Genomic DNA, 1,151,510 nt, shown 5'->3' on the forward strand with positions numbered 1-1,151,510 from the left:
CAGTGGCACTGGTTCTTCCTGCTGTGTTGAGAAAGGTTTCAAGAAGATGGAAATATGCGAAAGGTTGTGTCCCCGTGATACCACCATGCTCTCTCTTTAGTAACAGGCATACCAACTTCAAAATTACTGGCGTCTGGGCTCCTCCAGAGTAAAAACCATTTTACTCAAAAGCGTACAGGATAGTACACTTAGCTTCCTAATATGTCAGTCATTCAGTCACAGCTGCTGCAGTTGGTGGGAGATTAAGTATTGACATAGGAAGTGAATTTGGATTGATTCCTAATATACGCCAGGAGCGGCCTCTGGTTCATGCATTCATTAAAATGTTGCGTGTCGACCACGTGGGAGGCACTGTTCTTGATGCTTGGGATGCAGAGGGGAGCAGAACACGTCCCTCCTCTCGGAGCTTGCGTTCTCTTGGACCCACTTTGTCACAGTGATGGCGTTTTGGCTGCAGTTAAGTGGTGGATGCCCATTTTCTAGTATTTCCTGGTTCCTTTTGATTGCAGACAGTGCTTTAAATTCTACTGCAGGATCACCTAAGCCCAGATTTTAAGTCTTTAAGTTTCTGCAGTTACATAAGTTCAATGATATAAAAATACCTGCGGTCAAATCTTGAAAAGTAATCTTGATTCTCACATAATTGTTACACTTGTTGACTTTGCCAGGTGGGAAATCTGTTTCAAAGCAGGTGCGTCTCAAAGTATTTATTCAAATAAGCTGTACTCCAAATGCATTGTTGTTAAAATCCAGAAATAAAGTCCCTTCACAATGTGCTTGGAAACCTTTAGACTTTATCTTCACTGTAACTCCCTGAGTTTTCACAAGAGACTTCAGTTTTTCCAGTTCTCCTGATTCCCTGTTGCCTAATCTATGTAATTCTTTAGCAAATGGTCTTCTGTGTTTTATGATGATGATGATTTCTAATGTGAATGCAGTTTTCTTCCATGGAGCACTGCTTCATCCTGGCTGCTTGTTGGTGGTGTGAGAGGACGAATCTGTGAAGACGCTGCGTGCGACGCCTTCTAGGATAAGCCTGCGTTTAGAGCAATGGCCACGGCTGTGAGGTGGACGAGGCCAGTCATCCTGGGGACTCCCGAACCCTCTAGCCAGGGTGGAATGAATTCTTTCAACCCCACAGAAAGAGCCAGTGTTTCCATGGAAACACTTACAAAGGGTACAGCTTTAGCCTGAAAGGGTTAATACAACTTCCAGAAGTACCTCTGTGCCCAGGAAGATTTTGTACCTACGTTATATTAAACTAAAGCACCTTGTTAAGACCTCAAAGATGCTGCTGTGTCTACAGCCAGCATCTGGTCATGGGACTGCTGGGACTATAGCAAATACTGCTTTGGGAGTAGGTTTTGTTTTACAAAACGTTTGTCTTTTCCCTTATTTTAACCTGGATGCTTACGTTAAGTATTATAATACTGGTAGGCGGTGAGGAAGTGGAAATAGATCTAACCAGCAAGAAAGTGGCAAGAAGAAACATGAGTCCTTACAAAGTACATACAAGCCTAAGGTGCTTGTTCCTTCTCCTCGTTCAGACGCCTTAAAGGTAGAGATTCCCAGCATCTGGCACCTTCCCCCTTCCTTTCTCTCATTAAATCAGCATCCATTGTGCTTTTTTCTATTTACAAAATTAGTACAAGCTTAAAGCAGAAATTTTGAGAAAGCACCAAAAAGTGCAAAGGAAAAAACCTCATTCCCTAGCCTGGAGATGATAATGTTAATGTTTTCATGTCTGTCCTTGCAGTAGTTTTTCCACGCATGTATGTACACTTTTCTTCACAAAAATGGTATATCATCCATACTGTTTCGTAGCCTGCTTCTTTACATTGTAAAATTTTTTTCTATTTCAATAAATATTCTTTTACAAAATTATTTTTAATGGCTGCAGAGTAATCCATGTCTGTGTCATAATTTATTTGTGCAATTCCTTGTCATTTGGTATTCAAGTTATTCCAATGAATGAACAATGTACATTTCTGATTTTTTTCTCTAGAATTGTCATGCTTAGTCAAAATGATTCATTAAAGTGTTTGATAGACACATACAGTCCCAGTTAGCCAGGGTAATGGAGAAAGAGTGAAGTCAGATAGCCCCACCCCAAGTTCAGACAAAACCACCGTCAACTCCCAGCCGTGGCGGTGCAGACGCCCTGCAGCTGAGACGCTGCAGGGACCCACACGAGCACGCTCCGCGTCAGGCCACTGCCATTCAGTGCTGATGCTGCTCCTCGCGGCCAGGGCTGCAGGAGAGCAGCCACCATTGGCACAGGAAGGCTGCTAGAGAAGGGTGCTGGTGGTGAGGACACGGATGACAGCAAGCCTGTCACTGGGCTCGGGGTGCCAGACAGTTGCCTGAGTTGTCTAACTGCCCACCAGAAAGCTTCCAGATAAGAGGGGAGAAGAGCTTGAAGAAGGAGTAAGTGGGAAGCTCCTTCATAATGGTCTTTATTCTCCCTGCTGAGAGGGAAGAGGAGGCGGGTAAATCTGGAAGAAGAGAAAAGTTATTAATTAGGAATGAATAAAAGAATCCTGAACAGCACTGAGTACCCAACTGGGTCCTGGAATAATGCATTTGTAGTTGAGTTTATCAGCATGGTAAGAGTTGCTCGTTCCTATTTTTTTTAAAATAGAGCCCAATATCTTAATTCTTAGTAAACGTATCAATGCTCTTATGGCTAAGACATTGTCTGATGGAGGAAGAATGTTACTGACTTACCTAGAAAGTAGATATTTTGAAGAAGGAATATTTACAAAAAATGTTAAGGCCTAAAATCTTAAAATTTCAAGAAGATTATAACTTGCTAAAATTTCCTTTCACTGTTCTCCATGTGCAAGATGTTATGCTAAACTTCATATATACTTTAAATGATTTAATCCTCACAACATTTCTTTAGAATCTTCCTAAAGAATCAGTATCATTATCCCCACTTTACAGATAAGTAAATTGAGTCCCACAAAGACTGAATGACTTGCCGAGGTGGTGAAGCCAGCATTTAGACACAGGCCTAGTAACTGCCATCCTGCCTGCAATATGACGGGGACAGCCATGTAGGTCTAAGAAATACACTACTAATGATTGCTTAGTAAAATTTTTCTTAGTATGTTGTTTAGTGTTTTCAGTAAAGATGGAATTATCTGCCTATACTGAGCCTGTTTGCTTAATAGGTAGTTTCCTGGTTAAAAAAAAAAAAACTTAATCTTCTGAAGTTTACGTCATGCAAATGCCAAAATATTTTATGAATATCAAAATGAGACTGTGAGAGAGCAGTGATTGTTGTCAAAAACCCAAGAATTTTTCTGCTGCCACCTCATCTGACGTTTGCAGCACCTTCTGGAACAGAAGTCTGACTATGTCTATGACAAGAGGGGAGATGGTAGGTAGGACCACACCACCCTGCTTAGTCTTGCTGAGGTGGTAGGAAGCTGGAGGCGTCTGCAGGTGAGGGGAGTGCAGGTAATTTTTATTTAGTTAGTTTTTCTTTTGGCTTATTTGAATTTGCTATTTTTTATGCAATAAGCATGCATTATTTGCATGCATGTATGACACAGTATGTAATAATATGGGTAAATTAGAACAAAGAACCCCAGAAAGTCTTGTTCTCTTCTTCCCCTTAATGTTACCTTAATGTCACCTTAATGTCACCTTAGGTGACATGGGTAACAGTCACCATTTGTTGAATGTATTTTAAAGAAATGGAATGATGGTGTTAGGCAGTGGTGAGGTCCAGCTGGAATTTGCAAGGAGTTGCTCACGCTTGGACTATAGTGTGGTCATACCTTGAGCAAAATACCAGTGGACTCAAAAGTTCCTTTTACAAAAATAAACAAATGGGACTACAATAAACTAAAAGGCTTTTGCATGGCAAAAGAAATCTTCAACAAAAAGAAAAGACAACCTACCAATTAGGAGAAGATATTTGCAAATCATATATCTGACAAGGGTTGTTAAGCTCCAAAATAGATAAAGAACTCACAACTCAATGACAAAAAACCCAACAACCCAATTAAAAAATGGGCAGAGGATCTGAACAGACATTTTTCCAAAGAAGATAGACAAATGGCCAACAGCCACATGAAAAGGTATTCAACATCACTAATTAGGGAAATGCAAATGAAAACCACAATGAGATATCACCTCACACCCGTCACAACGGCTATACTTAACAGGACAAGAAATAACAAGTGTTGGAGAGGATGTGGAGAAAAGGGAACCCTCAGATACTGCTGGTGGGAATATACTGCAGCATCCACTATGGGAAACAGTATGGAGGTTTCTCAAAAAATTAAAAATAGAAATACCTGTAACCCAGCAATTCTGCTTATGGGTATTTATCCAAAGAACACGAAAACACTAACTCAAAATGATATATGCACCCCCATGTTCATCAAAGCATTATTCACAATAGCCAAGATGTGGAAACAACCCAAGTGCCCATCAATGGATAAATGGATAAAGAAGATGTGGTATATATACATAATGGAATACTACTCAGCCATAAAAAAGATGAAATCTTGCCATTTGTGGCAACATGGATGGACCTTGAGGGTATTGTGCTAAGCGAAATAACTCAGATGGATAAAGCCAAATACCATATGATTTCTCTCATAAGTGGAAGGTAAAAACAACAATAACAGACACACAGAGACAGATTAGATTGGTGGTTATCAGAGGGAAAGTGTGGAGGGAGGAGGATGAAAGGGGTGATAGGGGCACGTGTGTGGTGATGGATGATAAATTAGACTCTGAGTGGTGAACATATGTGATCTACAGAGAAGTTGAAATATAATCATGTACACCTGAAATTTACATAATGTTATAAACCAATGTGACCTGAAGAATTTTTTTTAAAGGCTTATAAAGCCAGACATAGAATTAAAGTCTGGGTTTTAATTTTAGAAACAGTTCCTTTTGCAGAAGGGAGGTAAAACTGTCCTTTGGACATCATCTAGCTACACTTTTCTTATCTGCATTACCGTTGTCATTATCTGCAGCTACTCTGTGTAAACAAATGGCCAAAAATGTCTTTTTCTCGAGAAAGTCGCCTTGTGGGCCCCTTCCCTGCTTTCAGACTCTCCTTCCGTGAGGGAAGGCTGCAGTGCGGCAGATTTTCTTTCTGTTGCTTTTTAATCTGAAGTTCTCTGGAGATATCTAATAAATTTAGCAATGCTGTTGGGAGGCAGCTGATCCGTCTACTTTCAGCCTAAATTAAGGTTAATTGCAAGCAATCGCTATGCATACAACAGAGTGTTGCTTTTAACCTGTCACTGTTATCAGAATATGCCAAGCATGCGGAGATTAAAGCTTGAAAAATGATTAAGGTTAGAGCCATTTGGGCTGCATGTGCCAGAGAGAAACGTTTTACCAGAACCCTTTAGAAAGTGTGCCGTGTTGGAACTTTTAATCCTGTGAGCTGATTTTACATTTAAGGGCGTATGATTGCAAAGGCTCATGGTCCCGTCTTTGACTTTCAGACAAACCTCACAGTCTGACTGGTGGTGCGAATGAATGATGAAGCTCATTTGTTGTGGCCACATGAGAGACCTCAGGAAGGGTGGCGTGTCGTCTTCGCTTGCTTTGTGAACTGCTCCAATTTGCTTTAAACAGGTACAGCAAGTCTTGAAAAAAGGAATTCAAAAGACAGGAATGTATTGTTTATTTATTCTCAGCTATTTATTGAACTGCTATGCACCCCTTCTGCTCTTGCCTTCCTAAATATATTCTCCACACAGCAGCCCAAGTGATCAAAGTCAAGGAGAACCTGTCACGTTTCTGCCAGTTCTCCAGTGGCTTCCTTCCTGCCTCACACATGCTGGCTTGGTTCTGATAAATAACAAGCAATGGGATATATTGGAGAATATGAGGAAGCCATTTGGTGTAAAACTAATTCGGCCTGACCTTGTTTTTCCAAGAGGGCCTGACGTGGCCTGTTGAGCATGCATTGTACATCTATCTGCTTTAACATTCACAATGTCCCAAAGATAAGAATGATGCCCCTAAAGATAGGGATGTGGGTCCCCACACCCCATATCGGCATTTCCTTAAGGATAAGCATCTCTTCCTAGAAACTAAGGATGAATTACCGACCTGCTCCGTTCTCCTTGTGACCACTGACCTGCTGACCACCGACCCGCTGTGCCAGCTGAGCATCTCATGACAGTAGTAAAAGAGAGATTCCTGTCATATGTGACATACGCTCTTTGTTCCAAGATGGTCTACAACCACTCTGCACACCCCACTTCTTTGGTGCCCTTCCTTCCTTGGGCAAGGAAGCCCCCAGGGCTATAGTCAGACCTGGCTCACAACAAACTCACCCCAAATTTTGATCTCTAGATTGATTATGGATCATTTGCATCGACAGTTCCACCTCGGGGGTCTCATCCTGGCTCTTCTTTTTGAGGGCTCTTTCCCAGTCTGTGCATAGCTTGCTTCATCACTCGTTTGGGTTTCTGCTCAATTGTCCCTGCCCATCCTTTCTAAGCTCCTACCCCAGTCCTCCACCAGCCACTCTCTGCATCCTCACCCTGCTTCGTTTCTCTTGACAGCACTGACCGCTATCTGCAAGGACGTGTGTCTGCATTTTCCCTTTGTTGCCCCTGCCAGAGAGTAGGCTTGGCCAGGCGGGGACTCTGTCCTCGATGTTGCTCTGTCGCCAGTGCTTACGACAGTGCCGGAACAGCAGGTGCTTGGATGTGTCCACAGGAATGTGACTCCGTCTGAGATTAGCAAGCTTCTGCTCTGGGCACTTTACTTTAGGAGTAGGATCAAAGCATGATTCCAACCCTGATTCCTGTCTGCAGGAGGTAGGTGAGGAGATGAGCCTATGCTGGCTTGTTCAATCCTGGCTGGTCCCAGAGCTGAGGACAGGGCCTGGACAGCACAAGAACTGCGTCAACACTAAGTCCTTCCCTTGGAATGGCTGGTTGCTGGAGGTGGGTTGGAGGAAAAAGACCAGCAAGTGATTATTAGAAACGATAGGAAGGAGGTGGGAGGGAGGGGTATTAAATCTCCTAGTATGTGTCATGTGTCGTTCTGTGCTTTCCTGACCTGATCACCTCAGTTAACCTTCACAGTCACCCTATCAGGCAGGCGTAATTAGCTTCCCCTCCAGTGATAAAGGTCTTTCATGCTTTCAGTATAGATTGGTAGCCTTTAAGATGTTAAAAGGAAGCTTTAGCTAAATATTGTGCCCCTCTGCAGAACTCAGGCCAGTTTCTGAGTCAACCTTTCGCTATCCACCCACCATCCAATTATACCAACAGCTACGTGGGTAATGCTAAGCTCATAGACTTTAGGATCAGACAAATCTGCCACTTGTTATGGGCAAGCTCTTAGAATCTTAGTTTTCTCATTCTTAAAAGGGGAATATTATCTTCCTCATGTGGTTGTTGTAGGGTTAAGTAAAATAATGTGTTTCGCATAGGATGTCTTTAATAAATGATAGATGATAGTTTTTAAGGTTTTTACGTTTCTCATCCTATGTAGTACTTACGACACTCCTACAAGGTCAGTATTGTCGTTTATGTATCCTTATGTTACACATGATGAGACTGAGGGTTAGAGAGATCAGATAACTTCACTGAGCTTACGCAGCCAGCAACTGGCAAAGTCAGAACTTAAAACCAGGTCTGTGACTCCTGAGCCCATTCTAACCACTGCACTGTACTACCTGCACAGTACGTCCTGTGCGAGCAGACATGCAGCCACAGGGCCAGCTCACTCTTTACAACTGCCCCATTGGAGTTTTTTTTATCCCAAAGAAGAAACAGAATTACAAGGGCTTGATGACTTCATTTTTAAAAGAATATTCTATTGAGGCATACATAAAATGCCCAAATCTTAAGTGTAAAAGTCAATGAATTTTCACAGGTGTATACGCCCGTTTAACCACCACCCAGTGCAAGATGAAGAACATTTCTAGCATTCCAGAAGCTTCCCTGGACTCCTTCCCAGTCAGGAATCACATGGAATGCTGTCTTTCGTGATTGGCTTCTTTCACTCACCATTATTACGGTGTTACATTGTATTACTGTGTGTAGTAATACTATGGTTTTACATTGTATGAATATGCCAAAAAGCATTTATGTATCTTACTGCTGTCAGACATTTAGTTGTTTCCTGTTTGGGGCTATTATGAATGAGCTGCTATGAACACTCTTACACATGTCTTTTGTTAGACATATATTAAAAATAATATGCCCCGGGGCTGGCCCCATGGCCAAGTGGTTAAGTTCGCGCGCTCTGCTGCTGCGGCCCAGGGTTTCACTGGTTCGGATCCTGGGTGTGGACATGGCACCACTCTTCAGGCCACGATGAGGCAGCGTCCCACATACCACAACTAGAAGGACCCACAACTAAATTATACACCTATGTACCAGGGGGATTTGGGGAGATAAAGCAGAAAAAAGATTGGCAACAGTTGTTAGCTCAGGTGCCAATCTTAGAAAAATAAAAAATAAAAAAATAATATGCCCTTGTTTCTCTTATGTATATATGCAGGAGTGCAATCTCTGATTATGATGGAGGCATAGCTTCCATTTTAGTAGATACTATCTAGCAATTTTCCAAAGTGGTCGTACCAATTGACACTCACATCAGCACAATTTGGGAACTCCAGTGGCTCCACACCCTCACCAATGCTTGGTACTGGCAGCCTTTTTTACATTGGCTGGCTTCCATTTTTAAAGATGGGCTGTCGCTATCAGTGTGGCTTAAAGAGGAAAATCAGACCAAGGGGTGGAGTTTCGAGAATAGTTTCAGCTCTACACAGATCTCTCTTACCGTCAGATGGCTCATAAAATAAAATGGGTTCTCTCTCTGCCACCAAGAAGATCTAAGCGGAGGCTGCAGGTCCATTTGTAGCAGTCAATTTGGAGGTAGTTCTCTGGCATCGAGGAAGCTTAATGTATAAGACTCATGTGGGCCCAGCCAGACGTAACGCTATTTTGACTCTGAGCTTGGACTAGCAAAACTTTTGAGCTGGAAGAAACCCCTAAGTCAGCCTTCTTCCCCATTTCATAGAAGTTATTATGCTAGCCCTGTACTCTTTCCACAATACCCACCGCTGACTAGGAAGACCACTGTTTTTTCCCATGAAGAAGAGTTTGTACAGAGTTTCCTTCGAGAGGTGAGTGACTGCTTTACCTTGCTGACTCCCAGACCACCATCCTCAGAAAGATTGGTTTCTGGTTCCTAAAGGGAGTTATTTTGTGTTCTGAGTCGTATACATATGTGGTGTCATTTGACTTCTTTGTTTGTTATTTTGCTGTTGCTCACATTAATTTCTTATGGGCTTTTCTCCACAATGGGCTTTCCTGTAGAGTCTGCAAGAATATCTGCTAAGTATCCCTTTCAGATTTTCCCCATCTCTGTCCACTCACTTTGACGTTGGGAGTATTAGTCCCTGCCTGCTTCTGCTGCCTGTAATAAAGCCTTCCATTTCCAGGTCCAACCCCACCCAAACCCTGGGCCAGTACAAACAAGACCTAGAAGGCATTATGGCCTCGCCCCAAGAAACAGTGGTATCTGGAAACGTCCACTATTTATATCCCTGGGGAACACTGGTCCTTAGAAAGGATGTAGCTCCAGGAGCGTCTGGTGAAAGATCAGACTGCAACTTTCTACATTTGTGAAAGGATCGTTGGTCTGCCTACCTTTGCTGCTTAGGGTGTTGTGGTAGGGAGCATAATAGCCCCCTAAAGATGTCCATGTCCTAATCCTCAGAACCTGGGAATATGTTACCTTACATGACAACAAGGACTTTGTGCGACTCAATTAAGGATCTTAAAATGGGGACATTATCCTGGATTATGTGGGTGGGCTTAATACAACCATAAGGTTCTTATAAGGGGGAGAGGGAGGCAGAAGAACTGAAGAAGAGATGACGGAAGCAGAGGTCGGAGAGGAGAGAGATTTGAAATTCTGCTCCACTGGCTTTGAAGATGGAGGAAGAGGCCAGGAACCAAGGAATGTAAATGGACTCAGAAAAAGAAGGAACGGAATTCTCCCCAGAGCCTCTAGAGGAACGTGACTCTGCTGAGACCTTGGTTTTAGCCTCATGAGACCCATTTCAGACTAATCAACTCTGGAGCTGTAAGGTTATAAATGGGGGTGGCTTTAAGCCACTGAGTTTGTGGTCACTTGTTACAGCAGCAATAGCAGACTAATGCAGTGCCTGCTGAAAGTGAGTCACTCACAGACAGTGTGCTGTTGCATCGTCCTTCTTTTCCATGCTGCTAATCTCTGTTTTCTAATTGGTATATTTAGACCATTTGCATTTAAATTAATTATTGATATGTTAGGGCTTAAGTCTGCCATTTTATTACTTGTTTTCTGTTTTCTCCCTCTGTTTCTCATTCTTTTTCTCTTTTTTCCCTCCTGGGCATCACCTGGACATTTTTTAAGAAATCAACTTTCCTTTATTTGCGATGCTCTTGGGCATATATCCTACACACTTTTCTTCAGTGATTGCTCTTGCCACTGTAATTACATACATAACTTGTCACAGGCTCCGGGGACCAGCATTCTACCCGTTTGAGTGGAGATTCAAAGGTCACTTCCATGTAGGCCCCTTTACCTTTTCCACTTTTAAATGGTACAGCAGCAAGAGGAAATAAGACGGGCCTCAAAACTTCATTTCACAGGTGGCAGCCATGTAGCTTGAGAGTTAAACTCCCTGCCTTCAAGTTGTACCCTCTGCACTTAATGTGCTGTGTGACCTCGGGTGAGACACTTCACCCCTCTGAGCCTCTACGATCTATAAATTGGGGATGAAGTAATAATACCAAACCGCCTATTAGAACATTCATGTTGCATTTCCTCAGGACCTGTATGCAACATTTTCAAAATTGTTCTCACCTTCATTTTTTTTTTTTTTGTAAAGATAAGCTTTATTTTTTAGAGCAGTTTTAAGTTTACAGCAAAATTGAGAGGAAGGTACAGAGATTTCCCATATACTTCCTGCCCCTCCACATGCACAGCCTCCCTCTCCCATTATCAACATCCCCACCAGAGAGGGACATTTGTTACAACTGATGAACCTACACTGACATGTCCTTATCACCCAGAGTCCATAGCATACGTTAGGGCTCACTCTTGGTGTTGCACATTCTGTGGGTTTGGACAAATGTATAATAGCATGTATCTGCCATTATGGTCTCATACAGAGCAGTTTCATTGCCCTAAAGATCCTCTGTGCTTTGTCTGCTCACCCTTCCCTTCCCCTAATCCCCGGCAACCACTGATCTTGTCACTGTCTCCGTAATTTTTCCAGAATGTCTTATACTTGGTGTCACACAGTATGTGGTCTTTTCAGATTGGCTTCTTTCACTTACTAATATGCATTTAAGGTTCCTGCATGTCTTTTCATAGCTTGATAGCTCATTTCTTTTTATGGCTGAATAATATTCCATTGTCTGGATGTACAATGGTTTATCATTCACCTACTGAAGGACGTCTTGGTTGCTTCCAAGTTTTGGCAATTATGAATAAAGCTGCTATCAACATCCATGTGCAGGCTTTTGTGTGGACATAAGTTTTCAACTCCTTTGGGTAAATACCAAGGAGCATGATTGCTAGACTGTGTGGTAAGAGTATGTTTTGTTTTATAAGAAAACGTTCAACTGTCTTCCAGAGTGGCTGTACCATTTTGCATCTCCACCAGCAGTGAATGAGAGTTCTTGTTGCCCCACGTCCTCACCAGCATTTGGTGGTGTCAGTGTTTTGGATTTTGGCCATTCTAATAGGTGTATAGTGGTACCTCCTTGTTGTTTTAATTTGATTTCCCTAATGACATATGATGTGGAGCATTTATTCATATGCTTACTTGCCATCTGTATATCTTCTTTGCTGAGGTGTCTGTTAAGGTCTTTGGCCCATTCTTAATTGGGTTGTTTGTTTTCTTATTGTTGACTTTTTAAGAGTTCTTTGTATACTTTGGATAAAAATCTTTTGTTAGGTATGTCATTAGATATGCCAGTCTGTGGCTCTCTTCTCATCCTCTTGACATTGCCTTTTGCACAGCCCAAATTTTTAATTTTAATGAAGTCCAGCTGATCAATTCTTTCTTTCATGGGTCATGTCTTTGGTGTTGTAGCTAAAAAGTGATTGCCAAACCCAAGGTCATTTAGATTTTTTCCTATGTTTTCTTCCAGTTTTACCGTTTTGCATTTTACATTTATCTCTGTGAGCCATTTTGAGTTAATTTTTATAATAGGTGTAAGGTCTGTGTCAAGATTCATTTTTTTTGCATATGGATGTTCAATTGTTACAGCACCATTTGTAGAAAACTCACCTTCATTTTAAACTTCTTTCTCCTGTGTTCCTTATGGCAGAACATAGCAATTCATTGCCGAGAAAGAAACTGAGGAATTATCTTTGATGCTGTCTTCTCCCTACATCCAATGGCTAATCAAGCTTTTAAATTCCTCCCTATAAACACTCCAAAATCATTATTTCATACTCACTGCAACTCCGTTATTTCAGGCCCGTGAGCATCTCTCCTCTGGATCCTGTGATAAACTCCTGCCCGGCTGAGTCCCACCTTCCTCTCGGTTCTCCTTTCCTGCTCCCACCAGAACGATCTTTCTGAAAAGCAAATCTGATCATCTCTATCCTGCTTAAAACTCTCCAGAAGCTCCCTATTTCGTTTGAGATAAAATGCAAATTCCTTTTCCTGGCTTAAGAGGTTTATCCTGACTGAGTCCCAGCCACCACTGATGCCTTCCCTCTCCCTTCACCTGGGAGCTGCCCCCTTGAGATCACAGGAATGTGCCCTGATCGCATTTATTCTGACACCTGCTTACTGCTGCTCCCTCTTCTGAAACACCTCTAAGTAGCTCTTACAGGTTCTTGAAGACGTGGCTGGAGGTCAGAAGTCCACTCAGGTTTGGGCTTCGGCGGAATTATCCTCAGGGGTGTGTCCCACCGGGGGCTCGAGGGGGGAACCGACTTCTCTTTAGGTTGGCTTGGATGCCCTCTGTCCTCTAGTCCCCGATGCTCCCGTCTAGCACGGCACTGATTTATTATTGTGATGATCTCTTTTAAAAACAATAATCATACTTCTTAAGTTCATTCTTTTGGCCGTATTGGGATACATTACAAACAGACTAAAATGGAGAGGAGTGATGTGACAGGCACCTGTGTGCTCAGCACTGGGATTAAATATATGTCAGTAATTTGCCACATTTGTTCCAGATTTCTCTTTCTTCTCCTATGAAATAAAAGGTTGTGACATAACTGAAGCTCTACCCCCCCAAACCTGTCTGCATCCTCTCTCCCTACAGGTGAACGCCAACCTGAGTTGGGGGGAGTCTTTCTGCTCACTTGTGTCCCTCCCTGAACAGTTGGCCTGCAAGGGAGGTGGCGAGGACGTGTGGTCTTGCTGACATCTCCGTATCGCCAGAGCTCAGCACGGGGCCTCCAGAAAGGCTCCTGGGCGACCGCGGGGAGGGGGGACTACCGAGGCCTGATGCCTTCACCTGACACCTTTGGAAGCCACTCTTCCCAGCCTTTAGACGGCTGTCCCTGTCCCTCTTACTTTAAAGGAAACTCGCTCCTTCTCAGAGAAGGGCTGAGATTACTGTGGGGCAAAAAGAAACAAAGGCCAGAGCGTGAGTTTTGGAATCAGACATGCTGGGTGTGTGCCCTCAGCAATTACTTAATCTCTCTGGATGTTTAATTTCCTCCTGTGTAAAAATGAAGCTAATAACACTCCCTTGGTAGAGGTTTTGTGAGGATAAAATGAAATAACAAATGTGAATGCTCCCTTTATCATGGAATGGGTGCTCGGTAAATGTTACCATCCCCACAAAAATGATTAAGTATTTTATATTCTTGGGTTTTTTTCCCTTGCAAGTTTTTTACTTTCTTTCCCCATTTTCACGCTCATTTACAACACTGTTCCTTCTCTCCTTCCGTTTCCCCACCTGGAAGGGAGGGAGCCCCACGATGCACCACCTGTCCGTAGCTCTAGCCCATCTGGAATATTCCAGCTTTCTCGTCCTCTGTTCTTCACTCAGTGTAGATCCGTCAGCATCTGGGATGTGCCGTCTAGCGTGGCGTCTGTGTGGGAGCGGCCTCTCCCGTTCTGTCCCTAAGTTCCTTGAAGGCCAGGATGGGGTCTCTGTTCTTTGTCACACTCCTCAGCACTAACACGGGGACAGTGTGACGTGGGCTCAGACGTGGACTTGCCTGAGTTCCAGTCCTCGTGCTGCCGCTTGCTAATGACGTGATCGTGAACAGGTGACTTGACTTTTCTAGGCCTCAGTTGCCTTGGCTGTAAGTTGGGAGTAATAATAACACGTACCTCTGACGCAGTTCTGAGAATTAATAACGTATGTCTGTAAGGTGTCTTGCACTGTGCTTCTCCCTAAGTGCTCAGTCAGTGGCCGTCATTATGATTATTATCCATTAAACGATGCAATGTTATATGTCAATTATATCTCACTAAAAAAAGACTTGTTATGTGGCTCATTGATGTCAATGCTAATGTATTAGTTTCCTATTGGTGTTGTAATGAATTGCCACAAACTTCTCGCTTAAAACAATATCCATTTATTCTCCTGCAGTTCTGGAGGCCGGAAGTCCAGACTGGGTCTCCCTGGGTGCCGTGGAAGTGTCAGCAGCCCTCTGTCCTTCTGGGGAGGGTCTGCTTCCTTGCCCTTTCTGGCTTTTAGACTTTGCTCACATTCCTTGGTTCGTGGCCCCCATCACTCCGACCTCTGCCTCTGTCGTCCCACCTCCTTCTCGGACTCTGACCCCACCCCCTCTTTCACTCACGAGGACTGTTGTGGTCACCCTGGGCCCATCCAGATAATCTGGGACAGTCCTGCGTACCAAGTTTCCTAACTTACCCACATCCGCGAAGTCCCTTTTGCCATGTGAGATACCCTCAATGTTCTGGGAGTTACCACGTAGACATCTTTGCTGGTCGTTTCTTCTGCTACCATACCAACATAGTGAAACTCATTCATTCATTTGACAGTTACTCCTCACATACGCTATGCCAGGCATTGTTTTAGTCCCTGGGATTGCAAACTCAAATAAAAATAATATCTACCCCTTACATAGCCAGCCAGCCCTGGTGGTCTAGTGGTTAAGACTCGGTGCTCTCATTGCCGTGGCCTGGGTTCATTTCCCGGTCAGGGAACCACACCATCCATCTGTTGGCTGTCATACTGTGGTGGTGCATGTTGCTGTGATGGTGAAAGCTATGCCACTGGTATTTCGAACACCAGCAGGGTCACCCATGGTGGACAGGTTTCAGTGGAGCTTCCAGACCAAGACAGAATAGGAAGAAGGAAATGGCCACCCACTTCTGAAAAACTTGGCCATGAAAACCCTGTGAACATCAGAGGAGCATTGTCTGATAGAGCGCTGGAAGGTGAGAGGATGGAGGAAAAAGACCATGCTGGGTTCCACTCTGCCATACACAGGGTCACTAGGAGTCAGAATCCACTCGCCCGCACTAACAACAAAACCCCTCACATGGTTTTTAGTCTAGTGGAGAAACTTTGTCGGCAGTGGATCTATCTTTTTTCAGTACTTCCCAAAATGTGGAGGGGAAATGAGAATGCCTCATATTTAACAGTTACCCAAAGCTTAGTGCCATTTTGGTTGATGGAGAGCAGACAATGGTCACATCATAGCTTGGTTGTGTGACTACATGTCAATCAAGTTGAGGTATTCTTAAAATTGCTCTCCTAATGAGAAACCAGACACACAATTTTCAAGGGAGAAAGAGAATGTGGAAGGACAATATTGCCTTTTGTTTTCTATTTAGTGCCAAGGTCATATGTGTGCATTGCAAACATTAGGGAGAAAGCTTCACTGTGGGCATTATCTACCCAACAAAGTAAGCTTAGTTAGTTGCCTCCTCACCTATTACAGTAAACACACCAATTTTCTTGTTATTGTTTTAATTTTTTTCACGTCTTGCTTTCAATTACTGATTGCCAGGATGATCAGGGGCAGCATCACATCCCATTCACAGGAGCAGAAAATGGAAGAATGAGCACAGGAATGGGAAATATCTGCCAGAATTTTTTTTTTTTTTTTTTTTTTTTGAGGAAGATTAGCCCTGAGCTAACATCTGCAGCCAATCCTCCTCTTTTTGCTGAGGAAGACTGACTCTGAGCTAACATCCATTTCCATCTTCCTCTACTATATATGTGGGACACCTGCTATAGCATGGCTTGCCAAGTGGGGCCATGTCTGCATCCAGGATCTGAACCGGCGAATCCTGGGCTGCTGAAGTGGAACGTGCAAACTTAACTGCTGAGCCACTGGGCTGGCCCCTGCCAGAATTCTTAGAGAGAAGATGGGCCTTGGTTGGTGAGGTAAAATCCAGGAAAAGAGAACAAACTAAAAACAATATTTCCAAGTGTAAATTCAATCATGTCTTTATTCTATTCCCTTCTCAGAAAGGAACAGAATTCTCCATCTCTAGACCCCACATTTTATTTTTTTTTTCTGCTTTTATCTCCCCAAACCCCCCCTGTACACAGTTGTATATCTTAGTTGCAAGTCCTTCTAGTTGTGAAGACCCCACATTTTCTATCTGGCAATTCTCCTGCTGACTCCTTTGGACCCGGACTTTCCCTTCACACTTCCTTTCTTCTCCGTGGTCTTCCTCCTGTGTGACTGGCAAGAGTGGGCTGGTGACACCAGGGGACAGAAAGGTGTCCTTCTTCCCAGTACTTGACGACAGGTCACTTTTTTTTGTTGCTTGGGGCCTGGGCTTGTTTGTACTTTGTCTTCTGTAGCTCTGAACAGACCATAAGTGGCTGGGGTGGTGGCCTTAAAATGCAGGGAGTTCGCTCGAGCTGCCCTTTTGTGTATTCATCATTCCAGAAGGTGAGATCTTTGTGAGTCACTTTGGTTTGTAGCTCACACAGCCCATTTTGTTGAGGGTTATGCTGACATTCTCTCATTCAGCAAATCTGTGTTGTGTACCCACTGTGTGAAAGACAGATGCAGTGGTTCAGGAAGAGGCGAGAGGAATCTACATCTACTGAGCCTCAGTGTGTGCACGCGCTGTGGCTCTTGATGCTTATTTAATTTCCTGAGAAGCAGAAGTCATTACACTCCGAGGTTTTCAGTATGGCAGGTAGGCTTCTTCTTCGTGCCAGCTCAGTTGTCTGTCTGTAGCCTTGTGTGGAGAAGGATTGCGAGGCTGAGCTCAAGCGTGATGGGAAAGCGTGGTGAGATCAATAAGCAACGTCTGCTGTAAGTGTGAGGGGGAGAAGGGTGACACACATGCCATGTAAACTTCCATTCACTCATTAGGATCTTACTGATACCAACCACGTCCTGAGCTCCGTGAAGGCATAAGTGGATGCAAATGCAGTACAAGGTACCGTGCGCCGGATGCCCATGGATGACCACAAACACATCGTTCCACAGAAATGTAGAGAAATTGCTCTGTAATTATCCAGAAAGTCATCAAGGAATAGCTATTACGTGAACTGAGCCTTGTGTGTCAGTCAAGATTTCATCAGAGAAGCAGAACCACTGTGAATGTTACAAAATAAAGAATTTATTATGGCAACTAGTCATTACATCACTGTAGGAGGATCTGGGGAATTTAGGGTCCAAAAAGGGAGCTGGAGGATCAGAAGTAACATCACTATCTAGCCCCTCCTGTGACACCAGCACTGGCAGATGAGTAGGAATTTGCAAGGGAAATCTGGAGAGCTAGGTGTATCTAGCTGCTGAGACGGGCCCACCAAGGGGAACTGACGGGGAAGGCCAGGGAAGGTTATGAGTCTGCAGCTGGCAGGGGCTGGGCAGCTGGTGGTCATCGGGTCCAGCCCTCAGGAAGGAGCGCTGGACATGGAGCAGGCGAGAGCTAGGACAAGTGTGAACCTGCTGGTGCCTCTGTTTTCGTCTCTTGCCACATTTGATCAAGATTTTAACCTTCCAGAACTCTTGCAAATTCCTCTTTTGGTCAACTCTAACCTAGAATCATACAGGAGAAGAGATCCTTGGAAATGTAGTTCCAGCTTAGCCACACTGACACCGTTCAAAGCATTACTCCTCAAAAAGTGGGACGAATTTGCGTAAGGGAAGAAAGAGTAAAGGTAGCAAGTGGGGAAGGCCTGTGAGCAAAAGTTTGGAGTAGGAATGAGTAAGACAGCATTTAGGGAACCATGAGTAGATCAGCCTGGTGTAGTGAAGGCTCATGCTGAAAGACGATAGAGGTAAAGGCAAGAAACAAAGGTTGAGATCATTTATTAATGAATTAATTAACTTAGCCATTGTTTATCAAGCATGTACTATCTACCAGGCACTGTACTAGGTGTTAGGAGTATAGTGATGAATGAAAGAGCCAGATTTTGGAAGGATTTGAATGTTAGACTAAAACGTTTGTTTAAGTTTTTATCCATCTCTTGAGAAATAGTCCACTCTTCCAATTGAAACAACTGGTCATTTGAATTTCTGCCCTTAATTCAACTTAACCAATACTTAATTCAATTCAACCAACATTTAACCTCCTTCTTTGTGCAAACTCCTCTCAGGCACACTGTCATTGTCCTCCCAAACTGTGAAACATGGCTGCACCTGATAATATTGGTCAGAGTGTAAGGACCGAGTCACTTCTTCCCCTGATAATTTTCTAGAATGATTTGTGCTCACGTTTTATATTATGCCATGATGTCTTTATTCCAAAGCAAAGGTACTTCATTAGCCACTTAAGTGAGACAAACAACATGCAGATTAAATTACCAGAGACCCCACAATTTTGTTGAAATCCATGTTGTTTCAGAATTCCGTAAGAATGCTGATGCATAATTTGCACTAGCTTATCCTGGGTTGCACGTGAGCTCTGTGCTAGTGAAGCCCCCACACCCTGGCATTGTGCCTCTTGCTTGGCGTTTGTGAACTTGTTTAACCCGCGCAGAAGCCCTAAAAGGCAGGTACTTTTATTGGCCCAATTTTGTGGAATAGGAAAGCAAGACGTGATGAGATTAAGTACCTTTCCTAGGATTATGTCAGTAGTAAGGGACTGAGCTAGGAATCCACTCTTCTTAACCATCCACAGCCCGTAAACGAGACGCCAGTTACTCCATCGTTTGGCAATTGTTGACTTAAAGACTTCTCCAGACGACTCAGCAGGAGTATTTCACAGGCAGGAAAGGGTCTAAGAAGTATTGCTCGTAGTCTTAATAGACACAAGTTGAGGATAAGACGTCAGTGGAAGGGAATCTGCAAAGAGCTAAGCGACTTCGAAGTCTTTAGGCTGCGCTCCAATGTACAAGTTGGCTTATGAGCATTTCCTCTAGATTCCGAGATGCAGGCACCTGCGTGTCACCCCCTCCTTGTGTTATTCGGATAGCTTTGAGCACTGTCTGGTGGGTAATTTTCCTTTACAACTAGCCCCTAAACTTGTTACTGGATGATGTGGATATGCTGCCATTTCTGCTAAGTAAGCAATGCAATGAGGATCTCATCGCATGGCGTGTGTGTGAGAAATAGCATGGAATCTTTACGGAGGAGCCGAGGGCAACATCTGACCCTTGAAGGGTTTGCCACAGAGTCAGTAGCATTTCCTTCTTTTCTCTGCTATGTTACCACTTTCCGCTGCCCCACATCTTCACTGGAGTGCTTCTATCAGCTTGACAGACCCTCCGTAGTCCTTGACACAGAGCCCACTGTCCCTACTCTGTGGCATCTAGTAGATTCCTGCATTACTTTGTAGGTTACCAAGCAGACTTGCATTTCACCCTCCTAACGGCTTAGTGAGGCAGACAAGGCTGGTGCTACTCTTTCCACTGTACAGAAGAGGAAGCTGAGGCCGAGAGAGATGGAAACAGTTGCCCAGCTAGTTAACGGCACAGCCAAGACTAGTCTCTGCTTTTGCCGCTCTGCCACATAAGTAATGTCAGTCCTGGGAAGGAGAGCACCATGGTTATGAGTCAGATTTTTTATCTTTTAATCAAATTTCCACATGCTGACATCTGTTTTCTTTTGGACCCATTTAAAATTAATTTGTGGATGAGGACTTGAGGTTGTGTAGTTGAGGGGGAGGGGGTGGACAGGAATCCAAAGCCCACAGGCCTATGACCAACGGGCTGCCTTCTTTATAGCACAGACAGACCAAACCAAATGTGACAAATGGGCAGAATCTCATAAGTATTCCAGCTCTTCACTTCCCTCGTTTGATTACATTGTCCCGGATGGCATTTGGAACTCGGTTCAGGGTGCATATAGCTGAATTATGCAATTTGCTGATATGCAATTAACTGGAGTAGCAACACATTCAATCTAATGGGGGCCAGACAGAGACTGCATAATTCTTGGGAGCTCAAGCTGATTATGCAGTTAAGTGATATGCACTTAAGAGAAGTGCACCACATCTATCTGATTCCATTTCTTCCAATAGATTCTTCATAGCACTTTACTCCAGCCTTTCTGCTTTTGTGGTCAAACATATTCTAACCTGCATCCACTTGAAATGGGAACCTTACAGTTCGTGTGTGGATTTGGGATTCATTTCTTTTAAAAATCAACCTTTAAAAATCTTAACTCTTGAGTGCAAAGATGGAAGGGCATATGAGAAAGGAGAGGGGCAAATCTGGGGCTCAGTAAATCTGGGTCTTAGAAACAGGGAACAATACCTGAATTGTGCAATTTAGGATGCTTCGTTTTTAGTTTCTTTCTTTTTCCTTTTCTTGGTTAGGAAGTTGTGTTTCAAATGCAAACGTGAGGTGCATGAAAAGATTTCTTTTAAAAGCAAAGGGCTTTGCAGTCAGTATTTTTTTTTAACTTGAAAATGGATATTGTAGAAAGGGGCCCTTTTACGAGAAACTCCAATTAAATGACAGCTCTTTGAGTATAGCCAGTTTTAAGTTACTCTGATGATGATGGATCGTTCATTTAATTTGGCTGGTTTTCCTGGTTTGCTGTAAGCTTGCTGCACACCCTGGATTGACCTAAATCCTTTTGGGGACCCCAGAAGTATGAACTATGGCTGCCTGTCTTCAGGATCCTTGGGAGGTCACAAGTCTCACATATGAAATAAGTGACAAACAATAAAATACATTGTATACTTAGGTGTCCAAAAATGGTTGTTAAAGAGAGTGAAAGACAAAGGAAATTAGAGAAGGGGAAAATGAACTGGGCTGGAGTTTTTCATCACTAGAGGGAGACAGAGGGAGAAGCTGGGGTCAGTGCTTCCCATATATTGGATCAATGAAAGTGACCCTGTAAAGATAGGACTATCCCCAATTTACAGATGAAGAAACTGAGGCTCAGGGAGATTAAGGAACCTGCCCATGATCAATAGGTGGTAGAAATGGGGTCAGAATTTAGAATCAGGTCTGTCCGATTCCTCCTTGGAGGTGATCGAGCAGGAGGCCATGGCAGACAGGCTGTGGAGGATTCCGACTCTGCTGGGAGAATTAACTGTAAGACCATCACAATCTCTCCCTACTGTGGGGTCCTGTGGTCTGGAAGGACTTCAAGGAGCAGGTGGGGGTTGTGGTCTCAGTTTTGGGAGAACTCCTTCTTATCCCGAAGCAGAAGAGATGCCAGCTCTATAGATACAGCTTTTCTTGAGTTAAAGAAATTTTCTGCAAGTTCAGCAAAACCAGATGTGGTAATTGAGCAAAGAACAGAGTCACTTGACATTTGGGACTGTCGTGGTAGGCAAGGAAGAGAGAATGACAAAGGTTTTCATCTTATCATCAAATCTCCTTTCCCTAAAGAAGTCACTCATGGCCCAGGAATGGGGAGCCAGGTGTGGCTGGGCCCAGCTGGGTCTGAATTGGTCCCTGTCTTTTAGGTTTGTATCAAAAGTACTTCAGGGCTTTCTGCTATTCAATAATTCACCTATAAGATTATGCATCACTTCATGACAGGGATCCATTCTGAGAAATGCATTGTTAGGTGACGTTGTCCTTATGCAAACATCACAGAGTGTACTGACTCAAACATAGATGGTACAGCTACTACACATGTAGGCTGTGTGGGACTAATCTTATGGGACCACTGTCATAAACGTGGTCCATTGTTGACCGAAATGTGCAGCACGTGACTGTATTCGTTTTCTCCTGCTGTGTAACAAATTATCGTAAACGTAGTGTCTTGAAACCACACCCGTTTGTCATCTCACAGTTTCTGTGGGGATGGAGTGTGCACATGGGCTAGCTGGTTCCTTGCTCAGGCTCTCACAAGACTGCAATCACCCGGTCCTCCAGGGCTGCATTCTCACCTGGAGGCTCCATGAGGGAGGAACGTACTCCAAGCTCACTCAGGTTGTTGGCGGAACACAGCTCCCTGTGGCCGTGGGACCCACGGTGCTTCTTTCTTCAGTGTCAGTCTGCCTTGGAGAGACTTTCCAGTCTGCAAATGCATTTTCATTCTAAAATTAACCACAGGCATGCTCCTTGCATTCTCAGCTAAGGATTCCTCCAAAATTGATTATGGGAGTGGTTATATGAATTTGTTACTTTGTCAAAACTCATGGATATGTACAATTAAAATGGATGCATTTTACTATAGGTACTCCACCTCAATAAAGTTGATTTAGAGAAATAAGAATCAACAGACACTGACAATTTGGATAACTCACACTTGACAGTACCCGGTAACGGTGATTTTTCCTTTAACACTCGTCATCAAAGGACATAGAAAAAGAGATTCCTCTGTTGTACAGATATCCAGCTAGAGGTCTTAAGCACTCTGTGGAGTGAGGAGGGGTTGGGTGTGCAGTGTGGGTGTGGTTTCACGGTCTGGGCAGGAGCACACACACTGTCACCTGGCAGCTCTGCCCCCTTGTCCCGAGGATGTGGGTGTGGTAGAGCACTTTATAACCTTCTCAGGTCCTGCCCACCCCTTTCACTCCCCATGCTGTCTCCTCCTTTTCTTCCTTTCTGTGTATTTCTCTGCCTGCCCAGTTCTGTGAGGTTCTGAATGGCAGAAAAACAGATCACCTCACATGAACTGAAAAGCCAGGTTCAAACGGGAAAAGTAAGCCAGAAAATTTCAGGCGCTTGTCCCGAGACAATCCAGGACAAAGTGCTGCTTTTCACCCTGTTCTTGGGGTAATCTGGGCTCCTCCGCCTGGATAACAGGCCACCTCTTCCTTACTCTGCTCACCTGTGCCCTTGCAGGAGCACCGTGAGATCCTGGGTGTTTCGAATCAGTAGGTCAGCAAAAACGCTCAAAAATATGGACACATTCTGGGCTTAGTTGTAGTAAACAAATTTCAAAAAGATATTATAAAAAAATTCTCATTGTAAAAGACCCAGAAATAACCATGGTAAGTCTTTGGTGAACTTCTTTCTTGTTTATTTTCTGTATTTGTTTCTTATGTTCTTATAAATGTGCCACACTCTATGTACGGTTCTGCAACCTGCTTTTTTCAGTTTCCAATATGCTTAGAATTTTTTCATGTGTGTACATATATTAAATTGAACCATATAAAACTGCTATTTCTGTAGATCTAAACAGGAAAGAATCGGCAACTTCACATAGTTAGCCTAATAGATCTACTCCAATATTTCAACGGCCACATGGTACTGAATTGCATAGTTGTACCACAATTTTTAAAACTCATTCTCCTATTGATGGACATTTAGGTTGTTCCTATTTTGTTTTGCTAATCCAAACAGAACTATAATGAACACACACATCTTTGTGTATATAAACATCTTCACGTACATATATCTTTGTGTATAAATGTACGTCTTTGTGTGTATGTATACACACACATATATATCTGTGTATATATATGTATATTTTGTATGTGTGTACACACACATGCATAAAATCTTCGTATACATGTGTCAGTATTTCTGTGGAATAGATTGAAAAGGTTCCTAGATGTGTAACTGTGGCCAAGGGATTCACACATTTCGCATTTTGATTACTGCCAAAGTGTCCCCTCTAATGACTGTGACACTTCACACCCCAGAGTGTCCTTTCCCCCCACACTCTCAATGATCTGATGAGGGAATTGATTTTTGAAGCATTTTGAAGTCAGTTATTTTATTCAGCACTAAGACGTATGAAACACCCACCATATGCCCAGCTCTGTGCTGGCTGAGAAGTAAGTACGTGTGTAATTAACATTGTCACAGAGTGTGTGTTCTGATTGGTGAGATAAGACGAATGCACACACACGCAATGGCAATGATTTTGCTGTCTTCATTACCGTCGTCTCTAGCAAGGTGACTGAAAATGCCTACACGGAGGCTCAGTGGAGTCAGACGGAACGAGTGTCATTGTGGTTCCTCCACTAGCTGTCTGCATGATCCCAAGTTTCTTCGTTTGTAACACGGAGATAGTAACAGTGGTGCCCTCACAGGGTGGTCGTGAGGGTTAAATGTACCGTGCCACCATGTGCTCAGCCATCGGTAAGGACTCCGCGGATGCTAGCTAGCGCCTCTTGCCTCCATTTCCAGAGCGTGTACCAGCTTCACGGGCGTGTTGTTACCCCTCTTATAATGTGGCATTAAGTACTGAATGAAAATTATTTTTTATGTGGTGTGCCCAGCCCTGAGGAGGCAGGGACCGTCGCTCCCCTCGTTCTGAATATTATACTTCCGCTGTTGGTACGACCTGGTTGTTGAGGTTTCTGCCCTAAAGTTACTGTTCTCTAAGAACTTAAACACTGCCTGCACCTCAGATCAGGGGATTGCTCACTGCTGTTTTACAAAACCCTGATTCTTGATTGCAGAAGGGCCATTTCCATGGCCCTTCAACTACCCAGTGTATTTTAGAAGGAGATGGTAAGGGGCAACACTGTAGATATTTTTACCCAAAACAGAACGGTGCAAGCTAAGCCATGGAGATGTTTACCCATCACAGACAGACTTCCTGCATTTATTATTAACGTTCCAGAAACTGTTTTCTTCCAGGTATGTACATTTCATGTTCGCTGTGGTAGCATAAGCAGGTGGGTGGCAAAGGGCCTGGTCTGTTGTGCACGACCACGAAAGCACTGTGGTCCACGGACACATAGCTGCCTGCTCCAGGATGCTTATTAAATCTGTTCAATTAATTGTTTGTTGGATGCTCAGGTGGCTGCAGCACATGCTTGCTCCTCGGAAACCGTGAGAAAAGATCAGAGAAATGTAAACGATTGACAATCTAACGAGAGGCATTGCCCCCACTGGAAACTCGTTAGGAGGAAGGACTCGGGTGCAGATAAATTGCTTCTGGAAGGAGACGTGTCAACTGGCTGCTAAGGAGACCCTGACAACCTGGACAGGTCTGGATGGATAAGCAGCAGCAAGAAAGGGCTAGATGCCCCTTGAAGGCAGGCTGAAACCTGCCCGGCTCACACAGACCCAGGGTTTTCCGTGCTGAGGCATAATTATTTATAATCAATAAGTGATTCATAGGCTGCCTGGGAGAGAGGGTCTTAACTTATGAGGGCGTCAAATTCCTTTGACCATCTGATGAAAGGTCATTCTAGCCCCTTTCCCCGGGAAAATGGCCCTACACGTGTGCACCAGGACTTTGCTGTCATCTCCAGGCTCGCAGGTCCCGGAAGCTCCGTAGCCCTGCATTAAGAAGCCCTGCTCTGTGCCGTTTCCCGCCCTCTTCGCAGTGGCTTCCAGCAGTGACAGTGGTGGGACGATATCTGCCGGCCTCCCTGTGCCCACAGACTCCACCCTTCCTTTAAGACCGGGTTGTTCACACCTCTTCGAGCTCTGTGCTCTGAACTCGGGCTGGAGGGGTTGGTGCCATTTCCTTCAGATCTCAGTTATACCTCGGACGTCCTGGGCTATTGCTAACGCGCACGTGTACCCCCCTCCCCTATCACACACATAGTGAGCACCTACTGTGCACCAGGCACCATCCTGACGATTCCTGTACTGTACTGAGGACGGGAGCGTCCGGCGCGACTTGCCAACTCCCCCTCAACTGGGCATCCTCAGAGGCAAGGGCCAGAGTCCCCTCGCCACATCCCTCTCGCCCGCTCAGCTTGTCGTCAAGGCTCGGTTCCCGGGGCATCCTCAGCGACTCTCCTCAGCGCCCCTCGGGCACCCTGGGCTACCACTGTTCGACCCCTGCCCGTGGCCTGGAGCCGGCGGCCTCCGTGTCCGGGGCTCTCCTCCGCAGCGGTGCTCCCAGTGCAGTGCTCCCAGTGCAGGGCCCGGGCGGGGAAAGCTCAGCAACCGTTTTTGACCATCTCAGCTTTCTCTCCCTGGGCCTTCAGACCTGCCATTCCCCCTCTGCCACACCCTCCCCAGGTCTTCTTCCTCTTTTCTTGCAAATTCCTGTCAGCTCAAAGGTCTCTTCCTCAGGAAAGCTTCTTTTTGATTCCTTGGTGAAGTTAGGTCCCCTCCCAAAACACCCCCAAAGTGACTTTGAGGGTCCCCCGACATTGTGCTTCATTGTGATTCCTTGTTCAACGTTTACATCCACTGTCAGGACGCCAGCCTCACGGGGACAAGGCCACGGCTGCCTCCCTCGCCTCCGCGGAGGAAGGACCAAGCCCTTGTCGGCCCACTGCTCACGGGGCAGCTCAGGGCCCTGGGCGCTCCATCCCCCGGGGGCGCGCCAGATGTGCCGAGCCCGGGGCCCACCCCAGACCTCCGGAATGGGAATCCCCATGGCTTACACACGCTCGGGTTGGAGGAGCAGTGGTCTGGCACAAATGCATCAGTAAACATACGCCGGGTCAATAGTAAGTGTTCAATAGAACAAAATGGAACCACTTCGGCCTTGGTCCCTCTACTTTCCGGCACAGTGCCCAGCTCACGGGGGGAACCAGTGCTGTCCTCCACTCATCCACATTCACTGTGTTTTCTTCTCTAGCTTCTAAGCCAAACTTCGGGGCCGGCTCCCTCGTGGCCTCTTTTCTTCCCTCTGTGACTTCTAACTCCACACCCCACGCGTGGTAGGTACTCAGTGAAGACATGAGGCCGACCTGACACTTCAAGGCTAAGGGATAGATGTCCACCAGCGGGACGCAAGCGAGCTGGCTGCAAGGGTGGGCCTGCGTGAGGTGACAGGGGACGTTGTCAGTCGTCTGGGGACCCTCGCCCTGAGAACTGCGCCTTTCGTTTCAAACCTCACTTCCACGAGGACGATCCCACAGAGGACAACAAAACGGAGAGCCCACAGCAACGGGACTTTGAATTCTGGTTTCCAGCCTTTTCTTGGGACACTGTTTGGTTTGCGGAGGACTAATTATGCCACTCACACAAGCGAAAACAGTGAGACAGACCCTTCTGAGTAGCATGTCTTAGTATCATTGCCTCTTCCAGATTTCCTCGAGGGAAAAACATTTGCTTTTTGGCATTTGGTCTTCATATTAGGACAACTTACAGACTGTGGGCAAAGGCTTTGTGAAAACAGGCATATTGATGCATAAGGTTAGGCTTTTTTTTTTTAACTAGGTGAAAATAAAATTTGGATTTAAAAGTCATATTATTGCATTTAGCGAATACTCTTGATGTTTGGGGGGATCTGGTGCTGAGTTAGATTCAGTAGAAACTTCTCCAGCATCTCCTGAATTTGGGGGTGCTGACTGAGTCCCTGACCCGCAGGAGAGTGGGTCTGGAGAGGAGACTGTATTTCAAAATAAGTCTACTTATTAGAATGTCAAAATCTAAGAGATTATGGCAAGAATTTAGGTTTCTTTAAAGCTGCGAGCCTTTAGATAGGAGAATTGAAATCCTGGAATCCCGGAGCCTTTGACCTTCAAACCACAAACTTTCCAAAAGAGTTTAAAGATTGTCCCGAGCAGGAGAGAGTCACACAGAAACACAGGGATCGCCATCAAAGACCACCAAAGTCTCTGACTCTCCCCTGCCTGCTGGGTGGGAATTTCCACCGTCTCGGTTCCTTTCAGCGCGTCCTGGAAGCTGAGGAAGTTCTCGTGTGGACATCGCCCGCTGGTCCTTCGCTACTTGGTGGTGGCCACTATTTTGATCCCATCCTTCTCAAGCTTCTCATGTGAATCTTCTTTCCCGACGAAAGCTGGGCAACCAAAGGCTGTCCAGGTGCAGGCCCACTGAAGGCCCTCCACGCTGCTGGTGCAGCTGTGCGTCTGGCCACGCCTGGGTCAGCACCTCCACCCGTCCTGAGCCCGTCTCCCACTCTGTCTACAGACATAGTCCACACCGTTCCTCTCGTCTGCCTGTGGCCTAAAGGCTCGCAAACAAAACCAGAGCACACACCTGGACCCCGTTAGCAATCTGCTCAGGATCCAAGTAAACAGGAATTTCTGAGTCTCAGGCTTTCTATCCCCGCTTCACATATTCCGCTTGCTTCCTCATCAGCAGGACGTAAGAAGCTCCCCCTTGGCTTCAGGCACCCCAGGTTGTGTCCCAGGCTTGCCCTCATTTTCCATCCTCCCGGGAAGAAGTGAGTTAACTCCAAATAGATTTGTGTGGGTGTGTTTGTGATAGGGCCCAGGCCTGTGCTCCCCACGCCCCCAAAATTAGCCCCGAGAAACACTCCCTTTCTCCCTACAGTTGTCTGCCAGGGAGAAGCAGATTTCCTGAGGCTATTTGTCCTACACCTTCCTGTTCCCCCTGGGTCTGGGCTGCCTCGTTTTATTGTCCGCCTTAGAAGGGAGAACAGGCTGGTCTGGTCAAGAGGTTAAGAATCCCAACCAGGTTCCCAGCACACAAACCAGTTGGGAGCACAGCCTTGGGTCTCCAGATCCTGACTCTGCCACCTCATGTCCACTCGGAGACTGTCCCCTCGTCTATGAAATGGGCAATCCTTGTGGTGGTGGTGAGCACTGAGTGAGGTTATGTATATCATGTTTAGCTTAGATTGTTAATCACTCCATTATCAGTCACTACTAATAACAAAAATAGTTGAGTGGTTGTTATTAATAGTAAGATATATAGCGATAGTGTTGTAACATGTCTTCCTGTCTCCAGCTTCTTCTCTGCAATCCATTTTCATTCAGCTGCTAGGTTCACCTCCACAGAATCTTTTGATCCCGTTACTCCCTTTTGTGAAAACGTTAGATGTCTTCCCATTTCTTACAAATAAAGTCCTAAGTCCTTCCTTTTGTCCTCAAGCCTCTTGGATCTGGCCCCCAGAAAACATCACCTCCTTTTCTTCACTACTCCTTTTCGCACCTCCTCCACTCCAATTAAAATAAGCCAGCGTCCCTCATGCACACCCACGCCCTGCACACTGTTCTCTCATCCAGAATCCACCTCTTCTGTCTTCTCTGTGGCTGGCTCAAGTGCCATCTCCCCCGCTTGCCAGCCTTCCCCAGCCCAGAGTTAACCCCACGGCTCTTTACGGACCTTGGAGCACTTACTCCTTGTCACCACACAGGTATCTATGTAAAACTCGTGCTTCAAATTTATATGCACATCTATATCAGATGATTGATAAGATCTGTCTGATTCATCTTCAGATTCCTAAACCAGGGTTCTCAACCTCAGCACTATTGAGATTTTGGGCTGAATAATTCTTTCTTATGGTGGGATGTCATGTGTATTGTAGGATATTTAGTGGGATCCCAGGCCTCTGCTCCCTAGATGCCAGCAGCATCCCCCACTCCCAGTTGTGACAAACCACAACGTCTCCAGACATTTCCAAATGGCCCCTGGAGGGAAAAATCCCCCCGAGTTGAGAACCACTGCCCTGGACCAAGCTTGGAGGTTTGAGCATGGACAGTTCTCAGTAAATGCTTATGAAAGGAAGGAAGGAGTTTTTCTCAGGCCCTTTTCAGTGTGAGCAATGGAGGAATATATAATCAATGATGTTCTTTCAGTAATTGGAAGCAAAAGTGTAGCGTTCCCATAAGAACTCAGAACTAGAGATCGAAATTTGATGCCACCAGCAAAGAGCCAGCCAATATTTATTGTGCAACAATGTTTAGGAGTCTAGAGTCGGGTAAGAGTTGGGCTCCAATACTGGCCTCACCATGGTAAGCTGTTACCATAGGGGAGTATCTTAACCTCTCTGAGCTTCGTTCTCTCACTCTACAAATGGGGATAATAATTGTAACCCACATGGGCTTGTTATGAGGATAAATTAGATAATGCACGTAAAGTGGTTAGCAGAAAGCCTGGAATGTAGCAAGCACTTAATAATAGTTAAAAGCTATTATTAATATTGTGATCATTATCATCACAATGATTCATTTCTAATCCTTTCAGAGGTCTTGAAAGTATCATTTCCATTTTACAGATCAGTTTTACAGACCAGGTCGTCTGGTCTCCAGCTTTCACTGGATCATGTTCATCTGGCATGATGCACATGGAGCCTCATTCAAGAAGGACCTTCACTCTTTTATTTGGAAACTAGGTGCTAACTGCCTGCAGCAAAAATTCCTTTTCAATTGGTGCACGCCGTCGTCTATAACTCTCCTGGGGAAACTCAGTGAGTGCTTGTTCCGTGCTTTGGCTCAGTTGATGTGCTGGATAGCAGATACAAGACACCTGTGTTGTTAAAACAAGCACCTGCCTGTTGTAGCTTACAAACCCGCAAGCTCAAAGATTCTGTCCTTTAGGTTTTAAGAAATGAATTCATCAGTTCAGCCATCAGTTGGCATCAGCTCCAGGCAGCATTTGATTTTTGGAGCAAAGCAGCCTGAGCATCTGCCTTGGCCCAGAGCAGAAGCTGGGACAGGACAACAGGGAGGTGGGGAAGCTGGCTTCCTCCGCAGAGAGCCAATCAGCTGAGCGGATCCGTGAGGCCCGTCACAGTGAGGCCTTAGAAAACAAACATCAGAGAGAAGCTGAGGAAAAGTGGGCCCCAAACCAGTTCTGTCACCAACAAGCTGGTTGACCTGGGGGGAGAAACCTCTCTGATCCTGTGTTTACTCATCTGCACAATGAGGGCATCAGATGAAATGGGTGGCTCTTAGGTCGTGCTACCCTCGCTGGGGGTGGGGCGCTGGACTAGCCTAGGTGCTGCGGGCTTGCTCAGCTGTTACTAGCCATTAACAAAGTGCCTGACAAGTACAGCTGGAAAGCAAATAGGGTTTATGTTTATCAGTTAGGTCTCTGTTGATTGATAGATGGTCCAGCGGGCTAGGTTCACCTGTTGTTCCTTCATTCATTCAACAGCAGAGCGCACAGTGTGTGCTGGGCCCATGCTGGGACCACACACTGCCTGTGCCCTCAAAGATGGCTTCCACTTCACCAGTTAGAGCAATCCATGGGTTACAGGAGGAGGCACGATGCCTTTCTCCTCAGACATGAATCCCCATGCAGAATCTGACATGCCTCTCCCGGTCCGGAGATGGAGAGCCCTACCTTTCAACTCCTTACCACCCGTTCCCACCGGCTGGATATTCTCCAGGCCATTGTCAGAGGCGTTGCCAGAGGCCCCCAACCCCAGCTGGTTTCTGAGCAGAGGGATCTGGTCTGTTTGCCTTGTGATTCCTGTAGATGGAGCCAAACCCCCTGGCTGAGGGGCTGTGGGCCTCCACCCGGCCAAAAGCGGTGCCTTCTCTCTCCTCTCCCTCTCTCCCCATCCTTCTCGCCCCTTCGCTCTCTCCCCTTCTCTCAGGCAGGCTCCCTCAGCATCCAACCAACCGAGTGCGTCTGAGGCGAAATCGTGCCAGACTTGGAGACGGCTGCCAGGTTTCTCTCCAGTCTTGGCTTAACAAAGGAAAGCAAATTACAAAAATGGAAATTTTCAAACCAGCGTGCAGTGGTATTCAAATCGACACTCGGGTGGCACGCAGGCACAGACTACGTTCGTGCTATTTTGTGATTAAAATGATACTGAAAATACCCCCCTGCTTCGGTTTTCCTCCTCGGCAATGAGCTGATTCTTTCCGTCTTCGCATCTCCCTTCCTGGGGGGGCAGCAAACCCCTGGCCGCTCTGGAAGCCTGCCATGGAATCGGCGTCGTGGAAATCTGCGTCTGCCGACTTCCCCAAAGAGCTGAACTTTAAAAATGCCTGGAGAAACACAGATAAAGGGGTTTCTGGGCACTTTCCCAGGAAGTTCTGTGTGAGGGACCGTGCGTCCTGTGACGGTTCATACGGACGCAGGGGAAAACCCGGATGGGTGCCTCTAGAAACGCAGGTGGCCCTGTGCTCCCCTTGGCCTGAACCATGTGCTCTGTCTCATCCGTTTAAGACTGGTGTTAATGTGGTCGTTGAGCTGGGTCTTGAATGATTTTACTTAACGTGAAGTTAAAAACAGAAAGCCTGACCACGTCCTCCTTGCTAATTTTCGCAGTTGCTGGACGGGCCCTGCCTCAGCGGTTTGCAAGAAGGGCCCTCCCCTAGTTTCTCCCCCGTCCTCCGCCCCTGCAAACAGCACCATTTCTTTCCTTGGAAGCTTTGACTGTCTTCTTACACAGCTGTGTTTGCGGGGCCTGGAGACAGGTGGGGAGCATTCTCCAGGCCCAAGCTGCCAATTCTCTCTCTGAGGACTGTCGGAATAGCTGTTAAAATTTAAAGATCGCACATGCACACACACTTTTTCTGGGGATGGTGGTCACTCACTGTGTCTGACGGTTTGCTGTACAAGGGCAGCTGTACCACTTGCCGGACTGAATGTCACAGTCATTCCAGTGTCCACATTCTCCAGCCACAGGAGCGTCACCTTGGGCCACTGCTACGTCTTTCTAGGCACTTTAGAAAGCTGGGTCCTGTAGCCTTGGCCAAGTTGTGGGACTGACTGTGGGAGAGAGGACTGCCCATCTCAATGGGTAAACCCAAAGCTGTCATGGACACGGGCAGTCTTCAGGCAGTAGTCACATTAAGAAGTCTTTGTTGGGTTGGGCCTACACGAATTAGAATTCTCCACCTGGGTCAGGCAATAGTGGATACATCAGACTGGACTGGTTTTCAGCCTTTGGAATGGAAGGATGGCTCTTCCGGTCTGGAATCAGACCCCCACGGCCTCTCCCTGAGGGCTCTGGCCCCGAGCAGCCGGCCCTCCTTAGCACCCTCACACCTGGGCTCGTGCTGTTTCCTCCTCTTGGAGTTTCTCCCCATCCTCTTCTCTGCTTCACAAACTCTTGTTTGTCTTTCAAGACTGGTCCCAAATGCAACCTCTCTGAAGTCTTTCGTTGCCGTGCCCTTGGGCCACTCCCTCTGCAGAGTTAATAACCCTGTCATCTGTTAAGTACACCTCTACTGCTGGATCTGTGTCACACACCACGCTGTGTTAGGCATAGCTTTTATGTCTCTTTCTCTCTATAGAATATACGCTTTGCCAACACAGGGGGCACATCTTACTCACCCCATTCCCCCCACACTAAAAACACTCGGGAGAAATCTATTGAATGAATAAGGAAACATGCCTGGGTTTTGAACGTTTTCAAAGGGACAATTGGTTTTCTTTTAGGTTCTCATAGTTCAGCTGCCTGGCATCTATGGCCATGTCTGTAGAACTGAGGGTAAAAATTTAAAGTTTATGTGAAAATCTGATTTTCGTAGCTCAGAGACGTTCTTCTGCTTATGTAAGGAAGCTTTGATGCGCATGTAGGTGGGAAATTTCTGTTCCCCCGGCACTGATCAATGCATCTGTCCCCACAAAATCCGGTGAGAGCAGCGCCTCGTTGCAAACACGGGGCTGGAGAGAGATGTGGTTCTCCTATTGCTTGGTGTAGCCTTAAGAGTTATATTGATAGGTTGTTATTTATTAGACTTTATTCACTAAGTTGCTCAAGCTAGAAACCCAGAAATGTCCTTGGAACCCCCCTCTCTGTCACTTTCATGTCCAGTTATCACAAAGTCATGTCACTTCTCCAAAACGACTCTCAGATTTGTCCACCATTCTCCTCTGCCATTGCCCTGTTCCAAGCCGCTATCTCTTCCCACCTGGACAATTGCCAAGCCCTTCTAGTTAGTCTTTCTGCTTCTTGTCTTGCCTGCCTCCCATCATGTCACTCCCTGGCCTCCTGCCTTTCAATGGCTGCACTTAGCAGAATTCTTTACACGGCCTCATGTAGTCTGGCTCCCAACTATCTTTTTAGCCTTTTCTCTCACTGTGTGTCCCAGCCTTCAGGTCCTTGAACTTGACAAAGTCTTGCCTACTTCAAGGCTTATCCACGTGCCACTTCTCCTGGGAATGCTCAGTTCACTCTCTTGGACCACTTCTCATCTTTCAGAAGTCAATTTCAATGGTACTTCCTTGGAGACGTGTTCCCTGCTTCTCCTCTCCACTCCATCTCTCCTGGATAAATCAGATCCCCGTTACTGTCCCTCCTAATGCCCTATTTTTCCTTCATGTTGATTATCACAGGTTGCAATGTAAAAAAATTGATGACCACATGGAGGCAAGGATGATGTGTCTTTGTTCGAAAGAGTTTGCCTATTTATCTGGTGCCTGGCATGTAGTGGGTTGTTGGGAAATCCTCTTTGGGTGGTGCTGCAGTGAGAAATACTAGCAGGTCATGTGTAACAGGCCTGTGGCATGAAAATAGTTTCCTGCCAAAAAATAAATGGTAATCTGAAATGAGACTCAAAGATGTTTACGCACGTAGGGCAAGCAAGGGGAAGACTTGAGTTATGACACGATATCCCATGGCCTTTCTCCACTGCTATTTGAAAAATAAGAAGAGAACAAGAACAAAAATATTTGTTTTACAGCTCTACCAAGATTCAGCCCTCCCCTCGCTCTCCCCCTTCCATCAAGTACATCCTGTACTTTTGGCAACATGTTGACTGGATATTTAAAAGCTGTGAACTGTTCTGAAAATTTCACATACTGGGTTATGGGCCATGTGTGTTTGATCAAAATTCAATTACTACACTGTACCATACTCAGAGACCTATCACCGCGAGTTATGAAGTATGACGAAACGGGCGAACCTAATTGGTTCAGTATGGGAGCGGTATCAACCAGGCTTGTTATGATAAATAGCTTCCTGTGTTAGAGGTTCTCTAGAGCTTACAAGTATCTCAGCTCCCCCCTTCAGTGGAGTAGGAATACTGCTCCCAGGGTCCCCTTGATCACTGTCCCTCCAGTGCACCAGCAGTTCGGAGCTTTCTTCGACTTACTACCCCTGCAAGAGAAAAACACTGTGCAGGTTTCCCTCGTCCTTCTCATTTCTTCATTTAGAATTTGAGCAACCCCTGTAACTTCTTTAGCTTTTTTCTTTGTTAGAAAAACAATTTTTAAAACTATGAAGCATTCCAAATACAGAAAAGCAGACGAAACATCAGACATCCTTGTACCTACCACTCGGAGTTAACAAATAATAATTTTTTCCTATTTCCATTAGACCTTTTGTCTGTATTTTTCATGTGTCCTTTCTCCTGCTTCTTGGGACCAAAGATGGACCACCATTTACTAAACCACCGAGTGTATGAGATTTATAAATTAAGTCCCAAGATACCTTAAAGCACTTGAATCAAGAGGATGTGCATCTCATTACAGAGAAGTGCCTGTAAGGTGTAAGTCTTCTCGGGTGTGGAAATGGCCTTGGTGAGAACCCAGGTCTCTACCGTAGGCGAGATTACAAGGATCCAGAGAGGAGCAGGGTTGTTGGAGGTGTGGGGAGAGAGATCAAAAAATTGTCTTCACAGTTCAGAAAGGGTAAAAAATAAAACAGAATATTTTTATGCTTTGTGGCCATCACGGGCATATGTACAGTACACAATTTTTCTTTAGAAGTCACATTCTGGGTTGGATTAGAAGTATTTCCTTCTAGTCATCTCAGTAAAGGGCAGAACAATTGGGTGACTGCCATTTTAACTTCTGGAAAGCACTCAGTAGCCCTGGCACTTTCCTCAGAAGGAGCTTGGAGGCCACGAGAACTGGCGTCTATTTACCTTAATTCCAGTCGTCGGCTTGCTCTCTTTCCCCGGTTTGCTCGTTTTATCCACCATTTGCATTACACCATCCTCCTAACTCGTTAACAAAATTGCATAATGCTGCATCTGCATTTCTCCCCTGGAAAAAATTTTGCCTTCCACAAAAAGTTCTTTTGGTAAAAAGCAAGGGCCTCAATAACTCATCGATCACGGTGCTGCCAACACATCCCCAGGACGCAGGGAGAGGTCCTTGGGCAGGTGCTGTGCCGGCCCCACGAGGGAGAGTGGAGGCACCGGGTGGGGGGTCGGGGGCAGTCAGCAGTGTGAGTCACAATGCGGCCAGGATCCGATTAGGGAAGTTCTTCTCGCTCTCGGCAGCACCAGTAGGTTGAATTTGGAAACTGCGATTAGCTAGAAAGTGGTGATTTCTGAAATGGCCCACGCGGCTGTCTTGTTCTCTTCGGTCAGGTGGACGCCGGTGTGGGGATCCCTCCATAATTGTCAGAGAGAACTTCCAGCAAGAAGCGCTCCTGAGAGTGTCAACTTCGAAAAACAGAATGTGATCGCAGGCGCGTACTGATAAGTACTGATAAGTGCCTCCATGACTTGTTTCATTTATAACGTGAGTTATAACGGACTTGTGTGGAACAAATGTCTGATTTGGCAAATCAGCTGTATTTTTTCATATCGAATCTTGCCTGATTGAATAGTGTGGGAACTGCCAGACTAAATGCTGTTTTCTATGTACAGTAATTAAGGAAATAGTCCTTATCTCTCTAATAGGAACCAGGCTCTGCCTGCCTGTGATAAAGTTAAATGATAAAGAATTTCTGTAGTGTAGCAAAGAATAAAGAGGAGCCAGTTAGTAGCATGTGGTGATTCCAGACAAAGAGCAGATAAAATGGAGTGATGCATTTCACAGAGCGTGATGAAGTCATTAAATAACAAAAATATATCAATTTTTCTAACCTAATGAAATACTTATTTCAGCAAAAAAACCCTTCAGTTTCTCTCTTTGGGAAGAGTTGAGGTTTCCTTCATAAACTTGAGTGTATTATTTTAAAACATAGCTTCACCAAGCACAGGTCAAACCCTACCATAGTAAACATCAGTTTTAAGACAACAATTCTCTCTGTAAACACAATAAACATTTTACTGCAATAAAAATAGTGCGAAGCTTTAGAAAAGGCCACATCGCATCGTTTTGAACTGGTGCCAACAGAAGGAAGTTTCCCTCGTGGATTTAGGGAGTCTGAGCGTGGGCCCCGTCTCGCCTCCTTCCCTCTCCACATCTTCATCTGTCTCGGCTGCTCTATATCTCTTGTTTCAAATAAGGCAACGAGGAGCCTGAGGCCACTGGCAAGGCTTGGAATAAACCTCAAAGCCATGAAATATGAGAAAAACAGTTTGTTTTCTTTAGAGGAAATTGAAGTGATGAGGTGGTGGTCTGCAAAGGAAGGAGGCAGCGCTCTTGTCTTAAAGATCGTTGTCTTCTGTGCTTTGGAAGACCTGCTCCAGGGACCGGCACACTTTTTCTGCAGGGGCCAGAGAGTAAATATTCTTAGCTTTGCAAGCCACGCATTCTCTGTCACAACTACTCAACTCTGCTGTTGTCAAGCAAAACACTGCAGGCAACGTGTAAATGGAGCTGTGTCCCAATAAAACTTTATTTATAGACACTGAAATTTGGATTTATTGCATTTTTCAGTGTCATGAAATATTATTCTTTTCTTACATTTTTAAGAACGTAAAAACCATTCTTCGTTCATGGGCCACACAAGATCAGGTGGCCAGTGAGATGTGGCCCACAGGCTGTAGTTTGCTGACTTCTAATCTAGTTGATCATAATTTTTTTCACTTAATAAATGTTTGTTAAGCATCTACCTTGACCAAAATATTTTTAAAGGATTATGATAAATACTAAAATGTAGAAGACATTCAACAAACATTTGACACGTATCTACTGAGCTGTACGATGTCCCAGGCACGGGGCTCCGTTCTGGAGATTAGATGGGGCGGCACAGACCCTGGGCTGCTCCTGTGGGGTTTTATTATAACAGAGCCTGAGAAGTCCTGCAGCACAGTCACTACAGGGGTTGTGGGAGCACACGGAGGGTGTAACCTGACTGAGGAGCTTCTGGTTTCTGTGGTACTTTGTACTCGATCTCCCCATCTCTAGTCTCTCCCCTGTACGTCACTATCTGATTATTCCTCTTAGGGGAGCTGAGGGGATGACACCTTCCTGCAAGCGGGGACAAATTTCTGTCCCAGTGAGGACAAATTGCTGCCCCCTCCATTATGGAAGTGGTCCAATTAATCTGCCTCCAGGTGGCTATCTGATCTCCCCAGGGTATGGTGTCATAGGGGCTAAGCTTGGGTTTCTGTTGTTGAAGGGTGAGCACCCAGCAGCAATGCCATCCAGATCCAACATGACGAGGAGAAAAATCTTTCTGTTGTTGAACCGGACCCAACAGCCATCTTTGCTGCTATGGCCACTACACCGTATCCATGAACACACTGAGCAAGCTCGGGCCTTGCGAGGAGAGATGCTGACTGACGCTCACAGGCCAGATCACCCTTCCCACTGTTATGGGCAGGCTCCTCTGCAGTGGGTGCTGTCTGATGAGCATTCACACAGGACACAAATATTCTCACCCTGGGCCACTCTATGAGGTCCATCCTTACAACTCTTTCCCGTTCATCCTGGTTACCAACCCTCCCATCTTTTTCCTCACAGGCCTAGGACTCTCTAGCTAAGCCATTCAGCACTATTCACAAATTACTACAGATCTGTAGCTCTTGTGTTTCCTTCCAGGCAAAGGGGACAACCACATGTACTGCTTGAGGTTCTGCCTCTGAAAGAATTACCCTTCCTCACTGTCCTTCTGGGTCACTCCTAAGTAGGGCACATGCTCCCGCGGTCCACTTTCAGTTGGTGCATACTTCTGCAGATCTTTCTGCTTCCTCAAGTCACTTTTCATCTGCAACTCCCCAGCAAAGCTATTAGGATGAGCTGAAGACGAGGTGGCGGTACTTCTGGGGTCAGTGCATTGGGAGCGTGCATGGCCTGCCCATGTGGCTCACCACGGCCGTTACCACCTGCTTGACCACGGTCTCCTATTTAACACTTCCGCTTGATTTTGGAGTGTTGCTGGGCGTGCCCAATTTTTTGGCTTTGTGGGTTAGATAATACACAACTGATAAGGGACAGCTCAGGTCACGTGGTCCCTTGGTATCTCATGGCCAAGCATTCAGTCTCTACCAGCCAGGAACTGTTTCTCAAAAAGAGATTACGTATTTGTGGGAGAGTGCATGGCTTTGCTCCAAACCCTAGAGGCTTGTATTCTGATTCTGCTACTGGAGCTGTCTGTCCAATATCCTCCTCAGTCATACACGCTTTGAGCACCACGATTCTGCTAGATCGAATGACCAGGTTGCTTGCTCTGCATCTTGGACCAGCTGGAGAATCGTCACTTGCTCTGGGATGTAATCAAAGTGGATACTCCTTCGGTGTTATTGGTAAACAAGTCCAGTAGTTTATGCAAATGTGGTATGAGTTGCCTCCAAAACCCTGAAAGGCCTTCTAAGCCTCTCTGTACTCAGTCGGCGGAGCCCTGAATTTTTGTGCGGTTTATCTCACACCCTTTCATGCACAATATCAAGAAGTCTAGGATTATGGCGGCTGCTTCTTATTTACTACGTCTTAAGAAAACGACGTCATCAAGGTACTAAACTTCCACGATGTCCTGTGGGATGGTGAGGCGATCAATGTCTTGTTGACTAAATTTTGACAGAGAGCCAGAGCTGCTGTAGCCCTGAGGGAAAACAGCACAGGTGAGCTGCTTTCCCACCAGATGAAAGCAAAATCTTCTGGTATTATCTGCTTATCGGGAGAGAGAACAAAACATTTATCAGATGGATAACAGCATACCACGTGCTGGGGTCTCTGTTGATTTGCTGGAGTAAAGAGAACATATTTAAAAAAAGCAATTGCAATTGAAGTGTTGGCCTGTGACTAAGTTTAAGGGAACCCATTGTCATTCTCCAAAACCCATATGTCTTCTGCAATGGCCATAGTGATGAATTAAATGGGGCTATGATAGAAATCACCGCCCCAGCATCTTTCAAACTTTATTTTTTTAACAGCTTGGTGAATTACTTTAAGGTAAACATCCTTGACCAACACACGACTCAAGAAATAGAACTTTGCCAGTCGCCCCAGAAGCCTCTACATGTGCCTTGTGCCAATCACAACCCTCTCCTCCTTCGAAAGTAACAGCTATCCTGACTGCTATATAGTGATCACTGCCTTGACTTTTTATGCTTTTTTCACCCAAGTGTGCATCCTTAAATATTCCGGTTTAATCAGGCCCGTTTTAAAGTGTATGTTTTCCAGTTGCTTTTAATCTAAGCTTCCCATGCCCCCTTTTATCCTTATAATTTATCTCAGCCTGTTTGAACTGTCGAGTTTCCTGAAGTCTGGATTTTTTTGGTTGCATACTCACGGAGCGTTTCAAGGTGCCCCTTTCCCTTGTGTTCCTTGAGGATTGGAAGCTGGATCCAGAGGCCTGATTGGACTCAGGGTCAGCTCCTTTGACGATACTATAGGTGACGTTGTGTTCTTTCATTAGAAGACACGATCCGTCTGATTTCCACTCTTTCTGTGATTTTAACAGCTGGTGATGTTCGAGGTCTAGACCCGTTTACTTACTGGAGGTTTCACATGGTGATATGCCATCATTTTGTTTCCATATTAGCTGGGGTAACTTTATAAAGGGGCACTTCCCCTTGTCTGTTATGGTTAGCCAGTTCCTATAGAATAGGCAAGACAAATGCTTGATTCTGTAGTTCAGTTAGTTCTCGAGGAAGTGGATTGGGTCCTCAGAAAGTGACCAATTGGTTGCCTTTTCTTTTAATATTGTTATAAACTTATGGGTTTAAACATATTTGACGAGTTCCCATTTATTACAGTTTTGGTAGAAGCTGAAATTGTCCCATCTTTGGCTCATAGGACCCTCTCCAGGTTGGCTCCTGAATCTTTTTGACGTGACACCAGTGACCTTTGATGGCTTCCTTGCTACCCGGTGTGTCAAGATGTTCCAGGCGCATCTTGTACGTATCCTGCCCCAGACCTGGAACCAGCCATTTCTCCCCAAATCCCTGGTTTCTTTTCATGAGAAACAGCATTCCAAACCACAATCTGGGCTCCAGGGATGCTCGGTCCTACTGGGTCTGTCATGGATTCTAGTTCAAACAGATATTTCCAATTTAAATTCAGGCTATAGGCTTTTTTACTTAACCTCCTCTGTAACACATCCGGATCTCCTTTCTTCCACACTGAGATTCCTGGCTCTCAAGACGTGATGGAGTCGGAATATTACATAGTTACTCATTTGCTTTGTCCCACATACACATACGATAGCCTCAGAATAGCAATCCTAATGCTACACCATCAGTTATGACTACTGAAAATATAATTTAAAAATACCTTTCTTTTACATATGCTATTTCCATCTCCCCCATTTTTAATGGTTTTACTCTATCTTGATTGTCAAATTATGCAGCTGTTGCTACAATCTCTTCGTTTTAGTCCTCATTTGTCCTCAGTTATTCAATTAAGTATATATTTAATACCCATCCCCAGTCTTTATGTCAGAGATTTCCAGTCATTGGGATTGTCTGAAGCTCATTGGCTAAGACAATGCTATCCCACAAAATCTTCTATGATGATAGAAAGTATTCTATATTTGTACTATCCGATGTGATAGCCACTAGCACATTGAGTTCTTGAGCATGTCAGATGTAGCTAGTTTGATTGAAGAACTGAATTTTTAATTTTACTTCATTTAATTCATTAAAATTAAAATTTAAACAACCACATGTGGCTAGTGGCTACCATACTGGTCAGCGCAGCTCTAGTCGATTTCTTCGGAAGGGCTCATGGGAACAGTATTGCTTGAGTTCCCGCGTGTTGATAACAGTTTGTCTGCACCTTGTATACTTGTAGGTCAGTTTTGTTGTATATAAAATTCTTGGTTCACATTTTCTTCCTTTGAGCTTCTTAGGTATGTTACTCCATTTTCTTCTAGCATAAGAAATGCTGTTGTTGAAAAATCTGATGATAACGTAATTTTTTCCTTATAAGTCATGGGTGCTTTTTGCCTAGATGCCTGAAAGTTTTTTTTTTTTCTCTTAAACCTCAGTAATCTTACTAGGATATGTCTTGGTGCGTCTGTAGATGCTTCATCGTAATCAACCCCAGATGATAATTTCATTAATCGTGAATGCCACTGCATGCCATGGACTACCTAGCTTCCCATTGTCCACTGGCAGAGAGTTCAACTCTTTGCTCTAGACCAAGGACATGACCAAGTCAGTTCTCAAATCCAGTCTTTGAGGTCTCTGAGGTTTCCTGGGACCACTTGGTACCAATTCCTGTATCAGTGTCCAGTCAGGAGACAATAATGAGAACAGAGATAATTTATCATCAAAGAGAGACAATAACTTTGCAAATGGCAGAACCAGTTTAGATATCTTTTCTCAGACACACAATATGCTCTTTCAATACATAATTTTGAATACTTTTATTTTTTTGTTTCTGGAAAGATTTTAGTATTTGGTCTGTCCATCTGCTTTGGGTTTCTTCAGAGACTGCTATTATCTATACGCTGGATTTTCTTTGCCTATCTTCAATATTTGTCACTTTTTTATTGTTTCTCATTTCTTTTTGAATTAAATTTTTTTCCTTATTTTTACCCTCATTTTTAAGGCATTACTTGTATTTATTTGCTATCTTTCTCCTATAGTAATCTTCATTAAGAAAATTTTTTTCCTTGTATTGGTAATTCTTCCTTGAGTTCTGTCACCTCACTCCTGAGTTTTCCCCATCCTGATTTATGCTATTTTTCTGTCTATCATATTATCCTCCAGATCATTTGAGACAGTGTGTTACAGTCTGGTCTGTCTCTGAGTGTCCTTCTGGCATGCTTCATTGTCTGTAGAGAGATGCCACTGCTCCTTTTCCTGTTTTTTAAATAGTAAACTTTTGTGGGATTTGATCTTGACACTTTGTGTTTGCTGCTCATTTTAATGTGAATTTGGTTTTCTTGAACTTTTAAAAGGAGCTTATTTCAGACAGATTTCCTAACTTTTCAGAGCTGCCTCTTGTGTCATTTTCATATAATGTTAAGGGACACGGCGGCTTGTTTTCTGATTTCTGGCTCTAGGCCCTCCCACACTTTGATCGAGAACTTCTTTTCCATTTGCTCTGTGGCTCCTGTCCTGCTCAAGTTTATTTCTATCCCCACAGTTTCTCCTGTGGGGTTCTGCCATGGGAGGGAGCCTGGCCGGGTCTGTCTTAAGAGTTCAGCGGGGTTGGACGGCTCCAGCCCGTTAGGCCTTACCCCTCGCCCCAACACTCACGCACTTGTGGAGTTTCCGCTGTTTTCTCCGATGGCCTGCTGCACTGTTGTTCAGGGTGTGTTGCCTTCTGGAGGGATTTTCAGTTCAGCAGTTGCGTTGCTGTCTTCCCTGATTTCTCCAGCACAGACACAGATGACGTGCAGCTCTCGTTCCTGCTGGGGTTCTTCCCCGCTCACTGGTATTACGGGGTTTGTGGGGATAACTTACCATCTAGTTCTGTTGGAAATATTGGTCATATTTGTTCTTAAGTCAGTTTTTATGTGTATTTTCGTGTGGGGATTTGATGAGACCCAAAATTATGCTGCCACTATCGTCCCCTCTCAAGTCTTTGATGGTGATATTAATATGCAATTCCCTCAGGGACGTGCGTGATATTGTTTTTGATTCACTGTTTGCTTCACTTCACTTGTCTCTTCCTTTCATGATAAAGTAACCCACCGCTTGCCAAGTGTCATTACAACTTTGTCTTCTGGAAAGGGAAAATAACCACAGAATGGGTTCATGGACTTTCTTGGCCTATTTGCAAGATGGGTTCCGGCCAAACAGCATGTGTCACTCAATCCTCCTAAGTTCTTACTCGTAGTAGTGGATCTCAGATATCTTTTGTGTCCCTAAGGATTAATACTAGCTAAGAACCAGTGTCCAGGGATATCCCAAAAGTCTGGGTAAAGTTTTCTCAGTGCACATTACTTTGGCAAATGGCCTTAGTTTCCTTAAGGAGACAAAGAGGAAGCTTACAGTTCACACTTGGGACAGTGCCACGGGGCCCTCCTCCTGGGTACCTGGCTTCTTTGTTCAGTGGGCTCACATGCAAAGTTTCTGGGAATCTGACTTTCCGCTGAGGCAACTCAAATCAGCCCCTCATTCTCCAGATTTTTTTCTTCTTTACTTTTCGGCTGCCCATCTGCTTCACTCCTAGGAATCCCGTGATAAATAATCTCATTCTTACAGGTCACACCATTCTGATTATCACTGTATTCCTGCTGCTCATGTGGTAACCAGGGATTGCGACTGTGTGGCCTCTGCCGCTCCAGATTCCTGTCATCACTGAACTCAGAAAGCCCATTTCACTAGCAGCATCTCCTACACAGGGCAGAAGCGACAGTGTTTTAGAGGATAATGGTGCTTCGGCCTCAGATGTATGTCTTTGTGTCTTAGTGAAGGGAGCATTCTTGAGGCCTCTTGGCAAACACAGATGGTGAATGAACAGGCTATACATAATAATCCCATTTCAACATTATTATCTCCCGAGTCTCTGTTTTTTCCCCTCTGTATTATATCAAGGAATCTCTTCATTTCAATCTCGCTTGGAGTAGGTGTAGTTTTCAGTTATCAATTGGCAAGCAGAAGGCTTCTCTTGAATTAGATCACTGAATTAAAAAGCTCTAGTAAATGCCATGCAGTCAGTGACCCTGTGGACAGCAGAGCAGAACCCTACCCATCTTTCTGAGCCATCCTCTCACCCTCTGGTGCTGTATTAGAACAATGTTCTGCTGCTATTCATAGAGTTTTTGTGGCCAATTTTTCCAGAAGCGAGTGACTAGGTCCTCCTTCCTAGTCTCTCTTAGTCTGGAAGCTCCGCTGAAACCTGTCTACCATGGGTGACCCTGCTGGTATTTGAAATACCAGTGGCAGAGCTTTCAGCATCGCAGCAACACGCAGCTGCCTCAGTGTGACAACTGACAGTGTGGTTCCACGATGGGGACAGGGACCTGGGCTGTGGCAGTGAGAGTGCCAAATCTTAACCACTAGACCACCAGGGCAGCTGGTCAATGCACACATGTTGATACTTACTTCTCATTGGTCTAGCCCTTCCCCCACCTGAATCCATTATCACACATACTCCCTGGGCTCCTACAGATAGCAATAAGCAGGGAGTTACAAATCTTTAAATAGTAAACTCTCTTTGCTTGTCTCCCTGAGACATAATGGAATTTGACTTTTTTAATTCGGTCTACAGACAATGAAAACTGCTATGGTGGAACATGAGGCTCAGGGCATCCTCTTGAAGGTGGATACCTCAGGGAAGGCCCTTGCAAGGCGTCCACCCAAGGCAGAGCCAGCTTTATCAGATGGGAGAGGACTACTGCTTCTGGCAAGTGAGCCTAGTGGATCTTGCAGACTCCACGGACTCGTACTCATCTGAGTTTACCCAAACGTTCTCATCTCAGTTCTCAGGGTTGCATTCTTTTCTAATCAAGGTCTATCTTGACCATGAAAGACCTGGGGAGGCTGTGAATTCAATTTAATTTCTAACTCAAAAATCACATGGTCAGCCTTGGCATCTAGCTTTTGGACATGTCATCCCATTGGTTTTAAGAGATTAGAGATTGATGGCAGTTATAGAAACTCCCCAATCCTTTAATTTTGCCTAGAGTTTAGAATTTAAAGAAATGTAAAGACCTGAGTTTATAGCTTGAAGAAAAACTTTTCAGGGCTTCAGAAGCATTCAGCCTGCCCCACCGTCCTTGTCTGCCCCATTCCTACAATACTCACCCACCAGGAGGCTTGCCTCCGGTAGGCATTTAATTTAAGTCCTTGAAAAATGTGATAATTTAAGTAACTGTATTTGCAACTGAGCCACAGACTGTCAGCTCTCATTTTTCAGTGGGAACTGAGTCACCTCTGCTTTCAAATCCAACCGAATCAGGTAACCACCCCCAAGTCCTTATTGTTGAGAGTCTGTTGTCTAAGATCACTTGCAGTTTCACAAACTCTATGGGTCAGGGCTCAGTAAAGGAGAGAGAAAACACCCTAGGTATTTTAAACCTGAAGGATTTTATATAGGAAATGGGTGCTGTAAAAATGGTTGGAAATGCTAGAGTAGCACAAATCAGGAGACAACCACTGACACTGTGAAGTTCAGAGCTCATCATCATAGATGCTGTTCAGAGATCAGGGGTGGGGATCAGGAAGCCACCCCCTCTGTCACCATTGAAACTTTCTGGACACCCATAAGGTATTGACTAGCACTGAGTCTGGCCATCATTGTCCCTCACCTGCTTTTTGACATTCATGTGTTCATGAGCTTACTTGTTAGCAGAAGCAGCAACAGGACGATACCTCTGTCCATATTTGTCTTCCAACACTTTTATGACTGTATTGATTGGCAGAACCTGGTTTGCATACAGACCATAGCTGCAAGAGAGTCTGGGAGATGTTGTTTTTAACTTTCTAGGCTCTCCAAGGAGGTGAGGATGGATCTCTGCCATACGTCGAAAAACTAAATACTTTTTTGTTTTTTGCTTATGTTAGTCAGTTTCTGTTGCTTCATGCAAGATGGGAGATAAACTGTAGTGAGGTGAAGATTTAATGGAAATGAGGCTATATAAATAGCAAAAATAGTATACTCTTTCAAATAAGTTGTATATGAAGAGGAGAGGGATGAGATGGTAAGCGGTGGGAGAATTCAGAGGAAGGGGATAGTTTCTATTTAGGCATTGTTATGGACTGAGGGGGAGGGAAGAGAAGAAGAGGTTGGTTGAGGATTTAGGACACCAGGGGCAATTGATCATACAAGGTCTGGAGGAGGTGGGAAGGGAGGAGTCAAGATTATAGGGATCAGTGTTGCCCCAAACAGAAGCAAGAGCAGCTCTACTCTACAGAGAGTCCTGCCAGGACCTTGAACACTCAAACATCTAACACACGTGAGAACCCTGGCGATGTGAGAGATCAGGGCGCAGGATCACAGGTGTGCACATGCCCGCATCAGCTGTTCAGGAGCGGTTTGTGTAAAACCGGTGGCTAGATGTGGGTGTCGTTTCAGCTTATTCAAATGAAGGACTTATTTTGGAGAATCTCATTTTCAAATACTTCAAACTGCTTGTTGTCAGATGTTTACTTAGGACAGATAAACTGCTACCTGCATGGTGTGACATACGCGCGCTGTTCCACAACCCTCTGGGAGCAGTGTTCTCTCTTGACCAAAGCTGGATTAATGACCAGTCAGGACTCCACACTGCTCTGCTCACGCCTGGTTCTTCCAGAGTCCCCTGTTCTGCCAGTCTGCAGATCTCCTGACTTAACTCTAGCATGGCTGATGTGGCTCTTTGTAAGCCTGACAAGAAAGTTAGCTTTGGTTGGGAAAAATAACACAATAATGAGGTTACATCCACTGTAGAAATGTCTAACCTTAGGAGTGAATGTGATACAAACATATTCATAGGTTACACAAAATTTTGAACTAGGTGATGATGTGGATCAAGGCTGCCCAAGGGAGAGAAGCCCAAAGCATCTTGGCCTACATATTGATCATCCTCTGGGACATATAGGATGTCCTGACCTGATCCAATCTGATTCTTATCTAAAGTTATAGGACCACCTGATAACCAGACCCCAGCTGTGCTGATACAATTTTAAGGACTTTTTAACATGATCTTGCCTTTGTCTTGTAAAGAAATAACTCATAGACCCATGCCTTATAAATTTAGACCTGCCCTCAACCCATTGCAGCCCCTCACTGCCCGTGGGTCCTCTCCCCATGCCTGCAGCTCTTCCTGCCCACGGGTCCTGTCCCCATGCTGCAGCTCTTCACTGCCCAGGGGTCCTGTCCCCATACTATTTTCTGAATAAAAGAGCACTACTAACCAGAACTTGAGAGTCCAAGAAATCTTTCCTTCGACTCCTCAGCTCGCCGAGCCCACATCAGGTGACACAAAAAGACCCAAAATGGATAATGAGGGCAGAATGCAACCTGCCCTCATGTCTGTCTTTGCTGGGTTGTAGGTTTAGAGCTCCCAGGCACGGGCATTTGTGTGTCAGGGAACGTGGAGAGCAGGGGAGGTCAGCTCTCACGCTGTGGATGGCACTGAACCTTCCCAGGGGGTGGCAGAAGGGTGGAGGTGGGGCAGATGCCTGAGCCAGTGCTGATTCTGAGGGAACCTTCTGAGGGAGAGTAAGAGGATTTCCAGGGTCCCTCTTCCTTTTCTTTGGGCAGCCTTTGTGTCAAGTCATTTGGGTGGGCCCGAAACTGTCCCATAGCATCTCACCCTCACTCCCCTACACATGCACCATCCTAAATAAACCTACCATCCAATTAAGAGTGATTTGTGCAAACGTGCCTTCAAGACGTCCCTCTTCAACCAGCACTTGCCCAGGCTCTTCTTGCGCAGATGGTCTGGGGCTGCGATGGTCTTTGGTTGCACACACATGTTCTGATGCTTGTTCTGAAAACAAAGTTGACAAACACTTTCCCACAATATGTTAAAACTCTTGCCTGCAATTCCTCTTTCTGCCTCGTGCAACCCCACAGGCTGAATGCCTTTCACTGCCTCTATTTGCCAACAGCCCCTATTCTCTTACCCAGCCAAACCTAGGACCCTTTCTCCTCATCTTTCGAGATGAATCTGACCTGTGTCCCTTTCTTCTGGGGCTCTGCAAGGTGACTGGCTCGCGAATTTAATTAACTAATGCACAGTAAAGTCCGGTTGGCCTCAGGCATCCTCTCTGAGGATAACATTTGCATGTTAAATGAAGCTCCTTAGACTGTCAAGCTCAGCAAGCAGCTTATAGATCATCAGGACAAATGCGCTGATTTCACAGAGGCCTCGCAGGACTCGCTGGAGGCCGCGGGCCAGGAAGGGGCAGGGCCAGGACTAGACCCGGTTTGGAGTCATGTGCACCTTGCACAAGCTCTCACAACATCACTAGTTAATAAAATAATTTTCAGAGAGAAAGAATAAATACACAATTCATAATTGTGTATTTATTTAATATTCAACATACATTTGCCTACAAAGTGATCACTCCTTACCCAGAATTCCTATTCTCATGTGTTTATCTCGGTGGTGTGCTTAGCACGGAAAGCTGCAACTGTTTCTACTGCGTGTCTCCCCAGCTGGACTCTGAGCCCCCAAGGACAGGGACTTACCTTCTCTTGTCGTTGTATCCCAGCACCCAGGGTACGGCAGGACAGAAAGGGTGTTCCACATTCGCTGCTGAAAGAGTGAACGGACACGTGAATGACGGCCGGGCACAGGACGGACCCCGGGGCAGCACACCCACACGGTTCTGACAAAGTCACTCCACGGCCCGGGCATCTTTCCTGACACTCCTGAAATCACATCAGATGCTCACCTTCCTCCTCAGTTTCCTCTTAAGGCTGGTTGCTGGTTTAAATAACTTTTTCTTTTGTGTCCTTTGACTGTCACACTCTGATACCGTGGCCTCTCTGGTTTCTTCTACTCCATGAGATTTCTTTTCCTCATGAGGCAATCCCCTTCCTATTGCAAGACTGAGCAATGACATGCTTAAAGAATACCACGTTAATCCAGTCTGTTTTTTTTTTTTTCTCAGCTAGGGATAAAAAAAGAACCTTTGAAGAGCCTTTAAATCAACAGAAATTTCAAATTTTCTGAACATAAAGAGGCAGAGTGCAGAGCGAATTTGACTCTTGGAAGAAGCCCTCAGCCTCCCAGCATTCAGGTGCACATGCCGCCTCTTCACAATGCTTGTGTCACACGCGCCCACAGCGCCGACGTCAGGGGTGCCAGGTGATTCATATCACCCTGTTGAGAAAGCATTTCTTTTCTACGTGGTTGATTTCCAGTGGGGAGACTAATTAAATATTAAAAGCTGTGGGAGATGTTTTCCATAATTATAGTAGCTGTATGTACAAATGATGTGTCTACATGCAGAGTGGAATAATATGGTGTTAATCCATTTTCATTCCCATATAAATATATAGGATTTTTCAGCCTGACCTTCTCTGCTCAAGCCTGTCTATGGCTGCTCATTACCCAACACTGCTGCCCTCGTAGATCCTTCGCTCCTGTCTCCACCATGATCTGAGAGACTGCTCTCCCACATTTTTGTGCCTCTCTGGTTTCTGGCTCTTATTCTCGATCATCTCCAGTTATTTCTGCCAATTCCTACTACTTATGTTATTTATAGAATAAACTCATTTTGTGTCATCAATATGACCCCTGCCCGGTTAGTTGAGTGCTTAGCTCTTGGGGTTTGGGGGGAACCACGTCTTGCAGATGTTTATAATCCCAGTGGTATCTGGGCATTGTTGCCCCTCAACATCTTGCCAAGATTAACCTGAACCACATTCCATACCCCACAGAAGGTCTAATGCCCTCCCCAGTGCTTGTGCAAATTATCAGGGACCTTCATTTCTTCTTTTTTTTTTTTTTTAAATTGAGGTATAATTAACATATAACATTATATTAGTTTCAGATGTACAGTGTAATGATTCAATATTGTATATATATTGCAAAATGACCCTTAATTTCTTGTAGTCATCTCTGAATCCAGTCTCATATTTCTACTTAATTCTTATTCTCCATTCTGCCTTTTTGTGGCTGGTCATTTCTCTTCTTCACTTTGGCATAGGCTTTGAAAGAATTCAAACACACTTTCTTCTCCACACACATGCATATACACACACACGATACATACACGTATACATGTACGCGAGAGTGTGTCTGGTAAGACATGTGGGAGATACAACATTGTAGACAGAGTCAAAGGACACCTAGACGGACCTCTGCTTGAAACTTCTTCCAGCCCCACCTGCCTGCTCACAGTTTCCTTCTCCACCCCTTCTCGCTCCTCTGCCCCCTTTCCTCTCAGGAACAAAAGGACTGTCTCAAATTCTTCCAATATCTATGTCCCAATCTCACCTTTTCCACCCTATTCCAAACCCCCTATTGCCTGGCTTTTCTTTGTAAATGCAAGAACTCTGTCAAAGCTTCCAAATCACTGTGTGTAGCAGCACCTACCACCACATCCTTTGATAATCCTCCCCATTCTCTGCTGGGGGTGGTCATGCCTGGTTTTGGCTCTTTCATTACACTTAATTTTCAAACAGAAACTACAAAATACTTCCAGATTTTTCTAACCACTCAAGAGCACATAAGCAGGACAGTTCTAATTTTTGCTTTTATTTTTATTTACATGTTTATCTTTTGCTGTAAAAATACATCACACTTTCAGTGATTTTGGATTTTTGACCTTAAGAAATAATTGAAAGGAAAAATTTCAGAAGCATCCTCGCTAACCTTGCTAAATATTTATATGAGTTAAGTGGATTCAAGCAGGATTATTTCCGATGCAAAGAACCTTGAATTGTTTTTAGTATATAAAATGCTATGACTTTCACGTGTATGTTGAAAGAGGATTAGATTTGCTGTGCTTAAAAATGAAGAACTAACTTTGAATAGGACATTTACTTTATACGGAGAAAACATTTCAAAATCAAATCAAATTTGTTCATTAAAAAAAAGAAACTAACCTTTTATTCTCCAAAAACCAAGCAAGGGGACGAATCTACTAATAGGTTGGAAGCCCTACATCCTTCCACTTGAGGCAGAGTTCTCAGTAGCTCCACACTCTTGGACTCACCCAGACAAGACCTGAAGGGAGGAAAACCGCTTCTCAGACTCCTTCACCCGCCACCACAGGCTCAAGCGCAGTCAGTCAAGGCTCCTTCTGCCCAGCCCAGTGTGGGACGAGAGCTCCTAAATCTTTGGTGAATTGGACCAGGAGTGATGGCTTTGCTGATGAGAGCTTTCCTAACTTTAGGCTCATTTAACACTTAAACTAGCAAAATAAGAACACGACCTGGAGTCTTTCCAAGTGTTTACAGATGAATAGACATTTCAGGCGCTTGCTGACTAGGAAAATATTGTTTAAAGAGGAACCCCACGTAGACACAGGTGGTGTGGCCTCTACATCAAGATGCAAGACGTGAGTGCTCCGTTGATGAACAGCAGACACTGAGCAGTTCTGAGGGCAGAAGAGACCCCTTTACACAGGGCACCTCGTAACCCTTTGCTGAGCTATTTGTTCATCCACATAACACGTTTTTGTTGAATCCGACATGCCAGTTACTGTGATTCAGGGGGGACACAAATTCCAAATAAGTTTTAGTCAGGATTCTTGGTTGCAAGTATCAGAATGTAACCCAAATACTTTAACCCCAAATGGGAGTTTACTGGCTTGCGTAACTGGGAAATGCAGAATGTGCTTGCTTTTTATATGCTAGATCCAGGGGCTAACTTCTGTTATTTGGCTCTATTTCCATATTCATGACCATGTATCCCTCTCTAGGGTTAGTTTGACTCAATTCCATGGACATGCTCCCTACATGAGATGGGAAAAATGACTGTTGGTGGTTTGGGTCGTCTCCCATTCAATCCTAAAGAATATGAGGGACCTTCTCTTTCCAGGATCCGGGTATTAACACCATGGCAAGACTGTGGCAAATCCCATGCCCGGGCTCTGATTGGTCATTGCTGTCAAGAGGATATGGCACCAGGACTTGCCTGGGTCCCATGCCCAAGCCTGTAGCAGCAGGCAGACAGGGCACCGTGTGAACCACAGGGATGAAGGGGTGGTACTTCCCTGACGGAAAGGATGGTTCCGGGCAGACAGATACAGCTAATGCCCGCGGTGAAAGACTTAGTGCCTTCCTCCAGAACTCTGAGTGTGGCGAAGGGGAGGCTGCCATGGCGAGACGGGTGCTAACATGGAACAGAGAAGCACCTTGTGAGCACAGAGTGGGGACCTGCAGCTCAGACTGATTTCCCTTGGCGAGTCTTGATGGGACAAAGGGTATCAGGTGAACAGGGGAGTGCAGAAGAGATTTCTGCGCGGTAGAAACAGCACAACAAAAGCAAGGAGAGGACGGAAGAAAGGGCCACTTGAGGAACTAAATAGTTTGAAATGGCTGGAATGCAGCATGTTCCTGGGGAGTTTTGGGAGAAAGTGTTAAAGAAGTGTCAGGGGCCAGATTCTGAGGATGTACATGACTCAAAGGGTCTAAAGTATTTAAAGTTGGAGAGTGATTTGTTCAAGCTTTTGTTTTATGGCAGGACGTGGGGCAGAGATCAGACGGGGTGTGGGCTGGACGGAGAGACCTATCGCAGGAATCCGGGTGAGAAACGGTGAAGACCACTGTCTTGTAGTTAGATATTTAGGATGTTTCTTGTTTTTGTAAATTAGAACTATCTTATGATAAACATCCTTGTGGGCAAATTTTATCAGCATTTTTTAATTATTTCTTTAGATAAATTTTTAACAGTAAAATTTTGGATCAAAATATATCGATATTTAAAACAATCCCTGATTCACATAGCCAAATTATTTTCTAGAATAAGTTCATCAACTTATATTCTCATCAAATTATATGAGAATAATTATCATCAAATTGCATGAGAATGATTAATTTTCAGGATACTTAAGCGTATGTCAGCTTAAAAACTGTACTGGTGGTTTTTTGGGTAACTTTATTGAATGTCTAGATAAGTTGGAGAGTAATTTATATTTTAATGATATTTAAACTTCCAACAGACTATCTCTCTCCACTTATTCCTGTGCTATTTTTCACTCCTTTAAATTTTCAAAGTTTTCGTCTACGGTAAGTTACACAAATTTCTTGTTAAGTTCATTCCTAGGTGTTATAATTCCCACTAATGTTGAGAATGTGTATTTTCCCATTGTACTTTCTAATTAGCTACCTCTGCTACATAATAAAGCTACTGATTTCAAAATGTTTATTTTTTTTTTAACTCTCCTTCTCATATTGTGAAGGAACCTTAAAAAAGGAAGAAATGATTTGACTGTTTTTCAACAAGCCTTGCAATTTACTCTCCTCTAAATTTTGCTCATGTGGTCTGGCTGCCCTGGAAGCCCTCCCAATGCTTTCTCGCCCAGAAAAATCTCAACAGTGAGGAAGGGACTGTGGTGCTGCCACGACTCCTCTGCGTAGAGAATGCAGGTTCTGGGACCACAAGAGGCATCAGCCAGCTCTGCTCAAGACCCTCGCCAATGCTCAAGCTCTGCGACATCTCTGCAGCTGCCAATGCCAGCCAACAAAGAGGAGAAGAAGTGCCTGGTCATACCTCCTACCTGCTGGCTCCCTTGGAGGTCCAAGCATCTCCCTTCTTGGCCCTCTCCACCGGTCTCCTGGTTCAAGCCGAAAGTTAAGCCCCTCCTGTCATCCATAGTCTCTGCTATGGTTGTGGCGTTTACCTCCTGTCTTTCAGCTCCAAAGCCACTCCTCTATGTTCTGTTTTGTGATTGCTGGGGTTAGGGTCTGCAAACTATATTTCTGAGAAACACTTGCCAGTTGGCGTCCCATTAGCTGGTGGATTGCCAATGGGAAGAACTGGAGGCAGACTGGGAGACGGAAGGAAGAAGAAGGGACTTTTCAGTTTCTGCTGTTGGTGTCACTACAGCAAAATAGCAACAAGGATCTGTAAATCTGACCTTGTTCCTTGAGAACTTTTTAGTGACTCCCCATTCATTCATTCGCTCAGTAACAAATTTATTCACTCCAAGAATTGCTCAGGTCAAAAGCTTTGTCATCAAAGAAGACTCTTCAACTCACAGGCATCAAGTCCTATGGGCAGCAGCTTCAAAATATATTCTGAACTCGATCACTTCTCAACACTTCCCCTTCGTAACCGTGGTCCGAGGCATCAGCACGCCTCACAGGTACCAGTGAAATAGCCCCAGTCTTCCTGTTTTCTCTATTGCTTCTCTATTGTCATTTCTCCACAAGGTCACCAGAATAATTTTTTTTAAGTGTATATCAGATCATGTTTCTATAGAAAATGAAATGTGACAACAGTTTAATGATTGGGAAAGACTATTCCAGATAGAGGGAATAGCAAGTACAAAGGGCCTGTGTTGGGAGCACCTTTGGAGTGTTGGAGGAACAGAGGAGCGGTCGAAAGACTGTGTCATAGTGAACACAGAGGACCACGGTGGGGATGGGGTCCTGAGGCCTTGCATCTTTCTTCCTCCTGGCCCTCCCTTCCCCCATCCCCAGCTTGATCTCCAGTTTCTGGCTCCTACAATGTGTGAGCGAGGGAGGGGAGGAGAGAGGAAGGTCAGGAAAAGCCTTGTTTGAATTGGTTCTATCACAAGCTGGTCTCATGCTCTTGGGCCTGAGAGATGTTTCAAGCTGTCTCTTTCTCTAGTGGAGTGCTTTCCAGGGCCCTTCTGGAGGTTCCCAGTTGGGCCCTCCAATTCAAACTCAATGCACATTTTCCTCTGGCTTGATTGTTCTTCTTTCTGCAGACCCTGGTTCAACAGGGGCCGCTCTCTGTGGGTCACACTTGTTGGAGTCCCCTCACCCGAGAAGTTGAATTGGACGGAACTTAAGAAGTCTGCAGCTCAGCTCCTCTTCAGCATTGCCCATATCTGATCCACGGGAAACCCTCATTTCTTGTCCCATCAAACTAAGGGTGTGCAAGACTTTCCCCAACTCAGCAACCCTCTCCTGATTCCACCATCAAAGTGACCAGTCATCCCATTGCTCAACTCCTAGATTTCCCAGCAGGAGTCAGAATACAGGCCATGGTTGTGTCTGCCAACATGTTGCTCTCACTATGTGGCCCAATGGAAGCCCCCTTCACTTGGCTTGAAATAAAGATGGTAGATCCCTCCTTCAGCATCTCCCCATCTTTCACCAACTCACACACACGCCCCTTTATAGGAAGGTGTAGGAACCCAAAGCACTGTTCCAACAGTTCTAGATTATACATGCCAAGTAGAAGAGAAGGCAGTCAATTTTAAGGCCACTGGGTGTATTTTCTACTTAGTTGTTTCAAAGTTAGGAAGAATCACTTATCCAGTTAGTGGCAACATGAGACAGTGACTGCTCTTTCCTAAGACAGATGAAAAAGATGATGTTGGGAAAATAATTCTGACCCTAATTTAAGAGAGGTGCTATAAAAATAATGAGTCAGTATTTCAAATGACACACCTAAGGAGATGCACTGGCCAATCATACAGCTTTTGTTGCTAAGAGGGGCCTCTGTAACATAGACCAAGGAAGAGGGCCCCTTGCTCACAGTCACCTCTATCTAAGAACGTTCGTGTCACCTGGGAAACTCCTTGGTCAGAGAGTGTTAGATGGAAGAACAGTAGAGCTCCCTCGGGCAGTCGTTGTTGTTGTTTTCCCTGTATGAATGAGGAACATTTATTTACTTGACAGATGTTTTTTGAGCAGCCCCACGTGTCAGGAGCTGAAGAGAGAACAGTAAAGAAGATGCCAAGAAGGAGCTTATTATAACCCCGTAGGAGATAGCAAAGCTGCTGATTTTAGTGTCACCTTGCTTTTTGAACGAGCCAAACAAGATGCCTGAGGAAATCTGCAGCAGGATTGGTAGTATTTCTCAGAGGAACTTGCCCTGAGGGACAGTGATTTTGTATTTTACCACATAATATACCGGCTACCAGACATTCTGAATTCAAAAGCCTGGGGAAAATGGAAGAAAAACTAGAAAGAAATAGGAATCACTGGGAAAAAATGTCAGATTAGTAATAATGCCACAAATTATCAGTAATAATTATAATTTTTGTAAGTAACATTTATCAGGCACTTACTATATGCCAGACTCTATGCCAAGCACTTTCATGGGTTATATTATTTAATTTTCACAATAACACTTTTAAATAAGTATATTATCCTCGTTTTACAGACAGGGAATTCGAGGCACAGCTGGCAGGCGATGGATTTGAAAATGGCCGTCTGAGCCTTCACCACCGTTCCCTGCACGCTGGGCTGGAAATGCACTGCGCAGCTGCCCTCCCGTGTAAACTTTCCCATGGAGTCAGTCGCAAATGGGATCCATCCTCAGGGGATGTTGGTATCTTGGTCACGAGGGAAAGGCTCCTGGCACCCAACTTGATTTTGTGATTTGTCATGTGGTTAAATAATCAGACTCTACTAGATTTTCTCCTAGAACACATTTATTCCACTAATATTATCACCCTCACATGCTTTGCCTTTTGGAGATCAGTGACATCGTGGTGTAAGCTTTCCTCTTACTTGTCTTAAATGAAATCGCACTGAAAGCAGGAGGGCATTTGGAAGCCATTGTCACTGAAACCAAAGTGGGTTCCCTCCCGGCGAGTTAAATCAGACACTCCCCCAGAAGCAGTTGTCTCACAAAGAAAGGTACATTTGCGGCAAATAGGAGACCATGAGGAGTCATTTCCAGAGTCGTGGCCTCCCTGAACAATGGGAAGCAGGGACATTTATTTGGGATGGGGGATGAGTATTAAAAGGGAGAGGTGGGTATTCCCTTGTGCAGGCATAGCTGGAAAACATGCTTCAACGAACACTGCAGGTGATGGTAACAAGGCCTAAGCTCCTCCTGGAGAGATCTTAGCGTTAAAAATAAGGCAAAGGTCACAGGTGTAGCTCTTACGGTGAGGCCTGGTCTGGTTTAGGGAGGTTGGTGATGGCATTCCTTAACATAACAAAAGGAAAAAAACAATTTGGAAAAAACAACAGTTAAATGCTCCCAAACCCACCCTTGAGTTCCTGGGGCAACTAGCCAGTGACAGCAGGAGCTTGAGGGGATTGTCCAGGTGTGTGGCACATCCAAGCTGTCCTGAAGGTTCTCACTGCCCGTGGGATATGTGAGCCCCAGATGCAGGGCCCCTCCAGGCGGCGTCTCTCCCCACAGTGGCACATCCTCTCGGAGAATACTTCTCCATCTGGCCAGCTCTGCCCGTGCCCCACGAGTGGTTCTGAAACCCTCCCTTCGAGAAGCGGAAAGAAGCCCGGGTTCCAGGGGAGGTGCTGAGCGCCCACCACTCGCTCTGGGCCACGCGGGGTCGAATTTCAGGAATATCTGCAGGACCTCATGCTGAGAGGAAGTCCCCCGAGTGGAGCCAGCTTCCTGGAAAACAACTGGATATGGTCTTCGTCTTCATTATAGTTTCCACAGACTAAAAAAAAGTTGTTTATGAAACAAAAGCCGCGTATGATTTGGTATGGTAACGTGATTTAGGATTTTGTTTTTGCACAGCGGAAACCAGGGCCGATGTGGTCATGGAGGAGCTGAAGCCAGCTCTGTTACCCCAAAGCACCTCTCCTAAAACACGAATCTGAGCAAGCCAGAGTGGCCTTGCCAGGAACAGCCGGCATCTTTCGGCTTTTTGGAGGGACTTTCCGGACAAGATGCTCCTGCGACCACAGTGCGCGCAGCAGCCACACGCGCACACGCCCCCTCCGGGCACACCCTGTTCCGGGCACGCTTGCTTGCAGGGCCCCTCCTCCTTCCAGGCCAGTGGGGGTTCACCACGTCGTCGATTCCTGGGCAGGATGGTGGGGCGCACGGGCCTCCCCTCTCCTCTCCACCACGGAGGCGTCTGCACCCGTGGGGGCACCGCTCGTGTTTACAGCGCTTCAGTCCTCGGTGAGGGACGCCAGGCGGAACAGCCAACTTTCCTGATGTTTTGAGCCAGATCATGTGAAAGCTAAAGAAAAGCCATGTTTGCTGGCTTTGAGAGCAGGAGTAACAAACTACTTTTTAAGCACAAAGCAAGCGATTTACAAAAGGGCCAGACTCGGGGTGGGAACGTAAACAGTGCAGGAATTCCATGAAAATCGGGGCATTGAGGGGAATGACTGCCTGTTGGCTGGCTTCATTTTCCATACAACTAGAATAACTTCTTTTCCCTCTTCCTGCCCTTCTGGGGCGAAAAATTGAACTCAGTGTGCAAGCAAACATTTGGAGGCAGGATTTCTTATATTTTGGAGGCTACTGTACCATAGAAACCATTTGGATAGTTTTTATACATATATTTTCCCAGGAAAATGAAAAACGGATACATCATTTGTTTGGCTCATTCCGTGGCATGTGACTCGGGGTGGATAAGAACAGACAAGGCTTTTGCCCTCAGGAGCTGACGTGTCACAAGTAGGGGAGAGAGACTGAATTTGTAAAGTCAGAAATACGTCATATAACTTCTGATAGTGATAATGCTGTGAGGACACATAAAGCAGGGTACAGAGATAGGAAATGAATAGGCCAGGCATCACAGAAGGCCCCTAGGAAGAGAACGTATTTGAGCAAGACCTGAGGACTGGAAGGAGGGAGCCATGCGCAGTTCTAGAGGAAGGGCATTCCAGGAAGGCCAGTGGCCAAGCTGAGCACAAGAGAGAAAGTGAGGATGGCTGAGATTGGAGCTGGGCAGAGGCCAGGGCACGTGGGCTCTTGTTTACTGTAATAATGAATATCGATTTTATTCCAAGTGTTATGGGAAGCCTTTGAGGGACTCTGTTTCCTGTTAGCCTTTCTCTACCCAGTTCCAAAAGAGACAGAAAGAATTTCTTCCCTTCATTTGACAGTTATTTATTGAACACTGGCCATCTATCCAGCTGGGTCCAGTGCTTAAAAAGCTGTGACCTCTGTCATCAAAAGAGGGGACAAGAAAATAACATGAAAAACCAGAAAAGTAGAATGAAGAAAGTTCCAGAAGAGAGAGGAAACTCTACTATTGTGATAAGAACACAAATTACAGACATTAATGCTAATTCCTACTAGTGCCGTGCACCAGGTGCCATTCGGTTTCTTCACCGTGGACTATCATCAGCATTCCCTGTAAACGGCGAAACTTGGGTCAGAGAAGTGAAGTAAGACCGGAGGCCGGAAAGCCATCAGGCTGCGAAGCCAGGTCTCGACTCCCGTTTGATCCTAACGCACGAGGTTCCCTCCTCAAGGAAGGAGCTGCTGGATGAGCCGGGATGCACAGCTGCTGCTTCTAGGAATCGGATGCCTGACCTATCAGACGTGGACCCGACTGGCTTCCATATATCCCACGGTCCACCAAGGATGGCACGATCAACTGGGCTATTGAGATCTTTACAAAACAGTTTCAAAATGCTGCAGGGAGAACAGCCCACAAATGATTGTTCCCTTCACAAAACATGTTCCAATCTGCAACAACAGTGTTCTTATTCTTTGTTGCTGTTTCTCCCATCTCCCTACTGCACTGGGCAAACACCGTCTGACGGTTCACCGTTTTATCTGCAGAGACTAGCTTGGCGCCTGGAACACAGTAGGGGCTCAATTAACATTTGTGGAATGAATGAATTAATTAAACTTCATCCCATTTCTTTCCAGGGCCTGCCTTCACTGGCGTGTGCCCCTCCAGACAGCACGCAGAGATGGCGGAGGGTATAATAAACATCGGAGGTATTTTGCAATTCATGGCTGACCCACGCCGACCCTTTATTTAATTAAATCTTTCACTTGTGAATGAATCATTTCTTCCATTAATTAAAATAGGATACACATATGTCTCTGCAAAGTATGTGTCAAAAGAAAGCACTTCACCTAAAATATACGGGAGGCGCTGACCACCACGGCGAGTCATCCATCAAAATCCGCTACAAAGATCGGCTCTGGAATTAGAACCAGCACAGGCATCTCTTGTGCCTGCAGAAATATTAGCTGCAGCTTCTCGGCCAACCCGTCAGCTCCCGTGTTAATATGAGGGGTGACGCCCGGTGGGAAGCCGGGCGAGAACCGTTCATTTTGGAGGGCAGAGCACGGCCCCAGCACTCCGGGAACATCATCTCCGAGAGCTGCTTGAAGCTGAGCTCTCGAGACCCGTTTCTTGCTGGTTAGAGCTGGAGGGCAGCCGGGGCTGCTCTGTGCCGAGGCTCAATGCTGGCTCCTTCCACACCTCCGAAAGCCCACATGAGACCTCCAGGAAAACCGCCGCGCTGCTCAAGTGGCAAAGCCAGTTTGTGTTTCCGTTCACCCCACAGTCTCCCCTGGGAAGAAATGGGGTGCAAAGAGCTATTTGCAATCCTCAGCTCCAGAAAACAGGGAACACGTCTACCACTGTCCAGAGTATTTTGCCTTGAAGTGCCGTGTGCACTGCCCAGACTCCACAGGCCTCGGTTAAGCACCCAAACGTGTTTAAAAATCACACTGGGGACTCCAGGCAAGATGCAAAGGGAGGTGGGTAGAGCATCAAGTAACTCAGCTTAAAAGTGCGCCAGGTTCCCTAAAACAAGTTTACACAGCCCACAAGGTTCCGAATGCAGCAGTGTTTGAGACAGTAAGAAATCGTGAGGCCTGTTGTCTCGGGGAAGGTCAGGCTCCGAGGGAGCTGGGGTGACAGGCACATCCACGTGTTTAGGATGGTGTTTCAGAAGAGGCCGAGCAATTGCTAACCCAGTCTTGGCAATTGAATGTGTGTTATTACCACATGCTTCCGTCGAATCCCAACTGCTCCTTTACTTTCCTTCAGAGGAGTCCTGGAAGGCAGGCGCAAAGATGTCGGAGCGATGGTCAGCCCTTTGGCCACCATCGGGGCTATTTCCAATGGTGGAATGCGGCCCTGAAAGGTGAAGGGACTTGTCCAAGGCCACGGGCAGGTCGGTGGCAGAGCCAGGCCTCCCAGCTGTGCCTCCCACCTCCCGGCCCTGGCTCCTTCCCCTTGTGTCTGCACCGAAGGCCACTGAACTGGTGGTGTCTTCCCCTGGCAGGGTGCCGGGTACCCTGCCAGGGGATTGATTAACGTGCTGATTCCAGTAGAATAAGAGATTCAGGATTACTTGACAAATCTCTCAAGTACTCAGGAAAAAAATAATAGCTTTTCTTAGACTTCAAATCCAAGTAATTTGGATTATTTCCAAAGTTAGGCTCATTCACCGTTATCTCTAAATTATTTGGTACTTTTCTACTGCCCTCAACACTTCTCTGACACTCATTGGCTTATACCTGGGTCAAGATACATAAAATGAAAAGAAGAAGTATGTAAGAGATTTAACATTTAGTCGAAATGGACGGTGACATTGGAAAACTCATTCTTTATGTGGTATGGAGTAGCGATTAAGAGCACAGACTCTGGAGTTGCGTTGCCCTGGGTTCAAATGCTATCTTGGACTTTTAGAAGATGTGTAGCTCAAGATGGCTGATCTTGGGCTTTGTAAATTGCCGAGCCTCAGATTTTTCCTCTGTAAAATGGGAACTACAGTACCTACTTTATAGGATTGTCACGAGGACAAATTTAAAAATCTGAGATTGTTCTTGGAGGTCCCGTTTACATGTGTAATTTAATGATATACATACATATTCAAACAGTAATATTAGAAAGTGAGCAATGAAAAAATTAGATTATTGAACTTTCTTTATATTGATGTAAGCCCTAATGACAGGTCATTTTTGAGAGAAGAACATCCTTTGCCATGTGCTGGTGCTGTTTCCTGTCTCTCCACCCCGACCCCAGGCCTGCCCAGTTCTGATGCCCAGTGCCCCTCATATGCACAGATGCAGTAGCTTTCTCTTGCTGTCCCCCCTCTTTCTCTTTTTCTCTATCTCCAATCTAGTTCTTCTTGAGTAACTTTTTTAAGGCTTCTAGGATAAAGCAGTACAGGCTGGCCCCAACCCACTATTGCAATGCATCCCCACCAGCGTCATCCCCGTACGTCTGCGTTCTAACCAAGCAGGACTTCTGCCCGCTCCCTCAGCACCCCACCCACTCATTCACCTTTGTGCTTTGCTCATGGTGTGTTCTTGGCCTGAAATCTTCTTTTCCCGCTTCATCACCTGCTGAATTCCTAGTCATCCATCAAGGCCCCATACAACCCTACCTCTTCAGTTAACCCTTCCTTACTCCTCTCTCCTCTTGGCAAAATTAATTACCCCTTGCTTTGTTCTTATCTCACAAATAGCACTTACCACATTAAATCATATTTTGTTTGTCTGTCCCCAGCTAGACCTGGATTAGCAAAAAATTCAAAACCATTTCTTCTTTCCATGCTTATGACTCTTTTCCCCACTGAGATCAAATGCTGCCTAGAATTATTTTTAACCAGTGCTCTAGGAAGCCCCTCTAAATCCACCAGAATTGACAGCAGAGTGAAACATATGTGCTGGTCTGAGGACTGTGTCTTATTTATCTCTCTACCTCTAGTACTTGATGCAATATCTAGTACTTAATAAAAGTTTGTTAAATACACAAAGTACGATAGCATTGAACTATTAGATGTGAACACTAAGAGTGTACAGTCAGACCCAGACTGTTAATGCTCGACACCACACTTCACACGCTAGACTCTGGGATATGGAAATGGAAATCCTGGTTGTAAAAGGAAGTTAGATTTGGGAAAATGTTTCAAAGTAACACAAAACTGTTTCATATTCACATACACACAGATAGGCTTGCTTAGTAAAAAATATCCCTCCCCTCGACAGGAAACTTTTATCATATGGAATTTATCAGCCATGTGCTAGGATATTTATCTTCTTCATCCTTAATCACCAAATATTTCCAAATACGTCTTTATATCCAGTTTTATAGGAAAAATATATCCAGTTTTATAATGTAATTAATAGGCTGATGAGTCATTTTATAGAAATTGCAATTATTACTATTACTAATACTAGCAAACATTTGTTGGATCCTTGCTATGTCCTAGGCACTGTCTTTGCTGCTTGGTATGTATTATCTCAGTTGAGCTACACAACAAGCTATGAGGTTGGTACAATGATTATCTCCATTTTGCAGATGAGAAAATTGAGTCTCAGAGATGTCAAGTAAATTCCATAACATTTTACATCTAGCAAATAACAGAAGCTGGATTCAAAAGAAGATGTGTCAAATTTCAGAAACCATACTGTTAACTATCATGTTATATCTCATGAGAACGCACACTGAATCCTGTATTAGTCTGCTTTTTCATAATAATGCTGTGTATCAGTCACCTCAAAACTTAGTGGCTGAGGAGTGACATCAGCATGGCAAAGTGGGTTGTTCCCTTTGTGTCTACCCTCTAAGTTACAACCAAATGGACATGCATTGACCAACAAAGGATTCCCCACACAGCACAACAGGATGCCTGAGAGATCCATGCAGCCACACATCTGAAGGTGGGTGCACTGGACCCCTGGGAAGCAGTGGAACAAGGTGGCGCCGGGAGCAGCAGAAGTACTTTCAGCCTGGTGAGCCCGGTGGTGTCAGCAGAGACTGTAGCAATACCTAAGCAGCAAGGCGCCAGTAACCTCAGAGGCACAACTGGCACAAGAAAGGCACTGATAACATTTCTGGCAGATGCAGTGGAGGGTGGAAAGTGCAGGCTCTCAGATACAACCAGAAGCAGCTCAGAACCAAAGTAACCAAGGCCTTACCCAAATAAGCAAAGGTGGTAAGTACCACAATTGCACCAGCAGAGGATCGACTCATCAAACTCCATGAAGAGCTACAGTAGCGCCGCAGAACAGAAGGAAAATGACAAATCTCCAGAAACCAAACCTGAAGTCACAGAGGATTACAGTCTACCTGACAGAGAATTCAAAACAGTTGTCATAAAGAAACTCAACAAGTTACAAGAAAACTCAGAAAGACAGTTCAATGAACTCAGAAATAAAATGAATGAACAGAAGGAATTCTTCACCAAAGAGATTGAAGCTCTGAAAAAACCCCCAAGAAACTCTGGATATGAAGAACACAATTAGTGAGATAAAAAATAATGCAGAAAGCATTAAAAATAGAGCAGATCTTATGGAGGAGAAAATTAGTGAGCTTGAAGACAGAAATCTAGAAATGATTCAGTTGGAGGAAGAGAGATAACTAAGACTTTTTTAAAGTGAGGAAATTCTTTGAGAAATATCAACTCAATTAGGAAAAGTAACATAAGGATTATAGGTATTCAAGAGGGAGAAGAAAGGGATAAAGGAAGAGAGGGCTTATTCAAAGAAATAATAGCTGAGAACTCCCCAAACCTGGGGAAGGAACTGGGACATACAAGTACATGAAGCTAATATAACTCCTAATAAACTCAAGGCAAAAAGACCTTCTCCAAGGCATATAATATTAAAACTGGCAAAAGTCAATGACAAAGAAAAACTATTAAGAGCAACAGGGCAGAAGAAAATAATCTACAAAGGAACCCCCATCAGACGTTCAACAGATTTCTCAGAAACCTTACAGGCTAGAGAGGGTGGAATGATATATTCAAAATACTGAAAGATAAAAACTACCAGCCAAGAATACTCTATCCAGAGAAATTACCCTTCAGATATGATGGAGAAATAAAAGCTTTCCCAGGCAAACAAAAGCTGAGGGAGTTCATTGCCACTTGACTTACCTTACAAGAAGTGATGAAGGGAGCCCTCCTACCTGAATCAAAAAGGCAAAGGTTTACAAAGCATTGAGCAAGGTGATAAATAGACAGATAAAGTCAGAAAATTGTAGCTCTATATCAGAATCAGTTAGCAAAGACTTAATTATAAAATAAAAGATAAAGGGAAAGGAAGCATCAAAAATAACTATAAACACTTCATTTTGGTCACAAACTCACAACACAAAAAAGACTAATTTGTGGCAACAAAAACAAAGAAGGGGAAGAGGAAGAAGATGGAACCTGCTTAGGCTAATGGAGATAAGAGGCTATCAGAAAATGGACTGTCTCATCTATGAGATCTTTTATACAAACCTTATGGTAACCACAAAACAAAGAATCAGAGCAGAGTCACAAATCATAAATAAAAGAAAACTAGAAGATCATCACAGAAAACCACCAAACTGAATTGGCAGTCAGAAATACAAGGGAAAAGAAACAATGAAAATATAGAACAACCAGAAAACAAAAGATTAAATGGCAGAAATAACCCCTCATATATCAATAATCACTCTAAATGTAAATGGATTGAATTCTCCAATGAAAAGACACAGAGTGGCAAAATGGATCTAAAAACAAGACCCAATAATATGCTGCCTCCACAAAGCACATCTCAGCTCTAAAGACAAACATAGGCTCGGTGAGAAGGGATGGAAGATGATACTCCAAGCAAACGGCAAACAAAAGAAAACAGATGTAGTTGTACTTATATCAGACAAAGCAGACTTCAAGATAAAAACGATAATGAGAGACAAAGAGGGGAAGTATATAATGATAAAAGGGATATTCCATGAAGAAGACATAACATTTATTAATATATATGCATCTAACACAGGAGCACCAAAGTATACAAACCAACTACTAACAGAACTAAAGGGAGAAATTGACACCAACACAATAATAGTAGGGGACTTTAATACCTCACTTACGTCAATAGATAGATCATCCAGACAGAAAATCAACAAGGAAACAGTGGCCTTAAATGAGACACTAGACCAGAAGGACTTAATATATTTAGAACATTCCATCCGAAACAGCAGAATACACATTCTTCTCAAGTGCACATGGAACATTCTCAAAGATAGACCACATATTGGGAAACAAAGCAAGTCTCAATAAATTTAAGGAGAATTGAAACCATATCAGGCATCTTCTTGAACCACAATGCTATAAAACTTGAAATCAACTACAAGAAAAAAGCTGAGAAAGTCACACATATGTGGAGATTAAACAACATGGTACAGAAGAACAATTGGGTCAAGGAAGAAATCAAAAGAGAAATCAAAAAATACCTGGAGACAAAAGATAATGAAAACACAACATACCAACTCTTATGGGATATAGCAAAAGCAGTGCTAAGAGGGAAATTTATACCAATACAGGCCTACCTCAACAAACAAGAAAAATCTCAAATAAGCAAGCTTACACTATATCTAAAGGAATGAGAAAACGAAGAACAAACAAAGCCCAAAGTCAGTAGAAGGAAGAAAATAACAAAAATCAGAGCAGAAATAAATGAAATAGAGACTAAGAAAACAATAGAAAGGATCAATGAAAGTAAGAGTTTGCTCTTTGAGAAGATGAACAAAATTGACAAACCCGTAGCCAGACTCACTAAGAAAAAAAGAGAGAAGACTCAAATAAATAAAATCAGAAATGAAAGAGGAGAAATTACAATGGACACTGCAGAAATTCAAAGGATTATAAGAGAATACTATGAAAGCTATATGCCAACAAACTTAATAATCTTAGAAGAGATGGATAAATTCATAGAATCATACAACCTCCCAAAACTGAATCAAGAAGAAATAAAGAAGCTGAATAGATCAATCACAAGCAAAGAGATTGTAACAGTAATCAAAAACATCTCAAAAAAGAAAAGCCCAGGACAGACAGATTCTCTGGTGAATCCTACCAAACATTCAAAGAAGACTTCATTCTTATCCTTCTCAAACTATTCCAGAAAATTGAAGAGGATGGGATGCTTCCTATCACATTCTATGAGGCCAACATCACTCTGATACCAAAACCAGACAAGGACAACATAAAAAAGAAAAATTGCAGGCTAATATCACTGATGAACATAGATGCAAAAATCCTCAACAAAATATTAGCAAATAGAATCCAACAATAAATTAAAAGGATCATACAACATGGTCAAGTAGGATTTATTCCAGGGATGGTTCAACATCTGCAAATCAGTCAATGTGATACGCCACATTAACAAAATGAAGAATAAAAACCACATAGTCTGGGCTGGTCCAATGGTGTGGCGGTTAAGTGCACACGTTTCGTTTCGGCGGCCCAGGGTTCACCGGTTTGGATCCTGGGTGTGGACATGGCACTACTTGGCAAGCCATGATGTGGTAGGAGTCCCACATATAAAGTTAGCTCAGGGCCAGTCTTCCTCAGCAAAAAGAGGAGGATTGGCGGTAGATGTTAGCTCAGGGCTAATCTTCCTCAAAAAAAAAAAAAAAATCACATGATCCTCTCAATAGACGCAGAGAAAGCATTTGGCAAGATCCAACATTATTTATGATAGAAACTCTCAATAAAATGGGTATGGAAGGAAAGTACCTCAACATAGTAAAGGCCATATATGACAAACCCACAGCCAATATCATACTCAACAGGGAAAAACTGAAAGCCATCCTGAAAGCCAGGAACAAGACAAGGTTGACCACTCTCACCACTCTTATTCAACACAGTACTGGAAGTTTTAGCCAGAGCAACTAGGCAAGAAAAAGAAATAACAGGGATGCAAATAGGAGAGGAAGAAGTGAAACTCTCACTGTTTACAGATTACATGATTCTATACATAGAAAACCCTAAAGAATCCACCAAAAACTATTAGAAATAATCAACAAATACAGCAAAGTTGCAGGATGCAAAATTAACCTACAAAAATCAGTTTAATTTCAATAATCTACTAGCAGAAAGAGAAATCAAGAATATAATCCCATTTATAATTGCAACAAAAAGAATAAAATACCAGTGAATAAATTTAATCAATGAGGTGGAAGACCTATACACTGAAAAGTATAAGACATTATTGAAAGAAATCAAAGAAAACATAAAGAAATGGAAAGATATTCACACTCATGGATTGGAAGAATAAACATAGTTAAAATGTCTGTATTACCCAAAGCCATTTACAGATTCAATGCAATCCCAATCAGAATTCCAATAACATTCTCCATGGAAATAGAGCAAAGAATCCTAAAATTTTTACAGAACAACAAAAGACCCTGAATAGCCAAAACAATTCTGACAAAAAAGAATAAAATTGGAAGTATCACACTCATTGAATTCAAATTTTAGTGCAAAGCTATAGTAATCAAAACATTATGGTACTGGCAGAAAAACAGACAGAGATCAATGGAACAGAATTGAAAGCCCAGAAATAAAACCACACATCTACAGACAGCTAATCTTTGACAAAGGAGCCAAGAACATACAATGGAGAAAGGAAAGTCTCTTCAATAAAGGGTGTTGGGAAAACTGGACAGCGACAGGCAAAAGGATGAAAGTAGACCATTATCTTACACCATACACAAAAATTAACTCAAAATGGATTAAAGACATGAATGTAAGACCTGAAACCATAAAACTCCTAGAAGGAAATATAGGCGGTCCACTCTTTGACATCAGTGTTAGCAGTATCTTTTCAAATATCATGTCTATTCAGGCAAGGGAAACAAAGAAAAATAAACAAATGGGACTTCATCAGATTAAAAAGCTTCTGCACAGCAAAGGAAACCATCAACAAAACGAAAAGACAACCCACCAACTAGGAGAAAATATTTGCAAATCATATATTTGACAAGGGGTTAACTTCCAAAATATAAGAAGAACTCATACAACTCAACAACAAAGAAACAACTTAATCAAAAAATGGCGGAGGATACGAACAGACATTTTTCCAAAGAAGATACACAGATGCTTAACAGACACATGAAAAGATGTTCAACATCACTAACTATTAGAGAAATGTAAATCAAAACTACAATGGGATATCACCTCGCCTCCGTCAGAATGGTTGTAATTAATAACACAAGAAATAACAAGTATTGGAGAGGATGTGGAGAAAAGGAAACTCATAACTCTGCTGATGAGAATGAAAACTGGTGCAGCCACAAAGGAAAACAGTATGGAGATTTCTCAAAAAATTAAAAATGGAAATACCATATGATCCACCCATCCTACTACTGGGTATTTATCCAAAGAACATGAAATCAACAATTCAAAGAGATTTATGCATCCCTATGTTCATTGCAGCATTGTTCATAACAGCCAAGATGTGGAAGCAGCCCAAGTGCCCATCGACTGATGATTGGATAAAGAAGATGTGGTATATAGATGCAATGGAACACTACTCAGCCATAAAAAGACAATCGTCATTTGCAACAACATGGGTGGAACTTGAGGGTCTTATGCTTAGTGAAATAAGTCAGACAGAGAGAGACAAATACCGTATGATTTCACTCATATGTGGAAGATAAACACATGGATAAATAGAACAGATTAGTGGTTTCCAGAAGGGAAGTGGGGGTGTGTGTGAAAGGGGTAAAGGGGCACATATGTATGGTGATGGATAAAATCTAGACTATTGATGGTGAGCACAATGCAGTCTATACAGAAGCTGATATATAACAATGTATACCTGAAATTTACACAATGTTATAAGCCACATGACCTCAGTAAAAAAAAACACTCAGTGGCTTAAAAGAGCAAGCATTTATTCTCACATCAAAGGTCTGCAGATCAACTGTGACTCAGTTGAATTGGGCTGAGTTCAGTTGAGAGGGTCTGCGGACACAGTTTATACTTGCTCCTCACGTTTTATTTTGGAGTCCAGGTTAAAGGGACGGTAGTTACGCAGGGCATCTCACGGCAGGTCACGGTGCACAAGACAGAAGCTAAAGTGAGAAAGGATGTTTAAGGTGTGTGCCACGTCCACAAACATTTCATCGGTCAAAGCAAATTGCATGGCCCAACCCAACATTAAAGCCCCTAATGGGATGTGCAAGGGAGTAAATATTTACTGAATAATAATACAAAGTATCACATGGTTCTTTTATTTGTTTATCTATTTATTTAAAAGTCTAGGATACTTAAAATCCTTTGCGTTTAGGCAAGTATTATGTCATTTTTTGTCCCTGTACAAAGACAGAGGGAGCCAAAGCTGCTGCTGAGGATCCCAGCCTCCCAGCCCTCATGTGTTTCTGTGCCGAGAACTAAAACGCTGGCTACGGAACTCTTCAGAATGGTACCATTGTTGGCAGATGGCAAACCCACAGTATTCTTCACCTGATTCTTTGCCAAGGTCATAAAGGTGTTTATATATTTTTTTAAAACCTCGTGATAAAATTTTGATTTCCTCAAGAGCAACGTATTTTCAGAAACCCAGGAGTTCTTGTGAACAACTCTTACAAAGAGTCACAGGATGAGGTCACGCGGTTTCAGAGCAGCCTTTGGGGCCTTACTTCAACCTCCTCCTTTTACAGACGAGGAAACAAATAGTTTCAGTTTCAAACTTCCAATTATTGTATAGGGTGGGCTACTTTTTTTTTCTCTCATGTAAGAAAAGCAATGAGAGAAAATCTGGGGCAACCTTTACACGTGTTACTGCGGCTGTAATTCTGTGACGGGGACCTCCGCTTGGTTTATTTCATGAGAGCACTCCTATGACCTGAGAACTTTACTGCTACAACGAACGTCCCCGATCCCCTACGAAAAGCAAAAAGTCTTCCTCATTCTCTTTGTGAGGTTGAGGATCTTCTGCTTCCAGGGCCAGCAGAATAAGCTGAGACCCCTGGTCACTGGCTCCAGCGTCCTGAGGACACCTTAGACTGTTTTCCACGGGGAGAGAGAAACGGAGGCCCCAAGCCTAGCGATCCAGAAAGGGGTTTATGAATATCTTCCCAGACCAAACAGTTCCAATATTTAGCTACTATTCTCCCCGATTAGAACAGTAGATTTAGAATGGAGAGCATGCTGGGGTGAGGGTGGGAGCCAAGACTAGAAAAATCTAAGGTGAAAAGTGCAATTAATTCAATAAATGTCTGTTGATTGCCTCCTACGTGCCAGGCCTGGTGCTGGGTCCCAGGGTTATGATGTCGACAAGACAGAAAAAGATCCCATGCTCACGGTGCTTCCAGTCCAGCCGGAACATGCAGCTAGAGGGTCATCAAGTACAAGTACAGGGTGTCGTGGGAGAATGTGATGTAGGATTAACCTAGTGCATGGGGGAGGGACGGGGGGCCAGGGAATGTCTCTCTTGGAAGAGCCTTTGGGGGGCTGAGGTGGAAAGCTTTCCAGGCAGAGGAAATGGAACTGAGAAACTGCCAAGGAAGCCAAGTCTTAGCCAGGGAGGGGAGACTAACGTGAGAGCAGACAGGTGGGCAGGCCCAGACTGTAGGGGGCTTGTAGGACAAGAGGAGAGGAGAGGAGAGCGGGGCTTTGTTCTAAGGGCAAAGGGAAGATATTGAAGGCTTTGAAGAAGGGCACTGGCATATGATAATAGGATTTGCATTTTTACAACGAACACTTTGGCTGTGCTGTCAAGAATAAACTAGAGAGAGGAAAAGAAAGAATTGGGGAATGTAAGAAAATAACACAAAGAACAAAATAAGAATCTGAAGCTGGTGACTCCAAACGTTCAACCCAGGTGGGCTGTAGGTTACGCAGAGAGCGTGGCTGGATGAGCACGCAGTCGTGTGGGCACGTGCGTGTGTTTGAAGGTCACAGAGCATGGAGAGGTTCTTCTGTTCTCCCTAAACTCACTCACAACTTCTGCAAGCCCAGGAATAGGATCACTCCTTTGGAGTTTGAAAATGTCTCCAGCACATGATGGTTAAAGCACAAGAATGGCTGTCGAGTTAAAGCTGACAAATTGGAGGCAAACATTTTGCTCTCTTTCTTTTTGAAACGCACTACACAAAAACAAGGAGAACAGGGAAGGAGAAGATGGAAGAACCTGGGAAGCTGAAATGCTGCGACAGACGGTGATGGCCTGGGACCCGGGCAACAAAGCTGTGTGCTGTCTGCCGGGGGCTCCAAAGGAGCCTTGGTTCACATTCAGAGCCAAGAACAAGCACAGGAATTGGTGGCCCCGGGTACCTCGGGAAGAGAGTGCGAAGGTGGGGCTGAAACAGCAGGGTGGGCAGAGAGGCTGTGGAAGCAGGTAGAGGTCCCTGCCGCCCCCCACCCCCATGCTGTGTGGCCACTTGACTCCTGTTCACTGCAGTACGTGACAGGAGAGATTTATTTTCCAGAGACAGTAAACAGGGCATTCCTGAACTGGACATGTCGGGAGGGTGGAGGTGTGGGAGGGGGCTGTACTGGAGACAGAGGGGTCCAAGGAATACTGATGGGCTGACCGGGTGTGTGGGCTCCTGCTCTCTTCCTGTGCTCAGCTCCCAGAACACAGCAGCCCCACACATCCTCTGAGCGGGGGCCTGAGGAGTCTTCTCCGGGCATCTGACCAGTCTCAGAGGAAAGGCCTACACTGACGGTTCCCGGGGAAACAGGCTGGTCACATGACCCTCGGTGCCAGGCTGGAGCCGGTCCGGGGGTTCTGGGCAAGGTCTCAAGAAGACGAACTCAACAGTTACTCATGTGTTTGAATGTTTTGAGAGACTTTTACACAGCTAGGCAGAATTTGGATTTGATTAGTGATAAGTTCATTAAAAACCAAGCAAGTGAAAAAACAAGCCAATTATTCACTCCAGGTGGAAAGACTGCATGGGAAGGAGAAGTGCTCTTGGCATCGCACACAACTTAGCCATCTACAGCATCTCCACAGTCGTGGTGACGAGAACATTGGGTGTTGATCTAACCAGAGCGCAACGTCACCATCTTCGGCAGATGGCATGCTAGGGTGTGTGTGTGTGTGTGTGTGTGTGTGTGTGCGCGCGCGCGCGCGCGCACGTGCGCGTGTGTGAGTGTGTGTGTGTGTGCGTGCAGCAGGGGTGCAGGGGACCTGTAGAGAGCTAAGTCCCCATCTTCTGTGTCGGGAAGCCAATAGATAATATCTATAATCGAAAGATCATGTGACAACATACATGACATACATCTGTCATTGGGAAATGTGCAGTCAAGTATTAACAGAATCAGAAGCGTTGGAGGGGGCTGCCTCTGAGAGCGTGCAACGGAGCTGAGAGCACTGCACGGCTTGTTGATGCCTATGTTCCATAACAAGCCTTGTAAAACCACTGACTCTTTCAGAAATGTGTATGTATAAAGCTAATGAAAATGAATATTAAATTCAAAAAGGAAAAGAAGAAAGTAGTTACGTTAATATACCCCATTACTGGCTTTTTTTTTTTTTTTTAGTCCCTCCTGGGTACTACCACAGTACCAAGTACACATAGCTGTCACTTTGCCTGGTGTTGTGGGTTGAACTGTATCCCCTAAATGATGCTGAAGACCTAACCTTCAGAATCAGACCTTTTTGGAGACAGGGTCTTTATAGAGGTAACCAGGTTAAAGGAAGGCCATTAGGGTGGGCCCTAACCCAATAAGACTTGTGTCTTTATACAAACAGGAAATATGGACACAGAGACAGACACGCGCAGGGAAGGCCAGGCGGAGATGAGGGTGGAGGTCACGGGGCTGCAGCTACAAGCTGAGGAACAGCAGAGATGCCAGCAAACTGCCAGGAGCTGCGGGAGAGGCCTGGGACAGCTTCCCTCACAGCCTCGGGAGGAACCAGCACTGCCCACACCTTGGTCTTGCACTCAGAGCCTCCAGACTGTGAGACGACATGTGTCTGTCGTGGGTCCCCAGGCTGTGGTTCCTGTTGTGGTGGCCCTAGGAACTAACACACACCCATGGGACCGCTCATTTCCACGCGCCCTGTGAAGGAAGGGACTACGTCTCTGAATCTGCCTCTGGACGGAGGAGGAAAGGAAGGGAGAAAAGAAGTGAGGGGAGGAAGAAGAGGAGGGGGATGAGAATGTGCCTAGATCGACCTTGACCAACACGACCTTGACCCCAGCTGGGAGACCTGCCTTGAGGCAAGAGAGGTTACACTTCTGTCTTGAATCCTTTTATAACTGGAACATGTGTACGTGTTATGTTTGCAGTTGAAAAATAAATAAATACAAACATACTGAAGAAAAGTGGAAAAGAAAATTCGTCCTCAATTCTTCAAAATCTCCAGATGGGAGAAGAACTAACTGGTAATGTTGAGGTTAATACAGGATATTGAAGCTAAAAAAGGATTAAAAATACTGTATTTTAATTTATTTGTTCTTTTTCCCTAAACAAGTAAGACGACTGTATTGGGCAGGCGGGCCCTGTCCATCGGCCCAGCGTGGTCCTTCTGGGACTCACTCAGGAACATATAGAAAGCTTTCTGAAGACTGGCCCTCAGTGGATGCAGGAATAAGGTGATGCTGCCCCCTCCACCCCCATTGTCCAGGCACCAGTATGCGATGCACAACCCACACGCAGCCTCTGTGGCTCACGGGGTGAAAAGTTATTAAGTGAAATCAGTTGAAATAAAAAGAGTCACATCTGTTGTGGTACAGAGTTCACTTCTCCAGACAGGTTTGGCCTGCACTGCAGGGGACACACACATGCCCACGTGAGCGTGCGTGCGCACACACACACACAGACACTCAGCAACCCTGGGGGAGAGTAGAGGCAGCTGCAGAAGCCAAAATCCTCCCCACTCTTAATTAAACCCTCCAAGTTTCCAGGCAACACAGCCAAGGGAAAACTCATTTCCAAGCTGAAGGCCCCAGCCCCCAGCCCAGCAGAGGAAACGGGTCGTTTGGTTTAATCAGCCCACATGCACATTCCCTCTCTCCAGGTTGCCAAGAGGGGCCTGTACCTAGCAGAGGTATTTGTGTAATCAAAGCTTCTGGAACTTTCCCTGCCAAGGCTACCAATGTGAATAGGCTCCTGAGGTAAGAATGTTCCCCCTGCTGGGGACGGCGCCCTTGAAGTCCACATCAAAATCAAGCCGGGGTCACAGCTGCTGCGGCACCCCACGGCGGAAAACTTGCAAGAAATCCTGCTTCTACCACTGCTTTGCCTCAGGTCCGGAGGAAACAAGCCCAGTTGTGGTGGGGGGCGGGAGAGAAGACGCTGTCAAAAAGCCAGCCCTTCCATCTACCTAGCACTCTGGGCGCAAGGACAAAGCCACTGGGAACCATGCCCCATCACAAGGCACCCACCCTTCACGTCACCCTCTCTCACTCATTCCCCTTTTGGGAGCTGGGGGTCCCAGAGAGCCGCTGGGGGGGCAGCAGATTAACTCTTCAAGTACCAGAATGGGCTCAGAGCTGTCATCTCATCACTTCCCTCAAAGGAAAGGAAAAACAAGTGGCTTTCTCTGTTCTTGAAGACCCCTGGCTCGCAGCATAGACACTGGAGGAAATCTGTGAGGGGAGGGTGGCCCAGTCACCCATTCGTACAGTGGCCTGGGCAGGGTGAAGGGCAGTCGTGTGCTCCAAGTTTCATGACTTCAGTGACACTTGGTTCATACTTGGTTCAAAGGACTGAAAGACCCTTTGAGAAATTTATGCCCAGATTCAATTCATGTCAACACATACGAAATACAACAGGAAATGGGTGCGTTCCATTTCCAGGACAGTGCTGGTGGACGGCCCTGCCCTCGGGGCTGGGGGGAGACAGGCTCTCGAGGAGTAGTGTTCTTGTGGTTAACCCTCTTGGACAAGTACAGGAATCGAGACTCAAATTGGCTATGAAAGACTTAAGTAAGTTAAGGGAAAATAGGCTTATGAAGATGATTTTACATCGAGCTTCTCTGATAGCGGAAATCTTATGTCTCTAGGGTGAGCAAGGCCTAAAGTATGGGAGCTGCCAGAAAGAAACGTTGCCAGCAGGGCCTAAACATGCCTGCTGGTCAGGTGGAATAAGTCCTTGTCGAGGAAAAGGAGTCACCGTCCTGGGTATTCTAGCGTCTGCAAAGCATCCCCCATTCTGCCTCTGAAACTTCTGCCATGAATATAAAAATACCGTGGTGTTGACTGGAGTAGTGGGCTAGAGAGGCGAAATGGATTTACTTAGAAAGGGAGAGAGAGCTACCAGCCACAGGAGGAATAGATTCAGAAAGGGGAGCGGGCCGGGGTACAAAGAGGTGCTCCTGTAGTGGGGTTAGGAGAGTCTGGAGGAATATAGGGAGGAGGAGGGAATCAGGAGGACAACCACAAATGTGTGATGTACACGGCCAGAGAGACGGGCAGAGGCAATGGAGGAGGTTTTGCTGTGCATTTGGGATTCCCTCTGATATCCTTCAAGAGAGCTCAGTAAAGATTAAATTGCATTACAGTTATTTTTATTTCTTGGACTGGAAGGCCGCCCACGGTGTAAGCAACCCCCATTGGTGGCACCATCTCTTCCTTTTCCCGCCTGTCTAGGTGTTAGGACAATGTCCAGATTATAATTTCTCTCAGGAAAAGCCATCCTGGGAGTTCCAGGAGGTTATACAAACCTAAGTACTTATTACGCCAATCCTAATACGCAATTTCTCATTCTGGAATGGGAGGCCTCGCAGTTTAAACTGTACAATTTCTCTTTTTTTTTTTTAAGGATTGTGAGCTAATAACTGTTGCCAATCTTGTTTTTTTTTTTTCCCTTCTTCTTCTCCCCAAAGCCCCAGTACATAGTTGTATATTCTAGTTGTGAGTGCTTCTGGTTCTGCTATGTGGGACGCCACCTCAGCATGGCCTGATGAGCGGTGCCGTGTCCACGCCCGGGATCCAAACCAGGGAAACCCTGGGCCGCCAAAGCAGAGCGCACAAACTTAACCACTCGGCCACGGGGCCGGCCCCTGCTCTGCAATGTCACCAAAAGGACAGGAAGCATCACAGTAGGACAACTCTCTGATCATGAAGTGATTTTGTGTGTTGATGTCATTTTCTTGAATCATCCACCATACTTACGCTGGGTCCGCGTGGGGCAAATAGGTGTCGGGTGGAATTGGGGCTCAGAGTGGCCCACTAGCCCAGCTTCTTATTTGGGACAAGAATGGTGATGTCTTTGAAGACTTTGAATGAGGTAGACCCCAGGTCTGACCATGCTGCCATCTTTTCCTTCTGCCAGATTCTCCTTGCCTCTACCACTCTCTTCCCACCCAAACACGCCTGGGCTGCTCAGCAAATCCTATGCTAAAGTGAAGACTGTTGAAATGTCCTGGCCTCTGTGAAACCTGCCCTGACCACTCACCTACAGCCTCTCATCCCTGAATCACCCTCGGTTGCTACAATGCTGTTTTCATATCTACCTTCCTAACTAGAGTGAAGACACAAATGAGCTCTGTGTCTTCAGTGCCCAGGACAGTGCCTGGCACACAGCTGATGCTCAATAAACTGTCGGACACAGAGCTGTCATCTCTTTTGTCCTTCCATGATGAGAAAGCCCAGCTTTTGAAAAGTCATCATTTTCCAAGTGCTTAACCCAGAATCCAAACTGCAGTAGGTACGAGGGAATTCAGTCAGTTACTCATCCCGCTGATCACACATGCATTTCCCATCCTTCAACTGGCAGGCTAAGAACAAAGCTCACCCAAATTCACGGAAGTGGAGAAAAACGTCCCATAAGACGACTTTCTGAGCATCAGAGCTGGCGGATTATGGTTTCAAAGCCTCCGGCAAGACAAGTTCCCTGCTCGCACTTCTGTTTCTGACGTGAAACTCGTACTCTTTCAAAAAATGTTTATTTTTTTAATATAAAAGTACTCCATGCTCATTAAAGAAAATTTGCAAAATAGAGAAAAGCAGAAAAGGACAAAACAGTTTTCAATCAGAGTCTCATTATGTAAATAGTGAGTCTGTAACATTCTGGAGTATGAGTTACTCTCTTACTTATGGAATTTAATAAAAACCAGACAACAGCTCGTGCTGTCTGCTAAAATCAGAGCCAGCTTCCACAGAAAATACATCGTGAGCTTCATAGTTGGTCCCTGCAGCACACACTTGGGGAGCGCCCGTCGGCACACCCTGGTAGGCGACGCTGGGAGGGGTGATGAGCTGGCGGAAAGCGGAATTAGCACGGTTGGGAACCGCGGCTCCAGCCCAGGGAGCTTTGGACATTGCGGACCACTCTTCTGCTCTTCATATCACCCTGACAACCTCAGGCTGCAGTCCCTTCCAGCTCCCACTCACGCAATTACTGTCAATCCTCGCAGGCTGCCGGGGTGGGCACACGGCCCTTCGTAAAAACTAGAGGGCCTCCCCACAGCCCCATGACCTTCACCACTTGGTTCCTTGACTGAACCTGCCTGGAGCTGCCATAATACCTGAACTCTACCATCCAGCCCTTGGACCCTTCGTGACAACCCCAGCATTGTCACTTGTTAGTGTAATGGGACAAACAGCTCACCAGAACTGAAAGGTCACGGCAAAAAGATGACACCGAATTGAAGTAAATAACAGACAGAGGCAGCTGTCAGATGGAGGTGAGCAACCGTCAGGATGCCCTCGTGTGCCCAGACCGACCAGCCCGGAGAAAAGTGTACACCGACTTCTTGACACTGGAATGGATTTTTACCTGTGCACAGATACTGTCTGTATTTAATGTAAAAGGCATTTCTGTGCCCAGAGTATGAATCAGCACTGTGACTAAACAAGGTTTCCTGTTCTCTTTCCAGGCACCAGGTTAGTTGCTGGGGACACAAAGATCCACATGGCAACCCAGCCCGGGAGACACCACGCCCCTCCACGGAGGGAAGGGAACCTAGCGTGTCGAGTGCTTACTCTGTGTGGCATTGTGCTAGGTGTTGTTTAAAATTAGCACATTGAATCTCAACAAGGTGTGAGACACATAGCCTGATTTCTCATTTTATGGTGGAAGAAACTGAGGTTCAGCCATCTATTTATTTCCTTGACTCACACAGCTGGAATTCTGAACAAAAACTCAAACCTACATCCAGGTCAGTGTGACAGAGTGGCAGGGAGAAGCGTTTTAGTGTGGGTGGGCTGGGCTTGGGGCAAGGCCGGTGGCAGTCTGCTTGGCCTTGCTGTCAGAGTCAGAGCGCCGGCCATGGCTCCGAGCGACACTGTCTACAGAGAAGCTGACCTGTCAGCTACAATCAGGTGGGACTAACCTCCTGCTTTGTAGACCTCTAGGGTTTGTTTTGTACTTTTCTTTCTTCTTCCCCGTAAAGCCCCCCAGTACATAGTTGTGTATTTTTAGTTGTGGGCCCTTCTAGTTGTGCTATGTGGGACGTGGCCTCAGCGTGGCCTGACGAGCGGTGCCATGTCTGCGCCCAGGATCCGAACCGGTGAAACCCTGGGCTGCCGAATTGGACCATGTGAACTTACCACTCAGCCACGGGGCAGGCCCCATAGACCTCTAGTTTGAAGGAGGCATTTAATTACTCTCCTTCCTACCTACTGAAGGTAAGCTTCAGTCTTACCTCGTCCGTTCCTGACAATGCAGAGGGGGGAACGGGTGGTGGAACGTGTCTGAGGTGTGGATTCAGATGGACTGGTGCTACTGCCAGTGGTGCAGCCTGGGGTACACGTCTGGGTATTTTTGAGCTCTGGTTCCTCACCCATACAATGGCACAAGGGCTCCCCGACAGGGTTATGGTTATGTTTCCAGAGATATCAGAAGTGGTGGCTCACACAGCGCATGGAATATTTCCACACTCAACGATCATCAGCTCTTGTCCCTTCACTGCTTTCCAAGCCCCGCTAGCACAGACCTATATGGTCAGCACTGTTATGTGTCCTAAAATACTTTCTATTTTTCCTGTGTGCGTTAATCTTTGTTCCCCCAACCTTTCCCCTTCCCCATAAGTTGGCCTTAAGGTCTTTGAGGAAAAAGACTATGTCACATGTTAGCGCCTTTCAGAGTGTCTGACCCACAGCAAATATTTTTTTTCAAAAACACCAAAATTTGATTGATTTATAGGTTCTGTCTTGTGGACACCACATTCTGACTGCTAAGTGATGTGTTAGCAGTGGTGTACTGAAGCCAGCTCACACTGGCTTGTGAGAACAGTGTTAAATTTCCAGGAAATTTGTGAGCCAGTTGTTAAGCTGTGGGCTGCTTAAACTTTGCTCTGGTGGGAGAGTTTACACCACAGAAATTGGCAAACACTACACATCAGGCCTTCACTCCCTCCCACACCTGCAGACAGGCAGGGAGACGGCTGCGGGCTAGGTTTCCTATAGTCTAATTTTGGCGCCTAATCATTTGCACAAAGCTTCCAGATGACATGCAGCTTGATTTCACCAAAGCAGAAGACTGTAGAGAATCTTAAGACTCCCTATTCTGACAACAGGATTTCCAGCCTTAGAATTGGAAATGTAAAGATCTCACTTGCTTTAACCTCCCCCACTGTAGAAGCACCGTCTCTCACATCCTGATGATGTCCTTCTGGCCTCCACCAAACACTCTGGAGGGGAGGAGCTCATTTATTGTTTTCCACGCAGTTTTTCCAAGGGAGAGCTCCAAGATTATTTGAAAATTCTTCTTCACAGTGGCTTGTTCCAACCTTTCCTGTTACTACCTGCAGTTGCTTCTGGATCTGCCTTTTTTGTAGCAGAGCAGAATAACCACATTCTGTGTAGTGACAACTTTATGTCACAGCTTCCTGCCACTCTCAGAGCCCTTCTTTCTCAGGCTGCACAGCCTTCTTTCCCAACTCTTAAGATCCCTTCACCATTGTGGTTATCCAAGAACTGAACCAAATATTCTAAATTTGGCCAGTTCAGTGCAATAAAGTGAGACTACTACTTCCTATGATATTTTCCGCAAGCATATTACACAGAGAGTTTGGGTTTTGCTTTTAAAAAATTAATTCTTTTCCTGGGCATTATTTTCAGGTTGGGCCACCTTGGTGCTGTACCTACACAACCCATTTTAGGAACTCAGTGCTTTATATTTATGGTGGTTATATGTCACATTCTCATTATCAATCCATTATTTTCTGAGTATTAATTTTGACATCCATATTAATTTAATTTTTCAGTTTTTTGACCTCTCCTGTAGGCCTCCCTAAAATAGATTTTCAAGAGTGAACACAGATATTCAGCCAGTTGTTGTTTTTACCTACTTACTATTGTCCAATACAACTTTCTAAAATCTGGCTATAAGGATGCCATGAGAAGTTTTGTCCAGTAGTTTGCTGAATTCAGGCATGTTTACATAATTCCCTGGATTTGTCAGTCTTGTCACTTAATCAAAAATGGTAGTGAATTTAATGTGGTATGCTTTGTTTCTAGTGAACTCAGGCAGTTTCTTGTAATCATCTACTTGTTTCCTAATTTGCTTATAAATGTTGTATTTAATAATTGATTCTAGAATTTTGTCCCGAGAAAAGACTTCCCCGTCAGCAGTTTCTGATAGCCTCCTTTTCCTGTTTGTTGAGACTCAGGATGACGTTTTCTTAATACTTCCTTTGATGCCTCTCCTGTTCGCTTCGATGTCACATGGGTTCCCAGTCACGGGACTCCTGTAAGTCCTGTCGCATCCTGTTATGAAATTTGTCTGCTCGCTTCTGCACTGCTCCCGCAGAAACGTGATGCAAACCACAAAGGTGACCCACTGACATAATTTACAGATTTCTAATAACCACATCAAAAGGGTAAAAAGAAACCGGTAAAATTAACTTTAACCTTATATCTCCGAGTTATTATTTCAGCATATAATCTATATAAAAATTATTTTATATTTTTGTACTGTCCTCCAAATCTAGTGTGTGTTTTACACTAACAGCAAATCTTAATACGTACTAGCTACATTTCCAGCATTCGATAGCCACATGTAGCCAGCAGTTATCGTATGAATCGCACAGTTATAGACTAAACTCATTTCAGGTTCCTGGACATTATTGTTATTACCATTGTTATGTGTTCTTTCATCTTGTACTTCGTTCCCATTTTCATGATATTTACTCTTTCCTTTTCAGCATGAAGGTCTCACTCGCCGTCCAGAAGGTAGGAGCAGAATAGGGGTGGATGGCTTTGCTTTCTCTCTGTCTATTAATATTAACGAGGGCACCTTTTACAGTGAAAAACCATAAAGAAAGCTCATTAAGGGCAGCGACACCCCCAGCACACAACTCTCCCTAGAACCACAAAATGGGCCTGTTACAGAGGCCTGGGAGCTAATTCTCTCCAGATGTTTGCAAAGCGAGCAGGACCAGAAGGTGGGAGCCGAAATTACTGAGCACTCCATAAGGCGCTGATGGAGCAGGGCCCCAGGCTTGGCTCAGCAACAAGTGAACACAGAGACCCTGTTTGTTCAGAGGAACTTCAAAGCCCCCATAAACTCCCAGGAAAGGTGAGAGACAACAACGCCACAGAGCCCAGCGTTCCTGCAAAGTCAGACTGGAGATGAACTTGAGACGCTGCCCCTGGAGCTTAAGAAGATGACAGAGGGGCAGGTCTGGTGAGCAGATGTCTGCCTTTTGTTTATGCCCATTCTTATACACAGTAAGTGCATGCTGCATGGGCACATGTCTCTAGCCAGGCCAAAGAGGACACACCAATTTACAGTTGTGCATCACAATGCTGCGGACACAGTCCGAGAAAGACGTCGTCAGGCGATTTTGTCGTTGTGCAAACATCACAGAGTGCACTTACGCAAACCAAGATGGTACAGCCCACTATGCACCTAGGCTGTATGGTACTAACCTCACGGGACCCCTGTCGTATAGGTGGTCCGTTGTTGACCGAAATGTCATTACACAGCACATGACTGTAAATACCGAGTTAGGAAAATAGAAAGAGAAAATGCCCTTTCTGTGCTAAGTATTACTCTACACCAAAACCATAAAATTACTAATGAGACATAGCAGGTCCAAATAAAGTTGTGCATGTTTATCTTCATTTTTCTCTTCCTTCCCTCCCTTTAAAAGTGCGACAAACAGCATGGAGTTACTGCTAAAATTATAACTAAAGAGGAGGAAGAAAGACTAATTAATCAAGTGTGGTATCAGTCGAAAGTTCGATATGTTATCTCTTTGGTCACCAGACTCCTGGCAGGAGAAAGGCTTCCAGGATCCAGTGTGGGTGTTTTTTCCATTGCTAATCACCGTGACCTGCCAGGTATGTGCTGTGTCCCTTTTATATCTTTCTTTGGGGTTCAAACAAAGAATGAAACAATGGAGCCGAAAAGGAAGGCAAGAAAAGTGATCAAAAGTGGCCCGGTTACCTGAGCAAAGCAGCGTAGATGCAGGCAGAGAGTGACCCACAAACAGTTACCAGAGAGAGAAGCAGACAGTCCTGCTGTGGTGAGAAACTGAGGCAAAATCCCATCTCCCCTTTGGAGAGTCAGAACACGTGGGCCCACGCCTTTTTTTTAAGGACAGAATTATGTAGCATTACACTCAGACGTAGTGGTTAGTCAAAGGCAGGCTCTCTTTGGACTGAAGTAGATCCAGGCTGCGCTCCCGGCTCAGCCGCTTACTAGGTGAGTAAACTTGAGGTGGTTTAACTGCTCTTGGGTTTCCGTTTCCTCATCTACAAACAGAGCGTGAGAACAGAACCTTTGTGGGCCTATTGTGAGGATTATCTGAAGTGTGAGGCCAGGTCCCAGCCCAAGGTCAGAGATAACCAATGATGCTCAGGAGAGAGCCCCTTCTCACCCGGCGGTCAGCTCCCTTCCGCTGGGGTTCGTGCCCCTTGGAAGACTGCAGACCTGCAGGCAGGTCCCTTTCCTCCCTAACCTCTGAAGAGCGGGGTCATCCAGGTGGTTGCTCATGCTGGTTCTCTTCCTACAGAAAAGGACCAGTCTCAACAGAGTCACGGACGCAGTGAATGTCTAGGCTCCCAGCATTTGCCGCAAGTGGGGATCCCAGGAAGGGTTGTCTGAGCTGGATCACTGGCCAGGCAGCCACGTGTCGCCCTGTACCCTAGCTTCCCTCAGTTCCCCTTCTGAGTACTTTTGTGCATATGATCGGTCACCGTAATAAAGCATTTCAGAAAGTCATGATTTGACAAGAAAAAGATAGACGTAAACACTAACCTGACGAACACTGTGAGGAGAAACATCTGGACGTCCACGGCCTGTTTCCTGCTGAGAGTTTGGGAACTCGGGGATTTCAGCAGTTGGACAGGCTAATTTTGCAAATGACCTCACATTTGCACAAAACAGAAAAGCACACATTTATTACACTTCACTCATCAGATGAGGGAAGTTGGCGGTCAACATCCTGGGCCTCTCCGAGAACAAAAGCGAGGGAGCGGGAGCCGCCCAGCGGGCTTTCCTCCACTTCCGGCTCTCGCAGTCCGGGGCCCCCTCTCCCACAGGGGGACTTCATTTCCTTGATTTCTTCCTTCCCTCTTACGTTCAGTTTCCTCTTTGGTTCCAGAAATCTCAACTTGAATTCTGGATTTTCCCTTTCATGGCTAGTAGCTTGTAGAGAAATCTCTTAATCTGGCAAAATCTCAGTTTCCTCTTTTGAAAATAAAACTAATAATCATAGCAATAGTAATAAGAAGTACTCACCCTTGAATTTCACAGGATGGACAGATGTCTCCTCCCCTCCTTCCGCTTCCCACAACAGTGAATGTTCTTTCTTGCTTCCACATCTTTCAGTACAAGGTCTCCCTTTTTCTCTCCCTGGAGGGCTGTGACTCAGCCTTTTGGATGCAGCCCACATGTCACTGATGCTGGAGAGCGTCTTTGTCTCCCTCTCACAAGTATTCAAGTAACATTTCAAAGCACATTTAGTGCAATGGGCCACTTTACGTTAAGGAAGAAAAAGCAGGTTGTCAAACAATACAATCCCATTTGGTAAAATATTATAGGTACACATATTTAAGTTTATTTAGCAGGATGATAAATGAGACTCTTCTTGTTTCGGACTCCAGACCACAGCTGCAAGGTTAAAAGAACCCTCACCTTCGCAGATGCCAGGTATCCCCCTGCAGAGGCTGTTGAAAGGCAGGCCAAGATAGTCTTGCAACACCCACCACCCCAGTCAACCCACGTCAGAAAAGGTAGGACTCTCAGACTCCGTTTACTTAAACAGGGACTTCGTACCAATGAGTTGTTGGTTGAATAGGGACTCTTGTGCCCTCTCTCCTCTGTTCCCCACGAGTTAGCCACCTCTCAGGCCAAATGAGAGAAGCTCTAAGAGAACAATTCCAAGAGATTGGGGCTGCCTACAAGAGGGGAGCCTGGCTTCTCATTGCTTGCTGGACGCCGCTGGGTTCCAGACACTCCCAGGCCCATGGGGGTGCTGCCTCCCCAGCAGAGTAAACTGAGAAGGTTCTTGGCAGCTTGACACGTGCTCCCTTCCCTAGAGGTTGGGGGCCCATGTGAACTCAAGGAGTAGTGCTCACTTCCCATCGGAGCACCTGAGGGTGGGAGGCCAGAGGAGCAGTTTGCAACAGCCGGGCAAAGAGAAAGTGCAGCAGAGGAGCGGTCTCGCTCCACCACTCAGCGAGCAAGTGGGGCCTGAGTTCTCCAGGGCCAAGGGGATATTTTGGAAGGTACTGGATTTAAAGCTCCTTGAAGGTCACCCAGTGAGAACGGTTGTAGGGTAACTGCAGACGTTGGGAGCGGAGGATGGCAAGACATCAGCTGGAGTGGGTGTCACTCACACTGATGTCAGAGGGCCACACAGTATGTGGGCCTCCAGGTGCCTCCAGGTAACTCACACATCCAACTCACGAAAGACTCAGGTGTGGAAGCTTCCGGGGAGACAGGCCGTGTTAGCCCAGGGACACCTAAGACAGCAGCCACAGCAGCTAAGGAAGGACGTCGCTCTCTTCTTCCTCCTCCTTTCCACCCCAATTTTGGAGAGCCGACCCAGACACGCAGCGCCCACTCTCCACTAAAGGTTCCTGACCGTGACTCAGGTCTATGTTGAGGGTTGCAAAGTGGGCGATGCTGGGGGAGCAGAAGGTTGAAATTGGCAGTGAGATTGAAGCTTTGCTTTAGACGCAGTGGAACTTGCCACTATAACTGAAAGTGACATTTTCCTTGTGGATCCATTTTGCTCTCAAGATCCCATTCCTTATGATGGAGGGGAGAAATCGTTAGACTGGCCCATGAAAGATGATGTACCCTTTCTGCGCTTACTCAGAGACGAGTCCATATGGCAGTGTTCTGGGTTCTCATCGTAACTTAAAGGGAAGCTTTCACAATGTCTGGGCTCCTGGATGTCCTACAGATGAAGGGGGAGGACGTCCTCAAATTCCTTGCAGCAGGAGTCCACTTGGGTGGCACCAACCTTGACTTCCAAATGCAACAGCACATCCACAAAAGAAGTGATGCCATCTACATCATCAGTCTCAAGAGGACCTGCGAAAACCTTCTCCTGGTGGCTTGAGCCATTGTCACCATTGAAAACTCAGCTGATGTCAGCGTCCTATCCTCCAGGAATACTGGCCAGAGGGCTGTCCTGAAGCTTGCTGCTGCCACTGGAGCCACTCCTCTTGCTGGCCACTTCACTCCCAGAACCTTCACTAGTCAGGTCCAGGCAACCTTCCAGGAGCCACACTGGCTGCTGGTTACTGACCCCAGGGCTGGCCAGCAGCCTCTCACATAGGTGTCCTATGTTGACCTGCCCACCACCACTCTGTGTGACCCTCCTTCGTGCCATGTGGACATTGCCACTGCGTGTAACACCGAGGGAGCTCACTCAGCAGGTCTAACATGGTGGGCAGTGGCCTGGGAAGCTCTGCGCTCGTGTGGGAGCATCCCTTGTAAGCACCGACGGGGGTCACTCAGCGGGTCTAATATGGTGGGCGGTGGCCCGGGAAGCTCTGCGCTCGTGTGGGAGCATCCCTTGTGAGCGCCGAGGGGGGTCACTCAGCGGGTCTAACATGGTGGGCGCTGGCCCGGGAAGCTCTGCGCATGCCTGGGAGCATCCCTTGTGAGTGCCGAGGGGGGTCACTCAGCGGGTCTAACATGGTGGGTGCTGGCCTGGGAAGCTCTGCACACACGTGGCACCATCCCCTGTGAGCACCGAGCGGGGTCATGCCTGATCCCTACTTCTGCAGAGATCCTGAGGAGATGGAAAAGGAAGAGCAGCCCCTGCGGACAAGGCTGTGACCAAGGAGGATTTCAGGGTGAGGGGCCTGCTCCAGCTCCCGAATTTACTGTCCTCAACCTGAGGTCACAGACTGGTCTGGAGGTGTAGGTGCCCTCTGCGCCTGTTCAGCTGTTCCCTGCGGAAGACTGGAGCCCCCAGCTGCCACCAGACACTGGTCTGCAGCCCTTTCTGTGCGGGCCACGAATGGGCGGGAACAATACTGAGGGGTCTTAAGCTGCTCTTCCCCAGGCTCTTGAACAGAAAACGGAAGTAAAGTGGATGGAAAAGAAACAGTGTCTAAAAGAAAGAAAGAAAGGTAATTCCATCTGTAGGTTTACTACTATCCAGGTGAACGTTCTGTGGATTCCATTAGTAGGACCATCAGGACTGCATCTTCCTTCTCAAGTCATTTCCCCTTTTCTTCCTTATTTCTGTGATGGTGTCCAAGCTTAGGCAGAAGCTTCGTAGCCTCTTGACAGTGGGAGAAGTCCCTAATCCACGTGCCATGTCCTCATTTTCCAGATGAGAAAGCATAGGGTGCCTGTTAGGGCACATAGTAGCGGGGCAGAACCACCTCTGTGTGTGAGCAGAGGTTGATATCCATAAATGCGGAACCCCCGTGAACGGATTAGGTGACCAATGTGTCATCTTACAAAAATGAGGAGCGTGCTGGCTGGGTTGTGTGGCCGAGGTGCCAGCTCTTGACATACTTTTCAGGACACTTCAGACTCGTATAAGACACGCCAGCCTAACACAATTGAGTGGCTTCTATTATTTCTGAAAAATGAACGTAGCCCAGGAAAGGACATGGGATTTCACAATTTTCAAAGTATGGTGGGTACTGTTGTTCCAATCTCTTATTCCTCATTCATTTATTACACACCAATTGTGTGTGTTCCATGACGTCCTGTTCTAGGCACCAAGGATAAAGAACTTAAGGAAGACAGACAGCCCTACACTTAGGGAGCTTTTCTTCTAAAGATAAGAGGGAGGAATAAAAACTAATTACTAATAAAAACTAATAACTCATGCCATATCATAATTTTGATAAGTGCTATGATAGAGAAATTTAGGGTCCCATGAGACCATAAAATCAGGACATGAGCTATAGGGTGGGTCAGAGGATCTTTTCTTGAGGGATTGGTGTTTGAGCTAAGCTATAAAAGATGAACAGAAGCTAGCCAAGGGGAAGGGAAGAGGTATAAGAATGTTCCAGACTACATGTGTGCTATTCCTATTGAGACAGAGCCAGGCTCAGCCACAGACCTGAAGAAGGCTGGAATGACTGGACCGCAGCAAGGTCAGTTGTACAAGGTTTAGATTAAGTAGGTATTGGATTCAGTCTGTGATCCACCAGGTGGTATATGGGGGGATGCCCATGATCTTACTGGGAGTGTACTGGGAGAATCCAGGAAGTGGAAGAGGTAGCTGAAACGTAGCTGTATCATTTCGACGTGCTTTCAATACGCTGTAACAGAAAATCCAACTAACAGTGCTTAAAACTTAGGTCAGCAAACTTTTCCTGTCAAGGGCCAAATAGTGACCATTTTAGGCTTTGCGGGCCAGGCTGCCCCTGTTGCAATTGCTCAGCTCTGCAGGTGTAGCATGAAACAGCCATAGACAATACATGAACAGTGAGCGTGGTTGTATTCCAATAAAGCTTTATTAATCGGCCCGCAAGCTACAGGCTGTTGATCGCTGGCACAAAATAGGATATTTAAGGTTCACTTAGCGAGAAGCCTGGCAGTGGTGGCTCCAGGGTTGGCTCAGCAACATCATGATGGGGGAGCTGGAGAGCCAGCTCTGTGCTTCCTTGTTGTCATGTGAGCAAGTAGAACAAAGACACCAGGTTACTATTTTTTAAATACGAGTTTACTAAATCAGTAGTCAAGGAGACGTGTATCCATGAAGAAATTCACTGAGAAGTTCCTCGAGGGGGAGAAGTCAGGGGTTTGTAAGTGCTGAATGAGACGGAGTGGTTCATGGTGGAGAGGCTGACAAAGAACTGAACACTGGTCCTCTGGACAGAGCAGAGTAAGTCCGCTGGGCTGTCGAGGATTTGTCAGAACCAGCCTCACTGTTCACTGGTCAGCAAAGGATCTTCGTTCGGCCCAGTCAGGATCCGATTCTGGGGTCCCCCAAAGCTCCTGATCCTTCATCCAGTTCCACAGCCCAGAACCAGTTGTGGTGAGACACGAGTGAGTTTTGACCTCCCCTAGGCAAGTCTGATGTGAGTGGACACTGACTGTGCACAGCTCCGAGATGGCCCTGACCGTCCAGGGATCACGTGTTTAGGGGGCAGTGTCTCGTCATGAGGGAGGGCGCAGCCAGAAGGGCTTCTGCTCCTGCACTCCCTCTCACATGAGGAGGAAATTTCCAGGAGCCTCCCGTCCCCTGCAGCCGTCTCACCCTATGTCTCATTGGCTAGGACAAGGTCACACGTCCACCTCCACACCCTCCACTGGCAAGGAAGGCAGGGACAGTCACAGCCCTTCCTGGGCTCCTGCCTGACACCCGAGCAGTGCTGGGGACCTCCAGCTCAGAGGAAGGGCTCGATGGCCAGTGGGAAGGCCATCAACTGTGTCCCCCAACAACCATCACTGACCTTCCCCCTTGTTTACAGAAATGCAGAGGCAACAGGAGGCAGGCACTGCTCAAGAGGCTGGAGATGGAGCGGTGTAGCACAGGTCTGCAGGAATTCGCTGGCTCTTCAGAGCAGGGCCCTAACCGTGGCTTCGGTAGTGCTGGCTGCTGGTGAGGATAATCCTGTCTTGTCTGTGGGAGATTTGGGTTTTGTTGTTCATTAGAACGCTTTAAGGGAACACCCTCCACGCAACCCCTCTTCCTAAGGACGCACAGAACTAATCTAAGCAAAAAGCTTGAGGACAGGAAACTCCAGTTTATCTATAAAACAAACATACTTGTAGTTTAAATAATCAGCCATAGGTTATTGGATTTCTTCTCTCTATGTATACGCTACTTTTATGAGAAACTGGCAAAGTATGTATACACACACCAACGTTAGGGATTTAGTAAGCAAAGCCATTTCCAGGGGATGTTATAATTAAAGTCACACTAATTCAGCCCAATCGTTACACACCTAGTACGCCTCGGTCTGCGCTGTGGGGTAATGATATAATTATAACCCTGGAGCGTTGCAGGACACGGGAGAAAGAATGAGCTCTTCTTTTCAAGTTGTTATGTAAATTGTATGTTACTGTTGTCTAATTGTTTGTCAGGGGAAGGCAATGAAGAATGATGAGAAAAGCACAGGTTTTTTTGCGGCTGGCACTCCTAGGATCAACTGCCAGCTCTGGGGGCCGGCATGGTGGTATAGCAGTTAAGTTCACACGCTCCATGTCAGTGACCTGGGGTTCATGGGTTCGGACCCCAGGTGCACATCTACACACCACTCATCGAGCCATACTGTGGCAGGTGTCACACATATAAAGTAGAGGAAGATGGGCACAGATGTTAGCTCAGGGCCAATCTTCCTCAGCAAAAAGAGGAGGATTGGCAGCAGATGTTAGCTCAGGGCCAATCTTCCTCACCAAAAAATAAATAAATAAATAAGCCCAGCTCTGCCACTCAGCAACTGCCTCAGTGTCCTCATCTACGTGACAAGAGTTTTTGGGTATCCTCAAGGGCAGTTTTAGTACACAGGAAGTTTATTCAGAGGCTTAGTTTGGTTTTTAAAATTATGTTCTTTTATTAAAGTGACAAATTGAAGAGTTGATCTTCCTTAAGCTTTTTTTGTAAAGATTGGCCCTGAGCTAACATCTGTTGCCAATCTTTTTTTTTTCCCCTTCTCCCCAAAGCCCCCAGTACATACTTGTACATAGTTATACATTTTTAGTTGTGGGTCCTTCTAGTTGTGGCATGTGGGATGCTGCCTCAGCATGGCCTGATGAGCGGTGCCTTGTCCATGCTCGGGATCCAAACCAGCGAAACCCTAGGCCGCTGAAGCGGAGCATGTGAAGTTAACCGCTTGGCCATGGGGCCAGCCCCTTCCTTAAGCTTTTAAGTTTGCCTTCAAATCTTATTGATCCATTTATAAGTCTAGCAAATTTTAACACTCTCTTTTGAGGGGGGCCTATGACTAATGTTTGGTTTCATTCACAAATTGGGTAATTGAACAGCTTCACATGTTTCAAAGTGCATTTAGATGTTTAATGTATTTGATCCCTTTCTTAAGGATTTCAATTGTATGACAACAAATAAAATTTCCTTAGTATTCAGAAAAAAAACTTATAAGTCTAATAAATTATGCTTACAAATATGGGAAACTATACTTCCCTTAGATAAGCTTAGTGAGACCTCAAGTTGAAATCACACATTTAATGCGGTATTCAATTACACAATTTAAATTGGGGTTACAAGACTGTCACTCTGTCCCATGGCCAAATTTATGTCAGCATCAGAAATATGTAACACTTGCATAGATTCCTTAGCCTGAAATATTAATATTAAACAAGTCTGTCTTAGTCTGTACAAATCTCACTGAAAGTCACCAAGGTTATTTCAAGCGAGAGACGTGGCGCTTCAGCCACCTGGAGTGAGTCCCTCGCACCTCACCGAGGAAGGGGTTGCGTCTTCCCGTGTGATTCGTGAGCTGGCTTTCTGAGTTTCCTTCTGAGGTTACTAAAGACGAGAGATTTCAGCTGGCGGCTGACTGGTTCTTGTTGTTGTCTCTACTTGGAGGTGTGAATGATATTTATAGTCGCAGATCAATTCCAAGAGGCTGCTGTTTGTGTCACCCTGTCCCTGGAGCCAGGTTATACACATTTCTGTGAGTTCACGCCAGGAAGCTGTAACTCCTGCCTGAGGCAGTCTCTTGGTTAGGTTTTGTATTTCCTTGGCAAAACCTTAAGATCTGTACGCACGTCCTGTCTTCTTCCACATTCCTAGAGTCACATAACACTGGTTGTTAATATTGAATATGTGCATTGTATTTGGGTATTGAGACGATAGCTGATTGCATTTCATGTATCTCTCATGGCTTCGCTTGTGGTCACAATATGTGAGGTCAGTCTATTAGCGATCCGTAATTTGGACTTGGTACCTGCATTGATGAATGCACAGCACCTACCCCAGTGATGGGACATTGCAGGCACCCAGTTAGCCACGGCCATTACCACTGTTTTTACAACCATGATGCTAACGCATTTTCTTAATAACTTACCCTGCTCGTTTCCTCACTTCCCTGGTTGGCCAGCGTAAATTCCATCGCCCGTTTCGATATCATCATGCCCTTGCATAAACCCTCGATTGTCTTGTGCTTTTCTTTCCTCATCGTTCTGCTGTGTAAACCCATCTCTCCACCTGCTGCATGCCTGCTCCCACACAGCTGCACGTGGCCCGAGCAAAACACACTGCCATGCTCGTTGGTCCCCTTTAAATTCTTGTTCACTCACTTGAATGCTGCCTGACAATCATAGTGTGTTTTCCTAGTCCACTCACTGTCCCACCGTCCTCAACAACTATTTCATTGCTTTTCATCTCTCCTCAAATTGTCACCCTTACTCTGAGCCCACAGGCTTGCTTCTAACGTCACTAATAAAATACCAGCACTCAGATCACAACTTCCACATACTCCCATCTCCATATGCAACCGCCTCCCTGCGTCCATGCCCATTTCTCCTGGAGGAACCCTTAGCGAAGGCCAACCCTCTGTATGTGCGCTGGATCTCGTCTCGTGTCTATTGGAGGGCACTGCTCCAGAAATCTCTCCTCTCTGTACAGAATTATAAAAGTTTTCCTCTCTAATAGATCTTTCCCATTTTCCTACAGAATCACTATTAATTCTCCCATGTGTTTTCCAATCTTCTCTTGTCTCCATTTCTTGCCCAGTAAAGCTCCCTTTCTTTACTTCCCTTTACAACAAAACTCCTTAAATGAGTTGTCTCCATTTCTTTCCTCTCATTATCTCTTGAGCAAAGTGCAGTCAGGCTGTTGGCACACTGCTCCAGGGAAACTGTTCTTATCAGGGTTACGAATGATTTTCTAAAGCCCGTGGTCAGTTCTCGGGCCTCATCTTACTTGACCTAGCTGCAGAATTTAATACTCTTTCTTCAACATATTGTCTTGTTTTGTTTTTTCTGCTACCCCATTGGCAGTTCCTTCTCAGCCTACTGTGCTTTTTCTTCTCTTCTCCCTGCTCTCTTAGCATTCAGTTAAGAAGCTCCATCCTTAGATCACTACACCTTTCTCTCTACACTGTCCCCTTGGTGCTATCACAGAGTCTCATGATCTCAGATGCCATCTATACACCAATGGCTCCAAGATTTATGTCTCCATCATGGACCTGTCTACCTGACAACTCCACTTGGAAGTCTAATGGGCATCCCTAACTTCGCACTGTCCAAAATCTGCTTTCCCCAACAAATTTACCAGTCTTCTCCATCTCAGGAAATAGCAGCTCTAGCCTTCCATTTACTTAGGGCAAAACCCTTGGAGTCATCCTTGAGTCCATTCTTTTTCTTCCAACCCATCTCTGATCCATCAGCAAATCCTATCAGCTCTATATAAAAAATATGTCCAGAATCCAACCCTTTCTCGCCACCTCCACTGCTACTACGGTGATTCAAGCAGCCTCCTCTCACCTGGACTTTCAACAACAGCTTCCTTGCTGTTCCCTCTGCTCTTATCTTGCCCCCACCTCAGTTTATTCCCAACGACCAAATAGAATGTTTAAACACATTGAAATCGGATCGTGTTACCCCTCTTCTAATGATGCGCATCTCACTTAGAGAAAAAGCCAAAGTCCTCACAAGGGTCCACAAAGCCTTACATGATCTCAGAGTCCTTCTTGTCTCAGATTGCATCTTCTACTGCAGTCCTCCTCATTCACTGGACTCTAAAATGCCAGGTATACGCCCCCTTTGAGGCCTTTGTGCTGTTACTAGGGGTGCTCCTCCCTGGATGTCCATGCTTCTCACGCCTCCGCTTCCTTTAGGTCTTCAGTCAGTGGCCACCGCATCAGACAGGATGGGCTAGGTTATGCTGCAGCAGCAAGCAACCTCCAAACCTCAGTAGCTTGAAACAAGTCATGATCCCTGCCCATCTGGGGGTGGTGGGCTCTGCTCCATGTTGTCTTCACTCCAGGTTCCAAGCTAACAGAACAGCCACTCTTGGACCATTGCTGTGGCAGAAGGAGAGAAAGAGCATGAAGGATCATACACCAGCCCTTAAAGCTTCCATGCCAAAGCAGCATACTTCACCTCGACTCACAGTTCATCAGCCAAAGCAAGTCACTGGGCTTCCCTGATTCCAACGTAGCAAGGAAATACAACCCTACCATGTGCCCAGAAGAAGAACCAGAAATACAGATGAACAGTCCTGGAACAGCAGCAGCGACTCAGTCATCATCTGAGACCTTCCCAGCCACGCTGTGAAAAAGAGCCAGCCTCCCCACCACCTCCCGCTTCCTATCCCACTTACTGGCTTCATTTCTCTCTTCAGGACCTTTCACTATCTGCACACTCTATACGTCGCTTGTTTATCTTGTTTACGTCATTCTCCATTAGAATGTAGACTCGAAGGGCAAAGAGATTTTCCCTGTTTGATTCAGTACTGTGTTCCCAGTGCCTAGAATTGTCACTGCTACATAGAGGCTTTAGACAAAAATGTGCTGAACAGACGAGCGAATGACAAGAAGGATACAATTAGTGATCCACGTGAGAAATACGATGATCTTGGGATTTGGCTTAACCAGGTTTGGTACCACCCGATTCCTCGACAAATTTGAGTATGCATCTACTGTATGCAAGGCTGTATGCATCAAGGAGAACATCCCCATCCTTGAACATACCAGATACAGGGGGAGTTAGCACCTTTCTTACTTTACACCGTTTCTGCCAATGGAGGGCAAGGAGCTTCTTGACTTTTGTGGAAACAAGAGTAACAATCGTCTTGTTTTCAGCTAAGATCTGGCTGCAATCAAGCTTTCTTGTCCAGAAATACTAGCAAGTCTCATAGGTGACAAGCACGCTGCCTAATTTCTCCTGCCTGCTCCATTTGCATTTCATCACATGTGCAGACCCTCCGTAAACAAAACTCGCAGCATCTTATTCTGAAAAGTTGTCATCAGCCTCTGTGCATCATGGTCTTCCTAAATGAAACAAATAAGGCATTTCTCATTTGTAATTAAATAATTCCTTAGAAGGCTCTGCCTTCTACCAAAGATTCACGGGGAATCCATTTTCACACAGCGATAATTATACTCAGCACTGAGGGTAGACACTGTGGTGTGGGCTGTGGATATTTATCAGCTCATCAGAAGCAAATCATAAAGGAACTTAGTACGGAAGCTAAAAACAGATCTCAGTTAGTAGGAAACGAAGTTAAGATGTTAATGCTGAATCCCAGGCTAGATTGCTTCCCCACTTAGGGATATTATTGCTGAGTCAATTATTTCCACCAAGATTTTTTTTTGCAAGGACCACATCCAGTTGTGTAAAATATTTGAGGGAGCAGTAAGTACATTTGCGTATGATATGCACATCATTTGTATAGGATCACATACCATCTTCAGGAAAATTCTAAGTGAAAATGAAACTAGTTATATTTTCTCTTATTATGCATTCCTTAGCGTCTGTGCCCCAGTCTTCCAGGTTCCCCACTGCCTACAGGAGAAAATGCAGTGTCCTCTGCCTGGTGCCCAGTCCACCTGTCCTACCATCCCTTTCCTGTTCCCTACGTCCTCTTATGCACCAGTCACACACAATCACACACTGTTTTCCACCACGCTGTGAGAGGTCACTCAGTTGACTGTCCACGAGCCACTTTCTCACTTTCTTCTTTGCTAGCCGAACCATAACCGTCTCCCTTCTGGCGTTTGTGCTCTGTATGCTCAGGGGCCTCACCGAGCTCCAGGGCGTGGGCTTTGACTCGTCCACAGCCAGCCTGGCGGATCCACGCCCCTGGGAAGTGACTGGTTTCGGCACGGTCATGTGCTGCAGTCCTGGCCAATGAGAAGTAAAGGGAAGCTGTTAGGAGATTTCTTGGAAAGTTTCCTGAGTCTTAAAAGAGGACACAGAAAAGACAGAGACTCACCTCTTTTCTGCTTCTGGACGGGGCTACGGAAGGAGGCGATGCCTGGGAGAGCTTCAACAATATGACCATGAGAGTGGAGGGTGCTCATGAGACAGCAGAGCAGAAAGATGGAAGGAACCTGGGATGTGGAAGAGGTCATCGTGTCCCGGCTTAAGCAATCATAAGAACAACTTTACGACTTCAGTGCCAGGCACTGTCATGAGCGTTTTATGTACATTAACTTATTCGGTCCTCACAACTGTCATATGCAGTGGATGTTCTTGTTATTTCCATTTTACGGTTGAGCAAACTGAAGCAGAGAGGGTTGAAGTGTCAAAGTCACTCTCCTTCTTTGTTTTTTCAGCGTTTTATTATAGAAAACTTAAAGGATATACTAAAGTAGAGAGTAGCATAATGAATCCCACGCACACATCAGTCACCCAGTTTAAATAATTATCCAGGGGCCAGCAGGGTGGCCCAGGCAATGAGTTTGTGTGCTCCATTTCTGTGGCCCAGTGTTTCACCGGTTCGAATCCTGGGCGTGGACCTAGCACCGCTCATCAGGCCATGCTGAGGCGGCATCCCACATGCCACAACTAGAAGGACCCACAACTAAAAGATACAACTATGTACTGGGGGGTTTGGGGGAGAAGGAAAAATTAAAAATTAAAAAACCTTTAAAAAAAATTACCCATCAGGGCCAGTCTCGACTCACTCATGCCCCTGCCCCTTCTTCCTCTGCCCCAGGTTATTTTGAAGCAAATCCCAGACCTCACATTGTTTCATTCTGGATCACTCCATGCGTGACAAAAACCGAAAACTACTTTTATCTGGGTCTTCTGTTACAACTAAAACGAGTCTCTAAATATTAATAACTTTCTCCTCATAAAAATCTGAAAATGTATATAAGCTGAAGGCAAAATATAAAAATCACCCACCATGTGACCACCTGGCAATAACGGCTAATAATAACTTGGTGTTCTTCCTCTAAGTATTTTGCAGACTTTTGTTTTGAATACGAGATTGCTTTTTTCCACTTATTTTGGCCTGAATGTTTCCCATCCTCGTTCCAGTCCCATGGTCTCTGGGTGCTGGGCCCCCTCTGTCCTTTTTTCTTCCAGGAACCTGACCAAGTGCTTGCTGACCTCCACCATTGGACGTCAGTGACATGCGGCAACTGTCTGTTCATCCATGTTTCTGACCGGACCAGCGCACAATGAGGGCAGGGACTCTTTCTGAGTTGGCTTTTTTTTTTAATCTCTGGTGTCTATATTGTTATAAGAAACAACCTGACAAGACTCAATATTGCTGGGATGGTGTTGACCACGGGGTGGCCTGCATCATGCGTGTCCCCTTTGCAAGAATCCAGCGAGGAAACTTTCCTCTCAAAAGCTGTGTTGCTCCTGAAAAACAGGTGTGTTCTTTAGTGGACACTGCGAACGCTTGTTGTATCAGTGTGTGTGTCCATTTTCGCTTTGGTCACTGGAGAGCTCAGAGCCGAAGTCGTGCTTCTAACTCTGGGAAGGATTTTCAATTTTCAAGGCATGAACTCTCCCACTAGTCTCACTTCGTTTTCCCTTCACCATGAATTCTTTATATTTGGAATAATGATGTGGCATCGTGACAGGACCACTTTCGACATGTTAATTCATGAGCTTTCTTCTCTTTTTCCTTCCATGAACGTAGCTTGCAGGTTCTGTGCCTTTTTGCTTCCAGGTGGTAACATTATGGTTGACTTCCCTTTCTGGATTTGTTTAGAAAAGTCTGAAGTCTTTAAGGAGGTTGACCCATGTGTCCTGCATGAAGAGAAAGCGCTTCTGAGGAAATGTGGAAAGGGGGGCGTTTCTCCCAGATTGACTCAGAGATTCCCAGTCTCCTTGGTTCTCTGGGTTTAGAGAGCAGACGGAAGCAGGACCCCAGGTGGGAGCAGTGGCCAACCTGCGTGCCCAGCAGTAACAGGCTTGGGTTAGAATTGTTTGATTTATAGCAAACGAAGAAATAGAATATTTCCTGCATGACTGAATTTGTGGACTGGGATTCATATTCAGTGCAGAACCTAATGAATTCGTGAAAGTCATCCCCAATCCTTTATGGAACGAGCCAGTGAGCAGACAGACACTAGAGAAGAAAACCGCCATCATTGTGGAAAGACTTGAGCTCTGGAGGCAGACCTGTCATTACGGTACTTCAGGCCCTTGGTGTTTTCCCGTAGGTTTCTCCACGTGCCTCCCAGCTGTCGTGGCAGCGCCCGGTCTTGCCTGCTGCAGTGCGTCCTTCGCCCAGCTGTCAGGGTTGTCTTTTTCAAATGCAGGTTGATTTGGGTCACTCCCCTCCTTCAAGTTCTCCATTAAATCCCATTTGCCCTCCAGATAAAGCTCAAGGCTAGAAGGGCCTTCATCGCTTGCTTCTTGCCTACCTTGGTATCCTCATCTTGTAAAAGCATCCCCATTCCTACCCAAACTGGACGCTCCAGCAATAGTGTCCCGCTCGCTGTTCTGCGAACGTGCCAGCTCCTTCTTCTCTTCTTCTCGCGCGTGCTGGTCTTCTTGCTCATGATGCCTTTGCACTGACCGAGTCATCCCTCTTCAGAACTCTTCCCACGTGCCACTGTCCTCCAGGCAGCCTTCTCCAACTCTGCCCTCTCCGCGTGGGTTAAGTGTGGCATCTCTGCTGTGTGTTCCCAGAGGGTCCTAGGGTGACTCTGTGCACTTATCACAGTGATTTGAACTGCATGTGTCACAGTAACAAAGGACATGCAAGCTTGTTTACAACTGGGGTTCTGGTATCCACAGATGTTTGATGCATGGTAGAGCAGGAGCAGGAAGACATTGCAGGGAGGGTCGTCGGGCGTCTAGAGGAAATGAGGAAGAAGTCTGGTACTGTGGTTCACACTTGGCAACAGGGCCTGGGGGCAAAGAGGTTTGAAGCCCAATGTGAGGACGTGTCATCTATGCCTGAGGCAGAGGTGCTAAACTCTGCCCCAATATTCATTCTCTTCCTTTTAGTAATGAAAACCCCTCCAGGTTTTCAGGTGGTCACATGGTTATCCAGCTAAAGATGACATTTTCCCAGCCTCCCTTGTGACTAAGTTCAGGCCAATGGAATGGAAGTAGAAGGGACGCATAGAAGCTTCTCTGTCACTACTCTAAAGACAGAGCTGCGTGCTCCGACCCCCTCTCTACCCTTCCTGCAGGCTGAAATGCAGAGATAGGTGAGGAAACCTGGATTCCCGCTTGATCCTCTGGCGCAGAGCTGCCCACCCAGGCTGGAGAGCTTGCCTAGCTCATTGTGGTCCATGAGAATGAAACAAACTCCTGCTATGTTTGGTAAAGTCTTAACTATTTTCCAAGTATCCCCTCCAGAAAAGTGTTGTGGGATTTACCAATGGGAAGGGGAACCCAGGGTGCGGTGGGGGATTATAAGAAATCCTGCTGGAGTGCCTCTCCTGTAGCAGGCCCTGGGCAGTGGGGGGCCATGCAGGATCCCATTAAGGCTTCATGTTGAGCCCACAGGACACTCAGCATTTAGACTTCTGCCCACATGGGCCTTGACTGCCAAGCGAGTAAGGACCAAACAGCACCACTTATGGAAGAATTTTGCTTCCCTCTTCCCCATCCTTCTTTAAGACCAAAAAGCGCTAGAGAAGAAAGGGGAGGGAGGAAAGTGCGAGAGAAGAGCACACTCCCTTCCACGGTGGACAGCAGGTCTCCTGAGTCAGGAGGGAGATGATGAGGTTGGGTATGAGTTTGAAGCTTTAAGCTGGATCAATTGTATTACATTTCATTTTTTTGTATCTGAAAATGAGCATAAAGTGCTAAATAAAATGTTATTTAGGGCAGAGGGAGTGAGGTTCAACAGAGCTTTTTTGGGGCAGTCACTGGAAGAAATAGTATTTTTCATGTTTGGACTCTACTCAGTTTAGACCAGTCAATAAACTGGTTACAAACTGAAAAAAAAAAAATAGCTAGAATTATAGCTCTAGCCCTCCTCCCACCCTGGTTTGGCCGAGGCCCGCTACCTTAGAAAAGACACATGTGTGTATCTGTGTGAAGAGGGGCTGGAGACAGGGGTGAGTACCGGAGATCCAGACGCGGGAACCCCAGCGGCTCAGAGGCCGAGGGCTGGTCAGCAGCGCCCTGCAGGGCTTCAGAGGGCAGGTGCTTCTCCTCCACACCCACCCGTGTTTCCTCTTTGTGGGACGAGCTCAGTGGGAGTAACTCTCTCGCCTCTCTAGGGCTCTTTACTCTCTCCCTCCCAGGACAGCTGGAAAACTTCACTGATTGGCGACTTGGGGATGAATAAAGGGCACAGTCAGCGGAACTCCTCCCTACTCCTTCTGAGAGTAAGTGTCCCAAGGGCTGTATACTTGATGTCTCCACACACAAGTGGCACAGGACACGGACCCCACCTGGGGACCCTGCAGTGGTTCAGGGCTCCATGGGTCTGGGTGGCAAAGGAAAGGATTAGCATTGTTGGGCCCTCCCAATGCAACCCTGAGGGCATCCACATGGACAAGCAGAAAACAGCACACTCCAGACAAGAGAAACAGCGGCCCAAGGACAGTCCAGGAGACATGATCGGAAAGCAGCTCAAATTATCAAATTTCCAACCCCACCTTGGCACTCCCAGAGAGATGCAAAAAAAGAAAGTCTGAGGAAGCCATGTGGCAGGTGAGGCTGGTAACAGAGCAGATTTGGGGGCAAACTCTTAAAGTGACTTAACCTGGTTCCATCAGGATGGCAATTAAGGGAAGATTTGTGCTGCAAGAATCAACTAATACTTGAAGACCTCCTGATAGGTAAATAATACTATTCCAGGTGTTTTATGGAGCTTAGGGGACAAGCTGTCTAACACCTAATACGTTTATAGTCTAATACAATTTACTGAAATGTCAACTTTTCTTCCTGCCGCGGAAGGAAAGAAACCACATTTTCCTCAGAGGTTTCCACTCATTCTTTGAGTTTTATCCCTCCTTGTTTTATTGATTCTGCAGCTTGGTGGGAAAGGTATGAGATTAGATTAAAGGAACCAACCAGTGAGATCCAGCTGAACCGCTCAAATTCCATTGAAGGACTGAAGATTCTCGGGACGCAGGGTTTTGCAGATGTTCATTTCAAACCACCTTTTAAAAAGTAGAGGTGCAGGTACATGTGCTTCGCCATTCCTAACTGATTTTTATCTTGTAGGAGAAAATTCTGAGCTCAGCACAATTCTTGTCCTAAAGAAGTGTTTCATAATGATGCTCATACAAATTCTTGTTACAACACAGCTAACAAGAGCCAGGTTGGTTGTGGTTGAGTTATAGCTACCATTTTGTGGGCCAAGTTTTTGTAAACCAACCAGATCATTGCCTTAATTGGGGTCATTTGGGGGTTTGGGGTGGTGCAACATGGTCACTCCCTCTCACTCCTGAGGTTCATTAGTCATTTCATGTGCCAAAGTGCAGCAAGCACCAAGAGGTCAGATCGCATATTTGCTTTGGGAGAAACAGCAGGCTTCCAAGCATGTGATGCTGGAGGTGACTCAAGGCGTTGAAAGTGATTTTTCTTCAACTTGCTGGAGTTCTCCTCTCTGTGAAGTAGAGAGAACAACCTCAGGGTACAGTCGCCTGGAGGGAGGAGAGCCAGCTGGGGAGTCAGGCAGTTCTGTGCTCAGGGCTCCACCACTCACTTGCTATAACTTTAGGAAACTCATTCACCTTCTGACTCAGGGTTCTCACCTGCAAAATGGACCAGAACCCTTTGCCCATGGGGTTGATGCTGGGATTAACGAGATTGCATATATAAAAGCCCGATGCATGGCAGGCACTCAAAAAGGGCAGCAAAATAATGTTGATATCAGACACAAATAACAGAAAATCCAGAGTGATTTGCTGAGTCCAGGCAAGAGGAAATGAGCACTTCAGAAAAACACGTAGTTTGGAAAATGTGATGTCAGTCAAGTTGGGAGATCAGGAGGAATGACCTGAACAAAAGCAAGAACTTTCGTCCCACTCGGTGCCAGGGCTGCAGACATTCTCAAAGACCAGCAGGAATCCTCTTCCATTGGCCTCACTCCATCCTGCTGGATCCGTGAGCTCCAAACACACACAGCCCCGAGACAGCGAGGGAGCAAGAAAGGCCAACCAGCAACAGAATCATCGTCTGGCCCTACAAAGGTTTCTCAAGGAATGAATAGAGATTTTCTTTAACCGAATAATGGTTTGTGCGGATTCAAAGCTTTCAGAATGGAGGAGTAAGAAGCTGGGTAGACCCTCTCCCCAGAAAAACAATCTCACCGGTGGAAATCATAGACAACAATCATCTGCAGTCTATGAAAATTGTCCTAAGGGCACACAGCAAATGGAGAATGATCCTAAATCTTGGTAAGAATGGCGACGGTCTGTGGCATCTGAGCCAGAACCCAGCCCTGGCCTTCCCACAGCTCCACACTGCAGAAGCTCTACTCCAGCACCGCGGCCAGGAAGACGGGGGGCTCCCTCTCCCTCCAGCCCTGGTTTGGAGCTATGGATTCGTGTGCGGAGGGGCAGACTGCCATTTCTCATCTTCCCAGCCCCATGTTGCAGAAGCTCTGTTCTAGGCAGGCATGGCCGAAAGGATGGGGCTGCCCCTCCTCAGCCAGCTCTAGCTCAGGATGGAAGCTCTATTCTAGGCACAGAGGCTGCAGACACTGGCGCCCCATTGCCCCCATCCCAACATGCTTGTAGGGTGGAAGTTCCATGCCAGGAGGGGACAGCCAAGAAGACGAGGGGCTGCCACCTCGCCCGCCCCCCAGTGTGCATGACTAGGGCAGGGGTCACTGTGGTAAAGCTGGGCTCTGCCCGGGGTGAGGGCCGGCCACAAGGATGGAAGAACTCACTTGGAACGGTGTGGAGAACTGAAGCCACCGTTGAAATCCATGGAGATCTTGGTGGAGAGCAAGCAAGAGGCGGCTGGTAGTTCCATCGTACAAGAAAAGTGGCAGAGGAGAAGCTTAGTGGAGAGAAACCAGAGGAGGGGCAGCTAGAAGAGCCCTCCTGGGGTCACGGTCACTTCTGAGTCAGGAAGGACGCCCACGCCTGCTGGCCTGTGCCCACTCAGGAACAATCAGAGCAGGGTGGGGACCGCCGGAAAGTGTCGGTCGTGCTGTGCACAGAGCTGTCAACAGGGCAGAAGCCACACTGGCACAAGGGGCTTAGACACAACCTGTGACCAACACTGACTGAACAAGTGACCCTGACCCAGTGGCGGCTCCTGGAGGCCAGGTTTAAAGATGCAGTCACACTGTCCCCCAGGCATCTGGAAGCTGTGTGAATGCCCAAGGCTGCACCCTCTCAGGATTGACCAGAGAGGGTTGTCCACACAACAGTGCCTCACCGAATATGGGCAAAAAGGAACCCCTGAGCTGCGACAGAGCCCTACAGACCACACACGTCTACCCTTGGAGGGCAAACATCTATATAGTGTCTGGGTTTTCAGGCCCAGTGCTTTGTGCCCTGTGGTCACCTCTCTGGCCAGCCCCTCTGGATTGAGGTTTTACTGGGGTTTTGCCATTGGACACTATCCTTGGGGTCTCCCTGGGCTTCACGCTCTGAAGCAATGGGCCGGTTCCATTCTCCCCATGGACAGTGAGACAAACCCATGTTTCTTCCTACCAATGGTGTCAGGTCTGGAACAAGGTCTACAGGGCTGGAAACTCCTTCTCCCCTCCACGTGGTGCTTCCTCGTGATGAGGGAGAGGAGCTTATCTTGGAGGTCCCTCAGGCCGTGATGGCATCAGCCACCTCAGTTTGAAGTTTGCAATCAAGCAGGAGTGGGTGATGGTAACAGAAACAAGTCAGGAGAGAAGCCAAAGCAAAACAGGACTACCAACACACCCAGACCTTCCCTGGAATGTCTCCAGGCTAGCGAGCTGTCGGTGCCGAGCCCCCAGGAGCAAAACAGAGAGGAGCCTGGGGTGGCACGGTCTCGGGAGGTGCAAGATTCTGTCAATTCAAACATGGGAATAAGCTCCGAGAGAAACCCCGGGTTCCTGCGGGGAGAGGTTGTGCCCAGGAGAGTAGGGACAGGGATGAGTATGGACAGGGAAATGGACAGGGACGAGGATGCACAGGGAAACGGACAGGGACGAGGATGCACAGGGAAACGGACAGGGACGACAATGCACAGGGAAACGGACAGGGACGAGGATGCACAGGGAAACGGACAGGGATGAGGATGCACAGGGAAACGGACAGGGATGAGGATGCACAGGGAAACGGACAGGGACGACGATGCACAGGGAAACGGACAGGGACGAGGATGCACAGGGAAACGGACAGGGACGAGGATCCACAGGGAAACGGACAGGGACGAGGATGCACAGGGAAACGGACAGGGACGAGGATGCACAGGGAAATGGACAGGGACGAGGATGCACAGGGAAATGGACAGGCATGGGGGGGCACCACTCAGGCTGAAAAACCATTCTAACGTGTATGGCTATTTTTACTTTTCAGCTAACCGCCGACTAGAAGCCAGCCCTGGTGGTCTCGTGGTGAAGATCTTGCGCTCTCACTGCCACGACCTGGGTTCCTGACCCCATCGGGGCACCACACCACTTGTCTGTCGATTGTCGTCCTGTGGCGGCTGCATGTTGCTGTGGTGTGAAAGCTATGTCACCGGGATTTCAAGTGCCAGCAGGGTCACCCATGGTGGACAGGTGTCAGGGAGCTTCCAGACTAAGACAGGACCTGGCCACTCACTTCCGAAAAGATGGGTCACGTAAACCCTGAGAACAGCAGCGGCACAGGAAGGTGAGAGGGTGGCCCAAAGGACTGGGCAGGGACACAGTGTCACTGGGAGTTGCAGTCCACTCCACGGCGCTAACGTCAAAGGAGACTAGAAGTCAAAGAAGCAAAGAGTGAGCGAGCGGCGGTGGGGGACCGTTAGAGGCGGGCGCCCGCAATCAGCAGGATGACGTCTCACATGCGGCCAGTGAGGATGCTCCGGAGAACCTGCGCGTTCCCACGTCCCACAGACTTCTGAGCACCTCCGTGTGCCAGCCTCTGTTCTGGGCCCCCAGGGGCTGTCGGCAAACAATCAGTCGAGGTCTCTGTCCTCAGGAAGCTTGCATTCCAGCAGGTTTCTCGTTGAACAGCAAACCCGTGGGTGTGTTTGGGAGGTTGGCACACGCCTTGTGGATTGTGGTAGCTACAGCTCACTCATGGCAGTGACGGCGAGGATAACTGAGAGCCATTCTGGGCCCACCGTGGGCCAGGCGCCGCCCCTGCCTTCTGCACGGCAGCTTCTTCGGCCCTCACTGAAACCCTCGGGTTCTCTTTTCTCCTGAACCGGTCACTATGGCTAAGCAGCGTGGCATGCTCTGATGGTGAATCAGCCCGCTGTCTGGGACAGCCCGCCGTGCCCTCCCCTCCCTGCCACACCTGCACCTCCTTGGGGCTGAAACAAATGTCATCGGTCCCCTCAGAGCCATGTTGATGGAGCAGATACTGGGCTGGGGTGAGGGTCGGCTTGCCGGAGGAGGTGACACTGGGCAGACCAGTAAACATGTCCCAAGTCACACACAGGCCATTCTAGGACGTCAGCACTCAGAGTCCATAACGCACATGTTGTCCGCGGCCACAAAGGGCCAGGAATGACAGGCACCGCCAAGGCTACTTGGTTGTTTAAGCAATCAGAGTTTATTGATAAAGGGAACAGAACAAGCAGGGAAGCAAACAACAAATCAGTGCTTACAACATCCACACCACAGTCAGCCGGGAAGTCCCCATAGTTTGTACAGTGGGCGGGAATGCCCATTGTCCTGGTCTGAGGCAAAGCGTCCTTTCCTCAGTGAGACTCCCAATTATTCTATGCCTATGACTCCCTTTTATCCTAAGGTTTCTCTAGGTTCTGACTCAGGGTTTCAGACATTTAGATACTCTGAGTTATTTCTTCTTGTTCCCATGGATGGAGTGTTTTTATCTTTTTTGTTCCCACGGATGGGATGTTTCTAAAGTCCCATCAGGTGCCCGTTGGGGTGGCCAGCCCAGACAAGGAACATGACGCAGGACATATTCTTTGTAACTTGTGCCTTAGAGTCAGGGCCGAAGTGGCCATCTTTGGCCCTGAGCCAGACACATTCCTTCACGTAGGGCCCAGGCCCAGTGTCCTTGGAAGGCGGGGAGATCAATGAACTCCATACAGCACGAGTGTTGTGGCAGGATGGAGCAGAAATGGGACCACTGTAACCCCATTTTATAAATGAGAGCACCAAGGCACAAAGGGCCACGGGACTTGCTCAGGTTCCCACACCTAATAAATGGTGGAGATGGGATTTTGGTCTGACTCTCGAGGCCACGCCTTCATCCCTGCACTATTCCGATAAAGTCATAAAGACAACTTTCCTTATCATAGTTCAAGGGTTTGAAGATGCCTGTCTTTCCCATTTTAACATCTCTATGCTGGGATGTGTCATATGATAGATGTGACAAGGATATGCAGCATCAGTTTAATTGGCAGCATTCTGTCTTCCTCCATGGCACATAAAATAATAGTGCATCTGGCAGAAAAGTCACCTGAGGGGATGAAGCGCTGTGTTCTTTCAACAAACATTGATAATGTGCCTACTCCAGACGGCTGTACCAGGCGTGCTGTGCAGAGGAGTGGGAGACACAGAGTCAGAGGATTAAGGATCGCCCACAATGCAACGTGAGTGTGCAGTGGAGTCATGCCTGGGAGGGTGTGGGAGCACAAAGGGGGACACTAGCCAGAGGGCTCTGGGAAGCCTTCCCAGAGGATGGAATATGGGTGGTTGGAGGAAGGAGGTAAGTTTGGGGGGACAAAAGTGGCTCCATCCTGAGGGAGGATAAAATACGGGGCAGAGAGCAGTTCACGATGAGGCTTGAGGCGCTCAGCACCATTGATGTAATGATGCATGACTCAGCTGGACCACGGAGGTTCATGGATGTCATGCTGTGCACACTGCAAGCAACGAGGATCCACTTAAGGAGTGCGAGCAGGCCATGGCCAGAGCCCATGTTGGGAAGTTCCCTGTGGGAGCTTGGTGCCCAGCGGTTTGAACTGGAGGCTGGTTCAGGGGCTGAGACGGTCATTGAGAAGGCCAGCATCCAGGGAGCCAGTGTCAGAGCGCAGAGGAGGAGGTCTGAAACTAGAGATGAAATTGGAGAGGCTTGGTGACTGGAACTGGGGGCGAGGCGGAGAGAAGAGTCAGGGACGATTTCCAGGTTCTGCGCTTGGACAACTGGCTAGGTGGTGATGCCGCTGACTAGGGCAGAGAATAAAGAAAAAGGAACAGTTTAGGGAGAAAGACGATGTGTATGATGATGTGCGTGTTGAGTCTGAGGGTTCTCCACCATAAGGAGGTGGCGTTTGTGACTAAGTGGAGCCTTCAGGTTTGAAGACAGAGTCAGAGGTCAGTAACATTGGGAGTGAGTTAAAACTGTGGGCTCCTTAAGGGGGGAGACTCTGTTTTTCTGTCTTCCCCCTATTTTTAGTGCCTAGCTTGGGAACTGGCACATAATCAATGCTCGATAAACAGTTGCCCTTATGTAAGTATAATGATCATCATAATCTATGGTGTCTATGAGAACGTGTGTGCGGAAGTGTGTCTGCATGTGTGTGTGTGTGGTTACAGTGCTTTTTTTTTTTTTTTTTTTTAAAGATTTTATTTTTTCCTTTTTCTCCCCAAAGCCCCCCGGTACATAGTTGTGTATTCTTCATTGTGGGTTCCTCTAGTTGTGGCATGTGGGACGCTGCCTCAGCGTGGTCTGACGAGCAGTGCCATGTCCGCGCCCAGGATTCGAACCGACGAAACACTGGGCCTCCTGCAGCGGAGCGCGCGAACTTAACCACTCGGCCACGGGGCCAGCCCCTACAGTGCTTTTTATATGCTAGGCACTCTTCTAAGATCCCTGCAGGCTTTAACTCTCGTTTCCTTCCTGAAGTAACACATGAGGTATGTACCACAGTTACCCGCACCTTATAGACGGGGCCACTGAGGCACAGAGAGCCTGACTAACTTGCCTGCTTCCCAGAGCGGGAAGTGGTTGAGCTAGGATTTAAAGCAGGGTGACCTGGCTTCTCTGTGCCTTTGGTCTAGTTTTTTGTTTTAAATAAAATTTTCCTTCTTTTAGCAATTGGTAAAGAAAAAATTTCAGCACACAAAAGGTTAAGCTCCAGCGGTTTGGAAGTTTTATTCTTTCGTCTCACTTGGCAAATGCACATTCATATGACAAGATTCAGCCTGAGCATCACCGTCTTTATGAACCTTTCCTTGGCCCCAGGTCTTTTCTTCCAAAGTTAAGCTCTCCTTCCTCTGGGCTCCCCTATACCCTTAGGATGCTGCCATTAAAGTATTTACCACTTTGTACTGAATCTTTTTTTTTCTCAACTTGAATCCTTCCTGAAGATGGAGACTAGCGTTTGCTAATTGAATGAATGAAGAAAAAAGGTTTTCCTCATTTTACTGACATTTGACAAATAAGGTGTTAGCGTAGACAGCACACTTCCTGCTCTCTCCGAGCTTCCAGTGCAGCTGCAGGGACCACCACAGAAGGGCCACCTTCCCCCACACACAGAACCTTGGAGTACGGTGTGTTGCCACAGGTCAATCAGCCACAGCCGCTCCTCATAGCAAGAGCCGAGCTTAGGGCCTCATTGCCTCTGCCTCATCCCGTGTCCAGGGAGGAAGTGAGGGGTGCTCCCACGATGCCTGTAGGGGGACATCCACGCGCTCCCCCAAAGCTGGAGCCCAGACAACATAGACACCAGGTGCTGACACTGGAAATCCGGGAATTCCTTTAATATTCAAGATCTCGGTTTCTTCTCTTTGATGTAACGGGATCTAGGAATGCTCAGAACACCCCCTGAAACCCCTGTTTCCTAAAGACCTGTTTATATTAGTCCTTGCTCTGTGTTTATTTGGGAGTAAAATCCACGTTTGGAATCCTCGCAGCATATGGTGAGTGTTTGCTGTACGGGGTGGGGTACCTGTTTCTGCATCATGTGACGAAAGTGCAGCAGCTGTAATACCTCATTACAGGGCTTCACTTTATTTAATTAAAAAAATAGCACTGCTCTACTTAACAATATTATCCTCGTCCCCCACCCACCCGCAAAACCTGATCTGCAGTTTCGATGCCTCTGCCGTAATCGCTTCGGACGGTCTGCACGTGACGTGGGTGAGCTCGAGGATCGGCTTTCCATCTCGTTGCTTCAGACGGTGCTTTCACTGTGAGCCATTAGTCACCAGATGCTGACAAGTGTTTGTACGGATGCCATCTCCCCCTTTGTTTATATGCAAGTGCAGCAACCGAAATGATTTATTTATGCCTTAATTAAAATTTGTAGATAGACCAGTGAGTTTTAGCAGTGACTTTTCTAATTTGTGGGTTCCAGAAAGAAAAAAATCAATAACCTGATACCATTTATGTTTTTATAGTTACCCAGGCATTTATAATGCAGACCTGCCACTCACCTGCAGCCTCCCTTGGAGGAGAGTGGTCCTCGCCACATAAATCTCCCCCAGAGGCCGAGAGGGTCCATATTTCAGAGTCACTTCCCTTCTGTGTCAGCTGCGAGTGAGATGTTACATGCTTTCCATTCTCATGGTTCTCATGGCAAGGCACAGGCTAAAATTCACATTGAAAGTAAATTGATGGACTGTAAGTTTTATAATACCTGACCCAATCTGTAATGACTGCTTAGAATTTTAATAATTTAAGCCCAATGAATGTGATTCCTGCATATCGCTCTCCACATTGAGAATGTACCCCATAGGGTCTTTGGAAAGAACTTACCCCAAATGCCGAGCTTTTATGGGAACTTAATATATTCGACATTGCAGGTGCATAAATCTCCATGAAATTGCACCAAGTTAACGTATTTACTGGTGCATGCAATTTAGTAACTACTTTGTAAAAGTCTAAATAAAGATAGATAAGACAGGTAGATATGGAGAAATAATGAGTAAATGTTCCAATGTATATTAACAAGATGAGTTAATTGCCTTCGCAAGGCTATCAGCCTCACTGGAAAAGAATTAATTAATTTTCAAGGTGTTTGGGATGGTTTTAATTGCTGTTTCTCAAAGTCTGGGGGAAATGAGCTGTTTTTGCATTTTCTGCCAAACTCAAGTTATTCTCTCCCCAATAGTCAGAGCTGGGGGGTGCGAGGGGAGTGATGACAAGCTGGGTGGAAAGAGAGATGCTCAGTTTTGCTCGCCTCTCCCCCCGCCCCCCGGAGATAAAGGCACAAGTAGCGAGGAAAAGCTCATTTTATTCAGAAAATCCTCTTAAGAAGGACCCCGCTTGAGTTCCTGCAGCCTCCTCTTCTTCAGAATACGAATCTTCCGAATCTTCCGCAGTCCATGCTCACACTCATGCGCACGTGTTTGACTTTTCCCCTTCTCTCCTGCCTCCCCCTTCCCTTAGTTTTTGCAGTTCAGCTCTGGCAACATTCGAGTCAAGTGTCAGGCAGCACGTTGGAAACATCTGGCCATTCTACAAGAAGACTCCCTCCCCCGCCCCCAGCTTACCTTTGGAGGACAGAGTTTGTGTCCTTTCCTGGGGGCAGATTTTTAAGTTCGTGGAGATAACATTTCATTTCTTGGGAACTATCTAACTCAAATATATATGTGATTTTAAGCAGCAGCACCCTGTCTTCAGATAAAATCTTGTACAGAAGCTCATTTCATAAATTGAGTGAGTATGAAACTGCTGCTCTGCTGGAAATGGTGGATTTAAAATAAATGATGAAAGAGATGGGCTTGTCTGCTACTGTCTTCCATCCTGATGTGGTCCATGGGCGTCTTGGGGCTACTTAGGGCAGAGGTGGAAAAGTCACTGAACTAATTACTTCGGGGCCAATCACAACAGCAACATCTGTGAATTTGGGCCAGCAAGAAATGAAAAAGCCCACCAAACCTTGCCATGGCCTCCCTCCTTCCTAAGCAGGTCTCCTCTCCTCCTTGGCCACCTATCCTGTCTATTTCAGATACACTGAATGTCTTCCTCCTCCTGGAGCACAGAGCATTCGCTCCTAGCCCTAGGCTTTGACATGTTCTTCACTGGGCTTGGAATACGCTCAGTCTTCTCCCCTACACATCCCAGCATCTACTGGCTCACTCCTACCAACCCTTTAACCTCGAGTTCTCATGCTGGGCGAAGCCTGCCCTAACTCTCTGTGTCTCCCCAGGATGTTTTCCTGTGATATCAAGCCCTTTCACAGTCAGCACACAATGCTCTGAATTTATAGTCTTCTTTAGTTTCTCTCTTGTCTGTGAACATTGATGCAAAATTCCCAAAGGAAATAGAGCAAAACCAAGTTGAGTTTATTCCAATAAAAATGTTGATAAAACACTATACCCATTTATGATAACAAATGAACAAAAAACCTTAGCATATTAGAAACAAGAACATCCTTAGTCACATCAAAGTTTTTTTTTTTTTAACTTTTCTTTTTGAGGAAGATTAGCCCTGAGCTAACTGCTGCCAGTCCTCCTCTTTTTGCTGAGGAAGACTGGCCCTGACCTAACATCCATGCCCATCCTCCTCCACTTTATATGTGGGACACCTACCACAGCATGGCTTGCCAAGCCATGCCATGTCCGCACCCGGGATCGGAAATGGCGAACCCCAGGCAGAGAAGTGGAACCTGTGAACTTAACTGCTGTGCCACTGGGCCAGCCCCAAAGTCGTTGTTTTTTTTTTTAACTCAAACAACCTACAGGAGGTATACTCACAGGCAAACTATTAAAAGCTTCTTCCCGAAATTGGGAATGAAATGCCTACTATCGACTTTATTCAACATCACACAGAAGGTCACAGTCAGCGAGTGAACAAGAGTCTGAGAGGATGAAGATTGTGATGGAAGAAAACTGTCATGATTCACAGTCGACCTGACTGCACAGAACGTCCAAGAGTCTAAGACGAGCACAATTAGAAACTAATTTAGCAGTTCTCTGGATATGGTCAGCATACAAACGTCAGGAGCTTTTCTTTATACCAGCAACAACAAATTGGAAAACCATATTTCTAAAAGATACCATTTATAATATTTATGAGTACACGTAAAGAAAGAAGTGCAACACCACTACGCCATTAAACGTGATTTAGAGAAATCAAAGACGTTAGGTATGTGGAGGGATAGACCGTGTGTCTGCATTGAAAAAATCTGTATCATATATATATAAACGTCAGTGCTCCCCAACATGATCCGGAGATTTCAACGCAACCCTTTTCAGAATCCCAGCAAGTTTTTTTGGAAATTGACAGCTGATTCTAAAATTTATACAAAAACGTAAATGACCAAAAATAGCTAAAACGGTTTTGAAGGACAAAGGTTGAGGACTTGTACAACTGTATATCAAAACGTACCATAAATGTCTAAAGTACACTTGAAAAGAATGTGTTTTCTGTGATTGTTGATTTTAATGTTCCCTACATATCCATTGGATAAATTTTTTCAATCATGTAATTCATTTCTTTTGCATCTTTTCTGATTTTATTTTTGGTCTGCCTATTCTATCCTTTACTCAGAATGTCTGTTTAAATTTCCCATTATGGAATAAATTTAACAAAAGATGTGCGAGACTTCTGCTCTGAAAACTACAAAATGTAATTGAAAGGAACTAAAGAAGACAAATAAATGGAGAGACACCCCATGTTCATAGATTGTAAAATTTAATATTGTGAAAGTGGCAATACTCCCTAAATTGTTTCTAGATTCAACACAATTCCTGTCAACATCTCAGATGGAATACACTCTGAAAATACACTCAAATAGCCAAAACAATCTTGAAAAAGAACAAAGTTAGAGGACTCACACTTCTCAATTATAGAACTGTAGTAATTAAAACAGGGTGGTATTGGCAAAAGGATAGGTGTATAAATCAATGGAATAGAATTGACAGTCCAGAAATAAACCCTTACAGTTACGGTCCATTAATTTTCAACAAGGGGGCCCAGACATTTCAATGGGGGAAAGCACAGTCTTTTAACAAGTGGTGCTTGACAATGGATATCCTCAGCAAAGAATGAAGTCGGACCCTCATCCCACACTATATACAAAAATTAACTCAAAAGGCTTTGTAGACCTAGATGTAGGAGTTGAAACTAAAACACACACACACAAAAACAGAAGTAAATCTTTGCAACCTTGGATTAGGCAATGGTTTTGTAGATGTGACAACAAAGGTACAAGGGATAAAAGAAAAAAGAGCCAAATCAAAATTACATAGATTTTTAAATAGATTCATCAAAATAAAAAAGTTATGTGCTTCAAAGGACAGCAGCACAAAAGTGAAATTGAAAATCACGTATCTGATAGAGGACTTGTCTCCAGAATGTAAAAAGTACTCCGAAAACTCAAAAATAAAAAGACAAACAACACAATTTTAAAATGGGGAAAGAATCTGAATAGACATATCTCCAAAGAGGATACACAGATAGCCAACAAGCACATGAAAAGATGCTCAACATCGTTAGTCGACAGGGAAACGTAAGTGAAAACCACAGTGAGATACCACTTCACACGCACTAGGCTGGCTACAATTACGAAAATAAAAACAAAAACCCCAGACAATTGCAAGTGTTGACAAGGGAGTAGAGAAATTGGAAGCCTCATACATTGCTGGTGGGAATGCAAAATAAGGTAACTACTTTGTTTAGCAATTCTTCAAAAGTTAAATGTAGAGTTAACCATGTGACCCAGCAATTCCACTCTTAGGTATATTGAGATAATTGACAGCAATACCTCCACATGGAAGGTTGCACAGAGATGGTCCTAGGAGCATATTCACAAAGCCCCAAACTGGAAACAACCCAAATGTTCACCAACTGATGAGTGAAGATATAAAATGTGGTATATCCTTACAAGGGAATGTTACTTGACCATAAAAAGGAAGGAAGCACTGATACACACTGCACCATGAATGAACATTGAAAACATTATGCTAAGTGGAAGAAGCCAAACACAAAGGCCACGTATGTGTGACTTTCTACGTGAAGAAACATCCAGAAGAAATATGGCACATCCATAGAGAGTAGAGGTTGCAGGAGTTTGGCAGGGGCGGGAAAGGGGAGTGCATGCTCATGTGCATTTGTTTCTTGCAGGGAGATAAAAATGTTCTGAAATTAGATACTCGTCATGGTGACACAACTCTGTGAATGTACTAAAAGCCACTGAATTATACACTTTAATAGGGTGAGTTTTATGATTGAATTATATTTCAATAAATCTCTTATTAAAAAAATCTCCCACTGTGATTCTGCATTTGTCTATTTCTCCTTTTTTGGTACAACTCTGCTTAGTATTTATTGAAAATATGTTTTAGGGAAAAAAATTTGACTTGTGTCTTCCTGGTAGAATGATCCTTTTATTATTATGAAATATCAATCCATCTCCAGTATCACTTCTTGCCTTTAAAATCTGTTTTGTCTGACAGTGGTATATCTACACCCTGTTTGTGTTAGGGTTGCATTGTGTTTCTTTTCCACACTTTTGTTTTCAGCTCTTCCCTGTGCTATATTTACATTGTATCTCTTGTAAGCAGCACACAGTGTTTTCTCTGTTTGTTTAACCTAGTCTTTGTCCTTTAATTGGAATTTTGTTTGATTCATCCAGTCTTTGTATTTTAATTAGAATGTTTACTCCATTTAAATTTAATGTAATTACTGATTTACTGGGTTGAAATCTACCATTTTGTGCTATTCATTTATTTCTTCTACCTTTTCTTTTCTTTTTTTCTTTAAAGATTGGCACCTGAGCTAACATCTGTTGCCAATCTTTTCTTCTTCTTCTTCTTCTCCCCAAAGTCCCCCAGTACATAGCTGGATATTCTCGTTGTGAGTGCCTCTGGTTGTGGCATGTGGGACGCCCCCTCAGCATGGCCTGATGAGTGGTGCCATGTCCGCACCCAGGATCCAAACCAGTGAAACCCCGGGCTGCTGAAGCGGAGCACGTGAACTTAACCACTCGGCCATGGGGCTGGCCCCTATTCTACCTTTTCTATGATGCTTTTTCTCTCCCTTCTTGTCTTCTTTTGGGTTAAGATTTTTTTATTATTTCATTTTCCCCTCTATTATCTTGTTTGTTATACATTCTTTTATTATTCCTTTGATGTTTATCCTGGAGACTCCAACATGCATATTTGACTTTTAAAATCTAATATGATAACTCTAGTGCTATGATGTACTATATTACATATTGTATATCATTGCATATAATGTAACATCCTCTAAGACAAGACATGCAGGAACATATTGGAACATCTTGACCTATTTAATACCCTTCCGAATTTCTGCTCTGCTGTCATGTATTTTAATTCTCTATGTGTCTTATATCCCACAAGACATTGTTATTATTTATACAGTCAACATTAATTTAAGTTTCTCTAAAATTGCTCTTTTCTGTCTCTCTTCTTCCCTTCCTGCATCTCCATGCTTCTGTGAGGGATCCCTTTCCTTCTGCTAAGAACATCTTTAGCATTTTCTTCAGTGTGCATCTGCTGTCTAAAAGTGTCGCTATCTTGACTTTGCTTTTGAAATACTAGGTCACCAGTTATTGTGTCTCTTCTAATATATTTTATTTTAAAAAGCTGTATGTGACTCTTACATTCATTTCACAAACCACCGCATGGAAGGCTCGAAGTCCACCACAAACCATTACAAACCTGTAGATTGAGAAACACTGCTCTAGAAGGTGCCCCCCGATCATCTCGCTCTTCCAGGCCACCCTGAGAAGTACAGAGGTTCTCACAGTGAAGCGTCTCCAACAAGCCTGCTGAAACCACTCCTACAGAGAAGGCCTTTGAACAGTCATGGGTCCTCAGCTTCCAGACACCAAGGGCTGGGCCTGAGCCACCCTCGGAGAGCTACAAGGTTTCTACCCAATAAAGGAACCAGAAATCAGACTGCTCATGCTGCCACGCCAAGTCCAGGATCAAAAGGATGCATACTTAGGAAAAACAGCTTGTAGGATCATTGACCCACCTTCACTCCCAGAGCTTGAGCAGAACCAGCTGCAGGCAGGTTGGGGCGACTACAAAATCCTGGGATTCACTCAGACTTGAAGCACTTGTTGGGTGTCTACTCCTTGCCAGGCACTTAGATAAAAAGATGAGGTATTCACCTCCACAACTGACACACTCCCCTCGAAGCGCCGGCTATGATCCTATCTGACCCCCTCCGCAAGCAATGCACGCTGAACACCGCCAGCTGTGCCTCCACACCTCGCCCAGTCTTCCACTGTCCGCTAGTAACCAAGCCACGTCCTGCAGGACCCCATATGTTTTCATTACTGTTATGCTCTCAACCAGATCGTAGTCGAGGTGTGGAGTGTTGGGGGCAGTTCTTCCATTCATTCAACAAGCATTAATTGCGTGTCTGTTACACGTCAGGCACTATTCTAGGTTCTGGAGATACAGGTCCTACCGTTGCAGAACCCTGTGGAGTAAGGATGACAAATAACAAATAAATAAGTAAATAAATATCTAGCCTTATGTCAGGGGGTGGTTAGGCTGTGAATAAGCATAACAGGAGAGAGAGAAACTGAATGTGATGCAAAGATCTCAATGAAGTGAGAAAATGAGTCATGAAAAAAGTCTATAGACAAGCACTTCCAGCTGGAGGAAGAGCTAACACAAACGTCCCACAACTGGAGGACGCTTGGTCCGTTTGGCGAAGAGCAAAGAGCTCAGTGTGGCTGAAGCACAGTGAGCAGGGGGTGCTGAAAGAAGTTAGACCAGACAAGTGGTCAGGAACCTGAGCATAGTGCAGGGTTAACGCCAGGTCTTGAAGATGACGGAGTAAATGGACTACTAATTTAAGGATTGTGGATAAATGCTTATCTTTCTTTTTATATAAATAACATATAGTTTTACTCCTCCAGGGCTTCTTAATCATTGGTTTAAAAGGCTGCACATAAGCAAATTTAATTCAAACTCTGGCCCCAGGAGTGGCAGAGTGTTGGGGTGACATTGGCTCCCCTCTTAGCCGCATTGGAAAGCACGGGCGTGTGCCTCTGTCCTGCCTGGCTCCCGTGAGCGTTAAAAGGTACAATAGCTAAGCGAGAGCATCATGCACAGTTTGCTTTGTGTTCTCGGGGCACAAGACGGGGAGGCCCCCAGGGAGTCCAGGGTCAGCTCCCTCAGAGCACTGGCGGTCACTCAGAGGAGGATTTGTCCTGGCGAGGAGGCCCCTTTGGAGGGTTTTGAGAAGAGGAGTGAGAATGAGACCACTCCGGAGAGGGAAGGGCGGTGTCAGCAGCGGGGAGGTTCTGGGAGGGGAAGGAGACAGCCTCCCGGTGAGAAGGCCGCTGCAGCGTTCCAGGTGAGAGAGGCGAGAGCTGACCTTGCCACTGATGGAAGAGTGGAGGGGGTATGGGGGACAAGGAGCCAAGAGATGCTGCGGTTCCCAAGGCTGTTCACCCACCGGTGCCGCTGCGAAAGCTCCCTGCTTTGTCCAGGCTGCTCTGCACCTGTGCCTCCTCCTCACTCTCATCTTGAGCATCGTCAGCTCAGGGGGCCCCTGCCGTCCAGCTGGCTTCAGATGCCCTTCCCCACGCTGTCCTCACAGCCCTGGACTCTCCTGGAAAGATGCTTTTCTGTGTCCCTCCCCACCCCACTTCCTGGGCGGACAGCAAGGACTCTGCCCTCCTTGTCGCCTCAGCACCCGTAGGGATGCTCAGGCGACCTCTGGCGCTCACAGTCGCCCTGGCGTTGTGATTCCCAAGCTGAAGCTGATCACACCCAGGAAGCTTCTGTTTCACTGAGAGCCGTTCATCCCTTGTAATTACAAGATCCCAGGTTTAAGACCCACTCACGCTCTTTTAATTTCAGAACAGCATGTGCCCCATAACGAGGGTACGTCCCACTGGCAGACTTCTTGTTCCAGGATTAAGGCTTCTAAGGGGAAGCTGGCTTTGGTTCCCAGTAACCGGGTTACCGTTGTTTGGCCTCTGTCCTTGAAAACTTGCAATGCGTTGCTTTTGATATTTCCGTTGTGTCCCATGACAAGATGCACAGACGACAGAGGCAGGCCTGAGCTTAAGAATGGCCGGAGATGACCTCGTAACTAAACCCGCCCCTTGGGTGCCGTGGCCCGTTTACTCTGGGCATCTATGGCGCATAAATCTACTTTAAGAGATGTCACCCCTCTCAGGCCAGGACGCCCCACCAGGAGCGCCTCTCAGGCTGCTCCAGGAAGACAGGTACTCACAGCAAAACCAGGAGTCGGGGAGACAGCAGGTCAGACCTGCAACGGAGAAAATGCAAAGGCGGCGAGGCAGGCCTGCCAGCAGGGCTGCGCTGTCCCTCTCGTCAGAGACGCCCAGCCCTTGCACTCACCCGCATCCCTGGAGGAGGGGGGCTGGGGGACAGGAGGGAGGATTCTCATGTGGGGAAGGTAGACACGGCACGCCCAGGCTTTGGATCAGAAGCATCAGTATTGATACCATCACGACGAGTAACAGCAAACGCTTACGGAGGGCCCACCGTCCGGAACGTTTGACCTGCATTGACACACGTGATTCTCACAGCAACCCCGGGAGAAAGGTGTGGTCTCATCTTCATTTTACACAGGAGGAAGCCGAGGCACAGAGCCGGTAAGCAAGGTGCCCGGGTGACAGAGGCAGCAAATGGGGGGCGAGAGTCGGACACGGCAGCCTCGCTCCAAAGTCGATTTTCGTAACTACTCTGCTCGTCAGCTCCTCCCCTTTCACAGTTCATCCCGGGTCCCTGAGTTTAGTGGCCTCCACTGCAGGTGGGGAAAGTGGTACTTCCAGGCCTGGTCACCTGGAGGGGTCTGGTAGGTGCTCAATGAACAGTAAAAAGAATTAGGAAATAGCGCAGTGAACAGAGTCCTGACCGACATAGCTCATCACGGCCTCGGATTGCAGCAACAGCAGCTGACCGACCCACCAGGGCAAAAACGAAATCTGCTGAAGGGCTACGCGATGTCTTAAGTGGAGCTCCCAGAAAACCGTCTCTCCGGTGGAGAGTTTTCAGCAGGAAGTTCCCCGGACAGTGCTCGAGGCAACAAAACCCACGAGGGAGGGAGGGAGGCAGGACTGGCAGAGGGAGAGGTTGAACTTGATCCCACAGGATGGCCTGTCAGAGCCACCCCGAGGGAGGCTGCGCAGGGAGGGTGCATGAGCTTGGGTGAGGGGACCCCAGGCCATTCTCGGGATGAGACAGCCGTGGCCACCAGCGAGCAATGCTTCCAGCAGCTGAGAGAATGAGGGCCCCGTCCTGAGGGTCCCCTGGCAGGCCCCAAAGCGCCCACGCCAGGAGGACACGCACCGAGCAGGAGTGAAGCCAAACGCCGGCCTATGAGAGAGCGCTCCTGCAGTCACAGCGTCACTGCCAGTCCTTCCATTCAGGGTTCAAATCCCAGGCAGAGGGCCGCTGGCCTGGTCTACTGGGATGCGCACACACCTGTCGGCCAGGGTGGGCGGAGTCTTTGATCCAAAGTTCCAGCAAGACTGGATTCAGAGTTAAACCATAGAGTAACTGACAGAGGAGGAAACAGATGCCAGGTGGGCAAAACGACAGATGTCCGTAACCTCCCAGTCAGAGCCTTGGGGAGAAATCCTGGGAGACTCGGGGTTAGACAGTTTGCAGAAAGCCCCATTATCTGCATCCTTGCCTTCAGCCCTTTGAAAGGTGACTTTCAAGCTCCTCCATCAGGAGGCTGCTCCTTCCTCGGCCTCGTCACCTGCTCTGACCATCAGGACACAGCAGACGTGAGGCCATGCTGGTTCTGAGCCTAGACCTGCGAGCTCTTGAGTCCTTGCATCTCTCGGGGATCCTGCCCAGCGGCCACGTGGACAGGCTTGGTCTAGTCCGCTGGAGGATGGCAGACCACGTGGAGCGGGATGAGCCATCTTAACTCAGGGCATCGCCAGCCCGCCCACCCCAGCTGACTCCACATCCACCCGCACATGCGTGAGGGAGCCCCATCAAGCCTCGTGAGCCCAGCCCCAAGCACCACCCACAGAACAATGAGCTCAATATGTGGTCGCTGCCGCTGAGCTCTGGGCTGCTTGCTTATTCAGCAAATGCTAACTGACACCTGCTGCCCATATACCGTGTGAATTTAAATAAGGAACAGACCGTCTCTGAGTTTTCCAACCTGAGGATCCTTCCTGATCAGATAGTTCACGGGTCTGAGAAGGGCCGGAGGGGGCGAGACTCCCAGAAAGCAGAGCTTGAAACTGTCCTGTACCTGGACTGCACCCACCTGGGGTGGAGGGGCCACTGCGCTGAGATCTCTTCAAGGTCTCTGCTCAGCTGTGAACACCATCAGGCGAGGATGGGAAAGAGACAGTCGTGCTGACGCAGCTGCTCCTGACGACCCACCATCACAGGCTGCCAGCCAGCCACGCTCCACGGAGGGTGAGGGCACGCAGCCCCGGCCCGTCCCCACGGCTGTGGTCCTCCCGCACACTCCCTTCTGGCAGTCACGGGGGAAGTGGCTCTGTGTGCTTTCTTCCAGCCCAGGTTCTGTCATTCTGTCATCCAGACTGGACCTCCCTTCCCCATCCTGCGCATCTGCTTTTCCTTAACTGAAGGCGAGGCTACAGTGCCGGGGAGGCTGACCAGCTCAGACTCCTGCGGCACCCAAACCCAAACCAGCAGTTTACTTGTCCCAAGAGGGCTGTGGCCCCGAGTGAGCGGTATGCACGTGTGCACGTGGTGTCTTAGCTAATTAATTACTTAGCTGGTGTTTTCCGTTTCCCAGGTCTTAATAATGACTTTTCAGTTCTTGCAACGGTTTCTGACAGCCGTTATGTTCCATGCACTCTACTGACTGCTTCCACGCACATTATGTCAGGATCACCTCCACTTTCCAGATGAGGAAGAGGAGGCTCAGAGAAGGTATGTAACCTTCCCAAGGCCACACAGCTAGGACGTGGCAGACCCAGACCAGCATGAAGGTTTTTGAAGAAAAATGTAAGTATTCTTTGTCCTATTATGGACAGCCAACCACACGAGGGGCCCCTGCCTGGGCTGTGTGACCCTCCTGCAGAGAGGTGGTTTCTGAGTCCTCCAAGGAGAGGCAATGGATACCTAGCAGAGACTTGAGATGTTCACTTTGTCATAGAACAGCAGAACCATAACTTGTGTCTAACCGTGTGGCTGATTCGTTTCGTTGCTTTTGTGGACAACAACGCTTGGTACTTTATCGTGTGCCCAGAGTCATATCCACGGTTTCCTTTGGATGGTACGACCTTGGAGGGACACAGGCCTCCTGAGGGCTGCTCCTGAACTCAGGGCGGCCGTGCAGCTGGCATTGCCGGGACAGCTGTGTTGGTTGCCAGATGCTGAAATGACTCCATGGTTGGCAGAACGCTCTTGCCCTGAGCCCTTCAAGTACCTGCACACCCTCCCCGACTCAGCTGTCCTGTCCTCCCCAGGACCCCTCGTCCCACCTCCCCACCGTCCAGCAATGAAAGAGTGTGCCACTGGCCAGCGGGGCCCGCCCTCTAGCTCCAGCGCTGCCGTGGGGCCTCAGCCAGTCCTAAGACTTCATAGCATCACTCTTCTCTGCTCAGTAAACCTGGCGCTTTGGGAAGATCTCTGATGGAGCCAGATGTAAGGATGGGCTGGACGTGGCAAAGAGTGGTGGAATGGGAATTCTGTGTTCTGGGACTTTCTCCATCCTTTACCATGACCCTCAAAGTCTGTCTCACGTCTTATCCACTTAGGGCTCATGCTCTGCTTTCCGTGGGGAAAGGACCAATCCCCTGCTGAACACTAATCTCCTGAATTGTCCTCTGAATAAAAGTGTCTGTGTCATCTGAGTCGGTGAATGCTGTGTGCTGTACCCTCCTATGGGAGCTTCACATTTTTACATAGTAAAGGCTCTGAGAAGACCTGCAATAAAGAAACTTTCTTTGTTTAATCCAGCATTTCCTAACCACGGAACCCCATTCTCGCCCCAATCATGCCTAACGAATTTCTATTTCCCCACCTGAGCAACCAGGGATGCAAAAAGCCCTAAGGAGGGAGCATGGGGGCGGGGAAAGGAAAGGTGGACAATGCCGCTGACCGTGTCCTTGTCAAGGTGGGGAGGGAGCAGAGGGAGAGGCGGGAGAGAGGAGCACGCCGCTGGCTCTCCCACCGCGGCCACCACCTACTCTGAATCCTGTGCAGGCGGTAGAAGAGGGCAGCCGGCATCTGGACTCTCCCCAGCACAGGTGGAGGACCCGGGGCAGCGTCCAGTCTGCTGGTGATGAGCTGGGTTCTCGTCCTGCCGTGTAACCCAGAGCGTGTTGCTTAAATTCCCTGGGCCTCTCTTTCGTCCATTCTAAGGACTGAATCAGTCGGATACGTGCACGTGATCTCAAACTTGAAGGTGCATCAGAGTCACCTGGAGGACTCGCTAACCAGAGCGGGCTCCCGTGGGTCTGGCTCAGCGGGTCCGGAGAGGGCCACGAGGTCACACCCTGCTTCCAGTCAGACAGCTGCGCTGGTGGGGACCATACTTTGAGAAGCGTGGACCAGAGGAAATGCTTTTTTCCATGGTGGAGGATTCCCACGGCAGAAGCTTCAGGAAAGCTCTGGGGACTCGGCAGCCTCTGTGACACGGTGAGGGCAGGCGTCCACTCTGGACGGGACATCAGCCCCCCAGACAGCCCCCTGAGAGGACAGAGGTCATCTATCATCTCCAAGAATCAGAACCTGGCTGACACACCCCTTGCTGACTGTATTCTGTGGAACCCTTGTCCCTCGAGATGTTCAGTGGAAAAACCTTTTCTGTGGTTTTATTTCCTAAAGAATGTTCCATTTCCTCTTTGAGCTTCACAACACTCCTCAACGTGTAAAGGCTCTGAGAAGTCCTGTGGGAACTTCCCTATGGTGGTGTGGCAGTCAGAAGTGCAGGGTCTACACTGTGCAGCCCAGTAGAGTTGCCAGTAGCCACATGCGGGTATTTCAATAATCAACTTTCCATAAAATTCAGTTCCACAGTCGCACTAGCCGCATTGCAAGCATTCAGTGGCCACATGTGGCCACCATTTCAACAGCTCGGGTGTAGCGTAGTTCCTTCTCTGCAGAAAGTTCTATTGGACCCAGATGCTGGGCTTCAAAACCCAGCTCCACCACTGACCAGCTGTGTCAACTCGGACACGGTCCTTAAACTCCTGGCACCTTAATTTTCTCATCTATAAAATGGACCTGATAAATGCTCCATACCTCAAAGGGTGTTGTGAGAATTTAAAAAAGCACTTAGAATAGTGTCGGGCACATGGCAAGCCCTCAATAAATGGTGCTCACTACTATAATTTGTTGACTTATTGCTCTCACACTATTTTACTCGGACTCCTTGTAAGACACTGTTCATTTCACAGAGCTAGTGTTCTGTGGACACACCTGGCAGAACTCTGTCCTACGTTTCAAAGCAGCAGCTGAGAAGTCAGGGCGGCTCCTCACACAGCAGTTCCGGATACGGTCGTCAGAAATCCCAGGAGGAGGGACGCGGCGACACGAGAGCTGGTCGAGACTCTTCAGACTGCAAGAAACAGAGCTCGCTTGAGACCGGCTTCGAATGAAAACGGAATTCTTTGGAAGGACTTGTTAGTGTCTTATGGAATCCAAAGAGAGGCTGAGGGACGAGGCCTCAGGCAGGGGAAGAATCAGGCAGCTGCAGGGGTCGGAGGCCGACATTCCAGAGTTCTCCCAGAGGCAATTCTCAGCCCATCTCAGGCTCTGTCTTCAGGTGCATTTTCCACACAGAGAGAGTCCTCCAGGCCCAGCTTGGGTCAGTCGCCAACTCTGGTCCAATTAATTACGGCTGAGGAGGCTTAGTCACATGACAGACACACGGCCCCTTCTGTGATGGGGACAAGGGTTCTCAGAGAAAGGGGGGCATCAAGCCGCTCAGAGAAGTGAGTCGCCCAAGATCTCCAGCTCTCTCTGATGTTAAAAGCCCTCACTCTTAATTGTGGGCAATGCTGCCTGGGCCGGAAGACTCACATCTCATCCTGGCCTTCCAGCAGCATAATCCACGATCGACAAGTCTTTTCTTGCTTGACAAAGTGCTCATCCAGCTTTGGCACATGACGCAAGGCTGCAGGACCAGCATGAGCACAGGCACACCAGGGCAATAAAACAAGCCCACGCCATGTCCGCAGCTCGTGGACCTTCGAGTACGACGTGCGCATTATCCCATCAGAGCCTCACACCAACTCGGAGGGTAAGCGCGATGGTCGTCGTGCCTCCCATTCCACAGATGGAGAAATCGAGGCTCAGAAGGGAGGAGCTCATGGTAGAGAAACCCGGGTTTCCTAGCTCTCACAGCCTCCGTCTCTGAAGGGACACTCCTATGTAGCTTTTCCACGAATGTCTCAATGATCCGAGATGCAGGCCCGATGGAAATTACGATCTCACTTTCCCTGGGTGATGCATTTCGGGGCAGGAAGAGACCCGGTGGCCAACCTTCTTATTTCACAGATGAGAAAATCAAAAGTCAGAGAGAGGGACTTGCCCCAAATCACAGTTAACGTGCGCCAGCCTATTGGCTGGGAGAGAAAGTTGCTTGGAGACGTGTGTCCAGAGCTGCAACAGACAGCAGGGTATGTTCAAGTAACACCTATTTCTTGAGCAACAGCTCTGTGCCTGGCATGGGGCACACGACACCTCCCTCCTCTCGGCCTCCGCCCGCCTCCCTTTCTCCCTCTGCTGGCCTCCGCTGTGCCTCAAACAGCCCAGGGACAACCAGACCGTGGGGCCTTCGCCCACTTCTTCCCTCTGTCTGGAAGGTTCTCTCCAGCTCTGTGCCTGGCTCCCTCTCTCACCTTCTCCAGCCCTGCTCTGATGGCACCCTCTCCATGAGACCTACTCTGACCACCTTATCTACTATTGTGACCCAGACCCCCTCCCCTCTGCTCTCCTGACCCTCACCCTGCCTTACTGTCCAAGTAGCTCCTTTAAGAGCCTGTTGTTTCTTAATCTTTCCTTGAATTACTACCTTCTCTTGTCCCAACTTAGATATGAGCTGGGCACTGAGAAAGGGGTGAGCATTGCCAGGCCCCACACAAGGAGGCAGAGGTAGGAAAGGAACCAGCATGTCAGCCACGCACCCTGCTCCTTCAGACCACAGGAGGCCTGGCAAACTGAAGAGTTCCGCGTGGCCAGAGCACGGGGTACTGAGGACGAAGGGGCGGGGACAAGCTCAGAGGCGGAGATCAAGGACCGCCCAAACCATGGAGGAAACTGGACTCGGCCCGGGGCGGGAGTCGGCGGCAGAAGGGTGTGAGTTGGGCTACGTTGTCGAAGGCCGTGCTCTGGAACAGACCTAGTGGTACAGGGACCTCTGCTAACTCTGGTTCAGGGGCCCCGCCGGGAGAAGTGACGGTGGCAGAGGGACCAGAGAGAAGTGGGTGGAGTCAAGAGCTACAGACGGGGACAGACGGGCCTGGGGCTGACTGGCGCTGAGGGCAGAGGAGTGAAAGGGCCAGGATGATGCTCAGACTCGCACCCTGGGCAACCAGCAGACGGTGGTGACGCGAACGGAGGCAGAGAATACAGAGGTCTCTGCTGTTGTTCTTTTTGGGGGTATTTGTTTTCTTTTAATGGGTAGAAACCATATCACCTCGTTTGCTACAGCTACTAATAAACGAGAGGCAGTAACTCGGGAGGACCCCAGAAAGCTTTTTCTTCCATGAAAGAGCAGGAAGGGGAAGGCCTCACCGCTCAAGCCTCTGGTCATCCTCTCTCTTGCTCTCTGGTCCCAGACGGAGATCTGCTTCCATCTGACGCTGGCCAGGGGGCCGGTCTACGGTCCAAGTCAGGAGAGGAGGATGGGCTGTGTTAGGACTGAGGGGCGGTGGGACATTTGAGTGCAAGTGTCCAGGAGGCAACTGGATGTGTGAGGCTGACGTCCCAGCGTGGGCTTCTCCATATGTCGTCCTGAGGGGTGGGGGAGAGGGAGGCGATACGGTGGTTCTCAGCTGGGGGAGACAGTGCCCCCCGGGGACACTTGACAATGTCCAGACGTTTTTGTCGTGGGGAGGTCCAGTGGCTCTCGTGGGCAGAGGCCAGGAATGCCACTACACAGCCTACAATGCACAGGACCATTTTCCACAGCAAAGAATCACCCGGCTCAAGAGGCCGCGGGGCTAGGGGTGAGGAAGCCTGGAGACCCGGAGGCAGCCGAGGGGCGGGCAGCTGTGCCAGTGCAAAGAGCACGAGCTGGAGTCTGAGTCAGGTTTGACCCAGGCCTCGTACCTGGGGAGTGCTACGGAAACTTCCAGAGCCTCGTTTCCTTGTTTATAAGGCGGGCTGGTGCCGGCTCACAGGTTTAGTGATAGGACGCCTGGCTCATAGTGCACACTTGGTTCACAGCGACCATGACGCTTGGAGCAGGACCAGATGCACGTGTCCAGTAAAGGATCGTCGATGCCCGCCGTGCGCCAACATTGTGCTGGCTCAGGGTGCGCAGCAAATACAGGACAGCCCCTGCCTCCGTGGTTTCCATGCCAAACACACCTCACGCACACGCACATGCACCATCCCAACATCTGCAGAAAAACAGCAGCCCATCCGCACATGCTGCTCGCGGATCCTGCTGGCAAGTGAGACCGTCCAAAGGCAGCTCCTTGTCTCTCCTGGCAGCTGCATGTTTTCCTCAGGAAAGAGGCCGATGGTGGTATTTCGGCCACAGACTTAGCCCAGAGAAGGAGGGCGTTCCTCCCATGGGGCTCCAGTGTGCCTTCCTGCCTCTGCTCCCACCTCTGTCCCTCCCTCTGAGAGCTCCCGTGAGCATCGCAAATCCACACCCGTCTTCTCTCCTGCACGTCCGCGGTCTGGGGGAGCGTGCTCAATTTTGAGCCATCCTCTGTGAAACTCAAAGGGGCAATGGGTCTCATACTTCTCACTCTTGTGGGGTAACCGAGGGCTCCTTGAGACAGGGCTCACCATTCTACACGTGGTCCCACTGCCGGGGGCCCAGAACCTTGGAGCTCACTGCAACTTCGAGTGGGAGCAGGAGAGGGAGAGAAACTGACATCACCAAGCATCTACCAGCTGGGCAACATTGGGAAAATTACTTAACCACTCAGGGCCTCAGTGGCCTGATCTAAAAAAATGGTAACACCTGCCTTATAGGGTTGTTGTGAGATTAAGTGGCACCAGGCACCATGTCTGGGACATGGTATGAGCTCGTTTATTAACTCAACACATGTTTACTGGGTTTCTTCTCTGTATCAGATGCTGTTCTAGGCAATGGGGACTAACCATGAATAAAATGGACTAAAATCTCCCCTCATGGAGTTTACCTTTTATTGCCTAAGAACTTTGGCTGTTTTTTATTGTTTGATAGACACTATGCTACACTTTATCTCTCTACCCATCTATCTATCTACACATGTGTATATGTGTGGATATGTTTACATCGATATCCACTTAATTATTATTGTCCTCTTTTATTTAGATAAAGAAATTGAGATTCAGAGGAATGAAGTAAATTGTTCAGGTTCACAGACCTGGAAGTGAGGGGCTGGAGCTGGAATCCGGGTCATCTGCCTCTAAGAACCTTGCTCTTTCAACGATGCTACTGTCAGAGATACAACCAGACCCACCCAAACCTCAGAGAGTGGCATGATAACTCAGAGACGGCGTGCTACTCTCCCCCTCACTCAGCAGCATGCGTTGCACAAACCCTCTTTAAAAGCAGTAAGGGAGACCCTGATTGCAAGTGCCTGCAATGAGGGCTGCAGAACCCACCATGTGGGCCGTAATTAATAGAGATGCCAACTGCCAACTAACCAGAAAAACTCCAGCATCGTCAATCTGTCCCCTGGCTTCTCACAAGAACTGATAGATGAGGAATTCAGCTCAAATATTTAACAATCAATAATTCAAATGCCTATCCAACCATTGCAAGTTGGCATGTTTATAAATATGAGGGCTACACTCGCTTGCATTTTACATGAAACTTAGAGCTGAATGAAACGCCCCATATTTTATGGGCAAGAATCTGGAGGAGGAGATGGAGATATCCTTCCGGTCTTGGCCCAACTTGAATCTACAAAACTTCCAGCTTCCATCACGCACCATCGTTCACACCCTCACATTGCGGGTGAGCAAATCAACCAGAGAACGTGCTGGAAGCTCAGTTGTGCGGCTGGAGTCAGAGCCTGGTCTGGAGTCAGAGCCTGGTCTCCTCTCCGTCAGCAGCTCCGGGGTGGAACCCAATGCACAGCCGACGGACAAGGAAGGATTCACATTGAGCTTCCGCCATCTCTCTGTCACCAGAATGGGTCCCCTCCCAGCCTGTAATTCAACTCCCTCCTACTTCCCGTCTTCCCAAGAGACACCCAGGAATGGGGTCTGACTCCGGGAAGACGTTCTGGCCGGGTGGCAGGGGGCTGTGAGCACTGCGTCCATACTGCTGTTTGAATTTAGCTGTTTTGAATGAATAAAGTCTAAGTCAGCCTTGACAGCTGTGATTTATCTGCACTTCACAGTTATTGAATGTAGATGCTCCGTCCACTTGCTGATTTATTAACGTGCTCTCCCCTCTGAGGGAGAATCAAAGTGCCTCCTTTGCCCTAATGGATAGACACTTTGGAGGCACTTAAGGAAGCCATTGTTGAAAAGACTTACTACCTAAAAGAGAGCTCGGTCTCATGCTGTCTCTGCGCGGAAGTAACCTCCATTATTTGTGTTTCCTTCACAGTCAACAACTGGCCCTTTCCAAAGAAGGGTGGGGCTGTGGCAGGGGCCGAGGAGTGGGGCCTGAGGCCCCTGCCTGCACGCTGGCTTGCTTGGCCCACACCTCCCTCTGCGTCTCCTCCTCTGCAGAGCCCAGGCTCCCCGGGGAGGGGACCACAGCTCCCGCCGCCAGCTGCCTGCACTCGTGTTCACAGCCTCTACCTGCCCTTGGCTGCACCCCAGCCGCCCCTAGAAACAACCCCAGCCAGCACCCTGACCACCATCCCCTTCACAAAGCAATGCAGGTTCTGAAGCCCACCATGTGGATGGAGAGGAGAGAGGGGCCAGGGACCGACCCAGGCCTGCGCCGCCCACCACCCTCAGGTGGGACGGCCCCCATAAGTGAGAAGAGCGGCGCAGCACGACTGGTGTGGAATTTTGGCTCCACTCTGGGAACACAAAACTAGCCGGTGGGGAAAGGAGACGGAGCAGCGACAGTCAGTCCTCCTTGCGGGACCCTGGCTCTGGGTCTGCCTTGGATTCAGGTTTTAAGGGCTACAGAGGAATGGATGGGGCGTAGGTCAGCTACGTTTGAAAGAAGACAAAAGAAAAACAAAGCCGGTCTGAGCCGATGATAAATGGGTGTCAGAAGGCGAGAGACGGAGGATTTCTGGAAACTCTTACAAAAGACACAGTAAGAGAAACCAACATGGGACCCATTTGTGCTCATTTCAAAGCATCCTGGAGACCATGTTCATTGAGAGGGGCCGTGCTGGTCGGCAGAATTTGGAGAGGAACTCTGGAGAGGAAAGGGATGAAATTTAGTCGTTAGAAACCAAGTAAGTCATCAATACGTTTAGGAGGAAGTGGGCTAGTCAGTAAGCCCTGGTGGAGGACCTGAGGTGCTATGGATCGGGGTTTCTCTCACTGACGGGAGGAGTCGGCACAGGCCACATGTCTTCGGCTACACAGACAGGCCTCGGGTCTGGCGATTGCCCGTTGGCTTTGCCGCAGCCTCAGGTGGGAACCCTGCTCTCTGTGAACTGGGGCTGAGTCCAGAGTGGTGAGGCTGCCCTCGTTCCTGCCCAGGGACGGGGCTGCCTGGAGCAGAGCGACTGAAGGAAAACAAGGAGCCAAGCTCTCCATCTGAGGCTCATAGCCCAGGAAGTAAACATTATCGGTTCTGTCTTTAAAACAAGCGGACAGGCAAAGAGGATGGAGTCCCCTGCTCAAGTCACACATCCGTGTCGTTTCTTGCAGAGCACGCCTTTAGTCCACGGGTTCCATCTTTGTCCCAGTTTGCTCCCGGTGCCCTAGAAAGAGCAGAATCAGGAGCCGGGGAGAGCAGGCCGGGCAGGTGGGACCTGAGGTTCCCGCCTCTAAAGAAAGCAGACACACTCCTCTCCCTCACACGCGACGGCTCCAGGAACAGCCTCAGATAAGAGACTTCTCGCCCTGAAAGATGACTGCTGCGATACTCAAGCATATTTTCCTTTAGTTGACGACCAGACATGAAGAGGAAATGAAAATGTGAATGTTACCTGAAGACAAATTAGCCATTTTCCACAGAAACACTGGCTTTCACTAACCCAACACCAACCTGAGCCGGAGTGTCAGGCTCAGACACACTGCTGACTCGTAGGTGGCCGCGAGGCTCCAGGAAGAATGATGCCGCCACACTGAGTCTCAAACGCGTCGGCAGCTGCAGCTCGTGGGGAAGCCCCCGCTGTGTCACTCGGGGTCAGCAAAGGCCAGACGCTTATCTGGAATTGAGCGCGAAGCAAGAGGAGCCAGATTTAGAGTGACTTCTTGAAGGACAGAAACCTTTCAGTATTTTGGTGATTATTGCCCAGAAACCACCCAGGAAGAAGGCAGTTTTAACACAAATGGGGCTTCTATTTTAAGGAGAAATTATAGATTGCCCATTTAATGCTAATGTTTGATGTGCTGTGAAACAGAGAAGGGAGAAGCTATTACAAATTTGCTAATTCCATCAAAACTTACAAAGCGATGAAAGGAGGCTACATGAAGGAAAGCAGTCATCCCAAGCATGAGGCAAGCTAATAGCTGTGAACGCACGCGAGAGCAGAGAACTGCTCTGACATTTGGTGAAATCCATCAGGCGTCTTTATGGGCCCCCTGCGTGGTGACCGGGGACACTCCTGGTCCTTGACCGCTACAGTGACATCTGGAGCTTGTGCTCACCCCAGGGAAACAGCACGACAATTGCAAATACTAGCTGCATTTATTTGCATTTCTTCTATTAAAAAATCACTATTTCTGTGTGATTTTTATAATGTCCACAATGCATTAGTTACAGAAAGGCACAGATGTAATTTTAAATGAAAAGCTAGCCTCACTATCCAAACTCCTGCTCTCTGAACGCAAGAGCCGAATCAATTCAGGTCAATTTAGGATGAATTTTTTGCTATCCACACTAGTTGCTCTCAGAAACTCTGGGAACAGATAAATTTGGGCAACCTGGTTCCTCACTGTTCAAACACTGTCCTGACTCAGGAACTGAGACATTAGGATAGAGAGGGACCGTTGTGTTTGAGGTTGTGTGAGGGGCCAGGTTTTTTTGTTTTTTGCTTTTTGATGAACATGCACTATTAAGAGAATTAGGACACCCCGCTGCAGAGGGCCACAGTGACTGATCCAACCCCGAGCCACAGGCAGACAGGGCTCCCAAAGCCTGAGACCCCGACGGAGGGAAAGGCCCCTTCTGCACTCCCGTGTGTGGGGAAGTCCTCTCTGGCATGGAGACTACGTTCTGACATCGGTGTATCAGGTGGAAACTTCATATAGTTAAATTTCTTTTGAAAAGTCCTTAGGAAAACACTATTTTAGAGGTTGACACGCCACTTCTTAGTAAGCCTGATGGGGTCAGATTTTCTTCAGTTTGGGAAAAGGTCACTATTTCTTACTTGAATCCTGGTGAAGATACTGGGTTGCACTCGGAGGCTGCATGGTACTGTATCATTAAACATTAGAACCGAACTCAGGGCAGGGCCACCCAGAAGAGCAGTCCCCAGGGAGACCTGTTTCCCTCTCGCTTCTCACACTCCTCCTGGCCAACGTGCTGAGTGGTGCTGAGCCGCATGCCCCACTGAAACCGGGGTGAGCTAAGCGAGCCGGTGGCTGCGTGACACTAAAGATGCTGAAACCATTGAATCTGGTAATCAAATGGATGGATGACATGGCATGCAAATTACATCTCAATAAAGCTGTTCTTTTTAAACGTGCATATGGCCCCAGGGGCACTCATTTCTAAAGAACAAGTTTCTGAGAGATGAGGTCAGTACCACTTGAAGACCCAGGCTCCCCTCCTGAGCCCCACCTTTTAGGGGTCCCTTCGTTCGGCCCTCGTCCAGCTGCGTGCTCCCCATCAAGATCCCTCACCGCCCCTTTTAGGCCCTGCTATTGGTACTGGGCTCCCTGAGTTCTGGCCCAAATGGCTCCACTCTGCCTTCCTAGCTCGTTTATTTCCTACAACGGGGTGGGTACTTATGGCTCGAACCTCCCTAACGGGGGCACGGAAGCTCCCGGAGGTTACCTTATGATGATAGTGGAGTCAGAATCCGTAGCAGGACAATCTGACACCACCCCCCTGAGCCACACTGTCCCCCCAGGAACCTGGCTCCTGGGTAAGATCATGTCAGCAAGAAGCAGGCTTCTTTCTAGAGTCTAACAATCAGAAGTGATGCAGAAAGAAAAACGTCAGTCTTCCAGTAGCATAGTTTCATTCGGACAAGACCGGACAGCACAGGACGCACGTCGGTGTTGTAACATGAATGACGCTTGCAGCAGGCATTTTTGTTTTCTCTGCAGCCTGAAGCAATGGGCTCTCTGTTGTTCCCTCTAAGATTAGTCTTTCTGCATCAGAGATACAGAGAGTAAGAGTTCAGGCATGATGACTTAGGCACACAGGAATAGGATTTTCTATATGTTACTAAAAATTTGGTCCACAAACCTTTCTTCCATCTGAAAGCTCAGTGCCACGGTTACTTGAAACTTCTTGATGGGCCTTGGGTGGTCTTCCCAAGGTTGCAAACACGTCCTCTGAATTTCCCAGCCCACACTGGTTTATAACAGCTGACTCGACAGATTACATTAACAACGATTTATAATAAATAACTATCTGTGGGCATCTTCCATTGTTAGGTGGCACCCCCATCCTGGGGAGCCAAGTCTCGAGAACTTGTGTCAATTGTCCCAGATGGTAGGAGCCGCTGGAAGTCAGACCAGCCCCTGACCCCGCCCGGCTTGCTGGCGTCGGGCATTTTCACAGTACAGACACTGCCATTTTCACACTCTCCCGCGGTTGTGTGTTAACCTGGGAAGCTGTGCAGTAAGAGGGCCACTGGGCGGTGCTTCCCCAGCCTCCATTTCTCCATCTCTGTCTCTCAGACCTCTGTTCAGAGGGCAGGCCCTTCCCCGGCTCAGCTCCCTCTCCGGAGGGCATGGCAGCCACTCACCTCCGGTGGGGCCTCTGGGGCTTCAGTCAATCAGTTGGGCCCACTCCAGGCCACCAGGATTTGTTGGGATGGGCCTGGGACCCAGGCTGGCTGGTGCACGGTGAGGAGCCAGCTGATGCGACTTTCAGGAAAGAAGTGTCCTCTTTCGTTTGTGGGAACAACTGGAAGAGACCAGGCTTCTTCCTTTGGAGCACACGGTGTGTGGAGAGGCCTGGAAACACGCTGTCATTGTGCAACCACAGGGGAGGCAGCCGGGGCGGGGGAGGGGCTGACCCACAGTGCAGGGCAGAGCAAAGGGGATGGGGCCACGACACTGTGACGCCTGGATCATATCACACCCGGACGTGTCATCTGGGCTTAATTTTTGATTGTGTCGACATGGCAGGGCTATCGCTCTTCACCTCACACACGAGAAACCGAGGCCCAGAGAGGTCGAGCGACTTCTCAGGGTCCCACAGCTAGAAAGAGCAGTGTCTAGGAGGAAACTCGCATTTCTTAACTCCAGGTTCAGGGCCTCTTCAGTGTTTTAAAAGACGCTTTTCCCAAACCTGGGTCAGATCCATATGTTTTCCTTTTTACCCAGGAAAAATAAGCAAACACCCACTCCATAGGAGATTTATGGAGAAAAGGCCAGAAGAGATCAAAAAGAAGGATAAGCCACCGTAACAGAAAGAGTCGCCCCAGAGCCCACAGAACCAACAGAACTGGGAGTCACTGACCTTGGGCATTCGGAACAAGCTCTATCAGAAATGTTGACAGATGTATGAAAAACCGGGGAGGTCATTTTAAATTTTCATAACTAGTAGGGACCTCAAAATATTCCCATTAAGAGGACAAAATCTGTGGAACAAATAGGAAATGTAATAACCAATAAAGCATAAAATATTAACTTTGGAAGAGAACTTAGACATCACCTCATCGGACCTCCCACCAATGGAGACGTCGCTTTTACTGCATCCTAACAAATGGTCATCCTGCCTCTGCTTGAATACCTCCATTGATGGAGAGCTCACTATCTCATAAAGCAGCCAATTTTGTTTTCAAATTATACTAAAATCTGATTTAATTAATGAAAAATTTAAAAATACAGATAAGCAGAAATAGTAATGCTGCAGGATAATATTTCATGGTGTTATTTTAACTTGTTATCTATTGTGTTTAACGTTTTCTCTTTCACTTCTCAGTTACCCTCCAAACCTTCCTGATTTGGCAAACAGCTGCCTGTTCTACATGTTCTGCCTTGGAAGAGGGACAGCCAAGCAGGAGGCCGAGAACAAAGGAAAGTCAGGAATAAGCGATCGACTCAGGGAGACAGATGCAAAGCCAGACGGCCCTGCCTTCAGAACAAAACTACAGCAACAACAAAAAGATCCTTCTGGCTAGAAAAGGGCAAAGAGGGCCAGAAGAGACAAGGAGGCCTGGGCTCTGGGGCCTAGAAAGGCCCCTCCACCCACCGCCTCAGGTCAAGCCCTGGAGGAGGAGACACCAGAAATTCCAGGCAGGTCCCAGAATGTGAGGAGCCCTCTTCCCTTTCCAGCAGAGTCTGCGGACACAGGAGACACCAGAGTAGAAACAGCCACCGGGATGGTCCAGGGAAACAGATCTGACACCGCCCTACAGATGTTCCCACATGCCGCGTGTAGCAGTGAAGGGATGTTCCCTGAGGGCTGAGACAAGGATGTCTCACTGTGGCACAGAGCTCTTGCATGGGGAGGGGAGGGTTCCTGCGACCCGCATGGACTCAGTGTGGCACAGAGCTCTTGCAGGGGAGGAGGTGGGTTCCTGTGACCTGCATGGACTCAGTGTGGCACAGAGCTCTTGCAGGGGAGGGGTGGGTTCCTGCGACCTGCATGGACTCAGTGTGGCACAGAGCTCTTACAGGGGAGGGGCAGATTCCTGTGACCTGCATGGACTCAGCGTGGCACAGAGCTCTTGCAGGGGAGGGGTGGGTTCCTGTGACCCGCAAGGACTCAGTGCGGCACAGAGCTCTTGCAGGGGAGGAGGAGGGTTCCACGTCACTTGTATGGACTCGTGACATAGGATCACATAGAAGGCGCAACATCTCAGTGAGTCACCGGAGATGAACACCAACCAGGGGTCAGCCCCTATTTCCCCTGCCAACATCATGGTACTACGTCACAACCCGACAGGAAACACCAGCCACAGTACTGGTCATTTGTCACCTTTGGCTTCCCCAATCTAAACCGGTTTCTGGGATTTTGGTGGCAGACTTGGGGCAAGCGATCCCTCGCTCCACCACCCCCTCCCCTGCTGGAGTGAGGGCATGTGATCTTTGGTGACAAACTGAATGCTTCTACCCAGAAGTCTAGCTCTTGATTGAGTGAGGCACAGACAGAGGGATGCTGGGACCAGCCTGGCAGCTATGGTGATGGCTTTGTTGGTGGGTTGTGGCTACATTCTGGCCATTTTTCCCACTGCCCAACCTGTGAGGCACTGACACTTTGCCGTGAATTCCTCATTTGTGAAAGTTGGTCAGAATCTGATTCTGGTCCTTGCAGTTTCCTGATACAGAAATTTGTAGCAGGGAGTACGCTGCGGGCTCTTCAAGTCAAGTCAGAAGCGCTTTAGGGTAGAAATCTGGGATTGACTACATTGTCTCAGTGGGGAGCTGATGACAATGACCATCTTTTTAGGAGTCAGAGATGGGAATCTGCAGCAGAACATCCTACTTCTCACCTGTGGTCATTTGTATGAAGTGCTCTTGAAAAGCCAGGTTTGAAGACCCATAACCACTATCCCGGGACAGCACAAAGACAGGAGGAGCTCAAGGACCGTAGGATGGAGTGGCTGCTTCTCCTGGCCCTGGTTAGCTTATTAAAAGAGAACAACAAATTTAAACCCCTGAATTCCCAATTTACAGCAGATATTAACACCCCGGAACTTACTACAGCAGTGCTAAACGAATTTCCAACCTGTGAAAGCCACCGGCGGAGAGAATGGAAAACAAAGTCAAGGTTTGTCGAATGACACCAAGTGAGTTCTCAGCCTTGCCGTGCCCCTCAGGAGAAAGGTAAGACACTGAGAGGAGAAGGGACACGGGACGACTCAGAGAACTCCCTGACCCCCTGTGCCAGCCAGGGCCGCTCTCCTCCTTAGTTGAATTTCTTTGTTTTTTTGCTCAAAGATACTGTAACTCCCTTACTCAAAAGAGTGACACTGAAATAAAGAGCCTGTTCTTTCATCATCCACACCCTCCTTGTCTCTGGGATCAGATCTGGAATACCCATGGTGAGGCGGGTAGTAAAAAGTCAAACCTGGAAGAAGACATAGACACAGCGAGTAATTTACACCCTCAGAGATATGGGGAACACGCGTGGGGACGAATTCTGCAGGCTCTTGACTAAGGACAGAAGGACAGAATATAGACCAAGCTGAAGTCGTTGACACAGGAGCACAGAGACACTCTGCTGCGAGCTCAGGCAGCTGGAAGTGACGCATGTCTGCTCTGCTGGTTGACAGAAATCTGGACTCAGGGGTGGCCAACACTACACAGAGTTGAGATGTCGTAAATTCCTTGATATCAGGTAAAGGAAAGAATCCAAAGACTCTGAAGACAGGAGTGCTGGAGTGGATTTATCATCTGCAACTCACCCTCTCGCTCCCTCACTACCCCTCCCAGGAAGGAGCAGAGGACATCCCCTTTGCCAAAGTCTTGAGAAACCCCTTGATGAGGGGGCACCAGCATCCTCACCCTAGAAGCTGCCGTCTGGAGGTGGGAGCTATGGAGGGGAGCTGCATTTGATGTGGAGTCCCTGGATTCAGCGGCGATGGGAGGAACCCGGGGCGGCAGAGGCCACAAAGGAGCTTTTCAGTGGCAGAGGTGGGAGCTGAAGGGGGGAACCCTTCCTGTCCCCTTCCTGGGGACATGTGGCTTTAATTCAGCCAACGAGGTTTTCCAACCCAGTTTTCCAACCCAACTCTGAATCTTTTATCAAATTTGTCTTCCGCAAATGTTTTCTCCCAGTCTATGGCTTGTCTTCTCATTCTCTTGACAGTGTCTTTTGCAGAGCAGAAGTTTTTAATTTTAATGAAGTCCAGCTTACCAATTATTTCTTTCCTGGATCCTGCCTTTGGTGCTGTATCTAAAAAGCCATCACCACCAAGGTCATCTCGGTTTTCTCCTATGTTACCTTCTAGGAGTTTATAGTTTTGTGTTTTACATTTAGGTTTACTATTCATACTGAGTTAATTTTTGTGAAGTGTATGAGGTCTGTGTCTAGATTCACTTTTTTGCATGTGGATGTCCAGTTGTTCCAGTACCATTCATTGAAAAGACCATCTTTGCTCCATTGTTTTGCCTTTGCTCCTTTGTCAAAGACCGCTTGACTGTATTTATGTGGGTCTGTTTCTGGGCTCTCTATTCTGTTCCATTGATCTGTCTGTCTATTCTTTCTCCAGCACGTTGTCTTGATTTTTGTAGCTTTATGGCAAGTCTTGATGTCAGGTGATGTCAGTCCTCTGACTTTCAATATTCAGAGCGCAGAAACTTGAGCAAGTAAAACAAAAATGTCGGATGGTGCGATTGTGTTGGAGGACCTGAGGACACAGACCCCATGACTCAACCCTACTGAACGTGACTTTTGATGTTTTACAGGGCTGAACACAATCAAACCCTTACTTATCCCTCCAGTTTCATCTTGCCCCACTCCCCCTCTCATCATTGGTCTCCAACCACATTGGCCTTGTTCCAGCTCCTTACACTTGTCCAGATTCCTCTCTCCTTGCAGCCTTTGCACACACTGTTTCCTCTGCTCAAAACGTTCTTCTCCCAACTCTGGCCCGGCCACCTGCCCTCATCCTCCACGTCTCAGGTCAGGCAGCCCTTTTGCATGAGGTCTTCCCTGTTGTGTCTGCTATTTATTCTCCTCTGTAGCTCCTATCAGAATGTTAATTGCATTTTAATCTCCATATATTCTCTGTAATTTCTCTAGGTTTACGAGGCGACGGGTTGTTTCTGCTTTGCTGCTTGTTGTGTCTCCTGCCGCTGACTTCTAGCAGTGGGCCGCAGAGAGATGTGCTCAAAAGTTACTTGCTCAGTGGATGCTTTATGTGTGCTGTCTTGATTGTTTCTCCTCACTTGTATAATGGGAACATCTTTTCACATCAATAAATATAAATCTATAAAGTCATTTTTAATGGCACCACAGTACTTTACAATAAGGATGATGACAATAGTAACTGCCATCTTTCTGTGAGCATTGCTACCTGCCAGGCCCTGTTGTAAGGGCTGGACATCTATTAACTCGTGTCATCTTCCCAAACCTCAGAGGGCAAGCGTGTGTATCGTCCCCATTTTACAAATGGGGAGACTGAGGCATGGAAAAGTGAGGCAACCCTTCTCAGCATCTCATAGACAGTATCCTATGCCGTCAGGAGTGGAACCCAGGCCTTTGGACTCCAGATCTTGTGCTCCTAATCTTGACGTTATGTTGCCCACAACATTCTATTTCCGGTTGCCAATCCTCTTATCGACGTACATTTCAGTTACTTCTAACTTTGGGCCCCGCAGATACTGGAATTAACTCCCATTGTCTTTGTACAATGCTCCTATTGTACTTACAACTATTTTGCTGAGTTCCTCACTGGATTGAACATTTTCCTCCAGCAGCATGAACATGCTCCTACCCACGCACTTTGCACTTTTTAGTACTTACAAATTTAATGGGAGAAATAGAGCCACTTAATTTAGCAAATAACAATACAGGATGCTCAGTTGAATTTGAATTTCAGATAAATAACAAATAAGTTTTTAGTATAGGTATGTCCCATGTAACACCTGGGACATACTCATACTAAAATAATTATTTGTTGCTTAATTGACATTCAAAATTGAATTCAAATTCCAATTTAACTGGGTGCCCTGTGTTTATCTGGCAACTCTAAGGAGAAAAGAGGCATTTCATTTGAATTTGTCTGGCTACCTTGCAGTAACTGATCATTACAAAGTGTATTTAGGGAGCTGAATGCTGGATACCTTGACTATAAAAAGAATGATATGCAGTCTCTGCCATCAGCCGGCCTACTGTCTGATGTAGTTAAATCTGATGCACCGGGTTCCATGAGGGACGTTTAGCACCAGAGGGGAGGCAGAGGAGATTCCTAAGAGATTCTTAAAGGATGAACAGCGTTTAGAGGTGGTGGAGTATTTCGGGCAGGCGGGAGTGTAGGGTCAAGAGCAGACAGCTAACAAGCAGCGTGGACATCGGCGACCACACAGGTGATGAGGACGTTGCTGCAGCCCAACATGGGAGGCAGGGAGTGGCGAGAAATGAGCTTGCGGATTGATGTGGGAGCCAAGTCATGCACGTGGTTCACTGGATGTGCTCTGTTCCTGAGAAGAACAGGATGTGAAGCGGGTCAGCGACAGGGACCTCCTCTCTCTTGTCCAGATTAGCTGCCACTTGTTTCTGAGTTTCATTTCTGGTGCTGGCCCCTCCATGAACCTTTTCTGACCACCCCCTGATGGCTTGGGGGCTCTCCACAGGGCTGCTCGGGGCCCTGGGCCTGCCGTGTCAAATGTTGACCACGTTGTGTCATCAACACCAGTTCACTGTCTCCCCCTGGGACTTCCTGAGGGCAGGCATCGTGTCTCCGCACCTCCATATCCACAGCCTTCCAAATCCGCTTCGGTCTTCCTGCCGCCCAAAGGTCTGCACAGGGGACGCTGCATCAGTGACGCCCACCTGGGCCACGTCTGCTACTCTGCTAAATCATATTCTGTCTCCAGGTGGTCCCCAATGCCCTGACCCTACTCAGTAGCCTCCCTGGAGGGACCGTCCTCCGTTAACAGTGGCCTGGAGGGGGACTTCCTCTCGCAGATCCCAGCATGTCCCAGGACAACTTCTGCCTCAGGAAGCATCCAGTGAGAGTGACTTCTGTGCGTGACCTCTCCTCAGAGTCCATCCTGCTGCTCACCCTGAGGAGCTCTATTCGGGGTGGGGGGGGGTCCTCATGGCCACCAACCTTGACTATTAACCCCTTGTCTTCCTTCAGATGCTCCTCCTCGCATGGGCCATTAGGTTTCAGAGGTAATTTGTTAGACCTCTGAACCGGCTTGATTTTGTGGGGTAGCTGCTGTACACAGCTCATACCCAGGGGCCGCTCTTACTTCCTCATTCTCAGTTTCTGGGGGGGGGGTCCTTTCCTGTCACTCCCAGGTGGCAGCTTTATCACAGTCCATCTTCACGTCTGCCTGGCTGCTGACCTTGCTGGGACCTCTTCCCACAGAGTAACTCTGCTCCAGCTTGGCACCTCCAAACCCAAGCCCATGTTGCCTCCCAGGGGCGCACTGCTCGGTTCCCGGCTCTCGTCCTCGGCGGCTCTGCATCTGCCTTCCTGCCGTGGCCTCGAGTCTCTCCAGGGTCAGGAGTTTCTATGGTTTAGCAACAAGAACTTGAGAGTCTGAAAAACCTGGCTGGCAGTCCCAGCCCAGGCGACTCTCATTTTATTATTTAATTTAACCCGCCCAAGAATCCCATGATGACTGCTACCATCTTTTGTTGACAGACAGTCTGTGGACATAGAAAGGTTAAATAATTTTTTCAGAATTGCCCAGCTAGTGAGTGGGGTACGGGGATTCAAATTCTGGCTTCCATGATCCCAAAGCCACCTCTTGCTGTCACGTCGTCTCCATGCAGGCACGGTGCGCTGGCCCAGGGCCAGGATCTCAGCTTCACGAGCTTCAGCTCCCCCCTCTCTCAGATGGAGTGAATAACAGGCTCATAGGAGCCACCTGTCCAGGTTGTTGTGAGAGTAAAGGGAATTATGTAAATGAGGCACCTGGCCCAGACCAACAGACGCTTCGTTCCGTCCACACTGTGTTCAGTGGGGCAGCTGCAAGGAAATACCAGCTGTGTCAGCCCAGCCCGCCCAGGGAGCTGGTTTCCAGAAGTGAGTGAATGAGGACTCTCATCCAACCATCAGGCCGAAATGGGCATGATCCCCACAGGCACCTGGGGCCTCCTCACGGATCAGGAAGATTTCATCCAGCAGGAGGGCCGGGACCTCCCCGGGGACCTGGGGGCCAGATCTCCACCAGCCTGTGGCAGCCCAGAAAGAGGGGACTGAACGACGTGGGAGAAGGCTCTTGTGGATAAAGCCACTTTTTGGTATTCCTTATCTCCCACCCCATCTGAGCATGCCCACGGCCCTGCTCTGAGTTACGAGGACATAAATCTCCATCACAAATTTATTGCCATCATTTATCAGCTCCTGTTGCTCAATGGCCACGTAGTTAATTTCAAAATGAAGTGGGGCTGTTTTCATTAATACGTTTGCGCTAACTACCTATCAAAACACTCAGAGACAATTAATACCACGTTGCTGAGGTACTGAACCAATAAATATCCCGTCTTGGCTTGTCTCTGGCAGATAAAAGGCATTAGACTCATCCCCTGTTTTACTAATATTCTCTCATTCCCTTCCTCTCCAGAGCATCAGAAACATTTGCATTTCAGAACGAGATGAATTAGCCTGTAGCATGAATTTAAAGGCTGTTGCTTCGTGACGTCTAAGCACTGCCTTCAGGATAAAGTAGCAACACAACGTGCCCGGAAGGAGGACGGAACATTCCCGAGGAGGACGCAACCTCAGGACCAGACCTTACAGCCTCACGGGCTTTCTGGGAGCCAACGCCTGGCCTCTGATGGGGCTGGAGGCCGGGCTGATCAGCATCCTGAACAGAGGGTGGCAGCTGGAGCCCACATTCCTTGCAGGCTCAAAATCTGGATCGACAGAATGTTCTAGATCTCCACGACTCTGGTGTCACATCAGGGATTCCTGGCATGTGGTCATTCGTTATTTACTGAGGCGTGACTCTCCTGTGGAGGCTGCTGTGGGAGGGTGGTTTTCTCTCTTTGGGGGGAGTCTTCCTGCCCTCAGCACCTCATCCCACCATTTCTCCCTCCATCGTTGATTTGTGGGCCTACTGTGTGCTACCTGCCACCCCAGCCCCAGGACACAGCTTGGGCCTCTCGACCTGCAGGGAGCACGTTCATATCCCCTTTATTATTCTCTACGTGCCAGCATCAATAACTCTTAAGAGGTAATAAAAAACCGTGATTTTTGTGGAAAATAGTCCTGGAAAGAAATCCAGGTGGTGCGTTAAAAAATTTTTATTGCTGTTTCCCCATCTTGCTTAAATAATATGTTCACCATGGCAAAAATCAGAAACTATGGGTAAGCAAAAAGAAGATAATTAGCCCCCTCCATCCCATGCCCGAGGTCACCACGGTGTCACCCTTGCCTCCCTGAGGCTCCCTCTTCCCATTCGCCCACTGGCCCCTCCTTAGAGCAGCGGCACTCTGGTCGCTCTTCCTGTAGCTGTGTAGCCTCGTGTCCGCGCGGGGCTGGGCCGCCCGTCACGCTGTTGCTGGAAGCTCGTCGCCACTGTCACTATGGACACGCACGGAAGTCTTTAAGGACAGTGTCGCTTCTCCCACCAGCGCACAGACCCTCCCAGGCCCTGCCGGCGGGGGCACGAGCACACACACGGTTCCTTTAACCAGACCTCCTGTGGGCACAGAGGCCGTCTGCCTCTTTTATTACAAGCAACACCGTGGTTCTGTTCGTCTAGTCGTTCTTATTACGAGATCCCGGTGCACACTCCGAATTCCGTCTTTGGAATAAATTCATTGAAGTGGAATTCCTAGGTCAATTCTTGTGCCCATTTTTTAACGTTTTGACACATGTGGCCACACCGCCCTCACAAGGGTTCCAGTTTATGCTCACAGATGCTCTTCCTCTGTCAGGTGAAGACTCGCCGGCTTCTCACCATCCAGTTTCGGAGACGCAGCCGGCACCTGCTCCCCCGCTCCCTGCTCCTGCTGCGCGGGGCTCTGCACCCCCTCCGGCCTAAGCGCCTTTCCTCTGTCCGCTGTCCTCGTCTCTCCTGAGCTCTTCCCACCACATTGAAAATGTCGTCTCGTGCATATTAAAAGAAAACAGTTTCCTTGGCCTCTGTTAGGGGCTGAACTCCTTCCTCTTAAGGAGAGGAAACTTGGGGCGCAGGAGGTGCGCGCGGAGCGAGGCGAGGACACAGCAGCAGGGCCGCCGGCAGGACCGGGAGAGGACGCACGCGGTTCAAGCGGCGGGTCGGTGGGGCTTCGGAGAGGCCGCAGAGGAGCCAGTCCGACCCCGGACAGACCCCCTCGCGCAGCCGGGCCCCCCAGACAAGGCGGCTCGTGCGCCCGTCCGCGCCGCCCCCGCCGCACCTGAGCCGCCTCCGCCAGGTGCGCACCTGCGCCTGCGCCTGCGCGGTGGCGCAGAACCCGCGGGCGGGGCGGCCGTCGCGCTCGCTCCTCCGAGGAAGGGGCGCCAGCTGAGTGTACCCGAGCGGGTGCAGGGTGTTTCTTTACGAGACGTGTACGTGTTGGCGTTTTTTCAAGCTCTCCTAGGAGCGACACACACGTCACAGGCTGTTTGGAAGACACGTGCGGTATCTGGTAAATTTCCTGCGGGTCTTTGGTTGTTTTTCTCTGCAGAGGTTGTTTGCTTGCTGTAGCCCGCAACGCATCGTCTGTCCGATTACTTTGTGTCCATCTTCCTTCCTCTTTAGGTGACATTATAACCGTGCCTCCTTGCGCTATGCTCAGGTTATTTCAAAGGAGTAGGTAGCTCACTGATGGCCTGAGTCTCCTTTCAGTTTAAAAAAAAGTCAAATGTAGGGCAATTTCTAGGGGTGCCTTGGCCTCCATGAGGATTCAAAGCAAGGAGGTCAAGGAGCCAGCCCGGATGACCTAGTGGTTAAAGTTTGGCTTGCTCTGCTCCTATGGCCTGGGTTTGGTTCTCAGGTGTGGAACCACAACCCCTGTCTGTCAGTAGCCATGCCGTGGTGGCGGCTCACACACAACTGGAAGGACCTACAAGTAGAATATATGACTATGTACTGGGGCTTTGGAGGGGAAAAAGGAAAAAAATGGAGGAAGATTGGCAACAGATGTTAGCTTAGGGCGAATCTTCCCCTGCCAAAATAAAAAAAGGCAAGGAAGTCAAGAAGCGACCTCCTGACTATGAGCCTGGTGCCCTCCCCCCCCCCCCCCCCCCGCAAGATGTCTAGGTGTGCCACTGAGGGCTCCTCGGAGGTGGCAACAATGCCAAATGCCACTCAGAAAGAAGGTGAGTCAGGCCACAGCTATTTAGCAAGCCCTGACTTGGGCAATGGCTTTGTTGCCCACTTTTAAAGGGACAACCTGGGCTTGGCCAACAGCCTTCTCAGTGGACGTGAGTCAGATGTCCCAAAGAGCAGGGGACACTTTCTTGTGTTTTCCAGACTGAGCAAGCTGGGTCCTTAGACAGTGGGGAGAGGAAGTGAGGGTCCTAATCTTTCCCCTATGCAGAGGCTGGCTCAGGTGCACCATCGCTGCTCCCTTTCTCTGAGTCCTTAAAGTCCAGCTGTCACCCTGTATATGGCCTCTTCTGCTCTGTGACATCCTCCTGTTTTACAAATGGGAAGAGCTGAGGTTCACAGGTGAATGGTGAAGATGAAGCAGCAGGTGACAGGGTCAGAGGAGAAGCTCAAACCCAGCATTGATGCATCGCCTCTCAGCTCCAGACTAGAACCTAAGTCCAGACCCTGTGTATTTTCCCACCCAGGAGACCACGTGGCTCAGGTCACTCAAGGGGACAGAGCCACAGAGTGTGACTCCCTGATGTCCCCTCGCAGTGCCATTGGCAAACACCCGGCTCTCTCTGCTGTGGCTGAGGATTTGCCAGACTTAACTTCTAAGGAGCTCGTGGAGGATGAGGACTCCGCCCGCCCTAGTGGGTCTGTGTGTCCTCAGAGTCATGTTCCCCACTCAGCCCCCTGCAGACCCCACGCTTCCGGTAAACGGTGCTCGGGATGAACAGTGTCCCTATGATGACCCCCCACTCTTAAAGGACAAGAATTGTGTCAAAAATTGAGCACACTCAAGTGCTGCTGGAATTATTCGGGTCTCTTCTTCGGTAGTTTTGAAAGAACGTACAGGCTCCGAGTCCTAATTATGAGCACCTTTGGGGCATAAATATTCAATAATATTAGTTACTTCTCTTTCTCTGAATGGCCTTCGCTCAGCTTTCAGGGCTCAGGGGTGAACCCCGAGGGTTGACGCCCACTAGCTGGGTGATTTCATCTTTCTGGGTCTTATAGTTTCCTCACGTATTAAATGGGAGTAATAGCACCTACCTTGCTGGGTTACTGAAAGGATTAAGTGATTAAATGGGATGATCCAATGACGCACGCCGGGCACCCATCTCCTGCTGACTCCTGGGGTTCGTGGCTGGAGTCTGCTTGACACAGGGGTGCCTAAGGGCCAGTGTCAGTCATTCACACATTCGTGGGGATGAGGCAAAGGTCCCGTGTAAATACGTTTACCAATCCAGGAATGGGAACAAACAAAGCGTATCGGGCTGGAGAAAAGTTTAAAGATCTAAGTAAATGGTTTAAAATAAATTATTGGGATTTGTTTTTCTTTTTTGGTGCATCAGGGTTTGGGAGAGAAACTTTTGAAATTCAGTAAAATTTATTGTAAGACAACGGCCGGTGGGCTTTGAGGTTTATGGGGTCCTGCGGTGTACCACTGTGCTGGCTCCTGGCTGTCGGGCGAGCCCTGTGAGAGCCAGAGGCTGGGTGATGGAGGTGGCAGGCAGAGGCCGGAGCCAGGGAGGATTCTGGTTACAGGACAGTTGCCCTCCTCAGGGCCGGTGACCACCAGCAGACCAGCACCCTCCCGAATTCAGGGTCAGGACAACAGGCAGAGGGTAAACGGCCAAGAAGATGAGTAAATCAAAGGGGAGGAAGGAGCCCATGGGGCTCCTGTCAGGAACGCCGTCAGCTGTCTTTCAGCCGAGGGTTGGGCTCCTTTAGGATTTACTCTTGTGAAAGTTCCTCACAGCTACTGTTTCCTGAAAGGTTCAAGGGGACGAGCTGGGACCAGCTTGGCAGGGGAGCTGCCCTCCTTCACCTGCACTTCAGAGCTGGAGAAGGAAAGATGATTTAATGCCTGTTTTCAGGAATGAAGGGGTTTCTGCCCAGCTCTGCAAGGCCGCAGACAAGCAGACGGCTCCTCCCATGGCAGGAGGGTTGTGTTGGATGGAGGGAGGTTTCTCAGGCAGGGAGCGCGGAGCCTGGGACGAGTTATGGCGTCTCCTCACCTGGACATCCTCAGAGTAAGGCGTACCCCCTCTGACAGGAGCAGGGTGGGTGCTGGAGATGGGGGCTGCCAGCTGGAGGCACGAAACTGCCCTCAGCGACCTTTGAAGGTTGAGTCCAGCCTTCTGAGTCGAGGATAAACCAAGATGGGAAAATTTATGGTTTGGGGGCCGGGCCGGTGGCACAGCGGTTAAGTTCACACATTCTGCTTCTCAGCGGCCTGGGGGTTCGCCGGTTCGGATCCCAGGTGTGGACATGGCACCACTTGGCACGCCATGCTGCGGTAGGCGTCCCATATATAAAGTAGAGGAAGATGGGCACGGATGTGAGCTCAGGGCCAGTCTTCCTCAGCAAAAAGAGGAGGATTGGCAGCAGTTAGCTCAGGGCTAATCTTCCTCAAAAAAAAATATTTATGGTTTTGACATCCATCATGTGACTAAATCAGAGTTGCTGCTAGAGTTTGAGGAGAAAGAAGATTCTGGAGCCTGCTCTGGCTTGATCACTCCCTCAGTCAGGTTTCCAAAAGGAAGCAGAGAAATCATAAAGCACAGAGTAGCACCCCACAGCGCTCCCCACCCTGTGCATGGAGGGACTGGGGGAGGGAGCAGCGATCAGAACCTGCAAGGAGAAGTGAGCGTATGGGAGCCATCTGGAGAGGATCTGTGACCTGGCCAGGAATGCCACCAGCCAGTGGGGACTGGGGAGAGAGCCAGGAGGAGAGGTACCCGACACCATCATCCTCCCTCCGCCACCTTCTGTCACACTGCTGACTGGCTCATCCCAGCTGAAAGCCACTAGCTGGTTCTATTCAGTCGAGCCTAGAGCCGGATGCTCAGGATGGTGGCCCAGCACCTTCTCATCCGTATCCATTGAAATTTGGGCCTCTCTCTCAAGGGAGCGAGGGATTACTGCATCCCCTTTCCAGGCGAGGAAGCTGAGACTCAGAGAGGTGCGATGTCTTCTGTGATGTCATACGGCTCACACCCAGGCCCTTTCAAGCCTTGGCTTCTTTCCACTGTGCAGTGTTGCCCTCCCAGGTGTCAGCGTTCCTCCCCTTAGGGACACACCAGTCCAGGGTTGCAAATAATGCTCGTTGTTATGTGGGTGAGACTGTGCTGGGTGTTCTACACCCATTAATTCAACCCTCTTAATGATCTCATAAGGTAAGTACTATCCTTTCTTGTTGTTGTGGAGGAAGATTGGCCCTGAGCTAACATCCTTGCCAGTCTTTCTCTATTTTGTATGTGAGTCGCTGCCACAGTGTGGCTGATGAGTGCTGTAGGTCCGTGCCTGGGAACCGGACCTGGCCCTCTGAAGTGGAGTCTACTGAACTACCACTAGGTAGTTCACGGGGCTAGCCCCAGGTAAGTACTACTCTTATTCCCATTTTACAGATGGGGAAACTGAGGCCCCTAATGTCACAGAACTAATAAAATGAGAAATCGAGATTTCAGCCCAAATGTGTCTGGCCTCAAGCCTTCGACTGTATCTCTTATGCTACTTCTCCTGAGGTTGAGGCAGATGGTGGATGGAGGTTCTCTCAGAATTCACCTAAACGGAGGCCTGGCAAGGACCGGGGAGGGCTCGGGCCTTCAGGACACTGAGGGAATGCTTGACCGCTGCATTTTGGAAACATTCACTCATTTTTTTAGTTTCAGCATCCACATCGCGTGTACAATGTTCCAGGCCACCGCTCACCACTTTACAAACGTCAACTCACACATGGTCGCAACAGCCCTGGGAAGGGGTAAGTGCTGTGAGTTTTATTTCCATCTTACCAATGGGGAAACTGAGGCACTTGCCAACACCTCAGAGCTAGGAAAACACAGAGCCGGGAATCAACCCAGGCAGTCTTGTCACTGAGTGGCCTTCGATCTCCACGTGGTTCCCCCGCCCCGGCCCTGCACCAGCCCCTGACCTGTCCCGGAGCACGACAGTAAAGGAGCGAGGCTGACAGGCTTCAGTCCTGATCTCTGACTCCATGTAAGGACCACAGCGCCTGCTGTTGGGGTAATAACGCAAGGTGGTACCCGGTTCTGTTTAACCCAAGCTCCACGGCACCTGGGTGTGGAATTGCTCTGTTTGCTTGAATCACAAATGTGTTTTGAAGACTATACCTTTTTAGAGCTGCCATAATGAGAGGAAATATTAAATTTAATGGGATAAATCACCTATAGGACTTGGCACGTAACAGAGCGTAACACGCAGCGGCCATTAACGTCCTTTTCAGCCTCCGGCGTGTGCCACCTCTTCCTCTAGTCACGCCTGCGGCCCAGGGCACGTCCTCCCCGTGCCTGCAGGACGCTCTCCACCGCCGTCTCCACACTTCACAGCTTTCCTCCTCCCCCGCCCGGCCTGTGACCATGCTCTCCAGCCTCCCGGAGGGCGGACTACCTGCCTGGTCCTGCTGATGGGAGCACGGCCATGTGAGGTGCTCCGGCCAGTGACACGTGAACGGAAGTGGTGCTGTCAGCACAGACGGACCTGTAAGAAGCCCGTGCGCGGCTGTCTCGCGCCTTCCCCCATGCTAACACATCCCCCAGGGGTCCAGGCGGAGCTGCCTCTCACCCGGGAGACTGTAGAGAGACCCCAGGCGAGCGCTGGCAGATTTGCAGAGGATGTGAAGCCGCTGAGACTCTGGACTTGTTTGTGTCACGGCATAGGGCCGATGCTCTAGGGGGTAGGACAGAAGTCCCTAAGGCGCCTGCAGGCCCTGCAATGTCTTGACCTGAAGGTCAAGATGTCTTGTGCCCTCTTTCCTCTCCTTTCCTCCTCTGCATCCAGACAGGCCCCCTGCAGTGCCCCCAGGTGCCACGCTCCCTCCCCAGAGGGTCCTCGACGTGCTGTTGCCTGCCGGTCCTCCAGTCTCATGGGCATTCGTGGCGATGCCGGTCCCGACAGCCACGGGCTGCCTCCCTGCTGGGGTCACTCGGCTGATGCTAGTTTTGCCCTTGACTGCACATGTCACGAGAACGGTCACCTAGACTTTACTCGCTCCCCACCCCAGCCCCTGGCAGAGTCTCTGGCACCTAACAGGCACTCAAAAATATTTACTGAGTAAATGACTAATAGAGTCAATATATAGTCATGATTACAGGATGGAAGTTAGAGCCAGATGCCTTGGATTCGAATCCTCCCCTGCCGCTGATTCGCTGTATGATCTGGTATAAATAACCGAAGTTCTCTCTGCCTCAGTTTCCTCATCTGTAAATGGGGATAAAACAGCAGCCATCTCATAGGGTGGCTGTGAGGATTAGGCAGACTCAGACATGTGTGCTGTTTATTCACTCACTGTCTCTGTCTCCAAACCCCCTCCACACTGTTCTGTGGGGCTGGTGGTTTTCTCCCTACATTTTCCAGACTCCGCGGTGCTGGGGGCTCCCGTTAGAGACACTGAAAGGAGCTGAGGAGGAGGAGGGAAGGGGCAGAAGGGACTCCTCCAGCTTCAGTTCCTGTGCACAGTGGTGGCAGGCGCAGAGGACGCCAGATGCTCCTCTCGGCTCCTCACCTCCTCAGCAGCACTAATGCTGTTGGCTGGGTCGCTCTCGGTGGTCCTGGTGCCAGCCGCCCCACGTCCTCTCAGAGGGCTGAGTACCAGCCATGTGGTGCCCCCAGCCTCATGGGGATCTCAGGGAAGATCCAAGCATCAGCTGTGTGGGATGCCCCTCGGAGCTCCTAGGTCCTGGAAACCCACCTGCGCCCTTTTCCCAGCTCCATGGTGGCCGGACTGTGGTTGTGCATATCTAGGCTGCTTCAGGGCCCCTGGTAGATAAGCGATCGGACCCTATTCCAGATTCCTGATTGGGCCCTAATGATTACCCCATCTAAAGCGCTCAGAACACCACCAGGCATGCAGTAAGCACTGCGTGAGTCCTGAGTCCTGTATTCGTCTAAGGAGGTGAAAAAGCCAACACTGCCCACTGGAACTCCTTGAAGGGTGCCATGTGCCCGACGTCTGTCAAGGCGAGCGCACACCCTGGTGCCGAATCCCCGGCCCACACCCGTCACTGTCACTCGGATGCAACACCCAGGCGTGGTGTAAGCGAATGATGACGACAGCTTCCGTAGCATTAGCAATTTTTATTTTTCCTCTTTGTTGCATAGGAAATGCAGTACTTGCTTCCAGTAATCGTATTGTAATGTGAGAAGGTGGTAGCACTAACGGCTGAATACAAGAGTTAAACTAACCCACACCAGCTCAACAACCTGTGGAGGTTTAGTTGAATAAGAATGGACGCCCACAGTGATTCTCAACCCATTACAAATTTTCACAGAACACAGTAAAACGGAAAGGTAACTATGAGAGTCAATACAAGTATACTAGAGGCACAGGGGGCCCGGCTCATAAAAACACACGTCAAACCGAGTTATTAACACGGGGGTGTTCAGTTTCACAACAGATCTCTTATCACTGCTGGGAGCACTCAATGCCCTCCCCCCAATTTGGAATGAAAACCCGAGGCGTCTGGAGTGGACAGGCTTCCACGGGTGGTGGGGAAAGTCCCCGGTGAACTCTGTTCTGGGGAAGGGGTCAGGGCGGCAGGGACAGGCTCGAGGGTCTGCCGTGAAGTCTTCCTGGGGCCTCCCAGGCTGGGGAAGCTCCGGGCTTCTCTGCGAAGCTGCGGAGGCTGCTGGGAGACCAGGCAGAAGGGTGGGGCTGGCAGCGCTTGCAAACCTCACCTCAACGCTGCCAGTGGCCTTGTGACCTTTGGTTGAGATGTTAAAAAAAAAAAGTGCTAATTTATAGACTATTATGAAAAATATAATAAAAATTAAAAAAGAGGAATACACAAATAGAATCAAAGGGGAAAAAAGCTTGTGTCATCTTGAGAAGTCGAACACAAAACAGCAGGAGAAACAGCTCCATTCGTTGGCCGCCATTTGTCCCTAAACCACGAAGGTGCTCTGCTGGCATTACAGGTGGCACTTGGACCACAAGCTCCTGTGGTCCAGACGCAGTCTGGAAATGTGCTTCCTGAATGAAGCAGCACAAGGTGTGCCCCTGTGAGCACCGTCACGCCTGGCCCCCAGGCGCGGCCCTGCCCCACAGGCGGCTGACCCCCGGTTACAGAGCCTCCTTATCTTTCTGAGCATTTCCGGATCCATTCCCCATTCCCCCTGTCCTCTAATCTGGCTACATAACCCTTTGGGGCATAAAGGCAGATGGCAGCTGGCTTAGGGGAAAAAATGAGAGGAAATTTATTTAATTTGGGAACCAAGTAGTTTCAAATTTAGACTCCAAAACGTGTATTAAAAAAAATCCCGTGTTAATAGCAAACTTCTTTTTCTTATGAATCGGGCCCAAAGTTTGTACAGAGTTTTATTTTCCACGAAAATACTGCAACTGTGCATGAAACTAAATAGCCATGTGATTTTTTAAAGATTATTTTTTTCATATTTTTCTCTTTTACTATGAGGAAGTCTGGTGTGAAGACGGATCAAGCATGGGTACCTGGCTGCACATGTCCACTAAGAAAATGCGTCAGGATCAGCACAGCCTCAGTTGAGGGCCGAGGAAATCCCCCTTCACTTGGAAATGTCCTCTAGTATCTTCTAGCGGAGTTCTTGAGAATCCAATGGCCATTCTGAGAGAAAAGTCTTGCCAGGGACTGATTTCTGAAATCAAACACCCATGCTTGTCCCCTAGGAAAAAGAAAACAAAAAAAAACAAAAACGAAAACAAAAACACAAGTAATACTGAGTTTAAGTAAATGTATACCTCCAAAATACTGAAAACAGCCGAAATCCAGAAAAGACAGAATTTGCGTTCTCAGTGAAATACCTTTAAACCTAGCTGATGAGAACCAAGGCAGAAAAAGGACTAACATAATCTGCGTAATATTTATACGGGCCACTAAGCACTATGGGACAGCATGCATTAATATTGAATGGGCATCCTACATCACCTACTGCCGGAAGGTCCTGACTGACAGACAGCGAAGGCTACCGGTGTAGAAAATCTTATGTCAGAAGAGCTATATAATACAGATTTCACAGGCACTACATTTTAATATATCAGGTATTATGCTGGTTTTCTTATAATTCTTTCTGTCCTAAAGCTGGCATTATAACAATGACCAAAAAGGCAAGGATTGAAGTAAACGGAAAGTCGATACCAAAGTTGATATAGTTTTCTTCCGATCGGTTAGTGCATAGTTCTCATGCAGATAAACACTGCTATGCGTTTACACTGTTGGGAAGCAGAGTGAATTGAGCCCAAGTTGTCACGTTGTGTAAATCATTTTGTCAGCCTGTAATAGCACCATGTAATGGATTTGCATTAAACATTAAATTGATCTCAGAACTGGTGACACAGTACTCACTACAGTTAACTGCTATGGAATAGCTTCAATGTTACCTGCTATATGTCAAAGCAATTTTCATCCCACTGCTTTTTTATTGGGAAAAATAAAAGGAAAACACACACGACACTACTAGACGAATGCACAGCCTTGGACGTGGAGGAGGCAGAGCGGGCCAGTCAGACAGTAAATATGTGCATTGACCTCAGGGCGAAACGCGCCTGGGAAGCAGGTTTGTAGGGAAGCTCTGCGGGGCAGCGCAGCGTCCCTCGACTGTCCGGGACAGATCTCGAGGGGTGGGGGGTGCCCCTGAAGCTCTCCTTACAGCACCATGCCATGTGTGTTTTAAATTTGTTCTATGGAGGCCTGCTACAGGGAAAAAAGAAAAAAAGGAGAGAGAAAGAGACCAACACCACTACGGACAAAAAGATGTTTCTCGAGACTTGATGCAAAGTACGCTAAATGACATTCTGAGGAACCCTCCCCCAAAAAACACAAAGAAAAAATGTTTTTCTTAATCCAGATTTCATAGCTACTTCATGACATGGTAGCTGCAGAACTCAGAGCACATGGGGTCAGGGTTTGAAAAGCGAAGGACCAACTTCCTGAGATGGTTTGCACATTCCTGGGGGCTGACTGAACACCATGGCCCTGGAGAGTCTGGCTCCTTCACACGCCCACCGCCTGAGGAGGAGGGCTCGCTCTGGGAGTGCACCTTGCCTGACTGCGGGCGGCCGGGTGGGTGGGGAGGGGAGGAGCTGACTCTAAGTGACTGCCATGCCAGGGCGTGAAGGAACAGAAAAGTCAGCTCAAACCTCAAAGGAAAGAAAAAGCCTCTGGGATGGACAGGGCGGCACTGGGGAGCGGGCCTCTGCCCCCGAGTGACCAGCAAAGAGCATGTTAGTGGCAGGGGGATGGGCCAGAAAAAAGCATATTAAAAAAATACGGTTTAGTGTTTGTGCCTCTGACTTCAGTTCCCAAAGAAAAAACAGAGAGAGTTATTTGACGGACTTCTCTTTGCCAATATTGTTAATGCCATTTGATGGGAGAGAAAAACTCCAATGTGTGTCGGAACCACACGCCGAGAGCCCTCGGTCTTTCAGTCTACACACCCCAGGTAGCTGGTCTTCCTCGCACGTCTCTGCCTGGCTTTTAATCTAAACAGGTAGACACTCGCATGGTTGGGGTTTCTTTTTTCCTGCTTGATCACACCTGAACTACAGTTTCCTGCTGCTTTCTGGACAATGAAACATGAACAAAAATGTAACTTAGTGTATTTAATACTTAACCCCTGTTCATTATCGCCCTGGACTGCCTCCCTAATGTTTTAAAGCCTTTAAAACATTTTTTTCCTGCAACTCTGTTCAGAGTTCCCTAATTTTAGCTTCATCAAACTTAATACAACAAAATACCTTCAAAAATACAGCATACTTGTAACATCCATTTACAATGGTTTTTCAGTAGACCTATACTTCTCAAGCATAGGAATATGCTATACCATTGAGAGAAAAACTGTATTTAAATACTTACAAAAAAAAAGGAAACAGGAAAGTTTTAAACTTAAATCCAGTTCCCAAAGGTCGGGCGGGGGGGGGGATGGGAAAGAAAGAAAGCAATTCTATGAATGCTGCCTTTGTAAGAACAATCAGAAATTTCACTAGGCTAATTTGACAGAAATTTTCTTCATTTAAACAACATACAAAAATCCTGCATTATAAAATCGGGTAGGATAAATCAGCATAATCAATAAAACTATACAACATACAAATCACATGTCTTCTGAGTCGGCAGTTTATTCTCTCTCTTTGCAGTCATAACTACAACATGCTCACTAAAAACAACTAAAACTGCCCAAACTATTGCTTAGTTTGTTTTGTTTTAAAAAAGGGTGCGATTTTATTGTATATACAACCAATTTACTGGTCATGCCTTGGCTTACTGCAAGGCCCTGACAAAATGTCTGTCTAGGCTTTTTCCCTTCACTGTGAAGCACTGAAAGCTGCTATTTTTTTTTTTTCTTTTTTTAGTGCACATATGTCATAATAAAGTAATGCCCAGCTAAGAGCTATGGGGGAAGGCAAAGGATGCTGGCTGGCTATAGGAAGTGACACCATATACTGACAATCACACCGTACAACAGCGCCAACGACTACTCAACCACTTATCAGACACGTATGAAAATCCAAAATGTTTTATTTTATTTTTTTTTCCTTAAATAGAGATAACCAGTAAACAATTTTCAGAACTTGGAAGTTTAAAAACGTGCATATAAAAATGGGCATTATATACTTTCATTGAATGTGGATTGACTGCAGTCTGCTAAGAAAAATGGGGTGTGGGAGCTGAAGAAAAAGGAAGTTGTCTTTTTTTTTTAAGGCTTGCTTGTGAAAGGAACAGTTGTAAAAACAAAATTGCTTGAAGCAGGGTCAGCTCAGTGCTTCACAGTTTGACTGCTTCTCTAAGAGGAGCCCTTCCTGCACACGTGCATTCAAAAATCACAAAAAAAAGTACAAAGACAAACATCTAAAACACACTGCGTCAAGTGCAGCACTGACTTTGGTCAAATAAAAAAAATAAAAGAAAAATTAATAATCGCTAAGCTTTTCTACACGATATAAGCAGGTATTGCATATTTTCATATATCTGGGGGGAAAATAAAGGAAGACTCCAAATAAATTGTAAAATGCAGCAACATCCAAAATACTGATATTCTAAGCATCTACAGATCTCAGAATAGCACTGCCACTGACCACGAGGACAATAAAGACTACGCCTATCTGCGGAACGACTAACCCTACTCAGTGCTAGGTGTGGAAACTGACGATGGCCGACGTAAAGTCACATTTACAAAAAGTGTCTCCAAATGCTTGACGAGGGAAAACCCCTTTCAATAGAGGAGCGTGTGCAACAATTCCACAAATAATCGCTATCCAGGGCAAGGCACATTGATATGGAATTTTTGTTTTCGTGCAAATTAAGGAAAAAAAACAAAACAAAACAACATCGTTTCGGGGGAAAGATGAGGAGCAAAGTGTCTTCCCAAGAATTTCAGTTACTTGATTGTATAGGACAGCAGTAGAACCCTTCTGAAGGGCTGGAAACATAGTTTAAAGGCAAGTGCCTAAGGAGGGATTACAATATTGTGTCTTAATGCACTCTACTTTATCCTACATTAACTATATAAAAATTAGCGACTAACACTAGAACATGCAGAGCCTCTCCCTGGCGGGCTGCCGCCAGGACGCGTATCTACGTACAGCACAGGAACCTTCTTGACGGTGCCCGGGAAGCAAGGCGCGCTTCGCTGTCTGGTAGAAAAATCACTTGCACTTTTTTTGTTTTTTTTTTTTGTTTGTTTTTTGTGTTTTTTTACATAAGATACAGGACATTTGGGGGTGCAAACTTTTTTTTCCCTAACAAGTACCCTGATCTGAATGGGTACCAGCATTTGTGTCAGTATTGGTTTCATTTTTGTTATTATTTTTTTCCCATAGCCCAGTTCAGGGGCGCAAAGGTCTTTAAAATTTCTGGACAATCTCTGGTACAATGAAGTGTCTGATAACTGATAAATCCTATGTTGCCGAATACATGTAAATATTCTCAGAATTGGCATTATCCATTATAGTGACTTCTAGCTTATAAAATTAACAGATACCATGATTTCATTTTAGTTATGTGCTTTGATAACAGAAAATAATTAATTAGCATTTAATGTAGTTAACATATTGTGGTAAAAGCACCATTAGATTTGTTTTTTTGTTTTTTTTTAAATTTTCCTTCAGTTTTTAAAGGGATACAAGTTTAACAATAAAAAACATAAAAAGCAAAAATAGCTCCCCTTTTTCTTGCAAGGCTGTTTTTTACCCCAATAATTTAGAGTCCTGGGGTGGAAGGACTTGAAAAACAAAAATAGAATTTTCAACAATCTCTATCTTACAAAGATATTTAGCTATCCAATGAAATTGCACTTTACTCAATTCAAAATTCGATTGTTTTGATTGATTCCTGTCAGTTTCTGTCAAAACAGACCATCTTCCCCATTTCCATGTGAATTTGTGTGTCATTGTTGAAAATTGTTGAAAAAAATGGTTTTTTAGATGTAAGTGCAGCATTTCAAAACTTTTAAAAAACTGAATAGTAGTAGTAGTAGTTTGCCATTTCGGATTTGTTCTGCGACGTGAGTGGTTCACTGTCCTTGCGGGCCGTGTTACATGTTTAAGTGCTGAACCAAACCCAACTAAAGGAAAACAAGAAAGGAACATAACTGCATTTTCTTTTTCCAATATGTTACAGAAAAACATTGCCCTTTGACTGTCCCGTAAGTTATATATTGCAGATCTCAGCTACTACAAAAGATTTAGTTCTCTGTGTGCCTCCTGACTGCTCGAGGAGGTGCACAACTGTGGGTAAATCCATGAAATACTGTGAAACGGCCAGGCTCCGTAAGGAGGGTGTGTGACCACGGGGAGTCAGTGAGCAAGCGCACACCTCCCCTCGCCACATCGCCTAATGCTCACGCGACCACGGACACACCTCAGTGTTACAAAGCCCAACCATTTCCAGCACCATATGAGAAAATTACAACAGTCCCTAAAGTATTTAAAAAAAAATCCCAAAAGGTGATGGCCTTTGCTGTTTGACCATATGCTCGCTGTTTGCATGTACGAGTTGATTTGACTCTCCCTCCCACTGACAGTGAGGTTGTAACCACGCTGGGTTGAGGATGCGTCCGTGTTACAGAGTTGAGAAGGGGTCAGGTGGTCTGTCTGGTGGATGGTGGGACGCTGCGACTTTTATCCCAGGTACCAGGACTGGAAGACAAAAGGAAAAGTGCAATTAGAGGTAGAATTTAGAAAGTAATGTATTTTAGAAATTGCCCTTCCACCCATGCAATCAGGATGGAGGAGGGATTTGCTGGGAAAAGCAAAGGAACGATGAGCAGTAAATCCTGAGACACGGAGACTGATCTGACTCCTCTGAAGCTGGAAGTCAGCGGCGGTGCTGGAGTCTGCGATGTTCTGAGCGTGCCCTGTAAACAAAGCATTCGTGCCCACTTGAAATACACATGCGGGACTGGCCGTTGGATGGGGCAGCTTTGGGGGGGGCAGGAGGATTGATCGTTTTGTTGCTCGTTGTATCCTCAGTGCCAAGCACAGCACCTGGAACAGAAGCTCTCGACACGGAAGCACTAAGTGGAGGGGACGGGTGCAGGGAGGGCCCCGCGGTGGTGCAGGCTGCTCTGGGGTTTCACAGCGCCTCCTCCCAGTGAGCAGGCGCACTGAGTGGCTGCCATGGCCTTGCAGCAGGCAGAGGATGGACAGTGGCCCCAAGACAGCAGAGGGGAAGGGAAGAAGTGCGGTGCCAGGAGCCTGGTGGCTCAGGTGCGTGGCAGCATCTTTCACTCCAGCTCCCTACCTGTGCCTGAGGCAGATGCTACAACGTAAAATGCTCCTTTCAGGCCAATATTCCTAAAACAGTATTTTCAAAAAATGACACAAAGTAACCGAGTGGTACTGAGATTGCACCCTGTCCACTCCTGTTCTGGGCAGAGGGACGGCACGAGGCTGCTGCCCAGTGCCCCTCCTCTTGTGTGCCTGCGGGGCCTGCTACCAGCTGCCTGCTCCTTCCACGAGTCCTCAGCGGACGAGCTTTGGGCAACACTTTCGATGCCAGGATTCCTCTCTGTGAGCTAAACAGAGTGAGCCACTGTGGTCCAACAGCAGAGTCAGCTCCTCAGGGAAAGAAAAAGTACATGGCTTTTGCCAGCTTTTCTCTAGAGATACCCTGCCAAATTCACCGCATTTATCATTATTCACAGAAAAATCATCAACTTCTAGCAAAAGTGCATGCTTCTGAATTCTCTGAGTTGACAGTCTCAGGAAGGGCTACCTCTGGGTTGCTTCAGTCAGATGAAGGTGCATCTATGTCCAAGAGAATCAAGTCGGTAAAGGAAGGATTGGTCTGATCCAGATCAACAGCGAGACCATGGCTACGTGGGGGTCGGTGCAGAATTTCCTGGTCACACAAGCTACCTTTGATTTCCAGAGGGGCTGAGAAACCTAGCCTAAACCGAGAACCACTCATGCTACACATGCTTTTTAGGTGTCATTCTCTGACCCTATGCTCTGAGGACCACAAGAAAGCTCCTGGGCCTGAAGGACGCCATCCCGGCACATACCCACGCCTCAGCCTCACCGGCCGGGAGGACAGGGTAGGACACTCCAAACGGCACCTGGGGAGGTCTCTCCCCAGAGCAGACCCTGGGCCCCTGTGGAGCCTCGTTCTCCCAGGACAACGGTCTCAGACTTGGGGTACGGCGGATAATGCTTACGATTTCTGTTCTCACCCTTTCTAAGTCAGCCGTGGCATTCCAGACTCCCTCCGTCTGACACTGACACTCCCTAGCCGTTCCTGAAGCTGACACGGGGCCCAGCGCGTCAGCAGGGGGAGCAGTTTTCCGTACCACAGTTTCTGGACACAACTCAGAGCTACAAAAATCTGCAGTGCCTCTGCACTTCTCTTAAGAAGCAAAGCAAAAAAAAGTTTCTTCACACATCTTACTATTCAGCGTGTGCCTTGCCGACAAGGTTACCCCAGAGCAGCTCGGTAATCCTTCACTGAAATAGGCTTTATTGATTGCTCTGGTCTATTGTTCTCCTTTCAAGTCCCCCAAGTTCAAGTTCATCCTGGTGTTACATCATGTCTGGTTGCTAAGAGCAACCAGACAGACCCAGACGTGACTATCATTAGCAAGAAACCCTGCGCTCTCCTCCCACCAGCCTTCCAGCGGCTCTGACGTAGCAGGCCCACTGCAAACACATTGAAGTATTTATTCTGCCTAATTTATGACCTACACAGCAAGCAAGACCCCCACTCCAAAAACCAACACTGTTGTATGTTTAATTAATCTGTCTTTCTCTGGCACTTGGGAAAGTTAGACAAAGGACTAATTATTGTGTTTCACTCTCCACACTTTTCTTTGGGGGGTGAATATTTGCATGGGAAAGAAAACTGCAAGGCCCAGCATCGACAGCGCCCCCCCAGCCCTTTTTTTCTTTTTGCCCTATTGACATTTCATGAAATACTTTAGCTGCTTAAGGGAATTAGAAAAAAAATGCGATGTGAATGTTACTCCTTCTGAGTTGGTATTCAGTAACACAAATCAACTCATGACATGTTTAAATTTAAATGCTAACCACACACTCTCAGAGTTACTTTAAAGGTTAGTTTTTAATCAATAGAAGTTGCTGACTCCGGGTTTTTGAGCTGCACACTGCAGCTCTTGGCTTTTGTCTAACGTTAAAGCTTTCAAACTTTTTTTCCTTGAGATGATTTTAGCAATGATTTGCAGACACAGAAGGCTATTGTGCTCTGACCAGCAACATGTCAATCGAGGTCGAGCTGCCCTGTGGTGGGGTGTCAATGTGACTCCTGAAGGCATGGGTTGGGGGTCTTTAATAACCCATGAAAAAAACTTAATTAACCCTTTCAGGCCCAAACCAAAACCTATTCTTAAACTTTTTCACTCTTATAATTTGACCATTAGTACTTATTTCGACATCACACTAATCTTCATGACAATTAACCCAGCTCCTTGACCAAGGCTCTCCAGAATGAGAAGTCAGTTGGTTAGGGAAGCACACAGTGAATTATTTTTTGAGGGGGATGAGGTCTCTTTCATTAAATCATTTACCTGCAGAGATGGCAGATAAACAGTTATAATAATAAAACAATTTTATCCATTTTTCCGAATTTTCTCATGATCAACTTGTAGCTAAAGATGCTTCTAATTCCATTTTGATGAGAGTGACAGTCACACATGCATAAGCCCCTGATTTCTACAAACTTCCATGAACTACTAACACCACTACATGGATAAGATAATGTTTGGAAAAGCCCATTTTTCTCTTGTGAAATTTTCTTATAAAATCTTCTATGTGAGCAGTGCATAATAGAAAGCATTACTTGAAGAATGATTCTGAGCATTTTCTTCTTGGGTCATACAGGAAAAATACAGAAGAAATCTGAGACTGTTAAATTGCTGGTGTTGAGCAGCAAATCAATGGGAAAATGTTGCCATGATAAAATTCATTTAGGAAGGGTCAAAAAACTGTCTTCATTTACTGACATAAGCTTTCCTTTCACATGGTTTCTGCCTTTGCATTTTATAGCCCTTAATCCAACCTCCTGTATCCAGATGGACTACAAAGGAGCCTCTGTCCTTATCTGCAGCGAGCTCCAATACTACACCACCATCCAGGGCGATGCTATCTCGATACATTTACATTAAGGAAGTAAACACAGAGCTTTGATCTGTTTTTTTCTCAGGAAAGCTCAGCTGTGGCTGTCTTGGAGGTCCATAAATCCCCACTCCCACAAAGCCTCCAGTTAAGTAAAATCACTCTGTTACAGTCACACTTTCTACAGTTTGGGATGTGCTGGGGGAGGAGGGTATTGTCCTCTCCCAGTGTTCAAGGTGAAACATCAAAAGGGAGTGCAGCCCAGGACCAGAGCTCAGCTCTCCTCTTCTCCAGTCAAAGAAGTAATCTCATCAGGTTGGAAAGTGCTGACTAAGGATTTAATAAAGTGCCTGCAGATGTGGCGTCTCTAAGGTATTCAACTCATGTAATGCAAAACAGCTCCACAGTGAACGTGCTATAAAATTTCATTTAACCATTGCAGGGCGACTTTCTTCCCCTGCGTGCTCTAAGGAGTTTTATCACACTTCCCGCCCCGTAATTTACGGCTCCGTGGAAGTTCTAACTTCATTCTGCCGGGACCCTGGAGTACTCACAGTGGTCAGGTTTTACGACCCACAGACAGCATCTAGCAGGCATCCTAAGCAGGAAGCCCGTGGGGCAGCGGGCACCTGACAGGGTAGGCTCCGCCCCTCCTCTGCCACAGGAGAGCGGTCCGGAAACTGAGGCTGTCTTCCAAAATCTGGTCATGAGCTTGCCGAGACACAGGTGATGACAACTCAACTCCTTGGTTAACAACAAACACCCTAATGAGAATAACGACTTTTTAAAAGGCCTCTGATATACTTGCCTCACTAAGAGGGCAGGATGCACATTTAGAAACAAAAGGAAACACAAGTCTGTCTGAGATAGCTATATTTCACTTCAAGCAAAAAAAGGAGAGGGTGCTGGGGGAGGTGGGGGTGGGGAGGGCGGAACAGACTGTGATGCAGCAGAATCTGTTTTCCAAATTAAAAAGTTAAACAAAGGCCCCAGGGCGAAGTTGAACAGTGCGGAAGGAGGCTGTTGATGTGGAGTCCAGAACCGGGTGTGGCGCTTTGCTTTCTTCTCCAGGCAAGGCGGGTTATCTAAGGACACTCACACACAAAACAGAAACACGCAAATCAGGGGACCTGGGCCCCACACCCGCAGACCTGACTCTCCATCGGCCCCAAAAGAAGATGCTGCCCACCAACATGTCCTGAGCTGCCATCACCATTCTCATTTCCCTCTAGAGGAGATGCTATCTCCACTGGGTCACACTAATCCAGTCATTTCTGGCTTCCTGCTCTTGTTTGGATGAGCTATCAGCCCAAATGAGTTGTCCTTGGCAAATCAGCCAAAGCCTGGTCATCTCCTCCGTCCCTTTCCAATACAGTGGAAGTGGACAGGGCCTCTGAGTGGACACGCCTAGGTTCTCATGTTGGAATACCCCATTTGGAGCATTTCTTCACTCATTCAGCAAGTAGGAGGAGACTGCTGTGTGCTTGGCGCTCTGGATGCTGAGCTCTGGGGACACAATGAGCACAATCAACACAGTACCTGCTCTCAAGGAGTCATCGTGCAGAAAGACGGCACTGGGTTTTAGACTTCTGTACCTTTCAGGATTCCTCACGGTAAGAGCTTTATGAACTTATGTCAACTCATCAGGCGGAGTGTCCAGTGTCCGAGGACCCAGGATTGAGTCCTACTTTTCCACTGAATAGTTGGGCAACTTCAATAAGCGGTCTCTGTCCTCGGGCCCCCAGAGGACTGGCGAGGACCATTCTGCATCACACGAGAGGAGAACAGTTTTCACCCTGGTTTCTTCTGAAAAAGGTGACATTCTGTACACAGGAGTCAGTTATTGGTACTGCCAGCCAGAGGCTTTGATCTCCACAGTCATTTTTCCTGCCTGATTTTGTTAATTAAAGAAAGCCTGTTTTCAATAACACTAAACCAAAGCTTGTTCATTGCGCAGGAAACTATTAAAACGCTAATGGGCCGAGATTGGCCCTGCTTACCTTTGTGGCCTTATCTTTTCACCGCTTGTGCTCAACACTTGTGCTGTGTTAAACTTCTTCCAGATCCCCCAAAGCCAAGCGCTCTCCCCCGCTGGGCCTTGGCACGGGCTGCAGCTCCTGCTTGGTCTGGCTAACACCCGCTAGTCCTTGCCTTCTCAGATGGCAGTCCCGTCTTGCTCAGGGTCTTTCTCCAGGCCTTCAGTCCGGGGTTGAGCTCTGTCACGGTCACTGAACTGCAGCTACCCGTGTGCTCCCTGAGAACACTGACGTTCTTCTTGCAGGTGGCATCCCCAGTGTCTCGCCCTGTGGTGGGCACAGAGCAGGCCCTACGAAACACTGTTGAGGAAGGAAGGAGGGAACGAGCTGTTTCCAAGGTTCCCAAAGCCTGAGGTCGGCTCCCCAGCAAGGCTCTCACACAGATGAGTCCTAGCACGGCTGTGCCACATCCACGCTCCCGCCACACATCCACGTCCCCCAGATGACAGGCCCTCTCCCGAGGGACACAGGTCTCACGAGCTGCCTGGGCCTTTCTGACTGAAGAGCTGTTGCCAGTGGCCTTGGTAGCATGTGCAAAGTTTGTACCGTGGACTGCTGCCTGCTCACTACAAGCCCAGAGCAGTCGTCCAAACCACTGCTCCCTGGAGAGGGCCCATGCTGCTCGCAGCCAGACCTCCATTTGTTTCAAACCTCAAGATGGGAAAACACTCATCTTTTTACCCAATAAGCCAGCCAGCACCTCCAAACCTTGAGAGCACATACACAAGCCAATTATTCCGACTGTTGTTCCGAAGTCTGAGTCTTTCACCAGATTCCAATCTGCCCTAGTCTCTGCCTCACCTTCAAATACCTTTTTTTTGGTCTCCCTTTACATTTTCATCCAGTAATCTTTTACCTAGGAAAGCAAAGACTTCTGAGTTGGAAACTGCGCTCTGGCTCACTCGCCTCTGCCCTGCAGACCTCCTGGGGGGCTGTGCACAGTGGTGGAGGCGGGAATCCAGTTCACAGAACCCCATCACTAAAGCCGCACACCATGACGGACGAGTGAAATGACCTTAGGCAGGTCGGCTAGCACCTGGGTCTCAGTTTTAGTCTCCGTAAAATGGAGATCACTTTATCAGTCTTTGTGGGGATTAAACGAGCAGAGAGAGGCAAGTGCAGAGAAGCAGAACGCCAGGTGGAGGTCCTCTGACTGAACGGTGGCGCCTAAAGGCCCACGTGAGAACTGAGGGGACCAGCTCCCTCGGAAAGGAATGGCTCAACAGGCGGCTTCTCTTCTTGAATGACAGAATTTCTCACTTAAAAGTAGCAGCTGTGTCAGCTCCATTCCCCAGTTGCAAGAGAAAGTTCTTGAGAAAATAAAAATCTGTCTTTAATTGCAGTATTAAAATCAGAGTGTGAAACCAGCAACACAAAAGGAACTGGCTCAAGTTTGTGAGCGGCATTTGGCCCTGGACTTGGAGGCTAAAATGCAGCCTCAGAAGGGGGGTGAGGGTCGGGCAACCAAGTGGGACAGAAACAATCCTATTTCGGTTTTTGTTAGCGAATGGCATACTACACAGATCAGAGACTTCTTATAAAATAGAAACCCCCACTGTACACAAAGCACAGGAAAATGTGAGGAAAAAAGGGAAAAACTAAAAGCAGCTTAGGGTGTGTTAACGCTGCTATTCTGTCAGCTTAAAGAGTATTTTATGCTTGATCAACAGCTCTTTTTTATTGTGCTTTCCTTTCTTTCATTCAGGACTTCAAAGGCAGCCCCACCAGCCTACCTGCCCTTCTGGAGCCGCCTGCGAGGGCCCTAATGAAGCTGGGCTCTGGGAGCCAGAGACCCCCGTGGACACGGCAGTTCAAAGGGAATATTTCAACAATGATTACATTTTGTAAATCTTTTTATGAAAGAGACAGCTTATTTCCTGCTTTTTCATGAAAAATAGATTCTACCCATTAAAGTGAGCCCGCGCCACGGAAACTGCTGGAGCTCCAAGGTGCAGCACGGGATGAAGGGGCAACAGCCGATGAAATTGCCCCGAGTCCCCATCTCCTTAGCCATGATGGCGCCACCAGAATCTCTGGGTGGAGCCCAGATAGAGCGCTGGACGCTCCACTGTGGGAAATGCAGTGGACGGTGCTCTGCCGTTCACTTTGTATTGGGTCTTGTATTTATTATTTGTTCTTTTGTAGTTTTCGATTCTACAAAGTCCAACCAAATATCAGAAGGCATCAGGCAACCCCTTTTATTGCAAAAGAAAGAGAAAGATTTTAGCTACAGATTCATTAAATGTTGTATTTTAACACCCTGATACAGGACAAACCTTTTTCCATATGGCAGTTAGCCATAAAAAAGCCGGCTCTGGTCTGAAGATACAATACAGGCTTTCTTACTGGCCTGCCCTGGGGGCAAAGACAAGGATGGCAGCCCAGCCCTTTGTAATCTTTGATTCAACATTAAAATAATCTTTCTCCTAGTGTTTCCTTCTTTTATTTTTGGTGGCCGGGAGAGTTGGGGAGAGCAGGGAAGGAAGAGAATATGGTTTCCTGGGGAGCTATGAAATGAGAAAAATGTATGTTTTCTACCCATCAGACTCCGATTTTAATTAAGTGCCTGTTGTCTAACAAGTGCAGACAGTGGCACGTGGGGCTGGCCCGGTGGTGGCCCAGGAGGTAAACTTCTTGTCTGAAGGCGAGGCTGGGGCTGTGGCTTGGAGCTCAGCAGAGCGTGGCCACATTACAATGGTCATTCTGCCAGGCTCCCTCCCGGCTCCCCCAGCTGAAGGCTCTTCCCAACAGGACTCAGGTTTGCAGCATTTCTATCACCGAGAGTTCACGTTCAACTGTGCAGGTGGATGGAGTCTAGCAAGGGGAAAACCGACACTAAAGTGAAAAGCCGTTATTCCCAAAATTCTCCCAGAGACATCCTGCCATTGAATGACAGAGGATCTGGTACTCTGCCAGAGACCAGTTCCCAAACTCTCCTTTCAGCCAAGGAGCCCTCAGCACTGGATGGCATCTGCCGCCTTAGGATGTTCCCACCCCAGCTGGCGGGGCCCTGATCACAGGTCCTGGCTTCTCATCCCTCAATCCTCCTCTGTTCAGCATCCCGCATCCTTCCTCCTGTCATCTTCAGTCGCACTTCCTGCCTCTGCTCACCCCTCAAGCCAGTCCTCTCCTGTCCCCACCTGCGTTTGAGCCCCTGTAGGAACTCGGGCAGAGCCTCCTCTCTCAAAGGCTACACAAACCAGCAGTCCTCCCTCCTCCATTCACTGGGATTAGGAGAGGAAGTGAGAAGAAGCACTCAGCTGCAACCAAAGGCCGGATCCACGGCTGGAAGATGGCTCCCTCGCGAGCCGATGGCCCGAGGCCTGCAGGATGACGTGGACAGAATGTAGAGGAAGCCATAGCATCTCAGTCCTCAGATCCATGAGGAGAACGAGTGAGACGGAACACAGCACAGTGTGAGTCAGCGACCCTGGTTTCAGTCCCAGCCTGAGCACCAGCAGTGGGGGCCCCAGGCACCCCACGAGGCCGTGCTGAGCACATTACAGAGCCTCCACTCCTGTGCCTTCTTCCCGGCCGGCTCCCACAGTCGCTGATTCCAGGAGGCGTCTCTCCCTCGTTCACAGTGTAGACGTGCTCTTGGCAGGTCAAACTCGTCACAGCCTTCACCGAGGCCAGTGTAGGCTTGACCATGGAAAAAGTCAGAGACCTAAGTTCCAGCCTGTGGCTTCAGGGATCCAACTTCGCTTATCTGCAGCACGGCCTCAGCACATCAGTTATCACAGCATTTGGGGAGCAAATAACAAATACAACAAGACAAAAATGACTTTGAAATACTAGCCCGACATGTAAGCAGCATTGTACTGGCTGCACTGATGGGATCTAGACAGCATGATCAGATCAGGGCTTCATCCGAGCCAATGACCTGGACAAAAATGGATGATTTCCCCAGGCCCCGCCAAAGCTCTATGTGACACCCCAAAAGGGCAAACCAGGGATCCTGAACAATGCTTTCCTCCTCCTTCTGAAAACAGGGTAGGATTTAGGGTTTTACGGCAACAAAACTTGTCTTTGTTAAGACGTGACTTGCAAAACAAACCCACATGAGGGAGTTGGCGGTTTCAAATGACGGTACTTTTTTTTAAATGCTGAAACAGCAAACGCTTTTTATGTTCAGATTTATTTCCTTCTAAATTTGTAGATGAAATTTACAACTAAGCAATATTCATTACTATAAACAATTAGATTCTTCCTGAACACTTTCAGGGAAGTGAGTAGGACCCCCCCTGGTGGGGCAGGGGTGAGGAGCTGTGTGAAGGTGACGGTCCCACAGCGTCAACAGTCTGAGTGCAGGGTCTTACCACGATCTGGATGCGTACAGCGTGCACGTGGTCAACAGAGTTATCTGGCTTCCCTGTTGGGAATCCATGCTTCTTGGAGAGAGGTAACATCATTCTAACGCAAGAAAATTCAATCCATTTCTATCATTTTAGTAATGACTTTAGAGACAGTGGAAATATCATATGCAAAGATTGCTAAAGACAGATTTAAGGATGTTTTCTATAAAAACAAGCATGCAAACAAAATCATTTACTTTGCTTTCAGGTAGATTCTACTTGGTGGTGCTCTCCCAGTAACTGAGTTAGGAACAGACTCAGCACTCATTCACACAGTGTGAATCTGGAATAGCTACACTCCTCTACTATTGCTTTATTTTAATGAAACCAATTACAGATTGGATGATAATTCTATGTTCACTGGCTCCTTAAATACCCTTTTCTCTTGTTAAATCACCATAGATTCTAGCGTTCATTTGCAAGAATGGCGGAAGTTCAAATGACACATATTAACTTTCCATCTGATTCTGCAATCACCAAAATCTTGCAGCTGTGCCACCTTGTGCTACCTTAGAAGATGGTTCAGTGAAAAAGTACTTGAAGATTTCTCCTTCTTTCAAAGAAGTAAATTGTTTGAGCTAAAATATGGCTTCTTGTTCTACTGCATCAGTCCTTCTGCGGTGTTCTTCAGGAACATGTTTACGAGTTCAAATTCAGGTTTAAACAAGATAAAACACTGCTCAGGAGTCTATAACTCAGCCTCATTTACACGGGCTCCTTCTGAACTCTGCCGGCTGTGGTGTGCGAGTTTCCAAGGCATGGCGGAGGAATGCTTTCCAGCTGGAACCTACACAGCTTTCTTAGGCACTGCAGATGCAGAGTAGGCAGCACCCAAGTGTGGTTGGTATTGAAAGTTTCCTCAAAGCTACTATAAAGTCAAAGAAAGAGAAAAAGAAAAACAGGGCGGGGGCCAAGAGAGCTGCATCTTCTTAATTTTCCCTGTAAGGCTGTGGAGTTAGCATTCCAGTTAAAAGGTAACAGACTCTAGACGTGCATTCTAGAATTCCAGAGCCATGACTTCGAATTTCTCTGCAATCATTTTCAGCTCTTTGTGGAAATGGTCATTCATATTTATTATCTCCCAACATAAAACCTAAGCTTTGATTAAACTATTCTTCTGCCTTGAAAATGCAGTTAAAAGTGTCATGAAGATAAATGTCCCTGACTCAGAAGGGATCCCACATTATTTTACGAAAAAACCTAAAGGCTTTTTGAGGTCAAAAAGCTCTCAGGGATTTTCCAGCCAATCAAGGTACACTAGGGAGGAAGAAATGGCTATTTTTGGTTTACAGCCAGGAAGAGTTGAGGAGGGATTCTGATGCTCACAGGGAACAGTTTGGAGAGTGGTGTTTCCCTGGCTGACTGAGGCTGAGACTCAATCCCCATACTAAGCACAGGCCAGGAGTCCAGACGGTCTTTGTGAACAGAAACGGAAAGAGACCTGGGGAAACAGTACCAGGGACCATGCCAGTCAACTTCTCTCTGAATTTGAGTTTATCTAGCAAGACAGTGGGTACACTAGTTCCCCCATATCCTTGTGGGATACATTCCAAGGCCCCCAGTGGATGCCTGAAACCATGGATGCTACCAAACTCTATACATACTATGCTTTTTTCCTATGAATACATACTGTGAAAAGTTTAATTTATAAATTAGGCACAGTAAGAGATTAACAACAATAACTAATAATAAAATAGAGTAATTTAACAACATACTATAATAAAAATTACCGTAGAGTTTAGCAACTTCAGCATAAGACTTTTTTTCTTTCCTTATTGAGAACTTTCACCTTTTCACTTAAAGGAAGCACTTCACAGCTTCTCTTTGGCATATCCGAATTGCCAGCATCACTACTCTTGTGCTTTGGGGCCAATTAAGGAAAATAAGGGTTCCCTGCACACAAGCACTGTGATTCTGTGACAGCTGATCTGATGACCAAGACGGTTACTAAGTGACTCATGGGCGGGTGCTGTGCACAGCATGGATAGCTGGACAAAAAGGATGATACACCTCCTGGTCAGGATGGAGGAAGACGGTGTGAGATTTCAAGATTTCATCACACGACTCAGAATAGTGTGCAATTTATAACTTATGAATTGTTTATTTCTGGAATTTCCCATTTAGTATTTTCAGACCACAGTTGTCTGTGGGTAACTGAAACCAGGGATAAGGGGAGACTACTGTAGAGCAGTAATAAACCAATGCTGCAACGCCTGAGAGTCACTCTCCAGCATCTCTTTATGCCGGAGTTCTTCCTCATAGGTGCGCGTGCCCAGCAGACTGTAAGCTGTGGCACTCGCGGGAGCCTGAGTTCAGCAGCTGCACCCTGCAGTGATGTGTGATGAGCCAGACAAGGAGGCCAAAAGTCAGTGCTGCTGTGGAGGTTCAGAGAAGAAACTACCTGGCTTGGGGTGGATGGACTGAATCCATGGTGAATTTGGGCCTCCATTTGTGCCTCTGATAGGAAGGGATTGAGACCACCTTCCTAGCGTGGTGGCCGCAAGGATGAAATGAAATAGCACGTGAGGGTCTGCTGTCTCTTAACTGGACGGTGGAGAGCTGATGCTGTTCATTCTCTTCTTCAGTTTCTTTCCTGGCATGGGGAAGACAGAGACTTTGTATGCTAGACTGAGTGCAGCAACGGGCAGTCATTTTTCTTGGATAAATATGGTAATAGCACGAGTATGCTGGCTATATGCTTTTTGCTCAATCTCCTGAACTGAGCCTAGCTCAAATGCTGAAAAACATTAGGGATTTTCTCAAAACAAATTAGATGTGAACATGCTTCCAAATAAAACCCTTTGCTATGAAAACAGGAAGTTTGTTCTACCGGATAAGGACAGGCATAAAAGTGGAACCCATTTAGATGATACTCGGTAGAAACGGGTGGTAAAACTGGTTTCTTATTGGGCAGCAGTTTAGTCACAGCGGCTCAGCGGACTCGGGGCTCACAGCCCTGAGTTTCTCAGGTTCAGTCAGGACCGACTGGCCAATCTGCAGAAGAGGACAACTTGCATAGGAGACAGCCTCCAGCGGTCAGCCAACCCAAGTTACTGAGAATCACGTGTTCCTTCTTTCATCTAGTTTTAGTTTCTCTTCTTTCTTTTTCATAAACATCTGTCTAATTTTGGCTCATTCTCCACTGCCCTTTGGACCTCTGCTGTTAAGGGTTGCTATAGGAAACAAATTAAACATAACTGCCAATGTTACTTTTTTTCAAAGCAACTCTGGCAAAATGGTGGATGGGAGGAATTTGAAACTCAAAATGGTTTCCAGATTTTCTGGAGGATTTAATTTATCTATGCGGATATTAATTATTTTGAAGACAAAATAATTTGATAGTTGACTTGGTAGTTCAAAAAGCTTTACAATCATCAATACGTGGTTAGGTAGAAGCAGACCTAATGTTATTTAATTCATGCTGAATCTTACGGTAACCGTTGCCTCATCTTTCTACAATTTTCTTTAAGAAACAGGGGACACCAAATGTGGAAACATGCTCGCTTGATGGAGCTACACAGAAGGCACAGGATGAAGAGGACAAGCTGTCCCCTGGAAGTGGATCAGGCATTTGGAGAAGCTGCCTTCTTTCTTCCACTCTTTTAGAGTGAGTTACTCAGCAGATGCAATCTCGCATCTTACCATGGAGCTCAACTCAAAGAGCAGACAGGGAGGGTGCAAAGGGACAGAGCAGATTCGACAGCACTGACCCCAGGGCTGAGGAGTATTAATGAATTCCATGAGAAGCTCCACGCTGCCCTTCTTGGTTTACAAAGGTCACTGTGACGCAAGGCCCAGGGGACAAGCTAAGCAAATAGCCTTCCTGGAAGATGCCCGGGAGAGGGGAAGAAGGGTGTTATTAGGAGGCTTGGGTGAAGGGAATTTGGTACAGCTCTAGACTTTGATAGGAAAAAATATTTGGGAAGAGGCCAACTGAGAGATACGGCATGGCCCTAGCTGAACGGTACCGACGTGACAAACAGCAACCCTCAGAGCTATGCAGACACCAGAGAACAACCGGCAGATATGGAAATCATCCTAAGATGTGAACTTGTACCTCTCACCACTTCATTGTCACTATATTTCAAAATATTTGTCCAGAAAGGCATACAAAGCCTGTCAAGTTAAAGTAATCCTAATGAGCAATTTTAGTTTTATTCTTATTAAACAATTTCAATTTAATTAAAGTGAGCACAGAAATTAGTCAAAATTACAAATATCAATGTTGAACTTCAAATCAAAGGTCCTCCCTACCCCCTGCCTCTTACAGAAGCACTTTAAAGTGCTTGCCTGGGAGAGTGGATGGAAATTTAAGTTTTGTCTGCACTGAGAAGGACAGAAGTTAGAAAAATATGCAACCAAAGCCATCCAGGGGCACAGACAGAGCACAGGTTCCATACACACCCATGCGCGCAGGGCCACGTGGCCACGCGTGAAGACAAATCCTGCAGGGGACTGTGAGCCGCTTGCTTTTGTTCCCCAGGATTCCAGGGCACCCGGGGCAGTCTACTGGACCTGGGCTTTTATAAAACCTTTGTGGAACAGAAGACATGCACCCGTTTCCTAAGCCACATACCAACCTGGCAGTCCCATCCCTCCCTGGAGTCAGACCCCGCACTGTGAGCGCTTGCCTTTGGCCCGCAGTGCGAGCTCCACCTTGTCTCACCAAACTGGGCTTCAGCTCTTTCTCAGAGGTGCTGCTTTATTAAAACGATATGCACTTTATTCCAAAATGCACTTAAAGTCATACCTGAAAAAGGACGGGGTCTGGAGTAGATAATCTTTAAGGAAATTATCAGCTTCAGTATTCTGGATTTCTCTAAATTTGAAAAATACAGTTATCTTAAAGTGGATTTGACAATGGTATGGGGTACATGTGTCTGAGTCATCCTATAAAGACATTTAAATAACCCTTCTTCTCTCAATAAGAATTCAAAGGAGACGGGATACACAGCTCCAAAAACGTGAGGAACAACAGGACCTGCAAATGGGTTTTTTTCCTAGAAAGAGGAGGGGCAGGGGCCGTGCAACAGAAAAAGACATAATAAAAGAAAGGCGTGTTCATTTTTTTGTATTTAAAAAACTCGTACTGGTGAATCATACTGACCAAGAGGTCTGTAGGGTCACAGACTCCTGGTTTTAGAAGAACGTTCCATGTGGTGTAAGGTGCTACGTTATTGCTCTTATCCATAAAACAGTACAAGTTCCTTTCCCACAAGGCAGCCTTCATCCACGATCCTCCATCTCAACTTGTTCACAATCGTATCTGAGAATAATTTGATGGCAATCAACCCACTATCACTGTTTGGGGACATTACAGGAAGACAGCCGAGTAATTTAACAATACAGTTGACTAGTGTAATAATCATCATTAAATTTAGTCACGAGAGTGGGATTCCCTTACCTCTGTTAATGGCCACGGACAATTCATCTCTTGACTGCCAGTGGAGAAATGGTTTTGAAATATTAACTTCTGCCCCATGGGAATGACACTAAGGCCATCACATTTACTTTTTGACCTTCACGGAACAGCATGATCCTAATCCCTTGATTTTATAATCTTAACTTGGAAACATTAAAATATGGATTGACTCCAGTTGGCAGGAATCTTTATGTTCTTTTCACTAAAAAAGCTATAAATCCAATGGTTGACCTTTTATTTCCAGGTCACAAATGACACCCACTCACTTTTGTCCCTTCACATAGGATTTATGTTAGGGTCTACAGGTATAAGCCATGAAACTTGAACTTTAAAGAAATGTCTTTCAAAGATATGCACTTAACCAAAAATTTCCCACAAAAAATTAGCCGATGGCCTTTTCAAAACAGCTATTCCATCCTCAGGTTCATAGCTGGCCTCAACTGAATCTATATTTCACTTGTTGTAAGTTTCTTCTAGTACTATCATTTTTCTGAGGATACCAAATAGGCTTGTGTTTGGGATGGTAACAGCACCTTAGTTCCCAGTTTAGATTTCTAAACTGAAATAAGATTTCTGAAACCTCTTTGTCGTCACCATAATCTGTCCATCCTCAGCTGAAAACCATTCCTCGTACTTTTGCACAAAATCAATTGTATTGATGGGAGGTGTTCCGTACTGTCAGTCAGGGAAATGTGATTTGATGGGACCCCAAAGCAGTGGGACGAGAGAAGGAACACCAAGCCCGCTCGGGTCCACACCGTCCCAGAGAAGTCCGTGCTTCCCATAACGCTCTTGCTGTCGTGTGGCACCCTACGTGTCAAAATTAATCCTGTGGAAGGAGTTGAGTCACTTAAGCAAAGTGCTCTCTGCTGTGTAAACACATACAGATCTATGGGGCAAAAAACAAAGGGGGCAGGAAAGAACAAAACGTCGTTTTTATTTTTCATGTGGACACGTTCCCACTTTCCATTCTTCTCTTGTAACAATTACTGTAGCAGCCACTCTGACAGAGTCAATAAATTGATCTGGGTCTTGATGCAGCAGCAAAGCAGACTGATCTGATATGCCATTATCTGCAGGGGAGGGGAGCACCCAGGTGGCAGAGGGCAAAGGGGAAAAGCCAGCAGAGGCACGGCTGCGCTGCGGCAAGGAGGTAATCAATGCTCTCCACAGAGCTCCGGGGACAGACAGAGGCGTGCGTGCGCGCGCACGTGCTGGGAACGCGCAGGGAAGGGGCCCCTTCAACTTGGCTAGAGGCCGCTGCCGCAGCAACGCCGAGCGCACGGCCTCAAGCCCCCGTGGGATTCCCGCGCTCGCAATCTGCAATTCAACGAGGATCACCACCCCATTAGAACTGATTATGTCAGCTGCGCATCTGACAAAATAAACGTTCAGCAACTGTGCTCCTGGGTTCAGAACTTGTTTTTGCACTGAGACTTTTTTCTTCTCTCCCTCATCCAGCATAAAGTTTAATAGTTTATAACATACAAAGAAACTCCACATGCATTCCTCAGCGCATTACTCCTCACGACCAGAAACTGCAGCTGTTAGCCGAGCGTTAACCTGCTCCCTGGGAGCATGCTGAGCACGTTCTTAATCAGCTTCATTCCTCTGGCTGAGGAGAGGACCGACAGCACGACTTATGGACGACGGACGGGAGGACGGGGAGCGGCCAGATGTCCCGGGGTTCCCGCCCACGAGCATTCCCGGGCATCCTCCGGCAGCCACGGTCCCCGGGCCCAGGATGAACGGGGGGCAGGTGCCCGTCAGCTCCGCGGGCTTTGCAGCCCGACCGTGCTGCATCCTCACACAACTCCGGGCGGAACGCGGGGGTTAATTTACAGCCTTGGAAATGTGGCCTCTCAGCGTCAGAGAGGCTCGGGATGACCCCACGGGCACGGTGCTGGTCCGCCCCGGCTGCCGGAACACACCGCAGACTGGGCGGCTGCCAAGCCCAAGTCTCCTTCCTGCAAGCTGGAGGCCCCGACCCCGGCTCCAGCCACCAGGCGGACGGTCGGACCCGGCTCGCGAGCGGCTCCCTGTTCTGGAGGGCTCGCGTGGCTGCTACAAGGGCACCAACCTCATCGCGGGGCCCCACCCTCCTCTCAGCCCAGTCACCCTCCGGGGCCCAGCTCCACGACCGCAGCACGGGGTCAGGGCCCAACATGCGGATCTGCGGGCGGCCACGGTTCAGCCGCTCTCAGGACCTGAGAGAAGCCAAGCCGGGGCTGTCCGGCGCACAGCTTGTGCGTCCTCGCGGCGCCCTGCGGCCCAGGAGAGCGAGCCCTGACCCACAGCTCCGGACACCCTGCCCCCGCGAGCGCCGAGACCGCCAGGGCAGGCTTCCGCTCCCGCCGGGCCCAGCGGCCCTCTGTGCGCGCCCACGAAGCCCGACCGCCTCCCTGCGTAGGGCGTGCGCGTTCCCGAGTGGGCCGGCCCGGTCACGCAGCGGCCCCAGCACCCAGCGGCCCCAGAGCCCAGCGTCCCCGTCACGCAGCGGCCCCATCACGCAGCGGCCCCGTCACGCAGCGGTCCCAGAGCCCAGCGGCCCCGTCACCCAGCGTCCCCGTCACGCAGCGTCCCCCTCACCCAGCGACCCGGTCACCCAGCGGCCTCGTCACGCAGCGGTCCCAGAGCCCAGCGGCCTCGTCACCCAGCGTCCCCGTCACGCAGCGACCCCGTCACGCAGCGTCCCCGTCACCCAGTGACCCAGTCACCCAGCGGCCTCGTCACGCAGCGGTCCCAGAGCCCAGCGGCCTCGTCACCCAGCGTCCCCGTCACGCAGCGGCCCCGTCACGCAGCGTCCCCCTCACCCAGCGACCCAGTCACCCAGCGGCCCCGTCACGCAGCGGTCCCAGAGCCCAGCGGCCCCGTCACCCAGCGTCCCCGTCACGCAGTGTCCCCCTCACCCAGCGACCCAGTCACCCAGCGGCCCCGTCACGCAGCGGTCCCAGAGCCCAGCGGCCCCGTCACCCAGCGTCCCCGTCACGCAGCAACCCCGTCACGCAGCGTCCCCCTCACCCAGCGACCCAGTCACCCAGCGGCCTCGTCACGCAGCGGTCCCAGAGCCCAGCGCCCCCGTCACGCAGCGCCCCCGTCACGCAGCGCCCCCGTCATCCGCTTCACTGACAGACACGCAGAAGACGGCAGATTGTTCGGCACACTGGCGATTGGGCCCCTTCCCGGGACGGAATGCTCCGCGCGCCAAGCATGTCTGGCTCCTCCGAGCCGCTCCCGCGTGGCCTTCTGCGGAATCGCCCTGCGCGGTGCCGGGCTCTCCCCGGAGGCGGCCCTACTGTGGGCGCCACACCCTTCAGCGGCCGCCCTCCTCCTCTTCCCCCGTCTGTGGGAAGGCCTAGTGGGGACTGGGTCGTGCGTGTCGTTGGCCCCTCCAGCCCAGGCTGGGCCCACTGAGCTCCACTCTCCTCCGCCGAGACGCCCGCAGACCTGGGAGTGGGGGCGGGCCGGGAGCCCGGGTCAGACGCTCGTCCCCTGCCCCTGTACTCGGCCCAGATGGCAGGTCCCTCTGGGGTGGCTTTCCCTCCCGGCCTTTCTCTTGTCTTGTTCCTCCGCCCCCAGCCTCGCTGCCCACCCGCACCCGTGGCCAGGGCTCCGCGCAAGGGCGGCACAGAGGGGCCGGCCTCAGCCCTCCCGCCCAGGCAGCGCAGCGGCTGGAGGCAGCGTCCGGGCCGGGCTGTGGAAGCCCCCACACGCAGCCTCTGCCGAGGGCGGGCCCAGGGCCAGGCTCCTCCCGAGCTCCCGAGGCTCACGGGCGAGGCCAGGCCGCGGCAGCGTGCAGAGCCGTCAAGGCGCCGAGGGCCTGAGGAGGAGTCTCAGCTAGGCCCCTGGGCCAGGGGCTCCGCGCAGGCTGGGCCCGGAGGGCGGCCACGGACAGGGGCGCGGGGCTGAGCAGGTGGCCGGGCAGCAGCCTGCAGAGCGTCCACCCGAATCGCCCGACAACGGCTTGAGCTGCGGCGAGGAGCCTCCAGCTCTCAGCTCCTCAGAGGCCGGGGGCGCCCTCCTCCGGGGAACCCCACGGGCAGAGCGGGAGCACCCGGCTCCCCAGCAGGGGCTGTGGCGGTGGGGCCAGCCCCGGGCGGCCCCTCCTCAGCGCCCGGGAGCATCTTCCTGCGCTCGGCTCTGCCGACTCGGGCCCAGCGAACCAGGCGCCCTTCTGCGAAGGAAGCATCTGGCTCCAAGTCCCAGACGACAAGCCCAGAGCCCGCGGCCGGCTGGGGAGCGGCGCCGAGCGCAGGCCCCGAGGCCCGGCTCCAGGAGCGCCTGACCAGCCCTGCACCAGACGCCAGTGCTGCTGCCCGGGGCTGGCCCGCGACGGGGCTGCGTGAGCCCTCACCTCCCGCCCCACACGGCCATCTCCCAGACAGAGGGACGAGCGGGCCGGAGCACTGAACAGAAGGCAGCCGGAGACGCAGGAGTCGGGTGCGGCCCCACCAGGGGCTGTGCACAGGGAACAGGCAGGCCCCGTGGGAGCTGACCACCGCCCACGGCCCCTCTTCCCTGAGGCACTGTCGCCGAGGGACAATAACGTAACCAGCCCTGCCCAGTGGATCATCTTAGCCAAACAAGGTAAGTCTGTGCTGGCCTTCCTAGCATCCTTTGCAGCTAAAGATTAAAATGTGATTTAGTTTTAGTCAGTGACACCTAACTAGAAATTTGCTAACAGGAAGCAGTATGGAGGCCCTTTGTTTCCCCGATAGAAGAGGGGTAATGGGGTACGACACGTGCATGACATCTGGAGCTGCAGGAGCCATTTTGCAATCAGAGGCACCAAGCATGAGGACGAAAGGAGCACATGCTAAGGATGGCAGAGCAGAACGTGAGAAAGAGCAGGGCTCCTGCTGGCATCATGTAGCAGCCGAAACAATGCCCACAACCACTCTCGACAGATTTCTTGTCCTGTGAGAAAAATAGCCTCAACTGGCCTAAACCACACTTAGTTGCGTTTTCTTCTAGGAGGTAGCCAGTACTGTTGCCTTCACTTTGAGATGAAGAAATTGAATTTTAAGGGATAACGTGTCCAGGACCACTCTGATGAATGGGATGTGAGCACAGGTCTACCCGACCCTTCAATTCGTGACTCTTTCCTGTTCCCCGCAAACAAAGGAGACCATGAGCACCCAGTACATTTCCCTCACTATCCTGGAACTTCCACGGACCAGGAGCATCCTTATCAAGACCCGTGTAAAGACTGGAAATGCTGACAGCTGCTCTGCAGTGGCTACTACAGTTTTCTGACTTCACTGTAAGGCTATCCTCAAGCTCTCATCTTACTCTTCTCAATTCTCCACACCAGTTCTCAGCTTCTTTTCAAGCTCCGTCCCCCTCAATTTCCTGTCCCCTTTTCCCCAAAATCCCAAGGGCTAATTCAGTGGATACCAGATTGTTCACCTTTCTTCCTCTATGAAATTTAAAATATCCTGTGAAATATCACTCTTCTCTTCTCGTCCGGTGCCACTGATCTCATTTTAGTGCTGGAGAGGAAGGGAGCAAGGAAGGAACCAGTGTTCACTGAGAACCTATTGTGCACCCGATCCCACGGAGGCACCTCAATTCTTTCAACAATCATCAATTTGCTTCAACTAAGAAGCTTTTCTAAATCTTTTTGGAGCAAGGCAAAAAGCAAACAAACAAAAGTGCTAACACCAAACCAAAATGTGGTTAAAGGTGATGGGGCCACTGCAGCATCAGAACCGAGGGAGAAGATGGAGACTGGCGCCTAGAACTGACACTCTCGCTGTGTCCAGAAGTGAACCTTATGGCTGAGGACATCTACAATGTGCTGCCAAGTTAAAACCTGAAAGACAAAGGTTCTGTTGATTGAGAAATTTATTTCAAGAGTGTCTCGTAGCCTGTCAGTGAGTCAGCTCCGAGTCCGTGTGCAGAACCTCCAGGCTGCTGTGGGAGGTGGAGGCTGGGAGTTTGCTCCTGCCCACAGTGATGGGAGCGGGGCAGACGGCCTGAGTAGCTCACCTCAGCGAGGTGCCGCTCACTGTCCAACACCACAGCTGGAGCCAAGGACGCAGGAGAAAAACGACCAGGCAACGCCTTTCCCGTCAGAGTCTGGGGGACGCGTTCCCTTGCCGGCAGCCGTTGCCACCCTCAGAGACACTGTCTCCCCTGGGGAAGACTCTTCTGCCTTGGCACAGTTTGGCTTGAGGGGAGGAAAGTCGTGCAGGGGAGAACAGATGTGCCTCAGTCAGGCTAGGGGAGCCTCTAGGGGAGATGCTCAACGGAAGAATCCATAGGGTTATGGTCTCGTGGGGATTTTCCTAATTTGCTGGATGGCTGCTTTAGATCCAGCATCTGGCAGGTGGGTGCTGCCCATGTCCACATGCAGCACTCGAGGACGGGCAGAGAGGCTCACCATGTCCCTCCCTGACGGGCACACTGAAGGGGCGTGGGCTGTGGAGACAGAAGTGGGCTCATGTCCCGGCTCTACCGACCCCTGGCTCTGTGGTTCTGGGGAAGTCACTTCTTCTCTTTAAACTTCAGTTTTTCAATCTGCATAATGGGGGTAACAATAATAATCGTTCTGCCTACTACAAAGGGTTGCTCTTAAGATCAAATGAGAAAATACTTTGTAATCCAGAAAATATTGCTTCCAGATCAAAGCTGAGTTGTCCACCAAACAGTTCAAGCTACTATTCGTTGAGTGTTCAGTGGGTGTGAAGCACTTCCTTTCTCCAACAGAATCTAAGACTCAAAAGAACCAGAGGTAGTGTTTGTACACTCTTAGGCAATCCGTGCTGTAACCAGTGTCACACCGCATCGCGAATGTGCTGTTGTGGTCATTACCACTACTTCTTTACATCTGCTTCCTCCAGTCGACTTCAAACAGGAGAGGAGAATTGTTCCCCGCATTCTGGAGGTTGGAAATATAGTAAGATGTGGCAAGTGACTGACGAAAGGGGCCTAGGAATTCTGCAGACTGCCTAAGCTTTGGTTCCTCAGGCAGAGCTTCAGGAATGTGACACACAGAATGGCAACAGATCGAAACGCTCCCCATAGTCGCCACCTGCCCATGTTCCTTGCGAGCCCACCGCGGGCAGACGATGGGTGCTGTGCCCATCACTCAGCTACGCAGGGACTGCTCCAGATCAGTGGCTTCCGGCACAGCCGGCGTGTGGCTTGTGTGTACATATGTAAATTTCACGAGGCAGAGGCAGTCACGCCGCAAGTCACACTGCAAGTCAGGCGGCTGGATGATTTACTACGCAAAAGTTAGTGCACCTGTGCCTTTTTGTCAACCAGTCAGGCCCAGGCCACGCCAAGCGACTCTGCCAATAACCCAAATAGTAATTTGGTTTTAAACAGCTTTTCAGCTACCACAATTCTCTTGATGAAGAACAGTGATAGACTTGGGTGGCAGGGGAGAAATGCCTGTTTTTAATATTGTTTGCCCTCATTTTTCATTTTAAAGAATTAGTCTTTTGTTGGAGTTCTTCCGGGTTAACCATTTTATTTGAACATTCTGATTAAACTAGAACTTGAATCAAACGAGTTCTTTGCTCAGTCCTCCTGTGTGGGAACTGGTATTTCTATTTATTACCTGACGATGAAATATTAACTTTTTTTCTCTAAATAAATGCCTCCTCTTAATGGCTCCCATTTTCAGGGATCAGATTAAATTACGGGATGCAATTGAAACGGCCACTGGCTTTCTGCTATTTGAGATGATGGCATGTTCTCTATTAAATTACATTATTCAGTGGGCGTGCAGGGGACCTAACAGTGTCCAAAGTGAAGTAAATAACTCTCCGCCCCAGAGACTTTTCTGCATGTTAATATCAACTGCCAGGGGACATGGTGAAAAATAAGCAAGTCCAGTGGGACAAGCAGTCATGGTTTCTCAGAACAGATGGGAGTCCTAAGGCTGCATGCAGGGAGGCGGCCACCCCGCCATGTTAATGGTGGGTTACAAACTAGAGGAGGAGGAGGCAGATAACGGCAGCAGCAGAGGCAGCAGACACATGAGGTGAGGAAGGGACGGACACCGTGGTAGGAGTGTTCGAACAGAGCCCAAAGCTGGGGTGCGACACATCACACAACTGGACGGCAGTGTGAAAGAAAACTAGCTCCAGGCAAGGCTCAAGAGAGAGAAGGCAATTCTGTCTCAGTGAAGGGAGGAATTCTCTGGAGAAAAAACAGACTTGCAAGGGATGGAGGAGGAAAAATGGCTTTCAATTATCCATGTTATCTTTCCCTACTAATCATTACAGATGATGAATAGGTGCAATAAAAGCCAATATTCAATTTTTCCAATTTACATGGAAAGAAGGCCATAATGTATTGTTAAGGGGAAGAAACGGCAGGTTAGCCACAGTGTATATAATATGATCTCATTTTGCAATACATTTGTATGCAGGGAACAGTCTGGAGGGACTTATACAGAAATGTTAACAGTAGGACTACAAGTGACTTTCATTATTTTTCCCATCTGTATTTTCCACAATTAACATGTGTTGTGACTGTAATAAGAAAAAGTCATTATTTTTAAACTTCCCTGTGAATCATTTAGATTCAACCAATATATGCTGACTACCCACTATGTGTCGGACGTGAGAATTAGTGCTTTCAGAGGTCAGCACACAATTACAGTGGATTTTGTTGATAAACAGGCCATTTTTCCTGGCTGTTTTACAGAATTTTAGACTCTTACAAGGTGAAAGGGCCACGAGAGTTTATCTAAAGATTACATTTTAAAAATCGTGGTGAAATACAGATAACATAAATTTTACCCTTCTATTATTATTATTGTTACTTTTTTGGTGAAGAAGATTGGTCCTGAGCTAATATCTACTGCCAATCTTCCTCTTTTTACTTGAGGAAGATTGTCCCTGAGCTAACATCTGTGCCAATCTTCCTCTTTTGTATATGGGACGCTGCCACAGCACAGCTTGATGAGTGGTATGTAGGTCTGTGCCTGGGATCCAAACCCATGAATCCTGGGCCACCAAAGTGGAGCCATGAACTTTACCACTATGTGACTGGGCCAGCCCCTGCCCATCTTAACTATTTTACGTGGACAGTTTAGTGGCATTCAGTACATTCACACTGTTGTGCAACCATTACCACTGTCCATCTCCAGAATTCTTTTCATCTTGCAAAACTGAAACTGTGCCCATTAACGACGACTCTCCATTCCCCACCCCCAGCCCTGGCACCCACCATCATACTTTCTGTCTCTGTGAATTTGACCACTCTCGGGACCTCAAGTACATGGAATCACACAGTATTTGTTTTTTTGTGTCTGGCTTCTTTTACTCAGCACAACGTCTTCAAGGTTCATCCATTTTGTTGCATCTGTCAGAATTTCCTTCTTTTTTAAGGCTGAATAATATGTATTATGCCACATTAAAAGGGTATATACACAATACAATATATATACTACATTTTGTTTATCCATTTATCTGTCCATGGACACTTGAGTTGATTCCATCAATTGGCTATTGTGAATAATGCTGCTAAGAACACGGGTGTACAAATATCTCTTTGAGATCTTGCTTTCAATTTGGGTATATAATGGTTAGATTTTAATGCAATCTCAGATTCAAAGGCAGAGAATATGCCAGTATTATTACTGAGATTTGAGCATCTGTCTCTGAATATCCATGGAGAAAGGTGCTCACCAGCTCATGAGGCAGTACAGTACACTGGTTAGAGAGGACAGGTCTTGGAGTCAGACAAAATTGGGAACATTTTTTTTTTTTTGAGGAAGATTAGCCCTGACCTAACTACTGCCAATCCTCCTCTTTTTGCTGAGGAAGACTGGCCCTGAGATAACATCCATGCCCATCTTCCTCTGTGTTATACGTGGGACACCTATCACAGCATGGCTTTTGCCAAGCGGTGTCCTGTCTGCACCTGGGATCTGAATTGGCGAACCCCGGGCTGCCGAGAAGCCGAATGTGCCAACTTAACTGCTGCGCTACCAGGCTGGCCCCTGGGAACAAATTCTTGCTCCACTCCTCACCACTGGATAGCTTAGGAAAATCAATAGTCTCTTTAGGTCTCAGCTTCCACCTCTATAAAGTGGAGATAACTCTATCTATCTTATTGGGTGGCTGTAAAGATTAGTTGGATAATGTACCTAGAAAATGCTCAATACATAGAGGATATGCATAATCAAAGAACTCTTCTTAAAGAAAGGTCTTATGATAAACTGAAAGGTACCTACTTAAATGTCCATGCATTGCATTATTTACAATAGCCAAGACGTGGAAGCAACCTAAGTGCCCATCAACTGATGATTGGATAAAAAAAATATGGTATATATACACAATGGAATACTACTCTGCCATAAAAAAGGATAAAACCGTCCCATTCACAACAACATGGATGGAGCTTGAGGGAATTATGTTAAGTGAAATAAGCCAGAGAGAGAAAGACAATCTCTGTATGACTCCACTCATATGAGGAAGTTAAACATGTAACTAAAGAGAACAGATTAGTGGCTACTGGGGAAAGGAGGAGTGGAGGGTGGGCACAAAGGGTGAAGTGATGCGCCTACAACATGACTGACTAAGAATAATGTACAACTGAAATTTCACAAGGTTGTAAACTATCATAATCTCAATAAAAATTAAAAAAAAAAAGTCCATGCATTACTAGTTCAAGTTCTGTCTGCTGGAAAACAGACTGTATCCCATCTGCTCCTGCGGCTCGGCGCTGTGGGCCCTGAGGAGGCCTCCCCCAGCAACGGCCTCAAAGAAAGCAGGCCGTCCGACTTAGCACTGGTTTGTGGATTCATGGGCAGGGCTGCTCTTCTGCATCCATAAAGCTCAAGCATCTGCTCGTGTGACTTGTCAATTTGTACTTCTCCAAGGGCAGAAAGTAAAATTTTGTTTTCCCAGAAAAACCTTTCCTGTAATTCAATTAATACAAATTTCATGCCTTATTAAGAGAAATACCAATATAGAAAAATGCAAGCTTGCCTAGGAAATTAATCTGCAGGCCACATTCAAATTATGCCTTAAAAAAATCCCTTTTATGAACTGATGTCCTCTCAAAAAGGAGCTTATTCTTTAAAGTATATTATATTTATTACCTATATCTATACATGTCTAACACTTTAAATGGCTCCAAAAAGTAGTTCCTTTTTTTAAAAGAAGAGTCCATACATACACCTTAAAATTAAAATATTTAGAGTACATAATTTTTACCTCAGTATATATTTCTTTGGGAAAAATGTAACTCCATCAGCACAGTTTCTCATGAGATGAGTGGGGACGGCTTCCTTCAGGCCAATGTGGCAGGTGTCACTGTGATAAGGAACATCTAAGCTGTTGTCCTACAGTGCCAAATATTTAATGGAAACCAAAAAAATACAGTTCCAGATGCCAATATTGGGTCTACATGACATCATTCATCCAGATGTGTGGAAAATCTGGATTTTTAAGAATTGAATTTTTGTGGTCAACATCATGAAGAGTCCATTTCTGGGTTAAATAAGGCATTTGTGGCACAAAGCCATATTGGAATAGAAGATGTTTTGATTGTCGAGAAACAACTGAACGGAACACGGGGTACAACTGCAGTGCTGGGACTCGCAGCTTACATGAAACACCATGTGGAACACAAGCAGCACGTTTCCAAACTGCACTCTGAGGTTCTTATGAAGCAGCCTGAGCACACAGTGCTTTGAGCAAAGCAATCATCACACAGGGTCACTGTCCCCAGTTCTCCTGACTCACTGAACCCGAACCCTGACCCAGGTACAAAATGAAATGATGCTCTTCTATTTTAATGCACTTAAGTAATCATTCAGTTTCAAATTCACCAGTTCAGTATTTGAAGCTATGGGAAAGGGAATGATAAACATAAACAATCTTATGGGGGGTGCTGAATGGGAGAGGTCAATCCCAGATGCCATGTACACGCCAGTCAGGAGAAACAGCAGAAGTCGGGGTTCAAGAGTGGGGTTTCTCCTCCCCTGGGCTCCCTTTCCTCCAGACGCCTCCTCTGAGGCTCTACTCTTGGGACCTGCTTCAGTGGAAGGAAGGCTTCAGATGCGAGACAGTTTAACTTGCACTGCCGACACAGCCAAAAACTAAAACCCTCCATAGAGCGCGCAGATGGGCCCAGGAAGGCAAACCCACCTGAGCGGGACACCAAGCCACAGTCTCACGGACAGACCAACAGCTCTGAATTACATGTCTGGAGCTTGCACACTCAGGCCCAGGTGCGAAACATCTTGGAGAACTGCTTCAAACCCCTCACAGAGAAAATACTTTCTTTATGTCAGTTATAATATGGTCATGTTCTAATTAGGACATTAGAGGGTAGTTTCTTTGAAAACTTGAATCTAATTCTATTTAACAAACCTCTAAATGTCTCTATATCCACTACCTTAAACTCCAAAAACCTTTCATTGTTTCTCAGTTAAGAGCAGCCATTCCAAAACTTTTAAGAGAGATTTTTTCTCCTTGACCTATACTAGCACAAAACACCAACTATCTATTGAAAAACAAGCTCTAAATGTCCTGGCATACTCTTTTCTCAGTCACCTCAAACTATGACATTATATTGACAGACAACCCCTCCCATCTCACTGCACCTTGCTCCCCAGTGGCCAGTGTAGCCAGTAACAAACATCTCCTGTTTCTGCACCAACACCAGCAACTTAAGAGGGCTCAGGAAACCTTTCCATCTTTTCTTTCTGAAAGTCTGCCAGGTTGCTGGGGACCCCACAATGACTACAGAGTGGCTGATCTCTCATTCCCAGCATGCACAGTGATGTCAAAGGCAACCAAGCTTGCCTCCCCTCCCGTGGGGCCTCCTCCCGCCGGCTCACTCTAGAGACAGGAATTCCTAGAGGAGGGAGCACACACCACCTAACATTGAGAAGCCTTTCCTGCCACAGCAAAAGCGGTTCTGGCACAGAAGCCCTCCTCTTCTACCCCTCCAATACAAGAAAGAAAAACTGCAGCAACATTTTCTGAGAACACATGGACATGGCTGAAGGGCGGGATGGTGGGGCTGGGGGGAGAGGGGACCGACAGGGGCTGGGACAGGCAGCCTGCTGTGCCAACAGACAGGTTACAGTGCACCTGATGAATAAAACGAGCTGCACCACATACAGAAAAGAGGAGAGCGGCCCACCTGTGTCTGTTGAGGGATATTTACAAAGCTTGGATCCCGTGGTCCAACACTGACGAATCGGTTTGCGGGGGAGGTGCTGGGTGTCGAGTAGGCTGTGAAGGGAAGGGACACATGCGTTCAGGAAGCAGCACGAGATTGCACACACAAACAACACCAAAACACACAGTCTCCGAGCCTACGCAGCTGATTAACAAGGAAATGTGCAAACGCTGTAGCTGGCAAAGGGACCTGGCTAGCAAGGGCATTTTAGACAGTCAAGAGGGAGAGGGTGTTGGCTTCCGAAGACTGCCAGAGTAAAACAGTGTCAAACTGGTGCTCAGACGAGCTCTTCTCTCCTTCCATCAGACAAATGAGAACATGCAGGATCTGCCTTCTGAGTTAAATACGAGCTCTTGGTCAGACAGAGATCTCCTAGTCTTTGGAGCACAGGGAGAAAGAAATTAGGCAGAAAGGGAGGGAAGCAGTTTCTTGAACAACCTTGCCGTTCAGACTATTACACTCCTAAAAATCATAAAGTGTTCCTGTGCCTCCAAAGCTAAACATCCAAGAGGAGTCTTTATAGAAGGAATTAATGGGTTCTCCAAAAAGGAGGTGGAAAACCATTTAGAAAAGGCTGTCTTTATAGGACCAGTAGAGTGTCCAGAATCTTTATGATGCACAAAATGTGCTTAAAATATTACCATTTGTCATCTTCCCAGGCTGGAACCCCTCTATTTAGGCACAAACTCAAGAGCCCGTGTAAGCCAAGATGTGACACTGGAACCTCAGGTACCACACTTCAGTTCACTCTCCCATTCATAGCACACGGAAGTCTCGTTGCTGGTTTTTCTATTTATATTTAAGAGCTTCGCTCTACTTTAGGGAGAAAAAATTCAGTGGCTTTGGTGTTTCACTAGCTCATAAATCCAAATGGACAATTTATTTTTTGGGTGTCCTACAATTCATTTCTTTACCACAACTCCAATGATTTATCTATATTCTTTCCTTGTACTAGAATTTTTAGATCGACTATTGCTTAATTTCAAATTTCTTAACAATACTTGTAAAAAGCCTAAGATTTTTGGACTAATTCTACACACATCATCTAAAAGATGAAAAAGATTTGCTATTTTTAAAAACACAGATGACTGAGGGAATAATATCAAATTCCTTTGCCAGATTTTTTTTTCCCTTATTGACATCATCTGTTTCTCTTACTTTGATTTTCTCTTTTATAGAAAACTGCTCCAACTTCTTTTCCCCTTGTTAAATACATCTAGAGATAAAATTTCCACCAATCTGGCCCAAGTCATGTTGGTCATCTTTGGGAAGAGCTAGGTCACCCACACAGATCTGTGGCTGTGTTAAACCAGCACGGAACACAGGATGCACAGGAGGGTCCACTGACGTCTATTAATAAGAAACTCTGTGTTGTTGTAGCATTTGTCCGATAATAGCATTCGATACAATGATCTCAATGTATGAGGTGTTGTATTGTCTAGCAATGTGAATCTAGTGACTTCCTCCCTAGCCTATCCTATGTCAGAGTAACTTGAGCAGATTTGAGAAATACCTCTGCATTTAGCCATTCTGTATGTGCCTCTCACTCACTGGTATGGGGCAAATTTAACTTTTTAAAAGCTCAGTAAAATATTCTTTATTGATGCCTCCATTTAGCCTTTACTTTGATATGCTTTAAGAAGTCACAACAGGGCCTGGCCCCGTGGCCGAGTGGTTAAGTTTGCGCGCTCCACTGCAGGCGGCCCAGTGTTTCGTTGGTTCGAATCCTGGGCGCGGACATGGCACTGCTCATCAAGCCACGCTGAGGCAGCGTCCCACATGCCACAACTAGAAGGACCCACAACAAAGAACATACAACTATGTACCGGGGGGTTTTGGGGAGAAAAAGGAAAAAAAAAAAAAAAGAAGTCTCAACAGAAAGTTATATGTTGAAAATGATGGACTATAATTACTGGCATAGTATTTGCCTGCTCCTAGGGCACAAAGAGGATGTGGGAGAGAGGAGGAGGAAGCTAGTAGATGAAATAACCTGTTAAACCTGTTAGTGATTAAGAGAAAAAAGCGTTCTGTCACAGGTGACTAGGTAGGTAGGTTGAGAAAGAACAAAAAGGCATGAAGAAAACACTAAGGTGCTAAGTGACCGGCGACAGAGGCTGAACCCGCGTCCTTGGCCTGCAGGTCCTGGCAGACCTGCGAGCATCACCTGCATTGTATTGTAGACAGGCAGTAGGACTTCCCACGACATCCTAACATGTCGGTGACAGCAGACATGGGCGTGCTGACCGACCCTGGGATACAGGGCATTCTTTCTGCTTTTCCTTTTTGTGTGAAGATAGTTCTCCACTGACCACAGCAAGTTTACTACATCTGGAAAGGTTTATATAACATCCCATTCTCTATTTCTGCCAGACCTAAATTTCTCCATTTGAAAGAAGGGTTAGCACACAAATAACTCAGCTACTCAAAATTATTAGGAGGCTAACAGCTGGATATTTTCTCTTCTTCAATCACAAGACAAGCCTTGCAGTCCTAGTTTCAAAACACCTCAGCAGGCCTTTTGTGCTCTTACGGGTTACTGAAACTGCTCCAACATTTATTCTGGTTTTTAGAAAAGAGAGCAATGGTGAGAGAGATGGCAGTGTGTCTGCATTTTTTTTTTTTTCAAAAGGATAACACAACTACAGAAATCTGGGAATCTCTAAGTACCCAAGTTACCGAATGGAACAAATGGTGCCCAGGGAAATTTATTTTATAGAAAGCCAGCTTCTGGGAAAAATCAAGGACACAGGAAAAACAAGGGAAGGAAGAGAGAAATTCTGACTCATCTTCCATTATCATAGCTACAACAGGCAGAGCGTTCACCTACAACAGGACGTAGTTCCAAAAATGATATGACATAAGCGAACTTGATTTTCCCAAAGAAACAGTGGAATACGGGAGTTACGCTGTTGAACAAAAACCTCAACTGACACTTTTTATTAAAACAACCACATATAGCATAATGAATCAATTATACATGCACAGTTAGGAACTTTCAACACGAATACAAAATCAGGTAAAGGGGCTATGTGGTAATTAATTACACACAACTGTGTTTACTATGCCATGATACCACATTCACATCTTTCTTAATTATAGTTCTTGCCTTACAACTTCAATAAGCAAATGCTGCAGCAAGAGCTTCAGGAAATCAGGAAATCCAGAAAATAACTTTCTGTGAAGATTACTGTGGGCATTTTTGAGGATTCTAGAGGGAAGGCTCAGGGATATTTGATAATTTTCTGATAAAGTCAACAGGGGAATCGATTTGCTTATATAATCTCATTGTAAAGGTCCTCATGGCAAACACGACTATTAGAAACCAAGTTATTATTTGGCTGCGTCTGAAACAGAAACGTTTTCTTTTTTAGCAGCCATTTTACCTACATGAGCAATATCGCCACAGACCATTTTCCTAATGTTATAGAAGAACATTCCTATAAGAAGCTTCCACCAGGTCTTATTTGCACTAATTTGCTCATATTTTTCCTCTTTGTAATGTCTTTCTTCATATCATCCAAGAGTCTTAGTGTGGCCTTACCCACAGTGGTTTAAGTATCAACATTCAAACCAGAATTCGACCTCATATCCAGAAAACCCCATTCTTCTGTATTTTCATGCATCATATGCATTGCTAATTCTATAACCCTTCACTTAGCAACACAGGGCCTGCCTCAGGGTGAGCAGTTGAGGAATGGTTCAAGAGCATTCTCTTTCTTTATGAGCAATAGTTTTAAGGGGACTCTGTCTCTGGGGGCCGTGGGGAGGGCAGGAAGACTGGCAGAGATCGCCCACAAGCACTGTCCCTCCTGACAGTGCAGGTGTCCCTGCAAGAGCTCGGCCAGTGTCCCCAGAAGTGCATGTGACTACCCGCCTGCAAGCAGACAGAGGCCGACTTTCATGTTCCCAAGGTGTCAGGTTTTGCTTTGTTTTTTCCTTTTTCTGAATAAGAAGGAATGAGGGATGCATCTAGACAAAGGAAGTGCGGTAATCCCAGATCAATCAGTTGGGAATCTTTAACGGCCTTCGCCCCACAGTCCTACCTGACTATGGTGTTACAAAGGTGGCCAAACTGTTTTGAACAAAAAGGCTTGGAGCTTTCCTGTTTTTGAGAAAAATATGACTGAAGAAGAGGATATCAAGATGTTAAAGTATTTGTACAAATGTCAGTTGATGTTTCTTTCAGATAAAAACCTTATCAATAAAATCACTCAAGTCAGACAAATGAGAAAATGTGAGTCTGCATCGCGCGTCTGGAGCAGGCAGACAGAGTCGAGGTCTGGGTCAGGCTAAGTGCTGAAATGTGCGATCATGGAAAGGCAGGGAGGGAGGACGTGTGGGCGGGCTGCTGTATGGAGCATGGGTGCGAGAGGACGGCTGCCCTGGACGAGCCCTTCTAGCGCCCACCGGCGAGTGGTCATCAGCCTGGGATGACCTGACTGAGCAGGGCTGTGGTCGGCTCTTCCACAGTAGCCAGGGGGCAAATGACACATGGGGCACCTGGCAGAAAAGAAAAGGTGAGAGGCCTGGCGAGCCCTGAGCTCTGAATTTACCTCCAGACATGGGAGGCAACGATGTCCCCTCAACCCGCAGCTGGCCAACAATCGCACAGGAGTCCAAAGAGAGGCGCTCCCTCCATCATACTCCAACCATGGGGAAGGTGGGAGCGCCATTCTTCACACCCTGAACCCCACCAGGTCACCTCTGGGGTGCACCTCAGAGAGACTCGTGACACACCCACATCCCTTCTCCATCCGTCTGTCTGTGCATCTCTGGCGGACACTGGCTGTGTGCCAGGCTCTGTACTGAGCATCACAGGAGATACAAAGGTGAGCAGGATGCACAGCTATCCTCAACGTGTTAGAATCTAATGGGTGAGATGAGCACAGGAAACGAAGATGTGAGTGTTGAAAAAATATAAAAGGACAGACACGTGACACGTGGCAGGGGACAGGACGAGCTTTACGGAGATGCGGACGGCAGAAGCCATGGCCATCACAGACGTGTTGGTCCTTGGGTTCTGACAGGTGGGGGCCCATAGAGGTGGCAGCCCAAGCCCAGGGAGGGAGGCAGGAGCTGGGCGCAAGAAGTGGGGAAAGAGATGACGCTGCACGCTTCAGTGCCACACGGCAAGGGAGGCAAAACTGCAGGTCGGAGACCTGAATGTTTGAAAACGGAGGAGAAAGTCTACCGAATTTTTCTTTTAAGGAAGAAACAATTTATAAAATAAACATAGATATCAAATTTCTATTCTGAACACCATTAAGACAACTAGACACCCCCAGGCTCTAAATCTTCCCCTTCGTATCTCAAATACCAATATGTATTTCACTTCACTTGTTCCCTTGTTTTCAGAAACTCAGACATATTCACAGGTGGGGATTTTCCTCTAAAACAGTCAGAAATTCTATTTCTTTCCAAATAGTCTCACGGTGACTCTACTACCTGTCGAGAGACATGTTAGCTATGGGACAGAAGTAATCAAAACGAGTTTAGGAAGGCAAACTTGAACAGGTGCTGTGTGTCGCTCCAACTGTGTATCAGTGACACTGACAGTGAAGAAAAAGTGCTGAGAACGCACCCAGTCACAAACTGAAACAGGGAGGTGACGGAATACCTAACTGAAATAGTTTCTGGAGTCTTCTCAAATGTACTATCATGCTATGTTAAAAAAGAAAAAGGCCCTGTGAGAAAACTTTCACTCGTAAAAAGTGCAGAAACTGTTAGAAACTAGATTGGCTAATTTCTAAATGAAACCCATCATAACTGAAGTCATTTAGGAACCTGAATAGCACCATTTCTTGCAGGGTGACAAAAGAAATGCTGGAGGATACTGGAGTGTGTCTCCTTCACAGAAACCCATCATTATCGACAAGTCTGCAGGGCCTGGGTTAGCCCTGCTAATACCCTTACGCAGCCAAGGAGACACTCAGCTTCTGCTGACACACGGCCCATACTCAGAGGGTTAGAAATCCCACGTGACGGGATGGCTGTGGCAGTTTTCATCCAGATGTTTGGAATCTAGAAGATAACCACACTGAATTCCCATATTTTGATCCCATCTGTGCAGTCAGTTACCTTGTTCTATTATCTCTGAGATCTTCTGTCTCTACAAACAAGTTACCCACAAAGAAAGAGACACAGCCCTCAGGGCATGAGACTAAAGCCTACCTATCACTAGTAAGCTATTACGGAACAACATACCCATGAGCTTTCTTCTTGAAAAGCACGTGAATCCTAACTTTAATAGATTAGCATTACTCAACACAAACAGCCACAATGTGCGAGACAGGTCTAATCTGCTAGCAGTTCAGAGAAATCATGAGAAGAATCAATTCAGCCAGAGGCTTTGCTCCGCTGGTGTTTCTGCCTCTATTTAGGGTCCTCAGAAGGAATGGGGGCTCCAGCCACACTGTGATTTGGGGTAAAACATGCAGAAAGGAAGGTACGAGACAATTCACGCGTGCACACAGAGAGAACGGGGATCAGAGCAACTTGTAACCTGGCAACACTTTGACCTTATGTTACCAAAATCTGTGTGACTTCACAAGGAGTGCTTCCTGTATAAAGTCTATTAAAACTGCCCATAATGTTCTTTTTCATAATAACTTCAAAGGGTAAGAATACAGCCTTGTTTCAGTTCATTTAAACTGATTTCTGATGGCTAATCTGAGTTCGATAGCTGTCATTTATTTTTCTGTGTATGCTATGTTGTCCAATTGATAGAACATATTTGTTGATCAGAAGCAGTAACATATATGCGTAGGCACAGGTGAAAGTTCTATTAAACAGCCACAGGGAATAAATTCTGAATTCAGCTGAGGTTTACTAAAAAAAAGAAACTTAGATCAATATATTGGATCCCTCCCTCTTTCAAGAGGGAGCTTGTGCAGCCTCTCAAAAGGCAGTATAAATCTGAAAACCTACTTCTGGGAATTTATCGTCAAGAAATACTTCAAGTTCAGGTAAAATTTGTGCTCCAAGATGTTCATGACAGCATTACTTATAAGAGCAACAAACTGGAACCAACTTATAAGTTAATGCTTCATCCATATGTTGGAATATTTTGCAGTGATTAAAAATGTTTTAAAATAATAATGACATCACATGTATATATTATGAAATAAGTTTACAAAACTGTATATATGTATATACACACATATATGTACGCACACATAGATCATGATCAATTATGTTTAAAATACGCACAGAAAGTGATCATCTCTGAAGAGTGGGATTACGAGTGATTTTTAAATACCTTCCAGTAATTTTTAATCTTAACTAAAACAAACACAAATGGAAACTGAAAACCCCAAATAATACTTCTATTTTTGTGGCAGTGCAATGTAGTCAAAAGAAAATGAATTTTAGAAACAGAAAATCCTGGATTGAATCCATCAATCTCTTACTAGAAATGTTATCTTGGCAAGCCAGTTAATCTTTCTGAGCCTCCATATACAAAGAGTCCAGCATAATAAACATTATTTACTCCAATACTGCTAGCCCTTTAACTAAGGCCTCACCCTGCTGTGATTGTCTAACAGGCTACTCTCTCCATAGGAGCCATGCAGAGAGTGACCCCTAAGGAGAAGCATAGCCAAAAAGACAAGAAATCCCCAGAATTTCACTGTACTTTATATTAAAACAATTGAAGAAAAATGCTAAAATCATCCAATCAGGGACTATTGATTCCAATATCTGATTAAGGGTATTACAGCAAGATATCTGCTTTCCAACAATTTAAAAAAACAACACTCAAACCTCTCAAGGGTTAATGTTATGGTCAGACTCATAAGTAATCTGTGAGGGTGTACTGACATAACCTTTCTGAAAAGCAATTTGTTAACGGGCATCAAGAGGAATATTCATACTGTGTGTACTAGCAATTCTACTTCTAGAAATCTATCCTAATGAAATTATTCAAGTTGGGGACAAAAATATTTGTTCAGTGATATGCTGGAGCATATTCCATAGGTTGGGACAAAAGTTAACGTCCTATAGTAGGGGCATAAGTAAAAATTATTTAAAATCATATTTCCTAACTTTGTAATGAAATAAGATGTAAAATACTAATTAAAAATAGCATACAAAATATTACATTCAGTAGGTCACAATCATCTTATGTGTGTGTACATATATACACAAATACACACATAAACATGCAATGAAAAATGGGGAAAAACCAGACCCATTATTGTTGATTATGTGAGCAGTTGATTATAGGAGAACATGGTTTTCTTTTTTATATTTTTATTTATTTTTCAAGTTCCCTACACTGCCATATATTAACTTTATAAAGAAAACCTTAAAACTCATCTGTCATCTGAAAAAGTAAAAGAGCTGAGGCAAAACCAAGACCTGAGAAGGTGTTGCCCTAAACGAAGGGTTCACTGCTGCCCGAGGGCCTCGTCCCCACCCCACAACACCCATCTCTCAGCTCTTGTTCTCTGTGTTTGTCCAGTTCAGCGCACCCAAGAGTCTGCTACTGTTGGAATAATATAAAAATCCTCTATGGAGCGTCTCAGGACTCTCAGAGGAAAGGTGCTGGATAGTCTCTCTCAACACAGCACGTGTCCTGGTAGAGGACAGCTCTGGGCTTCAGAATCCAACAGACCTAGGTCTGAGTCTGGATTCAGTCTCTGTTTCATTTTTCAAAAGAGGGCTGACAATTCCAATTTTGCAGATTTATAACAATAATTAAATGCAACTAAGGTAACGCATACGAAAATACCTATCAAAGTGCCTGATTTTCAATAATTATTGGTTTTTTTTGCAAATTAAACATTAAAAAGTTGGGTTGCACACAAAGTAGAAATACTCTGCAGAAAGCATTTAAGGAAGAATTATGATTTAAGATAGTACATGTACATTCGTATTCAATCGGTCCCTAAAGCAGAACTTGTGAGCAGACGACGACTGTGCAAGAAAGTGCTGACCCTGCACGGAACTCCACACCATCTGCAAGGGCAGAGGTCACCACTCTTGACCAGAGAGAGTACACATTTTCCTACCACACTGGAGCGCGGGTGAGTACAGCTAAAAGCTAGATGTATGAGGACTGCCAAGGATTTTACAGGCCCCCCGCCCCCAAGTGTGAGGTTTGGTCTCTATAACGACTGAGGTATAAAAAAGATTTTTAGATCATTAGATAGATATTTTAAAAAACAAAGAAATCATTATATTTTGATATAAAAGGAGGATTTAAAACAATAATATCTTTCATTCTTATTGGATAAGGTACCAAAGAGCTAACCCCCAACAAACCAGCTTCCATCTTTCAACACACAATCAAATGTCCCACTACATTGTAGTATGCCATACACACTTCTTAGAACTCTCCTTTGCTGACTTAATATAACACAAAGATTATTCCATGAATTCACATAGACCTGTCTCTCTATTTTTAAATAGCTCCTAATGTACATTATATTGGTGGATATTTAGGTTATTGCCAATCTTTTATTATAATCAATGTTTTAACGAATATTTGACGTACATCTTTGCTCATATGTCCAACTATATGCATAGCTTATATTTAAATTTGATGTATTTGACTAAATACACATATATAAACTATATATATGAATCATATATATACATACAGTTTATATATATGAAAAACGACACTGTCCTCTCAAGAGGTGGACCACTTTACTGCTGTCTCACAGTGTGGGAGGGTGCTGTTCTCCACATACTCACCAACATGTGTCAAGAAACTTTTTGATCTTTGCTGATCTGATGGGTAAAAATATCATTCAAGTTTTAATCCGCACTGCTTTTATGCTACATGAGCAAGACATCTTTCTACTGTCTCCACCTCTCTACTCCTATAGCCTGCTCACGTCTTTCTATTGGATTGTTGGTCTTTCTTTTACTGCTCTGAAAACTACTTGTATGGTAGATAACTTAGCCCTCTGTCACATGTGTTGCCAATATTTTCCCCACTTTATTCTTTTGTCTTTTGACTTTGTTTACAGTGTTTTTTTCCACGTGTAAATCTTTGATATTTTTAGAGTAGAATTTATTAGTCTTTCCTTTCATGGATTCTGGTTTTTTGTATTCCTTATAAAGGCCTTCCTTACTCCACTATTATAAAAAAAATTTGTCCCATATTTTCCTGTGGTATTTTAAAGCTTAACATTTCTATGTTATATTTTTCTGCTCCAGTTAGAATTTATTTGGTATAAGGAATTTTATTTTTCCTGGAAGGTTACTCAGTTATCCCAACACATCCACCGAATAATCTCTTTCCCTCCTCCAATATGAGATGCCACTATTAACATAACTCACTATCTAATTCAGAAGAATATAAAAAGTTAAAATATGGGGCCGCCCCGGTGGCGCAGCAGTTAAGTGCGCATGTTCTGCTTCTCGGCAGCATGGGGTTTGCTGGTTTGGATCCTGGGTGTGGACATGGCATGGCTTGGCAAGCCATGATGTGGTAGCCGTCCCACGTATAAAGTGGAGGAAGATGGGCATGGATGTTAGCTCAGGGCCAGGCTTCCTCAGCAAAAAGAGGAGGACTGGCAGTAGATAGCTCAGGGCAAATCTTCCTCAAAAAAAAAAAAAAAAAAAATTAAAATATAATGGGGATGGCAGCGGCTCTGGTAGAGGAATTGAAATCAGTGTCAAATAACTTCCCTGGCATGAATGACACCAGACATTAACTTAAGAGTCAGTGAGGATAAGGAGGGAGTTCTTTGGAATCGCTCTGTGTCCTGCCTGTGTGCTGGCTCTAAGAATCCATGATGTTATCAAAACTCATAGAACTGCACACCAAAGAGTGAATTTTTACTCTTTCAAATTTAAAATATTTGCAAAGAATAATGGAATAGTCCAGGTATCGGTAGTAAAAAGTATTTTGTGAAAGGAAACCACTAACTTTTTTTTCATTCCCATAATAATCCACTGGTTCTTCTCTGAAAGATGTAAAAATGCTGTAGATGTGGCCTGTCACTCACTGACTTGCTCTAAGCTCTATCACTGATTAGAACAATGTGTCACACACTTGAAAACAGTGCTGGTGAAAAGGAGAGCTGTCATTATTTGGGTGAAAACTCAGAAAGTAATTCTTCTAAGTATTCACCAACAGTCCAAGCTCTGGGGAGCCCAGAGAACAAAGGAAATCTGCCTTTAGCAACATCTCCTCTTTTGTGCCTTTTTGCTGTTACTGTCTTCTCTCCCTCGAAATCTGTCTCTTCCTTTCCCTGATAATACAAGTTACTCTCAGCAACGGAAATCAGTTCACACTCAAGCATAAATGACCATTAACATCTTCCTCTGTATTTTTCCCATAGGGTTTTCACTGCAAAAATATGGAAGCTTTGGGCAAAAGCAAAGATATTTATGATGCTCTGGCCAAGCACATGAACTCCAGGTTCAAGGTGAGTCACGATGCTGCTACACCTGGCTGAGTGACCTTGAGAACACTGTCTTATCTCGCCATGCCTTGTCTTTCTCCATTAGAATAATGGAAGTATTTACTTCATAGGATTATTGTGAGGATTAAAACAAAATAATACACATAAAAACAATTTTTGAAGTGCCCGACACATTAGTAAAACTTGATACTTTGCTGCTGTTATTACTAATTTCAGATATGAGCAGGCAGCTGTGGCTCCTCAGTAACCAGAAATCATGTCCTACTGCTTTGTACTTTATTTAGCTACAGTATGAGGCAGTAGAAAGAGCAGGCTTGAGTCCCCACCAGGCTACCAAAGGAGCATAATCTTGGGAAAGTAACCTCAGCTTCCTTGTCCATAAAATTCTGACCCCACAGAAGTCTCAGGAAGCCAGGACCAGATCATGTATATGCGTAAAGAGCTTTGCTAACCAAAAAGCACTCAACACATGTTAATTATTATACCAGAACATTTCCATTTGGTCATAGATTATTGTTATATTCTTGGTTAACAGGTTCATCTTCATTCATATAATGAATATATATATATATATAAAGATATATATAAAGATTCATTGGAGATAGAAAAATAAATAATAAAGGAAACTCCTTATTACACGCTCCTATTTTAACAGAATTCTAGTTTTGAACAATCAAAGCCTCACGGCTAAGAAGGCATGGAGAAAATTATGTGCATTTTTATGCATTTTAAATTGAGTTTTTGTGTTACTAATTAAGGAAAAGAATAGTGCATTTTGCATTATCATACCACCAATAGAACCAAATATCATGAGAGATTTCTCCTAGTCTTGAGCTGTCATCCTCAGGACTCTGAGGAACACCATTCATTACATTACACCTTTGAAAAGGGGCCCCTTCTCAATTAATGAGACAATGCACGTGGAAAAGCTCAGTAAACTGCAAAGAGTTGCCATAGGTCAGAGGTTGTTAGAATTAGTCTCATCAGTAACGTATCTAATAGGCATCTCAAAGATAATTTGGTCAAACCAAACTCTGATCCCCACCCCTGACCCAAAACTGCTCTTCCCAGAGTTTTCCCATTTCAGTTCACGGTAACTCCATCCTTCCAGTTGCTCAGGTCAAAACCTAGGAGCCACCGTTGATTTCTCTCATTTTTCCCTCAACCCACATCTAACACGTCAGCAAATTCTGTCAGCTCTATCTTTCCAGTATTTCTCATCCCCCTCCAACCCGAGCTGGGTGGCCCATTAGCGCCTCTGGCCTGGACAGCTGCAGTGGAACCCACCTCCAGCCTGGCCTTAGTTTCCTCCACTGTACTCTCTGCTCCCTAACTTACTGTTGACTTACACTTTGATCTCTCTGGTCCCTAACTTACTGGTTGACTTACACTTTGCTCTTTCTGGTCCCTAACTTACTGCTGACTTACACTTTGATTATTGTTTGTCCACAGGAAAGGGGAGCATGTGTTTTTTCCACTTTTGCATACCTTGTGCCTAGGATAGTGGCGGCATGTAGAAGAGTAGAAGACATGCATGATATTTATTGATTAGAAAACAAAAACACTGTCTTAACTTGTCTCCCCGCGTAACTCTTGCCCCTGCAGTCTATCTTGAACAGAGCGGTCAAAGTGCATGTGTTAAACCTTGGTCCTTGTCGCTCCTCCGCTCCCATCTCACTGGAGCACTGGCGAAGTCCTCACTGGGCCTGCAAGAACCAGCATTACTGCCTCGCCCTGGCTCCCAAACTCTGCTGTCCTCTCTGACCTGGCTCCTCTCCTCATGCACTCACATTCACACACACACATGGGCCTCTCGGCTCTTCTCAGATGTGCCAGGCTGCACTGGCTGCTCCTTCTCACAGAAAGCTCTTCTCCCACGGACCCAGGCTCCCTCCAACCGCCGTCAGGTCTCAGACGGCCTTCACCCCCACCACTCCCAGCCCCTGGCACTTAGTGTCCTATGAAGCACTTATACTTCCCCACCTGACATCAGGCCTACCTATTATACTCACTACTTGGGTGACTATCTTTCTTTCCTCTCTAAAAGAAAAGCTCCATCAGATCAGGGATCTTCTCTCTCTCTCATTTTCTGCAGTATCCTAGCACCTAAAACTGCTTGGCACATGGTGGATGGTCAACAGCTATTACGGAACGAGTGAAAGAGGAAATTCTCTCACTGGGTATCTAAACCCACACGGTAGTTAGTCATCAGGAACGGGACACGTCCCTCGTGAATGCCTCCTCCAGGTCACCCCTTCTGTCCATCGTGGTCTCCCACAGAGACCTGGTGTAGTCCATCAGTCTTTCTCCAAACAAATCATCAGCCCAGGAGTTCTCCCTAAGAGATCAGAACTGTTATCTCCACCACGACTCCCCTGGTTTTTAGGGCACTGGTGAGGATTTTTCTCATTAAAATGTACTTATTTCATAAGCAAATTTTTTCCGAAATCTGCTTTACCCCTGTGTTTCTGGCCACAGCTGCACTGTTGAGCATTGCTGCCAGAGGCAACTGATTAGTTTAAAAAATACACACTCTGCTTTAGGCTGGCATCTATTTGTATTTCATTATAATGTGATATTAAATACGATGCTTGGACTCTTAAGATGTCTGCAGCACCGCACATCCGCCCCCAGTTCAGCCTGACGGTCTGCCTGCAATGGTGGGTGGAGCAGGTAGTGTCACTCCCAGTAGCAAACAAGGGAGCTGAGGCCTGGGAGAGCTGGTCATGTAGGACACCCTTGGCATGATTTCCAGCTTTTGTTTTTTAAATCTTATTTTATTGCAAGTCACCTTCAAACCCTTAGACAGAAAAGGCTGTTCTGGGTTAGTCAACTAGTGTTTTTGAAAAAAGCCTCTATTTTGGACATCCTGTTGGGATGCCGAACATCTACACTTAACATACCCCGTCATGATGTTTCTTTTTGCTGAAGTTGAGCTCTAACAAACTGGACAAAGATACACAGGACCAACCACTCTGGGGTTTAATTTCCAAGAAAGCATATAATTTATAAAACTATATTTTTCCTAAATTTTTATCTAGTGGTAATCTAATTTTAGATACCCCCCAAGCTGGTTTCTGAAGAAAAGTTCTACCTTCTGTCTTAGACTTGAAACACCAGAGTGTCACCCTTACCAAACAGCTCAGAAGTCACCCTCTCCAAAGAAATCTGCTCTCGAGGCCCGTGCTGGACCCAGCTCCCTCCAAGGCCTCCTGTACCCGTTTGCCAGCTGTCTCCCTCAGTAAATTCCACATTTATTTAGGGCAGGGATTAATCATCTCTGTATCTCAATCAGCTAACACAGTCCTTGGCCCATGGCAGGTGCATAAAATATGAAAGCTGAGTAAGTGAAGTGGCACAGCTCCTCTTCCCACTTGGTAAGGCCTGCTGTGGTCCAGCACTGCCAGTGATTGGGTAGATTTGTCTGTGTGATTTGGGGGTTCAGCATCGGGAAGCCCATTCACCCAGAGTTACAAACTACGTTCTCTATTAGTATAGGTGATTGTCACGTCTCCCATCTGACTTTTTCTTGTATTTTATTTATCAATTGGTTGAGAAATCAGGGCATGGAAGAGAACTTTTTGTGGGGGTCCTTAAATCTCTTCCCAGTGTGGACCAGTGGACTTTGATATTTTTATTTTGAGAGTCTTCTCCTGTGCTATCAATTACTCCCAGACTATCATTGTTTTATTAATGAAGTAAAAGACAGCAAGGCCAGATATTGCTGTGAAACAACATATTACTATGAATTCAGCAAACCCCAGAAAAGCCTAGAAACAAGGGCAAAAATTTATGATGATAAAAATCTATGTCATCAGTAGAACATTCTGTTTAGTCTACATTCCTAAAAGCCTATGGTTCAAAAAGTAAGCATCAAATTACCTATATCAAACTTCAGGCCTCTCTCCTGTGATTCTGCTTTTTCCAAAAACCTTTACACACTGTTCTAACAAACATGCAACCATACGAATTGGATGTGCCAAGACCCGCCCCCCACCCCACACTTCTCCCCATAATGTTGAAAGAACGCCTGAGGCCAGGCCCACAGGACGACGCGTGTCTTCTCACACAAGGCACCTGACTGAGCCCCTGGAGGAGTCCAGGAGGAAGCCCCAAAGGCAGGAGCTGAGCAGACTCTGCCTGTCCCACGGACACATTTGACTTTACCCAGGCCTGGAGCCTTCCTCTGGGGAAGAGTTTTGCAGACGATAAAGTGCTCCCATTCATCTGGTGGTGGTGCTTAACAAGGCTGATTTCACATAAATCAGGTAGTATGATTACTGCATTTTTACAGCTGAGGAAACTGTGACTCAAAGAGAAACACAGCTGGGAATTTGGAAGGTGGGGATTTGAGTCCCTATCCTTCAGACTTCAACAGTTGCACGTGGTATTTCCGCTTTCCCAACCCCACTAGTGGAAAATGCACCATGGGTGCACGAGAGAAGGACCATGGAGGTGAGGATATGTTTACAGACAACAGGTAGAATACTCCTCTACAAGGCTTCCAAAGGACTGTCCTCGGCCTGCACACACAGGGAGAAGATGAACAGGAGAGCAGCATGCAGAGGCTCACACAGCACACAGTGAGTATGCGGCTGCCAGACTGTATGCCAATGTCCCTGTGACGAGACTTAACTAGAGTTTGGGGATGGTGATTTTTCTGCCTTGTTTGAAGATGTTACATTAATACACAATAAACAGGACACACCTACAGCCTCTGTGTCTTTTCTGAGTTTCCAAGATCTGTAGGCCAAGCCCAGCCTGCTTCCTATGTCATCAGGCACTCAGGGTTTCCTCCTTTGTTGTCACGTGTTGAACCACCTCTTACCAAGAGAAGGAGGTCTCTCCAAAATTTCCCCTGGATCCTCAATCTTTTTGCTATAAAACCAGAATCTATGCACAATGCACCTCATTTCTATGGGCATTATCAAAATTAACAAATACTAAATAACCCCAAACTCACCCTCAGACACATGTCCATGACGGACTCCAAACATTTTGGCTTCAGTGTCCCCAGAATTAATTCAAGGAACACAGTGTCAACAGAAGCTCATTTGCTCGTTGGCCCTTTCCCTTCTGCACCTAATACCATTCTGTTCCCAACACTGAAAGTGAGGAGCCTGAGTAGTCTGGGCATCCTTCACCACACTCATCTAAATGGCTGTCCAATCCCAAAGTTTATGTCTACACAACATCTCTCCTTGTGCTCCCCTCCATTCAACTTCTGTTACTGCTGCTCAGGTTCTTGATCTTCACACTTCTTCCCTGGTCTGCTCTAACCTTTCCCCTCAGTAGATTCCCTGCACCCAGTCTGTCTCACCTCCTTCAAAGATCTCCTTGAAGACCTCCCCTCCTTAGGGTCACCATCACAGTTCCTATCCTTTCCTACACTTTTATCCCTCTGTGAAGCTTTAGGGAAGGTGCTAATCACACCTTCTGCCAACGACAGGTAGTCCATGCATCACCTGGGAACTCTGCCTCCAGCCATCACTCTTTTTGATATTGTTCCAGGTACTAATAAACGTCAATTTGTGTTAGAGCTGTTTCTATCCCTTTGTCATCTCTAAACTATCAGGAAATACCTGGAGAATCATTCTCCCTCTAATTCATCAAGTCATTATTCTCATCACCTAAAAAGGTTTTGAAACTCTGGTTGTCTGACCCCATGTTCCCAGACTACTCAGAGAAGAGCCGAGAGCTGTCCCTCTTTCCATTTCCCATCTCCTGCCTCCTCCCCTGCTGGTCCAGCCATGTGAGGCCGGCTTCAGCTCTGGCTTTCCGCCAGGCTCCGCCTCCTGCAAACGCTCAGTGTACACACCTTTCAATTGTTACTGTGATCTAAGAATCTTTTTTCCTGTTTGATGTATGAGGTGTATAATCTTTATACCTCATTAAGTACATTTCTTTTGGGCTGTAAGTTACTGGAAGGCAGGCCTATCCAGAAGTATGAGGAACTTTTTGCCAATAAGAAATCATGCAAGTAGATGCTGTTTGATGATCAAGAGGACAGCATTCAAAGCCACTCAAAAAATATGCAAAATTTAATAGTTCATATTTTGATTTCTGTCTTGAGCATGTGGTTACACCATCCTATCCACCCAACACCCAGTCATTTTCACATCTAGAGTGCCTGACAGTACCCTAGGGTGGGGTTCACTCTGATCTGGTCTTGGCTCTGCAAACTTAGTCTACAACCATTGCTGGAGATCTCTGTCTATCACTAGAGCCCATGCAGTGAGTTACCAAGCCTGGGGTGGATCCAAGTGCATAGCGCTTTTCTAAGTGACCGGCGCCTCATCTCATCCATACTTACTCGGTGAGGTTGGGGAGGCTGCACCTCCTTCTGTTGATGTGGTCGGAGGCTTCGTGTCTGGCACTGGCAGAGGCACAGGCCTGGCCATTGGTGGTGGCGGCGGCGGTGGCAACATTGGGGTGGGAAGGAATGGGTTGTGCACTTTGCCTTGGCTGCTCCCATTGGGCTGTGAGGGTGGAACCAAACAAGACACGCACAAGAAAAAGAAGAAACAGACACGAACCATTAGCTGCTTCTGAAACAAAAGATCATTAGGCACCTACGTAAATTACTAAGTATTCTAGCTGCTTGGATTCCTCCATAAGAATATACGGATGAAGAATTGTTGGGCTGTTCTTAAGGTATTCCACAAAAGTACAGTTTTAGGCACACATGCTCAATGCATCCCAAACCTATCTCTTGGATTACTCCGACCTTCTTTGCATCCTGGTTCTGTGAAATGACCCGCCAACTTTTCCTTAGAATGTTTTGATTCTGTCTTAGCTGCTACCTTCATCATCAGTCTTATGATTATTAAATATTTATTTAATATGTGCTTTATAGATTGCAGAATTATTCCATCATGTCTATTTATATAGATATAATGAAGTTTCCTAAATACGTCTTTGAGACAAAAAAAATTCTCATGCTTCAAAGTTATTATTATATAGCATTTAATAAGTATGTTAAATGAACATAAATTTCTTTCACATATTGTATAACATCAGGCACAGAAACTTTAGAATTCAGCTGTCAAAATTCTGCGAGGAAAAAATATCACTTCTAATTTTGATTTAAATTATATAATCATATGCCATAAGAGTCATATTTATTTGGCCACCTGATGTTAGAACCACCAAATAACAGCTCTTTCACAAAAGAAAGTTTCCCTCTGAAGAAAGCAATAAAATCCATTTTATTTTCAAGTTTTTCAAAATAGTCCCATGAGGAGACCCACCTTAAACCCTTTAAAATGTTGATCAAACTGCAACACTGGGCATTTGACAATTATACAGGATGATGTCAGGACTATTTAAATAAAGTTAGAAATTTGAAAGTCAGATGCCTGATGCTGTGGTCACTTCAGTTCTCTCATGGTTTCCCACGTGCCATTCTGACCCCAGACTCAGCGATACCATTCACCAACAGTGAGAGCTCTATTTAGGCCACAGTCCCTAATCAAAACTCAGCTGGGGGAGGCCCTGTGTCCCAGGATTTTAAGTGTAAGCTTCATAATTCTGCACAGGCAGCCTCACTCCCTCATCAACAGTCACTGACATATTTAGCATTGTTCCTCAGAGACTATCTCATCTGACAGTCAGAATGTGCACTTTCTTGCCGGCAAACTTGCTTGTGTGTGATTTCTGAGTGGCCTAGAAGTCCATAAGTGAATGCTTCAGAATGAGCCAAGCAAAGGAGTACACAAGCAAAAAGAAAAGAGGCGCCATATTGATTTGTTGTCTAGACAGAAATGTATCTGCTAACACATCACCAGACATTAGTCAAAGCTGCCTGCTCTGTCTCAGATATGCAGAATCAGGTATTTCTGCAAGGGAAGAAAATCAGTGATAGAGCACTGTGATATAATTTTCTAAATTAGCCAATAATAGTTATGGCTAATCTGTGGCTTCATGAGCGATTATGAGGAGAAAAGGAAAATCACATTTTGCTTCATGCTGGTCATTGTTTACCCTTCATTATTATTATTACTGGCCTTGGGATATAGATATCCATTGTAAACATTTAGTTCTATATTTGAGATAAAATTTGTGATTTTAAGAAATCACTTGTACGTTTGGAATATTATTTCAAATGTGATTATTTGGTTTATTTGAGAAAAAAACAAAAACATTCATTTGAAGCTATTGCATACTGTTTAGCTTTACACAAAGATAAGTGGGAAAGACAACTACTTGCAGAAACAACAAACCACAATAAACTGTACTTCTAGCATCTTGAGTTCAAGTGCTGGTCAATTTGCTCTAAAGTGTTAGAAGACTGTATTTTTAAAAATATCAACTTAGTTGATCTGAAACATCTGTGTCCCCTCATCCCTCTACCTCTCCCCACCACCTCAAATCGTTATTTACAATTATTTGGTCTTTCTATTTTGTTAACTGTGTGAGCCCTAGGTTAGCATGCAGGAGGTGGAATGACCAGCCCACAGACTAGAAGGTTATATAGTTCAGCCTTGAGATGATTTATATCCATAAACTTGACAGTGGCGAACTTAATACAAACACTGTTTTTAAACCCTGGCCACTCACTCTTAGAGTAAGTTAACTTTCCCACAATCTAGAACAAATATGACATTTGCCTTCAGTCAGTCAGCACAACATTAGAACACAAGGTCACATGGTCACAAGGTCTCCCCTTGTTATTTTTACATTTGGTTAATATTTCTAAAGAAAGTGAAAAAAAGAGGTTTCCTTACATTGAGGAACCCCACCTGTCCAGCCTGCTGACCAGCATCAGGGCAGACAAGCTGGACAAACTCTTTCAGCGTCTCCTGAGGGTGGTAGCGGATGGCTGGGTGTGAGAAGTAGGGCCCAGGCTGCTGGATGATGGGTGACGTCGGGAAGTGAAGAGTCGATGGTGTTGCGTGTGGACTTGCTACAGGGAAAGGAAATGCCAGAGTTACAAAGAGAAAGACTTGCTTTGCTGCAGCTTTTACACCTGATTCAGCCCTCCTTCTGCAACCTTGTCTCCTGACCCCGCGCATAGTACTGCTCATGGGACTGAGCTGAACACTGGAGAGGGCTGACAGATCTTCCCCAAGGCTCGAGACAAACACAGAGGTTAGCTCAGGGTAGAGTTTCAAGCTGTCTTTCTATTTTCAGTGGACATGAGTTATAAAGGCATTAATAATCCTGGGTGAAGCTGAAGATTATTCATTACCTTAAGAGCCTTTTTAATGAAGCAAGCAATAAAAAATGTATTTGGCAGATTAGACCTGATCTAACTGGCATTACATATGACAAATTCCAGTTTGCACATATGGACCCCCTTTCATGCTGAGCTATCCATAGACAATAATTCATTGTTAAAGCTCTTATGTCCCTTTCAAGGAAATTTCTAGGGACTAATTCAGGATGAAATTTTTTTGAAGTATGTAGTAAGTGATCACTTAACAATCCTGTGCAATTTGGGTGCCTCACTTTACCTGGAAAGTTTATGTCGCCTTTTTTTTATTTTTTTACCATTTCAAAGCCAAACTCAGAAAGGCGTGAGTGTTAGAGCAGGGGAAGCCACAGGCTGAGGAGGCAGTGACACCTGCCACACTGCTGGCCCTTTGACCATGAAGACTGATAAAAGCCTCAGACAACTATTAGCCCCTTATACATGAACCCTGGTAAATTTTGTTTGTACAAGACGACGATTACATTAGATTAAAAAGCTTATGTGAAATGCTTAATAATTTTTCTGAGAGAACTTCTGCCCTTTAATTGGAAGGATGATGGATAAAACCTGCTAGAGGATAAGAGCAGCCCCAGGGTTTAAGATACTCAAACCAAGTAACGCCAAGACAGCAGCGCTCACTTCTCAGTGAGGACCAGAGAAACACTTCCCAAATAAACGCAGATGAGAGTATCCCTCTTTCCTTACTTTTCTTGGTTTAAATCTTTAAACTCAAGGAGCCCCTGCAAAGAGAAAACAAAGGAATGCCCAAATTCTTGGAGAACAAGACTTTGCTAATACTAAGAGTGACTCGTAAAAGCACTAAGAAACCTAAGTAAGACAGGCCATGCTTCCTACCACCATCCCACTGGCACGACTGAGGACTGTGCAAGAGGACGTGTCCTACTGATCCCTGGGCATGAGCTCTTGCTTCCATGCTGGGATATCTTTAGGGTTGGGGTATTCTCTAATAACTGAGATGGCCAGGACGTTGAGGTTCAGAATGGCATCTGTAGCTTTTAAAGAGTGGAAATGGGGGTTTGTAGTAGAAGCGACAGTCCAGTCCACGTCTTGCAGATGCCCTGATGGAACCCTTTCGTTCATGCCAGCTTTAACCTGTCCAACAAATATTCACAGGCTCCTACTATGGGCTTGGGATACAACAGCGAGCCAACGCAAAGTCCTGTCTTCAGTTATACAACTGAGGGCATCCTGAACACAGCCTATTCAAACCAGAGTTCCTGTCCATCTTCCACCCCTCATCTTTGCTCTTCTCTCAGTCTTTCTCATCTTAGTAAATAGTTTTTCTATCTGTTTGTTTACTGTCATATCCCCAGGATAGCGTCTGGCACTCAATAAATATTGGTTGAATGTACAATGAATGATTAAATACATGAGTGGTACTGAAATTAATAAAATAACCATACAAATAAAGATAGATCTAAAACTTTGGGGGTTTTTCACCTGGCAAGAGCCAGGGAGCTTGTAGAAAAACTGGCAAAACTTAGGGCTTCACACAATGAATGATAAATCTTGGAACCCATAATTGTCTCTGAGTTAAAACTCACAAGCTAAAACGTCAAATGGCTCTGATCATCTATTACTTTGCAAATTGTGCTATTGGCTTTAAAGCACCAAAGGAATTTTTTCATCTAATATGGTATGGCTGGGGCCAGCCCCGTGGCTGAGTGGTTAAGTTCGCACACCCCGCTTTGGCGGCCCAGGGTTTCGCCGGTTCGGATCCTGGGTGTGGACATGGCACCGCTCATCAGGCCATGGTGAAGTGGCATCCCACATGCCACAACTAGAAGGACCCACAACTAAAAAATATACAACTATGTACTGGGGGGATTTGGGGGAGAAAAAGCAGGGAAAAAAAAAAAAGAAGAGTGGCAACAGTTGTTAGCTCAGGTGCCAATCTTTAAAAAAAAAAAAAAAATAATAATAATAATAATAATAATATGGTATGGTTGTCTTTACTGATAGCAAGAAACTTTGACCTAGTGTCCTGCATTTGACCAAACAGTTTCTAGTTAGGTAGGGAACGTGGCATTTTCCAAACAAAGCTGGGAACGTACTGAACATAACAAAATGATACATTCAACTTCTGCAGCGTGTCAGACACATAGGTGGCGACTCCATTATTAAGGGCCCCTGGGAAGCAGACCTTGATGATAAAGTGGCAATGCTTCAGGAGCTCAATGGAAAGCGATAAACGACTGTTAGATTATGAAATCATGGAGGCCAACAGAGAATGCTGCCCAAGGGAAATATTTCCTTGGGCAAACATCAGGTGGATAAAAGTTAAAGAAATTTGACAGAGGAAATAATTCAACAGGATCTTGGAATTCTTCCCTTAATTGTTAATAAACATCCTTGCTCTCTTTTTGTTGTTGTTGTTGTTAAATATGTAAAAGAAAATAAGTAACAACTTAAATTTAGATCTTAGTTTCTTTACTATATCTTACTAAAAACAATTTACTCACCTTTTCCTTGTGGCATAGAGTTTATTTTAACACAAACCTGAGAACACATGGTACTACATAGAGTTAATTCTATAGTGACTGATTTATAAGGATCAATTAATTCTTAATTAATACCAGGAAATCATTTAGGCTGTAGATTGAAATTAGGCAATTGCCGAGTCTGCATTTCAAAGGGTCATCCTTCACCCTCACTTTCTCATGCCTTGGACTTTCTGGTTCAGCCAGTAGTTCAGTGTGGAACTGGATATAAATCATTCAAGATTCGGAGCTCTAATTTCTTTCAATAGAAAATGGTTGTGTTAGAGACATCGCAAAGTTCTGCTGAATGCACGACGCCCTGCTGTTTCTCGGGATCACCTGTCAACAGGACCCTCACTGGACAGGGCACTCGGCAGGCTCTTCATGGCTCCAAAGCTCAGACTTAAGATCTCAGCAACGCCTAAATGGTTTTTTTCCTTTCCTAGTTCTTGTTTTCTCTCTTTTATCTTGGATTAGACGTTTTCAGTGTGCCTAAGTTTTTGTGTAAGTAGTCTCAAATCACTTTAGAAAGTTTTGTTGGGGTTCAATCAATTAATCAATCAATCAAATTCAATGGACGTATTCTGAGATGGTCAGACCAGGCCCTACAGAAGAGAAATGACCATTATGAATCTGGAACAGTGCTAACACAACACACAAAGAATGGTATGAGTCCAAATTTTTGACAGAGAAAAACATCTCTCATGGATGTGTGTGTGTGAGTAGTTGACACTATAAAAAATTGCAGCACATTATGTAAATACATATTTAGATCCTTTAAAATGTGCATTATTTACTCGAGAGTCAATAAAAGCTTTTCTCAAGTGGTTACCGTTTATTGCCGTGCATCCATCTGTATCCATGTTGATGTTAATACAATTTTGTGTATTAAAAGGCACTACAAAATTGGCTGCTTCTGGGGGCTAACACTCCTAGTACCCCAGGCCATGAGAGGCAGAGCGTCAGGACTCCATACTGGATGCATCTCACAAGGGGTTTAAACCTAAACCAGAGGTCAGACTTGTTTAAGACAACTGCTTGGGCTTTTCACAAAGAACAAAACGGGAAGGAGGAACTTTGATCAGGTTTCTCTGGCTGGAATGGCACTGCCTACACATTCTGAACAGAGCAGCCACAGTGAAAGACGCAAGAACCAGGGCTTCCCAGGGGGTGCGGGGCCTGGTCACTCACCACAAAGTGGCTACATTCCCAGATGCTTAAACAAAGAAAGCGGGCCAGGCAGGTTGGTTTACTTGTTTGCACACCCACAAATTCTCTAAAAAAGACTCTCTTGATTTTAATTTGAAAGAGAAGTTGTTAAAAGTGCAACACAATTAAACATATATTTTTTAACTTAAAAATGCTTCCTCCTTTAAAGCAGAAGTGATTAAGACAGGGGAAGGAGAAGGTCAAAGTCTTTACTGTATTATGGTGTATGTTGACAGACACATGACCCAACAAGGGATTCTGGGCTGTGACTCCACCGGAGGGAGGAGGTCGGATACACACACATTCTTCCTCTGAGATGACACCAGGGAGGCATGGCCAGGTAGGTGTGCAACCGGGTATTTCATTTTAAGTCTTAGGGAAGAAAAAGATAGAAGAACGTAGTCTTCCTTAGTATTTCCCAAACATAACCTCCAAGAATTCTAATAATCCTCCCATGTTTTTCCTCAACCCAAAATTTCATGGGTTGAAGTCTGTTCCTGTATTTAACCCTGGCATGGGCTCAACTTCTTTATTCCTCGTCTACGGACCACCACAGATTCTCACAGAGTGGACAGGCCCGGATTCTTTTCACGTTAGCTTTCTGCTTTCTGGCACCGGCCCTTCAATCCTAGTCGCGCCTCAGTGGCAGGCTCCACAGAACAGCTGTCCAGAGTGTGGTGCAGACAATAAAGGAGAACCTCCTTCAACGCCCACACGCAGCCCGCTCCCCCACACGACGAATGATCACTCCTGAACCCTCACAGTCTTATCGTTAAGCAACACTAAGTTAGTGGCAACAGGTGAGATTCCAAACTACTTCTCTTTGTTGGCACCACTGCAAGAAAAGGCTGCTCATCCGTCTTCAGCAGTAAAATGTTCTTTAGACAAATAACCATTTCCATAGAGTAAAAGGTGGCATTAAGAACTCCTGACTACCCATATTTATAAGGAAAGAGTTTAATAAGGCAGAGCTCTAAAGGGAGAAGAAAGTGGAAGAAAAAAACTGCACTTAAAAAAAAGGGCATGTGGAACTTGAATTGTTTGGCTTGTCAACTACTATATACTTTGTTTCTTTGGAAATTCAAAACCACAATATGTAACACCATAAAAGCCTACCTCAAGCTGAGAAATCTATCTTAATGGTACATAGCTATAATTTATAAATCATGCATGAGTCAGACCTGCCTAGAAGTTTGAAAGTTTATGAAAACCTAGAAGTTTGGGGTTCTGGGATTTATTTTAACAGAGACACAAGGAAAGATGAATTGGCAATGGTTTTCAAACCTTTAGGAGGTAGAACCTTTTCTAAATAACAAACCTTTGACACAAGCAAGCCAAGGTTTTCAAAACATATAGTACATATCGTTAACATCACTGAGATGAGATGCACGTGAAAGGACCTGGATATGTCAAGCGAGAGAAACATCTGACTTGGAAAACACCAATCTTTGTATATTATTGCTACCAGACAAAGTAACTTCAGGCCACAGGAGATTTCCAAGGCAGCTGATAGTCTAGTATTCTGCTTGAGTTAAGGAGATCTTCAGGGTGGAGATCAGATGCCAATGTCTTTTGGAAAAACATACACAATAAAAGGAGTGGGAGAAAGAGAGGTCAAGGTCTTTTTAAACTTTTATTGAGATCAATTCTTGCTCAAAGGCCCTGATTTATAGTCTGGACCAGGGGTTGGCAAACATCTTCTGGGAAGGCCAGAGAGTGGAGTTTAGGCTTTGCAAGCCCCACGGCCTCTGCTGCAGTTGCTCAACTTTGCTCCTATAGCGCGGAAGCAGCCACAAAGATCACATAAACAAACGGGTGTGGCTATGTTCCAACAAAATTTTATTTTTTCTCAAAAACAGGCAGAGGGCTGGATTTGACTTGTGGGACAGAGCCTGCTGGCCCCTGGTGTAGACCCACACAATTCCTGTTCACTCTCCAAACACCTGCCATGCTCTGAGTGTGAGCTGAGCACCTGACGTCACCGCTCCTTCCATCTCTTCCCTACCACACCCTGTCCTTGTTCCAGCTGGACTTTCTGCTGAAGCCTCACCTTTGGAAGCTTTCTAAAGCAATCTGCTTGCCTTCTACATCTCCATTAATGATCCACTGCCATTTTTTCCTCCCCAAAGCCCGAGTGAATGGTTGTGTATCCTAGTTGTAAGTCCTTCTAGTTCCTCTACGTGAGCTGCCGCCACAGCACGGCTCCAGGTGTGTGTGGTTCCTTGCCCAGGAAATAAACCCAGGCCGCCAAAGTGGTGAGAGCGCCAAACTTTAACCACTTAGGCCGTTAGGGCTGGCTCTGTATTTTTTTCCTATTGGGAGTTTGTACCTTTCGACCATCTTCACCCATTCACCCTCACCCCTTGCCACTGTAGCTCTTTGATTGTCCCTCTCCACCCTTATTTACTGTGCTTTGGTCTGTGCTGGTTTCCCACACTGTGTGTGCATCATTCTAAGTTCAACAGATGAGTTAGAAAGTAGAGTGGGCTTTGGAGTCAGAGAGACACGGATTGAAATTCTAGCTCCATCACTTACCAGCTATGCCTCAAGTTTCCGAACTTCTCTATGACTCAGTTTTGTCATCTGTATAATGGGGCTAATAATATCTCCTAGATTTGTGGTGAGGATTAAACAAGACAATGTACATAAGGCACATGGCGTGATTCCCGACCATGTGGTTAAGTAATCAATCAATAGTTTCTTTTATTGGTAATACCATTCCAGGTGAGGATGGGGATGAGGAAGGGAAACGAATAAATTGGATCTGCTCCATGTGCTAAGATCCGTTCTGATGGCAGAATACACAGGGAGAAGCAATGCTGAGGAAGAGGTCCCTGTTGCCTGTCTGTTTCCTGGACAAATGAATACATAGATGTTGATGACAGAGTATGTACTATCAAGTATGGATATGACAGGAGGGTCTTGAAAAAAATTCCATAAACAACAAAGTGTAAGACCAAAGCAACAACAGCAACAACCTTGATTTAATAGTCATAAATATGATGCCATATAAAGGCTCTTTTTTGACGATATAAACTGACTCCCTACCTTTGTTTAAATCTCAGACTCTTTGACACTTAACTATAAACTTAAGAGTGATGGGTCCGTCTCTTTCTAGACTCTCTTTTTCACTTAGACCCACAATCCTTGAGTGTCCACACTGACCTCCCCTTTAACCATGCAGCCGCCTGCTACCCAGGCAGACTTCTGACCTAACTAGAATGAGAGCAGGGCCTCCTCACGCCCTCCCAGACCCAGATACAATGGAAACCTCCACTTCCCCTGCAGGGCCCACCCTGTTAGTCACTGCGAGTTGCTTATTACAGATATAATACACATTGAATGCTAAAAAACCCAGTGTTTTGAAGACCTGGGGCACTTTTCAGGAAAAGTTTCTAATGAGATAAAGGGACTTGGGGTTTAGGTTTATTTCTGCTACCACCTGGCTTAGAGACGTGGGCAACTTCTCGCTCCTCTAGCTCTCTCATCTGCAGAATGAGGAGTGTGAACTACACGACTGCTAAAGCCCAGCTGGCTTCCAGTTCCAGGGGTGTGGGACTCAGACTCTGGGATGACATTACAATAATTCAGTACACTTGATGCAGGCTGATCACACTGAAATCCAAAAAATCTGAAACAAGGGAGCACGTGCCATAAAAGAAATCATTTTTAAGAATGTGTCTGGGATATTAAGTTCTAGAGTATATCTGGACTCAGTCTCTAAGACGCCTTGGCTTCGGGAAGTTTTAAAACCCTGCGCCTGCTAGTTCAAGCTCTGAGAGCGAGAGTCCCCGCCTGTGGATCCTAACAGGGCCTCTTCTCTGAACGTGCGATACCTGCGCACGAACTGCCCAAGCCGCCAAGACTGCTGATGGGAAATGTGTTCAAACACCACGTGGCAGTGGTGACTGCGGGGTTTTCTGAGGGAGATTCACCCTGAGTTAATATCTGTGCATCTTCCTCTTTTTTTCCTTCTCTGTGAGCCGCCGCCACAGCATGGCCACTAACTGAGGTCTGTACCCAGGAACCGAAGCCGGGCTGCCAAAGTGGGGCGTGCCGAGCTTAACCGTGAGGCCATGGGGCCGGCCCAGGAGAGTGGCCGTTTAATAAGCAAAGCTGACAAGTTCCAAGTAGGGAACTCGAGCTTCTACGTAACATGCAAGCAATACGATGAGGAAGAGATGAAGAGTAAAACACAAATCCAACACCTAAGAAGACACCCGCCAGCACAGACTGGATGACCACAGAGATGAACAGAAATAGGCGGGGATCCTCCAAGCACCTGTTGGAAGTGCTCTGAGCTGCGAGCTGCGGTCCTGCGGAGATGTCACGGGCGTCGCTGCGGGAGGGCTTGGGCTCTCGGAGCGCCACGAGTGCTGGCACCTCAGCCGCCTGCGAGTCTTTGCCAATGTTTAAAAAAAGGCAAAACTATCAACTAAACAAACAAAACCCCACGACAAGCACGAAGCCGCCACTGGTGTGTGGCAACCTGACCAAGCGGCCAGGTTTAGCTGCAGGTGAGCCCTGTTTCTGAGCGACGTGGTCACTGAAGTGTGGTTGCTGTTTGAGTGTTCTCCTGAGCCCACCCTGCAGGACTAAGGATTTACCCCTCCTGTTGGTGCACCTCACACAAGGGCACGAGGCCTGGGGAGGGTCCCTCCAGGGTTGAAGTCAGGGGACCCGGCGTTCACCCCAGCTGGGTGTCCATCTCCCTGTTCCTTGCTTCCTCCACTGCCAAATGGGATTCTACGTCTTGTATGGACTTCAGAGCCCCATCACTCTGGATCTGAAACCATTCACCCCTTATGTTGATCCACACAGTTCTTTAACATTTCCGAGCCTGCACGTCCTTGTGTGTAAATTGGGTAAAGCAGCGCTGATTTAAAAGACTCTTCTAAGGGTTAGAATTACTGGTCGTAGTGCCCTGTATGTAGTGGGCTCACTCACTAGAATGTCTGTGCTGAGAATCTACCACATGCCAGACACTGGGCTAGACTCCGGGTTATGTGCCACTCTGAGGGAGATTCTCCTGGAATATATTAGGGTCTGTGAGAAGTCACCAGGATCACACAGTGCAGCGTGGCAACGGGAGACACAGGATCCGGGGCTGAACTGGTTTTGTGGACGAGTACGGCATGGACTCAGTCACTCTTCTAGGCCTGGATTTGACGTGTGCTCTGTGGCCCTCACAGCAGGAGTAAGTCACCTGCTCCGAGTGACCCGAGCCCGCTGTCCAGCGCTCACGACAGCTCTGCTCCTGCCTCCTGCAGTAGACAGCTCTCAGCTTAGGCTGCCTGGAAGTCCTTTACCGTCCCTGTGCAGACAGGGCTCTAAGGCTTCTGTGGGAGCCTGTTCTCCCTCAGCCTCAGCCCCCATGGTTAGGGGGACATAACCCCATCCCCTGGCTCTGTAGGTGGGCATGGAACCGAGACTACACCAATGAGAAACTCTATCATCTTTTAAAGATAAGAATTATTTTAAAAGTGAGCAAATGACTCAACCCAGGCCAATCAGAGCCAAAGCACCCAGGAGTAGGGCCTTTCCTCGACGTACTGTGGGAAAGCCGCTCTCCTCCCCTGAGATCACTGAATTGGGGGAATAATCCTGGAGCTGCTCACATGAGAAGGGCCACAATCTCAGGCGATTTAGCCTGAGAACAAAGTTCACAGAGGAGAGCAGAGCTGGGAGAGAGGCACGCAGGCTTCTGAGGGCATCGCCTGAGACACCATATGCTCCTGGACTCTTCAGGGGCGTGCACGAATCCACTGCTTTCTTTTGGGGGAGTGGGAGGGTAGTTGAGCAACTGGTTGGGTTTCTTTCACTTGGAGGAGTCCTTATGCACATATCTTCTGTTCATTACTGGATATGTAACAATTCAACTACTCTTACCACGGTGTTCAAGAATTTGGGGATTCAAGAAGATCTAGAGAGATCTCACAGGAATGCCAACGCTTTCTAAATTCATATTGCATGCCAGTAGGAGGGACCCACACAGACTGACACACATAAATTCAAATCCCCACCAATCATTTAGATACTTGTGCTGTAATACCCCTTTCTTGAATTCCCCTCTCAGTAATCTTATCATACAATAATCGTTTGTTCAACGTCTGCCTATTCTGCTAGACTGTAGGGGCAGCCCTGGCCCGTCTGGGGTGTTCACTGGGCCAGCACAGTGCTTGGCAGATGGTAAGGGCTCAATAGTTATTTGCTGAATTGACACCTGTAAACACAAAGGTGCTTACGCTTTTAGCAAGAGCCATGCCTGAATGAAGACACACCACAGCAAGTCTCCACCACGGCTAACGGGACACTCACCGTGGGAGTGGGCCACCTGCTCCACTGAGGAGATTCCTCCATTCCTTCAGCCAGAGAGTGTGACGGGACGGGGTGACTGGGCTGGTCACTGCCCTGAGACCACATATAAAATTCTAGGCAGATGTGGCTTCTCCCAGTGAGGAGAAACACCCTCTCCTTCTGGACCCACACAAGCAGGCAGAAGAGAACAGGGGCTGGGGAGTGAGGAATGAAGGAAGAGAACCCTTTCAAGAGAGCCTCATATAAAGAAAGCAAATAGTGACACGGGGGCAGGGGATGGGAGGGATGGCGAACATTTAGTAACCTGCTTACCACGTGCCACGCCCTTTCCGTATGTCATTTCTCTCTCTCCTCCTATTAACGCCAGAAGGTTTTGCACAGGTGGGGAAACAGGTCAGTGGAGAATGCGTGCCTGGCACAAGGACAGACCCCACATGGCCGGCCCGGGGCTGCACTCGGCTCTGCCTGGCCCTGAAGTCCATGCTGCTCCCTGCATTTGCCGCCCCAGTCCAATTACTCTTCAGAGGTCAATGGTTTACTTCCTTTCAGAACTGTTTGTTCATAGGTCCTTTATTATTTTAATACAACGTGGCAACTCTGACGTTCCTTGCGTACGTTTTGCACTTACGAAAAAGGCATTGTTTGGGGAAAAAAGCAACTACCATTTAATATGAAGAAATAGTAAATGACAAGTGTAAACTTAGTGAGCAAATATACATTTTAAAAAACAGTCCACGCCGTTGCTTAAATGTGCTGGCTTCAACAATACAAAGGACGCAGGATGAAATGGGTGACTCCCAGGATCTGCAACTGCAGAACAGGACGGTGCGTCCCATCTCAAGTGCCACCCCCTCTGCCCACGCAGACAACGAGCTGATCCTACATAAACATTGTTCGAGCTGCAGCTCCCTGCCACGGTAATTCACTTAACTTTAACATGATTTATGGTTCTGTCAATAGGGGAGGTTGAAAATCCTGCACTGAAGCTTCAATGTGAGCCTCATATTTAAAACAGCAATTGTGCGTGCGTGTGGTGTGTGTGTGATGGAAGAAAACACTCCACATAAGAGATACAAGTCCAACAGTGACTTTTTTATTCTACTCTGAAAAAAGGAAAATAAAGAATGAGTCTAAACACGGAATCGACATTGTATTAAGCTAAACCAGAAAGAGCTGCTAGGGATTTGTCTGATTATGTGATTTATAGTACAAGTGATCCCCAAAGTCATACCAATGAGAGGACTTCTAAGAAACCTTGCTCAGAATCAGTGCTGTCACCATGTATGCATATGTGGGGGGGCGGGGTGGGGGGAAGAAAGGGGCAAGGAATTCCAAGGGAGAGCAGTGTCTTTTGTCAACAGCAGTTTAAATTTGGGCCCTAGGTGGTTAATCACCCTCCTCTCTTGGGCACCTATCCTGGGGTAAGAGATAAGGAGCCAACTGGTCTTAGGCCATAACCTGTCCTCCTCGGGACAACAAATTAACAGGATTCCACTGCAGAAGAGCTCTCTTTGGAAGTTTGCTGCAGGGATGACAAATTAACCCAGCAGGGTGTCCCACACATCTATCTCAGTACAAATTATTAGTGTAATAGAGCTTTTAGTTATGCATTTATCTAGTAATTATTGAACGGTTACACCAAACCAAGCTGAGCAGCCACGGCCCTTTATGCGGCTGGCTCAGTGGGTGGCCTTATAGTTAATGTAGGATGGTTCTCCACCACGAAGTTCACTTGCAGACAAATTAGCTAACCAGACTTCTCCTTTAAATATTTTCCATGTCACAGGGAAACTCTTTACAATACAATAAAGGTTCAGTTTTAATTACACGCTTCCTGACTTTTGTTTAGTTGTAGTTTTAAAACATTTGCTGGCACTGTTTTTTTCCTTTGGCTGGGCAGTAATAGCTGGTTGTAAGTATCTGGCTAATGAATTTAATAATTTCCTGAACTGGGACTTAAAGGGCCTTTGCTAAAAAGCTGCTTTTCCTCCTTACTATCCAGTTCCTTCAAATCCCATCAACGATGTTTCCCATTAGGCTGGGGCCCGGCCCTTGAGCTGACCCAGCCGATTGTCAGAGCCCTCTTGTTTCTCCTTTCAATGCTCCTGGAAGGAGGTAACTGTCAGGTCTATGAGTCCTGCATGTGAAAATAAACTCTGGTAATGCTTATTGTAGAAAGACAATGTGATGTTTCCTCCAACGACATACTCAACAATGAACAAACACCTTGCATCTGCTGGCAGACCATTTCAGCACCTTGTTAGCAACAGGTACTTAATTGCTTCTCATTTTCAATTGATGATGATTCAATTGCAATAAGCCAGGAGAGACAAATTAGATTCAGCTCCCCTGAAAGGAGCACCATCATGTTCTAGGACTAAGTTAAAGCTTTCCTAAGAGGCAGAGAAGTCTGCAGATATGAAACAAGAAAGCAAACAAACCCCTTGCTCAGGTATGGGGCCTACGCCAAAGGAGGAGTGTGTGCTTACGGCAGCGACAAACTACCGGGGAATGCCTCTTCTTGAGGGTCCTTAAGTTTGGACAGAAAAATTTATAATACCATAGCAAATATTCTATAGAAAAAGGGATCAAATCATTTTGAGCCCAGAATTTCTCTTAATGCCTCTTAAGGTAGAAGCTCTTAATTAAAACCACCAAATATATGTTGAGCACTCACTTTCACCATGCTCTGCATCTCCCCCAGTGCTGCCAAATACATGCAGCTGAATATCCCGTTATTGTTGCACATGGGGCATGGGATGAACTCTCTATTATTCCCAAACTTTCTTGAGGGATGTGATGCTCTCAGTCAAATCCATGCACTCATTCATTCATCTAACAAACATTTATTGAGTGCTTTCCCCACGCCAGGCACAAGGCTGAGGGACCTAGGGAAGGAAACAAAGATGTGGTCCCTGCTCTGATGGGCCTGCCGTCTAGCAATGGCTGTCGCTTCCTCCTCCGCCTCTCCTAGCTCGTCTAAGAATACATGCTCTGCCAGCCTCTCCCGGCGACCGCGACTTCCTGGAAGAGGACCTTACTTCTCCTAATTATCCGCAGTGTATTTTTCTTGGCCCAAGTGGGAGATACTGTTCACCGCAGACCCTCAGAGGTGTCATCGCCAGGAGCAGGATCCCTGTGTGGGCTGCGGACCAAGGACATAGAGAGGCTCACAGAGCATAGACGCTCTGACGACCTCTGGCATGATCCTTTCAAAGCTGCAGATGAGTCTTCCATTTACAGGGCTACTGTTTTACTATGTCTTACACAGGTTTTCAGAATCAGGGCAATTTTACTTCCATACTCCCTTCGTGTAGCCATCTTTTCTGGCCCATAAAGTAGCGGAGGTTTGGCCTTGCGCTCACATGTGAACGCCTCCATTCCTCAGGGCCGAGCGATCTAACAGCAGGGCTGTTTGCTGCTTGTCTTGCACACTTACGATGAGGAACACTGTGTCTGAGGACAGGGCTAAGTCTCATGCGGTCTGGTGCTGACTGCCACAGTGGCCCTCTCGGGACACCCTTGTCCCCAACAGCACTCGTGTATCCTGTCACGTGAGATAACTGCTGGTTTTCTTGCCCTGTCGTCCACCAGGAGGTGAGCCCTGTGAGGCCAGAGTCCAGGCTCCTCTGTTCATGCTATGCAGCAGCCAGGAGAGCACCCTGCACATTGTGGGTGCCTGGTAAGCATCTGTGGAAAAAATTAATGGGTCCGCAGATGGGAATGGGAGTCTGCAAGCTAATTTTAATATTGAAAAAAGCCAAACTGACCTCAAATTTTTTTTTTTTAAGATTGGCACCTGAGCTAACATCTGTTGCCAGTCTTCTGTTTTTTTTCTTTTTCTTTTCCCCAAAGCCCCCCAGTACCTAGTTGCATATTCTAGTTACAGGTCCTTCTGGTTGTGCTATGTGGGACACTGCCTCAGCATGGCTTGACGAGCGGTGCCCTGTCTGCGCCCAGGATCCAAACTGGCGAAACCCCAGGCCGCTAAAGCAGAGCATGGGAACTTAACCACCCGGCCATGGGGCCAGTCCCAAAAAAGGTTTTCTGAAGTGCCTTGCACCCAGCAGAAGCCCTGAGTTCACCAGTAGCTGGGATTCATGGGCTAATAAAAAAGGTCAAGGGATTTGTTTATGGCTGTGAATAAAAACTCGGTGTGGTAAAATCGGCTATGTCACGCTTATCAAAAGATCTCAATGACTGTTATGTCTTTGCCTAATAAAAAATGTGAAAACAAACTAATGGTGCAAATAAATGCAGTGCATTTCCCCAGTGCGGGAGGAAAAGGCAGACCTCCTGAGACTGTGAAAAAGCCCTGCCGGGGAGACCCGACTGCTGGTCTTGGTTCTGGCCGGCTCACACTTTCCATTCGTGAAGGTGAGAGTGACTGGAATACGTGGTTATCCGCTACCCAGCACCCTTCTCCCCTCTGCTTGTTCATAAAGACTCAGCTTTACACAGAGCAGCAATGTGCTCAGCTCAAAACGCAACTCTCCAGCCCCTCCTGTGGCAGAGTCATCACGTGGCCCAGTTCTGACCATGCAGCATGAGACCCTACAGGGGCAGCAGAATGAGCTGGCAGGCACTTTCTGCCCTCGCCTTTCCCTTCTTTCTTCTTGGAAGGCAGACGTAAGGCAGGAGGGCAGTAGCTATGTTGAGACCATGAGGCCACAGCATGAGGATAAAAACCACCCACTGATGCATTGTGAAGAGAAGACATCTCAATCCTTGATGGCATCGTGACACCCCCATGACAGTCCTGAGTCACAGGCTTGTTTTCATATGAGAATAATAGTCAGATTTTCTGTTACTTGCAGCCAAACGCATTCTTGGCAGATACAGGGAACAAATTAGAACAGAGGATCTGTGGAGCACAAGAACGTCCTGAAGTTCCACAGTCCTCGGTGAAACTCAGTACATGCTTCCTCGCCAGAGACCTCCAACCCCTGCCTCACAGTATGGACAGGGCAGGTGCCTCCCCAATTCTAAATCCCTAAAGCACAGAGCTGCTTCACTCGCCGCAGAGCATTTACATTAAGTATCATTCATTATCTTGTTTTTCAAAATAGCAAAGACTTTAGTCAGAAACAAAAGTTTCAAGAAGACAAACTTTCAAGAAACTTTAAAATGTCACTGATGATCACCCCAAATCATTCTCAAAAGGAGTCAGACCCTTTAAATCACCAAACTGATAACTCTTGAAAAGGCAAAGGGAAGAACAAAGATTTTTTATTTCAATTATCATGAATAAGATAAATTGTCATAATTAAATTATTATGGTTGAAATCTGAAGTTCTGGTAAAATAAACTCTTTGAAAACCCAATCTTTCAGCTTAAAGCCAGTGTTTCAGCTTAAAGCTTAAAACAGTAATGCTAACAATGTGTAATGACCCACAAACACCTTCACTGAAACTGAGTATCTTCCCAGCTCCCAAGGAAACTGCAAAATACTTCACTTAATTTTCACTGCACAGGTGGCAAAGTATTATCCCCATGACACAGACGACAGACTCAGGCCACGAGGTTAAGCGATCTGGCAAAGCCACAGAGAAAGCCGAGGTCAGACAAACAGGGTGTGCCTGGAACAGCACAGACTAAGGGAAAGCACAGCTTTACTTATGAATCTTGCACAAGTTGCCTTGGATGCAAGGCTATGACTCTCTTCCCTCTTGGTCATTCTCTGTTAAGAAGTCCTGCATCAACCACTCGGCTCTTACCACCCCCAGTTCTTCTGAAGCAATGACAACCGCTCAGTTGCAGGGAGGGGATGAACATCTTCCATGTACATTATGTGCAATTTGAGTACTTTTTGTTCATTTAAACAAAATTTGAGCATAAAACCACTGTGTGTGAAACAGTGGAGAAGCCAGAAAGCGTCTGTTAGAGACCCTCCCTTGCAGAGGCTCCACATGAGCAGAGGGATGCTCTGTGCGCTAACCACCAGGGCAGGACGAGGTTGGTGGAGGAAGTGCACAGACAGGAACGGCAGCAGGAGGGAAGCGTGTAAGGCGACGGCAGCCTGGGTGGAGCTGAGGAGATTCATGTGGAAATCAGTCCTGGAGCTGGTCTTGGGACGGGTCAAATGCCAACCCACAAAGACAGGCGGGCAGCAGGAGATTTTCAAAGTTTGGATGGAAACAGGTGACTTAATTGTTTGCACGGCCTGAGCACACACTCGACATCCAGGCACCATGGGGAGGACGGCAGAGGCATGTCCTCATCCATTCCTTAGAGACAGTCCTGAGGTGGAGACCGCAGTCTCCAGTCTATACATGAGAAACCCAAGGCTCAGAGAAGTGAATCAATGTGCCAGGTTCACACAGCTGGTAAAAGCGGTGGAGACAGGATTCAAACACCGGTCCACATGACCCCTGAGCTTTCGTGCTTAACCTGTATGCGATGCTGTCTCCCTTCAAGGTCCTATGTTTTCTGCCTTTGCTTTGCAATCTTCAGTGGGAGATTTCCTTTTGTAAGAGGTGGCCGCTAAATCTCCAAATGCAGCTTATATCTGAAGTCGAAAGCATGGCCACTGGTTTTTCAGTCAGGTGACCTTGCTTTGCTGCAGCTCTGTAAAAATACCGCCTCTGGCCTGAGCACTGGGATACAGTACACATTTATTGCTTACTAACCAGTGTCTGCCCAGTCATAGTATTCCCATGAGAAAGTGTAAGGAATTTTAAGGAAGGGAGCAGAAATCTTGCACCCTGGGTACCATCCAGAGGCGAATATACCACATGACTCCGAGCAAGAGTGCAGTGAACACCCCCAACCCTGATACCCCAGGACCCCGATAAGGGTACACCTTTTCTTTCTTCCAGGTCCTTTGCAAGTTTGATCATCTTTCTGGACTTTCTAATAATTTACCATTTCAGGTGTGGCAACTCTTCAAAATAAAAAGAGCATGCAAGGTTGAATTTTTTATGTACAAATGTCCTATCTATTCCACACTAGCTCCCTCAGTCAGACTCTCTCCAGCTCAAATTTGGCCTCATCGTCCTAAAACATCAACTCCTAGTCCCAGATGTGATGTCATCCCAAGCATTAACTTTTCAATTGGTTCAGAGAAGAATAAAACAGAATACAGTACCTGTAGCATATATTTCTTAAATACCAAGAGGCTGAATACCAACCATTTAAAAAATATCTTAGTCCAAGAATGTCTTATGTTAGCCTAGCTCAACATTATTATTCCTAACACAAAGATGCCACTGAAGAGTTCCATCTCACTTACTCCATTCCCTTCACCAGGACACTAAGGGAGGCAGAGGGCAGTAACAATGGGTACCTGTGTAGACTTTCCAGAAAGGAGAACCAAGGATGCTGGGAACCATCTCGAATTCTGGTGAAAACAAAGAATCTTTGGTATTCCATAATTCTTAAATTAGGCATCTTTCTCTTTCCCTCTTAAACATTTTCATGACTATGAATAGGAGATCAAAACTCATTGTGCTGTAGGCTAAAGAGGTCTGCTCTGGTTCACTCCAGTATGAGTCATTTTAGCAAATGTGTTAATTGTCTCACATGAAGAAGTTCCAATCATGGTACCCAGGGGTAAACACTAGAATCATTATAAGAATTTTGGAACTGTGGTTTTAAGGCAAGACGTGTAGATGGCACTCAACATGTACTGAATAAATGATAATGCATGCACATTGTTTTATGTTCCTCAAAGAGCTTCCACAAACCGTGTAGTTTCTGTAAAAGAAGATGAGGCTGGGAGGAAAAGTCCGTTCAACAGTAGCACTGTCCCCATTTTACTGGTGAGGACATTAAAACTCCAGGCGCTAAGCGGAAAGGCAAAGAGCCAGGTCCCCAGCCATCCTGCTCACAAGCATGATGTCCCTCTCGACCCTTATCACTTGCTAACCCATGCATCTTTCCTGTGCTTGGCATGCCTTCCACTCATGGAAGCAACTGTTAAGATTCGACTTCAACATTATCTATGCTTTGCACACTCCACGTCATCTTGTAAATGCTCCTTTTCTTGCATCTCTCTCCTGCACTAGACTGCCTGCTCTGTGAGGGCAGGAACCACTGAATTCCCAGCGACAGCCGCTCAGGAAAGCCTTGTTTAATGAATGAAGCAAACTGCACAGTCCCCTCCTCTGAGCTCACGCAGAAACTTCCGCCTTTAACATTCATTCAGCATTTAGAATACGTTAACGTGACCATATAAGACGAGAAACACCACACGCCTTATCTCCCTGAGACCAAAAATCTTCTCACTAAAAGGGTTTCACATCTCTTATTTCCTACCACAGTTTAGATGCTTAATGAATGTTGACTATAGGTCAATATCATAACACTATCCCATTTAAAGTGACTCATTCTGCATTCTGGGACCATATATAATCCAATTCAGAGGCAAGGTTTGCAAATTAGAAAAAAAAAAATCCTCCAATTATACCACACACACACACACACACACACACACACACACACACGAAACAATATGAGATCTTGAGAAAGTTCTGTCAATGACCACAAGATGTTTAAATGTAGAGCAAGTAAGTTTTCTTAATTGTGGGTATAGCAACTGCTTTACACAATAGTCAGAACAGTTATTTTCCTCAATGTGACTTCTGCGTCTGTGCATCGGGCAGCCCTCTCAACTGCCATGTTTCCCTGAGATGCAGAGAGTATTCATAAAGGGATTCAAATTTGTGGGACTAACATTGAGATTAATGGAAGAAATACCAGTTTCCCCAGGCATATGTCAAAGTAGACAAGAGACCATAACCTTCCAGGATGTTTTACGACACCAGCTAGCAGATCACAGACCTACCTAAACGAAAATCTGATGGAAGAAAGCAAACGTGGTTACAATTATTCATACACCTACTGTGGGAGCTTCATAAACAAACTAATAAATATTTTCATCTCTCAATAAGATCAAGTTAAGTGATTTGCTGACATTCTCTTGAGGTTTAAAGCTTGTCTTTAATGTGAAATACAAATCATATTTCTGGTGGACACATTTTAATAATAAACGTAAAAGCACCAGACAAAAATAATGAAAACACTGCAATGAAAACCAGACAAACTATCTACCACTTCAAAAGGAGTGAATGAAGACTGCTCGTCAACACCGTGATGCAAATAACCTCGACACAAAATGCCACATATTGAAATCTGCTTTCAAGGAAAGGGAATCAGAAGACACGAGAGAATGATGAGCTATTACTTGAAAACTGACTACATGAAAACATACCACACACACATACACGCACGCACATACATACACACTTCTCCTACAACTTATAGGACAGATTTGATTCTGGGTTCATTCAAATTACCTCTCACCTCTTTGCAACATCCCACTGGCAAAGAGACAAGTTTGGTCCCTTTTTTGCCTTAGGTAAGGATCAAGAATTTGATGCCAGATCTCATTGGTCCCTACAATTCCACAGCTGTCCTCAAGGATAAGGAATTGGAACACTCACTGCCTTCTGGAACATTTGAGGGAGTCCTCATTGTCTCTCATTTTGCTACTCTGGTCCCAAGGCCATGATCTAAGCACCACCAAAGGTGCCTGTGGAGCAGCTCACCTCTGGGTCCCGTAATGACAGGTCGGTGATGCTGTGTGAATGCCGTGGCCAGGGAGGAGGTCTGCGAAGGGGAGGGGCTGGTGAACCCAGACTTCTCCGACTTCTTCAGTGTGGTCGGAGACGGCATTCCTGGCAAGAGGGATGGATCGACAAGCACACTTTAATTCGTGAAACAACGGCTTATGCAACCTGAAAGATAAAACTTCAAGGATTAAAAAAGAAATCCACCTGTGGATGGAAAATTTGTTTTGAGTTCGTTTGAATTTGGCACAGGAAGAAAGAGGTGACAGAACTGTCTCCTGATATCAGTCTCTAATTGATTTCAACTTATTCTACTAAGATTAGAGCCCGCCACTTTCCAGTTTTCCTGAACGCTGTGTGTACCTGTGGGCTCTGGGACGCTTCACAAAGGAGGCTTCAGGAGCATGTGAAGAGCGCACAGGCCATCACTTCACCTTGCCAGTCACCTCACTTCAGCACCAAGGCACATTCTCCACATTTTAAATAATTTAGCTATTTTAACATTTAAAAAAACCCTCAACAATGGTAACTCAGTTGCTCATCCAATGAATTATTTATCACAGAAAAAATAGCAAAGATAAAAGTAAAAAAAAAAAAACTTAAATACCTAACAATTGAGAACTGTTAAATAAATATGGTGTAACCAACGCAAATAACACTGTAAAAGAATAATGACATGGAAAGATACTTAATGACATGGAATAAAGAAACAGAAAGCAATTACAAAATAGGATGCTACACTCTGATGCTATTTCAAAATATATTTCTATGCACAGAGAAAGGACTGGAAGGAAACAGACAGATTATAACAGGAGTTCTCTCTGTGTGTTGGATTTGGGTGATTTTCACTGCCTCTTCCTACTTGTTTTTTCTATGATGAAGACATATTACTTTTTATGTTAAGGAAATACAGTAAAACCTTGCTTTTAAAAATGGTATTTTTACTATAGTCTAAGATTTTCATAGCATTTCCAGTACAGGAAATGCTTTGGCAAGAAAATAATGGGAAAATAGTCCCTTATAATTACTGGACTGGTAATGTTCTCGGCAACCACGCAGAACTACCCAACCGGAGGCACCTCTTATTTTGGTAGGGTGCTAGTCAAAACAATGAAACTTGGATACAAAAACAAAGGAAATGACTCCTAGTCTCCACATCACTGGACAAATTTGGGCTGTCTTAGGTTTGTAGCACAAAATTGGTCTGCATTCATGTCAAAAGAAACAAATTTCATTTTACTTACACATGTCTACATGTGTTATGTTCTGCCTACAACCAGAGAATTATTTGGGTGAAGTGGAAAACCAAGTAACACAAACGATCATGACGTTGGCACGTAACTGTTATTGAGTAGTTCTAAGTACCACGCCGGGCCAAGCACTTCACGGGTGCAGATCTGTTCAGAAATCTAGTTAGTCTGGTTTATATCTGAATATGTCTTTGTTATTTCTGGTCGCCGATTTCCTTGACAAGATTCTACGACACAGCCTTCGAGCATGACTACACATTCCACAAGGACAGAGACCATGTCTGCTCAGCCCTCTACTTTCAAGATGTCTAACAAAGGCCCTCAACTCACCAAGTGGCCTGAGCAGATATTTAAACCACGTGTACAGGTCTCAGCTTTATCTGTGGCTTTACTAACAGATGCCTGGACACAGCAAAACTGGGGGTTTTGACCCCAAGAAAGAAACAAATTGCAAATTGGTATGCACATTTGCATAGTCAGACATAAGGACAATATGAAGTGGCATGTGATTTCACACCATCTTGACAAACCTAGATCTGTTCCAGATCAATATCCATGGATTTGAATTAAAAAGAGTCACTAAGTGACTTTTGCTGTGTTTGTTTGCTTGCTGAATCAGTAACCAAAGTCACCACACCAACATCCTGACATCATTAGGATGGACTGAAAGTTTGGATCAACATTCACTGCAAGTAACCTAACCTAATGCATCACCATGTAATTACATACAAGAGGAGATTTCAAATTGTAACAACAAGGGAAAGAAATAAAAAGCTACCAGAACGTGAACTCATCTCCCGATTCATTCAAACCTCTTCTATGCAAACACATTTTTAGGCTGCCAACCAGTCCACTGATTTAAACTCACTCAAATGCCTGAATTATGTGTCATGAAACAGAAATAGAATAGAAAATGAAAATGTCAAAACTTGTTGCAAGATGGCAGAATTTTTTTCAGATCGTGGAAGCAGTGATGAAATTGCAATATCTGAACGAACCTTATTAGAGCAAATCGCTGGACTCAAGGAGAAGTGGTCACTTCTCTGAAAAGTACAAGTCTTCCAACATGGCCCATCTGAAGGGCCGGAAAAACGTTGCATGACTCAAATCCACCATTTCCATGTCAAAGGGGAAGTATACGTAAAATTTAGGCAGTAACAAGCACCAAGAATGATCAAGTTGGTAAATGGGTTCCAAACCAGCAAAATTCACATCCTCTTTGAAAGGGTTAAAGAGAAAAGAAGCGCTGTCTGTGTGCAAAAAGAACAAGCCAAACTAAGTACAATCTTCTAAATTTATCACAGTCAAGTAATACGAACCCCAAGACTGCCATGAATCTCAAAACTACTTTGTGTTTTCAATTTTAAAGACTCATATTGAGCACAATTCCTTATTAGAAACTTTAATATTTTCTCCATATGCATAATGTATGTTTTAGTTAATTTGCTTCGTATACTTAACTGACCAGACAAAATTTCAAAATGCTAGTAAACTGTTCTACGTTAAAAGTGAGAGAACATTAATCTTGGCTTTTATTTTTGAAATCAAATTTGGTTTCTGTACATTATTTTAAAATAAACTCCTTGTTAAAATTTCACTTACCAATTAGCTATGCACAACTGCTACACAACTACCATACTGATAAATGACTGATGGCTTTCTCTTAATGAATCAAAACTTTAATTTCGATATATTTTTAGAAGTATCTTTTTTAAAAAAAGATTATACATAAAGTAATGCTAACCCTTTTTCTGGAACCAACTTTCAATATGTAAAAATAAATAATTTTATAGAATGAGAAACAGAAATTCAGTATAATGTTTTGTTTCAATGGACACTTCCTCCTACTGATTGAACCCTAATGGTGGTAAACAGAATAGGAGGTGGATTTCAAGAAGCATTTTGGCCTGTCCTTGGTTTTTCTATCCATCAGGCTTTCTTAATTTTTCTCCACTTTGCCATTTTTCTAAGCTACCCGAGTCATCTCAGATAGTGTTCAGTGGATACATGCAAACAAACACGAGATTCAAGTCACTCAGTGACTCTGATCCCAGAGGCAGCTGTGAGTGAGAAGCCATCAGGGAAACCTTGAAAGCACAGGCCAAACACAATACAGTCATCCCTCCGCATCTGCGGGGGCTGGTTCCAGGACCCCCATGGATACCACACTCCAAGGTGCTCAAGTCCCTTACGTGAAATGGCGCAGGGTCTGCAGATAACCTGCGCGCCCTCCTGTCTGCTTTAAGTCACTATGACACCCGATACAACGCAAACACTGTGTGCACAGTCGCTATGCAGTACTGTTTAGGGAATAACGACAAGGAAAACGTCTGTCCGTGCTCAGTACAGATAGAGCCATTGCAGGCCTTTTGATCTGCAGTTGGTTGAACCTGCAGATGTGGAACCCACGGATATGAGGGCTGACTGCGTTCCCAAAGATTCTGTTAGATTCATCATTCATATCCGTGGTAGTTAGAATTCTAAGGTGGCCCAAGGTTCCTGGCCGCTGGGGTACACTTTGTATAATCCCTTCCTCTTGCATGTGGGCAGTACCTGTGACTAGGACACATGCCATTCTTACGATTAGGTTGTTATATTGTGAAGGTGAAGAGATTTTTTAAAGACATAATTAAGGTCCCTAATCAGGTGACTTTGAGTTAAGTAAAGGGCTATTATCCTGGGTAGGCCTGACCTAACCAGGTGAACCCTTTGAAGGAGGGCCTAGATGTCAGACAGCATCTCCTGCTGGCTTTGGAGAAGTAAGCTGCCATGTTGTAAAAGGGCTACATGGCAAGAAATTGCAGGGACCCTTAGGGGCTAAGCGGGGCCATGGCTGACAGACAACTTTAAGAAAGTTGGGACCTTAGTCTTAAAGCTACAAGGAACTGAATTCTGATAACAATCATGAAAGTTTGCAAGAGGATCCAGAGCTCCAGAAGGAGTGCAGCCTGGATGAAATTCTGATTGCAGCCTTGTGAGACCTGGAGCAGAGGGACCATCTAAGCTGTGCCCAGACTCCCAACCCATGGAAACTGTGAGAAGATAATGCACGTTGTTTTAAGGTGCTGAATTTGCGGTAATTTATCATGCAGCAATAGCAAACTAGCATGCTGTGCAAATATAAGACTACTGTCAATGCTTGAAATTATGCATTAAAGATGCCTACTGTCCACTAATTACTCTCTAGAATTCCAGATGTTTCCATTATTTTTAGCAAATCCACCCTAGGTTATGAGGTTTTCCACTAGCCTACACTCACCCCGAGAAAACGGTAAGACATCCTGTTGGAAAACAGGCAAATAAGTGGTTATTTCCAATGGTATAAACACTTTGAAAATTTCTATTTTCCCCTGATCCTTTCAAGAAAGATCAATACCAAAATTAGATCAAATGATATGAAAAAACTAAAAAATAATTCTTGGGATCTCCTATAACAAATCAAGGTTTAGTTTTGGTAATTTTTGCTGCAACCTGATGTTATAGGAAATGAAAATAAGATACAGGGAAAAAGAATCATAATTTCAACTCTCCCTCCATCCTAAATTATGAGATTTACCAAACACTCTAAGAACTTTACACTGATAACTGTGAAACAAATCCTACAGGAATGAGAAGAAAGCACAGCACTGTTCTTTCCTTGAGAAAGATTCTTAAAGGGGCTATTTTTTAGGAGTCAAAGGAGCTACAATATTTTTTTCTTTTTCTACTGCTTTACAATACTGATAGTAATTATCTAGGGCATTTTTTTTTTTATGTATGCTTTCTTTGTTTGGTGAGGAAGATTGGCTCTGAGCTAACATCTGTTGCCAATCTTCTTCTTTTTTTTTTTTCTTCTCCCCAAAGCCCCAGTACTTAGGTGTATATTCTGGTTGTAGGTCCTTATGGCTGTGCTACGTGAGACTCCACCTCAGTATGGCCTGATGAGCGGTGCCATTTCCACACCCAGGATCCAAACCAGCGAACCCCGGGCCACTGAAGCGGAGTGTGCGAATTTCACCACTCGGCCACGGGGTGGCCCCAGGAGCTACAGTCTTAATGAGAAGGAGGAAGAAGGCAGAGATCACCATAAACTATAATTATTCCAGTGACAATGGAACAACACACAGGACTTTTAAAAAGGAAAACTGTGACAAGTCAGTGTTTGTGCTTTACTTTGTCAGAGGACTTATTAAAACATTCCCTATCCTGTTAAAACCATCCCTGGGAAACACGGCAGGGACATCACACTTCAGCTTGTCTGCTGCAGGAGTTAAGTGATGCAATTCAAGCTTTCAGAGATTGAACTGGTTTCTGGTTCTTTCTTTAAAGAATCAAACTCAAGAACAGAAAGTTTAGTTTCAATAATGTTCATTCATAGTCACAATCTGTTTGGGAGAAACTCTGGAAATAAGGAAATTCTGCACTTTTGTTTTTAAAATCCAGTCCGTAAGCAGCTTAGAGAGGACCCCAGATGCTGTACGTGTGGTTGTTCATGTTGACCTCAGATGCCCCTGTCTGTTGTCAACATCTAATTCCCAACGACTTACGCTGACCACTGCTTTATCAGCACAACTACTACACCGAACCTGAAGGCACAGAGGCCTTCACCCATCTAATGGCCTTAGGAGAGCCAGGAGGCAGCTCAAGAGATGGACACCAAACCTCTGCCTGTCCATCACTTCCAAACAGACTGAAAACTACCAAAGCTATAAGTTATGGAGTACCTACTAGGTCCCGTATCCTTACAAATATCCCTAACCCTCACATTTCATCTACCTGCCTACCTGAACTTAATGTTGTAGAAACCAGATGGCAAGAAGCGTCAAGCAACTTGCTCAAGATCGTCTAACTAAGGGGCATTTCAGACCCAGGTCTCCGGTTCCAAGGCTGGTACCTTTTGTAAAACATCACATTTCCTCAGGCAGTTTCCCTCGTACGCTATAAAAACAGTGTTCCATTTAAGTCAATAAAGTATAGTTCAATTTATAGCTGAAGTTTCTAATTTGGTTATCCAAAGAAAAAATTCAAAGAAAGGTTGTATCAGCTGCAAGAGAATGTGCAAAAACCATAAACGACTCTGAAGCATACTAAGAATCTTCTTGTCGCACACACCAAAGGTTCTTCTTGGCCTTAAGAGGGATCAGTTAGGGTTTTATGAAACACACTGAATGTATTATCAGTGATTCTAACACAGGACCTCCAAGAAATAAACATCACATAGACTTAGAAGATAATGACCCAAGATATTAAATTGTAAAATGGCAAATACACACATTTAACATTTACTATAGGCCTCTTGACTTTTCAAGAAGTTGCTTTTTCTATAAAGCCTCTTACAAACCATGTTCTATTTCTACTGAAAACCAAAAAAGATCAAAATTCTTAAGACTCACTGATATCTTCTAAGCCTAGACTATATTATAATTCAGTAATACCTCACTTAACCAGAGGTCGTAGGCTAACACACACAATTATTTAGAATTCAGTAAGTCTTTTTCCCCCGTTTTTTTTTTTTTTTGAAGATTAGCCCTCAGCTAACATTCACCACCAATCCTCCTCTTTTTGCTGAGAAAGATTGACCCTGAGCTAACATCTGTGCCCATCTCCCTCTATGTCATATGTGGGATGCCTGCCACAGCATGGCTTGATAAGCGGTGCCATGTCTGCACTGGGGATCCAAACCAGTGAACCCCGGGCTGCCAAAGTGGAGCACGTGAACCTAACCACTATGCCAGTGGGCCAGCCCCTAGAATTCAGTAAGTCCTGAAATCAAGGAAGGCCTCTGAACTACTAAAGTAAGTGTCAAAAGAGGCTACTGAGTTGAGGAATTTCACTCATAGGAAAGTCTAGTTTTACAGAAACTAAGAGAAGTATTTCAGGGAGAAGGTTATGATTGAGTGAGCTGAATGCTATCCAGAGGTCAACTATGATGAGGATAAAGGAGGTCCAGGGAGTGAGGCACAGGGAAGACAGGTGAGAACAGTTCACAAAATCCAGGGGAAGTGAAGCAGCAGAGACAATGGTGCAGTCAACTGTTCCATGAAATTAGTCTGCAGAAAGAAGCAGAAGTGGGGCTGTGGCTGTCAGGAAGTGGAGGGAAGCAAGGCAGGATTTTCTGAAGATGGAGGCAGTGCACCACGCCTGCCTGCGATGGGAGTGGCCCAGGATGGGCAGGAAGCACTGACTCAGGGAGGATGACAGAGGGAGAGAAGTCTAGCAGGTGAGAGGTCACAGATGTGGAGGAGCCAGGATTCGAATGCAGCAGGCCGAAGCTCTTCTCCTTCCAGTGGACTGCTCCATCAAGGTGCCTATTTCTGAAAAAAGTTCCAATGACTTATCCATCTTACTGATACAAACCACTCGCAAGCTGGTTTAAAATAGAGCCTATTAATGATACTGAAATACTTTACTTCAGTCTAAATGATGTGCTGACTGCCACTGTGATGATTTTCTCATAGGTGGCATTCAGATTCCCCTGCATCCCAGGTCTAAGTGTGTGGAATGGGGACGGTCATGTCTGTCAGACTAATGGTGTCAGCATAAATTTCAGTCCCGTTTCTCAAGCACAGGATCAAAGCTGAGTACCAGTACCATATTTTGCAAGTCATTCACCAGCAAATTTATGCTGAGACTCATTTCTCCACAGGCAGAGCCATGAGCTGCCCACAGGGAAGAACAGGACCTCTCCGGGACCGTTTCAGCTGCAACTTGTGATGAGAGTATCTCCAGCCTCAATGCTAAATAACGGCCGTGATTGGAGAGATTAACCCTACGGTTAAAGGACCGGTCTGTTCCTGGGGGTAAAACACATGCTGTGTGACATGAGGAGGGATTCAAAACACTAAACTCACCTCACGTTTGTGTCCTAATGATGAAATCCATTAGGGGTCATTCTAACGTAATGTATTATGATTAACACACCCAACAATAGAAAAAGGTAAAACATTCAGACTATTTTGAATTTTAACCTTTTTTGCTGAATAAAAATGTTTTAAAATCATTTTTACGATGGAGAGACTAAAATGAAAGTTAATATAGCTTGAGAGGTTTATCCTTCTTACTCTACATTTAAAATGAGCTAAAAGCACCCCCAAAAGAATTACCACATCATAAAGAAGTTCAGGTAATTTAAGAGGCTTGAACACAAGTGATTTCTTCAATTTTTAAAAGTGGGAGAATGGAGTAAAAATTATATGGATTATTCAGAAGAAAAAGATGATGAGTTCTCTAATGTATTCCAAATGTTCATTTTTGAGTGAAAATTTACAACCAGAGAGAGTAAAGAACAGACACAGGGAAAATGTTATGTAAAAATCTGGTTGCTGGGCGAACAATAAAGGCTTTTGATTTTTTAGGGGATTTCCTCTCCTTTCCGGGTAAACATAGACACCCCAGGGTCAGGACTGAAATTAAAAAATTGTATTTCATACTCCATATACTTAAAAGTTGGAGATTCCCCACCCATCCCATCTTCCGCCTACCCGTCCCCATCCTCCCACGTGTACAGAGAAGCAATTGATTTTGGCTCAACAAAGCAATCACATACATTCACAGAGTACTGAAAATAAAGAAGAAATTACCAAGAAAACCAATTCATTTTCTTTGCATGAAAAATAAATACAGTATTTAATATAGCATAATGTGTTATTCATTGTGCTTAGATACCCAGCTGAAAAGTAAAAAGCTCAATCATACATATGTTGGGTTTATATCTGTCCTGTCCAACCAATATGGTAGCTACTAGCCACATGTGGTTACTTAAATTTAAGTTAATTAAAATGAAATGAACTTAAAAATCCAGGTGCTCAGCACCCCCATATTTCAGTGCTCAGTAGCCATGTGTGGCTAGCTGTTACAGGACTGGAGCGTGCAGATGGGGCACATCTGCATCACTGCAGAAAGTCTGACTGGACAGCTCTGGTCTCTATGTCACCAAATAACTTTTCACTTTTTGGTCTTGCTGCAGAACTGTAGGTAAATCTTACTTTTCTGTTTTCTCAGCATGTTTAGCCCTTTTTAAGTTACAAAAGCAAAACATATGCACTACACAACTACAGAACTGTATGAAGGGACAAAACTAAGAGCCTTCCTCTCAGGCCCCCCAAGCCCAGCAAGCAGCTCCAGCCGACAGACATCCTCACTGAGGCTTTGTTCCACCTGCAACATTCGTTTCGGTCATGGGAAGCTAAGTGTTTACTAAAATATGTTCACTTCTGTCAGTTAAAACATGACTGGAGTTTAAGGGTCGTCCTGGTGAAACTGCATTGGTAAGAGATGCGCCGTCTGTTCTGTTCCACGTTGGGATACGCCTGTGCTGGGGATCTACTGGTCCAATGTTCCTTGGACACAAGCAGAGCACCCATCACTTTATTAAAGTAAAATCTGAAACTGATTGGAATGTTTCCTAGGGGAAAAGAGAGATATAACGTGAGGTCTGTCTGAATTGCATGAACTGTGAGATCAAGTAACAGCGCTAGAAAACGTCCCATCAGCTGGAATCTAAGCTCACGGGGTCAGCGTTTTCTGGCTAAACTTATTACGGCGAAGCACTCGGCTTCGTATCTCTGCACTCTGCTCATCCCACAAATGAACGACTCTGACCTCCACCTGTTGCTTGGTGAGATCCACCTGCCATCATTCAATAACCCCATTCTTTGCCTTCAAAGACCTTTGAGTCGCCAAGGAAGTGGGAAGATACAGTTACGTCATGAACTGCACTGATGCCACTCCATCACTACGCAGGTCCGCAGTTCACGCCAGAAGCCACACAACAGAAGGAGGCGATTTTTCAAAAAGGCAATGCCTGTGGATGCTGGAAGGGGCAATACATTTCATCATTTTAACATGAATTTTTTCACAGAAAGAGGTTCTGTCTCAGGCTCTTGTTTAGTGCAGAAAATTTCTGGCCCTTTCCTTATAAGAAAACCTCTCTCTAACAGAGTCAGGCCTGCATTTTAGATGGAGGAGCCAACAGGTCATTTCAGAGCTGAAAAACACTTCAAGTATGTTCATTATTCTGACGTTTTGCAAAACAAAATGAGCTACTAACCTCAAACACAGCTTTGTGGATGCCAAAGGTCCACACTGTCATTAAACACTAATAAACCAAACAAAAATAGTAGATAAAAAGGGAAATAACTGTATACAACTGTGTGAGTCATTTTCTGAAGCACAATGTCTGACAAAATACTTTTTTTTTTTTTTGAAACATATCAGAGAAAGCTTTCTGTGTGAAGCTGCCCTCTGATTCGTGCTGCCCAGCAGGAGAGGTGGCGTCTGTCTAATGACGGAGAGCCGCCATCTGAGAGGGGTTACAGGCTGCCTCTGCTCTCTGTCATTCTCAGTGACAAGGTAATGATGGATCCATTTACGTATGAGTGCAATTATTAAAAACCATGCTGTTTTCTTAACTGTCTTCATATCTTGGAAATATTTTATTAAAAATTACTTCTCTGACACTCAGGGTAAATGCCTGGCCGAGTTTTCCACATCAATTAAGTAAATGAGCCAGCCCCTCAGCCGCAGCCACTGTCGAGTGTCTTCTCCACGTCTGCTGACACTTCATCACTGTGATGCCTTCATACTGGAGCGACTGATTCACCCTTTTCTCTCCTTGTCTTATCGGTCTGAATCCGAAAGTTCGGTATTCACTTAAACTAAAAACTGCTCATGGCCAACATTTTCTCTGCAGTCATGATTTAGCACTTCTCCTTCACATTCACACCTTTTTTTGGAACCCAACACAAGGATACAATTTTACAGACAGCTCCCTGCAGGCCAGTCAGAACGGCTTGCTAGCAATACACCATCTTTTGCAGCTTTTTGTACTCATGTAATTTACTTTATCTAGCACTTATTAGGAAAAGGTCTTTATCCAGGACAAAAACAAAAAAGCAAACTACTTTGGGCTCTACAACTAGGCTGGCTGCCCCCAAACCAAGGACTATTTCCATCTGCGTCTAAATAGACAAAACTAGGTTCCTCGCTTTTTTTCCCTTCCACTTACTAATCCCCAAATCACAACTGTCACCGACCCTGTCCTTCGATGCAAAAAACCACCAAATATGGGCACAGACTGTACGTTACTGACCTGCTCCCACGAGGAAGGGTTTACTTCTCTGTCTTCAGTCAACTTAAGACGGCCACCAAGGAGTCCGAGCAGCAGACAATGATGTTGCTAACGACTTACATCTCTGCAAAAGTCTTCAAATGTGTGGCTAAGACACAAATTTATGTGACCCAATATAATGATTATCTGTTAGAAAGATTTTAAAACTAAGGAGTGTTAGGGCTTCAGTGTTGATGGACAAACTCATAAGAATATCAAGCATATCAGATGGTGAAAAATTACCAGTTAAGTCTTTTGAGGATAAGGTTTCTTTTCTGAAGGGAAAAAAAATCACCAACTAGAAAAAAGAACTCATAAAATGAGAAGCAGGTGTCACCACTATGAAGCAATAAAAACTAGAGAGAACTGGCCCTGAAAAGCGTTCGGAGGTATTCCAGGGTACCTTCTTTCCGTCCGTGTGTATTCTGACATCAGAACGTGAGGCGCTTCTCACCTAAGTGCTTGGAGAAGGCTACGGCAAGAGAGAGGCTGCACAGCCGTTCTGAGAAACTCTCTCTTCAGGCAGGCTCATGAGTAGCTGTAAGGCAGATGGCAAATTCTGATGGCATTAAGTCCTCAGTAATCAGGATATCCTGGAATCCATCCTTCTTGGAAGCTAACCACAGTGAAGGGACTTCCGGATTGGGATGGCTACCATAGAAGAATAATCTGGTGCTGCAGAGGACACTTCAGATTAGAAACGGATATTGGGTTGCCATTCCTTGAACTTCTAATGACTTGAGTGCATTTCCAACAACACCCACGAAAACTTTAACTACTTCTCATTACATGCAAAGTGGAAAATCCCTAGAAATTGGAATGTTTCTCAAAATGAAGGACAATAAGATGTTGGGGCCACATTAACCCGGAAGAGCTGGAGCATTATGGGAACGAATTCCGAACATCCACAGCTGTCTCTGGAGCCTACTCTCCATGGCAGATGAAGGTGCAGGACCACAGTAACAGAGTTCCCTGCTCAACACAGACCAGAGAACCAGGAACCAGAGGAACCCAGGACTGAAAAAGCCTAATGTTTCACAGGGGTCTAACTGTTAAGGAAAGGCGGTCAGTCACACTTGAGTGTGAAGAGACAAGCGCACAAACTGCCTTTCAATGGACTAAGTCATTCTGTTGTAGCTTAATTTCTCATCAAGCTTAAGAGATGCTTTGAAATAAAGTGGCTTTTTAATTCCTGAGGGGTTCTCCCATTTGAGAGACGTACTTTGTCACTCAGTGCTGGAGAGAACCCTCTCCACTTCAGCACATGGAGCGTTGTTCAGGATCCACCAGGAAACATTCCCTGATTCACTATGTGGATGCGAGCATTTCTCGCAATCTTCTAGGAGGTAATTCACCCATCACCTCAAAATGGGTGCCATGTCTTTGATTAATTGATGAGTTGATGATGTATCTGAACTGCCTGGAGGGACAGAGGTGGATACACAGGCATTACTGTGATCCTCTGACGAGCAGGACAGCAGTCACATGTGCACGCCGCGTCAGAAACTGCTGCACAGAAGAGCAAGGAGCTCCTGCCTCTGGATCTGTGAGGCCTGAGGATTTCCTTTTTCCCTCTCCCCCATTCCCCATATAAAGGCCCTTATTCTGTAGTATTAAAAAACTACTTTATTAAAAACATTGATGACCAAAAGAAGATAGAACTCTATTCCTATATAAATGGATGGTGTTATACTCAATTAATCATCAGTATGTAGGAAAAATACAGAAGCATTTAAGAGAGGGAAATAAGTCTGCAAATAGTATTTAGTAATCTGTATCATGTTTTACAATTTAATTGTACAAATTTAAGTTACAAATTAAATGTATTTGTACATACACCAATACACATGTGTGTTTACACAAACGTTTACACACACACATACTTCTCAGAACAACGGATGGCCATACTAAGTGCTCAATAAACACTGTCACGCATAAAACACTTCTATATCCAAATTTCAGCACATTCCAACAACAAAACATAAGTAAATTTACCTTTTATTGTTAATCAAATTGTGGTATTACTTGAGTCTATGAAATAATCTACATTGTGCTCATAGAATAGAACAGGGGTAGTAAGAACACTAAAGCAGTATTTTTTTGTTTGCCTTAGGGGTTAAAACTACCTTCTGTTTGAGTTCTAAATATTTATTTTATTAATTAATTTTTTGGGTGAGGAAGACTGTCCCTGAGCTAACATCTGTGCTGATCCTCCTGTTTTGTATGTAGGTCACCACAGCACGGCTTGATGAGTGGTGTGTAGGTCCACACCTGGGATCTGAACCTGCAAACCGCAGGTCACAGAAGTGGAGTGCACCACCATGCCACCGGGCTGGCCCCGGAGTTCTAAATATTTAATAATATTTCTTAGGTCAATAAAACTCGTTAGATACAGGAAAATCAACATAGGAAACTCTGATCAATCCATCTATCTATTAATCTATCTATCTGTATCTTTCGTTTCTCCTCTTCCAACTATACTTTCTGGTTATTTTTCCCTTTGGTGAACTTAGTCTCAATTCAGAACAACTTTGTTTCCTCCAAGAAATATCTGCTTAGGTTCTGCCCAGTTTCATTACCCACAAGTAGAACCCGTCTGTTTCGGGAAGATTTCAACCTGGGGTGCAGAGATGTGCCTCTTGTGGGAGCAGGACGGCACTGCCTCGTGCACTTCCGGAGAGCTTCGTGGCACGTGGTATGCTGCACACTTTATAGAGATGACAGACAGGCTCTGACATGATGAGGGGGAGGAAAGAGGGGCGCGCACTCACTGACGCTCCTGTAACAGCAGAACTGCCGATGTGCCAGCACTCTCACCCAGTTCCAGTGGAGGACTGCGGTCTCGGGCCAAGAGCAAGCTCCTCCCCGCACACCTCCTAGCACACTCTCGACCCGCACCACAGCCCTGGGAACTTGTCCCACCAGCTCCCCTCCCGCCTTCACTGGGCTGTAAGCTCTTCCAGGGCGAGGTCTGTCTTGATTACTTAGTATTCTTCACTCTATCATCCTGCACAGTGCTCTGCATATAATAGATGCAGATATGTACGTACGTTTTCAATTTAATTTCATCGTATCTTAAACTCATACAGCACTTCAGTTTTCAAAGTATTTACCAAAAAAAAAAGCGTACATAGTATTCATATGAAGCTCTGTGGTTACTAAGTGTGCTTGGCATACAGTAAAAGCACTGCATGTCCAGTGCCAGCCAGCGCCTGCACATAGTTAGTGCTTAATAAATAGTGGCTCTTGTTTTATCATCTCATTTGATCTTTTCCCAGCTATGAGTTCGGAAGGTTAGGCTGTTTTATTATCGCTAATGTTTACATATGAGGAAATGAAAATTCAGAGTAGCAGTTTGCTAAAAATCCCAGACTTGTTCATGGTGGAATACAAGAAGTGCAGACTTTTGATCATTAATGTGTACTTTTCCCTCTTTATAATACATCCCTTTTCTCTCTCCCCAGTAAGCCTATGAAGGTTGTTGTGGCTGGAATGAAATTGGCCCTAAAGTTCCTTCTTACAACATGCTGAATAAGGCTCCTGATGGGCCAGCACTTCGCTACCTGAGCCGCTGTGCTGTGCTGACGATGGGGACAGGAGAGGGTGGGAGGAGGATTTCCAAATAAACCCACAGTACAAGCTACATCTCTTCCTTCCTTCCTTCTAGAATACTTAAACATTCCCATTTTCAAACATGAAATTAAAAATTTGGAGATTTGGGTAATTTATTCAATCAGACAAGACCAGCTGAAATGCAGCATCTGTTTTCCTGGGAGCTTCTGTATTCACGAAATTGTGCATCTGGGTTCCCTGATACAAGTGTAGCTGCGCGCAATCATTTAACAAATGTGTGCAGCAGTCTGCTTCCTGAGCGCCTGGCCCCCACTTGAAGGACAAGACAGGACACATGTGGGCTCCATCTTATTAGTTATTTATTTATTCAACTAATATTGGTTGAATGGATACCACAGCAGGCCTCAGTAATACAACAGTAGTTTTTTTGACCATGCTTTATCAGATATATGGCTATGACACACACACAGTGTATGTACCTGAGAAGAGTATTTCTTTTCTTCCAATAGGTAACCTTTAAGACTCCTATTTGGGCATTGAAAAAAAACAGCCTTGATAAAGAAGGCAGGCAGATTTTTGAAGTGTGGTTAGAGAGACAGTTCTGGAATACAGCTTTACTGTCATCACCCCTTATTTCGATGGATTTCTCTGATAAAGGAGGGTCACTAAGAGCAGCCTCTTGTTACTATCGGGTGTTCCGTGGTGCACCTGTCTTTAGAGAGCAGGTGCCAATACTAAAGAGATAATGCAAGACGATGTTGTCACATAAGGATGCTTCCCCACTGCTCCATAAATGCAGAAGAAAAGCCAAGACATCGATCCTATGGCAGTGTTCTGTAACAGTGACTATCCCATTACAGCAGGACACCGTGGGAGACTTAACCATTTTCCTTAATATATGCTAGTGCAGCAGAGAGTCCATGATCAATGCACTACTGTTACCAGTCTGCTGCCCTTTTACTGGCATGGATAATGGGCCTCCTCCTACATGTCTCAGCTACAAGTTTAACTTGGTAACTTCCCCCATGCTATCAATTGATGAGCAACTGCTGGCAGTCAAATGAAGACCAGCAGAGTTACAGTGACGCCAGCATGGGGTATTTAAAGCACAATAGATGAACCTAGGTCTGCAAAATTAAACTGTGCTCCTCAGAGTGGTGACACTGGACTCTGGTTCTACATGTCCTGGGCCGGTGGCTGACCAGATGTTTACAAAAATACTCTTCCTCAAGTGCCTTAAAAAATGCATTTCTTTACTTAATAATTGTGGTAAGAACAGACAGCATGCTATCACACTGCTTAATTTTGATCTTCAAAGATGAGGACTACTTAGTCTTTGGGAAGAAGTTTTTAAGAAAATAACTCCAACTAAACTCACTACTTATCAAATTTGACTTAAAATCTTTTCACTGAACTGTTTAAATTTTCTAACGTAATTGTGGCCGTTAGTAAGGTTGTACAATCACAATATAATTGAAGGCATACTATTTCTGAATATTTTTCTACAGGAGAAAATTTAAGTAAACTCTTAATCCTTGTTTTCAAACACACTACTCAATTTCAGTGAAAAGTCCTGTAATTTCACGTTTTTTCACACAAAAAACTTTTCTGCTGAAATTGATATGGATGTGCCCAGCGCAGGTGTGGTCGCAAATGGAGGAAGCCGTGTGACTGAGTGATCCGAGCAGCCCTCCGGGCCCTCAGATGAGCCAATTTTGGGGACACAGAACCTGCGAAGGTTCACAGGACAGCCACAAAGCTGCCCAGCAACTGAGGAAGAAAGACAGGAAGAACACTTAAATTCACGCATATTAGTGATTGAAAGGCTCAGAGACATCCAGCCTCGCTTTCAGGGATGTGAATGTATCTCATGTGGGTTCCAATCAAAACCCAGCTTCGTGGCCACCTTTTGAGGGAAGTGGTCCTAATTCTCCAGTCTGACTGAAAAGCTCTCCTTTCACTCCTGCACCGTTTGACCACCGTCAGCTTGGTAAGGTATGTCTCCCTCAATAACCCTAATAATATTTCACATGATTAGAGAATATTAACTTTTACAAAGGACTGGGGTATTCAAGACCTCATTTGATTGTTGTAACTTTGTGACAGAGATGGGGCAGAAAACACAGTTCCCATCTTACAGTGACCGACAATTGAGGAGATTTAATTTTATCCTTAAGGATAGGGACTTGTAACTCCTCTCTATGGCACACAGCCAGCACTCAACAAAGGTTCAATGCCTGGCTTGACTTGGAGGATGTGATGAGATGATGAGCCGTTCTACTTTGTGCAACTGGAGGAAGAGGAGAGCACTTCCTTTCTTGCAGTGAGGTATCCAAACACTGTGTGAGTCACTGCGAGAGGGCAACACCTTCTCTGATCTGTTTGAAAATAGGTTAGATTTCTTCTGTCTAGAAGCTGTTGAAGGCATTCCTACTTAAAGAAGGGCTAGGGAGCCCAGCACTGAGAGTGTAGGTGCCCCAGCCAGGACTGTGTGGGGAGCAGACACGAAGGGACAGACAGGGGAGCTGGGCGGGAGCAGTGCTCTCTCTCCCACCGCATGTGAGCGTCCCCTGGAGCTGCAGTCAGAATTCTGTTTGCATGGGTGGGCCTGAGAGGCTCCCGCCTAAGAAACTCCGAGGGACACCATGTTGCTGGTGTTGGTCTTACCTTAAGCAGCAAGGTTAGACCACACCTGACACAGACCTCCTAGTGTCTCATATGGGTGTTCTTGCACTTGTAGAAGAGAAAATTTGATATGGAAATCTGAAGATTTTCAGATGTAAATCACTGAGGTTACATAAAATGTTCTACGAAAGAGTCACTATTGGGATTCCTGATAAAGAGCTTATAGCAACAACTTATCTTTAAAAAACAAATTATCTTCAAAAACAATAAAGAATTCTTTTCTTTTTAAAAAAAAGGGTTTGATTCACTTAAAGGAACACCCTCCATGGCAAGGATATTGGTAATAAACTTTCATATACTATCCTCATCAATGCCCACTGCTGAAGCTTACGATCAATGGTTTGCTTACTACTTGTTAATAATTGGATTTGACTGAATCGCAGCCCACAGACTGAGAACACAGGAAACATCAATTCTGAGAGGACTACTGGTGGCAAATTCTGCTTTCAGGTTTATTGAAAGTGCCCCAGATTCTCTGTTTTATAGGTTTTATTCACAGATTCATTCAATCAATTAACAATTATTGAGTGCCTCTTATGTGCCAGACACTGTTATGGATGCTGGGGTACAGCAGTGGAAGAGCAGCCCGAGTCCCCTGCTCACGGAGTGTATATTCTAGAGGTAGAAGACGGACACTGACAGCAGATAGCTGTATGGAGAACAGGAAGCAGGGTTATGAACTAGAAGAAGATGGAAGAGAGTCAGCAGCTACCTTAGATCTCCGGGAGCCTCTCTGATGAGGGATTATTTGAACAAAGACCTAAATGCTGAGGGTTGTTTGATTTTATGGGCAAAAAATAATAGATATCCACTTTGCTAACAGTTAATACCATTTTCTTATATGTCGTGTCCTAGGTGTAGTTAAAAACCTGCATTCCCTCCCTGTCCAAGGCTGCATAACAAGGGTTTGGGATAAGAAAAGTGGGGGATTTTTCAGGTCTTTCTGATTAGTTACTTTTTAAAAAGTATTACTATGTTTTTAATTTCAATATAAGTCCAGGACAGGGGACCTTAAAATACAAGCATAAACATTTATGGTATAAGAGGTTACTGAGTACAGAAGACAGAAACTTAGACTCAGCAACCAGATTTAGGCCGAAGTCTGAATTCTGGATCCACAGATTTACTACCTGTGTGGCCCTGGGCAAGTCACTTGACCTTTTATAATTCTCAGTTTTCATCTCTACAGAGGCGGGGTCACTCCATCTCAAATATTTTAGAGAAGGTAATTCTTTTAGAAACCCGGCACGCAGCAGGTGCTTGAACACCTGTAACCACGCTTTTGCCATGTGTCTGAAAGCCCAGTGCAGTGTCTGGCCCAAGGCAGGTGCCGGCCTGTTGCTTTCCTCCTTACTTATCCGCATTACCAGCTTCTCCACAACTTTCCATTTGTGCAGATGAACAAGGGTTGACGCGATGTGTATTTCTGCTTGATGATTTCACAGGACTCATGTAGTCAGTGCAAGATTAGCTTCAAAGCTTCGGATCTAGCCCACTTTGGAGACAACCGGGAAGCGGAGGAGCCAATGGGCTCTGTAAGAGAGGCAGTCTGACCTTCCTTGACCAACCTCATCTTCATCTCCTTAGCTCTCCTTCGCAGATGATCAGAGCTGTGCGCTGGAAGTGGGCGAAAGCTAATGGGGACAGGACGCCACCGACAGCCCTGAGAGAGCACGTGTGTCCCTCACGTCTGGCCTGGTCTACCCCCCAGAGTCTTCCTGTGCTCAGGGAAGCTCACCTTTTCTGCAGCCTGGGCCAGGGAGTCCTGAACAGGCACTGGGGGGCAGGTAAGGAGGCCTTGCTTCCTAAGTCACATCTGAGGCATAAACAAAGCTTCCTGTGAGCTTGTTTTGGAGAACTACCCCAAATGCACGCACACAGAGGCTGCTGGTGCATCCAGACACACGTACGTCCCACCATGCTCTGAAGGCAGCTCACATGAGGGCAGCACAAACAGCCTCCTACTCGATGAACTGGACCCCAGGGGAAATGCAGGTAGGCCCAATCAATGGGGGAATAGCATGAGGGTGTTCTCTGTGCCAAAAAGGGGACTGGGCTAGATGGTAAATTCCCAAAAAGGACCATCTGGTGGCATAAATTATCCAATGGCTGGTGTGAGTTAATGACACCAAAGTCACCACAAACATGTACAACATCCTTCAGTTGAGTTTTAATGTCCTCTCAGGCCCCGTTTCAATTATGCCTTTCTATGCTGAATACAGCCAAATGTAAATTTATCCACTGACCCTCCCCAACACACATATACCATGAGCCTGCATGCTTCTGTAAGGAAACAGGGGCAGAGCAGGGAGAATGCGTCTAAGAGCACAAGGTTAACTGTGGGTGATTTTTCTATGAAATACACACACTCACATCTGTCTTCTCCCCCAAAAGGCTTCAGCTATTAAATGTTAGTTATTTAATAACTGCAAGGATATTGGCATTCAGATGCTAAGATTTATGATCAATTACGATCATAACGTGCAGACAGGAACAGGAGTTACTCTAAATAAAGGAGTCATTGGGTCAAAGATTCTACATTTAACCCCAATATGACCAAAAGAAATCTACTTAAGGACCCCAAGAGGAGTCTCCGGATGGAGAAGCTTCCTGACATCAACACACAGAGCAGCTTCAATACACACAAGATGACGTCAGTTCCAGACCCCAGCAAGGATGTGCCAAACCCATATATTGTGATTCCAACTTTCACTGAGGAAGGTGAACTGGCCAGGACTCTACTCAGCCTTTTACAAAGGGTTCAAAGAAGCCTCAGGCCTCGCAACGTCCAACAGCACGTGGGTCCTCACTGATGCTGCACCGGGGCACGCTCCCGCACAGGCCTGGACAGGGCAGCCAGTATCGCCACCCTCACTGAAGCCTGGCCTGCTCTTAGCCACATCAGGCGAACTGGCATGTACTAAGTGTGGCGTGGAGCTGACGTGCGGCCTCTGGAGGGGACCTGCCGCTAACAACCAGAAAGCAGCGGAGGCTAGTACCCACCCGCCAAGTCCCATGTCTCCTCACGACGATCCCACGTGTCTGTTTCCCACCCCCAAGCCTGGATCCCTGCAAAGCAGGACCCACAGCCCCCATCCATCCCTGAGTTTGCAGAGCCAGGCGTCGTCTCACCAGAGAATCTTCCCAAGGAAGGCTGCTGAACAAGTGAGTGAATGAATGAAGAGCGAGTGAGAGGTCAGGCAGAGGCAAAGCAGAGGGAAGTTCTGCATTTTAGTAAAGGGAGCAAGATAGAGGACTCCGCTCACCCAAGGGTGCTGAAGGTTTTATTTCGTTCTGTTCTAACTACCACTCAGTAGAACTGCCTGGGGCCAGGGATGGGGGTGGTATACATTTCTAGGAGTGTTTGCAGCTTCACCACCCCCACAATCAGGATACACAACAGTTCCATCACCCCAAAACCTCCCTGTGCCTTCCTTCATAGTCACTCCCACTGAGGAGGGGCTTTGATAGGGAGGAGAGAAAGCCGTTAAATTTGAAGACCAAGGGTTTCTTCAGAGATTTTCTTGGTGTTCCTCTGTTCTCGCAGGGAATTACTCTGAGGCATGGGTTGGGGGAGAATGGTCAGAAAACATCTGTTTCAAACTTACTCTGTGCTAGGTATAATTCTTAAATGGGTTATGTATGTTACCTCATTCAACTCTTAAGAATGTTGAAATAGCTATTTTTATCAAAAGATTATAAAAATGAGGACACAGGCTCAGAGAGGTTAGGGAATTTGCCCATAATCACACAGCTGGCAAGGGCTAGAGCCAGGATTCCACTCTGCCTGTCAGTTCCAAAGCCCACCCTCCATCCTCCATATCCATTTGACTCTACACATCGAGGAAGCGCTGGAGCAGACGGCCCCTGGCCCACGGAGGTTAGATCTTGAGAAAGGTTTCAAAAAGCTCTGCTACCAGAATGATTCATGTTACTCTCAAGACTCCACAGCCAAGACTGGATAGCCCGGGAGGCTAGACTAGCAACCATCATCTGCTTAGTTCACTAGAGACGGAAGTAGAGGCTGTTCTTCCATTTCAACAGAAAAGCATGATGACACCCGGTAACAGGAAGTAGGTTTAAGAGTCTCCTCATTTTACAAAAATCCCAGTATAAACTGTAGCACAGGCAACCTGTTCTCCTTTCTAACGTTATCAATCCAGCTGAAAAAGTTCATAGGTTTTTATTTGATTATTAAAAGATACTCCACAGAACCACTCCGAGAAAGCAGCTAACATAGAAACAGAATCGGAGGCAGATGGATGCTGGATGGCAGGAGAGAACGTGAGCACGTGAAAAACCACACACACTCCCAGCCTCCTCCTTGGCTGGCACGGCCACCTACATGGGCAGCTGCGACACATGCGCGCTCACGCTGGATGCTGCGCTGCTCTAGGCTCGCGCCCCTCCTGCCCCGCGGGTGTCAGCCTCGCGTTCGGGCCCCTGCATCTCCGCCTCGTGCCTGGTGTCCCACCCCATCTTCGCCTCACGCCCGCCCCACACACCCCACTCCTGCATCTCCACCTGGTGCCCGGTCCCCGCCCTCACCTGGCTCCACTTCGTGCCAGCCACTGGACTGGCTGCCGCTGCCCGGGGAGCGGCCCTGGCCGGTGTAGAACGGCTCCTCCCCAGGACTGTCCATTTCGTCCTCCACAGACTTGAGGCGCTTCGTGGAGCTGGAAGAACAAATGGGGAGTGTTTAAAAGCCATCCCAACCACCTTTCTCCTGGACACTGCGTCGCTGGTGGAAAGAAGTCGAGGGGGGAAGCCACTGACCACTCAGGGTACCCAGGACTCTATCCGGGCTCTTGTGCAGCCCAGCGAGTCACTGGATGTGGAACAAAGTCTTGGGGCTGTGTTGTTTCAAGTGTCCAGGTCTGACTTTTATTGTCACTCAAGTTGTTGCTGCCGCAACATCCGGTCCCTTTTCCTTTGAAGAGCTGAGGGCTGGCGCCTGCTCCTGTCTCCACCTGGAAGTGTCCGCAGCAAGGCCACATTTTGCATCTCCTCAGGCAGTGGCTGGGACGGGGCCATCGGCAATGTCCCTAGACGTCACATCAACCCTGATGGCACCCCAGAGAGGACAGAAGTCAGGGCAAACGACCCTTCAAGGAAAGCGTGGATTGCTTTTTCTTTTTGACATGTTTGTCATCTTCCACTTGGATTTGTCCATTCAAAAACTATTTGCTGACTAGACACTGGAGATAAAACTGGACACCAGAGACAAAAACACGAGGAAGGAGAGCATTTCCCTGTGAGAATGACAGACGTGCCAAAAAGAGAGGCTGGGGATTTTTATGCCCTTCCTCTTTTTATGCCTACAGAAATTACCAAAATGAAGTTTGGGATATTTTGTTTTTGGAGATTTTTTACTTTTGGAGAGGTATGGTTGAGAACTTCCCAGAATGTAGCCCATTTCCTCCAATTGCAGGACTCACTTTTTCTCCCAATTTGAGGCTTCAGGCGTGAAAAGGTAGTGAAACGGTACATATTGCTAATCTTGTTCTAATTACCTTAATTGCTAATGCCTCTAACATACCGGAATGGGTGGATTTCAGACCTGGTGGGAGTGCCTGATGGTAAATCTCTTTCTTGTGCGCCATGGTACAGAATTCCCAATATGCTCTCGTTCATCACTTACTGTGTGCCTCCTACATGCCAGCTGCTGTGCTAGATGCTGGGACACAGAGATGGGTCAGATACGGCCTCTGTCTCCAGAGAGTTCACAGTCCAGTGGACGAAGAGACAGAGGTAAACAAACTTGTGCAAAAGAGAAACATAGGTATTATGACGGAACCACATGTGGGATATAGTGGGTCAGACGAGGGAGGGAGGAAGCAATGCCAGGCCTGGGAGGTTGAGGAGGCTGCCAGGGGAGACGGTTTCAGAGCTGTCTGTAATATTGGGAGTGTCCAGGGGACAGGCAGAGAGAAGGAAAGGGCAGACATGGTCTGTGTGCAGCTGATCATCTTGGCCCCAGGACACCCTCATGATCCAAAAACTAAACGGTTAATGTCTGGTACATGAGGGGCATTCCAGGCCGAGTCTGAGCTCATGGCGGGCAGCCTGGTATGCTCATGTCACACACGTTGTCGGATGTTTTGAACACCACTCCCAGGAGGGCCGTGAGGATCAGGCAGAAACGACATCATGAGCAAAGTGTGACCCGTGCAGAGACCTGCCAGGTGTCTGGTATGAAGTTGAAGGAAGGGAACAGCTTTTGAAAAGGGGGTGGAGGTTATGGACGTCATATGTCTGGACTTTACCCGACAAGCAACGGGGACTCCCTGAAAAAGTCTAAACAGGGAGTGACATCAGAGTTGTATTTTAGGAAGGTCACTCTGGTAGCTGTGCAGGTGATGGCTTTAGAGAAGCACAGGGACAAGAGGGGATGGAACTTGGAGGCGGGAGATGGTTAAGAGGCTATTGTGTCACAATAAAAAAATGCGGAGGGCTCAATTAAGGCAAGAAATCCTAATGATCAGAGTAGGCATTCCAGTATTCTTGGCCTCTGAGTTCTACTCTCATTAGATCCAGACCACCAGAAAGCACCATCTCTGCAGCCTGCTACTCAGCAACCAAAGAGAAACCTCTAATAGCTTATTTAGTGTTCTTGGCTTGGCTTCCCTTGAAGTTGGATGAAAAACAGTCAGTTGAAGTACTGTTCTATGCTTTATGTAAAACTGAATCTACTGAAGTTCTTTATAAAAGGATATACACAAAAAATTCCTTCTAATAAATAAAACCAGAAAAAATACAGTCTCTTTGATTGAATTCTTGTTGTTTCCTTTTATGAGAATATACAGATTATATAACCTAGTGCTTCCCTTCTTGCCATGGCAGCCAGGAATCTCGGGGCGAAGTGGAAGGCCTAACTCTCGGGGCAGGTTCTTGGTACAACAGTCTCTCCTGTCTCTCCATGTGGCCCCGGCCTCTCTTTCTGTAGTTCATACTACCTGTTCTATTTTAAAGTTGAAAGCCACTTGAAATCATTTTGGAAGGTGGAAGAATACAAATCGGAAAAAAGTAAATACTTCCCTTACGTTGCCTAGCAAACAAAAGCAAGACCTGCATATTCTGATGGGACTGCGAGATCTGTGGAGAAAGGGAGTATTTTTTTTAAAAATCTCTAGTGCCCACCAGTGTCTGGCTAACAGCAGATGCTCAAAAACTGCTGAACTGAGCTATTGACTTAGGAACAGCCATATGAGTACCTACTGTGACAAGCACTTGCCCAAGCGTCATGATTCAGTGAGACCCAATTCAAAAGGCCAACTTCACTGCTTGTCATTCTCCCATTATTAATATTTTTCTGAGTTTCTAAAGCTTTTGATTTCCTTAGTCTCCTCTAAAAAATGCAAATACACCATGCAGGCATTAAATCGTACAGGTGAAGGAGTGCAGTTATTAGCTGTCACCTTTGCTTGAAGGCAAGGCCTTTCAGGGCTTGACACAGGATAAACATCTGGAGGATGGAGGAGAGAAAAAGATCCAGAGGTGAAGAAAGTTAGAAGTGCCAGGATGGACAGGTGGAGGGCTTCCCAAAGTTTACTAACTTCACAAACCTGATAGCTGGTTTATCTCAATGAAGTTTTTTTGGATAAAAAAATATATTTTATCCCAATTTTTTATACTACCCCTTCTATGATTTTGGAGATGTTTACTATGAAGGGGCACAAAACCTACAGTTAGTGCCTAACAATCTCCTTCTATTTCTTTCTCTTTATTTTTGCTTCAGGAAGATTGCTGCTGAGCTAACATCTGTGCCAATCTTTCTCTACTTTATGTGGGACACTGCCACAGCATGGCTTGCCGAGTGGTGGTAGGTCCGCGCCCAGGATCCAAACCTGCAAACCCAGGGCCACCGACGTGGAGCACGCACACACTCAACCACCATGCCACTGGGCCGGCCCCTCCTTCTATTTCTTTTAATTTATGAGTTAGTCACTGGTTTTGGTTTCTTGCTCCTGGCTCTCTCACACACTGATTCTGTTCTCCCAGAGACACCCGAGGAACATAGCCAGTGGTGAGACCCTAGACTAGAGGGGGGCAGATGTTCTTCGAAGGAGTGACACACCATCTCCTCTTGTGAGTGGAATCTTCTCGTGTTCCTAGCAATTCTACCCAGAAATTAAGGCATAACTATCACCTGCCTTCCAAATATTGGCTTAATTCCTACTATGTGCAAAGCCCAGAAGACTTACTTTATACCCATGAAACTGCAAAATGCCTCTTTGCTGAGTGTTCACAGCACCTGAAAATTCCCCTGTGTCTCCCTTACCAGTGTCTCCCATCAGTCTGTAAAGCTCCTGCCACTTAACTTTATATCCACGGGGCCTGGGACAGTATCCTCAGTACGTAATAGATGTTTCTTGCTGAAGTGGAAGAGTTAGACACTGTCTTGTAAGGGACTTACGGTCTAGATGGGGAGCAGGACATGCACATACCTCAAAGACAGCAATAATAACTCAAGGCAACAACTGCTAAGTGTCCAGGAAGAGTAGAGATGCTCGAGATTGCCTTTTGAGGGCCTCATATTCTCCTGTTCCTTACTGAAAGAGCCCCATTTCTAAGAGGACTCCGTGGTAAAACAGCATGTTATTTCAGTTCCAACGGACCTGATTTTGAATGCAGACTCTACCATTTACTAGGTCTGTGATCTTGGGCAGGTTACTTAACTTCTCTGAGCTTTGGGTTGATCCACTGTTAGATGGCAACACTGTCTATATTGTAAAATTATTGTGAAGACTAAGTTATACGTAAAACACCTAGTACGGTGCCTGTCTCAGAGCAGGTGGCCAGTTAATACTGGCACAGGAGGAACAAACAGTGATTGATTGATGAATTTTCTATATGTAAATTTGGGGTATTCTTCCGGGCACATTTTCTAACCTGTATGCAGATAATTCTGCTGAGTCTACATATTTAAAGAATAATTTTTTAAAAAAAATCATCCTAGGAAAGTCTAACGAGAGTAAAACAAACATGTTACTGAGTCATTAACTACTGATGCTGTTTATAATTAGCTCCTTATCAGTGTTAGTTATTTGCAGAACATGAGATTGACACCAGCCTTTTAAATGACATTAACCACGAGGTTTCCACTCCCAGACTCACAACAAAAGAGCTGGAGAAGTGGACAGGATGGTTGGTGAGGAGCATGCCCCCAAACCATGGATGTTTGGGACACCTGTGGTCTGTGCACAGCACACATATGACGACAGGCAGCCCGTCAACCCTACACTGAGTCACTGCCCACAGTGTTGGCAGAGCTGCTCAGGCTGGCTCAGCAGAGTCACACACAACCTCTCTTCCATCAGCAAACGGCCAAGATTCTCAACATGTGCTAATGCCAGTGTGTTCCCCAGCTTACTCTTTTATTATAAACGTACTCTGACTTGAGACTTCTCTTCCTGACGAGCTGAAGGGAGCCAAGGGGAACATCTACACCACAGGAAAGCTCACGGTGGGATTTGGTGGGGATGTTTCCTTAATCGTCTTCAAGGTATTATTAGTATTGACTAAGCTGATATTTTTTTTAAGTAATGATGGTTAAAATATATAAATTCAAGGTAAGAATGAATCTCTACCAAGGAATATCTCTGTAATCTGGCCATTGTTTTAAATCATAAAACTCCAGTACTTGCTTTAGGAGGAATACACCTTTGCCAAACATTTTTCTGCAAAGTACGCAAACATTAAAGATCATTCTGCACCATTCTTTTCTTTGTCATCACAGTCCAGTGCTAAAGCCAATCTGTAAAAGAGTACCGTGGCTTTAATGCCTAATCCCTTTCCCTTGGGTGCAGGATATCTGGAGACAACAGGGTCTTGCAAAACGCTTCACTGTGACTTTGGCTTTGTGACCTCCAGGGGTTCCAGAACCTGGCCTGGTTATCTGCTATGCTCTCCAGCTTTATTTTCTTTAAGGTCTCCGAGTGCAATGGGGTTTATGATCTGGCCTCACCCTGATATCGGATTGCATTCACTTTTATAAGCTCACATCAAGATATCAAATAGGTTTCATCTCTTAGGGCAACTCCAGCAGAATGGATTTTGAGACTTTTGAAGGCTCAGCAGGAAATAGAGCTGTAATGTCATTGTTGAGCTGGGACTGGTGTCACCAGTGTCAATTTTTCTGCCAAACAAGCCAAAACACACACCCTTTCCCCTGCTCAGGTCTTGTCCTGCATTTCCTGGGCACACGCGATGGGTCACCCATCCTCCTGCACATCTTTCCTCAGTCTTCACCGCCCGAGGACCCCTTCCTTGTCCTCTCCATCTTGCCAGCCCAGAAAACATCTACAGCTGAGCAGTCATCTCTTTTCGGATAAGGACTTCTTTATTTTTAGCCTATGCCACACTATTTAGCTCACTGTTTTTACTGTTGGGTGAAGATACATTTATTTATTTCTGCTGCATGGGTATTTACTTCTTTCCCAGTGAGACTGAAAGCCTGTGGGGCTGAACCTACCTCTCTAGCATCTTCTGCTACCACAGGCACATTGCTAACTGCCTAGCAGGCCCAGAGTTAACACCCAGGGCGTAGCTATGAGGCAGGACCTCTGTAAGAGCCGCCAATCAGATTACCTGGTAGAGGACGTGCTGGGTAAAGACCTCCTCATGGCTCCTGGACTCATGCTATAGTATGAAGAACTTTCCAAATCTGACAGAGAGAAATTTGGGCCAGTTCCTGCAGCTATTGGTGCTAGAATAAAAAGAAAAAGAAAAAGGAAACATCAGTTAAATTCTGTGAATAAAAGATCAACAAGAGCATATTTCAGTGTTGCATTTGACACATTTTATTTTCAAATTTATATGGTAAGTTTATCCAAAATAATGAGTAATGAACTCTGATCTCAAAAGAGGTTAACAATAAAGATCGTCTACACCGGAAGGCTTATTTATCCTAGTGTACCTTTCGTCTTTCCTCTTTGTGAAACGGTAAATTGTCACCAAAGTTGCAACATTCCTGGATGCTTTTAACAAAAATACCTCCATTTTTTGGTATGAAACTTCTCTTGAATGACCAGTCGAAACATTCCGTGGGCTTTTCTACCTTGGTCTGATGCTGATAGAGTCCACTCATGTGTATTTTGGAATTAGAACTGCAGATTAATCTTTCATGTGTGATTTGTCCTTACTCTGAGTCTCCTCAGCACCCTGCTTACACATTTAATTTAATCTTTGTCCCAGCTTCTAATTTAAGGCAGGTCCTGAGCCATCATTTTTGTAAATAAAGTTTTACTGGAACACAGCCACACCCACTCATTTACATATTGTCTGTTTCCACACTAGACAGCAAAGATAAGTAGCTGCAACGAGACCATATGGCTCACAAAGCAGAAAACATTTATATAGAAGAATCTGCCATCTGATTTAAGGGATTGTTAAGGATAATTCTGACTATGTGTGATTTTCAGAGCTGACCTCTGTGTGAGATGTAATTCCCTATATTTTTCCTGTCCTGGAACCTCAAGATGTCTTGTTTACAGTAGTAGCTTTAATAAATATTTTTTTAATGAATAAATAAATAACATCTTATAAAACTGTGTAAAATTAGTGGTACAACTATATTAATGCAAATAATCTCTTCTCTTGAAAGATTATGCAAAAGTGGGAGTAACAGACGCATATATCCCGTGTTGAGGGAATGGTTTGAGAGTTAAGCCCATATAAACGGATATATAAATAAATAAAGTAGAGGCTAATATTCATAAAAAGAAAGGATAGTTAGGAATCTCACGAACCAGGGACTTTCATTCTTTCAACACATGATTACTGAGTCTGCTCTTGCCAAGAGCTGTGCTGAGTGAGGAAGGCCCTTGGATGGAAGACCCTGACTCAGCTCCAGAGGGTGAGGCTGGCAGGTTAATTTCCACACAGTCTGATGAGCCCTTTGCTAGAGTTATTCCTACACTGACGGGGCTGCACAGAAGGGGCATCTAACCCCACTGAGGGTAAGCAGTCAAAGGAGTAAAAGGGCCTCAGAAAATGTGACGCCCAGAAGAATGTTAGAAGCACAAGCAGGAATCACTCAACGGAGAGGGAACAGCATTGACAAGGTAAGAGAAGAGCAAACGCACACTGGATTTCTGATAACTTTGTACAATGTAGTACACAACACATGGGGAAAGGGAGAGTTAGGTAGGTCACGAACAGTCTGTAGGTTTCTCGAAGGCACATGAATTTGAGTCCAGCAGACTTCCAAGTTTACAGGCAATTACAGCACTTACCACGCTCCACTATAACTGGGGACTGTTGGGTTATACTGCCAGCCTCTCATACGATCCCTGACACAGGGAGGCAGGTAGCAAGCACTGGTCAAATGGAAGTGATTGTTGTCAAAAGAGAACCAACAAAGTGTGGAAAGGCTACCATCAAATCTGTTTCTAACCTAGAAACATTACCCAGTCCTGAGGGTGGGTATGGGTGGTGGGCAGCTGAAGAATATAATCAGCAAACCAGAGAGGCCAGTGGAGTCACCAAAATAAGGCAAATGGGGGTATGGTCTAAACTCGAGGAATGGAGAGGAGGCTGATATAAGGGATTTAGGATTTAGGATCAAGAAAATTGGTTGTGGGGCTGGCCCCGGGGCCGAGTGGTTAAGTTCGCGCGCTCTGCTGCAGGTGGCCCAGTGTTTCGTTGGTTTGAATCCTGGGCACGGACATGGCACTGCTCATCAAACCACGCTGAGGCAGTGTCCCCCATGCCCCAACTAGAAGGACCCACAGAGAAGAATACACAACTATGTACCGGGGGGCTTTGGGGAGAAAAAGGGAAAAAAATAAAATTAAAAAAAAAAAAGAAGGGGCTGGCCCCGTGGCCGAGTGGTTAAGTTCGCGCGCTCTGCTGCAGGCGGCCCAGTGTTTCATCAGTTCAAATCCTGGGCGCGGACATGGCACTGCTCATCAGACCACGCTGAGGCAGCGTCCCATATGCCACAACTAGAAGAACCCACAACGAAGAATACACAACTATGTACCGGGGGGCTTTGGGGAGAAAAAGGAAAAAATAAAATCTTTAAAAAAAAAAAAAAGAAAACTGGTTGACTTCCTGAGTGTGGTAATAATGGCAATGGGGAACATGGGGGAGACTCCCATAATCACTGGTGGGGAAACCCGGTGAACCAGGGTGCTGTAATAAAATTACGGAATCAAGGAATGGGGAGTGGTTACAATGATTGCTTAGAATACACAGTTAGTTATCTGATTAATAGCAGTGTCTAAACCTTAAGCATAACTGTCATTATATAAAAACGGTCACCACTAGGAAATGGAAAACCCTGATATTCACATATACTTTTTGAAATTCAAACACATCTCTCAATGACAGGCTTCAATGGAGGAAGGGCCTTTGTTTAGTTCAAAAATGAATGGTTAGGTTTCACAATAAGTGTAAACAGAGCTCTAATTAATAATTTTGCTGGTCATTCCCTAATTTGCTTTCTATATTAAATTTATTTGCATAATTTCCCCTTTTATTTCATAATGTTTTATGTATGAAATAGGCCATGGAGGGAGGAGATGACTCCAATGGGGGCCTCTATTGGCCAGCATTGCTTTTAGTAACCTGGCAGCTAAGAGGTGCTTATTAATGTTTGTGCCTCACAGAGCTCAGAGACGCACATCTCTCATTAACTAAAGAAGTGGGAGGAAGCTGGTCAGTGTCGGGCGCGTTTAGATTTTCTTCACAGATTTCAGGATGGGGTTGAGGCCTCGCTGGATGGAGCAGCTGCTTCATTCCTAAGCTCGAGGAAACCGCATGAGCCCTACTCCCTCCCTCTTGGCAGGAAAGACAGAGCAAGGTGTGAGCGTGAGGAGCGGCTGGACAGAGCAGAGAAGTCTGGGGCCCTCAACCTAGTGGTGAGCATCCAGCTGTACTTAGATTTAACATGCCATCTACCACATTCTACCCCAGAAAAATGTCTTTTACCCTGATTATCTTTTTAAAATGTCAAGGGAGCTGGAATAGGTGAAGGAAGCAAAATACATGCATAAATATGGTGTGCCCACCTCTTAATCTCAGAGAGATTAATAAAATGATTAAGCCTACAGAAATGTCCTTAACCTCCCTGTGCATTTACTTCCTGGGGCCTCTTAGTGACTGTATTTGTCACCCAGCAAACAACAGCAGCTGGCCTCGCAGCATTGGGACACTTCCCAGGTGTCTACTGGACGTCTGGTGACTAACTGTAGGGCTTGACAAACTGGTGATGTGTGTCCTGAGTTTTCTAACATCAGTAAATTTCTGAAATGAGAATGAGTTTCACAAGCTGTGCTAATAAGGCACAGACTCAAACTCTGCCTTCTTCAAGAGTCTTGAAGCAAACCCCAGTCCTGTGCATGTCACAAGAACATCGGCTAACTGGAAAGGGTTCTGACATGGCCAAAGAGACAGGCTCCTGCCTGTGGGTGGGGTTGTTGTCAGTGTCCCACCACAGGGTAGGTGTCCCAGGGTCTCTGATCTGGAGAGCTCACAGGTGACCAGGAACTCGGGAGGTGGCTTTCTGAGTCCCTAAGGAGCTGTGTTGCAATCAGCACTTTCTTTACTAGACCTAATTTAATTCTCAACACAACCTTTTTAGGAAAGTACATTTCTAGATGAGGAGAAATAAGCCTGGAATGAGGTGAAGTCACTTGCCCTGGAGAACAGAAAGGCAAGAAAGAGGAAGAGGCAGGATTAAAGTTTGAGGACATCTGGCCAGAAATCTGTGCTTTTCCTATCACACCACCCTACTCTCCTCTATGATATGCGCCTTAAACTTGAGATGATAAAAAGGTTTACAACCTAAGGAAATGAAAAAATAACACCTGAATACCTAATGCAATGCTGAATGTGCTAAATCTCACAGGAGAAATGCAAACAACGTGTCAGGGAAGTTCAAAGGAGTAATAGATCACATTGGCTTGTGGGATCCAAAAAAGGGCTGATTCCAGGGAGAGGCGGCACTTAACCAAGCCTTCAGGGATGGCTAGGATTTGGAGAGGCAGAGAAGAGACAGGGGAGTGTTTCCAGGCGAATGACAGCATGTGCACAGGTCTGGAGGCAGGAAGTGAAGCGAGTGACTCATGGGGTCCAGGACAGTTTCTGAGTAGGGCAGTGGTAACTGCTGCATCTGTGGACCATCAACGTGATGACAGCATCGGAATGCCCGGGGGGGACCGCGACTCTGGAGCGGGGATCAGTCAGCAGGCTGATCAGGAGTCCTGGCAAGAGGGGATGGAGGCCTAAACGATGCAGTGAAAACAGAACTGTCACGATGGTTATACGTCACCTCTTATAGGGGAGCAAACAGGTATGAAAGACATGCTTCCCATTATGCACGACAAAAGAGCATAAATAAGCAAATGGTGACATCATTCTGACCAATATACAATACCAAAAAGACATATACAACAAAATGAACTTCTTAGCCAATAATGGTACTGTGTCATTTTTGCAAATTAGGGAACTAAACATCGCCAAGGGTTAACGACTTGTCCAATGTCTGCCTAGGACGTCAGGCTGGGCATCTGACACTCACAGCTAACCGCCTTCCGGCGTGTGACAGATTACGGAGCCACTGCCAATCACATGCGGGCATGATTGGCCTGGACCAACCACAGCACTTCCTGTCTGCTCCATATATTGTAAAACCTGATTTGTTCCATTTGTACTTGACTGTAGGCTTTATCATTCTTTATTTATCTCATAGCTAACATCTTCCACCCAACTAAACTGAGTGCATTTTGAGCACCGTAAAGAAAGACATCCCAGGGCACAGAAAAAGTGCTGGTCTAGGCCTGGGAGAGGTGGAGTCCCAGCCCTGCCAACAACTACCTATGTACCTTGGATCTCATAATTCTAACAATTATTGTAAAATGAAAACTCACCGCCACTGCTATGGCCATCACCATGACAATAAGAAGGACTAACATTTATTAACCATTGTTTATGGGCCAGACACTGGGCTAAGAGCATTAGTACATCATCCCATTAAATCCTCACACCGCCACTAGGAAGGAACTGTGGCATGAAGAGGTTAAGTAACTTTCCTAGGTTATGAGGTCACAGGGTTATGCCAGATGACATTTAATCCCACACGTCCTACAGCCTCTTTTGTGTTCCTAAACAGCTCACCACAGATTTGTATACACAGCTGATGATCAATAAATATGCTCTGAATTAACGAGAGTAAATAATTACCCTCTCCATTTATCCCCCTCAAACTTTAAGCAATGCAGAATGAAACTTGGAAATCTAGAAATATTCTTAAGCAGTACTGCAATTACTCTAACATGAAATATTTGTGGATTTTGTTCCACTGAGGAGTTTTCCTCAAAAGGTTAACTTTTTGGAATTGTCCCTTCAGATGTTATTCCTCAGTCATGCATCCCCCACCCCCTTCTTTCCTGTCGTGAGTAGAATGCAGTCTTTGTGTCATTTCTCAATAAATGGTTTGCTATTAAGGAATCATTATAGTAATGTGGACCATTGGAAGCAAGGGGTTACTTTAGTAGCTGACCCTCTTAATGACCTGCTCCTCTGCACACATTAGTAGTCGGATAAGGGTGTAGCTCCCAACCTCCGCCATCCACCAGACACAGTCTGCTCAGGCTGGCAGATTTTGTTAGAAAGAGAGGGTGATGGAAAAAAGAATTCTATCCAACTTGTCAAGCTACTCTGCCCGGGAGATGACAGCGCACTGAGTTTACAGCTTGATCAACAAGAATCAGCAGGGAGCAGTGACTGAATGACCAGTGCGGCCAGCCTATTGCTAATGGCACATATCCTCTGAGAGACTGCATTCTGTGGAATTCAACAAATCATCATGGAGCGTTTCTGATGCACAGGCGCTGTTCCAGATGCTTGAGATCCACCAGTGGACGAGATGTATAAAAGCCGCCGCTCTTGTGGGGTTTACAGTTTAGTGATTAAGAATCATAGTCGTCCCTTCCTGAAATCTGCATGGCTACTAAACAACAAGGCACGATGATCAATAAGCAACCCCCCAAAAAGACTATCAGATTTAGCACTCAATTTCTAACTTACAAAATAACTACTGAAAAAAAGAGCGGTGTATTTCCCTCCAGATTCCATAATCTAATGTACTCACTGAGACTTGGGAACGTGCCCTTTAAGCCTCCAGGGGAGAAAAGTCCAACAGCGGCACACGTTTCTACGGGCCCAGGACAACTTCGTGTTGTTCTGCATTCTAGTGGCAAAGATCTTGCAAGAAAGTCCATATCACTCACACAAAAGGAGTGAAAATGGGAAAATACTTGTTCTTTCTATCAAAGGCACCGTTGTAAAATGCACAATGCTATGAAAACACAAGCAAATCTGGAATCATCGTTAAAGGGAATTAACTTGGAAAGTAATTTATGGCAAGAAAATTCAGCTCCTTTGTTATCTTCCTTTTACTGTAATATGCTTCCTGAACACTGCCTATAAGAGAGGACTTTTAGAAAGAAAAAGTAAGTATAGTAAAATTAACTCATTTTATCAATTTGTGCTCTCGGCCAGCGTTTCCTGACTATGGCTGTGAGGGGCTGGAAAACTGATGAATCTGCGTGGGAAAAGAAACCTGGGTCCATCACCTCTGTAAGAGGTACCAGGACACTGGCTACTGTCGTTCAGACGTCCTGCAGACAGCTGACCACTTCGATGTGAGCAGTTCTGGGTCAGAAAAACGACCACACTGCAGTCAGTCTGAAGTGAATGGAAATCAGTCATAAAGGTACTTTTTCTGCAGCTTCTACGCCACAATCTTCAGCAGCAACCTGACCAAGCAGATTTCTGATCTGTAAACCGTATACTGATCTTGTTCTATCCTTCCTTTCTAAACAATCTGACCAAAGGCAGGTCGGAGGCATGGCCTTCTAGAATGGAGCATAAAGAAAGGCACTGAGCTATACGAGGACTTCCCTCTCTGTGAAAATGAACTTCCCTGCTATCGTAAGATTTAAGCAACGCCAAGGGAGCATTAAGTGCCGAAAGCCTGCAGAATGTTTTAACTCCATCAAAGGCATCTGTTAACACAGAGCACTGTTTTTCACACATCCACATTTTGTGGACATAAGTTAAGGAATATGTGTGTTTGTGGTGGAAGGGGAAGTAAACAGAGGAATTTTCATTTCTAAAAAAAGTTTTCCTCTTACTAAAATAGGGCTAATTCACTGATGATCTCTTCCCTTCCTACTCTGAATCATGAAGACGGTTTACCTTTGATAGATAATTATTGCGAGTTCCACTTGTAAATTATGTGTATGCAGGCACTCTATTACCATACAGAAAGCTCACTCTTGAACTTCAAGAAACTTAGCAATCTACTCTGCAAAGAAGAAACTGTCTCCTACTTATTTCTGTATTCTCCTCAGCACACAAGGCAGCATGCTTCAGATATTACACATGCCACAAATGTTTATTCAACTGAATTAAAATTATGTGAACATGTTAATGAAAAATAGCTAAGACCTAATATTTATCAAGCATTTATTATGTGCCAGGCTGGTATATTAGGTCTTTTACCTGAATTATCTCATTTCATCCTTGCAGTATCCCAAGGGGACATGTATTTGTATTATTCTATTTACAAATGAGAAAATTACCTGTAAGGGGTCTGAACCCAGATATCCCTAGACACCTGCCCAAAGAAGCAGAGGATAACTTACATTTCTAGTCTCCCTTCTATCACTCCTCATCACTCACTGGGGAGATGAGTTCAACAAGATGTAAATAAAAAATAATTATCACTATCACTTGAATGGCAAAACTTCCATCTCATCATCCTCCGTCTCACTTCTTTGTGTTTAGAGTTCTGAGTGTCAGTCAGAGCTGGAGGGCCTTATGCGTGGTCCAGGAGAGCGATGCACGGCACATCAGCAATGCTGGCTGATCTCCTGCATTAGTGGTTTCTTCCTTTGGGACTGAAATTGACATTCTGCCCCTTAGAGTACCATCTCATCTTAGCTTTTGGTTGAGGTCAGGTATGTACTCATTCAGTGTCTGATACGGCCTCAGCCATGGGATAGAGTCTTCTCTGACGGGGGATGGATTTGATGGCCTAAGAGATTTGATCACCACAACGATGTATAAACCAGGGAAGGGCTTCTAAACAAGCCCCTTAACCAAGAGAGCATGGGGATTGTCTGACCATTAGCTATTAGGAAACCAAACTCTATCAACAGTCCCATCCCAATAACCTACAAATCTAGTTGTCTACAGTAACAGTTCTCAATATTTTCACCAAGAACTCTTTTTTTTTCCCTCTTCCATCTATTGAAAAATCCTGGATGTTAATATGCATTCATATCAACCATATACTGGATTAACTCAGTTCCAGTATTTGACCTAATGCAGGGCTTTGCTTAGTGTGGACTCCACTCGTCTCATCTAGACATGTCTACAGGGTCACCAACGACAGTCTTTCTAACCGGCAAGAGTTAGCTAGGATGGTTAGGATGACATATTCCAGGCCAAATCTCAATGATATCTGTGGTCTTATGGCGGGGTGCTATAGGATTTCTTTCAGGCTTTTGGAAATCCCAAAAGTGCCTTTTAGTTCCCCAACGTCACCTATTGGATATGAACATCTGCTCTTAAAAAAATTGAGGCTTATGAGTGCATAAGTAAAGGTACTAAAAACCACGCTGTCAGTAATGACCTCCAGCACGCTCCTGTTACTCACACAGAACGTTTATGTCCACAATGTAAGAGAAAGCAAAATTTTCAAATACTGTAGAACTAAGTACTACTTTAAAAATTCTGATAAAAATAACCAGGGTGTGGCTAGCCACAGAAACAGCTGTTAATGTGTCAGTGTTAGGTTGAGAATTCTAAAACACCTTGCTATCTATTAGATGTTCTGGAAGAGAAATTTCCAGAATAATGCAGAAGCAGAGGCTTTGGCTAAAAAATTTAGAAATAAGAGTTTTCTGGCTTCCTAAAGCCAGACGGATTAAAACTCGCACTGGCATGCACTTATTCCATCAGAATTATTAACTCGGAAGGGGTCACTAGAATGGTCCTTCTAATAAACTGACTTTGAGAACAGTGAGTTCTAAAATCGGCCCTTCTTAATTTATACACCCACACACGCATTCCTAATAAATCTGACGCTCACGGGCCAGCTCCAGGATCAGCTCTGAGTACACAGCGACAGACAGGGACGAGGTTCTGTTAAGCAATAATCACTGTGGTCAACACTGCTGAGCATCTGCCCCACGCCACACACTGGATGTTGTCTCACTTAATCCACAGGGCGCTTCTGAGAGGTATTACTATTTCCAGTGCTCAGACAGGCCCAGTACAAAGTTGGCATTTAATAAATATTTGTTGATTGAATAAATGATTGTTACCTATGAGAAGAACAACACAGCTAAGAGGGGTTGAATATTGCCCAAAGTCACATAGTTAGTATGTGGCAGAGCCAAATCCCCAACTCTGTATCCTGCACTATTTTATGATACCGTGCTGCCATCTTGCATATAGATTTTATATAATATATTATACATAGGAAGTATAACCAACAAATTACCCAGAAAAGATGAGAAATAGATGAACATATGAATAGAGATCATGATAAATTAGTATGTACATCAAGGTGTTTTGTGTTCTGCATCTCCAAGTCAATTCTTTACGGTGTGGTTTTTAGTAAACCTTTATGTATGCACTCACAAGCCTCAATTTTTTTAAGAGCAGACATTCATATCTAATAGGTAACACTGGGGAACTAAAGAATGTTCACAGTCTGGTAAATTTAGCAAGAGCTTCAGCTAAGAAGAGAGAACAAAAGGCCCTCAACCCTGCCCTAAGAACTCTCTCCGCCGGCTCTGGCCAGGAAGGCTGCAGGGGATGAGTGCACAGAAGGGACTTGCCTTCTAGCAAGGCGCTGACTGATGGGCCTGCCGATGTCAGAAGCTTGTTCTTTCCAGTTACGATTTCAGCCCACGTGGTGGTCATAACCCACTGCCAGGGCACACCTCAGAGAAGATACAGGCACATTTCAACTTGTAGCTAAGGATGGGGACACCGCTCACTTTATGAGGAGAGTAGGCTGGGACCCCACACTGTGCGCTGGGACTCAGAAGGACGAATAGCTTGACGAAAATTTCTCTCACTGCCAGTCTACTACTGCATTTGCTGCCAGCTTTGCTGCCCAAATATTCACCCCAAATACGTCAAGAGAATTAAAAGAAAAAAATCACACAACAAAACATCCTTCTGAACTAATTCAATTTCAGTATTTGTTTTGAAAATTTATTGAGTTAGAGTAGAGGAAACCCACTAAATTAAGCCAGCCAGTCTGATATTTTTCTCCCGAAGAGTATGGCAATATTTATTATTCTCTCTCTCTATGAGGGATTGATTAAAACTAGAAAATGAAACATTTCCAATGTCACAATACATTTAGAGTAAGGTGGCTTAGAGAGGAAAAGTGAAAAAACATATGGGGCCAATCAGTATTTCCTATTCCATAACTTAACAGATTTTCTTTAAAAACTGCATTTTTGGCACTAGGCATTACCATTTTTTAAAGGGACTCCCACGGTTCTGTCTGCTGCACACCATACTCTCACTCTGGAAGAAGTGCCACTGACTTCACAGATAGAAATGTGTGATGTTCACTTTAGAATTACTAGTGGAGCCACTATTGACCATCTAATTATGCCGAGTTCCATTTATAAACATAGCCAACCACTAAGTTTATGGAGACTTTTTGTGCTGCTTTAATAGGATATTGATCGAGAGCGCAGTTTGAGTAGAGCGCCATTGGATTCTGTAATGGCAGGCGAGAGGCAAGGTCATAGCCACAGCTCACGCTGGGGCTGTGGTCTATGTTTATTATAATCTTTTTGTTTCTTCCTTTAAATGCTCAAGCCCAAATGGTTTCTTTTGAAAGAAGAGCTTGCTTAAAAATATAACCCATTTTAAAAATTAATTTCCATGCAATGATCACAGCTGTCGTGTTACTTAACAGGAGAACCAATAGGCCACTTGTTCAGAACAGAAAGTTTCAGGTCAATTCCACTTTAACAAAGATCTAAAATCCTGCAACTCTTTAAATGGCACCCCAAGGGGCCAGATGTCTGGAATCTCTTATCCTATATCAACTTCCTCAGGAGTCCTCCTTTGCAAGAACATTTTGTAATTTTCAAGTTTGGGCTTGTTCCTATCAAAGAGCTTCATTTTCTGATTGTGCCTGGGAGCTGAGTTAATTCTGTTGTGGTAGTTCATCACGTCAGGTTAGAATATTGCCAACAGTTCTTACTGAATTGCTGGCCAGAAAACCCAAGTGTATGGATACAGGTCCTCAAAGACACATGAAGGACCCAGAGACCTAAATAGGCTTAAAAACGACCTGCAGTTTGGCTCTTGACGACCAACGATTCCTGTGTGAGAGTTAAAGTGCGCACATTCCTAAGGCAGAAAGCAGCCACTAGGGTGCCACCTCATGCCAGGCTGCGGCAAACGCCTGGCTCCACTCCCCGCTCCACTGACAAACAGTTCAGGAATCCTGTAGCACCAGCAGCTCAGCCTTGTGGCAGAGCCAGGACAATTCGGCTGCTGGATTTTAATAGATTCTGCAGCCATGCAACAGGAACCAAAATCAGTCTGGGTTACTCAGAGTGGTTTTCACACCCAAAGATTCTAAGGCTGGCCACAGTGTACTGAGAACCCTGGCTTTTCAAAATTCCAGCGCCATGAAGTCATCCCCGCCACAAGCTTACTTAACCCTTGCAGCCGGCTCAGTGCACAAACCACTGCTGGAAAATGAGAACCCGCCAGGCCAGAGTCACAACGGCCTGTGTGTATTTGTGGTTTTCCTCTTTCTCAGCGAAGTATTTAAAGGTTTCAGAGTCACTCCACCAACTTCAAGTAAAATAGTGAGCACTTTGGAAGGAAATGGGCAGAAGTAGTGGATTTTCTGGGAGGACTTTCTAGGTTCATAGCAGGCAGGATATTTGACAGCCTCAAAGCATACCCTTTGAGGACAACACTGGTGCAAAATAAACAAGAGTGAGTGCAGGCAGGGAGAGCTATCTAAGAGCATCATTTAGCAGCTAGTCGAGTGGGCTCTCTTTGTAACAACTTCCTGGGAGAGAGACCCATCTGAAAACGCTTCTAGAGGGCTTTGTTTGAAAATGCAGCATCATGTAAGAGCCATCTCAACAGATGGTTCCTGTCTCTTTCCTCGCAGGATCATGCTAAAACAACTCCAGTGATTCTGAACCACACGGTTAGCACTTGTAAACCCCCCCTCCCCCAAAGCAGAGGGGACTTCTCTCTTTCTCTCTGGCACAGTGTCTAGTGGTCTGTACTCCCCGTCACTCCCCCAAACATAGCAAAATATAACTAGAATGACTTTCAGATGGTCCTATCACATGGGGAAGAGGCAGGAAGAGAACTGATATGCATTTTCTTTTCTGCTACAGTACTTTCTTCACTGTGAAGGAAAAGAGAACTCTCCTGCCTTTCATGGACTCTAAATAACACAAAAAAATCAAAAGGTAGGTAGGCAGGCAGGAGAAAAGGGTGAGATGGAACTAGTGGAGACTGCACCAGGAGCCGGCCCCCGATTCCAACATCCCCGCACATCTGATCAGCATAATTTCATGTCAAGCAACTCAGCCGCCCGACCCTCCTGCCTCTGAGTGTGCGAGGCAAGGCCACAGCTTGCTCTTGGTGTTTCTGCCGCTGCCACTCTGTCGTTACACGTTATAAACACAAACTTAGCACGTATGGATTTCAGTGAATCCTCCTGAGGAAATACTGAAATAGCACCTCCCTCCTCTATTAAATTTACAAGGAGGAAAACTAAAAACAGAAACTAACTGGAAACCTGGGGAAAGTAAATATTTATATTAGCAAATTTAAAAATTGAATACTAAAGATACAGAAAAAGGGAATATTTTCAAGCTAAGGCCACCATTAGCATGAAATTTCTAGGCCACATATGTGGTCGTAACTAGGTGTGATTGGGGGTCTCAGTGGGGCTGGGATAGGTAAGAAGAGGTTAAGAAGAAATTTGCAACACAGCGAAGAATTCTAAGATGCTGAGGCCATGAAAAACACCTAGATAAAAGGCAAAACCACAGAAAGAGTTCACAGATCCCTGGCTGGGGATGGGGAGATGAGGAGGCAGAGCAGAGGGATGTTCAGGGCAGTGAAACTACTCCGTATGATACTATAACGATAGATACATGTCATTATGCATTTGTCCAAACCCACTGAATGTACAGCCCCGAGAGTGAGCCCTAATGTAAGCCACGGACTCCAGTTGATAACAGTGTGTCAATATCAGCTCATCAACTATAACAAATGTGCCACACCAACAACAGATGTTAATAATAGGGGAGACTGTATGGCGGGTATATTGAAATTCCGAAATTGTAAACCTAAAACTGCTCTCAAAAATAAAGCGTATTCATTTAAAAAAAATCATACCTGAAAACAAATCCAGGAAAAATATTTTTAATTAAGTATTTTACTTCTTTTGGTTTATACTTTAATAGTTTTAACCTTTTTTTAATGCACGAATTAATAACTAAAAGTTTATCAATTCTAACATGAAATGGTTATTCAATAGAAGTACAGAATCACTGGATTTTGCTTAGTTCTGTAACACAAGTATAGGAGAAGTCACGACAAAAATGTCTGCAGTCAGCTAGCTGAGTACAGCAAAGTAAAAAGGCAAGTTCCTTAAGCTCTCTGAGCACCACGATTTCCTTCATCCGTAAAAGTGACAATAACAGCAACCGTGGGACGGCTGAGATGATGCCTACAAAGAGCCCAGCACAGAGCCTGCTACGTGGTGTATGCTTTCTCCATGTCGGCTCCCATCATGGACCATTTTCGTGTTCCAGCACGCTCCTAACAGAGCGAACATCACATGTTTAATCAAACTGTGTGCTGGTCAGCTCACTTCTATCTCCAGGTTGCAGAACGCACCCCAGCCCCACTCAGCTGCAGGCAGCGGGCGCACCACTCAAACGGTCGGGGCAGTGCTGCGAGGAACGGCGAAGGACTTCGACTCTGTCGTGCAGCTGGAGCATTAAGTCTTTCAGGAAGGTGTGTGGCTGAGGAAACACGAGCTGGGGGATCCCCACCCTAGCGGCCAAGGCAACCCTGAGACGCACACCCTGAGAAACCTGGATTAAAGATCTGCAAGAGGAGGGGTCTGGATGGCAGCTTGGCCTGAAGCCATGGTCTAGCTGACACAGCCCAGTCCCTCTCTTGCCAAATGGTTACAGTCAGCACGAGGCCCCGTGTGAGTGAGTCCTCGAGCGATTACACAGCAGTGTGCAGAATCAAAAAGCATTCCGGAGCAGAAGGAGGCCCATGACGCCAGGCATCAGCAACACAGCCCCCAGAGGGGACAGGAAACAAACCAGGGCTCTCTGCAAATCCCGACTGCAGCGGCCACGCCCTCTGGCAGGCCTGCAGGCAGGTCTAGAACTCACTTGGCAACCTGCCGTCATGGACTGAAGGGAGGTCTGATCAAGCTTGGAACTGACAAGCCTGGGGATGTGAGACCTTACAGGGACACAGGAAAGGCAGAAGAAGGGGCAAGACTCTTCTTATATGACACCAGGCTCAGGACACAATGGTCGTGAAGACCCAATGCCAGCCTCAGGGCAGCTGGGCATGGTGAAGAGGCCTTGTGCTCCAACCTCAGAGCTAAAGGATTTTCTTTGCTAAGGCCTGTTTAGATCCTAGTAAGGGCTCGAGGGCTGTATTTCCCTGTAATGCCACCCTGACAGTTATATTCTGATGTATAGACTCTATATTACTATCAAAATTGTAAGGAAATGTGGGATAGAGATCATTTTTAAAAGTCTTAAAAAGTAAAAAAAACATATATACAAATGCATTGTTATTTGTCTATGGTGAATAACTGGCTAACCAGCTGTGTGAGGGCAGCACAAAACACATCCCAGTGTCCAAGGCTTCACTGGATGGTCCTTCCTAATACTGCAGCAACTTCTCTGTCCCAGCGGACACCCAGCCACTCCTAATGCCTCATTCCTTAGGGCTCCGACTCCCTACACCAGAACACCCCAGCATCAATCGAGAGCCTCTGACTCCAGAATTCCAGCACCCATGGGTGCCCTCCGCTGTTGCCCTGTCTCGTCTCACAATGTAGATTCTTCAGATTCCCTTGGGCCAGAGTAAGAGTATGGATTTTAGCACTACACAGACTTAGCTCAACCATTTACCCATTGTTTGACTTTGGGTAAAACCACTTAAATAGACCTGCAATTTAACACAGTGTAAAAATGTGGGTAATTTCTTATGTGACAAGTTTACTGCAAGGATTAACTCATGCAGCATCCATGAAAACCTAGCACAGTGTCCAGCAGATAGTGAGTGCTCAAGTCATTAGATTCTCTACCTAGCCCTCAACCTCCAGATCCCCTGCCCCACCTTGTACCCGACTTTCTAGTTTCTTAAGGATTTTCTAGCTTTAGGAAATAAGAACAGACAGAATCCGAGCCATGAGAGCAGGTGGCTAGGCTTGCTGGACCCAACATCTTGTCAAGAGACTGACTGGCTTACTCGGCCGCTCTCGCAAGACTGTAACACAGTGGACGGGGCCATCACCTTGAGAGGAGAATATTTATTTTCACTCCACCTCATTCCACAAAGCATTTGATGCAGCTTGAAACCAATGTTAACAATGTAAATTTTATCTACAAGTGGTATTTTCAAGTAGGAGGGGGATAAAAAGTGAAATTTTAATATTTGGTATTTATCTTTTCCTTTCATTATTGGGACCCAGAACATCATAGTCGTTGTAGGTGTGCTTTTAAATAAAACAAAGACGTCTTCGAGGGCAGGCAACAGTGTGTGTGTGAGAGACGGAAAGAGAGGGAGAGCCCTATACCTTCTCCCTGGACTGTCTGCTGATGTCACAGCAAACACAGTCCATGACCCTCTGATCAATGAATGGGGGAGACACTTACCCTCAATTCACTCTTGTTGGTGACTATTGACAAGCTGGTAATGATCTGGCTGTACTGTGCCACTCATGCTGAGGGCACTGGCATTCTCTAAAGGTCAAAAACAAATTCTTCTAAAATGCAGAATTTCTTAGACGTCAGGGAAGACTCAGTATTTTTTTAACCAGGTTCACATCATAAACCAGGGAATATGTGAGACACCCAGGGTTTCGGTTCTTTAATTTTTCCTGATTTAAATTCTTGGCTCTCAAACAAACTGCACGGGGAATTCTTCCAGAGGGGGATGGAAAGGGGATTCTGAAAGCGGTGTGTCTCCGGCGGGCCTGGGCAGAAAGCAGCACAAACCGGAGCAGATCAGCCTGAGTCAAAGGTGACACGGTACTCACTCTGCGACACTCTCACCAGCTCCGTCACACTGAAAACACCTGATGTGACAAAACTGTCCTGGAAGCCCAGATGTCCTGGAGGAACAAAACAAAAGAAACGACGTCACAGACAGAAGACACCTGACAACGGAAGTCTAAACATTAGCTTCACTGTGATTAAAAAACGTGGTGTCTAATTTCACATTCTGCTTGGTATACAGTTCACGGGGGATGTGCAGTCATTCAGTTACGTGGATGGCTTTTGCTTTGAATCTGGAGGTTATGGAAAGCTATGACACAACAACTAGGTGGTGTTTGAAACGGTTTAAAAAAACTCGACAGGAAATCTAACACAATAGACTATTAAAAACAAATGGTCACCTTGGCTGACCTCTAGGACCTTAACATGCGGATGAAAACAGCCTACCTAAGAATCAGCCGGAACGGCTAAACTCCACAACAGCTCCTAAACGTTAATCTTTAAAAACACATCTGACTGGGATTAGCTATCCATTCATTCAAATCAAACAAGAGTTAAAGATATTCCCTTCATTTCTAGAGGCACCACAGGGTGAATCTTAAAAAGCCAGACTAGAGAAAGCAAGCCCCGAACCCTTGAAATAAGAAAACAAATTCTTCTGAGCACGAATAAAAACTTAGATTTGTCTCAAAAGAGTTTTTTGTGGATTTTTTTTGAGAAAAGATAATAAATCAATGGTTCAAAATGACAACCTTTGAATTTTGTATCTGCTTCATTTTTGCTTGATAGAATTAATTTCCTTTAAGATATTAGACATTACATCTATTATCAAGTGCTTATTTATTTTTATGGTATATTCAGGAACAGAAAACTTATAAATGGCAAGGAACACATAATTTATGACACATCGATTCCCCCTCTGCCTCTCAAGTTTCCTGACTCTGTGAGTCTCACGGAGGTGGCATCTCATGGAGTGACCGGCCCTCTGTAGGTTAGCGTAATCACCTGCTTTAAAATTGGGGCCAAGGAGAAGCTGTTGGCTGAAGGGATTTTTAAAATAACTGTTCTTTGAAATAAGAAACATACATTTAAGAAATGCAACATAAGAAAGTAGGCCAATCTAAATATATAACAAACAATCCATCCAAATAAGATTTATGTTATTGATAAAAGCTAGATTTTTGCCCATTACTAAGGGGAAGCAAGTCTACCTGTGGCAGTATTTATGCACCAGTAAATGTGTTAACCATCTATCATGCAAATAAACACATGCAAAAAATCACCACGTTTTGGAGGATTACAAATGGACCTACAAATTCTATTTTTTCTTTTGGTTACATTGGACTTTTGCATAAGAAAGATTTTCTTTACTGAGATTTAAAGGAAAAATCTAATTTTTAGGATATGCAATAATCACAAATTGCTTTTTAAAATAGAATGGCAAAATTTCATTTGAAGAAGTGCTTAAGAAATTTCACTTTTCAAAACCACTCGTACCCAAGTATTTACTGACTTGTGTTTTTTTTTTTAAAGATTTTATTTTTTCCTTTTTCTCCCCAAAGCCCCCCGGTACATAGTTGTGTATTCTTCGTTGTGGGTTCCTCTAGTTGTGGCATGTGGGACGCTGCCTCAGCGTGGTCTGACGAGCAGTGCCATGTCCGCGCCCAGGATTCGAACCGACGAAACACTGGGCCGCCTGCAGCGGAGCGCGCGAACGTAACCACTCGGCCACGGGGCCAGCCCCTTTACTGACTTGTTTTTGAAAAGCGCCTGAAAAGGTGTTGTCTCTTGGATTAAGACAACTGAGAAGTAAAAATAAATTAAAAAAAAAGAAATTCTCTAACAAGGTCTTGGGAAAACAGACAATAACATTTCTTTCTATCGTGACAATTTGAACATCACATTCATCCCACAGACCATAACAAAGGACACCCGATCACACTGCACATTAAGTGTGACTTGAACCACAGGTAACAACAGCAAGGAGACCCACAGCTGAGCGGGGGAGCCTGGCTTGGTCCCCAGCTCCCGCTCTTCTCCATCCGCATCATCTGCTTGCAGGCTGATACTTGTTTCACTGCCAAGCTTTGAAACTCCTCATTTTAAGGACGACTTAACATGAATTTTCGTAGAGTGAATGTGAACACACGCACTTTAATCCTGCCCCCAAAAGAAGCAGCAATATATTTTGCAAACACGTGTGGTCTGGCAGAAGGACTTAGGAGGGAAAACCCCCGAATTCATCCCTTCAAACCGCCCTCCTGTCCTGATGGCCCCTTTTCCTTTGGCCACCTCTCAGATGTTGATGTCCTCCAGGCTGGCACTCATCTCTTCTTATATACACACTCCCTCGGTTATTCACTCTATTTCCATGCTACCAGCTACCAGTCTTGACTGAAAACTAGAATAACGTTAGTTTCCTTCACCACCGTATTAACGCTTGGAACAAAGTAGCAAGTAGGTGAATACTTGCTGAATGAGTGGACAAATGAATCCATAGGCCAATGACTCTCCAATCTTTATCCTTTGCCAAGATCTCTCTTCTGGATTCCAAACACATAAATCAAAATGTTTATGGGAATTTCTATCCAGATGGCCCACGGGTATCCTAGGAGCCAACACGTCCAAAGCTGAGCTCATTTTCTTCTCCCCCAAAATATTCTTACTCTTCTGAGTTCCCTACCTTCAATGAACTATCCACTGTTCATTTTGTTTTCTATGTTTTGGTGTTGTCCCTGACTCCCGCCTCTTATAAACACCCACATTCAACTATTCCCCACTGATTCCACTTCTTACTATTTCTTGACTCTCTGTGTGTCTCCAATTCCTATACAACTACGGCTCAGGCTCTTCCCATTTCCCCAGCATACAGGGACAGCCTGGTAACCATGTTCTGCATCATCAGTCTTGGCTTCTCCTTCGTCCATTCTCCACTCTGCAGCCAGAGCTGTCTCACTAACCGACAAATCTGACGACTTATTCATTTATTCAACACATATGTATTGAGCACATACTGGGTGCCGGCCATTGTGCTAAGGGTTTGAGATACAGTCCTTATCTTTAGAGAATTTACAGTCTAGGATTACAGACAACTGAAAATCTAAAACAAGTTATTTTAAAAATTATAAATGGTATAAATGATATGAAGAAAAGAAAACAGGAAAAAGTTTAGAAAAGCAGTCAAGGAAGGTTTCTCTTAAGAGCATGACATCTGAAAGACACTAAGGAGAAAGCCAGAAAAAGAAAAGGGAATGGCCGTTCAGGCAGAGGGATTGGCATGTGCAAAGGCCGAGGGAGGAAAGAGGGAGGTGTTGGGGAGTCTGCAACAAATCCACTGTGTTCCTGCAAGAGCTCCACAGAGAGTTCAGGGCACAGTGCAACCTCTTCTGCACGGGGCACAACCTCCAGCAACTCTCTGTTTTCTTCTCTAGGCTCATTTTCATCTCGTGTCTTTCACTTCCAGCCCTATCCCTTGGCCTAAGGGAATACATGCTCCTTCCTTACCCTGGTCACCTCTTCTCCCACACTGCTCCCTCCTGAACTGCCTGTTCTTTCTACTCTTTGCTTGGCCACCACGGTCCTACTTGGCTGTGAGCACTCAGCTTTGCTGTCCTCTCTACTGGAGCTTCTTTGTTACCCCTCCTGCTGGCGCAGACTCCTGTCCCTCTTCTCAGCATGGACCAATGCGCTCTGTCTAGCTCTTACCTGGGACTCAGCAGGTGGAACTGACATTTTGTCCTTTTCTCCTGTTAGGCTGTGAGCCCCAAGGGCAGGACGCGCTCCAGAGATGGCTCTGAGTGAACACAGCTCCAATGGGGCTCAAGGGCAGTTACTTTCCTTTTTATAAAAACGTTGACAGAACTTCTTAATTCTGTCTCTCTCTCTCATCTCTAGTAATATAGGCTGAACTAAAACGAACTGATGAGCATCTGGAAACTATAGCCAGGAACCATCCACGGGTCCCTCAGAACAAACAGAACAGGACAGATGGCCATTTTGACCAGGCTTTGATCAGAAGGTGCCATCAGGCTCCGTGATGGGAAAAGTGTGGGGGTGTCCTCTTGTGATTGTGGCTTATATTTGGGGAGACCAAGTAAAGAGATTTAAAGGGGAGCATTACTTAATGGACATAAGAGGCCAAAACAAAAGTCTCATCCTGAGCTTAAACCAGGACCTCATGTGGTCCCAGGAAAGTCACTGCGGAGCAACAGTGGGGTCCTCCTTCCCCGACAGCAACCTGCCTCCTAAGGCTTACATTTGTAGAATGTGTGTAATCTAGAAGGTGAGATATACGTGAATGTACAATAATCAGAAAAATACAAATAAAGAGTAGAACTGTCTCACAAGTCCTCATGTGACTACCTCTTCACAGTCGCATGAGATGACCAGAAAGCCCTGGCCACTTTATGTTTATAATATGTCCCCAAGGAGAGGTGTGTGTAAACATGCCATGTAACTTTAAATGACTATGACACTGGTTCTGTTCCCCCACCAATTATCTGGAAACCCACTAATGAACTCTAGAAGACAGCAACGAAAAACGAAACCTGAGAAACGATGGAAAAAATGACTTGGCTAACGTAATCACTAAGCAAACCCGAGCAGACCAATATTTCATTCTCACTAACATAAACCAAAGCAACAAATGACTTTCAGGGAAATAACACCCATCGGGGTGTTCTACTTACTGCAACATGAGAGAAAAATGGAAGAGAAAATGAAAAGGCAAATTTAAGTAATTCCAAATTTAGATGTTAGCATTAAAAGATCCTCAGGTGGAAAGCTGATTAAACATTCCTAAAACGTCCAAAATTTACATTTTGAAGAGGGCCTCTCAGAAAAGAGTACAAGACATATACTTTGGTTAAGCATGTCTTAGATGAAAAGCCAGACTGTGCAATGATCTGACTCTCTCCCTAGTTCTGAACTACCGTTCAGGGGCAATTGTATAGGAGATTGAAATGAGGAGCAGATCCTTTTTCATTTTATGTAAAATGGCTTAAAAAGTTCATTCCCTTAAGTCTTGTTCAGTGAATTCCCAATTAGAGGGCAGATTCAAGACCTTGGAGGCAGCCATACAGCAGGGAGAGATGAGACTTTCTAGGGGAGGCAGGAATGTAGAAAGCTCAGTCCTTCTGTGGGTGGTTGGGAAAGGCAGCTCTTCACCTGCATGACAGCAGCCGTTACTATGGAAGATGCCATTCCATGGGAACCAAATCTCATTTCATGAAGGGACTGAAAATCTGAACCTTTTAAAAGGCATGAAAGGAAAAAAGTTCGATTTGCAGAGACAAGTAACCTTGCGGAATTGTTCAGAGGTCAGGGAAGAAAGAGCTGGGAGCAACCATCCAGGGAGCTGGGCTGGCCTCTAAATCAAGTCTGAGTGCCCACGAAACAGAGTCGACATATCTGAGGAGGACGAGTTTTTGTTTGTCCTGTTAGAACAGCAAAGGGCTCTCAGCTCTCAATTATCAAACCTCATCTGGCTACTGGATACAGGCAAACTGTGACATACAGGCCATCTCACCAGAAAGAACACATCTCTATCCCATTCTCCCTTGGGAAACTGCTCCCATTGCTACTAAAAGACTGGCCAGTGGTCTGGCCTGTCCACGTTGCTGGTCTGACGTTGGCCTCTCTTCTCCTGACAGGCTCCCATCCCAGCTCTGCAGGCCTGCACACCGGGTGAGGGTAGTGCTGTGTCTCGTCTCCCACGGCCCACAGGGCCAGCCCAATCCCCACTCCAGGGGCGTAATCAATACTGGCGAACGTTATTCCGAGGAGTGACTAGAGAGCGCCTCAGCAGCAGCCGTCTGCAGCACAGTGGCAATCAGTCCTGCCTTACCTCCAGTGCCACATTACTTCTGTACTCTCTGTTTTGAAAATCTTAGAAAACAGGATTTTTGGAGGTGAGGTGGGGATATATTTCTGCTGACTCATTAAGCCCAAATTCTAGGATTTTGGTCTGATTTTTTACTACACGTTGACTATTTAAATTATTCTGCCATCCAGTGATGACAGGTGAGATACAGGTATGCCCGCTTTTAGAAAGTTCACTTTACACTACTTCGCTTTTACCAAAGATCTACATTAGTACTTGCTCTCACTAACAGAAAGAAATCCAAAAAGGATTTTCACTTCTGTGAAAATAGCCCTCTGTGTTAGTTTCACAGTGAGGCTGTACAGAGGCATCCCGCACCCCGCAGAGTGAGTCCCGGGAACCACACTCGTACCTCGGCCTCAGGCCGGCAGCTCTGAGCTGTGTCTGAGCATCTGTGTTTCGTCTCCATTTACTCTGTCTGTGCACCCATTAGCAAGATGCATCCTAAGGCAATTGTTTCTTTGCTTTACATCATTTCAGTTTATGAAAGGTTTCACAGGAATGGTCTACTTTTGAATAGAGGGGGAAACCTGTATTATTTATTTTTAGAACAATTCTTTATACTAAAACAAATGCTAAAAATTCACACATCTACTAAAAAGAACAGAATAGCAATAAAACTACATATACATTCTGTTTGTGTGATTAATCTTTACGATGCTGGAGGAAATTTCATTTGGAAGTCTACTTACGGTAAACAATAAAAGGTTAACACGTGGAGGTGGACTGAATAAAGCTGAAATACTCCTCTATCTAGAAAGTTGTGTCTGAGAATTTGTAAAACAAATGATATTTGTCAACTGATAACATGGATGAGGTGTTCTGAGTTGCTCAGATGAAAGGAGCATTATGAATGCATTTGTAGTACGTTGTGACTGCCATTCTGGTTTACCATAACACAGCAAGGAACTGTCACTAGAATGGGAATAATGCAGTCTTGGTTGAAAAGGATGAGTCAAAAAGAGGCATTAGAAGTGTGTGACGTGGGACTTACGTACTGCTGAATTCCTACTTTTGTTACTCCGAATTTCCCTGCCCTGCTCAGGTGCTGCTATTCAATACAGGTACCTAATCTGTGTTTTTTGTTATTTGTTCATCCATATCCATAAAGATAAAAGTCAACATTTGCTCTACTACTTTCATTCAACAAATATTTACTGACTGCTTATTATATGGCGAGCACAGTCCTAGGTCCTGGGGATACAACAAGAAACAAACACAAGGTCTCCACTCTCAGGGGCTTACATTCCCCGTCAAGGAATACGTTTATGTCAAGATTTCCAGGAATGTATTTATCTAAAATTGGGTCTTTTATCAAGGCCTTTCAAGGAAAACCTTAACAACTAGCAAAGACTACTGCAGTGTCCTTCTGTGCCGAGTCTGCTGGCTGTCCACACATACTCATGGTTGACAGCTACACACCACACTTGCCAGCCTCCCATAACAGTTAGCAGTGGCCACTACGGGAGGGAAAGTGAAGAGAAGTGGTACAAGCAACTTCTATCCCACCTGCCTGAGAGGAAATTTCTGCCATGGACACTCTCTCCTCCTCCTTTTAGGAGCTAGAACTGTTTTGACCATGCAGACAAAGATAATGCCCATGGGATGGCAGAGCAGTGAGACAGAAGGAACCCGGACCCTCAATGACAACGAGGAGTGGTCCACCCTGTCAGCTTGGCCGGTTCACCCAGGAGAGTGACCAAAAAGGAAAATAGATTCAATATGTTTTGACCATGTCTACTTTCCATCTCTTTGTTATAGCAGCCTAGTATTTACCGTAACCAACATAAGTGCTAACCTTCCCCTTTCGCATCTAAAGGGTCACAAATCAGCAGCCCACAGGCCAATTCCAGTCTGCAAACATATTTTGCTTGGTTAGCACAATACTAAATTTTTTCTTTTTTGCACATGAATGTTTATAAACTGGGCATGAGTTTATAAATGTATCACACTCCCCAATATTCTTTATTTCATTTATTTAAATGATCTGTAAGGCCCTTGTGGGCACATAAATCTGTGATGTCTGCTGGTATTTTCTCTCCAACCTACTCACACAGTAGGGAGAAGATGGATGCATGGTAGGTGTCTTTCGTCTGGTAAAAAATCCCAGCAGTATTTCATGATTTCTTGGAGAATTAAGTTTAGACTTCTTAATAGGTATTTAAAGTCCTTCAAAATCTGGCCTCTGGGACACTTTTTCAGTGTTTCAGGTGGCAGCTGCAGTAACACCCAATAGTCTCTCCACGCTGCAGCCCAGAGGCCCACCGGCTGTTCTCCATGTGACATGTTCCATCCTCCACATCAGGGCTCAGTCAGTGCTTCCAAACTGCATCATGTGGAACAGCCCACAAAATGTCCACCACGAACAAACAAAAACAAAGACACTAACAGACGTAAAATAAAGATCTCCACAGCAAAGTAAGTTCAGAAAACACTCTCAGACCCACCCTTGGAGAAGGACAAGAACATTTACACGTGAGAACCTCAGTTCCTGCAACAAATCAGCCTTCTTCATATCATTAACTCACAGTTTCCCCAGTAATCTGACCAGGACACCATTTGTTTTTGGCAAATGTTGTTCTGCAGATGCACTGCTTTGCTCCTTTTCCTTTCTTCTCCATTTAGTTTATGGGCCAATGTGCTAAGGGGAAAGGCAAATTTGAACTCTGAGCTAATTAACACTTCTAACGCCAGGCCCAAGGACACCGCACATCTTAACCTGCAATCACTTAATACATCTACGCCAGGAAAACAGACCAAGCCGGCCAACAGGCATTGCAAAGTCAGGCTACCTATCTGAAAAGTTTATCCATAGAACATACCCATGTAGTACTAATTTTCATTAACAGTACAGCTTTCATTTGTCTAGTATTTACTATGTGTTTGGCACTCTGCTAAGCACTTTGCACACATTAGCTCTAATTCCTCTTCCAACTCTCTAGTCGGCAGTCTTCTGATTTTATAGAAAAGGAAGCTTAAACTCAGAGAGGTTAAGTGATTTGCCAAAGGTCACACAGACAGTGGCAGATTTAGGATTAGAACATAGTTTTGTTTAGTTCTCTTTCTATAATAAATTTTATTGCACTTTAATCCAAAATTTATAATACCAAAGATTTGATTATCCAGTCTAATCCAAAGGCCTCTCACACCTTTTCACAAATTCCTGCAGTTAATATGAGAAAAGCAGTATTTCATTAAATTAAATTTGATTTCTTAGTAACTTCACAAAAGTTTATCAGTTTGAGTTACAAGTAATTAAGCCATTAATTAAAGGACTATATCTGATAGATATCAAAGTATATAAGTAAAAAGTGGAAAAAGATTTTTATTTACTCGTATGTTTAGAAATATTGACTGCATCACCATCATGGAATGAACTAGTAATGAGGATCTTCAACATCATCTAGCAGTGGAGAAATCATCGTTGTGTTGTAATAAAGAACTTTACACTAATAAAATGAGTTTTTTTTTAAATAATTCATTTAATGTGTTTGCCTTCCTGTAACTTCTAATTTACATCAATTTTATCCTCGGGAACAGGGAGAATAATCTCTCTTTTATTTTGCTATCCTTCAAGTATTTGAAGACAGTCCCTCAACCCCTAATTTTCTCTCCTCAATGCTCAACATCCTTTCTTTCACTGTTTTGTCATGTCAACAAGTTAATTTCCCCACTGTCTCTTAACATTTAGAATCACGCATTTATTAGGTCCATAATAAGCAGAAATGGGTATTCTGAAAGTGGACTCAACAAATTAGTGCTGTACAAGAACAGAGAAACACTTGCTTTAGGGAATTTTTTTAAAGCATCAGAAAAAAACTTTTTTTAAAAAAGAAAATTTTGCTTCATCTTAGAAAAAATAAGTTCCACCATATAAGACCAGTATTTTATAAATATTTTAAAATTAACTTTACTTTTTAATCACTATAAACTTCAAGATATTTTTTAATTAAGATGATTTTTAACTAAAAAGGGTTTTTAAGCAACCTTATTGTTTTTATGTTCTGAATCGGAGTTTTCTCTAAACTTGGACAGTAACAACTGGTAATCTGCAAATGGACCAAATGATCTGTAATAGCTTCAATTTCTGCTTAGGAATTCTTACATGTACTGGGGAAAAAATAGGGAAACATTCTCTGAATACATCAGAAACTGATTATGTTAAATGAAACAGACATGAAACTGGAGCACCCGAGGGCTATCCTGGCTTATGGATGAGAAACAGCAGAAAGCCTCAATGCCCATTGTCCTGTTCTTCCTTTTTAGGTTTAATTCACGGGCTGTGAACCCAGCACAGACAGCACTGCTGCTAAGCCACCTGAGGGACACATGGAAAGAAGACGACCATGGACCACTGGCTAATTTTAAGGCACTCAACACTGATTTTGGTTTGCCAAGCATGGCATGAAAATCATTGATGAGCTAAAGCAATATAATTTAAAAGAATCCTTGCAATTACTTTTCCAAGACTACAAAAAGAAAAAAATTACAAATAGGTAGATGTGATTTTCCAAATATATAATAACATTAACGTTTAGAACCACAAAATACAAAGAGCTTTCATCTTTTTTAAAGTCATTTGCTTTGTGCAATTCTTGTCTGGCAATTATTTAGTTACTGATGTCATAATTCACTGCGTTTACTAAATTATAGAATCCATACTATACATTTTTGCAGATACTATGGCATGCCACAAATCATGCAGGCCACTAGACTTTGAAGTTTGCTGGCTTAGCACAAAGTATTTTAGGAGTACCAGAAATTCTTTGTGAAATATAACAGAATGAATGAGACTGTTCAGGCCATGTCGTGTTAGCACAATGGAGGAACACTTTTAAGACTTTAAAGTCATGTAATACAATTCTAGGCTGGATTCTTCTTGTTAAAAAAAGTAGAATGGGAGTGATTGGAAGAGAAAAGGGCCAATATTTGACAACAGAAATCAGCATAACCTTTTAACTGCAGCAGCCATGGGTGACTGCCCTTTAACCTTGAAAGATTATGTGGGATTTCAATGACAACAGCTGGAAGTGAGCATGTGTGAATAGGGAACACAGATCTGAGGCCTGGTACAAAAGCCTGCACAGCCTATCCCCAGATCCCAGCACTGATTAGAAAGTGTTTCCTGGTCCCAGCTTAATAGCGTGTGATAATGAAAGCCATGTTTTTTTTTAAATTCTTACAGCAAGAAATCACTGGTAGGGTTCTTCCATACCCACTCTCCCCTTCATCCCCTCAGATCTTCTAGACTCTCATATGTGACTGGTCCATCTTTCTTCAGGATATGGTTAAAAACCAAACTTTGTTTTACAAGCTACTTTTCCTAGACAAAATTTCTTTAAGTTCTTGAGTTCCTCTCCTAAGTTTTTGAAAAACCTCTATTGTGGCATTTCACATAGGTTATCATTATTTTTTGTTTAAGGACCTGTCACACACAACTTAAATGAGAACTCAATGAAAGTAGGGACTGTATCTCTCTCATCTTCTTAATTCCACCTTTTGTACAGCATATAACAAATGGTGGCTCCCCACTATATATATGACGAATGCAGAAATTAAACATTTATTCTTATCCACTTATTATTTTTATTCTTGAGATGTAAAGGTAGATTCCTACACAAACATTTAATAATTCCATCTTTTTCTTCAACCAATCTCACATACACATTAGCAATTTTTTACTTAAGTTTTTAGGTGTGTTTACGTAACAAGGACATGAAAAAGTGAGTAATTACTTCCTTTCAAAGATAAGGTAACTTAACCTAGTGCACATAGAGACCTGACTGCTTGGTGAATGTGGTCATTTTGATCCATAAGACCCTCAATGAATGACATTCATTGAGCTGAAATGCACATAAACTGACCCTCAATTTGAGGGGCAGACGCACCCTCAAATTCCCATGTAGGTTCCCAAGACTTGCTGACATTGCTTTGAAACCACCAGAATGATGCCACATGATTAGTGAAAGGACATCGGGCTGTGACTCATTTATGTTGTTTTGGTTTTACCATACACTCTATCTTACCTTCCACTGCTCTGGATTTTGCTAATCACTCTAGTTTCTATATCAAATCAGCAGCTCCTTAGCTTCAGCAGAAGGTGGCCTTTCCTTTATGCAAATAATACCCTGAGTGGGGCAAAACCCAACCTGGCTGTGCTGCACGGGACAAGCAGAGGCTGGTGAAACAACTTCCAAATCAGACATGGGTCATCTGCCTGCTCCTTCTATAGCAACTCTAGATGTTATTCCAAACAAGTCATGGGGCAGATTGTTTTTTAGAACAGGCCGAATCCATTTGCTGTTTCAAAATTCTATAAACAGAGTATTAAGGAATTCAATTCCCACAGCAACTATATGGGCGTTGGCTTCAGTTTATGGGAGTTTCTGCCAAGCTCACATATTTGTGGAACTATTGGTTCACAGCGTCCTTCGCAGCTCAGAGGGACCAGCGCTTATGATCTCAGCTCACTTTCAGGACTGGGTCTTGCTGGTGACAGGTACACATGATAAATGTTCCAGAAGGCTGACCTAATTTCCGTTGAAGTGAGTGTCTGGCTAAGAACATTCCCTCAAAGTGTCAGCTTGCAACCAAGGATTCAAACCTGCCCGTATCCATTCTTCTGACGGCTGCTCATCAAAGTCCACCAAAAACGAGGCAGACTCTGCCTCACTCACCAAGCTTCTCCAGACTTACTTTCGAATTTACATAAGTTATATATCTAATTTAAAATAAGTAACTATCAAACATACTCAGTTTCACAGTCTCAGTCTGTGATCAGAAAAACTGAACACTCTAGGCTCAATACTAACCCAGGTGAACCTCACTGTCTGTCTTTCCTCTTGTAAAGGGCAATACGTTCACCCATCTTGTCCTTCAAAACTTGTATTTTCAAGGTACTATTTACATATAATATAGTAGAAGGGGCGGGATTATGAAAACTAGAACCCTAATATCCTATGCCTCAGTTTGCACATCTGTAGGACGGCACTGATGGCTGTACCTACCTCCTAAGTTTGTTGTTAAGAATAACGAGATAATGCACTTAAATTGCTTAGCAAAGAACGTGGAACACAGAATGTGTTCAAAAGGTGACAGCTAGTATTATAAATAACATGTTCTCATATCTTAGATCTTGAATCAGAGGGAATCAAAAAAACAGGCAGAAATAACTGTTCTTTTGACGTACAGTAGTAAATAGCATTAAGTATTCATTCATATAAAAGTGTATATAAATAAAAATGCTGATAAAATAATTTTATTTGAGTAAATTTTTGAATAAAAATAAAATTATTTTCTAAAGAAAATAACACAAAACTTACAATTAAAAACAAATTCTGTGGCATTTCTTAGGTTTTTCTGAAGAGATAGAACAGTACTCAGTCTACAAATTATTTTAAATAAGTTGGGTGCAAACTTTAGCGATCTAATTCCTAAATATACTCTTATTTACAAAGATATTTATAATATTTATAAAATATAATTATTTAAAATTCCTAAAATAATTTTAAACATAAATCTCACCTATTCTCTAAATGCACACTGAGTGTCTACATGGGCCAAGCATTGCCCTAGATATGGGGATACACAGTTTGGTCTTATAATTTTGGAGTGATAACTACAGATATTCAATCTAGAAACGGACCCTGGGTCAGTTTCTCTTTTGCAGCAGATCAAGTTTACCTAATTCTTCAGTAAACAGTGTACAGGCCTATTTAGAGAAAGAGAGAATGAAAAATGGCGCTTTTTTTTTTTTTTGCCAGTTACACTTTACTTTTTTAAAGAATTTGGTGTGCTGAAAATTCTTGTTGGTAACTAAACATATGCTGCCTGTTCTAGAAAACAGGTATTTAGAAATCTAGTTTGTTGTTTTTCAGTATTTTTCAAATGAAAACTATTTAAATTTTTTTAAATCTGAGAATATTTTGGATGGTATAAAAGGCAAACCAAATAAGCAATGTTAAATTAAACACAGAAATACCTTTTTGAAATGAACTACCCTCCAGTCCAGGGCCTCCACACTTCAGCTCCTTACTTCAATACAAACAGAGAGCTATCAGAAAGGACCATTAAAGAAAGAGCCTTGATTACTTACAGCTTTAAATCAATGCTAAAAGAGTTTGCCCTTTTAGGCAGAAGAATGATGGACATGTTTCACTTTACTGACTTTGATCACTGAAGCCCTTTATGATGCATGCTGTTGCCTTGACTGTAGGGAACAGAACCTTTGTTGACTCACAGAACGGACTGCACAGAACAGTGCATCTTAGATTCAATGTCAGCTGCTGGAGCACGTGAGTTCCTCTGGGGACTTCTGCAGTGTTTCTCCTCAGGGTTATCAGTATTTTGAGGGGGACTCCTTCCAATGTTTGGAACCACCCTGTGCGCCACAGGACACTTAGCATCCCTGGCCTCCACCTGTGAAGGCCGCAATATCCCCTCCTTATGACAACCAAACATGCCAGCACACATTTTTGAACACTCCCCAACGGGGGGGCCTCTTGTCCCTTGGTGGAAAACGCTGTCTGGTGCATCAATCCTGCCTTGCCGAGCTCCTCAGGTACCTAACACTAGGATAGTCTGCCCACTGCTGAACTGTCATAATGTCTCTGTAACTGGAATGCAAACTCTCATGAGCCAGGGACTGATGATCACAATTCTTCTGAAATTCCCCTTTATCCTCATTCATGACCTCCATCCCTCACTCTCACCCAAGCATCTAGTTCAGATGTTATAGTTGGTACTTGATTTTTAAAAACTGATTATGTTTGAACTACCATCTCTTTTGTTTTGTTTTGGGGGAAGGGCTCTAATTCATACGGTCCCTAAATATAAAACATACATTTCGGACTTCCTGGAAGGATCTCGACTTAAACACTGGTTCATTGGTCTGCACATGTCTGTGAACGTGTTGGCGAGGCCTCCTTGAGTGCCGCTTGTTGTTGAGAAGCCACGTTCATGTCAATAAAGTCTCAGGAGTCACACAGACAGCTTTTTCATTTGTCATGACAGCATCATTGTACCTAAAAGTCCACAGACTCCATAGAAATATGAAGTAACATGTAAAGCTTGAAAATAAATACACATTCTGTTCTCTGCTCTCCATGCAAGGATGCAGGTGAAAGAAGAAGAGACAGAGGCCCGAGGACCAAGTCCCACTGCTAAAACCAAGCCAGCAACAGTTGGAAAACAGACAGGAAACAGAACTAAGCAAGAACAGGCTGCGTGCTGTTGACCAACCAGGAACCCAACCAGTGCCTTTGTCTCAACCGTTGGTTGAGAAGGAGGGCAGCTCCTCCAGATCTGATTTTCTTCTCAGATCATTCTGATACTTTATTGAATACCTGCCATTTTCCCAAAAGTAAGAGGAAGGATAGCTCCCCAGTGCCAAGCTGCATGGATGTCCTTCTGCTTTGTGATCACCAAGGGGCACTATGCCCAACACTAGAAAATCAACAGTCTTCCCAGGTTGTAGGAGAGCCACAGGCCAGGTGGGAGCCCTCTGAGCATGCAAGTACACCTGTACATACATGTATGTGTGTTTAATTTCATTTACTCCCTCAAAAATCCACACACAGAAAAGCACTTTCTTGTCAGACATAAACTGGCAGGGGCATTGGAAATACAGCATTTCTCTCTACCACAGGCATTGCGCATCTTCAGTGTCACCATTAGCAACAATACAAGGAGGGATGTGATTTGAGGCTAATTTGAACATGGAGCCCTTCTGGACACAGCTGGTGAAACCAACAGCATTCTGCTCTGTTATACAGTGAATCATTTGAAAAAGTCAGTGAGCTCGAGGTTCCAACTACCATCAAAAGAGTTAGAGTAATACCGCATGATCTGACTCCTAAGTAGAAGATAAAAACGATAACAATAACAAACACACCCATACATACAGAGATTAAATTGGTGGTGACCAGAGGAGAACTGGGGAGGCAGGAGGGCAAAAGGGGTGACAGGGCACATGTTAACAGTCATGGAAGATAATTAGTCTTTGGATGGTGAACATGACATGGTCTAAACAGAAACGGAAGTATAATGACATACACCTGAAATTTATATAATGTTATAAACCAGTGTTAAAAAAATAGCTAAAAAATAAAGAAAGAAAGACAAGAGAAGGTCAAAAGGAAAAAGAAAGAGTTAGGGAGAAGCCTAGTCCTTTTTTTTTTAGGTGCATTAACTATAAACCTAGTTTTCTCTCCAGCTTGATTTGTTCATTCAACAAACATCTGTTGAATGTCGACCTATGAGCCGAGGACAGATGATGAACTTGGAACAAATATTAACATGTTCCCTGTCCTCAGGGCTCAGAGTCCAGCAAAAACACCTTCCAAAGAAGAGCTAGTGAGAGGACTTGGTTCACTCAACTCAGATGTCACCATCTTTTGACCTCACTTGTGTATCCTTAGGCCTCCACACTGTGAGCTCAATGAGTGCTGAGAGGAGAAGCAAACACAGGTCACACCCACGGGGATGGACACAGAAAGCCATGTGGCTAGGGAACCAAGTGTGTCTCTGGGGCGGGGGGAAGGTATCATTGCTAGACAAAGAGTTAAAAGGATGACAGGGCCAAAATTTGGAGAGTTTTAAGAAATCTGGACAATATTCTGTAAGTAACAGTCAATCTTAAGTCATAGTTTAACGTATTATTAGGAGAATATTTTCTATAGCTTATTACTTGTTTTTATAAGTCAAGCATGGTTTCATTCAGTTACTAGGTTTGTGACCTTGAGTAAGTTAATTAAATTCTCATTAATTGATCCAGACCACACTGTTGAAAGCCTGTTCTGTCCCAGGCAACACACAGGCACTGGGGCATGTCTTCAACCTTCAGGTACTTGCAGTCTAGTAAGGAAGCAGGCCAACGTCGGGACAATTGCAACACAACATGAAAAGGGCTCTGGTGGTGGACGCAGACTATGAGCACAGAGGGCGGCACCAGACTAGTCTGGGAAGACTTGCTGGAAGAGTAGTCCCCGACGCCAGCAGGGTCAGCACTGTGAAGTGGAGGAAAGTGGCACAGATCCTTTGTGGGCAGGATAACAATAAAGGGACAGCACCAATTTACTGAGTGCTTACCACATGCAGCTATACTTGTCAGTCTTTTCATCTGTTATTTTCCTATGATCTTCAAAGCGCTATGAGGTAGGTACTATGATGTCCTCATTTTACAGATGAGGCAAGTGAGGCACAGAGTTCTCAGCAACTAAGTCAAGATCACAGACAGAGTAACTGGCAGAACTGGGATTTCAGCTCAAGCAATCTAATGAGGAACCATGTCCCTAACTGCATGGACAGGAAGACCACTCCAGAGGCCCAGGCTCTGAGAAAGGGCTTAGGACATGAGCTGTGACTATGAGCATGACTGTCATCAGTGTATGCACACCAATGCCTGATCGGCACAGCTAACTTTGTTGGGTTCGACCCATACTGCAACTCCAGCCCCACAGTCGAAGGAAGTGTCCCTCATCCAACAATGCTGCGGGAAGCTTACTTCTTCCACACCAGGACCACCAAAACCACCACCTCCCAAAGCAGCCTGTGCCTTCTCACACCACTTCCCTCCTCCTCTTCCCCACACACCTGGTTTAGACTCATCCTTGCCTACTATTTAATTCACTGTATTTTTGTTCATACATGCAAGCTTGCAGCTACACCACCAACTTCATAGTGGAAGCTGTGAACTTCCACTTTGTGGAAGTGACTGAACACTTGGGGGACAGAATTATCAAAAAGGTTTTATTTTTTTGTTCATCAAATGAAGTTCTATATAGAATAAATTTTATTGTAAGGCAGTCCCAATCTTAATTTTTTTCAAGTCAAAATGATGGGGAGGGTGTCAGCAGTGAATTACAGAATGCCACAAAGAATCATGATTTGAGAACTCATCTGACTTTGCCAATCAAGCGAGGTAATAAAGAATTCTAATAAAGAGCAACCTTGGAGCAATGCTGATATCTATGTTTTCATCTGAGAGCCCATTAAGAGATGTGGACACTGCACTTACAAAGGTCTGGGATAGACAAAAGATGAGGGAGATTATAAATCTCTGGGTTGGCCATGGTTCACCTCCTTGCACTGACTTTCCAGCGCCCAAGATACAGGCCAATTGTGTACCCACAGTTGTACTGCAACTGTGTACCCAAAAGACTGGGAAGCTAGGCTTATCATTATCAGATTATTTATTAGGTTGCTCATGACATGAAGAGTACACGGGTTACTGCACAGAATAGGTAACACGTGGTTCCACACCCTGACGGCAGCCAGCCTCTAGACAAAAGTAGGCAACCTCTATTCCCCACAGGGAAGAAGACTCATCTGAGAGCCAGGCAGCACAGGAGACTCAGGCCTGCCTGCCAGCAGATGTGCACTCAGATCCCAGTTCTTCTCTACTGAACAGGTGAGGACCCTCAGCAAGCTATGGAACCACGGGCGGCCTCAATTTCTTATTCTATTGCTGGAGTGAGGATTAAACGAAATAACGTGTAGACTCCAGCACAGTATCTGGCAAAGGCTGTAGACAAGGGAGACTAACGCAGTGGGCACAATTTCCTAACATTGCTGATGCTACATCCAGGCCCTAAGACTTCACAGTAATTCCAAAGGGCTCCTCACCATGTCTGCAGAGGCTTCAGGCATCAGAGAGGTGACTGGACTATTTTATAATACAGAAACTCTGCCAACAGGAGATGCTCGGAGAATACTGAAGCACTAACAGTCGTGACTGCACAGCCCAATAATTGGAAGAGAGCTCTATGTGTGTTTACTGAATGAATTAATGAACCGTCGATGCCACCACATATGTGCACTTTGCTTATTAAACGGAATTCAATGCATGTTAGTTCTTCCCTCCCCTGAATTCAGTGGTTTTCATTTTGGAGTGCTTCTGCCCTCAGGTGATATGTGGCAATGTCTGGATATGCTTTTGGTTGTCACAACTGGGGTGGGTGCTCTTGGCGTCTGATGGGTAAAGGCCGTGGGGCTGCTGAGCATTCAACAGTGCACAGGACAGGGACCAGGAGAAAGCAGCATCCTGCCCCACGTGCCAGCCGTGCTGACGCTGAGAAACACTGACCCAAGTTCACTCGACTCCTGCATGGGGTGTATATATAACTATGTATTACTAAAACTACTATACAATTATACATATACAACACATATATTTTTAATCACTTTCAGAAAACAAAATAGAATACTAATTGAACACCTACTATTCATTAATTCATCCCACTGAAACTTCCTGAGGGCCTAGAATTTGCCAGGATTGTACTGGTGCTGGGGATACAGACATGAAGACCGGGCACCTGAGCTCATGCAGGCACGTAACGACGGAGATGTCATGTGGTGGACCAGCACCAAGAGGGAGTCATGTGCGTACAAAGGGCAGTGGCAGCACAGAAGTAGTACCCCTGGACTACATGGGGGTGTCAGGAGGGCCTCGCAGAGGTGGGGCACTGTGCTGACTCTCGAAGGAGGTTTAGGAGATTCCGGGGAAGGACGGAGGGAGATGGGGGGGTGGGCGGGCAGGCAGAGGAGAAGAGGAGATGGAGAAAAGAAGGAAAAGAGAGAGAAAGGAAAGAAAGCAGGTGGCACGTTGGCTTGTGAGGGCTGGAGCTAGGAGCTGGGAACACTGATGAGACTGAAGAGTCTGGCAGGCCCTTTCTTAGTAGGGACACTACCGGCACTCGGAGAAAGTTAATTCTTCACTAGGTAGGACTCAACAGAGCATTACAAGATGCTCAGAATCCTAACTTTCCCCTTCTTGATCCCTACACACCAAACTGCAATAAGATACTTCTTCCCCAGGCATTCAGACAAGGGAGAAGGCCTCTATGTCCCTCCAGTGCCCCAGAAGCACTGGCATGGCCAACGTCCATTTGAGTTTGTTAAAGTATGGAAGAGCTGCTGAGGAGCAGGAAGCCGCCAGTAATGTGGCCAGACAGAAGGTGAAGATGGCAGTTCTCACTGGAAGGAGCTGTAGCCCTCCACTTCCAGTGATCTTTCCCCATGGCCACATCACAGTCCTATCTCTGCCGTGACAGACCTGTCAAAGTCTGACACCACACCTGTACGACCAGAACGTGTGGCCACCAGCCCAGCACAGTCCAGAGATTCCTAAAACATGAAGCAGTGCTGAATTGATGAACATTTCACCTGAGACACATCTTGACTCAGCAACTCAAATGGGTCTTACTTTGTACAACACCTCTGGCAAAGGAAAGAGCTCCAGGCCTTCTTAGGTATTCAAAGCAAATGGTTTTAAAAACAGACTTCCACCTTATTAAAAAGTAAAAAGGAAGCAACTGCTTTTATTCAAGCAATCATTCTATGAAACAGAGCAGAAGAAGAAAATACCCACCTACACTTCTACATTTTTGAGGTTTTCTTCCACTCCTTGAACCAAGAGTACTTGAGGTGCATCTTTACACACGCAAACCTCTGGCTAGCGTTTCCTGGTTTTCTCCCGGAGTTCAAAGTGAGAGAAAAACAATGGAGGAACAAGGGAGAGAACAAGCGCGGAAACATGAAAAGATTTAAGTTAGGAAGAACCACGTATGGATCTGTGGGCCAGAGAGCCATTTTGGAGGGGTGGTGGTGGCAGGGGGGGCGGGGTTCACGTTTAGCCCAAAATGAAAGATAGCGAATGCTGACATTGAAGAAGGCTCTGAAATTCATAGGAGGAACTTGCAGGGAACGGCAGTTAGCAGTCTCTTCTAATTCAACCGTGACAAAGCCCCTCTCTGTGGACTGTTTGGCGCTAGGCTCCACAGAGTTCACATGACGTCCAGAGTGTTACGGCTCAGACGAAAGCAGTGAAGGGCTTGTAAGGAAAATGACAGGAAAGAAGAGGAAGATGGAAATGTAACAGCGTGTTCACAAAGACAGAATGGCACCTGGTCTCTACCTCCTCTGAGGACGGTGCAAATGGAAAATGGTTTGAGAGTCTGGCCCTGCAGTATGAACCATGGAAGAATGGGATGGTTCCTCATGGCTCCTCCAGAAATGCTGAGTTTGAGGAGTTTTACGTTGACATTGATTTTCAATCATTTAAAATAATTAGGCTGGGTCCTACTTGTAATGTAGTGTGGATGTCACTGCCAGGACCCCCAAATCAAGACAGCACCACCACCACCACCACCACCTACAGCAGGAACACCAACAATGACTATTTACTGAAGACTCACGAGGTGCCTGACACTAAAGAATATAAGAAAATCTGAGAGTCAGGTGTTGACTTGTTTGCTTCCTAAATGAGAAAGCTAAGACAGAATGTTCAAGTGATTTGCTTGAGGTCACACCATAAGCACAGGACAAAGCCAGCATGTAAATCTCAAGGACTTTTCCTGCAGGGACACCTACCTCATTACACCACAGCTCACCTCCATGCAAATCTGCAACTTGCTATCCCAACAGCTCACTGAGAGAAGATGGGTCTATTTTACCTATATCTTTTAAAGCATGAACTCGCATTATACACACCTGGAAGGGAAAGCTCATCTCACTCATTTTGAAAATAAACCTTTGCTCTTTCCTATAGTGTAACACTCAGTGAGACCAAGTAACTTTTATCATCAGTGACGACGATGATGTCCTTTCATTTAATCCTTTGACTCAAACATCAAAACGGTAAAGCACATGAGAAATGGCATTCGTTGTCTTGTCAAAGTCTGTCACTCCCACCTGCTTTCTACCATTACCAGGAAAAAAACGTGACTTCCCTCATCTCTGTCCTTCTCTGAAACATTCACATGGAGGTAACCTGGCTGCTGTTGCATTTTTTTCCAGGTTAAGAATTTAAAGCCAATACGTTCCAAGCACCACCGGGTTATTCTGCTAGACTTGTCCTTCATCCTGTTCAGCCACAGGAGGGGATAATGATCTGTCATAAAGGTAAATTCATTACCAGGAGATAATATCATCTTCCTCCTGCTGCCCATTTTCACAGCAAAGCACATTCCCTCTGGGATGCGGTGCCTCGGTTCTCCAGGGAGCAGTTTACTGCTAACATAACATCAACAACAACAACTTACATTTATTGGGAAGACAAGACTGGCTGTATTTTCTAACTCTTGACAAAGAATAGCTCCAAGTCCTCTTTCTGATGCATCAATCACCACCACCAAAGGCTCAGGGAACTCTGGAGTTATGAAGAGATGCTTGCAAACAGATCTGCTAAGGGCTCATAGAAGTTCAGCTGTCACAAACAGGTGACTTGACTGTCAGCTTCACTGTGCTGGGGGCACAGTCCCACTGGTATTTATCCAGAGCAACTTAAAACACAGAAGGTTTCAAAACACGATCGCACTTGGGTACTGGACATGATTCTTTATGGATTACTGGCCGATTCACTTGATCACTCAACACACTTATCCAGGTGACTGATTTTCACTATGGCTAAAAAAAGTCACACTCTCAGGTGTTGGCTTGCGGTCTGGCTATTGCAGAATGCATAAATCCTTCCCTGCTCATGCCACCCACCCGAGTTTTGTTTCTAAAGACACTGCTTTAGTTGAAAATGGGTAATCTACTCTCCATTACTTACCAAACTTCTTCTATGTGTACAGTACTCTGTTAGATGTGGTAGACAAGGCGAGATGAATTCAAAAAGGACAGCCCTCAGAAAGACACACAAGGTAGAGAGCTTCCTAAACTTTGGCAGAGGATGACTCTTCTTATGGTCTTAAGAGTTTTGTACACTTTGATGTGACAGGACAGACAATGCTTGGCCACGCATGGACTTGCTGATCATACAGAATAACTCGTCCAGGACTCCTGGGCCAAAACGTGGGCACTACAGGTTTGTGAGGCTCGATGGCACCACTGAAGAACCTCCACAAACTAGGTGGTCCCAGGGCCAGCATCATTTTGTGGGTAATCTAGTAATCAATAGTGGTAAATGGTAAAGGAAAGGTAGGTAAGAGAGAGAGAGCATTTTAAAAACAACAGCAGATGGAAGAAAAGAAATTCTACATCAATCCTACAGTTTCTATCCAAGAACAATTCTAGGGCTTGAGGGTGAGAGGTGAAATGGCAAAAGGCAGGCAGAGAGCCAGAGAAGAGAGAGAAGCAAAAAGGCAGAAGCATGAGCCCCTGGAAACCATCAGGAGACAGTTTCTTGCTCACAAGAAGGCAGTTTTTTGGAGTGAGGCTCCAGTTTGAATTCTAGCCACACCCATTCGCCAACCAAGCCTCAGAGTCTTCATCTGCTAAATGCAACCAATACTTCCCACCTGAGGATTAAACAGGAGGCAGGCCCTGAGGGAGGGTGGCTGTCCACCTCCTGCCCATTCCATTGGAGGAGCAGGTCATAGGGGGTTTGGCCCAGGATGTGCAGAGGAAGGAATCCTGGTCCTCAGGTGCTTACACGGGGACTTGTAAAAACTGCCAGCATTCTTGGATTATCTGCCTAAAAGGTCTGCATGGATACCAGATTTCAAGATTCTGTGTGTCACAGACACCACAGCTGAGTCTCTGAAGTCTACCTTGCAACCTCCTGTTTTCTGCTGCCCCTCAAGAATGCAGAGACCTCTGCAGGGCCAGCCAATGGCCATCTTGTGTGCAATGGAGGCCCATGAGGTCCATCCAGGATGAGGCCTGCTGGGGCATGGCAATGAGCTGCCTCAAGGTTATCCTCTGCCCTGTTAGCCAGTCTCAAGAACTTCCGGTTCTTCCCACCTTGCCCTCCCTCCCATTTCCTCCTCCCTTGTTGCCTCAGCTCTCTTAGTGTCTCCTGCTCTCCACTATATCGCCATTTCCTACTTGCCTTCTTTCCCTCCTCTCTCCTCCAAAGGGGTTACTGCTCCCCACTCTCCCACATCCACTGCACACTTGAGCATGCATAGCATCTCCACTCTTTTCTGCCTGCCCCAGCTCCACATCATACCATGCTATTCTTGTGTACAGAGGGCGTTTGGGAAAGGGACCAGGAAGTGTCACACTTGAAAAGCCAATGGAAACCCATTTCCATTTCATTGTGATACTAATGACAGTTACAACTCACATTTGACTGGTGCCCTCACCTGACCCTGCTGTGGGACAAGCAGAGCTATTACTCCCATTTCGGGTGAAAGTACAAGGCCTGGGCAAAGCTGCACAGCAAAGCACTGGTGACTGGTGACTCCGAGTTCAGCTCTCTCCCCTCACTGCTTCCCTCATGCTCCAGATCAGGAAGGTGGTGCCATGTTTCAGTTCTCTTTCCTTATTTAACCCTCCTAGATTTGGGGGTCTCAGGCAGCATTTGCAGGCACTACAAACATATTTCTTGGGACGCTGGGAGCTTTCACCTCTCCAATCCCACTGTGGATCAGCTCGTAGACAGAGTGGTAGGAAGGTGAGGGTCAACGTCGGGTTTTCTCCAACTGCCATCCTTACTGGCACCCTCGCTGCTTCCCCAAGGATCACTCCATAAACTTCCATATTCCTAAGCAGATCCTTGTCAGTCCTACTGGAAAAGTACCTCCACTCTGAACCAGCCACATTTTCCGCCCTTTTCACAAACCTGTAGACCAGCAGCTCTTTAAAAAGGAATTCATACACTTATTTCAAGCTAAAGATTTAGCCAAAGGAATTTTACACCTTAAACACAACTAATGTTTAGTATGCTTCTGCTTTAGAGGGCAATCTCAAATACACTCAGAAGAGAGAACTGCATGACGTTGCCACGACTCCTCCCCTGGACCCTGGGCCTGAGTGGACTCCCTCCTCTGTCCGACTCCTAGTCTCCTCTCAACAGCACAGAGATCCTGTCTGTCCTTTGTTCAAACCCTGCCAGCGGCATCCATGCTCCTGCGAGCAAAAGCCAGAGTCTTACAATAGCCTCTTTGCATCTCAGAGTGTGGTCCACGGACCAGCAGCTGCAGCATCGTGGAGCCTTGTTAGAGATGCGAACTCTTGACTCCAACACTCTGGGTGGGCCCAGCAATGTGTGTTAAGAAGTCCTCCTGGTAACTCCCATGCTGCTGAAGTCTGAGACCCACTGTCCCCACGACCTGCCCCTTATCCTCAGCCCTCCACCTGAGACCCCTCCCACCTCTTCTTCCTCACTCCTGTCATCTGTCTACATGTCTCCTCAGATACCTGAATGTCCCCACTCCCTCACCTCCTCCAGGCCTTCGCCTGAACGTCGGCTTCTCAGGACAGTGTCTGCAGCCGTCTTTAAACACACACTGCTCCTGATGCCCAGTCTGCTCCTTTCTGAATGCTCCTCTGCAGCACTTCTCACCAGCCAACACACCATCCATGTGTCTGATCCACATGTTAACCCTCTGTCCCCATCAGTGAGAATATGAGCTCAATGGGGGGCAGGATTTTACACGCTTTGTTCACTGGTGTGCCCTGTGCCACCAGAGCATCTCTGGCACCGAGCTGGAGATGGATAAACTCCGTAAATATGTGTTGGATGCTGGAAGAGTAGGTGATCACATTCTGCCACTTAGCGGCCACATGACATGTACCATGTATTTAACATCTCTGAGCCTCAGTTTCCTCATCAACAAAAAGAAGATTAAGTAAGATGAAAAGGAAACACAAGACTCAGCTCATTTCAGTCACTCAATTAATAGCAGCAACTGTGAACCTCCGGATAGAGAAAAATTTATTTCAATATCTTTAGAACTAAATGAAAAGTAATGGTTTTAACTTTTAAAAGCATTTTAAAGTTTGAAGAACATCTGAGGCATTTGCAGGGGGGCTAAAGATGCATTCTTCTTTCTAGGAACAGGTTGTTAGGAAAAGGAATAATCTTCCTATGCTGAAACTGTTGTCCCAAATGGCAGCATTTGATGAATTAAGAACAAAGGAATCATAAACATACAATTTAATTATCCTTCAAAAACAAAATACATATTGAATAGGAAACACATTGAAAAATTAGCTTTGCTTGTGGATGTTTTTTCCAAAATATTGCAATAAAATGTTTGGGAACATCTAATAAAACTAATACGCAGCTGGATTTTCCTGCCCCAAAACTAATTTGTGCTGATTACAAGATGGGTCACAAGGTCTGCATGCTTTATTTTTGATGCATTCACTATAATTGTTACCAAGGACGAAGACTAAACACAAAAAATAAAACATCCTGTTGGGGAGTGATGGACCCAACACACACCACATGTTTTCTCTTCTATCATTAGTAAGGGGGATTTCCACAAAACAAGATTCTTAGAAGCTAAGCTTGCACTCGTCATTGCTGCATATTCCACTTAGTCACTGTCCTGGGACCTCCCGGTTTCTCTCTGATGAAATAAATCTGAAGTCACACGCAGCAAATAACTGTAGCTAGGAATTAGGTATTTGCAGAAGAAAACCCTCTTTTCGTACTGTTATGCTTAACAGTATAATATGAGGATACACGGCTCAACCATTGTTAACATTACCGCATCCCATATGGTTTCCATTATGAGCAAAGACTTTTCTAGAGTTCCCATCCCCAGCATCTAGGACTAGCGAGGATACAGGTACCAGCCCACCCCTCTCTGCGAATGAACAAGGTCAAAAGAGAAACTCTGGTCACCACAGGGGGAAATGGCAGTTGTCACAACACATACCTTCACATCACCACTTTATCCCACGTGTACACAACCCTTTTGGTCCTAGCAACAGTGGTGTGTCCATGTGCTACTGTAAATGGGAAAGTTCTGTCTCAGAGGAGCAGTGTGGATGCAACTCAGAGCAGATGCTGGCAGGGCCTGAGTGCTGCCAACAAGCACCCAAGGAAGCAGCTGGCGTTTGCTTCTGTGGGTGACCTGGCCCGGACAGAACCTGCTCCGTCACTCTCCTTGAAGAACCCAAAGTTCTTTCCGCTCAGAGAAGGCACTTTCAGACAAGAATGTGGTATCAACGATTTCTATCTGGGGAGGAGCTAAATCAGTGTGTCCTCACTCTCTCTCAAAAGGCTCTGGGTTCTAAACATCATTTCTCTTCAACCAACAATAGACTTATCCACTGCTAAAGGAATCTTCAAGAATTGTGGAGACACTTGAGAGAGAATTTCTTAAAATACCTTCAAAAAATAACCACGAGGGCGAATCCCTGTTCTCCACACACGTGGGCAAGAATCTTCTCAAGGAGCCTCAGTCTCTGCCTCGTGAGGCTGCTCTGCTTGTTTACTCTGTAAAGCATATGGATTCAGTCTGCAAGCAAGTATCACTTCTTAAAACACATCCATGGGAACTGTCTATGGCCCAGCTTTAATCAAAAGTCTAGCTGTGAGAAATACTTAAAATCATGTGAAGACGATGAGATCTACCCACTTCTATAGATTCTGTAAAGATCAAAATGTAAGTTTCTCTAGCTTTTATAAATTTCCTGATGGATTAGAAGCAAGTGACTGTCATGGATCATTCAGAAGTATTTTTATGGAGTTACATATTTGCACTAGGTTCTCAACTTCTAGTCAGTGGGCCCTAAAGGTGAACTCTCTTACCAATCCCCTATCACATTTACTTCAACAACACTGAATGCCACTGTGTCCCTGAAAGTCCTCCTGCTGAAGCTCTGCATGAAAACTATCAAAATTAAGCGCCAGGAAAAGAGTTCTTTTCTCGAGGAACTGATGTGCACCATCTCACAGGTAATGAGAATCACATAATTCATCATGTATATTTCTTTTTCCTTCGGCTGACAGGAAATTCAGAACCAAACTTATATCTCAATGTCATTAATTACATAGAACAATATGGGAGAATCTTTGTTCAAATTTTTTGATATTACCTTTCTACTTTATGTATTTCCCAATCCTCATTTTTTTATTTATATTTTCCATTTTACTGTACTTATTCTTTGTAAGCCATCTGATCTTTATAAAATGGAGGTTTATGTATGTACAAATTATATATACACACACACAAATTATATACATGCAAACATGCACACACACACACATCCCTGTATGTAACCTCAGTAATTAGAAAGATGACAATTTTAGTAGTATATTTTCATAGGAAAGAACTGTTGTGTTACATGAAACAGATACACAATTGGTTGTACTGGACTATTCATTGTAGAGAATTATTTTAACAAGTTCAACAAATCTCTGTGGGCCCTCTACCAATATACAAAAATAGTTACATCACCTTTAATGGCCTTTTCTATAATATTGTCTTACCTAATACAAATGAGGATTTAGAGTTCTTGGAATCCAATTTCTAAAAGGACTAAGTCTCGAAAATTTCAGACAGGTGTCAAATTTTGAAAATTCAATATGCTTATTACTCAGACGCCAATGAAGTGGGTTTCGATCTGTTTGAATATCACGTAATTATACTCAGAAGAAGATCTGCAAGACCCTCCGTGAGTTCAGGCATAGGAAGGTGTTTGTAAAACTCCAGAGTATAACGCAACTGTTAGCTGTTATTGCTGTTGCCCACAGCATATAAATATGATCATCAGAGATGAACTGTGTTCTACTGCTAAGCATGGGAATAACTGGAGAGAGTCATAACAAATAAGAAAAAAATTTTAAAGTCACCCTTAGTTCATTTGCTCATCAACAAAACCGGGCCTGCTCATGGATTCGGGTTTTCTGTCAGTTCCAGAGACCCTTTTTGGGACTCTACAAAATAAGGATAATACTCAAGAATGCTCAGATATTTGAAAACTCTTTGATCTCATGAGAATGGGGCTCAATATCTAATTTAAAAATATTCTTTATATGAAACAGAAGTCAGAACCTAAGAGATGAAAAATATTCTTATTGAAGTTATTCGCCTGTTTGTTCTCTTCTTTTTGGTTATTAAATACAACCAAGCTATTCACTAATAATCCAGGAAGAGCAGAACTAAGACATTAACCAGCTTGTGTTCCAAACCAAAGAGAGGTTGAAAACAGCATTGTGATACAGACACAGTGTAGAGGACAGCATGTGCCTACTGTTCTGCCATTTAAACTCTGAGTAGCTGTACAAACACGTCTATCTTGAGGAAACAGACCCAGTAATTTTCCATTTGGACTGATTGAGATTTCACCAAGAGCTTCAAACTTGCACAAGTGTGGCTTGCCAGACATTTTCTTCAACGTGTTATCTGTAGTTCTCCCCATTAAGATTTCCCTTTAACAAACGTGCTTTTCTTAAAGGTTGTGCTGTAAGTGAAAACTTTTCTTCTATAGACAGAGAGATTAAATTAAAAAGAAAAATTAAAGAGGTAGTGGCCCCATTTTGCAAACATAAGTTAAAACTCTCTTCTCCATAGCCTGAGATAGACCCAGATCAAGCTTTTAAACACTCGTGCCTTTTCAAGGTTCAGAGGAGTGTTCAAAAGATGGGAAAGGAAGGTAAAATACTAATCAATGAAAAGATCAAGATGCAAAATTGCTGAGAAGGCAGTAAACGCTGACAGTGACTTGAGGGACCTTTGAGCCTCTGACGCAGGACAGGAATCTGTAAGACAAAGAAAACATCAGAACTTGTGTGCCCTAGAGAAGGCTGTCTCCTCTCAGCTTCTGTAACTCACTGGACACTGAGGAGGAAGGGCCAAGCAACGGGAAAGAACAGCATTATGTAATTAGTTTAGATACGCATGGAAGCACAATTTCGCAGGCCTCATGTCTCAAAATTTTCAAAATACCTGTTCTACAAACACAAAGGAGCATTCTTTAGAGTGATTTTTATTGTGAAGGCAATAAAAAATATCTTATTTCCAAATTAATGCAACCATTTTGAAGAGAGGGATTTTCTTCCAGTGTGCTATGTTATTAATAACTAAAATGAAGTCTAGTTCATTTAAGATGGGCAATGAGGTACTGAAATATCATTTAAAATTAACAGTTTCCACTTTTTGGGCACTCGTTATATGCTGAGTGCTACGCTAAACAGCTTTTATGCGTTACATCATTTGAGACTCTTAACAACCATGAGGTAGGTATTATTATTATTATCTCCAACTTACAGAAAAGTAAATCAAGGCTCAGAGAGGAAGAGTTACCTATCCAAGATCACAGCTAAGTTAATGGCTGAGCCAGGAATGGCACCCAGTTTTCTGGGTTCCTAATTCAATGCCATTTCCAACACTGACTGGTTGAATGCTGGGGCAGGTTTAAGACAAATTCTGATGACAGTGAGTCCACCAACCTGTGTGAACTGACAGCATCTTTGATTTGCGCTGCAAGGAGGATCTAAAAGGGAAGGCTCAAACACTAATGCCATGTTATAGATGCCACACTGCCCTGTCATCCTCGTTCTACCTTGCACAAGTCAGACCAGACAACTTGGCTGTTCATCAAGCTCACCATAAGCTTTCAGACCGCAGAGCCTTTGGCGGCTATTTCACTGATCTGGAACATGCTTCCTCCTCCTCTACCCTCCTCATTCTTCTCTGTTGGGTGAAATCCACCTCTCCACTCACCATCTCTAGAGTGTGAATTAAAGCATCTCCCCTTCTACATTCTCAGAGCACTTTGTCTGTCTCACTCTTACAGCACTTAGCACACATTTACCCTGCATTATTATTAGGAGCATCCATGTCTGTCACCTGCAGAAACATGTATGTCTCTTCAAGGACTGCATCCAAAGCATCTTTGTATTATCTACATATCTTAAATAGTACCCTGAACACAGCAGGCACTCAATAAATGTTTTGTGTGCAGTTAAAATAGGAAACTCAAGTTCTAATACTACAGCATTTATATCAAAGAAAGGACTATTCCCAAAAGAACTAGGGAGTATTTTTGCTCACTCTTCTTTTTGAAAGGATTTTTCAGACACCCTATCACCATTCCAAGGAAGGTAATGGGGCTATTTTTCTGTTTAGGAACCAGTGGTTTAAGTAATGTAAGCTATGGATCAGTGGTTTGCAATGATGGGGCTGATCGAAAGACAATCACACTCAGCATTGCTAAGGTTAATGGCCGCGCCGCTTACAGAGGAGATACGAAAGTGGAAGGCATGGAAGAGACCAATAAAACATTTACACACCCCTTTAGTGGTGTGCAGAGGAGAGGCCACTTAAATGAATACCAACTAATGAAAACATCTTGAAAAGAGAGGGATTTTTAGAGAAACCTTTTATCCACAGGTCCCATATTTATAGAGCAAACCTTTTAAATGAATACAGGTGGAAAAAGAATTAGGCTAGTAATGGTTGTGATTCATTGTGGTTCATACCACTTTCCTGAGGCCAGGGAAATGAATGAGCCATCTGACAAAGGAGTCTCTTCACCAGTTTACGTCACGTACGTCAGACAGTATGTGAGCCTCCTTGGGAGGCTCCACAGGGCAAGCGATGGTCCTGGGAAGCCAGAACCTCATTTGTTCTGCTACACCGCCACACCAGCAGGCCAAGCCCCTCCTGAGAAGGGGAGCCAAAAGAACGATGTTCAACCAGGAAAACGTGTGACAAGGCCAATGAACCACAGCCCTCTCGATGTACTCTGGATGCTTTCCTTCTCCTAAACTTACTATTCTTTTCTTTTGTAAAATGAGCTTTGATGTCTTTAAGACACAAGTATTTGATGGGCAGAAATGGAGGCTCAAAAGCAGAGACAGAAGTTGGAATCAGAAAGTGTTCAAAACATCTTTCCAAAACCGTAGAGATAATTTGTCAGGAAAATAAATTCTATGCTTGACAGATCTTTCAGACCAGTGGCTTAAAAAAGAAGACATTAAGATTTCCTTTGAAGATCACTAGACACACGAACAATCACTGCAAACAACGTATCTCCGTAATGCTCAGGGTCGAGTGGAGTCTGTCCATTTGCCAAAACAACAAACACATAGGGTTACAGCCAGCTGTCTCTGAGTTGACTGGCCCAGAAAAAGAAGAGTTTAAGTAAAAGCCAACAAAAAGTGGATCTAAATGCCACTGAGGTGAATATACTCAATACAAATTTTTAAAAAGTCTGGGGACTCAAGAAAATTTAAGGATGAACAAAGCTGAGTCTACATGAAGTCAAACATGGATGCATAACAAAATCAGAAGTTTCCTTAACTGTATCCTGGATCAGCTGGAAGATCATGACTAGAAATTGTGGGCTTCATTTATTTATTTGTTTGGGCTACTTTGGATGCTTACATTTGAAAAAATTACCTTTGACAATTTTAGAATTCCAGCTTAGTTCAGAAAAGATGATGAAAGTGGTGCCACAGCAAACACAGGAAGAGCACTTTCCAGTGTCCTTAGGGCTGTGAGGCTTGGGGTGAAGTCGTGTGCCAAGTGGCAGCATAAGCTTCCCATGAGACAGGAGCCTTCACTTCCCATGCAACAGCCTTGTAACCACATTCACCTGAAAATGAGCACTGTTAGGCTAAAAGAAAAAGAATGTGGAGTGGACCCACTGTCCTCCAAGCGTTTTACAGGTGACAGGGGAAGGAAATGAAGGAATTCCTGATGACCCAAGGTTATTACAACAGCCACTTTATACACGGCTTGATTGTTTGCAAAGTGCTTGCAGACACACCATCTCATTGTACCCTTACCAAACCCTCGGGTGCCAAGAAAGGGCAAGAACCACTAACCGCTTCACAGGCAAGGAAGCCAAGGCACAAAGAGGTCAAGTAGCTTTCCCAAGGTCAGTTACAGTTAGTAAATGGAGAAGTCCAGGTCTGCATGTTTTAAAAGCATTTCACAACCAGGCAAGCAACAATGTTGAGGCCCAGGTGTCTTGTCCCTCATCCACCCATGCACCTGTCAAGACCCAAATCAGAGGACTAAACTCTTCCTCTCAAAAACCAGTTTCCTCCAAGAAGAAGAATTATCAAACTCACCACTTCTTCAGATTTTATCCATGCTCTTTACCCCAGAAGATCATGAGAAAGAAGAGTGAACAAGAGACACCATGTCTTACATTCAGGCTTTTCCACAGAGTAGAGTTTAAGATATTTATTAAACTAATACGCACTGGCATTTCTTATCACACAGGCCCTTGCTCAAACGCTAACACAAAACCTGCTTCTGTTTTCTTCTTGCTTTCCCTTCTCTGCTCAAGCTCTTAGACTGCAAAGATCCTGTCATGTCAAAGTGAGCTTTGCCACATGGCACGTGTTTATCTCACACTTGACTAGTTACACCCAGTTCTGCTTCACACAGAATTTTCTGTTGGAGTGCTGCCCTCAGGAAAGCTGATGGCTGTGGGCAGATGAGGACAGTGGTGGAGGTAAGAAGAGAAGACCACCAAGTGTGGAGCCTGAACTCCTGCTAGTCCCAGCCAGGTTCCAGGGGGACCTCTCCTCCCTGACTGGCAGCAATTGTCCTGCCACAAAGCCATCCTGTGTCTGCAGCCTGCAGGCCTCCAGGTGTCAAATGAAGGACCTGCCAGAGCATAGCAAGCAAACTGCAAGCTGCTTAGCTGGATATCTAAGCACTGAGTCCAGCAGGAGCTGGGCTGGGAAGTCCTAGCTCTAAGCAGAGGCCCACTGGACATGGACAACATCACTTAGAATCTCTCCAGCAGCAGACTTTGATGGAGAGATTACGCCACATGCACAGCGCACCAGACAACAGGGATATCATAAGGCATAAGAGATTCATTCAGCTCTGCATTTACAACACACGGTCACCAACACACACTACGTTGCAGGCGCTGGGCTAAGGAAAGATGGTGAGTGAAAAGGATAAGCAGCCCTTGCCTTCATGGAGCTTATGATCCACTATATGAGAACGTTGACCTTTGCACACATTGCTCAGAGAATCACACAAATAAATGTAATGCTAAAACTGCGATAATTGGATTTAAAATTCTAAACAAATGATTTTCAATAAACTTTACAACTTGGAAAATTAAAAGAATGATTTCAATAGGCTTTCAAGTAACATTCTGACTTTATTTTAGGGGGAAAAGCAGTAAGTCTAAGAAAAGCAGAGTAACAATGTGGTAGAAAGAATGCTGGACAAGGAACGGGACATGCAGGTCTCACTCTGCTTCAGTCCACGTGCTGTTCAGGCATATCGCTCTACTTCTCCAGGCGTCAGCAGTCCTGGAACTAACGCCTGCAACACGGTCTAGCCTGCAGCAGATATTTACCAAACATACACTGGCTGAAAGGGTCAATACAACATGTGAAGATTAGTGTTTGTACTTCTGTAGTGCACTGTAAACACCAAGAAACTGGCCTTAAGGAGAGTCAGGTCGCACAGATTCATGCACTTGCTTATACCCTGAATGACAGTGCATGAGTCAATAGTGTCCAAGTGGCCGCGTGGCCAGAGGAAAGTGTGGGCTGTGACTGCTTGTACTACTTTCTCACTGCATTCCTCAGGCTTGAATTTCATGACAATTTAAACTCAACAAATGGACCTTCTCTGATTCCAACCCAGCAGGCGAGTACTTGGCCACCAAATTCACTGGTGCCATGCTAAGCCTTTTCTTCAATATTTACAGAAGAAAAGGCAATTTCACTTTTAGCTTTCAGCGCATCAGACTTTGACAGCTTGGAAATGTCATTCTCAGAGCAAGGACTCTCACGTGCACAGAATTCTGGCTCTAACTGTTCTATAAATGCAAATGCAAATATCCTTGATTAGAAAACCTTGAGCATCATGTTCTAAGAATGTTAGTCAGATTACATGAAGTTCTCTTTAACTGTATTAGTTTCTGTCCAACATCAACTAGATAGAATTAGAGGAAAGCGCTGAAGGCCTAGGTTGAAAGGTGGATGCCAAAGAAGCCACATTTTCATGTCATTTTCGTCTCTCATTTATGGATGCTCTCTATCTGTCAGCCAGTCAGTCAGCAAGCTCCCATCCAAAGAAAACATGCTGGGTGACTGGCCATCCAAGAATTAAACACGATACGAGTGGTGCCTTAGAAACTGTTCAGAAACATGATGCCCTAGCCAAACCGAGCCTTATGTGGGGGGTCAAATGCTCTTTTTGCTTAACAAGGACCTTGCATCTTCCCTCTCACACATAGATAAAATGCAAACCCCATTTATTATTTTATCAGGAGGACCAGAATTCACTGATTAGGAAAATACATTGATGGTACATTTCTTATTAATAAAGCAGACCACCAAGAACATAAGTTTGCAAAGCTCAAGGAAGTAAGAAATAGTGAACCTCCTCTGCATTTAGAACTAAACAAGAACAAAAAGAGGCCCAGAGTGGAGAAGGTAAGAGAGAGACGGGAGGGCAATGGTAACTTGCACAGTGGCCTAAGTGGGTTAAGAACAGACTTGTTTAAAATCCATGTGAAGTGGTTTGTGCTCTGAGACATAATATATGTGCTCCCTCCCCAACCCCATCACCCTACAACTTCACCAAAGTCAGTTCCTTACATAATTTCTACGTGTGCAAAGTACAGAAATACAGAGAAGGGGCTGAACCCCACCTCTGGGGTGCAGGACACAGGAGAGAGTATTGCACAGTTTAGAGAAGATATACCAATTAAACTAACTCAGCAGGTGCAGGAACCGGGAGCTAGAGGGGAAACAGCCTGAAAGCCCTGCCAGAAATATGCAGAAATCCTGGGGTGGTCTTTGGATTTCCTCAGAGTGTGAAATGGGGATTTTGAACTAATTCTAAGGGGCAAGGAGGCCATAGGAAACACATGGGCACATACATACACACTTCAATATTTAGATCAAATACTTAATAAAGCTCTTCTATGAACACCTACCACTTAACTATCGCTGCCTCTTGCACAGCTATCACTTGCACCCACCTCCATCATGTGCCCCAAACAGTGTCCAAATACCTTCAGGAGATCACAGTCACATTTTATGGCAAATATCTATGAAAATACCTGTCACCTTTACTAGAATATGTACTTGATAAGCATTGAGTCTGCATCTCATTTACCTTTATATTTCCATCACCTAACACAAGGATTAGCACATAAATTAATAAATATATGTGTGATTAAGAGAGGATGAATTAGAAGGAGGAGGAATTACCTATAATTATATATTATTTTCCTCTTTAAACTCCTAAAATGGTAGTTACCAGGGGTTGGAGGACGGGGAATGGGAGAGATGTTGCTTAAGGGTGCACACTTCCAACCAATATACAAATAAGTCCTGGAGACCTCCTACACAGTGCAGTGATTACAGCCAAGAGAACTCTACTGTGAATATTAAACTTGCTGAGGACTAGACCTTAACTGTTCCCAGCACTAGAAGAAATGACAATTATGTGACAAGAAAGACACATTCACTAACGCTACAATGGCAATCATATAGCAACATACATGCATCAACTCAACACGTCGCACACCTTAAACTTACACAATGTTATATGTCAAATATATCTCAATTTAAAAAAAGGACTTTAAACTTCTGAGGACAAGATCCATTCATTCGCTCATTTACTCACTTATTCAATCACTCCAGAAATACTGATTGATTGCCAGACATCATGTCTGGAATACAAGACAAATATCAGTTTCTGCCCTCAAGGAGTCTACAGTCTGGAAGAGTGGTCTCCTCAAAACACATTAGGGATCCCCAAAGAACACCCCGGGGCTTATCTTTATATCTATTTTTGCATCTTCTTAAAAGTAATGATGACTTAGTTATTAATAACGCCATCTCCCTCACTTGGTACCTATGTCACATGGTCACCTCTGCCCTCAGTATATAAGGTACCCAATGGAAGCGTGGACTTCTGCAACCCTCTCTTAGAGGTTTCACTTTCAGCATATTGTGACATATTCCTGTTTTCATTTGTCGAAGTTCAGTTATAAGTACACATTGTCTGGTTTTACCTAATCAACCACAACCACCACCACCACCACCACCACCACCACCACCATCACTATAAGTGCATTATTCCCCACAATTCCCCAACTCCAACTTCACCACTTCCCTGGCAGAGGCGACAGGACACAGAGAAAATACACTGAAAACCTAATGGTTCAAATGATTTGAGATTATTACAATTGCTGAGTATAAGGCATTCCAAATATTCCAATGCCCCTCATTCCCCATCATCTCTGTTTAACATCAGAGCTCTCCCTCGGAGAGCGTCAGGAAGACAAGCACTTCCTCGGCCACTCACTTGCTGCTGACCATGGACGTGTGCCTCAACCTCCCTGAACCTCACACTCCTCATTCTCTACCCTTAGATTATGCCAAATTAAGATAACATGACAGAAAGAATCCATGTAGAAAGAGATCTGAGCCCATTCTGCACAGTTAGGTAGGATTAGGCTACCTAAACTTTGTTAAAAAAGTATGCTTTGCTGGTCAGTTCATGTAGAGAAGCAACGTCCGAGTCCTCCATTTGGAGCTGCTTTCTCCAGTGACCCTCACTATCAACTCTGCTCAGATAGAACTGAACTCAACAGAATCTGTTGAAAGAATGAATGGGGGACACATGGAGATGATGGGCAGCCCCCAAGCACAACCAGTCTTCACTGGCTCTTATTGGTTGGTACTAGCTTTCCTCTTCCCTCTCCTTCTGTGAGAGAAAGTTAAAGGTGATTATAAAGCACTGTCTACAGAAGAGGCTTCTGTATCTCCTCACCATTCAGGACATCTTGTAAGATGTTCCTCTACTGGAGCCTGTTTCTCACAATAGTTATGATCTTTATTAAGTAATGGGTAATTCATCTCTCCCCCACCTTTAATGAGATGAACCCAAACTGTAACTGCCAGACGGGGTCTCCAGAAGCGCAAGATAACCAGTGAGTCCACAAACAGGGTCAAAGCACAACCTTCAGCCGCTGTAGCTTTCTCTAGGGAAAAAAATGCCTAATTTCTCTTAAGGTTTTTCCTTTGGTCCCCTTCAAGGACCACCAGGTGGCAACCACTGTGTGTTAGGGTGTGCTGAGTTTTACTTACACATATTCATGACACCAATTTGCACATCCACTAGAAATCAAAGACATGCATGTTCTGGGCACTGACACTTTTAGAACTGACTGATGCTCTGACAATAAAGTGCTTCACTGTCGCCCTCTCTACCGTTGAAGATCTTACTTATAGTCCAAAGCTGTAAGAATGCATTAAATTGAAAAGCTTTCAGTTTGGACTACATTTGCGATTATAAAAGACGCTAAAAGTCTCTACAGAGTTTACATGATCTGTGAACGGGGGACATGCTAGGAATCAGACATCCTAAAGAACTTTGTTTTGCTCACTTGAAATGCAAAATTCACAAATTCTTTTAAATAATTCAGAAATCTAAAATCAAAGGGATGAGCTTCACATTTCTATCGTACTGCACAAAAAAATGGGGAATAGAAATAAACATTTTATGTCTTCAATAAAACTACATTCCTACATCTCTCACAACTGAAATACTTTCAAATTTATTGGCACTCATAATTGTTTTAAGCCATCCAACAAACATAATAGCATCTGGTATAAATACCTTACAACTAATCTCATTTTATACTTTCCACCTACAGGAGAAAAATCAAATGAGAATTTAATACATCATTAAAAAATATCCATTGTAGAGGCATATACTCATAACACTTGAAGCTAAAGAGTAAAGAACGTTCGTAAGAAAAATGAGAAGGTAATTTTGCCAAAAAAATTTAAAACAAGAAAAAGTATATTCTAGGTTTCCTACTAGCACATGGTCCATGTCTATGAGGCAATGAGGTGGATGAGAGAGAAGGTTAGGGCTACACTTTACTGGGGATCCACTGTGGGTGAGTACAAGTTCGGGGCACGTCATACATACGTCCATATACTCATTATGTACATATACATTCCTACAAATATACATTCCTACAGATAACCTGCACAGAAACAGTCCTGCTAGTTCTGAGGACATAACAGAGCCTGTGGCACCTGAACAAGGCTGAGGCAGACACCTGGGGGGATGAGGTAAGGAATAAAAGGAGAGAGAATGATCCCAGATGACAGAGCAACATGAGAAGGAAGAGGAACTAACATCATTCAAGATCAAAACAAAACAGCAACAAAAACGTCAGTTCCTGGCAAGGTGGTAACATCCCAGCTTACAGATGAGGAAACACAAGTCCAAGAGTTTAAATCACTTGTCCCAATTTACACAATCAATAAGTTACAGAACCAGAGTTTGAATACTATTCTTTCTATAATACAGGTAATGGTTAAGCAATTAGACCGGAGTTACAGTAAGTCTGAACACTCTGCCTTCTTGACAGTGGGCAAGCTATTTAAATCCTCATCTCAGTTTCCTCATCTGTAAAACGAGCACACCAATGGACCTACCTCCATAGCGCTGTATTAGGATTAAATACCATCACAAACACAGAGGTCTTAGCACAGTGCCTTGCTGTGGTGGCCATTAAAGTGAGCCACTGGAATCACTTGCTGCAAAGAGCATCCCTGCCTGACGACCCCAAGCTGCCTTCCCTCGGCGTCCACCGCTACACCTGTCTGAAGGCCACACTTCCTCCAGGCTCCCAGCCAATGACTAAAGGAAGGACACCAGTGCAGACCCATTCCCATGGGACAAAGAACTTTTCTAACAGGTGACTGGCTCAAAGAATCTCCCTTAGCCTGATGGAACGTTCTCGGAAGCTTCCTGATGTCTGGGATTCCTCCTCCCCGCTCCTCCCTGCTTCCCCTCGTCCTTCCACAGGTGTCAGATCAGTACTGTGATTTGAAGCCTCTCCTTGCCTACTCTTTCTCCTCCCTTCACAGTTCACAGGTTCTACCCCAATGACCCCTGCACATCTAATCCCATCAGGGCTCACTCTTCTTGAAGGACTCAAACTAACAGACCAGCACCCAGAAAGTCCACAGGGAACATGAGCTATTATCACGATTGTTATCACCAAAATCATTATTTTTGTCATCATCTGGCTCTAAAGCCGAGAGAGTTTAACCTACTCTCCAAAACATTCCTTGAATGTGTGAACATAATTATTATTTTTGTTCACGTGTGAGGAAGATTGGCCCTGAGCTAACATCTATGCCAGTCTTCTTCTATTTTTTGTGGGATGCAGCCACAGCATGGCTTGACAGTGACGTGTGGGTCTGCACCCAGGATCTAAACCCACAAACTCTGCGCCACCAAAGCAGAGTGCACAAACTTAACACTATGCCACCAGGCCGGCTCTGAACATTATTTTTTCATAAAATAGGAGGGTACAAAGATTTCAACCTGTTCTATAACACGTTCAGGCAAATTTTGTCAGACTCAGGAAACAGTTCTGGATTACAAACGAAAACATACATATTAAGTTTCTCATACAGCACAGGAAAAACACAGCACCTTCTGTTTTCAAGTTTATCTGAAATGTCTTTTCTCTACTTCACCTCTGAATGCGGAATTTCCCAGTGCTTGATTATTTGACTGGTTTTCCGCTTTCATCATCTTTCATGAGGCAATAGTCTGCCAATAACTGGGTCTTGTGAGAAGGCACACTTCCTCTACATTTGAAGAAGGGACTCATGCACTGTCCGAAGGGCTCACTCAATTCATATCCCGCTAATCAAACTTACACGCTCACTTGTGGAGGGAGAGTGGCCCTCAACCACGTATTGTACCTACTGACGGTGCCACACAAGTGGCTCGTTGTTCCAGGACAACTACTGGGTGTGCTACCAGCAGATACAGGAGGAATGGAATTTAATCAGTCGGTTCATTAGAACTTGGTGGTACTCTTTCCAAGTTCACTTTCAGCGGGCTGAACTCCAGTGGTCTGACCCTTTGAGATCACTGAAATCATCACAGACTGACCAAACCCTTTCATACCCTGCTCTTACTACTGCCTTGCAGCCTGTGTGGGAGCATGTGGAGAGTGAGGATTGGCTGCCAGACAAAATACGCGACTTGGTTTAGATCAACAACGAATACTTTTTTGTATAAGTATAAGCCATGTAATATTAAAAAAATTATTCAGTGTTTACCTGAAATTCAAATTTAACCTGGCATCTTGTATTTCTATTTGTTAAGTCTGGCAACTACTAGGGAGAAAAATCAAGCTTTGTGGTAAATGTCATTCAGACCTGGGGGCTTACAATCTGAATGGCCTCATGAGATAAGGGTGAAGCTGAAGCCCCACAAATTTAGACCTCCCTTAAATGAAAAGGAATCATTTGCACGAGCGGGCATGTGAAGCCAAAGATGCCAGGCAGGTGACTCAGCTCTTCATAGTTCATCATAAGGGGACAGCTTTGGGACCATAAAAGATACTGCTGTGGCAGACAAGTCTCGTTCTTCAACATATGAAAGAGGCCTTTTTGCTTTGCTCACCCCTGAACTTGAAGCATCTAACACATCGTAGGGCTCAAGACACAACCCCTGGATCAAGAAATAGATGGATTTGGTATGCATTCCTCTGTAGAGCATGCCATGGCTTATCAAGGATTTGCCAAGTCCTTTCCTTGGCCCACAAGGTCCAATATAATCTGGCTTCCTGCTACCCAATCTCACTCACACCCTCACGCCCCCACGTCCCCTTACTGCTCCTTCAATACACTCAGGGCCTTCACATGCACTGTTCCCTCTTTCCAGAACAACAGGCTCTAACATCTGTGTGGTGCTCCTCTTTACCTTCGTCAGGTCTTAGCTCAAATGTCAACAGACCAGAAAGACCCTGCAAAAAGACCACCCTCTGTAAAACAGTCCCTGTGTGGTCCACTGTTTATCCCCCTACCTTGCTTCGTCTTCACAATACTTAACACCACTTGGCATATTACATACACATAAGCTAGTTCAGTGTCTCCTCCTTCCCTAGAAGTGCCACTGGGGCAAAAGACTTTGTTTTGCTAAGTGGTTCTTACAATGCACTTGATAAATATCTTTCAAATGAATGAATGAAGACTTTCCCCCTTACTAGATTATTGGGTTCTCAAGGACAGGATGTGTGACCTATCGTTGTATGTCCTCAGTGAATCCAGTACACAGTACAAATGTACCAGCAGATTCTTCATAACCGTCTACTGAATGACTTATGAGAAGATTGAGGTACAAGTCTTTAAGTGACTTGACAACTGACTTCCTTAACAGATACTCGGCATCAGGCTTGTAATGGTAACTCTCCCTTGCTGATCTGACCTATTTGGGACCTGTGATTTGGCTTTTTCCTTGCTCATCTCTTGAGTTTACACATGCTGCTTGCTGAGAAGCTCTCTGGATGCAAAATACACACAGAGATCAAAGAAAACACTGACTTTCCTTCGTGGAGAGGTTGTTGGAAGTCTATTCCCATTTTGCCTCACCACAACACCCTTTACACTTCTCTCTTTGGACGTGTGCCACACAACGCCCGTGATGCCTGCAGATAAAGCACATGAGACTCCTTGTTCCCTTTGGACTAAAATCAACCAAGTACAGAAATTAACACTGAGATGGGGCAGATTCATCTGCGAGAGATATTACCCCTCCCCCCCACCTCTATGTGCAATGTCCCCATAGATTTCTTTAATGACAAGCTAATGCCAAGGGCACAGAGCTGCCTGGAGCTGAGTAAAACCTGAAGAAGAGAAAAAGAATGAAGAAGCTGTAGAGAGAAGAGGTGCCAAAAATCCTTGGGGCCACACGAATTTTTCTAGCAGACAACTCATCAATCTGGATTAGTGACTCCAAATCCCCAAATAAATTATTTATATTACATTTAGTTTACTAATATTATCCATAAATGGATAAATCCTTTCAAAAAATAATACGCAGGCTTTAAAAACAACAAATTCACACTCAGGTGTCAAATCAGACCTTACTATTTGTGGTAAGGAAAGCTCATACACTACTCCTGACCCAAACTAGCCCCCTTGGTAGTCAGGCATGCTTATTTTTTTTTAACTGGTGGGCAGGTACGTGAAAGCGACCACTCCAAGTACACTGCAGGTCTTCTAAGGATGTCTCTGTCACAGGGTCCTATCAGGACGGTTCCAGGCTTTGATTACAGGGGAAACAGAGCAATACCAGATGGAGCTGCAGCCAAACACCAGGTGTACCTTCTCCCATCCTGTGAAACTGGATGATGGCCCCTTCTGTGATTCCTTTTCTGAGCCCAATTCAAATACTACATGAATCATATGGCTTCATATTTTTAGAATCGAGATCTATGGATATATTTACACAACCCCATATAACCTATAAACACACACTTAAAAATGCTGTTCTACTGGGAATGTTACATCCAATGGGCTGAAAAATTGTCTTTCCTGGGACAAGAGTCCAGGCACAAATGGATTTGAGGACCAGAAAGAAATCCCTTTATTTCTTCTTTCCTCTGTAACTATTTGTGTGTGAAGGGTTGCCGGGCAGGGAATGTCTGAAACAGACCACCCAGATAGTCCATTTTAGAATTTGGAAATGAGAGGAATAGGGTCTAAAACATTGCCTATTTTGGCTACTAGCCAAGCACTTCAAGTCTATTCATCCAATTATCCTCTGTATGTAGACAATAAAATACCCATAATGTGTGAGGTAAAACCACTTCTTTAAAATGACTACAAATTTCCTCCCTATTTTTCAGTTGAAAAGGCTCCTTAACTACACCGGGTCCTACAGTAAAGCTCAGCACAGCCTATACCACAGGATGCATGTGGGGGAGCCTCCAGCCTCACCTGGTACCTCATCTTTCACAAGACAAGATCCAAGGGTGTTCTTTGTCTGGAGGCATTTCTAAAGAGTCTCTGCAAACAACGATGGGTGACATCTGCTAACAATATTTAACAAAGCAGAATTCACCTGGCCTTAAACCAAAATTGTAAAGCAAACCAAATTCTAGTTCCCTAGTCTAATCTTAAAGAAGAGAGACCAGCTCCACTGCCTGCTGAAAATTCATCAGTCAGAATTTAATTAGACATATCTGGAAACCACAAGTCATTTAGGTTTTAATGTCTCCCTGAGTCGAGACCTTTACATACTTTAGAATATTGATCGTTACTGTTATTGCTGCTATTTTGGTGGTCACTCTACTATGTCTGTCCCTGCAGGGTTTTTGAAAGAACACTGCAGAAAGTAACAGTCGCTAGGTAAATACAAAAGAAAGTCATGCAAATTACGAGATGTTGATAAACTCTATTCACCCAAGTCAATGGTGATAGAATGTTCCTGCTTTCCCAGTAAAATGCAAACTGTAAGGTTGCATTGCCTCCAAAATCCTTAAAATGACCAAACAAAAATGACACATGAATCAAAACAGTTCCTTGAAGAAGTCCATCCAGCGTTAAGAGACAATTCTTAGAGTCTGGAACTAGGAATTTTATTTTGCCTTCGCATTACCTGTTAATATTGTAATATATCTACTATATATTTGAGAAATAGTAAAAAAAAAAAAAAAGCTAAAGCAGAGGGCCTGCAATTTTTTAAGAGAATATTATCAGATAAAAGAATGTTTATCCAAAAGAGAAACAGAAATTTATAGTTCTCTTACCTCACCCTCAAATTACAAAGTGAATCCTACATACAAATCTTAAGTCAGGAAGTCAGTAACCTTAGAAGTTATTTCATAAATATTGAAATACTCAAAATACTCACAGAAATGAGTTAATTGATAATAATGATACTACAACAGTGGTTGAAGACAAGCACACTCCTTGTTCATCTATTAACATTCAGCAATGATATCCAGTTTAACGACGTAAGACGGGAAGGACACAAATGAAGATGGTGAGTATGACAGCCAGATTCAACCAATATTACAGGTGATTTTCAAACTGGCAGGTAAAGCTGGAAATTTTCAAAATCTGGGGCAAGAACGGCCTTCCACCGACTGCAAAGGCCCATCTGAGGCTGAAGCCACCAACATACGTGCAACTACTAGATAAACGAGGAACCACCACCAGGACTAAGCCCACAGAAAATCATCCAAACATCAACTGTGCTTCCCGGTCATAAATATCACATTTTAGAAACCACTAAGGTGAAGTTATTATTAGCAGGCTGCGCAGGTGATGAGAGAGAGAAAATAGGGGGAAAAAACCACGTGAACACAGCTTTTCTTTTCTGAAAAGGGAGTCTCGCATCTTCGTCTTTCCTTGGAGGGTGCTTTCACAGTGAGTCCCGGGGGGAGCGTGCTTCCTGGGTGCCCGTGTCGGACTGTGCTAGCCTGAGACAGTGACTCCACGTGGCCCTACAGAAGCCCTGAATTAAGTAGGAGGGCTCTCACCTGAGCTTTTCCCTCATTAATGACTGCCCTGATGCACCACAGAACGCAAGCTTTGGAGAACCGTCCACAGGCCCTGTAAATATCGAGCAGGTACTTCAAATGTTCTATCCTATAAATGCTTTTAACCGTAGCCAAAGAACATCATGGGAATTCACAAAGGTGGTCTGAATAGACGTTCTAACTCAAAGTCCAACAAACAAGGCTTAAAACCTTCAGGAGCTCTTGAAAACCCAGAAATATGCAAAAGGATTAATTGATTGATACCAGTCAGACTGAGAACTCTGTTGGGATGTATTCCCTGGGGTAATCCTGCATAAGCTAACAGGATGGCACTTCACACATCCGATCACAGCTGCTCACTGAAGGGGCAGGGCGGAGCAACAACTTGATCTATTGTGGCCACTAGGGCAGGCCCCAGCTTTGGCCTCCTGGTGCTATTGGTCATATCTGTGTACGTATGCCCATGTGTCTGCCTACAACTTTCCCCACACCCAAATTAGACTTTCAGCTTCTCCAGGGTTTTTTAATTAATGGTTTTTTTTTCTTAAGAACTTCTTGGTAAATAAGCAGTGAGCAGACACTCAAAAAATATTTGGGGATAACAACAACATATTCATCTACTTATTAATTTTATTTATTAAGCAAATAAATACCAGGGGCCTACTAAGTTCAAGGCACAGAACTACATACTGTGCAAGACTGTCATAAAAGGAACTTGTCATGAATCCTACCCTTAATCAGTTTATAGTTTTTAATAAGCCAGATTCTATTTGGTTTGTGCCAAAGAAAAACTCAGCTAAGGTTAAAGACATCTAGGTGCAGACTTTTCTTTCCAGGATCACCTTCATCCCGAGCGCTCATTTGAAGGTTCCAGCAACTCTGAATGGCCTTTGTAGTTCTCCACCCTGGGAAGTGACAGGATGTGAGGAAGAGACCCGAACGGTAAGATGTGGCCCTTTGGGGATTATGGACAGAACCAAGGAGACTATGTCTGACAATTCAGAACAGAGCAGGTATCCACAAAGGACGCTTTACAAGTTTTGTTTACTTCTGACGCAATCCCTCTCCCACTCCATGGCGCCAGGTTTTGACCCCTCGACTGTGTGCACTCATCACAGGTGTGTGTCAGAACCAGCGCGAAGTAAAGGTTACCTTTCTTGAGTCCTTCCCAGGAAACAGGCATGACGCTGTTTCACATGCATATTCTCATTTTAATACTCATGAGGAATGGTCTTTTAGTTTTCCTAGTTTACTCAAAAGAAAACCGAGGTTGGGGCAAGAGTTTATTCAAAGTCACTGCCACCATTTCACTTGAACTCAGGTCTGTTTGACTCTAAGGGCAGAGTTTTTAATCATTATAGTACACCAATTTTATATTTTATCTCTGGGCTTCAGATAATTCCTTCAAAATTCCCATCTAATGCTCTAATTGGACAAGATTTGTTTTCCTTTACAGTTGAGTCTTAAGGGAGTACAAGAAAAGAAAGCAAAAATTCCACAGAAAAAACAACCTCGTTGGGCATGGAAGAAACAGCTGCATCCACTTTAGGTAAAGTTACATGGCCTCATTTATGGTTGTGGATGAAACAGCATGTTACCATTTGTCTATCCATTTCTCATGGTTTACTAGGAAAATACCATTCGTTTCCCATTACCTTTCTCCTCAAGAGCTGGGATAAAAAGAATATTATTTCCCCTCACATACACATAAAGAAGGAGGAATGAGTTCCCACTTATGTGAAGACCAGAGACTGTCACTTCTTCATCCACCAAGATTCCAAACTTTCTTAGAGTTTTGTTGATTCGTTACGAGAGTTTCCTCTTTAACAACAAAAACAAAACAAACAAATGAAACTTTCAGGAACTCATCTTCCATAAGCCGGGTAATGAGAAAGAAAGAGCACTCCTGATCAAGCAACACCAAAACTTCATCTAATGCACATAAGTACTTCGTCCTGAAATCTTCATTCATTTTCCTTTGAGGATTCTATGTCTCTAGGGAAGAGACATTTTTCCTCCGATAACTTCATCTGAGATTGACAAAAGGCAGAGAGAGGAACCCAAAGAGGCTGATGTTCCTCTAGTCTGACCTTCAGTTGGAATTGTCAAACATGAAGCAGCTTCTACTTCTTTTTCTTTGAAATAAAGGACTTTATTACTCTCTCCTAGATATTAATACTTTCTTTCTTTGAACTCACATGATCCCCCCAAAATGGTACCAGGAATCCTTGAGGTAGCACCAAGTAACTTGGGGTTAAAAGTGAACTTGGATAATATCTCTGTGCCTTTGGCAGAAAAATGCAGGCTCCATCCTGGTTGCTTTTTGGGATCAGTATCACAGGCAGCTCCAGACAGAGTGCCAGGCCCTCATGCCCTCAATTTACACCTCTGTGTGAACCGCTTGTTGGCCACTTCATGAAGACAATGAATCACAGGCCACTTGGAGGGGTGGCCATATACCCTACCACCCACAAACTCTTAAAAATGAAAATAAAATGAATGTCTCTGGACACAGCTTCAGGCAGATTATATATAAATATAATACACGAAAAAAACAAAACAGACATCAGCTATAAGCCAGGTGGGAAATGAAGAATGGAGCTAGTCTATAAATATCACTTTAAAATGTTAGCAAAAATAAGATGTAGTTTATGACACTAAAAGAAGCCTTCAGAGATCTCTTTTTTATGACTGTTTTGAAAAGACAACGTTGATAAGGAAAATCACCACCAAAACACCAAGATGAGGAGAGGAACAGCCAGATGGAGCCCAGCAACATTAGAAAGAATTTCCGAGGCTTGGGAAATGAAACAAATCCTGAGAAATTAACGTGAGGATATCTAAGTGGAGAGCTCCATCCTCTGTAGCATGATACTGACATGATTCAGTTTACCCACCTATTCCAAAAGATCAGGAGACAGAAATGGAAAATGCACAGAAAAATAACAGGAGGAGAGCCCCGAGGAATGAGGTCATTCTAAGTAGGTGAAAAGCAATATGGTGGATTATACTGACAAGAAAAGTAATGAGCAATAGTGAACAACAGCCAACAATGCTTTTAGTATAAACTATATGAATGTGTACATATTATCTTATTTAGTTCTTCAACAGGTGGGTAATATTATTACCCTACTATTTTAAAGATGAGGAATAAATCTATACCGAGAAGTTCAATAACCTCTTCAATATTACAAAGTAAGAAATAGTGGAGGCAGAATTTGAACACAGGTCTGACAACACCTGAGCTTTTAACCAGGATACCACAGGCCCCTCACAGGCCCCTCAAGGTCAAGCATCCCCATTAGAGATTCCAGTTACACCACCAAGGACGAGCTCTGTGGAATCATGAGATGATATTTGTGAAAGTATATAATACAATTTTTAGCATAAGATCGATATCTAGTTTACTTCTCGTTTTATTGAAACCGATAGTTTTACTCAATCTTAAATTCTAACCTATGACAATCTTTTTCACACTTGGAATGCATACCACAAATTCAATATTTTATCAGTATTATATTCATATATAAAGTATACATTCTATTTTAATCGAGTTCCTACAACAGAAAATTTATATATTTATGCAATTGACAATTTAATACTGTCATGTGCCCTTACTGTTTTATTTTAGACAATTTAAAGTGGAAAAGCCTTCAAAATTAGAGATCATTTTCTTAAAGGAATTAGAAAAGCGCTGAACTCCCACTAGGCCTCAAAAATACTTACTGGTCAATGATCTCAAATCACTAGTGAAGAAGATTGTGGGGCATTCGCCACTTTAAAAGGAACTGAAATAAAATGAAAAGGCCATGGCTCCTCTCTTAGGTTGTAAAAGATTCTGCTTCTCTCATAGCCACGAACTTTCCCGGGGCCAAGGCGCTCGTGTGTACTTGACAGCATGTGGCGAGAGGGTCTGGGTCTGCTGGAGTGTCCAAAGAACGCCTCGAGTCCTCAAAGCTGCTCCTGCTGTGGGCTGCCCACAGGGCAGACGGGAAACCTTTGTACTTGGCTGGCTGCTGGCTACTGTGCACTCTCAGAGCCGCAGCTAGAGCCCCAAACTAAACTTACCATTTTCTGGCTGGTCCTTAATGTCAGCGTCACTTGGCTGGCTGGGACTTTCAGATTGACTTGAATCTGAAAAACATAAAAATACAGCCAAAAATTACAGGCTCTGTGAGGAAAAGTGGACCAGAGGTGCCAGACTTTCTCAGAAGGTCCAGCACACAAACTAGGAATGAGAACATCACAGAAATGACATGATGGGGGAAAAAGGAAAGGAAATTAGAAAAGAGAGAGGGACAATGCCCAGCAGCAGCAGCCGTGCCCCTGCAGAGGACGCTGGGTTCTGCTCACACCTCCAGGGCAGCTGGCTTGTGTGGGATCCTAACCTGAAATGGTTCCACAGAGGCCATTTCCAAACTGCTCCTCTCCATTGTTTACAGACGAGTGCCTGAAAGAGACTCCCTTCCTTACGACACACATCTGAGGCTCGATTCAGAACATAATAAAGTGTCAAAACATATTTTGAAGTTGGTATATAAAAGCAACCCAAACAACAGTAACAAGTTCTGTCGGTATTTAGCTGTGAGTTACAGCAACAGACTATGCAGACTAACACCGTTACAAACAGGAGTCCTAATATTCTAGCGCATTTCCTTGAAATAACAGGATAACTCAAAGACGTCCTTCGGAAAGGTACATGGCTCCCTCACTTTATAAGTATTATTTTTCTCTTGGTCTAATGCATTTGAGAGATCCTAAAAGGGCTTGTTAGCAAAAATAGGTTCTTGTGCACATTTACTGAATTTCATTTATTTTTTTATTTGAAAAATACAATCATTTTCAAACCATAAAAATTAATTCAATTAATTTAACTTCTAAATGGGATAATTTAAAATAAAATTACATTTAACTTTAAAGTGAGATAAAGTTAAGTTAGATCAAAAGAATGTCACAGAATTAGAAGTAAGCATAGTTATGATACATTTTTGGGGGCTAGGAGACAAAAATCAGGAAAAATATTTCAAGGGGAAAATTTTTTGATGTAAAACATTTTCTGGGACTTGAAACAGTATATAACATTATATAAAAAAAAAAAAAATTTTTTTTTTTTTTTAAGAAAAACCTCTATATCTCCAGAAAGCCTGGATTGGAACTTTCACTTCCCAAAGTCAGAATTGGCTGTCTGAAATTTGACCGCATTTCAGCAAGAGGTTCAACGCAAAATCAAAAGGTCATGACACTAAACTGTGACTACATTGAAAATATTACTTCTATTCCAACAGGTTAGAGCATTACCATTCTCTTTCTTGGAGATATTGCAAAAAGAAGCAGCACTACTAGTGACCCCAGCTCCAGAAATGCTCATTTATCACTTTAGAAAGGCTCCCTGCTTGTAAGCAAATGAAGATTTTAATTATAGGGAAATACTATTAAGAAAATGTCTATTTTTAAGTTTTTAGATTATCTTAATCTGGGGACTATAGAAAAAATTGATTCAAAGGTTCAAACAGCAAAAACTGTGAAAATATGAATTCTTATTTAAGTCTGACAAAGTGACAGCTTTTATCATCCTGTAATAATCACCATAGTGAAGACACAAACAAAAAGCTTTATCGGTCAAAAACTCTAGAGAAATCCATATGAATGAACCACAAAATTAAACACAAAGCCTTCACTGAAAGTCGGAAATGCAAATTTATATTGGACCATATTTGAAATTTTAACTCCCTAAGTTAACATTACTTTTATAGCAAACAATTTGAAAACATGGCATGGTCACCTTCTCTTTTTCTAAGGAAAGGTTCTGTAATTTTGCTGTTAAAAATTACAAATTAAATATTCTGAGACGTAATTAAACATGTTTTAGGACAAAGGTATACCTTTATTATTTTTGTCCTAGAAAATTTTAAACCCTCAATATCCATAATTAAAATTAAAGAAAATACCTAATTTTGTTTCATGGAAAGTTAAATTCTTCCTGATCGTGTCCCAAAATAGATATATAAAATTTTGCCGAATAGATCATTTTCTCTGGAGTAATACTAGCAAACCTAACTTTCTATGTGGTAGCTTAGCTGACATTCCTTCAGGTGTAATATATGTATGATTAATCACTACTTCACGAACAAATGGAAAAATATTTTTTATCTCAATTAACTTAAATACACAATAGCCAATTACTTTTCTGATACTTATCCATTAATATTAAGGATAATGAGATCCAAAAAATTTTTTTAAAAATCTAAAAGTGGACTATGTTCTTTTTACTTTTCTTTACATTTGGCTCACTACTCATCTTTATAGAAATGTAACATGATTATATAAAACAGGAACAGCTACAAAAGATGGCTCCAGGTATGTTCAAAGAAAGTTTAAATTCAAAGCCACAGAAAAAGAAGCGAACCAACAGCCAAGGAGGAGCGGCGGGAACAGGCTCAGGGCTGGTCCAGGAGGGGCCGCTCCTGTGAAAGCTCGGCGCAGACACTGCAGGAGGCATCTGGCCACACTGAAAACGGGATTTAATTTCTCCAGTTTTATTCAAAAGCCAGAGATAGTGTTATCCATCTGAGGACCGCATACTGAAGTACAACGTCCTGGTAAGGGACAGGCAAAGCCAGAGATCTACCAGAAAACTTAAATGACCTAAAAACTTGGCTAATTATTTTCTACCATGGCCGTTAATGCCGTTTCTGTTTTGAACCAACAAGGAACAAAATGACCCCGTCCCAGAGCTGTTCTATGCTGAGGACACACAGACTTTTTCTCTGGTATCGCAAAAGGTCACCAACCGCTGTTCAGTATGGAGACAACCAGACGACCAGAATTACAAATTAATTTCTACCCGTACGTAATGGATACAAATGAAAGATCTCTCTTAGGCATTTGCATTAAAATGCTGTCATGAAGGTTAACAATTAACTTACTTCTCTCTTTTTATACGTGGTAGAGGTAACTTTACGTCTTATTCTCTCGTACAGTTACCACATGGGCAGTTGAGTCCCACCACCGGAAATATTTAGAGGTCGCAGAAAACAAACCCAATTGCCTAGAATGGGATGCCATATCTCATATCTTATATCTGGCAGGGACTTTCTCTGGTTCACTAGTTGAAAGCCAGCAGATCTGTATATTATAATGAAGAGAATATTATTTAAAGTGTGTTTAAACGGAGTTGGAAATGCTATTGTGAGGAAGTACATTAGGGTTATCAATGTTTTTTCCCATCTAGGGATTTGTTTTTTGTTTAAGGAACCCTAGACTTCAACCTAACCTTGAAAAGCAATGTTTCTTTTGGTTTTTAAAAAACTTATGAGCAGAAATTTAACCCTAAAATAGACAAGGCTTGCATGTAGGAGGCTGAGCTGAGACCTCCTAATTGAACCGCTGGCCATCTATCTGTGCATTTTTACGGCGCCTACATCTATACTGCTGGAGTACTCAAAGACATTCCACTATCAATAGAACCACTAGGGAAAGGAATAAAATAAATCCTAAGGCCTGCATATTAGTCTTTGCTTTCATAAAGTGGTGCAACACAAGAACAGAAACCTCGGACGGGATTTGCTACTTCTCTGCATATTCTGGCTCCCAACCTCGCTTCTGCTCCCTAAGCATGGAACCTCAGACAGCACTCCTTTGGGAAAGGCGAAGGAGGACAGAGACATGTCAACATGGTGAAACTGATCAGGCAAAACACAGATACCACTTCCACGTATTTTAAGTTCTTTCGGCATGAAGCAAAGATGGAATGTTGCTAAATCTTCTCTGTGCTCAACCTAGAAGAAAACATCCCGCTCTCCAGTCCTGCTCTCATTGTACACCTCTCTCTTCCATTGCCACTTCTGTTATATTGTACCACAGGGATTTTAAGTTATCTCCTAGGAGAAACTGGGCTCTGAGAAAAGAGTCTCTTTCTTTCTCTTGTCCTGTCCCCCCTGCTGCCCTGGGCTTCCAAGGGTGCCGGGCCCGGCCAAGGATCCAATATCTGCTCAACTAAAGAGACGGATTTTTCACTTGTTTGGCTTTCTAACACTGAACCACTGCCAGTGACTGAATGCACTCAGTTCACACTAAAAGGGGATTAGGACTTAGAAAATGAAAAAGGAGAGCAAACAAGGCCTTTCTTTCTGCTTGACGTCCCACTTCGTGGGGCCTGGTGAGGGAGAGAGAGGCACGTCCCTTTGGTTCGTAGGTGGGAAACGTTGCATGGTGGTTAGACGTTGCGGACAAACACCTCTTATGATCCCCTGGCCGACAGCACAGGAGGCCACCTCCGAATAATGAGAGCTGAAAACAGTGTCTAACACAGAGGAGGCCCCCCAGAAACGTGCGAAAGCTAACATGATGGGCAACAGAGGAATATCTCAAGTATTCGAAAAGTGCAAGGATAAGAGAAATCTGCCACATCTGATGCCCAAAAGCACCTCAGAATCCTAACAACTGTTGTTGTGAGTAACTGATAAAGGAAAGACAGATGCGCTACGGTGAAGAGCCCTTCCTGCCCTCAAATAAACCAGTGTAATTCCTATTGGTCTACGTGATGGCAACAAAAGTCTGTAGACCACGAAAGTACAAATTCTGGTTCCACTCAAAAAATAATTTACCCTAGTTTTCAACCTCCCTAGGTGCATAATGCTTTGGCTAAAGATGAAGTTTGAAAAGCCTCTGTTAGAATTTTGTGTGCAGTTTTTAAATCCCATAAACTAAAAGGTGATATGAAGAAACCTTAAGGCATCCAGAAACGAGTTAACCCAGTGAAAGAAATACAGTGAGATGCCATCTAACAGCACTGGGGTCGTGTATAGTGTGAGAAAGAAAAGGCAAAGACAGGAATGAATACTTTCCTGCAAATAAATGAAGAGTGAGGACCATTCTTGGAGCAAAGGAACATAAGAAATAAGGGCGATTATACTCTGAATACAATAAACTGCTACCCTCTAGAATTAGTCCTTAAAGATGTCCAGAATTTAAGTAAGTTTTTGTTTCTTATGGTTTGGAAAGACGCGTCAGGCCAAAGAATATCAAGATTCATTTTCCCCATATGTTATAATGGAAAACAATCCTACGTCTAGTTGGTAGTGTAAGGTTTAGAATTACTCTAGTCTTATAACATGTTTATTACACTAAGAAAATCAAGAAAATCAAATGGCTATGATAGCCACATTTTGCTTATTAGTCTCATAGCTGCAAGTGTAAGAGAAATATTATTGCAATACTTTAAAATATTTAGAAATACAGACTATTTTTTCCAGTATCACCTTGACCATAAAGACCAACGTATGAGGAAATATTTGAAAAATCTTTGAGAATGTAGAATTTCAGTGTACAGGTACATTTATGTATATATACAATTTGTAGCATATGTGTAAACACCAATGAATACCACCAGTTAAATACAGTCCATAGTGGTCTTGCAAAGAACAAACAGATACTTGTAATACCATCATTAAATCTGGACCAGTAAAAATATTCAATTATTAGCATTTCCAGAGAATGGATAAAATCCTTTAAGCTTAGTAAATAACCAAACCAATATTTAATGTCAATTAACACAGACAACTGTGGGCACTTGAAAAATTAACTCACAATAACCTAGTTTTTAAAACAGATAAATTATGAGGTGAGTCACACCATAAAAGTTTTCATAGCTTTGAAAATGGAAACACTCCACGGTTCTCTAAATGGGAAGTCTTGTCTTTACTGTATTTAAAATGCAAAACATGACCAGTATTAACGGTCCCAGGAAGCCAGAATTGAGTGTTTGCGTGGATGTGTGTACACGATAACTGCGGTAATGAAAGCACACATAGGAACCCTCCTCCCGGAAGGGAGACGGGGAGACGTGGCAGAGGAAGAGCCCTTGTTCCAAAGGACCAGGCTGGTCTGGGCACACTGGCCCTCGTCTCCTTGAATCCAGATTTGGACAGGAGTGGGAAGGCTATGCTCATGCAGCAGTGACTTGGAAGAGCTCCACCAGACCACCCGGGGCTGCCAGCTGCTCAGGGGACCCACTTCTTGCCACTCCCTCGTATCACATTTTCAGGGCATACTTAAAAGTGTCATCTAATCTAGGTCTCTACCATTTTCTTTCTTGAAACTTTTTCTAAAATGCCTTTCTGAAGAATTTGTGAAATATTAAATTTGCAGGAAATAGAATTTTTGGCATTAATGCTGGTATTCGAGGCCCATCTGTTTAGTAGGGACTGTGGATGATGACGAGACTATTTAGGTTGAAGCGATTCAACTGTCTTATCACCTACTCATAAATGTGTTATTTTCTATGTGCACAAGGAGGTTGGGGAATGATATACGGTTTTAATACGCTGACAGAAAAAATTAAATGGCATAACTATTGTTGTGTTATGACAGTGAGGAGAATCATTTCTAAGCTCTAAAAATTACAAATTCAGTCACTCTGAAAGTAATGACAAAATGACTCAATCTTTAAACCTTCAATCTTTGCATGGGGCTGATTTCAAGTAATCATCAGCTTTTTCAGTGAAGTTATAAATGAAGTCAGTAGCGAGAATATGGTGATTCTAAAAGATATGCAAGCATGATATTAAATTTATAACTTCTTACATTTTCTTTGAAAAGGGTCTATGACTAAAATTCATTTAGGTAATGATAATAGGCAATCACTTTGAATTTTGTTTTTCCCATAACAGGAGCTGTGTTGACATGTGATAGTGACATGTTGATCAATTAAGAACTCAAGTTATTGAGTCAACCTGGTCACCAACCCACTCATGTGTAGACAGAGACCTACTTAAAAAGCCATCACTATAACATTATTGTGTATCAGAATTGTGTTCAATTTCCCCTTTTTAGTCACTTTTTCAAAAACAATATTAATTATAACAGTAAGTTCTTGGAGTTCTTAAACAAAAGAATATATGCTTAAAGATTACTCACATAATCATCTATACAACTTAAAGTAGAAAATTTCCCCGTAAACTTTCACCCTATAAAAACAAATGAATCAAATGAAAATGATGTATAATTAAGTTATAGTACATATGCATTATTTTCATGTATCTGGATATCCGTAAGCATATTTATTAAAATAATAAAATGCCATCTGTTGAGGCTAACCATGCTATTTAGGGTCAGTTAGTACTCTAAGTATTAACTTTTTTTTTTTTTTTTAAGATTAGCACCTCAGCTAACAACTGCTGCCAGTCTTTTTTTTTTTCTGCTTTATCTCCCCAAATCCCCTCAGTACATAGTTGTGTATCTTAGCTGCAGGTCCTTCTAGTTGTGGCACGTGGGACGCTGACTCAACGTGGCCTGACAAGCAGTGCCATATCCGTACCCAGGATCCGAACCAGCGAAACCCTGGGCCACGGCAGCAGATCTCGTGAACTTAACCACTCGGCCACAGGGCTGGCCCCAGTATTAACTTTTATTGCGTTCGTATTTCACTACTGAAAGGAGCATGAAACGATAAAGAGATGGTGTCCTAAAAAAATCTCAGCTATATAACTGCTCTGGATCTCGGCTTCTTCATCTGTAAAATGGGGACACTAATGACTATTTTGCATAACTTAACAGAATTGTTGTGTGGATCAAATAAAAGAATGCAAGAAAACCCAGTTTTAAAACCATAAGGTGCCAAAAAAAGAAGTGTACGTTTACCTCTATAATATAAATCTTTCTATCCAAACAAGTTGTTTCTTTTAAAAATTCAACCCCAATCCACACATGACACGTCTGGTATAAAAACATCAGCATCACAGTCCTGGTTTTAAAGAAAAGGTCCTTAATTCCCATATGCTGGGAAAGAGATTATCACTGATAATGGAAATGTAAATCTCAGCTTGCTGTTGTTTATTCCAGACAGACATTTGTGTGTTAAGTCTGTTTATCAGGCCACACTTTGTCTCAGCCGGGAAGTAGTCAGTCTTTGTAACAAGATGTATGCAAATGAATTTCCCAAGACTCTCTGCAGCAAATTGCAGCAAGAAAAAAATTCCTTGTTACTTCACCAGCAAGAAGCTACCTCAAAAGTAGACTGGAGACGAGAACTCTGAGCTAACCAGGCTGATGAGTGTGAACGAGTCCTGAGCGTGTGCTCACAGTGTGCTGCTCTTTATTCTGAGTAGAGTCGGTGCATTACATCTGTTTATCAGACAACACTCTGCCTGGGCATTCAGGCTTTTTAACCTGTGTGAAAATGAACAGTGACCACAACCTCGAGACATAAGCCGTCTGAGGCAAAACTCCAAAACTCCTGTCACTTTAAGAACCCCCACCAACAGAAGGCCTAAGAAACTTCCGAAACTTTAAAAAAAGATACATCCAGCTCTAACTTTTCGGCACCTTCTATCTTAAATAACTTTTCTATATCATTGGATCCCCCAATAGCATGACAGACTCAGGACAGAATGGTGACTTTTACCACTCAAATTTGATAAATTAAAAATTTGTTAACATTCCACATCTAATGATCAACAACAAGGAGTTTTTAAAAGAGAATACTTCGATAGAAAAGTATTTAATCTTTAATTCTATTATTAACATATTTATCCTGGGATCATCCTGTTTTAATCCTAAGATGACTCACTCTTTTAAAAATATCTACACATGAAGAGTTGAACAGTGTATTTCTTTCTGTTTCGTTTTTCTTGTTGGTTTTCTACAGGGTTTGAAAATCTTACCAAAGGAATCGAATTGGTTTAGCTTGTCTTCCCAGACAAAATAAACACTTTAGGACCCTACTTGTTTGTATTCTCCTCAGTGGCGCTGTATGCATCAGCAGCTAAAAACAAAGAAACTTTTTAGCTGCTCAGACAAAATGCAGAAGCTTTCCAAACAAGGAGGCAAGGGAGGGGGCACGGATTGGGGTGGGGGGTGGGGGTGGAGAAGTGTGTAGAAAGTCTGACAGTCCATTCAATATAGGGATGATGGCTATAATGCATCCAGGGTCCCCTTGCTAATTAAATATGCATTGGCACCGTTCTGATCGATGCAAGCCATGGATCAGATGACACACCTGCAAAATCTTGAGCCTAGAGCTCCCAGGAAAAAGGAAAATACAGTCTTGTCTCCTTATCTTTGTTTTCAAAGGCTCTCAATTTCTGTGCTTAGATATCTAATTTAATTCTCTCACCCTCAGCAAACTGGATTAGGGAAGTCAATACAGCCTTTGTGCATCGACAGGAAAACACAGCTTTCCTTTTATTCAATTTAACGATGACCTTTAGACAAAGATAATGACGACTCTCTAGAAGTAAGGTTAAGGCCTCAAGAAGAAGACCCCCAGAGCTAAGCTCCTATGGAATTCTGGAAGATAAGGTAGGGGGTTTACTGTGACACTTTCCTGCTTGGAAAGGAAAAAAGGAGGAAAGGGAATTAAGAATTGGTGTTGAGGGGAGGGAGGAGGGAGAAAACCTGGTGGAAGAGATGTTAAGTCCACTGACTAAACAAGGAAACTCTCAAAAATCAAATGGCTGGATCCTGGCACATCCATCACCAGAAAATAATTCTGTGAAAGAATTAGGAATGAGGATAGCAGAGTAACAATGATCCTAAAAAATGCAGACACTGTAATGAGGTTGAAGGTTTTGTGGCTGGGTAAATCAGGAAGTTCTGGGTTTTTGTTTCTTTTGTTTCCCTGAAGCATCGAGAAAACAGGACTGTCACCAGTGTGTTCGTGAGTTCCACCACTGGTGAGAGATATAACTAGAGATTTTGGACAAGTCTGGGTTTCGGCAGTGTTAGCAATCTTCACACCACTACTCTCAAGCAAAGGGGAAAGTGATGCTGGAACATTCTCCCGAGACAAACGGCACTGCTTCTTTTTAATTTCCTTTCTTTGGGCCTGCTCACCCCATTCATCAGTACATCTACTCTGTGCCTGTCACCCAGGACACCTGCAGACAGCAACCTAAAAAGGCAAGGTCCCTGCTCTCGGTCAGTCAGATAAGGGCATTCAGCAACACCCCTCCCGAAGAAGGCCTGCATCCTGCGGAAATCAACGTGCAGCACACGCTGTTGTGCACTTTTATAATAATCGCTTTTATAGCAGCAATCAGGACCACTGACTGTGGCTTTGAAACAGAACTCACAGCAGCCTGGACACTAACTAGTGGCAATGGGTGGGATAAGCTTTTCTATTAAGACAGAGGTTTAGGCAGAGTGCTTCCCAGTGAAATATGGAGCTATTATTGCATAATTAGCATTGTTGGGAATAGTACAAAATATCAAAACAGTTTTTAAAAATCAGATTTTTTTTCCCCTTAGAAACAATTTCCTAGATAGTGCAGAATGTTATTCCGGATCAGGCCTAGCATCTTCCCTCTAAAAGAAACAACAGCTCTAACAGAGGCAGCTACGTAACAATGAAAAGGCAAGGGCTTGAATCAGAGAACCTGGCTTTGAGCCCCTTTTTGGCCATTTGTATCAGCTTCGTGGAATCAGACAGGCCCCTTTGCTTCTCTGAACTTCAACGTACTCATCTTCAGAATGCCTGACGTTCAGGATTATGAGACCTGAATGGCATGATTTAAATGCCTCATAAATGATAGGAGCTACCTGCAGCTGCCACCAAAGCAGGTTTTCTACAGGATGTAAACTGGCTAAAGATTCACATTGACTTGCTTACTTTTATTTCCTGCCTCATCATTTTTATTGCCAGACAGCACACTATCTGGAGCTAATAGGCATTTGTTGAAGTGGGATTAAAATCAGAAGGTGAAAAAATAGCTCTTTGGGGCCAAGAAATACAACAGGACCTATCTTGGGAATGGCAACAGATGTTTTTGGGCAGATTTTCTGGCTTTGGGGAGACTGCATGACTGGATGGTGGTATATTCCAGGTGGCGAGCAGAGACCCAGCAGAATGAGAAGGCCTGCTTTCTGAAAGGTCCTCAATTCAGGACCAGAATGAGGGGTGAGGGATCCTGTAAAGGTTCTTTCCAGCCCTAAAGTTCTAACTTGAAACAGATTATTAAGCAATCCAGGTATTGGTCTTCTGGCTGCATTCAAGGCTGAGATCCCCATTTCATCAAAAGAGACTAGGTGATATTTCTTCATTTGCTGCTGATCATTGAGTGCAATAACCATAATAAGTCAAAGACAGTCTCTTCTTTACTTTATAAATGACCACAAATAGCCCACTAAGAGTTGCAAATGTTTATCTTCAGTAACTTGCCCAACCCTAACCACAGAATCCCATAAACAATGTTTTCTCTTTATATCTTGATCCATTATGTGATCCAGAACACCAGAAAACTTTGTTTTAGGAGCTACTGAAAAAGGTATCCTTAAAGAATTAATTTAGTCTAGGTCCTAGATCCTAGGATTTAGGACAATGCTTTTAAAAAAATATTTCAGATATACCTTCTCTTATATATCTTTCAAATAAATGTGCTTTCAATTTCCACATTGACTAACTTTTCTCTAATAACTTAGTTTCTGAACCTGTAAGACATAAGTCTTACTTATTTATACGGAGTTATAAATATACAGAGTTATCACTCATTTGGTCCACTGGAAAATGGTCCTCAGACTTCTCATATTACCATAATAAAGTTTGAATGATGTCTCACTTTTTAGAAATTCACCCAAGCCTTCTAGAAGTAGAAACATTCATCCATGTTTTGCTTCCATGTCTTTAAGATAGATAAAATGACTTCAATGCACGGAATCATTTCACTTTTAGGAGTTCCCATTTGGATCCCATCATGGCTTTCTCCCTGACATATGCAGTGCTAAGTTATTTAAAATTAATTGCAGTACAATATTTAAAATGTCTTCACAAGGTGCTAATCTCAAGTGCTTTGGATGTTTGAGCCACACTTGGAAGTCATCAAGCTCTGTGTATCTTCATACCATGGAGCAGTTGAACATGCTGAAAAGATTAGTCAGTGAACTTTAATCTACACCCAAAACTATAGTAAATTATGAAATTTCAAAAATGTGTGAGTTGATACAAATGAGAAAACTGTAAACATCCTGCATAACAAGCAAAAAACAAACCCAGATAATTAAAAGAGATGAATTTGCTTATGTAGCCTTGCTATCTGGGAAGGCTTTCGGGAGTCCACCATAGGTCACGGGTCCTACCCACTTAAGCCCGGTTGAGCTTATGTGCTCTCACCTTCATGTAAGGTGTCATTTCTGTTTCCATTTAAGGATGCAATCTACATCCTTTTCTGTGGTTATGTTGGGTGGGAGATAAGTATTTTCCATTTCAGTAACTCAGTATGGGTGAGGAATTTGCTTAGTAATAATCCTAAAATTGAATTGTCTTCCATACAACACCTAGTATAGTTTGGGTAGGATTAGCTAAATGAACGATCTTCAGCATGTGCTTAAAAAAAAAAAAAGCTTCTTATTTGTCACCTGGATTTATTTTGATTTAAAAAATCATGTTTCTGGGAAGTCTCTAATATAGGTGCTACTTCAACAACTTCTCTTCATCAAACTGTTTAAGTGGGTGATTGGAACTTTACTCTGATTCACTTTTTAAAAATCATTATCACTCTAAATTATTCTCAGGAGGAAGAAGCTTGTTTATTTCAGTCCATCAAACATTTATTGATCACCTACTGTGTGCAAAGCATTGTGAGCTTTTTATTCAGTCCTGAGGTAGCTCATAAACTCATTCAACTCTGTACTATCTGTAAAAGCACATGTTCCTTGTTGTTTAAGAGTAGCTACTTCCGCCCCCGCCCCCACCCCACTGGTGATGGGAACAGGGAGTTTCTCTCAATTAGAATCCCTTCCAAAGTTTATCAGAGGAGGATAGTGGAGGTAGCGATTTCTACCATAGGAAACGGCTCATCTGTTTGTTTTATATTCAAGAAAAATGACAAATCTCTGGGCTCCATGGTTTTTCCAATTTTTTGGACATAATGAACATGGTTTTTCCAAGTTTTTGAACAAGCAGAAGCTCACAGGGAAGCTTGGGTATCAAGAGCAAGCAGTCCTATCTGCAAATCACACCCTCATTTTCACGCAACCTCACCCCATACCCCATCCCTGCTGGGCTTCATGCAGCAATATGTACACCCCTGCCGCATTCACAGAGCCAAGGTCCTAACCTGTAGTCCAGAGTGATTTCAGTGTCACCTCTGTCCTTTCAGATCTACAATCTTAAGATAAGCAAAGAAGAAACAGTGACAAACTCATTTTTGTTCAAAATCAACGAGTATCTTTTCTAAACTCTGTCTTCTTTTATTTTTGTTACTAGAGAAGAAGATAAAAATAAATTATAAGTGGGAAAAACAACGAAAAAGAAAAACAGTAAAAAGAAAAAAGAATCAGGTAACAGAAGAAGTGGTATTGTTTTGAACAGTCAGAAATAGCAATTCTTCAAGTGAGACAGGAAATTTTATTTGCAACAGACAAGAGAAAAGTTACAAGCAAAAAATCAGAGTTTCTTCAGGGATGAAAGGTGAAGTAATGTCCTGCACACCATCTCTGAACCATCAGGTTGTACTGAGGCATGGATGGAACGGCAGCAGCACAGCCTATTCAGGAATGATGCAGAAGAAGGGATGAAGGATGATGGCAATCCTCTCACTGCCTTTGATTCTGGCTATCACCCCCAGAACAGCACATAATTTCATGAGACTTTTCTATTTAATAACTTTGGGACAATTTTTTCTTGTTATATCTACCCAAACGATTTCCCAAAAAATCACTGAGGGGCCGGCCCAGTGGCACACCAGTTAAGTTCACAAGCACTGCACGCATGAACCAGTTCACTGGTTTGAATCCCGGATGTGGACATGGCACCACTTATCAAGCCATGCTGTGGCAGGCGTCCCACATATAAAATAGAGGAAGATGGGCATAGACCTATGTTAGCTCACGGTCAAGCTTTCTCAGCAAAAAGGGGAGGATTGACAGCGGATGTCAGCTCAGGGCTAATCTTCCTCAAAAAAAAAAAATCACTGAGTTCGTTTTCATTTTTATTTTATACTTTAACAACTCATTTAATGATTTAACAATTTCCTTTTGGAAGTCCTGTAGAAAGGGAAAAATTTCCAAAGTGTTAGTCAACAAAACCATAAGTCTTTTCCATACAAAACAGCCTCATGTCTACACCCTTGCAGTCACAGATTCTCCCAAGCGGCCTTAAAATCAGAAAGCACTTTGTTTAAGTACCGCCATGTTGGTATTGTACAGACATGCTTAGACTTCACAAGGGAAAACTTTAAACAAACATATTTGGAATGAAAGTCATAAAAAACATTAGGCAAAAAGAAAATTTTAAATTAATAGCAAGAGAGTAACATCTCACCAGTAGTAGATAGGGAAATGAATTATTCAAAACTGTATGCCAACACTGACGTCACAGTGAATAGAGGCAGGCTCGAAGGAGCCTTCCTGAGAAGAGCTGGTGTTTACTCAGCAATTGGAAGCAAAACAAAACAAAATAAAAAAAGATTCCCACATAAAGAAAATCGTATATACTGTTTTTCATAACCCCAGCAAAACTCCCTATTGTGGCACTCTCAAGGCACAAACTCTTAATTTCTGTCAGGAGAGAAAGTGGAGAACACCACAAAGAAGTCCTGAGACTTAGAGAAGAAATTCATGCAGAACATCAGCTGTTACTCAACATTTTCAAGGAACCATGATATGTCAAACAGGCCACAAGATACAAGTACATTTAAATACGAGTTTCTATTTTTGTTAAAAAATTTAAAAAATCCAAAATCTGAATCTGGAAAAGCAGACTCTTACAGGTTTAGAAAGCATACACAAAGCCTGGCAGAAGAAAACCCTGCTCACTGCCACCATCTGCTTTCTGGCACAGTGAGGAAAACTTCACTAACGGCAACATTTTCTTACACTGGAAAATCCACTAATTAGCTTTGTTGTAATAAGAAAGATAACCTCTGCATGGAAGGCAGATCGCCAGCTCGCTATTTGGCTGGCAGCACTCACAGCAGGCCAGCGACATTCCCACGAGGGCTCTTCCCCACGCCCCTCTGCTGGAGTCCTCCGTGACTCCCTCTTGGTAAAAAGAAAGTGCTCACAGCGAGAGAGCAAAGCAAGAGCAACGGAGAGGGCATGTTTCCAGGTATTTGGATTAATATCCAAGAACACCAGGTTCAGAACCAGGAAATCTGGGATCCAGAGTTGACTGAAAACCTGGGTAAACCTGGGTCTCATTTACTTCATCTTTAAGGCTATTAAAGCAAATGAGTTCTAGATTTCCCATAAAACTCCTAAATTCTTTAAGTCTAAATCATATTTTCCTAAGAACTGTGTCCCAAGAAACTAATGATTACAAAACAGAAAATGGGGCTTCACATGTCATTGATATATCTGAAATAATTTTAGAAAATTTGTCATAAACTGATTAAGACATTACAAATCATTTAGCAACCAAAGAAACTGAAACTCTACTAAAATTCCTTCATAATGTGCTCTAACCATTTAGTCAGCATATCATTCCACAAATATAACCAACAACTATTCACCGAGGAGCCAATGTGTGCCAAGCACTCTGTGAGCACTGGAGACAGAGCAGTGAAGGGAAGGTTCCCCAAGCTCTGCGCCCACCACGTCTACACGACAGCGAGTCTGCGACCCAGGGAGCTAATGCTAACCCTCCACAACATCCAGCAGATGCACATCACCAACCACACACAACAGGACAGCATCAACCAAGGAGAAACATGGCCCTGGGCTCATACACTGAAAGATCTACTTGAAAGTTCCTTGAGAAAATGGAATAAATAGGTGCAAATATTTTCTGGAAAATAGACACCACGTCCTTAGAAGCAAAGCCAAGCAGAACACCGTCAGGCGACGACAGCAAAAGTGTAGACGCGGCCTCTCTGTGAGGCGCGTGAGACCTACTGCTCACACGGGCCCTGCCTGGACTGCACAGATTCATCAGTTCAAAAGTCTCTCCTTCCGTTCTCTTGATTTTTTTCCTCAAGCTCAAACTTAGCCAAATTTAACAACAAAATTGCAACACAGGGTCATCCACTGCAAACTCAGAAGTTCCTTTACCGATGGAATGAGTGATGGACTAATGCAAAGAGTAATACCCCACTGGGATGGCAAAGACATGCCCACACTCCTCTTCCCAACTGCATGGCGACGCGTCAATAACGAGACAAGTGTCCATTGGGTTTATTAACTCTCAACTGCCATTAAAACACACTGATTAAAACTGTAACACTTGACTCGGTGCTTTTTATCAAATACTGGGAAAGACTTTGGTCAATCTGTCCAGTTCTGGCCCTGCTTTTACCTTGTTTTCACCAACACCCCACTTAGGCACGGAAAGTAATCACGTTCTTTCCCAATCCCAGTCAGTCACATTGATAAGCACAATCGCTGTGTTGAAGTTAGAAGGTTACTCAGTGCAGATGAAGATGAAGGCATAACCCTTTCCCTTGCTCTTGGCAGAATTAACGGCCCCTCCTCTGGCTCCATCCGGCCTGGTGGTGGCTAAGAACGGGGTGCAGCTCCTATTAAGCTCACAAATTTTGTTTCACATAAATCCTTTCAGGACCTTATTATAGAAAATTCCTGCAGTGTGTGATGATGGGCTTCTGCATTTGTGGTTTCATAATTCTTGAAGACTCCTTGATACATACCAGAGAGCAACAACACTGCACTAAGTATGTGGAGGAATGACACAACCATGTTTGGACTAGTGTATCAGTAAAGCTGCTGTCACTGAGAACAGCAGAACAGCAACAATAACAAAAAAGGGCATCAGAAGTTACATTTAGATCATCAAAAATAAGATCTAAAAAATTCTATTTTGGTTTTCATTCTAGCATGCCTTTCAGAAGATAGATATTGAAACTGTTGCTAGGCTAGAGATCACTTCTGATACCTAGCCTGTTTGCCACACCCTATTTCACTCAGCAGAATATCTTTCACCTTTGGCTTGATGTAGACACAATCTCAGATACACTCAAATTCTTTTTTTTAAAAAACCTGGCTTAAAATTGAGACTGCTGTCTCCAAAATCAGCCAAAAGTCCTGAAAATGGCTTATTTTTGGTAAATTCGTATTTTACTGGGTGCCATTTATTAACAGACCGTATTTAGAATATCCATGAAGTGACACGATTTTGTACAGATGATAAAACAATATAATACCTATTTTCAAGGCAGGTACATATACATGATAAAGGATGATGAACTAAGAATAAAGATTAAACAAGTACTGTTCAGGTAACACACAAAGAGGAAAAAAAAAGCTTCATTAGGAGCTAAGTAAAAATGGAAATTCATGGCCTGGGACAATTTTCACCTCTGCACACTCACATTGCTATTGAAACTGGTGATTAGCCAGCTCACCTGAGGCAGCACAGACGGACATATGTCTGTCACATCCCCCAACCTACAATACGCTCATCTCTCTGAGGAACAGACAAAATTCTGCTAAGGATATCAAGTTTCCCTTTGGCTGAATAAAGGAACTGAACTTGAAAAATATAAAGAAAAAGAAATTAACTAACTGCAAATTTGCTAAAATAGGTGGACTATAATAAAACAACAATTTGTAGTTCCTTAATGAGACTTGGATGCTGCTCTGAAGCTGGAAGGCTCTGATTTTTTACCGAACCTACAAATGGCACCCTCCTCTCCCCAGCCTTGCAGCTCTCTGGGCCACAAGCACAGTTGCAGGGGTGCACCCACCGCAACTGCTGACCCTCCTTCTCTCCAATTCCCTCTTGACCAAAAAATGAAATACACAATAAAAGGGAGTCTGGGTTCAGAGAATTCTCATTTTCTGATTTAAATTTAACAACACTTAGGGACTAAAAGGTTTGCTGGGTATGTGTGGGGCTGGAAATACTTCCTATTGGACTTAAATTTGGTCTTCCTGAGGGCAGACCAGCAGCGGCCACATCAGTTCATGTGGGAAGCTTGAGTCCCAAATTCAAAATCAACTTCCAAAAGATCTGTATTTCCAAAGTCAAGCAACAAAGGACCATAGCTCCCTCTTCTGTGACACGGAAACTCTACGACAGGAAGAGCCTATGGCCCGCGGTGGGGCCCCGAGGAAGACAACACCTGCTCACTCACTCCTGAACTGCCAGTCAGGTTCCCAGATGACTGAGACCAGACGAGCCACCAAACCAAACCTTTGTGGGGTGTACACTCACTATGGAACACAATCAAAATCCACTCTGACCAGGTTCTGAGCCTCCTAAAGTAGCACCCCTTTAATGTGACCACACTGTGAATGGTCTACCCCCCACAACAGAACTGAAACACACATGGCTATCTCCTTGTCTGTTTCCTTTATTATTCATGTGGTTTCAACTTTCCAAATTCAGACTTCCACCCCGTTGTAGGAGGGAAAGAGTATGTAATACATAATGCAAAAGGATTTACAGCAAGTCATATGATGTCTGTACTCGATAATTTTTCATGGTTTTATACCCAAAGAATCACTGTATATGGATGAATAAACATTTTTTAAACACCAGAACACTGAGCCTTCCTCTCACACAACTCAAAGCAAGGGGCACATTGCTGACACAGCAACACTGTGGTCTCAGAGAGGCTGTGGGAAATGTCAGATTTATGGTCCGGGGGTGATTGGTGGATGGTTTTGTGGTGTGTATGGTGTTTTGTTTTGTTTTGTGTCTGCTTTTTCTTTTCTCTTTTGAGCCTCTGACAGAAGCAGAGCTCTACAAACTTTCTGGCGACCTCCCAGGAAAACAGAAGGAAGCTGAATCCTGTACTTCCCCTGGGATCTAATGAAATATACAGCCTCTGGGCTTCTTTCAATTTGGACTTTCAGACTGCTAAGCCAGTGAAAAGGGGATCCTAGCTGTCACAAACGTCACATGCTTGGGGTCACCTGCTGCTCGGGGGTTCTCATGCCAGTTGTTGACATAATAAGCACCCCTTACACTTTAATTACAATTCACAGTGTGCAAACTATGCAATCTGCTTTAAGGCAGACTGTCTTTTAAGTCAACACTAAAATTCTATTACTAATACGGCAGTGAAATGTAGCAGAGAAGGGTGTGTCCAGATGACTGACTACAGGCAGATACCTGCCATTTGGGGAAGATACGGGTAACATTTGAACAACATAAAGTGGTACTGCTGCCCTTAGTTCCGGGAGAGGGCACTTTACTCTAACTCTGTTCAGAGACTTCCTATGAGCACACCACAAAAGTGAAATACATATGCTTCACATGTAGCCTGTTTACATTTGTATAACTACCATGTATTTTTTTCACATGGGGCCTTAGCTACTCTATGTAATATCTTGCCTCTCCAACAGGGCTGATCAACTGTCCAACAACAGGGAATTTCTACTTCCCCCACCCCTTCCTCTCTAAACCCAGGGCAGAGCTAGAGATGTTTAACACAAGCTTCCAGAGTTGTGTTGGTGCTCTCTCATTTACTAGATCCTTGTATGTTGCTAACTACAGATCTGTGTAAGCTATATTCTTGCAACCAAAACATGAAAAGTTATTTTAAAACAGAGTCCATTTAAAATAATATGACAATGCAGGGACCTGTTTAAAAAGTGCTAACATAATTATAGTCTACAGTTTTCTCCAAAAACAACAGTGAAAATTAGTTACAATATATTACAGAGAACTACTATAAACATAGGTGGGCTAACCTCTGAATGAACTGTCACAACCCTTTGAGAATTACTATCTCACTTTCAGTGCCACAAACGATGTGAGATGAGACACATGAAATAAACCCCTGCCAAGTACTTTTATGCTTATGGAGTCTGCCTTGAGCACCTCAGTTGAGCTACACACATGCCCCACTATAAAACACCCCCACACCACCACCAGAAACAACAAAATAGTCAAACCAAAACAGAAATCCAAATTTACAAAAACAGTACATACATATTTTTTAAAAAAATAATAATAATGCCTATCCTTGCTTTACTGAAGGATGTATCCGTATTAAAAATGCCACCAAGATAGGTCAAATTAGCCAACAATCATTCTTTGCTTTTTTTGGTGCCAGGCAATAGTAGGTGCCAGGACCAAAACCACGAAGCACCACCAAGAGCACGTGTTTATCTTCTTCAGAAATGGTTATGCTAACACAGGAAGCAGATGCAGCTTCCACTGTCCTTGGGAAACTTTCAGTCCTTTGGCTACTGGGTTCTGTCTTCGCGAAGACAGACACGGAGCACTAGAGCCCTGCCGACAGACTTTTCTGATACCAACCACGGCCTGGATGAGTGCCACCTGCCCATGTCCTCTATTTCTTGGTTCTGCCCAATTTTGGCGACGCTCACCTTCTGCCTCCGTGTTGTCCACTGCTCCACTAAGCTACCACCCAATGTCCATAATCAGACCATCTGGCACCCCTTCTGGTTGGGCTGAATTTTTTTTGATGGAACCTCAAAACTAGACCAACCTGAGACTATCAACTCATACACAAGCATATCAGGTCGTGGACCTTTACGAGTCTCACATCCCAACGTAAGAATCCCACCTGCCAATTTCCTCTTCCTTCCCTTATAGGAAGGGAACAGAGTGTCTCTAAAGCACCGAGGAGAATGTGAACAAGACATAAAGTAGAAGTGCTCTAATCCAACACAGTGGGGCCAGAAGTTGACTGGCGAGTGTAAACAACCGGAGAAGGAGAACTCTGCTATGAGACACACACACCTCAGGCACTTTGTGAATACACGAGTGCACGTGCCTGGCCAGTCTTTCTGCGCAGGGTCCTGGCTTTAACCAGAACGTCAGCCTGCGCCCTGCAGCATCTTCCTTAGATAAATCACACCTACACTGCAGCATAGAAGATCTCCAGTTTTATTCTGTAAAGTACAGGGAGAATCTAAAGATATTTCTAAAATAATCTGAGCACAGAATCCTTTTATATTTTTACAAATTTCCATTTACAGTTGAGACACCTCACCCACACTTAATCTGACAGAAACGTTTCTAACTCACCTTTAATCAGTCTTTCCAAAGCGCTTAGTCTCACAGAAATAAAACTTTCTTTTTCATTTTGAAGTTGTATGTCATCAGTTCACATAAATTTAATCAATTTATATAATAACAATACCAATAATGCCATTACAAACAGGTCTGGGAATAACATAACTGACTCTTGGTAAGCACTCACTCAGTAGAAACAAAAGTGCTAGGATGTGCTAGTAACTATCGGCCACAAGTGTTCAACAGGTTACCGGTATCAGTTAGTACGTCACAAAGAAAATGAAAAGTCTCAGCTGTCTTGCAAGCTGGTTAATACAGAGCTTCTACTTGAGTCTCCCCAAAGAACATAAAGTTCAATAGTCACAGAGTGAAGAGGCACTGATGCTGGATGTGGGAGACAATATTGAAAAAGACATCTTTCCAAGCATGGCTCTAATTTTTAATAATGTAGGAAATAACTAGAAGAACTTCCCAGAATTACTGGACTTAAAATGGTAACTGATTCTGTATGTACCTGCTATAGGACACAATATTTAAATTGATCTGACTGTAATTAAAGAACAAGAAAAATAACCGGACAGCTTAGCTCCTAATACAGTATTTTCAAATTCTAAACTATATTTATATTTTTACTACTATGTACAGCTATTAGAATATCACTACTTCTGTTTTGATTGAAATTTGTGATTGGTGAAACATTTTTTACAATTAGAGACACTATGTTAATGGAAAAATTAATTCCCATTTTAACATCAGTTGGTTTGACAATCAAAAACAATCACACAGGTAATAGTCATGATTTTTAAAATATTTTATCATTTTCAGGTTAATATAACTATCAATTTTCAGGTGATTATACTTAAGATCAATTTCTTAGCAACAAAAAGCCTTAATCTCAATCTTCTGCTTATTACCAGTTAACTTATTTTATCAGTTTACTTACTTATTATCAGCTTCAAATAAATGTATTACTTAATTGTGTACCTATGTGATAACGATGATGGTGATGCAGGTACTAACTGCCTGAAAACAGTAAGAATGGCCAGTAAGAACACTGTGAGCTGAGTAATTTACATACACGTAACTTTCCCAGCAACTTTTGCAAAGTAAATATCTTTATTTCAGGTTGAAGAAACTAAGACAGCACTAAGAGAAAAATCTGGATCTCAAAAGTAGATTGACTCCAAGCTTAGGCTTCCTCACTTCAACAAGTTGTGTGTGTGTATGTTTAAAGGAAACCAGAGATCACAGACTTTCCTCTACAGTGAAATTTTTATTTGCACAGATGTGTGTGTGCATGTTGGCGCACACACACACAGACACACACACACACTTTAGTTAAATCAATTTCATATGCAAAAGAAAAGTGAGCCAGGGCTAAATTATTAAAAGAAGTCTTTGAAGCAAGAAGCGATGATGTGTGAAAGACAGACTAAAAACGTTTATTTAAACAAAGAACAAGCACAGAGGGATGGAACAACAGTGAAAATAAGGGAAATGCAAGCTCTCCAGTTTTTCCATCTTTCCTCTGTTGTGTATAACTTCTCACACACAGGAAAGACAGAAAGAGATGTTGGAACTTATGGAATATCCAAAAGTAAAGTAAGTTTAACCAATCTGTAGTTCAAATGAAGCAAATCCACACAGACTGTCAATGAGTTTTTTCTATGTTAAATACAGTTATATTATCCTGTAGTAAGGGCCTTAACTTTAAACATAATTCCTTACTTGCAAGAAAAAAATTTCAAGATAAGATTTTTAAAACTACTGTTATAGCATCTTTTTCAGTGGCATGCTAGAATAGTGAAATCTCTTGGCTTCAGAAAGGAGACCCAGAGGGCCTCTTGCTTCACACTCACAATGTCCACAGGCCAGTTAAACACCCCAGTGTACATCTCAACAGGCACCAGACTGGGCCATGGTTGTCTCATCACTTCAATTTCTGTCTGATAATGTTTATAACATTGTAAAAGCTTAAATTCAAATCATGAAAATAAATACGTGTATTATATCATATAGGCTATCTAATTTCCAAACCTATTTCATGCGTATACATAAACATAGATGATGGAATTTCATAATTGAACTTTTAAGTCTATCTTATCAGTGGGGCTCTTAAAAGTAAGGTAATAAATTCTAAATTACCTCTCAATGCAAACATTCCCAAGTTTTAGGCTACAACAGACATCTTAACTAAAAGTGAAAAATTCAGCCAATCATATGGAAATTATATTTATGATACACACCATCCAGATCATACAGAACTGACACAGTACTTATATAAATAAACATTCTCTTTTTAGCAAAACAAAAAGCAACTTTTAAATTGTTCTTGGGAGCAGAAACAGAAAGTGTGGCCAGAAAGTTGCAAAGGAGAAAAATGGAGTTGGTTCTCTAATCTGAAGTTAAAAATAATTTTTGCCTGTTTGCATTTAAATAGACAATATTCTAAAAGTCTTATAGAGACTCTATGCTTACAATGGCATTATTGCCTTTGCATATAAATGGAAGCACATTTCTAGCACTTATATTATTACAAATATTGAAAATGGCCTCCTGAAGCTTTTAGCAATGTACTCTTTGTCTTGTTTCCAAAGAAGCAATCCAATTAAAATGATCACTTTCAGCAGAGGACTAGCACAAGGACTTGTACATTGTGCCCAGCATCTGACCAACTCTACGGAAAACAGATGAAAACTTCCACATGCTTTCTGTCTACTTGTAGCAAACAAGCCTAATTTATAAGTACTTTCCTGGAAAACGAATTGTGTTATTTTTTCTGCCTCTTTTAGAAAGTACTCATCCACAATGATTCCAATCTATATTGTGCTTGCTTCCTTGAATTCACTGTTTCACTAGTGCATCTTGTGTACTCACACTTGTCCATTGGAACGTGGTAATGAACACTATTCATTTTGACACATTTCCTTCATTTCCCCCAGGCACACTTCCTATTAAGCATACAGAAGACAAAACACGTGTTGGTTGAATTAATTTTCTTATAGTAGGATTATTTCATTGTTCGTCCTAACTATAACATTTGGCTCCCTTCTGAAAATTTCTTCATTTATTTATCATGTTCTTATATTTGACTTGCTTCCTCACTTAATTTCATAAATTTAAAAGTTGTAGATTTGTTTTTTCAATCAAAAGTATTTATGGGGCATCTTGTATAAGTTGTGTTTTTAATGGTTTGTCCTATAAACAATATTAATTACAAAATATTACTTTATGTGTCTCAGTACGTATGTCATATAGAAGATGGATGCCTTCCTTTTAAGATATTTGAATGGATCACTGAATGATTGCCCATTTCTCTCTCACAGCTCCAATAAATAATTAAAAGGAGACAGACACAGATTTGTTGCTTACTTAAGAGTTAGAATCAATTAAAACAAAATTGTCTGAATGCTCTTGCAAGAAAGTATCACTTCAGGGACCATGAAATGCTACCTCTATATCTGTAAAGTCACTCGGGTCAGGTTGGACCTTAACTTCTCCAGGAGCACTTAGAGTGGGTGTGCATAGAGGGATGGCATTGGGGGAGGAGGGTCTTAATTGGCAATTTTTTAGTTACTAATATCTTTATAATTAAGTGGCTTAAAAGTGTCTCATAATACCCCAGAAATGGTCACTGAATATTTATTGAGCACACCTAAAGTGGAAGTTTCTTGTTTAAGTTGGTATTTAAGTTTGGACTGCAGAAAGGGCACCTTCTTCAAAGAAAAACTTTGGGACCGGTTCTAATAAATGGCTAAATCCCTTCGTTAATGGCCTCGGAGCTTTCCTCTGCAACTTGACCAGAGGCTGCGGCTCTGCTGCAGCCAGAAGGACACTGCACCTCAAGAAGACACCGCTACTGGAGAAAAGATCACATGGAGAGGGACTTACTTTTAGTTCTGCGGGCAAACAAATTTGGGGACTCCAGACAGCCTGAAACTCTTCCTCTCAAGCATGTCTTAAATAGGAAGCTGTCTAATTTGTGCATCAAGATGTTTTGTGCGTGAAGTTTTCCAAAATCCACCTCACTGAAGATTTTAGTTAAAAGTACTATCTTGCATTATTGTACACATAGATCATAACTGTACTCACATTGTCACACATTTTACTTCTTTTTGCCTGGATCGCAGTCGGTCCAGTATCATGGCTAACTGTGCACAGGTCTGTCCCTGCGGCTGGAGTAAGTGCTGCTGGAGCTGAGGCCTCCGTCGTCCCTGCTCCAGCTCAGTGCTGACACACAGGGCTTGGTGAATGCTGCCTGATGAGATTTTTCAGAACTTTCTCAGATCAATGTTTGCTTATCACCCTACATACAAACAAGAAATATTTAAAACTCTTGAAGAGGAAATTTAGTCCTTTAAGGTTGCACAAATAATGAAAGATAACATTCTCACAAAAAAAGAGAAAGTTCAACACCAGGAAACACTTAAAAAAGGAGGCCATGAGGATACTTACTCTCTCATATAATAAACATAAGAAAGTTCTCAGGGTCATGCTGGCAGTAGACTGTTTCTGGCCCTGAGATAAACATCCCTTTTCCAAGCTAAAATCACTGCCCAGCTGTGCAATAATGATAGCTGCGAGGAATGCAGTGGTGGCAGCAAACCGAACTCAAAGGTCCACCATTTGCAGGCTCCAGACAGACAGTGCATGAAACAGCAGTGGTGACCAGATGTCCACCGTGGCCTGAGGGCATCCTCTCACCAGCACCCCCACGATGCTGCCTTCTTCTCCCGCCATTAAGGGCGGCATCTAGAGCAATTACAGCATGCCCCAGCGGACTGTGCCAGGCTGGCAGCTGTAACATCTGCCACAAGGTCTGCATGACATTAACAAAGACCCAGAAAGCAGCTTTAATGAGCTGACCCTCCAACAGACAAAGCCCAGTGTAGGTGCTGTGTATGTAGTGACTGCTTCAAAGATACTGTTCACTGCTTGGAGAGGACTATTTCAGCAACTATCTACTTTCATTGGCACCTAGAACGGGGCTACACATCTACATTCTGAAAGCCCAGTTCTTTGAGCACCACCTCCTATGTGGAAACGAAACATGAAAGTCTGTGAAGCACGCACTTCACTCAATGTGAGCTCACCATTTTACCCATCTGAAAATACTGATCCCTGCCATTTAGGTGATGAACCTAAGATGTGTCTTGACACTCTTCACAGTGAACCTGTAACTTTGGGACTTGTAAACTGTTGAAGACAAGGAACATTTCTTACTCATCTAGTTTTCTCCACTGCACAAAAGGTTGCATCTACACAAGTGAGAGGATGAGAGGATGGATGGATGGATGGATGGATGGACGGACAAATGTATGAAAATAACTTAATCTTTACAAAATTTATCATCAGACAAACAGTCAAAAAAGTGAAATGGTTAAGATATTGAAAGAGTCCTCATTTTGGTTACCTGTCAACATTTACAAGCAAAGGAATGATTTCGGGACTCAAACACTCCAGAACACTGGCCTGTAAAAACAGCCATGCAAAATGCTTAGTCAACTTAATAGAATCATTGATAAAGTAAGATACTAAAGCTCCTAATCAAGAACTACAGGACCAGTGAGCTAATTCATGGAAAGCCCCCAGTACATGACGTCTAAGACAGAGCAAGCACTCAGTATGTGACAACTATGATTATACTTCTGATCAGGTGATTAACAAGGGAAGTTAGGCTAGTGATTTACAATGTGTCCTCCATGGATCAGTCACCTCATCTTCAAAACGGATATAATGAAGAACCACACAAAGGCTGTTGATTCTGGAGACGGACTTTCTAAACCTACAGCAATAGTATTTCTAGATTTTTTTAAGAGTTGAAAGAAACATAAGAAGTCATTTTAGTTCAGTCTCCTCTTCTGAAAAATGAGGAGACTGATGCCCCAAAAGATTAATATACCTATATCTGAGGTCATGCAACCAGTTGGAAGCCAAGTGACTTAACTGATCAGTGATTGTTTCACTTTTTGCATGAAGGGACTAACGATACCTAGCTCCTATCAACTCACACTATCACAATAAATGATATATCAGAGTCTCATTTAAGTTTTTGGCACAAAGGTTCAGTATAAACTCAAGATAACACTACTCTTCCAAATAAAGTTGATGAAGAGCTCTATTATTAATTCATCATTAAAACAACCATTACTACTACTACATATATGTTTTACCAACTTTATGAAAGATCCTGGGAATATTAATTCTTGTCAGGAGGTTTCGGTTCCTCTTTCAAAATAGCATTATTATTAGATCTTCACAACAGGATAACTGTATTTAAATAAAGCAGCTTATGATTCTTATCTTCCAAAATAAAGCAGCTCACTCCCAAATGCAAAGTTTGTCTTTAAATTTTGGGGACACAAAGCAGCCACTAGAAAACAGTTGATTTTAACTGGATGCACCAAGTTTATTTTGATTCTTTGGGGTTCACATAGGGTTTACAGGACTTCACTCGGTTTATGGGGTTCAGACAAGGCTCAAAGTGAACTTCACCTGGAACTTTTCACACGGTTTGAGCATTAACCAGGGATTGAGTGGTTTATAGATCATCCAGAAGAATTTGTCTTGGAATCTTGCCGTGAACTCTGAGTATTTAAATTCCGAATGAATTTATATCACAAAGTGACTACAGGTTTTTAGTAACTCTTTCTGTTTTCCTATTTTTTGCTATTTTAAATGAAAACTATGAAGTAGATAGATGGAAAGAAGAATCTGATAATCTGAAGTTTAAGAAAATAAAAAAGAAATAAAAACTTTAATGTCTTGATATTTCTATACTAGTTCACAGTTTATAAAGGGTTTTCACATACATTAACTTATCCGAATGCTAACCACTGACCTTTGTAGGATATGATTAGATCAATTTTTATCCTAATATTATCTTAGACTCTTCATCTATGTATTTATACATTTTCTAACTGAAATATTTATGAGGAAAATAATCAATTATTAATAGCATTTATTTTTTAAACAAAGTGTTAAATAAAATCATTTCTATGGCATTTTTTTTCCTGAGGAACAAAAGCTTGGACCATAATACGTGGAAAATATTTCAGTGCCCCAGTTAGGACTTTGAACTTTGAAAAATATAGTTTGTATTAATGGAAATGTTTTCAGGGGATGTTATAATGAAGTTTTACTCTGTAGACCATGTTTAAAGATCTAACACAATGAATGGGTACTTAAAACAAAAACTGCATCCTTCAGTTTAATCCTGCATAGTTTATGAGATTTTAGGATGCTGCCATAACTTTAGTTAAGAAAAAGTCATCTGAATTTATGGGGTCGAAGTTATCAAAGGTCTGACTGAGTTCTCCTCATATTAACGTATGAAATGCCATTTATGCTTACATTTTGAAGATTCAAATTTAACCCAGCCATCTTTCTATATACATAATGTGTATCTGAGTTGGAAGAACCTAGCAAAAGGATATTTATTCCAACTTATTTCAATCTATTGAAAGTATTTAATGAAGAAAAAGTCTTTAAATCTCTGCTGTACCTTAGACAACAGACTAGCAATTCATATCTTTGAGTCCATTTACTGGTGACAAATTCAATCAAGACAGGTAGAAATAAAGTTTTTAGGATTATTCCTTGAAAACTATTAGGTATGTGTAGAAAATAGTTTATGTGAGGCAAAATATTACAGCATTTAAGAGGAGGAGGATGGTACTCTTTTGTTTAAGGAAAAATTCAAGATTTGGGCCTAGAGCCTGAACTCATGAATAATCTAAGGATTATACACAATCAATTATGAAAAGCACTAGAACACTGTCACAGTATTTGAATGCTCCTTAAAAGTAAGTAATAACTACTCTTCTGAGAGTTTCTGACCCAAATCCAGCTGACTAGTGTACCAGATTATCCAAGTCCAACATTTTATTTATACTCCATAACTGCATAAACTCACATTCGTTCAAGGTGCATAAGTGCTAAACCCCAGCCCCTCGTCCCACTGCACTCCGGCGCTGAGCGAAGGGCAGCCAGCCCCTCTCACCTATTCTGGCAGACCCGGGCCTCTGGCTGTGAAGAAAACCACAATGTGGGGAGGAAAACCTACAGAAGAATGAAAACAGAAAGTGTCTCAGGCCTTGGCAGAGGACACTAAATAAAATAGAGAGTGGTGACTCATTTTGGCAGTGAATCCACCTCAACCCCTTCAAAGCTTCTGGCAAGAGTCCTCAGAGGAGACCCCAGCCTTTTGCCAAGCCACAAAACACTACAATTATTATCGCAGCAGTCATCAACAAAACAGATTTTGTAAACTGACTTGTTGGCACATAGATTAAAGAAACTATAAAAGGAATAACAGCTGTTTGGGTTGCCCAATGTGAAAAGCTATGGTATAGAAAGTGAATCTCATCTCCCTATACATACTTGGGTAGACACGAGCATACACACACACCTTACGTACTAATTATATGTGTGCCTTATGTAGAAAAGGGTAAAATGCCAAATACACCACCACATAAATTTAAAACACAAACAACTCTTTTGTATGAGAATACTTACTTTGGAAAGACTAATAGAAAAATTTCCTGTAGAAAAGATTTTGTAATTCACTGATCTAAAATATGGACTACGTCTAACAAGGGCAAAACAAACTTTCCCTTAAAATACTGAAAAGTTCTGTGCTTTTCATAGAAGCAAGAATGCTGATGAATTCTTTTGGAATTTGCAAAAATATGCCTTATTCTACCTCCCTAAACATCACCCAACTGGCATTTTATACCATGTTCCAGGCAATTTGAAAAGTCCTACGTACATACATACTCACAGATATAATCCATTATGAGCAAAGGAAAAACAGCACATTTTTAAATGATTTAATTTTTACCTTTGCTACAATAGCATTATTCACCTAAATAAATTGCCAATCAATAATACATAAGAGAAAAGAACAGAAAAAACTGGCAAGTAACAATCAGTACTACTTACACATTCCTAATTTGAAGATTAAAAACGTACTACGATTTGTTATAAAGAAGCATGGACTCCTGATTTTTAATTTAAAAATAAAAGTATAAGTTCCCTGTCACTAACCCACAGTAAGAAATATGAGAATTAGCAAAAGACTTTTAATTAACCTCCTTCCCATTTGTCACATCATGTAACGTTCGGAACGTGCTCTGTAAACGGGCATTAAGGACCTGTCAGGCAGCTTTCATATTGCACTTCTAAATGCCTGTGTGGCTCTATGTTGAAATTTCCAGAGCTTAAGCATCCTAATTGGCATCCATCTTTTACACTGAAGGATGCAGCGTTCAAATTTCAGCACTGTCAATACCATAAGGCCTTGGTTGACAATTGCCGACTATGAGAGAAAAGACTGGAAATAAACTTACAAGAGTCTTAGCTACAAATGTTGTTGACTAAACAGCAAGAGATAATCAGTGAAAAAGAAATGAACAATCACATTTTTTGGCTACCTCTTACAATAGAGTACACACTGAGTGCACAGCACCTAAGGGCTCCATGACTCAACAAACCCTAAAACTGTGGATTTCCAAAAGCCCAGACTCTATAAACTCTATTACTACAATATGATCACTAGGGGATTCCACTTCTTATTGACACAAAACACAACCACCTGCATGACAAACAACTTTATTGAACAGCTACTTAAGTACTAAGTAAAATGCTCTATCAATTAAAAATGATCTTTAAGAATTCAGGTTTCAATCAGAATATAAAACCCACTCCATAGGTGACATTAAACAGAAGATCTATTTAAGGAATTCACTGAATAAACTGACTCCCTGGAGAAGTTAATTCACAAGTGTATTTTTAAAGACATCACACAGAAAAAAATTTTAACAAGTTGTAGAAATATATTTGCTATTAGATCATTCTTCAAAACACCACAAACCCTAAAGTTCTTCAACTTAGTTTAGTATTATTTATTTATATCTAAAAACCAAAGACAGAGTGAAAACTGCACGGGGTTTAATTAAAATTCTTTCCTCCAGGTTTTGTTTTTTAAGTTCAAACAATTTCCCTCATTCTCATTTCCCCAGCTTCTCCATCTACCTTGGGACGGGCACAATTCACTAACAGGCCAGAGGCAGGAGTGTGCCCCAAGTGTCCGAGGGTTTAATGCATCCAAGCACACAGCTTCCCGTGCAGCCTGGAGTTCCACGGCACCCACGCCAAGTGTCTGAGAAGTTGGCCCTGCCTCCGTATTTACACTCAGCTAACATTCTAATCAGCACTAACAGCAGTATGTTTTAATTCGCCCCATGATTTCATTTCAATCTGCTAAGTAGCACAACTGCCAGAAAGCAATTGCTATAAACTTAAGTAAACAAATGCAAAACTAAAATAAATCTTAAACCTGTTGTATATAAAGTTTGTGCCACTTCAGGCAAGCAGCACAGAAAGGCACAGCCCCAAGCCTCCGTCACCGCTCTCATCTCATGTGGAAAGCTCTTTGAAAGCACTGCCTCGTCTGGTCCCCCCCGACTCCTTTCTGAGGAATTATCTCGTGCACAGTGGATCAGGCAGAGAAAACGGCCTCGCTACGCAGGATACGTTTTCACCTCATCTCCTCCCCTGACTGGTCTCAGCCGAGCACGTGAAACAAGCATCCACGGTGACTGCCTGGATCTCTGGACCACACCATAGCCACTCAGCCAAGGAGCTGTGCCACGTCTCGGGTTTTCCCTTCTTTGCTGTGTGGGACTTGCGCGGGGAGGGGGGGAGGGGGGGGAGGGTAGGGCAGCAAGGGAGTCTGGCCACACCTCCAGGAAGGTGGGCACCGTCTGGAACTTGCTCATCGCTCAGGCCTTGGCAGCCATCTTCAGCTTGGCAACCATTTTGAGAATCTGTTTGGCAAGCTCTCAGAATTCACTGACACTGTTTCAATAGAATGCTAGTTAAAAATAGTCCACATTAAACAATACAATGTGGTATCACGGAGAATAACCCTTCGTAAATCCTGCCAATAAAACAATTTATAACATTTTCACCGAGGTAAATGACATCCCAATTTTCTTAACTTAAATACATCGTGCTAAAGCAGCTTAAAATCTGATTCCTTAACCCTTTAGCAGACAAGTTCTTAATCAACACTGGAAGGGCGCTAGCAAGTAGGAAGGTGGAAGCTATAAAGAACGAAAGAGATGGCAAAAAACACTCAGAAACCCATTCAAATTCCAGCCACAAAACAGAAGGGAGAAGCTCTGTCACCACACCATGGAGTAATTCCAGAAAATGACCCCAAAATTGTAGACTGCATCACACTTAATATTGTATGAGCTCATGGCAACTATCTTAAGGAGCCATGTAATACAGAACTCTTCCATACATAAGAAAATTACTGTAAAGAGAGAAAAAAAAGTAATCCTAGAATCAGTCTAAAAGAAAAACTTGTACATAACGACATTTTTCCCAAACCAAGAGTTATAAATGTTTTCCGACAATGTTATGTTCAACCTCACTCCTCCCCCTTAAGGTTCAATGTTTCTAACTCAACCAAAAATAAGTTCTGTCCTTAAAAATATTTCTTGATGTCTACAAATCCGAAATACAAATGATAATTTTGCATTGCTGTGACTCTTGTATCATTACCAAATTGAATATAGTTTTTTAGAAGGTTGGATTAACTGAAATGACACTGGATGATAACTTTACCACCATATGGAAAAGGAAAATGACAACCTAATCATCTGAAGTATCTTTTTACATATTGAAATAAATAACATGTTAATGTACGATTTAGTAATTTCCCTTTGATGTTATGAATACTTAATACCATATTAGTATAGGGGCATGGTTTACAGTAAAAAGGCCATATTGTTTATGGTTTTATGAAAAAAATCTGAATGAAGTCATCTTTCTATGAAATCACTACTATAGTTAAATTCTAAGTATGATAAAGCCTAAAGAATTCTGAACCTTGTGACGTTAAAAGACAAAAATTGGGATTAAATAATATCCCTAGCCGAATACTTGTTCTTTAAATTTTACTGCTTCTTAGGGCAAGATGAATGCCTGGCTTGTATTCTAGCTCTGACTGTGATATAATCATAATGTATCGAGCACTGCCTACAATGCCTGTAATGTTACAGTGCTATTTAAACTTGAAGGCTGAACTTTAAAATTTCTATTGAAATCAATCCAGGAAATATTTTATTTCAAGTAATATCATACTGAGTGAAACAAGTAATTAAAGCATGATCGAAATGAGCACATTCCACAGGCAAGCATTATGCTGAAGCAGATCAGTCCAAAGCCTTGATGCTGGCAGACGCCTCTATCAAATGACAGTATCTGCAGCGGCTGACGTCAACGGGGCTACAAGAGTTTGGAATGCATTGATAAATTGCTCTATCGATTCCGTTCTGCTTCACTTACCATAATTATAGCATCGTAATGAAAGACATGAATGATATATTTTTACTAGAGAGGAAAGTCCAGAGTTTGCCTGTTTCTTCACGACAGTATACCAAATCCTTTCAATTAATACAGCATGGTGGCTATCTAACACAATCTGAAGATAGGAGGCCTGATTCCAGTGTTCCTGCTTGAATGTTATTGTTCAAATATTTGACAATCATTTCAAATCAACATATTTAGTATTGTAAAGACACAGCATGTACACCTCTGTAAGATGTTGCTTCAACACAATTTTATGAAAACATTTTCATTCCATTTAGAAATTTCTCTCTCAAAACTTGAAGACATCTTATAAACACAACTTTATCATCTGGTATTCAGTCAACATACTAGAGGTTCATTAAAGCTTTTCAAGGATAATTCTGATGAGTTGTTACGTTGACAAAAAATAAATATTAGAATGAAAGAGAAAATATGTAAGGAATTTAAAATATTATTTTTAGAAGAGAAATTTAATGACTTGCTAATCCAGATAGCAAGAGATTTAACAGAAAGCACTCAAACGAAAATTAAAACTTTTTAATAGACATTATTTATAATGATTATTCATTATCCATAATTATTCAGTATCCACAAAAGCCTCCATATAGTTTCAAAGAAACGAAAATCTGCATTAAAACCACACAAGCATTCTGACTGACACTGTGCCACCTCCTTCCTGATAACACCATTCCCAAGTATTGCTAAGAAAGGACACCAGGTTTTCCCAAACGGAAACATTTAAAATTAAAAGTGTCATTCCAAGTCATGCAAAAGGAATTTGAGAAATTCTGAACAGGGTACAACCGGGTCCTTAACAATTTAGAGCATGGCTTGAATTGCTTTTCATTTTAAAATATCCTTTAATGAAAAGCCCTTGTTTTATTAGCTTTTGCTGTTTAGAAGAAAAATACATAAATATTGTAAATTTTTAAAAGAACAATGAATTTGCAGAAAAAAATTTCCCCCAACAACTAAACGGTGTAAAATTGGTCTGTACTTCCCCTCTCGCATTACGAAGGCTGTCACTGGAATAACATGTAGCCTGGGAGGGCCGTGGCAGCTATCAGACCTTGCCTGACACATTATGATGGCTGAAGCCCAGACACCAAAGGCTGACATCAGAAAAACTCCAGCATGTAGTGAACAACTCAAAACCAACTATCGATCACGCTATTGATTTTCAGTGGGGAGACCAAGAGGGGAAAAGTACCAGAGAAGATAGAATTTCCCTTTTCTTTCTTCATTCCCAACCTAGTGGGCAGCCAACCTTGGGTGCTGTCAGGCTGAGCCCCCTGAGTCTTGCATTGCAGCCAGCCAGGATGTCTGCCTGAGATAATTCAAGCGAAAGGCATACGATCTGCAGGGGAAGTCGATTCTCCACTGTCTCACAACATAACCTAACTCAGATCCAAATGCGGTTCTTGTCAGAGGGGTACAGGAGGAGACAAGGGAACAGCTAGAAAAACAAGACGTGACTACCTTTTCAGACGGTATTTGAAAACATCTGACTTGCAAAGTTCACAAATTATACTTGACTCAATAATTGATAGGAAGCAAAGCCAATCATATTTCAAACAACTTATACGTATATTATGGACAAGGGGTTACAGATAGATCTATTTGGAAATTAGGGAGTGACCCCCACTCACTCTCAAATTCCCAGTTACACAGAAAAGTCCAACTTAATTTTTTAAAAAAGCTAATTTTTCCCTTTCACATAAATTACCACAAAATGGGTTATTCAAGGAGCTGAAAGGTAACAAAGCAAAATGCTTGCTTGAGCTCTGCGGGGTCTTAATCACATAATTTTGAATTGGTTGAGGATCATTTACTTGGATCATTATAATCATATTCTACTAGTATTCTGCCATTTAATTCGTGAAATGCATGACCACAGATCATGTACATGGAAAGAATTATTAGATGCATTCATTTTACTACTAAATTTAGAGATGGCTCTGAGCCATTTAAAAATAATAACAATAATAATAATGATTAATAACAATGCACTTCCATTCTGACTCACAGAACTATCTCAAGGGGTTTTCCAGCTGTTTGCTAATTAAGTCTCATGCTCCCTTGCTAGTAGTCAAGCTTTGTTAGGCCAAGTTTACACCTAGGAAAGCTGAGGCACAGCCAAGTGGAAAGGGCAAACCGAGACCCTGGAGCAAACCCAAGAATGAAAATAAGAATGGGGGGAAGTTACAGAATATTTTACCTTTTGAAATTCACATCTGAAGACAGTGATAGAAGAGAGAGAAAAAAAAAAAACTTCTGGTGGTAATGAAAAAGCAGCCTGGCTTATCTCCTGATTTTCTTGCTAAAAAATACAAAATCAAACAATGGGTTGTTTGCATGTTAACTTTTACCTATTCTGCCCGTGATGAGGAAAACTAGTCTGTGAATTTTCTGAGCATCATTTCTAATATACTTAAACACAATATTCTGCCCACCATAAAGACTTAAGCATTTATTGGTTGATTGTCAAAATAACTAATTCTTCTACTGCTAATACAACCCAACAAAGATGAGGTTCTCATTATTTTTCACTTAATAAAACCACTTTGAAATTATAAAAATAAACATATATTTTACAGAATTATGAGAACACTTTTATTTAAAACATGGCTAAGTCAGTCTCAGGTTCTCAATAATACGATAACCCGAATTAGAAATTACCACACCATTGACTGTTTTGAGGGTAAGGAAGGCTTTGAACTCATCATTCATTCTCTGACTCAACACTGGGGATGGTGAGGAGAGGCCATCTACCACGTCCCAGGCAGCATCCAGGCACTGCTTCAGGTGCCACAGGACACGCAGTGGACAGAGATGAAGGCCCTGTCCTCCGGGAGCTCACAGAAGACTGGAGTTGAGAACAGACTCCAGATGTATACTGATTCACCCAGGCAACAACTATTAAACACCTTAGGCACTGGGGTAAACACATGGAAAAGTTATTGGCGATGGCTTCAAAGAGTTGTTTTGCTTTCTTTTTCCACAGGTTAATTTTCTGAAGGTTTTCTCACTGGTGAAAGAGGAAAAGTGATTGCCATGACTCTCCGGGCAGGATGTGATGAGAGAAATGTCTCAGCCATGGACCGGAAAGCACACAGTGCTGGATGCGCCCTTCACATGTTCATGCAACAAATGATCCCTGAGTCGTCTTAAACTCACTGACAACAGAAAAAAGAAGTCACAAAAACAGAGAAATGGAATGATCAGAAACAAGAAAGAGGTCCTTTTTCTAGGAACAATTAAAAACGCATCCAAGTGAGAGTAGTGGCCAAGGTGTGGCTGGGAAAGTGTGTGTGAACCTACCACTTCAGGCTTCTCCGTTTCTCTGTCCACGCAATGCTTTCATGGGGGGTAGGGGGGGCGTGATTCCTGGTTTGACATGATGAAGTACATTGTGACAGCTCACATCCAAGAAATAGTGTAAAATGTAAACATATGCATAAACACCTGCCTTAAAAGCACAGAGCACTCCCTGCGTTGTTTCCTCAAGGCTACCTTGTGCCGTCCTTTTGGGACCCTCACTAGCAGTACACTCAAAATACACCCTCCACTTCACACCTCTTTAGCTGAAGAACTCTCTCAAATGGCAACTGGGTCTGACAGTTCTAAACAGAAGAGCTGTTTCCGTGTTGACACTGATCTAGAGAAAACTACTACTCTCTGCCCTTTTCCCACCATTTTTTAAAAGACAGATGTTTTCTGAAATAAGTGTACCTTGAACTGGATGCAGACTAGCTGCCCATTTCAGGATGTCTTTAACGTGTTCTGAATCAGCACTAGGACATAAAAGCAGTCCCAGTGTTCTGTCACAAGGCAGGGGCTAAGCAGGAAGTAGGGAAGTCCAGAAACCATGTGACTAGAACATCGCTCCCCACCTGTCTACAGTCTACACTGTCAGGACACTCACCCCAAAACAGCATGTCTACACAACAGTAAAGCCATCTTCAATGAGGGCAGGGGCACACTCAGTCCTCCTACTTTGATTTCTTTTTTCACGCAACAGACACTGGTCCTCCTATCTACCATGCCCTTTATCACAGCTGTAACTTCCTTTTGTGGGAATAACTTCTCAAGAGTGGAGTCTTATAAGGGGAATAAGCCTTAACTCTGTCCAGCACAGGCCTCATCAGGGAGAGGGAGGCACTACACGTGGAGCCAGTGAACTAAAGACAGATGTCACGGCCTTCACAGCTGTAGAAATTAGCATGGCTGTCCAATTATGGTTGTATTTCCAGGAAATAACCCAGTAGTGGTCATCTTTAAAAACAAAAAAAGTAAGAATATTGTAACACAAAATGCATTTCATCTTTTAATAAAAATTCTATTCTGGAATGCCGGAAGTCAAAATATACATTCGGTCTTCTCGAATAACTTGTTAAGTCATCAGATCTCTGAACATTAATACAGAAAAGCTGGAAAAGCAGAAATATTGGCTGCTTTATGGTAACATGAAAAGCACAACCTTTTTGCCTAAAGTGGCTGGATACTGCATCTACTGCTGGGACTAGAGCTAGCTACCAGGGGCCTCTCTGAGGGATTTGTTTCGTTTATATGCTGGTGTTTTTTGAAGGAATCATGAAGGGCCAGGTAGCAATGATAGGTGTGCACAGACAAAGATGAGAACAGATATTCCAGCTCACAAAAGAGCTGAGATTAGAGGAGAACAGAGGAAGTACACATACCCTGGTAAGGCAAGATGAGTCAGCACCAAGCACTCAACAGCAAAACTAGGGTTTGGGTCTGAGGAGCTGTTTTTACATTAGGTCCGGGTGAGACAGGCCCAGAAGCACAAGGGCAGCTCCCCCTTCCCCTGTCCACACTGTGTAAAAGAGTTCAAAGGTCGTTTCACAGCTCTCTGTACACCTACCTATGGATTCTAAGTAGAAAACAATAAATTATACCAAGCAACTACTGAAGTCAACTTAACAGAAACAGCATTGAGCATATACTGACCCACGGTCACTCTACTTGGGCTCAGAGAAGTTAGGGAATTTGCTCAGGGCCATAAAGTCCCAGGATTTCAACCACCATGGTCCACTTCTCAACTCGAATATTCTCTGGTTTATTCATAGACCAAGTGTTAAGCACCATCTATGGCACTGATCTTCTGACTTCTCCAGTTTCAGTAGGTGCCTCTCCACTGCGCTCCTTAAACACCTGGGGCACGTTGCTATCACAGTGCTACGTATTTGAAAAGTCCTGTGATGAGCAGCTTATGGAACTTTCTCCAGTATCACCTATACGCTGGGGCTTCTCAAAGGCTGTGGGCTCCCTGCACCTAAACCACTTGGTGTTAGCAGTACAGATCCTCAGTTCCCAGCCCTGACTCTGGCTGTGAGGCTTAGGAATACATTTCCTCAATAAGTCTCTCCAAGAGACTGTTATGCAAACAGTAGTTTGAGAATCATTTCTATAAGCTCTTTTCTAGGCAGCCTTTTATTTCCAATACCCTCTGCATCAGCTTAGACATGAAAATGGGAAGCACTCAATCAACGTCTGTGGAAGGAAGGGAGGGAAGGAAAAAAGAGACATTAAAAGCAAACAAACAAACAGAAACACTGTCCAGAGCTCATGGACATGTCAAGACTGACTATACTCTCTAGGAACTTAAAATTTATTTGGGGAAGACACTATATTCTCAATTAAGAGTTTAACAATGATAAACTTTAAATTAATAGTTTAACAATAAACAGCAACTAAAAGAGTGGTTAAAATACATTTGCCAAATGAATTTATGGGCAATAAGTGAAAATAAGAATTCAGAAAAATGAGATCAAACTCAAGGGTGACATTAAGTACCCATGAGAAGGTCCTTAGAGATGGGGTTGAGCTGGCTTTTGAAAGAAGAAAAAGATTTACATAAAAAGAGAAGAGAGAAGAAAGAACATATTTATATTCAGAATAGGAAAAACTAAACTGGAAAAAAACATTTTAAGAAAAGATCCCTGTCATGAGTGTTTTTTAAAAATCTCTCTGCATTAATTTTTGCCACAATTAATAGAGTAATATTTACAGGCCAGCAAGTTTGAAATACAGTACAAATAAAAACTTTTACAACTCTGGAAATTTGTAAAATTAGTTCTCTTTAAATTTGTAGCATAGGCAGAATCCTGGATGATGTGGGACAGTAAAAACATTTTATTGGCATTTAGTTGAGATGACCTGCATAACTCACTTGTAGCTTCGCCACTTACAACATGTCATCCCAAACTTATGGCAATAAAATTTTGATGTAATATTGCTTCACCATGCTTTACACAAATATGTACACACATGATAGATACGGCTTGATCTCTCTTTTAGTTAAAATGGGTATAGCCCAATCACTCAGAGGAATATCTGTGAACTTAATTAATTAGTGTTTCTGGAATGCCTACAAAATATAAGAGTCACCGAAAGGCCATGCTTTACGATTCAGATATAACCTACTCAATATTTACTTCTATAAATGCATAAGTAAATCAGGGGGAAACAATTAGAAAAATCATGAATCACTATTCTGTTTCTTGATCTCTGTGGACTTGCTTTACATTTTCCTAATTCATCAAATTCCTTTTTAGCACATCAAACTCTGTTTCAAACCCTTCATCAGGAGACTGAAAATCTAAGTCCCAGCCTCAAACTCATCATTAATAGCTGGGTGCAATGCTTCTTTGAAACTCAGTTTCCTTATATATAAAATGGGGTTGATGATACGTGCCGTCTTAGGGTGTGATACTGCTGTTTTCATCTTGGTCTGGCTGTCACGTAAGCAGGTCTTATCTTCTGAACAATCTTCTTAAAGACTGAGCTGTTTTCTACCTTTCTGAAATGGAAGAGCACCAAGTACAGCCCTAAGCATAAAAAGAATCCCAACAAATATTTTGAATGGATCCAAATTTTAAAAATCCATGATTGTCATTTATTAGTTTAAATAAAACATTGTTGGATGATTGCAAATGTCAGCAAATAAGCTAACGACCTTAACCTAGGCATCTAATTAAAAAATTAACATTGAAACATAAACACAAATTATAGCCTAATTCATAAAACCTTATTTACTCCTGAAAAAACATTAAACATCTGTCAAACTCAGCTGTGACATAAAACGTGTGTATTTATTTCACATCCAGTCATTGTTTAGTTCCAAGATGCCAAAAAACTAAGAAATTTTAAAGCAACTGCCCCAGAAAACAATTATATAACTATAAAATTCTCTCAGAAACATAGAACTTCATGAATTTCAAACATTAAGAGATCTTTTGATACTCACTTCAACAAAGAACACTGGCATCTGCTACGTTCTGGCCACTGTGCCAGAGGAGAGGGATGCCATGAGCCTCACACTCTGATGGGTTACTGACGGCCAGGGCACACAACAAGCTAAGGGGACCGGGAGAGTCAGTCTCCAACTTTGTCAGAAGGTGTGTGCAATGGTTCTCCGAGTGACAGAGTGCTGCAAGAGGATCTGGAGTTGTCCGGGCTGTGGAGCCATCTGGATGGACGCCTTCCCAGTCCAGGAATGAGAACGTGTGGTGGGGCACTGTGGGGCACCGACAGAGCTCAGAACCAGAGTCAACTGCAAAAACTTCAGCAGAGCGGGTCAGAGAGCTGCACAAGATGAACCCGAGTGTAAAAGGCGAGGTGGCAGTAACGACACCAGAGGGTGAGGGGGGCCAGCTCAGAAAGAACCTTGTATGGAACTGAGAAATGTGGAATTCAATTCATACAGCCAGGGATGGGAGCCACGGAGGGGATGTCAGTAAAGGGGTGACAATTTGTTTTGGGGAAGATCGCTCTGGCAGTGGAGTAATGGACGGAGGGAACAGAAGACAAAGAAACGGGAGCAAAAACAACAGGCTACAGAAACAGACCAGGCTGGAAATAATAAGAGTCTAAAACTAAAGGAAGTGACTTGCACACACTAAGAAGGCAGGCCTGGCAGAACCTGGGGGCTGATTAGACGTGAGGCATGAAAGAGGAGCGAGAAGGAACTTCCAGCTTGTGATTTCAAGGAAACAGGCTCGGGGTAATCCCATTAGATGCCATTCTTTCCCATTCCCATAACCCTCATGGTTCAGAACACCAACTTCACAGCAGGCCTCTTCTTCAAACCACTGCCAAATTACTCTACAGTTATTTCTAGATATTTTGTACTTTCCTGCATGAGATCTTTTTTCCATCATAGCTTCTTATTGGAGATGAACGTATGATCAAAATTTCTTGCTCTGGGGTATTTATACCTATTTCATTAAATTTTCTTATTAATTCCATATGCTTTTGTTTGAACTGTTTGTCTAAGTAGATAATTCTACCATCTGCAAATAGTGATAATCTTGTCTCCTCTTTTCCAATAGCTGTAACTCTTATTTCTGATTCCCATAGTATTACATTCACCAGAACGTCTAGAAGAACATTAAATAATAACGGAGAGAGCAGTCATTTTTTTGTTTCTGATTTTAGTGAGGATGACTCCAGCACTTCATGATTCAGCACTAGTCCTCCTGTTGATATGACAGACAGTGTCATCATATTAAGGATGCTGTCCTTTGTTACTGATAATCAAAGAGTTTTTAAAGGTTTGGAACCAGTGTTGAATTTCATCAAATCTTTTTTGCTCAGAATGATTTTTAACAAGATTTTTGCACCTGTACACTAGGTGTTAATAGGGAATTCAACATTTAAGCATTTTTCAAGAAAACAGGTTGAAAAGCTAATAAAAGAATGTTGGGGAGAAAGGAAAGACACATGGCTCCTGACTCCATCATACTCGGATCTTCCACAGGACGAGGATGGGGTTTTTAGCACTTAGCATAGTAGGCACTCAATATATAAACCCATAAATGATTTTTCCTTGAGATGATGTCTGGTGTAACATCCTGTTTTTGTCTGATAAGCTTATCTAGTTTAGTGAAACCATATAAAGGAATTTTTTAAAAGACAGTGCCTGAGGATTGTGCCTAGGGAAGCAATGATGTTTTGGAGGCCTCCGAGTATTGGAAAATATTTAAGAGATGGGATATAAATTTCACTGCACTGTAAAAGCATCACAAATTTTCAAGCATAAGTACAAAAGATATTTCTTTTCCTTAAGAATATATGATTGAGTAATTGGTTTGGGTGGTTATATTGTGGGAAAAGGCATAGTAATTTATTTTTCCAAGAATAACTTTTAAGTGATAAACTTTTTTTTCAAGCTTTTAATTATTTTATTGAGGTCATATTGGTTTATAACAAGTGATATGCTTTTTAATTCAGCTCTTTAATTCAACCTGATTTGTATAGAGGAATTATGAAATTTTTTATCTTTTATAAAGCAAAGAACCTTGTCATTTTTTTTAACTCTGACTCCATTAATGACCTGTTTTAGACAATTCAGATGAAACATATCATATTCATATATATATTATATATAAATATCATAAATATAAATGATATACACCATTTGCCTATATCAAAAAGAGGGAGAGAATTTTTGTATTATTTGGGGGGAATACATGCATTCTTGGTTATTAACAGTTTCTTATAGGTTCTTATAAAGAACCTTAAAAAGGGTAAATAATTAACAGCCTTTTCTTTGTCCAAAGACATTGAGCTTACTAATGTTGCACATAAATGTTTACAAAAGAAAAATCTGTATTTCACAACGAATGAGGAGAGAGTAAGTGCTGAGGAGCAGTGAGACATGAGGTGGCGACCTCATGGAGAAAGCTTAACTCTCAACATACAAACAGGAATCAGGGAAGATGATGTGAACATGGTTGTCGGGATTCTTTCAGATTTAGCATTATGCTGAAAATCTCCAAGGACATGTGAAAAAATAAACTGAAAGCTCAGTACTACTTTCTAGTAGGGCCCAGAAAAACAAGAAACGCAAGGAGTATTGCAGAGATTTTAGAATTTTAGAAACACCAAAAGGGTAAATCTTACAATTTGTGGAACGTAATCCTTTTCCTCTTCAGGCATTAGCCCTGTCACCTTTTGGTCATGATTATCTGAACCACACCATCCACTCCTTTCGAGCCTCTTTCTTCAGGGTAAGTGTTCCATACTGAAGGCCAGTCCAAGCCAGGAACGCACAGATGGGCGGTGCAGCTGCAGTTCCTCTGACAGACGGCGTGTCCGCTGGGACACTGTCCAGCCCTGTCTACCCAGCCGGTGCAGCTCCACCTTGCTCACCGGGTCGTTGAGTGGGTCACAGGACTTTGGCCAAAACATCACAACTCAAATAATCTTATTAATGGAATGGAAAATGGGCTCCCAAAATACACACACACACACATAGATCACATGTTTTTCCTGAAGTGACTGACAATTCTAATCAAAAAGAATATTAGAATAGTTTTTTTTCTTAAACTCTCAGAGATAGTGTATTCAGACTCTTCAGCAGGGTGAATGAGTCAAGTTACTCCATAGGATCCATTCAGACTGATTAAATTGGAACCAAGCCAAAGCAGATCTTCAAGATCTGAGAGAGAGTGGTCACTGAGCCAGGAAGAGAGAAAAGGCATCCACTGAGAATGTAGAGAACACAGTACTGATGGGAAATAATAAGCTGGCCAGTCCTAAGGCTACCACAAAAAGTTATAATAATGAAAGTTCTTGGCCTAAATCATCACAGTTCCCTTAATCTAAAACATGGGATAATTAATCTGAGACATCTGATTATACAAGAAAAGTCCATTTAAAGATTTTAATTAGGAATAGACTAAAGTTTCTACACTGAACTTATATTTACCTATCAGTTATCATACCTACATTTCAAAAATGATTTGAGAGGTTCACATATATTAAATGCACACAGACACATACAAATTTAGGGCCAGAAAGAAAAAAATATGAGCAAAAACAACAGGAGTTAAAGAAGAGACATTATAAGGGCCTAAACCTAGGCTGACACGTTTACTGAGGTTAAGAATTAAATTTATCTGAGTTTCTTGGGAGCCAAGGGGAAAAGGGAAACAAGACATGTGATTCTTATGATTTGATAAAAGAAAGAATACCACCTTCTAGGAATAAAACTTTCTCTATTGTGACTATTGAAGTGAACAAATCAATCTTCAAGATTCCATCAACAATTTTAAGGTTGCCTGTTCAGCACAATTCCTGACCTAGACTGCCAAAGATTATGGAATCAAGCTTGATAAATAAATTATGAAACAACACAACCGATTTCTAAACTAAACAAAAAGGGAAAACCAAACGAACAAACATTTCCGACATTTGAAAGTTAGAAGCACCCAAAATAAAAATGGAAACCAGTGGCAAATAAAAACAACCCTAATCTCAGCAAACCAGGCCCCAGAGCCCCGTGGCTGCAGGCTTGCGGTAGTGCTGCTTGTCAGCCAGTGTGTGTCTGTCTGTGGCATATGGGGGAAGGCTTCAGGCTGCTATCTCCAGACTCATCTCATGGCACTGGTTCAACACCAGTGAATGGCACTTTACACAAAAGGAGAGCTCATTCAAAATGGGCGTGCGTGAGGATCGGTCAGCGTGGCTTGTCTGAGTGAAAACCACTGGCCAGGGGGAAATGAAGTGCAGCTCCCAGGCCTTTGCAGTTTCCTGAGCACCGAAACGCAGCCGGAGGTTAAAGCTGGCTGGTTGGAATGGCACACTTGGCTGAACACACAGCCAGGTGGCTTGGGCATATTGGCAAACAACTGGCAACCTGCCCAATACAGATGGCTTAGACTGCTTCTCTCTTCCCATGGAGCCTTCTTAGACTCTTGAGCGAGCATTCGTTTTAGAATAAAATGCATCTGAGTGTTAAATAAAATCTTTTAATAATATCTGTCAGATGTAAGATCCTTTTACCAAAAATAAAAATAAAAAGATGGGAGGAGGTGGCTGCCAAACCCATACATGAAACCATTTCTTTTTTGTGGGGGAGACTTTGCAGATCCCTTCTCAACAGTCTTTGAACTCAATTATTTGGACCTTTCCATTTCACAGGGATTAAAACGACCCCTGCAATCCCTAGAAAGCAGGGTTAACGTGAAGTTTACAGAAGGCTGCCAAAAGGTCAGGTGACCATAGGTTCCTAAGAATACACAAAAGTACAAAATATAGAGGGTAACAAGGGAAATGAACATCAGATACATTTTATCCAGGAACACTATTAAATCTTGATTGACAGACAACACGACAAGGTGTCAGTACGGTCTATCATGTGCATCCCTATCTGGAAACTTGTGAAAACACAGTCTCTCGGCGCTAACTGCTGAGGCACATGTTCCTCTCCGGGCTTTACCAAGAGGCTGCCTAACGTCAATAGCGCGAGGCAACCCGAGGTCTAATGAGCCCAGCTGGTCACTAATCTCCTGTAACGCTCCTAGTTACCACACTCAATACTCCACAAACACTATTTTCCTGCTGGAATTGGATTTTCCTCTGTCACACCATGTGCCAGGTTGCCAATATTTCGTTTTACTTTAGTGGATATCTTAAAAGTTCTAACAACTGATACATTATTAGCTAATTAGATAATACGAATTACTATCAAGATTCTGTTTCACTTGTAATAATTTTAAAATGTGTTTATGGTCTCTTAAAATTGAAGTCATTTATCTAATAAACTGTGTTAAATGCTCTGGAATTACTAGTCTGTTTGGTAAGAAGATATAGAGTTTCTGTTGTATTACGTGGTTGGTTTTTTTTTTTTTAAAGATTTTTAGGTCGGTAACAGCTCAAACACTGAAATTCATCTCTAGTACTAAAGAGGGCCTCCGACATTAACAAATCTAAAACCTCTTAGGTAGACACAAACATATATATTATGATAGAAAAAGAATTATTTGTGCTTATTCAGCAAATATTGAAGATGGTCAGCCTAGATGAGAACAGCAAACTTCTTTTTGGTGATAAAAAATAAAACTTCCTGCTACATTTGCTCTCTCTCTTTCCCATGCAAAAAGATACTGAGTACATAACAAATTCATATAAGTTTTACAGTGAACATTTACTGGGTTTTAGGTTAAAACCTTCAAATCCATTTCCTTCTGACACACTTTTTTTAAAAAAAAAAATAGAACTGATAAAACGTTTTTTGAGGAATGGGGCAAATTAAAGTAGAAGTGTTCAACAAATTCCTACATGATGAATCTTGAAAATAATATCTTTTTAAAGTCTGTGTCTTTGTAGGCATAACAGAATAAAAGACAAGCACATTAACAAATATTTCCAATACTCAAAATCATGGGGTGAAAGGAAAGATGACTTCTGAAAAATGGACTTTAGAGTCATGAAACAACCCCTGAAAAACCACACTTCACACCCTGCCCTCTCCTCTTCATCAGCAAGCAGTACCACTTAGAGGGTTATTAGAACATCCCTTTGCCAACCTGGAACATTTCCAGGCAAATCTGTCTTCCAAGGACACAGCCTACAGCACTTAAAGTAAACTGCAACGGGCTGGAGGAGGGGTGGAGGAGCAGAAGAGGTGGGACGGCCAAAGCAAGTGGCACTGCTTCTGAGATCAAGTCCCCTCCAGGGGGCACTTGGTCCCCAAAGGAAGACTGGAACACACTTACTTTTAAGGGCTCCCACTGAGCAGAAGGGTCAGTAGGAAGATGACTTTTATACCAAAAGGGACCAAAATCCTACGTTTCTTCACTTAAATGCAGAGGAAAGATGAAGGGCATATATTTGCAAAGTGTACTTTAAGGGGTTAATGGGGTTACAAGCAAAAAAGGGTTCCACTGACAAATAAATTTGGCAGCTGACAGGTTAATCAAAGTTCTCAGACTCTTCAACATTTTAATGTGCAGTGTGACTCCTCAAGAGGGACAAAAGAATGCATTTATATTTTTAAATGTATTTCACCAAAAAAAAAACACCCCTTTTCCATGGAGCATATCATAAGACACAAGTACTGAAAAACGGATTTTGGTTAGTATAATGTGAGGCTTTTAAAAGTTAGATTCAATAAAATTGTTTAAAATTAAACCGAAACGCTGAATTCAAGACAATAAACTAATTCAAAATCTTTTTCAAAAACTAATTGAAATTCTTTAGTAACTTCCCTATTTTAAACACATTGTGTAGCTGATCTTACTGTTTAAAAACTCAATAAATAAAACACAATTCTATCAGCAGTAAAAATCCCTCCTCCTCCCACGAAAGCTCTGGCCCAGCTCTCTCTCCACGTCAGGCAAGAACCATCTGGTCATCTGTAAGTGGAGAGGCCAGTTTTCAAACAGGCTGGTTTCTGAATATAGGGTTTAAATTATTTATAACAAAATTTAAGGTTAGTTTTCCTGGAAGCTTCCTCTGCTGGAGGTTTAGCTGACACCCTCAGAAAACCTTGGAGCCAACATGAACAGGGTTTGGCGCCTCTGCCTCCCTTGATTTTGGCCACAGCATTGTCTAATTTAAAAAAATGTGAATTTGAATAAGTAGAAATATAGAGGAAAGGGTGGGGGATAACAGCTACATTCTAAATGAAATTATTGCTTACTATCAAATGAGAAATCCACACTCTCAGGAAAAAAAGTAGAACAAACAATTCCAGAATTATGTGGAACCTAAGAAAAAGTCAAAAAGTGATTACAGAAACATTTTTTAAAACACAATTTGAAATATTTGTCTTGTGTTCCAGAAATAAGTTAAATTTTACAGAGCTTCCAAGTAAACCACCTCATTTTACCTTCTCAATTCCTGTAACCAGGCACGAGAAAGTGCGAGCTTGCACAGGTAGAGCGCTGGCCCTGACAGTGCTCCTCGCAGGGCCCCAGGAAAGGCCCTCACGCTGGAGCTGCGTGGGGAGTTCCTCTAAAAGCGCTCACAAAACGTGACACAAGCATCTGCTCGCATCACAGCACACTTTCCCGGTAAACTTTTGTTCTGTTTCATTTTTACTTCTGGATTCTGCCTATTTCCTGCTCAAAGACTAGTCTCACCTAAAGGTAATAAAGGATTTATTTCTTGGTTCAAACTCCTGAAGAAAATTTCCTTTAAATACTGTAATTTTATTTAACTTCATTTTAAAAGAACTTCTGTTTAACCAATTCCACTTAAAAAGAAAAATTGAACAGTTCTAAAAATAAAACAATTTTGGTTAAACAAATATACAGATTTAAAGCATATGGGTAAAAATGAATGTGGTGTAAACATACGGCAACATTTTTTTCCCTTCAAAAAATCTTAGAGAAGAAACAAACAAAGTTATTTTGCATTAAATTGTGAAGTCATTTTTAATAAGTAATCTTTTTTACTCAAGAAAAAACATTTGTGTAGCCTCAGAAATCTGTTTCATTTCAGTCTTTGTGTAAAACTGCACATGAAAAGTATATTTATAAAAGAAATACCAGACTTGGAATTATTTATGTCCTTGTAGCGCATATATAATAAATGAGAGCTCACTGGATCTACACAGATCTTATATACATAAAGGTTGAATTCTGTCCTAAAACTTATTCTAAAAAGTTTTCTAATTGAATCAGATTTTAAAGTTTAAAAAGCATTATTTCAATGTAACAGTGTGTTACCTATTCTTTGGCAAAATGGAATCTAGATTTTTACCAGATGTGCACTGACTCTAAAAACCCACCGCTGAAGTTAGTAAGTTTTAAAACATTCAGCTCCTGGCTCTGGGCTCAGCTCTCTTCTCACCCTAACTTAAAAGAAGGCCACGAGGACTCAAATCTTAAGCTTCCGGTAACATTCCCCCCAGAATGAAAACTAGAGCTGTATAAATCTGCATGTAACAGATGTTTCAAGAACAAAAACAAACAAGTTGAAAACATACTAACAAGGAGACAAGACAAGGTACAGAGCGCCCAGCGGCAGGACTCCAAGGGGGACTGGAAACCTCAGACGCAGATGCAATCACTTCACTTTCTTTGCAGTCTGACATTCGTGGTTTTATATTCAACATTTTGTATCACTGCTACAAGAACCTTCTCTGAAGGTATTGCTTCTGCCAACTAAATTAAGACACAGAAGAAGAAACTCATGAAACTTTTAAACTTCTCTACAACAAAAAGAGCCCACGCTATTAATTTCTAGAGTAAAAAGTGAACAAGTAGATCATTTTAAAACTTCTTATAGTGATGGTGTTTGATATAACTTTCAAAAAAGTGTCTTGTTTTAGGGAAATTTTTGAATAAAAATGTTGTACTGAATTCAGAGTGCTTTTGAAGCCCAAAGACCAACTGTTCAGTTTTAACAAACCAACAATGTCTGTTCATTTTGCCCAAATCTTTTCAGCTTAAATATTCACAATGTGCCATTATTACTGAATCATTCTCTGCCTTTAGCTCTGACAACAGCATCACAGGGGCTGTGAAAGGCTCCTTTCTTCTCCTGATTAGTCCCTAAACATTTCCTCATCCGACAGCGCTTTCCAGCTTCCCAGAATGCACTGCTCAATTACAGTGCCAAAATTAACTGTACGCCACTCTCATGTATTGAGAAAAGAATTGAGGACTCCAAACCGTGTCAGGGGTCGCCCACAATTTCATATCAAATTTTAAGTAACAAAAATATTAACCCTTTCCAAATGCCAAATTTTAAAATCTATTGTTTGTTTATCTTTACTTTTTGGGCTGTGTCTTACAAAATATCCAGTTTAGGTTTCTAATGTTCTTCATAATATACAGCTTTTACAATGAATTCTAAGTGTCCACAGAAGGGCTATTTATATTTAAAATAAAGGCCTATCTGAATTTTTAATACTAAGTTTTTATCAGAGTCCTCTTTAAGCTTAAATTCCTTCCTTCTTCGCTTAAGAAAGCAGGATTTCCTTACACATCTACAAATGCAGTGTGGAACTGCTGCAAATTATCTTTCTGAAAGCAGGAAACAGAAATAAATAAAAGCCCTGAGATTCAGGTGTAGAAACGTCCCAATTCCACAGTAATTCCATTTATACCACACAGCATCTCTTCCTCAATAATACCAATCTTACTAAACACGGAGTGTGGGTCATCTTTTTACATAAGCTCTTGAGATCAGTGTGATGCTAACAGGTATTATTTTGAACACAACATTATAAACTAAATGGGCAGTCTTCAAATATTATTAAATTGATTATTTCTAGATTTGGGGGAAGCTATATTCACAGTACTTAGGACATTTAAAACTGATTATGTATCAAATACTATAGTTCAAACATAATTGCAGGATATGCCTTGAATAAACAAAAACAAAAAGTACAGAAAACAATGAAAAAGCTATGATTATACGCACACTGCAAATACTTGCATGAAAAGGGATGGGAATATTTAATACATGTGGATTTGTATTTATTTGTTTTATACCTTCACCCAATAGAATAATGCAAATAAAAACACTTTTTAAACCTCAAAGATACTTACTAGCCCTTGCATACATTAATCATTCATACCGCATGGTTATTGTTCAGTATTTTCTGCAATAACAAATTGGAGGGTGTAGGGGTTATTGTGGGTTTTCGTAAACCACATTCTATTTAGGCAAAGCCAAGTATTAAAGAAAGGCCTAACTTGCCAAACCAAGATAAATACATGCCATTATTATGATTACATAAAAGCCACTGTTCTCAGCGTTACAATTTCTCTTATAATTGGCACTATTATAATTAAATGGATTCATATGTTTACAATTCTTCTTTGAATTGTAAAGTGATTTAGCAATGATAGTGTCTCTAATTTCTTTTAACTATACTGACAGACTTCACTTAATCAGTGGTCTAAATACCACATTGCCACAATAAATTAGGTAAATACCCAGTAAGGCCTGAATTGCTATTGAGTTTAAGTATGCTATAATAAGGTAGCAAGTGACTTCTCCAAAGCCTGCTGCTGGACTAGCCCACAAACCCACAAGCTGGGGGGGATGGGGTGAAGAATTCTAATGCCACTTAAGACATTCTAGGATGGACACAGAGACATACAGGCAGGGAAAATACACACGAGTACACACACACACACACACACACACACACAGACTTAAAACCCCCTAAGTTTTGAAAACAAACAGGAAGTGAATGATTATCAAAAAAAAAATTACAAAAACTAATATTGTGGATTTTGTGGTCCCTCTTCTTAAGACTCAAGAAATTCTTCACTTCTCATCACTAGGGGGACTGTGGCATAAAACATGCCCTCATATTACTGGTGGAAATGCCAATGGAATAAGCCTTAGTTTACTTTCCATCCACAAATGGAAAGTATTATACTTCGTTCTATTAGTGAAAAGAATATGAGATAATTGGTTTTTCCTTAAATTTGAGATAACTATAAGCTTAACTAGATTACTCATGCAATGTGTCAAAACTATATAGCTAATAAATGTTTAAAAATAATTGAGGTTAGTAGTGTGAAAAATAATTATTTTACAAAGTGTGCAAACAGCAAGAAAGTATACAAAGGAGAAACTGATCAATTCTCTATCACTTAGTTTTGTCTAAAAATGTTTTTAAATCACAATATTGCTTTTTTATAAAGATGATCTATAAATACACAATCGCGACTGTGCTATAATATGGATACTGATTGTCACATTAATTATAACAGCAAAAACTTGCAAACAAAGCATTCAACGCAAAACTGATTTCACCAATAATGGTCCATCCATATGATGAAATATAATGCAGCCATTAAAACGATGCTGTAGGAGAATATATAACGACAGGAAAAGGTGTTTGTGATATACCACTAAATTTTTTAAAAGGACTTTTAAAATACATACATATTATTTGTAAGGCTAAACTTAAAAATAGCAAAATTTTAATAATGGTTTCCCTAGGTGATTTTAGTTTCTTGTTTTTACTGCTTTTATGATGTAAATTATGATGATGGCAGATAAATCCTGTAATAATAAACAGAAGTAAGATTTTATTGTTCTTTAAAAAGATATTATGACATAAGGCATTCGTGCTCTAGGCATTTAAATTACTCCTACGAAATCAATCTCCTAACAGTAAATGCATTTTAGAAATGTTAGCAAATTTTTTTGACTGCTAGTGCTAACCACTACTTGCTAAACTGTGCTAAATTCCCAAATGCTAGAAGGAAGAAAAGTTCAGAGACACAGTAGATAACAGACTGTTACTAGATTACTACCATAAATTCTCCTATAGAAAAATTAAGTAGAAGGAAGACTTCAAATTTTAAAACTGTCAAGAAGTAGACTGAGAGCCAGAAAGATTATGTGACTCTGGCCAAGGACACAACATAGTGAAAAGTACAGGATTATTAGGCTCAGGGTGGTTCTTCCTCAATGGGTTTTAAGTAACTTCTTTGTAACAGAGTTCATAAGAAGTACAGTCAGTCTTATTCAGTAGAAATTTAAAACAAAGAAAATATAATGAATATTCAGAGTTAGGACAAAACTGGCTTTTTCACTTTTATGTTCTCAGAAATTCTAAATGATGAATGAGAACCCAGAGCTGTCTTGTTTAGTTTCCAAGTTTCAACAGAGACATCAAATTTCCAGCCAAAAAGAAGCAAAATCCTTCTAAATCCCTTGAAAATTCAAAAGCCTTTGAAAAAATATTCTAAAAATGGCATTAAAAAATCAGCAATTCTAGGGGCTGGCCCCGTGGCCGAGTGGTTACGTTCGCGCGCTCCGCTGCAGGCGGCCCAGTGTTTCGTTGGTTCGAATCCTGGGCGCGGACATGGCATTGCTCGTCAGACCACGCTGAGGCAGCGTCCCACATACCACAACTAGAAGAACCCACAACGAGAAATATACAACTATGTACTGGGGGGCTTTGGGGAGAAAAAGGAAAAAATAAAATCTTTAAAAAAAAAAAAATCAGCAATTCTATCATAAACACCTTACAATGCACGTTAGATGTAAAACTGTAGGGGCTCATGTGGTCATGAGAAAGAACAGCCCAGACTTGTAATTCTGATATTCTTTTTTTTTTGTTAAGATTCGCCCTGAGCTAACATCTGTGCCAATCTTCCTCTATTTCGTATGTGGGATGCCGCCACAGCATGGCTGAGAGGTGTAGGCCTGTACTTGAGATCCAAACCTGCGAACTGGGGCCGCCAAAGCAGAGCACACCAAACTTAACCACTACGCCACAGGGCTGGCCCCAGATATTCAGCATTTTTGATACTTGAACACTGAAAAAACTACTGAAAAATTTCCTTGTTCTCTCTCATCTATTCCTCTGGATAAAACACAGCTAACAATTCTAAACAATGTCTGGATGTGTACTCTTTAAAGCAATGAATCGTCCTTGGAACACAGAACAGTGTCTTGCACATGACAGGTGTTCAATACTGATACACCAGATGAACAAAGTGAATGAACAAAGTCTGAGGGCAAGCCCACAGAAACCCCAAGAACTGTGTAATAGATGACAGGATTCTACCAGGCATCTGAATTGTGCTCTGAACAAAAGTAACCGGCTGGCTGAGATGGCAAAAACCACGAAAACTGACTTTTCAATGGCGCTATGGCTGTGTTGTTCACAATGTTTAAAACAAAACATATGATGTACACAAATCGTGGGTACAAAAGAGCTAATTCAAGAGATGTCCAGTAAGGCTGGAGAACAATTCTAATCAAGGCAAAGACAGCCTTACCTCCAACTCACCAATTTTGACTGAAGCTACGTACATATCATGATGGGTCAATCCAAAAACAACCTAAAAACCTGCTAAGACCCCATATTAAAGACTTCCTCAGACTGGTCAGTGTCCAGGTATCTGGCAACATGTGTTACTCCTAATTTTCCCAGAAGTAACTGGACACTTCAAAGCAAAAGGCTTCCTGCAGCAGGTTTTCTAGCGGATGTGAATCTTCATAGATTATCCCCCTCCCCCAACGCCCACAGAGGGGATGAAGAGCAGGTGGAGCTATCCTTCTGAAATGGCAGAGTCTGCACACCTGTCAAGAAAGAAATAAAAGCCCCCCAAAAAACTAAGGTTCATCATCTCAGGTATATTCCACATACTATGATTCATGAAACGATCATTTTAACATCACATCTTTTCAATGCTTCAAAAAATCTCTAATGCCTTTTATACATGGGATAAAAACATAACATTATTAATTAATATTCACATATTTTAGAAACCACGTGTAAAGTGAAGAGCAGAATGAAGCATCCGCCCCTGGTTTGGTCTTCAACATCGTATGGCAAACTGTGCCCTGGCTTCCCAATCCTGGACGCTTTGTGGCCTTGAGGGTCAGAAAAGCCCAGGTTCCACTGAGATAAAACATGTAATGAGCTTAAGCCCAGGATACAGTAAATCTTCAACAGGTATCAGTAGCAACATTTATATTCCTGGACCAAAAAATGCAAGTAGAAGGTCATCACTAGCTTTTAGGTCCCCTGTCTCTTCTGGAAATGATGAAAGCCACAGCTCCTCTTCCCAAGAAAGTACACACACTCACAAACGTACACCACTTTGTATGTCAATTCTCAGGTATCCTGAAGTCAGTACACGTATTGAGGTGAAGAGCCCCCATTTCAACCAGAAGACCCTCAGATGAGCCTATAAACATATCTCAAAAGTGTAAAATCTTCAGAGATGCAAAGGCAAAGTGAGAATCCATAATGCATTACAAAAAAGGAGTGGTACCTCAATTACAAAATATGTCTCAGGATGTTTGGAGATGTGTCTTCTGTTTTAATCACTTAGCAACAACGAGGTGAGTATGTCTGGTAAATGCCACCGAAGTAATGAAATGCATGAACATCTCACCAGCCTCGTCCTCAAGCTTGTGCTGAACAAGGAGGAAACCAACATTTATTAAGTATCTTCTATGTGCCAATGACTGTGTGAAACAGTCAGACATTCACCTCCTTTCTTCTTGATAACAATGCCACAATACAGCTATCATTATTACCCTTCACAGAGTTGAAGAACCCAAGGTTAACAGATTATAAGCAGCATGCCTGAAGTCCCAAAGTTTCAAAGTGGCAGAGCTGAGACTGAAGACAATGTCTGACCTTAAGCCTTTATTCTGTTACATTTATGAGTTTCTAAACTGAAGTCAGGTTTATTCTAATTCAGTAAGACTGAGAAGTCTTTCCTCTCCAAAATAAAGGTTAAACATGTATGGGGTTGTGGGGCAAATATTTCATATCCTCTTGTGACCTGTGCCTCCAAAATTCTGTTTCCCAATCTTGAGCTTTTCCCAGCAAGATCCAGCTCAGGCCCTATGGGACCATCCCTTCCTGACTTTAGCTCTGTTGTGGATTATTAACCAAAACTTGCACTCTTGAACAGTCCTTAAAACACAGCTAAAAGAAAGCTAAAAAGAAGAAATATAAATCACCTGTCCTAAGCATAAATTTTATAATTACTTATAGTTCTCTTCTAGACATAAGTATGCACATTAATAGAGTTCATACAATATACAGAAGATATTTCAAAGTTTAATCAATCAACCTCCTTTCTAGAGAACATATACACAATTAAACAAAATAGAACAGTAAACATTATTGCCTCACACTGATATCAGAGATAGCACATGAATAATTATTCCAAAAATTTGTCTCAGAGGCAATTAATTTGCCTGCACAATCAATCATGTCTTGTCAAATTGATCAGTTTTTTAAAAAATAAACTGAATATTCAATCAGCTAAAACAGTGAGTCTCTTTTTAGTTTCAAGAGCCAAGTGGAACAACTTCTATGCTCCACCATGACACTTCCTCTACCTGTCAGCAGAACAGAGGAGGAGGGTGCCTGCCTTTCCTCTACTCACCTTAATATTTTTCATATATATATATATTTTTTTTTTTTTAGGGGGTTGGAAGTGTTAGGCAAAAACTGGAACCAATAGTACTGAAGTGAGCATCCCAAGAAGTTAAAAACTATTGAAGTTATGTAGATGAACCTTCCAGGAAAAGATCATATGATGACAGCACTGGATTATTACCCAAACCTCACAGCCCTTCTAGAAATACGGACTACACATCAGCATGAACTGCATACAGTGATGCTCAATAAAGGCCCAAACTCTCTGATGGAGTGAATGGAAAAGGAACCAAGAAACCACTATCACAGGATTAACTGTGCCAAATACACTCTTAGAACGTACCAGCGCCATATCAAGTTCATAACCATCAGTATTTCTCCTTGAACTTGGTAACATCAGCAATTTGTGAGAATTATTGGCCTGGCAAATAAGCCATCAAGTATATCAACGGTTTATTGAACCAAAGTAAGGTATGTGAGTGATGACCACATATACCTAAGTCTGTGTCCTCATGTCCTCCTGTTCAATTTACCCGTTTGGGTCAGAAAGACCTTATCAGAGCAGAGGGCAGAATCTGATTCTGAGTCATATGGGAAAGGGATGAACAAGTCTTGAAATACCTCAGACCATCATGTGACTGAGATAAGCTAACAAACAGTTATTTCATAGTGACCTGATTTGCACAGGCGACATGAAAACAGAAGTCATCGATAGGTTGGCTGTGCTCACCCTGACTCAGCTGCAGCCCGATGAAGAGGGAGTTGGTTCGTCTCACCTGTGGAACGGGTTACACTTCTACAGTGATGATGAGGTGTACCGTCAAAGTCTCCTACATTCAGTGGTCATCAGTGGAAGAAAGGATCTCATAAAAAAAGAACTCAATTTTTATCACTGGGTTAGTCTTCTGATTTTTGATCTAGTCTTTTGATTTTCTTTTACCTAGTTCTAAATGTATCGAATAATGTCTCCTTAAAAAAATTAGTCTTTTTGGCTTCAACAGTGGGGGACTGCTTTTGTTTTCCCAACAGGAAAACTTAGAATGCGCTTATCAAAAATTTACAGCGTTCCACAATCAGTAATTACATGGATACAGCCCCATTAGAATTTTTCAGCTGTGTTACACACAATGGAAACATTCATATAAGTGATATAAAAGACTTTATACTCCAAATAACAGTATAACCACTTTTAGCAGTTTGGCAATGCTGAAGAATTCATCAAATGGACTTTTTAATTCTCTTCATTAAAAACATTTTAAAGCGATGCTACAAACTCTGTTTAGATACCCTTTTTTTTCAGTTTTAAAAGAAATTTACTCACTGAGAAACACCTACATAGCAATAAATATTTCACTGCAGCCATTTCTTCTGTTGAAGTCTCCAGACATGTCATAGGACTACCTGACATCAGGAAAAAGAAAGAGTCTCTCTCTGAATCTTTGCAGTGCTTTGCAAACTCTATTATAATAATAAAGGGGTTCAGTTTGAGGGAGCTTAAGGGAGTTCATTGGAGCTAAGGTCTATTCTACAAGCGGTGCTGATTTTAGCAAGCAGAGTCTATAACTTCAGTGCCATTTCCTACACTGGCTCTGGAAGTATTAAATAAAATAGGCATTTATAAAACATCCTCAATTCTGCTAGAATGCCAAGTATGAGATAATGAAAGACAGGCAAGTCCTCAGAAAGCTAGGCTTAGCAACAGGATGCTTCAGAGTTGAAAACACAGGATTTAGGGACAGAGATCTTGTGATATACCCAGATTCAGTTTAGTAACTTGGGAAAAAGTCTTACTTTAAATTTTCTCAGAGCCTCAATTTTATCATCTATAAAATGGAAGGTGACATTGATGATAATGGTAATGGTAATGATAATAATAATAACAGCTGTTCTTCCTCAGTGAGCAATTACAAAGCTCAAATAAGATACACAAGGCAGTTTACAAGCTGTTCAACTGATATGCAAACGTAATTTATAATCAGCCCAACTTCTAACTTCCATCAGCCAAACACCACTCCCTGGCTTCTAGTCCCAATTCCTGTCATTGAGATCCTATACAAGATATTAGTAAAACTCTTACTTTGCAGGATTTTCTTTTTCTTACTTGCAAGGATGAAGGTGGAGCTCCACTTACGTGGTTCAATCCAAACTAGAAAAGCAACTTCCAGCATGGAATATCGTGATAAACCCTAGCAGAGCACCAGAGTGCACCACCTTCTAACCACAAGGTGGAATCCTCTCTCTCTGATACAATCCACGAATTTGTGTCTTTTAATCAACTGTCCACTCAGGTCTACAAGGAGTCATGAAATGAGGGCCTCCACACACCTGTAAGGAAAAAGCAGCCCAACTATAGTTGACCACTTGCAGGTGTAGGTTTGACTGGGGGGCCCCTCCAAACTCCCATACTTCCAAAACAACGCAGTGGGGCTTTTTTAAGTCAGGCAGGTCACTAGCTTGATACCCACTCTGGTGGCGTGCATCCTTCCTTGCTAGTTAGGAATGGTATAACCAAATCACCAGGCATGCCTGATGCATCCGCAGGCCTCCCGCTGTTGGACTGGTGGGGGTGGGGCATCATCTGTGTGCAGCGTGAAAGCAGCAGCAGCCAGGAGAGGTTGAGTAACTGCACTCTGACCGTGTTTCAAGCCACCCGAATTGCAAGGTTGTTGGTAAATGCTAAAGGGAAAAGTGGATTTTACTACCCCTTTACGAAACCCCTGATGTCCCTTCCAAGAAAATGTACTCAAGCAATAATAAATATTCAGTATACAGTTATTTGGTGTCAAGGGCATTTTATCCAGGGAACACAGCAAAAAAACATCACTATAGAGCTGAGGTTCTTCTAACTCAGGTTCAACTTGGGTCAGAACATGTCCATGCGCCAGGGCAGACTTCAGTGACATTTCATCAGCTTGAGATGAAAATGAATAAGGTTCTGTACGCTAGCTCATCCTTGGAGGTTTGGATTTGCAGTCTGTCCACGTGAACATCGCAACCCTCCTCTCCTGCTGGTGTTGACACAGTCACACACAACCTGCAGCAGACACACCATGCCTCCCACGCAAACGGTACCCACATCTGGAGCAGCGAGGCTGACGCAAGTGGACTCATATGTCAACTGCCCACCAGAAATTTCCAAGGGTCTGGATCAAAGTGTGTGAGACAGCTGGAGGAGCCAGAAGCATTTTCACAGGCTGTAAATATTTACATATGGCCAAACTCTGGCCACATCAAATTTAAAATTTCACTATTGTTATCCTCAGGGGTATGATTTCTTGATTTTTGTCTTTCTTTTTCTTCTTTTGCACTCACTGCAGTTGACTCAAGTCAGGGAAAACACGGGAAGGACCAGGCACCATCAGAGGAGCCCTCCTCAGACGCCCCTGCCAGGTCACCAATGGGGAGCACACCACAGCATGAAGACAGCCAGGGAAACTGCACACTTGAGGAAGAAGCTGACGCAGCTGCCAAATTGAAAATAAGTAGGGTCGACTTTCAATTATCCCAAGTGGTTTAACCACATGCTTCCTTCTTCCCACTGCCCAACCTCAGACTCGGCTGCAAACCAGACGCTGAGCAGGGTGGGGGTCTGCAAGCCTGAATGGACTGTCTGTCTGAGGTGTGGTCCCAACAGAATTTTCTTTTATGAACCAAGTTACGAAGTTCTCTTTTACCAATAAGGACAACTGCAATACATATGAATGAATATTGTTAATAAACACTATGTCACGGACCCTCTTTTCAATGTTACATAAAATGAAGTTCTTTAAAATCAGAGGCACATGCTTACTAGATGATAGAAGAAAACTTCATAAATTTTGTTCATTCATCCCTTCATTCATTCATTTATTCAGAAAGCTTTATCTGTCCTATACTGTCCCAGGCACTCTGGACATAAAGACGAAAATAATTCAGTGCCTACTCACAGGGCTCACAGTCTATACTGGATAATAAACACTCAGAATTCAAAAGTTATGCTTTCTAAATCTAAAATATCCTTGTAGATTAATATTTCACTGTCCCCGAAATACATGACTTCATCTGGCAGCTCTACAGAACAGTGAGTGTCGTGTCTCTCTCACAGGGACAGGTAAGAACATTTCCATTGGGGTAAAAGGTGAGATTCCATCCATAGCTGGAGTTGGTCTTAGATGCTCTGCCCCGCACTGTGGCCTTGAGCACAGAAAGCCAGCCCCTCTGTTAAAGACAAACTTCTATGTTAACCGTCACCCCTCCTTCAAATCTTCCAAAAACAAGCCCATTCTCCTACAACTACAAATCCCACAACCCCATGCGTGCAGTCAAATTCACACCACAAGTGTATATGATTAAGACTAGAGCCTCCACCGCTTTCTCTTTTTTTAAAAACAGGCCCCTTTTTCAAAAATCTCTAACTGATAGAACATGTGGGAGAAAACATGTTTAGTTCAGGGGAATAATTCCTGGTGTCACTTATTTACTCTAGATATTTATCACCCACCTTCTAAAGAAGTAATTTAAGCTCTCAAAATACGGAGTTTCTTCATTTCTAAAATGGAAAAATAATAAGACTTAAAAGGTTATTCAGAGAATTAAACGAGAGAATTTATGAAAGCATTTAGCTTGGTCTCTGGTTTTTAAAAAATAAGCTGTTCCTTGGCGACTGGCCTGGTGGCGCAGCGGTTAAGTGCGCACCTTCCGCTTTGGTGGCCCAGGGTCCATCAGTTTGGATCCCGGGTGCGGACATGGCACCGCTTGGCAAGCCATGCTGTGGCAGGTGTCCCACATATAAAGTAGAGGAAGACGGGCACAGATGTTAGCTCAGGGCCAGTCTTCCTCAGCAAAAAAAGGATTGGCAGCAGATGTTAGCTCAGGGCTAATCTTCCTCAAAAAAAAAAAAAAGAAAAAAGAGAAGCTGTTCCTATTTATCACCATCATCATTTAAATTTTATTTTTATTAAATAAATAGTAAATTTGGCAATTCATTTCTGAACTGTGACAAGTTGCTGGTTCAGAGAGCAAGAAGACAATCATGGAACCAAACTTCTTTCCACATTATCAAAGCTTCCTATGTTCTCAAAAGATGAGGAAACATAGTTTTAATTTACCACCGTAATCTTCTCACTAAAAAAATGGGTACTGTTTGCTTTTAAGTTAACATATGCAATTTGCCACAAAGCCCTAGAACGGAGGAGCTACGGAGGCAGCAGTCATTCAAGGGTGTCTTAAGGCTCTTGGATGAGTGTACGAGTGTTAGTATGTGATAGGGGCAAGTAACTTAAAAGAAAGTCACAAATTACCAAGCAATAATTCTAGGAGCTCAGTTCAGTTTAAAAAAAAAAAAAGCCTATCCCTTACCTGGCCAGACACATGAAGAACAACCAGAAAGCCCCTGAACTTACCCATTTCAGTTCCCCCAACTTGGAAAGGGGGAAGAAGGTTATACTAAGATACCGATAAGCCATGAAAGTGTACAAACTTCCTTTCTAATGCAGCATACTCCTTGCAATCTATTTCCTTGCTAGAAATTTATTGCTATAAATACAGAGCATGAAAAACGTGAAATGATGCCAGTTCAGCCATCACTTTGGCCCCAATCCTTTGCTAAATTTATGCATCTCTCTAGCTTGTTTAAATGCCAAAGAGCTAGGCAAACTAGAAGAAAATTATGCTCTTCTCTTTGGTACAGAAGTCCACCTGAGCCCTGCGTGCAGCTGGAGCAAGCTCGCCAAGGGAGAGGGACGAGAAAGCTCACTCTGCAGATGAGGACAACAGGTGCGAGACGTCCAATCAGGAAGGACAACAATGAAACCACCGCTCAGTACAAGCAGTCTTTAGAAATCTCGCACATTTCCCAATGCCATATCCATTCTTCCAGTCTCTGTCCAACAATGAACACATGTATGGAACAGAACAAAGTATGACTCAGCATGAGAAAAGTCAGAGATGCGTGAGCCATACTGGAAAGCATCTATAAATAAGGATACAACTCAGTAGAAAATAGTCTTTCGAGATCCAGGACTGTGATAGATGCTGCAAACATTTGTGTGTGCTAACAATTCTCAGTTCTCTCATGTTTATGTCCCCTACTCCACATCTGAAGTTCATGATAATAATTTAAGCCCTAATGAGAAACGTTCAGGTGAAAAAAGTCACATTCAAAACTTGGACTTGTTGAGGCTCACGATTTTTTTCCTGAATACAGCAATACCACAGCATAACAAAACTAGGTGGTTGTATTGCCCTTGTTACCTACTATCGGGGCAAGCTGAAGATTTCTCCTGAGTTTGCCTACCTTCCTCTTACAATTTCATTCCCTTGAAGATAGCCACACTTTCCACTGCAGAGATGGGAGAGCCCTGAGCTAAGGAACCCAAGGGTGCTGTACCTCGCTGTGATTCTGCTGTCCTATGATTCTGTCCACACTTTGCCCAGCTACCATTAGTTTCTGTCCAACATCACCTGGCCTCAGCATGAGATGATCTTTGAGGATCTTACATATATATTCATAATCACGAATATCTACCACAGTGCTCCGTATGAACAGAAAAAATCTGGAAGGAAATACATCAAGATGCTAATGATAATTATTTTTAGATGGTGGAACTGTGTATGATTTCTCATCCTTCTATTTTCCCATATTTTCCAAATGATTTATAATAAGCTCATATTACTTTTTATAACAAAACTCTTTAAAAATGAAGATACGTGTCTTAATTTTGAGCCTAGGTGCATACTGTGACATGCACTTTGAAGACTATCTGGTCCTTGCCCTCAAAGAGATTATATGGAAAATGAACTTAAAAAAATAAATAATACACAAAACCATTTAGAGGAAATAAAACTGTTTAACCCTAAATGGTTAACGATGGCTTCTAGGAGAGCAAATGTGGACACAACTGCTTTTATAGAGTAAATAGGTTTTGGTTTCTCCAAAGTGAAATATGTAAATTTGACATAGGATGCATCTTCCTTAAACATTTCTTTTCCTCTGAAAAAATCAATTTATACTTAACATCAATAGAATGCAATAGATCAATTTCTGACAGAAAAGAAAAAGTTGCATTTTTTTCATTTCCAAGTTCCCCTAATTCAAAAATTCTTTGGGGTCCTTTTTTTTTTTTTTTGAGGAAGATTAGCCCTGAGCTAACTACTGCCAGTCCTCCTCTTTTTGCTGAGGAAGCCTGGCCCTGAGCTAACATCGTGGCCATCTTCCTCTACTTTATACGTGGGATGCCTACCACAGCATGGTGTGCCAAGCGGTGCCATGTCCGCACCCGGGATCCGAACCTGCGAACCCCGGGCCGCCGAGAAGCGGAACGTGCAAACTTAACCGCTGCGCCACCGGGCCAGCCCCTCTTTGGGGTCCTTTATTCAGTGCTGCTTCGATGCAGCAGGAAATCTAGCCCCTTCCTGGGCAGCACTGGGAATGACTCCTGTATCTGGTCCTACAGTTAAAGGAGCTGTTGTTATTACCAGCTTCATTCAGTACATTCTGAACAAGTCATAAAATAACTATCTTTCCACTGCCCACTATTTAATCACCAAGAAACCAATCATGTCTGAGCCCTTTTTAAAGTCTTAAATCTTAGACTCTCGACACGTCTATTAAAATTTTTGAATCATAAAGCTTAATATGTATTTTATGAAAATTAACAACAAGAAGAAATACCAAGGCAGCTTTGTTAATGTGAGAACATTAACGGACCACTTGCTCTGCGCAGCCCTGTGCACAGGCTCCCACGCAACATCTCACGTCACCCTCAGAACCACCTCTGATCCAGCACTCTCATTCCTGTTTCACAGACAGCAAACCAGACCTTGGAAAGACTCCGTAGTTTGTCTAAGGTCACAGAGCACAGCTCCAAACCCGATCTTGACTCCAAGGACCATGCTTCTAATATGTCAAACTGTTTCCCTTTGAATTAAAAAAGTGGGACTTTGAGTCTTTTCAAAACTAAAACAAACAAAACAAACAGGAAGACAGAAAACAACCAGAATACTCTTGTCCTCCTCACGCTCTTAAGCCACTCTCTCTTTCTCTTCCTCTGCTGAGGTCGTTCTCAGCCTGGCATGACCCGAGAGGCACTCAGGCAGAGCACGGCAGAAAGGAGGGCGCACGGGTCAGACCTGCCTGCAGCAGGATTTTCAGACGCAAGGTCTTACTGGTGTACAAGAACGAGAAGTTGGTCACAGCATTGTGAAGAGAAAAGGAGAAAGGGGTGATCAGTCACTGGGAAGGCTTCCGCGGAGCTAAGCAGTCTCTTTGGCTAAATGTTAAAGAAAGGAAGCTCTTGACCTCTCCTGCTCCTCCATGGCTCCACTGGGAGTTCTCACTTTTAAAAAGTCCTTCATACCCTGCAGATAGTGTCTTACCTTATCCATTTGGGAAAAAAAATTCAGTACATTTACAAGGCATACCATCTACCACCCTGAGCAAAACTTCCTTCAATTCTCTATTCATTTTCCTCAGCAAAAACCACCCTCCACAGAGCAAAGTGAAATGTGCACATTTCCCCCCAAAATGACAACTCACGGGATACTAACATGAAGTATGTTCTAATCTTTTAAAAACTTATATGAATAAATAACAGGCCTGTGCCTACCAAAAGCAAAGGGAGGCGCAAGCAGTGAACACGACGGCGACACCAGAGAAGGCTTCTCATCATCACAGCTTCACTGTCGGTGCCACAGAGATGCTTCTTCACACAAGAGACTCCCAGGAACTGCATCTGGGCCCCTCTTCACAGTGCTTCTGTGGTCAAAGACGAGTGCTCCCAGCTACAGGTTTCTTGGGACTCCTCCCACACTCTCGGCTACAACTGAACTCCCCATGTCCTATGAGAACCCAGCTTTATTTTTTTGATAGCTACCAGGTTGGGGAGCGGGGCCCACTTAAGTGGAATTAGCAAATTTTCTAGGACAAAATCTTGTCAAAAAGAAAAGAAAATCATATACATCACAGTTTCTGTGATGCACAGTTTAAAACTGCCTTGTGGTCTTATTTTTAAATTTAAAAATCGTGGGGAAAGAACACATATGGATACATGTGAAATGGGTCTATTCTTTATTACTTAGGAATAATTTCCAAGTGAGTGTCTACTTAAATTTGAGAAAAATAAAATGGTCAAAGAAAAATACCAGCTGTTCCCCAAAGCAACAATTCACTAAATTTTGTTTCAAAATCTTAAAAATTGTACAAAATTTTAAAGGTCTTTTCATCCAATTTCCCAATCCATCTCAGCTACAAAAATCTCTGAACCACTCCAGCAGAACCACTCCCTCCAAGATGTGGGATCCCCAGCCTCTCCACAAGCCCAGTCCACTGCTGGACTTCCTCAATCACCATAACGACCTTCCGCACACTGACCTGACTTCTGCCTGCCTCTAACCCTCACGTATCAATCCTGGACACACAACTGAAGCTGTCACAAGTTCACTTATTCTTTCATATGACAGCTCTCCAGAACAACAGGGATTTTGGTCCCAATGCAAAGGTCCGCAAACCGCAGCACAATAGAGTGTGTGTGTGTGTGTGTGTGTGTCTGTGTGTGTGTGTGTGTGTGTCTATGTTCCCATGGGATGGGTTTGGGAGTGTAAGAAATGGAGAAAAATAGTAGTTATGAAAGACGAAGAGGAAAAAGATGGCCCCATGACTCTCTCTTTTCAAAAGTTAGTACCTAATTAATTTATATTTATCTAGGGCACAGCTTGCATCTTTAAAATGCTTTTTGGTAACATCCAAAGTAGGAGAAATTTCATCTGGTCAGAGGATGCACAGAATTCTGGAGGTAACGTGTCTCCGAGGTCACATTGACAAGAATTATCAAATTGAGGAAAGAAAATCTCCAGACTGACTTGTGATCATGCTTGTGACTGAAGAGATAATATCCAGTCACTGGTTTCAGCTGAAAGCACGTGGAGTCCAAACGGTCATCTGTCCTGCCACAACAGTGAGACTGGCCTGACCTGAAGCCTTGCTAGCTGCTCTTCCTCCAGCAATGTCTGCAGCTCTTCTTCTAGCAATGGCCGAGACCAAACCTTGAAAGTTTCTCAGCAAGAAACTTGCATCCAATTGGATAAGTTAACTCAGTGTGTTGACAAGACGACCGGTTTCAAATGAATACAAAACATTGAAAAATAAAACACTTTCACCCATGAAGTCTTATATAAATGAATTTTGTGTCTAAAAACTACTGAAAAATAAAGAGAGTGAAACCTCACTGCAGGATAACTTGTTGAATATGGTAGAACTGTGAATCTACATAAAATGTTGTGACCTGCGTCGATACAGAAACACTGGAAGAAACACCTGACCACCACAGTTCTCATTAGCTCAGCTCAGCACTACTCTGGTCCTGCCGCTCGATAACCAAGTGTTCAAGCTCTGCCCCCTCTTACGACTTTCTGATCTTCTACTTTCCTATTTTTTAAATGAAGAATCCAGTGACTAGATCATCTCCAGGGGCTCTAAATTTGCATGACTCTAAAATTTTCTATATTTTATCATCATCACTACAATACCTACGAGAAAGCCTCATTTCTGAGAACTTAAAAAAAAAAAAAACGTTAAATGAACCTTCAGAGAAATTGAAATGCTGTATACCACTTAGGCTAAACCTTGCTAAAAGTCTTAGGCAAGTTACTATAATATTAAGCATACAGGCTCAGAGGTTAACACTGGCTGGGTTCAAATCCCAGTTCTTAACTGATATGCTAGCAGTATGACCTTGGGTAAATCAATTCATTTCTTTGTACTTCAGTTTCCTCATCTACAAAATGGCGATAATTAGAGTATTACTTCATGGGGTAGCCATTAAGGACCTAATAGAATCGACAGCAAAATAAATTTATAATTGGCAATGGGCTTTAAGTGAACCATTGTGTCCTAGCACTATGCTAAGCTTTCTCAACCGAGAACATTATATTTGAGCTAAAAGCATACAAACCCAGTGCCTAGAATGGTGGGCCCTAATAGTTGCTGAGTGAATGAACGAGCAAGCTCTGAGAGAGAAAGGCTCTACCTAAATGTTTTCACTGTCACCCAGTATTTGTCAGAGGAATGCTCACACAATAACAGCATCAAAGGCTGTGGCTGTCCTCAACTCCCATCCCTGGTAGGTAGGAACATAGCAGCTGAGTTTGTTCTACTAAAGCAAAGGTCAACGTCCAGTCTCCAGACGGCTTCATTATCTTCAGTAACCACATAAACCCAAGGGGACCATAAGGTGGACTAAGGCAGCTACAGTGCAGTCAAACATCCAGAACTAGACATTAAATCAAATTTTTGCTTCTTTGTCCTTACAAGGAATGAAGATAGATACAAATAAAAGGAAACTCACTTAACAAACCATCTAGAATTACACAGTAAAGTTAGTTTTTTAAAGATAAGTCCTCCTGCTATGTCTTACATCAGGTACTACCTTCAGAGTAACTTACACACATGCTCTAAGTCCAGAGAGATACATGGATCAGAGTGACTACAGAAAGTCCTGTGGCCCAGGACGAACTCCTAGGAACTAGGTATGAACCAGTTCAAGCCTGAATAGCTTCTAGGCCATTAGTTAACCTGCTCCAGTTCACTAATCACAACCTAAGTTTAATTCAGATCCTCTGAGCCCATGTTTAAGTAGGTAAGAATCTTAAAACAATAAACTCATCAGAGGTTCTTCTAGACTAGATCCACTTCAAAAAGACCACAGAAAAAGTGAAGGTCACTTTGATGAGAACAATCTGGGTGGAGAAAGGTCCCTGTTCCAGTTCATCATTTCATAAATTGCTAGGCAGCTGGGGGGGTGGGGAGGACACCTTCAGAATTTAGAGACGAGGGATTCGCAGGAACATCTGTAAAGAAACAACTTTTTCTTTGGTCAAAAAAGAGTATTCACAGATCACAACAGATACACACATCTTAAATTCTACCCTGAAACATGGGGTCACACTGTCCTACAGTCCAACTAGAGCCTGGAAACTGGCCATGATCCTGGAGATTTTCCTGAACATATCCTCACCACTGCAGCCTGGCTACTACTAAAGTAGATTTCTCTCATTCTTTTCTTTAACTCAGTCCAAACAACAGTCACTGAGTACCCACTGCTACAAAGAGCTGTCACAGCACTAAGAAAACAGAGCCCTGTGTGGAAGACTGACTCTCGTACAACTAACTACAAATGCAAACCAGACTCAGCTACCATAAGGCACCATCAACCACATGCAGTGGGTAAAAGGCTGAGGAGGAAGGCTGGCAGAAGAAGAAACACACATTCCCTGTCTTATTCCACAATGATGGAGGCAGCGTGGAGGAGGAGCTGGTTTCCACATGGAGAGGAATAACTGGGCACCCCAAACAGAACAGGCAGACGAAAAGGAGCAGGCTGAGTTCTGCACAAAGGGAACATCTGTTTTATAAATAAGGGCGGATGGGGAGCAGTCCCATGTAACTTCATGCTCTAACCCTGACCTGTACACTTCAGCATTCCAAGAGTTTGCATTTACACCTTCTCCCTATTAATAATATTACCGATAGGTTCAAAGCACTATTGAACTCATTCCAGTATAAAGTTTGCCTGCCTCCAAGGTTTTTTGTACCACTTGACTCCTGCATTTACACAGGGCAGGGTTTAACACGTGGCTTGTGGAGAAAGTGAAACCATAGGCACCAATGGAATGCAGAATAAAAAACACACTTTGAAATAAAATAAAGGTTAAGCTCTCACACCGACAGACCTTGCTAGATCAGCAAAAATGTAGGTGCTAACAGGAAATCGCCATATTGTGTAATCCCCATTCCACCCTCCACAAAACTGCACTATAATTCAAAATAAGTGAAGCAACAATTGGATGGATGACCAGTTTTTGTTGTTTACATAGTTTAATGCACAAATGTGCAGTTTCCATGACTTTCAGAATGACGTGATTTACATGAGGCTTCAACAATAAATAAACTTGAAGTGCTGTATATAGTTAGCATATGGTGAAATTTTTAAGCAAACTCTTTCTTCCACTCCCTCCAAGACATTTAAAATATTCCTCTTATCGGAGGTTTTTGTCTTTAATTTACACCCTGTGTAAATTCTCCTCCTGTGCGAATATAAAATTTTTACTTTATAAATAAAACCTAAGGGTGGAAAATAAAACAAAACAAAAAACATGTTTTTTACACATTAATGCTGCAATAATAAGTAACAACTGCACAAGACATTACAGCTATTTATAACTTGGTCATTTTAAAAGCTAGTCATGGATGTCACTAATACTTATATTACTATGTAATAATTTATGTCATTTCCATAGACCTGTTATGTATCATCCTTCCTTAACCACCTGCATGTCAGAATATCTAGAAAAAGATTAACAGAATTATTTGCAATAAATCCCAAAAACATACCTGCTGAGACACAGACACAAATAAAGCCTTAAAAATGGTGTATTCTCTCATCAGTTTTTATAAACCCTTCCATAAGAATCTTACACACACGAGATTTCCTGAGTCCTCGGGGACACAGTCTGACCCAGGTTAAGGTTACGCATTTACCGGACCCCCTCCCCAACTCCACTACGGTGTTTTCCTTCCCTTTCACCTACTTGGATTGCATTTAAAAGAATCCTGATAAAGTTTATGCCCACAGTTAGATACTGGCAGATAACACCTTAATTCCCTCTCACCAGAAACAGGGAATGAGCCACAAAGGCAAAATCTCAATCTAGAGTCACCACTGGCACCCCTCCTTCTGGAACATGAGGATTGTCCATGAGTCTGCAGAGCTAAGTCAGGGTGATCTAACACACGCCCAAATGGGACTCAAGCCAGGACAGGACAGGTTGATGTTTACTGACAAACTGAAGAATGCACCGGAATCTGATTTTAACAAAGAAAAAAGGATTATCTTGCCTGTGTTAGTTGTTCACTAAATCATCATTAAGAAACACCAACATTCAAGTATTTTATTGAATACTCTTGATTCAGAAATTGCTACTGGAGCCACTTGACAGTTTTTGTTTTGAGCTACATTCCTATTCCCACCTACCACAAATCTTTTACCTGAAACACTTTGTGTGGAAACTCATTAAAATGCTCTTGTGAAAGGAGAGAGCAGGGCAACCACAGTCCCTTGTCTAATGGCACAGGGCCTCTCCCATAAATTCATCCTAATTAAATTAGGCTTCTCAAGGTGCTCCCTCTCACGCAATCCTTATGTAATTGTACCTAATATTTTCTCCACAATTGATGTTACATTAAATAGGCTTTACTACCTGCTATCCTCCTAATGGCCCTCACTCTTTCTTTTCTTTTTTTTTAAGCTCAAAGGAGACAGGAATTTGACATGACAAACTCTATTTTAAGAGTTTGCCTTAAGTTTTCATAAAGTTCTTTACAATTTTCCTAAGGATACATAATATACACAAACACTCAAACAAATGCATCTCTTTGAACACGAGAGACAGCAGGACACTCTAAAGCTGAAGGAAAGAAAGAAAATGGGGCAGTTAATGGGTCACTGGCCAGTTTTATCTCAAGGCAGTGATGCTAAAGGTGAGAAGATGAGTTCAACTAATCTTACAAAAGTTAGCAATAATCATTCTATTTTCTATAGATATTGTAAAGGATACTGATTCTTTAAGCTATCAGGATATATTTTCATATAATACTTGGGTTAAAAACAAAAAGCCAAATCTGAGAAAGAGGGGAAATCTTAAATCACCTTGGCTTGTGCTGCAGACTCTCATCAGAATTTTCTGTTTTTAAATAAAATGCGGAGGGAGAAGTTGTTTTCTCTTTCACACTTTGCTGTGTTTCAGCAATCTTGTGGAAATCAGGGGAGTTTTACAAGAAATGAATAGTTTGTGGTTAAAAAGATTACACATGATAGAATTTTATAATGTTGCTAAGTATGTAAATAACTTGTCTGGAGCCATAAGAGAAGCTACTTACTCATGTACTGCTGGCTTCTACTACTGTTATTATCATTGTTAGAAATATGTTAGCATTATATACATTATTAAAATTTCTGGGCATTTTTTCAGGTTTTTTTTTTTTTTTTTTTTTTTAGCTTTTCTTCATTCTGTCATTACCTGGAGATCAGCATACATTTGATAATTTAGTTGGGACAGCTCCCTATTCTGAATATCTAGAGCACTTGTTGAAACATAAGTAAGTGGACATGTCTTGTCTACCCAACATGACTAATATCTTTGTAAGACCTGTGATGATATTTTTTATTTTGGAGATTCCATATACCATTTCCCAGCAGAGGCTCTGTCAACAATTGTTGACTGGCAGATCAAATCAAGAGGGTGACTCCTTTTATTTAGTTAAATGCTTTAAAAAAGTCAATGTTTTAATTTTAGAATTTTCTGTAGAATGGACCAATTAATGTTCCTGAAAAATAACTTCTTTCTCCGTGTGAAGTGTTAAACGTGATGATTAATCTTAGCTAACATTTATTGAGTCCCTCCAACATTCTAGGAGCAACATTCTGAAGCGTTTTACATGGATTAACTCATAATACTACCAACCCTCTTATACAGACAAGGAAACTGAGGCACAGAGAGGTCAAGTGGCTTGTACAAGATTACAGTGCTAGTAAAAGGGGAGGCTGGACACTGCATCAGCAACTGGCCTCCAGAGCCCACTGGAACTGCCACACTGCCTCCATGGGAAGTCACCAGTCTCCCACATGTACTCCTGTTTCTGAAGACGAGTGGCCTTACCATTAACCATGAGTGAGTTAAGTAAAAGATACGTTCTATGACATGTATTTGCCCAGCCACATAAGCCTGAGCAGCGACATCCTCGGCAACAATGTCCTTATAGAGCTCAATGTTGGAGCTCACTAAGATTTAAAATAAATCACAGGCATATTTCAGCATGAGACAGTAGGACCCGGACCCAGCCATCGCTGAAAACACCCCTGGCTTGTCACCGCTGCCAATGGCAACTAGGGGTCGATATGAAATGAACTGTACAATCTAACTCAACTTTTTGACCACACCAGCACAACTTACTAAGACTACACATAAAAATATACACTCGGAGGTACACCCTATACCTAGGAAGCTAGGATTAGAATGAACCAGAAAATGCCTCCTCTTTTTTTCCCAGGAAGGAAGCAATATAATATGCACAGTCTCCAGTCAAGCAGATCTGAGTTCAAGTCTCATTCGTATTACACATGGGGGTGTCGCCTTGGGAAAGCTTCATAAGGAAGCCACAATGCCCTCACCTCTGAAATGGGGATGCCAGCGGTTGCTACGGAGTAGGGTCGTGTGAGAATTAAACAAGGTCACACAGGTAAACCGATTTACATTTTCCTTAGTACTTTGTAAATAATCAAGAAATGGTAGCTATTAATAAATGATACCCCCAACCAGCAGTGTGTCTTCTCTGCTTTGAAAGAGGGACCTACTTCCACAGAATTTTGTTGTTAATTGTTTTCCAGGTAGCTCAATCTAATCCTTTTTTAACAAATTCAAATGTAAACAAACAAAAAGCTATATATATGTACAAGAAGAGGACAGCACAAAAGAAATACATGTACTTATTAACACCACCTCACAGTGCCTAAAGTAAAAATATTTATCATAATAAGCTTCATTTAAAAAATTTTATACCACGTTTAAGGAATAGTGATATTCACTTTTTTTCCAAATGAGAAAAGAGAATATAGACTGAAGAGTAATCTGTACAAGCCCTGGTAAAATAGGGATCACACTTCTGGTCTTTAGAATTCTAGTCCAGGGCATCAGCCATATTTTCTCCAATTCCTCCTTCTCCCTTAAAATAAGGACTATTCTTACTTTCAAATGGGAGATGAGAGAATGAGAGAGTGACGATTTTTTAGTGGAGAAAAGCCCATTCTCCAACCCATGTCTAACGATGGCAAACAGAATACCTCAGAGTGATGCAGGAACGGGGCAGGCCGGGGTGGTGAGGTCTCTGCCTCTTAAGCAAGCCAGCCAGCAAACACAAATGCATGCAATTTGAAATTTTAATTAGGGTGCCATGTGCTGGTGACATATGGCGACACACTGACAGCTGGGCATCCAGGTTCAGGAACAGACCTGGGTTCTGAAGTCACAGTTGGCAGAAGCAAAGTTCTCCGCTTGTGCGCTAGGTGCTAGCATGCCTGGAAAGCGCTCTGCCAACCTCACCCACCATGCAGCTCTGCCTTCCGCCGCTTGTAGACGCTGCCTGCCAGGAGACCACTGCTGCAGTTCAGATAGAGAACAGGGAGCAGAGGATAAGAAAGAGAAAAGAGAAACCCTCATAGCATCCCATGCCCAGTTTCAAGGCAGAAAATATTCCAAACAGCACAGTAATGGATGTTTTTTGTCACTTTTCAGTCAGTTCCTGGGACTCTCACAGTCACTGGTCCTTTGCAAGACCCACTCTCTGTGACTGTGACAGACACACATCAGGACAGAGCAATCAGGAGCCCTGCGTACCTGCTCAAAGTCCACAGCACTGAGCCCTCCATAAAACCAAATGCAATTTAGAAGTCACACTTACACAGATTAGAAGAAGAATCACGTTAACAAAAGTATCAAGATTGAATAAAAAGATTTTAAGACAACTTGCTAAGCATTAACAATCACGTTGGCTGTTTCCTTCTCCCAGAATTTTTCCAGTAAGGAACTAAATGTTGGTCAGTTGGACCTTTGAAGCTTAACAAGTTGCCTGAAAATGTCTTAAAATGGGTTAATGAACTGCCCTGTGGCTTCTTCATTCGCTCTCCTTTGCCCCACTCTACCTGTTTATTCTACTTGAAGCAGGAACAGTTAAGTTCGCTGTTTCTAGGCACATCTAGGAGCCACAGAGAACAGAATAATAAGTTTCTTAGCCAAACTGTGCCATATGAAGGGAACCACTCTTTAGGTCCTTTTCTCCTTATAGACTCCTTTTGAGCCATAAATCTTTGACTGTGGAAAACTAGAGTGAGTGAAGGCCATGCCAAACAGCACCATCTACCACTCTGTGGGAAATCTGAGTTTCCAGCCAATAAGCAATGAAATTCTCCTGGGATATTATAAATATGGGGTCCAAACCCTTATCTCTTCTTTGCATTCCAAATACTGCTCTCACATCAGCCAAATGAATTTAAGGTAGAACTATCACTGAAGTGGAAATACGAAATTCATCAATTTGATTAAGAGCCAGCAATTTACTGCCTCCCCCATTCCATTAAACACACACACACTTTTTAGAAGTTTTTAAACAGTGTGACATATAGGAAATTTCACTTCATATTTTACTATTAGTATTGTTATTATTATTATGCATAGAAATTGATTTATATCACATTTTATTCTACTTGAACTTAATTTTTGGAAAGCAACTAAACGAGCTGAAGATTAACATCAGCCGTTTCAGGCTTCAGACAACATTGCTGCAAGCTGGAAAATACAGATACTAGAATTTACACCCTCCAGTTGTAAGCCCATTAACTGGTTTGGACAGCAAATATGTGTTCTGCACACAGCTACCCTTAAAGAAATAAAGCATGCTGATAAAACAAACAAAAAATACTATAGTCTCCTCTATATTAGCATGAGCTCTTTGAAATAAAATATCTTCGGCGAGTCACAGTGCCTATAAAATCTGCTTTATACTAAGAAACACACTAAAATGTACCTTTAACAGCAAGAGAGAAACCCAAAGGCAAACATATTCTCAATTGTAGATATTTTCCAAGTTTTATCTTAAACTAGCTTTTAACTGGTTCCAGTGAAGACTCCTTTAACTCAGGAAGGGCTATCCAGGATGACCCAGGAGTTCACTAAGTACTCAACACTGTTGGGGGGACACAGTTCTCGCCCTGCTCAAGTCCTCCATAACATCTACACCAAGTTCTCTTCCATACCAAGTGGTGGGTATTGATTTCCATCCTCAGCTCTTCAGTAGCACAGGACAGCTATACTTTTCTCAATAGACACCACTAAATTTCACTTAAAATCCACCTACAGCACCTACACATAAAAGAACAAACATACTCCCAAGGCAAACTTATATTTAATTTTCCTCAAAAAATTTACAACTTATAAAAGTGTGAACTATACAGTTTAAAATTTTCCAATCAATATTAGCAGAATCAGAATCCACATGTGGACAATTAAAGCCAAATCTATCCAAAAAGATCAAGTTTCTGTCAGAAAAAAATTCAGTGACTCTGTAAGAAACACCAAGCTCATGAAAAACTGTTAAAAGAGTGTTTTACTCTGCTTTATTAGTACATGAATTTTTTTATAACAACAGAACTGGGTTAATAAAAACTGAATTTCTAGTCTCTGAAATAATATTATAAAGTAGTAGCATTTAAAAGAGATATTTCTTGTGGTTCTGAAAAATATCTACTGTTAATTAAATGTAAATTTTCACTGAGTTTCACAGAATGGCAAATTACAGAACATTTACAAAAAATAAACATCCCCTTTGAATAAGCTAAAACTGTCAGAGGATAAAAGAATTCATAAATCTGATGCAAAACTAAAATGTTCAAAAATAGTTTAAATACAGACAACACAGATAAGGTAGTAGCTATATTTTAAAATTTCTTAACTCTTAGTGACAGAGTGTAACCAAAAATAAGAAAAAGGCAAATGTATAGAAGAGGGTATGCAAGAAAGGTCAGGAGAACAGTATTGTTTATGGGAGTAAATTACAGACTAGACCTTGAAATAACAGGATTCAAAAAAAGTAAGGTTCAGGTGAAAGACTTATGGCCTTCTGGGTTGCATTTCACACACAAGTTGCATGTATTTGTCATTTTCTTAGTGGCTAAGATGATATTAACTAACAAGGGAGCATATTCATGACCACATAAAACCCGTGATCAGAGTAGTTTTCACAAAGGAATCTCAGTTGAACAAAATTAACATTCTATAAAACAGAATAGGAAAGGAAAATCTGTTAAATGCATACCCAGAAACCCTGTAATGTCTCTATTACAGAATAAATAAGAATTGAAAATATTTCAGGACTGATTCCTAGCTATCATTATTTTACATGTGGCAGCTACAGTCAGAGGAGCATATGTGACAAGAGGTAGTGACAGAAAGATGCAGAGGTCTATGGAACTGATTTCACAGAGGGCTACAGAAAAAGAGGCAGGATTTTTTTTTTTAAAAACAGAAACTGATGGCAACTTGTTATGGATTCTATGCTGTACTTACTTAGGGATCTTTGAAACTGAAAAGAGCTCTATATAGTCAGAGTACCTGGATTTAATCCAAATATACTCATTAAACAATTTTGAGAACCCTAGAAATTAAGAACCATGAGCAACTTGTCAATGAGAGGCCAGAAAGAGGGCATTTTTAATTAAAAAGAGAAGTGATCAGCATGGTGTAGTGGAAAGGGCATTGAGCTCAGATGTGCTCTGCCAGCTTTGCCACTTACTATACAGAGAACTTGAACACAGTGCTCTCCTACCAACTGATGAGGTGGGGTCAAGGCCACCCCACCTCCTTCCAGCTCTAAAATTCTTAATCTCTATGACCTAATCTCTACCTTGACTACCTTACAGGGCTCTTGTGAAAATGAAATAAGATAAGCTTGTGTAGAAATTATCAAATGTTATTTTTTAAAACATAGGAACTACTATTATGACCTAAAGTTGATGTCAATAAGGGAGGGAGGGATGCCTCCATGGCAAGAAGGTGGGGAAAATTCAGAGACGACATGATGCTGGTGCTGCTGCTAACTTTAGAAACAGAAGTGACTGTGTTTTCACTCAGAAAGAAATCTGACAGCGGCCTGAGGCACTCTTTCAGAGGACACATATTTAAAATTCCTAGAACATAACAAAAGGTACCACTGTCCACCAGTGACTTTGGCCAGTGTTGTGCTAAGCACTTTACACGACCAATTTCACCGTCACAGCATGTTAGAAGGTATGTGCTATTGTACCATTTTAATACGTGGAAAAAATGACACAAAATGTTACAGAAAGGTCACCTAGCTAATATGGATTTGAACCCAGGTCTCTGACTGACACTACATTATCTTGTAATCAAATTAATTATCAAATCAAACCAATCTTGTTAATCTTAACTACCACATTATATTAAGCTGTTTCTCTCTGCACAAGCACTTCCCCTATTTTAATTAAATTTGTCAGGCCAATCAGGTAATTGGTTCAAAAAGTTACACTGACTCTGGATGTGTGCGGACAAAGCCCTTAATAAAAATGTGAGGGCCGGCCCCGTGGCCCAGTGGTTAAGTCTTTGCACTCCACTGCAGCGGCCCAGGGTTTCACTGGTTCGGATCCTGGGCGTGGATATGGCACCGCTCATCAGGCCATGCTGAAGTGGTGTCCCACATGCCACAACTAGAAGGACCCACAACTAAAAATATACAACTATGTATTGGGGGCTTTGGGGAGAAAAAGGAAAAGTAAAAAAAAAAAATCTGGAAAAAAAAAAGTGAGCATAGGAGACATCCTCTTAATCTGACCTAGAATCTTCAGTCCTGTTAGAGTAAGAGGTTTGCCTTTTGGTATTTCCATTAAAGGCAATAAGAACATTAATGGGGAAATTTTTTACTGTAATAGTGGGCAGATTACAGAATAACTGCATTAACCATCAGAACTTCTGGGATAGAGCAGGTGTGCAGCTTGTCCAGTAAATATAGCATATTTGTGTATCATATTGGGTAGAGGGAAATACAACTGACTACAGATGATGACCTTTTATCATCTGTTTTCTACCATGTTAATAGAAAAAACATTTGCAGAATAACACTGAAAAGCTCCTACTGCGCATTTTGTCACTAGAGAAGGAATTATTAATTTTGACTGTATATTAGAACCTATTATTCCTGTTACACCTAATTCAGGAGCTATTCTTTCTTTGGATGGAGAGGGGAGGGGGTCACAGAGGAGATAGAAGAACACCAGTTTCACTAGATGTAACTTTCCTTGAGAAATGTCTATAAGAGGAAAAGTTGGAAATGAAAAAGACCTTTCTCATAGTACTAGGTGATCAAAAGAAAAATACGGGAAGTCAGAGAAACGCTTCTTTTCTCATGCTTTCCTACTCAATTTTATACTCAACTATTCTGAATAGCAAAGATTTAAAATTTTCATAAGCATATGAACATTTTATAAATTGGTCCAAACCAAACACGTGGTCACTTGCCAACTTTCATAGGTTTTGGAGGCACATTCAATGAGAGCCATTTTTTCCCCTCATATCAGAGGATTCTGACAATGCCTGCCAATTTTGAACCCTATACTAGGCTAATCCGAAAAATATTTAACAGAAGATTTTAACAATCTGGCATAAAAGTTTTCAAGAGTGACAAACAGAAATGTTCAAATTTTGAAATCCAAGTTAGGGCCAGCTATGTGTCCAAAGGCCAGGATGCATGATGAAAACGGCCTAAGCCTCTGTGGACCACCAAGCGAGACACGTCACCACAGGCGACATACAGAATCTTCTCTTTAGATCAGAAACACTTTCAAAACCACCTCCCACTCAGTGCTTTTGCACTTCCAGTAAATGAAGTCAAAAGTGAAAATATACACAAATCCCTCCTTATTTTGACATTTCAAACCTCAATAAAGGCTTGGTTCCACATGGTGGCCTAAAATTAGACAAAGTTTAGTAGAGCAAAGAAAGAGAAGAAAGTTTTCTGTTGGGTTATTTTTAATGTGCTTCAAAGCTTGTTCAGTCCTTTTTTGTAGATTTTAAGACACAATTTAGAAAAAGGAAACAGGTCCCTGTAAGGGAACACTAAATTCCAAATTCATGTGCTCAGAAGAGAGTTATCATTACTTAGTACCTAAAAGAAAATTGATGGCTTGCTAATGATTTACTAATATTTGTGAACCAAGGCATTTCTTGGGTTTGATCAGTGCAATCACCCCATTTTGTGTGATGGAAAAGAGGGAGAGAGAGAAGGGAGGGAGGGGAGGAGAGAATGGAGAGAAACTGATTTTACAGTCATGAGGTTGAAAAGGGATCAGAACTCAGAAAGGTGCACATCACAACACCCTTGCAAAGTTTTTCAAAACAGAGCTACCATCTATACACCAGAAGCTGGTGGAATCAAAAACCTTCAGCACTATCTCCTGCCTAATTGAATTGGTGCATGTAATGGGAGGAAGCTGTTTCTCAGAACTGAAATAAGTGGTGCTGGGAAAAGGAGGAGGCCAACAAGGCAGGCTGGAGACAGAACTGGTGGAACAGGCACCCAGATCCTCTGGAAAGCAAATCCCGTTTAGCCCTTTTCCACTCAGGTCACGCCTGTATCGTAGCAACTTACAACTTTAAATAGTACTATTCACTTGATCATTAGTTTCTCTTGGTTCCTTTCATGTACCAGTATTTTTGATAGCCAAATCCTTAAATGAAAACAGAGACTATGAGAATGTTGTCAAATTTCAATAATGCTCCAGAGGGAAAAAATCGCCAATCTCCTAATGGCTTGGTCTAACATTCTTTCTGGAGTTACCCAGTAACAGATTAATGTCACTAAGCATCCTAGCGCTCAGCTGAAGCACTAAGAAAACACGCCTGAAATTTACAAGTGGGCCTCACTTGCTAGTTTAAAAAAAAATTGAAAGTCCTGCGTTTTCGCTGCCATGTTTCTTTACTTATTTATCTTTAATTTATTGTGGCGTCAAAGCCCATGTCTGGTCTTGGAAAAATTTTGGCACAAAGTTGGCTTTTTATAGAACCAGACCAATAAAACTACAAAACCTCAATTTAAAAACTGCCAGGAGAGTTTGGTGCTCAGTACCAAAAATGATATATAGCCTGCGATGGAGAAGGGAAGAAAAGGAGTCAGTCTTGCAAGAAATCCAAGTCTAAGTCATGTGACTAATATCCTCCGTGCTAGGGCAACCAAAGGAAGTCTATGCTTTAAGTATGTTATCCAGTTGGGTCCTCACTTCCCAAATTCTGTAACTCTCTAGGCTACATTTATTTGTTTCAGGGGATGCCTCAGGTCAGACTCAATCAGTTATATCACAAGATGAGTAAATAAATGATAAAATTTGCAACAAACCCTGAGACAGATTAGCTACCACTCTGCTCTACTCATGTCTGACTGAATGCAAATCATTCTTACTGTATAACCATAAAAATGGATAAGGTGTGTGTGTCTATTTTACAAGCACAAGACTGGAATCCAAAATCTTGGAACTGTAAATCCCAATTCTGAGAGCAGCCCTACTCAGGAAAATGGCCTGGCCTCCAAGGGTGACTCCACATTCCAGTCCATGCCCAGCTCAAGCCTGCTAACATAGAACTAATAAACATCCGGCAAATGAAGGAACTCAACCGACCTCATGATGCTGGGGTGAGGACTAATTAGCGAGAAGTGGATTGAACATGGAACTATTCTGACTGGAGACTCATTGGGTGATTAGGATGGTGCCTCTGAAGCCACCTGACTGGTGCCAGTTTCCCGCTCAGAAAAAAGAAGGAATAATAGTACCTGACTCACTGGTGAGGATTAAATGAGATAAGTGCATAAAGGCTTAGAACGTGGCCTGCCTGTCACACAGCAGCAGTCAATGAACGCTCTCAATATTATTAAAACCCAATAGCATTATAAACAGAAACAGCAGGATATGACATTTTCCCTTACCCTAAAACTGTAAATGTGAACAAGACCACTCCCAATCCCAGATGTGATCCAAACCCAGTCAACCCATCAGCAAGTACTTATGATAGCCTGTGAGGCAGCATTTCGAGCACTTCTGTTGGCCAGGCTCTTCTTGTATGTAAGACGACAAGGAGTCCTCTTTAATGTAGGCAAATCGAGCCTGTGTAACAGAACACTGGTAGTGAACTCACTCATTGAGACATACTCATTTGAACACTGGGGAGGCACACTACGGCCCCTAATGAACCACATCTTAGAAGCTTCTCTCCATAGTTGTAATCCAGCTTCGGAAGCCATGCGGTACCCAGGCAGAGAGCAGAAAAACAAGCTGAAGCCCCAGAGCTGCTGCCCAAGAATCAGGCCCATACTCCACACCTAATCTTCAGGACTCCTGGCCTTGGCTCCACAAGCAACCCCCTGGCCATCTTGCCCACCTTTGACTTGCTTTCTCCCTGCCACAGAAGACCACCCACCTCCTCGACACCCTCATCCTGCCTAGCCCGTGACTCTAGGACTTTGACTTGATCATAGATGATCTGTTTGGCTTCTTACCACTTGATTACCTGATGAGCCGTGATGCCCCCAAATTTTTAACATGCACTTAAGTGGCCATTTTTTATATCTATCATGTATCATCCTCACAATGAGCCTATTACGTAGGTACTGCTGTCCTTATTTTACAGACGAGGAAACAAGTACTGTACCTAAGTTAAATAAGATGTCCCTGGTTACAATCAGACGTACAGGGCTTTGGACACCAGCTCAGGCACCAATTACTGTGACTTTAAGTAGTTTATTTAACTTGGAAAAAAATACAATTAGGTATGGCCTGATAGCAAAAGTTAATAGTAAAATAATGACTAAATCTGGTCCTGTTAAAGAAGGAAACTTCCAGGTGTATTGAGTGATTGATTACTATCTTAGACAGACAGATTTCTATCCACCATAAATGCCCTAGAAGATTATCACAAAATTCACGTAAATAGCAGCAGCAGCACAGAGTTAAATAATTTGCCTAAAATCAAACAGTTGTGAAGCAGCAGGGCCGAATTCGAACCCACTTTATTAAATTATCCTGCTTTAAGACCCAAGAGTAAATGCATAATCTGTAAGGGGAAAACAAATTTTCCAAGCTAAAGAAAGAAAAGCAACCCCTAGCATCTTGCTCTTAGTTCCCAGTGTATCTCGTGCTCCGCAGCGCACCACACAATCGACACTGGTGTTCAGCTCAGCAGGGCTATTTATATGTTGTCACTCTTGGTGCTTCTGGGACTGTGTTCTTCCTTCTCTGAAATCTAAAGACAGTCAGGCAAGAAAACTTCAAGGATAAGCTAACTCTGCTTCAAACAACTAGCCACACCAGGCCCACCTCCACCAGGCAAGCAACGTAAGAGAGCTGTGGAGCCGCCTCCTTGCAAGACCACCTTGTCCCAGTCGCAGAGGGGGCACAGCCCACCCTCAGGGACCCTCTGAGAGAAGGCCGAGGGAAACCGGGCCATGACGAGCCTCGCCCTGGGTTTCAGCATGCACAGAACACCAGCTCTCTGAAACAGGGGATCCACATACTTCCGAAGTCTTTGGATGAACATGAGATGCCTTTAAGCCGGGCCCAGAAGTACAAGAACAGGCAAGCTGTGGGCAATGATACCTCCCTACTCCTGCAGACACGCACAGTCGGAGGACAGGCCAGCCGCGCGGCTGTGTCCGGAGGGGAAGGACAGAGCTTTCTGTGCCTGTCCTCTGAAGCCGCTGACAGAAGGGGTGGCAATCTGGAGTCTAAGGGAGCGCGTCTCCATCCCACCACCACAGCCCCTTCCACTCCTCCAGGAAAGCAAACTGCCTCTCAGGGGCACCCACCCCGGAGCTGAAATACAAAATGGGAAGAGTAGTTTAAACCACCAAGGCTGGCCGCTGGCCGAGTGGTTAAGCGCCCGTGCTCCGCTGCAGGCGGCCCAGTGTTTCGTTGGTTCGAATCCTGGGCGCGGACATGGCACTGCTCATCAGGCCACGCTGAGGCAGGGTCTCACATGCCACAACTAGAAGGACCCACAACGAAGAATATACAACTATGTACCGGGGGGCTTTGGGGAGAAAAAGGAAAAAATAAAATCTTTAAATCACCAAGACAGTTACGGCAATCTGAGGGGCGGCTGACGGGCGGTGAGGCAACCCGGACCGCACGCCATTCCAACCGCGGCGAACGCCTCTTCGGAGCCCGGCATCCCCGCGTGGAGGCTCACGGGAGAAGAGGGGCTCGGCGGCCAGGCGGGTCCCAGATGTCATTTCCGGGCGGCTAAAGAATCCCGATCCTCCCGGTGACGGGGAGCAGTCCGCCGCGTGCCAAGTGGTACGCTAGGCACTCTCCCTCAATCATCTCCTCCAATTCCCGGTCCCCCCGCGAGCAGGCCACTATCACAGAGGACATTCTACTAAAGAGGCAACGAGCGCTAACGGGGGCGGGGGGGGGGGCACGACACCAGCTCTTTACGGACTCCGTTTAGGCTTCCAGACATGAGGAAGCAACAGTGGACCCCACGGGAATGCCAACCAACCAAGCAGGGGCAGCGCCGACAGCACTCGCGTGCTAACGGAAAAACGTCTGAAGTTTCAGGTCTGACATTTAAGAGCTGCGCCACCTCGGCAATGCCACTTGACCTCTCTGTGGCTCAGTTTCCTTCTCTGTAAAGTGGGGACAATGACAGCAGGACGGCTTCCCATGGCGCCGAGAGGTCCCAGCTAGCGACTGCGTGCCAGACGCTGGGTCTGTGCGCTGCAAGAAGCACGTAGGCGCTGGCTGCGGCCCTGCCGTCGTGACCGCTCCGCGACGCCCTCCACGCGCGGGACACCTGAACGCGACGCCAGGACCAGGCGCCCCAAGGCCCCTCCGCTGTGCGCAGTCTTGCAGGCCCGCTCGCACCAGTCAGAGCTCAGGCGCTATGGCGCGGCGAGCCGGCCTGGAGCCGGTGAGCCCGGGCGCCTCTCCCACGCGCGGGCCGCCTCACGGGAGGCGGCTTCCAGCACGGCCGCACGCGCAGGCCCGGCGCGAGCCCGCCGCCGGCAGCAGCAGCAGCACTGCCGTGACGAGAGCCCCACAGACGGCGCCCGCCGCCCCTGCAGCGCGGGCAGCGGTCCGAACCCTCCTTCACGGCGCGGCCCACTCCCGGCCTCGGTTCGCACGGCGGTCCGGCGGGCGGAGACTCAAGGACAGGCGACCGTCCCGTCCGCAGCGGCGTCCTCTGCACCCGCGCACTCCCGCCTCAACGGGGCGCCGAGAGCCTGCGGCCCACGAGGCGCTCTGAGGGAGAGCTGGCTGAGGGCCGCGCTCCTCCGTGAGCGCCGCAGCGGGGCGCGGGCTCAGCACCGACGGGCGAACACGGAGCGGGGAGCACACCTGCCGTCGCCGCGGGACGGACCCGGGCAGAGCGGCGTAACCGCTACCCCACCAAGCAGAGGGCCTGTGAGGCCTGGCCCGGCGCCGCGCCAAGGCGCGAGGAGGACGACGGGGAGCGCGAGAGCAAGGCCAGGGGCGGCCCGAGACGCGCCCTTCCCGCCGACGGGCAGATCCACACAACGCCGGCCACGCGCTCGGTCAGGATCCGCCGCCCGTCCAGAGTCACCTGCCGCGCGCTCACAGCCGGAGCGCTCTCACCACCCGCGCGCGTGCGGAGGCCGAGGAACGAGCGCCCGGGGCCGGGCTCCCAGCGCCGTCCGTCGCCGCGCCAGGAGCCACGCAGAACGCACGAGCCCACGGCTGCCCCGGTCCCTCCGGCCGCGGTCTTCCTCAGGGTCCGAGGCTCACACGCCCCGCGGGGAACCCGTGTGGACGGGACGTGGGCCGCGTGGGGAAGGTCGTGCCCCGTGGCTCCTCTGCGCCGGCGAGGCGCTGCCGTCGTGTGGGCTGCCCCTGCGGCAGGCTCGGAGCAGCAGCCCACAGTCGTCGGGCCTCAGCCGCCTCCAGGCTAGCTGGGCGAGAGGAAGCCGGCCGCCCGAGCGTCGTCCAGTCCGGCAGAGGCGCTTCCCGCGGCCAGCGTGCTCCCTGGGCCGCCCGGCCTCCTGATTGGCTGCGCCGCTGGCCGCCATGTGAGGAGCGCTCCTAAGATGGCGGCGGCCCGACGAGGCCCGGCCCGGAGCTGTGTTATTGTTTTTGTTTGGGAGTCACCCCTACGGATTTGAGTGGAAACAGATTTCTGACGACTTTTCTCCGGCTCAGTCTCTCAGCTCGGCGAGCGCTCGGCTCTGTCAGAAGCTTGACAGCGTTCCAGGGCGTGTTAACCGTCGGCCTCCCAGGAGCCGAGGGAGCGGAAGTGGCGGCCGCCGCCTCAGGGGATACAGCCCGAGCCGCGGAACCTTCTGGTAGACCACGGGCAGCCCGGTGCCGACTGAGTGCAGGCCTTGGGGCCGGCCGGGGGCTAGGGGCAGAGGGCCAGGGACAGAGGAACAGGGACACAGGGACGGGGGGCCAGGGACACAGGGAAAGACAGGGACAGAGGAATAGGGACGGGGCCAGGGACAGACGGACAGGGACGGGGGCCAGGGACACAAGACCAGGGACAGAGGGACGGGGGGCTCGAGACACACACAGGACCACGGATGGGGGACCAGGGACACGGGACCCAGTGCCGGCCTCCCCCACCCCCAGGCAGTGGAGCACTGCACACCCCACACTCGCTGGGCAGATAAATATTTGCCTCCGGCCAAAGTTCAACAGCTTGCGAGGCTGCCAGACGGACACAGCGGAGCCTGCACGGGGGTCCGCAGGAGCCACCAGCACAGGCGACACCCCGAGGGCCGCCCTCGTCCCAGCGCCGCCCGCCCTCCAGGAAAGGCTGCGACCTGAAACGCACAGCCCCTTTCAGTCTAGACAAGACCCACCACGCGTCCTCCAGGTCCAGGGCCTCCGTGGAGGAGCCAGTCCTCCCAGGATCTGCCGCCACAGCCCCAAACCAAGTGTTGCTCCTGGAGATGGTCAAGCTAGGGCCTTTGACCTTGGCACCCACCTCCACCTCACAAGGCCACTGGCAAGTCTCGGGTCCAGGTCTCCCGCACACCTCCCAGTCTCAGCCCTGTGTATTCTGTAAACTCGTCAGTCACCACCATTTCATGAATTTAAGCATCTTTGAAATTCCTACAAGAAGATAAACTAGGAGACACCTCTGATAGCTGCAACAGGATACTCTAAATAAAGCAGTGCATCCTCCAAATTCTCTCTCCAAAAACCAAATAGACATTGTGCCGTTTGACCGGTACTACAGATTCTCGAACAGAAAGAAGAGAAGCTGCCCATCAAAAGATTAAGATCTCTCACTGAGATAAAGGAACTGAATGAGAAAAGGGTCTTGAAGAAAATCTTTCCAGAAAAGTTATGAATTCATGGTTCATGCTAAGCAAGCAACATGCATGACTTGTTTTAAGAAAGTTTTAAAAAGAACTTCTTTTAAGTAAAATTTTTGGATACTATGCAACAATAATTTAGGTAAAGCAAGTTAAGCTGTTATGATTTCAACTGTTTGAAATAAAATACACATTTGCTTAATTGAAATATTTGCTGTTTGCTGAAAATAAAGACGACTTTACATCCATACACAATTTAGAGTTCTAACTTTGAAAATTCTTCAAGGTCCTGAATCTTGGTTGATCTTAAGCTTAAAAGTTTCTAAATTTGAATTTGTTGCAAAACTAAAATAATGTACCAAATACTTTCATTTTCAATTGTTTATGAAACTTTAATGACTACATTGGTGTTGTCTAATTCTTAACCAAGTGTGTCACTAAAGTTGATCTGTGCTCGACCTTAGAAGCCCAGGACTTAGAGTATCAAGTTTGGCTTCCAAGAGATCCCAGGGAATCATGGACCAGCGGATCACAGAGGAATGTTCTGTTCCCAACTGTGAACAAGAATTAACTTGGAGACACTTCCTCCTGCTGCCCTGGAGGACAGAAAGGTCAAGATTGTAGTCTCAGTACCAACCGTCAAAACAACATGCACATTAAAAATAGATTGTCAGCAACCAAAACACAAATGCAGAAAGAATTTAAAATAAAAATAGGTTAATATAAATTTCAAGTATTTTAAAGCCTGTAAGATGAAACCAAGGAGAAAAAGGACAGAAGAATAATTTTCCCAAGTGCATTAACTTCACAAACTTTTAAGTCTTAAAATTTAAAAAACAACCATTCTGACCCAAGGATGACACTTTTCTTAGGAAATTCCTTGGATTCACAAGTAATTTATTGGGAATTAAAGCACAAGAGGCAAATTTACCACTTTTATTTGTTTATATTTTGATAACTGCATTTTTCTCAGCTCAATTTCTATGGAAATAAAAATACTGTTTACTGTCAGAGGAATTTCTTTATCTATCAGTGGGGAATAGAGTTGAAATACTATGAGTTTTTTTTCAATGCAATGAAATAATCAAGACATTCCAGGGTGCTATGATACATCAATTCTATCATAACCATGTAGAAAACCAGGGGCAACTGCTGTTTTATATGTAAGTAGATACTTAAGACTTATCATCAGGCAGCATGTTTAATAAAGTCTGTGGCATTTATATGATAAAATGTTAAAACATTAATAAAACCAAACTGGTGATAAAAGTAATTCTATCTTTTAGACTTTCACACTGAACAAAACTGTACCTTCTAAATAAAAATAATGTTACAAATCTAAATATTCCTTTTAAAGCTGCTGAATGCATCACTTTACTAGGAGAGGCTTAGCTATGTTATTTGCAATTCCCTCATTGCACAACAATGTACATTACTGTCTGTAAGCTCTAATTTGGCATGGCGCATCATTAATGACCTGAATGGTGGCTGTTTCACACATACATATTTAATTACAACAGCTGAACAAATTACATATTTATGCTTTATAAAGGGGATTGCCAGTCTAATTCATTTGCTATGCATGCAGGTACAGGACTCCATCTGCAACAGCATCTGCACAACAAGAGCTAACAATTATCCATTGTACAGCGAGGAAGCATATCTGGGGGAACCTGTAAGGGAGGCAGTCATGTTAACCATTTCATTACCTCGGGCCCTGTATTTTTTCCAGGAGTTGGTTGAAATCTTTTAAAACAGAAATTGTAGCCTTTCTATGCCCACCTGGTTATTTAACAGAATCGACCAACCCTCTCATCCATTCTAATTTCCAATGGATTTAATGAGAGAGAGAAATAAAGATCCTAAATCCTACACTACAGTGAGGTTTTCCTCCATATGTACTGCATAGTGAGTGGACATTTTCTTATGAGACCTGCAGCCCCAGAACTCAAGCACTGGTCCTTAACAGCCCAATAATGGCCTTTGCCAAGATGTCATCAGGGCTTATCTTCAGCCAATATGGAAGTTAAGTCTGTTACCATACACTCCACCACACTATAGACCTGGGTGTTTATAGACGTTGGACCTGAAGAACTTTCTTAAAATTAAGCATGCTCTGAACCCCCTCTGAGAGTCCCAAGACCTCTGCTGAGCCATTCTTATCATCAATATATTTTCCAGCTAAGCCACAACTAAAAGCTACTATTCCTTCTTTTGGTAATAAAGTCCTATTCGACAGTGCTGCAACCTCATCTTAAATGGCTTCAGGACTTTCGTATGTTTAATTTAATATATCCAATGAGTAATATAAATATTCTGGACCATCACTTCTACTTCAAAACCCAAAGAGGAAGGATTAAGAGTCAGCCAATCAATAGTGAGGTTTCCCATTATCATTTAAGGCTCTTGCTAGGCAATAAAGCGGCTCCATGGTGATGGCCCCTAAAAGCTCCTCACGGCGTCTTTGCCTCTCTAGGCCGCAAAATCAAAGCATGAGTCAGAGGTGTGGGTTTTTTAATGTTCCCTCCTGAGTGATGGAGTTCAAGCAAGGGGCTGGGTGGGTGGGTGGGGTGAAGGGACAGCAGTCCTGGGCACGGAGCTGGATATGAGGGGTACAGTCAGAGCCATGTGCCCTCCTCCTTGGCGAGTGGCTCCCGAGGAGCCAGCAGGTACTGAAGGGTGGATACCAAAACATGCTCCCACTATCTACACAGCTCCGGGCTACATTAGGGCCAAATGCTCATGTGGGAGGGTCCTGAGTCACTTGCCATCAGCCACCTGTGGAAGAGCCAGCCTTCCGTCAGAAACCAGCCTGAGAGCCAGAGATTTCTAAAAGTCGAGGGACCTTAGAAGAACCAGTGCTTGATTTAAATCAACTTGCACCAGAAACACATCTGCACCCACACGGAGCTACTGGAAGCAAACTCAGTCTGGTGCAGGATCCAGGGTACCAATTCTCAGGTGGCCGGAAACCAGAGTGAGGAGGAGGGTTTGTCTAGACAGGGTCTGAATTCACTGACCCTCGACTGCCAACACGTCAGGATGTTTGAGGTGGTAAGACAGCACTCCTCAGGAGCTCCCACAGAGCAAGTTCTCAGAGCACCTACCACTCCACCCAGTGCCTCAACCAGGAGCTGCGATGGGAGCAACGCAAAGGCTGCATGTTGCTTTCTGAGTTACAAAGGCTTGTATTAACTCCAAAAACAGCTATGTCCATTCCATAGATGAAAAAGCGGAGGCTCAGAGGAATTAAGTGACTCACCCAACACACAGCAAAGAAGGGGCAGAACAGGACCACAGCCTGGGACAGCTGACTCCAACCCCTCTGTCTTCCCTAAGACCAATACAAGGTGGTCAGCCCCCAGTCAGGGTCACGATCTGGAGGCATCTTTATCAGCACCAGTGTTGGTCTCAAAAGCAAATGTAGCAGAACTATGGGTACCCTTCCCACATGCTACTCACCCCACCCAGGAAGTCACCTACAGCTGGGGTGGGCATGCTGTCCAGGCTCAAACCCAAACACCAAGTCTCTCTGCTCAGGGCTTTCTCTGTCCACAGGGCAGGGTCGGGCAGGCTGTAAGTGCAGGAGAATTAATGTACCCAGGAGCAACCCTCAACCAGTGAAGGACAAGTTGGCCCTTAGTGAAACAGTATGAGGTATGTCCTACAGCCTCCAGGGAGGACACAGAGGGACTGAGTCCCAACTGCTTACAGGGAAAATCTTCTCATTAAGGTGCCTTTTATTGGACATACTCCCTCCCCATATCTCCCAAGATCACCTCCCAGATGAACTACGTGTACCCACACCTTGTCTCGGGGTCTCCTTGTAAGGAAACCCAAGCCATATAACATCATTGGCGCTGTAAGCTGCTGTTGCAGGGTGCACTGCTAACTGTAACCTTACATGAGCACTCCGCCTTGAGGACTGTTACCAGAATGTCATGCACAGTGGGCAGCATCCTTCAAACCCTGGGGGATTCCAGACAAGCTTCAGCCTCACCAGAAGATGCTCACACGGGCAAGGGTGCAGACACCGGTTGTGAATTCTGACTCTGCCCTCTGGTGATGTATCTTCAGCAAGTTATTTCACCTCAGTGACGCTCAGCTCCTCACATGAGAAATGAGGATAGTGGCTCCTACATCACGGAAGGATGTTCAGAAAAAACAGGGCATCTCTAAAAGCACCTAGCATATAGCCTGGGTACATAGAAGTTCATCGTTATCATTAACACAGAATTAACTAGTAAGCCAAAAGAATGCCAATATGATTTGGACAAATGTTGAAGAGGAAACAACTCTCTAACGGTAGGATAAAGGAAACGAACTTCTCCCACTGTCTGGTCTCCCCTCCAGCCATCTGTAATCAGCCGAGCGTAATTCTAACGCTTTAGTGAACCAGCGCCCTTGCTGCTGTGGGTGAAATCACCCTAAAAGGTATGGTTATTCAGTACCAGTCCTCTGTAAGTCAATGCCATAGGCACCTCGCTGACCTTGGCAACTTTCAAAGCACAAAGCCACACTCTGTGCACTTCTGCCTTGATCTGTGGTGATCCAGGGGCAGTGGGCAGAGGGAATGACAAGGGACCCAGGGAAGACAAACGAGCACCTGTAAGGTGCCACGTACCAATTCATGCGCTCGAAGGAAGAGATGAATGGTGCCTGGAAAGAGCTGATTTACTGTCTAAGGAGAAAGTCTCCTATAGATCTTCATTAAGAATGCTAACTTCCCAAGGTTGATTTGCAAGAGTGGCTACTGTGTGGGACAAAAGACAGAAAATAAAGTTTGCAAATGTCAAGGTCTTACAGAACCAGTAATAGCGATGGTTCAGTAAAGCCCTCTTTATTCAGGATGGCTCAAATTGGGGGTGGGGGGGGGCCACTATGGAAAGGGGAGTCTGACCAGCTTAAAATCAAGAGAGACTTGTATATAAAGGATGGTTTTCCAAAATACACACAGAGGACAGGCAACATTCTTCTACACACACTATTCTAAATATACTATAACCTTCCTGAATGATTCAGAACATAGATCTGAGGACCATGGCATAGGGTTAATTTCTCCATGCTTCAATTTTCCTGTCTTTAAATAGTGATAACAATAGCAAGTTGTAAGAATTAAATGAGATATTGTACATAACATCACTAGGTAAACAGTGTTATGCAAATATTACTTTTTTAAAATCAGGGTTATCATTATTATGATTGTCATCATGAATTCACTACTGTTTAAGATATATACAGAAGGTACAGAAGATTGGAACACTTGACCCTATAACATACATTTGAAGTTATTTTTGAGCTAACTCCTGATACGCTTCTTTTGAATTTCTTCATAAATACAGAGAACTAATGTAGGAAGAGGAGAAATACAGTTACTTCTGGTTTTGGTATTCCGAATAGTTGTCAGAGTTCCCTACAGAGGAGTTTGTTTTGCCATGGAAACATAATAATACAAATATCTCCAGAACAAATGGATTTGTTAAATGAGTTTATTACAGTATGATCTTTTATTTAAATATGCATAGAAGGAAAGAATGAAAGAAAAAGATGAAAAACAAAAAGAGGCAGAATTAGAGTTAATTTTAATATTCACCTATGTATTTTTTCCCTAGATTTCCTATACTGGAGATAATATGACCTATTTAAAATAAGAAATAAATTATTTTTAATATCAACACATTTTATATTTTAAAAAACTTCAAATGGAAGTAAGCAATTAGAAGGCAGAAAAATCCACATTTTCATTTTTATCCTACAAAATGTCTACTGAGATGAAAGGAGGAACTTGGTAGGACCACTTTTACAAGGAGATTTAAAGGCTGGTACTATTCACTAATTCACGCTTGCCCCCCCAATCCTGCAAAGTTTACAACCCAACTTAAAACAATAACTTTTCCAATAAAAACAATGGCAAAATTAAAAAGGGAGAGAAGTCAGTACCCGGGAAAGTAAGCATGGCCTTCTGGTGGCCCTCCACCAGCTCAGCGTAAGCTCTGCACCCTGGGCCATGTGGCCGTCAGCCTAGGCTGCAGCGGGCACTGAGCTTCCCCCAGGGGACTCCTGCCTCCCTCCCTCTTCAGCCCTGCTGGACCAGGCACAGCTGCTGGAACACCCCTGTTCCCTCTAACCTCTCTGCTCTTCTCTACAGCCCTGCTCTCTGTCTCCTCCCTCAACACCCTCTGCCTCTTGATTCCCACTCAGCCTCTAAAAACTCAGCTCAGAAAGGCAGCCCTGAGCACTCCGCACGACATCTGTCACAAGTCCAGCTTCACCCTATTCGCTTCTGTGTCTCTTCCTCAGACAATGAGCTCCTTGATGACAGAAGCACACCCAGTACAGTGCACTGCACACAGTAGGTGTCCACAGACTGCTGAGTGAGTAAGTGAGGGAATGAATGAATATGTAACCAGGAGCCACGGAGGAAAGAGAGACACCTGATGGAAGCTCACCACATGAAGATGTAACTACCTATGAAGAAACCAGCTTACAGAGACATGACATGTAATGATAAAGAAATGCAGGACCCCCTGTGTAAATACTCACCTGCCAGATAAGGCTTCCCAGCCACAGGTTCCTCTTTAATACTGTCTTTTTTTCAGGGGAGTGGGGCCAGATACGGTATCACACAGATTTAGAAAAACCATGACTGAATACTACCTGGTCTCCCTCTACAGTTATAATGGCGGGGGACAACTCAATAACAGCTTTTCCCATCTGTAGTGATATGACATTTCCCACAATCTTGAAATAATAACAAACATCCACACACAAAAGCTTAGTTTAAGAGTCAACAATGAACAATGTTTTGGTGACCGGTCTGTTAATACCCAATAAATGCCAAGCCTTGAGATTTTTTTTTGGAAACCCTTTACGCAGCCATTGGGGAGGAGGTCACGCTTTCCACAAGTGCTCAGGAACAGCTTCAGGTCCTGCCCAGAGAGGTGGGACTGGAACAGGGGAATCAGAAGCAGTAAGGGCATATGGAGGGCAAACACAGCAACCCCATACTCCCCCGGGAGAGCAGGCTGGAGGCCCCATCCATGGGAAATGATTGCTTTTCCACCCCACACCTCAAGCTCAGATACCAAAAGCATGCACAGCGATACCACCTTTCACTGCATAATGTGCACCCCCAAGGAACCCTCACAAATCACCTCTCCATCACCTTCACCACAGATCTGCAGGGCGGCTGTGGCAGATGAGAGACTGTCATCTTCCGAGAACTTACGAGAGGAGTCTCAGATATGGGGAAGTTGAGCAACTGTCCCTGGAAACAAGGAGCGAGCCAGGGCAGGAGGCCATGTCCCCTGACCCCGCCTTGTCTCTCCTTGTCTTACTCATCAGCCAGGACAGCTCTCGGATCTGTCCCTCCCAGCAGATTTCCATGTTCCTCAGCAAGAGCTGCCAATTTTTCTTTCCTAGATGAGCAATGAACCTTCCAAGGGTATCAAAGCAAACAGTGCAGAGAACACTGGTCCTGGAACCAGGATAAAATCCAGGGGCTCAAGTGCCTGGTCCTTTAGTGGTTGTGAAACCCTAGGCAGGACTTAGAAGCACTTAGGTTTCAGGTTCCTCATCTGTAGTTTGGAGGTAATGATGCCTGCCCTCCACCTCAGGAGTTGTCAGGAAAATCAAATGAGAGAAAGGGCCTGCAGAGTTCCTTATAAAACTGCAAACGCTGTACAAATATAAAGGATTATTATTTTTGGATTCAATAGACTTTCTCAATTGAATGAAGCCCTGTGTAGCTGGATGGTCAAGTTATGTTATAAATAACCAAGAAAAATTGCTGGTTCCTGAAACAATTTTACCAGCCTGCTCGCTCCCATGAAAGAACGCTGGTTGTAAAATGAATTAAATCTGCACTCTTTGCTATCTTCAGGACATAAATTGCTACTAGCTGAACACAGGCAGGAGAATGGCTATTTTCAAAGGCATACAGACCTGAGATGATAAAAAGCTGACCTTCCCTAGTCCAGAATACAAGGCATGGGGCAGGATGGAAAAACAAAGGGGTCGCCCGCTGGTTTTACAACAAGAATTATTCAGCATGGACTGCCTTATCTCCAACGATGGTCGAAACAGCTCATATGCTAAACTCAGCTTCTTGTTAAATATTTCAAGGATGCTAATGGAACCAAAAGATCAACTCCGTTATGCATCAACAGGCTGGCTTTATCCAAAAACCAATTATAAACAAACTTCTAAATATAGCCTGCTTTAAATATGCATTTAGAAAAACATATCCAACCCTGATGCCATCCGTCACCAGCATACATCTGACTCATCTAAAACCCACTGTCTTTGGGGACCCAGTCCTGCGCCTTGGTGACCATTCGCCTTGGAATCATGGTTTGTACAGCATTATTTCCAATAACTTCTAAAGGTTTCTTTCTCTTTAGGAAGCAGAAATTCACTGCCAAACACACTGCTTCCATTCACAGGATTATTTATGGCACTGATAATTGAATTCCGGTCACATGACTAAGGAAGACCGGGTTCAGAGGGAAAAGAACCTAACCATAATTTCTAGAGAGATCCATAAATTACTGCTTTTCTCCCCTGGAGGGTGAAGTCCTTGGAGCTCTACGGATTCTTCCCCAGCATTTATTCTAAGTTTGGAATCGTCACAGAAATTCTTCTCTCTGCGCTTAGTAACAAAGCTCCTAAGGTAAATCCTTTGAAATTACCCTTTGCATCAGCCCCTGAGAACTCTAAAGGGTGCAGAGGAAATCCTTCCTTTTTCAAGGACCAGAAGTTGCTGCCTCCATTTAAGCACACATCTCCCAAGGGTATAGCAGCTTAGAATTCAGGGTCTAACCCACCCAGTGTTGTTCTTCCCAGCAAAGGCACAGAGTCACACCCACACCCGCAAGCCCAGGACTGTGGGCATGGCGGCTACAGCGAGATAGTGTCTCCTGTTCCTTCTCAAAGCAGAGCAGCAGGGCATTCCTTCATTTCTTTAAGGAAGACCTACCAAAAGTCTTTCCTAAATACGGAACTTCTCCTCCTCCCAAATCCTATATTCAACGTTTTAACAGAGATGGGGCTTTAATGATTCAACGTAGCCAACATTACAGATAACATTTCTCTCTTATTATCCTTTGGCTCAACCAGAGAAGAAATGTCAATACAGTCACTTTCAAAATATGTTCAAATCATGCTTAAAATAAAAATACACTGAATAATGTCAGTCTAGAGAGAACATCAAACAGCTTTTTCCCCTCTAAAAAATGCTCTCTTAAATACATCACACTTCCATTTGCTTGGCTGCTCCTTTCAAGTGGGTGGGTCAAACAGCATCATCCTATTGTAATACTTTTGGTCTGGAATAAATTTAGCATTTTAGAGTTCTTTCTATAGTCCCTCTTATTTAACAGTTTCAGAGAACATAATAAACAGTATTTGATAAAAGACTGGGAATAAAAGAAATTGAAAGAGTAAATAAGTCATCCAAGGTCACACAGCCAATCTGGTATCTATTCAAAGGCCTTTACTGAGTATGAACACAAGCAGCTGTGTGTGCGTGTGTGCACAAGTGCACACACGCAGACACACGTCACAGTGCAAAGGCAAACACTGTGTTAGCAACTTAGTCATTATTTTCTATAAACTTTCTGTCCTTTTCTATTTAGGAAAGAATGTCTCTGTCTCTCTTTTTATGAAACTGAAATAGAGTCTAGAAGCCATTTAAAAAAAACAAAACAAAGTCTGCTTCTTTAGAAGCTTATCAAGACCAAACACCTTTGCGGGTGCACCATCACTGATGTTGGCGCAGCTCAGCGATAAGTGTCCAGCCGTTAAAAAGGCAGTGACACTATTTTTGTTCAGTTCAGACCATCTTCTAAAGTCCCAAAGTAAAGAAATACTTTCCACTACACTCAGTGAAGAACACCATTCTGCAGGCAAGTTCAAGATGTTACTGACAGTTATCCTTGTCGTTTAGATGGCAGAAGTAGATGAGAGGTAGGGAGCATATTCCCCGGCAAGAGCTCAGGTCAGGGTGCAGCCCTAAGTACCCAGAGCCCCTCCACTGGCTAGAGGACAGGGGAAATCCCCAATGCTATGGTCAGGCTATTAGCCACCTTCCAAGACCATTTACCAGCAAGCCGGGTCGGGGCCTAACACTGAGGGTCTTGGCCATAATCCCAGGAGCCCTACATCTTCTTGCAGGTCATCTCAAGTCTTACCCCACACCCACATTTATAGGTGTTTCTCCTCCCCATCCAGGTAAAAGGTAATCCTGGGACACTGCTGTGGATCTCAGAGCAGCTGTGAACCTGTCCAAAGGCCACTTAGATTTTAGATCCTTCAGGGAGACAAGTGTGAACTTACTCATTCACTTAACCTCTTTTAGGTCACGGATGCCTTTGGCGATTTGATGAAAGCTACAGCTGACAGTGTCCAGAAGTTGTAGTCACAGGTGCCTGTGCATGAGCATCCCAGGGTAGCTCCATGGGGCCAAATCAGGAAGCCGACATGGTGCCTACTGGTATTCAATAAAGTTCTGATTGCCTGACCTATGCTAATTGTTACCATGCCTTCCAAGATAAAGAGTACATGGCAGGGGCGGTGGGAAGACCTCCCTCTACAGACAACAACAATCGATGGACCTGCAACGGCATCAATACACCACTTTTATTCAAACCCCAGAGAGGAAAGCCAATCTTTACTTTTCACTTTCAATCAGAAGAAAACTGGTTTCAGTCAAGTAATTTGACTCAGCAGCAATGAACATTGACTGAGCAGCTACTATGTACAAGAAGCTAGGATGCAGAGGATACCAAAGAACTGTAAGACTCTTTCCCTCTGTTGGGAATTCAGAGCCAAGTGTGAGAAAGAAAAGACCAAGAGGTCACTGACATCACAGGCCGTGTTTCAGACCTTTTGGTTTCTCCAGAAAGTAATATAATGTCTGGCAAAAGCAGGCATTTAGTAAATGTCTGTTGACCACTGAACACTACTAAGTACACGAATACCTAAAACACAAAGCAGAAAAAGGACAATCCAGAGCCCAACCACAAAGCAGGGAAGGTACCCGCACCAGAAGGATGGCCCCTTTCCATGACAGCCACGTCCAGTCGAGGAGCCGGGGAAGGCTTCAGGAAGAACCGGCATTTCAAACGCACAGCGAGGACAGGCAGAGTTAGAGAGATCAGAGAGGTCTGGACAGAGATGCGACGGTGGAAAGAAGGGCGTTTCTGGAGAGACAAACTGAGAGAGCCCACTGTGAAAAGGGTCCTGGAAACAAACAGCAAGCAAGCAATCAGGGTTGACTGGAAGGCAGAACAGTGCTGGGGTGGGAGCAGGTGCTAAAATATTCAGAGTCCTCCATTCTGTGCTTGTCACACAGCTGGAAAAACCAGGCTTCCGACGACTATGTGGCTTCTTAGGCAGCAGTACGGGAAAACTTGACCATTTCTCTAAGAGCTTTCAAGATCCACTAAAATTTTTTTTTGCTTCAGGGAGGAATCGACTCAATTTTGTAAATGAAAGATCCCCTTAAACAGAGTCAGGGCCAAGTTTACCAGCCTGCTGCTGTGTTCCTGTAGCTCCCACAGGCAGAGGCCTGACAGCACGGCCAGGCCTCAGGCTCCGGCAGCGTCTTGTCTCCAACAAATTATGATAAGACGGACTCTGTTTTCTAAACAAACTCGGGGCCTCTGTAGGCAAAGGAAGCAAGTCTTGCTGCAAAAAAAGAAAACGCTGATAAGTGAGTAAAAAAATATATATATTTAACAGTCATTCATAATTAAGCTTTCAAAAACTGTGATCAAAGCTATGGGCGCACAGAAAACACCAAGATTGCCACAGCCAGGGCTTAATCCGTCAGCTTCTAGAAAAGAGACATGTAACCTCCATCCCAGAGGCGTAAACAGTCCTCGGGTACCACGAATGAATGTCACTGTAAAGATACACAGCAGGAGAAGTTTGCACGGAGCATGTTCAAGAATCCCGGCCACAGAAAGTGTCAGTGCCCAGAGCCTCCACATATCTCCAGTTTGGAAAACTCCAACCATTCATGAAAGGAACCTCAAGAAAAAAATTTTAAGGCTCAGCCAGCTGGATATTTAGTTTGAGTTTATGTTATAAATGCTGCTCTTTTATATTTATTTAATTTTTCCCCATCAAAAAAATAAAAGTGCAATTCACTTCAGTATTTTTTGCGTCCAAAGCGATTATCTTTTCAACTACATCTTTCAATATATACCCATGATGCACATGCCCACACAGAGATAGGCCACTTAAGGAGAAGTAGGTACATGTGAAGTCAGTTACTACAGAAAAATCATGTAGATATAAACCAATTCTTGCACTTTCACAAAAGCACTAGTTGTTAGAAGTTCTGCAACTGGTATTTGCACTGCTGGTTAAGACCTTACGTAGAGCAGTATGAGTTGATTGCACAAGCTTGTCTGACTGTTAATGACTCAATATTTAAGATAAATGCATTTGTCCAACTTGGCTTCAACATGTATGCACAGGGTAACACAGGAATCTTTCAGAAGAAAGCACTGACAATGTTTCCCACAGCCTCCAATCAAAGCCCAGACCCATCGGCCCTCCGACCGTCCCTTGTCTGATCCACCACGTAAATGCAAGGGACCAAGCAGCATGAAATCCTCAGAATCTTTGTCAGTTTACATCAAAATCTGCGAATGTGGAGAGCATCCAATACTGGAATTTAAATAACCTTTCAGATTTAAGCTAAGGGGTTTTCCAGGCACACCCAGAAACCTACTGGAAATAGGGATGAGCTGTGACACGCTGTTCAAAGACTGGTGGTGGAGGAGATGAAACTAAAAGGATCCTAACACCTAAAACCTGCACATTTTAATGGGAAATAACACCATTTCTGGGTCACAGAAATAACAGATTAATAGTTGCATATTTGTCCATTCTACTAACATCCTTTTTCAAACTATTTCAAACGAATACATGAAGGATTGATTTTTAAACCCACGTAAATTCTTAGAGACAATGCAGACTGACTTAATTATAATCAATAAAATCTACAGACATTGATGCAACCCAGCAGAAACACTGCTACCAAAAAGCCTGGCATAAAACCACTCCGTGGCTCCCTTTGTATGCAACAGTGACATGACCTTAATAAATATTTCATTCCTTCCAGTGAATAACCAAGCATCAGGACGGCAAATTTTAATAGCTAGGAAATAATTCCATAATGACTCGACTAAGAAAACGCCTCCTTTAGACCAAAGTAAATTTATTCTAACCTGTAGTCTTCACTTCCAAAATACAGTCCAAGTCAGTTCCTAATCCTGAATGAGAGTCCCCTTACCCGTCCTTTCCTCATACAGACTGATGCACTACTTGCAGAGGTTTTACAGGGCACGTTCCTCACTACAGCCACATTAGAAAAGTCATATGGGGAAAGATGTAAGCTCTTCAAGCACAGCAACATTTTCTTTGCATCTCCACACAAAGTAAGTGCTCAACAAATATTCTTGCATTGACTGACCTGAGGGGACAGTCAGCGAGCATGAGGAGGGACAGCCTATATGGTGACTCCCTGGTTTCTTCACGAGCTGGAATCAGTAGCTGGGAGCCCACATCCTATAAGCAGTTTGGAGGGTTTCTTTGTACGTACATTATCAGATGTTTACCCACATTTAGGCCCATCTGCTATTTTTCTTCTCACTAGCCCACGGTGGGTGGATCTTCGATGTAGGAGCGAGAATGAGTATGTGTTGAATACAGGCAGAGCCGGGCTCAGAGCTCAACTCCAGAGCATGCTGACTGCGTCCCTAGCAACTCAGAGCCTGGGTGTCCTTGCCAAGGAGACAGGGGTGACAACACCTCACTTCTAAAAGCATTATGAGGATTCCAGACAGCAAGGTTAACGCATCTGGCAGAGTATTCTGCACGTTATAGGCACGTACTAACGGGGAACACACTCTCTTTCCCATACAAGCCCCCTATTCTTTTCTGTCTCTGAAATGGTCCCTCATTACAAGTCCACTCCACAGCAGATTTGGATACAGCATCTGGACAACATTTTTATTTTTAGTTCTAAATAGGTTATTTAGTAGTGGACTGATTCACATATCTACTTACCCCTTTAAATAATTCTAAAGACTGGCTCAGCACAGTTTTCCCAATAAAAAACAGTTTTGCCTTTTATCTCACAGCTTATGGGACTGAAATATTTAGTTATCCTACTATTAGATCTCACTTCCTTACTGGTCCTGACAACGTGATTACATATTGGGATTCTATGAATGCTATAAAGGTCTCCACTCCTCCAGGTCATTTTCCCCAAACCAGGCCACAGCTTCCTGTACCAGGGAGTAACCCTTCAGACTGTCTGGAGTTGTGTTCCTTTGGTTTTTTCTTTTTTCTTTTTTTTCAAATTAATATCTAGATCATGAAAACTCAAATTTATAATCCTGAGGGGAAATAGTCAGGATCAAACTGGAAGAAATATTTTCTCTCAACGTATGCACACATGGTGGCGTCCCGAATTCGTGAAGGACACTGCAGAACAGCTGACTCAGCAGTAAGCTGCAGAAATACTACTGAGGGGTCGGCGGCGGGAGTCACAGACGCGGCTTCCTTCAGTGAGTGCCCACCGGCAAGGAAGAGTTCTTCAAACTTCCACAACTCTTGAGTTTAACTAAATATATGCCTAATTTGGTAGCATTTCAACTACTTACATACATATAGACCATGCTTTAATCAGCTTAAAATTGCTGCTTTTATAGAGCGTTTTGGAAGAGTTTCTCAGTGTTCGAGTTAAACATACAGATAAATAAAACATTTCCGTCCAATAAAGATTATCAAAATCAGATGACAATGCTTTATAAAACATACATTTATTTTAGAATAAAAACAACTAAAGGAAAATGTAGTTTATCCATAAGTTTAAAAATATCTATGCATGGGGTAATTTAGATATTTTACTGTAATGTCATAGCACGTAAAAAACATTAAATGGTATGTTCTTTTCTGAATTCTCTACTGAAACCCTAAATAAACTTTTCCAGGAATTAAATAAATCCATGTAATGCTCCCTCAACAGTTTGCCCACTGTTATCAGCGAGCTCACCCATATAATGCAAGAGCATTTAACCAAGAAACAAAGCACAGGTCTTCCCACAGATAACACTTTTCCCTTATAATGCTGAAACCTGGAGATTTCTGACACATCCTGGAGGCTGCAGGGTCTCCAGACCCCACAGTGGCTCCCGTTGCTGTGGCAGGCACCATCCCTGGCAAACTCAGCAGCCATTTACAGCCCCTCATTGCTGCCCACCACAGGCGCTGACAAGCCCTGTCCGCGTTTCCCAAACATCCTTGCAGGAGTGATGCCGTTCTCTTCAGTGAGTCAAAAGGAGATGCCACCTCTGTCGTTGCCGAGGAAGGTTCTCCTTCCCTGATAAACGAACAAACCAGGCAGCCAGGCCTCACCTCCCCCACCATCCTGCCTTCACACGCATATGGCGACCATAATGTGACAAGAACTGCAAAAGACAAGTCAACAAACAAAGCATGTCAGGGCAGAAAGACAGAAAGCGCCTGGACTCTTGTTGGTATTAGCGAGCAAAGAAACCAACGCTAGCTGCTACCTCTGGCCTTAGCATTACGTAAGAAAAATAAGCCTTTGTCTAAACCACTAAGTTTTTTGTTTCTTGCAGCCAACAGCACTTTCAAGATACAGCTGCCATTATTTACAACATTCTTTGACTCACATAAAAATATGAATTTCCAGATTCTTAAAAAAAAAAAGAAAAGAAAAACACTGGGCCTAGGTTTTCACACAACACCTAACGCCAAGTGGCCAGACTAAGGGGCCAGTTGGGACTCGGTGGGACTCACCCTCTCTGTCCACAGCCTATTTCACTCCTTTCGTGACCTCTCCAGCTGCTTCAGGCGCCTAAATTTGAGACGCTGGCATATAGTTTACAGAAATGCACACTATGCACTATAAAAACAAAGTAGCATTATAACCACAACATATTTTTTTTTTGCTGCCTAGAATCCCCATATCAGCACAGACAGTCATGGTCTCACTTAAGGAAACGTTTTCTTTTTCTGACTACTAACTTTTCAACAGGCACGCCAATCTGGGGTGGGGTTTCATGGCACACCTACACAGAGGGAGAAAGACTGCATGTCACCGAGGGACTGTAGACTACTCATTAGGACCGAAGACAACATGATGGTGATGTGACGATGACTACAGCTACTGGTTACTGAGGTTTTATGAGAGTCCAGGTGGCATGCTAAGGGCGTCACAAGCGCTAGGCCACTTATCACTGAAAAAGGAGAAAAGCCGCGTTAGGTAGGTACTACTACCTTTAATTTAAAATAAAGAACGTGCGTCTCAGAGAAAAGTAACTGATCCAGAATCACAGAGAGAACAACAGTGGACAGAAAATATGAATCGAAGTCTTTCTGACTCTAAGATACGTCCTATTAACCACAGGTTACACTGCTTCACAAAAAAGAGACCAGAATTTCTCAGATCCTCCATCTCATTCCAATGTAACTACATTCTAACACGAATCTTACGTCAAATATTTGATTTTTAATACCCATTAGTATAAGTCTTGATTCCGGTATAGGATTTTTTTTTCAAAAGGCACTTCCTTCTTAAGTGTAACTGACCTGGTGCAGTAAATTCTCAAGATTCAGAAGTGACTCATTTCCAAAGCCCCACACATTAGCAGCTGGTATTATTCAATCTGAGATTTAAATTTATAATGTACCCTTGATAATGTACTCCTAATACAGCTTCACTTCTCTCTCTCTTGAATGACACAAGATAAAAGATCTTTAAGGTATAAATATTTTATATAAACTTTCACTGTGTTTTTCCTCAGCCATTTTCCATTTGCAAACACTAGACATCATGCAAAAAAAAGTAAGGTTGAGAGAGTTTTATAGATTACGTGGGGGGTGCTGAGAACCGTGTATTCATTCTGCTGCGGCAGCAGACCCCACAGCCTAACGGCCCTCACTGGCTAATCGGATCCCCCCTAGCTGGGATCTGACTCAAAGCACTGGCTTTCCAGGGGCAGACGGCGGGCTGGAAGCGGGCGAACTCCAGCATCCTCTGTGTGAGACACCAAGAGCGTGCAGGGCACTGGCCGTGCCACAGAACCCAGGGTACCGCACTCAGCAGAGGACGAGGATGCCGCCATGCCTCCCGGGCAGGAGAGGAAGAGCCGAGGCCTCACGAGGAGCCAGGGGGTCCGCTCCAGGCATGTGGCTTTCGGCAACCATTAACTGAGTCAAAGTCTTTCTTTTCACTTTTGTAAAATGAGGTTGACCCATCAAGGCTGTCACACTGTCTACACAGACCCCCCAGGGCCTCGCTTTGCAAACTGTGGGCCGTGTACATCCAACACACAGGAGTTGGTTAAAAATGCAGAGTCCCAGGCCCCACCCCAGACCACAGAATCATAATCTGCATACAACAAGCGTCCCGGGTGGTTCCTCGCCCTGGGCACTGACTCCAGCAGGGCTGCTTCTGGGAGAAAGGACAGAAGGGCCGACGCTCACAGGGACCCAGTACCCAACCTTCACACCTTTTCACTTTAAAAAATACATGTATTTAGCTTCCTCGTGAATTTGGTTCTGAAGAAAAGATCCCGTTGAAAGAAAAATCTGAAACCACTGGATGAAATGATCCATCAGATCTTTCACAACGGCTGGCGTCCATGATTTCACAAATTTGCGAAGGTGCTTATTACATCTATCACATGAAGGGCTCTTTCTTTTCCACATTAACTCATTTTGGAGAGAAATCTGTAATTTGTAACTAATATTCTTATGGACAGAAACATAATTTGATCTTTTCTTGAAGACATCATTAAGAACATGAGTTACATGAAAGTGTTCCATCACAGCGAACACTCACAGAACTACTTAGGAATATTAGTATATAGGACGTGTGTGTGCGCACAGGGGCACATACACAAATAATTGAGTATACTTATAAATAATCATGTACACATCTTTGTGTGTATATATACATACGTACACCTGCATAATTTATTTCTATATGTGCACATAATGCACTGTATGTATTTATTTTTATACTGTACACACATATGTACACATACATGTATATCTAGAGAGAGAGGATCTCGAGCTACAGTCCAGCTCGACCGCGCACCTGCTCTACTTCTGCCGTGTCTCCACATCTCTCTCACTGTCCAGCTGCCAGCTAACACCTCTTGCTTGTTTCCACTTTCCAGACTCAAGCATCTGTCCGTTATGACTTTCTCGGCTGCTCTGGAGTGAAAAGTCAGACTGTGTAGAAGTTGTCAGGTTTCACTGAGGGTCTCTTCTAAGCGTAGAGATCGCGAGTTTAGTGCTTGACCTTGATAAAAATCTCATCTGGATGACTGGAGGGTGGTTGCGGCTCTGTCTAGCGTTCAGATGTTTTCTTAGTGTAAAGCTAACTGTAAATGACTTTACAAGAAAGACCTCTTTTACTTTCTCAGTTCTCTTCATCTCACACGATCTACCCTCAGCAAATAGATTGAGACAATCTTTGTGAAAGTGCTTGAAAAGTCTGAAAAACGTTCGCTGGTGCCATATCCTAATGCCAACCATCAGGGGCTGGGAGAGTAAAGGAGGATGGAGAGACCCTCCTTGGCTGCAGGTTCTCGCCATCCACATCAGCTTTCACGGGCCATGAAAGTGCTCAGTGAACACCCTGGAGAACACTCAACTCCCGAGCCTTCACTGCTGATGGGACAGGAGTGTCTCTCCCGACCACACCGGGAGGCATTCGCACGGCCAAATCTATACATAGAACTCTGAAATACCCCATTTCCAAGTTGGATGACACTTCACAGTGGTTCTCAAAATTCAGCATGTATCAGAATCACCTGATGTACTTGTTAAAAAACAGGTTGCTGGGCCTCACCCTCAGAATTTCCCACTGACTAGGTCTGGGAGTGGACCAGAAATATGTATTTCTGCAAGTTCCCAGTGATGCTGACATGCTGGTCTTGCAACCACACTTTGAGATCCATTAATCCAGGTCAAGCCCTTATTTTAAAGATGAGACAGGGACCAAAGGCAGAGTGGGTGAGGAAGGAAGGATTCCAGCCCCTCTCCTCCGTCAGGTTCAGGGCGCTTCCCATCACAGAGCAGCTCACACTGACACGATGAAAGGCATTCAAAGAATGCCTTTATCTATAAACAAAAATCCTTGGTGTCTTATACATTTGTAGCCTTTTAAAATTTCATCTACATCATCTCATTGGATTCTCATCATGACCTGATGAGATAGGTGGAGCAAAGACTAACACTGCTGTTCCAGAGATTCAGAGACTGGGTTGCAGAGCTGTTAAATGGTGGACCCAAAGCCACCAAGTGAGTTAAGATCTATAACAAGTCGTTGTTATGCGGCTGCCGACTGAGGTCCTACAGCATGGACCTCCCAGGAAGCCTGTGAGAAAGGCAGAACCTCAGGTCACGCCACAGACCAACTGCATTGGAACCTGCAGTCCACAACATCCCCAGCTGATCCATATGCACATTGAAGCTGGAAAAGCACTGCTGTAGACGGGCCTGGACACCAGGTCACTGAATTCCAAGATCCATCCTTTTTTCCTTTTCTCTGAGAGTACTGGTCAGTGTCATATTTCGATTTGATTTCCAACATGGCCTAATTAACAAGTTAACGCTCACCAGGTAAAGGGCACTTACAGTGGTTTGCCCTAAAAAATATATTAAACTAGGTTAAATTACCTTTATTATCAGTCTTGGTAATTCCTCTGAAGTCATTTCCTTGACTGATATATAGACCCCTATGAAATGAATCCTCTGAGAAGAAGATGGAAAAAAAAACAAGACAGTGATCAATGGATTCAATTAGTTACAGTATAATTCTACCAAGATGAAAAAAGATCAAGATGCAATGCAACTACTCCAGGGTGGCCACAATGCTTTACCCAGAAAGTGCACCTCTGCTTTCCTACATTCTTCAACTATTAAGCTCAGGAAAGCACAAAACGGCTGCTCCTCAGACACCCGGGAAAACCAGCACGCTCAATGCAGGACACCTTCCTCACAACTGCAAGGGTTCACATGCCGTTCAATGGTCGAGGCAGGATGACAACTGCATTTCCTCAGAGACAGGAAGTGCCGTACAGACCCATTCTCTAATGACGGCAAGTAAATCCCTCTCTCGACATACAGTCAACCAAGAACTCACTCAGTGGTTACTGTGAGACCACAGTTTTGAAACCTGTATGCCCGTTTTTTCCTTCAAATTTTCACAACAATTCTTTCCATTGAGATTCTCTGTTGAACAGAAACCAGAGTGCTGATACAGTGCACCTGTGAAAAGCTGCTTAATTCAGCACGGCAAAATGTAAACTCAAATGATTTCTTTTAAAATACATCAATCCTAGGCATTCACATGAGTAAACATAAATACAAACCCAAAAGGTGTTTTGTTTTTGTTTGTTCGTTTGGTAATTTCAGGGTTGCTTTGTGCAAACATGATTAGTTCATGAGGGTAGTAAGATTCCCATCATTAAAATTAATGCTCAGGACACAGAAACAACCGCTTATGATACCTGAGCAGGTCAGCATATTAAATAAGACCTCCGCAGTGCAAAAACTATTATTTTAGAAAGATGCATATCTATTAAAAGGTTTCTTCCCTAGTTTAAAAACAATGTAATGAATTAATAAAGCTGATCAAGTGATTAATAGAATCCACAATCTTAATATTATTATTTTCAAAGATGAAAAGGCTTTTCTGCCAAGAGCCGATTGTCTCCACTTGCTTAAGAACAATAAAATCTGATGGAGGATGAGCTACCTACCCTCTCTGAGATGATGCGGCACGGGCATCTTTAATTCTCCTTGTATTCCTTTATCAAGATACACAAAGCTGTTCGTGGTTTATCCCTCTGAAACCTGGGGATTCATGTAAATAACTTTTAACAGTGGGATGGCACATAACAATTTACAGAGCACTGTGGCATAATGCAATTCAGAGTTCTTGATTTAAAATGTTTAAAGTCCAACCACAGTGTCAGTCTGCTCAGAGAAATCTCTTATAAAAGTTTTCACACTCTGTTGGGTTAAGAGACAGTGGGTATGAATCCCATGGCTTCTCCGCCAAGCTTCCTTTTTGTGGTCAGCAGAGAAGCTATGTGGTTGGTCTGAAGGAGTCCAAAGTCTTTCTTCTGTGTTAAAACAAGGGAAAGTGGGCCGGTTACAGAGTAAAAGGAAAACCACAGCCAGCTCACTCCGCTGTAGCTTTTCCCTTAAATGTGGCCGAGAGCTATTCTGCTTTCCAAAAAAAGGTTTAATTTAAACCATACACAGTGCTGCAGGCTGCCACGTTTCCAAACTCAACATTCCTTTCTAATCTGTGCACTTCAGAACCAACGCACTCTGTTTCCGATGGTACTCAGACGAGCTTTAATAAATAAAATATCACTGCCCATCCATTACTTAATTTGATAATAATACACCCTTTTTTCCCTTCCTCTATTGACATTATCCTAAGTGCTTATTCAAGTGTGTCGAGCTGTTGTAAACATCACCTCTAAAAAATCAGTTCTTCTCTTGTGGGGAGGGAAGGAAAGGCGAAAGGGAGTTCCCAAAGTGAGGGAGCTCATGAACGTCAGCAAGCGGTCCAGAGCTCACGGAAACCACCACCCTGTGAAGAGGCTGCATGTGCCAAAACAGCTCATCATCTTTGTGTTAAAAGACAAACAAAAAAACTTTCGTTTATTCCTTGGATACGACACTGGAATCCATGCTGTTATTCAAAATGTCACCAGGAAAGACGATGCTCACCCTCTCTCGCAGTTACAGCCACGTGACCCATACGGGTCTCTCTGGTCATCGGGGCGGCTGTGCTGATCCCCACACTGGCCAGAGTGAACAGAATGAACACTCCACAGTCGGGCGTTGTAATTTTTTGCCTCAGTGTATTGACTCGTATGTTCATTACAAACTCCAGCCCCAGCAGGAAGCCCAGCACGCGGTTTCCCGTCCGAGCCGCCACGCTCTATTATACATGACACTTGTCAATTACAGAGGCAACCCTTTTAAAGCAAAGTGAAGTTAAGCTGGTACTTTCTTCAACATCTGATTTACCGCTGCTGTTATCGTCCAAAAGGAAGTCTGTTTGAGAACAATGATAGCAGAAGTAATCCTCCTATTTCAGTCGTGAGGGATTTAGACACATTCAGGGCACTGGGGACCAGTCAAAAGGTTTCTTTCAAAGAACTATGTATTTTCAGTAGTAAAAAGGTCTTACTGATGGGATAACTGCCAAGATTGAACAATTTTTCAGCCTAACAGTTTAGAGAATATCATTCTAAACTACCTGGTATAATATAAATGTGGCACAATAGATCAATGCGACGAATTCTCTATAGTCAGTAAAACGTTCTCCCAAATAATGGAATCCATTAATAATGACTACTGCCCTGCGCCTCTGCCACAAAAGGAATGCCCGCTGCTATGTCTCGATGGTCTCTAACAAACACATCCAAGTTCCACAGCAAGAAGATAGTCACAACCCAGCCAGGGAGCACAGATTCCAGTGAGAGGACAAATTAAAAAGCCACCATGCAGGACAGTCTCTGTTTAAAACTCATTTTGCCTTGTAAAATTTACTCTCCTTATCTGTAAAGTGGGGCTTAGAGGAGATGTTCTCTTAGGTCCCTTTCAGCTCTGTGAGTCCATGAGGGTTTCAAGTTTTCTCAAGGGTTTTATTTCTTAATGCACTCACTGTACACCAATAATAATTAATGCTAATAAGGGCCCATGAAACTTCTGCAATGAAACTTTAATTTGGATTGATCTGGATGGAAAAGAAAATATATGCAAGAAGATGTCAACTTTAGATTTTTAAAGCCAGACATCTTTTTTTTCCTCAAAAACTGAAAGCAACACACCTGGACTGCCAAAACCCACAATTTCCTGGAAATGTAGGTAGGTGACCCAGCATGCACACACACTCTTAACAAAGCACATCTTTAAACTCTTAGAAAGAAAAACTCAAAGCTCAGAAATATATTTCAATTATGTCCTAGCTAACAACGATAACTGTTTATTCTGTGACCAACATCGCAAATCCTTTATGTGAATTACTCTCATTTACTCCTCACGACAAGCTATTATAATCGCCATTTACAAATGAGGAAACTGAGACCTCTCCATGGTAAGAATTGCTAAGGAACCAGGACAGAGCTAATCCCAAGTTAGTGGCACCCTGGAGCCTAACCCCTCAGCCGCAGTGCAGACTCTGCCTCTTCTGGCTAAGACGCACCCGTGTGGGAAGCCCCCAGAGCCCTCGACTTCGTGCAGTGTTGACACTTCCAGCACCAAAGGTCAGGCCTGAGATCAGTCTGTTTGCAGGTTACCTCTATGCTACAGATCTTTCCTGCTCTATTTAAACGTGTGCTTTTACGTTCTCAATCTTCCTTATTCACCCACAGCCTGAGCTGAGTCGACAGGAAGGATTCTCCTGAGCTTGGGCATCAAGCACCAAATTGTCTCCCGCTCCTTTTAACAAACCTTCCAAGACGCTCTTGACTAAAGAGAGAACACATAACAAGGGCCTTCGGGTAAACTCATATTAGGGAGCTCCTGTCCTCTCAGTGGACGTAAAGGCAGCTTTTATACAGACTTCCCCCAGCCGACCAGTGAGGAGAGGATTAAAAATACCTGGACTGCCTGTGTAGACAAAGACTGACAGGAAGCTCTGAGGACCAGGGCAGCCAGCAACTCGTAAAAGGATACACTGAGCACGTGCCTGGAGTCCTCGGACCCTCCCGTCTAGACAGGCAGGAAGATCCCGGAGCTGTTTCTAGTATTTCAAAGCCTCAAATAGAAACTGTACATTACCCAGGAAACAAGCTGGCTACAACATCAACCGGCTCATCACACAGGGACCAGCTCACACTGACTGCTGACAGCTCGTCTGTACCTGGTGCTCAGCCATAGATGCCTGTTTGCTCCAAAATGGGAAAACTCATTAATTATCAGCCAGTATAGTTTGTCTGGAAGATAAAAGTTTTCAAAACATGGAATAAATAGTAATAGTTGAGGTTCTTGGGGGCCAGCCCCATGGCCTAGTGATTAAGCTTGGCATACTGTGCTTCGGCAGCCTGGGTTTGGTTCCTGGGCACAGACTTACACCACTTGGCGGCCATGTTGTGGCTGCATCCCACATACAAAACAGGAAGACTGGCACAGATGTGTGCTCAGGTCAAATCTTCCTCAGCAAAAAAAAAAAAAAAAAAAAGCAATAGTTGAGGTTTTTGTGGATAAAATAACTGGAAGTTTCAGAATTAAAATGACAGAAGCATCCCCACTGAGCTGAACCCCAGACCCATCTATGACAAAACAGAAGATGACAATTTAAAGGCATAACTGCAAGGAATCAGGCAAACGGGGTAAGCAAGTTGCCAGTGCAACAGAAGGTAACGTGGAATGGCGGGCTGATGGAAAACCAGAAAGTCCAGGCCCCATCTAAAGGTGTTCAGACTCCATCGACTGTTTGGAGACACTGTGCTGGCGGCATCCAGTTCACAGGACACCGATTTACCAGCCCTGAACTCAACACACTCATTTCATTGACCAAGAAACTTGTTTTCAAAGAAGTAAAGCGACTTGCCTACATTCATGGCCTGGATGCCCTCCCACCACGCACGACTACATCAGGATGGAAGGGAGGCCCCTGATTCCCATCCTCAGGTGCATTCGCTGAACAAACCCAGTGCTCACACTGCCCTGGTAAGAGCAGACCTAGAAGGACAAATGACTTCAGACCCCTGCCCTCCCCCAAGACAGCAGGAGGCACAAACGCGACCCATGCGAACACTGCAGCGAGTCTGCTCTCATCACTGCACGAGGACAGAGGCCAACAGGAGCCACTTCAGGCGCCACCACTCAAGTGGTGAAGCGTCCAGCGTTCATGCGTATGCACCACCAGGCGATGATGCTTCTGGACTTTATCGTCTGTACCTTGAAAGAGACACATTCCACAAAAAGAAAAAAAGGTCTCAGATTATGAGTCTGGAAAGTCTTAGCGTAAGAAAACTTTAATGGCCCAGTTATAAATCTTCCAAAATGAGAATTTGTAAAAGAAATACTGACAGACCTTTAATTATGGCAGCCCTACAGGGCTCCGTATAATAAAGCCCGCATACTTCCAGCTTAGATCATTATCTATAGGATGCCCTGCAAAGGATTTCATTTACAAGCGCCCGCCTGAGTCAATGAGGTGAAGCTTTACACGGGGAAAGGAAGTGCAAAGTACACTGTTTGCAGAAGCAGGGATCTACCTGCTGGGGCTCCGGAGGCCCAGGGACCAGGCACTTCAGGCAGTGAGTGATGACTCTGACCCCTCCGGTTTGTATAAAAGGTTGAAGTTCAGGCTGGCGCAGTGCAGCATTCCACAAGACCTGCCGCCTCTTGGAGCAGGCGATTAATCTCGTGATCGATAGACCATATGATTAGGCACTAATAGCCGATAGGAGGAGAGAATAAACAACCATAAATTTCCTTTGTCCCGGGCAATCCAAGTGTAAGCTGGGTCGTTTAATGGCCACACTGGGTCATGTTACCTCAGGGGCCATATGGATTGGAAATGGAAGATGCATACATTTTTTAAGATCTTCAATTATCATCTCAGGGTTATGGGACAGGGTGGGGCCGTCTGAGCAACACCTACGGGTTCAGTATTCTTCAGCAACAGACGCAAACGTTTCCACGTTCGGGGGAGGGGGAGGGGGAGGGGGCAGACTGCAGGGAGAATAACGGGAAAGGCCCATTGTTGAAATCATTCCTCTGAGCGCCATCGTCAGCCACCCTCGGTCTAGCAGGAGTGGCCCTGGGTAGTCCGTCTGTCACCCCGTGGAACACTGGACTCCGTGCGGCGAGGACAGACTGAGGGAGCAGCTCTCAGGGTCCAGAGGGGGACTGTGCCTTCAGTCAAAGCAGGTGCTGACTGGCTAACTCCGCCTCTGCGTGCACATCGCCAGCCTGAGCGCCACCGCCGGTCCTCTGGGTACATGAACCTCCGGCACTGGGAATGGTGACCCGCATGAAAGCTGGGATCCACAAGGTCATAAAGCTCACTCTTTGTTTCCTCCTTTTCCCTGGCTTCTTCCCTTTCTAAGACTCTGACCTCCTCCATCAGCCCCATGAAAGAAGGAAATCAATCACGCCGACGAGAGAAAACCCGAGCCTTGCTCCCCCTTGGAAGGTTTTCCCTGTCTGCGACAGAATTTAAGAAAATCTGCAAAAGGTCATTTCCCTCTTAGGTGTGTCCTTCTCTCCACCAACGGGAGCCCTGGGAGGCAGAAAGCCCTGAAGCGCCTGCTATCAATGACCATGATAAGGGAAAGGAAGACACTGTGTCAGCCTAAAAGGAAGGCACCAGAGAAAGTAATTGTTGGATGCAAAAGAACATCACCAGTCTTGCAGTGCCCCTCGGCCCCACAGCAAGCCACACAAATCTTTCCTTTGAAAACTCTCCGGGAAGCCAACCCCTCCAACCGCCCTCTCCACTCCTGACATTCTCCCAGCCCCACTCTCCATCCCGCCCTCCCGTCTTACCAATCCACCCTTTGTTAACTTCCAAGCCTTGGGGAACAACTGTTCTCAACCCTTCCTCCTGGTCTAATTGTTCAATATTGCTGATGGCTCTTCAGCCAGCAGAAGAGTATTTGATCGGCTCTTTGAGAAGCAAGCAAGCGCTTCGGACACCCTGGGGTTTGTTGGGGGAAGTGTTGCTGTTGTTTTTCCCAGGAAGCAGGGAAATTCACTCCCCATTCACAGAGGAGCATTATCAGTAGCCCTGAAGAAGTCCAGCGTCATCAGCAGTTGCTATCGCCAAGTCAGAGGAGAAAAGTCCTTCCTGGTTTACGCTTATTCAGAGTTTTCACTCACAGAATTTCTGGACTGGAAGACTTTTTGGCCAGGTACGTTGTACCGTAAAAGGATGCCCCAAAACGTTAAACCACAAGAGACACTCAGATGTCCAGCCATTTCACTGCTGACACTTTTGGAAGAATAAAGCCAGCCCAGCTGGGGCCACCCACACTAACTCCCAGCCAGGAGGAAGCACTTTCCTGGGAAGGAACCAAACTAGAGGACCAGGAGGGTCTGGGCAGCAGCGTGCTGGGCTCCTGGGGAGGGACGCGGACTCCCAGGGGAGACGGGGGCAGTGACAGAAAGGGCCTGGGGGTGAAGGCAGAGCTGCGAGGAGCAGAGCCTTGGCCCCAGAACACGGTCAGGGCTCCTTCCTCTACAGCACCCCGCCTCCAAACACGAGTATTATGTAAAGTTCTTCCTTGGTGACCAGTATCCATCTCCAGCCATCTCTGAAGCTCCGAGAACAAGGGAAGACACTCTCAGCTTCCTTCTTAAACCGACCTGAATGCCCCCGAGAGGAAACAAGGAAACCTCCCTTGCAGACATGCAGACACTGTTTAGACCTAACCTGGCTGCCCTGCGCTCATACTGCGTCCTCCCTGAAACTGTGGAGGGCCGAAAGCCACCTCGCTCACAGCGGTCACAGCAGTCTCAACAATATCTACCACACAGACCAGGATACTTACAAAATCATTCCTGATCGTCAAACGACCCTCTAAGTTAATACTGTTCTCCCATTTTACAAGGGAAAAAACGGAGACGAACAAACTCAGAGAGGTTAACCAACTTGCCCAAAGTCACATAGCCCAGCAACAGCAGAGGCCAGAATCACATCCATCTGTCACAAAGGCTGCTTAGATTTCCATCCAAGAATGCTGTTTCTATGCTGGCTCGAGAATTTAAGAATGAGGATGCCCATGCCTCTCAGGAGTCAGCTGGGGCTGGCACCAATGGCCCACCTCCTAGTTTACATTTTTCTAAGCATGAAGGCAACACGGCCTCACAGTATTCCCCTGGACACAGGGTCTCCCATTACTACAGAATCAGAAACAAGATGAGTCAGTCCCAGCAAAGGCACTAAGTGGAGACCGAGGTTAGACCATGGGGGCAAAAAGCGTGGAACGGAAGAGACTAGCTAAGGATTTCCTAAAAATCTTATTATAAAACCAAAAAACAGGAAAAAGAAAAAATACTTGATTCATTTATTCTTTCATCCTCAGCAAACGTTGGCTGAGTACCTGCCACGCCCCAAACTTTACTGAATTGAATTAGAAAGGGAAGGGTTCCCAAATCCTTTTTGCCAAGTTAGACCCTCTGTGGCGGGTGTAGGAAAGGTCAGCGGCTCTCCTTCTCGGCCCCTTTCACCCCACACGATGCTCTGTCCCCACAACAGAGTCTGCTGCTGACTCACCTATTTCTGCCCCTTCACTGCAGTTATGTCCCGCCCACTTCTCTTTTATTTTTTTAATTTAATTTTATTTATTGATTTATTTTTTAGGAAGATTAGCCCTGAGCTAACTACTGCCAATCCTCCTCTTTTTGCTGAGGAAGACTGGCCCTGAGCTAACATCCATGCCCATCTTCCTCTACCTTATGCGTGGGACGTCTACCACAGCATGGCGTGCCAAGCGGTGCCATGTCTGCACCCAGGATCCGAATCGGTGAACCCCGGGCCACGAGAAGCAGAACGTACAAACTTAACTTCTGTGCTACCAGGCTGGCCCCCCGCCCACTTCTAAATGGAAAGTACCATAAAGCAGAGTTTGAGAGCTGTCATCCAACCGATTCGAGCAGCTGACAACCATCCACATTCTCCCGAAAACGCTCAGGTACAGCTTTCAACAGTTCCACGACTCAGCAGCTCCGTTCTCACCGTAAGGGTCACAGAGACACAAAAGACAAACCAGCCCTTCAATCAGATGCCCACGATGATGCCCCCAGGAGTCTTCTAGAAGGTGTAAGTCACAAAGAACCAGCAGGAACCAGCCAGACGAAGGCGACGGGGAGCAGGCTGTCAGAGGCAGAGGATGAAGGGTCCAGAGGCCCAGAGCCAAGCAAGAATGTGGGACATTTAACAGGCTGCCAACAGCGTACAGGGCGAGAGGGTGGGAGGTGGCACGCAGGCCGGAGAGGAAGCAGGGGCCTCACAACAGCCACCGTTCCTTCCTTCTTCAGTCCGTTTCACAAGTGCTAACCAGCACCTACTGTGTACCAGGCGTGAAGCTGGACCCTGGAGACACCGGGACGGGCTGGTGGCGGCTCAGGAGCCTGTTCCCACCACCATGCAACTGTGGGCTATTCCTGAGGCCGCGGGGTCCCGTTCGGCGAGTCATGTAAGCTGGAACACGAGAAAACACCCTGCCTTTCCTAAGCCACCAACTAAACTGCGCCCATCACACCTGCAGGGGCAGGACTCGCGCTGGCTCCCGGCCAGCACCAGCCAGCTCGGGATGAAGCTGGACTTCTGCCCGCTAGCAGTAGCAACTGCAAACACACAGACACGCCACCCGGTGTCCTCCCATTTCTCCAGTTCGGCCCTCATGCCAAGGCACATTCTTAATCCAACCAAGGTTGCAGGGCAGACACTTCGCTGCAGCTGGGCCCACAACGCTCACGTGGTGTTACCAAGTCCCACTAGGCATGAAAACTACATGCTTTCCAACGACACAGAAAGGCCCCAGGTCTATTTACAAAGGAAGAAAATCAGTCCAAAAGCTGCACAAGGCAAATGGTCTTCCAGCAGCGACCACGTGGGGCTCAGAGACTTTTTCCACATCGGAAAATTCTACGTTCAAAATTGAAATAAAATAGAATCTCTCAATTACCAGAGACTTGACTCCATCAGAGGAAACTTACACGTATCAGGCACGGAATCTGTTCTTCAGTGACTGAAACTAATTTTAGACTTTAAAGATTCGCTCAGTCATTGGCCTTGATTTACATCATTATTTCCAAGTATGTGGGACCCACCGGGTTTGCGGCAGATTTACGGGGAAAGAACTGAGCAGTTTCAGGATTGCATTCATGTGAAAAGAACTGTGGGTGAGACCCCTGACTCAGACCCGTTGGGCATCCTAAGGATGTGAGATGGGCCCCAGGACGCCCACCCTTCCTGTCCAGCCTCCCACCCCCCTACTCTCAACCTCTAGGAAATACCTTATTAAGTGAAACTAAGTTAAACACATAGAAAATTATTTTTAAAAATGAGAGAAGAGAGAAGAGCAGCCACTGACAGAGAAACTTCCATCCCATGTCTTCCATGGGCCCCAAGAGGCAGCCTCTCCCAGTGAAGGCACACGTCCAGGGGGATGGGGACACAGGGCAGCGGGCAACAAGCAAATCCACACAGTCGCAGCACGGAGGGTTCCGTCCTGTGGTCACTTACACAGCATCACAAGTGAGGAGCAAACAAGCCTAGAGTAACCCAGGAAGGCTTCCCAGCGGAGGGGTCTTGAGCTGAGTCTTGTAGAAGAAAGGGGAGGGATTAAGGTGGTTTTTGGGTAGTTGTGCACCAGAACCGACTCTGCCAAGTGACAATACTTGCACTGTGGCATGTGCGCTGTTGGAAGAGACCCCTCAATAAAACCTACTCATCACCCGATGAACCCAGGAACCCTGGACTCTCTGACAGGGTGTGGTTGGCTGAATAATGACGCAGCCCTCCCCCGCAAGATGTCCACGTCCTGATCCCAGATCCTATGAATATGGCAAAAGGACTCGCAGATGTGATCAAGCTAAGGACCTGGAGGGGACCCCATCCTGCATGATCGCGCAGCCCACTGACGCAGTTGCAAGGCTCCTTATAAGAGACACAGGAGGAGCAAGGCCCGGGGGAAAGAGGCAGAGGCTGCAGGGATGCAGCTACCAGCCCGGATGCCCAACCCGCCTCTGGAAGCTGGGAGAGGTGAGGATGGGCTCTCCCCCGAGCCTCCAGGAGGACCAGCCTGCTGACACCAGGCTGGCTTTCAGACTTGCCAGCTCCAGAACTGTAGGAAAACACGTTGGTGTTGTTTTCAACCACTGTGTCTGTGGGACTTTGTCACAGAAGCGACAGGAGACTAGACTTGCAGTAACATAAGGAAGAGCTGAGCCAAATCAGCCAACTTGACCCCCAAATCCGGGCACCAGGGCATGCCAGGGCCAAGAGCACGGACAGAAAGGTTCTAGTGATGGCAGAGTCGGAGGCCACACGTAAAACTCAAACCTGTGCAGAGCACTACAAATGGCTCCAGCTGCTTATGTGACCGAGCGCCAGCACTGGTCGACCGCCGGCAAGGAGCATCTGACCGCGACCTGGTCACGCCCTGCGCCGCTGAAGGCTCAGCTTCTGCGTGGCACTCAGTCCTCCAGACACACCTGCACAGCCTCCTGTGTGAGAAAAAGAGGGACCAGGGCCCCCAGAGGGACGGGATCTTGTCCTGTCTGCTCGCCACTGCGTCCCCACACCTAGAACAAAGCTTGGCACCAGCGGGTGCTCAGGAGCGTTTAGGGAACTGATGACGGTCTGGAGATGAAAGGTCATCCATTTGCGAATAACAACTAAGTCTTCAGTGGATAGTACTTCTGAAAGGTTATCTCATTGGCCAGACTCTGCAGACTTTGAAAAACATCTTCCTCATCATTGCACTTCTGGTTTGGGCCCTACAACGTGACATGCAATAAAAACAGCAAAACACAAGTTCAGAGGAGGAAGTCAGTGAAGCCAGGTGAGAGGCAGTGCGTCGGCTCAGCTCCCGCGTGCTTGAGGGGAAGCACCCGCCTCCTCGAACTTCCCACCTCGGCTTAGCGCTGAACAGTGGGCAGAGGTCTGACCCTCTCAGCTTTACTAGTAACACCACCTGCATTTCAAGAATAAAGCACCTACAAGCAGACATGGAGGTCCCTTGATTAAATGAGATTCTACAGGCATGTGAAACATCCCGAGTTAAAGTGAGACCTGCTAAACCGAGGCAGGTCAACACACATTTCCAGGAGGACCCTGTGTGTCAGGTATGCTCCAATGCTGGGTCTCATTATTCTGATTTCTTCTGCCAAAGATGGACAAAGGGTAGGAATTAAATCACTACAGGGCCTTGGGTGGTGGCTCCCACAAAGGGAGATGGGCCTCCATCCATTTTCTAGAAGGTTCCCTGAGCACCTACGCTGTGCCAAGCCCAGCGCTGGATCCCAGAGACAGAAAACCAGTTGTGTTAGTCACGGGGCATCTTCTTCGGACCCAGCGGCTGTGCGAAGTCTGAGGTGTCCCTTTACCATCGTCCTCACTTCACTACGAGAAAACTGAGGCTTAGAGAGGCTCCGCGATTCTCCGGAGTTCCTGTGTCTAGTGCTCAGCAGAGGAAGACTCGGAAGCCATGTGCACATGACTCTCGGGCCCGCAGTCCTGTGAATAAGTTTCCCGGGGCCCCACCCAGCAAGGGCCCCTCGCTGAAGCCCATCACAAGGCCAGACTTCACACACTAGTCGGATAAACGTGGAGACAAAAGTTTTCCACAGAGCTACCTGCCGCAGGAGCACGAAAAGGTGGTCCTAAGCCTTCTCGAACAGTGGTTCTCAAGCTGGAGCCGGCACAGAATCACCCAGAGTTCCTGGGTAAACACAGACCTCAGGGCCTCAACCCCCAGGCCCCTGATTGAGCGGGTCTGCAGGGGCCAAGGATCCGCAGTTCCAACACGTCCCACGTGAGGCTGAGGCTGCTGACCAGGCGGCACTGTGAGAACCCCTGGGATGTAAATCTGCAAAATCACCTCTTGAAGGGCAAGGATGCTGTCTGTCTGTCTGGCTGCCGTGTCGAGAAGAACACCTTGCATGTTGCAGGTGTTCAGAAAATACTGACTGAAGGGGTGAATCTGCTGTGTACTTGAAAATCTCATAACAGACTTTGTGAGAATTGCGTGCAGAGTCTGAGCCGGTCCTTACCGGGCCCTGGGCGATTCTCTCCTGATGGAGGCATGGTGCGTACTGACGTGTGACACCCTCTGGCAGCTCAGAGGCTCGGCGTCAATGCATGGGCACTGTCACCACCACCCTCCCCAATCACAGGAAGAACACGGAGTCAATGCTAATTCCAGGCCAAGTACAGACCTACACGGCTGATTCTATACCACAGATGTCTCCGGGCGAGCTCCCAACCAGCAAGGCTTAGCTTTTTCTTCTATAAAACGGGTTATTGGGAAGATCAGAGACAACACCCACGAAGCGCCCAGATATGCGTCTGGCACACAGTAGGAGTGCTTTGGTGGCAGCTATGATTAACTTAATCACAAACACTCTCTCACAGTCTTTGAAGAAATCTCCATCTTTAGTAAACAGTCATTCACGCGACAATATTTAGCAAATTACCGAGCACACCCTCTGTGGGGCATATCTGATTCTCAGATGCCACATTGAGTAACGGGTTAAAAAAAAAAATCCCCTCCCTGGATTTCTTTCTGCCTCAAAGGGCTTGTTCTAAAAACCTGGGAGGAAAGGCCCCTCGGAGCTCTCTGGAAGGGCTCAGCGGCGAGAATCAGCAACAGTTATACGAAGAGGTGAAGCCAGGTGTCTGCCTCACGGAAGAGGCAGGAAGGGAGCTGAGTCAACCATCCTGCTTGCTCTTGGGCCAAACAGTCACCACACAGCATTCTCCAGGCAGGTGTGACTGCGTCTGGAGAGCAGCCACGCCGAGGAGGAAGTGTCCCAGGCTCCCCTCAGGTTCTGGGCACCCGTGCAGACACCTTCTGTGTGCTCAGGAGTCTCTCTCTGTGTCAGTCCAGTCTTCTGAAACACTGAACACACGCCCTTCCCTCCGAAAACACATCAGTGAAAGTGTGTGCCATGAGCACCTGCATCCAGATCTCCTGCAAAGGAAACTCAAATTACAAGTCAGAGAGCCAGACGGCGGAGAGTGACCCTCACAACGCCAGATCCCGCGTTCATTCATGGCGGAGAGGCGCAGAGAGGGACCCGCTTGGACTCCTGGGAACAGGAAAATCCCAAAACCATCGTTTACTATTTTCAAAGGAGTTTCAATATGGGCAGAAATCAAGACTACTGTTCTTCAGGCTAAGTTTATATCCTGAAATATGCTTCTTGTAAGAAATAATTTAAAAATGTGGAATCTAAAATTAAGCAAAAATAACATACAGTATGTTCAGCTTTGAAATCTGCCAGGACTCAGCCAAGTTTACCATAAACAGAAGGCAGAATTGTCTATTTTTAACTTTACAGCCCTTGGGTGATTAAAATTTTGAGCCATAATAAACAACTTTTTTCTTCTTTGCAACATAATTTCTCATCTGAAATGGCAGTCTTTTTAGTTGTTTAGGAGATATGGATTGAGCACTTCGTGTTTTTAAATTCTTTCTTAAACGGAAATTTCTTGCAGAGACTAAATGCATGCATAAGCATGCCAAAAGCACAGACTTTAAAAAAAGAGAAGAGAAAGAACCTCACCGAGGCCCAAAGCTGAGCCCCTTCTCTCCTTCTGTTTTAACTGTTGCACAATTGTTGCACCCTAGGAGCAGAACGCAGTAACACGTCCCATCATTCTGCCTGGAAAAGTGGAATCGCCACAAACCCCTCAGCACCACGGCTGCAGATTATCTGGCAGTTCGGCATGTCTGCAGATCTACTACGTCAGCAGAAAGTGTATCTTCCCACCAGGAAAGACAGTTGCACATGCAGTAAACCAATAGCCTTTGACACAGCAGTTAATTACATCGGTTAGCTACTATCTCCTGTGCATGATCGCAGTGTTAATGAAACTATTTTGGTGTGGAAATGAAACAGGTCAAGACAAGCAGATCAGGAAACAGAAGGGATTTGGGGTCATGTAGAATGTCAATGTGCTGAGTCACACAGACCTTAACCTTGGCCCCCAAAAAGGATATAATATGTTTCCCTCTGCTGTGAGTAACACTAGTATTCTTTTCCTTTGGCATCACTTAATGCTAAATAGCTCAGAACTCTTCAGAAATTACCAAGTCTAACAGCACTGTCTCCCATCAAGAGCTATTAGCAGTCAAGTTATTGGAGATAAACTAAGCCCAGGTCATAGGTGCTGAGTTGAAACGCAACGGTTTCTCCCTGAGGGAAAGGGACAAGTGAAAGATGATGCCTCATCTCTGGTTTGGATGACAGGGTGACGAACGGTGACAGGCACTCATTTTGAAACACGGGAAGATGAGTGAAGTTGTTGGGAAAACGGGTCATGCAGTGCATGGTGTTAACTCGGGTGTTTGCCTCGTTTTTCCCCGTGGAGTGTGGGTTTGAGGCTCCAGAGAAAGACCTAACTCCTACTGTGGTCTTCATGAGCAAAAGAGAATATCCTGCCAGACACTTAAATAGTGAAGCGTGTTCTCAGTGTCATTCTAAGAAACCTCTTCTCCAGGCTTTACAGCCATGCTCTCCGCAACAGCCCCTCCTAAGATACGATTTCCTGATCCATTAGCATTTCCACTTGGTTGGCCCTCCTCTTAGCATTTTGTACCCAAAACTGGGCAAAAAATTCCAGCTGTGGTCAGACCACAGCCCAACATAGCATCAGCTTTCTAAATGGCCGAGTCACACTGCTGGCCCCTATTAATCTTGTGGTCAGCTTACACTCTTGGGTCGTTTTCATGCGAACTGCTGTCAAATTAGGTTTCCTCCCCCTGCCTCTGGATAACAAAGCTCCTAGTCCTAAATGCAGGATGCCTCCTTCCTAGCCTGTCTATGGTTAACAGAAAATGGAGACTTTCATTCTGTCTCATTTCACTCTTACCAATTCTGTCTCCAACTTTGCCGGAATGCCCAGAGCTACAGCCTTTTGGAATGAGCTTTCCCATACTACATTCCAGAAGAGGAACACAGTTTGAAAATGTCCTTAGCCCTTTTATCACTGGAGTCTCCATATCCCAGGCTACTTTATAAATAGCATTTTTCCCTACAGAAAATATGTAAAGCTATGGGGGGCGGGGGCTGCACACAGAAAACAAGATAATTTTTCATTAGTCTTGGAACAATGCAGGTCCACTGTCAATTATTTATTTCTTATTCTGGAGTACAAAATTTGTATTCTTATTATGTAAATTTAGATACTGTACACTGGCCTCCCCCCGACCCAGTCCCCTTTCCTCCCCAAAAAAAGTGGATATTTACCAATATCCTGGAGGCCAGTACACAATTTAGGTCTTTTCGGTACACAGTGGGAAGGAACGCTGACGGCATTTACTTAGCTATCAGTACATAACAGGCTGTGTAGCCCTCAGGGCAGAGGTACAGAAAAGTGTAAAGGAGAGAGCCATGTTTTTAAAAAAAAAAAAAAGTACGCCAGCCAATTTTCAGGACTTATCTCAGCCTTGCAGCCCCACTGCCTGGCTGTCTCGGGGTCATATAAGGATCTGGAGCTCAGGGAGTGAGTGGTCTCGAGGCCTCCACCTCCCTGGATATTCCTATCATCATTTATTGGGTATCATTCAAGTTTGGTGGAACCTAATGTCTGAATTCCACTAGATCATACAGCTGAAGAAGAGCTGCTCTCTTACTGAGTTCTCAACAGATCCTGCAAATTCAACCATCAGCACATACCAAAATTGTCTTTGTCAAAATCCCTAAGTGAGAGGGATAAAGGCAATGTGATACCTCTATGGAAGATGGTGGGAGAAGAAATACGCTTAATCTGATGTTTATCAATGTTAGACATGAGAATGAACTTCTTAATAGTTCAGCTCATTACACAGTCTTTAACGAAGAATGGGAATACATCTGTTTGGGGTAATTTAGATGTGGCTGTGCCTGAAGGCAGGAGGAAAGACAAGATCACTTCCCTAGCTGTCTGAGTTCATTAGCACTGCCACCATGGCAGGCACAATGACTCAGGACTGAGACGAGACAGCGTTACAGAATCTCCAGTTAGGGAACGCTGACTCCTGTCAGCTCCCAACGCCCCAGACCAGCTTTCAGGGACCCTAACTTCTCTCCTCACTTTCTGGGCTGTAAAAGAGATACCCAGGAAATCTCTTAGGGGAAAGAAAAAAGTCTCAAATAGCAGCATCCTGGATTAAGAGAGTCAACTTTGCTCTGCAGAACCAGCAAGCCCCACAGAGAGTTCTGGGAAAACGCCCAAGCTGACCAGCATCACAGACGCTGTGTCCCGTAACCCAACCCAGGAGCCGTGAGGTCAGGTTCTGGGCACCTCTGTACATGGTCCTCTGTCATCTACCCTCAGAGTGACTGAACGAGTTATGAATTATTTCTCTTCTGCAGAATAGGAAACCGAGACTCTAAGAGTTCAAAATGACTAATTCTTCATTAGAAAGTGAGAGCCCGGGTCTGACCACAAAGATTCTTTCCACCTCTGTGGGAGCCGGGGTAAGGCCGGCATATTTTGCAGATAAGTTTTGTTTCACTAAAAATAAATGAAAGAATGCTCTTGCTCTTTCATTTTCTGAGGGGAAAGTTGCCATAATCACTCTTCTTTTTTTGCCCTAATCTTCACTCCATCTAATCTGGCCCCTTTCAACTTGAGAAAACAGAGCTAACAGTAAGAAGAGAGAACATTTAACTTTTACATGCTAATCAATGCATGACAACATCCACCTTCCCCTAAACAAACAGGCGGGTCGTAATGGACTCTGAGGGATCCCTGCCGACATCAGGCTCCAAGCTGCGCCCCAGGACCCCAGGACTGAGGCAGATGGAGCTGGAGGCTGGCTCTTTCCCGGCTGCACCTGTGATCACCAGGGAGTTTCAGAAAATCCAAAGGCCGACCCATCCCAGGTGACGTGAGAGGGCAGCCAAGGCTGAGAACGGCAGGCCAAAAGCAATGGACCTGACAGCTGACCACAACACAAAGTTTATTCAGAATTCACTCAAGGATGAGAAGGGAGAGAACTGCCTGTCCCAGTAACTTACAAGGCAAATCTGATTTTAAAAGTGACACACACGTCTACCCAAGTTTCCCATCCAACCGCTCCAAGACCAACCACTCTGGAGCCAGCCAGCCCCGAGTTCCAGTCCTGACTCTTCCACGGGAATGCACAGCTCACTCAGCCTTTCTGAATCTCTTTCTCCTTGTCTGCAAAGTTAGGTCAGTAACACCCACCTTGCAGAGTAGAGCTGTCTTCAATTTTAAATGAGGTAAGGTTACAAGATGCTCAGCACACAGCACTCAGAAACGTTTCCGCCTTCCAAAACCTCTCTCTGTTACACTGCTCTGAGCTCCAAACGACTCACCATGTCTCAGTCTCCATCCTTTCCAAAAACTAGGAGCTTCTGTCCTCTAGCATTTTCCCTTAAAGTGATCTTGATCCATAAGACTCATAATCCAATCCTCACATATTTATATGGTAGCTCACTTGAAACCACTCCTCATTAAGGGGAAGTTTCTTTTAAATACAGGGCACCTGTTACGTGCCAGGTATTGTACCAACCATTCTACACTTACAATCTCATCTACTTTCATTTAATTCTTATAAAGCCTCTTCAGGAAAAGAATTATTCCTCTCATTTTATAGGTGATGAAATCAGATTTCACAGAGGTGAAGTAACCTGCACAGACGCACACACACAAAGGGCTAACAGGGGAACCTGCTAGAATGTGAACTCAGGTCTGTCAAACCTCCAAAGTCAGACCAAAATGGTGTCTCCCAGCGTAAAAATACTTCATACATAAAGTGTATGTGAATACTTTACATAAAAAGTATTCATAAAATACTTTGTGTGTATGTGTGTACATGCCAAATTTTAAAAGATTTAAGTACAAACTGTATTTCTGTACTTAGAACAGCATCATACAATTAATTTCTAAATCAACATTGAAATTCGTCTGGTTTCTATGTTGAGCAGTCGGGGTTAATTTACCTCTCCCAAGTACTAGAAGTTTCCACAGCACCTCCCCGCCCTTTTACACTACCCAAGCTTTTCATACGCCCTAATGTTGACTGCCTTCCCAGGGCATCTACTGGTTTGCGTCTAATTCCTCTAATTAAATTTAAAGGAGAGATGTTTCCGAGAGCACCATTTCATCACTTCCTCTTACACTCCATGCTGGAGACTTCAATGAGAACCTAAACCCCATCTTAACGCAGCCTTAGTTTCGGCCCAGATGAGCTGTGCTTGTTAAGACAGTCTTCAGTTGTTAGGAAAAATAGCTTTATTAAGGTCATGGAATGTGCAGAGTTTGATTAAAGCTAATCAAGGAGGAAAGCTGGGCTGCAGCACAGCGAATCAAGCCTGGGCACAATGTGTTTAACATAACTTAACCTAGCCTATCTGTTAAAAGCAGACATAAATAAGATCAGGTTTCCAGAAAGAATGCACGGACAAAGGCAGGCATATTACATGGTGTGATACATCTCCTGAGTTTAAGTTGAACAACTCTTTCAATAACCTCCATATACTTTAAGCCACATGGATGCAAGTGACAGGGGAGGGTTGTCAATAGCTCCTGTCATTTAAAAAGAGGGAGCAGAGAGGCCTTCCTCATACTAGACCCCTTCAGATTGAAAATGTGTGGTCTATGGATACACCAGCCAGTGATGCACACAGACGTAACTGTCTGGTTCATCTGAAAGTTATACTTCTGGCTCAGGAAACCTGAGTGACAATCATTAGCAAATGTAACGCTAAGGTATTCAACACTGATGATATTTTCGGAAGCTCTTCTAAGTGGGGAAAATTAAACAGTTGATTGACAGCAAGGAACAGAAGGAATCTGGAAATCTCAAGAACCAGGCTACAGTCCTCACTGAGGTCACTGGCTGCATGACCTTCCAGAGGTCTGGGCCTTGGCCATCTGGGCCTCAGGTCTCCCTAGAGCCACATGAGGGTGGCTAGAGTAATGGACTCTGAAAATCTCAAAGTTCTGCGAAGCTGTTCAGGTCACCCCAGGCTTCATGCCATTTCCTTCCTAATTTAAGGCAATATGTTCAGATGAAGGGCCATCCTATATTGTTACTCAATACTTTAAGAATCCCAATTCAAAAAATAACTGGAGAATGAATGAGGGCAAAGCCTTGAGGAGTTTGGGAAATGAAGACAGTGTCCCGATGCCCATGAGCATTCTCTCTTAGTTAACACCGTCTACCTCCATTTTACTTTGTATCCTTCCTTCCAGACCCGAAGCTTCGGGACACGTTGTTATTAAAACACACACAGACTTATTTGTTAAAAATAACTTTCTAGCTAATTCTGTCTCACTGATTTTAGTCAGACTTGATGCTAAATTCATAATTAGCAATCTACAGTATTAACAACTAATAAATATGTTAACTTGGTCATCAAAAGATCTTGTAGTGTTCATATCTAAGAGGCCCCAAGTCCTATGTTATACCTTGTGTAGCTGAAACAGGTAAGAAACCCCATGAGAGATACGCACTCGAGATTTTAGAGTTCCACGGAATAAAACAGACATGAGGAGAGAGCAGAGCTCGCCTCCACGACAGCCTGACTCACCACCTTTTTCTGATTTACTAGAGGTAATGGAATACAGAGGCTTAGGGAGAACAGAGGAGAGCTATGCATAATGGGATTTAAATAATCTGATTTTCCTAAGAAAAGAAATTGAGAAGCTAAGAGATAACGGATTTTCTGTACACACACACACACACACACTCACACTTCTTTAAAGTGTGCAGCTGTAGCTCCCAAAGCACTTCTGTATCCCTTAGACATCGTTTAATCACTATAAAAAACCATGAAGGCAAGGTGGGCAGGTCCCACTATTTCCAAATTTTCAGAAATGGAGGAGCAAAAAACTTAAGTGACTTTGGCAACTTCATTAATGGCAGCACCGGAAGTAGATCCAGGTCTTCTGAAGTGTAATCAAATGCCATCCCAGGATACAATAGGTTCGTTTAACTCAACAAATATCTACTGAATGCCAGTTATGTGTCAGGAACTGTTCTAGATACTAGGAAAACAACAGTGAACAAGACCAGCAGGGTCCTTTTCCTCCTAAAACAGTATAATGTATACAAGCAAGTATTTACAATATGTGCAGTTTAACATCTATGGCTTTTCATGCACTTTTCTATACCAGCCCGGTTATGAGACTCATTAAAAATTAAGATCACATATAAATATTTATTATTTTTTAAGAACTGTGCTGATTAGGTCAACACAGAACAAATAAACTCCAGCCCCTCCCTCCTCCCTTCCTTCCTCATTCCTCCACACAGCTAGCCTTTTAAAACAATCTGAGTAAACAGCAAAGCAACATCTATTTGAGTTACACATTTGTCCACATGCTAAGAAGAAAAAAAAAAAGCAGGGAGAGTGGTATAAAACTCTTTAGAAAAAGGAGAGGTTCAGAAGTATGGAAAGGGCTTTTTTAAAGGACCATTTTAAGCACACACGGGATCTTACAGAATGCACACAGACATCTTGCTTGGAAAAAGTTTGTTCTTTTTTTTTCTTCTTTTTAATCTACACAAAGCACGGCCTTACAAAGCCTGGGGGTGCCTGCTCCCCATCTCTAGCCCTGTTGCTGAATGAAAGATGGACAGGAAATTAACGCAGTGGTAGGGCGTTCCTTGCCAAGAGTGAACTCTGAAACAAAAGGCACACTATTGTGTGAGAAAATCTGACATCTACACCCTCGGCCATGTTCTAAACTTCAGTAATCCTTCAGCATGATCTATGGTTTGTTGTAAGTTTTTAACGTGTATCTAACGTGTTATATTACCCGCAACTTCCAACTCCTCCTAAAAAAGCAGCAGATTTTAGTTTCTTTGTTCCTCCTTCCCCTCCTTGTCTTTTTAGCCAGCAACAGGGTCATCAATGACTTCCGCCAGTTTCCTTGTCTCCCCATCCACACCAAAAGCACCCTACCTCTGGGGCTTACAGGATTTCCACTGTGACCAGGTCACCTGAGATCACCACCTTAACCCTTGTTATTCTGAGCTGACGTTACAGAAAAGGCTCATTTCTTGATGAATTTGTGAACCTGACATTACTGCTGTTTCCCCCTTTTCTAATAGCCTTTACAACACTACTCTCATGGAAAGGATACCGAAACATGAGGATGGAAGCCGGTAATCTGAGAGTTTAAAATCAAACCAGGAGTTCCTCAGGAAGAGGCGCTAACCTTGGTCCACGTACGGGATGAAGCTAAAAGGTGAGACTTCTTTTCGTAATCATAGCGATTGCATTGTGTGACATTCAGTGCTGACATCTCAGAGAAGTTTTTACATAAATTCTCTTGATTCTTTTTTGTCCAAAATGCTAATCAAAGCTTGTCATATCTTCACTGCTATTCTCGGAAAGCAAGTTGGGTTTACTTCATTTCTATCAATTGTCTTGCCTCTAATTGCTTCTAAAGAAATGTATAAAATTGTGACCTACCAACACAAAATCATGCTCCTCGGCTATTTAAATAGGTGCCCATAAAGCCAGAAGTAGGAACAAGTCACCAAAGTCCCAGCTGTAGAAATTTCTGGGCCCATCCCAAAAGCCTACATGTGCTTGGCAACGACTCAGAAGAGCGATACGGTTACTCTTTTTACAGTAACATAGCTTTCCCAGGCCTCAGTGTATGAAAAACAGCTTGTTCTGTATCAGAAGAAAATCCAACCAGCTTGGCAAAAATCACATACTCACTACTCTGCCCCATCGACTTAAAAATTATTGCCATGCATGGAACCAAAATCGTCAATGACATGGTTCTCATATAGTGTCCTGTTCGTGTGGTCTGAGAGTCCGAGTGGAAATCTTTTTTCCCCTTCTTTTTGCAACACACTTAAGCATTTAGTGATAAAATATTAAAAGCGTGAGGCTCCAGACCCAACGAGTACAAGCTGCTGATTATAGCACCAGGCACCAAAGAAAGGTGTCAAGTATGTTAAAATATGGCTCTAGCTTAGACATTAGGGCCCTATCCTTCCCCTAATATGCTTGCCTTGTTCCTACTGTCCACAGTTAAATGTATCCCCTTAAAATCAAGGGAGGAAATGCCACACAGCTATGTCGATGAACAAAGTAACTGTCACATTTGTTCACCACGAACAACAAATCTAGACACTGTTTTTAATTATAACATTAATTGATCTTTTGTCACCACTAATTAGAGTGATAGCATCGCATTTAGTTACTTTACTAGCAAGAGTCAACTCTGAGTTGAGGAAAATGCATCAGTGGGGAAGAGGGTGAAGTGTGCAGAAAAAGGAGAATTTAAGAGAAAAAGTCATATTATCTTTTAAGAAGAAATGTTTATCACAGTTAGGTGCATTTTTATACTTTAATTAATCTTCTTTCCCCTGAAAACTTCATTTGGTCTCTTTGCAACTGGAGTTCATACTGCTATTTTATAAAATGTCCCCTCATTGCTGGGAAATTACAGACAAGGAGAATGGGTTGATGAGCAGAAAAGTTACCTTCAAGCCTCAAAAAAAAGCCCCATGAACCTGTCATAGCCCTAGTCTGTGAGGAATGGAAGGGACTTTAATGCGTATTTTAGTAGAACCACTTAAAATTAAGTGATGAATTGGAATGGGAAAAGTTACTCCAATAAAAGCAAACAAATTAACTAACCTGACCTTGGTCCACATAAAAGATTCATTTTCTTAATGGAAACAAACTCTTTGAGTCTAGCTCAGGTTTAACCACTGAAGTGTATGTGGAACCTAAATTAAGCTATAGAAACATACGCCTGCAGACACTCAGGTGTGCCTGCACAAGTAGGGAAGTGTTCCTACAGCGGCCGGCTGTGCCGCTGGCCTGGTCTAGGACGACCCACTTCTGCAATGATTACCGCATGAGTCAGAAGCCTGTTAGGACCCAATTAACAAAAACGTTATGCATCACTGATGCGTGCTTTGTCCAGAGCTTAATTCCACTGTTTTCCTAAGTAAATTCTGTCTTTTCTATTCATTAACTTTCTCTTCCCTTGGGTACAAGCAGGAACTTCTCCCATTCTGTTTTTAAAAGGTTACAGAAGACCTGAACGTCACAGGGCGATGGGCATGTCTTTTTGTCCCTCACTCTGAAAGAGTAAGATGACAGCTGTCTTCATCACACAGTGGGCATCTCTGACGCCATAAAAACCACAAATCTGTCTTATTTCACCAGCAGTTGTAAAGATAACATCAACGTAGCCCAAGCAAACTGGAAATGGGTTGGTCTTTCCTCTTCTTCCTACCTCAAAAACCAAAACTGTTTTAATACCAAGTAGAAGTAATTACTGGATAAGTCATTCTGGGAGCCTAAGAAAAGTTTAGAGTCGAGGCTGGTGGGGCAAGACTATCATGCTTGAAGCAATCAAAGACATTGACTTAGGCTTTCTGGAGAAAAAAGTCAAGGAAGATTCATCCTAACAATATAAGAGCCATTACACTGGGTCAATTCCCTTGTCCATCAAGCCAGAATTCTAACTCTAATGGGGTCCCCAAAAGACTCACCTTTGTATGAGGTATGGCTGTGCTCAGAATCCCTCTTAACATTCCCACCTTTACCAGATGTCTTTAGCATATTCATTATCTCTAAACTCCCCTTGCAAAATGTCCCTAATGTGAATTACAGCAAAGAACTTGCAACTTCAGATGAGAAAATATGACTGTTGTCTTCCTGTGGGTATATATCACTTGCATAGAAACTGTCTTTTAAAACCAATTTGTGTCGATTTATGCTCTTACTCTGTAAGACGATGGTGGGTATACATACAATAAACTAATCCTCGGGCCACTGGGCTCTTCATATGGTCCAGAAATGACCCTTTACTAAATCTCACACTTTTAACATTTAGAAGATTAAAAAAAAAGGCCTGAAGTAGGCACCTTCATTTGCTGGAAACAGTGTTACTGCTGTGCATGTGTGACCTTAGCAAAGTCACCTCACCATCAGGACTGGAGTTTCCTGATCTGCAAAGTACAGGAGATTGGATCAGCTAACCTCCCTAAGGTCTCAATGTCTGAAATCCTTTTTACATATGTTAAATCACCAGTTTCCATTTCTTGCAGGCCAATGCCCATTTTAAACAACAGACGAGGGGGTTATGTTAATCAACACTTTTACTTGGGCTACATATTTTTTATTTCACACATAATAAAGCTCATCATTTTTAACTCGGCTCTCCGCTTCATGCAGATCATATCTCATATGGTCCATCATTCTTCCTCTTCATCATTTATTAAATTAATCAGGTGTTCGGTACAAGTGCATTTTTATGCCATTCACTCAAATACATGCACATGAAATAGGTTGACTAAAATAACCCAATAGTGAAATACTCAATAACAGGCAGTTCCATCTAAATCATTCCATTCGATTCATAAACTGTAAGGGTCCAGTATTTGCCAGGCAGGGGCTTAGTGCTGGGGAGGCTGAGCCTGTAAAGGCCCCGCCCCAGGAGCTCCCAGTCTACTGCAGAAGCCAACAGAGGCTCCACACGGCAAGCGCTGGCCAAGTACAAGACAGTCCTCAATATCCCACCCGTTTTCAGAGGCTCCTGGAGAGGATGGGGTAAGGTTTTGGTGAACAATACTTGGGCTTATAATTTAAAACAAAGAAAAATGAAAAATAAATGCAAACTCTTTAACCGTTATTTTTTACCTTTTAAAGGACACTTTTTTTAAAAGGTCCACTTCATACTTAAGAATATTGCAGTCTCTTTTCCATTTTTAAGGGCATAATTATTCTTTTTCAATGTCCAGAGCTATCAAGAGAATGCAGAAAACACTGCAAACTTTCATTTTAGCCAGGCATCTTACAAGACCACCTGCCATGTGTTCCAGACGACGTAACATGGTCTAGCTCACGGTTCTATGAATTTACGGTCACTTGGGAAGCCCTCCTCAAAGAGGTCAGTTAATTCAACCTGGAGGAAGTTCCCTACTTTTATAAGCTAACGGGTTCTTCCAAAAATTTGACAAATCTCTTCCCAGAAAAAAAATCACAGGTAGTCTAAAGACTGCATGCAATTTCAGGAACTAATACACAGACCACAAGTTAACCTAGCCTGTTTGTCCTGTTCACTATTTTTGCTAATGGCTGGAATGACAGCACACTAACCATCAGTTCATGAACCAAGCAGGACAGGACGAGACTAACATATCTTCTAACATTCACGTTCTCAGAAGGCAGACCTGTAGGATTCACAAGAGCTCTGTATGTTGACAGGTGAGTGCAGTCAACAAGAAGACATTCATTTGTGTGTGTGTTTTCATTTTTAAAAAAATCAACTAAGTACAAGATGGCAAAGTCCATATGGGCAGCAGTGGTCGTTAACAAACCTACATGAGGAAGGAGAATTCCTCCAACTCTGTGATGTTCCTGAGGTGGAATGGGGACCAAGGAGAGACACTAATGAGAGGCATATTTGAGCTAAATAAAAGAAAGTACTTTCAAACAATGTGAATTATCAGACAGAAGAGCTGCCTGACGGGGAAGGAGCCTACCTTCAATCTGGGAGGCAGGACAGTGTAATGCAAGAAGGTGGAATGAGGTTCCAACTTCAGTTTTGCCTTAAGATAGACACATGAGCCGAGACAAGGTCCTCATGCTTATATAACTTAGCTTCCTCATCTGGAAACTGGAGGTTATAAAACCCACACATAAGTTAAATGAGATGGCAAGAAAGTACCCATTCCAGAACCTCACAAATACTGTGCACTCACCATGAGCTCCCACCAACCTTCCCCGCACCTCCCCATCCCCTCATGTTTGTCTGGAAATATTTAAGCTGAGGCTGTGGGGGAACACTCAGAGGTTCCCATAGAGGAAGGTGGTTGACAGGATGGCCTTTAAGATGCTTTTAAGTCTAGGGTTTGGTTAGCAAAACTACTCCTCAGTGACATCTCTTCTGTATTATGTGTGTGAAGTTGCAACTGATTTCCTTTCCTCCATCTCCCTTCCTGGAGCAGCCACCTGAAAATCAGAATGAATGCTCTCATTTTTCTTCTTAGGTATTATATGCTTGCTAGCTCATTCCACTTTATTTCAAAGAATTTTCCATAAGCTCTTAAATGTTTCCATATGACACCATATTCTGCAGGTAACCTGAGTTCATACCATTCCCCAAACACGAGTCCCCATAAAATGTTCCAGGATCTCTTTGTGTGCTCTGAATAGAATTTGTTAGGCTGCCAAACCATTCGGTCTTCTCCAGATAGCCTTGCCGTTCCAAACTTGGTTATCAAACTCTTTGATCAGCATATTTTAATCAAAGCCTTTCAAAACAGTCTGAGGGTTAGGAAATACCATAAGATCTAAAGGAAAAAGGCAAGACGGTGGAACATAACCACCCATTGGGACAGAGGGGAAGGCCTATTCTGACTCTGCTCTAGGACACACAGCACAGCAGAAGCAACTGTCATCTTAGGAGGAAAAATGCCAGCTCAAATGTCACATGTGAATAAATTATTGTACGTTCAGAAACAAGAGCAAAAAAGGAGGTTTTCTAGTGTTGTTCCTAACCCCTGAATTTACACCAGATCTTTACTTGGAACAGTTTAAAAAGAGGGAATCTCTCCTTTGTCAAGAAATCATCATCTACCACCCATAAATTTTAAAAATAAAATGAAAAATAAAAAAGGAAGACAAGTCCCAGGCTCCCAGCCTCCCAGGGCAGCAGAGACTCACTCCTCTCGCAGCGAGAAGCAGAGACGGCGGGCACGATCCAGAGTCCCAGCTGCTCTGGAAGCTGCCGGCGCTCCTGTCATTTCAGAAGCCTTGCTGCACACAGACACATTCGAACATGGCCACCTGGACTCCCTGCTCTCGTGGAGCGAGGCCAGGCTGCAGTGGTCCCTCCACCGCCGCTCCTGGAGGAAGAAGCTGGGCCTCCTCACGGAGTGTGCCACCTTAAAGGCAGGCTGCTTTTTCAAATAGGGCAATAATTAAAAAGAAAAACACTGATGCCTCCTCCCATCCAGGCCCAATTCTGTAACTAAAGGAAATCACTGTTTCTTTCAACCATGACAATAAATACTCTTCAGCGAATAACTCATCAGTGGAAAGCTATTCCAAGAATTCTACATTGATAACACCACAAACGCGGAGCCGGAAAGCACTGTCGGTGATCTGTTCCGAACGCCTCACTGTTCAGACACCTGGAATGCCCGCTCCTCTGCTGTCAAAACTGAGAACCCTCATGAAGGATTTGGGACCCAAATCCTCCTGTCTCCTCCAGACGGCATTCGCCTTTCCTCCCTTGTGGACCCGTACCTCACACACAGCACTCGCTGTACTGTGCAGTTACAGGGTCGGTCTCCATGGCCAGACCTGAAGGCTCTGGAGAGTAGGACCCAGCCTTAGTCCTCTACGGGTCCATAAAGCCCAGCACAACGGTTGGCTCAGGGTAGGACCCAGTCTTCTTCATCTATGGGTCCATAAAGCCCAGCATAACGGTTGGCTCAGAGAAAATTCTCAGTTGCCTCAATAAATGGTTGCTGTGTTAACTTGGATCAAAGGACACTGAAGGTCCAGAAGCTAAAATGACTGGCCAAAGATCAACGCAGCTAGAACGAGAACCAAATCCAGCCGTGCTCCCTCTGCTCTTCCACAGGGACCCTCCTGAGCTAAAAGAAGAGGACAGCAATGGCTTCTTCTGTTATTATCTCTCAAAGCCGAACTGTTCTTCGTTCTTCCTTGAGCAGCAAAGCTCCTCTTTCTCCAACCAGCACTCAGCTTCAAGGAAAAGGAATCTGTTTTGCCTAGTATTAAATAATTTGATAAAAAGATGGTAAAACAGAAAGGTTTTACACATGCAAATCTGCCCTTGCGCCCAATTTCAATTCTCTGATTTTCCTGATCTACATTCCTGCTCTCCAGATGGACCATCAGCTTTACAGCAATGCCAGCAACAGCTTGTGCATTGTTTGTTTAAAACAAAGATGATGGATTAAATATCATATGCAATGTGAGGAAAGAGGTTAAGGCTAATATTCCTGTTCTGAAATATATCATAAACCCAATCCTTGTAGCTTTTTTCCCCCAGTGGATTTGTATAAATAAAGATTTAATTTTATTTTTCAGACTCATATGAGAAGCATGCATTCATCTAGAATATGGAGCCTTTCCATCGCTCCAGATTTATTCTTGTTCGAAGGCATCATTACCCTCCAAATTATACAGACTTATGTCATTTCACTGAAACACTCATTCACCCAGCACATGCCCAGATCCAACAGTAACACTTTTGTTTTAAAATTATGCCAAAATGAGCAAACTTGAAATTCTTTCACCTATATTTGAGTACTCTGCAAAATGTCTTTAATCATCTCAAATAAATTCCAACAAAAAATCTACAATTTCAATTCAAAATATATAAACCAAAGAAATCACAGCAGAGGTCTCTTTCTGTACCTTCTGCATTATTATAAGAAGCTGCCTACAAAGCAGCTGCCAGTAGGGTGGACTGCGTATCAAAACCAGCCCTACTGTGTAGGTTTCCTGCCATGATTATGGATTCTGCCCTGCATATTTATATGTCGTCTCCATTAGGAAAATGATTTAAGAAAACACACACACACACATTTAGAAGCCAGGAGGGAAGAACTGTGCAAAAGGCAAAGATAATTCTATAAAGGGATTCTGATGATAGGGTATCATTTAAGAAGATTATCATCAACAAAAGAATACTGATCAGGGTCCGTGAGTGCCACGAGGAAGATCTCCAGGAGAAGAAACCAAAGGTGGCACTCTCATCTCCTCCTGGCCACAAGGATGTGTGCACTGAGGAGAAACGAGGCCATCCGGATAGTTGCAAATGAAGGCTAACTCTGGACACAGCCTGGGCACCAGTTTCCTGACGGAAAGTTCTATTACTCTGCCATTTCTCTCAGCAAGTCAGATTGAAACTTTATTTAAGGCTGGAATTTGGCCCTCCCCAATTGCACCACGAAGAGAAAATATTTAAAGAAAGGTGTTTTGCAATTCCTATGTTTGAAATGAGTGATAAAAATCTGTAGTGCTACCAACGCTTTCTAGATGCCAGTTCAATGACATCCATTTTATATGTCAGGACGGAATAGCAGACAGATTGTATGTCTAATGAGACACTCAACAACCCTGTGCAAACTCTGGGATCCATGCGAGTCAGTCTAAAACTTTAAAATATGACCCTTATGGCAACTTGACTGCCAGAGCACTGTGAATCCATTCTTACTGCACTGTAACTCTTTCTCTGTTTCAGAAGACTGGGTCGCCGTATTCTCCTGTTTGCACACGTGAGACTATTAGTAGACTAACAGGTACATACAAGCATCTAGAGGAATAAAACGAGGCTATAATACAGAATGTTCCCATTAGTAATATTTAAAAAATACCCACAAATATACCATGAATAAACAAGCAGAAACATTAATAACTTAACTTCTAAATATGGAAAATCTCATTCAGTCACAGAATATACCTTTTTTTATCTAGGACTTTGAAGCTAAAGTTTGGGTTAAGGGAAACCTAAAGTGCCTCACAGCAATAAGAGTCTACGGTTTTTTAGTCTCTTTTTATTTATTTGTTCACTGGAGCTTTTTCTTGTCAGGGACGGCAGCTCTAGCTTCTCCCCCTCCACATCTTCCCACTGCAACACCACCAGCTGAGCGGAATGCACAGTTACGTAACTCTAAGATCAAAAGAGAATGGAGCAGAGTCCTACGCCAGTCCGCAGGCCACCGCACACCAAGGCCCAGCTGGGCAACACCTCATTTTACCAACATGCTGGAGGCTGCTCTGAAATATTTCCCAACAAGTTAGGTTAAAAATCCTCCTTTCTGTGGATTTATTGGCGGGGCAGGGGACGGATCACCCCACTGGAAGTCACTGAAGGACGGTACCTCTGGCTGTAATTCCCTTCCCAGTGCTATTAAGGACAGCAGAAAGAGTCTTCCGTTGCAAACATCAACTTTCGCAGGGCAGGTTCTCGCCTTGTAAAGCGAACTCTATTTGTACTGACTGTATATTCACCATTTCCTGCTAATGAGGTAAAAACTGACTCCAAGCGAGGAGAAAAATGTCTTCATTTCCACTGGAAATTAATTCCAGGGCAAAAATGTAGGAAAAGTTCTTAAAAAGTTATAACACTGTTGATCCATTTCTGGGTTCTTCCTTATATATTTTACTCCCTAGGATTTTTTTTTTGAGGAGGGTCCGTTTGTGATAACAGAGTGTATTTTTACATTCTGAGCATAAGGTTGCTAACTTCTAAACTCTCTCCAAAGAGTGTTTATACATATTCTTGCCCAAAGAGAACACTTTTCAAAACAGCAATCTAATCCAGCCTGGACCCTCACCTGAAAAACAGGAGTTCAGAAAACCCCGGGAAAAGCAGAGTTAAAGACAGTCGTTTATCAACCTTCACTCACACTAGAATATTTACATATTGCACCACCGCAGGACACACGCCACACGCTGTCCTCAGTCCACTCCACTGAGTAACAGGCAATGCAACACTTTAACTTTGATTTCCTAACGTCCCGGAGGTCAATTTAAGACCATACCATTTGGTAATATGTTTCTTGTAAATGTATTCCAGATTTTTAAAACTGGACCTGGTATTATGGCTAACAGATACTGTTAACGAGATATAGTAACACGCCGCTAACTAGACATCACAAAATGCAAAGCATTTCCGTGTTCAAGTTTCAAGTCTGACGGGCAGTTACCACCTCAAGAGCATCTTCTGCCCTAGAACTTTCTTTGATTATTAATTTCCGATGTTTTCATTTTCCTTAAATTTAGAACCAGCTAAAGCATGTAAAAAGCAGTTTGTGTGAGAGCCCCTTTTCAGCCTCAAATGGACTTAACTGCAGGTTGTTAATAACTTCAAACACCCAAACTGTAGCGGGCCCGGTACGAGTCACCGCTATCACTTTCAAAGACGTCTGCAAGCACGTCCTTGAGACGGGACCAGAAACGTCTGCACAACTTTCCCCGAGGCTTTACTTCAAGCTTACCACTCTGGACAGCAGCTCCATGTAACTGAGAACTGTCACTGTCACGGCAGATGTGACACAAGTGGACATGAGAACACCACCACCAAAACGACCAGTTTGCCTGGGATGCCCAACCCTGTGTAGCAACAAATGTTGACTTCGATTCTAACAATATTTCCAAACAATCCTTAAATCTGGCAGACTGAAAGAATACTAATCACCTAGATCAATGTGTTTCTTCTGCATTCTGGAGAAGCGCCATAAGAATACATCAAGTTTAGTAAGCTTATGGGAGTGGAGCACTGTCCCATTTGGCATTACTTATTGAATTTCATATTATTCTATTAGGATGTTGGTACAGACACCATGTAAAACTCTACAATTAAGTTAATACAATCCTGCCAGCTCACTCAGTTACAAATATTACAGAGCCCAAATCAAAACTATGGCCAAGTGTACACCACATGATTTAGGCCAAAGAAATCTAATTTGACTCATATGAACCCAAAAATTAAAGTGGAGGGGGAACTCCTTGTCATTGGCCTTGATGATCCAAACATGTCATGCACACAGATGGGGGTCCTTTGAGATGTGAGTAAACCTTACATGAGGAGAATGAACTACCAACCCTCTAAGTATGCAAACTTCTTCCTTCAAATCTTCATTTCTAAAACAATATTAAAGTTGATAAGTTCACAGATAAGAAGAGCAGAAGCAAAGTGTTCAAATTCAAAGGCATTAAGAATAAATATCTACTCACAGCGTACATCTGCTGTATGATTACTGACTCTTCATTGAAAATTTATACACCCTCATAATACACATTTCTCTCCCAATGGGAAGGCAAGGAGACATTATAATGAACATGTATTTCCACAACAAAGATCTTCAGTTATAATAAATGGCTCAAACCTTCAAACATAAAGACTGAATTTTTTAACTTTCCAGAGTTTTAGTCTGAATAGATGCAAAAATTTAGGAAGAAACATCAGAAGAGTTATTTCAGCCGTACAAACTATTTAATGAGCTCCCATGCAACCTATGCCAAATAAAATGAAGAACACAGTGTAACGCCAACTTCCCTGATCAACACAGCCTTAGTTTACATTTCCATACAGTTTCTCTTAATTAAAGACAAACAGAAATTTCCTCTCACTAAACACTTTTAGGTTCAAGTTTACTTCCTAGAGCTGTTTCTAAAAGCGTCTATCATTTGTTTTGCTGAGTAACTGAATTACCTCATATGATAAAGCCATTAACTATGTGGACCTGGTAACAAAGCAAGAACATTTGGCACAGGAACAGAGGGTTTACTAGTGGCCGGACTTTGGGAGTCGGGTAAGCAAGATTCTGTAAGTGTCACTAGGGGGAAAATACCTAAATAAAAGCAAAAACTGCCAAATTATATGCACAAATATTTAAGAGTTCATGGGGAAAAAAAATTTATGTACATCATTTCTTTCAACTGGAGAGCATAACAATTTATCTGCAAATTAGCCTGAATAATTTCGTGCTGGTATTATGGAAGGAAATATCTACAGTATCTTTCATATTCTGAACATTTTTTTCAAAGAATTCTGAGATTTCTTCTAGAACAAAGTGATTTTCCTCCTGTCTGCATGTCTGCAGCAATTATTCCCTCTACAAGGCTTTGGGACTTACTCTCCAGTGCTTACACCACATGGGAGTACGTCAGCATAGTCTGGAGCAGACGGACCTGGGTTCAAATGCCACCTTCACCACCACTGACCTGCTATGTTATCTTGTGGTAAGCTGTTCCTCCTTCCTGGAGGAACTTGGTTATCTCTCTTTAGACCACTCTCCCCTAACACACCACCATCCAACCACAAGGGCTTTCCTTTCTTCATTCCCTGGAAGAAATATACACACACACACTCTCTCAGTCACTCACTCACCCACCACCAAGTTCTGGGTGCCTGGTCTTCTTTCTACTTGGATGTTCCGGGTGAGCATGGCCTCATCCTCCACATTCCCATCTAAAGAAGGTCCCCTCATTTATTCTCCATCACTCTCTCTGTTTCTTTTAGAGATTTATCTCATTTAGAAATTATTTTACTTGTTTACCCACCCGTAAACTGCAAGCCCCAGGAGAGCAGGGCGCTCTCTGCCTTGTCCATTGGTGCATTCCCAGTATCCAGCACAGTGCCTGGCACATAGTGGGCAGGCAATAAGAGTTGGCTGAATAAATGAACAACCGAAAACAATACTGACTGAAAACATCATTACATACAGAATTATTTTCTCCAATCAGATTCTCAGAAATAACATGACTGATTCTGAATTTCTTTCCCTTTCTTTCACCAAGGGAAGCTTCATCGTTTGTGGCCCATGGTAAGGTGCCTTAGGGACTGAGGCCAACTCTGACCACAGATGACAGGCAATTTGAGATGGGAACTAGGTCACACGCATTAAGCTCAGAGCCTTGTACACAGTAGGTGCTCAGAAAACATATTTGAGACCTTTAATACCTAAGTGATAAACTGTAGTCTGCCAAGACAATGAATTATTAGGCAACTATTATTAGTGAAGAATATAATAACCTCTTAAAATATTCAAGTTATGTCCACCAAATAATACTAAGTCAAAGGAAAACAGAAAATTACATACACGCTATATCATTACATAACACAAAAACTATGCCGACCCATGAAGCCATATTTTCTTCTGTTCTTAACATTATTGCAGACTTGACAACAAAAGATTCAGGTAGAGAGAGACTAGTTCCTAAAACATAAGACCTTAAACTTTTAGGAGGAAAAAATTGTATTAGGGAGACCAAGTGCATCCTGCATCACAACCCAGTGATTCATGACAAACATCCTTTTCTCTGGGGCTCCTTCTCCCACCACCACGGGGGCATCCACATCCGTGACCTCCACTAACATTAATGGAAGGCGGCCACACAACTCCACCAGAAGTCGACTAGAGAATCGAGCCTGTAAGAGAAAAGGCTCTCATTTATTAAGTTTATAAAGAATTCCTAATATAACACAAATAGCGGTGCCTCTATGAACTGCCATGATGGGTACAATCATGCTGGAGAAGGCAAAATAGAAAAATTAAACTAGTTCTGCTATATTTACAGAAAACATAGTTCATAAAGCTGCCTGCCTCCACTACCTTGCAACCCCCCCGTACTCTCAGCAAGAGACTATCCTTTGATACTTTACTGTAATGCAAAAGCAAAGAGTATCTTTAAAGTATTTCATGTCATTAAAAAAATGGCATGTTTCAAAATGGAATGTCCTAACAAAACACACTCACGCATGTAGGAAATAAGGAATTTACAGGCCAACACAAGGTCATTATTTAATTTTTAATTAGGATTCACCTAACAATGGAAAACTAAGTCTTCCTTCATCCATTTAACAAAATGCTCATTTAGAATACTCCATGGCTTAGAAAGCTTCCGAACAGATGTCTAAAATGAGAATTCAAGACTCAGGAATATATAAAACTCACTTTACTCTGTTCTCAAGTGATCTGATAAACAAACAGCCTCACCCACTGCAGTCATGGCTGATAATTTATTTCTGGAGTCTGATGACTACATGGCAATTCACTTTGCTGATGAAACATTCTTTATTTGGGTGGGATGCACACAGATACCAACTTAACGAATGTCATTCCCACAAGATAACAGACCATAGAGAAGATGCATGCCAGGCAGTACTGCATCGAAAAACCACTTTTCACCTATCAGAAGATGCCTTAACAACCGACGGTGTTTATCAAATTCGCAAAACCTCACTCCTGCTAGGCAAAGTTCCAGAGCCAACTTTGTTTCTTCATTAAGGTCATCTAAACTTTCTAATATCCGTGTTTTCGGTGTATTTGCAGCTACTAGAAATTCTTACCTTTGCAGTTATTTACAGCACACTAGCAGTGGCAGGTATGTACCATGAAGTTATTCTGTTAATTAATTCAGGGTCTCACTTTCACTGTACACAGGGCTTCTTCAGGTCCCTGAGACAATTCTACCGATGGAGGAAGAATTCTTCTTCTCCAACACTATTTTAGGATCTCTAATTTGGGCCCTGATTTTATACCACTGGACTCTGTGGTAACGGGGCAGCCCAGAATGAGGAGAAATCGGCATCAGACTCAAACTCTCTCAGGGGAGAAGAACCAAGAAAAAGACAGAAGACACAGCAGATACTCCTCAGAACCCCTTGAAGGGAGGCAGAATCTGGCTGTAAGTGAGGAAAGGAAAAAGCAGGGAAAAGTATGGTCTTCACTATCTTTTTATAGGTTCAAAATTTCATACTTTAGTTAAGGGAATGAGAAATTTTAAATGTGCACTTGAACCAAACTCTATGCCAAGGGATAACATGTCAAAGGTACCACATCTGTGGGGCAAGGGCCACTGGACTCTGTCCCTGCCAGCTCTGTCCGTGAAGAAGTTGGTGGCTTCCCCAAGGGTAGCTGCTTAATGGTTGACACAAGGGAAGCAACGGGTGCCTGCTGAGTGAATGACAGAAGTGAACACATCACAGACACAACACACCCTGTGCTCCATCCCAACCACGTGCCATGTCCAGAACAGGTGCCACGCATGGCCATCTCTAAGCTCTATCCCTTCACCTCCCATGGGAACCTTCAAGGCCCCGGTTTAACATCGTCTCCTATTATTCTCTTCCACTCAGAACCAATACTGCCTCCCTTGGCCCAGGTGGGCCCTTTGTATTCTACACACAACATCACACCCAACACATCTGCCTCTTATCTACCAATCTGTGAAGATCTGGAAGGAAGGATAGTGTGTCAACTTTCTCTACTGTTCTTCAATCAACAGAGACCATGTTACCTTATTTCCAGTAAATTATTAATATACATTTGTTGAATGTTTAAATACTTCTACCTGTGCCAATGCATTCTAAATTCCTGTCTGAAAGCAACACCCAATCTTCTCCTGATTATATTAAAATACCCAAAATGCGGTATCTGAGGCCAACTCTTTTCTAGTCTCTTGACACTGTTCTCAAATTACATACTATGAACAAGGTAAATATAGAAAAGTGACAAGAAGAATGATAAAAGTCGCCATGACACACATGTCCAACCTCATCAAAGATAAGCCTTTAAAAGATAAGAACAGGGGCCGGCGCTGTGGCGCAGCGGTTAAGTGCGCACGTTCCCACTTCTGCGGCCGGGGGTTCACCGGTTTGGATCCCAGGTGCAGACATGGCACCACTTGGCACGCCATGCTGTGGTAGGCGTCCCACATATAAAGTAGAGGAAGATGGGCATGGATGTTAGCTCAGGGCCAGTCTTCCTCAGCAAAAAGAGGAGGATTGGCAGCAGATGTTAGCTCAGGGCTAATCTTCCTCGAAAAAAAAAGATAAGAAAAGTCCAGAACATTCTTCTGAGTAACCCTGATGTGCCCTCAACTTCCAGTAAAGATCAAATATTGACAACAAAACAACGTGGCCATACTCAAAAGAAACAGAAATATGTTTTCTTAGAATCTACTTTTGAAAAAAATAGATGGGAAAATAATCTGGAAATCATTTTCCTTTGCTAGCCGAAAGGAAATAATGTTCAGTTTTTCATACATATCTTTCTAAATATATATAGAATTAATCACTACCAAAAATAAAAAGAAATGTATGCTATCATGTGAACTACATATTTTTTTTTTTTTAAGATTTTATTTTTTTCCTTTTTCTCCCCAAAGCCCCCTGGTACATAGTTGTATATTCTTCATCGTGGGTCCTTCTAGTTGCAGTATGTGGGACGCCGCCTCGGCGTGGCTTGATGAACAGTGCCATGTCCTCGCCCAGGATTCGAACCAACGAAACACTGGGCCGCCTGCAGCGGAGCACAAGAACTTAACCATTCGGCCACGGGGCCAGCCCCCTGAACTACATCTTTTTAAGTATCACTCAGAATGAGAAGTCAAGTTATTTTTTCAAAAGCACCACTGTCAATTTCATCAGTTTGGTTCATTATATTACTCAGGGCATAGGGAATAAAAACCACTACAATTCATAATTTTGTGCTGAGACAACCACAAAAGCTGCTGCCACTGTCCCTAACTCCACTCTACCCTCTTTTCTGAGGGTCCCTGCATTCGAGCCTCGTGGTCAGTCTCGCCAAAACACTCCCTGAAACACGTCATATGCCTGTTCAGAAACCCTGAGTGACTTTTATTGCCTAAATCTTTACAGTGGCACTCGAAGCCCCCGGCTCTGTGAACCTCGATTCTAACCACGCTTGGCCACCTGTCTCGCCTGGACCAAACTCGCACTTTCCTGCTTCCCCACGTTCCCTCACGCCTTCCCTCATTCTCCAGGTCTTCTCTCCACTAATCCCATCATGGCCCCTCCTCACTGTCGAATTTCCAAACAATCCACAACTCAAATTTAGTTTTATCCAAAAGCCTCTAGACTGTCCCAATCTTCATAAATTCTCTTCTAAATTTCTACAAAACATGTTCTCACTTGGTACGCATTTATATATCCCCAAGAATGTCCACCTCATACAAGCAAGGACTCCACTGTGTGTGTGTATGTATATATATATAAGATTACACCCCCCCACCAATGCCAGCACAATGGCTCAGATGCAGTTGATACTCAGGATGTAATTTGTAAATTTGTAAATGAATTATTTCTAAGATAGTAATTTATGAATTTTACATTATAAGATCAAATTAAAGAACATATTTAAAGTAAGACTATAACAACTAAATTAGGATAAACTACATACTATAAACAAATAAAATGCTTTCAAGACATATAATTTTAAAGTGAAACTTTCAGTCTAATCTTATTCTTGATCTTGTCACATTTTTAGGGCTAGTAAAACATTTGAAATACTAACTAAGCAGGCTAATTTTAATTCCTCAACCCAAAACTACTGTAAAAATTAATAATAAAAAATTCTAAACTCTGCCAGTGACATTTTATTTTCATATATGCACAGTATAACTAACGCAAGCTCAGTGGTAGCAATAATTGCGTATGAAATGAATGAACATTGGACCTACAAAGGGGAGGGGTGCAGCAGAGTTCTGTGGGTTAGTATGAGAACTTCATTAGTCCACTGTATGCAAACACGTCCCTAATTTCAAATGGGTCAGAGAGAAGAAGATAGCTTATGGGATTAAACCACCCCCTGGGAAGCCAGCTGCATTTGGGTGGCCATTCAAAAGAAAGTTTTCTGACCAGAGATGTGAACTGTCACACATGTGGAAGACCTGGGGAAAGCTGCCTTTAGCATACCCTTAATCTACGACAAATAAAGGCAAATACAAGACATTGAAAACACCTGGACCATCTGAAAGAGACCAGCCAACACTTAAAACCTTTAACTGACCATGGATAAACTATAGGGGCACTTTACAAATTCCTACACATACATACACACACACACACACACACACACACACACACACACTCTCTCTCTCTCTCTCTCCATGGTACACCTAGCGAGTCATGCCACTCTACCCTACTACATATAAATGATACTGTACCTTGATTTTAATTTCATCACTGATTTAGGAACCAGAATGCACTGTTTTTTATTTTAAAAGCATACTAAAAGTGAAAGATTCTTGAAAGAATAGAGAAACATACCCTTAAACAAACAGAAAGCATTTATTTTTTAAATGGCACAGCTCAACATACTAAAGACATACTCAAGCTGCCAATTTTTCCAGCATGGTTTTTAAAAAAAAAAAAAAAAAAATCTTTCTATTTTGGACAAATAGGATTAAGCTTCTTAGACAATTCTTTGCTGTTTTGACTTCAACAATTTATGCAAATGAGATGTTAATTAGTGTAATTGTAACTTAAATTATGCTTGTGTAAACCTCTCCATTGGTAGAAAAGTGTGGGAATCGACAGGACGGTATTTAAAGTGGCTGTACTCACGGCCCCTGAAGGGCCGGCAGAGCAAGATCACTTTCATGTCTTTACAATTTGTTTTTATGAGGTGATAACATTTTTACAAATACCATCATTTTTGGTTTTTTATATTGTAAGTGACAGTCTGACATTTTACAACTGGCTTATTGAAAACAAGAATTGAGCACTCTAGCAGTAACGGACATTAACCGCTGAATAGAGATTCAGATGCTAATGAGGTGAGAGGGGCTCCAGAAAGTTTTGATAAATGCTGCACACACTTTAACTCGCCGTGAATGTGGGTCGACAAAGAACATCTACACCAGGGTTCAATAAAATGTAACCCTCTAAATTAATCATACTGGCAGTATTTAATAGAACGCACAACAGCCTCCTTTTCTGCCGGCTATAAAGCTGGAGAAATGCAAAGTCTTCACAAATGAATGCTCCCACACTTCCCACTCCACCCCACTACTTCCATCTGAACGTCCACAGCTGTTTCAAAAGTACTTACTGTAAATAGCAAAGTATAAGCAGATTTCAGAGTCTGACTCTTTCACAACATAGGATATAAATTTTTTCTTCATTTTCATGCCTAGATTTAAACAAAAATTCCAAAGTAAGAAAAAGACATTGAAGAGCTGACCACCTGCTACAGAACACTGCACACAGTAGGGTCTCAATAAATGACAGCTATTGTTATAGGAAAGAGCTGGCAACTTAAAAAAAGAAAAACCATCTGCTCACACAGGAAAAAATAAAAAAATTCAGGAAGTAGGGCCTTCTGTCTTCAAATCCACAAACTTAAAGTAGGCCTTTGTTCTTCAGGGGCTGTTGGGAAACCTATTTTATAGCTTTTGGAAGAATTCTTCTGATACAGAAGAAAAATAACAGTGTCCTATTAAGCGAAACGATAATGAGCCTTATTATCACAAATGCCAGAAAGCCTCAACTTATTTAATTTTTGATGCTCATCCTAATCAAACTCTTCCATTGATTGCAAACTTCTAGGTTTCCACAGCCTACAGTTCCAGTCCTTACATTTCTCAAGCAAAGGCAGAACATTTACATGTTATTTCTTCTTAAAGTGACAATCCCTAATATCCTTTTTGGTTTTTGCCAATTTCAATCTTGGCAGGAAGTGGAAATCTGTGCACTCAGCAACAGTGCAATCTTGCTGGCTGTCAAAATTCTGTGTCAGCCAGTGCCTGAGTGGTGTTCTTGTCATTTCACCATGGTAAGAAACTTATCAGTCTGACATATAAAGCCTCTAAAAGTAGTGATTTATGCCAAAATGTAGATACACTTACCCACCACCTAAATTTCATTTTTATAATTCCCACAATTATTATAATTTCCCTCAATTATATATCCAGATTACAGTTATATCTTCAAGGATGCTTTAAAAAGATTCAAAGCATAATTATGACTCAAATAGCTTTAGATTAAAAGACAACTACATTTTAAAACGTACATTTGTCTACACTGACACATGTATGCATGTATTTTGTTAATACACTTGCCTGCAGATACAGCATACTTCTTAAAAAAATCATTTTCTCCTAGATAGTCTCCATATGAACTACACACTTCCAAGCCAACAAGCACTAATCATTTCTCAATAGACTGAATAAAAATGATACCTTTATCCTTCAGCAAGCACTGGTTACTCTTCGACTTTTTAAGAGTAAAAACTCCCACTTAAAAAAAAAAGTGACCAAGTAGAGAAATGTGTGCTATGGTTTAGAAATGGCCATTTAGCCAAATTGCATACCTGTGCTGTGTCAGCGTCCTGGCAGAGTCATCTCATTCCACCGGTCTAATGGATGGCAATTGAATTTAATTAACGAAACTCCTCTGACTTAGTTTCATACCGTGCTGAATGTAATGGAACCTTCTCTCTCTTTCTTGCATTCAACTAAAGATGTCCTTAACTGCCATCCACTTCAAGAATATTAAAGGCTATACATTATACTTAAAAGATATAATACAGTCATCTCCTTCCCTATGACTTAAATTTAGTTACTGAATTATATAATATAAAATAATTAAAAAGATACTTTGATAGTGATACACAGTATAGATTCAATTACCACAATGTATCCATTAAAGGTACTTTTATAGTATGAATAAAATGCAAATCCTCTTTATGGATCGATACCAGAACATAATTCTATTCTTCCTCCTAAAAAAAGGAAGTTAACCATTGTAAATCATCTTCACATGAAAATGGTAAAAAGGTACTCCTTTAAAAGTGCTCTGTTAATCTCAACATACTAAGAATGTTACTTTCTCTATTACACTCATTTTTAAACTGTATACCTAAATTCCAGCAATATTTGATAACAGATAAACAGAAAACTTGTCTACAATTCTTTTTTATATTTATTTAAATACCTGACAGTAAATTCAGAGACACACTTCTATTAATTAAATAATCTTTTCTGAATAAAATCAAGAACACACCAAAAAAAAAAATGCTCCTAAGGGATTCTGAGTAAATATTACTACCCTGCCTAGCTTTTGCCTGGCTGGGCACTCTGAGACAAGTTCCTATGATTGATTATGGTGCTATCTCTGAATCTTTGACTTTGAACCATAACCTTTTTTTGCGAACAATGACAGTTGGGACCTACCATTTACCATCTGTAGAGATGGAAGGGGAAAAGACTCCGTGTACATTAATCAACCAATTAAGAACAGACTTAAACAAAACACTAAAGCATAATAAACCCCTGACTGCTTAATAGCTTTCTACTTTTAATAGTTGTCTTCCTGCAGTCTGCTCACAAGATTAGGAGTAATCTGTTCAAGTCTTGACAAAAACTGCAGGAGGAAAAGGGAAGAAAAGTACACCCATCCAAACCAGGCATTTTATAGTGTGAAAAATTATACCTAAGGATTCTAAAGTTCAAATCAAAACTTGGAGGCTGATCTACACACCAGAGTATCAAAGAATTTCAAGTCAATACAAACTATGGCCCTTTTCACCGAAATTCTACAATGATTAATATATACCAACGAGCCCCCTATTTTAAAATTTTAGATGACTGCATTCTCAAAAACACCACTCACCCAATAATTTATATCATACAATTTGTCATAAAGTAATTTGCGAGGAGAACCTGAGGTTTCAATAGCTGTTAATATAGAGCAAACCTAGAAGGAAAAATTAACAAACTAGGTAAGGTCTTGCTCTTCCTCTGATTAAAATGTGATCAGCAAATGTAATATTTAAATTGTAAGGCATTAACTCAAACTCATTCCTGAATAAAAAATAAATAGGAAACCAAGGAGAAAAGTCAAGGGCACCCACCCTCACAGGTTAATTCAACACTAAGTCGGAGGTACCAGCCACTGCAGTGAGGGGACAGGAAAAATGAAAGCAGAAGCCTGGAAGAGCAGAAATGAAAGTGTTATTGTTTGCATTTGATACAAGTATCTACAGAGTAAACATGAAATAATTTACAGACAAATTTTTGGCTGAAAATATGTAAATATAGCTGGATATAAGATCACTAAACAAAAATTAACTGTATTTCTATACCAGAAACACACAGTTAGGTAATATACCTTAAAAAACACAAATTACAAAAGAAGCTTCACAAAAAAATAGTTCAAGACCTGGGTGAAAAATAATTCAATTTATTGAAAGATAAGATCGAAATAAACAGAGAGACATACTATGTTCACAGATGTAGTAATATCTGATAGTAAAAGATATAAATTCCCCTGAAATTCATCTGTAGATTTGATACATTTCTAAACAAAATCCCAAGAGGAATTTTCATAAAACTTGATAAAATGATTCTAAAATATACATGGAACAGTGAAGAGTCAAGAATAACTAAAAACACTCCTGAAATAAAAGGTGTGAAGGATTTGCCTTATCAGATATCAAAACTAACTATAAAGTCTTAGTACCTGAAACAACATGGTATTGGTACAAGGTAGACAAATCGATGGTTGGAACAGAACAGAGAATCCAGAAACAGAACCACACTAATATGAAAACTGAACAAACGACACAAGTGGCATTGAAGATCACCTGGGGAACAGAGAAACTGTTCAGTAAATGATGGAGTGAAAACTGTTATTCATATATAAAAAAATGAAAGTTGATCCCTACCTCACAGCATACACAAAAATAAATTCCAAATGGAATACAAACCTAAATGTGAGATGCACATTTAAAGATGTATACAAAATACCACGTATTTCTAAATATAGATATATACCTTTAGATATATATTTTTTATATATATCTAAAGAAAGATACCTTAAGATACATGAGCATACAAAGGATTAACAAACTTTATATCAAAATTAAGAATTTTGTGGGCAAAAGATCTGAACAGAGATTTCTCCAAAGTAGATATATGGATGGCCAACAGGCACATGAAAAGATGCTCAACATCATTAGCTATCAGGGAAATGCAAATCAAAACTACAATGAGGTGTCACTTCCCTCCAGTCAGAATAGCTATAATCAACAAGACAGGAAATAACAAGTGTTGGAGAGGATATGAAGAGAAGGGAACCTCGTACACTGCTGGTGGGAATGTAACTGGTACAGCCACTATAGAAAGCAGTATGGAATATCCTCAGAAAATTAAGAATAGATCTACCATATGATCTAGCTATTCCACTGCTTAGTGTTTATCCAAAGAACTTGAAAACACAAAGGCATAAAGATACATGCACCCCCTATGTTCACTGTAACATTATTCACAATAGCCAAGACTTGGAAGCAACCTAGGTGCCCATCAAGGGACAAATGGATAAAGAAGATGTGGTATATACACATAATGGAATACTACTCAGCCATAAGAAATGATGAAATCCGGCCATTTTTGACAACATGGATGGTCTTTGAGGGTATTATGCTGAGTGAAACAAGTCAGAGGGAGAAAGTCAAATACCATATGACCTCACTCATAAGTAGAAGATAAAAACAATGACAAACAAACACATAGCAATGGAGATTGGATTGGTGGTTACCATAGGGGAAGGGGGGGAGGGCAAAAGGGGTGATTAGGCTCACATGTGAGGGGATGGACTATAGTTAGTTTTTGGGTGGTGAATATGATGTAATCTGCACAGAATTTGAAATATATTACGATGTACATCTGAAAGCTATATAATGTTATAATCCAATGTGACTGCAATAAAATAAAATAAAAACAAGATAAACAAAAAAAAAAGGAAAAAAATTTAAGAATTTTTTTCATCAAAGATACCTTAAAGAAAATGAAAAGGCAAGTCATAAACTATGAAAAGATATTTGCAAACATACAATGCAAAGGAGCAGAATCCAGGATAGATAAAGAACTCCTACAAACCAACAAGAAAAAGACAAGCAACCAAATAGAAAAAAATGAGTAAAAGACATGAGTATTTATTTCACAGAAAAGGAAAGATAGTGGCTCACTGATATACAAAAAATGTTTAATCTCATTATTAGCCAAATTAGAAATTCAAATTAAGACCACAATAAAATATCAATTCATAGCTACCAGATCCGCAAAACGTAAAGATCTTCCGAGGGCAAATGTTAGAGAGGAGGTGCGTCAGCAGCACCTTTTGCACACTGCCACTGCTAGTGAGAGTGTAAACAGTGCAACTACTTAACAAAATAACATCTTTTTAACAATGTAACGTTTACATGCCCTACGACACACAATTTCACTCCTGGGTACATACCCTAAAGAAATTCTTACACACGTGCTCCAGAAGACATGTCCCCCTTCCTAACACTCGCTAGTAGCAACAAACTGAAAACATCCCATAGATCATCACACAGTGGGATACAGCATGAAAGAGGAATGAATTACAGTACATGTGGCAACATTAAAAACATCATGCTGAGTGAAAACGCAATTTCCAGAAGCATGTATGTATGTATGTATGCATATGTATATGTACATACAATTTTTATAACACTTAGCAACAAGCAAAACTGAACAGTATATCTAGTACACACATGTGATAAAAAACATTTCTTTCATAGGAGGGGAGTGATAAGCACACCACTGAGGATAATGGGGAATTTCAGGGAAAACAGAAGTAAATGGGAGGTATTGGGAATGTTCTCTTTCGTGAGTGGAGTAGTAGGTTCACAGGTCTTCACTTCATTTCACGTGTTATAACTTACATATATTTTTACATTAAAAACTCAAGTGAAAATAAACAGAAATCAAACCAGCAATGTTTTTTAAAACAAAAGAATTTTTTACAATATTCTAGAACCTTCCAGCAATAGGCTTGAAAGGGTTTAAAAGAAATACATTTTAATTTCTAATGATTTTAATGCTGCCCCTTTTTCCCCAAGAAAGTATATGAATAGCCACATTAGAAAAAAAAACTTCATTCTTTTTTACTTAACTGACGTAAATAATTTGTATTTTGAAGCCAATCTCAGCTCCCCACGCAAACAGAGAGGATGCAGTATAGAAGGTAACTCACTCCCATATGGACAAACACAAACAGCAGATAATCCACATTTCCGTTTGACTTAAAATGTGCATTCAGTCTTTTAACATTCCATTTCATGTCCTGATTATGCCTGGTTTCAAAGTAATTTCTACTCCTGGGAAGAGGCTAAGAAAGGATGATCCAGGTTTGTTGTAAACAGCTTGGCAGTAATACACACACACACACACATACCATACATCATATATCGATATATGTTTGAGAAGAAATCAACAAGGTGAGACTTTTGTGGTTTGGCAGAGAGGGGATGACAGATGAGCACAAAGCTTCCTTCTAATAATAATATTCAATATTTGGTTATAGAACTGAGTTTCTATGAATAATCTCCAAAAGAATTTTTTTTTAACCTGACTGAACATGAACGGCATGCAGCAATCAAAGATGAATTCACTCGAACTGGGGGAGTTCCCTATTTCACCACAAGCCCAGTCCGAATTTCACCGTACCCACTGCTGTAGGTATGCAGACACACGATTCTTTAAAAAGGTATTCTACTTCAAAATGCCTTCCCAGGTGTGCTGCACTAAGAAATCTGAATAGCAATGTCTGTCCATCCAGACTTTGCCAGAATGAAGGTGATCATCTTTTCTCAGACACAAAAATATAATCAGAGAATTAAGAATAATTAAATGAGCTAGAATTTCACTGATAAACATTATAGTGGGTGATATAAAGTTACTCTCCACCAGTCAAGATCCCCCCACTACATTCCATCTAAACACACACTCCTCACAACCTGAGAGGTATTCCACCAGCCACACCAAACAACAGGAGGTGAAGACTACAAGAAGGGCCATGAGTTCACGCCACCACATGAACCACATTATAAAATTAGAAAATAACCAATTTTTCCCAATATGCTATAATTTCAATAATTAAATATCTCCGTTAGAGAAAAATAATACTCTAAGTGATAGAAAAATTGGAGTGTTTTTCATTCACGTTCTTAATATGAAACATAATTTTCAGTATAATTTTAAGAAAGAAAAAATAGAGAGATTTACCTCTTCAATACCTGACTAGTTTTTTTGTCATTTAAAAACAATTTTTAGCTGCTGTATGAAAATCTACAACATTTGAACAGATATTTCTCCTTCTCAAGATCCTTATTACCTTACAGGCAACTAGCCACATATTGACCTTGACCTGAATCTCACATTTCAGAAATAAAAACAGAATTGCAAGAAGATATCTCATTTGTTTAAACCGTGCTCAGATGTCCCAACCCTAGGCAGCATACTGGGAACATCCACGCTCTATACCACTTTGCAGAGGCAGGCGGGTCTACTGTCCTCTCTCCAGCTTTGAGATCCAATCAGAACATAAGGGGAAAAAACTACATTCAGGTTTTCATTTCCCACTGGGACATTTCTGGTAACTGCTCACCAAAGAAGATGGCCAGAATTTGGTCCCGTTTAGCATTCTACAAAACCACAAAGGAAGACTTATTCTCACTCTCTTTAAAGGACATTAATTTTCATATAATCTTATGTTTTTGTTTCTCATTATTTTTAAGTTTTAGCAAAAATAAATAAATAAATAAATGTAATTCTGTCAAAATGCTTCCATCATCCTTTGCTGAAACCAGTACGAGCTTTTAGACATGAGAACAGGGCCAGACAGAAACACATGATGGGAAACTCGGCAGTGGAGCAGTTTTGATAGCGAACACGCTGGAGAAATAAAATCATGAACACTGGAGGTGTGGGGGGAAGAAGCTCTTATCTCCAGTTGGGTTCTGTTTCCCTTAGAGAGGCTTATGTTACCTACAATCAATAGGTCTCCAATTAAGCAAAGAAGATTTACATATGCCGGTGCATTCTGGAGCTAATGAAATTGGTCTAACAGTTTAATGAGAGTAAAGCACTGGAGAGGAGGGGGAACTTAGGAGTTCACCACACAGAACTGCGCCAGCTCCTTAATTCTGATCTTTAACTTTTCTACTGGTACTGCCTTTGGCCTCTCCCAACTCAGGAAAAGTCACCATGCCGCAATATGCCCTCTTCGGTGAGGACAGACACGAAAACCTGCAGAGACAAGGATATGACTGACAGACACTTCCCTGCGGGGCAAGACGGTGTGTGATTCAAAAGCAAAAACGAGCGAGTGCATCCTGAGGCGAGGTCCCTCTTTAATCAAGACTGTGCTCTTTACAAGTTCGGCAGCACGAAACTAAAATCCTCCATTTCTCCTCCTGGCGTAGCACTGAGCACACAGTAGGGACCTGATCAACACTGTTGGTGCAAAGATGACTTCATCACACATACGCTGCACCAAGAGCTTTATTGTTGCATCGCTTCTAACCACCTTCCCTGGTAAACGGTTCAGACGAAGCTGAAGACCAGGACCTCAGATGGGAAAACAAGGAGCCTGAACAGTGTCCCATTGATATGTCTAGCATCACCAAACCTCTATTTTCAGAACTATAATTATTCACATGTTAATAAATCCTTTAGGTTAACATGAAACTTTGGATTTAGGTGAAGAAACAGAAATCAGTTGACATCACAGTGGGAGAAGGGAAAATCATTCCGTCGACAAGATTTTAGGCTTCAATTCTGTCCTGCGGTGAACACTCCAAAACTGCACCACAGTGATGCACCCCCTCACGATGATTCAGTCAACGACAGACCACACACACACAAACACGACGGTGGTCCCACAGGTTAGCACCATCCAGCCCAGGCGGGCGGCAGGCTGTGCCATCCAGGTGCGTGTAAGTGCGCTCTGCGATGTTCACACCCCAGCAACATCGCCTGACGAGGCATTTCTCAGAACGTCTCCCCATCATTGAGTGACACAGGACTGTATGTTACCTAGTTTCTAAATGCACATTATAAAGCTGCTCACATTTTTTTGTTTTGTTCAACCCAGACTCTCCATTTAGTCACCAGCTCAACACAGACACTGAGCACACACAGGTGCCAGGCCCTACGCATCCCATGAGGGGTACCCAAAAACCAGCAGGACGCAGTCCCTGCTCATAGAGCAATCACAGCCCAGGCTGGAAGACAGACCATTTCATAGGATCCCAGAAGTGCCAATGGTGAGGTCTAACACCCGCCAACAGGAGGGTGTGGGAACGTGCGGGAGAGGCCCTCAGCCCAACGCTGGGGCGAAAAAAGGCTTAAGTCACGTTAGCCAACTAAAGGTGGGTGAGGACATTCCAAGTGGAAGGAATAATACAAGGGAAAGAACAAGAGCAGACGTATGCTCATGCTACCATGTAAAGTGTGGGGAGAGACCCGAGGGAGACAGGCAGGAAGACAGGCTGCCCCGCACATGCCGGGCACCAACATTCCATTTCCCTCTGTGCCAGCACTCTCTCCAGTTTCACGGTGCGTTCTGTTCACTAGTTAACTCCCTCCAGGTAATTTCCTCACTTTAATTATCCCACATTTGTCTAAGCACACCTTACCCATATTTAAATATCACATCTATTATCTTGATTACAAATAAGAACATTCATAACGTGGGGCATTGTGAAAGGAGCCGTGTCAGGAGCAGGAGTCATTCCACAACTCTCAATTCGTTAGTCCCGAAACGCCTCTCAGACCAGCTCCCACCTCCCAGAGTTCAAGCACCCACGGCTGATGCATGGGAGGCTGCTGAAACCTCGCCCTGGCGGGGGCCTGCACCTGGGCACTCATCCCAAATGGAAAGACATCCTCTCCCCAGACGTCGGCCTTGACAGTGAGGGTCTCTGAAAAAACTTCCTTCTCACGAATGGATTAAAAACAGAAAAGGGTGTCATATTGCAGACTCATAATTCTAATTTGAATATACACAATTTAAAATATATAGCATTAATGAAGGCTGTTTATCATTGATGTATTCCATTTTATTAATATTACACGAAAAAATGGGAGATTAAAGAAGAGAGAATAAGGCCAGATCTGTAAAAACGCTGTTTAAGACTACAAGAAAATAAGGTGAGGGGGAAGAGAGAAGAGGAGAGATTTTCAAACTTGTTAAACTTCCATTATTTGGAAAGAAGACACTCTTAAAATAAAGGAAATATAAGACACTGCTACAGTCACGAGGTCACTTCTGATACTTGTATCCAGGTGGCTCATTCAGCCTGCAGACAGCACGGTCTTCCTGGAGGAGCTGACACCCCACGCACTCGTCCGTCAAGTCCGCCTTCTCTCACTGAGTGTACAACAAAGGACTCTGTCGTGAGCGTCCTGGCGTCCCACGCATCACTGGGACTAGTGCCCTCAGCGTTCAGAAAGGGCCTCCGGGACAATCCCACAGCACCCTCAATGACACACACACGTCTTCTGCCTTCTGAAAATAAGTGCAGAACAAATCGCTTGTTCCATGCACATATCAACCGCTGGAGAAACAGATTTCACTTTCAGATTACACAGCAAGCGGATCTAACGGAGGACAGAAAATTCCAGCATGCGCGGCCGGCGACTGCCAGATTGCCACTGCTGCTGTTGTTTATTTCATTTATCAGACACGCGATGGTTCTTCTCCCTCCTATCACCATCTGCAGCTCTCCTAGAAGACCCTCGCAGCTGTCCCATTAACCCACCAGCACACACTCACACAAGGACCTCTTCCACACTTTCTGTCTGCGTGTAACACGAATCTGTTTTCTTTTAACAAGAGAAAGAAAGGCAAGGGAGCCTGAGACTTCGGACAACTCAAAAACCCACTTCAGTGTAAAAGTCTCAAGCTTGCTAACTTTCTTGGGAGACGGAGCAAAACAGAGAATGGAAGTGGCTATGCTACTGGGACTTGGCTGAGCTCTAGGAACTAGTCCTGACCGCCAAGCCTGCCCCAGCCTGCTGGCCACGGCCTCCCTCCCTCCCTGCCTCTCACCCGTGCTGCCGACCGCTCCTGTAACTCTGTTTTAAACTTCAGCATCACTGGAAGGATGTCCTTAAACACAGAAATAGGGCTTTTTTGCGCCCCAGCAGCCTTCTTTAGAGAAAACGCGCTTCGGTGAACTATCAGATAATAGGAACCACCTGTGCCCTGTCCTGTGTCTGCTCGGATCTTACTTCCATTCACACAGATACTTTTCACAAAAGAAAATAAAAAGATGTAACACTTAGTAGAAGTATCATCAAACGACAGAATTCCTCCACGCACACCAATCGTACAGGAAAAAGGCAGCATCGACAGCCAGTTCCACAAATATTTAGAACTTCATACAGGCGATTAGTTGGAAGGATCCTAATTTAAAAACACCAAAAGCTCTTAAATCTTAACTTCTGAGGGAATTTCACCCAAGATGGCATCGACTCATTGCACAGTATTTTCTTCAGTTTTGTACCCCTGGCACCTACCCCAGCTCCTGATAGGGAGTAAGTGTTCAAAACATGTTTGCTGACCTGGTAGCCAGTGACGTGGTGGAACCTGTCAATAAGGCAACCGACACAGCCCGTGCCAAGGCCAAGCAAAGAGCACCCACCTGGATGCCCGTGGCCGCAGCCGGCCGCACCCCTCCCTCCACACAGGAACCTCCCGCCCCAGAGCTGCGGGCCGCGTGGACTCGGCCTCCCACCAGGGAAACTCAGAAGCTCTAGCTGCTCACTGCTCTGTAAACTTCAGAGAAGGCAGCGGCTGTGGGCACCGTCACGTACCCCAGACCACACTTCTCCCCATCTGTCACCTCCGAGGTGGAGCTCAGGGCGTCTGACGGATCGGGGGCCTTGGAGATAAAAACAGCCCACAGCAGGGTCTGGCCTGGTTACGACCCCCAACCACGTGCCATGGACGCCCTGCTCAGCCCGTTTCTCACCTGCATGAAGGCAATTACAAAGCCCACCCAAAATGTAAGGTTTACATGAAGAGGTAACAAAATAAGGTGTAAGAAAAGCCAATTTAAACACTACGGAGGTTAACAATACAACTCTGGGGTCTGACGGACGGGCCTTCACCCAGCTTTGCCACTTACCATGGGTGCGACCCCGAGTGAGTGTCCAACACTCCCTGAACCTGAGTCACAGGAGAACCCACAACAAAAGGCGGCTACCATCGCCACCGGGCCCACCACCCAACATGAAGATCCTCCAAAACTGGGAGAAGTCCAAGAGGAAAACAAAATAGAAACAAACAAACCACATAAAACCAAGGAAACCCAGATCCACAATTTAGAAAACCATCAAAGCCAAGCCTAAGAAATGGGACCCAGATACTAAACTCCTCGCAGCGCCTGAAGAGTGTCAGAAAGTTCTAGCTCAAAGCCAAACGCAGCCCTGCAGCTGCTCCGTCCTCATTTTTAAACACGGTGATTGGTGACAGAGGGCCAAAAACTTGAACCCACGTTCCCCTCCAATCTGTCTCCCCAACTCCGCTGTCTCATGAGGCGGCTTCACTCACGCGGCCGCGCCCCGCCCCAGCACCCCCAAGGCTCAGGGGCACATAGTCAAAGGCGTGCAGAAGCAGTCTCCATATAGCAAAACTGAAAATGCCTCTCTTTGAAGAATTACAAAGCTTTCTGTCTGAAACCTCTGACCTTTCTAGAGAAATCAGAGTCACTGTAGTTTAAAAATGTAGGTGGTAAAAGTACAAAGGATTACATTGATTCATTTTGCATGTTCACCGTCTTCTCTGAGACCAGGGGCAAATATCCTTAGAACAATTAGTTGTTCAAGCGTAACATTTCAGACTGCAATGTCCTCATTCTCCAAAGAGCCGTCCACGTCCTGGGCCCAGGGAGATGGCACTTCTCTGTTAATTTCTATTCCCACTTTATTTTACAGAAAATCTAAAATACGTGACTTCCAGAAGCTTCTTTAAAAGACTTTTGTCTGTACAAGGAAGGAGCCAAGAAAATAAAAATTCATTTGAATCTTCTTAAAAACCACTGCAATTCTTGATTGGGTGAGGAGGGGAGGGACTTCTAAAAGTACATTTAAAAGAAAAAAGAATTCTTAATAAAAGTCCTTGTCACATATTAAGAGGCTACACAATCAAAGTACTGCAGTGACTGTCTCTCCCTCACAGGAACGCACAACAATAGTTACGCTGTTGAACAGCATCAAGTTACAAAGACTTCATTCTCAGAAGTTACTTGAAACTACTCTCCAAAAGAGAACCTCTACCATTTAAAAGGAGGGGAGAAAAGCCAACTGCAAGCATCCGTCAGAAACTGCAGTAACTTAGCAATTTTATATAAAACGCATCCGTGCAAAAATCCTGCCACAGCCACACACAGATGCAGACGAGCTTTTGCAGTTTCTTATCCAGAATCTTTGCTTCATCTTAAATGTCTGTAACCCACTTATCTTTAACTGCTAATTGCTAAATGCTAAAAATATATAAAAATATATTCTATACACTGTTTCCCATCAACATCTTTAATATCTAATACTACCTATGAATTATATTCAGCATGAAATATATTTACAATTTTCATTGCTGATCTGTTATATCCGAGCCCATACAGCTCTGTTTAATAGTAGCTACAAAGATCTACATGCAGATACACAGTATCTTAATTACTTCGTCTATAGTATGCTCTCTAAGCATCCATTCCTCATCCATTTGGAATGTTTAAAAATGCCACGAAGAAGGGCGTGGTGTCATCTCAACACTGACATCCATCTGTCCATGGTCCTCTTTTGACTTGACTCCTTCTGTAGCCAAGATTTTCACAAAAGTTGATGAGAATTTGTCAACCTAAGGACTTGTAATGTCAGCTCCTTTGAAAGGCAATGGAATATCTGAAAGTGACAATGACGGGATCCTGTGTACAATATTCACTTCATGTAGGAGCTTAAAATTAAATAACTAATCCCTTTAAGATTAAAATACACAGAATTCTAAATGTTTCCAACAGGGGAAGAGGGAAGAGGCAGGCGAATACCACAGAAGAGACAGTTCTGAGTTTCCTACGTTAAGGAATATGTCCCTAATTTTGAAAATTGATATTGTAGCACCACAGTTCCTATTACTCGCTGACAAACACCATTCCCTCCAAAAACTACCACTCAGATCAAGCTATATGATTCACCACAGCTCGATCTCGCCCAGTGTGGACACACTGCCCTGTCTAATCACGGGCTGGCAAATTACAACAGGAAATAAAATCACCCAAATCACAGCAACCACGACAAAGCCTGACAATGCAGTTGCTACAGAGACATACAGACCAATTTTTAAACAGCATTAATTTTTAAAACATGTTTTATTGTTACTTTTATTTCATTGCACTTTTTTTACCCAGAGCTTTTAAAAAAAAAGCCATTAAAATATTTATATGAATACATATGGTCTGAAAACTCTGTCTGGACACTCATAGGTTACTGGGACCAACAGAGATGCCACAAGGTAGGCAGCCAGGGACCTGATGATGCAGACACGGGGATGCGAGTAATATTTTTATTCCAGTCCTCTTTTGTTTACAATTTAGTCACTTTTTTTTTTTTTAACATACCTCAGTTTTCCCTTTCTGGCATGACTGACACTCCACAACTCTAACTTTTAGGTCTATTAGCATTTCTAAAAAAGAAACTTAAAAAGTTACATTTCTATTTTATTCAATATAAGTTCAGTTCAGCAGCTTATTTTTAAAATAAACTCTAAAAGAATTAATACATATAAATAATGAATTAATGTAGTATAAATTATAATTACTGGTCCTTTTTTTAATATTTACAATTATAAAATTCATGTTGAGTGAGGCTTTGAATTTTTGCACTGAAGTCATTGAGAAGTAATCTTACCTAAGTTTAAAGAAATGAAAATGAGAGCATTAAATAAATCTATCAATAAATCAGTCATTTAAAGGCATTAAGATGAAATTTGCCCCTATTTTCTATTTTTCTTTCTCTTTTCAATTAAAAAACAATTTTTTAACTAATAAAATCCCATTTTTGCTTTCTTTTAAATAACTATAGACAAGGCCATAATCAAAGGATTTTTTTGGAGCAAAGTAAAATTCTTAAATCTAATCATTAACGCTAGTCAGAAATATATACCTCCTGTGCATATAAGAAATATGTACAAAAATCTACCTAGTAAAATATTACATGCAATTCTGATTTTAAAATAATGCTTGCTTTAATTCTCGATGGCTTCCTAAAGCATCTAGAACCAATTCATCTAACTTTGTCTTAACCAAAGAAAAAAATTCTTAAACCTGTGTCATAATGCTTCTATTCACTAAACTTCCACATTCTAAAAACAAGACCGAACAAGTCATTCCAGATTTCTGACCCCAACAACGAGGGGCATAAGACCCTTTCTTCCCGTCCTCACGGAGCACGGCCCGCTGTGGCTGAGAGCGCAACTCCAGCAGAACGCCTCCGCGGGAGGAGGCCGATCTGGACGTTTCATCCCCCCTTTGATACGAGGTAGCGTGTGACACCATTGAAACAGCATCCCACTCTGGACACTGGCTACACGAGGCCCGGAGCATCCGTCTGCGTCTCAACATCACAGGGAGGGGAATCACAAGGTCTGGCTTGATCCTGCTCTGCACAAGCCACCTGGCAGCTCTGAGACGATGGTTTCACCTGCACAAATGGGGAGTGCACCCCTTACTCACCACAGGGCTGTGAAGTTACAACAGAAAAAGAACAAGAAGAAACAACAGAGAAAGCTACGAGGTATGGCCCGAGTACAGTGCTCACCGCAAAATAGACGCTCAATAAAAGCTCTTTGTCCCCTTCCTTCCTTCTCCTTTTCCCTACTCTCAACTGATGCAGATCCAAAACATTTACCACCAGGAAAGTATGTGAAAGACATGAAGAGAAATAAGTCGAAAGATGTCAAAGAACACTCAGATATTCCACTCCAATCTCCTGCACTTCCTAGGAGCATCCTCATCACTGCTCCGTTCGGGATCAGCAATATACTAACTACACGTTAAAGACCAACACTCGCCAAAATACATAACACAACCAAACTTCTTCCCTTCAGTTTTACCTTTCTCAGCCTCTTTTACAGACAGAACGACAAACATATTCCCTGCTTGGCGTGGCCACAATTTGTCATCTGTGGACTTACTGCTTTGCCTCATAAGCCATGTTTATTTAACTAGAATATTAATGGGAGGTCTAATTCCATTAGATAAAATATACTTTTACACTGTAGAATTATCAAAAAACATGAAGCACTGTTTTCTAATATTTTGGGAAAAACCTAGGGAAAAAGTCTGACCTCTCAGCAGCTGGCGAATTCTGGTAAATTCTGGGACACTAAAGTTAGACGAATAATCTGTGTCTTACAGCTGCCTCAGTGGGAGACAGTCAAAACGCTGACAACACTAAGTTACCACCTTAAAAAGCAAAATGGTGCTCACAATAAACATCTCGAGAGCCCCTCGTCCAAGCTCCAAGCGTATGCACACCAGTGCCCCCAACTGGGCCCCCCAAACACTAAAAAGAACTTCTGTGAAACTTTTCTTTCTAAAAATTTGAAAAGAAATTCAAAAGCCCTAAACAGTCCCTTAGTCTGAAACAAGCTTCATCAAAAATTGTGGGGAGGTGGATTATAAAATTCTCCAGTCAATATCTTCTGCTCGGGGGCCCTTCACAGTCAGTACTTAAACCAAGACACTTTTCAGAGCATCTCCATCTGCCAGTAAGTTCACGGTTTTATGTTTCTCTTAACAAATCATGCCAGTTCATTCATTCCCTTCCTCCTCTTCTCCTCCCCACCCCCGACTTCTTCCTTCCCCTCACCCTACCTCCCGAGGATTTACAATTTATATTATATTTAAAAGCAAGATCTAACCTCTAAACACGGGGAAATTATTGCTGAAATGATAATAAACCGGTATTTAGCACATTCACTGAATTCAATCTGTATTCTCAAAATTGTTTTCAATAATCTATATTAACATTTGTGAGCAATTAGAATTGTTGCTGCTTCTGTGCAAGTTTTAAAAAACCGACAGGCTGTTCTGCATCCTCTGGAAGCAGCTTGAGGCCTTAACCAAGTGAGACACCGAGTCCTACTGTGTACAGCAGTGACCACAACAAAGGCTGTGGTTTCTCCCACACTAGCCCTAAATAGGTTTAAATCAATGCTATTCATCACTGGTGGAAGAGGAGACGGGCAGATCCAAGCCAGCAGCACCGGGAAGGCCTCTCAGCCATGGGCAAGCCAGCACCGGCTCACAGGTTCACTCCAGAACAACTCTCGCCCCGTTCCTGGATGCGCCCTGCCTTGGGATGCCATCTTTTTCACTATATTCTAGATAAAGGTATTGTTACTATCCTCAGGTTGTGCAGAAAACACTCAAACATAAAAGCCATATTTATCTCAAGCCCGTTGATTGTCAGTGCTGTCTCCTTTGAAGAAGTAACAGATAAATAAAAAGATAAATGAAATTTTCTAAAACTGTGTGCATATATCCTTAATTGACAGTAGATTAATCAGCCACAAAATGCACCTTGTGTTTACTTCAAGGGCAGAGTTAGAATCTGAGATAGGGTGGTACTTACTCTCTTAATTGTAAACATCACTGTTCATTAGTCTTACTCCTTCTTCCAAATACAGTTTGTTATTTCAATCACAGCAACTAACTGCTATGCTCTCTAGCAGGGAGTTTATCGAGGTCCTGAAGAAGTCTGATCACATAATGTACATCCTGGACTCCAGCGTAAACACCACGCCACACACAAGCACCTGCTCACAGAACACACTGGATATATTTCAGATATGCAATATTGCCGCAAACAAACATGGTAAGTTACCTAAAAATTAAGAAACTAATTAATTTGGTATAAAATTGTAAACTGTAACCATCAACAATATTCATTAAAAAACTTTCACAGGGGCCGGCCCGGTGGTGCAGTGGTTAAGTTCGCACGAGCCGCTTCAGCCCAGGGTTCGCTGGTTCGGATCCTAGGTGCGGACTTGGCACCGCTTGTCAAGCCATGCTGTGGTAGGCGTCCCACATATAAAGTAGAGGAAGATGGGCACCGATGTTAGCTCAGGGCCAGTCTTCCTCAGCAAAAAGAGGAGGATTGGCAGCAGATGTTAGCTCAGAGCTAACCTTCCTCAAAAAAAAAAAATTTACAGTAATTATTTGATATGCACTGATAACTTCATGCATATAGTTACACTGTATTTAAAGTACCAGCTTTTTTAAAAAAAGAAATCCTTCCCATTGTCCTACACAGCACTCTGTGTGCAGCCTGGTTGTGCACACACACGCACATGAAGCACACACACACTCCTGCACAGACACTCCTAATCTTACACCTGCTCTGAAGCAGTAGGAAGTGAATTTTCAATCTGTCAACATGACCATCTGGTGAATCTGCACATCGCAGCTTTCTCTGTGACTCTATGAAGGAATGGCAATCGCGAGGCCAAAATAAAGCTAAAACGCACCTGAGGGGGAGCCGTGCTCTCTTTGTCGAAATGCAACAGTACATGACATATCAGAGCAAAACTAGCAGTGATGTAAGTAATTTAAATGAGCACTTGTGACAGCAGAAGTGAAGAACAGGGCACAGGTAACATGGCCATCAGTGACACTGCCGGACAGTTTCCAGGATGGGTGACAGCCTTCCGAGACACTGCACGGCTCCTTCAGGGGATGACGGGGCCACTCCTCTTCCTGGTCCCTGTGATGCTGAGAAGAGACAGGACCGGACGGCGCGGCAGCAGCCAGTAACCACCGAGCTGAGACATCACTGTGCAAAAACGTTCACTTCCTACCTTAAAACTAGCAAGCACGCATGCCACCGTTCGCACAAATTCAATTGTCCCTGTCACTGGCTACTTACCAACTACAGCAACTACCTGACAAATTCTGGTCATTCATCAATCTTTCAAAGCAAATTTTAAGATCACTAAAAATACTTCCAAGCTTAGAAAATTCCTCATCTGCAAAAAGTGAAGATGCTCATTGCGATTTAGCTTTTGGGGCCTAATGCCGCCTGAAAATTAGCAAGGGCCTTGGCTGAATTCAACATAAATTTCTGTGTCTTAGTTTTAAAGGTCTCCACACCATTGCCCCAGAGCTCTCATTCTACCATACAGCAGGTAACAACTCAAAAGTAAACATGGCTCTGCCCTTCTGTGGCCCAGATACAGCAACCCACCTCTGTCCAAGAGACGAACCCTCAGACAGTCTAAACTCTTACAAAATTTAACTAACACAACTGAGAATCCTTCCAGAATCTGATGACATTACCAGAAGTTATACAGAAGCGGTTTAAAAAAAAAAAACTCTCCAGAAAGTTCTCGGTTGAGTGCCTGCTAATGAGCAAAGGTTAACTTTATCTAAAAGGTCAAACGCCTGGTGGCTAAGGTCATGACCTTAACAACTTACATTGTGACCTTGCCACGTGCCGGGCATATTGTAGGTTCTGATACAGATCATCTGGTAAAGACCAGCCATAAATTAGCTTTACTGTTACACGCCCACGAAGAAAGCCGTGTGCCACAAACCGTAATATCTCCAAGAGGTCATGTGATCCATGGGGAGGATGGCTCAGAGACCAGACTGAGGGCAAAACATGGTTTTACTCTTTCATACTTCTAACGAGATGACATTCTCAGGCTTATGGAATCACTCTGACTTCATTACACTTGTTTATCAGCCACAAAATTCACACAGTTCTAATGCCACTGGATTTAGAGAAAAAAATTGGAATGCAGTTTATGTGCTGCATTTTAGCATCTCAATAAGTCTCAGAAAAAACCACCTGTGATTTTCAAAGGGGACTGATTCTGCATCAGCTTCTAGGATCTGCGTGTGCTCCCTCCAAGGCATCGACTTCCCACCAAGGATGAGGCCAAGCCACAAGGAAGTGTTATTGTACACATCTTTAGAAGGGAAAAAAGATCTCATTTTTGTGGCCATCTAGGGGAAAAAATGGCATTTTGAAAAAAAAAGTACAACATTTAAAAAAAAAAAAAAAAAGAGGGGGGGAAAAACACATGAAAGGTGCAATGGCCACGATGGTTTGGCACGTTTCTGGAACCACATTTCAGAGTCTCTGCCTCCTGCCAAGACTGGCAAGTTCTCAGAACTTTTAAGGTGAAAACATCGTTTAGTGTTTGCACATCTTCAGTGTTAGAACAGATGCTTGTCGAATCATCGTGTGCAAGCTGACCCATGCACCTCCTATTTGTATTGGCACTTCCCCTTCCACAAATAACAGGTCTCTAAATCTCTGAAATCTAATGTGAAATATTGTCAGACAAAAGGCCCTTAATATTTTCTTTTGCAGTCGTCCCGCTGCGCACACAGAGGAGCAGCCATGGCGGCGGCGCTGGCTCCTGATAGCCAATGGCCTGACACCTGGCCGGTGTCCAGGCCTGGCAGGGGATTCTGGGACACTCAGGAGAACCACAAGGGAAGGTGGTCTGAGCCACGCCGCTGTCAACAGACCCTGTCTGAGCGATAAGGATGCTAACCATCCTGAGCAACCTCGTACGTGTCATTTTACCCACATAACCCGCCAGGATCTGAAACCAGCAGAAGTGTGTGCATTCAAGGATCTGGAACAATAGCACAGCGACAGACCTCAACAATCAGCAGGGACCCCTGTAACGGCAGCAGCTGGAAGGCTGCACCTCCTTGGCCGAGGGAGATGCTCTCCGCTAAGACGCCATGGGCGCCGCCCACCTCACAAAAACCTAAGAGGGGTTTCCCTTTGCTGTCACCATGCAAGGAAGCAGGCACCTCGACTGCCCCACCTGTGGGCACCCTCCATTTTCTAGGGTGTGAATTAGAACACTTACTGTAATTCATAAATTTACTTTTCTAAATCTCGAGAACATTAAACACAAGATTTTAATGAGTGCTCCCTGAAAGCACTTATAACACCCATACATTTTTTGCATCTTGTTTCCCTATCAGAATCTCCACTTATGTATGCAAATAAATTTTTAAAAATTTAACTTTGCTTTCTCAATAGATGAAAAAAGTACAACAAGAGGCTGAAGGGGTTAAGACAAGGCTGCTTGTTCCTGTTTAGAGGTCATTTGAGAGGTGCTGCATTTTCATTCTCAAGACCCAGAACTGGCTGAAGCAACAGGCACTTCTTATAATTAAGGATATGTTTTCAGAAACCCAAATATTTGAAAAACTTACAGAGCACATCCTCTAAAATACTCGTGGATCCCCTGCCAAGAGAATGCACGTCGATGTGACATGCCTGCAAAGTTAATTTCTCCAGTTTCTTATGTAAGGACAGATGGATAACAAAAGTTCTCTTTCTAAAAGATATACTGAGAAAAATAATAGAGGCTAGCTTGTCAGCTGACTTCTTTAAAAAATAGATCACATTTTTAGAATTAACAATGTTTTGCAAAACAGTGCAGTGTTGATTTTACAGGTAACATCTCTCTCCTTTGTGAAAAGATACACAAATATAGGAGCCCCAGAACAACCTACTGGTAGGATTCCACAACCCTCCTTCTTCCATCTGCTTCAAGTAACTGCCATGCAGGTAATCTAGCAAGACCGATACCGAGATGTACGTATAAAAAGTCAACAAGTTACACAGGGCCTGAGCTTCCAACAGAACACAATGAGCCTTTTGTCTAAAAGACGAAAGGAACAAAGTAGCAATGCATCCCTGCATCCAGCCCTCCACAGTTCATCCTCCGCCACTCACTTGTACAGGTACAACAGGGCTCGAGAGCAGCCCTGGACAGTCAAGAAGCCTAACTCGAATCAAAGCAACTCACTGCATCAATTATCAATATCGATTTCTCAATGCACGCATGCACTGCACAGGCTGGTGACTGAAGATTAACCTCTCCATCACTACTTAGAGCTGGTCCGTTCTCTCCTCAGCTCTCTCAGAACACTAAGCCCTACATAAACAGCCTCTGAGTTTGCGTATAATGCCTCTTTTCCTTCATAAACGACCAGCAACTTGACAGTCACCCTATGTCCAACCTCTTCTTAATTAGCAGGGGTTCAAGAGGGTCCCGTGGGTTAAAAATACTCCCAGAAGAAAGCGACTACAGAGACTCAGTGCGTTCTAACCCGGCCACGTGCCGTTAGGGCCCACTCTGTCCTACCAGGTTTTCACGAGGCTTCTCACCCATCGTCAAAACGTGATTTCAACGTGTCACAGGACTGACTACCAACGCCTTCCATAACACCATTGCCAAAGACCTGAGCTGAGTGAGAATCCCCTCACGGCTGCACCTCTCCACCCGAAAGAGGGGCTCAGGCCCGGGGCTGCTGGCTGTTCCGGCGGTCCGGCTGGGGAACCACGCCCTCTGGATGGACACCGCCTGCGACTTCGGGAGCTCAGGGAAGGTCCGGCACACGCAGAGGTCACCAGGAAAGAGACCCAGCCAAGCGAGAGGAGCGACTTCTCACCACACTTACCTGCCGCGTGCACAAAGTACGCCAAGTACAAGTCGAGCTCCTTCACAGACACCCCTATGTGGTGCGGCTGGACGCAGAGCCCCGGGTTGGAGCACTGGGCCGACTTGACCAGGCGCTCCCCATCAGTACTTTCGAGCGGGATACCTTTAAATAAAATCACCATGACAAGGTCCAACCTCCAGACTTTGTCTGCCTGGCGCAGACAGTCGATGCGGCGCATCTTGCCCTTCTGATCGGGGTTGGAGAGCACGCAGCACGCGGGCTTCTTCCCCGTGACCGTGAGAACAAAGTCCTCCCGGTACTCCGGTCGGATGTCCTTCCGTAACTTGGCCAGGAGTCGAGACGCCCACTTCTGCTTGACCTCAGGCTTTTCGCTCAGCAGCTCGTCCTTCACGGCTCTCTCTTCTTCTTTTGACATACGCTTTTCATGTTTTTTGAAGTATTTTCGTTTTCGGGCCTGCAGGTTGAACCACGTGTAGGCGAAGGCTCGGACGTGGGGCAGAAGAGCTTCGATGAAAGGATGGAACTCATCCTGGGAGAGGAACACAGATAAAAATATAACTACAACGAAAACAAAGGAAACAACTTCTCTTCAGATGGTCACCTTAAAAAAAAAATCCTTATTTCACCTGAAATTCGATTCAAGCACTACATTCCCAAAATCATACAGAGGATCCCTCTGGGAAGCCCCCGAGGGAAAAAAGAAAACTGTCGGTATCATTTCTCACAATCTCAAAGAAGAAAATTGCTAAACATTTAAAAATGTTTTGATACGTTCACCGAAGTGTACCAGGTTCTATTGTCGGGCCAAGGTCCCGAATCCTTCAGACAGCAAGTGAAGTTTACTGAAATACTTATGACAACGTATAATCTTAACCCTATTTCAAGGAAGGCACATGTAACTCTGCTCCAGCCTTGACCTCACTCCTTGTGGGGCGGCCAGGCTCGCCCGCCAGATTGGCAAACCCTAAACATGCAGATGCCAGTCAGTGTTTATGGAAGTCCAGGAGCGAAAACCACTCTGCGATCAATGAAAACAAAGACTTTCCCTCTAAAAATATTGCATGGAGACTCTGGGCAGCTCCTCGCTCATTCTGGTAGCATCTTAATGCCTTTTTAAGTATTACAGCTGCACATAATTTTTTTGAGTCAAAAACTTAGAAGAATTGGCAGCTCCCTATACAAAAGAAGAGATGAATTTGATATTCATCAGACTAAAATAAAAGATCTATGTCCAAGACATAGTTGCAGATACTATGGGAATGAAACAAAAAGGAAAAAACAAAGAAAAGCGTGCATGCCAGATAGTAAACAGAATGCGTCATCGTGACAACACTCTTGCAACTAAATACATTTAATTTACTGATATGATTGTGAAATGCCTTCAGTAATAATGACCCCTGAAAAAGAGAATCAGTATTTAATTTGGGGAAATAATATTTCAGACTTTTTCTCACAGGGAAACAGAGAACACGGCATATTAAATGTTTACAGGACTCCAGGAAAATCCTCACAGTTTCCTCTCAAAATTCAAGTAATTTTAAAATAAAATTGAATTTAAAACATTTAAATTTTTCTTACTGATTTTTGAAAACGTTTGATTCCTTTACTTGACATTTTCTGAAGAAATATAAAATTTTTAAAAAATTAAGCAGTAGCCTTCATAAAGCTCTCTGATTACATCTAACTTCTGATGAACCAGACCACACTGGTCTTACATAACTTCTCTCCACCACACAACCCTCTTAAAAGATAAATTACTTACTTTCAAATAAATAAGGATAAGAAAACCAAAGAGATATTTGATGATCCTTTTCAAAAGAGTATAGGACAAATATTATAAAATGCATTCTTTTTCAGTTTGTAATATCCATCTAAATTTATACTTTGGAGGCACAAGTAACTGTAATGTCCAAAATATTATTACTATTAAAGCAATCACTAAATTTTTAAATTTTCAAATGTAAACTGAGTGGTTAAAATTGGTAAAATATTTTAACAATCAAGTCTGTTAAAAGATTATAAATTATAATCAATCATCTAAACACCTACATAGGACTGGTTTTTTAAAAGTAAGTATATGGTAATATACTATATAATAAATCATTTCAGTAACTGACATTTATTTTTTTCCTCTCTGAACAAATTTCAGGCTCTGCAATTCAAGTTTAGCTTGAAAACTGCTCTTTTTCAATAAAAGAATCCAAAAGAGAAGAAATCAGCTTTTATAATGTGTGCATTCTTTAAGTGGAGAGAGAAGAGAGAAAAATACAAGAATTATACTATTCTTTACCACAAAGCATTAGCATTTTAAAATTTCTGATGTTTGAGAATCTTTCTTATTGCCATACTTCAGGGGAGAGAAATGGGAGGGGGGCATTTTTTAAGGCACAATTTATCTAATAAGGTATACGCCAAACCACAAAGCATTTAAACATTACTAAATTCTGAGCTCATCCTTGAAATGCTCTAAAATACATAAATTCGGAGTTTGAAACAGTCCTTCGCATTTGACTGATTTTCTTATACACACAGGGCATGCTAGGGACCGAAGCTGTGTGGTATTATGCAAAGAACTCCCGGAGTCTACCTTAACCACAAAGTGGGCTTTCACCAAAAGGAAGATTTCATTTTAAAGTCTCAGCCCCACTTTATAAGGCAAAGAATAACTTAGCTCCAAACAATTCATATTTACGTGAAAATGTTATCTTATTAAAAAGCTTTATTAAAGATAACAAACATTTTAAATAAACATTCTAATATGGTATTTAAGTGTTCGAAGACACTCCCGACATGCCTCTCACGGAACTGCAAACTGCGTTCATTCGTGTTCACAAGGATTTTGTTTACCTGCCAGCCAAACGTCCACATATCTCATCATAAAAATCCTTAAATGAGGCAAACTGTGTCAACTAATCATTGAGAATAATCGAAACCCCCAGTTTTGCATCAAAAGTATTTACAACTTATTACTCCCCAAAGGTTTCAAGAATGTGCCAATAAAAGTGCACACTCTTTTGTACAACTTTACTCACACGTACAACTAAAGTGCTACTTACCTTTATCAACTCACAATTAGAAATATTCCAGAACCTCAAACTAAAAAAATCACTAACTTGTAGGAAATGTCCAGGCACAGCATAAATTAGTTTAAAAAAACAGTATGCCCTTATAAATCATGTGGCTGCACATCTCGCCATAAGCTACGTAATATTTCAAAATATTCCAGAGAAAACAAAGACTATTTTACATATGCACTCGGTGAGAAAGTTATAGGCCACCGGTAAAAACAAACCTGAAAACCTGTTTCAGACACCGTACGACTCTGAATCAGCATCTTACACGGTCATCTGTTTCTAAGTTGTCCAAGTTTAAGAACCACTGAATGCTGATTATTTCTGGGACAACTTCTTTTAAAGGTTCACCTATAAATTCCTACTGGGTTATCATTCTAGGGCCAGGTACCCGATTTGGTTACGATATGCCTACATGGATTAAAACAAGATGTCTGGCATTTTCCTGATAAAGCTTTTAAAAATTACATCCACGTATCTGGCGTGTACTCTCTCATTTAGAGCACTTTCATCACTGTGCCTACTGGACTTTTCTTTAATGACCAATAAACCACCCAAGTTTTTCTTTTTAAAACCATCTCTAAAGCTTTATAAATATTCCAGCAAGTTAAATAAATTGTAAATCAATTTCTAAAAGAACTCATAAAATATATGGCCTTCATTCACTATTTAGTGTAAATTTTCTTCACAAACTGTTAGACTAAGTAAGCGATTCTCTCAGTGGTGTTTCCAGAAGAAGGCCTAGTGAATGTATCAATCACACTGCCAAATTTTTTTGTAATCCAACTTTGTTAATGTGATAATAGCTCATGATCCAAGAGAATGCAACCTTCTCACACACCTGACTGTGCTCTGGGCCTGCATGGATGCACAGGCATTACCCTCACATGTGCACCATCCGAAAACATGAACTCCTCTTAGACAGTCCATTTGAGAAGACGGTAGGGCATCTGTGTGAGGGTCCTTTCCCACTACTGCAGCACACTGGTGTTATCCCCACGTTCTCCGTGTTGCAAACTCCTGCCAGCTAGAACTTCAGCCCTTGGATCCCAGCATTTTCACTGTACTGGTAACTCATTCAAATTATCTCTTACACTTTGCATCTTATCCATATGCAATTGTGAGCCTTGCCAGCAGTGGTTGGAAAAGTTTCAGTCCAAACTTCCACAAGTTACTAAATTAGCAACTTTGGAAGTTTGTTAGGGAAAAATAAAAAACTTTTACCATAACTAAAAGCAACTGCTATCCATTATTAATGCTAGGCCTAAATCCCAAACAGACCATTTCAGCATAAAAGATGCATTTAAGAGCCTTCTAAGATCAAACAGCCGGTATTATTACTGTTAGATACTGCAACAAGAAGGGATGTCATGTGGGAAATAAATCCAGAATCTAGAGAAGAGAGAGAAACTATTGATACTTTTTAGCCTTGCAGAACGTATTCGGGTTAAACCGTTGTCTCCTGCTACAGGACGGCAGGCGGTGGCGGCAGGTTTTTCCGGGACTCGTAAACAAACACTTTGCATGAAGCATGAAGCAGACAACTTCGTGCAGTGATTAATAGTCAGATCCTCGTAACCTACCCAAACAGTACGAAGGCTCGCACTTTCTCCTTTTTTTTTTTTTTTCCAGCGCAAAATCACTTTGACTTCATGCCTTTCAGTCAAAGGAAATAAATCATACACTCCAAAGGCCCAGATTTGGAGCCCTGAAGTTGCAGTCATTCGCCCGGGGTGGAGCAGCCGCGGAGCGATGGGAAGGGAGCGCCCGGCGCGACCGAGCCCCACGCCGCCGAGCGGCCTCCTGCGCAGCGGCTCGGTCGACCCCAACTTTCCCGGACGCGGCGGCGGGGACGCGGGCTCCCGGGGGGCGCGCGTCCACGCAGCCCGCTCCGCCGACCCCGCGTCCCCGCGCACCTGAGCCGAGCGAGAGTCCGGGGCGGCGGGCCGAGCTCCCTCCCGCCCCGGGCGCGGGTCCCCTCGCCGGCGGCCGCGGGGCGTCCGGCCTGCGCGTGCGGGGCGCCCGAGCCGGTCCGGAGCGCGGTCCCCGGGGCGCCGCTCGCCCTGCGCCGGCGGGAGGCACCCGCGTGGAAACAAAGTTACTTTCCGCCGCCGCGGCCCCGCACACGCGCGCACGCGGGGGCCCGGAACGGCGCAGCCCCGCGCGCCGCCCGCCGCGCGCCCCCCGGGGCCGGCCGGCCGCAGCCCCCAGTGCCGCCCGCCCGCCGCCCCCCGGCCGCCCGCCCGCCGCCCCCAGTGCCGCCCGGCCCGCCCGCAGCCCCGGTGCCGCCTACCTGCGTGAGGCAGAGCGGGGAGTACATCGCTCCGAGCGCGGCCCGCCGGCGAGCGGGTGCGGGACGCCGGCTCCGCGCTCACATCGCAGGCTCCGCGGCCGCCCTGCGCCGCGCCACGCGCCGAACTTTAACCCCGCCCGAGCCTACTCGGCGCTGGGCATGTCCGCGGCCGGGCGTTAAAGGCGCAGCGCCGCCCGCCGCCTGCCCGCCGCCGCGGCCTCGCCGGCCGCTCCGCTCCGCTCCGCACGGCTGGGGGGGGAGGCTGCGGCGCGGGGGGGCTGCGGCGGGCGGCCCCGGCCCCTCTCCCGGCCCGCGCGCGCTCGCCCGCCCCTCTCCCGGGGTCGCCCCTCTCCGCTCCGCGCTCCTCTTCTCCCCTCCCCTCTCCTCTCTCCTCTTCTCCCCTCTCCGCTGCTCTCTCCTCGCCCCCTCTCCTCTCGCCTCTCCCCCTCTCCTCTCCTCTCCGCTCCTCTCCGCGCCCCGCTCCGCTCCGCGCCCCCTCCTCCCGGCCCCCGCCCGCCCCGCAGGACCGGGGAGCGCGGCGCGGCGCGGCTGCAGGCTGTGCTCCGGGCAGCGGAGGCCGCACAGGATGTGCTTGAGCAAACAAAACTACTTTCCCGGCCCTCCCCCACGCGCCGCAGACCTCCGCGGACGCGGCCGGCGGCCCCGCCAGGTGCCCGCTGCCCGGCCCACCGCGGGGGCGTGGAGAGCGGGGACGCGGCGGGGGCAAACGGGCGTGGATGCGAATCTTTCTAAAAAATCCGACCTCCTAGGTAACTTTTTCCCCCTCTGAAATGCGGTATGGCTCAAAGCATTGTAATCTCTCCAACGAAGCTTTCTAGGGGAATAGATCGTCGGCAGAGGTAATTATGCACAAAATCCTGCAAACTTTGTGCAGCTTCTATGGCATTCAGAAGCAGGGGTGTGTGTGGGGTGGGGGGGTTCGCGCAGAAGATTCACTGGATTGGGGGGGGGAGGTCTGCAGAAAGGGAGGCGGAGATTAACGAGCGTTCTCCCCCCAGAGCTGCGAAACCAGTGGGTTTGAGCATAGACGCCATAGAAAAAGTTCCACCACGTTCAGAAACAGCAGTGCTTTAGCTGTGGCATCTTTTTCTTTGTAGGAGAAAATAATATGTGAGAAGGATGTCCTCTTAGGAAAGGGAGAGATTCTGGTCCACAAACGTGCCCAGAACTGGACACAGGCTGTCCTTACCGTCCCTGTTCCTGGGACCCCTCTGGAAGGGTGCCTTTTAAGAACCCCCTCTTTTTCCCTCCCCCAGGTAATAGTTCTTGAAATGGAAAAGAGCTTCCTGCAATTATTTTAGGTTTGCTAAAGTATTGTTTTGGCAGAAAAGAGGGGTGGTTTTTAGGGTTTGGCAACTTTCCAATAAGCCTGCTTTTCCAGTTTTTTTAACCTCATATTTTCTCTCTAGGCTCTCCTCCCTGCTGGGAAAGAAAGTATACCTCCTTCCTCCGAACCCCCATATCTTCCTCCTCCTCTCCTCCCTCTAGTTTGCAGCCTGCTGCATTTGTGAATCCGGCTCTAAATTCCAAGAGGAAAGACACTGGCACAGAGACGGAAACCTGCACCTTGGCAGAGGCTGCACAGCTAGAGAGCTGAAAGGGGGAAATTCCAGTAGGAATGCCCACGGCGCGGGTGAGGGTGAGGGGAGGGTTAAGGCCACTCATTCAGACCCCCTCCCCCTTTTTAAAGGAAAGGGCAAGAGATTCGCTCCTGGAGAGAGCAAAATAAAACTCTGAAATATTCTGCATCTGTCTAAAGTTATTTCATGTTGGTTCTCCAGTTACTTTATTGCTAAAATAATTCCTGCTGAATTCTCAAGGGACCATTTTCCCACACCCGGCTTCTAAATATCCTTAGACATCTCTCAGATTGTTTATTAAGAGGTGAGGAGAAATAATGACTTAAACCTTTAATGAGAGAGTCCCAAAGTAAACAACCGCTTTTCCTGGGTTCCTCTTGGATTTCCGTTGGGGGGAGAAATGTCCTAAAAGCCCAGCCGAGCTGCAGAGACAACATCCCTGGCCACGAAAACCTTTGCTGGGATCTATAACTTCAACTCGCTCCAAGTTTCCTCGACAGAAGTTTCTGGCTGACGGTCCCAACATGGAACTGAGGCACAGCGAGAAGCTATTGTTCCGAGTGTGTCCTCCTGGGAAGCTCTCATCCAGAGCGGATTAAAATCTCTCTTTTGGTGTATTAAAAGATGGACTTCACATCTGCCTCTTCCCCAAACAGCAGAGATTCTTACTTTTAAGTGAATCTCAAGAAAAAGAGACAGACTTTTTCTTTTTTAAAGGATTGGCACATCGCCCTGGTTTTTAAAAAAATGGGGGAAAAGTAATTTAATGCTGATATTTCTACTTTAAAAACTTCTTTTGTTGCAGCAGTGGACGTGCCCGCGATTTCCAGCTCTCTGCGGTTAGCAATATTATCTTAAGTAACTTTTGGCGCCCTCCGTAAGACTTTTGGATCTGGGACGATTGTTTGCGCCCTCTAGGCAAGGGCTGGCTCCAAGTTCAGCACCAAAGCCCTTCACATCCGCTCCGTGCTCCCTACCCGCGCCAGCTCCCGCGCCCTCCCCGCCGAGGAGGGAGGCGGGGAAACTCCACAAAGCACGTTTCCAGCTACAGCCTTTGGAAACAGGACTGAGAAAAATACAGTAGAAGAGTTACAGTTACAGAAAGGCTTCTGGTAACTTTCTCTCCAACAGGCATAAATTTAAACACACACACAAAGAAACAGATGTTCCTCAGAGGGCAGTCTCGGGGTAAAAAACATTTCCAACGCTCTCCCCTCTTCCCAAGTTGCAAAAGTAAATCCCTGTCCAGAGTTCACAAAGACGCTAAGACACTCGAGAGAAAGCAGGGATGGAGGGAGGAGAGAAGAAAGAGAGGAGAGGAGACGCCAGTGTAGGAAACACAGGTGAAGTAAGAAAACTAGTTTACTGCAATCACACAAATGACCCGTTGTTAGGAAGGATAAACCCCTTATTGGAAATAACCGCTCCAATCATTTATTTTGCAAGTGCTAGGAGGCTGCCTTGAAATGGGATTGTCTCTGCGTAAGGAGGCTCCTGTCATGCTCTCTGCTATCCATATTCTTCCTGGCACAGAGCCCAGCCTTGCATTTACTGTGTTTTATTTGCAGAAACGTTACCTTGCCAGTTTCAGTGAAATCCTCTTAGATATATAAATTACGTCAATGAGGTTTCACTTATATGTACATCTCAAATACCTCTCATTTCAGAGGTTATTTAATAGGAAGATCTTACTAATATGACTTAGATTTTAATGCCCAAAGCAGTGAAGATAAAATTGGGGTTCATAAGTGACAACACTGTTAACTGTAGTTCTTAGCAAAACTAACTTTATCACTAGCATTTCCCACCATTTTTCTTCTCTAGTTTTTTTACCTACTCATCATTTGTGCACAGATTTTTTCTTATATGCATATATTCCTAAATGGAGTCATGTTGCTGAACTGAGCATGCAGGTGGACTCTTACATCAAATTTCAAAACCAGATTTGATCAGAAGGCCTAAAGCCTTAGGAAATAGCTGGATGGGAATTTAATCCAAAATGGGAAAGAGCCCATAGTATTTTTCCATTCATTTCCCAACAGAATTAGGTGTCTACAGTGCTCAGAGAGAAGGAAGAGATGGATATATTTTAGTCAGAGGCTGCCAGTTACTGTCTCCAAGACAAGCTACTGCAGTTGGTTCCCACTGCACTGGTGTCAAAGACTCGTCCAAGGGGCAGACTCCAGCCGAGCAACGGAGTCAGCAACCTTCCACAGCACCCTCCACAGGGGTTGTTGTGGCAACAAGAAGAAATGCGAACTTGGCCAGCCAATATCCTATTTGCTACTGACCATATATTTAAACAGCAAAATTCGAGAAAAGTCAAGAAAAAGCATTCTCCCCCTCTTTCTTTCAAATGTATAAAACAGCTGTCAGTCCCCCTGTGAAACAGTCTCTCTCCCTTAAAACTGCTGTTCACAGTTCTGGAAGAGAGAGGCTTGGCTGAACCATCCCTTCAAAGCCCTTGAAAGCCAGTTTCCAAGACAATCAGAGCTAGGTTTTGCAATGCTGAGTATGCAACAGATCCCCCCCAGAGCTGACGACAGTCCCACAGAGCACGGAAGTTTCTAAGCCACACATATTTAAAAGTTGAACCTCGCCTTCCACCACGGTTAACAACTTCCCTGAATTTAAAAATAACAATTAATGCAAAGTTAAATATTTCTGTAGCAGAATTTTTCTAACTTTTTCCGAAAGGCAATGGACAAGGCATACGATTCATGCAAAAATCCCCCAATCCGTTCTTTTTTCTTAAACTCGAAAACTCTTTCCTATTGTGCTCGCTAAATCCGGAAGAGCCTGCCGCTTTGACAGCTTGAACCGCGCCATCCCTCCGGAGCCGCAGCGAACTTCAGCGCCTCTCTGCCCGCCCCCTGGCTCCTGCGAGCCACTGCACACCCGAGCTTCCTCGTGATTGGGTGCAGCTCTTGTCAATCTCCCGTGCTGTCCCATTGATTAGAGGATCGAATCGTCAATTATTCCCCGGCTCCAGACATTTCTTTTCGGGTTAGGTTGACTGCTGAGCCTGGACGTCTTTTTACAGAACAGAGCACGCACAGGATTTTTTTTCCCTTTCTGGAACCGAGCAAGCGCCCGGAGGAAAAAAAAATCTGTCAAGCTCAGCAATTTTTTCAAATCTCGGAGGAAAAAAAAAAAAAGGGAAACCGGGTCTGCGATGCACATAGCAAAAAAGCCATCTACAAAGCTACGTCTTTAAAACAAAACCATCACAATAGACATTTACGCAGCAATCACTTAAATGCATATGCAAGCTAGAGAAACCTTAAAGTCTTAGCCATTAAACAAAATCATTCTACCATTATTGTTGTTTATAAAACATATCGTACAAACGCGAAATAGAAAGTTTAAGATGTACCACGTACCATTGCAATGTAAAGAGTACGTGAGAAACTTTAAAATGTTCAGACGAATTGCTTCATTTGCTGTCCCCTTTTTTTTGCATTAAAAAAAAAATCTAAATAAACTTGGAACCGTTGAAAACCCGGAAGAGATTTTTTTAAAAGCTGTTGGCCAATTGCAGGCTTCTTGGAGAATTTTTTTTTTTTTTTTTTTTTTTTTTTTTTTTTTTTTACTCCAAATCAGGAGGCTTCTGCAATCGCAGGGCACGCTCTGCCTCCCTCCCTGTCTCTCTCCGCTTTGAACGCGGTCCAAGCCCGGCGCGGCTCCTCCGATCCTCCGGTTTTGCCTCGTGCGTTTGGATCGCACGAGACTTTGCAGAAGTTGCGATCGATTCCAGCCCCCTCTCCCCCCCAACCCCCGGTGATTTCCGCAGTCGCTGCAATTTGCACCAAACCTCGCACGAGGCGCGGCGGCCAGTGGCGGGGCCGGAGGGGCCGGGAGGGGGTCGAGATCGGCAGGAAGGGGCAGGGAGGGGGTCTGGAGGGGCGGGAGGGGAAGAGAGGGGCGGGGACCGGGTCTAAATGGGCCTGGAGGGGGTCGGGAGGGGCGGGGACGGGGTGGAGATGGGCACGGAGGGGCAAGGAGGGGCCGGGACGGGGTCGGAAGGGGGTCGGGACGCGCCGGGAAAGGCCTGGCCTCTTCGCCCCTCCTCCCCTCTCCCCGCCAGACCCCTCCTCCCGGCGCGCGGCCAATCGGAGCCCCGGCATCGCGCGCAGGCTCCGGCCGGGACTCGCCTGGGAGGACAGGCCCGGGGTCAGCAGGCCCGGCTCGCGGAGCCCGCGGGGTCCAGCCGCGGACGTCCCCGCACCTCGCCGCCGGCGCCGGGAGATGCGAGGGCGGAGCACCTTCGCCTGCGGTTGTGCGCGTTTTGCACGTTTAATCGAGTCTGCACACCTGCTTTCTCCGAACCTTTTTCATAGCCTCTCGTGAGTTATTAGGCTAGTTCACGATGTTAGTGAGAGATCTAACCTTTATTTGCACTGGTTAGACCGAGAGTTAAAGATTCTCTTTGATGCATTAAATCAAGAGAGCGCAGAATGTCACCGAGAACTCGCTGTGAAATAAAGCTTCTGCTCCAGGTTCGGAACGGAAGACGTTGGTTGTGCTCTGCAGGTGACTGAACGCAGAACGGCGAGCTGGGCTCCCTCAAGAATAAAGCTGTTGCTTTAAAGCTAGAGAGGCAGTGAAATCCTGATGTAATTGCCAAGCCTCGAATTCGTCGATATCCTTACAAAGCCTGGGTTCCACAAAGTTTAACGCACCCCTCCACTTCCCATCCCCCCAGGAGAGGAGCTGTAAGAGTTTTCACATTTAAAAGGGCTTTTGTTTTTTTAATTGTTGGAACATTTCTTCATCTCACTGATTCTTCTTATCTCATTAACCCAAATTCTTTATGACTATGTAATTGGGATATTTCAATGTCAACCTTTTATGTGTTTATTTTAAGCGACAAACTAGCTATCATAGGTGGGGGGGGGGCAATCCTAAAGGGAGGGAGTGTCTGTCCCTTTAAATGGAATGCATCACCGCCAGGCTAGCGCGTTTTTTTAATGTGTTTGCCTTGCGTCAGTTAAGTGGCTTAGGACGTCCTGCTGAATTACTGAGTTACAGGAAAATGTGTGCTTAGCTCGCTTGATAAAAATTATCCAATCAGAAGTCAAGAGGAATAGGAGTAACCTGGCAGTGATCTGATTTTCTTAACTGTCCTTGGTGAAGGTACCTAATTAATTAATAACAGGACCTTGCACAGTTAAATTAGAGGTTAGAGAAACCTCCTGTTTTATTCTGAACCACATTTTTGGCTTTAGACTTAGCCTTCACCACCAGCTAACTGTTGCCGTATTCCTGGCCCGTGTGGTCCTGGGGCTGCCCTTGCCATTAGACAAGCATTGCTCTGCTGGTCTGCCTCTTACAGATTCAGACATGGTCTTGCTCTAGAAAGTCTGTGGCGGTTAATCCTGGCCTCCTCCACTGAGCATCCATTTCCCCTTGGCATACTACTTTCACCCTAGAAATACACTTGATGGGGTGTAGTGGCTTAAGTAAAAAGAAAAAAGAATTTCAAGTAACCAAAAACGTTCTAGGCCTGGTTCAGCTAATGCTAGGCTCTGTGACCTTGAGGGGGTTACACAGCACCTGTCAAATAGGACATCAACCCATTGTGAGAGTGGAGGACTGTTTGTCAAGAGCTAGGAGCCTTTGAAACACACACAAGGTATCAACTTGTATTGCTCAGTAGATGCCATGGTCTGAATAGCCCCCGATGCTAAGCAAGCCCGGCCTGGTCACTGGGTGGTAATAGTGAGTTTTGTGTGTGTTGGCCGTTGTTCCCTGACTCCAGCTTAATGCAGGAGGTTAGCACCCTCTCCCAAGATTCCTCTTATATGTCAACAACATCTAGTCAACAACAACGTACTATAGGCTTTGGAATCCAACTTAGGAATTAATGTTGGTCCTACTGCGTAACTGCAGGTAAATTATTTAACCTCTGTAAGCTTTCGATTCCTCATCTGGAAAGTGGGAGATATTCAGATAACGTATATAAATTACCTAGTACATTATGTGTGCTCAACATACCGTAGCTATAACACTAATCTGTTACTGTTGAGTATGTACCATGTCCTAGGCAGATTGAATGCACTAAGAGCTGGGGATGCAGAGAATGAGAGAGGATTCCTACCTGCAAGAAGCTCAGTCCGACGGGGGAGACAAGACACAAAGATAGATAATAATGTGGTGTGATGAGAGCTTTGTCCAACTTAGGTGAACGTAAAGGCAACAGGAATGCAGATGATAGGATGACTGGTTTTGCCTGGATGTGCAGATGGAGTCACAGAAGGCTCAAAAAGAGGACATGACACTTGTGTTGGGCCAGAAGTATGCATTTATCAGATGGACAAGGGAGGGCAGGGCATTCCTGTCCAAGAAAGCACATTGATGCACGTCTATGCAATGGGCCAGAAAATGGGGTCGCTCCAGCTAGTATTAGCTTGTGTTACAGTAACTGGAGATGAAGTTAGAAAGGCAGGCCGAGGCAAGACGGCAGAGTCTCGTGAGCCCTTTAAACTCCCCCTTGAGTGACTGGGGAGACATCAAAGGTATTTAACCAAAAGATATACAAAGGAAGATTTGCAAATTAGAAAGATCGTTCTAGCATTGGAAGCAAAGAGACCAGTTAGGAAGAAGTGAGCGAAAGAAGTCCTGACTGTAGCACCACAGGAATGAAAGAGCAAGAGAGAGAGGGACAGAGGAGTGGAGGGTGGGGGAGAGGCAAGGAGGCAAGGCAGACACCACTGACATTAGTTTTCAGGGACTTTGGTCAACAAGGACAGTAGAAGAGTGAAGGTTTTCCACAATCTCCCCATAGTCCCAACACCAACAAGGTATATAAGACCTATTATTAGTGAAAGAGGATCTCTTTATCCCACAAATTGCCACTTCTATATCCTTAAACCTACCAGTATTAAATAATTTAAAAATAATACCAGTAACAATAACAGTAGCTCACGTGGATAGCAGGTGTTTACTCTGTGTTGGCTCTTGCCACTTGGCGAATTTGCATGCCAGTGACCTCAGCCCCACCATGCTGCCGAAAATCAGCCCCACTTCAAATAGGGTGACTCTGGGTTGGCAACCCCATTGAGAGTCTCATGTTTCCACGTAGGCTGGCTTTATGCCTTATAAGTAGTAGGCTCTTCCGGGAATTCTGCTTTGTTGACCCAAATGAAAACTTCAAACTCTTGTAAGGCCGTGATATGGAGACTAGAAGATCAGAGTCTTATAGAATTAGAGACATAATTCAAAACTGCAATATTTTTCTAATAATAAATTTGTTTTAATTTGTGAACTAGGTTGAACATTGAACACAGATCCGTTTCATATTTTCTTGATTTGCCTGAGTGAATCCTAGATTATCCAAAGCACTTTTTAGACTAAGTAATCAAACTGCCAGTTAGAGGACCAACATAGTAACATAAATGATAAATACTAGGAGCAGATTTAAATCTGGGAATTGATAAGGCTCCCAAATAAGCAAGTTGTGGGAGACTACTGTCCCCCAAATGTGTTCTTTCTCTATTCTTGGGCCACAGAGAAACAGTTTGCAGCCTGTATCTTCCAGCATTCCTTGTGGACAGGCGTGACACGTGCGTTCTTCTCAGTAGAATGTGAGCGGAATTATTGAGTCCAGCTTCCATGTCACTTACTTACAAGACGTTTGTTATAAACTTGGAGCCTTTCCAAAGGCTGCAGGGAGGCCACATTCGAGGCCCAACTTCAAGCACAGAGACCAGGACCATGTCTGGGAGACAGGAGAACATTGTGACGGAGGGAACAGGGATCCATGTATGACCTCATGGAGCAGAGCTGCCTCTCCAGCCTGGATCGTATTGAAGCACCGAGTTTTGAGGTCTCTGATATAGCAGCCTAGTCTTTACTGTAATTCATAATCAAGATTATAAAACAGTTATGTGGTACCTTGGGATTATTTCCTCTCTAAAATCTTCCGGCTTTTTCCCAACTTGGTACAGAATACATTTGATTTTATTATCAGCCTCCTTTTCCAGACCCTCCTCCTGCCTCCTCTCTCTCTGCTGCCCCTCGTCCAGCCACACTGAGGAAGTCGCTTTCTCTTCAGTCCCTTTCTGAACACAGCACATTGTTCATTCTTCGCATGCCTCACTTGGGCGATTTTTTCTCTCCTGAAGTCCCTACAATTTTCTCCCTGTTCCACTCACTTTGTTTCAAGAACCAGTTTAACGCTACTTCCCACCCCCGGGCGGAGCTGGCGAGTCCCTCTGTGTGCTCTCAGGCCACGTGTGTACCTCTAAGACACCCATCACATCGTGTGTCAGCCTTCGTCTCCCGGACCACGAGCTCCTGGAACGTGCAGACTTAGTTCACCTCGCGTCCCTGTGAGCAAAGCGCCATTGTAGCTCCCCCGTCAAAGTCTGGTAAATTAGTGTGTGGGTGTGGAGATGAACAGACCATTACCTCTTCCAGCCGTGCCTCTGATGGAATCAGACATGGCACTGTCACTAGCGGGAACTTGTAAGTGTAAACAGTAGGACACTGAGTTTGCTTTTCACAGGCCTTCCACACGTTCTCACCTTTAACCTCCTCCTGGATGGGTAGGTCAGGCATTGTGAATTGCACCACACTGATGAGAAGAGCAAGTGTGGCTCAGACACCGCAGGGAGTCACCCGAGGTCATTTGCTTAGAGAGTGGTTGAAGAGAATTCAGTCCACTCAGCGTCCTCCCCAAAGCTCTGGCTATGATGTCTGGCTTAGGAGAGTTCAGGCTTCAGAATGTTTAAGGCACCATTTTAGTGGTTAGCTGGCTCTAATCATAATCAAAGGTAAACACATGACCCATCCTTTTTTTAAAAAACAGCTTTATTGAGGTATAATTACCACACAAAAGAACTGTACATATTTAACGTAAATGCCCACGGTACCATCACCGCAGTCAAGGTGACAGATGTGTCCGGTGCCTCCGAGAGCTTCCCTGTGTCCCCCTCCTTTCTGTGGTAAGGATGTCTAACATGAGATCCATCCTTTTAACAAACTTGGAGAGGCTCAACCCTTGCTGTTAACCGTGGGCACCATGCTGTGCAGCAGATGTCTAGAACTTACTCAGCTAGCGCAGCTGAAACTTCGCACCCATTGAGGAATAGCTCCCCACTTCCCCCTCCCCGCAGACCCATCCTTTTTATCTCCGTCACACACCGCAATAAACTGCACAAGGTCCTGAGGCCCAAAGGTGATGTCACACAACCGAGCTGCTGGGGTGACCAGAGAGAGGAAACCTGTGTCTTGACGAAAGCCAAGTAGCAAGTACGAGTATCCAAGGACCACGTCTTACAGATGACAGAACCGAAACCAGCAGAGCCAAGGAGATGTGTGTGGCTACACAACTGGCGGAGAATTAATCCCCAGCCCAGTGCCAGCGCAGTTACGTCATGCAGACGGCCGGCGGCAGGGATGGGAAGGGACGACTAACCATCTCTGGTGTCAGAGTTGGAAAGAGGTCTGGAAAGGAAGAAATGCTGTCGGTGCATCTGATAGGAGACGGAAACGGTTAATTATCTGAACCGAAGAGGGGATCTGAAATCCAGGCTGGTACCTGGAAGATTTGCCCAAACGTGTCCAGACACTTAAAGGACAATTTTCAGGGAAAATAAACGAGGGTGGCGGTGACGGCAAGACTCTAGAGCCGCGGGCTGACCTGGTTCTCTATTCTCTGCTCTACGTGGCTCTGGGCAGGTCAGTCTCTCACTCGGCTTCCTTCTCTGTAAAGTGTAAATATGGTCAGCCCTGCTCACTTCTTGAGATTTTGTGAGGATTCAATGAAATCATGAATGTGAAGCTGATCAAAAATTTAGGTTTCTATCCTGTGAAGGCCTGTGCCACCAACAGTCGTTTATAACACAGCACAGAACAAGAATATGGGTATCTAGTCCTATTCATCCTGTCTCTATTCAAAAAAGCTCTGGAGTGGAGACGTGTGTGTATCTACAGCTATATCATCTATTTATCTATCTGTCTACACACACACGTGCGGGCACACACACACACACAGATGGACAGAGAGAGAGAGACTATAAACATAAAAATAAGGTGAAATCAAGGCCAAGATTAGTATCCAATTAGATGCAATGAGATCCTATGTACTTTTCTAGGGTTGACTTGCAATTTTGACTGAGTTCCCTAGTAATCAATTTAAAAGAGAAAAGGTCGCAACTTACAAAGTATACAATATTCATGTGATTATAAAATTCAAAGTCAAGAAGAGCTGTTTGAAAGCAACGTCTGTGTTGCTTTCAGATCCTGAGATCTGAAAAAATTAAGCACATAACCTCTCACCACCACCACTGCCACGTGTATGCACAGAGCAGGGACGTCATGAAGAGGACAGCCTTCACCACGACGCACTGAACCACGTCCCCAGTCCCTGGAGGAGATTCCAGACAGCATGAGGACAGAGGGGTAGGAAGGATGGCATCTCCGACAATTTGAGGAATGCCTCAACTACCAGTGAGTGCCCTGGGCTGTGGCCCTGGTGCTCCCGACACTGAGAACTTAGCATGTACCAGCTGGATGTCAGTGTCTTCAGGCCCAGAAAATCAGAAAAACAAAGAAAGGAGAGAACGAGCTGAAGCTGACCCCTCTGATCTTGGAGTTTTTCACACTCACTCTAACATTCCTAAGATCACATCCCCCCCCCCCCCAAAATAACATGGAGAGGGAGGAAGTGGGAACTGGAAAGACCAGTGGGCATGGGCACCCTGAGCGCACACTTTTCTCCAGCCCCACCGTGTGCTAGTAGGTCTCTTAGGGAAAAGGCAGTCTATTTTTTTTTTTTTGTAAAATATAGATAAAATTTGCCATTTTAATCATTTTTAACTGTACAGTTCAGTGGCATTAAGTATATTCACATTGTTGTGCAACCATCATCACTATCCATATCCAGAAGTTTATCCTAAAGTGAAACTCTGTATCCACTAAACAATAAGCCCCCATTCCCTTCTCCCCCAGCCCCCAGCAAGTGCCATTTCACTTTCTGTCTCTGTGAGTTTGACTACTCTAGGGCCCTCATGGAAGTGGAATCATTCAGTGTTTGTTCTTTTGTGACTGGTTTGTGTCACTTAGCATAATGTCTGCAGGATTCATGCGTGTTGTGGCATGTGCCAGAATTTCCTTCCTATTTCAGGCTGAATAATATTCCACTGTACATATGTATAACACATTTTGCTTATCCATTCATCCATTGGTGGAAAACTTGGGTTGCTTTCACCTTTTGGGTATCATGAATAATGCACACCATGAACACCTGTCTGAGTCCCTGCTATCAGTGCTTTGGGTACACACTCAAGCAGAATTGCTGAATCGTATGGTAATTCTATTTTTAACTTTTTGAGGATGAAATAGCAATCTTAGTTTATCTTCGGAGAAAAAAACTGAACAAATTCTTTAATGACGTGTTTCATTTGTGGAGCTGATATCATGGGCATCTGGAATCTTGATTCTAGTCTCAGTTCTCTATTAATTGTGTGATCTTTGAAAGCCTCTTGAATTATCAGGAGCACACTCAGTTTCCTCATCTGAAAAATGATGTCTTTGAACTAGCTGATATCCAAGGTCCTTTGAAATTCTAAAGGCCTGTGGTTATGCATATTTCTTTTGGTGTCTGGGTTCATCCATTCATTTTGAAAGTGTTTTTTGAATGCCAGAGCAGGCTTTTTTCTCAAAGATAAACAAGGGTTTTCCAGGGGGGATGGGAATAGGGAGGGGAAAGGCTGGGGTGATGGTTGAAAGAACTAAAATGGATTGCAAGCTGGTGGGAGAGCAGGTGCCAAGATGAGGCTGAGGGGTAAATATGGGCCAGAACCATCTGGGCCTAGTGACCAACTTGTAACATTTAGACTCAATCCTGACATTGATGGTGGGCCACTGAAGGCCTTAAAAGAGGTGGTAACAAGGTCAGTTTTTGTTTAGAGGAATCACTCCCACAACAATGTGGAGGGTTTATAGGCTTCAAACCAAGTTACTCATCCTTTCTCTACTTCATCATCTCATTTTTTTCTTTTGCTTTGAAAGTGGGAAAATTAGTGAGGGTGTCCCAGAGCTAACCTGGGACAAAAGACATTTAGATCAGACTCATTTCATCTTGGTAAATAATATCATACTGTGCTTCTCCTTACAGTGAAAAATATTCAGCCCCATTTCCCCTCAACTGTGAAAACTACTCACCACGGTTGGGAATGCAGTAATGTCTCTGGGTCATTAGTTTGTCAATTAATATTTTAGGACTACGACATTAGAGCAATTTTTTTAAAAAGTTCTAGAGTCAGCCCTGTGGCAAAGTGGTTAAGTTCAGCATGCTCCACTTGGGCAGCCTGGGTTCCTGGGTTCAGATCCCGGGCTTGGACTTACACCACGCATCAGCCACACTGTGGTAGCAACCCACATATAAAGTGGAGGAAGACGGGCACAGATGTTAGCTCAGAGTGAATCTTCCTCAGCAAAAACAAAAGAAAAAAAAAGTTCTGATAGATTATTATCCCTTTATCTAGAATGTTAAAAAACTAAATATCACATATTAGTATAATACCTTATATTTTATGAGAAAACTTAAGAAAATTCATATTTGATTAAGTGGAGTTTTCCCTTAATTGGAATGCAAATAGTCTAGTTCTGGCTTTATATAAATAATGTATTATTATGAAATCATAAAATTACACAGTGATGCTGTTTTCCTTTTTTATATCCCTGTTGTTTCCTTTACTATGGAGGTTCTGAGTTGTGCTGCCTCAGCAGACTGTGTACCTGTGAAAACCGTGGCGGATCCCTGAAGGCCGTTATTTTTATGGGTGGAGAAAAGAAGTCGGTTCTGCTGTACCTCATGTCAATGCAAAAACGAGTTGTTTGGAAAAATACTCTGCTTTAATATGCAAGAATAACGCCTTGGTTTACTGTGGATATTAAGACTCATTCAATCACTAATGCCTTGCTCAGTAAAATAAGGATGGAAAGAATGGCATTTACCTTCAATAAATTTTGGCACTTTGGCACAGTTTTTACTTTGTGTTTACCAAGGAAAGAAAACCAAAATGAGAGCAAAGAGAACCAATTATAAAGAGTGCTCTACTTTGGCGAGGATGACTAAATGGACAGTTTGCTCCAAGCAGGGCCAGGCCAAGAGTTGAAAAACTAAAGTTTGTATGGTACTTGGTATGTTTCTGGTGTATTAAAAAAAGAAGTGCATTTTCAAGAAAGAAGCCAAAGAATGGTAAGTGTTTCTGGTTTTGACATTATTCCTATTAGTTTGCTGGTCCTCGCAAGAGCTATAAAATTGACAATAAATCAAACACATTTTAATTTGTCATGAGATAGCAGATAGAAACAAAAGCTTCCCAATTGGTCTTCTGCCAAAGCATTTCCACTAGCCATATCTGTTTCCAAAATTTACACTCACTACCAAAAGCTAAGAAAAAATTGAACCACCAAATGAATTCCAGTCTGGAAAACTTTTACTGGAGGCTGCTGTAGCCAGCGTTAGATTCTGGGGACACAGGACAAGTAAGTGTGATCTGGTGAGAGAGGCAAGTGACTCCAGGCAAGTCTGGATACGGAATTTGCCAGAAGGCCAGAGCAGAACAGCTTTCTCTGGGTCGGTACAAAGGTGGGACACACGACATTGTACTGATAACAAGGCAGCCTGCCTCACAGCTCTCCCTCCAAATTCAATGCCTTATATAGTCGGACGAGCTTTTGAAAGTCCCTATTGAACACTAGATCGCTGTACATCCTTTGTTCTTATGTGACAGTATAATATTTGAGTAAATTTTGAAAATATAATATGTATTCTTCAAACGATACTTCAAATGATACTTCAAAGTGTGTTTTAAAAAATAGCCATTAGTGTTCAATTTAGTTTTTCAAAGTCAAAATTTGAGAAGACAATTGAATTTTATGCTACAGATCATTGAAAGACTATTGCAATATCAGTATCAGGTGTTATTTAAAATACTTTTTTTTTTTTGTAGCATGACTTGGAGAGTTTTTATCAGTAGATAATAACAGATATGTGTTATTTCCTAAGCTATATGTTCATAATTGGAAAGGCATTGAAACTTACAAAATTCATTCTCCCATTTCTTCTTTTTCTTTTGTAAATTTGAATGTAAATATGATTCTAACCTATAGTTTTACAAGTGACTGCATTGTTTTGACGTTGTTATATGGTCACTCCACTTGGTTCAATTTGCTCAAGTCCTTTGCTTTAATTTTTTAAAAATCTGTTTTACATAAGATGACTTGCTATTTCTCTTAACAAGTGTACAAGGTACAATAGTAAATTTCCATGGACTGTAGATAATGTAATTGAATTAACTTTGAAGTATCCAAAGAAAAAACCCTCCATTTTCCACAGTTTGTAATATTAAAGTTTGACACAACAAGCCTAAATTGAAAATTAAAAAGCACTTTACTGACAGAGCAATCTCAAGATGAGAAAATTTGAAGTTTTTTGCTATTGTACTTTACGTTACTTGAAAAATAAAAACATGATCAATTAACTAAGAAAATACCATAATTAATGTTTATAGTATTTAAATATTAATATCGTCAAATGAAATGTCTGTTCACTTTAGTTCTGAAGCAGCACCACATTGAAAATTTTACTAAACTTTTCCTGTCTCAAGAAAGTTTGTGATTTGTTTGTGATTTTTTCCCCTTAAAAAAAGTTTTGCTACCGCAAAAGTTTTAAAAAGTTGACTCTCCTGCCTGAATAGGGTCTCTATAAATGGAAAATCACTGTTATACAGAAGAGATCACAAAAAGTATTAATTCAGATAAACTTCAGGGGAGCATTTCCCAAGTTTAGACCCTGCCCAATGGCCAAGAAAGACCTTTCTCTCACTTCACATGGTCGCAGGTGAATTCACATGTTTTGGTGTATCACCTTTATAGTTATAAGTCAGAGTCATGCCCAGCTCTGAGGCCCTGGAATGTGGGTCTTTAAGAACAAAAGATGGTGGAGACATCCTGCTGGGAGAGTGTGGTGGGTAGGCCCCTTTCTCCCGACCCAGATGTTAACCTACTTTCGTTTGTCTCCACTCTAACGACTGAATTCAAACAGCTGTCTATCTCTAAGTCATTACAATGTGGAATCCGTGCAGTGTCTACACCTGACCAGCTTTGAAGCAGCAGCCCACACGCAGGACCAACTTAGTAAGTTTTAAATGTTGGAGCCAATGGGGCAGTTGGTTTTGAGTTCATTTACACTCATTTTTACTACTTGAGACACGCTCATTAAAAAGCTGTATTTCAACTATGTTACACATTCACATTTAACTGAGCTGGATTTTCACTGTACTGCAGCATCTGGCTTTTTAATTCGCCTTGAACAGGCTTTATTAGGGAAAGTCAAGTCCTCGGCTTGGCATCTTCCTTCCCAATCTAAGGAAAGTAGGTTCCTCTTCCAGGGCACCCCCGGTCCGGTCCCCACAGGCTGGGATTGCAGATGAAAATGGAGACTGCAGAACCCAACCGCAAGGGTTGCGTCAGCTCACTTTCTTCAGGGCCGATACTCATTTGCAATCTGCTCTGCACTTAGACCCTTTAAAGCTACAAACTTTGGGAAAGTTATATCACTGTAAACAAAGACACAGTTGCTCAAATTATTATTACGCAACACTGTGTCATTACTCACACATTGACACCGCAATTATCTTCGCCATTTGGCAAATACCACTAAAGCTTTGTAGGCAGCCCTCGGAGAAGTAGAAACCTAGGATAAATATGTTAATGCCAACTTTATGAATAGAAAAGTTTTCCCACCCCCTCGAAAAACACTCAGGTTTATCCTGCAAACAAAGTGGGACGCCAAAGATATGTCCCAAGTCTCTGGAATCCTACATTTTAAATGTAAATTATCAGTTTGGCAGGATCCATATGCCCTGCTACAGAGAACAGCAGTACACGTCACTACGTAAGACTGAAATTCTGGACCTTCTTTTTTAAAACTCACAGGTATCAATAAACATCTGGTAATTTAATTAGCTGTCTCCCTCCAAAAAAAAAAAGGGGGGATAAAAGATGTATGTACCACCGAGCACGTCTGCCCAGGGGACGCCACAATCCGGGACCGGGAGCCCCCACCCCACCCCCGCTGTTGTTCAGCGCGGCATCGCGTGGTGCTTACGTAGAAGACAGATCAAACACGTTCCAGACACATTTTTATTAAAAACTTGAAACCAGATAAAAAGAAAAAATTTAGTGACCTGTCCGAAGAAAAAAGCGAGAGTGAGGACAAACGACGCGCACAAGTGTCGGGACCATTTTTCTCCTCGGGCTGCTTGGGCCGCCTGGAGGAGGATGGGCGATGGAGCCGGGGAGGATGGCGGAGGAGCGAGGAGGACCGGGGGAGGAGGGGAAGGATTGGGGAGGAGAGGGCAGGACCGGGAGAGGGGGCAGGGGAGGATGGCGGAGTAAGGAGGAGGACGGGGGAGGGAACCCGGCTTAAAGCCGCCTCTCGCGTCCGCAAAGGTCTGGCCTCCCCAGGCTCAGGAAGCGGCGGTGGCCATTTTCATTTTTTTTTAAAGAGCGTAAAAGGAAAATAAAACAGAAAAGGTGTATCTCCCTTCCTGACCAACACCTCGGCTCCTCCCTCCAAAAAAAAAAAGTATTTAAAAATCTGGGGTACAAAACCCAGTGTGCGCGCCCCCAGCCAGGCTCCTGCAGTCAGCTCGATTCGGCTGGGAGGGCTGCGCGGACGGCCGCGGTCTGGGCGATCGATCGGCGCTCGCGCCTCCGCCCCCCGGCCCGGCCCCTCCCCCTGTGTCCCCCTCCCCCGCCCCGGCCCCAGAACGCGCGGCTCCGAGGACCCCGAGCGCCCCGCGGGGCCGAGCGCGGGAGGAAGGACGCGCGCGGGGGGAAGCGGCCGCGTCGACTCAGCGCGCAGAAGCGGCCGCTCGGCCCCGTCCCTCAACCCACGGGCGCGCAGGCCGCGGGGCCCACACGTGCCCGGGACACGTGCGCGCGCAGGGCCGGGCGGAGTGGGTCCAGACGGCTCCGCGACGGGAAGGGAAGGAGGGCCCAGCAGCCGTCGCCCCGACCCCCACGCCCTCCCTCCGCAGCTGGACGCGGGGCCTGTAACGCAGCTCGGAGCAAAAGTGAGTGACCTTAACGCAGACTCTGTAAAGAGTGGATCGCTTGCAGGCGAAACCAGAAGCCCTTTTTTTACAAAAGAAAGAAAAGAAATCATTAATTGGGTTCGGATCTAAAAAGCTGCTTTAAAAATGCACGCACATGTCGAAGACTGTAATGTCTTGGGTGAACATCTGGTGAAGACATTCCAGGAAGACGGACGGAGACAGCCCCTCCTTTACCTCCCTTTTTGGTCGAAAAGTGTGCTCTTAGTCTAAGTACCTTCATCAGCTCTAAGGGTCCGTTTGGTCTGGGAGGAGAGGGTTGAGTGGACAGTCCTGGGTTCCAGCCACGGATGGCCTGGAAGCCTTGGCAGGCTCCACGGGCCTCTCCTCCTCTGTAAAATTACAGAGGGCAAATGGTATGCTTTCTGACGGCTCTTTTTGCACGGACACTCCATGATTCTGTCTAGGAGGGAATGAGGATGGGAGGGGGGAGGTTTTAATGTAGAGAGAAAAAGAGGTCACGTTCTTCAGGTGGCATCTGTTCAAACTGATGGTGATGAAAGCGATGAGCCCAGTATGCCTGAGTCCTCAACAATAAAGATTGTGTCTATATTAAGAGCTGCTATTGTCCCAGCTCTGAAGTATATATAGGGTATAATGGATGCTCTTTGAGAATGACAATGTAATCTTCTAATTATATTTTTGGGGGAAGGGGAAAAAGACGACTTTCAAGGGTCAGCCGTAAGGATTTTGGGATTGGAACAATTTTCAATATTCTTGTTTATTTATAATCTGAATATGAAATGTGTTAAATCACTTGGAAATTGAGAGACAGTAACTTTTTAGTGGGTAAGAATTCTTCTGTGCCAGATTGGCTCTCTAGGTTGACCAAATTAATGGGATTAACTACTACCTGTCTACTTTTTCAGAAAACTCCAAGCCACGTCCCAGGCAGGGACCACTGCTGGACACCCCTCTTGTCTGTGTGGTGAGTGGTCAGGAGTGTGGGTGCCAGAGGCAAATCACTAGCTAGTTGTGAGGTGCACTAGCTGAGCAATCATAGACAAATTGCTTAGTTCAGCTGTGCCTCAGTTTCCCCCATTTATAAAATGGGGATTATAACAGCAACTAATTCATAGGCTGTTGTCAGGATTAAATGAGTTATCATATTGAAGCGCTTAGAACAGAGTGTGGCACATGTAACAAACAGCTTAATATATATATGTTAGAGGTTGTTATGACTCCAGTGTAAACACAGGGAAAGCAAGTCAGATACAATAGAGAGATCTTTGAACTGCTCCTGGATTTCAACTAAGGCCTCTAACTACTTCATTTTATCTGGCTTTTATGATGTCAGCTTAAAGCAGGGAGCAGCGGTCTTTATTAAGAATAGGCCAGAAGATTCCCTTCCAAAACTCCGTGTCCATCCATTCCATAGTTATGAAACTGGAGAAGTCCCCACTGGACCAGATCAGTGCTCACATGTAATGCTGGCCCCGTGTGTTCACAGCATGCTTATCAAGGTGCATCTCGACTATCCAGGTGGGAGGAAGCCTCGGTTTTCTTTGGAGAGAAGTTTCCAGGCATCAGTTCCTGCCTGTTCTGTTGAGATACAACTTGTTACCTCAGGCCTAGTCTCTGTCACTGAATTATGGAGTCAAAGCAACCCCAAACCTCTGGCGAGCTCCCTTTGTGTCATTGTTAGTTTAAAGGGGAGAAGCAGCATCCTGAGTTTCTCTCCTCTCTTAATGACCCGGGAGTGCCGACTTGAAGGAGGCCTGGGGAAGGGTCAGGGGCGTGGAAGTCTTCAGGGAGCAATTCTGCTGCTGTTTGCAGTTCGGGAGGGATTGGAGGCGCACTGCGGTTAAGCTGTATGGAGGAAGTGGAGATTAGGTGTTTCCAGAACGAGGTGGGCGCTGGCCGGTTTAGGTCACCGCTTGTTGGAAGGTAACATCCCGCTCTTTCCTCCTGTGGCACCTGAAGCCCCAGGTGCACTGACTGTTCTACGGGGGCTGGGGAGAGACTGTCTCATGGCCGGCTGGCCGGCCTGGGAGCTGAGTGGCATGGACACCAAGTCTAGGGCTGCAGGCGCCGGTCAAGCTGTCCGTTAGCCAGAGCGCTCTCACTGGGAGTGCTGGGAGAAGAGTTGATGGGTCCCCAGTGCTATGGCCAGCTGGGCTCCACTTGGTCAATCTGGTTAAGACAATATCCTAAATCTATCAGTCAATAGAAGAGGGTGCCCTGCCTTCCACTCCACCTGCTTGCCTTGCTCCTTCTGGTGTGCGCGCCTCCCACCCCCTGCATCGTTATCAGACGCACACTCCTTCTTCTAAAGAGGCTCTGTAAGGTGCCAGAGAAGAAAACCAAGGTACCTATACTTTAAAAAATTTCGGGAGCCAAAGGCGGGAAACGTAATGAGATTCAGTCCTCTCCGCCTGCCTGCAGCAACTTGGTACCGCGAGGCCGCGGGCGCCTGGCCTCCAGCTGCACCCGGAGACCTCAGGCGTCAGAGTGAGGACATCGCTGATCTCCGTCTCAGAGGTTCTGGGGTAATTGGAGAGTAAACACATACAATTCTAACCTCTATCCCTCGGAGACAATGGGGATCCCCCACGCCAGGCTGGGAGAGCGGTTGGGGCGAGGGCGGGGGAGGCACCGAGCGGCGGGAGGCGCAGGAGCTGCCTGCGGGTCAGCGGCGGCCAGGGGAGGCCACGAAGCTGACCCCGCGCCCGGCGCATCCCCCGGGAGGGAGGGGGCACCGCGGCAGAACCCACCGTTCCTTCCACGGTGGAAGCTGACACCCGCGGGGCTCTCCGGCGGGCGCGCCGTCCTGGAAGGAAGGTCAGGCGCCCAGCAGAACTGAATTTCAGAGGCGCTCTCACCGCTTCCCCGACTTCCTAGTGGCGACCTGGGAGAAACTTTTCTCCCCTCCCCTCCGCGTCTTCTTGCCGCGGGAACTTGGCCCAGACGGCCTAGTTCTCATATGAACTCGGGGTTCCACCGAAGCTGCCGCCTCTTCTCCCAGACTTCTGGTGTCCCGTAAGGAAGGGAACAAGTTCAATGCTTTTTTCCTTTCGGAGAGAGTGTTGGTGAATTTAAAATCTCCTCGCCTTAAACACCAAACCAAACCCAGACAAAACCAAAAACAAGAGGTGCCGCCTTCCCAGGAGTGGATGGTGGAGTCAGTCCAGGCCCTCCGTGGGCCAGTCCTTGCTCAGATCTGGCTTTCCAGCATTTTTCCTGAAAGCAGAGCCCCCTTTCATGTGCGTCTGGACGGGGAACTTAGTAAGACTGCTGCGTACTATCATGTTTAAAACATTTTGCAGAGGCAAGATTTCCTAAAAGCGACTTGCCAGTGATGCATGGAGAAGCAAATCCGCTTAGAGAGGGGAGGCTGCAGAGGAAAGGCGGACGGGAGGACCAGCCCCACTGAAAACCGCCGTGTCCGACTTCTGCACCACAGCACTGAGACTGTAGGACGCAGGGACGACCCCTGGAGCTGACAGGTGGCAGCCCTCTGGGCTGGCTGTCGCTGCCAGCTGGAAGTCCGCAGACTTCTTTCGGGATAGCCCTTCCCCCCAACACAGTGTTAAGCCCCCCTTCTGTGTCTCTTGAGCGGGTTTGGACCCTGCATCGAGCCTCACCCCTCACACGCTTGAACTGGACACGCTCTTCTTCTTCAGCTGGACCTGGGTGGGAATGTGGGTCCAGTGCAATCCAGGGTGCATGACTGTGCCAGTTATCGGTCTGACCCCCTACCCCACCACTAACGAATGGGCTCTGACGCAGCCCTCATCTCCAGAAATTCTCCCTGGTGTTTCTTTCTGGGAGAAAACACCACCTCAATTATTTTGTGCTCAAGGTTTTTGTGTTTGTATAATGAACTCAAGAGAAAAGTTGCCGAGTTTGCTAGTTCTGTGATTTCTCAGGTCAAGAGAGCTTTAAAAAGTCTTAGACCCCATCACTCTGGGGGAAAAATCACTGAGAGTATTTTGCCCAGAAAGTATAGCTTTCCAGCACACGAGGATGAGGACAAGGACTGCTTTCCATAAACTTTAAAACGTTCAAACAACAGCACACCAACTCTCAACCACCCCCCTTCACAAGTACAAATGCACCCCAAGTATTTCTGGTCCTCCCGCTTACCAAGCTATCTTGTAGCACCTTCTCCAGCTCTCCCTTTGAATAGTGATTCAACTTTTACAAAGTTTCTTGCTCTCTACCCTGGTAAGCTGCGCTTGTCCTGTGTGCAACACCAGCTTGCCTCTGAGCCCTTGACATGGGTTCAACCCCATACTGGGAGTGTTTTAAAGGCTTCATTTTAGTCTTAAGGTTTAAAAATGTTGCCTTCATCCTGTATACCGAGGGGGCTGGGCGCCAAGTGGACAAGTCTGAAGGATACCCCGTCTCCGGGGTTTGCTAACCTCAGAAGGATAGTTTCAACATGCCCCATCTTGTCTGCTGAAATGCCAGGGCGAGATACTGAGGACACACTGCGGACGGGTCATCTGTTCTCTCGCCCATCAGGTCCCGGCTCCAGGTGGGGATGGTGGGCGCTGGGGACTCTGCGCGCACCTGCCGGTTTAAGGCAGCGGAGTCGGCTCAGGCCACCTGGAGCAAAAGGACCACTTTTGCGGCTGGGGCCACTTCATGAAGCAAGTGCTAGACCTTCACAAAAGCGGAAACATTTTGCTTAAGTCCATCCTGTCTTAGGAAGCGCCTGGAGACCAGGCCCACCGACATTTCGGGTAAAGTTAACGCTACCAGAAAACGAGCGCAGCATCGGGACGCGGCTCCCTATTATAGTTAATCTCGCCTCTCTGGCTCCATTGCTCTATTTTTCCCTTGGCCTCTTTCTTTCTCCGTGTTCCCCACCTCCTGAGGGATGAGTTAATAAAAACACCACCCTATGTAAAAATAATAATAATAAACTTGACACTGAATTTGAGAGTTGATGTTGCAACCAAACTCTGCTGGTGTCTACAGATCTGCTCTCCACAGCTTAGCTGCCTGTAATGTCAGCAACCATTGTTCTTAAAATGCACTAAATAATTCTTTCAAGGCCTTTGAGAAAGTGTTACAAATGCTAATTGGAAAAAAAAATCCCAACTCTCATATATTTTACTGTCTCAGATCAAAAACAAGGACTCCAAGCAAAATAATAAACTTTATATAGTTTGGTTTTTAATCACTCTGTTTTCGGTAGTTATTTTTCTTCCGTAACTGAGTCATGCAGCTTCGTTCGGCTCCCCCGCCTCCCCTCGTGTCCTCCTGCCCTGGCAGCTCTCCCGGTGGCCGCAGGTAGTGGGACCCCTCCAAGGGGCCCCGGGGTTAGCTCCCAGCCAGAGCGCGCGACTTCAGAAGATCTGAGAAAGTCGTCTTCAGAAACTACGGACAGAGCCAGCCAGGCACCTAATTCTTTCAAGAGCCTCTCGGGAAGGACTGGGACGGTCGTCACCCCGCGTCCCGTGAAAGTCCCCCTGGGCGTCTCCAGGCGCCCGCTCCGTCCGCCGGCGCTGCACCTGCCCGCAGGGAGAGCACCCCCTCCCGCCGCCGGGCCCCTGGACGGGTGGGGGCTGCGGACCGGGAGGCCCCTGCCCCGCAGCCCGCTTCCTCCGTGTCTTCTGGGGACCGGAGCCGCTGCCTGGGAATCCACTTTGTGGCCAGACCCTGGGTTCTGAGGGCTGGGCCGCGGGGAGGAGGATCCTGGGGCGCGCGAGGGTCGGGGGCGAGTCCGGCTGCTGGCGGGTCCCGGGACCCCTCCCCGGGAGGCGCGCCCGGGCTTGCAGGTGCGCCGCCCTCTCTAGGCCCCGCCAAGGAAGCCGCCGTCGGCCCGGTTCGGTCCAGGGAGGCTGCGGGCGCCCTTCCCCTACTGCACCCCATCCCGCCCCGGCGGCCGGAAGGGGGAGGGCTGGGGGAGTGCGCAGATCCCGCTCCGATCCCCCCCAGTGTGCCCCCGAGGGGGGAGGGAGAGGGGAGGAGGAGGGAGGAGGGGAAGCGGGGGACAGGGAGGGAGATGAGAGGGGGAAGGAGCAGGGGAGGGGCGGGGAGGGGCGGGGAGGGGAAGGGGAAGGAAGGGGAGGAGGAGGGGAAGGGGAGGAAGAAGGGAAGGGGAGGGGGAGAAGGGGGAGGGGAGGAGGAAGGAGGGGGAGAAGGAAGAGGGATGGTGGAGGGGGAGGAGGGGGGAGAAGGGGGAAGGGGAAAGGAGGGAGGGGAGGAGGGGGAGGAGGAGGGGAGGGGGAGAAAGAGGGAGGAGGGGTGGAGGCAGAGGGGAGGGGAGGGGAAGGGGGGACGGAAGGGGAGGAGGGGGGAGGAGGAGGGGAGGGGGCAGAGGGGGGCAGAGGGGGAGGGGAAGGTGGTAGGAGGAGGGGGGAGGAGGGGAGGGGCAGAGGGGGGCAGCCCGAAGGCCCTGGCGGTGGCGGCAGGGAGCAGGTCCCCAGGCTGGTCCCCCGAGCCGTCAGGGCGCCACCTGCAGGCGGCTGCGCATGGCCGGAGGGAGGACAGGCCGGGCCTGCAGAAACGCGGCCCCGGGCTGCACAGCTGCGTGTGGCAGCAGCCAGGGTCCCCAGGGCGCCGGGACGACCTTCCCAGAGCGCGACCCGGGGACCGAGAACCAGCGCCTCCTCCAGGCTGGTCTCCGGAGACGCCGGCGTCGCGCGGCCTTGGACGCGCTGCTTCGTCTTTCTGCGGCTGGCGTCCTCATCCTTCAAAAGGGGACAGTGCCCCCTGTCTGACAGGGTCCTTGTGAGAATCATGGAGGTCAGGGAGGTGAGACACCGGAGGTGCCTTGTAGGAGCTCCTATGTTTTTCTAATGTGAAAAGCAGTCTTTTATCCTAAGAAATCCGTCTTATGATACTTGGGCTCGTGCTTTCTGTTCCTTGAAGATTAGGGCCTCAGAAGGGGTAGAGAGGCCGGTGAGGCCCAAGAGGCTGATTAGGGCATAAGGACGTTTTGATAACTCCTCTCCCCAGCTAATCCTCTTCTCACAGGCAAATGGTAACATTATATTTGTGGGTCACTCACAGTTTACTACGACCTCATTTAATTTTTGCCATCTTATATGGCATGCCTTACTTCCATTTTAAAGACAAGGAAATAAAGACGTGGGATGCACGCTGTTAGCTGGTGCATTTTTTTTCTACTTTCAAAAACTTTCCTGTTCCAGCAGCCCTGGATCTGTATTTCAGAATCTACCTTGAACATCAGTTTATGAAGCACCTACTGTGTGCTTGGTTGCTATATTAGGACTTTTACATATGAAGTCTCAAGGAATTCTCACAACACCTCTGTGAGGCAGAACTTCAAGCTCTCTTTTCAGGGAACAGGAGAGGTGGGTTCAGTGAGCGCAGGGGAGTCACTTGAAGTCAAACCCTCATTCCTACCCAGAACACCTCCAGGTCCACTGGGAATCACTAACCAGATCAAAAGGCCTGGGAGTTAAACTGGAGAAGGCTCAGGGTTTCGGCACTTTGCTCTTTCCCTGCTGGGCCCAGCCCTGGCTCTTCTGCTTGCCAGTGTGCTATCAAGAGCACGGACTTCTCATGCGTCTCTTCTCCAGCTTCTATACTCTGAGAGTGTTTCTAATAGTATAAGAGGGTTTCATTTTCAAACAGATGCCAAGGACATTCATTAGCAGGAAAAGCCCCACTGTGTAGCCAACACCATCAGGTTATCAAATTTAAGGTCAGGTGGCTCTGGATTGTCAGCTTTTGGGGACCAGTTGGTAATTAGAAGAGGGCTTCGTGAAAAAAACCAGTTGAAACCAGCACATACTTGTGGAATGTATTTTATGTGTTCCACACTGTTCTAGGTGCCAGCAGAGATATGGAGAAATACAGGAGTTTACATCCTAAGCTTTAGGGTGGAAACTTCTCCCTCTGTCCCACTCCCCAGGTCCATGCCTTAGTTCTCTCATAACAAAGTGATGGGGTTAATGTTCAAAGAACATATACCCAAGTTCAAGCGTTGGGCTGACATATTTCCCTCCTGAAATTTCTGTCTTCATCCTAACTTTAGTGTTACTTGTTTCATCATGTTCAGATATAGTTATAGAAATGAATAAGGTGAGAAAAGACTTTAGGAAAGGTGGGAGCTATAGCTCACGGCCTCATTTTGCACAGGCACCTGCACACACACTTATAAGGGACAGCACTGTACTCTGGAGATGCTCGTGTCGTTCTCTGATGTGGACTCGTGCTTCTCTGTCATGGGGACACATATCAGTCGTGTAAGTGTGTGTGTGGGTGGATATTCGGAGGTCTCAGCTACTTCTTTTGGTACCCTTCCCAACAGTGAGCAATCCAGGGCTCTTTCTAGTGACGAAAGAGCAGAGCTGGGATCCAATCTACAGGCCACTTTGGAACTCATCAGTGTTCTTCATCTCAGTCTCCTGGGTGGAACCAGAGCCTTGACCTTCCCAGAACTTCCGAGCATGGGTATCTCCCAAGCCAGTGCAGGTCGGAGGTGGTTCTGTGTAGGCTCAGCTCTGGGAAAGCAGATACTTAATACAAGGAGACAGCTTTTTACAGCAGGCAGGTGTGGGGCTTGTTTGAGAAGCTGGACTGCTGCTTCTGATCAGGAGAGCTGAATTTTCAGCCAAAGCCACTGGTAAGAGGCTAATAAAGGGATGTTCCATTTTATTGGCATTCGATGGACCAGTCTGATGGGATAAGTGTGCAGAAAGTCAATTACTAGAAGCTTGTAGTAAAAACTCAGTATTTTCAAAGAACTTAGATGCTACAAGAGATAGCAGTATAGCATGAACACCAAGTGCCGGGAGGCAACAGAGCTGACCGTGTTTAAACAAGAGGGCAAGGCCACATGTTTATCTGGAGAAACCTAAAGATGTCCTGAAGAAGCCCAGAGGTCATGGGAGCAATTTTGAAATAGTTGAAAGGGAAGAAGGGGCCACATTAATACTGAATGTCTTTAGGGCCAAGGACATGGTCCCACTTGACCTGGTGTAATCTCACAATGTTGAGGTCCAGGTATCCCATTTCACCAAGGGGAACAGAGACTCAGTTGCAATTTGTGAGAGGCAGAGACAAGATGTAGACTAGTCCAGTCTGGCCACAAAGCACATGCTTTTCCTACTCCCCCCCCCCCCCAATTTATCCACTCAATTCCAGGCCCCCCAACCTTCTCAGTCTGCCCTGGATGTGCTTGTCCAAACTTCTCTTCCAACACCAATGATCCGCTCTTTTTTTCTCAGCACCATCCTCTCAAACTTCACTATCTGCTTCCTACCTCTTCACTTGCAAGGAGGCCCAGGTACAGAAGTGCTGAGACGCCAGTAGGGTAAAATCAGAACCCACCCTTTATCCGGACACCCAATATTTAATCAAACCAATTTATCCCTTTCTTGAATTTTACTCTCTCTGGTCAGCTTGCAGGTTCCCGCTTCATTCTCGGGAACTGCCGCGTTCAGAGCTTCACATGTTGTCATCTGCAAATCTTTGGTGGCTGCCCTGCCATGGTCCCCTCGCTGTCACCCTGAGCCCCAAATGTGGAAGGCGAGAGGCGCCTCTGCGGTCAGAGCCCCAAACCAAAGGCTGGGGGGCCACCTTCTTGCCTCGGCCCGCACAGACCCACAGCGCCCACGGTCAGAAGGTTCTTCCCTCCACGACGCTGGGAGCTGAACCAGGCCTCCCGCCCGCGCACGGCCTGCCAAAAGTCGGACACGTGCCGCCTTGGGGCGTTTGGGGGAGACATGAGACGGCAGCCGCGGCGGGGCGGGGCAGCGCTTCCCGGGGAACCCGAGAGCCCCGGTCCTCGCCTTGGCGGCTCCCAGCTCTCCAGGACGCAGCGCCCTTGCCCGGGGCGAGGGTCACGATTCAGGGGCAGCGTGGGCGGGGCCGGGGCGTACGGACAAACCCGCCCGCAGAGGGGGCCGGGCCTCTGCGTTCCCGCGCCGCGCGCCCGTCCGGATCGGGGCTTCTCTCCTGCCCCCGGAGACCGAGGACCTCGCCTGCACGCGGGCTCCGCGGAGGGCGCCCGGGGGACCCTCGGCGCCAGGGGCAGGCCGAGTCCCCGTCCCCAGCCCGGGCTCGTTCCTGGCGGCGCGAGGCCGCTGCCGGACGCGCGGAGTCGGTTTATCGGCCCCCAAACGCCTCCGGGTTGACCCGGCGCTGGAGCGCGCGGCAGAGGGCGCCGTTGCCATGCGCGCCGGGCGGGGCCCGCGCTGGGGCCTGGGGTGGGCGCGCCAGGCGGGGCGCCGGGGTCGGGACCGCGCCGGCCACGCCTTCCTGCGGGCACAGGGTCTCCGGGGGTCGCCGCGGCGCCCCCTGCCCGCTGCGCTGAGCCTTCGGCGGAAAGCGGGTGAGGGGTGCTGACCCCGCGGGGCTCCGGGGGCCCTGCCGCGAGGCGCCCTTTCCCTCGCGGCGGGAGGCAGGCTCCGCGCCGTTCGCGCCCTGGCCTTCTGCACCGCGGGAGGGTTCCCGCCAGCCGTCCGCGTGACGGGGAGGGGGTGGCTCTACCCGAAGCCGTGCCCCCCAACTGCTAAGGAACATGTCTGCAGGCGTTGTTCAATTGCAAACGACTAATTAATTTTCCAGCACTTGTGCGGAATACTTTAAAATGGAAAAATGAAGGTCTTCGATGAAAATGAAGCTTGATGGTGTGCACCTGCCACTAATGTGCAGCGCACGGTGACTTCCCCTCATTAGAGAGATGACTTGGGCTGAGAACAAGTCATATAGTGAAAATCACTTCAACACGTGCCTGTTCATATGCATAAACTCCTGCGTACCAGATGGCAAAATATAATGACATCTTAAACAGCTAATTGCATAAACCTTGTAATGCAGATAATTGCTGCGCCAAAGTAGGACTTAATAATTTCCCACTGTACCGCCTGGCTTCAGAGTAATCCTCAAGGAAAGTTGTGACAATTCTAACACAGGAAAGTTCACCAAGCGGTAATTAAAACTAGCACTTAAATCATTTGACTTTCAAACCCTTAATTATGGTTCGGAAGAACTGCTCTGTGGAAATCCAGAATTTATGGATAGTTATGTGATCACATTTAATGCTGCATTTCATCAAGTTTTCTTTCACGGCCTCATGTGGCATAATATCATAAGGAGTCCATCGGGATGTGTTCCATTCTGTAAAATTATTCCAGTAGCAGGAGCCTTGCGGTTTGGGGCATGGCTGGTTAACCTTCACTCCCAGATGGATCTGTTGATTATTTTCAGCTTACATTTCTTTATATTGCCCCTACTGTAAAAACTAACTCTAAGCCTTACCACATGCCTGGTGTTGTTCTAAGCACTTTACAGGTATTATCTCATTTAATCCTCAAAACAGCCATCTGAAACATGTACTGTTAACATCCCCATTCTCCAGATGAGAAAGCCAGGCACAGAGATGCTAAGTTACTTGCTCAAAGTTAGCAAGAAGTTGCTGCTCCAAACTCAGACAGTCTGGCCCCAGAGCCGGCACTGTTTACCACTACACCCTCCTGCCCCTGGGTGAGGCCAGAGCCTCAGTAATGAGGTATTCCTAACTATTTTATTTTCTAATATTTAGAAATAAAACTAAAATAACATAATTGGAGCTATAAAAGGCAGCTGGCAGGTAGATGTCTTTCTTGATTTTAACTTAGAAACTTATGTCATAATACGTTTCAGAAACAGACACTGCTGTTTTCCATAGGGTAGTTTTGCAACAGTAAAGAGGCCAAGAAAAGTAAACTTTCGAAACTCGGATTGCATCAATGCCTGCTTTAAAAAGCATGTGAGGTTCAGTGTTCCTATTTCTCCACCTTCAAAAAGACCACAACAACTTAAAGAGGATGTGCTAAATGAATACAGAGCAAACCCCTCTTTATAAAATGCATAGTGAAGCGTCATCTTTTCTCTCCGTGTTGATATTGTAGCGTTGCCTTTCCTCAGCATGGGTGGACGTGGACACGTGTGGCCTAAGATGAGCGATGCCAGCCAGTTCCCTAGCACGGGGCCGTAGCGCCTGAAATCCCACCAGCAGAGATTCCCCTCTGTGACTTAAGTGCTGTCTACTCTGGGCTGCTGCTCTTAAGCTCCCTAAGTTAGTGGGAAGCAAATTGGTCTAGAAATCAGAAGACTGGCGTTCCCATTCTAATTGGGCCATGAACACGCAGCATGACCTTGGACGAATCCTTCATCTCCCTGCAATTCATTTCCTTCGGCATAAAGATGAAGAACTTGGCTTATGGTTGCTTACATCCCTCCCAGTGTCATCATTCTAGAATGTTATGCAGCTAATCCCACCATTACCTTAGTGCGAACAGGATTTTCAGGTTGAATTTTCTTTAATGAAAATAAAGTCCTAGGGGCCGGCTCCATTGCCGAGTGGTTAAGTTCATGTGCTCCGCTTCAGCGGCCCAGGGTTTCGCCAGTTTGGATCCCGGGTGCGGACATGGCACCATTCATCAGGTCATGCTGAGGGGTGTCCCACATGGCACAGCCAGAAGGATCCACAACTAGAATATACAACTATGTACTAGGAGGCTTTGGGGAGAAGAAGAAGAAGAAGAAGAAGAAGAAGAAGAAAAGATTGGCAACAGATGTTGGCTCAGGGCCGATCTTTAAATATATATATATATTAAAAAAAAACAAAGTCCTGAATTTGGGGGAATGAATGAAAGAATGCCTAGAGGGGCAAAAAAGACTTAATCTAAAGAGCATTCTCCCAGGTGTAGTGTTCAACATATGAAGAGAATTAAGACACAGTCCCTGACATTGCAAGTTCTTAATGTAACGGGTGACACTGACAAGAGCGACAGGTGCCGAGGTGGAGGTGCGCACGAGTGCTGTGCGACAGGAGTTGCTCTCTGCCGGGCTGTGGGAGCAAGGGGAGATGTCCTGGCGGAGGGGACACTTGAGCTGAATTTTGCAGGGTAAGTTGAGTTGAAGATGAATTCTAGGAGAAGGGTGTCCCCTGCAAAGGAATACTGCATCCTCGTGTGAGGGAGAAGAGCCAAGCCTGGCTCTGTGGGAACTGAGAGGAGCCCAGTGTTGCTGGCTGCTCAGGTGTCAGGCCAGGCAGGAGGGAGTCTGGGCGGGAGAGGTGGGCAAGGGTCCGATCTCAGGAGGGCTTCTTGGGGACTTTGGGCTTCACTCTGTAGGCACGGGGGAATTCAACCCAAAGCCGGCTTACTTCAGAGTTGCTTAGATATTATGCTAATCTCTGGGTCACCAGAGAGCGGTTTTCTGTCCATTCATGTTGCCTGCTTTTTAGCAGAGCGAGTGTGGGTGCCAACCAGAAGCAGGAGCCTGCTTTGGCCGTGGGAGGGCCGGGTCACTCGTCATCCCTGGTGATCCTCAGTGAACCAGCTTTGGCGCAGGCCCCCCCGAGAGGAAGCGGTTGGTCTCCAACTCTAAGCTCCCAAATACCTCTGATCCCCAGGCTGGTGGCTGATCTCACAGACCCAGGAAGAAATCAGAGTCACCACGATGGCAGAGGGCAGGACAGCGGACATTTAGAATGCTTTTAAAAATTGCTTTAAAATGGTAAATTTTGCCCATGTTGGTAAGGAAACAATTGCTCAGAAGTTCTGGTCCAATTTAGGATTTGAGCAGTCTCGCTCTCAGACAGCATTGGCAGAAGTCTACCTGGAGGATGCTCTGCTGCAGGGCCACCTGGCCGTATATGTGCGCCACCGTCTGTCTTTCGACCAGCAGCTCCACTTTTAGGAATTTATCCTAAGGAAATAATCACAAACTGTTGTAATATTTGATGAAATAATGTTTGTGGAAGTGGTTTTATAATGATGAATAATGAGAAAAGTTCTCATATCCAATTCTTGAGAATTGTTTAAGTGAAGCGTGATATATACATATAGAATTCTACACTAGAATACCATAAAGCTATCAAGATGTTGTGAGATATATATATATATAAAAATATATTTTTGTTCTTGAAGATTGGCCCTGAGTGAACATCTGTTGCCAGTCTTTTTTTTTTCCTTCTTCTCCCCAAAGCACCTCAGTACATAGTTGTATATTTTAGTTGTCGGTCCTTCTGGCTGTGCTATGTGGGATGCCACCTCAGCTTGGCTTGATGAGTGGTGCCATGTCCGTGCCCAGGATCTGAACTGGCAAAACCCTGGGCCGCCGAAGCAGAGCACACAAACTTAACCACTTGGCCACAGGGCCAGCCCCTGTTGTGATATATTTAACGAATAAATTCTACTGTAAAATAAGTACAGTGTGATCTCATTTTTGTTAGTGTTTGTATTCATAGAAAAAGGACAAGTAGGAAATATATTTCAGAAGGGTGAAATTATAAGTGATTTTTATTTTCTTCTTTTTTATGTTTATATTTTTTAAAATTTTTGACAGTGGGAATGTATAACTTTCACAATAAGAAAGCAATCATCATAATGAAGCATAATAAGAAAATAATATAAATTATTATTTACATGACAAAACAAAACAAAAGGAGCAGACTTGCACATCTATCTAGTAATGGAGGACAAGCTAATTTGGACTGATCGTCTCGCTGAGGACAGTGAGGAAAGCTGATGAAAATGAAACAATGTCTGCTTCCAGGCACCGGGGAACTAATGAGGAGTGACGAAGACCAGGCTGGGACCCAGAGCAGAGCAAGGCCCCAGAGGGAAGTGAGCCCTTGGGCCTCCTTTCCCAGTTCCAGACAGGGCAGCTGAGGGGCGGGCCAAGGGAGGGAGACACTGGAGATTGGGGCCTGCCAAGGCTTGGAGTCCTGGGTTACGGCCCTGGGAAGGTCTGGGTCCTGACAGCATGGGTGGGCCAGAAATAGAGGCCCAGCCAGGACGAAGGGCGGTTCTGAATCCTTTTTAAACTGGATTGAAGGGATTATGGTTGAGGGCAGAGACAAATGTATCTCCTCTCTGGGGAAGGTAATGTCCCCCTAGGCCTCAAATTAATTCTGTGGACAAATTTTCAAATACAATCACTGTCATGTTGTAAGGAAAGAAAACGAGTGGGCAGATGAGGAGATAAGAAGACAGGAATGAAAACTAAGCAGACCAACAGGCAACAGAAACAGACCCTGAGGATCCCAGCGTCAGGCGGGACGAGACACAAACTCTAACACTCCTGTGCTCAACGTGTTTATGAGAGACATGCATAAGCGTAACACACAGAAAAGGTGGGGAGGAAAAGTACACATAATACAGGTCCCAGCCAAACGCAAATTGCTCTAGCTGAGCTCTTTATGCTGCTTATAGCGCATCCTAGAGGAAGGGAGACACTTGCACTGATAAGAGAGTTAGTTCACAGGAAGTTTGTTCCTAACAACAGGCACAAAAACATATACAGCAAGGATTGACAAAACTAACAGGTGAAAGAGACTGACTCATAATCATAATGGGAAATTCTAATAGTCACTTCCAATATCTAATAGAACCTGCAGACCAAAAATCAGTAAGAATATAGAAGATTCCAGCAATATTACGATCACATTTGATTTAATGGACTTACATAGAACAAAACAACCAATAATGGCAAAATACACATTTTTTCCCCAAGCACGTGCAAAACTCCTAGGCCATAAGGAAACATTAAAAACTTTTCAAAAGATTTCTCTCTGTGCAATTAGGCTAGAAACCCATAACAAAGAGATAACTGGAAAATCTCCAAACATCTGAAAATTAATAAATATAGTTCTCTAGTCCCAGAGTTCAAAGAGGAAATGCCAATGGCATCTAGAAAATAATTTAAACTGAAAAATAATGAAAAATACATATCACGACTTGTGGGTACAGCTAACGCCACGCTTTGAGGAAAATCTGTGTCTTTGAATGCATATATCTGGAAAGATGAAAGGCTGAAAATCCACAAGCTGATCGTCTATTTCAATAATTTAGAAACAGAGCTGCAAATTAAACTGAAATAAAACAGAAGGTAGGAAATAATAAAGAGACGAGCAGAACAAAGGAAATAGAAAACACATAGAGTAGAAGGATCAACAGAGCCAAGAATTAATTTGAAAAGTTGATAAAGACCCCCGAGGCTGATCAGGGAAACAAAATAAAACAGAAAACGTGGGTAACTAATGTTGCAATTGGAGAGGGGACCTGATCACAGATACTACACACAGTAAACATTTGATGAACGGGTAACAAGAATAACTTCATGCAAATATGTTTGAAAGTTTGGATGAAACAGACAAATTCCCTGAGAAACACAACTTATCAAAATGAGACAAAAGTAAAAACAGAGAGAGTAAATAGTTTGATAATTATTAGAGAAATTGAATCCATGATTAAAAACCTCTTTACAAGGAAAATCTAGAACTAGATGGCGTTCCCAGCAAATTCTACCTATCGTTTGAAGAGGAAATATTGCCAGTCTTCCAAAAACTCTTCCAGAAAATAGAGACAGGGAGAGTCTTACCCTACTTGATCTATGAGGCCAGCATTACTGTGATAAGAAAACTGGATGAGGATAGATTAAGAAAATAAAATTATATGCCGATCTCTCTCATGAACACAGATGTAAAAATTCTAAACAAAACGCTGGCAGAGAAAATTCAGCGATATATAAAAGTGTAATAAATCATGACCAATTTGGGTTTATTCCAGGAATTCAAGGTTGGTTTCATGTTAAGAACTCAACGAATATACTGCATTAATTGAACAAAGGAGACAGATCTTGTGGTCCCTACATACGTGCAGGAGAAGCATCTGGTGAAACTCCATGTCCATTTATGATTTAAAATCACTCTACAAACCAGGACTACAGAGGAACTTCCTCAGTGAGGAAAAGAGCAGCTACCAAAATCCAACAGCAAACGCCATCCTGATGTTAAAATCCTTGAGGGTGGGGACAGCATAGGATGACTGTTGTGGCCACCTCTGACCCAGCTCGTGCACCGAGGCCACAGAAGGAAGGAGATGTGTAAGGACTGGGAAGAAGACAAGAACTCTCGTGACTTGTGTGTGATGTGATTGGGTATGTAGAAAATCCAAACTATCTATCAATTACTGGAATTAATAAGTGAGCTGAGCAGATCACTGGGTACAAGATCAATATACAAAAACATCGCATTTCTAAATGCCAGCCTCAAACAATTATAAAGTGAAATTTAAAAAATATTTTCTTTTAATATCAAAACTCTCAAATACTCAGGAATAAACCTCAAGAAAACAATGATATTGTGTAAAAATTTCCTAGCTAAAAGGAGAGAGATACCGTGTTTGTAATCAGACAATCGACATTATAAGTATGCTATTTCTCTCCAAAATGACCTATAGGTTCAATGTATTCTCAATTAAAATTCCAACAGGATTTTTAAAATAGAACTTGAGAAGATGATTCTAAATGCACATGTTCACGCCAATGGCCCAGAAGAGCGCAGACCCTTGATGAGGAAGAGCTGTGAGAGGACCTGCTGTGCTGGACGTGAGGACTGCAGAAATGGTGCAGCTCTGACACCTGGATAAAAGGGGGAGCAGGGGTCCCAGAAAGAGCCCCACGCACACGTGGATGCTTGATTCAAAACGGAGACACAGCTTCAGGGCAGTCCTTTCCCAAACAGGGCCGGTGGGCTGTGCTTGTGGAAAATAAGAGATGACTTCCTGCTTCACACCAGACCAAATGCAGATGCGTGAATTCCAGGCGGCTGCAGTTCCAAAAGAGAGAGATAAAACAGTGGAGCCCGTTGGAGATCATGGGGCATAATGCAAGGGTAGGGAAAGTTTTCTTAAGCAAAAAAAATAAAGCACAGACATTAAAGAGAAATATTGATATTATGGGTTATATAAAATTAAGAACTTCTTTTGCTCTGAAGAAACCGTTAGGAGAGTGGAAAGGGAGCTACTGAAGATATTTCTAACAGACGAAACTGATAACAGTAAAAATAACTCTTATGGTTTAAAAAAGAAGATGACACATCTGGCACCTGGGCCTGAACAAGGCCCTTCACAAAAGAGGATATTCAAACAGTCAAAAAATATATAAAACGTGCCCGATAGCCATAAGGGAATAAAAATGAAAACCACAATAAGATATCACACACACATCAGAAGGGCTAAAATTAATAGACTACAAAACCAACTGTAGGTGAGAATGTGCAGCAGATAACTTCTCCCACATTGCTGCTGGAAGCGGAGTCGACGCAGCTACCAGGGAAAACAGCCGGCATTACGACTAATGTTACACGTAAGACACCTGATGACCCACAATTACTCTCTAGGCTTGGATCCAACAAAAAAGCGGCTCCAAGAAATGTATGTAAGGAAGTTCATAGCAACATTATTCAAATGTCTGTCACCCGTGAATTGGATGAATGAAATTGTCATATATTCACACTTATTTTTGGTGAGGAAGATTGGCTCTGATCTAACATCTGTTGCTAATCTTCTTCTTTTTGCTTGAGGAAGATTGTCACTGAGCTAACATCTGTGCCCATCTTCCTCTACTTTATGTGGGATGCTGCCACAGCATGGCTTGATGAGTGGAGCTAGGTCCGCACCCAGGATTGGAAATTGTGAACCCCAGGCTGCTGAGGCAGAGCCCATAAACTTAACCACTGCACCACCAGGCCGTCCCCTATTCACACTTTTAGCATAGCAGCGAACAATGAATGAGCTGCAGCCACCTGCAGCAAAATCGATCAAGATCACAAACATAATATTGCTCGAAAGAAACCAAACACAAAAGAATATTTTCTATGTGATCCAATTTATATAATGTACCAAAAAGAAAAAATAAGCAAAACCAAACTATGGTGCTTAGGGATACATACTTGGGTGATAAAACTATAAAGGAAAGCAAGAAAGTCATATCTTAAAAATCAGGACAATGCTGGGTAGTGTTTGGGAGGGGCCAAGAGAGGAGTTTGTAGGAGACACTCTTGTTCTATTTCCTGGCCTGGGTGGTGGTGTCACACCTGTTTACTTGCACACGTCATTGCACTGTGTGTGTAGATCTTATATGTTTTTGTTTAGTGATATGTTTTAGATATATACATTTTAATTCATAATAAAAAGGTTAAAGAAAAGGATGGAAGGAGGAAGTCAAACACGTAGATTCCATCTTTAAGAAACCTGCATATGAGTGACGTCAGCAACATGGCAAGAGAGCTGCTCCCTTTGTCTCTCCCCCTTTTGAGCTACAACTAAATGGACATTCACTGACCAATGGAGGAAGCCCACACAGAGAGACTCCTGCAGCTGTACATCTGAGGGTGGATGTGCTGGCCACCCAGGAAGTGGTGGAGATAGGTGAGCACGTCCTGCCCTCCCCTAGCAGCCCTGTGCACATGCACAAACACTTTCCAGGCTGGCATAAGCACCCCAAACGTGGGAAAGTGCCCCTGGGTGACTGTGAGAAGGGGCAGCGGCAGCCCTTAGCCTGCTCGTGATCACTTTCCTGGTGGGGGGAGGGAGCCCACCATGCCCCCATGGCTCTAAGGAGTGGCCCTGGCTTAGTCCCCGTGAGGAAGCCCCACTCGCCAAGCACAGCAGCTGGGGGGAAGGACCTCAGGCAGAGATGGCAGTAGATCTACAGGCTGGGGAAAGTGCACTGCAGGCCCATGTGAGCACCCATCGTACTGCCGAGCCCTGAAAGAGGGAGTGTGCCCTGGGGCAACTGTAGGAAGAGGTAGTGGCAGCCCTTAGCCCACCTGTGACCACTTTCCCAGCAGGGAGGAGGAGCCTGCCATGCCCCTGAGGCCCCAAGGGGTGGCCCCAGCTCAGTCCCGGCAAGGAAGCCCCACCCACCAGCACAGTCCACACAAGCATCTGAACACTCCTCAGTCTGGCACAAGCACCCATAGTGACCCACAGCTTCCAGAAGACAGGGTGGGGCCAGAAACGCTGCTCTGCTTCCCCCTGGTGGTAACAGGTGCAATCTGTGACCTGATACCACCACAAACGCCCTGACAAGAGATTAGTTCATCAAGCACCAGGAGAAACTGCAGCAACAATTCAGACCAGAAGGAAAATGACAATTCTCTGGAAACCAACCCTGAAGACACAGAAATTTACAATGTAAATGACAGAGAATTCAAAATAGCTGTCATAAAGATACTCGATGATTTACAGGAGAACACATAAAGACAGTTCAATGAGCTCAGGAGAAAAGTGAATCTCTTCACCAAAGAGATGGAAATGATAAAAAAACTCAAGTGGAAGTTCTGCATGTGAAAAACACAATTAATGAAATAAAAAATAATCTGGGATCCTTAAGAAATAGAGCTGATGGTATGGAGGAAAGAATTAGTGATTTAGAGGATAAATATATAGAAATTCTACAGGTGGAGGACGAGACAGAACTACGATTTTAAAAAAATGAAGGAATTCTTCGAGAAACATCTGACTCAATTCGGAAAAGCAACATGAGGAGCATAGATATTGGAGAGGGAGATGAGTGGGGGAAAGGAATGGAGAGCTTGTTCAAAGAAATACCAGCTGGGGAAGGATTTGCATTTACAAATACACGAAGCTAATAGAACCCCTAATTACATCAATGCTAAAAGACCCTCTCCGAGGCATATAATAGTAAAAGTGGCAAAAGTCAATGACAAAGAAAAAAATATTAAAGGCAACAAGGCAGAAGAAAATAACCTACAAAGGAAACTCTATCAGGCTTTCAGTGGATTTCTCAGCAGAAACCCTACAGGCTAGCAGAGAGTGGAATGATATATTCAAAAATACTGAAAGACAAAAGCTTTCAGCCAAGAATACTCCATCCAGTGAAACTTTCCTTCAGATATGGTGGAGAAATGAAAGGTTTCCCAGATAAACAAAAGCTGAGGGAGTTCATCCCCACTAGACCTCTCCTACAAGAAATAATTAAAGATGCCCTCACTTTGGAAACAAAAAGGCAAAGGTCTAAAAAGCTTTGAGCAAGGAGATACATAAAAAGACATAATCAGAAAACTGCAGCTCTCTATCAGAACAGGGAGGTAAACACTCAATTCTAACTTAAAAGATAAAGGGGGAGAAAGCATCAAAAATACTGATAAACACTTCAACTTAATCACAAACTTACAACATTAAAAACAGGACAATTTGCATCAGCAATAACTCACAAGGGGAGAGGAAAGGGATGGAACCTCCTTAGGTTAATGGAGATAAGAGGCTATGAGAAAATGGACTATTTCATCTATGAGATCTTTTATACAAACCTCATGGTAACCACAAAACAAAAAAATCAGAGCAGAGCCACAATCCACAAAAATAGAGAAAACTGAGAAAACCTCCTCAGGAAACCACCAAAATGAAATGGCAGTCAGAAATACAAGGGAAGGGAAACAATAGAAATATAGAACAACCAGAAGACAACAGACAAAATGGCAGCATCAATCCCTCATATATCAATAATCACTCTAAACATAAATGGATTGAATTCTCCAATCAAAAGACACAGAGTAGCTGGATGGATTTAAAAACAAGATCCAACAATATGCTGCCTCCAGGAAACATGTCTCAGCTCCAAAGACCAACACAGGCTCAGAGTGAAGGGATGGAAGATGATATTCCAAGCTAATGGCAAACAAGAGAAAGCAGGTGTTACCATACTTATATCAGACGGAGTAGACTTCAAGATAAAAAAAGACAACGAGAGACAAGAGGGGCAGTATTTAATGATAAAAGGGACACTCCACCAAGAAGACATAACATTTATGAATATATATGCACCTGACACAGGAGCACCAAAGTATATAAAGCAACTCTTAATGGACCTAAAGGGAAACAGTAACAGCAACACAATAATAGTAGGGGACATCAGCACCACGCTTACAGATCTATCAATCAGTGGACAGATCATCCAGACAGAAAGTCAAAAGGAAACAGTAGATTTAAATGAAACACTTGAGCACATGGACTTAATAGACATGTATACAGAGCATTCTGTCCAAAAACAGCAGAATACACATTCTTCTCAAGTGCACATGGATCATTTTCAAAGATAGACCATATGTTGGGAGACAGGGCAACTCTCAATAAATTTAAGAAGATTGAAATCATCTAAACCATCTTTTCTGACTACAATGCTGTGAAACTAGAAATCAACTAAGATAAAAAAACTGGGAAAGCCAGAAACATGTGGAGGCTAAACAACACGCTACTGAACAACCGATGGATCATTGAAGAAATCAAAGGAGAAATTAAAAAATACCTGGAGACAAATGAAAAGGAAAAATACAACATACCAACTCTTATGGGATGCAGCAAAAGCAGTCATAAGAGCGAACTTCATAGCAGTACAGGCCCAGCTCAACAGAGAAGAAAAATCTCAAATAGGTAATCTTAAGCTGAACCTAACAGAACCAGAAAAAAAAGAACAAACAAAGCCCAAAGTCAGCAGAAGGAGGGAAATAATAAAAATTGGAGCAGAAATAAATTAAATAGACACTAAAAATCAGTAGAAAGGATTAATGAAACTAAGGGCTGTTTCTTTGAGAAGACAGACAAAATTGACAAACCCTTAGCCAGACTCACCAAGAAAAAAAAGAGAGAAGCCTCAAATAAACAAAACTAGAAATGAAAGAGGAGAAATTACAACAGATACTGCAGAAATACAAATGATTATAAGAGAATACTATGAAAAACTATATGCCCACAAATTAGATAACCCAGAAGAAATGGATAAATTCTTAGACTTATATAACCTCCCAAAATTGAATCAAGAATAAATAGAGAATCTGAATAGACCAATCACACATAAAGAGATTGAAGCAGGAATCAAAAACCTCCCCCACCAAAAAAGTCCAGGATCAGATGGCTTTTCTGGGAGAATTCTACCAAACATTCAAAGAAGATTTAATACCTATCCTCCTCAAACTATTCCAAAAAATTGAAGAGGAGAAGCTTCCTAACTCATTCTATGAGGCCAACATTACCCTGATACCAAAAGCAGACAAGGACAACACAAAGAAGGAAAATTACAGGCCAATATCGCTGATGAACATAGATGCAAAAATCCTCAAGAAAATATTGGCACAGCAATACATTAAAAGGGGGATATGACATGATCAAGGGGAATTTATTCCAGGGATGCAGGGATGGTTCAACATCCGCACACAATCAATGTGATGCACCACATTGACTAAATGATGAAAAAGAATCACATGATCATCTCAATAGATGCTGAGAAAGTATTTGGCAAGATGCAACAACCATTTATGACAAACACTCTCAATAAAATGGGTCCAGGCTGTTTTCCGTCCGTTGTCTGTGTATCCTGACTTACTAGACGCAGTAAAATGATCAGACAGGTTTGTGTCTGCACCCAGCTTGGCACACTCTCCGCAGCTCAGTGTGTCTTGACACGTCTAAAGAAACTGCATAAAACTCACACCAGCTCAGAGACACGGGAACCTCAACAGAGGAGCCGATAGGGTGTCCTGTCCCTGGAAAGTAGGGCTGAGCCTAGGTGGCAAGCACGCCTTCCGGTTCTGAGGAGAGGGAGCACATTGTTTGCTCACTCCATCAGAAGACGAAGCCAGCCACCTGTTCAGCATGGCACAGAGCGGGAACAGCACAATGTGTCCCTGCCCTCGTGGGCTTCCCCTCCCAGGCTTGCAGGCCCCTTGGACTCGGCCGTAGTCCCTTGTCATCGCCCGCCCCTCAGATCTGCTGCCACTCTTGTCTGCCACTCGCTGCCATTGCCTCTGTCCAGTTCTCCAAGCATTCGTTCACCACCGTGTTGGTGCCTGGGAGCGCACAGGGTGGCGTGAGGGAACACAGGGCAACCGGAGCCGTAGTTTCAGTCCTCGTGCCCTTGCGTGACTTGGAGGAGGTAAGGTACGTATGCACCTTGATGAGGCAAATGTGAGAGTGTGGTTGAGGGGAGCCTGTGTGGGATGGAGAAATGCTCGAGGGGGTTTCAAGGCAGGACGAATTGGTGAAGTCACAGTGGGTGGCGAGGACTTCATGGACAGTCCTTAATGAAAAACGTGACATTATCCATGTAAAGTTTAGTCTCCTGCCTTGGCTTAGGGGCTTTGTGACCTTAGCTCACGATGACCTCTCCACCTCCAGCCCTGTCTGGCCGATCACTCTTGACCTTCAGATTTAATCCTGGCACCCCCTCCTCCAGGAGGCCTTTCCCCACCTCCTATCCAGCCTGGTTGTGTGTCTCTTCCTCCCACATCATCTCCTCAAGTGGCTTTTGTCACACCATAGTGGTCAGTTTGCTTATTTTCCTCAATTCTGTAACCCCAGCACATAGGCACAGTGATTTTTACTTAATAAGTGATCAATAAGTGCTTGTTGACTACTGAGGCAGTGAATTACAGAGGGGAAGGAAGTGTAGGCAAAGGCACCTCAGAAGTGGTGACGATGACGCTAGTTCATCTGTCCGAAGGTGGCATCGGGGACAGTGTTGGGAAGGAGGGGCAGCGCTGCTCTCAGTCATCTCTTGGGTCAGTTCTGGTGACTAAAGTCTCATGCTCCTGCTCAGTCCAGTACTACACTCCCGTAGTACTCCTGAGCACTATACTCAGCGCTCTGCTCCTGTCGTACCCCTGAGCACTACACTCGGCGCTGTGCTCCTGCAGTACTCCTGAGCACTACACTCGACACTATGCTTCTGCAGTACTCCTGGGCACTACAGTCTGCACTGTGCTCCTGCAGTACCCCTGAGCACTACACTCTGCACTATGCTCCTGTAGTACTCCTGAGCACTATGCTCACCAGTATGCTCCTGCAGTACTCCTGAGCACTACACTCTGCACTGTGCTCCTGCAGTACTCCTGAGTGCTACACTCGGCACTATGCTCCTGCAGTACTCCTGAGTGCTACACTCGGCACTATGCCCCTGCAGTACTCCTGAGTGCTACACTCGGCACTATGCTCCTGCAGTACTCCTGAGTGCTACACTCGGCACTATGCTCCTGCAGTACTCCTGAGTGCTGCACTCGGCACTATGCTCCTGCAGTACTCCTGAGCGCTACACTCGGCGCTGTGCTCCTGCAGTACTCCTGAGCGCTACACTCGGCGCTGTGCTCCTGCAGTACTCCTGAGTGCTACACTCGGCACTATGCCCCTGCAGTACTCCTGAGTGCTACACTCGGCACTATGCTCCTGCAGTACTCCTGAGTGCTACACTCGGCACTATGCTCCTGCAGTACTCCTGAGTGCTGCACTCGGCACTATGCTCCTGCAGTACACTCTGCACTATGCTCCTGCAGTACTCCTGAGCGCTACACTCGGCGCTGTGCTCCTGCAGTACTCCTGAGTGCTACACTCGGCACTATGCCCCTGCAGTACTCCTGAGTGCTACACTCGGCACTATGCTCCTGCAGTACTCCTGAGTGCTGCACTCGGCACTATGCTCCTGCAGTACTCCTGAGCGCTACACTCGGCGCTGTGCTCCTGCAGTACTCCTGAGCGCTACACTCGGCAGTGCACTCCTGCAATACTCCTGGGCACTACACTCAGCACTACATTCCTGTTTTTAATCCTCCTGTTATACTGTCTATACATGGCTTTGTGCAGTTCAACATTTTTACCAATTATTTGCATGGGGAATGGATGTTTCATTTAATAAAATCTACAGGTGAAAGAAAGCTGGGAGGAATACCTCGCATTGCAGATGATAGAATCACGATTTGAAATATTCTTGACAAGCTGAAACATTGGTCCAAAACCACAAGATGAAATTCCACAGGGATATATGCAAAGTCCCATGTTTAGATTTAAAAAAATCCATGGTGCGAGTATGCAAGCCTAGCTTTATATCAGTGCATTGGAAAGATATTGGGGGTTTTAGTTGATCATTAAAAGAAGTCAGAGGCCTCATCAAGGGACCCTCCCTGCGCCAAACCCCAAGTCTTAGAGTACAAATCAACACACAATGGACGGGAAGAGAAATATGCCAAAGCACCTCGAGAGGAGAATGGACAAGCAGGTGGAACTTGATGGTGGCGTGACCGATGGTATTGCCTCTGAGCAGAGAAGGTGTCGGTGATGGGCTCGGTTGGTCAGTGTGAAGCAGACACGCCAGGTGGCGTGGCGTCTGAGGAGAAGAACCTCTCCCTGTGGCGCGGTGGGCAGGTGAGCACATGGCCCTGGGGTCAGCCAGCTGCCTGGGCCTTAAAACCCTGTTTGGAAAGTACCGACCATGCCATTTGGGGCAAGTTGCTAGCACTTTGGAGATTCTGGTCTGTCAGCTGGGGAGAGCCATAGTCCCTCTGTGGGAGTGTGTGGAGTGGAGGGGGTGTTTTGACGGCGCCGGGCCCTTGTCAGAGCCACCATTTTCATTCTCCTCACTGTAGACGGACACGCTGGCTTTCTGGTTTCACCACGAGTCATTTGTGAGGTCCCTCAGATGGTTCTTTCCACGAGAATCTGCTTCGTTTTCGTGAGCTGAGAACAAAAGTCAAATTCCAGAATGTTTGACTCGGAATTACAGTCACAGTGTTTTTAAAAAATAATATTCATATCATGTAACTATGCTGGACAGACCGCAGTGGACTATTTAATTAATTTATAAAAATATCTACTTTAAATTTGGCATGGAGAAATGGAAGCATGTTGCCATGGCCTGAGAATGGCTGAGGAGCTGGAAGTGCTGACGGGAACAGCACAGTTGTCTTCCGTCCTCGCAGACACCCAGGCGGAGGAGGCACAGAGCCCCCGAGAGGAAGCCACCCTGCTAGACGGGCTCCAGTCCTTGAGGGCACACGTGGCAGGACCCTGACAGGAAGGCCCGGAAGGACAGCTCTTTGGGTCTGTATGCCTGTAAGTCTGGGCAGAGCCAAAGGTTTACCAGCCATTGTATCTTCTGTCCTCATGAAAACCTTGAGAAATAAACGGGATCTAGAACCCAGTCTTGACCTCGAAATCCAGCGTTTTTAAAAAGTGAGCTCTGAGTCACCTGTGTCAGAATCACCCACTCGGGGTGTTTATTAAAAATGCAGACACCTAGGCCACATTCCTAGAGACCCTGATTCAGCGAACCTGGAGTGGGGCCGGGAGACCGCCCATCCATCCACACCGCCTTCTGCTCTTCTGCTCCAATTCCATTCTAACACTCGTTGAAGACTCTGTTCTGTGGATGGATCTCATCATCCCAGCCAGGCACCAGGCCTGAGTCAGCCTGCTGCATGCCGTAGGGAAGACAGTAGGGTCCCCTTCTGAGTGGAGCCTGTGTCTGGTGGGAGGATGTTTGTTACACAGCAGCTGGGAAGAATCGAGAAGCGTTTCAGATGGGGAGTGGGCTGTGGTGGGAATTGGTGAGGGTGCTCTTGCTGCCAGTGATGGGCAGCTCTCTGGGGTCGGGCGCCTCTCTCGGAAGGTGGTGCTGAGCTGGGAGCCACACGATGAGACCGCGGTGCAATGGTCGGGGTGCAGCATTCCAGCTGAGGAGCTGCCCAGCACCAGGGCCCAGGAGGAGGCCCGCCTGTCATGGCTGAGGAACAGAAACAGGCGCGCCGTCACCAGGCATCCAGTGGGGGACAGTCCCCAGGTCTTGCACAGCTTTAAGTTTATTTTAAATGGTTCCAGCTGGGGAGAATATAATCCGATTTACATTTTGAAAAGGCTCCTGTTGCTGTTGTGCAGATGCTACAGATGCGTGATGCCCAGCGTGTGGGTAGACCGTCACTACCACTGGAGAGAACTTGCTTTTTATGGGCTCCTCTGTGAACACATATCCAGCACGTCATAGTTCACAAAGCATTTCTGTATACCTTGTTTCATTTGATCTTCTAAAAATCCTGTGGGACGCATCCTACTGTAATCCCCGTGTTACTGACGGGGAAACCGAGGCTCATAAAGGACAAGATTCTTCTTATGCCGTATGTCTTCTAACGGTAGACATTTGAAAATGGGGAGATTTTACGTAAAGATCTGGATTTTTTGCTTTTAAAAAGTGAAGATGTGTCCCCACAAACCCACGATCCTTATGGAGAGAGTGGGCTGCGCTGCTGAGGGTCTGCCCCTCAGGGTGAGAGTTGCCCACTTCCGTCCTCTTTCACTGGACCTACTGACCCCTGGATGTATCTGAATTCGAGACTCCTGCTCGCAGGTGTCCACAGCCCCTCCCTCGGCACCTCTTCAAGAGTCATTTCCCTCTCTCTCCATCAAACCTGTTCCTAGAAGGAGAGAGGGGGCCTGGTGCAGCCTCGTTACCCCTATTAGGTGGCTCCAAGCTTGTTCCCCCGGGAGCTGAGCCCGGTGCCGCCTGCACGACAGAGACATTTCTTTGACTTGTGTGCTTTAGCTTAGAAATTTACGCAAAAGCTGCCTTCAGCCTATAGTGTGGCTACTTGAGATACTGATTCTCCAGGGGGGAAAAAAATCCATGTCTATCCTGTGCTTCCACAGCACTATACTATACGTGGCTGAGAAGCACCCTGAAATTACATGAAAGTTTGTGTTTGTGTGTATTTTTCTGGGGAGAAGGTTCATAACTTTATTCCGACTTTCAAAGGGATTCATGACCCAAAGAATGACATTTTGGAGTAGAGATGCAGAGTCAGACAGCACAGAGTCAGATCCTGGGTCTGCACTAACTCACGCTGAGGGTCCCCAGGTCTCTGGCCTCAGGTCTCCTCGTCTAAAGAGTGAGGTTGTTAATGCTGGGCATGGAGCGCTGACTGTGGGATGGTGCACGGGACGCACTTGGCTCAGCGTCCGGCCCATGCGAGATGCTCAGCAAACGGCAGGAATGACTATCGCCATTGCTACTGGATCGGCCATCTCTCATTGCATCTCAACACTTGCTATGGACTGAACTTTGTCCCCAAGGTCATAGACCCAGCCCTAACCCCTCCAACTGCCGATGGATGGAATTGGAGGTGGGCGTTTAGGAGGTAATCATGGTTAGGTGAGGCCATGGAGGGCGGCCCAGGAGGACTGGTGGCCTAGGGGTAGAGCTGGTCTCCCTCTTCAGCTGCGTAACCCGCTCCCTGGACTGGAGCCCTCTGTGTACTGACTTGAGTGTGGAGTCACTCCTCCGTATCATGCAGTGCCCTCCCTGACCCGGATAATAGGATGAAGATGTGAAATTGACATTGATAACTTGAGGCCTTTCTCTGTTCTAAATAATAAAAAAGAGGGGTGCTATTTATGGTATCTCTGTGTGAGGGCTCACCTGCCAAGAGGGCTTATGTGTCACTCTGACTGGGGGTGAGGGAGGAACAGAACTCATTGGCTCCCAAACGAGGTGTCAAGGGTCACAGTCACTTGAGGAACTTAGGACTGACGTGGATCCCTAGATCCCACAACCAGAGCTTCTGTTTCAGTGGGTCTGGTGTGGGGTCGGGAAAATCGTGCTTTTAATAAGCACCTCAGGTGACTCTAACGCAACTGTTTAGCTCACTTGTGTCTCAGAATGACTTGGCCAGATGTTCTCTCGAGGTCTCTTTCAGCCTTCAGCTTGGAAGATTCCAGAATGACTACAAGGACTGAGCAAGGTTCTACTTCCTCAAAGCATTTCCCAGGTCGAAGCTGGCTGGAAAACCACAACCAGGCATGCTTATGTTGGGTTTGGTCTAGATTGTCATCTAAACAGTACTGGGTAGCTCTTGTTTACAGCAACTGAAGAGTCAGCAGTGACCACATCAGAAAACGGAACCACACACAGTAGAAAGTTGTCACAGCTCGATTAGCGCATAGCCATTCTGCACACGCTTCCAGCCACACATTCTGGGGAGGGTTCTGGAATGGTGGTGCCATTTAATTTACTGTAAATTACCTTCTGGGAAAAATGGATAGCTGACACCTAGGGCAACATTTATTTGCAAGAATGAACTATCTGTGGTGACTCAGATCTTTCACGTCCTAACGGGAACTTCAGAGTAGCTGGAGCAGAAACCATCCTTTCAGGGAAAACTTAAATCTTAGAAAGAACCAGGGGACACAGTACCATTCGCACATATTTGGTGAAGACAGTGGGATTGCTGAGAAAGCTCTCTGGTGGAGGAGGCTGCAGCACCACACGTGCGAAGCCTTATCCACTTGGACGAGTCTGTAATTTGGCCTTGGAAAGGGTCGGGAGAGTAGGCATTTCATTTGTTTGACAGGAGCGAGCCCAAAGCACCTCCCGGAACAGCGCGCCACCGCTATTCATGCGTCTTAGCACATGTTAGGCGTAGACGGGGAGACTGTATTAAATAAGCTTCAAGTCAAAACACTAGTTTGACAAAGATCTGTTTTAATTAAAAGACACACCCAGCTCTCTTCTGGGCCAAGCACAGGGACATGAAGGGATGACAACCCACCATTATGTCCGAAGGAGCAGGAACTTTGCTCTTTCCTGTGAGAGGACAAGATGCTTTGGGGCAGCAGGTAGGAATCTCTCAGTGGTCCTGGAACATCTGGGGTGGCTGGCCTCCCGTCACATCCTCTTTCCTCCAACAGTGCTGGCTATCCGCCACAATACCAATATCTCTGGCTGAGACAGTAGTGATCTAGGATACCACTTTTTTAATACCACATTTTAACAAACCAGAATTAGGAAACTCTACAAAATTCACACACTTGACATCCCATGCATTAACATTCAGCTGCTCATAGATCAACGGCATCCATCAAGCGTCTCTGCCTCCAGCATGTTCACGGACCGTATTCTATCAATATATTAAATATCCCCCAGTCAGCTGCTCCCTGTCATCTGCTTAAGCTTGGCCATTTTTCCACAAGGAGAAACTAGCTCTCTACTTCTCCTGGAGAAGTGTAAGAGACGACAAAGTAGGCAGATCTGACTTAGATACACGCTCGGCTCCTTTTTGGGATTGCACACTTTGAATTTCCTTTTCCCCGTAACACGGCCCAATCTCCCTGTCCACCTTATCTCCTGCCTCTCATTCTGTTCTCAACATTCCAGGTGGCCTTCCTGAGTTCCTCCAAAACACCATATGCTGTCCTGACCCAGGACCTTTGAAAGGGGGACTTCTCTACTGAGAAATCTCCCCCTTATTATTGGCCCCTATACTCCCAATAGCATCCACTAGTTCCTTTGCTCTTTCAGTCATTCAACAAGTATTTACTGAGTGTCTACATGTGTCAAATACTTGAGTGAGTGAGATCGACTCAAAAACTCTCAGAGAACTTACATTCTAGTCTTGGAGCGGGGAGGGTACCTAGACTAAAACTAAACATAATAAATAAATTGTATGTTAGAAGAGATAATTGATATGGAAGAATAGAAAGGAGCAAGGTGTATGAAAAGTGCTTGTGTTTGAATAGGGTGGAAGGGAAGTCCTTACTGATACGGAGAAATTTAAATGACTTCTCCATTGTCCTCAGAATTTAGCTCAACTTCACTTCTCCAGGGATGTCTTCGAGACTGGAGCTCCCAGCGAGTCTTTAAAGGTCTGCTACGTCTTCCTCTCTGGCATGCTCTCGTAATTCCCAATACTCTCCATTCACAGCTCTTAGCGCCATTTGTAATTACATCCTCACATGGTTATTTATTCAAGAATGCGCTGTCCACTAGGTTGTAAACTCCATGAAGGTGAGATCCTTTTTGATGACTTCTCATCTCCAAAGCGAGCTCAGGACGAGCGTTCAATACAAACTTGTTGGTGGATGGAAGAAGACAGTATGGATAAAGATGTACGTGCAGGCTACATTGAGGGAATCAATTGAAATAATGAATAACAAATAACAAATGGAGGAAAATCCAGAAGTGCTTTTTATAAATTGCAAAGTCCTGTAAACATATGGGCATCATTATTTCTGTGGATAAAAGACCCCCTTGTCTCAGCATAGTTCTGGGCTCACTGACATTGTGTGACCTGGAATCCCCTTTATGAAGGCAGTATGGTTTAGTGGGTGACAGTGGTACCAATCTCACAGAGATGCTGTAGGATTAAAAGAGCGAATATCTCCAAGGTGCATAGAAGAAGGCCTGGCAGATAGTAAGTACTCAATAAACATTATCATGGTTAGGATTGTTATTATCTGCCATGCTTTCCACTGCAATCCGGGGATTTATTTATTGACTGAAATCTTCCTTGGTTTCTTCTTAGAGACAAATGAACTAGTAATTCCTAGTTCCGTGATGTTTTCTCTAACGTAGTTCGAAGAGTAAGGATGCGTCTCTTTCAGGCTGCACCCTGTAGGTTTCAGCATCCTTTCTAGTTCATCATCTACTTTGGTCGGATCTTGGCGCTTCTTTTCCAGTTGTCTTGGCAGCTGGAAGTTAGGCTGAGCCATTGATGGCTGAGAAGACGGGGTCCAAATCCTGGTTCTGTCACTCGCTGGTGGAAAGGTCTTTGGCAAGATGTTGAACTCTTTGAGGCTCACACTCATCTGTAAAATGGGACTCAGACTTGCTCCCTCACAGGGTTGCTGTGAAGATGGAAGGAGACACTGTCCAGGAAGGGCCAGCGCAGAGAGGAGTCTCCACACAGTGGTTCTGCCTCTCTTGCTTTTTGCTCAGGAACAAACCTACACTTTAAAAGGAATCTTCTGGAGACACAACCACATTGTGGTCTCTGACGAGGGCTCTGACAGGTGTTCTAAATCAGGAAGCCAAAGTCAACACATTTGGGACTCATGACACACGCCCCACAGTGGTTCATATTCTTGGCAGAAATCAGTGCAATAAGCACAGTGTTCACCTGTTGTCCTAAATCAGGAGGAAAAAAGTTATTTAAAAAATATTCTTTTTAATATCAGAAGTGTATCAATTTATACAGAAGGAATGAACTAGCCAGAAATGCCATGCCAAGTATATTTTGTGATTGCAGAAAAAGTTTTCAAAACAAATCCTTGTTGTTGATTAACAAATATTAGTGAGGGATCTTTGATGGTATAATAGTCACAGGAGCCACGGGGAATCTTTCTGAATCTTCAAAGATATTGCTTGATGATGGTAATTAGGTATCGCCCCAGGGTGTGTGCATGTGTGTTTGGGACAAAAATGAAGACAAGTCCAAAACATTCCCTTCAGATACACAAAGATTCCAGATTTTCTTTTCTTCTCTCCTGGATGTTTTTGCTAACCTTAGCTGATGGTTTTCACCAACTGTTCACTTGCAAAATATGCTTTTCAATATGTCACAGTCAAACTCTCCAAATTATGCTCCACTTCCAAAGACCTGGTTTTAGTTCCCAAGTCTTCTCTTTCCCTATGTTTGGGGTTTTTGATCAACAAATCTTCATGGAGGCCCCACTGTGTAAGCAGTGGGCTCCCAGAATGCCTTTTCCAATGCCCTCGGTGCTCCAGATGTTGGGTAAATTGGGAATCTATGAAACTGAAGTGAAAAGAGCGTTAAAATTATGCGTGAACGTGAACCGAGCACTTAGAGGGCAAGATGCTGTTCCCCGCTGGAGGCAGCAGAGTTGGGGGATTTATTTCCTACTTATTGGCTTAAAATGTGAAACCTGGATGTGAGGAGGCCCTCCTACCTATCCTTAGGGAATCTTCATGCCAAAGCTGCTCATGCTCGTTCGTCTGACGTTCCTGTGGCTCGGTGAATGCACTGTTGTTCCCTCCACTGCCTCTGATGGCTCTTCGTGGTCTCTAAATAAGACCCGGCACCCAGGACTCTTGCGTTCTGCTTGTCTTCCCACCCTTTTCCTCTTCTGCTCCACTAGCTCCCGGTGGTCCAGCTGAAACCCACTGTTCGCTCTTCCTCCTCATTCACTGAGTACCTGTCCTTGGCCAAGCACCGCTTCATTAATTTTAAAGAATATTTTATCCCCTCAGTTTTCTGAGAGGTAGTTATTGTTTGTCCCCACTTTATAGGCGAAGATCCTGGGTCTCAGAGACATCAAGGGACTTGCTCAAATTCTTGGGCTAGTACGTGGATGAGTTGTCATTTGAACCTGGTCTCTCACTTCAAAGACACAGTGGAAAGGGCCCCTTCCATCACACGATCTTGCTTCCTCCTCAAAACGCCTCAACACTGCCTCATTCTGCATCCTTCCACGTAGTGGCAGAAAAATGGCCCCCCAACGATGTTCACATCACAATCGCCAGAACCCGTGACGGTGTTACCTTACACGGCAAAGGGGAGTTAAGGTTGCGAATCGGCAGACTTTAGGGAGAGGCTTCTGGACCGTCCAGGTGGGTCCAGTGTAATAACGACAGTCCTTAGAAGTGGAAGAGGAAGCTGAAGAGCGGAGTCAGAGAAGGAGATGTGAGGAGGGAAGAAGAGTCAGAGACAAGCAACAGTCTCAACTTTTAAGACGGAGAAAGGGGCCAGGCACCAAGGGCTGCAGGCAGCCTCTAGATGCCGGAGAAGGCAAGGAAACGGATTCTCTTCTGGAGCCTCCGGAAAGGAGAACTGCCCTGCAGACACTTTGATCCTTGGCCCCACGAGACCCACATTGCACTTCTAGCCCGTGGAGCTGTAAGATGATAAATGTTTGTTATTTCAAGCCACCAAAGTTTTGGTCATTTCTTTTAGCAGCAACAGGAAACAGAGACACTCCAAGTAGTGTTACCTTCCCACCAACTCCAGCTGCCTGCACATCAGGCCCAGGGCTGACACTGCCATTCCCACCAACCCCTCACCGTCAAAGTCTGCTTTGGGGAAAATGCGTCGCTGAGCTCAATTAATTGTACCATCTCAGTCAGAGCCAACAGAAACCATCTAAACCTCGTCCCAGAGAGGTGGAAGCAGTTGTCCAAGGCCACACAGGGAGCGGTGACAAGGGGACAGCTCACACCCGTAACTCCGAACTTCCACTCCTAATGGCTTACGAGGGAAATGTTCAAAAGCGTCAGCATTTTTTAGGGATCAGTGCTCTGAGGTTTAGTTACTAATTGTCCTTGTTAGAGTTTCCAGATCTGGCAAACAGGTTGGATCCTGGGAAATCACACCAAATGGGTCTATGAAGAAACCTGTGACTATTGGAATTAACCTACCCGCCACTGTCTTGTTCACACATTCATTCAACAAATAGTATGTGCCAGGTAGGCGCACATCCTGAGAACTAAACCTGAGCGAAACACGGTTTGTGCTGGTCAGAGATGCGTGGTTGGGTGGGGCTGGGGGACAGGCAGGGTTGGGGAGGTGCAATAGGTGGAAGTCGCGAGGCCTTGTCATAAGTGGTGTGAGGGAGTGAGGAAGCAGCGCCAGTGGGCTGAGGCAGGGCTGAGCTTCTGCAGGAGGCACAGCTGGTCTGGGCATCGACTGATGGGGGGCAGGGAGCCCTTCAGCCTCCAAACAGGTGGACGGGGCTGTGCAGTCAGCTGGACGAACCACAGAGGTCTGCCACTCTCTCCCCAGCTCCGAGGGTTGTTTGGTGACTGCCTGAATTCCGGAAGGGTCCGGCATCCTTTGTGAACGAGCTCACAGTTGGTCAGCGAGCGGAGTGAAGTAGAACAATACTGGACACAGTGTGAATCTCGACTTGGCTCCTTTCCTGCTGAGTCGACTTTAGGAGCATCCCTTGTGCCTCAGTTTTCTCGTCTCTGAAGTGGGAGACGAGTTCCCCCTCTGCAGGGCTGTGTGTGTGAAAGCGCCTGCCGCAGGGGTCAGGAAACGCAGCTGTCCTGGGCAGGCCTGGGGACGGGGCGGATGCTCTCTCCCTGCGGCTCGGTTCTACATTCTCGCCAGCCTTGTGTTGCTCCACGGTTCTTTCCAGACAGTTCTAACCTGAGCCCAGGGGTGCTCCCTCTGGTCCGCGGCAGGTTGGGGCAGGTGCTGGGGAGGTCCGGCTTCAGCCAGAAGCAAGAAGTCCACCGTCCTGTTGTCCGTCATCCAGCCAGCGCGAGTCACCTGGCTGAAGCGTAAAGCTGACTGCGCTCACGCCCCGTGGATGGCCTTCCTTCCTGGTCCCCGTTCCCTCTCCAGTGTGACCCGCTACCCCCGCCTCAGGCGCTCTGTGCTTTAGCTTCTCCCCGCTTCCTTCCCTGGATCTGGGATCTGTCTGCTGGGCGGTTGTGTTTCCTGGAATGCCTGCTCCCCTCCACCTTATTTGTCTGGAGCCCCGTCCATCCCCTTTACATCCAGCTCACACATCACTCTGCGAGGCCTCCCCTGGCTTCTCCCCATGAGTCCGCTTGGTCCCCCTCTAGGCTGCCATGTGTCTTTACAGATCTTATAGTTCATTGCACACATTATGCTAAACTAGCTATTTATTCATTACCTCCTCCATCAGGCTGGGTGCTCCTGGGGAGCAGTTTTGTGTATTGTTCATTTCTGTATTTCTAGCACGTAAGAGGGACTCAGAAAATGTTTGTTGAATGACTGATTGACCGACTAAATGAATGACAGACAGGTCTTTAGAATTTTCTAGTAGCTGACTCTTGTAAAAAGGTGGCTTGTGAGCCCAGTGAGTAATTACACTACCACATTCTGTAACGGATTGGTGCTAGCCAGAGAATGACAGTGTGTCCAGAAGGTAATGAATTAAAACCTTGCTCTGGCATATCCCCTTTCAGAAATGGGAGCGGTCTTTCAAATGACTTGAAAAATAGACCTCAGTAAAAGTGTAAGAAAATATATGCAATTAGACTCAATCAATAAGCTTGTCCTTGACTAATGTCTACATTTAAGGAAGTTTAATTAAATCATGAGCGAGGCCTGTCTGATTTCACTGTCAGTCTGGTTTGTCACGTATGTACGTGAACTCTACGTGAGCTTCTTTCAAGATTTCCAGACCCTCAACCAACACGAAGAGACAGAGGAGTGTCAACATGTTGCTTAGAAGGAAGGGTCCCGTCGTCAAGAACGAGAAAGCGGGAGGCCAAGGAGTGTGTGTAGTCTGTGCTGAGAGAAGTAGAAGTCCTGCCAAATGCTTTTTCTCCCCTCACTCACTCACCTAGAAAGGTTTATTCAGCATGGACTAGGCACCGGGGACTGACTGGGTGCCGGCGAACACTGGAGGTGAAGAGACCGCATGGCGTCAGACTCCAGAGATGAGTGTCAAATTACGTTATCGTGTTTATGTGCCCCTAAGCCGGGGGGGAGCATATCTTCTTTATTTTGTTTCTATAAATTCAATGTCTTTGCACTAAACTAGAGGTGAGGAATAATATAGAAAATGTGCTGCTGACGGTGCGCCGTGTCCTGGGGACACAGATAATGCTGAGGACCTGTGGCTGTGGGGGAGAGACGTGTGTGAACAGTGAGAGGATCCTGTGGTGGGAGGGTGCGGGCTCCACTGAGCACTTCCCCCTCCCCTCCCACAGGCACGAAGGTGGGCGTGGGACTGGAGAAACAGCAGCATCACCAGCAGAGCCGGCTGTGGAGGGAGCTCCGCCCCTCTGCCGACCTCCTGTCTACAGAGCAGAGGACGACTGAGGCAGCAGCGGGGCGGGGGAGGAAAGAAAAACCACTGCCCTTCGGAGGCCCTGAACAGAGCAGAGGTGCTGCCCGAGGCCGGGGTCCTGAAGCTACATCAGGGGCTGACCCTGTGGGGAGTTCAGAGCCCCCCTGACCGGCTCCATCACAGACAGTGCCCAGGGCGCCCTGCGGAAGGGGCGATGTCAAAGGCAGCCGCAGAGCCAGGAATGGCCAAGGGATGCTCAACCGAATTGTCATATTTCAAATAGATTTAATTTCACCGATTTTATTTAAAACATTCTAAATTCTTCTGAAATAAAAGGCCACTAGATAAAACAAGGACTGAAATACCGATAGCATCATGTGCTTTGGGGCTGTAATCAATAGCCCAGGCTCGCAGCTGGCGGTCACAGAATGAATTAGCCCACAGACACATTTTGCTGTTCAAGCACGTTTTAAACCTTTAGAATAAAAACAGCTTTACAGGTAGGGCAGGCTTTCTCTGGTCACTGTAGCTCCAAACACCCCCGTTGGCTGTCACTGTCACAGGTGTGACCTGTCTGGTCCCAGAGGGCAGTCATGTAGGCTGACCCCCCCCTGTTGCAGACAAGGAAGCTAAGGCCTGGAGGGAAAAGTGACCATAAGGGAGCAGAACCAGGACCAGAATCTCCGGGTCCCACCTCACCAGGCTCTTCCTGTGGCAGGGGCTGCCTCTCCGAGAAGCTCTTTGTGAATTTCATGTGCCCAGGCTGGAAGGAAGCAGCCATCCTGAGCTGCCCTCTGCAAGGAAAACTTCTCTTTTAGTACCAATAAACGCGGGCAGGGGTTTCTGGGGAGACCTGTGGGGACTCATGTCAAGGTCTCTGCAACCTACCCAACTGCTGGCCTCGCACCTGAGATGAGATAGGCTATTCTTTGTGGGATGGGCACGTGCCCTGCCTGCCTTTAGGCGTCCGTGCTGGTGAGACAGCTGGGTGTCCACGGATGGGCACGTGCCCTGCCTGCCTTTAGGCGTCCATGCAGGTGACACAGCTGGGTGTCCATGGACAGAGTGCAGGCGGGCGTGGCTGGGGGATATATTGCTCTGAAGACCCTCTGAGCCAGGGTCCCTTTGGAAGGCTGGCCTGCAGGCGCAGACATGGGCAGTGGGGAAGATTGGGCGTCTGGTTTCTCTCTTCCTCCCAGCTGGGCTTCTGCTATCGGGGCCCTATGTGTGTGTGGCGGGGAGTGGGGGCTGGCAGAAGCGCTGATCTATCCGCTTCGCGGGTTTGGTCTGCAGCGCCCGTTCTCCACCCTCGGGGAGCAGCCTGGGGATGGGGCGGGAGGTGGGGTGAATTTGATCGGAATGCAGATAGGAAAAAGAAATCAATCCACAAATCGAAACGCAAACCTACAAAAATATAGAGGAGCGGGCTGGCCCTGACTGGTCAGGTGAGCCAGGCCACCCAGCGTAGGAAGAGCACAGCTTGCCCTCGCCCTTGTCCAACCAACACCCGGTTCTCTCATTGTCCCTGGCCACGGTGGGATTTATAAGGTTGCGACTCCCTAAAGTTGGCGCAAAACCTGGAGGTTCCCCACCTGCGTGGCACCCTGAGAGGAGGGGGAGCCAGCCCGTCTGCTGCAGAGAACCTGTCACTTTTCTCAGGGCTCTGTGCACACTGGCACCTACTTTGCAGAGACCTTGTCAGTCACTGCCGTCGTCTCCCTCAGCCCCGCCACCTGCATTCAAGGACAGCTGGAGGCCACCCCCTGACCCTGTAAAAAGCTCCTGGTGTCTGAGTTCAGCACCCCTGTGGTGGCAGATAGTGTCTGAGGCGGCCTCTGTCAGAAGAGCCCTGGATTCTATTCCACTGGCCTCTCGCTTTCTTTACAGAGAGGTCTCAATGTGTTCACCTCAGCACATTATCAAAGGACCTCAAAATTTCAAAAAGGCGGAGAACCCTGCCCTGGACTGTGACATTCTTAACGGAATAGATGATGACTTATCCATATCTGTCTTTTATGGGACCTATGCTGTGCTGAACGCATGGTTGGTGCATGGCAGAGAATCCCTAAATAAATTTGCAGAGTGTAATGTTATTACACTGTGCTAATAAGAAAACAAATAAGGCAGACGCTTCACCCACAAAGAGCTTAAAATTTAATGGGCGAAAAGATGCCAATAAGGACTTCCTTACACAGAAAAGAAGAACGGAAGAGCAGGAGCTAGGTACAGAGGCGGCCGTCCCTCCCCACAGGGCCCTTCTGCGCGGACGTCCCCGTGACTCGCCTGAAGAAACAGCGCCCACCATGCACCTTGCATTCCCGTCTCCCAGCCAAACTGTGGGGGGCCAGGGCACAGGCAACACGTCTTATGCACCTGGGCTCTGGCCCGCTCGCTCTGTCCCCTACGGGCAGTCACTCAGCCACTGGACCTGCTCCTGGCCATCAGATTCACTTTGAGAGAAGTGTTCTGGGATTCTTTGGGAGCTCATTTAGTGCCTGCTCCCCTCCTCGGCTCCGGGTGGGGGCCAGGGGGTGACAGCATCATGGACTCGCGGTGGATAACGAGTCCTCTGTTATGACTGGGAGCGTTTGCGATGCTATAAATAACTCTATCAATATTGTGATAATGGCTCTTTAAAGAGGTCTGTTTTACAAGTGCCGAACGTACGAGAGCCCGCAGCTGTGCTCATTAATTCTGAAGTATGCCCCCCCACAACGTACGACTTGCAGGTGTAACAATAGGCCTGTTGACTCAATGAAGATCTAGATAATGTTTAGATTAAGAAAAAGGTTAGAGTAACATTGTCAGTTTTTCCTTTGTGTTTGGCATAATGAAAACAAATTATAATAGCTTAATTGGAAACGGGATAAAAAAGGCAAAACATAACTTCATTGCAGATTTCAGATGCTCGCAAATAGCACCTCCCCCTCAAGAGCAAGGATCGTAATTGACAGCAGTAGATCTTTAGATAATTAATTGCAGTAAATTATCACTTGGCACAAAGAAGGCATAATTGTAATTAATTTGCAACCTTCCCAGCATAACACTGAATTGGAAATGGCACTGGCACCATTTTTCCCAGGGAGGAGATGGGGGGATGGGCTGGGTACCCTTGTTCTTCGATGGGCACTTGGAGTTTTGAGGCAAGCCCTGGTTGTAATTTTTCTGGTATGATCGTGACGTCTCTGCGACTCTCCTGGGTCAGGGGTGTTTAATTTTGACTGTGACTGTTGGCTCTGGGCTGTGATGGTTAGCAGGGGGTTCCCCTGAGGAGCTCTGCTAAGGCCTCCCATCACGTCAGCCTCCAGTTAGTCACTTCACCCCAGCACCTTTCTGTGTATGTGTCATTCACCTGGGTGCTGAAAGGCCTAATTAATTCAGGTAATAGGCATTGTTTCAACATAAATATTATGATATTTTTCACTGAATGGATTAATAAAGATTTGCCTCAAAATGTTTCCCTCTTTTCCAGTGCCTCCTACTGCTGGGGTGATGCAGATCATTATTAAGAGTCTTTGCCGTGGTACAATTTTACAGTGGTTGCCACAGATCAAGTTTCAATCTAATTGCTCAACAATTAATTAGAAACAGAAATGAGGAATAAAAACTATTTTCACTGGATTCTAGGGAACTGTTTATAGTTCATTAGGGTGCCTGGGAGAACAAATCATTAAGTTATAAAAGATTACATCTGTGTTAGAATTAAAGATGAGTGAAATCATTAAGCCAACGGTGGCCCAGTGATGACCGCCACGGTGCTACTCTTCCAGGGGGCCCAGCGCCTCCCTTCTGCCGCTCCCTAAGTCCACTGCAGAGAAGGAGGAGGACCATGCTTCCAACAGTCAGGGCAAGAAATTGCTGTGCCTCGTAGCTGGTCATAAAAAAAAAAGATAAAGATCATGGCCCTACTTCAAGCAGACTCATATAACAAAAACAAGCTTTATTAAACTATTTTGGACACCCTCGGAAGTTCTTAGCCCCATTGTTATAAACGCTGTTAAGAAGGTGGATTTATAGCTGGAGTCTGCCACCGCGGCTGCCCTGCCAATGAACTGAGGGTTGACCCACTCGTAATACCTCCCCTGGGGGTTAACAGATCATTCAATCTTCATGCAAGTTTCCTTTCTGAAAAGCAAAGCCTTAAACAACCCCTGCTCCCCTACAGCCCGCCAATGGCTTCCTCCAGTCTGGTTGAATCAGTCATGATGGCTTTACTGTGTGAGCCGATAGTCACAGGTGTCAGAGTTCAAACCACCCAACCTATTTCACAGGGGACTTCAAACTGAGCTCACACCTCAGCCCTCCTTGCCAAAGGCCCTGGTGTTGATTTTCCTGAACACCCTCCACGCAGACCTAAAGCACATGAGCCCGCCCACAAATGCTGCTTTTTGTGCTCCTGGACCTGGGATGTTAGAATCTTCACTGGGAATGGATCTCCAACTTTTTGATCTAGAACTGAAATGTGATTTCCATGGAGCAAACGGCAAGAAGAAATTTCTGAGAGGCTCTTGTTGGAAGAATGAAGTCAACTTAATCTGTACGTCCCCAAAGGAATAAAGTAAGATGCTTCAGAGAGGTGGATCTGGCTTAAGGAAGAATCACTTTCTGGTCTACACTTGCCTGAGAGGCAAAAAGTTGGCCACGGTGGGGCTGGCCCCATGGCCGAGTGGTTAAGTTCGTGCGCTCCACTGCAGGCGGCCCAGTGTTTCGTTGGTTCGAATCCTGGGCGAGACATGGCACTGCTCATCAAACCACACTGAGGCAGCGTCCCACATGCCACAACTAGAAGGACCCACAACGAAGAATATACAACTATGTACCAGGGGGCTTTGGGGAGAAAAAGGAAAAAATAAAATCTTTAAAAAAAAAAGAAAAACAAAGTTGCCCATGGCAGCAGGAGTTGTGAGTAGAGAGTGGAGGCTGGTGGGTGGGGAGAGTAGAAGAGGTTTACGGCGGAGGCTTGGGAGGGGAAGCTGAAGGCTTTAGACTAAGTGCTCTTAAAGCCCTCTCCTAACTTAGGAACTCATGGGCGTTTGACTGTGTGACACATGAAAAAGCTAAGATGAAAGGCAACACCGAACCTATTCTCTGCTGTGGAGGATGGTGCCAAGTGGTGGCTCAAGTGGGTGAATGTCCAGCCCAACAATGAGGGCCTTCTGAATCAGTTTCCACTCTTTGGGCAGAATCATTGACAAGTCAATGATTAAACTGAGGTCATTCATTCATTCAATCATGCATGCAACAAACGTTTCTGCAGCACCAATGTGCAGGCCCTCGCTGTGTCCTGCGACTCTGGAATTACTCACCATAATCCCTGCCCTGTGGCTGCTGCTAGTTGGGCTGTTCAGTGTGCCTCAACATTTTGGCATTTTAATTTCCCATTCTGACCAGTGCCCAAAGGAAGAAAAATACATTAGCTAATGAGAAAAAAAAGAGAAGCCAAACTTTCTGAATCCTAGGTAGGGGTTAGTTCAGTCATGGAAGCTTGGTCTGACTCCTGCCCGCCTCCCTCGTTAACCCCACACCAGCATTCTACCCGTTGTCCTCCCCCTCCAGCCACACTGGCTGTCTTTCTTCCAGCTCTGTAAATACTCTGTTCCTTTCCCGTCCTAGGGGCTGCACTCACGCTGCTCCCCGACCCTCCTCCGCGTCCTTGAGCTCAAACACAACTTCCTCCAGCAAGTTTTCCCTGCCCCACGGACAGAAAGACACACCTCCCACCCCCACGTGTTCTCCAGACATCCTGAGTCCTCTCGAATAGCACTTAGTAATAGCTAAGAAACATCTGCATTTATTAAAAAATTGAAATTTGATTCCACTGTGTGCAGAATTCCTGAAATATCAGCGGAATCTTGGTTTGAGAGTCAGGGGTCTAAAAGATTGAGCCAAATCCACAGCACCTCTAGGAAGACGTCAAACTGAAAAATAGTAACACAACAGCAATGATACCTTCAATCATGTACATGCTATGGTTTACGTGTATCTTAGCGCATATTTCTCTTCCATTCCTCAAAACAGATTTGTGGGGCAGGCGTTCATGTCGCTCCCATTTCACAGATGAGTGTCGGACACTGCACAGCTGGTAAGTGGCAAACCGGCCCCAGAAACCAGGCCTCCAGACTCTGGTTCAAGACTCACTCTGTTCACACTGGTGCTCTCCTCCTTCCGTGTTTCACATCTAAATCCAGGTGCACACAACCAGGGCACAGTGTGTTGCTTTTTTTTTCTCTCCCGCCCCGCTTCTTCTCCTCTTTATCTTCTTTCATCCGGACTTCCCCAGTCTCCAGTCTCCTGGGGTGCAAGCAGGCCGAGCTGGGGTTCGCCCATGCCTGGGCCTGTTCCCACAGTCGTCAGAACAGGAAGGGGATTACGTGGTCCTGTGGTTTTTTGAACTGTGCTCTGAGGAGCTGTGACGTTAGTGCTGCTCCACTGCACAACTGCAGGGGGCGCCTCGCTCAGGGCCGGCCGTGTGGACGGCGCCCCTGCAGCACCACGTGTCTGTACCGTGTGTCTGCGGGTGACGTGGGGGCTGCCACAGCCACCTTCACTTTATTCCGAGCAACTCTGCTTTGACCTCTTTTGTACACTGAGCTTCTGAATAAGGTTTTACTTGAATGAAGGGTTCTGCTCCTTAAAAGGAAAGCGTCCAAAACCTCATTATTTAGTGATGTGCCAGCCGATCGCACAACCGGAGAGGGCAGACTGGAGGCTCACGCCAACTTCTGGACAGAAGCCGGCGCTCTGGCCTCTGCCCTGGGCTGCCCGCTGGAGGTGGCAGTTCACTGACGCGCGAGCTGGGAAGGGACCCCCGGTTGCTGACTGGAGGAAGCTGTGAAATGGAGGGTGGAGGGTAGGATGCTCCACCTCAGGGGCCCCATCTGACTTGGCTGGACATGCTCCTCCTTCCCTCTCCCCTGAAACACGCACCTCCCCTCCCCTCGTCCAGCCACCCACCCACCCTCTCTGCCTCTGTCCTTCTTCCCGAGGAAGCTTTTCTCTCAGCCTTGAGGACGTTGGGGGTGAACACCAGAGTCCTTTCTCCAGTTCCCAGAATCACTGGGTATGCAAATTCTCCCTTGTCCTCTGGAGTGGGCCTGACTTAGAGCCCGCCCCTGGCAGTGACCTGTGTCTGTCTCCAGACTTCCACAGACTTCAACACCTCAGACAACCTTTCGTGGAGGATGAGAACGCCTGTTCTTGCTGTCGCTCTTGATCATCAGGAAAAGCAAAAGGGCTGAATGTTCCGAGAGCTTCTTTCATGCTTTTTTCCGCGGAAAGAGCCAGTCATTCCCGGTGACCTCGAGACCGCTAGCCATGTGTGGCCTGGGAGCGCTCTGGAGTTGGGACTAAAGAAGGATTTCCATAGTACTCAGATCCGGGCCAGCACGAAGTACCACACAGAAGGGAAGTTTCGCTCAGTGTGCCTAGTTTTCGGTCGGCATCGGCAAATGTTTCCAGCTCGAGCCGGTGACTGTTTCTGTGACTTAACTCACGGAGTTCCCGGCAGTGCCTGCGAATCTGTGTTCCTGCAGCCCTTGTGCTCTGGCTGGGGATGCACAAACTGGACATCAGCTGGTATCTCCTCACCCCTTAAAATGAAAGCTAGACAGACTCAAAGGCCCGTTTCACGGTGTGCAAGATGGTGGAGCTTTGGCCCCCGTCTCCTGGTCTTGGGTCAACTTCGGCTTTGAGCTCCAGTTTTCATTTAATCATCTTCCTTTAGGGATTTCCTCGCTGCCCTGCTCCTGTGTCTGGTTCCCTTATAACAGCTGAAACGTGAACCTAGGTCCTTCTCCTCGTTTCTGTGGGGAAAGCGACCCACAGCCAGGCATTTGTGTGGCTGGAAGGCTCTCCCGCAAGGGGAGGAACGTGGGGGTTTTGATTCCAGCAACACAGATAACTTGAAATTTTCACATAGGGATTTTTGCTTTTAAAATCGCTTTAGTCAATTGGACAAGTTGGACTCCAGCTCGCTGCCAGGCGGCAGAGCCCCCGTGCCCCGTCTCTCTCCGGTCCCGTCTCCTGTCCGCTCCCTCACCCCTAGTGAACAAAACTGAACACATTCGTCCCATTTCCTCATGCAGAAAGCTGAGGTCTCTTAAGCTTTTACCCCAAATTGAGACCTAAACTCATCAAGATCCTTAGAAGAACAAAAGACCTTTCATGTAACAAGATGCTAACCTCCTTAGAAATAAAAAGCATAAAAGCCAACAAGAATTGCCCCTGGTTCCATGTGGAATCAGTGTGGGGTGGGGACGTGAGAAAGGCTCGGGTCGTGTTGCTGGCACAGGGTGCCCCGGGCATCAGGCATGAAGAGGGGGACTGGGGGTGGGGTCTCTGCAGGGCCTTTGCGGGCAAAGTGGCTTCCCTTCTGCTGACTCTGCATTCCAGGCTGCTGTCACCATGTGGTCTTTGGAAAGGGGACCGCAGAAAAACGTGCTCTGCTTAGAAATGACAAGCTCACCAGCCCCGCTGGAGCCTGAGGCTGCTGCTGAGCACAGACCCATCCTGAGGCCGCTCTGGCCACAGCCTGCGGCCTGGGTGGACCGTGGCAATGGTCGCCATGATGAAGGCGTGGCGCCCGTGCTGAGCTCCTGAGTGGGCTGCCTCTCTACGCTCCCCTACGAGATGGGGACTTGAAAGACGGTTGACAGTGTGTTCAAACGGCAGAGCCTAGTGCAAGAAGCCGCTGGAGCGGGTGGGTGTGCGCGGGCTGGGTGGGGACGCTGTTCTAGTCCTGGTTCTGCCTCGCACTGGTGCGTGGCCTCGGGCTGGTCATTCCTCCCCCTCCGGCCTCAGTCCCCCACTGTCCCCTCGAGGGGTCTGCGAGTCTTTCCCGAGGGTGGGAGTGACGGACGGGGCCTCCACAGGGCAGCCTGGTTTCCCCCGTGTTTTGCTGGGGTGCTGAGGCTTTTCTTGCATAAAGGATTTGGCCATAAAAGCAGGCTGAAAACCATCGCTCTGACGGATGGCTGTCGACTGCCTCTTCCAGTGCAGACACTACGTGATTCCAGACAGAGGAAGGAGAGAAGAATGGATGCTGGGAAAACGCAAGCGTAAGGAAAAGAAATTCCTGCTACAAATAAATCCCCGGCCGATCTCTCCTAATCTCTGAAAGTTTAAAGATTTAAAATCTACTTTTTTTTTTTTAAACTGCAGTTCTCAGCAAATAAAGACTACTTTGAATTATTCAGGTTTGTTACACCCACAAATCACCCATACGGTACATTCTAAATAAAAAACTAATAACTCTCTTTGCAAGAAGTGCCCCTTCCAGAGGCCATGTATAAGGCATTAACCTGCACTGGGAGAAAATAATACCGGTGATTTCCAAATTACACTCATTTTAGGAAATAACTTAAATAAATGAATTTGGCCAAATGCAGTCTGCTTATTTCCTCTGCATTGAAATGCAGGGGTAATATTTTTCTGCCAGCAAGTATTGGAAACAAAATCACTTAGAGCCATACTTAAAGAGCATTTTAGGATCTTTCACAAATTAGTTTAGTTGCTTTTCCAAAGCCTTTGCTTTTTATAGTGCTCAGAAGAGTGGGGGAGGGGGTGGAGTGGGGAAGGTGGGAGAAGGAGGGGCCCCAGGGCCATGGGCTCAGGGCTCCAAACTCAGAGACCTTGGTGGTCACCTGAGACCACCCTCATCAGAGGCCGAGTCTCTGTGGGGCTCCTCCCGCCCCTGGGCATCCAGGCGTTGCTCACAGCCTGTCTGTCCTCTGATGGATCCAGTTACTGGGAGATGCTTGGCCCACGGTGGACACTCAATGTCTGTGGCTTAATGCAAATATTCCACCCTCAGGTTTTTGCCCATTGGTCCTGGTCAGCCCTCTGAGGACAGCACAGGGCAACCTGCCTCCCATGGTGACCCACGGGGTCCTTTCTCCAGAGATGGTGGGGGCACGCTGACTGGAGGGTGTGAGAAGCCAGACACACACCTTGTCTCCATCCTGCCTTGATGGCACCGACTGGCGGGGCTGCTTTTGTGTTGTAGCTCCGTCTGGAAAAGCGGGAGTCAGGGAGTCAGTTGATGGACCAAGACCCTGGGAGGGAGGGAGGCGAAGCGTGGGCTGTGGCGCTGAGGCCGGGAGCCCAAGTGCCAGTCCTTGCTGGAACCCCCGAGAGGCCTGAGGGTGAGCAGGTGTTTGTATGTCCGAGCTTCCATTCCCTCGTTTTAAGAATGAGGATGACGGTGTTTGCCATACAGGGTGGGAGTGAGGAGGCAGTCCAGGAGCATTTATTGAGCATCTATGTTTTACCAAGAACCATGTGATATCCCTGCCTGTAAGGAGCTCACAGTCTGCAGAGGAGACAGACGAGAACAGAGCTGACAGTAATGCAGCGTGGAAGGTGCTGCGGGGGGGAGTCAGGACGGGGAGCAGAGGACCGCAGGGGTCAGAGCCGACCCCGAGGACAGGAAGATGAAGGGAGGGTTGTCATCTGTGTTGGGAGGAGATGAAGCCAGAGTGACAGGCAGGGCCAGGGTCACGGGAACCCCATATATTATGCTAAGAGCTGGGTTGCACCCTAGCTGGTGGAAGCCATGGAAAGTTCTGGGTCAGCCACAGAGTCTGCTGATGTCACTTGAAAGCACCTGGCGCTAGCAGACTCTCAATCAATGTTCATCTGAAAGTCTTGAGCTGAGATCCTATTTTTTTCCAGGAGAGTCCCTGCACCTCTTAGCTTTGTGGCCGTGAAGAAATCTTCCATAAGAGAGATTTAATGCCCTAAAGAGAGCTCTGGACCAGGAGTCTGGGGACGTGGGTCAGCTGGGCTCCCCGTTTACTGTCTGCGTCTCTGGACTTTCGCTCACTCTCGCTTGTGCTCGGGCTCACGTCTCCAGACCGGGGTGGGCGGCTCCTGCTCTCTTCTGTGAGCCCCTTGGAGGGGACGTGGGGGTCGCCCTCAGGGTGCAGCTGCATTTCGTGTGGCTCCCCAGAGGACACTGCAGTCCAAGCTGATGGGGCGGGGTTGTGAGAGTTTTGGGGATAGAAGCACATCTTCCTGGACCTTGTCAGCCTGCGCCTCCCTGGTGCGGGAAATGCGTGCGGGGTGCATCTCAGAGGTTGAGCAGAGCAGCCGAGGACGGAAACGGCCCCGCTGATTTACGAGCAGGAGGCAGATCTGCTTTAATATCACAACACAAGGAAGTCAGGCCTCTTAAATAACACGCTCGCAGATTTACGGCTGTGCTGCTTGCTCGCTTCGGCGCCGTCTCTGACGCGGACGCTGCTGTGCTCTGGAAAGGCTGAAGTCAGCAACTTCTGAGATGCTGGGAAACAGATCCAGCACAGCCGGTCCCCAGTCAGCATTTCCAGCTGCCCCCCCCCACCTCCCAGCACATTGAGTGTGTTGTCAGGACTCGGGGTGGGGGTGCTGCCCAGCAGGCCTGAGTGGGTGTGGGTCTTGTGAAGCCAGAAGCAGAGCAGAGAGAAAGGCTGGGGCTTACAGAGGGTGATGGGGGACACCGGGAGACTCCAGTGTCGCTTCTGCCCATGTCCACTGGGGTGAGGATCACTCTCCCCTCGGGGAGAAAAAGGGCCAGGGTCTCAGGAAGCAGGGACACAGTAGGTCACTGGATCCTTAATCACAGGACACACTTATTCCACCAATACCTAGAGAGCACTTACTACAGCTCGGGTGCTCTTCTGGGTGCTTCACAATTATTGGCTAAGTTTCCCAACAACCCTCTGCGGTAAGTGTGTTATTATCTCCACGGTCAGATGAGGAAATAGAGGCCAGTGTCTGAGTGAGTGACTTGTCCAGTCTCAGGGCCGGGGGGGGGGGCGGCGCCGACTTTGAACCCGATGTCTGGCTCCACGGTCTGTGCCGTGAGTGATAGCCCAGCACAGACGACACCATGGAGGGTGTTCCCCGGGTGCCCCACGGTAGCCCTGTGCTGAGTGCCTGTCTGCTCCCACGGCACCCTCCCAGAGCCCTGCGAGGGGCCACGAGCATCAGCACCCGCTTTACAGAGAGAGCTGAGCACACGGACCCCGGAGGTCACACGGCCCACTGAGGGCCACACAGCCTCCCAAAGGGTCACATGGCCTCCCAGAGGTCACATGGCCCCCCGAGCGTCATGCAGGTGGTGCGTGGCCCCGCTGGGACTTACACTTAAGCAATCACCCAAGAGCTTGTTGGCTGGATGTGGAAGTGGGGACTCGATTTCTTTCCTGGGACTTTTGGGAAAGAAAGTGACGAAACGAGGGAGGAAGCTGTGTTAAAGTGAAACATAGGAATAAAACTGCCCCGTGTTAGTTTCTGCCGAGGGCCGGCCAGCCGTCCTGCCACCTGGGAGCCCCCTCCAGGTCTGGTGGGCGAGGCCGACACATACACTGAGGAAACTGCACAACGCAATGAGCGGCCAGGCTGCTCGCACCCTCTGCCCCCATCAGCAGGGTGGGTGGCTCCCTCACACCCCACCGCCTCTGCCCCCCACAGTCCCATCAGCTGCCTGGAGTCACCCCATCTGGCCCTTCTGTCCTGCCCTCGAGGCCAGTCTCCCCTCTGCTCCTCCCATTCTAGACCTGAACCCCTGACCTCTGCCCTGTGCTTGGCGTCCATGTTAACGGCCTGTCCATGGCCCACTTCCTGTGAGAAGATTTGCGTTCTCCAGGCTCCTGCACGCTGGAGGTTTGGCCAGAGCTCCAGGCCTGTGCATGTGCTTGCCCCGTGCCTGCCGTCAGACCTGCGCCGTCGACAGGACACCTGCTTTCTCTCCTTCGTTTGTTCGGTGTGTGTGTGCGGAGCTGAGGGGCACCCACCACCTGCAGGCACCGTGTTAGATGCCGGGGACTCAGAAGTCCCCTGGTCCCTGCCAGCAAAGCGCTCAGTCCAGTGGGGATACGGCAGACCCGCCATCATGGCACGGCAGGTGGAAAGGAGGGACGGCTGTGAGCCTGTGGCGTCCAGAGCAGAGAGGAGCATCCTGAACCACATGGGGTGTGCGCGTGTGTGCACGCGTGAAGACAGGGGTGCGGGAGGCATGGGGAGACGGGGAAGGCTTCGCTTTGACACGAGCTGAGTTTTCAGTGTTGAGGGATCAGTGTTTTGTGCAGAGGAAACAGCCAAGCGAAGGTCCTCCAGTGTGGAGCAGCATGATGGGTCTGGGTGACTCCTAGTGGCCTGGCACGGCCGGAGTCAGGGGACCCAGGAGGGGACGCAGGAGGCCGTGGTGGCCGGAGCCAGGAGGTAGGTGAGCGAGCAGGATGGGCCTGTGCCCTGAGCTGAGGAATTGGAATTCGACGGTGAGCCGAGAGGAGATGGCAGGCTCACAGTCCGTCACCTCCCCACAATGCCGGCTCGGCCATCCACGATCTGCTGAGACACCAACCTGAGCTCAACCTCTGCTCTCTCCAAGTGCCCCACATTGCTGTTCTCCATCTACTGCAGACAAATGGTGTCCCACTCGCTAGACGGGACTTCCTGGAGGCAACTTGTAGGCCCTGCCACTCGCAGCCCTGGGGGCTCTGCTTCCGTGGCCGTCACAGGAGCAGCAAGGAAGAGAGGGGCAGGTGCAGAGGGAGGGGGGAGTTGAGTACATGGCTGGGAGGGTGGGGAGGGCACGGCGTGAGGGTGCGGGGCCGTGCCAGCCCAGACCTGTGATTCTGTGAGGGGGAGCCGTCGAGGGCCCAAGCACAGACAGGACGCAGTCTGAGTGACACCTCACAGGCCCACGCCAGCTGCAGTGCTGAGGGGTGCTGCCGGGCCGCAGTGGAAGCCGGAGCCCGGCCAGGAGGCCTTGCCTGATTCAGACAAGAGATGGTGGCAGCCTGGCTGGGGTGAGGGCAGTGGGCATGGATGGCTTCCCGGCATATTCAGGAGGAGGAGAGAACAGAACTTCCTGCTGAATGGGACGTGGAATGTGAGCGCAGAGAGGAGCCAAGGGTGGCTGCCAGGTCTGTCGCCTGTGCAAGTGGGACTAAGGAGGTGGGTGGGTCTTCAGTGTCACCACAGCTCTGCAGAAGTGTAGTGACCAGGAGGCCACAGGAGGTTACCGGGGTGCCCGGGGTGCGGTGTCACAGCCTGCGGCTCCCACTGCAGGGCCTAAGATTTGGAATTTCACTCCAGGAAAGCTCCATTTCTGGAAAACACTAATAACGTATTTTCCACGGTTAGATATTTCTGGGCCCTTCATGCTGCATCCCCAGGCGCCCTTGACCCCTTAGGAGGCACTGTCTTCCCTTGCCTTTTGATAAGTGGCTGCATTTACTGTGGCCTCTTGTGTCAGGTAAAATCAGTCACCGTGATGTTGACATCTTGCTAGGCAGGAACTCTGGTGCCGGGACTCAGGAATGAAGGTCCCTCCATAAGCCTGGTGCATTTAATCGCTGCCACGTGCCCTCCAATGATTTCCATGGGAGTGGACCAAAACCTGCCTCTCGGTCCAAAGGGAGCGTGCCACAGTTTTCCTGCTTTCCAGTTCCTTTTTCATTTCAGCACCAGCTGCTCCTGGTTTCAGGGGGGTTGACTCTGCCAGCATCCTCATTAAGGGCTTTGTCTTCCTGCGCTGTCTGACTCCTCATGTTGTGGGCCTGGCCCTGCTCAGCAGCTAAAAGAAGCGTTTACTGGTGTATCAGCATCTCCGCCTGAGCGGTATGAAACGGGCTGCCCCCCATGTCCAGAGGAGATGCGGAACCCACCGGCAAAAGTGTCCTGCAGCGTTACACTGTGTGTGGGTCATTTTTGGCTTCAGGGTAAATTCTCCCCGGGCGTGGGACGTGGGAAGAGCAGGGGTCTTGGTGTCAGAAAGGACTGGGCTCAGACCCCAGCTCTGTGACTTCCTGAGTCGGGGCCTTTAGGTGGGTTGGTTGCGTTCATTATGGGCTCTGAGTTCCCCGAGGGTAACACGGGGGTGGTACCTGTGTCCTGGGATTGCCACGGGCAGTAAGAGGGATGGCCTGGCACACCGGGGCTCCTGCTGATGTCGTTTGCCTCCTTCTGCCTCACGAGTGTGGCCTCGCGGGTTCCTCAGCTGTAAAATGGGGACAGACTGAACACTCTAGAGGCCAAGGGTCAAGAACACTGACTGTGGCACCAGGGCACTGGGGTCTGACCTTGAGAAGCCACAGTCTCCGTGTATCCGTTCCTCTTTGAAAAACAAAGATAACAACACAGGCTTCAAAAGACGGGTGCGGGGACCAGGCGGGTTAATTGGTTCCTGGAAGAGCAGTCAGCACAGTGCTGGGCGGAGCGAGCCTTCGCAGAATGCCGGCCGCCGCCCCGGGTCCCTTCTCCAGCGGCGGAGATTTAGTTTGTTCTTAACAAGCCCTGACACCAGCTCTGCAAAGTCAACTCAGACACTTGGCTTCCCTGGATCCTCATCATCCTGCGAGGTAGGAGAAGAGGTTTTTTTTTAAAACGGTTATTTAATATCCGGGAAACTGAGACACAAGCAAAGAGGCGAATTGCTCAAGGTCACAGACTGAGCCAGTGCAGAGCCCACGTCAGACACGTCCCCTCAACCGCTGTCCCCACGGTGTGATGCTGGTCCCATCACCATCGGGTGGAGCCCGTGGGCCAACTCCTCAGAGCAGCGAGGAGCCGGTGCCTGCGTCCCTCCGGAATCTATGCCCCGTTTCAGACGCAATCACCACGCACTCGCTGAGCACCCTCCTGCGTCAGGCGCTTTACGCACAGTTGTCAAATAACCCGCGTCCTTAAAGTCCCTGACAACAATATGAAAAAGACTTTGCAAAGGGAGACACGCTTAACAGCTCTGATCTGCTAACTTTTGAGATATAATTCACATACCATAAAACTCAACATTTTAAAGGGTATAATTTAGTGGTTTTTAGTATATTCACAAGGTCTTGCAACTATCATCCCTAAATCCAGAACGTTTTCATCATCCCGCAGAGAAACCCTGTGACCTCAGACTCTCTCACTCCCCTTTCCCACGCCCTGGTCATCGCTCATCTAGTTTCTGTGGGTTTATCTATTCTGGAATTTTCCTATAAAAAGCAAGATGTGGCCTTTTGTGCCTGGTTTCCTTCATTTAGATGAGGTCTTCAAGGTCCATCCACGCTGTAGGAGCTGTCAGTGCTTCTGTCCTTTTTTAAGGCTGAGTAACGTTCCGTCGTGTGGCTGTACCACGTTGTTTATCTGTTCACTGGCTGATGGACATTTGCATTGTTTCCACTTTTTGGCTGTTACAATAATATGGCAATAAAGTTTGTGCATACGTTTTTATATGATTATTTGTTTTAAATTCTCTTGGATATATCCTTAGAAGTGGAATTGCTGGGTCGCTTGGTAGCCCTATGTTAGCTTTCTGAGGGACTGCCACGCTTTCTCCCCGTGCAGCTGCACCATTTTGCTTTCCTGTCAGCAATGTGTGAGGGCTCCAGCTACTCCACATCTTCACCAGTGCTTGTCAGTGTTTGCAAGGTGTTAATTCTACAATGCCACATTTTTATTCTGAAAACTACCCATCTTGGATACCATTGAGAAGACCGCACTCCTCAGTCACATAGATGAGGGGGAATCTTCAGAGTTCACAGGCCAAGAGGAAAAGGTATATTTGCTTCCTTGGATTTTAAAAATTGCTTTAATGGGAGAAGAATGCTTAATTATTGCTTATATATTCATATTTACTATTTATTCTTAACATTTCTTTTTCATACTTTCCTGTGTTAGAGAATCACTTTCAGGAATGTGCATCTTGGAACAGATTGAACTGCATGACGCTGAGGTCTGCAGGCCCCTCCCGTGAGCCCGGCATTATTCCACGTGCTTTACTTACATTAACACACTGAATCTTACAACAAGTTTATGAGTTAGTTGCTATGCAGATGAGGAAATTGAAGGACAGAGAGGTTAAGCAACTTCCCCTAGGACACACAGCAAGTAAGAAGTGGAAGGGAGATCCAAATGGTAGAGTCTATGTACTTCATGACTTTGTACTGTGGTGCTAATTTTTTTTTTTTTTAAAGATTTTATTTTTTCCTTTTTCTCCCCAAAGCCCCCTGGTACATAGTTGTATATTCTTCGTTGTGGGTCCTTCTAGTTGTGGCATGTGGGACGCTGCCTCAGCGTGGTTTGATGAGCAGTGCCATGTCCGTGCCCAGGATTCGAACCAATGAAACACTGGGCCGCCTGCAGCGGAGTGCACGAACTTAACCACTCGGCCACGGGGCCAGCCCCTACTGTGGTGCTAATTTTAAAGACTTTGTCTGAGGTCTGAGCTGGTACACTCTCAGAGTCCAAGGTCTCTGGGTAGAGCCCAGGCATGTTGAAGTAGGCTCCTCGTAGTACCAGGACCATAATATTGTCGCACGTTTGAGTAATGCTATGGTTGCATGGCAGGCTTCAAGAAGACGCCAAGGAAAGCCTTTAAATCCTCCTCCGGGATCCCTTGATGCCCCGTTCAGACTGCTGTCTCTCCCCGTTCATACTTCGTGACAGTTCAGTCCCACAGACGCTTTTGTGCCAGACCCCGCCGTGGGTGCTGGGTGTCATCTCTTCATCAGTCAGGACGGTTTGGGACGTGCTCCTTATTCACATCTTTCTAGGCTCTTCCCCGCCCTTCCTCTCTGTTCCTTTCCCGGGTGACTAAACAAAGTAGAATCTAGATTTCAGGGGGAGCCTCTGGAGCCTCTGTCTTCCTCATCCGCGGTAACGTGCCCCCTCGACTCTCTGGGAGGAGAGAGTGTGGGATCCACATCTCTTGTCCTCTTTCTAAAGAATGACTTTCCTGACTGCAGAGAGCAAGAGAAGGAAGGGACAGGCAGGTCCCTCAGCTCCCTTCTCTCCACCAGGCTGAGCACAGTGTCCCCCAGATCCTGGCCCCGCCAGCTCCCCGTCTAGGGAAGTGGCGCACCATCCACCCGCTCCCTCAGGCCCGGACCTAGGAGCGTCCTCCGGTCCCCTCTCCTCCTCATCACCCACTTCGAGTCGGACACGTTCGTAACCCTTTCTCCCAATCATCCCAGGTCTGTGCCCCCCGCACCTCCCATCTTGAGGGTCTGTGGCTGTTCCTTGTGCAGACTAAGACCCAGACTCCTGAGAGGGCATAAGGCTCTTGCTGATCTTGCTCCTGATGATGCCCCTTCCTTTCCTCCCGCCCTCCTCCCACTCCTCCTCTACGGCCTTCCTGGCTGCTTGCTGTTCCCGGCACTGTTCTTGGGTACAGCAAGAGAGTTTTGTGTCAGTCTTTGCATTTGCTGTTGCTGCTGCTAAAAGTTTCTAACCATCCTCCTGTCCCCTGTTTTGGCATCCATCCCCTCTCTTCATTTGGGCCCCTGTGGAGCCTCACTTCTGGAGTGTGGCCTTCCCTGATGTGGCCTGAGTGTCACCTTTCTCCCTTCCCCACTCCTGTCCTTCTCTACCCACTTCTGAGCCTATGAAGTTTCTATTCATAGCACTTACCAGTATCTAGCATGCTGCTTTTAAAACTGCCTATGTGTCCTGAGACATCACCTCACACCCATCAGAATGGCTAGTATTAAAAAGACAAGAAAAGGCAAATGTTGGAGAGGATGTGGAGAAAGGAAACCCTCATACGCTGCTGGTGGGAGCGCAAACTGGTGCAGCCACTATGGAAAACAGTATGGCAATTAAGAATAGATCTACCATAAGATCCAGCTATCCCACTGCTGGGTGTTTATCTAAAGAACTTGAAAACAGAAATACATAAAGATATGCACCCCTATGTTCATGGCAGCATTATTCACTATTGCCAAGACTTGGAAACAACCTAGGTGCCCATCAAGGGACGAATAGATAAAGAAGATGTGGTATATACACATGATGGAATACTATTCAGCTGTAAAAAAGATGAAATCTGGCCATTTGTAACAACATGGATGGACCTTGAGGGTATTATGCTAAGAGAAATAAGCCAGAAGGAGAAAGTCAAATACTGCACGATCTCACTCATAATTAGAAGATAAACACGTGGATAAAGAGAACAGATTAGTGGTTACCAGGGGGCAGGGGGGTGAAAGGGATAAAAGGACATGTGTGCAGTGACAGATGGGAACTGGATTCTACCGGTGAGCATGACACAGTCTACACAGAAGTCAAAACATAATGAAGTACCTGAAATTTACGTAATGTTATAAACCAATGTGACCTCAGTTAAGAAACAACCGTCTATGCGTCTCTTCCATTAGAGCACAGGCTCCGCGAGTTTTGTTCATGGCCTTCTTGCCTGTGGCAGCTGGGCACACAGCAGAGCCTCACCAAAGTTTCCTCAACTGAAGGAAACACCGAGCTTTGCGGCTCTATCCCCACCCCTGCCCACGCTCTGCTTCCCAAGTCCTGTTCTCAGGATGCGCACGGTCCCTGCTCCTCACAGGTAAGCCTCCTCTGTCCTGCCAGGTCATTCAGCAGAGAGCAAACACCCGTTAGGTCTCGGCTCGAATGGGGGTTCTCTCGTGGAGCCTTCCCGAGCCCCCTACCAGAGGCGGCCGCCCTCGCTGAAGCTGCTCTTCTTTCTCAGCATCCTTCTGGTTTCTTTCTTCACAGGCTTATATCTACTCAGGTATTTATTTATCTACCTCATACTGTAGCCGCTGCCACTATTGCAAAACTGTCGTGCTAAGAACCGTGCCAGGTCCCTGAAGATCTGACATGGTCATGGCACTCAACAGCCTTCGCTCCGACTGGGGGCAGAGAAAGCAAGACAGACAGACGTCGTGCAGCAGAATTCTAGCACGCAGAGGGAGAGTGTTTGCTGTCTGTACAGCCAAGGGACATTCACTTCTAGCCGAGAAGAAGTGGAAGGCATGGCCGTGCCGAGGACGATGTGTGATCTGCTTCCTTGTCTGCAGTGTAAAGATTGCAGCACACCTACCCTCTTGGGCTAAGGACGAACTGAAACTGTACATGGAGAAGCACTATAAAGTGCTGTGACTAGGTAAGATACGTGTTAACTTACAATGCTTGGTGTTGAAAACAAAAACGCTTGTAGTTTCCAGCCAAGTTGGACTCCTTCCCTTTGTGTTATTGGTGCTGCCAGCTTAGTATGTGTTTGCAGCAGAGTTGTGCGGGTGCGAGCCAGGCTAGGTATGAAGACATCGTGCTGCAAAGCTCCTCTCCCTCCTCACCAGGACACCCTCGCCCTGACTTCTTGGACCGCTGGCCCAGATGTGTCCCTCTCGGGACCAGATGTGCAGGGCCTGCTCTAAGCTCTGATGGAACTGGAGAGAACCAATAGAACAACAAAACCGAGACCAAATATGGCGCGTGCCGCCAAGGAGAGCACGTAGCTGCGCCCACAGACTGAGGAGTCAGGCGCTCCATCCAGCCTTGAGGGAGAAGTTTCCAGAAGGATGGCTTGGAAATTCAGTATCTAAACAGTCTCATAAAGGAGAGCTCTCTTCAGATAGGAATCAAGTTTGCACTCAGGTTGGCAAATATCAAGTGCTCACTCCTGGCCGACCCTCTTCCAGGAACTGGGGATGCAACGAAGAAAACAGACAAAATCCTTGGGGGACAGATCACAGACGCAGTGAATAAGTCGGGTGGCCACAACGCACTTTTACATAGAGTCATTGGGGAAAGTGAAGTCTGAGTTTAGGGAAGGAGGTGGACAAGAACCCCTAGTATGTCTGAGCCCAGGGCGTTCTAGACGAAGGGACGGTCAGGACCAGACTCTGGAGTGGATGGCGTGGGCCCCACAAGTCTGAGGAGCAGCCTCGAGCCGGAGTGGCTGGAGGAGCGTGAGCGAACTGAGAGCCGTGGGAGGTGAAGTCAGGGAGGAAACGGGCGCCAGGTTGGGTAGGGTCCTGGGGGGCACACTGACCCTTGGCTCTGACCAAGGGAAATGGAGAACCAGTGGAGGTTTTGACCAGAAGAGAAGAGTCACATGACGTAGTTGAACGGGTGGTGACTAGATGCTGGATGCAGAAGGCATCGTGGAGGCGGGGCACCCAGGGAAAAGAGATTCCTGGGGACGACTCCGGTAACCCAGGTGAGGGATGATGCTGGAGTGACCTGGGTGGGAGCAGCAGAGATGGTAGGGAGTAGACAGTCCTAGACATGGGAGTACAGAGCCGGCAGGACTGTCTCCCAGTTAGTATTGACTAATTAAATGGGTTAGCATGCTTAAGAACTCTGTCTCTTGTGAGGCCTTTTTCAACATTCAGGGTATCATCTCCTGGGACCCTTAGGACAATCTTGGGATGGAGGAGGGGCTGAGAGGTTAATGGTTCTCCTGGGGCCCCCAGCGTGTCATTGTCTGAACTCGGCTCTCAGCACCTCTGTCCCTGGCTCCTTTTCTGGTTTCTCTCTTTTTTCCTGGCTGCCTTTGCATCTGAGTTCTTATTTAGATGTTACTCTCTATTTTCCAAGCTCCCACGGGCCCGTCACCATCTTTAACAGCCTCCTTTGCTTCATCCAAACCTCTACCTGCAGAGATTCAGCAAGGACTTTCCCAGGCCCGAGCCCCATCTTGTCTCACTCGCTCCTCAGTCTTCCCCTCCCTCTGACGCGGTTGGTCTGGACCAAATTCAATGATTTCTTGAATTCTCTTTACCGTCTGACCGAGATTTATGAGTTGATAATTGTCTGAAAGTAAGACCACAAAGTGTCGTTTGTGTTTGGGGCCAACCTTCCCAGTGCCCTTTAGGATTAAAGGCAAAATGAAGAGTGATTTCTATGGAGCCAAGCAGGATAACGTGACCCAGCCCGGTGAATAATCCGGAGCCTTGGGTTTCCCTGGCCGAGGACACGTTAAAGCCGGCACAGACGGGGACGGCTAATCCCGCACGTTCATTCCACAAATTAATTTTTCAAAGGCGCCATAACCTCCCTCTCGTGCTCTGGGTGCATTCTGAGTGACGTTTTCCAAACAGGATGATGACAACAGCTCACACCTCTGAGGCCTCTATTGGATTATTTTTATAGGCTATTTAAAAACACTTTTTAGAGGAGCCCTAATTGAAAACAGACTCTCCCCTCGTCTGAGTTAGCAAACGGAGCGTCGGATGGTGAGAGAAAATGACTTCGTGGAAACTTTTCCAGGTCGCTTCCTTCCCCGAAGCAGCGTGTGTACCATGTGACCCTTCCTGGTAGCTCTTCCTCACGTGCGCCAGCATTTCAAAGACAAAAGTGCAAAGAAAATGCAACTCGGGAGTCAGCATAAAGCTTCCAGCCAGTCTGAAACGTCTGTGAGGTGTTTGTGGTCCCCTGTGGGGAACGTGTAATACTGTGTCCTACTGAGTTAGAAGGCCACTTCCTCTGGGAGGAGGGGTGGTTGGCCTGTGTCCTGTGCCGTGAATCATAAAACGAGAAGGCCTAGTAAATGTGAAGCTGTGAGAATGCCTTCCCTCCGCGCCGGCAGCCTCCATGCTCGGTTCAGCACGTATTTACTGTACCGGCGCTGTGCTGGGTCCTCTGGAGACCTCAAGGAGCGGGCGGGCTAGAATCTCCCCTTGGAGGCAAGAAGGGACCCAGGGCTCCACCCAGGCTGGCTGCAGTCCAGACCGGGGGCACAGGTTGGGCACGAGTTGTCCCTGGCCTTGCAGCAAAGAGAACCTAAGCCTCTGTGCTCGGAGAAAGGGCCTCAGGCAGTGCGCACGGCTCGGGGTGTCAAAGCTGAGGGGCTGGGCGTGGGAGGGCACGGCTGAGATCTGGGGCTTCACGAGGCGGGGGCTGCGCTGGTGTCTTCCACCAGCACTCGCAGTGCATCTGGGGCACCAAGAGGCAAGATCAACCACCCTCTCGTCCCCTACAGGCGAGGCCCGTCGACCGCTCTAAACACGTTTACCATTTTGGACCAACTATTTGAACACAGTCTGGGCAACATGATTTACTCCACGGTGAAGTGTTTCTTCACGTCTCATTTTCTGTACAGCGTTTGAAACCAGCCCAACACACGTGGCACCTGTATCGCGTAGCAGGCACACCACGGGCTCTGGCGTGAGGCTGTGGGTCCCAACTGTAGAACACGGTTACCAGTCGTGGACTAAAGCCTGTGAAGCTCTTAAAACAGAACCTTGTCTATGTTCAGTCTTCATAACGATTCCTAAGTGCTCCTGAACGATTATCAAGATTACTCATTGATAAACATGAGCCGTGCAACCTCAGATGCCTGTGGCACGTCCAAAACCTCTCACCTGCTCGTGACCTGTTCTCTTCCTGACCAAGACTCGGCCCCAGATCCCCCCAGGGACCTTCTCCGTGGTCCAGTGTCAGTCCTCGGTCGCCTGTGTGTCGGCTTGCAGCTCCCTTCAGCATTGGCTCGGCCCCGCCTCCAGCTGTGGCAATGACGGGCGGTTTCAGGTGAGCTCTCAGCTCACATCTGGCCTCCTGAGTCCCCACCTGCACTGGTGCCCTGTTGCCCTCTGTCCAAGTGAGGTCCACCCAGCGGGGCCCTGGAGGGGGTTGCAACCATCAGTGAAAGCCACTTGTTAAAACTGCAGGAATTCTGCAAGCCGGTTGTTAAACACAGCACAACTAAAACTTAAATTATATCAGCTTGCAATCAAATACATGACATTTAAAACCGAGTTAATAAGTGCTGAAAATTCATTGCTTCCAAATTATTCGATTGCATTTCCCTGTGACCTTCACTCCTGAGGTTGTTAGTCTGTGTGACCGTGCGATGGAAATGCTATGGGGTCGCACACCTCTTCCCAACGCTGCTCTGCGACATCGTGTCGGCAGCAGGAAATGGGTGGTAGCGGGAGTATTTGCACCACAGAAATTGGCAAGGGCTACAAATTAGGGCTGTTTCTCCCCTGGGGAGCTTGCTGTTAAATGCTGCCCAGCACACCTCCGGGTCCAGCGCTCCTGGTGTGGCGCATGGAGGCTGCTCAGACTTCAGACGTGGCAGTTGCCATACTGTTTGCAACTGCTGGTGTGTCAGTCGTGTTGCTTCCCGCTCTGTGACCAGCTGAGCGTGGCTCCAACATCCATTCGTGTTGATACACGTTCTCCTGTCCCCACACTGCCCTGCCCCAGCCCACTGCAGAATCAAAACTGAACATGGCTTCTCGGAAAGGTGGCTTCTGGTGACATCTGCCAACCTCTCCTGCCTTCGCCTTGGCCCCACAGGTCCCAGGTGGAGAAGGTGTGCGGCAGCAGGGGCTGGGACCCCGTCCTCCCCGCTGTGACGGCTGTGAGCTGGTTTCTGGTGGAGGGGACTTCTTCAGGACACTGAGTGGCTTATCTTCTGTGCCCACATCCTGCGCAGTTTCTATCAGCAATAGTAATCTTTCCAAAACGGGGCAGTTTGTGTGTGTGTGTGAGTTGTGTAGAAAGGAGGAAAGTTCACACTGTTGGGCTGACAGAGGGAGGGGGTGAGTGGTAAGAGGCTGGCTGTTTAAACATTATTTAAGGATGTGGACGAGCTCCACAGTCAGAGAGGTTTTGGTGATCAGACTATTGATAGAAATCCTTGCCTTCAAGACTTGGCCTTGAATTTTTTTTTTTTTTTTTTTAAAGATTGGCACCTGAGCTAACAACTGTTACCAGTCTTCTTGTTTATTTTTTCTGCTTTTTCACCCCAAATCCTCCCAGTACATAGTTGTATATTTTTAGCTGTGGGTCCTTCTACTTGTGGCATGTGGGACGCCGTCTCAGTGTGGCCTGATGAGCAGTGCCATGTCCGCGCCCAGGATCCGAACCGGCGAAACCCTGGGCCGCCGCGATGGAGCGTGCGAACTTAACCACTCGGCCACGGGGCCGGCCCCTTTGCCTTGAATTTGACGCCTGAGTTGGAAGGTCTGGATGGTGAATACAGCTCCTTGTAACTGGGACCCACTGAGGGGCCTGGGGAGTGACATATGGCCCTGGGCAGGTACATCCATAAATTTCACGTGATGATGACTAGTTAACACTTTTCAAAGGGGCCTAGGAAACAGGCCGTGTGAACCTCCACATTTAAGACCCAGCTTCACACGTTTTGTAATTAAACTGGCTCCCCGTGACTTGTAACCCGGGATTTTTCTTCTTCCTGATAGACTGCCTTGGCACCTTCTAGACGCGGCTGTTAGCCTGGGTGTCTGCCTTTCGGGAACTTGCCGAGTCCTGGAGAACAGGGAGGCACGGCTGTGCGTCTGCAGAAGCCCAGCCTCGCCCAGGCTCCCCGGCTGCCTCGTCCCCATAGCCTGAGCCGCCTGGTCGGGTGAGTCTGTGAGGAACGTCACGGCTGTTCTGACTCCGGACCCAGGAAGACGTGCCAGAGAGGAAACTGCTTTTCGGTTGGAAAGTTGTCTTCTAACATGCAGTTTGGGACAAGGGGGCCTGTAGGGCAGTCGATCTGAATTTGTTTTAAAAAATTGTCTCAAACATATTGGTGGCTTTCTTTCTAAAACAGTCCTTTTACTCATGTGGCTGCAAGACTGTGGATGCACTTCCTAGGTCTGAGGTCGCCTCACTAAATCAGAGCCAGGCACTAAAACACCTTAACGAAAATTAACATACGTTTACTGTTGTTTTTGCTCAAAATAATCATATGCTAGCTAATGTTTCTTGGAGTGTTGCTGTAAGTATGTACAATCTCAACTAGTCCTGTTTGGGCTGGTGTTTCTTACCATCCCCATTTTTACCAGGGAAGAAAATCAAGGCTCAGAGAGGTTAAATAACTTGCCCAAGGTCACATAGCTACTAAGTAGCTGAGACAAACTTCGAACCCAGAGCAGGGCAGGGTGGAGGGGGTGGAGCGGATCTGCAGGGGAAGTGGAGGACCCGTTCCCACAAGCAGGGTAGGTCCTATGTACACATGTTTGTATGTGCTGGGTTCCATGTAAAGTGTATTTCTTACTGTGGATGCAGTAAAGAAAAAAGCTGGGGCGGGGGAGCGGTCCTGTGGCCCAGTGGTTAAGTTTGCGTGCTCCACTTCAGCGGCCCAGGGTTTCGCTGGTTTGGATCCTGCGCGCGGACATAACATGGCTCATCAAGCTATGCTGAGGCGGCGTCCCACATGCCACAACTAGAAGGACCCACAACTAAAAATATACAACTGTGTGCTGGGGGGCTTTGGGGAGAAGAAATAAAAAGAGGAAGATTGGCAACAGATGTTAGCTCATGGCCAATCTTCCTCACCAAAAAAAAAAAAGGAGCTTAAAAAGAAAGAAAGAAAAAAGTTGGAAGGACACTTTGGACACTTTAAAGGCAACGAGGACTCAGGGGTGGTGGTGGGTGTTCAAGGAGGGAAGTGACCTGGTGACAAGATCAGATCTGCCACTAGGGCCCTCAGCTCTGGCTTCTCTGTGCAAGCAGGGGCCCAAGGCCAGGCATCTGGGTTAGGAGGCAAACCTCCAGGTGCTGGCTGGTTCCCTCTCAGTCCTGGGAAGCACATCCACTGTGTGTTTTGGAAATCTGGCCTCTTCTGTTCCACTGAGGGGCAGGACGGCAGTGTGAGCATGAGCTCGATGAGGCGGCCCTGAGAAGGTCTCTCCCTGGTCTGCCTCAGTTTCCTCCTCTGTACAGTGGGGGTGGTAACAGTGCTGGCCCTGCAGGTTTGTGTGAGGATCAGCGAGTCTGGACACGAGCCTGTAGACGGGGCTCAAAGCTGGCTGCCCGACCCCATCTTGAGGTTGATGTGAAGACGGCCGTGTTACGACGGTGGGCACGTCTGCCCGCCGTCCCCTCGAAACTGGGTACCCAGCAGCCACCTGGGCCTGCACCTTCTCCAGGCTGGAGACACAGCCTGTTGGGGAGAAAAGGGTGACACTATAGAAGTCACAACAGTGGACGAATTATAGGGACCTTGATCCCTATTTAGGGTGATGAGCCCACTCGACTGTTCGCTCCGTGAGGACACGGATGTGTTTGTCTGGTTCTTAATTAACTGCTGTGTTTTCAGCAACTAGGGCAGAGCCTGGTACATGGCGAACATTTATTGTTGGATAAATACTTATCTAGGAAATAAATATTTATTGTTAAGTAAATACGTCAGCTGCTGTTCTAAATAGATTTATAGGTACCGGGGTACGTGATCTCTTGACCTGAGGTGCGAATGCTCCACACCCTGTTTCAGCAATGAGAGGGGGCCCAGGGTCCCTCAACAGCGAGAGGCAAGGCTGGGGTCGAGCTGCAGGTGTCCTGAGCCACCACCCCATTCTTACTCCTGCTGCACCAGGCGAGGGAGGGCCTTGGAGACGGCAGAAGCCCCAGGGCCCCACATGGCACAGCTGACACGCCCAGGGCCACCATGTGTCACCACGTCTGCGTCTGAGCTGCCGTGACCCCACTCTGGACCATCTGCCTTAGGAACCTTCCAGACAGAGGAGCATCCTAGGCCCATCTCCTTATCCACAACTCCTTCCCAAAGCACTTAGCCAACCCGACCGTTTGTCTGGTGTCACCTTGTCCCCCACGCCAGGGGCTTGGGGAGAGGAGCGAGACCAGTTTGTGCTCTCGGGCACCACAGGCTCCAGCCCAGGAGGAAGGACCCACTCTGGGAAGGTTGCTAAGGCCATCGGTGTTGGCCATGTGCCACGGGAGCTCCAAGGTGGAGACGGTGGGCACCCCGGGGCCGGGTGAAGGCCTGAGATGGAGCTTGTGTCAACAAGACAGCAGGCCCCAAATGGAGTGGCTCATGTTCTGTCCCACGTCACCAAACCGACACGTGACTTAATCACCGTTTCAGCTCCCCCGCAGCGGACTCACACCCATCGGTCAGGAGTCAGCCTGGTGAGGTCACCCTCCGGCTCGCCCCCAGCATCCTCCCAGGAGAGTGACCTTGCCACAACCAGCCCGCTCTTCTGCCTTTGTGACCAGCTCGTCCCCGCCCCCTTCTGCTCACAAACATCTCCCATTTCGCACAGCCCCTGGGAGCTCTTTCTGTCTGTGGGACGGACGCTGCCTGATCCGCGAACCACTGAGTAAAGCCAGTAAGGTCGTTACAACGTGCTCAGTTTTGTCCTTTAACACTTGGAATCACAACCTCCCTGAGCGCCCGGGATGTGTGGGGCTCTCTGCCCAGCTCCACCCGCAGCAGCCACGTGTCTCGGCTTCGGCCTCCGCTGCTCGGGGGACCCACGGCGCCACTGGGCAGCCAGGCCTTCTGGACGTGCTTTCTCACTGGCTGACTCTGCCTCCTTCTGGAAGGTTCTGTGAGGCCTAGGAGCTGGGGGAGTGGAGGGGAAGCAGAGGGAGCAGGGGCGTGAGGCGCCGGCCTGTGGGACAGCCAGGAGGACCGCCGGAGCAGGGGTTTCCCACGGAGGTGAGAGGGAGCCGACGTCCATGCCGAGCCGGTGCCTCCGAGAAAGGACGATTCTGGGTGTTCCCCTTCTCGTTGCACAGCCTGAGTGCCCACCAGAGTAACACGTCCCAGAGACTGCCATCTTCGGGAAATGCTCTCCTGGGGGCCACCTTCCGCCGTTAAGTTCCTCTGGAGCTTGCCCTCCTCCCGCCGTGTCCTCGAGTCCTCAGCCAAGGGCAGAGCCGGCTTTGCTCCATTCTGAGTCCGAGAAGCCACCTTATGCCTCCGGCCGCAGGTCTGCACCCCAGGGGCTCCCCGACATCCTCCACTGTGAGCCCTGGGGGCCCTGGCTGGGCCGAGGACACGCTGAGCGCCCATGGCTCACGGGCTGGCCTGCCAGTCGCCGGCCGTGACTGATGCGGGCCTGGGCTCCGTGTTATGTGAACTCGGGGTGTTTTCAAGGGAAAATGTTGCTCATAAGTCAAAGCCTCGCCAGATTTGAGACAAGTGTGAAAAACACATTACAAAAGGGAGCAGCCTCGAAGTTTCTGGACAACGGAAGCATTTGACCCTGTTTTAGGAGTGTGAGAAGCGCTCTCGCAGAAATTATGTCTGTGTATGCACACGTCCCTGGCGGGGAGCAGGGCTGAGTGTGCACGTGCGTGTGAGGGTGTGAGTGTGGGGCGGCCGTGTGCATGTGCTGGGGGGCGACGGGGAGAGCAGAGTGCCTTCGGGGAAGGGGGGATATTAATCACGCTAAAAGCGATCCGGCCCCACAGGGATTTATAAGGATCCAGCTGAAATCAATGGGAAGTTTTATGAGACAGTTTTCTCCCGCCGGCTCTGGAGACTGTCTGCACGCTCTCGGAACGAGGGTGGCGTCGGCTCAGAGCCCCTGATTCTCACACCTGTGCCTGAGACCAGGCGCGTTTTCCATGTCTGCGGCCCTGAGCCAACTCCCCGCACCGGGCTGCCATGGGGGGCCCAGGCCCCTGTCCGCCGGGCCCTCCAGCTCAGGGCTGCAGCTTTTCGCTGGATCCCAGGAGGCTTTCGAGAAGGAGCCTGGCAGAGGGTGGGCGGTCGAGGCCACAAGAACCATGCGGCCCGCAGGCCTCAAATAGCGCCTGGGGTTCCCCACTGGCTGCAGAAGACAGCCCAGGGAGCCTGCTGTCGCTGGTCCCCACTCCCTTTCCCACCCAAGCGTCCTTCCCTTCGGTCAAAGCATCGCCATGCGCACAGCTGGAACGTGCTGTGCTCCCATCAACACCGTTCCCTCAGCCTAGGCCTCGTCCTCCCTACTTCTCAGCCCCATGCGGGTCTTCTAATTCCAACAGGATTAATTATGAGCTGTTTCAGATTTCCATCCAGAAAAGTATAGAAATTGTTTACCAGAAACTCCTGCCCTCACCCGGCTGTGGGAGATGTTGGCGCGTGCTAAGGTGCTTTCCTCCCTCCCCCGAGGGAAGTGCCACGTGAAGTCGGTGATCATCCTCCGTGCACTTTCACTACCCTTAAATGGACCTGCGAATGATGCCCAGCATTGTCTATGTGATCTGATATTTCGCATAATTGCACTAATTGGCCCATGTCCTTCAGGAAGCCATTTGTCAATATCCAGTAAGGGACATGTACCTTATTCCACTTGCAATTGTCCACGACAGGGAGAGACACACGTGACTGAGGCGTGTACAGGCTGGTCCACCTAATAGTGCAAAAGTACTAACAGCTTAATTAACTGGCTCTTAGTAGGCAAATAAAAATACGTGGTGGTTTAATAAAACAAAATACTATATGTGTAGTTAAAATGAATAAAATCTACATGCATTATGCATATTGTTGGGGTAAAAAAAGGCAAGTGGTAAAACTGCTCATTTTTCATGCCTAAAAGTGAAAAGCGTAAACCTTGTTTTTGTGGAAGCCTTCTCTGAAAATCTCATCCTGATGAAATTAATTGTTCTTCCTCTTCCCAGAGAACTTCACTAACAACTTTGTTTATTTAAGAATTCCTTCTTACCCTCCCCTCTCCATCACACGTACACTGTGAACTTCTGAGATGCAGACATTGGGCCTAGTCGTCTTTGTCCCCAGTGTCCCAGCCCGGGAGCTGGCCTGTCACTGGCACTCGGTCAACAGTTGTGCAGAGATGCAATGCATGCCTACGAGCTTCCCAGTGTCCCCACGTGTCCCAAGACTCACTTGTGTCAGGACATCTTCATTATCCCCAAGTTTCTGATGAGGAAGCTGTAGGACGTTACGTCAAGTGACTGCCCTTGGCCACTGAGGGCGGTGATGGATGGGGAGCCATCTGTCCTGCACTAAACTGCCTTGCATTAGACCTCAAGAAAGCAGGATCATTTACATTTCATGTCCTTGCCTGATGTATCTGGGAGAGATGGTGGAAGATTCTCTTGAAGGCTGGAGAGCAATATGTGAAGAACCTTAGAGATGGAGCCGGCCCACCGAGCCTGGAGAGGGATGGTCTCATTTCAGCTCAGCGCAGTTGACTATTTGTAACGTGCCGTCTACTGCTCAGGCTCCCGGGTAGAACGAACGCAGAGTGTCGCCAAGAGCCGGTTTCTATAAATGTCACTCCCTGTCCTCGTTTAAGGGCAGAGTTGGGGCTAGAACCCAGATCTCCCAATTCCAGGTTTAGCATCCTTTCGGCCCTATTGGGGTCGCCAAGGTGGACCAGGAAAATGCATGTGCCCGGACGTCGTGCCTGCAACACCCGTGCTGGCAAGGACGACGCCACGCGCTTCTGACAGCTCCCTTGCTCTGTCACTTCAGCCCCATCTCGTCTCATTTCATGCTCACATGGTCATTACTCTCTATTAGCATACTAATAAATGTTTATGAGATTATACTGTATAAACCATAAACTTTTACATATTATTAATTAACCTCGTACGTCGGACTGGGAGCTCCTGAACATCTACTGACTTGTAAAACAGGAGAGTGGCGCAGAGGGAGCCTCATCTGCACACTGGTCCCATCTGCTCTGCCTGAGGAAGCGGTGCATTTTCACTTGTGTGTTTCTTCCGCGGAGCCGCGGACAGCACAGTATTTAAAAACAGCAGACCTGGCCTTCCCTCCTCCAGCTATGACCTTGGCTAAGTCTTCTAACCTCTTAAAGGCCCAGTGTCTTTGTTTCCAGAATGTATGTCACGGAGCACCTGTCTGTGCAGTGCTCGGCTCCGGGCAGGCACCCAGCAAAAGAACAGGAACATCAATAAACCGAAATGGAACCGAGTCGGAACCAACGAGTGGGAATGGCCAGGAGTCAGTTCTGTTTGTTAACGACAGAAAGACTGATGATGGGGATTTCTGGGAATGGAGGACTCGCATCCCAATGTGGTAAGAAGTGTGTTCTCACTGGAGGTGTGCAAGGGGGTGGGAGGGTATACTCGTGAGGGTCCTTCTGTCCTAAGATCCAGAGAGAAGGCCGAGGGGGAGAGGTAACTCAGGGTCTTAGATTCTGGTTTGGCTTTGTTGCTGACTAGTTTTACAGTTTAGTCGAGACTCGAGACACTTATGCGCTCTCTGTTCTTTTATCTATAAAATTACTTTAATTCACAAATTCACAAATTCGATGTGGTGATTAGAAGAGAGGATGACTAAGAAAGCACTTTTAATAATAGAAGCCTGGTCTTTAACCATTACGTCAGTTTCGCTATCTTTGGTGTTCGGAGTTGAGCATCGCTGCACTGGATCTGAGATATTGGAAAACAAAGACATTTCAGGAGGGACCCAGACCTGCGATTCGGAGCCAGTCCAGGCTCTTTCACCAACAAGTCATGGGACTCAGGTCAAGCATTTCTGCCCCTGCTTTCTAAGTAACTGATTTCGTGTCAACCTCACTGGGGGTTCCCGAGAATCAGATAAAGAAAGGATGTGGATCAGAGCTTTGTAAGCAGAAAAGCCCGTGTGTGTGTGTGTGTGAGGCACCCTCGGAACACCTCGCCTTATTTCAAATCCATTACATTGTCACTTTCTACCCTACCAGCTATGAGACCAGTAAGTACAAAGCTGTCTTTCAGATCTTTACATTTTCCAGGGCTTAGCCAAACGGTTCACTGCCTCAACACACATTTACGACACGCCTTCTACAGGTCAGGCATAGTGGTAAGTGTTGGAGTTAGTGTGGAAAACATATGGCCTCTGCCTTCGATGAGCTTGCCTTCTAACAGAGGAGGGAACCACAGACACATCCAGGAAGAAAGTTACGGGACGCTGATTCTGAGACTGAGCCTTCAAGGAGGCACCCTGTTAGTTAGTGAATGTGGCCACCTCCAGCGCAGGAACAGCTGTATACCCCTCTGCTCTCCTGCCGTCGAAGAAAGGATGCGGGCAGCTTCTACATTGTTGATGGTCACCTTTCTGGATGGCCAGGCGATGACTGGTTTTGTGTGTTTCTCTGCCCTTGGATGCATTCTGATGGAGTTCGCAATGGTAACTTACTCTGGGGGTCCACTCACAAGGTGGTGGGATGCAGAAGATTGGTGAAATTATTTACAGCTTATAGAGATAGGTAAGTCCCTGGGGCCTAGAAGATGCTTTCCGAGGAGGAAGAGGATGCCTCTTACAAATACAGTGAGTATTGCTTGCTGTCCGATTCTTTTTTCTGATTCCTGCCTGTCAGGCCCTCTCTGGTCATAGACACTCTCTCTTACCCTCTGCCTCACATTACTGCCAGAAGTGCCTCTGAAACCGGTCCTGTGGAATCCTGGGGCTCGCTGAATTGCTCGTAGGTGTTACAAGAGCATTCGGAAGAATACGTCAAAGCCTGCCAATAAATAACCATTTTACGATGATGACATAGGTGGAAAGAGGGGCCACATCTCTTCAGTGCTCCATCTCAGAACGGTGACAAGCACAGCGAGCTCCATTAATCTCTGTGCGGCTGCTTAGCAACCCGAGGCTCCGAGTGGCGCCTGCGGTGAAGTGTGTGAGGGACACCTGTAGCTTTGCCCAGCATCTCTCCCCTCGGCTCTCGGTAACTGATTCCACTTTTGCTTCTGGAGGACTTTCCCCTCTCACTCTCAGTCCTGTGCTGTTGGATGCCCCCAGGGTGGAGCACTCGACATAGGCATGAATCAGTACACCAGTTCCATCTTCTGGCCACAGGGATGGGCATGTGATATAATTCAGCCCAATGAGAGAGTTCCAGGCCTGTGGAAGAGACCAGGTTGGGTGGTGTGACGTGTGTCTGAAGTTGCCAGCGGTAGAGAAGGGGACTCTGATGTGAGCCTGAGAGTGGAGGCATAGCGGGAGCAGAGAGCTGGGATTTGGTTCCTGGTGACGTTGTTGGAGCCTGAGTCAAGCTGTGTCTGAAGCCAGATCTGCTCGCAGACTTGCCAGAACATCCTTTTTCTAGCTTGAGTCAGTTTAGTTTGGCTTTTCTGTCATTTACATCCAAAATATTCCCACTGTGGTTCAACACGTGATGATTTACTGCATTTTTGCGACTTGTCTAAGCAATAATATATTAAATTATTTTATTTAATTCAGGCAAGGTCAGAAGGTAAGCCTTATGATCTTCTTTTACAAATAAGGGAACTGAATCTCCGAGAGAGCATGTGACTCACCTGGAGGAACGCAGCTAGCAGGCGATGGGATGGGACAAGAACATCAAGCTCTGACCACAGTGATTGCTGAAGACGCATTTTCCCCAAACCACATACTAGTACAAAGAAAATATAAAGGAATGCGAAGGAAGCCACAGTTACGTGGTCGCACAATATGTTACCCACTGGCAAGTTCCACCCAAAAGAACGTGGTTCCGTCAGAGATGAAAAGACCCTCAACCGCCTTTCCTGCGGCCACGGCCTCTGTCCCTCAGGCTGTCATGGCTTCTCACTCACTTTACTCCAGCACTTTTCTGGGTGCTCTTTCTGCCTCCAGTTTCATTCCTCTACTGTCCATCCTCCACCCTAAGATGGTGTCATTTTCCTAAATGCAAATCAGATTATAGCATCGCTTACTTATCAGCCTTCAATATCTTCCAGAGCTTTTCAGATGAAGTGCAAATTCAGCTTTGCACACAAGACAGTTCAGGGTCCGACTCCTATGTATCTCTTGGGCGTCAACAACCCCAGTCCTCTAGTTGTGATGAGTGACCTCTGGCTCTGCAAATGCAGATTCATTGCTCTGTCTTCATGTCCACCATTCTCTCTGCTTGGAACCCGCATCCTGTTTTGCTTGGCAAACCCCTCCTTATCCTTAAAATTGCCTTCATCCTCCCGATGCTGTTTCCTCTGGGAAGCTGTTGGTGATCCATCACTGACTCAGAAGTTTCTTCTCTGTGCCCCCTCTGCACTCCGGACACTTCTCTCTCACCACACTCCTTAGACGGCACCGTAACTCGTATTCCTGGCTGCTGTCTCCCCTAGTCTGTGGGAAACGACAGTGCCTGATTCAACTTTGCATCAAGGGGCCTAGCAGGCTGCCTGGCTTTTGACGATCAGTCGATGTTTGTTGATGGAGATCGAGAAGGAAAGAACAGAGGGAGGGAATGTGGAAGAAGAGACCAGTGACTTCTCTTCTGCTGACACTGTTCTTTAAAATATCGTACACCGAGGGTAGACATTTTCTTTTATTAAATTCAGATAGTATGTTCTTTATGGCTTTGATACTTGAATCAATTGCTTTGTTTTGTCTTGGTTGTATGAGTTTTTTAAAAGAAAATTTTCATGGTGTTTCAAATTAAATAAGGATGTTTATTTTTCTGTGATCTCAGAACACTTAGGAAACGTTGCATGCTGGGGAGGGGAGGGCGCGGGGAGGGTTTGTGGAGGGCGAGAGAGGAAGCAGAGCTCAGGATGCTGAGAGTGGGGTCTCCGGGCCCATTGCTGAAGACTTTTGGCAGGAAAGTGATTTATGTCAGGGATCTCAGAGCGACAAACTTTAGTCTCCACGGACAGAACCATTTCCCTCCCAAACACGTCCAGTTTGGGGTCTCGTGCTTACTGAGTCTGACAGTTGGTAAAGAATCTCGTCTCCAAGGACCTTGTCTAAAGTTTGCCCCGAGACCTTCCAGGAAGACCGTTCGCTCCTTAGGTGTGTGCATCTTCTTCTAACTGTGTCGCTTACCTGCTGTTTCCTGGGTATGAGGTGTGCACGTGCTGCGCAGGAATTTTCCACCTCAGGTCTATTGTTCTATGAGACAGCCTTAGTCGTTAACTCCTGCCTGCTCATAGAAAGCTTAGCTTCCCTCTCTGATTTGAGGAATCTGTGCCTCATGGGAAGAGTTTTATACTCACTCAAAAGTGTGAATGGAGCCTTTGGCAGGTTGGTTTCTGACTGGGATGCCTCAGTGGACCATCCTTCTAGCCATCCACCCCATAACCATTTTCTGAAATCCTGAGCTGTTCCACGTGCTTCTGTAGGGGCAATGAAGACAGACCCAAACCCGAGTGGGGGCGGGTGGGAGGTGGTGCAGGGAGGACCCCCTGGAGGAACAGATGCCTAAGATGCTGGGAACTAGCTGGTTAGCAAGGTGGGTGGGTGGACGGGGGCCGACGGAGACACGTGTGCGGGTTGCCAGAAGTGTGAGTGAGCACGAGGAGCTTCAGGAGCTGCTGCGGGAAGGACAGACACTGAGCCCTCTCTGTGCCTTCCCAGTGCTGCCCTGGGGTCTTCTGGAGTGGGCTTTGCTGCACAACCACCACCGCGAGGGCCCAGTGTGGGGATATTTACTGAGTATTTCTCCTAACGGAACATTTGATAGATGAGTTAGATGCCGATGGCAGAGGCAATGGAACAGCATGAGAGGGGATGCTACCATGTGCCAGAAGCATTAGGTTCAAATGCCCTGTGATGCCCCACAGACTGCTGTAGGAACAGCCCCTGTTAGAGGTAAAAGATAAAGAAATGGAGCCTGAGAAGAAAAGCAAATGTACACTGCCAGCTTTGGGGACTAAAAATCCATCATCTTTCCACCATACCATCCCTCTGTCACCAAGAGAGAGGTTCCCTTTGACGAATGGCTCTGAGGCTAGGACCTCGCTTCTCTCCCAGCACAGGAAGTGGAGCCGAATCACACAAGCTCTGGACGTAGGAAGCCCCTTCTGAAAGAGGGAGCACTGGATGGAACGTGGACGTCAGGGGGTCCCGTCAGCTGGTGCTTTGGGCCAACTTAAAGCGCCTTTCAAGACCCAGTGTAAACTCTCCCTCCTTGATAAGCGTTCCCTGGCGACTCTGGACCCCTCTCTCTCTCTCTCTCTTTCAGAGTCATCGTCTGTAAAATGCATTTAGCAGCTGGTCACATCCGGCCTTGTGACAGCTCTTCTACTGTGGCCTCAAACTCGTGTTTCACGCTGGCCTTTAATTCATCCTTGTGTGTGTGTGTGTGTGTTTTCCTCAATTAGATTATAAGCTCCCTGAGGGCAGAGACTTTGTCACAAACGTCCTTTAAATACTTTCTCCCTCTCCAATATCTAGCACAGGGCTGGAAAGGAAGGGCTCAACCCATATTGTGTCGGTTTCCTATAAAAGGCCACTGCAAGAATTTCTGAAAAAGCTTGGATAGAAATCTATTCCGTTAGTTTGAGGGTCAGGTGTTTTATCTTTATTACCTAAGGTGGAATTCAAAAATTGCCACCATAATCTGAAGCGCCTCTCATCAAGGGCAGACCCCGTGCCCCTCTGCTTGGACTGGGCTGGCTTTGTGATTCGTTTTGACCAGTTGCCTGGGGCGGGATGCTGCCCTGTGAGTTCTGAGCCCAGTGGGACGGCCCCACTGAGACAGCCCAGACTCAAACCTGCAGACTTCTGAGTTAAATAAGTGGTGGTTGTTCTAAATCCCTAAGTTTTGGGGTGATTTGTTAGGCAGCAAAGCTGACTGATGCGTAGTCTCCTCCAATTATCACGACAAGCCTGTGAGATAAATGCTATTAACCCCATTTATGGACCAGGGAGCGAGGGCTCAGGTCACACAGCTGCCCAGGGGATGGAGAGCTCTATGATGAGAAAACCTGTGCTTTGTTCTTTAGATCGTGCTGTTTGCTGTCTCTGATCTGGGAGGGCAGCACCTCGGGCTGTGTCTCCACCTGGCCGAGCATTCCTGAGGACACTTTTAGGACTGTAGTGATATCAGGGAACACTTTCTACAAGCGAGGAGTGGAGCAGCGTGACCGAGAATGATGGTCGTGGAGTCTCGAAGGGCGGCCATGAGTTCGTGTCTTCCAGCAAATGGTACCTGGATGGGAGCATGGCAGGAGGCACGTGTCTCCTCGGGATGTGGCCCACCTGAGGGACGGGGACAGAGGAGTGTTTGTTGGCGGAAGTCAGGAAAGGTCCAGCCATGGAGCGTGGCCCCCAGCGGGTGGAAGGAGCAGGCAGGGCAGACCTTGAGGCTCTTGGGTCCTGCGTTCAGGCTGGAGTGACTGATGTGGGGGTCTCTAAGGAGGGAGAGATGACTCCACCACTGAGCATCTCCTAGCGGGCGCCCCATCTTATCCTTGTAGCCATCCCAGGGAAAGCTGAGAGGATGAACTAGGCCACACAGCTTGAAAGTGACTGACCAGGTCCTAAGACTTAGCTGTGTCCACGCTGAAGGGAAATAATTAGAATAAATGCCCGTCACCATGTTGTCTGGTCCCTCACATCAGGTTCTACCCAACTTCCCATTCGGCCATGATGCTCGGGCTGCTGAGAGAGACGGGAGATGCCAAAAACAAGGAGAGCTGGCATGGCCTCCTGTCAGCGGATAGGTACCAAGTGGCTGCGAACGCTTGCCCCGGCACCTAGAGCTGTCTGGCCTTGGACAAGTTATTTCATTATCTGTGCATCAGTGTTTTGTCTGTAAAATAGGGTTTTGATATTATCTGCATTGCAGGTAGAGAGTTGTGAAAATTAAATGTGTGTGTTTGTGTGTGTGTGTAGCTCCAGACAACCTCTGCCCTGCACTTGGAATGGTTTGAGCGTATGTCATCGTCATCGCCAGGGGCCAGGATGGGGACTCCTTTCCAGATGCAGAGCACAGACAAGGGTCCTAAGTTCTCAGAAGGGACAGGTGGGTTTTCAATGGGGTGGTGAGGTGAGAAAATGTCAACCGGAGAGAGTCCCAGGCTTGGGGACTGAAGGGACTTCAGCATTTATGCAATCTAATGGCCTCATCTCATCTCATCTAGGACCTCTGGATGGGGGAGGGACCTCTCCATGTTTGTCCAGCTGGTTGGGGGCAGGGCTGTGATTGGGACTCAGTCTCCTCGCTCCCAGACCCGCTCACTTTACAGTCCTGCCTCCAGCGCCCGGCCGAATTGCTTCAGGATGGCAAAATCAGAGGCCACACTTCCTCAGTCCACAGTTGTGCTGCCCATGGGGCACCGAGTTCTGTCCGAGATCGTATGCTGCCTCTCCTCTGCCATCCCTGTGGGAGACGCACCTGACAGTGATGGGAAGACCTTTCACAGAAACGAGGACTCGAAATCCGTAAACGGCCTCTGGATAAAAACAATGACCTTTATTGAGCACCTACTATGTCAGGAGCTTCCTAGATTTCTCATCAATATCCATGGTAACCCTGTGAATTTGGCTCTTTATCTTTCTTTACACAGAGAGAAAAGCTAAAGGCTTCATTTTGTGGTGTCTTAGTTTCAGTCACTGTCTCCAGGTCTCACAGTAGGAAGACGATTGAGTCAGGATCTAGCAATGGTCTGTCAGACCCCAAAGCCCATATTCTAACCCTGGGACAGAGACGGGTTGCATCCTGTTTGATGACAAGTACACCTGCCTGGAGCATTCCTGAGGAGATGGAGGGGAAACGTCTTTACTGTGTTGACAAGAACACTGAGCCCAGCTGGCAGCATCTGCCGTGGGTGAGAGAACGGGGACTGGTGGCACCAAAGAGCATTGCTGGCCCTGCTGAACCAGCCTGCGCTGACTCCCTGGAGATCTAGACCAGACCGAGCCCCAGCGAGAGGACGCAGTGCTTGCAGAGAGGGGTCACAGCATCTTGGCTTGCTCTGTTCTTCCGTCCACCCATCCATCCCTCACCCATCCCTCCATTCCTCCACCTGCCAAACCTTTACTGAGTGTGTGCTCTGTCAGGCACTGGCCTGGGTGATATGGCATGAAGGAGATCCTACAGCGTTGAGTGGGGCCTTCTTCACAGGTGCTGTTGGGATAGCCTTAGGGAGGAGAGTAATGAGGAATGGTTGACGCAGACGCTGGGCATTTGGGGAGATGGTGAGCAGAGAACTCGGCAGGTTGCTCCCCCTCTTCTGCTTCTGTGGCTGCAGATGAGGGCTCAGCTGGCCAGCTGGCCACTGGCACAGTCTGCCTCTTTGTGTGGAAACCAGTGGAATCACATATGTGCCGCTCCCAGATGCGGTCTCAGCACCAGCACTTTCCAAGCGGGAGGTTCTGTCATGGCGTTGCCTGCCAAATCCTGTCCAGAGGCCACTTGGCCAGCTGAGGCCGGCTCCATGCCTGTGCAGAGAACTGTCTCACTACAGAGACCAGGCTGTGGGTGGAGGGAGGGGCAAGAGCTCGGCTGTGTGTGTGTGTGTGTGTGTGTGTCTTTAAGGGGGATCGCGGCCCTTCCTCGCTGGCCCTGTCCCTGAGATATTGCACCAGGTGAGAGACAAGGAGGCTTCGTGCTCCTCAGAGTGCTCTGTGCTGACCGTGATGACATGCAGGAGCAGCCCAGCCCACAGCCACGACGACGTCCCCCAAGTTGAAACCCAAAATGTAATCTGCAGCGGTTAGAAATGACAAGGGATGGGGGCAGGACCCAGATGAAAGACAGGGACCCCTGTGGACCTTAAATAGACATGGGGGCAACCACCTGATGTTTCAGGAGAACCTTTAAGACAATCCTATCAGATTCTTCATACTGCACACAGACAAGGCGGAGGAGTCTGCACGTCATGGTCTCTCTGGCGGAGGTAAAGGCCGTGTCGCGTTTTCCTTGAAGATCACTGTTTCTACATTTAGAGCGTGTGTTGGGGGGAGGGACAGGGAGCAGCCCCTCAGATGCCTTTCTTTCCTTTTTAAGCCTCACCTGCTCTTAAGCGCAACTTGCACTCTATCAGCCGCAGAATAATGCCTGGCGTTCCGGCTAGCATTGTAGATATAATTGAATCGCTGGGGTGCGTTAAACTTTGCACGGTTTTAAGCTGAGGAGTAATTTAATGATGTGGCCTTTAGGACGGTTAATTAGCACTGTCTGTATGAACATGTGACAATAACACCACCTACCGTAAAAGCGAATGTTCTACACTTCAGAACACTCGTTTCTTTAGGGCTTCCCGCAGAGAAGCCATCATTAACTCTTTTTTTGACAAACGCTTTTAGACATGCTCTGTAGGGTCGTGAATTCTCCCCTAGCCATTCCCGATTCCCTCTCTACATCCATCCGCGAGGCAAGGTGGCGAGCAGGGAAGCCTGGAGAACGCGAGCTGAGCCCTCTGCAGCCGTGTGTGAGGAGGCGATGCTCCCCCGGCAAGGCCCTGAGGCTCTGTTGCTCTAGAGCCTGAAGGAGATTCAGGCGAGGACGCGGAGACAGAGGACCCGTGCACTCCTGGTGGGAATGCAGAATGGTGTAGCTGCTGTGGAAGACAGCATAGAGGCTCCTCCCAAATTAAAACAGGACTGCCAAACGATCCAGAAACCCCACTTCTGAGCATTTATCCAGAAGGATTGAATTAGGATCCTGAAGAGATATTAACACACTCATGCTCATCGCAGCATTGTTCACAACAGCCAAGATGTGGAAACAACCTAAATGTCCACCAACAGAAGAATGGATAAAGAAAACGTGGTGTATGCATACAATGGCATATTATTCAGCCTTAAAAAAGACGGAAATCCTGTTGTATGTGACAACATGGAGGAACCTGGAGGATATCACGCTAAGTGAAGCAAGCCAGTCACAGAAAGACAAATACTGCATGATCCCACTTATAGGAGCAATCTAAAACAGCCAAACTCATAGTCTGGTTGCCAGAGGCTGGGGGCGGGGGGAGAAGAGCCATCAGATGGCACAGAGCTTCAGTTAAGAAGATGAGTAAGTCCTAGAGATCTGCTCTATCATGTTGTACCCATAGTCAATCACATGGTATTTTACGCTAAAAAATTTGTCAAGAGTGTAGATCTCATGTCAAATGTTCTTACCACAATTAAAGTAAAGGCATGGGATCAGGGCATTGGAGACGAGGTCGTCGGCTTGGTCCCTGCCTGTCCTGCTGGAGGAGATAGTCAGTGGCCGGCTTCTCTGCCAGAGTTGAGGTGGGTCAGTCTGAGCCGTGAGTTTGGAAGCGGCCCGTGCTGCAACATGCACTTCTTTCTGGCTTATTGAGACGGGAGGCTGACAACGATGGAGGGGTGAGGGTTTCCCACGCTCTCTTCCATTTACACGGTAACAGCCAAGTGCCTTTCAGTTGGCCACGCCTCTCTTGAGCCACAGGTGTCTTTTTCTTCTGAAGACATGCATCTCCTTCAGGGAGTCAACAGCAGCAGCATCAGGCATGTGAACACAGAGGGTGCCCTGTCCTCTGGTCAGCCACACCCCCCCCATGTCATGTCATGGCCTCGGCATCTTCCATGACAACCCCACCTTGGGAACGTCCAGTTACAGCGTCCCGCTCTCTAACTACTATCTCCTGCCCTTCCCACAGTCTCTCCTTTACCCACCACCTCATCTGCCTCTAGTCCATGCTTCCCGTGCCCACGGACAACGCTCCTGACCGATGGCGCACTCTTTCCTACTGAGCACAGAGGCAACTCTGGGATCCTTCTCCACACAGGACTCTGTCCATTGGAGTTGACACCTGAGATGAAAACCGTTTCCTCCAGCGGCTCGGCCCTTCTCTTTCAACCCATCGGGCTAGACCCTGTGGTTGATCATCTGCCTGGAGCCCTGTATCCTCCCGTCCTGTCTCCTGAGAGGTTCACTTTCCTCCACACCCACCGAGAGCTCGTCCACTCGGTAAAACCTTCCTTTGCTGACTCTCTCTCAGCACAAGCCGACGTGGAAGTTCCATATTTTCCCACTGCCTCTTCTCCCTCCTGGAGCGAGGTCTGGATCCCAGCTAGTGGCATGTCTCTCCTTTCTGGTCTGCTTTTCATTCCAGACCCTAACGATACCTGGAAGGTGGTAAGAATTCAAGCGATATTTGTTGAGTGTATGAGTGACTGAGCTGGGAGATGGAGGCGGAGACCAGACATGGCGCATCTCCCCGGCTGGTCATCCGCTCATCCTTCCTGTCAGACTCTTTGTCTGCACTTCTCTTCCTCAGTGACGTCTGTCTCTCTCTGTTGTGGGCTTCCGTCATCTACACACAAGTCTGTTGCTCCTCCTGCACTGCAGGCTCCTGGAGAAGTCGTCTGGATCGAGATCAACTATGCGCCTCCCCAGACATCTAATCTGGTACCTTACATGAGCTGTTTTATTAATATTTGTTGAATGAATCATTTTTCAGTTGCCCTTATATTACTTTGCTCAGAATAAACGCTCAATACAGGTTTGTTGAGTTAAACTGAATTTAACCCTTTGTCACAGAAATGCCTAAATATCTAAAAAGGACTAAAAATGGACTGGATTGTAAAGTCCATGAGGGCAGGGATGGTGTGCCTCTCATGTTTTCATACTGTTCCCAGCAGAATGACAACAAATGGTAGGGACTAAATAAAATATTTGTCGATGAAATGATGACCATCTTTTGTCTTGTCCTTAGGAAGAAAGGATTCCCAAGGAACTGAGAGTAATTCTAGAACCACTTGTTACGAAGGTCCCCAGAACAGATGGCATTTTTCTCTGAATGCAATTAACCCCCCCAAAGGCAGGAGGGCAGTTGTCATGGACTCTTACTCTCTTCTGTTGTCCTGTGGACAAAATTCCTTCCGGCCTCGTTAGAGTTGGGTGTATAGCTGTTCAATCCTGAGGCTCTGACACGGTGTTTGGGTTTCCAGAATCACTAGGTCAGACGGACAGACATGTTCTCTTCCTGGTTAAACACTTTCCTTAATAGATGGAGTCTGGGTCCTCACACACAAGTGTGTTTGCACACGGGAGGGAGGGAGGCTGTGCTTCTGCTGCAAGAACGGCATGGGCAGCGCGCTGTCAGGTCACTTGCATCCAAGGCCCATCCTCTCCAAGGTTCCCTCGATTGTTTCTCTCCTGACAGTTCGCCTTGTGCCCACCCTCTGGCTCCTGGAGTCAGACCTGCAGACAATCGCATGCCATTGGCTGTCGTCCCTCCCGAGGACAGGACACAAAGGAACGCTTCCCTGTCAAATTCATGATCCTTCAGATGAGCTTGCCCTCATTTCTAGAACCGGCACTTAACCTGTTGGTGGTAGACAGACTTTCCCAGTGTTTTCACTGACGCAGAGAGGAAATCCGGCATTCCTAAGTTGCGTCCAAATAGATGAGGCAGGGCCTCACGGTGACCTCCTGTCTCCCCGGGTTCACCTCAGCTTCTGAAGTAGCTGCACTTTGACCACAGGAAACAGGACGAGCCATCCTGGGGCTGAGTGGAAGTGGGCGGCTCCCTGCCAGCGGTTTTCTCTGTGTCCGGGCCACTCTGAGCAGGGCCTGGGGCAGCTGGGCTTCCTGGCAGACATTGTTTTCTGGGAAACGTCATGAAACCCTGTCCTGGGGTGAGCAGCGGAGGTGACGGCATCGCATTCTGCTATCTCAGTCGCGTTTTCCGTCTCACTCGGCAGGAGCCAGTCAAAACACAAGGAGAGCAGCTGGCAGCGGGCACTATCCGGGGTGTGGAACAAGGAGCCGCTCCCGTCCACGTGCAGGAGTGCGAGGTGGCGGCAAGGTCAGCTGTCCCCTCTACATACGCTCAGGATGTGTCCACTTCTGTGCATCTCCTGGACTCCGGCTCAGAGCCAGCAGAAGTGCTCCAGCCAGACGCCCACGGTGGCCCCCCACTTGTCTCCTGGCGTGTTCTTTACGCCCCCTCCAAACAGCAGCCAAAATCACGTTTTGAAAATGCAATACTTTAAAATGCTTAGACCCCTTCCATGTCTCCCTCTCTCACTTAGAATAGAATCCAATTCCTCATCACGGTCTGCCAGGCCCCGGGAGCCCCAGCCAGCCCTCCTGTCCGACCTCGTCCCACCCACGTCCTCCTGCAGCACTGTCTGGCCGAGTGGGCTGCTCCTGTGTGGACGCACTGAGGTCCTTCCTGCCTTTGCTCTCCGACTCGCTGTGCTGCCGGCCTGGAGGCCTTCCCAGCTGGACGTCTATGGGGTCAGACTCTCCGGTCACGGAAGTCTCAGTGTATGAACAGCTTCCTCAGGCGGCACCTCCTGGCCACCGACTCTAAAGCGGCCCCACCCCACCCTGTCTCCTTAGTGTCTTCATCTCCACCTAGGCTTCCTTGTTCTTATTTGTGCCTCATTCACAGCAGGCTGTCCCCGAGAGAGTATGTTACTCCCATGATCGCCACTGTATCCCGCAGGCTCAGCAACATGCTTGAGATGCAGAGGGAGCTCAGTAAACGACCGTGAACATTGAAGCGGGTGGCCGCATCCCCTGGGTCCTTTCTACGTCTACTTCGGTGGCCCAGCCATACCTTTCAGTCATCCGTCCTTCAAGAAGCACGGGAAGTAGTTGATGAGAGCTTGGGCTCTGGAATCCGACGCTGTTGCGTTCAGGGTCTCCCTAGCCACGTGCTTATGGGGTGACTCTCCAAGCCTCCGCTGCCTCACCTCCACAATGGGGACAACTGTAGGGCCACCTCTGTGCTGGTTGCAAAGACCAGATCGCACGACATTTTATCGGATCTGACATCCAGGAATTGCTCGATAAAACTTAACATTTGGTCGGTTTATGCAGAGTGGATAGATTCAATTCAAAGCCCTGAGAGGACAGTCACGCCTGTCAAGTCCACTTCCAAGAGAAAACGTCACGCTTGGGCCTTGGTGCCAGAGCCCTGGTCCTGGTCCCGGCCCCCCATTTAGGAGTCACGTCATTAGTTTTCTTCCCTCCTTGTAACGTGGAGAAAACCATATGTCCCTCTAAGGTTGAGGTGTGGAACAGAGAGAATGCCTAAACACACCAGCCGGCGTGGTTTCGGGCTTGGTGGGCGGCAGCCACTGTGCGGGTGTCCCAGCTTCCTGGGCGTGGTTTCGGGCTTGGTGGGCGGCAGCCACTGTGCGGGTGTCCCAGCTTCCTGGGCGGGTTTGGCTGTGCAGAGGGAGGTGGGCAGTCCGCGGAAGGCCATCCCAGCCCTGACCAGTGCCAGCCTGGCGTCTGCCTCCTTTCCTGTCTCGTGGTGTCACTGGGCTGGAAGCCAGGGAGGCGGCTCCCTGTGGGCCAGCACGCTTTATTTCCCTCCGTCCTCACAAACGAAAAGCCCCTCATCCAGTAAATCCGTCCTTTGCTCCCCTTAAGGCACTTGGTGTTGTTCCTGAGGTCTGTTCCAAGCCAGGTGAGGATCAATGAGGCGACCACTTACTCACTGAGCGGCTGGCCAGCTCCTTCCCAGCCAGCAGTCCAGCAGTGCCCACGGACCCCAGAGCCCTCAGCCACCCCACCCTCAGAGCAGCTGGGGACAGCCGCTTCACCTCCTCCCTCCCAGACGGCCCCGGGTCCCACGTTCTCTGAGCCAGCCCTGTTCTCGCTTGGCTGTGTTTGGCAGGACCGTGACCAACCTGTGCTTTGGAAAGTGCTCCTTGACTCTAAGGGCCGTGGGCAACTGGTCCCAACTACGGACGGTCCCCTGGTCATGGGCGTCCAGTCCCGACTACAGACAGTCCCAGGAGTGTGGGTGGCCTGTCCTGATTACACAGGGTCCTGGGGCCGTGGACGTCTGGTCCTGACTACCGATGCTCTCATTCAGGCTGCCGTGTCTTTGGTACCTGTGCAGCTCTTAGGATGGGTCACCCTGTGCCCACAGAGCAGAGCCCGTCTCCCGCCTTGGCGCTCAGCTCCACCTTTGCTGGGAGCCTTCACCTCCCCGGGAACACACAGTCACCACCCCCACCCTGTGTTGGACGTAGGTCACTCAAAGGCATGTTGTCCCATGTCTGGGCTCTGCCCTGTTCTCTGGCCTGTCTGTGATCCTCCACCAGCAGGTGCTGGGTCTTAGTCATCTCTGCATCCTCAGGACCCACCCCAGTGCCTGCCACACAGCAAGCCCAGTGCTCTTTGCTGGACGGAGGGAAGGAAGGAAGCAAGGAAAGAAGGAAGGAAGGAAAGAAGGAAGGAATCAGTTACTTTATATGGACCTGGAAGTCAGTGTAGTGTCAAGTCCTGGAATGGCCAAGGATTGCTGGGTGACCTCAGGCAAGACATACAATCTATTCCAGCCTCAGTTTCCTTCTCTGTCAATGGGGTAGATAATCCCCCAAATTCCTTCCAGCTGAAACGTTTTGTAATCTTACGCCTCCAAGCTTGTGGTTCTCAACTCTCTCACACCCAAAGTCACTTCACATAACAAATATCTTGAAATCCCCTTTTGCCAAGGTGAAGTGAATGTTCCCACAGTACGACCCACGTCCAACCAACGAGAAAAAATAATGTTCTAACTGTAAATAAAAGGAAATTAATTTACGATAAAATACTATACGTTCCTTTATGTAGAAGCAGGGCTGGACCCCACCAGAAGGTGCGACAAAAGAGTTGGATGCTCAGGCTCCCAGGAGAGTCACTCTGAGTGGCCTGTTGCAGTCATAGATGTAACTGTTTCTAATGATAAATTTCTAAACAAGCAGGGGGCAGTCTTTCCAGAACTGACAGAGTAGTCACATTGTAAAATGAAGGTGGATTTTAAGCTCAGATAATTATAAACAGGCTTTTCACCTAGTGAATATCCGATGCGCCATTCAGAAGTCCTGGGAAGCAGGAAGCTCCTTGATGGTGCAGGGCCGTCCCGGACACTGAGGGTCTCTAGAATCCTTGGCCCACGCCCACTACCTGCCAGTAAGGCTTCCAATCATTGCACCAACCAAGGACCTGCCACCCAGAACGTGCCATCCAGAATCCAGTCTACGGGATGGAACCATTCCCACCAAGAACCACTTCTCTGGGCTTTAAAAGGTTGTGTGCAGGGCTGGCTTCGTGGGTGTGTGATCTGTGTAGCTGCACAGGGCCACGTTCTTAGACGGGCTCTCAGCTTGGTTTGACGCTCTGTCGTCACTGTCTCAAAAGTCTTAACGATCTTTGTACCACGGCCCTGAGTTTTCATTTTGCACCAGGCCCTGCAACGTACGTAGCTGGTCCTGGCCTTGCATCCTGACAGGATCCTGCAGCCTCAGAATCTGGAAGATGTTTAGTGTTCAAATCATTGTCTTCCTTTCCTACCAGTGCTTTCTTTTAATTGGATAAATTATCCATTATTTTTATTTATTGATTGATGATCAATTTATTCATTCATTAAGCCAATACATACTGAACTTCTATGACATACCAGAAGACCTGAACTCGGATCCTAAAAGAGCTCACACGCCCTGGCTCTCTTTGACACGGTGTTGTTAGTAACTATCCTTGCTGTTGTACAGAACAACTGGGAGTCAGAAAGATGGAGAACACTAGGAAGTGCACAGAACACCACGATACAAATGCCAACTGCTGATTCTATTATTGTGCTGCTCGCCATCTGTGGAGTGAGGTTGTCTCCTTTTTTTCAGTTAGAGATCAGGGAACATGACACTCTTGACAGGGCACAAAATATTAGCTTTCCTGTGACAATCAGGAAACGAACAGTGTGATTGCATTCAGCAAAATCTATCAGTTTGAGGTTCACTAGTTTGAAATTTATAATTCATAAAAGAATTTTACCAGATTAAAAAAAAGATATATTCAATTCAGTTAATCACAGAATTGTGGACGTTTAGGCTGAAAAGGACTTGGTAAAATTATCCAGAGCTGCGTCTGCTGTCACCCTGCGAGTCTCCAGGGAGCCGGGGCTGGGGACTCTCCTGATGTGGGCTGTGGAAGCACGTGCTTCGTATGCTAAGAAGATTTAAAAAAGCGACTTAGCAGCCTTCCTCTGCTAATTACGGATTATTCTCATCTGCCCGTTAACCAGAGCAGGGCAGCGTGCCTTCCACTCGACAACACTCATTTAACCCAGTTGCATTTGCTAGTAACAAAACTGCCAGGAAGAGACGTAATTTATAATTCACGCTTTTCACTAATTCAACTCAGCTCTAAGCAATGTTTTATTAGTAAGGTAGTACCATATTAAGAAGAAATAAAAAATATAAAGACTAACTTTAAAGGTATTATGCTTAGGGGCCGGCCCCATGGCTGAGTGGTTAAGTTCTTGCACTCTGCTTTGGCGGCCCAGGGTTTTGCCGGTTCAGATCCCGGGCATGGATGTGGCACCGCTCGTCACGCCACGCTGAGGCGGCATCCCACATGCCACAACTAGAAGGACCCACAACTAAAATATACCACTATGTACTGGGGGGATTTGGGGAGAAAAAGCAGAAAAAAAAAGGAAGACTGGCAACTGTTGTTAGCTGAGGTGCCAATCTTAAAAACATAAGCATTACGCTTAGAATCCACTGGGAGATGGTTGGTTCAGAGATTATTATGCAGCAACAATTTGTGCTTTGGCGGAAGGTAAAAGCTGGTCGTGCTTTGATGCGTGCAGCCACGGGCTGAGTCATGGTAGGTCCAGGCCTGGCGTCACGTCAAGGGTGATCCTAACACGGTCATTATGGGACGAGAAAGGACCTGCACCTGGAGATGGGAGTCCTTCACCCTGCAGCGTCTTGATGAAAATAGAATTGACAGGAGCCAAATTCTTGAATGCATTACCAGCTGTACATGGTTTATAGTCGAGAGTCTGAGAATTAATACTATTTGAATAACATTAAGGAAACGGCAGACTTCATGTTGATAGATTTTACGCACCAACTCACTAACATGCACGTGGAGGTGTGTGCAGCGTGTCTGTGATACGAGGCATGAGGAGGGCGCAGGGCAGGGCCTCTGGTGACACTGGGTGGGGTGGCTATTTCACAGCACTGGTAGGCCTGAAGCACCTTGCAGGCCCAACGTCACTCTTAGTGTGACACCCTCTTCCCACTGCTGAAGCTCACTGAGCATGGAAACAGAGCAGCCCCTGAAAACCGAGGGGCAGACGGTCTGGGTCAGAGACACAGGGAGCTGCAGAGAATTACTGGAGGCGTTTTCACAGCATGCTGGAGAGAATCAGAGCCTTCCCTAGAAATAAAGTATTTAACCACGGGTCTTTAAAGGCTGGGCTCTGACAAAGTGTGCGGGCAAAGACTAAGGCTTATTAGTAAAGGATCTGAAGCCAGAAACGGGCATTCCTGAGCGAAGAGCGTGGGACAAGGGACAGACACACCACAGGCTCCTCGTTCTTCACAGGCTGGGCTGCCACTGCCCGCACCAGGCTCACGGCGGAGATCGTGGAAATGCCAGCTCTCAGCCCCTCCTCAGTTTGCTGAGTCAGGAACGTGTGTTTTGTGACAAGCTTCCCGGGTCCTTGTCAGTGACTCTGAGTCAGTTCTTTTGGGAGGAGTGAGAGAGTGTGGGTTCAGTGTTTGTCTGCTCTCTGGAATATGTGTCCTACAAGCACAAAGGACCACGTCTTGCTCTCCAGTGCATTCCCAGCGCCTAGTTTAGTCCGCCCACCAGAAAAGCCGCTCCGTCAATAGTTTTTGAAGAAATAAATGAACGAATGAATAAAAGGAACCATAAACTGATATCAAAGCCCACTATATATCTTCTACAGTTCTTCGGATTTTGGTAGTAGAGCCAACAGATTCTAGATCTTATTTCAGAATGGGATTTCATTTTCAATAAGATCCATCAAAATTAAAAAAAAATCTTGCCTTTAAAGTCTTCAAAGTGTTGCTGTATGTAGGTACCCAAGTGGGCAGATTCTTCCTGATTATCGAGGGGAGGATTCTGGCACTCAGTGTGGGGAAGGCCAGGTGCACAGCATCCCCTACAGAACCCTTCCCTAATTGAGTTTGTGCCTGTCTCTGCCGGGTGTTACACACCTAGCTAGAGGCACCTCAGGAACTGCACACGAGCTCCCAGCTTCAGCCAGAGGGAAGAGTTCAGAGACAGAGTACATCGCGTGTGGGGTTCAGACATCTTTCAGCTCCCTCCCTGCTACATGACCTCAGGACACCGCGGGGCTGCAACCTGAGCCCGGTCCCTTTGCCCCAGACAGAGGTTGTTTCATAAAACCCACTCAGGCCCTTCTTCTCAAGTTCTTCATACACTTTTCACCAGAAAAAAGAAATCATTCATATCTAACAAAGGGTCCTGGATTCTTTGGATAGTTTCCATTATAAGTTTTTGGCACTGCTGTTACCTCAGCTCAAGTTACCTTTCTGATCTCCCTTCTTTCATCTGCTGAAAATGGATTATTTCCTTATTAGCTTGAAACCGTTACTGTTCTCTGGGAGCAGCCTGTGTGTGAACAATGCTCCTTCTGGATATGGCTTGGGACCCTGGGCTGAGACACTTTCCCTTAAAACAAGCTGTCCTGAGAGCAGGATGGCACTGTGTTTTCTGGAAAGGGCTGTGATGGCCAGAAAACTCTCTGGACCTCTGTCCTGAGGAAGCCAAGCCTGGCCGACAGGTGCTGGGCAACCACAGCCCAGTGTTTCCGGGATGTGACGGATGCCTCACCTGCCTCTCCCCAGGGGTGCTGGCCCGAGGACGTGAGGAGGAGACAGCCAAGGGTCTCCACGTCCCTCACACTCTGCTTCCATCAGTCTTTCCACTTTGAACTATTTCATCGTAGAAATTCTGCTTCTTAGTCTGTTTGAAAAAAAGGAACTTATTCCTAAATATTTTAGAAATCACTCTTATAGATACCCTAAAATTTGAAACATTTCCTGAGATTCTTAATCAGGATCCATGGACATTGTTTGGGGACCTATGAATTCAGGTGGGAAAAAATTGTATACTTGTTTGTGTTCACTAACCCATAAGTGAAACTTGTCACTTGGATTAATTACGATACAGGCAAGTCACAGGCATATTAGCAAAACCCACAATGTGTTGCCAGTAGAAACCACAGATATTTTTATATGGCACGGCAATTGTTGAAGATGTCTCGAAACACGACTAAGGTTTAGTGCTGTTTGAGGTTCTGGCAGTCCCGAGTCCCTCCGACAGGCTTCCTTTTTGATGCGTGAGTGAACACGCACTAATATTAGCGTGGCGCAGTGCTTTAGATATTTTGACAACCAGACCCCAATGTTTTTACTGTCTTTGGTAGTTCAATGCATTTTCTTTCAAGCATTGAAAAGAGTGGTTCTGACGAGAGGTTCATAGGTTTCCCTAGACTGTTGAATGGTCCACAGCAGAAAGGGGTTAAGAGCCCAGGGAGCGGCTGGGGGTCTGGGTTCCTGGGTGGGGTAGCCAATGAGCTAAAATGAGAAGGGAGAAGAGCACTGAGCCCCGCAACCAGAGGCCTGGGTTTGAGTCCCAGCTTTGCTGCCCGTCAGCGCAAGAGTGAGTCCTGAGCTCCTTCTTGTTTCGGAGGAAACCGGCCCTGCGGGTGACCAGGGGAGGGTCTCACGGCAGCATGGGCTCGCCCTGCCTGCGGCTCCCGCCTCACTGCTTTTGTCACAAACACACATGCTTTTTTCTCCTACAATAAAATCCTGGTGATGCTGCTGGACGATTCCGTGGGCCCCTCGCCCCGCTCCACAGCGCTGCCCCCGAGTCGGCCACACAGGCTTCCTGCCACATCAGCCTCCCTTCCTTCCCACCCCTGCCCACCGGTTGCCTGTGCATGTGACGCCTCTTCCACCATTGCCATCCAGAAAGAGCTGCTCCACCTGCCTCTCTCCACAGCCACCCGTGCTCCTCCCAGCAGAGCCCCCTGCCTGCTCCTGAGGACACACCGGTTCCTCCATTGCAACGTCGCCCATGTGTTCCATTAACTCGTTTTTTCCATGTTTGGGTCTTTCATTCTCTGTTACTCTGTGACTTTTTCAAGCTTGGGGTAAGGAACTGTATGAGAGGAAGTTTGTGCAGCTTGAAAATGCATGTTTTTATAATAATTGCCTTCATTTGCTTTTAACCATGAGATTCCTTTCATTTTGAAATTCCAGACCCCATAGAGGATTTGTGATTTTTATGTTAATCCAAAGACGGCATTTACAAAAGGTTGAGAAGCGTTCGTCTACTGAGGGAATGGATGATAAAGTATCTAGGATGACGACGCGTGTGGGAAGTTCTGGGGAGGCACGGGGCGGGGACTTGGCTGGGGATGGTCATTGTCCCTGAGAAGTTCCGGTCTATCTTCTCCTCCTGGAAGAGACTTGCAGGAAAGCCTCCCCTCTCTCCTTCCCTTCAGCTCCCTAGAGTCCCGGGGAAAGGACAAGCTGCCTGGCCAGGGTGCCAGCAAGGAGCGAGGGTCCCCTCTCCTGGCTTCTCTCGCTCTCCAGACTCTGCCCTCGGAGGGGACACTCTGAGCCACTGCGTGGCGGTGTGGGTGTTCATCCATCTGCCCAGATGCAGGTTCTAAAATCCCCACAGCTGAGGCCAGAGGGGCAGGGGTGGGGGCGGGAGGGGGGCAGGGAGCTGCCTCCAGTGGCAGAAGGTGGGAGGAGAGACCCCTCTGTGCGGCCCCTGCTGTGTATTGTTCGGCGCCTCAAAGCTCGTGATAAACGGGTACGTTAGATCCCCTTTACGTTCTACAGATAAGGGACTGAGGCTTGAAAAAGCTGCGTGATTTGCTTGCATTTCAGTGGTAGCGCTGGGGTTTGAACCCAGGTCAGCATGACTCCGCAACCCACGTTCTTTCTACTCCAGCAATTACATCGCATCAGGTGTGACAGCACCCCGTTCTTGTCCACCCCACGGTCCTCACCGTTGAGGTGACCTTGGCTTCCCACAAAAAGGCTAGGAAAGTATGTTTTGTTTTTCTTCTTCTCCCCAAAGCACCCCAGTACACAGCTGTATATTCTAGTTGTGAGTGCTTCTGGTTGTGGCATGTGGGACACCACCTCAGCGTGGCTTGATGAGCGGTGCCATGTCCACACCCAGGCCGCTGAAGTGGAGCACGCAAACCTAACCACTCGGCCACAGGGCCAGCCCCGAAAAGTACGTTTATTCATCTTTAGCTTTACGCCTTTAGACTAATCATTAAAATCTTCTTTGGGTAAATTAAGGACAATAGGGATGTATTTATAATACATTAATGTCTTATCGGTTTATAAAGTGTTTATAAGCATCTTCTTCGACACAAGTCCCCCAACCCCCATTTGTAGACAAAGAAGTTGAGGCACAAAGTGGTGAAACCACCTGCTCAAGGCGGAGGCTGCTCAGTCATTAGCTGGGCCTGGACTCCCTCTCCTTTGCCTTCTGAGTTGAAAGGCAGGAAACACATGCTCGAGGGGAGATCTCACTGAATTCCATGTCAGATGTCCCCTTCTAATTTAATCCTGTCACTCCTAGTTATGTCCCTTTGGAAAACCACCACCAATCCTTTCTCTTTGGATATTTTCATGCCAAAAATAGTCCCTGCACAAACCCCCGACTCTTTCACAAACACCAGATTCCGAATACCCCCGAAGCATCTAGTGCACGTCGCCTGCGCTGTACCCAGTTCACGCCCGCTTCCCTTCCCCTCCAGCTGGGATTTATCCGGAACCTTCCATGGCAGGAGGAGGAGGCAGTGTCTGTGGACGTGGGCTCTCCTGGATCCATGTCCGTCTGTCTTGTCCTAGTTAGAGTGAAGGGCCCCCTGAAGGGGGCACCATTTAAGTTTTGTAAAAGCTGCCCTCCAAAAGCCACTCGGCATAAATGTTTCACGACCGGCCTCCGCGAGGCCGGGGCTGGAACGCTCGGCTGTGAGGGTGTTTGTATTTGTGGAGCTCTCGTGAACATTTGCTACGGGTTTCAAACAGCTGCTGTGCCGAAGCTCTGGGGACGGGAAGATCATGAATATTCAGGTGAAGCCACCAGAATGAACAGCCGTTAATAGAATAAATGCCTAAACAGTTGCGTGAGGCTTATTAAGACCTATTGGGGCTGAGATAATAAATTCCCACTCTGACATGTTGCAACTACTGTCGCTTAAACACTTTGGACCACCTCTTCCGAACCGAAGGAAAAAATGATGTTAGCTCTCTGCGCGAACACAAAGAAACACCTGGAAGCCTGGCAAGGGGACGAGGTCTGGCAGACATCTTCCCGAGTCCCGGCGCGTCCTCAGGAAGAGGATGAGCCGTTCATCGTCTGTGTTGCCAAGGTTTTCTCAGTCGGCTACAGGCTGGAGTGGGCACTGCTCTCGGACTGAGAAAATCTGTTCTGACTCCATCAGATGCCATGGCATCGGCTGAGTGCCAACAGAGCCTCTGGGGCATGGAGCCCGCCCCACAGCACCCTCCCCATGGGCCCCGCAGCCTGGGGCCTCTCCCTCTGTAAGCCCCATCCCACCCGGTGTTGCGGGACCGAATACGCGCTACCATCAGGCCCTTGTCCCTCCTGCTCCGTAAATCCATAGTGGGAACACCGTGCAACGACCGCAGATGCAACGTGACCTTTCCGAGAGGCGACGCCCCATGCGTTACACAGTCCTTGCGGACTGGGTTGACCCACGCATGCTGCCAACGTGGGGATGGGGTCGTGGAGAGGTCTGTTTTCTCCCTGGGACATTGGCCATCACATTGAGTCAGAGTGGGTCAAACTGCTCAGCTCTGGCACCCCAGTCTCGGCATTCGCCAGGGGGAGACAGAGGAACTCCGTCCCGTTCGCCCTTGGGGGCAGCCTCAGTGATGTTTGGTCAGAAACCTGCTGTCCACTCAGACAGAGGGCACTTGACTCCAAATACAGCAACGGACTTAATGAGGGGACTGTGCCCACGTGGGGCCCCTTTTGTTCTCCACCTGCTGGGGGACGGCTCCCCACACCAGTCGTGTCCACGTGCTCTCCCCACCTCTGAAGACACCTGTGGTCCTGCTAAAGGCCCTGAGTCGGTGGAGTTTTGGAAAACGCACAACAAAGAAAGGCACGTTGCCCAGTGTGCTTGGCGAGGGTGGTGACGCAGATCTGAGGATGAATCGGGCCCCGCCTACGACTCAAGGCCCCAGTGACCCAGACAAGTGATTTTCTGTCTGAGGAGTGGTGCCCCTTCTGCGATAGGCTTTATCCAACCCACTCGCGAGCTTGCTCAGAGGACGGAAGGCATGTCAGCTGCCTGCTGAAGGAGCTGGCCTGGCCGCCAGTCACCCTGTTAGTTGGTGTATGCATGCAGTCAACAATCATTCACGAGTTCTTTATGCCTCTCCCTCCCTGTTCCTCCTGCCAACGACTGGAACAGGGTTAGGCGTAAAGATTCCCTTGCAAAGGGAGATGGGATTCTCTCTTACCTAGTTTCAGAGGTGTCCATGCCTTTAACATATTGGGTAGATCAGCAATTTGCATAAAAGCCAGGCAGATGAGAGGGGGCGGTGCCCTGCACCCCTCTACTTGGCCTCACACCCCACCATCCATCAGTTACGGGCAACCTTGTTTTTAATGTAAGTACCAGGTCTGTCTCGGAATCTTTAGTGTCACGGTCAAATCTCGGGAGGAAGAACAGATGGAATAAATTATTAGTCAAAGCGTGCTTAACCGGAAGAACATTTCTTTCCAAGAGTGGCCAAAGGGTAGGGGACACGGAAGGGACAGGCCTGGGGTGAGGACCAGGCATCGATCTGTATTTTAAAGAAAGATGGACAGCTTTTGTTCCCATCAACGAATCAGTCAGGAGCTCTGACAGTCATTGTTTTCCTGAGGTGGGTCATAGAGCGACCCCAAGACCGTTGAACGGCCAGGAGAGGCCGGAAGCCTCCCTCGTGTGCTCTCAGGAGAGCTGGGCGGACGCTTGTCTGCGATGCTGCCTCCTGGGAGGGCTCGAGCGGGTCTGCCGATGCCTCAGGAGGCTGCTTGGCCAGTAGCCGAGGCCTGGCTGATGTGCGAGTGGACCGCTCACCATTTCTCTCTCTTTGTTCCCTCCCTCCTGTCATTCGGTCACCTCCCTGCTCCTCCACTGGGCACCCCTCAGTGAAGTGGCACCTGTCACTCCCAAGGTTCCCATCAGGACTCCCCTCCAGGGGGGAGCCCTCTGCGAATACCATTCTGTTGTTTCTATCACACAACAGGTGTGCGCTCCGGGCAAACCCACACAGAGTGGAAGGCCTCCAGAGCCTGGCCTGTGGGCGTGACACGTTGACTGTACCTGCCTTCCCAACCCAGGTCCCTGTTACCTGGAGCCTCTCTGCCATTTCTCTTTCCCTCTGACCTGAGCCAACAGTCCACAGCACACGCTTTTGATTCCAATTCTGGAAAAGAAGGGCTGTTTCCAGTGAATGCCCTCTTTTTCCCAGAGGTTTTGGGAATGAGCGATTTTATTTTCATCCAACAAGCAGGAAAAAAACGCAAAATGAAGTTTGCTTCATAGACAGTCAAAGCAGGAAGGGACCTGAGAGGGGGCTGAGCTCAGCTGCCATGGCAGGTGCAGAGGCCTAGGGCCCCACGGTGATGATGCCCATAGTCAGGGCGGGCAGGAGAGATGGGCTGCCCTGGGAGATAGCCGTGAGGATTGCGCACGTCCATGGAGGACGCTGTGGGAGGTCCTCCCTCATTTCCTCGCTCCTGCCCAGTCCTCTCCTGTCAGGTGAAGAAACAAGGGCTCGGGCTGTCAGGGACACGCCCGAGGTCACACACGGTCAGTGGCAGAGGACGACTTGCTCTGGGCCAGTTTGGTTCAGCACGACTCAGCTTGGACCCCCTCCTGCAGCTGCATGCTTGAAGGAGAGGCCCTGAGTCCAGGAGGGGACCGAGGGCCCCGTGCTCGCCAGTGGCAACGGTCGGTCAGACTGCCTGTGTGAGGTTGCCCGGGCACAGTGGGGAGACCGGGGGACACAGATCTCCTGGGCTGAACCACAGCAAGTGAGCCGAAGCCACTCGCTTGATCTCCTGCCGTCTTTGATTCTAAAAAACCCACTCTGGAGTTGTGGCTGGAGGTGATTTTAAATACGCTCCAGATGTGACTGGAGGCTGGTGGCAGGTGTGTGGGCCGATGGGGCACTGGCACCCAGGGCCGGTTCCAGAAGCAGGTCTCTTGCTGAAATGGTCAGGAGCTTCTCCTCCCTCGGGCCAGAGGACACTGGGTGGGAGCGGAGGGTGCTGGGGAGGGGAGGCTGGTTCTGTCTCTGCGCTCGGGGCGGGGCCGCCTGGTTTCTGGAGTCAGACAGACGCAGGTCTGCACTTTCCCAGCTGTAGTGGTTGGCAGCTTCACTCGCTTGGCCTCACTCAGTATACTCGTCTGTAAAGCGGGGTCAGCACCTGCCAGATAGGGCTCTTTTGAGACCTAGGGAGAAAGTATTGAAAGAATCTGGGATGGAAAATGTTGGCTCTTACATTTTTATTTTGCGGCAAGAACAATAACTAAATCAATGGTTTTAAGAATTTTTCTCCAAGTCTTTCTCTTCCTGCTCAGAAGTTCCTGGATTTTTAAAGAGAGTGGGTCCTAAGGAACATTTTCAGGTTTCCTGAGAGGGTTAGTGGATGGGATGCCCACTGCTCTACAAGGCAAGGAGATGCCGCGCGCGGATGGAGGGGGGACCGGAAGGTCTAGGGGGGCTGCAGGGAGGAGGAGAGACAGCAGCAGCCACAGGGAGCTTTGGGAGAGACAGAGATTCCCAAGGAGGAGACGGAGGAGGTTTAGCTGTGTGAGAGGAAAAGGGCGCCTCCCGCTCCATCTTCACTGAGAAGCCTTTGGTAAAAACCTGTGTGTTCACGCGCCGCAGGACGATGACGGACCGCACATAGGACGCTGGACCCGCAGCGTCAGTACCATCGGCCTAGGTGTGGAGCGGGCTGCACCACCTGGGACTGCGTCAGTGCCCTCGACGACGTGCGCACAGCGACAGAACGCCTGACCATGCCTTTCTCGGGACGCGCCTCCCCCACTGCGTGACGGTGGCTATACTGACGTCAGTGCTTTTGGGGGTGGTCTGTGACACCCATTGGCAACAGACTCCAGCACGAGAACGGCTCCAGGCGGCTCAGTTGTGTCGGCGTTCCTTCCAGGGTCTGTGTGCTGGGCAGGTTTCTCTGTGCTCTCTGCGTCCTGCCCGGTGTGATGAGCCCAGCGGACCGGGGCGGTTGTCCATGGGCACACTGGGCTGATGTGCCTCGGAGCTCAGAGAGCTCTTCTCCGTCGCCCCCTTGAAGGGGATGACACGGTGACGGGACGTGTGCATGAAGTGATGAAGTTTGTTTGGGGCTTTCAAATCTGGAACCTTTGAAAGACCTCAAGGCGAGGGCAGCGTTTTTCGGGTGTCCCTCCGTGGCATCTGTGGGGTTGGGAGTGTGAAGCAGGAAGAACTCATGGGGGCTGTTTCAGTCCTCAGCGTGGGATGGAAGCCCTAGTTGTGCGACCGTAAGGATGACCAACCTGGCCGGCTCTCTGTGGGTTGTAGAAGGAGGGCTGCATGGGTGGGGAGAGGATGGAGGGGCGCGGCTTGGAGTCTCAGCCTTGCCCCTCTCCTGTGACCTTCATGAAGCCCTCAGCTCTCAGGTCCCTCTCCTGGGAGGGGAGTCAACGGTGGCCAACAACAGGGCCCCAGGAAGATCTAACAGGTTATCTCGAAAGAGCACCGTGAACTATAACACGCTCCACAACGCACCGTGTGATGCGAATACAATAAAGCTCCGACTCAACCTCGGCTCGGATGCTGTGTGGTCAGCAGACAGTGGGGCCTCCCGGGGCCTCCGTCTCTGGAGGCGGGAGGCAGCGCTGACTCTGCGGGGTTGTCAGAGGAACACGGGCAAAGTGTTTCATAAACGGCACGGCTCATAAATATATACGGTTTACTGCTCTTACGACTTAGGAATTTCAGTATTGATCTCGCGTAGATTAAAGACAAAATGGAGCCCTTCTATTAAACACCGCGCAGGGCACAGAGCCCTCAGTGCCCGTGACACTCGTTTCCAGTTGGAGGAGGGACCTGAGCCTGTCTAAAATGGAACGCTCTTCCAGGTGTTGTGTTGGAACCTGGCTTCTCCATGCGGCCGGCGCGGACAGAGCCCTTCTGTGCGTGACTCATGGCTCACCCTCAAGCTTTCCAACAACAGTGAGAAGTCACAGCCATTTGATTTCCCCAGTAAAGAGTTATTGGCAGTAACAATCCCAGGGAACATCGGGTTAGTGCTGCGAGCCCTGCTCCCAGGCAGCTCGCTGTGACACGGAACAGACACAGCGACCGCAGCTCTGGCCCTGACCTCGGCTGCCTCTGCGTCAGCCCTCTGGCCTCAGGCTCGGTCGCCCCAGCGTAGGCCCGAGTTTGACGGCCTTCCGGACAGAGGGGCCGTGAGTCCTGAACCGACATGCCCTACACGAGAAATGTCTTCCTCAGACCTGCCCCTCATTGACCCTGCCTGGTTCACGACACCACGTCTCCCTTGTCCCAGAGACCAAGGCTTCAGCACCGCATTGACGCCACCCTCTCGCGTCCCAGGCCCATCGGGCCTGGACCACAGCCAGGTAGGCAAATCACCCGCCAGCATCTGGGGCTTGTCGTGCCCTTCCCGTCATGGTACCCGCTGCCCCATCCAGGCCCTTCATGTTGTTGTGTGGACATGGCGGCTTTGTTTGTTGTCGTTAATCCCATTGCACCTGGTTGTTCTGCCACCTGCAGTGCGACCTTCGTACGGTCCTCTCCACACGTCTGCCTCTGATGTCCTAAAAGCACACGCTGAGCTCCACCCGCTGCTCAGCAGCCTTCTGTGGCTCCCTACTGCCTAGAACATGACGGTTAACTTCTAGGCCCCCACAGTCTAGTCCTTTCCGACTGGTCCTTAGCTACCCTCAGCTCCAGTTGTGTCCCTGATGCACTCTGCTGTCCTTCCTGCCTCTCTGTGCTAGTGCAGCTCCCTCCACATGTCACATCTCTGCCCGTTCTCCCAGGAGATGCAGAACTGATGTCTCCCTTGACTGCAGGTAAATGTCTTTTTGACCTCAACTCCCACAGACCTTTCTGCATCTCAGGTTAGCCCTGGTCCAGGCCCTGCACCGTTGCATACATGTCATGGGCAGGGAGCACAAGGACGCATCCTCAGAGAGGTCACTGCTGGACCCTTCCTTTAGAGTATTATCCCCTGTTATTCTCTTTCATGGAATCTCATTCTTTTCCTATAAAACACTTAGCATTTATGATTTTTGTTTTCAGATGTACACTTATCACTTGATATTTGCCTCACCTCCTGCCCTGTATGCTGCCTGGGGGCCTGGACCCTGCCAGCTTGTCTGTGTCTGTCACAATGGATGGGGGTGCTGACTCGTGGTACAAGCTGCATGAACAGCAGCTCACTAAGCAGGCAGATGAGTGAACTGTGGGCCAGCCTGCTGGCCCGTCACTTCTGGAGGGGACCTCTGTGTTTCTGCCATCCACCTACCCCAGTCCTCCCGCTGGAAGGTGCCCACCCAACAACCACTGAACTGGATTGTAACTTTGGGTCTCATTTCTTCGCACTGAGTGAGGAAACTACTGTGGCTGACTCACTGGCCTCTGGACTTGTTGGTGAAAGAAAAGCGAGTACACAGGCTGCTTGAATTCTAGCAGATTTCCACGTGGGGGACCCCAACGCGCTTCCCAATAAAGAGACTTTGGTGCTAACGCAGATCAACAAAGAAAGCGTGAGCAGCAGAAAGGTAATTAACTAATTTCTGACGTGAGTCTGTTTACACTGCGACTGTCGAGGGTAATCATGTTAGTTTAAGAAAGACCTCTTGCCTTAATTCTAAGTGTTCGCACATGGCAGTGTTGTCAGGTTGGGTTCTGGCTGTGAAATTAGCACACGTAGAAGTTTATGTAGTATGTACTCATATCATGGATGACCCATAATTTTAATGAGGGCAGAACTTAATTCGTGAATTAGTCGATCAGACAAATTGTTCAACCGTTCCTCTATTATTTTGTTCTTTCATTTCTCATTCACTCATTCATTTGCTCACTTGACGAGGACCAGAGTGGGGACTGTGGGCCGAATAGAGTGAGGCCTGTAAGCAAAAACACGGCCCGTACCAGCACCCTCGGCGAGGGCTTAGCTGCCCAAAAAGATCACAGAAGGCTTCACGGAGAAGTCAATATGAAAAACAAAGATTCCTCTCTCTGACAAATAAAGGGACTATGGGGTGTTCATTCAGTAATTTTATATGAGTCCATTCTGTCATTAGCCACACTGCGTGTGTGAGCTCTGTATGTGAGTGTGGATTCGTGTACATGCGTGTATGCGTATAGTGAGCTGGCCATGCCTAAATTCTGCTCGCGAAAGAGAAATGGAGGAAATTAAAACTTCCAGTTTTCAAAATCCATTATTTACTAAATAATATTTTTGAAACCATAGAAGTCATCATTCAAGTAATCTACAGAGGGGAAGCCAGTAAGTAGCCAGACGGACAGGCTGGCGAGTGGCCGGGGTGGGGCCGGTGTGGGCTGCCCAACCTCCTTCCTCCAGAGTGTCTAGGGCTTTGAGTCACATAATATTCACCCTTCTGGCTTCAGTCGTTGTCTCTGTTGCTTCTCTTCCATCTTTTTCCTTTAATTTTCAAAAGTTTTATTTACTAGAGACATGTGACTAATGTATCAAGAAGCAATCAAAACATGACTAGCTGTGGGCACCACTCTCCATGCCTGAGATCCCCTCAGCTACACAAGAATCTACCGAGACCAGGTGAAGAAACAGCATGCACATGCTCAAGTCTCTAAAAGACCCAGCAGGGTCACCCAAGGGTCCTCTTGAGCCTGTGAACAGATCCCTAATGTGATCCCAGGTGTGTCTGAAATGACTCAGGCCCATCCGACAATGTAGAAAATGATAGATTCCCATGTGCCCACCATCAGCATAAGAGGAAAAACCTGCAGCCACTATGGAAAACAGTACAGAGATTTCTCAAAAACTTAAAAACAGAAATGCCATACGATCCAGCTATCCCACTACTGGGTATTTATCCAAAGAACTTGAAATCAACAATTCAAAGAGACTTATGCACCCCTATATTCACTGCAGCATTGTTCACAATAGCCAAGATGTGGAAGCAGACCAAGTGCCCATCGACTGATGATTGGATAAAGAAGATATGGTGTATGTATATACAATGGAACACTGCTCAGCCTTAAAAAAGACAAAATCATCCCATTTGCAACAACATGGATGGACCTGGAGGGTATGATGGTAAGCGAAATAAGCCAGACAGAGAAAGACAGACATTGCATGACTCACTAATTTGTGGATGATAAACAAACACATGGACAAAGAGAACAGATTGGTGGTTCCCAGGGGGAAGGGGGTTGGTTGGCCTAAGGGTTAGGGGTACATACGTATGGTGAGGGATAAAAACTAGACTACTGGTGAGCACGACGCTGTCTACACAGAAACTGGTATATAGCAATGTACACCTGAAATTGCACAATGTTATAAACCAATATGACCTCAATAAAATAAAATTAAAAAAACCCCACAAAAAACCCTGTAACTTACTGGATGCCTCAGTTCACTGCTGTAACTGCGTGCTCCTGCCCTCACACCCCCTCTCCTCTACTCGCCTTCAGGTAATCACTCCTCTGCATCCATGGTGTCACTGTCAGCCTTCTATCCTTTCTAAAGGCCAGAGGCTGTAATTTGGTTTGTGTGAACTTTAGATTCAGTTACTTGGTGAGGAGAATTTCCAGTTCTTTCAGATTTTCTACCTTGGATTCCCACCAAGTTCCTTTTTTATTAGTTGATTTGACCCTCTGAAGATAATTTAAACCTGACAGGGATACTTAAGTAGGTGGTTTCAACTCAAGCATGTTGTTCCACAGAGACCACGGTCAAGCTCCCCGTTAATTCAGTTCTCTTACGGAGAATAGGAATAAGATGGGAGGAACCAGGGTGATGTCAAAGTTGAAACTGGGTTATCAATCCCGGGGGAGGCTAACGAGGAGACATTTAGGGAGCATAACTGCCATCCAACTATTTCAGGGCGTCACCCTCCTTCCTACTCCTGACACCTGCTGGGTCCTCCAGTGTTCTCATCCCGCTTCTCAAACGCCTCTTGGCTCCACGCCTCCCTCTGTATCGCACACAGGCCCTGGTCACCTGGCCTGCTCTCTTGTGATACGTTCTGAACTCTTCATCACCCACCTCTCTCCCTCCGACCTCATTCTTTCCACTGAACCCAGAGAGATCTTTCTGGAACACAAGTCAGAGGAAGTCACCCTGTTCTTCTCAGTGTCTTCCGGTGGCTCCCCACGGCTCTCAGGGTCAATCCAGTCTTCATGGTCTGGGTCCCTGTGGACCTCTGTGCTTCCTTCTCCCCTCTGCTTGTGCCTCAATCCTGTTGAGCTCCACTCGGTTTTCTCCTCCGTGTAGATGCGGCAGTGCCCACCGCTAACTCCTACTTGTCCTTTGAGGCTTAGGTCTAGCATCACTTCTTCCAGGAAGCTTTCCTTGATTGCTTCTTTGTGAGTTCTCATAACAACTGCACACTCTTCCATCTTCGCCCTGAATAGGATGCCGCATGGAGTGTCACTTGTCTGTCTCCCTTTCTGGACTGCAGGCTACTTCGAAGGCAGGACTGTTGCTTATTTCTGAACCACAGCACCTCCCACCAGGCCTGGTCCACTCCACGTTTGTGAAAGGGATGAATGCACGCTCGAGTGGATGGAACTAGAAGAAGATACTTGAAAATCATCCCCCACCTGAATGTAAGCCCCAAGGAATGTGGGGTGTCCACTGTTCCTTCCTCGCTGTAGCCTCTGCACCAAGAACTGTGTGGGGCACAGAAGTGGCTGTCGACAAAGAGCTGACCAGCAAGGAGACTAAGACTTCTTTGTGTGGGTCCGAAGGGTAGAGCTTTGACAGCGGGTGGAAATTCCAGGGAGATGATCCAAGGGACCCGTTCAGCCCCGTGGTTTCCCAGCAGGGGGCTCACTTCTGGGATGCCATAAGCCGGCAGAGGGCCTGGCTGGTGGCACAATTGGCACCCCCTTCCCAGGGGGTGGTTTTCAACACATGTCTGTGGACCCCCTGGACACAGCTGCACCGGGTCACCCGAGGTGCATTGACAGTGCAGGCCCTGGTCTCACAGGAGCAGAATCAGAATTTCTGGGGTGGCCGCAGGAATCTGCATTTTCATCAGCTTTCTGCTTGCTTCCTGTGGACACTAGGAAGGCTCAACAATGCCATGGGCCACTCTAGAAGGCTAGCGAAGACCCCGTCACTGTGGGAGACCTGGACAAGGGTAGGCACCCGAGGTGGGTAACGTGAGGCATGCAACTTGACTCTCCCACTGCACCCCTCAGCAGGCTGCAGACAGCATGGTGTAGGCCTCAGTGAAATTTGCTGAAAAGAATGCAAGGCTTCAAAGACTTGTTTGTAAGAAATTAGATAAACACATGTTAAATGATATTAACTCTTCTCTATACACTTAGGAACGACTGAACAATTTATATGAACCAACAGTCAGATCTGGTTATTGTTTTGGGCTTGAAATTCCACTTATATTTGCAAATAACACCATAGATATGAAGTCATTAAATTTCTCCTCTAACTTTTTTCTAAAAGTCACCTTATTTGAGCGTTACGAAATCCCAATAAAGAGGAATCCTTTGAAATTCACTTGAAGCTGACCTGGAACAGGGAAAATGGGGCTTAAAATTGAGAAGCCACAGTTATAATGACCTTAATCAACTTGCAAAATGCTCACCAGGAAGGAGGATGTAAAGATATATAAACACGGCGCGCACAACCTAAACAATTTGTTTCGTTTGGCGGAAGACACCTTTGGTAAGGGTAACCGAGGGCCTGTTCCTTTCTGTGCGGCGTGTTTTGTCTTCAGCATTTAGAAGGCTTCGGCATTTTCAAGAATCGTGTTCAGATCACCTTGGCACTTTGCTGCCTGGGGTCTTCCTTTGCAATCAATAGAAATACCAGCAGCAAGAATCGAAAAACCCTGTCTTGCTGGGAATGCCTCTTTGAAACAAACTTTTGGACTTCCCGACTCTCATTTTTGGAATTTTCAGCAGGTGACCATGGATTCCTCCAAGGATAGACTACTGATCTAGAGAGCAGGTAATCATTTTTACCCTTGTGGTTTTAATGCATTTCAATATCTGTATTTCCTATTGTTTTGAGTGTTTAGAAGACATTAGCATGCTGTCACCCAGCTAATGATCATTTGCTCTTCAAAGACATAGCATGAGGTATTGCTGAATGTTATCTCCCCCAGTTAATGGGGGACACTGTATAGTGGGTTGAATGGCGGCCCCTCAAAATATCTATATCTGCTAAGAACCTGTGTATGAGATCTTATTTGGGAGAAAGTTCTGTGCAGTTGCAATTAAGTTAAGGATTTCAAGATGAGATAATCTTGGATTATCCAGGTGGGTCTGAAATCCGATGACGTGCGTCCTAGAAGCAGAGAAGACAGGCACAGGGGAGAAGGTGATGTGAAAACAGAAGCAGGGGCTGGAGCGATGCATCTACTTGCTAAGGGCACCAAGGACCATGGCAGCATGGATCTGGGAGAGAAATGCAGGCCTGCCCCCTCGCAGCCTCCAGACAGGACTGGTCCCGCCGACACGTTGATCTCAGACCTCCCAGATGGTGGCCATAGAAATGTCTGTTATTTTAAGGCAGCCAGTTTGTGGTAATTTGTTACGACGCTTTGGACCCAGTATCTCCAGTTTCTTTCCAGCCCAGCCTGCTGCGAGCCCAGACTGACCTGGAAGTTGGAGGCCTCCCACTGTATGTTCTGAGGAACTTTACTCCACAGTTGATGCTGGGCATTGAGAACCACTGTGGTCGCCTTGGGGTAGAGAAAGTTGGAAAAGAGCTGACAGTTGCTGGTCACTGGTTCTTGGTCAGGTGCTGTGCTAAGAGATTGACGTGCATCTTATTTTGTCTTCACAGTACATCTCTGAAGCTCGTCCTGTTGCTTCTTTCCATTTTCTCAATAAGGAAACAGGCTCAGAGGATCCACCTCCTACACTTTTGGGCGTTCCAGTGCCGAGGGCAGCGCTGTGCCCTCAACAGGCTCAGCCTCTCTCTAAAGTCTTCTCTCCAAACCATCGGAATTTCAGGGAAAACAGAGAGGCATGTGGGCCAGGCCACGTCCAGTAGGGCTGTGATGCCCGTGAGGGCCTCCCTGGAGATCTGTGTGACTGCTTAGATTGTAGAAGCTTCTCGGCTTGAGAAGGGTGGTGGACTAACTTGGAAAAGGACTCTGGGGGTGAGTGACTCATACTTGATTTGATTCCCCAAACAGCATTTGAAAAAGTCATAACTGACCCTGAGGCAAGTTCCTTCAAGTCGTGGGATACTGAAGATGCTCACGAATAAGAAACACCAAACTTAAGTTTCCGAATCTACTTAGTCGTGAATCACTTCGCCATGAGAAATGTATTTTTATGCTAGAAAAAATGTTGGCGAATAGCCTTCCTATCTCTGTGTAGGAGGACTCTTTTAAGCTTAAATTAGAGGAAGGAATCAGAACGGAATGTTTAGATAGTCGACTACATAAAAATCAACTGAAGACTACGTGCCAACAAGCATTTTAAGCAAAATTAAAGGGCAAACAAACATCTAGAGAAATACTTGCAGCAAATACAAAAACAGACTTTATAGCCTTAATATATAAAGATTTCATGCATGTCTATAAGACAGATGATATTGTTCTCCAATAAAGTGAAGCAAGGGATAGCGAGGTAAGTTATGGCATGTTCGTACGACGAGACACTAAGACGCGGTCTAAGGGTGTTTAAGAAGGATATTCAGCCCCAGGCAGACAGATGCTCATGGCAAAATGCAAACCCACAGAGCAGGGTATAAGACGCGCTTGACGCAGTGATGGAGGGGAACTTTTATTCAGGGCTCCTCATGCACCCAGCATGGCACTGAGAGCTTTCGACACCTCGTCTCGCCGAGTCCCCGGCCACCTGACGAAGTATGGCTATGACCATCTCCATTTTACATCTGAGGGGCCTATGGCTCAGTGTCATCCAACAAGTTCCTACCACCGCTGGGATCAGCTCCAGGTCCGTCTGTTCCTGAGCTGTAACTCTCTGTTACTCATGGCGGTAGGTCACTTGGTACCTATCATTGTCCCTTGCAAGCAGTTACTGCTTGTTGAACCGGGGGAGGCAGAGGAACTCCCAATCAAGAGAAGGGGCCTCACAGGCAGACAGTCTGGGTGGCCCTGGACGCGTAACTGCTCCCGGCTTCAGTGTCTCCACCGCAGTAAACCGTGTGACGATTAAGTGAATTCGTACTTTTGGAGAACTCAGCCTTCTGCCTGGAAGATAGAACGCGTTCAGAGAACGGCCGGAGACACCGAGGGGAACAGAATCTCTCTGTGTAACGAGGCGAGTGTTCATCACAGTTCTTACCACTGTGGCTCGTTGGGAGGAACCTGTCTCTGGGAAAGTAACCGTGAGGATTCACCAAGGTGTTTGAGATCCGAGGTTCGAGCGTTGTAAGTTCAACCCTCAGCACCCTAACCCCCCACCCGAGAGCGGGGATGGCTCACAGCGTTGCATCTGAGAAAATAAGATGTTTTCTCCTGAGCGGGAAGAGAAGGGGGCAGTAACAGGGGTGGAGGATGCGAGGGTGGGGCTGGGCCAGGGTAAGGCCAGGAGTGAACTGCGGGAAGGTGGAGGGAAGAGCCCTGGAAACGCTGCTGCTGAGACGGGCCAGCCTCTGACGCTCCCGCTGCAGCCTCTCGCCCTCCCCTCCCGTCCACCTGCCTGAGGGCTTCCCAAATTGGCAGAAGTTACAGAGCTTTGCGTGAGCTTTTAAATAAAGAGGAAGGACCTCTCTCACCGCCGGGCGGATGCGGACCTTGGTGGAGATGGCGTTACCAGAGCGGCCTGGTGGCCCGGGACCCAGATGAGACAAGTGCCTCCCAGCATCCTCAGAATCTTCCCGATTTCCACAAAGTGGTGGGGACACACTGACGTCTGGAGCCCCAGGGGTATCGTGTTTGCCTCTGTTGTCTGCGGGTCCTTTGCACATGATAGCCGCTCTGCAGAAATTTGCTGCATGACTGAGGAGAACAATGAAAAGCCCACCTATGTGGCTCGGACTCTAGCCGCACAGGAACTCGCAGGAGGGAGAGACCGCAGCACCAAAGATGTCACTTCTGACACCTTGGGAGAGCTGACCAACAGCCAGTGATGCTGTTGTCATGGGGTTGAGGGGAGCAGAGGAACAGAGAGTGTCGGCGTGGTTCTGCCCTGTCAGAGTCTAGATGTGCTATTTTGGACACCGCTGGAGGACACGGGTTTTCACTGGAGTGTGGTCAGAGAATGGAGCCGTTGCCATCACAAAGGAAAGGACCAGTGGTTTCGTTCTGGAGGGGAGCAGATGATGCCTGGATCCAGGTGCAGCTATCTGGTGCGACCGGAGAGGAGGGGATGCGGGAGCCTGTGTGTTCAGATAGGATGGCGTTGAGCCACAGGATGGTCAGCTTGCCCGTTGCCTAGGAAAGGGCACCCCGGACGCCTCTCAGTCGGAAGATATTATCTCCAGATGGAGTCCTCTGCCTGCTGGCAAAGTCACCAGCATTATTTGGTAATATTTTGATGTGCTATTTATGTGTAAAGGGGGTTTATTGACGTATCTTTCACATTATGCACAAACAGCTCTAGCTTTTCTTTCTGAAAGGGACTTTAGCCACGATGATGGCAAATCTCGGAAAGGCCTTAGGAGGCAAAGAAGGGCTGGGCACCATGTGTCCTGGTGGGAGCGTCCAGGCCAAGGCTTGATTTGCATTCAGGCTGCATCCCTGGCTGGCAAAGCTGGACTCACTTGTGGTCCTGATGAACCTGGCAAAAGCTGGGATGAGGGGTGACAGTGAGGGGAAAGCTCAGCAGTGGGCCAGGAGGGAGGGGGCTTGGGAGAGTTGCCTGGGGGCCTCGTGCCGTGCGTTTGCCTCTTCATCATCCCCCCCAGGAAACAGCTTCAGGAAATCGAGCAAACATTCACGTTGCGTTAGGGACCCCTGAGAGACTTGCCCGTCTCTGCTCGGAAACGGTGCCTCCCCTCCAGCCAGCTTTTGTTTTAAGCATTTAGCTTCCCTGCACAGTTGCAAGTTCATTTACCCATTTTCTCTCTCTCTCTCTCTCTCTCTCATGAAATCACTTTAGTCAGCACAAATTTGGAGGCAGAACCAAACCCAGTAATAGCATATCTCATGCTGCTATCAATTTTCCGCCAGAAGAACATTTTGGGACACAAAGTCCTTTGTCTGTTTCCAGAAGCTTGATTCAATGACATTACATGAATGACTACAACACCGGGGCATGATCTGCACCGTTTCAAATTGTAACCTAAAAAAGGGAAGAGCTTGGACCGTGGCCAGAGCGTAATGATTTCAGTTCTGAAGAAAATCCAGCAACCACTACACCGCAGCCAGTATTTTCTTGCTGTGGAAATTCAGGGATCAGCTCTAAGCAAATGGCCACCCCACCGCCCGCCTCCATTTTGCTGTGGTTCCTATTACCAGCAGGCCTCCCACGTCTGTTTTGGCTTAAAAAGATAAATAAGTTTACAATATGTTTTTAAAAATTGGGCTGAATCAGACAATTGTATATTTTAGAAAACGAAGGGAAAATGTAAAACCGGCTAATCACAGCTCCAGATTCCGTCTTCGGGAGCCCTAATTGGTCCCATCCCAAAGGTAACATTCTGTCTTAATTGACTTGCGAGATGGTTACAATTATGTAAAATAAAACTGGGCCGGTCGGAAACGCCGTTTTCTTGCTGAACAGGGACGGCCAGCTTTTATAATAGTTGATTGCAAAAGGATGCAGCCACTTTGCTCCTATTTCCTATCTCAGTTTGGACTTGCAGACGTGCACGAGTTCCCCCCTCAACAGAGTGCGGATGGCAAAGGGAATTCGATGCCATTATATTTTCCTAGGGATCGGGGGAGGCAGGATAGAAAGGGTCAGTACTTTTTTATTTTTTGAGGAAGATTAGCCCTGAGCTAACATCTGTTGCCAATCCTCCTCTTTTTTGCTGAGGAAGACTGGCCCTGAGCTAACATCAGTGCCCATCTTCCTCTACTTTATATATGGGACGCTGGCCACAGCATAGCTTGATGAGCAGAGTGTAGGTCCACACCCGGGATCCAAACCGGTGAACCCCGGGCTACCAAACAGAGTGAGTGAACCCAACCACCACGCCACGGGCCGGCCCCAGAAAGGGTCAGTAGTTTCAGTGTCCACTTTGCATGTTGGTTGAAAAGAGAGAGGGGATGAAGTTGAATATTTTCACATTTGTTGGCAGAGCAGTTTTTTGTGCCATCGTGACCACACACACGGCTCACGCTCGCCTCATAGGAAACAAATGAACGTCAGTGTGCAAGGACCACACACGCGGCCTGAGGGACCCACAGCCCCGCCAGGACTTGGCAACCCCCGCCGTCTCTTGGACCAGTGGACTGTGGCCACCATTGCACCTTGGGGGGCTGCTGACGTTGAGGAGGCCGGAACCCTGCTTGTGGGATCAGAGGAGGCAGAGACCCTGACGAGTAGAACAGCTGTGCCTCTTGGGGTCCTCCTCCCTGGACAGGCGAACCCAGCGAGCCCTGAGAGTGCTTATTAGTATCAATCTCCCTCTTGCCTGTGACGCCAGCAGCAGGGAACCTTCACATGGCGTCCCCACCCACTCACTCTCTGCCCCCCGAGATGCCAGGCTGTCAGCATCCCCTCGGCCTGACTTAGTTCAGAGCCTCATTGTGTCTCCTCTGGACTGTTGCCCTGGATTGCTACCTGGCCTCTCTGCCTCCAGTCTTGCCACCTGTAATTCACACGGTAGCCAGAGTGAGACAAACTCGACCATGTGACCTCAGTCTACACCCCTGCGTGGCTCCCAGAGAGACTGAGCGTGGAACTCGGCCGCCACTCCCTGCTTATTGGCGTAGTTGTTTGCGGAATGCTTTTTGGCTGCCAGCTCACTCCTGGGCCCAGGGCATTTGCACCGGCTGGCTCCATGTGTGTGTGTGGCGTGCCCTGGGAAACTTCTGTTGGCTGAAGGAAAGTGTCCTCCTTGAGTGCCTCCCCCACCCATGGAGCGGTACAGTTGTGTTCATGTGTTTTTCCTCTAGCAAAATGTCAGAGCTCTGTCAGTGTTTATCTTCTCCTCTCGGCCCGTGGAGATAAATAAACAACGAGCGGAGCAGTCTTCGGGCCGACGGTGCAGTGTGGACGCCCATGGCTCCTCAGGAAGGCCCTCGGACAGTGACTTCCGAGAAGCAGAAAACAATATATTCTGCTGTTACCTTTTGTAGACCCTCCAGACCTCAGGGCTGCATGGTCTCAATCACCTTGTTCAACAGACTAATGTGACAGAGGGGGAAGCGGGGCCCTGCAGAGGAGATGTGACGTCCTGGGTGACCAGCACTCAGTCGGGGGCGGCTGAGATAGAACAGGACTCTGGCATCTCGTTCTGTGCTGGGTGGGAGCCCAGGTTACTTGGGAAATAAGCAAATGCCCTCCATGGACCCCCTTTGGTTCCATTTCTCCTTTACTGCCCCCCCAACCAATTCCTATTTTTATGTTGTTTGTGCTCCAGGCCCTGGAGAGCCTGTTCCTGAGAAGAGCTGGGATGAAGGAAGGGGCCAGAAGGCAAACAAGTGGGAAAGTCCCAGGTGCAGGTGCGGCGAGAGATTCTAGGAACAGGAGCATCTCACTGCCTGACGGTGATTCTTAGGTTCTCTGCCCTGGTCTGTTTTGTAACCGCTCATCACTGTTCTATATTCGCAGTTAACTGTTTGAGAGCGATATTTGGGGTAGATCAAGGAAAAAGGTGGAACTGTGTGTTTGAGTCAGCTGGAACAGAGAGGAGAGGAGAGACACAGGAGGGGAAGCAGGGATGCTTTCTGGGTGCAGCAGGAACAGGAGACCAAGAACATGCAAGCCCTGGATGCCACAGCAGTTTGGGGGAGCTTTAGATTTGATGTGGAATGGGAGTGGAGGCAGAATCTCAGCAGCGTCATTAGAATCTCAAAGGAGAGAGTGAGCCCAGCTCACATTTAGGTTGAATATGGAATTTGTCCCGACCATCCCAAGAAGCACAAGGACTTAGAGAAAGTATGTGTGGCCTTTTGGGGAAAACACCAAGCAAGTGCCGAGCCAGAAGCTTACCCACTTTATCCACATTTAAAAATGTTACCCATCCACCCACCTACGACCCACTCATCTATCCACCCAACCATCCATCTATCCATCCATCCATCCATCTATCCATCCATCCATTCATCTATCCACCCACCCACCCAGCTATCCATCCATCCACCCATCCATCCATCCACCCATCCATCCATTCATCTATCCACCCTCCCATCCATCCATCCATCCATCCACCCATCCATCCATTCATCTATCCACCCTCCCGTCCATCCATCCATCCATCCACCCATCCATCCATTCATCTATCCACCCACCCACCCAGCTATCCATCCATCCATCCATCCATCCACCCACCCATCCATCCATTCATCTATCCCACACCCATCCATCTACCCATCCATCCACCCATCCATCCATCCACCCATCCATTCATCCATATATCCACCCTCCCACCCAGCTAGTCATCCATCCATCCATCCATCCATCCATCCATCCATCCATCCATTCATCCATCCACCCATTCATCTATCCACCCACCCACCCAGCTATCCATCCATCCATCCATCCATCCACCCATCCATCCATCCATATATCCACCCTCCCACCCAGCTAGTCATCCATCCATCCATCCATCCATCCATTCATCTATCCACCCTCCCATCCATCCATCCATCCATCCACCCATCCATCCATTCATCTATCCACCCACCCAGCCAGCTATCCATCCATCCATCCATCCACCCACCCATCCATCCATTCATCTATCCCACACCCATCCATCTACCCATCCATCCACCTATCCATCCATCCATTCATCTATTCGCCCACCCACCCAGCTATCCATCCATCCATCCACCCACCCATCCATTCATCTATCCCACACCCATCCATCTATCTATCCCACACCAATCCATCCATCTATCCATCCATCCATCCAATCACCCATCCACCCACTCACTCACCCATCCAGCCTTCCATCATTTTATCTCTTTCTCTCATTGCTCTCTGGAGCCCAAACTGATAAAGCAAAAAACCGGGAAATCCTCTCCCATCCTTTAGAATTTCTGCTGAAAAATGCAGACCTTTAGACCTTTTCGGCCTCTTTCTTGCTTTACTGAAGAGTTTCCTGACAGTCACCTGCACTGCCAACAGGATCAACCTGAGCTGATGTCAGCTTCTCCCTTCACAGTTTCTGATCTAGATATGGATTTGGGACTTTAGGATTTAATTAGTATCTATTTTTTTCCATTTTTAGAAGCTATTGAATAACATAAGCTACATTTCAAATCCTCTTAGCTTGACACGAATCTCTCGTATTTTTCCCTTAACTATTCTGATTGGTATAGATTCTTTGGAGATTTTGTCTTCAGCCATTAAAAGAAAATGAAAAGTTTCTTTTCTTGAAATAATCCCGCTCATATTAATCATCCATCTTCATTTCATCCAAACGCTATTTAAAAATGACTTTTACTTAATTAGTAAGTCACTGAGGCTCCCAACCCGGCTTTGAGCGTGTTGTGGGAACAGATCTTTGGTTATTGCTTCCTAAGTCTGATTCTGGGATGTAAGCTTCAGGGTACCAATGATTTTGAAAGTTGGTTGAAGCCATGCTTTTGAACTGGGGTTCTGAGTGTGGAAATTTATAATGTGGGGGAGCCTGAGGTTATATCGTAAAGACAGAAGTAAACCTTAGCGAGGCCTGTGGGGAGAAGCACCTGGAAGCCTTAATGATCGGCTCGCTTCCTGTCCACGTAGGTCCCTAATCCCCTGGGTGCAGCCGCTTAACCTGCCCCTGTGGCTCAGCCTTGCCCTGGAATCTGGATTCAGTCCTCTCTCTGCTGAAGGGGAGTCTCAGGAGCTCTGGGTCATGAGTTCCACCAGCCAAGGACTACTTCCCAATGACACAGAGTCGCATTCGAGCACCCCTGGTTCTCTAGGGCTTACTCCGTCCTGACCTCCTGCTGCCGAGTCTGAAGTTCAGCTTCCTGGGAACCTGTTCTCCAATCCACCACACGGACCACCCACGTGTCTGGATACTGTGCTGCTGTCGAGAGACACTACGAAAACCAGGGTGTCTCTTAGAGCTGAAGCTTCAAATGCCAGCTGCTGTCCTGCCCACATTTTCCCGATTTCAAGCATCTTCTTCATGTGTCCCTTTAACTGGGTTTGCCTGACTTTATATGTGGGTCCATTTTCATCTCTTTATTTGGAAACGTCTGTGAATCAGTCACTGTACTAAATACTATGAATACAAAGATGAGTAAGATACCATCTCTGTCCTCCGGGAGTTCCCAGCCTGGTGGAGAAGACAGACTTGGAGCTAAACAGTCCTACTCAGTGGATGGAGTGAACGCAAAATGCCAGAAAGAACAAGGAGGGATCCTCCTCCTGCAGGGTTCAGGGGCGGCTCCAAAGAGGAGGAAATCTGGGCCTTAAAGGTTGGGTAGGAGCTGGCTGCACAGATAAGTCAGACAAGCATTTCAGGGAAGGAGCAATCCAAAGCACATGTGCATTGGGGGCGTCTCAAGCAGCCTGGGAAGGCTGGGATGGGTGGGTGGGAGGCTGGTGGACTGGCCAGGCCAGGATGACCTTGTGTACAACGATGATAACGACTCTGGCGGTGGTAAGAATGGAGAAGGGTGCTGTGAGTGACAGCAAATCCAAAGTTTGTCTCTATAATGTTAACAATATCAACACGAATAGCTTATACAGGAACAAAATGCATCCCCAGTTGAGCTTCCTAGGATGTTTCTCCGTGTTTCTAACATCCACGTCAGGTGTTTGGGAATTGCTGGCATGTGAGTTACGTGAGTTACGTGGGTTCGCAGGGCCTTTGGTGCATTCGTGTGCTCTGTGACTGGGATGTGGGGCCAGAAGCACGTCCCCAGTTCATCGACTGCTTTTGCTCTCCGCCAACGTGACAAGGGACCAGAGTTCCGGGCAACACGCTTTGGGGACAGACGTAAGGCGTTCTTCACATCCTGCCCAGTGCAGAGCATGAATGAACGGCCCGTCTCGGCCATGAGAAGACAGTGGCTGCGGGGCCTTGAGAAGGATGCTGTGGCTCGTCCTCCAGTCTGGCCTGTTCTGTCGCTCGTCTGCTGCCCAGGATGTTACTGCTGATCTCTTTGACATTGCGCGGGGCAAGGCTGCTGAGCATTTGTAATCTCTGAGAGTGAAACACTGGGAAAGATCCGGTGTGGAAGGGGGTGAGCTACAGTGAGGGAAGAGTGAAATGGGGAAGAAACACCTGCACTGAAACCTGGACGTGGAGCCCGTTCCCAAATCGTCATCTCGGCTTAGAGACTTCAGCCCTGTGGGTGAAAATGACCAGGAGGCCAGTGTTTCCCGAGCCTGGAAAGGCAGGACCCTCCTGAAGAATTGTGTGACTCCGTAACACGTGTGGTGGGAGCCCAGTCAATGTGTTGGGAACAGGGTCCAGACAGGTTGCTCCATAGGTCTGGTTGGGCCCGCCAGGTCCTGCAGGGGCCTGCAGTCAGGGTGCCGCGCGGCTGTGATTGCACACACGTCGCTTTCCACGAACGGCGGTGCTGCTTGGAGCCTAGGGCCACCTTGAGTGGATCTCAACCACATGGACCCAGAGTTGCTTTGAAGGAGACCCTCACCCGCGGCGTCCTCCCCCCGGCCTGCAGTGCTTCTGCCGTGAGGGTGCACTGTAATAGATGAAATGGTACTCTGCCTAACCGTGCTGCAGAACAACGGCCTTCTCTACCATGTGGAGGCGTGACGGGGTACCAGAAGCCACATTCCGAGGCCTAGAGAGCAACAGAAGCTCCCGTCCCCTCCTGAAGACCCGCCCTGGGTTCTGCTTTCTCACGTTCTGTTGGCACTGGCCCGCAGCCAAGAACAGCGGCGCAAGATGACAAGTGAGAGTTAAAAATGTGTGCAGAGTGGCTGGCTACCGACCCAAGACAGCTGGGGGGAGCCCAGGTAGGGAGGACCTGGGAGGGAGGCGGTGGGGGAGGAGAGGAGAAGGAGCGGGTAGCAGGGCGAGACAGAGACAGAGAGCAGGCGAGAGATACTCCCCCACAGAGACACATGGGGAGATGGGGAGACTGAGTCAGGGTGACAGAGAAACTGATGGACAGAGACACAAAAGCGATTGGGGGACAGACCCACTCAGGGCCACACCATCTAGGCAAACATGGAGATGGAGAGAGAGATGGAGAGAGGGAGGGTGAGAGGGGCAGACAGGAGACAGAATGCTCTCTGAGCGAAGGTCTGTACCTTTTGGGGTGGGTTCAGGGTCAACGCCGTGCTGTGGGGTGCTAAGGGCAGGTCAATCACCTTGTGTGGCTCCCCTCTCGCCCTCCACCCACAGCAGTGTCTGGACACAGGAGAAATTAACATGAATTTCAAAGGCTGCCATGACAAGGATGTGTGGGAGAGAGGACGTCCCAGACAAGGCCAGCCCGGCAGCCCCAAGTCCACTGGTCCAGGACTGAAGTTACAAAGGGCAGCCCCTCCTGTCTCAGCCTCCTGACCAGGTGAGCTGGTGGCCCTGCCGTTCACCCCCTCTCCTCACCTTAGCCCCTCATCCCGGGCCTCACACCAGACTGCACAGAGTGGAGCCTGCTGAGGAAGTGCTGGGTCCCGGACCCCAAGACCACGTCCTCCCCTCCTGCCACGTCCTAGTCACATCCATGCCTCCACTCAGCCAACCCCAGCATCACTGTGTGCCAGGCTCTGTGCACGGCACAGCCCTTCCCCACAGAACTCTCACGTTCCCGGGACAGACCGACCAGGGCCCCGCAGAGCACGGGGCCCCAGGGAAGCTGGGGCCAGGCTTGGGGGAGCCCCATGCACAAGTCCCTGACAAAGGCCGCAGCCGCAGGCAGACAGGCTCCAAAAGGACATGTCGGAGAGCAAGGAGAGAAGGGAAGAAGCCAGCGTGCACGGCTGTGCCGGCCGCCACAGACACTGCTGCACTGGGTCCACGCAGCCACCCGCTGATGGGGCTTTTTATCCCCCTCCTCTTTCTTGTAGATAAGGAGGTGGAGGTTCAGAGAGGTTAGGGAGCCAGTCAGCGACACAGTCTGGGGTCTGTCTTTCTACGGCCCCAGACTCCCCCCGAGGCCTCGTGAAGCTTGCTGTCCTCGAGGGGACACAGGGCCCAGCACAGCCGGGCTCCGGCTGCCACCCAGCCTCCGTGAATGTGTTTTTCAACAATGAGGTTTTCTCTACAAGTTAGTGATTTTATGGCTCTCAGCAAAAATCTGTGACACCAGATGTTAAATGCAGCGGGAGAAAGTTATTTCCATCACTGGTGAAATCTTGCCGAGTGCACGGAGTCTGGTCCCATATTTGACTTCAGGCAACACGCGATCTGATTTCTGGTCACGGAAAGAGGCTCGGCGAGGGCTGCGGGGCGTGAGCCGCCGCTGGGCCTGTGGGTGTCTGGAAAGCAGGCAGCTCGGTCTGTGACGTGTCTTGTGGCCTGACTGGTAAACAACACCTGGCTCGTCTTGGGGACCAGACCCCTCGGCCAGAAACCGCCAATTTCTTGCCTGGGCCTTGTCAGAGCCCTCTTGGAACTTGTCCCCATGGAGTCCTGGCTGCTGTGTCACGTGGACCCCTCCTCATCTCACTTCTGTCCCCTCTGTTCACTCCCAGTAACTGTTCAAGCCTGGCCAACCCTCCTGGAGACACAACTACCAGGTTCAATCACGTGAAACTGCCATTTTTGGGTAGATAAACAACAGCCAAATATTGGCAATTGTGTATCGTTCATGCTGATCTCCTGACCACCTCAGTGTCGTATCCAGAGTGGTTTCCTGGCAGACTGGGGGCTGTTGGTCCCCGATCAGAGTCCTTGGAAGATTGAATTAGGTAATGTTCATAAAGACACCAGGGGCCTTGCTTGGAACGCAGTCACTGCTCAATGAACGAAGTCGGGACAGGGACACGATTGCTATCGTCCTCCCTACCCTGTCTTCCCCGAGGGAGTCTTGCCCCAAGGTCCTGCTTAGTGCTTATTTGTCCCACTGCCCACAGCTCAGCCCTGCTTGATACCCCGCTCCTGGCCAGGTTCCCACCGCTGCATCTGCAGCCCCTGTCTGACTCCCGAGTGCCTGCCCTGCCCGGGTCAGGCCACGCCGACACTGACCCGCTGCCAGCACAGAGCTTCTGGGGCCCCCGGGTCCCTCTGCTGTGCCCACGGAGTCTTAGGGTGGCTTCCACGGCATCTAGAAGAAATGAGACAGTGTCTTTTGGGGGGACCGGAAGAGTCAGGGCAGGGAGTCCTGTGAGTTTGGAAATGTGGTATTTGTCATTAAACTCTGGATGGAGCCAGGGTCAGGACAGGCTCCTTCCAGCCTGGCTTTGTGAGCGAGGGTGGTTTTTCTTTCCTCAGTGAGAAATGGAGCTGCCGAGGGTTAGGAATGCCCCGGTCAGCACGTGGCCTCCCTGCGGGAAATCCAGGGACAGTTACAGAGATCTGGTGACGAAGGAATCTGAGAAAAGGGAGGCCGAGTCCAGTGAAGGCTGAGGGGCCTGATGGAGCCTCTGTTGCAGCAGAGCAGACTCTCAGGCAGCCAGCCAGAGGTGGCTTTCTCTCCAGAGGGGCCGGGTGGAGCCGGCCAGCTCCCCCTTTAGGTGTGCCTTCTCCACCATGACCCCGCTCTTGATGGACCCGTCTTCCCTGAGAGGTGCAGTGCTGTCTGACACTCCCATGAGCTGTTGCTGCCCAAGACACAGGTGATCTCATTTTGCCTTCCTGAGATTATCCGAGTCATGTGAGTTTAGCTCAGTTCCGTGCGACAGAGAGCTGTTGTGCACCTACTGCGTGCCAGGCCTGCCAGGATGCTCCAGGCCCCACTGAATCCAGTCTCTTCTTTAGACAAGTGTTTACTGAGCTGGGCCCTGGCCCAGGCCGCGGGCTGCAGTGGACAGTGCACAGCCCTTGTGTGGTAGTCTAGTTAGGGAACAAGGCGGGTCAATTAGCAATTACGACAGTGTAGACGGTTCAGATGGGAAAGTCCAAAGTGCAGGCGGGTCACAGGAAAGGTGTCTAATCTGCACTGCAGGTTTCTGGGGGGCTTCCTGGAGGCTGTGGGGTCTGCCCTGGGCCTGAAAGATCACAGGAGGAGGCCACGTGTACGTGCTTGTTTTCATGTGCATGTGTGTGCACATGCGTGAGCTTACATGCAGGTGTGTGCATACGTATGTATGTGTTTATGTGCATGTGTTTTTGTGCATATGTCTGTGTGTCCCTGTGTGCGATGTGATGTGTGCGATGTGATGTGCCCGTGTGCATGTGCCTGTGTGCAGTGTGTTTGTGTCTGTGTACGGATGCTTACGTGCCTGTGTACATGTGCCTTTGTGTGGTTGTGTGCATGTGCCGGTGTGCAGTGTGCATGTGCCTGTGTCTGTGTATGGGTGTGCATGTGTGTGCCCGTGTACATGTGCCTGTGTGTGGTGTCATGTGCCTGTGTGCATTGTGTGAGTGTGCATGTGCCTGTGTGCATATGCCTGTGTGTGGTGTGCACGTGCCTGTGTGCATGTGCCTGTGTGTGGTGTGATGTGCCTGTGTGCATTGTGTGAGTGTGCATGTGCCTGTGTGTGGTGTGCGGGGCATAGTGGAGACAGGATATGGAGAGCCACCAGAAGGGAGGCCGGCACGGTGGGTGGGAGGAGAGATTGAAAGGCCTGTCACCCTGTTTAGGAGGCTGGGCTTCATCCTCACGGCTTGGATGCTATGAGGCGTTTCAGGCAGGTCATGGAGCAGTCCTACTGCGGTCTGGGAAGACCACTCTGACCGCAGCGAGGGCTTTGGGATTTCCTGGATGCTGTGCTAATACTTTATAGATACATGTCTTGATTTCTGCTTACACAGGACGATGTTTTCCATAAACTGTGGATTTTCTAGTTTATCTCCTCCATCATTTCCAAGTTTCTGTGTGCTGGGAGGTGTGTTAGGGACACCCTTTGTCACCCCAAGAGTGGAAAATGTCCCTGCTGTTCCCTCTCTCCTCCTGCCTTGCATTGCTGGAAATGACCCACAATGGCTCACACCTGAGACTAGCGACAAAATACTGGAATGAGGCCCACAGAGAAAAAGAAGTGTTTCCATGAGTGTTAAAGCAGTTTTTTGGAGGGAGCAAAAGGGCCATAAAGATGGCTTTAAAAATAAGAGTGATTAAGTCTGCATTTGGTTGTTTGGGTGACTAAAGGAACCTCTGTCTTACGGAGTCCGATGTGTGGACCCGAGACCTCCTGGATGACTTCATGAGTGGCGGGGCCTCCGGGGTGCTGGGGTGATCCCATTAGGAGCTGGCGGGTTGTAACTGACTCAGAAGCTGTGGGGCCGAGCTCGTTTCTCCTCCTTCTCTTGCTGCCAGCACCTTGAGAGGAAGCTCAGCCCGCAGCTCTCGTCTGGAGAGGGATTTCCCTGCCGAGGGGGCAGGAGGGCGCTGGCCTGACGGCTGTGTGCTCACGGGGTAAGGCAGGGGCCGGGGCCCCCTCTGAGACTTACAGACTCACTCCTCATCGTGGTCTGGGTGTGGCACGTGGATGACGCTCTGACTCAATTTCCCGTCCTTTGCCACTTATTAGCCATGAAAAGCTCGTGTATTTGTGTGCTGGGAATGTGGGTAACCAAGGGTGCCACTCTGGATGGGGAGAGTTCTTGACGACTCTGGAGAAAGGAGGATTTGCCCTCGTGGTTCCTCAGCCTCCTGGGCTGGGGGCCTCCACCTTCCACCCGCTGCCTCCATGGGATTTCTCTTTTCCCACCCTCCCTCCCTCCCTTCCTTCCATCAAACCCCCTTCCAAGAAAGATTAGGGACTCGCACCTTAAACCCATTCCTCAAACGTTTCTAGAGTACCAACCACGACCATGACAGTGGAGGCTAAAAACAAGGAGGAATCCACACCTTACAAAGCCACAAGCCGTTCCTCTGCACGTCAGAGCACCCTGAGGTCGTGAGGGGGCCAGAGGAGGACTCACGCTCATGAGCAGACAGTCCCGGCAGCTCCCTGGGTCTCTGTCCTCACGGAAACCCAGTGAGGCAGGAATGCCAATCTCTATCGTGTTCCCGAGGATGTGAGATTCGGGGAAAGGACGCAACTTGCTCAGCGTCGCAAAGCCTGGCTCGTGGTTGCCCTCAGTCGTGTTAGCAGCTCTCAGGATGCCCATGACCCGTGGGGCCCAAGGCTCAGGAGAGGGAGGAAGGGCACTCTCAGAGCCCGGAGGGCCAACACCTCTCCCTCTCACAACACACGGAGGCCACATCGTGGAATGTAACTACCTCCACCCTTTATCTCACAGCGAGGAAAATCTCTCACAGCCCCAGTCCTCAGAAGGCAATTTTGGAGCATATATTACCCCTGGCGCGTGCTCAGAGGCTTGCCCACCCTCCTTCATCTGTGCTGCAACGCGGGAACGAGAGGCCACGGAGAGCCCGCGATGGGGACGTTGAGACACTTTGGTCCACGGAGGCCAATTTGGTGGTCGCAGTGCAAGGCCTGTGGTGTTCAGGACCACAGAGTCTGCGGGAGGGTCATGGGGCACAGGGGTGTAGGTCCTCACCAGTTCTGACCCTGCTGGGCAGGTCTCGGGGGCCAGGGTGGGCGCGGCGGGAGCCGGAGTGGGCGCTCTGCTCGCCGCAGGACTGAAGGCTATTAGGAAGGTCGATTTCCTCCCCGCAACGTACGGGAACAATTCTGCACAACGCGGCAGGACCGGACCACGTGCCCTCAGCCCCACGGCTCGCGTGGGGGGCCCGGCTCGAGCACTGACCTGCCCTCCATGCGCCCCTGACCTGCCTCCTCCTCTCCCAGCCTCCGTGCTGCTGCAGCCACAGAGGTCTCTGCTTTTCCAGAGTATTCTGGCCCCGCCCTGCCTTAGGGGGTCTGTGGGGCTTTTCCTCCTGCCTGGAGGCTCTCTCTCTCTCTCTCTCTCCTGACCCTGCTGAGTCAGCTCCCTCCTCGGGCTCTCCTCCCACCCACTTTGTTTGCACAGCGCTTGTTACCAAGTCAGAGTGTTGGTTTAATGCTCACTGATGATTCTAAGTTAGAACGTTATTCTGACATTGTTATGGGTTGAATTGTGTCCCCCCAAAATTCATGTTGGAGTCCTAACCCCCTGGACCTCCGAACGCGACCTTATTTGGATAAGGGTCTTCACAGAGGTGACCAAGTTGAACTGTGGTCGTCAGGATGGACCCTGACTCACCATGGCTGGCGTCCTTATGAAAGGGGAGGTAACAGCAATGTACGTGGAGACACGGAGAGATTAGAGGTCGCGAAGCCACCGGAGAAGATGGCTGTTGACGACGAGGACAGAGGCCTGGGTTGCATACCCCCACTCCCCAGCCCTCCGTCACAGACTTCCAGCCTCAGTGAGACCACACGGTCCCACGTCCACGCCGCCTGCTGTGCTGCTCTGCTCGGGCAGCCCTAGCAAACCCACGCACATTCTCTGATTTACTGTTTCCAACTTGGGTTTCCTTGGTCTCCCCTGCTGGAACACAAGCTCCGGCAGGCAGAGGCTTCCTCTGCTTTGCTCGCTGCTTGCACCCCTGCACCAGAGCAAGCCTGGCACCACTGCTGAGCAATAGACTTGACAGGCGACGAACCTGTCAGAAGTCAGTGAGTTGACGGGTTTCCTCTCCAAGGGCCCATGCTGAGAGCCAGGCGGCGATTCTCCCGGGCCTCCTGCGAGGGGAGGGCGAGGCGCCTTGGCTGCCCCCACCTCCAGCAGGTCGGGACACCTGAGCCTTCTGGAGAAGACCTGCAAGGACCAGGAGGGAGCGGCCTCCTCAGCATCCAGAGGTCCAGAGCTAGGGCTCCAGACGGGGCGGCGAGCACCCCTCAGGATCCAGCTACACGGCCAGGGCAGCAGGTGGCTGTCCCGTGGTGAGGCGCGCGGGGAGAGGTCGCCCACGTGAGGCGGTTCCCGTGACGTGCGCTTGGCAGGGCCCAGTGCTGGAGCACAGTCGGGTCAAGGAGCGCCGGGCGGGGCTGGTGGGAGATTCTGGCTCAGGAGCTCGTTCCCAGAGGAGACCCGCCCTCCCCTGCTGGAGCGTTGGGTGGTTCTGGAGCCAGGGGAGGTCCCCTTTCTCTGGCTCTTCTCTCACACCCGCCCTGAAGGACTGAAGTGCTAGCGTGGGACGGCTTTTACTGAGCACCCACTAGGTGCAGGTGGTGTTCTAGCAGAAGGACTCAGGGGTTGTGACACGTGGGGGAGGAGGCACGAGGATGGATAAGGTGATGTTAAATCAAATGACGGGGAGGTGGGGTGCCCAGCGCAGGGCCTGCTGAGATGGGGCCCTGAAGAGCGGGCGCCTCCTTCCTCTTCTTCTCTTTTGACCCTCAGTCGGGGCAACAACGTGCTGTGGAAGGCGGAGCATATCCACAAAAGGCAGGGTGAGTTTTGGTGTCTCGCGGTGTCAAAGACAGTTGTGTGTCACAAGGATTCAGAGGAGGGGGATGTCTTGAGGGCTGGATGGTCACAGGACAAGAGGGGGCCCTGAGGCTGAAGGTGTTCTGGAGGGGAGATGGATGGAGGTGGTCTGGTTGAGGCCGCAGCCCCTGTGGGTCGTGGGGACAAGGGCACAGCCAGGGAAGAAGTGTGTGAGTTTGTGGGCCCCCAGGAGGCGGGGCCAGGCTCTGAGTAAGGACTGCATGTGTACCATTTCTCTAAAGCTCAGCTGCCTCTCCAAGCTAAGTTTAGTTATCATCTCTAAGCTACCGCTGGGAAGACAGAGGCCCCAAGAGGGAAGTCATTGGAGCGAGGTCCGTCTTAGGGCAGCTGCAACAAGAACCACACACTGGGGGCTTGAAACAGCAGACGTCCACTGTCTCCCGGTTCTGGAGGCCAGAAGCCCAAAGCCAAGGTGTTGGTGGGGCCACTCCCGCCGGTACCTGCAGGAAAATGCTTCTGTGACCCCTCCCGGCTCTGGCACTGTCCTTGGCTTCCCGGGCTTGCAGCTGCAGGCTCCCATCTCTGCCTCTCTTCACAGGGCGCCCTCCCTCTGTCTGTCTTCACACAGCGCTTTCCTTTCTCATGAAGATTTGAGTCAGAATGGATTGGGGCTCACCCCAATGACCATCTTAACCTGATACATTGCAAACCCTGTTTCCAAATAAGGTCACCGTCCTGGGATCTGGGCGTCGGGACGTCAACAGATCTTTTCAGGGCGTATAACCCAACCTGTACCAGAGTACCTTAGTCAAGGTCCTTTTACCGGCTGGGACCTCGAATTGGATTAGATTTTGAGTTTTTAAACTTCTTGCACCTTCTTAGTAGTGGCTCCTTGCTTTCATGCAAATGCTCTACATTCCTTCTTACATCCTTGCCTTTGTCTATCTCTTGAGATTGTCAGTTGAGATCACGCAGTTGAGATCATCTTCTTCCTTCCTTTGTGCTTGAATCTTCCTCCTTCTTTAAGCTCAGCTACCTCTGCAGATTGTCCTCTTTGACCCCAGCCCCACTGGTGGCTTCTTTCTCTGACCCCGTAACAGTTAGAATCTACTATAGTAACAGATCACTAGTTCCTACTTGCCCCTTGGTCTTACTTGCCTGACGAAGCTAGAAGCTTCTGATCCTCAGACACAGAGGCTCATCATGCCTTGTTGCTCCGGGGTTCAGCACAGGGTTAGCACCTTGTAACTCTCCACAAAGCCTTGCGGGGGAACATATTCTCTTGTTTCAAATCCTAATTGTCCATCTGGGTCCCTTGAGATAATGTGACCAGCACCCTGGGACAGGGAGGGCCGAGCAGTGACCAGGTGGCTGAGGCTCACCGGAGGCCAGGCTGTCCAGGCCCACATTCAGTACTTCTCGCTTCACAAGATCTGACTTGTCTGGATAACTGCCTTTGCTTTCCACCTGACTTGGCCTGTGGCCCCCAGCCGAAATCGCTGGAGGTTTGGCTAATCTACGGACCGGTAGACTGGAAGCTGAAGTGATTACAGAAGTGAGCAGACCCAAGAGGAAAGTCTAAGGCCCTTTGTTCCCGTGTCCTCAGAGGCTCCACCCCGGGGGCCACAGTGTAGGCCTCCCCAAAGGCTGGTGGGAGCCCCGAATGCTGTCATCTTGCCCCACAGCTGTTTACCTTGTGGACGGCGTGTCCTCTGAGGGGCCCTGGGCTTCCCTCCCACTTCCTAAGCACTTCTCCTGAGACTGTCTGGGGGACCGCAGTGGGGTAGGATTGAACAGACCAGATGCTCCCTTCTCTTTGTTCCTGGACGTGATGGCCCCACTGTTCACGACACCCAAGGAAATTGGCAGGAAATTGAATTTTGGAATCTGAGAATTTTAGGATGGATGATTTTTCCAAGATGCATCTCATTTGGGCCGAGGGAAACTGAGGCATCAAGAATTGAAGCTATGGCCACCTTGCAGTATAATCTGGGCCGGGCTCATAGCAGGCATTCAGTACCTATTTGCCAAACAAATGAATGAATAATGAAGTGGAAGACTGGCTTTCTGGATACGGAAGGCCAACCCGTCCATGTAGTAGAGCTTTGTTACTGCTGCCATGTTATGGGGCACACACTGAGCCACTGTTCCAGCAGGCCCATGGTGTGGGTCTTATTATCCTCAAGCTTTCTGACAGAGCCGGTGAGGCTCAGAGAAGACAAACGGTTGCCTAAGGTCACCCACGGTGTAAGTGGCCAAGCCTGGGCTGAAACACGTGTTTGCCTGGCTCCAAGCTGAAATGTTTCATTATTTTAGGATGCCTCCACTGTATATGAGGAACCTTCTCTCAGTGTCAGGAACGTCACGATGTCCTGTTGTGCATCGGACAGTTCAGGTGTTGGCTTTCCCGAGGTTGCGCACCCACTTAGTGGAAGAGCCAGTCTGACAAAACATTGCTGACTCTCAGATCAGAGCTTTGCATTCCAGCTCCACGCCTGGGCACCCCTTGGGGATGCACGCTTGGGGGTCACAAGGCTCCTGGGGCACACACTAGCAGAGCCCTGGGCTGCTCAGGGTGAAAAAGAAGCCATGACAACATCCATTTACCGTGAATCCTGTTTTTCATTTCACCCCTAGTACCGGAGAAGAAAGCTCATTTCACCCAAATGTTCCGGTGCCAGGGGTCCCTGTGCAAATCCCGTTTTCAATCACTGGCCCCTAGTTAAGTGGAGACAGTTAACACACCCTTGCGGCTGAGCCGGTGGGTCCTGCTGACACCTGTAAGAGATTTGGTGCAGTGCAGGAAGTGAAGCTTCCTTTCCAGCTTACATCACCACCTAATCTAATTACTCCTTCCAGTTTAGCTTTCACATATTCCATCAAAGAATAGATTGCTCATTTCCTTGTGAAACTGTATACATCCACTGTAATGCTATTTTTTTTTTTGCCTCTCGTAAGTAATCTGAGATTTCCCAACCTTCTCCCCCTACTGTATTCTCTGGTTAATGTATAAACGTGGAAGAGGTTTCTCGACAGAGAAGTCAAGAGGGTCTCGCCTGCGGGAATAGCGTTTACGTTTCAGAGAACCTGAGAACTCTAAGAGACTTTCAGTCATGCAGCAAATTTCAGCTGAGGAAACTGAGGCTCAGATGGGGAGCTGATCACGGACGAACTCGTCCTGAGCTCCTCGTGTGTCAGGCTCCGGGAGAATGAGGGCCTTTCCCTGGACCAAGCGCCTGCCCTCAGGGAGCTCGTGTCCAGAGGAGAAGAGAGAAATGACTGCACTTGAAAAAGATCCACAAACCCAAGTGCACAAAGCAGGGAGCAAAAGTGCCGGTTCTGTGGGAGATTCCCCGAGTGAGTGATGCTCAAAAAGAACCATCAAGAGTGAAGAAGTTCACTAAGTGAGGCGCGGAGAAAAGGCATCCCGGGCAGACGGAAGACCTGTGGTCGGGCCACAGAGAGGTGTCGAACAGCCGAGCGGGCAGATTACGAGAGAAGGCAGACAGAGAGGCTGAAGCACAGGTGGGACCCGTGTGGGAATCCTGGCACCCATGTCAGGAACGTCGTCTTGAGGTCGTGAGCCATGTGCCATTGGCCCCTCTCCTTCCACTCTCCACGCTCTGCGTTCTGTGCTGTGCCCTCGGAGGGGACCTCCAGGAGCTCTAGACGGGCTCCTTTGACTTCTGGTTGGCTTTGTCCCATAGGAGGCACCAGAGGAGATTGGAGACCGTGAGGAGAGAGGTGGGGGATTCATCCCGAGGCTGCCTTCTGGCGGGGCGGCGGGGCGGCACAGTGCTGTCTTGGGGAAGGCCACGGTGCCTTGCCAGGCCAAGCAGGGCACCCCCTGAGGCCTCGTGGTGAACGTGTGCTCGACAAAACAAGGCATCTCTCCCCTGCTGGGCCCGGCAATCGCACAGCCGTCTTAGGAAGGCCCCATGGAGGAAGAACGGTCTCACACCTTCCTCCCAGCCCCTACCCCATCCTCCCCATGCCCAGCCTCGAAGGGGCCGGAAGTGAGGAGAAGCAATCAGGGAAGAGACAGAACCGGGTGCACCCGTGTGTGGAGGCGTGGCAGCCTGCGGGAGGCGGCCCAGAGGACTGCGGTGTTGGTGATCAGTCTCATCTCAGAGCAGAGTCATTGCTCTGGCACTTTATAAGCTTCGGGGCGAAACGTCACAAACTCCCTACGAGGCAGGAGGCGTGGTTCTTACTGCACAGAAGAGAAGACTGAGGGCTACACAGCTGTGAGTGACAGGGCAGGGCTGCCACCCGGACAGGAGACTCAGCAACGTGCCCCTGGTCTTGGTTTGTTGGACTGTTGTGTTTTAGCCCAAGACAGTAGCCATGAAGCACGGAGCAGACCCTGCACCTTCCTAAAAAGCTTTGAATGTGAGAGTTTGGAGCCCCGTAGCTCTGACCACTTTAGGAGGCCAAATATAACAATACTTGATGGGCGTTTCCAAGGGGGTGAGGTTAGGAGGCTGGAAAGGAGGCCTGGAATTTCGAGAATGAGGTTAAGGGAGGATATACATGTCCCGATACTGACAGCATTGGGAACAGGTAGGGCTTGTCTCTGGTGCCCTCCCACCTGCATTTACTGCCTTCAGGATCCTAGGAACTGGGCATTTAGTGATGGGACCCCAGGTGCCACAGCAGGCGAGTGAGGCCTTGTTTGGGGGTTAAATCATAAAGGGCCCTACCTTCTCCTTCTGAGCAGAGCCCTTAGTGTTCCTGCGAGGGTGCCGAGTTCATCTTCCCACTCAGTAGAGCCAAGGCTGGAGAGACACACACAGTAGGCGCCAACAGCCTTCTCCTGCGGCCTCAGGCGTGTCAGCTCCTTGACTCCTATCTGTTCCTTTCCCCGGGAGTCTGGAATGTCTTCCTTAGATAAAGGAAGCCCATCTAAACAGATTCTGTTGACCATCCCTCCCACCTCCATTCTGACCTCATCTCCCACTGTTCTCCTCACCCTGCTGTTCCAGCCACGTGGCCTCCCTGATGTTCCTGGAATGAATGATGCTGCTCCACCCGAGACTTGGCACCGGCTGTCGCCTCCTTCTCCCAGACACACGCGGCCGATCGCTCACCTCCCTCAGCATCTTACTCACACATCAGCTTTTCACACTCAACTTTCCTGACCACCTCATTTAAAATGGAAAACCTTCCTCGCCTGGGACTCTCTCATCCCTGTCCCTATTGCTGTACCTGCAGCATGCAGAACAGTGCCTGATACGGAGAAGAGGTGCAGCCATGTGCTGCATAACGGCATTTCAGTCGCCATGGACCACACGGCGGCAGTCCCATAAGAGCAGGTCCACACAGCCGGGTGTGAGGAGGCTGTACCATCCAGGTGTGTGTAAGCACATTCTACGAAGTCCGCACAACCACAAAGTCGCCTGACAACGCATTTCTCGAACTGTGTCCCCATCTTTAAGCGACACGTAACTCTACTCAATGAACATTCTGAATGAATGAACAACTGAATGAATTCAAGCCACCTCTGCTTTAGCTGGATTTTCGGCAGCCACTCAAAATTCCGAAACGCCCCGGCCCAGGAGGGGCTGTTCCTCCCGCTCAGACTCCTCCCCTCTTTATTAGGCTCCTTCCCGCCTGCCACTTCTGTCAGACCCTCTGGCAGACGTGGGTAAGAAGGAAGATAGGCTGTGTTGGGCACAGTGGAAATGCTAGGAATGGCTGGATATTCTGAATCGATACTTTCCTACATTAACGCTCTTACAAGTCCCTCTTTGTTCCAAATAAGCCTGACCGAAAAGAACCAACAGCTCATAGTAGAGTTTGGTCTTCACTGTTGTCAAACCTTAAGTCGACCTTCATTTTTACCAACCTTAGTTTACGGTCAAGAATGTGGGTTCTGGAGCTGGACCACTGGGTTTCAATCCTTGTTCCACCATATTATCTGGGTGCTCTCGGATAACTTACTTCACCTCCAGGTGCCTCTAGGGAGAGGACAGCAACGTCTGTTCCCCGCGGTTATGGTGAGAACCAGCCAGGCCGACGTGTATGAAGCCCTTAGAACGGGACGAGTTCCGTTCTCCCCGTGAGCCTCTGGGGAGGAAATGCAGCCGCTCCCCGGTCCTCTCAGCTGCCCGCCCACGTCACCGGACCCCTGTCCCCTGGGCCTTGTATCCAAGTGCCAGACTGAGCCCAGGAGACAACTCTGCCCCATAAATCCCCCTGGCGAGCCCAGCGGGGCCCCCAGCGGCCAGCCCTGCCTGCTGGTGGGAGGAGAGCCCACACTCAGAGCTGTTCTTCCCGTCGCCGGGAGAGGCGGGGGGCCTGCCTGCCCCGGGATGCAGGAGCCTGTTGCCCCAGCTGAGATAATTTTCTTGTCACCAGGCCTGAAAACTGCACTGGAAGTCGTGTCCAGACCGGTGTTCTGAACCAGCGCCAAGCCCCCAGGCCCGCGTCTGCAGGCTGGGAGCGCCGTTCCCTAAAACGTACCTTTCTACGAAAGAGAGGGGACTTATTGCAGCTCGCCAGGGAGGACTCAGTGCCAGGGTCTTTCTTTTTGGATGTAGACAGGAAGCTTCAGAGACTTTTGCAAAAATAGGAAGAAAAAAAAAAAGAAATCCCGCACCTCACCGCGGAGACCTTTGAGGAAGAGCCGAGCCTGAGGGGAGTTTGAATGCCAAGAAAGCCATGTTCCGAGCTGGTCGGAACGTGGGCGCCGTGGGGGAGCTTGGGCGGCTGCACAGCTACCGAGCAGCTTCTATTCAAACCACCCTGGCCGAGGGGAAATGTTCTTTCTTTCATCACCTTTTTAAAGGAAAAAAACCTGCAGCACTTAAGATCCAGAGACACACTGATGTCACGGAGACGGAGACCTAGGTGGCAATCAAAAGTTGGCTTCAAGGGTCCCCCCTCCCATAAAAGCTTCTCTCTAAAAGGCAGCCCAGACAACGGATCAGATGCCAAACCATGGGATGTGCCCAGAGGCGGCTGCAACACCCCGCCCACTGGCGGCTGAGGCTGCCAAGGAGCCAGATGCTGTAGCTTTAAAAATATCTTCCGCTGCTTGGCATCTGCAGTTGCAGGCTGCTGCTCAGAGAGGGCAGGCAGGCCCGGGACAGCCGGGCAGGCGGCACACGGCGTGTGTGTAACGGAGAGCGCCTCGAAGCACGGGGCTGCCCATTTGGCCTTGTTAAACCACCCCCAGCATATGGTGAGAGACGTCTGCCCAGGATCTGGACCTCACAGGCTGGAGGCGCAGGGCCACACGAACATCCTGAGGCCGAGAGAACGAGGCAGCTGGCAAGGCCCTTCTGGGGCCGAGGGCCGCCTTTCACGGAGGAGTCAGGGTTCTGGCTCAAGGTCACGCAGCAGCAGCAGCCATCAGAACGACAGGGAACGACTCGTTGCATCTCTTTGAGCCTATGTCTGTTCATCTGTGAAACGGTTGACATGTTCCCTACAGGTCGATGTGAGGGTTGGATGAATCATGTCAGCAGACGGCCCCGCTCAGTGCATTTCCGTGGACCAGGATTCCCAATCTTCCAGTTATAAAGGTCGAAAGCAGCCCCTGATGTGTCCTGTTTTCCAGAGGCTTTGCAAAAGATCCAATACTTCCCCGTCCTCCCCACCCGCCTGGTGCGGGCTGAAACTGACCTCTCGGGGACTGCATCCTTGTGATACGAGTAAAAGGCAGCCTCACTCCCACAGGTGAAAACGTGGGCTGTGAGAGGCTGGCCCTGGAGGCAGGCTGTTACTGTGTGTGTCTGTGGGGGCCTAAGCAGCACGAAAACTAGGAGGGGAGCCGGTGCCTTCAGCGGAAAGCAGCTGTTGGCCTCTCAGAGCCATTTAACTTCCCTCTCCTCAAACTTCAGCTCCTGATATCAAAACTATGGTTTTCCTTTTTTTTTTTTTTTTGGCCAGCCCTCCTCCTCTCCCGTGTCCATCCTGACAGCTTCTAATTGACTACTAGAGGTCCCCGTGGTTCCAGGTTCCTCTGGATGTGGGACGCAGGGCTGGGTTGATTCCAGCAGTGTCTTCCATCCTCTGTCCAAGTTTTGGTTCAAGGATGGGCCATGAGACCAACATGGGTCCAAAGAGTGACTCTTCGTTTTTTGTTGGGAATGCTGGGACTCTTTCTTGTTACATATGAATGAGGAGTTAATTCAGAAAGATCCCTGCCTTAGGAGTCCAAGGAAGGCAGAACAGAGAAACTGGGGGAGTGAGCTCCTGGATCAAGTCATGACCAAAGGCAATGCTAACTTTGGACTTTTCAATTATGAGCCTTTTATATTTTATTTATGTACATTTTATATCTATAATATTTATATTATATTAATTATTTAAGTCTGTTTGAGTCATGTTTTCCATATTTAGCAACCAAAAATATCCAGATGTGCTAAGTGAGGCCCTGAGAATTTGCGCTGATAGACGTTTGGCCTTGGCTTATCTTTAGATCGTCAATTAAGACTTAAAGCCGCTGTAGTTTGTCACATATGTTGCATGACGAGCCCATTGGAGCTGGGCTGAGATGTGATCTTGCTCTTGCAGCATGATGAAATAGTCTTCCTGGCCTGGGAATGAGGATTAACAGGCAAATCCCCACTGCCACCAGAGAACACGGTCTCAGTCCTTCGTTTACTTAAATTGACAGGTGCGTTGTATTAGATTAGAGTTTGCCAAACTTCAGTCATTTCTCTATTATCCACACAATCTTTTTCTATATTCACTTGTGCCATATTTTTCTTTAAATTAACCCACTTTCCTTAATTTTATAAATCATTTAGGAGTGTCAAATGTTACCATGATAAAAAATGGAAAAAAATATTTAATACACATTTAAAAATATATTGTTATTAGCATAAAAATGTTTGTGTACCATCTAAAATAATCTTGCATAGATCCATTGGGAAAGTCTAGGAGTTGATCAATGGTTGTCAAGCTGTATTTTTACGGAACTAAATTGTTTTATTGTAGCAGTGTTAGATGTAAACATCATTTTTAACTATTTTGAAAATTAAAAATCTGTGAATAAACTTAAGTCTATATATATATGTATATGTACATATGTATATTTGTTTTATTGGCAACCACTAGCATAATTATTTGAGCTGCTAGCTTACTAATTTGGTATTAGGGCAGGAGAAAACATCAACAATTTCTGGGAATGTTTTATTTTATTTAAAAAAATTCTCATCAAAATTTTAATACAGAAAAAGACAAATAAATGAGACACAAATGGCCAATAATCCAACTACCCACAGAATCCCTTTGATGTTAGAAAAATAATACACGTCTGTACGTACATTCTAATTTCTTGTAAATATGTCATTGATGAGAAGGATTGTGCCTCTGCGGTGGTCTTTCTGGAATTCAGACTTTTACCCTACGACTGTTTGAGTCACAGATATCCCCAAACGCCAGGTAACACCTAATCAGTTGCTTTGGCCAATCCTCTCCTCAATTCTAATTCGGAAACTCGGGAACTTGACAGGCTGACCTCCAGGAACCCCATTATCTACAGCATTACTGTTAGTGTAAGTTTTTGGGCTCTGCATGTCTGATTTTCATATTTATATCAAAGAACATAGGGAACCATCCTAAGTGTTACCGATTCAACTTTGAGATGGAAACGTCTCGCTATCCTGCCTTCCAGTTTCTGGCCCGATTAACTGAAGAGTATCTTGAGATTTCGGGTGAAGCCGTTATCAGAAAACAAACAAAGAAAAAGCCTGCCGATCTTCCCACTCCCACGACTTATCAAATGCCGTCAGGATTTCTGCGAGGCCGTGTGCTCAAAGCAAAATACCGTGCAGACAATCCTGAGGCGGACGGGGTTGCAAATCTTACCGTCACTCCGCTGTCAAGTGTTGGGGTCAATCTGAGTGAACTCAATGCTTCTTTACGGTGGAACTTGAAGAAGTAAATGTTATCAATTTGAGACCATAAAATAACACTCTGTGACTATTATGGCAATATGTGCATTTACACGCACACACATTCGTTCTGAAAGCCAGTCCATCTGATCTTTAAGATGCTTTTCCAGCTCTGAAAATAAAGTCCTTGTTTCCTTTTGGGCTGACTTCACCTCAGAGTTGTGCTTGGGGAAAAGAATAAGGAAAGGACAGGTGGCATCTGCACACTGCCTTTCCCATTCACAGAGTGCTTCCACGTGAAGGGAGAGAGCGAATTTCACCCCTGAACCCTAACCTGACGTCATCTGTGGGCTTCCCCTTGCGGCCCGAGGAGCCTCAGGCGCTCCACCCTAGGGGGCCCCAGGGCTCTCACTCGGCAGTGTTGTAACGCTGCTGCCTGAGAGCCACTAGAACCGTCTCTTCACTTGCTTGCCTCGGCCCCTGGATGGCGAACGCCTCAGAGGAACAGGCCGTAACTTGCCCGTATCCGCGTTCTCATGGCCTGGTCTGGGGCAGAGTGTTCGCTTAACAAACGTTTGGATGCTTAAATGAATGAGTGAATGGTTCGTGGGAGCCAATAGAAAAACTGAGCCCTGGGAGATTAAGTTTGTTTTCTTTTTCATCAGCTCAGCACATGTCTTCCTCATCAGGAATATTCATTAACTTGCAGCATATGTTGTCCTCATCAAGGAATATTTATTAAGCAACAAGATTGCACATAAAATTTGGCAAGGTACCACTTCTTCTGACATCCGTCCTCTCCTCTCAGTCCTGACTGCCCACATTCGTGTCTGCAGAAAGCTTTCCTGGGTCTGTTTCCCCGAAGCCTCCTCAGCACACGCCGGGTCCCTCCTCCCTCCAGACCTCTGTGCATGCTTTCTCCACCTGGAGCACCTCTCCTCATCTATCACCTGGCTCAGTCCTTCTCGGCAGCCTCTCAGCTGGGTCCCTGTGGGGCCAACGGAGCTCAGATGTGCCGTCTACTCAAACTCTAACGGAACGCTGTCACTCACAGACAGACCCTCACTCTTCTGGGTTTGTTCTCCTGGAGGGAAGAGCTTGTGCTGCATCATCTTTGTGTCCATCCAACACCCAGAGCATAGAGTAGGTGCTGAGAGGATAATTTGTATGGCCTCCGGCTCATCCTGCCTGTGTCTGAGCTTACACTAGTCACTGTCAGAATTGAAATAGAATCCTAGAATCTTGAATCATACCCACCTCTCTCACCAAGAGAACAAAAGCATTGGTGCTTTTCATTGATTCTTACAGACCGTCGGTGTGCGTTCCAGGCAGGTGAGCTAGTTTTCCCAATTCCCCAGCTTTCCTTCTATAACTCTGGTTAGCAGCACGTACTTAAAGTATGAAATGACGGAATATAGGTACAGGCATGATTATGGGGCAAAGGTTGGGTGGACAGTCGCTATCATTACCGTACTGGTTATTGTTATTGCCAAAAGATGCTGTAGAGAAACTTGTAAAAACTGGAAATTAAGTTATGTGAATAGAGGAAGAAAGTTAAAGATGTTTTGTAGTTGATGAACCAGTCTCTTCTGAGGGAAGAGCCCTTGGGTCAGTTCTGCACCCCTAGCACTTAACACACCCTTGGTACAGAAAGGGGATGGATTCGAGGCTTTCTGATGGAACCATATGCGTGTGTCGATTATGTCAACAGAAACCTTAGCACACTGACTGTTCGCTGGGTGACCAGTAGTGTCCTGGATCCTTAACAAACTGTCTCGTGTGCCCCATACAACATTCCTGGGGGAAATGAGCTGCTGTCCTATTTTGTGGCACAGGCCACCTAACCTGCCTGTGGTTGCACAGCTAGCAGGTGCAGAGCAGGTCTGATTCTCAAGCCTGCGCTGTTGCCCATGGCTATGCACGTGCAAAGTTTCCCCATGACCTCAGAAGGTTTGTGGGGTGTTCCAGGCCTGAGCTAAGGTGGTGGCAGAGGTGATGGTAAGGCAGAGAGGGAAGCAGCTGTCAGTTGACTTGGCGACTGGTCCCTTGGAGGGGAGCTCAGGGTGTGGGGAGGGAAGAGGAAAATCGACGACCACAGGAGGACTAACGATAGAGGCCAGCTGGGGAGCCACAGTGCCCATTCCCAGCACGGACACATCCCACACCCCAGGCCCAGCCCACCCGGCCCTGCGGAGCTTTCCAGCCAGGCCTGACATGCACCAGCGACTGCGAGGCAGGCCTGTGCTGTAATCGCAGCACTGATGGAAGCTGGCCCTGCCCCAGGCGGCTGTGGGAAGCGGCTGTTGGCTCTCATAAAAACCTTGGTCCAGGCTGGTTTTCCACAACAAGAACTGCCCCGCCCCGAAGAAGAAATGCCATCGCCTGTGCCCGCGGCCAGACTCAAGGAAAATCGAGCGGTGAGACTCGCTCCTCTGCCTGGTGAAATGACAGATAGCAAAAGAGCTTTCAGTTTCCTCTACCCCAAAAAAGTCTGCCAGAGATATAAATATTTAAAAACAGGAGCTAGACTGAGAGGGTTAGCTTTCACTGAGTCTTCTTTGGCAAGCTTTCGATCCACCCACCAGATAGCATTTTATTCTGTGTAATGGAATGGCAGTTCTGGGTCGCACATCCCAGCTTCTGACACGCGGAGCGGGGAGGAACGCCTGTGACCCTTGAAACTATTTCTGTAGTTGGAAACAGACACAGGCCCGGGCTGTGATGCCGACGGAACACAGGCGGGAGAGGTTCAAGCGGTGGTTTTTTCCCTGCTGTTCGCTTTTTTTTACCTCCTGCTAAGAAGTACCCTCTCTGAATCCTATCCAGCCGGATAACTCCTCTCCTTCTTACGCGGGATGTATTTATTGCTTTTGACTGCCCTCATCTCAAACTGGCCACACAAAGCACAGGTCCATCGGGGTGTCCGGGCTGTGTCTCTTCGTTCCTCTGGCGTGGCGTTCCCCAAAGCCACAGGTGCAGAGGACGGCTCACGGGATGAATTCTCTCTCTCGTACAGAGAGGTGGGCGCGAACCCCTATGACATTCGGTAGCTGAATCCTCACAGATGCCCTTCACAATCTAGGTCTTCACAATTTTAGGGGGATTAGAGGAAACTAATGAGGATTTTGAAACAAGCTTTGGACTAAAACCCTCATCACGCAAATCCACTGAAGCCCCGTAACTTCACAGCACAATTAACGCGATGCCCAGCCCCCACCGTCCTGTCTGATTTATTCTATTTCCTCTGTTCTACTTTCTCTATAAAAGAACGAAAACAACAGGGCGCTGGGTATTTTTCTCCATTTTTCATCAGATTCTGCGGTGCTTTCTCTTCCTCTCTTTTTGTTCTAAATTGCTGTGTCCTCAGAGTCATTTTGGATGTGGTTTAGGACTCACAAGAGTTAACAGGCAAGGGGGGAGGAACCCACTTGTTTTAAGCCTGGAGCCTGTCACCTTTTCTTGGCAATTACGCTGCTAATGGCTGGGTCCCAAGCAAAGTGGCGAAGACTCTCTCTTCTCACGTTCCCAGCTCACAGTGCATTCCCAAATACCAGATGGTGTTTTTGGAATCCATTTCACTATGTTTGATATGACAATACTTTTGTATAATGTTAAATTATATATAACTATTGCAAATAGCTGAGATCAGAACAACCAAGAAGCGGAAAATTAGACACAAGAAGGAAAGATGGAAACTAAAGACTGGGGACTTTCATCTGCCCCCATTGTGTCCTCTCTCCCTTGGATTTTCTTTTAATCTGAAGAGGATTGGCAGGAGAGGCTGGGGGTGGAGGGGGGAGCGGGGGACGGGAGGGGCGAGCGGGAGCTGCTGTGCTGCCGCAGTGAAATCACGCCGAGGCCTCCCCTCCACGCCCCCCCACCCTCCGAGCTTGGGGCACAGCAAGAAAACTCGCCAGACGTCCCGAGAGCAGCGTCATCTCGTTTCAATGTCCAAAATCTCCAAATAAGCCAAAGACAACTGATAAAGCCCCAGGTTCAACCCCTCTGGAAACTGTGTGTTTTCATTCTTTGGGGACAAGCAAATGAGTGACTAAATCTCAAATCCCCAGTCGCTGCCTTAGGAGCCATTAGAAGGATGGCGAGGGAGAGAGCAGGTGCGGCTCAAAGGGTACAAAGGAATCCCAGAGAAACGGGCTAGGGGCTTGCCCTGGCTTGGGGCACGTGGACATATCGCCTTGGCTTCCAGAACAGTGGGTGGAACTGGACCCTTGCAATACAAACGTCTCAGCCTTGAAAACATGGGCAATACACTGGAGCCGTTTTTCTAGCCCAGACGCCAAACAGGGCCGACGTATCACTCTCATTGTAATTTTCTGGCTATTTGACAATAGGCAACCTCCGCTCCTTGTCCTCCACCTTCACACGGGCCTTATCTCCACGTTGCAGGACTTATTGACTTCAGCCAGAGCGAGTGCATTACAGCCAAGTGATAAATTGCTTAAAATTATCCTTAAATGGAAGTGCTGGATACGTCTGATGCGGCTTTTTGAAAGGTGGGAGGGCAGGACAATTTCCAGGCTGCCCGTGTGAGAGCTCCTCTCGGGTGAGGGCCTCCTCCTTCTCAGCCACGTTGTTACCCTCGGAGCGACTGTCGGAACCAGGGGCTGACCCTATTCCTGCTGCTCGCTCGGGTTTTTATGTGCAGACGAGCTGCTTTTCTGAGACCACCAACCCTGGGTCCCACCTCTTCTCCCAACACCCACCCCTCCCCCACGTCCTTCTTCCCCAGCACACGGCCCACCATCCTCCCCGAGAGGCTCCTCCAGCTCCAGTGACTAGTACATAATTAACAATAACTTGTAGTAATGCAATTTAAGAGTCCTTTTAATGGGCAGCGATGGTAGACTATACAGCCCATCTTTCTTTGTCATCTGAGAAAAGCGGCCCCATGCAGAGAGGCTGGTTGCTGAGTGACGCTTTGTTGTCTGCACCAGACACAGTACCAGCTGCACTGGCAGGTAGCCGAAGAGCGAGAGGGAGCTGCCAAGCTACGCTGCACAAAGGGAGCCGTGCCAGGGAGGAAGGGCCTGTGCGTGCGGGGACCTCTGACCCCCACGCCAGCATGGATCCCATATTCATCCCTTCCAGACAATTGCATCTTTCATTCCACCACAAACTATGATGAGAAAGGGGCCGTTTGCGATTGGGGTTGGTTGGCTTATGAGTTCCCAGCAAAGGGGTTACTCTGTTTTTTTTCTGCCCTAACGGTGACAATATTTCTCTTATCCAGGGTAGGAAGAGATAATCAATTAAAAAGGGAAATTACAAAAACAAATTGGTAACCCCGGCAACGGCAACGGCGTGGGGCAGGTATGGGTGAAGGGAAGACCCGTAGACAGTGACCATACGATGTTTAGAAAGTCAACGGAAACTGACCTCTCACCTGAAGGTGGACACCCTGCGGGACAGCGCGGACCGGTGGGCTGTCAGGGCACCGCTGGCTCGCTCGACCCTGCCCTGCAGCCTCTTCCATCCCACCAGCGAAGCTTTTGTCCCGTCAGCTTAGATTAATGGGAAACTAACAGCTTGTGTTTGAATGTGTCCTGGCAAGTTCACTTTTGTTCTTCTTTGAAATCCATCAGCGATCTTTGGAAAATGGCTTTTATTTTGTGTTTTAAAGCCAGTGTACACCAGGACTTATGAAAAGAGGCCTCCAGCCTCGAGTAAGGACCACCTCTGTGTCTCAGCAGCCTTTTGAACCTAACTCTTGGCCATCTTGGCTCGTCCGGGGCCCAGGGAGCAGTGTCAGCAGTGGGTGCCGCCGACCCAGCGCATACCCCAGGTCACCTAGGAAACACGCTCACAGCAGCCCCAATGCAATGAAGCCGGGGCTCAAATTCTACATCTCTCCAGAAAAGAGAAGCCTGTGGTGTCCGTGGGGGTGCAGTCCCAGAGCTCTCCAGGCCCCCTTTGGTCTGTCCCCCTGCGCACTGTTCCTCTGAGGCAGGGAAAGCCGGAATCTGCGGGCCTGCCCAAGGAGCCGCACCTGACGCGGGCTCCCGCGCACGGCCGTCTGCTGCTTGTTTTCACTCTGCGTGACGCTAATGGAATTTGCAGTTGATTAACCTCGAATCTGGAGAAACGATCCGGTCTGGGATTGCAGCTGGCAGGGCCCGGCCTGCTTGTACTTCTGAAGCGAGTCAGACAGCAACAAGTGTTCTCCCACACAAGTGGAGGCCCAGGGAAGCGGGGCCGGGACCAGCCTGTGGGCACAGATGCGGACTGCCTCCACCTCCTGAGCTCCAACAACAAAATGCTGGCGTCTAGATGACAAGTGAGACCAGGAACCTGAATCTCCTAAAAAAGAAAGACAGACCCCTGACCCACCAAGCTTTCCTCTGTGCAGAGGCAGAGGGTGTGGACAGAGCATGGACACGGCAGCCAGACCACCGCCTTTGAACCCAGGCGCCCTGTCTACCGACTGTGTGGCTCTGAGCACGTTCCTGAGCTTCTCTGTGCCTCGGTCTCCTCATCTGTCAAGTGGGGGTAATCATGGTAATCACGGAGCTGCAATGAAGACTACGTGAATTAACCTTTGTGCAGGACTGAAGAATAGTGCCTGGCCCATGGTAAGCCTGTGTATATTAACTTAAACGAACCTGGATTTTTTTTCAGAAAAATTCGCAAATATGTTTTTCTGTCAGAGTCATTATTGTTATTCATATTGCATTAAGAAAAATTCGGTATTTCTTCATCAGCTTCTAAACACAAAAGACAATATACATGCGTCCTGATATTCTGTTTGGCTAAAGGAAAATTCACAAAACTAACTCTCATGGTAAAAATGGTTGAGAGAGCGAGTAAAAGAGTTGTTTCCTATTGTTCCGCGTCAGACGGTAAAGGTTGCTGTTGGATTTTCTGAGGGGAACTTCCACATATGGTATATTTAGTGCATGAAATGTGGCAGTTGGATTCCTGTGTGTGTTTTTTTTTTTTTAAATTGTCATATAAACAAATAATTCCAAACATATTTCTTCTTCGTGGATTTGTTTCTATTTTGCAAATTGTTTCAGGCATCAATAAACAGGATTACACAAATGTGCACGCAACTGCAAACCTCATTTAGTTCAGCAAGTGCTTGTCACATATTCATTACTCTACACGCCACTTGCAAGTCATGTCAACATCACTCATCTCTGCCTCATGACTAATACAGTGTTGCTCGAGCCCATCTCGCATCTCACCTCCGAGGAGCACCACCAACCCTTCCGGTTTGTACCACCTGGTTTCTAATTAAAATCAAGTCGAGAAAGAGGCCTCTACAGAAGGGAGGTTCTTCCCGCGACCACTTAGGGGTCCTCAGTGAGGGTTTGAGACAGATCACTAACGTGAAAGCTCATTACAGGAAAAAGCGCAGAGTGAGAAGCACATTAGACCAATTAAGAGGCTGTGAGGAGAGGCATATGGGCGGGCGATGGGCGACGTTTTATTGTCCGCTCTTTTTATCAAGGAGGGTGAAAAGAGTTTTTCTCGTGTAAAGGAATACTTTGCCTGTCTCAAAATACTCAAAGTCAGGTCTGCAACACCCCTGGGTGACAGGATGGGGAGCACCAACGGGAACCTGCCCCTCAGCTCGATCATAAGGGGATCTGCTGTTCTGTGTGTCCAGTCCGAGATCTCTAAACGCACAACCACTCCAACCACAGCCCACAGGAAACAATACCCGTTATTCACTCAATTTTCTTGAGCTAAAAAAGGCGAATGATAACAACATATGCTCTCAATGTGACCCGTGCAGTTTAGCTTAAAGGCAAAATAAGATAAAAGTCAGCGTTGCACAGAGTTTAAACAGAAACATACGTATCCATTGCCTCTCCTTCCCTCTCCATATGTTACCCCGCGGTGGGAATTAGAGCGCTGTGCATCGCACCTTCCCGCGGTCTCAGCCCTCCCAGACGCGAGCACAGACACTCGCGCCAGCCCCGGAAGCAGGTGGCGAGGACGACGACGATGTCTTACACACGGGGACACCCGGCGCTCTGACTTCCAGCTGATGAACTCAGGGTGCTGGCACCCTTTGTGGCGTGTTCTCTTTCTCTCTCTCTCTCTTTTAAAATTTTATTTTAGTGACAATTCAGGTGAACTGCAGCCCTTAAAGTTGCTGAAGGTCCAACAATGGCATTGCAAAAGGATTTGCTCCCCTTCCGCCGACGTTTCTCCATCCCCAAAACTGCCAAATATGACTGTTGACATAAAAACAGTGAACTTAAACTTTCCTCTCTGTGCCTCTTTTCCATAAAGCCTGGAAAGTCACAACCAGGGAAGCAGGTTTCCGAATTGGACATTTTTCTCACCAAAAGTAAAACCTGGAACTGGAACTGACCAGCCGCTCCCTCTGTGACCCGCGCTCGCCTGTGGTTGTGGATGTTGACTTGGACACCTTCCCGAAGGAAGCAGCCCAAAGTTTGACTCCAGCACAGACAGGGTGTTTCACAGGAAAGTTACCCAGCACAAAGGTTAAGTTTAGGTTCTTTGACCCGAATGCAATGGCTTAGCGACCAAGGGCCACGTCACACACACACAGACAGGTCTGGAGGGCGGGCGTCCGTGACACCGACCTCTGACGCCAGAGAGCTCACCCCAGCTGGGGCTGTCCCTCGAGTCATGGACTCCGCCAGCTTCCTGTCCTCTGAAGTAGGACTTTGATCTGCCAAAAGTGGTAAGCGACACCCTTTCTGAATTTGACTCAATGGATTCTTGGAAAAAAAAGCCTTCAGAAATTACAGACTTCATTTTGCTTTTCAGGTCCGTGTATCTAAGGGACAAACGCTCACTTTGCTGACATCACATTTATAAGCATATACCTCTGTGGGAGGGACTGTCCTTGTGCTCCTGATGAGACCAGCACAGGGTGAAACAGAGACACTGGATGAGGCTCAGGAAGCCTTGGTTTCAATCTTTAGGAGGGCCACGTGTGGCCTTTGGAGGAAAAACACGTCAGAGCTGCCTCCTCCACTCCCTTGCCGAGAATAACAACAAAAACAAAAGCAAAAATTAAAAAACGTTCAATGCAAATAAAGGAATCAGAGGACGTATTTACCTAATAACAGTAACACGGTGTCCTTGCTTATCGTGCCCCAGGTGCTGTGGTCCCACCCTTTAAAAACAATGGGAAAACGGGGCTCCAGGGGTTTTGAAACTTCCTTATAGTCTCCCGGGAGACGGCCTGGACACGAGGTCCATTTGTCTCTGGAGTCCTTGCTCTTCCTCGTTGCTTATGCTGCCCAAGGACAAAATATTACTTATGTGGATTACTATGGCCTAATTAAAACAGGAAGAGAATGCAGTAGCAAAGACAAGAGTTCCTTGTAAAGTCATTTCTTCCTGAAGAGCCACTGTGTTGGGTGATTATGCACAACACAGGGCTGTCCCACGTGGCCACTGTTCCTCTGGGCTGACCTCGTCTCACCAGCTTGCCCCAAGGCCTCCAGAAGGCTGAGAGGCTGTATCAAAATTGCTGTTGTCTTCCCAGTGGCTGGGACGTGCTGGTCACAAGCACATGCTCAATAAAAGTTTATAGAACGAATAAATAAATGAAACACATGAGCGTTCAGTGGATTATTTAATTTTATTTGTTTTATTTTAAAATAGTGGCTAATTTTCCCAGGCACTGAGCCAGCCTCCCCTTCCCTTCTGGTCTGTGTACTTATGGCCTGTAAACGCATTAGTGTCAGTCTGAGGAAACCACGATCACGTCCAGGGATAGCACGCGTGGTGAGAGATGACACTTGGGAGAGTCACGCTACTAACACCTGGAGCAGGAGCTCAAGAGATGGCTGCTGCTCATAGAAGAGGTGGCAGCGAGTGACGGAAATTCTGGAGGAAAAGCAAAGTCCTAATCCAAATCTGTCTTCAATAAGCAAAGGAAAAGATGCTCAACATCACTAATCAAACACCACGAGACACCGCTTCACACCATTGGGGCGACCATTAACCAAAAAGACGGAAAGCAACACATGTTGGCAAGGACGTGGGGAAACTGGGATCCTTGCATTGCTGTTGGGAGTGTAAAATGGTGCAGCCACTGGGGAAGACGCTCTGGCGGTTCCTCAAAAAGTTAAAAAGAGAATTACCAAATGATCCAGCAATTCCACCTCCAGGTATGCACCCAAAAGAATTGAAAGGAGGGACTTGAACAGATATTTGTGGCCCCATGTTCATAGCAGCATTATTCACAATAGCCAAAATGTGGACGCAACCCAAATGTCCATCAACAGGTAAATGGATAAACAAATGTGTTCTATACACAAAATGAGATATTCATGAGATATTCAGCCTCAGAAAAAGAGGAAATCCTGACACGTTCAACAACATAGATGAACCTTGACAACATTGTGCTGAGTGAAGTAAGCCCGTCACAAATACTGTATGAGCCCACTTCTACGAGGTCCCGAGAGTGGCCAGATTCACAGAGACAGAAAGCAGAACGGTGGGTGCCAGGGGCTGGGGGAAGCGGAGGGAGAGTGAGAGCTTTACGGGCACAGGGTTTCAGTTTTGCAAGATAAAAAGTGTTCTGGAGGTGGACGGTGGTGACGGCTGCACAACAGTGTGAATGTACTGAATGCCACGGAGCTGCACACTCAAAAAAGGTCAAGAGGGCAAGTTTTATGTTACGCATATTTTACCACAGTTAAAAACAACTCCCTATCATCCAGGTCAGTGGACAGTGGGCTGGAATACTGAAAATGACTGTAGGCTTGGGACAGGCCTAGCCTTTCACGATAACGTTGACAAATTCCCAGTGCCCACCATCAGAGTAAAGTGTGCTTGGAGAGGGTGCTGAGGGCCCCCTGGCAAACCCCCAGGGGAGGGGAAGGGGGCAGGTGCACAGTCCGAGGGTGTGGTGCTTCCTGAGCCTGAGGTTCCTCCGTTGGCACCCTGGGCCCAGAGTCCCCGGTCTCTACTTTGAACACCTTTGAATTTGACCAGGTCTGGGGACATGGGGCGTAAAGTCTCTGCGTCAGAGAGCTGGTTCCCTTTCTCCATCGCCTGTGGCTTTAACATGATTTCTATGCCAGACAGGGAGACACCTTCTGTCCCAGGTGGACTTGGAGGACATCGCCCGTAGGCTCGTTCCTCCCTCCTTACAATGAGGGCGTTGGCACAGGGCAGCAGAATCGGATCCTCGCGATTCATGAAGTTGTAGACTAATCCTTTTCATGCCAGGTGGAACTCAATAGCACTGTTCAGGAATCTAGAAAACCCAGGAATCTAGGGCAAAGGTGCACAACTAAATTTTGGTTATTTCAGACCTAAATCATTAGAACTTTAAATTACGTGAGTAATGATATTAATCTCTTCCTGTTTGTAGGTTTTCAATATTTTACAGCCTTGCTTTCACATCCACTATTGCCGCTAAGATCCTCATAATAAACCTGTGAAGGAGACAAGGCCGAATTTGTTGAGTCCACACGTGAGGAAATTGCCAGAAGTTCCTGAAGACACGGGTCTGGTTTCCCATTGTGTCCTCGGTTCGTGGTCTCTTCACCCCAACTTGGAGCATGACGGGTTTTCTGTAAGTTCTTGCTGAGCGATTCAATGAAAGTACGGAAGACTTCCAGTGAACTGCTCGAGGTTCTGTGGCAGCCAGAGGGGCGCTGCAATGCCTTCTGGTGTCTTTTCCTATAACGACACCTTGATAAAAACAGTCATCTTCCCTGTGCCAAATTCCCCCTGGAGAATCTCTTCACCTCTACAGTTAAATACACCTTAGCCAACCAGCAGCTAGTGTGGTGGGCTGAATGCCTCAGTGGTTTCTCCTTAAGGAAAAGATGTTCATCTCGATTGGCAGCTGGCAAGGAGACGGTGCCCCCATCCCAGCCTCCATGCCACCTGCACCTCTCTGCCCCTCCTCCCCCTCTGAGCTCCGGTTGCTCAGCTTCTGTCACCCTTTGCCGCCCGTGTCAGGTGACTCCTTGCCTGCCTTCTAGACGAGCTGCGGGCCAGACTCCTTTTATGGTGTGGTTTTCTATCGCTGTCTTATCAGGAAACCCCACCCGGTTCCGTCCTTCCAGGCCTCCCCGCTGGGTCCTGAGGCTTTGGTAGCTGGCACCCCCTGCCCCCACGGGCTGTGAGCCGCTGCTCTCTCCCTTCTCTCTATCGCAGTCTGCTCTGTTTCCTATTAGGGAGCGTGCGTTTTGAATGTCTCCGTAGTGTCTGTCTCTGCGGCCCCTGCCGCACACCCCGCCCCTCCCCCAGTCAGACACTGGAGTGGGAGCATCAGCTTACAGTCTCTGGCCAGATACCAGATGTGCTGGGTGGAAGCAAATTGTCACAGAAAATGTTTGTAATTTCAGATAAAGATCACGCTAAAGTGGTAAGGATGAAAAGGAACAAAAAAGAGCCATGGCTTTTATTGTTGTCACAATTGGTAATGGTCCCGAGAAGTCTCTCCCTCTCCTTCCTCCAGTTGGAAGTGATTATAAAATTTCTCCCCAGTGGGCAGCCTCTATCCTCTCCTGACGCACCACAGTAACACAGGGAGCTGGGCAGGACTTCTGTCAGAGGATAGGAAAGTGGCAGACAGCATTTCCTGCAGAGACCTGAGTTCCAGTGAAGAGGTGTCACAGACTCTTAGCGATGGAAGACGGAAGGGACCACTGAAATCATCTACTCTGAACTCCTAATTTTAGTGGCTCCGCAAAAATAAAGTAACTTGCCAAAGGTCACCCAGCAAGATTGAGAAGCGTTGCTCATGAGGAAATTGTTCTTGGAGAATCGCAAAGCACAGTGGCACAGGAAAGAGACTCAGGTCCCACCATCAGTAAATAAGTTTAACTCTGGCTGGTCAAGTGTACCCCTAACCTGCTAAACCACAGAGTATTGATTTCTCCACGTATTGAGGAATTAGTATTCTTCAGAATACACTTTAACAAAACCTGGCTGATGCGATAAAGACCAGCACTATCTCGAGTCGTTTAGAGGCTTAGGTGGTGTATTTACACTCAAGGATGCTTCTAGAATAACTGGAACTATTCCTGAAATGGTTTCATGGGACTCGTCGAGGACGACCCACTGTGTCTCACGTTCTTTGCAGGTGGTGGCAGGGGACATGGGACAATCACATTGGGTGGCCTCTGCCGATCTCCCCTCCACAGGGAGCAAACAGCCCTTACTGTGGCACATTCGGTGGCTGCTGCCTCCAGAGGTGGAGGGGAAGCTTGGAGAAAACCTTCCAGGGAAGATGAGGTGAAGCAGAGTCACCAGAGTTAGCACGCACCAGTCTGAAAGGAGCTGACTGGTCCCCCACGCGTGGCGGGCGCGGACTGGGTGGCAAGACCACGTTTTCTGCAATATTTAAAGCGCTTCGGAGGGAAGATAACAGAACCAGGCAATGGCGGGTCGTTGAAAAGCGGAGTGAGTGATTTCAGCCTGGTGCCTCAGTGTTCCAATTGCTTCTTCCCTTTCCTGACATCTCCTCTCTCCCCCTGTGGAAGGTGGGCGTGAGTGAACCAACGGGACACTCACGTTTGCTCTGTCAACACTGGGATCCCAGAAACAAGGTTGGTGACCCAGTGAGTGAACTCCCTCATAAGGTGAGGGGCATCCTCCTCCCACAGGTGGCATTTCAGCCCCATGACAGCTTGCAGCAGACCGATGGGGAGGCTGCACGTGGGTTATAGTGCATCATCAGGGAAGGGCCTGCCTCACCCACGTGTGACAGTTGGGAGGTTGGGAAGATAACGTGAACGAGGTGAGGCGGCAGGCGGCAGATCCCTTCCCTGCCGTGGGCTCAAAGGCGGAGAGCTAGGCTGGCAAGGAGGTGAAATGGAGCAGCTGCCCACATTTCCAGGAGGGAGGGTCTGGGCACCTTCACCTCTCGGTACGCTGACCACAGGAGACATGTGGCACAATGCTCAGGCCCCCAGGCGACAGCAAAGGGAAGGAAGAGAAAGAGTTCAGAAAGGAGAAGGCTGCGGCACAGAGGTCTGAAGCCCCACCGACACCTGAGCCCTTCCCAACACGCAGTTCACAGGTGAAGCAGGAAGGAGCGGACGAGCGATCAGCCAGCCGCCTCCCGCCAGCACGAGAGGCGCAGCACGGTGGGGTGGAGGAGCTCAGTCGTGGTCTGGGTACATGAGAGACGACAAGTCTTGTCATAAGTTTACAGAGATGGCTGTCAGCTTAAATTCCTATTTGTGAATCTTATTTCAAGTTAGCTCATTGCAGACTCCATTTAATCCACAGGGCCTGTGGTAACAAGAGAATTTATTCTAAAGCAAAATAAACAAAACATTTGATTATTCTGGACTAAATTAAGTGGAAATGTGCATTTTTCTCCTGCTTTCTGGTTGTTATAATAGGATAGTATGCAACCATAAGGACAGAATTGAAATCAGAGTTTTTCTCAAAAGCGTTACTCGGTGTGTCAGGATCGACCGGAAGACCTTTCCAGGCGCACGTGCTCCCCCGTCCGAGCCGGAGGCCTTGGGTGGGCGCTGACAGTGCCCTGCGGTAAAGCCACGTTTAGGGAGTTCATCTCCAGCTTAGGTTCAAAGGAAAGACCCGGGATTTGGGGCCACCTTGGGGTAGTTTTACGACGTGGGGCAATTTGTGGTCCTTTGGAAGCCTCAGTTCCCTTGTCTGGAAAATGGGGACAACAAGACCTGCACTGGAAGGGTGTGCACCAGTGTGTTTGAAGACGTCGGGCAGGGCCTGGCACGCAGCACGGGGCTCAGCGACTGTAGATTCCTCCCGCTCCTGAGTTAAGAATCGTAAACTCACGCTCAGAACGGTGGCTGAACTCTGTGGATCCTCAGGCATTGAAGAGAGACTCATGCTGAGGCAGAAAAGCATGCTGTTGTATTTTACAAGGAATCTCGGCCTCCAGAGTGCAAACCAAAAGCATCTTTAGGTTAAGTCTCAGCTAACTAGACAGAAAAACCCAGTGGACCAGCTCTTCTCCAGAATCCTGACTGGCTGAGACATTTTTGTAGATCCTCACAGGGAAAAATTTGGCTCCGAAGAGGCAAAGGTCTACGAATAAAACAGAGTTCTCCAGATTCCCCTTTCCAAGAGGAGAGCGTGCCCTGCTTGGTAGAAAGCTCAGCATTTTATGGGTTGAACTGTCAAAGCAAAGAAATTTCTGGATGGGAAGGGTGGGTGGGGAAGGGTCTTCACTCAAAAGAAAAATTCAGCCCTTCGTATGTTTCCACTGCAGCCTCCGGGGGAACTCAGAATGGACGTTTGGTTTACAGACCTCAAGCAGCACAGTGGACGGGGCTCAGAACCTGACAGTCTACTGAGAAGAAACACCAGTCAAAGGGGAGCCTTTCCCGGCCTCGTCTCCTCTTAGCCTCCGCTCAGCTCGTCTCTCGCCGGGTCCCTGGACTCTCGCTGGAGCCGTGTCAGGCGAATCCCACAGATCCTCTTCCATCTCAACGCTCTACGGGGCCTGTCCCTTCAGTGAGATGCTCCCACTTCTGTCTGGAGAATTTCCATTTGGACTCAGCTCCGATCCCTCTCTTAAAGTGTTCTCTGATAGTCCCCAGACAGGGTTTTTGGCTTCTTTTTGGCATCCTGGGCAGACCCTTATCATTCCAGTTACCGCACTGAGCTGCAATTTTCTGTTCTCTCATCTATATACTCCTCTAGAAGGTACCTGGCATAGCATAATCGGCCAATAAATACTTACAAAATTCATTACTCTCCAAATACTTAGTAAGCATCCACTATGTGCCAGGCACTTTCTAGACACAGGGGACGTGGCTGTGAAGGACACTGTGCTCCTGACTTCTGTTCCAGCAAGGATGGGCGGACACTAGATAAATGGTGAGACACACAAGAGAGAACAATAAAATTGGCGAGCAGGAAAGGAAGCGGTTCTGTGCATGTGCTGGGGCAGCCAGGGACGGCCCCGTTGATGGCATCTGAGCAGAGACCTCAGGAGGAAGGGAGCAGACTCTGGAGATCTGGAGGAAAAGCATTCCAGGCAGAGGGAAAAGCAAGCCTGGAGGCTCTGAGGACGCGCGCTGTGCTGACCGTGCAGCAGAGGAAAGCTGGTGTGGCAGCGCAGTGGGCAAGAAACACAGGAGGACACGGGTCCCTCAGGGGGGTGCAACAGGGCCCCGGGCTCCGTGCGCCAGCCTCGATCCTTTCCACGCGTCCCGCACACGGCTGCCAGGGTGGTGGTTTGCAACGTGGGTCTCGCCATATCGCCCTCCTGTCGCAACTTTCAAACATTTACAGAAGCCCCTTCCCCTTGCCAGGGCTCCCCTCCTGGGCCTTCGCGCCCCGCCTGCCTCGTGCTGGCCCGCTGTGTGAACCACACCAGCCTGCTCCCCTCCGCTGGAGCTCTGCGGCTGCTTTCCTGAGTCTACCCCCAAGGCAAATCTTCACTTCTCGCCATCAGCCCTCGGAATTCAGCCAAAATGGTGGCTTGTTCCGGGAAGTGTTTCCAGACACGGAACTTTCCTTTAACGCTCTTCCCTCCTTACACTTCCCCCTAAACCTAAGCCTAAAATTAAGCTGGACGCAAACCTTAGCCCTACCCCAAATCCCCACCTAATGCGGCTCCCACTGCAGTGTTAACAGTAATCCAGCTTCAACCGAATCCTAGACCCAGCCTGTGCTCCTGCCCACACCTCGCCCCTCAGCCCAAGCTTGACCTCCGCCAGCCAACCAAGGACGTTTACTGTGGGGGAATGGCTCCCAGGGCGGTGGTGTGCGGCCCAGCATTGGCGCCCTGAGCCCTGAGTGCGCTTCCAGGGCCCCTCAGAGCCGGCGCTGCTGCTGAGCCGTCAGGGCTGCAGCTTCTCCAGTTTGAGAGAAACCCGTCTGTGCCTCTCATCTGTTATCTGCACACGTTTGGTGAGTTTAACCTCTTTGGCTCAATAAAGTCACCCATAAAATGGAGAAAATTAAATTTATGTCACAGATTTCCAATGATTACGCCATAACCCAAGCACCAAAGGACACACCAGGCCTTGGAGCATTGGCTGAGGCGCCCCCTCCAACAGCTGGGTCCTCTCTGAGCCCTCGTCTCTTCTTACACCTGTTTGGGGGCCTACCTCAGTGAGCAAAGTGTCTTCCACATCAGAAACCTAACACGTTTTACTTGGTGACAATGTTATCCTTGAAACTTGGTTTAATAAAACCTCATTCTAATGCAGAGGATAGAAAATTCACCTCTTACACTTACATAGAATTTTGAAGTAAAAAAGTTTATTCTCTGATATTTAAATTCCAATAATCTCCAATAAACTACTGAAATTAGATTAGATTTTGAGGTGAATGGTAGTGAACCCAGAAACTAATTTGAAAGAAAACTATTATAGGGGCTGGCCCGGTGGCGCAGTGGTTAAGTTCGTACATTCTGCTTCAGTGGCCCTGGGGTTCACTAGTTCGGATCCCGGGTGCGGACATGGCACCGCTTGTCAAACCATGCTGTGGCAGGCGTCCCACATATAAAGTAGAGGAAGATGGGCATGGATGTTAGCTCAGGGCCAGCCTTCCTCAGCAAAAGAAGGAAGATTGGAGGCAGATGTTAGCTCAGGGCTAATTTTCCTCAAAAAAAAAATAAAAGAAAGAAAAAAGAAAACTATTATATCTGCACTGTTTAGCACACAGTGTGTTATAGCCCCACGTTGGGGATCTATTTATTAAAATCTCGGTATGATTCAGTTTATTCATTTAGGTCGTGCATACTGCTTGTTGGGGTTATTTCTAGGTGTTTTATAGTTTTGTTTCTGTCACTATTGGGAATGGATTCGCGTCCCACCATGTCTTTTTTTCTGCCGTTTTGTGTAGAATTAGCTTGCGGCCATCACTTCAGCAACAGTTTTTCATTTGGTTCTTCAGGGCTTTCTAACTGCTTACTCTGGTCACCTGAAAATGACAACTCTTCTGTCTTTCTTCAACAACTACACCTTGTGTTTCCATTTAGTATGTTTTGGGTTGGTCAGAACTTCCAGGACAACATTAAATAATCAGTAATTTTGGGCGTCTTTCCACTGTTGCGGACTTTAATGGGAATGCTGCTTGTTTTCCTATTAAGTACCATGTTGAATATTCTTTCTTACTACTTTTGAGCGTCACCGCCGGTGGCTAAACAAGGGAGCCCAAGCAGTTTCCACTTTCGGGATTTGTTGTCGTGTGTGTGCGCGTCCATGCACCAGCATGACACAACACATTTCTGTGGGGGTTTTATGATCGCAGACTCTCTGTAGAGCTCAACATTGTCCGGTAGCCTTAATATTATTAGTTATATTTATTTACATTCTCCATATCATTATTTCTGGCTTGTCTAATTAAACTAGAAAAAGTGGACAAATCTGGGTTAAAATCACACACACAAATTTTATAGTCTTAGTTTCTCACTTTTCTAAGCATTTTTGCTTTGTTGCTTGATATTAGATTAATTGATGCATAAAGGGATTAATTACCTCTGTAGCTTTATTACGCATCCTCCAGCTTATAAACCCAAATAATATAAAAACAATTCCCCCTCATTCTCCCTCTTTAATTGCTTTTGCCTTGAAGCCTCTTTGCCAGGAACTAACATTGTCTCTCCTATTTTTAATTTCATTTTACTTAGGAACTCTTTGCTCTTCCTTTGATTTTTAAGGTAAATACTTCTGTTTTAGGTGTGTCCCTTGGAGGCGGCAGATACTGGGGTTTCATTTTCACTCCGGTCCGAGAATCTTTGTTTCCTAACGGTGAGGTTTAACTACTTACGTTTATTGTCAGATAGAATCGATGGTTTGTTAACGTCTGTCCTTCTGTTCCACTCGATTTATTTTCTTTTTGATTTTTTGCTGTTTCTTTTGCTTTGGGGGTTTGCATACATGGAATGTTGTATGTTTTTCATTTCCTTAGTAATCTTGAAGGTGTGTATTCTCTTTTTGACTTAACTTTATATTTCCAAAAGCCAGACTTTGGTTTATATTTTTCTAATGGTCAGAGTCAACAATTGAATAGAATCTTAGAATCTCTTCCGTGTGAGGTGAGGCATTTAGTGAATTTCCACCTCCCTCCCACCTGATTTTGTAGAGGATCTTTCTCCCCCTTCCTGGAGCGCTGGCGAGCTGGTGGGAGTCTCTCGTTGACCTTTGCTGGGAATCCGGGAAGCTCGGCTCAGCCTGTAAGTGTCACTCTGTTCCCTCTTCTCGTTCCTCAGGCAGAAAGTATCATATTCTTTTCCTGTTCTGTCTTTGATTGTTGCTTTCTGTCCAGTTCTGTTTTCTCTGGAAACCCCTTGGTGATCGCCGAGTTGGGCCTTCAGTTTCGGGGTAGGCATCACCTCTGTCACAAGCTTTGCACTTTGTAATTTGCGTCTGGGAAAGTTATTGACAGTACGATTTTGAATCCCTGGATCCATCTTCACAGTGTCAATTGCACTGCGAATGCTCTCAGTCACCGCCTTCTCTGGTCCATCTTATCTAACACTTTATCCTCTAGAGTTTATTTCCTCTTGTACATATTCTTTCTGCTCTTGTTTTAGAGAATAGAAATTTCCCTGTCTTCCTGTTTCTGTACTTTGTGGCTTTCAGAGGCTTTCTTCCTCCAAGTCTGCCTGTGATCTTGGTCAGCAGCATTTAGCACTTTCTGTTTTTGTGTGTTCTTTTTATTTATCCACCTTCACATGGAAAGAGCATTATCTGGACCTGTTCTTTCTTACCTATGAGGTGCGTGGATTGCTCCTGCCCTACTTGCTCTCCAGCTGGGTTCTGAGGAAGTCCTCTTCCTGGAGCTGTAACTGCATTTCACATGGATGTCCCGGCTTGATTTCCAGCGCGTTAGCATCTTTCTGCTATTTTGCTGGTCCGTGTTGAGAGTTTTCTCTTATCCCAATGCCTGACTCTGTAATATTCAGCACAGAGGAAATACATACAGTTCCCAGCCTGTGAGGACACGTGGCTTTCTCCACTTCTGAATGTGACCACACTTGGGAGTGCTCACTGTGTCACCGCCGCTTCCCTGACACCCCTACTCAGTTGAGTTTTAGCAGTGACACTATGTGGATTAGTACGTGGATATTAGCGGCACAAGAGGAACGGCCGTCTCCACGAGCTACAGAGTCTGTGATTATGAACCAGCAGAAAGACAGTGGAGGCGACAGGAGATCTCCTACCTACTGCATGAGCTTGTGGGCCCTTTACTTTACCTTTTTCTATTTTATTTTTGGAGCATAGCACTCATGGGCCACTAACGGTGTGTTTCTATGCAGCATCGGAGACGGATGGTTAGTGACGCTTCCTGCCAGAGCTGTGAGTGGGTCATTTCTTAGTACAGTCGCCAGTATCTTTAAGAAGCCTTCTCTTCTTTGGAGTCTTAAGTATTGGAACATTGGAAAGGGTGTGTCAGGGACCCGCAGTTACAAGCCTTCTTAGACCGGAGGCTCCAGTTCTTTCCACTGACTCAGCCCTGAGAAGGACCCTCAAGGGCTTGGCTATTGCACTTTCCGAAAGGTCTTTAGCGCCGCACCCTGGAGCTGGGGCCCCGAGGGCAGCTTTGGGGTTATTAGTCTCCACGTGGAAACGTATTAATAATATGATTAATAGCTAATGCAAATGTCAAACAGCAGACATTAATATAACAACATATTAAGTTAGGCACTATAACCAAGGGGCTGAGAACATGCGTTTTGGACCAGGATCTGAGGATCAGTCACTTACTGGCTTTTTGAACTGAACTCAGGTAAGCCATTCAACATCTCAGCTTCTAACCTGTAAAATGGGGCTCTCACGGGAACAAAGTGATGAAGGCAAGTAAAGTGGTCAGAGTGGGGCTGGCACACGGATGTCTCAGGACGTGGTGCCATGTTATTATTGTTCACGTTATCATTGGAAACACTCTTCTAGTCCCCTAATGCAGTTTTCTGGAATAAGGAGATACTGGTGTTGCTCCTCCTGTGGCTGGCAGTAACAGACGCCGCTCGTGAGGTGGTTGTACACAGGCCGTGCTTCCGTTTCCCAGGGGAGTAAAGGTCACTGAGATTCCCAGACAACTGTGGAGTGAAGGTTGTTAAACTGACTTGAACGGGGGACCATCCGAGTGTAGAAGCCTGCTGTGGTTCAGCCAGAACTCAGGTGACTCAGGAATTCTTCCTCAGGCCTCTCTCGCTCATCGTCTTGGGAAACGGAGTTTGCATCTCAAGACAGGAGCATACTTGCTTGGAAAAAGTTTTATCAGAAAATGTGTGATTTCCACAGTGTGGAATAGCTATTGTCAATCGGATGTTCTTTCATAGATTCCCTGGCTTCTGAGAAGGCGTCTTAGCCACGTGGCCCTTGTGTTTCACCAGCTGAGTTGATGGGGGAAGTTAATCGAACGCATTGGGAGAAATTCTTTGTCTCAAAACCCAAACACATTGTCTTGGAGGAAAGAGTTTGTGAGATGTTCTGTAACTGCCTCGCTCTCTTCCTAGGCCCCTGCATATTGATCTAAAAAGTAATAGCTGACATAACGATGATGACAACACAGCAATAAGTACATCTTAATACCAGCTGACCTTTGTTACGTGTATGACATGTGTCGGGTGCTGTTCTCAATGTTTTTCACAGATGACACAATTTAATCCTCATAACAGCCCATGAGGCGGGAACTAGCATTTGTCCCACTTCACAGATGGACAGATAAATCGATTTGCCCTAGGTCACACTGCTGGGAAGCTGCTGAGGAGGGATAAACGCAGGTGTTTTCATTCTGGAATGTGTGTTTTCAAACTAAGCTCTCCCACTTTCTTACCCCACCTCCACTTACATTCGTGCTCATACCTCTAACTGTCAACCACGGGAAGTCGCCGTGGATTGGGGTGAGGAGCCACACTCAGTCTCCCCTGTTGGAGAAGAGAAGCTCAAGAAGAGGCCGTAAGGACTTTGGTGGAAGGTGTTTATTTGGAGCCCGAGTTTCTCAGGGTTGGCGATAGTGGTCTCTTACGTGCTTCTCACACTTTACAACTTTCAGAGAAACTTTTCTACCTGCTGATTTATTTGACCCTCAAAACAGCCCCATGAACCACGTGAGGATGACGTTATTATTTCAAAGATGATGAAGCCAACAACCTCAGAGGTCAAGGGGCTTTCTAAAGGCCACACAGATGATTAGAGACGATTTGGGATTATCTACAATAATGATAGTAATAATAAACCATTGCTAAATATTTACCACACGCCAAGCACCATGCTAATTAAGCACATCAATGACATTAACTGGTTTCGCTCCCAACAACCAAATATATGAGATCACATGGCTGAGGCACAGTTCTGGCACACGACGAGCCAGGACACAACACAGGTGGGGCTCTCAGCTCTTAATTTCAGTCTCTACTTCTCTCACTAGGGAGAAATGAATTTTCTTTAAAGGAGACACAAGAGAGACTTTGTCCACTTTTAAACAACTTTCGGTATGTGGAAAATATTAATTATGATAATAGTAATTAACACTGTCTCACTGTTCACTGTGGCAGGCACTACACCATCCATTTGCTCATTGAATTAATAAGCTTTGAATTAATTGAATTAATAACTTATCACCTACTATGTGCCAGGCACTGTTCTGAGTGCAAGAAAACACTATGAGCAAAACATTATCTTTCATGGAGCTTATGGTCTTTTAAGAAAGTAATCAAATACTCACATCATTTATAGACAGTGCTAAGTGCCCCAGGAGAGTCTGGAGTGTAGGGTCTCTGTCACAGTCTGGGGACAGGGGAGGCATCTGGATAAAGTCACGTTTGTACTGAGAACGTAGGGTGGAAATGTCAGCTACAAGAGAATGTGTCTTAGGGGAAGGAGAAGAATGTGTGTAGAATCTGAGATTTTGGGGATTTTGAGAAACTGAAAGGTTAATTGACTGGCTGGAGTATGTTTATGGAGAAGAAGAGCGGTGCCAGACAGGCTTGGAGAGGCAAAACCATGCCGACTTAGCTAAGGATTTTCTATCTAAAGAGAAAGGGTAATCCATCGAGATGAGAGGTTACTTGTGTTTGAAAAGATCCCTCAGCCTTATGTGTGAAGCACAAATTGAAGGGGACAACTGAGACCAGGCAGGAGGCTGCCGTGGCGACACGGGTTAGACAAGATGGTAGCTTGGGCTGGGGAGGGTAAGATGGAGAAAAGTGGATGGATGTAGGAATTATTTAGGAGGTAATCTCAACAGGATTTGTTTTGCATTAGCTACATGGAGCAAGCAAGAGGAAGGATTCTGGCTTGTGCAGCATGCACTGCTCCATTTAATCCTCACAATAGCACCATGATGATTGTACCTCCAAGTTCCAGGAAACAGATTCCGAACGTTTCTAGCCACTGTCCATGGTCATGCAGCTCATCCACGGCAGAGCCGGGATTCACCCAGGTCCGCCCGGTGAATCTGAATCTGGGTTTCGTCTGCTATGTTACACTGGGAATGGGAAGAAACGCCATGGCCTGTTGTAGGGAGGGGGTGTTAGAAGCCACAGGAAGTGCGGAATCGAGTGAAGCAAGTGGGCACCACGCAACTCTGAAAATACGCGTGGCCTCGAAGCCCAAGCTCTCGCGACGTCCATGAGAGTTTGCAGCTGGTGCCACCGTGACTTTTACGAGATTGAAGAGCACAAGCCAGTATCTTCACTGAGTATGACTTCGTTAAATGTCATTGTTATAAATAAATAACGCATGTTCATTGTAGAAAAATGAAAAAATACAGAAAAGCAGAAAGGAAAACAATGAAAATCTCCTGTAATCCTCAGAGGGGGGAAAATATTCGCTTGCTTTTAATTCAACAATGCCACGCACTGGGTTAACCACCACAGGTATTCAGTGGAAGGAAACCAGAGACCCATAGACCCAGGCTTTGTGAGGATTTTGACTTGAGGAAATTTAGCCTCTGGGGCTCTAGCTCCCTCCTCGTACATGGAGAGAAACTCTATCCTCATTTAATGACCAGCCTTGTTTGAGCCTGACTCAGTGTGTCAGTGCTGGGCACAGCCTCAGAGTGTCCCACACCACTGGCTCACTCTGCCCGTCCACTTGGTTCCTCAGGGGGGAGGGGAGATACTGATGTCGCTCTCACAGGGATGCGCAAGGACCAGCTCCCACGTGTGGAGAGCACCTGGGGGGCTCAAGAGCGAAGACACGGTGGCCCCACACCTACACACACACATGCACACGCACGTATGTACGCACATACATGCATGCATGCACATACACATGGTCGGCGGCAGTTTGCTGAATGACCTCCTGTCGTCTGGAAGCCCCCACTCAGGGGAAGCAGGTCCTGGCAGGCCTACCAGCCCTGTTGCTCTCGCTCCCCCCACTTCTCCTCCTGGCGAGCTGCACAAAACCATTGCTTTTGGGTACTTGCCACAGGCTGGCCCTTAGAGACAGGAGGAATCCTAAGACCCAGACTTTATTCTTAAGGAGCAAGCAACGTGGTGGGGCCAGATGGTAAACAGAAAACTCCAGCACAATTTAATCAGTGCTGTTGTAACTGAGCCATGGGCTGCGGGCCGGAGGGTCGGGAAGTGACTCCTTTGCCTCAGGGAAGGCCTGGGCCCATGGGAGGGCAGAGTCTGCTGGTTTGCTGGGCTGGGAATGTGCAGGGCCTGTGTCTTGGTGAGGAGCCCTCTTCTGGAACCCACAGCCCGTGAGACCTTGGGGATGCCACGGCCACCTTTGACATCCGAGGCAGAGCAGAGGGAACGGGGTGGGCAGGCGGGTGCAGGAAGGAGGTCTCTGCAGCCACCACGCCCCTTCCCTGCCCCTCTCCACATCCTCCAATCCCCCAGCTCTGGCTCTGCTGAGGCCCGAGTCAGACACTGACAAGTCCTCTGCCGCCTGCTCCCACCCACGGAAGCTCCCGGAGAGCGAGCTTGGTCGAACTGCCAACCCTGCAGACTCGGCAGCACGTTCACGAAACCCAGATCCCTCTCCGGGCTGGTTGTTTTTAAGCTTCTTGGGTTTTGTGGAATGAAAGACTTTGATGCTGGAATCCCTCTCTATCTTCTGATGGGCATGTGCTCGCAGCCCCGGGGCCCTGGTGCGGATGCAGCATGGTGGAGAGGGGGCTCGCTCTCCAGTTCCTCACGGGCCCGCTGTTCCCCACCAGGCTTACTGCGTCCTTGTCACCTCACCTCAGCCCACCTGGCTGGTGTGAGGATGTTTGTGCAGGTGGCCCCTGTGTTTAGCTTTGTCATTTCTTGACTTTTCAGTTGAGAAATTATCTCAGCCCCCCCCATAGTAATTTCGCCTCAATTCTTTGCATTTTTGCAAAGTTCTGCGGCTCTGCTAACAATGCTGTGCACACCTGGACCCCAGCGCTGGGCAGTGTCCACATGTGTCCAGGACTCCCTCCTGTCCACCAGGAAGGAGGCCAGACCACAGCTCCCATTACAGCGCTGTTTCTCACTTTCTTACAGAAATGAGAATTGACGTTGCTGTTTTTCTTAAAACGCAACAAAACAATCTATGATGATTTTAACTGATTCTTAAATGAATTGATGAATCAGCTCTTTGGCCCACAATGTCGATCTTCTCAACATTTGAAGAGAGCCCGCCCAGCCAGCTGCTAAGGCACTCCATCAGCGGGACTACAACTGCCCACCTGTGGGGGAGGGGGCGGACGAGGAGTTTTGGGGCTGGGGGAGGCAGATAGCACCATCCTGGGGACAGAGTTCTCATGCCCTCGATGGGGACAGGCTTTCTCTGCATCTGGGTCACATGGGAGATGGTGCCCACGACGTGGTGTCTGCTGTGGGGAGAAGGGTGGGCCACATGACTGAATGTCCCATTCAGCCATCGAGCCCAGCCCTGCCCGTGAGCCCCACCAGCACTGCAGCATTGTGAGCGCTGCTCTGCCCAGGGTTGTGCATGTCCACCTCTGACCTGCTCCTTATTCCCCATTGTCATCCCTCTCAAACAGTCAGCAGGGCGAGAGCGTGTGCGAATTAAGGGTCACAAAAGGAACTTGGGTTTTGAGGAGGAAGAAGCCTGTTCAACATGTGGCAGCTCTAAAGAGCGCTGACGGAGACACACTGTTTACAGGCAGCAGCTGTCCGGAAAATAGATGTTTACTTGCAGTGAGGGTAGTAAGATTTCTGCCATTAGGCAAAGTAGATTCTGCACCGTGTCTTCTCCTACAGAAAACCATGTTGGAATAAACCTTTAATTAGCAGTGCTTGTGGCAATGAAAAATATTAAACAGAATCCTGGTCTCTATTGGCATTTCTGCTTATTAAAAGAGAGACAGGAAGGGAGAAGCACTGGGAACCTGCCTTTGGAAGGATGGCCTTTTAAAATAGTATGTTCCATTTAAAGCTACAAGTGCAATGTTTGCTAAATTGACTAAATTACTGACAGAAAAAAATTTCCCTACTATTCACAAGAACTTAAACCCACTGAGTTTGCCTGAACCGTCCATCTTCTGATGAAAAGGTACATTTTAATACAATCAGGGGCATCCTTTGCATCAGACTGGCTCGCGTCTCTCATGAGTTTCTTTAGTGGGAGATGAGACTAAATGTTTCTGTTGAATAATAGGAGGTCTTTCTGCACAACTCTTCCAGGCCACGGACTGGGCACCACGAGAGCAGTGGTGTCCTATCTTGCTTTGGACACATAGTAATTTTTCTGCCTCTATATTTTTAGCAAACAGACTCGTGCCCCACAATACCATCATCGAGTACATAGTCCTAATCCTGTAAAGTTCTGAATGCTTTCCCTTCTTGTGCTGAAAGAGTCAATTCATTTATAACCAGTTTGGTCCAAGACGAAGCCAGTGGACCCTGTGTCTGAGTGGCTCATTCTAGGTGTGTGCACACCCTTGAGCAGTGTGCAACCTTCTCCAAGTCTTGGTTCCTTTGTATGTAAAGTGGGGCAATAATACTTAGTTCATAGGTTTATGGCAAAGATTAAATGAAAAACAGAACATAAAGCAGGTAGGACAGACTTCAGCAGGTGGTCTGTGCTTAATCAACGGTAGCTGTTAGGATGAGAGATTGTGTCAGGGACAGACAGGTGGGCTTCCCAGAGCCCCTGAAGCTGAAGCGATGGTGTCTGGAAGCAGCAGCAGCTGATTTTCTGCCCCCGGCCCTTAGTGGGGGGCTCAATACCTATTTGGTGAATAGATGGACTGCCAGACAGGCTCCTGAACGTTACCCCCCAGATCTACCAGTCAAACCCACCCACTGGTTTTGCCAGATCATGAACTCCACTTTTCTTCATCCTCTGTTTTCTCAGTGGACCCACTATTTCGTGAGAAGCAGGAAGAACTGCCATCTGTTATGCTCAGCTCTCTTAAGCCAAACCAACAACACTTATTGAGGCCAAGACAGGTGAGCCGACGAGGTCAGGGGAAGTCATTCTCAGCGTGGTTTCTAGAACACGGCTCTGCAAATATATGTGACGTGGCAAAATCTAGGACAGGGGTTTGTTTTTATTATTTATTTTCGGTCTTAAATGGTGCAATGGCTTAACGTGAATCCTTGCCCCCATGTCCTGGTTTGCTGTTTCACTCCCTGACAAACGCTCATTTCACACTGAGTGCTCACCTGGAGCACTGAGACCTGCCGTCATGCCAGCAGGAGCCCTTTCTCCGTGGTGCCAAGGGGAGCTCTGGCGGCTTTGGAAGCCCTTAGATCAACCCCTCCCTCCTTATGGGACACCCTCGCTGCTCACTCAGTGGCGTGGGGGTTGGAATTCTGAACAGACTGAGGAGAGACGGACCGTGCAAGAGCTCCTGCCATCTATTTTTCAGTCCCAAAGTCGTGTATCTTGCTTTCTCCCTTTCAGTATTTCCTTATTTTCTTGGTTTCACAGAACTGTTTTATAAGAAAGTTTCAAAAATATCCTGGGATTACCATCTCTGAATGAACTTTCGTGCCCGTAGTCTAAGCCCCTTCGGTTTAGAACCGCCCCACCCCAAAGCCTCTGCTTTTCACTACCAGCTGCTGGTTCTTTTCATGCTCATGAAAGCACACACAGACACACAGAGACACCCGTGTGCACGTGTCCACACGCACACTCCACATAGATGGAAACATCCAGAAGGAACGATGCATTGTCCAAGCTGTCCCGTTGAGTTTGTAATCCAGCATGAGTTACCGAGTGCTGATAAGCAGGGGAAGTTCAACCAGACAGTTTAATCCTCCAATTTCCTGTCTTCTAATCAGCCCCTGATTCTTTTGGTTTTAAATTAGAAACATTCCTGACAATATTCAGGACAGGTGAAGGAAAATCAACTGGAAAACAAGGACAAAGCATTTATTTTACTGTCTAAAGTTCACAGGAGAAATATGAGCGTAATAACAGGAAATCAAGATTTTTAAAAAGATAGTAGCAGTACATAGGCTGGCTTAAGTCACCAGTCACGTTTCTGAATGAAGCACATTTGGATCATAATTTGATTTAAAGAAAAAAAAAGCAGAAACAGCTTAATGCTTGTGCTTCTTTCTAAGGATAGTAAACGGGACCAGAGGAGGTACTGTAAAAAGCCAACCTGAAAGAAAACGAGGCAGATAATTTCTTAACGTACGCGGGAGGAAAAAAGCCACTTCAGATTTTGCTTGCCATCGATTATTGTTAATACTATGAGAGAATAATGTTTGGAGGGTACAGAAATCTTCGAAGTTAATGCATATTCTTAGAAATTAATATAGTCATGCATATTTATAATAGTGGATAAAAATAAGACCATTGTGCATTTAAAAATAGCTCAGGTAGAGTGTGCCAATGCTTGAAATAGAATGTATACAAATACATTTATCATGGACACTTCCTTTTGAAAACATACTGGATGCTGAGAACATAATATTTATTATTTACTGAGTCTTTTTTTTCTTTTATAGCCATTGTAGCAATTTCCAAGTTATTTTAATCATTATCACGAAAGAGCTAGTGCAAATGCATAAAAGCAGTCTCTGTTGGTGTGTTCCAAAGAACCCAGAGGACGGTCATCAACAAAAGTTATTCAGGTGAGAATTAACATTCTAAAAATTGCAATGGTAAACGCAACTTAAGATGTGAATCCAGGCAAATAACAACAACAAAGGTTTGCATGGAATATGAGTTCTAAGTTTTGGGTGCAGCCATTGGGGCTGCCAATCATTCCGGGAGTAGCCTAGAGTCGAGAGTTATTCTGAATTGTTGAACACAGTAACACAGTGTTTCACAGAAGCACCTTGTTAATTTACACAGATACTTAAAAAAAGGCATTTCCATTAAAGGCATAGCATATTCTTCCTGCTCAAGTATTTTCCTCGTATGCAAAGTCTGAGTTGTAAAAATTTGGATTAAGTGATGGATAATTCTTGATTGAAAAATTACATGGCAATTTCTAAAGCGGATGCTTCCCAAATAAGTGCTTGGGAATGAGCTTGGGGCAAGGGGTGGCCGGATGATTTAATAGCCTTCATTTCATAGTTGCTATGAGTTTAAGTTGGATCACAGAAACAACACACGTGTATTTTGTAATTCACACAAAAAATAGTCCAATAATATCTCGTTATCAGTTAATGACTAGAAAGAGGAGAACATTCATTCTGCCTTCGTTTTAATGCCGTGGGGGTAGGACGGAGGTAACTCCCTGGACAGAATTATATTCTGAAGCGTTTACAGGCATGGGGGTGCTTCCATTTCATTCAAAGTGGGGAACATTTCAGGAGGGTTTTCTCTGGTTTTCTGTTGGAGGACTTCAAATAGAGATGTCACAACACAGCTAGATTCAGTTAATACGTAATTCCTATTTCTTGATTTGCATGATTAAAGCATTAGAGAAGAGGCTCACATATCAAAAGGTTCCTCATAAGTGGCAGCGCCAAAGGTAATTACTGTTAAAGTGCACGTGCTCCGACCCTGCTCCTTGTGAACTTCTAACTTGTTTACAACTCCTTGGGCTGGAATGAAAGTCTTCATTTGACTTTTGGAAATCAAGACCGCTTTCTCGCTCCATTTTGCTATCCAAGGGCATTTCGCATTTCTTAAATCCTGTGTCCCTCAGTCAACATTAGCTCCAACCGAAAAAAGCCATAGATGATAGAGAAGGCCCTTCTCAGTATTTCACATTTTAGAACAATTGCTTCTTAAACAAGCATAGTCTTTTTAAGACAAAGCTAAAATTTATGCTTAAAAACACACACCCAGTTAATTTAGTCAACTGACGTCCCGTGAGTTATCAAAAAGTGCAGTGAAAACCTCACGGTCAGCCTGGTGCCTTTGGAAGGATGGGGACAGAGAGGGAGCGAGGAGAGGCTGCGAATCTCAGTCTTTCATTAGCCAGCTTCTTTCATTCCAGTGGGTCTTTATTATTTAGAAAAATAAAAAGTGATTTGTAACTCTCTCCATTCTCACCTAAAATTTTGGAGTAGGTAATGGCTGTCTACAACCTGGTCCAACACGTGCCCCCAAACTAAAACAAACACACACATTTGCCATACAAATTGTTTACGATTCATTAAAAAGCAAAATTGCATGTCCCTGTGCTGGCAGCTGAGGCCGCGCTCCCGGCAAGGGGCACTCACTGCCTGCCTTTGTATGCGGAGAGCACCAAGCCGGAGGCTCCCACCACACAGCCCGAGTCTGTGCGGCCAGAGGACGCAGGAGGTAATTTTAAAGCTTTATTTGCCTTTCGTGTGAAACTCGGATCTTGTACTGTCCTTTGGTTAAAGTGCTGTATCAGCCAGGGGCAAGTTTAAGTTTTTTTTAGTTGAGGAAAACTGTTTCGGGTAGCAAGGTGGGGATATGGAGGGAGAGGAGAAGAGAAGAGTAAGAGAAAACGCAAAACTTGTCTTATTTTAATTCATTCTCTCCCCCTTCACCCACATCCTCAATTTCCCATCAATATCGGGAAGTTTACGTTGGGATTACTTGTAACTGGCAGATCTAAAACGCTACGGTATCTGGTCACCTTTGAGGGATAGGAAAATGAATTTATTCTTTATGGCGACTCCCACAACTTCTTTAAAGAGCGCTCTGATTTCTCACCCCTTTCAAAGCAAAGATCCAGAAGTATTGAAGTTGAGAGAAACTTCCTGTAGTCTGCAGCCTAAACAGCAGCCTGTGAGCTCGAAGCATTGTTTATTTTTAGTCAACTGCATCGCTAAATGTTTCCACCACTTTTATATTTTATATTCCCGGCGGTAAAACATCTGTAAAGTAATTTTAAATGAAAGGCAACTTCCAAGTAAACTTTACAAAAAAGAAATGACAGTTTTGCAAGTTAAAAAAAGAGGAGCATTTGGTGATCTTTGCAAGAAAAAAAAAAAAGACACAATTTGCCATAAAAAGTAACAGTCTATAAAATCGAGGAGCTCTTGAAACACAAGGAAGCGGAATGTTACCCAGAATATGACATCAGCACGCAGACTTTTTTAAAGCTTATAACTTAGCATAGAAAATAATAGCGAAACCAATCGGTATATTCGTTTCCAGTGTTTAACGAGCTGCGTTAGGCAACCTCGTAGCACACAAGCAAACCGGTCCTTTCTGGCAGAGCCTGTGATGGGGGTGTGTGTCCTGAATGCAGGTCCAGGGGATCGGTGGACAGTTCACCCCCAGTCTAACCAACGCAAAGCACGAGTAACACTGTCCCGAAGTCACTGGGAAAGTTTCTAACGTCTACTCAAGAAACTGCAAGTTAAAACACACGTACCCACAACATACCCACAGCCACCTTAACTCAATTGCGAGTCCTTGGGACGGACACACTGCACCCAAGAAGCAGCTGAACAGAAGCCTGCGGCAGCTCACTTTTAACAGTCTCTCAGTCCTCAGAACTCCTAAAACTCGCCAGAACACCACCACCCTCGGTCCAGGGAGGGGAAAGGAGAACTCTTTCTGCAGATCGGACAATGAAACCGACCACGTCCCGTCTCGTAATTCCATTCGCCAGTCTGCCTCTTCGACACCACTCTCTCTCTCTCTTTTTTCTTAAACTGATATCTATGTGAAACGAGCTGAAGTTCACGGTCCAGTTAGGAACGGATAATACATGCATTGTCCTGGCAGCAAACTTTTTTTTCGCTCCCTGGAAGAATTCACGCTTGCCGCAAGAATAATAATTGCGAAAACTAGAAATGTGCTGCTAACGAAGTAATCCTCAACGGCCGCCACCCTAACGAGGGCAGAAACGATCCGAGGACGCCCTTCCCCACAGGACTCGCTTCTCCCGTGACAATCAGCCATTGTGCATCCTCCCAACTCACTCTACCTCTTATAGATCCAAGATGTCAAAGGTTGTCTGGCCTGGTTGACCATGACATGTGAGTTAACTCATTCCGTGACGGCGTGGTGGAACTTTATTAAAACTTTGTACGCAGAATTACGAAAAGGTAGGGCGTGTGGGTCTTTTCCACTCAGAGCTAGAGCTCCTAAGAGACTTAAGACCTGCTCTGACATAAACGGGGAAAGTCAGACGGGAGCTGTGGGGCCGGGCGTGGGACCCAGCCTTCGCTCACAGGTGACTCAGGGCAGCCCAGTCAGTGGGGCAGGATCGGGGCTCGCCAGGGCTTGCTTCTCCCCAGCGCCCACCACGCGTCCTCAGAAAATACACAGCCAAGGAAAACCATGCCCCCCACAGTCCCTGAAAACAAAAGTAGAGGGATGTGAGGCCAGAGAGAGGGAGCACAACGTAAGGGCCAGGACAAGCGTTTCGCCTTCTACTCCACGACCGGCGTGGCTGAAATACCACCTCAACCTTAAAACTTCTGATGCTCTTAAAAAAATTCAAAAAACCCAAAAACCTCCCAAAGCCTGTCCCACAGAAACCAGGGCAAGCCTCCCTGGGAGCCCGAGTCGCAGAGTGGCAGGAGAGGGTGGCAAGAGAGGGTGGCAGAGGAAGCAGCGTGAGGCTGCCTGGCTGAAGAGTGTGAAAAAATCAAATGCGAATTTGATGAATGTGAGGTCTGGGACATTTTGTCAAAGAGGGAGGGAAAGTAGAAAAGGGAAAAAAAAAAAAAGCAGCACGGCTGCCAACTCACCATCCACCAAGTTCTGGCCGAGATGTCGTAGCAGAGCTGCCATTTGATGGAGCCCTCGGAAGCTTTCCCTGCCATTACGCTGTCAGCAAGCTTCATCTGATGCTAACTCACGGGAGATAAGACACCTAATTGAGAAAACATTTGCGGTGGCATGTGGGGCAACATGCAGGCCGGTCCATACCATATGGAATCACGGGTAAACCCTCCTTGACAATGGACCAGCCTCCACAGACCCAGTGGCAAGGTGAAGTGGAGAGAGACGAGGAGCCTCCTGCCAGCTGTCTTCTCTCCTTTTAAACGCGGACCCACCACCACACATCAAAGCGAGCCGCTAAAGTTAGGGCTTCATCACCCAGATGACTCTGGTCTGCAAGGTTTTTCCTTTCCTCCCAACAACCAATCCCCCTCTTTTTTTTTTTTTTTTTAGGAGAATAAAGAGATTTAATAGGACAAAGGCAGGTAGTGGACTGTGGAGTGAGATCGCCACAGGCTATTAGCCTAAAATTTCTGCTTGACAGATGGAACTGCTTAGAGACTATCATGCGATGTTTTGGGCTTTTTCTTTCTTCCTACCCCCCCTTCCTCGACTTTAGGTCTGATTCAGTATCTGTTTTTCGCAGCCACTTTTCTCAAGAACGTGAGCTGTGCATTTAAAAAAAAAAAAAATGTTTAGTTCAGTTTTCCTGTCTTACACATCTCTGCTGGAAGCAAAGAGAAAAGTCTAAAACTGAATCTGGGAACAGCCGAACAGATTTTTCAAGGAGTAAGAAAAAAGTATTTCTCCTTCTTTTATTTTTAAAAATTAATTCATTATTTGGTTTGGCTGTGGGGGAGCACGAGCTGGAGGCAGCCGGACTCAAATCAGCTGATTTTGGTTCGGCTCGCGCCCTGTTTAGATGTGTGTTTTCACGTGAGGAAAGATTACTGATATTTCACAAGTTCTAACCCAGGCTGGGTGCCATCTCTATTTTTGGTGTCCTTTTTCTAAAAAATTAATTCTGGGCTTCTCCATTCTTCGTCAACGAAGTGATCAGTCACTAGCAATTCAGTTTGACACAATTCAGGCTAAACTTGACACGAGAACTTCTCTATTCAGGGAAAATCACGTCTGATTTCCTTGCTGTAACCAAGCCATCCTCTTTACAGGGGTTTTAACCACACATCCTCTCTTGAGCAGGAAAAAATCAACCACAATGTGGGCCTACCAATAAGAATGTCTGTAAAATGATTTTTTTTTTTTTTAGTGAGAAGTCCAGTCAACTGCTGAATTTCAAGCCATTTAACTTCAGGACTAAAGGGGAGAAAGAGGTAGAGAGAATGCCTTGCATTTGGTATATTTTATTTTTTCAAACGGTGTGGGATTAGGAACTGAGGAAATACCTCTATGAGAGCAGGGTACCAACGCATCCTAATTCTTTTTCTGAGGGTGAGCTAGTCCTTGGTCCTCGAGCCCAGAGCAGCAATGTTGTGATTCCCTGTGCTGGGGTCTCTGTGTCGGCTCGCCCAGCACGGAGAATTTATCTGCAGTGTTTTTCAGGGCGATTAAACTCAGATTATTTAAAAAGTTGTGCATTTACAGTCCAACTATCCAGCGGATTTTTTTCTAGTCACATTTTCGACTGAATAATATTTAGATGAACTTATTTGAGACACAGTTTAAGTTCCAAAGAGGTCAAATTGGGTGACTTTCTTTCCCATTTCTGGTCTCTTCTTCAGCAGGTGCTATTTTAACCGTTTAGCATTGGGTAAATAGCTGTTTCGACAAAAATAATTTTAGTAAAGCAAATTTTATCCAGTTGCACCTGAAATGTTTCATGATTTAAAGCAAGATGCACGAACGCTTCTGCAGAATGAACTGCAGGTACAACAAAGAAGTCACTTTTTTCTTTCTCATGCCTCATTGTAACGAGATTTCTTCTAATAATATGGGGGTATGAGGGGGTATCGAGAATTATCACCAAATACGGATATTGCCGTTACTCTCAGAAGCATCTTTGTGTTCTTTATTACTCTGGCATCACCTCTCTTTTCAGAAGGGTCCACAGTAGCACAGGAGGTGTTAAGTGGCCTTGAGTCCACAAGCAAGTGCCTTCTTCCAGGACCTGGCCCCGAGCTGACCAGCCGACACATTTGTTGCCTTGCGTAACTGCAGTGACTTTAAAATGCCCTAGCCTTTCTTCAGTTTACCATTTAGAAAAAAAAGAGAAAAGACACGGAAATTCTATACGAAATGTAAAATAGCACAAACCACAAAAAAAAAAAAAAAAAAAAGGGAAAGAAGAGAAACGCGGCAGCCTCTGTCTTTGCATCTGCCCAGCTCTGAGGCGTCCCTCCCACCTGCCTCCCACGGCAGACAGCCCCGCTCCGTCCGTCAGCCTTCTCTGGGGCACAGAGGTGTGGACAACCTGCCTCCGAGGGCCACAACCTCACGGTTTCTGACTTCCCAGCATCTCTGAAGTTGGAGGGGCCGCTTCTTGAGCTGCTGCCTTTCTGAGACGCACGGCAGCCTGTGCACGCCCATTATTGATGAACGATCAGGGCAGGAGGGAAACTGGAGTCCAGATTCCACTTTGTGAAGGACGGGATACGCAGGAAGATTGTACAGGAGATGGCACAGTAGTTTTGAACAAAGAGATGAGAAATATGATTGGATAATCGTGTTTCAAATCGGGAACAATTAGGGGTATTTAACTTTATCATTGTTCTCTAAGAGGCTGGGGGAAGCTGTCCTTTCCCTCGTAGCAATGTCTTTTCACAGTGTGGCCCGTTGTTAATAGCCTTAAAACAAGATTAAATAAAACACGTTAAATATTGCAATTATTGTGGGAAATAAAATTATTTGGTGAGCATAATGAGGAGCAATTCAAGCATTTAACATGATCCAGGAAATGCTACTCCAAACAATTGCATTTGCTTTATGCATTTTCCCCCTCTGATTGCTGACAGATGCCTTTTTGGAAACAAACATCTAAATGGTTTGCTTTCAGTCAGAAAAAAAATATAACAGAGAACGGCTACATGTTTTGAATTTAACTCTTGTCATTTGAATGCTTCTTTCCCTGCACGTGAATGGATCTTAACAGACTCTCATCAGGAAACGAGCCCATCACAGTTTGGACGTCCTCGCTTCCTTCGACCATGTTTTACGAGGAGTGGGAATCCCCGGGCCGTGGAGTCAGGTGATGGGTTCCCCCGGTCTGTGGTGGGAGGACTGGGGCTGCAGGGAGCATGACAGAGAACAGTTTTCTCCTGACGTGAGGCCCCCTGGCGAGAGCGTGCCCCTTTCCAACTTCATTCAGGGGTTTGTGGCCAACTTGCCCCAAATCAGCTCCCCACTTTTGTTGGATGGGGAGGACCCAGAGCCGAGGGGGCAGGTGCTGCCAGCAGGTGTAAGCACCAAGGGGAGGGTTCGGTTTTTGTCACATCTTGCTGAAGGGCAATGTGAAGTGGAATATTAATAATTTTCAGAGGCTGGATAGCAGAGCGGTTGAGAGCACTGTTTCTGAAGTCCAACTGCCCGTATCCCAGCTTAATGGGTTCCCAACTGTGTGACTACTCCCAGGTTACTTAACCTCTCTGGTTCTCTGTGTCCTACTCAGGAAAATGGAGATAACGATGGTTATTAAGTTAGTTAGTGGCAAAGATACGCATCAAGCCAATAGCTTCTGATGTGTAATGAGTGCTGGGGCAGAGTTATTGTTTGTTACTATTACTCCTCTATTGAGGGGAAATCCCCTTTCTCCCCCATGCCCTTGTCTCTGTTCTTCCGTGACGATCTGTGCTCTGTGCATTGTGGCCCTTAGCACCCTCTCCTGGGATCATCTGCCTCCCAGTCGGCCTTCCCTCCTGAACCGGGAGATTCTTGAAGGCAGGGCCGTGTTGCGTTCATCTTGGCAGCTGTGAGGTCGGCTCAGTGGTGGGCAGAGTGGGGTCTCCTTAAATGGCGAGAGAAAGAGAGTGAGAAGGCTCAGAACACGAGTCGATTTGAGGTTCTGCTGCATTCTTCTCCTTCACACAGCCCGTTCCTTTACCTCGGCTCAAACCGCTGCCCCTCTTAGGACATCGCCCGGCACTGCAGGCTAAGCCCTCCCCAGACCCCAGTGCACAGCAGCCTCTGGTGCCCCTGAATTCCTGTCGTCTTCCTCATGTGCATCGTCCGTTGGTACTTCATAGACCGACTATACTATTTGTCTTGAATGAATGTATGTTATTCACTCACTCATTCCTCACCCATTTAACAGCAACTTCTGCATCGTAGGCAATTAAAACCTTTTTTCCGCTTCTTTTCAAGCTTTGTTTCTAGGGCCATTGGAAATGTGAAACTCTAGGAGAAGAGCAACTTGGTTTTGAATGCAGCATATAATCACAGCTAAGACGTATTGAGTGCTTCCGCTTAGCCAGGCACCGGTCTAAGATCTTTCTCTATCAACTGGGTCCTTAGGACGTAGGATCTTTTATTAACCCCATTTTACAAACAAGAAAACAGGCTCCTAGAGTTGAAGCAACTTATTTAGGGTCCTAGAGTTAGAGACGGGAGGAGTCAAGCCCAGGAGCTGCACCACCCGTGTCTCCCGGAGCCCCCGAGAGGCGGGCAATGTGGGACTCAGGGCCTGCTGTGTGCAGGCGCTCCGCAAGGCGCTTTCGCAGGTGACGCGTGGTTCACCCTCCCAACAGCCTCGGAGGTCGGTGGTAGTGTTTTCACTCTGCAGGTCAGGGTCAGAAAGTCTCGCCTATTGGCTCACACTGAGCAGGAGGAGCACAGACTCAGACGCGTCTACTGGACGAAATGCCCGTGCTTTCCCTAGGCCCGGCGGCTGGCCTCAGATTACTTTCGTAGAGTCGGGTGCTGGGCGTAACGAATACGTATGGCCTTGAAGCTCCAGGCGCTTGGACATCGTGAAATTAGGAATGTGCACTGTTGCCGGGACTGGAGAGAAGTTTGGTTTAGGGAAATGGGTGTCTAAGACTTTAAAAAAAGCCCGTATTGAGGAGGGATCTGCTGTTGGTACCTAGGTCTTTTCTCTAACCTCAATCAGGTGGAAAATCCTAAAACGGTGTTCAGGACGTCCCTGTGTAACCCTGAAAATGAATGTGAACTCATACGTAAGCTTTAGGCTAAGAGGAAGAATCTATGCAAAAGGATAGACGGTCCAGTTCCTCCAAAGCCTAGAAAAATCCGAGGCCTCTGGTGGGAGAATTATCCCTTTGAGATGCAAGTGGCGAGTCCTCTGTGCAGGTCCACACCAGCACGGGCGCAGCACACTGACTCAAAAAGCCGGAGCCCCAAGTCAGCTGGCGTGGTTTCCTCGCCGTCTGGCAGAAGCAAATGCCGCAGAGCTGAAAAGGGCAGAACCAAAGGAAATGCCAGGGGGTCCAGACAGCCCTATTCATTTTCATGATATGCCCAGAGAACGCCTGGATTTTTGATCTAGGAGATATATATAGAGATCTCTCTCTCTCTTTTTTTCTCAAGAAAAATATTGATAAATTTTTCAGCAGAAGCTCACCAGCCATGCCCTGCAAAGAATTGGTTTTCTTCTTAGAGGCAGTTCTGGCGCCTCATTTCCATTTAGAAATTCTCTGACTTTTACTTTCTCTGCATTTTCTGTAAGCCAGCTGCCACCCAGGATTGGACTAAACCCCTGCCCCCTGTTAAAAAAGAGAAAAAGAAAAAAACGCAAACAGCACAACACTCTAATAAGTATGTTCACAACTTCCACGCAAGGCGCTTAAAGAAACGGAAAGGTTAATGAATTCTAACTAGACGCTGGCACAGGATGTCAGGCCTGTCCGTCTCGCTGGCCGGCTGCGCGGGGAGCCACGGTCTCCTTCGCCGTCCGCTCCCCTGTTCGAGGCCCGGGGCCGGCAGCGGCCGCAGAGACCCGGGGGGCGACGGGCGACGCCAGGGGACCAGCACCACGGGCTTCCCACTCCGCCCCGGGGACCGCGCTGCGCACCGGCCGGCTCCGCCCCGCGGGCTGGTGTCACGGTGCTGGGGCTGGAGCCCCGTGGAGGGGGCCGGGAGCATGCGCGTGCACTCACACGCACTCGCGTAGTGCGCTCACAAATACACACACGCACCCACCCACACTCACGCAGTGCCCTCACACACACACGAACTCAGTGAGCTCACACACAGCCGCAGCCACACACTCACACAGTGCACTCACACACACGCACCCACACCCACGCAGGGGCGCTCTGACAACGCACCCATGCAGTGAACTCACAAATACACACACGCACCCACCCACACCCACACCCACTCACACAGTGCACTCACACACGCACCCACACTCACGCAGTGTGCTCACACACACAATGCACCCACACATGCAGTGCGCTCACACACATGCACCCACAGTCATGCAGTGAGCTCACAGACACACCCACTCACAAACACACACACACCCACACTCACAGAGTACACTTGCAAATGCACGCACTCACACATGCACCCACACTCAGGCAGTGTGCTCACAATGACACACCCACTCACACACATATCCACACTCATGCAGTGCACTCACAGACACACACGCACTCACACACACCCACTCTCATGCAGTGCACTCACACACACTCACAAACACACACTCACACACCCACACTCATGCAGTGCACTCACAAATATGCACACACACACACAATCACACCTACAGTGCACTCATACACACATGCACAAACGCATGCATACACCCACTCATGCAGTGCACTCACAAACACACACGCCCACACACGCAGTGCATTCACACACGCCCACACACGCAGTGCACTCACAAACACATACCCACCACCCACAGTCACACTGTGCTCACACACACATGCACACACACTCAGAGTGCACTCACACACACACGCACTCACACACCCCATACTCACACAGTGCGCTTACAAATACACACCCACCCACCCACACTCACACAGGTGCTCACAAATACACACACCTACACTCGTGCAGTGCACTCACAAACACACACTCACAAACGCACATGCACTCACAAACACATGCACATACACACACTCATACAATGCACTCACAAATATACAGTGTACTCACAAATACACACATGTACTCACACAACCCACCCACACTCACACAGTGCACTTTCAAATACACACATGCACTCATACTCATACAATACACTCACAAATACACGACTCACAAATACTCACCCACACACAGTGCACTCACAAATATATATGCACTCACCCCCCTCCCCCCACCCCCACACACAATGCAATCACAAATACACTTGCACTCGCAAACATACACCCACACTCACACAACGCACTCACAAACACACCCACTCACCCACACTCACACAATGCACTCACAAATACACACACACTCACAAACACACATCAACATGCACAAATACCCACCCACACAATGGACTCACAAATACACACGCACTCACAAACACCCACCCACACACACACACTCACAAATATGCACTCACAAACACACCTACTCACCCACGCTCACAGAATGCACTCACAAACACACACCAACACACACAAATACTCACCCACCCAGACGCACAATGCACTCACAAATACACACGCACGCACAAACACCCCCATCCCCACAAACACACCTCCATGCATACTCACAAATACACACGCACTTAAGCACACACACTCATGCACACTTGCACTCACACACGTGTGTGTGCACACCCACACAGCATCCGGATATCTTGTTAAAGTTGTGTGGAAGGTTGCTGGTGAATCTGGATACAGCCTCATGGGGTGTGTAAAGTGTGTCATTGCGTGTGATAACCTCCCAGGCAGCTGCGTGTACGTTGGCCTCATTTATCTAACTGAATGATCAGATATCCTTGGGATGCTTTTTGTGGGCATGGTTAAAAATGACAAGACAGGTGTGTTTCCACCATCCTAGAACATCACGGCTTCCAGAGTGTCATGGGTTTTAGGAACAGTCAACGGGCGCTGTTGCTTGGCTGATCCAATGAGCCAACCTCATGCATGTGGGCAGTGCCGAGGCCAGTTAGCCAGCAATTCAGTCCCAAAGGGGGCTGATGGCGGTGTCACCGTATGAGTGGGGAGACTGTAATAAGCGACGTCTTTGTTATTTGGGGCTGTCTTCTGTCTGTCTCAAGACTGATAATTTTTGCAGGAATTCAGAGGTGACGTAGACGGCCGATTGTGTGGTAGAGAATGGAGATTGCAAGAGAAGTCAGGAGGTCGTAATTAATTAATGTCATAAACATGCACTTAGTAACAGGTGCTTCCCACTGTGTTAGTGCTCAGGATACAGATAAGAAAGACCTGGACCCGCCCTCAAGGAGCAGGCCCTTGCACTCAGGGTGATGGGGCCACGGTGGGTCCTAGTCTGCGTCCTTCCACATTCTCGGCGGCTGACTCTGGATGGTCCCCTGCCCGCTGCAGGCCTCGTTTGGAGGGTGGAGATGGCGGTGACTGACTCTCATGGAGGGTTGTCAGAATCGAATGGACTAACATACCTGAAAGGACCACAGTCAGGTGCAGGAACTTGGCAGGTGCTCAATATATGTGGGTTTCTGTTACCCGAATACTCGGAACCTTGTGAATGTAGAGGGACCTTCCCTCAGGCTTCTTGTTTGTGGATACGCGCTGTGTCGCATCCAGAGGGGCTGCCTGGCTGTGGCTCCCTGTCAGCCAACCCCACAGCACCGTTTCTGCAGGCAAGGCCTGTGGAGGGCGCTCCACAGAGTCACGGATGGTCGGGCATGTAATGTATGCTTTCGGTCCACGGTGGATGAGAGACTGACTTTTCCAAAAATGACCTTTCTTTCTCTTCTCAGAGCAGAGATCACATAAATTCATTTAAAGTGGAAGGAAGGAACGTGACAAAGCCTCTCATTTTGTAGATTAAGAAAATGAACCCCAACAGAGAGAATTTCCAGGAGTCACCCAGCAAGTTCGTGGCAGACAGGGCTCCACCCAGAGACCCCAAGGGCAGTGTCCACCGTGCCTCTGGCTTCACGGTGTGTGAAGAGCTGTGTCCTGAATTCTGTGCTCAGCTGGATTCAGAGGCACACGAGACGCTGCCATTGTGTCCTCTGCCGACTGTGTCACACACCTGGCAGGTGGGTCCCTGTGTGTCCCTCAAGTTCACAGACAGATATGGGGGCACAGTCCCGTCATGGGATCAGTGGGAAAGCCAAGGACCAGCATGTCATGTGGGTCCCTGGGCGTCCCTCAAGTTCACAGACAGATATGGGGGCACAGTCCCGTCATGGGATCAGTGGGAAAGCCAAGGACCAGCATGTCATGTGGGTCCCTGGGCGTCCCTCAAGTTCACAGACAGAAATAGGGGCACAGTCCCCTCATGGGATTAATGGGAGAGCCAAGGACCAGTCCCAGGTGGGTTCCGGAAACGTGTGAGATTTGGGTGCAAGACCTTTATTGGGTGACTGTTGGGATCAACCCCTGCAGGGCAGCGACAGGAGGACTAGGAAGAGGGAGGAATCCGACAAAGGCCCAGCTAATCCTACAGAAGACCCTGGAGCTGGGACGGCCCAGCAGAACTGTCCTAAATTGGATGCTGGGGCTGTGCTGGGAGAGGGCAGCAGGAGTGAGTTTGGCTGTGTGACTGGGATAAAAGGTTGTGATTAATAAATAAAGTCTGTTTGGTTATCAAGTATTATTTATTGACATGGAAATATGCTCACAAACTATTCTACCAAAAACCAAACCCACGCACAATGGTCTCAGTGTGGTCATTGTGCCTGTTTATATACATATTTTCAGAAAGACGGGGAAGGAATATGCCAGGAGATTCAGTAGTTGATTATCTCTGAGTTGAGGGGATAATGGTAAATAGTGTTATTTATCTATACTTTCTATTTCCAAAATTCTAAAACAATGTTTATGTAATTATGTATAAATAAGAAAATGTTGTAAGTGATATAGAACTATGTACCAAAATCTTAAAAATCTTCAAATTCTTTAATTCCATAATTTCACCTTGGTACACCACTGTAAATGTGGATCAGTCATTACATACACAGATATGTGCTCATTTTAGCATTATTTGAAATAGTGAAAAGATTAGAAAAAAATCTTCTGCATGGCACAACTCCTTCAAAGCGTGTTATGTGCCCATGAAAGGCAATGTTGTTCACAAATGGAAAATGCTTACATTATAATATTGTGAATTAGGCAGGATACAAAATTGAACATACAGAATGAGCACAGTTCAGTGACAACTCAACAATCTACTCATTAAAAGGCAAAAAGAAAACACAGTCAAGCGCTAACGGTTGTGTGTACAATTGGTGTGTTTATAAAGTTTTCTCCTTTTTCTGCTTCTCTGCAATTTCAAAGATTCCTTTAATGGAGAGATATTTCTGTAACAGACACAAACAGGTTTTTAAAAACCGTTGGAATCGGAAATCTGTGTCGACTGGTGATTGCTCTTCAAAGCTGCCCGTCCCTCCACAGTCCACCGCTGAACCTTCGTCTCTGTTGCCTCCTGTGGTTTGCTGCATGGTTCCCAGGTCAGTCGTGAGAAGCTGGACGAGAACACAAGAACACGAAGCTGGGAAGCAGGAGACTCGGGCCCTGGCCGGGGCCACAACACCAGCTCCCTGCACGCTGGAGGGTGAGTTCCTTTCCTCCGGGGGCCTCGGGTTCTTTGTCTAAAATGAGGAGAGTTTAGGTTAGATTGGGGGTTTCCGGGCATTGGGTTGAAAGAGAGCGGTCTCAGTGACTGTGTGCTGTCCGAAATCTGGATCCCGCCCTCCAACGCAATTCGACACACATGGTTATTTTATAGTTTCTTTCTTGAGTTTACTGGAAAATTCTGTGTGAAGAATGATTCCAACATTAATTAAAGTTTCAAAGCCACTGGACTGGACAGTTTAGATTGTCTACGTCTAGATCATTGACTGCTTCCAGAGTGTGGCTGCTGTCCCTCTCTTTTTTCATTTTTATTGTGGTAAAAACATGCAACGTGAAGTCCACATTCCCAGCAGTGCATTAAGTGTACAGCAGAGTGTGGTTAACTCTCTGCACATTGTTGCACAGCAGACCCCTAGGACTGCTTCATCTTGCACGACGGAATCTCTGTACCTATTGAACAGCAACTCCTCATTTTCCCTCTCCCGGCCCCTGGTGACCCCATTCTACCCTTCCGCTTCTAAGAATTGGACTATTGTAGAGACCTCATGGGAGTGGAATCACTCAGTGCTTGTCCTTTGTGACTGGCTTATTTCTCTCAGCACAGTGTCCTCAAGGATCGTCCATGAAGCATATGGCAGAATTTCCTTCCTCTTTAAGGCCGCGTACTATTTCATTGTATGTGTCTAGCATATTTTCCTTATCTGCTCGTCTTTGCTGGATGTTTAGGCTGTTTCCACTTCTTGGCTATTATGAAAAATGCTGCAATGAACATGGAAGTGCAGATATCTCTTCAAGATCCTCATTTCAGTTCTTTTAGATAAATTCCCAGGAGTGGAGTTGCTGGATCATGGATAGTCCCAGTTTTAATTTTTTGAGGAAACTCTGTTCTGTTTTCTGTGGCAGCTGTGTCACTGTACATTCCTGCCAATGGGCACAAGGGCCTCGATTTCTCCACATCCTCATCAGTTACTTTCTGTTTTTGTTTTTTTTTTTTGCTTTTTTAAAAATAATGGTCATCCTAGTAAGTGTGAGGTGCTATCCCATTGTGGTTTTGATTGGCATTTCCCTGATGGTTAGTGATGTGGAGTGTCTTTTCACAGAGATGTTGGCCATTTGTGTGTCTTTGTCTATTCAAGTCCTTTGCCCATTTTTTAATCAGGTTACTTGTTTTTGTTATTGAGTTGTAGGATATATTTGCATATATTTTGGATATTATCCTCTTATAAGATACATGGCTTCAAATGTTTTTTCCCATCTCTAGGTTGCCTTTTAACTCTGTTGATTACTGCCTTTGCTGTGCAAGAAGCTTTTTAGTTTGATGTAGTCTCATTTGTCTCTTTTTGCTTTTGTTGCCTGTGTTTTGTTATCACATCTAAGAAATGTTATCAAGCTTTCCTCTTATGTTTTCTTTTAGGGGTTTTATAGTTTCAGGTCTTACATTTAAGTCTTTAATCCACGTTGAGTTATTTATTTATTTTGTTTGATGAGGATGATTGGCCCTGAGCTAACATCTGGCCAATCTTCCTCTATTTTGTATGTGGGACACTGACACAGCATGGCTTTGTGAGTGGTGCACAGGTCTGTGCCCGGGATCCAAACCTGTGAACCCTGGGCCACCGAGGTGGAGTGCATGAACTTAACCACTATGCCACCAGGCCAGCCCCCTAAAGATGTTTTTTATATGGTATCAGATAAGAGTCCAGCTTCATTCTTTTGCATGTAAATGTCCAGGTACCCCGCCTCTGTTTGTTGAAGAGGCTGTCCTTTCCCCGTTGTGGAGTTTTGGCACCTTTGTCAAAGGTCATATGATCACGTATGCATGGATTTCTCATTCCTGGGCTCTGTGTTCTGTTCCATTGGTCTACATTACATGTCCTTATGCCAGTGCCATGCTGTTTCAATTACTGTAGTAACACTGTGTAATATGTTTTGAGGTCATAAAGTGTGGAGCCTCCAGCTTTGTTCTGCTGTCTCAAGATTATTTTGGTTATTTGGGGCCCTTTGTGGTTTTATACGTATTTTAGGATTATTGTTTTTCTATTTTTGCAAAAAATGCCATTGGGATTTTGATAGGGCTTGCATTGAATCTGTAGATTGCTCTGGGTAATATGACTATTTTAACAATATTAAGTCTCCAAATTATGAGCTTGGGATCTCTTTCTATTTCTTTACGTCTTTTTAAATTTCTTTCAGCAATGTTTTGTAGTTCTCAGTGTGTAAGTTTTTCACCTCCATAGTTAGGTTTATTACTAAGTATTTCATTCTTACTGATCCTACTATAAATGGGATTGTTTTCTTAATTTCCTTTTCAGATTGTTCATTTTTAGTGTATAAAAACACAACTGATTTTCATATGTTGATTTTGTATCCTGAAACTTTGCTGAATTTATTAGCTTAACCATTTTTTTTTGCGTGTGTGTCTGGAATCTTCAGGATTTTCAACATATAAGATCATGTCATCTGCAAACATACAGTATTACTTCTTCCTTCCTGATTTGGATGCCTTTTATTTCGTTTTCTTGCCTAATCGCTCTGGCTAGGACTTCCACGACTATGTCAGATGGAAGTGGTAAGACTGGGTATCTTTGTCTTGTTCGTGATCTTAGAGGAAAAACTCTCAGTTTTTCACTGTTAAGTATGATGTTAGCTGCAGGTTTTTCATACATGGCCTTTATTATGCTGAGGTAATTTCCTTCTATTTCTAGTTTGTTGAGAGTTTTTATCATGAAAGCACATTGAATTTTGTCAATGCTTTTTCTTCACCCATTGAGATGATCATGTGATTTTTATCATTGCTGTCTTAATGTGTGATTTCCTATTGGTTTTTGTATGTTGGATCATCCTAGCATCCCAAGGATAAATCCCGCTTGGTCATGGTGTATAATCCTCCTAATACACTCTAACTTTGGTTTGCTACCATATTATTGAGGATTTTTGCATCTATATTCAACAGGGATGTGGGCCTGTAGTTTTCTTTTCTTGTAATATCTTTGTCTTTCATGTCAGGATAGCGCTGCCCTCATAAAATGAGCTTGGAAGTCTTCCCTCCTCTTCCATATTTTGGAAGCGTTTGAAGAAAATTGGAACTAATTTTTCTTTGAATGTTTGGTAGACTTCTCCAGTGAAGCCATGTGGTCCTGGACTTTTCTCCATTGGAAGATTTTGATTACTGATTTGACATTCCTACTAGTTATAGGTCTGTTCAGATTTTCTATTTCTTCATGATTCAGTCTTTGTAGGTTGTATGATTCTAGGAATTTACCCATTTCTGCTAGGTTGTCCAATTTGTTGACATATAATTGTTCATAGTAGTGTTTTGTGATCCTTTTTATTTCCATAGCATCAGTTGTAAGGCCTTCTTTTTCGTTTCTGATTTTACTTTAGTTCTTTTTTCTTAGTTTAGCTAAAGCTTTGTAAATTTTGTTGACTTTTTCAAAAACCCAACTCAGTTTTCTTGATTTTTTTCTGTTGTTTTTCTAATTTCTATTTCATTTATTTCTGCTTTAATTTTTACTATTTCCTTCCATCTCTTAACTTTGGGCTTAGTCTATTCTTCTTTTCTAGCTCATTGAGGTGTAAAGTTAGGTTATTTGAGATTTCTTCTTTTTTGCATATAGGCATTTAACATTATAAACTTCCCTCTTAATGCTGCTTCCCATAAGTTTTGACATGTTGTTTTCTCACTTTTGTTTGTCTCAAGATAATTTCTAATTTTGCTTTTGATTTCTTCTTTGACCCATTGGTTGTTCAAGAATGTGTTGGTTAATTTCCATATATTTGTGATTTTTTCCAGTTTTCCTTCTGCTATTGATTTTTAGTTACATTCCATGTGGTCAGAAACGATATGTATTATGGTTTTAATCTTCTTAAATTTCTTAAGACTTGTTTTGTGACCTACTATGTGATATATCTTCTGCGTGCACTTGAGAAGAATGTGTATTCCATTGTCATTGGTTGGAATGTTCTGTCTATGTCTGTCTACAAGTCCATTTGGCCTACAGCGTTGTTCAAGTCCTCCATTTCCTTTTTGATCTTTGTCTGGATGTTCTTTCTGTTATTTAAATTGGAATTTTGAAATCTCCATTTATTACTGTTCTGCTGTCTATTTCTTCCTCCATGTCTGTCAATGTTTGCTTCATGTATTTGAGTGCTCTGACGTTGGGTGCATATATGTTTAATAATTACATCTTCCTGGTGAGTTGACCTTTTTATCATTATATAATACCCTTCTTTGTCTCTTGTGACAGTTTTTAACTTAAAGTCTACTTTCTGGTATAGCTATGGCCACACCTGCTTTCTTTTGGTTGCTGTTAGCATGGAATGTGTTTTTCTATTTGTTTACTTTCAGCCTACGTGTGTCTTTAAGTCTAAATTAATTCTCTTGTAGATAGCATATAGTTGGAGCCTGTTTTATTTTTTAAAATTCATTTAGCCACTCTGGTTTTTGATTGGGGAGTTTAATCCATTTACATGTAAAATAAATATTGATAAGGAAGAGCTTACTATTGTCATTTTGCTAATTTTTTTCTATCTATCTTGAGCTTTTTGTCCCTCTTTTCCTCTTTAGCTGTCTTCCTTTGTGTTTATTGATTTTATTGTAGAGACATGCTTTGATTCTTGTCTCATTTTCTTTTGCGTATCTTCTATAGATATTTTCTTTGTGGCCATCATGGGGCTTACGTAAAACATCTTGCAGTGATGACAATTTATTTTAAGTTGCTAACAACTTAACTTCAATCACATATGAAAACTCTATTCTTTTGCTCCCCCACACTTTGCATTATTGATGTCACAAATTACATCTTTTTATATTGTGTATCACAATATAAACACATTTTCATAGTTACAATTATTTTTATACTTTTGTCTTTTAACTCCTGTACCATAATTAAAAATGATTTACCGTCACCTTTATAGTAGTATGGTATTCTGTATTTTTATGCATATTTACCTTCACCAGAGAGCTTTATACTTTCCTATACCATCATGTTGTTGTCTAGAATCCTTTCTGAAGGACTCCTCTTAGCATTTCTTATAAGGCAGGTCTAGTGGGGATGAACTCCCTCAGCTTTTGTTTATCTGGGAAAGTCTTAATTTTTTCTTCTTTTTTGAATGAGAGTTTTCCTGAACATATTATTCTTGGTTGGCAGGTTTCCTCCCCGAGGACTTTGACTATATCATCCCACCGCTTTCTGGCCTGCAAAGTTTCTGCTTTGAAAGATGCTGATAGTCTTAAAGGGGCTCCCTTGTTCATGATGATTCACTTTTCTCTTGCTGCTGTCAAAATTATCTCTTTGTCAGGGCTGGCCTGGTGGTGCAGCAAAGTTTGTGCACTCCGCTTTGGAGGCCTGGGGTTCACCGGTTTGGATCCTGGGAGCGGACCTATATACCACTTGGCAAGCCATGCTGTGGCAGACATCCCACATATAAAATAGAGGAAGCTGGGCATGGATGTTAGGTCAGGGCCAGTCTTCTTCAGCAAAAAGAGGAGGGTTGGTGGAAGATGTTAGCTCAGGGCTAATCTCCCCCTCCCCCCACCAAAATTGACAATTTGATTATAATGCATCTCTGTGTGGATTTCTTTGGGTTCATCCTAGCTGAGATCAGTTGGACTTCTTGAACCTTGATGTCCACTTCCTTCTCTAGATTTGGAAAGTTTTTGCCATTATTTCTTCTAATAAATTTTCTTTCACTTTTTTCTTTTCCTCTTCTGGGACTTATATGCATATATGGGTCCACTTGAGGTTGTCCCACAAACCTCTTAAGCTTTATTCACTCTTTTTCATTTGTTTTTTTCTTTCACTCATCTGACTGGATAATTTCAAATGACTTGTCTTCAGCTTCACTGATTCCTTCTTCTGCTTGATCAAGGCTGATGTTGAACCCTCTAGTGAATTTTTCAATTCAGTTATTGTGTTCTTCAGCCCCCAAATTTGTTTGTTCTTATTTAAACTTTCTATCTCTCTGTTGATACTCTCATTTTGTTCATGCATCATTTTCCTGAGCTTGTTGAGCATCTTTTTGATGGCTATTTGAAATTTTTGTTGGGTAATTTGTGTACCTCTGCTTCTTTAGGGTTGGTTCCTGGAGATTTATTTTCTTCCTTTGATGGGGCTGTATTTCCATGTCTCTTCACGGGCCTTGTGTTGGGATTTGCATATTTGAAAACACAGCCTCCTCTCCCCCTCTTTATAGCCTGCCTTGTACAGGGGAAGACCTGCACCAATCAGGCCGGTTGGGTGTCTGTCTGTGGTATTACAAGTTCTCTGGAGCTGCCACAAGGAACTGAGATCCCTTTTGTTCCCTGCGGTCCCCAGGTATCCAAGGTATGCTGGCTGCATAAGCATTCCGACTCAAGCAAGACAGAAACCAGTCCCTCCGACAGTCCCCCACAAAGCTGGCATGTTGGGCGCACATTCCACTCCTTACTTTCCCTCTCAAGGGAGATGCTGCAAGTTGGACTTTTCCTCTTGATCAGAAGCTGTGCCATCTCGGGCAAGGGGCTGCTGTGGTTGAAATGAAACGACTTTTCTTACCTGTTTCAATGTAGCTGTGCTTGGCTTTGAAATTGCCTGGAGAACTAAGACTTCCTCACTGATTTCTGGAGTTCTCGTAAAGGCTTTTTGGACCCTACATGTTGTTGTTAAACAGGAACAAGGTCTGGGGCTTCCTATTCGGCCATCTTGCTGCTGTAACTTCCTCACGTCTCTTAAATCATAAGAAATTAAAACTTGCTGGGCCTACACTCATATGTACAAAGACACAGACCTTCCACCCCTGATTCTCGTACCTCTCACCTCCTTCTTATTTCCACAGTCCTTCCACCAAAGTGCCCTCTCCCTCCATATTGCCCAGACAGCGAGCTCTGAGCTTTCATGAACAGATTTAGTGCCACCTTTAGACCCAAGTCATAGGGCTCCCCCTCTGGGCTTTGTGTCGGAGGGCTGTGCATACCACAAACACAAAATGACAGATTTATCCAAGAACACTTGGGCGCCTCTGTTGCTCAGGGTCTGCTGTTGAGGGCTGACACACACAACCTTTAACCCCACACATCTGCTCTCATGACGAACATCTTTCAGACCTCAAGGAAAAACTTTCTTTACAACTCTCGCTGTGTGTCCTCAAAACATGCTTTAAAGTCTTATGGTTTGTGCCATCGCCAACATCTAAGATAGTCTCCACTTCAGAATGTGAGAATATTTGTTTTTTTGCCCAGTTTTATTGAGACATAATTGACATATAACATTGTATAAGTTTAAGGTGTGCAACATAAAAATTTGATATATGTATGTATTGCAAAATGATTACCACAAGTTTAATTAATATCCTTTACCTCACATAGTTACAAATATTATTTTCTTTGTGATAGCTTTTAAGGTCTACTCTCTTAGCAACTTTCAAATATACACTACAGTACTGTTAGCTATGGTCATCACGCTGTACCCCAGTCCCCAGAACTTATTCATCTTATGACTGGAAGTTTGTACCTTTTGACCATGTTCACCCGTTTCACCCACCCCCCACCGCCTGACTCTGGCAACCACCAATCTATTCTCTGTTTTTCTGAATTTGATTTTTATTAGATTCCACACATAAGTGAGATCATAAGTATTTGTTTTCTCTGTCTGATTATTTCACTCAGCATCATGCCATCAAGTCCATCCACGTTGTCATAAATGGCAGAATTTCCTTCTTTTTTTTGGCTGAATAGTAGTCATTGTATATATTTACCTCAATTTCTTTATGTATTCATCTATCACTGGGCACATAGGTTGCTTCCATGTCTTGGCTATTGTGAATAACACTGCAATGAACATAGGGGTGCATGTATCTTTTAGAGTTAGTGATTTCATTTCCTTCAGATAAAACCCAGAAGTGAAATTGCTGGAGCTCATGGTGGTTCTATTTTTAACTTTTAGGGCACCCTCCATGCTGTTTCCATGATGGCTGTACCCGTTGCAATGCCACCAACAGTGCACAAGGGTTCCCTTTCCTTCGCATCCTCTCCAACACTTGTTATCTCTTGTCTTTTTGATGACAGCTGTTCTAACATGTGAAGTGATATCTCCTTGTGGTTTTGATTTGCATTTCCCTGATGATTAGTGATGTTGAGCACCTTTTTTATGTACCTTTTGGTCATTTGAACTCTTTTTGGAAAAATGTGTATTCAGATCCTCTGCCCATTTTTCAACTGGATTATTTGTTTCTTTGCTATTGAGTTGTATGGGTTCTTTGTATATTTTGGACATTAACTCCTTATCAGATGTGAGGTTTGCAAATATTTTCTCCCATTCTGGGTTGCTTTTTCACTTTGCTGATCATTTCTTTTGCTGTGCAGAAGATGTAGTTTGTGGGGAATATTTGAACAGCAGAGGCACTTAGGTGAAAAAAGTGGCAAATTAGTCAACTTGTCAAACTGTTTTTTTCAGATAGCTTGAATGTGATAGATCTTGCTCAATAAAGAATCATTTCCCAGCGATGTGGAGGGTCCCTGTTCTTGCTTCTCTGTCTCCTAATGGGGTTCTGCAGACACATCAGTTAGTGTGGTATTTGTAAGAGTTACATGTGGCAGATGAAGAACATTTTGTAATAGTTAAAATTCATATTACTCTTAAATTTGTATATAGGTAGGTCTAGAGGTAATATGCATGAAGTGCGATATTCATTCTTTACCTTACTATGTGGGTCTAGATATTGTTTTTAAAATGGTCAAAATAATGATATCGGTGATAATTTATACAATGAAACTAAAATAGTTTGTAAAGTTTTCTTTGATATATTGTCATATATAATCTCATTACAATGTTCGAATTCATATCTAAAATTCACAAGTCTTTCAAAATCTAAGTATTGCTCAGATAATTTTGTTGACAATTTTAGTAGCTACTGCTTCTAAAGAGTGAGGTTTCTCCAAATGAAAATAGAAAAATGATCTGGGACTGCAGTGACTCAGAAATGGCTGTGTAATTTGGCATTACTATTAAAGGAACAGAGTTATGTGACAATCTTAATTATAAAAGCTTAACTACAGATTTTGCCAAAAGAAGGAAAGAAAAATAAACTTTGTGGAATTAGCACATAGCAACGTATTAATTATGTAAGCTTTCACTTTAGAACTCAGCAAACATCTACCACTGGTCAGTTGAAGATGCCGACATGTACAAAAATAATCAAATTCTGTTATCTTTGATACCTTGCTTATTTCTAGCCATATAAAAACCATAGCTTTACATCTATTTTTAGATTTTTGTGTCTATCAAAATATGTTTTTCAAGGTAGGGAGATTCAGTACATTTTATTTAACACTTTAACAGCTCGATTGTGAATTTCGAGTATGTAGATATATGGTGCTCTTGTCTGGAACCCACAGATGTTTGGGGCTGGCCTGAGTGGGTTGTAGTGTTATGGCCAACACCTGCAGGGCCGCTGTGGCGATGGAGTGAGGGTGAGCAGGTGCGTTAGGGCATCGAGCTCCCCTTTGGCAGCCTGTTGTTCTGGCCATGGAGCTGACGTGTAGTCCTCTAGAAGCTCAGGGCTCCTTCAAGGAAGGTGGGGGAGGAGAATTGGCTGAGGCTCCTGGCGCAGCATCTTCAGGTTCCAGAGTCTCCATCTTCCATTACGTCTGTCCTTCTGTCTCCGAGTGGCTGTTGCCCTTTGAGAGGTCAAGCAAGCTGTAGAATGACCTGTCTAACCATCAGCCCCAGTATGTTTCCTCACTGTTTAAAATACTTGATTTGAGAATGTTTGATTGGTGTCTATACCAACTCACATTTTCAAACTAAATTTCAACATTATCTTTGTTAGTGAAAAAAATCTCTTAGAATCTTTATTTTAACTGTTGCACATTCCTGAACAGTTTTAAAAGTAGTTTGGATTTTTTAGGATCACCTACTTGTAAAAGATAAAATTTCTTTTTCCCATCGATTATTACACATTTGAAGAGATAGTTAATTTAAAAGTCTTGATCAAAGACTGCATGTAGTTATATCAAGCATAAAAAATATGATAACGAAGATTTAGTCAAACACAAACTCCAGTCTCACATTATAATTTGTGAAAATAATTTTGAAAGTTTTCTATAAATTCTAAATTTATAATCATTTATAATAGTTTCAAATTTTTAAATCATAATTATGCAATAATGAAAAGGAGTGTTCTAAAACCAAGCCCCATGTTTCCATATACCAAGCCACGAAACCTCCTCCAGTTTATTCCATTGTGCCTTACAAATAGCCAATTTCTACGTGTGCCATGACATAAAAAACGTTGGAATTCCTGTTTTATCTAAAAAAAATCTTGGCTGCACTTTGTAGTCAATAGGGGAGCTTTACAAAGTACGCAGCCTGCTCTACCTGTGAAATTCTGATTTAGTTGGTCTGGTTTGGGGTGGAAACTCAGTGTCCCCTTTGTTCTGGGAATAGATCTGAACCTTAAAGTGGCCAGAAGAGCTTTGAAAATGCAGATGCTGGAGCTTGACCTCAGTCCACGGAGCCAGAATCTCTGGACCGTGGGCTCTGGCACCATGTTTTTTCAAAAAGAGCTGCTGTTTGAGGTTGTCTCCTGCCCTCTCCTTCTATGTGGCAAGAGCCTCATTGCTCAGCCTTGCTACAAAGTGAGCAACAGAATGGTGCTTGTTCAAGGTTCACGAGATATTATCTGCATTATATCCCATGACCTGGGACTTGCATTGTAAAGCATTTAGGGGTATTAAAGCATGCTTTCAAGTGAAGCCAGTTGCATAATACTGGTAGATCCTGATGACCTAAATGGTGGTTTTCAGCCCTGGATCTACATTGGAATCACCTGGAGAGTTTAAAAGGAAGAGTAAAACAAACACACACACCTGGGTCTCACCCCAGGCCAATTAAATCAGAATCTTGGGGGATGGGGCCCATATACTGTCTGTTTTTTTTAAAGGTTCTCGGATTATTTTAATGAGTGGTCAAAAACAGGAACAATCAGTTTAAAGGAAAAGTACAGGATTTGGTTTCCGGTTACTTCCCTGCCCTGTTTCTCGAGTTGCACTGGTCTACTCAGTGTCCAGTGTCCATCCCATTCCTGACTCTAAGTCTGTGGTTCTCATCGGTTGCATGATTGACCATTCTGCCCTCTTCTATGAGCTGTCTCAACCTTTACCATCTAGCTAACAACTTACGTTGTCTGCACAGCCTCCCTTTATCGCCCCTGCTTTCAGTGACTGCTGCTTCTGTAATTTCCTCTAATTTTAACCTGTATTTCCATCAGTGAGAGCAGAAACCCTGCCGCCTCAATCTTTATGTCCCATCACAGCAGTGTCTGCCTACAGCAGGCCCTTAGGGAATCCTTGCTGCTGCTGATGGTGCTTTCCTTGGGGAAGGCGGGTGGATTCCTCTTTGTGGAGAAAGTGAAGAACTGAAGGGACTCAAGTTCTTGCTCATCTCCACTCTTCCTCTTTCCACGTGAGGCATCTTTAGGGTGAAGATGGCAGCAGGTTCTCCCAGGGTAGCGTTGGAGAGGGATTCTGTATTGACAAGGTTTTCTATTTCAGCATTCTTACTCACTCCCACACTGTGCTGAGAAGATGTTAGATCAGGTATGATGTTTGTTATAACGACAAATTGCTTAAGCCGAGAAGCGCTGGCTGGTGGGGCCTGGAGTGGACCACAGCTTGGGAATACACCTCGGGTTTCTAGGTCTCCTTTGGCATCTTCTAAACATCTCTTGATGTTCTCTTGCTTGGAAAAGGAGTCTTAACTCTGTCCCAAAGCTCACGTGAACCGTTATGACATTCATGCACTCATCTCTTCCTAACTCATTTGCTGAACGCCTGTGTACCCAGCCGGTGCCAGGCCCTGGGCAGCCTCTGTGGGGCCGTCTGCCAAGTGCCTACGACTTTCACAGCTGGGGTTGAAAGAGTAACAGAATAGTAGTTCCCTACAAAGTTGCTTTTTTCCACTTTATTTTAGATTCATTTTAATTTATTAGTGAAACACTTTAGCTAAATTGTGCAAGCTGTGCATATTTAGAAAAATGAAACTTTTACCTGAAATAAAAAAAGTATAATCTTTGTAAAGGTTTGTGAATACAAGGTAAATAGCTCCTTATTCATGAGAACAAGAACCATAACGATAAGGCCCATGCACATATGATATACATTGCTAATGCAAAGGCTGACCCTTGTGACATGTCCATTTCAACACCAAATATTTAAACTCCCCTTAAAGGTGCCAACAGTTGCTACGTCATGGTAATTTTGTTCCACTCTAAAACCTTACAACAGTTGCAGGTATGATACATAATTTCAGTGCTGACACTGAAGCCTCAGTTAGGAATTAGGTAACTACTGTGTAGTCACGTGGCTGTTGGTGTCTATACACACAGATAGTGGCTGAAGGAGGGCTTGGTTCATTTCATACACTTATGAATTATTCACTTGTTCTGCTGGAGTTCTTGAATTTGCACTCATATATTCAAGTAATATCTCATTTTATGAGCATTTGCTCGTGGCTGACAAATAATAGTCTAATGAAAACAAAACCAAGTCACTGTTCTTTGCTTCACAATGTTCCTGAGAAGTGAATCTCATTTTAAAATGATCATTTCTAATCTCTAGATCTTTTGGTGACCTAACCAATGTATTTGAAGTTTGGAAACTTCTTTTTAAGATTCCAGGTGTGACTTAGGCACAACAGGTGTAATTCTATGAAAACTTGAAAAGGAATTTACACAGAGCCGTACTGGAAATATGAGCCAGGCACGCTGCAGCCAATCTGACGCCACTGTGGGCTCATGTAAAGGGCATCAGCAGTTTTGCCTGTCATGCTTTCTTCCTTTGGAAACCATCCTTCTCCTGTGGTGTGTGTCCTGGCGGCAACGTCAACAAGATGCAATGCCGCCCCAACTAGAAGATGAGAAGGCAGCTCACGCCTTTCAATTCCAGTCTTACGCCTGGGAATTTGAATCTTGAGTGGAATGACGGAGGGATGAAAAATGGAGCTGATTCACTGTGTAAGCTGCGCCTAAAGGGACCCCCTTCCGCCTGGATCCCCCCAGAGGCCCCCATTTCCTATGTTTCCAAAGTGTCTTCTTCATGTTTTCCTTAGACTCTACATCTTTTCATATCCTTTCAATACATTGGTATTTATTTTTGGAGGGAGGCAGTCTTATGTTACACTTAGTTTCTGATATTTGCAATCCAACAACCGTAACAGAGCTTGGAATTTTAGAGATAATCATAGATTCATAGAGATTTTTGTATCCAGAATACACCCAAGAGATCATTTAGTCCAACCTTCTCATTTCACAGGATAGCTGACTTGTCCAAGGTCACGTGGATATTTGGTGGCAGAGCAGGAAATAGAATTAAATTTGTTCAGTTTTTCCAGTGTGCGTTGTTGGAGATAGAACCATAGATTTTAATGACATAAGAAAACTTAAAGAAGAACCTGATTCATTTACCCAATTTAGATAATGACTTATTATCTTATAGGTGAGCTGAGATTCCAAACATTTGTGACTTGCCTGATTTTGTAGATATCAGATGGTTTTGTCTTTAAAAGCCAGGCCCAGCCAGATTTTCCTTTGGGGAATTATCTCTCCCAAACGCTCAGCCCATGTGATTCTGGGGGGACTGCATTTCTCTGGCCACAGACATTGGTGAGCACATGACCAACCGAAGCTATGACATGAAAGCCAGTGAGCATCAGCTTGAGACTTTCGCTGGAACTATCGTGAAAGAGAAGTTCTCCTTCCACTGGTCTATCAATCAGTGTCCCAACAGGAGAGAGATGGCACATTCAAATTAGAGGATTCGAGGAAGGTCCATGTACAAAGGGACTTTTCACAAGAGTACTGCCAAGGATGGTTTGGTATCAAGGCTAGTAAGAGTGGAAGAGTTTTCTCCCTCTGGCAAAGGAATGAGGGGAAGGAGCAGGTATAAGTAATCAGACAGAGAGAATCATGTGGTATAGCCCACTTTGCTCATGGACACAGGCAATCCAAGGTGACCTTTTAGGGTCTGAACCAGCTGAATGGACACCTTCCCTCATTCTCTTTCCTCTCTCCTCCTGCCATGGTCCAATCTAGCTGAAAGCTGGAGGACACAGGACTCTCTGGTTGTAGTCCACGTGGGAGCCTCCAAGGGTGCTGAGCAGGGTGGACAAGGATGGAGAATGGGTATGAAGGACAAAGAGAAGTGTCTGTGTAAGTGGAGACACTAAGATGTTAGGATGATTTTTTTTTGAGTAATCTCGTTTTTTTCAGCTTTATTGAAGTATAATTACCAAATAAAAGTATGAGATATTTAAAGTATACAACGTGATGAATTGATATACGTATATATTGTGAAAGGATCCCCCCATCAAGTTAATAAACACATCCATCACATCACATATTTATTCCCCCGACTTTGCTGTGAGAATATTTCTTTACTCTCTGAGCAACTTCAGTCACACGACACAGTCTTATCAGCTGTGGTCCCACGTCATGGTTAGATCCTCAGACTTGGTTCATCTTAGACTGAAAGTCTGTTCCCTTTCTCAACTTCTCCCTATTTCCCCACCCCCGAGCCCTGGCAGCCACTTTTTTACTCTCTGTTTCTACGAGTTTGACTTCTTTTCTTTCAGATTCCACATATAAGTGATACTGTGTGGTATTTGGCTTTTTCTGTCTGGCTTATTTCACTTAGCATAGTGCCCTCCATGTTCACCTATGTTGTTGTGAATAGCAGGATTTCCTTCTTTTTTTAAGGCTGACTAAAATTCTATTTTATATATATGTTTCACATTTTCTTGATCCACCCACTTGTTGACAGGCACCTAGGTTGCTTCCATACCTTGGCTATTGTGAATAATGCTGCAGTGACCATGGGAGTAGAGATATTTCTTTGGGATAATGGTCTTGTTTCCTTTGGGTTTATACCCAGAAGTGGGGTTGTTGGATCATGTGGTAGTTCTATTAATTTCTCGAGGAACCTCTATAATCTTTTCCATGGTGGCTCCACCAACTTACATTCCCGCCAGCAGTTCACAAGCGATCTGTTAAGATGAGTTTTTGTGGCCATTTTTGCCTTTGCACAGGGGGTCTATGACTGAGACTTAAGATAACTCCAAAGAAAGCAGAGTCAATAAATGGGAAATGCAGATACCTATGGCATCTCTTGAGCCCTAGATCTACATGTGCCTGAAAATTCTGTCCCTAGCTGTTTTCTCCCCATGGAACAACAAATCCCTTTCATGCTTAAGATAGTTTGAATTGGGGTTAAGTCACTTGCAATTGACACGAGTCTTAAATAATACACATGGGGTCACACAGCCACCAACTGCATTGAAAGTGGATGGAAAGCCACACGTGCCAGGACTAGGGAGGCCTTTGCTCAGCTGCTCACTGTGTGGTTGAGTCCCTTGATCATCACACTCTACTTGAATACCTCTAAGAGGGAGGAAATTGCTACTTACTGATAGTTCTTTCCTTCTTTCTGCAGAAAGGACCATTAGAAAGTCGTTCTTTGCATTTGAGGTAACTTGTTGCCTCACCTAGTCTCTACTCTAGAGAATCTATTCCAGATTTCCATCTCTAAGGCTTTGTTTCCCTGAAACCTCCTCACCTTTCCATTTCTGCACAACAGCCACGTACAAAATTAGTGGTTTAGCAAACAGCCGTTTATTTATTTTTAAATTTTATTTATTGTGGAAAGAATATTTAACATGAGATATACCCTCTTAACACATATATTTTTATTTTTCATTGATTTATAACGTTATATAAATTTCAGATGTACATCATTGTATTTCGATTTCTGCGTATACTACATCGTGTTCACCACCCAAAGACTGATTACCATCCATCACCGTACACATGTGCCCAGTCATCCCTTTTACCCTCCTCCCTCCCCCCCTCCCCTCCGGAACCACCAATCTAATCTCTGTATCTACAGGTTTGTTTGTTGTTGTTTTTATCTTTCACTTATGAGTGGAATCTAAGGTATTTGGCTTTCTCCATCTGACATATTTCACTCAGCATAATGCCCTCGAGGTCCATCCATGCTGTCACAACTGGCAAGATTTCATCTTTTTATGGCTGAGTAGTATTCCATTGTGTATATATATCACATCTTCTTTATCCATTTGCCCATTGATGGTCACCTAGGTTGTTTCCAAGTCTTGGCTATTGTGAATAATTCTGCAATGAACATAGGGGTGCACAGATCTCTTTGACTTCATGTTCTTTGGATAAATACCCAGCAGCGGAATAGCTGGATCGTATGGTGGTTCTATTATTATTTTTTTTTGTGGAATCTCCATACTGTTTTCCATAGTGGCTGCACCAGTTTGCATTTCTATCAGCAGTGTATGAGAGTTCCCTTTTCTCCACATCCTCTCCAACATTTGTCTTTTTTGTCTTTTTAATAATAGCCATTCTGATGGGTATAAGGTGATATTTCATTGCAGTTTTGATTTGCATTTCCCTAATAATTAGTGATGTTGAACATCTTTTCATGTGCCTATTGGCCATCTGTGTATCTTCTTTGGAAAAATGTCTGTTCAGATCCTTTGCCCATTTTTTTATTGGGTTGTTTGTTTTTTTTTGTTGTTGAGTTGTATGAGTTCTTTCTATATTTTGGATATTAACAACTTATCAGACATATGATTTACAAGTATCTTCTCCCAATTGTTAGGTTATCTTTTCATTTTGTTGACAGTTTCCATTGCTGTGCAGAAGCTTTTTATTTATTTATTTATTTGAGGAAGATTAGCCCGGAGCTAACATCCATGCCCATCTTCCTCTATTTTATATGTGGGATGCCTGCCACAGCATGGCTTGATAAGCAGTGTATAGGTTTGTGCCTGGGATCCGAACCAGTGAACCCTGGGCCACCGAAGTGGAGCACATGAACTTAACTGCTATGCCACCAGCCTGGCCCCTGTAGAAACTTTTTAGTTTGATGTAGTCCCATTTGTTTATTTTTCCTTTTGTTTCCCTTGCCTGGTGAGACATGGTATTCAAAAAGATACTGCTAAGACTGATGTTGAAGAACATACTGTCTATCTTTTCTTCTAGAAGTTTTATGGTTTCAGGTCTTACATTGAAGTCTTTAATCCATTTCTGTTAATTTTTGTGTATGGTGTAAGATAATGGTCTACTTTTGTTCTTTCACATGCGGCTGTCCAGTTTTCCCAGCACCATTTATTGAAGAGACTTTCCTTTCTCCATTGAATGTTCTTGGATCCCTTGTTGAAAATCAGCTGTCCATAGAGGCATGGGTTTATTTCTGTTTGCTTTTGTCCCAGTACCATGCTGTTTCGATTACTGTAGCTTTGTAGTATATTTTGAAATCAGGAATGCGATATCTCCAGCTTTGTTCTTTTCTCTCAGGATTCCTTTGGCTATTTGGGGTCTTTTGTTTTTCCTTAGGATTCTTTGTTCTATTTCTATGAAAAATGTTATTGGGACTGTGATAGGGATTGCATTGAATCTGTAGATTGCTTTAGGAAGTATGGACATTTTAACCATGTTAATTCTTCTAATCCATGAGCATGGACTATCTTTCCATTTCTTTGTATCTTCTTTGATTTCTTTCAACGTTTTATAGTTTTCAGTGTACAGGTCTTTCACCTCTTTGGTTAAATTTATTCCTAGATATTTTATTCTTTTTGTTGCTATTGTAAATGAGATTGTACTCTTAATTTCTCTTTCTGCTATTTCGTTGTTAGTGTATAGAAACACAACTGATTTTGTATGTTGATTTTGTACCCTGAAACTTTACTGTATTTGTTTGTTATTTCTAACAGTTTTTTGGTGGATTCTTTAGGATTTTCTCTATATAAAATCATGTAGTATGAAAATAGTGACACTTTTGCTTCTTCCTTTCCAATTTGGATCCTTTTATTTCTTTTTCTTGGCTGATTGCTCTGGCTAGGACTTCCAATACTATGTTAAATAAGAGTGGTGAGAGTGGGCATCCTTGTCTTGTCCCTGTTCTCAGAAGAATAGCTTTCAGTTTGTCACCATTGAGTATGATGTTGGCTATGGGTTTGTCATATATGGCCTTTATTATGTTGAGGTACTTTCCTTCCATACCCATTTATTCAGAGTTTTTATCATAAATGGTTGCTGTATCTTGTCGAATGCTTTCTCTGCATCTATTGAGATGATCACATGATTTTTATTCTTCATTTTGTTAGTGTAGTGTATTACATTGATTTATTTGTGGATATTGAGCCATCCCTGCATCCTTGGAATAAATCCCGCTTGATCATGGTGTATGATCTTTTTATTGTATTTTTGTATTCAATTTGTTGGGATTTTGTTGAAGATTTTTGCATCTATATTCAACAGTGATATTGGCCTGTAATTTTCTTTTTTTGTGTTATTCTTGTCTAGTTTTTGTATCAGGGTAATGTTGGCCTCATAAAATGAGTTAGGAAGCATCCCCTCCTCTTCAGTTTTTTGGAATAGTTTGAGAAGGATAGGTATTATGTCTTCTTTGAATGTTTGGTAGAATTCCCTGGGGAAGCCGTCTGCTCCTGGACTTTTCTTTTTTGGGAGGTTTTTGATTACTGTTTCAATCTCTTTACTAGTGATTGGTCCATTTAGATTTTCTATTTCTTCTTGATTCAGTTTTGGAAGGTTATACGAGTCTAAGAATTTATCATTTCTTCTAGGTTATCCAATTTCAAACAGCCATCTATTCATGATTCTGTGGACTGGCCATTTGAACTGGGCTCATCCCTATGATCTCTGGGCTCCCTCACATATCTGATGTTGATTGATGGGTTTGCTAAGGAGTTGCTGGTCTAGACGTCCTCCTTTATATACTTGGGGCTCAACTGGGACTCCACTGGGGTGGCTGCAACAGTTGGGATGACTGGTCTTCTTGACTTCCACGTGGTCTTTCTCACCATGGGCGTTTCGTCCTCCAGGAGGCTACCCTGGGCTTGTTCATAAAGTGGCAGTGTTCCAAGAGGGTGAGACAGAAGTGGCATGTGCACAATGGTGAAAGCAGAGGCACTAAGAAGTCGCACAACATCACTCCTCTTGCTTTCTATTGTCAAAGCAAGTCACTTGGGCATCTGGATGAAAGAGGTGGGGAAATAGACTCTCTGCCTTGATGGTAGGAACTTCAAAGACTTTGCAGCTATTTTTACACTCCTGCCCCGACAGTATACCCTCCAGTCACACGTATGTACATTCTTCCCACATACAAAATACACTCATCCTCTCACAATGGGGTGAGACCCCCCAAAGCCCCATGGCATCACGGCAAAGCCTTGAAGTCACCATCTCGCTGTCTGCATCAGGTCTAGACGGAGGTGAAGTTCCTCCAGTGCAGCTCCTTGTGGGTGGCTGCCCTCGGCTCAGAGAACCATTAACTAAAAAGGCACGTTCTCTGTCTCTCACGCATCCAACATACAATGGTGGGATAGGAAAGGACAGCTGCAAAAGACCCATTCAAAAATGGGAGGGCTGGGAGGTAACTAGCAGTAGCTGCCACATAGAAATTCTGAAATCCAGCCAGGCTCACGCCGTCAGGGCTGCCTACCCCAGGGTCAGGCAAGTTCTGTTCCCTGGGCGTGAGTCCCTAAACCACGTTCTCCTTCGCTCTTGACTCTCTTCTGCTTTGATAGAGCTCTCCCAGCTTTTCGTTTTGTTTGATGAGATGGCCTGTGTTTGCGGCTGATGACATTCTCAGCCTACTTTCTGCCCATAGAAAGTCTGGGGCCCAGAGAAGTCATTTCACTTTGAATGGTTTCTGTTCCTTTTAGTCTAATTTGGCAGTGCTGTCGTTAGTAAATTTTCTTAAAATTTTCGTGGGTGTCCATGTATCTTACGGGGGTTCAGTTCATGTCCAAAAGCTGTATCAATAAGTCTTTTTGAGAAATACTTCTCTTTATCTTATGCTGCAAATCAGACTGTTATGAGCAACACCCTTACGATTTTTAACCCATTTTTGCTGAGAAGATCTATTAGTCACTGATTTAATTTTTCTGAGGGCTTACTAAAGCTTCTTATAGCCATGTGCTTAATTTAATCTCTATTCTGAGGCCTGTTCTTAATTTGAGAAGCTTTTGTTGGCTGTAGAGACTCAGGAATGTGAAATAGCTTTATTTTCTAACTCAGAAAATTCTGAGGTGCATGTTTACGTATCACTCACTCACACACTCACTCACACACTCACTCACACACTCACTCACACACACTCACACAAGGTGTTTGTTCATAGCAGTCTGATTTGCATATGTATAAAAAATTCTGCTTGAAAATTGGTCATTTCTCTTTTAGCTCGTCTCTCTCTTCCTGCAACTTATTGTGTACAGATAAAAGATATCAACTGACGCTTTCAATGTTCTGCTTAGAAACGTTTTTAGGCAGATTCACAAGTCTGTTAGGTACATTTTCTATCTTCCAAATTACCAGGAGTGACAGCTTTGCCGATTGTTTCATCACTGCATGGTATGGATTGCCCTTTATCTGGCCTCCAGTAACAATTTACACACTGCTTTTTCAGCCTCTACAAACAACGTCCTAATTGCCTGTCCAGCCTCTGCCCACTTCCTAGTCTCACAGGCAATGCCACATATTCTAGGTTTTATGCCACGGCAGCTTCTGACTTCTACGCAGAACTTTCTGTATCTGTCAGGGATCAGTCAGGGAGGCAGAGTTCCTGTGGGTGTTTGGATAAGGGATTGACTAAAGGAATTGGACCTTACACAGCTGTGGAAAGAGGAGATGAAGTGAAGTTCTGGAAGGAGGGTTGAAGTATCTGCATTGATGCTGATAGACAAGTTGGAGCTTGTAGGGGTATCTGGGAAGCCAAGCATGTCCAGCCGCTGAAGCGGGACCTCAAGGGAGCCGCTCAGCGTGAAGTCAATGGGGAGTTGTCTCTGTGTAGCTGCTGCCCGTGTGGGTCTGCTGTCAAGCGCCTGGTGGCAGGCCTGTGGTGTGGAAGAAGAGCTGGACATGTAGAGGAGGAGAGTGAGGACGAGCTGGAAACCACGGGGGCCTCTGCGTCTATCTGTCACTGACCACAGCCAGACCGTCAGAGAGCAATGGCCGCCGTCCCGCTTCTGCCCCCAATCTCGCACAGCTTCCTCCTTTGACTGACACTAACTCAGAATCACATCGGAAGGGAGTTCTGGGGAACCAGGTTCCAGTTCACCAAGTTGACATGAGAACAATCAGCATAAACTCACTCACGACTTTGCCAGCAATAGTTACTACACGCGCACACGATTGGACAGTTTTGATGCTCTCCTTTTATGTTTTTCCAGCTGCATAGTCTTTTCCCTTTTTTGGTTATCTAGACATCAATTTAGTGTACCTCACGTTTCTCAGTGGAGAAAAATCAATGTCCCACGTAAGAGCACTGTTGAAATAGCCCGTCACTTTTAGTGGCACCAGCACGGCTTTCTGTGTGCCCTGTGCAGCCTGTCGGTGACTGTGTGGCTCTGAGCCCACTAACAGGACTGTCAGAACGCACGACTTACCCTGTGTTAGTCGACCCGTCCCATGGGGATGGTTCCCTTCTTTTCTCATTTCCTCTAGGAGAAAGCTGTGCCTATTTTGTTGTAACCAGTTCCCCCTTTGACCTAAATCATTAGGGGATTTGATGCTTTTCTAATTACCTTTCTCGTGGTGAAAGTTCAGTCTGCACTGAAGAACTCCCTCCAATTCCAGGAGAAATTCTAGAGAAATTGTGGGCTTGAAAGGCCTCGGAGAGCATCTAGTATAATCCTTGGATTTCATAGATGAGGAGATTACAGACCAGGATAACCCCACGAAGTAGGAATTGCTATTCCATCTTACAAATGAGGAAAGACAGGATCGCAAAAGTTGAACAGATGGCCCCAAACCACACAGCCAGTTGGTAGCAGGGCTGGGCTCTGCTTCAAGAGGTCTTTTCCCTAAACTGTTTCTTGAACCATTTTGACTCCTGACATGGAAGTTTGTTCTATGCAGATCAGAGGATCAGCCGTGGACCCTAAACTCAGGGGTGGCAAGAGCAGAGCGAGCAGTTCGGACGTGTGCACCTTCCTCTCATTACAGCTCTCCTCTTCTCACCAGCTTCTAAGTGGTCAACCTTCTAACGGGACTCGAACACTATCCTAGCACTAAACTGTTGTCACCCGGAGTCCCTCTCATTCTACTGTCCTTGGAACGTGTTTGACGGTGTCCTGTATTCCTTCTATGTCTTTCTGCCTGCGTTAGAGTAGATTGTTTATTTGGGGTCTCTCTTAGGCAACTTTGATTCTGGAGTCAGTCCAGCGGCTCCGTCAGGAACTGTGCTGGAATTCACAGTTTTAGATTGCTTCGCCTCTTCTGAACACGGCGCATCTCGTCTCTCATTGCGGTCATTCGACGGCTCCCCGTGTGTAGCTCAGACTATGACTCTTCCATGGCATGGATTCTGTTTTCCGTTTTGCCTCCCCGGATTAGGACAACACCTGATCCCAGTGTGTGCTAGTCAACACTTCTCAGTGTGAACACACACAAAGGACACATCGGTTGGAGTCAGTCTTGTAAGTAAGATAAACATAGCTGAGTGTTCACTCTGAGGGTTGTACGTGGTTAGAACCTCCTCATTCTGGAGATGAAGAGACTGAGACCGGAGCTGAGATGAACCTCTCAGCATCACAGAGCCACCTGTAGCAGAATTGAGAGTAGAGCTTAGGATGCTCCCTGTCTCGTAGGGCCTTCTTATAGCAACTGCGGTTTTCAAACACGTTTTTAGCTAGAAAAGTCTTTCCTAAAATAACAAATATCGAGCCATCAGGTCACATTGCCAGAGGTGGAACTGCTCCGGCTGTTGGTGGGGGTGGTGTTGGCAGAGCGAGAAGGGGGCACATAGAAGCCTGGAGCTGCTCCCATCACCCACCCTCGACCTCCAGTCCTTGGGGTCTCCCCCATGGAAGGGTTCCAGGGAGCACAGTTTGAAAAGCACTGTGTTATCCTTGCTTTCCTCTTTATCGCTATAAATAGCAATAGAACAAAATCGCCCATGCCCACCACAGCCCTGCCCTAAGCAAGAAGTTTTGCTGGCCTGGAAACCCCAGCCTGGATCAGAAGAGCGAGTGTCACTTTCCACCCAGAAGCACAAAACACCCTTTCTGGCCTTTTGCACGAAGGCAGCGTGGCCGGCCGGCCTCTCGGGTGCATCAGTGGGGCTGCGTCCCTTGGAAGCAGTGCAGGTCTTCAGAGATGAGTTTCACTGGGGAACAAAGGGGATTTCGTCCATGGCTTCAAGATCATGTGTTGAACCTGGACCCGGCTGTTCAATTCCCGTGGCTGGAAATGGGGAAAAAATGCCCCAGGGTGCTCCTCTCTTCTCCTCCCCAAGCCAGGCGGGGTGGCATCCTCTTCCTGCCTCCAAAGAGACTGGGAAGGCACCCTCTCCCGTCTCCTGTCCCCATCACCTCTGCTGCCCCTCAACCCCCGAAATCAAGCTTGAACGTTCATAATGGTGCTTCTTCACACAGTTTCCCCCCTGTGGGAACCCGGGCTGTCCGGCTTGTCAACAATACGCTATTGTGAAGGGTTTTTGAAACTAGTAGTTCCAGCCAGGTACCCCAGGGTCACAGCGCAGAGCTTTTCCTGTGTGCAAGAGCGTGCTCGTGAGGCCAGGTGGCAGACCTGGGTCTGATGTCCCCATTCCCTTGACTGGATATTTGACTTTGACCTTGAGCCAATTTCTAGCTTCTCTGCACCTGACTTTCCTCATTTGCAAAAGGGGAGTAATGATACCCCCTCCTCCCATTTTAAAGATGAAAAACTGGGTCCCAGAGAGGCGGAGTGTGTTGCTCAATGTCCCACAGCAAGTTCATGTCAAGGACAGTGGCCGAGCTCCTCTGTGCACTCAGGGAGCCTGGCTGCTGGTGCTGCAAGCGTCTGACCCTCAGCTTGGGTCTCCACAGCAGCTTCCGAGGCCCAGGTCTGACCACTGACTTTCCAGAAGTTGCGCATTTCCAGCGAGATAATGAGGTGTGGTATGGAGGCAGGCAGAATTTATATGGCAGTTAAATGTAGTTTGGTATCAAAAATATGATTGCATTATTCACTGTGGCATAGCAAAGATCACCTCTGCCCCCTCGCTTTTGGCTGGATCAGCAGATGTAGACCACGATTAAGGAAACACTGTCAAATATTTCTTTATAGCTTAGTTTCCCTCTTACTCTCCACTGCCTGCAATGCCCTTGCCTTTGGGGAAAGTGGCAAAATAAACACGACTTTTCTTATCGGTTCTGTCCTTCCTGCTTCTAGGGAATGGTTTAGGAATCAGATGGGGGATGGGCATCTTTGGCATGTTGTGGGGGGGGCGCGGTGGGTCGGCCAGTAGGGACTGGGCATCTCCACTCAGGACAGACCAGAGGCCCTTTGGCAGCCAAGGTGGTCCTGAGCCGGGGTGATCCCCACCCCTGAGGCAGCCGCTTCATTTTGGGAACGCCTTCGCTGTGGGCAGCTCTTCCTAACAGGGAAGTTCCTGATGGATCGGGTCAAATGTGGATTTACGAGCTCTCACTCTCAGAAAACGGTTAAACGTAAACTAAATGTTCTCTTTTTAGGGAAGCCGTCAAAGCGACTCCTGCCTGGAGATTAGGCGGCCCGAGCTTACGCCTTAATTCTGCCACTTCCTTCTCTAAGCCTTGGGTGTCGGTTCCTCTTACATAAAGTGGGGCTGGTCCTGCTCACCCCACCGCGTTGTTCTGGGGACAAAGAGGGACAGTCCATGTGAAATCCCTGGCACAGGGCGTGTCCTCGACAACGTAGCTCTCTGCTTGCCCACTTCTCCCAGGACACAGATATTTGACCTTTGGAAGAGTAAACACCTGTACCAATGGAAAGAACTGCTAAGAAGAGATTTCAGGCACTGGGGAGGATGGGGGGGTCGTCCTGGGGTTGGTACTGTGAGCACCTGTGTACGAGTCAAGCTTCTGCACCGGAGAGTGACCAAGCTCACTGTTGTGGGACAGCATAGGGTCATGCGGAGCTCAGGAGAGCACCGTGGCACAGAGGGTCTGAGTCTCTGTTGAGAGATGGGAGCGTGTTAGCAGAGACACCGTGGACGTGGTGAGATTAGGGGGGTGCGGTGTTGAGAGGCAAGGTCCAGGGTTTTTTTTGGACTATATCAGTTATCACTCATCACCTCTCAGCTCCAAATGCAGCTTTCAGTACATGCTCCGTAACAAACAACACCGTTTCCTGAAGTCCTTCTCCTTAAAAGTGAGCGTGATGTTCAGCTTCCTCAGAGGGTGCTGGAGGGACACTGCAGGAGAATGAGGTTTCCTGCAGTTTCCGGCCTGGATGTGTGGTGGCCTTGCAACCTTGGTCTGGCTGTCCTCTTGTTGTGGAAGCCAGAGCCTCACGTGGCCAGCCGTCTGCCTAGCTCCCTCAGCGAGCCCCGGGCTGGCCTGCACACAGCCACCTGGGGACTCCCTCTGCAAATCCCCACGGGTATGCAAGTGGCACCCGCGGTCCTCAGGGTCACAGAGTGGGAAGTGTTCCACTTGCAAGCCCATGCACTGTGGAGGCTTCCTGCCCCCAAAGGTCCCCAGCTCCCTACTGCGTGTCTACACCACTGGATGCTAACTGCTTCTTTGCCTGCTCCCTGGAAGGCGGCCTATAGTTTGCCAGCAACCCCAGACTGACTCTGGCTTGGCTGAACCAGTGACCCCGGCAATTCTGTGGCCGGACCACGTCTTCTCCCCTGAGGTCTGGCCCCTCCAGGCCTGCCCTTCCTTGGCCGTTGGGTTCCACACAGAGTTTCCTTATATCTTACGCTCTTATCGTAGCTCACAGTTCTTTATACCAAACTTCCCGTGTTTAAGCTACTGAGTGGGTTCCGTCTCCTCACTGGAGGGGCTTCAGGCTTTTGTGAAGCTGGTAGAGTGAAATCTTCTGCTTCCCCAGGGACAGAGAGCTGATCGGCAGCTGTGGGGAAGGTGGAACGGGGGTGACCACTTAATGGGTGTGGGGTTTCCTTTTGGGGAGATGAAAATTTTCTGTGACTAGATGGTGGTAACAAGGTTGTTGTACAGCCTTGTGAATGTGCTAAATGCCACTGAATTCTATGTTGTAAAATGGTTAAAATGACGAATTTTATGCTATTTGTATTTTACCACACTAAAACCCAGCAGTAGTGAGATTCCTTCTGTACGAAGTCTGCAAATGAAGACTGAGAAGCCTGCCAGTGGAGATGATGTCCAGGGAGTGATGGAGGCGGGACAGGATGACGTCAGAGGGGGTCGGGACCTGAGTGAGCAGCTCTCTGCAGTGGGCGGGGCAGCCCCTGCCCGGCCCTGTGCCTCTGGGCATCCCTCAGCTCTGAGCCTCGGCTGGGATGGAGTCACGGATCCAGGGCTGCCGGCAGGATTCTCGGTGAGAGCACAATGTTGGACACATGGCAGGTGCTCCACAAGGTCGACCCCTTTCCAGTCTGGGGATTCCATAATCCCTTAAAGGAAACTTCCTCATAATCAAAACACGTTTCTAAGATAATTGAGAAGGTTTTGGGTGTGTGGGACGCTTGCAGAAATTGAGGTGACGTGAAGTCAAATGTCTCTGGTCCCATCTCCTCCCTGAGGAAAGCCACTGCCACCAGACCTGTTCTCTAGGCCTGAGGACTTTGTTCCTCACCCGTCTGTCTGCGCTCTGTTTTCTTCAGCTCTGTCTCTGATGTCTTTGAACGGGAAAGAACTGGGACCAAGCCTGTGTCAGGCCTGTGAGGAGAACACCGTCTTAGTTCGGGCACAGCTGGTTTCTGGAGAGTGTCCCTCCGTCCAGCTGGCCTTGTGGGTCCCAGCCCTCCCTGGGTGTTGGCTTCGTCCTTCCTGGAACACTTCCGTTAGCTCTGACTCTGACTGTAAATGGTCGGTCACTTTCACTTCGGTCACTAATTACACCCACAAGGACTTCCACAGGCCTGTGGCGTTTTCACAGAGTTCACACTCATGGATTCGCCAGAAAGCCACAATCGAAATTCAAAACACAGGGCTTCCTGGACCACTGAATATCCGATTTAAAGGTCAGATATCCAGGGAAGCGTGGCCCGTGCTGACAGGGAGCTGGGCAGACTCCCCTCCGTGGGCCCTGGACAGGGAGAAAGAGTTTGAGCCGTCGTCAGTCTTGTCCTCTGCGGGGCAGTGGCTGAGGAACCGGCGAAGGGCAGGGGGCGTCCGCAGAGGGGCCTTCCTCCAGAGCCTGCACTGCACAGGTGTGCACTGTGGTCAGACAGTCCAGAGCCTGGAATCTGCGAATCAGAAGTGGATTAGACATCTGGCTCTACCTTTTAAAAATGATCTTTTATAACTTTCCCTGAGCAAATCTCTGAACTTCTGTAGGCTTCACTTTCTCATCTATAAATGGAAGATGAATATATTTATCTTGAGGGGTCATATCAAGGACTAAATGAGATAAAATATGTAGTAGATTACCAATAATAGCTGACATTTATTGAATACTTACTTGTACCTGGAGCTGTTCTTTTAAAGCAATAACTTATTTAATAAGGTTACTACCTAAATTCCTATTGTGGAGATGTGGAAACCAAGGCACAGAATAAAGACGTGTCTTGTCCAATGCTGGGAGCTGGGAAGTGCTTGGAGACAGGTGCAGACCCGGGTCATTTGGCCCGCGAGCCTGTGCTGCTAAGATTATGCAACGCTGCCTTCTCGGATATTCTTTTCTTCGTACAACGCCTGAATTCCCACTATCGTATGGCTTTCAAAATGTTTGCTACCAGGAGAGAGAGGGAGATGAGACGTGTTTCTGATGTTTCTGAGATTCCTAGGGTCTTGCCTTCGTGCCGAAGCACTGCTCTCCTACAACACCGTCATTGGCTGAGGGCTTCGGGGGGTCCTACTGGGAATTCAGCTTGTGCTCACAGTCTTACTGCTGTGGGAAAGTGCACTCGACATTCCAGAAGGATACCTCTCACTGGTGCTTGCAGTGGTAATTTTCCCGACTGGTAGGGAAGGACAAGATGCTTAACATCTCTTTTTGCTTTCTTAAATGTTTAGCATGAGCTGGAGGGGGGAATTGGAAAACTGGTTTGAGTTTTCTTTTCTGAAAGCAGAAGACATTGTAATTAGTGGGAAATTTACCCGTAATCTTGATCTTCAAAATCTTCCGCCCTTTCATTCCATTAAGATTGCCTTTTTTTTAAAGGAAGGAAAAAAAATGCATAAATAGCCAGGCTACTAAAGTCTCTTTAATGACTGAAGCTAATAAGAAATGGCTCTGGTATTTCATCCAGCCTCTCAAATAATGGCTCTGTTGTTTTGATCTCAGAGGGTAAGGAAGCTTTATATTCAGAGATGGGCGTCGCTGTCTCAAGCACCTGAGAGACTGCATTATATATTTGAAAACCATTTTACAATGCCTCTTCCCAGAGTGTGAGGCCATCGATGCTTTGATGTGGTTAAGTAATTTAGTACAAACATGTCATAGATTAAATCAGATTTCAGCTTCCTTGAAATTTTTGAAAAATACACACGATATGAGTGCATCCATAATCTTGTAGCAGTGGGATCCTTTTCCATTTTTCTGTTTTTATTTTTCCAAAGTGAAGTGCTGGTGGAGAAGGCAGCAGATTCCTTTCTCTTAATCTTGAGTAGAAGCAAAGGAGAGATTGCTGAATTTTGTTCTGAAGTATCCAGACCTTAGTGGGAGAAGAGAAATGAGTATGGGGAAGAAAGAAGGAGAGATTTTCTAAGATGTAGGGAAAGAAGCTGCTTTATTTTCCATAAAATAAACATTAGATGGTGGTGGTTGGGAAGGGGGCCAAGAACACGGACTTTGCAAGGGATGTGTAAATAGGTGGATCTGAGTTCTAATCTTGGTTCTGCGATTTTCTTGTCTTGTTGAGTTTGTTCCCTAATCTGTAAAATTGGAATCAGACTATTAAAGCTGAGCTCTCCCTGTGGGATTAAATGAGATGATGCGAATAAAATGTCTGTCAGAATGCCTGGCGAAGTCAACGCTTACTAAACGATTATTCCTTTCCTCTGATTCCAGGTGAGTCAGCTAACAACACGTATTGAATTTTTATTTTGACATATGCACTGTATTGGGTACTGGATACTGCACTGAATGAAAGACAGCTCCAGTTGGAGAATTTAGCATCATTGAAACTTAAAATATCCCCAGACGAACTCAGGATCTTCGTTTTTGCCCTTCTCCTCCAGCTCAGCCAATGGCACCCTCTTCAGCAGGCCGTCCGCAAAAGACAACCAGGAACCATTCGTGAAACCTCCCTCTCCTTCACCCCCTATAACCAACGCACCACCAAGTCCTGCCAGTTTCCTTCTAAAATATTTTCAGATCCATAATGTCAGAGAAGCATCTCCAGTTTCAGTCTTGTTAGCCACGTCCAAGCGCCCTGCTCCTCTCTCCCGAATCGCAGAACAGGCCTGTCCTCTTCATCAGCCGTTCACACTGCCCTCCAGTCTACTCTTCACAGACAGAGCGTTTGTAAATGCGAGTCTTGTCACGTTACTTCCCTGCTCAGATACCTTAATGATTTCCTACTGCTTTTGTGAAAAAGACAAAATCTATTTGTTCATCGCCATGTACCAGGAAGCCAGCATTAAAGCACTGCACATAGTATTAACTCAGTAAATATTTGTGGAATGAAAGATCCTTGGTTTTTTTTGACAGTATTAGTCTGGCTGCTGTGTAGAATGAAGTGGAGGGAATAAGGGCGATTGATAGGGAGACATTAAAGATAAGGAGATTAAGAGGAAAGAGATGAGGATATTCCAGGAAGGGAGAACATTATGGGCAAAAGATGGAGTATGGGAAAACTGGGGTAAACGAAATGGAAGAAAAAAATTGAAGAAATGGTGTTGGACTCAAAATTTTACTCAGGGCTGTCATATACAGAACTTTTTGAATATCTTTAAGGCAGTGACTATGAATGTCTTAGCTGTGGACCATTTACTCCACACATTCCCACTTCTCAACTCGGAGATTTTAATGCTAATACATAATCTGAGAGGAATGTGCAAAAGAAAGTTTGTAATTTCTAGTGAAAAATATGAACTTGTATGCATTTTTTAATATAGAACAGTGCTCAATGACCTCAAAATAACTCAATAATTGTGTTTATTAAGCTTTTTTATTTCTTTTCTATTGGTTCCCTCTGATATTTTGTTTCTCTGTTCCTCTTATTTTCTTTTGGGTTCTTTGATTGTTGTTTTAGAATTCAATTTTAATTTATCTCGACTTTTTTGTTATACCTCTTTGCATTATATTTTTAGTGGCTGCTCTAGAGATTAAAACAAACTCCTTAATTTTAATGTTAACAGTATTTTACCTCCATGCAAAACGTGAAAACATCATAACTATGTAGGTCCATGCCTCCCACTGCTTCCCAGTAGGCTGTGGTTTTCGTATATATTTCATAATTCCCACAGACAGTATTTTAATTTTTGCTTTAGATAGTCATATAAAGAGAAGTTAAGAGGAAGACAATCTTTTATATTTACTCAGGAATTTAATACTTCCAGTGATAGTCATCTTTCCTGAAGATCTGAGTTTCTGTTTTATTGCTTGCCTTTGGTCTAAAGAATTTAATTTTTTTTTAAAGATTGGTACCTGAGATAACATCTGTTGACAATCTTCTTTTTTGTTTTTCTTCTTCTTCTTCTCCCCAAACCCCCCAGTACATAGTTGTACATTCTAGTTGTAGGTCCCTCTGGTTGTGCTCCGTGGGACGCTGCCTCAGCATGGCCTGATGAGCGGTGCCATGTCCGCACCCAGGATCCGAACCTGCGAAATGCTGGGCCGCCAAAGCGGAGCAGGTGAACTTAACCACTCGGCCACAGGGCCAACCCCTAAAGAATTTTTTTGAGACTCTCTTATAAGGTGAAAAATTCTTTTATTTTTATTTTATCTAAAAATGTCTATTTCATCTTCATTCTTAAAGGATATTTTGGCTGGGTTAGAATTCTGGGCTGACAGTTTCTTTCAGCACTTTGAAGATGTTGATACCCAGGCTTCCGCCTCCATGACTTTTGATGAGAAGTCAGAACTCATCTGAGCTGCTCTTCTGTTAGGTATCATGTGTCCTTTCTCTTCGGTTGCTTTCAAAATGATCTTATTTTGGTTATCAGTAGGTTAACTATGATTTGCTTAGGTGGGATTTTCTTCATTTTATTCTCCTTGGAGTTTATTGAGTTTCTTGACTTTGTAAACTTACATTTTTTATGAAAGTCAGGGAAATTTTGCTCATTATTTTCTCTGCTTCTGTTGTCTCCTCCCGCAGCTCTAATTACATGCACATCACACAATTTGATGTGGTCCTATGGGTCCCCAAGGCTTTGTTTATTTTTTTTCCTTCTTTTATCTCTTCTTTTTCAGATGATATATTTTCTATTTATTTTCAAGTTGGCTGACTGTACTATATTCACTCTGCTGTCAAGTCCATACAGTGAAATTTTAAATATTGTATTTTCAGTTCTAGGATTTCTTTTTGCTTTTTAATATTTTCTATTAACTTTCTGAGATTTTGTATTTTTTATTCATTATGACCATAGTTTCTTTTACATCATTGGGCACAGTTATAATAATTGTTTAAAGTCCCTTCTTGCTAATTCCAAATTCTCAATCATTTTGAGGTTGGTTTCTGTTGATTATAGTTTCTTGTGAGAATGGATTACAGTTTCCTGTTTCTTGTTTGTTGAGTGATTTTGGACTGTATGTGGGACAGTGTTACTGTAACATTGTGCAGGTTCTGGATTCTGTATACGTCTCTGAAGAGTGTTCATTTTTCGTTCTGACAGAATGTTAACTTGACTGGGTTCAGACAGAAAAATTTGTCCCTTTGGAAGATTTTCAGGTTTTATTTCAGCTCTGTTATTTTTATTTTAGTTTCTAATAATCTGCTCCATGTGTGCATGATTCAGAGGTGGGACAGAGGTTTGGACAGAGTTTATGTGCAGAATTTGGGGCTTCCTACTCTTTTTCTCTCCTTTTTGAGACCTCCCCCACTTGCTTTCCAGCAGTGTTGGTTACAGTGAATTTTGTTACCTAGTTTTCAGGACAGAAAGAGCAGCTTTTCTACTGGAGTTTTAGCTATTTGGTGGTGCCAGCTGTGGCCTGCTCTCAGGGTTAAGTCTTTAAAACAGTGAAACTCACCCTGCTCTTCCCTTCTCTCCGAATCTCTCTGCTCTTTTACTTTCCAGTAACTTCAGGTATTTGTTCGTGTTTTGTTTAGAGTGTGGTATTATCTGTGGGATGGCTGGCTCAGCTGGAGCTGTTTTAGCCATACCAGAAGCATAATGCTGTTATACCAACTTTGAATGGCTCAAATTCACAGGCAACACCAATCAAGCATTACCATACATTAAAAAATTGTGATTATGTATAAATCTGCTTTATCAGTGAAATACAGGTGATGCATATTTGAACCAGAGTGTATGATGTCAAAGTCTAGCGTTAGACTATTAGATAACCCATCAATATCTACTGCACGGTTAAGCAAACACCCCACAACAACTTAAGTTGATATTGCTGCTAAAGCAACAGGAAATGATCATTACAAGCAAGAATGGCAGAAAGAAGCCAGTGTCCACCCAGAGCAGTGCTGGTGATGCAGTGGTCACTGTGGGTCCTTGCCGTAAAGTGCCGGTGATCCTACGCTCCACAGTAGGGACTGTGCAACATAACGGGACGTTTTGAGGAAGTCAGCCTTCTTAGCAGAAAATGGAATCCACATCCTTGGGAGACTCTAATTTTAGTTTATAATAATAAATTTTATAACCTTTAATATCTCACTCAGTAGATAACTTATTAGTAAGTTGGAGATATATGGAATTTTACACCTTTAGGAACTACAGAAAAGTACGAATTTTGAGGACTGCTAATAGGAGGGAGTTATTTGGCCACTGGCCCGTCTCTATCCTGGGGGCTCCGGGCCCTGAGGTGTTTGCTCCCTTTGGTGCATCTTTCTTGCTCTTGGCTGAGGAGGTGAGACAGGTCAGAGACTGCTCCCATGGCAGAGACTGGAGAAGAACTGAGGGGTGGGGTCAAGCACGTTCTGTTCTGACTTGCACTTACTTCTTGTCACAACTTCTCAGAAAGTTTTTCCATGGCTTCGGAATAGGAAGAGCCAAGAGTTGTATGTCAGGGAGCAGTCGAAGTAGGCAAAATGGGACAAAAATCGACAGAGGAGAGACTTCACGTTTCTCTGAGTTCTCTTCACATTGACTCTGGAGTCAACTGCATGTTTAAATCCCGCCCCGTCATGGAGCTGTGTGCCCCTAACAAGTTACTTAGCCTTGTTTGGCCTTATCTCCTCATCTGCAACATGGGGATGGTAACAAGAGGATCCGTCTAAGGAGATGTTCATGGGATCAAATGCAATAAACTGTGGGGGCACTGAAGTCGCTCTCAGGGGTCTCCTAGTTGTTTGGCGCCATGTCTGGCACATGGTAGGTGTTCAATAGATATTTGATATTAAATCAATGAATAAATAGTATAGTAGCTGAAACAGAAAACTCATGATCAATCGAAGTTTCTTCCCTTTCCAGCCAGCTGGCAACGTTCGGTCAGACACCAGTAGGGTTCCTTTGACAGATGTGAGGAGAGCCTGCCTATCGTTCAAAACTCAGGGCGGGACGCAGCTGGCAGTGGGTATCAGGCGTGAAGAAGACAGATCCCAGCCCGTGGGGCTGGCCCCAGGCGGTACTGTTAAAAATGTTCGTGGTTATTTTTACGACATCTTGAATGAGTGTGTTTCACATCTTTCAAAGCACTTTTTCACACCTACAATTTTGCTTGTTTTTAGGATGAGTCTGAAAGAAAAGCTGCTGGTGTGTCATGGATGCCAATTATGTGTCAGGTGCTATATACGTGTGTGTATATACCTACAAATTACATATACATGGATCTGACATATAATTTATTTGTATTGCCTGCCAGTCCTATGAAGGCTGCACAGGACTGAAAGGAGGGAGCCTAGAGCTGTTCTGCCTTTAATAACTTGGAGCAACTCACTCGATGTTTATGGAGATGTTTCCTTATCCTGAATCCTAGTCTCACTGCTGACTGTAAAACTTTGGAAAATATACCTAACTGCTCTTTGCCTCTGTCCTCATCTGCAGGATGTGGATAATAGCACACATCCCATAAAGTAGTCCATGCACTTGACACACATTTATTAAGTGCCTACTATATACCAGGCTTTGTCCTAGGAGCTTGGGGCACATTGGTGAACAAATGAGATGGAGACCATTACAAGGTTGAATGGAGTTAATAAGTGCAAAACAGTGCCTGTCATAAAAAGAACAATCAATACGAGGTGTTACTATCTTAAAAATGAACAGATAGCACTTTCTATGTAGGTCAGCCTGGATTTTAGCACATGTAAAGGGCACTATTATAATTTAGAATTTTTTTCTTCTCACACAACCTGGCTTTTAAGATAAGGAACTTGCTAACGATTCAGGAGAGTGAGCTTTGAGTTGGCAAAAGATCCATGTGTCTGTATTTTGCTCCCTCTTTCCTGGGCTGATCTTTCTTGCTTGGCCTTAATTGTAGGAGGCTGTCGGAGAATGTGATTCCCAGGGCAAAAGCGATTTATAGGGGAATGAGAAATACATTGGTTTAATATCATATCTATTATATCAGGCACATAGTAAATGTTTAATAATGAATTGCTTCTGATTATGTCTTTTAGGAGTTCCTTAAAGGGATCTAAGAAAAAAGCTTAAGTCAAACAAATGACTTACCAGGGGTAGGACACTTTGGCGATATAGCTTCTTGTAGATGGAGATCATTGAGAGTAAGTAAATATTCACAGGAAACCATAAAACATACACTGCGAAGGCCAACAGCCTAAATGAAATGGAGCTGTCCTTGGAAGGGGTCATCTTTCCTTAATGGAGAACCCGAAGGATTGACCCGGAGTGTGTTAGAGAAACAGAAATTTCACAGGTTTGGTGACTTTAGCAAATCGATTTCTTGTCCTATTCTCCAGGCATGCCTGTGAAGTAGAGTTAAAAGTCAATACTTTGGGATTCTTGTTCAATAGAAATATGAAAACTTCTCAACAATTTAATAAGCAAATGTAGAAAGAAGCTTTTGATTATTTTCAACAATAGGAATTTGTGGGGATGTGTGCAGCGATGAGGGGTTGCAGTGTGTTCCTGGAATGCACTGCTGGTTATCTGCACAGCAGAAACTTTTGTGATCAGTCATTTTATTGGAATGCCATTAAATGGTCTCCCTGCCTCTCTCTTAGCCTCCGTGACTGGCGTTCACCTGGGGCTACAGGAAGAACTTTCTCACGCAAAGATGAAAGTCTTGGCAGCTTGGCACATTGGCTAGATTTGAGCAGGAAGTTGGGTGTAATAAGTAAAAGAACTCTGTGTACACTTGGAAACTGGCTATGATTCCAAGATTGGGAGAACCGTAGAGACCGATGGAGACCAGCAGGTGGAGAGCAGGTGAGGGGCGATCACAGACGTGTCTGTGGGGCCGACATTAGCGTTTTGTTGGTCTTCCTGGAGCTAATCAGTGCGGCATCTGGGAGGTGGGCTACGTTCAGCGGTCTGGGCGTGAAATGGACACGATGGCCGTTGTGCTTATTGGAGGATTGTCCGCTCCACCATCCCCACCGTCTCTAAAAACCACGTTGCCATCTGTGAGCCTCATTTGCTTCTTTCTTTTCAACTTCCCTCCAGGATGAAGTTAACACATCTGCCTTGAAGAACTTTGCTATCACCTCACAGTGTGTTTATTTAAAAACAAACAGAAATGAAGACCGGCCTCAAACTCCAACTGGCTGTGGAGACAAAGTCATTACAAACCCCTGTGAGCAATGCCTTTGCATGAAGCCCCTGACTGGAGTGTTAGATAGCAAGACCTTCCCCTCTTGCAGGCATCCAGTGCAGGATGCCTGTGAATGGGTTAATGCAAATGAGCCGCTGGAATCAGAGTGGGTGGGACCACAACCCTGCAGCAGCGATAAAGCAGCGATTCCCAAGCCCTGTTAAATGTTAGAACCACCAGCGAACTTATTAAAATACAAATGTCAGACCCCACTCACGGAATTATTGTCTCTTGGGGTGAGGTACTCCTAAATTTTTAGTCTGAATTTTCTTCATATTTTAGTCTGAAGCACAGAGCAGTTTAGGGGCTACTGGGATCGTGCATCAAAATGATTTCTCTCTATTAGCGTTTTCCCAAGTGTGGTCTGTAGTCCAGTTGCATCTGAGTGGGAGGGGGAGGAAGAAAGGCCTCGTAAAGTAGATTCCCGGGCTGCCCTCCAGTCCTGCTGAATCTGCATTCCAACAAATGCTTCAGGTGATTTTTCTTTTCATTAAGACTTTGTTATTTTTTTAGAGCAGTTTTAGGTTCACAGCAAAATTGAGAGGAAGGTACAGAGATTTCCCATATACCCCCTGCTCCCCCACATGCACAGCCTCCTCCTTTATCATCATCCCCACCAGAGTGGGACATCTGTTACAACTGGTGAACCTGCACTGACACGTCATTCTCACCCAAAGTCCATAGTGTACCTTAGGGTTCACTCTTGGTGTTGCACATTCTGTGGGTTGGGACAAATGTCTGATGATGTGTATCTACCATTATGGTATCATACAGAATAGTTTCACTGCCCTAAAAATGCTCTGTGCTCTGCCTCTTCTTCCCTCCCCCCAATCCCTCACATCCCTGGCAACCACTGATCTTTTCACTGTCTCCATAGTTGTGCCTTTTCCAGAATGTCATAGAGTTGGAATCATACAGTGTGTGGCCTTTTCAGATTGGCTTCTTTCACTTAGTAATAGGCATTCCAGGTTCCTCCATGTCTTCTTATAACTTCATAGCTCATTTCTTTCCTATCTTTTAAAAATTTTTTTGGTGAGGAATATTGGTCCTGAGCTAACATCTGTGCCAGTCCTCCTCTATTTTGTATGTGGCATGCTGCCACAGCATGGCTTGATGAGCAGTGTGTAGGTCCATGCCTGGGATCCAAACTCATGAACCTTGGGTTGCTGAAGTAGAGCATGCGAACTTAAGCACTAAGCCACCAGGCCTGTCCCTGCTCATTTCTTTTTAACTCTGAATAATATTCCCTTATCTGGTGTACCACAATTTATTTATCCATTCGCCTACTGAAGGATGTCTTGGTTGCTTCCAAGTTTTAGCAATTATGAATACAGCTGCTATCAACATCTGTGTTCAGGTTTTTGTGTGGACATAAGTTTTCATCTCCTTTGGTTAAATACCAACGAACATGATTGCTGGATCATATGATAAGAGTATGTTTAGTTTTGTAAGAAACAGCCAAGCTGTCTTCCAAAGTGGCTGTACCATTTTGCATTCCCACCAGCAATGAATGAGAGTCCTTATTGCTCCACATCCTTGTCAGCATTTGGTGGTGTCACTGTCTTGAGTTTTGGCCATTCTAATAGGTGTGTAGTGGTATCTTAAAGTTGTCTTAATTTGCATTTTCTCAATGATGTATGAGGTGGAGCACCTTTTCATATGCTTACTTGCCATCTGCATATCTTCTTTGCTGAGGTATCTGTTAAGGTCTTTGGTCCATTTTTTAATTTAGGTTGTTTGTTTTCTTGTTGTTGAGTTTTAAGAGTTCTGTGTGTATTTTGCATCAGTTCTATATCAGATGTGTCTTTTGCAAATATTTTCTCCTAATTTGTGACTTGTCTTCTCATTTCTCTTGATCAAGTGATTCTTATGTCAAAAGAGTTTGAGAACTACTATTGGGTATTCACCTACGAATGGACAATAGTTGGGGATGGGGGAGATTCACATTGTTTGACTAGACCCTAACAATCACTGGGGTGAGGCAGGGAGCTAGCTCTGCTGGGAACCCAGTGCATCCTAGGTGAGGTACTTGGCAATTTACCAATACAGTCTCATGTTTTCCTTGATGAAGCCATGTTATGAGGCAGACATTAGGATACTCATTGGAGAGGGCCTTATTTGGGGTCCCAGAGTTAGAAGTGGAACCAAGGTAGACGTTTGGGTCTAATTGACATGAAATCCTCACGCTGCACCAATTCTGTGCTGTCCATCTGTCCTGAACCCCGTCCGTCAGGAGAGCTAAGTTTTCACCCCTCTCTGAGAAAACTGCCTCTGCAGCCTCAGCTGCGTCTCCGGCCTCGGTCTCCTCGCTCTTCATCTTAAGTGTTGTGTAAGGATGTGGCTCTGCTTTCCACATGGTCTTCCTTCTTAAACATCTAGTAAAAGTCACTGGACCCCAGAAAGAACGTCCAGGGGCCTGGGCTTCTGAGGGACGTGTGTTCTCTTCTCTGCGGAGTAACTGTCTGAAGTTGACATTTAAATGATTAAAAAGGAACTCTATTTTCCTTATATGTGCAGGCAGCCTGAGACAGAAATCCAGTGTGTTGAAGATGTATCGGCATTATTTATTTACTTTTGTAATTTAGCACGCTCCCAGTCACCTGCTCTCGAAGTAGGGCCATATATATTCACACCAGCAAAGTCTCAAGAGGCTTATTCAGCGAAACTGGAAAAGTAATAAATGTTCTCACATTAGCTATGGCTATTTGCCTCTACATTCCCGATAAATGATGTCTAACCTCTGGGGCCCTCTGTGACCAGGAAAGGTGAAGGCCCTTTTTCCTAGATGCCTGTTCTATTTGTAATGCAGCCTGCCTCCGTCTAGCACTCAATGCCTCTGGGAACACTAGCAGCGGCATCTAGGCAGCCGGAGATTTCTGTGGCTCTCTGTCACCTCCACCTGTGCCCACACTGTCCTCACTGTCCAGCGGGGACTGAAGCCAGGACCTGGGATCCTCACCTTCATGCCCTCCAGTGTGGCCAGCCTTCTCTGAATGATTTCCTCTGGCCCAACCCATGTTGCTTAGCTCTGTGGGCCCCCAGACTCAGCACCATACCCCAGGTTTTCTGACTTACTCTTTCGTCTCCTCGCACCCTGGTCCCTCACTGGTGGCCCCGTGGGATGCAGTCCCAGCCGGCAGTCAGCACCCAATACTTAGGTGGTGGCTGGCTTGGTTGGTATCCTGCCTCACAGCTACTGACCCCTGGAGGATGAGATGGGCAAGGGCTTCCAGGAAGATGAGGTGACCACACTTTCTTCCCAGGAACGGTCCTCATCGACTTCCTTATCCCAAGATGGTTAATAGGAACAATTTCTTTCACTTACAAAACAGCCCTGGTTCAAATGATTGTATCGTCACTCCATATGTAATGTTCTCTGTCCCACGGAAGTGGAGCTGCAGTGTCACACCCAGTGTCCAAAAGGCACAGAATTGCGCACCAAATAAAGAGCTGCCTCTGGTGAATTTTCATGCGTTCTGGAGATTTTCAGATAGAGCTGCTCCTGCACAGTCCTGGGTGCACCACAGGCGTAGTAAACGGAAGTCATCATGTCACTAAATGTGGGCACTCGTCATGTTTCCTAGGTTAATGTGGGTAGTGAGCGAGCCAGCACGGCACCCGCACGCCCGTGGCTCACGCCGAGCTCTGTGTTACGTGGAGTCCCAGCACCTACTTTCCATTTTGAAGCGAAGTCCTCAACTTCTCTGAGCAACTTATCCTTTCCGTTTTCCATGGCCTGACTGCCTCATGCACCAATGCTGTAGCTCATTTTCAGAGAACGAGAAGTCAGTGTTAAACCGACAGAAGATGCCGTTGCTGCAAAGACAGAACCAAGAGGTCTGGATGTAGTAACTGTCTGTAGCCGCAGAATCCAAGGGGAAGCAGGAGAAACAGCACAGGAGAAGAATGTCTATTGGGGTTTTGCAAATGATGATGATTTTATTCAAAGAAGGGGATGTGGGGTGAAGAGGGTAGAAGGCTCGGGGGAGCTCTGAAAGCCCTCTTCGTTATGATTTGTCTTGAGCTGTCTGGCTGCAGCGACGGCCTCTGTTTCAGATGATTTGGGAGAAGCGCTCTGCCCTCTTGGGCCCAGAGGAAGTGTGTGCCCTCGGAGGCGCCGGATTCCAGGTCTTGGAAGGAACGGCAAGCCTTGGAGCAATCACATGGCCTCTGCTAGGAATGCATTCCTGGGGATTTGTGGTCTCCCCATCTGGGCTGCAGGTGACGGAGCGGGATTAGATCGGGGAGGAGGAACAGGCCCGAGAGGGGATCCGAGACCCTGGATCCGCAGGGGCCTTAGCTGGATTAACACGAGGGCTACGTCACGGCCGAGCAGAGGAACTTCTGGCTCCCAGCGGCAGCTCACCTGGGTCCGGTGCTGAGAGCAGGCCGTGGGGCTCTGAGCAACCATAGAGGAACCCCGAGTTTGGAAGTGAAGGAGGCAGAAGACTTCTCAAGCACCAGAGGTCAGAGGAGCGAAGCCACACATACGGGCAAGAGCAAGGAGGAAGGGCCGGGGTTGTCATAGTGATGGAGACACCTTGGCGGGAAATTAGCTGCTAAGCACTTGAGGAAAGATGAGAGTCTGCGGCCCCTTAAATATGAGAAACCACTTGTAAGCGAAGGCCCGAGTTTCTAAACAAGTCCTGTGTCCTACATCCTGACTCAGAAGTGGTTAATTTAAAGAAGGCTGCACTGAAAAGACTGGGTTCAAGCCCTGGGCCTCTCCTTAACCCCCTACCTAACGTGTCTGGATATGTTCCATTGTGTCTCTGTTTCTTCACTTAGAAGAATTGGACTCTGGATCTGTGCTGTCTAAACTGGTAGACACATGAGATTACTCAAGTTCAAGTTTAAATTAATGAAATGACAAAGTTCAGGTCTCCAGTCACACGAGTCACCTTTCAGGCAGTCGCAGCTATGTGAGGTTAGCAGCTGTGGTGTCGGACGGGGCAGGTAGGGAGGGTCTCCGTCGCTGCACACGGTTCTTCTCAACACTGTCACCCAGATGACCTCTAAGGCACCTTCCAGCCTGGATTTCCTGAGCCAGTTTGTAAACTGCAGAACAAGTTGCCGTGTGCCGGGGAGAAGCTAGATCCCATTTCTGCCCGTCCCAGGATGCCTCTCTTTGCAATGAAGCTTCCACTGGCTTCTGGAGGGTTCCTCAGAGTTGAACTGCAGCCTGGGGCTCTTTCTACCCAGCCTGCTATCTGCCCCTCTCTGTTCACAGTGTGCATGTAGTGGTTAAGTACCACGCGCCATCCTGGGAGCACAGCTGAGCTGCAGAAGGGCACCCAGAAGGTGCAGGTCGTCAGCAGGATTCCTTGATGGTCATCTAGTCTTTGGAGTAGAGACTCAGAGAAATATGAAAGGCTCCTGAGTGGGTGATGGTGGGCTTTCTCACACAATTCATTCACTTTTCCCCTGTTAACATTTAACGAGTGGTTGTGCTGTGCTGGGTCCTGTGCTGGCTGGGAGCAGAAACATGGAATAACAGAGTCCCTGCCCCTGGATGTTCATGGACTAGACTTTAGGCTTAGAATAGGGAATTCCAGAACTGGATCTGAGACAGAAAACCAACAAGAGAACTGGAAGAAAACATCCCAGTCAAACTATGGGCAAGAAAGAATTGAAGCTAACATTCATGCCCATCTTCCTCTAGTTTTTGAATGTGAGATGCCTCCACAGCACGGCTTGATGAGCACAGTGTAGGTCCGTGCCTGGCATCCAAACCCACAAACCCTGGGCTGCCAGAGCAGAGTGTGAGAACTTAAACACTATGCCACTGGGCCAGCTGCTGTTAATACTTTTTTGATCGTGGATTGTAATTCTGTGTTTATCTGTATCTGTGAGCTTCTTGCTGAGTGGAAACTATTCATATGTGTTATGTGCCAAGCCTGGCACAAAGTAGATGCTCAAAACATGGGGTATCTGGCTCAGTAAATGCTTAGTGAATGGGCACAATGCTTTAGAAATGAAATGTTACAAAATTCGTGCATGAAAAGAGATGTTCAACTAAAGGCACTTTCTTTCCACCTGTGAGGACAGGCTGGGCTTGTACATTTTTTTTTGCAATCTTTTGGGGTGATTTGAAAAAAATAATCTGTTCACATCAGATATGATTTACTGAAAGAACGACTAAACAGGCACAGAAGTTAGAGATTTGGCGTTCCCAGATGCATGAAGTTCAGCCTCGGGCCTCCCTAAGCTGGTCACTCACTCCGCTCCTCTGTGGGGGGAACGGGACCACCTCTCCTGGCCAGGTTATGACAAGTGGCAGCCACGTCCTCTCCCATCCCTGCTGCATCAAAGGGGCCCTGGGAGCTGCGAGGGGTGTTACTGTGGCTTTTCACTTCAGGAAGCAAGCACAATGATGCTACTCATTGCGTTAACTGCAAAAAGCCACCATTAAGGCTTTGAACGCCTTGTAATCATGGGGAAGGGAACTAACACTTTGGAGCTCCAAATACGCCAGGGGTTTAACCACCACATCTCTTTTAATCTTCTCAATATTTGGTGAGAAAGGAGTTTGAATCCCCGTTTTACAGATGGGAATCATCTCAGAGAGACAAAACAGTGTGGCGACGTGGTGTTGGGTGAAGTAGGCCCTGTGCTTTTGCTGTGTTGTCAACCCCCAGACGACGTTAAGGCATAGAGTGGCTTTGCGACAGCAACTCTCTTGGCCTCGACAATTGGGGGTGGGGATTCTGGTCCCCACTTTGCGGATGATGAACAGAGGTGCACAGGTAAGCTGACTTGGCACCTGTCACACTGCTCCTATGTGACAGCCAGAACCAGGCTTCAAGTCCAGGGCTCTTTGCCCTGTCTACACCTACCTCCTGCAGAGGGCCTGACGACAGTAGGTGTGGGGAAAAGAGGGTGGCTTCTTAAAGACACTGGACACTGTCCTACAGGAGTCCAGGGGAGGTGACCAACTCATCTCGATTTTCCCAGGGCTTTCCTGGTTTTAGAACCCAGTTCCCCTAATCAGGTAGATTTTCTTGAATGTCATGGAAATCAGTAATTTTCTTTGACAATGTCATGCCAAGGAAACAGCACCATAATAATACTAAATTTCTGAATAATATGATCATCATTGGCTCAAAATTGTTTACTGAAAAAAGTTAATTCTAGTGGAGGATTCCAGCATCTTGGGGTTCAAGGACTTGTTCCAGCTGAGCTGTACCTTGTGATTGCACTTCTGTCCCATCAGACCTTGTCTGAGAGCCAAGAGCACTCGACCCCATCTGGGTACTGCGCCATCAGTGGATCTCCCGGTAAATTGCCCACAGATTCACCTGGGGGGCTGGTTCACACCTATTGTCCACAGATTCATGTGGGGGCTGGGTCACACCTATTGTCCACAGATTCATGTTGGGGGCTGGTTCTCACCAATTGTCCACAGATTCATGTGGGGACTGGGTCACACCTATTGTCCACAGATTCATGTTGGGGGGCTGGTTCTCACCAATTCTCCACAGATTCATGTGGGGCTGGTTCACACCTATTCTCCACAGATTCATGTGGGGGACTGGTTCACACCTATTGTCCACAGATTCACCTGGGGGGCTGGTTCACACCTATTGTCCACAGATTCACCTGGGGGGCTGGTTCACACCCATTGTCCACAGATTCATGTGGGGGGCTGGTTCACACCTATTGTCCACAGATTCACCTGGGGGGCTGGTTCACACCTATTGTCCACAGATTCACCTGGGGGGCTGGTTCACACCTACTGTCCACAGATTCATGTGGGGGCTGGTTCACACCTATTGTCCACAGATTCACCTGGGGGGCTGGTTCACACCTACTGTCCACAGATTCATGTGGGGGGCTGGTTCACACCGATTGCCTCCTCCCCGAGATTCTGGTTCAGCAGTCTGGGCTGGGTCATGAACTTGAAGCTTTCACAAGATCCTAGGCGATGCTGATGCTGCCGGTTTGTGGAACACACTTTGAGCTGGACTTGGTGAGTTCAGTGGCCCATAAAGTGGGAGTGCCAGGGAATCCATCGGGTGTGGGAAGAAAGTTGAACATCGATGTATATTTTTGTGAAATTTAAAAATTTTGTGATTTTTAACCAGTAAATCGGGTAAGTAATGTATTATTAGTACAGTAGTATATGTGAGTAATTTCTATATAAATAAATGTGTATAACTAGGAGTGCATGTCAAAAAGAGCTTGATGGAAGGGAGCAATCAGCTTTTCTCCAACAGGGCAGAGCGCACCTCCTACGTTGGCCGTTCCAGGCGTCTGAACCTGCACCTGGGAGCCGGTCGGGCTGCAGGTTCAGCTGCTACCCAGGAACCCTGGCCTAAAGCCTGGGTCCATACTCTGGGCTGTAGTTCCCGAAGTGTGGTCCTGAAGCATGAGCACCATCTGGAAGCTTGTAAAGATGCAGATTCACAGGCCCCACCCAGAGCTCCAGAAGTGAGTCCTGGGCATCCAGGAGTTTAACCTGTGGTTTAACAAGCGCTCCAGGAGATTCTGACCCTGATAAAGCTCAAGGAGCTCTGCTCTCCACAGGAGGCCTTTAAGCAGACTTAGAGCCAGTGAGCCCCCAAGGGTCAGTCTCAGTCTCAGTTTCTGATCTTCCCGCCTGCGGACGAGCCTGTCTTCAAGCCTCGTTCCCTGAGAGAATGAATTCCTGGCTGTTGTCTTCTGTCCCGGCGTCAGAGATGAGTAAGCTATGTGGTACTCACAGTCTCGCGGGATCTCAGTTTTCTGATCTGTAAAGCGGGCGAGCTCTAATAACAGCTTGGTTGTGGAGATCCAGTGAGACAACGGTGAGGAAGGAATTCTGCCAATTGTAAAGAGCTGTGAAAATCTTGATTTTCGGTCTTGAGCTGTTTGAGTTTCTGGTCCACAGGTCCCTTCATCCTCCTTGTCTCTGATCTCTGATCTGATCTGTCTCTGTTCTGATCTGTTCCCGTGACATTTTCTCCTTGTGGTGGTGGGAGCTCCCACTCACTGTGGCTGCTCTGTGCCCGGCACACACGTGACTTCCAGTCTTTGTCAGCCAAAAAGGCATCTCCACCGTACAGGGAAGGAAAGTGAGGTCCCAAGCGTTCACGCGATCTTCCTGATCAACAGCAGAGCGCGGATGAACGTGAGGCTGTCTGATCCGAAGCCCGCAGCCTGAATCACAGCACATTAAATCCTCATTCTGGTGTCCTGAGCACACGGCTGACCTCGGCTCGTCCCTCAGGGGAGCTCGTCTCCCTGGTCCTGAGTCCTGGTGTGGACACTGCTGCAGGGGCTCCCGATGTGCTGCTGGCGCGGCTGATGCCAGAGGCACCCGGCGTCTGTAAATATCACTGCTTCACCCCAGAGCCGTTGCATCTCTGGGTCTGTCTCAAATCCCGTTTTGAGTTCCAGCTCCCACATGCTGTTTTCGGTTCCTGCTCCCGGGGGGCCCTCAGGAGCCGTCCTGACTGTCAGTGTCCCAGCCTCGCTTCCCTGTGTTCCTGGGAGCAGAAATGCTGTGCCGACCCCACTGTTGGCCACCCGCCCCACAGCCATTGCCCCCTCCGCGCTGGAAGACCCTGCCCACCCCTTTCCTGTACCTGGGACTCAGGAGGACCACCCACCTCCCGGAGTGAGTCATGGTTGTCTCTCCATGGCAGCTCTGTTCCCCTGTCCCGTCGTTGGTGTAGGGTGGGCGTGTTACACAGTGGTGGCCGAGGGAGCCCTGCTTTTGTTTAAGATGAAGAAAAGAGGCCTGGAGAAGACAAGTACTTGTCCAAAACGCTTGTGTGCCCCCCAGCCCAGATTCAGATGCTGAAGCCCCAGTTCCCAGCGTGACTGTGTTTGGAGATAGGGAAAGGCAAAGCGAGGGCATAGGGTGGGGTCCTGATCCAGGAGGATGTGTCCTTAGAAGACGAGACATCAGGGCGCCCGCTCTCTGCCATGCGAGGACAGCAAGAAGGTGGCCGTCTGCCCCCAGGATGAGGTCCTCCCAGAAACCGCACCGGCCAGCACCCTGCCCTGAGACTTCAGGCCTCCCAAACTGTGGGAAGCGAGTGCCTGTTGCTGAGACCCCAGGCCTTGGATGTCGTGATGGCCGTGGGGGCAGCCTGAGTCAGCACCCACCGACTTCCGGGCTCTGTCCTTTACTCGCTGTGCTCATTGCTGTGCTCCTTGCTGTGCTCCTTGCTGTGCTTGCTCCTGCTCTCTGAGCCTCTTCCCAACACAGGTGACAAAGGGTGAGGATTCCTGTTTGCTCACTTCCCCTTCCGTGGTAAAGACAGGTGCTGTGATGGAAGCGGAGGGGTTTTGCTAATCGCACAATCCTGAGCAGATTTATTTTGCTCTTATACTAGATGCCAAGCCTGTGTGAGCTGGGGTGAAATGAAAGAAAGGCGCTCACGGACAATGCCCATGGGGAGGGGCTTGGCCAGAAGAGGAGGGCCCAGGAAGGCTCTGGAATGCAGACTTGCTACTTCCTGAGAGCTCGTTGTGCCAGGCTCCGTGCCAGACCCAACGCAGCCATCATTCTGGGAACTTACCACATTGACCCTGAGAAACACGGGGCTTGGTTTTTACCAGTGAGGAAACTGAGGCTGCTCCAGGTTAGGTGGGCAGTTGAGGTGGTGGGTGGTCAAGCACATTCGAACCTCCATCGCCTGACTCAGCACCACGCTCCTCGGCCGTCCCACGGCCACTTCAGAATCCCGAGGGCGTCTGTCTGGAGGACCCGTCTGAGCTCCTCCTGCCCCCAGCAGACCAAGGCTCCCATGTTCCCACAGGTCCTGCCTGACCGAGCAGTGAGATGCCAGTCGAGGTGGCTGGACGGAGGTCATCATGTGGATGATCATGGTGACCAGCACGCAGGCTCCTCCCGCCGGTCGTCTCAGTCCGTGGAGTCGAGGCAGGCACGATTCCTTGTGTTGGCTTGTGCCTGGGTCACGGAATCTGTCTTCGTGTCACTTGTGTTTGGTCTACAAATGCGAGCTCTGGGACAAGGGCAACAGGAACTGCTATGTGACTCCAAGCAAGAGGAGCCTGGGTTCCAGCCCTGGTTCTGTCACTGCCCACTCGGTGGCCTTGTGAAGCTTCTTCCAGCTCTAAGTTTACGTCCCTGTGACGTGGGGATGGCACCTTGCTTGTAGGATTGTGGTATGCAGCAATGTCAGATGTGGACCCTCAAGGAATGATAGTCATTCCTTAAATCCACTGATAGAAGAGAAAAAATCATTGAACTCTCCCTTCTCCCTGTTAGTACCTCAGATCCTTCCAATTCAGTTGTTATCATTTCCCCCCTATTTTCATGCACTTCTTGTTTGTTCTCAAACCATCCTCTGTTTCCTACAGTTACATTTCTGATAGGTCCTTCTCCATATTTTCTCTGCTTTTCCCTCCCAGCTCTGTTTACTCCTCCAAGTGGATTCTTTTGTCCTCAGCCTCTCCCTCCCTCCCTCCCTCCCTCCCTCTCCTTCCCCACCTCCCTCTGTCTCTTTTTCTCCCTCTCTTCCTACCCATCTCTCCACTGTCCCAGCCCCGTCTACCTGGCAACAGGGGCCTTTTCTCCCCAGACTCCTTACATGCAGTTGTATAGATGGTTGTGTTGGCCCTGAGTTTGTTTCCAGCTCCATTCAGCATCTCTCCCGCTCCAGGAATTTTTGAGGCTGAAACCCTTGGCTGTGGAAGGGACTCCCCATGGCAGGCACTGAGGTGCATCTGGATTCTACAGTCAGCAGCCTTTGAAGCCCTACGGTGCATCTGGTTGAAAATATTTTTGGCCAACAAGGAGCTCAATTATCTATGCACTATTTTCCAATCTCTTTTTCAATCCGTTAAAAACATCCAGATTTCTTGGGTTCCATTTAAGTCGGAAACCTATAGCAACTTGGGAACTGTGAGAGTGAGAACGCTTGCTGGCTCCCCACTGCCCATGGAATAAATATAACGCACTCTGCAGGCAATCAAGGCCCTCTGCGTCCACCTCACGTACAGCCTTTAATCAGGGATCTTAATCTGGGGCTTGGGAACCCCTTGAAGTTCCAAGAAGAATTGTTTGCATACACTTTTTATTTTTTTCTGGGTAGAAAGTCCAAAGCTTTCATCAGTTTCTCAAAGAGGTTTAAAAATCCAAATGACTAAGTACCATCATCCATTAGCTTGCCCGTGGATCAAGTAATGGGCACATAAACCTTCACTCTCAGCCTTCGTTCTGACCTTCTGCCCTGCTGAAGCCCCACCCACTGCCTTCCTCACCCACATCCTGCACCTTCTCTCAGTATCCTTCTTGCCGGCTTCTCTCCTCTGCTTCGTCTTTATAATGCTGTCCTGACCATCAAGGCTGACCACTGGGTTTATTTCCTGATAATGACTTAGTTTGTCGTTGATAATAATTTCCTGATAATGTCTTGGTGTGGCTTCCCCTCAGAAGCTGACCCTGAGACTACATCAGGTGTAAAGGGTTTGTTTTGAGGGTGATCCTAGGAAGCCTCAGTGAGGGAGAGGAGGAGTAAGACGGGGTAGAGAAGGAAGCTGGAGAGAATCATGATGAAGGAAGGTACAGAGTGGGCAGCCCGGGCCTCAGCGTCTCCCTGCCTGGCAAGTGGGGAGGCTGTTTATCCACGATCATTTTCTGCTCGGGGAAGAGGGAACGTCCATTCTCCGGCGCTCTGGCCTGCCTCGTCTGCAGGAGAGTGAGCTATAGCAGCCAGAGGATCAGAGGACAGCTGGAATTGGGGCTGGCTTGTCCAGAAATGGGGCATGATGAAGGGACACAGGTGGGGCCCAGCAGTGTCTGCTACGTGGCCTCGGTCCTACTTGGTTTGTCTCCATCTTCTGACTCCCAGGTGCCTGTAGCTCTGGGTGAACCCCTCCCTGTCCCCCCGGTCATCGGGCTTCCTCTCCTCACAGGAGGTTCTCCCCTGGGGTTTGCTGTTCCAGACTCGTCACCAGTTCCCAGATGTGAACAACGCTGTCCTGCTCCTGTCTGCTGTCTCGTCTTGTTCCCTTGCCTAGGTTGTCCCTGTCTCCTCCTGAAGACTCAGTCGTAAGTCAAGGCCGAGATGAAACGCTCTCGCTTCCGCAGGCCCTCCCAGAGCCACCGAAGGTGGAATCAGACCCCCCCCCTCTTGTTTGGTCCCTCATGTTTGTATTTGCTTCTGTGATATCAGCGGAACAGCGCAGCGCACATCCTGTCTCCTTCCCTAGAGAGTGGAGACGTGAGCCCAGGGGTCGGTTGATCAATCTTTGCGTCCTGGAGATGAGTCAAATGCTTGGTGCACGGTAGGTGTTTGAAAGAGACTTGCTGAAGATCGCAGCATCCAAGGATACAGCTCCAACTGCATCATGGCATCGAGGGGCTGCTGCTTCTGGCCTCTAAAATCTGACTCCATACCTGGCTTATTGGAGGGACAAAGTCTTTCTTCTTCATTGATCTCTTGTGATACCTTCATCTTCAGCTGCCTCTCTGGAAGTCAGTGCCCTAGGATTGCCCTAAAATTGTCCTGCAGAGAAGGATGTTGATTAACGCAACTCGTGTTGACTGAGCGCTGACTCCCTTCCAGGCGTTGGAAATACCTACCTGCGGGTCCTCTCAAGGCTCGGTTGCTTCTACCATTTCCTCATTGTGTGAACTCGGACAAGGACACTCGCCCTCTGCTGCCTCGGTTTTTTCTAAGAAGATTGCACACAATAGGTTTGTTAGGGGCCTGGTTTAACCCTGTGATGCTCAGAGCCATCACTGATGATAATCATAAAGGTAATTTTCTCTTCTCAGCACCAAACTAGAACTCGCACAGGTGGAACCACAACGTTGGCGTGTACGGACAGCCTGGAAGAGGAGCCCGTGGCTGTTCTGTGTGTATGTGGAGGTCTCCCCTCTGCGGCCAGGTTGTAAACTCAGCACGGAATGGCCAGGTCTCCATGCCCCAGAATGTGGGCCCTGGATTGGGTTATTATGAAATAATGAGAGACTGATGGAAATTTTTTGGGTAGTTTCAGGCGCATCTCAGTAATTCTTCCTCAGCCTTCAAGGCCCAGTTCAGACGTGTCCTCCAGGAAAGCTCGGGACACTCTGGTGGGCTCGGTGCCCACCCAGTGGTCCTCGAGCATGTGGGGCTTGTCCCACCATATTAGAATTATTAGCTGCCTTCCCTCATCGACTGCCGGCCCATTGAGGTCAGGTCTGTACTTTGTTTGGCTTCTTTTCCACGGAGGGTCTGACGTGAAGAAGGTTGTCAGTCACTGTGGATGGAATTGAACTCCCGTGTCCATGTTTCCTTGTTTCAGAGGGAGATCCACGGTAACTCCAGAGGTGAGAGATTTTACCAGCAGGGCCCCCTCCCCTCATCCATTCATCTTTCTTTATCCTCCTTCACTGATTTGTCAAATAGGTTGGATTCAACTTGACTGAAGCCAGAGACGTGTTACCGTGCTTCTGGGGTTGTGGTACTCGCTCAGCTTCTAGAGAGCTGTTCACTCAGGCTCGAACCTCACCTTTTGTTCCTTTGCTCAGAGAAGGAAACGCTTCTGGAGGGTACAAGAGGCTCCAAGTTATATTAGTTGGTCAACGTAAAAATTTGGTGATGGGGCCGGCTCCATGGCTGAGTGGTTAGGTTTGTGCGCTCCGCTGTGGCGGCCCAGGGTTTGGATCCTGGGCGCGGACACAGCACCGCTCATCAGGCCACGTTGAGGCGGCGTCCCATATGCCACAACTAGAAGGACCTGCAACTAAGATATACAACTATGTGCGGGGGGGGTGGGGGGTGGTTGGGGAGATAAAGCAGAAAAAAAAAAAAGAAGATTGGCAACAGTTGTTAGCTCAGGTGCCAATCTTCAAAAAAAAAAAAGAAAATTTGGTGAATACAGTGGCGTGAATATGCCATGTCTGCTTTCTGGGAGGTACTGGTAATTTTAGAAAACCATTGGATGGGCTTTTAACTCTTCATGTGTCTCTAATCATTTTTATGGCCTCTTTTAGTATTTCCTTTGATTTTAATTTAGTTTCCATTGATTTCTCCTGCCCCTAAACATTTTGGTGCTGTATTTTCAGGATGTAGTTTTAAGAGCTCAAGGGAGCATCCAGGCCGTGTCTGTACCAAAGGATGAGATGAGAGGGGTCCCTTCCGCTGGGAAGGCGGAGAGATGCAGGGCTGGGGAGCGGCAGCCGTGGGAAGCAGCAGAGTGGTCCACGTTCAGAGTGGCCTGGGTTCGAGACTGTAGAACACAGTGCGAGTGGAGCTGGGAGGGAGACAGGATGCGAACAGGAAAAGTCCAGCCATCACTAGAACACTCTGTATCAGAACAGGGTGAGACGCGAGCTATAGAAAATAGAAAGTGGTTAAGAATGAAGTTCTGAGGGAAGAGCCACCCACACACCCATCCCCCTGGCACCTTGTGTGTAATGTAGACACAGGTGCTGCACCCTCAGGAGATCCCAGCAGTCTGGGCAGAAGACAAAGACAAAAGCTCTCTGTTAATAGGGTTTTGCCTTCCCCCATAAGGCTTCCCAGTCCCTGAAAACTTCTCTGGATGGGATCTTACTATCTGTGGAGAGAGTAAATTTTTTAGGCAGTCATGCCTTTTATGATTTTCCTCCAACATCTACTTCCCATTCATTTTGATTTTATTTAAAAAAAAAAAAAAGTCAGCCCACACGCCTACTGCACCTGCCCATCTCCTGTGTGGTACGTGAGCCTGCGGGACAGCTACGGAAAGTCAAACACGAAACAGGTGCCCAAGCCCAGGAAACAAGAGAGGGCAAGGCCCACTTGATTCCAGTACCACGCAAGAGACACACCATCCCAGTTCCCCACCCCATCCCTAAATGCTGCCTCTGCAGCACCATCCCTCATGTTGTAGCTTTGACCTTCCCACACATATGCCACACATTCTGGATTTGCAGCAGCGACAGGAAAGAAATGATTTCCATGCCGTTCAGCTCACAGCTGCCCTTCTCTCATATCGATCTTGGCGTATCTGCCCCAGAATAAGTGCACTCTCTCAACCCGGACGGACCACAATGCCATATCGCTTTTTAAGATGTAAATTCCTTACTCAGGAAACAGTTGCCAAAACTCAAGCAACCGCTCCACCCATTCGCCACAACCTTGCTGAACCGTCTACCAAAATCAACTCCACTTAGCTATTTAATAAAAGGGACAAATTGAAATCTAATTACTGAAAACCATGGGCTAAAACCCAAGACCCTCAATTCAATAAGAATTTCTTGATTTTATAATTAAGAGAAAGAAATGGAAAATTCACGTCTGTCCACAGGAAGGTGCCATGCACCTGCTCTGAGCACTGACAGTGTCGGGCTCCGTGAGGACAACAGACATGGCGGAGACGTCATTCCTGGCCTTGAGGAGCTCACGGTCTAGTGAGAGAGAATTCAGGGCACTATCTGCTCATACAACGTGACTGGTTCTATCCCTTGGGCGGTAGAAATTAATTTCTGAATCCCAACCCTGTTTATTGCAATGAGGCCTTTCTTCTCAAGTCAGTCACTCCGGTGACTGAGTCAGGGATTCCAAGGCATTGAAATAAGTTCAGGGGGTCGGGCCTGACCACCATGGCCCCAAAGAGAAAAAATAAGGAATTCTGCGCTGTGGCCCTATGGTTGTGTTCTCTGCTGTCGTTGTTCTCACAGGTGTTGCTGCTCAAATCAGGCTGTTTCTTGGTGTGAGGCCTGACACAGCTGTGCCATCTGCTGGGAAGTCGGCAGTCAGGTGCAAGGAGCACTAAAAATACAGACTTGCCCCCACGCCCCTGCCATTGGTCCTTGTAAGGGCATAAAGCTGTCTTTGGTTTGCAGTTCACAGAACTGAGAAGGCAGTCTCTGTTGGACGTGTTTTCCATGTTAATGTTTCAGATCCTCAGTTTGATAGGAATGTTGGGATGGAACTGCCGGGAAAGTCTTGCAAAGCTGGAAACACCAGAGAAGGTGCAGACTGAGGGAGACTGAGGGAGCTCAGTTTTGGTCGTGTTGATTCTGGGGCCCGTGGAACATCAGAGAGAAATTTTGAGTAGGCATTGGGGTTCAAGGCCTGGAGCTCCGAGAGTGGCTGGACTGCAGATGGAATGTGCATCGTCATCACATTATGATTAATTCTACGTTGCAGACGAGGTTGAGTAGCTTGCTGGAGTCTCTGTGTCTTATGTGATCTCTGTCTAAGTCTGTTCCTCTCCCCGTCTCTCTTTCTCATTCCCCATTCCTCTGTGCCTAGAGTTGAGTCTTGTTCATAGGAGATGCTCCCAAAGACTCCCAAGATAGCCATCTCAGACCCACTTAAAATCTGCTGGCGACTCTGGTCATTTTGAAGCGTGTGTTTTGAAAGTGTGAGCTTTCCGACGGCTGCGCTCTGGGAACAACAGACGAGGAGGCACACGGTGAGACTCTAATTGCATTTACTGGACCACACGCCTTCCTTGGCTCTCAGTGTAATACACGCTTCCAAGAAATATGAGGTTTGTCTGAGGTCCAGGGGCACTTAGACGACGGAGAAAACACGTCCCTCAGCTCGTGGTTAATGCTTCTGGTTGTCTCAGGACCTAACCCTCTATTGCCTTATTTACATCCAAATAACCAGCACTTTGGGATTCTTGTGTTTAGATTTCATGTGCACAAATTTGAGTTTTGTTCTTAGTCTGAATAGCAGTGAATAACTCCCCATCCAGGGTGTTCAATGCACTTAATGTGAACTGGATACACGGCTCTGGACGTGGAGCGTTGGAGACCAGGCTCTGTATGTTGCTTCTGATGTCCAGAAGCGTATGACCTTGGGCGAGTAGCTCTAACTATCTGAGTTCTGCTTTCTTCACTCACAATGGGATGAACATGACCTGCCTCCTGGGTGGTTGTGAGGGTTCAGTGACACGGCCGGAGTGAAAGCATCCACCACATGGTCACTAACAATATCTGCCAGGGGTTCGCAGAGCACACTCCTCCAAGTCTTTTGGGGGCTTAAGGTTTGTTGTCCATATTTAGGTGGGGGGAGCCTCTCATCCCACAGTTTTCCCCCTCTGTGGACAGATGGAGCTACTCGGCTTCAGAAAGGACCCTGAAATAATATTTTAAACCACTGTAGTTGATGCAAATTGCCTTGTCTCTCCAGAACAGCCACTTCTTTTGGGATAAATTGCTCCTACTGTAACGGTGTGTTCTGGTGGAGGCTGCTTGTCATAGACCCTGCCCTTGACCAGAGGAATTGGCCCTCGGCTTAGGCCATTCCTAGCCCTCCCGTCCTTAACCACGGTTCTTGATCCAGGAATGTGCACAGAGCCCAACTGGGTTTCATAAAGTGCTCTGCCAAACACAGGTCCTCCGGTTGACCAGACACACCTGCCCCTAGAAGCTGGGTTAGCAACTATTTATTGTTACTCACATTGTCTCCTCACCAGCTACTGATTGAAATATTCCTTCTAGTTACATATTCTACTCTGTTTGAAAGAAGTTCTGGAAAATACTTTTTCTCCAACCTCATTTTACTTTCTTTTTTCTTTCTTATTTTTGCTGAGGAAGATTAACCCTGAGCTAACATCTGTTGCCAATCTTGCTCTTTTTTGGCTTGAGGAAGATTAGCCTGGAGCTGACATCTGTGCCCATCTTCCTCTATTTTATGTGGGACGCCACCACAGCATGGCTGAGAAGTGGTGTAGGTCCATGCCCAGGATCTGAGCCCATGAACCCAGGCCACCAAAGTGGGATGCGCTGAACTTAACCACTAGGCCATGGGGCCGGCCCCTCCTTTCACTTTCAATGATATTTTGATGCACCATAGATTGCTGCCTGGAAGGCTTGATGGGTTTCAACTGGCTCTGGGTGTCTTTTCCCTGTTTTCAGATGAAGAGTTCAGAGCTCTGGTGGTTCATGAACTTGTTAGAGGTCACAATGCCAGTATTCCTGGAGATGAGATCTGAACTCAGATCTGGATGACCCCAAATCCACTGGTCTTAACCCCTGCAGGGTCCAGCTCTGGCTGCCCTCAGGCATGGTTTCCCTACTTAAATTAGCTAAAAACTTGGTTAAGAGCCTGGAAGCTTGGCTGGATGCCTGGTTTGCCACCTGCTAGCTGTGTATATAGGGTAAATTACTTAACTCCTCTGTTTCAGTTTCCTCATCTGTGAAATGGAGATAAAGATGCATCCTTTAAGATACTGTGAAGATTCAATGACTTGAAAATATCAGCTATTGCTGCCTTTATTGTTCCCCATCCCCACACAGCTAACCTCTACCGTCCTTGCCTTTCCACTGGCCTGTGTTGCTGAAGACCCAGGGCATTGGGCTAGAATTTAGTTAGTCTGGAACCGGCCTGTATAAGAGCTCACAGAAGCTGCATCCTCATCCTTCTCTCCACTTGGAACCGATGTGCCCAGGAATTCTAAATTGCCAACGTTAGGGGATCAGATGGTACAAATTAAACAGCCACCAATAAACCCCAGCTTCGACATTCAGATTGTGCCAAACCTTTGCAATTATAAACACAAAGAGCAGCGACAATTAGCAGAATAAGAATCAGAAAATTTAAAAGGCTGAGAAACTGAATATATGAACAGACAGTGGCCAGACCTTGTATGACAATAGGACTCTGACCCACAACCTCTGGAGAAATATGCTCAGGACTCAGTTGATGACTGCCAACTTTCCATTCTGTGCGCCCCCTTCCAACTCAGGACCAGCCAGAGAAAGCCAAATATGCTCCCCAACCAACCACATAAGATGCCCTTCTTCTAGTTAGCCCGACTCCAGCTGCCCCATGCCAACAGCCTCCCGTTAAAGCATCCTTTGTTCCCACTGTAAAGATTCCCCAACACCATGCCTGCCTTTGGTTCTCTACCAAATGCGAATGATGGTGAGCAACTCCTTGCCATAGAAGGCTCTGAATAAAGCGCCTCTGTCTGTTCTCGCCTGCGTGGTCTTTGTTCACTTCCACAGCTTTTTCTGGAGGCTCCACTGAGATATGGTCTGTGCTGTCCATCATGGATCCCAGCCTTCCACCAGGTGTGGTCCCCACAGAGGCCTGGTGGGCCTCGCTGCTCACAGCTTGTAGGGTCAACGCCACGTGGGAAGTCAGCACTGGGTCTGAGCTCCCCAGTCTGCTGAGGCCGTTGGCTATCTATTCTCAGGCTAGAACCGGGTTTTCCTGTTGATTCCTGTTTGTTCCACACCGTTGGTGGAATCGGCTGTTCCTTTTCACCCCATTTGGCTGTCTTTTCTGCTTTTGCGTAGACCCTCTGGGCCTGCTGTTTGAGCCACGCTCATGGATGGTCAGTCTGTGCTTCTCCAGACCAGCGTCCACACACACTTTGTCATGGGTCACCAGTGAGACTAGGGGAGGTTCTCCTCCATCTAGATTGTTCGTCCTGAGGGCGTGGCTTATCTGGAGAGACTACTTTCTCTGGATTTTGCCTGCTGGGGGTGCTGCCTGCATTGGTGGCAGCCACCTGTCAGATGGGGTCCTGAGACACAAAGTTCACAGGCGTCACTCTCGGCCAACTTGCCAGCTGCCAGCTCTCACGGAGTTAAGCATAAATCCTCTCCAACTCTCAGAAAAGAACTCCTGCCTCAGTGCACTCTCATTGAGTCCTAGTTTCCTCGCCTCCCTCTCTGAGTGGCGCACCTTCACCAAGGACGATTTGGGCTTTCAGCAGCCGCTGGGGGGAATGTTTGGACTGGAACAAAACTCTTCATTTTGGATCCATTGCTCTGGAAAATAAAAGGAAACAAGATTTCTCAGGCCCAATGGGTAGCTTTTTTTTTTTTTCTTTTTGATTGGTATACAGAGGCCTCCAAACAAATTATGATTAGAAGAATTACTTTACTAAAAGATGTTTTGGCCAAAGCTAATGAGTAGCAGCACACCGTCCTCATTTTCCCCAGTGACCATCCCCTTTCTGTGCTCCAGTTGCCCCTCCCCCATATCCAGCTATCCTTTTCTCTGCTCTTCAGATCTGTCTCCAACTGCACCTCGGCTGACGCTTCCCACCTCATCACCTTGACAAGATGCCCCTCCTTCCCAAAGCCTCTTTTGAAGACCTCAAGTGTCAGTTGCGTCTAAAATCCCATGTCACCCAAGAACCAGATGTGCCGGCGACAGTAGAATTGAAGCCATGACCCAAGCTGAATTAAGAACTATAATTCAGGATTTCCCTAAACCCAGACGTGACGAGAAACTGTTTGTGGAAGAATTTAGAATTGTTTTGAGCGTGTACACCCAAGGTTACCTGACCTATATCAACATTTACACACGTTGGTTGGAAACTTAGATGCTAAATTCTGGATGGTAAAGAAATTGGACTGATCCAGAAGGGGACCTACAGGATTTCTCTTCCCACAATAGACCCAAGGGTCAAAGAAAGGCCTGGAAAGCAGAGTAAAGTTCCCTGAAAGCCTGATCTTAAACATTTCCACTAAAATTGATTGGATCATAATTTCATCAAGCAAACAGAGAAGAGATGAAACTATCAGAGATTTTGGGATTGACCAGAAAATAACTCTGACAACATTTGTAGGTAAACAAGGCACAGACATGACAGTGGCCCTTCACTGGAGACCTAAAAAGAAAACAGAAATTGGAAGGGAAACAGCTTTTACCTGAACCACAACACCTGGTAGAACATTTTGAAAGGGCTCTAGAACAAAAACAAGACAGGACCCCAAACAAACACATGGCCGTGCAGATCAGACGTAGAGTGGCTCACTTCCTAACAGACCACCTACTGACTAGGATACCTATAGAAATTATAAACAGAAGGAACAATGGAAAAAAAATGATCTCACCTTGGAAAAGAGAAACCAAGATAGAGAAAAGTCCTCAGTTCAGATCAATGAGAGTTCTCCAAGGAATGAAAAAGTGCCAATATTCTGCCTTAGTCTTCAACATGCAGGGTAAATTAACTCTAAATATAAATGGCCAACACTACCAATTCCTGGTGGACATGCACGTGACTCTTTCTATGTTAAACTCTGCACATTTGATCAACCTCTTCCCTGGAGTAAACAGACCGCCTATGCGGTAGGTGTTTCAAATCACTCACAGATTCCTGTCTCCTAGCCCTAAAGCATAACTCTTGAACCCTCAACAGAAAGACGTTCCTTCCTGCTCTGCGATACTATCCTTGCAAGTTTAATACAAGGAGACATACTTTGCAAATGGAACTGTAATATCAAACGCACACCACAGGGGTGATGTCTTGAGAGCCCAGAGGTCTCCTCTATTCACAATCGAGTTGTGTCTGCTTTGGATATGCCTTTGCCTTTTCCATTATGATTGATGCACACCCCAGATAAAGATCTTGACAATCCATGAATTAAAAATTCAACTGACATGGGAACAATAATTGGTGCGGAGACTTTGAAATTCAGACAGAGCCTACCAAACTGTTCCTCAAACTCCCCAACGTCTTTGAAGCCAGAGCAGAGGAAGGACTCAAGCCCACAGTTGAAGGCTTCTCATCCAGAGGCCTCCTGCTAGCCTGAAAGAGGCCTTATAACACTTCTGTCTTTCCAGTAAAGAAACCAGATGGATGAAGATATTGATTTTCAAGGTCTCAGGGCCATCAGCAAGATTGTGACCCCTTGATTTTTGGTAACACTTGACCCAAGATCATCCGTAAGCCCCTGGCTCCTCTGTAGCGGACTTTCATCCGGCCTTCTCCGGTTTGCCTCCAGCAGAGGACAGACAGAAGCTTTGTGCCCTCACCTGGGGAGAACAAAAGGAATCCTCGGACAGTCATGCTCAGCGGTTCACTGAGCCTCCTCCTGTTGTTCGTGGCTCCCCAGTCGAGAATGAGAAGATCTAAATTTCCCCTTTGATTCAGTTCTAGCACAATATGTCGATGATCTCCTACTTTGTTCAGAGAACAAGTAAGCCTGTAAAAAGATCCCGTTTACTTCCTCTTAGTTTAAGCAGAAAGGGACTTAATTTTTCAGAAGATAAAATTACAATTTTGCCAAAACATGATCCATTATTTTAGGCAAGAACTATCTATGGACAGGAAAACACGATCTCCTGCTAGACTCAGAACAATCCAAACTTATCCTATACCCCTCACAACATACAGTTGAGAGCATTTCTAAGTTTAGCTGGATGTTGCAGACAATGGGTGCCGAGTTTTTCTGAGGTTGCAATACTGGCTTATGAATTAAGTAAGTCCTTAATAAGAGTCCCCCTCCTCTGAGAGCTGAAACATGAGCAGGCCTTCTGGAATCTGAAGAAGGTTCTTCAATAGCCTCCTTCCTTGAGCGTCTCTAACTACAAAAACCTCTTTGGTCTAGCTGTGCATGGACCATCTAGACAAGTCCTTAGTTTTTAACTCAATTTCATGGGAGGTACTTACTACAGCCTTGTCCTTGACCCAGTGACAGAGGTGTATCTCCCTTACCTTAGGGCAAGAGCTGATGCAGCAAAGCTCATCCATGCTCCTAATGAACTTGTTCTAGGTGCCCTGTTGACCTCTTGGTTCTTCCCCCAGTGTAGACACTATTACTGATTGAGAAGACAGAAAACTTCGCAGCCATTGGATTGACCTCCTATGAGATTCTGTCTCTCTCTCCCTTTCGCCTCACTAGTCACCAGGGCAACCCTGAATCTTGTCACTTTCCTGCCCCAACCAGAAGAAGGGGAACCTCATCATTCTCTTACCTCAGTTGGGCAACTTTTATTAGTTCACTCAAATTTATAAGAGACTCCCATTGAGAACCATGTCCTAAAATCATTTGTTGATGGGTCATGCTCAAAACAGAAACTGGTGGTTATCAAGCAGGATTTTCTATCTAATTTAAACTATTCTTTAGAATAGTCCTCTACCTGAGGTAGAATCAGCCTAGATGGCAGAACTGATTGCTTTTATTAGAGCTTGTAAACTAGCCGAAGACCAGAGTGTAAGTACACATACAGAGAGCAGGTTTGTTTTTGGAGTAACACCGACTCTGAGACGCTGTGGAAACAAAAGATTTCTCAGCTGTCCTAGAACCTTCCTCTAAAATGGACCTGTTTTAAGGAACTTTTACGTGCTACTCCTGCTGTCTAGAAAGACAGCTATTATGAAGTTTGAGGTCTATAAAAAAGAGCCTCCACCCTCCATGGGGTTTGAATAAGTTTTAGTTACAGTATATCTATTTTCAGGATGCGACGATGTTGAAGTGTTTTCTTGGCAAAACGCTACAGCCCTTACAGTTGCTGAAAAGCTGCTTGATTTTTTGTTTCCAACCTGAGTACACCAACTTTTATAATATATTAGATGATTGAGACACACACTTTATGGAGACCCGTAAGGAGTTTAAAAATAACTCTGTAAGGCGTCATCAAAAATTCAAAAACTACACTGCGCTTACCATCCAAATCTTTGGAAAAGATTAAAAGAAACAACGGCATCCTTAAATTAAAATTAGCATAATTATCAAAACTGTCAGTAACCCTTGGCCAAAGGTACTTCTACTCGCCCTTGTGTCCATATAGTCCACTCCCTTGGGGACACATCAGTTATCTCCTTATGAACTGGTAAGCAGAGGCTTATGCATTGAGACATTTCACCTCTAATACTGAACTCTGCCCTGTTGCATGAAGACACATAAAACACTGCAAGAGACTCCTGTATTATGCCCAGTGTTTTCACCAACAGTTTAAGGCCCCCTTCCTACAACTCTAAGAAACTTTTTCATGATTTTCCACCAGGTGATCTCACCTATTGGAAGAGACACAAGAGAAAACTGCACGTGAGCGTCACTGGAAGGTATTTTAATAAGAAACACAGTGGGGAGACTCTGGGGAGTCAATCCTTGGCATCACGTTTCACCACTAACGAAGCAACAGAGAATTCCGCACAACTGGAAGGTCACTCAAATATGAAACCTCAAAAAGGATTTTCATGGATCCTCTGAAAACAGCTGATTTTTGGAAGCAGACGTCTGACCCAAGATCTTCAGAACAATCCGATGACCTCAGGGAACGGACGGCTTCCACCCAAGATGTCGGACCAGCACCTCTGTAAAATTCCTTTGTTTTCCTCTGCAAAATTCCTTTGTTTTCCTCTGCTTGCTTGCTATCACTTGCCTTATTATTTTCTATAGAGTCTTGATTGTTGTCCACCCGTAATGGCCCCTTTTATCTTTTTATTCCTTTGTATGATAATTGTTAGGTTAGAACATACTCATTCTGACACCATTCTTAGATTATCCCAAACAATAGCTCTACTCTCCACCTTTACAACTTTTGAATATGCCATTAATCGCCAGACCCCCGTGACAGAAACCTTAGAGCAATCCCAGTGTCATCAAACGCGGTCATAAGGAATTGCACCTCATGGCATTTCCATTTGCACCTACGTGGACAAATGTCCTCAAATAAACCAATCTGTGACTTTGCTAGTGTCCTTCTTTCCTAGAAAAAAAATAATTGCAATCTGTTGATCAGACCTTAGATAATATAAATTTGAATTCAACAAGCTTCTTAGAGTGATTGGCTAGATACTTGCAACTGGAGGAGATTAATAAAGATACAGACATGTAAGCCAGTTGGGTCAGGCCTTGATTCTGACCTCATGTCATCCATGACCTTTTTCCTTGGATGTCCACGTGCCCCAACCATGTATTTTATGGCTAGGACGTCTTGGTTCTCTTTGCCTCCGACTAATATCTCATGCCCTTTAGGAATGGTGTGCTGAGACTGGTCAGCACACAGGGACCCAAATTCCATAAAGCACAAAGCTGGAAATTTCAACTCAGATTTGAGCTCCACCCCTGATTATACAGGCAATCCGCTTGGGGGAATCACTTAATCATTGTTTATGAGAATAATCTGAGCAATATTCCCAACTGTGAGAATCCTACACATAGAAAAGCCTGTGAGAAACACACCACCGACTCTAGAAGAGGCTACCAATGGTTCCACTCTTGCTCTAGGTAGACTACAGATCAGTCTTAACTTGTTGGCATGAGTAGTGGTGGACAACTGCATTGTTCCAGATTTTCTGTTGGCTGGTCATGGTGCTGTTTGTGTCATTGCTAATAGTCCTTGCTTACTTACATCAACGAAACAGGCAAGATGGAGCAGGCAACACTTCATCTTAAAGTAAAAGTGACTTGACCCTCTAAGGCTGATCCTCATGGTCTATGGGGCTTGTTCTTTTTTCCTGGATTGGGCAATGGGAGTCCCTGGTTCCAACCATCTTAAAGGGACTATTAATCATTCTTGTTTTCATCAGAGTGGTATCATTGCTGGTCCATTATGTCCTATACAGAGTTGTAAATGCTTCTGTGCAGCAGCTCTCTTAGCAAATGATCACCATGATGGTGCAACAATAAAAGGGTCAAGAAGATCTTCTGATACAGTTGACTGTGGAGACAACTGGACAATCCCCCATGAGGATAATCTGGATCTCTGGTTTTCCTTGAATCGATCAACCTCTTGCAGGTGAATAAAAGATGAAAAGGGGGAGTGAGGACTGAGCAGACAAATGGACAACGGCCAAATCACGTATGCCAATGGAACTCTGACCCAAAGCTGTAGACAGGGGGGTTGGACTTGGGCAGCTTAGATCAGGGGTCAGCAAACTTTTGTTGTATAGAGCCAGATAGTGAGTATTTTAGGCTTTGTGGGCCATGTGTTCTCTGTAGCAACTAAGGCGATCATAGACAATAGAGAGCAAAGGGGCATGTCTGTGTTCCAATAAAACCTTATTCATACAAACAGGTGGCGGGCTCGTTTGGCTTGCTGGCTGTATTTGTTGACCCTTGGTTTACTTCTCTAAATAAGAAAGCTTTCCCCGTCTTTGAAAAGAGGTGGAAAATGGAAGGAAATTAACATCAATTGAGTTCATACTATGAACTAGGCACTGTATTCAGGACTTTCATATTTATCATGTCATTTAATCCACACGGTTTAATCCCTGTGCTTCAGCTAAGAAAACAGAGTTTCAGAAGCTGAAATGGACTTTCCCTGATCACATGGCTGGTGGGAGGCAGAACCTCTGACTCCAGAGTGCTCTTTCTTCCCTGTCACAGCTTCCCTTTCTCCCCAGCTGCGTGCCTTTCCCGGCATCTCTGACCACACTCGCTTCCGATTCCACTTTTTAATAACGATGACTACAAAGAAATCACAATAGCAGCTAACCTTTACTGAGTGGCATATTTATAATATATATTCTTGTTTCGTCTCCACAAGAGTCTCATGAAGTATATTTTTCCCGTTTTCACAGATGGGACATCAAGTTCACGAAACTAGAAATTGGCGAGTCCAGCATAAGAACTCCCATTTCCCAACTCCTAATTCCCTAACCAGGACTTTATTTCCTGGTCAACGTTTGTTTAATTAACACAGGAGAATGTTTTCCTCTTTCTGGACCTCTCTAAGTACAGCTACCAAGTCAATTCTGACCAACAGAAGTAGCTGAGACTGGATTAACGGTTTTGGAGGGAATATCAAGTTCAAACGATGAAATCCTGTTAAAGCAATATGGACCCGCGTCCAGGAAACATCAGGAACTCCGGTGCTTTGTCAGCAACTTGGCTCTCAGGCTGCAGGCCACCTGCGTTCCTCTTTAAGGAGCTCCCCAGATGAAAAATGGCTTCTCAGAACTTCTGACTCTAAGATCGCCCAGAGTTCTCGGTGGGGAGAAGCCACGGTGTCTGGCTGACATTTCACAAAATAGAAATACAGAGGCTCAAGGATAGGAAACCCTTTTATTTTTAAAGCTGTGTATTGAAAGGGAGAGAATTCAGGGCAACTCCCAGAAGGCAGTGGACTTCTGCCTCCCGCAGCCCCATTTTGGGCAGTTTTCTGGTTGACTTGACGTGAGCTTCTGAAGGTGAGGGAGGTTGCCCATGCCAATCTCCCTCCCACTGGGGAGCCTGTGCCAGCGGTGTTGGGGGGCTGCAGGGCAGGTTGAGGTGCTGTGTGAGCCCCAACACTGCTCGACTGTGTCAGGATCCGACCTTGCAGCTTCAGACACCGAAATCCCCTGAGGAGAGGTGAGGAGGGGAAGGGAGGGGAGGGGAGAGACGTGTCTGCTCATCCATCCTGGTTCATCCCTGGGGTTGAGCTGCAAATGAACCTGGGAAAGCAGGTCTTTAGTATTTCTACCTCTATAAGAGGAAGCAGTTTTATCCTCCAACAAGATCCACGCTGAGTAGCCAACATAAATGACCAGTGTCCGTGATGTCTCCTGCCCCAAGCCTGGGCCTCCTCAAACTCCTGGTTTCTGAGGAACCCCACAGCAGCTCCTTCTCTGGGAGGTGAGACCCTTTCCCTCTGCATCTCCAGTCCCTTGGAGCCCTTCTCTCTCATGATGGGAATGATGTGTAACCTGCAGAATCCTAGCATCTCCGCCCTGGAGGCCCCTGAACGGTCGTCTAGGTCAGCATGTTCAAACGTGCTCTGGGAGTGTGGAGTGTCCTCAGGTACCCACAGGCGCGATGGGGCCCCCACACCCGGCAGCCGCTTCACTTTGGAGCAGCTCAGCCTTGGAGTGTTTGGCTTATTGGGTTTCTGTTCCTTTGAAGGAAGATTCCAAGGCTGAAAGAGGTGTGATTGGTGCAGCCAAGACCCCAAGCCCTTCTGCATGTCTCGTTTGTCTTTGTAACCCTGGTGCCTGCACAGAACCTGGCATCACAGAGGTGCTTAATAAGTACTGATGAATGAAATCAAGTGTTTCCTTCGTTCACCCGTTCATCCATTCACTGGAGAATCACTCGTTCAACTCCTGTTGGGTTCGCCTGTAGCGTCTGTGCCCCAGTGACCGCCCGTCCCCAGTTAGCCAGTGCATGTGGCTGGCAAGTGTCCCCTTCTTCCCTGTCTGCTCCGTCTCTGTGTGACCCGTGTCCTGAGTCAGCCTGAGGGTTAAGAGTGAGGTCAGATCATCAGTAATGGATGTTCCTTTTCTTGGCTTTACTCCCAATCCGTTACTGCAGGTTTTCTCTTGCTTGCTGGCCTCGTTCCCCTCTGAGGCGTGCTCTGCTGTGAGCGCCGTCTTCTTACTAACACACGAGCTGGAAGTGGCAGTAAGAGCCTTTTGCTGCAGAAATCCTGAGCTTTAATAGGATGTGTATCTGAGGATGCTCTGAGAGGGGACGCTCTTCAGGGTCAGGGCTGTTATTGACGGGCTGCCTACCTGCCAGCCATGCTTGTGAGAAATTTAGGATGGCGGGGAGAAGGGGCCCACCCAGAGGAACTGATGCTATTGTTAAAAATGCGCTTGCAGTCAAGTCTCAGCTGACTCTTGGTCATCCCCCCGGGAAGGCCACAGTTTGTCGGCAGGGTCTCTCCTTGGCGCTGATATCATTCTGCCAGCTGTTGAGCGAGGCTGTGGCCCCTTGCTTCATTCAGATAATGTTTGATGAGTACTTTTTAACATTTCATTCATTCATCTATCCACACATTCTCTGATTCATTCAACAAACACTTTTTGAGTTCCCACTACGTGCTAAAGACACAGCAACACACAAAACAGTCAGGAATCTTCACCCTTTGGGAGCTTACATCCTAGCACAGGGACGCGTAGGTGACGAGAAGATAAGGAGGGGGAAATATGTGGTGATGTACGTGGTCAGGTGGTGGTAAGTGCTGAGGAGAGGGGCAGAAGCTGTCTTGGATGTGTGGGGAGTGTTGGGGAGGATGTTTCAGGAAATGTTTGTTGAGTGAATGAAGGAAGTCTGAAACAGCATAACACAGGAATGGGTGCTGGAACTGGGAATACTCATGGCTTTTGCCGTAGTCAGTCCCTCGTGTACTCCTGAGAGCCCCTCAGTGTCCCCGGGTTACCTCTGTGTTAGTTTTCCAGGGTTGCTCTAAGAAATGCCACAAACCGAGTGGCTTCAACACCAGAACTTTCTTTCTCACAGTTCTGGAGGCTGGAAGTCTGAGATTGAGGTGTCAGGAGGGTTAGTCTCTCCTGGGGCCTGGCTCCTGGGCGTGAGGACGGCGTCTTCTCCCCGTGTCCTGTGTCCTCACGGGGTCTTCCCTCTGCAGGTCTGCGTCTCGTCTCCTTACAGACACCAGTCACATAGGATTAGGGCCCGCCCTACTGGGTGATGTAACTTCATGCTTCTTAAGGGTCTTTTCTCCAAATGCAGTCACGTTCTGAGGCACTGGGGGCTAGCACCAACGTGCGGACTTTGGGGGACCCAGTTCAGCCCATAACAACCTCTTAAACAAATTGCTTCCACCTAAGTCCTTCTCTCAGCTCTACTGTTGCACGGGAACGTGAGCTAAACTGAGGCAGCATGCAGTCTCTCTGTCTCTTTCCCTCCTGTCTCAGTGTGGACATCTATGTGTTATCTACCAATCTATCATCCATCTATCCACCTGGTTGTTTCATTTTTGTCATTATTATTGTTGTTGGTGGTGGTGGTGTGTGTATGTGTGTGTGTGTGAAATTGCATCCAAATGGAAGATCTGGTCGTCTCCTCAAGAGCTTCTGTTGAGGCGATTATTGCAGAGTCTGAGAAGGGATAGACTTTCCTTTCTGCCCGATGCTCAAGCCGCCTTAATTGTCTGGTGCTTTTGACAATGCTCTGCTGAGTCCTGAGCTGTCACGTGCTGTGTAAGCCCATTAAAGGCCGTACAAGCCCCTCTTGAGCCTTCTCACAGCTGAGTGATTAGGCCTGATTGACGGGAAAGTCAGTACACCTTGATTGCCTCTGTGATTTTGAATTAATTCCATTACCTCCAGATTTGTATGTTAGTGAGGAAGGCGCTCCTTGAGTGATTCTAATTAATGTATAACAACTTTATGATATACACGGAAGCTTTAAACACTTAAGGTATCACAGCTCCCAAGGTTCTGTTCATTCCTTCATTCCTTCGTTTATTCAGTCAACTCCACAAATATTTATGGCAGTTTGATCTGTAGAAGGGGCTCTGGGAGTCGGGGGGTAATGCAGAGGATGCACAGCGCTCGGCGCCTGCATCCTGGGATGGGAACGGAGGCGCGCAAGCGCAGAGCGAATGGGAACAGAGAGAGTCGCGCTCCAGCCTTTTGCATCATCGTCGCCCCTCGGCCCAACCAGGAAAATACAATCCGCTCTGGGGGAGTTTATCACGGGGAGTTGCTTACGCAGGCGGGAAGACAGCGGGGACAGTAGGGGACCCCCGAAGATCTGTGGCAGGAAGCCCCTGCCCTCTGGCTGAGGGGGACCAGGGAGGTGAGTGTTTCTGGAGCAGGGTCCCTGGGGCAGACGTCACCGGGGAAAGCCTGACCGCGGCAGGCCTGGCAAACGGGTCTGTGGCTGTGGAGGTGAGGCGGCTCTCGAGCACTGAGAAGGGGGCAAGTCGCTGGCTGTGGAGGTGAGCCCCGATGTGATGCAGAGCAGGGAAGAGCGAAGTGTGGATCTGAAGTTCTGGGCCTTGCTCAGAACTCCAGGATTTAGCATTGTCGAAAGCGCATTGCACTTAACCATAGAGAATGTTTACATCATACCAAGTCTGCCGTCCGCAGAGGGCCCGCTCAGGGTGTGTGTCTGGTGCGCACACCTGGGTGGGTGGCAGTGGGGTGGGGTAGATGGCTTGCCTGGAAGAAAAGGAGAAGACAGCTTCCCCCCAAGTAGTAGTGGTCAGCTGTCTGCCATCAAGGTAAGATTTGCAAAGGGGGAAAAAGGATTGAAACTCACTTTGTGTCTGAGCTGAGGTGGGAATCCAATGCTACACGGAGTGTAAACACATGGCCTCACTGGGAAGCACTTAGCAGTTTTTTAACTCATTAACCAATTAGTTCAACAAACATCCATTCGAAACCAGCCATGGACCAGGTGCAGCGTCAGGTGCTGGTGATAAGACGTGTGCAATAACAGGCTTGCTTCCGGCCGTATGGGTTTTATAGCCCAGGGGCTGAGAAAGATGTTTGTTTCAAATGAGCACAATGTGCATCAGCACCAACTGTCGGAAGAGCAGCAAAGGAGTGTGCAGGGAGCGCGGTCTGCTGCTGAGGCGACGGGTCTACCTGGGGTCATGGGGCCTTTCCCAGCAGGAGCGGCAGGGGAGCTGAGGGGTTAGTAGACTGGAGAAGGCGAGGACAGCGGGTCGGGGAGAGTGTTTCAGGGGCAGAGAAGAGCCATGCAAGGGTCCTGGGGTGGAGGGGACACTCCAGGTGAGATGGGCTGTGGTGGAGATAGACTCTTCCCGTGGGGTTTTCCAAACAGGTGGGTCATGTGTGGCCAAGGAGACTCACACATCACCCCTTTCAGCCACCTTCCAGCTCTAAAGTCACGTGACTTACAGCCTTTACTTTTGCTGACTTTGGGTTCAATCCAGTGAGAGATGCTTTGAGTGATGAGAGAACAGGCAGAGACGACCCGGTGCCATGGGGAGTAGAACACAACCCACCAGTAAGTTGAGTGCCCATGTGTGACGGCGGACGGTTGAGGGCTGCTGTGAGGGCTCCACCTGGCCGGAGGACTGGAGGTCAGGGAGGAAAGCGGAGTGCGGCTTCCTGTTGCCACCCCTGCCGATCAGACAGCTGGAGTTCTCCTCTCTGCGGGGGTGGGGGGGAGGGGGTCTGCCGGAGTTCTCCGCAGACACAGGGAACCCCGCATCAGCTGCCAGCTGTGCAGTTCGGGGAGGAGCATGCCCGTGGGGTGCCCCCGCTGCTTTGTCCCTGGTGCTCATGCGTGTTGTCCTTTAGCCTTCAAACTGGCTGTCTGAAACAGTAGGTGCTATGATTCCCATTTACAGAAAGGAAGCTGAGCCCTCGTGGTGTGGATAACAGGCCGATCGTCATGCGTTTAGATAGTGGCCAGCCTGGGGGTAGACCCGGTTCTGTCTGGTTCCAAACTCAGTGCTCCCCCCACAGCCCTGGGCTTTTTGTTTCTTCCTTTTCCCCCTGTAGTTTGTGTGTGTGTGTGTGTGTGTGTGTGAGTGTGAGTGTGCATGCGTGCGCTTCTTGCTTTACTCCCTCTGCTGGAGTAAATGTTCTTAATGAGGGAGGGAGATGAAGAGTGGGGAAGGGAGTGATTTTCTCAAAAATCTGCTGTTCGCCAAGCATCGTGCTCACTAATTACGTAGACTATTTCCCTGATGTTCACCATGAGCTGCCTGCTGTCCACTATCTGCTCCACCTTGCAGATGAGGAGACTGAGTCAAGTGTCGGGTCTGCAGTCCCCCGTCTACTGGGGGAGCAGAGCTGGGACTAGGCTGTAGGTGGACTGGAGTCCGTCACGTGAGTCTCCGCTGTCCTCTAGGTCATTGTGTCCCACGCCATGCCACGTGCCATCCAATGTTCAATGAAGGTCTGTTCACTTGTTTAACAAACACTGAGCACCGTTTGACAGTGTGTAAGCACAGAGAGCAGGAAATGACCCTTTTAATTCCTTTTTGCTCCTATGGTAAGTACCAAACTGTGTGACACTTAATGGTTCTCACACCCGTTCTTGGATTTTACCCATGGATATCAGAATTTAAAAAGGTTCTCAAAGATCATCTAGTCAATGTTTTCACACTTAAAACAGTTCTTGTAATCAAGATGCAGAAATTCCAAAAAAACCTTGAACTAACTGAGTCCAGCAGCATATTAAGGAATACTGTACCACGAAGAAGAGGAATTATTCCAGGAATTTAAAGAGGAATCAACATGGAGACACTTATTAACAAAATTCTTCACATTAATATATCTGATGACGACGTTTCTATGTTCGTTCTCCAGAGACAATGAAATGCCATTGATTAACACAACGTTACGTGTATCTTACGTATGCCCACGTCATATATGCACGTATAATACATTACATGCATGTATAAATGCAATCACACACATGTCCATTGTGTATGACACACACACACTTCTGAAATTCTGTAAAAATGAACTGAACAAATACAAAGCCCTATTTCAAGTTCTTGGAAGAGAAGACTCAACCTAATAAAAATGTAACTCTTCCCCACATTAATTTATAAATCAAATACGATTCTAATAAAAATACCAAAATGCTTTTTAAAAAGTTATTATGGAAAAAGAAACAAACAAGAATAGCCAGGAAACACAGAAAAGGAGGAGCCTTGAGGGAGGACCTGTTCTAGAAATACTAAAGGTTTAATAAATCACTGAGGTGTTGGCTGATAAATAAGACCAATGGAAAAGAACAGAAAGTCCAAATATATATGGAATTCAAATATACGTAGGAATTAGGATATAATAAAGTTAGCAACTCAAATCAGTGTGTGTGTGAGTGTGAGTGTGTGTGTGTGTGTCAGAGGCAGACTAGCCCATCATAGTGATAACGATGTAGTCATTTGGGAAAATAATTGGATTCACATTCACTCTGCACACAAAGAGGACTTCTAAGTGGATCCAAGATTTAAAAGTGAAAAATGAAATCATAAAAGTAGTAGAAGAAAACGTGGTAATTATTTTATTACTCAGGAGTGGGAAAACTCTTCAATTATTGGAGAAAAATGCAAAAGCAGGATGAGAAAAAAATGGATAAGTCGCACTTTGTGTTTTTAAAAAATATCTGTATGCAAAAAGTGCTATAAGCAGAGCCAAAAGACAAACGACCCTAGGTAAAATATCTCCAACTTATCACAAGGGGCTAATCTCTCTGATATGCAAACAGCTCTTACGAATCAATGTGGGAAAGATGATGAGTCCACTAGAAAAATAGGCAAAGGATATGCGTAGACCTGTCAGAGGTCAGAGAAAAGGAAATCCAAACTAACGACTCTTATAAAAGGGAAAGTCACCTGACCTTTTGTATAATAGGAAAATGAGAATAAAAGTTTTACACCATTTTCACCTATCAAACTGGCAAAAATTCACAAGTTTGGCTGTACCTCATGTTGCCAAGACTGTGTGGAAACACTTACTTACATGGCGCCGGCGTGAGGTCAACTGGTACAATTTAAACAATATCAAACAAAATTACAAATGCCTCTATCCTTTGACCCTACAATTCCATTTCCAGGAAATTATACTAAAGACATATTTGCTCATGTGAAAAATGACATATGCAATATTATTCTTCACAGCAAAAGACTGGAAATCATCTAAATGTTCATCAACAGAGGATGGAATTGTGCAGCTGAAGCTTTTTAGGAACCCATATGGGAAGATCTTCAAGTTGCATTTTTAAATGAAAAATCAAGATGTAGAACAGAGCGTATGGGGCAGAAAAATGGAAAAAAAGAATAAACACTCATATTTGCTTCTATATTCACTAAAAATATCTTGAAAGGACACACAAGGAATTAATAACAGTGATACCTTTTTCTGTTTTTCACTTTGCTTTCTCTTTTAGAAAGAGGTGATCTGGGTAGCTGTGAGATTTGAATAAGAGAAAGAGTTTTCATTCAATACATTGTTCTACTTTTTGGATTTTGAACCATATAGGTATATGGTTCAAATATATAATACATAAATTACTTTTAGAAACCCAATAAGTACAAAATATTTGAATGAACAAACCCCATATTTTCAGGTTCTCTTTCTGGATGAAGTTTAGCGTGCCGTCCCAGAGGCCATCCCTCTCCACTTCTCAGTGACCGCTATGGCACCTCCTGGAATCCTGTGACCACGTGGAAAGGTTGAAAACTAGCTTTTAAAATCCAAGCGTTAGCATGTATGGAGGAGTTCTAAATGTCTGGCACATAGTAATTATCTTGGCAAATGTTGACCATTATTTTTATTTTTATACTTTGTATGTGGGCAAATTGAGTCACACAGACAGTCAGAAATAGTCAATGAGATTTTAAGATCCTCTTTTTTATTTCTTATATGGTGCTTATTGATGTCTTGATACATAGTAGGTACTCAGCAAGCACCTAGTGATGGATTGACCTCATTCTAAAGGTCACTGTTGGTGGAGGTCATGGGCATGAGGGTAACAGATATCAAACTATGGCTGCCTGTCCTGTTGTGGGCCCAAGGAGCTCACCTCCTGAGAAGAGGATGAAATCAGGCTAAAATGACTTCAAATCTATGGAGGCCACACGGCATGATGGGAAGCACAGGGAATGCGGAGTCCAAAGATCTAGTATAGATGCTTCATCTGTCTGCACACAGCTCAGTGGACCCCGCAGCTCTTCCCACCTGTGTCAGTCCTCAAATGCTTCCTTGCAATATCTGTCCTTTCCCAATGGCTGTTATCAAACTCCAAAGATCTAACTGGATTTGAAATAAATTCAAAACTGAGAAGTCTGCCGTGTAACACATGACGATTTCCTAATAATGTCAGGCCTGTTTGCTCTTCCTGTGTAAGTGGCGGGGATTTGTGGCTGGTGAGGACAGTGTTAAATTCTCAGAGCTGCCCAAGGAGAGACTTCCTTGCCATAAGGGGAGACCCAGGACGGATGGCAGGCACTTAACAGCATGTTCCAATTACAGCGTTTAACTCTAATTGCATACTCTGTTAATCTCTGTCAGTGCGGCATCGTTTAATATCATCACGCAGCCTCTCATATCGTGAGCGATGTGAGCAGAGCCGAGACTATTGAGAAAGTTCAGACCCAGGTCTTCATATCCCCTATAATTCTCTCTGTCAATTATGCCGCAGCCGAGAGTTCAAATAAAGGTCTTGGGATCTGGGGTTGGAACCACCTTTTGAAGCGAAGCCTCCTATAAACACACAGATTATATCAGGACCTCCAGCCCCTCACCCTGGTTATTTTTGCTGGTTAGTTGCAGTGACTAGTCCCTGGGGATGATTTATTACAGGCTTATTCCAAACAAATATTGTAAATGCAATCTGTTCTGTGGATTACAGCTCTGGAAGTAGTGTGATATCACTTGCACGTGTATTCCCCCTCCAGTGCCCCTGGCTCCAGCAAGGCTGGTGGGAAAAACCCAGACATCTACTTAGCCCAGTCCTTTGCACACAGTAGGCTTTTTATATTTATTTATTCTTATTATAAATGATAGTTGATTAGCAGGAAACCTCTGGTCCCAGACGTAGATTTTAAAATGTACCTTTTGAATCATAAAAGTCAAATTTAGGAATACCACCAACTCTATTTAAATCCTATATTAAAGAATCACTTATTCAATCAACAAACGTTGGATGAGCGAGTGCCACTTATGGCAGGATTGTGCTGGAGCTCTGGCTGAGGAGGTGTCCTTGCTGAGAGAACCCTGGGCTCCGATTCTGACTTCACTTTCTACAAGTCAGACATTTAGGTAACTTACTAAGCTTTTCTAGATCTAAGCTTACATTTCTGTAATATTTTAAGATTTCTGCCTCCCTTGAAGCACTATTTGGAGGATTACATGACATAATGTATATAAATACCAGGTACAGCTTTAGGCACTTTTATCCTGATATGTTTAGTTTTTGCTAACAGTTAACGAATGGTTCTTATCCCTTCGTTAATGGGCCAAGCCCTTCCATGACTTGTTGGCGCACTTCATGTTCCTGGCAGCCCCACACTCAGACGCCATCATTACCCCCATTTTACGCTTGAGGAGGTTGAGCACAGAGAAATTAAGTATTCTGTCTACGATGCTACAGCTGGAATGCGGGAGCGGGAATTCAAACCTAGGAAATGGGATCCACAGGTGAGTTCCCTAGGACCGCAATAAGACTGATGCCTTCAAGGACTTTTCTTCAAATCTCGCTGGGGAGAAGAGACTTACCGAAAGCAGTAGTTGGTTAGCCAACACAGACGTGTGAGACTGAGTCTGGAGCTGCTCCCTGCTCTCCTGGAAGGCCCGAGATGAGGTGTGTGCAGAACAGGCTGGGCTGCCCAGAGGTACCAGGGCGCGCGGTGTAAATAGGGTAGAAATGTGATTCTCTCTCCAGAGGGCGTCCAGAGGTCTGTGTCCCGGGGACCCTGGCTCGTCTGCCATCCTCACACGAGGCTGGGGTGGAGGCAGCTGCTCCGGGGGTTGCTGGTCTCGGTTCCTCCTACCTGGGTGACAGGATGCTCAGAGTGGCCGTGAAGACCTCGGTCACTGTCCGCCTGTGGGAACCGGGACGGGGGATTTGCCCTCTGCTGCAGTTTTCTCACCTGACAAATAGCCGTAAAAATAGAGGCTATATTCAGCATCTAGGTCTCTTCTGCTCTGAGGCCTTTACCTACGCAAACCATTACAAACATGTTAAAATGTAGCCACATCCTCTCTTTCCTGTAATTAGGAGTAACCGTGGGAGTTGGGTTGTAGTCTAGTAGCTGACAAGGTATTACATTTATGCGGATACTTAAGTCAACATTTGTTCTTCTTGATTTGTGGGTTTTGTTCCTTATTTTGGAGCCAATATCTGTATCTTTGTGCATCAGGTCTATGGCCTTGAGCTCCCAGCACCCAGTGGATTAAGTAGCCTTGGCCCTGGGGGCAGAAGCAGATGATTTGGTCAAAACAAAAAAATTGGTTGAAATGATGATTTTGCTTTCCGTGATCTCTTCTTGGAAATTTTGCCCAGAGCCTTTGTGATTGGAATTTCTTGTGCACAAAGGGGATGAAGAGGTCACCGCTCTTGTGTTTCTTCTTCTTTGGGATGGCTCTTCCCTCCGGATGGTGAGGTAAGACGCTCCGGGCTTCCTCTCACAGAGGAGGCGGGGCTCCGAAGGCATCGCAGGGTGGAGATGGGGCTCAGTCCAAGGAACCCAGAAACGGTACTTCAGTCTGATGCTTGAGTGGGGACAAGGATTCTGGAAATGTCCCATGTGGCTCAGTCCAGATGGCTAGGAGCGGGGAGAGGGCCTTAACGGTGGTGTGACCTTCAGGGGGGCTAGTGGGATCACGGAGCGGGGAGTCGGAAGCTGTGGGACCAGGGATCCCAGCTGGAAATCCAGTAAGCCCCAGTGCCCCTCATTGACATGACCAGCGGAAGCTTTGCACAGATGTCTTCCTCTGGTTCCTGGGGGCCTGGAATCCTGGGATGTTGGTGTGAGTCACTTAATCCCTGGCATCCTGGAAGCAGAGGCCTTTCGGGGGCCGGGTTGGGAGGATCGCCACGGGGCAGCCACTTGCCTCACTAGACAGGGAAAGCCCTGCAGGAGCTTGGGGAAGTGCCTCCAAACTTCCCTGCTTGCTATTTTGGTGAACTCGTAGCTGCTTCCTGGCAAGGATGAGCGATAAAAACCTTCATAATGAAAAGCGGTAATGAACTTGCCTTCCAGCAGTGGCATATATTTAAAAAGATACTGAATAACATAACCCGACTGAGAGGCAGGGGACAGGCAGAGGTGGTCCACAGGTGGGGGCGGTCTAGATGGGGAGAACAGTGCTCAAGAACCAGGTTTTTGAGTTAAATCAACTTGTGTTTGGGTTTCACTTTGGATCTTATTAGCTGCGTGATGCTGAGCGAGAGAGAGAACCTTTGTGAAACTCAATGTCCTGTCCATAATCTACATCTAATTATTGTTGAAACGTGGTTCTTATAAACTGCTTATCACAGCCCTTGGTACATGCAGAAAGGTAACATGGGAAGTGAAATAGCGAGGAGCCAGCTCACGGCTGGGGACAGAGGTGCGTTCCTCAGCTTCCCTGCGTGGTGCTTGGTCGGCCACATGTTGGATTTGTGCCGCACGGCTTCCCCAGAGAACCTCCCCTCTCTAAACCACCAAAGCTGGGGGGTGAGTGGAGAAGCTGCTTCAGAGAAAGAGGTTAATGGAGAGCAATATTGTGTAAGGTTGGCCTCCTTTCCCCGTTCTAAACAAATTCTTAGGTCTCTTTCAAGAAGGGTGAACTGGTAGCTCCTTCCCCAGATGGATGTTTGCTGGAGTCGAGGCGCAGCCCCAGGGTCCTGCAGTTTGGAGACGGGTGGTGTAGATCCCTGGCAAGGAACAAGACCATCTGCCTATTACTGTGGGTTCTCGAGGACGGCAGAGAACCCCACTTCCTCCACAGGCCTTGAGTTTGGGACGAGGAGGGTAAGGAGATGGGGGTCTGCAAGTGTGCCAGAAACTACTACGGATATTGCAGCTGTGGCAGGAGTTGGACTGAAGATGACCCCGGATGTGTCGGGGGTCCCCTGATGGGGCTGTGCTGGCTGAAGCAATGAGTGCCCACTATCCCAGACAAATACACACCACGAGTGGACGGGCAGTGAGGGAGGACGAGAGCTGCCCCATAAGCGCCCCTCACATTCTCCTGGGGAGCAGACTGCGCCCACCCACCCCCGCCCTGTGTTAGCCAGTCCGTGAGACGTGGAGGGGAGAGGAAACGCACATGAGCTTGAGAGCAAAGGGCAGGCAGCAGGCCACGCTCCTCCTTCCTTGTGGCCCCACAGCTGCTGAGTGGAAGCTGCAGGATGGAGATGATGGTCCCGCAGGCACTGGATGTTTCCCTGAAATGAATCAAGGATCAGTCCGCAAACCCAGTGCAGGTCTTGGAAGGACTAAGGTGTTGTCGTGTGTCACTGGCCAGTGGCTTCTCCTCTCCACTAGCATGTGGCGGTGGTGGCGGTGCTTGAACACAAGCAGCACATAAATGAAAGATGGTGGAGGAAGGGGAATAGTGTGGTGGGGTAAGAGGGGGCGCGACGGGTGCCCAACCAGCAAGGCAGGGCTGAGCCTGCAGGCTGTGTGCCCTGTGCCGTGGATGTCGAATGATGGCTCCTGGAAAGAAAAGTCCTGATTGGTAGTGTCTGTGGGGTAAATGCTCCTGATGTGACCATTGCTGTGACAGCGGAAAATGAGGAGTCGAGGGGACACCTGCACAGTCAGCCCTAGTGAGCTGGCTCCAGCACACCAGTGTGTGTGTGAGTACACGTGAGTGTGTGTAAGTGTGAACGTGTGTGAGGGTGTGAACGTGTGAATTCATGTGTAAGTGCATGTGAATGTGGATGTGTGTGAGTGTGTGTGTGTGTGTGTGTGTGTGTGTGCATGCCAGTGAAGCCTTTTCTGGGAGAAGGGACCCCACCTGAGTCTGGAAGGACGAGCAGGAAGGAAGCAGCAGAGAGAGGGGGGCAGGACGTCCAGGCAGAGGCAGGAGCGCTGGGCCCACACCGAGGGTCAGCGTGTGTCCAGTTCCATTCTCTCCGTTATAAACGACACGTGTGTGACTCAGATAGATTCACTCAAATAAACCATTCTCACGGTTAAGTCTGTGCACTGTATTGATTCATCGCACGTTTGTCAATCCCGACAAGCATTTCTGAGAGCCCACTTCGTGTTTATCAGGAACTAGTGATTTAAGGTGTGTCAAACGTAGTCCCTGTCCTCAAAAACTTACAGTGTGGTTGGGAGCAGAGCATGAACAGACACACACAGCACAGCGCAGTGACTGCACAGCACAGCAAGAGCACTGGTTAAACACACGACGTGTTAGAGGCTGTGGCAGGATGAGTAACAGACCCCAAGACATTGACGTCCTCGTTCCTGGTACCTGTGAATGTGTCACACGGCAAAAGGAGCTTTGCAGAGGTGGTTAAGTTAAGGACCCTGAAATGGGTGGGTTAGCGTGGATTATCTGGGTGGTCCTTAAATGTAGTTATGGGGTCTTCATAAGAGAACAGGAGGCAAGGATGGAAGCAGAGGGGAGATGCCGTGCCACTGGCTCTGAAGACGGAGGAAGGGGCCGCGAGTGCAGGGGCGTCAGCCTCGGAATCTGGAGAAGGCGGGAGGGGACTGTCCTGGGTGGCCTCCCCAGGACGCGGCCTGTGCAGCTGGTTTCAGCTCACGGGACTTGATTTCCAGCTTCTGGCTCCAGGCTGTGATTCATGTTGTTTTAAGCCACTGAGTTCGTGGTGACTCGTGCAGCAGCCGTAGGAAGGGGCACAGGGTGTGAGAGGACGTCTCGATCTGCGAGCCACAGGCCTCTACAATCACGGCCTCTGTCTCAATGGTTCTGTGACTTCGGGCAAGTCAGAAACTGCCTCAGTTCCTTCCTCTGTAAAATGAGGTAATTCCACCCGCTGCATAGACAGTGTGGTTGTTGTGAAGTTACACAAACATGGTGCAGAGTCCGTGGCGAGCAGGCTGTAGTGTCGGCTCTGCTTTTCTTTGCGACCATCAGTTTCCTCCTTCTCTCTGGGTCCTGATCCAGCTGCTCATCTCTTGGGTTGGTGAGTATATGGAGACGCTGAGGATGAAATGAGCTTCTGTGGTCTGGCCTGCACAAATGGCTGCCATTCCCAATGTTATTTTTATGGGCAAATATGATCGTGAGTTGAAAACCCGAAGTTCCCCAAATCTTGGAGCTCTAGAACAACTGTAACCCTGAGCACTGTGTCTTCTCTCTTGGGAGCAAACGCTCACATTTGATCAGCCGATCAAAGGGTTAAGAGTTCTGTAGCTTTCCCGTCTCCCCCTCGCCCCGCCGGCATGTCCCTGCACCCTCTCTCTGGCCGCGTATTATTCTCTGCTTTGTGACTTGGAGTCGGCCTGTCTGTCCCCTGACTGAGCAGCTGTGAAAACAAAGGGGAGGCCAAGCAGAGCCGTGATCAGCGGGGAGCTGGGGATACGTGGGCCACCCGACCGTTCCCAGGCCAGCCTGTGGCCCGCGGGAGCTGGGTGTCAGGCCTGCTCCGGGCTGGGGCTCCCCCCACTGGTGCGTTCCTGCTCTTGGGCACCGTCTCCCAGACACGTTTCTTCTCTCGTTTTCCCCCCAGTCCTCAGGACTGTTGCATAAACATTGGATTGCTAGGCAGCCCTCAAGCCTCCTTTCGTCCTGGATCCCAGCAAGTTTCTTCCAGGCAAGCGCACTGAGGGCACTCAGCTGTTGTCCACCAAGCCGGTGTGCCCCTCTGGGCCCCGGAAACCCCCAGCATCTGCCCTGTGCCCTGGATTTCTAGATGTGGATATTTAGGGGGTGGAGAGGTCCCTGACCTAGCCCTGCTTCCGAGGGCCCTTTCCCCTGTGCACACAGAGCGTCTAACTTAACGGCGGCCTTGGTATGTCTACTCAAGGTCACCGGGAACAGGGAGTTTTGCTTGCTGCTCGGCTGACACACGCAGTGAGCTCCCAACAGTCTCTAGTTCACCCACTTTTCCTTTCGGCCACACAGCTGCCCGGTCACCTCGTCAGATTCCCTCCTCCAGGGCCCCGAGTGCCCACTCCTGGCTCTCCTTCTGCCCGGGGCAGTGAAGGCTCTTCCTCCCGTCAGTCTCCCTCCTGGACGACTGACCGACGGTGCCATCGTCTCCACGACCAGCAGCCAGAACAGGACCTGGGACACTCCGTGCAGGGCCTCCTGCAGGCAAAAAACAATGAAATCATGTAAACGCGCTCCTTCCTTGTTTGCTTTTTTTCCCCTTGGAAATATAATTAAAAAAAAATCTTGTTACCATCTGATCCAGGCTTAATATTTTCTCTTCTGAATTGAGTCACCGCTATAATTATTCTTCGTTGTCATTTGATGAAAATAATTTACATACGTTATAAATGCTGACAATTGATTATTGAAAGTAGAATTTCATTGAAAAAGCATCTCTCAGCGAGATAAATGGGCTTTTTCACATAGTTGATGTATCTGTGGATGAACACCACATTCTGAGAATGACAGAGGCTTCTACATTAATTTTACTCCAACTTTCTGCTTTTTAAATATTTTATACTATTGAAAATCTCAAATACACACTGGAGCGACTAGGATGATCCGATCGTCGTCTGCCTCTCTCCCGGCTGCCTGCACAGTGCACTCTCCAGCTGCACCAAACCGCCCGGCACGGGCGAGGCTGCGCCTGGGCGACATCACTGCGTGGACGGCATCAGCAGCCTCCATTGCTTGACTTGTCTACTTGTTACTCACAGAATGTGACTCAGTTTTAGGCCGTTGGAGTGTGGACTCTGTAGCCTGGTGGCGTCACTCGCTCCCGGGGCCACGGCAGATCTGCTGACCAGTGTTCTGTGTGCTGTGTCGTGACAGGTGCAAAGCCCCTCCTAACATGGCCCAGGCAACTGCCACTCACCCCAGGGTGGGCGTGGGGGCCGGAATCCATGTACTTGTGTCTGTTGTAAAAGAATAGTATCTTTATTATTCCTGCAAATGTGGTACATCCCAAGAATAAAAGTCAGGCAGTATTGAAAAGTTCAAGGAAGAAAGTCAACTCTCAGCACCGTCCCTCCACCCGCATGTTGGCATCGTGAGTTTGCGAGACTGTTGTTTTCTACACTTTGCAAATAGAGAGATAAGGCTAAGGAGAAAGGATCTTATAAAAATGGGATCATTCTATGCATTTTTACTGCAGAGTATATTTACTTTTTTCTTGAATCTAAAGGAAGAAAACACAAGAAGGAATTGCTGAACCTCAGATTGTTTCTTTACAAGATATTCATTCTCAAAAAACCCTCAAAAGTTAAAGAAAACGCAATGAAGTATGTTCAGGGGATGAGGAACGATGGCTTTTAAATCACCTGTTTCGAACTGGGCAGTGTCCACTGGTGCCTTTTGAACTAGGAGGATATTGGGTCATCCACGGTTCCGCAGCCTCCCCCCACGCTCCATTTTTTCTCAGTGAAACTACATTACGTTGTTCGAATTCGTATCAACAGCCTCATCTGTGCCCACAGTCCCCACAGCGGTTTCCTCTTCACTCAGTGCTCCAGCCCAGCTGGTGCTCAGGACCAGCCCTTGACCCTCTTTCCACGGCAGAGTCTCTGCTTCTGAAGCATCCTTGGTTTGCCGTATTTTGTTACCAGGCAACTTTTTCACAAAACGCTCATGGGTGTTGTGTTTTTGAGTTTTCAACATGCTTGAGAACTTCTCATCTTTATGTCTGAGGGGCAGGTAATTAATTGTCCTTATGATCTGTGGTCTGACAACCCAACGATGCTATTGTTTCCTTACGGAGGGACTTACGAATGGCCAGGGCTGCACGTTTAGGTGGCCTTGGATCGGGCCCCAGGTCTGGAAGGTCAGACCTTTGGCTCTCAGTCGGCATGGCTGCAACCTCGCCTCTCTGAGTCTCTTCATCTCTCTCCAACCCTTTCTGCTCGCGGCCCAGCCAAACACAGTCTCCTTATTTGCCGTGTGGATCATAATTCTGGCCTCGGCCCATCCTCTGTGAGACTTAATTTCTTTAGCACCTGCTGGGGAAAGATCTTGTTTCTCACAAGATTTCTTCTTTCTTACTCACAAGGAAAATGCGTTCTATCCTTGGCCCCTTTGAAAATTGGAGTAAATGATTTTTCTAAGCCTTTCTGCAGGTTTTGCTACTTGTTCCACTAAGGTTCTCCTTGTCATTTCTCTCTCTGTTTTTAGTCCCAATGTCTCCTCTGTTCAAGATATAGCTGCTTGCTTGGAGCAGTCGTGGAGCAGTTCTTTACTGTGTCTAAAAATGAGGTGTTTATCAGAGACCTATTCCTCTACAGCTCTGAGATACTGACAGGTTCAAAGTCTGACAGCTGATTCACGATGTCTAACTGGGTTTGTGCCTTTGTCTGTTGTCCACCAAACTGAGCATCAGAGGCCACTGCAATAACCCTTTTCATTAGCATCGTACCAATACAAGCGCTGACTAATTTTGGTTGAGGCCTGTTTGTGATTCTAATGGGGAAGACAGGGCAACGATTATGAGATAATACGCTGTTGCTCTATGAGAGGAGAGATGGTGGGAAGACATGGTCTAAACCTGAAGGGGCTTCAGGAGAGACTTTATGAAGGAATTGGCATTTGAAGGGAGATGTGGAGATTTTTCAGAGTTTGTCGGGAAGTCAGGCCCTTGGGGAGAGTACAGAAGAGGAGGTCAGAATGTGCAAAGCAGTGCAGAAGGAGAAGCCAGTGGGCCATGGGAGCGGGACATCACTTAGCATGGCCTTGAAGTAGGGAGTGGGAATCTGCAGCTGGTGAGATAGACAGAGCTGCAAATGCCACACGGAAGATTTTCAGTTTTATTGTGTAGGTACAGGAAAGACGGGAACAATTTGAAAGGCAGGAATTTGATGTCATCAGATCTGTGGGTCACAGAGGTCACTCTGGCAGGGAGTGGGGCCAGAGGTGAGCCCCGAGGCAGCGAGACAAAAGACTCCTGTGAGCGTCCAGGTGAGAGACAGCCACGGACGTGGGGTGAAGGGGAGATTTCTTGGATGAGCTGGAGTATAGACAGCGAGTCTCAGAGAAAGGTCGACAGCTCTGGAAGCATCTGACCTGGGGCAACTCCAGTTGTGCTCCTTCTTATCTGTTTGATCATGAGAGTCACTAAACACCCTTCATTTCAGTTTCCTCATTACTTTGTGGGGACACAAGTGCTTGACCCAGGATGGTTGTTAACAACCTATGTAAAGCCCTTGGGAGAATGCAGGGTGCTGTGACCCTGCAAACTGAGTCAGCTGTACCAGTCCCCACCCTCCTGGTCATGAAAGGTTCTTTGACTCTGGAAACAGTTATGCTATCAACTCTCTGAACAGTGGAGTGGAAATTCTGTGTTTTGGGCTACTCCAGCACCCACGCCTAAGGTTCAGACTGTGAGTCAGGAGTATGGACTCAATCAGACCCTCGCTGAGTAGACTCTGCTTAATACGTCTTATCAGTCAGAGGATAAGTGGGTCCTTCAAACCTGTGGCCTCTGTCTGCAGTTTCTCGGGACTGGAATCCATATGGAGGGAGGGTGGGGAGGAGGCATCTTGCTACTAATCCTAATTCTGTCACTAATTGAGCATCTCATATGTACCAGGCACGATGTGCCAAGTATTTTAATTGTATCCTACCACTTAGGTCTCACAGCAAACGTGTGAAGTAGGAATTGTTCGTCTATTTCACAGGTGGGATTATTGAAGCTAAAGCAATGTAAATTACTTTGCTCCAGGTCACTTAGCTAGAAAATATTAACTGTGGAAAGGAACTGTGTCAGTTAGCTTTTGCTGAATAAGGAACCACTCTGAAACATGGTGGCTTCAAATCGCTACCATTTATTGTTACTCATGAGTCTGAGGCAGTTGAGTGCTTTTGATGACCTGGGTCGGGCGTGGCTGCTATCGGCTGGACTTGCTCCTATATCTGTGGTCAGATGGAGCCTGGCTGGTCTTGAATGGCCTCTCTCAACAGGCTCTCTAGCTGTTGGCTGGCTGTCGATTGGAGCGGTGGGAGTGACTGGACCTCATCAACCAGCAGGCCAGCCTAGGCTTGTTCACATGGCAGATGGGGAGTGTTCTAAGACCAAGGGCACATGCGAGCAGACACTTGCGGCCCAGGCTCAGTATATCTCTTCTGCTACAGCCTTTGGGCCAAAGCAACACAAGCCTAATCCAGATACACAGGATGGAGAAGTAGATTCCGCCTCTTGGTGGAATTGTGGCCATTTTTTTTTATAAACCACACAAGCCTACATGCGGCTTTTGGCTCCAAAGCCCATGACCCTTTAGTGAGGGATCTTATTTTTATTTGTATTTTATAGGTGAAAAAACTGAGGTTCAAAGATATTAAGCAACTCACTCCAAGTCCCTTGGTCAGCGAGTAGCTGAACCATGGTGTGGACTGACTCCAAAGTCCACGGATTTCTTCTGGGCCTGGTTGGTGACCTCAGGCACGATGTGCCAAGTATTTTAAGTCTTGTGAGACTTAAGTCTTGGGAGTCTGTGAGAGGCAGAAACATTCACTCCTGGGAGCGGGAGCCTCAGTGGCTGTCTGGTTCATTAGGTGATAGACTTTTGAATTTCAGAGGTCACCATAATTTCAAAAGATGTTTTGGCAGCCAACACAGATTTGTTTTTTTTGACTTTTGCCAAGTCAAGACACCCTAAAAACCATCTCCTATCAACCTCATTTTGTTGAAAAAGGAAGTTTCCACACCAAAAAGCATAATTTTGTCATGAAGAGCAATTGTTTAAGTGGAATTAATTCAGCTTTGTGAAAACCTTACTACTTTGGTGTTAATTTTGCTCATTTTGTTGTGGGCCTGTGACATCTTTACATTGGTCAAAAGACCAGCCTACAGGAGCCGCTAATCCAGCCCACTCTTCATTGGTTGGTACTCGAGCGCCCTCTAAACATTCCTGGCGTGTGTCTTCAGTAGTTGCCTGCATACTTCTGGTGACAGAGAGCTTCCACTATCAGAAGCAGTTCAACCCATCTTTAGACAACTGTAGAAGAGAATATTCTCTTATTGTATTGACCAAAGTCCTTGTCCCTGTGACCTCCGCCCATTAGCCAGAGGTCATCTTCTGGTGCTCAACTAGGAAAGCTGATCACACGGAGGTGTTGGGAATAGCCATGGCTCCCCTTAGTTGTCATTGACCCTAGTCCCTTTGGTCTCCACTTACACGGTGTTGGCTCTGAGTGCCAACTGCTCTCGCCTGCTTGCAGGCTCTGTCCAGTTTGACCACGTCTGCTTTCATGTGGACACAGAAGTCAGTTTATGTCTCTGGACTTGGCCTGATCAGCTGCAGTAGATTAGGCCTCCATTTTCTCTTTCTACATATGATCCTTCTGCTTGTGAGGTTTAAGATCCTATTAGCCTTTGCAGGAAATCCTATCAAGCTGTGCACTCATGGCTCCAGGTTAAGCCTCAGTTTCTCTACGGATAAAACGTGAGCACTATAGAGCTGTCGTAGAGGCTCGACAGGTACTTAACACAGCCCAGTACAACTTCAGCAGCATTTAAAGACTATCTGCCACGACGAGGCCCTGTGGTAGGAGCTGGGACTGGAAGGAAGAAAGGGCGGTGTCTGCTCTCAAGGAAGACAAAGTCCAGAAAGAAAAACTGACATACGAAAACAACAACACAAGACTATCAGTTTCTGTGGCGGTGTGTACCAACGAGACGGGAGAAGAGGAAAAGCGGCATCGATGCCTCCCTGGGGTTCAAGGAGACGTTACAGAGGATGCGGCATCTGAACCGAGCCCTGGAGGCGTTAGGATTTGCCAGGTGAGTCTGGTGCGTCTACCCGGGTCAGAGACTGCATCACAGAGGTTAAAGGGCACGGGCTCCGAGACCAGGCCATCTGAAGGGTGGCTGTGGCATGGCTGCTTCTCGCTGGAGAAGCCCTTGCACCTCAGCTTCCTCTACCGGATGCAATGGAGGGTGCACCCAGGACAGGTCCTCACCTGTCAGAGTCGTGAGAGGATGACCTTGGGAACAACACCTGGGGCACGGAGGCTGCTGCGTTCACAAGGGCCCGTATGCACTGGAGCAGCAGATGGTCTGAGGAAAACAGGCTCACGTTCTCTTCTGAAATGTAATCTTTGGAAACCCAATCCAACATTAAAAAAATGTCTTTTAATTGTAAATAATCTGCAACTTAAAGGAAAATCACAAGAATAAGAACAGGACAAAGGATAGCCATACATCCTCCCTCCAGACCCTCCTGTCAGCATCCTGCCGCACTGCTTCAGCGTTTCCTCTCCTCGTCCACACACACACGTGCACACACACACACATGTGCACACACATGCAAATGGGCACACATGGACGCACATGCACACACACATAATGCACATACGTACATGCACGCACGCACACATACACACACATGCACATGCACATATGCACACACACACACGCACACATGCACAGGCACAATTTTTTTTCCTGAACCATTTAAGAGTAAGTTGCATACGTTATAGGCTTTACCCTAAATATTACATTCCATTTTCCAGGAACAGTGATATTCCCTAACATAACCAATACGTGGTTATCAACTTCAGTAAACACTGATAAATACACTTAATAATCTACTGTCCTTATTCCAACTTTGTCAACTGATCCAGTGATACCCTTTATAGCTCTTTTTATTTCCATTATAGGCTCCAGAAGTAAAAACTATATAAAAAGCTACACCAAGCGGAGGCCCACTCTCGCGCCTCTTTCCTCCTATTTCCTCATTCCCGTAGGTAACCGACTTAACTGTTTTCTGGTTTATCCTCTTTTTTTGGTGAAGATGAGCAGAGATTTGTATGTTTTCTTATTTCTCCTTTTATTTTACATAAAAAGTAGGATAATATATATACTATTTTGCACTTTGCTTTTGTCACTTAACGATACCCCCAGAAATCCCTCCACTTCGGTGTGCAGAGATCGCCCTGCTTTTTCACAGCAGCGTAGTGCTCCGCCATGTAACACCATGGTTCATTCCACCCGTCTCCTGTGCTTGGACGTTTAGGTGGCTTCCAATGTTTTGCAGATAAAACGATGTTTCCCTGAATACCTTGTGCGTATGCAGTTTCATGTTATTAGAGCATATATTCAGGGTAGTACCATTGCTGGGCTGAAGAGTAAGTCATGGGCAGTTTGTTACAGTTGACAAATGGTCCTCCACAGGGGTCATGCCATTTTGTATTCCAACCAGGAAGAGAGTGCCTGGGAAACCCAACCTTCCAACTTTTATTCTCACGTGATGAAAGTCAGAAGGGATCCAGGAGTCAGGACAGAATACTGATCAGAGGTCAGGGGCTGCATGGAGTGGGGAAGGATGCCCAGCACAAAACCGGTTCACGAAAGGCCCCTTCAACCCCGGATACCACCTGCTTCAGGGCACGGCTGTTGTTTCAACTTCCCTCTCGAGGGCTGGACATCTCTACTGAGAGACCTCAGCAAGACGCCCCACGTGTGGCTGGTGATCTGTAGATGCTGACTGTTGAGATGAATGAAGGATACGCTGGCATCGCCCAGGGGGATAAACAAACCTGGCTGGGGGATTACTTTGAAAGGAGAAATCTCACCTCTTCTCCTCCCTTCGCCTCCGAGACAGACGCCTCCTTGTCAGCCTTTCCTGGGGCCTGAGCAGTCCGAGGTTTCCAGAGACGGACGTGGAAGCAGCCCCTGCATGAGGAGATGGGCGCACAGAGGCCTATTGTCTGCAGGACACAGGCAGCTCTGTGGGGACAGGGCCGTGGCCCCGCCACAGCCCGGCCTTTTCAGCTCCGGCACTGCCTTTTCTCTCTGGAATGCAATATCCTGCCCGTGCCCTCTGAGCGGCATTGTGCGTAGCAGGGGCTCAGCAGAGGGGGCACCAGCAGGGAAGCGATCCCTGTGCAGGGAACCCAATAAGTCAGAGGCAGCTTGGAGGGCGCGGCCAGGACCAGCCTCTGAATGGTGCTTTGTGCGGGTCTCCGTGGCGGTGGCTGGAGGAGCACCCACCTCCTGCAGCTCACCTGGGGGCTGAACAAAGCTGTCTTTCAGGCCACGGGCCTCACAGCGAGCCCCACGCAGGTGTGGACCAGCTTCCCGGCCCACAGTGCCCGGGGATCCCGTTTCTGCCTGGTGTTTCTTGCGGGTTGTCGCAGGGGCCCGTTCTCCCTCTGGGATTACAAAACAGCAGAACCGGCCCAGGAGGACACGGCACCTGTTCCAAGGCCAGAGGAGTCGCGCGACTCTGAGGACTCTTTTCCAGAGTCACGGGGAGCCGGCACAGCAGATCTCGGTTTCTGCCGGCTCCGGGCCTGGTCTGCACCGGCAGGGACTTTTGCCCAGCCCTCAGCCTTTACAAAGTCCCTTTCCTCATTTGATCTCCGTGGTGGTTTCAAGAGGTCAGTGGGACAACTTTTACACAGGATTTGACGGAGTCACGCTGAGCTGAAGCGTGTCCAGGATGGTGGCATCTTCTGACTTCGACTCCAATTCTTTCCAGGCCACCGCCATCCAGTGTCATGGGAATAGGGTGACGGTGGGGCCAAGATAACAGGCTGCAATGTTATTTTGGGTTTTGTTCTGGCTACTAGCCAGGCTCAAAGAACAAGAGGCCTTTTCCGCTCCCTTAATGTAAGAAAAACGCTGAACCTCTCTCTTCTTAGTTTGGGTTCCTTGTCTAAGGGGACAGTTTTCATGTGTCAGGGTTAGAAACAGAAATTGTGAAGCTCCTGCAGAGAAACACTCATGATTCTATTTGGGCTTCTGAACTGGTGGAGAGAGGCTGGTGCTGTGGCTCATGGAAGGGGACGGGGCTGGTGCAGAAGTGCACGGATGGATGTCTCTTTCCTCTGACTGATGCAGGGTTAGGTGGGATTCTGGATGTTTCCATGGGCAGTGGAGACCCAAATACCGGGAGATGTCTGTGAGAGGGTTGTGGAGGCCTGTTCCAACACTGAGGCATTGGGGCAGTCCTGGTCCTGAGTTGGGCCTGTGGGGGCGCAGAGGACCATGCTCTGAGGGCATCCCTGAGCCCACCTGGGGCACCACCACCTGCAGATGGTGGAGGACCATAGCCCAGGAGCATCATGCACAGAATCGACAGCCGTGAGGATGGAGAACGCCATGGAGTCATCCCTCCTTTTGTGGATGCCATATAAACCTCAAGGCTGCTTTTAAAACCCAAGGGAGGGAAGGGAATCCCCCTGAAACATGGCCGACACGGACTCCTCCCTTCCCCAGCGAGGAGGAGGCACAGCCAGGTTTAATGCCCTTAGAAACAGTGACACACGTCACCCATTCACTCGTTCATTCATTCAACAGCACCCATCGAACCGTTACTGTGAGTCAGGGTGATCTCAAAGCACATGAGCACGTCCTTCGCTGGACGTCTGTACAAAATTTGACCAGAATGGATTATTTTGATATTTGGCCCCACAACAGTTCTGCTTTCTCTGTTGTGCTTCCTCTTTGTGAATTGTTTGCCGAAGTGTTTGCACAAATCCCACTGTTCCTGCAAAACGTGGCTCGGCTGCCTCCCTTCCTGTAGATGCTCTTTCCTCCCACCAACCCATCAGTTAAGGTGTCGTCGGGTCTTCACCTGAGCGTGGGCCACGTCTGCTCACGGATCCAGGCTCGTCAGAGTGTCTGGAAACTGCAGCTTCAGCCATGATGGAGTTCTATTTTTGGGGATATCGAGAATCTCCTGTAAAAGAAATCATGATGTTTCTACTTGTGGGATCAGCAGACACATCTGAGTGTGTCTGGAGGACCAGCAGAGTGACCTCAGGTTTAGGCAGGAGATAGCTGATTCCTAAGAAAACACTTATTCTGGTGAGAAGGAATGCCCCGCAAAGATCCTGACCCAGTAACCAGCTTGACCTTCAGAGGCCGGGGAGAGAGAGCCCTGAGCATCGATCACAGACAGTGTCGGCCTCCCAGCCAGCCCTAGGCTCTCTTCGAGGCTGGGTCTTAGGAAGCCCAGAGTTTTCATACATAAAAACAGAAGTAACTGCTTTGTTTAAATCTCTGCAAACTTTGAGGTGAAAGGTATACATTTTGGGAGCCCTCCCCCTCCATTCTTGGAGATTTACACAAAAGGAATAAATATATTCCCCTCCATTTGACCATAAAATTGTATTGAAGCCTTGGCATGTTGAAGTCTTTGAGTCACGGAAGGGGAGGCTGGGCAGAGGTGAGCAGCCGTGGACTTTAGTCTGGGGCTTGACCGGTGGCCTTGAGGGGCAGTGACCTGTGGGCCTCGTGTCCAGTGCAGAAGTGTGTGTTAGCAGATTGTGAGGAGCAGGAGCGAGATCTCCCTGTGGAATCCCAGACTTGAGGGTGGTTAGTATTATTCCAGTGAAGGCAGAATGGCACCAGATGTTGGTGATTTGGGCACATGTGATCCCGAAGCAGAAAGTGTGGGTGAAGGAACGATGGCAACAAGGCTGGGGAGGGCAGTTGGGGAAGGTCATGGACGACCTTGGAGCCAGGCCAAGGCAGCTTGAATTTATTGTGAAGACAGAGATTAGAGTGTGTTTTAGAAAGATCCTTCCGGAGGCTGGTAGATGACTGACTGGAGACGGGTGAAATTGAAGGAGGAGAAACTAATCATTTGACCTAATTCTCAGTCAATATCTCTAGGGCCGCTCCTGGCCATGGGGTAGACCTGGTCCAGGAAGCAGCAGCCTTTCCTCATCCAGGGCCTCTACTTGGATGGGTAACTAGGTGGAAACTGTCTTTCTCTTGAATTATCTTTTGATGACTCTGTTTTCCAGTTTCAAAGAGTCCAGTAACACAGAGACCTTTGTTGAAGAATCCCCCGTTTTATGTCTTCCTGATAATCAAAGCTTTTGTCTCAAGAACTAATTTCTGCCTGTATGATAGGCTTCTGGAAGATCTGACCTTCTGAGACAGTAGCCAATAAAGAAACAGAGTGAAATGTGGTCTCTCCAGTTGGATTCTCACCCCTTCTGTGTTTTCTCCCTTTTGTCCTAAAGTAACGAGGATACTCCCTTGCTTAGAGCTTCTGCTTGCTTTTCAGTGAACTCAGTGCTGTGCATCAACCTCAGCTCTCCCTCGACCCAAACACACACACCCCACGCACCACACTGCTCACACACGACCCCCGTCCCATCGGAATCAATGGGTCACTACGGCGAAAGATGAGGGTCTCTGAAGAGGCAACAAGTCATGCAGTTTGAAAAATTCCACCGGACATGCTGCTGTTTCTAGAAGGGCTGAGAATCACCGCCTTACGGGATGGAGGCCTGTTGACCCTTGTGTCCTTCACACATACCTTTAGGATCCACCTACACTGACCTCTAGAAGAGCAAAAGATTTATTTGGTCACCCTCTCTGTGCTACACAGGAATTTTACCTGTGTGGCGATGGAATAAAATTTACACACGAGTCCAAGCACACGGAATTATTGTGACCGAGTTTATAATTGTTGTTACATTGCCATCCACTTAAAATGCCATTGGGGTCATCAGAGGATACTCTCCTACGGTGCACGATGAAGATCCCCAGGGCTGTGAGAGATGGGCTGACCAATCGTACGGACAGAGTGGGAGGGCGGGCTGTTATGGGTGATCGTAGTGACACAATGAGGGACTTGCTGGTAACAAATTTACTATGGTTCTCAGCTTTTTAGATGTTTTTATAACTGACAACTGTTTTAAGATATTGAGTTGAAATCAGACCATTATATTATCTTCTTTGAGAAAGATAATTGAGCTCCTTAACAGTTTAGCTGTCATTAATCTGGGAAAGATCAGAGCTGGGACATTTCACTCATGGGAATGCCTCTGTCCTTTCATGCCTTGTTTCAAAGCACAGAGGACTTTAAAGATGGACTTGAAGTTAACTTGCCAATCCCTCAACAAAACTATGAAATATGCACTCTTATTCTCCATGTTAGAGTTTGCCAAAATGGCCAAACTTCTTGTTCCTTTAAAAATTACTTTAAACATTAAAAAATCAAATAAATAAAAGAAACATGGAAGTCCAGTCAGCTGACTTGTGGTCCTGCGGTTTTCAGAACCTTTTCTCTGATCAGGATGGACATGTGAAGGAAGGCTCCAACCTTCCACAGCAACTCCAGTCCTCTTCCACCCAAACACCATGTTTCTGCAGAAATGGCTTCTCATGTCTCGGTCAAGCCATAGTCGAGGACTATTCCTTTCATAGTCTTAGAAAAGAATCTCGTCTGTCTCATTTTTATTTGTACAAAAAATGGTGGGACAATGCCACTTTTTTACCCTGAATGGTGGCTGCCAGCTATTAAAATGCTAATTTCCAAAAAAGTACAAAAAAAAAAACCCAAATAGAAGAGCCAGAGACAGCCAGGACGGAAGAGGAAAAAGTCTCAGAGTGATTAATCGTGTGATTAACAGGTGAGTCTCTGGCAGGTTACTAATTAGCTCCCTGACAAGGCCCTGGACTGAGCAGCCTGGTTGATTAAGGAGGTGCCGCCGTTCAGACCCTGATGCTGGAGCTTCTTTCATAAGACAGAACGAGACTTTCACGATAAGCCATCACCTTAATCCAGCTGCGATTTCTCGGGCCTCTGACATTCTGGCCTAGGCACGTAAATCAGAGGGGGAAACAGTCCCTGTGAGTATTCAGAGGATAGGACTATAGTTTGACCCTTTTCCTACTTTAAAAAGGGGTCGTTTAGCTTCTGAGGTTGCAGTAACCAGCTATTGACCGTCTCAGAGCTCCTGCTTTTGGTGCCTGTAGGGTCTGCAGGCACTGGGGGAAGACTCTGCCTTCCAGGAGGGTATCAAGGGCCCCACTCCATGCTGTTCCTCTGTGAGAAGGAGATTGACGTTAACAATTAAGATCCTTTCAACTTTACTAGGGAGTCTGCCCTTAAAATGTGCTCAGAGCATCTTTCCCCTGGACATTTCCATTCCTGGTCATGTTGATGCCCTGCCCCCAACAGTGGAGCGTCCGCCGTCTTGCTGTGGTAACTAGGAGCCACCCTGCCTGCCCGCTTGGGGGACCCAGAGCTGCAGCGGGCCCTTCCTGCTCCACGACTCCACTTGTCCAGTCTGGATCCTCATGCAGGGCCTTTGCTTCCTTACTCTTGAGCTTGCCCACAAGGGCTGAGGGCTTTCTCAGACTGCACTGCGCCAGTCACACAGCAGCTCCCTCACGGTCCCTTCCTGACTTGCAGGAAGAAAGAAACTAACAGAAATACTGGCTGATCCGCTGAAGTGTAGGGTTAAGGTCCAAGCCAGATTCTTACCCCATGAAATTCCAGGTTGGCCAGATTGTGGCAGGATATTGTCTCTGTTCTGGGTGCCATGTTTTGAAGGGGTTTTGACAAAACAGCTCATCTAGGAAAGGCCAGGGAGGAGAGGACCGTGTCATGGGGGAGCAGCGAGGAAGGAAGGGAAGACACGTGGACCTGGGGTGGAGGAACACGGCATCTGTCTCTACGTGGCTGGTAGAAAGTGTGTCCTTGTCCACATTGTGTCCCCAACATGTCCGTCAGACACTACTGTTATCTCTAGTTATTAGCTCTGGAAACTCAGGCTCAGAGAGATGAAGAAACTCATGCAAAGTCACGTGAGACATCTTTAAGTCAGGCCTGTTGTCTGGGGCTTCTTCCCTCCACGGTGCCCTGCCTCCCGGGACACCTCTCCTGATGCGGCAATGCGGATGCCATCATCGGGGTCTGGGCTGGGGCTTCGGGGCCCCAATCCTGTCACTCGTATCTTTTCCCTCGTGGATGAGCAGTTGAGGCGTGGGGATGGAGTTCACACAGCTAGCACCTTCCAGAGTCAGCATTAAAACTTACTCTTGTCTTTGTACAATATCCATCCTCTGGGTCCCTATGTTCAACCGCATCCCTGGCACAAACAGCCTTGATGCACGCTGTTCCAGTCTGACCTGGACGAAATATTGTGATTTCGATTCTGACTCTCTGTTACCCCCACCTTCTGCTTCTGAACACTGAGAGCTCCCTGGGCCTGCACCCGAGTTCCTGGCTTGCCCTCACCTGGCGCCCAGCTCCTCCTCGGATCCTCCATCTGCCCTGCTCCAGCTGACCTGCCTCCCTGATGGCAATGAGGATAATATAGTCTAAGTTTATGAAGAGTTTTGTGTCACTGTCAAGATATCAGACACAGTGCTGGGGTTTACCCTTACCCCGTTTAAGTATTTCCTATAACAATCACGTGCATAGAACTATTACTGCCTGAGTTTCACAGATTAACAATCAGTGTCTCAGAGAGGCTAGGTAAGTTTTCCTAAGGTCACACAGCTAATTACTTAATGGCCGATTCAGCCTAATAATGATAATAATGATAGTAATGTGTTCCTTCTACCACATGCATTCTAGGAATTCTTTTCACGCTTCCCACCTTTACTTGCCAACTTTCTCCTTCTTGCAAAGAATGTGAAAAGTACCTTGTTCACCAGAGCATCACCAGATAAGTGTCATCACCTTTATCATCATCAATTTAAGTTGAAAACTATAAAAAAATATAAATAAAAATCACTCTATTCTTAGAGAGAGAGGAATTCATTGTAAAATAAGGAAACTGAGGCTTAGAGAATCGATGTGACTTCCTCACGGTTCCTCAGCTGGTAAGTGAGAAGGCCGTGTCTTGGTTTTAGGGTCTTACAGATTGGATGGCATAATTTTTAAACAGGAGCAGATGGATAATCCAGATGCTAGTGGGAGAGGAACAGGCAAAGATGGGAAGCTGTTTAAGAAATCTACACAGTAGTGAAAGGTTCTGGAAAAGTTGTGGAGGTCTGAGTAAGGCATTACCAAAACCTCTTAGTGACGTGGAGCCGTCTGTGTACCTACATGTTGGGGGGATGAAGCAGCCTTTTCAGCTCAGGGGAGGTTTAGTTCAGCGAGAAAGTTACGTTTCCTGACTCGGGAAATGTAAGAGTTAAGGTGCACAGGCGCCCGTGGTCCTAGCAGAAGAGCAGGCTGCACCTGAGCGCACGTGGGTGCAGGCGTGTGACTCAGCACGGGCCTGGCTCCTCAGCTCCTCTGACATATGGAGGTCAGCGGGGGCAGATCAGATGGTCTGCTGAGACAGAGGAGTAGATCCTGAGATACCCAAACGCCTGCTTCCCGTGATGGACCAACAGTCGACTGGGGTGGGCCTGACCAAGGTGCGCTGGCAGGAAAGATGGCAAAGACCCCAAAGAGGAGCTCACTTGAGCAAAGAGAAACTCCGTGACTCCCAGGTCTGTGCATCCAGCCTCTGCCTCCTCCGGGAAGCCCGCATTTGCATACCCATCCTGACATCCCCATCTGACACGTCCAAGAAGCAATCTCTTGATTCTCTCTGCTCAACACCCTCGTCTGGCTTCCAGTCTTGCTCAGAGTCATGGTCTGTCTGTCCGTGGTCTCCAGGCCCTCTGTGGTCTGGCCTCTTAGCTCTCCTTCCTTTTTCTGTTCTCTGTTTGGTCCTGTCTGCGGCAGCCACGCTGGCCCCCTGACACTGCTCAGCCCTGGCAGCCTGCTCTGACTTCAGGGCTTTTGCATCTGCTCAAACTCCCCGTCTCCAGATCTTCGCTGTGCTTGTCTCCTCGTCTCATCAGATCAGCTCTCACAGACCCCCTCCCCATGGAGGCCATGCGTCAGCCGCCACCTAGACAGCCGGGCTGTCCCTCAACACCCTCCGCGTCGATGCCTTCTCTCTGCGCCTCAGCCTGTCTTTCTTCCCAGCACCTCTCACCACCTGAAGTGTTCTACGTCTACTTTTCGTTCATTTGCTTGTCATCTGTCTTCCTCAGTTAGGAATACGAGCCGCCGTGTCCCTCTGCCCAGAACATGCAGTGGACACCTCACGGGCACTTGCAACTATTTTTAACTGAACGGACAAAGTGGGGCATCTGGGCATGTGCCTGTGGTCAACCGAAAGGTCTAAGCCGTTGTGATGACTCCCGCTCAGGGGGTGTGGGGCCTGGTGGTGACCAGCGTCTGTCGATCTCACAGGCCCAGCCTTCAACAGCGACACTGTGCGGCGTGAGAGACCGCGTTAGCAGAGTGCTGACCTTAGAGCCTCTGGCTTCCTCTCAGCCTGGAATTGTGGGTAAGACTGACCCCCAGGGGTCTTGGACGATTCTAGGTGGTGTGTTTTTGAAATTTCAATTCAACACATGTTGTGATAAACTAATATATTCACATGGTTTGAGATGCGAAAGTAGCATAACGTGTACAGCAAGGGGTGCCCCTCACCTCTGGCCGTGTCCCCAGAAGCTCTCCTCAGGAGGGACGGGGTTATCAGTTTCTTGGATGGCCTTCTGGAAATAGTCTAGGAAGTTTATACAAATACATATAGAGAACTTCATGTTTTTTCTCTCTTTTTCTTTTTGGTGTGCAGAGTATAGATTATAATACTTTCTGCCTCTGGCTTGTGTATTTTTTAAAAATAAGATGTAACGTGTAAAGTGCAGAAACTTTGTGTGTGGTGAATTTTTCTTCAGACACACGCTCGTGTGATCACCATCCAGATCAGGGTGGTGCTTCCACACCGGCCTGGCAGTCCCTCCTGAGACATCACTGCTCTTGCTTCCATCACTGTGTGTCCGGGCCCCTGGTCTTGAATGGCCTCTGAGTGAATCACACAGTGTGTGCGACTGTGTACTGAGTGTTTCCCCAAGATTGTGTCCGTAAAGCTACACCTCGATGATCGTGTCTCACAAAGGTGAAGGGCATGAGGGGTCTTCTCACCCTGCTCTCTGATCACGGGGTTCCCTGTGAGCACTGCCAGCCTCCTCTGACCACCCCGATGGACGGACAGCCACGACGGTGCAGAGGCTGCGGCTCAGGGAGCAGCAGCACACAGAGGGCGGCATGTCAGGCTAGGCCTGCGCCACGCGGGGCTCCCAGGGGCCCCCTGCAGCCCTGAGGCACGTCCGGCCCCACAGCTGAGCCCGGGGCTTGTTTCTGCCCGCCTCACCGTCTGAGCGTGTCTTCAAACTCTGGGTCACGCACAACTTGCAAGAGAGAGGAGGCCTTTCAGAATATTTTCTCCTTATGAGTGAGATGGATCATCATTTCTTATTTTAAAGACCGATTTGTATTTTTCTGGAAACTGTGTACATATAATTTGACCATTCTCAGTTGGATTAACGATATTTTCTCTTATTGCTCTCTTTACATAGTAGGAAAAGTATCCCTTTCATGTGATATGAGTAGCTAATATATTTTCTCAAATATTTCATGTCTCTGACTATTTTTTTAGCCATTGATAAATCTTTTATCTTCATGTGGTCAAATTGATCGATTTGTTTAAAAATTCAGGATTTTGCGCTGTTCTTTGGGAGGGCCCTACTTCTAGGTTGATAAAATAAATCACACGCTTCTAGTCTGTTTATAGTTTCCTCTTAAATAATTAAGATTTGACATGCCTAGAATTCGTGTGTGTAAGGCATGAAGCAGGGAGCCAACTTTTTTTTCTTTTTCCCAAATCGCACCTGTCACACTAATTCTGTTTTTCACTGACCCGGTTTTCCCAGAACTGAAATCCCGCTTATCACACAAAATTCCTCTCTGCATTGGGTTCGTTTCATAATTTGCCGGTGTTCTGGGTACATGTGGGCCTGTCTCCGTGATGGTAGCTCCACTCCGTTCTGATGCCTGGAAGGCTCATAAGTAGGGGCGCGTCAGTGTGGAGGTGCTGTTCTTCCTTCTGATAAAGACAGAGGCCCCATACCAGTTAACTATAATAATAAAAGAGAGCTATATCTGCATCTCACGTGGGCAGCAGACACTGGCTTGAGAAGAATGAACTGTAGCGATGAGCAAGCTCTTAGACTAAGATTCCAAAGTCCATTTCTGTGCCCCGCCCAGCCCGCCAAACACGGTCAGCAGATGCCTACCCAGAGCACAGCACAGGTTGACCAGGGGCATGGGTGGTAACATGGGGCGGTGGGTCAGCGCTTGATTGCAGGGGCTCTTTCATTACTCTCGTCTTCCAAAAGAAATAATGTAAATAATAAGATTTTATAACTCGACTTTCTTAATTATTTAGAGCTTTATTTCATCTTAATTTATGATTCTTAAAATTTATGTGTTGAAAAAATATCTATTGACCACACCTCTTAGAATGGCCAAAATCCAGAACACTGACGATACCAAATGCTGGTGAGGATGAGGAGCAACAGGAACTCTCATTCATCGTTGGTGGGAATGCAAAATGGTGCAGCCACTTTGGAAGACAGTTTGGCAGTTTCTTATAAAACAAAACATACTCTTACTGTATGATCCAGCAATCGTGCTCCTTAGTATGTATCCAAAGGAGCTGAAAACTTATGTCCACACAAAAACCTGCACACGGATGTTTATAGCAGCTGTATTCACTATGGCCAAAACTTGAAAGTAACCAAGACGTCCTTCCGTAGGTGAACGGATAAATAAACTGTGGTACATCCAGACAATGGAATATTACTCAGTGCTAAAAAGAAATGAGCTATGAAGCCATGAAAAGACATGGAAGAAACTTAAATGCGTATTACCAAGTCAAAGAGCCAATCTGAGGAGGCCACATAGTATATGATTCCAAGTGTACGACATTCTGGAAAAGGCAGAACTATGGAGCTGGTGAGAAGATCAGTGGTTGACGAGGGGTGGGGAGAGGGAGGGATGAATAGTTGGAGCATAGCGGATTTTTAGGGCAGAGAAACTGCTCTGTATGGTACCATAATGGTGGATACACATCATTATACATTTATCCAAACCCATGAAATGTACGACCCCAAGAGCGGACCCTAATGTCAACTATGGACTCTGAGTGATAATGATGGGTCAATGTAGGTTCATCAGTTGTAACAAATGTTCCCTCTTGTGGGGATGTTGATAGTGGGGGGCGGCTATGCATGTGTGAGGGCACAGGGTGTATGGGAAATCTCTGTACTTTCCTCTCAATTTTGCTGTGAAGCTGTGAACCTAAAACTACACTAAAAAAGATAAAGTCTATGAAAGAATTTTTTAAAATTATTGAGCATCCATTGTATTTTAAGTCCTTCAAATGCAGTTGGGATTAAATGATAATTTCTGCCCTCGTGGATCTTGAGCACCAACCTAAAGATTAAGTGATGTCTGATGAAAGGGTCCTAAAAATTCTCAGAGGGGAAGCAGTAAGAGTTGAAAGGGCTTTGGTGGTGCTCAGTGTAGATTCAAATTCTGACTCCATGATTTCCAAGCTCGACACTGGGCATACTTTTGTGGCTCACTTGCTCATTTGCAAGAAGGAGATAAAAATACTTCTCTTGTAATGGTATTCTGAGGACTGAATGAACAATGCAAACAGTAGGTGCTCAGTAGAGAGCGGTCCTTTCTGCTGCTCTGCGCATCATTCCACTTGGACGAACCAAGGGGCTGCTTCTCGCGGAGGGTGCCACAGATGCTTCCTAACCAGGTGCTGCCTCTGTGGAGGGCCTGCCCGCACGGCGAGGTCCCCAGAACCTTGCCAGATCCCGCGTGCTCTTTGCAGACTGTGAGACGCAGACTAAACGTCCCTCCACCGCTTCCACAGCCCTTTCCTGTGCTCCTTGTGTTTACGGTCTTCCCTTCCCCTCGGCTGAAACCTTGGCTTGTAAGAAATTCCTCACGTGAAGTGCTCTTCTATTTAACTAGGAAAGTGGATGCTTTTGACAACTGCATATCGTTATGATATTTATACTATACGTAATATTCTGAACATCTGCTTCTCTGTCAGTTTCCCAGGGCCGAGCTGACTAATAACGTCACTGGCTGAGACAGAAGCGACTGTGTCGGTCGGGTGCACAGCTCTGCTTTGGGGGGCACTGGAGGTCGGAGCTGAGTGTCCACTGCAGCATTAGCATGAACAGAGACTGGATTATGTAACCCAGACAGGAACTGTGTGCGGTTCTCCGACACCCAGCCTGGCCTGGATTCCCTCCCATTCTGCTCCCATGGACCCTGGGGGTTCACCCCTGGACCGGAAGTGTTGGGGTGAGATTAAATGCTCTGGGCTCTGGAATCTGACTGCCGCATCCAGAGCTGCACCACCACACGGGCGTTCTGGGTCGTGTTCAATTGCTCATCTGCTCTGGGCCCTAGTTTTCTCATCTGTAAAATGGGCTTGATAGCAGCACTTCTGTCCTATGATTGATCTGAGGATTAAATGAATTAACGCATAAGTACTGGTGCTGGGTACTATTCTAAGTGTTTCTTGTGGATTAATTTATTCCATCCTCACAACAAGTATATGAGGCAAGAGCTGTTATTAAAAGAGCTCTAAAATGCTTACCATGTTTCTCTATGTCAAAACAGTGATCGCGTGGAATCGTAGATGTGTGTTTACTTGTCTCTTTACCCCACTAACCTGTGAGGTTTTGATGGGGGGAACTGTGTCCCGTCAGTTGTTGTATCAACAGAACTCAGTGCTGGGCTTGCACATAGAATGTGATCAATAGTTGTTTGAAAAGTCACAGCAACACGGATGGACATGAGGACACCAGGCCGAGTGAGAGAAGTCAGACAGAGAAAGACCAGTACCGCGTGGCATCACTGATGTGGAATCGAAAACAGCTCACGTGGCGAAAACAGAGAGGAGAGTGATGGGGTCAGGGGTGGGGGTGGGGGAACTGGGACATGTTGTTTAAGGGTCTGAACTTGCGAGAGTAGATGGATAAGTTCTGGAGACCTGTGGGCAGCACAGTGAGCAGAGTCGACAGCACCACGTCATAAACATCAAAGTGACTGTGAGACCGGGTCTTAATTGTTCTCACCACAAAAAGCAAATGATAATTATGTGGTGTGATAGCGATATTTGCTATGCTGTGGTGGTAGTTGTATTGTCACATATAAATGTATCAAATCAACACATTGTACACCTTATGACAGCATAATATGTCAGTTGTATCTCAGTTACAAAAACTAAAGCAAATGAACGCATGGATCCTACACCATTCTGGTCCATGGAGTCTGAGATTGCGTGGGGACAGAGGTAGTACTGGGTAAGCAGGTAGAGAACGGTTTCCATGGCAACCATGTGGGTTGCGGACTGAGCAAGCCCCGGGGTCACGGTTCACGTAGGAGGTGTCAAGCAGTGCTCTGAGGAAGATATTCTCAGAAACCATGAAGAAATCATTGTTTTCCCATGGATAGTTGTTTATTCTTTCGAGTTGATTTCAGTGATTAAAACCATTGGAATACTTAAAAATTGGTATTTTTAAAAAAGAAGTTATAGTTTGGACAGGACTCAGAAACGTGACGTGTGTGCTGTTTCTTTCCTTCTTCTGTTTTAATCGTCTGCCATTTGAACCAGGACGTAGGGGAAAAGCTGGGACGGTGAGATGGGTCTCGGTGGTCCTCCCTGCCTGATCCTCTCCCTCCCTGATTCCTGCCGAGATAAGAGCTGTCTTGTGGCTTTAGAGGGTGAGGGTAGGATCAGGGAGGCTGGAGGGATAACTTACTGGCCACTTCACCTCTTGGTGCCTCGGTTTGTCCTCTGGCAGCTGTTACGATGTCCACGTGAAGTAGCGAACGCTGAGGCGCTGCAGGAGCTGTTTGACCGAGGGGTTCTGTCCTTACTGTGGGGGGGGGGCTCCTCTTCATGTTTCTGCTCTGCCTGCAGGGAAGGTAACATCTCAGACCAGCCCCGCTCTGTCCCTCGGTCCCTCTGTGTCCTGTGGGAGAAGAGAGTCTGATCTGAGGGAGCAGGGCCTTGGTCCACCTGCTGCCTGGCCTTCCTGCTATGGCGCAGCGCCACGTGCTCCCAGGGCCTGTCCAAGCCCGCAGGATGGCCGTTTTCTCCCTCAGCGTCTCGTCTCGGTGGCTATGTCAGGTGGGTTCTGCCCTGCACACGTGGTGTCTTAGAGACAGTCAGAGGTGGGAAGTCCATCTGCACCGACCCGCCCCAGCTTATCAGAGAAGCCCTGACCTGGGCGGTCACGGACTACTTGGTTCTTTCCTGCAACTTATCTTTGGGTGCACAGCTTCCTTCGTCAGGACTCCTGAAGGGAGGAGGGTGGAGTGTTAGCACTGAAGCAACAAAACCCCACCTTCGAGCCACTGAACGTCATGATCCTTGAAGTGTTAGGAGAGGCAAATGCTGTGGAAGTGAAAGGCTCGGGTTCTGCCATTAGAAGGACCTGTGCCGAATCCGGGCTTTCTTACTCTGTGACTTGGAAACGTGTCTTCATCTCTCTGGCCTGGACGTCTTCATGGAGCAGAGGGAGGCAGGTGTGCACCCATCAGGGCTTGTGGTGCAACCCTGCGGGGTCCTGCATGCAGAGTGCTCGCTGCAAGGCTGCCTGGAGTGGGCGCAGCAAACGCCACTCAAGTCGCTTCACTTGGTGCCCAGTTTCAAAGATGACCCAGAGCATCTGCAGCCATGCTGTGTATTTTTACCCACAAGATGATTCAATTTGGTTAAAGATAGCTCTCTCCCAGAGCAGGGCATGGAGATGGACGTGGGTTTTAATGTCACCTTTTCTTTTCAAAATGCCGACCATTTCCATGTGGTTCACATTGTCCCCACCCCACATCCCCCACACTGTATTCAGCACCTGCATTTCTGCCCTTCCCTGTGGGTGTGCTGGCGGACTCATGCCTCTGTTGCCTTCACGATGGTTCCCACTGCTCGGGCCACCCTGCCCTTGTCCTCTGCTTCCCCTCCCCGGAACCTCCCAGGAACCTCCTCCCCCGTCTCCTCTCAATTCTTTCAGTCTGTCTTCCTAGTGTCCCATGATCGCTCATGTGCTGTCCGACGCAGTGTGATGATCGCAGACACGTTCAGTCCATTCAGTGAGCACGGGGACCACGTGCTTATTCTCTCATTACCTGAAGGAAGACGGTGCTGGGTGCTGGGAGGAACCCGGGACTTGGAAGTCGAAAGTCAGGTGCTTTTAATGCCTTCTCATTGGGAATAACTGGAGCAGCCCTTTCCTGCGGATGCCGTGGTCTCTCTGTGGACAGCGCTGTGGTGCCTCAGAGGTGGACTAACGGCCTGTTCTCTGGGATAGAAACCTGTAGCCCAGTCTGTATCCGTTTTACAGTCTCTAGTTTGGAAGACACACTTGTTAAGCCTTAACTCTGAAAATCAAGACTTTTCGTTGTTAATAAGATTTGTTCTTATTGAATGACTGGGATTTACTTAGTAGAATTACTTCTCATGAAACAGGGAAGCCTCACGGGGACCACAGGGTGAAAATCGAGGGAAACAAGGACAGGGGACCATCTTTTCACAAAATGTGCCCCAAGCATTCAGAACAGGTCTTTTTGGCTGCAGGGTTGTGTTATAGACAAAAATACGGACACTCGTGACTTGGCCTGTGGCGAAATCTGTGCGTTTGGACAGCGGCACCCGTGGGAAAGAGCTGACAGCTTTCCTAAGACGAGGAACAGCTCTAGGACACAGGATGACAAGTGCATACGTCACTCACCTCAGTTCAACATCGACTCAGCATCCGCCTTGTCAACAGCCCTCCTGGAAAGTGTGTGCCGTTCCATCACACAGGGGCTGACCTCCAGCTGTCGTGTGGACTTGAACAGGGTTTCTGCATTCTCTGTGGATTGACACGTCTTCTGAAATGGCTCCTGTAACATAGAGGTGTGTCTGAACCTCACTGGTTCAACGTCGACAACACGCCTTCTTCTGCCAAATTCCATCTTTGTTTGGGAGACAATTCCAGAGTCTCAGCAGGGAGCTGATGACCTTCTCAAAGTCCTGAATCTTCCCTCATTCAAAAGTGCGAGGAACTGGTGCAAAGGATAAACAATATGACCAAAGGCCAGTGTGAGCCCTGCCTGCACAGAATCAGCACTCAGGGTGCTGGGGCACACCTAGGAGGGCCAACTGAATCAGCATCTCATGGTCGGGAAAGCTTACCAGAGAAAATGGCACCTAAGCTGTGATGCAAAGGGCAAGAGAGAGTCAGCCAAGTGCCGCTTAGGAGGGAGGGTCCTGGCCGGCATGTCCACCACCCATAGGAGAAAGTTGCAGTGCTGGGGAATCTGCAAATCATCTGTTACACTTGGTGTCGAGTGAGAGAAAGGAGTGGCTCTGGATGGGCACCCAGGCACTGGCAGGGGTTAGGTCACGGGGGTCTTGCTAGCGATTACGAGAGTGGGTTTCCTAATAAGGGCGATGGGGAATCATGGAGGGGTTTTTAATAATGGTGGTGACATGTGAAAGTGTTTCCTTAAATGCCCTTTCAAACCACAGTGTGAAGAATGGGCAGAGAAAGAAAGACAAGAGGCAACGAGACCACTTAGGACATTATCGCAATAAAGTGAGCAAGAGATGGCGATGGCTCACACAGACACGGTGCTCTCAGGCATGGCGAGGAGCAGATGGATCCAGAGATATCTGAGAGGTTTGATGTGTGGAGCCCCATGATTTGTTGGCTCTAAGGAGTGAGAAGGAGGTGAGATCTCCAGATTTGAGAGACTGGGCGATGTGGGTGTCACTAATGAAGGAAAGAGGAAAGGAGCATGTTTTGTGGGAAAGAAAATAAATTCAGTTTTGGACATGGTCTATCCAAGCAAGATGAAAACGTGGAGAGGAGAACACAGAAGCCAAGGGAAGAAGGGTTTTCTAGGAGGAAGGAAAGGTCAACAGTATAAATGCTGTCAAGAAGTCAAATAAAAAAGAAAGAAACTGGAAAAATCTACCAGGGAGATCCAGGTTTCAGTTAGGAAAGAACAGTAGAATTATTAACCAGGTTAAGATGTGAAAGGGCGAGGTTTCCACGGAGAAGGGACTCCAGTGAGGAGGTCTGGGAGAGAGGTGACAGTGGGTCTGTGGAAAGTCGTATTTATGGAGCGCTCACAGGTACCTCAGAGAGTGCTCCCCTGGCATTACTGAAACGAATGCTCTCACTCTCCGGTGAAGTTGGCCTTCTTCAAAGGCCCTTTCACAGATGAGAAAACGGAGGTTCTGAGAGGTTAAATCCACTTACCTGAGGTCACAGAGCTAGCAAGGGACAGAGCCAGGATTGAACACGGGCCTATGTGGCTTGCAATCCTGCTAGTAATCACCAGCTATGACCTTCTGCACAAAACACTGTGAAGAGGAGAGAACAGGGAATGACAGACAGTCGCAGACTCGGGTCTCTGAGGTCTGACCCTGTGAACTCATCATTTGGGATCCCTACCGGCTGCCTTCTGCTTGATTTCAGCCAATGGGAGATTGGTGGGTGGGAGGAGAGAGAAGTCTCTCTGTTTGGGAATCCCACGTCCAGCTACAGCTGAGTCCTCTGGTCATACTGGGCCCCAGTCCTCGCCTATTCTGGTCGAAGCTTTGCTCTCTGTGTCCCTCGGCCGCAGGGAGTAACTGCTTCCAGCTCTTGCTGGCCTGTGGGTGCCTCCCCATCCCTGTTTATTCCCTTAACTCCACCCACGGCTTTCTTCCTTAGACTCTCCCATTTGAGTCATCTGGAAGTGAATCATGTCTCCAGTAGTGACCCTGAATGATCAAGACAGTAGCCAAGGGGTAATGGAGACGTGAGGCCTGAGAAATTTAACTGGCAGCCAAGACTACACCCTTCATCACCAGAAATAACAATGACGAGAGTTATAACACACTCACGGCTGTTGGCGCTTTACAATTTACAAAGCGCTTTCGCATAAGTTATACCATTTGAGTGAAGAAATAATCCCAATTAGTAGGTGCAGTTATTTACATTTTGGACGAGCAAACTGAAGCTCAGAAAAGTTAATTTGCCAAAAGTCTCCCGGTTGAGGGAGCTGAGTTTCTGGACCCCAGCCTCCTGAGACCACGCCTGCACGCCTTCCCCTGCAGCTCGTCCGCCTCCTGTTAGCCAGTGAGACGACAGGACGCCTCTTCTGTGCAAAGCTCCTGCAGTGGGCGGGCAAAGCATGTCTAAATCACATCAAGAATCCCCCAGGACTCTCCACGGTTTCACACATAGCTCAATTCACATGAAATGAAACTTCCCTCCGCCTCCTGGGACCTGTCTGCTGTGTGTAGGCTCAAGAAGACCGATAGAGCGTGCCAACCTCACCCACACTCTCAGGGAAAAATGGGAACTACAGCAGGTCTCCCGGGCTGAACGTAACTGTACGAAGTGCTAAAGGCCCCCTGGGGTGCCAGGAGACAGCGCGATGATGTCACTGAGCTGAGTCCCCAGGTCACAGCCTCTTCCTATGAACTGGACAGTTCCCATGCGAAGTGGCGTATTTCTCAAGATCCGTCCTAGGTGACTGTGGGTTCAGACTCGACAGTCAGTCTGCTCTGTGTTCTCACGTGCGTGTTCTCAGTTCAATTCCTGGAGCAGCACAGAGAGGCGTCTTCACTCAGGGCCGCGGGACTGGCGAGAGCGGAGGAAAGCGCAGGTCTCCTGGGTCTTTTCAGAGCCCCAGCTCTGCTGCCACAGGCCAGGAAGCAGTTCCTGCAGTTCCTTGCTCTCTGTTCTTTCCTTAGATGTTCCCAGTGCCAATCTGAAGAGGAATTAAGTCCATGGAGTTGAGTCCGCTGATTCCATCTAGGGCTGTGTGGAAGGGGCTCTGCTGAGTAAATAGAGAGCAGGCCTGGTGGGATGGAGACTGATGTTGTCCCGAAGCCAAGTCTTCCTTCCTCTCTCCCCAGATGCCTAGAGAGGAGGAGATCTGAACCTGTTGTCTGGAGCATGAGAGGGAGGCCTGGTTAACCTCTCCATTGAACGTAGCCTCAGGGGTTGTGTTCCAACCCAGTGCTCCAGCCAGAGCAGAGTAACTCCCCTGGGGTCACAATGACAATGATGAGCAGCATACACTAGCCATTGTTCTTTTTTTATTGTTTGTTGCCTAAATTAGCAGAATTGTGTGCCGGCCTCAGGGTCTATATCCTTCTTAATGGCCAGTGGTTCACCCATTCATTCCCGATGGGAGTCTCCCATCTCCAAGGGTGACAGCAGCAGCCTGGACCAGGCAGTGGAGATGGAGACACAGAGAAGGGGCTGTTGAATAAGCACTGAGACCTTAGCGTGGAGTTCAAGGCTTCTCAGTTTGACTCAAACTTAGGCTCTTGCTGTATAACCTGCTTATGCTTCTCCTCCAAGCAGACTGAGTTACAGTTGCACCAGATTATTCAGGCTCCTTGAACACACCATATTCATGCCTCTGTGAGTTTTTCCTGCAATGAACTTCCATCCTTTTCCATTGGAGGAATGCCTGCACTTACTTTAGGACCCAATTCAAAAATTGTCTTCTCTCTGGAGCCTTCCCTGATGCCCTCCTCTTGTCTCTGCTGCTCTGGGCTTGATCTCTCCTTTTTCTGTGCTCCAGAAACAACGAGCTCTTACCTTGAGTGCAGGGTTACCACCTTACCACTTTGCAGACAGCAAGCTATGTGCATGCCTGACACTCGGGTAAACTCTCCCCAAGGCGATGGCTGTCCCACAGTGGGCACTCAGTGGAAGTTAATGCCTGAGTAAGAGATTGAAGTCTCCTATGAGTTGAAGATTCTAGGATCTGATCATTCTCTGATCCTCACAAAGCATTCCAGATTGTGGTTACATGACGGCAATTTATATCTTTGCTTTCAGATAGGACCAAGCTTTGGCTGAATGCCTCACAATATAGTGGACATAAATTAACAGTGGAGCAATTTACAGTCTGTCATGTCTTATTGCTTAATGAATTTGTCAAAAATCATATTACTCTGAAAATTATGGCAAGCAGGGTCCTTGGGGCTTATGTCTTTAAGAGCGAGATTGTTTCAGCCTCACTCAAGCAAAACTGCCTCACCACTTTTCTCTTTTTAATGTGGACCCCAGAATCTCTGAGCACTCCTGTTTATTTATCAAATCTCTGCTGACTTTGACCTAGCATTAGGACTACGGGGATGACCTTGGCCAGTTCGCAATTCCCCCACCCCAGTCCACCTGCTGTCAGAGCCAAATAGGATTTAGGAGACTCTCTTAAACTTGTGATTCTATGCTAATATGACGTCATCCACTTCTGGCTTATGCTCACCCCAGCCTTTATTACTCATTTTTTAAACAAAGTCAAAGCCTTGTCCTCTATTACGAGGGCACCAGCAGAACCCCCTTTTAGCTCTGCCCCAGCTTCTCCCCCATCCTTCTCCTTCTTCTCATCCTCTTGCCCCAACTATTTGCTCCCAAACCCCTCCCAACCTTCATTCCCCTCTGTTTCTCAGGATATGAGTCCTCTATGAGTGATGCTATTTCATAGCGTAAAGAGTCAGATAGACTGGGGTTTCTCTAGGCATTACCTCCCTCATTTGTAAAATGGAAATAATAACAGCTGACTCACTGGGCTAGTGTGAGGATTAGAGTGCCTGGAATCCACCCATCCATCCATCCACCCATCCACCCACCCGTCCACCCACCCACCCACCCATCCATCCATCCATCCATCCATTTAAAACTCATCATTCACTTTGTAAATACTGTTTGAGTAGCTAAAAAGGGTCAGGCTCATAGCTTGGCATTTAGCGTACATAGTTGAACTCTAGCCTCTACTGTCAAGGCCCTTAGAGTCTATTGGGATGATGAAAAAATTAAAGGATAACTGAAAATCGAGGTGGGAAGTTTAGTGATAGAGACATGCGCAGATGAGATGACAGTCACACAGTGGTCTTGATAGGGCTCTTGCGGGTGTGCGGGGGCTGCCAGGGCTCTGTTCTGGGGGCAGGGCTGCCTTAGGTTGGAGGTCATAGTTAACACTCACAAGTGATGGTGGCACGGAGTGGGAGCAGCAGCCCTGGAGCAGTGGTTCTCGTTCTCACTATCATCCTTCTCCATCAGTCTCTCTCTGCTTCTCTTCAGCTTCCTTCTGCAGGTCGCTCTCTGTTTTTTACTTTACATCTCTGCATTTCTCCTTTCACGTTCTGTGTATCTTACACTCTGGGGAGCGTGTAACCATGGATTGTCTGATGGGCGATGAAAACACAATTGGATCTTTTTTCACATATTTTTCTTAAGGAGAAAACCCCAATGGCACCTGAACATATGGAAGAGCCACGTTTGGGTTGCAAACCAGTGGGGGCTGCCCCGTGGAGGTGGCAGGTGCCCCGGCTGCTCCCTGGCTCATCTGTGATCTGTCTGGTTGGCCAAGTGGAAGCAGGCCAGCCACCTAACAGTTAACTGTGATTATTTTTTCTCATTTCTCTCCAAACTCTTTGTTCCAACCAACCAAAGAGCTAATGGCTGGTGAATTTATGATGACCCATTGTTTGGCTCACGGGATAGACCAATTCTTTCCCTTTCTGTGTTCTGACTCCCTCCTTTGTCTGCAATTTTATTTTACAGTTCTTTTTGTACACATCCAACACATGCTGAGGTTATTGAAAAGCACAAATTACACAGAATTCAATTTGCATATCTATTGAGGGTCCAATCCCAGAGTCCTTAGTCAGGCAAAATGCCCACTGACTCTTACCCCCTCACTCTGCTCCTTCTTGGCACCGAAGCCCGCAGGCTGCCCCTCTGCTGCTTCCACAGGACTGGCAGACGCCTTCATGAAGCTTTAGGCAGAGCCACACCACAGAGACAATGAGCTGGGCTTTCACAAAGTCCCAACAAAGTTACTCAGCCTATCTTAGTGGGCACGGCAGAGAGGAAGGCCCAGTGACGGCCATGGGGTCTGTTGGTACTGGTGCGACTGGGAAAGTGCGGGCATTGGGGTCACACAGGGTCAGGGGTGGACCTCTGCTCTGCCTTATTTTGAGATGGCTGTCAGTTCACACGCAGGTGTAAGAGACAACAGAGGGAGACCCCAGGGACCCTTCGCCCAGTTCCTCCCATCATTTGCTTTTGCCTTGGGCAAGTTACTTAATGTAGTTGATCCTTAGTTTCCTCATCTGTGAAATGGGAGTAAAAATAGTGCATACTACACTAGATTGTTCTGAAGATCATCTGAAATAGCAACTATTAGACAACACAGCATAGTACTTGTGCCCGGCCTGTCCCTGGTAAGCAGGTCTTCTCCTCCGAACTGGTTGAACGACGGTAGCCAGATAATTCTCGTTAATATAGGAGTATGAACCTGAAAGAATGTCTAGGAGTATATTTGCAGTTTTGATCCAAATCCTGTGATGAAAAACAGCATGCATTTTTAAAGTTTGGTATAATAATGACATTTTTATGTAGAAAATTAAAAAAATAGAATAACATAAAATAAATTAAAATAACCTATAATCCTAACACCCAGTTGAAATTATCGCTACATCTTGCTGTATATCCCTTATGGTTACATTTTAAACAACGCAAAATATGATCATGCATCTTTTGTGACCATTGTAAAAATATGACAGCCTATCTTAGGGCTGCACAACGTTGCTGTGAGGAGCACCACACTTTATTCACTTTTTGGGGTGCCGATGTCTTGCTTCTGGGCAACCAATTTCTTTCCTCTAATCTCTTCCTCCTCCTTCAATCCTTCTTCCTCCTCTTCTTCCTCTCCCTCCTTCTTTTTCTACTTGGAAGGAGAGCTCCATTAAACATCTTTGTAAACAAATCTTTGCACTCATCTACGATTATTTCCTCAGAGTCCACTTCTAGGAGTAAATATTTATGGCTCAAAGGGCCTGCACATTTTATAGGTTTTGATACACAGTAAACCATATGATTACCAGGTTTTTAGGTCAGTGGATCTTTAATCAGGGTGCATGTTAAAATTCTCTGGGGAGCTTTTGAAGCCTATGCTCCCCCAGGCTCAACCTCTGGAGAAATTTATTCCAGGGACCTGGCACTTTTAAGATGCTCGTCTTAAAGATGTGCACTTTTAATATGCACATCTGTTAGGGAACCACTGGGTGAGAGGAAGACAGAGGTAAAAAGTCAACAAAATTTTCAAATGACAGGAGGCTGAAAAGAAGAATTAATTAACTGGGTGATGATGTCAGTTTCCCCAAAGATGTCCATAAGCTGGAATAAGGGAGGAATGTCCTGAAGGGGCTTCATACATTGGGAACACCTCCTGTAAGCCCCACACTGTTGCCAGAGCACATAGATCATCCTAATGGTCACAACAAGCCAGGCAGGAATGTGTTCTCCCATTTCACAGATGAGAGAATTGAAACTCAGGGAGTTAACTTGTGCAAGGCGAGCACTTGCAGATTTAGGCTTTGAACAAAGTCTTCTTGTCTCCAAAGCCTGTGCTCTTTTTCTTCCCACACCACAAATTTTCACTGGCAGATTTATGAGGGATGAATGCAAAGTTATGAACTCGGACCCTCCAATCCGAGTGCTCACAGAACACCATGAGAAGGTCGACTTCATCTAAAGCATCTGGGAGGAAGATTTGAAGAACGTTCTCAAAGTGCAGTACGCAAATCACAAACACTAGAATTAGTGGGGGGATTGTTAAAAATGCAGATTCTTGAGCCCCCTATAGATCTACCAAATTAGGACTCTAAGTTGCAACCCAGAAATCTGGATTTCTAATGAACACCCAGGTGGTTTTCATGCACAGTGAAGTTTGAGAACCAGTGGTTAAGAGTTTTAATTAAACTTGGGTTTAATACAAATCAACAGGGTAATATTTCTGAGACAACAAAGAAACGTTAAAGTGAGCCAATTTACGTTGATCAAGGAGCAAACCCACCTGCACTGTTGAAGTGCTTTTGAGTAACTTGCTTTAAGGATATTTAAAATTTGAAGTGTACACAGAGAAGAGTGACCAGCATGGTGGGTGTACGTGATGCAGTTGAAGGAGCTGTGACCACGCAGCCTGGAACAGAGAAGACTGTGGACCAAACGGCTTTGCTATCCTCCAGTCCTGGTCAAGGGATGATATTTACACTTTAGTATAAGTCAGCTTCTAGGAATATCAGAATTAAACGTTAAAGTCAAATACCAAATTTTAGATTCCTGCTTTGAATTATTATGTTAAACAACTTTTCTATATGTTGACTGAATGAACTAGTCAGTAGAACCGTTTATGGAAATGACTATTTTTTTGTTGAATCTAGTGGAGTTCTTCTTCTAGCATGCTTTTTCTTTTGCTCACAGGAATGTAGTTTTTGACAGTTTTTTGAAAGACTAGAATGAGGGTAGGGCCTTTACACTAGGACCAAGAGTTTAAAAATTACATCTAAGTCCTTCACTTAAAACTCAAAGGAAGGTCAGCCAAATATGTCATAAACAAGACAGACAAAGCATGGATCACAATAAACTGATAAACTGAACTTCATTAAAATGAAGAATTTATGCTCATTAAAACCCTAAGAGAGTGAATATGTAAGTCAAACCCTTGGATAAGATTTGTACCACACGCATCTATAGACAGAACTTATATCCAGAAAGATAAACAATTCCCACAAGTCAACCAAACAGCAGGAGACAGACAACACAATTAAAGACGAGCTATTGAAGCAGTTATTTCATAAGAAGGATAGACAAATGGTCAATAAGCATTGGGAAGTTATCACCGTCTTTACTTATCAGCAGAATGCAGATGCAAACAGCAATAGTGTATCAGTACACACCCATCAAAGTGGCTAAAGTGGCTAACGAAAAATGTGGGCGACAAAGTAGATCTCTTACACATTGTTGATAAGAATGAAATTGGCATAAACACATTGGAAAACTGGCAGTAAATCCTAATGATAACATATATTTAACTGAAGACCCTCCTAGACATAGATCCCAGAGGAATGAGTGCATATGTCCGCCAAAAGGCCTGTACAAGAATGTTCACACAGCAGCTTTATTCACTGCAACAGAGTCAAACAACTCAAATGTCCATCGGCGGTGGAAAAGATAAATACATTGTGATAGATTCATGTGACGGAAAACTACTCAGCAATAAAAATTGGTACATACATGTTGCTACCCACAACAACACAGAGGAATCTCTAGACACAAAAATGAACGGAAGAAGCCTGACTTAAAGGACTGACACTGTATGATTCCATTTTGTGCAGGTCAAGAATAAACAGCACTAATGGATGGTGATAGCGGCCAGAAGGCAGTCTCTGGAGAGGGTGGCGGACATTGATTGGAAGGAGCGTGAGGGAAGCTTTGAGGACTTGAAATGTCCTACAGAGAGAGCTGTGTTGTGGTTACAAGGACACACACACACAATTCACATAGTTTTAACCTAAGATTTAGGACTTTACTGTAAAACTTCAATAATAATAATAATGAAATGCAAAAGAAGGAATCCAGCACTCTTGATACCCTAATCTAAGTTAGATACTATAATGGGTGCTTTTAAGTGACATCAGTAATGACAATAAGAACTACCACAATTCATTAAGCACCGGGGACTTTGAGTTTGTTATTTCGTCTAAAACCCACAGTGATCCTATGAAATGAGAAACAAAAACTCAGAGAGGTTAAGTCTCTTTCCTGTGGTCTGTGAAGCCAGGATTCAAAAAGCAATTTTTCATACTCTATTTCCCTGTAGACTTCATGTTTCTTGGAGAATGAAGACATGCCTGTTTAACTCACCCGTGTATCTCCAGCACCCAGCACAGGGTCTTGCAATCCTAGGTACTCAGTAAATAGAGTTGGGTAGATAATGGTTGGATGAATGAATACATGGTCGTGTTCCCCCCTCCCAGGCCAGGTCCCTCTCTGCTGATGATGTCAACATTAGTGAGGATCAAAATGTACTTTTTAAGATTTCGCTTGTGTATAGACTAGAATCTAAAAAGCAGCTCAGAACCAGGAATGCTCATGGATTGGGAATGTCATGGGATCCCAGCCAATCTTGAAGTGCCTTGAAATGGCAGCTCTCTTTCCCCTGCCCCACCTCCTTCGGCCCCGTGCATGTTACTAAAAGGGCTTCCTGCAGACAAGCAGTTACACCTGGTCTGGATGGCCTTCGTGCTTGACTTGGACCGGGGCTGATACGCAGATGGCGAGCATGGCGTCAGCCCTGCAGGTTGTTAATGTTTCGACTATCACCCAGACTCCAGACCAAAGGGCAATAAGCTTCGTGGAGGGACTGATCACTGCTTGTCTCAGGACGAAACTCCTGGAAGTCAAAGGCGACGGGAGCTGCTTCCTGCAGTGGCTGAGCTCCCATCGGGGACACTAACCTCTTTGGACAAGTTCTTGCCGATGTTGTGAGGAAGAGTTGAATATCGATTGAGAGCATGGACAAGATTCGTGATTTCCAAACTATTTGCTTGATTTGTTATTAGCAGCAGAACCCTTTCTGAACGGAAATCTTAGGTGAAGCCTCAATCCGTGAGAGAGAATAAAGATGCCAAGACAGCGGTCAGGGCTTCCCTCCCACCCGCCCTGCGGACCCCAGCAGCACAGCTGGAATCCCGAGGACTGGGGAGCCCGTGTTCTGTCCAGCAGGTGGAGGAGCTTTCATCACCGAGACGTCTGTGGAAGGCATTGTCCAGCAGGAGGAAGGCTGTCACTGTAAGGTGGGGCGAGGGCAGCTCCGCTCTGCCGTCACAGGGCGCTCAAGATTTCACCCTTCAGGCTCTCCTCACTCCGCTTTTGTTAGTTAGACAATTCACAGTCCAGAGAAGGGCCCTCACCGCAGTCCCTTTATGGGGGCACTGCCGTGTCCATCCCTTCTTTCCCACTGGCGTCAGTGTGGAAGAATGGTCAGAATCTGGGCGTCAGCACCTGGGCAGCTGGGTGTGGCCCCAGGCTTGCAATTAACCAGGTGGTTAAGGCAGGACCCGCGATCTCTCTGTAGTGCTTCTTGATCTGCCAATAGTGATTGTCGTGGCTGCTCTGCTTCACCGTGGTATTGCCGAGAAAGGGGAATGAAATGCCATGACCATAAAACACTGTACAAAGTTGGATGTTAATATCATTCTACAACAGGTTTTAAAAACATATATAGTTAAACATCTGTATTGTTTGCGAACTGAGAAAAGATGCCGTACATTAGCCTAAGCTCAACTATGACAGAACAGGTTATGCTGAAGTAGGAAAGATTGGAGCAATTCAGCTGTAACAATGGTGCTCGTTGCTTTCACGGGCCCTACTCTCTACCTTACGAGGTTACTGTGAAGAATGCGTGAGTGCTGTGTAATGAAGGACCATAAATCTGCCAGACCTGGTTTAAAAGCATTGATTACTATATTCCATGCACAATCCTTGAGGAGCAGCTATTGGAAACCCCTTATTTTACACCCCAGAAAACTGAGGTCCAGAATGTGTGAGTGTCCTGCCCGTGGCAGTCATGGCGGCCCCATGTGGAGGGAATGTCGACATTAGCAGTGGTGATGGGAAGGGGGTTGTGTGCTCCTGTGATGTCACTGATGAAAAAACGTACCACGATTAGGGCAGATACAGAGCCAAGGAGGGTCTCAGGAGCAGAGAAGGTACCTGTTAGATTCCACGGTCTAGGGTGACCTCGTGGCAAGAGTGGTCTCGTCTCTCATGCATTATGGAGCTCCTGCTCTGAGCACATGCTCTGCTAGTCACTGGAGAGACAACCAGTAGCACATTGTTCCCATAATTGCAATGCCCTCAATGCCTGCATAAACAGTGCACATTCACACTTTCTTGCTGTAGCTTCTGCTTCCTTTCTCCTCCCTCCTTCTTTTCTTCCCTCAATTCTTGGCCTATAAAAACACCACCACGATGGAGTGGATGATCCTTCCTCCTCAGCCTCATTCTTGCTTGCCATTTGCCTTTCTCTTAGAAACAATTTCCTCATGCATTTACTATTTCCCAGACTTTGTGCTACTCACTTTGTATGGACTACGTAATTCAGTCTTCATACTGACACGATGCTGTGTTTTATTATCCCACTTAAAAAAATAGATCTGGGACGTTAGGTAATTTATTCAACATAGGCTGTCATGGCCAGTAAATGTCCGAGCCGGCTCTCAAGTATGCCACACTTAACATGAGGCAAGTGCTGCCTCGATTTGGCATGTGTGTGTGATCGCTGTTGACGTTGACAATCACTTTGGTAGATGTTAAGAATAAAAGGTTAACAACTTTTTAAGAATAAAAGGTTAACAACTTCTGGGAGCCTTATTTTAAAAGAGTCAATGTTCTCTCCATATGAGAATTATGTCTTACGTCTTGGAATTATTTATCTTGTAGGCAAAAGTAGGAATGGCTGCTTACATGGAATCATCATTAAGAGGCTGTAGAGTTAGAAAAATTGGATTTGAGTCTTGACTCTACCATGTAATTGATGCGTAACCTTGGAAATTTTATTTAATTTTGGTAATCCTTGTCTGTTTAATGGGAGTAATAACAGTGAAAACCACGTGATCACTGAAGGGCGTTGAAATATGGCATAATTCCTAGTGTAAGTGCTCGATATGATTTTTGTTATTGTTATTATGACTATGATTGAGTCTTTAATGTTTTTTCAGGTATTCTCAGGGATCTTGTAGAGGATGCTGTCCTTCTTCATTCTTTAATGCGCAGTAAAGGTAGAATGGATGGAAACTTGGTGAGTTTCTTAGCACTGTGAGCGTCTTTTCCCTACACCTGGCCCTATGCGTGTTCTTAGTCTGTCTTATAGAATTGCTCTGTCTCGGGAGAGGTGTCAAGACATGATGAAAAACTTAAGAATAAGACTAAGGTCAGAATACTGGGGATGCTCCGTCCTTTCTCTTCTTGGGAGGAAGCAGGGCCACTCTCTTGCAATTAATTTCTCTTCTGCTTAGTCACGATGGGAGTGCACCTGACACCCCCCCCCCCCAGCCAACTGTGCTGGGACTGAGTCTGAGAGGCCAAGTTATTGTGTCCAATGCTAGGAGCACCATTTTGGTTCTCATTCAAGTGTACATCCTCCAGGCTATCAGGACAGGCACAGAGTTGATCTTTTGAGCCATACCTGACACTCTTTTGCTCATTTCTCAATGTGTTCAGGACTCAGGAGGAGAAGAGGAGTGCTATTTATTGTGGGCTCCCCGAGACACCCCCAACAAGCACTTTTCAGTTAATTGGGCAATAATTTATTAACAAGTCAAGTGAGACCCACACTGCAAGGAGCGTAAGTTGGTAAGTCCTGGAGTTGGTAAGTCCAGGATGAAAAGAGTTTACAGTAATGAGGGAAGGCAGGACTTACCATGGGAAGCCCAGGCCCCCAGATGACAACGTGGGCAGTGTAGTCAAGCCAGGGGAACCAGGGAAGGGCAAAGCAGGAGTCCGTCTGGGCTGGAGTTGGTGGGGAGGTGGATCCTGAGACAACGTCTGGAAGGATGGGCAAGATTGAGTAGTTGAAGAATACCTGGTGAGCCTTCCAGAGCATCGAGGAAACCACTGGGCTCTGGACTTTGAGGCTTTGGTTATTGCCCAAACCAAACGTGGATTTGGTACGGTGGTGGAGACCTCGGTTTTGCCATTTACTCACTGAACGAGCTTGGGCAAGTTAACTCCCCTCTCTGAACTATGGTTTCATCATCCTTAAAATGAGGACGGTAATTTAACCTTTGCCTGGTGGTCGTGAGATCTTAACGAGACAGTGGGTAGGAGGCATATAGCCTGACACACAGAAAAAACTTCATACGTTTGTTTGTTCTGACTGAAGAGTAAACTGAAGAGCATGTGAATGAATGCCTGCAGTCAGTAACTCTTCCGCAAAATCCTGTCTCAGGATTCTTTGAGCTCTGAGAACAATGTACCATAATTTTAAATGGAAATGGTCATTATTCAGGAGACCAGAGTTCGACCTTTAACTTGTAGTTGCAAAATTTGTTAAGCTCTGGTCTTTCTTCAATTATTCATTTTCACTAAGTTTTTAATAAAAGACACATAAATACAGAACTAACACGACCGAATTATAGTTCTGATGTTTTGTACCAATTATTCCATTTAGGTTTTAAATATTAAAAAACAGGATTACTAAGGAGCACTTTATGAAATCAAGGCTTGCTAGAGGCTTTGTCTGCCTCAGTTTCTTGCTATAGTTTCTCTATGAAAGTCCTACTTCCTGCCAGTAGTTCAGTTGTGTATTGTTCTTGTGTGTTTTGGACTATTTCAGACATGGCCCCTGGGTGAACATTGCCGTGTCCTTAGACAACAGGCAGCTCCCAGCTAGCAGAGCAACAGACGTTCCACAGAAAATGAGGAACAGTTCTTGACACGCAATCAGAACCAGACTGCAGCTTGGAGAGCACGGCCCTGCCATTTCACACGGGCCACGCCAGCCGCAGTGGTGAAGAGTCCAGGCCACCCACAGGGTGACCGCTGCATCTGTGCACAGATGCCTTCCAGTCCCAGCTCTCCAGCCTAGAGCTCTCCTTGCTCCACACCTGCTTGCCTGGCTCCTTCTTGGTCTGTTCCGCCATGATGTTGCAGGTACCTTGATTAACACGCTCCAAACAACCTTGGTTCTTTCTCCCAACATCAGCTCTTCCCCTGTCATGAAGTAAATGGCATGACCATCCATCCAGTAGCCAACTAAGCCAGAGTCACTCTTGGTAGCATAGTAGTAGTGGTATTAGTGTTCGTGGTTGAGAGCATAGACTCAAGGGGAACACTTTCCATTTACTAGCTGTGGGACCTTGGGTAAGTGACTTAACCTCTCTGTGTCATATTTATCCATAATATAGGGATGGTGATGGTTCTAACTTCATAAACTTGGTGTGATGATTAAATGTGATGATATTTTTAGGCATTTATAACAGTGCTGGAACATGGTAAATGCCACATAAATGTTTGTTCAATCAATTAATCACGGGTGGCATTCCCTGACAGGCTGTGGAATTCCGGCCCTCCTCCTCCTCCGTGGGGCTGCCTTAGTGCAAACTCTCACTCCTCTGGAATGAGGCGTTACCCTCATTTTCTCAGGGAGCTCCTCCATGTTGAGCCCTCATGGTCTACACTCTCTGTGGGAACCAGAATGACCCTTACCGAAGGCTGAGTGGGTCACGTTGCTCCCCTGTCTACCCTCTGCGTGACTCTCCCTTGTCTTGCCCGGTGGCTGGCTCTGCACAGTGGCCCCTGCCTGCACCTCCAGCAGCCACGCCCGCCTCGTCACTCCATGTTCTATGCGTCGCAAACGAATCCTGTTCCCTAGGCTTGTCTTCATTTGCTCTGCTGCTGGTGGTGGAAAATCCTCTCTGTCTTGTTCACCTTCAGGTCCAGCTTCAGCATGCCTCTCCCCGTGAGGACTTCCTGACTCTTCCACTCGGAGGAGCCCCTTCTTGAGCTCCTGCAGTAGAGATGTTGTCCTTGCACAGTGATCTTTATTGCATTTATCAGTCTGCATATCTCTTCCCCAACCAAAATGGGCATCCTGAAGCCCAGGCGGGTTTCCTTCTCTCCCTCTCCCATTTAATTTTAAGCAACATATTTTGTTTTGTTCCCCTACATACCTTCCACAATGTCCGACACAGGGGAGATGTTTAATCAATGTGCAGTGAGTGAATCAAGAAATAGACTGAATGGCATCTTACTGATCATTTAACCCACCCCCTAATTTTATAAAGGAGAAAATGGGTCTCGGAGAAGTTAGTTAACGTGTTCTAGGTCACCCAGCTGGGCAGCATTAGAATCTGCACTAAAAACAACTTTCCAGCTTTTCCTGGTACCACGTAGCCTCAATTATTAAGGTCCTTTTGGACCAATTACACGATTTTAAATTCTGGACTGAGGAAGCAAGGGACTCCCTGACTCCATTCTCCTCACGTTCCCCACGAGAAATACCTCTTTCTACACCCTGGATTCAGACCCTGTGGTCAGGAACGTAGTAGAATCTCCACACACTTGGGGCTCCCAGGGCAGTAGCGTGACGTCCTTCTCTGCAGGCACAGAGCAACCCTACTCTTCCACATTTTAATTGGGGCTGGGTTGACATTTAAATGTGGGAACTCTTAAGAAGAATTATTTTGTCCTTGAGAAACTCTGTGTGTGTATGCCTATGTGTGTGTGTCTGTGTGTGTCTGTGTGTCTATGTGTGTGTGTCTGTGTGTGCCTATGTGTGTATGTCTGTGTGTGTGTCTGGGTGTGTCTATGTGTGTGTGTCTGTGTGTGTGTGCATGTGTGTTAGTGTGTCTGTGTCTCTGTCTGTGCATGTCTCTCTGTGCATGTGTGTCTGTGTGTATGCGTGTGCATCTGTGTGTGTGCACATGTGTGTCTGTGTGTGTGCATGTGTGTGTGTCTGTGTGTGTGTGCCTGTGTGTGTGTGCGTGTGTGTGTCTGTCTGTGTGTCCGTGTGTGTGTGTGTCCGTGTGTGCGTGTGTGTGTGCGCGTGTGTGTGTGTCCGTGTGTGTGTGTGTCTGTGTGTCCATGTGTGTGTGTGGTGAGCTGGGGGGATGGGCTACTTGAGAGAGTGGTTCAGAGGTGAGAACTCGGAGAGGCCCTGAGCTCTGCATTCCAGCTGAGAAGTCATCAGGAGTGAGGTCGACTCTGGCTCTGCGCAGAGCGGGATGAGGTAATGTGCTTTATGAGCTGTGAAGAGCTACGGAATGGGAGGCATTTTTAGAATCGCTGATTTATGGAATGGGAAGGCCTTTGGAAAGGATCTAGCCCTCGCTTCCTTGCTTCCTTGGTTCACACAGAGTGGGAGTGAGGGGCCCAAGGTCACAGCCAGGAGGAGGCGCGTGGGGCCCTGCTTCCTCCCCACCTCTGTCCCTGGGGCTCCCCTGGCACCTGCGTGGGCTGGACCTCCTGCTGTATGTTTTCCCAAGTGCTGCTCCCCATGCAGATACCTGTTCTTTCATGGCTGCCTGGGTCCCCCTCGTCCTGTGAGATTCTGCCTCATCGGACACCCCTCTAACCTCCCAGTTCTGCACCCAAATTTCTGGTCACAGTATAAGACACACAGAAGACACAGCCCTTTCTTCAAGAAACTTGCAATAAGCTGTTTCCATTTCCAAGGGCCCCTGACCACAAGGCTCCACCCACAGCTGTGATTCCGACTGGGGACCTTTCAGGTGGCGGAGACAGAACTGGGCACAGGAAAGGTCCTCCACGACTCAGGCTCCTGCTGGCCCTTCCCAGCCTCTCCCCATAGGCGTCTCCTGCTCCAGCACCTTTGAAGTCGGGGAGTTTGCAGGAAGCAGTCGTCATCTTGTCATCTTGGGGCCGGAACAGGCTGGAGTGTGTGTCAGGAGGGTGAGCGCTCCTTCTCTGGGAGACACCGATGTGGAAATCTCCCACCTCTCTCATGGAGCCCCCAGCGATTAGTTCCAGGAAGCTCTTCTGTTAACAAGAGCTGGCGCGTCCGTGCGGAGGCGGGGGATCTCTCCGTCCTGGGGCGTGTTTGAGGCAGCAGTCGGCAGCGCGCAGGGCTGAGCCACACGACCTCCAAGCTTCCGTCTGGTTGTGAGGTCCTCGGATGGAGTGCAGTTTCCATCCACCGCCAGTACCGCCGCTGGATCCTGATCCCACAGAGTGAAGAAGAGAGGTTTTTCCTGCGGGCTTCAGAGATGGTTCTTTTAGTTGAGATTCAAGTGACCAAGTGAAGGTTTCTTGGAATGTCAAAAGAAAGTCCTAATTGTGATCGAGTGTGTATGTGAGTATGGAGACAGAAGCAAATACAGACACATCACTTAACTTTTATCTCCCTCATGCTTTCCATCCACGGGTAATGCTGTGGAAACCCACTCAACACACATACACGGAGCACGTATTCTGTATCCCAGTTTCTGAGCTAGATGTTGGGGGTGCGGAGTAAAAGACGAATGCAATTTGGAGACTGTTCTCAATTTTCTCGGCTTAGTAGGCAGAAGGAGACGGGAAGGAGAGGCTCCCCATCCCTCTCATTCACCTCAGCTAGTTTCACGTCTCAATCTGTCCCCACAAAACATATTCATCCCCTCCCCCGTGTAATGAGTTCCCATATCCACATACCTATTTGGAGTCCTTTGTAGGACCTACAGAACATGTGTCTGTGAGGCAGGAACTAGCTGGCATCCTCAAGCTGGGCCGTCAGAGAGGAGCCGAGTCAGGACTCGTTTGTAAAGGTGTGGGCGGGTTGTATGGGGACCCCAGGAGAAGGCAGAGTCCTGGGACTGACAGCAGATGGCCGTGTCTACCCTCGTGTGTGAGGGACGAAGGGAGGAGCAGTTAGCAGAACCTGGGGACAGGGAAATCCTGGGGAGAGGGCCCCTTGGCCGCAGCGCCGACCTCTGCTGAGGACGCAGCCCTGGGTGGCTGCAGAGGAGGAGCTGAGCCGCCCATTCCTTCTTGCTGATCCTACATCAGGGAGCGAGCCCTTGGTGGAGTCCAGACAGCTCAGGCCTCAGGGCACAGAGCTGGGGACAAGTGGCCAGGAGCGGATCTGGGGGAACAAACTGGAGATGGAGCAGACGTGCTCCCACGCGCCTCTGACCCGCAGGCTCACACACCACAGGCATCTCCCGTCCCTCCAGGTTTATGAGAACTCGCTGGTGTCAGGGGCTGCACGAAACATGTCATCTACTTTATTTCCTTATTCCAACTTCACAGTCCCGCCTCAAAGCCGGTGAAGAGACAGAAGGAAAGTGAGAATAACTGAGTCCCCAGCCCGTGGCTGCTCTGGCCAGTTCACCGTGGCCGTGTCTTCAGGAGGGGCCTCTCCTCCGCCTGGACACCCTTCCAAACTGCACCTGCTTGACCCGCCGCGATTCCTCGCCCCTGACTCAGGCTGCTCTTCTCTTCGAGGACCTTTGGGAGACCCTCCCGGCTGGGGTGTGCCCCTCCCCCGTGCTCCTGGGCGCGCGGCCTGGCTTCCCACCAGGCGCCAGTCATACCGCATTTAATCATCCGGATCGTTTCCCTGTGAGACTGTCAGTCTTTGAGATCAGGGACCATTTTTTTCTTTTTCTTTTTCTTTTACGTGTCTGTAAAAAAGCACAGTGTCCGCCGTGCACTAGGGCTCAGTACATACTTCTTAACTGAATGAGTGAAAAATAGGGACTTTGCCTATAACTGAAGAAGATCAGGCGGAGGGCAGCCCAGAAGACAAGCACAGAATGTCCTTTATTCCTCAGTGTTGCAGAGACGTTCAACCCTCGGGAGACCGGGCAGGGCCTGTGGCCGGATCAACCAAGGCGACAGCATGGAAACCCCAACGTCCCCCGCGAGACCCCACCCCCTGGCCGCTGAGGAGACACCTGCGCCCTTTGCGCTTTAAGTCACCAGGGGCAGAGCCTTCTCAGACGCAGCGACCTTGGGGGCGCCTCCTCCCTTCCTGGGCGCCCGGGATCCCCCCGTGAGCACCGACCTGTGCGGGTCAGGGCGCTGGCCTCATGACCCTGCGCCCGGCTGAACGTTTTCTAATAGTTAAATCTCCCTCTGGACGTTTACTACCCTCGCAGTTGGTCCCTCCCACTTTCCTGCCGCCCCCTCCAGGGCTGAGTCCGCACCCTGAGCTCCTCGCACCGCAGACCTTTGAAGAGAAGCAGCAAGGGGCTGACTCTCCTCCTGCCAAACCTGCCATTGTGCAGACCAGCAAACTGAGGCCTGAAAGGAAAAGGACTTGTCTGGAGTCGTAAAGGCTCGTGTCAGACTTGGCGTTGGAAAACGAATCTCGTCTCCTTTCTTTGCCATCATGTCAGGACCCCAACATTTAGTTTTTTGGTTTGGTGGCTTTTAACTTTTTCTTTCTTTCTTTTTTTTAACTAAGCAACTCTTTGTTCAAAGGAAATATCCTGAAGCCGAACGTGTCAAACACAGTCAGCGATGCCCTGGTTAGAGCCGCAGTGGGGACGCTCCCCCAAACGCTGCCAGGTGGCTCCTTCAAAACAGAGTTTGAAGACCGTCGCTGTAGCATGTGCCAGCCCCTGTGTGAAGCCCTCTGGGTCGGGGGCGTCTGTTGAGACTGAGGTCTCCTCCATCGCTCCTGCGAGCCCGGTGGTGGGGGTTACCAACAGCCACGCCAAGCGAGGAGGGGGTCACAGGAGGCCGGGAGGTGGACAGAGCTTGCAGGCTCCAGGCTCGGAGCTGCCAGTCACTAAGGCAAAGTGGCCTTTTTCTTTACCCTCTAATTCAGCCTTGATTTCTTCCAGATATAAACGAAGCTTCACAGTATCAGTGGTGAACCAGCTATCTGTCTTCTAATGCCGACTAATTCAGGAAATAAAAGATGTTTAAGTGCCGTTCATTTAAAAAAATTCACAGTGAAAATAACTTTATTGAGTTCTAGGGAAAAATCATTTTATTATAACCTATATTGCCTCCTTTATTAGATGAGAGATTTTCAATGAGGAACTTGAAAGCTTTCTAAGCCACTAAAATTAAATCCTGGCGTACTTGGGAAATGGCAATAGTGAGCCAAGTCTGTAATCTTCCACCTTGAAACGGTAGAGTGGTTGCGTTCGTATTGTTCACGTGCATCAGCTCTAGGCATCGGGGATCAGTCCCGCAATGCGGATACAATTGACCTCAGAGAGGTTGAGTGATTTTCTCCAACTCATCCAGCAAGTTTGCTGCAGAACTGGGATTCAAAGTAGTCAGTTCCAGTTAATTCAGTGTTTACTGACTGTAGCAATGGAGGCAGACCTGAGAGCCCTAATAAACCACCTCTAAATTTTCATGCTTAACACTATAAATAAAGTATTTTTCTTGCCGCTGTAGGAGCCCAGCGTGCGTGCTTGGGGTCAGTGGGTCTCTTCTAAGCATGGTTGAGGGAGCCAGGCTCCTTCCGTCTGTGGTTGTACAGTCTTAAGCACATGGCCCAGGTTACCTGGGGGTCCTCTCCACTCCATTCAGTGGAAGGTTGCATAAGGAGCATTTTTACGGAGCTGGTCTGGAAATGACTCATCCCACCGTCTACTGGTTGTAAGGCGGTCACACAACTACAGGTTGGCTGGGAAATATGCCCTCGCTGTGTGCCCAGGGAGGGAAGGGCACGATGACCTGTCACAGTGGTGTTGCGAGCACCTTGAGGACGAGGGCTGGGTCTTGTTTGTCTCTCTGGATTGCACGTTGTTTTTGCACGTGAATAATATGTGTGGAGGATCTTCCCACGTCTGAAGCTTCCCCTGCTGCTGTGGAAGGGTCTTCTCTCTACTGGGGAGCTGGCGTGTAAATCCCGATTCCTCTCTTCTTCTGGAAGGGCTCCCCTGCACCCATTCTTTGCATGTGGTCTGGGTTGCTGTCTTGTTGAACAGAGTTTGCTCCTCTGGCACAGCTGATTGGCGCAAGAGCAGGCTCCCCCAAGCTGCACCACACAGCCGTGTTCCTCCACAGGAGCCTTCCCTGGGGTTTTTCAGGCTGTAAACTTACTTCTCTGGAGGTAGAATCTGCACAACACGAGGCTCGGGAGCTGTTGGTTGCCGTGATTTCCGCTTTGCAGCAGAAGGACGTCTGCAGTGATAGACAGGAAACCAGCAGAGCAAAACCAGGCAGGTGCAGAGAAGAGATGAGACAAGTCCTTGTGGTCCACGTCCCTGGTTCTCACTGCTCCACGGCCCGACCACAGCTGCACAGTCCTGCAGCTGGTTCCACACCTCCACCCACGTGAGACGGCCCAGTGTCCTTCCAATGCGCCCTCCCTTTCCGGAGCCGGTCTGAGCTGGGGACGTGTCTGCAGCAATCACAGGAGACCTGATCACGTGCTTCGACAGCACAGACTGAGCCGGCACTGGTCTCTGCTACCCTGCAGAGGCCTTTCCTGCTCCCGCCGGCTGCAGCGGGCTCGTTCCAGCCCCACCGAAGAGGCTACCATCCCTCCCATGGGACTCCCTCAGTGGGACGTTGTGCTTGAGATTCCAAGGAAATCTTCCCTGTGGTTGTGTGGTGCGCAGTCTATTTCATCTGCCTCATGTGACCGGGCTCTGGGCTCCATCTCATCCACACCAGAGGATCTGCGAGGCCCCTTCCCTCTGAGCTTGTACGGGTGTCACACGTGGGCTGGGGGTAAAAAGTAATTATTCCTGGTTTCCTTTACAGAGCCGCTCCCTGTGCATTTCTCCTCTCAGCCCACCAGGGATCAATGACTCCCTCACAACAGCTGGGCAGCCTCGAGAACTCTAGGATTTCTGTTTTCTTGTTTGTAAAATTAGTGATTAATGAGGATTATGCTACATTGATGTATGCGGAACCCCCAGCACAGGGACAGGGACCTGCTCAGTGCTAGCCGCCCCCACTCCTTCCTCGTTACCTGCCTCTGCACTCAGAGCTCTGAGCAGCTGAGGAGCTTCAGACAAGAGAAACACAGGGGTTTTGTCCAAACTCTCTTAGGAACCGCCACCTCTTCCCTAAGCCGCCCCGCTGGCCCTCCCCCCTTCTCCCCTCCGTGACACCTCTCTCGCTCTGGTTTCTCCGTGCAGTGTCCTTGTTTTCTCCCACACGCCCACCCTCCTCCCTCCTGCCCCAGCTACCGGTGTATCTGGCTGTTCTGATGCTATTGATTTTGTTTTATAAAAGATTGCTCAGTTCATTTTCTCCGCTGCGGCCCAGCGCCAGGGCTCAGGGCATGGCCTCCCGCGCAGGGCTGCAGCCATCTTCCCTCTCCATCCCCGGGCTGGAGGGGACAGGGAAGGTGAAGATGATGCATAAACTCAGAAGGGCTAACCAGGGCGCCGTGGGCCCCGACTGACTCCTCTCCACATTCACAAGGCCCAGCACAGGCCCGGCCCCGAGTCCGTGTTGGTAACCTTTGCTGAAACTAAAGAATCTCTTTTCGTAGCTTCACAGTGTTCTGGGTGCACAAGGAGAGTCTCCTGTGTTGTGTGACGCCTGCAGCAGTGGGTGCACATCAGGGTCTCCCAGGGAGACGGGAACGCTACCCAGGGCCGGGCCTCACCCAAGACCCATTAGCCTGAGTTGCTGGCCCTGTGGCCTGAGCAGTGGCACCTCTTGAGAGCTTGGCGCGTGACTGACACGCACCCGTGTGGGCTGGATGAGACCAGGGTCTCTAGCCTGGCACTTGAGGCTCCCGCCCTGTTTTCCTCCGTCCACCCTATTCCACGTGCTCAGCGTTCCTCCATGCCCTGCCCTCGCTCTTCGCCTGGGGTCCCACCCTGCCCTTGCCCAGCTGCGCCTCCTGCAAGGCCTGCCCTCCTGCAGCCGCTCTTCCTGGCAAGCTCCTCCTCACCCCTGGAGACCCAGACCAGCTGCCTCCTCCTCTGAGATTTTCCCGGCCCTTTCGAGACTCCGTGCTCCAGATTTTCACCTCTGTGTTATGCTCTATTTTCTGGATGAGTTTTGCCTGACACCTCCAATTTCTCTTCTACTGCCCTGGATTTAGTTTCTTCCACGCTGACCGGCCCCTCCTGCCCGATAGTCCAGGTGGAAATTTCACTCGGCCTTGTACCGGTTTGTGCTTGGCCTCAGTGGGCTCTGAGCTCTGAAGCCATCTTGCTGACCCCTCCCCCATCCTTTCTCAGCATGTGTTTCATGCCCACGTGATGCTCCAGTGCCGCCTCTCCATGCCCTGTTTCTAACTCTGCCGTCACGTTCTCAGTGCCACATCATGATTCACAGGTTGGTGCACCTTGTTTCCCCATGAACTGTGACCTTCTCAAAGTCAGGGACTGAGGGGTTCACGTCTATATTCCTAGCACTTAGCAAATTACCTGGCTTGGAACAGAGGCTCGATAAATGCCTGTGGCCTGGATAAATGACTGGCCACTAGAGTGTTAAGGGACACCGGTGGGGAAAAGGAGACAGAATAATCTAGACCACGTTCAAACCAAAAAGCCCATTCTCCTCCAGCGCCGGCCCGTGGGGTCTCTGCTGGCAGGGAAGGAAGTGGGCCGCTGGCCTGAGGGCTCCTTTGCCTGGTTCCCTTGAAACCCAGCGTCTGTCCTGTCCTGTCACCCAGCAGCAAGAGAACGTTTGTTCCTGAAGGGCCGGCTCAGTGCCAGCAGCAGGCGGTGGTCCCTCTGCTGGGAGGGAGGGAGGGAGGCGGGACGCGGCAGGCGGGAGGGCCGATGTGTGCCGGAGACAAGATGCTGAGAGTCTGCTGGGGCGCCTCCTGACGGCAGCTGCGATGGGCTGAAGTTGCCATTCTGTAACCATTGAAAACCAGTTGCTGTCCCTTTCATAAAAACAAATTAAAATATCACTCCAAATTGTGCTGTTTTCAGAGAGCAAAAGAAAAAGGACCCAAAAACAAAGAACCAAAACGAAGCCACGAAACAGCGTTGGACCAAATGTCATCAGTTGGATTGTCTATAAATTGATAGTTTCCTTGGTAATTACAGAAAAGCTTTACAGCTGCTTTTCAAGATGCGATTTTTCATTTCCTTACAGAAAAAGAAAAAAAAAGAACAACCACCTACAATCACCTGACAACACGCACATTGGAAAGAGGAAGAAGAGCGGAGTGCAGGCCATGCTCTGTCTGTCCGCGCGTTTGGTTGCTGGAAGGACTGGGGTGTCTTTGCTAAATCAGACATCGTGTCTCTCCACGGCCGTCTGAAAACATCCACACTTGACGTGGGCAGGACTGAGGGACTTGCGGAACTTGACCTCACAGCCCGGGTGCTTCCACCTTCTGTGGCCGCTCTTCAGTTTGATGACCAGTAAAGTGGCTGAGAGCTGTCCTCGTGTGCATGGTGGCCCTGTGTCCCCTGCAGTTTCCCAGGGTGTCTGGAGGCGGCTTCCAGGATCCCTTCCAGCCTCTTCTGGGAACCGAGGCTCTGGATCCGAATCCCCCTCTGGGGCTGCCTGTGCCCCTCCCCGCTCTGTCCTGCTCAGTGACAGTTTCTCCTTCGCTCTCCGAAGTGTCTCTGACAGGAGGCGGCTACACGGACCAGACTTTCACTCAACGTTTGGGAACGACTACAGGGATTGCAGCATGGAGCGTGTGCTGACTGGAAACGGAGACGTCAGAGCTGCCGTCCGCCCCATGGGGGGCCGGGTGCTGTGCTCAGTCAGTCCTGTTCGCCGACCGTGGGCCTGCTTCCTTAGCCACAACTGCCCATTCCCGGCACCCGATGTGTGAGCAAGGCAGCTCGCTCTTTTTTTGGTAAGTTCTCACCTGTCCAGTATGACATAGGAGGCCTTGCTGGTTACACACATTTTCTGTAAACAGGACAGTTTCTGAATTTTATTCTGAAAGAAATAAGAATCTAAGTTTGATCATACTAGGAGAAGGAATCTGATTGGATAAATTCGATATAAAATTCTTGCTATGAAACGTTACTACTACTGTTACCATTAAAATCACCATAACCATAAATAGAGAAAATTGGGCGGATCTGTGCCACCTTGGCTTAGAGGTCGTGAGCTCATTCCTGGCCTGATCTGAACCGTTGCGAGTTGGTGGTGGGGGCACCGTGGCTGCCACAGGGGCGCCCTACACAGCAATCTGCTTGGAGTGAGCTCCTCAGAAGGGTCCACAAGTGTGGCAGAGTTAGGGTTCCAGCCTGTTCTCCAGTGGGGTCAAGTTGGGTCTTGAGTTTGGGGGCAGCGCTGACGTCCTGGCTGTGGGCTGCATAGTTTGCTTAATGAAGGGAAGGGGGAATCTACTCAGGGCATAAAGGCCCTTCCACCATCGAAATCCTCCCAAACACTTGTGAGGTCTTGTTCCTGATGCGTCAGAGTAAGTTCTTCAGAGCAGTGGCAGTGGACAGCGAGACTTTGCGTTCTCCATTTTGGGATCTTCTACAAGACTCACAGAATACCTGGCATCGAGTGGAGCACTCGACTTCCCTATCCAGTAAACGGCCCCAACAACACGTCATGACAAAGGCCCTGACTATGTGTGTTGTTTCTGCACTAGGAATGCTGTCCTTAAACATTGCATGCCCGCTCAACACACGTGCACACACACGCTCTGCCTCCCTCTCAGCTTGGTTGACTCCCACGTATGCCGTCCGTCTCAGCCCCTGTAATTGGTCATGGTACCTATTAAATCTGCCCCTTGCACTGTATGATCTTCTCACCTTTGTGACTATACTGTTTGGATGTGTGTGTTCGTGTGTTTGTGATGATTTGTGAAGCTCTTCACTGCTCTCCTGCTTTCGGCACCTGGGGGAGGCCGAGTCTGCGTCATCAGCACCGCCTGTCCAGTGACGGCCTGACACGTGGCACAGAGCAGACGCCAACGGCAGGGACCAAGGGCTTTCACCAAGCCCCTTTCCTCTTCTTCAGGCTTCGTTTCCTAGTCTTGCTGGCTGCAGATACGGCTGTTTCACGGAGTTCCAGCCAACGAGATGTGGGCAGAGGTGATATGTGCCACTTCCCACCCTGTCTTTTATAACTTCCCGTGTGGGACCGTCCGTGCTCTCTCTCCCTGCCACTGGCTGTGGAAGACAAGCACAGCGATTGGGAATCAATGTCTTTATCTAGAGACGAGGGAGCCACAAGATGGAAGGAACTTGGGCCCTGAGTCACCACTTAGAGTGAAGCCGTCACAGATCGGGATTACCTGTTCTGGACTATACTTGCACGAGAAACTTGTTGCCTTTGAGCTTTTGTACATTTTTTAGTTTGTTGTCATCATGGCTGGTGTTGCCTCAATCAACACAGTGTTGCGGTTGAGTGGGAATTAACAGACGTATACAGAGAAGCAGATATTGAAGACACAGATGGTGTCAGAAAAGTTGAGGCATGCTGTATCTCGCACCTTCAAGGTGCTAAAAGGCAAGTGATTCCATGGTCAGAATGAGGGGTGTTCCAGCAGTCTCACGTTCCCTTGCATCCTTGCGAGAAATCCCTCGACCAGAGTTAACAGAGGCCTGTTTCCCCTTTGTACCCATGAAAATCATCTCTCCTCTAAGATGCCTGGCTTTCCCAGTTGCTACAGGCTGGATATTTGTGTTCCCCCAAATTCATGTGTTGAAACCCAGCTCCCAGCGGGACGGGGTTAGGAGGTGGGGCCTTTCGAAGATGATGAAGTCGTGAGGGTGGAGCCTCACACACGGGATTAGTGCCCTAACAAACAGACCGCAGAGAGCTGCCCTGGCTCAGCTTCCATGCGAGGATGCAGGAAGAAGACAGCTGCCTGTGAACCAGGAGGCGCCCTCACCGGATGCTGGATCTGCCGGCACCCTGACCTGGGACTTCCAGCCTCCAAAACGGGGAGAACTGAATTTCCGTTGTTTATAAGCCACTCAGACTTTGGCATTTTGTTACAGCAGCCCAAACGGACTCAGACACCAGGGCTTTCCACCCAAAATGGTCTTCCCTTCCTCCCGTGCCATTTAAAAATCCGACATTTTACCAGGTGTCAGTGATCTTTTGAAACAACTTGTATTAAGGAGTGAACTGCTGCTTTCGATTGTGCGTTCACAGGGAGATAGTGCATTTTTAGGGGAAATGACAGGAATTCACCTCTGCTGAAATTTCAGGAGTAGATTAAAGTGAAGAGAGATTACGAAGCAGGGAGAGGCAGTTCACACACGCATCGTCCTAGAGCGTTTGCAACACTCAGCTCAGAACGGCAGAGCAGGGTGATGGGGGGGGTGCGGGGTCTGAGACACCGACAAAGCACAGAACTGCATGACCCGCCCTGGACTTTAACTCAGAACTCACTTTATTGAAGGAAAATAACTCCTAACTGAAATAGGTGCCAGGGCTTTCCCAGGATGCCGTGCTGCCTCCAGGACCATGAACGTCAGGAGACTGACAGGCGAGGGTGGGGTCTAGAAGTTACGGGGCCAGGAGAGCTGTAGAAATACCTGGTAGTGGGTTCCAGTTGACACCACTATGAGATAAGGTGGCAACTGAAAAAATTCTGCTCTACCTCGAACTTCCTTCTCCAAGGGGTGGAACCTGGTGATGGAGGTGGACCTGAGGGAGCACGGGAATCTGCAGTGTCCCTGCTGCATCTCACAGCCCCAGGTCTAGGAACTGAAGACTCAGCCCATCTGATATACTGGGACATTAAGGACCGTTTCTTGCTATGAGTGAGGTCTGGATAATGTGTGTTCCTTCCCAACTGATGTTGAGGAACTCTTGGGTGAATGTAGCACCCTTGCTGCCTCCTGAGTCCTGGGTCGCTGCCTGTCTGCCTACCTGGCTGATGTAGGGTCTTAGGTATCAAGTGCCCTCAGGCTTGGAGCCTAACTCTGCATCCCAAGATGGTGAGTTGGGGCCCAAGGCCATCCTACCCCAGCAGCCCCCTTCCCTATGGAGTTAGATTCAGACAGGCTTCCTTGACCCCTGACTGAGATGCCCACCTGACAATGACCATCCCTCCTAAAAGCCCTGAATCTGTTCTCCACAAGAGATCTAGTCTCTGGGCTGTCGCTTGTTTGTTTATGCTGCTCGTCCTGAGACCCTCCTTCAAGGCCGGGCCGTGTCTTATCGTCCACATGTCCCCAGTGGTCAGCATGGAGCTTGGCACACGGAAGGTGCCCAGCAGGTACACAAGGACCACATGATGACTTGGTAATTTGGAGACTGGCCCCATCGTGGAGGAGAGACCAATCCAGCTGCTTGATGCATTCCCTGCTCCAGCTTACGGCCACAGAGCCAAAGCCACCCAGGGCTGGGCCACGTGTAGCCCAGGTCCTTCCCAACTGAGGGGTGGGAGGTCGGGTGTCAACAACAAAACACAGAGGGAAAGAAACAGGCACCTGCTACTATAGCCAAACATTTCAGCTAATGGATGTTTCTCCCAAAGGCAAGGGGAACTCTGACCTCAGCACGATGAGTGGTTGTTCATGTTGGAAGGGACTGAAGAGAGAAAAATAGACGGCTTTGAACACAAGATTCTGACATATATTGAGCAAAATGTGGTCACTAAACCCCAACAACATTTCAATAGTAAGAGTGTCTACTATGAAGACCACAGCAATCATTAACATCACCACCTCCTTGTCACCACTGTTTTTTGAGCACCCATCATCTGAGCCCGAGCTCCATGATTTTGCCAAAGTTGCCTCATTTAATACCCACAGTAAGTTTTGAGAGAGAGAATCACCACCTCCATGTATGGTCTGGAGTCCAGGAAGGTGAGAGATGGCGGAGGTAACACCGTGCACTCAGCGCGGATTCCCGAGCACAGCAGACGACACTGCCCAGCCGCCTTTGCAGCTGGATGAGGTCGTGGACCTAGTTCTGGCTGGTGGAACTTGGGCAGAGGTGGTGCACGCTGCCTCTGAGTCAGGCGCTTGGAGACCCCCTGCACAGCCCAGCTCCTTCCTGCCCTTCCGTGCTGGCTGTCGGGGCCTCCATCCCAGGTGGTGTCGTGACAAGATGGTCGGGGCTCCCACAGACGTGGGACTGAGACATAAGCAATGAGGAATCTTTTGATGTTGGAGCAACTGAGATCTGGAGACTTTTACTGGGCGTATTGTACACTCACTGATTTAAGAAACATGCCAGGTCACAAAACCAATGGTTGGCAGCTGCTGTTCCATTTTAGAAGTTATTTGGTGTTGATCGGGCTCTGCTGGACCCGGCTTATGTGCTGCTGCGTGGTTTTCTCCATGGCCTCTGGGAAGGCCGTCTGACGACAGCTGCATTCTTACAGGCTGAGGACAGGAGGCTGTGATCTTCAGTTCCTGGCTGTCTGGGTGGGAGGGCCAAGAGGTCAGCGCATGGCACCTGTTTCCAGGCCTTCATGTCGACACAATGGCACCTGTTCTGCGGCTTCTGTGCTGCAAGTGAGGTGGGAAACCACATGGAGCCCAGAGATTCAGGGTGACGCATCATGCTGGCTTGCCGTGGCTGGAGAGCAGGCCTGCAGGAGGCACAGATCCAGCACGGAAAGCACAGGTCGGCCCCTGCAGAGGGACGCACACCTCAGGGACTGCCGGGGGGTGGCTTTGGGCATCCAGACATCCGGCTTAAGGAATCTGACTTGAGGTGTGAGGGATCTTGCCTCAGGTGTCTGGGAATCTGGCCTCAGGCATCCGGGGATCTGGCCTCAGACATCCGGGCATCTGGCTTCAGGCATCCTGGGATCTGGCTTCAGCATCCAGGGATCAGGCCTCAGGCATCCAGGGATCTGGCCTCAGGCATCCAGGGATCAGGCCTCAGGCATCCAGGCATATGGCTTCAGGTGTCCTGGGATCTGGCTTCAGCATCCAGGGATCAGGCTTCAGGCATCCAGGGACCTGGCCTCAGGCATCTAGGGATCAGGCCTTAGGAGTCTTGGGATCTGGTCTCAGGCATCCTGGGATCTTGCCTCAGGTGTTCTGGGATCTGGTCAGGGATCCACGGATCTGGCTTCAGGTGTTCAGGGATCTTGCTTCCCTCAGGTTGCCAGCGGCTGACCAATACCACCTGGATGTGTGGAGCCTGTCGTCCGTTGGGTTGTCTCTGGCCGCAAGATAACCCCTTTTTCCTCCATATTCAGTTTGTATGGAGAAGCAGTGTCCCTCAGATTCTCTCAGAAGACGTCTCCTGAGACGGAGGGCCGGCTGGGTCGGGCCCTTCTCGTACCTGCTTCCTTCCCTCCTGGTCTCACTCCTCTTTTTTCTCCCTCCCATGTCCCTGGGACTGGACTCTCCTGTAGAGCTGACCGTGAAGCCTGTGGCTCAGGATCTGTTTGCTGGGGAGCCCGCCCGAGACACACAGCCTTGTGTCGGGCCTCGGGCATGTGGCCTCCCTGAACCGGGACGAGACACACAGCCTCGTGTTGGTCTCCGGCACGTGGCCTCCCTGAACCAGGACGAGACACACAGCCTCGTGTCGGGCCTCGGGCACGTGGCCTCCCCGAACTGGGATGCTTGAGCTGCCTGACAAAGTGGGTGCAGTCGTGGAAAATTCTAGGAACATTTGTCTATGTTTCTTCAAATTATGAGAGTAACGTATGTCTATTGTAGAAAACTCAGAAAACGCAGACTCTGTTCTTGATGAACTCATTTTCTCTCTTCCTCTCTGCCTTCACTCTCTCACCTTTCTCCGAGCACTTGGTCCTCTTATTAGAGGGAAGCTCTGATCTTCGTTCCTGAAGAAAGAGGCCCCAGTGAGTTTCTGCACTGCCTTTTCCAGGGAGAAGTTCAGCATCGTTACAAACACCAGGCCCCAGCGCTGGGCTGGAGCCACAGAACCCCAAGCAGAGACCAGCCAGCAGGGGAGGCGCCGAGCCACCTGCCGCCTGGCCCGTGCTACGTTTGTTCCAGGTGTGAGTGTGCGCACATGTGAGACTGCGTGCGCAGAGCGAGCAGGGAGGGTGAACAGCCAGAGGAAATAAGGCAACGTTGCTGCATTGTCATTTCCATGTCGCTTTCTCCCTCGTTGTCCAGGAAGCTCCCACTGGGGCGAAACAGAGACCTGGGACACGGTGAGTTGCTTCACAGCCATGTGGGGCCCCTTCTTTTGAAGCGCGTGGGAGTCCTCTCTCAGGGGAGCGGGGCCAGGGCACCCACATCCTTACCTTCGTCAAGTGAGGCTTTTCGTGACTGTGGGGGTCTTGGAGAGAGAACGCTCGGAAATAAATGTGGGGATTTGGCGAAGCTGCCAGAAGCCAGATCTTTTCCTTTTAAATCGCATTAGTGATGGTGGGATGTGTGGTCGCTGGACAGAATGGACTTGAAATATCATCGAGAAGGAAAAATAAATCAAGACACATTTCCTTCCCGAGCCGGCTCTGAAAGCAGGATGAAGGCTCAGGCTTAGAGGGGGTCAGACCCGGGCTGTATTTGTTACAGCGACGAATGAACCATAGCAAAACCCGCTCCTGATCCCAGACCCGGTAGGGCCAGAGAGGTGGGATCAGATAAATGACAGGCGTTCTAGACAGATGGAAGATTCCCACGGCCCGGTCCTGGGCTCGAACGCGACTGAAGTGGACTCTGAGCTGGCAGGGCCTGGAGGAAGAGCTAGTGGGGAGGACGGCGGTGGGGTGGCAGCCAGGGTGGGGGCTCAGCTTCAGGCCTCAGGGGTTGACATCTTGCACTTTGACTTTTCCCACCTGGCTCTTGGGTTTGGAGACCCAAAGGTCTTTGCTAGGAAGCCCTCGGGACCGAGCGGCTGTGTGTTGTGGTTAAGTTCGGCCTTCGGGTGGTGAGAAACCGTGTCACCTACGTCCCCTGAGGAAAGATGCTCTCAGGGACACACCTGGATGGGGACGGGGACGTCTTAGGAAGCCAGGAGCCGTAGTTCCTTCCTCCTTCCTCCTCAGGGGCTGTGCCTCCCCCTCAGAGTTCCCACTTCTCCAGGGGCACGCCCCGCCTTCCTCTCTGCTGCCCCCTGGACTCCCTCTTCGTCTCTGCGCCCGGTGTCTTTGGCCTGCCCTTGGCTCGTGTAAGGACTCCCATCCGAATCCTGCCTTCGAGCTGCGGTTCCGGCATGAACCCGTCATCCTCTCAGCCTTCGTTACCTCACCTTTCCAGGTCGTCTGCTCTAAGGTCCAGTCGCTGGAGTCAGAGAGCACAGTCATGGGGTCTGTAAGGGCCACCCGGGCAGCAGGGCTTGTGGAGGATCCAGGTGAGAAGGGACGACAAGTGGCAGGTCCTCCAGGCCTGCAGGCCTGCCAGATTCTCTGGAGCAGCTTCTGGATGAGGTGTGACCAGCCAGACGTGACCTCGGGCAGCCTGTGTGACCTGGGTATGGGCGTGGCAGAAACAGCACCAACGGTAGAAAGGACGAGGCCCACGGGTCAATGGCCATCTGTGCACCAGGACTTACAGGCAGGTACAGCGACTTTGCGGTTAGACCAGCTCTGGGTCAATTACTTAAATTCACCAAGATTCAGATTTCTTGGCTTTAAAATAATAATGTCTGCCTGGCTGTGTGGCCATGAGGATTAGAGAAGAGCCTGTGTTTGCAGTGGAACAGCATGGTGTAGGTAAGAATGCACACGGGTGCTAGAGTCATCCCGAGCTTACATCCAGGTCGCTACTCACCAGTTGAACAACTGAACGAGTTAGCCGAGCTTCCCGGGCCTCAGCTTTGTTATCTGGTGGGATAACAGCAGTGAATGGCGCACAGAATATTCTCAATAAATATCTAGTGTTGTTATTACAGTTATTAATGTCTATTTCATATTGAAATACTTATGTGTCCAAGCCCGTCAGGTGGAGAATGGGAGTAGGGATTTCTTGGGTCACGGGAAGAGAAGGCGTATGGGAGTGGAGCTGTGCAACTATTTGTTTGGGGAACAGAGAGGGGCCCAGTGGAGTAGAGGGAGCTCACTGGGCAGAGACAAAGACTGGCCAACACCCATCCTAAGGATGAGGGTGGCAGCACTGGCCCTGGTGTCTGGGATTGGAAGGACTCAGAATGTGGTCCGTCAGCCCCACAGAGCTCCTCTCCAGCCTTGCCGTCTTCAGTCTGTCCTCCACGAGGCTGCCCGAGTTGTCTTTCTAAGTCTCTGATCACAGCGTGTGACTCTGAATAGAGCTCTCCATGTCTCCCACTGCTACAGGATGAAGTTCAAACCCTTGCATGGCGTTCAAGACCCTCACGATTGTTCCAGGACTCTGTATGTCCCTGGGGCCACAGCTGTGCCCTAAGGAGACTTGGCTTCTCCAGCTGTAGTCAGAGCCTTAGGAAGGGGAGGGACAGACGGCCCCAGGCAATGTGCTCACTCTGAGCTGCCAGGCGGGGGGAGTGGAGGTCTCGCCTCTTGCCTCTCCTCGTGGGAAGGCAGGTGGTGTGAATCCTTTTTCCATTTTCCAGGTGTAACTGGTGGCTGTTTGTGTGGGAATGAAGCCTTCACCACAGTATGTTGACTTCACAGATATGCTGACTCCTTTTGGGTCCTATTTGCCTTTATAGATGAATAAAAATACATTACTTTACATCTAATTCACATGGAATAGTATTGATAGAAATAATCAAAGTAATGGAAAATTGGCAACGGCTAAAACTTTGCATGATTAAATGTATTACAGGTGAAAAATGGGTAAAGTTGAAAAATGCAAAAATCAACTGGGGAAATAATATCTTTTGGAAAAATAGCCCAACAAAATCATCAAAGGCTAAAACTAGAAATGGTAAAAAATTTGACAAGATATTTATGAGTAAATAAAATCATTTTGATAAAATTTGCAAATACAAAATTCAGTCAAGAAAATTAGACTGTGTGGAAATAATGGCCCCCGAAGCGAGCTAACTATGGCAGAAGCTATTATCATCCAATTTGAAGTGGATGAAAAAACTCAATGAATGAAAAGAAAGCTCAGTTATAAAATTTATGTGTAAAACAGTGGATATTCATGGAAATAATTTTAGTAAGGTGAAAAATACTACTAAATAAAAAATTGGTCAGAGAATTAAAATGACTTAATCATACCAGACAAATATACTTCTTTTTGTTAGGGAGAATTCACCAATATTGGTGTGATTCTGGGAACATGTCTGCATCTGTGAATATTGAGTTTAAACAATTTTAGGGTCACTGCTATTCATTGAATGGAGCGATTGTCAGCCAGAAATTGTAGCACTCATTTATTGGCGATGGGACTATAAAATTAATTGTTAGAAAGCAACTTTTGGCTGAAGTATTTCTCTGAACCCAAGAGAGAAGAAGGGGATTCATTCCTTTCTTCTGAGTCGCTAATCAGATTCTGAGCGCAAGCTGCTGAGGACGTGCTCCTGATAGGAGAGGCTCCCACGGGGCAGGCGGCTCCTGTCACTCCACTACCTGGAAGCCTGGAGGAGAGCCTGCCTTCTCCCAAGGCTCTGGGTGTGAGCGGCCGATATGGCTCAGCGTGACCTTTGTGACCTTCAGTGTGCCGAGGGGTCTCTGACGCTCTTAGTCTCTTTTGTTATCCCCTCAGATGATTTCTCCTCGCTGTTGGTGGGAACATGAATAGAATCCTGGGGGCCTGCTCTCTACAGTTGGCAAGGCAGAGCCATGCGTAAGATGTGGGGCCTTACTGTTCACAAGAAGGATGCGTGGGACATCTCATTGTAGCCCCTGGACACTGCCCGCTGAGATCCGTTTCTGCGTCCATTATCAGAATCTAAAAGCGTGTACCAGGATCTCTTTGTAAATGCTTCATTGTGACACTGGACACGATGAAGGGAACAGATGTGGTGGGCCAGCCTCCAAGGGTTTGTAATTCAAGGCAGAAGGACAGACAGTGGGGACACAGATGAGCACCCAGGCATAAGCTGCCAGCCAGGACAAGGTGTGACAGGTGGGACTGACACAGTGCTGGAGCCACTGCGAGTTCCTCCCTTCCTGTAGGATGTGGCTCTCTACCATGGGGGTCCCTCCAGGGCTGCTTTAAACAGCCGACTCTGTGCATTTCTAACAGGGTCTAATCTACAAAAATGTCTTGAAAACAGTGTATGCAGGAGCATATTGACTGCACACAGTTCGGGACGTTGGTGTAGAGAGACATGGCCGATACTGAACAGCCAGTAAAGAAATGTGAGCCTGTATTTACATCAAAGGCAATCTGAAGGGCTCCTTTGATTGTGCAGAAGCATCGAAAATCCTGGTCCGTTTCTGTGCCGAACACCTGGTGTGAGGTAGTCAGCTAGTGTTTACTAAATGCATGAAGGAGTGGATTTAAACCAGAAATGCCCACCCCATTCATAAGTAAGAGAGATAAAATGCATTTCGTTTTTTGCTTTTTCTTTCTTCTCCACTCTCCTCCTCCTCCTCCCCCTCCTCCCTCACTGCCTCTTCCTTCTTTCTCTTCCTCTTCTTCTTGTCTATCATTTTACTGAGCACGTGCAGTCATGCATCGCTTCACAATGGGGAAACGTTCTGAGAAATGCATCGTTAGGTGATGTCATCACTGTGCAAACACCACAGAGTGAACTTGCACGAACCTAGATGGGAGAGCCTGCTACACGCCTAGGCTGTATGGTACTAATCTCATGGGACCGCCATCGTATGCGCCGTCTGTTGTTGACTGAAATGCCCTTCTGTGGCACATGACTGTAATTTATTTTGGTATATGGTGTAAGGTGATCCTTTACATATTTTTTCCCAGAGTATTAATGAATTTCCTAATGAGTTTACCACCCCACTAATTTAAGCTTCTTCAGGACAGAACTCTGGTCTACTGATCTTCATGTCTCTAGTACCTGCTGCCTGGCCTGGAACGTACTATCTTCTCATTGGGTGCATGGCGTGTTTGTGCTGCCACACTTAGCTCCTGTCATGGGCTGGGTTATGTCCCTCCAGGATATACATGTTGGAGTCCTAGCTCCTGTGCCTACGAATGTGACTATATTTGGAAGTAGGTTTCTTAAAGAGGTGACTAAGTTAAAACGAGGTCATTGGAGAGGGCCCTAACCCAATATGGCCGGCCTCCTTATAAGAAGAGGAGATAGGGACACAGGCACACACAGAGAGGGGACCATGTGCAGACGAAGGGAGAAGACGGCCATCGACAAGCCGAGACAAGAAGCTGCAGAAGAAGCCAACCCTGCCGACACCTGGCTGTCAGACTCCCGGCCTCCAGGACAGAGAGAGAAGCCGTCCAGTGTGCGGTGCTGTGTTCTGGCAGCCTGGGAATCTAACACAGCGCCTGTAAAAGGAACATATTTTTATATTAGGGTCTGTTTGCGGGCTACCTACTTCCTTACCTTGAACTGACTATGCATTAGACTGAATTGTGTATCATTTCAAATATGTAACATATGTATAGGAAAAAGACAAAGGAAATAGAACAAAATGTTAGTCATGGTTATCTTTGGGTGTGGGATTTTGGGTTATTGTACTTTTTCTTTTATATCTTTAAATATTTTTCAAATTTTCTATAACAAGCATGAGTTACTCTTCTAAATAAGGAAGGAAGCTATTTAAGAATCATGTAAGGCATCAGTGAGTTTGCAAATTGGTGACCTGACTATGACACACAGAGACGTTTATGTGAAGGTGAGTTTCACAGCCTCTGATGCTCCTTATCCATTTTGAATTGCTGTAGCCTCAGCTTATTCTGTAAAAATGCTTGTTTCTCAAAATGGTCATTTGTTTGGATAATTCTCCCCCTTTTTTTGTCTTTTTATTGTACAATCGCAGTGGGAAGGCTTTGTTCACATAGCCTGGCATAGTTCATGCTCCCGTTCCTGTCACTGACAGTATTATTTGCAATAGCTTTTTTTTAGCCTCCTCTGATTTCCACACTACCATTTATTGTATTTCATTAAAACTGGTTTAGAAATGCAAGGCATATAATTAGATTGAGAAATATGCTATCGACTTAGTTTTCCATTATGATCTTATCACACGCACAGAAAGAAGTCGTTTGGTACAATTGTTATGATTAAAACCACAAAAGAGATCTATTCCATCAGACTTAGTTTTCAGAGCCCGGTGCAGTGTAAAACATGAAAGAGAGGGGTTGATCCATTTTCGTCAGAGCTGCATATGTCATGTGTGCATAAATGCCTATAGCTAATAATTTCAATCGAATCTTTAGTAGAAAAGAGATTTTTCAGGAAGTCATATTAAATAAAAGCAAGTCAACACTTAAATACTCCATGTTTGAGGTTACTGTGGAGGATAGTCCTCTCTAGCTCTGCACTGGGTGAAAACGCGCCCCGACCTGCACAAGGCAGCTTTCTGCTGCAAGCGGATGGTCGGGTGCAGAGCGTGGGTTTGGAATCAGGCAGAAGTGGAGTAGATCACAGCCCACAGTGTCTGGGAGAGGGGAGTGACTATCTGATGTGTCCACCACGACCCAGGCTTTCAGAGGTGTTGTTTCAGTTACAAAGCTGTTAGTCCTGGCCCAAGTTCCTTGCGAGTCATTGACAGAATTTTAGTGCCCTTACCCCAAAGTCCATGCATTTTCTGCAGTGATATTCTCTTCCTCTTGTTGAGTGATGCTGAATACGTTACCGAATGCTGCTGAGTCTTCATTTTCTCATTTGCTCAACAAGGACAATCACGTTTCTCCATAATGTGGTTTTGATGATTGAACGAGTATAAAACTGAGCATCTTTCTTGGCACATAAGGCAGTAAATGCACCTGCCCTTTCCCTCTGGTAACCTGGGTTTACCAGTTTGGACGAGAGATCCTGATATTCATCATCCTGCTATCCGAGAAAGAGAAGGCAGGTCAAAAAATCATGACTACTTATGCAGAAAGATCTTGCTTATCAGAAGATTATCTTACAGCTAAGCCTCTTAAGTTATTTTTTTATTGTGGTAACATTGTTTTATTGCAGTAACATTGGTTTATAATTAAGTTTTTTAATGGACTATTTATTTTTAGAGCAGAAAAATTGAGAGGAATGTACAGAGATTTCCCATATACCCTGGGCCCTCACACAGGCACAGCCTCCCCCACTATCCACATCCCCCACCAGAGTGGTCCATGTGTTACAATCAACGAACCTACACTGACGCATCATTGTCACTCAAAGTCCACAGTTTGCATTAGGGTTCACTCTTGGTCTTGTACATTCTATGAGTTTGGACAAATTTATAATGACATGTATCCATCATCATAGTCCTTTACAGACTAGTTTCTTTGCCCTAAGAATCCTCTGGACTTTGCCTATTTCCCCTTCCCTACCCCTAAGCCCTGGCAGCCACTGATCTTTTCACTGTCTCCATAGTTTTTCCAGAATGTCATCCAGTTGGAAGCACAGAGTACATAGTCTTTTCAGATTGGCTTCTTTCACTTAGTATATGCGTTTAAGATTCCTCTGTGTCTTTTCATGGCTTTATAGATCATTTCTTTTTAGTGCAAAATAATATTCCATTGTCTGTGTGTACCACAGTTTATTTATCCCATCTGTGTGCAGGTTCTATATGGACATAAGTTTTCAACTCCTTTGTATAATACCATGGATTGTGGCCACTGGATCCTTGGTAAGATTATGTTTAGTTTTGTAGAAACCGCCAAACTGTCTTCCAAAGTGGCTGCACCATTTTGCATTCCCACAAGCAATGAATGAGAGTTCCTGTTGCTCCACGTCCTCACCAGCATTTAGCGTTGTCAGTGTTTGGGATTTTGGCCATTCTAATAGGTGTGTAGTGGTATCTCACTGTTGTTTTAATTTGCATTTTCTTAATGACATAATATAGGGAGCATCTTTACATATGCTTATTTGCCATCTGCTTATCTTCTTTGGTGAGGTGTCTGTTAAGGTCTTTGGTCTATTTTTTAGTTAGGTTGTTTGATTTATTGTTGAGTTTTATGAGTTCTTTGTATATTCTGGATCATAGTCCTTTATCAGATATGTCATTTGCAAATATTCTCTTTCAGTCTGTGGCTTGTTTTTTCATTCTTTTGACAGTGTCCTTGTTTCAGGGCCTGCTTCTGGGGAAGCTAAGAGATTTAATTAGTCAGCTATTTCTGCAATAGTGCCAAATAAAAGATGTCATCCAAAATCTCAGGGGCTAGCCACATCAAATGTTTTATTTTTACTAACAAGTTGGCTAGGATATAAGCCTGTCCCCATGTCTTTTCCTCTGGGACCAAGAGTTATCCAGGGCATCCTCTTTTCAGGACAAAAGCCAAACTAAGAAAACACATTTAAAACCTCTGCTCACATCATATCTCTTGGCCAAACATTCCATTGATGAAAGCAAACCACACGGCCCAATTGAACATCCACAGAAGAGGAATATCCTCCCTCTATCTAGACACAAGGCAAAGGGCGTGGATACCGAATTCCACCATCAGAGGACGATGAGGGATTGGTAATCATAACCCCATCTGCCGCATTGTTATTTAGAGTAAAGGAGATACTGTACAGGCAAAACCAACCGACATGTACTCAGATTTACAATAAGCCATGTATGGTAGGCTGAATAGTGGCCCATTAGGTGTCCATGTCCTCATTCCCGGAAACTCTGAATATGTCACCTTATATGGCAAAAGGGACTTGGCCAGTGTGATTAAGTTAGGATCTTGAGATGCAGAGATTTCCCAGACTGTGTAGGTGGGCACAGTGTAGTTGCAATTATCCCTCTAAGAGGCAGGCAGGAACTCAGAAAGGAGAGAAGAGTCTGTTCTGCTGTCTTTGAAGATGGAAGGCGCCAGGAGCAAAGCAACGTTGGTGACCTCGGAAGCTAAAGGCAAAGAACGGATATCCCCTGCCAGCACCTTGATGTCACCTGTCATGTTCTCCTGACTCCTGACCTCCAGGCCTGTAAGAGAAGGAGCATATGTTGTTTTAAACCACGAAGTCTGTGATAATAGCATCAGTGGGAAACTCATACATCATATGACAATCATATAGACAATTTTACTTCTTCTCTTACAATTTTCATGTCTTTTATTTCTTTGTCTTGCCTAATTGTTCTGGCCGGGACTTCCAGTACTGTGTTGAATAGGAGTAGTGAGAGTGGGCACCCTTCTCATTCCTGATCTTAGAGGAAAAGCTTACAGTCTTTCACTGCTCAGTATCTCCTTAGCTGTGGGCTTGTCATGTATGGCCTTTATTATGTTGAAGTGTGTTCCTTCTATATACAATTTATTGAGAGTGTTTATCATGAAAGGATGTTACATTTTTCAAATGATTTTTCTGTACTTATTGAGATGATTACATGCTTTTCATCATTCATTCTATTCATATGGTGTATTACACTTATTATTTTGCATATGTTGAATCATCTTTGCATCCCAGGGGCAAATCACACTTGATCCTGGTGTGTGATCTTTTTTATGTGCTGTTAAATTCTGTTGCCAGTATTTGTTGAGGATTTTTGTATCTATATTGATCAGGGATATTGGCCTATAGTTTTATTTTCTGCTAGTGGCCTCTTCTCGATGTGGTATCAGGGTAATGCTGGTCTCATAAAATGAGTTTGAGAGCATTGCCTTCTTTTCAATTTTTTGGAAAAGTTTGAGAAAGATTGGCATAAATTCTTCTTTAAATGTTTGAATGACCTTCTTTTTCTCTTTTGACAGTTTTTGACTTAAAGTCTATTTTGTCTGATGTAAATGTAGCTACCCCTACTGTCCTTTGGTTTCCATTTGTATGGAATATCTTCTCACAAGCCTTTACTTTGAGCTTGTTTGTGTCTTCAAGGGTGAAGTGAGTCTCTTATAGGCAGTATGTAGTTGGATCTTGTTTTTGTATCCATTCAGCCACTCTATGCCTTTTTCTCTGAGAATTTCATCCATTTACATTTAAAATAATTATTGACAGGTAAGGAGTTACTAATGCCATCTTATCAATTGTTTTCTTGCCACTTTGTAGCTCCTTGTTCTCTTCTTTCTCTCTTGCTGTCTTCCTTTGTGAACTGATGATTTTCTGTAGTAGTGCACTTTGATTTCTCTCTTTTACATTTTGTGTATCTACTGAAGTTTTTGCTTTGTAGTTACCAGGAGGCTAACCTAAAACGTCTTATAGATATGATAGTCCACTTTCTTTTTCTTTTTTTCCCCTACTTTTTCTTCCCCACATCCCCCCAGTATGTAGTTGTATATTTTCAGTTGTGGGTCACTCTCTAGTTGTGGCATGTTGGATGCCATCTCAACACGGCTTGATGAGCAGTGCCATGTCCGCGCCCAGGAACCAAACCAGTGAAACCCTGGGCTGCCAAAGTGGAGTGCGCGAACTTAACCACTCAGCCATGGGGCCAGCCCTCTTTTTTAAAGATTGGCCCTGAGCTAACATCTGTTACCAATCTTCTTTTTTTCCCCTTCTTCTTCTCCCCAAAGCCCCATAGTACATAGTTGTATATTCTAGTTGTAGGTCCTTCTGGCTCTGCCATGGGGGACACGGCCTCAGCATGGCTTGATGAGCAGTGCCATGTCCACGCCCAGGATCTGAACTGGCAAAGCCCTGGGCCACTGAAGCAGAGTGCGTGAACTTAAACCGCTCAGCCACGGGGCTGGCCCTAACAGTCAATTTTAAGCTAATAACAACTTAACTTTCATCACATACAAAAAACGTTTTTTTCACCCCCTTCACATTTTATATTATTTTATTTTTTGTGAGGAAGATTAGTCTCAAGTTAACACCTGTGACCATCTTCCTCTATTTTGTATATGGGATGCCTGCCACAGCATGGCCCAGGATCCGAACCTACAAACCCTGGGCACCTGAAGCAGAGTGTGTGAACTTAACAGTTACAGCACCAGGCAGGCCCCACATTTTATGTTTTTGATGTCACAATTTACATCTTTTTATACTGTGTATCCATTAACAAGTTATTGTAGCTATAGTTATTTTTAAAACTTTGTCTTTTCATCTTTATATTAGCGTTAAGGGGTTAAAACACTACAATATTACTGTATTAGAATATTCTGAATTTAACTATATGCTTCCATTTACCAGTGTGTTTTATATTTTCATGTGTTTTCGAGATGCTAATTAGCATTCTTTCATTTGAGCTTGAAGAACTTCTTTCAGCATTTCTTGTAAGGCAAGACTAGTCTTGATGAACTCCCTCAGCCTTTGTCTGTCTGGGAAAGTCTTTATCTCGCCTTCATTTCTGAAGAAGAGCTTTGCTGGGTTAACTTCTTGGTTGGTGGTTTTTCTCTTCCAGCACTTTGAATATATCACCCCACTCTTTCCTGACCTGCAATGTTTCTGCTGAGAAATTCCTGATAGACGTTGGGGTTCCCTTGTATGTGAGGAATTTTCTTTTCTTTTGCTGCCCTTAAAATTCTCTCCTTTGTCTTTGATTCTAGACAATTTTATTATAATGTGTCTTGGAGAAGATCTCTTTGAATTGAATTTGTTTGAGGACCTAAGTGTTTCATGAACTTGGATGTCAAGTCTCTCCCCAGATTTGCGAAGTCCTTGGTCACTGTTTATTTCCTTAAAAAAACTTCCTGCCCCTTTTACTCTTTCTTCCCTTTTCTACCCTTTCCCCCTTTTTTCTGGGACTGCAAAAATGCATAGATTGTTTCTTTCATGGTATCCATAGTTCCTGCTGGGTTTCTTTACTCTTTTTCACCCTTTTTTCTTGTTCTTTTTTGACAGAACAATTTCAAATGACCCGTCTTCCACCCCACAGGTTCTTTCTTGTGCTTGGTCAGGTCTGGGGTCGATGCTCTCTATTGTGGTTTTCATTTCATTCATTGTGCTTTTCAGCTCCAGAATTTCTGTTTGATTATTGTTATGATTTCTACCTCTCTGTTTAGCTTCTTGCTTTTTTGTGTACTCTTTTTCTGATTTGGTTGAATTGTTTGCTGTGTTTTCTTAGCTCACTGAGCTTCCTTAAAACAACTACTTTGAATTCCTTATCAGGCAGATCACAGATCTCCACTTCTTTGAGCTCAGTTATGGGAAAGTTATCATGTTCCTCAGTGTGCATGTTTCCTAGATCTTTCATTTCCTTGAAGTCTTGTGTTGCTGTCTTAGCATTTGAAGGAGAAATCACTTCCTCCAGTCTTTATTGACTGACTTCAAGAGAAAAGTATCTTCCATAAGCCCTGTTAGGGATTCAGAGGCTTTCTCAGACCTTCTCAATATGCCTGCTCCATACTTCTTGTTCCCTCTTGTAGAGGAATTCTTAAGCTTGTGTGCCTTCTCTTGATCTTACAGATCCAGACAAGGTGCTGGCAGACTCCCATTTGCTTTTCCTAGGGTGGTGCTAAATGCTCAATTTTGTGTGATCTCTCCAATTCCTGCAGAATTGGGCTGAGTTTTTGTGCATGGTTACTAGCTGTCTACAAAGACTTGCTCTCCCTACTCTTGGAGGCATGCACAAGGAGCCAACCGTGGGGTGGGGGTGTGTGTAGGTGGGGCACACTGAGCATTGAGGGTACGCATGGGCCAGTGGGGTGATCCACAGGCATGGTGTCCCCATTGGCTCATGAGCTGCCTTCCTGAGGGAGTCTGTGGTTCAGTTAGTAGGATCTGCATCCCTTTGATGTCCTCTGAGGGGCCTGGCCACTTTCCACCCCCAGTTGGACAGCACACCTCAGTATTCTGGATGGGGCAAGAAAGAAGTGGGTGTCTTTGGCAGCATCCTGTATAGCTGGGGAAGCCAGGTGCTTACTCACACACTCACTTCCTTTGCGGGAGAAATCACAGGCTGAATAGCTCCCTATGGTCACATTGGGGAAGAGGTGACACAGGTAAAGTGACACTGTTTCTCTCACCCTCTTCAATATGTCCACTATCAGATTTGTTTTCCAGTGGTGTGGTAGAATTTCCCTGCTGGATTACCAGACTTCCACAAAGATACTTTTGTCTAAAGGTGATTGTCAAGATCAGTGTTCTCTGGGGATGAGATGGTAGAAAACTCCTATGTTGCCATTTTGATGACATCGCTCTCCAACAATCCCCTTTGGTTTTTGTGGCAGAACTACAGATTTGACATCAACTCGTGTAGCACACAGTGATGAGTTCTTTGGGAATGAAGCTACTGCACCTCTAAGGGTGACGTTAAGGATGATGTGATGGTGTCCCCCACAATTCATATTTTGAAGCTCTAACCCTAAGGTAACTACAGCCATGCATTGCTTAACGGTGGGCATACGTTCTGAGAAATGCATCCTTAGCTGATTTCGCCCTTGTGTGAACATCATAGAGTGAACTTACACAAACCTAGATGGTACAGCCTGCTACACACCCGGGCTCTATGGTACTAATCTTACGGGACCACCATCATATATGTAGTCAGTCGTCAGACCAAAACGTCATTATGTGACACATGACCGTATATTTGTAGTTAGAGCCTGTAGGGAGGTAACTAAGGTTAACTGAGATCATCAGGGAGGGGTGCTAATCCGATAAGGACCGGGGTCCTTGTGAGAAGAAGATGAAGCACCAGCGGCCTGCAGAGCAAGGCCATGTGGGGGCCCACTGAGAGAGGGCGGCCATCTGTCGGCCAGGGAGAGAGGCCTCAGGAGAAACCAGCCCTGCCAACACCTTGCTGCTGGACTTCCAGCCTCAAGAGCTGTCAGAAAATGGATTTATGTTGTTTAAGCCAGCCAGTCTGGGGTATTTTGTTATGACAGCCCGAGCAGACTAAGATAGAGGGCATCTGGCCTTTTACTTTTATGGAGGCTTCAAATCCTATTAGATTTGTTCTCAAAGTTTCAATTAAATTAAATTGCTGGCATTCAAAAGCACGATATCTTTTTATACCACGGGAAGGAGCTAGAGAAGGAGGAGGTCTGAGAGATGGAGGCAAGTGGGAAAACGTGCTGTAGGAAAAGTCCCAGGGATGTTTCCCTGACACTAAATGTGAACCTGATGTATCTAATACATTTGGTCTTCTGCACATTAACATGAGCAGCAGTGGGGGCACAGCCACATCCCGAGGGCATTTGAGAGGAAAGGAAATCTGTGGGGAGTCATTTAACCAGCAAGAGGATCACGTGTCCCCACAAGACATTAGAGAAATTGCAAATAGGTTGGTATATAGTGTTTATGGAACTCCAGCTCTGGCTGCTCACGATGCAAGAGATATTATCTACGGAATTTTCATTAACGAGTTACAGTCTCTGGTTACGTGGGGCAATTCCAGCTGTTGCAACAAGCAAATGCCAGTACGTTAGTGGAAAAACTTGGGAGGAACTTATTTCTCAACAACATTACAGTCCAAACTAGAGTCCAGTTTAGTGGGAGTCTTTCTTCCACGTGGTGATTTGGCAGGGGCAACTCCGTCTTCCTTTTGCTCGGTGATCCTTGAGCGCCTGCACCTGGAAGAAGGGGACGCCTAAGGGAAAGAAGTGCTGGCTGCCTCAGCACCATCGTCCGTGAGTGATGCTCTGTACTTCTCACGTTTCACTGGTTAGAACTAGTCACACGATGACATTAAATTCATGCTTTTCTTCAACTGTGTGGCCTTGCCCCTGGACAGCAGCTGTCTAGACAGGTACTCCTTGGTCTCCTCCTGTGTAAAGCTGGAGCCGTATTGCGAGTTCTCATTAATGGGATATGAGTGGAAGCAACGGATGCCACTTCTGGGCCCTGGTGGTTAAGGGTGGGCATGCTCTTTCACCTCTCGATTCCCTTCCAGTGATGATAAGGTCCTAGGGCATGGTGGGGCCCCAAAGGGAAGGAACCCTGGTCTCTGGATGACTGTGTGGAGTGCTTCCCACTTCGCTCACCATGCCCGCTTTCATTTTACTGCAGGTGAACCAGAATAAACTGTTGTTGCATTAAATCACTGAAAAGTTCGACTCTCTCTGCTACAGAGGCCAAGGTTACTCTAACAAATACACATGGCCTCATCCAGAGGCAAGAGGACCCCTGGTTGTGCTCCCTCGTCTCAATGGAGACTGTTTCAACTCTTCAGAAAAGGGGCACAGCTTTTGGGCGCTCAGTTCACTGACTCTACCCAGGCACCTTTCACAGTGTCTCATGTTGTGGGATGAATACATGGACCATAGTCAAATTGATGCCTATTTTGGAGAAGCTCTGTGGAAGGGTTATAGCTATTAAAGACTGGCCACCGAAACTTTTACAAACATATTGAATTATTTATATCTGTTATTTCATTTAACTCCAGTGATGGTTCAATGAGCGAGTTTTCTCCACTCATTTATTTGCATCTTGGTCTTCCTTCTTGCACTGTGAGCTCCTTGTCTTCAGGATTAGTGTCCAACTTGTCCCAGTGTCCTCGGTGCCTGGCACAGTGCATTCGACTCAGTGTCTGTTGACTGAATACACTCGTGGACAGGTGGATGGGTAGACTCTGCTTAGTAGGCCAAGTGCGTGTCATGTAGGGCCTATGTGCCAGAGCTGAGGGGCTAAACAGAGGAGGAGGAAGGTTTGGGAATAGACAGGTATGCTGGGTCAGGGAAGAAGCTGGGTGCCAGACAGTAAACTGATCTTCAGTGGGGAGAAATTCTCCAGTCGGGAGAAATTCCACTCCATAAACTCAAGCACAAATCAGGAGTATGTGGTTCGGTGTACAATCCAAGCAGGTGGGAGCAGGTCTCCAGAGTCAAGGGGTCTGGGATTGTCCGTCAGATGTTCGAGACAGGAGCTCATGAATCTGTTGGGATAGGCATTTCTGGTCTACAAAGTTGCTGATTTAGTAAAAACCCTCTGTCTACAATGCCTGTTATCTAAGACTGAAGAGTAATCAGACTTTTCTGGCTAACGTCAGCACATTTTTTAAACATGAGATGCACAGATTTAAACTAATCATCCTCCTCACTCTGGCTCACGCTCATCACCAGGCTTTGCAGGTGTCCTTTTTTGTTCCGTTATCTTTTAGTGCTTCCTCCCTGCCTTCACTTTCCCTACCTCTACTGTCTCCTCCCTCTCCACAAGTGCCACACAGACGATTTATTTGATACGTGCGCTTCTAAACCACCTGCCCACAGGAGTACAGCACACTGTTTAAGAATGCAGACGCTGGAACCCGGGCCCAGCTCCTCCCCCTGCCAGTGTGACCTGGGGCAAGCTGGTTGGCCTCTCTGTGCCTCAGTTTCTTAATTTGTGTGTGGTTATCTGATGAATAAATAGATTAATATGTATACAGTATAGAATTAGTGCCTGGTGTAAAGTAAGTGCCTGTAAGCCCTTGAAAATGTTCATATTGTTTGTGTGTTTTAAATGGTGCACTTGTAAATCGGTGAATATCATTTAGTTTACTTTCATTGCTTCTAGGGTCTTGGGGTTTTGACAAATGCATGGTGGCATGAGTCCACTGCTATCATGCCATGTGAAAGAGCTGCACTGCCCTGCAGAATCCCCGTGCTCCACCCATCAACCCTCCCCTCCACAAACCCATGGTGTCTGCTGTTCTGCTTTCTGTCTCTGTCATCTTCCCCTCTTGGAAAAGTCACATAAATGCAATCATGCTGTGTGAAGGCTTTCCCATGGCTTTTTTCATGTAACAGCATGTATGTAAGACTCATTGGTGGTGTTGCATGGATTAACAGCTTATTTCTTTCTGTCAGTGACTACTATTCCATCGTGTGCATTAAAACAGTTTGTTTACCATGCATCCACTGAGGGATATCGAGGTTGCTCCCAAGTTTTGGCAACTATGAATAAAGTTGTTAAAAACCTTTCCATGCAGATTTTTTATTTTTTAATTTTTTGATGAGGAAGATTGACCCTGAGCTAACATCTGTTGCTAATTTTCCTCTTTTTGCTTGAGGAAGATTGTCGCTGAGATAACATTTGTGCCAATCTTCCCTATATTGTATGTGGGACGCCGCCACAGCATGGGTTGATGAGCTGTGTGTAGGTCTGCACCCAAGATCTGAACCTGCGAACCCAGAGTCACGGAAGCAGAGTGTGCAAACTTAACCACTAACCGGGCCAGCCCCTCCATGCGGATTTTTGTCTGGACATCACATCTATCTTTAAAATTGAAATAGGCTTATATTTTTTAATTTTCTCATCCTGTCATCTGATTTTGGTATCAAGTACACATAGGCTTCATAAAATGAATAGGGTTGTTTTACCTCTTTTTCTATTCTTAAGAAGACTTACTTAAGATTAGAATATTTATTTCTTCAAAATTTAGTAGAATTCATCTGAACATCTGAATGGTCATAGAATTCGTCTGTCTATGCCGTGGCTTTTTACACGGCTGAAGGTTTTTGGTAACCATTTCATTTTTAAAAATGATTATTAACCCATTAAAATTTTCTAGTTTTCTGTGTGCCAGTTCTGGCTTTTATATTTTTCTAGAAACATATCAGTTTTAATAGGTTCTTACAAGTATTCATAAAAATCTCTGTTAGACCTGTAGTTATCTATCTTTTTTCTGTCTGTGTGTGTGCACATGCATATATGTGTATTTTCTTCTTCTATGTTTGTCAGTTTGTCCTTGCTAGAGATTTATCTATATCGTTAATCTTTTTTTTTTAAAGAGATTATGGTTTTGTTATTTATGTCTTTTTCTTTTTCATCTATTTCTGCTCTTATCTTTTTTCTTTCCTTTTTTCTTCATGTTTATACTGATACTCTTTTTCTAGCTTCTTCTCTTATTGTGGTAAAACAGGTAACGTGACATCCCCCCTCTCAACAGTGTTTAACTGGACAGAACAGGACTGGTAACTGTAGCACATTTTTGCACAGCACACCTCTAGGACTTTTTCATCCTGCACGACTGAAACTTTATACCCATTGAACAGCAAATTGCCATCTCCCTCTCTCCCCAGCCTCTGGCAACCACCTTTCTACTTTCTCAATAGACCAATCACAAGCAAAAAGACTGAAACAGTAATCAAAAACCTCCCCAAAATATAAAAGTCCAGGACCAGATGGCTTCTCTGGAGTATTCTACCAAACATTCAGAGAAGTTTTAATACCTATCATTCTCAAACTAGTCCAAAAAATTGAAGATGGAACACTTCCTAACACATTTTATGCAGCCAACATCACCCTGATCCCAAAGCCAGACAAGGACAACACAAGAGGGAAAATTACAGGCCAATATCACTGATGAACATAGATGCAAAAATCCTCAACAAAATGTTGGCAAACCGAACAGAGCAATACGTTAAAAAGATCATACACCATGATCAAGTGGGATTTATACCAGGGACCCAGGGAGGGTTCAGCATCTGCAAATCAATCAATGTGATACACCACATTAACAAAATGAGGAATAAAAATCACATGATCATCTCAATAGACACAGAGAAAGCATCTGACACGATCCAACATCCAACATACATTTATGATAGAAACTGAACAAAATGGGTATAGAAGAAAAGTACCCCAACGTAATAAAGGCCATATATGAGAAACCCACAGCCAACATCATACTTAATGGTGAAAAACTGAATGCCATCCCTCTGAGAACAGGAACAAGACAAGGGTGCCCACTCTCCCCAGTCTTATTCAACATAGTACTGGAGGTTTTGGCCAGAGCAATTAGGCAAGAAAAAGAAATGAAACATTTTGCTCTAATAACGAACTAACAGAAAGAGAAGTAAAGAACACAATCCCACTTGCAATCAAAACAAAAAGAATAAAATATCTGGGAATAAATTTATCCAAAGAGGTGAAAGACCTATACAATGAAAACTATAAGACATTTTTGAAAGAAATTGATGATGACATAAAGAAATGGAAAGCTATTCCATACACATGGATTGGAAGAATAAACATAGTTAAAATGTCCATACTACCTAAAGCAATCTACAGATTCAACACAATCCCAATCAGAATCCCAATGACATTCTTCATGGAAATAGAACAAAGAATCCTAAAATTCATATGGGGCAACAAAAGACACCAAATAGCTAAAGCAATCTTGATAAAAAAGAAAAAAGCTGGAGGCATCACAATCCCTGACTTAAAAATATACTATAAATCTACAGTAATCAAAACACCGTGGTACTGGTACAAAAACAGGTGCACACATCAGTGGAACAGAATTGAAAGCCCAGAAATAAAACCACACATCTACAGACAGCTAATCTTCAACAAAGGAGCTGAGAACATACAATGGAGAAAGGAAAGTCTCTTCAGTAAATGGTGCTGGGAAAACTGGACAGCCACGTGCAAAAGGAGGAAAGTAGACCATTATCTTACAGCATACACAAAAATTAACTCAAAATGGATTAAAGACTTGAAGGTAAAATGTGGAACCATAAAACTCCTAGAAGAAAATATAGGCAGTACACCCTTTGACACTGGTCTTAGAAGCATCTTTTTGAATACTATGTCTAATCAGGCATGAGAAACAAAAGAAAAAACAAATGGGACTTCATCAGACTACAGAGCTTCTGCAAGCCAAAGGAAACCAGGAATAAAATGAAAAGACAACTCACCAAATAGGAGAAAATATTTGCAAATCATATATCCAACAAGGGGTTAATCTCCAAAATATATAAAGAACACACACAACTCGACAGCAAAAAAGCAAACAACCTGATCATAAAATGGGCAGAGGATATGAACAGACATCTTCCCAAAGAAGATATACAGATGGCTAATAGGCACATGAATATATGGTCAACATCACTGATCATCAGGGGAATGCAAATCCAAACTACACTAAGATATCTCCTTACACCTGTCAGAATGCCTATAATCACCAAGACAAAAAATAACAAATGTTGGAGAGGATGTGGAGAAAAGGGAACCCTCCTACACTGCTGGTGGGAACACAAACTGGTGCAGCCACCATGGAAAACAGTATGGAGATTCCTCAAAAAACTAAGAATAGAACTACCATACAACCCAGCTATCCTACTACTGGGTATCTATCCAATAACTTGAAACCAACAATTCAAAGAGACTTATGCACCCTTACGTTCATTGCGGCTTTATTCACAATAGCCAAGAAGTGGAAGCAATCTAATTGCCCACCGACTGATGAATGGATAAAGAAAACGTATATATAGACAATGGAATACTACTCAGCCATAAAAAATAATAAAGTCATCCCATTTGCAACAACATGGATGGACCTTGAGAGTATTAGGTTAAGTGAAATAAACCAGACAGAGAAAGACAAACACTATATGATTCACTTTTATGTGGAAGATAAACAAACATACGGACAAAGAGAACAGTTTAGTGGTTACCAGAGGGGAAGGGGGTTGGAGGTGGGCACAAGGGGTAAAGAGGCACATTTATATGGTGACTGACAAATAATAATGTACAATTGAAATTCCACAATGTTATAAACTATTATGACCTAATAAAATAAAAAAAAATCCTTTTTACATTCATTGTAAGTATTGAAAATTTTGATATCAGTTTGATTCCTCTCCTATTTGAGGTGAATTGCTTTAACACCCTGGAATTAAAAATTTTTTTCTCTGAGAATTGGGTGTTTTGAATATCCTTTTAAATATATCTAGGCATTTAAAAATCTATTCTATGTTGAACTCTGCGATCCCTTTTAATCTGAAGTGCTGCATATCTTCTCATTTTGGCAAATTATTGATCACTATTTTCTTGAATGTGTTTTTCTCCCTCTTTTTCCCCTCATTCTGTTACTACCATTAAATATTAACACTAATACATCTCTCTTCTGTATCTTTTAACTTTTTATTTATTCCTTTCATTTGAAATTTCCTAATACCTTCTGGGATAATTCTTTGACTGAATCTCTTCAGTCACTTTTGATTCTGTATTCTGTCATTCAGCCTATCCGCTGAGTTCATTGAAACAATAATGTTGTTATATCCATTACATCCAGGTGATTACTTTTCATACTCGCTTATTTCTGATTTGTCTTTTCCTTATGCTTCCCTTTCTCTCTGTAAATATTTAGTTCTACATTTTAAGAATCACTGTTCCATCTGCTCCGTTTTTTCTGCTGTCACTGCTGTCATCGTCTCACCTTTTCTCTGTGAGCTGATATTTCCTTGGGACTCTGGTACTTTGTACCTAGAAGGAGTTTGACATGTGAACCCCCTCTGTGATTCTCTAAACCACCTTTTTTGGCTAGTGGTGGGGAGAGCCTTGGGGTTGGGTCCAGAAGTGACCAGTGCTGCCTGCAGCTCCCCCTCCTTGCCCCGGGGGCCCCCAGGCATCCTCTAAGCACTGCTGTTCTCTGGAGGCTGTCCCTCTCCGCTCTGTTGCCCAGTCCAAGGACAGGCCGTGGGAGGGAGATGAAGAAGTAATGAGATCTTGAGTTTGAGAAGATAAAACAGCGGGGACGTTCGTAGGTCAGGCTGCTCACAGCTCCAGCAGGCGTGGTAGGTGGACCAGATGAGGCTACAACCGCTTCCCTGGCCCATCTTCCATCCGGCCTCTCCCGGGAGTCTGTGGACCCCGTCTTAGCTCTCTCTGCCCCCCCTCCCTGGCTCCCTGGCTCTCTAGCTGTCTAGCTCCCTAATTTGTTAGCTTAGGGGGCCCAGAGTGAGGATCTTTTGCTAGCTCCCAGGAACCCTGGCTAGGACACTGCGTGCTTTGACCTTTTAAAATGTAATAACTTCAAAGGTTGACCACAACATACACTCCCTGGGCTTGTCAGCTTAACGAAGCTTCTTATAAGCAGTAAAAGATTAAAATACAATACTTTCTACGCTGTAAGAGAAGAAAACCAACTGGATTTGTGAATCTATTGCTGGAAAATGGTGATTTCGAGTGAGATATGGAAACATTAGGAGTGAGGGTTTGGGAACAACGTTCCTTTGAAGGCAGGTGTGGACACGACCTCCTTCTCCCAGTGAGTACTGGGACTCGGTTTCCAGCGAAGCCTCTGCTTCCCTGGCCAGAGGAGAAACGCGGAGACATTTCAGAGCGGCCGTTCGCTGTGTCTATTCGTCTCTGATTGTCTTTCCTGATGACGGAGAAACCCTGGTCCGATTAGGGAGCAGTTTCTGGCTGCTTCAGACTCTGGCTGCCGAGCGTTTGCTAACTGATCTCCGAGAGAGGTACAGCCTGTTCCTGGTGAATTCTCCGACTGAAAACAGTAGAGTTCAACTCAAGTCATTCAATTCACGGAGCCCATGGATGGAAGCCCAGAAGCCCACGTCTTGCCGAGGCCTTTTTGATTCTCTTGCCAAAAGGTATCTGTTGTACAGCAGTAAACGCAGCCCTTGCTGCTGCGGCAGTTACCGCCTGGTGCGGTTTTTCCGCGTTACCCCCATCTCAGGAGTCGAGTCACGTCTTACGTACATTTCAGACATTCTTGCGCCTCCCTGCCCAGTGGTGGGGTCTGTCTTCCTGCGCCGACAGGCGCATCTCTTCGCCTGGCTTTCGCTCACCCTCCCTCGCTTAAACTTCCTCTTCTCCCCCTCTTCCGCTTTCCTCTCTTTCCCTCCAAAACTCCCTAGTTCTTGCCCTCCACGTCTTCCCTCTGTCGTACCCCCTCCTCGTTCCTGCCGTCCCTCTTCCAGCCTCCCGGGCGGGGCTCCCACCTGCAGTCGCGGCCCAGCTCTCCGCGCCCGGGGGGCTCGTCCTTGCGCTGTGTCTGTGACCCCCCTGCACGGTGCGTCCGCGGGGCTCTCAGCTCGGGGTGCTCGGGGAGGCCAGGCCGCCCCCACGCGCCTTCCTGCGGTGCCCTCTCCCCGAAGCTGTGTTTGCTGTGGTCTTCGATTGTTTTTATACATCGATTCCTCTTTTTTGCTCTAATTCCGCACTGTACGTGAGCCCTGGCCAAACTCTTAACCTGCTTGACTATCGATTGAACGTCTCTTTTTAGGTCTCATTTTTGAATTTGGATGCTGCTCCTGAGACAAAAAATAACAAACCAGGGTCATATTCTGAAAGACCTGGTAGCGAGGATTCTGAATGAGTCTTTGCTTTGACTTCAAGTGTAACAACCCGCCCGAGGATTCCTGGGGCTGGGTCCTCCGCGGGGCGTTGCGTGATGTTGGATCCTTTGTGACCAGGTCCGGGGTCCGCCTCACCTGGCTGCACCCTCTCTGTGCTAGCAGCTTCCTCCGGTCGTTCCTGAGCCCCGTTTTCCTCCTTTGCCCACTCGTCCATCCACATCCCTCCCGCCCTCTCCCTGCGGCCCTGCCCACTTCTGTTTCCTTCACCAGGAAGATGGACAAGAATTTGAAAGGGGGAGAATAATTGACAACTCCTCTCTTGAAGTGTGATTTTATTTTGGCTTTTTGACCAAATTTTGTTTTTTCTCTACCTTTTCCTCTTTTACTTTTAGTCTTTCTTGTAAACATCTCGTCTCTGCTGGACCTTTAAATCTCAGCCTTAATGAGACCCTGGAACGCTCTTCTCATTCCTTCTTCATCTCGTCCACTCCTCCTGCTTCATGAGCCATCATACTGGTAGTTTTCTGTAGGGATTTTCTCCCTACGTCTGGTTTTGTTCATTCTGTGTGCTTAATGTTAGTGGAGCTGTGTTCCCAGATTAGTAAAATTAATATCTTCCTTAAGTGTTGCTGTGAGCTTTTGAGGGCATCCTGTTTGCAAAATTTCCCTGCAGAGCATCAAACACCAAACAATAATGGCCAACATTTCCTGAGAAAAATCTGTCTTTCAGGAGCTTCCTTAAGCATTCTGTCTGCCGCTCGCAGTGAATCATGGCAGCTTCCTATGTCTGTCCCCATTTTATAGATGAGGTCACTGATGCTGAAGGACCATGTATTAGTCACGGTACTAATTTGCAGGATAAAGAAACTGACTTTGTCTGATTTAGGAAAAAGGAATTTACTGAAAGAATTGTCAGGTTGATTGGAGAGTTGGGTTCAGAGGATACTCACAAGAACATCTACTCAAAACCCAGCCCAGAAGGCTGGCTCACAGAGGAAAATGCTGCTCAGCACAGGACGAGTGGTTAGAGGACGCTGGAGACAGCGTGAGGGCTGGGATGCTGTTTTGCGGTGCTGTCTGTAGAGGAGAGGATCTCTGAGCCCTGGCTTCTTGGGTCATGAGCTTCTGGTGCAGAGCCCAGCAAGGATGCTGCTGCCGGCAGGTTCAGAGGCCACGCCCTCTCACTGAGGAGGCTGTGCGAGCAAGCATCCGGCTTCTCCAGCTTGTGTGCTGAGAGGCAGGCTCTGCCACAATCAGGGTTTACTAGGTGGAGGGCCAGCCCCGGTGGCCTAGAGGTTAAATTGGGCGTGCTCTGCTTCGGTGGCCTGGGTTGGGTTCCTGGGGGTGGACCTACACCACTCGTCTGTCAGTGGTCATGCTGTGGGGGTGGCTCACATACAAAAAGAGGAAAACTGGCAGCAGATGTTAGCTCAGGGTGAATCTTCCTCAGCAAAAAAAAAAAAAAAAAAGATTTACCAGGTGGAGAATATCTCAAACATGCAGAAGGAGTTTAGATAATAAGTAATTAGAAAGAGTGGCAAATATCCATTACAAGAATTTGCCCAAAGTCACGACACTGAGGCGTAGAAGGAGAGCTTGGGAGGACCCGGGAATGAGTTGTTTTATCATGCTGCCACCCAGGCTAGAAATGGAGCCAGTGTGGAAAGCTATCCAAGCAAAGCGTGAGCTTCTAAAGTACAAGCATTGGCAGCCTCCTTAAAGGTGACCTGGACTGGAATTCCTTGTAGACGCCCACGTGGCCCCTTCAGATGCACCGGCTTCATTAACCTGCGTTCAGCTGACTCTGTCCCTCGGGGGAATGGGCTGCCTCACTCCCACCCTGCTCCCTAACCCTGGCCTCCGAGCTGCGGGCTTGGCATCTTTCTCTTAGATTTCTGAGTTTTTGCTCATGTTGCCTTTGGCTCCTGTTACTGTTTCCTGTTAAATAACATTCTTTTTTGTTAGTATCTGTGTTTTTAAACAAACGCTTAGTGAAATCTTCTTATCTCTCAGGCCCTGTCACCTGGGTTATCTCGCTTATCCTTATTAATCCTTGTAACACGTTTGTAAGGGAGGCATTATTGTTGCTGTGCTGCAGATAAGGACACTGAGGGTTAGAGAGATTAATTTGCCCAAGTTGCCACCTCTTATAAATAGAAGATCTGGGATTTAAAGCCAGCATTTTCTGGCGTCCAAGGGTGTTCTAGTCCAACCTGTCGTCTCACTATGTCTCCTGGTCACTCTATGTCACTGACCACTGCTTACAGCTCAGGGAGTTACTTCAAGCTGAGGCTCCTTGACCCCATCCCCTTCACCCATTACCTGACTTCCTGCTGTTTTTAGTGCTTTATGTTCCAACACACTTCTGTATCTGAATGGTGAACCTCTATTTTTCATCTTAGGATAACAACTGAAAAAATGGGATTTTTCCAGAAGCTGAGTTTGAAGTATAAAGTATAATTTCAAATGTGTTGATAAAAGCTACAATTCACTCATTCTTATACTATTATAAATTAATAAGTTGATCAGAAAAATATATATTGAATGCCTACCATATTATAAACATAGGACTTTTACAGTGTTTAATCTCTTTGTTTTTAGTTCCATTTCTTTTATTTTCTATTTTTTGAATTCACATATAATTGACATATTGTATTAGTTTTGGGTGTACAACATAATGATTCTATACTTGTATACATTGCAAAATGGTCACAATAAGTCTGGTTAACATCCATTACTACACATGGTTACAATTTTTTTTCTTGTGATGAGAATTTTTAAGATCTACTCCCTTAGCAACTTTCAAATATTCAATACAGTATTGTTAACTATAGTCACCATGCTGTACATTACATCTCCATGATTTATTTCTTTTATAACTGGAAATTTGTACCTTTCAACCATCTTCATTGATTTCACCCACCCTTCCCCCACCCGCTTCTGGCAACCACTAATCTGTCCACTGTATCTATGAGTTCATTTTTTGCTTTTCTTAGATTCCACATATAAGTGAGATCATATGGCATTTGTCTTCCTCTGTCTGAGTTATTTCACTTAGCATAATGCCTTCAAGGTCCATCCATGTTGTCACAAATGGCAATATTTCCTTCTTCTTTATGGCTGAATAATAGTTCATTGTGTGTGTATGTGTATGTATACATGCCATGACTTCTTTATCCATTCATCAGGCAGTCAACACTTAGGTTGCTTCCGTGTCTTGCCTATTGTGAATAATGCTGCAATGAACATGGGGGTCTGGATATCTTTTTGAGTTGAGTGTGTTTGTTTCCTTCAGATAAATATCCAGAAGTGGAATTGCTGGGTCATATGGTATTTCTATGCTTAATTTTTTGAGGAACCTCCATGCTGTTTTCCGTAGTGGCTGCACTAATTTGCATTCCCACCCACAGTGCACAAGGGTGCCCTTTTCTCCATATCCTCACCAACGCTCGATATCTCTTGTCTTTTTGTTAAGAGCCATTCTAAAAGGTGTGAGGTGATAGCTCATTGCGGTTTTGATTTGCATTTCCCTGATGATTAGTGATGTTGAGCATCTTTTCATGAACCTGTTGCCCAGCTGTTGGTCTTCTTTGGAAAAATATCTAATCAATTCAGTTTTATAATCTCCACTTTATATAATAAAAAACTGAAGTTTAACAGTTTAAACATGAAGAAACAGAAGGTCAACCAGCTAGAACGTAGTAGTGCTGGTTTTTTCTCAGAAAGATTTTTAGTAGCATATTGATTAAAACAAAAGCTGAAGGAGGAGGAAGATGTGTTTGGCTCAGAATTACCGAGAAGGTGATACCCACACAATACCTGTCTAAACATGACCCAGAATAGACCCCCAAACATGTCTAAGCATTACGTGGAATAGAAGAGAATGACACCTGCGCTCACTGTTACACTCACAAGCAGCGAGTAACAAGGGATGTGCAACACACACCCTCCAGGAAGTGCAGTGTGAGGAGAAGATAAAATCTGAGGATAGAGGAAACGTTGAGGAAAAGACCCTCTGGCGGATCAACCCCCACCCTAAACCAAGCAGGATAACCCAAACAAAACAATCTCCCAGCCCCAAAGAAAACACCCTGGCACAGCATATTCAAACTGCTGAAAACAAAGGAGAAGGAGAAAGTCTAGAAGTTAGCTAGAGAAAAGTAGTCACGTTACATATGCAGGAAAACGAAAGAATTGTAGCAGGCTTCATGAACCATGCACACTGGAAGATAACGGTGCACATCTTTAAGTACCGAGAGAAAACTGAAAGAGCACTTCTGCTACCAGCCGTGACTGAGTAACTGAGGTTGCTTCACCCTTCCACTGAGAACACTAGAGAACGGGACAAATTACACAGCCACAATTTTGTATGTAATACTTTTTCAACATTGGACAACAGGCACTGCAGAGCAGAGATCTCTCAGAGAAGGGGGTCGTCCGGGCCATCTGTCTGGAGGAGCTTTCTGGACTGCAGTGCAGAGAGGTGGGCCCCACATAGAGCATGACATTTCACTGACTTGAGGATACAGGGCTACAAGTTTGGGAAGGGGGAAGTAGTAGGAACTTGCTAGTCAGGTTGAGATATGAGAGAGAGCTATGGACAGAAAAATCTCCAGAAATGTGCACGTGGGTACCCCTTGAGTCTATGCTGAATTTTAATCTGTTCAGGCATAAAGTGATACCCCACAGGTTGGGCAAAAACAAATGCCATTAAGGTGTAATGGCATTAAAATTCCAAGAGCTAACACTGGGATGGGAGAGGTTTGAATAATGTCTGGGCGGAGAAGAAAGGCCCTGTTGAATCACAGAGCAATCAGTAGAGATCTCAGGAAGTACTAACAGGCTCCACTTGCCCTAACAACGTTTAAGAACAAGACTCGAAAGGATCAGAGTGATCTTCAGTGACTTTACTGTTAGCCAAAACAAACTCCAAATCTATTAAAAAGAACACCAAAATCCAAACATTTGATAATCTAGACTCCAATAAAAAATATTCTAGACGCGTGAAGAAGCAGCAAATTGTGAGTCATAATCAGGAGAAAAATTAGCCAATAGAAATAGAACCAGAAATCACAGACAAAAACCTTAATATAGTTCTTATTGTTAAATTATTAAATATTAAAAATATACTCGTGGATTTAAAGGAAAACATAAATAAACACAATAAGCAAATAAATGATACACATAAGAAAGAATACAATGAAACTTCAAGAGATGAAAACCATAATGTTTGAAATGAAAAAGAAATCTATGAGAAAGAATTAAAGGGCACATTAGAAAATGCAGAAGAGAAGGTTAACGAGCTTGAAGCATCCAAATGGAACAGCAGAGAAGAAAAAGACAAGAAACTAACAGAGATAGACCTCTGCTGCTGACCAAGATGAAGTGACAGGGACCAGGTTTACTCTCCCGTCTGAAACAACCGAGAAACAAACAAGACCACCCCAAAACTGAACAACAAAAAAAGATTTTCAAGAAGGATGGGAAACAAATGAAGTGAGCCCTCTGACTTTCAATCTTGCTGCCTTGAGAAAGTTTCCAGGCCATGGCCCAGTGAGCGGGAATCCACAGGGGGCCCACTGGACCTCTTGAGTCGAGGACGAAGATCTGAGTCTGGGGAGACTGAGGCAAGCTTGCCGATCAGAGAGCTGCAGAGGAGATAGCTGCACAGACAGTGAGCTCTAGAGATCTGCAGAAGATCCCCGAGTATTCAACGGAGTAACCAGCTCACGCTGAGAACCGCCTGAGAGGGCGGAGGCAATGGTGCCTGGAATCCACACAGGGCTGGGAACAGTGGCTGTTCCTACCTGCCAGGCTGGAAAACCTCCTGATTCACTGGGGTTTGGGTGGAGCACCCGAAGAATTTGCCTCAGTGGGGGGAACAAGTAGCTTCATCCTGAGCATTGCTCTGATCCCACCTAACAAATCTTGAAAGCAAGATCTGAGAGGACCAAACTGTTTCCAATGAACTTAACTGCATCCAAGAAGAAAACACACAAATATTGATGGGATTACAAAAAATCAGAAATCCAGCACAAAATGAGAAAAACTCACAATATCTGGCATTAAATTAAAAAAAAATACCAGGCATGCAATGAAGATGAAAAATAGAACCCATAATGGGGCAAAGAAAATCAATCAATTGCTATTGATCCAGAGCTAACAAAGATGCATAATTGGCAGACAATATGAAAGCCATTATAACTATATTCCATATGTTCAAAAAGTTAAGTTGAGACATGAAAGATATAAAAAGGTCCAAATCAAACTTCTAGAGATGAAAACTACAATTTGTGAGATGAAAAATGCATTTAATGGGGATGTATTGTAATTTAGACATTGCAGAAGAAAAGGTCAGTGAACTTGAGACAAGCAAGAGAAACTATGAAGAATAAAACACAGGGAGAAAAAATAATTTTAAAAAATGAAGAAAACAATAAACTGTGGAACAACTTCGAGTGGCTTAGCATAGATAGAATTGGATTCCATGAAGAATAGGAGAGAGGAGAGACAGAAAATATTTGAAGAAATAATCACTAAAAGTGTGCCAATTTGAGGAAAACTGTAAGTCCACAAAATCAGGAAGATTAATGAATCTCAAGTACAAAAAACATGAAGAAAACTACACCAAGAAATAGCTAATTAAATTGTTCAAAACTAATGATAAAGAGAAGAAATTGAGAGCAACTAAGGATGACAGCATACTTCTTCTCAGAAACACTGTCAGTGAGAAGAGTGGAACACAATCTTTAAAGTTTTGAAAGAAGTCAAGTCTCCTAAAAATGATCTAGAGATTCGACTCAATACCAACCAAAATATCAGCAGATTTTTTTAATCTATAGAAATTTGGTAATATGACCTAACATTTATATAAAAATACAAAGGGACCGAGAATAGCCAAAATAATTTTGAAAACGAACAAAATCAGAGGACTTACACTCCTTATTTCAAGATTTACTGTAAAGCTACAGTAATCTAGAGAGTGTGGTATTGGTGTGAGGAGAAAAATACATCAATGAAACAGAATAGAGTTCAGAAATAGAACAATCCTATATATCAATTAATTTTCAACAAAAACTCTAAAGCAATCCATTGGGGAAATAATAGTCATTTTTGTAAATTGTGCTGGAGGAACTGGAAGTCTGGATGAAAAAATAATTTAACTCTTAACTCATACCACACACAGAAATTAACTCAAAGTAGATCATAGACATTTGTGATAGCTAAAACTTGAAAACTTCTAGAAGTAAACATAGCAGAAAATCTTTGGAAGTTTAAGTTATGAAAAGATTTCTTAACTAAAACCCCCCAAATTTAAAACTATAAAAGGAAAAAAGGACAAATTAAGCTTCATCAAAATTAAAAACCACCACTCTTTGAAGACAGTGTTAAGAAAATGAAAAGGCAAGCCATAACTTGGGGAAAAGTATTAATACTACATATATCTGCCAAAGGACTGGTGTGCACAATATACAGTAAACTTCTATAACTTAATAAGAGGGAGACAGACAACCCAATTAAAAATAGGCAAAAGATTTAAACATACACTTCATCATGGAAGATATACGAATGGCCATTAAGCACATGGAAAGATTCTCAATGTCATTAGTCATCAGGAAAATGCAATTTACAACCAAAATGAGATACCACTACACCTCCATTAGAATGGCTAAAATTACCAAGTCTGCAAGATTGCATTGGTAAGTATTTGGAACAACTGATAATCTGATAGTTGCTGGTGAGAATGTAAAATGGTATAACCAAACACTTTGGAAATCAGTCTAGTGGTTTCTTATAAAATTTTACGTGCAGTAACTGTACGACTCAGCATTTCCACTCCTGGTTATTCATCTAAAAGAAATGAAAAATGAAAACATAAGTCCTCGTAAAGCTGTGTAAGGGGATGTTCATGGAGGCTTTATTGGTAATTAAGCTGGAAACAACCCAAATGACCATCAATGGGGAATTGGATTAACGATTTCGTGATATAGCCACACAAGGGAACAGAACACAACTCAGCAATTAAAAAGGATAAAATACGTTTAAATGCATGACATGGATGAATCTCAAAAACATTATTCTTTTTTTTTCTTTTTCTCCCCAAATCCCCCAAGTATACAGTTGTATATGTATTTTTTTCAGTTGTGGGTCCTTCTGGTTGTGGCATGTGGGACACTGCCTCAGGGTGACCTAATGAGCAATGAGCGGTGCCATGTCCCCGCCGAGGATCCAAACCGGTGAAACCCTGGGCAGCAGAAGCAGAGCGCATGAACTTAACCACTGGGCCACGGGGCCGGCCCCTCAAAAAACATTATTCTGAGTGAAAGAAGCCAGACACAAAAGAATGTATAGTGTATAATTCCATTTATACAAATTTCTAGAAAATTCAAATTAATTTATAATAGCAGAAAGCGGATCAGTGGATGCCTAGGACAAAGGGTCAGCGGGATTGACCACAGAGAAACCTGAGGAGCTTTTCTTAGGGGGGCAAATGTTCTATTTCCTCATTGTTATGAGGGTTATCTGGCCGGATACATTTGTCAAAACTCATTAAACTGTACACTTTTAAATGGATGTATTTTATTATATATAAACCATACCTCAATAACAGTTGATTGTTACAAACACAGTCAGGGAAGAGACATTTAAGAGTAATTCAGAACAAGAGTATCTGAGTGAATTGGAAGACGCTGGTGCTTCTGGGTTCCTGAGTTTAGCAGACATCGTACCTGTACAACATCTTTGAATTTGTTTTGCAGCTTAGTAGAAAATTAAAGCATATTAAATTATCTAAAACAGTGAATATATTCAGAAACTAAATTAAGATGAAATTTATTATTTGAGTCCTTAAATAAAAAACATTTAATAATGTGAATGCTCAAACTATCAACTTCAGTTTTGCAATCAAATTAAAAATATGGTCCAGGTTTTAGATGATCTTGATTGGCTGGGTAGGTTTATGAGGTTCTATGAAATATTTTTTAGGGTTATGAGGTGCTATGAAATATTTTTTAGGGCAGGAAAAGCCTGTAGTCTGGAGAATATTAAATAATATTACATAGGTGGAAATACATTGCAAGGTTTTCTCTAGAAGTGGTACCACTGTAAATAAAGAAAACAACCAATCCTGTGTAAGGTGAGTGGGAGACAATACACCAGCGTAGATGCCTCTGTAATGTCACTGACAAGAGTGTCAGACACTGGGACCAGGAAGGCGGTGGTGGGATGAAGTGGACTGGAGATATTCTGAATATCTGTATAGACAAAATCTTCTAGAATATCTGTGTAGACCAAACCTTCTAGAATGCCTGTATAGACAAAATCTCCTAGAATATCTCTACAGACAAAATGTTCTAGAATGCCTGTATAGACAAACCTTCTAGAATGAAGCTTCTTGCTGTTGGCCGTTATCTAAGAGCCTCTTCTTTGGCGAGGAGCTAAGTTTCTAGCTTCCCTTTCCTTCAAGACTCTCCGGTTCTGTGCAGACAACCAAAACAGGGGTGAAGAGCTGCCTTTGTGGGAAAGGCTTGGAATTCTTTACCTTTCAGACTGAGCACAGGGCGTTTTACCCAACTGTCGAAGCTGAGCTTGGCAAAGTCTAACAATCTTGCGAAGGATGTTAACTCTGTGTGGGCTTTTGGCTGGTAGCTGGGGTGCAGGGTGTCTGGGTCACCAGTCTGACCTGGAGGAACCCACAGCTTGTGGAGACGCCAGGCCCTAACCAAAGACAGAGTCAGCACATGGTCACTCGTGCTGAGCCCAGCGGCTTCCAGGGGAGTCTCCCTAACTCGTGCTGGACGGGAAGTTAGGGCCTCCTCGAGGTTGTGCCTGACGCTGGGCTGAGCTGGCCGGTGCAGAAGGTGGAAAGAGTTATCTTCCTGCAGGCGGGCTGGTCACCAGCCTGGAGCACGCTGTAGGAGCAGCTGACCAACACCATCGTGCTTTTGCCTGTGCACTTGCCAACTTGAACTCACCCAAACACTGGTGTTTGGGGAGCATTCACAGGTTTTGTATTTTAAAAAGAAAACAACACAATCCCCAAACACAGGGATTAGACACAAAATTAAATATATATTTTTTATTATAGACTTTCTCAGAGTGCTGGATTTACAAACGTGAATTGTTATTATTCAAGACGATGTTGATGTGACGTGCATTTTCCAGACTAATTTAACTACAGAGCACTCTTTGGAGGGAAACCCCTGTAAACATCTCAAATACGTGTTCTGGGAACAGTTTAGGAAACGTTGTATCTTACGGGTTTCTTAACTTTCCTTTTGGCTGTTGACGTTATTGAAAAGACGTGTTCAGATTCAACTTCTCCTGGTTCTCGCTCAGGCTCTGCCTCTAATGACCAGAATCTCACGCTGAGCTGGTCTCAGACTTCCGACTGGGGAAAACCTGTCGTTTCTCGCAGCTCTACGGTAGCCACGCGCAGCCTGCGTCTGATCAGTCTGCCGGGCACAGCCTCCCCGGACCCAGGGCGTTGAGCCAGCACCCCAGACATTGCTCCCTCTCCTCGGGGCCCAGCCAGGCCCTGCGCCTCAGAATCTGAGTCCACCACGCAGACCTTGCCCTCCGCGGCCCCACCACAGGCTTCATCGGAAAGGAAGCTGGGCGCCCAGCACCCCAGGAAGGGCCTGGTGCTTGTCCCTGGCAGCTCCAAGTCCCCCGAGGGGCTGAGCGAACCTGGGCACGCACCTCGGCCTCTGTTTATTGCCTGATGACTGTCTCCGAGGGTCTGCGCGGCTCTCCTCCCACGAGGTGGACGTTATTAGCCTCCTCATGCATGAGAGACTGAAGCTTAGACATTAGACCACTTGTCTGAGGTCTTGAGTGGCAGGCCTGGCGCCTGGACCCAAACCCAGATGACCCTGGAGCCTGTCCCTGAGATCCCCACGCTCCACTGTCGCCTGATGCCAACACGTGTGGCCGCAGGCGCCTGAGTCCTGGGTTCGAGAGAGAACCAACCCCCCACCGCCGTGTGAACGCCTCACAGTGTGGTTCAGAATGTCTTTCTTTTTCTTCCCTTTTTAAACAGGACAATCTCCATGAAATTCCCTTGAGGATACCTCACGTCGTCCCTAATTCAAACTCGAAGTGAAGAAAACTTTTGAGATTTGGCGACTATTTTCTGCACCACGTTAAGGCGTGCCCTCTAAAGTTTGTGCGTGAGACCGTGGTCCCCAAGCCCACGTTGGGGACATCAATAAACACTCCCCCCCAAGCCCTGTGAACAGTGTCCTGTTACAGCCCTACACACTGCTACACAGAAGCTCCAAAACTTAACCAAAATAGTCACTGTCCTGGATGGCTGTTAGCTCACGCACTTGATAAAAACCGCGTCTGCCCCGCCCTTCCGCATGTTGTCATAACTTAGTTTATCATTATTCTCGATAGTAATAATAAAAGTTTCTGATGGTATGAATGAATACTTTCTCTATGTTCTTCTAGGTCAGAACCTTCTGCTGTTATTCAGATTCCCTGAGGATTTCACATCTAGTTTTGATCCCGTGCCATACCCTTAGGAAAAAAACATGTAGTTTTAACTTGATCATGAAGGTTACTATTTAAATGGAGTTTTCAGACTCCAGGCATCCTCGTTATCTACATGGACTCAGACGGTACAAGCCAGGCTCCCTGACATTCCAAAGCCTTCGAGAGTCGGTGGCTTCTGGCAAGTGCCCCTCAGTCCTGTCTGTGCAGCTCCAACACGCCGGTTCTTGAGAATTACGAGCTCGGTCGTAGGGTTTCAGTAGAGAGTATTCCAACGTGCGGCTGTGCCTGCTCGTGAAGGAAATTTCTCCCTATGATTCTTTTCCGGAACTGCAGCCTTCCCATCGAGCCCGGTCTGCTGGGATCACACAGGCTTCTGTCGTTTGAGCGGCCCCTTTGTGTCAGGTGTTTTGAATTTCTTTTATGCTCATGGTATACCTACAGGTCAGGTGTCATCACCTCCGCTTTACAGGTGAGGACACTGCGGCCAGAATAACACGGGACCTACTCCTTAACTATTAAATGATGTAGCTGAGGTTCCAACTATCATGTGTCATGTACACACAAAAAAATGTGCTTTTAATATAAATTGAGCATTTACAGTATTCTAATGACTGTTCTGTTTGGTTGAATCACAGGAAATGGCTACGAAATAACAATTTCTTATGATTGAACGTAATATTTGTCTCACTTGATCCTAACGATAGCTTTACTAAGCAGCTGTTGTTAACGGCGTTTTGCAAAGGAGGAAATTGAAGCTTCCCCAGGTTACATGATATGCACAGGGTTAAACCGTCAATGAGCGGGGTGCTTTCATTTTTCACCAGGCAATTCTTCACCATGAACTGGTGACAGTGATGAAGCGACGTGACACTTTTATTGTCCCCAGTGGTGGCAAGCCCGAGTTTGCTAGTTCCCCGATTTCATTCAATATAGTGAGCACCTGCTGTGTCTGTGAACCACATACAGTCAACCTTCGAAGGAACAGCGAGGCAGGAGATCAAGCTGGGTAGTCCAGACTCGGGTTTAAAGAAACCCAGAGCCGTCTGTGATCGATTTTCGTCAGTCCTGTGTCGGTGGCACTTGAAGCCTGGTCCTGAAGTATTCAGAGGCCAGTTATTATGTGTGTAGCCTTTCAGAGCTTTTATTTCTAAAGGAGCGACAATCCTGTAGACAGCGTAGGGCCTGGCGTCTTTGTTAAGTAGCCACTTCTGCTGCCCTCCCTGCGTGGGACGCCCAGCTCGCAGTCACAGGATCCAGGCCTTAGCTCAGGGTCACTCTCTCCACAGGCTCCTCCGGTTTCTCCGGCTGTGAGCGACCGTCCCTCTTTTGGCTCTCATTGCTTTTGTTTTCTAGTCACTGTTACAGGCCCTGAGGATACAGAGAAAAGACACAGCTCCTCCTCAAAGGCCTTGTAGGAGAGGCACAAAAATAAGCAAAATATTTCACAACGACTGTAGTTCTTATTTTTATTTCAGCTCCACACGTGTGAGAACGCCCTCCTCTCAGTCCAGTTGCCCGTGGCCGCTGTGATGCTGGTGCATGGGGAGGCCTGGGGGGAGGGAAAAGTGGGGGCGAGGGACGAGAGATGCTCCTTCACCCCACAGTGGGGACAGGGAACACGTGGTGCATCTCTGCCCTCCAGCCTCCTCGGTCAGATGGTGTCACTGCCACAGAGAGGAGGTGTCTTCACCCCACACTTGGAGCATCCATGGTGGTGATGCTGAGAAGACTTCTGGGAGGGGACGTTTGAATTACATCATGAAAGTGAGTCCCCTACACAAGGAAGTGGGGAGGAAAGTCAGCTAGAGGGGATAGGTGGCACCTGAAAAGGTGTGTGTGAGTGTGTGTGTGCACCCGCGTGAAGTCTGGTACGGCTATGTTAGAGGGCAAGGTGGACAAGAACTGAGTGGTCAAGAGCAAGCAGTGTCAGGATAATGGCATTTTTAAAAGTCGCTCAATGGTTGGGGGAATGGGGAATGTGTACCTGTCTTACGCTTGTCCTTCGACTGGATGTCCCCAGGGCCGGGCCTTTAACGCTGTCCACGTCCTGTGTGACGGCTTCCGGAAGGCCACTCCAGGCACTTTAGTGTTGCACGGCATTGCAGCTGCAGCTTGGGCATCACCCCCATCTTTCATCCTGGGCAGCCGGTGTGCAGGGTGGCGGCCTCCGGAGGATGCTGCTGGTCCTTGGTGGGGAGACACACTGGGCTGTGAGCAGCAAGGTCTGTCTGGAGGATGCTCAGGAGGCTTAAATCCGTGGTCGTGGTGGCACTGAGGCACAGCGCTCCTTCTCCAACGGCATTGTTGCTGTTGACTTTCTTCCTGTGGCACTGAGCTGGGCGCCCTGGCCGTCGAGGCACAATTACTATTTTATTATTATTTTTTTCACAGTTAAGCGGAGAAGTTGAGCATAGCTGAGCTGCTGGGAGCCTCGGTGGAAGAAATCTATTAGTGGGATGACTTGAAACCACACACAAAAGGCCCCCGAGTATGGTCTGCCCTCCTTGCTTCCGACTTCCTCACGTGGAACAGTAAATCTCCGAGTCAGCTACAACTCGGGGACTCCCACCCGGCAGAGGGGGCGGCGTTTCTATCTTTTATTCATTGGCAGGAACATTAGCTGTAGGAGGTATTCAAATCACACTTTTATTTAAACAAACACAGCTGGATCGCAGTCTCTTAATATAGCAATTCTCTAATGAAAAATAACAACATGGTATTTATCTCTTTTCTTTTGTGTGACTCTCAATTTGCTAAAATTAGGCAGACTTCAGTCCCATACAAAATTGGCATGTTTTCATGACCAGAGCTCATCGCAACTAACTGCAAAATTATAATGGGGATGTAATTATAGGAGGGCATGTGAAATACACATCCTTTTGCTGCTGTAAGCTATATGGGGTTATACAATTATGTTGTAATAACATCATTTATCTTAAAGGAGTCAGACAGCTGACTTCATTTATTTAACTCGAGCTCTCCAATTATGTGCTGTGTCAGTTTAACGTAGATGTCTTGCCCAGGGAACACGGTGTAATAATAACTGTAATAGCAGTAACAGTAATAACAGCACACATTTGCCCAGGGCTCCGCAGGGCACAGAGCATTGTTAGAACTGCCGTCTCGCTGGGGCCCCGTAGCTGCTCTGTAAGGCAGGCATCCCGGCCTGAGGTTTCAGGAGCCCCTCTCACCGGTGAGAAGACCGAGGCTCCGAGAAGCGACCGTCGGAGACCCGGGTGGCACAGTTCCTGGGAAACTCAGGGACCACCCCTCTGCTCCCGCCAGCGGTCTCGGATTTTGGGCGGTGTGAGGCGTACCTTCTCATCTCTTATCCTATTTTATCTCACGACCCTCATTTAGGGCGCGTGGGACAGTCTGTGGCGGTGGGAATCACAGGTATTAATCCTGTGACCTTGGGCAAATTGAATTAATTTTTTAGATCCCAGATTCCTTTTCAGAAAGAACCGACGCTGATACTCAGCAGAGGGGCAGAGCTCTTTCAAGAATTAAGTGAGATGGTGCTGCGAGTGCCTGGTAGGTGCTCAGAAAACGAGTTTGTCCTCTCCCCTAGGATGAGATGAAACCCTCTCATTTTACACGTGAGATTACCTGGCTTGTCCGATTCACCAAGCCTGTGGGTGTCAGCACAGCGACTGACAGGCACATCCTCCTCTTTCCATCTACTTGTCATTATTTTTAATCATATGGGAATGTCTTTACATTTTCCATCATTTTTCGGCTCTGTCAATGCTTTACAAAATTCATTTGCTTAAATACCCAAAGGGAATAAAATACTTCTCTGTTATTTGGACTAGAATCTTAGGGCCCTTTGCCCGGATGGGAGAGACCACAGGTGTGGGACAGCGGGGTCTGGAGTCTGGACGCCTAGCTGAGCTCAGGCAGTGGGGGTCGTCGTCTGCTGTGTAACGTTGGGCAATCCTCTGACTTCTCTGGCCTGGGTCAGCACGTCAATGATGTTATTTCAGTCTGAACTTCCTGGAGGAAACCTGAGGTGCAAGCTGTTTCTAGGAGGAAGGACAAAGCTCCTGAAATAATCTTCCTGGTTTACCCCGTGCAAGGCACTGTCAGCACGCTGTGCAAGACACTGTCCCATTTAACCCTGTGGGAGGACAATTTTCCCTGCTGTACAGATAAGAAAGGAGAGTAAAGGATTTGTCAAAGAGTTGTGAAGTTCATGTTTGGGTGAGTTCTAGTTAATGGTTAGGGACTTAATATTCAACTTTCCCAAACAATAAAGTAGTTAAATGGGAGAAGGTGGGTGGGGTCTCTTTGGATGCCTGCAACTTGCGAAATACAAAGTTTTGTGAACTTTACTGTGGGTCCTAGAGGAACCATCAAAGATTCGGTTTCTGTGACGTTGGCGTTTCTGACTGGGCCAGCAGGGATCGTGTTTCCCAACTCAGGAAAACCTGACTCAGTGGAGGCATTTCCAATGTCCCGCCTAATCCAGCGTCAGCCTCGGGGCCCAGGTCTTGTAGGCGGTGGATGGAGGCACAGAGACAAGTGGCTTAGCCAGGAAGGAGCAGAAAGAGGTTTTATCGCTCTGCCAATGTTTTTTTCCTTTCTTTGCCTCTCCCTCTCCCTCCCCTCAATTATCCATTCATACCTTTGACTTGTAAGATTTGAGTTAAAAAAACCCCTATTCTCTCCCTGCCCGCCAGGAGGTTGCAGGGCATGAGGAGGAGCAGCCAAGTGGGAGAGCATCTTCTGTGATGAGGCGGCGGTGAGGAAGGCAGTCCTCCAGAGAGGCCTGCTGGGTGCCACGTTGGCCCAGAGGGGCTGTCGATTCTGCCTAGTGGGTGGCATCGAGGAGTCTTCACACATGAGGGGTCCCTTGAGCAGAATGTTCTTCCAGACGCTTTTAACTGTAAGTGATAGAAAACCTACATGAATGATTTCCTCTCAGAGGGCTTTTCTCATAGAGACCTCGGTGTTCCACAGCAGCACGGCCGGGCAACGGGGAGACCGGACCCATGTATTTCAACATTGACAAGAATGGTCTTCACCAGACACCGAGTCTGCTGGTGCCTTCCAGCCTCTAGAGCTGCGAATGAACGAAAGTTTTTGTTTATAAGCCACCCAGTCTCCGATATTTTGTTGCAGCAACTGGAGCGGACTAAGGCAGTAGGCAATAGGGTGGGGTGGCGGTGTTGGCACAGCTGGAGACAGGCAAACAAATTAGCCAGCTGAGGCACTACAAGCACAAACAAGATGACAAAGTGAATTAAGGCGATGGAGGTAGGGACGGAAAGGAAGGGTGTGTCGCTGACATTGTTAGGAGACAGAATTGAAAACAATGTCACCTTGAGAGCAGACTTCGTAGCCAGAGCCCATGAGAGGTGGGAGGTTAGGCTAGATAATATCTCTAGGATTCTTCACCATAGATGGTCCCCTAGTAGTTAAGGCAGCTGTGTCTAACTCCTGGGTTCCCAGGTTTATTTTTGCACAGTTGCAGTGTCAGTTAGAATTAGGTTCAGCTGTACATAATAGGAAATTCCAGACAATAATGACTTAAACAAGAGAGCAGTTTGTCTCTCACGCAAAAGTTATTCAGGGCCATTTTCTGCTTCACCACCGTCAGCATATCGCTGCCGTTCTCAAGGTCACCTCACTGTCCAAGATGGCTGCTGGAACCATATCACACCTGCATTCCAGGCTGGCAGCAGGAGGAAGCGGGACAGGAAAAAGGGCTCAGCTGCCAGCTGAGTCAGCTTCCTTTGGCAGCTTTTCTGTTTTCTACTTCTCATTACCCAGATCTTTTAAACTTTTCCACACTCGGCTGCAAGAAGGCCATGACGTGCACTCTTTTAGGTGGGTTCATTGCCATCTCAAATATCAGGGTTCCTTTACAATGAAAGTTGGGGGAAATGTTTGTCAGATGACGTCCAGCAATCTCTGTCACAGAGGTCTAGATTTCTGCTTTCTCTTCCCAGAAATGCTGTTATTCTGAATTCTTGATCTTTTCCTTTTACCATGAGATCTTCTGGGAATGAGAAGTACACCTGCTTTTTTTATTGGAAGCCTTTTGTAGGGCAATCCCAAGTTTCCACGGCACAAGCTGAGAACTGAGGATGGAATGGATAGTCTACACTAGACCATTATCATCTCTTCACTGCTTGTCCGTTTGTTGGCATCTTCCACCCCAATCCTCCCCACGCACTGTGGCAAGATTTGTTTTTCTAACATGTGTTTCACATGATGCTGTTTCACCTGTCAAGAATCTTAATTAATTCCTCATAGCCTACTGCATACTCACAAACGCCCACAAAGAGTTCAAAGCCCTCTTGCAATTTTACCAAAAGCAACATTTCCAGGCACTCGTCCCATATACTGTAGCCAAGAGACTTATCCCCTTGGGAAATCTAACCTCTGTGGTTTTGTTCAAGTTGCTTTACTTTTTAGAATTCTAGCTGTGCGCCTACATGGGCAGTGAAACCCAGAGACAATACAGAGGATTTCGTGAATTCCTTTCCCCTCTCAACACTGGTCTTTGACAAGACATTGTAAGACCCAACTCTGTAACTGTTCCATTCCACACTTTATGCTTAAAGAACGTGTGCTTTCAATCCATGCTCAACCACCCGTAATAGTCTTAGATTTGCTTAGAAGTGCAGGAATCTGGGGATGAGCATAAATGCTGCCCCTATCCCTCTTACACAGAGTTCTCTGTGATGGTCCTGCCTGAGCCCTACCATTGCTAAGTGGGCAGTTTTTGTGGTTGGTGGTGTTGTTCACCGTCATTATTTGTTTCTGCTTTGACGTTATGCTTAACAACTCAAATGTCTTTTGCTTGGAAAGACGACATCTCAGCCTCATCCGCACACACACCTTTCTCTTTTATGCAGCATATACACAAACTATCGTTGACAGAAATAAAAGGCCTCGCAGGATTATCAAGTGCTTCTCATTACTGCGGGAAACTGTCTGTTCACGTTGGAGAACTGCTGCTCTCTTAGCTCTGGGCTCCTTGGAAAGGTGCTGGGGTACCCAAGCCCTTAAACACGTGCTTCCTTGTTTGCTCCCACCTGCTGCCATTGGAATTGTGTTGTGGGAATGCAGTGGACTTGAATGAGGACACTTGAAATCTCTCCTCCACCTTCGCCCACGACCACAGTGAGGCGTGGTATAAATTGTGCAGGCAGTTGACTCAGAGACTGATTCACCTGTGAGTACCACACAATTTGTAGGACATTGACACAGTGCTACACAGTCCTGTTAAAAGTTACAGCTTGAACCCGAATTTCCTCATCAATATATGGGAATTAGCGCCTGTAGAACAGCTTCCTTTTCACTCTGGCAACAATCCTTCAAGAAAGTGATGGCACTTACTGTTAATTAGCACCATTTAAAAGGTTCAGATATGTTAAATAATTTACTTAGTGTTGTTTTCTAACTCAAGGTAAGTAAATGTCCATTCTGATTCCGGTCTATCCCTCTTGGTCTCAGTTTTATTATCTGTAGAATAGATGTCTAGCAACGATCCTATAGCACGACTAAGTTTGGAAGACCAAGTGAGATAAAAGATGTGAAACTTCTGGCACGTGGTAGGTGCTCACTAGGGATTAGGCTCGGGAAATGTACCTCCGTCCTCTGTCGTTCTAGATTTTCCTCACCTTTGGCCGGTATTTTGGCTAGTCCCATTAGTTGCCGGGTGAGGGGTAACGCAGGCCTTCATCCCTGGTGGGAATGAGCCCTTAATTGCCTAGCTTTGTTGGATTGCGGTTGCTGCCATTGCCTGTCGATGGTCGTAACTTGGCATGGACATTTTCAAAGACCCTTCGGTGAACCTCTTGGGTTCTACATGCGGTCTTTCCCTCTGCCCTCGTCACACAGTAACGTCTTTCTTTGCCGACTGGCCCACTAGAAGGATGTGCCTAGAGTCACAGGACACAGTCACAGTGTGTCCAGTTCTGTTACTGAGTTCCTTGGTGGATGTGTTCTCCATCCCCAAGAGCAAAGTTGTGGGGGCAGGAAGCACAATTCTGCATGTGTGTTCCTGGATGTGAGAGAGGCCGTACCTACTTCCACTTCTAGATACCTGACCGTGTACTCTGGCTGTTGTAGACACAGTATCATATGTTGTTTTTGATTCAGTGCATATTCCATATTCTGGAAGTTGGGCAGTAAGGCAAGGGGCGATGTGTTACTCATTACTTACTGCTTCACAAATGCCACAAATATGGACCTCACATCTCTCTGTGGTTGGGTCCACTTGGCCTCATGAAACATTGCCAGTCAGGCTATACAAAGATCCCAGGCCTCAGAGAATTCTAGAAGGAATGAGAAGGAGAGAGATTTTATTTGCTTGGCTTGTTCCAATTTCCTTTATCATTGATTAAAGTCAACCCCACTGGGAGTTAACTCATGCTCACTTCTAAGTTGTATCATCCATTCCTTTCGCTGACACATTATTATAGCAGCTTAGTATTATTCGTACTGTTACTATGATCACTATTCTTACTCTCTGTTGGGAAAGAGAAGGGTACGCAAATTTACATGTATGTCTATGTAGCTCTCTATCTCTATCTATCGATCATCTATGGGTCTATCTATCTATCATAGTAAACACAATGACCAGTATATTTAATGGGAATGTCAGAGCACTGAGCAGGAAGAATTAATCCTCTTGGGGACCAGAGGAGCTAGCCAGGAAAAAGGAAGAGGGCTTGCCTGGAAAGTGAATTTGAGTCACAGGAGCAGCATGAACAGAGACTCTGAGTCACGATGCAGCACGAAGTGTGCAGGACAGCAGTCTAGCACTGTTGAGGCATGGAATTTGAGGCGGGGCTGTCAGGTCCAGTAAAGGCAATATCATACGGGGACATACACTTCTAGGGGGACCTGCAAATCAGTTCAGATGTTGGTAACTTACTCAGTTGTTGCTGCCCTGTGCTTTGCATTCATCATTTGCGCAGTGGGAGTAATAACGACACCTACCTCACAAATTTCGTCAGGAGTTTCAAGCATTCAGTAAACGTCAGCCATTATTAGCCAGCAGGCACCATGAAGCATTTTTGGTGGCATGATGGCGTGGTGAGATTGATGCTGTTGGGGTAGAGAGAGAATTGGAGCTGGTCAGGGCCAGAAGCAGAGACATGAGTTATTTGCTGATACGATGCTGTAATGGCCCAAGGGGTGATGGTGCTCTAAACTGGGCGACAGACAATGGGAAAACAGAGGAAATAACTAGAAGGCCAAATATACAAGACCTGTAGGTAATTGATGGGAAGTGGTAGATAAGGGGTGGGCTGACTCAAAGACCACACGCTCGGTAACTGTGATGAAGTCATGAGATAGGAAACAGGAAGAAGGGTGTCCAAGTAGCACTGAACTGGAAGGGTCACAACAAAAAGGACAGACACGCATCTGCTGCGTGTTGCTACTGGCGATCTTGGTGATAGGACTCTATCACCAAGGACAGGATAGTAATCATTATCTTCGTCTCTCTTCACACAAGAAGAGACTGAGGCTCAGAGTTGTTGGGAGAGTCCCTGAGGGTCACGCGGTGGGTGAGGTCCAGCCTCCAGAGTGGGTGTTCATTGGTTACAACAGCAGCAGCAGCGACAGCAGCGCCAGCCTCTTATTGAGAGCTTACCGCACGGCGGGCACCATATGGGGCACTGGGAACCCAGGGAAAGAAATGCACAGCTCCTGCCTTCAAAGAGCTCATAGTGCCGGGAGCCACGTGGAGAAACAACTGTGAACTCGTAACAGAGGTGTGTTCAGAGTGAGGCGGCTGTGGGCACAAGAAGGTGCTTGGACTGGGGATTTGCAGGATTCCCTCGTGGCGCAGCTGTCAGTGACTCCGGCTGGGTGAGCTGGGGCAGGGGGAGAGACGGAGGGATTTCAGGTTTGGGAGCAGCAGGTGCAGAGGTAGGGAGGTGAGAAGGAGCCCAGCACTGCCGGGAAATCACAGCGGGTCAGCGTGGCTAGAGGCGGGGGGGGGGGGGGGGGGGGGGGGGGGGGGCTGCCTCGCGGGGGCTGCAGAGACACGGTAGGAATTTTGACCTTGTCTCGCAGAGCAGAGGTCCCTACCTGGTGGGCTTCAGCAGGCCTGTGAAGTCCCTGAGACCACACACCTAATTTTCTACAGATCAACTTCTGAAGTTGAGCGGAGGGTTTCAAGAAGAAGGCAGTGGTTGTCGCTGTCAGATTCTGAAGTAGATGCACAGCTTACTTCTCTCTGGAGGCAGTTGTGTTTTACAGGAAAAAGCCCGTGCAATCTCAGGGGACTGTGCACTTCCTCCTCTGCCGGGAAGTGGGTGTAGGTTCCCTGGGGATCAGACAGATGTGCAAGAGAGTTTTTGGGGAAATACTTGTGAAAGATAAAGGGGAGGGAGCAGAAGGAGGCAGGAAGAGCTTGCAGACATGCTCAGGTCTGACACCTGTGAATGGAGGTGGAGGAAGTTCCTCAGATGCAGCACAGCTCTGAGAGCGAGTTGACTAGGCTGACGGGGGGTTGCCAAGGAAAGGTTTCCACTGGAGGAGTCTGTTTGGGACATTAATGGCCTGGGTCTCACCTTTCCTACCTGCCAGTCATTGTCTGGGAGCAGCTTGAGGACATGTGGTCTCAGTGTGAAAACCACATTGAATCTAAAGGTGTGGCCACAGGAGGCAGCCAGCCTCTCTCTCTGCGAGCCGGTTCTCTTAAGGGGAGGTCTGGCTGCTCCACGATAGTTTAGATTCTGGGAAAAACTAATGTTACAGAATGTTGGTTGGTTATGTCCACAGCCAGAACTATTGAATAGGGTCTGAGCTGAGGACAAAGATCCCAGTTCCTCACTTTTTATAGATAACTATCAAGAATAGGGGCAGAGGCTGCCACATCCTACCCAGATTACTAACAGCTCTCAGAATTGGCCCTCCCCAGCTCCATCGTATGTTACATCACCACGATTACGGTTATTATTGGTTGTAATTGTTGTCCCTATGATTTGTGGGAATTACCAGGAGAAGATAAACCAGACACACTTAGGGCCTGGTCACCGATGGCTTCCCTTTGCTGAGATGGTGACTTGTTACGTGAGATCACCCTTGCTTCCTCTGTTATCAAACTCTGGAATAGTTCGACCTGGAAGAGGGAACGGAAGGCCATGTGTCCCGGCTTCCCTCTGTGGTTGTGCAGACTGTGCACGACACAGCTCTAGGGGGCGTGGGTCCTACGGGGAACGGGACCACGTGAGTCTTACTCCCTCGAGTTGAGTGCTGCGTACCCTGCGTGGGTCTCGCAACCCAGCTCACCCAGCTCCACGGTGACCCCTGCTCTGACACCGGGTCACAGCCCAAGGTTTAGCTGGTGAAACGAGAGGACATGTGTTTTATTTATTTATTTATTTATTTTAAAGGGAGTTTTTTTTTTTAATGAGACCGTGTCTTTTTTTTTTTTTTTCTTTTTCTCCCCAAAGCCCCCTGGTACATAGTTGTATATTCTTAGTTGCGGGTCCTTCCAGTTGTGGTACATGGGACGCCACCTTAGCATGGCTTGATGAGTGGTGCCATGTCCGCGTCCAGGATTCGAGCTGAACAGTGGGCCGCCGCAGCGGAGTGCGCCAACTTAACCACTCGGACATGGGGCCGGCCCCCAGGACATGCATTTTAAATCAATTTTCAGATTAAAGTTTTGAACTGCACTCTGAGTCACGGAAAATGGCTAGAAATTGTGAAATATACCCAAGATGTTGTAAAGAAATTGGAAAGGGTGATTTGCCAGAGCATGGTTGAAGACGTTAATGGCAAAAAAGTTAAAATAGATTCACATTTTACCACAGCATGTGGAGAGTCCTCAATAATCCGCTTATGTAAAATTGGGAAGAAGTTACATCTTCAGACCCGAGGAGCCCCCACTCCTCCTAGAGAAACTGACAAGTGACAACGGGCCGAGTGGAAAAGGAGAGGAGAGTCCCAGCCGGGCAGGGAGGGGACCGGGTCAGTCCCACGGAGGCAGCAGAGAAGACTTCTTTGAGAGCTGATGGTTTGAACCTAAAACGTGATCAGTGGAATCCAAAACCTTGTCTGATCTCTGCAAATGATAAAAGAAGATGCTCTTGGAGAGGCATCGTTTGGTGGCCTGTGTGTTGTGTCCCCTGAGTTCATGAGCTGAAGCCTTAACACTCAGTGTGACTATTTTTGGAGGTGGGGCCTGTGAGGAGAGGATGAAGCTTGAATGAGGGCGTAAGGGTGGGGCCCTGACCCGAGATCACTGGTGCCCCTAAGAGGAGGAGACCCAGAGAGCCTTTCTGTCCCTGCTCCAAGGGAAAGCACGCGAGGCCGCAGCGCTGGCCCGTGAGCCAGGAGAACTCTCATCAGAAACTACACCCTGCGGGACCTTGGCCCCAGACGTCAGTCCTCAGAGCCGTGAGAAGATAAATCTCTGTTGGTTAAGCCTCCAGTCCGTGACGTTTTGTTATGGCAGCCGGAACAGACTAACGCACTGTCGCCTCTATTTTCTGCTCCGTTCAGCTCACGCTACCCCACAATTATAGTTTAACTCGAGATTCCCCAAACTTACAGGATGGTTTACCTTTAGCTTTGTTTTATATCCATCAGATTTCATTAGATTCTCACAAAATCCTGTTAAAATAAGTTATTTTCCGTCTTTTACAATTGAAAGTTATCGAAGTTCAGAGTGTTTCAGCTAATTAGCTGGTCTAAGTTGATTGCTTTTCTACCCAAATCCAAACTCTGATTTAAAGTCAGGGGCTGGACAGTCCTAAATCCTAATGACCACATCTCCCATCTTCAGCTCTAGGCTGTGGGGATTTCACAGGGAGAAATGAAACCAGCACTTGTTTTTTTTGGTGAGGAAGATGCGCCCTGAGCTAACATCTGCGCCGATCTTCCTCTACTTTGTATTGTATGTGGGTTGCCTCCCTCCGTGGCTGATATGTGGTGCGGGTCCACACCCAGGAACTGAACCCGCGAACCCGGGCCGCTGACGCTGAGCACGTGGAACTTTAACCACGCGGCCACCAGGTCAGCCCCCAGGTTTTATTTTTAAGGAATAAAGCTTCAGAGTTTTAGCTACTTTCTGAAGCCCAAACACCATAAAGTCATTGGCATTTTTGGGGGAGAGGATGGGAGAGGCAGTTACCACGTGGCTGCAAAGAATAATCCTAGAGCGTTTGATCTATCATCTTCTATTCAAACCATTCTTTCCAAGGGTGTGTTTTCCGAGTGATTATGCTAAAACGTCGGTTAAGAGCCTTGTCAGTATGGTAATGCCTCAGGTGCAGCTCGGAAAGTGCAATTATTAGCGTGTGAAGGTGGCTTCAGAACCATCAAGCAATCACTCGGTCGGCTGCCGTGTTGAAGTGAAAATAGTGCAATTGGCATTTGGAACGATAACCTGGAAACTCTTGTTTGGGTTGATTTGGGAGCCCAATTTCTACAGCAGAAATGAAGACTCTGCTTCCGAGGGTCCTCCCGCCGGCCCGGTCACCAATTGTCTCCAAACCGACCCACAGTCCGTGTTCTTGGTCCTCTTGCCTCTGACCCACGATCACAGCAGGTCCCTAAACATCCTGCGAGACCACAGTTCTAGAGCGACTCTCCTCTAATCCTCACCTACGACGTTTCTCCTTGCTGTTCTTCAAACCGTATTTAACGTTAATTTGTCATCTGGATTGGTTATTGATCGCACTGGAACGCACTGAGGAATCAGTTAACAGGCTCCACTCTTTAAAAAGTTCACTCGGGTGAATTTGCAAAGGATGTTAGCAGGTCTGAACTGGGGGAGTAGCAGGATTTAAGAAGAGGCAGGCTTGTCCTGAGACTAACAAGCCGGGCACACCATCTGATCTGGGGGAAAATGGATACGGCGCTGACAGGCATGTAGCCACAGGCCACTTACAAAATGCCTTCTCACGCGTTGTCTTGGTTTTTCTCCCCCCTCTGTTGTTTCCCTCCCTTTTGTCTTCTTTCCTTCCTCCTTCCTCTCTTCCTCCCTTCCTTCCTTCTTTCCCTATTTTCCTTCTCCTTCTCTTATAATCTTTTCTTCTGCAAACATTTAATGACTGCTGGGCACTGTGCCGAAAACAAAGCACATTCAGAACCAAAAGTTTGTTAGTTTAATGGGCTCCAAGTTTGTGGGACCGACAACAAGGAAAGAGGTGATTCTGATATAGATTGAAGAGGGTTTGACAAGGGCGCTAGTGAGGGACAAAATGTTTCCTAAACAAGAAGACCCCAACCCCAAGTGAGCTGGGTGCCGGGGGGGATGGTGAGGTTAGGAAAGACCGAGAAAAAGGTGACCCCAAGCTGCTTCTGAAAGAAGGGCTACAATTTAATAAGTGACAAAGGGGAGGAGGAGTTTTCTAGGAAAAGGGACTGCAGGCAAATGGGTTTGCTTTCGGGAAAGTACAAATCCTAATCAGGTAGAGACAGCATCAAGTGGAAGGACGGCAGTGAATGGGGTCAGGTTGAGGGGCCAGGAATGAGCGGATGTGGCTCTGGCCAGTCAGGCCATGGTCACATCAGGAAAGTGCCTGCACCCCGCAAGGCAGGCTGGATCAATCTTGAAGGTAACACAATGTTCTAAGAAGGAAAGTGCTGCAGTCTGTTTAAGCTCCAGCTAGATTTTTAAGTCCCTTGTCTGCCTGCAAGATTCAACCAGGTGTTCAATGCTGTTGCCTTCCTGGGCTTCTCCTGACCTCTGTGCTGCTGTTGCTTCACGGAAAGTCAGAAAGCAGCTGCTGAGTCAGCGCTGCGGGGGAGAAGTGAGGAACATGGATTATTCATGGGCTGTGCGCTGTTCCAGGGCAGCCCTGATTGCCGTGGACTGGGCCCATTTGTAATGCAGAGGCATGGCAAGAAAATCCATTTTCTCATTTTCAGAGCCGATTTTATCTCCATGCTTCTGCCCATGTTACAAATTTAGGCTGATAAAGTGAAGCGGGAGGCAGAAGAGCAAAATGGAATTTCTGACGACTGTTTGCAAAAGGAATTTTTAGACGGCAATTTGTGAACTCCTTTATTTGGAAAGAAACGATTCAGAGAGAATATATATTGCGGGCTTGTGGTATAAAACAACGGAGAGTGAATTCTGAAGTCAGACGAATCTGAAGTGAGTTCCATGACCTTGGGAGGTCATTTAGCCTCTCTGTGTCCTCATTTCTTTGCCCGTAAAATGTGAGCAATGATGCTGCGGCAGGTGGAATTTTGGCCCCAGTTCTTTGCTTCTTCCTGTTTCCTTGACTCTTCCCTGTGGCTGAAGTTCCTCCTCTAGGTTGTAGGGGAAAATCCGGAGGGACGGACACTTTCCTGTCCTCGTACTTGCTCACATGACTTGCCTTGGCCAATGAGATGTGGTGGGGGGAGGTATGCACACATTGTTCTCTTTCCTTCTTGCACGTCTGCTATTGCTAGAAGTTCCCCGGGGTTTTGCAGCTTCCTCGGCTTGAAACAAACTTACACTCAATCCACAGGAAGGAGCCAAGGCAGGGGGAGCCTGTAGCTTGACTCAGAGATGTTCAGTCGTGTCCCAGTTGAGCCACAGGCATGTGAGCAACAATAAATAATTTTCGTTTCAAGCCACCGAGTTTTGTGGTGACTTGTTATGCAGCAATAAGCCACTGAGACAAAAACCGGGGCAGGCTACTTCTGAAGTGGCTCCCAGGGACCCCTTCCCCTGGTGTAGTCACCTCTCTTTGTGTGTGGCCTGGACCTACTGGTAAAACAGATGGGATGTCACTTCTGAGGTTAGGTGATAAAAGACCATGACTTGCATCTTGCTGGCACTCTCTCTCACTCTCTCTGCTTACTCAGTCTGAAGAAGAAAAGCTGCCGTCTGGAGGGATCTGCACGGAAAGGAGCTGAGGGTGGCCCCTGGCTAACAGCTGGTGGCACTGGGGCCCTCAGTCAACAGCCTGCGAGGAACTAAATCCTGCCGGTAACCACGTGGTGTGCTCAAGCAGGCCTGTCCCCAGCTGACCTTCAGATGAGGCTCCAGCCTCGTTGGACACCTTGATTTCAGCCTTTTGAGAGACTCTCAAAGAGGAGACACAGCTAAGCTTCAGCCAGATTCATGACCCTGTGAGGACACTGTGACATAATAAATGTTGTCATTTTAAGCCACTTAGTTTTAGGGTAATTTGTTGCACAACAACAGATAACTAACATACTTACTTTTGGAGTAGAAATGAAAGAATAAATGAAAATAACAGAAATAAATTCCACCCCGAGAAGAATAAGTGAAATCAGATATGTAGGTTGTCATACGCAGAATACTGGTGCCCTGAGGTTCATCCCCTAATTCCAGGAGCCTTACGAGGCAAAAGGGACCTTGCAGACGTGATCCACATTCCAGACCTTAAGATGGGGATATGTTCCCGGGTTAGCCGTGGGCCTGATCTGATCATACAAGTCCTCGAAAGTAGGAAATGTTTTCTGGTCATGATGAGAGAGAGAAGGAGGTGTGTGATGGAAGAAACCGGAGAGAGGCCAGTTGAGAATCAAGCCTGCTATGGCTGACTGCGAAGGTGGAGAAAGGGGCTGTGGACCAAGGAGTCCAGGTAGCCTCTGGAAGCTGAGAAATGCAGGGAACAGATTCTCCCCGAAAGCCCCCGGGATGGACACAGCCTGCTGACAGCTTGACTTCAGCCCAGAGACCAGGCCGGGAGTCTGGCCCACAGAACTGCAGGATGAAAAATTCATGCTGTTTAGGCCCTCAGTGTGCGGTAATTTGTTACAGCAGCAGCCGAAAGTGAAGGCGGAGGGGAACCTATCTGGTCTTAATGAATATGAATTTCCCTTTCCCTTTTTCTTCCTCCCTTTCTTCATTTTTGAAACAGGCGGATTTAACTTTGTGTACGAGCAGTTTGTTTGCAAATTTCACAGCGTTATTTGAGGGTTACTGAGAGAGCGTCTGTGAGCTCAGAACATGCACACAGCACGCGGTCAAGGGTTAGCTGTTACGGCCTTTGCGGTTGTCGTTGTTACGGTTACTATGGTTCAGCGGCTCTGGTTTCAGTTCTCTGTTCCGCCAGGGAACAGCGTTCTGTAGTCCGCTGAGGAACGGCCATATAGGCAGCAGTGAAAAGTGTTGGACACAAGACTTATTACTTTGTTTTTTTCCTGGGAATCCCAATGCTCAAACTTAAAACTTTACTATAAAAAGTTTAGGGTCATTTGTTACAAACTTGTATTTTCCTGAAAAATAGCCACAGTTTGAGGCATTTCCTCTTATTGCTAAGAAGAAGCCTCAGGAGGTGACAGCTGTCCCCAGATGTCTCGTGGGCTGTCCTGTGGGAGCAGATTTTCTTTCTTTCTGTGTCATCTCATTGGGCAGAAGGAGCAATGGTAGATGGTTCAGGGAAGCAGAAGAGGAATTGCTGGAGCTGCAGAGAATTCCAGGGCCCACAAAGAACCTTACGACCTATGAAATCAGCTACGTGAAAAATTAGAGCACGCGATGCTCTCGCAGTTATGGTGGAATGCACACTTTCAACTGCAAGGACACGCCTTCATTTTGCAAGCTGACCTCATGAAATGACCAGAGATGCAGACAAAGGTGTACGCAATTGTTTTTTTATTGCATCATCAGTTATAACAGCCCAAACAAAATAAAACAGCAAAAAGGAAAATAACCTAACTGCCCACCAGCTATAGAGACGGTTGTATAAACCAACACACATCCACTCACTGGGTTGTTACACAGACATTAAATGTGACTCAAGGTGAAGAGTTTATATGACGTGGAAAATATGGCATAATTTTAAAGGCAAAACATCAGCATAGGAATCTGTATATTCAATAAGATCAAAACTATGTGAAACAAATAAACAAGCGAAAGTATGCTCAGAGGGTAGAAAACTATATAGTGAAATAAATTTTGCTAATAACAAGCGTTTTCTTCTGGGAGAGGAACTCTGAGTAACTCTCCTTTTTCACTTTTTACGCTTCCAGGTTTTCAACATGTTTTCATAATGTGCAAGTATTAATTTTGAATTGAGAATGTAATACACTTTATTTTAAAGAAAAAAGTAGACAGATGATGCTTTTGGGATTTGCTTTTCCCTGTCCATTTTTATTGTCCCCAAAGGGCTCCACAGACTCCACTGTGTTCACACACACACCCACTTGAAAACTCGCTGTGCAAATTATTCAAAATGGTAAGCCACTTACATTTACAGATACATACAAATACCAGAGGAGGTTCCATCCTTATCAGGCGCTGACCACACATGGGGTAGGTGAGGGTTAATGGTGGGGTTTCACATTCATTGTCTCCTAGACTATTGTGTAGGAGTATTGGGTAGAAGTTGAAGATTGTACCATTTCCTGAGTGTCTGCTACGTGCTGAACACTGTACATTCTCTCAATTTAATCCTCACACCGCCATGCAAATTATGTATTCTATTCTCAGTGCCAGATACCTGGATGGAAGCTTACCCCAGGCTGCCCAAATAGGGGCCTGCCCAGCAGGAGTGCAGGCTGCATCTGTCTGTTTCCAAAGCCGGTGTCCTTCTTTCTGCCCCATCCCACTCAGACGAGGCAGGTGTAATGCTCCGTTTTCTCTGCTCTGACCCAAACCGTCAGCTTTGTCCTGTTATGGTGGCACCTCAGCCCCCTCATTTCTCTGTTACGTTGTCTCCTTGTGACTCCTTTGGCAGTTACACAGCTTGAAGTTTGGTATCACATTCTTCGCGGTGTTAGGATTTCCTCACTCTGTTACTTGCCTGGCCTATTTTCCTCTAGGCTCCACAGAAATATACTTTTCCTAAGTCAGATATCCTCCAGCCTCTTTTTAATTCTATTAGAGGGGAGTTTATGAGGCTCTACGTCCTCACAGGACAGGTGCCCCTGCGGTTGGAGCAGTTGGTTGCAGCTGACCTAGCCAGGGGTGGATACCTGGCTCAAGGGCAGTCAATAATAGATCTGTCCAACAGGGATGTTATCAGTAAATGAACCAATTAGATCTGACCTCAGGGAACTTAAGAAGGATGCATAGAGAGAAAGACAGCAATCGGTAGTGAGGGCGGGAGCCACAGTGCACATAGAGGATGGGAGTTACTACAAGGTGGAGGTGATAGAAGATGTGAGGTCCATTTGAGCAAGCAAGGAAGGAGACTAGCCAGGATTTTGTTGGCAGAAATGGGAGAATGAGTCATGGTGACGGTAAACATCAGAGAGGGACATTAGAGGTTAACTGCTGATGCAACAGCAATGAAGTCTAGTCTCTAGAATCACTTGAGCAGGTTCCATCCACCTGGAGGCTGTGATCTAAAGGAATTAAACTTATTTCTCTGTGTATTCTTAAACAAACAAAAACTTACAAAGGTAATATATGTGCGTGTGTATCTCTGGTCGACTGAAATGGCCTAGCCATCAGGTCACACCTGGCTGAATGGTTAAAGTCTCTCACAGAGCCGAGAAGGCGGACCACACGAAGGGATGGGTAACTGGTAATGCACAGCCCCGAGAGCTGTCTTCACAACCCCTGATTCTGGAACCTGACTTGCTTGAGGAAGAGAAGGAAGGAGAAGCGCTAGGATATCATCGGCTTTCAATGTTTTTCTAAACCTCAGGCTTTCTCATTTGATGTTTTTCATTAAAACAGTGAACAATTGATGCAGATAAGAGTGCAAATGCCTCAGATTATGATCCCGCCTGTCTCCCAGACAGGCTCGGCGATGTGGTGGGAAGGAGTATAGGATCGGGGATTGGGAAACGGAAAGTCATGCCCTATTTGTGTACGTATTAGCTGTACGATTCCTGGCAAGTTACTAAGCTCTCTGGATTTCAATTTCTTCACCTGTTAAAATGAGAATAATAGTCCCTGCCTTCCTAACTTTTAGGATTTCTCTGCAAATTAAAAAAGATAATGAATTTGAAAACTATAAAGTAATTGAAAGAGCTAGTATTTTTCTTACCATCAATAAGATGGACACAGTGCTAGTAATCCACTTTCTGAATTTGAAGAGTTTAATAAAAAGTGCTTTGATCTGTAAACCTCAGCTGGGCAGGCTCAGAAGGAAACGTTATCAGGCCCTGTGAACCGTTTGCTGGAAGGGCTATGTCCGTTTCCACAGGCACTGGACATGAGCTGGAGGTGGTGTTTGGAGTAGGTTAGCATCTGAAAGCAGCTGTGGATGGTGTGTGGTTCCCTAAGGACCTTGTCTGTCTTCCACGTCTCCTTAAGGGTTTCACAGAGAAGGAAAGGGCACCAGATCATTGATGACAAACCTGCCTGTCACATCCCAATGACAGCCAGCCCAAGGTGCAGGTCAGGAAAGGCGGCTGCTTCTTTCATGTCGACTGTAGAAGCCCAAAGCCTTTACGTGAGCATCGTCCCAAGAGCAACTGTTGTCCACATGTGCAGCTTGCTGCCCTTCCCGAGGTCTTCGGTTGTGGGGTCGGCTCATCTTCAACCACCTACCCATCCAGGCCCCCTCAAAGGCCAATACCACGAAGCCCTCCCAGTTCCCTTAGGGGAGAGTCATCTCTTTTCCTTTTAAATCTCTCAGTGGTTTACCTGTTGTTCTTTTATGCTACCTAGCACTGTTGCGTTGAATTTCACATACTTCTGCACACATTTAATTTCTATCACTGGAACGTGTGACATGAGGGTAAGTTCTGTTTCTGATTCATCCTTTATGCTCCAGAATGCCACGCTTGCTGCCTGGTGCAGAGAAGTTTCTCAGAAAATGATCAAAGAACGAATGGGTATAGACTAAACAAAGAGGAAAATAGAAGAGCAGGCAGAATCTAACTTATGAGTGAAGTCTGTCTTGAAAGTACCTGCAAGTCTGCTCTTTGAAATCCAGAGCTTCAGTCCACAGAGAACGTTGAGGGTGAGTATATTCTCAGATCAGTCCTTTCACTCTTGGGCTAAAAATTCCAGTTTTTACACCCATTCTTCTCATCCTCTTACCACCATAGCCTCTTTATTCTTCTTGAATTCCATTTTCAACTATTTCTTTGAGAGCTCTGGAAATTAGCTTAACCCTCTAGACATGATCTGCTGGCCCCTGTTCTGTGGATAAAGTGTGTGGGTGAGCCTGCACCCCTTCTCCTCTTTGCCGCCCTCTTTTCTCCTCCTCTTGTTTCAGTCAGCAATCCTTTATTTCGCTCCAGTTACTATATCAAGTACTAGTAATGTGAGAGCTCTATATTGAAGACCTGTGTACCAGGTGCTGTGCTAAGATCTTCGTATGCTCTGTTTTGCTTAGTTCTCACTACAAATCTTGAAGTAGGTACTGTTAGGATTCCTCTCTTACAGAAGAAGAAACTGAGACTCAGAGAGGATAAAGGGAGTGTTTCAGCTCACTAGGTGGGGGTACAGCTAGTCTTCAGATCTGCACTTGCCTGCCTCCAAACCCAGGCTTCTAGTCACCATGCTAGTTCGCAGCGATGGATAGCCACCATTTGGATGTGGGGTGGGAGGGGGTCAAGAGAATCGGATAGAGGTCATGCTTTTGGGTCTGACAGAAATGGATTGGAATCTGAGTTCTTGGGTTTCCAACCACTGAGATCTTGAACAAATGATTTAATCTCAATGAATCTGTTTCTCATAAAAATAAATGGGGATGACCAAAACTACCCCCTTATGAATAGTGCATGAGATAATGTACTTGAAAGGTCTGGGTCATTGGTTGGTGAAACTATTCAGCAAATAATTCATTTTTCTTCTTTCAATCTTTTCCTCTTGTCTCTCTGTTTACTTTAAGTGTAGTGACCATAAATGCCTGTTTCCTGGCATAAATAGGAGCCTCCTTTCGCTCTTAGTCTCCATTTGGGCACAATGAATTATACGGTCATGCTTTGGATGACGGTGGTATTCTCTTTGCCTTCATTGTCCACATCCAGTGGAATCTTCCTAATTGCAAATACGATTGCATCTCTCCTTTGCTTAAAACTATTTACCTCATTGCCCTAGAGATAAAGTCCAGCCTCTTTGTGGCGGGGAACAAGGTCCTCCTTGATCTGAGCAGCGCTGGCGGCCTCTTCTCGTACTCACCCAGCTGCTGTTCAAAGTGCTGGTCACAGCAACTCCCTGTAGTTTCTTGAAACTCCTATCTTCTCTGCTACTTCTACGCCTTTGCAAATGTTTCTCATTCCTGTCACTGAAGTTTATCACTCTTTCTGTTTCTCTATGATCAGGACCCTTTCTGAGGGTGGGGAATCCTCCACTTTGAGACACAGTATGGGACAGTCTGGTTTACTGCCTGGGGGATAAACTATTACCTACTGCATTATAAACCCTCTTGTAGCGAAGACACGGGCATTGATCCCAGCTCTGCCAATCACAGTTTGGCTCAGGAGCTGGTGACACAGGAGGGTCTAAGTCCTGTCTACCTTAGTGACTAGTTGTGTGACCTCTCACAAGCTGCATCACTCTTCTTTACATCAGTTTATTCAACTGTAAAATGGGGATGATAACAGTGCCTACTTCAAAGAGTGCTTGGAAGATTGGACACACATGTAAGGTGATGGAAACAGCACCCCGCACGTTGCATATGCTCCAAGCGTTAGATCTTATCGCTATTGTTGTTAGTAATCATAATCATATTAGCAATAATAGTAAACTATTTTCTGTAGCATCAGCTTTTGTTTCCTGCATTTAAAAATTGTAACCAATCCGTTTCCCTTTGGCTAGGCTGATTTGGACGTACACTTAATTCTAAGTTGAGACTTTCTTCCTCCCAGAAACCTTTCCTGAGCTTGCTGCCACATTGGACAACAGAGCTCTGGACTCGCGTCCTGTTCGTACTGGTAGCAGAGTGCTCAGCACGCTTTCTGTAAATGTTGGTTCTTGCCCTTCCCCCAGCTGGACCTGAACTGCTTCTGGGCAGAGCCCGCCACTCCATCAACTTTGGACCCTGAGAGTCTGGCTCAGGCAGCACCGTGACCCCTTGTCGGTGTTCAGTAAAGTTTACCAGGTCAATGAGCAAACGCCCTCCCCGCAGAGATCCTGCACTGGGTGAGTCAGCCAAGAGGGGCATCACTGATTCCTATTCACGTGCTCCAGCTCTTCCTGCAGGTTCTCTCCCTGTGACCCCTCCACGATGGTGACAATCAGCACTCATATCTGTGCCGATTCTCCTGAGACGTCCTTGACGATCTCAAGAGAGTGGCAATCAGTGTATTTCACTGCTGCTGTGCTCCTGCCTCCCAGGTTTGGCTCCATAGATGGAACTCACCCCAGAGATTTGGTCCCAATCAGTGCCATTGTGCTTCCCGAGAAGAGTGCTCTACGGAGCCAGGAGGATGCGAGGCTGTCCTGCAGGTCTGGGAGCCGAAGGCATCGAAGCAGCGGCGAGGTGCATTTGCCTGCCCTCCCCTGCGTCAGCGACGGAGCAGCAACACACTGCCCTCTGGCCACGTGGGACTGCTAGTGTCCTCCAGGGCTGAGCATCATCTTCTTGCCTCTGTGGATGCTATTATCTCAGTCTCTGTGCTTCCTCACCGTATGACGTCTGAAGCCTTAGTGACCAAGCAGGCCATTCTAACTGGGCCTCATTTGCCATCCGGTTTTACCTCCTACCACACACTATCAGATCCCTTCACCTCCACAGGATTGACACTCGTTCATTCCTTTCATGGCTTTAACAGTAATTTACAGATTATAATGTGGACGTGGTGGTGGCTCTACGGTATTCCAGTCTAGTAATAGAAATAGACATTTCAAAGTAATGTAAAGTAAAAACAGAAGTAAAAATTAGAAGTAAAATTATGATGAATACTTTGAAGTTAAATTATAACAGGGGATTCAGGGTGGTAGGAGACTGGACTACAGGGTGGCCGGATCACGGAGGGTCCACGGAAGTGGAGAGACCTTCAGAAAGCCCTTTGGAGTTTGTCTAATCTGGGCTTCATTCTGTGTCGTCCCTGTGTCACCAGGGTGGTGTAGCTCCAGGCCCGGGACAGAGCAGGCGTGCCACCAGTGTCAGTCAAATAAGTGAAGGAATGAAAAAATTAACATTGACACGGGATAAACCAATCTGCTCATTCTCATAACTGATTTCCACCCCCCGTTTTTAGGTAACAGTCGACAAAAGCACATGTACACACATCTGTCTAGGAGCAAATGCTAGTGCAATTATATATTAATTAGTACTCTACAGTTTACAATGCTTTTCTATCCGACATCTCAATGAATTGAACTTAAACCCATCAATACAGGGAGATAAAATTCTTACCTTTATTTATAGGAAACTCAGTCTATGAGAGAGTTCCCCAAAGAAACACATCTTCGGTCTTCCGGCCTCAAATCTGGGGCTTCATTCTTCTTTATTTACAAAGAGTTAAGGGTGGGATGACGTCAATAATACAAGAACAAGTGATGCAAATCAACAACTTACTGGATAAAACATTAAACAACCTCTGCTTGAAGAAATAGGAACACTATCAACGCAGTGAAGAATCACAGGCCCAGATTTGGGAGAAGCAAACCCAGAGAAGCAAGTCTGGCAGGCAGAGCCCCTTGTCATCCAGGAATATCCGCCAGTCCAGGTAGAAACACCTGAGGGGCTGAGATGTGAGGTCCAAGGCCCACGTGGATTGGAAGCCCAGCAAGTCACTCATGCTTTGAATTGGGAACCTGAAGTCCTCCACTCATCACGGGCCAGAAATAGTTCTGTTCTCTAGAGACTCAACCACTGTAAATGGCTGAAGGTGAAGTGTCATTGTTGGTACCCCAGGCCACTGCCAGAGGTCAATCTAAATCCTCATTGGAGCAGGACATCACCTCCGCCACGATTATTTCCATAACAAATCTTTTTCACATAAACTATCCAGAGCTCAATAAAAAATAACCAGAAAGGAATCATTCTTGAAGAAGTTAAGCTTTGTCTCTCAAATAGCATTCTGTCCACGGAGCTTGGCTTTATATTGCGGCCATGTAAGGACTTTAAGAGGAGACTGGAATGTTCGGTGTGTTTTCTGGAGAGAGAACTCTGGAAGCCATATGAAAGTTGGCTCAGTGTTCAGTTAGAATTACCTCCACCAGCTTCCACTCACCCAGTGGACCATGTCGACTGACTCGCACGATTAGAGGCTGCTCCTCAACCGCTCTGTGAACCACTCTTGTCACTGTCTACACGTGCTGTGGCTTGTAGGCAATGCTCCAGTTCTCTCACGTACTTCTGCTCCAGTCGGTGAGCCATATGCTTGCAGAGTCACTTGTGCTAGTTACCAAATCATTTATGCAAATTATAGCTCTTATTATAGACATATAACTTGAATAAATAAGCTAGTAAAATACTGGAAAGTACAGTTTTTGCTTCACTGAAATTAGGCTGAATACTTTGGAAAAATTCAATACAGTCACATACTGAAGCATTATCATCAAATACAGTGTGATCAGGAGAATTTAAAAAATTGGGGAAAATTCCAAAATTTTAGAAGGATTCTGAATTTAGATTATTTTTCAAATATTTTAAAGTTTGTATTTAACTAGAAATCAAATATGGGGTAATGGATCCTTGCTCTCATGGCAATTACGTTCTAGCTTCCATTGGAATTCTGATATATGAAAGATTGTCATAGAAAAATGGACTTATTATGTATGTAATGTTACTTCTATTAATAATAACATGGAGTCAAGTGAAAAACTGCCATATTAATAATATGACATAAGATCGTATTGTTATATCATAATATATTATTGTATCCATCATTATAATAATTATACTATTAATTTTTGTTATATAATTATATACCATATTGTTCATATATATTATTATTAAAAATAATGCCATAACACTGTGTTATATTTGTTAATAATAGCAAAATAAGAAGTAATATATTTAGTTTTTCCAGCCATTCCATATATGAACATCCTGTATCCTTAATGACTAGCCCAAGGCTTTTCACAGAGTGGACACTCAAGATTACTCAAAGAGGGCTGGCCCAGTGGACAAGTGGTTAAGTTTGCATGCTCCGCTTCCGCGGCTCAGGGTTTTGCTGTTTCTGATCCTGGGCGCGAACATGGCACCACTCCTCAGGCCACACTGAGGCAGCGTCCCATATGCCACAACTAGAAGGACCCACAACTAAAAATATACAACTATGTAATGGGGGTATTTGGGGAGGAAAATCAGAAAAGAAAAAAAAAAAAGAAGATTGGCAACAGTTGTTAGCTCAGGTGCCAATCTTTAAAAAAAAGAACAAAACTAAACAAAAAGTGAAAAAAAAAAAAGATTACTTAAAGAATGAATAAACCAATACATAACCTTTCAGTATTACAACCACTTTTCTCAGATACCACTCAAATTTGTCAACATCAGTTGAAAAATGTGAACCCCCAAATTGACACAATAGTTGTCGTCAGTGTGCTCTCACCAGAGCTGGCCCCGTTTCTCCCGGGACTGACGGATGTGGTACTTGTCATCCAATAAAGCTATAGATCTATTTTCACACAAACTGCTCTTATTTCAGGTCATCCCTCATTCCTGATGTGTGTAGCTGACTTTGAGAGCCTCAGGAGAAGAGTCTGTATTTATTAACTCACTCATTTTTAATTCCACAAATATTTATAGAGTGCCCACTGTGTGTCAGGTACTGGTCTACTTGTCCCTGTGCATTGCTGCTTTATTCATTTTGGCCCCCTCATTAAATTGCTTGAGTTATTTTGGGCTTGATCTTATCATCTAAAATTTAGCTATTTCTACCAGCTGTTTGTCACCTGCAAATTTGACAAACATGTTATCATGTAATTATTCAAGTAATTGAGGGAATACATTGAACAGGATAGGGACAAATAAAGAACACAGCAGACACCACCGGAATATTTTTTCTAGGTTGTCAAATTCCTTTTCTCATCTAGCTGGGGCTGGATAGGGAACAGATCTGACAAGACAGAATTACAGATAACCAGTATGATCTGGGGATGGTGTGGTACCTACTGGTGATGTTTAAGAGGCTATCAAAGAAAAATAGATAAGGAAATTCCACCCCAAAGTGGAAAAGGTCAACCCCCAAGGGTCATCTAAAAGAGAAGGAGCTAGTAATATAGCCAATATGGGGAGAAGAATCCAGAGGAAGTAAGTTAGGTTCATAGCGATAGAAGGTAAGCCCTTAGGAATTTCCTGGGGAAACAGGAGCTGGCCATGACAGATGTTTTAGACCATCTTGTGTGAGTGAGTCAGGCATTTTTCATGGGAGCAAAACTGAATGGAGGCAGGTTGACATCAATTTACAAATCATCCCTCTTTTATACTGTCAAATCTGATTGGGCCCTCCTTTATCCCAGTTATTGGGAAAGAGTATTAACAACTTGCAAGAGTAGGGTTCCCCGACTCTCAAACCAGTAAAAGAGCCGACCAGACATTATATCAACAACCTTCCAGGGACGACCTGGAGATGGAGAAAGAGAAATGGAACTTCCTGGCCAAAGTGCTGAAGGGCTTTTCTGATGCTCCCAGCTGACACCTGGCCCAGAATTCCCTTGTTCTCAGATCCTGGTGTCCTTTGCTTGGATTTCTTCAATGACAGGAGTTCCTCTGTCCTGGTGGGAGAATGCAGAGCTCTCACTGACGTAAGCCCAGGATATGGGGACATAGTGCCAGTGGGGAAGTTTCTGAATTCAACAAATGTTTGTTGACCACTGACTGTTCCAGTTACTCTTCTAAGTATCTGAGTACATCAAGGAGAAAATAGACAAAGAAGCCTGTCCTTATGGAGCTGTTGTTCTCGCAGAGAGAAATAGATAACAAATGCTAAAACCAGTCAACACAGAAATCAGGTAGTTTCTTAGAAGATCGTAATTACCATGGAAAAAAGAAAAGTGAACCTGTAAGAATGGGAGGTTCCTAGGGTGGATGGACGGATGGGTGTACAAAGTAAACTGCTCAAGGGGGAGCTGAGTGAGAAGGTGAGATTTGAATGAAGTCTTGAAAGAGGTGAGGGACTGAACTGTGCGAATATTGAGGGGAAAAGAATCACCAGCAGAAGGAATAGAGTAACGTCTTTGAGGTGGGAGTGAGTCTGGCATCTCTGAGTAAGAGCAAGGAGCAGAGGCAGTGATGGGTGAGTCGTAGGAGGCCAGGGTATTAATGGAGGAACAGGTCACATGGGGCTTAACAGGCTTTGTAGGACTTTGTAGAACATCTACTCTGAGTGAGATGGACAATGAGTGCGGGGTTTTGAAGAGTGGAATGAAATGATCTGACTGAAGATTTAAAGGACCGCTTTGGAGCTTGTACTGAGAACATGCTGCACAGAAGCAAGACTGGGTGCAGGAAGACTAAATGTGGGAAGGCTGGGTGCAGGAAGGCCGGGTGCAGGAAGGCCGGGTGCAGGAAGGCCGGGTGCAGGAGGACTGGGTTCAGGAAGGCTGGGTGCAGGAAGGCCGGGTGCAGGAGGACTGGGTGCAGGAAGGCCGGGTGCAGGGAGGCCGGGTGCAGGGAGGCCGGGTGCAGGAAGGCCGGGTGCAGGAAGACTGGGTGCAGGAAGGCCGGGTGCAGGAAGGCCGGGTGCAGGAAGACTGGGTGCAGGAAGGCTGGGTGCAGGGAGGCTGGGTGCAGGGAGGCTGGGTGCAGGAAGGTTGGGTGCAGGAAGACTGGGTGCAGGGAGGCCGGGTGCAGGAAGGCTGGGTGCAGGGAGGCCGGGTGCAGGAAGGCCGGGTGCAGGAAGACTGGGTGCAGGAAGGCCGGGTGCAGGAAGGCCGGGTGCAGGAAGACTGGGTGCAGGAAGGCTGGGTGCAGGGAGGCTGGGTGCAGGGAGGCTGGGTGCAGGAAGGTTGGGTGCAGGAAGACTGGGTGCAGGGAGGCCGGGTGCAGGAAGGCTGGGTGCAGGGAGGCTGGGTGCAGGAAGGCTGGGTGCCAGAAGTTTTTGTAAGAATCTAGGGAAAATCTTTTGATGTTTTTTGGGTTGGTAGTAATAACAAGAACTGGCCAGATTCTAGATGTCTTTTAAAATAGACCTACCTGCATTTCCTGGCAGATTGTGGGTTGCATGAGAGAAAGGCATATATCAGGAATGACTCCAAAGGTTCTGGACTCAGCAACTGGAAGGAGCAAGTTGTTAGAAGCTGAGATGGTAGGACTGTGGATGGAGCAGGTTTCAGAGGGAAGCAGTGTTCAGTTTTGAACATATTAATTTTGAGATATCTGTTAGACATCCAAGTGGAGAAGCTGAGTTAGCATTTGAAGATATGAGTCTGGACTTCAGGAGAGAGGTCTGGACTAGAGAAAATAATTTGAGAGGACAAAATACAGATGACATTTAAAACCATGAGACTGGAAGAGTTCCCCAGGGCAGTGAGTGTTGATAAAGAAGAGAGGATGACTAAGGACTGGTTCCTGGGCCACTCCAATGTTAAGACAAGGAGAAAGGAGTAAAGGAGACCAACAGAGCGGCCAGGAGGTCACTGTCCTGGATGCCTGGATGCCAACAAGGACTGGTGGTGCAGATGGAGTGAATGCTGACAGGCCAAGAGAGATAATGACAGAAGTAGAATCTAGCAATGTGGAGGTCATTGTGACCTTGTTGAGCACAGTGTTTGCTTTGCTATGGAGAGAGGACTTTTCTGCTTCATCCTGCAGCAGTTTTCCTGTGGTGAGGGGAGAGAGAACATAAGCTGCCTGTTGCCTCTTGCTCTTTGTTTCTGGGTGGGATTCCTGCAAGGGCTCATGTCTGTATTGGAATCTTCTTCCCTCTCTACTGTTTCTGAAGTGTGGACCTGCCCAGTCCTCAAAGATGATCTTTCTCTGAATCTTGACATTCGATTCAGGACTGCAAGGAATCAACATGCCTTTGTTTGATGTAGTCCCTGATACGGGCAGTTTCACCCCTCCTTTTTGCTATTTTCTCTAAAACTCTTCTCTATGTCACTGTCTCTCTTGATTCCCAGGAAGTCAGGGTTGACTGACCTAGTGGTTGTGACAGCAAGGAGTTATCATCAATAATCATAGTTGTTCTACCAACTGCTGTTCAATATTGTAATTAATCCTGACTGCCTCATCTTGTCCGTAGGGTGTCATGAGAGATTTTGTTACGTGGCATTAGTTTGTCACCTGAGAGATTTTATGACATTTCGTTACTCATCCCAGATCGTGTTAGATGTCACATTAACTTCCTGTATGGTGCTGTCCTCAGGTTTGTTTGATAGAATCATTTCCAAGTGAATCCACGATGGCTCCACACGGCCACCTCACTTTTCCCGCATGCGAACCTCTCTCTTGCCAGGGACAAAGTCATACTTGCACATCTTGATTTCTTGGGAATTGTGTAACTATCGTCCTTTGAAATTACAGGTGTAGCCTCTGTTTGATCTTCTGGCCTATGTCCAGTTCTCCATGATTTTCTCATACAAGCATGAATTTGAAAAAATTTTTTGCACAGCATTTCATTAACACTTTCTGGAATTCAGAGTTGGCAAAAGACATCATTTTTGAGAGAAAAATAAGGACTTTTCTATTAGGAAAGAACTCTGGGATGGTTTTCTGACATATGTTACTATATCTATGAAAATAAGCTATTTTTAGAGACCAGTTTATAAACTCAACGTAAGGTTTAGTATTTCCATTCTATTCCATGAAGCTTTTAATTTTCTGATGCAAATGACACAGGAAGTCACATGATTTTTACTCATGGTCTAGCTGTAAAATACACAGTAAAGTCTTTTCCATGCATGGTGCGGTTTAGTGGAAAGATAGTGGCTTTGGACCAAAAATCTCAAGATAAATTCTAGTTCTACTACTGACAAAGTTTGTAACTTTGGAAGTCACAGCAATTCTTGTAAACTTCTTTTCATCCTCTGCCAAATAGGCATAATTATGCCCCATGCCCATGGGTTACTGCCTTTTATCAATTCAACAAAGTAACTGAGTACCTGCTGTACTCCAGACACCAGGCTGGACACTGAGGATGCAAAGATGAAAATATACCCATGTCTCAGAAACAGATGTGTAAACACGTTAATAAAACACAGTGTGGACATTTTTCTAATGGAAGGATCGTATTGGAAATGTGTCATTCATGACAGAGTGTGGGCTTCAGTCTATGAAATAGTTCTGGATTCTCCTCATATTTAAAGGTCTTTAAGTGTATGAGGAATTAAAAACTACAAAAATATCATCAAATGGCTTAGCTACCAGGTGGGCATGTAAAGTATAAGTTAAATGCAAAATTTGGGCTTCATTAGAAGCCATACCTTTTTTGAGGTATGAAGTCACTGATAAAGCAACAATCTTTAGTCTTTGTGGGACTTGAGACAAGTTGAAAAGGCAACTCCAAATTATATGAGAAGGTCATGTGAAAGACGATGTGTCATGAGATAATGTTGGGCCTGACATGTTAGACTTCTATAGCTCCTGGAAATTTTAGAATCAACTGAGGAAATTAAGCAGATATCAACATCAAGAATACATATTTTGCGTCCTGAAAGCCAATATTCAGTTTTGTGTCTGTCCTCACTAACTCTATTTGTCCTTAGGTAGTTTACTTAAATTCTCTGTACCTCCTCCGTTTCCTTATCTGTAAAATAGGGAGAGTGACAGAGCTGTTGTGAGGACACAGAACAGTGTCTGGAACATAGTAATTACTATAAAAGTGTTTACTATTTTTTTGTTTTTGAGGAAGATTAGCCCTGAGCTAACATCTGCTGCCAATCCTCCTCTTTTTGCTGAGGAAGACTGGCCCTGAGCTAACATATGTGCCCATCTTCCTTTACTTTATATGTGGGATGCCTGCCACAGCAAGGCTTGCCAAGCAGTGCCTTGTCCGCACCCGGGATCCGAACCGGTGAACCCCAGGTCGCTGAATCGGAACGTGCGAACTTAACTGCTGCATGCCACTGGGCCGACGCCTAAAGGTATTTACTATTATAATTACTAGCAATAATACTGAAAATCACTACGACTTATCATGAGCTTGATATTTTTAAGTCAAAGAATTTGTATTCAAGTTCCGGACAGTACCACAGACAAAGAACAATACATTACAATCACAAAGACTGGAAATAGGAAATTTAGTTTCCATTATTTGCAGATGATTTGATCATCTACATTGAAAATTCAAAAGCATTTACTGATGAAATATAGGAAAAAAGACAAGATTTTAGCATAGAAGTTAAATCAACGTAGAAAAAAAATCCATTGCATCAATGTACCAAAATAAATATTGCCCCCATTGTATTCTTAATACCCTGAGAACTCGAGCTAGTAATTTCCCTTGTCTGGGCGTGGCATTTTATCTGTTTACAGTTCAGCTCTTGTACACTGAGTTCATTTTACTCGGCTCTGCTCTGGTCTAGTTCTAACACACGATGGGTCATCTGATCTTCTGCCTCACCTCCCCTTCCAGGGTGTTTTTCAACTGAAAAGTACGCTCTGACATTTGGTAAGTGCAACATGTTATTTCAGATGCTAATTTTGATATAATCCTTGCCTCTACTGAGTTTATAACCCAGTAACAACAGAAAGATTAATACTTGCATTTTCTTAGCTCATCAAAGTTAGCACAGTACTTTCATTCTATGATAAAATGTTTCATGTGTATAACAAGTACATAAACGATGGAATACCACACAGAATGTAATAGATAATGTGAATGCCATGCAGAATGCGTTACGCTCAATTAAAGCAGTAGAAACTGAATAGTATTTGTGAGAACTTCAGTTCACATTGGCTGATTGGCCACACATTTATTTCCCTTTTCTTACTTGGCCTTAATAAAATTATGGTAAAGAATTAAATAAAAAAGCAACAAACTATCAGCCCATAAGGACAATGGTTTCATCTGCATTGTTTGCTTATGTATCTCTGGAACCTGGGAAAGCGCCTGGCACCGGGTGGCGCTGAGCAAACGCTGCCTGCGTGAATGATTGATGAATACAAGGGGAACTGAGGAGACGCCGTCCACAGATGAGATATTTCAACAAATTTATGAAAGACAAAGCAGGTGGGAAATTCTATTTCCTGTTATGTGGGAGAGTAGATAACCTAACTGACCCTCCTGCTGAAAGAAACTAGAAGTTCTGGATTTATGTGAGTGTTTTAAAATAAACTAATTAGCTAGCAAGAAAGGAGGCCCAACCAACTGAAAACAGGAACCCAGAAATGTCGGCATAGCACTTTGTGCTGATTTTGCTCTGAAGGCAACTGGTGAACACTGGGGACTTAATTCTCATGGCTCTGATGGCACCTCACACAAGAGATCAAGCCCCTGGTCTAAAACAGGACATCCTGCCTCCCCTTCTCATCACTGGGGATGGTTCCCCATGCTTCCTTTGTCAAGTCGGAGCTTCCTAACCCTGAGGAGACGCAAGGAGCAGAGTCTGTCTGTCTTAGTCTTTTGTGTTATTGGAGTGAAAAACACGCTCTCTAACAATTTTAACTCCAGAGTAGCCATCATTAAAATGTGAGCCAAAATTGACATGGCCTGGGTTGTCCAAAAAATCTTGATTTGAGAATTTAGTTAAGAGAGTTCTAGATTTATTGTATCCAAAAGGCCTGGCAGACGCATATGTAACAGCTCTTTGAAGAAATTCTCAAACTAGTCCTCAATGATATGTAAATTTTAAAAGATTATAAATTGACAGCTAAAAATTATAAATCATGGGGGCTAGCCCCGTGGTATAGTGGTTAAGTCTGGTGTGCTCTGCTTCAGTGGCCTGGGTTCGTGGGTTCCAATCTTGGGTGTGGACCCACACCACTTGTCAAGCCATGTTGTGGGGGAGTGACCCACACACAAAGTAGAGGAAGATGGGCACAGATGAGCTCAGGGATAATCTTCCTCAAGCAAAAAAAGAGGAAGATTGGCAACAGATGTTAGCTCAGAACAAATCTTTCTCAGCAAAAAAAATAAAAAAACCCCAAAATTAAAAAACACAGAAGAAAATGCACACCATGAGTAAGAGCCAGCAGAACCTACAGATGAAAGAATCAGACTCAATCCCCCAAATTTTGAAGTATCATGCAGAATATAAACTAAATGTATAAATAAGTTTTATGTAAGTCTGTATAACAAAGTACTTCAAAATGCAATGGATTACAAAATTAAGCCCTAATTTCTTGCTAAGGCTCTGTAGGTGGGGATATGGCTCTGCTCAACTTTTGGGTGTGATGAGCTTGATTTAAGCAGAAGCTTGGCCTCAGGTCTACACCACGTGCTTCTAACCCTGGGACTCTGGCAAAGGACGGAGCAGAGCTGGGATGTGCTTTTGCTGTGCTGGATCTCAGGTGTGCAAGAGACCCAGCCCAGCAATGCAGGCACGCTAGAAGCCCCACTCAAACACGTCGCACACCACGCCTGTTCACATTGCCCAAGTCACAGTCAAGCCCAGCATCAGCAGAAGAAAGAGGAAATCTTCTCCCACAGGTTTTGGGGGAAAGGAGAATGAATATTTGACAAGCGATAATCCAATTTGCTGCAATAAGCATGACCAGTGTGCTTAAACAAACAAAAGAGAATGCTGAAAATATTAATTATGAGCAGACTATAAAAGTGACCAAGAAAATCTGAAAAAATAATCCAATAAATGTATAGCAATAAAAGTATAATGTTTGAAGTGAAGACTCAATTTTATAACAGATTAGACTCAGCTGAGGAGAGAATTAACACACTAGACTACACGTCTGAAGCGACACAGAGAAACAAAGAGATTTAAATCCGTGAGTAGGAGGGAAAGAGACATGGGCGGAGTGAGAAGATCCAATGAAACTTTGTCAGAGAAGAAGAGAGGGCGTGAGAAGGGAAATGTTTGAAGAAAGTATAGTCGGGAACTTTCCCAAACTTAAAAATGACAAAAATCCTCAAATTTGGGAAACCTAATTAATTTCAAGCAGGGTAAATAAAAATAAATCTACACCTGGACGCATAATGGTGAAACTGGAGTAAAATTCACATGATAGAAACATTGCAGAGCATTAAAGAATGACAGAATAGCTTTAAAACAGCCAGAGAAAAAAGACAGGGGACCTGCAAAACCATGCTAATTAGTGTGTCAGCTGACTTCTGACAGCCATAAGGGAAGCTAGAAGCCAGTGGAACGAAGGCTTTCACATGCTCAGGGAAAATACTTATCAAGCGGAATTGCATAAACGATGAACCTTTCTTTCAATAATAAAGGTGAAGTAAAGTTACTTTCAAACAAAATTTGAGTTTACCAACAGATCCTTATTGCAGGAAATTCCAAATTATGAACATTAGGGAGACAGAAGTTAGATCAAAGGTTTAAGATGTAAGGTAGAATGATAAACAATAACAACAAAGATGACCAAATGAATAATTGTTAACTGTGCAAAACAAAAAATTTTTTGTGGGGTTAAAATAAACTAATGGAAAGTGAAAATACATGGCAACAACATCATAAATAAATTGGGTAGATGTTGATAAGAAGGAGCATAAGGTATCGATAAAATTAGGACTTTGGTCAATTAACTACAAATGTGAAATTTCTAGAGTGACCACTAAAAGGAGGGAAATACAGTGTAGATAAGAGAGAAAAAAATTGAATGAGAAAAATTAATCAGTCTAAAAGTTGATAAGAAAAGAGAGAGAAACCATAGAAAAGCCAGGTCAAGGAGAAAGTACACAATAATGTTGCAGTAATAAATTCGTGTAAATCATTGTTATGGAAAATGTAAATGAACTAAACTCTGCAATCGAAAGGCAAAGATTATGAGGACAGCTTTATTAACAATCTCAAGGTGGATGCTGTTCAGGAGAGCCCTACCCAAAATACAGACACGAAAGATTGAAAGCTAATGGATGGAAAAGACAAGTCAACAGATGTGGCCATGGGTCTCTCGTATTCTCGCTGCATTGATAATATTTGACAAAAATTACTTGCTCCAATCTACCCTGGGCACCAGTTTCAAATGTAGTCCCTGCCTTCAGTGTGTATCTGGCCGACCGTCTCTTCCTGTGACTGATGGCCCCTTCCCAGTTAGCTGGGGTTACCCCCGACTCAGTGCCACAGGCTGCCTGAGTGGAATACTGTCCCCCGTAGCCCTCATCCTCCCCTTCGGTTCAAGTGCTTCGTGGGGAGGCTCCTGTTAATGTCATTTTGGTGAATAGTCTCATGCCCTTGGGGTGGAATTTATATCTGCACACAGGCCTCACCTCAGGAGGTCTAACGTGGTGTTTTCACACAGGCTGTTAGGAAAAAGGCATTAAGAATGGGGCCTTTGGAGCTTCTTTTTCTTCTTTTTTTTTAAATTGTGGTCATAATAGCTTATAACATAGTGAGATTTCAGTTGTATGTTACCGTTTGTGAGACACCGTATATATGTGCCCCTTGACTCCTTGTGCCCACCGTCCACCCCGCTTCCCCTCTGATAACCACTAATTTATTCTCTTTGTCCGTAAGTTTGTTTATATTCCAGAAGTTTTATGGTTTCAGGTCTTACCTTCAAGTCTTTGGTCCATTTTGAGACTATTTTTGTGCATGGGGGAAGATAATGGTCTACTTTCATTCTTTTGCATGTAGCTGTCCAGTTTTCCCAGCACCATTTATTAAAGAGGCTTTCCTTACTCCAGTGTATGTTCTTGTCTCCTTTGTTAAAGATTAGCTGACCATAGATGTGTGGTTTTATTTCTGGGCTTTCAATTCTGTTCCATTGATCTGTGTGTCTGTTTCTGTACCAGTACCATGCTGTTTTGATTACTTCAGCTTTGTATATTTTGAAGTCAGGGATTGTGATGCCTCCAGCTTTCTTCTTTTTTCACGATTGCTTTGGCTCTTCAGGGTCTTTTGTCGCCCCTAGATGAATTTTAAGATTCTTTGTTCTATTTTTGTGAAGAATGTCATTGGGATTCTGATTGGGATTGCACTGAGTCTGTAGATTGCTTTGGGTAGTATGGACATTTTAACTGTTTATTCTTCCAATCCATGAGTATGGAATATATATCCATTTCTTTATGTCATTATTGATTTCTTTCAGTAATGTCTTATAGTTTGCTTTGTATAGGTCTTTCACCTCCTTGGTTAAATTTATTCCTAGATATTTTATTCTTTTTGCTGCGGTTGTAAATAGAATTGTATTCTTGAGTTCTTGTTCTGTTAGTTCATTATTTGAGTATAAAAATGCTACTGATTTTTGTAAGTTGATTTTGTACCCTGCAACTTTCCTGGAGTTGTGGATTATTTCTAATAGTTTTCCAATGGATTCTTTAAGGCTTTCTATATATAAAATCATGTCACCTGCAAACAGCGAGAGTTTCACTTCTTCACTGCCTATTTGGATTCCTCTTATTTCTTTTTCTTGCATAATTACTCCGGCCAAAACCTCTAGCACAATGTTGAATAAGAGTGGTGAGAGTGGGCACCCTTGTCTTGCTCCTGTTCTCAGAGGGATGGCTTTCAGTTTTTCCTCATTGAGTATGATGTTGGCTGTGGGTTTGTCATATGTGGTCTTTATTATGTTGAGGTACTTTCCTTCCATACCCATTTTATTCAGAGTTTTCATCATGAATGGATGTTGGATCTTGTCAAATGCCTTCTCTGCATTTATGGAGATTATCCTGTGGTTTTCTTCCTCACGTTGTTAACGTGGTATATCACGTTGATGGATTTGCGGAAGTTGAACCATCCCTGTGTCCCTGATATGAATCCCACTTGATCATGGCGTATGCCTTCAGAGATTCTTGAATCATCCAGAGGTGCCCGTTGGTTCTTTGCCTGGTGTGAAGCAGCTGTGACTGGGGGGTGTTCGTTTTTCCTGTCGTCAGCCCTGACGTCCCACCTGAGTTGGAGTCACTGTTTTTGCTTTGTACGTGAGTCGAGCTTCATCTACGCACTGCCCATTGCCCCGTGTGCATCGAAGTGGAGCACACGGTGCTGGGGAGCTGGCACCCGGCACTCAGCAAGGCTCAGCTGGTTGACTGAGGGACTCGCTTGTACACACCTGTCCTCCAGAGCACACAATGCAGGTTCACACCTCAACAAGGTGAGAAACGTCTCTGTGTGGGGACCTTGCAGGTCTCTTATGAAAAGGCAAAAAATGTTCATGGTAAATTCACAAATGTTGGAGTCCTACGAACACTCTGTTGCTTCTTGCTTTTCTCTGTTAGAGTTCTAAATGATTTCCTTCTCCCTCCTTTGTTTAATCCCACATGTGCCCACTGTGTTAACTTTTTGATGGCAAGCTTCCGGTTATGTCACCTTTGCTGAAAGACCCTCTATTATCATTTGGTGCTCAGAGAAAATAGTCAAACTACTCATTCCAGCCTCTAGACCCTTAGTTATCTGACTAGTCATTCTTTCCAGATTTTTTTATTGCTATTTTCATTTTTCATCCTAAATTCTTTCTGTCAAAGTTAATATTTGTTCTTTTTATACATCTTATGTTTCCTGCTCGCTTGCCCTTCACGCTGTGCTTCTGCCAGGAATGCCCTCACTCTCATTCCCACAACAATCATTTTTTTGTCTTGGTAAATACAAGGAAACATAACCCTCAGGTGGTGTTTTGTGTAGGTAGAGACTAACTGACTATCACACAGGACATTTGTTGGCTACTGTCGACAGCGTGGAAACGCTCAGCACCATAGAGTCTACAAAGCTGTGTGGACCTGGTCAGTCTGGCCAAGGCCAGAGAAAATGTCCTTAGAAGCAGGTACATTTTGTTAAGTGAGTGGCCTCCTACTGATCAGATCTCATTTATCTCAACTGCTTTGTCTTCATTTTTGACTTAATCCAAGTAAGAAGAAAGAAAGACAAACCCATGAGAAACCCTGGTCAATACATTGTGAATTTAAGAAGACTTGGGTAATATGAGTGATGCACTGATGGTGTGGACCAGTGGTTTTCATATTTTTCCCCATAGATTTTTGGGGTTTCTTAAAATGCCTTACAGACCATGTGAGAGATGAGGGCGAGGACTGAATTGCTGTCTGTCCTCCTTCCAATTCCACTGGACTCCTTCCCCGTCTTTCTGGACACGTGGCTGGCCACACCACTGGGATATGCGTTACTTTGACGGGAGAGACAAAATATCACTTACCTTTATGACCTCGCCCTACCCTGTGCTATGGACTGGATGCGTGGGTCCCCCCCAAATTTATTTGTTGAAATCCTAACCCCCCGTGTGATGGAGGTGGGGCCTTGGGGAGGTGATGAGGTCATGAGGGTGAGGTCCTCATGATGGCATTGGTGCTCTTGTTAGAAGAGACACTGTGTTCTCCACCGAGTGAAGCCACAGCAAGGAGACTGCGAGCCAGGAAGAGGGCTCTCACCAGGGGTCAAGTCAGCTGGCACCTCAGACTTGACTTCCAGCTCCAGAACTGTGAGAAACAAATTCCTATTGTTTGAGCCACGCAGTCGGTGGCATTGAGTCACGGCAAGCCCGAGCTGACGGGGACTGCCTGCCTCTCCCGCCCCCTCCTGCCCACAGCACACACAGGATGTGTACTTAGGGGTGGTAAGTATGTTAGTAAATTTGACACCAAACCATTCAAAATGGCCCGGTCAGCCTCCTGGACAACACATAAACCCGTGCTAGAAAACTTCCAGCAACAGAGAGGGTCCCAGAGAGCAGATTTTTAAAATCCATGAAGAGTTTGCTTTTGCCTAGGTAGTTTTAACCATTTTTATCTCCATTCAAACTCTTGTGTCTTTTTATATTGCAGGATTATTCTCTATTCAAGATTTTACAGAGAAAATATTCACATGATATAGACACAAGCACTAAATCACTGTACACCATCTCTGGGTATTTACCACTATTATTATAGCAACTGCTCAGGCACATTTCAGCTCATGCGTCTCAGCTGATCCTTGTGCTACCCTGTGGGGTTGGTGATGGTCTCCTTCTTTTTTATACGAGGAAACTGGGCATAGGAAAGTGAAAGAAACTAAAATTATAATGGTCATAAAAGGGCATTTGAATTTTGAATTATACATTTTATTCCATATCATTTCCTTTGCTTTTTATGTGCTTAACCTGTGTAAAAAATAGAATCCAGAGAAGCACGCGTTTGTAGGATGAACAGTCAGACGTGAATCCGTATGGCCAGTTATAATCAGGTCCAGATGCTTAGTGCTCTGAGCTACGAGAGACCCCATTTGATGCCCCAGTTACCTACCATCATCACGATTAGGATGGGCATCCGCCGACACTTGATAAAGGAGATAGCGTAATTTGGTGGAAAGAGCACGGGCTTTGAAATCTGTCCTGGAATCGGTTTTCAGCTCTGCCACTTACTAGCCATTAGATGTGGAACAACGGAGAGTGAACCCCTCTGAGTCCCCATCTCCAGATGCATCAGATGTGATGACAGTGATTTTATCTTATGGGGAGTAAAGGAGATAGCGAACAGGAAAGCACCTGTGATGGTCCTGGACATGGAGCGGGCACACTGTAGGCACCCAAAACTGCTAGTGGAATCTGAGTTGTAGGGGTTCTGCACCAACACTCATTAGTGTAAGTCAGTCAGCCTCCTGCTCATCGGGGCTCACCAGCTGTTGGTGAGTCACTGAACAGAGACAGCACAAAGGCAGCAAAGACCAAGATCCAAGTGAGCGAAACCATGGCGGGCTGGTGCGGGAGGAGAATCTCAGGGCTAGATAGTCAGGCCAACTGACCTCTTCAGGAGACCAGCCTTCTGGAAAAAGGCAAGCTTTTGTTTAGATGGACAGGGAGGAGGGAGCATGTGTGTTGGAGGACGGGAGAAATGACTTCTAGGAGAAGCGGATGTTTGTATGGGAAGGAGAGGCGATCATCGTGGGTGGAGCAGAGGTCTTGAAGGTGGCTTGTGCACTGTGCTTTACAGTTTAAAAAACGTTTTGCCTCACTTGAGCCTCTGCTCAGATCTAAGAGGAGGAGAGGACAAATTTCACGACCTTCTTTTGAAGAACAGATAAAACGGCACGTGATTCTGAGAGGCCGAGGGACTTGGCTAAGGTAACACGTCTGTTACCGACAGGGTGGAGCCTCAGGCTGCAGTCTCCTGCCTCCCAGGGGTTAGGGAGGTGGGAGGGATCAGACCAAAGAAGTAAGAGGGGAAATTGTGACTTTGAGGGACAACCTTAGGGGTTTGGGATTTTTATTCTGCAAGCCACAGAAAAACTATAAAAGCTTATGACCAAAGCACATATGCAAGGTAATATTTTTGAAGATCAGTCTGGCAGCAGACCTGGGGTGGATGTCTGTCCCTCAGACAGGGCAGTGTTCTTCTAGAATCTCTCTCTTCCAAGACCATTGTCCAAATGAGTTTCAGGGCAAAGAAGGCTCTGTTCTTTATGCCATCTTGGAGAAGGTACTCTTAATCAGGGAAATGGAGCTATTAGCACACTGGCAGCCTTTTCTGTTCTGCATTTTAAATTGTTAATTCAATTTATTTCTGGATAAAATATCTGTGTAAATCAAGCCAGTTTGCAAAACTGACAGCTCCATGAAAAAAATATCGGGGGGAAAAGATCATATGCATGACTAAGCTATATTTTAATCTAAGCAAGTGTTCTGATTAAATCATAAGGGGCTGGCAGAATGGGACATCGTAACTCACTGAACTGGGTCAGGCTCATCTCCCCAGACAGCTCCAGTGCAATGAGCCGTTGGGTTTGGTGGAAAGATTAAGGTCTTGGAGTAGGTCAGATCTGGGTTCAAATCTTGAATGTGAGCCCCCAGAGGTGAGGGACGTTCTGCCCACTGTTGTGACTACAGCACTAGGACAGTATCTGACTCAGAGTAGGTACTGTACAAAGATTTTCCAAAATTAAGCAAAACGAGAACTCAGCCCTACCACCTACCAACTGGAAAACACGGGTGAGTGACGTCATCTTACTGCTCCCCAGCTTCTCCTCCGGAAGTAGAGACAGTGCTGTTCACTTTACAGAACTACTGTGAGGATCAGTTGCAATGAGAGTGAGCAGGATGTGGGCTGTGGGGCGGGATGGTTTGGACGCCTGTCCGTGAATCCAGGTCGTAACCTGGGTTTCCCGTCCAGATGTTCCCAGCATGCTTTGCTGGGTGGAGGCGACGTCCTAAAGGGCCCTGACTGAGCCAGACACTCGGGTTTCTATCCTTCTCAGGGACATCAGTACTTTTACCAAAGGTCTTCTACTGTTGAAATCCAATTTTTCAGGGTGGTAGAACTTTGAACCAAATTATTCCTAATTAGCAATTAGTTCATTTAGGAAGATGGTGGATGCCCACATAGTGGACACATTTTTTATATTATTATTATTCTATGATCTCTCCCATGGAGAGATTCTGTGAGATTCATCTCATCTTTTTACTTGCTATGACAAAGCTCCTTCTCAAGTGTTCCCATTTTGAAGATGAGGAAATCGACCTGGAGAAACCAAACGAGAAGCTCACAGTCACTCATTAAATCAACAGCAGAGCTGATGTCTGAACCAGGACTCTGGGTTCAAAGCCACCATGCTTTATGGCGGTATTCCACATACGTTTGTTGATTGAATTAATGGGCAAAGGGCATCACACTCGGCTTTAACTCTCCTTCGGTCCAAGATGTTCTTTCAGCTCCCACCGTGAAGATATGAAAAACGAGGAGTCTGGCTCTGATTCAGTAGCTAAAAGCATGTGTGCTGTGGAGCTGTTAGGTTTTTGTTGGACTGTTCATGAGTGTACATCAGTCTTACAAGAACAAGGGCATCCTGTCGATTTATTATGTGCCGTCCCTTCCGCCGAAAGAAAGAGAAATGAAATAAAATATTGCAAAAAGGCCAAGGTAAAGCGGCTATGAAACGACGTCCGTGACGGCAGGAGCTGACCTTCGCTGGGTGTGATTATGCCACAGGCCTCAGGCTCCGTGCTGTACCGTCATTTCACAGTGGCCCCCGGAGGGCGAACTGTTGTCCACAGTTGTAAGAGGAGAAACTGCCCTGCACTCTCCATGGCGTCCTGTCTCCCTCAGGACAGTGCCAGACGCCCTCACCGTGGCCCACAGAGCCCTCCACCACCAAGCTGACCATCCCAAGTTGAGCGCAGGAAACCCAGGATTGTGAGTGTGATCAACACCCCATCGTCTTGCTCAGCAGACACTGGGAGGCAGCGGGATTCCACGGGCACGGTGTGGTCCCCACGTCCGCCGGAGGTGAGGAGGCCTCTTTGGTTCAGGTCCAGCAAGCGAGAGGACAGGCAGGGTCAAGCCTCTCCGGCCCCGTATTGATGTCTGAGAAAACCCCAACAGGAAGGGGTGGGGCTTTGCCTCTCGTGGCACAGGGCACGGGGGAAAATGGGGCTGCAGTGCCACCAAAACACCAAGACCTTTCCCAGGAAACACTACGAAGTCGCAGCTGCTGTTTGGGGAATGAACGAGGATGCAGACTTCCTTAAGGGTAATTTGATTAAAAAATAAAATAAAGTCTTTATTAAAATGGAGACTGAGCGGTTAGAGAGACCAAAGCTTTCCTGTGGGTACAAGGGACAAGGAGGAGGCCCCTCTGCTGTGAGATGAGCACCTTCCTGGAGGATGTCAGTGTCACCGTCAAGAAGGTCCATTTATCTGTCTTCTGAGCCTTGGGAGGTCCCTCACTAATTTGTGAGCTGGGGTTCCGGGCGAAGCTTGATTGAAACTCAGCTTACTCTTACTTTCTCTGACAGCCATGGAGAAGGAGTGTGGGAGACGGAAAGAGGCTCCCGGGACCTCCTGGTGGCTGTGTGCTTACCTGACCCTCTGCCTGGATAGACGAGAGAGGCAGGTCCACAGCTGTGCTCCACATGACCTTCTCTGTGCAGCGACCAAGCCATGCGCCCGGCGGTCATCAATCCTGGGCACGGCCTTACACCAGCTCTCCACCCCATCCTTCACCCACTCCTGACAGGTGGAAAGCAGATTTGCATAACAACCTGTTTAAACATTCAATTTTTATCCACCTCCGAGGCACTCCGTCCTCAGCAGTTCTAATGGTTAGTGACCCCTTCAAAACCAACATCGTTTGTCAAGTCAAATTAGGCTTGTCACTAAGTGCAAGGCAGTGACATTCATCTTTCTGATGCTTGCACACCAGTGTGAGGAGAAGTTCTCCTGCGGACTCGGGCTTGCTATGCTGAGTGAGTCGGCTCCCCAGTGAGGCAATTGTAGAGAAACAGGAGACTTAGCTGGAAGGAAAATATTGTTGGGTCACTTGAAATGTATGCAGATTTGACATTTCCCTTCTGATTAGCGTGTCTACACATTAAAGTTTGTGTGTGTCACATCGGATAGTTCAGACGCCGGGGAATGTCAGTGAGCACTTGAAGGAACTTGATTTTGTTGCTGACGGAGAAAATGGGAGGACTAAGGGGAAAACTTAAGATGGGCACTTCATTTGGGGTGACACATGGACTGCGTAGGGGTTTTCAGAATAAAAATAAAATGCCGGGAAGGGAACTAACTCGTCTCCGAGGTGCCAGTTGCCCTGTATACACACACGCACACACATATATGCAGCCTAATTTCCATCTTTGAGGGGCTGTGGTCCTTTTGGTAAACAAGAGGCAAGCATGGCTGAAGGCCCGGCAGACAGTAAGAGCACAGAGCTGCGGTCTCAGACTCACACCTGGCAGAGGCCCGGTCCTGCTCCTCCCGCCTCGGCCTGCCACCTCCTCAGGGTGCAGCGCATCCCGCCTCACCCACCGCGGGAGCCGTAACCGAGAACGCCAAGCAGTGCCCGAGCGCCTGGCTCTGTCCTCAGTCTGCAGAGCTGGAGATCAGACTCAGCCTTTCCGCTGGGGCCACACGCCAGATCAGGCCAGATCCTGCTCACTCCTGATGCTGTAAACAAAGTTTTCTTGGAACAGACACGTTCATTCATCCACACGTTGTCCAGGCTGTGCGCTCCAAGGGCGGAGGTGAGCGGTTGAGACAGGCTGCGGCACTCACAACCCCTTGTCTATTTACCCTCTGACCCTTTAGAGAGATTGTGCTGACTCCCGTGTTCGGGCTCTTGCTGAATCCTTTACACCACCTGTGGGGACGGCGCACAAAGGGAGTGACAGGATGTCATGGGGTGATCGTGTACGCTACCTGAGAAACTGCGAAACAGTAGACAAAATAGTGTGAAAGCTGGAGAACCAAGGCAAAGAAATGTTATCCAAACCATATTTTAGTTCGAGCCCTCTCCTGTCAACGCTAGGATGCTAAAGTCGCTCCTCCAGGCCCTCCTGCAGCCCCAGAGGGTATCCACTCCCTTCGCTTACCCTGACCTCCCAAGGCTGTGGCTCTCAGCCTCAGGTCCACTTGCGGAGATGAACAAAAACACACACACGCTGCTGCACCAGGAACAGAACCTCAGGTTTACTGAGTCGAAAATCCTCGGAATGGTAGCGGGACGTTTATATTTTCAAAATGTTTTATCAAGCAGCCCATGTCTGGGTATCCTTGCCACAAACAACTACAAATCTGTCTACTCCATCCTCCTGCAAGCGCTTGACAATAGTTATCCTTCCGTGGCCTTACACATTATCTACATGTCGACTTGACCTTGAGCTTTCTCTCAGCTGCAGATGCATTTGTTTCACTGTCTACTTGGCATTTCCACTTGGAATCGCAAACTTCACCTGTCCCAACATAAATTTTGATTTTTCCACCAGAGTCATCCCCATCACAGTCAACGGCATCACCTAATCAGTTGCTTAAGTCCAAATTCTAAAATGTTTCCAGGATTCTTTTTTCCCCAGTCCCTTGTTGGTGAGTCCAAAATACATCCTGCTTCTAACTCCCTTTCCTCTCCAACACCACACTAGGTTGGGATACCATCCTCTCTCACCTGGATCACCGTAAGAGATCCAGACTTTCTCCCTGATTGGATTTTTTTGGGGGGGAGGGGAGTTAGCCCTGAGCTAACATCCGCCGCCAATCCTCCTCTTTTTGCTGAGGAAGACTGGCCCTGAGCTAACATCTGTGCCCACCTTCCTCTATTTTGTGTGTGGGACGCCGACACAGCATGGCTTGATAAGCGGTGGATATATCTGCACCTGGGATCTGAACCGGTGAACCCTGGGTCCCCTAATCAGAACGTGGGAACTTAATCACTATGCCACCAGGCCAGCCCCCTGATTGGGTTTTTGGATGCTCACAAACCACAATCTTCTCTCCAGGGCAGTTATAGTGATCTTCCTAAAATTATGTCAAGACACTTTCCTGCTTAAAGCCTCCAGTGACGTTCCATTGTGTTTAAAAACACCGCAGCTTCTTACTGCGTCCTGCAAACTCTATACATGTTCTGCCTTTGTCAGAATCCATCTATACCACTTTCTCCTCTATCCCACACAACAGCCTCCTGAGACTTCTCACTGTTTCTTGAACGCCAAGCTCGTTCATTTCTCAGGGACTTTGCACTGACTGCTCCTTGAGCTCAGACAGTTTGTCTCGTCTAGCTCCTCCCTATCACGCAGGATTCAGCTTAGAGAAGCCGTTCCCGACTACCCTATCTACAGAAACCCCCTTAAAGCAATATGCCACTTTTATTGAACACCTTGTTCTATTTCCCACATAACTCTTATCTATGTGAAATGATTGTGTTTATTTGTTTCCTTGTTATCCACCTTCCTGCAGCAGAACACAAGGGCCGCAAGAACACTCCACGTCCGGAAGATTGCATAGTGCATGATTGTTGCTTAGTATTCTCCTCAATCTTTTCTTTTTCAGGCTAAATTTTCCTACTGTTTCAAATACTTAGTAAAGTATGTTATGTGAGTTCATTAACTATGACCCATTGTGTGGTCACAATCTATTCGAGCCAACTTGCGTATACTTCCTCCGAGCAGAAGCTGGTCTTTGCACTCCTTTGAAAGCTTCCTATGCATTTAGTACAATATTGTGTACATAGTGGGTATTGAATAAACGTTGATGAATGGACTATATAATGGGCTTTTGGTTCCATACATCAAGATTTTCTTGAAGGACAGATAATTACTTCTACTTTATATCTGACATTTTAATATAACTGGTTGTGGTCATTATCCTTTGGAATTGAATCCTAGTCAATTCTTCCAAAAAAAAAAAAAAAAGAAGAAAATAAGGCAAAATTACCTGTGAGCAATCCACAATTGGATTTGCATTTAAAAATTGCCGAGTGAGCACTCCTGCCTGACGGCCAAATGAAATTAATCTCTCGTAACTCAAGGTCTCATCTATTTGGAGGGGGTGCTGGACTCAAGAAGGGCGGCAGGCTCTCTAAGTGGTACAAGTCATCTCTCTCATTATTTATATTTATAAGGTGTCCACAATGTTCCCACACGATGCCAGCAAGTGGGAATACAAAGGTGGTTATGAGACTGCCCTGTTCTTGAGGGGTTCTCCGTCTCATTCACATGGTCAAGTTCCCTGTCCAGCCTGCTCTCTGCTCCTTGGAAGTGTCCACATTCTTGAAGAAGCGATGGGACAGGTGTCCACATTAGTAATAGTTTTTCTCCTCTTCTGGATGCAGCTGCTGGTCTGTGGGCAGACACCCGACCCAGTGGAGTCAGTTTCTCTGTTGTAAAAGTTTGAATTTAAGGAACAAACACTGAGGGAGTTGACCCCTGAGTTGTGTAAATGGTGGAACACAGTGGTCCATGAGTTCTTGCTGCTCTGGTCCTGAGAAGGCCTTACTCCTGACCTCCCAAGACCTGACTATTTATTTGGTTTTCAGATTTCAATGATGCCTTAAGAGAATTTGAATAGGCTTCTGTTTCTTGCAACAAAATTTCGAAAGAGACCGGTTCCGCAGATGAGGAGACATCAACTGAAACCCACACTTCGGGTGGTCGGTGCCATGAGCGAGGTCCAGGCAGGTTGCTGTGTCAGTGAAGAGGAAGGGCCTTAGACCTGGCGTAAGAGAAAGCTTGCAGGAGATCTGCTAACCCGAGGGTGAGGCGTGACGATCGTCTTGGCGAAAAACGGTGGGGCGAAGAAACGGAGGTTTATGCAGCATGACCAAATCCAGGGACCTGTGCAACAGCAGCTGTACTGGGGGAAGTACAAGTTGAGTATAATTGGAACTCCAAGTGTCAGGTGGGGAAGCACAAGGAATGCTTCTGGAAAAGTGGGTAGAAGCAGGACCAGGGACCTTTCCTGAGATGCTAAGGAGACTGGGCTACACTTTTTTGGTTTCTAATCTGTCCCATGGCTGTTTTGGTTCCTTCTCTGTGGAGCTCCAGACCGCATCCTCGGGCACCTTCTAGCTGTGGCAAGCTTATGAAGAGAAACACCTGCTATGTGGAAAAAAGTGAAGATTCAAAATCGGGAGTCCAGAGTCTGAGCCTCTGCTAGCTGAGTAATATTGATCGAGGAATTTACCTTCTCTAAGCATCCATTTCCTCACCTGCAAGATGGAAATTATGAAACACCCACATCCCAGAGTTGTAGCTGAGACCCAGGCGAGTGGGTGTGGTGCCCGGCTCTGTGTGAGTTTCTCCATGAATTGCAACCGTTTTCTGAGCTCGAGTGTTGTCTCCTCATTGAGAATGGGAAACTCAGGCTCAGGGCGTCGAGCGTCTGTCCAGTTTCCTGCAGCTGGATGCAGAGCGGCTGAGGCACACGCTCCATCGGCCGGACTTTGAATACAGGGCTCATTCCCCAAACCACAGCTGCTTAGAGATAAGGAAGAAAATGAGAATTTTTAAAGCAGCACTGTTATGACTAAAAAATGTCGTACACACACTAGCTCTTGCCCTTCAGTGTGTGAGGTCAATGTCTGCTGACCGCCCACATCCTCCTTTTGGGAGGCCTCTGCCGCTCAAGAGCCCTGGGCTCCTTGGCTTGCTTCTTGTTATAGACAAAATGTTCACACACCCCTTGGATCCACCACGGCTGCCACCAAGGCGTGGCCTGGCTTCAAGGTCCTCACCAGCTCCCTGTCCAAGCTGACTCTTTCTGGTGTTCCGTTGCATTGGGCTCTGGCTAAGAACCTAAAAATTCACCTGATTACTTCATTTATCCTAAAGTATAAAAGACTTTTATTAGCTTATTTTATTGCTCCTGAGTTGTATGTTTCCTCTTAAACAGAGGTTCCCTGGAGACTCATTTTCTTAATCCAGCATTTCTTAAAGCTGTTCCTAGGAATGTTAATGCAAGGAGATGTTCCATTAAAATAGAATTCTTGACAATCACTATATTGGCTAACCTATTAAAGGCGCTGAGGAGTCCTGCAGATTTAAAAAAGTAGCTTTTCTAACTGAATGATTCTCCTTTGTTCGACCACCAATTCTCTTTTTGTGGATCACTTGTTAAAGTCTCATAAAATTAGCATTACGCAGAACTCACGTTGGGAAACAGCACCTTCACAAAAATCTGTCTCTGTGGAAATTCTGCCGTTGTGCTGCCTGGAAGGAGTGATCTTGTGAAAGCAGAGGCATGTGGGCATAATTCTCAAATACAACATATCGCGTTATTCTCAGGGGTTTTATGGGACTTGAAGATTATACAGTTGGTAGGGCACCCTCTAAGGAAAATAAAATAAATTATGAATCAAAATTAGGTTTCAGCGGTAACTTGTGCGGGTAAAGACCCCTGCCTGAACTTTATCACCAGCCCACAAAAGATCGGCCTTTTTCAAATGAGCGTGAGCCCAGCCTGGCTTGTGTTCCTGCACAAGTGGAAGAACAGAGGACCAGCCAGCGGAGGCTTATGCTCCCGTCCAGCATTGCGCACTTCCTAAATAAGGATCCATATACTGGTTTCTGTGAAATTGAGTAAGTCACTTTATTTCTCATTCTCATGGGCTCTATTTTTAAAATAGGGCAATAATTGTCCTATTGATGATGAATAATTATTTTGGAGAAATAATTAATGGGGAAGTATTTTTTAAAAAACAGAGCTGCAGCTCAATACAAATATTGGTTATGATATTCTTGCAAAAATGCTTAATTCTAACTACTACATATATGTTAAAAATCACTTATATTATTACTAACATGTCAAATAAAAAACAAATCTGGACTTCAGTAGGGGGAGACTTTATTCAAAAGGAATATTGCAGTAAGGAGAATGAGACTATTGCAATAGAGAGAAAGCTGTGACCATAAGCTCTGCAAGCATCTTGCACAGAAAAGGGATTTTCTTTCTTTCTTTTTGTTTGGTGAGGAAGAGTGGCCCTGAGCTAACATCTGCTGTCAATCTTCTCTTTTTGCTTGAGGAAGATTGTTGCTGAGCTAACATCTGTGCCTATTTTCCTCTGTTTTTTATGTGGGATGCCGCCACAGCATGGCTTGATGAGCAGTGTGTAGGTTCACGCTGGAGATCCAAACTGGTGAACCCCAGGCTGCTGAAGTGGAGTGCATGAACTTGACCACTATGCCACTGGGGTGGCCCCAGGTTTTCTTTTATAGAGAGAAGAAACACCACCGAAGTCAGCTGATTCTCAGGAGAGGCTGTTAAGTGAGGGTTGTTCTAAGTTACATGCTCAGTGGCGGCCAGAGTTCAGAGACCTGGGGGAAGGAGAGAACCGAGTGGAGTTTGGTCAAGCCAAGTTATGGGCATTTCGTCCAGTTTGGTCAGTGGAAAGAAACAGCTCAGCTAATCATGCATGAGACAAAGAATGGGAGTTTGGAGGTCTGAGTCTGGTCTTGTCACCCAGAAGCAAGAGGCTCATCCATGCATTGTACATGGGTCACACGCAGCGGGGCCATTTTTGGGAATATGATGGGATTTCTTGACCATTGCTGTTTTCCAAGAGCACAAGGCTTAGGTGAGGTCCAACATTGTCACATGTCATCACTGTCATTGCCTTTCTGAGTTTGGTTAGTCATTCAACATACAGTATCTGTGGGCAAGATGTTTAATCTTCCAGACCTTCAGTTTTCTCATCAGCAAATGGGAATGATTGTAATGATAACTAGTTCACTAGGATGCTGTGAGGCTCGAGTGACCTAATGACAATACAGGTGCCTCACAGCTGCGACTACTGTAGAGATGCTATTTATTACTTTTCATCACCATTACTAGTGGCTCCATGGACTCTGCCTCCTCCTCCTCCTCCTCCTTCTTCCAGGATAATTCTCACCTGACACAGTAAAACGGAGAGGGCGTCAAGCATTTATAAGACGAATAGGTCCCTGACACAGGGCCACTCAGTACTCACAATGAAGTCCCAAGATGTGTATTTGGTGTCCCCATGTTACAAATAAGGAAACTGAGGCTCAGCAAGGCAAGCTCACACATTCACAAGCGACGGATGGAGATAAGGCAGGTCTGGAGGAGTCTGACTCAGCTCTTTCTCATGAGGTGTGCAGAACCTGAGATGGTCACGCACGCGAAACAGCCAACTCTCATCTCAGGAAATAAAGAGAGATGGAGAGATGACTGGGCTACATATGCATGGGAGTAACTGATTTTATTTAATTCTGGAAGCATTGAGTTTGTTCTCCTATATAGTTTCTTTGAAATAGGCAGAAAAAGATAAAGAGGAGAGAGAGAGAAAAAAAAAAAACCTCAACTCATCAAGCCCACATTGCACGCTGCCTGCCAGCAGTGTTTCTTTTAAAAATAAAATAAAAATGTTCGGTTGTAGGTTTTTTTCCTTTTTGGAGAGATACAGGAATTGCAAAGAGAGTGCCAGACAGCACTAGCATATGCTTATTTTTCTAACTCAATGTGGGCAGCCTTTCTTAAACATTTTGTATAAATATATTTATTCTCCCACTGAGACCTTGCCTGCCAGGTTCAGGCACAACTGAGTAAGCAGATGAGTTATAAACCAAGGAAAGAAAAGGAGAGATTGCCATGGAAATGCTGATGGCCCCTTTGTTCCAGCTGAGTACATTGCCCGAGTGTAATAAATTAGTGGCTGATGCGTTGATGATAAATCTATAGCGGTTTTCATATTCAAAGTAAAATGTATTTCATTCTGTCTTTGTGGAGATGTAGTCAGAAAGCAAGGAAATGTTGACATCCGGTGGGCAAGATTGAAAAAAACACACACACAAAAACCCTGTGGTGCACAACCCAAATTTGCAAGCTGTCTGCATTTTTTGCATTGGCCTCAGCTTTGACAAATGCAAAAAAGTCACTAATATTTTGACACTCTCCCTGCCCATGTCTGATACCAGCTGGCTGCGAAGCCACATACTCATTGTTCTGCTGGATTTTAAAGACTGGGTCCCAGCCAAAGGACTGGACTGGATCCATTCATTCATTTTCAAGATTGAAGTTGCAGCTTAACTGTAATGACCATTTCTCATCTCAATCTGGAAACCTCTTCCAAACCCAACAGATGCCCTGAGAGGCAAATGTGCATTCGGATGGGAAACCACTCTTGGAGACAGAAACAAAAGGCGATCTCCGAATCTGAGAACAATTCCTTGTGTGGAGAGAAATTGATATTCTGTGTATTGATTATATCCTACTTTTATTTATTTCTTAAAAAAATGCTCATGCTTTTCGAACTTTGGTAAAAATGCTTATTTTACCATTTTAAGTGAAAATGAAAATTTAAATTGCAGATACAGTATGACAACAATTATGGAAAAATATGCCCAGAAAAAAAAATGGAAGAAAACAGCTAAAATGCCAAAAACATTAACGGGGGGGGATCTTTAAGGTTAGGGTGAGCTTTTTTTCTTTCTACTTTTAATGTAGTTTTCTTCTATAATGAGTTTAATTTTATAATTGGGGTAAAAAGGAAAATACACTAGTTGTTCCTTTGAAAAGGTGCTCTGTTTCTTTGCTCTGGCTGTATTTTCAGCTCTGGGGACCATATTGTTAGAGTAATCACAAGCAAGGATTGCTCAAGTGTGCTCAGCCGCAGAAAATAAAAGCACTCCATAATCTACAAAAAATAACTTTGCTTTCTACTTCTGAAAAATGTTCCCCTGCCGTGTGTTCCTGCTGTCCCATTTTTCCAGTCACTTAATAATTGGAGACATTAACCCTGATCGCTTTCAAATTTTCCATGTAAATGTACTTTCAGGTGAGCAGATGCCCGGGAAAGCTGCCATCCCGGGGCCAAGGGAGAAGGGAGCTACAGCTCCATCCAGGTGCCCCGAGATGCCTATATTTTTAGTCAGAGTACTCCTTGAGAAATAATTGTATTAACATTTTAATGTAAGTGTAATTCGTGTCCTTCTGTGTGCTGGACACTGTGCGAAGGACTTGTACGTACTATTTCGTGTGACCCTCAGAAACTTCATCCCCTAGATGCCTTCATCACATACGCCTACTTCAGCCGAGGAAAAGGGTGGATTGAAGATGGGAACCTGCATCAGTTTGATTGCAGCCCAGGCATTGTTGCCCTTAAGCTATTGGGTTCTGCCGTCATGTCCTGAAGACTTCCCTTGGGATCTCAGGGGCTCCACTTAGCAGCTGGCGACTCCAGCCCATCCCTGGGCCTCTGAGTCTTCCAGTTAAGCTGTCGGTAAATTGGGGTAATAAAGTTGAAGAACAGGAGTACAGTAGTTGACGCCGTCAGCATCGATTGGAGGAAAACTCTCCAATTCCAGAGCATCCTTTCCAGATAAAAACAGCTGAAAATGAACAGAGATAGGTGACTTTGGAAACATTTCCTTATCCTGCCTGTTACAATCGGACAGCATCTCTCCATGCCTGTACTCATGTTCCTCTTTCTGGCTCGTGCAGTGTTGATTAAAAACGATTGCCAGCAGTCGTCCACGATTGTCGGCCACGAACGCTGCTCTCCTCTTCTCTACCTGCTACCCCATGCACTATTCATGAGTTCTACGGTATTCGAAACTTCAATTTCCACAGATTAATTCTTACTAATTATTCACCATATGAACCTTCGCAGGAGAATTCCACTGGATGCTTCTCCATCCTGAGGCGGGGAAGGCAATGTCGAATTGTTTTCTGATTTCAAGTGGAAAACAAACTAATTATGTGGAAATATGATAATAGATTGCGCTGTGGGGACCAGGCGTCTGCAGGCTGCAGAATGTCTGCTCGCGGTCGGCCCCTCGTGCTATTTCTTCCAGGAGGAGCTGCCCTTTCATAAAGCATCAACATTATTGACTGGCCTGTGATTCCTTTCCTGGAGTTGAGGTAATTTGCATAATTGTATATTACTTCCGTCTGGTGGAAACAAACAAGATGTTCGGGTGCTAACGATGAAGCAGGCAGCATGGACTGCTGGGAAAAAGAGCGTTAGTAGAGTCCAAAGAAAACAAATAAACAGCAGCGTCTCTTTGGTACCTATAGCCACCGTCCTCTGATCTAGCTCTGTTCCCCTTGGCCACAAGCGTTGTTGTTTTTCCGTCTGTCCAAGCTTAGGAGGTGGCCTGGGCGAGGCACATATTCCAGATCTGTCGAAATAGAAAGCATCCTCAGGCCGTGAGTGTCCACACTTGGCGTATTTGTTCAGGTCATTTCTTCTGCTTGGAGTGTCTTCCTTCTTCCCTCTGGTGGAAGTGTCTTATTCGTCACGATCCAGCTCAGAGGCTTCTCTCCTTTTGAGGTCCCCAAGGTTTCCTCTTAGTCTGCATTGTTCTCTACCTGAGCAAATATCAAATCAACACAACACGCGCTCGGCAAATTCATTCTCATTCACTTGCTTAACAAACAGTTTTGATCTTTACGATTTGCTGGCTCTATTTGCTGTGCTCTGGAGAGAGTGAGCAAACAAGAAAAAACTAAATCTTCCTTAGCTTCAATTCTCCAAGCCTCTTCTTCTCTGTAGCAGTTCAAATCTCTAGCTAGCAAATATTTATTCTGCCTCGTAATACACCTGGTGGACGAGTCGCAGCTCACTTATCTCTACAGCTCCATGACCAGGTACACAGTAAGGGCTACATAAATGTCTGTCAAACAGACTTGAGGTTTAAGGAGAGTGGGTCATGCAAACTGATGAATTACATGAGCGTTGCAAACGGTTATCTTACTTGCCAGCTCCAAGTGATTTGTACTGCCTGCGTACCCTTAGTGGGAAAGCCTTCTGTGATTGATTAGTCATGCCTGCAATGGAAATCTCAGTGGAGAATCGCAAACCACGTACAGGGTGCTTTCGTTCCCGTGACAGAGATTAACCTCTGGCATCTTCAAGAGACTCAACGGGTATAGGTATGGATGTTTCATGGGTGGAATTGATGAGTTTATCAAGTTGGTTGCCTACAGTTCAAGTGTTAAACAGGTTATAATCCACCAAGAAGATTGCAATATTGTGGTTTTGAACTTTAAGCCCTTAAAATGAAATATTTTGATTTGCTTTTCATGGAGGTAACAAGATCTGCCTTTATTGGGCTGGGCACCTTTCATATATTATTCCAGGTGACTTGTCACAGCAACACTGCACATTAGGTCATTTTCATCCCATTTTACAGATGTAGAAACTGAAGCCCAGAAACTTGACCAGGATGAAAAGGTTGTGAATGATAAATCCAAAATTCAAGTTCAGTTTGTCCTGACTTCAAAGTTTATGCTTTTCTTTCTTTTTTTTTTTTTTTTAACTATCCTCATTACAAATTGTCATTCAGTTCTAGTCTAAAGCAGACTGCTCTGCACTCTGAGACCAGAGCCACTTGGACCTGGTGGATGAGGAGCAAACGTGTGAGGCACCCCAGTGAAGTGGTCTTTGAGGGCATAGAGGAGCCGGGCCCTTGTGTGAGGTGTGTGTGTGCAGACCGATTGACTGGGAAAAGCGGCTTCAAACGGAAAGAGGTTGAAAATGGAAGAGAACTCCTTTCATTGAGTGTTTGGCATGCCGGGCAGTGTGTGACATGCTGAATGATTTTCCTGAAGATCTTTTAGGATGAGCATTGCTAGCTCCATTTCTTGGAATAAGAAAATACAGGCTCGTTAACTACATTAACGACAAGAGGAGTATTGTTTATTCTGCTTCTCTGGTATTGAATCCCTAATTCAATATTGCATCTTCTGCCTGGCACAAAATAGAGTCTAAACAAACAAAAACATAGAAATATATTTTTGTGATGGTTAATGAGAAGTAAACGAGATTTTAAATCCAACTCTGTTCAACGCCAAAGTCTTTGCTGTTTCTATCATGTCAGGCTGCCCTTGGGAAGTTTAAAATCTGCTTGAGACTTTGAAACCAGTTCCATTTTTCAAGGATAACTTCTTGTACAGCTGCCTCAATGCAGCCGGTCCTTTGGAAAAAATGTTTATAAGAAGTCTTGGCAGGTTTCTTGGACATTAAATATCTCCTAAAAAATAATATTTAGATGGATTACATGTAAATGAATCAGAAACATATGGCTTCCATTTCCTTTCGAATGCACACACGGAACGTTTTTATGTATTTGGCAAAATGGATTTTCCTGAATGCCACCTCCACGCGCCCCTCCCCTTTCAGCCCCAAGCACATTATATCCAGGAGGACTGGAAGATCTTCTAAGAATCCCACAAAAACCTGGAACCTTCCATCTCTGCTTCTGACTCCACAATCCTATGTAGGTCATTTCCCCTTTTGTTCCCATAGCAGAGGCGGCTGCTGTTCAGCAAGGCAGGCCAGGCATCTGCGCCGGGCTGCCCGAGAACGTGAGGCCCTCATCACAGCAGAGACCCATCTACCTATCTTGGGAGTGCTGAGCACTGTCATTGCAAGCGAGGAGACTTAGTCTTCATGTATACAATGTTGGGTCATGTAAACTTTATAACATAAATATGTGCATATTTTGAGCCTTTTTAAAAAGAAAAAGACCGTTCCTTGAGATGTTTCGTTGGAAAAATCCCCTGGACCGGGAACAATCAGATATTTATTTAGAACAGTTAAAAGCTATTATGTAGCCTGTGGAGTATAAGATGCACCCATCATGACTTCGCAGCAAGGGCAGGAACCACAACATGCAAACTGATGAAGCGGCAGAGGGGACTGATGACCAACTGGACCACAGAGAAAGGAGTGCGCAGGCAGGCTTCTCAAGAGCTTTTTATGTACATTCCCAAAGGCCAGTGTCCAAATTGCAATGGTTGACCTTAATATTCAACTTAGATCAATTGAAAAAGTGAAGTATCTATTGTTAGTGATTTATTATAAAAGAACTATTGTAACATCCAAATATCTATAAGTTGGAGAAAACAGGGCCTGGGCAGAAAATAAGATCCTTTTCAAATGATGAAAGCAAAAAAAAGTGACTTCAAAGGAAACAATAGTGTGCAGGTGTCACCTAAGTCTATGGACATCACAGACTCACACGCCTTAGGGACCAAAGTAAATGAGGGAACACAGGCAGGATGAAAGTCAGTCAGGTTGGCTGGCGGCTGTGAGAAGCAGGAGTGAGCACAATCTCCCTGCAACCCACTCACGTTCATAATTTTTAAATCTCTAGTTGCAGACACATGTTTGAATTGCAGAAATAGATGTATCTTTGCATACCTGGTTTTCAACCTCGGTGACCAGTCACCAAATCTCTTTCTCCTACACCTGCAAACGTTCCCTCCGCTTTCCACCCTCATCTCCTTCCCACAACCTGTCTTGACCTACAAACGGAATGACTGGATTGGCCGGAGGGAGCTGGCCTGCATTTACTCAAGAAAATTCGCTGAGAGTGAGGTGCTGCCAGGTTCTCTTTCTACCCCTTTTCTTTCTCCTTATCTTTCTCTTCCTTCGTATAATTTCTGTTTTCAGGAAAGCAGCCTGATTCTGTTCAAAGCAATGTGATTTATGCCGAAGGAGGGAGCTCAGGTTGGAAGAATGATGGTGCCATTGTTGTGTCTTCGGATTGGATGGGCACAGCTGGAACAGAAGAGCGAGTGAGAGGGACAAAGGAGGTGGAGAAAGGAGCAGGGTGCTATTGAATGAAGTAGATTAATGTGAAGAAGGTATTTTTAGCTGTTTGCTTGGGTTATTTTCAGTTTGCTATATGTCCACGACAGCAAGGAAAGGAAATACTAATGTGAGTTATTCGAGCAAAAGGAAAATGATTCCAAATGAAAGTATGGAAATGCAAAATGGAATGAAAACCAATGGAAAGGATAAACGTGTGCGGTGAATCCAAGTTAATATAGACTGTGTGAGACAATAGTAACTGCCTATTGTATTTGACATACATGGAGAAATGAAGTCCATAACAACATAGCAGAAAAGGTGGGTGAGGGTGGATGAGTTAAAGTGCTCTAAGTCTTGAATTGCCTGCATGATGGAAGTTCTCATTTGTAGAACTCTGATACGTGAGGGTGTGTTGTGCTCTGTAGGAGAGCCATAGGAAAAAAAAAGCATGCCTGTTTAACATGCTAATGGAGAGGGAAAATGATACAATGAAAGAATACACCATAAATCCAAGAAAACTATATAGAGAAGGAACAAAAAGGATAAAGGCAACGAGAAAATAAATAGGAGGATAGTAGATTTTAACCCAAATACATCAGCAAGCACATTGTCACATTAAGTGTAACCAGAATAAATATTCCAATAAAAAGTCAAAGCACATCACGCTGGGTTTTCAACTACAGGCTGTTTATAAGTGATGCATCTTAAATACGAGGACTCAAAGTTCCGAGTTAAAAGCATGGATGGAGAGGTAGTACACAAATATTGATCATAAGGATGCTAGTGTAGCTTTACTGGTATCAAAGTAGGTTGCCAGGCAAAGGGTATTGATAAACAGAGTTTTTTCATAACTATATAAGGGGCGGGGTAAATCTATCAGTAAGCTATCAGAATTCTGTATATGCCTAATAACATAGCTTCAAAAACCTATGAACCAGAAACTAACAGAAATAAAAGGAGAGAGAGTCAGATGCACAATTACAGTAGGAGACTTTTAATAAATACTTCTTATGAAACAATCACAGAAGCAGACAAAAATCAGCAGGTGTATAAAATTAACAATATGGGAATTAACAATATGGTTATCAATATGACCCATCTGATTGGAAAATACACTGGGCGGAGTCCATATCTCCCGCAGGAACCTGCCCACCAGCTCCAGCCAGGAGGCCCGCCACAGCCACTCAGCCATGGACAAGAGAAGTCACCTGATGGCCGTGTGCTTTCTCAGTGTGGTCTCTCCCCACTGGTGGCTGTGGGAACACTGTGGTGTCTGTGCTCCGGGCAGACGCAGGACACGTCCCTCAAGCCTTTAGGAGTTTGGGGGTGAAAACAAGTGATCTCTGTGAAATCACATCATGGTGATGGGCAATAGAAAGGGTTAATGACAAGTCTCCTGTTTCAGTTGGACTGCAGGCTGCATGATGCAAAGAGCACAGGCCTGAGCGTTCAAGTTCCAGAACCCAGAGCCACCTGCAGTGTCAAGTCCACCCCGTAACCTTCCTGAGATGTTTCTTTGTCATGACCTGGAGATCAGAGCAGCTGTAACGTGGGTGGAAGGAGGATAGGCTGATAGGAAGAGGCTGGGCTCTGCCATGGGCTCGACCCTCCTGGCCGAGACCCTGGTGAGGGTGAGGTTAAATGCAAGCACCGTGCTTCTGCTGACCGTGAGGACCCGCCCTGAGGTCAGCCATCCCACGGTTTCAGCCAACTTACTGCAGATGCAGCGAATCAGAATATATTTGTGAAGTCATTTAAGATTTTCCAGAATGTGCAAAGAAATGAAGAGGAAAATTACAGGCCAGATACTGAAGCTCTCATTTGAGGTGAGCCCTCCGGAGGTCAGCCCCTGACGATGAGATGCTGGGGACTGGATGTTGCAGTCGGGTTAACACAGACACTGTCTCCTTAATGGGCAATGATCTCTCGTATCTGTGCCTTTGCACATCCTGGTCACTCTGCTGAGCACGCCTTTTCCTTCTCTACTTGGTTAACTCCTATTTGTTCTCCAAAAATAACCATACACAGAACACCCAGGTGCGAGGTGGTATCATGTACAGAGCACATTATGTGTGGTTTCCTGAGTGTGCTGGTCAGGCTCTTGGTTGCCAGAGAGAGAAACCCAAGCCAAACGGTCTTAAACAAACGGCTTTGAATGGCTCGTGACACAAGGATGGTTGTGGCCCTGTCCTCAGGGTCTTGTGGCTCTGGCTCCTCCTCGGTTGGCTTCAGTCTCGTGCCACCAACAGCTCCAGGCTTACATGCTGCCATGTCAGCAGTCAGCAACCCTGAGAAAGAGCTTACCTTTCTCATCTGTTCCAGCGGAAGTTCCAGGGCCATTTTGGGTCATGTGTACATCACTGAGCCAATCTCTCGGGGTAGGGAGACGCAGCATTCTAATGGGCCAGGCCTGGGTCTGGGTCAGCCCTGGGGTCAGCGGTGACTTTACATTGGTGGTTGCTGTCTGATTGTGTCCCCACTGTCCTGACAGCCGGCCCATGGTCCTGTGTGGAGGCAGCAGTGAGCTTGTGGCGAGGTGGGCAGGGGCAGGTGAGGCCATGCTCAGCGAAAAGACTCTGGGTCAGAGCCAGGCTGGAGTTCAGGATCCGCCACCTACCGGCTATGCCAGCGGGGACCAATCAGTGATGCTCTCTGAGGCCCATCCCTTGTCTCCAAAGTACGAATAATGGTAGATGATGACAGGCCTCCGTCAGAGGGCCGAAGAGAGTGTCAGAGGAGTTAATACACGCAGAGAGTTAGGATTGTGTCTCGGACTGTCTGATTACGTGGAATTTTTATCTTTCTTCACAGTGTTCTTGGACCCGCGTCAGTCCTGGCACGTGGTAGGCGCCTGTAGGTCTTTAATGATGAATGTCATCTGCTCTTCCTACCCATCCTATGAACGCAGCGTTGTGATCCCCACCCTACAGGGGAAGAAAAGGAGACACCAAGAGGTAAAGTAACTTGTTCAAGGTCGTTCAGCCGCTGCTTCTTCAAGTCTGGACTGATGTTAGATCAGCCGACAGCAGAATCTGGGCCCACGAACACCCTGTTACCCGCTCTGCAGACCTAGCTTGGAGACGACCTCGCCGGGTGAACTCCTTTAACACCTCTCCTGCCAGGTGAGGGAGGCCCCTCCCTGAGTCCTCGTTGCCTGTCCTTGCACCGAGGACACGTTCTGTGTCTCTGCATCTCTATTTCTACCACACTGTGTTTGTGGATTCTGCAGGGTGAGGAAGAAGCTAACTCTCCTCTCCCCTGGGAGAGATGGCTTGAGACGCTTCCCCAGGGCAGAGGATGGGGAAGGAGCAGTGTCCCAGACACATGGAGAAGGTCCTGCAGATCGCAGCAGCTGGCCTGGCTGAGGGCTCACCCTGGAGGCTCTGAAACCCGACTCCTCACTTTACAGACAAGGACGCTGTGCTCAGAGGGTGGGAGGGACCCGCTAGGAGTCATACAGTCTGGGGAGGGTGCCACTGAGAGCCCAGTCTTCTGATCCCCATTCTAGATCTTTCCACCCTGTTGTGTGATGAGCAAGCTCGGGAAACAGGAAAGCCCAGGGGAAATGACGAAAGAGCCACTGGCCACTGGCCTCATGGAAAGGGCTGAGAATGAAAATACATTCAACTTTTAGCAAAGGAAGAAAAATGCAGTAACAGCTCCAACAGGAGGATAGACAGGGAAAAATTTATTAACTTAATACATATCGGGCTGAGGCAACCGGTGCTGGGTCTGGCTTTGGAGCCAGAAAGAAATTCTCAGCTGCTTTTGAGCAGAAGATTCCTCTGCTCCTCTGACACCAGTGCAGGCAGATAACAAATCCTCGGAAAGCCCAGGAACCCTGCAGATCCCAGGACCCCTCCCCTCGCCCTCGGGGTAGAGGCTAAATGCTCGTGAAGTGGGGACCACAGGCCCCATCTGGTGCCTCGGAGCAGCACAGGGCTGGGCCTCGTGGCACCTCACCCGGATCCAGGTCGGTGGCGGGGCAGCTGCTTCCTCTTCTCTAAACTGGAGCGTCCTCACTTGTAGAATGGGCTGTGCATCTACCAGTGGGAGGCCGGTGAGGGCTGAATGAGGGACTGTGGAACGTTCCGGGACAGAGCTGCCCTAAGCACTTGGCAACCAGTGTCACTGCTCCCAGGGCGGCAGTGCCCACAGACAAGCCGAGCCCTTCCCAGCCAGCGGGACGAGGACGCTGGCCTCACGCGGTCCATTCTCTGATTCCTTTCCTTTTCCTCTCGAGTTCTGTTCTGGAGGACGAAGCCGCGCAGTGTTAGGTGGCCGATTTGGGACATTTGATTCTCTGGGTCCCACACGAGGAGGGCTCCCACGAGATCAGAGTGAGACCAAGGGTTTGCGGAAAGATTTCATGTCTCTTTCTGAGAAGCTAAAATAAGAAGCGTTAACTAGTCCATGCTAATTATTTCTGCCTCGATTCTCTGAAATTCTGAGAACAGCCTATTCAATGTGGCGGCAGGTGCGCTCGAAGCCGCGATGGGCCAGGAGCAGCATGGAGAGCAGAAGCCACAGGAGGCCCGCGCTCCCGGCGCCCTGTGGGAAAGCGAGTCAGATCCTGGCGCGGACTTTCTTAAATCGTCAACTAAAGCAGCTCTCTGTCCCCACGCTGAAAGGACAGGAGACTCACGTTCTATGAAGAAGCGACGCGGGAGCCAGCTTCACGCAGAGAGGTCCTGGCCGCCGCCCAGGGTCGGCGCAGAGGGACCTGGGCGCCCGCTGTCTGGGTCGCGGCTTCACAGGCATCGCATCCTTTCTCTGCCTCAGTCTCCTCATCTCAGGAAATAACAGGAAAGGAAGCAATCGGGAGTGGAAAGACCTCGGGCTTTGTGTTGGAATTCTTCTGGTTGCAAATGACAGAAACCCAACCCAGAAAGCTTAAGTACCATACGTATAAATTAATATCTTAATTAATGTGGTCACTGGAGCATCTCATAGAGCAAATTACAGAAATCCTCCGAGGCTCCAGGAGAAGAGAGCCGGGGCTCAACGCCCTGGACTCTGCTCCCCCGCTGCTTTCCCTACAGGTCTGTGTTCTCTTCCCTGCTCCTCTCTCTCCACACCGAGCTCCTCCAACTGTCCAGTGTGCGTGCAGGGAGGCGGGGCCGGGACAGGTGAGAGGGGTGAGGCAGCCTGGCCCAGGGCTCACCAAGGCCTCACTTTCTGGCCCTGCAGCGCCGGCTCCCAGGCCTTGTGCCCGGGGCGCCTGGCTCACCTCGCTCGTGCCGGCCCTGCTGGGAAATGCAGCTGCCAAGAGCAGCCACTCTTAAAGAGTCTGCTTCTGTCACTCTTCTCGCTCCGTCCCACGCCCACACTCTTCAGGGCTGCTATCCTTGGGTCCCTTGGGCTAGTGTGCCCGAGGGCTGGCCGTGCTTTACGTGGTGGGGACCACGTGCCCCTTTGGAGGAGACTGAGGAGGATGCAAGGGGGCCAGTTCCAGGAAGGACGTGCTCAGCAGAGAAGGCATCGATGGCACCCCGCGTGCTGGATCGTGGCCAGGTCCTGGTGCTCCAGTGGGCTGAAGGGTACCCCCAAGAGATGCATCCACATCCAAGCCACTAGACCTGTGGATGTGACCTCATTTGGAAGAAAAAGTCTTCGCAGATGTAATTAAGTTAAGGGTCTTGAGTTAAGACCGTCCTGCTATCCAGGTGGGGCCCTAAGTACAGTGATGAGTGTCCTTACAAGAGGTGCCCAGAGGAGAGAGAGAGAGAGAGGAAGAGGCAGATGAAGACAAGAGGCTGAGGCTGGAGCAATGCAGCCACAAGCCAGGGAGGCCTGGAGCCCCCAGAAGCTGGAGAGCCTCCCCTGGAGCTTCAGGAGGGAGTGTGGCCCTGCCAAGGGCTTGATTTTGTACTTCTGGCTTCCAGAACTGTGACAGAATAAATTTGTGTAGCTTTAAGCCACCAAGTCTATGGTAACTTGTTATGGTAGCCTAGAAAACTAACACAGGTGCCAAATAAGAAATCCGGGGCAGGACATATGGCTTCTGTGGCCCCCGGAGGAGGACAAGCGACAGAGAGAGGACGAGCGTGGGCCCTGGAGCCAGGCCACTGGGGTTGGCTACTGGTTCTGCCGTTTCAGAGATGTCATCATGGGCAATTATTTAACCCTGCTGGGCTTCAATTCCTCACTCCTAAAATGGGAATCACGCTGGTGAATTCACGCAGAGCTCAGAACAGCGCCTGGCGTGTTCTGTGTGCTTACTGTGAGCCATGGTTACTCATGTATGAATTTGGGGTGACGATAACAGTTCCCCTGCCTGTCTCGTATGTTGTTGGGAAGATTTTCCGAGAGAGGACACTTAATTCCATCTAAGTCAAATGACCTGTGTGTACCAGGAAATAGGGAGGAAATGCAGGGAAAATAAAATAAACTGAATAAGCCGTCTGACCCTGAGTTGCTTATGGTCCTATTACGGGCTGAATTGTTCTGCCCTAAAATCCGTATGTTGAAGCCCCAACTCCAACAGTGACTGCACTTGGAGCTAGGGCCCTTATGGAGGTGATTGAGGTTAATGAGATCACAAGGGCGGGGCCCTAGTCCAATAGGCCTAGTGCCTATAAGAAGAGAGCTCAGAGACCACTCTCTCCCCACGTGTGCACGGAGGACAGGCCACGCGCGGACACAGTGAGAAGGGGGCCCACAGCCCAGAAAGTGAGGCCTCACTGGAAACTGCCCTGCTGCCCCTATCTTGGACCTCCAGCCTCCAGAACCGTGAGAAACCAATTTCTGTTGTTTACGCCACCCTGTCTGCGGATTCCTGTTAGTGCAGCCCAAGCAGACCAACACAAGTCCATTAGTGGGATTATAAAGCAATGCACATAGTAATTATTATATTTTATACTATTAATACCAACAGCTAATTCTTCCAAACAACATACTGTCTGTGGAAGGAAAAAGGATGCCTCTAAGGTACAAAACTTCCTTTGCTTTACCCTCTGACTCTCAGAAGTTTGTGCAAACACAGTGGAATTCAGGAAATTCGACAGCTCTGCATGAAATGCTCCCTTGAGGGATGCCAGCAGGAAGGGGGGAAGGGTAGAACGAAATGCTTTCTGCTCAGGGAGACCTTGACTTTGCGCCGTGTGTGTGCTCCTATGGCCCTCCCCTCCATGCTGTTGCCTTTGTTTGGGAAGTCTTTTAAAATCAAAACACTAGTTTTCCTCCAATGTGGGTGGAAATGAGTCTAAGGGAGGATGTTATTCCCTCACTGGAAGAGAAAATTATTTTCCCTCCACACATCAGACAAAGGCCCTTCTTCAAACGTCCCTTCCAGCTATGTTCCTGCTCACCTTTCAGGTGCACTTAAGTGTCACCTCTTCTGTGAAGCCTTCTCTGACACCACTTCTCTCAAACTAGAAGTGACTAATCCTCCCTCTGTGCCCACCACGCCGACAGGCTGACGGATCGCACTAGATTGCGAGGTCTTCCACGTCACGGGCAGTTGCCTCTACTTCTGAACGCAACCCCTCCATGGCCAATGAGGAGCCCACACTTAGGAAATTAGAAGAATGCAATGTATAAGCTGAAAGGAGCCTCACCTGTTCCTATTAACATGCGCGTGCACACACTGTCTGGACACTTCTGTCTTCAATTCCTATCTCTTGGCACAAACTGAGTTTACCACCCACAAACCACAGTAAGAGTGGAATGTTTAAAAGTCGAAAATTGTTATCTTCTCCTGACCCCTCTAATCGTCTAGATGGACCTGATGGACCCACCCCGACACCCATCTCTGCGGCCCTGGGGAGTCTGGACATGCCTGTGGCAGTCCCCTCGAGCCCTTTGACTTGGCTCCTCATCCCAGCGCTGTTCTGCTTCCCTGGCGTGGGACCCAGGGTTCCGCCCCGTCCCTGCCTCTTGAGCAGAACAGCTGATTTGGCCATCCTGGTTTTGACCAACAGCACTGACGTTTCATACTTCAGTCAACGGCTTTAGACCTCAGTGCTGTGCACCTGCATGCTAGAAAAGTGGTTTTCAAGGTGTGGTCCCTGGACCAGCTGCAGTGTCACCTGGGACTATGTTAGAAATGCGGATTATACGGCCCCACCCCAGGACTGCTGCTCCGAACCCTGGGGGTGGGGAGTCGTGCCCAGCAATCTGTGTTGAAACAGTTCCAGGTGGTTCTCATGATGCTAAAATTTGAGAACAAGCACTGTGGAAAGGCCACCTGATTTCTTCGAGTCCTCAACTCTGTGGGTGTAATTTTCACTCTGCAAGAAGAGTTTTGTGACTTAGTAAGTCCTAAGGTCCACTAAGTTCACAGGGAAGGTGCTAAATAAACAGAGTCGAGTCTGAACCCGATAGTCCCATGTTGGAGCCGTGGGTCTGAGTAACCACAGTTTCACTTCACGGAGCCTCCTAGTCACATGGGCTTCCGTGCACCTGTTTCACAAGACAGCAACACCCCCACCACACCGTGGCAGGACCCCCACGCCTGGCGCGTGTGTCGCTCCCAGGCTCATCACACCTTGGCGAAGGAACACATGGGCCCGTGCGTCAGCCAACGTGCTGATATTCTTTTATGCAGAAGGGGAAATATGTGTCACAGTAAATGTTTGCATACTTTGGAGCAGACTTCTTTAAGAGAGAAAGAAAGAGGAAAAGAGGGAGAGACAGAAACTTTGGCTGGAGCAAGTTGAAACCTGGTTCCTTTGCAGTGCTTTTGTCACCCACCCTTGAAAAGAGCCTGCGTGCTTGCTGGGAAGGGTCCTTGCTGAGGTTCGGGTCCCTGGGAGCGGACAAGGCAGAGAGTGCTGGTTGAGAGAGTCAGGAGGGAAGAGTCGATGGATTAGGGGTAGGAGTGCTCAGAACCCAGGCAGGGAAACCAAAACTGAGAGGCAGGAAAGCCCACAAGCCAAGGGGCAGGAGCTGGGAGCTAGAAGATACAGGAGAGACAGCGTGAATAATCCAGAGCTTGCTGGATGACTGCCAGTGTCCACACCCGCTTTACTGGGCTTTCACGGACAAAGTGGGGATGGATTGCTTTGAGGAGCCATAAAGAAATGTTTGTTTATTAAACTAACAGTGATTCAATAATAATGATCATAACAGTGATGACGGTGATGGTCTGTGACATAGACTGACGTGGTCTCATTTCCCCCTTCTCTGTGCGCATCTCTTGGGCCCCCTGACATCCTCCCATTTAGGCTCAGAAACACAAAACAAGCATTGCTGCAAAGTGGAGAAAATAAATAAGTAAATAAATGTCTGTTCATATCTGCTGCCCATTTTTTGACTGGGTTGTTTGTGCTTTGTTTTGTTGAGTTGTGTGAGTTCTTTACATACTTAGGACATCAACCCCTTGTCTGATAAATGATTTGTAAATATTTTCTACCAGTTGGTGAGTTGTCTTTCCGTTTTGTTGATGGTTTCCTTTGCTTTGTAGAAGCTTCTAGTCTGATGTAGTCCCATTTGTTAACTTTTTCTTTTGTTTCCCTTATCCGAGTAGACATGGTATTTGAAAAGATGTGACTAAGACCAATGCCACAGAGTCTACTGCCTATATTTTCTTCTAGGATGTTTATGGTTTCAGTTATTACATTCAAATATTTAATCCATTCTGAGTTAGTTTTTGTGTATGGTGCAAGATAATGGTCTACTTTCATTCTTTTGCACGTAGCTGTTCAGTTTCCCCAACACCATTTATTGAAGAGACTTTCCTTTCTCCATTGTATGTTCTTGGCTCCTTTGTCAAAGATTTTTTTCAAGGAAAGATACACAGATGGCAAACAGGCACATGAAAAGATGCTCAACATCACTAATAATTAGGGAAATGCAAATCAAAACTACAATGAGATATCACCTTACACCAGTCAGAATGACTATAATTACCAAGACCAAAAACGACAAATGTTGGAGAGGGTGTAGAGAAAAGGAAACCCTCATACACTGCTGGTGGGAATGTAAACTGGTGCAGCCACTATGGAAAACGGTTGGGAGATTCCTCAAAAAACTAAAAATAGAAATACCATATGACCCAGTGATCCCACTCCTGGGTATCTACCCAACCACTTTGAAAACAACAATCCAAAATAACATATGCACCCCTATGTTCACTGCAGCACTATTCACAATAGCCAAGACGTGGAAGCAATTAAGTACCCATCGACTGACGATTGGATAAAGAAGATGTGGTCTATACATATATGGAACACTGCTCAGCCATTAAAAGACAAAATCATCCCATTTGCAACAACATGGATGGACCTGGAGGGTGTTATGCTAAGCGAAATAAGCCAGACAGAGAAACACAAACACCGTGTGATTTCACTCACATGTGGAATATAAACAAACACATGGACAAAGAAAATACTTCAGTGGTTCCCAGGGGAAGGGGTGGGCGCAGAGGGTGAAGGGGAGCACTTCTCTGGTGACAGACAAGAAATAAGGTACAACTGAAATCTCACATTGATGTAAACTATTGTGAATTTCAATTGAAAAAATATGTATATAAATAAAAAAATTGAAAAAATAAATGAAATTACTGTTTTTATGTTTTAGAAAACAACAGTTTAGGTGTAACAGAGGAAGATTTGGGAGGAGGTGAAGATAGAAAGAATTTGTTCCAACCCTTCTTTCCCATCCTCGCCCCCAGGAAGCAAATACACTAGAAAATATGATTCTCCAACTTGACAAGAAGGGAGCTGCTGAAAGATGTAGGACGCAAAGTTAGTCACCACGCAAGGTCTATCCTGGTCCCCGTTTCCTCCAGCCATGACAAGGAACAGGACCCACAGGACCCTCAGACAAATATGGGACCCGGCACAGAAGAAACCCATGCTCGCCTCAGCCCCTGACTCAGAGACGGAAGAGTCACAGGTGGTCCCCACACCCAAGTCATGCAGACTGTGGGGCATGGAATTATGCAAGTTCTGTGCTGGGCTCTCTTGATATATTTTCTGAAAGGAACGCTGCATTGTTAGACTCCTTTTAAAGAGGAAGAATGAGATTTAAGGAACCGGCCCACGACTGCACCGCGGGTACGTGGAGAGTGGCAAACCAATGCAGTCGGAGGAGAAGCGAAGGCCTTGGAGTCCTCAGGGCTCTGCCTCCGTCACCTACATGAGTGTGGACAAAACTCAGTCTTCCCTCGCCTATGACACGTGGACCTTCTCTGTGGCTGCTTCTCAGGATCCCTGAGAGGATAGCAAAGTGGGGTGTTTACTCTTTACCCTGCTTGGGGCTCTCTGAGATTCTCGAATCTGTGGTTTGATGTCCTTTGCTATTTTTTGTGAAATTCTTGGGCTTTATCCCTTCAAATATTTTTCCTGCATCTTTGTCTGTCTTCTACCACTCCAGTTTCACAGATGCTGGACCGATGTTGTCACACATCTCTCCACGCTCTGTTTCTGTATGTTTTATTTGATTGTGTTCACCTGTCTCTCATTTGTGTTTCAATTTGGGTAATTTCTAACTGATCCATCTTCAGATTCACTGATTCTGTCCTTGGCTGTGTCACATTTAGTGATGAGCCCGACAATGGAATTCTTCATCGCCAACACAGGCATCTTTTATTTCTCCTGTTGCCATTTGCCTCTTACGATTTTCATCTCTCTGCTGAAATTTCCTACTGTTCACATGCTTTCCTAACATTCCTTTTTCTCTAAATTCTTTACATATTAACCACAATTGTTTTCATTTCCAGCACTTGTGTCTTTTCTGGTTTTGATACTGTTGAATTGTTTTTTCTCTTGACAATGGGTTGTTTTCTTTGTGTCTTTGTAATTTTTTTATTGAACACCATGCACCTCATGCGGAATAACAGAGACTTGAGTAAACACTGTTTACTCCTGGAAATGGGCTCAGATCTCGTCAGGCCAGTGATGCGGCGGCCTGGGAAGGTCTGGTCGGGACCTGAGTCGGCCGTGGGTTTTGTCCTTTCTGTGGTTCCTCTGTGCTCAGGATGGGAGCTGTGGTGCTGCAGGGCTTTCTCAGTGCATGTCCTTCACCCTCGCTTCTCAGCTTTCCCGGTGCCACGTGCCGCAGAGCAGCGTCCCTCACCCATGCCTTTCGGCTCCCTCAGTGGTGCACTGTTGTCGCTTGGTGTTTGGCATGTGTAAGGCTGGTGGAGGGGACAGAGGGGTTTCTCCTTTTCCTAGTCTAGGCTGAGTCTGAGGAAGATGCTATGTGCCGGGGCCCCCTTCTCCTTCCTGCAGGCCCCAGAAAGAGGCCACTGCTCAGTCTGGGCAATAGCACGCAGACAAAGTGGAGCCAAGCCAGAACTGACCGCTGGTGGACAGATAATGTGGGTGAGGAGCGCATCTTCGTCACTGCAAGCCAACAAGATTTGGGGCCTTCTATTACTGAGTAACCATTTGGCCTATGGTGACTGATGTAACTATAAATAACTACTTTCCATTTAGGTGATTAAAAGTATTTGTATCCAATTAAAGCTTTTAAAGTTTTGGGAAATGGTACATTTGGTTACCCAAAGATTCTAGTTACTAGAAAATCAGACCTTTTTGGAATCTCTTCTATTCAAATGGTGTAGGTGGGGAGTGGAGCAGATTCGTGTACTAATACCATTGGGCTGGATTTTAAGTCAAAAGGTATGGGTTTGATTTTTTACTTCATTTCCTCCATTTATCAAATGAGGGAGATTTGACTAAATTAGTAATTTTCAACTTGTGGGGCTTGGAATGCTGAGTGGCCTTGCAAGCGCTTTGCACGTCCAAATAAGCCTGGACATTATCTTTAGCCTGAACAGCTAATGTCTTTTACGTAGTGTTAGGGGTTGAATTGTTCCCCACAGAAAGATTTGTTGAAATCCTAACTCCCCAGTCCCTCTCAATGTGACCTTATTTGGTTATAGGGTCTTTGCAGAGGTAATCAAGTTAAAGTGAGGGCATGAGCGTGGGCCCTGATCCAATATGACTGGTGTCCTCACTAAAAGGGGGCATTTGGACACAGAGACTGACATGCGCAGAGGGATGATGAGGTGAAGACACAGGGAGGAGATGGCTGTATGACCGCAGTGATGCGTCTCCAAGACAAGGAACACCAAGGATCGCCAGCAGACACCAGAAGCAGGAAGGGGAAAGCAAGAACTCTCCCCTAGAGCCGTCGAGAGAGCACGGCCCTGCTGAGGCCGTGATTCTGGGCTTCCGGCCTTCAGCACCGTGAGATGATAAATCCCTGCTGTTTTAAGCTGCCGTTTTTTGGGACTTTGTTCTATCAGCCCTGGGAAGTTAATGTAGATTTTGGTCCTGGGAAGTGGGTGCTGCTGTAACAAATACCTAAAAATGTGGAAGCGGCTTAGGAACCGCTGATGGGAGAGGATGGGAGAGTTTTGGGCACTTGGTAGAAAAAACCTTCTTGCCTTAAAGAAATTATTGGTAGAAATATGAATGTTAAAGTTGCTTCTGTTGAGGTCTCAGATGGAAACAGGCAACATGTTACTGGAAATTGTAATAATTCTTATGATAAAGTGGCAGAAGACTTGATGAGTTTTATTCCATTGGGTGGAAAGTAGAACTGATGAGAGAAGAACGTGGACATTTAGCCGAGATTTCCGAGCAGTGTTGAAGGTGCTGCATGGTTTCTCCTTCGTGCTTATAGTAGAATGCAAGAGGAGAAAGAAGAACCGAAGAAGGAATTCTACTTTAAGACTGCAACGTAGAAATGCTGACAGTTTCCAGCCCGCTGACCTTCCCTGTCGTTTCAAACTCAAGACATCAACTCTCACCTGGATTTCCAGCCTGCCTATATGCGTGGTAATGTGACTCCTTTCAAATCTATAAATGCTTGGTAATTAATGTAAACAAGTTTACTTAAAGCGTTCTCATTTCCTTTTGTCCCTGTGCAACCAGTGAATCCCAGCTCCTGGGCTAGCTCCTGCCCCTCTTTCACTGTGCAGTGGGTCCCTTGTCAGACGCTGTGCTGTCTGTATTCCATTCTGTGAATCTGACATTCCGTGAGTCCCCGGATTGCAGTGCTGGGTAAAGCTCTGTGCAGAGGAAAGTCAGTGAGTAGAATGGATGTCAGTCCCTGTGAGGATGGACTGCTGGTCCATCCAGGATGGAAGGGACCCAAGGTAGGGAACTTGTTATGAAACAGCTGGTTGGGTGGATGCTCAGAGTCAGCAGAAGCCTTGGCAATGGAGAATCTGTGCTGTCTGGCTCATACGTGGCCTTCATTTCTGCCTCTGTGGCTGCTCCATTCACCCGTCCATCATACCAGTTTGGGGTGGCTGATTAGAAAGGGCGGCTTTTGTCGACTGGCTGAGTCATTTTGTCTACTTTGTTCTTCCACGCCTCTGCCGTGGTGGGTGCTTCCGGTGTGCATTAATGAGATACAAAACTTCATACTTTGTGGTCGCTCACATGCTTCTATCCCAGGCCTCCTCATCTCTCATCTTCCAGGCTTTTGCATGAAGGTCCCTGTGGTCTGCTCAGATGGTTACTATTGCCGGGACGCTGTACTGTTCTCACCTTGGGCCACTTTTCCTTCCACATCTGTAGATGAACAGCTTCATTGCTCACAGCTGAGTGCAGACTGTCCCTCCCTGCTGAACTTCAAGTCTACCCCTGAATGTGGCCACAACGCGGCTGCACATTTCCCCCCATAGACCGCTCATCCATCAAATCCATCTCAGTGTCTGCTTCTCAGGGGAACTAAACAGAACAAAGGTGATATCAAGAGAGGTTTGAGAAAACAGAGTCTTGGGGACTGGCTCACTTATTGACCAACGGGCAAGGAGGACCTCATCCTCAGTGGAATGTGGGAGACAGATGGCTCCTGGCACAAGATTGCACCATAATTTGCTGATGATTTTACCTGCGTGGATCTGGGAAGACATCTCAGAGGAAGAGAACACCCGGGTCACAGTGGCCTGGCTTCTGGTGTTGAAGCTCTGTCACCTAAAGTAACAGGGGCTCCATCGTGCCCATGCTGTTAGGGAGCCCAGCTCTGAGACCACTCTCCTACTGTCAGCATCAACCTGCAGAGAGGCCACCGCTGCACCTTATAGCGATGCTGGTGCCCCTCTCACCAGCACATTCTTCTTCTTTTTTTTGGGGAAGAAGATTGTCGCTGAGCTGACATCTGTGCCAGTATTCCTTCATGTTATGTGGGATGCTGCCACAGCTTGGCTGGATGAGCGGTGCTAAGTCCACACCTGGGATCCGAATCCAGGAACCCCCAGTTGCCAAAGTGGAGCGCACAAGCTTAACCACTATACCAGTGGGCCAGCCCCTCACCAGCACATCCTTGATGGCCTTAAGGGCATTCTTGAGGTCCAGGCTGGTGTGCTAGCAATGCTCCTGCTTGTGCAGACCCTATGGAATTGTCAGTGGTTGAAAAAGATGTCGTATGGAGTTTACGGTGAGCACTGTTGGAACGACAGCATAGGCCCTGAGGTTCTGCAGCAAGGCCTGCCATCTGCAGTGGGGAATTATGTGTCTTTGAGAAATGGCTCCTTGTTTGTTACTGGTCCTAGTAGAAACATAGGCTTGCTCATGGAGCGCCAGAAAACATGCACACGGAAACACCCATGATGGGCTGGATTATGTCAGAACCGCAATTTTAAGTCAGGTGGGGCCGGGATACTCCAGTGTAAGATGAAAATGGTACATCTGGGGTTGCTCTGACGTGGACAGTGAAGGGGAGGGAACAGACCAGGCAGTCGCACCCTAGGTCTTATGCAGATGCTGAAAGCTACGGGAGGAGGCAGGGGAGGAAGGATGGTGAAGAGGAAGAGCCCCAGACTCCAGTGCCATCCCAGAGGAACGCTGGCAGGCTGATGGAGTCTTTTGGCAAGGGCTGCCTGCTGGAGGCGCCTCGTGTCAAGTGGGAATGACCTGGTGTAGTGCCCCTGCTGTGCTTGGGCATCGGCTGGGAGCAACCTGGCAAGTCTTGCCTCAGTGCGAACACTTTGCTGGATCCAAAGTGTGCTGGCTGGAGGCTGCTATGAGCCATGCTTCTCAGAGAAGGTCCTTTTGAATGGAGATCTAAGTGGTTCTCCTCTATTGCTGCCATGTCTACTAATTTGTAGGACTTGCTTTTCCTTCTTTCTCTTTCTCTGAGTCACATTGCACCCTCCCTCTGCAGAGTCCTAGCATACGCTGTTCCCTGTGCTTGGAAAACTCTTCACCTCCCCCGTCACCCCGGTGACTCTTCAGACCACGGCTCTAACAGTGCTCCCCCAGGGAGGCTGCCTTTGAACCTCCAAAGAGCTCGGATTCCTTGCTACAAGATTTCATAACTCGCTGTACGTTTTGTCCATGGCACCTGTCAAAGTTTGTAATTACACATCAGTAAGATGATTGTCCTGGTTTCCTTACTTGGCTGTAAGCTCTGGAAAGGCATAGTCTTTTCTATTCTCTATCCCAATACCAGTCACAGTGCCTGCCATGTAGAGTGCATGCAATGTGTGTTGGATGAATAAACGAATGAATGAATGAATGAATGAATGGCTCAGTTGTCTTCATTAATTTCAACCAATTCTTTTAATAAATGAGAAACTGAGAGCCTTAGGTTCATAAACTTGGACATAAATTACCATCATGCTATGTATAGATGAAAGTACAGAACATTCAAGGAATTGATGCCAGGGAGTTATAGTTTATGAAATATACAATATTTTTGGCTCTTTTTCCTGAATATGGAGTTTGACAATAAGAAAGTTATTGATTTTTTCAGGATTTTGCATATTTGGCTTCCTGATCTTCAAGACTTTATAAATGGGCATTTAATTAAAATGAAATTCTATAGTAAAAATAATAGTGATATTTTAATTTAATCGCTATCACTATTATATGCATATATTGTACTGTCTCCCATGTGAACCATTTCACTAAATATTCTCAGCAGGCTGTGTTAGGTGTTATTATTGTTCTCATTTTGCAGATGAGGAAATTAGCATTTAGTGAAGTTACATATTTGCTCAAAGTCTCAGGCACAGCCTAGTATGGATCTAGCTTTAGATCCACCATATGTGTCTGATTCCAATGACCATGACTTTAGCCACAAATCCTATAACTGCTTAAATTTTGAATTTCTTACCCAAATACTGAATTTTTTATTTCTCTCTGGAAGGTTCTTAAAAAAATAAGAACCTTGAAATAAGAGCCTTGATTCAAATCAAATTTGAGCCTCAGATTCTCCTCAGCAGGTCAAAACCTCCCTTATGAGCACTAGCTGTCCCACGCCTGCCCCATTTCTCTCCCTGGATATCTTCATTGTTTATTTCTCAATCACAGCACGTCCAAGGCCAAACTCAGTGCTTGATTTCCCACATCACTCCTTTACCTTGGTTCTCTTTTTCAGTGGTGTTGGTGGTACAGTGCTGAGCAAAGATGCCTCCTTGGTCCCCTTGTTAATGAAGGCCATCACCATATCCCCAGGCATCCAGGTATGAAATATCAAAACTACTCATTCCTTCCTCAAACGACACTTGATGTGAGCTTCTTGAGGATAGAGATCCTGATCTGTTGTCTCTCTGTGTGTATCTTACTGATGTCTGGCACGGAATAGGTGCTCGAGGGTAATGATAGGAGATCCTCTTCTTCCCGGACCCAGGCATCCATTGGAGATAAAGCCGTGTTAAACACAACGGAATTCTCTAGTGAGGACTACACTCTGTTAACTGCAGTGCTTTGAACTGGAGGTCAATGGTTGTGTCAGTCAATCCTTTGAAAATATAACAAAAAGTTTGTGTGTCTGGGTATATATCATCATTTTTGTAGGAAAGAGCACCTGCTTAAAAGAGCAAGAATCGCTGGTCCTTGGAATTTTGCATCATGGAGATCATCATCTTCAAGAGCAACTTCCGTCAGTGGTAGAGGCAGAAACAAATTTCAGAATGTTAAGTGAGTGGAAAATAAGAAAGTGGGAACAGAGAGAAGTAGGCTCAAAATAGAAGGGAAAAATAAAGGTGGATATGTGTTAGAAGGACACTATGTTCCAGGATGGAAGAGACTTGAATTGGAAGGGACTTATAGTCTTATAGAGGCACGTTCATTGAACACTTACTACATTCTGATCACTGAGTCGTGTACTTTACATAAATTAGGCATTAGTTTATTGATCAAGTCGGATCCTGAAGATGATGGAATTGGCTGGGGGAGGACACTAAGGAAGCACATGGAACAGATGACTTGCCTTGGAAAGTGTGAGGGGTGTCTCATCCCCTGAGACTTGAAAGAGGGAGGGAAATAGGGCATAAACATAGATGAGGGGGCCCAGAGGCCCAGCTGGTTCATACAAGCGGCCTCAGTTTTCTCCATCAAATGAGGCAAAGTCCTCGAACAAAACTGAGGAGGTGAAGGTGGGACTTGAGGAAATTGGGGAGACGTTCAACAGTTCCTGAGAGGGTTTTCTTCTTTATTTGATAAATACTTGTTAAGCATCTGTCATGTAGGTACTGAGACTACATGTCCTCGTTCCCTAGGAAGTTGCCATATTAATAAATTATAGTCCCTGATGGGTACGGAGCATGTTAGAATTATTTATTATTTCCTGAGAGTGCATAGACTAGTGTTTTGGGCACAGCAGGTAAACTCTAAAGTTTTAGATCAACGAATTGAATCCACAAGCACTCTTTATTTTAAGCAACGCCTGGGGCTTTTTCGGTGGGAGTCCTCGACAACCAGACAGCAGAGATCTGCCAGCTGGGAGCATAGCTTGTGATGCTCAGTAACTGAAAATATGTTCAGGGCAGCGTTTCTCAACCTCAGCACTATGCACGTGGACTGGACAGTTCTTCGTTGGGGAAGCTGTCGTGTACATTGCAGGGAGTTTGGCAAGATCCCCAGCTTGTGCTGACTAGATTCTGGTAGCACCACAACTCCCACCCAGTCCTGACAAAAATATCTCCAGAAATTGTCAAATGTCCCCTGATTTAGAGTATGGATGATTAATTTATGTAAAGATTCTGCATAACAACATCTAAACTCAGAAAACCCACCATCAGATGGTGAGTACCAAGGCGTGGCTGCTTCCTCCTTGTCCACTGTCTGGTGTGTGAACAGGTGGCCAGGTCTCCAGCACGGAGAGTGAGGGGGCCTCAGGTGAGGACTGCTCTCTCCTCTTAACAGCCCTAAGCAGGAGGCTGTCCACAGTTCTCTGATCTTGCCTGCCTTCCTTTAGGATTCGAGAAACTGGGCTGTCCCTACTGTGGATCCTTTCAGTGACTGTGCCCACGTTCATACAGCACAATGCATGCTGAGTAAGTGTTGGACTTGGAACCAAGGTCTTCTGTTTAAAATCAATTTAGTTCTGTAACTTTGGAAAATCACCTACTTCTTTTGTTGAATTTGGAGTGTTTGCAGGACACATAAAAGGCTATTTTGGGGGGATTGTTAGCTGTGTGGGTCTTAGGCTTAGGAGAACAGTGTGAGTTTGAGATGTAGATTTGGGCATCATCAACATGCAGAACTGAAGACAAGAGAAAGCAAGAGCTCACCCAAGGAAAGTATTAGAGAGAAAATAGCAGAGCAATAAAGACACAGGTGTGAGGAAGACCCACGGCTCTAAGGTCAGTTCTGATGAATATCTGTGGTCTGTGTGGGGGAGGATGGGAAATGGGGAGACCAGTTAGGACTGTGGGCAATCAGGACTTTCTTCTGAGAGGATTTGCACGGTGGGAAGGATTTCACCGACAGAGCTGCAGAGAATGGCATTCTGATGTAGGGTCTTAAATCGTGAGAGATGAGGAGGAGCCCACTGAGCAGAGGAGTGTGCGAAAAGCTTTCCATGCACGGGAACCAGCGTGTGTGGAGGCACCGTTGTGCGCAGTGCCTGAGGAGTTCCGGACAGTCACACAATTTACGTTCGCTCGGTGGTTGTTCTGTGCCAGCACTGCGCTGGGTGCTTCCCCAGATGACCTCATCTAAGCTCATGACAGCTTTCATTTTAGAGATGAGAAGTAGACTCAGGGATGTTCTGTAACAAGCCAGGTTCCACAGCTAGGAAATGATGGAGTCCAGAAATGAACCCAGGTCATTTGGTTCTGAGCCTGGAGTCTCCACCGTGAAGTAACTCATCTAAGTACCTGTAGGTATTGGGAACTAAGTACCAGTATTCAGGCCAATGGTCACTCCTGGTAGCTGATCACGTGCCTCTAGCCCTGGTCCTCACTTGGTGGCTTGATTTGATGGCTAGGTTGGTATGCTCTCCATTATTCTTAATTCTAGAAGAGGGAGTCTGAAACATCACATTCATTTGGGAAGTACTTAAAAATACAGATACTTGGAAGTTTCTGTAAGATTTACGGTCTTCAAGATGAGGCCCCAAACTCAGGACTGCGTCCCGTCAGGTGATGGTGCTGCATCTCCCTGCGACTGTGCTAGGTCTGTCCTCTGAGGGTCCTCAGACGCTCAAACTGGGAGACAGTACTTCCTGACTTTCCAGGTTCAGTTGCTGAAATAGTAGAAAATGCTAAAGATGGTTGTGTGGCCATCCTGGACCGTGTTTACCCTCCGGTTTTTCTTCCACACTCGTTGAAGAGGACTGGTTAAGCACTCATCATGTGCTAGGTGTTTTCACTGAGACTGACTGACTTTCTTCTCAACATGTATCTAGGAGATGTGTCACATTATTTTAGTTTGACACTGAAGAAACTGAAACTCAGAGAACTTACATAACTTGCCCCAGCTCACAGGACTAGTAAGGACTCAGATTTAAGCTCAGATATTCAAAATTCAAGTCCAGGGCTCTTTCCACTACCCCAGACGATCTCTCCTCTGGGAAATGTTTAATAATGAGATTAATCCATTTACTGGTTTTCCATTAATATATTCATTTCCACAATGTGCAAAGACTTCTGCAAGGCTACCTATAAGAAAATTCCAATCTATATACTGGTCACACTTCATGATGTGACTTATAGGTTTTAGAAAGAAATTTAGAAAGTTTGAATTCTTCCTTCTCTATTATGCAAATCAGAGCCATCATGTGGTCTGAGGCTGCAGTCTGTTGTCAGATCACAGACCTTGCTGGCAGAGGAAAATAAACCCCAACAGTCAGAGCTACAAGCCATCTGTTTTTAGCTATTTCATGTTTTGTTAAAAATTATCAGCATAGTTGGAGAATAGCTGTGACCAACTAATGTTAGTAAAATGTAAAGTGATTAAATGATTAAATGGAACACTCAAACTGTTTATTCAGAGACAAAATATACGTCCTTTGAAATTTTGGAAGAACACTAAGAATTATGGAGGATATTCATGTTGCAAAGTTATTACAGAATATTTGACGGTTGGTTGGAAGGAAAAGGATTCGTATGCTAATGTTTTACAGGTACAGAATCTTAGGTCCTCACATTAGAACTGTACTTGAATTTAGAGGCCATTTTACTGAACTCCTTTGTTTTAGAGGTGAGAAAATTGAGACCGAGAGAGGTTAAATGAATTGTCTGAGATCATAAAGTAATGAAGTAAGATGGCACCTCAATCTTCTCACTGTATGAAAAGACAGAGTCAGACAATTATTATTATTACTAATACAAATAGCCCCAATTTATTGATGTTATGATTTTGAGAACTTTACATATATTAACGTATTTAATCTACATGGCAAGTCTAGATGGTAAATATTATCATTGCCGTTTTACAGAGGAAGAACTGAGGGTCATGAAGGTTAAGAAACATGCACTGTGAAGTCTACACAGGTACATGGAATGACACAAATAAATAGGCAAATAGATAAATGAAGCAGGAGCGAAAGCTCTTCCTTGGATGGGAAGGCCATCTAATAATTGATGAAGGAACGATGAAATTAGAAAAATCACCATTTGGCAAGCATCATAGTAGTCACTGATTAAAGGAAGAATCATAAATAGATGATAAAACTAGTGAGTGAAACATTGATGGGACTTCGTTATTTGCCTAGACCCCAAATTTTTGTCTCGTAAGATAATTATTGATCACAAATGGAAAAATAGTTTTCACAGTGGAGAAAACTAACAGATGCCATCTTAACCAGTGATTGAAGTTAACATCTACATAAATAGGACAGATAATATCGTGTTCCTCTGACCTCATGCATGGAAAAGAATAGAACATCACATGCAGGCTAATCCTGCCAAAGATGCAAAGCTGAAACAAATCATGAGAAAACTAAAAATGAGGGACATTCTAAAATATATCTGACTCATTCTCTTCAAAAATGTCAATGTTATGAAAAACAAAGACTGAATGCCACAGGTGATCCAGGGTTTTCTTTTGATATGAAGGACAACATAGGGACCAGTGGAGAAGTACGAGCGGGAGCTGAAGGTCAGATAACAGAATTACATCAGTGTTAATGTCCTGATTTTGTAATTGTACTATGATTATGTAACAGCATGTACTTGTTTTTAGAAAATAAACACTGAATTATTAACGGTCATCATGTCAGTAGCCTTTAAATGGTTCAGAGAAAAATGTGTGTGTGTGTGAATGATAAACAAACATGGAAATACATTAACATTTAGGGACTCTGGGAGAAGGTTTAAGGGCAGTCTTTGTACTATTCTTGTAAACTTTCTTTAAATCTAAAATCACGTCAAAGAGAAGTTAAAAGAAAAAGCAAACGGATTTGCAACATCACACTGTCAGGTCTGGGGCTCTTACCCCAGCCTGCCTGCCTGGGTTCAGAGGCCGTGCTCTCCTGCCTCAGGAGTCAGAGAGTGCGTCCAGCCCCCATGGATGCTCTGCCCTGGACAGACGGGCTCTCACCTCACTCACGAACCCACTACTGATACTGAGAGGCAAGGAGTTCTGTTTGCTTAGACTTCTCTCTCTCAGGTACTTTCACTAACGATGACTCTTACCTTCTTCTGACAGTGCAGTTCAGATGTGAAGTCTTGAACCTATTAATGTCGTTTGTGCCTCTCAGTCCTCTTCCAAAAGAGGGTCTAATAATACCCACATCTAGGATGGCTGTGAGGATTGAACGTAATCAAGAGGGGAAATACCTACATGTTGACAAACATGGTGGCCTTTCACAGTCATGTTAGCTGTGCTTTCCTTCTCCTTTGGTATCTACTATGACATGCGGGGTAGGCAGAGAGGGTCCAGGGAATTGACTGGATGGTGCCCAGAGCTTTCTCGAAGGCTGGATTGAACCCTCCCAAACTGCCTCTCTGCTCCTCTAGTTGTGTAAGAAACGTCCTGGTGCCCTTCATGTGCTCTGCTGCGAGGGTTGCAGGAGGGAGGTGAGGCCACCCCAGCTCCCCAGCAGCGAAGGAACCACGTGGAAGCAGACACACCTCTTTTCTCTGTGCTTATATTGCACGTCTACAGGATGCGAGAAGAGGACAAGGATCTGTCCTCTGTTGGCGTTTCTAAGTCAAGAGCTGCCGTGAAAACCTTTAAGTGGCAGCAGGCCTGCCACTGAAGAAGGATCGTTGGGTTTGGAATTTGAGTTTGTTAAAAAGTCATTATAAAATGCATAATCTACAGTGAAATAAACACTAAATGAATATTGTGTCGGGCATACCCTAAAGGTCATTCACACCAATCTACACGCTTTGTAGGTAAGGAAGGCAGACCTGGGGAGGGGGGGTGACTTGTTACGGCTGCAGAGTTATTTAGCGAAAAACAGGATGAGATTGGTTCTCTTGACATTTAGACAGCAGAACCCCACAGAAAGGGGGCTCCTTTGTGCCTTGGTCAGTTTCTCTAAGCCACTGAGAGTGAGTGGGGAAATTTCCCTTTCCTCCGCTCTAGTGCGATGGGCCAGACACGCAGAACAACCTCCATCTAAAGAGCCAAAAATCCGATAAATAAAATATGAAATAAAACTTTTAAATGCATCATTGGAGTGGCAAGAAAATAAGGACTCCTAAGAGGCCAAAGTAGTTAGAGCAGGAATGCAGGAAATAAGCAAGTACAATTTTAAGACAAAAAATAAAAGGAAACGACAAAAGATGATATGTTATTCATCAGTGCTGATCATTGAACTTTTCCCACTCTCTGACTTCCTGGCTCGTGGTAAGAACATGCTTGCTGGATCGCTAGGGGAACGACTCTGCCAGTGATTGGTGCAGGGAGCTGACAGCACCTCTTCTGGGCTAAGCATCTAATTCTCAGTGAGACTCCCAGCCCCCTCTTTCTTTTCTCTGGGACGACTGGCAATATCCTATGTAGTGTCTTCTTTGTTAGCCTGGGTCCTGGAGAGAATTGTCACGCAGCAGAGATGGAGCCAAGTCTGGTAGGACCTATGGGGGAAGTGAAGAGAAACACAAAATCAAAACCAGAAACATAGGCTTTGCTTTGTAAAGCGCTAGGACCTCGCTTGTTCCTGCAGCATGCCCTGCCTATCCGAACGCAGAAACAGTGTGATATTAACAATGTTGATGGCAATAAAATAATGCGAGCACACGTTCATGTGACTGTCAGTAGGTGCCAGACACTTGTCTAGGTGCTTTTCACATGTCAACTCATATAATCTTCTCAATAATCATGCAAGGTAGATATGATTATTATTCTCACTTTATGTATAAAGAAACTGAGACACAAAAGGGTTAAGTAATTTGTTTAAGGTCACAGAGTTAGAAAATGACAGAACTGGCATTTCCTTCAGTCAGAAGGAAAATTTTCCCTATTGGAAGGTCTAATATGAAATGTATGACACACAAAGACATATGAAGATATAGTTAAATAAAAAACGACTACATAAAGCTACAAAATATAACTCCTAGGTGGTTATAAAGATAAAAGAACTAAAATACTGAATGAAAACAGCCTATAGTTTGAAGAGCATGGAAACTGGATGTTTAAGTGCTGTAAGTTTTACCAGTATTCAAAAGCAGGGCTAACAGATAATTTTAAACTTTGAAAGATATTTGGCAAAACATTTCTAGAGCAGCCACTACAAAGCTAGCTATAGAGTGTACAATTTTCAAACTTGAGGTTAAAAGATAATGGATAGAGAAAAGTCTCAATCAATGCAAAGAGAGGCAAGAATGGGGAAAAATGGAAAAAGCAAGAAAATAAATAAAAATTAGGTGGTAGTATTAGAATATATTAGTAATTTCAATTTAAGTGGACTTACTCTCCATTTACAGCACAAAATTTTTAATGCTTACTATTCTTGATATCAGAATCAAAGATAGTAGAAGAAATGAATTAAATATCATTTGCCCTCATTTGCTAAAATCTCTCACAAATTATTAGCAAGAATAAATCAATGATCTAAAAATATACAATACCTCATGGACGGTTAGATTTTCCCAGACTGCAGTGTAGGTTTAATATAAAACATAAATTAGCATAAATTCATTGTATTAGCATATGATTAAAAGAGAAAAATGCATGACCTTCTTAATAGGTAGAAAAGAAGCATCCAGTAAAATTCAACATGCATGAGGGACAAAACTGGAATTGGAAGGGGCAGATACTAGAGACATGTTAAAATATACACCAGACAATGATGCTCACCATAGCCGCTTTCTTTCCATGATTTCCTAGAAGTCCAAGACAAGACGGCATAAATGCATGAGTGTAGAAAATGAAGAATATGACTCCACCATCATGCACACGTATACCGATTGTTTCCACACAAAATGCGAAGAATGTACCCAAAACTACTAGACTTCAACAGGGAGTTTTGCAAAGTTGATCAAAACAATATCATCGTATAAAATTCCGTTGCATATCTGTGGATTAGTAACAAGAGTTAGATAATTTAATATTAAAAATGATATAATTAAAATAACAAAATAGTATCTATCCACGTACATACATATAAGAGGATGTATAAGAGATTTTTAAGACTTAAGGGAAAAATTACAAAATTTAATTTAAAAGCATTAAAGAAGACCTAAACCAGTGGGAAGATGCACTGTTTGTGACTAGAACGACTCGAAAGTTTAAAACTATCAGCTTTTCTCAAATTTATCTACTCCTGTGAAAATCTTACCAAGACTTTTGTGCAACTTGGCAAACTGATTCTAAAATTCTAAATTTGATTCTAAAATTTTTATGAAGGAGGAAAAGTTAAGAAAAGCCAAAATGCTCCTGAGGGGAAAAAAATCAGAAAGTGAGGGCCATGACCTACTGGACATCAAGATCCTCATATAAAGCACTAACAGAAGCGTAGTGTCAATCTGGGGACAAACGGACCAATGAAATTAGAATAGAAATAGAAGAAACAGACTCAGAAATACATGGACACTCAATACATAGAATGTGCCAAGCAAATCACTGGGTAAAGAAGAGACTACCAATTAATGGTACCAGATAAAACACTATCTATATCGGAGAAAAAAGTTAGATTTCTCTCTCTCTAAATACAAAAATCAATTCTGGTTAGATTAAAGACTCAAATTTGAAAAAGAACCATCAAATTTTAGAAGATAATATAGGAGAAAATCTATGTGACCTTGGGTAGGGGGAGAGTTTATAAACAAGACACAAGAGCACCACCGTAAAATAAATCTTCATACATTTAACTACAAAAGATACCGTTTGTATTTAAAACTGTGCTAATATCGAGTCTTGGTAAGAACATAGAATGAAACAACCCACGTGATTCTTGGCGACTGTTTACATCTTATGATCTATTTGGAAAACTATTCAGAATTCTCTCCAAAGTCGAAGATACAGCTCCCTTACAAACAAGCAACTCCTCTCTTGCCTTTACTCTTCAGGGAATTTCTTACACATGTGTGAAGAGTCCAGTACAAACATGTCCATTGATTTGTAGTCGCCAAGAGAGAAGCAAACACAGAGCAACAACGACAGAATCACAAAGAGGAAGCGGCTCCACGGCGAGAGGGTGGAGGAGTAAACCATAGTTTATTGACACTAGGACTCAGCACACAGCAGTAAGCACCGAGTCAACCAAAGGTACACATCTCGGTGTGATTGAGTGACAGAAGAACTCATAGGATATGCTCCCATTTATACCAAACATGAACAATGTACTGTTTAGGAAAACACAGATAATTTGACAAAACTCTCAGGAAAAGCAAAGGAACAAGAAGTCCACAATTCAGGATAGTGATCACTCTCAGGAAGTTGGGCTGGGAACGGGATCAGAGAGCAGCCCTGGGTCTCGAGGCTGTGTGGGATCATGGACCCCCTGGTCACGTGCTTTCTTCCCTGTTTGGGTGGTGGTTATGTGAATGTTTATTTTAGCTACTTTCCTAACTTACATTTTTGTTATGAATATTCAGATTGGAGGAATTGCCTTGTAATTTCACCTATATCTTCTATTCAAGTTGATTTTCACCAAAAACCTATGAAAGTTTTGTTCTCTTAAAAAGTCACGCTAAATAATATTTCTCACTATTTATTCAAGATTTTAGATGAAAATGATGTGTTTTAAGATTCAGCAAATTTATCATTTAGTCAAAGTTGTCTGTTTTTGGCAACTTATAAATAGGAAAGTTTCGTTCTCCATGAATTGAAAGCAATTTAGTATAACCACCTTGGAAATGGAATCTGAAGTTGTTGGAGCTTCCAGTGCAGCCTTTTTCATGGAATTTCTCCTCATTCTCGCTCAGCGCTGAATCATGCCAGCCCTCGTGCCAGCCGCAGCACCGCTAGCACGGACCTTTACCACGTCCAACAAGAAGCCGTTGATTGCTAAGACTCCAAAATCAGTGGGTTTGCACCAGAGGCTGTGAATTTGTGGCTTTGCCCATCCACCTAGTGCCTATGTGACTTGATCAAAATTTGTGCCAGGTGGAGTGTGGGGAGATGGAAACTCAGTGATCCGTAAGAGAAGAAAACCTAATCCACATTTACTAGATTCTTGTACTGGACACTGGGAGGCAGAACAGTGAGTTCCCAAAAGTGTCTGTGTCTTGACCCATGAAGCCTGTGAGGATGTTACCTAACACAGCACAAGGGGCTTCGCAGTTGCGATTGATGATCCTGAGAAGGGAAGATTATCAGGTGGCCCCAATGTAATCACGAAGGTCCTTGTCAGAGCCAGGTAGGCATGTTAGAGTCGGAGAAGAAAGTGTGCTACAGAAGGAGAGCTCAGAGTGATGCCATTGCTGGAAGGAGCCATGAGCCGAGGAACGGGGACAGCCTCTAGACGCTGGCAGAAGCAAGAAGTGGGCTTCCCCATAGGCCACCAGAAGGAATGCGGGCCAGCCGACACCTTCATTTTAGCCATGAAGAGCCAGTTTTGAACTTCTGATCTCCAGCACCGTACAGTAACGAGGTTGTGTTGTTCTAAGCCACCATGTCTGTGGTAACATCTTATAACAGCAAAAGGAAGCAAACACAGATGCCTCTGGTGTGTCACGGAAAGTTCTCGTGACTCCATTTTTGACCCACTGCTACTGTCGTGACCAGTCCTGCTGGCTCTGTGCAGCTGCAACCACTCACGTGCCTTGTTGACGGTTTCTCTGATGGCTGCAGGAGCCCCCGACAAACATGTGCAGCCTGGAAACGCATGCCCTGCAGCGGCCCTTGACTAGTGGCAGGTGGCTGCTGGTGAATGAAAACTCCTCGTTTCTCCCTCGAGCAAAGAGTTCTAGGATGCATTTCACGACACTGCAAGGAAGGAAGGTCGAGCACCAGTCATCTGCACGGGTGACCAGCTCTATAACATCCTTGGACTAGTTTCCTTTCTTCCTGTTCTCCTCCCTGGACCTTCCGTCCTGCTCCCAGGGTCACTTCCAGACTAAACCACGTGCAGGCCTCCAATCTCAGAGGAACTCAGAGATAGACACGGTACCGATGCTTTACCTGAATCTTCTCGTTTTATTAAAATATCCACCCAGGAAGACATTCATTCACATCCCCATGATTTTATAAAGTGTCTTTAACTCAGAGAAATTGATAATTTGCAGAAGGTAATTCAAGGAACACAGAAGGCAGTTGCTGAGCCCGGGATCCACCTTGCAAGGCACAAGGTAGGCGGCTGCAAACCTCATGTTCTGTGATGTCTTGTTCACATTCTCAAACGCTCTTGGGAGAGAGTAAATGAGATCACAAGTGTGCAATTCTTGGTACAGACAGTTCTCAAAAAGCCTGCAGCTGCAGAAACCACGTCCTATCTTCAGGAAGGGAAAATGCTTCAGCCTCAAAGAAACATGGAAAAATTCAGCTGAGACTCCAAATCTCAAGTTCTGTGCTTCTTAGAATATTTTGTTCCCGTGGAAAAGAAACTGAAGAATTTGTGTTGGCCAAAAACTGTGTAGAGGGAGAAGAGGAATCAGCCCATCACATTATGTTCCGAACGCAGAAGAGCAGCAGAACCCGACTGCCCCGCCCCAACTAGCACAGTGAAATTCTGGGAACCAGAGTCATCTGTCACGTCGGGCTTGTCACATTCTGCTGAAATAGGACGCATTGTCTAATTTGCAAAGTTCTCTTGTGGAAAGAGTCTTAAAATGTATATAACCTCTGTCCCAGTAATTCCATTAGGAACTTATCCAACCCCAAATCTAAAATGCAGAAAAATCGACATGTTGGATGCTTATGGCAGCATTCTTTAAAATTATGAAAATTGGAAGCACCAAAGGTCTCCAAAAACAGACTAACAGTTAAGCCATATAATACACTCATACTACGAAATGTAGCAATTGGATACTCAAAATATATTTTATATGGGAAATTATTTGTGGTGTAATATTTAGTTAAAAAGGGAGTGGACTAAATTGTATTTTGTAAACCAGTACCTCCACATTTTTATGAGCCTGAAGGATAAGACAGGCTATTTTTCTTTAATTGTTCGGGCTATGGTGAATTCAATTTTCTTAAAATGTTTTGATCTTTGAATTTTTTTATGATGATCTCTAATAATAACTAACAAAGGTACAAGTTTTAAAATATTTTTATGTCTTTTTCTCAGGAATAAAATCACGTATCAACAATTTGTCTTCAAGTATCCTAAAGTGTTGTTATGCCATTTGGCACGGACAGGTATTTGAATCCCTCCTAAAGCTGCATGCTGGCCTCGAGGGAGGTGAGGGGGCAGACGGGGATCCTGCTCTGTGTCTGTTCCCCTGTCCGTTTATTCCCACTTTTGTTTCTGCTCGATGTTCTTGACCCCTGTAATCTACCCTCCACCTTGCAGCCACAGGGAACTTCCACCAGGCAAATCTAGCCATGAAACTCCTGTGAGAAAAGCCCTGTGATGGCTCCCTCTTGTCATCAGGATAAAGCCTGTCTCAGTTAATTCTCTCTCAGTTGAGAATATCACACTCAACGTCAGTATGTTTAACAAAAAGGATAATTGATCGTCTTACATTCCCGAGAGGAGACCTGGGGGGCTAACAGAAGTGAAGACAGATCCATAGGACACAATCCTCAAGCTACGGCCCTGGGACTTCAAGGCCAGCTGACTTTCTTCCCTGAGTTTCCCCTATGTCTCTCCTCCTTCTTTCTGTGAATGAGCTTCACTGTCTGCTGCTGCCTTCGGGGTTCTCGGGGTGGCAGGCAACACGGCTGCTCTCAGCCTGAAGGGGATTCCTTCCATCATCCATGCACTAATCCTATGGGAGGATCCACTGGACCCGTCTGCATCACGTGCCCACTGCTGGGTCAGTCCCTGTGTCCAGAGGGCTGGAGTCCTAGGGCCACGCTGGGTCTCATGGTTCCCTCCCGCAGAGCGCAGGGGTGTGTGGGGAGACACACGGCAGCCATGAGGGCAGGGGACCCAGGGGCCTTCGTAAGTAGACCGTCTGCTGCTCCGTCCTGCCTGCTGCCACGCTTGTCGTGCCTACAGAGCTGCGGGCATTCTGGAATATTCCATGCTGGTTTACAGTCTGTTCTTTGGTAAGGGTGTTTCCCCCATTTGGAAACCTGTGACTTATCCACGTTTCTCACCTAGAAAATGTTGTTCTTTCTGTTTCACTTCCTCTGAAAGGTCTTTCCTGACTCCTGCTGGCAGATGCTGACCTGCTACTGGAGCCCGCTCTGCGTCCCCCACCCCCCGACCCCCGTGCAGTGGGCCCCTGGGCCGCGGGGGCTGCCTCCTTTATTTTCCTATCCCAACACCAACAAGTCCCTTAATATACAAAAAATACTCAAAAGTGTGTTTATTAGATGTTAAATAAATTATCAGTTTTCTAAAAAGATATGTGATAGGGAAAGGAAGGAATTCAATCAATTCACTTGGACGAAACGGCTGCTCACATCTACAGGAAATCGCTGGACCCCTGCTCCATACTAGATACAAAAATCAATCCAGGACGACGGAAAACTTAAATGTCATAAGCAAAATTTTAAAATTTTTACAGTAAATACAGATCATGATATCTTTCCGACCATGGGGATTCATTAATACACATTTTTTAAAAGGAAATTTATAAAAGACTAATAAATCCAATGATTCTAAAATTAAGAGGTGTTCACCAGAAGATATCCAAAAGCATCTGAAGCTGGGTTTCCTAGAAGCAGGGCCCAAGACAGAACGTTGTGCAAGTAATTTACTGAGGACGTGCTCTCAGAGGAACGTTTAGGGGCCTGAAGAAAGCGGCGTAGGGAGGGAGGAGCCGAGCCGGGATGTGGTTTCAGCGGGAGTCCAGCTCCAGTCTGACCCCACGGGAAGTTCTGAGCATGAATTGTACCACAGAGCAGCCTTGCCTTGAGGTGAGCCGACCTACCTCTTCTATCTGTACGTCAGTCGGTTATCGGCTACTGGCTGATCCCCAGGGTGCGGATGAGGCAGATCGCTCGGCCAAGTACAGTTCTTTTGAGAAGGACACCGTAGCAAAGTATTAGCAGTTAACGCTCCTCCTCAAACAGCATTGACTAGGAAAGTCGAAAGACAAGATACAAACCAGGTGAAGACACTTACAATGCCTACAGCTGACAGAGGATTTGTACCACAAATGTGCAAAGAAGTTCTACAAAGAAATACCCACAGCCAATGTGTGAAGATATTCTCAATCTTATCTGAGGCTGGGGAAAGGCAAGTCAACACCATAGTGAGATGCCACTTACACGTACTTGACTGATAAAATGTAAGAAGCCTGACAACGATACTTATTGCAGAGAAGGTGGATCACTGGGTCCCTCACACCTTGGTGGGGGGTTTATAAATTGTTGTAACCACTTCATACAAGTGACTTGGAGTTTCCCTGTGAGGTTAAATATTTATATACCTTACAACCCAGCAATTCTACTCCCAGGTATATACTCAAAATAATGTTGAAATATTCACGGCAGCATTATTCATAATAGCGAAACCAAAAAACTCACCTGAATTTCTGTCAATAGAACAATCGTTAAACAAATTGCGGTACATTCACAAAATGGAATATTGTTCAGCAATGAAAATTAAGGAACTTCAACTATTCAAAATAGCATGGATCAATATTGGTAAGAATCAAGAAAATCAAGTTCCCAGAAGACTACAAATAACATGATAATTTTAACATGAAGTTCAAAAAAGAAAAAATGAACAAAACTAATTGTAAAAAAACAAAGGAATGACAAACATGAAATTCGTATTAAAGACACCTTAGGGTTGGGTGACACCAGAGGTCAGGAAGGAGGAGCAGGAGGAGGTGACACGTGCTGACAATGTTTTAGTTTAGGAATGAGCAGTGGATTCATGCTATTAGTCTTATTAATAAAAAAAATGAGCACATACATGTGCACAAATCAGGACACGAACTAGTGAGACTGTGATAAACCCATGGGTATGATTAACCCAATTTTGTGCTCCTGAGGTCTATTTAAATAAAAGGATAGCTCCAAGGAATAAAATTCATGAGCACATGGCTCTAAAAGTTCCACTTAATTGAATATAGTGCATTAAAAGTGAAGTCAGGGGCCGGCCCCGTGGCCGAGTGGTTAAGTTCATGCGCTCCACTTCGGTGGCCCAGGGTTTCACCAGTTTGGATCCTGGGCGCGGACACGGCACCGCTCATCAGGCCATGCTGGGGGTGCGTCCCACATAGCACAGCTGGAAGGACCTACAACTAGAATATACAACTACGTACCAGGGGGCTTTGGGGAGAAGAATAAGAAGAAAAAAAAGGAAGATTGGCAACAGATGTTACCTCAGGGGCCAATCTTTAAAAAAGAAAAACAACTGATTCACATGTTTAAAAAAAAAAGTGAAGACCAAAGAGGGGTTGGTTTTCCATTTCCCACTTATTTCCATGGAATACTGGGCAAGCCTTCTCTGAGCCCATCTTCTCACCTTCCTCTCCTGAAAAATGGGGTTAAAAATAGCTGTCCGCCCAGTCTTGTGTGGTTATCTTGAGATTCAAATGAGATCACATACATGAGCTCGCCGGGTAAATTACAGAGAGACGCACAGACAGACAGGTAGATGTACACACTCTTACAGATATGGGTGATGATGGCTGTAGAAGCGATAGTCACACCATCATCATCAGGAGCATTCTCCGGACGTGTGCTGTGTGCCAGGCCTGCAGCCAGGCATGGTCCAGCTGTAGAGATGTGCGTGTAGCTTGGAAGTGCAGTAAAAATTAATAAATGTTCATGGAGGAATAGGATGAAAGCATTGCTGGGCACAGAAGAGGGGACAATAGAGTGAATCAGAGAGGACTGAACAGGAGATAAAATTGTGGTAGATCTTGAAGGATGAGTAGTTTACCAAGAGAGAAGAGAGCAAGGCAGTCTGGGAGCTTGAGCAGCCTACGGCCTGAGGGGTTTAAGAAATGTTGGGTTTTTGGAGTTTCTGCAGCCAAAGTGAAATTCAGGTGGACAGAGAAGCAACCAGGGAGTAAATTCCTGGGAGTAAAGAAATCTGTTACACTTGTTACAACTTTTTTAAAAAGAACTCATTGCTTCTAATTTATCCTAAACCAAACATTTTTCCAAATATTCATAAGATCCCTTCCAGAGAATAAGCAAATTACTGAAATGTATTGTGTTTTCTGAATCTAAGGAGCTATGAAATCCATTCATAATTAACTTTTTTAAAAAGAAAAACATTTCATGACTCGTATGAATATCATTTGTATTATTATCATGAGATCATTTCCTTCATGCAGAGGAGAATAAGCTTCGGGCTCTGTCAGCCCCACCAATTCATTAAAACTTGTCTTTGATTCTGAAGAAACTTCCTAAGGTTTTCCTCCCTCCAAATTCCCTGCCAAACTCACTCTGTAAGTCAGCCCCGGGTCTCGTCTCGTGTTTATTCCAGAGTCTGAGAAAAACCACAGGGCCCACATTGCTTGGAGACCTTTCATTCCTGAGCTTTAAAAACCCCCCAACCAACAAAACCCCAAAGCTGATGGTAGTACTTCTTCCTACTGTGTCGACAGGGCCTTTTAACGTCTGTCTCATTGTAATAGTGCTGGGTGTGGACGGCTGGTTCTTGTACAACAGAGTCCGTATTTTGGATGCTTAAATACTTTAAAAGACAAGTGAAGTGCCCCATTGTCCCTTACTGTATTGGAGAAACGGTGAGAGAGATCATTCAGAACAGTAGTCACCAAATTTCTAATTCTGTTCTTTTCTCTATGGGCTCAAAATTGCTATTTCTTCTAGATTCAGATGGCTTCACCTTGGCAGAGAAAATAAACAACATTTGGAAGAGCACAATATATCCTAGGCTAATTTAGGGTCTTTTAGCAAATCTGGGGCTTCATTTGGTTTATTGAAACATCAGTACCACTTAGATGATCGAGAGAGAGATGGACAGGTGTCCTTCTGTAAATGTTGTCATTCCCTGTGGTTCTTCCTTGTCCAGATTCTCATCCTACTTCAAAGGCATTTTGTGGGTTATCTCATCTGCTCTCATAATTACCATCTCCAAGGTAATTATTTCTAAATTCCTACCTCACCCCAACCTCTCCCTTAGCTCCAAATCCATATACCCAACTCTGTAGATCAGTTTGAATGTCCCAAAGCATCTCATCTTACCATTTTCCAGAACAAACTCGTCTTTCCTGTCCTTCCCTCAACTTGCTCTTCAACCTGTATTTTCTTAAGCACCCCCAAACAAGGAGCCTGGAATGGTCCTTGACTCCCTCCTTCCATGGACCAATTTCTAAGTCTTGGAGATGGTTATCCCTAAAGATTTAAAAGATTTGTTCCTTTGTGTTTATTCCCACGAGCACTTCCTTAGTTCTGAGCTTTGTCACCCATGTCCCCATTACTATGATGTTCTCTTAGGTAAGTTTCCGCTCCTGTTCTCTCCCGCTTCACATACCCGCAGGAGTGCTCTCGATATAAATATGTCTCTGCTGCTTGAAACTTCTCATGGTTTCGTGTTGCCCTCGGGAAAAGTAAGTCACGCAGCTCAGCCTGGCATAATGGGCCATCCTGGCTGGCCAATCCTCTCTTCTGGCCTAGGACCTGTTACCTCTTCATATGCTGAGCGCACGAACTGCTGGAAGTTCCCAGAAGTTTCTGTATCTTGACTTTGAATGTTGCCTTTGCATGAAACATCTTTCTCTCTCTTTCCATTTGTCATATTCCTCCCTTTCTTTGAGAGCTCAGGTGTCATCTCATTTTAGATGCTTCTCCTTATCCCTGGAGAGAATTAACCACTTCCTCCTTCTCTGTGTCTGCAGACTTCTGTCCTCTACCGTAGCATCAACACACTGATGGCTTTTATTTATTCACAGGTTTATGTACCCATTTAATTATGAGCATCTTAAGCCAGAGACCCTGTCTTATACATCCTGTTCCTGGCACCCAGTGTCTGACCCAGAACAGGAGTCCAGTGGATATTAGTTCCATGGGTAAATGGATTTCTTGGAGAAAAAAAAATGAGCGTCATAAATGTGTAATTTTCTTTCTCCTATCCTCATTTCAGCCCAAGGATTACATTCTTCCCAGGATGATTGTGGAAATACCCACATTCTTTATGAAAACCTCCACCTCTCCCTGGCAGAGGTACTGTCTGTCTCTGTGGCCACAACAAGACAGGGACACAGGAGGGCAACAGTCCAACGTCAATACTGTTTGGAAGGCACGGTTATTTACCTCTGAATTCACCAGTTGCCTAAGGTCTTGTCGCTCGGAGGGGAGCTGTGACGCTTGTCCAGCCCAGGCCAAGCGGCACCAAGTCCACGCCGCCCTCTCGCCCAATCTCTCCTCCAGCCTGAGCTGCATGCTGGGCCTGCATTTCTTTTCTTCCAGTTGTGGAGTCTCTATTTCTGATTTCTTTTGATCAAATACAAGCACATACATCGTGGTCAAAACAAGCAATAATTTGCAGCCTAACCTCCTGCTTAATAAAGAAATCTTTCTCTCAAAGAAGCAACTAAGCATGCAAAGAAATAGCTTTACTAAAACATATATTCGATTTGCATCGCCAAATAGCATGTTAATCCATTTAGTCTAAAACACATGCCTTCAGGTTACTTCAGTATCTTCTCCAAGGAGGAGGATGGCGGTGGGGGGTGGGATGGAGTGAAGTTACATTACATTTGCATAGCCAAGTGCATAGATCCAGATGACTCTTCCCACAGCAAAGGGGTGACACGCTTCAAAATTTAACTGAAGTACCTCCTGCTTGCAAAATAGGAAAGCTCTGATATTACTTTTAAAATGTTTCTACTCGTGGAGGTTTTGAACAAAAAAAATCTTAAAGTCAAAGTAATCCAGAACAAATGAATGAGCAAACAATAACACAAGTCACAATAAAAACAACAAAGTCATAACGACAGCGATAGTAATATCATATAGAGCTATTTCCAAGTTTATTTTTTAAGCACTTTCATATGTTTTAATCTATTTAGTCCTCAAAATTACTCTTTGTGGTAGACGCGATTATTATCTCCACTTTACAGATATCTTAAATAAAACATTATTCAAGATAATCTCTGAGATGCAGGGACTAAGTTACTCTCCTGTGGTCACACAGCGATAAATGGGAGAGCTAGGATTCAATTCTGGATCAGAATCTATGCTGTTAACCGCTATAGGACGGCCTAAAGGAGTGATAAATACAATGTCATCTCATAAGTCACATGTACCTGTGTTTGCATGTACTCAATTCTTAAGCCACAATGAACATGGATTTGTGTGTACACAGGTGCACAGTTGTATGCATACACTACATATATAGACACATTCTCACGTGTTACATGCATAGACGTAGAGAAACAGACATACATATTTACATGGACACACACCAATGTGAAAATACACAATATGTGATAAACATAAAATAGAAATATAGCAATAGCTTTAGCAACTTTTCCTGCAGCAATCCATTGGGCCTCCTAAATGCAACAATATGAAAATGAGGGAAAAATTTCCCTTACAATTATATTTAGCAAATGTTTTCCAAGAAATATTGTTTAATCACTTCAGGGAAGCAAAACTTTCTAAGGCTGCAGCCAAGTTAAACTTCTGAAAATTGTTTTTGTAATGTTTCCCCAGTGAGATCATATTTTCATTGCCCTGATGAAATACAGGTGCAAAGTCTGAACACGCCAGCCCCGTCAGCCCGTCTCCCGCCAGTTCCTGCTTAGCATGGCTGAAATCCTTCCACCTCCTTCTTTTCCCTCTGTCCTTTGCCTCAGAATTTATTGGACTCATGTGATTCTAATGATGTCCATGAAGGACAAACAGGAGGAAATAGTATTTACTGAATGCCTACTATGTGTCAGTAACTTCAACAAGCATTATTTCCTTTAACTGACTCAGTGACATTGTGTGGTTGGTGTTATTTTTATAGAAGGAGAAACCAAGAGAAGTTAAGAAACTTACCCAGGAAATCTGAACTATTAGGTGGTGGATCCAGGAGCTGTGGGGCTCCCTGGAGTCACAGTGGAAAGAAAGGAGGAATAGAGTTGTGGATGCTGTTGTCGAAGGGACAGTATTCATTCTGCTGTAACTGTTGGTTTTCTATGTACTCCTGGAGGAGAATAACCTTACTCATATTGAATCTCCAGCCATGTGCACTGTGCTGAAACAGTTCACTGGGTCGTTGTTTACTTTTTAAAAAATTGGTTTAAAAATATATTACAATGTCCAAGGGCGACCACGTGTCAGACATCTTGCTGTCTTTGTCATACCCCTTCTCTCCTTCGATGGACTTCAGCATGGCATTCTCACGTTGTGCTGGAGGAAACTGAGGACGAGAGGGTAAAGAAGCTTTTCTGATGACACCCACTGAGCTTGGAAGTGACCATTTGGAATTGGTGCTCTTTGCACGCTATGGGAAGTAACTCATTACCAGGACATTAGTGTTTAGATAGTTTGAACCAAACAGAAAAGGAAACTATAGTCTCCCTGCCTATCTAAATTGCCAGTGCCAGTTCACAGCCCAGATGGAAAGACATTTACTCCTAATTATGAGGGGAGGTCAAGGCATCCTTCCTGTTTTCATAGACGGGTGGCGGCACCTCCAGCCTGGACCCCGTGCTCCTGAGCTGAGGGCCAGGCTGCCAACCATGGAACGGAAGAGATTCAAACCCACATATCCCCATGTAAAAAGTAAAAATCCTTTTTTGCTTCTTAATTCAATCACATACCCAACTGGCAATCTCGCATATCAAAACGGGAATCCTGGGAGGCCGTTGGAACGTGCAGATCAACAGAAGCTCATTAGCATCAACTTGCAGCCATCCCGAACTGATTGGCAGCACAGCTGTAGGGACCCAACAAAACCTGCTGAGTCGCATGTTTGTCAGGCCACCTGCCACTTGGCAGAATCCAAAATAGTGCAAAGCACCATGCCGTAATAGCGCGATAACCTTAGCTTGCGAGGAGCAGGAAACAGACATGTTCGGATCCTGCAGTAATTAGTACCTCCTTCACCTGACACCAGTTCAACAATAGGCTCATGGCTACCTTCCTCCTCCAACATGCTGACGTCTTAATTGAGATTGACAGCTTCTTCCTGAGGCTGCTGGTGCTCCAGGAAGTTTGCAATCTTCCTCGGATCACTCCAGGCTGCAGGCAACGAGACTCTGGGACGAGTTCGTTCCAGCCTCCTGGAGCCTGGCTCTTGTTTCTTAAATCAAGGGCACATTTTAGAAATAAACACAAGACATTGGGGCAGGTACAGGGAGCGTGGAAGCCGGAGATCTGGCTGGGTGCTCTCACGTAAGTCACCTGACATCCTTCACCTCAGCCTCCTCGTCTGAATTGGGGCACCTTCTGGAGTTATCATGAGTGTTGAATGTGGTAATGTGTGAAAGTCCCCAGCACGAAAGGGGCTCAGTAAATGGCAGCCATTGTTCTTTCTATAGCAAGAAACACAGATACACACACACCAGAGAGCAGAGGGGCTGACCACTTGGGTCCGATTTTTACGACATGTCACTGGAAACTATTGTAATAATATTTATGGATCAAATCACCATTGCTTGTATTTGGAAACTCTGCCAAGTACATTCTAAACCTTTATTCTTTCTAAGTCTCCACCTCATATATATAAGGAAACTGAACTTTAGTAATAATGAGGATGATTGCTAACATTTATTGAGAAATAACTATGTGCCAGACGTTGTGCTAAGTGTCACACATGCATGCTCTGATCTAACCCTCGCAAGCCCAGGAGATGAGTACCATGAGAATCTCAAACTTAAGATGAAAACATCCAAGGCTCAGGGAGGTCTAGTGACCAGTAACCTCAGGGAGGTCAACGTTGACCCAGCACTGTCTGTCCTCCTGCATATTTTAGATGACGCAGATATTAGTTATATTTTACACTTGGGTCGTGCTTCCTTGTTTTCAGAGAATGGGGTTCCCTATTGGCAAAGCTGCAAGGAGAGATCGAATACTCCCTCGGTTGTAGCAAAGATGTATGCAGCAAGTGTAGTTTGGGGAGAGCGTTAGGCTTCAGCTTGGCGGTTTGGAAGATCCATTCCGACTCTGAGAGACTCTGATCGACATAATACATTTTGCAGTTAAGTGAAAAGTTATCTGAAGTTTGTTTCAGTTCTAGTGGGTAAGGCAGGTGAAGTGGTAGCGGCTTCAGTTTGACACAGTTTGACAGTGGAGACCCCTGAAGAGCAGGATTGTGGGGTCTGCGCTTTGAGTGGAAGAATCAATCTCTTGGATTTGGGAACGTCAGCTCCACTGATCCACTTCATGCAGATGTTCTGAGACAGCGTGGGCCTAGTTTTTAATGGAGTCTTGGTGTTTTGAACACCCAGGTCCCTCTGACCGTCTGTTAGTGGACCGTCTGCAGTCAGCTGAGTAAGTTCCCTTTGTGTGGTCCTCTGAGTCACTCACCGGTCCCTCCTACCACTGCTGATGCCTCTGCTGCCTTAGCCCGTGAGCTGTGAAATGTCTGAAAAGTGTATGACCCCTGGAATGGAGAAATCGCCAAGTGGAGAGAGCTATGAGGCCCCTTCTGGCTCATGAGGAGAGCATGAGAAGGAGATCGACAGACCATGAACCAAGGAGATGTCATTTCTACTCCAAATCGCTCTTAACCATTGACTCCTTTCTCAAAGTACGTTTAGGTGGGAAAGTGGAGGCAGAGACAGCCTGAGCCCACTCCATACAAGAAAGAGAAAAATAGAGTCATGAAAATAAGTAGGGTCATTCGAGCTGTGGTGTCCCTTGTTGACATTACCAAATAAAGAAGTGAAACACGAGTGACAACACTGTGGAAGTGTCTGCAGCGTTCAAGGAACTCTGGCGCAATGAATCATTTGACAGATGAAAAAACTGAAGACTCAGGCTGGCCCGGTGGCCCAGTGTTTAAGTTTGGGTCCACTTTGGTGGTCCAGGTTTGGTTCCTGGGCACAGACCTACACCACTCATCTCTTAGGGCCATGCTGTGGCAGAGGCTCACATTAAAAAGAACGGAAACAAAAGAGGAAGATTGGCAACAAATGTGAGCTCAGAGCAAATCTTCCTCAGGAAAAAAAAGGAAGAAACTGAAAACTCAGCGTTGGACAGGGTGACAGAACTGGCAAACAATGGTGAGGAGATCAGAGCCAGTCCTCAGCTGTGCTCACGTTTGCACTCTTGTTGCTAAACAATTCTGTCTCTTAGTCTGGGAGGCAAGAGATGTGTCAGCTAAAGAGAGGAGGACGTCGCTGTGATGCAGACAGTGCATTCCCCCTCTGTTGTCAGTGCCCCGGGGCAAGTCGCTGATCCTAACAACGTTAAAAGCTGGACGTGCAATAAGCACTCAGCATAAATGCTCATTTAATTCTTACCCTGCCCTCCCAGGGGGATGTGATACGTCTATTTTACAGATAAGGTTCTTGGAGGTTTAGTAGTTTTTCCAGGAAATATCTGGTGTCTGGGGTGCAAGGCTGGGTCTGTCAGGCTCCAAACCCCAGTTTTTGATGGATAATCATGGAACCTCAGTTGTGGGAAATTAGTTTTCAAAACAAACGAATACTTTAGTGAAAGCACTGCTGTGGGAGGTGAGCTGAAACGGGGAGATGGGCACTCGGGGGACGGACTAGGGGGCGTTTTGCTGATGCGTTAGGGAGCGGATGGCAGTGGTGAAGGTTTATGCCATAACACAGGAGCTGCCACAGCAAGAGACGGTGAACTAGGCCGCTCATCAACAGCCAGCCGCCGGCCCCTTGTCCTAAGGGCACTAACCCAGTTCCTGTGGGCTCCACCTGGTGACCTAATTCCCTCCCAAAGGCCCCACCCCCGAATACCACCGCACTGCCATGGGGGTTCAGCATATGGAACTTTGGAGACAAACATGAGGTCCATGGCATCCCCCTTGTGGGCCTCCGGGTGCTATCTGGGGGCCTTGGCTCTGCGGCTGCCTGCGTGTGCCTGCCGGCGGCAGGAGGAGGAATGCCAGGTTCGAGCAGTCGGGCTTTTCTGTTTAACATGAAGCCACTGTAGGGTTGGCCGACAGAGCCTGACAGGCGTCTGAACACAGAGGAGAAAGCGAGGAATTGTGGGGTCTGGGAGGCCACCGGCTCACGCAGGAGACGCTCACTCAGGATAGGCACCGGGAACTCTCAAGTCTCGTTAGGTACTAGCAAGATTTCTCTGGGCCAAATTTTGTGTTTTTGAAATGCTTTATCGGCGGAGAAGAAAAGGAAAAAGGAAAAGCATAAAAGGAGAAGAAAAGGCTCGCTGATGGAGAGGGGATGGCAGAGGACAGGGAGCTGCCTAGGGCTGCTGGTCTTATGCCAGGCTCGCTGGCTCTGCGCCCACCCTCCCTGGTGCGACGGGATGAGGGTGCCCCCAAGTCCATGCGTCGAAGCCCCAACCCTCAGCGGGACAGCATCTGGAGACGGGGCATCAGGAGGTAGAGTTAAATGAGGACAGGCCCAATCGGGCGAACTGTGGCTTTCTAAGAAGAGGAGAGCCAGCTCTCGCTCCCCATCACGTGAGGACACAGAAAGAAAGAAGGCTGACGTCTACAGGCCAGGACGACAGCCTCCCCAGATCCCAGCCATCCTGGCACCTGCTTCAGGCCTCCAGTCTCCAGACTGTGAGAAAGTAAACTTCTGTTGTTTAAGCCCCAAGTCTGTGGCATTTTGTTACAGCAGCCCGGGCTGACTGATACACCTGGAATATTCTATGGGGCTCCCTTTTACGACCCAGCTCGCCTGCTGGGTCTGTGGGACACCGTGGAGCACAGGGCACACTGGGAGAGCAGGGCTCCCAGTGACGGACTCAGAGAGGCCCAGGCTGAGTCCTAAGTTTTGAAAAAATAACAGCTGTCAGTTATTGAGCACCAAGTGCCAAGCGATTGACCTAAGATAGAGAACCCTGGGGGACAGTGCAATTACCCACATGGCAGGAGGGGGAGGCTGAGGCCCCGAGAAGAGTCCTGAGCCTGAAGGCCTCATGTCAGTGTATGTCCGAAACACTGGATTCTGTCAAGAAAAGTCCTCTTGACTCTCTGTCCTCGGCTTTAACTGGGCCTACTTCATGCACTGAAATTAAGAAGACGCGGTCCCTACTCTCGAGGGGTTTCTGATCCTGGTGCTTGTGGCTGGGGGCTATTGGACGTTGGAGCTGCAGAGAGATGAATGGTCAGCATGCAGGGTGTAAGAAGGGCCTTCCGGACGTCCTTGACCAGAGCCCGCTCTTCTGCAGGTGACCTCGCAGAAAGCCCCAGAGGGGCAGCAAGGAAGACCTTCCGTACGGTTGGTCAGAAATCCTTCAGATCGGGACTCCGAATCTGGGTCTTGGTTTTCTGGGGTTCTGATTTCCAGTTCCTCTTGCGATATACCTCCTTGTCACCTCTGTCACCAACAGCTTCCTAACACGCGTCTGTCCTGCTTTCTCCCCGCTTACTGACCAAAGCTGGTACCTGCTGTTCGGCTTTGGTACCCATGTCCTCTGCCTTTGGATGCTATTTCTGGCCCACAGAACTGTGACAACAACAGTACCTGGCATTATTAATTCCTGGGGAGATCTGGGACCCAGCACATTTTTATTCAGCCTTGTGTAATCCAGGAATTCCAAAATAGGTGCATGAGGGCAGAATGGGGCCTAAGGCCCTTGGCCGGTGCAGAATTCTTATTCTCAACAGTTTTACTGAGGTGTAATTTGTGTATCATAAAGTTAATCCATTTTAACTGTATTCCTTACTGATTTTTAATAAATTTAATGACTTTCCATCACCTCCCACTAAAATACGTGCAGTCCTTTCCTATGCGCACCGTCCGCCCCGGGCAACAACAAATCTTTTTGTCTCTTTCGGTTCACCTTTTCTGGACATTTCCTGTAAATGTAATCATACAATATGTGGCCTTTTTGTGTGGCTTCTTTCACTTAGCATAATGTTTTTGAGATTCATTCTTGTAGTAGAAATGTCAGTATTTTGTTCCTTTATGTTACAAATAGTATTCTGTTGATGGATGTTCTGTGTTTGTTCATCCCTTGCCCACTTGATGGACATTTGGGTTGTTTTCCCTCTTTTCTCTTGTAAATATTACTCTTTGGACTCCTGCTCATGCACGAGTTTCATTTCTCCTGCACAGATGCCAAGGAGTGGAATTACTGGTCATATGATAACTCTATGTCTAACACTTGAAGAAACTGACAAACTGTTTTCCAACATTGCTGCATCGTTTCCCATTCCAATTTCCAGTTTCTCCACATTCACGTTAACACTCGTTTTTGTCTATTTCTGATTACAGCCATTCTAGTGGGTGTGAAGTTATATCTTACTATAGTTTTAATTTGCTTCTCTAGGGCCTAATGATGTCCAGCATCTTCTCATGGGCTTATTCGGCATTCATACATCTTCTTAGGTGAAATTTATTCAAATTTCTTGTGTGTTTTTAAATCAGTTTATTTGTTTTCTTTACTGAGTCATAAATGTTGTTCTATTCTGGATACAAGTCCCTTATCAGATATATGATTTGCAAATATTTTCTCCTAATCTGTGACTTATTCTTTTTACTTTTTTGGTGGTATCTTTTGAAGTGCAAAAGTTTTAAATTCTGATGAAGTCCAATTTGTTATTTTTATATTTTACTCCTTGAGATTTTTATGTCATATCTCAGAAATACTCGCTTGCACAAGGTCAGACTATCCTTCCACATTGAATTGTCTTGACTCCTTTGTCAAAATCAATTGACCGTAAATACGACGATTTACTTCTGGACTCTCCACTATGTTCCATGGATCTATCTGGGATCCTTGTGCCAGAATCATACTGTCTTGATTGTTGTTGCTTTGTTGAAATCAAGAGGTATGAATCCTCCGGCCTTGTTCTCCTCTTTCAGGATTGTCTTGGCTATCTGGATCCTTTGCATTACCATTGATTTTAGGATTAGCTTGTCAATTTCTGAAAAAATGCCAGCTGGCATCTTGACAGGGATTTCTCCGAATCTTTGAAGCACAGTATTTTAAAGCTTTGGAGCTTGAAATTGAGTGCTTTTAGGAGGCACAGCTGCTTTCCAGTTTGCCCAGATCTCCACCACTTTTTATCGCTTTATTCCAGACTCTTCCACACACTACATGACCCGGCTGGTCCCTAGAGCATTTGAACTTTCAACCCCAGGTCTCCAGCATGGACAGCATGCTGAGAGGTGCAGGACGGATGATAAAGGTGGGTCGGCCTGAGCTTGCTGTTGGTGAATAGCTGTCACCAAGCACTGGTTCCCAAGCACAGGCCGTGGACTACCTTTCTAGGGATTTTTAGTAAGGCTCCAAACAAAACTGGCAGCAGGAATCCTCAAAAGTTTGATAACATTTTAGCTCATTACTGGGCAATTTCATGCTTGATGGTGTTTCAGAGCCTTTTCGTGTGCACTGTCCTATCCACATACTTGCAAAGTAGGCATTATTGTTCCTGTTCTGCAGACGGCCCTTGAATAGAGCATTTATTTTCCCCCAAGAATCCGGGCACCTTTTTGCTTTTTCCTGGACTCAGTGTTTCTATCTGAAATCCCGTGGCATTCTCTCTGGACCTCTCTGAGGATGCAGAAAAATTCACCTCTTGTTTTACCCATTTATGTACACATGTTACCCTTTACTAAATGGAGACTTCCGAGGGGACAGACCTGTCAGACTCACCAGTGTCCCAGGACGTACCTTCCACAGTGAAGATTGAGTGTTGCCGTGCATTCATATCTGCTGTGTGAGTGAATATTTCAAATGATCATTAACTGAGATTTTCACATGAGGGATTTCTTCTGAAGAGGAAGGACTTTGGATCTCACTCTATATTTCCAATAAAAATTCTAGAAAATTTAAAATAAAACATTATGGAGATCTTGGGCTACTATAAACTTTCCTTTGATAGGCTGAGAAAAAGCAAATTCAAATAAGTTCTAACATGTAGAGTTTCAAAATTCATCAACAGATTATAACTACGTTAGGCAAGTGTCTTCCTTCATTGGTATATTTAAAAAAATCTTTTTTTTCAGGGTTGTTTAAGAGCTTTCTAAACCCTCCCCTCACCATCCCTGTGCCTGGGCTCCTTTCTGGTTCCTTCATCCCATCATGGGTTCGTGAGACTAGTCCACGTGTGCCCCTGTCAGTTGTCCCGCATGTGGATGGATACGACTCTGCTTGGATCGCAGTTTGATGCTGCTGTCAACACCCCGATGCGGGACTCGTTCTGCCAGCTGCCGAGGCTGCTCGCTCTGAGCTGTGAGTGAACGTGTGCGCTGGAGCAGTTTTGTCTCTGCTGCTGCTGAGTTCTTACTTTTCTTCTGAAGAGCAATTTGGGAGCGAAACCATGACTATGACATTTCATTTTATTGACTTGTTTGTTCTATTGGTAAATCAAGAGTGCATTTTATGGCATTTTAAAGCTAGATGAACGCCAGAATTGAACATCAAGTTGCTGTGGTCTCAACCATAATTTTTAAAGTTTTCCTTTTTTGTTTGCTGCTCTGAGAACATGTTGAGATTGTAGCAGGAGGCCCTCTAGGATCCGCAAACCCACACGCTGTGTGAGCCGGGCCACAGCGCACAACCCACTTGAGCACCGGATGCCGGGTGCCTCGCGTGGTACCCGTGTGTTTGTGCTGAAGCAGAAAGCAGTTTTCTCTCTGCGTCTATCCATCTCTGTGCTCTTCTCTTTGCTTTTCTACTTCTCAGCTCAGAGGTCTCCAGACATCTCTGAGCTGATCAGGTTCACATGAAAAATGTGACTGTTGTTGATATCCCTAGAGGTCGGAGGGCTGCCTTCCTCTCACAGAGTGATCTAAATGTCCCAAGGATGCTGGGAACGAATTCAGGCCCCTTCCTGATTGGGATGCTGCCACCGCGTGGTCAGGAGCTAACTCTCAACAGAGACCTTGATCGTGGAGGTGACTCTAAGGCCGGGTGTCAGGCAGCTCGGCTTACTAGACATTTACAAAGTATTCAAATGTAAGTATTAGAAGACGTCCTTTTATTCATTTGATCACTCAAGAGATAAATATGGAGCACCTACCATGTGCCAGTCCCTGTGCTGGGAACTGGAGATAAAGATGACGACTCGGTCTCTGTCCTAGAGAAGCTTACAGTACAATTGGGCAGGAAAGCGCAGCAGACGCAGACGTGCTGTGCTGAACGCTGTCCTGGGGAATGAGGAATGTGCTCCGGGAACAGAGGAAGGAGGGAGAACATTGCCTGGAGGTTGGGAAGCATGTTTATTTTGTTGGTCTGCATCCTCTTTCGTCACTGGAAGCCCTGAGGACAATTTTTACACATACTCATTTGGCAAGATAATATTTGTAAAATATTTGACTGTCCTCAGATCGTAGGGGGAACGATTCATATGGCATAGCACGGCAGGAAGCAGAGTCTAACACTGGGGGAATACTTTCAAAGTCCTTACAGTCGTTGCTGAAATGATCTGGAACGACTAGTTACTTGGTGACAATGGATGCCAATTGCAGCTCGCTGGACAGACAGGTGCTCCATCTGACTGAGCATCTTCTCCTTAACTCACTGGTGTTAAGAAGCCCTTCTTCCCTCCCTTCCCTTTCGTCTCTCCTCCTCTCTCATCCTCTCTCCTCAGCTGCAGTACTTTTGGAGTAGTTGCCATGTGTTAGACCGCGTACGAGGTGCTGAGCACACAAAGATGCTAACACACTCCTGCAGGGTTGACAAAGCAATAAACAAGTGAGCTCTGTTCACCGGGACACACGCTCCAGGGGGAGTGTGCGCCACGCTGGGTGCTTCAGGAAACAGTAACTGCGTCCTCCTCCAGGGACTCCAGCAAGGCCTCAGAGAGGCCGCGATGCTGGAACAGGGTCGCGACAGGCATTCTCGCCTATTTCGTATGTAAGGTCTTAATCACGATTTGACTGTTTGCTGGACAATTGTAGCAATCTATGCAATTCTGAGTTGTCTTCATGAGCATAATGTACAAATTATAAATTAAAGTTCCATTCCTGAATCCACACATTTAATATAAAAACTAATTCATGAATGTTCTTTTGAAGCATTTTTTTTATGAAAGCTAGATAGGCTGAGGCTCCTTGAAAATAAATTTGATAAAATTTAGGTTAACATTCTTTGTGCTTGATGTCCTTTGAAATATAAAGAGCCACTAAAAGATTTTGAAATGCTCTTCTAACAGAAGGGTAGTTTCTACAGCAATCACATAAGGTCATGTGATCTGCTCAGGTCCAACTCCAAGGGGCGTTATTCACAAAGAAAGACTACGGTAGGAATTTCCTCCTGTGACGTGGGCACTGTGATAGTCCTGATGGTTTCCAAGATGATCTCCTATTTGGCCCCTCTTTGTCTTTTGCATATGTATGTATGTATGTATACACACCTACATCCACATATACACACATGCATGTGAATATATACATACAAAAATGTATACATATATGTATGTGTATATACACTTTTATATGTTTACAAATGTATGTATGTAAATATAGAAAAGTATACATATCCTAAGTGTATAACTCATTCAGTTATTGCAGAAAGAACAAACCCATGGAGTAAAGATGCAGACAAGAAACAGAACCCTACCACAGAGTTCTCCTTGTCGTTACTCCCATGAAGTTAACAACCAGCTGGATTCTGAACAGCGTTGATTAGCGTTGTCTCTGCGTGAGTGTGTGTGAATTAGCTCTATATCTCTGATGTATTTTTTAATACTTGCTCTAAGGTTCACAATTTGCATCTTTAACTTCATCTCAGTCTACATTTAAACAATGCTATACTGTTCCATTATAATATTAGACCCTACAAGAGTATCTTCCACTTTTACCTTCTGTCCTTTGTGCTATTACTGCTATAATTTTTATGTATATTTGTGTTTTAAGCTCCCAAATATATCATCATTTTTGCTTTAAACAGTTATCTTTTTAAAAAGTTAAAAAAATGAGAAAATGAATACCTTTGGGAATTATCTCATAGTTCCCTTTCTAATTATCTTCATTCCTTTGTGCAGATTCAAATTCTCATTTTATTCATGTTGAAGACCCCCCCCTAATTTTTTTGTGGTGATGTATGCTGTGATGAACACTTTCAGCTGTTGCCTGACATTGTATTTATCCTACCTTTACTTTTGGAAGATAGCTTTTCCTGGGCATTGAATTCTAAGTTAATAGTTTAAAAAATATATTTTCTTATAGCACTTTAAAAATATTGTTCCATTGCCTTATGATTTCCATTAGTTCTCATGCAAAGTCAATATTGATTATTATTTTTATTCCTCTGCATGTAATGTGTTTTTACTTTCAACCATATTTTAAGATTTTCTTCTTAATATCAGTATTGAACAATTTGGTTATAATATGCCTGCTTTGGTTTTCTTTGTATTTATCCTTCTTGGGGTTTGTTTAGTTATTTAGATCTGTGGGTTTATGTATTATCAAACTCGGAAATATTTTGGCCATTATTTCTTTTTTCTATTTTTTTTTTTTGAGGAAGATTAGCCCTGAGCTAAGGACTGCCAATCCTCCTCTTTTTGCTGAGGAAGTCTGGCCCTGAGCTAACATCCGTGCCCATCTTCCTCTACTTTATATGTGGGACGCCTACCACAGCATGGCTTGTCAAGCAATGCCATGTCTGCACCCCAGATCCGAACTGGTGAACCCCAGGCTGCCGAGAAGCAGAACGTGTGCACTTAACTGCTGCACCACTGGGCAGGCCCTGGACATCATTTCTTTAAACATTTTTTCTGCCTCCTCTGTGTTAAACACCAATTATGTGTATGTCAGACCACTTAATATTATCTACAGGCTAAGCAGCTTTGTGTTCATTTTTTAAAAATTGTGTGTGTGTGTCTGTGAGTGTGTGCTTCATTTTGGATAGTTTCAATTGCTTTGACCTCAAATTTACCAATATTGCATTCTGCAATGTCTGATTTGCTGTCAAGACCATCAGTGATTTTTCATTTTAGGTAATGTCATTTTCACCTCAGAATTTTCACCACTTAGTCCTTTTTCCTCAGTTTTACTTTCTCTCCTCATTATGTTAATGCTTTCCTTTAAATTTTTGAACATGTTTGTAAAAGCTGATTTAAAGCCTAGTAAGATGCTATCATCTTTGTCATCTTTTTGCTTATTTCTATAAACTGATTTTCTCTTAGCTGTGGCTTCCATTTCTTTGCTTCTTGGCATATGTGGTAATTATTTGTTGGATACTTGATACTGTGATTTTTATGTTGAGTGTTCAGATTTTGTTTTCTTTTAAAGAATGTCCCAATTTCTTCCAAAGGACAAACAATTCACTTGCAGATTGTCTTAATCCTTTTGCAGCTTGTTTTTAAATTTCTTCATGCGGGCATTGAGATGCCTGTTCTAGGCTTTCTTAGTCATACCCCTAAAAGGTGAACTTCAAAGGTCTCTCTGGATGTTCCAGATGGTCAATAAGCTCTCTTCACACAGGCTTTACCCAGCTCTGTGTGAGGTCTAATAATTGTTCACTTTATAGCTCTCTGGTAGCTATTTTTTCCTGGTGGTTGTTCTTTGCCATGGCTCATGGGGGCTCACCTACGCATGCAGAACTCAGAATTCAGCCCATGACTCCAGGGGACTTCTATGCAAATTCCTTGAGGTTTTTCTCTGCATAGATTCCTCTTATCAGCTACTTCCACCTCCTTGATCTCTAGTCTCTGTGTCCTTAGCGTAGTGCCACTGTGATGCTCTGCCAGGGTTCCCCTCTCTAAGCCAGGGTCTGGAAGGTGCCTAGAGGTAGAAATATGAGATAAACATAGGGCACATTCTCTTAGCAAACACAATCCATGCTATTAGTTGCTCAATATTTGAAAACAGTTGTTTCATTTTTTTTCCCAGTTTTTTGTTGCTTTTGGTGGTAGGGCTGTTCCAGTGCCAGTTATAATATCTTAGTCAGAAGCAGAAGTTTTATTTCACCTATTTGTTATTTTACACAACTGCTATCATATATCAAGCACTCCTTGGTGGATGGCTTCTTTCACTCGGTATTATGTCTGGGAGATTCCTCCATATTTTTGCAAGTAATGGAAGATTGTTCACTCATTATTACTTTATAGCACTCAGTTATGTGAATACTCCACATCTCTTTTATCTATGTTGTTTTTTATGGGCTGCCTGTACACTTTAACTCATCATCAGAAAAGGAAATAAAACTAATATTTACTGAACTATGTGCCCAGTGATTTCTTCACAGTGTGGCCAACACTCATGTAATATTGCTAAGTACCAGGCATTGTTCTAAGTGCTTACATATATTAACTCACTCAGTCATCACAGCTACTTTATAAGATAAGGAATGTGATGATCAACGTCCCAGTGTCCAGACAGAGATACTGACGCAAGATTCAATTCCTGGGCCAAGGACGCACACAGAAATCACATGACCTGGCATTTGAGTGCAGGCACCTGGCTTTAGAGGATGTGATCTTAATTGTTATGCATATTGCCTCTGCGTGAGCAAGCCATTGCATTTAATCTCACTTAATTGTTACTACTGCTGGACACTGTCTCCATCTTACAGTTTAACAAGAATACATAGAGTTAATTTGTCCAGTGGACACGAGTCAGGGCTGTCACTCTAGTGTCTCTTTCCTACATTTATATCCTCTACCTCTAAGGCTTTTTTTTTCTTTCGCTTTTAATTTTAAAATAATTCTAGATTCACAGGGAGTTTCAAAGATAGAACAGAGAGGTCCCATGCACACTTTGCCTCATCTCCCCAGCTGTAACATCTTATATAGCTAAAGATCACTCTCAAAAAAAAAAAAAAAAAAACGACGCTGCTGTGGTCCACAGACCAAGCATGACTTTATCATGGCTTCTAAATACTCTAAAAGTTATGACACACAAGAGCGAGCCAATTAATTCTCTTTTCTGTAGACAATGGAAAAATTAGTTGAAAGGAACCAACACGGTACTGTGATTCTAGGAATCAAACTCTCAGACTTAAAAAATGGCTGGAAAGGGGTTAAATTTTCATTAATGGTGGGATTTGCCAGCAACATGTTCTAATGCAGTGCAACCTTATTACATACTAAAATCTCAACTCCATAAAAGGAGATGAGTTCAACTGTGAATCTGTGAGAAAACACATTTAAGTCACTTCAATACATGAAAGCAATTTCCATGTGAAAACTTATAGACTGGGACACCAAATTCTGAAACACATGGCAAGAATATTGCTTGTCCAACATCCCTCAGAAAATTGATGGCTGGCCTCTTTCTAAAAGTTTTCCATTCAGTCTACGGTAGAAGTTTTGCTCTGCAGAATTACAACTCTAAAAATCTTCTCATGGAATTCACTAGAAACCTAGATTCATGGCTCAGAAATGAGTGTGAAACCACTTAGCCTGTAAGGTGAGAGAGGCTTGTATTTGCTCTCGTTGGGCCTTAAAGCAATCTCTCCCGAGGTCCCCGATAGCTGCAGGTGCCTGAGAATGAGAATTGTGGCACGCTCACGAAAATAAATCTTTGTAACTCTTCCCAAGGTGGGAGACTGAGACCAGTCTCACATTCCTTTCAAATTTGAAAACCAAATTCTTGCCTCTGTTTAATCTAGAGTCTGTGCTATTCTGCCGAGTCTGTCCATTTCTTTCTTTATTACATTCACAGAGCACCTTTCCTCCAAAGCAATGTCTTTGTCAGAGCCGGCTCCTGGAGGAATAATTGATCACAGGGATGTTGTGAAGCCCACAGGGGAAGAGGACTAGCAAAACTCTTTCATATTAGAAACAGAAATGTCTTCCCAGGGTTTTTGCTGTGGAGACACTTGTTTCACCTTTTTTAGTGTGGTGACCATGGGAAATTTCTAAACTCTCGGAAGAGGTGGAACTCTTTATTTTAACATCCTTGCAGCCCTAAACAGCAATGCCTTTTCTACTAACTTGTCACAATCCAACAACAGATTAAAGGAGGAAAAGGTTCTTATTTGCCAACTTAAACAAGATAGAAAATAATGGAAACATCTCCGGGTCTTTGGAATCGGGCTCTGGCAGGTTTGTAGACATTTTGATTTGTAGATATATCTCTCAGTCTTTCCAGGCTATATCGTACCTCCTTTTCCCAGCACACTCCAAAAAACATCAGGCCAAGTTCAAAACTTTGAAAACACTTTGCAGATGTGTTTGTGTTGGGAGCTGGGGCTCCCTGACCTATGTGATGACAGGTAGGTGGCATCAGCTCAGAGCGGCAGATGTTCCCGTCTCTCCACTCTTGCCTTAACAATACATGACCACATTTCTCCATCGTGGATAAACACAGAAGTGCTCCAAAATATTGCCAGAAGAGGTTGCAAGGGAAAGCGAAGAAATATCACAGATGAAAGAGCATCAAGCCAAGAGTCAGGAAACTTGACTTCTAGTCCAGGTTGGTCACTGCTTGTTGTGGGACTTTGGACAATTCATTTAGTTTTCTCATCTAGAAAATGAAGCGGAAATCTTGGATGATCTCCTAGGTCATCTCCCCATCCAGCCTTCTAAGAAACTCAAATCAGATTCTTGGAAGTCCTGGTAAAGTGTGTGGTGGAATCAAACTTTGTGACCAACTTTTCATATTTCATTTATAACTGTCAACATTAAAAAAATATTTCTTGTATATATTTATTGTGCACCTTCTGTATGCCAGGTGCTATGCTAGGTGACTCAACTGTAAGTGTAAAAAAGAGACACACAGGTCCCTAAGTGATAGACAGTTTATAGTCGAGGGAGACAGAAATTAAATGAAAAAGTCAACAAATGCTTAATTAATTATAGTTGTGGTAAAACCTAGCCTAGAAAAACACAGGACGTTACTGAGAGCTTATAGCAGAATTTGGCCATCTAGGCTAGGTGCATGCTTCACTGGCTTTTCTTAGAAGTTCTCTTAGATATTCCAAGGAGCATATCTCTGTCACACACGTTTGTTTTAGGAAGAATCAGAGAGACCACAAGGCTACAGTTTATAAAGCACCCTCTTACCATGATTTATATCCTGAAACAGAGCCTGCAAGCAGCCATCACATCCTAACAAGGGCCTGCTGCAAGCTCCATGCAAAACACTGAACACCAACGTAGTGTCCTGACTTATTTTGGTGCTTCTGCTCTGGACTCTCTTTCCAAAAATGTTTGTAGTGAAAAGTCCTGGAAGATGGAGAGAGGGTTCCCTTCCAGAGCAAAGGGTGGATTTGCTTGCAGTCTTGGAAGATCAAGACAGCATCTCACCCTGGAGCAAAGGCAGCATGATTACTGTCCAGAAGAGTAAAGATAATGCTCCCCCGCTCCCTAGGGAAAGGGCAGGCACATTTAATGCCCATTTAAAAAGATTGAGTTCTCTAAGCTCAAGGTTCCGCTCCTGTGACACAGTCTGCTGGGCAGCCACATGTGCAGGTGACATTGGCCCTCTTCCAGTCACACTGTGGGAATTGGGGAGCAATGGGAAAATTGCTGATACTCTGGCGCTGATGTCACTCTTAGTAATAAACTGCCCTTCATCCCATGTCTTCCAACAGCATCCATGAAACTGTGGCAAGCTAAGTCGGTAGTTTGAAGGTAAGGTAAAATCTCAGACCCTTTACAGTTCTGAATAATAGTTACAGAAACGTGGGAAGAAGCGTTTTTGTTTTAGGATGGCAAATACAAAGCACACGCAGATCTGTTATTTGAGTCTTGCTTGAAACAAACAACTGTGACTTGGAGGAGTTCATGATTCCTGTTTTAAAAAGGAGTTCCTTTTGCACCAGGAGTTGCCTAGTTTTTCAGTAATATTAATAATAATTAAAGTTCATCTCATCTATTGAGCATGTATTGCTTCCCTAGTGCCATGCAAAGCATTTTACACACATCACTTCTTTAATCCTCAGAGCAGCTGATGATGTGGGACACATCAAGGCTCATGCTTTTGACGACATGCCTACTCAACATGACAACATGAGAACATCCTTGCTGTAGGCTTTTTGGTCTTTCCACTCCTTGGCTACATGTTCACTTGCAGCTCTCACCTTATCCTTGTAGAATAGCAGTGGCCCTTGGAGTCTTGAGTAATCTAGGATTCAAGATGAAACTCTATGGTGCCATTTTTCCTCCACTGACTAGGGAGTCCTGTGGGGGGACATCCCTCCTTCCGTTAGTGTGCACAGAGACCAGAGAGTCAACTCCCTTCCAGGGTAGGCATGACTCAACTTTAACTCTGTCCTTAAGGACCTCAGGCCAAAATCTAAGTCCATAGCGTCCCCCACAAATGGAACCTCCCTTTCCCAGGACTCACTCCTTGTGGTTGCAGGAGGGTAGAAGTCCTCTTCTGAAGCCACGTATATTTTTGGGTAAGTTTTCTTGATTTCAAGTATAAATATTCCTACTAATAAGTATTTCTATGTGTCTACCAATTGCCACAAGTTGGATTAGGTACAGTAAATAATCTCAATTAATCTTCACGTAATCCTCAAAAATGAAACTAAGATTCACAAGGATTAAGCAAATTGCTGTATAGGATAAGCAATAGAATGTTGTCATTAAAACCGTGGGTTGTGGAATCAGCCTAGATACGGGTTTGACTTCTGGCTCTGTCTTCTACTGGCTTTGACGATCCAGTTGCTAAGCCTTGGTTTCCTGTGTGTACAAGGAAAATAACAGTGTCTACTTCATAAGGATATGGTGGGGATTTAATAAGATAATGCTTCTGTAAGCTTGTCTGCTGAATAGTAAGTGCCAATAAATGTGTGCTGCTATGGATATTAATCCCAATTTAAGGTAAAAAGTGAGCGAGTGGTAATCCATGACTTAAACTCAGGATAGGATTACCAGATAAAATCAGGACACTCAGTGAAACTGAATTTCAAGTAAAAAATGAATAATTTTTTACTCTAAGTAAATTCTAAATATTGTGTGGGACATCCTTATGCTAAAAGTTATTCACTTTTTTTGACATTCAAACTTAACTGGATATGTTATATTTTTATTTCCTAAATCTGACAACTTGAACTCGGGGTTAATTACTCCCAAAGCCCAAGCTTTGTCCACTGTACAGAATTAAAGAAAAATTGGTTATTTCCCTATCGTCTACATCCTCTCCATCTTCTTCTCTTAAATCCCTGTTTCCTGTGTTTCTCATTGTTCCTCACAGTCATTGGAGAGTAACTGAGAGAAGGGAGATGCGAAGAAATTAAAATCATGCAATATTATTGTTAGCAGCCCCGCAGGATTTAAGGAAACAGAAGAAGCTGAATTAAGTGATAAAAAGTGTCAGGAGCTAACTTTCCCTGGAAGCCTGCCTCAAGTTCTGCATGCTGGGTTAATTAGCTCTTTGTGCTCCCACAGTGCTTGGAAATGTCCTTCTACCAGAACACTTCTCACGCTTTATCCCGGGGGTTCTCAAACATGGGCCACCGTCAGAATCCTCTGCAGGGCTTATTAAACAGAGATTGCTGGGCCCCACTCTCTGAGATTCTGGCTCAGTAGATCTGGGGCAGGCCTTGAGAATTTGCGTTCTAACCAGCCTCCAACAGATGCCAACCCTGCTAGTTTAGGGACCACACTTAGAGGACTATACTTTGCTACCATAGTCGCTGGTTTACTCCTTTGTCCTTTGTGGTGAGATCCTTGACGGTGACTGTAATGTTGACTTCCTAAAGTTCTGTTTCCCAAAAGTCAGTTCACCGAAGATTAGCTCACCAACTCACTGCAGATTCATTCTGAGAATGTTTGGCTTGCTCCTTCCCTGTCTCTGTTCTGCCCATCTTCCTGCCTTTGCATCAGTCCTGGAGAAAAGATGGCCGTGGTGAACTCTCCCAGACTCTGTGTTTGTGAGACAGTCTCTCTGGGGCACAGGATAGGGAAAAGACAAGAAGAGTGGATAGGGCATACATCTGCCATTAGATAGAGGTTAAAATACACACAGACACACACACACACACACACACTCTAAAGAGAAAGCACATCCAATTACCCAAATAATGGCAGAAGCAAGTGCAAAAGTAAAGTAAAAATATGGTTCTTTTTAAGTTGTTCAAATAGCTTCTCATTGATTTAGTCACTTAGTGAATTAACACAAGGAGATTTTTGTTGTCGTTTTTATATTGCCATTTAACAAGTTGACTTTGATCTCCTCTTGGGGCAAGACTTGTGTCTTGTTTATATGTCCATACAACATGAAACTGTATGTAGCACTTCTGTAATTATTGAATAAATGATTTATAAAGCTCAACTAGCTGTGATATTCTTGTACCTTATGACCAGTGAAGGAGAATTATTCAAATAGTGAATGGGAAGGAAATTAGCAGTTTTTCCTGTAAGATGGGCCAAAAAGTGATGGCTACAGACTTGATGCAATGTCTCCAAATGTAAAGCACGTCGTCTGGGAGTTGCTTCTGTTCTTCAAGACTATGATTCAACAAATTCTGATTTTTCTTCTGACAACAGTTCCTTTACTTATTTGAAGTGCAAAGATAGAGAAGTTAGAAACAGCATTGAGAAAAAAGTCAAAATCAGGTTGCCCACATTAATACTCTGCCCCTGAAGCTGGTAACCTGGGCCTTTCTGCTGAGCTGCAAAACTTTTGGTTGTAGTTAAAGACGTTCACGGAGATGCCTGATCACAGCGCATTTCAGGGAGCTTAAATAAGACACAGAAAATGTGGAAGACGGAATTGCTGTCTCTCCATGGGTCACAAATTAGGAATTTCCTTTAGCCTTTCCTGTGTAGTTTGGGAGGAAAATATTTATTATGGTTTGGAAATCTTTCAAAAATGAATACCATTCCCAAAGTCATCTTACATCGCAGAATCTCATAATTGGAAGAGACTTGAAATATTACCTGGTTAACAGACACACTTAAAATAGAACTTCCTTTTCTATTACTCCTGACTGTTTCTCTTGCTGGGAGCTCACTACTACACAAGACGCCTACACAAGAGGTTTGGTTGCAATAAAATTGTTTCTTGTTTGGGGCTAAAATCTAATTTTACTAATACTGTTCAATATTGATGTAAGTTTATTTATTCACTTAATTTATTTACCTCTTAGTATGTACAGTCGTAACCATCTTCTGAGCTGGGGAGAAGAACTGGGATAGAAAGTTGGAATTCTGTGGTCTGTGCTCTCAAAGATCTTAGTTTAGTGGGAAAAGAAGCATAGAAACAAACACAAAGGAAGATTGATCTGGTGGTGGTCCCCACAAGAGCAGTGGGCACTTAGATGAAGGAGCCCGTCCGTCAGCCTGGGGCTTAGAGAAGCATCCTCAAGCAGCAACGTTTTAACGATATTTAAAGGATGAGTTGCGTTGTAGGCGGGGAAACAGCATGGACAGAGGCCAAGATGCTAAGAGAAATCCCTGTCCTGGGGCATGGACTGTGCACGTGTTGGGTGGGGAAGGGGAGCTGATGGTGGAGAGGTTCAGGAATGGTGGATGAGAAGCTGGCACACAGTGGGGCAGAGCATTCAAGTGAGTTCACCCTGGAAAGTGTGGGGCCAAGAAAAGTAACACCCTGTGTGATACCTTAGAGTGAGAGGAGACCAGATGGATAAGTGAGAGGCTCATTGCAATTTTCCCCACCAGACTAGAAAAAAGGGTGGCAAGGAGAGGAAGGAATAGGTTTGAGGTATTTATTGACAAGTATCTAGAGTAACTGACAAGATTTGGTGACTGTTTTTGAAGGAGGAGGGAGATGAGAGAGCATATCCAATGGATTCCAGTTTCAGGACTTTGGCCCTTACCCCGTAGACCCGCAGAATGGGGTCATCAGGGGCCTGTTCACAGCGCAGAGCCTCAGGCCTCACTGCAGACTTGCTGGATCAGAATCTGCCTTTTAACTGGATCCCCAGGTGATGGTCTCGCGGATTAAAGTTTGAGAAGCATTAACATGAGCAACAGGGTGGACGAGAATGCCATGCACTGAAGAACAAAACCCCCGAGGGAACACAGGAGGCTCCTTAGGCGGTGGGCTGTCCAGGTGAGACAGCAGAGAGGATAAGCTCAGTTAGGCGTGGTGAGGAGTTTGATCTGTCTGTGGACGACCCAGCCGAAAAAGCCACTGTATGTCCGTCGTATATAAGACCCTAGAGCTCAAGACGAGAAAAGCTGCTCAGCAACCATCAGAGCAGGAAATAGAGGGAATGATGGGATTAGAGGGGACTGCCCAAGAGTGTAGGCAGACTAGCAACCAACTACCTTATGTTATTGATTTCAGATTCTAATCTTTGGAAAGGTGGGACATTTTCAAGTCAGTTTTCTCAACTTGAATCGTTTGGTAACATATCTGAGGTGGCTGGTCCCCAAAGATGGCCCTGATCAATCTTCCCCTCCGTGCGTGTGCATGCTACTCCTCACAGCAAGAGGCAGGGCTTGTTTACCTTTGCCTTGAATCTGGCCTGTCGTCGAGACTGGCTGTGACAAAGAGAAGGCGTCAGAAGTGACATCCAAGGACTGCCAAGCCCAGGCCTTCAGAGGATCAGCGTCCTTCGCTTCCTTGCCTTGGAAGCCTGGGCGACACGGAGAGGCTGCGTGGAAGAGCACAGAGGCACTGCCATCACATCTTCCGTGGAGCTCCCAGCCGACAGCCAGCACCACTACCAGCTGGGTGAGTGACCCGCCTTGGATGTTCCAGCCCCGGGGACTGCAGTGCCAGCTGGTGCCACGTGAGATATAACTGCCAAGCTGAGCGGACTTCAGTCCACCCACAGAGTCACCATATATAAGAAGACGGCTGCAGTTTCAGGCAGTTAAGTATTGGGGGTGGTTTGTTACTCAGCAGTCAACTATAGAAGCACTGTCTCTCAACGTCTTTATAATAGACTTATCTTCGAACAGTTATTGGACACAGGGCAGATCTCCATCTGAAAATTAATGAAAAACGTGCTTATGTACATATCCATACACGGTGGACAAAGGGAAAAATAGTCAATTGGTAACTTATTAGTTATAATTAAATCCCAGGCACAGGTTGGAGGGGGTCTCTTGATGTTATCTGTTGATCTACCCCCAATTGTCTGTCCTCCTCTCACCTCTCCATCCCTGCTGCTACTGCTCTAGTCCAGCCTGTCATCACGTGCTCCCTGCAGCTCAGGGAGGGTCTTCAGACCTTCAGTTCTGCCGTCTTAGTCACGCCCCTAATACCACCATCGTCATCTTCCTAAACATGGGGTTTTTTTTTTTTTGAGGAAGATTAGTCCTGAGCTAACATCTGCACTCACCTTCCTCTACTTTACATGTGGAATGCCCGCCACAGCATGGCTTGATATGCAGTGTGCAGGTTTGCAACTGGGATCTGAACTGGGCTGCAGAAGCAGAATGTGCAAACTTAACCACTGCGCCACCGGGCTGGCCCCCCAAACGCTGTTTTGAACAGAGATTTCAGTGTTGTAACACTGACTTCTATGTAGAATCAATAAATTAATTCATTCACTCATTCAATTATACTCCTCATCAGACCACGAAGGTGGCCCATGATCTTAGCTGACTCCTACCTTCCAGCCCCGTCTCCCTCCGTGAGCTCCTCTTCACCACAGTGACTGCTGGTTGTGTCCACACTGAACCACTTTCTGTCCTCCACACCTTGGCATATACCTCTGCTCCTCGACGCATCTCCCAGGCTCTTTTGCTCCTCTTCCTCCAACTCTGTTCTCCTGTGGTGAGTGTGTTCATCCTTCAAGGTTCAGGTCAAATACCACCTCCTTGGTTCAGATTTTCTATACCACGACTCAGAGCTAATAGCCCATTCCTCTTGAATCTAGTGTCTTTTTTGGCCATTTTCACCAATTAGAAGCAGGTACTGTGCATGCATTACGCTGAATACATCTTACTCATCTTTTAATCCACAAACAAAGAGGAATAAAACACAAAACCCAGAGGTGGTGTTACTATTTCCACTTCACAGGTAAGAAGGCTGAGATCCACGGGGAGAGCAACTTGCCCAGGCCCACGTTGTTTAACAATTCCATGGCAGAGCTGGAATTCTGGTCCAGGCTTATCTGACTCAAATAGCTCAAATCTGAAGCACCAGATTACGTTGTCCTTTTCTATGGAGCACGTTTTAGTCTTGTGTGTACCTTAGCAGTCATTAAAGGTCTGTCTCCCACTTATTTAAGCTCGTTGACAGAGGGAGAGTTGCCACGACCGCTGCACTTTGCACAGTGCTCACTGCCTCTTTGCTGAGAGATTACGAAACTGATATTTTCTAACTCAGGTTACTGAGGTCTACCATTTTAAAGAAGTTTCTGTATGCCCTGCGTAGTTTGAGGTGCCAAAGGGGAGAGAGAAGAAAAATGGCCCTGCAATGTTCTATGCCTTAAAACTTATCATAAAACCAGAAAGGGAAGACAGGTGTTCCTGCCACCCACAGTGGAGATGGAGTTAAAAAGGATGTGCTCTAGCCAAGCGCCCTTTCCCGTTAGTCACTCTGTGAAGCATCTCTCACATTTTCTATCCCTTCCACGTCAATGGGGACCAACGTTCCCAAAGTTTAGATGCATTGCGACAGCAGATGTTACCGGAGAAAGGAGGGGATGGAAGCACGTGCTGCACGGTGCAGTCTAATAACAGACCATTTATCCGCCTGGCACTCACTGCATTAACATTCTGGGTGAGCTCACTGTTTGGCAATCAGCATGCTGCTACTCTCAGGGAAAAGTCAAACCACCATCTCCTCCCGTTTCACACCCCGCTCCCCACCCTCCACGCTCATGCCAGCTCTTCCTCCACCCCAGAGTAAGTGCTAGCAATGTGGGGATTACGTGGTAAATTGCCAATGGACAGAGGACATTTGGGGTAGGGTACAGAAACATTGAAACCAGGAACTCCTCCAGGGTTCTTCATTGTTTTCACCCCATGCCTCAGATTCTACCCCCACAGTGAAAAGGTGATGTTAATTCCAGCTCTTCTCCTTAAGAAAAACATCCACCAACAGTATTTTATATGGTTCCAGTGGGGTGTTTCCTGAACCTAGAGAACATCCAAGGGCTTCTGCTCTAAATCAAAGTCTTGGAGAATTTCTTTGCATGGCATCTGAGGCCCTTCCACCTTCCCAATCTATGCTCTAACCACTTGTCCTGAGTCCTTTCTGGCCATGTCTCATCTTTCACTTCATGCTCTAGCAATTTCCGAGCTTTTGGATAGCTTGTGGAACTCTGTGGCCTCTCCTGCCGCAGTGCCTTGGCACCTTCTGAACTGTCCCGGTTTGCCTGCGATGCGTATTTATCACCAACCTTCAAGAGCTGACTCAAGCACTAAGTCCTGTGAAATCCCTTCCCACATTCCAGGCCAATTTAGGCTTTTCTTTCTGTATATTCCAATTAAAACTTGTAGAAATGACCATCAAATTGCACTGTAATTGATAGTCTACGTCTTTACTGAACAGTGCTCCTTAAGGGTAGGAACCTGCGTATATATTTTTGTCTTCCTATGACCTAATATGTAAAGGAACTCACCAAATTTCCTGTTCAACAAATGGCTGTCATGTAGCTCTCTACTCCAATAGCTTTGGAGCAAGGCGAGCTTTCAGATCGCCTGGGTTGACCCCCAGCTCCTCCACTTAAAGAGTTGCATGACACTGGGTAGGCCACATGCCCCAGCAGCTTCCATGACTATGTCTCCAACCAGCTCCACAGCTTGTATGTTTTATAAGACGTACAAACGCCTTGGAGAGACTCTTGAACTGGCTGAATGTCCTCTGGCACCTTTGGGTTAATCTGGGCAAGGAGGAGAAGACCTGTAGTGAGAAGCCACTGGTTCCTCCAGGACCACACAACTTGGGGGGTTCTGCAAAAGGGAGATAAGAATGCAAATGGGGGTGGCTGCCAGGGGCTGGGAGAGGGTCAGTGAGGGGTTATTGTTTAATGGTTATGGAATTTCAGTTTTGCAATATGAAAGAGTTCTGGAGAAGGATGGTGCTGATGCTTGCATAACAGTGTGAGTGTACTTAAGGCCACTGAACCATACACTTAAAAATGCTTAAGATGACAAGTTTTATGTATATTTTATTACAATTTAATTTTTTTAAAACCATAATCAAGTGAAAAAGAAAAAGACTGCAACTAGGATAGAGGATATTGACAGACACAAAATGGTAAGTGTCCATAAGAGGGCCCCAGAGAAGTGCTTAGAAATCATGTTCAGCTTTTCTGTGTGGTCGTGGGCAAGTCACTTCACCTGTCTGAGGCACAGAGGAGGACCAGATTGCTCCTGGTCAACATTGTTCTGTTTCTGCTGCCTGACCCTGTGTAGCTCTTCCGGTTTCTCTCTGTTTTCCAGGTCTGCTCCTCCAAACTTCTGTCACAGGATGGGTCCCTAATAACTTTCCAGTAAATTCCTATTCTGCTTGAGACAGCCAGAGTCTGTTTCTTTTGCATGTAACCAAGAACCCTGAGTAATGAAGACTTTTACTTAAACAAATCTCCAAGGAGAAAGCCTGGGAAAGATCCTAAGAGGAGAAAAACACCCAAAGTAAGGTTTGGAAGCTTTATGAAGTCGTCTTATTCCACGCAGATTTTCCGTAACATAAACATTTTTAATTATTCCTCAGAAGGTCTGAGGTTTTATTTAAATAAAGGTTGGGTAAATCATCCTTTGAGATTCATCACCTTTCAAAATTTTCATTCTCTTCCATGCCTTCCCTGACATCTCCCACCACCCCCTTAGTAAGTAACAAACTTGTCTTTAACGCTTTGTTTACTCATCTGTGCCCCTGACTCAACTGTGATTTCCGTGAGAAAGCAGAACATACATTAAACATCTGTGTACCCCTAGCACCCAGGAAGTTCCCAGAATCCAGTCAGTCAAGAGCAGAAGAATTAATGAATGAGGAAGAAAGTGAGTGGATGAGTGAATGAATTTCTGAGTGTAGTCAGCTTGGTCTGGAGAACTCAACTGGATTTTGTTCACCTCTCGATTGATTTCCCATTCCCCCTTAAGCTTTCTGGACTGCAGACATTCTTTTTGAAGTCCCATTACCACAGTCAACATTTGCACCATGGCTAATAAATTAGCATCACTTTGAAAACAAAAATGATTCCATTTTGCACATGGAATGTGGTCTGAGAATTAGAAAGGGCAGGGGTGTTACTTGCCCTGGGGCCTGGAAAGTCTCTTGGTGTTTTTTATTAGGTAACAATTTCTGTTTTTACTGGATTTGCTGGTCACTAACTAGCCCCTGGGAGCCTGAAAGAATGCCAAGAGTGAAAAAGAAAACTCATGCTCCCTGCTAGAGGCCCAGTAACCGCCAAGAGCTATCTACTATTGAAGTGAGAGGCACCTACGACTGAGTTCTGAGCATGGACTTCTCAGAGGGAAAAGGCAGGCAGAAGTCGGTCAGTGTTCATGAATTGGCCAGAACAGTTGGTACCAAGATCCCTTCCTGCTGGTCCTGCCGTAGGAAAGTCCTAGAAGCGAGGGAAACAGAAAGATCTGTTTCTCATGATGACTCAGTTTAAAAACATATTTCACAAAGGCAATGGAAAAGTGGATTCTCTTTTCAGTGATGTGTGAGATTCAGGAAAGCAGCACCAACTTTTCAGAACCTTTGGGGGTGACCTGATGCTCAGTCACAGACTTTTTACTTCTTAAAACCCATATTGGGTTCCTCCATGAATTGTCCCTCCTGTTGAGCTGGAAACGAGAGCAGCTGTGTGTCCTGAACACACAGGATCCAGGGTGGGTGTAGTGGTCAGAACGTTGACTTGGGAGGTAGAAGATTTAGGTACAGCTCCTGTCTCTACCTTTCAAAGATAGGTGACCCTAAAAAGACAGCTAACGTCTCTGAGCTCTGGTTTCTGACCCGCAGAACAGGGGTGTGACGGCAGTCCTGCTCAGCTCCTTTCCTACCTCTGCTTATACGAGTCACAGAGGATGCAAAGTCCATCACAGTGTTTGGGAGGCGGGAAGCCTCCTCCAAATGGAAGAGATTACGAGAATAGAGTGGGGGAGAGGAAAGGCTATTTTACCTTTGCTCCCAGTTGACCTCTGAACAACTCCAGAAAACCACGGAACCTTCGCAGCGGGGCTTCGGAAAGTGTGGAGCAGAGAAACACACGCAGGCTTTGGCGACAGGTGAACTGACTCAAATCATTCCAGGAATCCATCTTCTAGAAACTATTTTCTTGTTTGTGAAACAGAGATGATGACACCTACCTTGACAGGGGTCCTGTGGGGTTAGACAGAATAATGGGGTGAAACTGCTCCTAAAACATGGGAGCTCCCTGGTTTTCTTTCTCTCTCTGTTTTTTCTTTACCTTTTAGGATTTTAAGTGGGATGGGACAAGAGGAATTGATAGAAATGGTGGAAATTCTGCAATGCGGTACCCATGGTCTCTATAGAAGTTTCCCCCATTGATTTTTGAGTTATCAGGAATTGAGGAATGCTGACAGGGCTTTCTCTGAGAAATCAGAAATGTGGCAACAAAATTAATTCTAAAAGGAAAATAGTAAGATCAACGAATTAGAGCACAGATATGCAGTCATCTGAAAGAGATACAGCTGCACGCCCTGACTCTAATATGACTAATACTTTCTTGTAGTTAAAGAAAGTGCCCCTGAAGTTAAGGGATATTGATCAGGCAAGAGAAAAATGGAGAAAAAAAGAGAGTTCTGTAGTTGGCCAATGGCAGGGTCCGTTTTAACTTGTTGTCTAATGAAAAACTCTTAACAAAGGGACTGCCAGTAGTATGGCCCCACAGGCAAGGGCCCCCCGGTTGGGGAGGGCGGTGCTGGTCTTACAGCAGGCGGCTCAGTGTAGCATTCATACCGCTGCTGCGTTGTAACAAAGACGGAGGACCAGATCTCGGCCCCACCATTTACCAGCAGGAACGCAGCCAGGCTATTCAACCCTCACCCTCGGTTTTCTAACCTGCCAAACGGGGATAATATTATACCCAACTGATAAGGCTGGCGTGAGGATTCAGTGCCAGGATATGTGTAAATTACTTAACATAGTGATTGGCTTCTAGAAAATGCTCAATAAATATTAGCCTTCTCATTGTTATTGGAGCTTGTTTGCAATAAACACTAGTTCCGTTCAGTCAACCCTCCTGGGTTTGGTTGCCTGCCTTTGAAGAGCTTCTCGATTTTCCTGGGCTGGTCTGCCTACCGAGAGGAAATGCACTGACTATTATAATGGTCTGTGTGATAGTTATGCTTCGTATTATAAATTTAAACTTGCCCTTCTTTCTGGTTTACCTATCCTCTTCTCTGAGCCCGGATAATTTCAATCCATTCTTGAGGTAATAACCTGCAGTCGTACGGGGTTGACAAACATCAGATTTCTGACTTTATTTCGGTCAGATTCTGATCTGTGTCAAATTTGCCATGGAAAACACCTCTTAATAGGCCTGCTGGAGGTCAGCAAACTGGCAGCTCCCAGCTGCGCCCCAGTAGGACCACATGTGGCATCAACGAGCAATTCAGGAGGGGAATTTTGTGAGGTCGTCACGGTCTCATCCGGCTGGTTCAGGAACTTCAACTCATTACTTCATTAGACTAAATTCTAACAAAGTGTTTGCTGAGCCTTAGCACACATCAGAATCAGCTAGAGGGCTTATTTCAGTTCAAACTGCTGCCCCGCCCCGGAGTTTCTGACTCTGAGGTCTGAGGCAGGGCCCGAGAATCTGCATTCCCAGCAAACTCTCAGGTGATGCTGATGCTACTAGTCTGGGGACCAAATTTTGAGAATCAACACTCTAAAGTGTTTTAGAATAGCCATTTCAGGATAATCTTTTCTGTTTCTTGATATAAAAACATTTGGCGGGGGTCTGCTGTGTTCAGGCCCACGCTGGGTTTTGGATGTACAAGAACAAGCACCTACTGGAGATGGATAAATAGACCAGAATGCTGAGAGCTGGAAAAACTAGATTGGCAAGCCAGTCAGACCACTTCATCTGCTGGTCTCGCCTCTCAAGGAGGATCTGTATGGAAACTCCATCATGCTGAGGGGCTCGTGTGGGAACTCTGCTGTCAGGCACAGGATGCTGAGTAATGTTAACGAGCAGGGCTGTGGTCGGGAGGGAATGCTTGTCTCTCTCTGCCTGCTTCTCTGAACTTCGACCTGCCTCTGTTCTTGCATGTCCCCCAAAAGGCGTTTTTAATCTAATTAGTCAGATTGGTCCTTTCTGTGGATACTGAGTGATAAAAAGCTGCACATGTGTGGCTTGTTCTGTTCCTACACTTTCCTTCCACACATTTGGAAGGATGGAGTCAGTGAAGACTTGCCTCCTCAGGACACACGCAGCCACCTTGACTTCGGGCTAAGAGGAGGGAAAGGCTTTTGAAGGCTTTGAAGCCATAGCAGGTGTTCCAACCCAGGGTCACCAAGCTTTACCCTGGGAGACATGGGGAACTGGCCATTCACCACAACATAACGCCTTAGTTCTCATCATGCTATTAATGTTTTAAAGAAGTAGACTTTGTTTTCCAGAGTAGTTTTAGGTTTGCAGCAAAACTCAGTGGGAAGTATGAAGAGTTCCCGTATACGCTCTGCCCCCTTATGGCACAGCCTCTCCCACTGCCAATATCCCCACCAGATGGTGCATTTGTTGCAGTTGATGAACCCACATTGACACATCATCACCACCCAACGTCCATAGTTGACACTGGGTGTTGTTCATTCTTGGTGGTGAACATTCTACTGGTTTGGAGAAATTTTTATAATAACATGTATATCCATCATTATAGTACCATACTGAATAGTTTCACTGTCCTAAAAACACCCCTTGCTCACATATTCATCCCTCCCTCCCACAACTCTTCACAACCACTGATCTTTTTACTGTCTCCATAATTTTTCCTTTTCCAGAATGTCATGTAGTTGGAATGATAACCATTAATTTTTATAGGTTCAGCTGCCTCAGGAACGTGGTGGGTGCTTTTCAGGAAATATTGCAGACTTTTTGTGTATCCTAGGCAATAACATCCTCCAGAAAAACACCCCCATAAAGAGAAAAGATGGGTAGTGACTAAGCTGTATCCCAAGGCCTTGCTGAAGAAAATATACTGTCAAATCCTTACATTCTGCTGAAAATAACTCTGGAGTCTTCAGAATACTGGCCTTCCATTCGTCCATCCTTTATTTCTATGATCAGCGAAGGGATATCAAAGTGATGGCAGGTACTTCAGCAATGGACGAAGATCTCAGAGGAGGCCATCTGTGTCCCCCGACTCTTGGAGCTCCCACCGCAGTGGATAATATTTTCATTAGAGTGTGACTTGGGAAATGGAAACTTTGAGCATGTTCCTTAGCCTTTAAAGTCTGGAAAGGTGTTTAATAATTTTAGTGTGATGGGTGGACTCATTACTAATGTTATAAAGTTATGGAACCTCTCCCCAAAAGATGAATGTCCACAAAAATGTCCATAAAATGTCAGATACCTCATTGGAACCTGAAGACCACTGGCCCAATGTAAAAACAACAGAAAACAAGTAAGTAAACCAAAATCTCCCAAAGATCAATACCTGTCTCTGAATGGATGATATCGTCTAACTCAACTGGTGTGTGATTAACAGTCAATGGATTTGGCCGCCGTACCCCACCAGAGGAGACGGTGATCGGTTGCCTGGGTGCAATTTGAAGGTCAGACAGCTTCCAGAGAGTCGTAAAACCCCTCCTCGGCGGTTACTGAAGTAGCCTGAAGTCTCTGACCCGGCGGGTGTCAGGGTCTAGTTCCTAATCATGGGAGAAACTTTTCAAGTGATTTATTAATGTGCTTTTTCAAATACTGGTTCTTGAAGTACATGAGTCCTCTTACTATTTATTACTAAAAAGCAATATACTCCATCACACAGTCAGTTAGCTTTCAGCGTTCCCTGTTTCCTGTGGTTCTAAGAAAATTGAGATGCCTGGACACGTGTGTGAGACTTGGGTTTTCCCCAGAACCTCCCAGCCGTCTCTCAGGGGGGCTAACTTTTATGCAGGTTCTCTGTCCAACACATATTCTTTCGGTGGCTGGCACAGGGCTAGGTCCTTGGGGTTTCGTGAGAGGACAGACTGGGGTAGTGGGAACACAGTGGAGTGTGGAATGAGATTCATAAAAATCCAAATCCCACTGTGGAGCTTAGGATTTTTGATCTTAGCCAAGTTATTTGGTGCCTATGTTTGAACCTGTTTCACCATCTGAAATAAAAAGGAGTAATAGTGACTATTCGGTGGGGTGGTTATGCACAGCGTATTGCAGAGTCTGAATTGATCTATCTTATAGTGAGTTTTTGGGGTTTCCTGATCTCAAGGTGATCTTTTTTTAATCCCGTACCCAAAGACTGAAAAGACTTCAACACAGTTGCGGAGAAAGTTGACTTTTACGTATGGATTGTTGCTGTTGACACCCCTCTCTGAGCTATTTGAGGCCTTTTCCGGTTTCTCCCAGTGCATGCACTTCAGGGTAGAGTGGGGTCCTTCCTATTGTTATAAGTGAAATGTCTTTGCCAAGAATTTAGCTCTGATGTGCTCAGCACAGCAAAGCAACAGAGAGAAATGAATGGTCCCTGCAGTTGTAAGTGGGTTGGCATTCCACGGTACTCCAGGAGAATAGATTCCAGCAAGGCTGCGAAGAGAGATGTGGCGGGGGGAGCGTACAACCACCTCCATTCAGACGTGGGAACAGACCCCTCTAAGAACGGCTGCAGAATGAGACACCTGCTGCCTGATTCTCCGCATGGGAGTTTGGCAGAAATACAGTGCAATTTGGAGCGACTTTTGTATTCCAAGTTAAAGGGACTGAACAAGAGAACCATGCGGAGCAGTCTGAGGACGGATGTTTATAGCTCCCACTGCTGTTTAAACTAGTGGAGCAGAAATCACAGTTCAGAGCTCATCTTTTCCGTTTTGCATCTCCAAAATATGTCTTCCTTTTATATCAAGATTTAGTTTGGCCTCTTGAAAAATTACAAAATTCTGGCTGAGACCCTGACCCTTCGGGGCCCTCCTGTCCTCTTTTCTCAGCTGTTGGCAATGTGATCCCAAACCATCCGCTCAGACTCTCCGGGCTCCAGGGACCACTACTTTCTCTCCCACTTTTCGTTCCTCTTCCTCTCTCTCCCTCCTTTTCTCCAACCCTCCCTTTTTCCTCTATTTTTTCTTTTCTTTTGATTGGAGTATAACTTTCACAGGATGAAATGCACAGATATCAGATGCACAGCTGAATCAGCTTTGATGAATGCAATTACCTGTGTCACCTCCACACCTGTCGAGACGTAGAACACCCCGGTCATCCCAGACGGTGTCTCGACTCAGGATCCTCCCGCATTGCCCCTAGCAACCGCTGACGACCAGTGTTCTGTTTTTTTTCACCACACATCAGCTTTGCTGTGCTGCAGATTTAGATAAACGGAGTCAACAGTGTATACTCTTTGCATCTGCCTTACATTATTTTTGGACTTCACCTGAGTTGTTGCCTGTCTTAGTAATCTGTTCATCTTATTGCTAAGTAGTTTTATAACATATGAATATAACACGACATATTTATCCTTTCTTCTATTGATTGAACATTTGAGTAGCTTTCAGTTTTGTGATACTGTGAGTAAAGTGGCTAGACATCCCCTAAGTGTGTTTTTTTATTGATGCTATCGGAAGTGGTGTTATTTATAACTATTTTTCAAATGCTTGATGCTGGTATATATAAAGACAATAAATTATCTCTGTCCTAAGATTTGCTGTATTTGCTTATTAATGATTATAATTGCTTTTTAGATTCTTAAGGACTTTTGATATAAATAATTATGTTGTCTGCAAATGAAGAAGGGTTTACCTCTCTCATTCGCCAGTGCGATACTGAACAGAAATGATGATAGCTACAGCCCGTCTTGTTCTGTCTCAGGGGAAGCAATTCCATCTTTCCCTACTAAGTCTGACCATATTTGTGCCTTTGATCAGGTTTAGGAAATTTCTATTTATTCTTAATATGTTAAGAGTTTTTTAAAATCATTAATTAGGGTTGAACTTGGTTAAATGCTAGATCTGTATCTATCGAGATAATCATAAAAATTTTCTTCTTTCTTCACTATAATTTATCATTATTGTGATTTATAATGATTTACTTTTGAGTGTTAAACTAACCTTGCATTCTTAGGATAAATGCCTCTCTCTTCTTTGTTGTGAAGTATTAAAATTTTTCTATTTTGCTGGATTCAATTTGCTAATACTTTGGGATGGATTTTTGTATCTATGATCATGAGAAAAATTGGTTTGTTAATTTTGTTCTTTATAATGTATTTGCCTATTAATCCTCTTTGTCCTGAAGTCTCCTTGGTCTCTGCTATTAATACAGCCAACCCAGCTTTCTTTAAATTAATGTTTGCATGAAATGTCTCTTTCTATTCCTTTACGTTATCTGTGGCTTTATATTTTCAGTGCATTTCTTGATGACAATATTTACCAGGGTCTTGCTTTTCATATAGCCTGATACTATCATTCTTTTAATTGGAATATTGCTTCATTTACATATAACAAAATTGTTGATATGGTTGAATTCAAATATACCATCTCACAATATGCTTTCCAGCAGTCCCATCTCTTTTTGTTCCTTTTTTTCTGCATTTCCTGCCTTCCTTTGGAGTAAGTAATACATCTTAGTATTTTATTTTATCTTCATTTCGGGCTTTTTAGCTCCACCTCTTTAACTTTAGTTGTTTTTCTAGGATTTCCAATGTGTCACTTTGCATATAATACAAGGATCTTACACTTGATCCCTTCCCATCATTAGAACTTTTCTTTCATGCATTTTCTTTCTATAATTTTTATAAACCCCATAATACACTGTTATAATTTTTGTTTTAGATGGTCACTAATCTTTTAAAACATTAAAAAATAAGAATATTTTTAATTTACCCACATGTCTACCATTTCCAATGTTCCTTTGTCTGGATGTGAGTTTCCGGCTGTTGTTTCCTCTCCGTCTGAAGAACTTTATTGGTTCTTGCTGTGGGGGCTCCAGTATTGATGGTCTGGAAAGGTCTTAATTTCACCTTTGTTTTCGAAGGATATACACTTGATTCTGGGCCTGGGGCCCTGAGACCTCTCTCTTGCTGTTCACTCTTTGTTGGGCTCTTTGAGGAGTCCTCCCAGCTCAGGGGAGCGACACCGTGGCAGGTGCAGGAGGAGCTCGCACCTGCTTCAGCTGGTTCAGCCCCATCTTGCCTCTTGCACTGCTGTTTGAGTGGCCTCTGCAGCCTCACCCAAGTGTGGAATGCTCTTAGCTGATTGTTTCTACTATGTTGTTCAGATCATATTCATGGCTCCATCAGTAAAGACCATTTGAGTTCCTAACATGACAAGACCCAGAACAAACCGCCTCAGGCACTCCACTAGAAATAGTCATCATGGTAAAAACAAACAAACAGACGCCATTGGACTAGAAGCAGATCTGGGTGCTGGTCCTGAGTCTTTCGACGATTATCTCTAGGTTAGTCCCTGAGCATCTGTGAGCCTCAGTTTACTCGTTGTTTGCTCATCTGTGAAATGGAGATAATACATGTTTCATGAGGTTGTTGTGTGACTAACCAATGACGTGGAAAGTGCCAAACCTAGTGCCTGAACTCAGTCAGTCCCTGCTGAGTCTGAGTGACTCACTCGAATGTACTGGAGGGTCACTCACATGGAAGATGTCGAGATGAACCGTAACCTACCAACGGACTTCTATCCAGTGTCGACGAAAATAATCCATAACCAATCTAGAAATGAAAATTTGGGTGAGTTTACTCTGAGCTGAAATCTGAGGACCATGGCCTGGGGGCTTTCTTCCCGAAGGAAGAAAGGGCACCAAAGAAGTGGGGTGCACAGCGTGGTTATATACCCCCAAACAGGATGTTTCACATATGATTGAAATGTCCCTCCCACAATAGTCACAAGATTGCCCTGTCGGCACAGCTCTTGATGGACACAGCAGGTAGTGGGTCTGCTATCTTCATGGGCGTAGCAGGAGTAGCAGGAGGCAAGTCGATTGTCTCGAACTGGGCAGTCACAGGTGAGTGCAGCAATCAGTTTCTAGCCTGAGGAAAGACTTAATCCTTAAGGAGACGCCAATGTTGGGAGGGGGAGGGAAGTTGCACCTTTATCTCAAGGGCCTTTTGCTCTTGCCAGAGGAAATCTCTAAAGCAGATATACAATGCATGCTCAACAGCCTCGGTCAGGCCCTTTTGGAAAGACAAGGTCAGGCCGAATTAGGTTTATACCAAATGGCTTCCTCATATATTCCAAAATATCCTATTACTTGCCATTTTTATTTTTCAGGTTTAACACAACAGAAGTGTACTTCTTGCTCTTACAGAATCCAAACGACGGTGTGGGTTGGGTGAGGTGGGGAAGCTCTGGTCCACACTGCTGTTCAGGGGCCCAGCCCGAGTGATGGCAGCCCAGGGCATTGCCATTCAGCCAACAGAGGGGAGAGAGGAGGTGGGGGCCACAGGTATGGGTTGGGCCTGGGAGTGGAGGACATTGGACTTCCTTACGTTCTGTTGGAGGACAGAGAGGAAAAGGCAGTGCAGCGTGTACCTACGCAGAAAGGGAAATTGGCTCAGTACACAGCTAGCCAGTCTCTGCTGTCCTGTGTCTCAGGTTTCCCAAGCGTAAAATCAAAACAATAACAGTACCCATTGCAAAGAGTTATTGCAGGAGTTGAGTGAATAATGCACATAGAGTGCTTGGCTCAGTCCCCTTCTCATGACAAGAGCTTGTCAAATGTCGGCTGTTACCACTGTCAGTGCTGTGACAAAGTAAACGGTGGCTTCAGTGAGCTTGCAAAGGAAGGTGTGATCCACCGAAACGAGGATATCAAGTGAGACTAAGCAGGGGTGTTGGGCTGCGATGTCAGTTGTGCTGGCTTCCTCAAATCACCAGGCAGAGTAGGTGGAACTTCACGGTCCAAGTGTGTCTCCTCAGGGTCAGCTGCATCTGCCAGCCACCTCTCCTGTGGGAACTTCCTCCTGCATTGGGCTCCGTTTTCACCCCAGGATGAGGGGAAAAAAGTGCTTATGCTGAGAAGACCGTTTCAGGTTTGAAGCAAATTTGAATCATTGTGGACTATCTGCTTATGAATATGTTGACTTGACTTTTGTTGAGATCCAACCCATAATATTTGTGTAGCAGGTGCAATATTTTCAGGCCAGACTCGGCTATGCAAAACTTGTAATATGCTTTATTTTTCTATAGTTGGACTTAATCACTATTTCAAAGCCCCATTCTATCTTTTGGCGGAAAATGCAATCTTAGTCTGCTTCATGTAAATTCAGTCATTTCAGGTTTAATTTCAATCTGTTTAGGATTTTCTTCTTTCTGCTTGTCCTCTGGGGGGTATCTAGATTCTGAGGGTGCTTACACAGCATCCCGGTGTTAAGAAGACGTCACTGCCCCCTTTCACTCTCAGAACTGCCCTAATCTGGAGAATGATGTGTGCAGTCACCCTAGCTGGGGGCTGCACTGCCCCGGCCTCTGGTCAGCAGCCTGTGGTCACTTTCTCTTCCAAGTCTACTGGCCCTGACCTTTATACCCTTGAATCCCACCTGCTCTCCAGCTTTCCCCACTTCTTAGGGACATGGGCGGGTTTCCGCGCTTCTCCCCTCTATTCCACCCCACTCCAGGGCCAGGGGTCACTACCTCTTAAAGACTCAGGCTCTCTCAGTGCTCAACACTCCATGGAGGCGTCTTCACTTCCCCAAGTCATTCTATTTTTGTGAAGCTTCCACTTCTCAGCAATCCAGGTTAAACTGACTCAAAGTTCCGTTCTCTCTTAGATTCCCTACCCTTTGGAGCACAGGGGAGAAAGGGTGAGGGTATTTCTGGGTGAGGCCCCCATTCAGTGATTTTGTTATCATTTAACCTCTTGGTCCCTCTCAGACCTTCTCTCACCTTCCCTGGCCCAAGAGAGAGGCAGGCGCTGTCTTGATAGATGGGGACCAAATGGAAGTACAGTCGCGTGTCCCTTAATGATGGGGACATGTTCCGAGAAATGCATCGTCAGGCAATTTCCTCATTGTGCGAACATCACAGAGTGAACGTACACAAACCTGGATGGTGCAGCCTCCTACACACCTAGGGTGTGGTACTAATTTCATGGGACCATCGTATGTGCAGTCCCTCATTGGCTGAAACGTCGTTATGTGGCGTATGGCTGTATTTCAATTATAACCAGAGCAGATACAAGCTCCACAAAACAAACAAACCAAATGAAATTCGTATTTAGGGGAAGAAGATTCGACGTTTGGTTGAAAGTAAAAAGGAGAGATTAAAAACTTTTCATGAGAAAGTGGTAATGAGCCTTGAAGTAAATTTGATTTGGACTTTGGTGGCTGGCAGGTAAGGCTTTCTTGGTCATTGTGAGTGGTTGCAAGGCTGAGGGAAAACACGAGGTTTGTTCAAATAGAGGGACAAGAGAGTGGAGCTAAGAAATCAGGAGCATGGGGTTTAGACTGAGACAGATCTCAGTTTAAACTGTGCCTCCACCATATATCAACTCTGTGATTTTGACTATTTATTTCATCAATACAAGCCTCAGTTTCTCCATATTTAATTGGGGGCTGTAATCTCTATCTGGCAGATTATTTTTAAAATTAAATACCTAATGAATATAAAGCACATAGAATATGCTTGACAAGTAATAACGATTGTTTTTGTTGTTAAAAGTGAATAGCGAATACTGAATCATTTTGTTAATAGTTAACAGTTTTGTTAATAGTTGGGCAAGGGCAGATGTTGGTAGGAGGAAAGAGAAAATTATTTATTTAGGCTTTATTTAGTCTCTGAGTCCTGACATTCCTTTCGCCCAGGAATCTGGACGCCGCTTGTCTCCCAGGCACTGGGTTTCAGAGCGCAGGTGGGAACTGGTTTTTCCCAACGGGAAGCCTCACCAGCTTCGTCCCTCGCTGGTGTCTCATCATTATCTCCTCCAGCAGGAAAGATGAAAGTCTTGTTGGGTGAAACATAAACTACAAATGATATTTACTCTCCCAAGCGTGTCTCCATTGACCAGCCAATGCCTGCAATCAGATCCGAGCGTATTTTGGAAGAAGGATTAAAAACGTCTCTTTCATGAGCCTGAGACAGGACCATTGGCCTACGTAAAGGGTGCTGGTCTCAGGACCAGCCCTTGGAGGCGGGAGCCCAGCTTTCGGGGTTTGTTCATAGCCTTGGCTAGACGAAGCCTGGTTTCGATCCAGCCCTGCTAGTTTGCGGCTCTGGGATGTGAAAATCCATAAAATAAAGCATCTACCCCATAGACCTACTGAGAGGAGCCTCGCCCACAGCAAGTGCCTGACAGCAGTGGGTTTACCTGCCCCGCAGCACCAGCGCAGCCTGCGCAGAGAGGCTGTGGAGGGGCGGGTCCCAGTCCTGAAGGTCCACCTCTGTCCGCATGACACTGGACAGGCTCTTCTACTCTCTGGGCTTCAGGAGGAGCTGGACCAGTGATCAGATGCCGTCCCGTAGCAGTCCTAATGCGCCGGCTAACATTCAATTATCACGAGAAGCACACGACTTGGGTCCAGTGAGGACCTCTGTGCCACAGACGAAGACAGTGGGCTCAAGGAGACAGGATGAGATGCACAGAGTGAGAAGAGACGAGGCGCCTGCCTCTCAGCCCGCGTGCGTGGATCCCGAGGAGTCACCCGGGGAGGATCGTGGGTCCGCAGCCTCCACTTTGCTCTCTCAGGGTGTGAACGCCTGTCCACAGGCCAGAGCTTCTGGAACCTCCGAGTGGTTCCCTGGCCCCTCAGTGAATGTGAAAGTCACTCTTCTTTCTGCAGAGGAGAGGAGAGGGTGTGCGGCGGTGGGCGAGCGGGCTGGTCCTCCGGTGGGAGGGACCCCTTGGGCCTCTTCCTAAACCTGGCTGTGCAGTGGCTGCACAGCGCTCATTGGTCAGGAGCCTTTGCCCCAAGGCACTGAAGCTGAGGGCGTGAGCGTCCAGGTTCTCACACCCACAGGGCTCCGAGGGTGCGTGCAGCACTGCTGCCAAGGCTGCTGGGGGGCGCGCCATGGTTTGTGCCCACCCAGCATCGCCCCCACTCTCTGGCCACAGCACCTGGTTTACTTTGGAAAAACACTGGCCTCCACTGTTGGTCCCTGCAATTCCATCAGCACCGACCACATGTGCTGGCCCCAGGCACGGGCATACAACCTGGGTTGGGCCTCAGACCCAGTCGGTCCTGTGATTTTTGCTAAAAGTGTTGAGGAATAAGGCTCTCTCTTCTTGAGAGAGAAGCTTCTCTTTTCTGTGGTGTCCTCAGCTATTAGAACATGGGCCTGGCACTGCTGATGGCCATAATGCCTGCCCACCTGCCCCCAAACGAAAAAAACTCAGAGGAAAGCAGAGTCCAGGGATAAAAAAGGGACACATCCTTGATGTTGTCTGAGCACCTGGACCCAACCGTGCCTGAAGCCAACCCTTCTCTGAGCCAACCCATCCACCTCCTGGTTTTTGTTGAAGCCACTTTGTATGGCTTTTCCATCACTCACAACCCAGAAATGGCTAATTCATAAAGAAAAGAATGGGTACAAAGCCCCAGAGGAGCAAGGAAGGACACCTGATTCTTTTTTTTTTCAAATGCTCTTCTCACCATATGGTACCATTGAATCCAGCTATTACTTCCTCCAAACTGGTGGTGGGCAGGGCCTTGGAGCCTGTCATCTTACGTGGCAAAGGCCCCAGCTGTGATTAAGTCAAGGATCTTGCGATGGGGCTGATCCTGGATTATTGTGGCAGGTCCAATATAGTGGTAAGGGTCCTCCTCAGAGGGCTGCAGAAGGAGCTGTGGTAACTGAGTAGAGGTCAGAGGGGTGCCTGCTGGCTCCAAAGATAGAGGAAGGCACGTGGGTGGCCTTTAAAGGCCAGGTGGGTGAGGGACAGGAGCCTCCACTTCAGCCCAGTGGAGCCCAGTTTGGACTTCTGAACGACAGGGCTGAAAGATACTGACTTTGTGCTTCTTCAGCCACGGAGTTTGTGGTAATTAGTTCCAGCAGCACCAGGAATCTGGCACACAGCTCACAAACCTAACGCTCGCCTTTCAGATCCCATGAGTGATGGCCACGGATTATGGAGGCCTGAGCACCCAGAAATGTTTAGATGTGTATTTTTGTCACAGTTTGTCTCCTGTCCTTGTAACAGCTCTGAGAAAGATAAGGGAAGGCCACTGACGGCATGGGCCACAGGCTCTGTGACAGCGCACGCTGATTGCACGCAGTGTGTCCAGCCCTGCACGGCTGTGGGCTGCAAGTAACAGGAAAACACAGAGTGACTTAATAAGAGACTCGATCTTGTGTGACAAGAGCTCTGAAGGCAGGCAGTTTCCAGGGTTTACTAAGTCAGTAGCTCAATGATCCCGTCAGACTCACGCCGGCGTCTGTCCTGAGCTGTCTCCACGACTTCAGTCCCTCGGCAGGCCCCAGCACCGCCCCTCCCTCGGCAGCCAGAGGCACAGACGGGAAGGTGCTCTTCATCCACATCTTTTAACTTCAAGAGCAAATAATCTTCCCCTAAGTTCTTCCACCTGAACTTCCCTTTTTTGTTGTTTTTCTTTCTTTTTTAAAATTTTTTGAGGAAGGTTAGCCCTGAGCTAACTACTGCCAATCCTCCTCTTTTTGCTGAGGAAGACTGGCCCTGAGCTAACATCTGTGCCCATCTTCCTCCACTTTATATGTGGGACGCCTGCCACAACATGGCTGGCCAAGTGGTGCCATGTCCGCACCCAGGCTCCAAACCAGCGAGCCCCGGGCCACCGAGAAGTGGAACGTGTGAACTTAACCTCCGTGCCACCAGGCCGGCCCCTGTTGTTTTTTTTTCCTTTGCATAATTTTATGCTAAACAACATTTTCCAGGAAACGCAACTACTACCCTTTACATTGAACTAAAAGTATACTTCGGTTTTCCAGAACTTTACTAAGATTTCAGATTTCATCACCATTTTTGAGAAACTTTGTCACTGGTGGCAACACTCCTCGTGGGATTAGAGTCCCTGCTGTAAGTCACCTGCACTAGTTTGCGTTCCTGTCCGTGCCTCCCCGGGAATCCAAGCACAGACACGAGCGAACAGCTCCCTCACTGTACATTCAAACATAGTCACGCCCGAGGGGCAGCTGTATATTGAAACTCTTACTATTTTATTATGAATTACTTTCATTCCTCCCTTACATTATAGTCAAGAGTCTATTCATATTTATATGAATATACATTTACATATAATATAAATACAATATACGTTTATATACATAATGTATAGATACATACATGCGTGTATACGTTGAGGTAGGTTACAGTATCTATGCATTTTATGTCAGAACAAAAGGAGACATTACAAGATATTTGTTAGAAAAAGAGAGGCCTTGAGAGGATTGAGAAAGATGCCAGAACTCTTCACACAGTTTACATTTCAAGAGCACAGTGTGTTTCTTTGAGTCTCTGAGACTCTACAGAAATGCTGCTCTGTCTGGAGAACTCTGTCCTGCTCGTCTGCGTGGTGAGCTCCTTGTCCGTCTGTCTGTGCTGTGCCTCCCAACGTGCCTGTGTGTCTACAACGCCACGGGACGCATCACGCGACGTCTGAACTGTGCGTGTGTCTTCCTGGAGGTTAATTTCCCACGGCTGCCGTCACAAATTATCAAAATCTCGTGGGCTAAAACCACGCGTATTTGTCACCTCACAGCTCTGTGGCCCGGAAGCCTGACGCAGTCTCACAGCATAAAATGACAGCGTCCACAGGCGGCGGCCCCTTCTGGAGGCTCCGGGAGAACCCAGCCCGTGCCTCTCTCCCGAGTTCTGCTTCCCACCGAGCACAGCACGACTCCAAGTCCTCTGCCGCCTCCTAACAAGCATCCCCTTTCCTCAGTTTCCAGTGACGTGCTCCTCGTTCCCATCGAGACTCACCAGACGGCCTTTACTGTCCGTGTTTCCACCAACGTTCTGTTCACGATTGTTTGTGTGTTTTCTGAGAAGACGGAAGCTTTTCCTCTGCCTCTCTTCTCTTCTCTCTGAGCCCTCTCCAGAGTTACCGTTCACATCCACATTTCTGGAGTGCACCTCCGAACTGCTCCCACCTTTTCAGGTGATTGTTACAGCTGCCCCCCACCTCTTGATACTAAAATCTGTCTCCGTGAGCTCAGGCTGCCCAGACCGGTGGCTTAGACACCGAGCATTTATCGTCTCCCGGCTCTGGAGACTGGAATCTATAGTCAGGGTGCCGTTGGCTCAACGTCTGACCAGAGCTCCCCTCCCGGCTTGCAGATAGTCACCGTCTCACTGCCTGTGCTGGAGCCCCGCGCTGGGGGAGGGGCTCTCTCTCTTCCTCTTCTTACAAGGCTGCTAGCCCCATCATGAAGGTCCCACCCTCACCACCTAATCTAACCCCGATTACCTCCCAAAGGCCCCATCTCCCAACACTGTCCTTTTGGCAACTGGAACTTCAACATGGAATTTCCGGGGGACACAACCATTCAGGTCACAGGTGGTAAAGCAAGGCTAGCAAAATGTTAACTGAAGAATTTAAAGTGGTGGAAACATGGGTGTTCACAGGAACATTTTCTCAACTTTTCTGTTTGTTTAAAACTTTTAATAAGATGCTGAGAGAAATGTTAATCCAGGCCTCATCATAGCAAACTACCTCTATGCGTAGTTGTTGAGACATGGGGAATTTGGTGGGAATCTGCCTGCCACTCAGTCCTGACGTTAGGACGAAGCCAGGACATCTGTCCTCCTGGGTCTGATGTGTGGGTCCTTCTCTGGGAAGCATCATGCCACACGGTCGGCCCTGCGTTTGGGGGTGCTTGTGCTGAAGGAGCCGTTGCTGGTGGTGATTAGACGCCGAGCCTCATGTCCAGCAGCTGGGCTGTTGCTGACTGCGGGCTGTGGTGCAGCAGGTGCCCTGTTGTCTGCTGGGAGCCCCGAGGCTGCCGCACTGGACGGAGGATGGATGTCATCCAGTTCTGTGTCCAGTACTTGGAGGAAATGAACGAGTGGGAGGTTAGTTCAGTGGTTTTAAGTCCAATTAGAAACATTAAATTATATGGTTTGTTTATGACCACGTCTAAGAAAGTAAATCAGCTCTTTGGCAGAGAAGAAGCCAGCAGTTACTTCCTTTAGTCACTTACCAAGCACCATCTGAGCACGTATTGCAGGCCAGGCCCTGGGTTAGGTGCTGTCATGTGACAGGCCTGGGTGTGGGCCACCCCTCTGATGTCCAGGCCTGCAGCTCCCCTCACTCTGTTCCCTTGGGCAGAGGAGCTGTTCCGGTTCAAGGACAAGCCCGATTTTAAGGCTGAACGGTGGAGTCACCGCGGAGCAGCACACTTCCCTCAGATGTGGAGCTGAGCTGGGAACCACTGCTCACCACCCTCCTCTCACACCGAGGCCATGGGAAGACAAGGGTGGAAGGGGCATCCGGGCGCTGCCTTTGCCCGTGGAGGGACCAGGCAGCGCAGGAGTCCAGCAGGGGCAGCGGGGCCGATGGAGATGTCCTCTCCGGGTCTAGATGGGGATGTCAGAGGAGTAACAAGGCTTCAGTTCTTAACCCTGCGTTGCCGTGGAGGACCACGTAGGGATGCAGGCTGAGGAGGCATTAACAACAAAAAGGGAGCGTTTTTCTGGAGGGTCCTCACGTGGGTCCGTGTTCCTGAGAGACTAGACTGGGGTCTGTGGAGACGTCCTGTGGAGATGTCCTGAGCTCAAGGAGCTGACGTTTTCAGGGGTCAATAAGATATGACCCTCCCAATGACTGATGATGCTATGCTCCTTGTAATAATAGCAAACATTATTTTACACTCCTGTCTCCTTCACCAGGCTTTGAACCATCAAGATCAGGAACTATGGTGCATTGTTGCTCAATAAATACTTTTGAGGGAATTAAATAATTATTAGCTAGGGACTGAATATTTGTGTCCCCCTAAATTCATCTACTGAAACTCTAACCCCCCCAGTGTGGCTGTATTTGGTGACGGGGCCTCTAAGGTAGCAATTAAGGTTAAGTGAGGTCATAGGGCGGGGCCCTGACCCCGTGGGATTGGTGTCTCCACAAGAAGAGACACCTGCGAGCTCTTTCTCTCTGCACGCACCCTGGAGGATGTAGGGAAAGCAGTTGTCTGCAAACGAGGAAGGGAACTCTCAAAGGAAACTGAGTCAGCCAGAGCCTTGACCTTTGACTTGTAGCCTCCACAAGTCTGAGAAAATAAATTTCTGTTGTTTGGGGCACTCAGTCTTCTGTATTTTGTTGCAGCAGCCGGGCTGACTAATACAGTAGTCCTACTGAGTGCAGAAGGTGCCGGAGCATTGAACAGGATACAGATGTCAGTTCCCGTGGAGGGAGCTGGATCATGCCGATGAAGAAGTAGCCTCGAAAAGCCCTGAAAATAAAGAGCATTTTCCCAGCTAGAAGGAACATGATGAATAACGTAGATGGAGGGGGTGCATAGGAAATCAGACCACAGAAAGGGGATGACTTGTCTGAAATGGGGTTTGAGGATTTCAATACCAGGGAATAATTTTGCACCCAGTTGGGCGTAAACTTTGAACTTATTTTCACAAGAATCAGGGAGCCATCGAAGTTTGAGTCAAGACCCCGAGGTGGTGGGAGCGATGCTCCGGGAGGAGGGGTGTCTGTGCTCAGGTTCCCGTGTGAGGGTAGCTGACCTCAGGCGGACTTCACCAGTGACGGTTCCAGCAGGATAACCCTCCTTGTATACGACACGCCAGCCTCAGATGTGTGTGTGATGCTCACACTATTACAGGGAGTCACTGCTTATGTCACCGCGAGGGCAAAGGTCAGTCGGCTGTCACCACCAGGTTCACGCGGAATCCACTGCAGGAGGAAACGGTAGCTCAGGAACCTCCTTAACTTACCGTGGGATTTATTTCCAATTCCTTTGTAATCTCTTCCTCAGAGCAGTGAACTCTGAGCCCACCGGGCTTTGCATCTAATTCCAGCATCTGGATTGCAAGAGCTCTTAATACCTGTGGACCCGGCATTGCAGAGTGAAATGCATCCCCATTAATCAGAACTAGACTGAGTCACATCCATGAACCCTGGATTTCTACAAGAAAATTAAAAGGCAATATCATTTCACTTCTGCTAAATGTTTTCTTATGACTCAGGGGGAGAAATGGGACACTCTATATTGTGTCCAGGGACACAGCCAAAAATACATCACCAAGAACCATGACAAATGAACGTATAAATAGGAAATGCTCAGAAGGGTGGGTCATAAATCACGGAATGAGCCGGCACCAGCCTTCTTTTCTACGATCCTTGAAATGTGAAATGTTATTGGTGGCTTCCAGAAAAACAATCTGATTTTTGTATAGTTGTGTTAGAAGGCTGTAGGAAATATGGACAGATAATTTCTCCAGCAAAGTCAAAGGCAAGATACAGAATTTTCCAGTGACTCCAGGAACATATAAACGATTTTAAAAAAAGGGGTGGAGTTTGTTAGAGAACAGCAACGGTGAGGTTTCTAGAATCATGAGTTTTCTTCTTGAACATTTAGAAATCTGGGGTTTGGCGATGGGCTGGCTTTGGGTCAAGAATGCCCTAAAATAAATCGGATTGAGGCAACAGCAATTATGGGACTTCTCTGCTGGGTCCTGTAATTCCTCCACGCGTCTCACTCCTGGAAAACCTTTCTCCATATTTTAACATAAAGTGCTTTATGAGGGCCTGAGTTATAGTCCAAACAGTGACATTTTCTTAGGGAAAAACCCTCAAGTTTCTGTGTATTTTAAAGATACGAGAGTGGAAACAGGGACACTAAGGCTGAAAGACACCAGGACCCTCACAGGCAAGGGTGCTGAGCATTTTAATAAAACTGCAGATGTTGATAATCCTAAATAGATACTTAAAACTTTTCTTGTGTGTAATATTCCCATTGTGCCAGGTGTCCTGTTGGTTAAAAGCAGGACGTTTTCTTCTGCTCCAGAGCCCAGTGCCGAGATGGCTGCTTTCATTTTCACAAAACCGATAACGAAGTTTGGAGGGTGGAGAGTTTGTTCCGTCATCAAGCCCGACATGGTCCCTGAGTCAGGAGTCCTCAGAGAAGGCGAGCACGGGGCACGACTCCCAAGGGCCATCGTGTCCCTGTTTTCTGAGTTAGTTTTGTGTCTAATAGACCTGCTGAGGTTTATTGATCAGGTCACGACCCTGAGGGCTTGGCGATTTGGTCTGGCCTGGGCTGGGCAGTTCCTTTCAGGTCTTCCTAGGCTCCCTTCCACGGCGGCGTCAGCCAGAAGGCTGGCTGTGGTTAGCGTGGTCCCGGGGTGCCTCACTCACACGCCCAGAGTCTGGCCAGAGTAACGGGGCAACTGGACCGCACGTGTCTAGCCTCTGATAGCCGGGTCCTGGCTGCCTCCCGTGGTGGCTGGGCTCTAAGAACAGCAAGATGGGCCGCTCACGCTTGCTGAGGTCCCATCAGCCAAAGCAAGTCACATGGCCACGTCCAGATTCGAGGGGTGGAAAATTAGCCTCCAAACCCCACATGGTTTGGCTTTTCCTCTTTACAAAAGGTTTGCTGAAAATAATATTAACAGTCTCAACTCCTGGGCTCTTGAAGGAAGGAGCTGCAGAATATTGTGTCGTGGCATGTGTGCACACGTGTGCGCGCACGTGTGTGTGTGTGTGCACGCACGCAATTTGGTCAGTCTATTGCGTGCTGCTTTTTCTGTAGCAATGTGACCCCAGTGGTGGAGACGTATCCTAGCTCCAGTCCTTAGTAGCTGTGCGGCTTTGGGAAATTTCCTCAGCCTCTCTGTTCTTCAGTTTCTCTGTGGCCTCATGGGACTAAGAAAAGCATGTGTCTCATAGGTTTATTCTGAGAATCGAATAAGTTAATGATTGTAAAGTTTGGGAAAATGCCTGGAACACAGCGTGCACTCAATAAATATTAGCTATTACCAGTTTTGGCCTATACCTCTGTATTAGTTTCCTCTATGGCTGTAAAAGTTACCACAGACTTAGTGGCTTAAAACAGCCTGAATTTATTACCTACAGTTCTTGAGGTCACTGGTGGTGTCCGGGTCTCACTGGCTGGAATCAGGGTGTCAGCAGGACTGTGTTGAGATGCCCCTTGACTTTTCAGCTTCTGGAGGTTGCCTACACTCTGGCTCACGGGGACGCTCATCTGCAGAGCCTCTGACCGCTGGTGGAGTCTTTCCCACGTCCTCTCTCTCTGACCGCTGCTTCTGCTGTCACATGTTCTTCTCTGACTCTGACCCCTTGCCTCCCTCCATCACTTTAGAGACCCTTGTGATCACCTTGTGCACCTGAATAATCCAGGAGAATCTCTGAATCTCAAGATCCTTGGTTTAGTCACCTCTGCGAAGTCCCCCTGCCCACGTAAGGTGACACATCCACAGCTTAGGCGTTAGGACGGGGACGTCTTTGGCGGCCAGTGTTCTGTCTGTCCTAATATTCCCCATCCTGGGACTTGGCTCATTCATCGGTGAAGAGAAGCATGTTGCGAAGGTTTCGCTCGGCCATGGCTATTTAGAGAGGCTTCTACACCGATGAAGAAATTCCGTCCTCCACAACATCAGAAGCATCTCTCGCCACTCTAAACCACCAGCAGGGAGAAGGGGTATTTTGAGTGAGGAGACAAACGTGGTCATCTGCCGCCCGTCGGTTAGAAGAGGGTGATTGTTGGTGCTGATTTTTCCCTGGCGCTGAGCTATGTTTTACTTCTGTCCCTTTGCCTCTACGTGTGGCCATGAGGCAAATTCTCACGGATGAGATGAGATGGAGGGGTTGCAGCCACATCCGAGACGAGGCAGTGGAGAGCAGCTGAGCCATCCTAGTGGTACCTTCTTTGCTGGGTGGTTGCATGTAGGGGTTTGCCAGAGATCTCTGGGGCCCTGAGGATGGTCAGGACCCCAGGTAGGGGATCCTGGGTCCCTGAGTGGCGGTGTGGGCCCGGGCCCCACCTTCCGGTCCTGAAGGCACTGAGAGGTGAAGTTGCTTCCTCCAGCTGCCACAGCTAACGCAAGCAGTTGCCCTGACACCAATCTGCAGAGGCCCTGGGTTCTCAGCCCTGAAGCCTAAGTAAACAGGGTGTGGCTTGTGCTCCAACTTCTTCGTTTCCCTCTCACTCCTAGACACAAGCAGAGCTCTGGAGGTTTTGCTCGGCTTTCGTATAATTTGGATAAGAAAATACTGAAAAAGGCTGGTGGCCATTGACCTCATCATGCTTCTGGGCAGAATTGTCTTCACAGCATGGAAGAATTTAAAGCGCCAGGGGCCTGCTAACGATTGTCTCATCTTGTCTCCTTACCGAACAGATGAGGAAACTCAGGCTCGTAGAGTTTCAGTGATTTTTCTAAATTTTTCCGGAGGAACTCAGCAGTGGAACTGGGACTGAATCACAGTGGAACTGAGGCCGGCCTCAGCGTGGTGCCCGGTGGACCAGGAGCCCTGGGGTGGGAGTCAGATGAACGATGGACGCCGAGCCCTCATCCTTCAGCATCTGGCTCAAGGCCACCTTCTCCACCGAGGCTTTCTCAAAAGCCCCCGTTTCAATTTAACCTCCCCATCCTCTCTCCTCCCGAACGATGATATTGATCCTTTGTACAGCATTTAATAAAATCTGTCTGAAATGTTAATTCGCATGCCTCTATCTGGCCCGGGTGACAAATAGGTTTTATTTCATGTGCCAGATTAGATTGGTGGTTGTGCCTGGATCACAATATTGAAATGGAGAAGGAGCCCTTGTCCGGCTCAGTCCACGAACGATCAACAGTGTCTGCCAGGGGAAGAGAATTAGAAAAATAACCAACACGTGCCTGCGTCTCCCAATCCTGGTCTGTTGTTCATTGGAATAAAAACTTCCTTAAGGCAGAGCCACCAGGCTTTTCCTTCTTTGTATCCTGTATGGTATGGAGAAGAATTTCTTGTATATAATAAGCAGATGCTTAATAAATATTCGTTGAATTAAACTGAAATGAAATTCACATATTCCTGGGTCTATAAGTCCCTTAAACCGGTGCCTTCCAGCTACCCATCTCTCGTGTATTTTTCTTCTTCCCGTATATTCTAAGATTTTCTTTGAGGGGTGCTCTGAGTCTCTGTGGTTAATTTCTACTTAACAATGAATCTCTTGGAAATATTTACTTCAAAATATTTATTGACGCTCTCTTTTCTAGTCTTCATATCACATAAGGGTATTCAAACGGGTCTATCTTTTCTATGTGAGTACAACAGAGTGAGTAACCTGGAGGATTAACATTAACAGATCAGCAACTGGGAACTTTGTCTGCCAAGCATATTCATTCAAGGCTATATCTTCAAAAGAAACAAATGAGAAGCAAGAAAGAATAAAAAAGAAAAGGAAAGAAAGAAACGAAGGTAGATATGAGACAGAGGAGATGAAAATATCAACTAATGTTGCTTTAAACTTGAATAAAGAACTTTTGAAAGAACAACAAAATCTGGGGAGCCAGCCAGATGTGCCATCTGATACACTTTTTAAGAATCAGAATAGATGGGCTTATGCCCTTGGATCCAATTTACATGCTCTCCTGGGGAAAATGCAAATTATTGGTCAGGGTGTTCTCTCTAAATAATTGCTTTACAAGGGGAGGAACTGACTTGGAGCCCAGGGCTGTGGGGAAATACGCTGTAATGATATAAGTGCATACTGACTCCTCACTTAAAAGCAGGAGCACAGAGGAGGCTGGAACGCATTATCTGGGGTGTTCAGGAATTTTAAATGGTACTTAAGCACTGAGATTTAACTCTTACATCTGCCTTTGAAGGTTAGCTCCATATGCCCATTTTCGTAATTCAAATCTGGTCCTGGGGCGTTTGAGAAAATGACGCTGGCTTTGGTCCTCCGTCTGCAACAGCCAGTTGCCTGCCTCGCCCTCCATGTCCCAGGGGCATCTCAGAGATACCCTGCACAGCACAGAGCTCATCCCACCAGGAAATCTGTTGCTCCCTTTCCTGAGCCCCCACTGCTGCTAACGGGATTGCCAGCCTCTCGGTGACCGGGCACAGGGCCCTGCTCCTCCTCTCTCGCATCTGCACCCAACAGAGACTCAGTGAGTCCTGCTCATCCCGCCCACAAAGCACGAGAGCAGGACGTCTCGAGACCCCCAGACTGAGACGTAAGACTGGGTTCTGTCGCTTACTGTGTGAACTTGCGTGAGGGGCTCGCCTCTCTGGGCCTTAGTTTTTGAATCTGTGAAATGGGAAGAATCCGGCACAGCATGGTTCTCCAGGTTTCTGATGATTTAAGGCGTGTGAAGCCCTTGACTCTGTGCCTTTAAGTCTCAACGGGGCCTCTCCCCTGGGACCCTGTGCTGGGCCAACTCCGCCTCCCTCCTCCAGGCTTTGCTCCAGTGCAGTTTTCCGTATTGTTTTTGCTTTTATCTCGCTGATGTTTAGCTCTGACCATGTCATCTGCCCTTCACAAAACCTCTTGCCTCTGCACTTGTGGGAGTCCCTCAGCTCGAGAGAGTCCCCAAAATAGGAAAGGACGTTCCACGGAAAACTGCTTCGTGCACTTGGTGCTGCCTCAGTAACTCCCACCAAGAGAGACCTCAAATACTTGGAAAAATAAAATCAGAGTTCTATTCAGGGTCAGGCCTCAGCCCCTTGAAAGGAGTAGAGACTTGAGTCAAAGTCCAAAAATAAAACCGTGTCCTTCCACTAGGGGTGGAAGCCTGCGTGTGTGTGTGTGTGCGCGCGTGCGTGCGTGCTGGGGAGTGGTAATAATAGATTGCCCATTAGAAAAACAGTCTCTTGCTTTGGGGTGCATTTTCTACCCATTGCTCCTGTTAGATCCCAGGGGTCAAGGAAGAAAAAATGGGTTAAATCTTAAGCAAGAGCCAAAAATGTCTTCAAACCTCACATGTTCAGCCAAAGTCACAAGGCCTAGTTTGTGCCCTATGGCAATGAGCAATTTGAATCCCGCCCGGCTGTTCTGGACCTTTTACTTGTCTTTCAGGTTCCTCAGTGCTGGGAGCAACCAGCTGGGTTCACGGTTTTGGAGTCCTGGTCAGGTGGCTTTCTGATTCGTCGCAAGCCACAAAGGCATTTTCTTAATTCAGTTCAGAGAGCAGTCCTGGAGCACTTCCCCTCCTTCAGCCGCAGCACGTGGCCTGGGATATAAAGATAAGTAAGGTCAATCTTTGTCCTTGAAGCATTAAAACTTATAGGAGAGACACACATAAATAACAAAGACACAGCGTGAAGTGTGCTCTGAGAGAGGGCCATATAAATTTCTTTGGAAACATAGATGAGAAAGCAATTAATTCCGTCTATGAGGAAGGTTATCATTTCCAGGAAAATTAATCAGATGACACAAAGACAGAGGAGTGAAAATGCAGAGTGGCTGAGGACAAGGGGGACACCTGCCTGCCTGTGGGGTGGGCTCCTTGGGCCAGGCAGTGGGGAGAGAGGGATTGGTGAAGAATTAGAAAAGAATAAGTCAGCTGAGCCAGACTGGGGTGCGTGTGTGAGTCTCGGCCTTATCCTGCCGCCTGCCCCAGAGAACCCTGCTATCGCCTGTGGGAGCCTAGGGCAGCTTTACGTAGGAACTAATGTGGCCAAATCTACGTCTCAGAAAGATAATGTTGGTGGTAGAGTGGGCACGAACTGAGAGACCACTTAGAAGATGACGAGGGCCTGGATAAGGGAAGCGATGGGGGCCGCAGAAGGGGAACGGTGTGAGAGACGTTCCAGTGGTGTCATTGCAAAGACTTGATAATTGATTGGCTATGAGAAGTATATCAAGAATGACTCTGAGATTTTTAATGTAGACAGTTGGGCTGGGTGGATGAAGATAATGTAAACGACATAGAAAAGACAGACAGATAAGCAAAGTTCAGGAAGGAAGAGGCTGGATTTGTACATATTGAATCTGAGAAGATTTGCGTGCCATCTTAAACGGAAACACTGTCTGGGAAGCAGGAATAGGGAAATATGGGAAAAGGCTGAGACTTCAGCTGTGGAGTAACAGAAAGGTGATTGGCATGAAGGAGGCCTTTGGAAGTTGGGGTGACGGAGTTCAACCAGGAAAGCATGTCGATTGAGAAGAGAAGCAAGTTTGGGGCCGAATTCTGAGAAACTCAGTCTTTTAAGGATGGGCATTGTTCTCTGCTCCTCTTGTAATGTCTTGCCTTAGCCTAGAACTCCATCCCTGCCTTCTTGCATCTCTTCACTTACTTGGCATACCTCTTGAATTTCATGCAATATTTTATTTCAAAAAGGTTATAGTAATTCTGTAAAAATTCTGTAAGAGCCTCTTTCCCTGTCTCCTGTGAGGAGGCTGGTAAACTCCGATGTGGTGGGTTTGGAACAGGGCATAGACTGAGCCACCAACCCCTCACAGGCACAGTTTAAATGGGCCATATCCACAGGCAGCACTGTTACAAATACACAAACGGCACCAGGGACAAAGAAGAGCACGGTGTGAGCACACAAACACGGGTCATGGTTCACTGCACAGCAGGTACGGCCACCGGGCAGTGGTGGCTTTTCCGAAGACCAGCCCAGGAGAGCAATGGGAACTGAGGCAGTTGGTCCGGCTTCCCTCAGACGATACACTGATGCTGAGGGCTGCCACCAGAGAGCCTGCCCTGCAGCAGCGGCTGGGGCTTGAGCTGCCCCACACCGCGCTCTCAAGAAGCCCCTTGTGCCCACGGGGACCTGGAAGAGATGGGGGCCGTCACAACTGAGGGGGAGGTGTCTTCTGAGAATCTCCTCAGTGAAGGGAAAGCACTGGTAACACTCACAGTAACTCCAGATCTCATTGCAAACATCTCCCACAGGCCGGATGCCCACGTCGTTGTGGCACCAGCTGTGACCCTGAGCTACAAAGTGACCCTGGGCTACAAAGTGACCTTGGGCTACAAAGGTCTTGTCGTTCAGAGATGTGAAAGAGTCTGGTGCTCATTTGCAAACGGACAGGATATTTTGAAAAATAGCCAAATACCAAATCCAAAGCCAGCACACGTCCACCCCTTCCTCATGGCGCTGGGCGGGGTGTGGAGGTGGGACAGCTGTGCAGTGGTGTCCGTGTGCCTCTTGCCAAAACCACAGGCTTTTCTTTCTCATTTATTTTAAATCGTCCTTTCCAGACCCAGCTCGTGGTCCAGATTGCCAGAGCCCTTCAGCCAAGTGGCCTGCTCGCCTTTGCTCACACCCTTCTGAGACACATTGCGGTGTCTGATCTGAGGCCAGAGACTGACCACCGGGGAAATTTGGAAAAGGGGCAGCTCAGAGTTTTGCAACCAGGAGGGGAGATGGACGTGCAATTTCAGCAGTGTTCCCTACCAGGCTGTCTCATCTGGTTGTTGTGGAATCTCTGTACTTCCAGAGAAATGCACAAAAGTATAAAGAAAAAGAATAAAGTGGCATCCCAAAATTGACCCTAATCCTGTCATCCAGCATCGGCTGCTGTGACCCTTTAGTCACGGTTTCCTGCTGTCCTTCCAATGGAGTTCACATATACTGGTCATTTCCTTTATTTATATACATTTTCCCAAATATTTAAAACCACAGAACTAATTATTTGCACTTTATTCTCACAACAGTTAGATATTTCCATTTTGTAGGTGATTTTACAGATGAGACCCAGAGAGGTTAGAAGACCTGCTTGGTGCCACACAGGTACCAGACAATCGGGCTGGAGTGTGGACCCAGGTACCACAGCTTTGTGTCTACAATTCTTTTCGCTACAAACATAGCTGTAAAATTTTGTTGCTGAATTTGTTCAGAAGGTTAAACAGCTTTGATTTCAACTGGCGTGTTTGTGGATAACGTGCCTGAAATGGCATCCACGGTGCAGAGCTTCAGCAAGCTAGTGAGCCTTATGAGCGGAGGGTGCTGCCTTTGTTTCTGAGCTGTAATTTGTACAACTTTAGATTTTGTTGATTAATTTGTTAACCTGCTGGCGTGGTTGACCCGAATACTTGCTGTCCTGGAATTAACACAAAATTAAAGATGGATTTGAAAACCCTAAATAGAGTACGCTTATTTATTTTCAAAAGTAAAGAAGTGCTTCCAGACCAAGGCAGGAGGTCCCTTTCCAAATTCCAGTCCAGTCCACATTTTTGCACTTGAGTTATGACTCCACAATAGCTGGGTTTTATGATGGGAAATTCAGAAACCATCTTTCCATATCATGTATCACGCACATATTTTTCAGAAAAAAGTTAATTACCTGTTTCCTAGCTGGAATGTCATAGGGGTCCTCGTCACCACTCATTAGAGTTGTTGAAAGCCACTGACGGGGCCGTGAGCACGTCTGGCTCAGCGCTCCTCTGCGGAAGCCCTCAGCTGGGGCGGCAGGGTCCTTTCATCATTCATCCCCTGCTCTGGATCTGTGTGTCCAGGAAAGATCGTATCTCTTCACAACAAGCTCTCGTTTGAACAGAAAACACTGACAAAGGGACATCAAGGTACTTCGCCTTCTGGTTCTCCTTTCACTGTGAATCCACAAACTAGGGGAGGAATTGTGCAGGGCCGTTAGTCCATTCAAATTCTGCTCCAGGTAAAGTCAGCCACGCTTGTACCTGTGGCTTCTCACCATTTTGTCTCACTTTTCAAACCTGACTCAACTTAGCTCTACGACCAAAATGTCACACAAATTCATCCACGACAAATCACCCAGATAAATTTAAAACAAAGCTTAATTAACTTTTCTAATTATAAAACAATAAATTTTATTGTACAATGCTTTACAAATACAGTAAAATAAAATAATCAATAATCCAGCATCCATTAAAAATCTGCTAATATTTTCATGTATTTACTTACAGTTTTGTGTGTGTGCATATGTTTGAAATCTCATACTACACACACATACATTTTTACATCCTGCTTTTTCACATAACAGTATCATACAAGCATTTTTTATCTGAAATGTTGTAAGCATAATTGTTGATGTCTTAACTAAGTGCATAATTTACTTAGCTATTTTCTTCTATTATTGGCTATTTAAGTTGCTTTGGACATTTAACTGTAGATGAGATTTTTTTTATTTAGAACTAAATACAGGAAGTATTGGATGGTTGTAATCAGATTTGTTTCTGTCAATGAAAAGTTAGAGAATATTCACTAGTTTAGCAAAACGTAAGAAAACAAGCACTCAGTTGACAGAGTCCTGTGTTCATGTTGGTTTTAATTCTCGTCCCTGTCAGGACTTAATGGTTACAAAATGGATTTGAAGTCAAAACCGTTGTGGACTCTGCTCTCGGTTCAGGTGTCGATCCTCAACATACTAGTTACGCGACCTCAGACAGGTTTTAAAGTTCTCCACGCTTCTGAATCCTCTTCCACAAGATGGAGTTAATGACAACCATTTGATGGAGAAGTTGCGACTGTGAAGGAGAGAACGCCTGTGTCTGGCGTCATAGGTGGGACTGGTGCACCCGACACACGCAGAGCGATACAAAACTGTGTTGCAGCGCTACGGTGAGGGTGAGGGAGGGCGGTCTTCTGGGATGCGAGGCTCCTGACTCCGACAGGAAGGGCAGGGGGTGGGATCAGATCAGGAAAGGCTACTTGGTGGATAAGTAGGAGGCAGCGGGGGGTAATACTGGAGTTGGGTGTTTCCGAAGGGCTAAAGAGAAGTGAGAAACAATTTCATAAGGAGAGGACATAGGAAAAGAGGCGTAAGACAAGAGAGCAGGAGTAGGTGCTTGGGGCCTGGGTTGAGTTGGGGCCACCACAGGATTCGACAATCTGTAGGGACCAAGGCTCAGGCAGAAGGGATTAACAGTCATCTTAATCCTACATGAGGGAACCATTTTGGTCTCTTCTGGTGGCTCCTGTAGAAAAGTAGAAGATTTTCACTTCTAGTCCTAAGACTTGAATATTGCTATTTCCAGATTTTAATATTTTGGGGATAATTTCTATACAAGATTGTTTTTATCTTATGTAATCATGCTGTTATATAATTTGGCATCTTTTTTACAGTTTTGTGTCATACTGGAAACATCATTTTTCATGATTGCAAAATAGTCAGTTACAGAGATTTATGTAATGTGCTCAGTCCTTCTCCTGTTTAACTTCTGCGTCTGCTACGATTGCTTTATAATATTAATAGTGTTATAGTGTTATAATATTAATAGCATAACACTATTGGTATTACAATGCTGTATCTTTGTTCGTATCTTACCTTAACTCCATAGGACAACATGAAGGACCCAGATCACCGTGCTGCCGGGAAGAAGGTAGTAGTCGATCCTTCTGGGGCCCTGCCTCACTCAGCCTCTGCCAGACTCTTGCTGCGTCTGTGGTGGACACGTCCCTCCTGGGGACACTTCCGCTCCTCTGCACTGACAGGACCTCACCTCTGACATCCTGCACACCTTTGCTTTTCTTCCCCACGTGGTGCTTTTGTGGCTGCGCACATGTGAAGCTGGGCCACGTGGGAGAGAGAACACCCTGAGGACGACCCTCGACCTGGGTTTGCTACAGGCTGATGTCGTGGTAAATAAATGCACCCAGGGCTTTGGGTAGACCATCGAGGGCGGCATATTGTCGCTGCTCGGGAGTCCTGGTGGCGTTGACGCCGCTTCCCGCAGGAGGGGCCTGCACACTGCTTCTCCTCTTCTCCTGTCCCGCGCTGCCCAGAGCCTCATTCTTGGTCCCTGGAATCACTTTTCAGCACGAGTTCTAATCAAGCTTTGCTTTGGGGAATCTCAAGCCAAGGCAGACATTTTTAAGGATCACAAGACACGCCTGCTGTAAACTTGCTTTCCCTAATGTGTGTCATTGCTCATAGCTTTGTTCCAGTGAAATTGCTCTTAGCTTTCGCTGAGGGTGGGGCTCCTAAACTGAAGCTGTGCTTTGGGTGACGGCTGAGCAACAAACACTTGCCTTACTCCATGCAAGTACCCAGAAGAACGACCTGTGTTGTTCAAGCTGACTTGCATCTGGGCTCCAAAAACAACACGAGCCAGGCCTTGTAACACCGGGAGCACCCTCCACCAGGAGACGATGCCGGCAAAGAGTCTGTTGTTGTGTGCCCAGAGCCAAGGCCTGGAGGAAACAGCACCGAGCCTTCGCAAGCCCACGGTCCCAGCAGCCTGGCCTGCCGTCTGCTTTGAATTTCTGTATCTTAATTCCACTCCTGGCCCTGCTTTAGTCTCAGAGGCCAGAATCCCACAGAAGGCCCAACGCTGTTCCTTGGGGCTTGTTCCTTTTGCACACGGCCCGGGTGCTCCCAGGGACGACCTACAGGCCGTATTCTGTTTCTGGGATTCCCAGCATTGTTTCACCCATACCGTCCTCATCCGGGATTTCTCTCATCCTAACTCTGGACCCCTTCTCTTATCGACATCCGTTTGATTGGAATTGTAGTCATCTGTATGAAACAGGTTACCTAAGCACCAAACTGCAAGACAATTTACAACACAATTTAGAAGATGCAAAACAGACAGAGATGGAAGAGGTGTGTGGACATGGACCTTGGTGAAAAACTCAGTTGGAGGAGTCCAGGAGTGAAGATTCCTGGACCCCAGGCGCGGAGTCCCTCCATATGCACTTTATCTCTTAGATGTCAGCTTTCTTGATCAAAGCCCACTTGCGTCTGAGGGTAAGAAGTGCAATCCCCATATCTCTAGGGGTGTTTAAGATACCCTGTGTTAAGACAATTCTTGGAGGTCGGCTACAAGTTACTCATCACGTGAAATACGTTTTACTGAATGAAAGGCCATACTTTGCTCACACCTTATCTCTGCCGTCACCAAGGTGAATAGTCTCAATTCCTTCACTCTTCGATCATTCATTCATTCATTCAAGAGCTGCTCAGAAGAGCATAAAGAGGCCACATTCTCACAGAGATGTCTCTCATCTGATAAGACTTCTTTTAACTGCAGGTATGTGTCCTTGCTGGGGCCTCACCACACTGAATTATTCATCATCAGAACTTAAAACTGTTCTTTATCTGGAAATCCGACGCTTGCCTTGCACATACGATGCAATCTGCTCTTGTGCTTTAGAGACAAGGGTGTTACTTATTTTTCCACAGTTACCTGGAGTCCATACCAACTATCACAGCTTGCAAATATATTTACTTTTTCCTTGATTGCTTTTATCTATTTTTTTTTCCAGCTTCCTTTTCTCCAGTGAGAGATGAACTAGAAAAAGAGTTTCAGTTGTCATTCTGCACCGGATAATCCCAAACCCGGGATGTCTTCTACTGCCGGCGGTCTCCTCACCATTGTTAATTCATTTATTCAGCAAGTATTTATTGAATGTTCACCAGGCAGAATGTAGCAGTGAAGGAGATAAATGTGGTCCCTGTTGATCAATTCTAGACATATCCAGCTCCGGGTTTTTGTTGTTAGTGCAGTCCAGTGGATTCCAACTCCTGGGACCCTGTGGACAGCAGAACAGAACCCTGCCTGGTCTTTGTGCACCACCCTCTCACCTTCCAGGATTCTATCAGACCGTGCTCCACTGCTGTTCATAGGGTTTTCATTGCCATTGTTTTTGGAAATGCATGGCTGGGTCCTTCGTCCGAGTCTGTCTAGTCTGGAAGCTCTGCTGAAAACTGTCCACCATGGGGGACCCTGTTGGTATTTCAAATCCAGGTGGCAGAGCTTTCAGCATCACAGTGTGACAACCGACAGACGTGTGGTGTGGTTCCCTGGCGGGGAAGTGGCCCCCGGCTGTGGCGGTGAGGGCCTGGATCTTACCATTAGACCAAGGGCTCCCCAGCTTTGGGTTTAGGAGGGATAGTAATCTAGTTATGGCACCAGGCAGACATTGGGAGGAGAGTCTGGAACCACCATTTAAACTTGGGAACCCAACAAGGGGGCTCATCCTGCCAAACACGTGGACGACTTGTCAAGGGGATGGAGCAACTCTAGTGAGTTCCAGGTGGAATGGAAGGGTTTCCAGTCACGCTGGGGAGAAGAACAGTGTTTTCCATCTTTGTAACCTTGGGCAGTCACTTCACCACCCTGTGTCTCATCTGGACTCGTGTAAAATGAGGAGGATGATTCTTATTTCATAGAGTTGTGAATATTAAATGATTAAATATGTGTAAAACTCTCAGAACAGTGAATGGCACTTAAACACTCAAAAATATTAGCTGTTGCTGTTATTGATGCAACAAGGAGCCTTGAGAGGTCACTGTTTTGGGACTTGGGACTCAGCTATGCAGTTCTCAGCTGTGAGTTTTCTCAAATGGAACATACACTGGGTCTGCAGCTCAGCTGCGGGATAAGCGGGGCACTGATGAGAGAGGATGGCAGCCTGAGTGGAAGAGCCCAGGGGAAGGGAGGTAAGAGCTAGGGAGGTGCCATGAGAGGGGACACCCCTCCCAGCAAGGTTGAGTAGGACCTCCCGGAAGAGATGACACAGGAATTTCAGAGAGTAAGGAGGATTTAGCCGTGAAGAGAGGGAGATTATATCTGTTAGGGAAAAGTGTAAGGTGTTCGGGGAACAGCAAATAATTTATTCTCGCTGGGGTGTAGTGAATATTTTGGGTGAAGGTGAAAGAAGATACTGGAGAGAAAACAAGGGCCCTGTGTGTAGAGTCTTCTGCGAAAATTACGGGTCGGGGAGGCAACTGATGATGGCAACCCACAAGCTGGTGGCTCAGCCACAGAATCCGCTTCTGGTAACGGAACAGTGTGACGTAGGCCTCCTGTGCACATTCCTCCGTTCAGTGACTCCTCAGTTTTGTTGCTCTATTGTCTTGGATGCCTTAGGTATTGCATTTTTCTGCTGAATCTTTGCCTCTGGGCTAAAGATGCAGGGAAGAGAGACCATGGAGGTCACATGGAAGGTTTTGATGGCTAGGCCTGCAAGTGGAGGCTGTCACCTCAGGTGACATTCCACTGGGCAGACCTGGGCCACGTGGCCACGTCTGAGATGGCAGAGGAGGCTGGGAGATGGAGCCGCCTTGTGTCCAGGAGGACAAGAAGGGGGTTTTGATGAGCACATAGGAGTCTCAGGCACAACAAGGTATTTCCTTAAATTTGGAAATGACAGAGAGACTGAGCATTTTATTGGTTAGGAACACAGGCTTTAGAATCAGACAGAATTATCCTTAAATTCTGCTTCTGCTGTTTCCCAAACTCTGAGTAAATTGCTCAGCTTCTCTGACTTTCAGTTTTTCACCCAGAAAGTTGAAGTAGCAGTGGTACCCATCTCTGAGACTTCTAGAATAAAAATGACCTAATGTAACTGCCAGTTTTTGAGTGTTTTCTGTGGTCCATGCTCTAAGATGCTCTTAGGGAAATGTTATCTCACCTGCTCCACTCAGAATCTCACAGAATCTAGAGCTTTGGGGTCTCAAAGATGGAGCAACGAGATGTTTCTGGGAGAGTGGGAGGAGGGAAGGACTTACAAAGGGTTGCTTAGGTTCTGGCACGGGAAGGCTGAGTGTGAACAGCCGGACCTGTGGGGGCAAAGGGCCTGCAGGCAGACGGCAAGGCACTTGCATAGGCACCAATTCACTTATTCACTCAGCAAACCTAGCTGAACACTGACTCTGGGTCAGGCCTGGTTCTAGACACGGGGATCCGGCAGTAAACACACAGACACAGTTGCCAGCATCCTGGAGCTTACATCCTAGTGGAGGAGACGGAAATACAAGCAAATAAATATATCAACTGCCAGGAAATGCCAAGGAAGAAAGGACAATTTAGATTTATATGAATCGATATGGACAAACGTCCACCATGGTTTTGAAACAGAAATAGCAAATTACAGAGTAATATGAGTAACATGGTCCAATTTTACAATAAAATCCTATAACTGAGGATATGCACTTGTACAAGCATGGAAACAACTGTCGAGGAATGAGCACCAGCTTGTTAACGGTAGTTATCTCAGGGGCTGGAGCTGGTGAAGGGGACGGGGCAGAGTATTAAGTTTTTAAATATGTTCTCAAGTAATTTCAACAGTTGGTAAAGTAAACCCAGTCATTAAAAGACAAAGCCTGTCATATGGATGGTCCTATCGGTCCGCCTCCCACAAAGGTGGGTCATCAGTAGTCATACAAGGACAGCAGCAGAAGACGGGGACGCGGTGGTGGTGAAGCCGTGGTCCTGACTGTGTCCCCGGCCCTGTGCCCCTCAGCGGCCACACTGAGCTGAGTGGGGCTAACGGAGTAAGCTGTGTGGACGGCGCACGTGAGCGGTGGGTACGTTCCTCCTTGTCCGCCACCCTCAGTGAGGCCTGTTTTCTCGTCTTATGGGCTGAATTCAGCAATGTGCAACTCACGTGTCCCTTGTGACTTAATTCAGACTTAAATCTCTGCACTTAGTTTCGGAAACATTACACTACAAGTAAAGCTTAAAAATCAAGGGCTCCGATTCCATTTATAATAATACAGTGGAAATATTCCCGGTTTGGGGCATATTCCACGACTCTTAGCAGCTTTGAGAACTTAAACTTCACCTTGAAAGGAAACATGACAATACGAGCTACAGAATGTGGTTGTGAGGGTGATGACGTTACGTGGGGGCCAAGGGAGCACACAGCACATAGGGTCATGCTGACATCAGTCGAGCACTTCCTGGGTGCTGGGTGCCACGCTGGGTACACATCGTGAGCCGGGTACTCGCCGTGAGCTGGGTATGCTTGTTGAATGAGGCACAAGTGGGTTAAGCGACTAGGGCTCTAACTTACACAGGGGTCGGGCTACACTCCACTTCACTGCCTCCCCCATAATCAGCGAGGCCCCACACACCTCGCTGCTACTGTTTTCATGTTGTTGTTGCTGCAGCAGCATCCTGGCCCCAACACAGCTATTCTGCTTGATCCCACAGATCCGGGTCTCCCTGGGGATGGTCCTGCTCTGTCAACCACCCTTCGCTTGGGCTATGGCAGTGCCCCCAACAGTACAGCACATCCTGGAGCCAGGCATTGTACCGCAGGGATTTCCAGGTCAGCTGGTACCCAGCACTGCAGGCTGACCAGGGAGCAATGGTTTTCCCATCCTCAACTGGGAAACTGGTCAGCGAGTCCGCTCACAAGGTGAGAGTCGCAAAGCCTCTGGGTACGTCTCGTCTGACCCTGTGAGCTGTCCACTCAGTCTCCAGCTTCAGTGTTTACACTGCCCTTCCTGGGGTTAAATACATTATTCCTGGGATTAAATACAGCCTGCATTTCCCAAACTGCGTGCTGCGGCAACCCAGGGTGCTGAGTCTGACTCACAAAGACTCTTTTTAAAATTTCCAAAAATCTCAGTGATGCCTGACATCTTTCAGGATGACAGGAACCACCAGCTCAAGAGAGTTCAGGTCCAACTCTGGATCACTTACACTCCTCCTGCTGATGTCACATCTTCACAAAGCTGGGATTTTCATTAGAAACAAGCACCAGGTATGTGGGAAGAGGGATTATGTGCAAACTCTCTGTACTTGCCACGCAATTTTGCTGTGGTCCTCTGACCGCTCTTAAAAACAGAGCTGGTTACCGGCAATAGCAAACCAAGCTCCCATGGAAATCAGTGAGAACCAGGACGTGCGTGGTATCCAGTCTCTCGCCAACACCTGAGAGGTTACGTGGTGTCCAAGAGGCTCATGCTTCCCGTTAGGAAGTAATTCTGTTTATAGAAAAATGAAATAAAATATGATTTTTCTTTCAATATATATGTGTTATTTATTCAAAAGGCTACTGAGTAGTTAGGATATAAAAACTTATTCAGCTATTTATATCCAATTACTTAATAAACAGAATTTTAGGTATTTCTTTCAACTGTGAAAAAAATTACTGTGACACTAACAGTGCCATGCACAAAAAATATTTGGAAGACTCTTTACTAAGCTAAAGTAAATGCTTTCAGGATTAGAAATCTGTGTGACATTTTTTTAAATCTTTCTGTCCCATTTGAATTTGTATTTTGATATTTCCTATGCCATTTTGAAAGCAGAAGCCGCGAGCATCATTCATGGTAGGAATGTTATGTGGTCTCTGATCTCTGATCTCTCTCTCCTTTCGTTGGCACCACGTGATTCACCACTGAATTTTGTGTTGCGTATTTGTAACTGTTTATGTTTTTTCCTGTTCTCTCTACTTGTCTACGCTGTATCGTCCTTGAAGGCATGGCTGTCTCATGCTCTTGTGGAAGGGCACATACACGTCATACTAAATTTGTTCTGAGCGTAGGGAAACCTGGACGCACACTCATTGACTATCAGGAATGGTTACCTCTGGGGTAAGTGGTCAGATTATGAGTGAGTTTTTATTTTTCTGCATGTTTTTTCACACAGGCAGGTTTTAAAGGCATTTGAATTGATACACACATCGTGTGTAAAGCATCCTATTGCCCTTTGGGCAGAGAGTTGTGGAAATTGCTTCTGGAACAAAGATTTGGGACGGATTCCTTAGAATTGTTCTCAGAAGTCAAAGCAGATTTTATTTAGCGACTTCTGAATGCCGGGAACTGAGCTGCCTGCTCTCACACATTATTTTATCTGCTTCTCACAACTGTCTCGGGAGGTATCTTCTTTATTTTACAAACAAGGAAGTGGACGTCCAGTTCAGAACTCTTGGATTCTCGTCTGGTGACGTTAAAGTTTTAAAACTCAGACTCAAGTCAGTCTCCAAAGCCACATCTTCTGTGAGTCCGTTTGTGCGCCGTGTCCAGAACAGGGGCAAGAAACCAGGTCGGTACCTGTCTGGGGCTGTGTGTGTCGGGCATGGAAGTGGCTCAGGAATGAGTTGTGTCTGCCACTGTGTCTGGGTTTCTTTTTGGGATATAACTGTGAATATACTAAAATTCAGGGAATTATACACTCTAAAAAGTTGAATCTTACCGTATGTGGATTATATCTTAATAAAACTATTTAAAAGGAAGAAACAAACTCAGGCCCTCCATTCTTTAATACTCAAGGACAATTTCAGCCATCTCTAAAGGACCTTCGTGTTACATCCTAATCCAAAGAATTCGGAGGGACCCCAGGATATGCTGATGGCAGTGAGTACTCAGAAGAAGTATTTCTCGTGGGATTGTCTATTCCTCTTTGAAAAGCATCATAGCGCCTCCTAGAAATATAGTTAGAAGTTGGGATGTTTTGAGCACAGGAGGCCAGGCTGGGAGTTATTCCCATCACGGCGCCCGGTCAAACGTGGGTCCCTCTTGACAAATACGCGCACAACTGCGAGGGCACCAGTGACGTCCAGCGATGACGTCATGGGGAGAGGAAGCTTTTATAATAAGAAAGCAGAGTGTGTTTCCCTGAGACAGTCTGAAGGAGCCACATGATCCACGTGCATTTTTAACCCACTCTTTGGGGTCCAAATAAGTTATTGGGGGTCTTCCTTGTCATTGTCATTGTCATTGCTGCTTAATTACCACAGAACCTCTAACCCAGGCCAGGAACTCCTCGCTGCCCACATTTCTTCCTGCTTCAGAACGTGCATCAAATAGCAACCAGGAACATTTCCCATTTTCTCACTTGGAATCTGTTTGGGGAGCTGGGAGTTGCTATCGCACAAAATTGGTGACATCTGTGAGGAAGGGCAGCCGAGGGGGTGAGCAAGCAGCTGGACAGGCTGCCTGCAGGCCAGGCTCGCTCCTCCGCGGGGCTCGCTCTGGACCACGGCACGTGAGGCCTCCTCTGACTTTTCCAGTGTCTTTCTACGCGCTCCCACCCACGCTTTCCTCGAAGGGGAAAAAAAGAGTTTTGTGTCTAAGAGGTCAAGTGACTTAAAGGAACGATTCCAGCCTTCTGAAAAGTTTCTGTTTCAAACGCGTGAAAAATAATCCTGAAGGAACAGCCCAGCTCGGCTCTGCCTGCAGGTCTGCCTCTGGTTTTCACGCTGGCACGTCAACACTCGCCACTTTAACTGGTCTTCCAAGAAGCCAGCTCGATGCCTGAACACTCACGCTTCTCACTTTTGGCCACGACAGCTAACTCTGGAGCTGGCACATCAGAAGACTAGAAACCGCGGTCGTTCTGAACTCGCCCCCAGCTGCGTGGCTGTAAGTCCCTCATCAGATCCAGAAACACAGTGCTGTGCGGGGAAGCACGTCCAAGCACGTCCGGTGATTGACAGACAACAAGGGAAAGCAAATGATCCTTTAAAAGGTATTAGATAATTTGTTTTGGATTCTTTTCCCTTATTTTATTTTTTTTAATAAAAGTCTATTCTGTGTTCTTTGGCTCAACTGGCGCCTTAATACGTCTGTAATTTTCAGAAAAGGCAAGTTCACGGGTGAAAACGATGGTTTTGTTCTGGGGGATCTAACGTTGTTGTTGAGCAGCCTCTGTGCTCTGAGCAGACAACAGTGTCGTGCTTGGGTTTAAGGGCTGCTGATAAATTATTCATACCACTAATGATGACTCTGAATCTTCCTGGGGGATGCGGTGACTTATTTTTCTTCCTTGTAAATGCTGAAACCACTTTTGCCGACAGTTCTGGCACACCTGCTCGCTTGAGGCAATCAGGTGTGACGGGTTCCTGACACACGTCCCTCACCCCATTCTCCAGGCTATGGTTTCAAAATAGAAACCTCCGGATGTCTGGCCTTCTTTTGTATGATAGGCATAATTTCTTAAATGAATTCACCAGGTTGATGGAGAGGGGAGTCGCATGCAAGCTGCATATGATTAAGGATCTGACACCATGGGTCCCATTAATATCTAAATTGCCAGCTGCAGGTGCACAGCCACAGCAATGTTAGGAGCTTAGACCATATTAACAAGGAGACCAAGCTATTGAGGTGAATCTCCGTGATAGCCTTTATTGAGAGCTTCCTCTGTGAGGAGTACTTGGTGCCCATTACTCACTTAATCCTCATGTCTTATTTTGCCAACAAGGAAACTGAGTCTTAAAACGGCTAAGTAGTTTTTTCAGTGTCACTCAGAAAGTGGCAAAACTACAGCTTTAATCCAGAATATTACCCCAAACCCATGCTGTTAACCGTGCAGCTGTTCCTAGGTCCTGCTACGTGGCAAACAGGATGCTAAGTGCTGGGAAGATGAAGTCAAACAAGTCATTGTTCCTACCCTCAGGGCGTTTACATTTTCAACTCTGGTCCTTTGATTATGTGAGTCACTCACTGGAAGAACATTAATTGAGTTCCCATCCTGCGTCGGCTTCGATGCTGTGAGGCGTCTGGCATGGTGACTTATTTTCAGCAACAAAATTTGGGCCATGCCATCCACCTTGGAATTGAATAATGAGTTGGGATGGAATAGGATGGAATATTTGAATTGGGAGGTTTTGGCCCTACTTGTGAAGAGGAAGAGGTCAAGAAGGGGAGGGTGGGGAGCCAGCTAGCAAGAAAAGAGAAGCTACTGAAATGGAAGGAGTGACTGTGCTGGGGTTTTCATTCTGAAGAGAAAGGCTGTGCCCAGAGGAGATGGATGTTGTCAGTCTCTGGTAGCCTCACGCAGAAAGTAAACTCTCTGCTTGGTCTCGAGATTGGTCAAGAGAGAAGCTGGAGGACAGCAGAAGCCAATGCTCTACCAATGACTTTTGTTGCTAAAAACCTGGCAGTTGGTGAGCGAGGAACCAAGGAGGAGACACGCACAGGAGTCCCTTCTTCTCCGCCCGGGATGTCTGTGGAGTGGACCAACCTGGCGTAAGTGGAGAGGTGTGAGGACAGGGCTCACGCAGCCTCCCGCACACCGGCTCCCACGCCAGTGTCTGTTCCAGCGGTACGTTGTGTAGGATCCTTCTAACAGGCAAAATTATCGTACGAAAACTATTGACGAATTAACTTCGCATGAATATGAGTTGTTTCTGCTTTTGATAGTAGGAAATGGCACCTTCCTTCATCGGGAAGGGCAAGTTTTAGGTTCCAGTTTTCAACTCTAACTCCTCCACGGCTTTTCTTGGAAGAGGCCAAAGCTGTCGGTCAACGAGAGGTCTCTCCTGTGTGGTGTCATTAGTCAAAATACTCTTTTCAACAGGATATAGAAAATTAGGAGGAAATATTTCCCTCTCTCCCCAAGGAAGGCAGAGAAAACGGAGATAAGAAAATTAGAAGCATTTGTCTCATCAATCACAAAAGGCAGTTGGAAGAGACGCAAATTTGCTTTAACTCAAAGATGGGCAAATTCAGCCTAAGGTCTTCCTTGTGGGGCTAGGAAATCAGTTCAGCTCGTTAGACTCTGATTGATCACCCACTCTGTGTTGGGCCCTGTGCAAGGTAGCACGTGTGTCAATTAGGATCTACGAGATGAAGCTGCATTAAGAGCAACACTCAAGTCTCTGTGGATCAAAACCAAATGTTTATTTCATACTCAAGGGACGTGGCCCAGATAGGCTGACAGCAGATCTCCGCTCATCCTAGTCACTCAGGGATCCCTCGTGACATGTGCTCCCACGTCACCACGGCAGGGGGAGGTCTGGGAATCAGCAGCTGGGTCTTGATGCTCTGTCCATGGGTGACACACATCACGTCTGCTCCCGTTGCCTGGTCAGAGGCAGCCACGTGAGGTGGTGCAGAAGTGAAAACCCACAGCGTGCTTGGAAGGAGAAGAACGTGGGAAGATTCTGAAGATCACTACTGTGGGCAAACCTGAAGACCCACACACGCCTGATATGACACTCACGTCAACTCCAGGATAGAGAGGGGTGTGTGCCTTGTTGCAGCCCACCTGCAAAAGCAGAAAACGAGCTTGAGAAGAAGGAATGTGTGCGAAAGTTAATGAACTGATCTTTTCATCATTAGCTTCAGGGAAGCACTAATGAAATCCTCAATTTATCTATTTATTCCTTGTTTAGCTAACATGTGTTGCACAGTGACAATGTAGACGAGGACAGCACGAGAGGATTCACACGCATTACTTCATTTAGTCCCGTCAAAATCACTACATATTATGTACTGATTTTATTTATTCCTTAGCATCACTGTGGACTCATGGAATCCTTTTTCATTCAGTTACTCATTTTTGATGAGCCAGTGGTCCCCCATCCAACCAGGGGAAACCACTTCAAGCTGACTCCTATACCTTTTTGTTTGTAGTCAACTTTATTGGGATATAATTTGCATCCAATAAAATGGATCCTTTTTAAGTAATCCTAAAGACAGTTAACCAAATTGAGGACTTGGTATCAGAAATTAACACCATGGGGAAAATTTAATTCTAGTTATAAATCATGCCTAGAAACTTTAGCCATATTAAATTTAAAAAGTCACAGCAGGTGTCAAATATTCAGTTAGCAAAATTTATGAAGGGTAGAAGGAAACTTTGAGAGGGTAGTTTCTCCTCCTCATCTTGCAATTCTAATCTGTCTTCTCTAGCATTGTCTTTTGCCTGGTTTTACCCTGTGGTCCAGCTATTCTGTGCACTTTCATATCTCTGGGCCTTTGCACATACTGGTCCTTCTGCTTGTGATGCCCAGTTTGCTTATCTTCCTGGAAAAGTCCGAACTTTTTCCTTAAGACTCATTTCAACCATCACCTTCTCTAGGAGCTTCCCCTGAAACCCTTTTCTCATGCTGCTTTCACACGTTTCCACCAGAGCAGCAATTATGCTCTGCCATAATCCTTAGTCTCTGAACTCTTACGAGGAGAGGCTGTGTTTTCATTTGTGTATCTTCAGTACCTTACAAATGTCTGGATTCTCAGTATTTGTTGCCTAGGTTGAATGGATGCTTATGCTGATGTCATCACAGTACATTGTTCTTTTTTGGAGGGGATCTCTATAAATACAGGCTCTTGATTTCAAAAGTTCTTCAATAGAAAAGAGCAGTTAGCCAAGCTCAAGGTGTTTAAACAAATACAGATGCTCAGCCTGGGGCAGAGTGTGGACGCACAGGTCGGAATCTAGTCCTGAGACCAAGTGTGTTATCTTGTTTCTATTTCCTAACGTTCTGAACCTTAGTCCTTTGTCTTAAGATGGGGATGATCAGGCAGGTTTTCCGTGAGGAAGAAAATTAATATAAGTGAACATCCCAGAATATGTTAATGCTCAGTAGGGAGTGGCTCTCGGAGATCCCTTTGCACTTTTAGAAACTATCCAAAGAAGCAATGATTCTGAGACAAGTCTTTCCATCTTCAGAGGGTGCTGTGTGAAATTCATTAAAGAATCACGTTTGTGCCTCAGAAGACTGTTTGTTTTGTCTGAGAGGCAAAGATTATGTCAGAGTCTGAGATGATCTTTGCTGATAAATTTCATAACACAGGTTCCCTGCAGGAATTGCCATAAATTTGACAAGCCAGTGGCACACGATTGCTGTCTCTTAATCAGCCAGTACAGCAATAGCACGCTGCAAACCAATGACAGATCGCTTGCACTGTCGTTCCAGGCAGGGGGGACATGACAGAAACGAAGTCCACACTTCGCTGAAGCGAACCTTTTCCCAGAGCTGGTTCTCAGGAGAGGCGGCCGGACCAACAGAGAGCTGATACCCAGCTGCCAGCGCGAGAGCGGCAGAGAGAGAGGGTTGGAAGGGCCCTCGCTGTAGTTGTTTCTTCTCCGTGTGTTCCCATTGGTAAGTCCAAGCGGGTCCCTCAGCAGCTGGGCTGAGTGCGTGCGACAGCCACAGAGGTCAAAAGATGACATCTCGATCCAGCTTCTTCATATGAAAACAGCTTTACTTATAGAAACAACTTCACCCTCACAAGCAATTCATTTTTGTCGTAAGCCAGTGGATCTGAAATCACATGGAACTAGCACACAACACTGTAGCCGTGAAGAGCTGGGCTGATGACCCTGCAGCTCAGTAAGCACCGCAAACGTGGGCGGAGCACGAGAGGCCTGAGCGTTTCTCCACTCGCTGGGGCAGAGGGCACGTCTCCCCGCCCTCTCCAGCTTTCCAGAGCGGATCAAGGGTCCAGCCGCGCGTTGTCTCTTCCAGCCACGGCTGACATCAAATTCGCCTGCCTGCATTGCTTTCAGAAATAATTAGGTGTTGAAAGCTCTGACTAGAAGGATTAGGGATCTGAATAACAACTTGACAGATCAAATCAAGTACATTCGGATTTGATTACATTACTAAGTCAATCATTACTTCTTGTCACATTAATTACAGCAAGAGTTATAAAATCTGTCTTCCGATAATTCCCTAACTGAATCACGATGGCCACATCCTCGTGGTGAATCTGTGTAATGTCAAGGGTACACGTTTGTGCCGACAGTGGAAGAGGGGCGGGACGGGTTTTGTGTTAATTTATCTATTGAATGTTTATTAAGCAGGTGTTGTGTGTTGGGTCTGGGCTTAGCTACAGATGTTGGGGATACAAAATAAAAAGCCCGCAGCTCCGAGGGTGAGGCAGGCCTGTGAACACAGTGCATTTGGAGATGCAGGAAGGAGACGAAGACACAGTGAGAGATGGAGAGAGGCTCAGTCCTGGTGGTGCATTCAGAGGCGTCTTCACTGAGGATTTTCGGTTTGGATCTCATGTTATCTTGCATCGTTTCTACCCAGAAACTGGCTAGAAGGTATTTGGCTGAATGAGGTCATTGCTGGTGGGATAAGTGGCCCAGGGACTCACGGAAAGGACACACGAAGGCCCAGAGAGGGATCACGTGTCACTCTGCCCCAACCACACACCCAAAGGCTTGTCATGAGACTAAGGGGTGCTTAACGGTGAATGGAAACAGGCAGGCTTCCTGGGCATGTGCCTTGTACCCACACGTGAGTTTGGGATGGTGGATGGGCAAGGAGGAGCATCCAAGCGGGCTGGAGCAACAGTCCCTTCCGCGAGCCGAGATCACGGCTGGCACCCCCACTCCCTGAGCTCACCTAGCCCTCCCGTGTCCTCTTGCAGCAGACGACAGGCCCAACGATTTGCCAGAGGACACAGAGAATTAGAGGGTTGAGTAACTCAGCAGGTCACTCAGCAGGTGTATGGCAGCACGGACACTCAGGCTTCGCTGTCGCTGGTTTAAAAGGCCATTCCACTGCGATTAAGGAGCAGCACAAAGCAGAGACACTGTTTTTCCCAAGGTGAGTCAGAGCAAGTGAGGGACTTTTGAGATCATGAATCACCTTAGCGGCCGGGCTGGGATGTGGATTCCAACACACAAGCTCCCTTTGAGTAACTTTATTCTCTTTGCAAACGATGCACGAAGCCCAGTATGTGGTCCTTGCAGTCTACGTGCAAATGACATAAGATGAGTGAGGCAGGGCTGACCCAACGGTCTTGAGAAAAAGAAACCGATCCATCTAGAAGTTTTACATGAATCCAACACAACATCAAATCAGACACCGACTTTATTTTCTTGTTTAATGGAGAAAAGTGGGCGCAAGAGAAGGGGAAGAATCAGGCCCTCTGCTAGGAACAGCAGTAGTAACGACAGCGGTGGCTGCTGTGCACCTGGCGCGCGTTGTGGAGCGTGGCAAGCGTTTTGCAGGGTCCACGTGTGTAATCTTCACAACAACCCTGGGAGTCGGTTCCATTTGATTTTCATTCCACGGAAGCGGAGACTGAGGAGCAGAGACGTTAGGTCTCCAGGTCTAGGTCACAGCTCTAAAAAGTGGCGCAGTCATCGTTCGCGCCCTCCTGCTCATGCTGCACAAACGTGTTCTCGCTTAGCATGGGATGTAACCACACGGAATCTCCTCATTGCCATTTCCTGGATGAGGAAACTGAGGCTCAGAGAATGAGCATGAAATGCCCAAGGGGTTCCCAGAGCAAGTGGCGAAGACGAGATTTGGACCCGTGACTCTGAGTTTGTTTTTGGCACCAGCAGCGGCTGGGCCAGAAGCACACGGTGGACGTCCACAGGCCTCCACGGGACTGCAGGGCGCAGAGCAGACACACGGGTCAGCTACTCTTGAGTCTCTGAGTCCTGGTCAGTGAACCCATTTGTCAGTCCCTCTTGCCCCCGGCTCCTTTCCTCTACTGACCGCTGATGTCAACCCCAGGCTGAGGCTGAGGCCCACCCATTATCTGAATCCCCCTCGACCAGAGCAGAGCCTGCCATTGCAGCCTGGTGCCCACCAATGGGTCAGAACCAGAGAGCATCTTGCTCCTTTGAGGAGGAGGCTGTAGGGTACACACCCTACTCTGGAGCCTCGAGGCAAATGCTCCGGGGCTCACTGTCTGGGTTCCTGTCTTGCTTCAGCTCATCTCCATCTGTGGGGCCCCAGGCAAACGACGCATCCTTTCTGAGATGCAGCTTTTCCTGGCGGCCATGACAGTTAAGAGTGAAGTCCCCCCTGCAGCTGTGTCCTCGAGCCCAAAGACCCCCAGACCGTGCACGGGATTGTTACTCATGGCCCAGCCGTTCCCGTCACCCTCCCCAGTCCTGCTCTCTATGCACCTAGGCCATATGCTAGGACTCTGTGTCACACAAGATTCCCCTCTGAAGTCACTGGGGGGCCAGCCTGTGACTTTGAGTCTGCACAGATTCTTGATGCCTGTGGAGATCAAAATAAGAGAAGACAAAGCCTGAACGTTCACACCTCATTGACCAGGTGACACTGACTCCTGTTGACCCCTCAGAGAGGCCACAGCTCTGTGCTGACTGGGTCTCCTTTCTCAGCATGTGCCCAGGACACAAGCATTACTTGCTGTTGCATGCATATGAGTCACATATCAGTTAAAGTGTTGATAACCAGCCAAAGACAGTCCAGTGGAAGTTGCTTATCCTTGGACTTCTCTTATCCAGTATTTCAGAAGAAACATCTCTACCTCTGGGTAAGATGATAAAAGGCATGAGCCTAATCTCAGAGGAGGTGTTTTAAGATAAATGAATGTACTAAATAAAGATGGAATTGGATGGGAATTTCCCATTTTTAGGATGTCATTTTCTGTGATTCCACTTATTGGAATTTTCTGGGAATAAGTTATTTCATTTATAAAATAAAATGGTAAAATCTTACTGTCTGTAGCTATGGGATCAGTAAAGATGATGACTCAAGATTCCATCTTGTTCTAGGATACACTATTATGGGACTGATAGTTTTACATTTTGTGGGGGTTTCTTTGTTTTTGTGTGTGTGTGTATGAGGAAGATTGTCACTGAGCTAACATCTGTGCCAACATCCTCTATTTCATGTGGGACGCCTCCACAGTGTGGCTTGATGAGCAGTGCTAGGTCCACACCCAGGATCTGAACCTGCAAACCCCAGGCTGCCAAAGCAGAGTGCATGAACTTAACCACCACGACACCAGGCCGGCCCCCATTTTGTGGTTTCTAATGACTGCTATGGGCCCACCCTCCTCCAGAACCCAAGTCTGTGCAGGGAATGCTCACTCACTCTTTAGCATCTACTCTGTCCCTAACAGAGTTCATTTTGCTCTAATTTTCTGGATTTTATACACTAATTCTGCATTTTGCCAGAAGTTGAAGACCTTTCCAGTAATCTGCGCTCCAGCGGGAGGCAGAGCTCTCTGAATATGAAGTGGCTGAAACAATTCGGTCCAAATGGTTGATGCTACAGGCAAAATATCCAAAGATTGCTCAGTTGAAAATTATGACTCTTTTTCAGGATTTTACGTTGCTTTATTGGTTTTATGAACTATTCAGCGTGCGTTGCACCAGCAGTAATTACTGTGCTAATAAGTCAGCGTGTTACCGAGATGTTTTGCCGTTGTAATTACAGCCACATGTTGTTGTCCTTCCTCAAATGGTCCAGGCTTAATTGCATCATTTTTCAGGAGAATTTATGTAGTGCCGCCTGATTCAAAATTGGTGCACAAATAAACGAAGTGAGAACTATTTCCTGCACTGACTCACGGGCAGAGCAAACGTTCTGGAGGGGACAGTGGCCGAGCTTTCGTGTCCCCATAGTCTGTGGCATTTCCATGATGAACCCCAGGGGTGACTTACAGAGTGGAGGTCATAAGACGGCAGAGATCCTGGGCGGGTCTGTGCAAGGCGTGAGGAGCGAGGGCCCTCCGCTGTTCACCTGCCTTATGGCTCTTGGGCGTCACTTCCCTTTCCTGAAGCCTCAATTCCTCACCTGGAAATTTCCCAGATCTTTGAAACGGCCCCTGGTTCTCTCTAGCTCCCTCCTCTGATGGTGGTTTGGCTCTGCAGGCGCAGCTCTGGGAAGGTCATAGGGAAAGTGCCCGCCCTTAGAGGACCACTGCTCTGCCGCATGCTGAAAACTAACAGCGATGCCTGAAAGGGAAGTAACCCCGGTCATTGGAATCCTACACCTTACGGGCCACCCCCATTCCCAGCCTTAGCCTCTAGAACGTCTTTCTCACACTTGCATTATTGTATGTTTTCCTCTCCTCTCCCCCTTCGTCCTCTCCTTCCTGCTGATGGGGTTGGCCCTGTGCTCGTGGATGTGTACACATCGCGACCCGGCTTTGGATGCTGGGCTCCCACAGTCGACGGCCCCGTGTGCTGGTGTGGACCAAGCCGGTTTCATGCCCCTGCCCTGCACACTCAGGTTGTTCTTTAGTTTGTGATGTTAAGTTCTAACATTTTAAACTAAATTCTGCTGGGCGTCAGCTGGCGTAAGCTTGGCAGACTCTCCCATTTCTTCGGCAGAACACTCAGGCGGAGCAGCAGCCGAGGCTGGACGGGGCAGAGAACGCCAGCAAGCCGCTTACACTTTATGTCTGTGAAGAACCTGGGTCTAAGAGAGGTTTTTCCCCAGAGCACTGAGTAGAGAGACAGGAAGGACAGGAAAAGAGAAATAAGAAGAGCCGTACGCAGTTGAGGGCCTCAAACTGCATCCTGTTTCTGCCTCATTTGGGCGAATCTCTGAAATTTGGTTTCCTCATGTGTAAATTGGAGATAATGCCACTCACATGATTAAATGAATAACGTATAGAGCTGGCGTCTGAGCAGGCCCCTGAGACACGTTGCCTCCTACGTCCTTACAGGCCTTGAGGACACGCCGTGGCGCGAGAGCGTTCCAGGCTGCAGACGACTCACAGAATTGCAGAGGCAGCAAACCAGGCAAGCTCAGGCCCCAGCCAGACCAGGGCCTCCTGGAGGGGAGAAAGGAGGATGCCCGGGAGGGGGTGGGGCCGGACTCAGGGGCTCTGGTGCCAAGCTGTGGGCCCGAGCTGGGTACCCATTCGGTGAGAGAGGAGTCAGTAGGGAATCTCGAATTCACAGTGAGGAGTTTGCAGGGTCTCCACCGGCCCATAAAACACTTTTGTGTAGGGGCTTGCCTGGTGTGTAGTGGTTAAGTTCACATGCTCCGCTTCAGTGGCCCGGGGTTTATAGGTTTGGATCCTGGGTGTGGACCTAGTACCACTTGTCAGGTCATGCTGTGGTGGTGTACCATATAAAATAGAGGAAGATGGGCACAGATGTTAGCTCAGCGCCAATCTTCTTCAGCAAAAAGAGGGAGATTGGCAACAGATGTTAGCTCAGGGCCAATCTTCCTCAGCAAAGAGAGGGAGATTGGCAACAGATGTTAGCTCAGGGCCAATCTTCCTCAGCAAAAAAAAAAAAAAAAAAAAAGTAGAGAAGAAAACATTTGTGTAAAAAAAAATCATGCTTTCCTCAATCTGTTTCTTCCATCAGTCAGAAGCTTTTGGTAAATATCCACTCTGTGGTTTTATGACGTGAGCTGTGCTCCCCCAAGATGGTGACCTTGTGCAGTGCACACAAACACCAGCAGGAGACACTGAGAGCCCCTGGCCCGTGAAATTTTAGCTCCCAGTGGTGGAGTGGAGCAAGGATTGAGGCGTTCATTCATTCTTTCTTCCAAAAACATATTCTGAGGGCCTCTTAAGTGGCAGTCAGGGTGCCAGACCCTGGAGACATGGCTAGAGAGACACACACCTTGATCTCGATGAGCAGAGTGGCTGGACTGAGACAGGATAAGACATCTCGACTGGCCGCCGACAGATCCCATAATCGCTGGAAGGAGAAGGACACGCACCGTTCTCAACCAGGGGCGATCTTGCCCCTCTGGGGACATGGGTGAGGTCTGGGAACATTTTCGGTCGTCCCGCAGGTGGTGCTACTGGCGTGCCCTGCGCAGAAGCCAGCGATGCTGTTAAACATCCCACGAGGCTCACAACAGTCCCCTCCCCACAACAAGCCATTATTCAGCCCAAAACGTCAACAGTTCCAAGGTTGAGAAACCTTGGTCTAATATTACCCGTTACGCTGCCGTGAGCGCTCACGTGGGAGACAGAATCCCAGCGGCGGCCTTAGTTAGAAGTGAAGGTGAGAGAGAGAAGGAACCATGAAAGAGCCGGAAGAACCTTTCCGGCCGTGGAGGTGGAGGTGGAGGTGGAGGTGGAGGTGGCGGTGGCGGTGGAGGTGCAGGTGGAGGTGCAGGTGGAGGTGCAGGTGGAGGTGGAGGTGCAGGTGGAGGTGCAGGTGGAGGTGGAGGTGGAGGTGCGGCCGGGGGCGGCCAGCGCGGCTGAGGACCAGGAGGCCGGCCCACATTGCTAGTGACGCTCCGGCTGAGGGGGAGGAGAGCGATGGGTCTGGTTTTGACGCGTTGGGTTGGTGGCAAGGCAATCGATGGACACGTCCAGGAGGAGTCAGGGGTGGGGCACCCGCGGGGAGGCATCGGCACCGACCCGAAGACCTGAGAGAGAACTGCATCTCAGGCAGCCGCTCTGCGCACGACACCCCCCACGAAACACGTGCCCGGGGCTGTGGTCTGGGGGCGACAGAGCCTGGACGTGCCCCCGCCGTGCCCTGCCCTCAAGGAACCCGGCGTCCGTCCCTTCCACACCCACGTTCGCTCCCTTCCAGGCTGAGTTCCTTTGAAGTTGTGGGGACGGTGGACGGGACGTGGGGACGGAGTGGATCCTGCCCCTCGCTTGTCCAATTTCCGTTAAATTACACGGGTCTTGAGAGATGAAAGGAACAGCTCGAGGCAGACGCGATCTCTCTTGGGGCCACACTGGATTTCCTAGCCGGGGCCGCGGCTTCCGTGCAGCCAGCCCGGGAGGCGACCCGCGCAGGGCTGGATCCGGCCGCGCGGACCCTGGACCCTCGAGACGAGAGTCAGGGCCCGGGTCGCCCTCCCCGCGGAGGAGCGAGGCGGCCGCGCTGTGTGAGCGCCCGCATTTCCATGAGGCTGCAGGTCCACCCGGGACGGGACGGCAAGGGAGCAGTCCGCCTTCCTCCTCCTCCTGCCTGCCTTCCGCGGACCAGCCGTGTCTCCGGGCCTCGAGGGCCACGCGGGTCTGCGCTGTCCCCACCTGCTCCCCCGACCTCGCCCCCCCGGATCCCGGTGCTGTCACCCTCGCGCTCAGGGGAGGGAACTCCGGGTCCGAGCAGCCGTGTCTTCCTCGCCCGCCCGGGCCCACAGGCTGGGTCTCCGGCCACCGAGTCGCAGAGGGAGCTCTGCACGGGGACCCTGAGCTGTGGGGACGTCCCTGCAGGGCCCACGCGCGGAGCGGGGAGGAGGTGGAGGGAAGCCGGCCCGGAGGCTGGATGGACCAGCGTGCGGGGTTCTCCGGCCTCAGTGTCAAACCTTGTTTTTCAACAGCTGAAACACGTTTTCAAATGGAACCCTCGTCAGAACCTTGCTCCGCAGGACAAAGTGGATGTGCTCTGCTGGGAGCAGCAGGGACCTGGGGAGCCGCACGTGGTCCCCGCGCCACCGCCTCCTCCAGCGGTGGCCTCTTGGGCTGTGAGCCTCGGGACTCTGCAGAGCCCAGGGCAGCCCCCCGCCTCGTCTTCCTGACGGAACGTCCCGTGTTCCTAGTCACCGCCGTCCCTGTCTGGCGTGCACACTGCCCTCGGGCCCATCATTTCGTGTCACGGCGAGGAAGCCGAGGTCAGGAAGGGTCCAGCAGCGCCCCGAGGTCATTCAGGCGCGGGGCGAGGCTCCAGCACCCAGGTCCTTTGCACGCTGGGCACTGCCTCCAGTGGGCCTGACGTTTCCCCTCTGTGGAGAGGGTCCCGGTGCAGCATTCTAGTGTGGGGACCCCCGGGCTCCCGGTCCTGCTCTGTGTACCCCATGGGTGCAGCACAGCACACTAGCCTGCCCCGGAATGTTATTCCAGTCGTTACATATAAATCAACTGAAAAAGATTGCACTGTGTTCCAGGGACTGGCGATGTGCAAGTGGGCACAGGAAACGAGAAGCTCACGGTCAGTGGTAGAAATAAAGCATTGATCAAACCATTATTTGTGAAACAACAGAGTGTTAAGTGCTAGGAAGAAAAGATATTGATTCCACAGAGCATCTAAACAAATCTGGTAGATCAGAACAGGCTCCCCAAGAGGTGGCATTCAAGATGAGACACGAAGAAAGAGGGTAAATTAAAGATGGAGAGAGACGGTGGCACAGGGAGAGGGAGGGGCAGGATGGGGAGGCAGACAGCTGGCCGATTGGAGAGAACAAGGTACGGTGGCCTGAGACGGGCTGGAGAAGTGGTCAGGGTCCAAGCCATTGAGTGACTGGCAGGCTATGTGAATGGTCTGGATTTTACCCTGTGCAGTGGGGAAGCACCAAAAGGTTGTAAGCAGGGGACCACAGGACCAAATTAGGGTTTTAAAAAGATCACTCTGACTTCTGCATGGGCAACAGGGCACAGGCCTGAAATATTCTGGATCCTGCTTGCCTTAAAAATTATCAAAAATCACCAGGCAGACTTTAAAAATAGTCAAATAGGATCGAATCTAAGATTTGATGAAAGTATAGCAAAAGTAAAGCTTTTAGCACTTGAGAAGTTGACACGTGTACATAATTGAAAAAAGTAGACCTGATTTTAAATCTGGGGTCATCAGCTGTGTGAGATCAGACTAATTATTTCACTTCTCTGTGCCTCATTTTCCTCAACTGCCAGAAGAGGTAACAGTGTCTACCCTGCAGAAGTGTTATAATGTAAAAGTGATGTCTATACAGGACAAGCACGTGATGCTGAATGCTAATTCCATATGTATTAGTGATTCACATACAATTTAAGTTTCAGATTCTGAGCTGGTAATTCTTTAGTTTATGAATGAACTAAAGGGCTGCCTGACACCCCGATGTTCAAATAAGAAAGCTAAACAGATGACTCAAAATCACGCATTGAACTGAACAACGGCAGCCGATGTCGTGTATGTTAACAGCTGCTTAATCGCCATCTCCTGCCAAGGTGGAGTGAGCTCCCAGGATCAGTCGACTCTGGGTTCCTGAGGGTGCACAGGGGAGCCTGTCCTTGAACAGCTCAGCTTGAAGTGCCAAGTGCGTGTTTGGCAATCCCAGCCCAAAGTGTTAGCAAGGTTCAGAGCCAGAGCCCCTTTTGCAAAAGCAACCAGCGTAGCTTAAAGCCAGAGGCTGTGCCGGCCCAGATGGAGGAGCACTCATGCTCACGTGGTGGCTGGAGCGTACAGACATTCAAGATCAGGGGTGCTCACCCCATACACGAAGGGTCTGACGTTGCATCCCAGCTCTTCCAGGAAGGATGCTCTTTGTACCCTCTCTGGGTCCCCTGTGCGAGGTCAGCGCGCCGTCCATGGGTGCAGGGAGCGCTGGTCGCTGACAGCACGGAGCTCCCCTTTCCCTGGAGGAACGCCCCAGGCCCCTAGGACGTAGTGCCCTCTCTTGCCCTGGGCAAAGACTGCAGGAAAGGACTAGTTGACATGGGCTGCCAGCAGACGTGTGAACTCGGTGGTTGAGTCCTGCTGCAGACTCGCCTGGATCAGGCTGAGGTCAGTGTCCAGCTGAGAGCACATCCTCGGCGTTTCCCCTGCCTATCCTGGTCCTCACACCCCTGCTGCTGAGAATACGCCCTCCATGAAAACTTTGTTCAGGAATCTCCATCTCAGACTGTTCTGAGGGAACCCAATCACAGTTAAACCCCTGAATGTTTCTTGGGAGCCTACAAGAGTCATAGTTAAAAGCAAGATCTGGGCTTGGATCTGGTGCCACCACTAACTGGCTGTGTGACCTCGGGAAGGCTTCTTTACCTCTCTGAGTCTCAATTTCTGCATCGGTAACAATGAGACCAGTGCACCTACCTCAAAGCACTGTTGTAAGAGATAATGCTTTGAAAAGTGCCTGCCTTTTAAAGTTCTCTGTCACCTCGCCTTACACAGTACAATTGCTCACTAAATATTTGGTCGTCCATTTTTTAATAAACCCTTACTTATCATCAGCTTTATGCCAGGACCTGTGTTTGCACTGGAGAGAGAGGCCAGTCCTAGGCAGAGCAAGGGGTTATGAAGGTGAGATGCATCTGACAGAGGTGACGCTGAGAGAGGGGATTAGCCGTGCTTGAGGGATATGGGGACGACAGTCATGAGCACACAGCGTAAATATCCTCGTGTTTCTGCACAAAAATTACTAGCATCCCGGTTACAGGACGACTGACTAGCAGCCCTAAGATAGTAAAGTACTCCGGGGAGAGAGTTGGAGGTTTATCCCACTGGAACTGGGGTTTACCCGTCAAAGGAGGATAAAACCCGGAGCCATTTGTCTAGTTCAATGTGAGGTGGTTCCTACACAAGTTCCCCGGTTCATATTTGTGGGAATCCGCTCTCTCCACGCTGTGGGACATTTGCCCTGAGGGGCAGAATGGGGCACAAGGAACCAATGCAGTTATTGTAATAATAATATGTAATAATGTCTGGTCTTTGATCCACAAACCTAATGCTTGCTTTCAGAATCAAATAAATAAATATGGATTTCAAATTTATCAGTGGTATAAGTTATTAGATAGAAAATTACAAGTAGGTTATTGATATAAGTCATGAAGAATGACCTGGGGTTCACCAGCCAGGAATGAAGAGAGATATTTCTGGCAGAGGAAGCAGAATGGGCTAAAAGATGGATACGGGAAGATAGGATTTGGTGATGCTATAAGTAGATAAGCATTTCAGCTGCTCGTCATTTGGGATCTGTGATCATTCCCCAATATGAATGCTCATCTCCTTTTCGTTCTTATAAAATAGTAGGGTCTGGCCATTATTAGTGATGTCTCAGTGCTATCTTATTTTAGGGAGGAAAATATTGAGCAAATGTTAACATTATTATTATGTTTTTACGTGATGTATTATAGAGGATAGAATGTTTCGTCTTAAGTGTCAACAGCAATGTGAACTGAAAGAGCTTTGCTTGCTTAGGAGGCGTTAAAAGCCAGCAAGGTGCAACCTGTACACACACATGGATTGAAGCGAGTTGGTAGACACGGCCCCAGTAGAAGGAGATCACATCTGCAGAAACGAAAAAAGTGATTCGGAGGAGAAACATGAGGGAGCATGCAGACACAAGGATTGAAGGAGCCCTGTTGATGGGTGGTGCCATCTTTCTCCCTCCCAGCCCTGATTGCAGCTGCCCAGGGCTAGGGTTTCCCAGGGGATATTTCTGTGGTTAAAAAGTTTGAAGTATTTAATAACGTATTTGTAAAGCTTTCTCAAGTCCACTTTAAATGAAAAACATTAACGATATAAGAAGACAGACTTACCCTACGAATAATATTATTTTGGGAAGTATGCAAATACACACGCAGACCTGAGATGTTGACAGGTACAGTCAGAGATGCCAGAAGGACGTCTGGAATAATAATAAGACCAGTAATACCAATAATAATACCATCTTTCATCTAAGTAGAACTTTCAGCATAAAAACACTGTCACACGTGTTCTCTTGGATTCTCCCACAGTCTTTTGGGGAAGGCAACCTGAAGTCATGAGAAAAGAAGGAGCATTGAGATGGGACAGACCGGGGTCCCCATCCAGGCTCCTCCACTGCCGTGTCCACTTGAGCAAGTCTCCTAGCCTGTCTGGAACTCAATTTCCTTATCCATAAAGACAGGAAAGCACAACCCTCGCAGAGTCCGTTGGAAGATTAGACCACAAACACAGACATCACCTAACAAGGCTAGCATAATGGGTTCTTAATAACTTCATTTTTTGTTAGGACAGGTGGATTATGATAGCCTGCTTGATTTTTTTTTCTGGAGAGAAAATGAAAACTTAAAAGGGAAAAGTGACAAAACCAAGGTCATCCAAATAGAAAACAAATGAGTTTGAAACCAAGCTTTTATATCCTCAAGATGTGTCCTTCTCATGACACTGGCTGCTGAACGGTAATGGTTGTGTTTATTTTTGAGCAGCTCATTCAGAGACAAAGAAAGTGAGTTTGTGAGATGAACCTGTGGAATGTTGTTAAAGCTGCCACCTCACCAAGACATGCCCACCCCAGTCTCCAGAAGCTGTGAATACGGTACCTCACACGTCAGGGTAAACTTCACGGATGGGAGTAAGATCAGGATCTTGAGATGGGGGGCGATCTTGAACTATTGGGTGGGCCAGATATAATCACAAGGATCTTTATAAGAGGAGGGCAGGAGATCAGAGGAGATCTGATAATACGATGCTGGCTCTGAAGATGGAGGGTGGGGCCACAAAGCAAGGGATGTAGGCAGCCTCTAAAGGTAGAAAAGGAAAGGGAACAGATTGTCTCCTGGAGCCTCCGCAAGGAACACAGCCCTGCTGACCCATTTAGACTTCTTACCTCCAGGACTATAAGGTAATAAATTTGGGGGCTGGCCTGGTGGCACAGCAGTTAAGTTCGCACGTTCTGCTTCTTGGTGGCCTGGAGTTCACAGGTTCAGATCCTGGGTGCGGACATGGCACTGCTTGACAAGCCATGCTGTGGTAGGCGTCCCACATATAAAGTAGAGGAAGATGGGCACAGATGTTAGCTCAGGGCCAGTCTTCCTCCGCAAAAAGAGGAGGATTGGCAGCAGTTAGCTCAGGGCTAACCTTCCTCAAAAAAAAAGAGAAGATAATAAATTTGTGCTATTTAAGCTGCTAAGTTTGTGGTAATCTGTTACAGCAGCAACAAGGAAGAAACACAGAACACAGTGGAAACTTTTAAACTAGGGAGCAATGGGGAGAAGTGGACTTTCTGAATCTAATCTGCACGTAAACCAGCAGGGACGATGTTTCAAAAGTAAATGTCTGGTACTGCCTCCTCCTCCTGCTTTCTAGCACAATTCCAGGAAAACAGCATCGCATGGAAGATTCCCATTTCCCTCAACTGTGAAACAGAAACAGTTATAATGGGTGTTCGAGAACTAAGTGAAATAACATGTCAAAGTATTTTGTGGATTACGACGTACTGCATTAAAGTCTGTCATTACGTACGTGGGGTTTAGAGTTATTCAATACTAACAGTGCAGCTGGTTTAGCTGTGGGTTAGCAGGCACTCTAAAGAGTCCTCGAGATAAAAAAGTTACTTAGGGAGAGGTTTTCATCACCCCAGATAAATGTCTTAAGATATTTCTTCTTTACGCTTCAGAGGGGGTGCCTGGACATGTGTAAATCCAGACACACCGGAGCGATTATTAGGATTATAGAATCATAGGGCCCCACAGTTGGAATGAACTTAAGGGATGCCCGACCCAGTTATTTGGAGAATGCCCACCTCTTCTGTCAGGAACTCCAGAGAAAAGATTTATGGGAAGCGAGGCCTCTAGCTTGCATGGTGGGTCTGAATATCTGCTTTCCTCTGCTCACACTGGACTGTTTGACTCCCACCACAGCCCTTTGAAATGGATTGGTCCACGTCAATGGCCTCTTTTTTTAAGAAGATGCACGTACAGAGAAGATGAAGCTTCTCCCCCAAAATTACACAATTGGATAAAATCGTTTCAGGCCATTTCTGGGTGGAGCCTTCTGAGGCGGGTTGAACTGACTTAATGGAAGCCTAGGCTCTGAATAAGAACTGAGCGCTGCGCTTGGAGCCGGGGGAGCAGCGCTGAGCAGAACAGGCTTGGTCCTTGTCACCGCGGAGCCACAGGCCAGGGGGACAGACGATAAGGGAATGCAGTGCCATGTGGTAACTGCGGGTGAATGGACACGGCACGCGGGCGAGCAGGTCAGGAAAGACTTGACTCCTGCAGTTTTCGCTCCACGTCCAGGTTGTGTTTCTTACACTATGTGGCCTCTTCTGGGTGGTAATTAATTCACCAAATTATCCAGGACTGACCTATCTGTGAACCTCATTTGCCTGTTTTCCCTTCTTCCTGAGAGTAAGTGTGATGAAAGCTAAATTAATGGCAGAAGCAGCATGACCAAGCCTAATTCTGCCCAAATTCAGAATTCACTCCAGAGAATCCTGCTACAGTCAAGGATCCTGAAGGTATTTACAGATCCCTGGTGATAGTGGATTCCTTGCAACTTGAACTTTTTGAAATAACCAAGTCGGGTAAGCTCGGATTCATTGCTGGTCTGGGTGAAGGGAAGGAGCAGGGCTCTAAAAACTTCTAGCTTCTATCCTGATGAATCACTGCTTTCTGTGAAATCCTGCTATGTCAAAGAGATTAGAGAAGTGATTAATTCCGTGAACTTTGGGCCAGAATTATTGTTACTTCCATTGGAATTAGAAGCAAACTATGGGAAAATTATCACAGTTTCTTGAGTACATTTCAGAACCTGGAAGAATATTTCATCCCCTTGTGAGTGTGTGTGTGTGTGTGTAAGAGAGATATCAATCATTTTCCTTCAACCTGGAAAATGGGCCTTGTTCCAGTGGATGCTTTGCCGTGCTGGGCTAGAGAAAATGCCTTTTCAGGAGCTTCATTCTGAAGGTTTTCCTGGAGTTGGGACTTGGATAACAACTCAGTCTCACCCCGCTACACTCTCATATTAAGGAGGCCTCCATTCCGAAGGGGCTGAGGAGCAAAGACGGCATATTTTCGTTCCAGGTCAAAGTCTATTTGAAATGCTGACTTGAAGAATATTTTTAGGGAGTGAGAAGGAAAGAGAGAATAGATAGTAGGTAGATGATTTGAAATACGTGAAACTATATGCTGAAAGGATCATCTCTGAGACCATCTCTGATATTCCAATTGCCCATCCTGTAGTCTTTCTCTAAGACCCAGTCAGGGCATCAGTTGTCACTTTTGACCAACCCTTTCCTTCTTCAGTACTGTTCCCCTAATTCCCCTACCACCATTCCATTTTCTCCTTCTTTGCCTCTTTTGCTAGATCCTCTTTCTGTCCTCCTCCCTCAGATCTAGTCTTTGGCCCTTAAATAATGTATTTTCTGCTCCTTCCTTAAAAACATTACACACGGAATGGTTTTAAAGTATGAATAAGAGTCTGGAGTCACTCGGTTCAAGTACTGGTTCTACTACTTATCAGCTGTGAACAGTTGAAAAAGTTACTAACTTCTCAGTCCTTCCATTTCCCCGTCTGTAAAATGGGGCAGATGTCCCTTATAGCTTTAACGTGACAAGGAGATGAGATAGTACACATGAATCACTCAGCATAGCGACTACATATGGAAAGAACAAAATAAAGATCTATAGTCATCACTGTCATCAACATCATCATCAATGTCATCATCATCATCATCATCATCAACATCAACATCATCAACATCATCAGTGTCATCATTATCATCAACATCATCAACATCATTATAACCATCATCAACATAATCGACATCAACATCATCATTACCATCCTCAACCTCATCATCATCATCATCAATGAAATATCATCATCATCATCATCATCATCATCATCATTTTCTTTGCTGGAATGTTGCCACAGCCTGTAGCTCTAGCCTTGGCCACTGTCCTCCCACTTTTCTGTCTGTCCGGCATGTCTACCCACTGGCATTTCTACTGACATCTTCAAATCCACACACCTAATTCCAAACTCATTCTGTCCTTCATAAATCCTAATTGGATCCAAATTCCCAGATGTTTAGGCTCATGATGACTGGAACTTAGTAATAATTGAGAACTTCATTCTAATAGTATCTGAATAAATAGGGCTATGGACAGGAAGTGAGGGAATGCAGATTCGTCACAGTAGGAAGGATCTGAAAACCACAGGAAGGATCTGAAAAAGGAACGTCGATGGACAGATAGTGGCAGTCGTGTTGTAAGGGGTTTGAGTGACTAGTCTTTTATAAGCATTTCTCTGTCTGAGGCTCCCCTGGTACATACACTGTCTGAATTTAGAGAGAAGGGCAAGGCACCGTGCAGACTCTCAATCACTTCTCTCTCAGGTGATTCTCTTTCCACAGCTTAAGGAGTTTTGCCTCATTTGGAGCCACCACCCTGGGATAGTTGTTGAGATTTTTCTAATTCCAATTCAATGGACCTGACAGACCTCAGCCCCCGGCGTTCAGCAGAGAGCTCAGCACTAGCTCTGATCCTTCTAGGACACTGATACTCTAATCCTTTCCTTATTGAATTGTTTTTGTCTTCTTACTTGCTTTTATTGGCCTACATGTCTTAAAATGATAATTTGAATACATTTTATGTATCTATTATTATCTGTTTGTATGTATTGAAAACTGTGAATTCATACTGATAAATTCAATTCTAATCCAACAACAAATGGCCCTTCCTGTTTCAGTCCCGTCTGTGTTCGGAACCCTCTCTTCCAACAGTGAGTCATCTGCCTTCCGTTATCCTTAACACAGCTCCTTATTTAATCAGTTCACCCTTACTCTGTCAGGCTCCCACTGTCGTTCCGCCACCTCCTCCACGCACAGGTCCTCCTGGCCCTGCGTGGGCTTCAGCATCCTGTTCTCGGTCTCTGCCATCTTCCATTCACTTGAATCCTCTCCTTAGTTCTGAGACCTGTGTCAGACTCCCCTAAAGTGTGGAATCCTTCCTCATTATGCACAGATTCCAGCACTTTTCTTAGCTGTCCCCTGCCCATTCTCTTTACTGTGCTTGGTCTCTGATACCCCATCCTAGGCGTCCTTCCCACACAGACACGTTCACGCTCTGATACTCTGCACTATGCCATCCCTTCGTGTGGGGGTTCACCCCTCAGACTCTGAGACTCCATACAATGCTGACTCTCTAAAGAAACATCTTCCTTATCCTGCCCAGGCTCTGATATCTCACACCAGACCATACCCTTGCACACGTGGACACCCTCTTCTCCACACGTGGAGTCCAGCTCCCCATGCTGGGCTCCCTCTCGTGCATATGTTCTTCCTGGCCTGCTTGGCTTGAAGACCCTCACCTGCCCACCCCCTGTGGAGATGCCTTCCTTACCCTGCTCAGTTTCTGATCCCCTACACGGGCCATTCTCAAATGTAGATGCCAGCCCCACCTGGCTCATGCTCTGAACCCCATGCAGGGCCAGCCCCTTGCATGACACCCTCTTTGCCCTCTCAGGCTTCTGCTGCCCGATACACCCCTCACTCTGTTGGGCTCAGCTCCCCTCTCTGGGTCACTAGGGGTCTCCCTCCCTTACCAAGCATGCCCACTTTGCCTTCTGCATCCCATCTAATAGTTACAGGAGTGAATTGTCCAAAACGGGCAGGAAAGGGAACGGGGAAAAGAGAAGGAAGTGGAAGCAACTCCAGCCCTTCAGATGAATACAGAGTCTTGGTCCCCCTGTGAGCTGCTGACCTTCATCTCCTACTCTCTGCCATGGCTTCGAGTCTCCTTGTTTCTCTCACCTGGAGAGAGGAGTGCGAGCTTAAGTGTGCATTTTCAAAATAATTGTTATATCTTATCTGGTGTTTTTATGTGTTTTGAACAGAAGCAAAGGCTTCCTGGATCAACAGGGTCTGCTGGACTCAGTATAATGACGCTTGAGCTGAAATGCAAACAATGGGTAAGAAGTTAAGTGGAGGACGTGGAGAGGAAAAACTGTTGCAGGCAAATCTGAGAGCAGAGGGATGCGAGGAGTCGGGAGCACGATGGGCGAAGGGAGCGTATGGTTCGGGGCGAAGCTGGAGAGCTGGTGAGGCACCCGGTTCTGCAGAGCCTTTAACTAAAAGCAAAGGGAGCCCACAGCTGATGCTCTGAGGATTTCCAGCCAGTCACCTTTTCACAGCAACGGGGTGTCTCTAGCTCTCAGCAATGAGGTTTTACCTTGTTCTCCCAGGTAACCAGGCCAGTGAAATCTGGCTAACGCAGTGGACTCTTAGGGAAACTCAGCAGGGCTTTCTTGTGCGGGACCCTCAGATTTTCGTCTTCAGTCTTCTCTTGCTCCTGTTTCCTGACCTCCTTGCTTCTGCAGCTCAGCCGACTTCTGAGTTTCCAGTACCTTCTCAAGAGTCTCCCAGTGCTGACTTGACTGTCTGCCCCAGTGTCGCTGCTGAGATCTCAGACCTGTTCCCAAACCCTCATTCCCACTTCACCCTAGGCTCCTACCAAGTCCTCTTATGTTTAGATGACTTGACTCAACAAATGGAGAGATGGGCCTATAAGGCGAATGGAATTTTCTGTCAAATCAGGAGGTTTTCATCATCGTTAATAAATACTTTTAGTATCACTTGATGTTTACTCCCACCAAGATTCTCCACGATGCCATCTACATTGCGTTCCTTTGGCTTTTTCTGCTAATTGGAGCTTCAAGTCATTGATGATGCCTTTGCAAAGATGCCTTTGCAAAAGATGATGCCCTTCTATCTTCTATTTTTCCATCAAATAGGCTGAAAATAGAGCTCACAGGGAAGTGTGGATCATGAGTACATTGAATCTCATCTGAGGGCAAGTTTAATTAATGGGCATCTATAAATACCCAGTGATGGTCAAAATGTTTGCAGGCTGTGCCGTGACACATTAATACAATTAATTACAGAAGTCTTTCTTTTTTTTTAAGAGAGATGAAATTGGGGAACAGAATAAGGACCAAATGTGTGTCGTCTCAACGACGTCCATATGTTGAGGTCTTCAGTGGAAAACTCAGATTAAGTTTTCAAAGTGAAATGAGAACTCCAAAGTGACATAAAGACTTCATGACTCGTGGACAATTGTTTCAGCTTCCTCCAGAGAGGAGGACACTGCGTGGAAACAACACTGACTTCAAACCTAAGAGAGTTTGGTTTTCCAGTCCCAGGTGCTAGCTGTGTTATTACAGGCAAATTAACCACTCCAAGTCAGGAAACGCATGTGTAGAGTGTGGAAGTATGTTCTAAATGCTTAGCAAAAAGGCACAGAGTAGGCACTTGATAATATTAGCTCTATCTCCTTTGTGTGGGCCACAACTGAAAACCCACTTCATCGTATTTAAACTTTAAGTTGATTATTTAGAAAAAAACATTTTTTTTAAAGATCGGTACCTGAGCTAACAACAGTTGCTAATCTTCTTTTTATTTTTTCTGCTTTTTCTCCCCAAATCCGCGGTACATAGTTGTATATTTTAGTTGCCGGTTCTTCTGGTTGTGGTATGTGGGACACCACCTCAGTGTGGCCCAATGAGTGTTGCCATGTCTGTGCCCAGGATCAGAACCGGCGAAACTCTGGGCCACTGAAGCGGAGCGCACAAACTTAACCACTCAGCCACAGGGCCAGCCCCTAAAGTTTAAGTTGATTCTTGGAGCTATCCTCTGGGAATGGATAAACAACGACTTTGACTGATCAATTCAATAAAAGGATTCAAGCCCCTTCAGTTACCAGTGGCTTTCCCAGTTCTAGGAAACTCTTGTTGCCAAAATATATATAAAAAAGAGACATTACACAATGGGGTCTTTACTTCTCCAAACTGTTTGCCCCCCCGTCCCCCCCATTCAAGTTGAGGTTGATAGGGAGCTGACACACAGTCATGAACTTGCAAGAAGGGACGAGACCGCCCCGTCATTCCAACTCGGCGCAGCACCAGCCATGGGGCATCGTGGTTTCTTGTCCTTCCAAGTGTACAAATTTCTCCTTCAGTAATATTCAGGAAAATTTTGGGTCTTTTTTTTGAGAGCAGGACCTTATGAAGTTTTGCTCATTCAACATAGTTTAAAATATTATTGTTTCAGATCATAAAAATAACATTTACTCATTTTAGAAAATTTGCAGAACATAGATCCCCCTGAAGAATACAAATGACTAAAATCCCACCACACAAACAGCTCTTTCCTGCAGAAGGGCTCCCTGAGTGCCGCTTCACACCCACCCTGTGCTGGGCGCTGGGCAGCAGCAGTAAACTGCACAGCGGAGGCTGCTGCTTCTGTGGAGTTTGTGTTTCAGTGGGAGAGAAAGGAAATGTGTGAGTAAAGAAACAAGTCAATTGTAAATGTGATAAAAGGTGTGAGGAGATCAAATACGGTGGCGTTTTAGAAAGTAAGAGCGCTTTAGACAAGATGGCCAGGATGGGCGATTTCTGAGCGGCATCGGACGGAACAGGAGAATGAGACGCCTGTAAGAAGTCATGGATGGAGGCCTCCTGGCAGGGGCCAGGTCAGGAGGTGGAAAGAAGCTCGGTGCGAAAGAGGAAGGAGGCCAGCGTGACCAGAATGCTGTGCGTGAGGGGGATAAGATGAAGTTATGACGTTAGAAAGGGACATTTTGGTGCGTATCCTTCTAGTCTTTTCTCTTTGCAACATAACATTATGTTGATGATTTTCTGATAACAGTAAACTTTTTCCTAAAATGACACAAGGCCTTAGCCAACCCAGTGGGCGCTCTAGAAAAAGTATTGCCTATTGGAGTTGTCCTTCGTGGGTCCAAATGGTCCGGCCCCATCCTGATTTGCTCCGTCACTGGATGTGGACTACACTGGGGAGAGCGTGGCCTTGGACGAGGTGACCCTGCAGCTGAGGAAGGGCCTGGATGCTGTCTGCTCATTATGCTCAAGCATAGGTAAGAGAATCAGAGGAGGCACAATGTAAGAAAGTGTGCAGTGCTAAAACTAGACAAATGTTCTCAGATCAACGGGATCCTCAGTGACTCATCAAGCAGGACCCCACAGCTTATGTACTTAGATTATTTGTCAATAAATGAATATAAAAATGGCTAACTTAGATTTACAACATAGGGCTTTTACCAGTTCTTAAAGATGTATACTTGTTTCCGAAACTCTAAATTATAAAACTGGAGAAGTTTATGGATGTTGCTGGTGGGAGAATGACGACCTGGAGCTGGAAGCAGCCCTGAGGATGATTTCCTTCAGCCTCCTGCCTTGATTGCTCCCTCTGCAGAGGCAGGCTCCCCGCTGCTTTCACAGTTACGTCCCTTCACTGCACACTATGGGTTTAGGGATGGAGCGTACGTACGGAGGATGTAGAGGGAAGAGTAATCAATTAGGGCCTCTTTCTTCGATTCAAGCAGCAAGGGTGGCTTCTTCACTTGGGAGTATTTGGCACGTGTTAGGGATGGTGTCATGGTTTGAACTTCAGCTAATGGAGTCCGACTATTTGAGTTTGAGTTCCAGTTCTATCTTCACTAGCTGGATGAGGCTGGATAAGTTACTTAAACTCTCTGTGCTTCTCTAGCTCATTTGAGAAGTGGGAATAATAATCGTACTTATTTCAAAAAATCGTTCTGAGGATGAATGTGTAAATGCCTCTTAGAGTTTAGAATGCTGCCTTGTGAAGCTTCGACACGTGCATTATTACTAAATGGTTGTCTTTGTCTCTGTGGGGAACTGGCTTTTTACAAAACCTCTCTCATTCTCATTATATTTCTAATAAAATAAGGATAATGTTACAAGTACATTTCCTTCAGAGTGGTTGCAAGGATTAAATTAGGTACATGTTAGGCACCTCCACTAAGTTCATTTCAGTAAATTTAGTAGATTGCATGATGCAGTAGGACAAACATGGAACTTTGAGATCTGACAGATTAAAAAGAGTTAGAGTCAGGCCGCCCTGTGACCCAGTGGTTAAGTTCGGCGTGCTCCACTTCGGCAGCCCAGGTTTGGTTCCTGGCACTGACCTACACCCCTCTTCTGTTAGCGGCCATGCTGTGGCAGCTTGGGTACAAAAGGAGGAAGATTGGCAATAGATGTTAGCTCAGGGTGAATCTTACTCAGCAAAAAACAACAAAAGCATCCAAGACACAGCTCAGCATCGCATTGGGGGCAAGGCACTCCTCTCTGAGCCTCGGTCTCTTCCTCTATGAAATGGAGGAAACGGTTTCTCTTGCTCAGGTGTGTTCCAAGGGTTGGGTGGATCACACATCTAAAGCGACTCAGGGGGCACATGGTGGGGCTTGTCACCTATGCCAGGCGACTGCGCACATGAGCTCCCTCTCCCGTAGGGTCTTATCAGCTCTCTTGCCGAGTGCCTGCCGTGATCCAATGGCTTTCCAGCCTCTGAAAGGACACGAGAAGCAGACAGGGCAGGCGTGAGTTCACGGGGGAAGGGAGGGCTCAGTGCTGGACTGTGGCACCAGTCGCTTTGGAGACTCTCTGACTGGATAATCCCAAGGACCCCCAGCCCCTGTCTGCAGCTGCCTTTGTTCAGGTTGGGAAAACGCTATCATGTGAGTTTAATGGTGAATATCAAAGAAGCATTTTTATTTCTTCTCGTTTAGCACAGCAGCCAGAGTTCTCCCGAACCCCAGCCGGACTGAAATTTAACTCGGTTTCTGCAGGGTTAGCTCTGCACCAATGTGCTCCACCCAGCTCGTGTGGCGAGACCTGGGCCTGTCCTGACCACTGACTGTGGCTCCTGCACCTTCCACACCGGCTCATGGGAGAGGCCAGCAGGTGTTCATGCAGCTCTCTGCTCTGGACGCAGGGCCACGTGCACTGGTTCTCTTGTCACCTCATCTTAGACGAGAAAAAAGCACTGAGGGAACTCATCTCTTCTGCCTCGAGCCAGCTACTGAAGATGGTAAGAGGGGAGAGTGGCAGAGACAGAAAAAGCCGCCACCAACTCTGCCAAGCAGCTCCTGCTGCCAGTCGCAGCTCTGTGTGTAGACAGGCTGCGGTGCAGACCAGGACCCGCTTCGGCGCTGCGTCTGGCCCAGGCTCCTTCCCAGTGTGGTTCACCGCTCTCCATCCAGCCCTGAGGACGTCACCCCCACAGCTTCCTGTCAACCCAGCCTCCCCCACAAGTCTTTTCTGACAAATCTCAGAGATGCAACAGCTGGTCACCCTTCAAGCCTTCCACATGTCTCTGTTGCCATTATGCAGATTTCTTCCTTCCTGATGATGTTTTCCATTTCTCCTCTTCTGTTCTGTGGGGATCAGCTAACAGCTTACATTCCCTTGTATTGCTCAGTTCTCTCTATTTAAGTCCCTGCCTTGTGGCAACTTCTGCACATATGGCCCTTCCGATTATGCAAGTGAGGAACAGTAATAGATACTAACTTCGCTCTGTTGACATCCTGTCCTATTGTTGAAAAGTTTTCGCCCCAGTGGTTGTGTTACGACCTGTCCCTGAGCAGGCACCTGCGGCAGGGGTTTACTGTAAAATTTTTAAGGAGATTAAATAGCTAAAAAATAGTAAGTATATGTATAGAAATAAAAGAAGGATCCACACACGCAGCATCAAACTTGCAAATACAACATCATCAGCACCAATGAGCCCCCAGACAAGCCCTCACCTCAGTGCCCTCCTCTCACCTCAGTGCCCTCCCCTCACCTCAGTCCCCTCCTCTCATCTCAGTCCCCTGTCCTCACCTCAGTCCCCTCCTCTCATCTCACTCCCCTCCCCTCATCTCAGTGCCCTCCCCTCACCTCAGTCCCCTCCTCTCATCTCAGTCCCCTCCCCTCACCTCAGACTTCTGCTCTCACCTCAGTCCTCTCACCTCAGTCCTCCTCCCTCACACAGACCCCAGTCCTCACCTCGGTCCAGTCCTTTCACCTCAGTCCCCTCTCCTCACCTCAGTCCCCTCACCTCAGTCCCCTCTCCTCACCTCAGTCCCCTCACCTCAGTCCCCTCTCCTCAGTCCCCTCTCCTCAGTCCCCTCTCCTCACCTCAGTCCCCTCACCTCAGTCCCCTCTCCTCAGTCCCCTCTCCTCACCTCAGTCCCCTCCTCTCACCTCAGTCCCCTCCTCTCATCTCAGTCCCCTCCCCTCATCTCAGTGCCCTCCCCTCAGTCCCCTCCCCTCCCCTCAGTGCCCTCCCCTCATCTCAGTCCCCTCCTCTCACCTCAGTCCCCTCCTCTCATCCCAGTCCCCTCCCCTCACCTCAGTCTCCTCCTCTCACCTCAGTCCCCTCCTCTCATCTCAGTCCCCTCCCCTCATCTCAGTGCCCTCCCCTCACCTCAGTCCCCTCCCCTCCCCTCAGTCCCCTCACCTCAGTCCCCTCACCTCAGTCCCCTCTCCTCACCTCAGTCCCCTCACCTCAGTCCCCTCTCCTCCCCTCAGTCCCCTCACCTCAGTCCCCTCTCCTCACCTCAGTCCCCTCTCCTCACCTCAGTCCCCTCACCTCAGTCCCCTCTCCTCACCTCAGTCCCCTCACCTCAGTCCCCTCTCCTCACTTCAGTCCCCTCACCTCAGTCCCCTCTCCTCACCTCAGTTCCCTCCCCTCACCTTAGTCCCCTCCTCTCACCTCAATTTGCTTCCCTCCTTTCAGTCCCTTCCCCTCACCTCATTTTCACTTCTTACTTCTCTGTAGTTTCTTGCACTTCTTACTTTCTTTATGGTTTTACTACATATAATTTCACCCTCGATAATATAACGCTTTAATTCCTTAGTTTGAATGATAGAACATAAATAGAATTTACTGTTTGCTTCTTCTCACATTGATGACCACTAGCCTTATATGGCTACTAACACTTGACAAGTCGCTAGTCCATTTTGAGATGCCCTGTGCATATGCATTCCAGATCTGTAGGATTTGGGTGGAAAATAATGTCGTATATCAATATTTTTTGCCTTGATTACATATTCAAATAATAACTGTGGATATATTAGGTTGGATGAAGTATATTATTAAAATTAGTTTCATCCATCTCTTTTGTTCTTAGTATTCCCACTAGAAATTTTAAAATTGAACAGGTGTCTCACATCATCTTCCTATTGACAGGGCTCCTCTGGAAGTTGTAGGTGTGCCTGGTGCCTCCTCTATGAGATTCACCCCTGTTGGTGTTGGGAGCAGCCTCTCCATGTGTTTTCTTCCATTTTATTCTTCCATCTAGTGTTGGTGGACATTTGGACTTGTTCCATCTTTTCCCCAGGTACAAACAGTGCTGTTAGAGTGAGCGAGCGCTTTCTGGGGTACTACCAGGTCCTGGAGTTGGCACCTATTCTTCTTAAGATATACAAAAAATTGTTTTCTGAAGTGGTTGTGCCATTTTCACTCCCCCAAGCAGTGGAAGAGAATTCCTATGTTACCTATCAGGGGTCAGCAAGCTTTTTCTGTCAACAACCAGGTAGTAAATATTTTAGGCAGTAGTGCCAAGCAGCAAAATTGAACATATATTCTCCATGAAAGGCTAACAGCATTTTTTATACTGTTCATTAAAAAATGTAAAAACCATTCTTGGCGCATGGGCTGTGCAAAAGCAGGTGGCAGGCCAGATTTGTCCCGTGAGCTGGACTCTGTCAATTCCTGCTCTACATCAACATCAACACTTGGTATTGTCGGATTTTAATTTTAGCCAGTCTTGCGGGTGCAAAGTGATGTCTCACTGTGGTTTTAATTTGCATTACCCTGATTACTAACGATGTCTTCTCTTCATTGGTTTATTGGCCTGTCATGTTCCCTTTTCTATGAAATGCTGTTTAATTCCATTGCCCATTTTAATTGATCTGCTGTCATTTTATGGGCAATGAAACTGCACTTGCCCGAGAGGAGAGACTGCATGCATGTTCCAAGATCTCACACTTAGGAAGGAGCACAGACCCATGCTCTTTCCTTTGATCATAATGTCTTATTAAAAACAAGCAAACTCTAACAGGTTATAATGATTTACACTTTTATTTAATATTTGTTAAACATTATTTAGTAATATTTAATATTCAATATCTTATTTAAGCCATTCACAGGTAAATGTCATTTCTTCTCAGCTTGTAGGAGATTTCACGATGCCTGGCTGGACAGGGGTGGCCACATTCTTATATCTGAGACCTGCTTTAGGACTGTCCCATTGCTGGGATCGTGTGGCTGTTTGTCTCTATGCTGATTTCACAGAGTATCTGTCCTCTCTTTCTTCCAGTCAAGAGAACCGAGTAATGTATAGACAGTACTTTATTCAGCTGAAAAGCTTGACTTCCCAGGCTGTCTTGTGGCTTGCGATGGCCATGTGACATACATGGAAGTCTGTTAAGGGGTTTATTGCCCTCCTGATAAGAGGGGATGGATTCGGCTGGTGCCAGCCTTTTGGTCTTCTCTCTACTTCTGCTGGAATTCAGCCTCGATGTCCTACAGTGTGCTGGCCATGTTGCAATCATGGAAGCTGGAAAAATTCTGGGTTCTCAATGACTTGCTCAAGCATATGCACCAATGCTGGACACCTCCACAAATCTTATGACCAAAGAAAATGAAACCTCCTACCATTTAAATCAGTTACTCTACTCAGGCTTCTGCCAAAGCAGCTAAAGCCAGCTCTAATTGATGACGATGAAAACTGAGACTTTCAGAAGGTCTATGTCATGTTTGAATCACTTTTAGTGAATAATATTTCAGGAAAAAAGTAATAAATTCCACAGAAGACACATAATAAGGAGTCTTTAAAAATTGTTTAAAGAATTACCACATATTGAAGAAAAACTTTTCTCTTCCCGTTTCCTCAACTACAATTCACTCTGTAAAAATTGAGGTGCTAAGTTGGGATATAAAAGAACACTGTTACTTCATTCTTCATCGTCATTTATCTATCAAACGAAATAAAGAAGGCTGCAATAAGATTGTCCCTAGAATCTGGGATAGGACACAAGGTCACCCCCTAAAATCACAACAGGACATTGGTGTGGTCTGAGAAAAAGCGTGGGGTTTCAAGGTTGACCCGACAGACCTGGGTTCAAATTGTGAACGTGCCGTTTACTAGCTGTTTGGTCTCGGGCATTCTGGGTTTGTTTAGTCGGCTATAAAGTGAGGACAGCAACCCTGTCATCACAACGGAACTGTTGTAAGGATTGATGCCTTTCATCATCCATCACTTCCCTCTGATCCTCTTTCTTCTTCTGAGTGTGATTTCGGTAAAAACAAAGAAGCAGAAGATGAGTAAAGAATGATCATTTCTCAAGGGACACAGCCTGGAGCAGGAATTGCAGTTAGTTGTAAGGATCTCTGGTAACTGAATGATTAACATTGAAAGTAAAGTCGCAGATGTTCACTATTCTTCAGGCTTAACTGGTGCTTGCAAGACTCATAACAACACCCCCAGTCACCTCACCGAGTCCTGCTCCTCCTGCCAGTCTCAGCCTGATCTGACTCGCTCAGGGGTGCTCCCCTGACGCCTGCTCACTGGTGCTCACCCCTGATCTGCCTTCTAACTTCTCGCCTCGAAATTGCCTGCTTCCTTGCTGCGTCCTTCCCTAGACAGACAGCTGCTTGAAGGCAGGGGGTGTGTTTAATTCACCATCTTATCCCCAGTGCTGACCACCGTTTCTGACACAGCAGATGTTTAACAAGTACTTCTTGAGCGAATGAGTGAATGAATGAATGAGCAACTTTGCCGGTTAGTGAATGGGTGACTTCTCCGTGCCGGGTGTTGCTGGGTCCCTTTGTCTGCAAGCCCAATCCAAGTAGACTGTCCCCAGGGAGCTCCAGCACAGCCACTTGTGCTGTGAATTGACTCACTCAGGGATCTGATACAACTCAGACAGTTGGGTTGCATGAAGCCAAGGAAATGCAGACAGAGAGCAAGAATGTGCGTGTCCCTCCTCCCTCCACCTCTCACGGGAGGGGGAGCTCTTATTGGAAGAGACATAAAGAAGGCTGCAACCCTAGACTCTGGGATTTGAATATTCCTTTGATGGAAAAGCAATATTGCTTGAGCAGTATTTCTGAGGCTTAACAATCAAGCTTTATGGAGTAAATGTGTCCTCTATAGATGACTGGCCCTGAGGCTTGATCCATATATTAATATAATATTTATAAGAATATAATAAAATGATAGAAATAAAATAAATATACTATATTTATACTTATAAAAATAAAATTAATAAAACAAAGTAATAAAACAACATTTTACATCTCAATAAACATTAATATATATATATAAATATATATGTATTAATAGGTTATTTCACATTGAAATTTTTGGTATATTTAGAAAGAATAACTTTCTCAAAATGTCCTCAACCAGAATTCTAAGCAGACTAGCCCTGTAAACGCAGGTGCCCTGAGACGCGCCCCCATCCTGATCACCCAAAGACCCTTTCCATTTGGAGACTTATAACATACCTTCTAAGAGGCAGGAAAAAGAAGTCAAATTCGGGAGTAAAGACTAAGAACTGATCTTGCACAAGAAACTGTTAAGACTTCCTGATGAACATATGCTGTTAAGAGAAGTCTGAGGAAGAGAAATATTTGACGGACTTGATACTTTTCATCTCTAGAGGAATGAAAATGGAACCAGCACGTTCATAAGAGGAAGGCCCAGGAGACCTCAGGTCCTTCAAAGTGTATTTCCCATGAGTTGAAGAGCCAAATGTAATAAAAATAAAATAATAAACCCAAAAGAAAATGGAGGTGATTTTTAAAAATCTTGTCAGAGCTGGAAGGTTTTCTAAGCTGAAAAGTAGTGGAGTCAGGAACAGGAACAGAATAAGGAGAAATAGTGAATTCAGAAAGCTCCCAAATAAAGGTGGATTTTTAAAAATTTGATAAGGATGGCAATTCAAGACAATAACCAAAAAGGGTTTTGGAGGAAAATATGTATTTAAATTTCTACATTAATTATTTGACCAAAAGGAATTCTAGATAGATACAGATACAATATATATGTACAAAATCATAAAAGTACTAGAGGATAAAATGAGGAACATTTGTTTCATTACCTGAGATGACTCAGTAACATTTAGTAACCTTGGAGTAGGGAAGCCTTTTCTAATTACGAGATTCCAAACATCAAAAAATGAGAGATGAATCTGACTCCATATAGATAAGAGAGAAACTGTGCATAGACAGAAGTATCATAAGGAAATTAAAAGGCAATTATTAAGTGAGGAATTTTTCTCAACACCTAAGACAAAACACTAATTACTCTATTTACAACATACTCTTACATATAAAAACAGAACAATTCAATTTTTAAAAATGACGAAATGACATGGTTTGCAGTTCCCAGAGTTAAAAAGACAATTCCAAATGGCCTTGAAATCTACAAGATGTCCCATCGCACATTATTAGGGCCGCACCTTAGAGCAGGCTAACTTATTTTACTATTGAATCACCAAAGAATGAAAAGCTCCAGAACCAGTGCTGGCTGCAGGGCAGGGAGGCAGTCGCTCCGCGTGGGATGTGCAATGACTGTCATCAGAGGGGAGGGCAATATGGCATCCATGTTAAATTTCAAAATCACACACATCTTTTGGCGCAGCAATTTCATTTTTAGTAATTTTAGTTAGAGATAAAACAGATATGTTCACACATGTGTAAAGATATATTTGCAAGGATGTTTATTGTAGGTTTGTAAGAAGTCTATAAGTGATAACAATGTCAATGTCCTTGAATAAAATAAGTCATGACAACCAAATATGGAATATCATACTGCTGTTTGAAAAATGAGATTAAAAAATTAACAGATCCCTGTCTTACGCTTAATGTAAACCATTTAATCTTCACCACAGTCCTGTGGAGTGGGCACTGTCGTCACCTCGTTTTGTGGAATAAGAGACTCAGGCAGGTGAACAGCGTGTATGGCTGCAGAAGCTCCTCGTGTTGAAGCCAGAGCCCAGTTCAGGCCACCTGGCTCTGGAGTCCCACCCACAAGACTTGCTGCCTATGAACGTTATGATGCTCATTTTTACTTTTTTTATAGCAAGGTGCAGAATATGGTTATCATGAGCCCATTTGTATTAAATATATAGACATACACATACTCTTCTGGGTCAATAGGCCTTTCTGGAAACATACTTGAGCAACAATAATAGCAGGTACTTAAGCAAGTACCATGTTGGTAAGATTAGCACTTGTCATCATAGCAAGACATTGGAAACAACTCAACTCTCTGAAAATATTTAGGTTATAATATTCTCCATTATTGTAGCCATTAAAATGTCTTGTTTAAGGGAGTTCATAAGTGAGGGAATATGCTTACATTATCATATTAACAGAAAAGTAGCATATACAATATATTCATGGCCATATTATACTGAAAAAGTACACATGAAATCATTATGGTAATGAGTGCACAAAAAGTGTAGTCATTGTTTTGGGTCGTCTGATTAAGGGTTTTCCATTTCCTACCTTTATCTATTTCTGAATGTTTTGTACATATTACATTTATCATAGAATACATTTCATTTTACAAAAATAATGTCACCAACTCTGGGAAAATCAGACCACAAAACTGAGGGTCACACTTGGGGCCTCAGTGAACTCACCAGATCTGTTAAAGATGGCATTTGGCTGCGGGTTTCAGTACCACCTGGCCTCCCACCGTGCCCTAGGAGACCCCTCCCCACAACGTCTTGGATGGAGGAAGGGAATCTGCATCTAAGGAACTATGGCCCTAAAACCCCAGTCAAACCCGTTGAAGAGGGAAGGAAACCAGGGCTGTCATCAAACATCCCAGAGTCCCCACTTAGTTGGGACAACAGACGGGTGAAAAGATCATGAGAACAAATGAAATGCCACTGAAAAGTGAGGCTGATGAGCATCCTCGTGGTCCTGCCCAGAAGTTCTAGGGCTGGTCCTGGCATGAATTGTGCTTCTTTGTTATATACTTACTGGAGTAGCATATGGCTGTTTTGTTAAAGCCTCATAGACACACGTCTGCTCAAATAAATTAACATTCCCATCTCAACTGGATGATTTGGCAGGAATAATGCACTCACCAGCCAACATGCAGACTGACCGCAGGACCCGCTCGCTGAGCGTCTAAAGTGGAACAGTGTACATGAGGCTGGTAAGCAGTGGGAGGCAGTGCACTTTTAAGTATTTTTCGTAGTTAACATCCCTGACCTTCGCCTCGCATCCTACATGACGCACATGTGTTAGAATTTGAAACGCAGGAGGGAGGCCCGGAGAGCTACGCAAATTGGGGAGGTGCACAAGAGGCATCTCCAAATTAACAGGATGGGAGAACTGACATTTCTCTGCTTACCGAAAAGCAGACGCGGCTAAAAGGTGAGATGCGGACACTCACGTTCACACGCGTGTGCTCACACACTCACATCCACACGTGTGCACTCACATGCATGTTCACACACATGCATTCACACACTCATTCACACCTGTACATTCACACACGTGCCTTCACACACTCATGTTCTCCATGCACCTTTCTCTACCTGTTGCATCACCTGGAAAGCTTGGAAAAGTTTCTAGGTCTATGATATTGGAAAGCAAAGAAAAATATTTTGTAGTAAAGCTATTTTTGGCCTGTTTGACCTGCTGTCGTTCCTTCCACACGTTATTGCCAGACTAAGCAACGTAAGGCATTCTCTGCTCCCTTCCTCGAGGGGTGCCGAGGAACTCTGTGGAGAGGGCAGCTCAGGTTATCGATTCCACTATATTGCTGGAAACTGAAATGCATTTTTCTCCATTCTAGACGCAAACCACTGTAGGACTATAATTAATATGTGTAGTTTATGATCTGAAGGCACAGCTGTATCTTAGAAAGAGCAGAAGTTTTGGTGTCAAACCTTGGCTGTTATACTGCAGGAGAGCAAAATGGTTCAGCGTGGGCTGTCAACTCACTCCAGCTTTGGGGGCAAATTCTTGCCTTTCCTCACCTGCCGTGTGAGCTTGGCTGTCACCTTATGCTCTGAACCTGTTTCCTCCTTGTAAAGGAGGATGTTCAGGCTCATCCCAGAGGATAACCAGCAAGGTTAAATAGAGTAACACAAGAAATCACTGGCACATGATGGTAATTCAGAGATAGGCTGGATGGCCCGGTGGTGAGTGCAGGACCTTTGAAGAGTGGAGAGAGTGAGGGATGTGTGAGCCTGGAGGGCTGGTGACTGTGTTCAGGAGTCTCAACTTTGCGGATCTGACTATCCTTGAACCTGGTTAATACGCACGTTGAGGATATGAACATGATCCTAAGGGTATGAGGAAGCTGGTCATGTACGGCTACCTTCCCAAGAAGGCGTTTTACAGGGAACATTACAAGGTCGATAACGTCTGACAGCACTTCCCAGCCACCGTGCAGTCCAAGAGAACGGGCCAGCCAGGGAATCCTCCAAGCTGTCTGAAATTCAGCTCTACCACGGCTCCCAACTCCACGTCTCACGAGCCACTCGACGGCGCTGAGACGTCACTTCTCAGCAAGTTTGGATCCACGTTTAAAACCCAGTTTTTGTTTTGTTTTAGTGTTATGAGAATAAAACACCTCTCTGTCTCTGTCTCGGTGTCTGTCTCTGTCTCTCTGTCTGTCTCTCTTGCAGTCCCCTCCCCTTCCTCCTCGGGGGCACATGTGGTTTCCTGTCCTCATGCCATAAACCAGCTCTCTGCCCGGGTCTCGGGCTGCGGACAGTGTTACCTGCCCAGCTCTCCAACACCAGTTCACTTGGGATGAGGGTTTTGGGGATTTGCATGTGGGATTTTTGAGATTCTTGGGTCCTGTTCTGGTGCTCACCTTATCGTTTGCTGCTCATTAATGCTTCAGACCTTGAAAGGTGAGGCTCCTGAGAAACTTGGGGTTATAATGATTTAGCTTCAAATCTCAGGAAACTGCAGCTCCTGGAACAACGATTCTGCTCCAGCGGACTGAGATGGAACAGAAAAATAAATTTAGGAGAGGGAACATTTGGACTTGAGTTCTGTGGAACTTTAGTTAAAATGGTGATTTGACTTTTGGAAGTCCCGTCCATTTGTGAATTTGATGATTGATTAATTGTGCCCAGAAGGCGGGACTTTCTGTACTGCAGGCACCGCATTGATTTATGTGTCTTATGCTCGCCTCTGGACTCCTCACGTGACCTCTGGTGCACCGTGTGGAACAACCTGCCTAGGCACCATCGGAGAGGGGTCTGAGAGTGGGGGTGAGCTCCCAGCCCGGGGCGCAGCGTGGCCCCCAGTCTGAAATCGATGTGCTATGCTGATCCGCATCCATGATCCTTCTGGTTGGAAGGCTGCTGTGTGGGCGGCACAGACAGTGGTGAGAGCAGGGTCCACAGGGACTCTCCTATGAATGAGGCCACCTAGAGAAGACCCACGTGGTCAGCCCCGCTCCTGGGGACAGAGGCTGAGTCGTCACCACCATCCCAGGAGCAGAGGTTGTTCTTGGTCGGGGAGCAGCTCAAGAACGTGACTGTCCTGCCAACTGCAGGTCTCTGCTCCCGAGGGCGACAGTCCTCTGGGCGTCGACTGGGGCTTGAGAGTCAAGATCAATGAGTTAAGGACTCAAAAATCCAGCAATTGTATGAGACAATAGTCTTCTTTCTCTTTTTTTTCGGCTTCAGCCCATAGAAAAGGAATCCCTTCCCTCGTAAATGTTGGGAAGTAATCTTGTGCCTGCCTTCTCCCTACCCTCACGTTGTCCTCAGGTTCAAAGCATTTTCTCAATTACAGCTTTTTCTATAGTAAAAAACACTGACATTTAGATCATAAAAAGTAATGTATGTGCAAAAGGATACAGAATTAAACAATTTTAAACTCCATTCTGCCCCAAAACCCTCAGAAACACTCCTTCTAGGACATTTCCATGTATGTAGAAGTACTTTCCTACTCGTGAAACCAGCCTGCCTTGTACCCACGGTGCATGAGAGTCCTTGATCCTCAAATCCTCATAAATAGCATCTGATTAGAACTATAATAAGAAGCTGCTAGTTCTAAAGGAAGAGTTGGCTTCTGAGAGGTGATGTTAACTAAACTAGAAACCACTTAGGATCCGCGGAGCAAGTTGAGGCGCTATTTTCACCCCCACTCTAAAGGTGAGAAAACCCAGGATCGAGGCAGTTAAGTGACTTACTCAAGGCTCACAAGGCTAGTAAAGGACCAGAATCCATGACTTCTAAAGGCACAAACTTTTTAGCTCTGTACATTGCTTCTGCCACCTCTGTACCCTCCCCTTGGATTCATGGAATCATCTGAGAGGCACACAAGATGTGATTCTGATGTTTTGTTTCAGACTTGGCTGAATTTGCCTCCATGGGCTTCAGTTGGGTCCAACTTCAGACAGAGCCAAGCAATGAACCGTGTTTGAAGCTATTCGCTGTTTTACGTGATTCGCCAGTACACAGGTCTTCTGTTACAACCTTCCCAGCAGATCCTGAAAAGTCTGGGATATTTATGAGAAGCTGTTATTTCCTCTGAAAGAAGAGCTGCTTTTCAGCGTCACCAGCTCGTGGCACTTCAGGTGCGTCTGCTCACCACGCGGCTTGAGCTCCGTGAGTGGTGGAGCAGGAAAAAGCTGGCAGGGAGCTACGAGTGTATGAATTTGGAGGTAACTGGGTCTCATCACCGTATGCCTGTATAAAAATATTATTCCCTTTCTGTGGATGGAGGAACAGAAGCCTCGTGTGTGCAAAGACATGAACATTTGTTTGGGAAATTTATGTTGCTATGTAACAGCATATGGTCTTTTTCATCATGGACTCATGTGCGGGAGGCAGGCTTTGTGTTTACAGTTAGAAGCATTAAAGATGGAGCTGCGTGAGTGGCCCGGGGTGTGTCCGCCTCGGCCTCTGCTATGAGAATAGGGTGCCTGGCACATACTCGCTGTCACCTTCTTTCCCAGAGACGAAAGGCCAACACTCCTGGTAGAGAATTTGATCTTAGAAATTATCGAAGGGACACTGACACCACCTCAGACGTGGACTCCAGTGAGGACTCATCTCCCTCGTGCGAAGGAGCCACCGTACTTCAGAGAGTCCTCTAGCCCGGTGGCCCAGCGAACCCCACGAAAGCTGGGAGGAGCAAGAAGACATTGCTATGTCTTGCTCATGGTTAGAAAATACCCGTCACATGTGCTTTTGAAGGTAGACGGTGGGACCTAGAAGACCCCTGGCACAATGAGGCTGACAACGCTTGGGATAAAAAGCTTTAGGCTTTGCTCTTATTTTACTGGTTTTCGGTGGTTACCGTTGTGTTTTATTCATTTATTTCTGATTCCCTTTACTATCCAATTTAATCTTTATTCCCTTTTGGTTTTTCATATTGATGTCATTCAATCCACATATATCTGTTGTGCTGACCAATACTGGGTTATGTTTAGAGGCCGCTAGGCTTGCAATCCTTCTGGTTCAGTTATTTCCGGCAGTATTAGTGAGGAATTGATAAACTCAGACCTCAGTTGCTCTATCCAGGCACTGAGGTTAATCATCGCCTCCTTCTTAACAAGGTGCCGGGAAGCTCAGATACAGGGACGTGCGTGAAAGCACTCTTTCAACTGGGGAGAGAAAGAATAGGTGGGTATGAACGTAAGTGTGACACAGCACCGTGCTCGTGTTGGTCGGCGCGGGCTGCCATGGCAGAGCACCTCAGAGAGCGCGGCTCAAACTACAGACGCTTATTTTCTTGCAGTTCTCGAGGCTGGAAGGTGCCCACAGGTCGGCGTCTTCTAAGGCCTCTCTCCTTGGCTTGTCTATGACCCTCTTCTCACTGTGTCCTCGCGTGGTCTTTCCTCTGCACATGCATTCCTGGTGTTTCTTCTTGGGTCATCGTCTCCTCTTCTTATAAGGATACTGGTCATACTGGATTCGGGCCCCCTAACAGACATTTTAACTTAACCGCCTCTTCACAAGCCCTGTCTCCAACCACAGTCACATTCTGAGGGACTGGAGGTCACGGCCTCAAAATACGAATTTGGGGAGAGTATAATCCAGCCCATAATAATACCGCATTTTTATTTCCTTCACAAACCATTTTTCAGAGCTTCTGGTTTTGTGTAGACTTCTGGGCTTTCCTTTTTCATCATTTCTAAAGTAGAGGAACTAGGCCACACGCTCCTTTCCAACAATTCCATTCTATGACGGTAGGATTAAATCAGTTCTATTAAGAGATGCCGAGGAACTTGAAGAGAAGGTGGTAGCTTCAGTTTGAAGCAAATTTTGGGAGAAAAGAAGCACACACACACAATCTATGTGAAATTATTGTCGTCCCACTTGGTGTGTTTTCTCAAAGTCCCGTGAAGAATCCTGTTTGAGAAGCACACAGGAAATACTTAGCATTGACAATTTCAGGGATCGAGCTCCCCTCTTTCTGCTGGTTCCCTCTGACGGCATGTTGCTGACTCTCGCCCCTTCTCTTCCCTGGTTCTCCCTGCAGGCTCCTCGCTTCTCCACCTCTCCACCTCCTGTTCCACACATTACACACTGTCCCCTGAGCAGTGCTGAGGCCACCACTGGCCCTGTCGTTTCGCACCTGTATCTCTCTCTTCTTTCTTCACTGCAGGATGCTGAATGCACAGCCTGGCCCTGCCCCTCACGTGGTCTAGGTGATTGATTTGCTATTTCTCGCACCGTGTGGAAGGCTGTTGTGTTACTGACATAACGCTCTCCATCCCCCCTACGTCTCCTCAGACGACATATGCCCCTGTGCTCTGCCTCGTCTTTCCTCTGTTGTCACACGTGTCTCATTGTGTGGACTTGCCGTAGACTCTGCCTTCCCTGCTGGACAGCAGCTCCCTGAAGACAGGAGTCACATGGTTCTTCACATGGTTTCCCTTTGGTTTAGCTCAGTGCCTGGCATACAGCAGATACTAGTTAACCTTCAAAAGACAGGGTGGCAGCGTGGTTAGAGAATCCTGCAGCCAGACCCACTCCATTTTGCCGAGAAGTGATCTCAGGTAAGTTACTTTGCCTTTGTGTTGCCTCTCAAACGGAGTGATGATAGTCCTTGTCTCCAAGACTCATGAGAATTCCTTAAGGTGATATATTTAAGCCTTTAGAACAGTGTCTGGTACAGAGAAAACTTGAGGAAGGGTTAGCAGTCATTGTGGTTTGAGCCGTTAAAGGAGTGACTGAAGGTTAGTTGGATGAAGGCATGATCGTTGGAGAGTTTTAAGTTGACGTTTGGCAAGGAGATGCCAAGTTAGTATCACTAATAAAGTTTGAGGCATGTTTTTTCCTTTTAAAAATACATTAGACAGTTAAGATGTTTTTACAACAAGGTTCATTTTTGCTTTACTACCAATTTGTCTTGTCAACAGTGATAATATGGGCTCTGTCAGAATCAGTATTCCGTCGTGAATTTCTAAGAGCGAATGGGCTAGGATACAGTTTTTGCCTGGTGTTTCTGACAGCATCTGGCGATGTATTCACATCAGAAGAGTCCCTTCCATTGTATGTGGACTTTTCAGATTTTAAAAACGTTCCTTCCCTCCAGTGCTGACAGCAGCAAGGCACATAATCAACATTTGTTGAACGAGTGAAGGAATGGCACAGGGCAAACGTTTGATAAATTATTATTGTGCATAAAGTCACTGCTAGAAAAATCCTGGAAAGTTGAAACTAGAGGATAAGAGGAGACTGGAAGAGACTGTTTTTTGTTTTTTTGAAGATTGACCTTGAGCTAACATCTGTTGCCAATATTTTTTTTTTCTGCTTTTCCTCCCCAAAGCCCCCCAGTACATAGCTGTATATTCTAGATGCAGGACCCTCTGTTGCAGGCCCTTCTGGTTGTGCCATGCGGGATGCTGCCTCAGCATGGCCTGATGAGCAGTGCTGTATCCATGCTCAGGATCCAAACTAGCAAAACCCCAGGCTGCCGAAGCAGAGCCCGTGAACTTAACCACTCAGCCATAGGGCCGGCCCTAAGAAGAGACTCTTGGTATGGCTGTCGTCTCTGTCTCTGTCTTCCATGGAAGACGAGCTCTTGTTGTGTTGGAGGAGAAGTGACCTGGGCTCCAGCTTTCGGACATATGTGGTGTGGAGGCCGTGTGGGTTCTATGAGCCTCAGGGTCTTGTCAGTGGACGGAGGCAATCCTACCCACCCGATGGGAGTGTGTGGACTAAGGACAAAGCTACGCAGAAATACCAAGCATAGGTGCCTGTGAAGGTTTCATTTCCTCTCCTCTGCTGAGTCATCAGCCATGTGGGGATATCTTTTTCATATTTTTCAGTGTCTCACTGTCACAAGGGAATGGCGATGATTCATGAGACACTGTAGTCATAAGCAACTCGGTGGGAAAGGCTCTTTGCTGATTATCTTAAAGTGTTTAACAAAAAAATTTCAAGTTAAAATGTCAACTTTATGATGGAAAATAAATGTCAAGATGAGAAAGCATTTCCACAGTATTAGAACTTTGACAAACAGTTGGCGGACTAGCCCTCACCTGGGTCATAGATCTGTGGGTGAGAGTGTCTGTGAACCTGATCCAATCTGGAGGCCTCCACTGGAGAGAAACCGGTGTGAGATCAATACAGCTGCAGACATGCCCACCAACATGTGTGTGAGAAGTCAATGGAACTCACTGCATTGGAAATTGCGTTTACATTTTGACCTATTTCTTCTTGAATTCTTACAAAAGACTGCCATTTAGTTATGCGTGTGCATCTGGCAGCTTACGACGCCTGCTGTTGTGTGCAAGTTGTGAGCACTGTCCTGGGAGCAGAGAGACATGGGTTCCCATCCTTGCATATTCTGATTAGCTGTGCACTGTGGTCATGTCACAACATCCGCCATGACGAGCGTGAACCCAGGACAGCCTTTCTCCTCAAAGCTGTGAGATTTTGCACAGGAAATTCCGTCCTCAGCTCATACATGGTAGACAGGCCAGAAGAAGAAAGCCTTTGAGAGGACTGTAACTCTACAAGCAAACTGGTCGGACTCAGCGACAAACAACGCGAGGAAGGAACCACAGCCATCAGCCTTGAATCTGACTCTCAGTTTTCATTTTGTTGTTGACCTCTTTGCTCTTTTTTTTTAAAATTTGAGGCAGTGTAGTAAAATGGAAATGGCACTAAACTAGAAATCAGAAGGCATATCCTTTGCTGGACTCAGGTTTATCATTTTCGTATATTCCTTGTGACACCTGATTTAGTTAAAGTTAAAAAATATTTGTGTGCTGTTACGGGGTGGCAGGCACTGTTCTTTATGCATTTCTCATTCTTACATTCAACAAGTGGTTCTTGAACGTCCACCATTTCCTGGGCGCTGTGTAGAGTTGTAGCCTACTGTCACAGTGGGTGATGTGTGACATGTGTCAATGTGTTCAGTGCTATGCAAGAAGTCTGACTGTGTTACCACAGGAAAACGGATGAGAGACGGTTAACTGCAAGGTCACCAAAGCCCCCAGAGGGGGTGGCATTCGAGTTCCGTCTTGGAGCATAAACAAGATTTCTCTGGGTACAGAAGGGATTAGTGAAACAGAGAGCAGATAGAGAAGAATTTGGCAAATGTGAAATTATGACAGATTACTGCTATTATTTGTAGCAGCCTCATAGTGTGCTGCTGCAGACACTGCAAATGGTAGTGACTGTTAGTCAATCTTAATTAATCAACTTGTCAGGAGCACAGATGAGAAAAGCCAGCTCCTGTGGCCATTCTTTCTCCTTCTCCACTGAGTGTACATGTGTGATCACTATTTGGAATTGGTTGCACCAGTTGCTTCACCGTTACTTGCACCAATTGACTGCACCATTGCTCCCTTAACATTTATGAGGCACCTACTGTACGCCTAAGCTATATGCATAGGCTCAGTGCTAAGTGCCTTGCATACATCTTTTTACTTCCCAATGATGAGTAATGACCCGATGATAGAGATATTGTTATTACTTCCACAGAAACAAAATTGGGCATCATGTTGCTTGACATAACCTGTCTGGTGAGATAGGACTTGTCAGTAACGAGATTCCAAAGCTGATGCCCCTGAGTCCAGGCTCATGCAGCTTCTGTATGCTGATTCCCCACATATTAGATATATGGCGTTATGGCCTAAGATCTTGGGTGTATTTAAACCTGTGTGAGTTATCATCATATGTAACTATCTCCAGCAGAGCCTAGTACATTCAACACCTCCTACTAGCTGTCTGCAATGATTTCCCCATTCTCTTAGAGTGATCCCATTCACAGAAGCGAGACCCATGGTCATGTCTGTGTTACCTGATCATGTCCCTCTGACAAATCTGGCGGGTTAGGAATGGGCTCCAGACCTAAACTGGGCCAGTAATCACTTTTTCTCCCTTTGAATGTGTTTTGTTCTGCTTTTTTGAACTGGATACGGGAAATAGCCTCCAGTGGTGACAGCCACAAACATATGACAATGGAATTGCTAGAGCCATTTACCTCAACCTGGAGAGGACACTATTATTTGTTTGTTTGTTTAAATGACATTATTGAGATAATTCACATACTGTAAATTTTGGGTTTTAAAGTGTACAATTAAGTGGGTTTTATTATATTCAGAGTTATAAGACCATCACCACTAATTCTAAACTATTTTTATCACCCCAAAATGAAGCCCTGTACCCATTAACAGTCCCTCCCTTTCCCCCTCTTGCCAGCCCCACAAACCACAGATTTACTTTCTGCCTCTATCACTCGGCCTATTCTAGACATTTCAGATAAATGGAATCACATAGGAAGCCATTCTTTAGTGGAAGTAATGCTGACACAGAGAGAGGAGACAGAAGAAGAAACAGGTGGGGAATATCTGTATCTGTCTATCTATCTATAGATAGATGATATATATATATATAGAGAGAGAGAGGGACAGGATCTTAGAAGCATTTGCATTCCTAATTTCAGCTGTTCTAAAACCCAGTTGCATTCCTGTCTTTCCCGTAATTTTGTTGTTCAAACCTTCTTTGATTGAGTCACAGAGCAGAAGATTAACTCATTTCACTCAAATGTACAGATAAAATTATTTTGTCTATAAGTAATTTAAACATTCTCCCTAGACTCTTACCCCTAATCAGGAGGAAAACCCACCCAATATATTTTAAAGCTTAGCCCAATCCAGTAATATAAAGTGTTAATTCAGCCAAAGCTCAGACTCTTCTGAAGAAACAGGCAAATCCTTGGTAAAGTGAATCCTTTGGTTCAGTGGATGGAGGACATGCTTGAATCCAATCCATGTTCTGCCACCAACCAGCTTCACCACCTTGGGCTTGTCTTGGAGTCTCAGTTTCTTTTTCTGATGAGTCAGGTTAATAATTCACAGAAGTTTCGGAAAGATCCAGTGAGATAAATGTGAGAAGAATTAATGCAGTTCCTGCACTAGAGGTAAGTTCCGTGCTCCCCTGGGCATCTGGGCGTCTGTGGGGAACACAGGGATGCAGCGCCCATCAGGAAGCAGTGCCTCCCCTTCTGTAGTGTGGAGGTGTTTCTGGGAGGCGGCTGCCCCACAAGGGGCTGTATTTTCGATCTCCCTGTGTGGACCGGCTGTGATCTCACATCCCCAGTTGTGTGTGGCTGTGAGAGGGAATGGTTGTGCTGCCCTGAGCCAGGGTTCTAAAGAAGTGGGCTTATTGTTCTCTCCCTCTGTCCCCTCGTCTGGCTCCAAAGCCCTTTGGGGTGCTGGAGCGACAAGACTTTAGGGACTGGGTCCTTGAATTACTGCAGAGAAGAAGACTGCATTCCACACAGAAACAGAGTGATGGGCTCTCAGACGAGCGAGGAATGTACTTCCACTGGGTTAAGCCATTGAAATCGAAGGTATTGATTATAGCAACTAGCATTACTCTAATACAAAACGCACTAAGACCCTATCCTTGGGATCTCATTGAGAAAACACAAGTTATAGTACCCTGGCATTCGTTGTTTGTTTCTTCACAGAATATAAAATCTCATTCATTTGAATCCAATGCCATTCATGTCGCCTTTATGAGAGGAGTTTTCAAAAAGATCAATGAAATAAAACTGTAAAATTCATGAGGCTATTCCATGACCCTTGAATTATTTTTTCTACCGTCATTCAACAGTCATTCAACAAACATTTATTGAGCACCTTGGTGGGAACAGAGGGACTGGTGGAGACATATTTTTAAAAATAGATAGAAATACCATACTGGGTAATTGGAAGGCAGTGCTCAAGGCAAGCCGTAGATCACAGGTTTCTTATAACAGCTGTCGCAAAACCTGCTGACTCTTCAAAACCTGCTTGATGGCTGCGTCCACCTTTAAAAAGTCTTTAGCTGTTACTTATTGGCCATAATACACCTAATTTAAAAAAAAATATTTTTCTCTACTACATGGTAAACCTCTGAAAACCTATTGCTAGAGAGGTTTCTAAGCTACAACTGATATCTTGTTAAGGGATCAGAGTCGGCCCCCGGCAATGGGGTTTTCTAGGAAGAGCGAGGCTTTGCAGCCATTGAAACCTCCATTTCAATCCTGTCTTCAACTTTTCTGAGACTCATTTTCCTCAGCTTTAAAATGGAAAATTTACCGGTTTCATAGGGCTTTAAAGAGGATTTTAAACCATTTGCACGCAGTGAGTGTAGCCTAGCAAATGCCCAGTGAAAGAGCAGGTGTGGTTATCGCCCCTAAGAAATTCCACCGAACTCGCTAACTCAGATCTCCTATGACTTGTGACTGACGAGCCTTTGCCCTCTTCCACGTACACAGAGGGCTCGCTGGCCCTCTGTGTATTCACATGTGTGTGCACGATTGCACACATTTACCTAACACACATGAGCAGACATGGACACGTGTGCACACATGTACTCTTACATGTTTCTCTTCTGTCAGAGCATTCACCATAAAGGGCAGCTCAGCATCCTCAGTCTGAAGGTTCTCTTTCTGCCTGCACTCGAAAGTCTCTGGTCAGCTTCCTGAATGAGATCCGTTCATTTGTTTTGCTACTATCTGCCTTTGATTGTTTGTTATTACTCTTTAGTCCCAGAGAGCATTGAAAACTCAGCGAATCACACTGGGACACAAATAAGACCCAGAATTTTCAAAAAGTTATCTTGAACACTGACCTATAAATAAGATAAATTAGAATTCTTTAAAAATGATCTGACATTTCTGGGAATTTTAAAAGCCCTAGTGTGAATTGAATACGCCCAGGTTTTCTTTAAAAAACACTTGAGCTGGTGATGTGTGCAATAAACTTGACCTTTCCTCTGAAAACATGCATTTTCCCGGCCTGCTGTCAGCTCTTTGTGTCCAGGTTACTGCGAGAGAAAACCAAAGGTGGAGTAGAGTTCACGGGAAGACGTGTTTACACGGTTCCTGTGAGGGAAAGACAGGTTTAGGCACAAAACAGTGTGGACAGTGCCAATTTCCTCTCCACCCTGTGTTCATGCCTGAGTTCAGCCTGAGTGTAGTGCTGTTCTCAGGTTTAGGAAGATTAATAACTCAGTCTCCTACATGTGCAGCAAGGCGGCATTATCTCTTTTCCGGCTTTTACCCCTATAAAGAGGGCCGTCAACAAAACCAGTTTCAGAGGAGTGAGAAGTCACTGCCTCTAACCAGGGCTGGTGCTTACTAAGTGAGCATCTATGTATTTTGAGCATCTCATCAAACTCTCAAAATCCTCAACAGTGCTCTGAGGTGGCACCATTATTGCCTGTGTTTGTGAGTGAAGACAGAGACACAGACCAGAGATGATGTCGAGAAGCGGAGGTGAGTCTGGCTTCTGATGACTTAGCTTTACTGACCCTCAAATTCACGTGCCCAGAGGTGTGGGCGGCTGTGTGAGCCGGGTTAAGCATGTGGGTTGTGGTGTTGGGCATCTACAAACTGTGCTGCTGGGTCTGCTGTGTGTACACCACGTGTGACCTGGAGCAGGTCATCTGATCTACCCGGGGTTTCCCAAAGAAACAGGGTAAAGATGTCACCCGCCATCTGAGAGGACCCCTCAGTGTTTAATGGAGTTCAGGTCTGGGCTCTCAATACGTGTTAGCTGTTATGACTCTTTCTCTCCCCCTAGCTCATGAGGTCCCCAAGGGAAACCTGTCCTGGTCACTGCTGATTGCTCAGTGCCCAGCACCATGCTGGGCAGATGATCAACAGAGGTGGAGTGAGTGAACGAAAGAACAGTCTGAACACTTCTGAGTTGAAGGGTGTTCACTGGCCTCTGAATGTGTGCCTTTGTCCCAAAGAGCCTTCTGTGCTTGTCTTTGAGGATAAGCTCATTGGGATGTTGAAGGTATGGGGGTCTTCAGGTAAGGAGAGGCCCTTTGCATAAAGAGCTCAGGTTATTTTCCCCCCAGGAGGCCCCACAGGCTGACACAAAGTTCCCCTTGGGCCAGATCTCATGAAAAGTGGATGCTGGCTAGTAGCAGAGAGTCATCCAGACAGAAATACACATGGGTCTCTCTGGGTCATTCATTCATTCAACAAGTATTCATGGAATCTCTTTTGTGTGCCTGGATCTGCTGAGCACTAGGGACATAAAATCCAGCAGGGTCAAGTCTCTCTTCCCATGAGCCTGTAACCTGGGATAAAGATGGCAGCTGTATGGTCCCCATGCCCCTCTCAATCATGCCTGTGTTGAGGTGCCATGGGTCCCTGCTTGCTGCTATGCCTGGGCCAAGGGGTCACTAGAATGAGACCCTTCAGCAGCAGGCTCTCTGGTTTGTTCACTGTCTTTCCCAGGCGTGGCCATAGTAGGTGTGCCATATACACTTGTTGAAGGATGGAATTAAACACAGCTGGCACCAAGGGTGAACTTTGCTAACTGTCTCTGACTCCGGGGAGGTTGTGATTCTGATTCTAGGTGTTATCAGTTTAGCCGAGGAAAGCTGACCTCACCTCTGGACTTGTTATCCGTAAACCCTCCAGCGAAGGCCTTCACATAGCTAGTGTAGGAAGGGCATGCTCTTTCCCTCTCCACGTGCTCCTGGGGACATATCTGTTACGCGTTACAGCTGGTCTGTGCTCCTGCCCTTACTTCACCCTTAGCATTAATAGAAAAATAAAATAGAATGAACGGAAAAGTGTCCCAATGTGTGACAAACATAAAAACTAAAGATAACATTTAATGCAGATAGCCTGGGACCGATAGTCACTAAGGGTCATCAAAGTGGCAGCGACTCTACAGGCTAGGCCAGGTAGGCAATGGACCACGACTACACTGTTCTAAAATGGGCTGATTGTGATGAAGTGGGAAGAGAAGAGGATTTAGAGTCTAAGGTTTGCTTCCAACTGTTGCTGTATGGTCTTGAGCAAGTTACTGAACCTCTCTGGTCTTTGCTTTCTTAAATTGAAAAACAGTCATATAGGCAAGCAATCCCATTTCTGGGTATAGATCCAAAGGAAATGAAACAGTGTCTCAAAGAGCTATCTGTACTCTCATATTCATTGTAGCACTCACAATTGGCAAGACATGGAAACAACCCAAGGGTTCGTTGATGGATGAATGAATAAAGAAGATGTGGCACACACACACACACACACACACACACACACAGGAATATTACTTAGCTGTCAAAAGAAGGATATTCTGCCTTTTGCGACAACACGGATGAATCTTGAGGACGTCATGCTAAGTGAAACTAGCCAGACATGAAAAACAAACATTGTATGATCTCACTTATATATGGAAAAAAATCAAGTGTAACTCACGGAAGTAGAGTAGAATGATGGTACCAGGCCCTGGGGGTTGGTGGAGATGGGGAGATACTGGTCAAAGGGTACAAACTTCCCAGTACAAGATGACTAAGTTCTGGGATCTGATGTACAGCATGGTGACAAGAGTTCATGAGACCATACTGTATACTTGAAATCTGCTGCGAGAGCAGATCGTAAGAGTTCTCGCCACACACACGAAGGGTAACCACGTGAGGTGATGGGAGTGTTAACCAGCTTGACTGTGGTAACCATTTCTCAAAGCACATGTGTATCAAATCATCACACCGTACACCTTAAATATATGCAATTTTCATTTGTCAATTATACCTCAATAAAGCTGGAGAAAGTTAAATAAAAGCCATCAAAAAGAACAATAGGGTTAAGAGGACCCACTTCCTAAGGTTCCTGTGATGGTTGTATGAGACCGTGCGAGCTGAGAGCCTCCAGCAGCGGAGGCTAAGTCATCAGTGCTTCTAGTCGGAGCCACTGTTTGCTGGGTTCATTTTTACGTCACAGCACAGCTGATAGGAGTCAACGCGCTCAGTGCATGGACCACTTTTCTAGTTTTCCGCCAGGACATGAGGCCAATGAAATGCGCTTCAACTATTCTGCACTTGAACCACGGGCTGGTTGGGGATTGAATTCTAATCAGCAGAAGAGCCCGGTTCCCGCTGCTGTGTCTGCCCTGTGATCACCATCAGTTGTCTCAGAGCTTCCACTGGCCAGAGCCGATTTCCTTCGCTTCCAGCCCCTTGAGCTAAGACTCAGCCATCTTAGACAGCATTCTTGCAGCAAGGGGTAAAGCACATCACGGCATAACGAAAGAGCCCAGATCTTTGAATGAGAAAGATCTGGTTTCAGATTCTGCCTCTGTTACCAGCTACACTGATTTGGGGAAGTCACCTAACCTGTCTGGGCATCAGTTTTTCATCCCAAATGTGCGGCAGTATAACAATTATTTCAGAGGGTCCCCTGGGCTTCAGCCCTCACCCTTCACATTTGTATTCTAGTCTAATCCTGGAATGATCTTTCTAAAGCATAAACCAGATCACGTTTCTTACTTGCTAAAACTCTTCAAAGACTGGTTGCCTCAGTGTTAGTAGTTGTGGGGGTGGGGGGTGGGTGTTGTTGGAAATACTGGTTCTCTGCCCCCACCCCAGAGTTAGTAAACCCTAATCTCCTAGATGAGGTCAGTTATCTGTAACTTCTTGTGGCTCTCCTGAGAACCACAGGGTTTATACTTGTTAGCTTAACCTCCCTGTGACCCGACCCCAGCCTCCTCTCAGCATCCTCTCACACCCGGCATGCCACAGGCTCTCTGCAGCTATACGACCGCTGACAGCCTTCCCAGCATGCTGTGTGTCTGTCCTTGCTCACATAGCTTCCTCTGTGGCCACGACTTTCCTACCTCGCTTTTCTACCAGGTAATCCCACACACAATTTACAATGCTCAAATAAACTGTAAGTGCTCTGTGAAGATTTTTTCTGCCCCACTCCCAGAAAGAACCGAATACTCTTTTTAGCCCCAAATATGCTGTACAGACTTGAAAATCAAGTGGACGACTCTAACACAAACATTCATCTTCTTGCCTGGAAGCCTTTACGTGATTGCATACCAGTGGCCTCATTTCTCTTGGTATCACCAGCACCTGCACGTAATGCACGGCCAAAAGAATTTCCACGAAGAAGTGAAGCCCATCTTTTGAAACTATGAACTCTGGTACAGAAATGCGTAGCTCTGACGAATGAGGGTGCAGAACTGCAAGTTGTAAACGATCTCTTTGCCTTTGCTGTGGTGAGAAACAAATCAGTCTCTCTTTGGGTCATTAAAGTTGGACCATTCCATCTGGGCTTTGAGAAGTTGATTCTATTGAGTGCTGCCTTCTATTTTTCAGGGCAGTCAGTGGTTTCAGACGCTGGTCGACAGTTGTGGCATTAATACAGATGCTGACATGTCAGTACACCCAAGGAGCAAAGCTTTTTGGGGTGGGAAAATTACCAAAGCTTTTCATTTCAGTCCACCCCAGAGGTCTGAGGATGATATAAACAGCACGCTGCTATATCCATCTGTGATTGCCCAGGGAAGTGTGCTGAGTTTTATGGGCAACCTGGTGGCAGGAGATATATTGTCCAGGGTTTTTCTACCTGCTGTTTGATTTATGATTGAAGGTCAGATATATTATGGCTCACCTGCCAATGCTAAGTACCTTTCATAAAATTATGGTCCTGCTGGATGGATGAATGCCCCTCAGTACACACTTTCCATCAGAGTTTTGTAGGTAACAGTTACTAATGCCAGCTAGTTCTTGGCAGTAGCATTAAACTTCAAGCCATAGGCAATGAGGACCCTTGGACCTTCTGATGTGTTGCTCAGGCCTTAAGATCTTTACAGGGAATACAAATGGTGACGCTAAATCAGATTGACCTTTCTCCTACTCTCCTGAAGCTTCTTTTTCTCTCCAGTGTCATGTTCTGCTGCTGTAGAAAAGTTAAGGGTCTGTCAAACAGGTATTTATTCTTTGCTGAGTCAGGAACTCACTCTATAGCTGCGTATTTTTTATTCCTTTTCCATCTAGGAGGAGTGATTTTGGGCTCCAGTTAGGTGATGAATTCTGTTGAGAAATCCCAATATGAAGAGGGCATATTCACATTACATTCTGAAGTACCCAGTTGGCTATTGCTCAGAATATGAGAATATGAGATAGGTTTGCAGCCCAACGACTGCAGAACATAAGTGCTTGACCTTCTGTAAGGGGTTCCCACTTGCCATCTCAAGGTGGTGCAGTAGGATGTTGAGACAATGTACGCTGAAGCTAGACAGAGCCGGATTGGATTCCTGCCGATGTCGTTATAAATGACTGGGCTTCAGTTTCTCTCTGTCCTCCCCAGCAATAATGGTGACAAAGTGCCTGCCATATATGGCATATAGTAAGCATCCAGTAAATATTAGTTATTTTGATTGTTTTCTATTAGCATCTTTAGCTAGTGACCTTATCAAAGCCTGCCTTCTCTGTTGATGGTTAATAACAATACCTTAACCCTCAGTGTACTTCTCTACTTCAGCATTATAACAAGAATTCTCTAAAGGCCCTCTCACCTACAGTTCTCCAAAAATATTCACATCGGGATTTCAGCAAAATATTTATTATCCCTTAGTATAATTTTAGTATGTTTTTTCCAGGATAGAAATTTCCCAGAAATGGCTTCTCTGGGCATGCTATCTGTAGAAGTTTGTTGCCTTAGTAGTTTCCTACTGAGAAGACTTGTCCTGAGCCGGAGGTGCAGCAGGACGCAGGCGAGATGGGAGGCATTCAACACACAGCAGGACAAGCCACGAGGCCATGCTTTGGCTCTTTATTTCTGCGCTGTGTGACTTTGGGTCAGTTAACCTCTCTTAGCCTTGGTTTCTATTTTTTTCTCGTAAAATGAAGAATAACAACATGTACAAATAAGAATAACAAAATTCATAGGAATTTTATGACAATGGATTAAGAAAACAAACCCAGGTAAAGCACTTGGAACGGTGTCTGGCCATATCCTGTCCCAACTACGGACTTGACCTGAAATGTCCAGAATCCAGTACCTAGAGAGAGACAATCTAGGAACATAAAACGTGCTTAGCAACAAGTAGGGATCTACAGGAAGCAGCCACTATTATTTTCTAGTGTAATTTCAAAGAACATCTGTTCACCAAACAGTGTTGTGGGGAAACGCCATTGGGAAGATGTCCAGCAAACTGCACACACGGTACAATGTCTGACCTCTCGGAAACATTTTTCACTCATCCTCACTGATGGTGACACTCATGGGGAAAGTGAGGCAGCTCAGCCCCGAGTTGTCCGATCTCTGGGGCCATCGCTGACTGACAAAGGAGTGAAAGCTGAACCGTGGTGTTGACAGGAAGCATTTCCAAGGCGTATGTGAGCAAGGTTGCCCAGTTGAGGCTCTTTGACATAACCAAGTTGGATCTAGCGAGACCAACGATTGGGTCCCTGACAGCACAGATGGTCTCTTCTTTGGCTTAGCAAAGCAGAACACGAGACTCAAAGTCGCACATATTGCTCCTGAATTAATAGATGGATGAATGAATAAAGTTTGGAGATGTTCAGCAAATGCTGCCTTTATCATGTGCCTTGAATAAAATTGGAGGTCAAGAAACAGTTATTTAATGAATTAAGTAGTTAATTAATTGAGATATAGTCAGGGGTTAGGTGACTCATGAGCCCAGGTGACTCAGGCTTTATTGTAATTTTTCTTCAACATCTCAGAGCATTTCAAATAACCTTTACTTTTCCTAATGGATGATTTTGATATTTTTCCAAATACTTACTAGCCAAAAACAGTCAGCATATTTTCTACAGCTTGGCCAGAATTATAATGTGTAGAAAGAAGGGCAGGCTAATTTTTAAAATGGAGTCGGAGAGGTTCCAAGTGGGGGATTGGATTGTCCCAGAGTGCTTAACTCTTAGTGATTGTTGTAAAAAACTTTTGAAGTTGAAAATGCAGATGTTTAGCTTTGGGTTCTCACTGTAGTCACTAGCCACAGCACTATGCCTATTTCTCTCCTGCTTATAGGACCCTAAGAAAAGTTTCCTTGTCTGAAACAGGTCAACTGTATTCTGACTCATTATTCTGCTCCTTCTTAGCTTTCAGTTGTTGTGAAAATTGGAGCTTCATAGTACAGACCTCAGCCATCTCTAAGACACGGTATTCTTTAGGCTACTAGAAATGATCAAGAACCTTTCCAGTTACTGCCCAGCATCTGTGGGAACGTGAACTGTTTACACCTCAAAGTGAAGTTCACATCCTCCAAAGTATCATCCAGCTGTCTCCTCAGCACTTTGAACATTATTAAAGGAACACAACATAGAACCTCAACGCAGGCCACCCCACAGCGCCAACCCCCAAAGAAGCACATGTCCTTTCAGTTGCAGTCACTGCGATCATAAAGATATCTGGGTCTAATTATTTTCCACACCATAGACAGGAATATCTTCTCAGAGAACATCCTATTACTAAACAAAGATGCTGAAACTTTGGGTTGGTTCCTGTCATTGGATTTTGATATACGTTCTTGATTCAGTTGGGTTTTTCCACCCTTATCAAGAAAGCCCTTTTGGCCAACTTCTTTACTGCTGAGGATTTATTCATGCTGCATCATAAGGCCCTATGTATTTAAGGGTTAGCTAAAGCGCAAGAGATGCTATGGCTGTTTCACACTGGAAAGTCTAGAGCTGCACAGTCCAAGATGGCAGCCATGAGCCAATGTGGCTATTTAAATTCAAAATTATATTTAGTTAAAACTAAACAAAATTAAAAATTCAGTTCGTTAATCACAGTAGTCACATTTGAGTGCTCTAGAGCTGCATGTGGCTAGTGTATTGGACAGCACATATCTAGAACCTTCCATCATTGCTGAGTGTTCTACTGGACAGCGCTGATCTAGGGCAACCAACAGAGATGTCCCAATTCCGTCAGCCTCAATTGGTGGCTGTGGGGTAAGCACAGGGCACATTCATCTCTGTTGGCTCAGTAAGTCAGAAGGGGGTGTGTTTATCCTGATGGTGTGGAGTTTTCTGTAGTCAGTTACTGGGTTTGAGCTTCAGGATTCTGAAATCCCATGTCACTATTTTTCTGCCCCCAGCTGTACTCCCCGTTCCCCAATTAACTCTTTGTTTCTCAAATATTTCTTGAAGAATGGCGGCACACTGTCTGGCAGGAGGCGAGGAGAGAAAGCAACAATGATTAGAGGGCACGCTGATGTCTCAGCAATAAAACCCTGGCATTCTGGGTTTAGAAGTTCTCACATTGTAAGAAGTTCTAAAGTTTCACTTTAGAAAAAGAGGGAGCCTTTAAAGGGTTGCTTTCTGCTTTTTCTGGCAAACCTTAAATTCCTGGTTCAAAGAAAAGACGTGTATAAATGAGGCCCACGAGGCTTCTTTGACATCAAATCGCTCTTCGAGCACAACATTTGGATGAGTTAAGTGTAAATGAACCAGAAACATATGGATTAAATTTCCCCCATGATAGTAAGAGGTTAGAAAAATTGAGGAGAAAAGTGCCTGGGAAAACGTATTTGGGGGCTCGCTGGGCCCTCTCTGCTTAAAAATCAGAGCAAACCATTTTGCTGGAAGCAAAATGTAAAGTGGAACCAGTCACCTTGGCTCTGCTCCTCATGCCAAGCTTCTGGGGGAATTGGAAATGACATGTGGGTTTCCCTTTTCCTTGATAAGACTATGATCTAGGCTGAGAGAGAGCTCCCGGCCATAGCTGACCAATGCTGAGAAGAAGGGAATGTGTGTGTGTGTGTGTGTGTGTGTTTGTGTGCACGCGCGTGTGAGTGTGCACGCCCGTGTTCAGGGTTCTGCCTTCCCTGTACCAGTGAGCAGCGCCAGCTGACAAGGAGGTGGCCCTGGCCCACAGGCCACTTCGAGGAAGCAGGCTTTGTTGAGAGGCAGCCTCTTGCACCTGAATAGATGAACAGAGGCTCACAGGTCTCCTTGCAAGCTGCTGAAAGGCTCGGAGTGGGGAGGACCATGATCGGATCCCTCCCACAGCCCATGGAGGGCGGAGATGGAAAAGGAAAGATGTGGTGAAGGAGGACAAGTCAGGAGATGAGGCAAGAGACAGTGAGGTCCAGAATTCAGGGGAAAACAAAGATCTAGGAAAGAAAGAATGTTAGGGCTTGGTGACCTACTTGATATGGAAGATGAGATGAGAAAAAGAGGCAGGAGTTAAGTGATTTGTTCAAAGTTACATAACTTTTTTCACATCCAGCTCTCTTTTTACCCCTTTTTAGGTAAACCGGCAGCCAAGGATGTTCCTTCTTTCTCTCAGTCTCTGATAACTATTTATGGTGCTGAGCTGGGGGTCACTGTTGCTGTAACAGGGAGATTACTCACTAGTGTCTTACCACAGTGCCCTCCAAAATCATTCCTGGAGCAGACCAGTTATCAGAGAAACCTAAATCGCTCACACTGCACCCAGACTCCCTCAGAACCTCTGCTTAAAGGTGTTGAAGTAAGTTTAGTGGAGGGAGAGCTGCCTGCTTTCTCTAAATCAGTTTGTCTGTCTATGACGAGCCCTTGGCCAGAGCCACTTGGCAGGCAGCAATATGCTGCGTTAGAGGAAATTGCCGCTGTTGATACTCGTAGGCAGTTATAAATCACAACCTCCATGCAGGGTCTCAGATCAAGGTGCACCAAGTCAGGCCATTGCCCCAAAGAGGCAACCCATTCTTTCAAAAGGATGCTGCATCCCCTTATACTGTCAACAGAAGTGATTGTCAACAGTGCCTCTGCCCCTGGCTGGCCTTGGCCAGGAAAAAAGCATCTGTTTTTCTTTCGATTCAAGATCATATGGTTTGATGAGTTTCCACTTGATGAATTCCTGTTTAATGTAGGGCCGCAGGGCTCAGAGGGGATCATCTCTCAGAATTTACTGCGCTGACCCAGGAACTCATGCAGCAAAGACGAGATAGAGCTAATGTTTAAACTGAGGTTTATCCGCCTCCCCAGTCCCTTTTCTGTACACACCACCACTACTTGTGGGATTGAGGGTAAGTAAACCTGATTAGCCAAGTTAATCATCTCTCCTCCAATTGTCCCTACCAAAGGTGCCACCGAGAGAGCGGGAGGGAGAAGACAGGCTGCAGACCAAAGAGTAAAGAAGTCGCAATTTATCCGCACTCCTAGGAGACACAGGCCTTGTGTTCCACCGCAGCACTTCTCTTTAAAATCACACATTATCTAATATGTAATTCAGTTGTAATTGAAATCATAATTTCTGAAAAATATTGTGTTTCTCAAATATATAGCATTATCGTTTTTATAATTACGATTCATTCTTGGCTACTATGTACTTTTTCTTAACAGCATTTTATCTTATTTCAATATTTTATTCTTATTGAGGTAACACTGCTTTATAACACAAAATAAATTTTGTGTGTACATCATTATATTTCTATTTCTGTGTAGACTCCATCATGTCCAGGATCCAAAGTCTAATTGCCATCCGTCACAGTACACAGGGGCCCCTTTACCCCTTTTGCCCTCCCTAAACCCCATTCCCCTCTGGTAACCACTGATCTATTCTCCTTATCCATGTGTTTGTTTATCTTTCACATTTGAGTGAAATAATAAGGTATTTGGCTTTTTCCTCTGACTTATTCCGCTTAGCATAATGTCCTTAAGGTCCATCCATGCTGTTGAAAATGGCAAGATTTCATCTTTTTTGTGGCTGAATAGTATTCCATTGTGTATATATACCACATCTTCTTTATCCATTCACCTGTTGATGGGGACTTGGGTTGCTTCCACATCTTGGCTATTGTGAACAATGCTTCAGTGATCATAGGGGTGCATAAATCTCTTTGTATTATTGATTTCAAGTTCTTTGGATCAAGACCCACAAGTGGAATTTCTGGATCATATGGTATTTCTAAATTTTTTGAGAAATATCCGTAATGTTTTCCATAGTGGCTGCACCAGTTTACATTCCCACCAGCAGTGTATAAAGGTTCTATTCTCTTCACATCCTCTCCAATACTTTTTTTTTTTTTCGCCTTTTTAATAATAGCCATTTTGACAGGTGTAAGGTGATATCTCAATGTGGTTTTGATTTGAATTTCCCTAATAATAGTGTTGAATATCTTTTCATGTGCCTGTTGGTCATCTGTACATCTTCTTTGGAAAAATGTCTGTCTGTTCAGGTCCTCTGCCCATTTTTTAATTGGGTTGTTTGTTTTATTGTTGCTGAGTTCTATGTTTTCTTTATGTATTTTGGAAATTAACTCCTTATCAGATATATGATTTGCAAATATTTTCTCCCAGTTGGTGGGTTGTCTTTTTTTGTTGATGGTTTCCCTTGCCATGTAGAAGCTTTTCAGTCTGATGTAGTCCCATTTGTTTATTTTTGCTGTTTCCCTGGCGTGAGGAGACATATTCAAAAAGATACTACTAAGACTGATGTCAAAGAGTGTGCTGCCTGTGTTTTCTTCTAGGAGTTTTATGATTTCAGGTCTTACATTCAAATCTTTGATCCATTTTGAGTTAATTTTTGTGTATGGTGGATGATTATGGTCTACTTTCATTCTTTTGCATGCAGCTGTCCTGTCTTCCCAACATCATTTGTTGAAGAGACTTTCCTGTCTCTGTTGTATGTTCCAGGCTCGTTTGTTGAAAATTAGCTGTCTGTAGATGTGTGGATTTATTTCTGAGCTCTTGATACTGATCCATTGATCTGTGTGTCTGTTTTTGTGCCAGTACAGTGCTGTTTTGATTACTACAGCTTTGTAGTATATTTTGAAGTCAGGGAGTGTGATGCCTCCAGCTTTGTTCTTTTTTCTCGGGATTGCTTTGGCTACTTGGGGACTTTTGTTGTTCCATGCAAATTTTAGGATTCTTCATTCTATTTCCATGAAAAATGTTGTTGGAACTTTGATAGGGATTGCACTGAATCTGTCCACTGTCGTATTTCTAACACAGGGTAAGCGTGGATGTGAAAGATGTGGTGGTCTCCAAATACATATTGTCTGAGAAATTCATGACATGAGGATATGCATTCTTGACTGGAAATTGCTATGTTCACTGTGCTTTGTGAAGGATCGTTACTATCACGTTATTGTTGACTATCAATTGCTGAGTTCATGTTGCCTGTGTGGCTTCCGGGAGGAGAATATCTGTTTTTGCTTTACAAAAAAAAAAGACTGCTAGTGAACATGAAAGATTTATTTACTTCAATGAAGATTTGATATCTTTCCTCTTTTCTAAAACCCCCAAGGTCACCCCTTGTTCTCAGGAAAAAAACTTAAGCCCCTTAGAGTGTCAGGCTCCTCATGAATGGACCATATAACAGAGAGAAAGTAGATCTTCGTGGGTAGGAGCAGCTCTGGAAACAGCGTGAGTTTGAACCTGGGCTCTGCCAGTTCCCTGCTGTGTAAACTCGACCAAGTCACATGAGCTGTCTGCATTTCAGCGTCCTCATCTGTGTAATGGGAACAGTAACAGTACTACTGCATAAGGTGGTTTGAGGATTGAATAATTCATTGTGTTGAAGCTTTTAGGACAGCCCCGACACATAGTTAATACTCAATAAACGTCAGCTATTATTTTTTTCTCCAGTAGTAACTCCAAGTTGCCTCACCTAGTACTCTGTGTCTGAGCCAAAACTGCTTTTCGTTAATGCTAATCGTCTCTAGAAATTGCCATTTCTTTCTGACACATGTGAATTATTTTTAAACTCAGGGAAAGTGCAGACTTTTTTTAAAAGGAAAGTCTTCATTTGATTAAATCTTCATGTCTATAAGAGAAATTCTCCTTGTATTTTTTGAACTTTGTGTCTTTTCTATATTTTAACCTTCTAGAGTGTAACAAATCCTTCTGATCCTGCTCCTTGCTCCACTATTATTTCTACTCTCATGACCACTGCTGCCACCACCGCCTACCGTTTCTTGGGAACTCTCTCTGTTGGGCTCAGTGCCCAGTGCTTCATACACACTATCTACTTTACATCCTATAAAAACCTTAAGAGGTAAGTGCTAGTCGTTCATTTAGTTCATATTTATTCAGGGCTTCCTTCATGCATTTTGATGCTCTAGGCACTGAGAATACAGTTCTGAGACAAAAAGCTGCTGCCTTCCTGGGGCCTCCGCTCTGGCGGCTTCTGCTGCCACCTTTCAGGAAGGTGTCAGTTTCCTGTGCAGTTCACAGAGCAGCAGAAACAGCAAGGAGACCCAAGGCGTTTGGAGTCCAAATCCTACGCAGCCACGTTTTCAAGGTGCCATTGAGACTTCTTGGTTTTCCTCCAGTTCCTATTTTCTCCTTTTCCTCCTCACATCCTCCATTTCCTGGTTGCAGATCCTGGCATTCTGAGGAAGTGGATTCTGTCTCAGCTCCAGGGATGTAGTCTAAAGGAAACCACCATGCCTCTAACTCTGCAAACTACAGAGACAGGCTCATGGCTGGGGTGGGAGCTGAGCTGGTCAAACCAGAGTGAACTCTGGCGTCTTTCCCTCGATGCAGGGATAGCAGCGTTCTCTCTTTCCCTGGATAGCATCCTGTGAGTACACGAGGGTTGAAATAACGACAGCCATTTTTGCCTCTGTGAGGGAAACCATGTGAGAATGGAGTCCACCCATGGAGGAAGGCAGAGCCAAGAGAATTTCAGAGAAAAGATGGGAGTCCCAGTGACATCATGCACCTCTGGTTTAAACTATGCCTGACGCTGCCATATCTCTGAGCTTGTCAGATTCCCAAGGCAGTAAGTTCTCTTTGTCTTTAACAAGTTTGATTTGGTCGTCTGTGTTTTTACTGTTGCTTTGTTCTGCCTTGTACCTGAAAGCATCTGAAGGATAGGCGAAGCAAAGGCCAGTGTCGGCGCTCCTCGCCCACGTTCAATACTCTCTTCTCGCCATCGTCTCATCTCGTCTGGATTTGTCTTTCTCTTACTCTTCTTTCTTATCTTCTCTCTTTCCTGCCCTTCCACTCTCCCAAAATTCATATGACTCTTATCAACACTGTGGTAGAAACATTAACAGACATAATAATGAGCTCCCGAAATGTTTATTTCACAGAAAAATATGTTAGGCTGGAAGGGACTAGGAGAGGTAATGTGTCCCAGCCCCTTCCTTCGGCCAGATAAGCTGTATTATTCTCATGAGGCAGATGAAGTCCAAAAATACTAAATGACTTGTTCAAGCTAGTTAATGTCAGACTGGGGAAGAAGTCCCAAATCAAGGGGTCGGAGAGTCATGGCACCCAGAAGCTACAAGGACTTCAGAGGTCGTCTGGATCTTGCCCACAAGACTATAATTGAAGAAGCTGAGTATTGATGAGGTTAGTGACATACCCATGGTCGCATTGCTAATTTGCAGCAGACCTAGGACGAAAGAAAATTTCTGAGTCTCTCTCTAATGTTATTTCCACTACATTAAACTGCTTCTGCCTTTTTAATTCATTTTTAAAGTGTAGGGTAATTGTTGAAATTAACATACCAGTCCTTGAGGAGGTCCGATGCTCTATCCAAATGGCTTGTTAAATCTCTTTATTGCCTTGATCTCGGTGGGAACTGTGTCCATTCTTAACACAGGACCATGGGACTCAAACACTTTAACCATAAATCCATAAATACGTTCTTCCTCTTTGTTGACATCAGTTGCTTCATACAGAAAGTACTCCTCACTGATTTTTAATACAGTATTTTCTTCTCTCACAGCTAACTCTCTAGCAGTCGTGGTGGGAAAGGGGCTGGACACTAAAAGCTTGCTTTTCCACCACTGCATTTACGTGAAGCAGTCTGGATTTTTATAATAAAAATACTTCACTACCAACAACTGCTTGGGAATTTTCCTGCCATTACAGCCATCGAAACCCTGCCTCAGTTTCTTTTAGCTTTAGTGTCCAGAAGCAATCTCCTTCCATGTCACTCACCCAGACAAGTGTTTCTCAAGCCCAGTGGCCTGGGGCTGGCACCACTGACCTGCTGAAGGTCACTTCTTAATGCTTTCATTATTTTAGCTTCAAACTTAACTGCCCTGCTCTCCACTGTCTTTTCACATGAGAGTAACACAGCCGTGGGTCAAAGACTTGCATCCGATCTTCCTTCTAAGTCTGTGATTCTCAATTCTCTGGGCGGGGTGTTGGAGCTGGAAGACTCCTTGCCTCGCTAGCCTTCCTAAATGTTTTCACACTTGACAATGTTCTCTAAGGAAACAAGTTTTAATATTTACTGTTGTATCAGCCAGGACTTTAATGTTATGCTTCCGTACAAAAGAACTCCAAACTCTTGGTTGGACAAAACAAGGAAGTTTTTTTGTTTTTTTTCCCCTCATAAATGCTGCATGTGCAACGTGGGTCAGCTGGGGATTCCTTTCTGGGTCCTCATCATAACTCTTCACTATGCAGGCTGAACGGAAACTTGATGCTGCTGTGGCACAAAGAAAAGAGAGCTGTAGAAGGTTCAGCACTAGCAAATAGATACTCTAGCTCCAAAATGATACATACATGATTTGTTTCCAAATTCACTGGTCAAAGAAAGTCATGCAGCCACATCTAATCACAAGTAGGTCAAAAGCGAGAGAAAGCCCTGTGTGCACAGCCCTGAAGACCAGCACTACAACACTTATATGACAATGTCTCTGACCGAGGAAGGAGGCAGAGGAGGATGAGGTGGGACCACACAAGGGCTAGTGAACTTGAGAATTTACTTATGGTGCTTACATACTGGTGTTTTCTCTGCTGCCTAACCCTTCAGTGGCAGCCGGGTACCACAGAAAGCGGTGGAGGCAAACATCTATCTCGCCGCTAGAATACAGACTCGCTTTCTTTACTGGGAGATGGCGAGAGGTTGGGAACCCGCAGAGTCAGTTCCAGACATCTTTAAGTAGCCAAAAACATCTTTATGACTTGGGCCTGTTTATTCTTTGCTACATTCTATCCAAATAAAAATGCTTGAGTTCTTTCTTCTTTATTATTACTCTATATTTTCAATAACCATTTTCCTTAATAAACATGGTTAATATTTTTTTTTCTTCAGCAACTGAATGATTATGTTAAAATCAGCCCACAACTTCCACAACTGAAGCTGTCCTTTCTAATCTAATGCTTTCCTATTTCATAAAACTACAATTGATAAAGCACTTTAGACCTTTCTAGAGTATTTTCAATCTATCAAACATGCTGTTGTTTGGAATATTATTATTTTGAATTAGAAAAAGACACAAAGTTTACAGGAAAAAACCAATACCTTTCCATATCCAGTAAAGGTGACAATCTAAAAAAAGCTTTTTCTGGCACTTTCTTGATCCTGATGTAGACCTCTTAATCTTTGGAGATGTATTAAGATCAAGAACAGATGTGCAAATCATAGCCTTAGAGACACATAATCTTATGTCAGTGACTTATTTTCCTTAGGTGGGGCTTGGTTTCCCTGTCTATCAATTGCTGTTGGTGCCCAACCTTTCCGGTAGAATCATTGCTTTTACTTTACCTGAGATTTAAAACTGAAACTCTCTTCCTGAGGTCAGTTCTTAGTTCTAAAAACTAGAAGCCACTTGATATGGAGTCATGGATTGGAGGCAATCACATCACTTGTCCCTTTCAAATTCTCATTCACTCAGAAACAGCCTCTCTAGCATGAGAGAGAAATAGACCCCGAGCCTCTTTCAAACTCTTCTAGTGACGGAGAACTTACAAACTCAAACCTCCAGTCCATTCTTGTTGGGGGGACTAGAAAGGACAGATTGAGGTAGGTCATGATGCTGGAATAGGTTGAAATCTCACAATACTTATATTTAAATAAACCCATCTTCATGTGCCTCAATGCACTAACCTTATTTCTTCTCTTTTTGCACATATAGAACAAGTCTGAGGGCGCTTTCTTATATTTACTCTTCACATATTTGAAGTTAGCTGTCATGGCTCTTAAGCTTTTTGTTTTCTTAAGCTTATCCTGTCAAGAGCCTTCAGATGTTCTTTATATGAGATGGATTACAGCTTTCATTTTTCGCTGTCGCTGCTGAAGGCATAATGCTGCATGTGTGAATCCTCTGTGACTGGAATTTCATGATATGCTGCATGATGAGTTATTTCCCATCATGCTTGGAGTAAATGTGCCTTAGACAAACTGAGCACAAATGTGCTTTAGATAAATTTTTTGTGGCCAAATGGGGAATAGACTCTGTTTCAAAAGTTGGTGTAAATGTGGATGCATTTTGTGTGTAAGCATACAAATGGAGTAGAGATTATAGGAATATCAGTCATATGTCCCAGCCCCATAAAGATGGGGCCATATTTAAGACAGAATAATAACTCCGATAGTCAGATGACACCACTAATAACTCAACAGGCCCTTCAGAAGCTCTCGCTTAAAAGCATCAATTCACTTTTTATTTGGGGCTCTCTGTCACTGATATGAATCAGTTCTTCTCCTGTGTCTGCTTTTCATAATGTATCTCCTTGTCCTCTTTTACCAGAATCAACTGGACATCCATCTCCTCATATCTAGAGTTCAGGTTCCCAAGAGAATCTGTTTGGTCCATAAAACCATCATTTCCTATTGGACAGAGCTTTTGCACAAGTGTATATTATAGGTTATGGTGCAGCCTACCTGCTGTCTCTCTTGGGTTAGATGGCCACCACTGTGGGTCCATCAGTCATGATCAGGAGAGAGTTGGGACATGTGACACACAACATGGCCTCCTTTTAAAAGGAAACACCAAGAGTTGCCACTTTATCAAGAGCTTTATGGATTCTTCTTTGGGATCAAAGGAAACGGAGTAGAAGAGAACCAGGCTGTACTCCTGGATCAACTCATTGACCAAGTGGGAATAAGACAATCTTCAGGGTCTCTTCTTAGGACAACTCCCTTAGCTCTTGTAATTTTGGAATGTTCTATCTGTTAATGATGGGCTATTGATTAAAAAAGCACCAGATAAGGGAAGAGCAGGTGGTGTCATTGCCTGGTACAGGAAAAGTTTCATCAAGGCAAGGACAAAAAGATACATTTCTTTTAAAAACTAAGCCCAGTACTGAGCACACAGTAGGTCTCAATAAATGCGGATTGCTTAAAATCCTTTTCGTGAGAACCCAGAACCTTTAAATAGAGGTCTCTGAAAACAGGAAACTGTTTTCAACAGAAAGGACTGACCTTAGCCAGCTAGGAAGGAGGAGATAAGACTCTGGCGTAATGCCTCTATGGCTACCTGGGCATATTCTTGTGGATATTGTTTCGTCTTAAAGATTAAGCTTACTCCGCATCATGGAAAGCAGAACTTAGAGACAATAGACAGAGGTTAAAATAAGCCTGCTTTCCCCTTAGTTTGAAGAACTTTCTAGTGGTCAGGGTTTTCAAAGACGGAATCAGCACTTTAAGAGTAACGCCTCCATCTTCAGAGGGGTCCAGGGAATGGCCACCTGGCATGCAGGCTGCGAAGTGAGTCCCACCATCAAATACCTTTTGTGGTCCTTCCTGACCTTCAGTGATTTGTTTCTCCTATCTATATTCACATGGCTTTTGTGCACATCAGTGATGGCAAATACCTGACACAACTACTATCACTCCTTCTCCCAGGTCCATGGCAGACATCACTAATCAATCACAGACACTGCCGCTAGAGTAGAGTTAGGCCTGCAGATGAAACTTTGATGAGGACCTCGGACTGAGCACACTTCTGATTCTGTAGCCTCATTGTCCTAAATGCAGGATTTGGCAAAGCTGTTGGGTATTTGTCAGGTTGGTGCAGCTTCAAATACCTCCACTTCCAGCTTTTCCTGGGTACAACTAAAATGAACATTTGCCATAAAATCATCAGTCTTGGTCAGTTTCCAGTTTCCAATTCAGTTATTTTGCTTTTCAGCCTGCCATTACTTACCTGTATATCTTTTTTGTTTTTTTTCCTTTCAGGATTAACCTAGAGCTTTGCTGAGGTAAATTAAAATTCATGTTCAAACCTCTGAAACTCAGACTTATCTCCCAGATTGTAGTTTTTCATAGAGCAGGAATCTAATTCATTATAGTTTAAAATCTCATTTAGCCCAAGTACTAAAGGAGTGTTTCTGTTCAGAAATGAATCAAGTGAAAAAATCAATTGGCCAACCAGGAAATGCATTCAACTGATCATCAGTGAAGAAGAGATCTACCTGTGTAAAAGGCATCTACTCATGAGACAGAAAAGTTCAATGATTCCCAACCTGGTGCTCCCTTTTGATTACACACACACACACACACACACACACACACACAAATGCATGCACACCTGCTATTTATCTCCATCTGCATGTTTCCTAGGGATTTCCAACCCAACATGTCCAATATGGAGTTCATTGTCTTCCCTTCTTTAAACCATCTCATCATCCTGCATTTTCTATCATTCACTAATTCAACAAACATTTATTGAGCATCCATGTGTGCTAGTAATTGTGCAAAATACAGTAAATATAGCAAAAGATGAGCATATCTAGTTCTTGCTGTCAAGAAGCTTATGGCATAGTAGCATAGACAGACATAGAATAAACAATTACACAAATGATTGTTCACTAAAGCTAGAAACTGTCATGCCCACTCTCTCTTGCTTTCAATCCTAACATCAAATAAATTGCTGTTTCTCCAGATTATATTTTCTAAACTCCTTGAATCAGAATCTTCCTATGCATTCCTACTTCCACTGCCAGTTTTCTCTTATCATCTCTCACCAGCACCAATAATAATAACCAGTGCAGTATTCTCCCTCAAATGCATTTCTCACATATCCATCACCAAAATGACCTTTCTAAAGTGCAAAGCCCATCTTGAAAACCTCTGAGTATTCCTAGGTATAATTTCCAAGATCTTTCACCCCTTCCACAGAGACCTCCTTGGTCGCATAACAAACCTACTTCCATGCCCATCACTCCTGCTCTTTGTCCCAAGTTCCCACAACAAGCGTTCTCCACGTGCACATGCAGTACGTGCCACTCTGGTTCTGCTCAAGTGTCCCCTCTGCTAGAGTCCTTCTCTCTCTCTTTGGCTTCCCTAACTCTTGACTATCTTCTAAGACTCAAGATTTAGTTCTGAAATCTTCTTCCAGCCTCTGAGGATGGATCAGGACTCTCACTGCACTCCCAGACTACCTGGATGAGTCTCAGTCAGTGCACTCACCTCTTGTGCTATAATTTTCTGTGTATAAATCCGACACCTTGATGTGGCCTTGGGCTCCTTCAGGGTAAGGCTCTATCTTCATCATCTTTGGGGCCTCAAAGCCCATTTTAGAGTTTAACACATAGCAGGCACCCTAGAAATATTTGTTTAATGTATGGATGAATGAATAGTCTACAAACAAGACATGTACATTTTGGGGATAAAGTATTTGTCAGTCAAAATATATCCATTTTATCAACATCTGTCTGTCTGTTTGTCTTGCTAAGCCATTTGATTTACTCACATGCATAATGAATCAAGACTTGATGGCTAGATTGCACCTAATCCAAGTAATAGTAGCTATACAGGCAGCACTGATTTTTGGTTAATGCAAATACTTTATCTGGCTAAACAAGTCCAGTTTATGTGAAAAAAGAAAGAATACACTTTTACAGCTGTTTTAATATACCATCAAAGCTCCAGGCTATCCACATAATGAAGAACTCGATCCATCGCTGCATACTGCTTTAGATCAAAACTCCGTCCTGCTTGAACCCTATCACCAACCAGTCCAAGCTGCCTTCACTACAGAGTTAGTCTTAAGATCTAGTCTTCTGCTGAAGCATGCACTATTTTGATATCATTATATAAATCTACCTATCATAGGTGGAACAGACCAAGTAAGAGAGTGAGAGGTAGCTGTTATGGTATCTGCTTTATTCCACCCTCTTTGCATGCATTATTTCCAATTTTCCCAACAACACAAGAAAGTAGGTTCTTATTAAATCCATTGGTATTGAAACCAAGATTCAGCTACGTGAAGTAATTTTCTTAGGAAGCCACAGTTGGCAGTGGTGGTACCAGGATTTGAACACAAAAGTTTCTAACTACAAAGTTCCCCATCTTTGGCAGTTTTATTGTGTGTACATGGTTTGGTTTCCTCTTTCATAACACACAGATGTTCAATAACGGTGTTGGGACCAGGTAATGAGGCTGAGCTACTATGATACCGGTTATTGGGAGCTAAAGGCAATTTGGTGGGTGTGGAAGGATGGGAAGAGGGAGAGCACGAGGATCAGTCTGAGAAAGGGAAGAGACTAACACCAGGGGTGAGCCACCATGTGCAAGAGACCATGCATATGTTAGTGTATATTTTATCTAACGGGTCTTCATAACATTCAACTGTGCTATTATCTCCATTTTGTAGATGAGGAAACTGACCAAAGACATTGAGTATCTTGCTGAAATCAAACAGACAATATGGTGAGAAGCTTGGATTTGTATCTAAGTTACTCTGACTCCAAATTCCGTGTTCTTTCTCATTTATGACCCTTAGTAAGCACTCTCTAGAGGTGGCATGAAGACTGTGGTTGACAAAATGTCCACAAACACACACAGTGGTGCTGCCTCACCTCTCTTTTGAGATCCACCTGCAGCCCAGCCTGTTGCCTTTGGGTCTTTCCACACCCAATTATATCATTTGATGATTGAGCTGCCAGGACAACAGGCAGCCCTTTTGAAGGCAAAGTTAAACAGCTACGTAGAGAGGTGACTGGATTGTCCCCTAGTATCCACTCACCTTTAACTTTGAGATGAAATATACATTTTTCATTTGTATGATTTTTCCCAGGTAAACAGCAAAATGACTGAAGAGGTTGAAAGTAACCTATTTGCTGAGAGAGGACAGTAGGTCCCATTTCTTCCTTTCTCTTTTCTTTTGCTAAATTTTAATTAGCACTGCGCTCAGAATTTCACATGGGTTATCTCATTAATCTTAAAATGAACACTACATGTTATATACTATTTATTTACCCATTTTACAAACAAGAGAACTGAGCCTTAGCGAGGTTGATATATCTCACTGCTGGTACATAGCTGGGAATTCAGAGGCTTTATCAAAGGAGAAATTATGCAACACTAGCCCTGTCAAATGGAAGCAGAAGAAACAGACATCAAACAAACAACTACTTGCTAAATACATATTCTTTTATCAGGATAATATCTAGCATACATAAGAGTTCGGAGACATAGCGTAAGGAGAAATGTAGAGTAATTGATGGAAAACATCCTTTGATACAGAAGAGTAAATGGATTATTGCAACCCAGTTTAACAAAACATTTCAGCCAATAAATTCATTCTAGCCATTAAGGCTTCCCAAGCTGGTGAGGCAGCTGGCCCCGTGAAAAGCAACTGAGATTTAGCGTTACAGCACTTTGTGACATGTTGAGTCTAATACAAGTTTAGGAAATTATTAGTGGATACATACGTGAGCCACAATCCACCTGACGAGATCTTGAACTTTCCTTTTTTGAAAGATTGTATTTTGAAAAAAATATTAAACATTTGGAAAGAATAGAAATTGTACAGTTGATATAAAGTAGTGTATTAAGTAATTGATTCTGGTAGGAATTTATGAGCAATTTGGCAGTGAGCAGAGAATCTTAACAAAATTACCTAATGAATTATAATTTTATTTTAAGCTTATTACTTATCTGCCAAAGGAAATCACTATATATATGTCTATATGTCCATTTCTCTATTATATATCAATCTATCTGTCACCGACTAATGTATTCATGATATTAGGGTAGCCATCTAACATTGTTAATAATATAGAGATAGAGAAGCTTCACATTTGTACTGAGTATTTTTGTTATTGTTAATGATACCTGTCCAACAGAATTTTACAAATTATAGTCTTAAATGCACTTTGTTTTTGAGTAGTAACAGGTTTATCATAATGTTTCAACCCAAATGACGTGATACCCAAGCCAGCCAGGGCAGATGAGGAAAAAAGATGGGTCCTGAAGAGAGAGTCAAAGCCGGGTTGGGAGAAGTGTCAAATATTACAGTCCCAAATCAGAGACTGTCTAGGTTTAGTCTCAGATTTGCAATTGCTGAGACTAGCTTTTCTCCCAGTTTTGTTGAGATATAATTGACATGAAACGTAGTGTACGTTTAAGGTTTACAACACTAGCTTTTCTAAAATATGTTCTCTATTTGAAGTTTATTCTCCATTACTTTCTCATGTTTAATATTAATACATTGTACACAGACCCTGCATACTCTATTGCAAACTCTCAACGGACAGACTCTATTTTGTTTATTTCTTTACTTGTTAATTCATTTAACAAAGGTTTTCTTCTCATCTTCTCTGTGTCAGGCAAGTTTGCAGGCTTCAAATGACTTGCAATCTAGCGAGGGAGACAAAAATAAACAGACCCAATACAGAGATCCGTGCTCGAATCAGAGCTCCACGGTGGAGAGGCCATGCAGGAGAGAAAGCTAATTTACTGTGAAGGTGATGGAGCTCAGAACAAAGGGTTTTCCAGGTGAAAGGACTAGTCCTCCTAAACACTGGGAAATGAGAGGGCACAGCACATTTCACAAGGTTTAAGTATTTCAGCAGAGCTCACAGGATAGGAAGTCAGAAATAGGACTGGAGAGAGTCAGCAGATAGAAATTGATGTCATGCTAAGAGTTTGTGCTTCGTCCTAGATGTGGTAGAGCAACTGAACATATCAGTAGGAGAGTGACAGAATGAGACACGTTTTAGGATGATCTCTCTTGCCTCAGAGTGGAGGGTGTACTGGAGGGGGTCAGTCAAGAGTCAAGGAGACCACTTAAGAGTCTATGGAAACATTTCAGGAAAGATACAGAGAAATAAATAATGGGGGTTGGGGTAGGGATCAAAAAGGAGCAGAACAGAATCTCAAAATAGTTAGGATTAGAACTGGTGTACCTCGGATGTAGTAGGAGGAGGTTGAAAGAGGAGGATAAATAGTTCCATTTCCACTTCCTCAAGGTCTAACCTCATGCTTGACATGGAACTCACTCAACAAGATGTTTGTAGAATGAGTCAGTAGAAAAGTAAATGAAGCCTAAACGCCATCATTACTGTCTCATTATCACCAATGCCATTGAATGAATGGTTATTAGGTAACAGGCTCTTGTGATTTAATATGTTAATACACTGAATATTCACCATAATCCTGTGCCATGGGTTCTATTTTATTTCCTTTTTACAGATGAGGAAACTAAAGTTTACTAAAGTTGCTAAGTCAGCGGAGGAGTCATAACTTGGGTCTCAGAAGTGTAAGTGGAAAATTTTATCTCCTATACTATTTCAGAGAGTTGACATTTATCCGCTGTTCCTTTACTTTGCAACAATGCTATGAAGAACTAGTCTTACGTTTCCAAAGGAATTGCTGTCTGCATCGTGCAGAGTACCCAGACGTTGCTGTCAGAGAAACAGTCAAGTTGGAATGTCATGGAAGATGGATGTGACTGTGCCCCAGAATGAGCCTAGAGACTTGGGAGAACATCACTTGTATGAAAGTCTGCCTTTTCATCTGTGAAAAATCAACTCACAGAAACAAAAATCAGGAGGAAAGGAACAGGGTGCTTGGTACTCCGTGGCTCCATTAAAGACAGCATGAGTGACACTGCGTTTTCTCTTCTCCACAATGAGCTACCTCACTGCCCTTGTAATTGCATATGACTGTGAATGATTTAACTTAAAATGAGCTGTGGCTTAGCTTTTTGCAAATATAGGCCTCTTAGGTTTCTCATTGGTTTCTTACGTTTTACCAGATCTTGCCACCATGATGAGAGGAAGTTCCTTAACAGGTAAGATTCCCCTCCGTGGAAATCAGTGGGGTCACAACTGTCACCATAAATGTCAACAAGCTAGAGCAATTTGATATTATCCCTTGAGCTTTTTCACTTTCCTATGACCAAGAAACAATTCATCATCATCATGATCACCGTCTCTCAGCACCGTCACAATTCCTGTAATCTGGATTATGTTTGGGAATCTACAAAGAAGTTCCATTTATATCTCACTTGATTCTCTCAAAAAATATGAAGTAAAAAAAAACAGGTATTTCTTTATTGCTTATGAAAGACAAAATTCAAAGGAGTTAAGTGACTTCACTAGATTGTATATTTGAAGAATCAGAGCTTAGACCTAAGAATCTAAACACAATATCTTTCCACTAATTAAGTACCTACCCAAAGACTTAATTAGCAAAAATCTCTCATAATATACAAGCCTTTAAGACATGGGAGGAAGATAACCAAGAGGAATAGGGTTTTATTACAATAATAACATTTTAAATTAAATAATAAGGGAAATGTCAAGGTTAAGTAGGTAGAATAAAGCAAGATCAGGAATATTTTCTCCCAGATAAATTAAAGAATGAAATAAAAAATAATAACCACGAAACAAAAATGAAACTATTTAAAAATAACCAAATAGATCAGCAGCCACAGCAGCCAGCAATAAGGAGGATAATGAAGTTAAACTGCGAGTCAAAGTGTTGGCCAAGGGCAGACATGGAGGCTCCAGCACAGCAGGCTGAATGGTGCAGCTCTGTGCCTGCCCCCAAACGCCAGGGGGACTGAAGAAGGAGGGGAGCAGATTCCAGCCTAAGAAGTCACGCCATGTCTTCTAAGTTAGAAAGAAATAGGCTGATGGGGAATGGTGAGCAGGTAGTCCTGGAAGATGTCAAGTAGTCTTCCATTTAGGTATAGAATAGAATTTTTTTAGTCAATTTTTATTGTGGCGAAATATCCATAAAATTTACCATCTTAACCATATTTGAGCATACAGTTCAGTGGTATTCAGTAGATTCCCACTGTTGTGCAGCCGTCACTGCCATCCATCTCCAAACTCTTTTCATCTTGCAAAACTGAAACTCTGTGCCATGAAAAAATAACTCCCCATCCCCCAACCCCTGGAAACCACTCTCTGTCTTAATGATTTTGGCGACTCCCCATACCTTACAGCAGTTGAATCATACAGTATTTGTCTTTTTGTGAGTGGCTTATTTCATTTAGCAAATGCCCTCAAGGTTTGTCTGTGTTGTAGCAGGTGTCAGAATGCCCTTCCTTTCTAAGGCTGGACAATATTTCATTGTATGCATACACCACATTTTGCTTATTCATTCGTCTCCCGGTGGACCCTTGGGCTGCTTCCAGGTTTTAGCTATCGTGAGTGACGCTGCTATGAATGTGGGGGTCTCAGTCAGCTTGGGCTGCTATAACAAAATATCACAGATTGGATGGCTCAAATAACAGAAATTTATTTCTCATAGTCTAAAGGCTAGACAGTCTGGAATCAAGGTGCCTGCAGGCTCAGTTCCTGGGGGGAGCCCCCTTCCCACCTTGAGACAGCCTCCTCTTGCTGTGTTCTCACACAGCCTTTCCCTGCTGCATGTGCCTGGAGAAAGACGGCTCTCATCTCTTCCTCTTCTATAGGGCAGTAATCCCAACATGAGGGCACCACCCTCACGACCTCATCTAGATCTAATTACCTCCCAAAGGCCCTCTAACTACCGTCACTGGGGTGGAGGGAGGTGGGGGGGATGGGGGAGTTGGGGGGTAGGGCTTCAACATTCACATTTTAGGGGATACACACATTTAGCCCATAACAATGGGTGTGCAAATATCTCTTTGAGACTCTGCCTTTAACTCTATTGGGTATACACTAAGTGGAATTGCTAGATCATATGGTAATTCTGTTAAGCTTTTGGGGAACCTGCATGCTATTTTCCACTGCTGTTCCATTTTACATTTCCACAGAGAGTGACCAAGGGTTCCAGTTTCTCCACATCCTCACCCACGCTTGTTACTTTCTGTTTTTTGTTTTTGTTTTTTGGATAGTAGCCATCCTGATGGGTGTAGGTGGTATCTCATTGTGATTTTGATTTGATTTGCATGGCCCTAAGGATTAGTGACACTGAGCATCTTTTCATGTGCTTATTGGCAACTTGTATATCTTCTTTGGAGAGATGTCTATTCAAGTCCTGTGCTCATTTTTAACTCTGTTGCTTTTTTTCTATTGAGTTTTAGGAGTTCTCTATATATTCTGGATATTAATCTGTTCTAAGATATATGAATTGCAAATATTTTCTCGCATTCTGTAGGTTGCCTTTTCACTCTGTTGATAGCGTCCATTGATGTACAACATTTAAAAATTTTCATGAAGCTCAATTTGTCTATTTTTTGTTTTGTTGCCTGTGCCTTTGGTGTCATAAACAAGAAATCACTACCAAATTAAATGTTGTAAAGATTTTGCCCTATGTTTTTTTCCTCTAAGAGTTTTTTACTTTCAGTTCTTATATTTAGATCTTTGATCCATTTTGTGCTAATTTTTGTATATGGTGCTTGGTAATGACCCAGCTTCGTTCTCTTGCATGTGGATATCTGGTTTTCCTAGCACTGTTTGTCAAAGACACTGTCCTCTTGTTACAGGCTCTTAACATCAGCCCTGATATCAGTTCCACCACACTGAACCCACCGTATATGGGGTTAAAACTAAAACCCACCACCCCCTTTCCTACTTCACTAGCTCTACTCACATGTAAATACCTGTTTCTTTAAACTTGGACTCCTTGAGCTTTACAACTAAATGGGAGTTACAAATTGTTAAAAGCCCAGGTGGCCTGGTGTTGGAGGCACACTAAAGTTTAGCTAATCATGAGTCCTTGAGTTTGCCAGGTAAGCCGCTGTCTCAAGAATATCAAGGAGCGGAGGCTTCCCAGACCTCAACTCCTAGACTCCTGGCGCTGGAACCCGCCTCAAACAGGAAGACGAGACAAGAGACAAGGGCGAAAGACGCCCACCTGCCATCCTCCTATCTCCCCCTCCTCCCTCCCCTCCACTGCCTTGCTGCAAGCAGCCTCTCAAGGCCAAAGGCAGGCTGGTGGGAAAGCACCGAGCTGCACAAGCTACATGCGCCCCCCTCCCCTACCCAAAACCCCAAATAAAAATCCCTACCCATTCCTCATCGGGGAGCTAGCAATTTTTGAGGCATGAGCCCTTGCTTTGCTCCCTGTGACTGGCATAGTAAAAACCTTCCCTCTTCCACTCAAGACTCTGTTCTCGTTATTTAGATTGGCATTGGGTTCAGAGACCGAACTTTCGGTTACACTCTCCCCTTGAATGGTCTTGGCACACTTATCAGAAATCATTTGACTGTATATGTGACGGTTTATTTCTGGGCTTTCTGTTCTATTCCATTGGTCTACATGTCTGCCTTTATGCAAGTACCACACTGTTTTGATCACTCCAGTTTTATGGTAAGTTTTGAAATCAGGAAGTGTGAGTCATCCAACTTTGTTCTTCAGCAGGAGGGGGAGAGATTTTCAACACTGGGGGACAAGGATGCAGCAATCGCTGCTGGCCTTCATGTCTGAACCTCTGTGATCAGAAGCAGCCATCAACAAGCATCACATAGATCCCTGATTTTTTGAGGATGTGATCCTCAATGCCCACCCTGGTTCCTGAGAGCTTCATGAGAGATGCTCCTAAACCTGTGCACAGCTGGCAGCCGCTCCGCTGGGGGGTGGGGGCTGGGTGTCTGCTGCTGAGCCAAGAGCTGAAATGAACTGAAATGAACTGCAACTTACCTTACAAGCCCTCCCGCGAAAGTTGCAAGCCTTCAATACACTCCAAAGGTCCCAAGTCCTTGTATTAGACAGATTCTGCCAGTACAGTCATCAACTAGGTGGAGACAGATTCCTGGGGCTTCCCACTCTGCTATCTTCCCAGAATCTTTCTCCTGTAGTGTATACTTCTTAAATCCACTGTCTTAGTGGTTATTTGGGCTGTTTACAATTTATAGCTACTAGGGATAAGCTGCTATAAATATTCTTGTACTCAATTTCTTGAGAAGACATTTTATCTTGGTTAAATATCTAGGAGTATAATTATTTGATTATGTCATGTGCATTTAACTTTATAAGAAAATGCCAAATAGTTCTGAAAAGTGATTGTATACACTCTCACCAATAATGTATGAGATATCCTCTTGCTCCAAAACTTCTGATATGTTGTGTTTTCATTTCCATTCATTAAAAAATATTTTCTGTCTCCACTTGTGATCTTTTTGATGCATGGATTATGTTTTTTAACTTCTAGATATATTTAATTTCTTAAGATATCTTATTGTTACTTGTTTCTTCTAATTTAAATCTCATGTGATGGGGAACATTCTCTTTATTCCAATTCCTTAATACTTATTGAGACTAGTTTTATGGCCAAGCATATGATACTTCTTGGTGAATGTTATATGTACGATTGCAAAGAACGCATCTTCCCCAGATTAGAGTGTAGTGTTCTAAACATGTCCATGAGGACAAGTTGGTTGAAAGCATTGTTTAGATCTTTTGATATCCCAGCTGATATTCCCCCAATTTCTTCTCCTGATTTATTAATGTAAATAACTGATAAACGGGTTTTGAAACCACTATATTTGTAGATTTTCTATTCTCTTTAGTTCTGTCGGTTTTTCATGTATTTTGAAACACTTATTAGATGGATACACGTTTAAAATTGTTACGTCTTCTTGGTAGACTGACTCTTTTGTTGTTGTTTTGTTTTTGTTTTCAGTCGACTGTTTTATTTTAGTTTTTTTTATTTTATTGCGATAACATTGGTTTACGATATTATATAAATTTCAGGTGTACATCATTATATTTTGATTTCTGTGTAGATTACATCATGTTCACCACCCAAAGACTAATTACCATCCATCACCACACACATGTGCCTAATCACCCCTTTTGCCCTCTTCCCTTCCCCTCTGATAACCACCAATCCAATCTCTGTCTTTATGTGATTGTTTGTTTTTTTAATCTTCTAATTATGAGTGAGATCATATGGTATTTGGCTTTCTCCCTCTGACTTATTTCACTTAGCATAATATCTCAGAAGATATGCAGATGGCCAACAGGCACATGAAAAAAATGTTGAACATCACTAATTATTAGGGAATGTAAATGAAAACTATAGTGAGATATCACCCCACCCCTGTCAGAATAGCTCTAATTCACAAGACAAGAAATAACAAGTGTTGGAGAAGATGTGGAGAGAAGAGAACCCTCGTACACTGCTGGCGGGAGTGCAAACTGCTGCAACCACTATGGAAAACAGTATTGAGATTCCTCAAAAAACTAAGAATAGAACTACCAAACAACCCAGCTAATCTACTGCTGGGTATTCTTCTGAAGAACATGGAAAAACGAATACATAAAGATACATGCATCCCTACGTTCAGTGTGGCATTATTCACAGTAGCCAAGACTTGGAAGCAACCTAGGTGCTCATCAAGGGAGGGATAGATAAAGAAGATATGGTATGTATACACAATGGAATACTAATCAACCGTGAAAAAGGATGAAATCTTGCCATTTGCAACAACATGGATGGACCTGAGGGTATTATGCTAGACTGACTCTTTTATCGCTATGAATGTCCCTGTTTTCTCTGAGTACTCTTTCTCTTGCAGTTGACTTTGTCAGACGTGAATATAGCCACACCAGCTTTCTTACACAAGTTTGCAATGTATGTTGTTATTTACCCTTTAATTTTCAACCAGTCTGTGTCTTACAAGCAGCAAATAGTTGGGTTTTATTTTTTATCCAATCTGACAATCTCTCCTTGTAGTTGGAGTGTTTAGTATACTTACATGTACTGTGCTTGTGTATATGGTTGCGTTTGAGTCTAGCGCTTTGGAATTTTGTGTCATTTTCAGTTGTCCTATGTGTTATATGTCCATCTGTTTTTATTTTCCACTTTTTTTGGTTGAATCAAATCTTTTTAGTATTTTATCTTATCTACTTTCTTGCCTTTTAGCTATAATTCTGTGTTTCCTCGTTACTGCTCCAGAGATTACATTATGATATTTTAACTTACCTCTGTCTGTATTCAAATATTTCCTGCTAATTAAGACCTTCAACAGTATACTACGTTTGTTTCCAGTCTTACTTTACTGTTTGTAGTCTCTTTATCATATATTTCATGTCTCTGTATACTATAAACCACACTATTTATTATTATTGATATTATATTTACCTTAAATAGTACATTGTCTTTTATAGAAATTTAAATATATTGATCACCCTTCCTTCCTGGATTTTGGGGCATTCGTCTGGTATTATTCCTTCCCAGCCTGGTAAACATCTTTTAGCATTTCTTTTAGTGCAGGTCTGTGGGAGAGAAATTCTTTCAACTTTTTGTTTTCCTTTGTGAGAAAGATTGGTCCTGAGCTAACATCCATTGCCAGTCTTCTTCTTTTTGCTTGAGGGAGATTGTCCCTGAGATAACATCTGTGCTAATCTTCCTCTGTCTTGTATGTGAGATGCCACCACAGCACAGCTTGATAAGCAGGGTGTAGGTCCATGCCTGAGATCCAAACCTGTGAATGCTGGGCCACCAAAACTGAGCAGTGAACTTAACCACTACACCACCAGGCCGGCCTCTCAACGTTTTTTAGTCTTAAAATTGCTTGATTATTGCCTTCATTTTAGAAGAATATTTTTACTGAATATATTTAGTTTCATTTCTTTTTTATTTCTTACTTTTTACTAAATCTTGCTTTAAATATTGGAAGAAAGTATATTAAAATGGGTCACTTTGGCATCAGTGTTATGCAATTTCGAAGGAGGAAGGGAAAGTCATTTGATTGTTCACTGGAAGTTTACAGAGAAGAAGGAATTTGAATTGAGCTTTAAAATCTAGAAAACTCACAGCAATAGACACACTAGAGGAGAATTTTTCTTCTTTTAGTTCAGCTATCAAACTGTGGCTTTCTACTCCTTATTTGCTTCTTTCTAAGGAAGGAGGAGAAATAGACCTGATTATGGAGACATCACATCAGACTGGACATTAGCTGAGAGCCGGACATCCACTGAGGCACACTGAAGCCATTGCACTGAAAAGGCAACAGAGTCCTCTTCCACTCTCTCCTGAACTCTCTGGCATCTGCATTATTATCGCGATTGGATTTCTGAGTCAGGTCACAGTCCTTTACTTCCACATCTGTACTTCTGGTAAGATAAGTGTACTTATCTTCTTTCCAGAATCAATTCTCCCCAAAGTCTGTGTTTGGGGTAAAATGGTAAAGGTTGATTTACTGGCCTAGGTTGACTCCTCGATTCTCTAATCTAGTTCTATTAGGGATCCATGGGAAGAAAGAGTTACCAAGGTCTCTGTTTATAAAGGTGATATGTTAGAATTTATCTTCTAATGTCTCTTCCCTGCTTGTTAGAACCCAGTTTAGAGGAGAGAGAATGAGAGAAGATGTGATTGTCCCCCCAAAACTCCAACACCTGTGAAAAAGTAGAAGAAAACAGAGAAGGACCCATAAGTTTCATAAGTAGCAACACTGAAATGTGGGGAGCAGAGGACAGGTAAGAGGGGTTTCAGTCCCACAGGCAACTGCTCTACTGAGAGGTGGAGTGGCTTTGTTACACAAGACCATAAAAGCATAGAATCTCCTTGGCTACTAACAAGCTGTGTCCTCTGGTGTAATTCAGTGAGAAGACAAGTAACTGCAATGATGTATTCTTTGTACTTTTTCTTCACGGAAATGTAATATTCTGTAATGAAAAATGCCAGAGACCCTAGAATTAGACTTCATGAGTTTGAATATTAGTTCAAACACTTTTTGGCAATAATCACTTACTGGTGATCTTGGGCAAATAATTCAAACATTCTACACTTTAGGGTATTCATCTATTAAAATGGAATAATAATATTATATATAAGGCTAGGTATTATATGAAAAAATATATATATATATTTTAATGAGGCAACCCATATAAAATTCTTGGCCCAGTTCCTGGAACATAGTGTTTAATAAATGGTAGCTTAAATAAAAACAAGCTTGACTATGCATTCTTTCATTCTGTTGAACACTTTTGGAGTGGAGGAGGAAATGAGAGCAAAGGGGCAATATGAAATATTATATCCAAGGGTGTAAAAGGTCTTAAATATACCCCAATCTAGCCTACCATATGAAATTTAGGGAATGTAATGAGGATCAGAGGGAATAGGTAGGACTTCCACAAGATTACAGGACAAGCTACTGGAAGAGCCAGTTAGAGGACTAGAGTGTACTAATTCATGTTGGGAGGAGTGAATATGAATTTTTAAGAAAACTATTATATTTAATACAGTTTTATGTCTGTAACCAATCCAAATGTCTGGCACATTGTAAATGTTAAATAAATGAATATAGAAAAAATGATAGAACAGTAGAGGGTTTAAAATATGGATTCGGATATAAATTAGACAGAAAGACTAGAGACAATGACAGCATCCTGAAATAAGCAGAGCCCTGGTCTTTTGAGGAGCCTCGTCTTTGGCTGATGTCTTCAGTTTCGGGTGTGCTATCCTGTATAGCGAAGGCCAGCAAGACAAGGGTCCACTTTCCCACTTCCTTCAGTTGAGAAGGTCACTGAATCCCAGAGACTACAACTTAGCAGGATCTCAAGCTGGTGACTCAGGAGCAACGGACTGCAGCAAAAGCCACTTTGAGAAGAGTTGAGTGGTATTCATGGATGCCAGAGAGAGCTGAGGAGGATACCGCTGCAGGAAATTACTGTCAGCCTTCCATCCTCCCAAACGTGTCTTCAGATGGCCTCATGTTTCATCGATAACCTAGTTTAATCCTAAAGATAAAGACAGCTGGATTCAAGTATAAAGTGTACTAGTTCAGAATATTTCAATCCTGAGAGAGCTAAATAAGCATTTGGCCCCAAACATCCAAGAATTGAATTGGCATCAGGGGAACGCAGTAAGAGATAGGAAGCAAAAGCAAGTGAAATAAAGTAGCATTTACAGAATGGAAGAGTAAGGACCTCCAAAAATATGCTCCTTCAAATAAGCAATGAGAACACTGGTAAAAATGGTTAAAGGCCCTCTTTCCACACTGTGGAAATTAACAATATGAGGAGTGTTATTTCAAGAAAATAGCTGTATCGTGGTAAGAATAGTAAGCTTTGTGGTATTTTTACTTCCCCTATACCCATCACTGTCTCCTCAGCTCCACAATAATCTTGAAAAACAACAGCCTTGCAACAACAGTAGCTGTGACAAGTAGCAGCCCAGCAGGCATTGGTAGGGTCAGAATTCCCCTAAAAGCCCCATCTCCAGGTAATTGTCACTATTTGACCTATCTGGCAACTCTCTGAAAAGCTGCATTCTCAGAGTTTGTTTTTATTTGACCTGACTCAAGGCTTGCTTTGTGTTAGCAGACCTGTCTCCGGGATGTTTGTCAAAAATAATTAGTTGTAATCTCTTAACAACGCAGCTGCCTGAGGTGGTAATACCAGATGTGGCTAACAAGAGGCTGAAAAAAAATTTAAAAAGAAGTTGGAGAATGTGATGTCCATAGGGAGCTTTGAAAAGCTCTAACACATTACTGGGAATCTAGAGGTCCCCAAGCCCAAGAAAGACTTAGAAGGCCATAGTCTCTCACCTCTGTCTGACCTTGAATCTTTGCATAAACAGAAAGTAAAGGCTAAGGAAGAATTATAAATTTCCTTTCAGAGCCTTGAAGCTATGTACCTTAGCCACAGCTGGGACACTTATCAGTTCCAAACGTTTAAGGAAATTTCTGTCTAATAATTGGCTGGCCATTGAGCTAACCAAGAAGAAACATTAGTAACCACCCATGAAAAAGAATACAAAGTTTACAGAATTAGACCAGGAAAGTCACTAAACAAACAAACAGCAGCAACAATAACAAACAGCACCACAAATAAGCCTGAGGGGGAGGGAATCTGTTTTCCAAAATTGCCACATTATAATCCTTAAAATGTCCAGTTTCAGCAAAAAATGATAAAACATACAAAGAGAGAGAAAAATATGCCCCATACGTAGGGGGGAAAAAAGCAGTCAATAGAAATTATCTGTGAAAATGCCAAGATGTTGGACTTAACAAAGATTTTAAATCAGCTATTTTAAAAATGTTCAAAGAATTAGAGGAAATCATGTCTAATGCACAAAAGGAAAGAATGAAATTGATGGGTAATTAAATAGAGAATAGCAAAGAGATAGAAATTATTCAAAACAAAGAACCAAATAGAGATTTTGGAGTTGAAAATTAAAATAATTGAAATAAATTCATTACTAGAGCCCAATAGCAGATATGAGCTGGCAGAGGAAAGAATTACCGAATTAAACAGAAACAGTCAACTGAGATTATTCAGTCTGAAGAATAAGAAGAAACATGAATGAAAACCAGTGAACAGAGCTTCAGACGACTGTGGAACACCACGAAGCTCACCACCCCACACGTGGCTAGAGTCCCAGAAGGACAATGGCCGAGAACTTCCCAAATTAGATGACAAACATTAACCTGCACATCCAGGAAGCTCAATTAAGCCCAAGTAGGAATAACTCAAAGAGAGGCATAACTAGTTACATCAAATACAAACTGTTGAAAGACGGAGAGACTCTTGGAAGCAGCAAGAGAAAAGAGACTTCCCAGGCAAGGGACCTTGGACAACGTCAACAGCTGACATCTCTTCGGAAACCACGGAGGACAGAGGGCAGGAGGATGACGTAGTCAACGTGTTTTGTCAACCAAACATTCAATATTGAGCAAAACTATTCTTCAAAAATGAAAGAGAAATTAACATATTTCCAGATAAATAAACACTGAGAGAACTCGTCACGAGTGCACCTGCCTACACGTAGTGCTTCAGGCTGAAATGAAAAGACACTAGGCAGTAACTCGAATTCACTTAAAGACAATAGATAATTATAAAGCATAGCATATAAACGTATTTTTGTTTATAAGCCTTTTCTTCTGTTATCTAATTAAAAGACAACAGCTAGAGCAATAATTATAGAACTGTGTCAATGGGCATATAATGTATAAATATATAATTTGTATGACAATAAAAGTGCAAAGGAGGTTGGAGATATATTGGAGCAAATTTTTGTATTCTATTGAAATTAAATTGGTAGTAACCTGAAGTAGATTGTTTTAAGTGAAGATGTTAGTTGTAATTGCCAGGACAACTACTAATGAAATAACTCAAAAATATGAAGAAAGCAACAAAGAATTAATTGGTACACTAGAAAATACGTATTTAACACAAAAGAAGGTAGCAATGAAAAAACAGAAAAAAGATATAAGACAAATAGAAAGCAAATAAAGTGCCAAATGTAAACCCTACCTTATCAGTAACTATGTTAAAAGTAATTGGATTAAGCATTCCAATCAGAAGGTAGAGACTGATGGAATGGAAAATAAAACATGGTACAACTGTACATTTTAGCTTCAAAGTTACTTTAAAGAGACTCATTTTAGATTCAAAGACAAAAATAGTCTTTGAAGGCAAAAGGATGGGGAATTGTACACCGTGCAAACAGTAACAGACAGAGTGGTTGTACTAATATGAGACAAAACAGACTTTATGACAAGTTTAAAAGGATAAAATAATAAAAGTGTCAATACATCAAGGAAACATGATTATAAACATAAATGTACCTGACAACCGAGCCCCAAATACATGAAACAAAAACTGACATAATGAAGGGAGAAGTAGAGAATTCAATAGCAGATGTTTGAGACTTCAATACCTCGCTTGCAATAATGGTAGAACGAGGCAGAAGATCGACAGGGAAACAAGACTGGTGCAGATCAGCTGGACCCAAAAGACATCTGAAGCTCACGCCAGACAACCACAGCAGGCCACGTAGTCTCCTCAAGGGCACACTGAAAACCCAACACTTTCACGACAAAAACAAAGCAACAAAATTAGGAATAGACGGGAACTTCAACTTGATAAAGGCCATCTGTGAAACACTCACACCCAACATGATGTAATAAGACTGAAGATTTTCCTCGGCGTATCAGGAACACAACAAGGTTGTCGACTTCTGTTCAACATCGCACTGGAGCTCCTAGCAGAACACACAGGCGAGAAAAAGAAAGAAAATGCATCCAGAATAGAAAGGAAAAAGGAAAACTATCTCTATTTTCAGGTCTTTTATATAGGAATTCCTAAGGAATCCGTAAGAAAACTACTCGAAGTAACAGACAAGTTCAGCAAGGCCGAAATATAAAAGATCAATATCCAAAAATTAATTGTATTTCTAAACACTGGTGATGAACAATCTAAAAATGAAATTAAAGAAACAACTTCATTTATAGTGGCATCACAAAGAACAAATTTAAGCAAAGAAGTGCAAGTCACATACAGTTAAAACCACAAAATCTTATTGAAAGAAATTAAATAAAATCCAAATAAACACAAAGACATCTCACGTTCATGGATTGGAAGACGTCATTGATTTACAGGTGCAGCACAATCCTCATCAAAACCTAGATGCCTTTTCTGAATATATTGACAATCTGATTCCAAAATGCATATAGAAATGCAACAGACCCAGAATATCCAAACAATTTTGAAAAAAAATTTGGAGGACGCATATTTCCTGATTTCAAAACTTGCTACAAAGCTACAGTTATCAAGATAGTGTGCTACTGTCCTAAGAAGACACAGATAGATCAATGGAATAGAATTGAGGGTCTAAAAATAAACCCAGATATTGTATGATTCCACTTATATAAAATGTCCAGAGCAGGCACGTTCGCAGATGGAGAAAGTAGAGTCAGGGTGGGGGAGGGAGGGAGGTGGATGGGCAGTGACTGCTAATGGACCCAGGGTTTCTTTTGAGCGTGATGAAAATGTTCTAAAACTCAGTAGTGATGATGGTTGTGCAACATTTTAAGAGGTTGAATTTTGTGGTATGTGAATTAAATCTCAATAAAGCTGTTATAAAAAGTAGAAGAAATAATCTACTCTTTAGTTATCCATTTTTTTTAAAAAAAGATGTCTATGGCGTGTAGAATAGCTTGATTTATTAAGTTTAGAGGAATGTTTAATTTTGCAACAATCACAATAGACTTTTTGAATAATGGTTCTATTTTCCTTCCAGATTCCTCTGGTTCTTCTTCCATCCAGAGACTCTCATCTCTACTGCTCTTTTGTTCTTTCCTTTCTCACGAGGATTTACCTATTGCTTCTATAATAACTAAGGGAAGGAGATAGCATCTAACTGTTTTTTTAAAAACCCATAATTTACTTTTTAAATTTTCCTCAAGGAACATTTAAAGGACATGACTCCTTTTTCAGGAACAACCAGTTCACCTGCTAATACTGAGGGTGAGGAGGATGGCAGAAGAGGCATTTACAGTTTACCAAGGTAAAAGCAACAACACTTTATTTTTCATTTAAGAAGCAAATGATTAAAAAGGAAAGAAAGCAAGCCCATTGCTGCTGAGCAAAGTGACATCCACTTGCTCCTTTTTGAACCAGGAAAGTAGAGGCCAGAAGTAAAGATGTGGGTAAGGAAAGGGATTCCTACAGCCCTGAGGCGGAAAGGGCCTCAGAAATGCCTCATCAAGCCCCGTTTACACACGGAGAAACCGAGGACCGAGCCACATCCCTGGTGACCAGGCGGGTTGCTGAGGTCTTTCGGTTTCTCCGTCAGTGCATTTTCCACGTTGCCCTTTCGGCAAAGATGCTGATTGTCCAGGGTCCACTCGTCCTCCTTTCCGTTTGAGAGGTGGGTTTAGGTCACGTGGTCTATTGCTCAAGATGCCCCATCTCCCAGTGTGGGAGGCTGGGCATGTGTGACTGTGCCCCCTCCCTGAAAGGAGGCTGCTGGCCTGTCTTTGCTTTCTTCTCAGTTTTCTTGAACTTCCTGAGAAGGCCAATCCGTAGTTAGAGAACATCTGCATTTCTGTGTGACTCTGTGACCACAGGCTCCAAGAGTCCTAGGCCATTTACCTCCCAACTGTTGCACAAACCCCCAACTTCTCTCTTACGTCAGTCCCTGTGCCTTGGAGTCTTTGTTACAGCATCTTAACCTGCATCTAACAAGCACAAATGGGAAAGGAGGATTTCCCCGAGGACGAAGGATGCACGCTGCCCATCTCGGCAGTCCCAGGGTCTGGCAGTGCCTGGTGCCTGGCGTGTGCTCATAAAGGACTGCTCAGTAAAGACAAGGCGGAAGAGTGGAGGGACAAGAGGACAGGAGGGGAGTTGTACGTGGCAAGCAAGATGACAAAACTACCAAACGAGCAGTCAGTGAAAACTCAAGTCGCTTTGGGGGAACGTTTCCACAGGGCCCTTTGTCTTCCTCTGCTGGTTGTCACACTCGCAGTCCACAGAGCTGCCTGGCCGAGGGACAGAGGGGTCTTCTGTAGAGGGTTCCCAGGCTTCCCCCGGAGGGTCCAGGCTGCTCTCTGGCCCCGGTCCTGATGCGAGTCTTGCCTTCTAACACAAGGACACAATTGTGGTTAGTTCTAAGGACATGGCAGTCGTCGTTATTCCAAAGCACCTGAGTGTCGTGGGAAGGGCAGCTGCCCTCCAGAAAAGTCACGTTTTCCTTCAGCCTGTGAGAAAAGCTGTCAGACACAGGTCAGCCAGACAAGCCAGACCGGTCAGGAAATGGGTGACCTGGGTTGGCAGGGCTCACTCCTAGTCTCTTCAGGCTCCTCGAGAGGGCTGGTGAAGACGCTAGAACACCCTCCCCCCCCCAAATAAGAAATCTACACCACGCCAGAGACAGGACGAGCGTGCCCTTCTGGCCCTGAAGCCATCCATTCTCACCACAGAAAGTACTTCCTGTGCTAATATTCAGCCAGCCAATGGCAGCACCTTGAACAAAACAAAACTTATAAAGAAGTTTTTTTTAAATGAAAGCAACATCAAAAACCCAATGCCCAGAAAGTTGTGCTCTGGAAAGTAGGGCTTTAAGAGACCTGTCATGTCGTACATCCTTGGCCACTAATGGATAGTTCCCTGGAGGAAATTTCTAATTATTGGAACCAGGCTACTTTTAAATGACTCAGGTGGAAAGAGTTTTTACAGCTTCCATTGGGGGAGAGTTTTCTGCGGTCTGATACACATCACTGTTTCGAACTCGTTGGTTTGATACGAAAATTTCCTTTTTAAATGTATTTGTTTTGTTATTTTCCACCAAGAACCTGCTATATTGGGGAGAATGAGGTTACCACACGCTGGTTTCTGATTCTCTTCATTTCAGTGTGAAGCTCTGCTCTCATACAGTTTCACTCTGACTCCTGGGTGACACAGCCTGCTGCATCGGTCCGCGCAGCCCCAGATCCTCAGCTGAACCCCTGGGGAGACTCACTGTTTCCATCAGGAATGACCTTGACCAGCACCCAGGCGTCCTGCTGGCTCGTCCCCTCAGTTGTCTCCTTCCTCCTACAATGAGGGCAAGGCTGTTCAGGATCCTCCTCACACACAGAAACCAAACCTTATCATTAACTAATCATTCTACTCTAAATAATAGTGGATGATGATGTTTTCAAATTTTTAAACACAATGTAAATATAAAGAATTACAAAACACTGTGCAATAACATTTAACTTTAACACTCTTACTGAGGCATGCCACATACTGTTTACTGACTCTCTCCAACCCAAACACTGTGGCAAGAATCATGTCTTTTACTTCTTTGTACCCGAAGTTGTTGCCTGGCTCTCTGTCTGATGTGTAGCAGGCACTAAGGATATAGTTCTCAAAACATAGCTGAAAGAATGATTATCCGGACTTTCTCAAGATTGCTGTGATAAGACTCAAGATATACATGAAACATAGTTGAACTGGGTCTCCTTAATGAGAAAGCCAGCACATTGCCATCTCCATAATTAATTAATATACTTTCTAGCTAAATTTGCATTTGTGCCACAGTCTATCCAATGAGTTGTCGTAGTGTAATAAAAAGTGACAGACTTTAGATCCAAACAGGCTTTAGTTTGATTCTTCACCACTTGTTATGTGTATAAAGTTGAGTACCTAATCTAATCTCTCTGAGCTTCTGTTTCCTTGTCTTCAACACGAGCATAGCAATAATTATCTCGTGGCCTTGTCTTGAAGATTAAATGGGCTCACTTATTTGGAGGTACTTACTCTGGTGCCTGGCCTGTACTTTTCAAGCTGAATCAATTAGGATGCTTTACACAAGGAACAGAAAGGCCAACTAAAAGTGGATTAAACAGTGAGGAAAATTTATCTCACATTATAAGAAGTCTGCATCAGGGCAGGGCTTAGCTCCAGCGGCCACAACACCACAGACCTGGCGGCTTAAACACCAGACATTTACTTCTCACAGCTCTGGAGGCTGGAGGTCCAAGGTCAGGGTGCCGGCAGGTGTGGTTTCTGGTGAGGACCTTTCCTGGCTTGCACACGCCTGCCTTCTCACTTTGTCCTCAAGTGGCAGAGAGATAAAGAGAGAGAGATCTCTGGTGACTCTTCCTCTTCTTAGAAGGGCACTAATCCCATCATGGGGCCCTACCTTCATGACCCCATCTAAACCTGATTACCTCCCAAAGGCTGCACCTCCAAATACCATCACACTGGGAGTAAGGGCTGCAACATATGGATTTCGGGGGGAGGGTGCACAAGCATTCACTCCATGTCAGGCAGATTCAAAGTTAGTAAATTCAGTGGTTGAACAATGCTCATCATTGTGCTTTGTACCTTTCTGTTCCACATTCTCCACGCAATCACAACTTCTCCACTCGGCAAAGATTGGTTGCCACATGTTGCTAAAGTCACAGTCATATCCAGTAAATAGGGGAGTCATTTCTTCTCGTGCATTTCTTTATATTAGGAAGGCATATTTTTCTTTAGATCACATTCATCAATATTGGGTTACATTTCATGTTCCAGTGGCAAGGAATCCTGGAAAAGCAAATTCCTGTAATTTTCAACCTCTCTGAGAAGGAGCAGGATCTGCCAGATGGGAAGAAACTGGGGAACATTTTTGAGAGCAAAGACTAGTGAGTCATCAACCTCCTTTCCCTCCTCTGGATCCGTGATGTGTCCTCCTCGGTGGGTCCATGGGAGGTTCTTGATGGCTGCTCTACAGCCTGTCAATTGTGTTCTGTACGCGGGGAGATGAAGCAGATGGTTACATAGGAAACGTATAGTCAACCTGAATTGTAAACCAACCCCAAATCTGTGATGCAGAGCTCTAGAAGTAGACGTTTGAATCGCTTATGTGCCCACGCATCTTCTTTCTAGCTGTGTAACACTGGGGGCAAGTCCATCAGTCTGCCTGACCCCCTGTTTCCCTATCTACACAAACAAATAAACGGGACCTTACCCTCATAAATCTATTGTGGGTTTTAAGGCAGGAAATACTCATGTAGGCATCTAAAATAACGACTGTCGTGTGATAGGTCTGCGCTCACTGTGGATCTAACTGAATCCAGGTCATCTGTTTGAGGCTGTTCCCTTTTCTCCTTATTGGAGCTATTCTGAGAATCAAACGCATCATGGAATGGTGACTCTTGAGTCTGAGGATCCAAGTCCTGTCCTCAGCTCTATTGGATTTCTTTCTGTGATCCTAGCAGGCAAATTTGCTGCTCCAGTTTGAAGAATTGATTCTCCTTATTTTATAGGGAGTCACAAGAAATCATATTGACCAGTCACTGAGCCTGTCATTAGTTACTCAATTAGTGAATGAGCAGCATCTTTAAAGACTTTTCCTTTTGGTAAGAAAGATGGTAAGGCTGCCAGGTGTAAGTGAGGATATGGAGAAACTAGAACCCCCATACACTGCTACTGGGAATGCAAAATTGTACAACTACTTGGAAAATTGTTTGGAAGTTTCTAAAAAGTTAAACATATACTTACTCTATTATCCAGTCATTCTGGGTCTTCATTCAGGAGAAAAGGAAATATACATCAATATGAGGACTACACACAGATGTTCCTAGCAACTTTATTGTAATTCCTCAAACTGAAAACAGCCCAAGTGTCTATCAACCGGTAAAAGGATAAACAAATTGCAATACATGTCTACACGATGAAACACCACTCAGCAGTAGAAAGGAACTAACAAAAAAGAACTACTAATCCGTCCAACAACACGGATGAATTTCAAAATGATTATGCTGAAAGAATCCAGACCCCAAAAAATAGCACATATAATCCCTTTATACAAATGTCTAGAAAATATGAGATAATTATAGTGGTGGAAAGCAGATCAGGAGTTGCTAGGAATAGGGACCAGGAAGGACAGGAAGGGAGGATGACCAAGGACCGTGATGAGACTTGAGGGGATGGGCATGTTCACTGTCTTGATTATTGCGATGGTTTCACAGCTGTATAACTATGCCAATCCATATCAGTCTTACACTTTAGATATGCATAACTTATTGTGTGTCAATTATACAGCAAAAAAGGTGTTTATTTTTCATTTAAAAAGTCATAACCCAATAGGTGCACTCTTCTGAAGCATAGAGATACAACAAAATGATTAAGTGGACCAGGAACAATTACTACGTAAATGCATTTGTAGGTCAATGACTAACCGAGGTCTAATGAATTATTTTAACCTACATGAGAATTCTCAAGTAAAAGTGGCTTTGGAGCTAGGATGTGGGTCTCTTAAGCAAAATAGGGCATGCCTGGACTCAAAGCTCTCACCTTGCTTAATTGAAGCGTGTCTTCCCTCTGCTGGGGAGCTGCAGCTCGCCTCTGCTTTCCATTGTCCCCATTCCACTTGATCCTGAGCTCTTGACTTATCGCTAATCTCTCCACCCCCTGCAATTTGATGGCCATGCTCTACTCCTCAAGCACCTCTCTAGCTGATTATTTCCAACTGTACCCCTTCCCCAAGCTGCTCTCCTTGGTCATATTTGCTCAATTAGCTCCTTAATTTTAGACCAGGGACATCACAGTCTTGTTGTGCATCACCGTTTTTTAACCACGCTGACACTCATGATAAATAATGAATATAAATACATTTAACAGAAGGAGACGTTCCCATTTCAATTCCAAGACAAATTTGTAATCTTGTAGATGGTACTGTAATCTAGTATCTTATTCCTGGGGAGAAAAAGAAACCTTTAAGTGGATAGAACAGAGAAAATATAACTTTCAGTGTAGCCTGGGTGGAAAATATAGGGGAGAAAGAAAGGTCAGATTTCAATTGCAGAAAAATAGAGTGTGGGGGGTCTGCCTACTAGTGCTCGGAATTGCTCCAAGCAAACTCTTTCTGTTCGGAGCGGCTTGGCCAGGCATTCTATTCCAATGTTCCCTCTCCTGGCAATGAATTGTGATAAAGAGAAGAATGTCAAGGTTCTGGGCAGAGATGGAGACTGAGATTATTTAGAAGCCAGAAATAGGAGGCAGCCCAATGCTAGCGAGGTCCAACACAACTCTGGGCCTCTCTAGTTCCAAATGCTGGGTGCCATTTTCTGCCGTTCAAAACTCTGGGAGGAAGAGATGTGTTCCGTGGGGTCAGAGCGTGGTCTTGATTCCTATTTGAAACATAAGAGCCCAATCTTTTCATTATACAGGTGGCAAAAAAGTGGAGCTCAGAGAGAGAAAACGATTTGCCTAGGTCGCACAGTTAGAAGGGACAGTTGGGAAAACTGAGACAGAGGAACTTCTCTGGGGAATAGAGAAGTTGGACACTGAGCGGGGCCCATGGTAGTAGGATGCAAAAACAGCAGCCAAGGCCTCAAAGAGAGCAGACAAGGCACAGTGGAGTGATGCTGGAAGCAAGAGCAGTAGAGAGGCTGGAAGATTGCGACTGACTCACCCTGCTGCTGGATGGGCTTCCTGCTGAATGTGGTTTCTTAGGCAGCCACCTCTAGCAGACCACGCAACCAGGGCAAACACTCAAAGCTCAAACAGAAAATTGTTTCCTCTGGGCTGGCAAGGAACAAAATCAAAAAGCTCTGTAAATCTGGACTCCCACATGTGGTTCTTAGCTGGTGTAAGTCCCCGAATGAATTGCATGCAGCCAGAGAAATTAATGCTACACACATGGGGCCCAACTTGAAAGGATGAATTGCATCTGAGGAGACTTTGCCAGGCATTAAGGAACTCTGGAAAGCAGACAGAGTCCACATTGATACGGTATGCTAGCTACGGAGGACCCCCAGTGACATATGATCAAGCACAGGAATAATGTATAATAAATCAGCAAGGACACAAATTGAAAAAAGAGCAAAAAAGCCATAAAAGATGCCTTCATATTCAGCCTCTGCTAGTCTGGTGGAACGAGGTGGGTGTTAACACTCACTTTCCTGCCCATCGGAAATGCTGCCTTGTTCTGAGTGAATTTAGTGCTCTTTACACCCATTGCAGCCCAAGCTGAATGATTTAGGATGACCCCTTTTCCTCCTGGTCTCATACTAATTGACTTGAGAGTGAGTTACAGTCCCAAGAGAATGGCAGCCACACGCTGGGTGTATTTTTAATGTCAATTTCTGCAGGAGCTTTTACACGAGGAAATCGTTGTAACAATTATTCTCTCTATCCTGAGCCCTAGGAGAGATATTGATTCTTAGTTCATTAGATGGAGGATAGATGGGTGCATGTAAATGCAAAGTGGGATGACAGTCACCTGGGTCTTTATGTAAAGCGGTGATGCCCGATACTTGGGGAGTTGTGATTTTTTTGACCCCTGTTCTTTAGGGACTCCTGTGGATTTGGAAAGCTGAGAAACAAGAAGACTGAATGGTTTTTACTGCTATAATCACAGGGCTGGTGGGTAGAACTGAGATTTGTAAACTCGGAAGGAAGGAATATCAACAAATTATTTCAGAGATGCTTCCTTGTTTGTCATAGACAGTAGCTTTTTGTATGTACAACTTGAATATAAAATTTAAGATAATTCAGAATGTCCAGAAGACAGAATTGCCATATCGTATGACTTGAGGAGCACGGTTCACCAGCAGGATTGCCTCAAGCGACCACAAATGCCTCTCTGAGAAGCGTGTCCTGTCCTGCAGCATAGAAGAGCGTAAGTGGTTGGGCCTTTGTAAGACGTAGTACCATAGTATGTTAAAAATAAGAAATAAATTTCCAAAGTTTGAAAATAATTTACTTTAAAACAACTAAGGCTGATTAAAGATTATCCCTATAATGACATAATTATATTTCGGTTTGTTTTCTTAGGTGGAAATGAAAAGGTGAAATAAATTATGCAAGAGAAAGCCATCTAATGTAAATTTTGGTCAGAGGAAACAAAAAAGCCCTGAATTACTAAAGAAGGTTACTTAAGCAACACTGACCAGAGAAGTCTGGACCCCAACTGACAGGGACAGACACTGTGGTGGAGCGGGAGAGCCAGAGCATGCTGCATATTTTACCCAGGGTCAGTGTTCTAACGTGGGTGAAGTGCCAGGTGTCAACTGGAAATAATCGTTAAAGAAAAAACAATTTCACCAGTAATTTAAAAAGTGTAAAGTAAAATAGAAGTTAAATTCCAATCTTGTTCACTAGATTTGCCATGATTTTACAGTCTAACACCCCCTGTTCATTCGTTCACCCAAGAGGACTGTACCAGACAACTCATTTTCAGAAGTGGGAAGATGGAGATTTTCGTCTGAGACCACAAAGTCAGTAATTGTCAGAACCAAACTAAGAATCAAGACCTTCTGATTCTACATCCTTTTATGATAAAACTCTCAACAAACTGGGTGTGAAGGGGAGCATAGCTTAACATCATAAAGGCCATATGATGAGCCCACACCTAACACGATACTCAATGGTAAAGACCAGAGAGCTTTTCCTCTAAGATCAGGAACAAGGCAAGGATGCCCACTCTCACCACTTTTATTCAACAGAGTATTGGAAGTCTTAGCCACAGCTGTTAGTCAAGAAAAAGAAATAAAAGGCATCCAAACTGAAAAGAAAGAAGCGAAACTGTCACTATTTGCAGATCACATGATATTATATTTAGAAAATCCTGAAGACTCCACGAAAAAACTGTTAAAACTAATAAATAGATTCAGTAAAGTTGCAGGATACAAAATCAATATACAAAAGTCAGTTGTATCTCTATACACCAACAATGAACTATCAGAAAAAGAAATTCAGAAAACAATCACATTTACAATCACATCAAAAGGAATAAAATGCCCAGGAATAAATTTAACCAAGGAGGTGAAAGACCTATGCACTGAAAACTATAAGACATTGATGAAAGAAATTGAAGAAGACACAAATAAATGGAAAGATACTCTTTCGGATTGCAAGAATCAATATTGTTAAAATGTCCACACTACCCAAAGAAATCTACAGATTCAATTCAATCTCCATCAAAATTCCAATGACATTTTTCACAAAAATAGAGCAAACAATCCTAAAACTTTATATGGAATCACAAAAGACCTCAAATAGCCAAAGTAATCTTGAGAAAGAAGAGCAAACCTAGAGGCATCATGCTTCCTGATTTCAAACTATATTACAAAGCTATCATGGCCAAACAGCATGGTATTGGCATAAAAACAGACACATAGATCAATGGAACAGATAGAGAGCCCAGAAATAAATCCACACATATATGGTCAATTAATTTATAGCAAAGTAACCAAAAATATACAATGGAGAAAGGACACTCTCTTCAATAAATGGTGCTGAGAAAGCCAAACAGCCACGTGCAAAAGAATGAAACTAGACCACTATCTTAGACCATACACACTAATTAACTCAAAAGGGATTAAAGACTTGAATGTAAGACCTGAAACCATAAAACTCCTAGAAGAAAACAGGGAGCCAACTCCTTGACATCAGTCTTGGTGGTGATTTCTTGGATCTGACTCCAAAAGCAAAGGTAACAACACACACACAAAAAAGTGGAATGATATTAAACTAAAAAGCTTCTTTGAAGCAAGGGAAACCGTCAACAAAATGATAAGATAACCTACTGAATGGGAGAAAATATTTGCAAATCTTACATCTGATAAGAGGTTAATATCCAAAATATATAAAAAATTCATACAACTCAGTAGCAAAAAGCAAACAAGCTCACTTAAAAATGGGCAGAGGATCTGAAGGGATCTTTTTCCAAAGAAGATACACAGATGACCAACGGGTACATGAAAAGATGCTCAGCATCACTGATCATCAGGGAAATGCAAGTCAAAACCACAACGAGGTTTCTTTTGCAACCCTAACCCTAACCTCTGGCCTATCAGAATGGCTATTATCAAAAAGACAAGAAATAACAAGTGTTGGTGAGGATGTGGGGAAAAGGGAAGCCTTATGCATTGTTGGTGGGAATGTAAGTTAGTGCCGCCACTATGGAAGATAGCATGGAGATTCCTCAAAAAATTAAAAATAGAACTACCATATCATCCAGCAATACTACTTCTGGGTATTTATTCAAGAAAAATGAAAAGATTAATTTGAAAAGATATATGTCCCCCTTGTGTTGATTTCAGCATTATTTACAATAACCAAGATATGGAAACAATCTAAATGCCCATCAATGGATGAATGGTTAAAGAAGATGTGGTGTATATATATGTAAACAATAGACTACTACTCAGCCATATAAAAAGCATGACATCTTATTATTTATGACAACATGGAGACCTCAAGAGTGCTGTGCTACGTGAAATGACAGACAGATAAATACCATTATGTTTCACTCATATGTGGAAACTAAAAATTAAACAAATGAACAAATGAAACAAAACAAAGTCAAACTTATAGATACAGAGAACAGATTGGTGGATGCCAGAGGGGAGGAGAGTGGGAGTGGGCACAATGGCTGAAGGGGATCAGGAGGTACAAACTTCCAGTTATAAAATAAATAAGTCATGGGGATGTAAGGCACAGCATGGGGACTATAGTCATGAATATTGTACTGCAAATTTGAAAGGTGCTAAGAAAGCCAAACGTAACAGTTCTCATCACAAGAAAAACATGTTGTAACTTTACATGGTGAGATATGGTAAATGGACTTCATGTGGTGATGGTTTGACAATGCATTCAAATGTCGAATCATTACATTGTACACCTGAAATTTATAATGTATCTCAAGTATACTTCAAGAAAAAAATAAATAAAAAGTAAATAAAACAACAATGAGATACTCACATGCCTATTAGAATGGATAAAATCCAAAACACTGACAACACTAAATGCTGGTGAGAACGTGGATCAATAGAAACTCTCATTCGTGGCTGGTGGGGATGCAAAAGGGTGCAGCCCATTTGGAAGACATTTTGCTGTTTCTTACAAAATTAAATGTACTTTTAACCATAAGATTCAGCAATTTTACTCCTTGGAGTTTCCCCACGTGAATTGAAGACTTACATTCACACAAAAACCTACACACAGATGTCTATAGCAGCTTTATTCGTAATTCTCAAAACTTGGGAGCAACCAAGACATCCTTCAGTAGATGAATGGATAAACTGTGGTCCATCCAGACAGTGGAATACCAGTCAACTCTAAAAAGAAATGAGCTATGAAGCCATAAAAAGACTTGGAGGGAACAAATACATATTACTTTTTTTCAAATGCATATTACTATGTGAAAGAAGCCAATCTGAAAAGGCTACACACTGTGTGATTCCAACCCTATGACATTTTGGAAAAGGCAAAACTATAGCGATAAAAAGATCAGGGTTGACAGGAGTTGGGGGGGAAGGAGGGATGAATGGTGGGAGCACAGAGGATTTTTAGGGCAGTGAAATTACTGTGTATGACACCATAATGGTGGATGCATGTCATTATGCATTTGTCAAAACTCATAGAGTGAACAACACTGAGAGTGAACCCTAATGTCAACTATGGGCTTGGGGTGATAATGATGTGTCAATGCAGGTTCATCAGCTGTAACAAATGTCCCAATGTGGTGCGGGATGTTGATAGTGGGGAAGTCTGGGGGAGTGGGGGGTATATGGGAACTCTTTGTACTTCCAAATTAATTTTTCTGTAAACCTAAAACTTCTCTAAAAAATAGTTTAACTTCTTCTAAAGTGGAAAAGAAATTAAAAATAGAACTACCATATGATCCAGCAATTCTACTTCTGGGTATTTATCCAAAGAAATGAAAGCACTAATTCAAGAAGATACATGCACCCCTATGTTTATTGCAGCGTTATTTGTAATAGCCCAAATATGGAAACAACCTAAATACCCATTGCTGGAGGAACGGATGTACACACACACACACAGGAATGCTACTCAGCCATAAAAAAGAATAAAATCTTGCCCCTTGTAGCAACATAGATGGAACTTGAAGGCATTATGCTAAGTAAAATGTCAGACAGAGAAAGACAAATACTGTATGATCTCACTTATATGTGGAATCTTTTAGATTTTTAAATAAATTAACAAAAAACTCAAACTCATAGATACGGAGAACAGATTGGTGGATGTCAGAGGCAGGGCTGGGGGGTTAGGGCTGAATGAAACAGGTGAAGGGCGTCAAGAGGTACAAACGTCCAGTTATAAAATCAATCATGGGGATGTACTTATAGCATGGTGGCTATAGTTAATAATACTGTACCACGTATTTGAAAGTTGCTAAAAGAGTAGATCTTAAAAGTCCTTGTCACAAGAACACAATTTTTATAACTACATATGGTGACGCATGTTAACTAGACTTATTGTGGTGATCATTTTGCATTGTATACAAATCTGCAATCAGTATGCTGTATACCTGAAACTAATGTAGTGCTAGATGTCAATAGCACGCCCCTCCCCAAAGAAAAACAATCAGATCTCTGGCTCCTAAGCCAGGTGATTTCTTCTCGTCTAGCACAGCCCTCTTCCCATCCAGGCAGTGCGGGTCCTTGTCACCAACACAGCCCCCCCTCCTCCCGGGCCCATGGTAGATATTTCTCGCAAACCAGGATCCTCTTTAGGGCAAAGCCCGTACTGGACTGGAGTTTCTTTTCGGAGCAGCTTGAAGCGGCTGCTGTCTCCTGACTGGTTAGCGGAGTGATGGAGCAGCTGTCACTTTCACCTTAGACTGAGATGCTACCTGGTGTAAAGCCGGGTTACTGTTCCTGCCCTTTCCGTCTCTCACTTTATTGGGATATAGGTCCGGATCGGACAGTACCATTCGTGCTGCCTCCACTCGCACCACTCTCACCAGCCGGGGTTCGCTGGAATCTGTGGACAAACAAGGAAACGTCAGCCTTCCGCAGTGTTTCCGTGTTTTCCTGGAGGAAAACTGGGAAAAGGGCATGGGGGTGGGGGGAGGTGGCATCTTCTACAATTATTTCCCTTTTAGGGGGACAAACCCTCCTTTTAAAGAATCAGATTTTAAACGAGATTTTATTTTGAATCTTCTTTGAATATAGTGTGAAGTGACAGCAGTCCACTCCTCACATTTCTCTGCCTGAACTGTACCTCACTAGCATCTTCACTGACAAGTGAGTACTTCTGAAGAATGAGTTCTATCTAAAAATAAGCTAAACAACTTATAAATTCTTATGAAGAGAGGCAGTAAAATCTGGTAGAAAGGGCATCGGGACTGGAGAGAGAAGAAACGGGGTTTACGTTGGGAACTGAGTCAGCCTTGTTCTCCTGAATAATGGGAAAGTAAAAATCAGAGGGAAAGCACTTTTTATACTGTATATAAACACTTTCCATAGTATCATCACCATTATTTACTGAGCTCTCTATCAAAATTATGTGATAATGGGGGGCAAGCATTCTCCTACAAATACGAGGAGACAGGAAGGGCCAGCATCATCCCCCTTACTCAGACAAGGAAGCATCAGCTTGAGATGCTGTCACACTGTTAGTCATCGAGGGAGCTGGAATGAGAATCAAGGTTCTCTCAGTGAAAGACCATGGCTCTGCACTGTGTGGTGGCATCTTGACATTGATTATAGGAACCACCTGAAGCTCTTTTTAAACTACTGATTCCTGGACCCCATGCAGAAGCTTGTGAATCAGCATCTCCTAGAGCGGGATTTGTTTACCTAGTTCTTCAAACCACAATTAGTGAAGTTTGGGAACCAGAGGTGGAGATCTAATTCTAACTGCAAGAGATTCTCCTGCTCTTTCCATTTGCACATGACAGAGACCGGATTGGGGAGGATGGGTGGGGTCTGTGAGGACCACCAGGCTGTACATAAAGCCCTTATGTCCCACCTCACTCTGCTCCTAACAGGCCACTTGACATCAAGCAATTCCTCACCCCCTTCCTGGGTCTCTGAGTCTTCATCTATAGATTGGGTAAGTTAAATGAGATATTTTCTCGAGGACTCTTCCCAATCTTGGACCCAAGATTTTCTGAAAGTAAACTAGGGACCAATTGCTGGTGTTGTTTAGTTGCACTAATGAAACAAGATCTGCATTATGTGGGGGTCTTTAAGGAAGGCCTCCAAATGGCATCCTTCTTACAATCCATTATCTAACAGAGGGGTCTTCTTTCTGTCTCTTGAACATATCAAGCTCTTCCTGGCTCCATGACCTTTGCCCTGTCTGACCTCTCTCCCAAAATACAGTGTCCAAAGCTCTTGCACAGCTAGCTCCTTCTCAGGAGGACTCATCTTCACAATCTCCTCGTAAGTGACATTTCCCTGGTCACAAGCAGCCCTCTTTTAGTGGCTCTTTGCATCATTACCATTTTGTTTTCAGAGAATTTACCTCTACAGAAAATGATAGCATTGATTGCTTTTTAATGTGTTTCTTTTTTGACAGGACCTACTGAAAATTAGTCTCCGTGGGGACAGCACGTTGTCTGTCTTTTTCACCAGTGTACCCTCACTATCTAGAAGACCCCGCACATTGTGAGTATTCACTAAATATGTGGTAAGTCAATGATAAGTACAATCTTCAAATTCACCTCAATATGTTATTTAGCACATTACCCATTCTGACTGGCCCGTTTACCTCGCTGGTTCTTGTCTTTCGGTGTTTGGTTCCCTGCTGGTTAGACTGGGTAACACGTCTGGGTTTCCTTTGCTACTGGATAGCCAGGTCTGGAACCCCCTGGAGAATTTTCTGCACTCAGACGGTGGGCAAGCAAGAGGCTGGTGGAGGACTGCTCAGGGCACTTCAGGGCCAGGCTGGAAAGCAGCAGACGCCACTTCGGCCCACATCCTCTTGGTCAGAACCCAGTCAGTGATCCACAAGAGAGAGAAACAAAATCTTCCAATATGCCAGAAAGCAGAATCATGATGGGTGATGGTCGGGCTGGTCTCCCCACGCCTTCGCTTGTGATCTGGAGCACTACATTCTGAACAGTAGCATCTCCGTTTGCTGTATTCACCAAACTTCTCCCAGTTTTTCTCCTTCAGAAATTTGTTGAAATACCCTGTTCCATTTTACTTTGCTGTAATGGGTTGTTCCTTTTGGACTTCTGTATTCTAATCTCAGCAGGATAAGTTTTAACAGAGAGAGAAGCAAACTTTGGCCTACTCCATCATCTTGAATTGGAAGAAAGTCTTTCCATTTTCAAAGTCTCTCAGCTCTACCCAAGACTGGGAATTTCTCAATGGCTGTATTTCACTCTTAAGCTTTTGCTTCTAAAATTTTGGCTTTCTCCATCTCTTTAGCATTTTTTTTTCATGTGCACTCCTTAACCACTTCATCTTTTTCTCTTTCTATTCTCCTTTCTCATCTGGACTACCCACAAATTCTTCTTGGTTTTTAGTGAAAGCAATTGTTTCTCCTACTCTCATAACTATACTTTCTAGACCGTTGTCCTGCGGCTTATTTTTCCACAATGAAAATGACCCACAGCACTGCTTTCTTAGAGAAATTCTGCAACTCCATTCCCATGTAAGGAGAGAACGTCTCTGAAGGGCCTGGGACTAGATCACAGAGAGCTGTGAGTGTGAGTGAGTGTGTGTGAGTGTGTGAGCATGTGTCAAGATGTGGAATTTAGACTATGAAAGGAAGTTATATATTGTGGAAAATTATTTGCTAGACGTTTGCCCATTTTCTCATTTACTCCTTCAGCCTAGTAAGATATATATCTCATTTCTGTAATAAGAAAACTAAACTCAAATCATTAATCTAATTTTCTAAGCCATGCAGGTAGTTAATCCAGGTTTTCTGTCTCAATGCCTGTGGATGCCCTCTTCAACACATTCCAACACGTTGCCCCAGGTCTGCAGTCTGCCTTTCTAGACTGGTATTGTCACATGGGGAGAAGACCGCAGTCAGAGGAGCCAGGGGACAGGCCCAGCTCTGGAACTCACTGTGTGATTTGGGTAAGTGGTTTAAGCTCATTAAACTTCAGTTTCTTCACCTACAAAATTGTGAGAATAATTATTTCACAGGCTTAAGATGAGGATTCAATAAAATGTAGAATGGCTATCATAATGCCAAGATCAAGTAGGCACTCAATAAATATTAGCTATTATTCTTATTTTCATCCAAGTGCGATTTTTTTGGCTGGAAGAATGGCAACGTCTTGGTCAAAGTCATAGCATAGCTGACTGAGGGACCAGCCTGGGACAGGCAGCAGTGTCTAAACACTAGACACATTCCCGTTCTCTTCCACGCCACTTCCTGCCATATGAGCTTTCAACTGGCATCTTAAATAAAAGAGAGTTACCTGGCACATATTTGCAGTTTTGAACTGCAAGACATTTTGGGATAGTGTTCTCCATGGACCCATCCTTGGGAGAGCTGTAGCACAAGAGTCCTCTGTCCAGAAGAGCGTAAGTGTCACCCTTTCTAGACATATAACCACGTGGTAAATGAACTCTTGAGGACATCTGTAGATGCAGGATCAGCAGCGCAGATTCACAATAGACACGTTGTGATTTAAACTGGGGACAGGCTGGCCTGTTTGTTGAGCATCAAGGCCTATAACTAGAGGTTTTTAAAATACTTTTCCACAGGGTTGGAAGAATGGAAACACCAACCACCCCACCCTGGACTTCCTTCCCCTAATAACCCAATGTACACACACAAATGTGAGTGTGCACACACCCTACCTGCCCACGCCCACCCCATTCATCCTCAGACAACCCAGATGTGCTTCTGGCTTAAACTCCGTGGAAGTTTTTCTGTTCCTTTTCACTTTATATCTTTCTCCATCCATCTTCTAGAATTCTTGTCTGAAAATTCTGGGGTGCAGCCTAAACATTAAGGAAATAATCCTATCAAACTTCAGCATTGACAAACTTGTGAAGTAAAAATTAGAGTATTAATTAAAGGAATTTAACCTCAACTTATCAAAGTATCAGAGTGTAGAGACGTGAGTATTGGAAGGGGAGTCATACACTTGGGAGTTTGGACATTCTTTAACTCTAACTAGCCACTCTGGAGCAATTCACATCTTCTCTAGGATTTGACTTCCTCATTTGTTAAAAATGCATACATTAATAATTCCTACCCTATAGAGTTTATTCATTCATTCTACACAGGTTTTTTTTAAGCATCTTTCACATTCCAGTGAGTTCTACAGATACAGTATGAAGTAAGACAGACAATTCCCTGAAGTGGCTCACAGCCTATTGGGGAAGAAAGCACATACAGTAAATGGCACTGAGACAGAGATGTGTCCAGAGACACATGGGATCAAAGACCTCTGAAGGGACATGCCCCATCGCTGCAGAGAGTGCTGGATGGGAGGTGGAAGTGCAGCCAGCCTGACGGTGGGAGAGTGTCCACCCTTATCCGGGCTCCTATGGAGCTCAAGTTGCTCCTGTCTGGTCTTACGTGGCCCTGGCAGTGCTCGTCTTTCTGTGTCCAGGGCCCCACACTGGATTGCACAGGCTCAGAAGTGCTCTGAACCATTGAAAATGGGTGGAGGAGGTTGTCTCCATGGGATGGATAGGCTGGGAGCTTGACATTTTGGAAGACAATGGGCAATGATCTACCTGTCATAAGCAGGCCATCTTCAGCCGACCACAGGGACAAGAAGAATCAATTGTCTTCTAAGTGAGGAATAATACTTTCTCAAACAAAAAAGACTATCCCAGAAAGTCCTTACAAGGCTCTGTGCTGCTCCCCAGCACTGGCAGCCATGGGATATTTGCTCCCAAAGACTCAGCTTTCTCCCTCTGCAGACTCTGTTCTGCCCACGTGCCTCCCTGACTGTGGAACCAAATGGACCAAAGTTATTGATCTTATACCTTTTCCATAGATCTTAAATCGAACGACAAAGAATTTAGCATCTTTGTGTTTTTTCTTCTAATTCGAGAACTTCCCCTGGGATTAACAGTCCAAGGACAAAGGGTGGGAGGTGGCCTGAGCGAGGACTAGACACAGCAGTTGATCCCAAATGTGATATTTCTAGAAGCCAGAATCTGGCAAAGCCAGATTGCACCATCTTCTTTAGCAACCCCTGCTGCCTCCAGTGTCCCAGCTTTAAAATGGGATGTGGCTCATTTCACAGCCCCACCCAGGCTGGATTTCACTTTCAGATTCAGGCCGCTTCCCAGACCAATTGCTTGCCACCGTGTTTTTCAGCCTGTCATTTGTCACTGCCGTTGCTTTGTTTGTGGCACAATCCTTAAATTCAGACTGTTTACTTAGACCACCTCCAAGGTTAGCTGGCTGTGTGACCCTGAGAAAGTCACTTTAGTTCTCACCTGTTAGACAGAGATTCTCATCGGGGGAAATAATACACACCCTGTATAATTTTGTGATGATTATGTGATTTAATCTATAGAGAGCTTTTAGCATGATGGTTTACATGTGATAACTACTCAATAACTTAAAAATATTTTAGGTACAGTATTTTTCAAAATGCCTCCCTGGCTCTTGGTTTCTCCTTCTTTTGTAAATATGATTGTTATGTATTAAGTGCCACTAGGTGATGAACACCATGCAGGGTAGACTCATTTTTACAAACAAGATTATACAAAATACAGTATTCTATGAATTTTATGAATAAAAGAATAAACACCTAAAATTCATCACATCCTGATTGTTTTTTGATATTCGATTATTTACACACTTAAAAGTCATTGATGTCTATTATAACTGCTGGTAAAAATGCTATACGATGGTGCACTGCTGTGCATCTCTTCCCAACTCTGTGCTCATGGCATGGCCTCGATAGCCTGACATTGTCCATGGTGGGAGTATTTGCCCCATGGAAATTGGCAACTGCTGCAAATCAAGGCTTGATTTATCATTTTGTTCATTTTTCTCAACTTGAATTGATAAGTTAATACGATAAACTAAAAAATATGCTGTCTTTTACATTGTAAATGACGTAAATAATTGAGGAAATATTTTTCAGTATTCAAACACTATTAGACGATTTAGCAAAGATTTAGCTTGTGCCATTAACAAACAAATGAAGTTTCAATACATGTTTTTGTTGTTCCATTTTCTCCTTGTTAACGTAAATGAAAGTATCAACCAACATTCATGCCATCACCACACTCGTTCATCAATGAGGTTGGTGACTTTGTTGAAGCAGATAGTAATCAAGCATTTATTTGCAGCTGATTTTGTCAAATCGTGGTTGCGTTGCAAAAATAAGTTGACTGTGGATAGAAGAGTTCAGCAAAAATCAACTGAAGTATTCTGAGAATCAGTTGACTATGTGAAATTTGTAATAAAGATTATTCTATATTTTATTATGATACATAAGTTACATGCTACATATCCTGTGTATTAGTAACATGTATGTGTATATACACATATGCACTTTTTTCCCCCAGAGAGCTGGTTTAATATTTATCAGCACCTCTGCCCCAAGACACATCAACCTTCCAGTCATCACCTTTCTGGCTGCTGAGCAGACCACAAGCAAACTCTAGGGTCCAGACACCAGCCAACACACACCCCAAGCCCTGTGGTACTTCTCAGGACCCTTTTCCCAGAATGACCTTGCGTGAGCTGCACCGGGCTCTTTGGACCTGCCCTGGGCAAAAGGGAATTATGCTCCCTTAGCATGAACAGAACTCTTTCTCAGGGCCTCAGTTTGTGAATAAAGGATTAGGAGAAGTTGAAACTCGCTGACATTCTTATAAGCTTAGTGCTCAAGAGGACTGTGGGGTCATCCCTTTCAGAACTTTTGTCTTTATGGAATGAATTTCATCACAGGCCAGTCTGGCTCCTGTCTCTGTTCTTCATCATTTTCATTTGTCATCTCTGAGGCTGAGCTGGCGGGTTTCTTTTGTCTGGGCCGTGGGCGTCCCCTGCTGGAAGGCAGAGCTCCCTGCGGCTGCGGAAACTGGAGCAAGATGGCCAAGGTGGGGGGGTGTGTGTGTGTGTGTGAGAGAGAGAGAGAACGTGCCCCCTCTCTGCCTACATACCTCTCAACAGGAAACCACTCAGAAGATTCACCCTCTCGTCCTAGTTTTACAAGCCTGTCCTCATTTACTGGTTTCATCTCCCACGTTACTAATAATCACGATTTATCAAGTGTTTGGCACAGTATCCATCACATGGTGAGCTCTCAAATATTTATTGAAAAAAATGAGCATATGCCTAATCCTTGTCAGACACATTACACATCATCTTGTTTAATCCTCAAAGCAACCAAACAGGTTAGGATCTGAGATTAACTTGTCTTTGTTCAGACAAAGGAGCCCAGGCCTAGAGGTTAGAGAACTGGTGACATAGGTTGGACGTGGCAGCGTGAGCATGACCACAGGCACTGGCTTTCCCTGTCTGCTGGGCTCACTCCTCTGTCACACCTTGCCTCCATCTGCAAGGATTTCCCAGTCTTTCCCGTTTGCCTTCATGCTGCCCGCCCCAGCACGGGACCATTCTCTTCCTTGTCCTGCTTGCTGAGGATCGTGGCCAAACCCCTTCCACTTTCAGAGCCCGAGTTTCCTCATCAGATAAATTAAGTGGGTGGATTAGCTGACTCTTAACTGTCCTTCTGATTCTAAATGCTGATCCTTTCTGGATTTGATTTCAGAACAGACATGCTGAGGTCCAAGTTGCTGGGGATCTCCTCTCTGGCAGGGAAAACAACACTGTCACATCTGCCTACAGGTTTCTATCAAGAAGACAAATTCAACGCTAAGGCTGGGCTGCTCTACGGGAATCTATTGTTCAGACGAGAAGCCACCGATCACTTACACGAGAGGCCGTCCGTGGGTAGACAAAAGTGCCACTTCTCCCTTCTCCCCAGCGAGCCAAGGCACGGTTGGCAATTCAGACAGCCAGTTGGGAGTTTTCACCGTGTGACAAGCCCAGAGGCATTTCTGAAGCTGCCAGCACGGAGGCCTGTCGAATCTGCTAAGGAACCAGATGCAGCAGATGAAATATCTTCTACAGCTTGGCATCTGGGCCTGTGCTTGCCAGCTGGGAGAAGGGCTGGGTGGCACAGTAGGGCGGCAGGGGGATGGCAGCAGCACAAATCACACCTTTTCTGATAAAGTAGAATAAAAGTGGTTCTAGAGAGTGTGTCACAAGTCTGAATGAAAGGAAAGTGAATCACGTGTAGGCCGTTATTATAGAAAAGACCAGGTTATAAGCAGATCAACTATAGGTTGTGACCTCGGACACTATCATTTTATTAAAAACAAAATAGCTATTGCTGGTTTGCATTTCTAGAATGCAGCAGTCTTTCTGTAACTGGCTCAGTACAGTTATGTTCATCAAGGCAACACATATCCTTATGCATGTCTTGGATATTCTAGTTCTGCCCCTAATAGGAAATACAAATTTAATGCATTATTTTTCATTGTCAAACAATAAATGACTATGTGTGTTGGGCCAAGTGTCAGATGTTGTTTTTCAGAAATATGTTTCCAATTTAGACTCTCCAAATGGCATTCATTCAACTCCATTCCTTTCCTTTCAATACAATTCAACGTGTATTTACTGAATACCTACCTTGACAGGTGTGATGACTATGAAGACGAAGAGACAAAGGGTCCGTCTTCAAGGAGCTCGCAGGCTAGAGGGTAAAGGAGATGCCACTCTTAGGATTGGTGGAGGGTGCAGCCGTGGAGCAGGAGCTTACTCCAGGGCCCCTTTCTGATGGTGTCTGTGGCTGGAGCTCACACTTTCCAATGCAAAGGATATGTGTGTCTATATTTTTTCCTTCTCTGCTCTGAATTTTCAAAAAAACCCTGAAGAATATGTACTAAAATGGAGTTTATAACTAGGTCAGCAGTTTTCTTCAAAATAACTTCGTTTCCTGTTTTATTTTAACATATTTTATGGATATGTCAAAAGGACAAAAGTGCCAGAAGAAAGTTACCCGTAGCTCAGTGCCCTTTTTAGATCAGTCTTTTGTTTCTCCATCCACTTCCTAGTACTTGCCTTTATGTGCTTTCACAATATCACAGCTCACATAGAATATTCTGGTTTTTCCCCCAATCTAATGCCAGGCGCCCTCTGCAGTCTCAGCTGCCTCTTTCTTTCCTTTGTCCTTGTCCTTCCCCACTTCCCAGCATCACCCCAACCCCAGGACGCCAAAAATCACCTGGAATGTCTGTCTTTCCACACTTTCCTCCACAATATTCCAATATTAGAAATGAAAGAGAGAACATCTCTATAGAGCCTACAGACATTCAAAGAAAGTGAATGTTATGAACATTTTGCCAGTAAGTTGGGCAATTTAAATGTAGTGGGAAAGTTATTTGAAAGACACAGTTACCAATGATCACTCAATGAGAAATAGATATCTCGAAGTGCCATATATATTAAAGAAACTACAGTTGTAGCTAACCACCTCCCTACAAAGAAAACTCCAGGCCCAGACAGCTACTCTGGTGAATATTACCAACAACTAAGGAAAAAGTAACATCAATTGATCATTGGCTCACAAACTCTTCTACAAAACTGGAGAGATGGGTCACTTCCAAACTCGTGTTTGGAAGCATGCTCATGAAACAAACAAAATCCCAAAACTCAAACCAAATGCATTACAAAAAATAAAACTAAATATCAATATCCCTCATAAACATAATACTGACTGTAATATTATTAAATCTACTCCAGCAATATATAAAGATAATACATCAAAACCATGTAGAATTTATCACAGGGATGCAAATCCCTGTAACATTGAAAACCAATTAAATTCGCCTCATTAACAGAGTAAAATGAAAAATCATATGATCATCTCAGCATATGCAGCAAAAGCATTTGATAAAATTCAAAATCCCTTCATTTAAAAGACTTTCAGCAAACTAGAAACAGAAGGGATCTTCCTCAACCTGATTGAGGGCATCTGTGAAAAACCATCTACTAACCCTATACTCTGTGGGAAAACACTAAATCCCTTCTCATGAGCTCAGCACAAGGCAAGGATGCCCACTCTCACCACTCCTCGTCAGCATCGTACTGGAGGTGCTGACCAGTGCAAGGGGCAGACAAGACGCAGCCATCAGATCGAACAGAAAGAAGTGAAACGGCCTTTGTTTGCAGACAGCCTGGTTGCCTCAGTATCAAATCCTAAGTCATCTACAAAAATGCTTGTAAAACTGACACCCGAGTTCAGCCAAGCTTCATGGCACAAAGTCAACATACAAAGATTAATTGGATTTTTATATACTAGCTGTTATGGACTGAATAGTGTCCCCCCAAATTTGCATGTTGAAGCCCTGTGGGGCCTTAATCCAATAGGACTGGAGTCCCTATAAGAAGAGGAAGAGACACAGATCTGTCAGAGTTAATCTCCCTCGCTCTCTTCCCTCCACCCCCTGGCCTCCCCCCCTGCCCCTCTCTCTGCAGGAGTGCAGAGGAAAGGCAAGGACACAGCAAGGTCCTTGCGATGCGAGGACATAGAAAGAAGGCAACCTGGGAAGAGAAAGAGAGTCTACCGCAGACGCCAACCCTGCTGGGACCCTGATCTTGGACTTCCAGCCTCCAGAACTGTGAGAAATAAATTTCTATTGATTGAGTGACCAGTCTGTGTATTTTGTTATGGTAGCCTGAGCCCACTACTGCACTGGCTGTGAATGATGGAAATGGAAATAAAAACAATACAATTACAATAGCATCAACAATATACAATGCCTAGGAATAAATGTAACATACATAAGTACTCTTGTACATTGTACATGTGTATACATAGGAAGTCAACATATAAAAATTACATATCTATGGTCTCCATGACTAAGCCGTTATGGGTGGCTTTCACCCCATAAGTTATTAGAAAGGCATAAGCGGGTGACTTCAGGTGGCAGGCAGTCATTATGAAAACCCACAGGGAGGGGAGGACACTCGGGGATGCTGCCCAGCAGCTGTGAGGACACTTGTAGGCACTAAGCCTTGGTCACAGTATATATTTAATTATAATGATTTCTGAGTGTTTTTGGAATGAATGTGTGAAGTCCTCCTTTTCCTGATATTTCCTCAACATTCAGGCACTATGCCAGTTAGCTAACAGAAGGCCCCACAGGCCATGCCCGAGAGCTGCTGTCAGGGTGGATTACAAATCTGGAATGCCAAGTTTCAGCCTGAGGTCCAGCTCTGATAGACCCGCAGTGATCATCTGGAGCAGAAGTGTTGTGGAAGGATTTTGAGTCTGTACTTGAACTTGGGGGGAGAGGACTCTAGTCAAAGAGGCAGGTGCCATGGGATCAGCATGCACGCCTTGTGTCAGCCTTTCCTGCCTGAGACACACCCTGGGTCCAGGAGAGAGAAGCGGCCCCCCGCTGGCGTTAAGTAATGGTGCATGTGATCAACCTTTGACCTCTGGTGACCACTCAGCTCAGTGCCACGTGTGGAGCCACCTTTGAGATTTTTCTTGCCCTTTTCACAACCACTAAACTCACATACCATTATCAACCTTCTGAACTTACCCACCTGACTAGCTATTTTGCAATGTTACATAAGTGAAAAATCCTTTTGTTTAATTCACACATACACACATACAAAGATATGCTTTCACAAAAGGGAAACTAAAGTTCACAGATGAGTGTTAACTTGCCCATTCAGGCAACTGCTAAATGACAAACCTGGACCCCAAATTTAATTCTTTTGTTCCCAAGTCCTGTGTGCATTACAATACCACAGACAAGTATTTTCAAGTTACAACAATCAGAGTCATATATGGGAACAATAGGTGATTTGGCCAAACGTAGAAAGCTGCTGACTTGCCAAAGAAAGACTCCATTTACCAATCTGATTGGATTCAAGGCCATTTTTCTTTTATGGTTAGCGATCCTTTCCAGGGGATTTCTCTACCATATACTGCTTCTCACTGTATTGTAGTCAGGTATTTTCTTGTTTCTTCTCTGCTCACCTATAAGCAACATGAGAACATCCCTTTAATCTCTACATCCATAGAGCCTAACGCAGTACCTGGAACTCCCCCCAATGGTTGGTAAATGAATAAATGCAAATTATTTTCAGTCTTCCACAAGATTATGGTTTTTGTCAAGAAAGTGATCTGGGAATTCGAAGAAATGTAGTGAGTTACCTCTGCTGTTTTAAATACAACCTCTCATTAATTAACATCAGCTGGAGGGCTGGCGGGGAGCCAGCCACTGTAATACACATTTATGTTTTCCTTGACCACTCACAATAAATCCAAGAAGCGGACGTTATTTGGCCTTTTGTACAGATGAAGAAATTGATGCTGAGAGAGACCAACCAATATATCCTATTTCACACAGTAAGATCCAAAGCTTTGGATCTTAGTCCAGTGCTCTTTCCAGGACAATATTCTTTAAGGCAGGAAAATAATATATATCTTAAGAACTGTCTGGAATATTTCCTAGAATAATGAGGATCAGGATTCTACCTAATTCTTCAGAGATTAGTCTTTCAAATTATGAGATCTAAGAACATATCTGTGAAATACTGATCTTCCACTTCTAAATTACCTTCTTTGTGTCTTAGAACTCAAAGTAAAATCTATTTAGCAATGTCCTGGTGTGGGATGCTGTCCTCTGCTGAGCCCCAGAAGGTCCACCCAGGTTGCAATTCAAACTTACAATTTTCCACTTGCAGCCTGCCCTCCCATCCCACTTGTCCTTTGGATAACCTCATAATGACTTTCACTGTGTTTATACAAGACCTTCCCAATTAGCTCACTGGAACTTCCAAATAGAAAAGAATAAAAAGAGGACAGAAGAAAAACGATGATCTGGGGTAGCATTGACCGAGCAGGAACCTTTTGCACTGTCCTGTCACAGAGACATAAGAAGTCACGAGAGCACTTGAGTTCTCGTAATCAGGCCCCATAATATTTGCAGATGTGTTTACTTTGGCAAATGCGAAAGAACACGGGGTTTATAGGCAGCCAACCTGGGGTCCAGTCTTGACTTTGCTGCTTTCAGTTTTATGAGCTTTATTTAGTATGTGGCTCTGCCTTGCTTTCCCAATTAGAAAATGAGAATTTTGATAGCTAACTCACAGGATTATTCTGAGAACCAAACGTGGTGATGTCTACAGCGCTGAGCATGTGCATGGCATGCAGGACGAGCTCGCAAATGCAGCCCCTCTGTTGAAGAACCATGTGGTTCTTACGCAATCCCAGATCTGCAGTTGCCTGGATCTCGCTGGGTGTGAGGACACACAGATGCCGCGGCTGCTGGTCAGCTCCTCTCAGGTGACCGCTGGGTCTCAGCAGAGGTGTTACTGAAAGTGTGTTTAGCCATGACCCCTCTGATACGCTTTTCATTTTGGTACTCAAAACAGGATTCTAATGATAACACCTAAGACTTTCAGAGCAGTGTTTCCTACCTAAATATTTATATTTTCCAGGGGAATCTTCCCATTTTTTTCCCATTCGTTCATCCAAATTTATTTTTTTAAGTTTATTGCTGATTTCAGTCTCGTAGCCTCAGTTTCTCCAATACTTCTGAACGTTCCTCTGTTCTTTACATGTCCAGTCTAGGGAAAGTGGAGTGACATACCTGTGTGCGTGATGGGTAAATTTGGGAAGCATACACTGGGCACACTCAGTGCAGCCTTTCTTTTTCCCTCTTGGAGCATGTAACTTCCAGGGAGCATGCATTCTTCCCTGGCCCCACATGCCATTATTTCATGGAGGCCTGCCCCATGTGCGGAGGCCTGTGGATATTTGGCCATGTCTGTAGTTAGGCGAATAAATCTGTATAATCTGGATCAATATTTGGGGTTTACTTCCCCACATACAAACTGCATCCCCCAACTTACTCTTATCAAAGGGAAGATGACAGTGAATGTATTTTGGCTCCCATCTGCCGACTCATTGCATAACAATTTAAGCCACAAAGAGGAGTACTGTTCTGGGGACTCCCTCAAAGACCCCTGGGTTGAGTCTGGGGCTGTGAAACCTTTGATTCAGACTATTTTCACTTGTTTTTCTTATGACTCTTTACCAGATAGTTGTCACGTACACTACATTCAGACATTGCAGTTACACCGTCTGACAGTTTTGTGCCGTCTTACATGTTTATCAACTAGGTGTGTGCCCCATCCCATGACATTTTTGGCCTTCAGATTATAAAGGTTGACCTTCATTTGGAACCAAGCCCAGGCTGGTCTGATTACATGGCTCGTCTGCTTTTATACTGTCTCTGAGGCTCTACGTGGTGAGGCCTGCTGCCTGTACATGTGAATATTGGAGACAGATTGTGGCTTCACCATTTGAAATAAAGTAGATTTTATTAATGGGGAAATGAAAAGAAATGTGGGCCACTCTCAAGTTAGAGATGCAAGTTCTACTCGTACAGAAAAAGTAGAAAAAATAAGTCGCAAATCCCAAACCAAAACATTTTTGAAGAAGCTCTTCTTTGATGCCTTAGTCTTGGGAATGGGCTGGCTCAGAAACAGTGCAGCAAGGTAACTGAAGTGCACTTTACAGGTGAAGAGAAATGGGGGTTCAGGAAACAGTTTTAATTCTGGAACTGACAGAGGATAAACTAAAGCACCAAGAAATGAAAGAACAAAGAAGGTATTTACACAGGGAGTGGAGCTCCTGGAGCACACACTAGACCTACATGAATGAGGAATAAAGGGAGTGGATCAAATAAACACAGATCTAACCGATTTAACGGCGAAACCGGAAATATAGAAGACTTGGGCTCAGCGTGTCAGTTTATTCTTCCCAGTTTCCAATCCAGGAGTCACTCCAGCTCCCTTGGGATAGACTGAGAAAGGGGCAGCAAGGGGCTGGAGTGTGAGACCTGTGGGGCTCTCTCCACATACAAGAAAACTCAGGAAACGAGGGAAAAGGATTTCCTCCTAACTCTCGGCAGAGAAACACACAGGATAGGATTAACAAAAGAAAATGTGAAGAAAACCCACAAGAGAAGGGAAGAGCAAACCTACTCATCCTTGTGTTAACACAATCCATGTCTCTAATCACCGCCAGCATTTAGTTCATAATTTAGCAAAAAAGTCCCTATAACCTACTACACACCAGGCACTGTGCTGGTTACTATAGGTGAACTGATGTGAAAGATGTGGTCCCTGCCTTGAGGGCTTACAGTAAAATGATGAGGAAATACACTTAATGAATAACTTGAGTATGATGTTTAAGTGGTAACAGGTATTCACAAGGGGCCTTAAGAGCAAAGAGGAGGGGACTTAGCACAACCTGGACGTAGCTGAGCTTCAGGCTGGCTCCTAGCTTCTGAGCAGCCACGAGGAGCAGACGACCATGGAGAGTTTTATCACTTTCAGTATCATAATGGAAGTAACATGGCAATTCTTCAGGGAAGACAAATCTGTCTTTGTTTTACATGGGGTTTTGTAGGAAGCATTGAAGGGTGACGGATGATGTTCTTGGCATTCGTTCTTCAGCTCTTGCAGAAGTGGGTCTCACACTTTTGTCTCTTATCCTGGCCTCTGATGATGATAAAGAGCATATTGCAGTAGGATATTCATTACCAAACTCATTGATAGCAGAGTCGTTTGGGGATCTGTCTTAAAATACATACTCCTGGCACTCTTTAATAAGTTCATCCTCCAGGTCGTCCATTCTGACCATAACTCTTTCCTTACTGCTCTCTCACTCTTGTGTTCCCACTGTAGCTGCCTTTAGACCTTATATGGATCTCCAGTCCATGAATCTTCCCATTTTCTCCCAGTCTAGTCATTCTCTTCTTGGCTGTCTTCCTTTTCCTGGGTGATTACTCAAGCTACTTTGTTACCAGAATCCTCAACCCCTGATGGTACTGTAGCTCTACATGTCTTCAGCCACCAGGGGCTAAAACCTTGACCTTCTGTGACTCATTTTTAGCAGAACTTCACAGACATATGAATGTAAGAAAGAAGAATTTTAGAATTGATTAGAGTGTTAAATTATCTTTAAAAAACTCTCCATGTTATGAAAGAGAATACAACGGTGATAAAGAGCTGTGTGTGTGACACCTGCTTGCTGTTCGTGCAGAACACTGGATCAAAGTATGTGTTGACCACAAGCAAGGATTGCAATTTGAGAGAGAACAGGGTGCACTCACCAGATAACAGTCCTTTTCCTCCAGGAAATTGCAGGCTGGTTGAAGGGATATAACAGATAACAATCACTAGATGTATCAAGTGCCTATTATCTCCTAGACACTTTAGCCTCATAATAACTAAGCTTTACAATATCCCTGCCTATCAGGTAGCTTTTGCTACATTAACAAACTACTTCAAAACCTAGCAGCTTAAAACAACCATTCTCAAAATGTGGTACCTGGACTACCTGCATTAACACCACATGGGAACTTGTTAGAAATGCAATTTAGGGACCCCACTCCAGACCTGTGAATCAGAACCTCGGGGCAGGGGATCTGTGTCTTAACAAGGCCCCAGAGTGATTCTGATGCAAGTTAATGTTTGAGAAACACTAGCTTAAAACAGCCATACATATATTTTTAAGTCAACGGTTCAATTCTAAGTGTTACTTATTATGGTTGGGCCCAGTGGGGGGATTCTTTCAGTCTCAGCTGTGTTCACTTACATGGCTGCTAGGGAGTGGGCTGGTTGCTGGCTGGTCTATAATGTCCACAGCTGGGTCAGCTCAGGTCTGCTCCAAGTGGTCACACATGCCCCAGGGAGTCGCCCTGGCTTGTTCTAATGCCCGTTACACAGATTCCAGGAGAGCAAGTGGGAGCAGGCAAGGTCTCTTGAGGCTGAAGTTCAGAACTGGCACACTATCACATTCCTCACGTTCTATCGGCTAAAGCAAGTCTCAAGATCAACCCACGGTCTAGGAGTGGGGAAACCGACTCCACCTATTGATGGGTGACCTACAAAGTCACATGGCAAAGGACAAGAATATGAGATGGAGAATGAGGTCGTTGTTTGCCAACAGTCTACAACATGGTAGATGCTCTTACACAGTCTGTTAGATTAAGAAATTGAAGTTCAGCAAAATTAAATAATTTGTACAAGGTCATCCATCTAGTAAGTGGCAGATGTTAGATTTAAATGTAAGCCTATCTAATTCCCAGTGATCAGATCATGTATAAATCACCATAATATAACACAGTATGTGATACATAGAATAACAGAGGCCCAGAGAAGAGTTTACAGAAGTTCAAAAGGGGAGGGAGGATTTCTGGCTGGAGCAATAAGAAAATTCTCAACACGGTAGCGAAATTTGAGCTGGTCCATGCAGGATAAGTGATCTAGGAAGAGAAACAATTTTGAGCATAAAACAGCTGTTGAAAAGTACCAAACCCCCATCAGTAAATACACGGCACCCCTTCAAGCTGGAATTTAGGGTATTTGAAGATGAAAAGATTAAGATACATTTAGAAACATAGGCCCTGACAAAGGGAACTCAAAGCCAAAGTAAGGAATTTGAACTTCAAGATTTGAGCAAAAGATGAAATTAATGTATTATCATATAAATTCCAATTATTCTTATCTTCATGCAAATTATCTTTTTGTGGATTTATCCATAGAAAACATTTTATTTTGGAGTCACTTTCCTGTGAAAAGTTTTCACTCTCTTCCGTCTTCTTTAAGCAAATGTTCGGGGAATACAGAACTAACAAGCTAATTTGCCCTCATTCAGATCTGGTACTGAATACCCTGGAGGTCACGCTTTCTCCAAATCAAAGCTTCCAAACTGGGCATCTGCAGTGGCACATGGATTTAAATGTGCCAAAGCTAATCTTCTCAGCAATCCTGGCACTGTGTTGGCTCTGGAGTGGCTGGAGCCTCGGGATGGTTGTTTCAGGCCACAAGCTCCTGTGTTCCTTCTCTCCAGTGTGCTGTGCAAACTAAGTACAATTATTTTCTATGTGTTCCACATACGTAAAAGTTGGGGAACACTACCATAGAGGCCCTCTGTGGCCAGCTTCCCCAAGCTCAGGAGATGTTAAGAGCTCCATCACTGTGAAAGAATTCTGGAATCCTGGAGTGCACCCCAGAAATGTCTTCTTTTTTAAGACTCCCAGGTGACTAAAACCCCACCAGTGCTGACTATTATAAGAAGTTATGCCCAGTAACCTAGTCTTCTAACTTCTCGTCTTTGGTTCCTGGCAAGTCATAATCGGGAGCATAAGGAGTCCCAACCCATTCCAGTTTTGACCCAGCCCCAGAAGCGACCTCTTCAAGAGTCCTGACTTCCTTACCACAAAGACTTTCAATTTCACTGCCTTCAAGCTTCTGCTCCATGAGCCACACCTGGGTAACCTGACTTCTCTGGGAACACTAATCCTGGAAAGGACGTGAACAGATATCCAAACACGTATTTTGATTTGCATGTGGCCCAGGAGCTTCATGGACGAGGGCGTAAACCTAGATCCATAGCTATAAAATAAACCGGAGCTTCGTGAAGGGGCTTGGACTAAAGAAGAATAAAAAAGGTTCCTAAGAGAAAAATCACACTAAGTGAAGTGTGGCAAATGGACCCGACCACTGGAGAGAGCTGTATTTTGAAATACACCAGCAGATTCCATTTGAGCATTCTCTCACCCAGAGATAAGCCCACCACCATTACCCCAGAGTCACCTGTGTATTCTGGAAAGAAGAGTTATTTGAAGAGAATGGTGTCAAGCTCTGTCATAGAAACTTCCCCTGAAAGATCTGGCTGTGTGATGTGGAAAGACTGGACCTGATGGTGACGGGGTCCTGGAGAGGGGCTCATGGGGAAGGTTGGCACTGGGATGGACACTTGTCTGGGGTGCAGAGAGCTGTTATCTAGAAGAGGTGAGCAGGGGCCAGGTGGTGGCATAGGCAGCAGAAAGTGGTCAGTTAAGCAGGATGGTGACTGTATTGGATGGTAGAATGAGGGATTTCAAAGACATGGGCGAGTTTGATTTTATTTGTCTATTACTTTTAACATTAAATATATGTTGAGTTCTTACTAGGTACAAAGTGCTGTTCAAGGCTATGTTTGTGTCAGCAATCAAAACTGGAAAATAAAAAGGAATATTGGTTCTTAGGGAATTTACATTTCAGTAGTGGTTATTTTATGTAGAAAATTCCATCCCCTCTGGAATACTCAGTGGGAATAATTAAACGTAAGGATCCTCGGCTGGTAGTGGTAAGGAATAAAGACTATTTCGGCTTAATCTAATTAGTGAAGTCTCCAAGCTTTACTAATGAGTGAGGGGTAAATTTTAATATTATCTTAAAACACAGGCAAAAGTCCTTAATTTACATATTAAATCATATAACCTCAAACATTTAGGGACTATCTCTGTTTTGGATTATTCCAATCACACACCTCTGTATGAATATATGGAAGCAAAAACTAACTTGAAATTACATTCTAGCTATGAATGGTGACCCATGTTTTTAACAACTTTGCATTAAGCATCATCAAGCTCTGCGATAATTCTTGGGAATACAAAGATTAATAGAACACAGCTCCTGCCCTGGTTGGGTTCACATTCTCCTCGTGCATACACATTAAAAACGAGTATCCATTGCAATTCATTTGCGTGACTGAGGTGTGGGTGAATTGCCAAGGAAGGTCTCACTGCGTCTCTTGGGAAGTCAGAGAAATCTCAATAAAAGAGGTACCATTTGTGCTGGTTCTTGGACAAGCCTGACTGATGTCTCTCAGTCAATGAAGGAGATGAGGGGCATCCTGGCTGGAGAGATGGTGCGCACAGGAGTGGTGACACGAAAGGACACGGAGTGTTCAGAGAACCACTAGACGCTTCAACAACGTTAGGAAAACTAGGCAACATAAATTCCTTTTCCCTGGATTTGCCCAGGCTTACTTCAAGGCAATATAGATTCTGACCCTGAGACGTATCACAGACAGGGACTTGAAGCTGCATAATGTTATTACGCTTAATTCAGAAAGGCTTCCTTGACCCTGTATTTCATATGGGGATTATATATTTTGTACTGTCTGCACTTTCTGTCTTGCATATATGCACATAGTTTCTCAAGTAATCAGAGTATCAGTAAGCACATTATGCTTACCCATCTTATCTGTTGAGTAGAAGTTCTTGGCAGGTTGGTCGTTTGGCTGGTCGCACAGCGACGCATTCTCAGCATAACCACAGGCTTACCAGGCCTTTTTATAATTAGTCAGATTGACTACAGGTGCTACTAAATTAAGATTGTGCTATTTTAAGCCCAGCAGGTGTAAACACATTCAGTGAATCACAATGATTACTGCTGGAAAATCATCTCCTGCCACCCCCATTTCACCTTTCAGGAGAGAAGCTGAGTAAACATGGATTAAACAGCATTTTAAAAGTAGAACAACAGGGTAGGAATTCATGGGAAGCACCCGGGACCTTATCCCAAATCATGGCTCAAACGTTGTAGCAATTAGTCCATATGGAAAAGGACTTCATCAACTGTGGAGCGTCATGGAGAGACGACGATTGCATTTTACGTGGATTTCCTACGTATGGACGCTTCTCTCTAGACCCACACTGTCGAATACTGTAGCCATTAGCCAAATATAGCTATTTAAATTCAAATTTATATTTAGTAATATTATATAAAATTTAAAACTCAGCCCCTCAGTTGTATTACATATGTTTCAAGTTCTCAATAGCCACAGGGAGCCAGTGGTTCTCGTGTTGAAAAGCACAAATATGGAACATTTTTATCACACAGAAAGTTCTATTGGGTAGCTCTGCTCTGGCTTGTATCTTAAATGAGTCATTCATTTCTTTATTTAACCGAAAGGAGTAAGAATGATGCACGTGTGTTGTGTGTCTAGCAGACATACACCAGGCCGTCTGCTGGACCCCGGGAACACTTGGGGGAGAGGCAGGCAGAGGGGCTCAGGGGAGCCCAAGTACATGAGTTGTGTGCTTTTACTTCCTTGGGCCCAAGATAATACCCAATAGTAGAAGTTAAAGAAATATTTGTTGACAAAGGTGCCAGTTGGTCTAAATTAGCTATTTTCAGTCAAATCCTTTCTTGGCCAGTTTAATACCCAATCTGCTGCAGAATCCATTAGGACGATCAATGGAATCATGTTGTACAGACGTCCAAGTTCCACTGGATCACTTATTTTCCAATGCAGAGCTTTTCATGGGACAGATGCCGTAGTAGGAAAGAGATACTAAGATTTATTGGAATGTATTTTTCTCTTATTCGTCCAGGCTCCTAAAGGATATAATTATTCTTTACAAAGACCTTGAAAATCTAGCCCACGCACTTTCCCAGCCTCATCTACCCTGAAGCCGGTTGGCTCACCCGCCCTGCTCTGTGTGTGCCTGGCTCACTCCCGCTTCTGTACATCGCCTTGCTCACTTCCTTTCCCCTAGAATCTTTTACACCCTCCCTCCCCCCAACTTCCCCTAAGAAAAACCCTACTCTTCTTTCAGCCTGGGTCCTCTCTTCTCCAGCCCCGAGGGCGGCTTCCCATTTCTAATCAAACCTCTGCATGGAGGAGTGCTCTCAGCATGCAGCCCGGGGCCTCCTGAAAACAGAGCCTCAGTGGACATTCGGTGCGTTAAAGTGCAAACTCTGCCAGAAAAGAACCATAAGTTTAAGACTGCAAATATGAAATACTTTAAAATTTACCAAGTACTTTTAACATACATGATTTTAACCTCACAAAATTCCCCGAATCACATGTTGTTATCTCCATTTTACAATGAGGAGACTGAGGGTCAGACAGATAGAGGGCCCACCCAGACGTGTCTGGCCCCGTCCCGACAAGAGTCACATGCGCTGGGCTCCCTGAAGAGAGCTGAGTGAAGGCACCCGTGGAGGGTGGGTGCGGCGCCAGGAGAGCCTCCGAATGTGAGTGGCTGATCCCTGGCGCCGCAGGGACGGGGGAGCTGCTTAGAGGTCCAGCAGAGCCCTCCCTCCCTCAGCTCCTGCAGCAGAGGCTCGGAGCCCGGGCCCAGCTACGAGTTAGCCTGTCGGGAGGTGAGGAAAGGCCCTGGTTCTTTCTCCTCCCTCTGATGCTTCCCATCGGCCAAACCCAACCTGAAGGCAGCTGGCAAGGGAGCCCAGGAAAGCCGTCCCTGGAGGCCAGTCTCGGGACTCAGGCCTGGGTGCGAGTGTGCTCTGTGCTGGAGAGTCGACGTAGAGAGAAAAAAGATTTCATCCCGTATCAGAAGCCAGGGAGCTATCGGGTTAAGGAGTCGTGATCCAGGACCCCGAGTGTCTGTTCTTCTCACTTTGCACATGAAAAATAATTCTGCGAATAAACTGCTTGTATGTGTGTGTGCATGTTTTATTGCGTCAACTAAATTTAAGCTTCCCCCCAAATACAAGGATTACGTCTTGTTTGACCTTGTAAAAGCAATTTAGACCTTATAAGCATATAGACCTTAGCTTCTAATTTGCAAAACAGAATCAATAGCTCCTCACAGTGTGCAGACAGATTAATGAGACGATGTTTATAAAATGCTCACGTGCTGCTTGGCACAGAATAGATGCTCCACAGCTCTCAGTCCTTTTCTCACACTTTTCAAATATTCTTTATATAACCAAACACAGGGCCATGTTCACACTAGAACCTCAATAAGTATATATTGATCAAATAAAAATTGATTAATCAAGAAAAGCAAAATATGAATAGAGTCTCTTGGAAATATGTGGAAAGAAGTTTCTTACTAGGGCTGGATTATGAAGTTGAGTTGTTGCAGGATTTTCTATAGAAAACACCCCATGAGGGGAGTGGAGGTTAAGACACGGTCCCCTCCCTCCCAGGTGATCCCTGTCTATCAGGGAAGATGGACACATAAGCAGCTAAATACAATATAGTTTGAGAAGTGGCTGAACACAGGCAGGTGGAGCATGGAGAAGGGAGCCCCTGCTGGGAAGTGAAAGGAATCCCCCAAAAGAATGCGATACTTGAGTTGAGCCTTGGAGAATGTAAGACTGTGTTTGAAGAATGAACAAGAGAGGGTAAAAGAAAATTCCAGGAAAAAAAAAAGATGAGTTATGAAGTTAAAGGAGATAATATGCGCCAAATTGTGTCAACTTTTCCACTGTTTTTTTACAAATGTAACTGAGAGAAAGCTCTAGAAATACAGTTTGAAGCCCCCTCACTATGAAGGCAGAGTTTCTCTGAAGATAGTTTTATCTGAAAAGATCATGCCAATGATGTATTCTATTCCATGATATATCACTGTTTTAATGTAACAAATTATTTGTCCCACATTTTCTTCAAAAAAAGAAATTGGGTCTCTAAAAATATTTGTCATAAGCATCCTGTGATTTCCCATATTTCCTAGAACCCCTACCTCCTAGGTGGACATTTATTACAGTTTGAGACAGTGGGACAGATGTAAAAGTCCTATGTAAGGTGATTCCAAATGTGAGTCACCGTTATTATTTACAGACTTTAAACTGAAATTGGAAAATTGTGGTCTATTACTCTGGTCTTCTCAACCCCATGGGAGAATTGGTTTCTATGCTCTTTCCTTCCTTCTAATATTGCTCCAAGCTCAGTGGTCCAATGGCTGACGGCCATTTAAAGCAAGATTGAGAAAGTGCTTCTCCATTTGGCAATGGAGTTTGGGAATTGGCCAGACCAACTTACTTCAGTGATTTTAATGTGAACCACTCAGCAAATTAAACTTGTTGATTATAAAATATTTTCCATTTGTCCCCAGTGTTGGTACTTTTATAGGAAACTTTGCTTCCAATGAAAGAAAAGTGCAAAGTTAGAGTAGATATAGTTTTCTAAACTCATGAGTGTTTCCTAGAGACAAAGGCTGATGCAGCCTGTGTTCTGTCTCCCACCTCAAGTCCCAGGGAAGAGCTTCATTGCCTGGAACCTAAGCGTGAGAACTCAGTCCTGAAATAGGTATAGCTTCTAATTTTTCATTCGTTTATTTATGCACTGAATCTTTATGAAGTAATTTTTTTGGTACCAGGCATTGTGCAGAATCCAGGAATGCAAAGATAATTATGAAGTAGGCCTAGCCCCCTTAAGGAGCTCACTGTACGATGGATGGGAAAGACACATAATCAGATAATTATGAAAAAATGAGGAAATATGCATCTAGTACTCTGGGTGAAAACAAGCATCTAAGCTAATATTTGTCCAGCAGTGGGACAAGTGAAACAGCGAGAACTAGATCTCAACATATTCAATCAGAAGCTAGAAAATTCCATATCATAGTCACTGCAGGTGGAAGATACATGGACAAGAGCAGGTTTTTTGATAGTGACACTGCTGACATTTTGGACCAGATAGTTTTTCATGGTCGGCTTGTCCTGTACATGGTTGGTTTAACACCCCTGGCCTCCACCCACTAGATGCTAGGAGGACCCACTAATTGTCCATCAAAAATGTCTGCAGAGGTTGCCAGATGGCTCCTGGGGGAAAAATTACTCCCAGTTGAGACTAGACGGTCTTCAGTGTTCCTTTCATCTTGAGGGATGAATGAGTGGACATTGCTGTAATCCTCAGGAAACACTCATTTCTCTCGGCAGATATTGGAGTTATTTAGATCTGACCACAACCACATGCTTGTAAGGAAACAATCCTAATCTGGAGAGAGAAAAACCCAAGTCATAGGTCTCAAAGCCTCAGGAAACCTCCATCATCAATATTGTGATACAGCCTCTGCTTGGTCAATACAAATTGAGTGAAGATATTCTGAGCTCAAGAAGTTACACTTCCTGGGAGCCAGAGTTACTGACTGAGAGGGAATGGACAGAAAAGTGCATTTTACATGTGCTCTATGTAACCCTTCCTTCAGTCAGAGTGGTTCTGTCCTTCATTTTATGCATCCATCCTCTGTGCCTGTGAAAAGACAGAAAATGTTTGGAAGAACCACTGGGCTTGGGTCTGGAGCCCTGGATTTGGATTCTAGTCAGATCATTAAACTCACTGTGTTAATTTGGACAAATTACTTCATACGTTGGCTCATTCATTCAACAAACCTTTTCCAAGTGCTTGCCGTATGTGAGAAACTGTAACAGCTGGCTGGGGATACACAGGAATGACACAGCTTCCCCACTCCTTGCTCATCACAGAGAAGATGGAGCATGTCCCATGGCCCGTAGTGGCGCTGGTACGTCACAATGGCACCGCTCACAGGGAAACTGTAACTAGTTTTTTGTTTCATATCGGTCAGGGAGCCAGGCTCTTCCTCCATGACCCCATCCTCCCCAAGTTGTCCAACATCCCTCTCTCTGTTTAGTCAATTCCCTTAACTGAGACTAACCACGCTCAGTAAAGTTGGAGGGCAGGTTGCCCATCAGGTGGAACGTCCATCCTCACGATAGCTCGTTCTGTATTCCTACCATTTGCTCTGTGCACCCCAAACGAAAGCTGCTCCTCTGCTTCTCACTAAAGGAACCCTCGTCCAGCTCCTGCCACCTGTGCTCCTTTCCCTCCTGAGTCTCAGAATCATCTAATGTCGAGGATTCTGCATGCATGCATCCAAGAATTTGAGACTCTACCTCAACCACAGAGGTAAACAATTTCTTTGAATTTTTATTTTTGTTTCATTTCGGACTAGGAGAAAGAAAAGTGGTCCTGAGGACCAGTGAGAGAGCAGAGGGTGAGGGAAACACACAGAAACACATCAGGTCAATGCTAGCAAGACAGAACCATACCATCCTTGTGGCAGTTGGTGTGAGAGCTAAGCTCAGAGTGCTAGAGACTGCAGCCCCCAGCAAGAAATGGCCATTGGCAACCTGATCGCCAGTTTGTAACTATATACACTTTTTATCCCGTGGGCAAGAGCCATTTCCAACTGATGGGGGTGGATCAATGGAAGATTATAAACAAAATCTTCAAATAGGTTTTTATTTCCTCCTTCAGGGCCTCGAATTCTTCCCTCCAAAATCAAAAGCCCGATTAGGGAATCTCTTAGGTCTGGTAGAGCGTTAATATCCCATTACTCAGTGTGGCTTGGATTCCTTTTCCCACCAACATCTCTGGTGCACATCTCTCCCTTACTTAAGAAGTTCTGCTCCATCTGGGTGTGGAGGCTGCAGGACGAGGTGGCAGAACAAGACAGACTCCCCAGGGGAGCACCTCGGGAACATGTGGTTGGAATCTCAGGATTCAGGAAGCTGCAGTGAAAGCTTGCACATCTCACATAAATTTTTTAAAATCGTGTTCCATGAATGCAGTCTCGTTTCCTTGGTGTGATGTAGAAATTCTTTAATTAAATGTTGGAAACAAAGGAATAGGTATCATGGAGATAAACAAAACTTTCCAATTTTTAGTCCACTGAGTAGGTCTGTCTGAGCCTTCATCCTCTAGGTAGGAATTATCAAAGTGAGAACCTGCCCAATTTCAAAGGGTTTCCCCGAAAGGCTGATCCACTGTGATGTGAGTGTTGCTGTTCTTTGTGGCTCTACAGCATGGACTTGAAGTCAGGCTTGAGTGGATATTCTTAGTACCTCCACATACTTTATAGCGGCTGGGACACTGGGCATAACAACTGGGCCTCAGTCTGCTCATCTGTGAAATTAGGAAACTAAATATACCTTGCAGGGCATTGTCAAGACAGTGCCTACTCCATGGTAGGTTCCTCTTCTTTTATCCCTCATTCCAGCATCCAGCCCTGCGTTGCAGCATCCAGCCTGGCGCAGGCATGCATCAGACATTATCCAGCTCCAGCCTGGGGCAGGCACTCAGCAGAGGTTATCCAGCTCCAGCCTGGGGGACGTATGCATCAGATGTTATCCAGCTCCAACCTAGGGCAGGCATGCATCACATGGTATCCAGCTCCAGCCTGGGGCAGGCATGCATCAGATGTTATCCAGCTTCAGCATGGGGCAGGCACGCATCAGAGGTTATCCAGTTCCAGCCTGGAACAGGCATGCATCTGAGGTTACCAGCATCCAGCCCGGGGCAGGCATGTATCACATGTTATCCAGCTCCAGCCCGGGGCCGACATGCATCAGATGTTACCTGCGTTCACCTCCCCCCTTTCTTTTTGAAAGGGGCTTTCATAGGCTCTCATGTCAGACCACAGAGGTATCTTCTTCCTGCCATAATTAAGCAACTTGAGAAATCCTGTGAGGTCAATAAATTTGGAAAACGCTTACATAAAACAGAGTATAAAATGGCAAGTCCTGCCATCAGAAGCCAGTAAAAGTCGATTGCTTTATGCGACACCTCTACAAATGGCATTATGTCATTGCATAATATTAGTAAGAGATTGTAAGATTTTGTTCAGGGCTATAAAATGTAACGAGTCTCACATCATCTACCAATATAAAAATAAATCGAAAGAAGGTAACATTTAAAAAATGAAAAAAAAAAACAAGCTTCCAACTTCTTGGCTTTTTCTGTTTGAGGAAATTCAGTCTGTAAAGAAATGGATTCAAATGTTTTTCAGTGTGGTTGGTTGGCTTTCTCCCTTTTTCTTCTTTCTTTTTATTATTTTAATTTTTCATCTTTGCCTTTTCTATTTGACTGGGAACACACAAAAACTGTTTCAGAAATCAAGTGGTCTCGGCTGAAAAATTCCCCCAATGCATAAAATATAACTTTAAGTGTTCAAAAAATGGACAGTCTTAATGGTGCCAATAAAGAGATGGGTTTACTCATCTGGGCTAAGGTACAGGACATTAACTTTCCCAGACACAACACTGTGAACTGCTCACTAACAGTTCACACTACACCAACCTGAAAAGTCTTTGTAAACCCCAAAAAATTAGGCTGAGTGAGTCTGGCCTGGCCAGCATTTCTCTTGCTAATAAATAGTGATATGATAATTCCAATGACCACTTCTCCAAGGCCTGGTTGAAAGCCCATTTGTTCTGTAACGGAAGGAATTGATCATTCTGATGCGATTATGCCACATTACAAAAATCTGGCTTGTATCTGTATTAAACATGACCTGGAAAATGGAAGGAATAATCTCACAGCTCCCCCACAGAGCAGTCTCGTGGATGTGAGCAAACACGTCTATTAGGAATAATGTATAATGAGAGCAGAGCCGTTGGGCTCTCTAAATAAACTGTCTGCATATTTGGGGAAGGGAAAACCAGTGTGGGATGTTTGGCTCAAGGAATGAGCTCTGTTTTTCTTCTTTGTCAGCATCACTGTTCAGTGGTGCAGATGGACTGGACATCCTTGGGGATGGGGTACATTTGCTAGCTTAAAATAGAAGCAGTATGGAGTGGTTTAAGCCAAAAAGGAAGGCTTGGGTCCATGTGATGGTTCAAGTCACGTGTAGATGGAGAGAAGTCCTGAGCTGAGGGGAACCTATAGGTTGGCTCTTCAACCTTTCACCCCGGGCTGGCGTCCTCGCCTCAGACTGCTGAACGATGGCCACCCAGCCTTCAGCCGTTCCCTTTCCAGGGGCTGGGACCTCACTTGTGAGCAGCTCTGTGTATAATCCTCTGTGTGTATGATTATTGTCATTACCATGTGGATCCTGACTATTTTTAACAAAACCACAGCAATTGTTATGACCCTCAAGGAGAGACGAATCTGGGGTGGTCGTGAAAGCTCATTTCCTTCCTCTCGTTAGTAGTTTTGCAGGAAGGACCTCCACATTCCCGAGCTCCACAGAAACAAGCCGACACCAGAAGCTGCACTTGGAAGGTCCTCCCTTCATAAGATGACCCCTGCCCCTCCTCCCTTTGCACAGGAAGAGCTTTGTGGCAGCAGGGGCCCCATCTGCTGGAACACTTTTTGTGGTGCATTCTTAGTGCTGTCTGCCTAGGCCAGCTCTCCATGGGATGAGAACCCAGAGCCTGTGTCTGGTTATTCTCCATTTGTGCATTTTCCCCTTATTTCAGATTTATGCCAGTGGGGTGTGTATGCCGGACCCCTTTGCACACGACAATTGCTAACGCTTGCGGAGCACTTACAAGGTGTCAGGCTTCGAGCCAAGCACTTCAGATTTATCATCACCTCTAATCCTCCAGATGGTCTCTGAGTGTGGACACCCCAGTCATCCTCCTTTGAGGAGGCACCTAAGCCTCGGAGAAGTGGACTGGCCGCAGTGAAAGCTGGGCTTCTAGACAGGAGCTAGCTCCTAACTCTGCTGCTTAGGTACCACTGCTGGCATAGTGGATAAAGAAAAGCTTTAAGGTCAGCCAGACCGGGCTCACTCCCTGGCTCTTCCCCTCACTGGGAGTGACATCAGGCACTTTCTCAGCCTGTTGGAGTCCCAGTTTCCTTGTCAGTAAAGTAGCAGTAGTATTTCTTCATAGTTTTTCAGGAGAGTTAAATGGGATCAGGTATATATCATGGCTGGTTAATAGGATTTTTCCTGTTGCCCGGGAGTTGGAGAGTAGGACCCCAAACAGAAGGCAAAAAAGAACTAAATATCACAGAGCAAGAACGACCGAAGGGCAGCCAGCAACTGGGCCTTCCTTGGGGCTCAGCAAGAAGGAGGCAAACAGCTCTGCTCCCACTGAGGATCGACTGGCTTTCCCCTTCCCCAGGATTTGAGAAGGAGGGTGACGGGGGGAGGAAGAGTCGTGAGAGTTATGAGTAAGTGACCTGGGGGTGCTGCTTCCTCCTCACCCCAGAGCAGTGAGGGAGGCCCCAGGAGAATCAGTGCTGAGAACAGGAGCCTCTCCAGGAAGGACAGACCTGCACCTCGTTCCCTGGTTAGACAACTGCTTACGCAGTGGATTTTCCGTCCTCCCAGTGCGAAGTTGAGCAAGGAAAAGAGGGTTGAAGGAAGACGGGAGAGTGGAGATTTCAAGTTTCAAATGGATCTCTGTCCACTCCTTGATTTGGTCAGGGTGGGCAATGTTCCCATGGTTCAAGAGACTCCAGAGAAGGTGATTGGGATCGCGCCATCCTGCAGTGCCTCCCAGGAGCAACGCCACACGGGCCTGGGGACTGTGGCGCCATGAGGACGAGGACGAGGCGTATTGCTGATGGCAGTGCAACAGGGTGCTTCATGGAGGAGAGAATTAGAGGAGGAGTGGAGTATCCCAAGGATGAACTGGGCCAGTGCGTACACTGAGCCCTACATGAGAGCCTCCTTGGACCTAGCCACACAGGCCAATGCATGTCCTGAGGAGGAGTAGCAACATCTACCAGAAGATATAACCGCAGACCCAGTTAAATATAAAGCTTTTCCCTGCTTCCCCCAATCCCTTCCCCCTGAGGAGGTGGAACAAGGAGGAGAGGACGGAGAAGGATGGGGAGGGAAAGTGTGGAAGCGCGTGTCACAGCCCTGCGCTCGTACCACGTGGCTGTAGCTCCCTGGAACCACAGGTCAAGCTTGACCTGGAAGGTGAGGGAGCTTGGAGTTTAACACTGTACTGGACTGAATTTTTAATAATTTAAAGTGACCATAAAATCAGAGCACTCATTTCAAAAGGTAAAACAAGATGGTAAAAGTGGCATATCTGGGGGCAGCGACTGGAAAAAGAAAATATTTCATGCGTGGACGCAACCAGCTTTAGACTATTACTGGTTTGTTCAGCAACATATGTCAAATAACATCTCCTCAGAAAATGCTGGTTCTCTCTTCTCTTTACAAGATAGTGTGTATTTGTTTTCTTTTCTGATGGTAACATGAATTATAATTCTTTAGAGAAAAAAACCTGGAAAATACAGAAAAATATGAAGATCACAGTGAGTGTCAATCATAACCGTTCTCCTTTGAGCAGCTGACTTAGGAAGCGCCCTCACCCTGAGCCCTATCTGCCCCTGACTCCTCGGGTATGGGGCTATCACTGCCTTCTGGAGACACACAGACTCCACCTCCTTCCCTCTCTTGGAAATCTGTAAAAAGAGACAGTTCTATTTTTCTGCGCCCCCTCCCCAACCCTTAACAAGTGAAACCTTCTCCATTGCTTTCACCATTGCAAACGTCTCCTGGTTTCCAGTCCTTTGCTTTCCAGTCAATCAACCTCTGAAGATGTCTTGTGATGCCAATGTCACTTTTAAATAGGACACAGAACCAAGCCAAGCCAGACTGGACACGGGCTGATTATCGCCTCCTCCATTCGAACACTGTTCTTAAATTTCTGTTGCTGAGGACAGCCAAGGAACACAGAGACCAATTTGTCAAGTGGAAAATATTGTCTTGTTTTATGCTGACCTATTTTCTCTCTCAGAACTTCTCAGGGCAAAATGAAGGATCTGGCTGCTTGATTTTGAGATTTTTCCCAACTCAACAGAGAAGTTTTTGTCAACCTCTTGAAAGAAATAGAGATTCCTGACATCTAAGGGTAAAAAATTGTTTCAGAAATATATGCCAAAATAGTTAGAAGCTCATTTGTCTTCATTCATCTCAAGTTGTGAAGAAGCATAAATTCCAGAGCTTGGAGCTGGTAAGAAGGATGGTTAATGCTCTTTCCAAACTCCGCCCGCTCCAGCCCAGCTGGTAGGCGAGCCCAGACTGTCCGACTCAGACCCTTGTTTCACTCACTGTGCTCTTGGGGCTCCTCAGACCCTCCCAAGGCAGAAGAGCAGAGAGAAACAGCAGCGGGAAAGCCTCCTACACAGGCGGTGAGGGTGGACTGTGTCTCCCCAAATTCCTATATTGGAGCCCTCTTTAAAGAGGTCATAAGTTGAAACGATGTCGCTGGGGTGGGTTCTAATCCAGCGTGGCTGGTTCCTTATAAGAAGAGGAGGTTATGACATAGATACACACAAAAGCAAGACTGTGAAGACACAGGGAGAAGGAGTCATCCACAAGCCAAGGAGAGAGGCCTCAGAAGAAACTGGCCCTCCAGCCTCCAGAACTGCGAAAAATAAGAGTCTGTTGTTTAAGCTCCCAGTCTGTGGAGCTGGTTGCAGCAGCCCAGCTGCCTCATGAAGGGGAGGACGCGAGCGCTGGGAGAGTGGAGGGTGCAGAGTGAGAAGAGACCTTTACGCAGATTGGGTCCTGACCTGCCCCTGCGACCATGATGCTGCCCTCCTTGCCCTTCAGACCCTATGCCTTAACAAGCGTGAGCTTCCTCCTGTAATGGATCTGGGCAACGTAGCCTATGAGATTATAAGGAATCTGAGCCCCTGCTCTGACTCCTGAGATGGAGGCCTCGGTCAGGACGGAGAAGAGGGTGGGTGTGATCTGTGGGCACCTGGACGATGAGAGGGAGGAGTTTGGGCTTGAGAAGAAAGCAAGGAGGAAGCTAAAGAGGCAGCCCCCACCTCGGGCTCTGCGACCTGGCACACAGTGGAGACCTTCTTTCAGAGGCTCCTGTGTGTTGTTGCTGTATGCTCCTCATCACCCAATGTTTGCAAAAACTTAACAAATAATTGCTAATTTTTGATAGTTAGGGGTAGTTATTAGTAGTAGTTAGTTATTATTAATAGTTATTAAGTCCATTAATAAAGATACTAAAAATTAACAAATTTCTACAATATTAGTATTATGTTTTTTGCTGAGGAAGATTTGCCCTGAGCTAACATCTGTTGCCAATCTTCCTCTTTTTTTGCTTGCTTTTTTTGCTTTACATGTGGGTTGCCACCACAACATGGCTGACAAGTAGTGTAGGTCCACACCCGGGATCCAAACCTGAGAACCTAGGCTGCCAAAGCAGAGCGCATGGAACTTTAACTGCTACACAATGGGGCTGGCCCCTACAATATTTTTTAAATTAGCTATTTATTTCATTTGGATACATTGCTTTGCTCTAAATGGCCTAAAGGTAATCCAGCATAGTTGAATTATACACAAATACAGCGTTGGAAAAAAGTTATGCCATTGGTTTGGGATTAAATACTTTATCTTGGAGTCTTTTCTCTCTGAGCATCACAGTATTGAAATGCCTGGGCTGTGCACAAACTCTATGAGGCGAGGGGACCACATTTACTCTGATTCATCTAAGCAGCTAGGCCCCTAAATGCTATCCAAAGGCACTTACTGGTTTCATACAATTTATTCCACAGATGATTATCAAGAACCTGGAATGCTGGACATTGTCTACATAATAAAAACAAGACAGAAGCGTTCCCTGGCCCTGTGCAGCTTCTGGTCTCGACTAGACGGGAGGAGCAGGGGAACGTACCCCAAAGCAGGCGTCTTTGGAGAGAAAAAAGTCACAATTTGTAGAATATCATACACTGGATACGGAATGATTCTCATAAAACTGCTGATACAGGTGACGCGCGCTTCGCGTGTGAGACAAAGACACGGAGGGTCAGGAAGATTAAGGCGTCCGTTCACCCCACACATCTGGTGAGAGGTCGGCAAACTTCCTGTTCGTTGGCAGCGTTCTCCGCAGCACCCCAGCCTCCCCTCCTTGAGGGCAAGGCCTTCGTCTTACACGTTTGAAATCCATATTAGGCCACATAAAGTGGCCCACCAAAGCACAGGCTGAATTGTTGGGCGGAATCACGGCTTTGTTAATAAATTCCTGGAGTTCCCTAGGGATCAGTCTTGCTCTCCGGGGTTTCTCTTCTTCAGCTGCATCTGCTTCCTGGGTGATGTTATGCAGCACCATCACTTTAAACATGTGTTGCCAACTACCACATTTTTATCTCTAGCCCAAGTGAATTCTGGACTTAACACATCTCACCTCTCACTCTGCATCCTCCCAGTTAACAGAGGTTAACGGACATCTCCGGCCTAACCTGCTGAGAGAGAGCTCTTGATCTCCCACCTCCCCAGATTCACCCGCTGCCAGCCCTCTTCCCCACCTGAACACACTCAGTTCAAGCCAAAGTCTTGCTATCATCAGCTCCTCTTCTCTCCCGTTCTACACCCACCACAGGAGCAAAGCGTTCAGGCTCCACCTTCAGAGAACATTCTGAATCCTAGGGCTTCTCACCCCCTTCCTCTCCCTCTGCCCTCTGGTTGAAGCCGGAGTCTCTCTCCAGAGTGGCAGCAATAGTTTCTTCACTCATCCACCGGCTCCTGCTCTCCCCTTCCCAAGGTTTACTCCTACCCCCCTGGCGTGCTCCTTTAACACAACAGTCAAGTCATGCCCTCCCCTGCCCATAATCTTCCGAGGATTTTCCATGACATGGACCAGAAAAGTCTACAGGCAGGTGCAGTGGTTCTCTGACCACTGGCTTCCCATTGGACCTCACGGCTCTCTTCTCTCCCTCTGCTCCGGTCTTCTGGCTGGACTCCTCGCTGCCTCAGACGAGTGAGATGCTCTCACTTCAGAGCCTGTTGCCTGCCCAGTAACCAGTCCCCAGATGTCCACACAGCTCACTTCATTCAGGTTTCTCTCAGTCCTCAGGTCCTCAGAGACTATACACGCTTCCCTGCCTGTCTTTTCGTGCAGTTCAGGAGGAGCAAGATAAATGAGTAAATTAAATGCACTCGAATCAGACATTGGATGTAATGACCACTAGTGGATAAAGCGAGGGCTCCTTTATTTGCTTCCAAAGCTCTCCTCCCTCTGCACACTCTCGTGGGAACATTCACAACTGCTGGTCTGCCTGTTCCGTTGCCACAGCTCAGGCCCGGAAGCTGCCAAGGAAACCTCATCTAACCTCACACCATCCACTGTCTATGGCCAAGAGAGTCACAGCACGTGTCATCAGGTCCACTTGCCTTCCGCGTTTGTCTTTGGTACAGCCGCAGCCATGGCAGCCTGGAGAACGTTGTTATTGCTCTGGAGCAAAACCGATTCTGGGCGCGAGGTCAGAAGGAGGATGTGCTGGTTGGGAAGGAAAAGTCTTTTGGACACAGTGCCCAAGCCAGACAGAGGCTGGGCCTTGTGCTGAAGGCGATGTCCAAGGAGCCTGCGCCTGCCGTGTCCTCCTCTGCCCAGTAGAAGCCCAATAATGTGAAGCAAAGTCACCTTCAGGCATTTGGACAAGACCACGGCCCCAGCCGCCTCAGCAGGGCTGCTTTGCCGTGAGTCCCAGAAGTGAAGCAGAAGGGTGGGCTCAGCGTGGACTCGTCCCTCCCCTGGCGTCTCCACGCTGTGAGAGCCCACCATGGCTGGGCGGGGCCGTGCTCTGGTCACAGCACTCGCCCTCACTTCACAGGTTTGCAGTTCACAGTTTGCAAGGCAGTCTAATTTATTCTTGGTTCACAGCTTTCTTTCCTCTAAAAACAGGGGTGGGGTTAATTAAGAAATGTGCACAAGGCAATTTTTTTAAAACTAAGGATCATTTGCCTTCATTTTTAGTGTAGACTCTGGAGTCAGAGAGTCCTGGGTTCGAGTGGCTGCCTCGTACCTGAGAACCAGGGCACTTTGGAGCTGTCACTTCACTTCCCCAGTCTAGACTTCTTGCCGCCAGCACTGGGTTATTGTGATGAGTTAACCAGGAAGTACACGCAGGGTGCCTGATGACTTATTTGCACATATTACATCTTAAGTAAGTGTTATTTATGAATTTAAAAAATCTTGACCTGTCACCTACTATGTGCCAGGCATGATTGGAGGAAAAGACAGTGGTAAGTAAGACGAGACTCTTTTACAAAGTGCTTAAATATTAGGAAGGGTGGCAGACAATCACAAGAAAAATCTACATAAAGATTATACACATTAGTTGCCACTCTCCCTTCCATTAACCCTAAGACATACACTGGGATGAAGGTACTGTGTGTTCACATATGCAGAGACATACACAGCTCATACATTCACACATACATGCACATACATGTTAGGTATGCACAGACACGTGCACACGTGTCACATATTCACAAATGCATGCACATCACATATGCACACATATGTGCACATGTTGAATGTACACATACACACAGATCTCATATGCACATATGCATAGAGACCTGCACACATATGCATAGAGGAATGCACACACAGGTCGCACGTGCACACATACATGCACACACAGGCCATATATGCACAGAGACATGCACACACAGATCAGGTATGCACATATAGAGACGCATGCAGAGAACCCACCCCACCATGCTCTTACTGCTCCCTCACACAGAATTTGCTGTTAGAGTTGCTTTACAGGTTATGAGAGTACTGTGTGTTCTTTTATTCTTTCACTCAAACAATAGTTTTTGAGGACATACTATGTGCTAGGCACAATGTTGGATGTTAGGAAGAAATAAAAGGTAATAAAAAATGTTTTTCCCACCAATTTGCTTGTGATTTTGTCACAGAAACAGACCACTCAACACACAATCATGATGCTATTTATTACTTGTTCTGTGGAACGTTCAAATGCTCTGGTGATGGAGAAAGTATACAAAGAAGGCAAAGACAGCACCTCCTGTGGCCTGAGGGAGGCCCCCCAGGGGGCCTGTATGCTTGGGGCTGCTCAGATTTAAACAGGGAAGAACTCTCCAGGCACAAGAACATTTTGTGCAAAAGTGTAACATGGCAACAGTTTGATATGACTGGACACTAGGGAGCTTCTATTCAATTCAACAAAGTAACCCCGAGCAACCGGCTGCCTGTGGGAAACTGGGACCAGGCACGGGTTAGGCCAGTAAAGACTCAGGAAATTTTACTATGTGAAGTAAGTGCCACAGTAGAAGCTGCACAAGGAAGGAGAGGCATCCATCAGAATCCAGGATGAGAAGGAGAAGTCGGTGAAGGGCGGGGGCAGCTGAAGGAGAGTGTTCAGGACAGCAGGCCCCGCTGGTTCAAGGAGTCCAGAGGGGAAACTGGCAAACTCAGGAGCTTCCAGGGACTGTTGGGGCTCATCCTTCAGCACTCCAACACCGCTCTTGCAGGAAGGCCGTTCCTGAGGCGCCTGCAGCCCAGGTGGAAGGTGAGCCCCCCGAGGCATGGCGCTGCACTCTTCTCCTGTAAGGCTCTCACTGTGCCGGGCACAGGATAAGCCTACGGTAAACATTGATTGAAAGAATGATTGCCAAGAAGAGGGATGCCAAGAGAGGAGGTTGAAGCGTTAAACAGGCATTTAAGAACAGATAGGCTTGTCTCTCACCCCAAGAATTTGAAATCCAGGATCAATGGGCTCCAAACTGTGGTCTCATCACTCACCCTGGTGAGTCAGTGCTTTGGGACATTAACTTCCAACATATGCACGTGCCTTAATGTATAAACTCACGTGTATTGCTCTAATAGATTATGTACATCGTACAATATGTACAAAGGAAATTAGAAATCTTATAAAAAATAGACAGAAATAGATATTCTAACATGTCCTTCTTGTCCCTCGGCACCATATTACACTCCCGCAGGGTATTCACATCCCTTTGGAAAACAATGGGGCCTGGAAAGCCTAGAGCATTTCAGGAGGAGAATAATACACATTCAGACTTGCATTTTAGAATGCTGTTGTGATCAACCAGGTGATTCGGCCCACTGCAGTGCCCCACCTACCTCCCCTCCCTGGCACCTCACCCTAAATCTGTATCTAGTCTGATGCCCAGGTACTAAGAGCACAGAAGCAGATATTAGCTATTAGGATAAACCTAATTCATCACTTCTCCTGCCCTCCAGGACTTTAGTCTTTCGTGAAGAGATACACACAAAGAATAAAACAGAGATTAAAGTATAGTATTAGTTTTAAGACTTGTAAAGCCGAATTGAAGAATATGGTGAGATGTCCCGCCTCCACACTGAACACACAAATCAGACCCAAGTGAGGCTGACTGTCTGACCTAGTTGCAGCTGGCCATGATGTAGTGAAGAACTGTCTCTGACTGACCCCTTTACAGCCTGGAGACTAGGAGCATGGGTCCTTTATGTGTATGACCAGGTGGTTCGAAAGACGGAGAGAGCGACGGACCAGCGCTGCTGAAACCCATGTCCGTGACTGTGCGCCTGGCCAGCAGACCTGTCACGTTCTTGCCTCCCCTCCAGATGCATGAGTCATTGCTCGGGCCCTGGAGGAGCAAGTGGAGGATGAGAAATAAACTGGAATTAGTTCTTATAGCCTATCTTCTCCTGACATTGGAGAATGATAATCCCCTAATGATAACAGGAAGATAAACAAACAAGGGCGGATCCGCCGACAGCAAGGACAAGAACTCAAACACCGGGAGGTTAAGAGGGAACTCAGGAAGTTCTAGGGTTTTCTTCAGCACCTTCACTAATAAGAGGCAGCACAGCCGGCAGACTCCTCCGCTCTCTGGGCTGCAGTCTCTCCACCTCTAAAATAAGAGGTAATAGCAGGTGATCTCCAAGGGCCCTTGAAACTCTGACATTTTATGGTTTCTATAAGATATTCAGAAATTATTCTTGAACTGCCTTTGTCAAAAAGTCGTAAAATTTAATATAATATTTTAAAATCCACTATTCAAACACTAATGGACTTAAATGACAGGGGTGTTAAGAAGAACTAAATGAAAAGCTCGGGCTTTCTGACCTAATCAATCAACATAAATGGGCGGCAGAAAGGAGCACAGAGGATGGACTCCTGAACATTATCAGGAAAACTGGCTTTTGAGTTAAGGAGTCAATCAGAAGAATCTACCAATTGTGAAAGTTCTGGTGTTAGGGCTTGTGTGGCCCAGCTTGGAAAGGAAGGAAAACCAAGGAGGAGCAGATACAGTGATGGAGGGCAGTGGGCTGTGGATGCCCTGTGACTGGACAGGCAGTGTGGACAGAGAGCGGCCGCAATCCAAAAAGGAAGGCCACCATGTGCTGTGCAGACCGAGGGGCCGGCTGCTGGAATGTGGGAACACGTCTGAGGGTGATCCGGTCTGTCCCGGTGAAATCTTCCTTCCTCTGTTGACTGCTTTAGACGAGCTGGCCCACACATGGTGCTGACTTTAAATGCCGACTTTATCAAGGACTGATGTTATATGTGTTTACAAACGTAAGTTCTGTGTCCGCTCAAATGTTTGTCTATTCTAGCACTAATGTCACGATGCAGAGCACTCTAATGATTGTAGGCTCGAAGCATTTTTCAGGTAAGGATTGCATTCTTCTTTGTGTCACAGAATAACAGAAACCGTCTATAGCAGCTTAACGAAACAACAGGTTTATTGTTCTCATGTAGCAGTAAGCCGAAAGTCAGAGTCCAGGGCTGGCACGGCCCTTGGTGACATCAGGAAGGAGCCGCCTCGTGTTTTGCTCAACTATCCTGAGTGCTGTTCATTCTCAGTTCATGATTTCATGGTTGCAAGATAGTTTTTCACCCCCAGCATCACCTTTGTATTCCAGACACGAATAAGAAAGAGGCAAAGAGCAGAGGGCCCGTGTGGGAGCTGCGCGTGCCCTCTGTCAGGGAGCTTCCCCAGAAGTCCTGTCTTATACATTAGTGTGAACAGTAATACGTGGCCACTCGTAACTGCAGGAGAGGTTGGCAAATGTGTGCTATTAGTTGAGCACGTTGTCTTGAGTAAGGCAGAGTTTAACCTGAGTAAAAGTAAGAGAAAATTGTGGATTAGGCAATTAATCTGATTTGCCTATGTGTGTGTGTGTGTGTGTGTGTGTGCGTATGTATTTTTTTAAAATCTGGTACAGGATTTTAATTTTTTTTTCTTGTGAAAAAGATTGGCCCTGAGCTAACATCTGTTGCTAATCCTCTTTTTGCTTGAGGAAGATTGTTGCTGAGCTAACATCTGTGCCAATCTTCCTCTGTCTTGCATGTGGGACACCACCGCAGCATGGCTTGATGAGTGGTGTGTAGGTCCACGCCCAGGATCCGAACGCACAAACCTCGGGCCACCAAAGCAGAGTGTGTGAACTTAACCACTGCATCTTTGGTCTGGCCCCAGAATTTTAATTTTACATATTCTTTCAAAAATTTTTTCTGGCATTTTGTGCAAGATCTCTTCAGGAGAAACTTTAAAATCAGAGATTAATTAATTTAGTGATAATTAAAAGCTTTTCAAAATTACATAAAAGCCTTTCCATTTATCCTGTTCTGC

The 1,151,510-nt window shown here is 45.7% G+C and overlaps 2 protein-coding genes and 11 long non-coding RNA genes across 41 annotated transcripts; 11 read left to right on the plus strand and 2 right to left on the minus strand.

Annotated features, from left to right (window-relative positions):
- Window positions 1-29,768: 29,768 nt before the first annotated feature.
- LOC106783220 (uncharacterized) lies at window positions 29,769-84,568 on the minus strand. 4 transcript variants are annotated; one of them, XR_011438918.1, is made up of 5 exons: window positions 84,414-84,554; window positions 48,960-49,026; window positions 48,119-48,255; window positions 38,537-39,548; window positions 36,804-37,203 (listed from the first exon to the last, which is right to left on the minus strand). It is a non-coding gene; the product is annotated as an uncharacterized lncRNA (long non-coding RNA). The 4 variants fall into 4 exon arrangements; XR_001380881.3 differs by lacking the exon at window positions 38,537-39,548 and having other exon boundaries at window positions 29,769-37,203; window positions 84,414-84,568; XR_002808340.2 differs by lacking the exon at window positions 36,804-37,203 and having other exon boundaries at window positions 37,308-39,483.
- Window positions 78,661-82,792, plus strand: LOC138924170 (uncharacterized). Its single transcript, XR_011438919.1, has 2 exons — window positions 78,661-78,882; window positions 81,871-82,792. It is a non-coding gene; the product is annotated as an uncharacterized lncRNA (long non-coding RNA).
- On the plus strand, window positions 82,822-83,894 carry LOC138915091 (uncharacterized). Its single transcript, XR_002808330.2, has 2 exons — window positions 82,822-83,011; window positions 83,686-83,894. It is a non-coding gene; the product is annotated as an uncharacterized lncRNA (long non-coding RNA).
- A 7,276-nt stretch (window positions 84,569-91,844) lies between the features above and the next one.
- Window positions 91,845-109,321, plus strand: LOC111773634 (uncharacterized). Its single transcript, XR_002808337.2, has 3 exons — window positions 91,845-100,324; window positions 101,169-101,265; window positions 104,459-109,321. It is a non-coding gene; the product is annotated as an uncharacterized lncRNA (long non-coding RNA).
- Window positions 109,322-142,272: 32,951 nt separating this feature from the next.
- On the plus strand, window positions 142,273-149,430 carry LOC111773638 (uncharacterized). The gene is made up of 4 exons (XM_070267598.1): window positions 142,273-142,295; window positions 143,106-143,560; window positions 147,900-147,994; window positions 148,478-149,430. Exons 1-4 carry the CDS (start codon window positions 142,273-142,275, stop codon window positions 148,922-148,924), a joined length of 1,020 nt encoding a protein of 339 aa, XP_070123699.1. The 3' UTR covers window positions 148,925-149,430.
- Window positions 149,431-154,724: 5,294 nt separating this feature from the next.
- Window positions 154,725-675,683, minus strand: NFIA (nuclear factor I A). 25 transcript variants are annotated; one of them, XR_011438921.1, is made up of 12 exons: window positions 675,315-675,454; window positions 487,843-488,374; window positions 319,715-319,780; window positions 270,864-270,938; window positions 254,120-254,237; window positions 248,078-248,205; window positions 225,914-226,042; window positions 205,871-206,049; window positions 203,458-203,623; window positions 185,725-185,816; window positions 162,790-163,125; window positions 156,018-157,360 (listed from the first exon to the last, which is right to left on the minus strand). XR_011438921.1 is itself a non-coding variant. In XM_070267567.1 (11 exons), exons 1-11 carry the CDS (start codon window positions 675,408-675,410, stop codon window positions 157,343-157,345), a joined length of 1,599 nt encoding a protein of 532 aa, XP_070123668.1. In that variant the 5' UTR covers window positions 675,411-675,683; the 3' UTR covers window positions 154,725-157,342. The 25 variants fall into 25 exon arrangements, 17 of the variants coding, with proteins under 17 accessions (XP_070123668.1, XP_070123672.1, XP_070123670.1 ...); XR_011438924.1 differs by lacking the exon at window positions 675,315-675,454 and adding an exon at window positions 498,194-498,626; XR_011438922.1 differs by lacking the exon at window positions 675,315-675,454 and adding an exon at window positions 493,210-493,347.
- Window positions 284,972-286,348, plus strand: LOC138924171 (uncharacterized). The gene is made up of 2 exons (XR_011438928.1): window positions 284,972-285,263; window positions 285,815-286,348. It is a non-coding gene; the product is annotated as an uncharacterized lncRNA (long non-coding RNA).
- Window positions 328,815-335,802, plus strand: LOC138924172 (uncharacterized). Its single transcript, XR_011438929.1, has 2 exons — window positions 328,815-328,945; window positions 332,847-335,802. It is a non-coding gene; the product is annotated as an uncharacterized lncRNA (long non-coding RNA).
- On the plus strand, window positions 499,015-499,405 carry LOC138924173 (uncharacterized). 2 transcript variants are annotated; one of them, XR_011438931.1, is made up of 2 exons: window positions 499,015-499,156; window positions 499,258-499,405. It is a non-coding gene; the product is annotated as an uncharacterized lncRNA (long non-coding RNA). The 2 variants fall into 2 exon arrangements; XR_011438930.1 differs by having other exon boundaries at window positions 499,017-499,156; window positions 499,310-499,405.
- LOC138924387 (uncharacterized) lies at window positions 609,358-620,802 on the plus strand. Its single transcript, XR_011439434.1, has 2 exons — window positions 609,358-609,705; window positions 620,613-620,802. It is a non-coding gene; the product is annotated as an uncharacterized lncRNA (long non-coding RNA).
- LOC111773637 (uncharacterized) lies at window positions 672,860-725,218 on the plus strand. Its single transcript, XR_002808344.2, has 7 exons — window positions 672,860-672,939; window positions 678,398-678,493; window positions 684,191-684,409; window positions 685,682-685,926; window positions 720,601-720,705; window positions 721,165-721,369; window positions 721,607-725,218. It is a non-coding gene; the product is annotated as an uncharacterized lncRNA (long non-coding RNA).
- A 160,591-nt stretch (window positions 725,219-885,809) lies between these two features.
- LOC138924174 (uncharacterized) lies at window positions 885,810-921,638 on the plus strand. The gene is made up of 2 exons (XR_011438932.1): window positions 885,810-885,938; window positions 913,954-921,638. It is a non-coding gene; the product is annotated as an uncharacterized lncRNA (long non-coding RNA).
- A 91,444-nt stretch (window positions 921,639-1,013,082) lies between these two features.
- LOC138924175 (uncharacterized) lies at window positions 1,013,083-1,021,260 on the plus strand. The gene is made up of 2 exons (XR_011438933.1): window positions 1,013,083-1,013,651; window positions 1,017,826-1,021,260. It is a non-coding gene; the product is annotated as an uncharacterized lncRNA (long non-coding RNA).
- Window positions 1,021,261-1,151,510: the final 130,250 nt, after the last annotated feature.

The sequence above is a fragment of the Equus caballus genome, chromosome 5 (genome assembly GCF_041296265.1).
Source record: "Equus caballus isolate H_3958 breed thoroughbred chromosome 5, TB-T2T, whole genome shotgun sequence".
NCBI lineage: Eukaryota > Metazoa > Chordata > Mammalia > Perissodactyla > Equidae > Equus > Equus caballus.

What these genes read in the sequence shown, in the direction of transcription:
- LOC111773638 (XM_070267598.1), top strand. Translation starts at nt 142,273, where the DNA reads ATGGCAAAAATCAGAAACTATGG. An exon ending in GAAGACACGTGCGGTATCTG is followed by an intron (nt 143,561 to 147,899) that starts GTAAATTTCCTG and finishes TCATTTTTTTAG; the next exon opens with TTTCAGCATCCACATCGCGT. An exon ending in CGCAACAGCCCTGGGAAGGG is followed by an intron (nt 147,995 to 148,477) that starts GTAAGTGCTGTG and finishes CGTCCTTTTCAG; the next exon opens with CCTCCGGCGTGTGCCACCTC.
- NFIA (XM_023642029.2), bottom strand. Translation starts at nt 492,640, where the DNA reads ATGACTGCAACTTCAGGGCTCCAAATCTGGGCCTTTGGAGTGTATGAT. An exon ending in TGTCATTACGGGACCCAGAG is followed by an intron (nt 206,050 to 225,913) that starts GTGAGCTGCTCC and finishes CTTTCCCTGTAG; the next exon opens with CAAGTCCACACGCAACACCA. An exon ending in AGCCTCCCCAACCTCACCGA is followed by an intron (nt 185,817 to 203,457) that starts GTAAGTATGGAT and finishes TTCCCTTCACAG; the next exon opens with CCTACTCGACACCCAGCACC.